The 1,153,433-nt window shown below is 36.9% G+C and overlaps 1 protein-coding gene across 1 annotated transcript; it reads left to right on the top strand.

The window, feature by feature from the left end:
* The first annotated feature begins 397,018 nt into the window (after positions 1-397,018).
* Positions 397,019-1,148,631, top strand: GPC5 (glypican 5). The gene is made up of 8 exons (XM_074859431.1): positions 397,019-397,184; positions 415,533-415,694; positions 522,687-523,381; positions 547,739-547,872; positions 552,013-552,138; positions 661,868-661,988; positions 821,368-821,530; positions 1,141,459-1,148,631. The coding sequence occupies exons 1-8, from the start codon at positions 397,019-397,021 to the stop codon at positions 1,141,632-1,141,634; spliced, it is 1,743 nt and encodes a 580-aa protein (XP_074715532.1). The 3' UTR covers positions 1,141,635-1,148,631.
* Positions 1,148,632-1,153,433: the final 4,802 nt, after the last annotated feature.

Genomic DNA, 1,153,433 nt, shown 5'->3' with positions numbered 1-1,153,433 from the left:
TCTCCACAATTTCATTCAAATGTGACTGTAGGCAGGAGACAAATGGGTATGACTGACTAGACCTCTGAATACCATAGTAAAACCTAAATTACAACTAGGCAGTGTGGAATAGGAACCTATGACAAGAATAACTCATGGAATGGATTAAACATCTTCCAAACCTCTGTAATTACAAGAAATAGCATGTATTAGCAATGGAAGGGCCATCCCTGTTTCGTGGTTATGGTATGAATGGAATGAATTGCCACATCATCCAATGATACCTTTTTTACTCTAACTTTCTGAAAATAGCGTACATTTAGCCACCAGCGTGTATAGATTTTAAACATTTAAATGCTGCTGTGATATTTTAAATGTGGATCTAAAATACAGAACTTGCTAATACTTTCCTTGTTCTGTTTTTTGACATTCTATTGAAGAAAGAAGTCACATTCAGAATTAAACTTGGGGGAGAGGAAGGCATTTAGCCTGCATTACTATCTAGTCAGTTCAGTTAGAAGGAAAACAAACATGATGATAATGTGGGTTGTTAGTATTTTTCTCCTCTATGTAGTTAATACAAATGTGTCTTTTTAAAATCTGCAATGCCTAAAGCATTCAGATCAGCATTAGTGTTAGGCAAAATTACTTAATGCAACTTGAAAATCAAAGACAGAAAACGCAGTCAGAAAGAAATAAAAGAGCTTGTTCATGAAGAGTGTTAGAAAGAGATTATGGAAGTCAGGGCATGTTCATCAGAAGGAAAATTATGACATGATAAATGTGTTGTCCAAATGTTCTGAAAGTAGCTTTTAGTTCTTGTACTTACTCCACTACAACACTGTAGACCACATTTTTTCTAGTGCTTGCTCTTTACAAAGTGACCAAAATCCTCAACTGGCTGTAACTCAGAACAGCAGGGCAAGGTCCCCTAATGCCAACAAAGCCAACCATGGAAAGAGCATTCAAGAGAGGTCTTCTACTAAGTAGCACAGAGATGACATAAAGAGCATTGAAGGGAAAAGGTATGATATCTGGTGCATTTTCCCACACTAACCTATGAATTCCAAGTGCTACATTTATCCCACTGCCTAAGTGGACAGAAATTATTACGTTAGAGCATTTAGTTAAGCAAAATGATACAAAAAATAAGTCTTCAGTTAACTTGAAAGCCACGGAAGTATTTGTGTGAGCAAACTATAACCTGAGTTGATGTAATTATAAGGTAATCAGTAGTTAATCTATGCATTCCCTGTCCCCAGGATACTGCTCCTTACGAGAGGTATTAGCTTCACACTTGTGTGAATGACTATGAAGTTTCCCTCAGAAGGCATATTATCATCTGGGCATGTCAGGCGAAAAGTGGAAAATCCAGGAACACTTCAAACTAGAAAAGGGACTTAATTTATGGTTATGCAGAGAAGTATATGTCTTTGAATATCTATATCCTGCATAGTTTGACAATGAATATTTGAAGTCAACAAAATCCCACCCAGGAGTACTGTCCTGATGTAGATATCCCCAACAGAAAATAGCAAACTAAGAACCACCAGAAAGGCAGAGGCATATCAGTGACCTACAGTCTGTTTAAGTAGAAGCAGAATAAAAACGGGAATAAAATAAGAAGAACTTATTTACTTGGGAAAGGAAAGCTAAAGGAAACTTTTCACTAGAGGGCAACATTCTGACGGGAATGGAGGGAATGGATTCTCATGTTGGTATAAAATAGTGCAATAGATAATAATTGTAATGGATGCAGAAAAGGAAAAAATTTTACAACCAAAACCTATAGATTTTTGAGGACCTTGTAAGAAAGAGTGATAGTAATTTAAATGGAGCTACAAATATACCATCAGCCATTTCTTCAGGACTGATTTATGATAAGACAAAAACTGAATCTGAGATCTCAAAGACAAAAGTTACAGGATAAGAAAATGCTACATAAGGAGTTAGGAAATATGTAAAAGCCAGAGGACATTCATGAGATTAGGCATGTAGAACTGTGGGAAAAATATTAATTAAATCTCTCAGAAAAGGTGTGATTTTTCCCTACATAAGGAGTTTTAGTCAAACTTGATCCCAAATTTCAGAGCTACATTTAGTGAGATTGTGTTGAAGCAGAGAATGCTCATTTTCAATTGAATAGGCAACAGAAACATAGGTATTTAATTTTATTTGAGGCGAGGTAATATGAGAATGAAGTATAATTTAAAATAAAAGCAAATCTCAAACAGTATTTTCATCCATACTAAGAAAAAACAGGTATCACTTTTGTTATAAAAATTATGACTTAAACTCCTCAGATGTGCCTAAAAGAAGTAGGCAAAGGAAAATCAGTGCTCATATTTTGAGTTATTTCTGAACTAGATTATTATTATTGGTTTAACCAAGGTATTTGACAGCAGCATTCTGTTGTCTAGTGCTAGTTGATGTGCCCTACCACATTCTACATAGTATCCAGCTGCTAGTGCAGAAAACACAGCTTTTCCTTAAGTCCTGTGTCTCATCTCCCAGAGCTGTTCAAATATCTTTGATATGCTACTGTGTACCAATGGCTCTAGACATTGTTCAAGCAGGTGAATAAATCCCTGAGTGTTTTCTGTACAGATTAATGACAGAAAAGCATGGAAAACCAAGAATACTATGGCTGACATGCACAATCATTATCAAAATAAAAACACTTTTTGTGCTTCAGAAAGTAGAAAACTGACCTTTTTACAAAGGTTAAGTGTCATGGCAGAAGAGCCTCTATCATAGTGTAGAGTGTTACCATAAGTCAGCATTTTAATTACCTGACTGATTTACACTTCCAGTTTATTTACCTCTTTTCAACAACCATCTCATCTTTCATCTTCTGTGTGCAATCACAAGCAGTGTGAAATGTTATTAAAATGCTTTGGCATAATTGATAAAGAGGCAATTTCTCAGCATGCTTAAATGACTTTCAGCAGGACTTGTTTTCTTAAGTTATTTTTAACATCCTGCCCTCAAGGTTTTCTAAAGCCTGGCTTCCAAACTGAAGATAGCTGTTGTTTCCTACTGAAGATGTCGCCTAAGTCTGTGGATTAATGTAAGGGACTACTGCAGAAAAAAATCTCAGTACAGAGGCAGGGAATGCAATGCAAAAGAAACACCTGGGAGGGAGGAAAAAACCTGGCACTCTTGCAAAAAAAGGAAATACAGAATTATACTATTTTGCATCATCCTTATTCATTTGCAATGAAAGAAACTGGGATAACTGCCTCCTTAATAGTGATTCCAGAAGTGTAGCCCTGCTTTGTCCTTTGCATAGCTGCCCATTTCCAGTCAAATGTGGTCCATAGTCTTTACTGATTACCTAAAGATGAAGAAAACAAATTTTCTTATCTTACTTCAGCTATTTTAAAACCATTTTCCCACAATATTCATTAAAGTTGATTTGTCTTCCAAAGTGATTCTCATTTTATGGTGCCATCAAGTGGACATAGAACTAAAGGCTTTAATCTGCATGTCTTGTTCTGAGAAGTATTTTTCATTTAGGCAAAACTAAGGTCCTATTCCAAACAGTAATTTCTAATTACTACATCCTGAGTAAGAGGCTGGTTTTATTCTTATCAACAGAATTTTGTTAAATGGGAATCTACAGTCTTCAGCAGACAAGAAACATTATCTGAGCTCTGCCTTCATCACCTAATCAAAGCAGATTTCTAGAAAATTGTGTATGTCCAGGGGACTGAGTATTTTGTTGAAATGCCGGTATTGCAAAGGAATGACATTTACATCATCAAGGAGAGAACATTACTAGATTTATAAGCTACCAGGCATCATAAAAGAAATTGCTGGTTGTCCTGGTTTAGCCAGGATAGGGTTAAGTTTCCCCAGCAGTGGGGTTGGAGCTCTAGCCGGGTTATTCGGATACCATGCGGACGGAGATCACATCCTGGCACCTAAGCGAGACGGGTCGGTTAACACATGTGTTATGCCATTGCGCTTCTCACTACTGTATTGGTAGATATTTTGCTCTGTTCATTGTTATTACTGTTATTGTTGTTGTTTGTTGTGTCGCTGTTGCACTGTTGTATTAAACCTGTCCTTATCTCAGATCGGGGCTTTGTATTTCACTCCCTTTGTGGGGGAGGGGCAGCGGCCGCGTGGTCTCAGACCCCGGCAGGGACTAAACCACCACACTGGTTGAAGCCATATATTGTTTGCCATGTGATGTCACACTGGATATAATGTAACAGTATCTGGCACATCAGTGATATGATTAAAGGACAATATTAGTCTTGTGCCTTTTTAACTAAGGAATAGTTCAGTTCCTAGGTGGATAAATGAGGAGACTGAAGAGCTAGTAGCTTATGCCCTGAGATTACTACAAGGAAAAATAATTCATGACTCTCTCTTCAACTTTTATTTTATGATTGTGCATGAAAAGTTGGGTTGATAATTGATATTAGCAACTACTCCTGAGTTTTAATTACGTCTTTAGAATTTTCTTTTTAATTACTTTTACTTAAAATAGTAATTTTGTTAAACCTTGAACCATTCATTTTAGAAGAATGTCACTTGAAGTGATGGCGCTTCAGTCTCTATTCACCAAGGAAGTCCATTTATAAAGGCATCACAATATACATCTGTGCTACAGCTCTCCAAGCCAATACTCTTCTCACATTTTTCCTACCTTCCTATCTTCCTACCTTCAGTTGTCTCTGAGAGCCCACTTTTATGCCACTTTTACCGTAAGTCAGTCAATACATAACTTAGAAGGGGACAGCTAGAGAACATTAAAGTTTATTATGCAACCACTAAATAAAAAAATAAATAAGCAAACAAGATGTGTTCATTTCTTCTGTTAAGTCCTTCGTTGTTTTTTCAACTTTAAAAAAAAAAAAAATGTGACGTACCATACCTCTTTAAGTTTATAAGCCTAGAAACGTAAAGGCTCCAATCAGAGTGGTACAGAAAAACAGTCATAAATTACAACACAATTACTTAGTGCATTTAACTTATTAACATATTACCACACCAGTACGATCCAGTTCTAGACATAATATATATTCTGATTGTGTTCTTGTTTGTGAGATCAGGTGTATCTACAAACCAAAAACTGCAAATACTGTGGGTTTAGGTTTATTTCAGATTTTTTTAACTAGAATTTGAACATGTTTATAGCAAACTCATAATCACCAATTCCTTTTACCAGTTGAGAAGAGTAACAGGTGTAATTTTGTCCTAATTTTTAAACCACTTGCCACTGTTTTGTTTTAAAGTTGCATGAAATGCTATTACAATTTATACCTGCAGTCTGCTTCTTTGTACTTCTCAGTCTTTAATGTCCTCATTATGCTTCTCTAATAGGTCTCCTTCCATACAGCTGGTATTTTCCTTCTCAAATGTAATACATCTCCAAGTCCAAGACCTGTATTTCTGTTTCTTCTAACATTTTCTTCTCCAACCCTCCGTTTTCTCATCTACATCATTGTTCTTCTGTGAAGCTTTTCTGACATTAAGGAAGAAACAGAAGGTTTTATTTCTGGAGTTAAATATTTTCTTACAACTTTCTTGGTAATCTAATAGTTCCTCTATTACATGGATTTTTCATAGTTTAACCACAACTAGCCAAGTCCACCAGTCACTCTGAGCAAAAGTCCTGTAATTACTTATGAGCTTCATACGTTATGGAATATATAGAATCCTAAAACATTATTTCTGGCCTCAAAGCATTGTTATTAAAAGTAGATCCCAAGTGTAACTGTGAAATAAACCTGCAGTCATTACACTAGTATATGTAACCTGCCATATCAGTTCACTTTTCTTAAAATTATCAGTGTAAAATAGCATGATTCTGAAGTAGAGCTGAAAGCAAGGAGGAATACCCAAGGATCTCTCAAATGCTACAGGCTGTTTATCTCAGGATAATTGAATCCAACTCCTTTTGCCCTTCACTTTGGACAGGTGAGAATTCTGTCTGAGATTAAGACACCTAATCTAATTAGCTACCTGTGAGCCAGGGATATTTTCCTTTGGGAAAAAAAAAAAAACAAACCCAAAGAAAAAAACCAGCTGTTTCTACTCTCATGGGAGAAATACGAGGTCTACTGAAAGAATACTTCTGTCCACAGCATCTAAAGTTATAAGAAAAAATGGAGTTACAAGAATATTTAATATGTAGTACTACTGCCAAGCATTAAGCAACCTCCTACACCTCCTACTTTGTGACCATGTATAATAATTTTCCTAGTTTAGCTGTATGAATCAAGACAAAATTTCTTTAAAAACAGTTTATTTTGTTCTTTTGAGAATATAGATTATATATCTTGTTTTATAATAAGAATTATGTATTCAGAAACAGACATAGGTCTAATATTTTAAAGTAAAAGACTAGAAGATATTTGCTTAACTGCTTAACTGCCCCTTTACAGGTCCCTGTTTTAGGTCAAATAAATTGCAGCCAATACATAAATATATTTAAAGCTCAGTTACCCATATATATTTAAAATAGCATAACATCAATAATTCTTACATGTATATTTAGCATTGTTGTGCATAATCGGATGCTCTAGCCCTCTTAGTCAAAGCAGGTAATAGTAAGAAGGAAGTAATGTGCTCTTATTTTATCCAGTGGCTGACTGCTTAAAGATCTCACACAGGATACAGATGAAATAGTTCTTTTTACCCCTCGTGAAGGGACTTAAGCCTGCTATCATCACTGAAAACACATTAAAAAAGAGGATACTATGAGATGACAGAGGTGAGAAGATTCTTAATCTCCTGCAACCAAACAGAAGTGTTGTCTTTGTATTCTGCTTTGCTGGAATAACTCACTATCCCCTATACAACTGCACCTAGGAGAAAGGAGAGTGCTGTGTTACAGGTTCTATTTCAATTACTTTAAAAATAATATTTATAAAAAATTGGTATTGCAGGAAATGGAAGCTTGAAAGTTCTCTAATCACAAGCCCATAGAGGGACACTAGATGCCTTAGCTGCTAAGCAGAGGTAAAGTGAAAGCTACTGTACCCTTCTAGCACAGTAGTACTGTATTGCCATCGCTAGGAACAGGCCACTGAGTTTTCAGGAGCTTGTCAGATTTGTCTGAATCTGTCTTGAATGCTTGCAACTTTATTTTCACTTGCTTTAGCTGTGACAACAATTTTTCTAATTTCTTTTTTCTTAAAAAAAAAAGAATTTTTTTGTAATGACTGTGTCTGAGTTGGTTTACCTTTTCTTATTTCTATATGTTAGGCTTACAGGTTTTGTACAAATAGTATTAGTAAGCAGTTGCTCTTTTTATTATGAGGTATTTATGACTGATGTAGTGATGTGTAGAGAAATACAGTCCTGGTCTGATAGTAGAAGCCCTGAGGACACAGGATGTGGAGGAAGGAGCCCAGGCACGGGACGATAGGAGACAGAGCCCAAGCTGACACTGGAGACCCAATGGCTCTAAGAAACACACTCATGGTTGGTTAAAGAAATGCAGTTCACGATCTGGACAACTAGTTTTCAGCATGACAGAAGGCTCTGACATATGTAAAATGCACCACATCATACAGCAAGTTTGGACATAACCCACAGACAAAGAGCAAATTTAAAAACATGTTATCAAATATATAAGAACAAACCCAAGGGTAGAAAAGATCTGGACAGGCTGCAGTGATGGGCTAAGGCCAACTGCATGAGTTTCAATAAGGCCAAATGCCGGGTGCTGCACTTGGGCCACAACAACCCCCAGCAGCCCTACAGGCTTGGGGAGGAGTGGCTGGAGAGCTGCCAGTCAGAGAGGGACCTGGGGGTGTTGATTGACAGCCGGCTGAACTGGAGCCAGCAGTGTGCCCAGGTGGCCAAGAAGGCCAATGGCACCCTGGCTTGCATCAGAAATAGCGTGGCCAGCAGGGAAAGGAAAGTGATCTTGCCCCTGTACTCTGCACTGGTGAGGCCGCACCTTGATTACTGTGTTCAGTTTTGGGCCCCTCACTACAAAAAGGACATTGAATTACTCGAGCATGTCCAGAGAAGGGCAACGAAGCTGGTGAAGGGTCTGGAGCACATGTCGTACGAGGAGCGGCTGAGGGAACTGGGGTTGTTTAGTCTGGAGAAGAGGAGGCTGAGGGGAGACCTCATCGCCCTCTACAACTACCTGAAAGGAGGCTGCAGAGAGCTGGGGATGAGTCTCTTTAACCAAGTAATAAGTGATAGGACAAGAGGGAATGGCCTCAAGTTGCACCAGGGAAGGTTTAGACTGGATATTAGGAAGCATTTCTTTACAGAACGTGTTGTTAGGCATTGGAATGGGCTGCCCAGGGAGGAGGTGGAGTCCCCATCCCTGGAGGTGTTTAAGAGTAGAGTTGACATAGCGCTGAGGGATATGGTGTAGTTGGGAACTGTCAGTGTTGGGTTGATGGTTGGACCGGATGATCTTCAAGGTCTTTTCCAACCTAGATGATTCTGTGAAATGGTGAACATTAACATTATGCTGCTTCCCAGCACAGGAGTAGAGCTGCTACTGGTTTCCTGTACCCCCCATACACTCAGCAAACTGAGGTCATTAACCTTAGGACCCAGAGGGGCAGTGAAAGAGCGAACATGGCATGAAGAGAAGGAGTGGAGAGTAGGAGCTGTGTGTATAACTGTCCTGACTTTTTTCACTGTGTTTAGTAAGACATTGTCCATGTTTGCTGTTCTTTGAATGAGTACAGACAATTGTAACAGTAATCTGAAAAAATTACTTTGAAAAAGGGGGATTCTCATTCCAAATTCAGTGTTAAGTACATTGCTGATTTTTCAATTTTAACTTTTACTGTTAAGTGAGAAAAGATTGGAAAAATATACTCAAATACGCATCATACCTAACAAAGGAAAGATAGGGCATTTAAAAACAAACATTTCATTCATATGCTGCTTTTTACAGGATTGTGTTTCTCTTGAAACTATATTGATTGCATAGACTCCAAATATTAGAGCTTCCATTTAAAGCAAATAAACAATTTATCTTTGCCATGTGCAGAAATCAGTTCGGAAAATTTTTTAGAAATTTTATGTTCATAGTGATAAAGCAATCACTAGCAAAAGCAAGGATTTTTATCCCATGGACCAATTTATACTATTAAAAAGAGTATTTATCATTCTTGTCTAAAAACCATAGCTCATTTAGACAAAGGACCTTTTCCACCACCAGGGTTTCATATAGTTACAGTCCAGAAGTTCCTTAAAGAACTCTCATACAGCTCTCTCTTTTTCGGTGGAGAATAGGTACTGCATGATTTTTATTTAAATGAACACATTCTGAAGGATTTTTATTTCCTGATAAAGTAATACAGAGTCTGAGACATTAAGGAAGTGACTGTAAAAGTTGTTCAAATAAATAATTTCAGTCATCCACCCTTCTTTGTAGATAACATTTCGGTTAATACTAGAAAAATATGCAATGCTGTAAAGTGTTAAACCTCACAGAAAATAAGAAAACAAGCTGGTAGTTAGTTCCAGTAGTTTGATACCTTAATCATATTGACTAGCATTTTGTTTTAAGGATAACATTGGAAGAAACAAAAGTAATTATTTGTGCTAATTGCTGCTTAGCATTTGTAAAGTTTCCACAATTTCATCCCACTTATTTATACAGAACTCAAAGAATATATCAGTTCTAGAAAGACTTAATTAAATTTACCACATTAGGAACAAATTTTGAGAACTGAAAAGTTAACTTGGGGAACTGAACTTCTGAAATTAAAGTATTACTCTGTGATTGCTGTTCTATGTAATGCTCATATCTTCATCTTACAGGAAAATTGGAATAGATTCTTTTGATCATCCTGACAAAGAATACCATTTGCACACATCTCCTGGATTAATTCTGCAAGTACGTATCTTTGGGAAGGAGTTAGTTCGTAATGGTGACAATATTTTTTTGGACAGAATTGTTTGAGGCAGAGTGGATTTGATGAGGCCTTTGAAAGCTTTTCTGTATGTTTTGGCAGTTTCTGAGGAGCATGAATGACAGTCTTTTCTACATAGCCCAAGACTAGTTTTGTATATATCTTTTGAGTTTCAATCTGTCTTATCTAGTGTTCTGTCATTGAGTGCTCCAGTTTCTATCCTCCCCAGCTCCATCCATTGTTAGAAGCAAGAAACCTCTGACCATTCTAAGAACGTAGAACAAGTAACAATTTAAGATATAGTATATAAATATGAATCATCAATGTGTGGCAATAAAGACTCACCACCTTTTCTACCATAGGTCTTTTCAAATAACATTTAAATGAAAGGCATGGAATAAAATTATCTGTCACATATATTTAATTTCTTTGGCTATATCTATACTATAAAATACAAAACAAAAAAAAAGGCTAGGAGTTGTTCCTGGAAGAGGATGGCTTGCATCCATGCCTCTTAAAACATCTCCCCAAAACAGAGGCTCATGTCACTACTTATTAACATGCTTTTGGCACGTTACAGTGGGTCAATATTGGATCCTACATTATGGCTCCATTTAATAATAACAACATAGTATAACCTTTGTATATATCTGAGATATATATATCTCAGATATATATATATATATACACATACACTCTGAGATAATAAAGGAAAAAGGAATTAATAGATCCAAATGTTTCCATGTTGCTTAACAACTGGCTTGTTCTCAGCTCAGCCTTGGGCTGCTCCAGTGTGGTCTTTCCAGCACTCAGGCTCCGCTCTGCTAGACCTCACTCTGAGGCTGCAAGCTCTCCATCACCGTAGATGAGACTAAACTGTACCTGGGTCCCCACCCTCCAGTGGAGGATGTAGTTGTCTTCACCAGGACCTCTGTCAGACCTGCCAGTCCCATACATGTGTCTTGAACGTGGCACTGCATGTCAGTTAGCACTGAATGCTAGTGTTTCTGAAGGTTAATTCAGCCAGTACAGCTGGTCACCTGTCTGCACAGCTCTCTCTGCTTCACAGTTAGGATGCCATAAATATTTGATACATCATAGGAAATTCTACCAGACCTTCAGCCACTGCTCCTAAAGGACACAGACTTCTTCGGTTCTGTGTCATATCTGCCAACCCCACATGGATATCTTGGTGGCTCCTTTCTATGATTTCAATAGCTGAATTTAATCCTTGGTTTCCACAGGGACCACATAATTTTAATAATAGTTTACATGAAGTTCCATATGCAGTAGACTCCTATTCGAAATCTGGAATAGAAACCCATCTGTGACTGAAGACAAAATATGACAGTATTAATAAAAAAATGACTTCTCTTCTATCACGTGTAGTCCAAGAACAGCAGACATGTCTGAGGTCTGATAAAATCAGTGTTGGATGAAAAAGAAGTCATGTATGCAAGATACATTCTTGTAAGTGCCTCTGCATATGAAAAAATCCTAGCTCTTCATGTGTCCTAGCATAGCATGTAAAGACAGGAGAAATTCAGTAGCAGTGACAAGTTTCTCCTACTATGCAAAGATTATTATAAAAGCTCACTGGGTGTAAACACAATTTCAGAGCCCACAAGCCCATGGAATCCACTGTGAAACAAAGACTCATTTACTAGATTACCTTCATAGCTCCATGATTACACTAGTGTTGTACTGTTTTATACAAGAGGATGGTCTACTCCAACATATCTGGTGAGAGTAATTTTTAGGGAATTACCCTGATCTTTAGCTTCACTGCAGTACTTTTGTTTAACTATTTTTTTTTTTTTACTGGAAAAGACCATAGACAGATGATATCCAGATATAAAGCTTTTCAGCTAAGTAACTCTGTGCTTTGGTGTTGAAAAGAGCAGGACCACAAGTTTTCTTCACCACTATGCAAGTTATGCTCCTTTACACTTCTTATGATACAGTCACAATATCTTTTCTAGAGTTGAAGAACAAGATTTTAGCTCAGCACCTCAGAGTACACTGGTTAATAAATTTTGTGCAAAGGTTTTGAGTTTCTTCTAGTAAACAACAGGATAAAACCAACAAAGTCCTTTTCATTGTATTTAATATGCAGATCTCTGAACTGTTATTAATTTTAGGGTAGGATGAAGGGAAATAAAGAATGAAGTTTCAAAATACTCGGGTACTAAAACACCTACAGTAAAACCAATTTAAAACCTTTATATCAAACATTTCTGCATGTCATGGGCATATTTTCTTATACTTATCTGCACGTACCACATTACAATCTAATGAGTCAGAGATAAACAATTTTTGACAGAAGACATAAGTTTCATAAGGGATACACACATTCTAATATGTTTGGCATAAGCATAATCTGTAGTTTGTCTTCTCTTTAAGATACAAATAACCTCTAATGAGAAAAAATTTTCAGCATGTTCCAGTTCTTAAACATTTCTAACATTAGGAGTTCTCTTTGATAATGGCATATAAGGGCAATAAAGGTATCTGTACTTTCCATAAATGCAAGATGACTTGGAACACTGGGCAAAAATTGACATTTTTCTGTCTTATTCAGAATCTTGGGATTCTGAATTGAACCTTCTGATATTTAACTGACTTGCAGGTCACATGTCTTTTGGAAAACATTCTATGGACTCTGAAAAAAAAGGTTTGGGTTTTATATCCAGTACTACTTCAGTTAACATTTGCAAAGGTTTAACCTATAGAAATTATTTAGCACACTATTTAGTATAGAATATTTTTATTTTCACTGTTCAAAATCATATAATGTATTTTTGAACAGTCAGGCCCTAATTCACCTTTTGTCTAATGACAAAGACGGTAATTCTTTCAGACATCTCTCATGCTTGAATATAAGCATCCTACTAAATATTTAAACTTCAACATTCAGCAACATCCAGCAATTATAAGAGTAAATCCCATTTCTGGTTTTTTGTCCCTATTTTGAAATACAGGATTTCTGCCTCTTTTTCATTAAAAAAGAGGTTTTGTTGAGCACACGTAGTTTTTTACATATATTTTCTGACATGTTTATTACTAAATATTTTAAGTGCTTAATTGCCAATTTAATATGGGATTTTTTTTTCTCCTTTTATTGTAGAAGAGAACTATACAATACATAGCTCAATATATAGCTCTTTTAACAGAGCAATTATAATTTTTTTTTCTCTATGGCAATTATCATCTATTCCTTTGCTGTCATTTTGTCCTACCTGTATAAGCCATCTTAAACATCTCTTTTGTATTTCTGAGTTGGGAATGCTTTAATGAGTGTTCACAATCAGGTTTTTATGTGAAATCATTCCCTCCTTTGGCTATTTCTAGAAGGAATTTGGCTAATTCTAGAAGGAATTAATTTCATAATAATGACATTAAACATAGAATAAATTAGATGTGTTTTATTATTGATCTATCCAGTGTTTTCAAGTTGTGTAGACTGTATTGTTACAACTAAGTAAAAATAATTTAAATAACACAGTATTTGTTAATATTCTATAACAAAATATAAAAGGTTTCATATAATTCCTAAACCAATAAATTTATTTAATGAGTTACCTTACAGTTAGATTTGCCACAATAGGTGACATAGCATTTAAGAAAATTACAAAATGGGGATATAATCCATACTCTTCGGTATTTCAGGTATGGCAGGAAAGCATTCAGATACTTTGATAATGACAGTGAACTTTAAATATATATGGAAAGCCAGATGATTTGTAAAAGCAAAGCTTTGAAAAGTATGGAATAATGAATTAAGGTAATTTGTGTGAATATTCTGAAACTGTGATAATTCATACAATGACTACACTGTAGTGATGTTATGTCCAAAAAACATCACACATCTGTTAAAATCAGGTTATCCCATTTTGAACTTTGTCTAACGAAAACATTGTTAGTGTGAACACTGTGTACAGTCTATGATGAGATTATATGCCATATTTGAATACACAGTCCTTACATTCATATTAGACTAAGTAAAAAAACCCCATCCTTGAACTTCGGATCTTCATTGTGTCATTGCAATGGCACATAAAGGCTCAAAAGTCAAGGAAAGGGCACTTGACATCATGCATATAACTAAGAGACAGAACTTAGTAAAAATATTTAACAAAAAAATTATTTGAAATAAACTGCTTTTATTTGGAATGCTTTGAATTGCACTTTAAAAAACTACCATTCTTGTGGTTGTGGGAACATCTATAGACTTTACTGAATTATACAATGCAATGTGATATGATGCAATAACAGAGCTCTAGGATTAAAGCAGTAGGTAAATGGAAGAAAACAGAGAAATGTGGGCACAGGAGAAGAGAGGATAGAAAATTATAATGGAGGTAGATGAGATTGCACAGGTGACTGCTCTAAGAGTCTCAGAATTACTGAGAACAATCAATAGCAAAACAGAGAGGATACTCAATAAAATTAATTAGGGAAAAAAAAGCACGTGTGCAGCATCTGGCATTTTTGCACAGCTGCTACAGGATCCTCTTGCTGATTAGAAGAAAAATGCAAACAGCAGGTAGGTTGTTTCATCTTCAACTACACTGCCACTGAAGAAAGGGAACATGCTTTTCTCTCCTACCTTGCATCATTTATAGTTTGCCTTCACAGCTGGTGTCTGAGAAATATTACTGTACTATTTCTCCAAGCTTCCCTCTGACCTTTGATGATTTGTATTCTATTAACTATCTTACTCTCTTGGATGCGTCAAGAAATTAACTGAACTGCCTGTCTGAAACAAGGGACAAAAGTAATACTAGCAAGGTGAGTACTATCACTTGTTCACTGAGACTTGCAAACATTCCCCTTGCACCCATTCTTCCTTGGCTTTATTGTGTGGTTTTGACAAAAACGATTTATTTTTTTCCACAGGACAGAATGTCTCATTACATACCAGGCACACTCTGCCTTTGAGCTCTACATGGATGAGTGCCTTTGTAAGTCTGTATGATAGTTGCTGGTAAACTAAAAATCCAAATGATCAATGTTGTGCTTTAAAATTGGTTCCTTTCCTCACATACCTCCTGGTTTCTCACAAATAACATTACGGTCTTCTAGAGTTGGAACTTGTGTCTGGCTCATGAACAATTCTGGTGTATGTTAGATAATCAGAACAAATTAACTATATGCACAATTTAGTGTTAACTCCTGTTAAATGTGAGAAGCTGTAGAAGTTAAATACATAAAATTGTTTAAATCTCATTGTCTTGTATTGGGTAACCTATATAGTCACCTTATAGCTGAGCAAGGTGATACATGTAAGAGTACCTAATAGGTAACTTGTTAGGTTTTTTCACTAGGTTTTTTCACTCATTTTTGTACAAGGTATAAGCAGCAACACAGACTGAAAAGACAAGTGATTGCAACAGACTGGCTTGGCTTGAGCATTACAATGGTCATTACACACAGAAATACATGTATTTAAATATGCATTTCAGTAGCTTACTAAGTTCAAAATTTGCACATGATAAAATGGAGAGGGAGACAGTCTCTTCTCTCTGAAAATATGTGATGGTAATGGAGTTACTTTGAGGATACTGCCTCATCAAGGATTAAATGGCAGCTATAATTCTGCATTTTCCAGTATTTATAATGTTCAATAGAATCTCTAAGTGTTTGCTGATTTGCTTTTGTGATGAAAGCTGCATAGAAGGATTATTTATTGCCTCTTGAGTTCTGTGCTGTTATCCTTTTTGCTCTTCAAACCTTGCCAGGCCAATTAATATTCCTTATCTCTAAGAAGGGTAGTTCTTATCCCTAAATAAATGTGGTTTTACAGGAGCTCCCAACACACCAATTATTCTAGAATACCAGTATGATTCCATTATATTATGGATAAGTGCAGACTTTGCTCTACTTATCAAACTAAAAAAAATCAGAATGTATTACATAAAGCATCAATAATACTTTAATATTTTGCTTTTTACATTCTGCTTCAATTTTCCTATCTTATCCATTTTATAAAATGGTTACTCAACACAGCTGAAAGCAAAAATCTAAAATCTAAATATCGAGTGAAACTATAATGATTTTTTTTTTTTCAAAAGGAATATTGTAATTTTCTGTTTGTTCACATTTGAAGCCCAACTGATGAGAATTTATTCAAGTAACTGACTGATGGGGAAAGGGGGACCTAAAGAGCTCAAATTGTGCACAGGAACTGATACTCAGCTTCACACATGCTGCTCAACCCAGTAACCTGGATTTTCAGCAGATGTCACATGGGTCTTCTAGACCTATTCTAAAATGGATCTGTATTAATAATTCATTACTGCTTTTCCTCTCTAACCACTACAGCTGTTTATGTAATATTAAGAAACTCCACCATCTTACATAAAGAAAAACACAAAGAAATGTACATTTACCCTACTTCTCCTTTCTCCAGGTATTACAACTGTGAGTACTTTCTTGAATGCTAAATGATCTTATCCCATCAGTACTGATAAGAAATGAGATTGCTTAGCACCATCATGCAATGTCAGTACTGAATATGAATAAAACAAAAAATACATTATATTTTGATACCTTATAAAGAGTTTGACAAAACAATGTTTGTAAATTGACAGAAGATGTAGATAAAATGTCGTTCCCACATGGGCACAGCCCTACGTTTTGCAGAATCCATTTTGCGTCTTTTTTTAGGCACCCTTTTACAAGTTTCCTGTTTGTACTCTGCTCAGAAGGCTACATTACAGTATTACTTACAAATTACAGTGGATTCACCCTAAAACACGAAAATCTCAACTGAAAACCATATTTAACTTACATATAAAACCAGTCCAGACCACAACTTTGTCAATGTGAGAGTTCATAGAATTAATTCTATGTAATTAATTATTAAAATTCACTTTGGTTCAGAAATCTTCAAAATCATTACATATTCATCGAGGTATAACTATATTTAAGAGCTGTTTCTTATAGTACAAATCATTGCAAAAGGTCAGAATATAACATTCATTGCCCATTTTTCTATTTCCAAAATGTTTCAAAGTAATTTACAGTTGTGACCTTTTTCATACCTTTAAGTTTTAGGTATAAGTAACTAACTGGAAAGAAAAAAGAATCCTTGTGAGTGATTTCCTAAGTTTTGCCACTCATAATGACCAAGGAAGGGGATGATAGCCCTGGCTCTGCAATAAAAGGCATTTAGCTTTGAGAAGCAATAATATTGACATTTTATCCTATTTTTTATGCAAAAGCTATTTAAGGCTACAAGTATAAATATTTAAAACAGTGGTTCAAAAAAACAGAAAACATTGTCTTTCTTTATATTTATTTATATTTTTTTCCCATCACCACAATTTCATGTCATGGTTTGAGCTCAGAGGGCAACTGAGTACCACACAGATGCTCACTTCCCCCCTCCCTCCCAGTGCTGGGAAGGAGGAAAGAAAAAGGCCCAGAAAATTAAGATGAGGATAGGGAGGGATGATCTCATCCTTTAAGGCACAGGCAAAAGACAGACTCATTAGAAGGAAAAAGAGAACATAAAATATAATACAGACACTAACAACAACACTTAACAGACAGAGTGGTACCATAAGAAGCATTACCGCTTCTTGAAAACAAATTCCCCCATCCCTCACCTTCTTCCTGGGATCGACTTTGATCCTGATATCTCAACCTGCTCCCCTCCAGTGGTGCAGGGGGCAGGGAATGGGGGGTGCGGTCAGTCCTGCTGCTTCTTGCACCTTGTTGGGGGGAACTTCTGGCATTCCTTCCCTGTTCTAGCACAGTCCCCGTCTCACAGGAGACAGTCGTCCACAAACCAACTCTGACATAATTCCCTCCCACAGCTGTGTGGGTCACCCCTGTGTGTTGAAATCCTCCCAGCACCAAACTACAACACCAGGACCTTCTTCCCACAGTGTCCTGGCCTCACCTGCTCCACCGTGAGGCCCCCCACAGGCCACAGATCAGTATCTGCTCCACTGTGGACCTCCATGGGCTGCAGGGAGGTGGCCCTGCCACCTCACCACGGGCTGCAGGGGAGTGTCTGCACTGGTGCACCTCCCCCCCCTCCTCCTTTCTGTCACTGAACCGGGTGTTTGCACAGTTGTTCTCCTCACAACTTCTCATAACTCCCACACCCCCTCCCAGGCTCCCCTTCTTAAGTATGTTATCACAGAGGTGCAGCTAATTGGCTGAGCCTTGGTGTGAAGTTGGGTCCAACTTGGAGCTGGCGGAGCTTCTAGAAGCTTCTCATAAGGGGATACTGCTGTAGCCCCCTCCCCTGCTACAAAAAAAACCACCTCCGTTCACTCAAACCAGGACATCTCACCAATGTAGTTTTTTTCTGTTTTAATGGAAACTGCAGAAAGAAAATTTCCTCAGGAGAATCACAGAAGGTATGATCTATCCCACTCAATTTTGGCATATAAATTCAGACCACTAAGTTTAGTGATTCATCAAGCTCCATGCATATTCAGTGGAGGGAGCTAGGTGCCTTCATCTACAGAATAAAAGAGATTAGTTTTCTCCTGAATGTTTTTCTCACTCTACTTACTGAAGTGAAGCTGGTTAATATTCCACCATAAGAAGAATAATTTGTCATTTTTAAAATAAAACATTTCCGTTTCCCTCTACAAACATTTCTCTAGGGCCTTTTTCTAAGAATTTCCTTCTGAAATAAACAATTTGACAACCTATCTTTGTCTATGTACATTTATATTTTGTGATCCGTTCTGAAAGTATTTAAAAAGCATGGGGACTACTCACTGTCTTGAAGCACCAACTGATAAAGAAAATTAAAATGTTTTCACACATTTTCTGTATCTATATCTGATTTGATATATGATTACAGGCAAAAATACATCTCTGTGTGCAAATTATGAACACTCTCAAAGATATATATTGTGGTTTTCTTCTTTTTTCTGAAATTACTTGTATTCCATTCATCTGAAACTGTTCTAGAGATGAGTACAGGACTTCTGATATTACATCCAAACCAGAGACACTCCTTATAACTCCGATCTGTGAAATAGAGCCACTTATTTTACAGCAGAACATTCCTCTGTCTTCTATAATATCTCTGTAATGTTATAATCTATAATGTATTTTTTTATTTTAAACTTTCAGTTCTTGTTCAGGAAAGTAGATGTCATGTCTTAGGTTCATGCTGCAGAATGCCAGCAGTACTATCTATTTATATAGAAGAAAGTCCAGATGTCACTTAAAAACATGTGGATGGTAAATTGGAAGAACTTCTCTGTGTATCCATAGACAGGGTGTTAGTTCACTTGCTCTACATGGTAGCTGCATTGTTCCATACCACGGTTAGGAAGAGAGGTTCATGGTGATGGCAGTGTAGGCTGACATGAAAAGGTAACCAAAAGAGAAGAAAACTGAATTTTAAACATTCTCTAAAGACCAGTTCTTCAAACTTCAGGTTGGGGCATAGAAGACCGACATAAGTAAGGAAAGTACATACTAAATCATCTATGGGGTTAGTGTTTTGCTTTTTGAATTCTGAAGAGTATACCCTTTTTGGAGACCTTGTAAATTCTGAGGTTATCTGGGAAGGAGTGGAAGAGTATTGACGATGACCAAGTGGGAATACAAAGCTTATCCAGTATTTTCAATTAAAGAAAGAGAGCACGGCCATACTTCTATTTCGGTGTCATCAGCTGCTTTAAGTTGCCCAGTTGTAATTTACATTTTTTTGTATTTTCTGAACTCTCAACACTGCACTGCTAGAAGGTTGGAATCAATGTACTTTCATTAGCTGCCAAGACATCAGGAGTATGCTCATCTGATGTCAAATATAGCATCACACCCACCACAAAGGAAGTTTAAACAGTAAAAATAACATAGAAACCTGTGGGTTAATATATGACACGTTATTGTAGAAATATTTGTAGAAAGTTTGTGTCAACAGACATTACACTACCACATCCAACTGTATCAAAGAGGCTTTAGAAGTGGCAGGAAGATGATTTTTTGAAATAAATCTACAGTTTGACTCACCTAAATCATATTAAGAATTGGAAGAAGAAGGAAGAAAGATACGATTTTAATTAGGTCTATGTATAAGTCATTCATGTATAGGAAATGAGAGGTTTAGGAGAATTTTAAATATTTAATTACTTGTTTAGCAATCAAAATAAGAAAAGAAGTTATCACTTATATGAGTAGGTGATGTGTTCCAAGGGAGAAAAAGGCAGCATGATCCAGTGAGCAAATTACAGGCTGAATCATGTTCTAATTTATATTTTAATGGCAACTTTTATTTCCATGGATGTTAAAGCCTAGGTTTTGGGGTTTTTCACCTTTAGAGATTAACTGTCTTTTCAGAAGGAAAATTATTTATTTGGAAGAGTTATGGTAGATTCTTTCAATTTCTTGTTCTCTGAAGATAAAGGTCATAATGGAGAGAAGGAATTTTAAGTAGATTTGATTGTCCATGTAAAAAAGATAATACCTTCACTTTGGTTGGAACCTTATTTCTATGGAAAACAACATGGGATAAATGAAAATTTTGAGAAGGCAGAGTACATGAGAAGGCCACTTTATGCAATCCACCTTATTCGTCTTATTCGTCTACCTTCACTAGTTTTACTGTTTTTTAAAATGTTGCAGGCTAGTTAGGTTTTTATTCTGGGCCACATGTTCATTATTTTGACTTCTACCTCCACATGCAGAACCCTATTCATGGTGTTCCGTTGTCATGCTTGTAATCACATACAAATGGTCAGATCAAAATCATTTATAAGAACAACTTGTTCCATTGCATTTTCTTTGTATGGTGAAAGGGTTAACCTTAACTGACCTGAAGTGCGATAGTTCAGCATCAGGTGTCAATAGATAGTATCGTGTACAAAATGCTTGATTTCACATATGTACAGATTATTTCTCAATGTTACTTTCTTTTTTTCTTTGTTTAGTCACTGACTGTGACAGAAAGCAATAGTTCCTGAGTGCTAAGCTGTTACTAAAGGAAATAGCATCATGTGTATAGTTATATATATATGGTTTATATGTACAAAAGTATATACACCTTCAAAATAATTATAAAAATGCTCTAATTGCCTTTTAAATGTGTTTTCCAACAGCCATTGGTGATTTACACCCACTTTTTGCTTTTGATAGCAGCAGATTGGCAGTCATGTTATTTCATTAGAAAATGATGTAATAATTAAGATCGTTTTCAGTATCAGGACATTTAATAAATTCTAGCATATGAAGTCATATTTCAGAATATGAACTTATTTACAGGACTCTAATTTATTTTTTAACAATAGCAACAACATTACTCTTCCTGTCTTTCATGCAGGTGTTCATAGACTAGACTAAATTCAAATTTCTTACCAGTGTTGAAAGAAGGATATTTCAGAAATATATTGACAAGAGAGGGAAAAAAAACCAAAAATTAACACACAGGAGAAATGTTTATGTAAAAAATATTGTTATATGATCTGGACAAAATAATGAATTTTTATTCATTCACAGTAATTAGGCACAACCTGTAATAATAGGGAGAATTATTTATCAGAAACTGAAGTTGTTTGTTAATTATGAACCATTGGACTTTTTTATTTCAGCAAAAGATTTTACATTATCTTCAGTTTGCAGGACTAATGCTAATTACTGTACAGATTAATAGCTGTCAAGTATGTCCTACATTCAGTATAATGGAATAGACATTAGTCTTATATTTAGGAAATAAGTAAACCACACTGTTCATAGACTGCTTTTAACTCCTACATACATACATAGTCATGACACTCAGAGAAGACATTCTAATGTCTTTTGCATTTATAAAGGTAAGAAAATACATATCTTATAATGTCATAAGGCAAAGTAAAGTGACCTTGGCTCAAGGCATATAAAAGATAAGCCCTGTAATAGGCAGTAAACAGGCTCTTGCTAGTTTTACTGGCAGCTGCTTATATAGTCTTTATACTCTCAGCAATTTAATTGTCAAGTGCTACTGTCATCCTCAGAATGGCAAAGAGACTAACTGCAGTAGTAAACAAACTTTCTTATATGTAAGAAACTTGGTTAACATCCTTGTTATTCCTTTGGATTTTCTCTGTTTCATTATGAATCAGGATGTTATTTTTAAAGTATGCAGGTTCCCAGCTGTCACGCACAGGTATCCTTGGGCATGTCCTATCACATTCCAAAACCACCTCAAGTTCCTATAGGAGCAAGTAATATAAACCAGCTTTCTCTCTTTGGATAATTGACTGCAGCAGTGAAAACCATCCTTGACTATCAGTTTTCTAATCCATAAAGTAATGGTCATGGTATGAGCTGGGAGTGAGAGGATGAGAGAAAAGGAGGAGTGTGAAGCGACAAGTCTGGGAACTGATTTAAAAAAAAAAAAAAAACAAAAAAACAAACAACTGTATTTCTGTGAGAGAGAAATCATTTTTATATTTTTGCATCTGCAGTGAAATATATATGACAAGTATCAGCTGATAGTAATTTCTCTGCTCTACACCGCAGTCCCAATTTTATCATTTTAGCCTATATTTTAGTCACTGTTGCCCATGCAGATTGGGAGGGGGTAAGAAGTAGTGTTTTCAAAAGTAAAGTGGGTCCTCAGGTTCACTCAAGACCACAAATGAAAATACTCATATGATTATTGCATAACATAATCTTGGGGAAAAGTTAAATTATATAGAGAATTTCACTGTGTTTTTCTATGCCTTAATATTTTTGGAATCTTTAAGTACTCTTTTTTATAGTTTAATTTATGGATAATAACAATATATTCCAATAATCATTTTGGAGAAAAGAGTTAGTTGTTTTGGGGTTTTTATATAAATTATTTACATTGTTTCATACAGTCTCTTACACTTAAATCTTCTACAATAGAGATTTTCTTTCTCTGGATTTTTTTCTTCCTGTCTGCTCTTTCTATGAGACCACAAAGGTGGGTATTATTTTTCCCTCCAGAGCTTTTTTTTATTTCTCTTTTCCCATTATTGCCTGACTTGAACATGTTTTTGCTCCTCTGGGCTTCTGTAACAACAAACCTAGAGGCTTGTTGTAGAATGCTTAGCCTCTGAATCTGACCTTTCACACACGGGATGAATTTTGTATAAGAACTCTCTTCTAACAGGGATAGTCAGTCAGGTACAGAGCTTTAACTTGTGTTGAAAAAAATATTTTCCGTCTACATTTTTTGTTGACTAAAGCAGGCTGTTGTGTTTCAGTGGGATTTAATACCAGTGGGGAGATTGCAACTCTTAACATTTGTGTACCACATACAAATAGACCACTTCGGGAATAAAATTTAAAAAAAATATATAAAAAGTTGTATCTGGAATATATTCAAAAGATGGTTCTATTTAGGAAAGAATTGTAAGGGTTTTTTTCTTATTGGGCATGTATGATACAAAAACATGAAAGCTACATGCAATCAGACAAATTGTTATAAGCTTGCTGTCAAAATAATGTTTTAAATGTCTCTGTATTGATTGTATAGTCTGTTCACTAACTAAAATGTGGGGTGTTTTTTGCTGAGTCTGGGAAGGGAACATGTCTTTCCTCTCAGTTGTAGAGAATAGAATCCATGTAAATAAAAAAGAACAAGCTTTATTCTGTGAGAGGAAGTGTCAGGGTTCAGATTTTGTGCCTAAGGCTTTTTCTCCCAGCACAACGTGACCTCACCCAGACTGCATATTGGAAACAATCTCCAGCTTCTTCTGAACCCTGAAATATATCTATGTGCTGGCAGATTTCTAGCTGGCACAAACATAAACTGTGCTTCCTGACAGTTAAAGAATACGTACAACCACAGGCTCATGCTTGAGCCGAATGCTCTGACTTCTGTAGGTTTCCCAGCATGGGCATCATCAGACTGTAAATGGACCCCAACCTTTAAACAAAGGCAGAGCAGCCAGTGCAGGAGCACTGTCTCCTGTTAAATTTTTTTCAGTGTTGGAGAAAAAGAACTATAACCTGCAAGAAGATTCACACCAGCAAGGAGGCAGCCTTGAGTAATGTTGCTGTGATTCCCTCTGCAGTGGAAAGGCTTCTCTTCTCCTTCAGGGAAACATGGTAGTACAGCACAGGGGATCAGGACACTGCTTTTACTGAAGTCCACTTGAAAACTTTGTCTGTTTAGTACAATGTAATGTGTTAGAAAAACACTGTAAAAATAGTCCTTAACACTGTAATTTTCTTTGGTAATAGAGAATATGGCAGGGCATGGCAGCTGTTACCCAAAAATCAAGAAAATTGTTAAATATGGCATCTCTTGAAGGAATATTTAGTGCCTTGACATTGCCATTATCATCCATGGTTGAGAAAAGAGTATCATGTTTTCCCAATACAGTGACCAGATCCTTCAGAGAAGGATCATTGTATTCTCTAATAACAGGAGAAAGAATCACAGAAACACTGCAGGTTTTAAAAGAAGGGCTGTAGCCCTACAGGGGGAATAATGAAAAGGAGACTGACTCTGTGGTAATGCATAGGACCACTAGTTAGGAAGATGCGTATTCCAGTTTTTTCTTCTCTGAAATGTCATTGGACAGATACTGAAGGACATACAGAAATATGTAAAAGGAAGGAAATGCCTGCTGTTTCCAACCAATGTGTAAATATGTATCAATTTAGATGAAATCAGTGGATTTACACAAATTACAACTAAAGATAGTAAGACTAGAAGCAAATTTCATGGCTTTGCCAAGAGTATCTTGTTGTTCCCTTCCTCAGAATATCTTAAATCTCTATTTGAAAAAGTAATACACTTGGCTGAGTCTGATGAGAGTTGAAACACATACACTCTTCTTGATCTAGAAACTTTGTGTTTATTGGCTTGGGAAGCATTTGTAACAATGTTGAGGTTGTTTACAAAAGAAAAAATAACATCATAAAACATCAGTATCACTGTAACTTAAATAATGTAGGATGTGTTATCACATGATAAGCTATGGTTGAGACACAGAAGTAAAAAGTTCACTAATAGATTTTTTTTGCCCTTACATGTGTCATTGGCAATATGATCAAAGAGGAGCTGTTTTCTCTGCAAAGTTATTCCATCTTTAAGGATAAAATATATTAGTTTCACTTTTAAGTAAAATGTTTCAAGTGTTTTAGAAGATAATTTCCCAAATAGAATTCTCACTATTCTGAAGAGGGCACAGATTTCTAAATAGACAATAGGGCAGAACTTCAAATTTGCTTATGCTTTTTGTAGTATATTTGAATGCTTGTACAATTTAAGAGTTTAAAAGAGCCAAAAACCCCACCAAAAACCTTGAAAGGAATGTGTCCCCGAATTGTAACTAATGAGAACAATGAAATAGAGATTGTTCTGAACAGCCACGCCGAGATCTTTAAACACAGTTTAAACATTCGCTATCAGGTGTTTCTGATTTGACTCTATGACTCTTTTCATAATGCAGTCCCTGAGGCTGTGTAATTAGATCCTCAGGTGGCAACAGCAGTGTGCTCCAGTGACATGAAAATACTTGCTGTTAATGTACATTAGTTTAAGATCTGACAGTCAACCAAAATACAAAATCTCCTCAAGGAGAATGTGAAAAATGAGATTTTGTGTGCAAGATATGTCAGAGTTCTGAATCTTTCCTTAAAGCAAATATATTTTTTTTTTATTGGAAATGTGGATAGTGCCATTTGCTTTTTATGTGCATGTATGGATTAGGATTTCCAGAAACAGTTGATAAGAAAAATAAATACTGAGGTTGCTTCTACATAATGATAGAAAGCAAAACACACAAAAGGACATTGGTATTTTGCCAATTAAAAAAATACTACATTTAAAGACAGATAAACTTCAAGAAAGTGATATTCTTAAAGGTAGCAGGAAAGACTCTCCATTTAGGATAAAATCTCCACAATTAAAATTAAGACTTTATTATAATTTTTACTTACTTAATAGGCCAAACAATCTACATTATCCATATCCCAGGTGAATGTTTATACCAAGCCTACAGGGTATAAAATCAACACCTCCTTCAGTTTTATATATTATGTTTTGTATATTATGTTATGTATTAAAATCATGTTTGATCTAAAGTCACCTTTTTTTTCTTGTAAGAAGTATAAAGCATTTGGGGTTGGTTGTTGATGAAATGCAGAAAATAAATATATTTTAAGCATTTGTTTTTTAGGGTTTTGGAGTCAGGGCAGTAAACATCTATGAAATCAGTTACATGCTTGGTATCACTACTGTATATCATTCATTGCCAGGTTACTTCTTCTGTTTCATTAGATTACAGGATTTTTCACCTAATAGTAGAGATATTAAGCATTTTATTAGCAGTATTAAAGCAAAAAAAAAAAAAAAAGATGTGATGTCTGTATTATGTTGAACTCATTCTTTTAATTAATTCAATTTCATCACAGTCAAAATCTAAATACTGTAAAATTCTCCCAGAACATGCAAGGGAAAAAATGTATTTATTACTACTAGGGGGGGAAGAAAAAAAAAGTAAAATGAGAGCATCCAAAGAAGACTTCCTGAACAATTTCTGAGTCAGAATATGTCACCTAAATCCATATTTGTCAATCAACTACATCCATATTCTAGATCAAGCAGTAGTATAACACTCTGCTTCAACTAAGTATTGGTACTAAATAAAAAAATTGACCTAGGATTCTTATTAGCAGGACCTGTCATTATTATTCTTTTCCCTCCAGGATGCATCTGAAAGTGGAATCTTCTGCTTGAAATAAGGAAATGAAAAAATCACATATTCTTCAAGGGTGACTGAGACTCCATAACATAAATAATCCAAATTCATATGCCAATATAAATTCTAGCTCTCTATCAAAATACAGGATATAAAATGTATATTGGGTAAAAAATATCATTTAATCAGATTTAAATTTTATGTATAATAACATACTCATATCACTATATATTTTAATATCTTAAAAAAATAAAGAATGTACAACAAGTATATGTTTAGGATTTGAATCAGCAATATATCCTAGTCAGCTGTCTTGACATCTGTTGCCACTAAAATGTATTATCTATAAAAAATAAGTTGTTAGACAAACTTTTAATTGGCATTTATATTTTAAAAGAAAACTAAAATAACTCTCACTTTCAATAGACATAAAAACTTTGATGTGACATTTCTTTCGGGGTTAAGTTTTATAGTGCATTCTAAAATATCATTATTTTCCAGATGGCTGGAATAATATCAAAGATATAGGGTGCAAAGCTGTTTAGAGAATTCTTTATTGCACCTGAGAAGATGAGAGAGCAGGCAGCTGACATTTCCAATGCCTTGATAACATCTGTTTTTTTCCACAGTATCACTTCACTAGGCTTTCATTTTCTTACCCCACTGCTACCAACTTCTCAATACTTTAAAAAGAATAATCTGCAACATGCGTTTTCTGCCCAGATTGTCTGATGTTATCCTCAATTTCTGCAGTAATTTATGACCAGTCCCTGACATTTATTAACTTCCTGTTACTGATGCATTTGTTTCATTTCTAGAAAATTGTTTTCACTACTTTTAATCTTCTACAGGCATGACAGTATTGCTCTTGTTCTTTAAATTACCTTGTTTCAAGCTTCTGTTTTTTAAGCTATTTTCTTACTTGTAAATCATCAGTTTATGGAATAAAGGGCAATACGGTATGAACCCTTTGATCTGGCAGAGAGCAAGGTAGTGAAAGTATTACATTTCAAAGTCATGTTCATTTTAACATCTTTCTATGCAGTCTCTCACCATCTTCATATTTATGTAATAATTGGTTGATCAAACTTCCCCAGGTTTTCTAGTGCAACTCAAACACTTTGAAAATCACAGACACTTATGATTCTTCTCACTTGACTTTAGTCATGTAGATAGCTTAGAGAAATATGTTGATCTATGCAAGTCACTCTAGGCTCTCTACTTAATCAGCTGAGAAGAAAAAGGCTTCTGTGCAGAGGTGCCATCCTGGACACTTATTCTGGGATGAAAAAAAATAATCCCTTTCTAGAGGTGTGCCTTTTCTTTACTTGCTAAGAAGGGAATCTGGTATTTCTAGCTCAAAAGCAAATGTCTGACAGGATATCTAAAACAGCTGAATTCTTTCTCAAGTAATTTAACTTTATGCTTCTCCTTTTCAATTCTTTGGCTTAATATTTAAAGTTTTATTTAAATCTCTGATAAGGTGTTTGTAGCTGCAGATGAGATTTCCATACCCAACTTTTAAGAGTAAAACTGATTAAAAAAATGTGAGAACACCTTCATTGCCAGTTGGATTTTAAAAAGCTTTTTCAGAATGAAAACATTTTAAATTATGATTATACTTCTATTTATTCTTTAGTGAATTATTTTATCTGTAATTAGCAAAAGCATTTCATAATTGATATCCAGTTTTCTTTGGTTCTGATTCTTTATTTAATAAGTTTTATTTACTATGGTTTTTTAGAGACATGTAGTATATAAAGTAATAACATATGTAATTTGATAACAGCATAATCTGAGTGAGTGACGATTAGCAAAATTCTAATAGGTAATCTGATACATGTCTGAAAAGAAATTTTTGTATGCCTGTATATCTGGTACCCTTAAAACCCTAGCACCAAGCAATAAGAACGTTAAGCACAAGAATTCAAGTGGAATTTATACCGGGTCAACTATACATCTTCATGAATTTATCCTAGCCAACTTTATATTGTTTACTCTCAAATCTGCTCTGGGACCTTGTCACCTCTCCACTACCTGTTTGCAATAGGAACTCATGGTACAATTCTGTAAACTGCTTATTTTCTTTGCTGCCTTTTTCCTTTTTCCTAAAATGTCTTAAGCAGAAAGGTAGTCTCAGTAAGAATAGCCTTTTCATTAAAAAAAAATAAATGTTTCTAAAGCATCTGCTTTCTTTCTGTCTTTGTGTTTCACAACTGTGTCAAGAAAAACAAGGTCAAGTGGACTGGTAATTAACAGAAGTCAAAAATTGCTGAGTTATGGGAGAGAGGTGATGAAAAAATAAGGGACCAAGAAAATAATCCAAAATTTAAGATTATTCTTGATTTTACCACCTAAACAGTTGTCTACAGATCAGAAAATGAATAAAATTACCAGACAATGAATAAAGATTTTGTGTGTGTGTGTATACCTTGATCTAGATGTGTTATTACTAGATACAATTAATTGACCTCAGCTTGTGTGTGATTCTTTTTCTATGCCTTAAGGGAAATAATTCAGACATATATGTTGGTTATCATGCAGCTTGAAGATGATGAGTCTTCTCTGGTTTTGAAGAACTCTTCAAAAAAAAAAAAAAAAGAAGAAGAAACAGACAATTAGGCTTTAGAGAAATACTGAATATGTGGACAACTAATCAGAAATGAAGGACCCAGAATTAGCTGATTAATCAATAAATTAGGGCTAATATTTTGAGTTAAAGTGATGTCTCTTAAATCACTGACTGGTAGGTAATATTAAAACTCATATTTCAACCAAGAAAGAATAAATAATATGAATACCTAAGGTGTTTTCATTTATATATCTTAAATAATTTGAACAAGTCTGAGTTGGTTATTCAATTTTTTTCAGAGCCAAGATGGAGAAAATTTTCATCTATATACCTTTAAACCATTAGAAAACAACAAGAACTCGCTGTGCCTGCTTGAGTAGTTCTACTGACTTGATGACTTCTGATATAAGGAAACCAAAAGACCTAGCAAATTTAAGAGCTAAAGTCTATTTAACCAATTTCCCAGAGACAACCAATCTGTATCATGTCAAGAGGAAATGGGGTGGAAATGCAAGCTAAGGAGTAGCATGTGCAAAGATTTTAGATGTTACGATGTGGCATAACAGGTGAACACCTAGCTGTGAATCAAAAGAGAATTCAAATGCAGATTCAGTTTTCCTCTTTTGTTATGAAAAATTACTCTGTCTCTTTACATCTGAGTATAAAATAGAGCAAATGAGAACAGTTTTATATTATTTTGCACCTGAAAATATGTGTATATATACACACAGAAAGAAAGAAAAAAACTGCTGTGATGAGAATGCTTAGAAGACAGATAAATCAGATCATTTAAAACTTTAAAATAAATCTCTGCTAAATTCATTCATTAATAGTGCATTTTGTGCTAATGTTTAGTTCTTGCACATTAAAAATCATCAATAATGACACAAAATATATCAAAGTGTCAACACAAAGTGTACAAAGTGTCTTTAACACTTATATTCTGAATTACATGTGTGTATACAACGCCACATCACTGATGCCATGTACTGATGCCACTGATGACTATGGTTCATGGCGGTCCTTGGTGATACCAAAGTTATCAGGCTTGAGAGCTCTTTGACAGGCTAAGTCAGAAGTGCAGTGTCTTGTCTTGTTCCTTCCACAATTTTCCTTATTTTGCACCTGATGTTTTCTATTGCTATTTTCCACTTCCCTCCATGCCCCCACCCTCATGGGGGGATATCATCTGCACCAGATACTACTTATCTGGGGTGGGGGGGTGTCTTTCCAGTTATCCTGGTCTATTTGGTAGGAAGTCCTGTGAATTTGCAGTCCCTTGTGTTTGCATTCTTCTCTACAACTTTTTCTTACTTGGATGCCTCCTATATGCAACTTGTCTTTTCCCCTTGGGTGGTCACATTATTCCCATACTTATGTAAAAAGTTTAAGGATTGTTTCTGTCTATGCCCTCACAGTGTTACAAAATGCTTACATACTGTTGTTGGTTACATTATTCCACTATGCTTATATTTAGGTTAGTATTAATTATACCCTAGTCAATGCATATATAATTTCTTGATGTCACAGTCCTCTGTTTTGGCTACAATTAGGTGTAATACACTATCCCTGTGCCTGCTGTGGAACTTATAAGCTTCTCAAAGCAAAACAAAATCCTCTCCATTTTAGCTATTCAAACCACATAGAGCTTTTCTGGCAAAGGAATTTCAGCCATCTCTTTAAACAGGGTCAGTAGAAATCTCCATATTCTGGCTTTCTGTCTTGTCATAATTCATATAGTTTAGCAAATGTTATGTATATTTATTTCCTCTTTTCAAAGATTATTTCTAGAATTTTGTCTAGACCATGGTGTAAATCATGAGGAACAAAGAAGCATGTGGATCAGAGTTGTACAGTTCAGATACTGTGAGTTCTTTGTGTCTTGAGGCTTTTTACTTACCAGAAAACCTTCAGGCTTGCTATCTTGCTAAAATAAATCATCTCCATCTATGCTATTGTAACTTGTCTCCCATTCCTCCTAAATAAAAAGCGTATTATAACATCAGGGACAATTCAGCATCAAAAGCCAAGGAGATTAATGTCTGCGCTGAAGAGTCTTGGCTGAGCAAAGGTGAGTGGTGAATGGAAGGTATGTGCCTGTTTGCAAACAGAGGGAGACTGAAATGGAATGTGGAAGCAAAAGTGGAAGGACAAATTAAATATGGTATTTGGAATTCTATTGACACTAATTTTCCTTTCAGTTCTTCACACTGAACCTGCACATAAAATCCATAAATCCATTTCAGTACCTGTAGGTAAGCCACATTCTGTGGGTTGTCCATCCACAGTAATTAGGTCCAAACTGGTGATATCAGCTGCGCTCTTTTCTTGTAATTTAATGGAAAAAGAACATGAAACTCCATCCCATAGGTCACCAGTAGACCTTTTGATATAAACAACTAAGATTTGCTCAAATTATCCTTTACAACTAAATTAGGTATTCATGTTTTTTTCTCATTTAATAAAGAGTTGCAAAATTATTCTGGTTTCTCCGCATGTGTTGGAGATTTAGTTTTCAAAATTATTCACAAAATAGTATGAGTAAAGCAAATTAGTCTCTGGAATTCTTCACAAATTTTACACATTAAGTATTTGCAGTCAGTGTTACATGTTTTTAGTATCTGATGACCAATTAATTGTTTCTGTTTCTGGCTGCTTTGTCTTAATTAGGTGAGAAATAAATAATAAACAGTGCATGAAAAATGTTTGTCCACATTGGAAAGCAATTTTGTACCGTAAGAGAGGCTCCCTAGACCATAATACCAAAAGTAAAGTGACTACATTGACAATATATGCAATATTTTCTGTCAGTATGGTTTTTTCTTCCTCCAGATTAGATTTAATCTGATCCCCTGGATAAATGTCCCCACCATCCTTATGGTTTGAAGATGTCCAAAAAGACAAATCATTGCTTCAAACATTTAGATCTGCCCCAGGAGTTGAGTGCACCTGATGCATATCTGAGAGCAAAGTTATTGTTACCTCCAAAAATGATGAAGTTCTTGTGAATTAATACCACTTTCTAACTGAATCAGTGTTCATGGATGGCCAGAGGATTCACTTTGAAACCTCACTGCTGCTCTTACCAAAGATGCTAATGTGGACACAAACAAATGACAGATGTTCTTGTTTTTATGTTAATAACTTTTGTCTATAAATGTAAGCTATTACATTTAGAAATGTAATAACAATCCATACTAGCAAATGTTAACAAACCACAACCATTCCTCCGAACACGTTATTTGTAGGAATTTCAGTCTTAGGGACTAAAAGGGGTGTGATCTGGGTTGGAGAGAAAAACCATGTGCAATTCAAACAAATATTCACAAATTATCAATTTTGCAATTTCCACTAGTTTCTTTTTTTTTTACTGTTATTTTTTTGGTTTGCTTTCAGGGGTATTTTAATAAATATAATGTTATTACTTGTGGCATATCAATGCCTAATTTAACTTCTGCTAATTTAATGCAACTTTACATCTTGACAGACTTTTTATATTTTTAAATTCATAATTTCACTTAGTTTCTTTTAACTTGAAAATAATTTGGGCTGTCTTAAGAGTCTTTCTTAACTTTGTCTAAATAACACTTTAACCTATGATGATTAGTACACACAGCAGTCATTTAGTCAAAAATTGTAACTATGCCCTGAAAAATTAAATTAATTACCATCTTAGAATACATTTCTTTTCAACTTGAGCCATGATTTATTGAGCTAAAGACGTAGATGCATGCTTCTTTATGGAGCTTCTCAACACAACTAATGAAATTACATTAGGATAGCATGAATTCCTTAACCATAGCACAGAACATTCAGAGTACATCTACAGCAGAATTTATTTTGCACCTCCTAAATTGCTTTTTATATCTAAATTAGCTTCTTATATAAGTAGCACTCTAGTACTGTTTTCCCAGTGATAATCTATAAATTAATATATCATAATCCAACACCAAAGAAAGCCATAAATGCAAAATTTTCATCAATAAAAGTAAGATAAAAGTTTGTTTGCATGGGTTTATAAAAATTGATATAAAATATAATGTGTATTATATTGACAGGGATAATGTAACTATTAAAAATATTCATGCGCTTGAAAAATTCATCAATATGGAAGCTTCCTGAAAGTATGTCTAAAATGCTTTACTGTATGAAGTTATGTTCTTTTCTTTTTTTCACTTGTGTTTATGAGTTTGATCCTTTTATGACTTTTTTTTCTATTTTCTAGCCACAAGATTTATACTAATGGAATGATCTTCTGATAAATGATGTTACCTTTATGAAGTGTTTCAACTCAAGGCTAGAAACAATTGAGTTGTTAGTGATTTTAATGTCTGTGAAAATAATGTTGATTTAATACAAAACATTTATTTAGAAGGAAGAAATACCTCAGTCTTTAGAAATACTTCTATTTATGCTTCCTTCTATGTTGAACTGTGTTATGGCTCAAGTCTTCCCACTGTCCTTTCCAAGTGCTGCCACCACTAACTTGTTGCCTCCAGGAGCAAGGGGAAAAGTGTTATTACCTGTATTTACCAAATTATTTCACTCAAGATTTGGGTGTAAAATACATGATCTCAAAGGGAAGAAGCTGTTTCATGGGAAAACATGGTATTTCCTCTGGAAAAAAATGAGATTAAATAAATGCACTCTTACGTCTTCCTCTGGGCAGTACAAAGCTGTTTACAGATTACCAACATTAACATCTAGTTGGAATTCTGTAATAAATCCACTGAAGACTCTTTTTTTTTTTTTTAATCAGCACTCCTGCAAGTGATGTGGAGGAATCATTCATCCATTGTTTTTTGCTACCTTCATGCTAGGTTTAATCTTGTTTAGCCTTAGTTCTGTTTCATATTTTGTTGCATCAGCCCAGGCGCTCTTGCCTGCCATGCTGTACTGCTGTAGGTGTAAAGCCATCTTGATACTGTTAGGGAAATGTATCCCTCCTTACTGAAGCCAGGCAAAAGTTTGACAGTCAGTTTAAAATCTCATCATAGTCATTGAAGAAAGAGAGAGAGAGAACAATGCGTTCATCCTGTTTAACGATAAGTGTCTCTGAGAGAAGACATGAATCAGCCTTTGGAAGAGCCCACTACACAGACTATCGAGGAAACCTAGGTGATTAAATTCCTAGCTTTTACAAGGTTAAAGTGAATTAGTTTGAACTCACTCTTATGCCAAAGCTATCATAGTTTTCTCTATCCCTTATCTTAACTCCTTCCATGCCTCTTATTTATTGGTTTCATTTTTAAAACTCTGTCTGTCCTTTAGCTATCTCAGTCTCTCTCCTGCATTAACTTTTTCCATTCTCCCCTCTCACCATCCAAACAGGTCATTAACAAATGCTGAGTTTTGTTTCTAAGAATATGTCTTCCTCCTCTGTCCCTTGAAAAGTTTTCCAAATGCTGTAACAGCTAGTCTAGTTTGTTCCTTGCAATTTTGCAATCTGAAATCACTTTGATAATCTATTTATTGCAATTCTATAATTCTTCCTTCTGTAATTCATTTAATTTTTCATTACACTGCTACTGGAACTGGAAAACATTTTGTCTTTCTGGTCTCAGGAGCTCTTCAATTTGACTCAGTGACCTGAATACCATTTCAACATATTGAAGATAAGCATGCAAAAAATATATGTTTATTGAATAGCATTTTGCCTACAACATTTTTAGAATAAATGGTGTCATAAATGCATTAACAGCAGCTAATCTCAGAGGATGAAGTATGCATCCCTAATAAGCTATTTACTCATGCTAAAGGAAAGTGAATGACAGGGAGTGCAAGATCTTATCTAAAAGGCAAAATACATTACGGTGCATAATAATGCACATAACAGATCTGCTCAGATATGAGCTATGGAAAAATGCAAGAAATCACTACAATAATATGCCTGAAGACAGAGCACTTATTCTGGTTATGGGTGAGTGTGCTGTTGAGATCAATTAGATCATGTAACTCCTGCAGACAGTGAGAATAGCAGTAATAAAACCTAAAGCAAAGAACATATTGCACAGTGTGCTGACAAGGTCAAATTGATAGTAATGATGTGTGATTGCAGCACTGCAATAAGGTTGTCTAATACTGTATGCATCTGATATTGGTTTTCATTACCTATACCCTGAAGTACAGTCAGAAGCTCACTAAAATGATAGTGATTACCCAAGGGGCAAAGGCAAATAAGACAGGCAGTTCAGTACTTGTGCATCCTGCAAACTACATGAAGGCAGACAAAATTGTACCTGATACTAGATCTATAAGGCTTACTACCACTGGGATCAAGTTGAGTTTATACCCGCTTTTTATTCATTTTTAAACTGATGCACTACTTTAAAGTGTATGCTTAGTGAGTTTATTAAGACAGTCCATCAGAGACTGTAATAGCTCTCTTTGGAGCAAGTCTACAATCTACATTATAAGTATGTACTCTATATCAGTCTGTAAAGTGTATCAGATACAAGATGTACTGTTGTTCTGGAAGCTCATGCTTCATCTTAATACTGGGCAGACACTTAAAAGCTTGGGGTTGTGCCTAGTTTGAATAAACCCCAAATGTCTGGGTGAGTGTCTAGTACTTTTGCAATACAGCTTCTTTTTCATTCTTTGAAACCTAATAAAACCAAATCAAAACCAAACCAAATCAATCCTATAACTTACATCCAACAAAATGCCTTCTATCACTCTCTGAAATCCTATAGTATCTTTTCTTTACTTCTTTCTCACAAAAGAAGTGATTTAAATGTAAGTAGCTTTAGTTTCTACTGAATAAGACATACTCATAAAGAGAAAGCTTAATGAAAAGTAAAGAGTCTCCTTTGGAAGGGTATATCAAATGTTGCAAAGAAATGCATCTGGGAAGTTACTTCTGGTTTTATCTGATATCCTCACAGCTTGTGTAAAATGTGAATAGTTGAATAAAATTAAGCAAAGACATTTTCCATGGGATACTTCTCTGGCTCATTTAGACATTTAGACAAATAGTGGGTTTCATAATGTGATCATGTACAATGCTCTGTCCTTGACCCCCACACACACCCCCCCCCAAAAAAAAAAAAAAAAAAAAAATCACAACCTTGAAAATTTTGGGGTGACATTCAAAGCGGAAGTAAATTTTCAGAAAATGGGAACTTGTGAACTTGACTGCTCTTGACTTTTGTGCTCATACCAACAGCGACATGAACACCTGCTCTTTCCCTAACTGCATGGCATTTCCTGGGTGTTGTGACTCTTCTCTTTTCAGTGAGAGTCAATGATGGCATAACAGAATTTCAATGAACTTTCATAATCATCTGTGTGCACATACCCTGCATCATCCTGCCTGTGCACATGATACTGCTTTGAATTTTTGTCTGACTTCTCTGTCACAGTTTAGAGGATTTTTGTGGCTGTGACTTCTTGTACAGCTCTGAAGAGGTAGGGGGAAAGGAGTTGTCAGGTTGGGGGAAAGCCTCCTGTGAGGAAGGAGGTGGATGATGACCCCTATTCAAACATGGTGGATATGGGTAGGTGTGTTGGGTTTGTGTATGGCAGGGTTTTTGGTAGCGGAGGAGGGGACTACAGCAGTGGCCCCTGTGAGAAGCTTCTTGAAGCTCCTCCAGCTCCAAGTTGGACCCACCTCTGGCCAAGGCTGAGCCAAATAGTGACAGTGGTGGCACCTCTGTGATAACATATTTAAGAAGGGGAACTGGGAGGAGGAGTTGTGAGGGAGACACCTATGCAAACACCGAGGTCAGATGAAGATAAAAGAAGGAGGAAGGGGAGGTATGCTGGAGCAGAGAGTCCCCTGTATCCTGTGGTGAGAGGTCAGGCTGTGCCCCTGCAGCCCATGGAGGTCCACAGTGGAGCAGATGCCCACCTACATCCCGTGAAGGACCCCACACCAGAGCAGGTGGCCATGCCTGAAGAAGGCTGGGACTCTGAGGGAAGCCTGCACTGTTGTAGTTCATCACTGGGAGGATTGTGACATATGGAAGGGATCCACACTGGACCAGTTTGTGAAGAGCTGCAGCCTGTGGGAAGGACTCATGTTGGAGAAAGTTTGTGGAGGACTGTCTCCTGTGAGAGGGACACCATGCTGGAGCAGAGGAGGAGTGCAAGGAGGAAGGAGTAGTCGAACTGACTGAAACCCCAATCCCCTGACCCGCTGCACCGCTGGAGAGGAAGTGATAGAGAAATAGGAAACAAAGCTGGGCCCAGGAAGAAGGGAGTGATGGGGGAAGTTGTTTTTAAGATGTGGCTATATATTTCACTGTTGTACTCTGTTTGTTAAGTGGTGGTGGTGGTAGTGTTTGAATTGAATTATGTTCTTTTATTCACCTAACAAGTCTGTCTTTTCTCTGTCACCATAATGGGTAATTCATCCCTCTCTGGCCTTATCTAGATCCTGGAGCCTTTTTCTTCTTCCCATTCCTGGGGAGGAAGGAGTGAGTGAGTGGCTGCATAGTGCTCATTTTCCCTCTGGGATCAAACCAGGACAGTAGGGACAACAGGGAAATGGTGCCCATGGCATTTGGATTACCCAGACGAGCCACCTCAGCTATTCAGTTGTTACAGAAGGAAAATGAAGCAGTCTGGCTCCTACATATTTCAAATCGTAATTTAATGTTTTAAATAAAGACTTTTCTGTATCAGATGCATGATGCATGCCGACTAGAGGCTTCTGGAGAGTGGGTCTTTAAACCAAGGAAAGTATATGCCACTTCTCTCTTACTCAGTGATGGCCCCCTTTCTACCCCTCAACAGTCTCTTACTATGCAGCATTGCTATGGCTGTATCTGTAATGCCATCTCCTACCATCATATTCATAACTCTGTGTTCCTGTCAATCTCCTGTCCCTTGCCTCCTTCAAAAACTTATTTTAAAAAGTGTGTGGGCTCTCTTTCTTCAGTCATTACTTAATTGGGGAATTATATTCTGTTTGGAGAATCATTACTGGGTATACACATTCAAGAAAGCCAATCTCATTGACATTTTGTTACATGTTCTGGCTTAAACATGCTTGATATGCTCTCTGAATATTGATTAAGCTCATATTTTGCCTGGATATACCCTTTTTCCTCCAAAAGACCTGGGCTTCTCACAGAACTTGTTGGGGAACAACAGCAAAGTCTTAGAAAATCCCACACTAACTTGTCCCTGTAAGTAAGTGCCTAAGAATTCATTTTCATATCTACAAACATTCAGAAAAGTTGATGTAAGTTAATGACACTTCTTAAAAAGTGTCCCAATTCATAAGTGCATAAAAAGTCTTTTAAAACTGTTAACACCAATTTGTCAATATTACTTTTTAACCTACACATTATTCCAGTAGTAAGTTATACATACTGCACTTTTATTACTAAGTATAACTTTTTTCCCCTAAATTTTCTTTCTAAAAGGAGAAAACCCACTTTCTTAATATGTGTGTTTCATTATTTTATTCCTTTTCAACTTAACTGTAAATAGCCCAAGTCATGACCTATGCAGATAAAAGTTTGAAAATTTCCTAATATCAGTTTATTATTGACAGAGTACTATCCTAACATCTTCTCTTACATACATTATGCACCTTCAATCAAACAAAAAGCCTAAAGAAGATTTGTCAGTGCTTCAGTTATTCTATAAACTCTGCTTGTAACAGCAGGTATGATTATGACTAATGTAGCCTGCATCAAGATCAGTTCCCTAGAATGCTGAGATTAAAAAGGAGAAACAAAACCACATTAATTGTGTTGCAACTCTGAGTTTTTGTGCTGAATAAGAAAACATATACATGTAAGCAGTATTACGATGGTTGTAATTAGTTCTGCAGTAAGAAATGTATTAAAATTTACTGTTCTTTATTAAAATTTACTGTTCTTCATCAGCTGGGAAACTCTTCTGAAGCATTGTATGTACTTCTTTGAAGGACAGAACAAGAGAGACTCCTGCTGGCTCCAACTCTACAAAAATTAACCTTTTTTTGCTAACTTTATTTTTTCCATTCTTTATGTACTTACCATTACTCATTTGTTCTATAATAATTCCCAAGGGCTATGAAAATGAGTAAGTGCACTAGACATTCTCCTGCAGCTGAAAACAGCTGACTATTAGAAATTTTTTCAAATTTCTGAGACGAAGTAGAAGGAAGAAGGGCAGAAGGTGAGTTAACATACATAAAATAACACAAACTAACATCTAGTAGCTCTGTGGTCCTAAAACTTCTGTAGCATAGGCTACTTATTCGGTGCATGCTGCTGTTAGTGTAGAAAGTGATTTTTTTGTGTAAATATTTATATATGTGTATATATATATCCTATGCCAAAGTAAGCTAAATCAAATCATCAAGAAGTGCACAGTTCACAAAATTATTTTGTTCAGCTTAATTCTAGTCTTGGGCTAAATTCTAACTTATTCTGACAATGTATTAGGAGTAACAATGACATTATCACATACTGTTGTTTTTCTTATAGGATGTTTGCTTTATGCTGTGCACAGGATAATAGCCACTGCTCAGAGAATGAAGCAACAGCGGCTTGATATTGCCTTATCCTTCTCCTGCAATATGTTCCTACATACACTATGTAAACCTGCACTGAATAAGGAATTATTCATTTCCTCCTGGGCTTTTCTATAGTGCTTACCTCTGTATCTGATGGCTAGATCCTTAGGATTTAAGGGCTGTGTTGACAAAGGGATTTAATATCCAAATCCCAGTTAATGTAGTGGGAACTACACACTACAGAAACACTTCTGCATCTCTGAGGACTACAGTTTGGGAGTGTGAACATCCACTAGCATAGCCTATACTGCACCACAGAAGCAGCACAAAGACACCTATGCAAGCCCCAAATCTGGGATAATATTTCTAAATAAAGGAGCAAATGGCCATGCAAATACAGTAGCTGCACTCTACAAAAGATTGAAAATGACAGTCCACCTGAGCTGCTAATTCCCGGTTCTCAGAAGGACAAGTGATCTCAGTAACTCTTGCTTTTAGAGGTAATAAGTGTTTCTGCCCCTTGCTGGGTTTTGTACACTGCAAGGAGATACCCCAATTCCAAAATTAAGGTTCTCAAATCATTTTCTCTGTTCGTTCAACCCTACAGATGCCTAACCTTCACTGGTAACATTTTTTTGGGGTGTCTAAGTATCTGCATCAAATTACTGTGTTTTGTCAACAATGAACAGACCTTGCCCACTTCTCAGCCACGACTGAAATATAGTATTAAGGACTTTACTGATTATGTGACCTAGGGTGAAAAATAGGTTTTCTCAGAGATGGTTAACTTCACAGAAAACATAGCTGGGAATAACATTTTATTTTATTGAATAAATTAGTAGTTAGGAATTCTTCTGAAAAATGGCACATTGTCAGTAAAAAGCCTTCTCTTTAAGGGGACTTGAATGCACATTTTCAGAGCCTTCCTGGCTCTCACTGATTTAAGATTGCAGTTGTCAAGATGAAACATTTCTGAAAATAAATTTTATGTACTTGGTCTTGAAAAATGCAACTCTACTACATTAAAGCAAAGGGAGAAGTGTCAGTGATTTGCTCAGTATCACATCAGATATTTATAAAAGATTTTACCACAGAATCCATTCTGCAGAATATTTCAAAAACTTTCTTAAGTTCTGAGTCATCTCTCCCTCTCTTCCTCCCTCTCTCTCACCTTCATCTTTGATGTCTCCCATCTTCTTCTAGGAATAGGGTAGTGACTTCACTATCACATACAAATTACAGGCAAGAAGACAGCAGTCAAAAAGGAAAGATGATATAACATCCTGCAATTAAATTCGGCATTAAAGTGCAAAAGAGCATATGACTGCAAACGGTATGGTGCAGTAGGGACACCACAAGACACACTGTGAGGTGAGGAAAGGCTCAAGCAGTTTCTGTGGTCATAAGTGTTAGCTGAGCATGTTACATCCCAGCTGGGAGATCTGAGAGCACCTCCAGGCTCCTCTGTTGGGGGCTGGCTGCACATGGCTTCCTGCGAGGATGTACCCGACTCTGTCAGGCCCTTCCTGGGGCAGAAGCTGCAAGCTACAAGCCAATGGGGAGCCTCAAGGCATGTGGTCCAGCTCCCCAAAGTGACAGCTGTCCCCAGCACTGCCACCACATGCAACCCAGCTGCAACTAACATGATCTGCTCTGCCATCATGGGGGCTTACCAAATGGGGGGAGGATAAATAAAGAAGAGAGCCCAGAGCAACGTGAGCATGGTGAGATATTCTGCATGAGGGGAAAAGGTTTTTGTCTCTCTTGTAGCTCACTGATCTGAACTGATGGTGAAGACAGGAGGCCAATTTTGTTTCAGGCTGCTACTGATTAGGTTTTTTCTAACTGTGTGAACCAGGTTAGTAGTTTTGCTTTGTGGGTACAACTTCATGTAAATTTAGTACAATATATGATTTCTGAATAATTATTGGCTGTTCTATTACTTAATATCACCAGCTTTTATAACAATCAGTTAAAGTGTTTACTCACACTGCATCCATGGGCTAAACTAATTTTCAGCTACTCTATAACAGTAAATTATCTAAAGCACTACAGGGGACCTGTGTTCTCTTACTGCTCGACAGCTTGAGAAACAGGAGACAAAGACTTAGTAAGGTTGGGAACTTCCATAGCTAAAGTGGGAGATCACAAATATTTTCCTCCGAAGTCTGAAACAGCCAAGAATAAGGGTGGTTGTGATAGACAGCTGTCACCTGCTCAAATACATTTATATTGCCTTGCCCTGGTGACATTGGAAGTGCTAATAGGCTCAAAGAACTTAAGTCTGTATTCAGGTTTTTAATGGTGTGATATTTAGAGCTTCAGATTAGCCTTCAAAGCAGAGCTGAAGCTAAATGTATGTTGCCACCTAAAAAGTTAGGTGGAACCTTGATGTATTAAGTTGAAAATACAGATTCAGGCAGGAAGAGAAATTCACCCTGCTCTAGGGAGTCAGGGACAGGGGCAGGGACAAGACAGTGGCAGGGAAGAAACTCTGTCTTGTTCCTTTCCCATCATCAAAAGAGGAGATGAAGAGAAGTTCCATGTCTTGCCTCAGCTGTTTTGCTCTTCATATCCCAGAGGAAGGACAGATGAATCTACTCAACACTATGAAGGAATGGTTTTAGTGATATCAACATTGCCATAAATACTTCAGAATTTGCAGCAGGAAACTGGTACTCCATGAGCAGGCTTGACTTTGCTAAACTAGGTGTTAATAAAAAGCTAAGCAAAATTTACTTGTAAACGAAAAATCATTAATGTTAAAGTTTAAAAAGCATTGCTTAGATTTTCTCAGTCTATGAAATTTTCTGCAGTTGGGCAATTTGGACAGGTTCATTAAATAAAGAAACAATTGATTTTGTATTTCATAAAAGTAAGTCGATATATAAAGCTCATTAATGTTGCATTATTTACAAATATATCACCACAGTAACAAACATAGTCTTGTAATGCTTTTCTACTTTTGCATGAGTGCAGGTAACAGCAAAAACTATTGCCAGTTGCTAAAGCTTTCTAAATGTAAAAATAAACCAGAGCTAGGTCTTATATAAATGGGAACTATTATCTGCCATCTGAAAAATTCTTTAAAAATACAAAAAATGTAAACATTTTCCTATTACAGCTGCTGGGCCCGATCCTGAGGCTCTTAATCAGATCAAAAAGATCTTGAGATACTTTTTCTTGATTCAGGGTGTAGCCAATAGTAACTTTACTGTAATATGCTACATGTGTTTATTAATCTTTGCCTTGCTTTGCATTAGAACTTTGGACTCATTAAAAGTAACAGTCTGGCTTTTAAATGGAGCTGTGAAAGTTAGGTAATAAATGTTATTGCTAAAGAAAGTGCAATGATGTATTTATTTCTGTGTTTGACCCAGAGGGATTGGCACAAGTTTTCAAATTAATGTTTTTAAAATAAATTATAGCATCCCTTAGGTCACCATAAATTTAGCACTCCCTTGTTTCTACTGAGAATATGCTAATTTCAGATTTCTTGCTGATGTGCATCATATTGTATAGTAAACATGTGAAATTTTCAGTGAAGCATCCTTTTTTTTTCAGCATACTTGCATGCAGAGGACATGCCCTAAATATACAGATTCAAATTAAGAAAGAAAAAATACATGTTGGTTATAACTAAAAAGATATAGTTATTTTTATTTACCATTTCTGAACAAAAAGGCATTACAAACATTATTTTTAATGCAGTTGAGAAATACATAATTAGTAAAAGAATTAGATTCACCTCAGCTAATAGCATGTTTGTCCACAAGTAGTATGATTGACATTGTTAGGACAACTTGCAGGGAACAGTACTGCTGAAGATGACTAAGTGACATGATCTAGTCCAAATGTACTGTACTTCAATGATCGCCCTCAAGTATTTTTATGCTGAAGCAAACATTCCAAGTATATTAAGATAAAAGCTCATTTTTAATCATTTTTTTCTCATCCTAATTGCCAAGATGCTTCAAGTTCCATTCATGCATGGAAATCTTGGTAATATTCACGTCTGTTATATTTAGAAGAGATTGTACTTCCATCTGCATATTCTCAGCTCATCTTCTCAAATAAATAGGAAAACAAAAGATCTATAGTGATCTTTTCCATTACATTTGAAACACAGCATTAGGGATTCTGTTCTGGAAGCGGTAAGAGAAGATGAAGTATGTGATAGAAAGATGTTGATAAAACTCAGACCTCACAGAAGCAGAAATATGTTTGGTGTCACTTTTCAAGAAGTTAGCACAGACTATATACAAGTTTTCAGCATGTGAGCATAGGAGCACACAAATTAAGAATAATAGTTCTGGTTTCATACCAATTGTTTCCCATTATGAACCTGTAAATTTTGGTTGTAATATGGGGGGGGAAAAAACCACCAAAACCAAAAGCACAAAATTAAAAAAAAAAGATGGTCTCATCATTTGCATTATTTCTACAGTGTAACTTTTACAACCAGGATATTAAAATAAAGAAAAAAAGTAAACAATAGTAAGAGGAAAGAAGTATACTTTGTTGCTACTTATTACACTGTTTTGGTGTGTACAGTTTTTTAAAAGGCTGCTTGCATTCTGTTTCAGGTAAAGTGCTGTTTGATAAATGAGTTTAATACATAGATGTCTGCCTCAGAGAAAATTCTCCCTAAATTTTAAAGAGGCATTTCTGCATAAACTCTGTTTATCAAATTGTCTAAGCCAGGATGTGATGAGCTCTTGTACCATGGAAAAAAACAAACAGACTTCCCATTAGTCTTTACAACAACCTGTTTGTATATTACAGAAACTAAAATAAATATAACTAAAGACTTCATGCATTGAGAAACATCATAATACTTTTATTTATAACTTGTTTCAGGAAACAGACATACATACATATGTATGCAGAAGATAGTGCCTTCTTGGCAACCAACATACTAATCCAGCCCTCATTTAACGGGAGACCGGAGTAAGTGGAGTTTTGTTTGTTTTGGAAGTATTTAGTTTGGTTTGTTGTGGGCTTTTTTTAATAGTACAAGGCCCACTTCCTTCAAAGTAAAAACTTCTTACTAGATATATCACCTCCAATAATAGTACCATCTATTACTCTCTGCTTTGTTTCATCTTCATATCACAAATCACAATATAAACAAGTTCCACAGAACTTGCATTTTGTGATTTCCCCTTGTTAAAGACATCGTTTCCTATAGTTCCTACTCATATATTCTTAGTGTAACTACCTACATCCAAAAATCAGTGAAGACTTACTCCATGGTTTTCAGTTTTCTGCAGTACTTCAGACATGGCTATGAAAAAAAAGGAAGCTATTTTAGCAGTAGTTCTTATACAAGTAAGATAAAGCATATTGCTACAAAATCACATGCCTCTATTATTGCAACCTAATAGTGATGCATTGTTTTTGAAACAAGCAGTAAGGGGAGTATAGAATCAGAGATTATAAAAAGAACTGGACATTACATCTCTTGATATACTTAAAACTCTACAAAACATTAAAAAATACATTTGTAGAACATACATGAACTAGTGGACTTATTTTTAGGAACTCTGTAATTTAATATTTTAATAGCTATTGACTTCCATGTATGTCAAAGAAGCCCACATTCAACATTTTCTCAATAATGACAATTTGTCTTTAATTGCAATATTTTTAAAATTTGGTTGATGTAAGGCTGACTGTGGTCTAAACAGTAATGGAGTCTGACAACTTTATAAAGTAAATCTTTACTGAGGCAGTAAGAAAGATGAGCAACAATGTACTCATATGGTGACTCAATCACCAATACCAAACAGAGGATCACAAGTGATGCCATGCTCAGTGGACTGCCAGGGATGGTCGTTGTCTGGGTCATCTGGCAGCAACAACCGATCACATGATCGGTGTGTGAAGGTAAGAGTCACACCACCCCTTGGCCCCACCGATGGCAGTGTGGTTTGATAGAAGCTTCCCTTACACAGATAACGTGGGTGGCATCTGGCCTACGCTGCCAATGTCGGTCAAAGAGCAGGGTACTAGGGGGCAGAGTGTCAGCAGTCTGCCTATGCTGATGATGTCAGCCAGTGGGCAAGGTGTTAGGAGGCAAGGTGTCACTTCCACCTCTTGATTCTCTCAAATCATCACTTGACACCAAGTTATAGGCTAGGGTTAGCTATATAATAACCTAGGTAAGGTTAGTGTTCTGAAACCTGCAGGGTACAAGTTACAGAGAAGTTGAAAGTTGGTGTGTCACAAGATGAGTACCAGGAGTGTCACATACCAAGTAACTCAAAAGTCTGGCATAACTGTAAATCCCAATGAAATATCTCTGAAAAAGCATTTTCTGTGACTTCTTATGATTCTTAATGCCATTCTCTGGAAACTGAAACTTTTGAAAAACTTTGTAGCATGGCTTACGCATCTCAATATACAGCTATGTGATGTGATCTGACTGAAAGGCAACTCAAGTTAATTGACAAAATCCTGCTCACTTCAGTGGATCTTGTATTGGTTCATATGATCGTACATCCCTCTGGTGAATGGGAAGAAAATGCATCCAGTGTAATTTATAGACATTTATGATCTTTAACTGTGACCTTCACGCAAAAGAGGTCACTCATAATTTTAACTCTAAAATTTCAAATTTGGTAAACTCTTCAAATTCTGTTTTTCATGTTAAGGATAATAATAAAAATTTCTGTGCTCAAAAAGAAATGAAGGATGAGAATCTCTTTAACTGACTTAATGTGGGTTTTTTTATGAAAATTTGTAATCACAGTTTCAAAATATTTTTCTCTAGGATCTTACATCAAATTCTCAGAAGATATAAGCAACTTTTTAGCTCCTACTTTAACCTGACACTTCCTAAGTTTTTAGTGATGTAGCAAAATCAACTTTGAATATGAATAGTTTGTACATTACTGGTGAAAATACCAATTAGAAATGAAACTCTGTCTACTGTTGTCATCTTAGTTACACACGTTACTTATATCTACTTTTCTTCAGAACTCTTAGGGATTCAGGGGAAAAAAAAAAAAAAAGTCTGTTTCTGACTTTTTTTCTACATTCTTTAAAGAATTCTTCAATGGACTTCATCTTGCCTTGCAGTCTTATCAACTGCTAGATGTCCTAATTACTTCAGCTCCCCTGATGTGATTTCCCTTCGTATATCTCCTTCTTCCTCCTCTGGGAAATTTATGTCTCTTTCTTTGAGCTATCCTCTGTCACCCTTTTTAAACACTGAAGAGAATCCATTTTCTTTTAAGTGATATCTGCCTCTTTTGACAATAAATTACCTTTGCCATCTTTCATAGGGAGTGCTCTTTTTCCTGCTGAAACTTTGTTCCTCATATACTTGAAAATTTTCTTCTTAATCATAGCCTGTTCTGTGACCTTCCTTCTACTTCCCCACCTTCGGTTTTCTCGTCTTCTTTTACACTCATTCTGCGGTCCTTTCTCTTAATTTTTGTATTTTGTGTTTTATACCACTTAGAAAAGTCTGTTTTACCCTTAATTATATTTGTCTATATTAATCCTCCTTCATTATTAATGTGATTTCAGGTTTGTTATTTGTTAGTTTGCTTGGATTTGTTTTTTAATTCTAGATAAATTGCACCTACATTGTCTATGTGCACATTTCAAAACTTTCTTTTTCCTCATGATTTTAAACTATTCTCTTTCTATGCTTATTTTGAAGACTGGACACCCAACCTAGGTTTTAGAGATGGTATTCTTCACTTTCATTTCTAATCAGAATCATTATTTTAACAGATGAGTATCTTCATAGTTTAAGGTGCAATTGAGTTTCCTTCTTTTAAATTATCAGATCATATCTGAGTAGAAAAAAAAAAAAAAAGTTTAAGGAATTTGATTAGTTTTCTCTAAGATAGACAGGAACAATGTAGCCACTGATACACAATTAGTCTTCATTCTGCTAAAGTTTCCACTAAAGAAAAAACCAGCAGAGGCACCATTTCAAAAAGTCCTTAAAACAAAAACAAGCATAGAAACATTAATACAACTGCTTTTACAAAATAAGCCTCTCTAACTTCAGGTATGTTATTAAGTTGAAATTCTTCACTGAGGTAAGAACAGAGCTTTGTATGGAAATTTCTGCCACTTTGTCAAAATGTGTGTATTTTTGGGACCCTTAACTTTCCAGTGTTCTTTGTTTTTGTCTCTTATGACTACATAGCAGGATGCTTTCTATGTCAGTATTGAAGACTAAAGGTGCCAATAAAAAAGGCATGCAGCCTTCAGTGGAATTAAAATGCCACCACTTGACATATGGTTATATAAGGATCAATTTCTCTTTTAAAATTAACCAAGAGAGCTAAAAGGAGCTACAGTTTCTGGGTACTTATCAGACCTTAAATAATGACTGAGGCTGGAGAAAGCATATCACTAAAAAAATTAAACATTAACTCTATCATTTCTGGACAGATTAAGTTTTCATTCTGCTTAAAGAAAAAACATATAACAAAAAGTTATTGTAATGCCAGAAATAGAGAACAGACATCTCTTCTTATCACCATTATCTAGGGTATTTTTCCCCCCTTTTACACAGGAATGTGAATGAGAATTTAGAGAATATATAATATTCTGATATATTACATATAATATTTTTAATCTAAACAATAATAAATCGGTTAACTAGAATCAAAATATTCAGTTTATTTCATTTACTTTTGAAATTAAATAAACTAAAGAGCATGGTTCTGAGTAAGATTATAATTTAATGCAATCTAATAGCCTGTTTTATTAATTATATCTATTTTATAATTTTTATAAATTATTATAGTAAAGTTTCCCACTCTATAAAAATTCTTAATAGTGATTTGAGAATATGAAAAAGGGGATTAGGTAAGAGATTTACAATTTGAGAGAAAGTTATTGTGACTTTAGAGAATATTCTTTTTTAGTATACCTTACATTACTTGTGACTGTAGAGGAAAAAATAGATACAAGAGGAAAATATTTAGATTTTCTAATCCACAGTGATAACCAGAAAACTTTTATGTTTACATTTGGACAACGGACTGTTGATCAGGCTTTGTGCAATAGTATTATTGCTGTTAGTCTCTCAAGATTTGAAAACCTGTTAGAAGGAAACACATGCAAAAGCAAGTATGTTTCTGTTGGCTGGCTGAAGTTACCCACTCACATATCCGAGTGGGCTGTCTGAGTCCCATTCCCTAAAGGTTGTTACTTATTCCTATTCATTACACAGAGGGTTTCAGTGCTGAGCTCAGCACAGATCCTTACAGAGCCTTATAGCTCAGATGTGATGGTGTTGAATGCCTACGTCCTTGCTTTTGATAGGAAACAGACTCTCTTATGTGTGTTCAGAGGGGAAAAAAAAAAAAGAAAACAAAAAAAGAAAGAAAATAAAAAGTTGTTATTATTTAAATAAATATTTTTTATTATTTTTAATAATGAACTGGCTAAGGGGACAGAAAGCAGCTATTGACATAAAGCTAAGGTAATAAAGACTAAAGTAATAAAATAATGTTTTTCACCTTAGCTTTAAACACAATAAAAACCAGACAGAAGAATAATAAAGCAAGCAGTATTATCTTTGGATTACTCTCTTACCCAGAAGTCCAGAACTGTCAGTAGTACTTTTGAATATAAAAACAAAGAACATGTTACCACAAAGGTGACTTTAGTTTCTTTGCCACTGAGTCCCTAATTGCATAATCACAGCAAATGCAGCATGACTAAAATTGAAATTTATTATTTCTGATCTTTTCTCCAAAATAGAGTGACAAGTTATTAATAAAATACTTTCATCATACATACAAATATTTTCATCATTTGAGTGTTGCTCACAGTATCTTGGCCAAAGATACTTTATGTCCACCATGACCTGGATGCATGGTTGCATGCTAACATTTCAAGAGAATCATGTCCTTTAAACAATGGGATTGAACAAGTTACTTGATGGAAAGTTTTATTTCATGTGTTCTCCTTCTTAGCTGTCGACTCTAATACACTCCACAGTTAAATCTCATCCCCACATAAGAAAATGAAAATAGTTTTACTGATGACATTGGGAGTGGATCTGTATCCAGATATGTTTCTTATTACAAATACATGGTCAGAGCAAATCAGATGAAACAGAATATTGATATTCTTCAAATATTTACTTCATTTTACTTCTAGGGTCATTCTAATTATTTTGGGAAGACTTATTCTAGTGTTTTGTTTTCTGTATACATAATTGCAATAGCCTTTGTTTTCTAACCCACTCCAACACCTTGGGTTTGATCCAAAGTCCGTGGAAACCATGGGGAGGCTTTCCAAGAAAATCTCAAATTAAAGTTCTCTTAACCTAATTCTTCAGCATATGACAACAATTCCCCAGAGGTGAAGATGTGAGGTATAGCAGTTATTCTATTTAGATCTTATGAACATTTGGAACAGCTACAATTTCTACTCCCACAAAACATCATAGTGTCTTCCTTTATGTACAGCTTAAAATGAACAAATCAATCCAATAACCTTGTTGCACATGTGAATATCCTTGATTTTAATTTTGTAGAAAGGTATAACAGCAAATACTTGCTACTTGACTATATAAGAAAAACTTCAAGGAGGGAAAAATAGTCAATTCTGAACACTGGTAACTTAATCTAATTTTCTGATAACTGAAAAATAATGCTGTGCTCAATTCAGAAACTATGAATCCACAACACAGTATCAAATTACTGATATAACTGTATTTAAAAATTCTTCTGTTTAGAATTAGGATTGCAAGCTGTTTGTTTTCCTGTTACATTTAATAGCTTGATCCTGAAAATGCAGAATTCAGTAGTTCCACTGAATGCAAATGTAAGTGAAGTTACTTGCCTGAATATGTGTTTGCTGAATTGGGTCCTAGCATCTCAATTTTCAGGGTAGAGTGTGTTCATTTAGATATGTGATATATTCTAATGGGAGTCATGCTATTAAATCTTTGTGAATCCACTTGAAAATTAAGACATGGAAGAAAAGGTATTTGAAAATTTTTCTTCATAATAGTACTATAGTTATTATGACAGATAAATTGCTTAAGTTATTTGACCTTCTTTATGAATAGACCTAAATCAACTTTGTCCCTTTGCTACACAAGAAAAATGACTTTTTTTTTTTTTTTTCGAAGAATGGATTGTTAAGTTTACCAGGAATATGTTTTTGTATAGTGCAAATAGTATTCACATTATGTAATTCTATACTACTTCTTTTTTGCTGTATTTGGGATTTATACGGTTACTTAATAAAGTCTGTAATTTATACAAGGCTCAGAGTCTTGCATCTTGTTTAAATCAGTTCAATGTTTTTCATTATAAATCTAATAACTTTGAAGACAAAGTTTAAGGTAATGGCAAACCAATAGTCTTGTTAAGACACAGGAAAACATTACTTTGTCTAGATTTCTCTCTAAACTTCTCCTCTTTAAATAATATTAGTCTGTGACTCTTGATAAATAAATAACTAGTACTGAGTAAAGGTGGGGGGTCTTACGTCTTTTTTATGTTTGGAGAGAATTCTTGCAACTCTTTGGCCTTCCGGTTTTGCCTGACAAGTGGCTCGTCTCAGTTTAGCAGAGAATCTGTTGGACGTTATTTTATCATGTTGTATCGAATCCTTTGCCTGGTAGCAAATTGATTTACTCTGAATAGGCTCAATAATATTGAATCAATAGCACCTGATGTATTTCTCTGTCATCAATACTGCATATTATTGAGCACTCTTGGTGACTTGGATATTTTGGATACTGAGACATAGGCCTCAATAACAATGAGGTTAATGCCTTTTCTTTGTGTAGGCCTGGTAAACTGCAGATTATTTCAGAAATATTGTCCATCTGTGCCATTTCCTTAACTACAACTCAGCCAATATTATCAGTATCTTTATACCTACAACAACTCTGGAATTTATCTACACCACCATCCATACAAAAACAACCTACAACTATCCTCAAAGGCTTAGAAAATATAAGTACAGCAGTCACATTTTCAGACATATTGACCATATTTCAACTTTTACTTCTTTTTTTATTTTTATTATTTCCCTTTGGCTAATGCGGTCCTATTGCTGCTGCTGCAGAAATCTCCTCTGTAGTTTTCACTGTCTCAAGAATACTTCTATTTCCCATTCATTTATGTGTCTTTATTCCCTTCTCATTTGAAATCTCCTATATCTTTTTATCTTTTACTAGAATAACATAGGTGAAATTAAACTTACTCTAGAAATATTTATTTTCCTCCAATAGCAATAAATTGGGCCTTGGGTGAGTTACTGATGTAGAGGTTCCAAGTCTGTAGTTCTATTAAATATGTAAAATTAACATTACTCTAAATGCCTTTCCAAATTCTAACCACAAATTCCATGGCAGTAAGTCTTGATCAACATACACAGTAAAATAATGCTTCTTCATTGCCTTCTCCTTGCATCTTAAAAGTTCAGCTCTGTAAGGAAATTGCTTTAGCTGAGTTCATCTCTTGACACTAGTGTTTTAGTAAATTATTAGAGTACAAAAATGGTTCTGGGAATATTAGAAAATACTGCTAAAACATGGATTTTGAACTCAGTAACATGAATATTTAGTGCAGAAATACAGTCCCAAGAGTTTACTTCTTTAGTAAAGGAATTCAAAGAGTTGAATAACCGAAAACTTACATTTAACTCCAATGTATTTATTCTCCCTGGATAAAACCCAGAGTAGATCAGTCAACAAAGGAAGAAAGTGCAATCCATGTGTTCCTGATTGTGTGATACTCATTGACCGAGACAGAATCTGCCCCCATCATAACATAGGTGTGTATATAAATATATATATATATACAGACTTATATGTGAGAACGTAGAGGGAACACTTGATTTATGATTCTGGTATATTTTTCTCCTGAACTCAACTGCAAATAAATTGAAAATGGGAGAAAGAGAGTCTAAATCTCTAGCCGCTAAAAAAAATACTGATCACAGGCATCTGGTCCATTAAGTTACAGAGAGGTTTTTATAAGTGCAAAGGCAAAGAATCCCAGAGATTTTTTAAAGAAAGGAAGCCATAAAGGAGAAGGATTTCTTTTGGACAAGGCCCTGTATATCAGGGCTACAATGCACTGCACATTCTTGTATTTCCAGAAGACTGTAGGAAATTAGATCTTTAAAATCACTTATTTGGCATGTCATCATTTCTTGAGGGCATCATAAATTGGTTCTGTTGGATTTATTTGAATGTGTTTATGCAGTTTCCTTTTCAGAGTCGTCACTGATTGAAAATGTCACTTATCTTTAAGATAGATATTTCTATTGTTGCTGTTTAGAATTAATAAATTAATTACCTTATCACATATGTCTACATTACATTCAGATATTAAAATTAAATAGTCATGAAGACATGAATCACTTGTCAAAAAAATGCTCCTAGCAAAGCTAAAACACTAAAAAGAAGCTTTGAGAATACAATTGTGAAGAGATATAAATAAGAAATATATCTGTTTCCTCTGCAACCTATTCTGTTAAGTTTTGAAACACTGTAGAAAGTCTCTACATAGTTGGCAAGTTATTCACATTCCAAAAGTGACTGTGTTTTTTAAAAGAAGAATATCTTCAAATATTTACTGTGCTAAACAAATCCATCAGTAAGACTCTTTTTTCTTAATTAATTAACCTTTATTATGTTAAAAAGAAAAAGAGAATATAATATTCCAACAACATTTTGCGCAAAATCTTTTGTGACAGAAAATTGACTATAGCACAAAACATTTATTGCAGGACCTAAAGAGCCATTTTCATATGAGGTGAAGAATTAGAAGCTATGTATATGCTGTTTCACCACTGCATGTTCCACCAACATATGGTGGGTTGAGGTGATGTCTACTATTTTTAAGAACAAAGAAGGATTTGCATGTGAAAAAGAAATATTAACAGCGAAGAGAGGAAATTAACACATGAAATGTATGACTTGCCAGCAAACTTAAATGCCTTGATTATAATGATTAATACTAGTGTGAGAAATATTCCAACCATCACAATTCAAAAGCAGCAATATTGTATAAGAATTTTTACAGCATGGATTAAATTTAACTGCCTGTTTGGCAGTACAAAGTGCTTTCAGTATACACCTGGACCCTTTCCATAACCTCATTTCTGTTGGATTTGCTCTCCAGTGTTACCTTGTACACTATCCCACTTTGACCTCACTATTGAAAACAAGACCATGTCCATTCCCCCTTGTACTCTGACTATCCTCACCCATCATAGGTGTTCACGTGCCATTTTCATGTGTATCTTTTATCCATCTTCCATCCCAAGGCTGCGGACCCTCCTCAAAAAAAAAAAAAAAATCCTTTGGAAGATGAAGAACTGAAACAACATCCTATAATTTATGTTACTACAATCAAACTTGTACTATCTGCACCATATCCATTCCATTGAGAAGGAGGTGGAGCAACACTGATAGTCCAACTGAGATAAAAATACTTTCTCTGAAAAGAGTTAATATGAATTCTTATACTAAAATACAAATCTTTAAATATTTTAAAATAACCAAATCATTGCTTAATACATGGTACTCTTTCATATAACTTGCATATTACTTCACCCAAAAGAATTACCTAAAATATAGCCTCTATTACTGTAACTTTTCAAAAAACTTATTTAATATTCATTACCTTTATTGGGTTTGCTTCTAAAATCCTGAGCCACTTGATTCAGCATACAATAAATCCTTGAAGCACAGTGAGGAAACAAAGTAGGAAGGCATTTTATTTAACAGTGGATAGTTTTTTAAAAAAAAAAAAGTTTTATCTTGCTTGTTAAAGTAAGATGAGAAGTTTTCTATTAACTGGGCTGGGAAGCCTTAGGGGCCAGTGAAAGCTTTTTAATTGCATATTTAATTAGAAATGTGCTAGAGAGCTGGTGTTCAGCTTTTCTGAAGCTCATGGCTCCTGACAAAATGTCTGCTTTTAAGCCGTTTTGTCTTTTGAAATGTTTTCTAAAAAGTGGGTTAAACAACAGAAGCTTTAATTTTGTCTATTTTCACTTCAAAGGGATTTTACTGTCTTATCAATCCTACTGTAAAACCAAGGTGAAATGACATCTTCAATAGTAAGCATTTTCAGGTAAAATAAGACCTCTAAAAGAACAAACTTTAAAGATTCTAACAACTTGTTTTTCTGTCTAGCTCACCAGCAATGGTGGAAGATAAAAGAAGGAAAGAAGAGGGGGATCATGTCTGGCTACTACAGGTACAGAGTTTGCAAAAGCAAACCATCAACCAGTTTATCCAGAACCCAGTGGCTGGAGCTGAAGAGAAATAAATTCATAAATATTTTCTTCATATTTATATATCTGTCAACAATGTTGACAGCACTGCCTGAAATTGTCAGGGTTCCCAGCATTTGCTCTAAACATGGACAAAGCATGACAAGCCCAGTATGTCTTCTGCCCAGTGCTTAGTCACAGCGCTTTTACAAAAAAGTTGTCTGACAGAAGTTTGCTTGAAATTTAGGTTCCCTCAGAAGTGCTACCTTCCCCTGAGGTAATTTAATGGATAAAGGAGGGCAGCCCCAACAAAAGCTGACAGCTCTTCAACTCCCAGCATTGCAGGTATGAATACACATTAGTTATGGCTGGATAAAAGTGCTTCTGAAACATAGTCTAAACCACTAAAGTAAGCTGCTGATTTTTTAATGAAATGCAGTATTTTTAAATGAAACAAAAACTTTTAGAGGAAGAATGGAAAGCTGTTTAGTTGTTTTACATGACAAACCCTGGTTTCAAGGTAGTTTGCATTAAATAAACCGTTAGAAATACATGGAAATTAGTTAATTAAAAGTGTGATTTTGTACACCGAAAAATAAATATATGCTGAAAGACAACTAAATAATTAAATTACATGTTATATTAGACAGTACAGCTAAGTGAATAGAATGTGCAAATGTCTTTTGATACACACAAAATAGAAATCCACCAAACTTGACATGATATATCAGTGATCACAAAGCTTTACAAAAACATGAAAGTCCTAATGCATTACTGTCCTTATTTCACCTTCACTCAATAACACAACCAGCGACTTGAGATTCCCTGGAGTATGTCTCCTCAGATAACTTAATCTATGCCTTTCAGGACTAGTTAAATCCAGCAAGTAGTGTCCAGACCTTGTATTAACACCAGAACTGGAATTTTTCTATTTTCTGAGTGAACCACATTCATATTTTAAGACAGTCCATGTGTTTGATGATAGAACGTGGCAAATATATTTGAAGGGTAGGAAATAAATTTTATTTGAGGAAATAGGCTTCAGTATCACCCAATCCTAGGTCTTATAAGGCACTATCATTTCATTTCTGTAATCCATTATTAGTTATCCAAAATGCAATTAAGAAATAAATATATTTCAGCTTTTCATTTGAATGCTCAAAGACTGGTCTTTGAGAGTAATAATATTTCTAATTTTTTTCCACTCTGCAAATTTACTATTTATTTATTTATTCATTTACTCATTTATTTGTTAATTTATAAATGGGGAACATCTTTAATGTGTGTTTATACACTAAATTCTAACAGTAGAGACTAAGCAAATGCTTCAGACTTGGCTATGGAAAAAAGATTATTAACTCTGATTGGTAGATGTGTTCACACAATAGCCAGAAGTGACATTTTGACTAATATTAAGTGGAAGAACAGTATTCATGCTTTTAATCATGATTTATACAAAGTGAAATTACAGATCTGACACTTTTATGAAGTTAGAGTAGAGTGACTTCATTCATACCTTTTCTTATGGAATCAGAGATGTTGGAATCAGAATGTTCATTCATTGTTCCTCCATTCTTAAGATTAATACAAGCAGCACTGTGTACAGTTCAGTCTTCTCACTTGCCACACAAACCTGTAAAACACAGGTGTCAGGTGAGATGATCTCCACTGTCATCAGTAAACCAGTGACGTTCACTTCTGTTTTCCACATCAAAAACAAACAGAGCTGATTCTTAAATAACTCTGTGTCTGGCGTAGACAGAGTCCAGAGGGAAAGCTGGCTAGTTTAGCCTAAATCCTATTAAGAAGATATGATGAGGCCTGGCAAGAAAAAATCTTTGAAGTAGTGACTGATGTCAATGACTACACCTTCTGCTGAAAGCATCTGCCAATGGAGTCCCAAGGTTATGGACAGTCCTGAACTCTTACTAGTTTATTGTTGATCTTGGACACAAAAATACTCACAATGGCTGAAAAACCTGAACTCCAAGTGGCCAAGAGTGACTCAATTTTTGTCATATCTTTCCTTCCTCTCTCATGTTCCCAGGCAAAGTTAAGTTTCTCTAATACTGTCTGGGTAGGATGACCCTTTTAATTACATTTTTGCATATATGGGGTTCATTATATATTAGATATTACACAAAGAGAAATTGAAAGACGTCTCAGGTGATTATGTTGGGCTTAGAGCTTACTGAGAGAGAGAACAAAGAAAATTTTCATAGTGGCCCTCCAATCTAGTGACATCCAGCGCATCTACTAAAAACCCATTTGCAAAGATTCCCAAAAACTAGTGTAGTATCCACTGAAAAGGCACATGCAATGAATTTGAAGTTATCATCTGTCTGTATCCTTTTCATTAAAAGCTATCGTGAATAAGTTATCCTGCAAAAGAAAGATTCACTAGGTATTTTGTTGTACCACAACAGCAGATTTGAGAATCTGACTCCACTGTCTTCATCTGAAATATTTTTGATCTAGATTGACATTTTAGAGATGAACAATGGAGAATGAGATACAGTTGAAAGCACTATGAATAAATCTTAATGTTTTACTGATTTCATATTAGTTCTACATTCCTAAGCCTTTTAATAACCAAATTAGCACATCTCTGTAGATATGCTTAGTTCATAAAACTTAAAATAAGAAATGTCTTAAATGGAGCAGAATTGAAAAGCAGGCTAGTTGCTTGCCATACTGGCTTGGGCTACTGACATATTTTACATAGTTGTACAACATTGAGTTTTACCAGTTACAGATGGACAAAACACTGTCCTTACTAAAAACCTGCTTTCAAGTAAGGCCTTGTTTATTTCCAAGATAAAAACTCACAACTGGGAAAAAAAATCAGCTTAAAGTATTGAATACATCCCAGATTAAGTCCTTTAATTTAGAAAGAAATACTGGATGAGAGCCTCAGGCATTGTTCATCAAATTCAAGAGTACCCTATTGACATGTGTTGCTTTATTAGTAGGAAAGGCATAACCCTTTCAACATATTAAACAGAACACCGATGCTTCCTATTTTCAGTTCTTCTAAACTGTTCTGGATAAAAGAAGGTGATGCTATTTACAATTGTTTTTTCTTGCTGTCTCTGAAGAGAGATGAAGTCTTGCCCTTTTTTTTTTTTTTTTTTTGGAGGGGGGGCGGGGGGGGGGGGGGGGGGCGTAGGGTTGCTCCAGAGCTTGTGGAACATGTTTCTAGTTTTTAAGAAGCTTCAGGAGAGAGGTGGGTGCCTACTCATTGCTCAAGGAATGATGTCCTAACATCAGCAAATAAAAGACACTAAAATCATAGCTCGTTCATAGTCAGGTGGAATCTACAAAAGATTAGAGGACATCAAAAATATGTTAAGAGAAAAGTGAAGAAGCATACTTCTATATGATATTTAGACATATGGAAAGAGACCTGAAATTAGGTATGGAAGCTGAGGAAAATCTGAAAGGATTCAGCATAGGAGGTGAAGCTGGGTGGTATATCACTCCACTGCATTTTTACACAAAGATTTGGATTCTCTATGACAATTTCTGTATTTTTCCTTTTTTTTTTTTTTTTTTTTTTTTTCTGACAGCACACGGCTTTTGCCTCACAAAGAGAAAGGCAGTCTGCTTCACAGAATCTGCAAGAATTCAGCAAGAGTGGGAAGCCTTTCCTCTTCCAAGAACAGATGATTGTCTACATCTAACAAGGCACCTGCTCCTATATAATAGTTTCTATAAAGTTCCCATTTTGCACAAACTGACAGCCTGTGGTATGAAAGGCAACAGTATTACCACAGTCAAGAGCTCAGCAGGAGTTCTACAGAGTAAGATACTGTCAATTAGTTGATCACAAGTCAGTAAGTGCGAGGGATGCTGATTTGCACAAAGAGCCCAGCATTATCTTTTTGCAAAACATCAGATATTGAGTCAACAGGAGCTCAGTGGCATACTTCCACTTCCCCCATTACCTAATTCATTAGAATTGCTAGACAAATTATAGCAAGCTGAACACCTATGTTTATATATATAAGTGTGTGCATGTTTTTGTATGTATGTGTGTGTAGGTATCTCTGTACATAGACCTGTGCTTCAGGATACGTTGTAACTGCTTTTTTTTCAAATTCACTTCCTTAATATCAAAGAGGTTGCTTGTAATCTAAGTGATCTTGTTGTCTAACCATGTCTTCTATGTCCCAAAATCACCTCTGAATTCATCAGGTATTTGCAAGGAGGAAGTCAGAGGAGCCAGTGATTTGCTTTTCTTCATCAGTGTGGAGTTTTATCAGTGCTGGATTCCTAACACCTTTGAGACAGTGAGGTGTAATATTTGGGTTTTAACTCATTTTACATTTTCCTTATTTAATTAAAAAAGAAGCTACCTGATGCACCACAATAATTTGCAAAGTGTAAATACTTTATTAAAGTTGATTGCAACATATGCAGTTGGAATGAAGGATTTCTGTTTTGCAATGTAGCGTTCACTTCTTCCATCTCTATGGAGGTCTTGGATTTTGTCATGACATTTCTACATTTCAAATTTAGCAACCTTTTTCAGCTATACAATCCCATTTTGTTGATTCAATCTCATGGAAAAGTAGTTATATTTTCCTTTACAGTCAGCAATTATACTCTTTGCTTAGTGGATATTATGTACCAATAGATTGCTTTAAATTATTATATGTTTGTTGGTAGGAGATATGACTTCATAATAGATTTTTTTTTCTGGTGTGCTATTATTTAAAAACAAGAAACTTAATTTTAAGCCTTAGGAAAGTATTGGGTTAATAGATAGAAACTGATACTTGTGGTAGCATTCTAATGACCGTAATTTGTCCACTATGAGCTTAAAATGCATGAGAGTTGCACTTAAATATAATATGAAAGATAACTGTCGTATGCATTTATTACTTTAATCCAACTCTCAATCATTTAAGAAGTGAATCATTTAAAATTTTTTATTCATCTTTCACTTGTTAATTCTCTCTTTTTGTTTCTCATATCACACCATTCCAAATAATTAAAATAATGTACATATATAAATTTCCCCCAAAAGTATATACTAATTATTTATTTGAGGGCAAAGTGTTTCTGAAGGGATTCTTGGCAATGCACCAGATGCTCACTATGAAAAGTAAATACTGTCTATTTTTGTAGGAAATTCCAAACCAACGTCTAAAGCCTTGTGACACCTGATTTTTCCTGAAGAGCCAAGAACTGCCACAGATATTTCATGACCCCTTGATTTGCCTCAGTGAGCAAGAAGAGACCACACAAAGGAACTGTCACCCTCAAACGTATTAACTGTGTAAGTATTTGACCTCTGAAATGTAGCCGAAGAGGAAACACCTTCCCACTTTCCTGCTGTGACTGAAATTTCCAGAGCAAATGATGGCCAAGCTGCTTAGCAGGACTAATTAAAGACAGTAAAAAAGAACAATTAATTAGTAATTAATTAATAATCTGAATTCTACTAGCACTACACATGATACTGAACACTATGAAACCTTACACTTCAGGACTTTGATCCTGCCTGAGACTTCATATAGAGAGTAAAAAAATATAACTGTACTTTGAAAAGGAATAAGAGTGATTACTCATGCAAAACAAGCATATAAAATTTGCTACTGTGACAAGTCTAGAAGCTGTGGTATATTTAGTAGCAAATTAATAGTGATATGGCCTTCAGACTCCTCTGAATGCACAGTGGGGAGCAACATCAATCATTTTTCATGATTCTTTCCACTCTCTCAGTTGACTCCAAAACATGCATCTAATCCATTTATATCATAATTAATCCTGGCTTTCCCTTAACTGTTACTCTTTTCTACTCAATATCCTCTGACTCCCACAAACTTATTAAGATGCATCAGAGAACAATATTTTGATTGCAAAAGAGACCATACAAATCTTCATATGGTCTACATATGAACAAGTCTATGGGAAACTGTATTTGTGATATGTTTTTTATCTTTGATAAATCATAGAATCATAGAATGATTTGGGTTGGAAGGGACCTTTAGAGATCATCTAGTCCAACTCACCTGCCATGAGCAGGGACACTCCCGATGATGGGGTATCCACAACTTCCCTCACCAACCTGTTCCAGGGTCTCACTATCCTCATTGTAAAAAATTTCTTCCTTATATCCAATCTAAATTTACCCTATTTCAGTTTAAAACCACTGCCACTTGTCCCATTACTGCATGCCTTGGTAAAAAGTCTCTCTCTGTTTTTCTTATAAGCCTCCTATAGATATTGAAATGCTTACAGTAAGGTCTGCCTGGAGCCATCTCTTCTCCAGGCTGAACAACCCCAACTCTCTCAGCCTGTCCTCGTAGAAGAGGTGCTCCTTCCCTCTGATAATTTTTGTGGCACTCCTCTGGACCTGCTCCAACAGGTCCATGTCTTTCTTGTACTGGCGGCCGCAGAGCTGAACAGAGTACTCCAGGTGAGCTCTCATGAGAGTAGAGTAGAACAGGACAATCACCTCTCTCAAACTGCTGGCCACACTTCTTTTTATGCAGCCCAGGATGAACTGGCTTTCTGGGCTGTCAGTGCACATTGCTGTCTCATATCCAGATTTTCATCCACCAGTACTCCCATGTCCTTCTCCACAGGACTGCTTTCAATCTGTTCATCCCCCAGTGTATTGATACCCAGGATTGCCCTGACCCATGTGCAGGACCTTGCACTTGGCCTTGTTGAACCTTGTAAGGTTCACATGGGGCCACTCCTCAAGCCTCTCAAGGTCCCTCTGGATGTCATCCCATCCCTCAAGTGTATCAACTGCATCATTCAGCTTGATGTCATCTTCAAATTCACTGAGGGTGCACTCAATCCCACTATGTATGTCATTTATGAAGATATTAAATAATACTGGTCCCAGTACAGACCCTTGAAGAATACCACTTGTTACTGGTTTCCACTTGGACATTGAGCTATTGACTGTAACTCTTTGGACACAGCCATCCAGCCGATTCCTTACCGTTCTAATGGTTCATCCATCAAAGCCATATGTCTCCAATTTAGAGGTAAGAATGTTGTGGAGGACCATGTCAAGGACCTTTGAGAAGTCCAGGTAGGTGACATTTGTAGTTCTTCTCCTGTCTGATTCAGTGGACAAGGTAAAATGAAAGGGTACATCATTTTATTCCCCAAACTATTTCTATGTCAGGTGGCAAAGTTACAAATTAGAATTGGGTCATATCTGACAGCCAAGCAAAACACTTTCACGCAGTTAAAAGAGATGGTGAAATAATTGTACAGGGATACTATAGGTTTTAATTTTTTTTTTTTTTTTTTTTTTTTTAGCACATCAGCAAATAGATCAGAGAAGAAGCACAGAATGGGAATCTAAACTCTTTGGATATCTTCTACACTGTCATGCTTTTGTTCAATTATTATTTTGGACAAACAGCTTTTACATTCCTGGAATCATAGAAGTCCTCTTCTGACAAAAAGACTGGAGTCTCATCAGATATTCCCTGTTAATGAAAAGACTACTGAGGGAATGAAAATGTGTAGATTTTAATCCTATCAAGACTATTAGAAAAGACATAGTTACTATCAACTGCTGTATTTCTGAATGGTATTTCTGAGCACAACCATACTCCAAAGACCTAGAAGGAGGACCTCTACTTTGTGGATCCCAAACACCCTCAGACAGAAGGTATTTGTCCAGATATCCACCTATCTCTCTCAGAGTTTTCAACAGAAGTCTTCTGAGATGTCAAAAAAGGCTGCAGAGGTGGGGGCTTTTGTGACTGATCTAAAATCTTTCATAATTTAAATCTAAGTGTTCAAAAACAATTTGGATATTATCATAAGTGCAAAGATGTTCTTTAATCACTAAAAGTTACTTACAACATTAAGAGAAATTAGGTAATTGTGGATGTGTAGACTGGCAACCAGATCCACTGATAAATCTGAGAAATTAGTCCTAACTGGGAAGCCATTACAGACTTGTGTGATGTCGTCTTTAATAAGTGTGTGAATTAAAATCACCTGGGTTAAAATCTTATTTTAAGAACATTTAAATTCTATATTTATTTATTTATCTATCCATATATCTGTAATCTGTATATGAAATCTTATTTTTATTTTTTTTATTTGTTTTTAAGATATAGAAAATGAAAGGATTTCTATTTGCTCTATCATCCACAGGTTACAGACTCCTATGATACACATCCTGTGAGTAAAAAGTTATTGGTTTTGGTGTTTCATTTTCTTTTGATTTAACATTTAACATATACACTGATAATAATTTCACAATGTCATGAGCAATGTCAAAGCATTTTCTAAGCTGAAATGTGACTTATACAAAGCCCATATTAACCCCTATTAAAATTCAGCTATGTTAACAGCAGTATTTGGCTACTCTCTAGGAATTTTGTTTCTAATTGAGCCTTAATTTATCTAGAAAGACTAGTCTGTAATGACATTACACTGTGAATTCAATCATCTTTTGTATGTCCAAAAGGGAAGAAACAAAATGTAATGTAACAGGATACTACTTCACTAACCTAGAACTGTTGCCATATAAAAACAGAAGGTTGATGAAAATACTTATTTAAATTCCACTAGTGCCACAAATATTTTAAATTTAAATAAAGGATTTTTTTTTCCCTAAAAATATAATGTTATTGAAGAGCACTCAGTTTTGAAAGATGCTGGCTGTTTGCATCCAGTTGAGAAACCTCCCTCCCTCCCCTGAAATTCAGCATAAACTGAAAGACGCTCAGAACCTCGAAGGAGTAAGCCAAAAGCAATTACTTAATATGAAATTTGTCCAGGTGCCTACCAGAGATGCTGGTGAGTGGGAAGATTTATTTTTATACCGTGAAAAGTGTGCTTTATGCTTTGCAGGCAGAATCAAGAAAAACTGTTTGCTCTGAAGATCTCACAGGTTACTTACAAAAAGCTTTCAGTTTTGCACCTTCTGTGTGAGCCCTGAGGAGCAAAGATATTTGAAAATTAAGGAAGAGTCAGAAAATATATAAACTATGTCATCAAAAAGGGCAAGAACAAGGGTTTATATTGTAAATGCTAGAAACCCTTCCTGTTCCAGGCTGGTAAAAGAAATTGAACATAGGAGGTAAGAAATATAGAACCTGATATAAATCACAGAAAGATAAATAAAAATCTCTCATTACTTTCCCTGAGCTTTGCACAGAGGCTGCAGTTACCTGTTTAATCAGCATGTTATCCCTTCTGTTAGTCCCTCTGGAGAACTGGGAGCAGCTCCACATCTTCAGCAGACAACTTCAAGTTCTCTTGATTAATCACTGTTTTTCTCAGTGCTCTGGAAATAAAAATGAATACTTCTGTCATCTTTCTTTACAAAATGTTTGGTACCTTTCTGATCCTTACGGAAGGAAAAAGGAAGGACTTAGAGAGTTAAGAATATTTAAGCTTTTGCACAAATTATATTAACCTACATTACTAATGACTGGAAAGACAATTTCAACATTCCTGAACTCAGAGGAAAATAGATACACATTTTGGCTATATTAAGGAAGGTTAGTGCTTGTGAAGTTCATTGAGGATTATACTTTGCTCTAGAGACCTCTGTTAAAAAAATCAGACCTCCTCCTGAATTTTAAAGTCTTAAGTGTTCTTTTCTTTTCCACAGTTATACCATAATAAAAAAAAAAAAAAAAAACAAAAAAACCCCAAAAAAACCCCATCCATATGTTACTATATTTTTAAAATACTGTTGTATCTAAAATCATCTTAAAATCTTGGAATTAGTAGTCAACATTTTACAAGGTATATCTCTTTGCAGTTTACTATTGTCACATTTGACACATTATATTAATTGGGAAAAAATTTTCATCAAAATAATCTCAATAGTTAGAGAGAGAATGACTCATTTTTTTCCCTTCTGAATCTGAAATGAGGAAATTTTTATAAGTTTTCTAGTTTTCCTCTAAATAAAACCTTGCCAGCTGAGTTTTTACAAAGATAATATCTTTGTAACTACCTCATATGATCAGTACATTTTTGTCCAGTGAGGGAATTGAAAAATAATGTGAAACATAAAACTAAAATTAAGGAAAAATATTTTACATCTACATTTATATTATCTTTCCACTAAATAGTGTTCTGAACAAAGAAGACGACTACTGTTTAATTTCGATCTTAAGGCATTATATATATCAGTCCACTAAGATTACGGCATTGACTTGTATCTCTTTTTTTTGTTTAAACCTTTCAAAGTTGAAAAACTGACATCAGTTTTATGTTTTAGATCAGAAGTAACAGAGAACTGTTGATTCCAAAAGCCTTGAATATTTTATCCTGCTACTAGGCAATGCTCGTGTGTTCATATGATGTTAAGGAATTACAAGTTAAGTAGAAGGAAAGAGATTCTCAGACCATAAGACCTTTCCTACAGGAGAGATTTAACATTATTATTTTTGAAATATGACCTTCCCAGCAGCATTTGTAATTATACTTCCAAATTAGGACTAATATACTCTCAAAACCAGTCTCTCAGTTACTGAGTGTATCAATTCCATTCCACAGAAAAAGTAAGCTTTCAGAATAATGTTGGACAATTTATACTACAGAGGAATGCAAATATTATTGAATCCTAAATAACAATATGTATCATCTACTTTTTGAGGCATTAGCAATGAATATTAAATGCAGAGTCATCTTGCTGTCAGACTTGAAAATAAGATGGAAAATGAAATAAAATTTACTAATATTAGGAACATTCTTTACTCTTCTGCCTTCTTCTATATATTAGTATAACAAATAGTGAAATAAAAATATCTGTACTGTTCATAAGCTAGTATATACAGTTACTTGTTGCCAGATTTATTTTTGCAGATAATTGAACATATACTGTATTATATTTATGGTGTATAGCTGAATCCTGAATCATAAGTTAATTGAGATCTTATAATAACAAAAGGATGAACAACACAGTGGGAAGAGAGTGGGATATTCTAGAGGTTGTTATTGAACCTCCTGTCTCCCATGGTAGTGGATCTTCAGAGTAGAAAAAAAATTATTCAGGCTAATGAAAAAAAATTTGCTTTGTGACACTGAAGTGATGGATTACTTGAGTGAGAGGGTAAATATTTCTGAGAGGTGTGCAAACCACTTTCCGTCTTTTTTATTTTTATTTCATACTATAAGATTTGGTTTGATTCTAAACTACTAGGAAGAGAATATCTCTGTAAGTTTTCTCAGATATTAACACAATTCAGATAGAGATTAGAGGTAAGAGATTTCATCTTCTATCTCTGAGGATGACCTGATGTTCAGCTTGCAAAAAAGTACTCATCTGAGTACCAGGTACAGATATTACACACCTAATGGCACTCATCTAGCTTCCAAAACAATTATTGCACATACAAAGTCACATGCACTGTACACAATTATATTTTGAACAAATGCATGTACACCTTTCACATGTAGCCCTCAGAGACATAGTCTTTGACTGTAAAAGAGAGATACATCTGGAAGGAAGACACAAAACATTTCTTTCTAGCTGTGCCTTAGCTGCCAGGACTATAGATCAGTATATCTGATCTCCTGCTCTCATTTTGATCCTAAAATTCTTATATGTGCACCTCTACAATTATTCACCACAGAAAGAAGGCAGGAGACTTTTGTAGTGCACAGACTACTCTTTTAACTGCCAAGGGACTTTCTTGGAGGAAGGCAACAAATGATGTGGGGGTAGAATCAAGCTGTTACTCTTCCCAGGAAAACATTTTTACCAAGAGTCACACCACAGTATTTCATCTGTCTTTGGTTTACATTGACAGCCAATGCAGATGCTGTGCACCAATTTCACTGCTACCTGTTGGGCATACATCTACATTTGAGTTTTAGTTTATTTTGAAGCAAATCTCCCAGTTTCCCCCACTTATTATGCTTTGTTTCATATCACAGAATTGAGGGTTTTTTTTGGAAATGAAACAAGAAAACACACTCCAGAATGATACCTAATGTGGTCTAGTTGCTAATAGACATTCAGTTCCTGCGACCAGACAAGAACTACTCCAAAATTAAATACCTGAACTGTGCAGTGGGGACATCAGTTCTTCAGCACCAACTGTTTTACTCTGTGAGTCTCCACCTGTTCCACCACCCTGCTTGCTAATGCAGACATAGCTTATGTGCGTTGACCAGTCAGAGAAAGACTAATTAATATTGCCGTTTCAGAGACACAGAAAAAATTGAGGTACTTTTTTAAAGACTAATTCATGACAGAGTTCAAGCAGGAGCCTAGGAACTTGGCTAAGCAAATCGGTTAACTTTTGCAGTGATTAGCATTTAGTGCTTAGCCTGTACTAGCAAATAAAACAGCATAAGGACATGGGTGTAGGCACAGGTACAGGGTCATCTGTACTATTTCATCATTAACATACTTACAACATTTTAGTCTGTGCGGGTTAAAGCATCTCTTAGACATGGGCACACACAGAACAAGGGAAAGTAAGCCCAAAGACTCTTCCCAAAATTGCTGATGACATGTTCTGAGGGAATAGTTCACCTATCCATAAAAGGTGTTGAAGATACATGGTATCTTTCTCATGTAATACTGTTGTGATACACACCAATTCCTGTTCACACCAGCTGGGCTACTCCAGAAGAACAGGTTGTGAGACAAGTGGGAGAACTCTGCAAGAAGGGACCTATAAGAAAAGAATTCATACAGACTGTGAATTCTTTACTAAATTCCAGTGGTTCATTTCTTATATCTGGAAGTAAATTACCTGATATCTACTGAGAAACTTTTATGATATTAAATACTTAGCAATAAGAAGAGTGAAAACTAAATCATCCTCCCAATACTGGTCAACTTAATATTGACACAGAGTTAATATCTATCCCTAAATTACTAAAAAGTGTTCTGGTGTCAATGGTTTGACAAACAAAATTGTGCTTGTATAAATGAGAATAAAAAAGAAAACAGAAAAGGGAAGTTTCCAGTTAGACAAAGAAAAAAAAAGACAATAGAAAACCTGAAAAACCATTAATGAATGTGAAAAGGGGCATTCTAGAAAAACATATGAAGCAGTATAATAAATCCAGTTTCCAGATCAGGGCATTTGTTTGGGATTCATGAGACATTAATAAGATTATTATTACCTAGTACATTCAATTTTCAAGTGCTTATTTTATTTAGGACAAAGAATTCAAGTGTGTTTTGGAAATGGGTTCTGTCCTCCGTAATATTTTTTGGAAAAAAATGGGCTAGCAATGTCTGCAGTCAATAAATGTATAATTAGTGCATATAGTAATATGTACCAGAAGTATAGCCTTGAATGGACACTTCTAAGCATTGTTTACTGTTGCTTATAACTTTCAAAACAGACCACAAACCCTTTGAGCTAAATTTTTTCATGCTCATTTTCAACTTAAATGTGATTTTTTTGAAAATGTAGAAAAATATGAGTTAACTACTTTAGAGTTACCTGAGCACAAAAATGTGTTTTTCACACCTAAATATGACTTTTTTTGCACTCTGATGATTCAAAAATAGTTTCTGTTTCAAACTTGACACATGGTATGTACTGTCACTTATAGGAAGCATATGTTTTAAAAAACAGAGTAGAAAATAAATATAAATAGATATATATAGGAAAAAATACTTTTTATATGAACCATAGTCAGTTCCTGAATTTGTTACTGTTGTTCTTCTGCATGGTGGGAACAATCCTGCTAAAAAGTTTGTAACTGTAAAATCTGGTGCAATTTTACTGTTGACCATGCACATATTTGGAAGTAAAGGAAGCAAAACAACTGCATCTGTTGTTTCATCTGTGCCAAAATGCAGTAACGTTAGCATATAAACCAAGACAAAACAGTCATATCTGCCAATAAACTAAGCTGTAACTTTCAGTACCTTGCCTTATGTACACCATATTACATTGAAGTATTTTATTTTGTTGTGGGTGTGCTAGACTTTATAAATTATTTTAATTATTAAACATCTCACAACAAGCAAACCCTTATTTTGAAAAATGAATTAATTATATAAATTATACAATTGATTTAATGCTTGGACTTGATTGCAATCAATAGGTCAAATTTTCATAACTGGAACAGTCAGTAGCAAACTGCAGCATCTAAAGTCACTGTGAAAATACTTTGAGCAACCTAAGGATAAATCCATACTATACAATAAGGTATTCTGAGGCATGCTGAAACAGTCTGGGGTGTGTCTCTAGCATCAGGTGGTACAACCAGATCTTGGCAGAAATTTTGGAAGCTGAATTAGCTGCATCACCTATGCTGGAGTCTCACCAAAGAACAGGACTGCACTTGGCAGCAACATTATTCTCCCACATGTTACAATGCTTGCAGTCATAGAGCTAGTGCCATTGTTACCAGCTGAGAATGAAGGCTGTGTTTGAATGCGGCATGTACCACCACTCCCTTATATAGATAAAACTGTTAGTTGAAAGACAAGAAGACAGAATATGAGTAAAAGGTTAGTTGTCACAGTGTACAGAAATCACCTAAAGAGCTTCAAGATTATTTTAATATATACATATAAATGCACATATATATTAAAATATCTGTGTATATATATAAATTAAAATAGCTGTATTTTATATATATGTATAAAAACATCTAGAAAGGTGAGTAAAGAGTGGAAAGTCAGCTGATTTTATCAAGTTATTTGACGGATTAAGGACACGGCAGATTATGAAGGATGTTATGAGATGTTATAAGGCAATAAATTGGAAAATGATGTTGACTGTAGACTAATGTAAAATGTAGCACACATGGAGAAACTATTCCAGCTTCATATATTAGAAGCTGGGCTTGTCAATGACCATTAGTATTCAGAAGGAAGACAGGGAGTTTCATAAAAACATCAGCTCAGTGCTTGGCAGAAGTCAAAAGAAAACAAGTGAAGTGTAAAGAATTATTAGAAAAGAACTAAAGAATATAACCAGAACATTATGCCACTGTGTAAACTCAGCATCTGCCCACAGTTATGCAGTTCTTGTCCCTTCAAATCTGAAAATGATACAGGAGAACTTGAAGAGTTTCAAAGGGCTACAAGAGCTAACTTAACCTCAGTGTATATTATAAAAAAATTGCAAAATGAGTGGTTTTAAGAGCATGGACAACAACCAACTGTTGTCTGTGTTTTCCCATGGAAATTTTAGGACCATGAAATGAAGGGTGTGCACACTATATAAAACATAATATTGGCTAGATGGATCCTTGATGTTACTCTTTATTATATTTTGATGTTCTTAGTGAACAGACATTTTAATCCTTCCTAAATGGACCCTTATCAACCTAAACAAAGCAGGTAGTTTACACATGAAAATATAAGTTGAGATTCTTTTTATCAAGTGAATGCCTTAAAATAAAAATGAAAAAAATAAAAGAGCTGTTTATATTGCATGTTTCTTTGGCAACCATCAAAGTTTAGTATGGTGATGGCTAGGGTTCCTGAGTATTGAAGGCAACATACTATTGAAGTCCACAAACTGCAAGGCTCTGAAAGGAGCTGCATTGCCATCATGTCCCTCAAATGAACAAAGTTATCAGTGCATATAGTTGTGAAATGGTGCAGAAGGTTTGGTGGTCATCACTAGATACTATTTCCACTTGCCAATTTGTTTCCCATTTAATATTAATAATTTTGTGTGTACATTATACTGTAGAAGAATACTGTTCCTTTAATGGCATTCACAATAATTTTCACATTCATGTAGCAAGGGTAAAAAAAGTGTGGGTTTTTTTTTTTTTTAAACAAGTGAGAGTATCATATTCCTAGATGAGAAGACCTCAGATCCAGCCACACAGATATCCAAAATTATTTAGTCATACCTGGGTTTAACATTTCAATACTCAAGAAATTTGAAGAACAATGTCCAGAGCCAAATTTAGGTGGAATACAGATAACTAAAACTGTATTGTGACCCTTAAGCCTTCTTAAGAATATGAATCCTTGGGATGCTCAAATTGCTCAGGTACCCAAAATTCAGTTTATCTTTTTGTGTAAAGGCACTTTGAACTTGACAGTAATGATTTACTACCTTCTAGATCAAGCCTATCTTCCACTAGAATACACAAAAGATTTTTCTTTTACTTTTTTCACTTTCAAGGTCAGAGGATTGAGAAGAGCACAGTCAAGACGGTGTTCATAGAATACATTTATTGAATGAGCTCCATAAAAAAAGCAGACTTAACTACCTTTTCCCTGAAAAAGGAGACCAGAAGAGTTGTCAATGTCCTTTAGATAAGGATTTAGTGCTTAGGACATTCATCCAGGACATGAGGTATTCTTGGTTTAATTCCTTCTCTGCGTGAGGAGACTTAAAACCAGAGTTTCTATTTCTGCACTTTACACTTCAAATACTTAATCTACGCTCAAAGCTGAATCCAAACTCCAAATGTCCCAGAGGAAAGTCGTAGCCATTAAATTACAGCCCTTATTCACTCAATTTTCCTTTATCCCATCTCCTCTTCTCCAACACGGTTAGTCCAGAATTTCTTTAGACCAAGTGGAAAGACTTCAGACAATACAGATGGGACTCCTCACATATTCACTCCGCATTCCTCAGTCCAGCCCACTGCTCTAGATGCAAAAAAACCCCTGCAACCCACAAGTTGTGCACTCACTGGGCAGTGCACTGTTTCAGGACTTGCCTGACTTGTCTTGGGCTGAGAGAGTTTTAGTCTATGCCTATTGCCTAGCCTGTTTTAGTTTAAACTGTGTTTTAGATATGTAAAAGCCCAGCAGTCACTGCATAACAATCAAGAGCCCTGTTGTGCCAAGGGAGAGTGGGGGAGGCTGTTCTGCAGCTTTCACAGTTCAACCAACAGTTAATGAGAAGAAAGCAGGCTGTTTTATGAAAATATTTCAAAAGTCATCCAGGCAGACCCAAGATTGCTGTGGAATGGGCCCTCATGGTCAGTACTGGACTCCTTTAGGCCAATACCTTTGGACACTGATGACTTGCTGTGTTGGCCCACATCTCTTTCTGAGGAAGACAGTCACCACTGACCTTAAGATCCAGAGGGTCTTTGGAAGGGTGTGTCTAATGCCAGAGAGAAATGAAGATACAGTAGGTTCTGTGTAACTATTTTAAATATATGAAGCTCTTATGTATTAATTCAAACTATGACTGTTAGTGTTACTGTGCCTGGACTAGTAAAACTGTTGAATTTTTTATTAGACTACTAAAACATTAATGAGATTTACAATAAATTCTTGTCTTCCTATACATGGGGTGTTCTTTTGTCCATACTAAGATTTTGTCTATAGCAAAAAGAATTATTATTGTCCAATATTTAAAGAAAAAGTTTATGCTTTTGTTTTGGAAGAAGGATACAAGCTATGAGGACAAATGGAAGGAGATGTTAAGTATCCATAATGGATATCCATTTGTTCCATTCCATAATGGAAGGAGATATTAAATAAATACCTAATCCAAAAAGGACAGGGTTTAAGACACACACTGTCCTTATTACTTTGCCTTTGGATTCCCATACAAAGTTCTTGATCAATTTCTTGCCAGTCTACCATTTCTTGTTCTTACTATGTTCTTGTGAGAAACCTCTTCCAGCAGTCAGGCAACTAATACTTAACATTGTCGTGCTCAGTATGACACTATTTACGTTGCTCTTGAGTTTGGACCTTTCTTTCACTTTCAGAAGTCATCTAAAGCTTACAAACCCATTCAACTTAAATAGAGTTTTAAGTCAGATTTTTTGAAAGAATTTTAATACATGAACATTCACATAGATTAAGCGTACCTACAACAAAAATACTACATATTGATGTTGCATTTAAGGTCATGAATTAATGTGGTAAGAGATAAATCCCCTTGCATTCTAGCTGGTCCTCAGAGATTAGAGGGGCTAGGGGCAACTGGATTTATCTCTTAATAGGTATGCCAATTATTGCCATAACTATAGGCCTGACACCAGATGCCCGAACAGCCCGTGTGCTGTAGGTTTGATTGCATTCAAGAGAAGTTGCATTCAAGGCATAACTGAGGGCACAAATCTTATCAAAAGGTGTCCCTTCTTGGGAGGGGCGAGGAGAACAAACTCGTCAATCTGTCCCTCTAATTTGGCATCAGATTATCATCCCTCTGAGTTAGATACAAACTCAGTGTAGTATTTATCTAAGTATGTACTTGTGAGTGGGTGGAACTGTGGTCAAGCCATTGTTTCTTGAGTAACGACACAGCACTTTCCTTGGTGCAAGGTGCACACAGTTTTTGTGGGATAAAAAGGAAGAATGAGAGATAAGGTCCACAGAGTTGTGCAAAATAGTCCTTGGGAGAAGAGGAAGAGCAGGAGATAAATCTCTAAAGTTGTGTCAAATATTTCTTGAGAAAAGTGGAAGAAGGGGACTGCGTGGCCTCCACCTCACTTTGCATTTTTCCTTGGTGCCATGGCAACACGGATCACCAGATCTTCATCCTGTCCTGTGTTTGTTCTGGGCACCATGTGTTAAGGAAAAGTGTGTTTTGCAGTTTTTTTCACTGTTTTGCTTTTCCCACATTTCCAACAATTGAAGTTGTTCTGAAACTGGTAAGAATTAGACACTTAAATATCCAAATTGCACAAGATGGTCTTTATTTTGCCTAAGCAGTGGAAGTATCTAACTACAATGAAAATACTAAAGTATCTAAATCATGTAAACAAATTTGAGTATTCCATTTCATATATATTGTCATATATTATGCACTTAAATTTGCAACAATCCTTGAAAAACATCGTTGCACAGATTGGTATAATATGTTAACTATAATTTAATTTGTGAACATATAGCTCTTATTCAGCTTGGAAAAATCAGGAAAGTGTTTTGTGAATGCTCCAAGTTTCAGAGTCTAGACACAAAAGAATTGTGTTTATTGACAAGTCATTGTTATTAATTGCTTTTTTATTTCAAATATTCTAGCTGCTTAATCAGGTTGCACAAAAAATATGTAAGCGATTAAACTTCATACAAAATCTAAGTGGTGACAAATCTAAATGATTAGTTTGTAGACCATCTGTTAGAAATTATTTATCTAACCTACATAGAGAATATTGAACAATGCATTCAAAAAAAAAAAAATCCAAGATTTTGCAAGAGATTTGTTAAGAAAATGGACTAAATTTATTCTAAATATTAAAAATTGTTGAAACAACCTTTATTATGATCTCCTTTTTTATGGAATGAAAGAATTACTGAAAAGTAGTTCTGGTTTGGGTTTTTTTTTTAATTGACCTTTCAATACCCCAGAATCACACTGAAGAGCATGTGTGGTCTGAAAAATAAAAATGGTTCAAGAATTCTCATCAGGTCCTCTGTTACACAAACAAATGCAATTTAATTACTACATTTTGTAGTCTAATATTAAAAGTGATGATAATAAATATCAATATAAAAAGAACATTCAGATACTTAATAAATTTGTAAGTTAATTAACTATTACTTCCCTTCTTAAGAAATTGCTTCTCAAAATCTGTTGCTATCAGTTAACAGCTGGTATAGTAGCTAATGGGCAGAAACAGTTCCAAGGGCAAAGATAATAATACAAAAAAGCAACAAACTTTAGTAAAGATGGATTTTTCCAAAGACTGATAATATTGTACAAGGCAGCAAATATTCTGTAAAATGAGAGCATTTTGCAGCAAGCAATACTGCAATATATCTATGTAGCATCATTAAAAATTTCTCCGTTACAAAAATACAAATAGTTTTATTGAAGTTAAGAAGGTCTCTAGATTTAAACACTTCTATTTAAATTTATTGCAGAATCTTGGACATTAGTTTGATTCCAGTAAGAATATTCAGCTCTTTTACACACAAAAGATTGTTTTCTTAAATAGCAAATGGTAACAATATTAATACAGACATTGTCAAAAAGGTGAACTTACTACCAGTGTAGTAATTTCAGCAATGAACTCACAGCATGTTTTGTTAAATGAAAAATGCGCTAAAGTGAATTAAAACTTGGTATACTGAATTCATGGTTAGGTGCATCTTTGAAAATATAAGAAAATGAATACTATACATGGGAATGAAAAGCAGGATAAATGGAAGTAAAGTTTAACAGTGTTCTTAAAATCTGTTTGGGATTTTGCTTTTTTATTTTGACATTTTTCTATTTAAGAAAACCTGCAAACTGAGCTATTTTAAAAGTTCTAAACATTCAAACAATACAATGTAGGGGGTTTTTTGTTTAAGAAAGTATATGTTCATATGGGGAAAAAACCCTTTCATTATCATTTATCATTCATTTTATTTATTCATTCATTATCGTTTATCTTCATCTTTAAAAAAAGCAACAATGGAGGAGAATTTTGCAAATGTGAAAAGCATAAGAAGTAATTTCAAACTAATCCTCTTTTCCCAAAGTGAACAACTACAGTTTTCAGCCAGAATGTACCATTTTGTTTTGCCTTTTTTTTTCTCTAGAAGGTTGAAACAATTAGCTGGCGACCACTAGAAGCTTTATGTCAGATTTATAATATGGTTGCATAATTTTGTTACCTCCAATAAACTTAATAGAGTTACAACAACCAAGGGATTGGCAGCTTTTTTCATGAATATTCAGATTTTCCTGGTGAAAAATAAAAAGACAGCAAAGTCTGTTACATTGTCTAATAAACCACTTGATCTGTAGATTTTTGGCTCATATACCATATATATTAAGTAAGAACCCCCAAATAGTTATTTATGTGAACATAAGGTTTGCATTATATATCACCTCGTTTTATTTATTCACTGGCGGTCTGACTATGGAATGACAAAATGACGTTTAACTTCCAGCAGAACTCTAAGTGGTTTACAGCTATCATTCTTCAAAACATTTTTAAAAGGCAAGCACTGTAATCATTAATAGTATTTATAATTAATAGTGTAAAACAAGACTATAAAAAGTTAAATTCATAAATTCAAATAAAAGTAATAGGTAGAATGTTGAATCAAAGACAGCTTGATACTAGATTACCCAAGAATTCCTCAGTAAAGCAAAGCATGGAAAACTTTCCATCACTAATTTTTTGTTTCCAATATAATTTTCAAAACCAGTTTTACCTTTCTCTTGCAGCATGTCCTGAAATACAAGACAGATTTTCACTATGGGTCATAGCATATTTTGATGGTGTACCTCCATAATCACATATGCTGCTGTTTCCACAGTGTGTAACATAAAGCATGAAAACATTGAGTTATTGTGATATTGAGAGAAGGTCTAAGCAAGTCATCTCACTACAGATTTCACAATTGATTTCTTTCCAGGTCCTCACTGGTTCATTCCCTGACATGAGCAAATCACTAAGTAATTCTTTAAAAATAAATGTCCAGATACATTGATTACTTCTATAAATAAATATACATTGAAAGATGCTTAAAATTAGATCTCACATGAATTAATTAATTATTTCACCCTGCTATTCATATCTGAACACATCTGAAAGTAGCAAAAATTGTGACAAATGCTGTCATTGACTCTCCTATCTTTATTTCCTCACCAGTGTAATGAAAAATATATGACCTACACAACACAAAACAAAATAGAAGAAATAATCATTATATTTCTATATTTTACTTGAATCTTCCTTTGCACCTTTAAGAAGAAGTACTGCTAGCAGTTATGGAGATTATCTGTCATTCTGATGTAGAGTGTGTCCCACCTGTAGAACAGAAAAATGACACTAGGATAAACAGTGCAATATTCTGGTTTGCCAGAACCTTGCAGGGAAAGTTTTGTTCTCCATTTCAGTCTTCATTATTTAGTTCCTTATAACACCAGTTATATACATGAGCACTGAAGTAAACCTATTATTGAACTGACAGGATATTGCCATCTGAGGATGTTCATTTATGTAATCATACATCGAGTAATTTTTCTTTATTACTTCATTAAGTCATAACTTTTGCCCAACATATTACTAAAGAATAATATATACTTCCCTAATCCTTTTATCAATGATTATGTGAGAAACTGTAAGACTTGTTACTACCCTTTGCTTCTCTTGTTAGTTACGGTTAATAGTCTGGGAAGGACCTTATGCATATTATTTAGTTGTAGACACCTGTGTTTAAGTGGCTGAAATAAGCCCTAGTACACTAAGTACAAAAAGAATTTGCAGACCATAAATACATGTAGACACTTCATTTTGATGTCTAGCTTTGAACCAAATCTCATCATCTCTCTTTTCAGATGTTTAGATACATCACTCTTGTAATCTTTTAAGGATTTTTTTAACATCAAAATGCTGTGGAATTTCATGTCACACTGACACTGACATTTACTGTAAAGTTATCTGCAGCATCAAGATATATCACCTGCCTGTACATCTGTAGCTACATAACTTCTAAAAAATGGACAGAAATACGAAACAAAGCGCACATGTAGTAGATTTTATTCAAGATGCTGAAATAACACCATAAATTTTGCTCCTTTTCACATTATCATAGCCTATCTTAACATTATAATATCAGGTAGGATGAGGCTTTGAACAACCTGATTTAGTGAAAGTTGTCTCTGCTCACAGCGGGGGTGTGAACTAGATGATCTTTAAAGGTCCCTTCCAATCCAAACCATTCACGATCTATGGTTTCACAATCTTTGTATAATTTGCAACACATGTAAATTACTTTTCAAAAGGCTAGAGGGAATTGCATTATACCTTCTCAGACAGGATTTACTGTTAATATCATGTAGCAATATCCTTTAATTCCAATGTTAATTCCTATTATGCAAACATCTACCAAAGTGAGATGGAAGAAATCATGTTTTGTCCACATTTTATCCAGGTGAATTATGTCTCTCTGACACCAGGGGTCACTATGATATTCATTCTACCTTGAGAGTAGCTAAAGTAGGTTGTCTACCTTTAGACAAACTGTCACACAGGAGACATAAAGACTATAGAGACTATAACAGACATACATTTGATATGTGATTACCTTTTGTTCTTCCCTTTCTTATCATTGACCTTTCTCTGTTTCACAGGTACTAAATACCCATGTTTTCACGTCATCTAATATTAGACTAAGAAGAATTTTAGCATCTTAGATTTAACAGAAAATACTTTCTTTTTCAGACTTAGTGAAAAGACTGGAGCTGAAATACATAACTGGTTTTTCCAGCTAAATCAATCATTCCTCCAAAATTTTATTCTCTTTTAGCCTATCATGGCTACAAAGTTCTGCTAGTAACACCATGAAGACCAGTAACTTGCCTCTAGTAGATACTAATATGAGGAAGATAACAGTGGGTTACTTTACTTATGACTTAATTCTGGTAAGTTCATGATTAAGGTAAAATCTTGATAATTCTTCTGATGGACTTATTCACAAATATTGAATAACCCACTGCAATATGAAGGTCAAGGGCAGCCTTGCCTGCAGTGTCTGTGAGATTATGGAGCTAAAATCCTGAGAGATGTGAGCAAGACAGTTGGTAGAATCACAGTCATGGACTTCAGGGGACGAGATTTCAGCTTGTTCAGGAATCTGCTCAACAGGATACCCTGGCAGACCACCTTGAAAATCAAAGAGGCCCAGGAAAGTTATTTCACCTCCTCAAAGCATAAGAACAGTCCATTCCTGCTGTAAGACCAGCATTGATGGACAGGGAATGCCTGCCTGAGCCCAGATGCAAAAACAAGAGTTGGAAGCAGAGGTGGACTACCCAGGAGGGATAGAGAGGCATTGTCTAGCTGTGGAGGGAGGGCAACTCCCCAGAGGGAACTTTTGCAGTGAAGGACCTGGGGTCCAGCAATGTGCCCTTACTGGCAAAGCAAGCCAACTGCCTGCTGGACTGCATTAGGGAGAGTGTAACCTGCAGGCTGAGGAAAGTGTTTTTCCCATGTGCTGGTTTTGGCTGGGGTGGAGTTAATGTTCTTCATAGTAGCTAGTATGGGGCTATGTTTTGGATTTGTGCTGAAAAAAGTGTTGATAATTCAGGGATGTTTCAGTTACTGCTGAGCAGAGCTTACACAGAGTCAGAGCCTTTACTGCTTCTCACCCCACCCCACCAGTGAGTGGGCTGGGGGTACACAAGAAGTTGGGAGGGAACACAGCTGAGACAGCTGACCCCAACTGACCAAAGGGATATTCCATAACATATGATGTCATGCTCAGCAATAAAAGCTGGGGGGAAGAAGAAGGAAGGGGATACAGAGTTATGGTGGTTTTCTTCCCCAGTAACCGTTACTTGTAATGGAGCTATGTTTTTCTGGGAATGGCTGAACTGATGGCTGGGATTTCTGGGAATGGCTGCTGATGGGAAGTAGTGAATGAATGCCTTGTTTTGCTCTGCTTGCCTGCTCATTTTCTGCTTTACCTGTTAAACTGTCTTTATCTCAAACCACAAGTTTTCTCATTTTTACCCTTCCGATTCTTTCCCCCATCCCACTGGGAGGGAGTGAGTGAGCACCTGTGTGGTGCTTAGTTGCTGACTGGGGTTAAACCATGGCATTCTCTCTCTTTGGTTCTTGTGAGACCACACCTTGAGTGCTGTGTTCAGTTTTGAGTTGGCCAGAACAAAAGAGGCACAGACAAACTGGAGCAGATCCAACCAGAGGACCACCAAGATGTCCCTTGGGCTGGGACACAGGATGTTAGAGAAGAGTCTGTGAGGTTGAGTTTTTCATCCTGGAGACGAAAATGGGAAATATTACTGCTATCTACAATTACCTTACAAGAGTAATAGAAAAGATTGAGCTAGACTCTTAGAGGCTCAAAGTGGTAGGATAAAAGGCAACAGATGCAAGTTGTAATGAGGAAAATTCCAGCTAGATAAAAGGAAAAGCTTTTTCTCCATGAACATGATCAAATAGTGATACAAGCTGCCCAGAGAGGCTGCAGAATCTCCATTGCTGGAGATATACAAAACTCCCCTTAAGACTATCCTGAGCAAACTCATAGTTGGATGTCCTTTGATCAGATATCTCCAGCATTCCTTTCCAACATAAATTATTCTATGCCTCTGCAATAATTCTTCTCCTCTATATTAAGTTTCCTCAGGATATATGTAAACCACTCAGATTTAACTGTGTTAAAACCAGCAAAAGTTGCCTTTTCATTATTTTATTAGACAAAGCTATACACTGAATGAATTACAAGAAAGAAAATTGAAACTAGGTTTCCAATATGTGGCATTATTAGCCATTTTAAGTGAATGAGGAGGTAGATAAACTTGTCATTATTCTTGTGGAAATTGTTCTCATTGTGTCTGTAGACAAGTGGTGTACTTAACACGTCATTGTCTGTGAGGAGAATAAAAGTGTCAGGACTCAACATTTCTCAGAACCCATTATGATGCTAAACAGAAATCAGAGGAGAAAATTCTTGCAAAGAAACTTTTGCTGTCACAAACATGATGGACATGGTTTCTTAAGAATGCTAGAGGCAGCAGAGGTATATTTTAACACTATAATTTCCCGAGGCCATTTCAGCTATTCCTGAAGTCTTGCTGGTATTTATATGGGAGTGACTATTAACTATGACAGATTTGTCTACCCCATACTTGCAGAACTAAGTACTTCTATATAATTAGCTCATATTGGACATTGGCCTACTTCAGTCCCCCAAACTGTGATGCACAACTTTTTGACTTCTTTCAAGGACTGATTTCCTTTTTTTTAATTTGCATTTTACCCCGATTGCATTTGTTCAGAATTACACTCACACCAATTACATCTGGGGCCAGGAACACAAGCAAAACTGAAAATGAAGGTAAATATACTAACCAAAAGGGGAATTGGAACTTCTGAATGTTAATTTAAAGCATCTGTGTTAAGAGTAATAGAACAGGTAAGACAAGAATCAATACAACTTTTTTTATTATTATTTGTTTTTATTCACAGCTTGCTAACATCTCTTATGTTTGGAAGTGGACTATGGATTTAATTTTTCAGTATCATCTAAATGAGGGTTTCATTTCTTAGTACAGCTGAAATCAAGGTCTTATTTTATTTCATTATATCCTTCAATATATCCTCAGTATCCTAATATCCCTAAGTATTAAAAACTATGCTGAAGATATATATGAATAGGAAATATTCTCAGAAAATTCTGAAGCACATAGTACAATACATATTTCTTACATTGTCCAGTAGTCCTTTAAACTTTCTTATTTTGTTTAGCAGTATTAACACTTAACTCCAGAACTTCCCAAAAATCTAAGTACTCAGCACACAGAATTTGAGGAAAGATCTATTTTTGCAAAATGCACCTTGTTAAGTCAAAGGTTTTTCATTATTTGGAATGTGATATGTTATTGTACGTTAAAATAATATACAAAACCAGAATAAACCCTCAGCGTCTTTGGGACAATGAAGGAATGTGATGTACTTGTGAGGATTATTTTCTTTAGAATTATTTTAGAAAAAACAGCCAAAGGATAAATGCAATATTAACAGATATGCATGATTCAAATGCAAATTATTCTTAGGAAGAAGGGATTTGCTACTGTAGAAAGTCTACCAAGTTACCAATTGTTCTACTATTCAGTGATGAAAAATTTGGAGAAACAATCCCAAGGTTATTATTCCATAAACAACATCACTAACAATTCAAGAGTGCTGTGCCTCCTCCTAGCTCCATTGTCTGTTAGAAAAAAAATCTGATTTCCCATCATAGATAATTGAGAAGATACATAGATTCCATTGAAATTAAATTTGAAACCATATGAAAAAGCCTGAACTGAAAGTTTTAATCTGCTCTCACTTGATAATAAAATAATGAGCTTGCATGAATTGTTACCATCTTGGAACTTTGTACTATAAAAAAAAAAAAAAAAAAGGATCTGTGTATATGAGTTCATCTATTTTTGCAGAGAAAAATAAAAGAAAAAGATAAATGTTATTCTTCCAAGAATGGCAAATTAGGAGTTTGAACTCTAGATGGTAATCTTCAGTGGGCTAAATGTTAATTTCTGTACAAGATGGTCTTATGGGTAATAATAGTATAATGTTATCCTATTTTCTGTGAATTTTCTTATTTTCTTCTTGGATATCTTCACCAGTTTTGACAACAAAAATTACAGTGATTAGTTGGGACCAAATAAATATGAAATCAGATTTTTTTGATTTGTATTCAAATTACTGGAAGTGTGGAGCTTTGTCCAAGGAGTATTTTGAGTATATAATTTGAATTTCATATTTTGAACAGATAATTTCAGGGATAGAGCTGAACAACTTGATATAAATTAATGGCTTTTGCAACGTTTTCTTTTCTTTAACTGGAATACTCTACTCCAATACGGAATAAAATGCCCTGTTTTATTTGTGGGTTTTTTTGTTTTAACTTCTACATTTTCCTTCACTATCTTCCCAATAAATACAATGTGCTGGTGGGTTAAATTTTCAGCCTTTCAAACATTCCAGTTAGCAAAGCATACCTCCACCTCAACACAGATTATATCAATGGCATCTTTCACCCTTATTTGAGTTTCTATTTATATTCAAGTCTCTCATCCTAATTTCCATAGATCTGTCTATGGTAAGAGTAACACCTAGCTAGGCAGGAGACATGACTTTCCCTTGTGATGGCACAAGTTTGTAGGGCCAGCTCCATCAGGAGCCCAGGACTTTCTCAAGCACCACAATTTTTTTATTCCATCTCAAGAACCACCATTTTTTTATTCCATGACAAGCATATCTTGCTTTATGTAACAAAAAGATATAGCAAATATAGCTGTAAACAATTCTTGTCATTTTCCCACTGAAAAGAAAAGAAACCGAGAAGATCACATCTGACAAACATGAATCACAAAATGAACAAGACTTTCTGGGAGGGAGTAATAATAACTATATGAATGCAGTAGGATTCTATTTTACATTTTACCAGTTTTCCAAAACCAGTGTAGTCTGTGCAACTGTTACTGCTTGCAGTAACAATTCTATTTTTTCTGATGATCATAGAATTGCAGAATCATAGCATCATTTAGGGTTGAAAAGACCTTTAAGATCATCAAGTCCAACCATAAACCTAACACTGCTAAGTCCACTACTAAACCATGTCCCGAAGTGCCACATCTACACATCTTTTAAGTACCTCCAGGGATGGTGACTCAACCACTACCCTGGGCAGCCTGTTCCAGTGCTTGGCAACCCTTTCCATACAGATATTTTTCCTAATATCCAATTTAAACTTTCCCCGGTGCAGCTTGAGGTCATTTCCTCTTGTCCTATCACCTGTTGCTTGGGAAAAGAGACCAACACTCACCTCACTGCAACCTCCTTTCAGATAGCTGTAGAGAGTGATAAGGTCTTCCCTGAGTCTCCTCTTCTCCAGACTAAACAACCCCCATTCCCTCAGCCACTTCTCATAGGACTTGTGCTCTAGACCCTTCGCCAGCTTCGCTGCTTTTCTATGAACATGCTCCACCACCTCAATGTCTTTGCTGTAGTGAGGGGCCCAAAACTGAACACAGTATTCAAGGTGCCTCTCTTAATGTGAACTATTTCCACATTATGTATCTATGCATAGCTTTACTCTTTTCTTTGGTAGAAGTGTGAAACAGAACGTGATCACCATTTCTCATTAAAGACCTCACATTTTCACTTTCTGTAGCAGAAAGCAAATTAATTTTCCTTTGTGACCACAAATTCCAACTGGATCACTCTTATTTACAACCCATTCCCCAATTTCAGAGATGTTATTACAATTATAATATGTAATACCAACATTATCCTTGAATGAGTGATATTTATTTTTACCTATGTTAATGCATATCATTGACACAGGTGTTTAGTTCTTCACCATGCAGAGTAAAATGACCCCACTGTATCATTCACTTATCTCACAGGATGGGTATAATTAATTCCTATTTAGAAAGGATTTTGTGATTTTCAAAAAAATTGCAAATATATAACTACTGTTTTAAGAAGTCAAAATTATCGAAATAACTATAGAAGCTGAATTCACAAGGCTGAAAAATATATAATTTTAAAAGATAAAAAACTCTTTACATGGTGACATGAATAAATCATAGGATTGACTGGGAAAAAATAAAAGATCAGTAAGGCTCTACAAATTTATTTTTAAGTTTCCTCATATTTGATATTGATGAATGAATTACCTGGGATTCCAGTTTCCAGATGAATTTTTAACCAGGCGCTTAGGTACCAGCAAATACATTGGTGCTTGTGCATATCAACATCTATTTTACTTTTCTTTCAAATTAAAATTATATTAAAGATATCATATTTATATATGATATTAGAGTAAGTATATTTATTCTAAAGAATGTAAATGTCTTGCCTGAAGCAAAGTGATTTGTCAGGTTATGCAGCTATTTAAAAAATCTACTTGTGTAAATAAGTATATTTCCAATTTAATTCATATTTGTTTTCAGCTTTGTAAACAAATGAGTTTGTGTATCTCTTTTCTCAGAGATTCTGTAATTTTCAGACATGTTAGCCATGACTCATATAAAAAAAGGGTGCTTTTAGTCCTGTCTTGTCACTAACAAGTAGAAACAATTGCTTTAATGTAAGCAAATGATAAGGCATTCAAACAGCTCACTAGGTCTCCTGTTGTAGGACTGAGCCAAAGTTAACATTCTTTTCTAAGGCTGCTGTGTCAGTTTTAAACATACTTTAAATATATGCTCTTCTCCTGAGCACAAAAGAGTTACGGTTGCTTCTATAAGATGACATTATCACCTTCTTCTGGCAGAATTTTGGCCCAATGCCAAGTGTTATGTATGTTCATATCTATGTTTGGAGACTCAGAGAAGAAACAGTCAGAAGTTGTCATATCTTGGTCATTTCCCTGAGTTTCTTTGAGATCCACTAGGTATCTCTCTCCAGAGATTACTGGCAAAGTATGATGAACGATCAGATGTGAACTTGAAGATATTTTTTTCTCTGAACAGATGAAATCATATAAACAGAGAGTTTTCAGGAAAATGATATAATTTTTTTCAGTTCTAATAACATTCTACATACATGAAAATAATTATTGAATTATTCAAAAGCTGAAGTTACCTTTTGGTTTAGTATTGGTCTTGGATATCATTTGTTTTTCCTTCAGAAACACAGGCAAAAATATGGCAGCCCTGAAAACTGAAGAAAAAAAAAAAGCATAAGTACATACGAAGTGAAAACCTTGAAAAGTGCAAACAATTCCAAAGCTAACATGCCCAAATAAACCTAACCTCCAGATACTCCCAATTCTTTTTTTCTCCTTATATAAGGGATTCAGTTAATATCCTAATAATATCAACACATTAAATTCTAACCATACCATACTCGGACTGAAATACTTAAGACTAGCACTTTTTAGTCTTTGTTTTGAATATCTTTTTTGCATATTTCTTCTCTATCATTGTTCACTGTAAGATTTATTTGGGTAGCATATGTCTCCAGATGAAAAGATAGTTTCAAATTTTTAGTGGTAATTAGCCTTACATGCTACATGGTCTGACATCTTAAAACTGAAGCCAGACCTTAGGAACACACTTTGTCATCATGATAACCTGGTATGCAAGGCCTAAAAATTAGACTATTAGGTACAAGATTATATGACAAGACCTAATAATCAATTATGCAAGACCTAGAAGTTGGACAATTAGGTACAAGATACTTATATTTCACAAGTTTGAGTTGGACTATAACTTCTCTAAACATGAAAGAGGAGGTAGTCTACCAATCTGGGATTTGCAACATCCGCTGGGTGAGAACTGTAAAAAAATCACAGAATCACAGAATGGTTGAGGTTGGAAGGTACTTCTGGAAGTCATCTTGTCCAACCACCACTGCTCAAGCAGAGTCACCTACAGCAAGTTTACCAGGACCAAGTCTAGATGGCTTTTGAATATCTCCAAGGATGGAGGCTCCACAACATCTTTGGGTAGCCTGTGACAATGCTTGGTCACCCTCATGGTAGAAAAATGTTTCCTGATGTTCAGACAGAACCTCCTGTGTTTCAGATTGTGCCCACTGTCTCTGGTCCTGTCATTGGACACCACTGCAAAGAATGTAGCTGTGTCTTCTTTACACACTTCCTTCAGATATTTGTACACATTTGTGAGATTGCGCTTGAGCTTTCCCTTTTTCAGGCTAAAAATTCCCAGCTCTCTCAGCCTTTCGTAATAAGAGAGATTTGCTAGTCCCTTAATCATTCTTGTGGCCCTTTACTAGAGTCTCTCCAGTATCTCCATGTCTCTCTTGAACTGAGGAGCCCAAACTGGACCCAGCACTCCAGGTGTGGTCTCACCAGTGCTGAGTGGGGAAAGGATCACCTCCCTTGACCTTCTGGCAATATTTTGTCTAATGCAGTCAAAGATACCATTCACCATCTCTATAGCAAGGGCAGCAAGGGCACAGGTGATGACTCATATTCAACTTGGTGTCCACCAGGACCCCCAGGTCCTTTTCTTCAAAGCTGTTTTCCAGCTGGGCGGCCTCCAGAACACATTGGTTCATGGAGATGTTCCTCCCCAGGTGCAGGACTTTGCACTTTTCCTTGTTGAACTTCAAGAGGTTCCTGTCAGTCTATTACTGTCAAGGTCCCCCTGAATGGCAGAACAACCATTTGGTGGATCAGCCACTCCTCCCCATCTTCTATCATTAACAAATTTGCTGAGAATAGATTCTGCCCCATCATCCAAATCCTTAATGATGTTGAACAGGATTGGACACAGTATTGACCCCTGGAGTACACCACTAGTTACTGGCTTCCAATTAGACTTTGTGCCACTGATCACAACCCGTTGGGCCCAGTCATTCTGTCAGTTTTCAGTTCACCTCACTGTCTGCTCATCCAGCCCATATATCATCAGCTTCTCTATGAAGATGTCAGGGAGACAGTATTGAAAACATGAATGAAGTAAAGGTTCCTAAACCAGGTAAAAGTAGACACTAACAGATGTCTCAAAGATGTCTTTCATGGGCTTAGGTGTTTGTCTCAGATATACATATAAGTATCTCTGCAAATGGGGATGTAACACCTAAAACTCAAATATAACACCCAACTGTTTTGCACAGATGTTCAGCATTGCAATAAATTCAACATTTTCCATACTAAACATAGTATCATCCTGAGAGAGTTTGAAGGTACTCTTTAAGCAATGGAACACCCTGAGTAAAAAATCTGTCCCCTCTTTTGTTCTACTCTGAAGCTGAAAAAGAACAAAACACCAAAACATGGAGGTCCAATTAAAAAATATGCATTTGTCAGGATGGGAGAAGATGTTCATTCCTAAATTAGATACTCTGGACTTCTGCTTTCTTTTTTTCTTTTTTTTTTTTTTTCTTTTTTTTTTAATGGAGAGGTCATTGTTCTACCACATCCTGTCTGGGGCATTCTTCAGACTGATCAGAGATGTAATTTCATCCTCTGTGGGCAGAAAAGAGACTTGAACACCGACTGCTATTTCATGGTTTATCAGAAAAAAAGTATTATTATCAGCATTTCCTCAGGCTTGGCTTTTAGGAAGGTTATATATAATTTGGCCATGTTTGTGAGCCTGTATCTCAATGACAAATTCAAGAATACCTTCTGTCTTAAGTATGAACAGGCACAAAGTCAATCACATCACTGCTGTCAGGACTTTGCAGTCTTGCCCTTTACCAGTACTGTGTTTTGCTATACAGAAACTATTAAGTGTTTCAGTCCACAGAAAAATACGTAACTTTTCATTTAACTTGCTGAATATATAACTTATATTTACATTTTAACTTCTCCAATTCGTAATAGAAGACAAATTGTTATAGAATAAGAAGCAATAGAAAGGATTGACTCATAAATATCAGTACCTTTGTATTCTTCTCACTGCTATAAGAAGAAAGTTACAAAGTTATTTCATGACATAAAAATACAGAAATTATAAAAAAATTCAGTCCAATGGTTCTGAAATTAACAGTCATTTTAAACTGTAACAAAATAATGTTTTGTTTATTCACCAGCAGCAAAGTATTGAACATCAACTGCAGTATACCAATGTGAGACTAAAAAAATTAATTTATGAACAACACTATTTTAATAGAATATTATTAAGACTGTGTTTTATGAATGCACTAAAGACTGTTTGAAAAATAGAAGTTCATAAAGATGCCTAAATAAATATACACTGATACACACAACACAGAATCATATAGCACAATAGTATGCTATTTCTTTCAGAAAAAATTATAAGATTGACAAAATAAGTGTCCTGGTTTAACCAGGATAGGGTTAAGTTTCCCCAGCAGTGGGGGGGAGCTCTAGCCGGGTTATTCAGATACCATGTCACATCCTGGCAGGTCACATTTTCCTGGCGCGGAGCGCGGTGCACTCGTGGTTTTGTACATCGTGCTTCCCACTGCTGTATTTGGTAGCTATTTTGCTCTGTTAATTGCCATCACTATTACTGTTATTGTTATTGTTGTTATTTGTTGTGTTGCTATTGCACTGTTGTATTAAACCTTTCCTTATTTCAGTCTTGGGGCTTTGTATTACACTCCCTTTGTGGGGGAGGGGCAGCGGCCGCGTGGTCTCAGACCCCGGCAGGGGCTAAACCATCACAATAAGATAATAGACATTTTAATACAGAATTACAAAATAAAATTATTGAGGAAAATTGTAAGGATTTCACATTTGAGATATGGGGATAGAGAAGCTATCATATTTTATAAAGCTGTCTTTATCAGTTCAATTCTGTTCTCTCAGAAGTATTCAAAGCACTGATTGTTCTAGCATTTTCTATCCTTCCTGTCCTTTTCTGCAACTAAAATACAACTTTTATTTCCTAACTCTGGTTTTGGTCTCTATTTTTTTGTTACACTGATTTACCTTCCTTTTAGTTCTGAGAGCAATCACCACTAGAAGGAATGTATGAGTAAGAATCCTGAACTAGACTCTTTAAAAGCATTAAATTCCATTATTAGTTAATTTTAAAGTTAGTACTGGTGTGGAATTTTGTTTACATTGTAATAAATATATATTGGCTAAGGGTGATCCTTTTCCTACTAAAATGAGTGGATGTTTCAGTAGATACAATATAAATGTCTGAAGGAATCCAACAGGCTAGATAGCCAAACATAGCAAGATATAAGCCATGTATGAGATAGTATGGTTTAATGTTTTTTTAAAATTCCTAATTGGTATTAATCCACATAACATGAATCACATAGTTAACACTGTTCCAGCTTACTCCACATATGGAGTATCAAAATTTTAAATCCTGCCAAATGTAAGTCTAATATCACTGAAGTGCTATGCCACTAGATTTGGAGTCAAAAATCATGCCTTCTCAGTAACGAAAGAATACACATGCATCTTCAGTAAAAGCTTTCTCATCATGCTTTCCCTGCTAAATAGACTTGGTCTTATACACACATATAATTAATTTCTTACTACACTCCAAGTAGTTCTACTGATGTCAATGGTACTACTAAGAATCTGCATGCTTAAGGACATGAACAAGTCTTTGTCTACTCCTGTACAAGGTTTCAAATAGCACCCTCTACAACAATATCTGACCCTTTTCCCTTAAATATAAATATTTATTATCAGTGTCAATGGTGGCATATATACCTGCTTTCTAAACACCAGGCTGTGATCACAAGTCTGTTTCATCTCTCCCCATGGGGAGCAGCTGGCCCACAAGGCACCCTGACAGTCAAATACAACCAGTGTGACCTGTGCCTCTCTCAGGACTGGTGTGTATTAGAGGATGGCTCACGTTCTTTTTAATTCAAGTAATGAGGGCTTGGCTGGTTGGTTCATTTTCTTTTGCCAAAAATCTGTATAACTAAAAATAACTCAAAATTCACAGTGTTGCCTTGACTTTGAATTTCCATTACTTTTCCTCTGGACAATTACAAACCCAGATTTGGCTGTATCTTGTCTTGTATTCTTTAACTTCTAAAACTGTGTGGGGCAGGCCAATCTTTCTCATCTTGTAAGCCAAAAACGAAAACCTGCATAGGACTGACAAGTAGTGTCTTGTTTGATCCTATGACAACTCCTTAGGTTACATCTTTGGTTATACCACAGTAATTTGGAAAAAGTTTCATTCTTTTACTGAAAACCTTATACTTTCAGTTTTATATATTCCCTTCAGATACCTTGTTATAATTGTAAAAATGAAAAAATTGTGTTGTGGCCTGTTTCTCTTAATCTTCCTAACACAATGCAAAACACAACCCTTACATCAGTGAATAACTTGAAGTGTTGCCAAAAGTCTTTGTTATTGTTTCTTTTAGCAGATACAAATTAAATATATTAGTCCGGGGCAAAAAGTCAAATGCTGGAGGATGAAAGCTGTTGCAGGTGTACATTTTACCATGGTATTAACTGAGAAACACATGGAGAAAAGCACACATCACAAGAGGCATGCAGAAGGCTGTTATGGATAAAAGCACAGTGTAAATCTGGTGTTTGGGCCCACCAAAAATTAAGGTGAGTTAAATTATTATTCTCTGTTCTAAAAAATTTTTATGCAGGAAGGCAGCTGCTATTCTTGAAGTCATGTAGGTTTTTTTTTTTTTGTTTATATATCAATTTAAAACTTTTGCTTAATTTGACACAAAGTAATTTAGGGGGATCCTTTTTTCTCTGTCCACTTTCTGCATTGTAGATTAGTACTTATTGACAAATGGTGGGAAAACTACATTTTATATATTGTATGGACTTAATACAAACATGCTGTTTCTAAGAGTTATTTAGTAACTGATATTCTATAAGAGACAAGAAACAATTCCTCTGATGATAGAAAGGTAATAGAAAAAGAATTAATGCAAACCAGAGATATCTACGGGTGTAGAAGTAGTGATTAAAAGCAGTGGAAGCATTCTTTCAGCATCTTATGATGCTATGTGCAATATGATGGTGTCAAAGTATCATGTTTCTTCCCTTGGTTTCCCAGTCAAGATGAGGATCTGCAAATCCCTGTTTTAGGCAACATTTTGCCACTGTCCTGAGATATAATCTTTGCCAGCTTGCTGCATTTTTGATTCCCTTCTTATTCTTCCAAGCATTTTAATTTTTTTAAATGAGTATAAAGTCTTCAAGGAACTATACCTTACATAGTTCTTGTCACTAATGCAATTGTTGCATAATATTAAGTGAAACGTAGTGGAGGCTCAGATAAGAAGAAGAAAATGAAGAATTCAGGTGTCTATCTGCTTTTTACATTAGTTTATTAGAGATTTTAAAATAACATAGTAAAACCAAAACAGCAGTTAAGGGATCTTAATCTCAGTTCCCCAGATTAGCTGGATCCAAGATCATTTATGTCTTCTTTCTCCCTAAATCCTTTTTTGACTCCACAAGCTTCAACAGGAACAATGGATGACGTTCCCATGGAAATCATGTAAAACCTAGTCATTACAGCACTTAAGCAGGTAAAGATTTCCCTTTTCCTCTGTGAGTTATGTAACTGCTAGTCTCTAATTTTATGTTTTCAGTGGAGCTTAGCTGACTTGCAGGGGGTCTGTCTACTTAAATTTGTTTCATAACAGAGGGAGAGGCAGGAAGACAAAAGCACTTTTCCACCTATCTCTTCAGAATAAATACTTCTAAATACATCTGGAAGACAACAGTACATCATGTAGTCAGGAGCCAAAAGAAATATTTATAACATTCCTGTACGACATTCAGTAACACCACTTGGGATAAAAAAACTACAAAAACTTGTAATTCTCACAGATATCTTGTTTTTATTCTATTATTTGGTCATAAATCTGAGTTGGTAGAGTTGGCAAGAATCCAGTTTATAAGAAAAGGAAGAAGAAATTAGTCATGTGAAACACTGCAGTTAAGCTCTGTAAAGACTATGAAAGTCACACATCCTCTTTTTTGAAGATTCACACAAGTAGCCTTATTGTTGCATCATAAATTTGCACATGTTGAAATGTTAAACACAGCCTAATCTGAGAAGTCCTAGTTTTATAGAACATTTTTCTTTATCATTTTGTTGCCTTTCTGAATTTGTAAGCCTTCTCCCAAACTTCATTCTTGACACTGGGAACCTTGAAATCTGGATGTATATTATCTTTGGGAATTCTTACATAGAACCAACTGATATGACATAACAGTTTTAGAATGAGATCCTTAGTGTCTGCCAAATTATGTTATTCTGGAAATAACATGCAAGGTAAAAACACTTGACATACATACTTAATCAGGAATTAGAGCCTTGACAAAGTTTAACTATGTTCCTATAAGATTATTCTAGTTCATAATGTAGAAGGATCATCTTACAGTGGCTTAAAACATTTGCATTCAGTTAAGAGTGACTTCCAGCAATACCCTTGTTATTGTTCCCTCCATCCCTTAGCAGAATCTATTCATTTTACATATTGCATATTACAAAATATTTCACAAGATACATGTCAGAACACTGTTGTAAATGCTCAAAGTGTTAGATTCTAGCCTTTTCCTTGCATATTTTATAAGTTTCCCAAAAGGTTAGCTAACTCCACTGTGCTTCAAATCTAGCCCGCTCTTCACAGGGGCCTGGCTGGACACATAGGTCTCAGGATTTCCCTTCTCATTAAACTAGGTTTGAGACAGAAAAACATACATATTTCCTAATATACATATATACATAACTAATTTAACTCTTTAACTATGTCTTACCCATGTGCCTATTTTTCTAATATACTTTTCCGTACCACATATACCATTGTTGCAATGGAAGTTCCATGTAAATACAGGTAAGTCTCCAAGTCAATATTATTAATAAAATGTAGTTCATGCTACAAAAAATAGCACTGTAATAGGCAGTATTGCCTAAAAACATCATCCTTAGAATTACATTAAAAAGAGTGCACAGCTATGATTTTAATACATTTTAATACATTTACTTGATCTTCTTTTTGGTTTTCATTAAGCTTTAAAACGTTTAAGATCTTTCTGCAGCCCTGTTGCCTAATGAACTATAAGGCAGAGACTGTGGATTCAAATCTTCTTTGGAATATACAGGGTTGGGGGGGGGGGGGGGGTTAAGAATATGGAGTATTTTCCTTATTCAATCATGCAAGATGCAGCATGCTTAAGTGAGTAAATCTAGTGTTTATTGTGGCCCCAGTGACCACTCTTCTGTTAAACTGATGTCTGATGTTAAACTTGTTATCTGTATCTGTGTCTTTCTGTTCAGACATCCTACAAGTTCCTAAACTGGGACTGGTTGTTATTTTCACTAATGTTTTCACTCATAGTACAAGTTTGAGTAGAAGATGGTCTCAAGTACTCATTTTGAATTTTGTCAGAATGCTAGTTACAATGTTCAGGTTAGGAACCTTCATCTTAATTTTCAAGACTGGCTAAAACCAGAACGTATCCTATACTTTACCATTTCTTTCTGTTTATATTTCCAATGTTTTTATTTTGGGGAAAGGATTGTCTTTCATTATGTGTATATAAAAATGAGGCATAACAGGACACCAGTATAAATATTTTTAAATATAACAAGAAAATTTCAAATTAGGTGTCATTAGGACATCACTTCAGACGAATAATTGTAGGTATCTAGAGCCACTGAATTGCTCTAAGATATACAGTTTGGCATTCAGGAGCCTGTTTGGAAAGATGCATGGTTTCCCTGGGTCCTTTGTTATAACTGTCAGACTTGCAGTTGCTATCACCGTTGGCAGAACTGGCAAATACAAGACAAGACTAGCCATCTATAGCACTAGACAACTATTCTTAAGTAACTGAATAAAAGCCCTTAGATTCACCCCTAAGTCAGATAGACATAGGCACCTCCATCCCAAGATAGGTATATATAGATCAACTTATTGACCTTTTAAAGGTGGTAGTCTCTCTCTACATATTATTTGTAAAAGAATAAAAAACTTCTTTATTTTATTTATTTTATATTGTGTTTCTTTCTTCTGAACAGTTAAAGACAGTGAGATCAACTAACCATAACAGATTTTCTACTAATAAAAAAATCAAACCTAGAAGGAAGGTTAAGAAAATTAATTGAGAACAAATAAGCCGACCCCCCAACTCCCAAACTAAACATGCAGACTAAAGAAACATGTGACTAAGATGTCAACTTTAAATTGCAGTTCTCTCTAGAAGTGACATTTTCTCCTGATCTAAATAAATATTCAGATTCCACCTTTCAATGCATGCTGTCATATAAGGCCTATTTAGTCACTGAAGTACTAAAGTAGTTGAAGGTTTCCAGAGATGTGAAAATCACAACAGTCACTCACATTCACAACAAGCACTTGACTAATGTGCTGAATTTGATCTGTTTTGAGGCTGAAGGTAATGTAAAGGAGGAAGGTCTGTACTATAGTAGCCACATGAATCCTGACATGTACATGTATGCCTTTTAAAAACCATATACCGTGCAAAATCTACTATATAAGAAGAGCTATTAGATGGCCTTTCAATGCTGGAGTCTACCTTTCTCATCTCTTTTTTTTTTTTTTTCCGAAGGAATTTATTCCATAGAAGATATACTTTTATAAGGTTCTAAATTAATTTATCAATATTTTAATGGGAGCAAAGTGTAGTAAATTTCACATAATGCCAAATTACTTTTTAAAACAAAGTTTATGTGACTGCTTTATAACAGTGTATAACTTTTTAATTGCTAATAAGAGTGTCTTAAGGAGTTGTAAAATACAAGAATGTAAATTGGTTGGCTCAATAAAATCAGCTGCAGACATTTTTCTACATTTGCTCATTAAAAAATCAGGAAATATATTTAAATCAAGGTTCCAATAAAACTAGGAAATCCTCCTCCTCAATTGGGGAAACATTATTGTCATCAGAGAAACACATCATCCAATCTGATACTGTTTTAGAAAGCAGATTTTATTGATATTATTTATTGATATATGTAGACAAACAACACACATCAGATTAGGTCCTTATACTAATACACTTGTGTTACTCTGCAAATGGCAAAGACTGACTAAAGAAAAAGGCATTCAGAAGGCACAGAAATCAATACTAAGCAGTAATTGAAAATTATGTGTTTTCTTGGAAACTAAGAATACTGCTTTGTTTCAGCTGAAGAGAAAAATAAAGTAGACATTGAAATAGTAAAGCCTTTTCCTTCCTACGTTCAATTGATCTTAATTTTAAGAAACAACAACAGAGAACACTGAGTACAGTTCTTCAGCCTCAAAAATCTCTCAAGACAACCCAGAAATGTTAGAAGACTTATCCTAAGATTAGCTAGATAGCATCAGACAATTCAGATGGAATTATTAGGTTATGGATGCATAGACTTAGACTCAGATTAACAGTAATGAAATATACCTACTAAGAATAATGGCCCTTTCAGAAAAAAAGTACATCTAATCAAGTGTGTAATGCACCACTGAGTTTTTGTTCAAGGGGTTTGCTCTTTAATAGCTGTCTGGTGGCATTTGGAACTGGATGCAGTTATTAAACAATGTAAAAAGCTAATTTGTTTCTTGGCAGGAGGAGTTAGCCCTTTTACTTTCACTCAGATTCAAATAAAATGACCCTCAAGTTAAATAACTACAGAGAAGGTAAAGCGTACGCATGTGATAATGAAAAAACTGACAGCCTATTATTCCCAATCTTGCGATCTTCTGCTGGAAGATTTCACTAAAAAAAAAGTAGATATATTTCAAAGTACTCTGAACCTGAAAGTACTCTGAAAAAAATAAAGAGAATGGGGACAGAATCAAAAGTATTGTCTGTAAGGAAAGTTTTGGGTTGGTTCATTTTCATTTGTCTAATGTGAATATTCTACACTGTAGCTCATAATAGCACATCATAAGTTATCATAACGGCATCAAAACTATAAGATGGCAAGATGTCCCTGGCCTGGCACCTTTATTTAAGCAAAATCCCTCTGAAATCAGTTTATGGTTATGATATAGGAACAGTATTCATAAGAAGTATACAACCCTTTCATTAGTGAATCCTTTCAGCAACTGTAAGATTTAATTTGATTTTTACTTAGCTTCCCAATACTAAACTGGACTCCAAAATCTAGGTGAAACGAAGTCACTAAAACCATTAGCTTCTTCCAGAAATTCAGAAATAATGGAATCATTCCTGGTAGCTCCTTTATAAAATAATATTTAAAAAAAAAAAATTACCACGGAAGTCTATGAAAATCTGATCATTTTCACTCAAAGATAGTCTACAGAGAAAGTTTAGAAAGTTATGGTGGGCATTCCCTAGCTGCCACACAGCAGTCATTTATCATATCAATTTTTGTGAAACTTGGCGTTCATCTCACCAAACAGGTGCAGCTAAACAAGTCATTACAAACACATTTCAATCTAATATGGATTTGAATCCAATGGCTAATTTAACATTCTAATCAAAATAGATCAGATTAATTTTGTACAAGAAGGTCACATTCACTTACTTAACCTCAGGTATCTAACGCTAATTGAGATATACTAAGGTGTTCCATTTCATCATTGTCTGCTAATTCTAAAGGTTGTACCTTGTAAAGGACTTCTTTTGAGATATGCCAGCCCTATGCAGATAGACATCCTAAAGCTCTAAAATGGTCCAAGATGTCTATGTTTAGACAGTTGAAGTGAACCCACAGTGCCTATTCATCTCTACTGTTTATGAAAAGTTTAAAATGACTAGCTCAGATTTCGCTGTCCACATTTCGTTAAATGACTTCCAGCCACAGTGACTAATACATCTGATCCTGATAAGGTCCAGGTCAAAAATGGACAGTTTAAATTGCCCCTAAAAACTCACATATTTGATTTTGCCCTGAAATAGACCAAGAAAAATCACAGAAGCCTAGATTCATTCTATCTAACTGTCTATACTTAACTAAAGAAAGTCCACCTGATCTCCCTGTGTACTCCAGCCTGTCTAAAGCCCAAACTGACAGGGATCAGTCTGGCCTCACTGTAGATGACTGTGGTGACTGAAACTGTGTGGAAGGGTTTAGCACTCATTCTTGTGTAAATGTGGATGCTCATATAATCTCCAACTTAACTCAGAAAAGTTAATCATCCAACTTTACCCCTCATTTCTATGGATATATTTGGAAACTAAACAGGGACAGACCACTGCTTTCAGCAGTAGTATGTAACTTCCATACTGTTAATTTCTTAACATTGCCCTTCATTCAGTTTTAGCCTGTCCTAATTTGCAGTCTTGAACCAGTGCCCAGGCAAGACAAAATCCACTTATAACAGAGATTATTCTCAACAGACAGTTCAGTTATGTCCACACTGTTTGATCAACATAGACACCAGCTGTGCCCTGCAACTTATTTTTAAGGTCAGAGGACTGCTTCTGGTCTGTTTTATTTACTAATATAGGTGTATTCTGTATGAATAACACAGTTCCTGGCTCATTTTGGACCTTTAAAACTAATTCTCTCAGAAGGCAGTATGGACTAGACTGTATCAATTTATGCTCCTTCCATCCTCTGCAGTCCTCTAACAGTATTCTGGCAGGCATTGGTCTAAGGCACAGCTTCCCTTTACTGCAGACACTCCCAACATGAACACACAAATGCGCTTATGCCTTAAGGTCATCACATATGTCCTGGAGGAAAGCCATAGCCAAGTACCATGAAGACATGCAGACTTAGACTCAGGTTTAAAGAAGAGTGACAGGCTCTGTTTTACATAGCTGTTGATCCAAGTTTAGTTATCATTCATCTACACTGAATTATGTTGTTTCAAAGGCATGGACGGACACTTTAGCAGGCATGTAAATCATTGTAATGAGCACCATAAAGAACTTGAGACAGTGATTTTTTTTCCCCATATTTCAAGATTAATATTTTGGCATTACTTTTTCTGCAGAATTCAAATAAGAAGTCAAAATATCAATATTACAAAAAATTAAAGGTTTCAGAAAAAATCTGTTGAACAATGTTAAGAAATAGATGAAAATCTTTTTTTTAATGATTACTCATAAATAAATGAGATCATAGAAATAAGAAATCAGTGGTCATTGTGATTCTGAATAAGAGACTAGAAATTAGTGAACTATTGTAAGGATGCAGGTGTTCAAATAGTCTGAAGTCATACAACCATGCTGTACTGTTCATTCGTCCCATGTACAGCCCTCACCATGGTTGGCCAAAAACCCAGCCTAGTTAATCAGTGGATAAAGATTGAAACCTTTAGTTTAGATGTGTTTTAGCTGATTATAATATTTTAACTGATATAGACATAAGAAATGGGTGATAAAGCATCTAATTTTAATGTTCTTAAAGGTTATAAGATTAACTTCTCAGAAATTAGAAATGTTAAATGGAAGATCAAGAAAAGGTTGTGGAAGACAGATGAAGAAAGAGGGTTGTTTGAAGGTGGATGACTTGAAGACCCTGAAACAGACCAATAGACAATGTGACCAGGAACAGAACCAAAGTCAAGAACGAAAAGGACTTGCTGACTGATGGAAATTTATGGACAGTTTTGATCACTGAAAGAATAGAGAATTGGAACATCAAGGGAAACTAAGGTAGACTTTGTATGATGTAATGATTTAGAATACCTATATAAGAAGGAGCAGGGACTGATGAAAGTTGCCATTCACTGAGGTGGTTGCCCAACTGTGAGTTGTGTATGTGATAATAAAGGCAAACCTAGAGTGAAACCCATTCTGTTACCACTATACTTTATTTGTCTTTATCAAATGTCATTCATTTCCATCTTATTTTTTGAATTTAAAATAAAAAAATAGTTTGGGAATGCTTCAGTCTTGAAGGAGATGCACTGAGATATTTCATACATCCATTCTCTTTCATGTGTCAAACACTTTAGTCACACTATGTCTAAGATTACTGTAGCATTATGCATCTATTCTCATTTGCATAAATCCTTATACACCCATATGGAAAAAAATACAGTATGATAATCTACTATTACTATTAGCCTGGTTGATAGCATTTACTGTGTGGTATTTTCTTTTGAAGTGTTTTAATGGATGTCTCTGAAAAAAATTCTGTCTGAGAGGTGTGGCACAAAGGAGGTGAAGATGGCATCTAGCAATTACCACTTATGTCCTGATAACAAAAAATGCCAGGACTGCAGACTCAGAAGTCTCTGAATTAATTGCCATCAAAGCCTCAGATATTTTTGATGAAAAACTGACATTGAAGAAACTTGTTGAAGAATAATTGCTTATGGCATTTACAAGCATACTTTTAGAGCCAGAAAGGACAGGTTAGCTTGAAAGAACACTTAGAACCATCCATTGTGTTAGAAGAAAACAATCCCTGCTATGGCACAAAAACATTTCACATATAGGCTATTCTTAATTTTCTTAGTCCTTTCAGGATTCGTATAATGCTTTTGGAAAATATTTGGAAAACTGTAATAGTAAAGGAGTAGAATCCTAAATGATTTAGATGCTTTATTTGTACTAATCTTACAGGAAATATGATTTCTGTCCTTGTAAAGTATTTACATCGTGAGTATTTACATCCAAGATTTCCCATACAAGAAAGCAAGACATTTCTAAATTTATCACCTCTATTTCAATACATAAAGGAATAAAATTTAGTTAACCTGGAAAATACATTTGTCACATTTTCAGCAAACGTTTAATGAAATATATTTTATGATTTACTCAAAAATTCACGTGGGACTTTCTCCTCTTTTTGAAATGCCAGCAGTGAATAAGAAATTTTAACCACTTCAAATTCTACAGAATATTGAATTAGGTATCACTTTACATAGAAAATTTGTTCTTTTTTAAAACATGAACCTATTTGGAAAATAGTTTCCAGTCCTTAAGGGAAGCAATATCAATACAGAGTCATCTGAAAGGTCCAGAATACTTACAATGTTGAATTCTTTTTATAATTATTTCAAAATAATGAGACACTTTGACAGTGAAATATGTTGTTTATCAGACTGCTATTTATGACAACAAAGGAATACCTATTTGGAGAAAATCATACATACTCCTATTAGTCTCATCAAGCTGTCATTTTCTGTGGTACCTACCTCAATTGTATATAAGCATTGTTCTGTGAATCCACACAATATGTAAATTAAAATGTTAAGTGGGTTAGCTGGTTTTGAGATTCTGATATATTTAGTAGGAATTCAACATCATCAAAATGTGAAAGAATTTATAATGTTTTTAATTGTCAATTCTAATATTTGTATGCTTCCATTTAGTAATGTTATTGCCAAACTACAGTTTGAAATGCAAAAGAATATATTATCTGATAAAAGTTACATTTGTTTAACGGATTACGAAGCAATTTGGCACCAAATATTAATGCTGAATATTGGGTGAGCTCAGCAATCACACTCTTAGGGATTTGATCAAATGTTCATCCCCATAAATGAAATAAATAAATGAGCTTTTGAATAATTTAATTAGAATACACCTGGGAAGAGAGATATTTTTTCCTATAAAACACAATATTCCAGGCTCTCATATCAAGAGACAGCTAATAACACCCCCAGTTAGAAATACTGGTCTTGACTCTGCTTCAGTCTGAATTATATTTTTGTACCAAGCACAGTCCAGTAGCAATCCTATTATAATTCTATATTTCTTTTCTAGGTCATGCCCAAAATTAACCACAGACATGGTTTAGGATTGCCTACGCTGAATCCCTTACACACAGTGTTTAACTGTCAGCTCACTGTCAGGATCAGTTTAGACTATCCTTAAGAGTGCTCTTCAAAACAACATGCCACAGAAAAGCCCACTCCTTAACAGTGTGGGTGAAAACCAGCTTGTTGTCCTTTGGGTTTGGACCAAGGACCAAACCCCAGTCCTCCTTTATTTAGCAACATCATCATAACTGTAGGATTCTGCTGTCTCTGAGACATACACAGTGTCACAGTGTTTCAGCACATATCCTGCACACCCTAAAGGGAAACTCAAGAATATTTCTTTCTCTTGGCTTTGTATCATCAGTCATTTTTGTTTTATAGAGAGAGTTAAAACCGGGATTTTTCTGGTGACAAGTTATAGCCAGAATCCAGACTGCAGAATACAAAGATGGTGGAACACAGTGCAAAGTCTAGGTGAACTATGTAAGAGGCTTAGCTATTTTTTTCATCAGGTTTTCAATCATTTCCTGCCTCTTTGTGAATATACTGCCTTTTTTCAAAATTGATAACAATTGATGTTTTCTGTTTGCTTTTCAGGACAAACCTGGTTATCTTGTTAATGGCTGTATTCCACAAGTATTCTCTTCTTCAATTTCTGCTGAAATAAGGTGAAACTGTTAGCAAAGACTGTCAGTTTTTTAAAACTGATTGAATTTTCAGGATCTGCCAAACTGCTTGATTTAGAATAATGTAGAATAGGTAATAATAGAAGTCAGGCATACATAGAATGATGTTTGAGTGAGCAGACTTCAAAGGCACCTAAAACATTTACAACAAGATCTTTTTTTTCATACTGAAAACTACTTAGTATCTATCCACCACTCTTGTGATGACATGTCATATTTTGTTACTGTTCTTTTCCAGGTGAATTTTGCCCTCATGTCTGTTGCTCTTTTATTCCAGTAAAGCCATGTTGGATATTGATTAATACAAACCACCAAGAAATTTGAAGTCTAGAAGTCTAAACAAAGGGAGATTTTGCCAAGGTAAAATGTTAAACCATTTTGAATTTTTCAAACCCAAGAGATAAGACCAAACATTGTGCTCCATTTTAAGTGACTCTAGTCATGTGATAAATGCCCTTTCACTGTAATGAGACATTTTTAAACTGTAGGTAGAAGCAATCCACTTGGGGATTTCACTTTTAGTCTATGTTCGTAGTGGTGCAAATGATTAAAATGCAATAGACTAAGAAACATGCAGGAATAAGGATAAATCTTTGCTCAAGGGTGTTGTAGAAGAGACAAAATTGCATGAGCAATTAACTAGAACAGGCATATAGGATTAATGGTTTTCATTTCTATTGCAAAAACATAGTTTCTATTGCATCTATTCTACATTTTAAAAGATGGTTGTGAAACACTACTCCTGGAAGAGCCACTTAACAGGAAAATTAATGACTAGTACAATCAGCATTCACTTTTGTGCTTTTCTTTCCGTCAGCCTCTTTGCAATGGTGAAAATAAGTAAACTGGAGACTTTGCAAAGTTTTTTTGCTCTTTAAGGCATTTTGCAACTTCTAGAAAGCTGTTTCAGGGATCTGTCAATCTGACAGTGTTCTACTTTTTCTCATATTAAGCAGAAAAGCTTTATCCACAGAAGAAAAAGATTCTAGTTACATATGTAAAAGAATCTGAGGGACCATGTGCAAAATTCTCACAGTTTATCAGGATAATAGTGACTTTGTTACTAAAAATTATGTTAAATATTTCCAGTTGTTTGTTTTTATTTGTTGTTCAGTACTTCACATGTAACCCTGAGTAAGTGCATTGATACAGACACATGTAACAGAGTATGTTATTTTAGTTAAAATATATTTTTCTTTAGTAAAACTCCTATGTCTGAGGAGTATAGTATCATACCACTTTCATTTCATTGGAAGAGACATTTTTAATGGAAGTTTGTTTGAGATTTCTATAACATATTAGCTCATTCTGTCATTTTATTGAAGAGAGAATATTTCCTGCTTTTGTATTTAAAACCGAAATATTATTAGGAAGAACTGGCAATACAGAACTTTCTTATGACTACTGAAAGAACTGAAAAAGAAAAAATATAATGTTTTAATCTATCGTGATATTCCTTTCTAGACCTCTTCTTCCTACATGTAATTGTACATGCTAAGCAAAACCACCTCCATGAAGCATAGATGTCCTATAGGAACACAGATGGGAATGAGAGGATTTTTGCCCTTATTCTTACACTGCAGTTCAAATTAATTAATTAAGAATTAATTTAGGGTTGTTCTACGACCTGATCACAGTGCTCCCTTCTGATTTGTTGTTTCAGGAGTACACAAATATAGAGAAGCATAACAGATGTCCCAGCTTTGTCTAAAAGAACCTACCTACCATATATTTCTACAGTGTCAAGAAAATCTGTAGGGAAATGTCTAGACCATATGCTTGATGTTGCATATCAGGCAAGAACTGACCTTCTAGATAGAAATATTCAAGCCAAAAGCCTTAGCAGTGTCCTTTTCATTTTCTTTACTTACTTCATATTCAGTATACAATAAGCACACTAGAGGATTGAGAGCTGATGGCTGTCACATCTGAGAGGCGGTAATAGCTCTCATTACATCTGCCACTGCAACTAAAAATGCAGATTCAGCTGACAAACCATCTAAATTTGGCTGAAGGATGGAAAGCAACTTGGCAGATCAGAAATTAAAAATACTATGATCCTTCACTTTGTTACTCCAACTTTACACAAGTACTGGACTGAATTCAGCAAATGTACACTTGCAGAAAATCATAAACCAGCAAGTCAGGCCTATATGTTTTATTATGGGAAAAGAACTGTATCTCTTAAAATACACCCATGATCAAAAAGACAAGAGGTTCTTTTGTAGAAATGTCAACTTTTTTTAAAACACTGCCTTCTCCGTTGTAATGTCACATAATTGGTAAAAGCAGTCTGTAGAAGTGTGGTTAAAAAGGTCTATACATTGCAAGTTGTCATAATCTTAAGGATCCTACTGTGAAGAGTCAGGATGACGGACAGTGATTGTAAAGACCCTTATTGCAGCTTGATAAAGAGGTAATTGCATGTTTTCCAAATTCTTCAAAAGAAACAAAATGGACTAAGGTGAGCTAAAACCACCTTCTGCTTTCATAGCAATTCTACATCTATTTAAATGGATACTCTACTGATTTATCTCACCGAGAAATGTGCAGTCTACAGACTTTCAACTATGTAACTACAATCTGGCCATCTCGTATTCCATAATTTGTTGTCATGAATGCATGCTGCTTGAGGGGTTAAGGGATGACAAAGGTACTTCTCTGTGCCTCGGTGAAATATTTCTTAACACCTAGCAAAGGGAACGCATTAACTGCAGAGCATTCCAATTTACAGATTTTATTATCTCAAACCACTGGAAGCACTACCTTCATATAAACCTGATGGCTGAGGTTTAAACTGTATGCAAAACCCTCCCACCCTCCAACTGGATTTCAAAGAACTCCAGAGAAGAAAACAACCCTAAAAACGGAGTAGCTTGAGTGACAGATGGGGTTGTGGGAAACGAAATGGAAATGCCAATGGGTAGGCCTTAGACATGACTGCTTTGATTGTAATGCATCACCATGTTTGAAAGGCATTCCTGTTAAAAAGCCAGCTATAGCATAAGAGTGTTTGCAAGGTTAGCAGTGCACCTAAATCTAAGTCACTTTACCTAAGTGTAGTAAGGTGAGTTTCCATTCAGCCTAAAGAAATAGCTTATGGTACCAGCATGCAAAAATCCAAGAGGCAAAGAAATCAGCAGCTTTCTGTAAGTTTCCTTTAAACTAGGAGGAAATGGAAGAAGTTTTGCATGCACCTCCTGTGTGACGGGAGATGTCATTTATTTTCCAATTCTGTGAATAAGCTTTTAAATATAATATAACAACACTTTTATTTTTAACTACATAAAAAAATGTTAGTGTATATTTTTGAGCTCTCTAGAGGTGCTGGAAGACTGTAGACTTGATAGAGCCATGGATAGAAGACGTAGGAGCAGCATAAGGGATGGGCAACAGTAGCTGCTAGTAGAACAAAGAACGTCTGGTAAAAGAGGTTATGTATGTGAGTACAGCTAACAAAGGCAATTCCCACTAAAAAGTTTTCAAAACTTCAAAATGTAAATGAAGGTTACTACAGGAAGGGCAAGTCAACTAGATGGTCTAACGGGTTGCCTTCACAAAGGAAAGACTATAAAACCATTATGATGATATACTAAGAGTTATTATTACCCTGTTTGTTTATTTATTTATACTTTTGTTAGTGTTTCATATATCCCTTGAATAAAAATATTATTTATTAAACGTTAATTCATGTCTGCACATGGGAGACTTTGAGTACCAAAAGCTTAATACAATTATCCCAGGTTTGCTGATAGATGCTTGAGCTGGTGTTTTAGAAGCAAGTTCTTAAATTTTATTCTAGCCCTTGTTGTTGTCTGTCAAGTCTTGGCAGGTGAGTTACACAATCACGTTTTTAGAAAAAGGATTATATCAAATTACAAAATGAATCCAATTATCAGATTGATAATATCCTTTCTAAATTAATCCATTAAGCTCCATAAGACAAATTTGGATTGCAGTAGTTCTGCTTAGCTATGAGTCCTCAGAATAACAAAGTATTATTAATTCAGTGACATTTGATACAGGAAAGTTCCAGCCATGTAGTTGATGCAGGATGAATAAAGCCATTATCAGGTTAAAGTGACTGTTGAGACTGTGGCTTAAAGGTTGCCTGCCTGACTTATATTTTGATTAGGGTCAGAGGATAACCTGATTCCCAACACTGAACCTGCCTACATAGGACTTATTATAGGTAATATTTAAATGATGAATATAAATTAAAGAAATAATTAAATGGTACAGATTAATAAATATCTGCTGCTGAACATACAGAAACATTATTGTATGAAAATGTTCAACATTGATCAACACTTCCTGTTGAACTTAGAGTTTTGAAAAAGCTCTGCTCTACAAAAAAGTCCATGCCAAACACAGTTAGAACTCCTGTAGTCCATCAAAAAATAATAAAATATAGGCAATAAATAATAATGAAGGAGACAATGTGTGCTTAAAATGACTGGGGGGCAGGGTGGGGTGTGCAGAGGAAAACCACACACAACCAGAGAGCTTGGTTCTTTTGCAGAATAGTGGTCACGGAAGGGGGAGGTCAATAACTTTCTGGAAGTTGATAACTTGGAACTTTAGCTAATGACTCCAGGATTAAATGTTGAAGAATATCCTGATGGGTTAGAGGTTACTTGCTTGTCAATGTCTAACCACAGATGCTGCTGAAACCAAACAGAAAGGAAAACTGGGTTTGAATAGACAATTTTATTTCTCCTTTCATTTTTAAAACAATGGTTTGGTTTATTTTTCTCCTTGATAATTCTTTAAGCTTTGTTTAAAGAACTAGGGGGCATTCTTCTCACCTTAATAATTTCCCAGAAGAATACCTCAATATCAGAAAAGGTCTTCCCATTTCAGTCATTTGGGGTGAGAAACTATATATATATACACACATATATATGTGTATATTAATATATATATATATACACAAAAATAGACTCAATGGGTAAATTGGCTGTCAGAGAGATATTGGAATTTGGAAAGGTTATGGTATTATTTTTGTTTCCTTGAAAGCCCTAATTCAAAACTAAAGACTCAAAATTTAAAACCATTTTTAAAATACAAGTTAGCAAAAAAAAAAAGGCAACCAGAGGAATACACCAGTTATGCATTAATTCTGCTAAAAATAAAGACAGATAGTCTTTATATATATATATATATATAATGTGCTTTTAATTCTCCTTTAATTTTGGAACTCAGCTTTTCAACTTTTAACAGTATGATTGACATACAAAACCCAACAGAAATGTTATATACTAAGTAAATCAGTGTGAAAAGATTTTTCCCCTAAAATTATATTTTGAGAGCTTAAGATTTATACACTTGCATGCTTCAAAGGGACAAGATTCATGTCTGCTACATGTCTTGTAAAAATTTATCTGCAGTCCTCACATGATGGCTCTGGTGAAATTCTTTTTTATGTCTCAAAACTTTATTTAAAAATAAATCTTCAGATTTCTCTTTCAGTATTTTTTACCAAACATCATTATGACTGTGATCCATGAAGCATAATAAAATTTTAATATTCCCAAAAGGGGACATGCAAAATATGGATCTAAATTGCTAGCATGATTAATATCTATGAATATATAAACATTTAAAACCACATTTCTGTTACACAGAAAAAAGATATTTCCCTAGTGTATATGTTCAAATAAGGAAGACCAGACAAAAGTTACCTCACAGAGAAAATGGGAATTGTGAACTGCTTTTGAATTAAATTCAGTTTCCCTGATCTTCAGCAACCTAATAAAGTCTCTTGATGAAGCCTATTGCCAAGACAATCTCTTCTTGGCAAAGTCTGTAGGAAGTAAGTTTAGGCTGGAAATAAGTGAAAGGATCTTCCTTACTTTAGGAAGAAGCTTTACCCTTTCATTCTGCTATCCTTCAGCTCACATTTTAGTGGGCAGCTTTTATCTTATCATTCTCTCCAGACCTCCATGACTTTAAAGATCAAGCTGAAACACTTGCTAAATTAATTAGTACCACATAAAGAAGTTACAGTCAGACTGAGAAGTAGTATAACACTCAGTATTTAACCTAGTATCTAGAAAGAAAAGGAAGGAGCAGCCTTCCTTCTCTACCCCATCTCCGCTTCTAGCACTTATTCTCATCCTTCTATGCACCAGAAATGTAGCTCTAGCTATAAGAATTTTGTGCATGTTTACCCCTCTTTATAGATTCCTTTCACCCCACTTTTACCACCACATCTCTGTCTGAAGGTACCTGACACACTTGTTTGTAATACATCTAAGTACAGAACAGTCTGGGTTTCGACCACTACAGTAAGTCCAGGATGATTTCTTATGAAACTGGGATATGTGCTTTCAGAATTTTTCTCATGTTCCTCAAACATATGCTTGGTCCCTGTGGTGGTTTGACCTTGGCTAAATGCCAGGTACCTACCAAGTCACTCTATCACTTCCCCCCCTTTCCCCTTTTTTTCTCAATAGGGCAAAGAAGGGAAAGAAAATAAGATAGGAAAACAAAACAACCCTTGTGGGTAAAACAACAGCAGTTTTAATATAAGCAAAGCGAAGCAAAGGTCTGCGCGCGGAAGCAAAAAAAAAAAAAGAAAACAGATTTATTCTCTACTTCCCATGAACAGGTGACGTCGGGCCTTCTCAGGAAGCAGGGCTCCAATACGCGTAGTGGTTGCCTCGGAGGACCAAGGGTGACCCCACCCCCTTCCTCCTTTCTCCCGGCTTTATACTGAGCAGACGTCATATGGTCTGGAATATCCCTTTGGTCAGTTCGGGTCAGCTGTCCTGGTTGTGTCCCCTCCCAAGATCTTGCCCACCCCGTCCCACTGTGGGGAGAAAATGTTGGAAAGAGCCTTGGTGCTGTGTAAGCACCACTCAGCAGTAGCCACAACACCAGTGTGCTATCAACACCCTGCCAGCTCCCAACATAAAACACAGCACCATGAGGGCTGCTACAGGGGAAAACCAATTCTGGCTCAGCCAGACCCGGTACAGTCCCACTTTATTGAAATGAAAAAAAAATTAAAACCTTTATTTTAAACTGTTACAATTTGGACACTAGATAGATTTAAGATACATAATGTCAGAAATTATTTGCTTCACTGAATTTTATAAATCATTACTATGGCACCTGTACCTTAAAATACTTTTACCAACTTGACAAATTTTGCTGGTTCAACAAATATTTCCTATTGCTAGTTAATCTAGTCTTTGAGAAGTTTTTAATTGTCTCCCCTTTTTCTACCACCTGCCACTGTATTAGGCAGGTAGGTATCTTGTGGTGATTAAATCATACATAGTTTCAAAGTAAAGTACAGTCAGAAACAGTCAAATGTAAGAATAAAAAAGGTGGCTGACATGTCAAAACTGCTACAAGCTCTACCCATTAAAAGTGCAAGTCAGCAAACATTTAGAGGAAATCTAATAATTTTATATTATTAAATTGTTTTTCATGATTATACATAACTTGTATATAAGCTAAATGTGGAGGAATATATATATAGCAGAAGCATAATTACTGGCACAGAGTGGGAATTAGTGAGGAGTGCTGTAGAGTTCCCTTTCTACAGTTAGTTCTTCCCTGAAGGATGCCACACACTTCATTCCACATGATGGGAAAAGCTGTGACACTGCATGATCTCCACAAATGCCAGGCCTGTCTACCTCTGGCCATGGCCAATTTACCCCTGAAATTCTTCATGAGGATACCAAGAAATACTCTTCTATATTTAATAACTAAGAAAATTTTTTTAATTTCCTTCTTGTTAAAGATTAAAAACTTAACAGAAACTTTCCTAATTCCTTTACTCGAATTACGACTACTTTCAATGGATTTATAAAGAGAAAAATGAAACGTAATTTGAAAAAAACATAAATTTACAAATAAAGATCCTTAAAACATATATATTTGAAACATAAATAATAATAGATAATAAGTACTGGCAAATGTCATTGAAATTATATAAAACTGATTTTTGCCCATCATTTTGTTACTCAGATATCTGTAAATGTAACTGTAAAATTCTCAGTCTAATTGTTTGGTCAATTCAAGCTGGAGATTTTCTTTTATGTGAATGAAAGTCCATACAATTTGCAGTGCAAGAAACCAGAACTTTTTGGGGGGTTTTTTTTGCCTCTTAGACCAAATATTTTTAATACATTATTCAATCAAGTAATGTATTTGAAAAAATTCTAAAACGTAATAATTTTAAAAGCTTTAAAACAGTTATGAAAACTGTCTAAAATTATTGAACTGATTGTGTGAAGTTAATGAGCCTTGAGATGCTTTTAAATATGAAAAGCTTATATTGCATAGTTGTCCAAGATTATCATGTATCAGCCATCACAGAAGAGAACTGCGTATATAAGTCGCGCATATAATGTCAAACCTATCTGTGAATGATTACAGTAGGAGCTTCTAGCACTAAAGAAGTCCTGACATATTTTTTATTTCTGTAGATTAGTCATGATATTTTTCTCAATGATTTGTACGTAGGTTAGAAGACTAGCAATTATAAGTTGTTAAATATAGTGAGTCTCATTCAGGCCTCAGTTTCATTACATCTCTAACCATTCATGCAGGGCAGAGGGTAATCGTGTATGTCTGGAGTTAAGTCTACAGTGATATTTCACAATTTGGATAACAATGTTAATAAAAACATACAAAAAGGTAGACTAATAGGGGGGTTTATGAGTTTTCATATTGTGTAGTGGAGCAAGACTGATTTTACTAGGCTTAATAATTGCTCTATTTAGGATTCTTTTAACCATAAAGCCCTTTTTCTTCAATAAGCTGTGAGGTTCACAGTAAGTTTTAACTAAAAGGGTGTGTCTCCTATAATTTTTATCAATCCTGTCATTACCTTATCAGTCAAGCATAAACAGCTAAATTATTAGAAGTTTTCTTTAGAGCAGTTCTATACACAATTCCATGTAATTTAAGGGCAACTAATTCTATTAAACTACAAATTCTTCACAGAAAGATGAGGATTTTCCTTAATATTCTTTCCAAGAAGTTCCTAAAGAACTTCTGTAGGATTTTGCTGTATTTTTTTCAAAAGAACAGGACTTTCTTATGGTGGAAGATATCAAACAAGCACTTGCTTATTACATTAGGTATCACTTCTACCTGGCAACTACAATTACATTTGCTCAGGAGAGATGGAGAGAATTGCTGGACTATTGACTATTATGAAACAGTCATGTAACAGTTATTGTAGTCAGGACAAAATAACCTGTTATTGTCCTTAATTCAATTTTGGTTTTTAATACCAGCTGTTCAATAGGACCAACAGACTGGGCCTTAAGGATATTATTTTCACCTGTGATATTTTTATTTCAGGTGATTTGTAGCAATCATTTAAACTCACATCTGAAGGCATGTAAAAACCAAACACTTTGTTGTTTTCAGGTTTGAACAGTTGCACTTTCTATTGATGATATTTAGGCACTTTTCTCAGAAAACATACATACATGCTCACAAGTTTTCACAAGCAGAGCAGTATTCTGAATATTGGCTTGCCTTGGTCCAGCTGAATAATTAGAAACATTATCTATAATAATTTTCAGTTGCCACTAACATATGGGCCATAACTAGCTTTGACTTCCTTAAGGCATTCATATAGTAGATACTCCTCTGATAACATGAAAAATAAACTCCTTATCTTGAGAATCCTACTCTGGGCTCTGGGATTGATGCTAAAGTGAAATCTCAGACAGTAATCTCAAAAGTCAGGTGATTTGCACATGCTAACTGGCATGTACCTAGGGAACTGGGATTTGGCTAAATGGGGTGGGATTTGTCTCACCTAAATTTAAATAAATTCAATACACGCATGTACATGTTAGCTAGGCACCTATATCTCCACTGTAATTAGTGGAGATCACCAATACAGTCTGTGTAGTCTAGTCTGATGAAAAAGTAGACACTTCTCTAGACTCCATTAAGTTAGATTCCCAGCCTCATAAGTAGATATATTTTAGATATTGTAGGCAGGACTACAAAATCTCTAAAAATTGATTTCTAATACATTTTCTGTACCTTATTACATCTTGTCCAGTCTCAGCTGCCAACAAGAAAGCCACAGGTCTTCCTTAAGTTCTGTGGGTTTTTTTTCAAACATCTGCAGGTGCCTCAGAAACTATTAGAGCATCAGTAATGATACTGGACAGAGATGCTTAGGCAGGTGAATCCCTCATGAGGCTATCTGGGTATGAACTCTATTATTCTGGCTGAAAATCTCATTCCCATGCTCATACTTGTTTAAATCAGATATTAGAGCATGGGGAGTTCAGCCGTACTTTTTCAGAGCAGAGGCTGACAACACCTATGTTCTGATGACAGATAGCAGTGAGGGTTTATAGAAAACCACAAGAAAATGCTATATGATTGAAAGGGTGCTGAAATACCAGTAGAGCTGATCTCAGTCTTCTTTACAAGAGATTTTTAAGGGACAGATTAGTCAAATGGTCTGACAATGACTTCAGGGATGTGAAATTAATGCCTGGGCTTGAATTAGATCATTTCTTGAAGTGCATTTCTCTTTCAGCTGTATGTTGCTCGAATGGCAGTTGAGTGGACAGCAGAAATTAAGATTATGGGTTCGGATTTGTTTAGGTCTTTTTCTTTTTCTTTAGGCTGAAATGGAAAAGGCTTCCTCAGATAGAATATTTGACATTTCTGAATAATATAACAAATATTCCAATGCTCTGAACATTTACAAAAATGTGAAAAAAGTCAAATTTTAAAATATAAATATACATATAAAAATTCACCATGTTTCATTTATAAAATTATGATAAATTCTACTAAAAATCCTTACAATTTTTGAGAATAAATGGAGGCTGATCTTAAAAAAAGAAAAACTCAGCAACAACAGATCTGATGATAATGGTTATTTATACTCATCACTTCTGGAAAAGGACAAGATATTCACCAAATACTGATAGGTGAATTCTTGTTTCTTTGATTCAAACAAATAAGGCATATTTAGGGCATTATTTATTTGCTCATACAAAAGAATTAAAGACTGCAGATAAACCCTTCTTAAATGTATTTTTAATTCAGGCTGGTATCAAGACTTCACGAATGATGTAAAACTTACTTGGCCTCTTAGAGACTATTATCAGCTAAATAAATTACTTTCTTGTCCTTGCCTCAGGGTGCTCAGCCCAGTTTTGAACACAATTAGAGTAAATAAACACCAGCTACAAAACACAACGTTCTGGTTTTAAATATGCGTAAAATCAGCTTCCTTTTTTTTGTTTCTGGCCTGGCCAGTAGAACAAAACTACTCTTTTCACCTAGAAAACCATTTATGTTTAAACATGGACAGTGCTTATAAAGGACTACTGACTTTATAATTTCAAAATGGTTTCACCATACAAAAATAAAACTATGAATTTTCATTGTAAGTACTCACATAAATAGGGAATCAATTAAGTAATGTTGATCATCATTTTAGTCACAGACCAATCTGGACTCCTGATCCAATAATTGTGTCTGGGTTTCAAAATCCCTGTTGTAAGCTCTTCAATGACCATAGTATAACCATCAAGCCTTCCTCATCACAGTTGCTTAAAGAATTAGAAAGTAAACTATCAGGAGTGTGGGAGTCGAGATTCCTGTAAGGTTCTTGCTACCACTCCTGATTTTCTATAGATGGAAAGGAGCCAGCAGTTTTCTTCACTCATGGAGTTCCTCTTCTTTTTATGAAGACAAATAGCTATGTGCTTCAGTCTATCCTTGAAAAAAATGTTTCTACATAGTCCCCTAATTTTCACTCAGAAACTGAATGAACACAATACTGCCTTCACAATTGTAAGCTGGGGAGAGGGGTGTCATGTTCTTTAATCACTTCTAGCTCAAGATGCTTGATAGAGATCCACTTTATCTTTACAGTCAGGCAGTATTAACTACTTTAACAGAACATATGCTTCTGCAGTATCCTTTCTTCAGTGCCTTCTCTCTGATATGAAGCTCTATCAGTTAAGAGTGTAGTTCCCAGTACCATAGATAGCACCAAATACCAGATAACTGTATATATTGTTAAATGAATCCAAGTTCCAACAGTTCCTTTGCCTTCTTTCTGTCATTGGTTTGGTAAGTGGTATCTATCTAGCTGGAAAGTGTGTAAAGCAAACTTTTAAATAATTACAGAAATATCATTGGGTTTGTCTCCTCTTATGAATCTATATGCTAGTTCATACCTGTCAATAAACAGAAATAAACAATTTTACAGAATTAGAAAACAAAGTGCGTTATCTTCAGGAATTACGTTTTTCATAATATCTAGGTGTGACAGTAGCCCTGTCTGATATATATACGCAAATTTGCATGTTCTATTTCTTAAAAAACAAAATCCATTTCTCAGCAGTGAATCAGGGAATATTTTATAATGTTTGTCCAAGATGAGACTAGAGAAAGGGTAGGAGACAATGAGTCCATGTCATCTTTTGCACATTCCTGATATTTGTTTGTTCCAGGACCTGAATGCCAATGTGCACACAAAGCAGCATTTAAACATTTTCTTTGGCAGTTACAAGAAAGATCATCTTAATAGGAGAACCACAGCATGAGAGAACATGCTTCTTAGCAGAGAGATTTGCTGCTTTCTTATTCTGTAAAATGTATATAGTTAGTTGACAGATCTGCCAGTTCTTTGTCTTCTCTCTCTATAACCATTTTCTTGACATTTAGAATAGGGAAAATATCACATACCCTGTTTACTGTGTATATATTTGAAACATCCATAACTACTTGACATACGGTGTTTTGCAAAGAGACATTCATTCTTCTTCGTGATCTGGAACTTCTACTATTTATTTTTATTTCTGTATTAATCTTCCCCACTAGCATACTGTTTAATTTTTTAGGAGTCTGAACCTTGATATTACTTTTTATGTTCCTACTGATGTAAACTGACCTCTGTTTTTCTTTTCGCTCTTCATGCTTCTCTGGTATACATTTCAGTTAAGGCCTTTCCAGCTATTTCTAGAATCAAAGCTGAAGCCTCCTGGAAAATTTTGTAGTGCATTCTATTTAAAATCAATGACAATTAAAATATTAATGTTTGGAGACTCCTACTTTGTTACAAGCATTTGGATAAAAATTATTTCTTTTCTTACTAGTGTTTTACTTGTTCTTCTGTCCCATATGCATTTGTCTGCTCTTTCTCTACCTTGTAGAAATAAACATCTGTACCAGCAGAGATAAGGGTGCTTTTTAGTCCTTCAGTGTTTGTCCTATACAAATACTGATGCCACAACAGGGAAAGACACAGGTCTCTGCAGGCTCCTTCTGGACCCCAGCTTCCACAGAGGGAAACTTGAACACATTTTCTAGACGGAAGCCATAACACATCCCAAAAGACCCTTCATCTTCTTTTCAAGCTGGTCTGTAAGTTGCCTGATACACACCATTACTTGACACTGTGCCCAAGTCTTCTCCTTGGACAATATTTTACCCTTTCTTCTCAAGCTGATCATAAAAGATATCAACCTAGCTTTCAGCCATAGGTTTTTTTTCAGACCCAGCCTATCTTTACTGTCAGTTATTATTCTGTCTCACTCCCCCCTTTCCAATGTTTTTTCTTCCACTAATAATTGTTAGTGTATATTTTTGGAGGGCTTCCCTTGACATTGCCTTCTTCAGAAGCATCGAAAGCAGCTCATCTAAACACAGATACAATTAGGCTTTTTAAGGTATTGATAAAAATTATTATAAGACATTTATACTAATTTTAAAACTCTCTCAAAATATAAATGCAGTATTTATTATGTCAAACAGTTTTAAGAACTGACTGCTATCTCCCAAATAGTCACAAATGAGAAATCATCATCAAAGGGTGGTTTCCCTGAGTTCCAGAGCAGTAAATACATTTTCAGTGTTGTCCAGGAAGAAAATACAGTAACAAAGAACTTCCTGATGCCAAAAGGCTGATAGAAAGGTAAAGAGCAAAGAGAACAGAAAAGTCAGACTGAATGAATTTGAACAAATTTAGCTATTCAAACAAAATTAATTCTACAAGATCAGGTAAAAAGCAATATATTTAGGAATAACTAATGCAAGCTAATGGAGCATGTATTCTGGAAATCCCTAATTAACCATGCAATTGAACATGAATTACTAGGGCAATGCCATAGCCATGTGACTAAATGTCCTACTTATTTTAAAGCAGTGCAAAAGAGTACTGATTTTTTCATTATATACAACATTGATGATACAGTATGGAAAAATTGTTCTGGAGTTGCCATTTTCAAAAAGATATTAAGAAACAGGAGAAGGTGGAGGAAGAATGGGAGGAAACATTTTTGTTGATAAATATAAGTCATTCTGTCTAGCATATTAAAAGAAAATTGATAAGAAGTGTCCTTGCATTGTCCAAATGTATCCATAACCAGAAAATTCTAATACTAAAGAGTTTTTGCTCAAAATGCAAAAGGTAATAGTGAATACAGCAAACCAATAGGGAAGCACACATTATCACTTTTATAATAATAATGAACATGAGAAGCCCTTGGTTTTTTGTATCTGCAAAATCATCATCAAGCTTTGTGTATACATATATATATTGTAAAGGAGAGTTTACTGGTTCCATGCTTCTGTTGGGGAGCAGTGGGCTGTCTCTCTGGATGTTCACAGTCAGCTGCTCTCATAGTGAATGTGATGAGAAAGCATAGAGGTTTAGTCTGAAGAGTTATCAAAAAGGGCAAAACAGACAACATACAAAGTAATCTGATAGCTTTTCACATCTGAGAGTATGGAATTAGACCATGTAGTTCTGAGTCACATCTTCATAGTAGTGCTTTCTGCGAGTGAGGATTTGATTGTGCTTTGCCTATGTTGACCTTGGCCTGCCAGATGGAGGGAATGATAAATACACAGGTATTTCAGTTCTGTTTTATTCTACTCATTCCATGACAAGTTTTCCATCTTTCTTCTATATTCCCTTCCCGTTATCTCTGACTGAAACACTCTATGCTCTACACGCTTCTATATTTGAAGGCTCATATTCCTTCAATATTATTTTGATTTTTATCTTTCTCATTTACAGATTTCACTACAATTTTTACTCACTGTTTTCCATATCTTTTTGAAAATCTAGTCTGTCTATCAGCCTGGATGACTTACATACTGGCTCCCATTCTTGTCACCTCCCATCTCTCTTGGTGTATCTTTCTCCATCTGTCTTACATGATAACTCTTGTTCCATAGAAAACAAAATAAAACTGATATTGTGTTATGTGCCCAGAAAGCACATTGATATTTTTTTCTCTAAGTAATTTTGCACAAATTAAGTTTTTTCTTCCAAACAGAAGAAACTACCATATTTCTAAAACAGGTAGCATATGATCATGTGAAAAGATTTTTTTTTAAAGGATACTAGCCCTGAAGATAGTTTTATCTGTCTGCAGCCATGGAGAATGGAACATAGAGAATGCGCTTATTTCTGTTCCTCATTGCCATAACATAACAAGGAGTTGGAGGACCTGCAAGTCAGACATTACTGGACCTAGATGTCTGGCTTACATGAAAAAAATGGAAATTAGCAGCCAGAGGCAGTAACTAGCAGCTTAGTGCAAAAATGGCATTGTAAGGAGAATAAAAGTGATGAACAAAACCCACATTCATCACACTCCCCTGCCAGTTACCTACATACAAAGCTGAACTATCATCCTTGTTAATATCCCAATTCAAAAGTTGAGACATTTGTTTTTCCTTTGGTGTTGGGCATATGCTCAATCCCTTGTGAAATCAGCAGCACTTAGAATTTGGTTATAGTGTTTTGCTTAATAAAGATGAATTTAATAATATACTTAAAAGATATGATTGAACTGAGGACTAAGACTTGATTCACAAGATTATCCTAGTGTCTGAAAAGTCTCACTGACTGTTAAAAATGGTAGGCATGACTCTGATAATGGTAGACTGTGTGCATGTTTCAATTGTCTCTATGTGTAAGTCAAACAAAATATAATCTGAATGCTCTGAAGTGAAGAATTGTCAAAGCAGAAGAGAATGGGTAAAGGGAAGATAAGAAATTTTTATTGAAAAAGGGAGACTGTAAAAGCAAGACTGCCATTAGATAAATCAGTGAAGACTGACTTTGAGATCTAAGTCATAACCATATCTAAGAAAAATATGGAATGGAACACTATCTTTCCATAAGACTAATTTTTCTTTTTTTTTTTTTTTTTACTACACTATTTCATATTAATCTTTTTAGAGTGGAAAGTTTGGCTTACTCTCTGCCAGTACTATGAAAAGAAAGGAAAGTTTTTATAACTTTCCATCTGAAATCATGTGAGGCCTTCAGTAAGTTTAAACAACATGTGAAAGATGGATTCCCAGGTTTGGAAAGACATTGAAATATTGTTCATGAATCCTAATGTGACGTGTGACGCAGTATCTCTGAATTTAAATTTGATACCCCGATTAAGTAGATTTCCCAGTTTTGTGTGTCTCAATGAGTATGCTATGCTATATTATTACTATTGCTTCCAAAAAGCACTAATAGTTCTCTTAGATTCTTCAAGTTATCTTCTTGCTGTAAATTAGAACTGCTCAAATAAAGGGAGAAGGAAAATTTTCTTTTAAAAAACCCAACAAAACAACAAAAACATCGATTCTTATCTTCCCCTCCTATAGGTTTGCTTTCTGAAAATACTCTAATGATAAAGTTTGACTGGGAAAAATGTTTAGAGACAATGAATTCTTATAGGAACCTTTTTGCAAGAATTCCATTTTAATTTAACATGAAGAGTATATGTGTCAGAAATGGTTTATGCTTAATCAGCCACTGCACAAAAGGATTTATCTGCTCAATCATAGCTATAAAATAGAAATTCAGTTTTGAAATATCACAATCAATGCAAAAAAGTTAAAACACAAAGAGGAGAGTAAGCCCCCAAAGTTATGCTCTGGCCTTAGATATGTTACATAAGGAGAAAGAACCTGAAAGCTAATTGCATCTATTATTTCTTGTGAATTCTTAGTGCAACTCTATCAGCTCTAAGCCTTTCTCCGGATGCAGCTTTATCTTTTTATCTCCTTTTTGGTTTTGTTTTTTTTTTTTTTCTAGTTAGTTAACAAAGATATCAGCTACTAAATTCTATGTTGAATGTGTCAGCTAATTAGAAATACTTGAGAATACAACCTAAATTAAGATAATGTGCACCGTGGGGCAAAGATTCCTGTTTTTACTGTCCTTCCAACTGTATGTTTTATATATTTGCAAAACTAGCTTACAACTGCAGTAGTATAGAACTCATGGTAATAAAAACTTTAAGGCTTACAAAATGTCATAAAAAGCTCATGGACTATTTCTAGAAAAATCATGAATTATTTATGAAGCAACTTTCAGAATTAGGTTTTCTATCCTGCTTCCATTTATTTTGTATGTTTCAGGGTCATCAATTGCAGTTTATTTTAAGTTATGACTTATAATCTTTCACTTTTGCACTAGAAAGGAATAAACTTTGTGCACAGTGTCAAATAAAAGGAAGACAACCATTTATGGCATATATGTAAGATATGCATATTAGTTAAACATAGACATTTTAAAAGAGGAAAAATTTAAGTGTTCACAGCTTCAAGGCAGCTTAAAATTAATGAGAGCTTTCCTAAATTATTTATTCCAGTTTCATCTGATAATTGAAGTTGAATAAACAATTTGCAGCTCATATTTTTTTTTTCCTTGCAAAATCATCCGCTTCTTCTGTTTGAAAACTGAGTCACAATATGTGGGTTCCTGTGGTGGGTTGACCTTGGCTGGATGCCAGGTACCTAATGCTCTATTACACCTTTTCCTCAGCAGGACAGAGGGAATAAAATAAGAGGGAAAAAAAACCCTTGTGGTTCAAGATAGAGGTAGTTTAATAAAGAAAAACAAAAGCTGTGTGCAGAAACAAAGGAACACAAAAATATTTATTCTCTACTTCCCATCAGCAGGCAATGTTCAACCACTTCCTGGGAAGTAGGGCTTCAGTATATGTAGCAATTGCTCCAGAAGACAAATGCCTTAATAACAAATGCCCCCTCCTCTCCTTCTTTCTCTTAGCTTTTCTTGCTGAGCACAATGTCATATGGTATGGATTATCAATTTTGTCAGCCTGGGTCAGCTCTTCTGGCTACATCCCCTGCCCACCTCTTGCTCACCCCCAGCCTACTGGCCATTGGTGGACAGGTTTGGAGAGACAGCCTTGATGCTGTGCCAGCACTGCTCAGCAGTAGCCAAAACACTGGTGTGTTATCAACATCATTCTAGCTACCAATACAAAGCCCAGCACTATGAGGGCTGCTATAGGGAAAGTTAACTACATCCCTGCCAGACACAGTATAGTTCCCTAATAAGAAAGATAAAAGGTTGTGTGCAAGCAACTTCCATTACATCAGCATATGAATAGATACAGCAGAGTTTCTGTGGACTAAAATGCTAATATCTCACATACTGTTGGACAGATCAACCACGGTCCATCCTTACAACCTAGACATACACTTCAAAAACTGTTGTTCTTCTCTAGCAGAGCTGTAGCACCAACAGGTGCAGGAATATCCCCATCAGACACAGGCCAAAGACTAAAAACAGATTTAGAAGGCATGTTCATCGCTGAAATGTTAACATCTCCATGTATGAGGGAGTTTTCAAGTTATGTTCTTGAACCATTTGAGGGAAGTTAGTGAAGGACTGGGGGATGAGGGAAGCCTGAACTCAAGGAGAAACAGTGCTACTCAGTGTTTGTGAGCTGAAAAAACAAACTCATCAGCTTTGCAGTGGGAGGGGAAGGAGGGTTTCTGTTTTCATTTTAGTGTAGACGTGTATCTCAGATCATCTGTCTAGACTCCCCTTATAGAAAATGGAGAGCAATTACAGCTTCTACAGTACATTCTAAGGGGGACAGCTACATTTGGTCAGATGAGCTATGTAACAGATGTACATATTTCTCTCAGTTGAACAGAAACGGAGCTTAGGGCAGCCATCCCAACTGTATATGTTTAAAGCCAAGTGAGATCAATCCTGCCTGGGGTCTTCGCCTTCAGAGTACATATTAACTAAAAGTTCTCTTTTAGGATCACATCAAAATTATTTTCTGATAATCTCCAGCAATTGTGCAAACTGTAGCATATGGTAATGAATCATCAATTGCTGACTTCTGTTGAGTCATTGCACATGCAAACAACATTGTTTTGCACTTCTGAAAAGATCAGTGCTTAAGAACTATTCAAATAATAAAATATTTTGGTAACAAAACAATGAAAATGAATTATTGAATAATGTAACTTTTACAGGATATATATAAAACATTCCTGGTATGAGTTGGCTAAGGACAAATCCAGCTCTTCAGAATTCCACATAGTTTATCTAATATCACCAGCCAAATTTTTTTTTTTTTGACTCAAAACATTCTGACCTATCTGTCTCAATAAGAAAATATCAAATTATACAGCACTAAATATAATGCGGAAGGAAGCTGAATTGTCTAGCTCAAACACTGAATTCACTGACTTCTAGTTAATGTTGTAGTAATTTACCTAAATCAAGCTAGGCATTGTAAAGTCATTATCAGAAATGGAAGCGGGGAGGAGGGCAAGCAGCCAGGAGTTAAAAACCTGTTACTAAGCTTAACGTAGTCACCTTTCCTGCTGAACACAGGATTGAATTTCTCAAAGTAATAATGTATTCTTTAACAAGAAAAGCAAGCTAGACCTGGAAGAATCATGACGTCATAGAATATCTCAAGTTGGACAGGATCCATAAGGATCATCAAGTCCAACTCCCTCCTCCTCACAGGACTACCTAAAATTAAATGATATGGCTAAGAGCATCATCCAGATGCGCCCTGAACTCTGACAGGCTTGGTGTCATGACCACTTACGTGGGGAGCCTGTTCCAGTGACTGACCACACTCTCCGTGAAGAACCTTTTCTTAATGTCCAATCTGAACTTCCCCTGACGCAGCTTCATTCGATTTCCTCGTGTCCTATCACTGGTCACCAGAGAGAGGAGATCAACACCTCTTCCTCCACTGCCCCCCTTGAGGAAGTTGTAAACTGTGATGAGGTCACCTCTCAGCCTTCTCTGCTCCAAGCTGAACAAACCAAGTGCCCTCAGACACTCCTCCTAAGTCTTGCTCTCAAGACCTTTCACCCTCTTGGTTGCCTTCCTCTGGACATACTTAATTTGCTGTCCTTCTTGTATTGAGATGCCCAAAACTACACACAGTACTCAGGTGAGGCCCCACCAGTGCAGTGTAGAGTGGGAAAATCACCTGCCTTGACCAGTTAACTATGCCATATTTGATGTACCCTAGGTCACTGTTGGTCCTTTTGGCTGCCAGGGCACACTATTGACTTATATTCAACTTGCCATCAACCCAAACCCCCAGATCTCTTTCTGTGAGGCTATTCTCCAGCCTCTCATCCCCCAGTTAGAATGTATCACCAGGATTACCCTGTCCCAGGTGGAGAATCTGGCACTTGCTCTTGTTAAATTTGGTATGGTTGGTGATTGACCAGCTCCCTAGTCTGTCCAGATCTCTCTGTAAGGCCTCTCTACCCTTGAGGGAGTTCACAGCTCCTCCTAATTGAGTATCATCAGCAAACTAACTTAATGTACATTCAATTCCTGCATCCAGATCATTTATAAAGGAAAGGCAAATAAAAGTGGAATAAAAGGAATGGAAATAAAAATTCTTTCTTCATTGATATTATTTGTAAATGTCATGAAAACTGAAATTTTTGGTCCTTTGATTACAGAAAATAAAAGAATGTAGTTAATTTATAAATTTAATTACTGGTGATGTTAATTCCATTTAAAATAACATTGTAATTAATTTCTTCAGTTGTTTCAGTATACATTTGCATGTACATACTATTTCAAATCAAAAGTAGGTCTTTGCTATGACATTTATTTGCTACTATGAAGGATGGGACAATCAGTGCCAAAAGTTCTGTTTCAAATTAAAGTTACCTTCATATATTTTCATTCCTGAAATGAGAAAACCAAATACCATATAGAGTAGGGAAAACCAGTCCTCCAGCAAACTCAGACCAATGTGAATATTCAGTTCCTAAGAAAAAAAATCTCAAAAATTGACTTGAATCAGATAATAAAACTTATTTTTTCTACTCTCTTAAATTAGTTTTTCATTTGGAAGCTTTTAGGTAACCAAAAACTTTCCAGGAATAATATAATTCCAGGCTTAATAAGTTACTCATACATCCACTAAAATAGTTAACTATAATAGTGCTAAATGATGATGCCTGTTAGGACCATGTATTCTGACTACAGCTTGTCAAAGAACTTTTCAGAACCTTTAAGTGATGTATAAAGAGGGTTGTCTAGTTATAAAAATGGTGTAGTATATGTACATACTACATTATTCCATGGCTCTGCATTAAACTATCGATCCATCTCCATTATAAAAATATTTCCTAAATTTCATATGGAGATACAAACACTATAATCATGAACAAAGTTATATTTTCTTTTTATATCTCCCCTCAGAATTATAAACTATATTTTTATCCTTCCACACTGATGAATTGCTAGAACATATTACATTAAGTACAACCAGAAAATTCTTACAATTTGATCTATTTGATTTTTTTAAAAAGTTTGAGTTCCCCTTCACCTCTGAATATTTTAGAGTATGGAGCCCAGAAAATCAGATAAGAAGTCTACACCATTTTGAAGTTCATATAATGTAGGGCCTGTCAACTTTACCTTGTTCTAACACTCTATTTGATATCCACTGCAACTATGGAATCTGAAATACACAAACTGCACAAATTTACTCTGCAATTTTGTAACACCCTGTAATTACTTTAGACTATGTCATCAATGACTGCAGATCAGCTCTCCAAAATATTTCTTTTTTTAAATTCTAGAAGGCACATAGAAGTTTGTTTGCAGTATAGCAGCTTAGGCTTCAGACAGGGTTTTCCAAAATCTGCATATTCAATCACTATTCTTCACTCTCTGATATACTGCCAAAATGCCTCTAAGACATCACTAAAGAATTCTAATGACACTGTCAACCTGTTGCACATAACTGACAGTTTTAACCTTTATGTTTTGAGAAACATTCAATAATTCTTCCCATACCTCTTCCCAATAATATCTATTTTCTTGTTTCTGGATGATGTGTTTCAGTCAGTCTCCTGCATGCCAGGTTATTCAAAGCTGCAATATAACCCACAGTTAAACAGAGAATTATATGACATAGATTTCACCATCTGGCATAGGAGTTTGGTCATTTTTAGATGTTCTAAAATTATTTGTCAACCAAGAATATTTCATTAGATAGCTGTTATGCAGTCATGATACTCTTCACTATATGAAAGTATATAAAAATAGCACTAAAATTCAGGCTATACACATTTTAGGCACATCTGTAGAACTGGGTACAAAGACATTTGCAATTATTCCAAAATACCTAATGTATGTGGCAACTTAATCCTGCAAACATTATAGTTACATTTGAACAGCAACATGTTAAAGTCTGTAAATCCAGTCCAGAGGGAAAGTTACAAGAGTACAGCACAATTTTATATTCACAATAAGTATATTGATTTCAGGTAGGAGTTGATCCAGACATTATTGTACAACACCATTAATGCATACCAGCTCTTCACTAACTCAGAAATTTTTCTACCATACTTGGCTGTGTAGACATGTTCTCTGACATCATTCTGAGTTGACAAGTAGTTAAAAAGATAATGTGGTCTAAAATGCTTGTTAAGGTGAGGTCCTTGGGTCACATAAATAAAATAACCGCTTGGATTTCAACAGAGCTGTATTAATTGAGTTCTGTCATTCACTGACTGAAAGAGCATACGTATTTGAGCATTTATTTTAATTTGCATTACCATAAAGAAGGGATGTTTTGCTTAGGAATCCAAAATTAGAAACAGGTCATCAGTGCTTTTTACTAGCATTACATGCTTAGCTACAGTACATTTTGGGGAATCACAGACTCCAAAAGTGGAATATGATAAATTGCTGAAATTTTTTTTGGTGTGTTTTTAGTGATTTAAAATGGATTGATATACAAGAAGAACAATGGCCTCTGGTAACAAAGAATTTAGGGACAGTTTTCAAAATATACAAATGCCTAAAGTCACAGAGAAATACCAGTTAAGATTGTTCAAGATAAAACTTGTAACTCCCAAGGACTCTACCAAAAATCTCAGTGAGTTCTCATCTACTCTTATAAGTACCTTATTTTTTTTAAATCTGGCTGAGAGTTCTTAAAAATTGCACTCATCATGCCTATGCACATCATTCACAGACAAACTCTGACAAATTTTTTTAAAAGTAGATTTCTTAAAAAGTATACCTAGATCTATTCTCTTAATTCATGAGAAGTTATTTAAACTCCACAATAAAGAAAGTCAAGTACCCTGCTGCTCCAGTGTCCTGACACTGCCAGACTGGTAGTTCTTCTCAGTAACTATAGAACAGTGGGTCCTAGTCCTGAGTAATCAGAGAGGAGGCTGAAAAAAATAAAAAAATGAACTGTATAATGGGGGAAGGAGGGTAAGCTTCAGGCAGAAAGGGGGAAGTTGCTTTTGCTCCAGGAATCTAGCATTCTGATGAGCCATTGGTGCTTGAACAACTCATGACTGATTGTGCACAGAAACAGCCAAGTCATTTGAACTATGAGTTGGCCACCTAGGAAGAAAATCTGAACACACGTATGCTCGTTTTCTTGACTGCAGTGCAAGGGCTCCTTCGGCTCGCCAAGTACATACACTGTAAACAAATGGTACTGAATGCAAACAAACACGTGACAGATTCTTATTACCACCTCTAACCTAGGCAACTTCTTCACCTGGCAGGTGGATTAATACAATCGGTATATTTTACCTGAGCCTGATATTGTGAAGACAAAAGCACACTAACTGACTACATAAAATCAATCCTCGCTGCAATCGTTAAATTATCAAGACAATTACCTACACTATCATCTCTGTGTTAAAATATATGATAAGTAAGTAGCAAGGAAAACGAAGGCAGGAATCCTTCAATTTAAGCCTTCTTCTACCAGCATGCATATCTTATTTCTACTAAAGCATTTATAGATTACTTTCCGGTTGTCTACAGAAAGCTCAAGATTTTTTAATGTATCATTAAAGAACCTGATGACCTATATCCACATGTGATGGTGAAGTCCCATGCGCTCAGTTAAAACTCATATCATTACCTACTTTAACTCTACAAGGTACTTAAACTGCATCTGTTATGCTATTGCTTTTTTACCATCAGGCATTTGACCTGTTCGAGTGTATGAATGCAATCAGCTAAATGTCACTTATTCTTTGACAATTGTTCTCTGACATGACATGAATAGTATTTGCTAAACCAAAGAAACTACATTTATGTAGTGCCTGTGCTTTAAAAACAGTAAATATAGTTTCAGCTACACTATTTTAGAGTAATTGTCCTTCTATAATCTGGAACTTTTGAAAAGAAACTTCTCAATGTCCATGCTGAGGTAATTAACATGAGTAAGAGTTTCAGCATTTGGTCCTCAATCCAGATTATATTTCAAACTGTAAATTTTTGCTAATGGACTTTTCAAAATCCATTTGATGCAGAAAAAAAGAAAACATTGTGCAAGATCCTGAACTACTTCTGGCAAAATGCCTTGTGAACCTAATGAAAATATCTGAGCAATAAATGCAGTGATGGACCTTTTTAGCTACATACAGCAGAAAACAAAACTAATTCCTTTGAAGAATCTTATTGATATGAAAAAAATAAATCACAAAGCTAGTATTCATAGCATGTCTACTTTCTATTGATAGAATTAATCTCATTTGTGCAGGAGGGTGGGGCAGGGATGAGTAATGCAATAACCTACCTTTATTTTTGTACACAAACCACACTTTATTCAGAGCTTGTTTTCCTTGGCTGAAGCATGGCTTTGCCCAGTAACTAGTGTTATTAAACTATATTTCTTTTCTCACTTTCAAATATTTTATCCAGCTCACCACAAGTTTTAAGACCCCAGAGGGACCTAAAACTTCTAAGAGCTTTTGCAAAAATAGATGCCTTAAACCAAAGAGCATCTCAACAGGTAAGTTATTTGAAGCTGGTTTCTCTCAAAAAGGAGTTCATCTTTCAAGGTGAGCCAACATTTTAGAAACACGAGTTCATTGTCAAACTCAAATTCATAAAGTCTCCAACATCTCTGTAAAACTGGGAAAAATTTGCTCTTGTTTTTGATCTGAGAGACTTACAAATATTTTTCTTAACATTTATTTCATCTTTTTTTCATTTTGCAAAAATATCTTCTTTTTTCTGCTTACCTAAGAGACCTAAAATGGATACAATTGTTTTCATTGCATAAGTTTCAGAAGCACTTCACTATAACTGTACATCCTTGCTTTCCCCCAGCGTCACTGAAAATGTCAGAATTTATCTGGGATAATATTAGTCAACTAACATTTCAAAAGCATAAAAGGGAAAACAAGTTACTTTTTGTTGATGAATTTTCTTCCTCCTGAGGAAGAAATTTAAGCTGAAACATTTAGGAAGGAAATTTATTCTGTCTTTTTCATGGTGATATAAGGGTACAAAGTAATATGATTAAAAGTAAGTGATCTATTCTGCCCTAAATACAAGCACAGGAGAATCTGAACTAGAAGGCATTGAAGAACAATTCTTTTCTGCACAGGAGATCAGAGTGACAAAGGGACTGCATGGTTAAAACAGTTCCATGCAAGAAAAACCCTCAGCTGATCTTCCTGTGAAGAAGTCATCATCTTCAGTGTATATACAGACAATCAGATGAAATACAGGAAGTGTCTCACTTTTTTTCCTCTGGCAGAGCAGCTGTGTCATACAAGAGAAATGGTTTTATTCCTCTGAAATAAAAGAGGAGTCAGTCTTACTCAAGTAATCATGAAATACTTTATTTAACCCACTCTATTTTGGTGAAAGCTGTTAGCATTTTCCAAATGTGGAATTATTCACAATAGTTCAAAGAAGGTCCATACATACAGGCCTGTCAGCTTGACTTCGATACCCGGGAAGCTGATGGAGCAGCTCATCCAGAGTACCATCTTACAACACATGCGGGACAACCAGGGGATCAGGCCCAGTCAGCATGGGTTTATGAAAGGCAGGTCCTGCTTGACAAACCTGATCTCCTTCTACGACAAAGTAACCTCCTTATTGGATGAGGGAAAGCCTGTGGATGTAGTTTACCTTGACTTTAGCAAGGCCTTTGACACCGTTTCCCACAACATTCTTCTGGTGAAACTGGCTGCTCGAGGCTTAGATGATCGCACAATTTGCTGGGTAAGAAACTGGCTGGATGGCCGGGCCCAGAGAGTTGTGGTGAATGGAGTTAAATCCGGTTGGAGGCCGGTCACGAGTGGTGTCCCCCAGGGCTCGGTTTTGGGGCCACTCCTGTTCAACATCTTTATTGATGACCTAGACGAGGGGATCGAATGCACCCTCAGTAAGTTTGCAGACGACACCAAGCTGGGTGGGAGTGTTGATCTGCTTGAGGGTAGGGAGGCTCTGCAGAGAGATCTGGACAGGCTGGAGCGATGGGCCCAGGCCAACTGTATGAAGTTCAATAAGGCCAAATGCCGGGTGCTGCACTTGGGTCACAACAACCCCCAGCAGCGCTACAGGCTTGGGGAGGAGTGGCTGGAGAGCTGCCAGTCAGAGAGGGACCTGGGGGTGTTGATTGACAGCCGGCTGAACATGAGCCAGCAGTGTGCCCAGGTGGCCAAGAAGGCCAATGGCATCCTGGCTTGCATCAGAAATAGCGTGGCCAGCAGAGACAGGGAAGTGATCTTACCCCTGTACTCGGCACTGGTGAGGCCGCACCTCGATTCCTGTGTTCAGTTTTGGGCCCCTCACTACAAAAAGGACATTGAATTACTCGAGCGTGTCCAGAGAAGGGCAACGAGGCTGGTGAAGGGTCTGGAGCACAGGTCATACGAAGAGCGGCTGAGGGAACTGGGGTTGTTTAGTCTGGAGAAGAGGAGGCTGAGGGGAGACCTCATCGCCCTCTACAACTACCTGAAAGGAGGTTGCAGAGAGCTGGGGATGAGTCTCTTTAACCAAGTAACAAGTGATAGGACAAGAGGGCATGGCCTCAAATTGCGCCAGGGAAGGTTTAGACTAGATGTCAGGAAGTATTTCTTTACAGAACGGGTTATTAGGCAGTGGAATGGATTGCCCAGGGAGGTGGTGGAGTCCCCATCCCTGGAGGTGTTTAAGAGTAGGGTCGATATAGCGCTGGGTGATATGGTGTAGATGGGAACTGGCAGTGCTAGGTTAATGGTTGGAATAGATGATCTTCAAGGTCCTTTCCAACCTAGTTGATTCTGTGATTCTGTGATCTAAGATAACCTGTTTGCAGAGATCTGAGTAATCTCATCCATTTGATTAAAAAATATTTGTGAAATTAATGTCTTCATACACATCACATTTAATGTGTATTAGTTAACAGGATTTCATTCTTGTAATCATTTTGTGGCAGGCTGAATTTAAGAAAAAATATTTATTTTGAACAAAGTAAATAAATAAGATGACATTTCTAACCTTCAGAGTAGAATAACCTACCCTTCAATCAGTATTATAGGTTTTTTAAAATGTCCTGAATAATTCCAATGAAAACCATGTTTTCTGACAGCAATAATGTACAAGAAAATGCAGACAAGTAAAGCAAGGGAGACCCCTTGTGGCGATATTCTCGTCTAATAAAAAAGTCATTCAGTGATTCTAATATCGATTGTAATATACCATGGAAATAATTATATATTCTATAAGCAACTATGTTAAATAGTACTCAAGCAATCCTAAATGCTTCATAAAATCAAGATATAGATTTTTCACATAAATCAGCATATCTTGTTTTTACTCATGGATTATATAGAAATATGTACTTCAGTGTTTAAAAATGAGAGTGCTGTCAGATAATCCATCATCTAAAAATTCTCATTGATATTGTTAACTGAAATAAAACATATCATTACAGTTCCACATTTTTAGGTGGATTTTTAAATCAAACTGTCTTTTTGAGGCTGTAAGTTAAAACATTGCTCATTAAAATATCCAAATAAAACTTTCTACCTTTTCTGGAAAAAATTGTGTGTGAAAATTTGCTCAGATACCATAATAAGCATGGTCATTGACAAAAATTCTCTTCAAAAAATACTTATTAACTGGGTAAAAAAGAAAAAGAAAATCTTTTGCCTGACAATTTTTCTGGTAAAGCAGACTGTCTACCAAAATTGCCTTTTTTTTTTTTATTAATGTAACTGAAGAGAGTTGCTGTAGAGAAGGAGATAACCCATAAGCATTTAGACAACCTCAGGCAGAAAGCAAGACCTCTGGAACAGAATGAAGGGAAAGAGAAAGCAAAAAGATTAGAAAAAGACTGTCAGGCCCTCAAGATGAATTCATAAGCAATGGGAAAGGGAATTCATGACTTTAGAAGATGAGGAAGAATCTTATAGATAAAAGAGTAACTATCATCCTATCTCAGTTAGGAGAAAAATTATAAAAGCCTGGTGGCAGTCAGAGATAAATGCCTTAGCAGTGCTAGTTAAAGCTACAGCTGCCTTAGATTTCTGAGCAATGTGATATTCTCAAGGGGGAATGGGGGCATCAGAGAAATAAGTCACTCTGTTCTTAGCTAAAATGGTCAGTCTCCAAGTCTTTCCTCTGTGGTTCTGTTGTAGTTAATTCGGACACAGGAGCAGCAAATCATAGTTGAGGGAGACCTTTTGCAAAGCACAGATCTTTTCTGACCACAGTGCCAATCACTTCATTATCATTCTGCTTAACCCAACTTGAAGAATTTGAGGTATTTTCAGAAGCAAAACACTTTAATAATTCATGGGGCACTAGTAAAACAAATAAACAAACCAACACACACAGCATGACTTGGTTCCTAAGGCAATTCTGCTAACTCTTTGACTCTTGCCTTGCTTCATGTAAGTATTCTGGTAAGAAACTTGGCTGTTGTTGCCACATAGGCCTGAAAAAGAAACACGTATAACTTAGGCAGATCACCTGCTGTACTATGTCTTCACCAAAGTACTTACAGTGTATCCTTAATCATGTTGTGACTCAGTGGCAAGGGGAATAGACTGTCTTAGAAGTGTAACGTTGTATGGAAATGCAAAGATCAGCTGCTGGATTAATATATAAAGTTAAGTTATTACACTATGAGAACAGGGTCTTTTCTTCAAGACCATCTCTATGAGACTTTTCTTCCTTCATTATTAATGCCAGGGAGCTACTCCGGTGCAATTCTCCAGTCCCTGTAAGCACCTGTGGCACCAGGCCTGGGGCAGATCCACAGCTCTTGCAACACTCAGAGCCTCATTACAAGCAACTGGGAACACACCACACATATGAGCCAGGAATTATTGCTAGCCCAATTAATATTTTAACAGTCCACATTACCTAATTATTATAGAAAGGCCCATTAAGCATCCTCTTAAATCTGTTAAAGAGAAAATCCTTCTTAGATTCTTCCCTTTTTTTTTTTCTAGTCTTACACTCCTGTGAGGATCTGAAGGAGTTAATGCTTCAAACATTAATTGACATGAAAAGCCTCAAGGACAAATTGTGGCTTTTGTGGTTAGTCTAAGGAAAGAATTATCTGACTAGGGAAGAGCAGAGTGTATCGAAGGGTGCATGGCTCTGCTTCCTTGCAGTTGCATAGACAAATTCCCTAGATAAGCCTCAAAGGGGGAGATATAGACTGACTAAAACCATATGTTCAGGTTAATGACTACTTTAATTTATGACTATAGGCTTGAAGAAGAGCTAAAAGATTAGTAAGAGAGAAAACATCTGACACCAGATGGAGCTAATGGCTGGATAATTGCCCAAGAAACAAAAACTAAGGAAAAGATAAAGATGGTAGGGGAAGATGATGACCACCAACTCAATTGGTCAAAAGGGTTAACGTACCCCATTCCCTCTCAACACACAACTTACGTGCAGAACCCATGCTCCACCTTTTCCCTGTCTATCATGCAAATGAGTTTGTGGAATACCTGCCTTCTTTGTCTAGTATGCTAAGTAGCTGATAAGATCAACTTAAAAATTCGACAGAAAAGTTTGGTGGATGTGCACCCACTAGCCGAAATTACTGGACCTGAGACAACGCTGGAACCTGGGGTTGGTGATCTGGATTCTTTAATTCTCTTTCTCTTCCTTCCCTTCCTTTTCTTTCTTTCCTTTCTTTTCTTTCTTATAGATTTATCAATAAGAGACCGCATTGTTTATTATCCTTTTCCAAGTTTAAGTTGTTTCTACCTCAAGTAAAATATTTTAAGTGATCATTTGGTGTCTTTTCACCTTAACCTAACCCAAGGGGATCACAAAACTTTTACAAATCCCTGGACTCCCAGTCCAGGTCGTAACAGTTTCCCTGTCCAGTGTTTCTGGAGCATTTTCTGTTGACCATTTCAGCCTCAGGAAGGCCAGGGCCTGGGGACATGGTCATGTTGCTGGTGCCCTGTGGTCCTTGCTGAGATGAGTGGGGCACATGCAGCAGGTGTGGCCCCCTTGACCAGGGCCCTGCTTGGGTCTCTGGAGGTATGTTTCTTCTCCCTCTCTGCAATTTCCTTCTGGGGGCCTCTTGACAGAGGGTGACAGGTGCCCTCCACCTTGTGACACAAAGGGCAGTCGCTCCCCTGTCTGCTGATAAGAGATAATTTGTCTGTCCTCCTTAAACTTCAGACTTTTATGGATGAGTTTGCATATCTTTCTTCTTAAGAGTCATGCCTTGCTTGCTTTCACATAACTCATTTGGTTAGGACTATAATTGCATTCGTATATGCATGTCCATGCTGGAGCAGCCCAATAACGAAATTCCAGAAGTGACTTCTCATGGACTCCTATGAAGAGTAACAACTAGATAAGCAGGTTCCCAGTACTAGATAAACAGGTTCCCAGTACTCTGCCAGTCTCAGATTGTTTTCAGCTCTCAAACACCATTGATGGATTAAGGGTTGTCTTAAGCCTGTTGAAGCTTCTTTACAGTATCCCACATTTGATCAGTCCTTGAATACTTGTCCAGGCTTCTTGAATCTTGCATACTTGAATATACAATACCCCTCGGCAGAGTTCCACAGGCTATGGGCAGATGTTGTCCTTCAGCACTGTGGTGGTTTAGCCCCTGCCGGGGTCTGAGACCACGCGGCCGCTGCCCCTCCCCCACAAAGGGAGTGAAATACAAAGCCCCAAGACTGAAATAAGGAAAGGTTTAATACAACAATGCAATAGCAACACAACAAACAACAGCAATAACAATAACAGTAATAGTGATAGCAATGAACAGAGCAAAATAGCTACCAAATACAGCAGTGAGAAGCACCATGTACAAAACCACGAGTGCACCGCGCTCCCGCGCCAGGAAAAATGTGACCTGCCAGGATGTGACGTCTGCATGGTATCTGAATAACCCGGGTAGAGCTCCCCCCTACTGCTGGGGAAACTTAACCCTATCCTGGTTAAACCAGGACAAGCACTTTTCTAGTTCTTGCCCTAGAAAAGACAAACAATCTTTATTCCACTACTCATTTTGCAGTCCTTTGCTACATGTTTCCAAAATTGGGCCAGATTTTAAAACATTTAAGAAGATAGAAACTTTCTAAGTATTTAGAAACTGTTGTGCATGTAAGTCATGCCACAGAAATCCCACTGGATTACTTTCTTTATCTTGATACATCTAAACTCTTATAAAAATCTGCTCAAGATGTGTAGAAAGATGAAAAGCAAAAACATGTCTCACTGCTATTAGCAGTTCAGATTACTTTAAGCTATGATACTGAAAGGGGTTTATATCAGTCTGACTGAATTTACAATGTGACCAAATGGTTGCTAGGATCAGAAAGACAATCCTTCTCAGGAGAATCCCAACAGACACTATTTCTGAGCTTCCTTTCACTGTGGTGGCATGTTAGCTTCATATATCATTTATAAATTACATTGATTTGAAAATGAAACAGATTCGTGACCACTAGGTTCTGCCATGCCTTGGTTCTCATTGTCCTCTCCTCTTCCAATTTACTCTGTTGTCTTCCAGACTTTATGAAATGGATGAAAAGCACTAACAATTTGAGCATAATCGTATGGGACAGAACTAATGCAAACCACACCTGAGACATAGACATGTCCAAGTAATCTTTACAAGGAAAAAAAAAATGCATATGTATTCCTGTATTTTCTTCATCCTAGTTATGTTTACCTTTAATATGGGGTCAACTCAATATGTTATGGAAAAACAACCTTTTATTTCCTGTGTTTTCAGATCATCTATGAAAGGAGGTATCACCTTGAAATTTTAAGAAATGGGAAGGCAGAAATTCTGTTTGTGCACAAAACATAATTCCAAAAAGTGCAAGACACAATTTTATTGGATAATGTAGCATACTGAGAAAGCTGAAAAACTGTTCTGTAGATCAATGTTACAGAACAACAAGACTAGTTATTGTAAGCTGCCTAGGAATTCTGATAACTGTGGTACCATTATGAAGTATAACTAATACTATTGTTTTGGAAAGTAAGTGTCGTTTCCTTTTTTGAATTTAGTCTGGACAGATATTTATGTCTACACATTGCCAATGTTGAACCAAGGCACTAAATTTAATATACCTTTCTTTTCAAGAGTTTTAATGGCTTTGTAGCCAGCATGTAACTCTCTCTGGGGCATCACATATCTAGAATCTGTCTTTTGTGCTTGTATGGCCCTTTGTACAGACTTTTTATGGCCCTAAATTAAGAATGATCTCATATGACCATTCCTTGTTTTACTGAGAGTACAATGTCCCAAGTACTACATTTTAAAGCTCCGTACCACATTTTAAAGCTCCATGCACATTACCTGTATAAGCCTCCTTAACCATTTTTTCCCCAATAAGTTTTTTGTTGTTGTTGTTCACTGCTTTTAAGCCAAAATACTAACACTGTAGCCGCACACAGTGTGTAATACATGTAGAATTCACAGTTGCAGGATGTTGTGAACTCCACAAGCATATATGAGTTCAAGTAAAGAATAAGTAGACAAATTCATGAAAGGAAAATGCAAGTGGATATTAGAAACACTGGGCAAAATGCAACATCTTGCTAAGGAAAACAAGAAACCTCTGACTTCTACAAGCTGGAATGATATATGATGTGAAGGATCAGTCTGTATATCTTCTGTTGGTTACAATATTTTCCTAATCATCTGTTACCATCTCCAGTAACATCACTAATAGTTTGAATTTTAATCTTACCAGCGTCCTGATTTTATGTTCTTATGCTTAACAGAAGAAAAAAACAGCTTTGAGCAATAGGAACATGAATAATCCTGATGATTTCAGTAGGACTATTCAAATATTACAAGTTAAGAATGTGCACACACCCTATATTGGATGAGCTTTTTCTCATGTTTGAAGTACAAGTATTTATTTGTTCAAAAGCCAGTATAAGACAAAATTTTTATAACATCAGAACTATCATAGAAAGACAGTGCTTCCTCATGGTTTTTTCATAGGGAAGAACTTCATTTGACTTTAAATTAATATGGTTGTAACTGAAGCTCAAATCACAAATTGATTATATCACATCTCTTGACAGTAAAAGAGTTTTTCAAGGACTAGTAGTACCACAGATGGCTGAACTCTGAGTGGCTTGTAGTGCTGTGTTGTAGGCATTCTAGAAACAATTATTACTTCCTGTTAATATTCTGTGACAACATTTTAGTCTGCCTTCAAGGTAAAGACTTCAGTTCTCAGGAGGTGACTGGACTTCATTTACGAATTCATCTCCACATAATATTCCAATAGAAGTCTGTTCTGAAAAAAGTCTACATTTTATCACTGTAATGTGCAAGATTATATGCTAGTTAAGGTCATATATTCTGTTGTTTAAAGAGAAAATAAGAACGGTCAATGTCTTCTGTCACCTGAAGCCATTATAGACACCTGAAGTCACTATAGAGCTGTAGCGATTGGTAAAAGAAGTGAAATCATTAAGTTGCAAGCAATGCAAGATTGCTTATAATCAGATTGAAAAATCAATGAAACTAATGTAATATCAATGAAAACTAAAACTTTAGTGTGAAAACATAAGGAAAAAATACTATAATTCTTTTTTACCAGTGAAAGTGTTAGTAAATGTAATGAATATGTATGTTATTTACTTGTTAAAATACTGGTGTTTCTGATATTTCTTACTGATGGTAGTACTTAAGCAGAAGGAATAATAGGTGTCTTCAAGTTTCAAGTCACAGAATAGGTGGTACGAATTTTTAGTGACAAATAATTAGGCAGGTAGAGCTCTTTTTGTCTCAATAAATTCCTTATGTTTTGATGTAAGTTACTTTCATCATCATTAATATAATTGCAAATTTTCATTATTCATAAATGATAATAGAGGGCTTCATTACATAGGCAATTCCAAATTATTCACTTCAGTTACTAATACATGAATGAATCATTCTTGGAGATTTTTAATTTCATGATGGATTTTTATAAACAAGCTCAAAATCAAAGGACCATCCATAGTATCTTCTTTCGATTATATTTTGTTCAAAAAATAGCAAACTGCAGGAATACTTTTGTAAAAAAAATGGATTTGGATTTGTATGTATTTCAGTCTGTTTTGCCATGTTCAGTTTCAGAAGAAAACGTAGTTCAGCATATAGAATAAGTAAAGACAGCTTTTCTGCCAATCAGTGTGGTCACCAAGAAGCTGATGGTTCATTATTAAGGAAAAGAAAAAAAAAATTTTACAACTATTAAGCTTGCTAACCCAATACGAGGACCCCCTTATTGAAACATGCATATTAATGGTCACAAATTAGACTTATCTTGCATATGAAACATAACTGGTCCAAGTTAGTGTCTGGACCATACTAGGCCATTTTCTTCCTGAAATCAGGTGCAGTTTGGGTTTTTTTGTGATACAGCTCTAATCTGTCATTTTCTACAGTTCTGCAATAGCTGGAACAGTACGTAAAGGAATGTTTTAAGATCTGGCAGAAATAGAATAATTTACAAAACCTAAAAAAAAAAATATAGTTTGGCAACTGTTTATAGAGTAAGAAACATTCCTCATTGTTTTTACTTTTTGTAATAATAAGGGGAAAAATCAAATCATAGATGAGAAAATCTACCCTTCACAGGTATCTCATAAGTATATTTAATTTTTAACTCTTAAAAATAGGTTTGTTCTTATTTTTCTCTATCTACAATGCTGAGATGTATTTCAGTTGTATTATTTTTTTGAAATTATGATAATATCTTCTAATCAGTTTGAGTTACATGACCCTTCTGTAAGATTTGGCACACAGCTTACTAGCCTGGGCAGGACTGACTGCTGTTTCTCAGTATAACCTTACAAAATAAAATCCTGGGAGAGATATGCAAGTGTTTATTTGCATCTTTGAATGGCTTTGCACTTTAATTGCCTTCTGCATACCTGCTTGTGCCTCTAACACATAGCTGTAAATATTTGCCTATTAGTTTTGAACGGGTTTAATTATTAACAGAAAATCACACTACTACTTTGCACTCTTCGTGACAGGCACTGCTGGTACACAATCCACTTACTTGGTCCTACACTGTTTACAATTCTTCCTCTTTCTAAACTCTGCAGTTCTAAATTAAGTTTTTGCTTGAAAGTGAATGTATTTGGGCTCCTCTCTCCTAGATTTACTTTTTATTGTATCACCTCAAAAAATAAACACCAAAACAAAGCCTGTCAGAACTTTTAAGTCACTTCTCTAGCCAATAATTTTATGCTGGGATGTTGTTTCCTGTCATGTAAGTGTAACTTTTATGGTCTTCCTTGACCTAGTAGATCACCTTTATTTTTCCAGAAGAGTCAAAACATGAGAAAAAATGTTTAAAGGCATTATGAAATGGAATGTTACATGGGATTTTCATTTTAAGGATTTTTGGTTTGATCTCAATGAGAAACAGAAACTGTATTTCTTGTTGTACAGATACTAAATTAAAAATAAAAAAGAAAACTCATTGGAGCAAATATAAGAACACCTGTTTCTCATGTGAATTCTTTACCTACTAGGTTATGCACAGGATTTTTCTTGTGTTCTTCATTGTCCCATCAATTTTGTATGCTGATCTACAAAAGAAGTGTAAATAGTCCTCAGTCTGTTCTTGATGATCTTCTCAGCCTAAACAGGGATGCTATAGGCATAACCTTGAATTTTCCTTTTTCCAGTATACAGGAGAAAGGAGTAATTTAACCAGAGCTTGCACTTCATGCTCACACTGATACTAGGGAATGAAAAGAATAGAGGTATGTACTGCCTTTTTTGAAAGTGGAGAGAAAACTATTCCTTTTTCTGCAAGAACAGTTATAAGTGTTCATCATAATAAAAGGATTCAAGGTAGATTGTCCCAAAAAATTTAAATGCCTAACCGCTTAGGACAGGTAGGATTTCAAATCAACCTGCATGCTTAGCATTTCTTCTAGGCTACCTCTAATTCATCTAATGTCTGGTATGCAATTTGGACAAGTCTGAGACATAAAACCCTACTCATGCACTGAATAAGGCACGCCGACAGCAGCATTTAGATTCTGGATTGTATTTTTGAGGTGTAAAAAGTGAGGCACTGACTTTGAATTGAACTGTTATAACTTTTTAGCCAAATTTATTTGAGTAAGTTAAAGAAAACAAAGGCTACAATAGCAGTTTGCATTTTGATCAAATCATTGAATAAGATTGGGAAGAAAAAAGCAAAATAACATTTTAAGTTAATTTTCATGATTTTTCACTTCCAGCTACATAACCATTTAGCGGCAGTGAATTATGTAAATAATTTCCTTTGAAACAGAAATGCTGGTTTTCAATTTAAATGCCATAGACAAACCAGGATTAGATTATTCCAAATCCTACTTTTACTTTTTTTCTTATCTATTTGTAAGTCATGTTAGCTAAAAAAATTACAGTCTCTGTCTCACCACTTTTTATTTTGCTTATAAGCATTTCTAGTTCCTTGCTGTTAATTAAACAAAGCCAGAATTATTTATGGTTTTGAGTCTCATGTAGTTAGTCTATAATACTTAGTAAGCTGTTTCACAAACACAGAAATGTCTGCCCTATTAATAGTAAGGGTCAGGGAGCAAGTCTGATCACTAGACCCCTTGTCATGCCCATAGTTGTTAGTCCTTGGCTGGTTTAGGTCCACTCTTTGCCTCACGCAATAGCTGACCATGCTTTGTGGAATTGTTCATCACAGGAACTGCTCCTGACAAGCTCCCGACATGCGATAGGGATAAGGGCTGCTCCTAAACTGTCCTCTCACGCTAACTCAGCAGGCTTTCCACTCCCAAACACTCTTATATGCTTTTATGTGCTACCCTACCCCCAGGATACTTAGCACATATTCTTTGTTTTGCACTGCAGTAGGTTACAGTAAAGTCCTCACATTTTTTTCAATACTTGTAACTGAAAAAAAAACTGATAAATAATAATTATGTCATTGGGTCATTTGGCACCTAGAAAAGATCTAAGGCTAACTGCTATGAAGTGTGAATGAAACTCATCTGCTGCATAGGGACCTAATATTCAGTTCGGACATTGTTGACTTTGAGGCCAGTAATTGATCCCTCTTTTATTTACCAGCATAGATGTAGTCTTCTGTGTACTATAGTACATTGAGGTTAGAACAAAATTTTCGAGCTGAATACCAACATATTTTTTGTGTTTGGGAACAAACATGAAAACACAGTCTTCCTGACAGTTCTATTGAGTAATTATCTGGATTACCTGCTCATTTTAATCAAATACAATAACATAGAAGAAAGCTTAATGGAATTGATGGTTACACACAGAAGCAGCAGAACATCCAATAGCTTAGGACCAAGAGCAAGTAGAGTTTCAGATCTTCTTCTGAATTTGGCATTAGCCACTTCAAAATCAATAACATTTTCAGTTAAAATGAAACCAATATGATCCAGTGAAATTCAGTATGAAAGCTGAAGCCTAAATGTTACAAGTTATATAGGCAGTTTCAAACAGAATTTTAAGATGTCCTGTTCATCCTCTGGAACTTCCCCAGGTCTAACCAACTATGTGTTATTGATTTGTTGTTATATTTTCCTTTTCCCTCTTTGACAATTTATGACAGCCAGTAGCCAAGGCATTCTCACCAGGCTCCCATGATTTTTTTTTTCCTATCATATCCATCTAGGTAACTTTATTATGATTCTTGAAAAGTACTTGTGTCTACAACAAGGGCTTCATTATTTTTCCAGTGTACTGTTAGAGTAGTTGCACAATTCAAATTATATATTTGTATTTCTAAAATTAAAAATATACAAACCTTCACTTCAAACTGACCTAGTTCTTGAGAGAAAGAAAGTTAGGGGAAATAAAACTAAACCAAATGAAAACAAACAAAAACCTTTCTGCTGGGTTATTTCCATAGAGTAATTCAAAGGGATTTACATTTTTCTTTGGTTGGTTTTATTGTGTTTGTTCTGTATCTCTCCTTTTCAAAAAAGAAAATATTTTGTTTCCCATCTTCTTAGTCTGTTGGGTGAATAGCCAAAGATTTTTTTTCAAGTTTAACGCTGTAACTTAGTCTTGGAATAAGGCTTTGATTCTTTCTTTCATTCTTTGTCAGTTGTTTTCTGCACTGGTTAATGCCACTAGGAAAAGAGAAGAAACTTTAATCACCAATTGAGATAGGTTTCTATTCAGCTGGATCTCAGACTGACCAGGGACACTACTTATCAAAGACAAGACAAGAAAATTTGTCCTGGAACTGTCAAAAATCTTCACATTTTCCATCAGTCCTTAAGGGAGAAACCTTTTTTCTCTCTCTTTTTAAAATGTTTTCCTCTGGCCTTTCTTGTTAATATATGTTCTCTGATCATAGCTGACTTTGGAAACTGGTTTATAAAAAAAGAAAAACATTCCTTCTTGAGTAGGCTAGGAACAGTTCACTGTAACCCAGTTAACACTTCTAGCATTGAAGAATCGACTAAGAGAAAAATATAAGTTTGCAACCTGGATATTTTGCTCTTATGGTAAGATTACACAGAAAGGAAGTTCATGGGGAGAGGTAATACTAATACCAGTTGCTACAGAACAAATAGAAAATTCTTGTTGGGCAGATATGATGTGGTGGAGACACAAAAATAAACCAGACTACAGCACCGTCTTGACTCAGCACTGGTGAGGCCACACATGAAACGCTGTGTCCTGTTCTGGGCTCCCCCAGTACAAGAGAAGTATGGAGCTACTGGAGACAGTCCAGTGAAGGGCCACAAAGATTACTAAGGGACTGGAGAATTGCTTCTATGAGTAAAGGGTAAGAAAGCTGGGACTGTTCAGCCTGGAGATGAGAAGGATCTGGGGGAATCTCATCAATGTGTACAAATATCTGAAGACAGAGCCAGCCTCTTTCCAGTGGTGCCCAGTGATAAGATCAGAGGTAATGGGCACATACTGAACACAGGAGGTTCCGTCTGAACATCAGGAAACTGTGAGGGTGACTGAGCACTGACACAGGCTTCCCAGAGAGGTTCTGAAGTCTCCATTCTTGCATATATTCAAAAGCTGTCTGGACATGGTGCTGAACAACCAGGTCTAGGTGATCCTGCTTTAGGAGGGGGTTTGGACAAGATGAGCTCCAAAAGGCTCTTCCAACTTCAATCATCCTGTGATTCTGTGTTTGTTTACTTTTAATTTTTGCTATATATTTAACATCTTTTTTTTACCTTTTCAGCAGTTCAGACATATGAACTGAGCTGAAATGCTCTTTCAACCAGAGCTGACCAACTGTAATAGTTCAGAGGTTACATATAGCCATGAAAGAAAATTTATGTGGCTTCAAGGAATGCATTTCTCAGTTAGTACATGTATTGCAGCTCCCAAAAATATGAATATAGAATTTTAGTGTATTATTAACTATACCTTTTATTTAAAATGATTATGCCAAGAGTCACCAAAGAACTTACAATCTCCAAAGCTAGGAGATATATAAAATAATATCTATTTTCATTAGCAATAAATCTATATAAAATTATGTATTTATGATATAGCTATAAAACAATTCTTCCATTATTGAACGTAAGTTGGAAAAAGGTGTTGCAGCTGAATATATGTCTGTATACACATACACCACTTAAACAATTGAAGATCATTCTCTTAGAAGACAATGAATCAGGCAAGTTTTAAACTTTAAAGCAAAATCTTACTAAATTCAATTTTTGACAACACACTTCATGATATTGGTATGTCCTTACACATTATTTCCTTGTACAAAGGTTTTGTTACTGTCCTGCATGACATCCTTGACTCTAAATTTGAGAGTCATGGATTTGATGGATGGATGACTCAGTGGATAAGGAATTGGCCACGCTCAAAGTGTTGCAGTCAACAGCTCGATGTCCAAGTAGAGAGCAGTGATGAGTGGCGTTCCTCAGGAGTTGGTGTTGGGACCAGTGCTGTTTAATGTCTTTGTTGGAGATGTGGACAATGGGATTGAGTGCACCCTCAGCAAGTTCACTGATGACACCAAGATGTGTGATGTGGTTGATATGCTGGAGGGAAGGGATGTGCCATCCAGAAGTACCTTGATGGGCTTGAGAGGTGGGCCCGTGAAAAACCTCATGAAGTTCAACAAGGCCAAATGCAAGTTCCTGCAAATGGGTCAAGGCAAACCCAAGCACAAATACAGGCTGGGTGAAGAATAGATTGAGAACAGCCCTGCAGAGAAGGATTTGGGGCTAGTAGTGGATGAAAAACTGAATATGAGCCAGCAATGTGCGCTCACAGGCCAGAAAGCCAACTGTGTCATGGGCTGCATCAAGAGAAGTGTGGCCAGTAGCTTGAGGGAGGTGATTCTCTCCCTCTACTCTGAGACCAGCTTGAGGGAGGTGATTCTCTCCCTCTACTCTGAGACCCCACCTGGAGTACTGTTTCCAGCTCTGGGGCCCCCAACATAGGAAGGACATATAGACATGCTCAAGTGGGTCCAGAGGAGGGCCACAAAGATGATCAGGAGGCTGGAGTACTACCTTTATGAGGACAGGCTGAGAGAGTTGGAGTTGTTCAGCCTAGAGAAGAGGGGAGACCTTAAAGTGGCCTTCCAGAACTTAAAGAGGGCCTACAGGAAAGATGAGGAGGGACTCTTTATCAGGGAGTGTAGTGATAGGACAAGGGGTAACAGTTTTAAACTGAGAGAGGGTAGATTTAGATTAGATATAAGGAAGAAATTCCATACTGTGAGGGTGGTGAGACACTGGAACAGGTTGCCCAGAGAGGTTGTGGATGTCCCCTCCCTGGAAGTGTTCAAAGCAGGTTGGACGGGGCTTTGAGCAACCTGATCTAGTGGAAGGTGTCCCTGCCCATGGCAGGAGGGTTGGAACTAGATGATCCTCAATGTCCCTTCCAACCCAAACCATTCTGTGATTCTATGATTCTGTGATCTCTACATATACAAAACTGCTAGTCTTTAACAATCGTATCCCAAATTACCTGTGAGTATGCAATACCATGGAGCTGATGTCATATAATTAGCATTGATGGCTATGGTCTATGGTAGGTCTTAGTAACAGGAGTCAAGGTGATCAGACCTGAGAACTCTTTAATGAGATAATTTCAAACTGAAACAGGCTCATGTTGTTTAATTTACATCTTCCCTGGGTCACCCTTAGTGTTTTATGCTTCTTACCCTCCCTCCCTAAAAGAACCACCTCAACTGCTTGTTGTACTGCTGTCATGCTTTCAGTTTTGCTGCGTATCCTTCTTGTGTTTTCAGAATGATGTCCTGAGTATTTGCAGTCACCAGTCTTTATGCCATCTTCTGTATTGCAACTTTAGTTACTTGGATATTTACCACGTGCAACTGAACATTTCATTGTTTAACTCTTTTGTGGTCATATTACTCACATACTTACATAAAATGCTTATTGATTTTGGCTGGGTAAGACAATATAGTGTTACAAAATGTGTAGCATTGGTGGCTGCACTATTTCAGTTTGCATATATTTGTATTTAACACAAGCTAAATTATATGCTGATTAGTGCATTTTTAATTTATACTTGTCATATGTATCTGTCTTGGCTATAAAAGAACTCATTAAAATTGAGGTAACTCATCTTCTAGATGAGACAAAACAATAGGTTGGACAACAAAGTAATTCCTTCTGCCCACTACGTCTTCATGGGATGGGTTCTTCTCATCAATACTCTCCTCAGTCCAGCAGTTTTCATGGTTTCCGAAGGCTGCCTAAACTCCATATATTCTTTTCCAGGTCACTGGATCTTTCTTATTGTTATATTCAAGACACGTTTCTCAGCTCTGGGTTTACTTCCTTGTCGTGGTTTAAGCCCAGAGGGCAACTGAGTGCTGCACAGCCACTCAGTCACTCCTTCCCCCTCAGGGATGGGGAGTAGAAACATGAAACAAAAGGCTCCAGGATCGAGATAAGGACAGGGAGGGATGTCTCACCAATTATGTTCATGGGCAAGACAGACTCCATTGGGGAAGAAAAAACATCAATTTAATTTGAACACCAAGACCACCACCAATGATTTTCTAATCAAACAAAGCAGGACAGTGAAAAATACAATCACATCTTAAACACACCTTTCCCCCTGTGAGAGACTGAAATGTCCTATGACTGCCTCAAATCTTGCTTGTGTCTGTGCAAACCTCCAAGAGAAGCTGCTGCAGCCTGTGAATTGGTCTGGGGGATGTCGCCCAGAGAAGCGGGAGTGTATTGAAGGATGCACCCCCCACACTTCTTTGCGGTTGCATTGTCCAGACTCTTTAGACAAGCCTCAAAGGGGCAGAGGTGTGCTGAGTTGCCCCATCCTGTAGCCATTTGTGGTTGTATTGTGTAGGCCAGACCCCATGCATGCATTGATAATGAACTGACAAGAGGCAAACGTTCCTGCCCTGAAGCCGGATGCAACAAAACCTGTTGGACCAGAGAAAAAAAAAACTAAAGGCGAGCAGATATGTTAATCAGCAGATACAATGAACTTAAAAAGGCAGCAGAAAATTTTCTCATTGTGCATCTACCATTGAAGCTTGATTCGTGTGCACCCACCACCGAAGAACTGAAGACTGAGGACCAACGGGATGCCGCTGGATCCATGGTGGTGACTATTCTTGCAGCCCTATCCCACATCCTTGCTTTATTTCTGTCTTTTCTTTCCATTCTGTCCTGTCGTTACCCCTCTTCACTTCTTCAATAATAAAAAATCTGTTTGGGGTATATGGCATTTGATCTCATCTGTGTCTTAATCTCACTCTTGGGATCGTATTGAAACCTCCCCTGACATTGGATCGGGACACCCCCACCCTCCCTTCTTCCCAGGCTCAGCTTTGCTCCCACCTCCTCTCCCTCAGTGGCACAGGGGTGCAGGGGATGGGAGTTGCAGTCAGTTCATCACCCATTATCTCTGCTGTTTCTTCCTCCTCAGGGGGAGCACTACTCACACTCTTCCCCTGCTCCAGTGTGAGGTCCTTCCCATGGGAGACAGTCCTCCATGAAATTTGTCTGATGTGAGTCCTTCCCACAGGGCTGCAACTCTTCTCAATCTGCTCCAGCATGTGTCCCTTCTGCAGGCTGCAGTCCTCCCATCAAATCTGCTCCATTGTGGGCTTCCCTCAGAGTCCCAGCCTTCTTCAGGCACAGCCACTTGCTTCGGTGTAGGGTCCTCCATGGGCTGCAGGTGGGCATCTGCTCCACCATGGACCTCCATGGGCTGCAGGGGCACAGCCTGACCTCTCATCACTGGCTGCGGGGGAGTATCTGCTCTGGCACAGCTCCCCCTCATCCTTTCTTCAACTGACCTCGGTGTTTGAAGAGGTATTTCTCTCACAACTCCTCCTCCCAGTTCCCCTTCTTAAATATGTTATCACAGAAGCACAGCCACTGTCGCTAATTGTCTCAGCCTTGGCCAGGGGCAGGTCTGATGTGAAACCAAGGGAGCTTCTAGCAGCTTCTCACAGCAGCCACCACTGTAGCCCCCTTCCCCCACTTCCAAAACCCCACCACACACGAACCCAACATGTTCCTAATACTAGCAGGCAAGTAGAAATTTTCAAGAGATGGATAATCACTGCTTCTGTTGCAGTCTTCTTTCCTGCTATATTACCTTTCAGCCTGTCCTGAATGCCCAGAGGTTCCCCAAAGTCTAACATACACAATTTCTTTCAGTTGAACCAGAGAGGTTTCAGCTAGCCAAAAATGCAGTTTCATAATCAAGCCAAGCAAACTCTGTGCTTCTGTACTTGGCTATCTACCTCACTTACACTGTCACCAGAATTTACACATAGTCATGAACTGACCCAGCTGAAACACACCTCTCTAGAAAGTAAAAAATAAAATAAAATAAATATTTCTTTTCAGCCATATGTGACTCAGCTACCTTGCAGCCACAGAAACATTGGTGCCCAAAGAAAGAGATCAGGGGCTAAAGAAGAAAGAACCACTTCTTAGCAACATGGGTGCTGACCAACCATGAAACAACACAGCTAGTTTTATTGTAGCCAGAGTGGGACAAAACATGCAGCCCTATTCTCTACCACACAGCTATTCCTGTTCTGAGAAAATGTGCTGCACAATGAACATGTAATAAGCCACAAGCAGAGAGTAAAACCATCCATATGAAAGACAATTTTATTACATTCCCAGACAAAAAAGAACTGTAGAGTCAGGTGTAGAGACATCCCAATACATACAGTCAGCTTCATTTTAGCAAGGCTTATTAGTTCTGCCTCAGTCCCAGCTTTGCAGTGCTCAGACAGCTTCTTGCAGAGCAACTCAACAGTTTCTCCTAAGTTCCACAGAGACAGGAGGGCTCATTACCTGGGACACCAGAAAAATACACAGAGCCAGCTCTTGCCTAGTATTGTGACTGACCTAATAAGCTTGTTCAGAACTTAGTGCTCTGGAGACCATGGACAAGCACAGCTAACATTGAACCAGAGCTAATAAGCTGTGCAACTTTGAAACTGATGGTGTGTTTGGATCTGTTTCTGCCATTCTCCCTCATGCTCTTCATTTTAGGAACACACTAGAGTGGTATCAGTGACTTCTAGACCTGAGCTACCTCTAGAAGTAATAAACTAATAAAGCACAATAAATGTATAACATATTGCAGCTCCTTTATTAATGCATACACATACAGTCCAAAATGCTACAAGCTTGTTTGGTTTGTACTCTCGTTTCTGTGCCCCTCCATCATACTCAGCAACACTCACAGCTGCAATAGCACAGCGTAGGGATACTTGAGCTGGCTGTGAAGTTCATGTAAAGGGAGGAATTATGGGCTTCAGTGTCATGGTATACATGACTCTCAGTAACTACCATTCCTACTGTTTTCCCTTCTCTTTTCCTTACCTACCAGGTTCTTGCCACATTTCCTCCAACATTACCTTTAGCTTTCTCACAGAGAAGGACAGAGAGGCAGATGGATTAACTATGGAAAGAAGAAACAAGAAGATTCAAGAGACAGAAAGGGGAAAAAAATGTAGCAAAAGGAAACTGAGCTGCTAAACAATTCTATGCTGAGTGAGAAACCCTGAAACTGGCATCTGACACAAGAACAAATATGCTAAAAAGATAGTATTGGATGAATGTAAGAGAGAAGTTAATCCCATATAATACAAATATTTCAACTAATACAAAAAGTCCTGTTAAGGCAATAATGCGATTAACAGCTATTATTAATTACATGGACAATTTTTATTTTTTCTAAATAAAATTTTTTAGAAGTTGCATTTACTTGTTGCACATAATCCTCTTTCCTTGGTTCTCAGAGATTTTTTTTACTTTGGTTTTCCCTAATATTTCTTATTTCTTTTTAATCACCCTTGGTTTTATTTCAGAATGCTCATCTGTGGCCATTTTAACTTTGTCTCTTTTTATTCTTTACTCCATGTTTTCCTATACCAATTTCTTTTTTCCCTTCTTTCTCTCCAGTCACTTCTGTTCATCTGTGACATCCTTTGTCCTAGTCTTCCTTCAATATGTTCCTTAGACCTTCTTTTCCCCTACTCCTTTTCATACTGAAACAGGTTCAGGAATGACCTAGAATGCCTGGCGACAAGGATTTAGCATTACGGATTAAAGAAATAGGTTTTGAAACTGACACAGACATCTGAAGTTAGAGACAGTTCGCCCTAAAACCAGGCGCCAAAAGTATGATATCTCAGCATGCGGTATGCTACATGAAAAAAAAGTCGTATGTGTGGCTCCTTAGGAACTGAGAGCAGCAACTTCCCTAACCAGTTAACTAAGTTTCAAAGGTGAATTTCAGAGCACTGTGACTTAATATAAATACACATACTCCAAATTAGCTGGAAAGTCTGTGCATATGAACTAAGTTTGATGGGAGTTAACTTTATATTTAAACATGTCAGTGGCATTTTTTGGGACCTAGCAGCCCTGTCAAAAACCTTACCATTGTGGGGTTTTTTTTAAAAAAAACAAAACCTATGGATTTTAAGTCAGCCCCTATAAGACTCAGTCTATCAAGTGTACTGAAAAAGCCTAGAAGAAAAGTCTTTATTCTCTATAAATGCATGTGTAGGAAAAAGAAATCTGGTATTTGGGAGTTCTTTGATCTAGAAGAGAAAAGCAGAGCCAAATCATGTGGCCAGCTGTCACTACTGAACTTGTTTATCCTTGACATGAGTTATTTCCATCTTAATCAAACTTTGGAGTTGGTTCCACAAGCACGGTGGAAGTTGTTGGCAGGGTATGTGCTTGCAGAACCACTTACTGAGAAAGGATATGAAGAGCTAAAGTAACAGGAAGATCAAGTGACCATGCACTAGATTACACTATGTGAGCTCTGACTTCTGGGGTGACAGAAAATATCACTGAATGGGAATACATCTGGGTCCAGAACTCAGCAGACCCCTGAAGAACAATGAAATTCCAGGAATATGCTTCTCATTTGGAAATAACTCATAGATAACATCAAATAATGCCCTGCAGTGTTCCCATCAGGATATATTATCTCCCTTTATGTTATTGTATATTTCTGATTACAGATACCAAATAAAGAAGCAAGCCTAACTGAAAATTGCTAAATAGAAAATTCCATCCCATTTATAAACACCTGATTATGCTGTTTGTTATATAATTTTTCATTTTCAAAGACAGTACAGTAAAACAATTAAGTTTGAGAAGAATCAACACGAATTTCAGAAAATAAGTGTTTCTCATTTAGCGTAGTATTAACCATAACAAAAATATGAGGAAGTAGGAATATATAGGGAACAAAAATTATAGTACCCAGTCTAGAATCCTGAAGCAATCAAAAACAAGTGTGGGGATGGAAAGATACTTAGAGTAATTATTTTACACTGTTATGGTCAAGTTAGATAAAGATATCAGCCAGGCTGAAACAATGCCAGTGAGACTTACGAGGTGCTTAAGATGATGTAAAATGATGCCAGGGTCAATGGTATCTGGAGAAGATGTTAAATTGAGTAAAATGAGCCATGAAAGGACATTGTTAACAGCTTGAAGATGAAGAACGTTGCAAAGGTTTTCAAGGGCAATGTTGGCAGAGCACTCCCATTTTAAATTAACACTATTATCAGGAGACTATAGGTATGGAAAAGAATCCCTAACTGTGTTGTAAAAACTTTTTTTCAGCACCTCTCTAGGAAAATTAATCAGTTCTGTTTACTGATAAGTGTTGTAATTATTAAATAGATTATAACACTTAAATTACAAAGGTTAATGTAACTGTAACTATAAATCTATAATGTATTACCCTCACTAACAGGAAAACAAAAATTAATGTATTAAAAAGTAAAGACAAGACAAAATAGAGAGTAAATAATAACATCACATGGTAGAAATACAGGACAACTTCCTCAATCCATAAAATGGCTTAAAATAAATATAGAGTGCAGGTGCAAGGAAAAAATAGATTTACATTAGAAATGTAAAATATATCATAGTAAATGAATGTTTCAGCATTGTTAACAGCTTTTTGTGGATGATAAAAAATATATATGGCATACAATCTATTTCCTAATAGTCAATGAAATATAAAATCTGGTGTGTATTTTTTAGTTGTCACTATGTACAGCAACACGAATGATGCTTCCACAAAACCCACAATAACTACTGCACGGTAGTTTGAAAGAAGATCAAGTAGCTCCATGCTAAGGACATAATCTTAGACGTATCTTGATTTAAATGGGTTAAATTCTACTTGTGTTGTCTCTGAGAGTGTTTACAGTTAGGAGCTTTCACTGGCTTACAGCCCTCCCAGTGGAAAGATGAGGAACCAGGGACTTTATTGTAATTGAAGCCATTTGAGCTGACTACACAGGGAACATAGTACTTGTACACAATCTAGGCACTTCAGTCAGGTGCTAGCTAGCATCTGGTGTCATGGGCCTTATCTCAACTGTTCAGGACAGCTCTACAATCTGAAAACCGCATTTTTTACAGTGAGAGTAATCACTCACTGGAACAACCTCCTCAGGGACATGGTAGAGTCCCCGTTGCTGGAGTTTTTTAAGATGCTTTTGGAGAGGGTGCTAGATAGCCTCATCTAGGCTCTCTTTTCCATGAAAGGTTGGACCAGATGATCATTTGAGGTCCCTTCCAACCAGGTACTCAATCTGAATTTTTTAAAAAACTTCAATGAAATGTTGATAGCTGGCTTTCAGATATCAGTTCCCCCAATGTTCATCGATTCAGCCACTAAAAATCACTAGTGATTTTGAAAATCTTAATTATTACACTTATTTGGAAAACTATTGGACATAAATGTCTGGAAAAAAAGTCATCCAGAACTCAATCTACACATATAAATCTGAAAACCTGTCTTTTCTTAGTTACATATTCTCACTTACAGTGTTCTGAAAAAAGATATTTTTCCTGACACATACCAAATTACAGTTCCTAGAAAGAATTATTTAATATCGGTGTCATAGTGGCCACATCATAGTCAAAACTCTAGAAAAGTTAGAAAATTATTTATGAGACAATCAATACTAACAGAGCAAAAGTTAATATTTTAAACATTCATAAACAGTAATCTGAAAATAATATTAACTATAATGTGTTGCTGTGGGTTGACCTTGGCTGACTGACAGATCCCCACCCAGCTGCTCTCTCACTGCCCCTCCTCAACAGGACAGGGGGAGAAAATAAGATGGAAGAGTTTGAGCGTCAAGACTAAGACAGGGGGATCACTTGCTGATTACCATCATGGGCAGAACAGGGGAAGAATAATTTGATTTATTGCTAATTAAAATAGATTTGGATCATGACAAACAAAGACAAATTGAAACACCATCTTCCTCCCATCCACCCCCTTCTTCCCAGGCCAACTTGACTCTCATTCCTGACTGCTCTACCTCCCCTCTACAAATGGCGCAGGGGGTTGGGGAGTGGGGGAGTTATGGTCAGTTTGCAACAGTTTTTCTCTACCCCTCCTTCCTCCTCATGCTTTTCCCCTGCTCTAACTTGGGCTCTCCACAGGCCACGGTTCCTTCAGGGTATATCCAGCCTGGTGTCCTGCAGGGCTGCAGTGTGGATATCTGCTCCACTGTGTTCCTCTCCATGGTCTGCAGAGGCAAACCCGCTCCACAGAAGTCCCACCACAAGCTACAGTGAAATACCTCTTTCTCCATGGTTTTCTCCATTGGCTGCAGGGGGATTTCTGCTTTGGCACTTGGAGCACCTCCTCTCCCTCCTTCTTCTCTGACCTTGGTGTTCACGGGGTTGTTTCTCTCACATTTTTTCTTCAATCCTCACTGCTTGCACAGAATTTTGCCCTTACTTAACATGTATTTTCCTAGAGGTGCCACCATCTTGGCTGATGGGCTCAGCTGTGTCCTGCAGTGGGTCTGTTTTGGAGCTGGTTGGAACTGTCTGTATCCAGTACAGGGCAGCCCTTGGCCTCTTCTCTCAGAGGTCACCCCTTCAGCCCTCTGTGACCAGCCCCTTGGCACCTACACTCAATACAAGTGTCCAAATTGTAGTGATTATGCAATACTTTGCTTCCTTTCTTCTGTGGTACATTTGCGTATGGGTATGGATACGATCACAGTATTTATATTCTTTTTTAAAACTCTTATTTCTCACCCATATGCCACTACTGAGGCTTTTTTCATAGTCCACTTGTTGGGTATAAAGATCTGTGCATATAAGCCCAAAGAAAGAAGCACTGACATTCAAATTAAAATAATAAAACCTTCTCTTTATAACTGTGTTAATAGATATGAGGCGAAGACACTGAGGAAATCATGACCTTCAGTTCTTGCTCCTGTGGTCTCTACAGAAAATGGGAATAAAAACACTAATCTTGGAAATTTTGTGTAAATAAATATTTATCATTATAATACATTTATATTATACACTTTCACAAATAAGTGCTTTATATAACTCCTACCCTGGGACATGATAAATCTGCTTTTACCAGATAAATTCTTAATGATGACTGGGTTTAGAGGACACATACTTTGTTTAGACAGTAACAGCATTAAACATAACTATCACTGAATTCTCGGTCTTGCAAACTTTTATTCAGGTACCCAATTTTACTAGTGGAAAGAATGTGGTTAGATAATAAAGATAAGTGCACATTAAAATGACTGCAAGACCAGGCCTGTCATACAGATTTTAACTTACAGTAAGTAGAAGTCAATACAGAATACATATGGTAAGTGTCTAGATTTTCTCTGAATCCACAATGGTTTAGTTATGATAGTTATAATAACAAGTATCTGTGAGATTAGCACAGTGTATGTTTTGTCTCCACCGGCATTGTCCTTTGTGAGGAAACTTAATAGTATTTTTGATGAGTGAAGATGTAGTAATAATCATTTTATAATTCTGTTATCTCTGACTCTTTCATGTCAGAATCAATTTACCAATTGTCATGCTTTTTGTTCTGTTTTAATAAACTATATCTCAGCTGATATTCTCAGTTCCTTGTATCAAGCCAACAGAATCAGAAAAACATCAAAAACATGTTTTATAATAGAAATGCTGACAAACCATTAAATATAGCAATGCTGTTAGGCATCTCTCTTTTTCTTTTAGAGTTTCTCAGTAATAATTTGTCCTGTGCCAAATGGTATTACAATAGAAAATTTATCTATTCAATCTGAAATGTGTCCATTTCGATTCCATTTCGAGTTTGATATCAAGACTGCAAAGGAAGCAAATTAAACCAAAAGATAAAATCACATAAAGGCAACTGGTTTGCTATCTTTTCTACTATTATTCTATTTGATGTTATAGATAAGCCCAAAGCAATATTATAAATTGGAACAAACTAAGAGCTTTGCAGGTGTTTAGACTCTGGAGTAAGTATGTCTCAACTGTCTCCAGTTATTTTATTTCACATTTTGAGATCTGAAAGACCTTTGGAGGCAGAAATTCATTATCCAAACCTTCCTCGAAGCAGGAAGAACTAGTAAAGATCTGGTACTAGAACAGAATGAATAGAAGTCAGAAAGATCTGAACAATTTTGTAATTTCCTACTAGTTGGAGTCTCATCATCTGTTACTTCTTAACTGATAGATTTTGTGTATAATTTTGAACTCCTGTTCATAAAGTAATGATGCAATGCACTTTGTGCTGTCGTTCCACTTATGCTATGCCAGCCCCATTAGTCTGTCATCACTCCAGGTCTTCCTTGTCCTTTCCTATTCACTATTATTATTTCCAGATATACAGCTCAAGCTGGAGTTCCTCCAGTCTGTGCATGCTAAGTGCACAAAGCACAAAATTTTCCTGGGCACCTGTACAGAAACACCAGGAAACCAAAAGACAAAGAAACAAAACAATTTTTTTTTTTCCCCTGTGGGGAGCCATATAAAGAGATAGCATCAGGTTTTCTAGTCTCTTAAACATGAAACACGAGTGACAGAAGCACCTAAAATAGTATGCAAGCATTGTACAAAGAGTTCAGTTAATTCTACTGCATATATAAAGGAAAACCTTGAAAACTGTCTTAGTGTGCTATTTGAAGGCATTATTCCTATTACTGGAAAGCAGTTTATTGTGAATTTTTTGACTGAGCCAGTAGAATTTCACTGACCCAAGGGACCTTCATTTCACTCATCTGCAGAATGGTTTGAAAGAACAATTTATTTACAAAATTAATTTTTCTTCCTTCATGATGATGACAGATAATAATTTTACACACACTGAAGCAGTATTGCAGCTTATACCTTTATTGTGAACATGCATGTTCTTGTCATGAATCATCCTACATTTAATATTTTTTTAAAGTCCAAAGTCCTGGAATTTTAAGAAAATTAAAGCTCTTCTGCATTTATTTATTTATTTTTAGTGGAACTGGTGCAAAGGAAATGCTGGATGGAAAAAAGACCTCTCATGCATCTAAAATATTAACAATTTTAAAAATATTTGAAGCCTCAGAAACTGGATAGCTTTTAATATTCTTACTATTTGATACTTTCAGTATTTTGGTTAAATGCATCTCAATGCAAAATCAAAATGTGGGAATATGTCTGGAAAGCAAAAATTATGGTCATAGGTTAACAACATATTTTAAAATTATTTTTTGCATTTAATGTAGTTTGACATGTACAGTATAAAGTTTCATGTCAGTAAATTTCATATGTATTTCTGGACACTGTTAGGATTATTCTTGAAATAATCTTACTTGCTTCCTTAAAATACATTAGAAATTAAAGATTTCCTGTGAGTCTTTAATGAAGGTTTGATTTTAATTATATTCACTTACTATGTAAATTAGTTCTAAATTACTCAGTTTATTAATAACATATCTGGAGTTGCAAAATAAATGCCATTTAAATTTCATTAAGCATGCTTACATTTTTGAGCTTTTACAGAATATGCATATTTAATTATGTCACAAATTAACAGATTGTTTTACTGGTTAAAACTGTTTCTTGTTAGCTGATTTGCAAATATGGTACAGATGTAGGCATTTTTCTCTCAAAGCTAATAGGAAAAATATCTATAAAGTTCCTTTTCATTTCAAAATGCAAATTAAGCTACACTAATTTCCCCCTTGACTTTCAATCTGTAATCATATGAAATTAATATTATGTTCCTTCATGCTTTTCTGAACCACATTTTCTGATGCAAACTTTTTTCTAGTGTGTGGATCAACAAGTTCTAACAATGTTGCATACTATTTTGACTTTTAAGAATGAAATATTTAGGATTTAATTCTTTCAGACCATTTTTTCAGAATAAGTTGCATTTCAATATTTGAAAATGGGGACAGATTGTATGTCAATGATATAATACATATAATTCAAAATGAAAAGTTAATTAATGCAATTTTCTATTTACTTATTGTAATAATGGAAAGAGATGATAACAGTAATTCTTCCTATTTCTATTGTAGTTTCTTTTTTAAAATCTGAAAGTAATTGACAAATATTAAATATCCTTTTGATTATATTCCTATTTTCAAAAGCCAGAAACGATGCTGAAAACGTTAAGAAATTTGTTTAATGCTTCAGCCAGCTAGTAGCAGAACTAGCAATAAAATGTCCAAGCTCTTTAATAATAGTTAAGTCATACAAATGTTCCCCCCAAAACACAGCAACTTCCCCCTGGTATATGCAGACAAGGCCGCAGTTTACATATTTGAATCTGTTCAAGTAATAAATCTAAATAATTTTTATATTTTCCCTTAATCCTGATTCTGTCTGTAATGTGGAATATATTAATCCTGCAAAGTTTTCACAAGGTTCTACACAGCATGTACTGCAGGGAAGTTACTGGAGAAGCTCACAAAGAATAAAGCTCAACATATGCAAATGTTATAAACACAGGCATAGCTTCAGTACCCCTATCGTCTTCTATGTGCTGCAAATGACTCTTTGCTGCTTTTTATAAACAGGTTTTCAGAAAGTCACTATATTATATTGAAATGGTAATTAATATTTAATTAATTTAATTTAATTAGGAATTAATGTGAAAAGTCTATTATACATATCTGCATTAAATCAAATGAGTTCTTCATGATAAGTACTGTTACAACACATGACTAATGAAGGCAGAATTAGAAGGCAGAATAAAATTCTGCTGATATTTTACTTCTACTTTCAAAGCAAATGAAAGGCCTTATGAAGCTTTTGTATCTCCATTACAAATATTAGTGCAGAATTGATAAGAAGTATTCAGCCTTTATTCTGTATCAGGAAGGTGACAGAGTAAAGCAGCTTTTCTCCTATCGCACAAAATATGTTCCAGTCCCCAAATCCTCCCATTTCTAAAAACTCTCCCGTACCCTGATGTGATTCTGTACAGATAAAGGAAAGTTCAGTCATGGCATGTCTGACTAAAACTCACTTAGTATCAAACAGCTATTCAGTCTGCCTGCTTTTCCAGGTTAGCTAACTCTGTTAATTCTTCCTTTTTAGTTAAAAGCTAATTGTGTCACCCAAGCATGATCAGACCTGCTTGTTCGGAGGAGATAGATGCCTGCCTCTTAAAGACAACAAAACTGAAATTCAGGTTTAGGAAAACAGACACCTATTTTGTGGAACGTGTTTTGGAAAAATAATCTCATGGTAAAAATGCTGATCCACAATGAGGGAAAACCTGAGTTTTCCCCCTAAATTTGAGAGTGTTTGAAGATGCATAGCAGAATAGTGACCTGGAGCTCCTAACAGCACTCCCCTGAATTCAATTTACATTAGATGAATGTTAAATAAAGAGCAAAAACATTCTCAGGAGTGAAACAGAGACTTAGATGTCTTTGACCACCCAAATGACTGAGCTATGTATTATATAATAAAAGTGCTATATAATAACAGTGCTCTTCCTTACTGGTTTTGGGGTGGGGTTTTTTTGTTTTTTACTTCATGATACCTGGTTGCAGCAAAAGTTTTGATTCAGTTTCAGGTTTAAAACAACACAGAATTGAATTTTTCAACTTTCAGAAGGAATGTTTCAATGAACTAGATTATTATGGGAAAGGTGGAGAGTGCTACCACTATGCTGCTTTAGTATATTGCTCTATTTGACTTCCCTCTTCAGAAGGGTACTTACCCTGTACATGCCTACAGGACCATTCTGACATATCTATGATCCCGTAGTCAATGCAAAATTACTGCTGCAAGATTTCAATGAGAATATAGAGAAAGTATTTACACAAGCTAAAGAGTAATTGGGAGATCTATATACAGACAGAAGAATCAGGAGAACTATTAGCTAATTTTTGAAAATCTTTAGTTTTCGTATTATTTAATGAAGTAAAACTAAACTTCAAAGTGTTGCCCAAATACTTCATGTTTAAAATTAGTGTCATTTTAGAAATTTTTTGTTTTAATATTTAATTTGTCTCTTCCTCAGTAGTTTTGGTTATTCATTTAGTTGTTGATCACACCACACTAAAAATTCTTGGAGTGAAACTCCTATGTGAAACTAAGCTAAATGTCAATACCCTGTATTTCTATCTGTGTACCTGTTTTGTGTGGTTGATATTGTTAGGCATATTTTAGCTGCCAGGTGACTACATGCTCAGAAATGGCTGCTGTCCTCAAAGTGGAGGTTTATGTTAATACGTCTTTGCTAAATGTCTTTCTCTTTCAACTTTGTTCTTCTCAGTTCTATTTTCATTATCACAGAATCACAGAACCACCAAGGTTGGAAAAGACCTTGAAGATGATCTACTCCAAACATTAACCTAACACTGACAGTTCCCAACTACACCATATCCCTAAGCGCTATGTCAACACGACTCTTAAACACCTCCAGGGATGGGGACTCCACCACCTCCCTGGGCAGCCCATTCCAACACCTAACAACCCATTCTGTAAAGAAATGCTTCCTAATATCCAGTCCAAATCTTCCCTGGTGCAACTTGAGGCCATTACCTCTTGTCCTATCTCTTGTTACTTCGTTAAAGAGACTCATCCCCAGTTCTCTGCAACCTCCTTTCAGATAGTTGTAGAGGGCAATGAGGTCTCCCCTCAGCCTCCTCTTCTCCAGACTAAACAACCCCAGTTTCCTCAGCCGCTCCTCGTACGACATGTGCTCCAGACCCTTCACCAGCTTTGTTGCTCTTCTTTCAACATGCTCGAGTAATTCAATGTCCTTTTTGTAGTGAGGGGCCCAAAACTGAACACAGGAATCGACGTGCGGCCTCACCAGTGCCGAGTACAGGGGTAAGATTACTTCCCTGTCCCTGCTGGCCACGCTATTTCTGATGCAAACCAGGATACCATTGGCCTTCTTGGCCACCTGGGCACACTGCTGGCTCATGTTCAGCCGGCTGTCCATCAACACCCTCAGGTCCCTCTCTGACTGGCAGCTCTCCAGCCACTCCTCCCCAAGCCTGTAGCGCTGCTGAGGGTTGTTGTGGCCCAAGTGCAGCACCCGGCATTTGGCCTTATTGAAACTCCTACAGTTGGCCTTAGCCCATCGCTCCAGCCTGTCCAGATCTCTCTGCAGAACCTCCCTACCCTCGAGCAGATCAACACTCCTACCCAACTTGGTGTCATCTGCAAACTTACTGAGGGTGCACTCGATCCCCTCGTCTAGATCATCAATAAAGATGTTAAACAAGAGTGGCCCCAAAACTGAGCCCTGGGGGACACGACTCGTGACCGGCCGCCAACTGGATTTAACTCCATTCACCACAATTCTTTGGGCCCGGCCATCCAGCCAGTTTTTTACCCAGCAAAGCATGTGCCCATCCAAGCCACGAGCAGCCAGTTTCACCAGGAGAATGCTGGGGAAAGCGGTGTCAAAGGTCTTACTAAAGTTAAGGTAGACAACGTCTACAGCCTTTCCCTCATCCAATAAGCAGGTTGCCCTGTCATAGAAAGAGATCAGATTTGTCAAGCAGGACATGCCTTTCATAAACCCATGCTGACTGGGCCTGATCATCAGGTTGTCCTGCATGTGTTGTGTGATGGTACTCAGGATGAGCTGCATCCATCAGATTCCCAGGCACTGATGTCAAGCTGACTGGCCTGTAGTTTCCCGGATCATCCTTCCGACCCTTCTTATAGATGGGCGTCACATTGGCCAATTTCCAATCTGTTGGGACCTCCTCGGTCAGCCAGGACTGCTGGTAAATGATGGAAAGCAGCTTGGTGAGCACCCCAGCCAGCTCCTTCAGCACCCTCGGGTGTATCCCATCCGGTCCCATAGACTTGTGTATGTCTATGTGATGCAGTAGGTCACTGACTATCTCCTCCTGGATTGGGGGGGGTGTGTCATTCTCCCAGTCTCTGTCTTCTGGCTGAGGAGGCTGGATTCCCTCAGTACAACTAGTCCTGTTATTAAAGACTGAGGCTAAGAAGGCATTAAGCACGTCAACCCTTTCCTCATCACTCATTACCATGCTTCCTCCTGCGTCTAGCAGGGGATGGAGGCTCTCCCCGGTCTTTCTTTTGCTGTTGACATACTTCTAGAAACATTTCTTGTTATCCTTGACTGCTGGAGCCAGATTAATGTCTAGCTGGGCTTTAGATGTCCTGATTTCCACCCTGCATAGCCTCACAGCATCTTTGTAATCATTGTGAGTGGCTAGCCCCTTCTTCCAAAGGCTGTAAACTCTCCTTTTCTCCCTGAGTTGCAGCCAAAGCTCCCTGTTCAGCCAGGGTGGTCTTCTCTGGTGTCGGCTTCTCTTACAGCACCCGGGGACAGCCTGCTCCTGTGCCATTAAGACTTCCTTCTTAAAGAGTGTTCAGCCTTCCTGGACCCCTATACCCTTCCGGACCATCTCCCAAGGGATTCTGTCAAACAGGTGCCTAAACAAGTCAAAGTCAGCCCTTTGGAAGTCCAGGATGTCAGTTCTGCTTAGCCCTCTCCTGGCCGCTCCAAGAATAGAGAACTCTATTATAATATTCATGATTGCTGTTCCCTAGTCGGCCTCCAACCGCCACATCATCCACCAGTCCTTCTCTGTTCACAAAGGGAAGGTCCAGCAGGGCACCTTGTCTGGTTGGTTCACTCACCAACTGTGTCAGGAAGTTATCTTCCACACATTCCAGGAATCTCCGGGACTAGTCCCCCTCTGCTGTGTTGTATTTCCAGCAGATGTCTGGGAAGTTGAAGTCTCCCACAAGAACAAGGGCAAGCGATCATGAGATTTCTCCTAAGTGCCTAGAGAATATTTCATCCACCTCTCTGTCCTGAGTGGGTGGCCTATAGTAGACTCCTACTACAACATCTGCCCTGTTGGCCTTCCCCCTGATTCTAATGCAAAGACACTCCACTCTCTTCACTATACTTGTACTCAAAGCAATCATAACAGTCCCTAACATACAGCGCCACTCCACCACCTCTCCTTCCTTGTCTATCCCTCCTAAAGAGCTTGTAGCCATCAGTTGGCACACTGCAGTCATGGGAGACATCCCACCGTGTTTTTGTAATAGCCACCTCATCATAATTTTCCTGTTTCATCATGGCTTCAAGCTCCTCTTGTTTGTTACCCATGCTGTGTGCATTGGTATACATGCACTTCAGTTGGGCTCATGTCCCCAGCACCTTTTCTCATTTAGACGTCCTAAGGCTGGCCTGACCTTTCACAGGTGTTACCACAGTTACTGATCCATCAATATCCCTTACATTTTTGTTGCGCTGCATGTCTCCATCCCTTGCCTCCACTGAGATGGCAGGGTGAGGATCGTTGCTGGCACAACAGCCCACAAACTCTGGTAATCTACCCTGGTTCTTCTGTCTGGGAGTTCCAGTTTTGTCCCCTTCCCCCTTCAAATCTAGTTTAAAGCTCTGTCAATGAGCCCAGCTAATTCCTGCCCCAAGATCCTTTTCCCCTCTGGGACAGTGCATTCCATCTGATGCCAAATGGTCTCGTGTCCTGTACACTAACCACGATTGAAAAATCCAAAGCCCTGCCGGTAACACCAGTCTCGGAGCCACAAGTTCATCCATTGAGTTCTCCTGTAATCTTCCTCATCCATCCCCACAACTGAAGGGATGGAGGGGAACACAATTTGTGCCCCCAACCCCTTAATCAGTTTCGCCAAGGCCCTGAAATCTCTCTTCATTGATTTAAGACTTCTGGTAATATCGTCGCTACCTACCTGAAAAACCAAGAGAGGGTAGTAGTCCTTAGGTCGCACTAGAGTGGGGAGTTTAGCCGTGAGGTCCTTGACCTGGGCCCCAGGGAGGCAGCAGACTTCCCTATGAAGCGGGTCCAGTCTGCATATGGGGCCTTTGACACCCCTCAGAATGGAGTCACCCACTACAATGACTTTTCTGGGGTTCTTTTTAGAATTGGTTTTAATACCTGGTCTAGAGCGACCTGGCCTTGGTGGACCTTGATCTTCCTTGTTGCTTGACTCATATTCTTTACCCTTTTCTACTTCATTCACAAGTTCCAGGGCCCTGTATCTATTGCGCAGTGGCACCATGGAAGGTGAGGGAGGTTGGGAGGGGATTTTCCTGCCTCCCTGAGCAGGGACCTGTTTCCAGTCTCCCTCATCTCTTAGGTCCCCTCCTTCTGCCTGGCAGCAAGAGGGTGAGGGATCACCTGCCTCTTTTGGAGCCTCCATTTGCTCCTCGTGGGTGCCAAGGTGCTACTCCACCAATCAATTTCCCTTTTGCACTCCCTAATACTTCTTAATCTTTCAACCTCTTCTTTGAGTTCCACCACCAGGCTGAGCAGGTCATCCAGCTGATCACAACGCACACAGTTGTTGTCACTGCTGCCCTCCGACAGGACTGACAGGCTCAGACACTCCCTGCAGCCTGGGACCTGGACCGCTGCATGTTTGTGTGGCAGTTCCGTCTGGGTCACCACGTTCTTCCTGGTGGTGTGTCTGACGCAAGTGGAGACCATAGCTCAATCTACTCGGGAAGGACGATAAGATGACAACTAGTTCAGATGAGCTCTAGACCCAGGAGAAGGGCTGTGCCCTGCCCGCGTAAACTGACACGCCACGCCCTTCTGACACGCTCGTGGGTGCTTGTGCTCCCTGGGGGCTGCTCTTGTCCGTGAGGGGCGCTGGGCGTCATCACTCCCATCTCTGCCCGCCCTGAGTCCTCACTGCCCTCGTTCCCAGCTCACTCTTCCCGCTCAGGGGGAGGCGGCTTGAAGCTCTCCCTCTTCCCTGGTCTTCTGCCTTCTCGGCTTGCGGTTTTGCCGTGGGGTTTTCTTGGGGTAAGGTCAATTAAAAAAACCCCAAAGTATCCATCTTAATAGTTGTGAAATTCTTTCATAAAAAATCTCTGGAAAAGATTTTGAAAGGAAATCAGGGTTTTCTGTTTAGATTTAACAGATTTAATTAATTCATATTCAACAATCAAATTGGTCAAACCATTTAAGAAATTGAAGGAGCCATGATTGTTAATATTAGTACAACTTTAGGTCCTATGCCTAAAAGTGCTTTTCAAGCCACCAATAGAGAAAACATGCTGTGGCACAGCACATTATTAAGCAGCCTTTAAGTTCATAATACTGCTAGTTTGCTACAGATGCTACTTTTGACAGAAGTAATGTTAGAGATGATTTTTTTTATTATTACCATTTTTAAAAATGTACTGCCATTGTTCCTGTGAATTTTATGGTATCAGTAACTTTTGGTTTGTATTTTGTGTAGGGTATGCTGTTTTACTTATTCCTTAAATGTAAAAAGAAACCAGAAATATTTTACATCATTATGGATTAATTAATCTAATTATGTACATGCCAACAAAAACTATTTGCAACCAATCATTTATTTGTCAAACTACTATTCATCAGCCATTATAAATGGACTTTTCAGACTTATATAATTACATGTATATCACTAGAATACTATATTCAACAAGTGCTAGGCCACAGAATTTTATGTGCCTTAGACTACATTTCTTGGGCAGGCTATCAAAATAATTATATTCCATTGGGAACTGATAATCAGAATCAACAAAAAGTAGAATACCCTCTCTAGAGTTAAAGACAGTTACTATTTTCCCCTCTGAAATTAATCTTGCTCAGCATTAAACTGCTTATGGATGTGCCCTTAATCACTGACACAGAACCTCTTCACAGACTTACCACTTGGAAGTGTTAGATGAGAAGCAGGATCAGAATAGATTTCTTTGAAAGATGGCATAGCAGCGTCTTCTGAATATAAGCATATCAATTCTGAAAGGACAAAGCTGTGATCTAAAAATGGCACTAGAAGGAATTAGGGAAAACTTATATTTCTCAAAATGGACAACCCCAAAGGGAAAGCTACAGAATGTAGATCTTCTTTGGCTTCTCTCACTTCACTCATTCGAAATAATCATAACAGTTACACAATAAGGCAATCCCTGTGTCTGTGAATTTCTAGATACTATAGTTGCTCTTATATTAGCCCCAAAAATTATGGCATAAGGGACAAAGCCAGAGTCTCGGCCAAGAGTTGAATGCAGTTGACTGCAATCGGTCTACAATGAGTGGGATATAAAATGTTCCTAACTGATCCCTCAAAAGCATAAACATAGTATAAAACGTATATTTCATTTTTGGGGGTTTTTTTGTTTGTTTGTTTGTATGTTTGTTTTTATATCCATTTGTGTCCTAGTTACTGTATAGGCTCTAGCACTTTGAGTACATTTGTTGTAACTAGTTTGATGCAAAGATTAAGATGTTATTCTTCATTTCCACACAGCTTCACAGCTTATTGGAAGTAGTCACTCATCACTTCTCTGGCACAGATGCAGGCTTTACAATCACATGTGGGATACCATTCTCCAATATTATAGGATATCCAAGCCTTGTCCTTCACATCCTTTTAAACATTTCTTTCCACTCTTTGTTTTTTTCTCTTCATTCTAACACGAAACCTCAGTTAGCTCAAGGGACTGGTCCTGGAATATAGAATCATTTGTTTTCAAATGGCCTTCTTGCTGTTCAGTGATCTGTGTGAAACCAACCAGTGGCTGAAATTCAATTCCTGCAACACAATTGCTCCACAAAAATTAAAACTATCACCAGTTCCATTGGAGAGATTAGGCATACCCTTACAGCCAGTGTTAGCACTGGGATATCTTTCTATTAAGCAACTTGCAATACTATTTCCTCTCTGTATTACTCTGTAAATACGTGGAACACTGCAGCCATAAATATTGCCAATCTGTCAACCTACAAAACCACTACTGTCTCTGCTTTTATGTTAATCTTGAAATGAGTTTTTTGCTGTGGGCTTCAGCTTGGTTTGGTTTCTGAACAGCTAACATAACCTCTTGAAACTTAAGATAAAAAGGAATGTATACTGTGCTGGCATTATAATGTCAGAATTCCAGACATAATCGTTGTCTTTAAATTTTTCTTTCTTCTTAGTTTTACGTTAGTTGGTCTGCACACTTCCTGAAGGCTTGTATTATTACTTAATCGAGAAATGTATTAACAGTTCAAAGTTTATTTGATTTCAGTGATGAAGTATGTCTCTTGAAGGCAATTTATCACATATGGGCTTAAAGATTTCTAGATTTTTTTGTTGATAGGTTACAGAGCGTAAAACATGCAATGAAAAATTACTTCAATGTGACTTTTGAACTATTCTGTCAAAACACTTTATCATTCAGCTATTGGGACTAGCTTTGCTGCTGTGAATTAGCCCCTCCTTTCTTCTCCCTCTTAAGATCTCATGATGTGAAACGGTGAATGTTGCCACATTAGTCATCATCAAAGAAAGGATCAAAAGATTAGTATAATGTCCAATGTGAGATATAACAGGGTGCCAAGTGCTATTTTAGCAACATTAAAAGGAAATAAATTTCAATTTCTTAAGTATGGGTTAGAAGCAATATAGTAACTAGATAGCACGAGATAGCCTGAAAGCACATGTGCGTGACTTGTGTTCTTGCCAATTTCTGAACTTAGTGGCTGTGTTTGAAAGACATCAGATCACTTATATATCACTCATTAATTATGTTTCTATGTAACATGAGTTAGTTTTAGGGTATTTTTTCTTTTTTCTAATGATTCACAATGCAATAAATGTAAGTAACACAGGCACTTTATTATTTTTCATACTTCTGTGAATATAATTGAAAGACAGCTATTGGAAACTATGTTGAACATGGCCCAATTGTTTTAAATTTCTTTTTCAGTTATGTTACTGCAGACTACATACCAATACCCTATTGAATATTAAATATTTTGGTTTTTTCTAGCAGAATTACTAAAAAGTACATGAGTTAATAAGTTTGGAGAAATACAACAGGAGTGTAACAAGGCCTTCTGAGAAAACTATCTACATTATGTCATTCAAATTTTTATGATCTTTTAAGAACCTGGGAAGAATGTAACAACTTTGCTGTGTGTAGAAGCCTTGTAGATCCAAATCTATAACTATTTTCCTTGTAGAATTCTCATTTAAGTCAATGTAGTTTTGAATCCTTATCAAAAGCATGATTAAGCCTCATTTCCTCTCTGTTTTCTACTCTATAATTATTTCCTTTTTACTTATTTAACACAAGTACAAGCACTGCATTTAGACATTTTAAGGGAAAGACAAGTTGAAAGGTTCAGTTCCTGCAATGGTTTGGTAAATGAAGATATCATTATATCTGAGTATTAGGATGCTTATTTAGAAGCCTGGAAACAATCAGAGAAGTTATTCAGAACACTTCTTACAAATTAAAGCATTATGACTGCTGTGGGATGACAGCTTAAAGGAGCATATTACTTGCTAAGAAGGACTGCCTGTCCCTAGGACTTAAGCCAGTCAGTGAAGAGAAGCATTCCCAATGTCATCAAAGCAGATTTTTCTAACACAGTTACTTTTATTTAAAGCAAAATATTTCAAACCTTTAACATGATCAAAATGATGGGGATGTTATGCAACTCCAGTGTAATTGTTTTCTCAAATAAAAGGCAGTGTCTTAGAAACCTGTTGCCTCCAGTGCTGTTCCATACTATTACATGATATCAACAGGATGTGTTCATAATAACTTTCCAGTAACCTGGAAAAGCCAAGATATTGAGCCTTCTTGTGGAAGGTCTATAACTGAAATGCTCCATGAATTGAATAATATTATTTTCTATCATCCTATAAACTAATTTGGCTATAGTATGGGCTCCTTGCGTACTGTGAGATACTGTGCAACCTTCTCATATTTAGGATTTGTCATCTTTTTCTCTCTCTCTTCTGAGAGGAGGATTTTTTCTTTACTGTTTTTTAAAGCTTCTCAGGAAGGTTAAGTGTACACCAGTAAAATAAAAAAGACTCAGACATGGACCCTAGCAATGACACAGAATTGTCCACACTTTTGACTATTAGCACAGGCCATGGCATATTTTTAGCACATGCAGACTAGCATTTTCCAGATTAACACACGGGCAGATGTGAGGTTATCTGTTAGAACTACTGCTAGCAGGCAATTTAGGAAGGAAGGAAAATGTAAGCATAATATATGTATGTCAGCTGAATGGGTATGGGTGCACCATGTCAGTTGGCCCCAGAATCAAAAAAAACTTTTCAGGCCATATTAATAACTAGAATAAATTTAAATTTTCAGTACCACATTACACATTATAAAGTATTCTTTGTATTGATTTGAAAAGTAAAAGCAGTTATTGCATAATCCATGATAAATTTCCATGTCAGCATTTTATGAATATTTGCATGCTAATTCTTTAAACTATTTAAAATCAGTTGTAATGAAAGATAATGAATAAAAAGAACTACAAATGTACCAATGGTATTATTCCTGCAAATAAGCTATTCAATCATTTTGTCTCTTTGTTCTCTTAGGAGTTTGTTTGCAAACAGATGCTGATTTCTATGAATGTATTCACAATACATTTACTGAAGAGCTGAAATACACAATACATAGCATAGCAAACAAAATTATTCCTGTATTACTTTCTCAACATTTCAAATCATTTTCTAAGAGGATTTTAATTAGTTGGAAAGTTTACAGCAAGGAGTTCCTCCAGTCAGTATACCTAGTAAGAGAACCACCATTTTCAGTGCCTTTATTTCCACAAATCATTTGCACTTAAACTGATGAGCAACTTCAGTAGGGACTTAGGACCTAGGAGATTAACTGTGACTGGAAACACAAATCTTCTTGCTTAACCTTTTGTTTACTTTTCTACATGGCTTGTTAAGTAGCCTGAGTATGCATTAATCCTTCAGTATCTACTTTTGACAGTTCCTGTCAGGGAAAGAATAAGGATGAACATAATAAGTGGTGCCACTGGCATCCCCCGGGAATAACAATTTGTTGCTCTTCTGCTGCTCTGTAGGGGAAATTGCTGAAAAATTTAACTGAGTCCATACTAAAGAAGTTAAATGCTTTATAACCTGCATCAATTTTCTCATTTTAGGCATGAAGTAGTTCCTGTTATTTTTCTAGTTTTATGAAATTCATAAATTCATGTACTTTTAATGAGACTGCGAACAAAATTGAAAAGTGATGGAGATTTTGACTAAAAACAATATTATTTAGCCAGTCTTTGCTAAACAGTAGTTATTATACAATCTTGCATCTAGGAAGAATTTTTACCTTCCTTACATCTCATGTTTTCAAAGCAAATTTACCTTTTCTTTTCCTACATAGCATTTTCTTCACACATAAAAATGTATGTGGAGAAGGAAAACACATCTTTTCTTGAATCTAAAAATATATATCTTTTCAATAGTTGTGACACTTTTTTACAAAAATAAAATCTATAAGTAAATATTACACAATAAAAGTGAGGCAGCAGATAAAGCAGGGATTCTTCAAAAGAGATGATGGGGCATCACACAGTAAAAAATGTTCATGTTCCACAGAAAATAAGAGTAGTAACAGTTTTGAGATCTATTCTATTTTACACTGAACTATGAAACAGAGAAACTATCACTCTGCTGAAGGGAAACCCACAGAGATCCAAAGAAGTGCCAAGGCTGAATAAAGTGTGAAGCTAGAATGAGACTCAGTGCTGTAGTTCCATAAAACATACATATTTCTCCCCAGGATAGGCAATCTGTCAAACAGACACTATCATTGAAACTGCATAAATATTAATAAGTTATATGTAAAGGAAAATAAACTATGGGTCCAGAAAATTAGCGTAGGAGTCTGCATGGGGAGAACATGAGAATCTCTATAAAGATCTGAATTCTCGATGAGGTATTTCTTCACAAGTCTTTTATAATACTACATCAAACAACAGAGTGTAGAATTAAAAGGAATTTACAGAATTCTCAATTCAGGGTTATTTACCTGCAGACAATATGTCATATGGCCAATTCCATAACATAACCTACTTCATATTTAAAGCTGTTAACTTTCCCATTTTTTGTGCTTCCACCATTGTGTTTGGAAGGCTGTTTTAAAAACTTACTCTTCTGGCTAATATAAATCTTTTTTTTTCTCTCACTCTTTAACATTTGTCATGATGTTTAACTGACTGGGTTAATTCAAATCCAAATCCTTTGGAAACAAAGCAGCAATAGACAAAAGTTGTATAATTGTTACCAATTTCACAGTTGATGTAACACATTTGAGGTAGGAGACCAAGAGGATGACAAGAAGTATGGCAACAACTGCTAATTGGCCTTAGATGTAGAGAAAGCCCAAGAACTTGGCCTGAGGTTACATGATTAATTATGCCATTGGTGGGTTAAGCTGAAAATCTAATTTCGAAAACAATAAATAGTTAAAACAAAAGGTACAGGGAGGAAGTGTCTCCATACATGAACACCTGACACTGTGCCAATGGATCAGGCTGAGGCAGATCCCTTACATCTAGGGGACAAGCCACCAAGCAAGACTTGGACAGGCTCTTTGTTTCTCTGGTCTTCCTATTCCCTGTTCTACTTTTAATTACTTTGTTGTGATTATGTGTGATCAGGCCTGCAATGAACCCATCTGAAGGACTGATGGTTGTTGTTAGACAAAGTGGTGCAGAATGACTTATGTTCACGTTTCTCAGGTCTAACCCCTTTTAGAGATGTTTTAAAAGTCTACAATGCACAGCACTTGGTTGCATACATCAAGTGTGTTTTCAAATTAGTGTTCAAATAATGTAAGGGCTATGGCACAGTCCATAAGAGTGATGGTTTTACATCGCATCACCACACACAGGTTCTGTTTTAGGGGGAACTTGCATTTTTTTTCCAAGAACAAGGCCAGAAGTGAGCTAACATTTATGCAATGTGGATAATAAGTGGAGCAGAGTCCAGAGAGAACTGGAAAGCTGTGATTTGACTGTGAAGAGGTATACTCAAATGGTTGAGGAGTTTGGACCTCTTAGAGGCTCCTCTGCAACTTTCAGGAAAAGTGACAAAGAAAGGAGAGATGCTAGTGAGATGGTGTCAGGTACATAACAATTTCACAATCACAGAAAGGAGGATAAAAGTATTATGGCTAAATTTCCTGGAAGGTAAGACGTTACGTGGTGCATTCGCTATCTTTTCATTACTTCATGACTACTCTCCAGTAAAAATGTTTTTGTCCATACACAATTTCAATTTGCTTGTACCTGAAAGGTGTTTAGTCTGATAAGGATGCTTTGCCAGTTATGTATAATTTTCTTCAGCTTCTAAACAAGGATCAAGGTAGTATAGCTATTTGTCAGGAGGACTATAGAGCATATTGAGCCAGAGGAGGTTGCTAGTTGCCAACACATGTATCTTTGTTTTTCAGTCTGGTATAATCTTAGACATGGTTAAAACTGGTATTAGCTTTTGTGGACACACACAACCTGGCAACACACTGAGAAACCACGTGGAATATTCTGAGGCAGAATGCTGTGGATCTACTTGACCTGGCATGATGAAACATGCGAGGACAGAAAAGGTGAGCTTTTCATATGACTAATTCACTTTGTATGGGACTCACAGATAGCATCTGGCCAGTAGGAAAGACTGTTAAATGGTAAGAAAGGGACAAGCTACTGCAATTCTAGTTTGAGAAAAGCAGTAACTAAGTGTGTGGACAGTTCTGGTTGAGCACTTAAAAAAAAAAAAAAAAAAAAAAAAAGAAATTTAAAAGAACTGGAAATCTCAACTGAGTGAAAAACCCAAATGGTGACAGTTTCATAGGGAGGAAGATCTCAATCGGGTCAAGCAGCATGCAGGAACAGATAAATAAATCTGAAGGGCCAGCAGAAAAATGGCTTCCTCTTGTCACAAGATGTTCCAAGGAATAGATACCGCATGGACCTAACTTGAAGACTGTTGGACTGCACAATATGGGCAATATAGAAGAAATAGATGATTTTATATAATTTTTATAATTTTATATGCTTTATATCAAGGGTTCATTTCCTTTTTTTCTGTGGATTTTCATATTTTATTCTTTAATTTCTGGCATATGTACCTCCAACTAAATTTTATTGCTTTGGATAATTAACAGTGCAGTACATCTTTGGAAAGATAGTCAAGAGCTAATTAATCCTTGCATCACTTTTACTTGATTGCCTTGCATAAACATTTCACCTTGTAGTGGAAGTCTACCTCCCCCAGCAAATAAAAGTACAACATACTTTCCCTAAATTCTTTACTACCATTCCCATATTCTGTAATAAGCATGGAAAATGCATCATCAGTATCTCTGCTGTGTTCTCAGTAACCCAACAAACCTTTTTGCACAAGCCTCCCCATTATCTGTGCATTACAATTATGAAAAATGAACAGATAACCAGGTGTCTGCACTTCTAGGGAAAAAAAAAAAAAAAAAACAAAAAAACAAACCAAAACCAAACAAGCCAAACACCAGAAACAGGATTCTCTAATGAGGAATTAAGTTCTTATTTTTCATAGAACAAATGATGCATACTAACCCAAAATGTGTGATAACTAGACAGCAACTAACCTTGTCAATCTGAGAGAAATATATGGCTCATTTTAAAGCACAGCAAAAACTCTTATACATCACCCATCAAAAGTTACTTTTAATTTATTCAGTAGGATGACATGGTTAATAAAAACCAAATTATTTTTTAATATCCTACAGCTTTGAGATGTGCCTAAAGCTTCAGTAGAGATATTCGCCTCGTAATATAAAGTTCATGGTTTATTCAACCACAGCAGCTGTTGTAAACCCTAGGTTGTCATTTATTTTCCAGCTCTTGAAAAAGATTTATAATCTGATTTATAAATGCAACACATATTTAGCCCTCAGATCTGTAGCAAAAACAGTCACGTTGACACTTTGCTAGACCAGAAGAAGAAGGGGGAAAATATCTTCATGGTAATAAAAAAACAAAGTAAAAATAACTGGATTTAACTTTTTGTTATCTTTTTAAACTCCTCTTCTAAATCTTCAGTAAAAAGAGGAAAAAAATTCCTCATGTCTTCCTTTTTTCCTAGTTAGAATTACTTTCTTTTGGCCATCTGGGGCAGGCAAATAAAATCAAAAAGGTCTAGACCATGCAATGGTGCAATTACGCTTCTCATCATTCTCATCATTCAATCAGATTGGATAAGATTGATATTTTCTCCAAATAGCATGGTCCTAAATTTTTAAATTTTAGAAATTGACATCAGATTGTACCTTTTGTCTTAAAGAGCCATACCCCTATTACTTATACATGCCAAAATGTCTCATATTTCCTGAGAATTATATGCTATTTCCAGATGTTTTCTGAGCTGCAACCATTCCACAATTATTAGAGGCAAACCCATGTCCATTCTGTGTGGGCCTCTAACTCCATACCTCCATACCTAAGCCACTTTTTGAACTATTTCTAGAGGTTTTCTGCCACTGTAACAGTTTCTTTGCTGTTAACAAGCCAGGTTTATGTTAATATTGTTACACATCTGACTCTCGACTAAATCCATCCTGTTCCTGCACACATATGAGAGTTCTACTTCTGCTATAGAATCAGTTTCATAGTGGCTTCTCTAGGATTTAAAGCATACTGAGCTATTACCAGAATGATTTGTTTTACTTGTTACCGTAAAGTACTGTAAAATATGTTTAACAAGGATTTTCTCTGTACCTCTAAGTGATGGAGAGACGTGTTAAAAATCACAGTGATTCGAAATGCAAGTTGGCATTCATTAGAAAAATAGAGAAGGATTTACATATTTTAAATAGATGTTTTCTGTTTTAAAGTAAGAATTAAACCTCCATCATCTTCTCTGATGCTTTTGGAAAATTTTAAATGTATTTTAAGGAGTAAAGAAACATTCTCTAAGATCACTTTAAGAGGACAGCCTTTCTTAAACCCAGAAGGAAAGATTTAGTTGGAGAGAAAAAGATGCCTTGTCTGAAATAATAAATGTTTGTGCATGACTAATGTTATAGGTCAAAATTTGGAACCAGCAAAACAAGTTGCATAGTATATGAGCAGTCATTACAGTACATACGCATATCCATCACTGTGTACTACCTGATGCATAATTTATTATTCTGTGAAGTCTTGGCACCATGGTTCTAAAAGACCAGACACACTAATTTAAAAATAATAAACTTTTATATTTTTATCGACCAATTTATTACATTAAGACATTCTGTTGAGTCTAAGTGCATGAAAATGTTAACAGGCATAAATAAGCTCTTTTTTACAGGAGGCAGCAGCTCCTGAAACGTGTGGAAACAGCAGTGTTCTTACAGATTGTTCTTCATGTGGAAGCCCCTGTCCCAGTGACACCACAGCAAGGCCAGTCTCCACCTCCCCAAAGCTCAGCCCTGCCCAGACACTCATGGCCCATGTCGCAGCCTAGCCTTAGCACATTCCTGTCCCCAGGGAGGTGCCAATGTCTGAGGCTGGGGTTGCCCTTCCTGGCTGGGGTGCTCGGACAGGCCCGGGATGCCAGGCTCTGCCCTAACATTCCATGGGGACCCCCCAGTGTTCCCAGCATCCCAGCAAGCTGCCAGCACACAAGGTAAATGACAGAATAATAATGACACTGACAGAGGGTAATCTGTATTTTAGACTACATATTTTAATTACAAGATTCATAAACCTGTAAAACAGAACTAAATACATGCAGAATTTTTATGTTTGTGTTTAAAAAGGATAAATGCCTAGAAAGTAATCATACAGAAACTTCCCACAACATGATCTTTTGTTAATATAACTAGATATGCTACTATAGAAAAGCTACATGAATACTGACAGTAACTGTCAAATTTAGGTTGGGTTCAGTACTAAAAAACATGCATAAAATGAAAGTATTTTCATGTGAAGAATAAGAACATGCTGAAATATCCTTTCCATGTCTAACACATGCTAGAAATGTATAATTTTCATCTGTATCCCTAATGACTCACTCTAAACCAAAACTCAGATCCATCCATGCAAGTGACTCACCTCCTTCCACAGGCCAACACAAAGTTGATACACAGCAAAGCTTACTCTTCGGATACGCACAGTCACACTTCTGCATCTTCCCATGCATTCTTAGAAGTTCTGTGGTTTAATTAATACTCATTATTTGAGCATGTTTGGATTCTGTGGAGCAGTAGCTCAATAAACAAATAAATTACTGGGTTTTGTATTCATTTTCAAGAGGTAGAGGTTCAACAGGTTGAAACAGTAATACACAGCATACATAATTTCTCGCTATGATTCTAAATTGGATGTTTGCATTTAAGCTTTTAAAAAATTATTGAAGGCCTCTAGGTAAACTGTCCATTTTCCAAAGTCACTAGAGATTCTAGTTATGTTGCAGTACTATGAAAATCAGATCACTAAATAAGGAGCTCCGATAAAAGTATAAAAGCCAAAATCATAGAACGCAAAAGAATGAATAGAATGCATAGAATGAAAAACTAGACTGTCATCTTCCTTTACCAGTTTAAAATAAGAAATATTTTGAGAAAGTTATTGAACTATTTTATCAACCATGAATGAATTAGGCAATCTGGTCATTTAATGAAGGAAGTTATGACCCTTTCAGTTAGAGTATTTCCTTCAGCCTGTTAAAAACTGTATATCAAAGCTGCTGATTAAAATAAATATGTAACACCATGAATTGTCTTTCGCTCAGTGGCTTCAGCTACCTCACGCATATTTGTCATCAATTTACTTTTTTATCCTCATTTGCATAAATTAAACATTGTTTTACTGTCTGTCTATATGAAGCAGGTTTTCTTGTGTATAGAATTTATAGTTCTCTTCTGAATCCACATGTATTTCCAGTATTTTTCACATATGCAGCCAGAATATGTTCACCAGATTAGAGAGAGTGATAATGACAACTTCCTAGTGTTTTTTCTCCAATATTATCTGTTTGCACATTTATATGTTACTTAGAAGACCTGAATAAGAACTCTTTTTGAAGTGTTTACTGACAATCTAACAGACAGGGATTTTTTTATAAATGTGATCATCATCATTCTTAGTTTGTATCTTAGAAATTGTAGGTCAGTTTCTGTGTTAAATCTCATCTTTAGAAAGTTAGATTAGGTAAACATAATGCTTCCATTTTACAGCTAAACGTCTGAATGAAGTCAACAGAGGAATCACAGGGAATTAGGATATGCAATGATGAAAGCACAATTATCCATCTAAATATATAGCTGTATGAAATAATTCAAATATGATATAAGGCTTCTACAGGAGATATTAATAAATGTTCCAAAGATCACTTTGGCAAAATGTCAGTACCGGGTTTATAACATTGGGATTATAATCTTTGTGTAATACAGGATTAAAATTCTGATAACCTCAGTCCTTCAGCTGACCATGTGTAGAAGCCTACTACCTTCAGTACATTTCAGTATATGCCCAGTATCAAGACCTAAAATGTTAAAGTTCGCAGGAGCCATAATCAGTTGATGCTCTAGATATGCAGCTACACCCCAGGTCCCTAAAGTGTCAAAGAAGTCTGTGTTTCATAGGTTTCCTGTTCTCTTTCCTTCTGTACAGAATAATGAGGGAAGCAACAATCAAATAAACCACACTCTTCAGTAAAAAAGTAAAATGTACTTTCTGATTGATTCTACTCTTATCCTCCCAAAACAATTGTGACCTGCTCTCCAAGTCTGAAATCAATATCAAAGCTTAGTGCACATAAGTATTAGTTCTTATCTCTTGCTTCTCCAGTTCTGATTATACGGCAGTATTGCACAATATATCTTTTCTAGTGTCTTAATCAGTACATACTTATAGATTATTTTAGTGCTATCTTTTGCCCTTTTTTTCTCAGGAGGGCTGTTCTACTCTTTTCACAATTTTTTCTAAGGCATTCTGGATTATCCTCCTATTGCATACATTATATCTCTCATTTTCTGATTAGTATATTTTATATACATTTTATGTCATTTTTCTTCCTGCAAACTTTTTTCTTCTTTTTTTATTTCCAAGTAACATGTTTACTTTCAAGTTCTTTTTTTCCTTCTTCTGGAGCTATAGATTCACTTGGCGGGAGGGAAGAATTTTTTTCAGAAATATAATTTCCTGGCCAGAAATGATTAGTAAATGCAAAAGAAAAAAATCAAATCTGAAGTTAGCCTTTATGTATCCACTATATTTCTCCCCTGATACACAGACCAATTTTTGATGTATTGCTTTAAAATGACTGAGTCTCCATGTCATAATCTATGTTAAACATTATATAATTTCATTCTTTGTCTTCACTAAATTCTCACTGCCTTTTTTTTCAGGATTGCTCTGTTTCATGAATACCACGAGGTCATTTTTCCTATTTTTAAATTCTTTATTGTTATTGGTAGGCTTTCTTACTATTCAGCTTTTGATCTGCATGATTCCCACAAAACTTACAAAATTTTGGGGTCCTAGGGGGGTCTCTAGATTAAGGACATAAAGTTCCTGAGTGTAGGCCCACCTTCATAGCCAGTAGAGGGGAAGACAGGGAGGGAGAGCTAAGATGAGTCCTGTTCATTTAACTCTGAATAGCCTATATGTGTCCTTGCCTCTTTCTGCTGACAATGTGTGGTGGGTTGACCCTGACTGGATGTCAGGTGCCCACTAAGCTGCCCTACCACTCCCCCTCCTCAGCTGGACAGGGGAGAGAAAATATAACAAAAGGCTCATGGTTTGAGATAAGGACAGGGAGATCACTTTGCAATTATCATCATAGGCAAAACTCGGGGAAATTAATTTAATTTATTGCCAACCAAATCAGAACAGTATAATTAGAAATAAATAAAAAAATCTTAAAAACACATTTTCCCCACCCCTTCTTCCCAGGCTCAAATTCACTCCTGATTTTTTCTACCTCCTCCCCCCAAGCAGTGCAGGGGGAAAAGAAACGGGATGTGCAGTCAGTTCATCACACATTGTTTCTACTGCTCCTTCCTACTCACACTCTCCCCTTCTCCAGCATGGGGTCCCTCTCGTGGGGTCTCCCATGGGAGATAGTTCTCCACGAATTTCTCCAATCTGAGTCCTTCCTATGGGATGCAGTTGTTCATGAACTGCTCCAGCATGGGTCCTTCCTGCAGGCTGCAGTCCTCCCAGCAATGAACTGCTCCATCAGGGGCTTCTCACAGAGCCCTGGCCTTCTTCAGGTGCAGCCACCTGCTCCAGCGTGAGGTCCTCCACGGGCTGCAGGTGGGCATCTACTCCACTGAAAACTTCCACTGAATTGCAGGGGCACAGCCTGACCTCTCACCACAGGCTGCAGGGGAGTTTCTGCTCTGGTGCACCTCCTCCTTCTCCTCCTTTTTTCTTCACCTGACCTCAGTGTTTAGATAGGTGTCTCCCTCACAACTCCTCCTCACAACTCCTCCTAAGTTCTTCTTCTTAAATATGTTATCACAGAGGTGCAGCCACCATCACTAATTGGCTTGGCCTTGGCCAAAGGCAGGTCCATCTAGGAGCTGGGGGAGCTTTGAGAAGCTTCTCACAGGGGCCACTGCTGTGGCCCTCTCCCCTGCTATCAAAACCCCACCACACACAAACCCAGCACAGTCCCTCATGCCACACTTATGAAAATGCAATGTACGCAAACACTACTCTGATAGGCCAAAAGATAATTTTACATTATTTTAAACACTTTTAACAGAGAAAAATCATGAGCACACACATTAATAATTATGACCTAAGGCCAGAAAGGCACAACACAGGACCCAAACGAGACCCAGGACCAAATGTTGTGTTACACAGATGTGATGAATCTCTTCTAGACTGTGTTAGCCCTGTAGAACAAGTGGGTGAGACACACTGAACCAGTGAGTTTCTGGTAGTTAAAGTCAGAGTTGCCTCAAGTCATATCTAAGTTCCTTCCTCCCTCAGAAAATCCAATTAATTTAATACTAAATGGTTAACAATCTGACCAAGTATTCCTTTCTGTTACTATTATATTGAATTTGGCAACAATGACTTTCACAAATGTTAAAAATACTTACAATGAGTAATGAGTGGGAGAGAGGATATGCACTCTTCTGGATGAGATGAAAAAGCAAAATTCTTGATAATAGTAAATTTAATTCATTCAGACTTTGTGGATACAATTCATCTCCAGTTACAGACATCTAAAATTGGGTACCCATATGTAGTCAGCTAAATACATCTTTAGATTTCATTCACTAGGGTGACTAAGGACTTGATTTACTTCCATTCACGTGGGCATATAGTGCCTGTTCATATATGCTGGGGAACAAAAGACAAATACATATGGCTGGCAGATGCCACACAGAACCAACAAAAGACCTGTGCTGTTCTGAAGGTATGGTTAGAGAACAGTTAGAAGGATATCATGGGGCACATCAAAGGGTACTGGATGCCTGTGTTTGGGCAACTGAATTAAGCCATTGACTTCCAATGACTGTAAGACCTTTGACACATAACTCAGATATAAATGCTTGTGTACAGTCCTCTTAATATGGTATCCTAATTTGGAGGTGAATCCCACTCTGGGCATCTACAGTCTGAAGTTTATTTGAAAGCCTTAGTGCTTGTTCCATTTGCATAAACATAGGCATCTAGAAGACATCCACACAAGACTGTCATGGAAGGGAGTGCAAAGCCTTTCTGGGCAAGCTGATAAGCAAGAATGAGTGAAATGGCATCAGACACATTATTACATCCATTGACAGAATGAGATCTTATAAAAAGTGCCATAAGAACATTGTTAATAACATCTGGCAGGATTCACCTAAGTTTTGGGCAGCTTAATTTTAGTCAGTAAGTGTTATATCAGATGACTCATAGATTCTGTAACATTTTTTAAGGCAATGGCATTGTGCTAATTGAATTGTGATTCACTAAATTGCAACCTATATGCCTAAAAATCCTCTGGGCATTCTATACAATACAACTGCTTTTTCAGTTCCTTCCCCGAATTATTAAATAATTATCTCACATACCTTCTGTAGTCAGCTGCAGATATCACATCACTGTGGGCTGCATTTCAATAATCAACTACATTATTTCTACATAGTCTTTATGTATCTCTAAGGGATACTGTGAAACATAAATAATGTGTTTGAAATATTAAAATGTTGGAAAAATTAAAATGGAAACCAATGGAGAAAACTAGAAAAAAAGGCAGTTGAGAAAAATAAGTGGATATCAACTGTAAGACTACCATACATAGAGTGGAATAAGTAGACCTATTGTAGATAAATAATCTTATCATAAATAACTGTTAACAACTGTCCAAGTTGTGAAATAGAAAGTTTTATTTTCATTCCATTTGGATTAAATGCAGAAAAGACATTCTTAATTAAAATTAAGGATGGCCACACTATGGTTTCCATCTACTGATTTTAAAACCATCTAAAAGAATCCAGCGTAAATTCCATTTGCAACAAAAGTCCATGGTATACAACTTCTGAGTTAAATAACTTCCAAGAATAACAGCAAAGATTTTCAATAATAGCAAAGAATCATTTTTAAATTTCAAATTTAATTTAAGTTATAAAATTTGAAGTTCAGCAATACTTAATACAAATGGAAAAGTGGTGATGACATTACCTAGGCCAAAATGTCACAATCAGTAGAAAATAATGAGTGGTGAGGGACATATGTACATAATTAGAAATTTTCACTTCCTTGTGAGGTTTCAGAATATGTAAGGCTGTAAGAATAAGGACAAAGGGAGATAGAAGCATTACTGTAAGATATTAAAGTGTTCCCTGACTATTCAAATGACAGTAAGAAAACCTTTCTCTTGTAATCCCTTGGATTTCAGAAGCCTACAGAATACTGGGGAGAAGTTACTACAGAGTAGCAAAAATCACATAAATAAACATACCATAGTACAGCAAGAATCAACAAGGGGCAACAAGAGTTGAACTCTTAACTTGATGGCAGTCTACATCCATCCCTTTTCCACCTTTGCCTTCCTTCTCTATAAAACTGACTCTCCCTTGTTAGTCTGTTTTCTTCAATTTCTTTCCTCTCTAACAACTATATAGTTGATTCTCTTCACTTAGATTTTTTTCTGCATTCATTCTGCCCAGGCTTTCTGTCCAGTCTATACCACATAGTTTCTTAAAGGTTTCACTTCAATACCTAGATTTATCTCCATGGATGTCTTCTCCTTGTATTGATCTGTAGAGATATCATTGTCATCCAGAACAAGTGGAAATAATAGGAGGAAACAATAGGAAATTTCACAGAAAAAAATGAAACTGTCTCATGTAACTTGATCTAGTCCTCATCTCTGCTGCAAAATGCCTGAAGGAAACCTAAGAACAAGTAATACTTGATTATGTACTTAAAAAAGGGGGCCTACAGGAAAGATGGGGAGGTACTCTTTATCAGGGATTTTAGTGACAGGACGAGGGGTAAGAGCTTTAAACTGAGATGGTAGATTTAGGTTAGATATAAGGAAGAAAGTCTTTAATATGAGGGTAGTGAGACACTGGAACAGGTTTCCCAGAGAAGCTGTGGATGTCCCCTCCCTGGAAGGCCAGGTTGGACGGGGCTTTGAACAACCTGGTCCAGTGGAAGGTGTCCCTGCCCATGGTAGGGGGGTTGGAACTAGATGATCTTTAAGGTCTCTTCCAACCCAATCCATTTTATGTAACTCCTTTCATTAAAAATTTCACATACATTATGTATTCTAATTTAAGTGTATATATTTGCAAATAAATGAATCAATATGGAAGAAAATTTTAAAGAGTAGAAAATAAAATGGAACTACCATGGAGCCATGAATAACACCAAGTATTTCCAAAATACTTCATATCTCTATGTTTAATCATATGGACAATTTTTAGGCTCATTTATTATTTAAAAAAAAAAAAAAAAAAAAAAAAAAAAGCAATGCATTGATTTCAACTCGCTGACACTCTCAAAAGAAAATTTACTTTCCAATAATCATCTTTGAAGTATTTCATCTTAACTGACAAAGTTATTCCTAGAATTTTATAGGTTGCTCTAAGACAACTTCTTTAACAGTCATCTTAAAAGCAGGTTTCCATGGCTTCCATTTCTTCAAAATAAATGCAGCTAGTCATACAGCATTCAAAGAGCACTCTCACTCAAAAAGAATTGCTAACATGGCAAATTGTTTTGAATAATTCTAAGCTTTATATTATCAATAAATTCACAAGTTTTCTCACATTTAAGTTTATATTTATTGTTTTTTTCTGTAAGCTTACACCAAATGTCAAGAAAAATCAATGGGACAAAATCAGCTTAAAGATACAGATGGACAATTTCCTTTACAATAAAAAGAAGTCATGTATGCATACCTGAGAGCAGAATTTGGTTTACTGAAAAAAAACTGCCAAAATTATGAATTTACGTGGACAATAGAAATTAAAGCAGAAGCTCTCACTCCTTTTCCATATTCCACTCATTAAAGTAATATTCTAAATAATTATAAAAAAATAATACTGTGATGCAAGTATCATTTCATGGTAAATTCCATATTGTTATATGCTTTTCTCAGCATCTGTTGCTGATCTGTGCTAGAGATCTAGACAACCTAAACATCTGGTCTGAAACAGTAAAGTAATTCTATTATTCTTATGGCTAAGAACTCAGAAATCAAGAAGTGCAGTCTGTTTATTGTGCTACCAACTTCATATGAGAATGGTTGAAATGGAAGAGTGCATTGGCAGATGTTATTATACAGGATTGATGAGGGAATTAAGGAGGAAAGTAAGGACTATTCAATTGTATTTAGAAGTCGAAGAGCATAGAACATTGCCTATGAACCTGACCAGAATGGCTCAGATGAAAATGTTGTCTGCTATGTTGTCTGCTATGCTGAAAATAGATTGTGTTATGACATGGAATTTTGTTACTCGCAGACACAGACTATACAAAACAAATAAGATTATTTTAAAATGTACTTTAATTTCTGTATGATTCTCTGACATTTCATCTACCTGTTTCTTATAATTTGCAATATTTAATATGGATCTGTTTACAGAGCTTTGATGTATTTTTCCACAACATTATTCTCTTGCTCTATAATTAACCTTTTGTTTAGCAGTAGCAATTATAATTAAATTAGCATGCTGAACTATATATTTCATGCTAAGCCTGCAGTTGTTGACTTCATTTCAGTTTCAATATAGCCAAGGTACTGAAATAGATTTTCCCCGTTTTATCTTATTAAAATAATTATAGACGTCTTTTTTAAAGTACAATCTTAATGAACTTAAATTAACTTTTAATTTGAACAACTGATTTTGTCATTAATATATTACAGATGTTGTGGCTCACCATGAAACATCAAACGTTTAAGGAATTAAATGGAACACAATTTTAATTAATTTCTACATACCAACATGATATTCAATTGATTCTGCTTTAAAACATGTGTTACATCCACTGTTTGGTTTTTTTTGTCTAATCCCTTATAATTTCTTGTTGTTCTTTCTTTTTCCCTTGTAGCCTTCTTGACAGTCACCTTTTTCACGGAATTGTTCAAACATCTGTTATTAAGACTGCGTCCCATAACTGTCCAGTAAGTTTTATCTGCTGAATATTCTGTTCTGCTGCATTAGATGACAGTTCTTGATTCTATCAAGAGTCTTTAGTTCAAATCTGTTTTATTGTATATCACCTCAGCTGTCATTCACAGCCTCTGTCCTTCAGAGTCATCTGCTTCTACGCACAAGTTTTTTCCCATTCTAGTTTTGTGAATGCAATATCTGGTTTGAATGAGTTCATTAATTCATTCTCAACTTTTAAAATATAATTTTATATCCCACCCACAGGGGGATACTATAATCCCTTCAAGCATCAGCCTGGCTGTCACATAGCAGGAAACTAAGAAATATGTGGGCTTACTGCTAATTACCAAATATGTATTCCCAAAATGGAACCTTCTTCTGCTGTGTAATAATGTTGTCAGCTTTCCAGTTCTCCAAGTCATCCCACAGTTACCTACTTCATTCTTCTTGCCATGATAAATTTCTTATATTTAAGCTTCTTGCTTAGCTGAACCAGTCCACACTTACTGACACAAAGCATGAAATACATCTGACTAAATAGTAAGAAACACGTTTTGAGAAACACATTAGTATAGAAATCTAGACTAGGTAAGATGGCTCATATTCTATTTCTCCTATTCAATACAAAGGGACAATACATGTTACCTGAATTACTTGAAAGTATTCTGCTTTGGCTAATTCCACAGTAGGATTTAGCTGCTGGAATCTTTTTCACTGTGTGATAGGTTGACCACAGACAGCAGCCAAGCAAACACACAGTTGCTCACTCATTCCCCCCACACCTCCAATGGGATGGGAGAGGGATAGGAACCTACCTGTTCAGCAACAGCCAAAACACTGATGTGTTATAGCACTGTTTTAGTCAGAAATCCAAAACACAACACCACATTGGCTGCTCCAGTGAAAGTTAACTCCATCCCAGACAGACGCAATACACACAGCCATCTCCAAATCCAAAACACTTTGGTCCTTATTTCCAGTCACAGTAGTCTGAATGGTAGGGAGTGTGAAGGGAAATATTATCCTACAAACCAGATTTTTGTGCCTATGGACACAGCTTTTGCCTTATCTCTTTCATGTTGTGTGGCCCCTCCCACACAGAAGATCTTTGTACCCTTCCTTCTACTAGCACAAAAATGGTTTTAAGCAAAGTAACTACTATCCTCATCTCCTCTATCCTTCCCTGCATCAAACATATCAAAGGCAGTAATGGTGAGCCAGTTTTCATACAGAAAACCAAAGCAAGCCTTTAGTATTTCAAATATAAAGTCATTACAGAGTTCTTTTTAACTGGGCATGTTTTGCAAATAAACTCAGCTATAAACCAGGTACAATTTTATAATTGAGTTATAAATCTTAGAAATTAAAAGCAGACATAACACCTGCCTATAGATAAAAGTTTTCAGACTTGTGCTTCCTCTCTCTCTTTAAGGTTGACTGGAATGACCAGATAACTTTTAGACAGTGAATCAGAACAGAGGACTCTTGGGCTTAAGAATACATCTTACAGCATGCTCTGTCTATACTCAGAATTCACAGCTTTAAGAGCAGAACAGCAACTGATATTTCAATCCCTCTTCTAAAAGGTAACTTGTTTCTTCCAAAATATTTCAGAAGCAGCTAGAAGTAAGATTTTCATTCCAGTCTTTATTCTTGGGTTTTTTTTTCATTTATGTACACACATAAGCATAGATCTTTGATTAAATATATAATCTACCATGAAACAAGGACTTGAACCTGGAAATCACACTCTTTTTGCTTCGTGAAAGTGCTTCACGAAAAGTAAAATAACCTTGCCAAGATGAATCACAATAGATTTATAATAGAATATATTATGATCTAACAGGGTATCTATTGGATAAAGTAGGTTCAATCAAACATAGCCCTAACAGAAAACGGGACTCCAGGCTCTGTAATTTTAAATATAAGTTTTCCTTTAGCTGTGGCACATTTTGTACCAAACAGACCAGTGGCCCAGAACAAAGCACAAATCTAAATGCAAAAAAGACTGTGTTGGATGCTTCTGCAGTGGTTCCTATTACTGGAGTCTCTATTTGGATCTTTTCACTGTCTCTCTTTCATTAAAAGCTTGTTTTATTAGCATCTGAGAACACAGGACAGATCTGACTTGGCAGACAAGATATGCAAAGGAGAAGGCTGTATATATTACAGTAGAGGCAGACATTCTGCAGTACTAGAAGTAAAATGTTTTTGGCACATTCTGATGTTAAAGATCATTCTGTTCTGTAACAACAAACATTTTCAGAGTCAGTCAGCAGCTAATGGGGGTTGCGATGCAGGAGTTAGCAGTTTTGTATCAGGAAAACATGTAGAGATAGTTATATACTTAAATCCCATGCAAGTCACTATATGGATCTAGCCAGTAGGTATTTTTTAATATTTAACACACAGAGGCAATTGACTTTGGTCTGTATTGACTAGCAGTTTATCCATTTCCATCTAAAATACTCCACAGAAGGACTAATTCCTTTTGAAGATAAGCACAGTAACCATTATGCCAAATGTTGACTGACAGCCAACCTGGCCAGGGTCAGTTTCTGAGCACTCTTTTTAAAAACATTTAAACAACTCAAGCCTCCACTTAGACACCCAGGAAATTACAATCATTACAAAGTCATGTTAGCATAGAAAAATTGGTTGGGAATTACAGTTCACATATCAAACACTTAAAGAAACCAGTTCAGTTCCTGTTTCAGTGCCATATTCTGCTTCAGATCAAAAATTGTTGTTGGAGTAATATCACATCATCCCTGCCTTGATCCTTTCCTTCCTCACTTAAGGGAATCATTGCACCTGGAGTATAAGGAGGGTCTGTTCATCTTTGTGTTCAGAGACACCATTGGCAAGCCTCCCCTCCCCCAGCCAGGCCCATACTTTCTAGACATCACATCACAGGATTTACACATACCTCACTGAAAAGTATGAGCATACACTTTGAAATACTTCATGCTACCACTTTTGGTTAATCTATTCATTAATACATATTAAAAGTCATGCTTAAGTCAAACAGATCGCTCCAGATATACTATTAAATATTATTTAGAATTGTACAGTCTTCCAGTGAATTGATGTAATTATTGTAATGATGTAAATATGTTTTAAAGGCCAGGAGGAAAAAACTCTATTATTGGCAAGTTCTTCAGAAATTAAATGAGCAACACTCTTTAGGGGAAATTCCCTTACTAGCTACTTTTAAGAATAATTATATAACATAGAATATTAGGACTGCTGTTTGTATAAATACTTGAGTTTAAAAAAACATTTCATACTAGTTATCTGCAGTTCAAACTAAGAACTATTACGAAAAAGAAACAGCCTTTTAGCTGGTATAAGTCATCATGGTCCATTAACATCAGCACAGATAACTCTGTATAGATTGCCAGATTTATACCAGCTAATAATTTAAATTTGTTTTTTCTCCCTTCCCTGGAGTGGATTGGTAGTTTGGATAGATTCGGGGTCACTACCTAGCACTGCCTTGTTTTCACTCTGAAGATGAGTTGCACTGTAAAATGAAATTATGCTGATAAAAAGTGACATCAGATAGCTCTTGGGGAAATTGCTTTGTCATGTCACCCAGATTTAATTAGGCAATACTAGAAGTGGGAAAAAAGAAAAAAAGCTTAGTTGACATTGAATGCCATTCATGTATTTCTAAAATTAGAATTCACTGTGACTTGGTACTGAAAAAATAGGAAGTCATGTTATACTTCACTATGATTCAATCTTAAGAAAATACTTTTTTTTTTCAGTGTACTTAACTGAATAATGAAAAATATATGAATCAGTTCCATGGTGAACGTCTTTTTGCAGCTTTTTATTTTGGTTTTATTATTTTTATTTTCTTTTTATTCTTTTTATTTTACAATATATGTTACCATTTCTAGGTTTTGGCAGGGTTGGGCTTTCTTCCCCATCTCTTTTTATTTTTTTCTTTTTTTATGGTCTAGATTGTACATACAGCACCTACAGAAATAAGTCGTTAGTATCCTTTTTTGCCCTTATGGAAAAGGATGCCACTGAGAACTTCATTCCAGCTCAGAACATTTGCATATTTGCTTGACTTTGGTTTCACATAACAGCCTGATTGAATTCATATATTAGCACTGAAATTCAGTGTAGATATTTTTTTAGTGATGATAGCTATACACTAGAAAAAATCCATATACAATGATGGGCTCTGAGCTGACTACTGCTATTCAAGAACAAGATCCCAAAAGTACAATGTGAGGTTCTCTGAAAAGATCAGTCTAATGTTCAGTAGTAATCAAAAATTCAACTGAATTTTAGGAGTTTCTAGGAAAGATGACAGATAAAAGAGAAAAAAAAATGCCACTGCAAATTCATGCTGCATGTGGATCTTTAATACTTTGTAATGCTCTTGTCCTTCCATTTCAAAAAGGATGTAATAAAAAAGAAATGTTCACAGAGGAGCAAAGGAATCATCAAAGAAGATTTTAGATGAACTTGAAACTAAGAGTCTTAAGACTGGAAAAGTGAAAAGCAAAGAGAGAGAGATGACAATGATGATGATGAAATTTGTGAAGTCATGAATAGCACAAAGAAGGTGAACTGTGAGTATCTGTTCATTGCCTTTACTTTTCAAGAACTAGAAATACCTTTGACTTGGCTTCTTGTGCAGAATCTTGAGCCTTTCCACATAAGAAAAATAAAGAAAGACACAGAAAAAAAATTTCAAATAAAGTGATCTTAATTTCTAACTTCTATACTCTAGGCAGAAGTAATCTTCACAGTAGAGCCACTGGCCTAGTAAATAATGAAATTTGATATACCTGAGAGCTATACTTCTTGAATTTGTTCAACAACCTGTGAAAGTCTGACCTTTTCATAGGAGCCTATGGAATCCACATCAGAGATTTCAGACATTATAGGCAATATGAAGACTTCATACATTAGAATTAAATTTTGGTAGAAATTATTTGCAAGATCTTTTTCTCTACAATCTGTTCCTCTATTTCTGAAGGAAATCAGGTTGTTCTCTTTCAGTCAAACATTGTGAACGTAACAAATTTTCATATTACATGATTTGTCATAAAGTGTCAGAAATTAGGATATACTAGAGGGATAGTAAGGGAAGGACACTCTGAAAGAGTAAATTCAGTAAAATAGATAATAGGATTGTAAGTGTTTTGCCTACAAAAGTAATTTTCTTTTGCTATTCCTTTACAAGCAGTACTCAGTGTCATGATTATGGTTCCCAGCTCAGTCTTCCATGCTATTAGGCCAGATGCTGAGAGAATTTGGGTTTACTTAAATCACAACAATGTAACAGTTTCATTTTCCAATACTAAAATAGCTTTTCAAGAATATGATGTTTCATGTTATATGACTGCTATATGAGCTGTGAGGCCTTTTAAGAAATACTTTTTTTTTTTTTCATTTAAGTATTTTCAATGTGGAAAAATTAATGAAATAAGACTTACTAATCTAAGTCATTAAACTGAATGGTTTCTGCCATAAGCTACAGTAGCTGCTGAATGGATAATGTAGTAACAGCCATTCCCTTGGTTTCAAAACTGCAAGCTAAACATTTTGCAGAAGGACGCTATTACAGGAACGCTCTCAGCATATTCAAACACTTCTGTTTTTTTGTTTGTCAGAGTAAGTTATCTGTGCTGGGTACCTCATGGACTTCACATAAAGTTCCTAAAAAGCCAAATGGACCTTTAATATAATATTATTTAAAAACATATTCTTCTCATTTTCAACACTTTTTTTTAAAATCTTGTGGAAATCAATTCTTTTAGCTAACCTAAATATGACCATTTTACTTAAGTATTTCCTTCATTATATGACAACTTTTTTCTAGAGAAAAAACAATGAATTGTTATGAGTAGTATGTAAATAATGTATAGGTAGCCATTTATAAAATGTGATGCATCAACTTTTTTTAAAAATGGCTTACAGGAGTCCGTATGCTTACAGGAGTTGGCCCCTTTTTTGTCACTACCACCATTATCTAGTAAATCATTTCTGTTACTTTTAAAACCTATGTGAATTTAGTAGCTTTGCAATTTGGTAATACTAGCTTGAGATTAGCTAAAGTGGGTGACTGTTTTGTAAGCTTTCCTTGCAAATTTTGCTAGTACTGGTCCATTCACAGTGGCGGCCCCAGAGGCCTGTTTATGTGCTCAGATCCAGGCCATCCTCTCTATTTAAAAACAAAAGCAAATCAGAGATTTAAACATGTGCATAGCAAAGAATCCAGTTGACTTGATGTACTTTTCAAAGCTAAATGCATAATGGGGATGAATGAGCTATGTGTCAGTTTAACTAAATTTTATTAATCAGTCTTATAGGCTAAATTGTGTTATGCAGTTTTGAAGAAGTTGTGCAAGTGCGTAAAGTTTCTTTGTGACTGAATGGAGGCATGCTGTTTTTCTGCTCTTCCCACATTCTTCATAGGTTTAAATAGCTTAGACTGATAACTTCAGTTTTGGGTAATCCAGGGGTCTGTTTTATCTGCTAAATAAAATATGCTCAAACCTGGAATGCTTATCCACACAGCATTTAGAAACTGGATCAGTCCCTTGCTCTGTTCTGGGGTGTTGAAATGACTCTCCTGTCTCCAGATAGGGCACATTCTGGAGAAAGTTCATGCCACACACTGCTTCAAAAAGGGCCACTTGGAGAAGACTGATCCAGGTTTAATTCCCTTACCCTCAGTAGTTCTCCAATGCTACTCCAAAAAATTTTGTGCCTGCAAACAGCCTGTGTGCCTTAATGTCATACCAGATAACAATTTTTAGTAATTGAATTCAGCCCTTCTTAAATTCAAGTATGGATTTCAACTCACTTATATGTAGATGACTATGTTTCTGTTATACTCAGTGAAAATTTAGTAAGTAGAGTAGGTGGAATTGAGGTATATTTATCATACATTAAGATAGACTTCTGTTATCTGAATTTTTTGTTATATGAATATCCTTCTGGACTCATGACTGTATTGATCAGGGGTTTATTTCTGTATAAAATACTTGAAGATATCCAAAACATCTGCATGGGTCTGACAGACATAAGATGACACCTATAGGAAACCTATGCTTGCAAGTGAACCCAGCTCAGTGGGGCTCGTGGTTGGGCAGAGCAGGGTTATGGGGAGCTGGAGTCTGGCCCTCCTATGGCATCACTGGGGCAGGGGCTGATGGCTCCATGGGGGTAGCATGGGGTCCTAGGCCATGGGCAGGGTCAGGGAGCCCCAGTGGAAGGTGAGCTGGGACAGTGAGGCCTGGTGGTGCCCTCAAAGTCATGACAAACTGAATCTTAGTCACCAAGTGATCATGAATTGAATACAAAGCTAGATGTTTCCAGTTAAGTCATAGTCATTGATGAGAACTTCCTAAGTGTAAATTTTGGATGTGGTATTTAAACACATTTGAATTTAGTTATTTACATTTTGCCCAAATGTACATAAGAAATCAGTTTAAGAGCAGATCTAATGGAAAAAACTACAGAGTGAAAGGAGATAATAACTCAAGGTTGTAATAGTATGAGATTCCCATCAAAAACAAGATAAAGGAATGAGAACATCTCATTCAAGAAAGACTGAGATGGCTAAAGAAGACACAAACACATAAACCAGGGGAGCAAGATTTCAGACAGCTAATTTCTGTGTCAAAACGTGTCAAAACACAGAAGTCCTGATATTAGACCACACATAAATAACTGAAGTCTATATCTCAGTCTAAATTAGCTGTAAGGTGTCTGCATTCCAGTCAGTAGAATTAAGGATATTAAAAAAAAATCTAGAAAACAGTTACATGATCCCCATATTAATATAATAGATTCTCACATAGACTGTTCAAAGGAAAGTCAAAGAGATTTGCTAATGTAAGATTGCACAAGCCTAGACTCAGATGATAAAATTTTAAGACACATGTGGCCAAGATTTCCTATACATTTATTTTTCAAAAGCATTAAAATAACTAAAAGTTTCAGAGGGATCAAAAAAGTAAATTTCAGAAAAATCTACTTTGAAGCTCCTTTATATGAATAAGTATCTTACTCAGTGACAGACCCACAGTGCCTTAATATATTAATCAAATTTTAAACACATTCTTGAGGTGCTGAACAAGTTATTTTGTGACAGGCAAAAAAATAAGTCTTGTTTATGCACCCACAGACATGACAGAGTTAAGTAAGAAACAATGAATTGCAAATTTTACAGAAATACCCACTGTGCATATCTGGAGATGATTTATGATTTAGAGAATACATCAGATGAATTTGAAAGGATCTGGAAATAATTTATAAAACACACATGAAGGGATTCACTTAATTCTAGATCCAAAACTTAACGGCTAACATATGGCTTAAAAACTTGTGTAACATATACAAGTGTTGACTGTCTGAAATAAAGCAATTTTTTTTTATTCTTCATTCATTTATGACTTACAATTTCTTTTACCTTTAAATGTGTACATGGAGAAGTGTTTAACACAATCCCAAAAAGATACCAGTAAAAATTATGGCTCTTACCATGCCAAGACTTATTTGTGGCAGTAGTGGTTTTGTTGCTAGCTAGACAAAATTAATACTGAGAAACCTTGCTTTATAAATTGGAAGTTTAAAAATATTGACTTCAATATTAGCTATTATGGCAGCTGTGATTATTCTAGATACAGCACCATGACTTTTACAAGGACCCTTTATTTCTGAAAATATTAGTGTAACTTTAAATTTGAACATTTTCTATGCTTCTCTCTGGTTGGGTTCATACAGTGTTTATTTAATTTATAATGCTTGTTTTCCACTAATTCTGGTACACTTGAAATGGATATAATATTGTATGTGCTATAACTTTTTTTTTTAATACTCTTTCATGTTACCTGAAATCATCCTGACCTCTCAAAAACTCAGACAACAGACCTTAAAGAACTTATTTTCTTATTATAAGTAATGTTGTTGACTTGAAAAAAAAACAAACAACATGACATTTTGGCAGAATCATGTTCAGATATGCTGCGTGCACAAAAGCACTGTGTATTTCTGTTATCATGTCACAGCAAGAGCATAATCTTTTCTCAGGACTAACACGGGAAGGGAACTGTAGTTTGCTTCAAGCATTGCTTGCTCTTCTGTTGATCTTTTCTGTTAAAACTGCACAGGTTCTTAAATATGTAACATTACTTGTGTTTGCAGGAATGAACCTTTGTAAAAAACAGCTATAATGCTTTCTTCAAGCCTTATTCAGTGAGTTGGCAGTTGTTTCAATTAATTATTCTAACTAAACTCCAGCTTTTGTCCAGGTGAGGGCAAATAAAGTGTAGGAGGTCTCAATTACTTGGGTTTTAGTCTCTATCAGAACCTGGCCTTTCATATATTAACTCTTTTAACTTCAGTGATATCCATCAAATAACCTATATTTTCCCTATAATTAATGTTAAACTATTAAATCTCATGTTTGTTTTAAAAAGGCAAAATAAAGGAAGTAACAACTTAGTTTTCCAGACATTGGTTGTTCCATGGAGATTTCATATTGTCAATATTTTTATTTACCTTTCTTCTGGCTCTTTCATCAACCTGAGTATAGTCTCTTCTGATATTATCAGACTACCAAGTGATAGATTTTTATGCCCCAGAAAATTTATTCTCAGAAACAGCATGAAGTTTAGCTGGGAGTAGAAGTTCAGGGTCTGTTATTTCTTTGATAAACCTTCTTTGATCTGCTTAAAGTCACTCCTCCAAGCTTCTGTCCTGAGGTTAAGATCTGCAAACTAAAAAACCCATTTCACTGAAATTATTTCTCTCTCACTTCTGACTGCCTATAAATCCTCTTGTGGCACTAGTATTGATTAACATGTCAATAAGTATTTTACCTGACTATTGTTCATGGTCTAATTGCCAATAATGGCATGTGAAATGATGTTACAGAACAGAATGGAATTTGGTTTATATTTAGACTTATTTATGAGTACAAGATTTTTCATCAGCCTGAACCCAAACGATTTGATGGGTGAAACCTTGCACTGAAATCATTCAGTCAACCAGTATAGTGTGTCATTTTTAGTAGCATCTTCAGTCAGAACAGATGAATAATTGGGAGTGGTGGGTGGGGTGGGTGTAGATACAGGATGTTAGCACAGAAAAAAATAAATACGAAATTCTTCTAGATGTAATCACGTTTAATTTATTTTATAGGAATATGGATAGATATTACAGTGGTATATTGTGTCTGACCTCTGAAATTGATTTTTGAAATCTGAGTGAAATTTAACATAGATCTTGCTATGACTTGTCTTCTTTTTAGTAAGCTAATAGGAATAATTAATACATTAGTTTTTTTCCCAGGTTTTATGGGATTCAAAATTTCTTTCAGCACCTCTTCAAATTCAACATTTACTGTGTATCATATTTCCAGATGACATTTTTCTTCAGTGATGACATTTTAGGGATTTGAGGGTCTCTCAAAAGCTAGACTAGAGTTGTAGACCTAAAACTCACTGTCAAAGAAATTGTTTGGCAGTTGTCTCTAGTACTGACCAACAGATAATAAAGACATTGAAATTAATGTCTTCTGTATCTTGCAACTGTGTGGTACAATTCATATATAGATTTCAGTATATGAAGTATACAAAAAAGATAAACTGACAGAAGAGTCTTCTCTTCCTCACCTAGATAGTATTCACAATTGTGCTGGGTTTGTCTGGTGGGTTTTTTGGTAGCAGGGGAGGGGGGTACAGCAGAATGGCCCCTGTGAGAAGCTTCTCAAAGCTCCCCTGGCTCCAAGTTGGATCTGCCTCTGACCAAGGCCAAGACAATTAGTGACAGTGACTGCACCTCTGTGATGACATATTTAAGAAGGGGAACCTGAGAGGGAGTTGGAGCGACTTGTGAGGAGGTGTTACAAGAAGGACACTTATGTGAACACTGAGGTCAATGAAAGGAAGGAGAAGGAAGGGGGGAGGTGTGTCAGAGAAGAGAGCCTCCCTGTATCCCATGGCAAGACAGCAGGGCCACCCCCCTACCACCCACGGAGGTAACCAGAGGAGCAGAGATTTGCCTGTGGCCTGTGGAGGACTCTCAGGATTCTGTGGAAAGAAGCAGCCCCCACTGTTGTAGTTTGGCACTGGGAAGATTGAAACATGTGGAGGTGACCCACGCTGGAGCATCTCGAGAGGAATGCATCCTGTGGGGAGGACTCACGATGGAGAGAGTTCATGGAGGACTGTCTCCTGTGAGAGGGATGCCACATGGAGCAGGGAGAAGAATGCAGAAGAGTGCTTCTCCCAACCTTGGAGGAAGAAGCACTAAACTGACTGCACTCCCCATACCCTGCCCCCATGGTGCTGGGGGAGAAGGTAGAGATATCGGGAACAAAGCTGGGCCAGGTAAGAACGGAGGGGTCGGAGGAGGTGTTTTTAAGATGTGGTAACAGTTCTCACTGTCCCATTCTGTCTGTTAAATGGTGTTGTTTTTAGTGCCCTGAATTAAAGTGATGTCCTTTTTCTTCCCCTAACGAGCCTGTCTTTTGCCTGTGAACATAATGCTGAGCTACCCTTCTCTGTCCTTATCTCCATTCCAGAGTCTTTTGATTAATTTTTTCTCCTTCACAGCACTGGGGGGGAAGAGTTAAGTGAATGGCTGTGTGGTGCTCAGTTGCCCTCTTGGCTCAAAACACAACAATGTATTAGATATTTGTTGTAGCCTAGTCAATTACCAGGACTATTATCAACAATTTTCATCTGTAATCAGGATGGGAGATAGATCCACTTACTTATGTCTAACTGACATTTACAGTAGAGTGATAATATCACTTTTGAAAGATAAGAAGTGGTAGTGAATAATATTTCAGGAAACCTGATGGAGTTAATATTCATATTTAGCTATGAGAATCTGTAGGAAGGAGTTTTTAATTGGTGCTTGCCATAATACATGAATTTTCAAATCTTATTCAGTGAAATAGTATATGAGACAAATACTTTTTTTAAAAAAAAATAGGGATGAGGTATCAGCCTCAAGCAGCCTTTGTCATCATTCTGACTACTTGCTAGTTGAATGAAACAAAAAAGGAAACTTGGAGCTGATGTAGGGTACAGGTGGCTATGAGCTTGATTTCAAACTTAGTGCATAAAGTGTAGAATAAAGTCTTGCTTTATTTCTACTCAAGTTTGTCTGGTGTAAAGAGTAATTTCAGGCTAAAATAGAAAAAAGTGGTACCTTCCATTTTTTAATGTAGAAAAAAAATCATAAAACACAGGTTGCAAACCATCTTTTCAGCGTACAGTACTCCATAACAATCATTGAGCGTCACTGTTTTCTTCTTAATAATTTCTTAATAATTACCATGAAGCATTTTGTGCAGAAGCAATGTAGCATGCTGTTCTTAAAGAGATTTTTCCCAGTGCCTGATCTTAAACATAAGTTTTTAAACATGTAGCTAGACACTGAAGAATATGTCTAAACATCAAGATTTCCCAAGGAATTTGTAACCCATATGAAAAGCAACCAGCTATTTTACTGTTTTCTTTAAGAAAAAGAAAAAATCTGGGGATTTCTTTTTTCCTTTTAAACTGTCAGCTCTGGCAATTTATTCTAGTATATGAGGTTAAGATGGGTTAATTGTCGTATACATAACATCGCCATTCTTTTTTACTTAATTTTTCCTCTTCTTTTAGCAGTAAACCCTTTTACCAAACTGCATTCTAACGTAACTGTGTTGGGTTTACCATCACAGAATTGTGAGTGTATATACTGTTGACAAAATTGCTGAACACAAAAAATGTTTCAAATTTTGCCAAGCACCTTCAGCATTTCCCTTTAGACTCTTTCTTGACTCAGAACCCAACTTCCTAGTCAGCAGAAAAAGCCTACCTTAATACCAAATTGCTTAGTTCAGTTGTGAATTAAATTGTGCTAAGTCTCTTTTTATGCAACACAATTAATATGGCTGACAACATTTTCAGGTTCAGCAAGTTCTCTTTGAAGCCATCCCATGATCTTCTGCCTCCACTAGAATTTAGTGTTTTCAGAAACATCAGCACCACTGCAGAGATATATATGTCTGCTGTTTGTCTGCATCCATAAAAATAATTTTCCCATCCATTTATATTTACATGCCGTAATATTAATTATATTTTGCATAGTCTTGTAAGTAAGATTTCTTGAATAGCGCATGTAATTAGAACTTGAAATGATGCCTCTGTCACTGAATTAATGCCATTAAGAGTACCATGGCTGTAAGTTTTTCAGCTTAATAATATATATGATGATAGATATAGTGGTTTATAAGTCCCCTGTTGGAACATCTGTGGATAGATGTGCCACAATATAAACATATTACTTAAAACATGGAAAAGTGTAAGTTCAAGGAAACACAATAATTTTACAAAAATATATTTGTTAGAAGCTATGTAATTTTAAATTTTTTTTATATTATCATTACTTAATGTGCTATTGCACATATAAGTACATTCATAACAGTCTGTAGGTTCTTTATTTAATTAAATTATATTGGTGTACCTAACGGATCAGATAGGCGATGCTTTATGATTTTATAGATTTTAAGTATGAAATGCTATCCTTGTGCAAAGGGAGCAAAACTTACCCAACTGACCAAAGAGATGCTGAAAAATCATCATGGTCAATTGAAATGGATTATTCAGCCATCTGTGGGAGGTAATCTTAAGTACTGCTCTGTGTTCCAGCATATAAAGGGTGGCTACAAAGAAGATGGAGACTCCCTTTTTACAAGGAGTCACATGGAAAAGATGAAGGGTAATGAGTACAAGTCACTTCTGGGGAGATTTCAATTGGACACGAGGAAAAATTTTCACAGTGAGATCAGCCATTGGAATAATCTCCCCAGGGAAGTGGTGGATTCCCCAACATTGGACACTCTTAAATCTTAGCTGAACAGGGTGCTGGGCCATCTTGTCTAGACCGTGCTTTTGCCAAGAAGGGTTGGACCAGATGATCCATGAGATCCCTTCCAACCTGGTAATCTATGATTCTATGATTCTGTGTTAAAGCAAACAGTTTTCAAATACAGAGTTTTGCAAAGCTTTTAACAACAGCAATGCCCCATTAAAGTGCTCTGTGTTAGGTAATTTTTTTTCTTTAATGAAGACCATCCAATCAATTGGCACATTTTTAAAGTGTTTGAAGAACATGAAATTAAGATGTTAAGGAAGATTTAGTACTTGCACTAAGTAAGCAACTTTTAATGTCTGTATTACAGTGTTGCTAGCTTCACATTAGTCTTAACAAAAAATCTTTTAGATCTACCAGAAATATATCTCTGAATTTCTTTTTCATGAAACCTGAAGAAAACATGCTTTACATGGCAAGCTCCAACTCCTTATTTCATATATGGTAAAGCACAGATGATTTACAAAAAAAAAATCATACAGAATAGATTAACTAAATTATTGTGTACAGGACAGAAAAAATAAAGAGCTTAAAAAAAATCTCACAAATGTTCCATAACAATGAGAAAAATGGGAAAAAAAGAAAAACATATTGATGATTTTTAATTTTACTAAAAGCAGATGATTAGTGGATACTTTTTAAATAAAAAATAATTGAAAATTATTGTTACAGACAGCTATAACACTGACAAATGGCAAAATATAAAGGAAAAAAATCTCATCATAGATATCAAAGTCAGAATAGGAACATGAACATAGATGCAAATTTTAGATTTTTAAACTCTTTGTCATAAACTACAGTCTGGGATGCATTTCAGCTCCAGACCAAGACAGCCACAGTCAGGTTTTTAAAGATATATAGCTGAGGCCCATGCTTGGAGTCTTCACTCAAGCACCACTGTTTGGGGAGTTTCTTTAGATTATACGTGTAGAATTTTGATTTGTACCCTTCTATATAGCTTTTCATAGGGTATAGGTACAGATCTGATTTTAGTAACATGGTTTAGCTTGTATCGCAGGAACCCATACTACTGTCTCTAGAAGTCTCCAGCTCAAATTCCCAGGGTCTGCCAAGATAAGGGCTGATACATATAAATCTGTGCAATGAGCACATATATACACTTACTTTGCCTTGGCTTTGCAAATTCATGTAAATTTTTGCAAATCTACTCTCTCAGCAAAGCTAAAGGTGAGACTGAAGAGCAACAACTTAATCTGGTTCTTTTAACCTCTGCAAAAGCATTTTTAAAGTTTTTCACCAACAGTATTAAACTTAATTTGATCCCTTGTAGCTGTGCTACCTGGGTAACAAAAGAACCTGGGTATCAGCATCAATCTACAGTCTCTTCACTCCGTATTGCACTTCTAACACACAGCCTGAATATGTCCCAGTATAATCATTCCAGGATGAGGTTTAGTGTTTGCAGTTGCAATGTTGACAAAGCTTGATCATAACGAGACTTCACAGTATTAACAATTAATAGTAAAGAGAAACACAGAGTTCACACAAGAGTTTGGCTTTTTTTCTCTACATTGTACAGTATTTAGATTAGATAATGTATGTTTCATTTCAACAATATTCTCTTAGCCTAGGATAGAATACAGAATCACAGAATCATCTAGGTTTGAAAAGACCTTGAAGATCATCCAGTCCAACCATTAACCTAACATTGACAGTTCCCAACTACACCATATCCCTCAGCACTGTGTCAACCTGACTCTTAAACACCTCCAGGGTTGGGGACTCCACCACTGCCCTGGGCAGCCCATTCCAATGCCTAACAACCCGTTCTGTAAAGAAATACTTCCTAATATCCAGTCTAAATCTTCCCTGGTGCAACTTGAGGCCATTACCTCTTGTCCTATCACTTGTTACTTCATTAAAGACACCCATCCCCAGCTCTCTGCAACCTCCTTTCAGGTAGCTGTAGAGGGCGATGAGGTCTCCCCTCAGCCTCCTCTTCTCCAGACTAAACAACCCCAGTTCCCTCAGCTGCTCCTCCTACGACATGTGCTCCAGACCCTTCACCAGCTTCGTTGCCCTTCTTTGGACACCCTCGAGTAATTCAATGTCCTTTTTGTAGTGAGGGGCCCAAAACTGAACACAGTAATCGAGGTGCGGCCTCACCAGTGTCGAGTACAGGGGTAAGATTACTTCCTTGTCCCTTCTGGCCACGTTTTTTCTGATACAGGCCAGGATACCATTGGCCTTCTTGGCCACCTGGGCACACTGCTGGCTCATGTTCAGCTGACTGTCAATCAACACCCTCAGGTCCCTCTCTGACTTCTCCTTAATATGCCAATTTAGGTTATTGCTTCTTCATGTGTATGTAGAACTCAGGTGAAATTTGCTTGAGATTAAGAAACCTGAAATGTAGATAAGAATATCTACATATAGGCAGTCACAGTAATGAGTGGAGATCCATGGTTCAATTCAGTTGTTTGGACATGGACTCTTAGTCCAATCTGGGATGCGCTGAGGTGTCCAAGATGTCTGCATGATACTGTCAGATAAAGTAGAGAGTTTACAGGGGTTCCCAGTCTTCTGGGTGGCAGCTGGAGGCCAGGTGAGGTACTTTATGCATCTCAAATGGCACTAAGTGCCATGCATAAGCAACTGAATCCCACCCTGAAAGCAGTAAAATGCAGACTGATAGGGGTGACCATCTTGAGAAAGGGTCCAAGGGAGCTGCACAAGCACAGTCCATTAGCATTGTCTGGAGTACTATCAGTTACCCTTCCTGACTCCTGGTGACTGCTGCACAAGTTGTCCATAGAAACTTTGTTACATGAAGTCCCCATGCATATGTCTTAGACATTGAGATACCACACACATCCACCTTGTTTTCACAGGGAGGAAAACTGTGCAGGCAGGGCAGAGAGGACCCCAGTACAGTCCTAATGCCAGGGCCAGTGATGGGTCTGGGAGCCTATAACTCACTTCAGCTGACATGTGCAGCCTGGGTGCTGGTAAGGGAATGCACAGAACCTCCATTGTCATCATATGCATCCTCTGCAGCACTTACTATGGTACATACTGGTAAACATAATGTATTATACAGATTATAGACACAAGTTTTAGGGACTATTGCTACAAGAACATTCACAATATAATTCTAAAATTATGTTCAAACATTTATTTGGAAGAAAAAATGTATATTTATTGGCAATCAAAATGAGACCTAAAGGATGATGCTTGAACACTTATATAACATGTATCATCTTTTTTTGTAAATTCACAGGGATCAAGGAATGACTGCAGTCCTCAACTATGCAATAGCAGACTAAGCAATAATGTTACATTCCAGCTATGAAATGAAGCGTACGTGTAAGGAATCAGGTAGAATATAAGTTGCATGATGCTCAAACTTGTTAAGATTTTTATATACATGCAGGAACATGCTGACAATATGTTCAGAAACAACAAATTTTCTGTCTGACAAAGATACTGTAAAAGGTATATGGAATGGGAATACTGTTTAAAATTCACTTAGGAGTCTAAACATACAGACTGTGTAACAACAGAAGAGTGAAGATGTGAAATAACAGATCACAGAAAGGATTCAATAGATTTTAGGAAACATATTTTTGTATTTAAATCTTGTTTTGAGCCCTTTATGAATAATACAAGATAACCAAGAGTAACATAAACAACTGGAACTGAAAAAAATGCAATTTTTCTTAACTACTTCTCAGCAAACCAGAATTTTTCTTCAGTATTTTTTTTTTCCTAGAATAGCATACATAAATCATAGCATTCTGTATTGCCATTAAGAATGAATGGAATAAATCCAAGGTTCAGGAAAAAAACACAAACATGGTGTTTAAGTCTTTCTGTTTATTCTCTGCAAGATAGTGTCTTATTTTATGATAAAGACATAATTTGATAATTTCCAAATTTCCAACATATACTTTAAAAACAACAGAAAAACCTACCCTGTTCTTTACATATAATCTAGAGAGAAACTTTTCAGAGACACAATTCAAAATCTGATTTACTGTGTTCAAATCTTCTCTCTTTCTTTTTGGTAAATTTCAATTTGCTCTTGTGAATAAGAAAATTTTCATGGTTTATTTCCTTAGTAGCTTTGAAAAATTGGTTAAAGGATGTTTGCTCTGCCTTGTAGCACTGGACTAAAGATTTTTTTTCCCTAGTATTTTTCCAAATAGAGGTTATCCTATGAAACTGCATGAAACTTTGTGATACCATTTAAATTTCCAGTGATATTTAAAGACTGTCTAATACTCAAAACTTTAGCGGTCTATATTAAACTGTTTGCTGGGGAATTGACCTCAAAGGAACAATATAGAATTATGCAGTTTTCTTTCAATTTTGTAAAGCGCAACATTGGTTCACACACAATGTTACTCTTCACAAAACTCAGTCAAATAGATCTGCAAGCAAGGAAGCTGTAGTAAATGGAAATCACTGTGAATCTAACATTACACACTGACACAAGAGAAAGAGGAAAAAAATATATGCACATTTTTGCCTCCTTATTATGGGACTTAATCCAGCTTTCATTGAAACCTGTTGGAATTTTTTCAGTCTTCTGAGACTTTGGAAGAAAGTTTATTATGTCTGCCTTTGATATTTATAGTTTTCATATCATGCTGGTACACAAGACTCACATTTTCATAATCACAGGAAATCTAATTTCCCTTGCTCACTTTTGAAACCAGGGGAAATACCCACAAAATTAGATGCAGTTTCTTATGAATAAGGATGTCAGAATCTTGTCCTGGTATTTTACAAGTTAAAAGCTCTAGTAGTTTGGGTCTATTTTTTTCTCTATTATTATTCTGCAAATAGACTAGAAGAGCATGTGATGTTCTTGTAAGTAGACAAATGAGGACAAATATCTTATTCAAAATCTAAGAATGAGAAAATAAAGTGTAAAATTATAATCTATCTAAACTAGCTATTACCTACAGCCAATGTGAGCTTGACAGGAACAAATCTGTTAGATGAGCAGACTCTTAAACACTATTTAATTCAGACTTATGAATTAAAAGATAACAGTTATTAACTTTTTTGACCTCTGGTGCATCTCCTATTACAGTATAGAAATATCATTCTGCTAGAAATGCTATTTACCATTGGAGATTTGGGTAACTCAACTAGTGAATTCTCAGAAGAAAATTATATAGTGCTTTTATAAGTATTAACTTTTTAACGTATGTTTAATCTCTCCTATTAGCACTACTTCTACCAAAGACACAAAACGGTGATTAGGAGTGGAGCATTTACCAATAACACGGACATGAGAAAGGAGCTAAACCCAAGGAAGCCTCTTTGGCATTTAAATTTCTCATTGTGATTGAATGCATGGCTCAGAAAAGCTAGGCCACTAATTTGTTCATCCCATACACTTTTATTTCCTGTTAACTAATTGCCCTGAACAGCTTTATTACAAGTAAATGTTAATTACATAGTGATGGCTCCATTACTTATTTCTAGCAGTACACACAAATTTAAAATCTCTGTTCTGTCATGAATAGCTCCTGAAGTCTTTTTTTTTTTCATGAAAATGCATTGCTAGTCCAATTCATTCTTCTTAAACCATACATAAGACTGCAGTCCTGGGAGTTCAGTGTGCATTATTGAATTTTAGCCTAAACCAGATGCTCCACAAATATTATCTGGTTAATTTTCATAGTCTTTGCATTCTTCAGTGTGAAACAATAGAGGCTATCTTTGCCTTTCTCTTTCAATACCTTTTCAGCTTGTCATGTTATTGTCCATGCTCATAAAGAAACTTAGGTACCTAAATGTTTTGTTAGGTTTAACCCCTTAACCAGAGTTTAAACAAGTTTATAATGTGATCATAGTGTGATTTAAATCCTCAGACCCCTAGCTAAACCTTCAGGCATCTAACTCTATATTAGAGATGTCAAAACCCCAGTCTTTTTTCTCTGCAAGCCTGCAGTCTTCACATATATTTCTTTTTTAAGATCTGTTGTTCTGCACAAATTGAGTCTACTTCTAAGTTTCCCCAAGAAGCTCAATCTGGAGGGTATTATATTGAATCCAGCATGCTGTAGACAGTAGTTAAATTGCTTTACCACTTCAAAGGATTGATGTTTCTGTCTCCCATTTACTAGGAGCTTGCCCCAGCTGTCAGGCATTCAGGCTGGGATAGCTGATTGACTGTACCAGTTTTGGCTGGGATAGAGTTAATTTTCTTCATAATAGCTTGTATGGTGCTGCATTTTGGATTTGTGATGAAAACAGTGTTAATACTACACCAATGTTTTAGCTATTGCGGAACAGTTCTTACACAGAGTCAAGGCCTCTTCTGCTTCTCACACGATGAGCAGCACCAACGAGCACCACCGGCGAGCAGGCTGGGAGTGCACAAGAATTTGGGAAGGGACACAGCTGGGACAGCTGACCCCAACTGACCAAAGGGATATTCCATGCCATATGACATCATGCTCAACAATAAAAGCTGGGTGGGAAGAGGGAGGAAGGGACGATCTGTCTTCCCAGACAATCATTACATGTGATGAAGCCCTTCTTTCCTGGAGATGGCTGAACACATGTCTGCCAATGGAAAATAGAGAATAAATTCCTTATTTTGCTTTGCTTAGGTGCATGGCTTTTTCTTTCCCTGTTAAAATATGTCTTTATCTCAACCCACGTGCATTTGCACTTTCAACCTTCCCACTGGGGGAGAGTGGGGCAGATGTGTGGTGCTTAGTTGCTGGCTGGGGTTAAACCACGACATTCACTTTGTGTACAAGAGATGATTTATTGAGCTAAAAGGCGACTGAAATGAAATACAAGACTGTTACTTTCACCAAACATATGGGCTATGCAACTGTGTGGAAATCTGCTTCAGATTTCTGTCCCCTCTCCCAAGACTGTTGATGAAGTCTATGAAGTGTTTAGGAGTGGAGAGTTCAATTTGGTGCTTCTTGTTAAATGGGTAGCAGAGTGGTAACAGAAGGCCTTAGAGCCTCCAGAAAAGATGAAGCCCTCTGTGAGGACAGTTGATTGAATGCGTCAGACTGTGTATCTTCTCTGTTACAGTTTAAGATAAATGTTTTTAAACTGAAAACACCAATTATTTATGTTTGATAGTAAATTACACCAGGAGGGAAGGTATTGGCAGGAAAGATTATCCTACACAGTGCCAGAAACTGCAGTGATGACTTATGGGTGCCAGAAAGGAAAACCAGAAAGGGACAACACAAAATGCCTCTGTTCTGCAGTAAAGAGTCAGCTGGGATCTTGCTGAACACTTTTTTACACTTCAGAGAGCTGGCACACAGCAAATGTTGCTTTGGCTGCCCAGCAGCATTGGCACACAGATATTAGTAAACTAAGGAGAACAAGGAACCATTCTCTGGCCCGGAGGTCAACTGACATGGCATGGCCACCTCTGCACAGCATAACACTTGGTTACAGATCTTTTCTAGGCCTTATGTAGTACATTGCTGGCAAAGAGACCTGCTTGTTACTTTTTTTCTATTTTTATCAGCCTGAAATCTCTGGAAAAAAATTCTACAGCTGACTGAGATTACATGATACATACACTGAAGATCTGCAGCTTATAAAAACATGTGGGGGAGTTTGAGGGTTCAAAGCCTGCTGAGATAGTGCTGGAGCAGAGGGACTCAAACACGGAGCAGGGCTGTCCATAATGCCTTTTGGGAGTGTTCCTTGGAATCTACTCTCTCCAATCTGTGCTCAGACAAAATTGGAGAGAAAGTTGTTTGGCACAGCCAAAACTGTACCAGTGGTGACACTAAGAAATAAGTAGTGAAAACAATCACAGGTCAGTGCTGAAGACCATCCTCTTGCCCTGTTTTATTTTTTTAACATAGACATAGGCAGCAAGGGTTTGATTGAAGTCACAAAAAGAAGCTGGTAAGAGCTGCCCTGTTTCAAGTAGGAAAGACAATAAAGTTCTTATGCCAAAACTGACATAATTCTTGCTGATCTAGTAAAGTTTTCAGACTAAACAAAGGTTTGGTGCTATTCATGGGACATAACCAGAAGGATAGATTGGATATATAGGGGTAGCTAATATAAACATTAGCATGCTGGCCTTTCCTCACAGTGTGTAAGTGCATAGTTGTTTCAATGCAAAGAGGTCCCGCGGGTCCAAGATACTCTCTTCCCCTCATTCTCATGATAGTATCCTCAACCTTGCACTCTTTTTTGTACACTCTGTGTGTGAAAAGAGTTTGGTCTGGATCACAAACTCAGACCCACCCTCTATACATGTGTTAAACTTAGTCCATATAAATCCATGCAGGAGTGAAATAAAAGTAAGGTGAAAAAGTACTGTAAACTGTGTCTGGATTTAAAGTAACTGTGGGGATTAACTGGATGTTCCCCTCACTACAAACTGCATGCACAGAATTGAATATATCTTCTATACAGGTTCTAGCATGCAGTGTTTAAAAAGACAATAGAACTTTTGAGCTTCCAAAGCTTTTTAGGACTAACACAACAAATTCACCAAGATATACAGCTCTAATGTATGTGAATTTATCACATGCTAAACTGACAGCTACATTAGAAGTGGCCTCTGATTTTAGTTACTCTGTTACATTTTTGGGGAGATGGGAGATCTGATGACACACAGTATCATTACTAATTCTTTACCCCTCTTTTCATCCTTATTTTTAAAATCTTATTGTACAGATTCTGCAGATTCTAAAAGCGTTCTTTATCACTATTCAGGTCTTTATCACTAAATGCTTTTCCTTCTGCAGTAACTGTCCTTGTGATTTGAAAAATTAAGTCTTTGCATTAGCCCAGCTTAAAGTAGTATGCAATATTTTTTCCTCTTTATTTAGTGTTCCCAGAAGACTTCTCATTATTAACTTCTTACCTCAGACTTCTTAGAATATCTTCCTCTAACATCTCTCTGCTTTATCTCAGCTACATTAGCAAGTAGCACATATTTCAATAACAGTTTGGTTATTAACTAGAATGGCTTCCTTTTCAGCTGAGCAACAACATACCTCTTTTGATTTATTCCTTATATTTCTCTTATCCTCTTTCATAAGCTATAACATTTGCTTTCTTTTGTCTATATTCATACACAGTTCCTCTAGACTGAGTGTCTTGTATTTTTTCTTCCTCTGACAAGGAACTACCCATGTCATTTTCATTTTCATCTACTGCATTAAGCAACTAGTATTGGCATTTAAAGCACTAGCATAGAGCAACAATTAATTATAAACAGTCAAACTGCTTTGCCAAAGGACAGGAGTTTCCCAGTTAAACCAGAGGAATGGACTATGAGGGCAACTAGTACTGTGTAAACAGGTCATCTGTATTATTGCTTGAGATTGCTTGTATTAAATCAAACTGCTAGCATTTTGGAACAAACTATTTGGCCTTCCACCTTTTCTGCTATAACCCCCAAGAAGATGAAAACCATCCACTACCCAGCACTCCTACTGTGCCTACCAATAACTGAGTGCTTAGAAGTACATCACATGTCCCAAAAGTCAAAAAAATCACTTCCATTTTATAAATACTGGTATGAGTTGTAGCTTTTCACAGAAGCCATACATACTGCCTTTCAAAACATCCCTTCACCTCACCTTTTTCACTCTTTATCATTCCAGATTCTTAATGATGTTGAACCTTTATCTGGTCCCATTTCTTCTAACCATCTTTCCTGTCCGTTGACAGCAGTGCGTTCTTAAGACTGCATGAGTAAACTATATTCCTCCCAAGAAAACCAGTTTGTCTGAATTTCCCAACTGTTTTACCATTTGGCATTAAGAGTGTGAAAACCTCCCCTTTATCTGGGAATACTCTTTTGTTGTTTCTTGTTTCTCGTGAACAGCCACTCTTTTGTTCCATTGTTCAAGGTTTAGAATTTAGGAGCAATTCAGAACCTCTACTGATCCAAATTACACCTAAATGTAAAGTAATGAAGCACAATATAGAGAGCTAAAGCCGGATCTGGAATGCAGTGACTATATTGGACCCAGGTCCAACAATTTTCCTTATTTCCACACATTTCATCCAAAAGTTGAAATACAAGTATATGTATTGATCGCCTTGCTTGAGCAGGAGGGTTGAACCAAACTATCTCCCTTTCAACTTCAACCATTCTGTGATTCTGTGATATACCTGCTTGTTGACTCTGGGTTTATGTGGCCTGACTATAAAAAAAGCTGTCTTAAAGAAAAGTAAGTGAAAGACAATGTTGGATGACACTGGATGACAAGAACTTGTGAGGTCTGGACTTTCAAAACAAACATACTTCAGAATAAATTTCTGGAATAGAGATGTATTTTCCCCTAGTTTTCTTTCTGTTGACAATAAGTAACTGGTGAGACAGAAGTTTACTGGAGCTTTTGAGTGGGCCTTCTGGCCAGTACATGAGCTGCTTATTACAAGTATCTTCCGTATTGGAAAGCTTTCTGAAAGTGACTTGAGTCTTTCAGAATTTTTATGCTTTACGGGAATTTTAACTTGTATCCATTCAGTCCGATCAGTACCAGTGGGATGTCCCACAAATCTTCCAAAATGTGTCGTTCCAGTGTAGTACACTCTGAGAAGAAGACTGCAGCAGAAGGCATTTAAATCAGTGTTAGTGTGGAAAAGGATCAAGAGTTCAAAATTATACTCTATATAATATGGCTAATGTGGATTTGTTAAAGCATTTGTATGAGAGGTGGTTTCTCCAGCTGGTTCCTCCTCCTTCTCTCCAATGAAGTTTTACCTAAACAGGAAATAAGCTGTAATTAGATTCATTGCTAGCAAAGAATAATCTGGGATATGTGTAAATGCTGATAATTTCTGTGCCGTTCCTACAAATTCTGTAAAATAAAACAGTAAAAACTGCAGAACCTTAAATGCCTTGGTAATGGGACTCTCATTTTGATTCCAACAAAATGTAAGTGTTTCAGGTTAAAATGTCAGAACTTTGATTTTAGGTTTTCAGACTATTTTAACCATGCTGTTTCTCTTATACATAGAGATAGACTGGTTTTCTTTCTTTCCTTTTAAACCAGATTATTTCTTTTCAAGGTTTCTTCGGAGTATAAGGAAGATATGACTGTTAGAGCATGTATTGTGTTCAAACAAAATACATTCAGACTTCTCAGATAAGTGGCTTATATGTAGGGAAAAAAAAGCAATATTAAAAGAACCCAAGGACAAGGAAAGGGAATGCATACTAAGTGGCCTTGCATCACACAAGAGAAAGAAGAAATCTCCAAAGCCTGCCGAGTGATACTTCAGAGGAGTAATAAAGCAAACAAGAGTAGAGTGCACTATAGTAGAGTGCAAAAATGGCATGAGTAGATACAAATAAAGAGAAATTAATGAAATGTTCTTCTAAAAGAGACTAAATTATAAGTGCTATTCATATTTCTAGTTATCTCCAAAGAGAGCTTACTGGAAAGGAAAAGTAACAGCAGGGAACACAGAGGGTAATATAAGAACTCAGGCTGTTATAATAACTGTTCAGACAGTTAAGGGAAAACTCTGTATAGGAGAAAAATGTGGGGTTGGCCTATTCTAGTGGTGGCACAATTCTGAAAACAGTTTAAATTACTCTGAAGCTTAGTCAGGGCTATTATGTACTAACACCAGAAAGTTACAGTGAAGACTTCTTAAATATTATGAAATGTTTTCAAAGTAATTACACACATTTTTGAACAAACATGTATGTACTATTACAAATGAATAAACCAAGATTACAGTGTATAGATACATACAACATACATGTTCCTGCCTTCAGATACACCACAATTCTAGAAGTCCACTTTTAAAAGATACAGCTGCCATTCTGTGGGTAACAGGGATGTAAAATCTTAAAGAGAGGATACAGAGAACAGATCTATACAATACTACATTCATTTGCAGACTCATTTGATCTCAGGCCTCAAGCATGCAATAAGGAAGAAGGTGAGTGACTGAATACTTGCCCTCACCCCACACACTCCTTACCATTTGAAGAAGACAGACTCAGGTATGTCCATGCTCCCTAGTGGAGTCCTCTGTTTACTAATGTCTATTGGTCTGTCCTTGTATCATCCTGTGAGTGCTGGGGAAGCAAGTCACACAAGTTTTCATCTGGAAGAGCCTTCAGTATCATCAGATTTGTAAGAAGGGGCATTTCATGCATGTGAGGACATAATGACTATCTACAGTGATAAGTAGTAAAAGAGCAAGGGATAATCCTAAGCAAAGTGGCATCAACTGATTTGTATCCACATTGCTTAGCTTTAAATCCCTGTAGATGAGTTTTGCCTTGGGAGAGAGCCAGCCAGCCCAGAGCCAGCGAGCAAGCTAACATTTAAGCAATGAGGGCAGTCACGGATCCAATCCCTGACTGCTTTTTATCTAGTTAGACATACATGCTCTGTGGAGGGCAGATCAGAGAGATAACCATTTGCTTTCTGAACAGTTCATGTAACTGAATAACACTTGTAAACAAACTCTTTAATGTTTCAACTGTGCTGCATCACAGTGCTTTTCTCTCCCCTTAAAACCATAGTCCCACAACAGCTGTTCTTTCTAGGATTAAACCATGTGTTTTTCCTTCCTTTCAATGCACACCAGGTTACAAGTCCATTTTTTTCAGATCTATATGACTTCAATGAATTTGTAACTAGTAGAAAAGGAGACCAGAGGATCTATATTTAAAGATACTGAAAAATAAGTTGATTCAAACTAGAGGAAGCTGAAGAACTGGATCCCTACACTATCCCCATCAGAACTGGGTAATAACTCACGCTACTGTATAGAATTACAGTGGCTTTGTAAATTTAAAGTGTCAATGTGTAGCTGAAATATAAAACTCCTCCTTATTTCATAGAAGGAAAGGAAGTGTAGAAACAGGCTTTGTTTTTATGAGCTTCATCCAGAAGTTGGAATGGACACAAAGGTTCTAACATAGGACAGCACTAATCTACAAGCAGAGCATCACTACCTGAAGGAATAAAGTTGACTATACTGTAAAAAGAGTGTCAGGCTTAAGAAGAAATATGATCAATATGTAAAGAAACCATTTCCTTTAGTTATTTAGTTATTCCTAGAAAAAGGCTTTTAAAATTTTAGCTGCAATTCATCAACATCCTAAAGGAAACTATAATTTAAACTCAAGTATTTTACCCAACAAATTATTCTCTCTGAACTAATATATATTTGTGCATGCAGTGCAGAGGGCAATTATCTCCACTCTTTAGTTCCAGTTCTCTATAACACATGATTAATGGTCTAAAGTACTGACCAAGATTCAGAATCTTGCTTTATAAATTCAGCTTGAATGTTTTAACATAATACTGTTTATATTCCAAGCACTCAATAAAAAAGATGAATTATTAGCCATTATTATAAAGATAAGAGCTTATAAAATTATTTCTTTTTCATGAGATATAACTGAAACTGTAGCCACAGTTAATCATTTCACTGTAGACTGTAAGCAAGCCTTCAATTTTATTTACAAAAATGATCCCATGAACTTTAAAGAGATTATTCTTTTATATAAAAGTATGCACATGCGTAATTACTGTTAGGATTCAGTACTGAGTCTGTGGTTTTTTGGTGATGATTGTCCTTTTATTTTTGTTTTACTCTTTGCTTAGCTAGAGCTACTAATCTGATGTTTCAACAGGTACCTTTGCAAACCTTTTTTATATTTGCTAGCAGCAAATATATATATATATATATATAAAAGCAAGGTTCTAACTTGACAAGAGAGCGGGATTTCACAGTTCTTAAAAATATCATGGATTTTACTACCAGTCAATGGAAAATATGAAAGAAAAACAATTCAATGACATCTTTATCCCAGATGAAAGTTGGGGGAGGGGAAAAGAATGTCATACACATTATTAAACAGATTTCATCACTGCAGATTTAATGAAAGATGCACCACACTAAACCCTAGCTTTTCATTACTTACAAAAAACCCTATATGCTTACATGAGGAAAATCAATGAAACTGAGACAGCCAATAATGCTGCAGCTTTAAAAAGTCCAGAGGAATAAAATCATTTTTATTCGCTTCAGTCATATGTACATAATAATAGCTTTTGCCAATATTTTATTAAACTATGCTTAAAAAAATTCATTTCCCAAAGTGATAAGGACAGTGATTGTTTTCTATCAAGAGTGAAAACATAATAAAATGAGAGATACATAGACCAAAAAAGCAACAGAATCCTCAGTTAGTACCCAGAGAACATATTGCTGAAAAAAAGAGATCATTTTGTTACTTGCAAAGCACCTTTCTTAAACAGAAAACTCAGTTAAGGTTATCTGTGAGGTAGGGGCTGGATTTGCTATATCTGTTGTGACACATATCTTTGTCCTCTTTTTCCAAGGCAGTATGCAGAACACACAGGTGGGAACTGTGTTGTTCTATACTCTTAAACAGAACATCTGCTAAAATTATTCCTATTTTAAATAAAACAAATCACTTTCCAGCTGAGGACTTGAAATTAGTCTTGTACTCTATCTACTTCTTCTGCGGTAGATAAATTCATAATACATCCATAGAAGACAAATTTTTAGGATGTCAGAAAAATCTGTTGAAAAATGTACCAGATAAAAGTCATGCCATGGAAGCAATGTACAACTAAAATGTTGATGCTTAACGAAAACAAAATGCATTTATCTAGAGCAAGTAAATAACAGAAGAGAGATAACAGAAAGGCTATCATTAATGTATAACAGTAATGGAGAAACATTTAATCTCTTTGTTGCTGTGCATAAAATATCTAATCTGAATATTCTCAGATACAACTACTATATGAAACTTACTAAAGGTGCAACACTAATAAAAAGATAAAACCAACTAAGAGATGGTGACAAGGGAAAAACAAGAGACGTAAAATATTTCCATTTAGTGACTTTCCAAATAGCAACATATGGAACCATGGTGTAATATTAGATTACTCTGGATTGCATTTGGTTGTGATTAAAATGCATCATAATTTTATGTAGTTATGGTAGAATATTAATATTTTAAATTTTTTTAATTTGTAATTTTTATGAAAACACATGAAAAGTTGAGATGTGGAAATCAAATATGCCGGGTAGTTCCTGTAATGGCCGTTATGTAATATAATGTAATGTATGTAATGGCATTTCATATCTAGAGAAATATATCTCACAAAACATTTGTTCAATAACTTGAGAACAATACAGTATAGGAAAATGAAATCCAGACAATTGGAAGCTAGATTTCCTTTTGAATAAATTGAAGAGATTGGCAAAGAGTTTTAGCACTTCTAAATCTTATCTTGTCGTCAATTAAACAATACTATCAGGATTTTTCTCACTAAAGCTTTTTAAGCACCCTAGATCACTGAAAGTCTCAACCTCCAGCACTGGCTCAGGCACAACCTGTGTCAGAATAAGTGTGTAAGATTGCACTCTTCTTCAGCAACTTTTTGTCACTCTTCTGATTCAAATTCAAGAGTCATTTAAAAAACTAGTGAAAAAATTTTTAGGCATAGAGAAAAATTTTTTTCCAGTGTTTTATTACCATTATTTATCAAAATTTTTTTGATAAAGCATGCTTACGTCTTGATTGTTCAATCACTCCATAGTTATGGTGTTTCCTGGATTTCTCTTGCTATTCATTCTCACACTTTCTTTTGATTCTATAATAACTTTCCAATATGTTTATGTAAGACTGCAATGATTTGATAGGCTATCATGACTGTCCACCCATTATGAAAAATAAATAATGGGAATAATCAATTGTTAATTGTATAGAAAATGTGGGTCCTTCATCACTGATACCTCACCTGGAAGAGGTAGTCAATACACAAACCTTCCACCTACCAGTAAACACTTTCAGTTTACCTGCTAATTCATACATTAGACTGGCAATTTTTCTTCTTTTCTGTACTTAGGAATTAATAGTCACTTGTTCCTTAACTAAAGCTTTATCCCAGTAAAGTTTATCTCTATTTTCAGACCCTCTGGATTCTTTGTTAGACTTGATAACATCTCTGACTTCATAATCTGAAGAAAACTGCAGAAAGTTGTCAGAACATTCCTTCCTGCTTGGGGAACAAGGGAGAACAACCATGCTTCATTGAACTGATTCTATGAAAATTATACAGAGTGGTTTTGAGAGAGTAAACTAATTGTAAGATCCTCAACAATCCTAATGCTTCCTCCTAAACTACCAAGAGAAACCAGCATAGCAATTTGCCCCCATTTGATCTGCAGTTTCTGTAGCCAGACAATCCACTATATTCCTGCTTCTGTGTTTTATTCAACAAACTTATGACTTTTTCCTTATTCTCTCTTGCTTTCTCCTCTCATTTTCTGCCTTTTGGACCTTACCAGTCTTGAATTCTGTTTTGCATAATATTTCAGCTCAGCTGAAGAGCTGAAAGGTGGCTCCTTCCATATTAATTTATAATCTCATACCAAATACCCTGTCAGGGAAGATGCGTCTTCAAATACTATCATGCTGAGGAGAACACCGAATTCAACTCTCCAGTTCCCACCTTCTCTGAATTTCTGACTAAATTGAGTAATCTGGACTATTATTAAAAAGCTAAGTAAGAGTACTATCAGAAACTTGTCTTAAAAGAGGAGACTGAAGTTATTACTCAGATTAGAAGAAATACGTTCTTGAGTGCAACAAACAGTTCCAGACCTGAATCCAGTCTCACACGACTCTTAACTCAGAGGTAGTTACGTATCTAAGAGAGGAAGGTGATTTCAAACATGCCTTTATCTTCACATTTTTACTGGCTGACACAGTAATCTGCTTTTTATAACACTTCTATCAAAAATTTGGGAAGGGTGCAAGATGAATATCATGTTCTTTACTGGCTCTGGGTCTTAAACTTTCTCTTTAAATGAAGTTATCTATTCTTCCACCTTTTATTTTTTCTCATTTATATCAAAAAACTTCTTTGAGGCATAAGCAGTTTCTTTAAAAAACACAAAGCCCAGTGAGAACCACAACATCCATCAAGGCTTATACATGCTGTTATACACCATTTACTTAACATTAATTGTAACCAGTGCATGAGGTACAGTCGTTGATTGAGGAAATTAATGGTCAGTTGCTGGCTGATGCTAAGTGAAGCAGTATGATTCATAGATATCTACCCAACTACAAAACTAATGATTCACAAGTCACAGCTGCATTGTTTCTACATGCTTAACAAAAATGTATTGTTAACAGGGCAACCAGGGAATTTAAGGGATGGCTGCTTTTACTACCCACTTCTACATGAGGAACAGCCAGGGTACCTGAAGCGCAGTAAATTGGTCTCTTTCCTCCTTCCAACAAATCTTTTTTAGCAATGGTACTGGAAGATAGCCTGCTGAACTAATTTTCTGACTCTGCATCTTCTCTCATCTCCTCCACTGGTCTCCGTTTGCACAGAGGACTGGCCATAAATTTTCTGGGTGCAGCTCTCCACTTCTGCAGAGATGGGCTATGGCAGTGCAGTTAATTAAAACACTTTTCCTTCAGTATTTTTAACGCTCAACTCTGTTTCTTATGAAACAAATAACATCAAGACATGCCTATAGAGACTCTGCGTGCTCAAAGGCTTCACTTGCTTATTTTCAAGGGTAAGTGGCAGTCCTTTTTGCTTCTCTCTCCCCTTAGATTCCTTATTCCTTATGAGATATTTCATGCTTGCCATCTTTAATAGGAAAATATTATTGCCGTGTTTCATATTGCTCATTTCTTTTTACCAATCTTAACTTCATTTGAAAGTAGGCACTTTTCTTTCATTTTTACCCTTTGAGCCAGACTTGAGCGATGTGACTTCCTGTGCCCCTGGTATTGAAATCACATAATCCAGTTGTTAATTTACCAAGATCCTCTTAAAAGTAGTCAAGCTGCTAGCTCCTAGTACTTTTAGCAGAAGGCTGTTCTAGGACTTCATTCTTCTCTTCTTATAATTAGAATCTTCCTGTTCTCCACTCTAAAGATATTAAATGGCAATTTTCAACCCTGTTTCTGAGCCTTTTTTTAAGTAGGTTTTCCCTCTCCCCAGTATGCCTCAGATTTATATAGATAGCAGTCAGTCTTCTTTCCAATCTCCACTAAACAAGACATGTTCTTTGAATGACTACTTCTTAGTTTCACTCTCCATTCTCCTATAACATTCTAGCAGTCCTTCCCTATATCTTTTGTAGTAATTCTTCTTTCCTAAGGACTTGTGATCAGCTTCATACAGAGTTGCATCCTGTGTTCTACAAAAATATCAGTAATACTGATATCAATTCCATCGGCAATATTTTGCCTGATGACGACAACTGTCTCTCCTACAAATGTTATCTCATTCACATCTGGTCTGACTACTTCTAGATTTTAGTAGAGGTGAGCTCTGCATGCCCTGCAGTCTTACATTCCCAACTACAGGGATTGAAGAATAGTTTGGAAAAATCTATGTCCCTAATCTAAACTTTACAAATAGACCAGTTCATGGTTGTGGAGTCAGTCTGATAATAAATCAGAATACATTTCAGCACATAGCTGTTTGAAGATAATCATGGGAGCAATAACAAATATCAAATGGTAAACCTATTTTTTCCTTTTTTTCTGTTGAAAACTCTGATCAAAAAATAAACCTGAAGCAAAAGTGTAAGTACACATCTTTCTTTTATAACACAACACCCACTTCCTGAAAAGATCTTGTGGATCACAGCATTATCTAGTCAAGTTCAATCAGTCTTATCAATTAATACAGATACCAGCATTATCTGTTTAATATTTATCAGATATTTCTGGAATTTCTATGTGGAAGTTAAAGCTTTCCAGGAAAAAGTGTCATCAAATATAAACAAGTTTCAAATACATTTTAAGGTTTTGTTTTCAAACTCCAGTGAACACAGTTAAGGAAGTAATTATTTCTGCCTAACTATCTGTCTCCTGAGGATGAACAGTTGGTGGCATCGATTATTCAGTGAATTTCACATTTTTTTACCTGCAAAAAGATTCCCAGTCTTGCCACAAGCAGTCTTGATGGATTGAGCAAGAAGCATGCACACTATAATTTTTCACTACATTATAATAAAGTGAATGTTTTCTAAATGTCACAGTTTAAATTTCATGGGGCATGAAATCTACTTTTGAAATTAAATTTAAAGCCATTTTCCAAATAAGAAGTCTAATCTTACAGTCAAAAACACTTAATATTTCCTGACATTATTAACCTTGGAGGGCTGCCTGTAAGATGATAACACTATCTGACATATTAAAACTGAATTTGCTTTTATATAATTATGTTACAGAATATTTAAAATAGATAAGGTTCCAAGAAAAAACATTAATGTGCATTTAGCAGTATTTTCATTTACTAATAATAAATCTAACTGCTCTTCACTTTAACATGTTAATGTTAACACAAATACTAAAAAATTACTTCTAAAGAAAACTATTTTTGGACTAATCATGGTGCTTAATGTCAAAAAAGATAACACTGCAGTAATCTCAAGGAAGCTCAGCATTAAATATACTCATTCGCTATTGAACCTATAATACATGTTGCATTTTCTGTTTGCAAAAATAAAGGAGAACAAAGATTTTTATCACATTCTAAATAGTTGTAATAGCTCTCATATTTATATAGCAATCCATAGTTAATTTGTTCATTACTGTGACACCTAAAACCAGGCTTTTTTTATATCTCTTTTAAAAGAAACATAAACAGAACTGTAGATTTTCACAGGCTTCAGCTCTGAGTTTCTAGAACCCAGACTAGGAAAAAAATGATGAGAAATGCATAAAACAGAAACAACAGTATCTCTTTGGAGACTATCAGGTCTTGATAAGAGTAGAAAAATATTTTGCCTTTATTTTTGGTTTTGAACATTAGACTTAGTGCTATTTCCATTTCAACAGTCTGTTGTATAAGCAGAGCAGTAAGATAGACAGATGTATAAAAATAAAGATTACTTTTTATGTCAACGTAACATTCTTCTTTGATGCAGAACACATACTGAAGTCTTTGATCCCATGTTATTTAATATCTTACTTTACCATAAAGCAGCCATATATTCAAGGATAACACAACTTGAGAAAATAAGCATGAAATATCAGTTGTGTTAACAGCTTTTTTTTTTTAGTGGAAAAGTATTGGAAAGTTATCAGCTTGTCTCATAGGTATCAATAAAATGTACTTCCAGTTGCAGAAACCAGATATTTAATTGGAAAAGAAGTAGAAGTCTGATGGTTTAGACACTAGGCTGAAATTTAGAAAACCTGGATTTAATTTCTGAATTCAGCACTGCTCTCTCTCTCTCTACTCATATGGTTGTTAATTTTATCATGATCTTTCTCCAGCAAAGTCTAGTAGATTTTCCCGAGAATTAGCCCTGGATCAGGTCCCTCATAGTCCAGCTGAGAGAACTGTGCTTCACTTGTCCCTTTAGACTTGCAGAATTTTTTACCATTTTTTGCAGGCAATGTATCTTCCACAGTTTTGTCCAGGATAAAACTGCACTCAAATCAGTCTGTTGGAAACAGGTACAACACTCAGAAAAGCTACTACCACTGAATGTTTGTATCTCAGGTATATCTTTTACCTTGGGTGTAGTGGGATCCATCCCCATCAGAAGTTGATAGCTCTCAGTAAGGTCTTGTTGAGTTTCATTTCCCTCTCAGGCTAAGGGCAAATGGCACATGCTATCACCAATGCCAGCACCACAACACATCACAAGAGGAAGTACACAGCAGCACAGGGAGCCTAGACCTCAGCTGGGATTCCCCTGGCTGCCCCCAAAGTCAGAGATGGGTACGCCTCGACACGGACTGAGCATGAAAAACAGTGAGTTGCTTAGTCCTGCTACCCCATGTATCCTGTGATTTCACGCATGAGGTGATTTGTGAGACTTTATTCTGTAACTGTGTGCTTCGACCTTCCTTTTTATGATAAAATTTAATAACAGATTTTTGGTGCTGAAAAAACAGGTTCAGTGACAGCAGTATGGAGTTCCCACACTTTCATGCACCTGTGCTGTAAGCCTCAGTGCTGCTGAGTCCTGGCTGTCCCCGAGTCCATAGAAATGGGCGTGTGGTATCATGGGCTGACCATGAAAAGAGGCAAACAGGAGAAAGCAGCAATGTCCTTTAACCTCGATGAAGGTCATGTGGGGGGGCCCCAACATATAACCATTAAATATCCTCCTTGAGTTAGTATCATCATGACAACTTATGTGATTTATACTGTTTATATTTCGTATGACACTGTTCTCTTAAATTTCCAGTGTCTTATACATAAGTGTGCGCAGGCACACACACACCTACCACAAAATATTTTTTTGAGATCCCCACTAGATGACAAGCACTTGAGCCACTGCAACTTGCAGACACCCATTTGCAGTTACCAGCCCTACAACAGCCATCTGTGACAGTTCCTTATCCCACTTCACAAAAAAAATTAACCAAAGCATAAAATCATCTTTATCAGCTGCTTAAACTCCACTGTATTTGACATGAAGTAGACAAGGAGTGTTCACAAGATCCCTTGTACCATCTTAAGTTTCTGGTGTCTTCAGACATCTAAGTCTAGAAGCACTCAAGGACAGGTTCAGCATAACTAACTTCAGACTTGAAAAAGTTACATTCATGCCTGATGCTAGAGGCTCCTTGCTGGGAGAAAGACATGCTTCTAGGCAATTCAGGGGATTTACTTTAAACACCCCTTAGGAATGAATCACCCTTAGGAAGTACATATCTTTCTTACTTGTCTGACAGGGTAGTCTAAGCTGACTAGCTCATATTTAAGCATCTGACTTTCATATGCTTAAAGGACAGATGAAGCCAATCCCATTTGTTTATGGCTTTAATTGACACTATGAATTTCTGCAATAGAAACATCTAAGTGTATTTCTAAGGAATGTTACTTTCATGCCATTAAGCATTTTAGAGACAATGGTGATAACATCCATTAAAGAAAAAGATTTTATCAATATCCTCCAAGATTTCTTATGTGATCTGAGATTCAAAGCCTGTTATATGTGCAGACAGAGGACATCCTTTTCAACTGACAGATAAGGTAATAAAAGACAGCAAGGTATAGGTTGAGACATAATATCTGCCTGAATGCTGTAAAACCTGCAGGAAATGTAAAGTTGTTGCAACTTTGATACACGCCAAAAATGCATGTGGCATGCCACAGGATATCTGTAAAGTATGGTAGCCAAAAAATATTTTGAAGATGTCAGATCAAGGAGAGTACATTTCCATTTTATTGGAAACATTTTCAAATTATAGTGCTGTCTCACTGTCATGAATATAAAGCTGTGACTTCCTTTGGTTTTCTACATCACTTCATGCAGACTTTCTACAAACTGCTTGTGAGACATAAATGTTTTCTGAGACTAGCCCTATCACAGAAGCTCCAACTGAGCTTTCATGCAGATTAAAAAAAGTATTCATTTGAACAGCACTGACTTTTATCACATTTACTATCTGTTGTCTTTTCTGCTGCAATCAGTAACGTGAATGTCTATGCAAATGAAACTTTTCCAGTGCTGAGCTGAGACATATATCCTGCAGGAGGTCACTGTACAAGCTTTACCCATCTGATACAAACTGCAACATTTTTTTTGTTGAAATGTAAGGTGTCTCTCAAACTCTTACTTTCCCAGACTATGCTGTTGAAAAAAGAAGTAAAATTAAAGCAACCCATATTTGCGATAGTACAGAAAATGGTTCGAATTTAATCTCCGGAATAATAGGTTATTTCTAACCTGGTGTAAAAGTAATCATTAAAAACTGCAATTGCACATTTTCAAGGGCCTGGTGGAAGTGAAAAGGGAAACAAAAGGCGACAAGCATTGCAAAGGACGCAAATAAACAGAAGACCAAATTTGAGGTTTCTTTAAATCTTCAGAGAGGACTTTCCAAGGAACAGAGAAAGGAAACATTTCTTCTATGATCAGTCTGTGATGAGGGAACTTGCTTTCATTAGACATGTTTTATACCTAAAATCCTAAATTAGTACTGTTTCATACTGTGCTTCTGAATATGTCACCCTATAGGTATTAGTATTACAGTTTAAATCACTTTTCCATGTTCTTTGTGAACACAAAAGATCCAACAAAAGTCACTAACGTGTCAAATAACCACACTGAGCTAGATCCTCCACAGGCTCACTCAGTTGCAATGAATTCATACTATATCACTTGAGGATATGATCAGAACATTTCAAGGTGGTTTTTTTTTCAATATTTCTTGGTTTTCTCTATCATCTGATTGATAGTTTAATTGTTGAAAACTGTTCGATCTTATACCAGTGGACCTTTATAGCTAGCCAAACTAAAGTCATATTACTGAATTAATGTGTTTTAAAGTGAGTAAAATAGAAAACAAGTTACTATTTATCCCCCATATTCTGGAACAATGCAGAAAAGACAGAACTAAAGCTCTACTAAAGCCAGAGTGACCTACATTTTTTAAATCATACCCTTAATCAAGCAAAATAAAGAATTAATTTTGTACTACCTAAAAGTCTCCCTCTCTTAATCAGATCAGGCCTGCAGCTTTATATGTTTCACATCTGTTTATACTGAAACAGAGGTATAGTCTGTTGCTGTCTGTTTTTGTAGAGCCTGGCAAAATGAGACTGTGAGCTCAGCTGGGGACTCAAAATGTTATTGCATTGTTTTTCAACATATTATTGATCAAAATCATTGATGACAATAATAACAAACAATAGTTGATGCCAGTGGGATCTCTATACATAAGAATTTATGAAAGCATTACAACTCATCCTTGTTATTTAAAGTTAGAATTATAACAATGATAATGATAAAAATAATATTAACAACAACTAACAGTAATACTAACCAAAATGGTATCTCTAGATTCCACACTTAAAGACATTCTATAAATATATCTGCTGAAACTAAAAATAAAACTATTTTTAAACTCCAAATAGTTGGACTTGATGCTTACATAGATTTGTGTGCCCTAAAGTCTGCAGCAGCTGCTTAAAATTTAATGGATGTAAATATCAAGAATTAAGGGTCCCCTTACCACCATTATCATGATTTACATGGTAATTGAGGGAAATAAACTGTCACCTGAAAACCCTTTTAGACCACCATTACAGCTTCCAAACTGAAGAATACTCTGCAGACAGGTATATGTAGCTCTATGGACTTGTATTTTGCAACCAATTACATCTTGTGTCAAAAGAAAGTGAAGGCAGCTTGTCTCCAATATTGGGATTTCACTTAAGTGTGTTCCTCCCTTCTCGAATAAATCCCAGAATTTAGAATAAATATGTTGAATATCTAGTTTTATATACCTGCCAAAAGCCCAGAAAGACTTTCAGTTCCTAAGAGAGGTTACTGTTTCTCATAGTAATGATGAGCTTGGTGTGAATGCATCAGCTAAGAGCGCTATGTAAGAGAACTGGCTTTCCTTTTTCCCCTTCTCAGATTTTCTTATGTATTCCTTAGTGGACTGAACACCTGAAACCAAGGCTGAGTAGTGATTAATAATAGCCATGATTTAAAAAAAAAAAAAAAAAAGTATTCATATATTTGGCTCAGATTCTTTCCACCTAACTTCAGGTTCCTGAATGTAAGTGGGTAATCATTTCATGTTTCTTCTGTTGTCAGTGGGGAGGAATTTCCATAGGCCAATTCAGCTTTTACTTGGGCTGAGTTGTCCTCTGGAAGTGTCTCCCTATGGACTGTAGAGAGGTCATGCACCTCTGACACCCAAAAGTTAGTTGTCTAAATTCAGGTAGGCCAAATCTGGGTCTTAATGAATATAGTTTCTTAAATTAAAGCTTTAGTATGCCTACTTTTAAACAAATAGGTATTTAGAATAACAAAGTAAACAAAGACAAGTAAAGCCAAGACATCTTTTTTAAAATATCCGCCTAAATCTGTTGTGAATCTTAAGTGCCATTTTGATAATTAAGGCCTGATTTCTGAAGGAGTGAAAACAATAAGAAACCCAGGTCAGTCAATGGAAACTGGTGACAAAAGGGACATATCCTCTTTCTAGCCCAGATTCTGCACTCCTGTTTCTGTTCCTGCACTGTATCTGCTAACTCTTCAATTCAAAACATAAGGAATGTTCCTAGATCAATGCCAGGGCTGCAGCCTTGTCTAACCTTCCCCAGTGGAAAGGTCTGACTATAAGACAACAGCCCTTCTTGGATTGTCTCCTAGTGGTCCATGGCCCAGATTTTATCTCTGTCAGTGGAACAGCTTCCATCAGGACAGGGAAAAAATATCCCCACCTCATCCTTGCATTACCTTATATTTTCTACGACAGTGTGAAGAATGTAAGAAGCTTACCAGCCTCTGCATCTGCTACTCAATTTTTAGAACAGCATTTTTATCTTGGTGATTCTGAAAGTCTTCCCTGTCCTATTCCCACCTCTTCCCACCTCCTACACACACACATGGGTGAAACAGTTTTATTGTTCACACAGCATTGGAAAGAGTTATCTTCAAAGTCAATCTTCATTTTTCCTTTTTGTTAGTGTAACTGTCTTGCATTGTTTCAAACAACTTTTGGACAAGCATATTTTGATTTCCTTTATGATTTAAAAAAATAATGTGTCTTTCTGAAAATACACAAGCAACAAGTATTATTCAGGCTCATGGTGAGGTCCTGGAACTTGGATTATATATGACTTTTATGTTGTGTCTACTATTGAATTCATTTCACATCCACAACATGTAAGAGGAAGCTCACACTCCACACCAAACTACAGAGGAAGCAGGATGTTGGGCGATTTGGGCTCACCCTGCTCTTAAATGTAAGTCAAAGACTATTTCTAGCTGCAATTTAGACATGTACACACAGTCTGCTGAATTGACTATACTAAATAGACATCCACTCAGTGTAATTGTCCTGCCCAGCAGAACAGCAATGCATAATATGCTTTTAAAAAACCAAAACAAAGTAAAACAAAATCAAACAAAAAATCCTATGTAAACATCTGAAGCACCTTCCCAGACCTGATTCAGAATAACAGCCCAAGATGTTTTCAGCTTCCCCAGATAATTATCTTCTTGCTTAAAGGATGACCATGAACAAAATACATTCAAGAATTTAAATACAGTGAGCAGAATTAAATTAGCATGACTGTGCAGAGTCAAAGCAGATGGACTAGATCTACAGGAATCTCAGTGTTTAATTTGAAATAAATTACATACTTCCAATTTATTTTCACAATCTCAAATTAATGCTGGCAGCAACATTTTAATATATGCATACAAATGGAGACATAGTTAAACATAGGGCCTGAATGGAGTCAGACAAGTAAAAATGAGAAACCATTGCACAGTAATCCAAAGCAAATGAATCAGAATGCAGATTTAAATAATGCACCACAATATGAATATATATTTAAATAAAAAAATGCAGTCCAAGGATTAGATCAAATCCTTTCTCTTTGGGGGCAAGCATTAATGCATTTGCATTTGATTTGGTTCACTATTGGAAATTTTCCCTGTCTGGAAGCCAACTAAAATCATCAGTCATTTTTTAAAATATCATTAACTTTTTGGCCCATATTTTGATTCATCATTACTGAAAAAGTGCTAATGTCTGAAGACTACAATCTGTTATCTTAGTAAGAGACTGGATTACATTTGAGTTTTACTGAAACTTAGAATTTATAATTCAAAAAGAAATAAGGTGTTACTTCCACCCTTCCTTAAGACAAATCTAAGGCCAGATTCTTAAAAGGCTCATAAAAAGTGCTGAGATGGAAATCTAGACTACAATTATTATTTTATTTTCTTCTCAAGGCCATTTTATGGTTTACAAGAAAGGATCCAGCTGTTCCACTATTGTTCATGGAAAGGTTTATCCCGTGAAGGCCCCAGCACCTCAGTAAATAGTCAGCAGAGGTGTCAAGAAACAGACATGAGAGGCAACCTCTCACCCTAAGTGGCTCATGAAGGAAGGTTTAGCATTATTATAGACATCATTGTATATGTGTGGGGTTTGGTGTTGTTTTTTTTTTTCATTCTGTGGATGAACGAAAATCCATGATTGCAGTGCCTTTTTGTAATTATGTTTGAAATGTGTTTTAGAAGCTATAAAGCCCTAATTCAGACTGTACAGTCTGAATTTGACATTCAAAATGTAACCCTTATATTTCTTCATACAAATTCACTTCTTGTTCCTTATTTTATATAGTGATTGTAGACTCTGAGAATGTTTTTTGGTTTGTCTTTACAGTACCATGCATAATGGGATTACTGGGACTGTTAGATTCTATAATAATACAAATAAAATAATTATCTGTAAGAAAAATAGAAAACAAAAATCTGATTCAGTTATTCCATTTTTCTTTTGAGGGATGAACAAGAGATTTTATTCTTTGTTTGTTAGCTGAAGGAACAAAATTACATTGAGATTTCAGACTCCGAATGGCCCTCTAACAGGAATAAGGCATACAAATGATCACAGAATTTTCTACTCCTCTCTACTTGATATTGCAAAACAATACAAATGCATTTAAATTATATTATTTTTTATCATAATCTGATCAAATGGAATCATCTTTAATTTGGATAAGAAGAAGATATGGTGAAGAGTGAAATCTATAAAGAGAGGGATAATGTGGTTTTTTTAATTTATTTTTTTACATAATTACAGTAAAATACAAAACAGGTTTGGATAGGATCCAGCATCACTACTTTAACAGATTTTGTTCTTGGTTGCAAGACTTCTCATCCATTCCATTCACAGGGATAATTTTTATATAAAGTGGTCAGTCTGCTACCTAAACAAGAAGAATTTATCATGCTTACATATTCCAGTACATATCCTTGGTTCCCAGCAATAGCAATCATACAAATGTGTATCACCCTTGGCTAATACAACCATCTGATGAGCAAGGACTGAAGGAATGAAGAAAGAAAAAAAAAGAAAATGGAATGCATTTTCAAGATAACATACTTGCTTCCTGCAGTAGAATTTTAAATAATCCTTTCAAGAATATTGGCACAACAAGACTGCAACAATTAATGAAATAGGAATTGTATAGAGTACGGTATAGAAGTTCCTTCCCATTCCCACTGTAATTCTACTGATTCCATTGCATACCTATTAAATAAGCATCTATCATTTCTGTATTCACATACATGAGTTAAAATTTCTATAAATATGCTCTCATAGGAAAATGGTGTTTCACCCTTTTGCAAAAGACCCAAATGTACAGAAAATATAGCTAACAAAAAAATAGAGGTACTACCACAGGAATTAGAGAATCATCAGATCGCTCTAATTACAAGGCATATTTCTTGGAGTGTGCCCTCTCTAGCACATATCACTGTGAACCTGTGCATTGCTTTAATTGCCAGTAGAAACTCTCTCTCACACACACTTGTCTCCTTGGGAGAAGCCGACAGTACAAATGTGCAGTGGATGTTAATTATTCAATGCACTACCATAAGGCACTCAGGTATTATGAAGATAAGCACAGTGTAAAGGCACATATAAAAAATAATAGAACAACCCACACTGCAAGAGTCTGACAAAGTTTGAATAAATTAGAAGCTGAAGCAGCAAGCAAACATTAATATCTCTACTAGAAAAATGTTATTGAACAGATTTCGAAAACCTAATGTCCATGCTTCTTTCCTGTCATTCATATTAGCACTAATCTTTATTGTTTTTCAGGCTGATTCACTTTGTCTTTCAGAGTACATAAGAATTATGTGCCTCTATGAGGTCACCTATGTCTCAACAAGACATGTACAATGCCTGCCATGTCTACATTAGCTGCCACTGAAAATACATGTGTAATACTTTAATTTGTTCTTTAAAATTCTGCAAGTCTATTCTAATCAATAGGGGTTCTGTACTGTTGCATAAAGCTACCAGAAGAAATTAAACCAGGTTCAGACAACATATTGCATGATAGATCTAGCGTAGTGCTTGTTGTATATGAAAGTAAATGTTCTTTTACAGAAACATTTCTGCTCTTACTTAACTCCAGGAAAATGAAAACAAAAGGAATGAACAAGTCTGACTTCAAGGTTAATGCAGCAGAAATCATTTCATTCCAATCCATTCTCTTCCTAATCTGTGATTTTTTTTTTTTCCAGCATTGTAACGTTTAGTGGTACTTAAAACAGAATTATTTAGGAAGAAATCAGATTTTTAAGGTGCAGGTGCTCCTAAACACTAATACATATTTTTAGAAAATAGGATAACCCTCTGTTTAGATATTGACAAAATTAAATTACAAAGAAATATGTAGTCTGCATCTGCCATCTACTGTAAAAAGAAAATACTGCAGGTCTTCTACTTGAACTAAATTTAAAAAAAAAAAAAAAATAGATTGTCTTTATCATTTAGAACTACTTCTGAAATCAAATTAAAATTCATTTAAATACACATCAATAAAAAAGGGATGACAGCACAGATGTACCATAAAATGTACAGAAGTCTGTTGTTTAAAAAAAAGACCACATTTTCAATTTGTTGTAAATTTAAAAATGGAGATTCAAACAGAACCAAGAAAAAGCTTATCATTTTAGAGGTTTTGGCACTGCTGAGAGTGTGTGAGTAACCTCTATAAGCATCACAGTGAAAGTATGAACTACTGGACTTTTTCTTCAATGCTTGAATACTTCTCTTAATATATAAATATAATTCCAGTTTTAAACCTCATTAATATATCCAGATTCCAGAAATAGTGGGCAAAGATAATTTAATTTGTGGTGCATTTTGGTTATTGGGCAACCCCTATAGATATGTCCACACTCCGAGCAGAAATTCAAGGAGAGGTTTCAAGCACTGATTTCCCTGTCATCTATACCATTTTTTAGCTTTCTCCCTGGACTTACACTGGATCAGTCCAACTACATATCTGCAGGTCTATAGGCTTTGAGGTCATGAATCTTCCTCTGACCATCCTTTTTAGCAGCAGACACTCAATTTGTGTGAACTGACTGCAGTGACACCCAGTTGTCAGCTTCTTTTACCTGGTTAGGCCAGTAATAACATAGCCTGGGAAAGGAGATGGTGTCAAAGTGTCAGAGTGCTGTAGAGCTTTCTTTAGAGTACAGGTAAAATTTTAGTGCCTACCTAGGCAGATTTGGGTATGTTCCCTGTTGCATACGCATCAAGGGACTCAGATCCTGAGCAGTGAAGAAGCTTCTTTGGTGGTCAGCTCCTCTTAATGAATTCTCACTGCCAACTTTGGAGAAAACCAAGATGATTTTCTCAGGCTTCAAAGATCGTTTTTTAGAATACCACCTGAAGAAGAACATTAAAATAAAATCAAGTCAGCCTAGAATAAGACTGTGACGAGCCTTCACAGAGGTATTTCTTCAGTGCCTCTTCTCTGCAGCATTCGAAGGTAGACATCTTCGTCTTACCACACAACAGAAATTTGAAAGCTACCCTTCGACAGACTAATGCCTGAAAAAGGCCATCTGCTAGCTAATTTAAACTTATGCCACATTACACATATCAGAATTCTTTTTTTTAATCACAAAAAATTCTTCTAATCTCTTTCTACCTGGGAAGATAGTATTTTGCATTTTCAATGTATCTATCTATCTATAAATTTATAAGACATTTTTTATGCACATAATAATTATAAGACGTTTATATCATTCTTTGTGTGTGTGAATGTCTCATAAATGAGCCCCCTACCTTGAAAAATACAATGTTTTTGAGAAAGAGCAACTTTCACAGAATGTGTTTCATTTGAAAAATGTCAACTGTTTCAGAAATATATATAGAATATATATATTTTTCTAACAGCATCTAAGTTTTATGCTTCTTTTTTTCTTTTTTTTAAAATACTGCTCAGAAATGCTTTTAAATTGTGATCATACAATGTGCCAGCTGGGGGGATTACATCAAGCAAAATTTAGTCTGTTCTTTTCCTCTTCTGCTCTTGGTTAAATTTCAGTTTCCACCCTCATTGTCCAACTATCATCATGCTGGTCTCTTTTCAAGAAGTAGTAAGACTTTCACTAAAATACCAGAACGAACAAAGTTACTTTCATTATTTACTTCAGTTCTCCTGAGAAGAGACACTGAGGATTTTGCTTTTGCTAACACTATTGGCAACAAGACAGATCAACGTGACAGGCTGTTTGCAGAGTTATCTGATGGGTGTTTCATCCTCTGAGGCACTCATTTTCCACTCTTTTGGATCAGGGAGATGCTGAGACTCATTCCCAGCTCAGATACTCATCTTTTTCTCTTCCATGGAGACTGGGGAACCGGAGAGCAGAGGGCGATATACGCTGCACATCACACTTTTATACAAAATCAGGACTTGATAGAAGCAGTCACCTGGACTCAAAAAGTAGTCTCAGGTCTGACACCTCATTTCTGTCCCACTTGCTGCTTCTTCTCAGGTACTCAGTGAAAAGCCCAACCCCTCTTACATAGCACTGCACTCATTTTTGCTAAAAAAAAAAAAAAAAAAGAAAAAAATGTGAAGAAAAAAGAAAGATCATACTAATGAAAAAAGGCCCATCTTTTGCTCAAAGACCCAATATGAGCAGAGTGTCTGAATTAATTCTGCATGACAAGAATCCCTCCCAAACATGGCAGGAAGCTACATTACCTGAATAATAAGGCTTTCAGCTGAGGTAAGTCAGGGAAACGCATGGACTAGTAGATGCAAATACAGTGCCTCATTTAACATCTAGAACATATAGACAAGTCCAAGAAGGCTCAGTGTTAATCAAAGCACATTAGAAGATTTTGAGAATATTCAAAATTCAATCACATTTTGCAATAGACATACCTGTCCTAGAAATTCAGGTTAGCCTTTAGGGGATTTACTGTATATTTCTGAGCACCAGAGCAAGTACAGCATGGTTTATAAAGATTTGCTACCATAAAAATGCATAAGGCAGTGACCTGTATAACTGCATGTAAGGATGCTATCCAAGCTTTGCATTAAGAGGAATTTTCTTTTCTCTCCCTCTGGGGAAGGGGATTTGAATTTCAGATAACATCACTTATTATAGTGCAACACTGCTAACCACCTGTGTATTTCAGGTACTAGACACTAATTTCAACATAAAACTACTCTACCAGAAGATGTAACATCTAAGAAATACCCCCTCAGTTTTCCTTATTAGGAGTTTGTTTCTACCTGATCTTTCAATTTCGGAAGAGCCCTTCCTTAACTACTTTGCTATACCAAGAGGCATTGCGAACTTCAATACTTATGGAGGGGGTTGCTTTGAGAATCACAGCTGAACACAGTCAAAATGCCCAGTCTCATGGCAGGGAAGTGCCTTGCTCCATTCACAATTCAAGTGAAGAGTGCATGTGGGAGAAATTATATATGCCCAAACTTTTGCCTTCCTTCATGTTCACAGAAACTGAAAAGACATTTACCAATTCAACGTAAGATTTTTGCTGCCAGCGTACTGAGATGACTACACATCTGGCTTTTTTCCCAAAACAATCATTCCCTCCAAAATAGTTCAAACTGTAAGACTACATAAGGTAACTGTTTTGATTTATTTACCACTATGAAGGACTTTAGCACAAATTGGTCTAAATACCACCTACCATTAGGTTTTCTTATTTTTTAGTCTGCAGGGTGAGTATGCAAACACCCTTTCTCACATACAGTTGCAGCATCCCCCTAAGGCAGCCAACTAGCTGCAGTAACTTGCTCACCCAACTGCTAAGTTTCTTAATAATTAAAGGATTTAAACACAAAAAGCAAGAACAAGTTGATGTATTTCTCATTAAAAGAAGTATAGTTTGCAGTTATTTCAACAACTCACAGAGTTCAAAAGTATGTAGTTATTTTTAAAAATATTTGAAATGTTATCTGATATATATTTAAGAAATTTTCATGATGTCATAGAAACATAACCTGCATTGTAATTGTCGTAGGAGGTAGAGATGAGAGTTGCTTCTCTTTTTTATCTTCTAAATTTTGATCCAAGGCCTGACTTATCTATTTCTGACATAGAACTCAAGTTTCTCTCTTACATGCATGTATAAACCTTGCTACTTGTTTTGTCCCAGAGATCTGTTCTTTATCACAACAGGGCTAAATTTGGCCCAGTACTTTGCTGTAAATCATGGCAAATGACTTTTAGAATAGCTGGTGAGTTCCTAGGCATCTCTGTCTTTGGGCCTCTTTCTTCAAAACTGAATATACAACAAGTTAGCAATGCAAGACAAAAATATGTTATAAATAAATGATACTTTAAAAAAATTAGTCAGGCTTCTGAAACCTCCATCCCAGACTGTCTTGTGGTTTTAATATGTCACTTAACCTGCAGCTGAGGAAACCATGAGAAATAGATCAACCCTCTGAGTGTCGTGGCCTCACAAAGATCGGACTATGTTATAAAAGGACTCTCTGCTAATAAATTACCAGGTCTCAGGGTTACCACTAGAGAATACAGCAAAGACACAAACCCTTTGAAAATAAAAATGTCCATTGCTACAATCACAAAGAATGGACTAATTCCCTCCACTCTCTTTTCTCTAGTCCTTGGTCAGTGAAGCATTCTTGCTCCTAGTTACAAGGGCAATATAGTAGAATCATTCACCTTATCTTGTGCTATGAGGCTATAAAAAAATAAAATAAAAATCTGGATGCTTTACTCTATTTTCCACATCTGTTGATAAAGCAAGCCACACAGCTACTTTCTCACCTAGAATCCCTATGTGTATTTTATCATTCAGATTAAATGTATTATCCCAAACAAAATCCAGACACACATATGAATCACGGTTTCCCTCCTGCAAAAAAAAATAAAGCTGCTTTGTGCTGCTCCTGTGGAACAAAATACCGACTGAGTCAGTGAATCCATCTCCTTTAGGATCCCTTCTTCCCCAGGGACAGCATGGATGGTGCTCATTTACTGCAATTACTCCTATACTGCAAAACCCTTCTCTTTTCCAGTGAGGATGGAACTGCAGGGAGTACCCAGCTGATTATACACCCTTGTTTTAGAACATGAAGACTCTCAAGGAGAAAACAAGTCTTCAAAAGACTGCTAGATTCATCATCTGTGGTTTACCAGCTGTTTTACAAAAAGTCTCATTGCTTTGCTGTTAAATGAGAAATTTACCCAGAAAATTTATGGCATAGGAAAAATAAAACGCATTTTAAATACCATATGACAGTTTCTTCTGAATTTCCCTACATTTCATATCTTTCTCATCCATAAAATTCAGCCTTCAGGTGCTACCCACTGGGAACCAAGGCCATATAAAATGTGGCTTTGCACTTATCAACCAGCAGAGGGGGCAGGATGAGCAGGGGACATTCACATAGAGTAAACGCAAATTGTCTGCACTTTTATTTTTAGGGACAGCACTGAAAAAGTTATTAAAATAAGTTTTGAAAAGTAATTAGTTCCTAAAACTAGTGGTGTCTTCTCTGTGTACAGTTCTGATAAGTGTATAACTTCACGTCAGTAGTTCTGCACTAGCATATGCACTTCTCTCAGTGTAAATGGAGACTAGAGGTGATGGATTCCACAGTAGATCCATATATCTGACACATAAATGAACCAACTTCATCATGGTGTATTAAAAAGAGATAGGTAGTTATACACAGCTCTTTACATGCATTAAAACCTTTGAAGAATTCTATTTTACTTGAAGTTATTTTTTTTAGGTGTTTCTACTTTAGAGATAAGATTTATGGTATGAAATGTTACTATTAGTATTAAAACTAACAGAAAGATAATGCCACCTGACAAGAAATACTATGTAAATTCTTCTGTCTCAGAATTAGTATTTCTAAAAGCTTACTCTTTGTCATTACTGATTAAAAGTCAATGATGGAATACCTATGTGTTTTACTCCCCCACAAAGACTGTGGCCCGTGAGCACAGATATAAAACCATACACAAAAAGGGTATTATTATAATTATATTCTACTGTGCAAATGCTTACACACAGAGCAAATCAGAAAGGGGAAAAAAACCCACATGCAGCCTACAGCAATGGCTAGATATCACAAAATCAATCATATTTATTATTATTACATACAGCACTACAACAGTGTAGCCTCCCCACACACATATTGAGAACTGGTCCTTGTGTGTATTATGCTCTGCCGTACCAACACAAAGGGCAGGGTTTGTCTCACCTAACCCGAGATGCCAACAACATGAGCTGCTCACTGAAGGCTCCGTGTATAATCCAGGGAGACGAATAGACAGTTTGAGAGCACAATCCATCTGACTTCACAGAATCACAGAATCATCTAGGTTGGAAAAGACCTTGAAGATCATCTAGTCCAACCATCTGTATTATCTATATTATTGAAGATTATCTAGTCCAACCATTTGTATTGGCGGGTCTTTTAGGATGTTGAATGTAGCTGTTAGGCTATATAAGTAAAACTTCATTTTCAAGACGTTGTTCAGGCTATATTTTTAAAAACTGTAAAAAAAGGATGGCAATATGAAACATTTTGCATCCAACTGTATTTATTAACTGTACTTATATTATACTTGAGAACAGTCAGTGTTACGTTAATGGTTGGACTAGATGATCTTCAGGGTCTTTTCCAACCTAGATGATTCTGTGATTTTAGATGTACAAGTTAGGATAAAATGACCTGCACCCTAGAAAGGGGCCTAGGATGATTAGATCAGAGGTAGAGGGCTGCATTTGGAAATGAACCCTACCCACACTGCCCTGGAGGGCCGGTCCTCTCAACAGACTAGGCACGCAAAGGGCAAAAGCTGAAGCACTGGCAAACCATAGCAGCGCTTTTATGGCTCACTGTTCTATACACTGAACACACTGGCTTTGGGGGATTTTGTGTCCATAGTGTCTTTCTTATTTTTAATTAAAGGATTCCAACTTCAATGAGTGAATTTGTCCCAAATCCAAATGTAAAGAAATAAAAACCTAATAAACCACTATTATCTCCAAAACTGACCTATGCTCTAAAGCTGTCTTCATGCTTCGTTGAAGAGCCTCTGACTAGAATTTTGCTCCAAGCTGGCTCATTTCCCGATACAGCTGTAGAGAAAGATTACAAATATGGTCACAATTTGTACTGTCATTACGCCTCTACAACCAGCACATTAAGGTTGTAATTTACCTACTATTGTGAGACTCTGAACATTCCAGCCACTATTTTAGTAAACTGCCTTAATCATCAAAGTGATGGAGTGATAAAAAATGAAAAAAGTCTGGGATTTGGGGATTCTGATGGTCATTTTGAACTCAGACTGAATTGCAGCATGATAGGCAGGGTTAGAGTGGGTGGAAAAATAATATCTATTCCTGTGATTGCAAAATATAAGAGTTGTATCCTATATTAAAGGGTTTTTGAGGATCAGAAGTTACATTTGATGCTAATGTTGAGCTAATAGTTTTGTCAGTTAAATCTCCCTGAGACATCCAGATGTTCCCGATTTTTAATACGGATTCTCTGAAGGGAATAGAATAACAGGGAGCATCTTGTGTAGTTTGCTGACTGCTTCATTTTTTTTTTCCTACTGGTTTTAGAAGTTTATTTCCTTTCAGACAGTTTATTCCTTTCTAATAAGTCTATTTCAAAAGCTAATGTACTTATTAGGAGAAGTAGCTGCTACTGCTGTAGGACTGCTTTTTTATTATAATATTAAGTAAAACAACATTCATCTGAAAGCAAAGCATAACACTGTTGCTTTCTATACAATATCCAGCAATAAATTCATCACTAGCATTTTCAACCTCACAGAAAATATGTCTCTTTGCCTATGGTATCTCACATTTAGTGAAATCACTTTGAATATGCAGAGGATAGAGGAGTTTTCGTCCAGTATTGAGAAAAGAGATCACATTAGAGTTCTTGCTGACATGGCATATACCATATGGCAATCAAATTATTTTCTCAGGTTGCATTATTCTAATACTGCATTTTGATACTACTCTAAAGCTGTACAGTGGCATAAAAGAGGTTAATTAATATCAAGTCTCTGCAAAAGCAGCTCATATGTTAAGATTTTGATTCACCAGGGAATGTTAACAGGTAGCTAACTTCAGGCACACACTCTTTAATTTCAGTGGGACTATTTGAAAATATTTGAAGTAATGTACTTCCTTCGTTACGCTAGTGAACTGGGACCTAAGTGAATAAAAGGCTATTATGCAACCGAATATACCAAGGTTATTATGTGTTCTTCTAGTATTGGCTTGGGTTTCAAAGAAGACAAATATTGTGCTCTCCCTAAAATCAGTTTAGTGGATGTTACATCCACAGAGTGTAAGTGGACTATTATAGCTCTTCTAAAAAATCTGGAATTGGAGTTTTACTCTAAGGATAGCAAAATCCTTCCATTGAATTTTCATGAGGAAAATTAAATTTTCAGCAAGCTATATTCTTAAGGTGGCATGTAAGGAGATTTGAGCTTTAATGTACAGCACAGTCATATCTGTATGCATATCAAACAGATTTAACTTTACCAGAAACAGTTACTCATTTGAATTAGGACAGTTACAATTTAGACATATATCTACAGACACATGCCACTAGGGCTTTCCTCAGACAAAAACTCAATATTAAGCAAGTTCCTCAGACAATGCACCATGCACACTGATATAGTATACTTGTACAGTCCAGTAGTTCACATATAAGCTCTGTTTTTTGTGATACTAATCATCCCACTGTTAACATGAATTATTTTGGTACTGTTTTAGTATCAGAAAATCCTCACTGTAAGCATCAAAGAGTTAAGTTAGGTATTCATGGCTTCAAAAACCTGTAATCTTACTGTTTGAACTCCTTACCTAGGTCCTACAAAAGCATGTCAAGCTGACCCATAATAGTCAATTCTTATTGCCCTTATCTAAAAGGATTCCCTGCTGCAGAACAGCCCTGTGCTGCAATGGGAATGGCAGGAAACTGAAAACAGACCCTTTTATAACAACAGGAGCTTCATTTATAGTGCACGCATACTGTAAGAGCAGTCCTGGGTTTCCTACCAGCATGCCTGAGCCTAATTACACCTGCTGTAGTCCTGAATCACCAGCCAAAAGCCTGGAGTAGTACTTCAGTGCCTTGCTGAATTCAAAGAATAGCTGAGATGGAGCCTGCAGACAACTAATGTGCTCTAAGAACAGTGAGACAGTCGTTTCGTGGGGTGAACTGAGGGATTTTGAGGGAGCTGCCGCAGAGACTGCACATTGTTGCAGAGCAAGAGGTACTGTTTTGTGTACTGCACTTCACTCTAACACTTACACTTGAAAATGAAGCTATTCAAACCCAAATAAAACACCAAGTCTCCTGGACTAATTTTTAACATCAGGGGGTTGGTTTGTTTGTTTTTATACTTGCTGCATTTTTTTTTTCTGTATATACATCCATCATTTTTCTACCTTGTAAATAGGAGTCTCTTTCCAGTTTTCCTTTTTTCTCCAGTTTCCTATGTTTTCTTCAACTTCTGTGTGTTTGTTATGATTCCTAACACACTCGCTGCTCTCAATCCCACTTTCTGCTGCATGGCACAAGGTTTTGCCCTCCAGAGTTATTTCTGTAGTCTGAAGTATCTGCTTCTTTTGCATTACACCTTTCTCATAATGCAAGGGTGGAAAGTCTCTGGCTGCTGGGTAACTTCTGACTCTTGAGACATTCAAGTCATTCAAGACATTCAGGCTGCTACTGGCACAAGCAACAGATCTTGCTTGTGAAGGCCAGTACCCTCCATGAAGTGAGGATGCCCATCTGGCCTGGCTTTAGAGGGGAGAGGGTCCCTTTCTTCAGGTAGTCATTATCATCTCTGGTGTACCCGCAGCTGCATTCAGCATCTGGAATGTTTTTTAAGGCTCTCAACCAAATAAAAATATCTAATTTTCAGGAAAGCTGCAAAATCCTACTCTACTGTGTCCTTTTTATAACTGCCTCTTGACCATATTCTAACATAGGTATTCTTTGTGCTAGATCAGATAAATGATTCATTTTGTCCACAGTTTCGCTTACATGCTCTGTTAAACTTCTCAGTTCTTCATTCTGGTAGAACCTTCGTTCTGCATAAAACACAATTGTAACTGCTGACTGAAATATCTCTTCCACTGAAAAAAATAACTGTTGAAAATGCAACTGAATAGAAACACAGACCATAGTGAAAGACACTGACAAGCTACGCACAATTCTTGTTTTCATATGAGATTATAGACAAACTGTAAGATACTCCAGACAATACAGGATATTTTACATCTTCAAGGCACAGAAAATGGAACAGATATCACATTAAATAAATTTCCAAGGGTTTTTCTGGAACAGCAGACTAATAAATTTAAACATATATTCTAGAGAAGAAACGATGAAGGAGTAAGGTGGGATCCTCATATAAGGACTGAAAAAATATAGGGAAAAGGAACTCTCTGGTTAGTGTACCCTAACCTGAAACAACTTCAAAATATAAACATGCCTTTATGAAAAATAGAATACTCAGCCATGCTTGACCATGCTTTAAAAATTTATGCTGGGATTTCTCTTTGGATAAAAAGTAAATGCATCACATTTTTAAGTTATCTTCCCCAGAAGCTGAAACAGAAGCCATGTTATAACCTCAGTGAGAAACCAAGTTTTCATTTTGTCTGTGCATGTGAAATACTGCTAAATAAAAACACTCAAGGGAGGAAGCTTGAGCAGTGGTGGTCTCGTCACCTGAACTGCTTAACTCTTAGCTACAGAGGTCAGGTTTAGACTGTGCTAAGTAACAGTTGCTGGGGCAGTGCCTGGGCATAGTTCAGGAGACCGCACATGCCGTCTGCCATTCCCAATATGTAGTCTGAACTAGACTGCACCAGGTTTGGCTCCCTTCACACTCCATATCTCAGCAGGATTTGCAGAACCTCAAGCGTTCCTGCTGGCCCTCATACCACATCCTAGAGCTTGCAAAAGATATTCTCAGATTTATGGTGTGAAAGTACCAACCCAGTGGGCTGCCCTCATATTGTTTCAAACACTGGGGGAGGGGAAAAAAAAAATAAACAAAAAAACCCACAAACAAACAAACAAAAAAACCCACAAAAAACAAAAACAAAAACAAAAAAACAAACAAAAAAAAAAACAAACAAACAAAAAAACACAAAAAAAAACCACCACAAAATGATAACTATGTCATAGGGACAAAAAAAGCATGGCATGAAGCCTAGAAGAGACCCAGAGCCAAGAGAAGTTTGATTGCAGCCAAGATGTAACACTTGGCCTCAAGGCCAGAGAAAGGTCCCTTACCATGTTTTATTTAGCAGTAGAGATTCAGTCATTGCATCCATCTAGCCTATCATCTTCTCCTCAACAGTAGCTAGCAGCAGATGCTAAGGGGAAATGTGTATGAAAAACTTCCACAGGCACATCTTTCCAAATTCTAGCAATCCTCTGTTTTAGGATTTCCAGGTTCAAATGTTGAATTCAGACCACTGTGCTCAATAGCTGAATTTGTTCAATGCTCTTTTTTGGACTAACATACAGTTTTGGCTTCCAGAATGTCTTGCCACAGATGAGCCCTACAATTTAATTTTTCTCTCTGTAGAAAAAAAAGTCCTTCTGCTTTTTAAAAATCTGCTGTGCAATTATTTCATTGGGTGACACCTTGGATTTTCTTTTGACTAAAGAAATTTTATCTACAAAGCTTCTTTTCTCTGAAACTCTTCCATACCTTGGTCCATTCTTCCTAATATTTCTTATCTTCCCTGATTCTATTGTGCGTCTTTTGTGTCTTTTTTAAATCCTGCGGACTTTGACTGCATGCATTAATCAAGATCTGGATGCATCATGCATGGATGCACCATAACACAACAATGTTCTTTCCCAATAAGTCCAATAACTCCTAACGTTGCACTGCACTTTGCTATTGAGCATTGAGTTGATATTGTCAGAGAACTATCACAAGGTCTCCAAGACTTCTGCTGGGAGGTAATAGATAAATTACATCTATATTCTACATATAGAAGGTATATCAACAGACTATCATCTGCTTTTACTGTCCATTTTTAATAACCTGTAAAGCACATACCGGGGAACTAATTAGGTTAAATTTAGTGTCAAGGTACAAGATTATGCATTTATCTGAAAAATATTGATTTTCCTCATGCTACTAAATTCATTGAACAAATAATGTTTATCTACAAGAATAAAATGTGTACTTTGGTTCATTAAACAGTTATACTTCCAAGTCTTTTAAGTCTATGATCCTATGTTGTACTGATGCCTTAAAGTTGATTCTGCACTACTTGCAAGTAATATAAATCAAGAGCAGAATAACTTAGGTAATATAATTGGTCAACACAATATACAAGCTTCTACTTACAAAATACAAGAGTGGCTATGGAGAAGCACAATTCCCTATCATTAATAGTGCAGCTGCAGCTGCACCTATTTATTTCTCTATATTACTCATAATATAACAGTAGCATTTTTTGTCCCCTTTGCACTCATGCAAATGACTTCATAAGCAACAAAACAATGAAGAAGTGCTCCTTTTTTGACTCTTGCTGTATGCCCCCTGGGACCATACAAGACAAGCAATTTTGTTAATATAACTTACTTTTAGATGGAAAAAACAGCAATATGTTAAAAAAATAAAGATTGAAGGAGATTGTGTGAAGCAAAGATTTTCATTTTAAACAGGTAGGAACAAAGAAAGAACTTTCCTGGCATGTTATCAGCATCCCCTGGCTACTACTTGTTTTTCTTTGACTTAGACATTAATGTAAAAACACTACTTCAACAGCAAACAAATAACAAAGGAATTTCATGTGGCAACAGTTTCCCAAATAGAGGACCAAAGAAGTCCCTATGGGCCTATACAGTGCATTCCTGACAGACAACAGTAATATAAGATGTATTTAAAGCAACTGAACAGAGAGAGTATCCAACTTTTATTCAAAGCAAATTCATAATATATTTAATCATTCATTACATTTTTCCTTATCAAATTATATAATTTCCTATTCTGAAACTATAATTCAAATGAAAAATAAAAGGAAACATTTTTTAAAATCATAATTCAACTATCATTTTATTTCTCTTCTACAGAATTACATTCCATCGAGCTGTAACTGTCTTTATCTGTACTTAACTCATTTTTCATATTATACAAGTGGTTTGGGGGCTTTTGTATTGTGTTTCTGGGGTTTGATTTTATTCATTTTTGATATAACCATTTTACAGAAACTCCAAAGAGTAATTCAGACAAGGAGTTGACACAATAAGGTGCCTCCCACTGAAAAGAGCTGATTTTTGGAGAGAGGGCCACTCTGAGCTGTGAAAGTTATCATTATCCTTATAGGGTCAATTCAATTTATAAATTCTACTAAAGTCAGTTATGCACTTTAAAAGGTATTTCAAAGAACAGAGGAAAGATTATTTGGAGCTTTTGGAAAATGTTGGTGACATTAATATGGAAAAATACCCACACCTTTTCATATATTTGTTTCAGCACATTACCCTTGTGTAAATAGAACTATTAATTTCTATTTAAGAGTAGGTAAATACTGAATAAGCTCAGAAATCAGAGAAACAGCTTTCTATGATTTTCTAGGTGACTTTATTGGATCTCAAGATATTTAAAGGATCTAGGCAAAAAGAGTTAGTTTTAGTTCAGTCTTTCCCCACGGTTGCTTGTATTATATAAATGGACATTGTCAATTGGGACCACTACTTGCTCTTGCAATACAGTGCGTAGACTCATCATGTATTTCTTAATGTTTAAAAGAATATTAAAAAAAGGGATCAAAGCATAGTGAAATTCAAGTGTTGAAGTCAACCCAGGTGTGTCCAATAAACACTAGGCTTTATTATAGTTCACAACCTAAGGAGAAACCCACTGCTTATCCTCTTCTGTAGAGGAAGTCGCTGCATACTGGAGTACACCATTCACAGTCCTGCAGGTGGAGCAGAGCCTGGGCTGCCCCCAGGCTATAGACTGCAGGTGGAGACTTGCAGGATCCTCACTTTCTGGATCAGAAGCCTTATGTCGTTTTTAATATGCCATTTTTAGGTACACACCATTCAGATTAGGAGAATAGTTGCAATGTATTAAAATCCCATTTTTTTTACTAACCTCAAGACGTACTTTTTCTTGATGTTTTAAACACTATAAATCTAATTAAAGCAGAATCATAACAATAATTTTAAACCACGCAAAGCTTATAAGGTATGTAAGAGGATATGTTCAGACCAATGATGCTTAAAACTATGGCAGTGTAACACACTCGCTGGATTTCATTGTCCACAACAAATTACAGGGTTTGGTTGGAAAACTAAACATAAAATACTTCACAATAGTGGTCTCTATGTATTTGGTGGATGGAGACCTAATCCATGTGAAGTTCCCCTATTACATTCAGCATGCCTGGAGCTTTTCAATCAGTGAAAAGCTAACATTGAGTTTGTCACAACCTTGTACCATGTAGTTAAGAATTAATACCAATCCTTTAGCTTTGCTCTCGGGCTAAATTAAAGACCCTGCACCAATGCACATTTAAACATTTCATAGAAGAAGCATTTATACAATTTCTTCATGAGAGAAGAGAGCTTGTTCAGTGCACCAGCATTCACCTTCCTCTTTCTTCTAAACGTAGGTAAACACAACCCTTTGGGATGGTAAATTGTGTGCAACCTGAAAGATGAGGACTCAAATCTAAGACCAGGAAGAAATCAACTTTATTTAGCTACTACTTGATTATGTAAAAACAGACACCATATTCTTCCTATCTGCTGAATGTAGTAACCAACTTTCATAGTTTTTCCCCAGGTGAAATGGTAAAATTACCTGACCCCCAGTTTGAAAATTTAATGTTTACATACTGGCATGAGGCTTTTCAAGACATAGATTAATAACAGAAAAAACCTGCCCAGACATAATTACTGTATCAAAAGACAGCAGGTAGCAAGTTTTTTAAAACATTTTTACTTAGAACACAGCAGAGGGTAAAATTAATTTCTCAGTTATCTTAAGCCAACCTGTTACTATAACACACTTCCGAGTCATGGGTACACTTACAACAGCATCAATTTTTCGCTAGACTTCTCCGTTTTTTCAGTCCCAAAAATGTTAGCTAGACCTACTGTTGAGCATTAATCACAGTTAACATTGTGCACTTTTTCAAAGTATTCTTTTTCAAAGCCAAACCGTATTACTCAGTAGGAGTGAGAAAATATATCAAGAAGGGTTTTTTGTTATTCACTTTTCTCACCTCCTCCTTGTCTCTCCTCCCACTTCCCTCTTTCACCCTTCCCCTCATCTTCCTCCAGGAGAGAATCACATGCAAAATTCCACAAATTCTTAATTAAACTGTGGTTGATCAGAAATTATTTAAAAAAATAATATTACTGAAAACTTTCAGATAACTAAATACACCTACTTATGTATTTAGATGTTTCTAAAGCTGATCAATTATTTTTTTCACAACAAAACCCTGCATACCACAAGGCAAAATGACTGACATAGTACTCAGTATGTAGGTGACTTGTTCAGCACCTTGTTCATGGTAGCAACCAATTTAGTATTCTTTACATGTTCATGAGTATACTCAAGTGAGCACTTGGCAAACTGTTGAACCATCCAGTAATCAACTTACAATATCTATAAAATATCTGAACATCTGAATTTTTTACTTTCTGATTTAGACAGCAGAGTGATGAAGATAATAGTTAAAGTAATCTGGCTCTGGCAATCTTTATCTATGGAGAAGTCTCATTCAGTTGATTAGTAGCTATGTGACCAGTTGTTGGAAGCGTGGGAAAAGCAAAACAGCAAAAAATCTCCAAAACACACATTTCCTTAACACATGGTGCCCGGAACAAACACAGGATGGGATGGAGATCCAGTGATTTGTGTTACCATGGCACCAAAGAGGAATGTGAAGCGAAGGTGGAGGTGCACGGTCCCCTTCTTCTACTTTTCTCAAGGAACATTTGACATGACTATGCAGATTTATCTCCTGCTCTTCCCCTTCTCTCAAGGACTGTTTTGCAGTACTCTGCAGACCTTATCTCTCATTCTTCCTCTTTTCCCACAAAAACAGCGCACACCTTGCACCAAGGAAAGTGCTGTGTCATTACTCAAGAAACAATGCCTTGACCACAGTCCCATCCACTCACACATACATACTTAGATAAATACCACCCCGAGTTTGTATCTAACTCAGAAGAACGATAATCCAATACCAAATCGGAGGGACAGATCAAAGGGTTTGTGCTCCTCGCCACCCCCCCCCACCCCCACCCCCCACCCCCCAGGGATGTTTTTGGTAAGATTTGGGCCCTTGGTTATGCCAAGTGATTACCCAGGAATTAAGTGTGTGTGATTGCAATCATTTTTGTGTGTGTAGTGCTATATAGCCAACCTGCAGTTTGTGCATTTATTGTGGGCAATCTCAAAGAACCTGTAGATGTTGCATAAGAATAAACTGTACCATTCGTGAACCTGACTGCTTCTCTTGAATGCAACTGGACCTACAGCACACGGGCTGTTCGTGCATCTGGTGTCAGGCCTATAGTCATGGCCATAATTGGCATACCTATTAAGAGATAAATCCAGCCGCCCCTAGCCCCTCTAATCTCTGAGGACCGTCTAGAACGCAAGGGATTAATCTCTTACCAGATTAATTCATTACCTTAAATGCAACACCAGTAAAAGACACAAAAAGACAGGGAAATGAACAAATCAAAGTATTTTCAGAGTCACCCATGGGCTACCGCATTGTGACTTTGCCTAGGATTAAGATTTGCCAATTATGTTAGCTATGATAAAAACTCAACTTGCTTTTCGAAACTAACATTTAAGACCACAATTTCCTGGTTATTAATGATAAAACTACTATTAACATCTTAAACAGAAAGACAGTAGGACATGAACAAATGCAACTCTGGAAGAAATTAACCTCTTCAGAAGATGGTTAAAGAAGCTTTTTATTAAAAACACTGAGACTGAATTATTGAAGTACTGCTCATGGGTTTTGGCTTGATTAACGAAGTCTGTAACTGAACAAAAATGGTAGCTGTAGCAAAGACAAAGTAGAGCTCAAAAACAGATTGCCAGTGGTAGAAAAGGGACAAACACTCTGCACATTCTTTTGGAAATGTAGGGAAGTAGTACATCAATAGAACCCCTGAAAACAATTAGTACTTCCCATATTTTTCTTTTCCCTGATAGTGTGTGGAAGCCATCATTTTAGTGGCATATACTGATGAGAGACAAAATAATTAAGATATGACACCAGTCGTGTTACTGAACTTAAGTGGGTGAACTGCTGACTTCACCGTAATTCTGTGGCTACGCCTGAACAGCTTTGTGTGCTGCAGGCCCAGGAGCAGGTTCCTGTATGATCTATGGCTTGCATGGCTTATAACTGTGGATGCAGTGTCCATGGTGGGATGACACAGATTTGTGTCCAGGTAGCCTGGCACAGGCTTGCCCAGGCCATTCCCATTGCTGCTCTCAGCTAGGGCTTTCTATGTCTATGCCTAGAGCTGGCACTGGAAGATTCATAATTGCAATGAGGACTGCAAATGATTCAGCTTAGAGAAGAAACTCTTCCTCCAGTTTTTCCACTTGTCTTAGAGCAAGAATGTTAACATTTCTTTAGTTTACCTTTAGCATGTATAATACAAAAGTTATGCCATCCTTTTTTAAAACACTTTGAGATCTACTAATGCAAACAACTACAGAAATGCATAATGATATTATGCAGGTTGTTTACCTGCATGAATTTCGGAGGCATCAATGAGAAGATAAAAGGCACACAGCACTGAAAACAGCATGCCACAATTATAGCCAATGAGCCTTTGTTATTGCATGCTTTAAATTTCAACAGTCATGAAAACGATAATGGAAGATCCAACAGTCAGCTGAATAGAGATGTTAAAATTTACCTTTTTTTAACTTGTGAAATTCTAGGTCTGAATACAGTATTTTTCTTGAGATTTTTAATGTGTGAATCTTCACAGTTAATCATTGTATAGTTACTTACACCAAAAAAAAAAAAAAAAGCCACAAAAAAAACCCCCAACCTGCTACTTTTGTTTCTGTAGAGTTCTTCCATACATAAATATGTGGATGCACACACACACACCACAGAGATAATCTTGTTATGGTACCAAACTTCATGAAAAATAAAAAAGAAACAAACAGGAGTTATAAAACAGATATTCATTTTCATTTTTCAGGGCATATAATAATAATGAGGTTAGAGGAAAAACTTTTTCCCTTAGGCACACTGTATCTGATGACTTTTTGTATCTGATTTCCTGCGATGAGCCAGATTTAATGGCAGAATAATGGCTGTGCCACAGGTGCAATTAAATCTGACATTTCTTATGATCCCAATCCCACATATGAGTAAGGAGGAAATAAATTTTGTTTGTTATGGGGAAGTAACTTATCAGCTTTTTTTTACACATACCAAAGGGCAAATATGTACAGTAGAGAAGTAGTCTTGTCAAATAACCTCATTTGGAATACCAAAATTATGTCCCGTGTCATGGGTTTTGATACAAAACCCAAAAATCACTTCATAGTCAGCACGTGACAGAAAGAGGGAATAAGATGTTATGAGCAAGTGAGAATAAGATGTCATGGATTCTATTTCACTGTTGCTCTTTATTGAAAGAAATAGTCACCTTAGCTCAATTTGATTTCTTACTTGTATTTGTAGTACTCAGACATTGAACAAGCTCAACAGTGACATGCTATAGTGACAAGACTATAGAGCAAGACTATATCTTAATACTAATCTATGATTATCACTTAATTCTCAGAACACCTTTTCCTTTTCTTTTTTTTGTTCCAGAAAGACTAGAGAGCAAGTATCTGGCTTAGACTACAAGGGAGAAACATTATTTCCCTGCACAATTAATCCCATAATAATTTTTAGGGTTCTCAAGATTAAATAAAGGAATTAAGGTAATAAACCATGTAAATGGGCATTAGAGAAATAAAACATTTTAAAATCAGAAGAGACTGGAAATTAAATGAAACTAAGAATTTCTATCAAATATAATAAAAGACAGGTGTTTAGCAATTAAAAGGGATGATTGTTGTAACTGAGGCAGCTGAAAATGGTAAGAGAACAGCTGTTCCTTAACATTACTTCTATATTAGTTCTATATTAACAAAGAATGCTTGTTTTTCATTTGCTTTCCTGAAAATATTATATTGCTTCTAACTCATAAAAGAAATTGGAAGCTAGAGATAATACTTTAATTAGTAGCTTCATAATACTATAAAATTGCACAATAAAAATAATTTCTGAACATTTGTGCATTGGTTTTAAGCATCATTTGAGTGGCTATTGCATAGTTATTCATTATACTGACTGAACATTAAACAATGTTTCTCAACTACAATTTCTAAAGAAATCATTATATTGTGGAGGAAACAAAAATAAAGTCTCTTAGAGAATCATCTGTTGACTTAATGAATGTGCTTTCTTTCTTCATCCTTTCTCGTTCAAGCAAGCCCTAATGATATAATATCTCCCTTAGTATTACTCTCTTTTTCCAGAAGACATTTTAATGACCAGGTATTTTACATTATTTATTTTCCAACTGGTGAAACATTTAGAAGAATTATATTGCCACTCCAGCATTTCATAGTGCTAAACTCGTAAGAATGATTCACATTTTATCAGGGTAGTTTGAGAGAGGTTGTCTAATGACCATTGCTGACATCATATACATCCAAACATACAACAGATATAAGGTTAGATTTTTCAGCCTTAGCTTCTTATTTTTGCAAATACCATTTTGCACACACAGCTTGATTGAAAAGGCATTTTTATACTCTTGATTGACTAACCTACCACCAAAGAAACTGACTGAAAGCTGAAAGACTTCCCACTTCTGCAGAAAGGAAGACTGATTTATGTCTACATCCAGAAATCATATTGTAGATAATGTAGGTATAGATCACACAGATTATGTCAAAACACTCTTTAAAAAATAGGTGAAATGTAATGATGAAAAATACACATGAAATAAAATATTTACCTCAAACTTATCTGTACCTTATGAGAATAATTTTTTTTTTTCTTTTTTTTTTCCTTTTCTTAATTTAATTCTCCTCCAACTTTGGTGTCTCTGCCCAGTCTGCTTTTAAAAAGTGTGTGAACTATACTGGCAGGATTGAACAGACTGAGAAAAGACCTGTACTGTTTTGTGATAACATGATCTAACATGAAAACATTAAGTGAAAAGGTACAGACATCAGCTGTTGATTGTATTGGTTGCTCCAAAGAAGAGACTTCAGGTGGGACCATGGCAACCATTTATTGACTCTTTTATGAGCTGGTGTTGCCAAAAGTACAACCCTAACTTTGACAGAGCTCCTTACCAAATCCCTGGCAATCATTTACCGCTGCACACCGGCACACAGTCACTATGTGTTCATGTCTTCACCCCTCTTAAGCAGCATTATCATTATAAATTTTATTCCTCATACCAATTCTAATCTTTATACTCAGCCTATGAAGAACTGGGCATGCTTCTCCTCTGAACTCACCTGATATGCTCTAACACTTATCATAGAAACTGGATCAATTTTACGTTGTTTTTTTCAGTCTTGAGTCAGGATGCATTTCAACTTTATCTTAGCTATTCACATAGTTATTTACAGTTATTGCATGCCTTTTTTGAGTATGGTTGTTCACAAATTTAAGAGAATTATCAGAAAACTATAACTGAATGTGTTTATTTTTATACAATTACAGTTTATCATACATGAACTAATTTGAGGAAAAAACACTAACTTTTTATAAAATATACTAAACATAAATGTTCAGAAGTAAAATATCCATATCTACACTTAGCTTGTTGAAGTGTATTTAAGCTAAACTGAGATTTCTGTCTTCAGTGTCATTAGTTAGATCTAATACAGCACATTATACAACACAATACATGCTTAAAAATCAGAGATTACAATACACAGAATTCAGATGCCTTGTGGGTGATTTAAGCTTATATACCACACGAAGAAAATGTTGGGACAAAGAAAATAATTCTTGTGTCAAAGTTGAACTGTTTTATTTTTTAATTTCCTGAAATTAAATTGAAAGTTGCATTCTGAAAATAATTAAACTGATGTTCAGTCAACAAATGGTACCATCAGGTTCTAATGTCACTTTTTGGATGGGAGATAAAAGACAATGATAAGATAATGGAAGACATGGGAAATGCTAAAGACAGGTGGGAATAATCTAAGGCAGAAGATGAATTTGCCTAATGATTGAGGCAAAACTTTAAAGTGACATGGCTTTCTCAGTCTGCTTAGATGAATATGGTCAAACAAAATACGTAATAAAATTAAGAGGTCTTTTTGCTTTCAATAATTGATTTCACTAATAAGTATTTAGAAATAAGTGTTTAAAGCAAAGCAGCAGTATACTGTTCACATCATAATTAGCAATGTAAATTGGGACATAATTTAAACATTTAGTGGTGCACAAATTGTTCCAGTAGTATAAAGAGACTCTTGGTATGAAAAGTAACCTGGCACTGAGATTAAATAATTGTATTGTCTAAGACTTCTATCTTAATAGTGCAATTTAAAAAGAGAGATTAATATATTTCAGTGGTTCTAAATAAGTTATAAATGACAAAAACAGTATATTTACATGACCACACCAAAGTGTTTGGCATTTTGTTCATATAGTTAATAGCACATTGAACATAAAAGGTCTTTCATGCAGTGATTCCAGTGTACTTTGCAGTTATTAATAAATTCAGATTTCATAACACTGTATGAACCAACAAATATCCTGAGATTAAGCCATTCTTTCTGCAGAATATGGATTTTGCTGGTTTTGTACCACTGACCTAAATGGGGCAAACATTTTACACTTTTGATTACCCATACCTGAGGAAATACTATTTATTCTTATTCAAATGGAGTGTCTATCACAGAATCAGGAATTAGTGTGAGTCCTCCCCAAACTATTTTTAAGACACTTTACAATCTGAATGCAATGAGAACAAGGCCTTTTAGCAACTGCATTTCAGCATGGTGAGTTAAATGTTTTAATGATTTCATACTGTTACTTTCTCCTGGTGTACACAATAAAAGTGAGTCTATGCCAGAACAATATTTATTTTGATTCACCAAAAGCCATTCACTTAACAGCAGGAGAGATGCCTATATGAGGTATTTGGAACAAAACTTACCTTTAGGGTTATGCTTTGTATGGGGAATATCTTAATTAAGTTCCATTGCAATATTGAAATTTGAGAATGAGGTCGTAGCCTGCTGTAGCATGAAAGCCTGTAATTTGCACACTTCTGTTCTATTGAATAATCAAGGAAAGTTTAATTGAGAACTCTAGAGCCCTGGGTGTTCAGAGTTTCTATGTACTTATATTGTGTTCCCTGTGCTGTGGTTTAACTCCACATAGTTATTTAGGAGCTCATTTAAGGCAATTAAAAACTACAGCTGGGGTTTTGTTGGACTGGCTGTGCTCAACCTGGTTGGGTAATTAGGCTCAAATGTATACCTTGCACCCACTTCAGTCTCAGATTAGCAATATTTTGTGTGTGAAACGGAAAATCTTTTTTTTCCAGTTAGAGTTTTTATTCTTACAAAGAGCGAGCAAATATAATGTGTGCTTTACACTTGAATCATAAAAATTATTTCTTCACTGCTGATAGCAATTCACACTACAGTGACATTTTAAACAGAACCCAAGGTATCATATATTCAAAATATTTTGGCACCTCTTGGGATTTCTTAGTATTGGCCTAAATCACATTTTAGATTCTTTGAAAAGCTTACTAGCCTCAGACCTCAATAACTTGAAATGTTAGCTGGGGCTCATAAAACCACAGAAGTGGCATTTATCTGTCAGTAGTTGCCTAGGTCTAAAAAGCAGGTCCTCAGGAGCCTGTATCAGCTGTGGGGCATCCTCAAGGCTCTTGCATTACTTATGCAAACAACTTCTGCAAAGCAAGTAGGCTGGCAGCTGAGCCTTTGCTTCCAGACATGCTCACAAATCCCCTGGCAACATCCTATTCATGGCCATCAAGATTATTTCACAACTATGTCCTACAGGGATTTACAAACTATATACTGTCCTACCTGCTCTTCCTCAAGCATCTGGGGGGCACAAAGAGAGAGGCACTCCAGGGACATCTGTGCTATGAGGTAGACAAGCACTGGGCCCTTGTGCATCAAAACTGCCCCTTCATTTACTCCCTGGCCATGTTTTGTACCAGCCCAACTAACTCCCTTAAGGATAAATCTGCAATATAGGGGGCTAGCCCTCATTAGACTGGAGGCAATTAGCACCACCCATCTTGTAAGGAGAGGGGTTAATTTTTGACTCAACAGTGACTGACCATAGCCAGCGAGACCTTACCCATTGCACTGAGCTTCTTCCTAAATGCAGCCAAGGAAGGCAGCCAGGTCCATGTCATCCTGTGATAACATTCAGAGGTTTAATTCACAACTCTACCCGAGGAGATGTAGAACATCAGCCCACAGGTTATTTTAAGGCAGAAATCCCTTCCTGAAATTCCTTCCCAAAATTCCTTAGTAGGTGGAAAAAAAATCATCCAGTAAGAAAAATGAAAAGGAAACACAAAACTGATTTTACAATCTTGGAGTCTGTCCTTGAGTTGACAAGATTCAGCTGGAACATAGGAGACATAAGATTATTAAAATAGTCCTGTTCCCCATATACTACATATTTTGTATGAAGTGGAATGAATTCATCCAAGGTGATGCATTAAGAATAAGCTGCCTCAAAACACCCCATAGCTTGGCAAATAGTGAGCAGTTTTGGAAGGCTGGAGTTGGGATTCAAGCACCTACCCCAAATCAGTCAAAACAAAGGCTGAAAAACAATTTTCTGATCTTCAAAACTGGCTATCTTAAATCCCGTTGTGTCTCTTCATTGAGGAAAAGCTTGAGGGACCTATGCTCCTCTTTAATATTTTCTGTTGATTAACTGATACTTCGTCCTTATCAACATAATGACCTCTGCTAAACTCATCCTCAGAACCTGACTTTCCCCAGGCATATTCACAGACACATGTATCTCGGAGACTTCAAATGGCAGAAAACCTGCTTGCAGCAATTCAACACACTGCCATGCCTATCTACACTGATTACTAGAAGTAGTATAGGTATTTTTTTCCCCATTTGAATTCACACGATATGCTTCACAGGGTTGGTTAACCTGCACTAACTGCTGCAGTAATGTCACTATACTGCTTCTTGATCTGAGCTCCTTTGCATCTTTCCGTAGTATTGTTATAATATATAGAATATATATAGAAATTTCTAAAACTAAAGCATCAAAATGTCTATATCAAATCTGGGCTTCTATCTTTAGTTTTCAGAAGAGCATATTTTTAGATCTAATAAAAGTTGTAGATGCCTATAGTTAAGTAAAGAGCCAAATATTCAAAGGGTTGTCAAGGAGAAATATAGTAAGAGGAATAGAAAAAGAAATCTAATCCTAAAGGCATATTTAAGTGTTCTGAAGAGAAATAAATATTGGGGAACTAGAAGTAAAAACAAGATATTTGCAATACTAGGACAGAAAGAGAACCTACTCGAAGAATACAGGAGAGGATGCATGAGAGTTTCCATGAAATATTTTTTTTCCTGGGAAGTACTATAGTTATGAATTGCATCAGAAAGAGATTGGATATTAAAGCTTATTTGCTTTATTGAAAAGGTTTAGGCTTTCTGCTCCATTTAGTTATTCTTTATGATACCAAACTCTGAAGAAGAGAGCTCAAACTGATAATCTTATGATGCAAGATAATATATGAGTAGTAAATGTATCCAGTGAGGAAACTATAAAGGAAAATAGTTTTTAAAAAAGATTCTTTGATGATTTCAAAGAAATCTAAAGAATTTGTTTTCTTTCAAAGTCGTAGAATTACTCCAAATTTATAGTAGTATAACTACAAATGTAATTTTGCTTAATCTTTCTGCTTGATTCTTTTTCTACATTTACTTTAAGAGATGTATGTAAATTGCACCAGTTTTGCATTGTTGTTTTCCTCACAGGAAATCTAAGAAAATTCTGATTATAGCTTTCACTTTCACGTTAACAAGTCAAAATTAAAAGAATTCTGAAGGGAGATTAAAAAGGATGTGTATGTATCTGCATGCACATTCATCGTGACCTACTTAGTTATGTTAATAGGGCAGAAGGTTGCAATAAAACTGAGGCAGCCCTAAAATCCTCCCAAACTGTTATCAGTAACAAAGTCATAAATCACTCAGTTTCTTTATTAATTTCATACTCAGTAGCATCAGATATTTAAGTATTTACTGGACACAGTTGTGGAAGCGTAACTAGAAGCACACAACATCTAGGATTTAGAGATAACCAAAGAGAAGCCAATAAGAAACAAAAGATTTGTATGGAAAGTTTTCACAAAAGGAAATCTGACCTTCAGGCCAGCAGATTTGTCATTCAGCATTATAATAGGAACAATGTGTATTTTTTAATTGGCTTGTGATTCCTTTCCAATTTCCTGAATTATGTTGATTGAGACAGTTAAGAATATAATCAAGTTTGCAATAGTGGCTGATAGATGACCTGTATTATTAATGTATAACATTAGGATTAAAATCTTAATTAAATAGACACAATTAAAAGACAGTTCGTGTATGTCCCAGTGTTCCACCAATGAAAAAGGATTTTACCAAATGTGTTCAATGAAGGAGAACTTGTTTTTAGAAAAGAAGATTAGTTCAAAACTTGATTGATACTCTGCACAGTTTTAATTTTAAGGTCTTGAAAGTGGATAGTGCAAAACCTTAACAGATTCAAAGTCCCTTTAACTACCAGTTAGTGTACTCCTCATTCATGACTTTCCCCTACATGCTTTAACATCTTCATGTTTAATTTCTGCTCACTTTTGGCCTGTACTTAGAAATGAACTGTCCATTAAATAAACATGGACTGTTTTTATACTTAAGAAAAACAAGCACCCTATGTATTCACACTCTTATACTGGTTCAGAATTCATTGTTATGTATTATTTAGTATGTGATGGGGCAACTGGATTGATATGTTAAAAACTAAAGGGAAAGAAAGTGTAAGCCTTTTAATTCTATAAAAAAACATTTGAGAATACTAGTTCACATCAAAGCAACTGACCTGTTCAGGACAGCAGTCAAAAATTCTTAAAAAACATATAATGATTGCTAGGTAGAAACCAAAGAAACAGTGCAAAATGCAATTGTACTGGGTCTGGCTGAGCCGGAATTGGTTTTCCCCTGTAGCAGCCCTCATGGTGCTGTGTTTTATGTTGGGAGCTGGCAGGGTGTTGATAGCACACTGGTGTTGTGGCTACTGCTGAGTGGTGCTTACACAGCACCAAGGCTCTTTCTGACATTTCCCGCCCCCAGTGGGAAGGGGTGGGCAAGATCTTGGGAGGGGACACAACCAGGACAGCTGACCTGAACTGACCAAAGGGATATTCCATACCATATGACATCTGGTCAAGTATAAAGCTGGGAAAAAGGAGGAAGGGGGTGGGGTCACCCTTGGTCCTCCGAGGCAACCACTACACGTATTGGAGCCCTGCTTCCTGAGAAGGCCCGACATCGCCTGTTCATGGGAAGTAGAGAATAAATCTGTTCTCTTTTTGCTTCCACGCGCGGACCTTTGCTTTGCTTTGCTTATATTAAAACTGCTTTTGTTTTACCCACTTGGGTTTTTTCCTACATTATTTTCTTTCCCCTCTTTGCCCTGTTGAGAAAAAAAGGGGGAAGGGGGGGAAAGCGATAGAGTGACTTGGTGGGTACCTGGCATTTAGCCAAGGTCAAACCACCACAGCAATGACAGCCTTCTGGTTTGCTGCTCTTCATGTTGTGTTACAGTGAAGTTAAACCCCACTCCTACCTCAGCCCTATCACATCCATTGGTCTGAGTTCATATCCTATCCTCTGTCAGTAGTGTTAACTTCAGCTGGAAAACGTATAAGTGTGACAGTGAATTCAAAACATTTAAACTTTCACATAGGAGTTCAGCACCAACATAATTTTATGTTTTTTGAAGGAGTTGCAGAATGAAATCTTATGACCTGCTCTGTGCAAGGGGTCAGGTTAGCTGGCCTTAAAATCTATTATTACTAGGATTCTTCTTATCAGGATACATTTGAGGCATCATGCACAGTGCAGAGGTCAGGACTTTTTTGAACACAGCTTTTATTTCCTTGGGTAAGAAGAATACTTTCAGCTGTCATGAGTCAAGTCCTGTACAAGTACAAGATATTTCCAGACGTGTTCACCAGAAAGCCAAACCAGTTAAAAGTCTGTAGCATATCTTGAAGAGCTGTTGCTTTACAAACTCAAGGGAGCAGAGGGCTTGGGGAACAGCACATCACAATGTCATTCACATATCCAGATATATCCACTGTGGTGGGAGATAACCTGTCACACACAGCACTGCACACAGTGTGTGTAAGGCAGTGCTGCCTGAACTCTGAGCAGATCTGCAGTTTTTCTTCTCAGTTTCCAAACACACAGGAGGTGGGTCAGCTCTGGCCCAAAAGACTATATTAACAATAACTTTATATGCTCTACCTCTTTGGGTGTGATGTCAGCGTTGTTGATGTCAGGTTTTTGGTCATCTCAGAACAACCCTGCACTCTCACTAAACTCAGATCTGCCTTATACCTGTACCCTGTATACTACATCACTCTACAGAAAAACAAGGATGTCCTAAAAGGCTATATTCTCATTGCTTATTTATAACTACTTTTTTAGCTACCTAGGGAATATTTTAATGAACATTAGGTAATAAGAAGAATAATTCTGATGTATCTTCCTTCATCAACTGCAAATGTAAGAAATGTCACAATTAAAATCTACTGAATTAAATCAGTACTTACAGGAAGTTAGAATGATTTAACTGGAAGAAAGGTATATAACAGGAGCCACATGTAAGAAAAAAATAAAGCTCTTTGTTGAATATATAGAACTCCTAGTTGTGAAACTTGGATAACTGTGGAAAAGTGAATGAGGTAAAATTCATTAATATTGTGAGCAATCTGTATTTCTGCAGAGGTAGTAAAATCTCACAGTAAAAAACTTACTTTTGTAAGATAGAAGAATTCTGCCAGACATGAGGGAAAAATAATGGGCCCAAATATGTCAAAAATATGAAGAAAATAGATGTAAATATCTTCGAGGTGTCTGAAACTCACTAGGTGAATAATAGTTAAAAGTAATAAAATTAGAAAAGAATCTTCTACTTAAATGTGCTATAGCTAAGGGCTGTGTAGGAGCAGGAGGCTATACTGCAATCTTCACATTTTGAAATATACATGATGACAAATTTACATTTTAAAAATATTCCCCAATCATGACAGTAATTCCTGTTCTGTGCTTTGGTATAACATTAATGATTACTAAGACAGTCATAACGTGAGAGAGAGAGTATTTAATAAGCACATTTTTCAGTTAGTGTTGTCTGCTGGAAAAGAACAAGAAAAAGACCAGTCTATGGAATGGCAAAATACAGAACTCCCTGTGTTTTCTTGTGATGAGAAGTCATCAAAATTTAGATCTGTAATTGCACACATGTTACTCTGGGTGGATATACTATATTTGACAAAACTAGAAAATGTAGTAAGGTTGCAACATCAGAAACAGTTGCTAAGTCACAAAAAGAAGTTAGTGGCTACAAGCCTAAATTTTTAAGTACAAACATGGAAGTCTTAAAAGAAATCTAGGAAGTATGATTAGAATGATACCAAAGTATTTAAATCCCTTTGTTCTAATAATGTCCTAGGTTGTTTCTTTCTGCTTCACCTGGACAACTCAACATTTTATCTGACAAAGTTTCCTGACATTTCCACATGCCTTTAGAGGACTTCGAGAAGGGATAGCTCATCTAGATATATCAGCACCTGGTCTTCTCAGTCAGTTTATACCAGATGGACCACAGAAGTGACTACCCAGGAAAACCAAACCATCAAGGTTTAAGTGGTTTTGCTTTTTTTCCCAAAACACAAACAACTTCCTGGTGCTCCAGGGCAATGACTGATTTCCCCATCACAACCTCTAGATTCCTACACTGTTCAAATTATTTTGTCATGTCTGGGATTATTAGCCACATCAAATGCCTGTCTGATCAAATGTTGCCACAGGGTGAAGACGATAATTTAGATACCAGGATGTTGGAGTATATTGGGTTTGCATGGCAAGGTTTTGGTAGCAAAGGGGCTACAAGGGTGGCTTCTGTGAGAAGCTGCTAGAAGCTTCCCCCATATCTGATAGAACCAATGCCAGCCAGCTCCAAGATGGACCTGCTGCTGGCCAAGGCTGAGCACATCAGCGACTGTGGTAGCATCTGTATGATAATGTATTTAAGAAGGGGAAAAAAAACTGTGCAAGGGCAATTGCAGACAGAGAGGTTAGAGTATGTGAGAGAAACAGCCCTGCAGACACCAAGGTCAGTGAAGAAGGAGGAGGAGGAGGTTCTTAGGCACTGGAGCAGAGCTTCCCCTGCAGCCCATGGTGAAGACCCTGGTGAGGCAGGCTGTGTCCCTGCAGCCCATGGAGGTTAACGGTAGAGCAGATATACACCTACAGCCCGGGGAGGACCCCACACCAGAGCAGGTGGATGTACCCGAAGGAGGCTGTGACCCCATGGGAAGCCCACACTGGAGCAGGCTCCTGGCAGGACCTGTAGACCTGTGAAGAGAGGAGCCCATGCTGGAGCAGGTTTGCTGGCAGGACTTGTGACCCCATGGGGGACCCACACTGGAGAAGTCTGTTCCTGAAGGACCCATGGAAAGGTCCCACATTGACGCAGTTCATGGAGGACTCTTTCCCATGGGAGACACCACACACTGGAGCATGGGAAGAGTGTGAGTAGGAAGGAGTACCAGAGACATCGTGTGATGAACTGACTGCAGCCCTCCATTCCCCGTCCCCTTGCGCCGCTTAGGGAGAGGGGGAAGTAGAGAAATTAGGAGTGAAGTTAAACCCGGAAAGAAGGGAAGGTGTTTTAAGATTTGGTTTTATTTCTCACTGCCCTACTATGATTTGATTGATAGTAAATTAAATTAATTTCCCCAAGTTAAGTCTGTTTTGCCCATGACAACAATCGATGAGTGATTTCTCCCCATCCTCATCTTGACTAAGGAGCCTTTCATTATATTTTCTCTCCCCCTGTACAGCTGAGGAGGGAGAGTTATAGAGTGGCTTTGGTGGGCACCTGGTGTCCAGCTTCTGTATGGAAGAACAGAAGACAAACAGTTGAGGGCCAGTCTGTGCAGCCTTCAGTCATACAGTGTGGTACCTCTGTGATGGGTGCAAGCTGACTGGTTTCCAACGAGTATAGTGTGAAAGACTCACTTGACCTGTTCTATTGATACACGTTACTTTTTGCCTATTAAAGAAATTCTCAAAATTAGTAAAACTTTAGCTATCTCTTTTTTTGCTTAGCAGGTTGCTCTCTACAGTCTGGCCCTAAATTAAGATGGTCCTCTGAATCTTTCAGTCCTTCCTGTCTTTGTACATTTCCAGCTGTGTTCTGCTCAGCAGGGGACCCATATTGAACTGGGCTTACGGATGCACTTGACTAGAAATACCTCAGAGAAGAAATCTAATGACAATCCTACATCATCTCTGTAACAAAACTCAGAACACTTTTTTATTTAAAAATATTATAGCGAGGATCATCTGATTTCTTCCTCTTCTGCATAATTTTGAGGTATTTGCAAGATTTTTACTAAAAGTAAAAAGATAAGTAGTACATATATAGTTGGTTTATGTATAGGTGTCCAGGTTTTGGCAATGTGGAGCTGCAGGTGTGGCCTCCGTGAGAAGAGGGCAGGGACTGACCCATGCCAGACACAGCTGGCTCCATAACTGACCCACTGACAGACACAGTTAACCCCATCAGCCAGGCTTGTGGTGCCTCTGTGATAACATATTTAAGAAAGGGCAAAAACACTGCAAAGGCAGAGGGAAAAACAGAAAGAGTGAAAACAGCAGAGGGAGCACCAAGCTAGAGACGAAGGAGTAGAGAAGAAGGAGGGGGAGCAGGTACTCCAGGCATGGGAGCAGAGATTTGCCTGTAGCCCATGGAGGACCCACACTGGAGCAGGTATTTCTCTGCAGGAGGTTGAGGACCCCATGCTGGAGCAGTTGGATATTGCCTGAAGAAAGCTGCAGTCCATGGGGAGAGCCCATGCAGGAACAGCAGAAAAGAGTGATAAGGAATGAGTAGAACCACAACTCCCATTTGTCACCCACCCTGCTCTGCTGTGGGGGAGGTAGAGAAGTTGGGAATGGAGTTGAGCTTGGGAAGAAGGGTGAAGGAAAATTGTTGGTTTAATATTTGTCTTTGCTTCTCACTACCACTTATTTAAAAATGTTTAAGAAAGCAAAGATGATAAAGACTATCTTGCATAATATTGTATAGAAGAGTTTATTTTTGCCACCACAAATACACCTAAACATCCTGAAAACACTACAACATGATTTCTTTGATTTAGAGTATCAATAACCTGATTCATTAAGCCCATGTAATGTGTGTCTCCTCCCAATTATTACTGTAATTATTTAAAGATTAAGGCTCCCTAAAGGTACACAATATGATAAACTACAGTACTTCCTCTAAAATGTATGGTCTGAAGATATCCCACTGAACTACAGATAATTTATAGTCTGTTGGTAAGAGATGCAATTCAATTGCACTTTGGAACATTCCTAAAGCAGCAATCATCATGTCACAGAGTACCTGCAAAATGTCAAACTCTAATTATTTCCATGACAATGTTTCTCAGATTTGACTCCAGTAATCCTTCACTCTGAAGGCTTATCCACAGAAAATGAAACATCAAATAAATTATGCTCAGCTGTCATCTTTACCATGTGCCATTTTGTCTAAATTTTGTCAGAGTGTGAAAACAGGAAGGTGATCTGATCTGTTATGGAGCTAATCCTAATTCCCTTCACACTTAATGTAGCTTCAGTTAGTTTAGAAAACTATGCTGGGGAATTGATAGGTGGATGCATAGACAGAAACTATATTTATTTCAGGAAAACAATAAACTCCTAATTTTTAGCCCTGTTCTCAGATTCCAGCCTGCTTTCCTGTATTTTGACACCTATGGAACTGTACTGCTTTTAATAGAATTAAAGTATACACCAGTGTACATCCGGTCAGAGTGAAGTCTGCCTTTCTCAATTTCATCAGGAAAAAAAAAATAAAACAACCAAATTAGCCACTCTATGAAATTCCTGTCCCCTTATCTCAAAGTCTAAGTTTGCAAATAAATTAATTCAGTCTATCCTCTTCAAGTAGATTCACTGGCTCTCCCCCAGTGCTTCTCTATGGTGAAGTCTCTGATGCTTTTTCTTCCCATTTGGAAGTGCCCCAGAGGTTTCCCCTGTATCTCGTAGTTACACTTTGATCTTTCCCTCATAAGATTAGCTCTTCAGCCAGTGCTGCAGGTCCATGCTGTGATTATCTCTGGATACACTCCTCCCTGGTATCCACATGGAGATTGTTACTGGCTGTCCTAGAGGCATGTTAGTCACACCAGTGCAATTCAATCAGGAGCCTGAAAGCAGATTTTAGTTTGAAATTCAGTAATTGTGAGCCTGCATGAATTTATTACTCATTGCTATATTTATGTCACATGCCTCCAAAAAATCTCTACTCATGGGCACACACCATAAATTTAGAACACAAAAATAACAACCCTGAAAGACCTACAATCAGAAGAAATGGGGGAAGACAGGAAATATTATCTGAAGGTCAGCAATAAAAACTGTGGAAGAAAAGTGCTAGGACTTCAGTTAAAGCAATGTTATTTCGTGTCTGAGCAGTGCAAAGCAGTGCAGATGGTTCTCACATGAGGCACAGCCACTGTGTGTACATTTTACCCAGGAGTGACTTAATCACAGATCTCAAAGGAAACAGAGAATTAGTCCCCTTCTTTAAAAACAATGACAGCTATGTGTAATTTGATTTTTAAACCATCTGAATATTACATGAAGAACTGGTGGAAATGCAGAGGTCTTTACTATAGACACATATTCTCACAACAGTTTATGCAATCAGACCTCAAAGAAATTCGAGATAATTTATATTGTGTTTCTCATTGAATGTAATACAGCTTGGTTGCAAAGGCTTTAAAGTTATTTTTGTGTAAAGTTTTTGTAATCAAAGATAAGCAAAATAGTGTCTTTCCAGGGCTTAATGCTTAGGTGCCACCTAAGGATTTTGAATTAATCTTTTGCATGATTTGTTAGTGCTCTACTACTGAGAAACTGTGAAGGCACAAGGGAGAACGAAGCATTTATTTGAGAGGAGGGCTGACTCACCTGGGCCTTGCAGGTGAGAAGAGTGGATAAAGTGTCCTGTTTCTGTATTCCACAGTATTTTAGGCACTGGTCCATAATGAACTGCACAGCAATATAAATAAAGGAGCACAGAGAATTTTACTGCTGGGTGCATATTGGGTATTAAAGGTGGTACAGATGTTAAACAAGAATTGTGAGAACCTACATTTTGCACATAAATTTCCTAATTTTCTTTGTGATTCTTCCACTTATTTCTTATTTATGGCACTGTATAAAGACCTGATCTTCATGTATGTTTATGTATAGGGAGAAAGAAAGCAAGTCAATATTCTCAGCTGTATGAAACAAATGGCTTTCTTGTTACACTTTTATTGATGAGCTACCATTGTAACCCTTAAAAGAAACAATTAAAAACCATTTGAGGCAACAGAGGTATGTTGCAAGATAAGAGGATTTGTCACTGCAAAGTGTCCCGTAATGTAATATTAAGCTCTAGAATTTATGGCTGTTTTCTTCCTTGTGGTGTTTTTCAATACACTTTTATTACAGGCTCTAAATTATACTTTCTCAGAAAAGGTCTCTCTTTAAACCTTTAGGTCAGAATTGTTCAGATCTTTTCACACTGAATCAGTCAGTTTTAAAGCTGGCAAAATCCTTGGCAGGCTTGTAAATCTTTCAAAAGATCTTATCCAATTACCCTTCATGGTCCACAGGCTTCTACAGCGTGACTGTTTCCTTCTATGCGAGGAATTAAGTGCTCATGAAAGGTTAGGAACCAATGGAGTTGAAAAGTAAGCCAGCACATTTTTCTACAGTTCAGATACTATAGCTATATCTGCAGAGACATTGTAGAGACCTATAAAGAAATTCAGTCATGGTCAAGAACGCTGATGGTCCTTTGAGACAAGAATGCTAAGGCCAGAAATTTTTAGTGTATTTGTTTATCAATGACAATCAGTTATGTTAAAACTGAAGAATTCTGCATATGCATCTAAGGTCTTAAATTTTGCCCAGGACCACAAAATACATTTCATTTTATCTGTACCTATCATAAGCCGTGGTCTTTGTTATATGTAATATATATACTTCTTCAAGAAAGGTGGCAAGAGGTCACAGACATCCTAGGATTTTTAATATGGAAAGGAATATTGTGAGGTACGATCTCTGAAGAAAGTACTTGTTGTTATTTATATACCTATTTAACACCTTTATTAACTAAGGCAATATAAAAGATAAATATTTACTAAGTTGTTTGTTAATATCAGAAAGAATTTTAGCTCTCAGCAGTTTTTAAACTGCAGTATTTAGTCCAGTGACATATAAACTGCAATTACCGGGCTATAGCAGAAAGGGAAGAAAATCACTAAATCAATTTCATGTGTAGCATAAAAATATTATTTGATGTCTCTGTGTTGGTCAGGATTAGTAGAAAATGCCCCTTCAAAAACATTGCATGGGTAATAAAATCACAGTTGAGAACAAATGAGAAAATGAATGTTGTCTCTTTGAAGGACAGCTTAAAAAAATTATTTTCTTTGTAATGTAAAACAAGGAGGTTGCAGTGAGTGAAATGCAGCTGCATCTTGAATCTGTGTTAGTGACCTGTAACTAAACTTTGACATGCTGTAATTTCCCAAATTTATATATATATATATATACACACACATATTAAGATATACATATTCATTTTGTTGGCACTCATGTATATAATGTTCATTTTTTTCCACTTCACAGTGAGAAGGACTTTCTCAATTGATGATCTGAAGAATTACATAGCAAACAACTGCTACTCCAACCTCTTTCTATGTCTGATTTTCAATTGTATCTTTTGTAATTATTCATTTATGTTGGTCCAAGACAGAAGGATCTTGAAATGTGAAATTTCACACAGTGGAACTAACTGAAAAGCAATCAAGTCAAGCAGAATTAGGTCCTTGTTAGTTCTGCTGTTTCTAATACATTTCAATTCTGAATAGGGAAATTAAGTTTAAAGAATTTTCGTATGCAGCTTTTTAAAAGCTTTCAATTTTACAGCTTGTGTGTTTCATTGTATTCTTACCTCAACAGAACTTGTACTCATTTCAAACAAGAACATGAAATGGAGGAAATAAAATAAAAGCTTAATATGAGCCCAAAGTCTATAATTAGAGGGTTTATATAGGTAAGGAAAATGTGGTTAGTGATTAAAAAAAAAAAAAAAAAAAAAGATATGGTATGGGTTTCTGTGGAGTTCAACCTTTCTGTGACTTCCATGTTTATAGATAAAAAATGTGGTTTATTTAATGAAATTTTGTCCAGTTCAGATTCCAGAGATCTTGTCAATGTCATGTCTCCCAAGACGAAACTGCATTTATAAACTCATCTGCAAATAAATAAAAGGTCACTGCTTGGTTTCCAGCAAGAAATTGCTTATTATTTAAAAGGAAGTTTCCAGATCTAGTGGGCGAAAAGTGCTGCATTCTGAAGAGAGGCAAGCGCATTACTAATTTTGTTGCTCGTGGTTATTTCACAAAAATACAAATTATGACACAGAGCTAGAATGAAGCACGCGCATTCTTTTCTACATGTTTTATTTACCAGTGCTGTACTTCTTCACATTTTGAGTAGCCACCATAATTTGCTGACAATTGCCCAGAAGTTTTATTTTATATGGTGTTTAATCATAACCTCGGAAATTTTCATCCTGACCAAACCAGGACAAGAACAAAATGGAATAAAGAAATCTGGATGGGAACACTAGACACAGATTATAAATTTGGTGCTCAACAGCTAGATGAAGTATCTGAAACTTCTGAATACAATTGTACTTCATTGAAATCACTTGCATAAAGATTTCACCTCAACTAGTGATGTGTGTTACAGCAGGATCAAGAATTATGTGTATAATAGATGTAATCAAAGTCTGGTAGAATTTGGTGTTTGTTAAAGAAAAAAATGAAGAAGACTATTTCACTTTATGAATTCAGAAAGGAACATAATTTTAAAGAAGGAACAAAAATAGAAATACTTCTCTAAAAAATACTATATTCATGCTTTTATTCCTCCTTTATTTCCATCATTTTTTTACTAAAAAATACGAAACATAATGTTCCATAAACATTTCCCCAACATTTTTCATGGGTTTGATTTTTGACAAGTTATTTGACTGATAAATATTTCAGAGAAATGAATGAAGACTAAATAATCAGTTTGATCTTGATACTATTGCAATGTATAAAATTCATTCCATGTCCTGTATTTTGAAGGCCAGATATAACCACTCTTGCCTCTTCTCTGACCAGAGATCCTCAGTAATAAGTCAAATGACCTTGACCAATACTCTATAACAGAAAGAAGCTTCCATGAATCTGAGGTTGGGTCTCGTGATCTAGTAACTCATGAGACTGTCTTCCATCTTACTGACTCTCTTACTGCTTCTCCGGGTATAAAATTTTAGTAGACTTTTACTCCCTGAGGAGCAGTTTGTTGAAATCAGATGTATCCAGTGGACATTTTTATCAGTGTTCTTTTCCCTACTAAGGTATCATGTACGATGAAAGATTACAGAAAAAGATGGGTAGATGAAGAAAACCTTGCCGACTTCCTTAAAAATCTTTTCTTTCTCTTTTTCAAGTTTGTACTTAGTTCTCATGACAATTGGACATCTCAGTTTATTTGAAAAAATCTTTAATTTATTCAGAAAATGAGGCAATCTTTTGAAATATTTTCAGAAATATTCTTAAATTTATTTCTGCTATCTAAAGCTATGAATATTATAGTTGAAATCTAAAACAGAATCACAGAGAAAATGATCAGAATGAAGTGAGCAACTGAATATTCTAGCCTACCTTTTTTGTTTTCCGTACGCTCAGACTCTGACTCAACTGATTTAAGTAAATATGGAAGCCCCAAGCATAAAGAAAACTTTTGTTTACCTCTTGTATCTACAGTCGTGCTAGTCTCCTTACCAACTGCCTATATTAAGACACCCACAGTGATCAGTTATCTGATTTTGGCTATGCAGACAGCAAGATTAAGTTATCATTTACTATATATGGTTTGGGGTAATAGCTTTTATTGTTATTCCATCCCTTTCCCTTGCTTTGATTGGTCATTGAATGAACCCTTAGTATATTACTTTTCTGGAATGGAAAAGGTCATACATCCTCAAATCACTACTGCTTGATGTAAAATCATGATGCCATTCCAAAGATTATATAGCTATGCCAGTCATAAAGATGGAAAGTGTCTGTTCTTACTGTTAGCTTTTGCTAACACCTCTAATCATTTGGAGTGTTTTTTCACTTTGCTGTGGGCTGACAATCATTGTTGATGAAAATGTATAAACTGCCAGCTCAGGCTATATTCAGCTATCTGTATGTCATGGGAAATGCTTTACACATTGAAGGATTAGTCATTATGAAGAGGGCAAGCACAAAACAAGCAGAGGCATACCTAGACACACAAATGAGAGTTATTGCAGCTCGCAGTATAATCCAGAATGGGTTTTGAGCTAGTCCAACTTGTGAATGGCTACTTACAGCTCTAGAGGCATTCAACAATGGCCAGGTTTTTGGATTCGTATTTGCATGATCCTTGGCCCAGTGAAACAGCAGAGTGTCATTTCTGTATTATTCCTTCAGTGTGAACATTCACTGTGAAACTGAACTGAGATAATCAGGTTATTCCCCAGAGACTGTTTAAGAGGTACAAAACTTTTTAGTCACACTTTCTACAATTTCAAACTGACCTTCTGTCTTTTTTTATTGTCAAGTTTGGATTAAATTTAAGACAAAAAAAGCATTCCATATTTTGCCAAAGTTATGACTGACTTCAGTAATTAGTCAGTTGGTTTTATTTGTTTCGTTTCGTCTGTCTTCTTGATTTATTAAATTGTGACTAGTACTAAATAGAGTAAAATTTATAAAATGTCAAACAGCTTTTTAATAAGATCATTCAGGGAAGTTCAAGATCATTAACTTATTCTTAGTATTTCAGAAAAGCTGAGGTAATTTATTTTTAATTTAAAAGTGTTCATTTCTTGTGAAATCCTGATTCTCTTCCTGATGCATGTCTATGTATATCATTTATATTTCCCAGGGTTCATGTAAGAAAGGACTAATCTTCACTCCTATCTCACAGAATCACTCAATGGTTGGGGTTGGAAGTGACCTCTGAAGATCATCCTATCTAATTCTCCTGCTCAAAGTAGGGTCAGCTAGGTCAGGTTGCCTAGGAGTATGTCCAGTTGAGTTTTGAATATCTTCAAGGATGGAGGCTCCACAGACTCTCTGAACAACTTTCTCCAGGGTTCCATGGGCCTCACAGTGAAAGATTTTTCTTATGCTTAAATAGCATATCATGTATTTCAATAATGCTTATTGTGGTGGATTAACCTTCACTGTCTCGCAAGTTTCCATCAAGCCACTCTCTCACTCCTCCTCCTCAGCAGGAAAGGAGGACAAAATAAGATTTATAAGCTATGGAGTCAGATAAAGACAGGAAGATCATAGAATCGTAGAACAGTTTGGGTTGGAAGGGACCTTAAAGATCATCTAGTTCCAACCCCCCTGCCATGGACAGGAACACCTTCCACTACATCTGGTTCCTCAAAGCCCCGTCCAACCTGGCCTTGAACACTTCCAGGGAGGGGGCATCCACAGTTTCTCTGGGCAACCTGTTCCAGTGTCTCACCACCCTCACAGTAAAGAATTTCTTCCTTATAACTAATCTAAATCTTCCCTCTTTCAGTTTAAAGCTGTTACCCCTCATCCTATCACTATATTCCCTGATAAAGAGTCCTTCCCCACCTTTCCTGTAGTCCCCCTTTAAGTACTGGAAGGCCACTATAAGATCTCCCTGGATGTTCTCTAGAAGGCTGAACAACCCCAACTCTCTCAGGCTGTCTTCATAAGGGACATGCTCCAGCCCCCTGATTGTATTTGTGTCTCTCCTCTGGACTGCTCAAGCAGGTCTATGTCCTTCTTATGTTGGGGGCCCCAGAGCTGGATGCAGTACTCCAGGTGAGGTCTCATGAGAGAGGAGTAGAGGGGGACAGTTCCTTCCCTTGACCTGCTGGCCACACTTTTCTTGATGCAGCCCAGGATACAGTTGGATTTCTGGGCTGTGAGTGCACATTGCTGTGTCACGTTCAGTTTTCCATCCACTAATACCTGCAAGAGAAGGATCTCTGCAGGGCTGCTCTCAATGATGACTCACCAATTACCATTATGGGAAAAACAGACTTAATTTGGGGAAAATTATTTGAATTTATTGCCGATTAAAAGTAGGATAGTGAGGAACAGAAACAAAACTCCCCCCCACTTCTTCCCAGGCTCAATTTCAGTCATACATTTTCAACTCTTCTGCCTCCTCCTCTCCCACCCCAAACAATGCAGGGGGATGGGGAAGGAGGGTTGCAGTCAGTTCTTAACACTCCATCTCTGCCGCTCCTTCATTCTCATGATATTCCCTTGCTCCAACATGGGGTCATTCCTACAGGATACAGTCCTTCATGAACTGCTCCAGCATGGGTCCATCACATGGGTTGCAGTCCTTCTTGAACAGACTGCTCCAGTGAGTCCCCCCATGTTCCTCAGTTCCTGCCCAAAAACCTGATCCTACATGGGCTCCTCTCCACAGACCACAGCTTCTGTCAGGAGCCTGCTCCTGTGTGAGCTCTCCGCAGGCTGCAGCTTCCTTCAAGGCAGAACCACCTGCTCTGGCATGGGGTCTTCCATGGGCTGAAGTGTGGATATTTGCTCCACCGTGGTCCCCCATGTGTTGCAGGGGTACAACCTATGTCACCCTGGACTTCATCGGGGGCTGTAGGGAAACCTCTGCTCCAGCACCTGAAGAACCACCTCTCCCTCATTCTCTGGCCTTGGTGTCTGCAGGGCTGTTTCTCTTACATTTTTCTCACTCCTCTCTCCCAGCTGCTGCCCAACATTTTTTACCCTTTCTCAAATATGTTATCACAGAGGCACCATCAGCTTTGCTGATGCCCAGCTTTGACAAGTGATGGGTCCATTTTGGTGCTGGCTGGAATTGGCTTTGTCTGACATGGGGGCAGCCATGGTCTCTTCTCATAGAAGCCAGCCTTGCAGCCACCCCCACTACCAAAACCTTTCCATGTACACCCAATACATTCTTCTTAATACAGCCCATGAGACAAATCTCCTTTGTGACAAAAGCATGTTGCAAGCCTGTCCATTTCTCCAGCCTGTTGAATTTCCCTCTTAATGGCACCACAACCATCTAGTGTACCAACCACTTTCCCCAGCTTTGTATCATCTGTGAGAACTTGCTAAGAGTATACTTGGTCCCATCATCCAGGTCATGAATGAAGATGTTAAACAGTATTGTCCCCACTGTCAACCCCTGGGTTACGCCAATAGGAATTGGCCTCCATCTGGACTTCATGCCACTAATCATAACCCTCTGAGCCCAACAGTTCAGACAGTTTTCAATCCACTTCACTGCCCACTTATCTATCCCATGCTTAATCAGTTTGTCAGTGAAGATGTTATGGGACACAGTGTTGAAATACTTGTTAAAAATAATTTTTAAAAAATTCTACTGCTCTCCCCTTATCCACCAAGACAATCATCACACCACAGAAGGCTACCAGGTTGTTCAGGCATGGTTTTCTCTTCATAAATCCATGTTGACTACTCTCAGTCACCTTCTTGTCCTTCACAAGTTTTGAAATGGCTTCCAAGGTTGGTTGCTCTGTCACCTTCCCAGGGATGAAAATGAGGCTGGTTGTCCTGCAGTTTTGCACATCCTTCCTCTCGCCCTTCTTGAAGAAAGAAGAAAGAATTTGCTTTCTTCTAATCCTCCGAAAGCTCCCCAGATTGCCATGACCTTTCAAAGATAATTTAGAATGGCCTTGCAGTGACATCAGCCAGCTCCCTGATGGCTGTATCCCATCAGACCCTACAGACTTGAGTATCTACAGGTTGTGTAAATGTTCCTTAGCTTGATTCTGCTCTGACAAGAGTAGGTATTTCTTTTTCCAGACTCTCCCACAGGTCACAGAGGACTGGGATTGCTGAAGGCAAATCTTACCAGTAAAGACTGAGGCAAAGAAGGCAATTAATACATTAGCCTTTTCCATGTTCTTTGTCACCAGATCCCTTGCTCCATGCAGCAGGAGGCCCACATTTTCCCTTAGTCTTCTTTTTGCTGTTTATGTATCAATATTAGCCTTTCTTACTGCCATACACATACCTCATGTCTAACTCTAGACCATTTTTGACCTTTCTTACGCCTTCCCTGCATGCCTGGACAGTGTCTCTATATTCCTCACCTGTCTTTATTTCCAACCCTTGTGTGCTTCCTTCCCACATTTGAGTTTTGTTCATCTGTGCAGACCTCCTGCTGTTTTTGCATGATTTCCTGCTTGGGGACATGGACTATTCCTGAGTTTGGAGGATTTTATCCTTTGAAAAACAACCAGCTCTCCTGGACCCCCATTCTGTCCAAGGCCATTGCCCTGTGATTCTTCCAAGCAGATCCCTGAACAGGTTAAAACTCTGCTCTGCTCTCCTGAAGTCCAGGATTATAATACTGCTATTTGCCATTTTTCATTCTTTCATGAGGAACTCCTGAGAACTCTTCTATTTCATGGTCACTGCCAGCTCTTCCTTGTTTGTTAGCATCAGGTCCAGCAAAGTACCTCCTTTCATCAGCTCCTCGATCATATGTGTCAAGGAAGTTGTCATCAATCCACTCCAGAAATCTGCATTGCTTCTGCCCTGCTGTGTTTTCCCACCAGCAGATTTCAATGAAATTCATGACCTCCAAAAGGACCAGGGCCTACAAACAGGAGACTTCCTCCAGTTGCCTGAGGAAAATTTCAGCCACTTTTTGCTGATCAGGTGGTCTGTAGTAGACGCCCACCACATCACCCACAATGGTCTCCCCACTAATCCTGTTACCACTTTGTCAGGTTGATCCTGTTTCTTACAAGCAGTCCTCAATCCTCAAAGATGTTTCCATGGCCACAAAAAAACGCCAAATCCCTGTTGTTGACACCAGCTGTACAACCAGTTGAAGGTGAAGTATCCATCCACTTCTCCACAACCCTTCCCTCCTCACCAGAAAGACTGAGAATACCAAACTTTCAATTAACAAATAAAGCACTACTAAAATGAAGGAGGCAGAGATTCTAATCTGAGTTGTGAAGCTGTAAATCTCATTTTAATAGAAATGCTTTTGAATTATGCTGTTGTAAATCAGAATATGCCCTCTGAACTATTAAATAACGCAAACCAAATAGAATTTCTATTTTCCTCTATTCTCAGTCCTCTGTTGTGATTTTTCTTCTTGGACTGTGAACTTGTTATTGATTTTTTCTATCTGCACCACTCTTTCAATAAGCTTATCACCAAACTTGGCCCTAAAAGATGTTCAAAGCAAATGAGAAAGTGCAGTATCTATTCTCCTTCAGTAATGACTGAATTCTCCTTTGTTTCAGAGGAGTCCTTATGGAAAAAATAAGACTCTAGCAAAAATTTGGGAGATAGACTCAAGCATCATATTCACCAGCATGAGCACATGAAATCTGGTCAAAGAACAAAGGAAACAATTTGCATGGATATACCCTTGAAAACAATAGTTTGATAGTTAAGGTTTACTGGTTCTCCCAAAGGTTTAAAAGCTGGAAATGGAGGAGTGTGTTTCAACATAAGTGAGTAGATTCTTTATGTCATGAGATACACTTGAATCATCCCCTTATAACCTAAACCAGAAAAATCAAGGAAAGACCAATATCTCCTTACAGGGATCCTCTAGGATCACATGGCAGGGGACATGATGTACTGTCTCCTATGGAAAAAAAAAAAAAAAATCCCCAAACCAACACATGGATAGCCCTTTAATTTTAGGAACTCCACAAAACCTGCATGTATCCATGGGTAGTTTGCCTCCACATAGACACTCATAAACCCCCTGAGGTATTCTATGATTTAGATTTTTTTTGTTTCTATGTAGAGTATTCCTAGTATCTAGGTTTTCAATGTTTCACTGTGTATTTCAAACAATGTTAAAAAGTTACCCTTCCAAAATCCGTAATATCTTTAAAGATTTCTATAAATGTAAAATATCATCAAAAGTATCAAGATGCTAAAATCTGTCTCTATGATCACTTTCAAATATTTGACAACATCACAGAGAGTGAGGGATCTGTGTTACTTAAAAAGAAAATTATCTATGATACAATTTATCTATTTGAAAAAACATGATTTGACTGAAAGGAGTTATGAAAAAGAAACAAGCCAGAAATAAACTATGTCAGAGAGAAAAACCCAGAAGCCCAAGAAACCCTAAGAGATGGAAAGGGTGAAAAATCTTTATTTGAATTTTACAGTGATCAGCTGATGTCTCCAAAGTGAGAGATTAATGTTAGAAAGCAAGCAAGAAAGCAAACAAAAATCCTACTAAGCTGTTAAAATTTCCAGCCTGTACGTAGAGAGAGAAAAAAATTTTGAGAGACAGGTACTGATAAATGCGGAGCAAGGAGCAGAGGGGTGGGAGCTACAAGCCACCTGAGACGATGGGATTCACTTTGGCTTGGAGAGAACTGAAGAGGTACAGATGAGTTGCAAACATCTCCAAGATGTGTACACAGTGGGTATAACCCCATCACTTTGGCTGTATTCCTTTGAGTGAATAAACAGTGCATCCATTTAGAATGAAGTAATCGGGATCACTTTCAATCAGCTCACAGGCTTCAGGAAAGGGGTGTCTTAAAGGTAATAAATACTGTTAGCAGACAGATATGACCATTATGTGAGAAGATGAGGGAGGGCCATGGTATTTGGTGTTCTTTATATGTAATCCTGACAAGAGAGCAAATGAGTGTGTTTGCAGAGGTGTGCTCCAGATTCAACTCACCTAGAAAAAGGTACAGGATGAGACCTGAAACTTGGAGGAAGTGTTCAGTGGGACTACACTTTAGTGTTCATACACTAAATTTTCCTGTAGGTTGTTACATGAAATAAAAAAAATGTCTTATTTGTTTCTGTTTCTAAAAAGTTTCAGAACTCTAAGAACCAGTTATTTAGTATGCTTGGAAAAAGGTCTTTCGTCTACAGAAAAACTTTCTATACAGCTCTTTTTAGATATCTCTTGCTGTTGAATATCTTCTGAATTCAATAAAGCACTTATTCAGCAGCAAACTCTCTACAGGCAAACCCTTTGGGAATTTTCTATGTGGGATTTCTTGCAAGGTTAATTCTGGCTTCTTTTTGTGAACATTCCTTGGTTTCTTGAACATACCTTTATCTACAGACACTACTTGATAAAAAAATTAATACTCTGAAAATATGTTTCTTCTTTATTCCCAGGAGCTGAAGGGAAACTAACAGATATAATGTTTATTTTGATGACAGTTAGACTTGAAATTCTTTATGAGTTATTTATTCTGAGATCTCTTCTATCTAGGCTTTACTGTTGGATACAAAGAAATCTTTTAGACTTATGTATGTGTGCAAATTTATATTTTTAAAAACCAGAAAATATATGCATTCTTAAAGCTGGGCAGAAGATTATCATTATGAGGAATTCAGGCAGGCTTTTCTACATAGTAATTGTATTTATTTGATACTATTCTACTCATATGCTTCAGTATCAGTGACAACAATTACTCCAAAATATCAGTGCAGCAAGTTCTTCTGCCTTGATGCTGTAGAGGCAACCCCATGTTAAGAAAGTTAAAAACCAGTGCAGAGCTGAGAAGTCCAGTAACAACCTATGTTTAGGTAATCACTACTACACCTCCTACTGGCTTTCATAACTTCAAAGGAAAAATTTCTATAAGAACTTATCTAGAATTCTTTTGTGCTGGTCTATGACTTCCTTATGTGAGGACATGGAAATCTAAAGAGTTACAGATATGTGACCCCTTCATTTCAGTACTGAACCTAATTTGACATGTCTATTGCCAAAATAAAGAGTGACTTGGGTAAACAGCTCTAGAACCTATTGGTAGCACAAAAGGTTTAGGGACTGATATTAAGATGTTTTGAGGCCCAGAAACTCCAGCTGAATAACACAGAAGATTAATGTTCAACATCTTTGGGGAAAAAAAAAAAAAAAAAAAAAAAGGCTTTTATTGTGGCTAGCAAGGGAAATGCTGGTCTACTTATTAGGAATTTGTGGCTCTCTGTGTCCAGGGATGCTCACACATGAATACAGATTTTTGCAGGATAAATTAAACCCTCCAGAAAAAAACAGGGAAATGAAGAGGAGTCAATATTTTTGTGATTTTACAAGCTTACTGATGGTTATGCTTCTGAGTATATAATTAATTATTTGTAGTACAGTAGTGTCTAAAATCTCTCTAAGGGATTATGAAAGGAGTCCATTGTGTCAGGAGCAGTCAAATTCAAAATAGAATACAGCCACCACTCCAGAGAATTTTCTACTGTGAAGATTAGATCAATAACCTTTAATCTACTTCTCTTGCCTTCATAATTCTGTTCAAAACACAGGAAGAGGAATTATGTACTTACAGTACCAGAATTAAACCAGCTGAGCTAAAGTATCCTGTGACATGCCAATCATTTTCTCCCAACAAAGAACTAACCCACTGCTTGAGTGTCACCTGTGATCCAGGAAACTCCTATCATAAAATGAGGCACTGAATATAATACATCACAGAGAACACAAGGAGTCATCCAGAAAAGGATAGCAGAGAAAATACAGATGAACCTCACCAGAGGTCATGACCTTCACCTGTTCTGATGAACATCCCTCCTAAACCCATTTTAGCCTTGGATAACTTGTTTTATTTCCCACTGGACTCAAAAGAGATCCAGCTGGTGTTAAAAGAGAAATGTGAATTGTTCAGGTACTTGAAAGTGCTGAAGTGGCAATGGTCACATTGGGTGTAAGGAGAATGAAAACTTTTTTTTAACTGACTACTTCAGTGACAAATTTTATCATTAAGTCTTTTAAAAATCATCAGCCAACAAAATGCTAAAACTATGTTACTTCTTTATATGATCTTTTTCAGATCACCTGAGATCTTCCCTGAACAGTACAAGAAAATAGTCACTAAATAGTAAATTCTCTTTCTCAGGACAAAACACAGCCACATCTCAGATTATTTCATATTAACTATTTCTCCTAGTTATCTGTACATAATGAAGATAGTGACATAGAACATGGTAATAACATGTTTTACTTCCCCTGGATTTTTTAGTCAGCTCTAGGCTTTTTCTTAAGTAAGCTGGAAACCTTTCAGATTCATAGGAATAGATAAATCCCATGATTTTCAATAAGGCTATAGAAGTCATATGAAGATTTCATTAGATTGACAGTCTTTTCGTTGACCTTAATGGATGACAGATTATGCAGAGGAGCAGGTTTTGCAAATTTGCAAGATGGACCATACCCTTTCCACACACATAAAATATCACTGTGTTGGAGAAATTCTTCAAAACTAGAGGACATATGGTCTTGGAATGCATTTGACTTTCCAGAGACAAGTAGTGGCAAAGACAGTTCATACATGGCCAGTTACAATCATGATTTAAATCTATGGTTATCCTTTGCAGCATGATTTTGCTTGCCCATGATTCCTGTGATAATCTACCCTTAATTCCTTTATCTGAATTTCAATGGTCCTTAAACATTTTGAATGATCAGAATTGGACATTGGGCAATTCATGGATTTTAAGTCCACAAGTGATGACTGGACACAGCTTTGACCTTTCCTTAAATGTGGACCACTAACTTTCACCTACTTATTACTGATCTTAATAACCTGCCTTCATTATATCACTTCCATGGAAGTTCATGCTACAATTCATCCACTCTTGCTATGAAAATCTTCTGTTTATCCTTTCCTTTGGGTTTTCCTGATCGTCTCCAACACGAAATTGCAGAGTACGGGCTATCTTCCTTCATGTGCCTGGATAAACAATGCCAAGCACAGTATCCATGGTCACCACTGCTGTAAATCTACTATCACCAATAATAAAAAGTAAAGCTCTGTCTGAGTGTGTGGGTTACTTCCAATACCAACACTGCAGTCTTTTGGACAGTTAGCAGTCTTTTGGAGGGTTAACTGAAGCCAAAGGAACCTAACTTAACTCAGTGAAATTGTGGGTGGGCTCATTTCCTAATGCTGAGCATCCTCACTTAAGCTATTTCACTGAACACAAGGCTACATTCAGGGTTTCTTGTGATCAGACAAGTTCTGGAGAGGTCAAATACTCTGCTGCAGTGTCCGCCTTTGAAATTGAAAGCGCAAGGGAAGCCTCAGGGAGTCAGGCCTTTCCTGGACTGAAGGTGGCAAAATGGCCTTTGCTCTGTATGCGCTGCCACTTGATTATTTTTTTTGTTGTTCTCGACCCTGGTCCTACCCATCTTCCCAGAGACAACTAGCTTGAAGTCAAAGAATTTTTTGCTTTTCAGGACCAACAGGTTTGGGCTTACGCTTTCTCAGTGGAGTGAAAATAATGATCTTGTTTTGCCACACAGTGAGCTGTTTTCTGTATCAAAATGTAGTTTTATTTTCTTTTCCTTGAGGATATATTAAGACAATACTTAAGCAAGAGTTAGAATGATCAAAAATTAACCAAAATTATTTGTATAATGTGTAGATTCATTACTTTCAGGAAATGTATATAATCTATAAAATAGAATACATCTGAAAGTCATACTGCCATATTAGGAAAGATTTTTATTAAGCTTAATGACCCATGAATATATCTGTGTGACAGTATTTGAACTCAGATTAATTTTTCATTAACTGGACTTAAATTTTCTGTTACCTTCGTAACAACCAACAGCACTTACGAAGTGACAAGCCACTATACCACCTCTAACCTGATATTTTAGAAAGGGTAGCCCAACAGCAAACTAGTAAAGTTAAAAATGGTAAACCATACTAGTATGGATTATTAAATGACAGTGACTCAAAAAGCTTGTTGCAAAATTCCTGTTGATTTTCTAGAAATCCCGAAGAGTTTTACTACTTATGCTGAATTTCTAAAAAAGTTTATATTCCTCAAGAAACAAAATGCACAGAGGAAAGAGGAGGTTATCTTAAAGTAGATTTGAAACTGTTTTATCTACAAAATGAAAGGTTTGCTTTGTGCCTGGAAACAGTGTGGTAGTTTTTGTGTTCCTAAATGTAATTCAAAGAGATTGATACTAGCATTAATGTAATTCAGAAGAGGCTGCATGAATAAAAATGAGAATTAAAAAATGGAAATATATTCTACCTAAACTCACTAATAATATGTTTTTGCTTTAGAATTCTGCTTTAGAAAAGATTAAGAGCATAATTCACATCTGTAACTGAGCAGAACTCTGTACAGAAAATTAAGTGGAATTACAAACAGAAATTTATATCTCATCCACAGAGGGAGTTCCAGAGGTAAATAGTATATTTTGGGACTCTCTTGGCCCTGGGACCTCTCTGGCATTCAGGAATAAGCAGGTGATGGGACTTCCTAGGAAGTCAGCAAGGTAGAATCCCAGCCTTTTTGCCTTTGCTTCCCTAAATGGGAAAGTTTCAAAGGCGGACACTGTCGCAAACCCTGTTTCCAAAATCAATGTGAGATGATCACACTACAGGGACACCAAAAGTAAGAGATTTTAATCTGAGTCATATGTGAGCCAACAGCACATGTTTGGAAATGCATAACTGTATCTGAAAAACATATTTGTTACATTTTTTCAGCTGTCAAACCCTAAAAAAAGGAGACATTACTTCTGACCTGAAGTAAAGCATCTTGAAAGTGAACTTGACCTTAGAATAACACAGAAGACCCAATTAGCAAGGTATAAGCAACCTGTTCTTACATGAAAATTTTAAAGTAAAACTTCTCTTCATCACCACTTGTGCCCCTTTTACCAAATGAGAGAAGTAAGCATTTTCAGGAGGTGATACATCTAATTTTAAGACAGATGTGTGAGATAGATGTACTGCCTTTAGGAGGTGACATTTTTTCTCTTCATTGATCACTAAGGTGACCTAGGATGAACTAGATCATGTTTTGATGTCTTCTTTGTAGATATGTTGAGAAGAAATGTTTCTCAAGTTAGTTTTTTGCCATTTCTTTCTGAAATAAAATGTTTCAGTCCCTCCAATCACAGAGGAGTCATAAGAAATATTTTTCTTTAGGACTTATATTTCTCTTTCCTGGCAATATTTTTAAATGTCCTTTACCCTTCAGGAATCAAATCACATACATTACCAAAAATATAATTAAAATGCGTAAAAATAACTGAAAATAAAGAAACATCTATCACCCAAAGACCACAATCTTCTCAACAATATTAAAAAGCCTCTCCCAGTCTTTTTTTTTCCACAAGCATATTAACAGTTTCAGATCAACTGTGACAGAGTCCTAAGATATTGCATTTCTTTCCCTTATTCCTTTGAGAACACATTATCACGATGCCGTGTCTTCATTTTCAAAAAAAACTATATGAAAAATAGGAAGTCCCATTGAATAGATCATTCATTTACAACTATTATGGATTCACTAAAAAAATTCATTTTAAAGAAAAGTATGCTTTCCAAAACAAGGAAATGTACAACATATACTATATGTATACATTTTTCAGTGGTGAAAGAGAGTCAAGGGATCTTTTCTTTTTTTTTTTTCCCCCATGTATTGCTGAAGGAGCGACTCAGCTGATTTTTGCTTGTTAGTATAATGAGATTGTGTGGCCCTGTGTGGAATACAGTGGTTTTGACCATGTTTTCATTTTTCCCCCTCTTGATTCCAATATCTAGTTCCACACTGAGATGAAGTGAAAATTAGGTCCAAAACACAATCCTTGATTTTTCTGCTGTTCTTGTTGAAAATGTCACTTTCAAATTCATCCTACTTCTTGTCTGAGACTGTTTCTTTTGAAATCCTAGGATCTGGTGCTAGAGCCAGTTACAGCAAAGGAAAATGTCTGTTAGGAAGCCGGAGAAGTTTTAGACTTTCTTTTTCAAAACCAGTCTCTAGCGGCTGAATCTCACCGGCACTTCAAAGTCAGGTGAACTAAAAATTGCTTTCGGTAAACATGCTATAAACTTACCACAAAACAGGATCATGAAGTCCTTTTCTGATATAGCTTTACACTTGAGATAGATATGTACTAAAACAAAACAAAACAAAACAAAAAACAAAACAAGACAAAACAAAACAAAAGCTATTTCCTGCCATTCATTATATGAAGAACGTGAGGGCTTCATACCAGAGGCAGAAACCAGACCTTACTCATTTCCTTCGTGGTGGTTCTCTTTTGTCCACGCTTGATGACTCCATGTCAAAATGCTATTGATGATAGTGGGAAATCTTCATAAACAACATTTGAAATTTGTGGTGTAAATGGTCCACTGATGTAAACAGTCACAGCTATAGAGTAAGTAAGAAAAAGAGGAGCGTTTATAACAGCAGAAGAGCTGCTTTAAGTAAATGTGTTATCTTCCTTGAAAATGACTTGATAGCATGGATGAACCCTGTATTTCCTTAGATTTCTGAATGGATGGGTTTTCCTCTCATATGAACAATTTATATAGGTTTTAAGGAAGAGAAATGAATCCTATCCAGACTCAAGTCCATACGATAAGTCTTCAACATGGTTTGGGAGGCTCTAACTACTGAATATTTTTTTCTGATTAAATTATTTAGTTAATTTAGAAAACAAAAGAATGTAGCTAGTCATTTTTTATTTCTTGATTTAGAAGGCTCATTTCACTGTATTTAGTGCAGAAAAGAGTAATTGCTATTCCAACAGGTGAAATATCCTGTGGAGATAAAAATGTTAAATGTTTATTTTTCCCTAAGAGAATGCCTATGGCATTCCACTCAACAAGTTATTGCTTTTCTTAAATGAAAAAAAAAAAAAAAAAAACTAAAAAAAGAGAAAAAAGAAAGGAGAAAAAGAGACATCTATGAGTTTGAAGAATTCTGTGTAGTTCTTGGTAACTAATGGTTACATTCAAATATATTCAAATGCCTGGAAATTTTCTTGGTGTGACAAGTTATGCAAATATCGCCAAAATGTGAAAAGAAAGACTATATGTAATGGGTGTTTGCCTTAGTTCTGCATACACTATTGCAATTGTCCTTTGCAATGATACATTATTTATTGATATACTTTTCCTCTGAGAAACTTTGGCTTGATGTTTTCAATATAGTAGTCCAAAACTTTAAAACATTTTTAGATTGAAGATTTGTGTTCTCCAAAGAATAGGTACTTTTCAATGGAATATATATGCAGGAGAGTTCTTAGCCTGACTAAAAGAAGAGAAGAAAAAAATTATAAAAAAGGGGAATCAGTAGCAGGAAGGAAGGACCTTAATTCTTACTGTTTTCTTTCACCATGCATTCTACCTTTTTCTTAGCCAGAGAATAAAAAGAGGCACATGGTGCAAAAAATCAGATAGTTTGGCTTCCTCTTCCTAGGCTAATAAAAATTGAATTAAAATGTTAATACTGAATTTTAAATTTTATAATTTAGACATAAAAAGTGTGATTTGTAAAAGGAAAATTACCTTGCAGATTCAACTTACCCTAAAGTATCCATTTAAAATGGGTCAGCTAAACAGAACCCCAAAAGTGTCAGTCACAGAATCACAGAATGGCTGAGGTTGGAAAGGACCTCTGGAGGTCAGACGGTCCAAACCCGCTGCTCAGATCAGGCCACCTAAAGTCAATTGTCCAGGACCATGTCCAGATGTTTTTTTAATATCTCAAAGGAAGAACACTCCACAACCTCCCTGGGAAACCTGTGACAACTCTCAGTCACCCTCACAGTAAAAAAGTACTTCTTGCTGTTCAAAGGGGACCTCCTGTGTTTCAGTTTGTGCTCATTGCCTCTGGTCCTGTCACAGGGTAGCACTGAAAACAGCCTGGCTCTGTCCTCTCCCTTCACGTATTGCTATACACACATTGATGAGATCCCTCCTGAGCCTTCTTTTCTCCAGGGTAAACAGTCCCAGCTATCTCAGCCTTTTTTCATATGTGAGGTGATCCTGTCCCATAATCATAAGTCTATTTTCTCTATTTTCTCTCCACTTATTTTTTAAGGATTCTAAGATTATTAACTCAGACATATACAATGGGGACATCTACATTTAGTCAGACTCAAGAGCTGAAATGACCATACTTCTTAAGACAATATTGACTTGATTATATAGTGCAACTGTTCATTTCTGCTATATACTTCAGACTTACTATCATGTTTAACAGAGAAAGCTTTACTGGAATATTTGGCATATATAACGTACAGCTGTTCTAGCAGTTTATGTTTTCAAATGTAATAACTTATTTCCTGGCTCTAGAGGATTTGCTGTCTCAATGTTTCAAAAATGCTGTCTTTTTATGTGATTCCCTTCTGATCACCACAACGAATACTCAGATACTTTCTTCAAAAATACTAGTTTGTTCTGCATCAGTGGATGATCTGGTCTCTTCTTTGAAACTTGCAGGTTGAGCCATAGACAAAACCCAACTAAGTAGCTTAACATGACCACTGACCTTTCCAGAAGTTCCATTGTAGTAACCTGGTAGTGAAGACACTGTGAATCCTGATATATGTGTGATATATATGTGTGATATATGTCCTGATATATATGTGTTATAACATCTTTATACTTTACAGTCTGTATAAAGCAGAAAGAAGCAACATATCAATCTAAACCAGAACCTTTTAGTTTTAACATTTAAAAAACCCTGATGGTTTAATAATACGAACATATTAGAAAAACATAAATTGCAATCAAAGAACTTCAGAAATACAGAGAAATTAGACTAGAAATTTGATATTAAATTTTAAAAATATAAAAAAATCTAAGAATATCGAAGCTCAATCACACTGAGATCTAAACAATAAAATTCCACCTTTTTTTTTTTAATAGTTATTGTGTTTGCATTATGAAAAATCTGATGAGGTGGTGATGTACTTTTGCCTCATGCCTCACTACACAGCTAAGATGTGCATAAATCTGCACTACTTGATGCTCTGCCTGGCCTTGCCCTGATTGCTTAAATGAAGGTTTATTGGAGAAACTATAGTAATAAAGACTAAGCTGCATCTCTGAACCACTTCTGCAATGTATGACACTACAGGAGGAGGATCTCAGGGGGTTTTTATGTGTGGTTTCTTTTAGCCCTGTAAAAAAAAAAAAAAAAAAAAAAAAAGTAGAGAAGTGATAAAATAGTAATGTTTAAAATAAGAAATAAATGAATGTATAGAAATACACAATGCCTTAACGTTTCCAGCAGTGCTGCAAAGGTACTGACATGTGCGCAGTGCCATCTAATGGGTTTTTTTAGATTAGCTGGCACAAATATTCACAAAAGTGCCGTGAGCAGCATTCTCATGTTGTGGCAGAGCACCTATCTGAACGTTATTAAGAACATTAACAAAACATTTATTGGTAGAATCCTGCATTGTCATAATTTAGAGGAATAACATTTTCAATATAATCTTATTTCAGACACTGTTCTTATTTTAATATGTAACATTTAAACTTGATTTCAACATGAAAAAATCACAGAGCTATTTGTTTTCAAAATAAACTATAAACATTTCAATATTGAAACCACAAAAAAAATTTTTTTTCAAACACTAAATAAACATATTTTTTGATTTAGAAGTCAAGAAATAAAAGGTCAGAGTGGAAAAGAGAGCAGGTATTGACAAAGCAGGAAAACAGGGAGAAACCTCTGAATTATATACACATATATACAAGTTTTTAGCTAAATGTAAAAAACGAACCACAATAACTGAAGAACTCCTACTTCTTCCCTACTCCTCTCTATCTCTAGCATCTTACTCTATCTTCCTCTAACCCTAAAATATATACACAGGTGGTTTTATTTCATTATTTTATTTCAAGTTGATTTTTGCTATGAAACAATATTTTCAGTGTAGTGATCTTCATGAAATTTAATATTGAAAAATAACCTTTATATACATCAAGAATTCCACAGCAGGAATATGTCTCTATTGCACTAAAATGGCTTAGAATAAATAGAACAAGAAGCTTCCAATGGAGCTTTAAGCCACCCTATAGAATCAAGTATTGCTGCCACAGAATTTCATAAAAATCTATAGGGATGATAACATACTCGTAAGGCATACAGCATTTTTTCCACAAGGGAAAAAAAACCAGAACAGTAGTCACAAAGTAAACCAAGGATGATCGCTGTAATAAAACTACAGGCCATGTTTTATGAAGCTATAAACACAAGCTTCAGCCACAAAATAAGCTAGCTGCCTTTAGCCTACTCAACAAACAAATACATTTCCAGACTCTACAAAATATCTCTTAAGCTTCTAATTAATAAAATTTCAAGCTATAACCTGTACAGTTCAGGTAATTCGGTGAATGTCTAATAATGATGTGTACTCGATGCTGCTGATACCTATGTTGCAATATCTAGAGGAACTTTCACAGCATTTAATGAATTGTAATTATAGATGACCTTGCTCTTGAGGTCTTGAGCTGTGCATGCATTGTGCATGCGTTTTAAGAGAAAATTCCATCACAGCATTTCTATTAAAGGAGCTCCAGTGCTCTTCAATCCTTACAATGCAGAACTGCCACTCATGTTAGAGGAATATAAAAAAACAGATGTGGTTCATATCTGCCATACCATAGAAATGAAGGTCTGGAAGATATTTCAAGAGACCAGAGAGTATAGAGGCAGACTCTTCTCTAAACTTATAGTATGAAAATTCAGTAAAGTACATTGCACAGTCTTACAGTGTTGCACCATTCTCAAACTTAGAATATTTCTCATACTAAATATAAAGCTTATTTTTCCTTCGAATTCAACTAATGTCATACTCTTCTTCACTATACTTACATGTTAGATACAGGGAACAACTGATCACTTCCTAATAATTCCAGTCTTAAACATCTGAAAGATCAAATTGTGCACACTGAGCTTTACCCACCTCCACGCCCCCCACCCCCCACCCCCCCCCCCCCAGTTCATGCTTTCCAAATGTTTTAGTATTTTTTATTTCTCTCTTCTGAATTCTGTCTAAACTGTCTATGTCTTCTTTAATATAAGGTGTGCAAAGTGGAAAGTGTACTCTGTCTGAGGCTGCTCCCATTCTGGATAAGTGTAATAATGAATTTCTCCCCATGGTTCATGTGCAGTGTTGCTGCTAATGCATCTCAGTGAGAATCGACTGTTTTGCAGTACTCGGTATGGATGACTCATTTTTAAACTATATTCAAGTATGATTTCAAAACTATTTTCTTCAGTACTGCTGCCAATCCAGGTTTTCTTCATGCTGGGGCTCCCCACGGGGCAGCAGGGCAGGGGCTCACCAGCCAGGGGCCATCCCATCACCTGAGCTAGGAGCAGGGCAGGCTGGGGGGCAGCTGGGACATCCCCAGCCCTGGGCATTGGGCACCTCCGTGGGGACAGTGACTGACCAAGGCCAGGACGGGACATCAAGTCAGCAAGATTGGGTCAGGCTCAGGATCAGCAGGAAAAGGCCAGGCAGAGTCATGGTAGCTCAGGACAGGACCGAGGGCCTTGGCTCCTGTGCAGCTCCCAAGAGCAGGAGGGGGGAGCACCCCCACTTCTCCCCAACTTCTGCCAGCTGTTTCTCTTCCCACTCCTCCCAGCAGTCTGGTTAAAGGCCACAGACCCATGTCATATCAGAACTGACCCTGTGTGCAGGCTGCCAAATGCCTTTCTGGGAACAGGGACTGCAGACAGCCCAGTGGTGGTGTTGATCAAAGCTGGGGCCCAGGACATGATCGCTTGCAATCCCACCTAAAACTAACCCTCCCTTTGACCAGAAATGGCCAAAATCTCCTCTTTGTCTATGGTTTTGTGACCATATTAGGCATTAACTTCATGGTAATTTCATCACCATCATGAAATTTTGATTCATCACCACAACTCGTTTTTTGTTGAGAAGGAATAAGATGAAGAGCCTTCTTAGGTCGAGATAGCACATTTCTTGTTTGCCCTCTGTTGAACAAGCAGGTTGTGGTCACAAAGAAAGAGGTTACCTTGGTTTGCAGTTAGAAATTCACAGTTTTGACCAGTTTATTAGGCTTCAGCTGCTTAGAGATTGATGGCTTAGTGGGTTGCTCTCACATCTTGTTGGGAATTAAAATTTGGCCAGCAGTTCTGTGACAAGTATGCAGTCAGATGAATCTCAAGGTAAAAGTTTCTCCTGAAACAAGTGTTCCTAAGATTTGGGAGTGACTCAGCTGTGTGAGTCGTTTTGCCATCAAGCACCAGTATCTCATGAGTCAAGCAAATAAATTGTAATGATGCATTTTGAAAACCCAGGCACTGGGCAACGACTGCATAGCTTATGATTTCATCATTGTCAATTATAGAAACAATATGAAACTTGAATTCAAAAAGACTAATAAATGTTTATTTAAATAGTAGTAAGTCACTGAAGGTGAGCCAGTTAAATGACCAATACATCACTAATACAGATACCTAAGAAGTGAAATCTGCTGTTTTGATGCCCAGGTTCTTTACTCAGAACGCTATGATCTCCCATGCTTTTTCACTAATCTCCACTGGTTTTTCTGGCATTCCCTGTGACCTCTCCAACTTTTGCTCTTCATTTTAAAATTTGTATACCCTTTATTCCTTCCACCTACATCAGTCCTATATAAAGACGTTGTTCCTTTTCCTTCTCTTCATTCTCATGTCTTTTTATTCATGTGTTGTGGAAGCATTATTTGCCCTTGCCTGTATGCTTACACAGAGATTATGTTATGAAGTCATGCCCTGAAACCTACATACATACATACTTACAATAAATATTTATTCTGAATTCTCCTTCAAAATAGGACAATAAAACCTATAAATAATTGTTTCACACAATTTTTGAAGGTCTTTTTCCCTTAGTAAAATACTGTAATGCAATGCTGTCTTGAATATGTTGATTAATGCTGCCATCTAGCGTCCGTTAGAGAAATAAAAACTCCTTCACTCAAATATATGCAGTCTTCCAGCTCCCTGACCTGTTTAAGATCTATTTAGCTTTTTCCTAGACTCAATTACCTCAGAGCAGACATTCAGTGAAGTGTGTAAGGAGTTAGCTCCAACACTGTCATTTAACATTATGTTCTGGTTTCATGTGATTAATTTAGGTTTTGTGCCAAATAGTGCAGTTGCTATAAATATTTTAGGTTTTTTCTCCCATAAAGGAATATAGACAAAATGAAAAGAAATCAACAACCTGATATTTAACAGGTACATGTATATGTTTATCCTAACACTTTGTACATACTTGGTTTTCTTGAATATCTATCTTTCCCACCATCAGTTTATACGAGAAAGGATTTTTTTCTTATGATCTGTGAAAAGAAAGAAAATTACAGACAGATAAATACCATTGATTCCAGGTGATCAAGACGAGACCTATCTCAAAAGCTGTAAAATTTTCACATACATGTATTTTTATTTTAGATTAAATTTAAGACATGTGTTCCAACTTTTTCATGGTAACAAATCCATTTTAACAATTTATCAATCATATTTTTTTTCTCCCAGGATAATTTCATTTGTGTCTACATTTGAAGTTAGACTATTGAACAAATATCTCTCAGGAGTCTTTCAAGGACATCTGCTTTTCTCCATTGATTTTACAGGTAGTTAAATGTTAACTTAAGAGGACTGGGTCCTAAAACATGAAATGCCATATTCCAACAGAATCCCTGTTATACTGCTTTTACCACTAAGAGGCTCTGGCATAGACTAAGGGCATTTGCCTACCAACCAGTGCTGCACTGCTTGCAGATATTTTATGTCAATGTAAGCAGTGCAGCAGGGTTGGCAAGCAGATAGTTTGGTGGACTGAAGAGAGACTGAAGTGCTGAACCTCTTCTTGGGCACAAGCTGGCTGAGAGATCATAAAAAAATTACATCTCTGAATGCATGTGAAAAGCCAGAGCAGAATCTACTCATTATCCTCCTAAAGAGGTTATAATTTGTTCATTCCAAAACTTTCTCATCACTAGAACATTATTGGTCTTCCTCCTATATTTCTGTGATGACTTCCCTAGAAAACAAATCTTTACTCCAATTGCTATATTAGTAAACAACATAGATATTGCCAGTGCAGCTGCTTGTCATCAAAAAGTCATCTTCCCTAATTCATACAATTCTGGAATGGAAAAGGGATCTATTTTCTAAAAGCCTTGTTTCCATGCACTTCTGTAATGTAAATTGAACAGTTCTATAGAATTATACTGTGGGTTAACTTAGCTACAAGCCTAACTATTTTAGATACTTTTAAACCTAGTCATAATACTGTGAATCATTATTGCTGTGCTAAACAGCTCCTAGAAAATAACAAGGGTAAAATAGTTCAGTGCATTTAATAACTAGGCTTTCATTCAGATGTGTTGTTTTATTCCTTCCTTCCTGACAACCATCAAAATAAAACTGTCATTAGGAGCAGTTCATAGAAAAGGGGATGGGAAAATGGCTGTTTCTATACTTAATTCCACCATTTTATCCACAGTGATGATAATCATCTGCCAAATGAGAAATTTGTGACAGGCTCAGACAGAGGACTGGATGAAAGAGGTGGAAAAGATCTCAACTATATAAAATCTAGTAAAACCTTTAATGTGATGCCACATTGAAAAGTTGTTCACTTAACCGAGGACACTGAGATTAGTAGATGAGTTAGTAAATTAGTTGAGCTCAGAAAATAAATTCATAAATTAACTAAGGGACTGGACAAAGTGGAGGGGGCAAGAGGTTATGCAGAAAGGGAAGTTTCACCAACCAGGTTGAAAATAGGTGAAAAATGGGTTCTTCTAGATCATTCTTGAACTAGATTTTATTTAACATTTTGATTGCAGGAGTCTCACATTAAAAGTTGGTATCTTTAGATGGAATCTGAACATGATGTAAAGGCTGGGAGGTATTCAATATTGGTATCAATATCAAAGGCTGGACTACTGAAATGAGAAGTATAGAAGTAAGAAATGTTCGATCATGCATATAGAGACCCATACAAGAAAACTGATATTGTAAACTGAAAATTTATTAGCTTAAAATGACAGAGGAAGAAAAAAAAATTTGTTTCCCTGGATCCTATGAGTTGCCAGTGTAGCATAGCCAAAGCAAATATAACCTTTTACATCTAAGAAATTATTAGTTCTGCCATCCTGCTGAGAACTTGAGGTACTATGCATAATTCTGATTAACATGTTGAAGAAAGATTAACAAAATTGCAAATAGATATAGAAGAGATCACATGGGCTTAAGAAGACAAGGAACGAAGCCCAAAAGACCAGGCTTGCCTAATCGTAGCTTTTTTATAAAGCTATTTTTTGCACTGTACTACCAGGATCTTGCGGCTTTCACTCTTCAGCTGTGCCTACCATGAGCTGAATCACAATGTAAATGTCTAATTATATCAACTAATGTCATGCATTCAGATTGCAGATCTCTCAGTTAGTCACCTAAGGCTTCCTTTACAGTCAACAGACAGAAGTAGGACTTATAGGCACAATTTATCTGCTTTATCTTAAATTCTTGCTGCAACATTAGATAAATGGCATCCCAGAAGTGCATACTGAGTGATTATCTGAGAAATGGACTTCTAAAGTACATTAGGTGAGATGAATCTTGGTGTATGTTTCTAACAGACACCTGTTAAAATAAAGGCTGTGTAGGATACTGCGCTCCCCAGGTACCCCAGACTGAGAAGAAAATGAAAGCCATTCTGTGATAGAGATGCAGAAAGAACTCCGAACAGCTGTGGTTTGAGCCATTTATTTAGTGCATATGCACATATCTGCAATTCTCACAGGATAAAAAAATAGCTCCAGAATTAATGCAAGGACTGAAATTATTTAGGGAGTCCTTTTATCATCATAAGCTATCATCATGAGAATACAACTGAAATCAGTTTATATGAATCAGCAAATTCAAAGCAATGAATGTAGCTATGCATGCACTTTGGGACCATATTATGCCTTTTATAATTTTTATTTACAGTTTGGCATTCTGAAGCATCATATAAAATCAACAGCCTTCACCATTCACTGTACAGGGCTCTGAAATGCCATGAAACACTATGATGAGCAAGAATGAATACTGCCCAATTAACTTCATTTATAGACACATTCTGTCCTTGCAAGCCCGTCACATACAGACTATGCTTTTGATACTTTCCTTCTTTTATATGCAGACTGCAAAGGGATGAACATTCTTCTGTGTTTGTAGCTATGATCACAAATTATTTTAACCTCTTTTTGTCAGCTGTATGTAAACAACAATGGTAATGACTGTGGGTTGACAGACGAGCAAATAAGTGAAAACTTTCCTGTGCTATTAAGAGTTGTTTAATCAGCTCTAAGATGAATAAAAAAAAAATCATTGAAAAATATAGTCAGTTAATATTCTATAACTCGTAATTATTCCTTTGTATATGCATGTAGAATGTTGGTCACTGGAACTCTCATTTCACATTTTTTTTCTGAATTCAATACAAAACAAAATAATCACAATTGTCACTGTGAAATCAGTGCATCCCAACTACATACACCTGTAGATAAATGTGATTAAGTGGATACCTCCCCATTATCTCTTTCAAGAATTTTTGGGGGTTGTAAAGCTGGATTTTCTGACACTTTATTTTCTATTTTGAGTAGCACATGAATTTGCCATAGACAATTTCTTGTTAATTTCTTGTAATGTTCAATGAACCTCAGAAAGAAAAGTCATGTTTGTGAAGAGTAACTACCCAAGCCACCTGTGATACATTTAATTGAATAAAATCCCATAATCTAATAAATAAGGCAACTATTCTTAAAATTATACTCCTTGAATTTCAAATATCTTATTGTCTTTTATTGAATGAAGTCCATTAAGATATACTTCTTTACGCAGTTACAAAATTACATGCATCAGAGTAGTATATGACATGTGAAACTGAAGATATCTGCAACATTGAATTTTTTATAATTTTTTCTGATATACTGACAATGTACCTAAGAGTTCATCCATCAAAATAAAATACGTCAATGTGAGATAATACTGTACTGTTGTAGAGCAGTATATGTCTATATGCAAAATGACCCAGGCATTTAATTCCTCTGAGATCAGTAACAAGGGGCTTGTTTATGTCAGCTGAGGAGTTGATCTAATATAAGTCAGAAATTAAAATGTTATCTCTCTTAAGTTGTCTAGTTAACAATGACCTCATATATTTAAAAAATAACAATTTTATTCCTTGCATTTCATGAGATGAATGCTGTGGGGGTTTTAAAAGAACACTTGTGGGAGAGCAGAATGGATCATACAGGGCTAGTAATGCCCTTTTCAAATTTCCTAAAATCACTAACTCCTTAGCTTCAAAGAACTTAAAGACCAACTTTGCTTCTGATACCAGCCCAAATGGATTTACATGCACATTTCCTCAGATTTCATGTTGACCTAAGTAAGATGCTGGATGACTGGTTTTGGTAGGTTTTTTGAGATTTTTCAGAGAAATAACATTCTGAGTGTGGGGATTTTCTTCACCATAAAGTATTTGCTGATTAGTGGGAATAAATTTAGGGGAAAAAAAATCCTTTATCTTATAATTAAATTATTAAAGAGCAAATGATTCAAGGGTCTTCTCATCACAGAAAATAAAAAAATTAGAAACCTGCATTCTGATGTCCTGAACCAATTGTGTTAAAGCAATCGATGTATCTTAAATCCAGGAAGTTTTCCCACATGTACTTTAAGTTTTGGTGTTATGCTAATTAATAAAACTGTAACTGATGTAAAATGTAATGTATTATCTAAATTCCATCATTACTCTGTTGCCTTTGCATGATTGTCCCAAGGTTTAATGGCAGGTCAATGATAAAAATAAAGAGAGGGAAGAAAACAAAATAAACTGTGGATCAAATCAGTTGTGCTCATATTTCATATGAGATCAGACCTGAATATTTGATCTCCTCTCTTGCCTGGGTTATCCTGTCTAGAAACTACATAGCCAAGAACAAATAAAAGTGAGTCATGCAGCTGATCAAAGAGCATGGGCTATGAGTTTACATGATTATAAGCAACTAGGGTGGACTTTTTTGGTACTTGATTTGGAAAAGAGAAAAGACTTCCTTTTCTCAGCTTCTTTTCAGTTCTTATTTACAACTTGGAACATTTGGAAATTATGTTTAACGCAATCAACTATACCTATCCAATTCAAGTGTTAAATTATTATACCAGCTTTTCACACCTGGAAATGTGATTTTAAACTCCTCTGAGATAAAACATGAAAACGAATTAGTAGATGGATCCAATAACTAATTTTATCCACAGTGCAAAAATATCTTTTAGGTGTAACTGGAAGTTTTTTTAAGTCAAGACTCAGGAATAAAATGGAATTCAATTATCTCAGGACTGTTAGCACAAAGTTCCAGTTTACAGCAGACATGGCCATATTCATAAGAACTCCACAGTTTGTCTCAAGTTTTAGTTATTTCCTCCTATAAGACAGGAATACATTTTCAAAAGATTATAAAATAGTAAGAAGAACAGTAAATTGTTCTCCAAAACATGTTTTCAAATTTCTATTACACCTAGTATCTGTATAGAATTATGGTAACACAAAATATTTACTCCATAGAAGCCAGGACCAGCTTTCAGCAGCTCTTAATAGTGTAACTTCCCTGGTCTGCAGTTAAAAGAGGACAATTTAAAAAGAAACTCTGTTTCTTCTAATGCTCCGAGGACTTTAAACCAACTGCAGGGACTTTGCTCTTGGTACAGAGATCAAGCATGAAACACTTCAGCTCCAAAGGGAAATGTTTCAGAAAGTTGTGAGAACACTGGAATATCATGGAAATTGTTCTATGACCTTCTCAACAGTGGAGACAAGTAACAGATGCTGCACTTAAGGAGTCCAGTGGAAGCAAAGTGACAAAAATCAAACTGTGTATCATTTTTGATCTCTGTGCAGTCCTGATGCAGAGATAATACACATGTGGACCAAATTCTATCACTGTGATGTTGAGTTTCAGAAGAACTCCCATTATACATACCTGTAAGATAATTAGCACTTTGGGTCACACTGCCACCATCAGCTCTGACTTTAAGATAACTGTTTGATCCATTATGTTGTGTGTGATGCATTATTTTCACTTCTATGAAAATAGATTTGTACATTGACAAATCTCTGCACATCAAAATCACACTTCTGTTTGTTTTAGTTGTACTCTAAACAACATTGAGAGTGTAATTTTGCTATTTAAAAGAACATATAAATTAAGTTTTGTTAAAAAGTTGTGAGGTAGAAAAACTCTGTCAAGTCAAAAAAACGTGAAAAAGAGTATGGAATAGATGCAAATTCTAAGCAGATATTTCAATATCTGCCTAAGAAATTATTAACACCTTTTATCTTCAAGTTCTTATTTTTATGATTTTCACTAATTTTGATAAGTTTTTTAATTTATAAAAAATTTAAAATTTAACTCTATTTTTTTTTCAATTCCATTTAAACTGAATCCTTGAATCACCTTAGCTCGTATTATTTTCTTTAACCAAATTTTTGATATATCCTCTATTCCACTTCTTAGATTTTTTATCACATGCAAAACAATCAAATCTATCCAGAATATTAGGCATATTTATTCTCCACATGATAACTGGAAAGTTAGTATCTCTCTTAACCACTTAATTGTGAGTATTGTTTGGCTATCTATCAAAACTAATACCTCTATTACAATCTAAACCTGACCCTGAGATCCCACAGCTGAGACTCTGTGCAGGTAGTGCCTGAATTGTAGTTATTACTGCCAAGAATGATTTCAGGTGTGCTGAATACATGTGCCTTCATGCACAACTTAACAATTCCAGAAAATGTGCTCTCTTAGTGGTATTTGTAAATACTAAAAAAAAAAAAATCGTAATTGCAAATACCTTTAAAAATATCTAGAGTCCTGATTTGACACATAGATTTTTCACCAGTGCTAATCCAGAATCTATTCCTAAATTTAATGGCCGGAGGAGGAATCCACCTAAACTGTCTTGAAATATGAAAACCCATGAAGTTACACGGCTGATGTAATGGATTGCCCTGTTGTGTGATTCAGTGTTTTTCTCTCTGTCTCACTAGGTGGCAGACTCAAGTGGCTGATTTTGAAAGGATCACCCTTGCGAGGGTCAGAAGGGAGTTTCATTGTTACATAAAATATTGTTCAAATAACCAAATGTAAATGATTTTTTAAGACATCCACTTAAGCTGAACCAATTCATGAATACTCAGCCTCAGGTTACTGTGAATTATTTAACAGAGTAACTTCCCAAGACAGTTTATTACATCTGGTGGATTTTTGGCATGTGTCCACTTCACAAATCCTGTGCAAAGACACACTGTACTACATCTTACACAAAATAGTCAGTCTTACCCTGAAAATAACTAAAGGTACTTTCAGCATTTTGTGAAGGGCTTTCAATCTCATGTGTAGAAAGACTGGCCTTAAATGACACTGAAAGAATAAAAATAACTGTGGCTACTATCTTAGCTGAGAAAAAAAAAAAAAAAAAAACAAACAAAAAAAAAACCACCCAACAGCAAAACATATTTTTTTCCTATTACTATATCAATTTTTTAAATCTTATTCATGATTTAAAAAATCTTGGAAAGAAAACATATTCTGGACTTAAAACAAAGGAGTACTAATAAATTAGTTCCTTGAAAAAACTGTAGGTCTGAAAAGATGTCTTAATTTAGTGTTCCCATGCTCCCACTCCAGGCTTGCAACCATTATCTGATAAACAGGTTTTAAACTGAGGATTTTGTAAGTTGTGCATGTGCCCAACTCCCATTATTGCTAATGGAAGCTACCTACACACTCCCTGGCTTTTTTTTTTTATTTATTTCCTTGAAAAGTACATTATCTAAAGCACTTAGCACTGTGGTAGCTAATAGAAAACACGATTAAACAGAGAAGCACTAATAATGTGTAAAAGGAATCTCAGTTTGTCTGCTCTACGTGATTCTGTGCTTCCACCATCTTCTCTCATTTTTTTCTGTGATGTGAAACATTTTAATTTACACTGAATGTGTAAATGATACAAAAAAGCAAAACTACCATTAGCAATAACATATTGCTCGGTTGGGAAAAGTACTAAGATTTATGGCCATGGATTGGATGTTTCTATTGTCTATTTTAAAATTTATAGCAGAAATTTATAACATTATCAGTGAGATAGGAGCCTCACCCTCTTTAAGCAGAGAAGAGTTGTCCTACCAGCCTCAACCAGTGTGACCCAAGGAGCTCTATCCACATGGGGAATCTCCTCCTTTGTAATAAAGGGCGTTACCCAAAAATCTTCATACACCTCGTGCAAACACTTTCTTCAGCCAAACTGCAGGACTAGAAGTGTATGAAAGCCCTGTATCACTGACAGGAGAATATGGCAATGTTTTACTTAATCTTTTTATTTTATTCCAGGGAGAACAGGTTTGTGTAATATATACATACCTCTAGACATACCAGCACAGGAGACAACCTTCTACATCACCTACAAGTAACCATGCCTTCAAGAATCTGCATTTTTTCCAAAACTTTTAGGTGAATATACTTAATTTACATATTTGTATGTATCCTTCCTTCTAGTACACAATTTTATCTCTGATCTTCCCATTTTTTGAGGGCAGGTAGGAGTCAGCAATCCCTCCTCCCAAGGCCATGACTAATATCCCTTGCATGGCTCAGGAAAGATGATAGTCTTTCATTGTGTGGCATCTTCTCATGTAAAGCTTTATAAGATCATCACACAAGCTGGGCTGGCAGGCTTATTTCCCCCCAAAGAACAATGCATATGTCTTTAAAAAAGTATGATGTGGGATCTGTATAAGAGTGGAAAAGAAAGATGTACAGAGGCAAAAGGTTTATTATTCAAAGGAACTGTATATTCTTTTATAACATGCAGGAACATGCTTTGATTCAAATTGCAATGATTAAGCATATATTATTTAGTATAAATTATTTTCAAGTCATATTCCTGAAAAGTGCTCCTTTAGATCTTAACCCAAATGTAAGTGGATAATCTCAAGATATGCAAAGCTATTTACAAAGATAATTTCTGAAACAAGCTGTTATTGCTGCTGGAAGTGAACCAATATTAATTGTCTTGACAGGCTGTTCCAAACAAAACAAAACAAAACAAAACCAAAAAAAAAAAAAAGGAGAAAGAAAAAATCTTATTTCAGGTATCTCTTTAGTACAATTCTGCTTATTTTCAAAGGAAGATTACAGAGTCTCCTTTCTTCAAATAGAATAAACAATAGGAGGCCATCTCTTTTTTCAGAAACCCAAGTCTGGTTTTGCATCAGTTCTGTGCCTAAAAGAAGCTCTCTCTCTTGCTCTCTTGGCTTCCTCCTGGAGCAACACTGTCACTGCTTCCCTCACTGTTGAGTTGTTTTCAGACCCACGTAAATATGCCCTGGCTTCATACTTGCTTACACATGGATATGAATGTGTGAGTACATGCAGTCTTTTGTTCATTTTAATTTAAATATTGCAGTTATAGTCTCCATTTATGCAAAAGAAAATACCTTCAGCTACTTGGGCCAGTTACTGTTCACAACTTGCGATGCTGACCTATGTCTGGGCACAAGTGTCCTAACATTTCAAACACCAATTTAAAAAATGCACTTAACTTCACCCTCAAATAACTTGAATAAAACAGGGATTAGCATGTTATTCTGTGCATGAGACTGTCAGCAATATCTTTTAACACCATGATTTCCATCTTTCTGTCTCTCCACAATATTTTTCTGAAGCCATGTATTTAAAAACTGTTATTTATTTTGCAACAGATATGAAATATATCTGTATGAAATCCAGCCAGCATACAACAAATATCTGATGTAATTTTTGTTTAATTATTGTTAAAAGGAAAGGTGATTTACTGGAAATGACAAAGAAGCATTTTCTTAGGCAAAAAATCTGGTTTGCTTTCCTTTGTATTCTTTGTTACTTTTGAGGAATAATGGTGGAAAGAAGAAAGGTCACAGGGAGTTTGTTTGTTATATATATCTTTGTCTTTTATTTAGAATTGGTCATTTGCTATGATGGTGTGTATGTGTGCCTAGAATGGACACTAACTGGGAGACACCTCACCTGTACTGTCCCTGTTTTCCCCAAATATTTTTTCATATGCTGCTGTGATGGTTTTATCTCAATCGTACCTCTTAAGTCCCTGTAACTGCGCAGAAGGCACTGCCCTCTGACTCTGGGCATATCTGCTGACTTTGGTATGTTTCTCTTAGCCCATCTATGCTGGAGCTGCCTCTATGATGCCATGCAAACTTTTATACCTTCTAAGGAAGGATGTCTCTGCATGGGATAGTCTTCTGAGCTGTAGATTAGAGTGGATTGAGACATGGACCCACAAGGGGGAAAAGGTAATTTACTGCTATCAGTTTAAAAACAAAAAAAAAGCAAAAAAAAAATACTGGTAACTGGAGACTTAAAGCTATTACTAGCATAATTGACTTTAACATAGGCTCATTTGCTTTTTAGGGTTTATTTGATTTTTTTTACTGTCATATCAGTTCTCAATCTTGGTTAGAGAATTAAACTATTTCCTTACCAGCGTTGTAGCTCTAGCCCTCTATTTTGATATCGGTTTTGCTTCAGCATCAAAGGATCTGAAAACATTTGAGTTTTCAGATGATCTGCTAGATCCTTTAGCTCAAATATAAATCAACTTCCAAAAAAACATGCCTTCTACATACTAAAACTCCTGTAGTGAAAAAAAAAAAAAACAAAACAAACAAGAAAAAAAAACAAGAAGAAAAAAGAAAAAATATTTATGACTAATTTTTTAAAAGTCAGTTTTTAAAAAATTAAGTTAGAATTAGTCTGAACCATTCTATTAAGAATACTTAGGAATGAGAGAGCAGGAGATATATTTACTTTTTGTAATATTCACCTTCACATGCTCAGCTCTCCTCTTCGGCATGAAAAGCTAGACACTTTCATGACCTCATTTCAGATCTTAGTACCTCTTGTTCTATTGCTATACAGCTGAGAACTGTGGAAAATGAATTCAAAGACATGGATGAGAATTGCTCTGTGTCTAGAAGCAGCAATATGGCAGTGAAAGAAAAAAGAAGCAGATGATATTTAGCAAGTAATGAAGAAAGAGATGGTAATCAGCAAGTTGTTTTTATCCCTCTGAGTCTTGCTGTGATGCATGTATCTTGCATGTGATGCTGTACTGATTTTCCTTTCTCAGCAAGCAAACTGCTCTACAACACACTTTATAATCTACCTACAGGTAGCACTATGCTTCCTGTGACACCCTGGGATTCAGCAATTCTGGAAAGTAAGTTGTCCATCTTGTCAGTGATGGAACCAGCCAAAATGCCTTTGCTATATCAAGTGACAAAAGCATTTCCTTACTGGAAGACAAATTCGTAGCAAACATCCCTTAAAATAAGTTGTCTGGCAAGGACCTAAACAAACACCTTTATTTCTATGATCACCACTGACGTTTAGACATTATCTATCGTACCATTCTGTTATGAAAATCTGACAGAAGATGAGCACTTTTATCCTTCAAACAAGTGTTGTCATTCAGTTCTGAGAACTTAAAATAATTAGTTGTCCTGCCTGTTCTTTGAAAATGCCATTACTTGGCTTTAATTGCCTTTGTATTTCTTACTTCTCTTTTCTTATTAAAGATCAGTTAAACCAAAAACATCAGTCTTACAATTCATTCAGTTTCCAAGGTCCAGTAATCACCAGATATCTGGGCATGGGCCCCAGATTTGTGCCTGTACTATGTAGAATTACTTAGTGGTGTTAGGGAGAGGTCCATCTGGGCCTCAATCTAGACACCAGTGCACCAAAGACCATGCCTATATAGACATATACATATGTTTTAACACGCTGCAGTCCCCTGTTAAACCAGAGCAGCCTTGGGACTGGAGCAAATGTGCCAACTCACACTGAGATCATGCAGATCAGACATGCTCTTAGAAGTTCAGCCTGCTATGGACATAGCTGTTACTGTAAGAGTTTCCTAATGAAATATTAACAGAGTTAATAGATTATTACAAGAGTCAATGAAACCCTTTACATTAAGATATCAGTCTGCTTCTCAAATACACTTTTCCTGATGGAGTTCCTCTGAAGTGTACATGACTTTGTTCCTATCTAAAAGTTCTCATTACACTATTTAATTTTTCAGTGCTACATTCAGTTTATTTTTATTTCTTATTGTAACTTAAAATATATTTTTTCTCTGTTTCACAACCTGGTATTGTTGTTGGAAGACAAGGAAGTTCACAGAAATGGGACAAAGCCAGATAGATTAAAAAATATAGTTATTTAACAGAATGTCTAGCAGTCAGTACTGAATCTATAATAAGTATAGTATTCAAGTCACTACAGATTGTTGCATCAGCACAGGTAATTTTACCTTGTGAACAGATGATCATTTAATCCAACTCTCAATGATGAAAATTTAATTTCTTCCCTTAATTTATCTGGGAATTGGCCTATAGATAAAATTGTGATTAAGACTATCCTAACATTTCTCTTGCCCTGTCGGTTATCTCCTCTATCCTTGCATACATTATTACGTGTATACACAAAGACTTTCTTTTTTCAGTCTGTAAAATTGGAGAATTAATACCTTCTCATCTCATGTGGTACTGGGAATTTAGGGCTAATTCTGTATTTTAAATTGAACTTGAGACTCATGGATTCTAGTAAAGTAAATTAAATTACTGTGAGTAGCCCACGTCAATGAGGTCCTTAAACTGATGTCATCAGGCCTCTGCTGAATGACATATGTAGTTATACATACACAAAATGTGTGTCTCTATAAATAACAGGATGTACACAAAGTAGTTAAAAAATCCAGCATCATATGCTGACTGCTCAGTGTTTTTACAATGTAATATTGTACTTGTTTTTTGTAAATTCAGTTTCTTTTTGTGAACACCAGTAAGTTATAGTATTTTTTATATGCTGTTGAAAAACAACCATTAATTTAGTTACTGTAAGTAACTGTTGGATGTTATATTCATCAAGAATGCTCCTTATCCAAGCTGCATTAGTTAATTTTACAGATAGACTAAATATGCTGCTGCTTCCTTTCCTATTAGCTAAATATATAGGACGCATGAGTTACTGATTATTTAATGTAATGAGAAATGCTGAACAAGCTTCTGCAGTCTTGCTTCATTTTATGCATAGTTATTAAAACACACAGTTCTTAAAAGTTGCTAGCTAGTGTGGAGAGTCACTCTTATTGAGAAGTACAAATAACTGTTCTTTTGATTTGCTGTGAATGCACGCATCTATGTTCCATTCAGGAATTTGTCAACAGTAAGGAAAAAAATTAAAAGTCTAAATTTTACTTGTTAGAATTTTTTTATTTTTCTTTGGCAAAATTATACTGAAATACTTCATTTTTAAGGTGTTTTTAAAACAGAATATTTTTCCTTGAATTTTGGAGATGTACATAATATTATTTCAACAGAGGAAAACAAAGTGCTTATTTAAAGAATGTGAATACATAGCTTTTTTGTCTTTTTTTAATAAGAGCTCATGTTTTCCTTTTACTTAATGTAATTGTAGAAAGCCTGTATTTATTCATAATTATCTAATTCTGGACATACAAAATGGGATGCAACAGGAGTGTGGTACTGGATACCACCCCATTTCATTGTTGTTAACTAGTTTATTTAGCAAAAAATCCTCCTAAACTTCTTTCTCTCCAGTTTTCTTTTTTTTTTTTTTTTGTAAATTACAGACTTATAATATTGTCCCATCTCTCAAGACTTTGAAATATAAATTACTTTTGCTTTCTCTATAGAACATATACTTGTAGATGGCTAGCCTGTAGATAACATAACGTATTCATTTACTTTAGAGCAGTCAAAGGTCAACATACATACACCAACAGTGGCTTGGAGCATTACAGTAGTAAATTAAAATCTTCATAAAACAGGAAAAGATAAGCATGATTCTTTAATATCCATGCAACTTCTTTGAGAATGTCTCTGGAAAATCCCTTCTGTGTGTCTAGGTCATTGTCCATGACTCAGTTGCTTCAGCATTAAAAATCAAACTGTTGCTGCTGTGCTACACTCAGCTGCAAGTTAAAAAGCTCAGTTTCTCATTTTCATCTCTATTACTGTATTAAAATTTTATTCAGTTCCTAAATATCTACCCAGAAGTTGTAGAAGGTGTCCTTCTGAGTCAATGAGATGTGACTTGTATGCAATACAGCTGAACTGAAACCTCCCGTCCTCCTGGAGACAACGGCCAGCAGTAATTGGATTCAGTGGTAACAGTGTTCTTCTCGTTGTGATTGACATGCCTCTCACCACATCCTTTAAAGTTTCCAGGTTTTAAAATTACTTGGGTTTGAGGGTTCAGTTATGAAATTAAAGCAACAGTCTTCATTTGTGTTTACTTAATTTAGTTGGATATGCTAACTAAGCTAGTTAGCTAACCAGCTAACTAAGGCTAAGACTGTTGTTAACATCCGCAAGAGTAAGAGGGTCGAAGAGTTTATGTATACATAAATATATATATAAGTATAGATATATAAAGTTCAAAAGCAATCTGAAGATGGTTGTCGTAGCAATGGAGAGGACATACTTAACAAGACCAATTAAGTGTACTTAGCTCTGATTTATTAAGAACAATGGAGAATAACCAGTTATTGTTTTTTCAACTAGTCCTAATTACAAGAACTAGAGATGGGGACAAGGAGGAAAGAGATAAAGGTCTCCAAGGACAGAAGGAGGAGTATACCCCCTTTGGCATCTTATTGGCAAGTAAACATGTCAGAAACTAAGAATAACTATAGTAAAAAATCTGAAGCTCTAATTTTTTAATGAATAGGAACTTTTCAGCTGTGAAAAACCAATGGAAAACAATACCAAATTGAAAATGAGCTGATTTGTTCCATTACAGTCAGTAAACATAAGAGCTAAAGATTTCCATAGAGCCATTAACTCATCAAATGCACAAACTATTCATCGAAGTACACAGTAGTCCAGTCAACAGTTGCAAACACTTCAGATCCACAATACTGGTAAATTACTATTGCTATGGAAACCTTAATTTGCAATCTCCATTTATTTTTATTTTAGGTTTACTATGTACATAGCCCACAATATAATTTTCTATTTCACTTCCTCTTCGCCACCGCCCAATTACTTAAAAGGAAAACGAAAAATTTACTAAAAGGTGGTTTACCACAACAAGCTATGCAAGTATTAAGTTTCCATACACTTTTCTTCAGTCTCAGCCCAAAAAATGTTAGTTTTCCTCTTCTTATGGGTTCAAGTCTTCCTCTTAAAATGCCTGTATTTCTTCCACTTGATATCAAAAAGGTAAGATTTAGAAAAAGGAGAGAAATGCTAGGTATTTCTTTAAATATAGAAGAATCACAGGCTCATGCACACAGAAGAAATTGCTATCTGGATTACTGACAGAGGCCAGAAAACCACTGAAAAAGCTATTCCACCTAAAAGGTGGAAAGAGGGTCATAATGGGAGTCCAGAATCAGTGAAGAGTTCTGAGTTTAGATTACCACAGATTTTCCCCATAATTTTGTTCAGGAATATTTTCAAGGATTTTTCATATTTCAACAGGATTTCAGATAAATTACAGGTAATGCACGGTAGCTCCACCAATATATGGCAGATCCAAATGTTCATATTAGATAGGTGTTTCCACTGTAAGGTCCTCAAAGGAATAACCTTGTGTAGGTGGATAGGTTGCAGAGTTAGACTAATGCTCCCAGGACATGTGTTTTTTTTGTGTAGTGCATGGGTTTCCTGCATGTACACTGGAAGTTCAGTGCTTCCAGGTCTGGATTTACCAATCATGAAGAGAAGCACCTGTGCACTGCATACACAGTACCATACATTGAACTAATGCCATCTGTAACTTCCAGATTTATTGCACGCAATTCTATAAAGCATTCAGCACTATTTCCATCTGGGAATTCTCACAGGAAACATTCTAGCTTTAGCCTGTGCCAAGCATTCTGTTGCACACATGCAAACCAAAATCTATCAAATTATGCCAATGTAGAGACAAACCTCAGCATCTCTTTGTGCTTCCTTTTTCATTAATTAGGGCACATCCCTAATGACCTCTAAAATCCAAGCATAACTTCAGATGCTAAATTCTAATCACACAATTCCCTACAGTATCTTGCCACTTATGGGCAGCCTGAGCCCAAAGCAAAACAAGAAAAAAATATCAGATGTCTCTGGTCCATGTTCCCAGCACTTTTGGTTTTGGCCTGAGGATAGACAAAGCTTGTTTTGGTGTCTCTGGCTTGGTCAGTGATATCTTTTGTTTCACGGTGAACTGGTTCGTGTTAACTAATCATTAAGAAATGAAGAACAAGTAAATCTACCACAGTGCTTAAATAAAATCATGGAATCAAATCTGAGTGTCTTACATAAATCTTGCATTCTTCTTACACTTGTAAGAAGAGGCTTATTTGTTCAGTTAAATCAGAGATACTACAGCTGTGAAACTCTCATTTTATTGTGACATGTCGTTTTCCAGCCAAAACCAAGAAATCTACAACTTGTGAAAGAGAAATTAAAATATTTTCAAGATCTTTGGTATTTTTGCTTTCTTTATTCTCATTGAAATTCACAGCCCAGTAAGAATTCAGTTCCACCTAATGGCCTGCTACTTCTTCAAATCATTTCACAAGTTTCCTTAACCTGGAATATCATAAACAGGAAATGCCTTGCCACTTTCAACTAAATGTGTTATCGTATCTGGAGGAATGATGTTAGCAGATAATACATCAGAGCAGATGGCAGTTGGTGTTCAATGCAAACCACAGGTCAATGTGGTATACTGTTAGTAGCCATAATATATCATTAAGAGGAACTACCTATGACACTTCCAGGATGTGTGTTAGCCCCACATGGAATTTTTATATCACAAACCATAAATATCTTCTTAATTACATACAAAGTGACAAAATCATGTGCAATAATCTATAGCTGTTTCAGTTTTAACTAGAAATTACCGAAGGAACAGAAAATAAAAGGCTTTTTGTTTTTTGCCATTTTAACCTTTCAGGCTGAAATGTTTGACTTAGGCAATTCATTTTAACTATTGAAATGAGTTCTTAACCTATGTGTGAAATGTACAGTCCATCTCTTAATATCTGCATGAAAACTAATTAAATGCAAATTGATAAGAAAATTGCCAGTAATTCATATAAAAATCTTGTGTATAAGTTCTTCCAAAGCTGACATCCCATTTCTGTTGGAATTAAAAGGGTCTTTTAACATGAGGAAAAGGGATTCCTAGGTCTAATATTGTAAGACGTGATGTTGTTATAAAATAAAGCTTTGTTTGCACAATAGCAAACACTCAGTAGATTCCTAGACTCTAACAGCTCAACATCATCATTAGTGCAGTGCAAAACAGCTACTCTTCACCTAAATTAAAGGACTCTCCAGATACATGTCCTTGTGCTCTCTGTTTAACATTTGGTCTGTATGATCCCACGTGTATACTGTAATCCAGTTTGGGTGGACTACATTCGTTCTGTGAGGGACATCTGAATCTGCTGGACTCAAGGGGACCAACAACCCTGTAACCACTTCAATAGATTTCCACATGAGTTAATTACTGACTAAATATTTTTTTATATCCATTTTTAATGGATAGAGAAGTTTCATCACTTTGGATTATTTAAAAACTTTTGGCATACTACTTAAATAGTACTTAATTATTACAGATATTTGTGCTTCAGTTATATTCTGAGATGCAGCCTCTGCTCACAGGGCAAGTAATCCACTCCCAACCATCCTGGTGGCCATCCTCTAGGTTTGCCCCAGTCTGACGATACCTTTCTTGCTCTGAGTGAGGAACTGTATGCAGTACTGTGTATATGGCCTGAAAAATGGAATACAAAGGGGAATAGTCAGTACTCTGTCTACAGTCACTCCGATATGCTGTTAGCCTTCATTGCTGCCAGGGCACACTGCTCACATTTGTTTAGACACCTATCACTTCCAGAGCTCCATGATTTTTCCAGAGACCAAAGGAAGGAATGTCCTGTCAAAGGACCACCCTCCAGTTCACCAGATGTCATCCTTTTTCCTCTTTTAGAAGATGGGTGCAACAGTTACCTTTTTCCATTCATCCATTCCCAATCTCCACAACCTTTCAATTACCATTGAGTAAAAATATCACAGAGGTTGCAAAGCAACAAAATTCCCATGAAAGCACGTCTGTCCGGCAGATGGGTGGCTCCATCTCCTGCAGGAGGGAATCTCTGACCTTTACTACCCACCACTTCCTTCTGGAGCTTGTGCTCGCAGAATACTTTGAAAATCCTAGTCAGCATGTTAAAATTTCCAAGTAGAAATTTTATTTTAAAAAAAAAGGCCTTGAGCTATGGTTTATATCTGTTGCTTTTGAAACTGAATTACAAAACCTACATTGACCATGAGAAAATGAGTTGGATCAAAACTAAGAACCCTTTGCAAATTCAATTCTGTGTGTGAAAGCCTCTTCCACCACTTGACTAAAATAATTAGCAACTACTTCATAGAAATTACTCTTATAATTTTGGTTGAAAAATTTTAGCTAATTCTCACTTCAATGATTTCACAGTAAAAAAGGAAAAAATCTCATTTCCCTGCTGTTTGACAATGCCTATGTGCTGTGAGTAACTATCATTTCTCCGTGTGTTTCATTTTCAGATCATACTGAGTTCACAATGACTAGCTATTCAGACTTCTTTCCTATCAGGTTATTTTTACCTATATCTTTTACTAAAAAACCTGTTAGGCTCATAACTTCCATGTACCACAAATTTTTACTTTACATTCTCCACAGCTGGTGTTGAATGGCTTGACTTCAATGGTCTGTAGAATCAGCTTGAATTCTCTTTTGGAGAACATCGTATCAATCAAATACAAACACTTTATCTGCACAGGTTGTCCTAGTAAGATCTATGAGACTATTCATATTATAAAAGGAACTTATCTACAGATCCTAATACAAAATGAAAAGCATCTATTTGATTGTATGCATTGTACTCAGTCACATTCTACAAATGCATAATATAAATGGTGCCTATTAATTACTTAGTTTTATTTATTTTTTCCCCTCTTTTTCCCTCAATTTTTTTACAGCTATCCATGACTATAAAATCTCTTAAGAAATGCAGTTCTGGTTTCCCTGCTCAATGAATTCAGTAACACCATCTAAACCTTTCTAAACTTCGAAGGTTATTCTTTATTTAAATTGTAAGGGTTTCACAATATAAATTTCCTTCACTGTGTGCATACAGGGCCTCACAAATTACTGCCTTAAAAATAGTGATTTTTTTTCTCTGCTCAAACAAATCTTTCTGAAAGTGAGTTCACCCCACAGATAATGACAGGAAATACTTTGTCTTCAGTTTTTACATTTATTGCTCTCTCTCAAAAATAGCACAATACAAATATATTTAAATTGGAAGCAAGGAGAATGTTCCTAAGAGAAACTAATCTTCTTGGCTCCATAAAGAAGCAATTGCACTGGGAAACAAAATAAGAAAAAGAAGGAAAAAAAAAAAAAAAAAAACAACCCAAAACCAAAAAAAACATAAATTTCAGAACATTGAAGATACTACATATATTACATTTCTTCTTGGTGGCTCAAAAATATTAAAACCATATATAACCAAAGAAATAGAGAAGAATTCCGATAAAAGAAACTCTGATAGTTACAATGTTCCCACTTCTTAGCCTTCTCAAGACATCTAGAGACCTATCATCTTGAATACTTTGTAATCAATATATAACAAGTTCAATTATTCTTCCAAATTAAGATTTTTCCCATGACTCCTGGGATTTCCAGAGGTAGTCATAGTTCTAAGGTCACACTATAATACATAACTAGAGTTTATATGGTCTAGTTTCTTATTATTTTTCTTCATTTTATATTCTATTTAATGTTGACCTTTGGCTTGATAATATAGTTCTAAGACTTATTCCATTTCTACGGATATCATCTCCTGCAAAATAAGAGAAAGGTTCAGAAAGGAAATGTGTATTGGGTTAAATATTACCTAAAAGATTGTATGTCCCATTAAACAGTTTATCAGATAAATAGATAAATTTCACCAACTAAGAAATGGACTTCCAATTTTAAGACTTTCCCATTCATCTTCATAACTGTCGCAGCTACTGCTAAATATTTGTTAGATGCACAATTTTATCCAGATATTTGTGTGGACTCTAAATTGATTGTGCATATACCATAAACAGTATGCTTCTTAGGCACTTTCTGGGAAATTATTATTAGTTTTTTTGCATCTCATTATTTTATTATTCTGAACTCATACAGTTGGCCAAGTATTTGCCTTTAGCTTAATTTTCTTCAGATCTGAAGTACAGATTTGAAAAGGATAATGATGTAAAAACTACAGCTCTTCCAGAACCGTATGGAATAAGGCTGAGCCTTGCCTTCAGTGATTTTAGTCTTTTGTGACTCACAGAGACAAAAGACTCACACAATGACTACAGCTAGTGACTGATCGAAGTCCCAAACACATTGTGTTCTTGCAAAGACATAAATATGTTCTGTGTTCCTACTTGCTCTAAGGATAATAAGTACAATAGGACGACTCATGTAGGTTAATGCAAGCATTTGCAGTTTCTTAGTGCTCTCTCATTGCGTTAACCCTAACAGCATATTCCCTTCTTTTACAGGACTACTTTTCCTGCTCATTATTGTAACATTCAAATTGAAAATATGGAGCTTTTCGATTTGTTTTTATACAATTTAGCAAACCTCTGAATTCTGTTGAACTGTATCAATGGGCTTTGGATCACATCTTTTGCCCCTAGTCCCAACTAAATTTGGTGTCATACACAGCGCATTGTTTTCCTAAAACATCCCTGTCCAATCAGTAAAAGCAAGATACAATGTCGGAAAAGAAGTGAATTTTTAACTGAAGGGGTTTTGTTCCTTAGTCCATAAGATGGGCTTAAACAAATAAATAGAAAGAAGAACTTGTGCTGAAGAGCCTTTTCAATTTGCTTCAGTTTAGCTAAAGTGGCAGATGGCAGCTATCTCTGTTCTTCTCCCAGTCCTGCTCTCTGTATGGCTTCTCTCTGCTGTTCAAAGGAACTCCACACTCTATACAAATTATTTCAGAAAAAGGAATATTAAGGTGCTAGCTGAAAGAAGTGCTTTCATGAAAAGCAGGAAGCTGCTTTGGGGAGAAAAAACAAGCTCTTTGTTGATGGAACAGGACGGGGCAGGGGGCAGAGCAGTGCAGATTTGAGTGGCAACAGAATGCACCAGAATTTTAGTATCACCCTAAAGCACTTACTAGTATTCTGACTAAGCCTAAACTACAATAATATTGAAATAAAAATTGATGCAAACATTTCTGAGTCTTTTACTACACTGAGAACAAATGCTCACCTCACAAGATGTTGTGATGAAAATAAAATACAGCTTGTTCATTTCTCAGGATGCATTGTATATTAATTTTTTGTGAATGTTCATTTGATTAAAAAAAAAATCAGTTCCATGTGGTTCTTTAGTGCTCTTTAATTAGCATCATAAATCCAAATTCATGGCATTTCTTTCAAAGCAAGTGTAAAATTCTAATATGAGTATGTAGTGGCTTGAAATACTAACTCCTCAGAATTTAAGTAAAAACAGATATTTCTGTAAGTATACTTTATTTCAAGTATTACAGAACTTTTTACATAGATAGTTACATATATTTTCAGTAGGTAGCTTCTACATTATTATTTCTACCTATTTTTGTCCACTACAAAATCATTAAAGATTGTATTTCCTACTGTTGCTTGACTTATGAATAGTTTTCTTCTGGCGTATCTAAGGTTTTGAGCAGCATCCAGATTACACTGTGCTGGGTGCTGTACATATGCAATAATAAGACATCCTGAACTACCATGCTTACACTAAACACAGGAAAAAAACTAAGAGGAGAATGGAAAAAGATTAATTTTAAGTTACAAAATAATATGGCTAAATATGAATTATGCAAAATGAATTTGTGAAAGATTATAATTTTGAATTATTTTTAATTTTTCTAATTTTGAAACAATTATGTTTTAATGGGGATTTTTTTCCTTCCACATTCACTTTCACTTTTCCTTAATAAAAGTTAAATTAGAGAACAAAACCAAAACACTTACTTACTCTTTCCCTTTTCCTCACTAAAAAATAAAAAGTGTAATGCTCAGAAAACTGAAAGACAGGGTAAGAATGAGAAGTAGAAGGTAAAAGTGAGATTTGAAAGGAATGTTTTTAATTAGTTTTCCAGAAGATAGAAAAGGGCAGTAAAAGCATGGAAAGAACATTTAAAATCTTCAGTTTTTCTCTGGTTACTTTTTGCCACAAATATAGCTTCTTCTCTAAGATAAAGAAAAATAACCATGAGACACAAGGAATCAATAGAAAGAAAAAGAAGCCCTGAAATTCTAAAAGGAAGTTATGATTTTTAAAATAAATACATTTTTCTGTTTCAAAAATATTTTTTATTTTACCTTCTAAAGCAAAAAACAATTCAAGATCAAAGTGCTGACTAGAATATTTTTATGTGATTTACCTTTCTCATTAAGTTTATACAGCTACATTCATCCAACACCATTTATCTTTGCAGCTGATCAGGATGTACGTAATTGATGGAACAAACAAAACTGCTTTATCACTCAATTAGAAGAGTCAGAGAAAAAAACAAAATAAAATAAAACAAAACAAAACACATTTATATCTCCCTTTCTGTGCTTTTCTCCATATGAAATTTCCTAAGATGTAATTTTCAGGAATCACCTAATGAGAGAGATAAGATAAACAAATTCTGAAATATCAAAGCATCTTTTCTTTTTAAAGAAGTTGTTTAAAGAAAACAAGCATGTGTTACCATTATTTGAGTCCACAGCTTTTTCCATAATGAAAATTCATCCTTTTTTTAACCAGTTAGCCAAACCTAAGGTTTTATAGAGTTGTTTATCTATTAGGTAAACATAAATAAACATAATATTTTTGTGATATAATATTCATTATCTCTAAATTAAATAATACCTTTTTTCTCTAAATTTCAACACATTAAAACAACCACCACTGCTTAGAATCCCAAATCTCATTTTTGCTAGCACTCTAGTCTCTCGTAGCTAAGCAGTGGGCCACAAAGTAAGGGCTTATGTGTCTGTTCCTGGGTCTTCCTTGATGTCTTCCATAGGTAGGTATTTTTTCTAGTTTGTTACACATATAGCTCCAGAAAATATTGGCACAGTGCCCCATTTGAATTTCTGTCTTACGGAAAACCCTTCCAACAACAGAATTTACTTCCACCTCTGGCAGCTGGTCTGTGTTTTGAATGCCAGCTCCTGTTTTTTCAGTTACCTATTCCATGAACCAATGTATTTGCATCTCACATTTATCCTGAATATATGGCAAAAAGTTATGTTCATAAGATTCAGAAATATTTCTATTGACCCTGGGGGCAAATATTCTATTGCCCATATTTCAGGTTATGGTTTCACAGAACGGCCTGAACTGAACAGCTTTCTCTTTCTCAAAGGAGAAACTTTGGCTTTGTGCTTCCATCTGCACTACCCCACACTCTTACAGCTTACTTAGAACAAGTGCTGATGTTAATCTGATCACAAGATAAACTGATTCACCTCATTAAAATGGCAAAAAACCCCTAACTTTGCAGAAAAGAAAAAATAATGGGGGTTGCAGGGCGGGGGTTGGCAAGGTTAAAGAACTCAATCTGCTGCAATCACATAAAATGCTAAAGCCAGCACAAGGCAGGAGTAAATAATGCAGCTGATAGCACGGACAAGTGGAAGAAGGAACCAAACAAAAGCTGAACCAAACGAACTGTTAAAAAGGGAAAGATTTTTTTTTTTCATTTCTGTTTTCTTTTTCTGCTACTGCTAGCCAGTAATTTGGCACAAATTTAAAGAGAAATCAATACAAATTAAAGTGAGCAGGTGTTGTCAATTCATATTTAGCTTTCAAGTCTGTTGCTTCTACACCAGATTTAAGGGCTTGTATGTTCTTTTTCCAACTATACAGGCTATTCTAAGAAATTACCTCTACCTACAAGCCATGTCTTTTCTCAGTACAACTGACTGCTTGTTTTGGTGACTATGACAGGACTCATAAGGCTGCCTGTAATATGCCAATGTATGGACAAGACATTAAAATTGTTAATTTTTGATGATGCTGTCAGAGTTTCAGCTGAAGGCATTAAGACAGTAACAGCTATGTCCTCCTTATCAGACACAAAGCCTAGGAGTTACATTTTTTAGGATTAGGGACTGTGACAGTTTGCAGAGGTTAACCAGGTACTGCTTAAGACTTCTATGAAATGATGCATGTTGCATTACCAGTGTGTTAGAGAACTCCAGGTTGATTGCAGGTTGTTAATACTTCTGTAAGCAAGCTCCAATCCTTTTCTGAAGTGTAGGAGAGGACATATGAGGGTTTCTCAGAAATAACAGGTGTAAAAAGGCTGAAGATGCAACTAAGGTATGGAATACGTTACAAGTGGGGAGCTAGTTGGGAAACTACAATAAAAAAAAAGTGTGCCAAAAAATTGCAGAAGTCTTAGTTAGTTGACAAGACCTGCTAGTTGAGGTCACCAGAGGAAAACTGTTGATAATTTTCTATGGAAATGTGTGAGAAAAACTGGGTCTTGGTGTCAGGCAAAAGAAACTGGTGGCTCTGCTCTCATTGACAGGGATATAAGCCTCACTGTAGAGAAACAGTGACAGTCTTAAGTCACCCCTAAAATTAACTATTTTAACCAACTATTCAACTTACCTATGTTGCCAAATTCATTTGATATACATTCTGTTCAGAAAAGGTCATGGAGAAGAGTGTGCCAGTGATGAATGCCAGCGTTCTCCCCCTATAGCTTAAGGCCAAAACAATTCCAAGGTCCTCACTATGGGAATGCCAAAGGTCATTCTCAGAAATGCCTGTTTGAGAAATGTTTCATAAATGGATTCTCAAAAGCATCACAGAGACAAACTCAGGAGAACAGAAGGAAACCTCAAGGTTGTTGACTGGGAGAACAAACAAAACAAGTCTTCTATGACCCAGAGGGAGTGAAAGAAACAAAATGTTGCCAGAACGTTGGCATTGGTTTTTTCATATATGTAACAAACTTCTTTGTTCCATTTGATTCGGTCAGTTCTGTCACTGCTATTTCAAAACTGCAAAACTCATCACTATAGTCTCAGAATCACATTATTTGCTCTTAGTAGAGCAAAAGATATATGCTGGGGTCAGTGTTAAAAGACACTGAACTCCTCAAGCTTAAAAGATAGATTTTGGGTGAGTTATATAGTCTTTCTGCTTGCCAAAGCAGTATTGTTTGCTATTATACCTCTACTACATATTTGCCAAATCTACATACCAAGTATTTGAGTTTTCACTGCTTCCTTTGAGAGACTGTTCCACAGTCTAATACATTTAGCTGTCAAGAAGTAAAAGACTAATTCTGAGTATTTTCAGTTTCAGGCTGAATCTTTTGTTCTGCCTACATTCATACTCAAGCCTACATTAGCTACTTTTTATCCTGAAAATTTGTTTCAGAGTTTTGCTATACTAGCATTGCAAGTCTTAAATAATACATGAGTAACCCACATCAGGGACCAACTGGAAGTACTAAAACTGGAACTGCTGATTGTTTCTAAATATTGTATAATCTTGAGAGAACGAGAGGAAACACATTTTCTTTCAAAGGCCTCTGCAGAGGGAGGCCTCTTAATATGTGTCAGATTACATCTCTGACATCCCTCTGGGTGAGCCTCAACACTGTTTAACTTCCTTCCAGAGTAGTACGTAGCTTGAGGTAGATGTTTACTTTTTTTATTAAACTGTCTGCAATCTTTTTCAGTGTATTATATTTAATACATGTTGAGAGTTCTTTGGAAATGAAGTCCAGTCAACTTGAATGAATTGCTACTTTATATTTTATTTCTCTCAATCTAAAAATATAATCAACATTTTTTATATATATTCAACATGATCTTCCATAAGTCATCCTTTCAGTCATCCTTTAGACAGATGAAATACACAGAAAAAAATTTCTTTTTTGTTTTTGATCTATTTTAAATAACTTTGTTCATTAACTGTGTGCTTAGCTGTTTTGCCTTTTACAACTTGGCATCTCCATTACTGCCTACTTATACTCTGGTATTATGTCTTAAAACTTCACTGTTTTAATGGAATTTTTTTTTTTTTAGTACACATATTTAAAAAGTAAACAAATTATTCTGCCATATGATTCTTTCAATAAGTCAGAAAAAAATCATCAGAAAGTAAAGGGATTGATTTGTACTACCTAATTTCTGTTTTGCCTTAACAGTTCATGGTTATTACAATCTGAAAAAATAATAAAAATAGAAGACTACTTGACACATAGTACTGATAAAGCACTGTGTCACTGCCATCTCTTTGGAGCCTTAATGACATGAGAAGGTTCAAATTTCTGATCTGACAGCAGCTAATGTCTATAAACTAATACATTCTAGTTGATCAGACCCCAGGTTTTGGTTCATCCAATTTTAGAAATAAGGATCTGCCGTGAAGTTCAGGGTTATCCAGAAGGAGCCAATCCAGCCTCAGAGGATGCAAGGTCTATCAGCTGATTAGCGGCTGACTCTGGTCATTGTCAGTTCAATGAAGGCAGTAATTGAAGTTTTTGGTCTCTTTTCAAAAAGTTCCCCACTAAACTGTTCCTTGCTTAAAAACAATTATATATTTTCTGTGGATAGTGAGATGTCTGTTCTCATACTTTAATTCAGCAACTTAAAGTCATTAAATGTGTTTTGAAGTACTTGAAATACAAATATTAAATTAATCCTTTCAAAGATTTCTGTCTTGTTCTAAATGCACAGAAGATTGTCTTATTACACTTTTGTGACTAAGATGAATTTGTACCTTCCCAAATCCGTGGGTTTGCACCTATATCTTGGTATTAAGTTTAATTGGAAGAAACTTAAATTATTTCTATAAAATAATCTTTCCAAGTGCCTTGTGAACAATGGCAATCTAAACTCTTGCCAGTAACTGATATTAAGGTTAACCACCTCCTCAGGAATTGCATTAAGCCTGAGGTTGATAGATATAACCAAAACCAATTTGAGTAAAGTAATTTAACAGGCAGCAGATGATATGCGCAGATGGGATTTCCCAATTGTATCACTTTAGGGATACAGCTAGTGTTATGAAGAAAATAAATCATACCATTTCATAGATGCTTTCCATAGGAACTCCCCTAAAGAACACTGGAACTGACAAGATTTTTGTTTCAATACATTTAATCAATGCTTTTTGACCTGGAGGGGGGACAAAGGTAGAGAACCTTTCCAAACAAATCAGCATTTAATCCAACTTAATTTATACCTTTACTTTTGGACAGTAATATGTCCAAACTACAGAGAAAACATATTGATTTAGTTGCCTTCATTGATTACTTTTTTCAATCAACTTGTTCACCCTTGCCTTACACACTAATGAACAACTGTTCCACTTAAACTCTTAGCAGATCATCTGTAAGTAAAATTAACATCAAAATTACATAGTTCAGATACAACAATAGAAAAATTATGTTCAAAATACAAACCCATATTTTATTCTAGATATATAAGTACATATACAGACACATATACAATTCTCTGACTTCCAGTGTTCTTGTTATGTAAGGGTGTGAATCTAAATATGAACTGGGAATTTGTATCATCAAAACCAAAATATAAAGGACATAAATATTTATGGTCCTTATTTAAATAAATGCAATTGCTTATATGAGGTAGCAACAGAAGATCAGGGTCCCAATGTACAAAATATCCCACAAATACAGAAGAAAACACACAGCATATCCCCATTTCCCAGAAGCAAGGATAAAAGCCCTCCTCATAACTTCCCAATGTTGAGTATTTACAGTTACGTCAGCAAGTGTTTGTTTGTTTGTTTGTTTTTAAATCCACACATATAAGACAAGGATATTGGATATAACATTACTAGATATCTTAACAGAAAGACACACACACATCCCTCCTTGCCCTGCTAGCTGAAACCTACATGTTCCCAAAAACTAACAATCCAGGGCTTGTTCATACTGTAGATCGTGCTTGATCCCAGGCTTCACATAACATGTTCCAGAGAACATGGTTGAAACACATTCCAAGCCATAGTTGAGGTTTACCTTTAAAATAGACTAATGCTTGGTCAGCAACATTTTTTTTAAATCATTAACACACTGCAATTTATAATTATAATATTGAAAGTACATGACAAACCATGGGAAAACTAGCTTACTGTTAGCATCAGCTATCTATGGGCAGAAGTAGATTATTCATAACTTCTTGAGCAACTGCTGGTTTTGTTGGTATTTCAGGTAAAGTTACATTACTGTACCTGACTCAACCTTAAAATTCTGCTGCAGAGTTTTATTTTGCTTTTATCTGAAGTAGACTCAAATATTGAGACTGCTTTACATTATATGTTATGCAATTGCTCTTTAAGCATCTTAAAAACTATATTATACCACCCAATGATCTGCAGAGTTTGCTTTTCCACATTTTTCCCCACTCTGTACAGCAGGACAAGCCTTTGAATTTTTCAGTGACAGAATATATTGAGCCTGATTTGCAACTGAATATCCCAGTTTTATGACAAATGGGGCTTCACTGAAATCAATGAGATCCAATTGCAACTTGAAATTGTTCTTTGCGGGCACAGTGCCATTTGGAACAGGGAGGCATAGGGAGTAAATTACTTTTTTCTAGCTATGCTCACCTATGAGGGGAAACAATATGGGTAAATAGAGACCCCCCAGTGTTTGTAATTGTGAACTTGAACTGAAAATGGTGTGTGTTATGTTTTACACACATGACTGTAAGCTGCACCTGCTCAGGAACAAATGCAATTCTGTTTAGTATAATGCCATGAGAATGGCAGGCTTTGGGAAAAACAAGTGGGTTAGTCCCAACCAAGCTAAATCCACCCACATATTTGAGTCACTGTCCTAGCAGTTAACAGCTAACTCTTTAGAAATCAAATTAAATCTCCCCCATCCTGATTCTCTTCAATGGAGCCAGAGGCTTCTTTTTTCAAAAGCCATAATACACAGATTACCATTCAGTCTAATGACTAAAACAGAAATCTATCAAGTTAAATGTTGGTGTCTGGAGTGTATAATTGGAAGGTAATGCTTATAAACACTTCATTTTATTCCATTGAACCTTATTATGTTTCAGGTATAAAATTGAGGGGAAATAGAAAAAGAGTTAAGTACAAAAGAAAAAAGGGATGAAAGTGATAATTGAACACAACAGAATGACAGTGAATTAGCAAATGTTCTCACTGTACTGTCTTCATAACAAGATGAGAAGACATGTTCATTTGAGTGAGGGGTTCATTTTGTAGACCAAATGATGTTAGGGATTTTCAGTAACCTTTTTGCGCCATGGCGTTGAAACTGGCACTAGTAATAGACAGTACTGCACTGTGCCATTGCAGCTGGGTATGAACCCGAGTGCTAGCTTTTTGAAAACCTAACAAAGCTTCTTTTGGACTCTTTACATTTCAATTTAACTGAATTGAAGTACTGACACATTCCAGTTTATCTGCCATCCTTTCTGCCAATGTGGGAGCTTTAACAGTAATGGTTATTGCATCTTCCCTGGATAGTCGCTTAGAAAACATTAACGTTTTCACTAATTTTGGTCTTTAATAACTACTGTATCAACCAAATATGTTAGAATCAAGAACTGCTTTAAAAAAACAACCAATAAAACCCACAGTGAAATTCTTTGTGTACTAAACATATAAAGAAACGATGTTAGAAAATTTCCCCTGTTCTTTAGCTATATCATAGAGAATTTAATATATACAATTGAAAAATTCTCCTTTGATCATTTTTCCCAAGGTAACAAGATCTTTTCTAAATAAACTGTGAAAAGATGCACATTAAGGACAAGATTGCAACACCCTTACTCACTCTGAATAGTGATGTTCATCATAACTGGTTCTACTGTAGTCAAAGGGATTGCTTACCCAAAAAAAAGCAGATTTTATCTGAGGAAGAACAATCTAGATCTAGGAAAGTAATAAGATTATGTGACTGAAAAAAAATACACAGATAAATACCAGGGTGACATTTACTATTTTCTACAAATTGAATCATGAAACATCTTTCTACAGGCAATCAAAAAATATTGTGACCAAAACAGGTATTTAGAGAAAAACATGTATGTCATATGTTCATCAAAGACAACACAAACACTTTGTTTTGTTTTGTTTTATCACAAAAGGAGCAACAAAGTATAACTACGGGCAGGGGGGAGCAATCCAAACCCCAATCTTTTAGTCAGGGGATAAGGGAGCAACCCAAAACCCAATCTTTTAGTCACAGCAGCTACATAACAACTCTTACAAGCCAACTGGTCTTCATTTTTAAAATTATGATGCCTAAGGCATTGCTCAAACACAACTCCCTCTTGGACTACTCTGTGCTTGGTGCATTCCTGTCAGTAACATGCAATAACCAGAAAGCTGATGCTGAGTACTGACAACCATTGCTTGCATGGTAGAGAGCTGTAATTCCTGACTGCACAGTTCCCTGAAGTGGCTACGTTTCTGGTAGTGACTAGAGGTATTTTAACTATATTCAGCCCAGTAGATGCTTCTTACTTCCTCGCTCTGAAGGAACTGAGCTAATCCTAGAAAGATATCAGAAAACATTTATTTTCTTTTTATAATTTTTATAATTGTTTTCACTTTTTAAAATGATCTAAAGTTTTCTAACACTTTGTGGCTTGCTAGCACCTTCCTGTAACACTCTGGCACTGGGAAATGCAGCTCTTGCTGAACTATGCTACAAACAGAAAAATAAGAACCAGCCTAATAAATTCCAGCTACTCACACAAGTGTATTGTCTTTTTGCACCATTTGTTCCTAACAATCTCATAACATGGAAATTTTCATCGAGTTCCCTCCGGATCCCTAATAACAGACTGAGAAGCTCCCTCTTGCAGCAAGTCCAAATGATATGCATATCAATGCCCAAACATCTATTGACAGGGACAGATTATTTTTTAGAAAGTGATCTCTGTTTTATTAGCTAATCTCAGTTCCTGTAGGTTTATTCTCAGCCACACTGATTATCAGTCATTCAGAGGGTTCTTATAGACCCACAGGGATAGGCTCAGGATCCAACCAGCTCCTGTAATGTCATATGATATACTCAGATCAGTAGTGTTTATAGTCCTTTCTGATGTTTGTGCAACAAATAGAAGGGCTACCTCTGCTCTTAAATGTTCCCATTATGTCTCTATAATAGATCAATGGCAATCCTTGCAAAAAAACATTACCTTTTCCAGCTGTACAGTGGAGATTGTTTCAAAGTCCAAATTTCTTTGACCCCTTCAGTACCTCCCACAAAGGAGTTGATGGGTTTCTTTGCTCAAACTCATGGATTGGGAGTAGAGTGGCATACAGGGTGTTCTTGTTGACTGTATACTGGAAACCCCCTGGAAAGAAATGTAGCATACCAGCCCTACAAACTTATGCCCTCTTCAAGAGAAGGGGCCATCTCAACCATTCAAACCCTGCTGAGCCTGTTTAAGCATCATCACAGTGTAATGTCAATGGGATTAAAAAAACCAACAAATCCTAGTGATTTCTAGATGACTATTTGCCAAATCATCTCCCAAACTACAATTTTGTTAGCACGATCCTGTCTTTGGTAAGTTTTCATTTCTCTGAACGCCATTCCTGCAGTCAGCAAGATGAAGCAGGAAAATTTTCAATTCTGAAATTGTAAGACAAGAATGAATCTTTTCTGTACCCAAGTAAACATCTCTTTCAGTAGTTTCTCCCTTTCTTGCTCACAGCATTATAATTAGTGTCCGAACAAAGCTAATCTTATATTAGGTTTTTATACATTTTTAAAATCATTAAACATAGGTTTTTTCTAGTCTCTTCGTGAGTTGCCCTTCATATTATTTCTGTATTTAAAGATCCGTATTAAGATGTATGTTTGTCCCTGAACAAGAACTTTATCTCATGCAAACAGTGAAAAAAATGTTCCCCAGCTTTCAGAAGTGCTGAGAACTCTTTCACAGCATAATAATTTATATTAGGACAATTTAGAATTGTGTTATAAAAAAAAAATCATTCTTGCAACTGTTCTCAAACTATCAGCAATAATATTTGTTTCCAATACAAAAGGCTTCCTGAAGCAGTCACAAGAGTACTAGTAACAGTCGAATCAAAAACTGTTTCCTTAATCTTTTAAAGGCATTGTCTTGCACCCACCTATGCAGTAGTTTTGCAACATGGGCAAATGCAACCGTCCATTTCTCTAATCAGTTCTGCAAACCTCTTCATATCTAGTGTGTTTGTGAGTCTTCTTGTGCTGCCCAACCTCAGTCTTCTTTGTTTTATTTTTTTAATGTGCATTAATGAAAAAGACCTTCTCATAGACTGTTTCTTTTCCAGAAGCAGTTTACACTTTGAGGATTAACTATGGGTTAGAAAACTGTCTGTGATCAACAGTATGGTTACTACAGTGGGCCACTATTAGCAGTCCTTTTCCAAAACTGTGAAAAAAACATGCCTGCAACATTTGCTCTTTCTCTTATTTTTTTTTTTTCTTTTTAAATAACCAGCTGTAAAAATAGCCAGAGAAACAAATAGTTTAACTTGTTCCCCATTTTAGACCTGTTAAGGTTTTGGCAATTTGGATTCTCAGAGATTCCTGACCTTGAACCAGAATTGCATCATTCCATATATGGAATATATAATAGTTTCTGTTTTCCTGGACTCATTAGAGAAAGGTAAGGAATTATATACCTCACCTTTCCAACAAAAAGGTGGCTTACTAAACTGTTAAGTTTAGGAGATAAGGAAAGAGAAAGAAAGGAAGAAAGTCAGAATAGAAAAAAAGTAAAGGAAGAAGGTAAGAAGGAAAAAAAAGAAGAAGAAAATAAGCAAGAAGCAAGCAAGAAAGCATGAAAGCATGAAAGAGAAGGAAAGAGAGAAAGAAAGAGAGGAAAACAAAGAAGGGAGGGAGGGAGGGAGGGAGGAAGGAAGGAAGGAAGGAAGGAAGGAAGGAAGGAAGGAAGGAAGGAAGGAAGGAAGGAAGGAAGGAAGGAAGGAAGGAAGGAAGGAAGGAAGGAAGGAAGGAAGGAAGGAAGGAAAAGAAAGAAAGAAAGAAAGGAAGGAAGGAAGAAAGAAAGAAAGAAAGAAAGAAAGAAAGAAAGAAAGAAAGAAAGAAAGAAAGAAAGAAAGAAAGAAAGAAAGAAAGAAAGAAAAAGAGAGTGAAGAAAGAAAGAGAGAGAAGAAAGAAAGAAAGAAAGAAAGAAAGAAAGAAAGAAAGAAAGAAAGAAAGAAAGAAAGAAAGAAAGAGAAAGAGAGAGAAGAAAGAAAGAGAGAGAAGAAAGAAAGAAAGAAAGAAAGAAAGAAAGAAAGAAAGAAAGAAAGAAAGAAAGAAAGAAAGAAAGAAAGAAAGAAAGAAAGAAAGAAAGAAAGAAAGAAAGAAAGAAAGAAAGAAAGAAAGAAAGAAAGAAAGAAAGAAAGAAAGAAAAAGAAAGGAAGGAAGGAAGAAAGAAAGAGAAAGAAAGATATTTTCATATCTCTGAAAGGAAAACAAACCCTAGGTAAGAGGAGGGTCAGGCTGTCTTTAATTGCACCCATGGAAATACTTTGAAAAGAAGATTGCTTGTAAGAGCTGGAATACTTGACACCCACACAAAGGTAGTCATGCAAGAAGCCTGCAGGTAAGAAAGGTCAGGTTGCTGAAGCAGAGACTTTACATAACTTTAGTGTAACTAGATTAAATTCATATTTTGTTTAATTTGTTCCTTTATGTCTTTTATAAAGAAATCTTTTTCTTTTTTTTCCCTTATCCTGGTTTGGTTTAAGCTATCTGGGTAAGAATAAAACATTCTTCACTGAAAGGTACAACAGAGGTACGAGTAAAAGTTCAGAGTACACCCGCTCCCCAGCACATCTCGCACCGTAGCCAAAGGATAAGAGTGACATCTAAATTGAATAATATGGGCTAGGAGAACAGCAGGTACCATGGGCATCACAGATGGCACAAGTGTCTTCCAGTGGCTGTAGCAGGGACTAGAGAATCTCCAGCATGCAGTAAGATACTCGGACATCCCACTGAACCTTGAAGATCCTAGAGGAGATAGTAATATAGTTTATCTTATCTGCTCAAATTTCCTTTCAAATACGAATTTTCAGGCAGACCATGCTCTATCTCTGCTCTTTCCACTTATGACTAGTTGAATGGTTTTCTTTCATAACTATTATTGACTAGCTCATTAACAAAGCAGAACTTAAAACCTTCAGTTTCTGCATTTGTCCAATATTTTTTAAGCTTTCCAAGATGTCGCTACATATTCCTATCATTATTATTCAACTATGAGAACTTAAATAAATAAATAATGGCAGAAGGAAATTTCTTGGCCAGCCTCTGCTCCTCCAGTTTTTGCTGTTGTAAGATTTTTTAAAAACTAATGATGTTCAGGTCTGGCTGACTCCTTATTTTTAACAGCCCTTTTTGTGTATATGTTTTCATCACTTACCAACTCTCAACTATTATATTTCTGTTATTGCTACACTCCCTTGTTCCACAAATTTAATTTAATATGATTTGTCTGCTTACTCAAAAAGCCAAAACCATTTTCTGTCACAGGGCTGTACTTCTAAGGTTTGTAGCTTAGCAAATTTCACAACTCAGAATGACCTAATCTTATTTTCAATCAATTTCAAGTGCAATTCCAGTTCTACCTAAATATTTAAAACTTATTCACTGCAAACTGAATCTGCTTCAGGAAGGAAGTCTCAGTTTACAAAAAAAAAGATACCAGTTGCAAAAAACCCAATCCTCAGCAAATTCTTTGGGTGGTCCAAATGTAAAACCAAGTAGTTCTTTTTCCATGAAGATCTACAACTGACTGATTTTTCAGCTCTGTCAGTCTTTCCTGCAACTCATCCTTGTTAGCAATTAGACCAAAGTTTTCTTTGGAGAAAACCTTTTCTAAAAAGCATTTAGGTTGTTGGCCACCTATTCTATCTGCCTGTTTTACTCTGAAAGTTTTTCAGTTGTGCTCCCCTGGCCAGCTAGTGAAAATACTTACAGTAGGCCAGAATTTTCAAGAGATTTTTTTCTTAAAGAAAATACATCTCCAATCTCACTAGAACACCAAGTCAAACAAGGTACCTCATGGAAGTACAGAACCCATCCAATAGGACAGATGAGACAAAGTATAGAAAAGAGTTTTGCCTACAACATCTTTCCAGTCTTGCTCTCAATCTAGCAACTTTCAATAGTTTACATTGGTTGCAAAAAAATGTACACACTTCATCTGATGTCTTCATCCCTAGCAAAACCCTCTTGACCACTGTCTTGAGTTTGGAAACTGCTCTGTTCCCTCCTTAGGGATCACCCCACATGTTTTCTTTAATTCCCCTCCTCCATAACACTGTACAGTAAAAGCTTCTCACCCAAGCCTACCCTGCCCTGTTGAGTGGTTCTTTGGGATGGTACTCCCCAGCACGCTATCCTGGGATTTGCCTTGACCCATTCTGCTCCAGCCTGGACAAGGCAAACAGGCAAGTTAGCCTTTCTGGCCATCCAGAGAAATTTATTTGACAAAGCATGAAATACACATCCAGTAAACAAATAAAACAGATGCCATTCATCATACTGTTCCAGGAAAGACTTTATTACATCTCTCTTTTTGCACTTTTTTTTTTTTTTTTTTTTTTTTGAGGGGGAGGTGGCGGGACGGGACTTTCAGATTGCCTTTAATTCCATTTGTTCTCCATTTGGATATTTTTTACCTTCCTTTGACCATTTTAGATTTCCCCAGGCATTTTCCCTGAATTGCTTATCCATTTTAGTTCAGCAGAACTTGCTTCCAGGTCTGTTTTTTTAAAGAAGTCCAATCAGTGAGACTTCTGTTATCCTTTCTGTGAGCTAAATCAGTAGAAAAAAAATCACAAAACAAAAACTGTTTCCATTCAGAAAAGAAACTAATGGTAGAATCAGTCACTTCTTTGGTGTAATCCTACTTTTTTTTTATAAAGAATGTACAAAGTCTTCCTCCTTAGAGTTGGAAAGTTGGAACTATTAGCATTCAACATAAACTCTTTCTTTAGCTTTTCCTCAGTTGCAAATACATTATCAAGGTTTTGTGTCATGCTTTCCGACTTCCTTCTTTTATGCTCTTGGGGATTTTCTCTCTCTAAGGGCACAATTCAGTGACAGATATGAGCCAGTTGCTGCTACAGGAGGTGGCTGTGGACACCCAGCCTTCTCCTTGGCTTCTGCCTGCATCCTCAACTGTGCAGTTCACACGCCTCTTTTGCCATATTTCTGGCTCTTCCTGGAAGTGCCTTCCTGGCTGATTTCAGCTTCTAAAAGAGCTGAAATCTACTCCCTTCTTTATCATGTTAATTTTCTGTTAATTTATCAAACAAGTTGTTCAGCATGTCTGTTAAGTGCTGGAGTGGATGCAGAGGGGGACCACAGGGATGGAGTAGGACGAGTAGACCATCGCACTTTGGTGGCAGTTGGATATTACATTAACTATTTTGTTGATTTCTGTATCTGTACATGTGCAGCTTTCCACTAGAACAATATCCACAATCTCTATACCTATTTTATGTATACCTATATACCTACTTTATACCTATTTACATTTCTGTGAAATAACCTCACATTTTTGTCGGTTCTGGGTGCTGACATACAGGTATGTTTGAGCTGTGGGCTCTTTCTGTTTTATTAAGGGGAAGTAATTATGAAGGATCTTAAAAGGCCCTTAAAATGAAAACTTTTAAATTAAGAGCAAAGGCTTCACTCATACACCTCATTCCATGCACATTAACATATCCAAAATTTGCTGTGCTCCAATTGATGAGGCCAGTAGTAGGCATATGTTACAAATCTTTGTTGATAACAACTCACCACTAACAACAACAACAAAGGCATTAAAAATATTAAAATAATACCCCCCAAAAAGCATGGAAATAAATATACAATGCCAAAAAATAGGTAACAGTGAAGACACAAAGTGGTATTTTGTGGCAGTATAGAGGATATGCAGAATTCTCTACTTGGCCACACAGTGCCTCTCCCATTTACTTCCACTGGGAATATTTTATCTCTGACCATGTTTTATAACCTATTCTGGTTTTGGATGTGGTCCCTTCTCTTTTATTCATTTTTGGACCATGTTGCTCCCTCCTTGTTGTTATTTTCTTTGAATGCTATTGTTTTTCTTCTTTCGCCAGCTTTAGCTCCTGCTTGATGCTAAAATTTCACTGTTTGGTTCTTTCTATTTAGCAATAAAATACAGCATTTAGCTAATGTGCTTGTGCCAGACATAGGTGGAGGAAGCTAGCTGCAGGCTGGTTTTTGTTCCCTGAACTCCTGACAAAAACCGAGGGCTCATCTGTGTACTTTTGAGCTGTGTGGTGTTATGCCATATTGTATAAAATGATACACAAATAAAATTTTGGCACATCATTTCATCCATTGCTTGTGCTGTGTCTGGTTCTTTTAATATTTTTACTGATTTACCTTGTCATGAATAGGATAACACTATAAAAATAAAGTAGATCTCAATAACTAGAAAGACATTTGTCTTGGGTTTTTGTTGTTGCTGTTGTTTTACATTCTATATTTTGTTTTCCTCATTTTTTGCCTCCTAAAATCAGGTAAAACAGCTGGACTTGTTGCTAGCACTGCTTTCTTCTCCTTTAATAGGTGATATCTTTCATGACATAGATTTAGGAACTGGGGCACCGTGTTAGGAATACAGTCAAACATAGAAGGAATATAAATTCCCTATACACAAAGTAGGGAAAAACAAGCAGATTAAAAGGGTGATTCAACCCATTTACAATTACTCTTGTTCTGAGAAGTATTTACTTGGGTACTTAATTGGATATTCAGGGAAATTTGAACAATTAGACTCTCGATTAGGCACCTCTTTAGAAGTTAGCTGGGTCAATCTGTATTTAAGCACTGTTAGACACAAAATGCATCTTTGCCAGTTCCTTTGCTAATCAAAGTAAAGCTCTTGTTTTACAATTATGTGTTCAAACCTTGTCCAATGATGGTCTGTTCTGTAAAGGAAGTAACTTCTTCACTGTCTCCTAAAAGAAAAAATCCATTCTCAACATATGGAAGATGAAGTTTCCTTCATAATAATCACATGTCAGGTAGTTTCTGTTCCATATCAGGAGCATGCTTTTCCATTTCTGTTAATTTAATTAGTTTCCATGATGTACAGAGTTTTAGCAATTCTGAATTTGTTTTCACTTTTACAGATTGATTGATACTTACATATTTGGCAGAAAATTTTGGCAGAATATTATCCGAGTAACATACTCAGCTCTTTGGAACACTATTCATGTAGCACTGACTTGAAAAAATTTTCCATCTGTGGATTTCAAAGTATTTCCTAAATATTAGCTAATTATGTCTCTTTATACCTCTGTGAAAAATTATTCCCATTTTACAGCTGAGGAAACTCATGCCCAGATCATTACAAAAAACTTACAGAAACATATTCAAGTATTCTGACTTTTAAAATATGTGACTTAGAAATAACAGAAACTTTTTTCCCCTCCATTAAGCAAGAAAGCAGCTACTGATAACAACTCAATGAAAATAAATTGAACTATTCTGATACATTTTATTTACTATGTCTGTCTGATGTTAGAATAATTTGTATCTTATTATCTGGCTCTTACTAGGGGAAACAGTGTCTTGGCAAATGGTGTCTTAAAAAATATCTGAAGTTATAACATTTTCCATCACTCCTTCTAGGCAGTCCTAATGATCTGTCGTATATAATTACCCTAGAAAAGTAAGAGTTGAGTATTCAGCAGACAGACGGAAGCCCAAATGGGAAAACAGAGGAAGAGTTTGCTGTCTGACCCACTGGGTTTGTTTTTTTCTTTAAATTAGAAGTATATTGTCAGAATGTTTGACTGATTTATCTTCCTTTTAACTGTGTAAAAGGACATTATTCTGAAAGTTTTAACACTTCTTTTCCACAGGGAGTTTTAGTCCTATGATGAGAAGAACACACTGGCTGTGTGAAACTTTGAACTATGTTGATGTAGACTAAAGACAGAGTTACTTTAATCTAAACTAAATTGACTTTGCTGATGAGAAGGTCACCCTTCCCTCACTCCCAACTGTCTTCCTTGTGCATACAGAAGGATTCAGGCATTGAGACAGCTCTGGGAACTGACAGCACTGTGGCCAACAACAAGCTCTTCCTGTGTGGTGCTAGGTCTTTGCCAGAGCAGCTTCCTGATTTGGCAATGGTCTTGCAAACACTAGTACCAGCAAAAGAAAAGTAGTGGAAATTGTGGTGTGGGCAGGGGAGGACAGACACCACTTTTGGAGGAGAAAGGCTAAGCATCATTTTCTCATTAAATAAGTTAAAGAAGATATCATCACAATTCAGTTTAATACTTGCACAAAGCAAACTTCAGATTTAAGCATCCAGAGTAATATACTTAGCATAAATTGAGCCATACTGTACCTTATCTACTTCTCTGTGTGGGGATAACTGTATGTAATCCTCTGGCACAGCAGCTGGTATCATCTAAAACAGCTCAGCTGTGAACATTGCTGCCCTAGACTTGGGATTTTGTAATGACTCTGGTCAAATGCCAGACAAGTTAGTTCCCTTTTAAGTTCAATGACTAGGTCAAATGAGCCTATACATAAAGTACAGAAGGAAAGACCCTTTCTGAGCTGGTATTGCAGAAAGCTGTCTAGAATTTTAAGCAGTGGTTTGAAACCATGGATGAATATTGGTACAGCTCACAATCGTAACAGCAGTCACCTTCTATAGCACCTACTCCTCAAAATCTATGTGGAATTTTGCTAATTCCTGTGATTTCAACCATATGCTAGTATTGTACATAATGCTTTGGCATCCATCTTTTACTTTCTTTTTAAATGAGTCAAAGATGTTCCATACTTTCTAGAAACTGCAACAGGTTCCTAAATATGTATAGATAGTACATGAGATCATTAAGAATATAGATAAGACATTGTGAATTTCAAGAACTATACATTCCCTGTTATTTCAGAGGTGACACAAGAAGAAACAGTTCTTCAAAGGGAATCTACAGGATGAAATTATCAGAAAGGATTATTTCAAGAGGAAAAAAGATAAGTTTCTCATTGAATAAGTGCATAATAACTATTCTAGCACTAACATAAAAAAAAAGATTTCTTAAGGAATAGTTCATAGAAGCAGTTTCTCCTCTGAATACGGAGTAAAGAACCAATTCTTTAATGAATTAATTCAATTTTGTACAACCTTTTGCAGCAAGGTAATATCACTGTTGTTATCTTCTTTGCCCTTTATCTCATTTACTACCCCTCTTCAAAACAAGTGCTAAGTGAGTAGATACTGCTGTTTTACAGCATTTTACATTCAAACTTAGCACAGATGGAAATGACTTTAAAAGCTTCAAGGCAGTAGAGTATTATTTTCACAGCATCTAAGGGTCTGTCTTCATTAGAGAAATTTGCATGTGAAAATATCTAACAAATTCAGTTGCCTTAGTGCAAACCCCAATTCAGGTTAGCAAGTGTATATTATGAACTAGTACTATTCCAAGTAAAATAGGGTGACTTTATTTAATGTGGTAGATGTTATAACAATATTGCAAGCCAGCTCTTCCTCAATTTAAACTTCTGTAACTCTGATGTAGCTTCATTAGAATCATAATAAAAATTCTCATATATATAGATCTTAGAGCACTTACTGGGATTTTTGACAACACATACCAAATCTGACTAGGCTTGTTCAGAGCAGACATTGAGTGAGATTCACTTCACCTAAATTTAGTGTCTAAAACTAGTCAATAGAAAGAAATGGTCACTTTCTGGTCAAATCTGTCCTAAATGCTTAATTTAGGATGAAATTAATGACCTTCTGGATCTTCCTGGTTTTTCACCGTAACAATCAAAGAAGTCTGAAGTAGAGAGTTTCAACAATGGATGACTACCTCTTAGAAATCTAGTTTAGCCACCTCTGATTTATAGTTAAATTTAGATCATATGTATTTTTAAAATTACCGTTTAACACTTTAACATAATAATTCCCTGATCTAATCTAAGCAATATAACTGCCAACAATGGTGGTGGCAAAGACAGTTTGATATTTTTGTTACATGGCTCACTAATTTCAGAGACAGGGAAAGGTTGCAAGGTCTCAGTACTGATAGGAGAAGCCTGAGACTTACAAGTTATCCTACAGGGCTGATCTAGCAGCCAGATCGCCAAAGCGCAGCAAGTTGCCAAATACATTTCCCTTAGGCTGTATCGTAACAGCTGTACCACACCTGGGCATTTGTACCACCCTAAATCCTGAAGAAAGCAGCCTCTTGAGTCGTGGGAGGAAGAAACGAGACAGTGGGAAGAACAGGCATCTGGTAATCATATGTCTGTATTCTAGATCAGGGGTTGGATATTTCCTTTATCCTAGTCCTTTTCATTTGCTCTCCAATAACTTTACACCATGACAAATATCCTCCAGATGTGCACTATGGCACAGAGGCCATGTGTATGACATACCTGTACTACTACAGCCTTGTACAAAGTCTCATACAAAGCCTCATGCAAAGGGCTTCACTGCTCTGTCTTAAATGTGCATCTTTCTTCACCGTCAAGGGCAAGATTTTATTAAGCGGTACTGTTGTGGTTTAACCCCAGCTGGCAACTAAGCACCACGCAGCTGCTCGCTCACTCTCCTCCTTCCCTTGTGGGATGGGGAGGAGAATTGGAAAACAAAAAAGAAATAAAACTTGGGGTTGAGATAAGAACAGTTTAATAATTGAAATTTTAAAAAATATAATAATAATAGTTGTAATTAAAAGAAAGGTAACAAAAAGAGAGAGAAATAAAACCCAAGAAAGACCAGTGATGCAAAATGCAATTGCTCTCCACCCACTGACTGATGCCCAGCCAGTCCCCAAACAGTCATCAGCATATCCCAGCCAACTTCCCCCAGTTTATATACAGACCATGACGTACTATGTTATGGAATATCCCTTTGGTTGTTCTGGCCATGCTCCCTCCCAGCTTCTTGTGCACCTCCTCATTGGCAGAGCATGGAAAACAGAAAAACCCTTGATTTAGGATAAGCACTATGTAGCAACAACTAAAACATCAGTGGGTTATCAAATTTATTCTCATACTACATCCAAAACACAGCACTGTACTAACTAACTGGGAAGAAAATTAACTGTCCCAGCCAAAACCTGGACACGTACTTTGATGTTTACTTCCTACTATCAGAAGCAAGAGCACAGCATTAATTCCTAATGGCAAGTATGGTATTGTTAATTCATTACACTAGACTTTTAAGGACTTTAAGAAAGGAGAAGTATTGCATGAAATATTCAGACAAAACCTTCCACAAAAGATGCACCACAGCAGCAATGTCACACCCTGTCTCTTTCCATAACTCATCAAGGATTTCACCACAGAGCTCAGCTCCAGTGTTGCCTGCATTTGCAGTACTTTGTTGCTGGACACCACAAACAGGCTCCAGAAACCTGAGTACAACACAGTAACTCACTATATTCACCAGTTTCCAAAACTGCCACCATTCAAAGGGGGGGATTTTACATTCTAACTAACTAAGAGAGACCCTAGAGTTCTACCTTTTTTTCTTTTTTCCTTCTTCTTGCACTAACTTCCCTGCTTCACCAGTGTTTTTTCCACAGAAAGATGCATAGATCTCCCTTTACCCTGAACAGCTCAGCCCCTCCACTAATCTTTTAACTTCCAGGTTTTTATCTCAAAGAAACCAGCTAGCAAACTCCTCTACTGCACTCTTAACTCTCACAGATCTGTAGCTTTTATCTGTTTGCTACAATGAAATCAGCTAGCACTTTTTCTACTCTTTTTCTTGCTTGAGTCATCTTAAAATCAGTAGACTCAACAGTCATGTCCTCTTCATCCTTTTGCCATCTCAAAGAAAATGCCTACAGCTTTTCCACTATTAGTATCCACCAATGCCCAGCTGTTTTGAACTGTGCCTTCCCCTTCCATATATATTAGCCTCAGGTACCACCCATTCCTCCTAATCAGAATCAAAAGATAAACAATACCAGCTCAATACAAGGCTTCTAGACACATCCTTTTCAAGATGATAAATATACAGTGATGAGAAATCTAGCCCTAAACCCACACAATTTTTCTGAGGCAAAGTATATGACTAACTTCTTACATAAATTTGCAGACATGTTGCCATAAAACTGCCATTTCAGCCACCTTTCCCTGCCTCCTCCCATTCTTTCTTATAGCCATACTTCACAGCTGTTTGATCTCCCCAGCTGCAGAGCTTATCCTCAGTGTTCTCCTGATCATGCCATCAGATCATCTCTTCACTTAACAAAAGTGAAAGAAAAACATTTCTTTTGAGTAATTCCTTGGGAAGCTGTACCAGAAATTTCAGGGGAAGATAAACAACAAATAAACCTCCTAGGCTGATTTACTGCTCTGTCGGATTCTACTGAAAAGAATGAAGCTGAAAATCTTCCAATAAAGTATCAGTATTTATTTTTGTTTCTATAGAGAAAAAAAAATCAAACAAACTCATGTATAGAAAAAAGGATATCTCAAGTGGGTTAGTATAGTTGAATTCAAATAGTGTCTCAGTTCATTTATTTTTCAGTAGGTGTATACAGTATTTTCTAAAAGCATACATGTAGATATATAAGCTCCAGATTTCTACATGCTGGTGAATTGCTATCATGAAACCCCTGAGTTTCTATTTAATGTTTTCAAGACAATACAGTCTATCTTTTTATTATAGTATGCTAGAAAAAAATAGCCAGGATTAAAATGTACAGACAAGGGGAAAATACAATATTACTATTTTTGACTGAGACGCCTAGAAACATGTCTATTTTAATGTCCTGCTTATATCAACTGGTGTAAGACACTACCTCTCCTGACAGATTAGTTCTTGCTATATTCTTTAATCATCACATCTACCACATTGTTACCTCTAATATGTTGTACATCATTTTTTATATCGGTATTGAACAGGTTTGGAATATTATTTTTACTATATGGTATTGTAATTAGAGATCAAACCAGAAAATGTAATGAGTCTGTATGAAATTTTGAAGTCTTGATATGAAAATGTACAAGCCCTATTTCTTACAGTAATGTATGTGAAAAATACTAATATACTTGGGAAACACTTATGCAGGTTAGCTTGATATAAAAGTCCATATGACCATTGGTTATAGGTAAGTATTTAAGTATTGCATGTACTATAACCAATGGCTTTATTTAAGTCATTTACTTCTTCCAATTTTATACCTATTTTCTTCATTATTTATGGTGTTACATTTATCAACCCTCAAAAAAATTCAAGCAAAAGAAAGAGTAATTTCACTTTAAATACCTTCTGGAGACTGTCAAATTCAATGTTTAAAAGTACTGCAAACAGATTGACAATATTTCTTGCAATACATTGCCATCTAGAGGAAAAAATGTATGTTGCTACAAAATATGAGTGTTTAGGTGTTTATAATTCCTATGTTTTACTGTGAAAAACATACATTGTGTTTTCTAGGCAAAGTGATTTCCCAAAATCAGCTGAACATAAATGTATAAGCACAAAACATGCAATAACACATATGCATGCATATGTTGAATACTGTATGTGACCCAATCATGAATATATGTGTCAGCCAAACAAATGTTATTGGAATTTTCAGTCTGTTGCAACAAATAAAAGAAAAAGCTTTCTAAATAAATCACTTTGTGCATCTAAAATCTGTAACTGGATTTCTAATTAAGGCTAAGTAGCACTCTTTTCAGATAGTGGCACCAAAAATATTAAACTTACTGATTAGATGAATGGAAATAAGTGAGATGCACTGCAGGATAGCTGTGTAGCCACATAGTTGATTATACCTAGAAATAAATGGGATATACAAGTCTAATACAAATAACTGAAGGTATTAGGTAGGAGTTCTGACTCTCATGTAACATAGAATTATACAGTACATATACTGAATCAGTTTAGACAATTAATTCATTTGGACTCAAAACTAAATTATGTATTTAAAGTACTTTGCTGAATCAGGATCTCTATTTTCAACTGTGTTCTTGATCACAAATGTGACTACCCTAAGTATATTTAGATATGAACCAATGGTTAAAATAATTATTCTGTTTTATTTACTATTCCTTTGTATTAAGCATTTCTAGTTATTTTTTTTAAATGGTTGAAAAATATGTTCACGTATAACAGAACATGTTAGAAAAAGGCAAATTGAGTATAAAAACCTCTAAACCAGTATGAGGTCAATTAGCACAACCTATCTCACATATAGCAAACTCCATTGCAAGTACTCTTTATCTCAGATTCCTAAAGTGCAGTTAAATACAGGCTGATCTGTATGTGTGAAGCAGTGATCTTACTTTTGCAAAAATGTGGCAAAATGTACATGTATTAACTATCTCAAAGAAGAAGGAATGTGAATTACTTCTATATGAATAAAAAAAAAAAAATGCAGACACTAACATTTAACCTCATGAGGTTCCACAAGAGGAAGTACGAAGTCTTGCACCTGGGGAAGAACAATCCCAGGCACCAGTACAGGCTGGGGGCCAACCAGCCAGAAAGCAGTTTGGCAGGAAAGGACCTGGGGGTCCTGCAGGACACCAGGTTGAACATGGGCCAGTGATGTGTCCTTGTGGCAAAGAAGCTAATGGTATCTTGAGCTGCATTAGGAGGAGTGTTGCTAGCAGGTTGGGGGAGGTGATCCTTCCCCTCAGCACTGTGAGGCCACATGTGGAGTCCTGTGTCCAGTTCTGGGCTCCCCAGTACAAGAGAGACATGGACATACTGAAGAGAGTCCAGTGAAAGGCCATGAAAATGACGAAGGGAGTGGAGCATCTGTCCTATGAGGAAAGGTTGAGAGAGCTGGGACTGGTCCCAGAAAGGGGATCTCATCAGTGTGTACAAATATGTGAAGGGAGGGTGCAAAGAGGACAGAGCAAGGCTCTTCTCAGTGGTGCCTAGTGACAGACCCAGCAGCAATGGGCACCAACTGTAACACAGGAGGGTCCCTGTGAACATCAGGAAACACTTTTTCACTGTGAGAGTGGCCAAGCACTGGCACAGGTTGCCCAAACAGGTTGTGGATTCTCTCTCCTTGAAGATATTAAGAAAATATCTGGTCATGGTCCTGATAAATCTGTTGTAGGTGGCCCTGCTTGAACAAGGCAGTTGAACCAGCTGACCTCCAGAGGTCCCTTCCAACCTCAGCCATTCTATGATTCTGTGATACGAGTACACATAGCTGGTATTCTGCCATTTCAAGAAGGAAAAAATATATATATTGACAACCAGTGCAGACAGTGAGAGAAACCTCAACCTCCACTGCTTTTTGTTATTGTCTTAGTATCTCTCTCAGAGGAGATGGAGAACTTGCTAATTTTCACTTCTGGTTTCCTTCTGAGACATACCTTATAAATTTATTAAATTCTTTTTCACTGAGGCAAAGCAATACAAGCATATATATTTTGTCAGGAAATAAAGAAAACCATGCATTCACAGCAAGGATTTTTATCAGATGTCATTTTGCTCCTAAAAACACCAATTGATAAGAAGTGATGTCTTTTACAGATTGCTTCCTTGCATTTGAGGCTCTTTGACTTCCAAAACGAAAAAACAGGCCACAGAGAAATGTGGATCTGGGTAGTTTAGCAGGAGACTAATAGAATGATTTTTGGATTAAAACACCCAGACTTTTTCAAAATAAGGGAAAATAAAAACTTTCCTTTGTTGACATGAGTGCTGCTTTTGGAATTTGGATGGCCTCTGGAAACTAAATTATTCAGTTATGTTTTGTTCACTTTTCTTAAAGCTGTTGTTTTTATAAGATAATCAGTAGTAATTTAGGTAATACCTGTAACAGAGACTTCATGAAATCTGTCAGTATCTGTTTGTATTAAATATTCGTTAGTAATATAAAAGAATTTAATCATAAGCATCTAATTATATTCTTTTTTCACTTTTGTCATGTAAAATCAAATTTTATGTTTAGTTGTCTAAAAATTTCTCAAAAAATGACATTTAATTGGAGTTTTCAGTGAAGAAAAATTGTAGCTAGTAGTATAACTAGCTGAAAGAGCAGAGGGGGAAAGAAAAAAATTAAAGCAAAAAGAAAGTCTAAATTTTTATTTATTTCTTGCATTATTACTAAATTAAATAATAAAGTAATTAAGTTTAAGACAGAATACAGTAAATAATATACTTCAAGAAAATATCATAAAGAAGAAGACAAAATGAAAACTATTTTTAGACAATATGCAGAGACTTACTGGGTGGTGATTAATATGTAGTTTAAAAAAAACTGGCAGTCTGAGACTAACAAAAGACACAATATATGTTACAGTTCTATGGACATAAACGAATACAGTACCCACCTAGACAAGAGGACAAGAAATTGCACTTTTATAAATGGTTGATATTGGTTTGTTATTTTGCCTACATGTGCTTTGTCATTGCTAGGAGCTAGCTTAAACATGCCCTGATAGCAGTTTTGAAAATACTGGAATTGCTACATTTCATGATTCTTTGTAATTTTCCATAATATTGTCACCTTGTTTAGAAAATATATATTGTATGCACATTTTATTTATTCCTGTGTTGTCATCACCATATAGAACTTACAGCTGTATCTAAACTGAAGGGAAAGGTAATCATGATGTGCTCTGAAGTTCTGATCCTCCACCTTCCGGACCAGGACACCTGCTGGAGAGCACTTCGAACCATGTAATTTTTTCAGGGGCATCCAGAAGGATGTTAAGAAGTTAGGTGTGATGTACAATCAGTTCTTACTGTACATGCCATTGATCCACTGTGACTTGTTAAAAACAACACAGGATTTGTTTCGAGTGCTGTAATTTGTACACATGAAGAGAAACATGAAGAAAAAAAATGTCTTACATTCCAAAGCTGAGTGAATCTAAGATCAAAGATTGGCTAGTCTTGATAATACCCATTAATTTAATACCACTGGTGTTTCATAAAAAACAAACCACTGCCATTAAATGCATCACTTTGCCAAGTTTAAGTAATCATTGCTTACAGAGCATATTCTGATAGTCAAAACCAAGTTTTTCGGAAGTTACTTTTGGCTGTAGTGATGTGGCTGTTCAGTCCTGAAACTGAGATGGTGTAACAGGATCTAACTAGAACAGATAGAGAATTAATTCTGAAAATCAGGGTCCTGCCTACCAGCAAGCAACCAAACATATGGAAAAAGATAAGTACAGGGTACTTATGGTACTTGACAAACTGGTATGTTCTTGAAAGCAAAGATGTATATAGGTATATAGCATGTGACTGAAGCACTCTCACAATAAGTGCAGTGTAAGTTCCTTCACCTTGTTCAAACCTTATCTCTAAACCTGTATCATTTCACAAGGTCTCCAAAGGCACTTCTTACTTCCTTATCAGTTATTTTAGTGATTTCAAAGAATAAGAGAGCTAGCATGCTTTATATATGTAAAAATAAGCAAACTCATTATGTTCCATGTATTTCTTCTTTTGTCATACCATATCTAGATTAGCATGGAGGTAATGTTTTATTTTTTTTAAAAGTCAGTGCAAAATATAATAATAATTAGCCATTTGATAATTAATAACTGGCTATCATATAGTGTGCCAGTGAAAGAAGTGACAGTCAAGAACTTTGAATATTTTTCTAACAAGAGTCAGAAAACTCTAACAAGAGTTTGAATATTTTTCTTTCCAAGAGTCCCAAGTAACTCATGAGTCCTTATTCCCTTACAGTCCTATATGTCACTACAAGCAATGTTCCCCTTCTTGCTGCCTCTGCATAATTTTCTTCAAAGTGCTTCATGGCAACCTATATTTTGTTCCTTGGCTTCTTTTCTGCATCTTTCTCATGTTTCGTGTGCCACCTTCTCTTTGCACTGTCACTCTTCTTCTGGGACTATATTTGCTGTAAAATTCCACCTGCACTGCTGCCCTCAGTGTGCATCTGTAATTAGGGACAGCCTGCTTCAAATTTACTGGAAACAACTGACTGTAGTAGCCATTTTTCCTAGTAGAAAACCAATTTCCTTCTCCTTTGAATTGGGAAAAAAATGTGTCAGTTTTATCTGAAACCTTGTTTCAGTTCAATTGAAGACACTGCAAAAGCATCTGCTCTAGAAAAGGCACACAGGAAAGATCCTGCCACTTCTGATACTACAAAGAAGTTTAAAACAAAACAAAACAAAACCCCAAAACCTACATAAAACCATGTCATTCATGGTAACACTGAAGCATTGCCCGCTTTCTAGCTATATTTTATTGGTTTGCCACCTGGTATCATTATAAGCATGAGTATTGATCGCTTCAGCAAAAATCCTCCAAATTTAATAGTCAACAGGGAAAGAGCAAAATGGAAATTCCTTCTAGATAGACAAATATACTTAAAATTACTGCTTATATCTTATTGGTGTTTAATTTAATACTCTGTTATTTTAATTGAAGTTTTTAAATGAACACTGAAAAGCTGGTTTTGATACTAGAACTGAGTTCATCTTTATTGTTGCTTCCAAGTTAACTGACATTTGCGTGCACCATGAGAAAAATTGCAGGTGACAGAGGTCATCTTGAGTGAAAGAGAACATGGGACTAAATTACCTGTTTTTAATAGTCACATATAAAAAAACATGTCAATGATAGGGATGAAAGAAAAAAACAAACAAACAAACAAACAAACGGATTGAAGGAGATCATACCAGAAACATCAGTTATCACCTTACTTTCCATGAAGTTTTAACACTTTATGGAAGCTCTTGATTCCTTAAGGAAAATCTAATTTGCCACTTGTAACAGTTTAATCTAATCAGGCCTTCTTTGTCCATAGATATCTAGCTAGATGTCCGAGCATCTAGCCATATTTTCAAGTAAAACTAAGGAAATAGTATGGTAAACAGATAATATTCCTTTTAGGGATAAGGTAGCCAAAAGCACTGCACAATACTAGCCTGTAAATTCTCTAGAAATTTAACCTTAGTATAAAAGCTATCCCAGATTGTTATCCTGCACCGATTCCCTTTGCTGGGGAAGTGTTGGTGTCCAGACTTCAGTAGCTTTGGTCCTTATTCCTTTATGGTCAAGGCTGAAGTCAGGACATGCCAGAATGAACTCCTCGTGTTGCACACTGCAGGTACAGAGAGACAGAGCCTCATAATTACGGTCTGGGTGCCTGTGCAATTCATACAAATACATGGGAGGAAATGAAGAAATGCTCTGACATCTGGGTTTTTTTAGTTTGCTTGTTTGTTTCAGGTAGATCTCAGAATATATGCTTCTTTATGCCAAAATTCTCAAATGTCAAGAGTATTAATGTTTTACACATTTCTACATGCTGCATAGCATGTACAGCTCAGAGAAAGCATGCAATCTAAAAGAGTTTGAATGCACCTATAATAGAGTGGAGGATATAGATCTTTCTTTTTCTGTACACTTCCTGTATATTCTTCAAAAAAACATTTTTTACCTGAGAGAAATGAGCAAAATCAAAATCAACCTTTAAACTTAAGGAGTGCTATAGTTTGGACATAGCTGTCACCCTATAAGACAGCAGCAGTAGCAGTTACACTTCTTAATAGAACTGGAAAGCTAAAGGGAAATGTTAAAGGTCCCAATCTCAAACAGAACATATTTCCTGGTTTGGAAAATAATCTACTTTTCTAATATTTTATTTCATCCCTAAAATGAGTGCCACCAATCTTTTCCAAATTTTAAGTTTACTGAAAATCTGGGAGAGAAGCAGCAGAAGGAGAGCTGTTTCTGAAGTGAAACACTAATGCCCATGGTTCCTGAGAGTGAGCACGGTTCTGCTGTCCTGGGGCCATAGGAGAACTGGGATTGCACCAAAAAAGTCATTTTGTAGGGCCCCTCAACTGCTGTTTCTTCAATTCTGAGTCAAACTTCAAAGTCCTGTTACTCAGGATCCCAAATCAGTCCAGGTCTAAATAGTTGAGATGCTACTGCTAAAATTGACAAAGAGGTAAAGAAGCCAAGTTTTAACTGTTAGATACCCTGTGGGGGAAAAAAAAAGTTCCAAATGGCAGGATATCTATTATGCAACTACTTATCAAAGCAAGTCAAATTTACTTTTATCATGAGTATATTCAGATCAAGAGGTAGAACCCACCCCCTTTTTTCTTCTGGTTTCCTGTTATTGTTGCTGCAGCTGTATGTTTCTTCTTCCATTCCTCTTTGTGTTTTCAATAAAGAGCTGAGTTGTGACTCTTGGCTTAAAATTGTGTTAAAATTGTGAATATTGATTTTACATTTCTTTACTAACCGAAGATCGTTATCAAAGTGACTGTTTCTTCTTAAGAAAAGAGGTAAGAATATATCTGTTCTACCTACAACATGTTCAGATGCTTGAAGTTCCAGGAATCTCTTTTGGATTTGACAAATTGAATTTGGAGTGATTGACGAAAAAATAAGGTGATGATAAATACTTGTCTGTCATCAAAATATTTAAAACATCTTTCCTCAAAGTTTTCAGTTTATTACTAGAGCAAGTTAAAGCTTCCTTCTCATAAGGATTTTTTCTGATCTTACAGTAGAACCATAAAAATGTGGGTAGGTTGGTAATATCCATAGGAAATTGCTCTCATTTCCACTGCATTTTACTGACAATTTTTCTGGAAGATAAAAAAAGTTAGTTTTAAAGCAAACAAAACATCTATATGTAATCTTTCTTGCTACACTGTTTTTCAAGGAAAATGGTTACATTTCTTTCTAGACTGTTCTTTTCTGCCATAATCTAGATATTTTCACATTCTTCAGTTTATAATACAGACCACTAAAACAGCTGACAACTGAAAAACATTAATTTCTTCTTTCACAGCATAATTGAAAATACATCTTTCACCTGTCACAGTTATAGCGTAACATATGCAAGCATATACCCATGTACGTTATACAAATAAGAACATTTTCACATTAAAAGTTTAATCATTGTAGGAAAATAGTTCTTTGTTATACTTTTTCTTGGGTTTTTTGTTTTGTTTTGTTTAGTTTTGGTTGGGAATTTTTTTGCCTTAATATCTTATTTGAATATCATCATACCTAGAGCTTTTTCTTTACTGTTCTCAAATCAAGTCAGTCATTTGCTGTGGAATGCTGTGAAATAAAATACTACAGGTTCATTACTGGTTGAAAATATTTTCAAAAGGAAATTAGTAGAACTTTTTAGGGGAAAAGTATTACTATGTATTTCCTCAGTGATCAGGAACGTGGGATTTGGAAAAGCAGTAACATTTGGAATCTAGAGTAAAAAGCATACCACCTCCTGTTTGGTTACAGCTGAGCAGTCAAAATCTTTTTTTTTTTTTACCATTCCTTCAACATGTATGACTTTGTTTCCCTTCCAGATTATTCATCCAAGGGGAAAAAGACAACTCTTTAAACGTGTAATTACAGCTTGGTCTCATACCTCAAATGCTATCGGGCATAATATGACTTCCCCTAAAGAAGACAAATCCACTGACATCACAATCCCTCTCGTCATTTAACATTAGTCTAGGTCCACATTAGCAAGCATACTGTGAGAAGAAATAATTTTCTATCTTAGTATTTATTAAAATATTCTGAAATTACAGTTCCATGAATGTGAACCTTGAGTGCAATTCATAGGATGAGGTTGTTTTTTACACCACCTGTGCAGCTGATACTTTGTTAGGTGCATAATGAGTGGTACCTATAGCTGATATGGGTAAAGCTGACAGCGTTAAGAATATTGAGACATCAGAGGGTCTAAACAGGTTGTTCTCTGACAGGCAGCTGCCTTTGGATCATATTCAGACTGCCTAGACTCAGCTCTTAATTTTCACTTTGCAGGACATGCAGGGCAGACATCTAAACCCAGCAACCTGATTCTTAGCACATGAATTAGAAGCCTGTATTCTGAACATAATCAGCAGCAAAAAAACAACATAACTGGTTCTTGAAGGAGCTTTGGTTGAAATTTACCACCCACTATAACAAACTACATGTTGTTTGTTAACGTCAGAAGCTGGGATGACTGAGACATCTTTCTCCTTCCCTCACAAGCCATTTTTCCTGAATGTTTTTCTCCTACCTGTTGTTACATGAAACACTCATCAGAGTTAAAAACATTAACTCAAACTCTTTGCTAGTCTACCAGTGAAGAAAACTCTACAGCCTCCTCCTAAGGCATCTCTGAGATCCTACAAAGAGCAATTTGGTGTCTAAATTACTCAGCTTACTGTAAGCCTCGGTGTCTGCAGAGGGATGGAGTGTGACCGTGCTGCACAGCGAGTTTCCCAAAGCAGGCCAGCAGGAGATGTTAGGAGCAGAAGTGCAACCGAAAAAGGTCCTGACCTCAGGCTTCACAGCACTTCTCTTTATTTAGGAGGCAAAATCCTTTTTCCAGGGTGCGGTGTAAGAAAAGCAGGAGCATTGGTGGGGGAGATGCTCATGGTTATATCACCCACCTGGGAAGTGGGGGACCTGTGGTGCTGACCCGCCTTCGTCAGAGGGAATTTCAGTCAGTAACCGTTTTCCTGGGAGGTGCCTTAAGAGCAAGTATGGAAAGGCTACTGGGTCACCCCATGGGAAACTGTACCATGAGCTTGAGAGAGAAAGCCAGCGAGAAGCAGCCTCGTTCTGCAGGATCGGTGGGAAAGCGGAAGCCCTGGGGTCTGCTCACAATAACTGAAAAGAGCAAGTAGCTTGTGACTGGTAATAAAAACAGGATAGCTGGCAGCGATGGTAGCAGTGTGAGAAATGTGAGCCGGGGGCATCAAGGAGCACAGGGCAGATTGTGGTTGTGATTACAGAGCTCCAGGAGCAGGAGTGGAGGGTGACTTTTGGCTTTCTTGGGTTCCTAGGAGATGAAGGAGTACTGCTTTGCACAGCAAAAGGGCGTTAAAAGAAGCTGTGCCCCCATGGACAGCGAAAGCTGTGTTTCCTCCCCCATGCTGAAGTTTGAGAAAGGTCTGTAAACTCTTTCACACCACATCAGCAGCTTGCATGGGAATAAAACAAATCATGATGAGCCTTTACTCCAGTCATTCTCGAGGGTTTATGAAAAAAAGGGGGAAACATAACCCTAAATCTGTAAGTATACACAAACTAGATCCCAACCAAAATTACACATTTTGTTTACTTTCTTGAAAACTAGCTTTTCCCTAAATTGTATACATAGATTTCTGGATTAAAAAGAGATTTAAATAAGTGTAGGTAGTAGGGCAAATCTGTGGCTTCCCTATTACAGAGGAATAAGGTATCATAAAACACCTCCTACTCGCCTGCTGTGAGAACAAGAATACGTGAGGCAATTTTCCCCTTTCCCATGCATGTGGGCAGAGGGTGGGTTGGCAAGGGGAAAAAATAGGCGAAAGACTGATTGATACACTACTGAAAAGGCAAGATAGACTAAATAGGACTAAAAAACCAATTAGACCAAAGGTAAAGATAGACCAGTCTGCCCAGTGTATAATAGGAAGAACAGAAATAATCCATTGGATCTTATCAGATGGTTACCAGAAGCTTTATTTAAACCCTGAGTTTGTTAAATAAAACAAAAAAGTTCCATCTATTTAAGGATGATAAATGAGTTAAAAAATATTTGTTTAATCCAACCACTCCAAAAATAAAAATTTGTAATAAGCAATACACCACACGGACAAAATTACTTCAATGAACTTCCTTAAAAATCATTTTGGTGTCCAAAATTAATGTTAATTTGAGTAAAGTACTATATGGTAACACCAACGTTGGGCAGGATTTGTGTTGACTGATTTATGCCATCTGTTCACGACTCAGATGTCACTTTCTCTAGCTTTCAAATAGGGAAAACAAAAACAAAACTTGCTCTTCCCAATTTCGATTAGGTATTTGGTGAACTTAGTTGCATTTTCAACATTTACTGAATTGTTGATTTGAAAAATAGCACTGATACCATAATGTTCAGTTACACTTAAACGAAAAGCACACTCTGCAAGATATCAATGTTTTAAAGAGCACGGAGGAATAAGTATTGTAATTAGCAAATGTTTTGCTAACAGCTAGAAATGTACATCCACTCTGTAGACTTGTTGGAACATAAACTGCTTTTTTCCCTACATCTGGTATCCTTAAAAAAAAAGGGACCTAGCAACCAAACTTTACGTATAGCATTTTAAAGAGGCAGTACACAATAAATTACTCCCCTCTTTAAATAATACAGGAGCCTTTTCCTGAAACAACTAAATAGAAGTAACACACCAGTGCTTACGCGAAGTGTCAACCAATTTAGATATAAAACCGCTACAGATTTTCATTTTGCTGACAGCAGTTTGAGTCTGGGATTACTGACAATCACAATTCGCTGACAAAATTCCCTTCTGACTTGATTCCTTTGATTTCATCTAATTCCCCTGATTCCCTTTGAGCCGTTTCTTCCGAGGGAAGCCTGGCTGCCCTCGCATCCCTTCGCTCACCGGCGGCGGCGGGAGGAAGCGATCCGTTACCGCAGGCCCGTAACGGGCACGTCCCCGCCGCCCGGGGGAGGGGCCGAGCGGGACGGACAGGGCGCCCCGGCCTCTGCCCCGGCGCTCCCGCGGCCGCTGCCCTGGGGGGAGCGGCGGGGCCCTGGGGCAGCGGCGGGGGCCCTCGCCCGCCTCCCGCCGCGGCCGCTGGGGGGCAGCAGGCGGTGGCGGCGGCGGGGCCGGGCCGGGCCGGGCCAGAGCGGAGCTGGGGGGTGCCGGGGCCGCCGTTGGGTTGGCGTTGAGGCGCGTCCGCCCGCTCTCGGTGTCGGCCCGTCAGGGCCAGGGAAGGGGAGTCGCGGGAGGGCGTGGGTGCTGTGGCGAGCGGAGAAGGGCCGCGAGGTCGCCAGCGGGCGGCGTTTCCCCGGACACTTTTTCTCGGCAGGTGAGGGCCCTGGGAAGGCAAAAGCTAGTCAAACCCTGGCCTCGCCAGGGAGAGCCCGCGCGCTCCGTAACAGCGCCGCTCGCCGATGTCCTCACATCACGCTACTTTCAGTTTCGAGAACAAAGAACTCTTACTTTCAAACAGTAATCGCTTACATATTTCCCATCTGGTAATGCTGCCCGAGTAATTAGTTGTTCCGTGTTAGGTCACGGGCCAGAAAGCTCCCAAGAGTGGTGGGGCCGACAGAAACCTCCTGGGTTTCTTTCCCTGTCTGTGGAACCACCAAGGTCTCCACCCGAGATGGCATCACCCTGCGCGTGGCCCCACCGCTCCCTGAGCAACTGGCCCGGGCCTGGCCTCCAGGGAAGCACCGGCTGTTACGGCAGATGCCGTGGCTAACGTGAGCCCAGAGTGTGTTTTCACAGGCCAACCACGTACTAGGCTCCATGACGAGGAGGTTGGCCGACAGACTGAGGGAAGTTTCTGTTCCCCTCTACTTGACACTGGTAGGCAGGAGCTGGCATACGACAGTCAGTGTCGGGCCCCCAGTTGCAGGTGAAACTGGTCCAGTGATGGGTGACCGAGATGGTCACGGCCTAAAACATACCCTACAAAAAAGGGATTGAGGGACTGGGCTTCTGTGGTCGTGGGAAGAGGAGGCTAAGGAGGCACCTAGTGATTGCTTGTAGCTATGTGAAAGGCCATTACAAAGATGACAGTAGTGCCAGATGATGTAAAGAATGGGCAAATACTACACATTTATTCTTGGGAGGTTCAGTGTGGACATGAGGGGAAAAAAAGCCACGAGGGTTTTTCAAGACTAGAAGTTTCCAGTGACATCGAGGAATCTGTCCTTGGAGGGTTTCAGACATCAAATCTGACCTGGGAGTGGTGTTAAGAGTCCTGTTTCAAGCAGGAGATCGGACTCGATGATCTCCAGAAACCTCTTCCAACCAGTGTTTAGTGACTCCATGATTTGTATGCTTGTCAAGTTTGACAGTTCTGGCTTTCTACACAAAATAAGAATATACAGAAAAGCACAAACATATACTGTAATTTACCAACAAGCTTTTGAATTTTTGTTGTACAAAGTATACAGTGTAACACATGGTTTATTACTGTTGCACATTACTGCTGTATTTCCCAGAATTTGTAAATGCATTTATATCTGGGTGAATGAGATTAAGCATTCCTTTTTTTCTATGATGGAGGAAAATTATTTTGGGATAAACCTTAACACAGGAGTTATTGGCTTATAAGCATCCCTGTCCTGCAACTAATGAAATAAATTAGTTGACCTGTTTTTAATCTTTTGGCTCAATAGGTATGGGTAGGATTTTTAAAGCACTTTAAATCTTAGTATTAAAAAGACCATAACTTTGCCTTAGACATCACATGCTGTTAAAAGACAATAATTCCGTGAAGTAGGTGTTATGTTATGCCTCCTGTTTGCAAGATGTAGATCTCTGAATATATACTGGGAGTAATCAAATAATAAATCTGAATCTAGACAACACAGAAATTTTACCTCAGTATCACCAAGGACCAGCACTACTGATGAGAAAGGTGACTATTAACTCCTGACTACAGAGCCGAATTTGTCAAGATGCCATATAAACCACAAAATTAATTCAATTTGTGATTATATACTTGTCTATATTTAAGCGGTCTGCTCCAGAAGCAGACATGAATCTTGAACAACAAAAAGTTAATCAAAAAAAATCCAGTTTAGTCCTGAAAGGTGTGTTTTTTCATGCTTTTCATCTTATGAAGCAAAATTAAGTTTCAGTTTCCTCTGAAACTGTAGCTTGAGTTGAAAGTAGAAATTTGAAGCATTACTTTCGGCATCTGCAATGAAAAATATCCAACTGCAATATTTAGCATGGAAGGAAAAGGTAGGCAGCTAAAATCTTACATTTTTGCAGATGGTGTTTAACAGTGACAGTTAAGAAAGTAGGGTGTTTTTATCAAATCATTACTGATTGAAAAATAATGGTCAATACATGAAATGAGGATCCCAGGTTTACTGCCTTTTAGCCAAGAAAAAGGGTCCTTTTTCGTAAGGTCCAAAAGTGTGAGAGTTCATGATTGAAGTAACAAAGATTTGATCAGAGAAGTTATCTCTTTATGATTCAGTAGTCATGGACTAAACATACACTTAAAGGTGTTAATAAAAAATTACCTTACAAATTAAGTCTATAACTTAGAATATCTTTTTTCTCATCCTTCAAGAAGCTCATCTACATAAGTGATTTAACACAGCTTACAATATTTGTTTCTTCAACATCAAGATAACTGAAAATTTTTTTAGGATTTGTGTCTCTGTGTTAATTGGAATGATTGGAAGTAAAAACGAACTCATCCTACATCAGATCTCGTGCTAAATAATGTTTACTATTAAACAATTGTTTACTAAACAATGCTTACCACATCATCTCTCTGCCCTGAGCTCTCGGATGGCTTCTGTCAGGAGTGCCATGGCTTAGTCTGTTAACTTCATCCATGGACGATCATGAATATCAGGTTTTCCTGAGGAAGTAGATACTACCTACAGAAGTTCCTTTCCAATATGTAAGATAACTAAGCAAGAAACATGCACTAACACACTTCTAAGAGGTGAGGAATGGCCTGAGGGAATTCCTTACCCATGGATGTGATGGCAATTCCCAATCCTCTCTGAAAGCAAAGTGGTAATAGAAAAAAGTAATATGTCTGAATAACATTTTTCTTCACCTTAATGACCTTAATACTGTTCTACAGGCTGTACCAAAGCACAAAAAAATGCATGCAGATTTTATTGAAGCACTATTAGTCATGTTAAGTATTTTTGAGGAAGGACAAAACCTTTCATGTCACCAACATAAATGGAGATACATGGGAATATCTGAGAGCACAGAGTAGTATCAGAGAATGATAGAGGGTGGAAGGGTTGTGGTCCCATCCATACAGCCGCTGCAGTCAGCCAGGGGGTGGTTCTTCCTTTGCAGGTGGTGGGGTCCATCCCCCTCAAACCTTTAGAAGCCCTGGTAAAAACTTTTATCAGTCTGACTTCCCTTTTGAGCTAACTGTAGACAGTGCACACGCTAGCAACAAGCCTGGCACAGCAACACGCGGGAACGAGATGTGAACACCAGAGCGGGTGTGTACCGTCCTCCATGGGGATTTCACCAGCTGTTTCCAACTTCACCGAGACAGGCATACGGCAGCTCAAGCTAAACATGAAAAAGGGAGCATAGGAAATAGTTATAAAGCCCTTTACAGGATAAAGGCCATTTTTTATGTTTTCCAACATAAAACAATGGAATGTTCTGGTTTTGCTAGTGTTGTGGTAATGAATAACCAGTACTGCTTGTGCTTTTTACAGATTTGGTTTATCAAACCTCTGGTGTGGATATGCATTTGCATGCATGCACAAGTAGGCTACTAAGAGCCATATAGTGTTACACCTGAAAAACATTAGAACTGCCAGTGTGTGTGAACTATCCCCAAAACTGTATCTGGCTTTGTTTCAGAAGAAACTGGATTATGTTTTTTCCGGAAGAAAGCCCATAAATGAGCTAATGTTTACATTGTGTGAATGATGAGGAGATGAGGGCTCAGGAGGTATGCCATTTGATAATGTAGATGTACCTTTTGAGATTTAAAGATTTCCACAAGCATCTGAAAACAAATTTAAATAAAGTTTAATGGTTCATATGGAGAAATTTTTTTCAGCTTTTCAAAATGATAAGGAAATACCAACACATGAATGATCAAGTCAACACATAACTTTTATAATGGAGAATAGAGTTGAGCACTTCTGTAATTAAACACAGCTGACCTGTAAGTAGCCTTAGACAGGTGTTTTTAATGACATTTGGACAAAGATCACTTTCCCAGTTACACCAAATGGAAATTTTTGCTATTAATAATGGATTCTACTTTTTTTTATATGAGAGTATGTTTTTGAGGCAAGTCTATAAACAGAGTGGTTTTATTTTAGAAATGTTTCAGTAGTTACTTAATAATTGCAACATCCAGTCATATATTAAATTTTGAACAGCTTTCTAGTAATCAAAGGGTTGTTCTTCAAATTTCAGAATGTGCCAAAGGCCTTATGTTTAAAGTTTATGAAATTAATGAAACAAATACCACCTTATGGGTTTACTAAAAGACAATATATACATATAAATATGGAAGAAATTAGGTTTAATGAGAAGTATAATGTTGGATCTCTTCAGAATATAAATAGAATATAAATAAGTTTTAAATGGTAGAAGTAATTTTACAGACTGTATTATGTATTAAGACAGGAAGGTGGTGCTTATGAATATTAACCAAACAGTCTTTATTCATTATGTGGACAAAGTGGTAATTAAGAAAGGAATTTTAGAAAAAGACATATTCGGAGAAATGCATTGCATTGTTAATTGTATAAATAAAACAAAGTTAATGTCCCCAGTTTATCCCAGCCACATAGAGAGCATGATTACACTCCATATTATATGCATTACTTTCAAAACAGCTGGAAATAGTACCAGCTCACATCATTGCTTTTTAAAATTAAAACTAGAAGACAAACTATTCTTTCCATGAATAGGTTACTTTTCATGTTAAATTAATTTCTAAATTAATAAGTTCAGGTTTCATTTGAAACCTTCATAAAGTTTTCAAATTTTTTACACTTAAAATTTTCAGGTATATACAAGTGATGAAGCTTCATTCCATAGTGATTTTTAGGGTAAAATTTCTCTCAGCAGATTTTAGACATCACTCTTGTAAACAGCTGCATCTGAGCTAGTCATCCTAGGCTCTCCCTGTAATCAGAGGAGAGAAGAACTTTTGGGGTACAATTTATCCGGCCAGCTTTAGGTTCCTTTATTAATGTGTGATAAATTACACCAAAGAATCACCTGTTTCTTTCCACTTACTGCAAAAGAAATGACTGACACGCATCCTACCCTTTGTCACCCAGCTGTCCTTTAGTGCTTTGCCTTGTATTTAATCAGTAGAGTAGATTTTGCCTGCCTTCCTAGAAAGCTAGATTTATTGGATTGTGTTTTGACATGTAATAGTTTTGGATTGTGTTTTGACATGTAATAGTTTCACCATCATTTGAATTAAGTCTATTGAAGCTAAATTACTGTGAAAATACACCAGCATTACTTTTATCTAAAGTACCTTGGATTACTGAATATTAGCCTTTCTTTTTTTATTTGGCTTGGTTTTTCTTTTCCTCTGTGATTTTCAACAGTTGTTCTGAAATATTTACAGATACTGTAAAGTCATTTCTACGGGTGTCTGTGTGTTTCAAATGAAATTCTTCATCACATCAAGAGAATGAATGCATGCATGAAAACCAAAATTCATACAGAAATACCTGAACAGGAAGATCTGTGTATGTAACTGGAACTGTGCTATATGATCTAGTATTTGAGTGTATGTTGTACTAAATATTGAGCTTGGGAAGGACATAGTGTAACAAGAGCATGTTCCAAAGCTGCTTTTACCTGGGGCTTCTCTGTGCTTGAAAGATTTCGTCACTACCTCAAAAACATACGTATAAAAACAGTACAGCAGTCACAGTCTATAATTTTAAGGTATATCTGATCAGTAAAACTGAAAGACATAGCAGTTTACAGAATTTTACCTTATAGCTTTATCTTGTAGGCAAAGCTAGAAAATATGAGTAAAGCTATTGCAGACTGTTAAGGTAAAGAAGGATTACATATATATAAGCTTTTGTGAAGAGTGAGCATCCACTTGTACATCAATGAAATACAATTCCTTGTAGAAAAAGAAGCCTGAAAATAAAAAATTTAACAGAAGATTTCATTTTATGTAAATGTGAAGATATATTAAGGCATCTACTTCACCAAAACCTAAAAAAACCACCCTAGTAAAATGCTTATTGGCTTAAAAAAAAAAAAAAAAAAAAAAAAAGCAGTGATTAATGTCACATGACATTCTAACACAACTAATTTTAAACAGATCATATAGACCTATTTCCATGTTTCTATAGCAGTATGGAGGGAAGAGAGAAATCTTCAGTAAAGTAGATCTAACTTTACAAATTAAACATCCATCAGCCTGATGACCAGGGAAACTCTGAGAGGCATTGGACTACCTGATCGTTGTAGGTCCCTTCCAACTAAAATATTCTATTCTGTTTTCATGTTATTCCCTTTTCTACTGTCTCCTCACAGCTATTTCCATGTCTGAGGTTCTGACTGCATTGTCTTGCTCTGCTCTTCTGTTTTATCCATTTGACATCAGAATTACTTCAACAAAATCTCAAGCCCAGACTTCCAGACACAAAAGGTTCAGATAAGCATTCATCTTTTGAATGATTTTTTCTGGCCCTTCAAATTTTTAGGAGACTCACTAATCATGTTCAGCTATCCACTGATCAGCATGAGAAGCTGTTTCAATCTTTGTTTTACAATACATCCATTCTGTTAATATTTCCCCTGGTGGAAAAACCTGCAATATTGGGTGATTATAGACTGAAATCTGCTATAGAGATAGTCATAGCAGGCATGGAGTGATCCATCAGATATCAATTTAAAACAATGATTAATACATTATTAGTATTTTCATAGATAAATAAATATATCTTCTCAAGGATGAGCCTTTAATTTCCCACCCTTGCAGCTCTAAAATTTTCAGTAGCACTGTCATCTTCCAGTGACATCTTTATCAAAATATTGCCAATAGAAACTTTCAAAAAACTATTATTTAACTTACTAGCTTTCCTATTTTTAGAAAGCATAATTATAGAACTGACAAAGTATGTGCAGTGACTGTTGCTATGTCTGTTTGGAAAAGTAATTTCATTTTGGCTGGCTTTGCACCTACTTACTTTGCTTACCCTAAAATTTCTGTCTTTCTTAAACAAATGGTTGTCCAGAAACCAAAAACTACATGGATCAGTTTTACTCAGTTTCACTTCAGACTGCTTGAAATTTACACAGTGGCACTAGTAAATAGTTTTGGCTGAGGAACTGACAGCCTAGTATCATACATATCTGTTAAGGATGCTTGACTCATTAGAAGAAGTATTGTGTATATGACATTACAGACAAAACTTTGCCAACCAAAACTGAATTCCAGTTGAATTATTTGTTAGCTATTCCTTTCCAATGAGTAAAAGAGAGATCCTGGACATTATAGGTTGAAAAAGCAAGCTACTGAATCCTTATATAAACGTTGAGTAAGATGAAATCCTGCTTTGTGAGTTAGAATCTCAGCCTTCAGACAGCATTGACAGTGGCAGCTCATCTGAACCAGATTCTTTAAAAACCCATGATGAGCTAAAACTCTTGATTCTTGGTTTCCAGCCAAAAATTGCACTGCTGAAAATATAGTGTTGAAAACATAGATCCACTTCCAAACATGTCTGTTCTTCTGTGTATTTCATTATTTTTTTCCTAAAGTGTAGAATTTGATGCCGTCACTTGTGAATACTTCAAAATATTTTAGGTATTTTGTGACATACAATAGCTAAGACAAGTAATATGTTGTATATTATTAACCAAAGTAATTGGTTATTCTGAATATCTTAAGAATAGAGCTATCTATAATGTAATGTAATTTAAGATGTGGGTTTTTTTCTCAATACCACTAATTAATAAAGCTGGTCTTTTTTACATGTTTTAAGTGGGACTTTCTACGTAACTCCACTGCTGTTCTTTTTTGGAGCTTGGTTTTGGTTTGATATTGGAAATAGTGACTCTATGTTAAAGGTTGCCATTTCCCTCTATTTTTTCTAGCATGCATTCGGAGGAAGGAGATGGGGTTAAAACCAGGCTTGGAAGGAACCCTAAAATATTCAGGGGGGAAGTGGACGGTATTGACATTTTTTATTTTAGCTCTACTTCTCAGCTCCTGGTATGGAAAAGTTCTATTACACAACAGAGACAAATGCTGTAATAAGGAAATTAAGGAACCAGAATTGTTAAAAATGCTATCCCCTGAATCACACCTGGACTCTGCTGCTTTGTCTATAGTACTAATAAACAGGGTGAGAGCATATAGCAGATGCTTAAGTGCTATTAGCATGCGATCTCCTGTGCAATGTGATTTGCCAGCACATAAGCTCCTACACTTTTGGTCCTTGGTAACTAAGGCTCTGTCAGACAATATTTAGGTGCTGTCAAGGAGATACCACTGGACAAAGACTGTTCTCTGCTAAGCAGTAAGCAAGAGGCCATCCTGTGTGAGAATGAGAAATGATTTTAGCTTTACGGGTGTGTTTGCCCCTGCCATCAGGGCCAATAGGCCAGCCCTTTTCCTTTCTGCTTATTCATATAAATGTAGCCTCAAGGTTTGCCCTAGATGATTAGTAGCCAGAGGATGACCAAATAACGGAGCATGGCTTTAATGGGAGTGCTTGTGACCTGTTTGTCATCTGAGATTCTGCTTAAGTTTGCAGACAAGGCTCAGTGAACGAATTGGAAACAAAGTTCCAAAAGCCATAAATAAATAAATAAATAAATAAAAGGCAAATTTAGAATATGCCTTAAAATGACTCTTCAAAGTCTGCTCATGCTTGTCCATAGGGATTTCCTAATGTGTATGTTAGCCATAAAAACTGAGGAAACCATTCAGCTACAACCCATCCCAGAGTATTGCCTTTTGGAATTAGTTCCAAGCTTCTCCAGGGATGGGAAAACACTACCATTTCTCCTAAGCCTCCACAGTGCTGCAGACTTGAGCAATTTTATTTCCCTTTGGTACAAATGTATCCTCTCTTTCTTTTTTTTTAAATCTGCTATTATTTTCAGCCTGACTTACCCTGCTGTTCAGAGCAAATTCATCAAGTAGACCTCATCCTACTTTCAGGAAGGTTGTTTGATTCCTACTGTATTATTTATTCACACATTGTTTCTAGCTTAAATGACCTTCTAGTTGACAAGATGTTTTCAAAACTCCTATAATGTTTTATGAATGTACCTAAAGAAGTATTTTTATGTATAGATATGTGTGTGTGTGTTTGTGTGTGTGTGTGTGTGTGACATCCTTAAACTTTTGTTTAAATCTTCACAGCCTAAACTATGAAGAAGGTGTGTCAAGCAAGGGGCCTTCTTGAATATACCACATCTTCTCTACTCATCCAAAGGGCATAATTGTTGTCATCCAATAAGGAAGCAGCTGGATTATACACATAGATCCGCTAGCTGGGAAGTGTTCCTACATTCCTTAATTTAGACAAGTCCTTAGTGTTAACAAGACAAATTATGTTTATAATATGAGGGAAAAATTGGACATTTTGGAATGTTTTGTCTCCTCTTGCATGCCTTTTGTCATTTTTTGATTTTCTAGTAACAGGTGGTAAAAAATTACAGTGTAAACATCAATTTTAATATTAAATATTAAACTTTAATAGAGCTAATGATGCTAACGTTCTTCAGTGAGCACCAGAACTAATGAAGTCTGAAAGAGAAATCTGTTCACCTTTATTAGACACCTTACACCTAAATGCCCTGAGTTTGCTGAAGCAATCTTTCTAAAGTGCTTAAGTTTCCTGGATAGTTAATAGTAAGAGTTTGTTTCATGTAAAGGCCTCAAGAGGGTGATTCTGCCTGCTTCAGTTTAACAGGCAAAGTTAAGCTAATTGGATTTCCTTATGGTATCTTCCGAAAAACCAAGCCTTCCTCGTTGACTGTACAAGGAACTCAGGTACCCTGAGAGCAGTTCACTAGCTTACAGGATGGGATTAATCATACCTAATTTAAACTGTTTAAAAGCTGATTGTCTAGTCTAAGCTTATTGCTTACATTTCAACTATGATCAACAGCAGAGGTAAGTCTTTCTGAGGATAATTCATCTCACCCTCTGGAGATACCCATTAGCTCCACTGACTAGAGATACCCTACTGTGAAATGTAAGATTGTCAGAGTGAGCTCAAACACTGGATACCTACCTACTCACACTACTTAACTCTGTACTCTCTTCCTGGAAGTGCCTTAGATTGTTACAACTTGTTTTCTCCCAGCCAAATCCACTGTATAAGATGCAGATGCAATTAATTGAATTAAAGTTGTTCACTGAGCACCAAAATAATTTAAAATCTGAAGCAGAACTCCATCCATCTTTATTAGATACCTTACACCTAAGTTTCATGTGTTTGTAGAAACAGTCCTTCTCAAACAAATACCTAATTTTCCTGGAGAGCCAATAGTGCTATTAGTCATGGCTATACAATGCTATTCATTCTCAGGGCCGAGGGCTTGTCCCTAGCCCTGTTTCATTCAGAACTACATAGCATGTATGACTAGTTTGGGATAAATAACTAATTTTCAGATGGCCAGTGCTGGCGAGGTAACACTTACCTAAACTGTAGATGGAAATAAGATGTCTAAGTCAGGTAAACTGAATTATCTTACTGACAGTTTGTAACTGGCAGTGAATTGAGAGCCCTTACCAAGATTGTTTGGTTTGGTTCGTTTTTTTCCCAGTGGTACATACAGCTCTTTCCCCTCTGCATTCCCTGGCCTTTATGACGGTCTGAGTTCATGCTGAAGCCTTTCTTTTCTTTCGATTAACATGGTCTTCTCTTCCCAAGTACCTATTTTTATGAAAACCATAAAAACTTACATATTTTTGATACTTCCAGCTCTCTGTCAGAAGTGACTGACATTAAGCAGTAAGTGACTGAAATTAAGTTAGTAGCATATACACTACCATACCCACACAGTGACTGTTGCCACAGAAATCTTGTTTCCTATAGGGAGCATCTGAAAACTTTTTACTAATAATCAGTAAAGGCAATGGCAATGTAATGTCCTGATAAGTATTGCAACTGGTTTATTGTGATGGTATAAATACCCTTATTACTTTTGGAATCTTTAAAATGTTGGGAATTACTTTCTTTCTGGCATTATCTCTTTATTGATAGCTGATTTCAGATATTTGTGAAGAAATAAGTGTTCTTTCAGGATGCCTCTGGCTTTTATGAGAATTCACACACAGTTAGGCTGATAATAATCCACTGTCATGTATCATGCTTGCTTACTTATACCAGTATTTTTATAAACTGGGTTTATTAGGAAAGAACTGGAGAAGAAAAATAATTGGAATAATAAAGCATGTTAAACATACAGAAAGGTATCAGACATTATATAATAAAATTTTTGGAAAGTTATCATCATCTACCTCCACCCTTCGAGTCACAGGACTGGTCACTCTGAAGGTTTTCTACATATATTCACTTACGTTGAGTGTTTGCAAACTATTACAAGTGAGAGCCCCCAACAGGGTGATAATAGACTCAAATATCAGTACATTTTTTCCAAGAGTTACATCAAAATGAAAGCTTCATAACTATAGTTGTTTCACATATTACAAAACACACAAAAGCCCTGAAATGTGCTTTTCTCCCAGCTTATCATGCTGTAAGGTTACTGACTCCTTTTTAAAAGACCTTTCAACTTCGGCTAGTGTCATTTATATCATTTCATAAGACCAAAGGCCAAAAATGTTGTAACTAGCTGGAAGCAGCAATACCCTAATATAACAAGAATGGAAAAGAATTTTTTTCTTTCATTCCTTCCCATAAAACTTCTGTCTAAATCAATTCATTTTAAATTCTCTTACCTTCAGTTTCATGGTTCCTTCTATGCTGTCCTTTCTGTCTGGAAGAAATTAATATATATCACTGAAATATTTCTTTAAAACAAACTTTTATGCCTTTCAGCAGAAATCCATGTATAATCAAATTTAAAATAAGATGCACATGAATTTTAAACTTGGTCTTTAAACTGGACAGCTGGGAAATTTTCTGTTTGGACTGTGTTATCTGTCTAATTGAACTGCTTTCTGAGCAATGCAGACTGTGGTGAAAGGTGCCCTCTAGCAAGATGGCATTTCTAATTGACTCATCTGAACTGTAACATTATTGCTGTCTTACATTTGATTGGGTCATGTTGAGTACATCATGATGCTTATGATCTTTAGGGAGGGCGGATCACCTTCCTAAATTTAGGATGTTATGAATTATGGGCTAAAAAATTGTCGTTTACATACAAACAACCAACTGAATTTCTTCCTGACATGGTCTGTTACTACAAAGACATTAGAGATGCTATTTTAAGTCACATGTGCAAGCTGCCTGGCGACTATAATCAGGTTGAATAATCAGGTGGCATGGCAAATTGGGACTGTTGTATGGTACATTGAGCCCACTGTCTTTGTATTCAACTCTAATATTTTTTACTTACTAGGGAAATAAAATCTCCTTTCTCTTCACTTCCATTTAAATTCACTTCATCTAGAAAAGTGGGTATACAGTTACACTAAACTCTTGTCAGTTTTGTGTAAGCCTCAGATACAGGATAAAACCTTGTAACTAGGGGCTCTTATAAGCATTATTATACTGCATCTGCTCTTCTTTCAGAGCCTTGAATAAAGATAGAATGAAGTCTGTGTTGTTAATGGTTTGTTGGTTTGTGGCTCATTTGCTAGTTCTCCCTTTCCAAAATATTGCTTGCATATTTTGTAGTCCATGATTATGCAGAAACAAAACCACAGATGTTTATATTACTGAGGTTTCCCTCTTCTAACTGCATTCTCTCTTAAGCACGTCCTGTGAAAAATCCGTGCCTTACCCAATCATTTCATAATCATGTTAGAGATCTTCTGGAAGCAGAATTTTATGGTGTTTTTGTGATTTTCCTCAATCTCTTTGCCTTCCATTCTTAATTTCTTTCTTTCCTTCATGTGTCCTTCTATCTCATTGGCATGTCTGACTGCTGGCAGCACTGTCAAGTCATCCATCCTCTTCTGTTGCTGTGCTTCAGATTCATTATACAATCACTGGGGTGATTATCCAGTGGCCAAACCTTGGCTTGATGTTCCTCACAATGTCAAACTAGTCCCCAGTGGCACAGTCATACCAATGGTAGATACTTTGGAACAAAAAAGTTTTATTGTCCTCCAAAAATACAATATGAAGACATATGAAATTTGTTTTTGCCTTCCATCTAATCAAAACATTTCTGGAGGGAAAGGGGTTTGGGAAGAATAACTAACGGCAGTCTAATTCATGAGAATGGAATTAACATGGTCCAACCGTAGCAGTCTAAATCTGTAGCTGGCCCATACTAGACATCCAGGCTTGTCAGTGTAGAGAAACAGGAACATCTAAGGGTGCTGCATGCCAGTTATCCTAAACAGCTATCTTAGAAGACAGGAGTCATCCATTTGAAAGACCATGCATCACTGCCTACAGAGGGAACTAGCTTAAAATTCTAGTTACATCTGCAACCTTAAAATTATGTTCTGCTGCAAGAACCAGTGGAGGAAAGGCTAATTATTCCAGACAACATCTATGACTCTTGGGAAAAAAAGTAACGGTAAGGGATTTCAAGTTACAATGACAGCAAAAGGAAGCTTGCTTTATCAAATAATTTCAGAACTCGTGGATCTCTTACTGAGTTAAGAAAGCATATTCCATCACTGTCCAGAAACTGCCTAGAATGAGAATAATGATAGAGCAACTGCTATGCTGACAAGAGGCTGTTGCATTATTCAAGGGGCTTGAGATAATACTGAGTGTATTTAATCACACTTTTCTTGTAATTTATTGTTTGATAAGGACATAGCTGTATACTCTTAAATGTTTATATAAATATTGGTTTTGTATATAAATTGTTCTTTCCATTAAAGCGCTATTGTTCTCTTCAGTTTCAAAATAATCTTGAAATACATTTTTCTTTCTCTAGCCTGAACAGCATAGCTGAAAGAAAGAAATGAAAGGAAGTAGAAGTTGGGATGAAAGGACAAGCTTGTTGGTACCACAGCTACCCTCATCTGATATTGAGATTGAAGATCAGTAACATCAAATTTTTTGTAATACTGTCCATGGTAATTACAAAGAAAATACCTTCTTCTTATGAGAATGATGTTCCAAGCCCCTGCCATTTTTTTCAGTCTGAACAATTTCTATCAAGTTATATCATATCACATCTTCACAATCATTCAAGTTACAAAGCTGCATATTTCCTTGCTTTAAATGGAGCTCTCTGCTCACATCAACATTCTCCACAACTGATCATAAAACTAACAATGGTAGGGCACCAGAAGATCATTATTTCTGCCTCCGCTCCTTTCTGGTAACATACCTTGAGCCTCTTTATCTTCTTTCTACAGGAACATCCTGTCTGTGTAGTCCTAGGCTGAAACTGTGGAGCTATACTTTGACACAATTCAGTATTCCTCCTTGAACTTTTAAAGCTGTACAGTTTTCTCACTTTAGTTTGAAGCTCTTCAAAATTCTTTTATATGCGTACAGTAAGTACACTGATGTAGCACTAATAATCCTGTTGTTTCAAACTCTAGAGACATAGAACCTGAAGAAAGATTGAGTGAATTGGGAATGTAGACACTAAGGAACTTGGAAGTTGTACCATATTTAGTCAGAGTTCAAATCAAATATAGTATATTATATGCCAAAGCATAAAAAAGTGTTGTTCAACAGGTGTCTCGGAGGAGTTTGAAGATCCATGATATATCAATTATTGTGAATGCCTACATACAGTATTAACCTTTTGGAAACAAAGTGTGATCAACGGTACTTGTGGTTTGCAGGGCTGAAAGATACCTTTTTTTTAGATTAGAACTTGGTGGCTGATATGCAGATATATGAACACATGCTATTTTGAGTGGAAAACAGAACAAAACATCTTGCCAGTATGTAGGAAATACATCTCATGTAGTTTTAGGTATCCACAATTCCTAAACTTGAACTAGTCAGAGTAAACTTTCTTTATACTTAAAGGAAAAGAAAAGACACTTTTAGGATTTTTTTATGGACTTTAGTATGTAAAAAGTCATTTACATATATGAATTTAATAAGGTTAATCCCAGCAACAGTGTAGGAGATGACTTCACCTGTGGCCAACAGAGGTCTTGACTTATCTTATATTGGCTGATCAGTTTAGTTACTGATAGTAACTAAACACTGGAATTGTTTCTCAGTTAGTGACTGATGAGGAAATGGGTTGGATTTCACACTAACTCTGTACTTATTTTTTGGTGCAGGAAACATTTAACAGTTTGTTTGATTGATTGTTTTTTAATCTAGTTTGCAGTATGAACATGGGTACATAGTCCTTATTAAAAAACAACAAATCCAGCATGTATATAGCAAATTAACTTCACAAGAATATTAGAAGGTAGAGATAAACCCTGTAGATTTTAGAGAAAACATAAGATGAATTCTGCACGGAGTGGAAAAAATACCAAGACAAAAAATACTGGATTTTACCAAAAATTCAGTATGTATTAATGGCAACAAAAGGAACCATTCTGTAAAAACCACAGACTGTAGTACTTCCCACGTTGTGCAGTAGGATGAAAAATGGGCAATATAGAATTCATTGAGTATTCAAGATCCACATCCAAAAAGTAACTTTACATGGCAAAACTTAATGCCTTTATATCTAACTATTAAATGTGTGAAATGGTATTGAATGTTCTAAGCTAGACTCCCTTGGTGTTGATCAGAAGGACCTACGGTCCTATGAATGAGCTAAACTTTCTTGTACGCTGAGGGGACATTTTGACAGCAGAAGTGGAGGTATCTCATACCAGCACTGTTCAGTTCTTTTCTTTTTTTTTTTTTTTTCCTTTCTCTCCAGAAAGCTAAGCATTCTTACCAGACTTAAGAACACAAATCTCTCACTTGTGACCAGCAACCATTTTGAATGATGGAAATCATGCTTGCAATGACTCCTGTTAAATGTCATGTCATCCATGTAAGCATTCTTCTAGCATGTAGCTGTGGAGACACTTTGTTTATAAGTCTTAAATGCTGTAGACAAGATAGGTGACTAAATTGTTTCCTCTGAACTTCAGCATTTTCAGGCTTCAGAACTTCAGCTATAGGAGAACACCTGGCAGAAAAATGAAGATGCATTTTTGAACTTCACTTTTATCTCTGCTGGTGCTTGCAAGAACTCTATTTTATTTGTTCCAAGCCAATAAAGATAAGATCTTCACGTTGGACATCCAGGTTCCTTTCTGTGAAGTTTGGCCCTGAGAGGCCCCACATTATCTTTTGTACCAAACTAAAATGTAACATGCTAAAAGCTAACATTAGAATAATACATGATACAGATACTTATAACCAACTCGACACTAACCATGCTAACTCTGTGGGATAGTAGTCATTATTAAAGGCCCTCCAGAATTCCAGCTTTCCTGTAGCCTGGAGATGTTAAGCCCTGGTGTACTGAGGCTGTGCAGTTCCACATGCTCTGAAGCTTTAAGGGTTAATTTATTTCATATCTCCACTTATTTATCCACAAGTAGAGATGACTCTGGCACTCTTGTTTTCAGTTTCTGTTGAATAAATATCAAGAGAAGACAATACATGCTTTGTAAGTGCCATTTCACAACTTAAATGCTAAATATGGACTAGAATCTGGTTTGCCATCCATTTTTACCAAGTACTTTAATAATGATCATATCATATTAGATAAGGTAAATGTGGACTCATGTTTACATATCTAAACTTATATTTCAAATCAAAGAAAGAAAATGTATGATCATTAAATTACAATTAAACAGTGTCAAGCATCTATAAAACCAGATCAGACGTGTGCACTCACCTGTTTAGTTTCTAGTTGAGCTGCTTCTTGAAAATGAGAAAAAAGACTAGAACAAGTAAAACAGTCAGGTTTCTATTCTGTTTTTTAAAAATGTAGAAATATATATGCTTTGAGAGCATTTTTCCTCTGTCAACCACATGGATTCTTTCACCTCATTTCACTTGTATGTGGCCTTTACATTCTGTATTTATAACTATGAATAAATAAACTCCATATCTCAGGGTACAGCAAAGCATTTGCTAAATCTTCTTTGGCAATAGTGGTATTTGTTTTCTGATTAATGTCAATTAATAGCACATGCCCCTCCATAAATAAATAGAAAGATTACATGCATGAAATAAAAACAAAATTTCCTCTCTATTTGAGCTTGCTGATGCTCAGGTATTGTTAATATTGATGCACAGGCCATGTGTTCTATTTCATCCATGCAAAAAGAGACAGTTTCTAAACATTCCTGGAGTCATCCAGCAGCAACTTAGAGAACTGCACACATCTTCATATTATATCAGCATTTGGGCATCTAAGTTATGCCTTCAGTTTCTTAGCTTTTCCTAGCTGAAGATGTCAATCTTGCTATTTGCCTTTCATTTTCACTGGATATCTTTGCACAGAAACAAGATCTGGTTGCCAGTCAGGATACCAATATTAATATAACTAATTTTGATGCACAGGTTAACACTGTAAGGATTTATATGTAGCATCCAGTATCTGATGGCATACAATGCTTGAAGTGCTTGAGAGTTATTTTTTTATTCTCTATCCATTTCCAGCTGTGTATCTATAAGGACAGAGTATTCAAGCAGGCTGCCCACCCTGTCTGGGAAGCTTAGTTTTTAATGGCAGTCTCCAGTATCATAAGCAGCAGCTGTCTCCTATTTTTCCATTTTCAGGGTTTATAAGTTTTGATTTATTATCAAATTAGATATGCATATCAATCTATCAATTAAATCATCATTTATAAGAGATGATACATCAATACCAAATAAAAGACACAAAGTCACAGACAAAGATGAAACATCAGTCAAAACCTGAAACCATACTGAAAGCCCAAATTGTTAAAAAATCACAATACAGAATCAAAATACAGCCCCACCAAACCAAACCAAAACACTGATGCAAAGTAATAAGAATTAAAATTATTTTCTTATTTACATTCAGTTTTAAAGCATATAGGGCTTCAAGTTTTATTCTGCATCCAGGAAGATGAAAACTTTTTAAAATGAAAGTTGAACTATCATATGATTGAGGAGGCACCTAAAAAAACTACCACAGAAAGTGTCTGTATTTGGTAAGACATGGAATCAAATAATGAGATAGCACACTATACAAATTTCAAATGCAGCTCTACTTAACAGCAATTCATAACTGGAGGACAGTTAATTCGCAAAGCCACAACTGAAAACATGGTGAATTCAGAGAAAAGCCATAAGTAAGCTCATACAGCCACTTCCATACATTTCAAGGAAGTAAGTAAACCAGAGATTATTATGTAAAAGAAGATGCAGGAAGAAGGAGAGCGAATCTTACATGTGGGAAATTAAAATATATGTTTGAAAATTTAGTGTTGAAAACCTTGAATAGTACAGATTTGTTCATACTAAAAAATTCAAGGATTTCAAAATAAACAAGATGAAGAAACCAGGAAAGGTAGTGGCATCAATGAAAAGGGGTAAAAGTGTTGGGACAGTAGATTCTTTTTGTTGATGTAAGGAAAGATGACAAAAATAAAAGGACTGTAATAGATTATTCTGTTTACCAACTTTTAAGGTCAGGAACTTGTTTTTAACCTCCATGAATGTAGCACTTTTTTGCTCTGCAGAAGATTTCTTATAAAACAATGGGGAAGCAGATGCTGGTTTTGAACTCACACAGAATATCAAGCCAGAATGTCAGAAAAATAGGCAGTTTGTGAAGGTCAAAACATTTGAATTATCAAGACAAAAATATGTTTAACTATTTGAACTTTGTTTACAGAAATGTATACCTATTTATGTATGTGAAAGGAAAAAAACCATTAGTGCTTTCTAGACTATAATGACATTAAAGCCAACACTATCATAATGTAATGTCTGGTGTCTTTAAATATATACGTGCATATGCACATACATATTTTCCTGAATAGACTATACTTTGGGATTTACTTTCCATAAAGCTATAGCATGGCTATTCGAAAAAATTCCATCCACGCATCATCTTTTTTTCGGAGAAAACCAGTAGCGATTAATGTCCTAGTGTATGTAAAAGTCTATGTTTGTCGTTAATTTTAATTGCATATATTTGTCTTAGAGACCCATAAATGCTGTCATTCTGGATCATTTGGTGTATCTAGCCCAGTCTATTTGCCTTCAATAGCTGACAACAGATGTTGTTATGTCTTGTAACAGATGTTGTATTTCCTGTACATTAAAGTACAAATGGTGCTGAAGAAATCATCAAAACAGAAAGAGAAGGTAGAATCTGCCATTCCCAAAGATCATTTCTTAAGATCCACAGGTCTGAATAACAGCACACAATAAGAATACTATTTAGCTTTCTGTTGTGGATCTCTTGACAACAGACCCTGGAGACCAGTTCTGGCCTGACATTCTCACCTTGGTTTCCTATCTGGTCAATTCTGGTGTTTTAGTTATGTTGTTCCATAGTGTGGGATTTTTGATAGGATCATCCTATCTCGTTGTTTTACCACATCCTAACCAGAATCAAGGATTTAAAAATGTGTTGAAACTCATTGGAAAATCCAGTTTAATTAATTTGTTGACCTTCTCATGAGGTCGGAAGTTTTAGGCTGGGTTTTTTGGTGTTTGTTTTTTTTTTTTTTTTTTCTTTTGTATGTATAAAGACAAATAATTAAATGCTGTTTTTTTAAAAAAAATAAATCTGCAATTAAGTGGGAAATTTCTAGAAGACAGATTTCAACAGAGTTTTCCAAAGAGCTGTCTCCTCATTCCTCTTCTCCCCCCAAATCAGCATATTGGAAGTATGCATTTGTTCTGTAGTAATGAGAAGATAATTTACAGTTTCTTCACTCCTTATTTGGAGAAATCCATATGAAGAGAGGAAACTATTTTTGGTCTAGGAACATATGGAAAGAAATGGGAGAATTCACATCTCACATTAACCATGATCATCTAAATCAGAGTAAAGACAAAGATATTAAAGATGAATTAACTGAACATCCTGGTATCTTTTGAAAGTATAGTTAAATATCATCATGTTTCTCCCATTGTTCTCTCCAGTTCTCCTTATTATTGTGATTACATCTACAACATTCTTATTCTCTTCTGTTGTCTACAAAAGTTGATTCTTCAGTTTGATAGAGCATAAGGACTTGGGTTGTAATTCACTTTATATTGTCAATATCAGTTTGACTACACCCTTTTCTACATTCTGCAAGGAATTTGTTTTTATCTTCAGTCTTGCATTTGTTGGATCAAGTTGCTAGCTACCATAAGGTGTCAAAAGTCTACTAAATTTATGCTATTGATAAATCTGTCCCACGGTTACTGGCCAGGAAAAGCTATTGAGAAGAGTCAATGTCATATTAAATATTTTGCTTAGCTACTGGGCTGTGGAAAAAGATAGAGTAGTGCAACTTTTTTTGGTAAAGCGGTATCTTAAAATGGTTTAGATTACAAATTGGAAAAAAAACCCATAATTTGTACATATTCTACAAACTCATTATTTCATATTGCTTATGTTTCTTGTTCACAAGAGTTTGAGCCTGAGGTTCTCAGTTCAGAGGTCCTAAAAATCTTCTTCCTGATTGTGATAAAAAGTAAACCTTTTTGCAGCTGCCACAATGGCATAGGTATATTTCAAACCCCAAATATATCCAGTTCATCCTAAACAAAATGCAAGAGTTTAAGTTCAGATTACTTTTAAACTGTTAATATTGCTTGTCTGTTCACCAAATAAACTTATTGGAGGAAGTTGACTGGTGTAAGGGACCAAAGCTGAAATTGTTCTGTTAAAATAAAACGTATGGATAATTTTCTGTGCTGTGTTCACCAGAGAAAAATGAGACAATCTCTAAAGAAACATTCAGCTTTCTAACCACAACTATCACTGCAGATTTCTTGTCATCAATATCATTTTATCAATAGCATATGCATATGTGCATTGTGAAAATAAAATTGTGTATTTTTTATTTTGACATTACATCAAAACACCATTTTGTCTTTGAGACTGAAAGACACAGTAAGACATGGTGATCCTATCAGTGTGCAAATACAGCTATATGATAAATATTCTAAGTACATTTCTGAACTCTGTAATAATGAAGTAAGATGCTGTGGTCAGAATGTTGTGCTTGGATTTCTGAGTTATTATTTGGGCACACAGGGAGGCAATGAGTGTATTTACACCTCAGCGTGAGCAATCAGGAGCAGGATGCTTAGCATCTTGCAAGTTACTGGTGCTCAGCACTTTTGAAAAAAAGAATGGCTTTGCAAGTGTGTCCACAGGGTTCTACGATGCAGAGTGATGCTGCAATACCTAAAGAAGCTGTTAGTGAGCTTAGTTTGTGTACCAGAAACAGTACTACCATGCTCATTATGCTTGGGCTAATTATAGGGCTGAAAAGTCTTTTTGAGGGAAAAGCCTAGAGAGTGTGATGCAGATGGAAGGAGAGAAGATGATGGAATAAAATAAAATGAGAAAATATTTTGGGGATAAGTAGAGAAAGTATGTATTTGAGACTTTTCTTGAAAATGTTTTCATTGAAACACTTTTTATAAGGTGGAACAAGATTTTCTTATTTTGATTCATGGGTTTAAAAAAGTCAGGATACTTTTGGACAATTAGCATCTGATCAGAGCTGAAAATATAGAATATAATCTTGTCTGATCACATAGGGAAATAGTGGAGCTGAGGTCAAAAATAGCTTTACTGTTGCTCCAAAAGGAACATAACTAAGCTTAATTAATGTGTAATTCTACAAAACATTTTTTAAGGGTGTATCTAACGGTCATAACCGTTATGTGTTCTAATAATTTCTATTGTAGTTAGAGAAGGATGAGATATTTTTGTTTCTTTCTCTTCATAAAAATTCTGTTTTTACCTCTGCATTTGTCTTGTATTTGTTCCATTTAAATCATAATGGTAGGTTAAGGTATTTCAAATTATTTGGTCCATCAGTTAAATTATTTAGCACATTTTTAATTTTTAGTGTATTAGTCCATGACAAAAAGAAAGATGCCAGATTTCTTCACTGATATCTATAGTTTTTTCCATTTTAATAATTCTGAGTGATTCATAGTCTACTTATTGAACTTACACTATTGTCAGATTTTTTTTCATTGTGAAAATGACTGAACAACCAATTACACTGCAACAGCTCATTCATTTTCAAAGCTGCTCGATCTTTCTTTTTACATGCACACACGTATAATGCTGACGATTCATCATTACTGGCTTCAATTTTTAACTTGCCAGTTAAGATTAACAGTTACAACGCATTGTCGTGCAAGTCTCTAACTTTATTCATGTACTTTCTTTCATTTAAGGAAATTCACTACTTGAAACATATGTAGTTAAATTTTCCTAAATAAAAAGATGAAGACAGGAAATGTAATTGGTTGCATAAAAGTTTTGGGTTTTTTTAATCTTTAAGTAGTGGCTTCTGAATGTCGAAATATATGCAACCATGCTGTTGGTTTATGTATCTGAATAAGTAAGCAGCTTTTGCAAATTAAATTCATTTAACAGCTGTTGATGAAAACAAAATTGAGAAAAATATATCACAATCTCTTATAGACTTTTTTTTTCTTCAAGTTTAATGAATAAGGATTATATCAAACAAATCTTGTTATATCTTGTAGATATAACACGAATTATATGCAAGGAGCAAATCCACTGAAAAAGCAGAGCCTGTTTCTACAATCATACTTCACACTATAAAATAGCTTGGTCAAATTCAATCCTGTTGTAACAAAACAACTCCCTAAGTGTCAGCAGAGTTTTGCTTTCTTCCACTAAAACTAACTATAGGCTCCCTCATTGTCTTTGAAGACATGCATAACGTATTAAAAAGCAAAATTTTAAGCCTATGTTAAAGTTTGAAGTTTAGAATTTGAAGGAGTCTTTTAAAGCAAAACAGTTAACAGCATGTTTGAATAAACAAAGTTATGTTTTAAGTTAATTCTGTTCTATTATAGCATTTAATAAAAAGATATCTGTCCTCTGAATATGGAAGTTGTGATTTCTGAATTTTTAATTTTCCAATAATATTTGTTGGATCATTCAATACAGCATGTTTGTGACATCATTGTATCTGTATTTTCACCAGTACATTCATTTTTATAATTGTTCCTATACTTTCCTATGTTCAGATAAATTTATGAGATTAAAAAATGTGGATTTATTTTGTTCTGAAAAATCAGTAAGATCCAGATTCAATTTTTTTCAAATTTACTCTGCTAATAAACACCATATGTAAAGGGTGTGAAAGGGACTTATAGTATCTGAAAGCTTGCGGAACGTGACATTTGTTTTGCTGTAGTTCAATATTTTAAGTTCCATGCTACAATTTGGCACAGCTCTTGAACACACATACTATATTCAGTCAAGATGAATCTCTATTCACGAAAGAATCTGGGCTAGCTTCAGAGTAGCTGACTGCAGACTGTACTGCAAAAATGTAACAACTGAGATGCAACAGGGATGTGCACAACTGGAGAAGGGTTTGCTGACAAAAAGGTGATAAAATTTGCCTAAATGTAGTTAAAGATGCATCTTTATTTTCTTCTGATAAATATGTATCTATCTGCACAGATAGATTACATATCTAAAATGTGTCACAAATGATCAAATTCATTAATCAAATGAATCAAATGAATCAAATCACAGAACCATTTTTTCTCCTTTTTCCCCACTCTGCTATTGCAACATTAGCTGACCAGATAGCTCTTGTCCAAGCCTCCCTCTCTGGCAGACACTGAATTCTTTTCTACTAAAGCAATATGGATCATAGAAAAGGAGACATGAGGAATGGCAAGTTTTCTGTTGTCAGCACGGTGACAGCATCTAGTCCAGTATCTTACTTCTAAACCTCTCAGTGGTTTCTCTGCCACTCTGAGTAGGAGGAAATAAGAAGTGGCAAGAATCAGTCACAGAATTAGGCAAAAAGTCTACTCTACACTTACTGAGTACTATGGGCTAATCAAGAATACCTTCCAAGCAACAGAGCGCTCCTCAAGTCAGGTGAACTGACTGATACAGACAGCTTGTTGTTACTAACATCTAGTGAAAAGCACCATTAGAATAATGAAAATCTTTTTAGTTCAATGCCTGAAGCCATCTGAAATGGGAGTAAGGCAATTCAGAAGAATTTCCTCTTATGAAAGGTCCTATCATCCTTCTCTTCTAGAATCAGTGTATTCAACCCAGCTTGCAAGAGTCGTAAATTCTCACAAGTTGCTGACCTGACAAAGGTTATTCATCTACGTGCACACTGATGTCACCAAGAACCATTAGTCTCACTGACATAAAGCTACTGAGAATCTAAAATCTTGGCCAAATATTCTACAGTAGACTAGGGGCAAGATGAATGCTTATGGCATCACTACCATTTTTCATTGGTGAATACATGCCTCCATACTTAAGTTTATTTCAGTATAGTATTTTAAGAACAGTCCCACAATGAAGGGTAGACTCACTGTGATCTTCCATATATACATATGAACAGCGATCCACTTGAATTTACTGAGTGACTTTCCTCACTAACAAGAGAGAGTGCTTTTTAAAAGTCTGCAGACAGCTAATCCAGATGCCCAGGTGATATTGAAAAGAATGAAATTACTATATTTTGCTGTGATAGATGAAGATGGTTGAGCTAAAGCTACATTAAAAGAGGGGGAAATAAAGGAGTTTTTTTCTACCTTGACTAATTTCTTAAAATTATTTACAATGAGAAGAAAATATGGGTGTATGTATATCCTTTTCATCTATAGCCTTCTCACAGTTCCTCACATCAGAAGAAGGGACGGTTGCATCACAGGGCTTTGTAGGAACTGTGGATGGCACTGGAGAGGACAGGAAGGACTGAGTGTTTTCAGAAGTGCAAAATAAGGGCGGGGGGGTGACATGATGAAGAGCATACAGCTCGCAGAGGCTGGACAGCTTCATTCTCCCTTGGGATGAGGACACCCTGGATCTACCCAGCTCCAGATGCACCCTTGAGGAGGGGTTGTCGAAGGATGTCTTAGGTGTGTAACAGTCAGACTGTGTAACAGTCATGGCCTGTAGAGATGCAGGCAATAAGTGGAAGTATAACACTACTGCACGTTCTCTGTGATCAGATGTTTCTCAAGTCATCTCAGTCCACTGTGCAGCCCAAATATTCGGGCCTCTGGTTGGACTGCAGGTTTATGCTTGATCAACAAAGTTGCCAAGTGCTTCAAAAAAAACATTAGCATCAGCTTCTCTGAAGCATTACTTTGGTTTTGGTGCCATGGTGGTGCTCTTTGACCCATTTCAGGGTGAAAGGCCACCAACAGAGCAGGGATCTCAGAAGAAGACCTGAAGTAAAATTTAACATTAGTCCTGTAGATTCAGGAGACAGCCAGAGGTGTAATATTCTTAAATACAAATATCAAGAGTTAATAAATATTATTCTGAAGAATATCTGGAGATGTTGTTGTAACATTCAAAAGGCCCCACTGTGCCTTGGTATTCAGCTATCATATGAACATATAAAGTCTCCCAAATCCCCATTTTTTTCACCACTTGTAATTTTCTCTTCATTACACAATAATTCCCTCTTCTATACTAATTCTCTCTCTCCCTTGGTCTATTAATCATCATATTCCCAAATCCCTACAGTTCATGCGTTCTCCCAGTCCTTCCATCTATCGTTTTCATCCTCCACTCCTTCGTTGTTCATCTTCATTCTCTAATTAATCCAGGAGATGGGTAGCTGTATGAAGCATTTGGGTTAGCTAACCCAGGTATCCCTAAAAGATAACCATGTCTATGTATTTCAGTAATTGTTCTTACACATCTGTGAAGGTACATTACGTAATTATATGTGTTAATGCACCAATATTTGTTCCTATACAACAGTGGAAAAACTATCCCATGGAGTGTGGAGAGGGGATTCTGGGGAAGGGTACAACAGACATTTTGCTTTATCTCTCCTGGCACGTTCTTTTATTTAGCCTCAATAAAGCATTGTGAGGCTTGAAACCACGTTCTTAGTCATTCTGAATGTTCTCAAAGCAGAAAAAAAAATGTACATGCTTTTTGCATGGATGAAATGGGAACAAAAGGCAAGAATTAAAACTACCAGTACCTAGAAAGGCTAAAGTATGGATGGGCTTACTGGACATTTGCAAAAACAGTGTCAGAGCACAACTTCATCCTGGAGAGATCCTGTCCCTATCACTCTTAAGTTTTTCTTCCCCCTTTTTCAGAGCCTCTTCTTTAGCACCTTCTTCTTACTTTCCAAATCCCTTCTTTTTAAAGACCACCCTTACACCTGTGTTCCCCCCCCACCATGTTTTTATATCTGATTTGCTCAGAAGTAAATCCTGTGGCTTCTCCTATTTTCCAGCTGTTCAGCGCTTTTCATGCTACTTCCCTCTAGACTGCATATTTAAGAGAGCACAGGGGAGATGATACCTAGGAACTGAGAGAAGGAAAGGCAGTGAATGGCTTGAAACAGTAAGCAGTGAGAGTTTCAACAGCCAAGCAAGTAAAATTGTGAGACGGAGGACAGAATAGTTGAAGATGAAGCAGTTTATCTTCAGTCTTTCTTTTCCCAGCAACACGTTTGCTTCCTATAGCTGTGTCTGGATTGTACTAACAGTAACATCTCTCCAAATTATTTCGGAATAGTCCTACATCTTAATGAGAAGGAGTATTTCTAGTTTCTTATTAGCATTCCCAAGAAACCTAAGGCTCACCTTGCAGCAAAACCTGGCTCCATAAAAAAATCACAGAAGCAGACACTTTCGGCCAGCCAGGGGGCGGGGGGGGGCACGGTAAGGGTCCTTCTGCCTGTACCCAGCCACTCCAGCCTCAGAGCATGAAAATCTTGAGCCACAGAGGAGGACAGAGGTAAGGGAAACACTGCTGCAGATGTAACACTCTCCAGTTATAAATGTTCCTGCTTTCCATACTGCTTCAGCTGTTAAACTTTCATCTCTCCGCAGATGCTGAAATATACCCACAAATTGGAGACTTCTATACCTCAACTGAAACTAACATTTAAAGGGGAACATTTTTACAAGTGAAATGAATAGGTAGAGTCTGTGCAAATGCTGATCTCTAGATAGGATAACATCATAAACACTGGGAAATAAAATTAATGGCTGAATGATAACAGTACTAAACTCCCAAGAATAATGATCAGATGTAGATGTTTAACTGCCTGTGACCGAGGACACCTATCTCTTGTTATAACTCCCCTCCCTACAGAGTACATGCCTCCTTCTAAATATAAATATTTGAAATTATGATGCATGTGTACTTGAGTATGATAAAAAGTGCAGGAAGTAAAGGCTTGATTCTAAAAAAATGGAATGACTGGAAAGTACATATTAATCCTAAAAACAGAGAAGCCTCTTTACACCATTTTTGTTTGCTGTTTTGTCAATTTCATTTAGTGTTCTTGAAACTATTAATGGAATAGTAAGAGTTAGCTCTGAAAAATCAGTAATTCCAAAATTTCTTACTTTAGAGAAGTTAATTTTTTTTTTAACTGGTGTAGGAGTGATAGGCAAATATAAAAAGGTATTTGGGGGATTTTTCATCCTGTTTTCTTCTTTCTGAGTGAAATCTACTGAATCTGTGACCTCTGCTACAGATACACAGTTTGTAAAATTTGGAAATAATAAAACAATTTTAAAAAAGGAGAATTTTTAAAGTTGGGAGTAAAATACCAAACTAAAACACCCTCTGTTGTCCTGTCACTACTCAGTTCAGTTATTTTTTTAGAAATTTTTTTTAGAAATAAATGACCCTAAACACAAAAACAATGTTGCAAATTCTTTAATAACCCTCACTCTCTTTCGTTTAGGAACTACAAATGAACAAGAAGCTGGCATCACTTCTCTACATCTCGTTAAAATAATGATGTTTGTTTAACAAACAAAAAATTTAGTTTTACTTCAGATAGTCTTTTTTTTTTAGGGACAGTTTGCTAAATCAGCTATTTGCTAAGATTTCTTAGTAGTGTGTATTGCATAACATACACATTACCTGTGATCTTGAGTGATGTATAAAGGATACTGATTTATTCCATATTCTTTACATCAGTTAAACCAGAGAAAACTGGCCTTAGTTAAGGTGCCAACCTTGGCTTTGAAAGAGCTAACTTCTGTTCCTTACTATGTCAGATTCTTCAGTAATTGCCATGTCATACTGTATTGTGAAGGTAAATATTATGATCATTGTGATGTGCTCAGCTACTGTAGTGAAGAAAAATAAGATGGCCAGCACTCCATAAAGGACAGATGACTTAGTACGTGTTAAAGCAGAGTGACCATAGGGCCTTCATTTCTGAGCATTTTCTGCAAGATACGGAACAGTATTTACTGTTTTAAGAAATTTCCGCTTTGCGGGAATTCATAGTGTTGTCAGTTTTTCTCTTAGGAAATCTGTTCTCATTTAGTAGATTCTACTCCAAAGCTACATTCAAAGAAAGTAGGAGAATCCACTAGAGCTGTGAAACACAAGTACAGCAACACGTGTGCTCGTGGACGACCTACGTGCCCAGGAGCTTTATGAAGACCATTCCAGTGGGAGCCAGATTGGATCCTATGGGCATAAGCATTTGGATCAGTGAAATAATACATTTTCTTCATCAATGGCAAGTTTCTTCTAGGTGTGGTGAGACACCTAGGTTCTGAATTCAGTATATCCCCTCTGTTGCAAATTAATAAAGTCACTGAAAAAAAAAAATCAGTCTTGTACTCTTTCTCACTTACACTTTTGTTGGCTTTCAGCCAGTGGACAGTTTGGTATAATGTGACATTACTTTCCCTATCACTTTATTTACTCTTGATTCTGATACTTGCCCAGCTTTGAGAAAGCCATTTGGAATCTTTGGATATAAGAGAAGGATTGAAATCTTACCTGTACAATCGGCAGGACTGTTGCCACCAACTTTGGCAAGGCCTGCAGTTCATCTGAAGTAGTAAGAACAAAAATATGCTTATATTTGCACCTTACCGATTACCTTTTGTTGGCCTTTTTGCTAGAAGTTACAGAACAGCAAGAAAAAAAACAAAAAACGAAAGAAAAAAAGGAAAAATAAAGAAATGGAGGAGGGGGGGTGAATAGGTTGAGTGAGAAAGGAGCTTCAGCTGCAAGGGAGAACTTCCAATATTACTAAAATATAGTACAAAAACAAGGACATTTTGTATTACTGTGGTTTTAAAAAGCAGCTATGCTTTTTCAGTTGAAATGATCCCTTACCAAATATAGTATTGTAAAATAAATTTCTGTGTATATCAGTAAATATGTTTATGGTTAAAAAAAAAACCTAAAGGATGTGGATGAAAAAAACTCACAGTCCACTTCTGTGATGTTTGACATCACATATAAGTGCTAAAAAATATTTATTTATTACTCTCTGAAGGCTTAAACACAGCAAAGCTACCTAAAAGATAATGTTGTATCTTTAATGAAATGTACTTACGAGCTTAGGAAGGACTAGTGTCCTGTTCCGAACAACTACAAAACAAGGCAAACTGAGAACAGGCACACTTTTTCTGCTGTATACTGAAGGTAATTAGAATCATTGATAAAAACAAATATTCTGTTGCCTGCAGAAATCACCGGAATGATACGACGACAACAACCACCACCTCGAAGTTCTTTGAAAATGGCAAATTCAGACAATTTTTATGGTCTTTTTATTCAGATGACACGATTTCGCCATTTATAATAACATAAGGAACTGTAGAAATGTCGATCTATAAAATATCACTGTTGTGTAAAATACACATAACTAAAGGCAGTTTCACCTTTTAAAATACAGAATTAAGTAAGTCTTTGTAAAATAAGCATCTATGTCATGGAAAAATCTGTTTATCTCCAACTATCATTTTCTGAGTCCAGAAAACTGCAGCGAAAGCAAACATGACACAGGGCCACAGGAAAACCTAGTAATTTTTTCGCCCACGTCACTTAAAACACTTTTCCCCGCTATCTACCCAGCTTTGCTACCAAGAGCATCGCACATGTCCTGGCACTTCTCGCTCCTGCAGCACCACGTTGCCCAGTTCCCGCTGCCCCCGGCGCCGGGGGAAGCTGCACTTAATGGTGGCTCCAGGAAGGGCACATCTGCTCGGGGAGAGCGCGCTGCTCCCGGCAGCCCGCCCGGAGGGAGGAGGGAGGGAGGGAGGGGAGCTGCGGACCGCGGCCGGTGCCGCCGGCCAGAGCCCAGTGCACCCCCCGCCCCCCCGGGGTGCCCACCTGGGACCGCAAGTGGCGGGTGGGACTCCCAGCCAACAGCGGCGACCCGGCGGCGGCGCGGGATGCTGCCGCTCGCCCTCCCGCCGGCTCCCCGCTCGCATCCTTGCGATGCGGGTTCCCTCTCACCCCGCCTTTCCGCCAGGCGCAAGTGCAGGAGTTTCCCTCGGACAAGTGCAGCCACACGCGGGACCACCCCCTCCCCTCCGCGGCTCCGCGTGGGGCCGGGGACGCGGGCTGAGGCGGGTGGGGGTCGGACGGACGGACGGGCGCGGCGCCCCCCGCGTTCCCACCGCGCGCAACTTGGCGGGGCGGCAGCGGGCGGGCCCGGCCCGGCCCGGCCCTGCCCGCCCCCCGCGGCCAGGCCTTCCCCCCCCACCCCCCCGGGCCGCCCGCGAGCGCGGGGCCACCATGTGCATCCCCCACCCCGCTCCTGCCCTCCCCTCCCCTCCCCTTCCCCACCGCCTGCGCAGGCAGGATGCGCGCAGCACCGCCAGCCCCCAGCGGGAGCCCTGCGCGGCGCGGCGGGCACCGCGCTCCCGCGCCGCGGCCCGGCACCCGGCGGAACGGCGGAGACAAAGTTTGCGGCGGCGGAGGTGCCCGGGCGGGCGGGCAGGCGGGCGGCGCAGGCCGGGCGGGCGGCTGGCTCGGTGCATGCCTGGTGTGTGGATGAATCGCAGCAGGCGGCGGCGGCGGGCGGGGGCGGGGGGCCGCGGCCGGCGATTGGGCGGCGCGGCGCTCGGAAGCACTTTGTTTTCTATTCTAATGAGGGCGGAGCGGGGCTTGTGGATATTTACGTTGAGGCGGGAGCCGCCGCCCTTCATTCACCCACATGGTCCCCGAGCCCGGCCGCCGCTGCCGCCGGGACCTGCCTTCGCGCCACTTCCCTCCCCCCCGCCCCACCCCCCCTCTCCCCCCCCATCCGCCCCGCCGGAGCAGTGAGCGGCGCGGCTCCCCTCGCTGGGCTCGCCCCGCCGCGCAGGGCGCCGGGGGCGGCGGGCGGAGGGAAGATGGTGGCGGCGGCCGCCGCTGGCTGGTGAGTGTCGCTGCCGCGCGCGCGTGTCGCTGACAGGAAACCTGTTGTGAGGCGCCGGCGGCCGCCCGGCGCGGGGGGCGAGCCCGGGGAGGCAGCGCGGCGGGGGGCGGGCGGCGGCGGAGCGCGGCGCGGAGGCAGCAGTGGCGGCACGGAGGGTGCTGGCGGGCCGCTGTGAGTGGCCGGGGCGGCGGGAGGGGGTGTGGGTGGGCGGCGGGGGGGGTGGAGGAGGGGGGGGGGGGGGGAGAGCGGGAGCAGGGCGCATGGCAGCGGCCGCCGCGGCGGCGGCGCCTCCCGAGCTCGCACACGGGGCGGGAGGGGCCGGAATGAGGGAGATTTGAAAAAGCGTGCGCGCCGCTCGCTGCTGCAGTGAGTCCCGCCGCCCCCTTCCCGCCCCCCCCCCGCCGCGCTCCGGGCCCGGGGCCGCCTGCCGGAGCGGCGCGGGGAGCGGCCGGCGGCGGCCGAGCCCCCGGGGCGGGCAGGGCGGCGCGCGCGGCACAATGGCAGCTGCTGCCGGGGGCCGGGGGTGGGAGCGGGCGGGGGTTTCTGCCCCCGCGGCCGGCGGGGGAAGGCCCGTCCGGGAAAGTTTGCGCCGTGCCCGCCGCGGCTGCGGGGGGGAGTTGGCGGCACCAGAACAAAGCCGCACGTGGGGCAGAGGCCGCGGCGGCGCGGGGGCTCCGCTCGCCGCCCACGCCCAGCTCGGGGAACGGCAGCGGCGGTAAAAGAGGCGGCGGCGGCGGGCGGGGAGGGAGGGCGGGGGGGGCGGCTCTCGGGGAGTTCCCGGCGGAGGCGCTTTGTGCTCCGCCGCCCCCCGGGGGAGGGGGCAGCGCCGCGGGCTGCGAGCGCGTCCCGGGCCCCTCCGCATGGGCTTTTGTTCGCAGGAGGGGCGGGGGCGGCGGGCCCTCCTCTTCCCCCCCCCCCCCCCCCCCCCTTTCTCCGCCGGGGCGCGGGCGGCCGGGCGCAGCCTCCCCGCCTCTCGCGGGCAGCGGGCGGGGGGCAGCGGGCGGGCCCCCCGCCGCCGCTGCTCGGGAGCCGCGGGTTTCATTACGAAATCGGCGCGGCGGCAGCTGCGGGGCCTCGGCGGCGCCATGTTGCTGGGGAGGGGGAGGAGGCGGGGGACATGGCGGCGGCTGCGTGCTGGGGCCGATTGTTCCCTGTTAGGCCCGGAGCCGCGTGTGGGCAGCGGCGGCCCGGGGAGCCGCTCCCCCTCCCCCCGCCGCGGCCCGGGCGGCCCCCGGGAGCGGGCGGGCCCGGTCCTTTCCCTTCCGCCCGGGCTGCGGAGCTCGGTGGGCCCGGCCGGGCGGCGGGTGGGGGGGGCGTCACGCCGTAGCCGGGCTGTGACCTCCGCGCTGCTGGACGCGGCGCCCCCTGGCGGGCTCGAGGCGCGCGGCCGCCCCTCTGTTCTCGCAGGAGCACGTGCTGCGCGGTGAGGGGAGCGGGCCCGGGCCGGGCCGGGGCCTGCGGCCCCCGCGGCCGCGACCCCCCCGCCCCGCCCCGCCCGGCCTCCCTGCGCCGCGCCGAGCCGCCGGAGCGGCAGCGGCCGGTCGTGGGGGGGGTCCCCGCCGGGGGGCTGGGGGGGGTGGGGGGGGGGGGGGGTCGGTTCTCGGGGAACGGGGGGAGCCCGCGTGTGGGGTGTCGCACGGGGCGGTTTCTGGCCGCCTGAGGGGGTGCCGGAGCGTTTCGCGCCCTCCGCGGGGGTGGAGTGGGGATGGGGAGCCCGGGCGTTCGGGAACTCGCTCGGTGACTTTGTTCTCTCCTCAGCAACAAAAAGCAAATAACTTGGTGTTTTTTTTGCAGTATCGACACGTGCAGCAGGAAATAACGAAGCGCTCAGTGGATGTTGCAGTAGCGTATTTGTGGAGGAAGTTACTTTTGACAGAAAACGGTAAGTTTTTGGGTTTTTAATAATCATTTTTAAAAATCTTAGAGGCAGAACTGGTGCTTTTGGGGCTGAGCCTGAGACTTTGGTTAGGAGCAGTACATTCCAAAGAGTTCCTTGGGATTGGAGGCACGTGTAACAGTTCACAATTTCACTTGTTTAGAGGAGGATAATCCAAGTTTTTCAAGCGCTTATTTGTCCCAACTAAAGAAGCTGGACAGTGAGAGGGTCTTAAAAATGTTTAAATTTGATACCTGTTTTTTTTTTTTTCTTTGAGCAAAACTCCTTTTTCAGGCTAACAAAAGTTACCATTTTCTTGTAGTTTTGAAGTATTATATTAAGCTTGCTATAAGCATCAGGTAAGAGACACTTCACGTTTACATGATCCTTTTAAGTCCATATTCCTGTTAAGAAATAAAGGGTGCTTTCAAATTTAGAATACAGTGCTGTCTTGCTTTACTGAATCCCGGTCTGTAATAAGTAGCTGTAATTTAGTTGTTGTGTATTTTACAGCTATCATTAGAACCTGCTTTTTGTTGCTATGTAGGGCAATCTAAATACAATGGTAGGAATTGTATTTTGAGGCAGAGTGTCTGCGACAGTAGCAGCAAATGTTCTAACCTCCCAGCAAAGCGAGTAATTGGAAAACTTGAGGGAGCACCTGGCATGTCATAAGGTGCTTTCTGGACTTCAGAAAGCTGATGGTGTAGTCTGTTCTAGGTAACCAGGAATTTAAAAATTACACTGAATTGTGCATAAACTTTGTTTAAATGCTTAATGGCCTGAGCCTTTTTTTATTGAGGAGAGGGTGGTGGGAGTTCTTACCCTATTTCGCTCAGATTGGTCTTTGAAAAGTAATAGTTATTTTTGTCTTCACAAGTTGTGATGGCCTTCTGAGAATGGTATGGGAGAAGCAGTTGACTCATTTTTACAATTGGGCTCGCCTACCGTCCGCATTGATTTTAATACTCCTGGTATTCTGTATTGGAGTCCTGGATTGGGCCAGTGCGCTGCTTCAGCTTGCTCTGAAAGAGGTCTTCAGCCCGGAAACAAAAGTGTGATTATTTGTTCCAAAGCTTGGTTGTCAAAGGTGCGCAATTCAAAACCTGATCAAATACTCACTTTGTTCTTTTCTTTCAGCAGGTACGAGGTAGACAACATACCTTGACTTACTAAAAACGCTGGTTGTGTCAGAGTAATGTCAAAGTGCTTACAGTGCAGGTAGTGACATACAGAACCTACTGCAGTGAAGGCACTTGTAGCATTATGTTGACAACTGCCTCAGGAGATCTTGCAGGACTTCAGAGATTGGAAAGGTACAGTGTGGTGGTGTCAAGTGCTTTTTGTACTAAGGTGCATCTAGTGCAGATAGTGAAGTAGATTAGCATCTACTGCCCTAAGTGCTCCTTCTGGCATAAGAAGTTATGTCTTCATCCAGTCACTCAGGTTAAGACTGTAGATGTTCCAGTAGTTCTCTGCTTTGCAGTCTTCTGTTAGTTTTGCATAGTTGCACTACAAGAAGAGTGTAGTTGTGCAAATCTATGCAAAACTGATGGTGGCCTGTTATAATCTACATCAAGGAGTTTGAATGCTTTCTGCTGGTTATGGGATATTTTGTGGCCTTCCTTATTCTAACAGCAGTCTAGCGAATGACAGCTCTTGTAGCACTAAAGTGCTTATAGTGCAGGTAGTGTTCACTAATCTACTGCATTATAAGCACTTAAAGTACTGCTAGCTGTAGAGCTACATACTCAGCATGTCTTAAAATTTATTTGTTGTTTAATTGAACACTGTTCTCTGGTTAGTTTTGCAGGTTTGCATCCAGCTGTATGATACTCTGCTGTGCAAATCCATGCAAAACTGACTGTGGCAGTGACAAGTCAGTCAGTGAGTGTGGAAAAATTGTACCCCTTTCTACACAGGTTGGGATCAGTTGCAATGCTGTGTGTGTCTGTGGTATTGCACTTGTCCCGGCCTGTTGAGGTTGGTGGGGATAGAGGCTGAAACACCTTCATAGCTTTAAGGAATTTCTCCTTCACTGGTCCAGGAAACTTAAGATTTTTAAGTTTCTTCTTGGAAAAAAAAGTCATGTAATTTTCTGTGTAACCAGACTTTCATTTTCTGTATCTGGCTTCTTGTTTGTATGTACTGGATTTGTTGCTGACAATATGTATTTACTGCAATCCTTGAGTGTGGATTTTTTTTTTTAAGGCTATTACTAGCTTTCTATTAAACTGAGGTGGATACTTGTGTACAGTTTCTTCATGAATTTGTTGGGAAGAAATGGATCTTGGGTATCATAAAATCTGGATGGAAGTTCTAACTTTTTCAGTGTAAGCTTGCATCTCACATGAAAGATTCAGCAGCTTTTTTTTTAATGCTTTTTATTATATTGAAACTTTGTGTATGTTCTGATTGGTAATAGAGTGCATTTTTAGCCTTAGGTCTTCCATCCACATTTTGTCAAATTCAAGAGTAACAAGTGAGTTCACGGGCAGGGCCTTAATCGTTCCTTAGCTATGGAATCTTTAATACTAGTCAGGTGTCCACTTCTTGTGGAGTATCTGCGTTGGTGGTGAGTGTAACAGTGGTCAACTAGTAACCTTTGGAGTGAATCACTTAGCATGTGACACGTAGCAATGAAATAAAAGATCTCTTGAGCTACTTGAAGAACTTACCTGGGGGAAAACTCATCCATATAACTGCTTCAATGAAGCTGAGTTTGGCGGGGGAAGATGTGGCTCCGTAAAGAAGTCTCAATGTAAAATCTGCAAGTGGAGCGTTCAGCACATCCTGTTTTTTGAATGAGCTGTGTGTTAGTAAACTATACTTGTAGCTCAGACATTAACGGTTTTATTTCCTAAAATGGGCTTTTAAAGTACTAATGCTGTAAATTCAAAGCACGCAATTTGTTGCTTATAGCTGCCAGACTCTATATAGTACTCTAAATTTCCTTTGTGGTAGGAAAATCGAGAGTATTTGGGTCAATGCTGCCCTTGCTATTCTTACTTCAATTTAAAATGGAATGCTAAGCTAAATGGGTCGTTGTTCCTAAGAGTGTTCAACACCGTTTTCCAGAGTCAGTGCATATCGCAGTGCTGCCTCTGTCCTCTAGCAAGACTTGCAAAATCCTTAGGTGGGTTTGGCATCTAGGTCTCTCTGCGAAGTAGCCAAGCCAACTTAGGTTTTTACTATGTGCTACTCAATTTCTGCCCCTTTTTCTACCCTTATTTCTAAAGAATGTATTGCTCAAATTGGTTTTTTATTCAAAATATTCTCTCAAGCTTAAAATTTTCTTTTTAGTTTTGCTCATTAGAGGAAGCTTGTGTCGGTGAAGTCAGCAGATGAAGATGTGTGTCTTGTCCCAATTTCTGTACGATAAGTTTCTGCAGTAATCTGCTGGAGATGGCAGGTTTAACTCCTTTTTGAGTGTAAAAGCGATATTCTTACAGGTTGAAATGCAGGAAGCAATTTAATATGTAATCATGTTTATCCTGCCATACTGTAAGCATCACATTTTGAAATGCCTGAATATTACAGTTAGACAATGAAGCTTGTTAAATCTGAGTGCTTGCAGAAGCAGTTTTTATGCCCATGAAGCCTTAAAATGTCCATCAGGTATCTTGGAGTGTACCTAGTTTTAATACCTTTGTGTGAAAACAAACTATGTGACATTTGTTAGCATGTATATACGTATATATGTAAAATAATTTTACATGGTGTAAGTCTGTGAGGAATTAATTCTGTAACTGTCATACGGCATTTTAAAGATGTGGTGAGCTATGCTTTAGTCAAGAGGCGATTACAACAATGCCTGTATAAACTGTGGTATCAATCTTACTGCATGCTTTCAATATAGCTTTGGCTTATTAATTATGTAACTCACATTACCAGAGGTTTCAAGTTAATCACACATGCTCTATTCTGAAAATATCTGCAATATTTCTGTACTGTTTCAACTCATTCTGATGTATCAGTAACTTTCTCATGCGTATGTAGTAAGTGATAACAGTCTTGCTTGTACATCAAGTTCCATGTAAATTTCTTTTTTTTTAGTTGCTTCAGTGTCTCTTAAGAAATGATTGTTAATCCTGGGTGTGTGTTAGTTTCAATGTAGCTGAGACATTGAACTCTAGCTGAGAGAAGATGGTAGGGAGAGAAGTAATGCTGCTAAGTTTAGCTGGTTTTACTGAAATAAGCTGAGCCTTGTCACTCATATTTCTGTAGAAGGTTGACTGGAGTGGAGTGGTTAGGTAGCCAAAACAAGTGCCAGTTTAAAAATCCTGCAGAAATACCAAGAAGCATTTTCTGTAGATGTGTTCAGCTGAGTCTGTTAAATCACTGCCATGTGGATGAGCAGCTTATTTCTTTTTACTGGCTTTGATACAGGTAATAATTTTTCAAGTGAACTGCTGTGAATTAGTCTGAGCCATATCAACTTCTTTGAGCTTAGCACTAATGAAGATAAGCCTTCATGGATTTTTAGGAATTTTCTAAAATGTTTTTTTTAATGTGTATTTTGCAGGAAAAGCATAACTTAGTCTGTCTTTCTAAACAAAAAGTAAGAAATTCCAAGCAGTTTTAATAACTTGCCTGAAGTTCTAGTATAGTACAGTTAGCCTTATAAGGAAAACCTTGTCTGTTAACCATAGAAAACTTTTCTCTGTATACTTTTGGTATCTGAAAGCATACTGGGAAATTAAGCAGTTGTTTTTCACTAATTTGTCACTGGATGATACTGAAAAACCATCTCAGTTCTTTAGAACTGACTTTCTGGTGTTGACTTTAGAATATCAAAGCAACTAGTGAGATGACTGTCAGGAGCAGACATTTTGAGTAATAGCTAGTTCATAGGCATTAAATGAACATAGGACTAGAAGGGGACATCCCCTGCTGTGGCGGCACAGCGTTGTATCTCCTGCATAGCTGACATACTATCATGAGAAAATAAAACACACCATGTTCTGCATTTCACTAATTCTCATCTTTAAAATACACCACTTATATTTGTGTAGTTTGTAAGCAGTCTTGTCTATGACGTCTTACTTAAAGACCCACAGCTTTCTTCAAATCTGGGACTTGGTTTACAGGGTTTGTTTCCACACCACCTTTCTCTTCCCTAACACCCCCCACCCCCCACCTCTAGATGAGAATTCATTCCCTGAAGCATTCTTTCTAAATGTTTTGGTAGCTTCAGATGAGTAGGCAAATAGCATTCAGTATATAAAACACAGAGATGTCATGAGTATAGGAGATAAATCAACTGATCATAAAGCAGTGGACTACATCACATTGTGACTTCATCATAGCCTTGCTATGAAATCTACAGTTTTGTTCTTGGAGTCTAAATTCCTGATCATTCACTTTCCTGTTTGCCTTTTTGGATGATGTCAAAACGAGAAGGTACTGGGGGAAAATAAAAATGTGCTGTTAGGATTCTCTAGTCCACTTAATCCACCATGAAGAGTAGTATGTAGTATCTGCTGCAGTGTCTTTTACATCTGTGTAGCAGTGTAAACAAGCATCTGTCTTTCCTCAGTTGATACGGTCTGCAGAAGAAGAGTTGAGACTGCTACCTGTTAACATGGTGCTTGAGGGAATCAGCGAGGCTAGACACGCGTTCCCACCCTGGCATTGATGCATGCAGCTGGTTCTGAAGCCTTCTGTTTTGGAAGGTAGTTTGAAACAGCAAACAAAAAATGTTGCATACGTTGAGTGAAGCTAGGTTTTTAACAGAGGATTTGATACAAGGCTGTTAATTGCTACAACCAGTAGGATTCCTAGCTGGAGGGGAACTGACTAGTGGCCCCGTGAATAGAGACACAGAGTTGTAAAATGGATCTTCCCTCAGTTATTTTAGGTTTTCCATCTAAGAGAAAAACCCAAAACACTATAACATAGCGTTTCATTCTTATTGTTAAATAGAACTTGTTTGCCTAAGTGATTTAATGGATGAACAATTTTGTGAATTCAGTTTTAATTTCGGGCTTACCTGTTGGTTTTTTTGTTCAGGATTTTTTTTGTTTGTTTCTTGGGGTGGGGTGTTGTGGGTTTTTTTCATTACACTTAACTCACTAGGGTGACATGACACATGAGTAATTCAAGTCGTAAGTGTCCAAATACAGAATGCTTGGTTACAAGCTGACTTCAGGCTCCTTAGGACTAGATTGGGTTCTTTAAATGGGTAGCAAACTATACAGACAAAGCTGTAAATGCAAATAGCTGTAATCTGGGTAGCCTTAGATGTCTTTCTGTGACTTGAAGAGATTAGAACTTCTGTTCATCATTAAAAGGACTGATTCCTTCAAGCATCACATTGTGCCAGGTTTAGGCACCTGCTGTGGCTGAGGGAAGGAATCTCCCTAGTTAATTTAAAAAAAAAAATCCTTAGTGGCTTTTATGTGTGGCCAACATGCTTTGCATGGAACAGGATTTTCATACAAGTTTGGTGAAGAGAGCTAGGGGAGACTTCTAACTGGAGACATGCTTATTTTGGTGATGAGTGTTTTGCCTGTATCTGGGATTTGGACTGTGATTTTGATTACTGTGAATGCTAGCTGTTAATGTATAGTCTGAACCCGTAATGAAGCAATGTTTAAGAAGTAGTCTGTGACAAATGCTTGAGCGTTAATCTTTGTATGTTGTAGTCACTGGAAAATATATTGCTCTCGTGAGTTTGGTTGGAGATGTGTTTTGGGGAGTCTGACCTGCAGGTAAGGTAATGTCCCACCTGCAGTAGGAATACATGGCCCTGTTTCCTGCTGGAAAAAGTGTGATGTTCCCTGACAGATGGGACGCAATCAAGGATACAATTAAAGGTAGGGAAGATGAAGCCAAGAATGGATGGGAAAAGAAAAAGAGCGGAAAGCTCAGTTAAGGCAGGAGACTAGTATAACTTGGGTTACTTAATCTGTATTTTCTATGCCTTGTACACTGCTGTGACTGACAAGAATGTTAGAGAAACTATCCTGCTGTGGGACATGTCAGCAGTTTGGATAGAAATGGTCTGGATTTTAACAATGGATAAGGCATTGTACAACAATAAGAAATCCTTTGGGTGACATGTTACAGAATCTTTAAAAGATTCCAGATACCCACATCTTTTAAGTGCGTTTATGTCAGTGCTTTTTGCTACTATAGAAAAAGTTAACTAGTTCCTGCTTAGTGTACTTGATGCAGAAAGAAAGCTGCTTCTACTTTGTACAGGACTGGCAATTCTCTAGTCACTTCTCTCTGCGGAGATGTAAAATATGAGCACTTAGGAAGTACTGGGTCACTACTTAGCTGTTTTGATATGTGTGTATCTTTTTTCTTTTTTTTTTTTTTTCCCCTACCCAACACTACTTTGGCAAAGGCCCATGTTTTATGTGGGAAATCAATCTTAACTGTGTAGTTTCTGAATGTTACTGTAGTACTTGGAAAGCTTTATAAATACTTTGAAATAGAAAATCTTTGTGTGTTAAACCTTGTAAACCTCTGGGCTTAAGTTTGTGCTTGTTGTCTTTTTGTTTTTACTTTCCTAGTTTTCTGAAGACCAAAAAATGCTGTGTCTTACGCTTCTTTTAAGCATCTCATTTTCTACAGTCAAATTCTAGAAATTGGCCCTACTAGGTAGCTGATGAGATTTTTCTTATTATTCAGTAAAAACACTGAAATGAAAGGTTTCGTAACGAAGCAAGAATGGCTATGGGACAGCTTTCTTAACTGCATAAGAGAATGCTGGTGTGTGTGATAAGTTCTGGTAATGGGTTTTTAATTTAGGTAAAAATCTTAATTCTTATCTAGCAAAAGCTGTTTAAAAACATGCTGATTGGTAATTAATAACTAGAGTTTATGATTGGAAGTTACTATATGTGGGGTGGAGCTCTGTGGTGGTGTTATGTTAAATAGTTCTTGATAGGATGTAGTATAATGAGAGACTACAGTTCTAGGATGTAGTTTCTTTCATTTGCATCAGTATTATCAGATGAAGCATAAAAGCAAGTCATGAGTATGTACATATCTGTGTGTCTTATCAAAGCAACTGTCCCACTGCAAGTCATGAATCTCTTCAAAATTATATTATGCTGCTTGTATTCTCAAGGTCTGTGGCAGGAAATAGTCTTTCTTAGCGTTTTGTGTGCAGGAGTGCCCCCTTTTAGCCATCACAGAAGTTCTGCAAGCCCCTGTTGCAGTATGATACTGCACAGTGTGGTTAGCTTTCATGAGCAAATTGTGCCTTCTGAACTACTGAGTTCATAATTTGGTTCCAATCTGAAGGCTATACAGCTGATTTTTAACGTTCTTCTGTACATCAACAAATACGTGCTCCTTGCATTTGTCAGCATCTTCCAGTAGTAGATTTAGCCCTGATCTTACAGTAACAGATAGCTAGTGTTTCTCAAAGTGGATTTCTGTGCAGGTGACTATGCTGTAAGAACTGGTTAGGTGTTACAAAGCTCACATATGCTCACTGACATAATTGAAAGAATTAATGTAGAGAGTATTTTGGAGTTGTCATGATTAACAAACATACCAGAGGTCCTTGGAGTATTTTCAACAGTCATTCTGTAAGCTTGGAACACCTTCAACTTTGTGGCAAACTGGGACTAGAGATGCTAAAAAAAATTTGGCTCTTAATTCTGCCTCAGTCTCTTTGCTTTAGTATCTGGGTGCTTGGGGAAGTAGTCAGGGAAGTAGCTCTTTCCTGTTCTCCCCATTCACATGTCTCCATTTGCAGAAACTCGGTGATCCCAGGTGAAATCAAATGGTTGAATTATGAATAGATCCTAGTAGGCGGCATTTGAGAGACTGCTTTAGCAGAGTAGTGAAAGGAGGTTTTGGTCAGGGAGACTGCATGAGCAATCTGTAATATGGGTTATCCACGGAGATCAGTGCAAACAAAAGTGAGCATGTTCTTTGTCTGGCCAGGTCTGAGTCAGCTCCTGTTTGAAGCTGTACTCTGAATTAGAGTGCTTGCTTTTTACCTTGATTTCCTAGCAGCTCATGTCTAAGGATTGTACCAGTCACTTTGACAACGGATGTTCACTTGTTGGTATGTACTATTCAAGTTATTTTTGTCCCTTTTAAAGGTTTGTTTATTAAATTCAGCCAATAATTAAACACTCAGTCGTAAGACGCAGTTATACATGGATTCAAGTATGTACTGCACTTGAAATTTGGAGGAAAAAATTACATTTATTCATATTTATGCGACTAAAGCATTTCTAAGCATGAAGAGGAGGTTGAGATGGATGGGGTTAAAACTTAGGGCTAGAGTAGGGGAGGAAAGGGGAGAAAAATACTGGAAGAAAACCCTGTATGTTGGGGACGCTAGAATGATGCTTTCTCCAAGAAAGTGTCAAGGTAGACTGCTTGGAGTGATAAGCAGTGTTTTGCCACTCTGGGTTTATAAAACTGCAACAGTTGTACATATGGCAAAACTAGTTTCATTAAAAGAGAGTGAAATCCACTTTTGTGCTCATTAGTTTGTTAGGGGTTTTTTTGTGTTTTGTTTTTTGTATTTTTTTTTTACAGGAAAGTGGGGGATGAAAAAAGCCTGCAGAGCTTTGTCTGCTGGACCACTGGACTATTCTTAATTCTTAGTCATTGTCATATCCTAACATGGCTGTTGAGCGTGCTCAGGAGTATTTTGACTCTTCTAAGGTCCCATTCTGCTCTGGTGATGTATTATATGTGCTTAGTGGTTTTGGTGGCAGTTTTGGTTTTTGGGAGAGGTGTGGGGTTTTTTGACACACAGAGGAGGAAATGGGGGAGTGTTACAGTTTTGAACTATTCCGTGAAGAGGGTAAGTGAAGAGTTCCCCTTGTGACATGAGTTGGTTTTAGTTTCTTGGATGCTGAGAATCCTTATAGGTTGCTACTTCAAATTGGTGGTTTTTGAAATTTTTTTCACTGAAGTCAAAAACTTTTCATAACTTTTTACTGTGAGAAATGGAGAGTAGTGGTTAAAAAGAAATCAAAGCCTTAGAGAATCCATTCTGCAGTATTTTGTAATGGCGTGTTCTAAGGCTGTCCTGGATTCCAACTGAAGATGACTGTACTCTTGCATTAACACTACTTTTCTCTTTCTCCCCAAATCGCAAAGTTGTTTCCTGGCAGCATAGCCCAGTATATCAAAAAGTAAGCCTTCTTACACTGATTGGGTGCTTCTCTGGGTTACTTTCATGTAGCAGTTGTCAAAATAGCATGTCTGGACACAACCTGGAATCCGAGCTTTACCCTTCATCTACTGGTATAATTCCCACCCAAACTCAAGCAGCATCACTGGCCTTGACAGACATACTTTATGCTCCGACATGTGAGTGTTTACCTGGGGAAATAGTTTGTGGAAGCTGTGAACTGTGCTGTATATACATTCAGTATTGACAGATGGGTAAGTGGTGTCTGTTTCGAAGCCACATTCAGGTATCTGCAAGGACGTGTGAGTTAAACTTGAAAATGATTTACCTATGGATATTTGTAGTTCCACTTTGTAAGTAGTACTGAATTAGAGTTCAGTCTAAAATGTGTATCGATTTGTAGGCCTGTTACCCTTTGTGGATAGGGAAGCTATAGTACATTGGGGATCACCTACTTCTAGAAATCTACAGATTTTTAGGATGTTTAAATTAGGTTACATTCCACCTTTTATTCTCTTATAAGAAACATGGGGAGCCAACAGGAATGTAAGCATATGCTTGCAGGCATTGCAGAAAGAAAACCGTCTAGCATTCAAGAAAAATTTAAGTGATGTGCTTTATTCATAAAACATGGACTACGTGTTTCAGAGTTCTGCTAGTGATAAACTGAGTCTTCCCTCTATAGCCTGAAGGATCTTGGAAAGTCTGCCCCTTCCTGCTCCTTTACAAAAGTTAACTGCAAGGGAGTCTTTCTAAACAACAAACGGGTAAAAAGGCTGTTAGCAATCTTCTAGAGAGTTCTGATAAAGCATAGTGGAAAAAAATCTAGATCGAAGTTGTATAAAAATGTGCATCTGTGTTTCTTCCCTGTCTGCTGAGAGACAGGGAAAGAGGGAAATAATAGAGCTAGATGCTGTAGTGGGGCTGCCAAAGTAATGTTAAGGTGTCTCAGCCAGAGACTCCATGCAGAGCTACATTGCGGGGGGGGGGGGGGGGGGGGGGGGCGGGGAGCGGAAGCAGAGGATAGTAAACGTCCCTCCTTGGTAAAGATTAGAATTTGGTTCCAGCAAGTCACCTTAACATGCTGAAAGGAGAAAAGCTATGAAAGTTAAATGAAATTAAGCTGGGAATTGAAATACCTGTCTCTTTGACCCTTCTCAGGTTTGTGGTTTGTTAGTTGTTTTTACATTGGCCTCAGGCAATGAGCAACAGTGAGAAACATACTTTCTTTGTGCCCCAAAACAGAAAACTCCAGATAATTCACCCTTGCAACCACTGTTCTAACAGCTTTTTGTTACGGCTTCCACCAGATGGTACTCCCAGACCGTGATTCTGTATTGGGACAAGGTGCTGCTGTGGCAGAAGCATTCCTTGGGATTAAGTGGCCCTTGCTGTTGAGACCAGCCCTGTGCTTGGAAGCATGACTTTTCAAAGTCTCCTGCTCACACAGGTTGCCTTGAATTTCTTGTTTGTGGGTGTCTAGTTTTGGCCTGATGTCCAAGTGCACTGGTATTCAGAGAAATAAAGACAGCACTTCAGTATGCTGGCACCTGAGCTGGTGTGCAGCATGCTCCGGATACCAGAGTGCCACTTCCATAGGGCAGCAACACCACCTTGTATTTGACTGGCCAGGCAGGGCATGTGGTAGCTGTAGCCTGTAGAACTGGTGCATTAATCAGTAGTTGAATCTCCCATATGATTTGAACACCCTGTCAGAGCTGTAGCTAGCTGCTACACTCTTCTGTTCACTAATGAGAGATGTATCTCTACTCACTGGGAACATTGTCATCTATTGACTCTTCATGGCCCCAACAAAATCAGAACTTCCCTGGTGTCTGGGTCTCTGGTGTGCTCCCAATTTATTGTTGAGAAGTTGCGTACCTTATTCTGAGAGTCTTATGAATGGTAAGGACATAGACTGATAATCCTGATTGACCTGGTTGGACTATTCTGTTGTGCCTTTTGCTAAGAGTTCTCAGACTCCTTAGTTCTGCCAGCAAGTCTGAAAGTGCAGCATTTGTGCCAGTCTCCCTTGGCTTTATATTTAAAAGTTTTCTAGTCCACTGTGATGCTAGTGTAAAAGGAGACTTTCTGTTAAAAATACCAGAATACTAAACCTGCTTCTTGGGTAAATGTGGACGGAGCCTAAGGACCAGTACTTTTGTTGTGTGCAAGTGCAATGGAATGTTTTGTAGCACTGTCTTAATAAAAGTGAGTTACAGGGGAAGGAAAAAAAGGAAACTTGGAACATGTTAAGCAAGGGAGTGCTGATAAAGAGGAGTACCTGTCACATTGCTGAACAACCTCTAGCAAAATGTACATTAGGTCTTCAGACCTAGAAGTGATGCTGAGGTGCCTTCATTTACGCAGCCTAATAAGCAGGTAAAATCACAACTGACTGGTGTCTTATCCCAACATGTTGCTTCCAACCTGAGTACCTTTGGAGCTTTCAATCTTCCCAACTAGTATGTCCAGGGATACCAGAAATGAACTATGAGGTACCTGGCTATGATCTCATAGATTAAACACTCAGACTTTGACAAAACAGGTGTTTTCTTGATACATAATTCCAAAAATACACTCTGATTCATGGTGAACCCGAAGAAGATGCAACTAGTATTCACTGTAATAGACCTACTTTTACTTAATGAAACTCAGTTACTTCTAAGCTGATCAGTTCTTTTGATGAAACGTTTGATATATAGCTTTTACTTTACAGCTACCAAATTGTCAGATGCCAATCACAGGTTGTCTAGTACTTTGAGAAGGTGATACTTGAAGCCGGTGGTTTTGTGTTCATATATAGAACTTGCACAGCAATGAGTAACAGGTGTCAAGGTTGTAGTTTGGGAGGTCCTTTATCCACTGTATGGGGGTGTGGTCTGTTTAAATTTTTTGGTAAAGGTATATATCTCTTACCCACAGGTTGTGACTTCGTGATTCTAGGATTGAAGTTGAAGGGTGTATGTAGACACTCTTCTTTCCCTGCTGTGTGTGGTCTTTTTAAGATGTTAGGAATCTTATTTCTAAATTTAAATACAACTTTGGAAGTTCACTTCCAATTAACTTCAAGTGAAGTAAATTATTGGACATAAGCACTGCTAACATTTCGTGATATATTTTTGTTCTTATGCCACAACTGTGCTTCTCCAGAGTCAGTTTGTCATTGCAAGAAATGCTAATGTTGTTTCCCTTACCTATAGTTATCCCTACCCTGTTCATGTATGGATAATTAAGAACCTTTTGTAGCATTATTTAGTAATATTAAAATGTTAGTTTAAACTTGCTGCACGTTACTCAGAATTTTAATAACTGTTGTAAATTCCAGAGAACATTTTTGGGAGGCATTTAATAAAACTACAGATATTTACAGTTTCTCTGACTTCCAAATTTCTCTGATTTCCCCTGCCTTTTTTTCACAGCTAGCCTTTCCCTGAGCATACAAGGTCAAAAACTAACTTATGTTCACAAATAACATTAACATCTTTGTCCTTGAGGGGGCTGAGAAATGTGTTATAAACAAACTAGGAGCTTTCCTACTTCCTTCAAACATCGGGAAATGTTCTTTCTTCACAGCTGCTGCTTGTTTCCCTAGTCTAACATTTTTCTCTCTTACCATATGTATATGTGTCTCCGTATATCCGGTGATATTTATTGTGTGCGTAAATATATGTGTATTGGAATGCTAGTAATGTACAAAAGGTAGTATATATTTATGTCCACACAATGTAAGGCAAAGAAGAGGTTGGTTAGTAAAATGACTTCCTGCATAATATCTGCTACAAATGATCAGGAAATGGAGTCCCAGTAGCATGACATAACATCAGCACTTCATGTGTGTTCCCTCATTCTCATTGGTGGTATCTATCTAAATTCTTCCAGGAAAACCTGTTTGGGAAGGGAAGAAACTTTCTTCCTTGAATGCATTTTCTTATGACTGAAGTCAGCTGTGGACAGTGCAGGTGCTGAACCTGGAGGCACATAAGGTTTTCTCCTCTTTTTGAAATCCTGAAATATTGGCGGTGTGAGCTTTTTTGCCTTAGCTGGATTGCAAACATGGAAAGATGCCCAAGTGTGTTGGGAGTGGTGGTGGATGCAGTCGGGGGGGCTGTGTGTGTGTCAGAATCCATTAAGGGATGTTTAAAGAAAGTGTAACCAGTAATTCAAGTAGTTCTGAAGTCACAGGTGGTTGGAAGGACATGGAGGGGAAATAGGATTCTTCCCTAAGCATCTGCTATTATAGTTGGGATACTGAGTGAACAGAACTGTAGTACAACCTTGCCACAGCCCTTACACACTTACAGGGGAGCAGTCTTGTTTCTCCATCAACGAATTAGATGGTCATACAATACTAACATACTAGCTAGGATGGCTTAAATATCTGAAGAAAGGTTTATGTACTGAAACTTCTCATAGTTAATAAGATATTTCTTCTTGCTGTGGACTCTGCCTCGGTTGTATTTATAATCCTTAGGTGCAACAGAGTGTTAAGATGAAGTAAAACTGATCTGGTTTGTAAGAAGTTCTGTGTTTCTCATGGTTGAGCTGTATGGTTGACTTAACCTAGTAGCTTGCTTCTACAGTTTATTTGTTGTTATGTCTGCTACCTTAAGACTGCAGTGCTGTAATATAAACTCGGCTTGTTCCAAGATGCTTTGCAAACTGAAATTAGCACTAGACACTGTTGTACACTGGTTGAAATTCTCAATAAACTTAAAAGCTTTCACTGTCCAGGTGTTCCTTCACTGGTGCCGATTGAATTCAGGTGAAAATAGAATAGTTCAGTTGGAAGGGACCTACAATGATCATCTAGTCCAACTGCCTGACCACTTCAGAAAAATTAAAGCATATTATTAAGAGCATATTCACTGCAGATATTCCAGGGCCTGCATACCTTTTTGGCTCTTAAATACTGGCAGGCTTGGGGCACTGACCACCTCTCTAGGAAGCCTGTTCTGAAGGAGTTCTTCCTAATGTCTAGTCTTAACCTCCCCTGGTGCAGCTCTGAACCATTCCCACATGTCCTGTCACTGGATAGCAGGGAGAAGAGATCAGCACCTCCCTCTCCACACCGCCTCCATCAGGAAGCTGCAACCAATCACACCTCAGCCTCCTTTTCTCCAAACTAGACAAGCCCAGAGTCCTCAGCTGCTCCTCATAGGACGTTTCCTTCCAGCTGTTTCACCAGCTTTGTTGCCCTCCTCTGGATGCATTCAGATACCTCAACATCTTTCTTAAATTGTGGGGCCCAGAACTGCACACAGTACTCAAGGTGAGGCCACACCAACACTGAATACAGTGGGGTAATGACCTCTTTTGACCAGCTGGTTATGCTGTGTTTGATGCACCCCAGGATGTGGTTTGCCCTCTTGGCTGCCAGGACACACTGCTGACTCACACTGATCCTGCTGTCGACCAGCACCCCCAGATCCCTTTCTGCAGGGCTGCTCTCCAGCCACTCCTCTCCCAATTTATAACGGATGCTGAATCTGGCATTTGGACTTGTTAAATTTCATCCTGCTGATGACTGCCCAGTGCTCCAATCTCTTCAGATCCCTCTGCAAGGCCTCTCATCCCTCAGGAAGGTCAACAGACCTCCCAGTTTGGTACTGTCAGCAAACTTGCCAATGGTGCATTCAACTCCATAGAATGGCAGAGCTTGGAACAGCTGAGACATTGGGCTGCTTCAACAGAATTGGTACAGCTCAATGACAGAAATTTATGGTAAAAGTAGGTACTGTGAGGAAATTAAATAGGGGGAATGAATACATACCTGATTTGAAGATAAAAGTTCAAAATAAACTTTAAAAATGGAGAAAAATTACTGGCAGTTGTGTGGAGGTATACTTTGAGCAGAACATGCAGGTTTTTTTACCAGTATACTCTGACGTGACTGTTTCCATTTTGCTAATTCATTTATTAATTAACTTCTGTTAAGTATTTGAAAATTATGGATATAATTGCGGTGATAAATGTGTAACATTCTTTATAGAAGGCTTGTATAAACTTTTTTTTTTAATGAACTCGTGCACAAGGAACTGCTTCTGCTGTATACCTCTATCAGTAACTGTCATTTGAGTGCCTAATCGAAGGGAGAACTGAAAGAGCTTCTAGGGTACTAAGTTCATGTCATATCTTTACAGGTAGCAATATAATCATTTGAGATAAATATATTTTTTTATCAAATACAAAGTTTTCAGAATCATAATAGGAGGAATACTTTGTCGTAAGTAATGAAGAAAACTCAGTGGTGACAGAACTTACTTTGCACATTGTGTTTTGTATAAACTACTCTGCAGTAGAAGGTAGGTAGCTGTTGCCATGTTTGAACAGTTGGTGGCTCCAATGCTTTGCAGCTGTCACTATACATAATGCCAAAACAAGTTAATTCAGTTCTAGCTGTATTGAACTAGTCGGAAATTTTAAAAGAATATCAGAATCAGGAGCTTAGTAAATAGCCAAACACTTCCAACTTGCATTTTAAGCCATTATGTAAATACCCTTCTTAGTTCTTAAATAAGCGTGAACTCCACTCTTCCTGTCTAGCTTAAGATAAAATATAAGGGGCTCCTTTGCGAAGTGCCAGTTCAGAATCGGTAGCAATATTCTTAAAATCAGCATAGTTGACAGACCATTCCTGCTCCATATTGAAGGATGACAGCTCCCCTGACCAAAAAAAGTGGGGGTAGGGAATAGTCACAGAATCCATTTCTGGAAAAGAGGCAGAGATGAGCAAATACCATGTAGACATGTAAACTGAGACTCATACAACTGCTTATGTACTTAAAAAGGGAAGTGCTTTTCTTTAGACTTGAAATAAAGTGGGCAGTGGAGTTTGATAGAGCAAGATGATAACTTCTTAGCAGAGTGACAGGTGCTGCTTAGCTGTCTTTTCAGTTACTGCGGGAACATTTAATAAACACAAGACTTGAATACGATGGACAACTTTGTAGGAAGTGTTAGTCCTAGAAGTCTGGAGAAAGGCTTGGATAAATATATAGAAATGAGACTAGAAACTTCCAGTGATTACTTTTTCCAACTTTTTGGCCCCAGAAAATGTGATTGGAGAGATGAAACGTTCCTCCCTGAGTTTTCCATGCTCTATGGAAAAGGAAAATGTAGATTTTTAGTTTTTTTTTTTTTACTATTGGAAAACTACAGTTTGTCTATTTTAAATTAAATATTTATGTTATGCCATCCTAAACTACCACAGGTACCCTATGTTCCCGTTTTCCTTAGTGCCTTGTTTCTCATCTGAACTGTATTACCATGCTTCGTTTTTGAAATTTCTGTAGCTCATGGTGGGAAGGACAAAATCATGGGATACGCAGCCTTGCAGGTACAGCTTAGCCTTCCAAATTAGCGTGAGGTAGAGAGCAGCCTGAAAAGACACAAGCCAATGAAATTGTGTGGTTACCCAAAGTTACCTGCAAGTGCAGTCGGTGTGTAGCATTTTATTTCCGTAGAGTTGAATGTTACATGCTGATGAAATTCTGTTTGGGAGTGAAAAAAGTGAGGAGAGGGTGTGAGGAGCCTTTGTAATGTGCAAACAAAATTCCTTACCAAGACCCTTGACTTTCGTCTCCTCCTGTCTCCTGGAGGAGACAAAAGAACAAAAATAGCCCTGCTGATCAGAATTCATATGTCAGTTTTGATTACTGTATAGCATCATACTATCTTAGCAATGTTTCATCAAACAATATATTCTAGTAAAGGGAAGCCAAAAAATGTATCATGCCAATACCTACCCTTCCATACTTTTTTCTTTCCTTTTAAAATAAAGATTTTTGAACTAATGTTTTATATTAAAGTCATTTAAGAGTTGCACTTGAAGGCAAGCCTGGAATGTAGTTAGAGGTACACGGTATTTGCTGGAGAACTGCCTTTGCTTTTCTGCTAAGCCTGTAAAATACTTTCCAGATACGTTCTTTGATAATTTTTTGCCTAGTTATTCCTAATATTTCTACTATTTTAATGTATTAACTGTTCATAAATTGACTAAGTACTAAGATTAAACTTACATGCTTGCATTGTCCTTACAGTGTTCTGGAACAGTCAGTGGCCAACCTCTCAAAGCATTTACATGCTTCAATGTCTAATTCTTGTTCCCACAGTGAACTTCTAAGTCTCTCACACATATAGTTTCCATGAAATGTATGTTTATGCTATTGGCAAGACAGGAAAAACACACAATTCGGAGATCCCCATCCAGGGTATGTCTTGAGCTAAGACTAGTCAGCTCATTAACGGCGAGCAGTTTGGTTCCAGTTTGTAAAAGATTTTGTTCCTGTTTAAGAGCAAATAACAGTTTCTTTGGGTGGCAGTAAGATGTGGTCTGAAAACTGGTGGTGTCTAAGTATCTCCTTAAGCACTCTTTATTTTTTTTTTTTTTTTTTTTTTTTTGAGGACCTGGGCCTGTTTTCATACACTAGTTTCATTTATCTGTTTAATACAAAGTGGGAAGTAGACTTGAAGAACCACTTCACAAATAGTTCAGGGGCAGCAGAATTCATGAAACCTTGTGTGGTGATTTGCTTTGATATCCAAAGTAATCGAATTTCCACCTGAAGCTTTTCCTGTAACAGGCATTTCTGCTATCTCATACCTATAACACCAGAGAAACACCCATTAGCAAGTTGTTATGAGCAGATAGGCATTAACATCATTACACAGTTTGATTTTTAGTTTTTAAAAATGAAATGTAGGGTTGGAAATCGACTTTTTGGATTGTGGATTTCATTACGAAGTTCATAAAGGTTTTGTGTGCTGATGGAAATTGCATCTTGCTAAATACAGAGTGATCTATAAAAAGAGCATGTGGTGTAGCTAGGGAAGAGGTTCAACAGCCTTTCAATAGAAAGTTATGGCTGTATTTTGTGTATTTATAAGGCAGAAAGAAAACAATGCTAGCACTTTAAGATTAAATACTTGGTCATCTGTTGAAAGAGATTGGAGACCAGTACTCCTTCCTTCCTTCCTTCCAGTACTGCAACTTGGTAGACTGAGGTTCTGCTCTCCCCCAGACCAGTTGCTACAGCTACTACAGGGCATGCTGGGAAAACCTCAGAGATTTTATTGCATAGCCCTGTCACTTTAAAAATACATTAATATCTCAAATGTTCACTTGGGAGAGGTGTGGAAAGTTTGAATCTCTGTCAAGCAGACAGAGACATCCAGTCACTTGCATCTGGAATGTGTGAATGGTATTAAAGAAAATGAGGGTGTCTGCATTCATTTTCTTTGATACTCATTTACATAAGATGTGACCAAATTACTGCCTTCTGGTCTGAATTTGAGATTTAGTAGGCATTCTTTCATGTAGTTTGTAGACTTGGGTGGGACCTAATGGTGAGGTATGTCACCTGTTCAACACTGGCAGCATGTAGCTACTAATCATCTAAAAATAAGTGCCTGGGAGTCAGTACTGACGGAATTTTAAGCCCTTACAGACTTTCAGGAGTGCCTAGGATTGCCCTGATTTTTAAATGACTAAATTATGGATTTACTGCCAGTGAAGCATGCACCTATAACTGCCTGGATTACATTGCATGAATTGGGAACTAGGACTCAGTGGAGAAAAGTCAGGAAGAAATAAAGTGTTGATCCCTAAGGGCAAAACTCAGTGCAGAATTAAATTTGAGAGCTGTGGCGGGATCATTTTCAGTTCTGTTCTGTGGGCAATAACACTTTGAAAAGCATGAGACCTGAAGGAAAAAACCACCAAGGGTTGTACTTCTCTGGGTAGAGTTTTTATGTGAGGACCAAAACAACACTATGGGCAAACACAGTGTCTTCAAACTTTGCTGTTCGGGGTAGCTGTACGTGAAGGGGCCGCAGGGACACGATGAAAGAACATAGACACCTTTTATCTTTGAATATCCGTTTGTAAGACTGTATATGACTAGTAGGAGTGGCACGCTGCTGTAGGATTGGGTCTGGAGTTCTGAAGGTTACTATAACCTTTATTGTCTTACAGGGAAACTTCCAAGGGGCATGTTTTTTTCCCTTCTTTACTGTTGTTCTAAGTAGAATGAATGTGACTCCAGCTTGTTACTTTCCTTGAAGCTTGTATAGGTAAGATTCACACATATAACTGCAAGACAAAACGGAGACATTTCTGAGATTTATGGTTATTTGGGACTTAGTGAATCAATAAAGACTTCTTCTGGGGGGGTGGGAGCTGCATCTTTTTGGATGTTTTGGTGTCCCCCCCACCTGCTTGGGGAAAAAAAGACAGAAAGCTAAAATCTCATATGCTATAAACACTTTGTTGGTCCAGCTGCAGGAAGCTGAAACATCAAGGATGTTCTGTTTAGGTGCAAGTCAAGTGGTTTATACCTTTTAGGAATAGGTTTTAATATGTTTCACCCACCAACAAAAACTGAGAATCTGGGCATCAACTCTGGAGTTAGAGTAAATGCTTCCCAAGTTGCAAGGGTATGAGGAATAGTAACAGAAGCTATGAATGATACCAGTTACAGTAGGAGTGTCTATACAGGTGCATGTTGACTTACTTGCTGACTTACTAAGGTGGTGCCTGGTCTTCTTGTTCAACAAATAGGCTTTGATTTTTGTGGTCTCCTGGGGCATCATTGTTCTAATGAAGTAAAAATGTTGTGAACATCACATATGGGCTAGGGAAAATTAATTTACATCTCTAGGTGTGATGAAACTTGAATTTGAGTTTATAAAATGCGAACAACTGTTCCTTTGTGGTATGTAAGGAAAAGAAGACATAGCCCCCTGCGTAATCTGCGTTTAGAGATGACCAAAGTTGCGTTGACCTTTTGTTGATGCTCCAAAGAAGAATATTTAAATATTCACAGAAGTCTGGCTTTTTTAAAATACTGATGATGCTAAATTGAAACTGATATTTCCTATTAGGATCAGGTTGCAGAACCGTACTTCTTCAGTTACACAGCAGATTCTTTCTCTGTGTTACGTGCTACTATTTTGTAGAAGTTACTGCTTTTCTTTGCTGCACCCTCCTCTACTGGGCATTCCCCCTTAGGTGTTCTTTCTGATAATGTTGGAATTGCACAGGCCTGAGTTAACTATCCTGCAAGGAAGACAAGTGGTATTAATGAAAACAAGAGATTAGAAGCGTTCACCCTAGAATATCTGAGTAAGTCACCATGGAAACAGTGTACCTAGCAGTAAGGGGAAGTACTTTTCAAAGTAAATGGCTGACTGCTGAGCTATGCTTGAAGTTATTAAATAAATAAAACCTCATGGATATATGTGCAAATACGTTCTGCACGGAGTACTCCGAAGTGAGTGCTTGAACTTAGAGTTACCGTAAAGAAGGGAGGCTCTTTCTGCGCAGGCAGGATGCAACGTCTGCATTTTAAAAACCTTTTCCCTCTCACTTTAAGGGAATGGGCAGTAACGCAGAGCCTCAGAGCAGCCGACCGGGGGGGCGGAGAGGCGCCCCTTCCCCTGCCTGGGGGGGTGGCTCTCCCGCGGCCTGTCCCGAACCCGAGAGACACTGGCGGGGCCGCGGGGCTGCCGCTGCCGTCAGTTGCCGCCCGGGGCGGGGCGGGGCGTGGCGGGGGCTGCGGGCAGGGCCGGCGGGCGGCGGTGGTGACGCTCCCGCGGCGCTCTGCCGAGAGCGGTTTGCTGGTTTCTCCGGGAAGCTGACGACCCGTGAGGAGGGAGGCTGAGGCAGGGCGTGGGGGCGCGAGGGGGGCTGGGGCCGTGGTGCGCGGCGGGAAGCGGCCACTGAAGTTTAGATTGAACACGCAGGACGGGGGAGCAGCGTTATGCGCTCGGGGGCGGGAGGGGGCAGTGCTGGTGGGCTCTGGTGCTCCTCCGTGGCCTGAGCCGCTCTCACCTGGCCCTACCTGACGTATCAATTGACAGTTCCTTGTAATTGCAAGCATGAAACAAAATACTGTTCTCACATTAAGATTTCATAAAGATTTTCAGTTAAAACTCATATTTTTTTAAAAAGAAGAAAAAAAAAAAAAAAACGCTCCTCAAGAATTCATCTCCAAATCAGGTAAAACTTTTGTAATACTAGTATCAACTCTTCTTCAGCGCTACAGTTAATGGACCCTTCGTGAGTTAGTTGTGTGTGAAGTTTTACTGGCCTCGCTGTAAGTTTACAGGGTCACTGATAACAGTGTGGTAGTGTTATGAACCCAAATGCTGCATAACTCTTAGTCCTAGTTTATTAGCTTAATTAACCTAAAATAAGAGGGCATTTTCTTTTTTACTTACCAGAGTAACTATGGAAGAGTTCTGTGTAACTGAAGAAGTTGGTGGTTTGTTGGTTTTTTGTGTGTTTTGTTTTTCCCTGTGCTGTTGCTGTAACTTCAAGGAGCTCTATTTGAGTGCTAGGAACCCTGCTCTGTTCAAAGCTGTATAAAAAGCAAAAGGATAGCATCAGATCCAAGAGCTTACACAGAGCATGAATTAGACCAGAAATAGGTAGAATTTGAGTTTGCCACTGGGAGGTGATGTGATCGTACTAGTCGACACAACAGTCCTTAATTGCTGTGATAGGTATAAAAATAATAGTTGAAAGACTCATAGTAAAGAAAGCTTTGAAGAAAGACTTAGAAGAATGAGGCACCTTAATGGATATTTGAACTACTTTCAGGTATATGAGACAAAATAGGAGATAGAATCAAAGTATTGATCATTTCAGAAGTTAGAGATAGACACGGGTGTGGTAGTCCTCTGGAAGTGGAAACTGCCTTTGCATCCTGAGATGGGAACAGCAAAAGGATAGGCAATCAACGCCAAGTGACTTGTGTTTGACACAGCAAAGAATGTGAGGAAAGTGGATGTGGTCAAAGAGAAAGATCAGAAAGGGTTATTTTTGTATTAGCTTTCTGGGAGGATACAAACAGGGAAGATGGCACAGCCCTATAAAGTCTTTTCAGTAGTTACAAGATGACAGTCCAAAGGAGAGTATCATCTCTGTAGATGAACAAGAAACTTAGTGCTGTGTGCCAAAAATAGTAGAAAGTTTCATTTTAGCTTGATGTGATTCAGAGGCATAAGTTGGAGGTGTAACCTCCTCTAGCATTGTGCCAGCGTTTCAGGTAATATAGTGGTAATTCTGTGATTCTGTGATTGCTCATGATAATTAAGAGGGAAAGGGAGAATTTGTGGAAGTGGTATTCTTTACTCATCTTGAGCTGACCGCTAGATATCCATGAGGAGCCACCAAGGGCACACATTAAGGCTTTGGTCAAGAAAAGAGAAAAGTCTGTAGTCAATGTTAATGTTCTTTCATCAAGTTCATACAGAATCACAGAATCATCTAGGTTGGAAAAGACCTTGAAGATCATCAAGTCCAACCATTAACCTAACACTGACAGTTCCCAACTACACCATATCCCTCAGCGCTATGTTGACTCTACCCTTAAACACCTCCAGGGATGGGGACTCCACCACCTCCCTGGGCAGCCCATTCCAACGCCTAACAACCCGTTCTGTAAAGAAATGCTTCCTAATATCCAGTCTAAACCTTCCCTGGTGCAACTTGAGGCCATTCCCTCTTGTTCTATCGCTTATTACTTGGTTAAAGAGACTCATCCCCAGTTCTCTGCAACCTCCTTTCAGGTAGTTGTAGAGGGCGATGAGGTCTCCCCTCAGCCTCCTCTTCTCTAGACTAAACAACCCCAGTTCCCTCAGCCGCTCCTCGTACGACACGTGCTCCACACCCTTCACCAGCTTCGTTGCCCTTCTCTGGACACGCTCGAGTAATTCAATGTCCTTTTTGTAGTGAGGGGCCCAAAACTGAACACAGGAATCGAGGTGCGGCCTCACCAGTGCCGAGTACAGGGGCAAGATCACTTCCCTGTCCCTGCTGGCCACGCTATTTCTGATGCAAGCCAGGATACCATTGGCCTTCTTGGCCACCTGAGCACACTGCTGGCTCATGTTCAGCCAGCTGTCAATCAACACCCCCAGGTCCCTCTCTGACTGGCAGCTCTCCAGCCACTCCTCCCCAAGCCTGTAGCGCTGCTGGGGGTTGTTGTGGCCGAAGTGCAGCACCCGGCATTTGGCCTTATTGAAACTCATACAGTTGGCCTTAGCCCATCGCTCCAGCCTGTCCAGATCCCTCTGCAGAGCCTCCCTACCCTCGAGCAGATCAACACTCCCACCCAACTTGGTGTCATCTGCAAACTTACTGAGGTGCACTCGATCCCCTTGTCTAGATCATCAATAAAGATGTTAAACAGGAGTGGCCCCAAAACCGAGCCCTGGGGGACACCACTCGTGACCGGCCGCCAACTGGATTTAACTCCATTCACCACAACTCTTTGGGCCCGGCCATCCAGCCAGTTTTTTACCCAGCAAAGCGTGTGCCCATCCAAGCCACGAGCAGCCAGTTTTGCCAGGAGAATGCTGTGGGAAATGGTGTCAAAGGCCTTACTGAAGTCAAGGTAGACAACATCTACAGCCTTTCCCTCATCCAATAAACAGGTCACCCTGTCGTAGAAGGAGATCAGGTTTGTCAAGCAGGACCTGCCTTTCATAAACCCACGCTGACTGGGCCTGATCATCTGGTTGTCCCGCATGTGTTGTGTGATGGTACTCAGGATGAGCTGCTCCATCAGCTTCCCAGGCACCAAGTCAAGCTGACAGGCCTGTAATTTCCCGGATCATCCTTCTGATCCTTCTTATAGATGGGCATCACATTGACCAATTTCCAATCTGTCGGGACCTCCCCGGTCAGCCAGCATTGCTGGTAAATGATGGAAAGCGGCTTGGTGAGCACCCCAGCCAGCTCCTTCAGCACCCTCGGGTGTATCCCATCTGGTCCCATAGACTTGTGTATGTCTATGTGATGCAGTAGGTCACTGACTATCTCCTCCTGGAATGCAGGGGCGTTGTTCTCCCAGTCTCTGTCCTCTGGCTGAGGAGGCTGGATTCCCTCAGTACAACTAGTCTTGCTATTAACGACTGAGGCAAAGAAGGCATTAAGGACCTCAGTCTTTTCCTCATCACTTGTTACCATGTTTTCTCCCACGTCTAGCAGGGGATGGAGGCTCTCTCTGGTCTTTCTTTTGCTGCTGACATACTTATAGAAACATTTCTTGTTGTCCTTGATTGCTGAAGCCAGATTAATTTCCAGCTGGGCTTTAGACCTCCTGATTTCCACCCTGCATAGCCTCACAGCACCTTTGTAATCATTGTGAGTGGCTAGCCCCTTCTTCCAGAGGCTGTAAACTCTCCTTTTCCCCCTGAATTGCAGCCAAAGCTCCCTGTTTAGCCTTATATATTCTTGTGTTAAAATGAGAGAAGTCCCTTTCTTCTGCATGTGGTTGCAAATATGCAGAAACCTTTCCCAGATACATGATTCCTGAAACTTGTTAGCTAAAATACACATTTTTAACAGAAATTAGGGAAGCTTCGAACCATAAAACCTGCAAGAAAATTAAATTCCATCTCATACTTTAAGCCAAAGTTGATTATTTCCTTCATAGTGCCTATGCTAAAGTTATGAAAAACAAAAACAATCCCAAACTGATCCCCCAACAAACAAACAAATACCCACCCCACCTTTTGGACCAAATTAGAATCTTCTTCATCTTGAAAGAACTAATTAAAACATGTATACTCTATTTCTTACCAAAACACTCCCTTTTCCCTTAGCCTGTAGAATTGGAGGGTAGAGGTTTCTCTCAATTGCTGCTAGTGGAAGATGGAAGTACCGATTCAAATTAAGGCCATGGGGTTCTAGAGTTTTTCTGATATCATCTGTTGCTGTTGGCAAACTTCTGTACAGTTGTGAGGTAAACGAGAAACTTTTTTTTTCTACGTAGGAATACTTGTCTATATTTCTTAACCTGCAAGAATTTTTCACTGTCTCCTAATACTTTATTTCATATGTTTGTTGTTAGTGCTGCAACGTCTTGTACTAGGTGTTGAGGTTGGCATTTTATGATTCCCAGAACTTCGTCTACCATCTTCTAGTTGCTGAATAAGATCGTATGTTTTCTGACTCCCATATTTGGGTTGTTTTCCCTAGCGATATTTTTAAATATGTAAAAGTAACTGTTTAAGAAAGCATGTTTTACTGACTGACAAGGGGTTTACTGCCTAATACCAGTTTCCACATAAGGTATTGCCTTATTATTTATATTTTTTATCTAAAACACATTTTTATTCGCAGTGGGATTCCCTGTTCTGTTTTCCCCTGTTTTTCCTTATGAAGGGCCTAAAATGTCTTGCTGTAGTTTGCTTTATCAAAATTGTAACCTGTCATCTGTGTTCACTCTTTATACATCAACAGTGTAAGAACAGCAGAACAAATTCCGTTAAAGGACATTTCATATAATAGACGGTGGAACTTGCTGACAGAAGGGAGTTGCCAAGTCCAGGATGTATCAAAAAAGGGGAATACTAGTCCTCTGCGCTTCTTACAAATGAATGCTCAGTAGACTGCATAATGAATGTTAATGTAATGCCATTCTTTTACTGCTTTGCTCAGCAGTGAAATGGTTGATCCCTAGTGCAAGTTTCAATAACTTATGTTTCAAGTTGCTACCCATATTCAGATGCATGCATAGAATAATTCACACTTAGAACTGTTTTTGCAGTCTTGAGTAGAAATTGCTGCCACAGATAAAAGATTTAAGTGAAAGCTGGGATAGACTAGTGCTGTGCAGCACTGAATGACCACCAGCAGCTTCAAAACGGACTAAGAACAATTTCCAGCTCTAAGGGGTAAGGTGTGACATTTAAATTTGTGCATGGGGGGGATTCTTAAGTCTGGCATCGAGGAAGCTGTTTAAAAGATAACCTGAGGAGTCCCAGCCGCTGCCTTGGCTGCTCTGACAGACACCATTGGACTTTGGCTTGTAGACACGAGAGGGTTTTGTAAACGGGTCCTTTGTCACTCTTGCCTAAGAAAACTTAAACTTTTGAAGGCATCTCGAAGATAGCTGAATTCTCGGAGGCTTTTGTCAGAAAAGCAAAAAGTTTGGCATTTGAAGCCAAACTGAATTGTGTATGTTCCTGCCAGTTTGTAAGCCCATTGCGAGGAGTTCCTAAAAGCACTACAAATTATTTTAAGTCTGTCTCTTTTTCGAGCTTTCTGGTGGTTACTGCTTACACACCAGCGCAGTGCTGCGTTTCCCTCCAGGTTTCCCCTCCCCACCGGAGGGTACGCGGGGTCTCCTCCCCTGCCCAAACGGGCACCGCGACAGGGGCGGGCGGGCAGCGCCCTCCCGCTGCCGCCCCCGGCGTGGGGGGGAACCCTCGTGTGTCTGCGGAGGGGCGGGGGGGGGCAGCGGGCGGGGAGCCGGCGGGGGCCGGGCCGGGCCGGGCCGGGGGAGGGTCCCGGCGGGGGGCGGCGGGCGGCGCTGGCAGCCTACCCCCGCGGCGGCGGACGCGGGCCCGGCGGCGGCTGCGGCTGCGGCTCGGGGGCGCCTCGGCCGCGGTCCCTGCGGCGGCTGGCGGCGGCCGGCGGGCCATGGAGGGGAAGAGCCTCAGCCTCGGCGTCCTCAGCCTCGGCGTCCTGCTCCTGGCCGCCGCCGCGGGGGGTGCGGAGCCGCCGCCGAGCTGTGAGGGCGTCCGGAAAGTTTTCCAGCTGCGGCAGCTCGGCCCCCTCAGAGGCATCCCGGAGTCCCCGCGGGCAGGTAAGGGACAGCGTGCGGGGGGCAGAGGCGCAAGGAGCGGCGGGCGCCGGCGCTGCCCTGCCCGGCTGCGGGCACGGCGGGTCGGAGTGTGGTGCCGCGGGCGGCGCCGAGTGGGTGGTGCCGGCGGCGGGGCCGCGGCCCGGCCGGACACCGCGCGTCACCCCCGGACCCGCCGCGACTGTCTCCCTGGCGCCGACCGGGGTTGACGGGGACGTTCTCGGGGCGGGGGGCATGCCCGGCTCCTTCCTCCGGAGAGAAAATGCTCTCCTTGGGGTGTGGGCTCGGCACAAACTGGAGCCCCCCCCCCCCCCCCCCCCCCCGCCCTCCCTAAAATCCCCCTGTACCCCCTTCCACGCCGCGCAGAGAGAGCCGGCTTGAGCTGCGGGGTCACCCTGCTTGGAGCCGCCCGTGGGCAGGCACGGACACATCGGGCCGGAGCAGCGCCCGGGGGAAGGGGAGAGCCGCCGAACTGCGCCTTGGGCTGGTGGAGTTACTCCTGTGTGAAACGAGAACGATTTACACCGCTGCAGGCGGTGGATCTGCATGTTTTTTCTACTGGATGCCAGCCTGTCGCTGTAGTTGCCTAAAATTCCCGGGAAAGTAATGTCTTAATGGCAATTCGAGTACATCCTAGCATTTATATCAACAGTGAAACTTTTTTTTATGCAGGTACCGAATGACATTGCAAAGCATGTATGTAATAAAACGTACCTTCCCAGATTTGGGGTTTGATTCCAGCCTCGTGAGAACCTCACTTGATTTCTGTGGTGCTAATCACAAAATTAAAACGCAGATGTTTTCGTGGTCAGCATATAGGGTTGGAAAATACTTTTTTTTTTTTTTTACACACATTTCTGTAAAGAGTGTTCATGTTTAGATGACAAGTTAACTAATAAATGGGACTCAGTGCTTTCCTGACAGAAAATTACTTTACAATGCAACAAAAACTGAATTAACATCCCTCTCACTTTAAAGTATCAATAGCCTGTTCCTTTTTTTTTAAATAATCTGTGTAGTTTTTATTGACTCTGCAAATTGAGATAAAGCATACCATGTTCATTCCTGAAGAAATCACTTCAAAATACAGCTTTTTAATGACTAATTTTAAACATAACAGATAATCCTAAACTTAACACACTTAATAGTGCAATGTGCAGTTTACAAATCAAAGTACTCTATTTAGGTTACCAGTACGTTTGAACAACATGCATTGTCTTCTTACATTGTCCTTAGCTAAGTATTTTATTACTGTCTTCACTAAAAAGAAAATAAGCACTTTAATTGGAAAGCCTGATTAAATAGGTACTGTGCAAATGAAGGTGTCTGGAAAGTGAAATCTGAGTCAAAGCCCTCTCAGTGATTTAATTTTTTTGTGCTGATTATTTGTGTGAATAACATCAGTATGAATAATATGGTATCAGTTTATGTTCTCATTCTGTAGTCTAGCGTAACTATTATACTTTCTCTGCCACTGTCATTTATTTTCATGCCATACATTCACTTGCATACTGGGGATAGGGAGAAAACACATTGCCTCAAGAGGAAAGAACTACGGTACCTTATGTATGTTTCTGCTGCCCTGCTCTCTGATTTCCTCCCTTCCCCTATAATATTTTTATAACACCACTCTAATTTTTTTTTTTTCTTTTGATTTTTCTGTATTTCCTGTCCCTGAAGCAAAAGCCGGTTTTGAATTATAAGAGTAATAAAAGAATTCCTTTCTTTGCTGCTGCCCCAGCAAGCGGCGGTCAGCAGGAGGTGCGGCACAGCTGCGTGGTCAGCAGCCTTTCACTCTTTGAAGGAATTGCATTGCTGAGGGCAGTCCAGAAAACACCAGCCCTCAAGGAGCCGAGTACAAGTGTCAGAGTTCTCGCTCGGAGTAGCTTTGATGTCAGAGGTACATGAAACAAACAATTGTGAACCGTGAAATCTATCCAGAATTTGAGATGACAAGAAAATGAGCGTTAGTGAGTGTTTTAGAAGGTTTAGGTGTGATTAAAGGTATTTGTAGGCTGGAAACATAATGTGAAGAGGAAAGAAATGTCACTTTTGCTACTGATCTTCTATATTAAGCCTTCTTTTGAGGCAAGAGATGAAAAATACTTTAAAATTTTTCTGATGGCACTTAGAAGTGTGTGTGTAATACACACATAAACACTTTCAGTAGGTGTCCGCTTGTGGAAGTAGGTGTCAAAGCTGCCTTTATAAGGTTTAATTCAGTTTCTTGAATGTAGGCATCGGTCACCATCTGAGTTTCCCTAGAGTGTCTGGGATATCCCCACGGTGCTGGCAGATGCAATACCTCTGGGAGACTCACATCGTTCTGGGGTGGCGGTGGGTGGGATACCTCTGGCATCTCAGATGCTCCCTTGTGGGCATCTGCACTGCACGGTCAGTGCAGCCAGTGGCGTCTAGGAGCTACTGGGCTATCAAATGTTAAGGAGTCGACTTCAGAGCGAGCTGCCTAGGTCCTCTGTCTCTACTGTGTTGCCTACATTTCTTTATTTTGGTGGTACCTTAGACCTAGCTTGTATAAGGACACCTTCATTTAAATGTCATAAACTGAACCACACCTTTTACGTGGGGAAGGATCACTAGCTGACAAAGTGTGCGGATGTTAGTTGGTGTATGGATTTATATACAGTAGAAGGCTACCTCTACAGTTAATAAAATTACAGGGATGAAGTTGGTTTATATTGGCCTTGTTTTCATTGCATATTGTGATGGTTTAGCCCCTGCCGGGGTCTGAGACCACGCGGCCGCTGCCCCTCCCCCACAAAGGGAGTGAAATACAAAGCCCCAAGACTGAAATAAGGAAAGGTTTAATACAACAGTGCAATAGCAACACAACCAACAACAACAATAACAATAACAGTAATAGTGATAGCAGTGAACAGAGCAAAATAGCTACCAAATACAGCAGTGGGAAGTACGATGTACAAAACCACGAGTGCAGGAAAAAATGTGACCTGCCAGGATGTGACGTCGGAATAACCCGGCTAGAGCTCCCCCCCACTGCTGGGGAAACTTAACCCTATCCTGGTTAAACCAGGACACATATATAAAAATAAATGACTCTAGCATTCACAATTGTATTTTTTCCTCTTAGTGGTAATAAAAGCTAAACACTCTTGTATGAGTAAATCATGCAAATTGTAATTTTCTTTCATTCAGGGTCTGCCATGTGTCCATATTTTGGATATAGGTTAGCTAAAAAAACTATGCATTATTTTATGTAATTAGTTTTGCAGCTATTGAATGTAGTTCATGTATCTTTAAAGGAGCAAAAATACCTCTATCATCATATGCAAAAATGCCAGATATACGCACAAAGGTGATTTTGGGGGATATAGGAACCATAAATTTGAGTTTGTTGTTATCACCCACATAACACAGGATATCATGGTGTTGAAATTGGCAACTAATAATCAAGGTAAATGAATATCTTTAACAAAACCAAGATTTTTATTGCTACCCCCATCGATGAAGAAACTTGACTAACTGTGCTCAATCTTTATAGTACTGATCTGTGAACTATAGTACAGATTTATGCTCAGCCCCATCACATGGTATACTGAAACATTTATCACTTTCATACTGATTTTAAATGTTAGTTGCAAAGATACTTTGTTTTTCCTATCTGGTTCTATTCTATGAGTGCAGTGTTGTTGGGACCCTACAGAAAAACCTCAATAATTAAAAATCCTAAAAGATCCTTTTAATTGAACGGAGACTCAAACAATATGCAAAGCATGAATTACATATAAAAAGGCCTCAAAAGGCCTGGTTTTTTTTTTTTAATTTTACTTTTTTTGATCTGTATGACTTGGATTATTAAAAAAAAATTGTTTTCTGGAAAATACTTCTTTTTACATATCTTTATTTCCTATGCTCAATTTCTGGTATTGTAACCTAAACAACCTTCTGGAAGATTTCCACTCTTTTTTCCCATGTATGCTAGTAAAGCTAGAGCTTTTAGCTGATTTCAGTAGCTTAATTTTCAGAAAGCTAAAGTGGGAGCTCTCAACTCTCCTTGTTCTCTTGGTTGCAAGTAAGACTTTTTCTCTGGTCTCCTTCTCTCAGAATCCGTAGAACAGCAGAATAGGATGGACAGTAAGCCAGTCACCCTTGCCTTCTTGACAAAGGGCTTCCAGTAGGTACATCAGTGAACAAACTGTCAGGCTTCTGTTTGCACCAAAAAGCTGAATTCCGTGGCTTATAGAAAAATGTTACATTTGCTGGAACTGTAGAATTGAACAGTTACCAATGAAGTAGAAAAAAGTGCTGGAGATATTTTTCGACATTCTCAGCAGGTTTTCTTTGGTTGTGGGTTGTTTGGTTTTTTTTTCAGGAATCAATCTAGTTTTCTTTTCAGCAGCATTTGTGAGGTCATGTATGCAGTTGTGAGAACAAGAAGCATAAAAAAGAGTGAAGACTGTGTGATTAGTATAAATTTTGTTGCAAAGGCTTTTTGATGGAGAATAAATGAGACAAACTATGCTTGAAGGATGATATAGTCTCAGAAAAAGTTGGTGTGTAATACTCTCTTGTTAATTCAAGTTAAAATATTCTTGCAATGCAGTTTAAAGTAACAACAGAGGTAAGTTTAAAATCCGGAGCCGATTACTTTGATGCAACTCCAAGATCATATTTGAATTTTAATTTGGATTTCTAGTATGATTTACATTCAGGTAATTTGGATTTTGGTTCTATCTGAAATCAAATCAAGAATTTTTTTTCTTTTCGGTGTGTGCAGGCAGGGGCACTTCTAATTACTCTATTGGTCTATCTGACATTTAGATTTCTGGAAAAGGACTTAGACAAAAAGCAAGTTGCTCTGTCATATCTGTTACTGATGTTCATTGTAGGCAACGTCTGTTTTTGTAAGGACCATTGCCTACAGCGTAATTTTTTGTGTGTCTGAACCAACATACACTGTTGGTTCCTGCATGCAAGTAGTATTTCACCTCTGAATCCACAAAATGATCACTGAAACAATTAACATTTGAGATTAAAACCAACAGAATAATGGGTTCAACTACGTAGCAGCTTCCCTATCTCTATCTCCCATGTTTCACCTTCTCTAGGAAGTCAGCAGTGCTCAGTAGCCATAGGACTTGCTCTGTCCGGGATGACCTGAAAGGTGGCGTCCATACTGCTAAACAGAGGATAGGGAACCACTCGTGCTGAGTGGGATAGGTTGGCTCATGTCTACATTGCTTAAGGCTGGTATCCGGTAGAAGGGACTGTCTGTCCTCACTTGATGGGGGTTTGCCCTTGAGTCTTCTCTAGATCCAGTGTGATGCTCTTGTAATGCCAGGGCACTGTGGATTTTTAGGGTTCCTTTCCCCCGCAATTCAAGCAGTCTTGAAAATAGGAAGGCTGTTTGCAGGCAGTGAGTGTAGTGTAACGTTCTGTGCCATGAGCTGTAGCGTGGGTGTGCTGAGGGATGCCCTTACCTTGCTAGAGTGCCTGCTAATAGGAGAATGGTCTTTGAAGATATTAGGAAGGACCCAAACCTGTACTACAGTGTTGCCTATGGTGTCCTCTGACAGCAGTGTGGAGAATGCACCATCTCTAGAAGTGGAGCTGAGAAATACTGGTGCCTTCTGAACAGAGCCACAGAAAGAGGTGAGGTGATAGTTCAGCTGCGTGGACAGTCAGGGCCAGATGCTTCAGGCTGATCCCTGCCTCTCTTATTTGGCAGTGCTGAAACACTTTACAGCAATCATAATGATGATGATTAATGCTAGGTTTGGAGTGGCACTTGTAACAAAAATGAGTTAACAGATATTAAAGGGTGAGCATGAGAAGGACTTATGTCTGATACAGGTTGCACATCTATTTTGCAGTTTGAACAACTGCTTGCAGGCCTTATGGCATTTCCGTGCTGGCTTTTAAAAGACTATTGATTGTGACAATCCTAGGTCTGTTGGAATTTTTCAGGCTCTGGATTTGATGTCATGGAAGTATTTATCTAAGTAGACAGGCAGAAATTTACCACACATATGGTATTTTCTCTTCCTGGCGATTAATGTCCTCATCCTGTCAGCACTTGTTTATCTCAAGGTACTGAAAATATGGATTTGTATGGCTGAGACCATGAGTGAAAGTTTGAAATTGGTTCCAGATCCTCTGGAAATAGGTAAACCTATACCTCAGAATAATTACATTTTATTCTTACTGAACTGTCTTTTCTACACCCATCTAGATTGTTTTCAGTTGTAAAACCTTTTCTATTCTATAGCTATTTATGTTAATATATATATTCATTACAAGCTAAGTTATTTCGTTTCTTGTGGTCTTGTGATCTTGTCTAAAAATAGACTGCAGTGTAGAGCCTTCAGAATTTGATACTGAAAAGAGCCGATATTCCTTATGAGAGAAGAAGATGTTTTCTCACTCTGTTTCAAAATAACTGGTTCTTGACACAACAATTCTTGTGGAAGACAGGAAGATTTTTAGATGTGAAAACAGAGAAAATAAGTGTGTGGGTTTTTAACATTGGTTCTACTGAAATGGAACGACCTGTTTCGCTTGCTGGTTTACATACCCTCTTCTGAAACATTATCTGTAAGCTGTTGCTTGTTCTGTAGCCCTGTAAAGAAACAACTACAAAGCCACTCTGTGGATTTTGAGCAACCACTCCGTTTTCAGTCAGTTGGGTTCTTTTGCATCTTGTATTTGGTTACTTTTTCCTGATCATTGAAAGCAGCTCTGTTTAATGAGCTGGAACAGAAGTAGGTCAATAAAATATACTTTATATGTACGTGATTAGTAGTCTTAAAGTATAAAACAAAGTTCCCTTAGGTTTGGGAATGATATCCATGTTAAGAAGATACTGCTTACAAAAATATTTACCATAAAATCAAGGGAATAAAAGAATATTGAAGTCCGCTGAAACCATAAACAAATAATTCATTATTATTTTAGAGTTTTGCTAAAAGTCTAAATGTCTTCTTGAAGCTATTCTAATGCCTGTAATAAGCCTAGGTAAAATTTCATATTAGCCCCTGCTTTACAAGAGGCAAAGTGCAGAAGGTCTGAAAGCTAAATAGTGCCTAACATTTGTTTAAAATATTAACCACAGTTTGGGTAATAGAGCTGATTTTTAGGTTATTTAATTTCAATACTAAACAAGTATTATCCATGTCTGTGCCTATATACATATGGAACTGTATGTGAGCAGATGTTGTGTGTATTACTTGTTAGTAACTAAAATGTAGTAGTTGAAAGGTTGTACATAGTGGAAAAATGACACAAAGGTTTTGTGCAAGATCTTTTCTGAACCTCATAGGAGAAAGGAGAGTTGTAAGAAATAAAGCTACTGTTTACTTTTGAAAGAGATCAAGTCAGTAGGAGAATGAGGAATAGTACTCACAAGTTCTAACTTTTGCTTGGTTTGACAACTCAGCTGCACACTTCCCATCATGAAATTATAGTTTATCATACATCATTGACTAAAATGATGCAGTATGCAACACAACGTTATTTGTGTTTGAGGCAACTTGTTAATAGCACTTTGCCAAGTTTTCTCTCTTAAATCTTCAGTTCCAAACAGAGAGAGGATATTTGCATGTAGTTACTATCTGCTAAGATAGGGAGGGTAAGGTAGGTCATCTTATGTACATACTAGTGAGGTGTTTTTTACTGTTTTTAAATACTTCATAAAACAAAACAAAACCAAACCCTCCCCAAACTCATCACAACTATATTCTTCATTTGGAATAGTTACAAGTCTCCTGCTGGCATTTGGGCCTGTATACAAGCTGTGTTGATGTTTGAATATTGAGCAGTTGTATTGGGGAGACTTCTGTAATGCACAAAATTGTATAATGCCTTTCTAATAAGTCACGTATCAGAAAACTGTAAGACTATAGTGATGTAAGAGAAGCAAAATATATCTAGTTGGGCGTTTTCCTTTTTTAACCTTTTTTTATTTCTTAAGTTACTTGGTATCTAGACTGTGTAGTAAGTTTACTGAAGATCTTAGTACTCACCCACTGTAGTATTGTCTGGAGTACTATGAATTGTAAAGATTATGTCATGTTGTAGAAGGCAAACTTTCCAAACCTCTTTTCCAAACCTAGAAATAATTCTGGACATGTAGAAGTCTAACACTGAATTATCAGACCTGCTATACAGGTAACAAAGTAAGAGCAACTGGCCTTCAATTCACTCAGTTGCATTTTTGCTTTTTCTCAGGTGCGACATTTGCTTTTTCTCAATCATTGGGGACTTGCACTTAGTCAGCAGACTTTCAAAAATAATAGGGAGTGGTTTGCAATGACTTCAAACATCTCTATCAGCACCTCTGGATACATCTCACCTGGTCCCATGAGCTTGTATGGGCCAAGATTTCACAAGAGATCCCGCACTCGATCCTCTTCCACTACTGCTGGTTCCTCTCCCCCTTGTCTCTTAAGTTTAGAGGCCTGGCCTTGGTGAATACTAAGGCAAGGAAGGGAGTGAGTACCTCAGCCTTGTCTGCATCCATAGGCATTAAATCACCCACCCCATTCAGTAGCAGGCCCACTGTTCCTGGTTTATTCTTCTGTTGTTCAGATAGTGGTACAAGCTCATGCCCTTGATATTTCTTGCCATATTCAACTTCAGTTGAGCTCTGGCTTTCCTAACACCATTCTTCCACACCTGGGCAATGTTTCTATATTGGGCATTATAACTTGCCTGTGTCTCCACCCTCCATTGACGTATTTTTTTTCAGTGAAGCTTATTATTACTAAGCTCCCTGTTTACACAAGCCTGTCCCTTGATAAGTCTACCCAGTGGAGTGTCAGGATGGACTGTGTGCTTGGACAAAGAATGGTCGTTAAAGACCTGCTAACTCTCCTGAGCAACCTCACCCTTCAGTGCTGGATCCCAGAGGATCCCATTTGTCAGTTCCCTGAATAAGCAGATCTGTTCACCTGAAGTCTAGGGTCTGTACTCCGCTACTCTCCTTCCTTGCACCCCTTGGGATCTTGATCTGTACTATTTCATGGGCACTACAGCCAAGGCTGCTATTGATTACCTTCCCTATGACTAGGTCCTCACTCTTTGTTAATATCAATCCAGAAGAGTGCTGTACCTGGTTGACCCATCTAGCTTCTGTGATAAGAACTTATCCCCAATCCGCTCCAGAAATCTCCAGGTTTGCTTTCATCCCTCTGCGTTCTACTTCCAGCAATTGTTGTGAGGTTTAAAGTTGTCCATAAGAACCAGAATTTGGCTTTAAAGAATACTCAGTCCACTCTTATTCCGACCTTGGACTGTATCAAATTCATACCACAATGTCATCCTCACTGTGCTCTTCTTAGGTCCTGGGTCACTACATACCATCAACCAGCCTGTCTGCTCCATACCTTCAACCTGCTCCTCTACTTAAAGAGCAACCTTCCTTCTTCTCTGCTCATCTTCCCTGACAAGCCTGTATCTGTCCATTGCTGCACAGTGGTCACTCAAGCAGTTTCATTGTGTCTCAGTTATTCCAACTGTGCCTCGTTCTTCTGGGCATGTGCAGACCTCCAGCTCTGCCTGTTTGTTTCCCAGTGTTAAGATGTTATAGGAACTGCCAAATCCAGCCGATGCTGCTTCTGGAGATTCCTCCTGGTGCCTGAAGCCCAGCTGGGAGCACTCTGAGAGTTCACTAGTGAAAACACACCCTCCCTCTCCAAATCACAAACACACCCACATTCATGGTTCCCTTGAAGCACCGTGGCTTCCCAGACACAATTAACTGCTGTGCCAATCTCCCCCCTCTCTCCTCCTCCCTCTCTCCCCTCTCCCCTCTCCTCTCCCTTCTCTCCCCTCTCTCCTCTCCATCAAGTTAGTCCAGCTTGATGTTTGCTAGTGAACAGATGTGTGCACTCACACATTTATCTCACAAGCTCTTCTACAGCTTCAGATCCCTTGAATAGCACCATGGGCTTTCCATCTCCCCAATACCCATGCCCAGACTCTGGGCCTCCTTACCCACCACTGGCTGAGTCTTTGTAGAGGCAGGCCTCCTCCTACTCAATGGCTATTCCATTTTGAAATTTGCTAGTGAATTACGTGTAAACACACACAGAGGATTAAAATCATCAGGGAAATATAAACACATCAGGTCTTTGCTGTTTCTGACATTTAGACCTCTCACACCTAAGTATGCACTTAGTCCCTGGTCCAGTTGCTGGTATATAGATCTTGCAGCACTCACGGATAGGACAGAGAGTGAAATTATACATAAAAGTTAGTTAAGATAAAAGGATTTATTAAGAAGATAGGATAGACTGTGGTGCTCAGGTGCAGTGCTCAGTGAAGCAAGTGTACTAACTGGCTTTGCTTACATGTGACCAATGCCTCTTATCCCCCCTCCCTCTTTATTTTTGCATGCTTGTTTCTCCTCTCATCCCACCTTTTCTCTCCTCTAGCATTAGACCATCCTCATGGTAGATTATTTTTTCTGAGGTGGCTCCTTTGCTAAGGGTGGTATAAATAAGTAGGTTACAGGAAAGGCAATACATTAAATTAGTTTTAAATAATCATAAACTGCATTAAATTATAACACATCACATATTGCCTAAATTGTGCTTTGCTTGTTCTCTTCTAGGTAAAATTTGAGAAAAATTGTAGTTTCAAGGAATCTGTACCTTTTAATGAAAAGAAAAAAACCTCTAAAAGTTTATTAACTAATCTGATTCAGCCCTGTAAAATGTGAATGCTTTTATGATGTTAGTAAAACAAAATGGTGTATGCTACAACTGTGGGTAGCATCAGAAAAAGATGACATTCTTTTTTTTTCTCTTTTTATTCTGTACTAGGAATAGAACTGAGTTAAACGTAATGACCTTACTGTGATAAATGTATTCTCAAATGAAGGTCAAAAAGAAGAAAAATTAGTTTTGATCATGAAATGTAGAGCCTAAAGCCAATCAGGAGGATATATGGTTTAACATTTTACATTTTCAGGGAAGGGATTTGGGGCAAAAGCGTGATATCTCTGTGTGTATTTAATGTCACTGACTTTAATCAATGCCAGAAGCTAAACAGCTATAGCACTTTGCCCTTCTTAACATCAGTGAATTAATCTTCACTACAGTAACAACTAAACCAAAGTGTATAGTAGTTCTGAAATTACAGAAGGAGAGAGGGGAGATGGAGAGGCTGTGTGAAAATTGCATGGCAGGACCCTGTAGTTCTGTTCATCCACTGGCTGGCGTCTGCTCCAGCTCCCTCCTACCCTGTGTGGGTAAATCTTCTTACCCCTGTGCTGGAGGGGAACATCAAGTGCCTGGAGCTCAGTGTGGAGTTGGAACATGGTCAGGACTCCACATCTGGGAAGTGCTGTTGCATCCCACTGCTAAGATGTGCCCAGGCCTGGACAGAGCTCAGACCAATAATTATCTAACAGAATTCATACTTCCTGAAGAAATCACCTATGAAATTATCATGAGATCCCACCACTGTGGTGCTGACAAGGTTAAAATTCAGGAGCCCCTTCTCTCTACTGATGTGCTCTGATTACTGTGCACACAACTCAGAAGCAGGAAAAAAAAGCAGTGGGAACATCACAAGTTATGAATTATCAGGTTCACATGAGCACTCTGCATACTTTGAAGGGTTGCTTCATTAGTTGGGTTTTTGTTGTGTTGTCTTTCTTGCCTTGTGGCTGCTGCCATCCTTTTCCCTAAGGGTCAGCAAGCCAAAACTTTGACTCTTCAGTAATAGTTGAAGCAATTTAGCTAACGGCCATTCTCATATAACTGATTCCCCCCACATCCACACACCAAAAAGTAAGAGAGAAAAGAAAAAAAAGCAGAGGATATTTACAAATGTCATGAACAAAGGGGCAAAAAAACCCCAACAAAACTAAGTTGGATCAAACTTATTCCAGCCACTTATGAACCTCGCTTCTTCATTTAACAAACCGATAGCATATGTCATAGAGAAAGTCAGAACAGTTGTTTGTAATACTCTGAATACCATGGAAACACGTCTGTGATACTCTAAAAAAGATATCCTTGATATTTCAGACTAGTATTTAAGATCATAGACCAAGTTCAAAACTATAGTCAATGAAGACTGTGATCGATCTCTGCATCTGTGCCCCTGAAGAACATCTAGAAAATCTAAATTCTTGTTGATGGTGTTAATACAAAAGTGTCTAATTTTTTTAATTATCCTTCTGGTTCTTAATGCTTCTCACTTCAGCTATAGCAAAATAGCTAACCTAGCCCTGAAAAACACTTAAGTGTATTCATTATTTTCCACTTGCAAATTAACAGTCAAACTTTCAAAGTTTTTTTGCTTTTAAGACTTTCTATGCTTTATTAATTCATTAATTCTGTTTGTGACCTTGAAAATGTTGATAAGCTATCTTCTTTGTCTAAGTTATTTTCTGGAAAATGTGTATATTGGACACTCCATCACTGCAGAGAAACAAGTTGTGAGAAGTGTAGCACAGTGTGTGAGTCTTCAGTGTGACACTGCGTAGTTCTGTTTTCTTTGTAATCATATTTTCAGCTTGTGAAGAAGAACATAGGAAAGTCCTGATGTAGACAGTGCTTAGTAAAATTAATCTAGATCAATCTAGATTTATCTTCCTCTTTGTCATTTAATTCTAGCCCAAACTATTACTGTGTTTCTTACTCTGACAGATTTGTTGGGCTCTTGTAATCATACTTAAAATTTTCTGAGGTTAAAAAGGAAATAAGGATAGTTAGGCATATTAAACTTAAAAAGTATGAAATCAAGAAATTTGAAAATTACTGAGAATATAAATATATAGATACATAAATATATTAAATATTTATGAGAGAGGTACCTGAGATGAGTGGATAGGGGTTCTCAGGCTGCTTTGTGAAATTGGCAATGAGATGAGCGTGTTGAGAATGATTGCTTCCAGCAGCTGGTAAAATAAAAGAGTTTGGAAGCCAAAGCCATCATGAGGAATCTCAGCGCTAATGGTAAACGGAAGGAGCACATTGCAGGAAGAGTGGAAAGACACCTCTTTGAGAATAATACAGGAGCAGTGGCTTATCTTCTGGATATCTAGAAATGAAATAATTTTAGTGTTTTTCTCCCCATAAAACTGATGCAACTTTGAGGGAAAGCCAAACTCAGGGTTGTTCTGAGTTAGCTTCTGTGTCAGTCTCTTAAGTAGGTGCTGAGCATGTTTCTTGATAAAGATGGGCTTTGGTCAAGGTCAGACATGAATTTAACATATATCATATAGTAAAATTTCTAATAGCCGTAGAGGTTTCAGCAACATAGGGATTCATAATTTAATCCAGATGTTAGTTTGATTAGGTGAATTGATGAAACGATGAATTTGTGCCTAGCTGTTCTGCTTCTATTTCTTGAGGCCATCATATAGGACAAAAATACTCTCTAATAGGATATTTCCGCTGTAGAGTCCCAATTCAGTTGTACTTACATTAATGGATATATTAGTTACCAAATGTAAATTTGAGCAGCAGTATTAACAGTGATGTACCAGACACCTCAGAATTCATGCATGTGAGTTAAAAAGTCTCTCTGTCTTAGATTTGTAGTATCACAAGTGACCTCTGTCCCCCCTGCACTCTTTCTTCATAAGTCACACTGGCTAGAAAATTCTTTATGAAGATAAAAGACTTTCCCGGAACAGCAGAATTGGAGTTTTAAGAAAAAACAAGTACTGCAAAGAACTGTAAAATTACTTGGTTTGTCAATGTGAGACCAATAGACAAACAATAATAGGTCAGGTTATATGATTAATTAATTCTTTTTGAGCTCTCTGCTGATTTGTTTGAAGGTCAGTAAAGAGAAATCATATGCACAAATAGTTGAAAAAGATTAAATAGATAATCGATTTTTCAGTAAGCAAATGTAAACAAAACCTTTCCTCTTCAGAAAAGAAACTGAAGAACTTATACAGGGGAAGAAAGAATACAGTAAGTCTGAAAATGGTATGGCACTGAAATGTGTTGAAACAACTTAGTAACATGGTTCCTTTCTTACAGTGTCTATTACAGGACTATACAGCTGCCTGCCTTTTTTTGACAGTAGCAAGTTGTTTTTTGTTATGAACAAAAGATAATATTCAGTAACCAAATAGGAAAAAAGGGCTGTTGTAATGCAATACTGTGAATATTGCTATCAATATAAGCATTTTTTCTCATGATGTTTGTCAGGTTTGTTGCTGCTGGCATACTACAGACTATGCTTTGGCTTGTCTCATACTGTGATATTCTTTGTGTGATAAACAATTTGAGAATAAAAAAAATAAAATGGAGAGAACTGTGTGTCATACCTGTGGACAGACCTTTCTGGTATGATGAGTAAATATTGCTGCAGGCTTATTTATCATTTCTTTAATTTGTTTGTAGGTGGGTGGTATATTAGTCCAGTTTGCTGCTTGCTGTTTTAACAGTATGTTACTTTAAGATTCTCATTTACTGTAGCTAATATTTAAAATAATTAGTATTCAGTATGACAGCAAATGTATCTAATCACAAGCAAGAGGATTTCAAAGGATTAATAGAAACTTGCAGTGCTTTATTTTCTTAAACAGTGTCAACTTAGACATATTCTGCATTAGAGTTATTGCACCTGAATTTATGTCGTTTATGTACACGCACCATAACTCACCCCTAGAACAGGTAGTATTAACATAGCTGTAATCTTTACATTTCTTGATTTGAGTCATGCACCACTAATCTGTTCTCTTGACCCATTCCCTTGAGCAACCTGTTATCTTTTTCCAGAACCAAAATTTGCTGAAGCCATCGCCACTGCCCTGATAAAAAGATTTAACTTTTAAACAAGTATTGTAAGAGCTACAGCTACACGTTGCAGAAAAACAAATTTTCATGTAGTTCAAGTTCCAGCTTTGTCTGTTTTAAATTCTAGATATGGCCAGCCTTAAGCACAAGCATCTGAAGTGGTTGCTTGGGGTCCCATGACTTGGTCCATTCCCGCTGCTGCTCCTTCCCCACTTTTTACTGGGTTTTAGTTGCACTGCAGCAATTTCCCTCTGCAGAAAGGCCTGTACCCAGAGCAGCTAATCTGCATTATATTGTGATGTAGCAGTTTCCACGTCTGCTTTGTTTTATTCTGGGCTGCAATTTGGACTGTTGCAGGGCATGCCATTATTTTGTGAGGAAAAGTGGGATGAGAGGAGAGGAGGCTTCAGTATTTTGGGGGTGGGGTCATGGTGTCCAGGACTAGGAATGTGGGAATGCTGTAGGAATGTAGGGATGGTCAGCAGTGCAGGGGCCTCAGTTTGGAGAGCCGTTGTGGATTGGGACATTGGAGTCAGTGGAGTCCAAGGATTGAAATCTGGCTTGGGAAAGCGTGGGGCAGGCAGTGGAGTTGGAGGAGAAGGAAGCTGTTTATAGATAGTTACATGGATTCTGAGGTTGTAAAGCACTGGTGAACTGTATTTTTAATACCCATAATAAAAATTATTTTAAGATGGTCATTAATGTTGCTTGGAGGCAAGCAACTTTGTTAAAGGCTGGCTCTGACACTAAGCACTTTTCTTTGGCATGCTAACATAAATACTAGAGTAGCTAATAAATAGAGTATTTAATCGACCACCTTAATTTTGCAGCTTTATTTTCATTCTTTGGCTGAATTGAAATGTCAGAGGATGGAATATTAAAGTTTTCACATGGCAAGAGTAAAGACAGGTGGCCAGGAGAAATCACTTAGTTTGTAAATTGTAAAAATGTACTTACTGAAGAACATGAAATTCTGTTTTAAGATAAATGATGAGGATAAGTAGCCTTCAAAAATGTATGAGAAAAAAGATACCTTGTAGCAATAGTATAACACTTAAGAAGTAAAATTTCTTAATACTCAGAAGTTCAGTGATTCATACCTGCGTTAGAACAGAGTTTTAACTTTCTGTTGTGATAGTGAAGATGTTCAGACTCCTGAACTGTGGCTTGTAGGTGTACTAATCGCTGTGTGTTAAACTGCTACTGGAAACCACTTCAAAGAGATTCCCAGGGATATCGCTTGGCTGAGTTCATTTTCACATCCAGAGGTTAAGTTCTTACTTTTGCATGCTCCATGAAGGCAATCTCGGATATGTGAATTCTCTATGGTAGTAGGATTTCTTAAAGTATCTGCTGCTTTTCCTTTAACATAGTGATACTTACTGCTGCTTATGTCTGTGAAATGGATTTATTTCAAGGCATACATTTTTATCACGGGCAGTAAACTATTCTTGTGTATATGGAATCAAGTTTTGTCTTTGTAAATATGGAACTGTATCAATTCCTGAGCAGCGATCCTCACTAAAATGAATCAGTTTTGCCTGAAAACTTATATCATATGACCTAAAGCATGAAGCAGAAAAAATCCTTTAAAAATTAAGAGAAATTCTGTAGTATTTAATACTGAAGGTTCAAACGTATCCCACTTCCACACCTGCTTTTGGATGGAGGGACCAGGAATTGTGAAGATGGAAACCACTGATGCCAGAAGGAAATGTTTAGCAAATCTGAGACCATATCATCTGCATTAGCAAGGGAAATTTGTTTATTTGTCATGGGAATCAAATTACTTTTGTGTAGTATTGTCGAGACAAGGACTCTGATAACTCCTGGGGGTTTTTTTAATGGTCCGTATCATTTACCGATTTCATTCTGATCTCATGCTTTTCTAAACATGATTTCTAAGGAATCTTCTGATGTTTTCTACCCGTCTAAATATGACATAGTGGGTTCCTGCTTCAGGATTGAGATTTCTCTAGGTAAATAATAACATTTTTTCCCCACTATGTAGCTGAAATGAAGTTCCAGAACCAGGAATCCATTCATTAAGGTTGCTTCAACCAACACATGGATGAAGGGACATGAGTTTGATATAATGAATTCAAACATTTTGCCATTCTTTCAGAATGCTGTGATCCGGCCCTCAATAGCGTAACTTTTCTTTCTTAGCTTTCTGGAACATATTACTTAAAACACCTAATTTACATAAGATAACTAATTGAATAATTAGGGTGCAAAATGTGTAAGGCCTCACTATCCCCATAACTATATTCATACTACCTTAGAAAGCTTTATCAGAGAGAATTGGGGAAAAAAAAGATTTAAAAGGAATATTAAATCTTGTAGGTATAGTGGTAGGGAAATAAAAAGTTAAGTACAAAGAGGTGGTATAAGAACTGAAAGCAAGTAGGGGCAAATGTGGATTTAAGTTTTGACTTTGGAATTTCTTATTTTTTTCTTCCAAACATCATCTTCCCTTTTTACCTATTATGAAGAAAGAGTGATGCATATACACACAATCACAGAATTAGAATTTAGTCCACAAAGCAGATAAAAAAAGTTTCTCACTATGTTTGCTAGAAATCTTGTGATATTTGTCAGTGAAACAGCCTATCTGAGAACAGAATTTGGATTGGACTGTTAAATTTTGTATTGATATAATTTAAATTCTCACATCTTTCTTCTTTCATGAAATGTTTGTTTCCTCATTTTAGAAAGCATTGTTTAGATACCGTGTGAAAAAGATTTTAAATACCACATGAAAACAAGGTGTTTTCATGCTTGCTTATGCTCCAATTATAAAAAAAGTATGAAACAGACAGCTATTACAGCAGTACTGAATTGCCCCTCTTGATTTTCAGTGTGCCCAAAATTTGGAAAAGTATTCCTTTCTAGAAATGTTTCCTGACCTGTTAGTGAAGTAGTGAATTGACATGTCAGATACGTGGGAATGTTAGACGTTAGGGAGAGACCCAGTAAGAGAGATTAGACTTGAATTTAAGACTGCTTCATATAAAAGTTAATGTGAGTGTATTCGTTATATACCTATTGGGGATGGGCTTTGCACTGGTGTGTTTATAACATTTAGCAGTAGTTAGCTCTTTGCAGTCCGAGATTTACAGAAGAGCAAGAATTCCAGTCATGAGCTGGCCCAGCAGTTAAGAATTCTAGATGATCATAGAATCATAGAAGAGTTGGGTAGGAGGGGACCTTTAAGGGTCGTCTAGTCCAACTTGCCTGCAATAAGCAGGGATATCTGACCTTGAATGTTTCCAGGGATGGGGCATCTACCACCTGTACAATGATGTACAATGAATATTCAGTGTATTTCACTAATACTAGTTAGCAATGTTCACAGCTGGAATAAGATTACAGTGTCAGAGAAATTATAGTAATTAACAGGAATAAGTGTACTCTTCCCACAGAATTTTAGTTAGTATCCCCTTCCATTTTTTGTTTAACAAGACCAAATGGCTTTAAAGGTTTGGGTATTTCTTTTATGTGTCTATACCTGTGTAAAAAAAAATAACTGTCTTCTGTGTTATTTGTGTATTGTATACTTCTGTTCTGTAGTAATCAGTGTAATTATCTCTTTCTCTAGGGGTTGATCTCCAGGTTTGTAGTTCTAAAAATCCAACATGTTGTACCAAAAAGATGGAAGAAAGATATCAGACTGCAGCAAAGCAAGATATACAGCAAGTGCTTCAAACATCAAGTGCTACATTAAAATTTTTAATATCTCACAATGCAGCTGCTTTTCAAGGTAAGGCTTTCTGCTTTTTGTTTCCAAACTTGTTTGTACTTTTCTTGATTTTCATCTTTGATTAGTTTATGCATGTAGTAAAAGTTATCTGTAAATTTTTAGTTTCTCCCTATGCTTTTATGCTTTCAAAGAAGGAGTATTCAATCACGCAGGTGATTAGAAACTTCATTGCTGTTGGAATTTGTGTTTTAAAAGATATTTGAGAAAAAATTAGAAACTGTTTTAGTAAGATGATTTGATTTGAATTGTACACCAGTAACTTGGCATTCCTCTTGAACTTCTTTAACTGGGATGATACTAAAGTGCAAAATTATTGCGTGGACTGCTACAGAAGAGAGATTTTGTTATTCCAGTATTTATGCCCATCATGTTCTTTGTTTTGTTCTAGTAGAAATACTCGGGTAGTTTGTTTTTGAGGTTCATTCTTGGGATCTAGTTTCATAAGCTTCTGAGTTTCTAAAAAAAATTTCTGCGTTTATAAAGAAAAATAGTTAGAGGTTGAGTGACAGTTGTTCCAATGCACAATAGGAAGTTACCTGATAAATTGATGGTTATTTGGGCTGGTGGTGGGATTGCCTTTTAGCAATTACCCTGCATACTATTCAGTTTTCTCTGAATTAATAAGGCATAAGTTAAAGCAGAAATTGGCTAGGAGCTGGGAAGATACGAGAAACAGTGGCAATATGAGGTTGTATGTAATAGAAAGGAATACGGAATTCACATGTGTTGAGGACAAAGCCTTACAGTCTTGTCATTTGTTTATTGATGTATACTTATGTCCTTAATGACCACTTATTGGTCAGGATAAGATAGTAATTTACAGGCTTAGAAAGTTGTCTTGCTGGTGACTCTCTTGTTTTTAACCTGTGAAGCTAAAGTGATTAGCAGAAGGAAAGCAACTCCCGAGGGTAATGAAATAGGCAGCAAAGTTGACTCTGGGGTCCTAAAGCCTTCTCTTTTTGAAATTTAGGCTGTCTAATGCTAAAATCAAATTGCAGTTTCTCTCTACCTTATGGGAATATTGCCATTTAGCCTGCCTAACACAGGGTGTCATGATCAGGAGATCATTGGTAAAATGTGCAAAGAAACCTCTCCCTCCCTCTCTTTTGCTTTCATTCTTCTTTCCACCTTCTGTATGTTAGCTCTCTTTTTTGCACCATAATAGTACAATATGTTGTATTGCTTTGCTGACCTAGGGCTGTAGACTCTGTAGAGCCCAGTAACCAACTGTACTTTCCTTAAGTGAGGGCTATACTCTCTGCCTTGGTGTTTTAACACCTACTCCTTTCCGCTACCCCTAGAAAAAAACCAAAACAGCAGTGCACAAAAACACCCTTAGGTGACTAGGTAACATACTTGTGCAACCCTGAGGTTTCTCAGTCTTCACAAGAATAGGATTTAAGTGACATTTAAGTGAAGTTAAGTGAAAATCAGGACCCAGAAACTACATTTCTGTTGCTTTTATGTCCTGAGGGGCTCAGTCAGTGGGGTATTTTCAGAGTGTGTGCAGTGTAGTTCTCTCCCGTAGGTGAGTTCTCCGTGAAAGACAGTGATACATGCACGCCTTTGAAGAGAAATGGTTGTGCTTCCCTTGGGTACAATCTGAGCAGTTACTCAGGGTGTGGGTTCTAGGCCCTTTTCAGCTTGTAAAGGTTCAAATTGTATCGCCTGCCAGCCCAGGAGGATGCCCTAAACCACCAGTTCAGAGGCTAATGTGGGACATAATGCACTTTTCACTCTCCCAGTAATGCTGTTTTACATTGTCTAAAGGAATTCAAGAAACATTGACCCAGAGAAATGAGCCTGCCTCTAGCCTTGTGATGATGCATCCTCCCTATAGAGGGATGGTTTCAGGACTGCTTGAGAATTACAGGTTTTCATTTTTTTTGGTAGAGCATGTGTGAACAGTTCTTGTTGCAGAAACGCAAGCCATCCTTCCCAAATATGTAGCCTAACACTAATTACTTATCACACTGACTTTCTTTAATAATTTGCTTTTAAACAAGTACTTTTCAAAGCATATTTTATATACCTTATACACTTCATATATTTTTGAATTACATGCTTTAGTACTTTTGTCTTTAATGTCCTTTTATGTAAAGAAATGTAATTGAGGGAGAATAGTCCATGGATTATGGTATTATTTAGATTTAAAACCTTGTTTAACCTTGAAGTAGTTATTTGTGGAAAAACATGCTATTGAACATACCACTCATTTTTGAAGAATTGCTACCGTTGCTAACTAAAATTCAAGCTAAATGGTTTCCGATTCAGAAACCATAATAAGATGCTGCTGATGTATTTTGGCTTTTGAACTCTAGGAACATAGTAAGACATTATACCTAGTCTGAATTCAGTTTTGACCCTGCTTTGAGCAGGAGTTTGGATTGGAGACCTCCTGAAGGTCCTTTCCAATTGGAATTACTCTATGACAGGGTGTCTATCTCCGCGTTCACCACCAAATCTGTAGGCTTTCCCTTTGTGTTTAGCTGAGGCTGGGCTGTGCAGCTAGGAGCGCGATTACCTCTGCTGCTGCTTTGGCAACTGGACAGACATCTCATGAGTTAGGCGGAAAGCGTGAAGGGGACTGTTGGTGTGTGTACAGAGGGGAACAGGTGTCACAGACTTTGCCACTGTTGTCACCTGCCTCTTTTCAAAATCTGTTGAGGTTGGATGCCTTGGCCTAAAAGAGGTGGACTGGGTCCAAACAGAACAAGTAGCTAATGTTCTCGCTCAGTTTCTTACATATTCAGTAGAGAGAGGTAGGCAGTTAAAGTAAGTAATCTGTATCTGCCTCTGGAGGTCTTCAGAGGTGTGTTTTTTCTCTCTTATTAAATACAGTCTAGAGATCCTGAGTACTTTAGGATGACTAAGTACTAAGTACTTTAGGATGACTGTGTTCATGAAATGAGGCATCTGTCTGCCTTTCTATCTATTAACTGTATGTGTGTGCATGTATAGATACGTATTGACATATCTTTGTCACCTTCTAATGTTTGTTTAAATCCTATGATTCTATACCGTGGTAAGTGCTGCCTGCTGACAGTAGCTCTTTACTGACAATTTTAAAATGTTGCAAAAATTCCATGTCTCTTAGGACATGTCAAGCTGCGTGGTGTGAATTGCACCACTTGTGTACTGCTTCCTGGCAGGTAGTTACAGTTTTTTCCTTACATGTCAGGGTGTTTCAGAGTGTGTATTTTCTTTTTCACTGTGAGTCTTGTTTCTTTTTAATACTTTTCAGGAGTGGTAGGGGAACAGAAGGATAGGTGAGAATGATGTTCAATAAGATATCAATCTGGAGAGCAAGAAATCATTCTTCCCTTTGGAAAGGTGACTACAGAACTAAAGCTGTATGGTAATCATCTTTCAAGACAGTTACTCTGATAGGATAACATTCTGGCACATCTCTACATTTTTAGTATTTTTTATCTTAATAATAACTGAGAAAAATATTGTGAATGCTGTACAGGAATTGCCATAGCATCTCCATTCTAGTGGTAACCATAAAAACAAATGCTTTTTTAACCATTTTATATGCTGTAAACCTATATATATATATATATATATATACACACACACACAAACACACTCCTTTTGCACAGTTTTTAGATGTTACTCAAAGTTCACACTGTCATTTGTCTCTACCACCAAACAAAAGAGGAACAAGCACCACCATGGTCAACCCTTGTGTAATCACAATGCAGAGCCAGTTTTTGTGTAGGGAAGAAAAAAATCCCTATGCTTTGTAACAACCTGGAGAGGAATTAAACAGTCATCTAAGAATCTGGTGATTTGGAGTGGGATGGAGCTCTGTGCAACAGAATAGCAGATCTTGTGTCAATTCACTGTTTTTCTACACAGAGAGCTCATAACCCCTTTAAAAGTGGCAATGTATGACATACAACAAGATAGCATCTTGTCTGGTTGAATGGGAAATTTAGAGATAATAATTAGGTTGTAGAGTCTGAAAGCAAATGGACTTCTCTTTGTGCTGCATTTGGCAACTCTAGTACTGTACAATTGATTTAAAAATATGGACCTGTGAATCATTTATGGATGTGGCAACCTGTAACCGAAACAGTGAACTTGGCAAGTGTGCCTCTGTGAGAAAGAGGTAATGAACTGCATTCGTCTATACAGCTTTTCCTGACACTTTTCTTATTGTCCAGAAAAACTCTAATCCCTTTGTGATGTAAGTTCTGGAGTGTATTGAATCAGATTTTCCTGATAGTTTCATGTTCTTCTGTGAAATTATTACTGCACAATAGATCAATGTCCACTTTATCCTAGACCAGAATTAAGTGAAGTCAAACAGTTATACCATATTGTTTGAGGTCACAGTACGATTACTACATTTAAATATGATAAACTTGTAGTCAGTAGCTAAAATAAATTGTGTGAACTAGAAAATGTGTTGAAATCATCTGAGCTGATTTCTCTGGTAGCATGGTGAGCCATAAGAAGTAATGGAATATCTGTTCATCCTTGTAAAACTAAATCTGCCCTGGCACTGATTCAATTGTTTTCCATTTGTGAAGTTTTCTGAAGAGTGATTTGAAGATCAGAAAACTTTCAGCAAGAGCTGCTGTATCTCAGTTATGGTTTCAAATGATACATTGCCCTCTAGATCATTTGCAACGTGAAGAACTACTTTGAAGTTACAACATTTTCTTTTTTCTTGGCTCCATAATCCTTTATATTTTAAGTGTGATATAAATAAGCTATAATCCAAATACCTATGAATCCCAGCTTCTATTAATTAAATGAAACTGAATTATTAAAAGTCAAAAATGCGACAGGCTACGAGACCTGATTGTCACTCTGTTGTTATATTGTGAGAGGAGGGTCTCAAAAATGTCTCTGGTTCACCAGAGTTATGCTTCTCGTTCTCTGTTGCTCTGCAGACCTTCCCTACAGCTATGATCGTGTTCCCCTATGGACTGAGGAAGTAGGGGTTTTTAATAATACAGGAAAATTATTATACCCACTGGTTGGTCTAAGGAGCCAAAGCTGTTACACAAACCTCATTAACTTCAGAAATCATCCGTTCAGATGGTATTTTGTTTCCTTTATAATACACAAGTAGGATAAACAGTATGCTACTATAACTTAGAATTGGACCCAGTATGTCCTTATATACATAAAACACATCATTAAGGGGCTGTTGTAAGTGCAGAAATCTGGAGATTTAGATTAATACTTAAAATTTCATTATTAATCCTGAGTTTTATTTCTGTATTGAAAGCAAGTCTTTTATCATTCTAGAGGGATTTACTTCTGTTGTATCTCATTCTTATCTTTTCGATACTTATTTGCATACATGTATGCTGTGCTGAAGGCATTCCTGGGGTATATATACACAGGGATTTAATAGACTTCTGTGATAACAGTTTTCACCACGTCAGTCTTTTCTTAAGTTGTACTTTTGCTCACTTATGCTCATGGATTCTTGTTTGAGCCAATGTTTATTTACTATCACTTAATTATTTCTCCTAGTTGCACTAATAGCTGAGTTACAATTAAGCTGACATAGGTATACTGTTCAGACTCACATGCTCTGTCAATACTAAGATTTTTTCATAATCAATATTTTTCTTAGTACCCAGCTAACTACTATTTTGGTTTATGTCTGTAACACAGTGATCAGTGTAGACATATGCAAATTTAGATTTTTTATACTTTATGTAGTGCTTATACATTAGAAAAAACCCGTGAAGTACAAATTTAAAGCATCATTCCCTTGGGAGCATGGCTATAGAAAGTTTGCGTTTTCACAGAATTGTGGATGCCTGCTTCCTGCTTATTCTGAGAATCCTGGGAAGCTGATTGCTGGCAGAATGTAGGAGTTTGAAAGAAGACTGAACTCCAACAGAAGAAGGTGGCATAAAGTTGGTGGCTTCGAATGAGTGTTTAGTGTTGTTTCAAAGACAGCATTTTCTGTAGCTTTTTAGATTTCCAAGTACATGTGGAAAAGTTTTCGTTTAGTAATTTTATTCTCTCAAGAAAATGAAAAAACAAAAGTCAGCAAGTCAAGTCTTGTTGAAAGACAGAACTCAAAATCTTGACGAGTTGGAGACAAAGTCTGAAAAACATCTTATTCAGTAGGAACAAGTGTAAGATTCTGCATTTAGTTGGGGGGACCATAACAGGATAGGGGATAACTTGCAATGGATTTGTTCTGTAGGAAAAGTTCTGGGAGTAATGATGGATCAAAAGCTGACAAAAGTCAGCAGTTACATACTGCTGTGAGACAAGCAACTATTGTTGTAGGGTTCTTAAACAGAGAGACAGCAGAGATTTGTGAACTGAAATTTTTCTGGTTTGCACTGGTAAACTGGAGAACCGTGTTCAGTTTTGGGTAGTTAACTTGAAAGACATGCACCAATTGAAGAAAAGAGAGCAAAAATGTGTTCTGAAATCTAAACATGTAACTTAAAAAAATGGACAACTCTAGTTCCATTAAAATAAGAAATCTAGGGAAGAATTACGCTATTTCTTGAAAAAACAGGTGACGACTAGCTAGAAGAAAGTAGTTATCTGTACGCTGTCATGTAGTAGAAAAAACCCAATGGTTTCATACTGTAGCAAAGAAAATGTAGGCTCAATATGAGGAAATATTTTCCAATGACAACATTAAATGCTTTTGATTAAACTTTTGGTGGATTTCCATGTCTGCAGGTTTTAGAAACAAGCTGGACAAGAGAACAGCTGCCAAGAATTATGCTGTAGATATGACTGATTCTGCTTTGGGGGCCAGGATTTAGACTAGGCTGTTCAACAGACTTTTCTCAGCCTTATGACAGGTTTAAAATGTGATTTACAACAAAAGCTTAAAGGAATTGAATGTTTTAACTAGTTTTCAGCTTAATCTATGGGTGCTATGCTCTAACAAAACAAGGTTTATTCATTAATTTATTTCCAAGAAAATAATACAGTTCTCTACTGTAACATAATGGGATGGACTGCTTCAGTCATAAAGATGCTTGCAGAATGGGTTTAAATTTAGAATACTGTGTTTCAGTATTGAAAGAACATGAATTTGTTCAAAACTGTACACAGTTTTTTTCATTATTTATTATTCCTACAATGGAGCTGTTGTGTATAGAGCTACTAAATCTGTACACTGTCACTTGAATAGATACTTAGTAATTATGCTGTTATGATCTACATGTTCCACATGGGAAATTCAAGGAATTTTGCAGATTTTACAACATAGACAGTCTTATTTTTGCCTCAGTTTTTTTTCAAATTGCATCTCAGTGAACCTGGCATACTGCATAGGAAAAATGGAATTATGTACTTCGTTTTCAAAGGCTGTGTGAGAGGTAAAACCAATTTTCTTTCCCAGCAAAAGTAAACTAAAATAGTCTGGTTTTAGGTGGAATTTTTAAAGATAGATATGTTTACATCTAAAGCAGGTAAATCTGACTGCATTTTCAGTGACTTTTTAAATTAGAAAACCATCTTGTCAGAACAGCAAGAAGGAAAAGTGAGGAAGAGTAGAATTGCATCAATTTGGCATTAATCAGATAAATATTAAAATATATTATTAGGAAATTTAACAAACCAAATACTGACTTTTCCTGTAAATAACTACACCTGTACTTGAAAAAGTAGATGATGTGTAATAAAGACAGAATTTAACAAGGAAATCTGCAAAAAAACCTGTGGAGTTTTGGAGGAGAATTTTGCTCCCTCCTGTGGGGAAAAAAGTCCAAAGTTATTGCTAGACACCTTTGGGCTTGTCAAATGTCACTAGAAACCTATGGTTAGACAACTGAACCCAGCGTCACCCTTGACTGTAATGAAAGCTTGGACACTTAGTTAAATTTCAAATATTTAGATACCTACTCTGAGCTGTCTGAAGCTGTGCCCCAATGTGTGTATTATACACACCAAAGTAACAGCCCTCAGAAGTTTCCTAGTCTCTGAGACCTTACAGCCACCCTGTCTAATGTAGCTCAAGGGGCATGAGTAAGGTCTGGAAACACAAGCAGGTTGTTGAGCAATAAGCTAATATTTGAGTTTCCAGCCTATCAACTACTTGGAGGTGATTGCTTTTATCCGGAAGTAAATGAAAGCTGGCTTACTGCTCGGAGCAAACTGCTTCCCTCCTGCCAGAGAGGTAGAAATGTTCAGGTAGATTCTGTGCAAGCAGTGTGAAATCTCTTGTTCACCCCTTTGCATATCATGTGGCAATTTGCTTACATGCAAAATAGGAAGTGATTATCTACTTTCCTTTCTGTTCTTCTGGAATGAAACAGAAAGGTATATCTGCATAATGTAATGAAGTGGCATAGTGATTTTAACAGTGGTAATGAAACAATCTTTTACTGATATTAAAGATTCACGCCAAAAGCAGGCATGGGTAACTGTACTTTGAGTCCTAAAAGTTATTGGTACAGATAGTGTCAATTTTTAATAAATCTACAAATCTCAGCTTGCATTAAGGGCTTCGACTTAGGTCTGTGCAGACTGGAGGAGTGCCATGATAGAGATCTGCTGATGCTGGACTTCCATGTGCATAGCAGGTCACAATACAGAATACTGCAGATTTACTGTAGAACAGCTGCATAGCTGTTCAGCACATGTACAGTAGCCATTTATGTAGGATTTTTGGATAGCGTCTAAAAATACAGCAGATTACTGAGGAGAGTTGGCTGTTTTCTGGGTTTATTTTTATAATTTTTTATATTGTTTATTTTGCATTGTATAACTCTTAAAGACTTCCCTGTTGCGGGTGTTCTGGTCCATATAACTACTTAATATTAATTGGGACAGAAGCAAAGTGAAAAATTAGCTCCGTAGTTCAGTGGTTAGGGTACTCATCTGCCACAAAGGAAGGTTGCATGCTGCTGCTCCAGTGAGTATTTTTAATTATTTGTATAATCTATAACTGTAGTCTGCACTGGCATAGTTTCACCTGCCAGGCCTGAATCACTTTGGAACAAGTGTTTTTCAAGGCATGTATGATCTCTGGGCTGGATATACTTCCAGTTGTCCATATCTCATCGATTTTCTTGCCCTTTTCAATGGATCCTCTATGGTCACCAGGACTTTAAAAACAAGGAATTACGTGCTGAAGGGAAGCCAATTAACGAAACTCTCTTAAAGAATGAAGAGATGAATCAAAACTCCAATGGATGTTCCCCTCTACTACCACCACTGTGATAGCCAGGGCCTGGCTGCTGGTTTTGAATGAGATAAATCTGTGCAAAATATAGCATAGATATTCTGCAGGATCAGGCTTATTATGTGGCTGAGAAAATGTCTTTCAAATCAAATTAATGTGTTATTATACTGGAGTATAGCATGTCTTTGTTCCGTGCTTGTGTAAAATGTTTTATGTATGTATAAATGCATTTATTATTAGATATCTAAAAATAATTAAATATTTGAAGTATTCCTTGTTCTTTATGTTGTATCTACAGGGTCTTTGTGATTTGTAAGATCGGATAATGTAGTTATCTTCAAGGTTTGTAGATGTACAGAATGGGACTAGAAATTTTAAGTTATAGCATGGCTTTGCATTGTGCTCTCACTATGTCATGACAATTTTAAACTTAAGTAGTTTGTAAATTAATTTTCTTGCTTTTGCCTAACACGGTTTTAACGTCATGTTATTTTAAACAAATTGCTGGTAACATAAAATAATCTGATTATCACCAATGAGTATTTAGTTTTGTCATTCTTGATATGTTACTTAAAAGCTGCAGGCAAGAATCCTGTCAGCCAAGTAAGGCCTAGTTCAACCATATTAATATTCTATGTGCATTTTAATTTGCTTTCTGCTGTGTGACTGTGTTATACTGAAGCTATTACCTGGCTCAGTGGTCCCAACAGACAATTTCCCTTTCTCATTCTGATTTTATTGTAAATGATTGTCAGTATAGTACAGGAAACTGCAAATTCAATTTTGATCAGTCCCATGAGGGACTTGATTCTTCATGACTTATTCTTGTTGTTTTAAAAATAAATTGAAAAAGCCATCTAATTTAAGAGTTTCCTTCAGAGTAGAGGATTAAAATCTGTAATTTCTTTTATGCAAGGGCTTTTCCTTTATTGTGCTATTAGGTAGAAGCTAATATTTAAGGAAATTTTGTAGTGATTGCCCCCTTGGGAAAGATTTAGTTCTTCATTTAATATTTCCATTTTATATTTAATGGTTCATTAAGCTGGCTTTTTTTCTTTCTTTTACACCTGGTGATCATAAACGTGCTGTTTTCTTTTAAAGATAATGTTTTCTTGAGTATTTATTATAATTTAAGATTTAAATATAGCCCTTCCTGCACTCACTGTACTTAGTCCTTACTGTGAAACAGATTAATGACCCCTTTGGTTTAAAGAACTTTAATTTTGCTTCCTCTGTCCGTGCTGTGTTACTGTGAGACAAAATAGCCAAGAATGTGGAAGATGAAATAGTGCAAAGTTAGAAGGGGACCATGAGGAGAAGACAAGGTAACTGCATAAGAACAAAAAAGGTTAGTGATATAGTGCAGTGTGACCCTCCCAGAGGCAAAGGTGTTAATGATAAATCATTGGGATGAGATTCAGGGCTTGATTCAGCTGCACAACAGGCATCTATCTAGTGGTGGTTATAGCTGTCATAGGGTGTCCTGTTTGTCCTCCAGGCCTACCTCTCCAGAGAGGGGCTCATCCTGTTCACCCTCTGTCATATCTCCTGAACCTGTGCAAAATGTCCTGCATAACCTTGAGAAAAGCAAATGACACTATATTTTGGGCAGAAGATTCAAGTTCACTCTTTCAGACTGTAGATGTTTGCATCTAGCATCTACATGTGAAGTAGGGATATTTGATCCCACAATGGTCAAGGGAAATAAGATCAAATATGTCCATTTTAAATGGAATTAAGTAACTCCAATGACTACACCTATGTTAACAGTTTTTACTTACATAAACTGTATATAGTGTGTATTTATATTTTAAAAGTAAGGGACTACGTTATATTAAAGCCTTAGACAACGTCACCATTGCAGAGCAGTGATTGGAGCCTGAGGGGGAAAGGTGAAAGAAATCAGAATTCAAATTGCTGCTCTTCAGGAACATCACACTTTTTGAGTTAGATACAGAACAGACAAAGTAGTAGGGTGAAAAAAATATCATGATCGTAGGTTTGTTCTTGCTTCTAACTACAGATTTGCTTCTCTAGCTGAAACAGTTCTTTGATACTCAGCTTCCCTCCCTGCAGTTGCTATGGTACCTAATGCAACTGGAACAGGAGCATACTGTCAAGCAGATTTGGGAAGATGCACTGAGGCTCAAGCTTTTTGCATATCTTCTTAAAACTCAGCTCTTCTTATAAAACCAATCAAGAATACTTATACTAGTGACATAAATAATTTAAAATATCTATGCCAATTAAAGATCTTCAAAAAATATCCAAGCATCAGAATATGTGTATGTACTGATCAAGGCAGTCAGCTGGGGAATGGATTAAAAAACCAAATAAACAAACCAGAAATGAGTAAATCCTAAAAAGCCAAACATTGGAGAAGTAATAAGAGAACTATAGAATTAGGGCATTAGGAAGAAAGAAGAGACAAAGGGGGAGATACGTGTGGTATTTTTAATTTCTTCTTTTCTATCGATCTTTACACACTCAGTTCCTTTACCTGTGCCGTGTACAACCATAACCAATAGTCCTTCCTTGAGGAGATTACAACCTAAAATGACTCTAAGTATCAGAAAGGAAGGGGGAAGTCAGACAGTATTAAGAATTCAGTGTATCTAGTTAATCAACTGCTTGTTGTAGGGAATCTGGAAAGTTTTTTTTCTGCTCTTCAAATGAGGACATTACTACTTATGTAACCTGAAATAAAGAAAATCAGATTGTGTTTTAGAGACTAGGATTCCTCTCTTCTCTGCATCATGTAGCTTTAGATTTCAGTGAAACACATTATGGATAGAATCTGTAAGGAGTAGTTCCCTGACTTGGTCCATTTACATGCAGTAACTTCTGTAACACTGAAAGAAGGCCAGTCATGGCATCTTCTCACTGTGTATGTTGAGAATTCAGAACAAGTGATAGTTTTTTGACATCGTTTGAAAATGTAAGATCTCATACAGTGTGAGAACAGCATTACAACATTTTCCTGAAAAGTTCAAATGAAAATTCTTAAGACCAAGAAAAGTCTGTTTGATGTTCTAGCAAAATGAAGCAAGAAAAACATTCTAAATAGAACATGTCAACAACTAGTAGACTACTGACATAGGCTTTGGAATCCCTTGTCATTGAAGCTCTCTAATTTCTACTCAACATCATCTGTTAGGAAAGTTACAGTTGCTGTTTATCCTTTCTTGGGGAAGAGTGAGAGATTTGATGACTTCTTAGAGTTGCTTCGATCTATATTCTGGGATTTTATTTTTATAGTTTATCAGTAGCTACAATATTCTGGGTACTAAAGAGATCTCTAATAACTGAAGCTGTAACAACAGCCAATGTCTGGGAGCTCAGCCAGATGGACTCGGATGAGAAATAAGCCATAAATTTTAATAGTCAAGGTGATTAGCCACTGGAACAGGCTATCTATGGGATGATAGAATATCAACCCCATCTCAAGTTCTTCAGTTCAGGTATAAGCATCAGCTTTTGACGATGTGCTGTAATCAAATGCCAGCCACTGCCCTATTTTGTAAGAAATATTTTGCAGGGCCGAGGTCCGAGGTGTGTTACAGCAGTCAGATTCTACGATCCTACTCTGGTCTTAAAAATGGTGAGTGTGAATGTATGAGGCATTCATCGTAGTACAGTCTGACACTAGAATGGTTCCTTGAAAGATGAATAATGTCAGTTTAATCAGAAAACTGAATACAGTCGACTCCCCACACATCCCTCCCCCCATTTTTTTTTCCTCATGCAGAGAGTTAATGGAAGACTACTGAGTTTTTCAAGTTCTCCAGGCAGTTTTACAACCAAGTGGGATTTAGTTTGCTATGTGTATCATGAAATTCTTCTCAAGTGTAAATATCACATCAAATGTTTATGATTGCTTTGGATTCTCTTTGCATGCTTTATACATTTTTTAAGGACCTTAGGACCCATGCATTTTTGTGTCCTTAGTGAATCCTTTCTGGATTGCTAGGTGTAGAGGTATCAAGTGATGTTACACATTTAAGTCTTGAAGCCACTTTCACTTATTTCAACATCACAGACCTGTATACCACTGACATTATTGCTGTCAGTTTTTGAATAATTATTCATTAAGGCTTTTTTTAAAAACAGATAATGGCTAAATTTTCTTCCCTTTCTCTTTACACTCTTCGCCATGATTCATACTGTCTAATTGAATTTAGCTCCAGCTTCTAAGAAAGTCATATTTAGAGCCTGAGATGCATCAATGGAACTTCAAACCATCAAGTTTTACAGCAAAACAGGACTTTAAAGATTTTGGCAAACATGTTATATTTTGGTCACAAATGGAGAAGGGTTGTGCATGAAAACTACTTTATTTCTTACTAAGCTAAGATACTTTAAACATCTTGAAATCTTGCAACACTGGTATTTCACCATGAAGCAGCAATCCCTGTACCCCCCCCCCCCCCCCCCCCCCCCCAAGTCCTCTTCAGGTTATTAGATGAAATCCATAGTATAATACAGGAAAGAATAACTTTGGAAGCAAGCTGCCATGATTTATTAGTACTTGTTAAATGACTCTTTACCCTACATGAAATAATATTTTGCCTCCTTTCTTTAGCAGGCTGAAACTTAACATGCCTTATAAGTTACCTACATGTGAAGTGAAACCAGGTTATTTTTTATACCTGATTCTCTAGTGAATGTTATTTTGAGCTGTTGTTTGTTTTTGCTTTCCACTTTTGTGATTCATGACTCTTGTTACTATGGTGAGTGTATAGGATTGAGAACATGCCTAGCTGAAGGAGGTAAACAAATGCTAGGATGACAAAATATGACTTTTATATCATATAACGTGTCATAAAATTCTAATTTTTGCTGAATTTTATTATATAAAATAAATAAGGCAAAAGTTGGTAGAGATAATTTCTCTTATGATCTATATTGAGTGGATAAACTTTCAACTATGTTTTTTGAGCTCTTAAAAGGATATTGCTTCTATCTACAAATCTTGGTCTTATCTGTATCATTAGGTCACCAGAGTTGTAAGGACAGTATGATATTAGATGGTGTACTTTGGATATATGAAAATTAATCCAAAGAGAAAATTCCTGTACTCAATACTGTCTCAATTAAGTTCTACTTAGGAGCTTTTGAAAGAGTGTTTTACTTTGTCCATTCCCAGATCTGTTTCCAACACTGGTATCTAGTTGCCCTGTGAAGACCAAGGCCTGTTCTTATCTAGTTGTTGTATTAACCTAGTAAAGTTATGCTTCTGAGGACCTTTGAGAAATGCATTAGGTGAAAGGACTAGCACTTTTACTTGTGATTTACTTTTTTGTCTTGTTGCTTTGATAAGCTTTCAAAAATCAGATGTAGCAGCTGCTTCTAAGTATTTACCTGGTGAGAGCACAATGGTAAAAATATTCCCTGATGCTTTAATTATGCTACTTTTATGCAAAAACATATTTTGTCCCTTTCCATTCAGGGCCTTCCTAGAAATGGGCAGTAGAAGGACTTGGACTCCATTCTCTGTATTATTTATGTATTTTATTTTAAACAACCAGTGGATACAAAACAACAGTAAAACTGGAATGCTTCTAACACTGACATGGCATCCTTGTTCTGTGTCTTTCAAGCAGGGACTAAATCAGTAGGTCTTTCTGCCCTTACTTGAGTTTTTGGTGATGGAGGTAGAGCTAGGTTTCTTCAGCCTGCTCTCCTTCCTGCCTTGAGAATCTTACATCCCAGGCCAGAGGGTGGCTGGCTGAGCTTTCACAAGAGTAGTGGAATGTGTTCTCTCCCACACTGCTTGGTAGTCCCAAGGAGTACTCCCATCTGGTTCTTTGCAGTTTTAAAGAAGAGAATTTGTGTGTTTCCAGACTGAATCCAACTCAATGTTTGGATTTGTATGTATCAGTGTATGTATGTGAGTGGTTTCATCTATTTGTCTATTTATTTATGATGACCTTAATACAGGGGTTTTTTTAGTAAGTTTTAAGTAGTTTGATTGGAAACCTGATAATTATTCTTTTAAATTTATACCATATCAAAATGATAATTATCTTTCCATAAAGTGCTAGACTGGACCAGAGTGTTCAATCATTAGTAATATCACAGATTTCCTACATGAAGTAAGAAGTCATTTAGTTACTCTGGGGGAATACAATCTGTGTAAGGCCTACCTACCTTTGAATTAAGCAGCTAAAAGTGTAGCTGGATTCTGGACATTGATACAGACCAACTATTTTTCAACACTACATCAGTATGTGGGTGCCTAAACTGAATAGGTATGTCTGTTCTTGGATGTATTTCTGCTCAGAAGAGAAGGAAGTAAAACTATGTTGTTAGAATAGAGGGCAGGAGAACTGAGAAAGTTTGCTCTGTAGTCTTATGTGGGTGCAATTACATTAGCAATTTAGGTTGAATTAAGATAACTCTTTTGAAGGGATTCTTCCAGCTGTTCTCATGGACTCTGCTTTGGTTTGCACCACTCGGGAGTTGCACAGTTCACAAGCTTGACTCTTGACAGATTAATCTAAACTGAAAGATGCCTTTCAGGATTACATCTAATTTTCTCCAGCTACTTGTGGGCGTGGGATCTGTGGAATTAGAATTTATCTGAAATAAAGTCCTCCAGAATTCAAGTATTGTGAACACTGGATCATCTGCACCAACTGTTTCACTCTGTAGATCCATTCCTATTATGCCACAGAGCTTGCTGATGTACATAGCCTATGTGATCTTGAGTAGAGTACCCCCATCCAGCAAGGAATTTCCATCCTTATTATCATTTTTGGAAGTTACATTATTTAGCATTTTTGGGGATCAAATTCTTAAAGGCTTCTCATTTTAATTAATCAAAATATCTTTAAGACTGATATCTGCTAGTAGTCAGCGAGAGCTTTAAAACAGGGTAAGCAGTACATGTGTTTTTTCAGTGAGTCTTTCACAATAATAAATTTTGTGCATTGTGGAAACGTAATAATCTCTTTGGGTAAAATGATTGCTACTCAAATAGTGGAGAAAAAATGCGTTATATTTAAATGGAAAATGAGAAGGATGTGTATTCCAGCAGGAATGTGGTAAGTAGTTTTCACAAAACTACTTTTGCGCAGAATCTTGGGAAATTTAATGATTGCTAATGGCCAGGATGTTGATTTCAAATCTTGTCCTTTTCATCAATTAGGATAGTATGTTTAGCTAGGATAGGGTTAAGTTTCCCCAGCAGTGGGGGGGAAGCTCTAGCCGGGTTATTCAATACCGTGCTGAAGTCACCTCCATGCGCGGAAGGCTGGAGCGGGGGAGAATCGGTGAACGGTGAACGCATGTGTTATGCAATCTCTCTGCTCTCACTGTTGTATCAGTATATATCTTGCTCTGTTCATTGTTATTACTGTTATTGTTGTTGTTTGTTGTGTTGCTGTCGCACTGTTGTATTAAACCTCTCCTTATCTCAGCCCTGGGGCTTTGTATTTCACTCCCTTTGTGGGGGAGGGGCAGCGGCCGCGTGGTCTCAGACCCCGGCAGGGGCTAAACCACCACATATGTTTTAGTAAAAGTAAAGAGTTACATGAAGGGATAAGGCCCTGGAAGGAAGAAAGCAAGCCAGCCCAAGGAAGCTGGTTGATACTCAAGGATCACCTCCTCCCAGCTCAGGAGCAGTTTATCCCAAGAAGCAGGAAATCAGGCAAAAATGCCAGGAGGCCAATGCGGAAGAACAGGGAGTTTCTGGTAAAATTCAAACACACCAAGGAAATATACAGAGGTTGGAAGTAAGGATGAGTAACCTGGGAAGAATACAGAGAAGCTGATGAAGTATGGGCTGGATGAGCAGCCAGTGAGAGGTGGATTGAAAACTGGTTGAACATCCGGGCCCAGAGGGTGGTGATGAGAGGCATGAAGTCTAGTCGGAGGCCAGTAAGTAGCAATGTACTCTAGGGATCAATACTGGATCCAATCCTCCTAACAACATCTTCATTAATGATCTGGACGATGGTGCAGAGTTTACCCTTACCAATTTTGCTGATGACTCAAAACTGGGAGGAGTGGCTGATATATGAGAGGGTTTTGCTGCCATCCAGAGGGAGCTGGACAGGCTGAAGAAATGGGCTGATGGGAACCTCATGAAGTTCAACAAAGGCAAATGCCAAGTCCTGCACCTGGGGAAGAGTTATTCCAGGCACCAGGACATGCTGGGGGCCAACTGGCTGGAAATCAGCCTTTCAGAAAAGGACGTAGGGCTCTTGGTAGAAACCAAGTTGAACATGAGCCCTTGTGGCAAAGACCACCAACAGCCTCCTGGGCTGCCTTAGGAGGAGTGTTGTTGGAAGGTCAAGGGAGGAGATCCTTCCCCTCTACTCAGCACAGGTGAGGCCACACCTGGAGTTGATCTAGTTCTGGGCTCCCCAGTACATGAAAGATACAGAGCTACTAGATAAAGTCCAGCAAAGGGTCACAAAGATGACTAGTGGGCTGGAGCATCTCTCCTGTGAGGAAAGACTGAGAGGGTCAGAAATGTGTAGCCTAGATTTAACCATAGCCAATATTGCTGTGTTGATTTATGCTTTTAAGTGTTTAGAACTGGAGAAGGTGAATCTTTCCATAACATTATTGGTGATTGCACAAAATCTGACTGTGCTAGCATACCTAAACATAGGGGTGGGGTTCAGATGACTCAGTAAAGGTCTCTTGTGTAACTCTCCCTCTGAAACCCCCTTGGTTACCTCCTTTGCTGCCCATGGTTTGGCAGACTGTGTGCCAAGGCCTGTCTGCTATGTTGCAGCTGTGCATAGTCTTGGCTCTGACTTCTGAGGAGGTTCCGTGTACTGGCAGCCACCTCCTTTAGTGTGCCACTGCCATTGCTGCCCTGGATCCAGCAGTCCCCGGCAAAGTTCCTTTTCATCCTGTCTGCCAAGTCAGCGTTAACTGCTAAATCCACACCAGCATGCCATGGTGCCAGGGCTCCTGATTTCTAGTGCTCCCTAGGCATTCATGAAATAGGAAATCAGACACAAGCCAGCTCTGCCCTGCTAAGACCGCAAGCCCAGCAGACAGCTTCTGGTCTGGTGCCTCCTAACCCAGCTGAGATAGACCCACTGTGCAAACTCCTCTGTAGGTCTTAAGTTGCTTCATCTTGCATTACATAGCTTGGGTCCAAAAGGGACAGGAACCCCTTAGCTGGGGTTCCCTTCAGAATAGACATGCCTTTTAAACATAATGAAGAGACTATGGAGGGTATCTCTCTCTCTCTCTCTCTCTCTTTATGCTTGAGAAGTGTGTATCTTTCAAGCACTGTAATAGTTTGACTGATGAAACACAGCCAGACATACACAAGCTGGTCCATCTTTAAAGTTGAGCCATCTTCTGGTAGGCTTTAGTAATGGAGGATTTGCAAAAGCTAGCTGTTCAGCTTGGAATGGATTTTAATGTTAACTGAAATTACTGTCTATATTAAGAAAGAAACAGTCAGAAATTGACTGTAGTAGCGCTGGAAGAGACAAGTTATCCTATTAGATTGCCTTTTGCATGCAGATTTTTTCTTAGCATGACACTATATGTGCAAGACTCCTTAAGAGCAGACCATCATATCCCTGGTCCAGGCACTAGCTCTTCAGAACAGACCAGTGACTAAGTATGGATTGTGTTTAGCTCAACATAAAAGAAAATAATTTTGTAAAAGGAAATTTGTGGGAAAATCTAAGTATCATAAGCTTCAGAAACCACAGGACAGAGACCCATAGCAGCCATCATTTTGGGACAACACATCTGTGACAGTGGTTCATTATATAAAAGGTGTTAAGGAAAGGCCTGTTGAGGCCGACAGGGAGGTAGAAACATGACAAGGAAGGTTAAGGTATGAGAAGGAGGTGGCAATGGTCATAGGAACTGTAAGATGTCTTAGAGCGGAGCAGAGCCCTTATCCCTTAATTCGGGATTTGGAAAAATTTTTTTAAAAATCAATACTTATTTATACTGTTGTTTTATTGCTTTACCCCTGAGTGGATGTCTTGGAAGAGTTAATCCAGTTTGGTTGGCTTTAATACATTTTCAAGAAGACAGTCAGTGTTTTAGGTGTTAGATATTTTAAGAACATGGACATCCCAGTCTGTTCTATTGATGTTGTTTTTCTGTCTGTGTACAGCACAGATATCATATTCTTCCTTGCCTGAGGAGGCCACAGACAACTGGCTTGGCTAAGGACAAAGCCAGGGCTGTGCAAATAGGAGAACTTGAACAACTGTCTAAAAAGTGATTGAAAGCCTTGTTGCTAAGCTGGAGGGAGAAATGTATTCTTCAGGGAAGATTAAACTTCATTCCCAAATACTGTCCTCGGAAGCTCCGGCATATCTAACTTTAGGAGAATGCTGCAGTGTGTGTATAGACCTTTTCTTTAAATAATTTTCTTTTGTTCCTGTGGATGTGGTATTTTTTAAAAAAAAAATAGATTGTGGTCTGCCTGCCTCATCTTTACACCAATTTCAGAAAATAAATCTATTGCAAAGATAAACCCTGTTGTATTGCCAAGGAAACACAGGTGGTAGTCACTCTCAGGTTAGAGAGAATCCTTGATAACACCTTTGATAGATGTGCTGAGTTCCTCAGCAGAAAAAATGGGGAGGAACAAAGACATATCCAGTCACGAAAAGATAACAGTTCATAGCCAGCTCACAGAGCATGAGGAGTCCTGGTTCTTTTTTTACTTACTTTCATTTTTTTATATCTATTGTACTTCTTTAAGTTGAATACTTTGTTCTTTTGCTCATGCATGTACATTTCCTGTCTGATTCATGTGGTGTTCCTTCTTATGCTCATAACTTTCTTTTCTATCTATTTTTATTTTGGTTATTTTTAGTTAATACTTTCATTTGACTCAGATTAAAATCAGTATTATTAAAAGCGAAGCTGTTCTGTTCCTGTGTATTAGACAAATCAAGCAGTTTTTGTGATTGGATTTCCTAAGCGCACATTGAATACTATATTTGGTGACCTGGAACCTCTTACCTGGCCGCAGGGGCTCTTCTGGAGAAGTGCAGGTCTCCCATGGATTGTGTGCCACGTCTTCCTGACTATCTCAGGTACTCTGGAGCTCTTCCAGTGGCACTATATATTTATGATTAGGTAGCTGAATGCTATTCAAATTGCTTTTAAGCAGATTTTATGGACAGTAGTGTTGATGGCAGTGGTACTGATGGACAATAGCATTTTTAACGTTGCTGTTTAGGAATTAGCTGAACACAATGAGACTGGGAGAATAAGCTATTTGTTACTCGGCAGGCGAGAACATCTTAGTGTATGTCTGTAGTGTAGTGGAATGCATATGGGAATCTGGCTTTCCAAGGAAGAACAAGTAAGATACATGATATAAAGGCATCCTGATAGGTTCTTTGCTGAAGTTACAGGCTTTTTGCCATGTTAAGATGCCAGCAAAGGCCCATAATTACTAGAAAGTATCCTGATCCCTGCAAAGAGAGATTTGATGTCAGAGGTAGAGTTACACAGGTGGGCTAATACCTAGTCAGATATTTTTTGGAAATTTTCCTTTTCGAGGTATTGTTGCTCATTAAAATGCCTAGGAGTCAGATTTCAATCCTGTCAAGGGGAGTGTTGGACAATGCCTTGATGTGGATCAAGACTTGAAACATGAATGCTGTTTGACATGCCACATGTAGTGATAGAATCACATGCTCTTAATATTTAGTGTTAAGGTATCAGAAACTCAAAATAGCATAATAAATGTACATTGTTTCACTTTTTTTTTTAACTAGACACCATTTTGTTTCAGCATTTAGATTGTTCTGATGGCAGTACTTATTGTTGCCTTTTCCTGCGTCTTCTCCCAAAAAGGTTTAGAAGTCAAAAGAAACAGCATTTTCTTAGCTGTCTCTGAACCTCTTTAAAGAAAATAAAGAGCTCTCTTTTTAAACAGTGAGAGCATTTCAGTCAAAACTAACTTGATCAAACATAACAGATGACCGAGTTTTTAACTGTGCTTTCAAAAGACAGCTTTGTTGATAATGTGAAAGTTAAGCAATTAGTTTGCTTTCCAGACTTCTCAGCTGTTATTCACAAGGAAAGTATTGTGAGAAATTCTACTCTTGCCTTTGACCCTTTCCTTCACACTTATAAATACATGAAAGTGAAAACCAATGTTCTCTGTTCTTTATAGATATTTTGCTTAAAGCTCTCTTAAGAATAACCGTGAAAGATTGCATGTAATGGTTTATAAATATAGTTTCTCTAGTACTTCTCTTTCAAGAAGAATAAAGAAAACCATTGTGGTTACATTTAATTCAGAACTTAAAACTACTTGCGTTGAATGCCTGCAGTATCAGTATAAAGGAAAAGTAGTTTGAGGAACATTTTGTAGCTAAACAGCTTTTCCTACTGTAGCTATGAACCTGCAGGCACAGTAATTCAGCAAATTTCAATTTATGTTGTCTCTTCTGCTACAGAAAAAGCAGGAGTTTTTGCAACATACATGATTGTGCTCAGGTTATATATTTTTTTCTTTTTTATAAACTCTCGTAGAAAGGATAGGTATTTATCCCATCCTCCTGTTCATACACTGAATGTGTGAATACTTTGAAGTCCAGGATTCATATTTTTTCAACTTAGAGGTGGTAAGTGGAGGATACACCTCACTGAAATTAGTTTGATAGCATGGTGGTTTGGTATTGAGTCACCCAAGACAGCTGAGTGGTGGAACCACCGAGATAATTAATTCATCTGTTGAGGATGTGCTGAAAGGCTTTTCTGAGACAAGTCATCTGAATTTGCCATTGAAAGGTACCTATTTCTTACTGTTGTCTGCTCAAACTTAGTGATTACAAGTTTTAGAAAATTTGCTGAAAGTATTTCTGTCCTAAATTAGGCACTTTAACTCCCAGTGTAATGTGTGGAGAGAAAGGACAATGCAGTGCACCAAAGTCAGACTCCTGGAGATACCTTTCTCCATTAACAACAGGAAGAGCCTAGGGCCACGAGACTACTTACTGCTGTACTTCAGTGGAGTGCATTTGAATGGCTGGACTAAATCCACAAAGGTATCAAAACCCAGCTTCCTTCCACTTAACCTGGATACATACCTAAGTTAGGAGCCTAGCTTTCCTGCGCTTCATTGTAGTCAACTGTGAGAGAAAGGTACTTGCAGAGGAAGATGAGCCTGCTTCTTCATCTCCTACCTCAGCGCCTCAATTGGTACCTGAAGTTAGACAACATGTATTGAAGTATCAAGTCTGATTGATTTCAGCAGGAATGGGGTTACCACTGTGAATTTGGGTATTAAGAGGCATATCCACTATCTTGAAATATTTTGCTAACATCTGTGTTCAGTCTCCTTGTGCAAATAGAGGTTCAGCTGATTCAGTTAGGAATCTGCTTCTCTCTGTTGGCTTTGTGGGGTGCCCTGCAATCCTGACTTCCTTATTTAACAAAAGTTCCTACATTGAGTCAGTATGAGTTTCATCCTTTTGTGAGCATGGCTTTTATTTTCAGTTTCCATGCTTGCATATAATACCTCCTTACCTTCTAAGTAGCTGTGGTACTGGAAGGATAAAATACATTCAAAGGTTTGTGAGCCAGCTGAGAATTGGAGATGTCTTTTAAAAAAAGTAGCTAGTTTTGTCTCATTTGACTTGCCCCACTTCATTTTCATTGATTCGTATCAGAAACACTTATGCTGAGGAATAGTATTCTGTTGAAACAGGATGGGATAGCTTTGTCTGGCAATTTTTCAGTTAAGTACCAGTTTTGATCATGGGTATTCATAAAGATCTTTTAAATTTATTTTTAGCACCGATATGAACAGGTATTCCTGTTCCTTGCTTCATACTCCCGCCTCTTTGACAGCGTGTGCCATGTCCTCTAACTTTTGTAGTAGCCCAAACCACTTTTGTGGCTGCTTTGTGAACTAGAGTGGGAAACTAATGCTGGATAATTTTTCCTTCTGTATTATATTTAAATTGGATACTTTCCCTGATCTGCTTCATGGAGCAGCTGTGCAAACAGTTATGTGTCTGGTAGCGCAGACAAAGACTTTTGAAACTGTAGCCTAAGTCACAGTGCTTTTGAGCTACTTCCAGTGCTTGTAATTAAAAGGCAGATATGATTACAGGTCTGCCATAACTTCTGTTTTCACAATCTTTCTTATTAGAATAGATACTCACATTCATCTCAAGGTGTAATTATTAACCACATCTGTTTTACTGTAAATCAAATGGGCTACTTTAATTTCAGGGAAGGGAAGCAGTAGGGTCCTCTTGCCACTTCAGGTGCTTTGTATAACTAATGCTAAAATGTATTTAATTAAAAGTTTGACATAGTTTGTCCGTAGTATAGTATACTTCATATTGGATATTTATAATCAAGTAAATGCATGAGAACCATATTCTACTTCATAAGGATTTGTTTGCAAATTTGTTGCATGACTTCTGTACAGTGCAGTCTGAAAATACAGTATTTAATTAATATCCAGACTTCTCTCAAGACAATAGCAACAATTCTAGTATAAAATGTAAGTGATCCGCAAATTAGATCCATAAGTTAGTATAGAATTTCTGAACTGAACTCTGAAATTCAGCAGAACTTAAACTGGAATAAATGCATTGAAGTTACAGTGATGGAAGATATGACTAATATTTCATTTAAAGTGTGTCTTCCATTCCTCAAAGTCGCATCCATCTGAAGAATATAAGATTTCGAAGTTTAGCATCTATCTCAGCTTAAAGGTAGTAGAGATCTGATTTATCCAATATAAATATTCCGATTTAAGGTGATAAGTAATAATTCAGAAGACAGTTATGAATCAAAGGAAGAAGGAAAATGTTTCCTCGCTCTTCTTGTAGAAAAATCTCAGAAGTGGGAATTAATCTATAAGTTAATATAAGTTTAGAAATTAGCCCAAGTACCAGTAATTCTTTGCTTTGACTTTATTTCTGTTTTTTACATTTCTGTTAAGTCTTTCCTGTCCAACTCTTGGTTCACATATACTCCAGACATTCAGTGCTGGGAACTTTTGGACAGCAGGAGCTTTTGAACAGATATATGTTAAGTATTTTCACTTTTTGGGTCAGGTTATAAAAGAGTTCTTGTCTTTACATTTTATCAGTAAATAAGCATACGTATGTTGTCCTTAGTCAAAGTATGTTGCATAATGTGACTCTCTCAGCAGATTTGTGATAATCCTTAGTAATATACTCCGAGTCTGTTTGGCCTTAGAGTCATTGTTTTCATAAGACTGTATTTCTTATAAATGAGGAGTGTGAAAGATGTCTTTTTTTTTTCTATTTTTTTTTTTTTTTTTTTGCCAAGGGAGCAAGTATCCCACAAAATGTGGTGTAGGCAAGCCTTTTTCTAGAGACATTTTAAAAGTGAGGGAAACAGATTGGCAAATGTTATTATTAGCTGCTGTCGTAAACATCCTTTTTGATCCAGATCTGGCAGGTCCTTCTAGATGTTCGTTGTCCCAACCAAGAAAAGTCTCTGCTGCTTGCAAATGCACTAGCTCTCAGCTCTTTGCAAACAAAACTGTAGCAATTTAATAAAATGGGAAATCTGCAGGCTTTTGAACAAAAAGAAGCATAACTCATTTAGAGAGCACAAGAGTTAAGATTTATGTTGACAGTTCTCAGTAAGGAAGAGGTGCAGCTTGGACACATGCTCACATGTGGTCACAGACACAGCATGACCATGCCCTCATCACCCAGGTACTCTCACCCAGTGCTCTTAGGCTCATATTCATCCTCCCTAGCTTTAGTTTCAGCTGCATCTGTACTGATAAATATCACGTAGCCTGGGAGGAAGATTGAAACTATTATTTACCTGTGTTGCCTGACTATTAGTATTTTCTCTGGTAATGTTTTGACTTGTGCCATGTTGTGCTCTCTGAAAATGTTCATCACAGAGACTAATCCCTAAAGGCCATTTGGATGAGACTGTGGTACATTTGGCTGTCCTCACCTCAGACATTACTGTCATAATGGATGATGCTCTGTTATATGCTATGAAAAGGCAGTGCAACTGGCTGTGACACACCTTCAGACACCTTTGAACAGAAAATGAAAATTAAGCACTGATGCCAGCACAGGTTCACCAGCTAGTTGGTGGGCAGAGCCTGTGCTTCCAAGGTGGTGCAGGCCACCCAAAGCTGACCTGGTCTCCAGTATGCCTCTCTTCCTTCACTGGTTTAGAGGCAGTCTGAAGTGGCTATGGTCATCATTTAGGCACCCCAATCCCAATTTAATGTGAGATCAACTCACTCTGAATTTGCTGAGCTTCATGAAGAGCTTCCTGAGTATATAAAAAGTGGAAGATCGAGTGATAATGGCACATTTTTCATGTCTGTACTTTCATTCCATCATGTATAAGAGCTTTCTGGCTTTCTATAGCGGTCTGTACTTGAGGTATCAACTAAAGAGGAAAAAGTCTTACAGTGAATATTGGTTTTTTTCAGAATGACACCTGGAACTTGTCAAACACATTAGGTTGACTTTAGCACCAATTTCCAACATTCCACCAACCCCCTCTACTCTCTTCTCCCCAAAAAAAGGCTCAGTTCCAGTCACCTATGCTAGAGGCGAGCTGAGATGCCTGTTTCTCTCCCTTGATATTTCATGGTCTAAAATGACTAGCTCAGATGTAGTTGTTTACCCTGGAGGCATCTAAAATCAAATGAGAGGGATCACGTATGATACATCTGGGCATAACTTTTTGTCATCACATTGGAAGTATTGTTGCTAGTGAGAGAGAAGAAATATCTGTGGTGGATAATACGGATTTGCACTTGTGATTGCAGTTACTATGATGTTAAATAACTTAACAGTACACCTGGTAACAGTTGCACGGGATTTACCTTTATCTTTGTAGATCAAATCAAAGGGACTTTACCCTGAAGCAGTGATAGGTGGAGTCTCAGAAATTAATAAATAGCCAATTCATGGCGATATCTGTGCTCTTAAAATTATAAACAGGTTGCAAGCTTTGCTGAACATAAAGGAGTAGTGCTAGATAGAACAAAAAAAAATCAGCAGACATGAGAAATCATGAGGACCTAGAAACTGCTTGTACGCTGTGGTGATGAGTATGGATAGAGAACCTGACCCAGTTTATCCTTACTGCATTTTGTGGCAGGCATATCTTAAAGTATTCCTTTAAATGTTTTTTTTTTTAGGTCAGCATAATCTGGTTTCTTGTAGTTACTACATGCTTTCCTTTTCCACTTACTCACAATCACACCTAAACAGATGCATTACATTTTTTATTTCTGTTAGAGTTGTTTTTTCCCCTAATCAGTTAGCTGTATGTAACTTTTAGTAACGCATATTTAAAATGTGGAATCTAGAATACTAACCTTCTTAGTCTTACTGTGTGGTACGCAGATTCACTCACACTGCAGAAACTGATTTTAGAGCTGCCCTGCAAATCACAAATTATTCCTAGAATAGTTAAAAGTATTCTGAATCTCTTCTTATTGTGTTAAAATCCTGCAGATTAAAATACATGAGTCAATGTTCGATGGAATGAAATACCAACATAAGAGAAAAGCAATATTAAATATTATGAGATAGGTTAAATGTAATAAGAACGAGGAAGCAAATTTCCATCTTCTGTTGTAATAACTGCAAGTGCTCATTCACTTATAGTGTTAATGTACAGCTTCTGGACTGTGAATTTGAAAGGACATTCATGCTAAATGACGTCAAGGCTGAATCGTTACTCTTGTGCCCATTACTGTTTCTACAGAAATCCAGGTGTTTTAAGACACATCTTGTCACTACTCCCTGTGTCAGTTTGGGTGTCTTGCTCCACCATAGCACTAATGTATAACTGTGGCGTATAGCTAGTTTGTACTTTTTGATGACCAGCTGTAAGTTTTGGAGAGTCACCATCACTTTCACCAACTGCATGTGAGAAAAATATATTATTATCCGACAGAGCTGTCCATATAATTCCTTACTTGTAGTTTTTGATGGCTGGAGCCCTGCCTGAACTGTGATAAAATCTTTGGCTAAGATTTATCAGTAGATCATCTAGTCAAACATTATGTTTTTCTATCTATATTGAGTTTAATAAGTAAAATTTAGCTAAAACTGTTTCCCAGAGAGGTATCCAGTTTTGGTTTGAAGTTGTCAGGAGGAGAAGATGAACTTATTGTTTTCTTTGATAATTCGACCCAGCAGGTAATCACACTCCATATGAACATTTTTTCTGTTAAAGACTCCTTTAATATCAAGCATTTTCTCCATATGAATACAATTATATCATTTTCAATAATAGTTTCAGTAAGCTAAGCAATTCTCTTTACTGGTGAAAATTAATTATGATTGTATGATACAAATCACCATAGTGCAATCAACATACAGAAGTTAAATTTTCTTCATATTTCTACTGCATTCTTATTAATACATAATTGTATATAACTGGGCTTTTTCCTGAACCTGCCTGTGATATTTATTATAATTTCTTGTATTGCAACTTCTTCTTCCGTGATTAGCTGAATGTGATGAGGAGTGACTGCACTTCTTCCTCCACAGTGTTATCTATGGTGTTTTTGTCCCAAAGACGTAAAGCTTTCACCTACTGCTCAGTGGAGCTTTTGGAGAACGTACAAGAAACAATATCTGCAATGTATAGATAATGTTACTCTACTCTGATCCTGAAAATACGCAAAGTAGAACTGACACTAATAAGAAGGCTGAAAGCTGAAAACCCAACCCAGCTAAGTTACATACAAATAAAATTATCATCCTAAAGCCAATAAACTTAATTTTTTCCTATAACCAGGAAGTACTAAGCCCCCTGAAAACATGGAGACTGTATGGGTTTATGGAAGACTGGTTGTGAGCTTTGTGTATTCAGGGTGAATGCAAGATAGGGTAACGGTGTGTTTTCACTGACATTAGGGGTGATAATTCCCATCATCTCTTCCTGACCTGAGAAATGAAGTGCCCTTGCAATCCATCTGTCTACTTCCAATGGCAAGAGAATGAGGTGACTTCCCTGTTTATTCCCAGTATTTCCAACTTCTTTGAAGAGAAACTAGCAGAAGAACGGGCCCACATTCTTTTTTCTAGGTGTGTGAGGAAAGAGGAGGACCTCCATGTCCCACATCAGATGAAGAGAGGAAGAAATAGAATCTCCAGGACTTTTTACATTGAAAATATGTAACAACAAATTCTGTCATCTCTGAGCTATAAAGGAAATGTTTCTATCTGTTTTCCTGGAATTTCCAGCAAAGGTGATAGGTGAGAGGTGAAGAAACACTGCTTGTTTTTTACATTTCGTGGAGGCAATGGAGAAGAACATAGACTAGGGATCTTGTGAGGAATCTTGACTCGTCCCTGTTCTGAGGTTGAGATAATCAAATGGATGTTAGAAACTACTGGATATGACGTGAAAAATAGGCATTTGTGACAAATAACAGTGTGTGAAGCTGACAGAAACTGCAAATGAGGGATGGCTGGATTTCTTAGGTAGTTAAGGGGAAGTTATGTGAGAAATGACTGAATGTCACAGATAATTGGAGGGGATCACTGAAGACCATTAGGGGAGCGGAGTCTTGCTAGGCTGTCAGTACATAGGCAACTGTACCAGTTGTAGCTACCTAGGTAATGGTATCAGATGGTCCAAATTTGGGTACGAATGTAGCAAAATAGGGACCAAAGGGGAAAAACTAAGGATATGTTGTCTGTGAGAAGAGACTGGGCTGGAGAAAGGGAGACTCAAGAGTGGTGTAAAGGAGGACAAATAAATGGCAGAAGGGATAAGAAGCCATGTGATTAATGTCATGGATGGTGGCCAAGGGCACCTGTCAGACAGCACTGTGCCAGGTCACCGCAGATGGAGCAGGACAGTAAACCAAAACCCTTGTTCTGACCATACCACAAGTCAAGCTTTTGTGAAAAGGAGGGTGGATCAGGGGAGCGTCCTGTGTTTAATTTTTATTTCTCACAAATCTTTCTTAATGTTTGCAGACTTTTTATTGATAATTCCCTTCTACAAATTTGGCACACTGGATTCTGATTTATTCGATGACTGAAAGTTGTCTGCTTCTGTGAACAATTATGCATCTGTTGGTCTTGAATGGTAATATGTTACCAAAACCTCTCCTTTTTAGATTCCTATTACAAGTTTTTCTCCAAAGAATATATTCTATCTGCATCTAATACATTCATCTAATTCCCATTCATTTACATTTTGTTTTATTGAAATGAAAGTGTAACCTTTGCCCTTAACTATTGCTCATCTTCCTTTTCACAGTCTGAATGAAAGGCATTTATGCATACATCATAGTAAATTAAGAAGCCTTTCTTTTGTAGGGGAGTATTAATGTCTTCTATTTATTAATTTACAAAGCTATTCTAATTCCTTTGGGAAAATATGATCTTTTATTTTCATTATAGTCTTGCTAGATCCCTTTATCTTCTGACAGCTTAAATCTCCAAGGAGAATATTGTATAACAAAGTAATATTTGTCTGTAAAACATTCTCATAGTTATTTCCTTCTGAAGTTTCTGATATTCTGTATTTATTTGTGAGATGCAGGATGATTTAGAAATAATTTGGATCATAAGGTAATTGATACCTCTGATAACATACTTTTTTTGTGTGTGTGTGTATGTGGGTTTTTTTAATTTGTTTTAAATTTTTAGGTTATTTATAGTAACTTAATTGCTTGTACCTCAGGAGTCCTATTCAAACAAAGAATAATGGTTTTGTAAGGATCATAACTCAAATGGTGTATGTATGTTTCTGCTTTGCATGTCTGGAGAGAATTCTTTAGGTATTCAAAGCCAACAGACCATTTATTTTTACAAAGGTTAATGAATACTTGCTAATAACTAAAAAAATGTTTCTCTAGCATCTTTCTATTTCTTCTGAAATACAATATATGCTAAAAGTGACTGTGGTTTGGCTAATCATGGCGATTAATGTAATTTTTCAGCTAACAGAAACCTCAGAGAATAGCTAATAGTTATTAAAGCAAAACAGGAGTGAAGAATCTAATGTTACATAGGATATATATGTACAGGATGTATGTGAAGGGCTTGCTTGGATTTGGGTGTGCATATATCTTGTGTGTATGTATTTTCTTGACTTTGATTGCACAAGTGTTGGCAGTTGATCTAAAAGGTTGCTTACTGTCATACTCTCAAATCCTAACTCTTTACCTTAGATCTTCCCTATAAGATAGACCTTTCAGTGTTTCAGCGGATTTCTATTTTTTGTTCTGTCCCTTTCAACCCATAATGATTAAACAAAGTATGTTTTGGCTCAAAGTTTTGTTGTTTAGTGATCACCTCAGTTGTTTCCATAGAGAACTAACGAGGACATTTCCCAGATCTTTAGAAAACATTTTTCTTGGGATGATAGTCAGATTTGCACAGTGAAAGAAAGCGATGCTTAAAGTTGGACTGATAATGGCAAATGGGAGTTAGCTTATTAGCTCAATATTCATCTAAGTTTGCCTTTTTTTATAGGTTAAAAGGCATTCATTCATATGAAAATATCATCCTATGAGTGTTTCTATTTATAACAGAAGATATAAACATAAGTGATGCTGCATGTTAATGGAAATCTGCTTAGTGAAGTCTGACAAGTTACATTTATTACAATATTTTCCAGTTACTGTGGGAATGAATTTGGACCGAGAGACAGGATTTCTGAAACCAGTGATTGTATGACCAAGCTGTTGTTAACATGAGACAGGAAGTAGTGTAGCTTTCCAGAAAATATTGCAGAGGAATGAGGATGGTGGGGAGGCAGCAGATTGTACTTGAAAATAATATGAAATTCGATAAAAAATATGAGGACTTTTAGGTGTTGAATCACTAGAACGGGGAACTTTGTTTTCCTGTAAGGTTTAATCAAGAGGAGCTTCAGGAGCTATAAGGAAATCAATGTCAGACCTGAAAACTCTTGTTGATTTCTGTTTTCAATCTTCAACACACTTGTCTTCTGTTGGAAATCCACTGCAATATTTTGCAGTGATTTATAGGATACTCCTGTTCTGAAAAGCTGGCTGCTATTACCAGTTAATGAAAGTATGATCAAGTGCTGATATATATTTCAGAACTACATAAAATAACATGTGAGAAACAATTCTCCATGTCTGTACTGAAGCAAGCACTGTGATTTTCTGACAAAACTACAGCTGAGAGTCTGTTAATAGAAAAGATGGAGAAAACATTGAAATTTAAAATGACCTGAGGTTTCTCAGTGTAAAATACCATTTTATTTATAGATTGATTTGCGATTCCAACCTTTCAGTTTGAGAAGAAGTTAGTCTGTTCTTTTAATATGGGAGCACAGGTTATAGCTGCCCCGAGGGAATTCATTAAGGGCAACTTATGTTGCTACTTATATCAAACAGTGTATGGAGTTATCAGTGCAATGCAGAACACTTTCAAGAAACAAGCACTTCACATCAAAGTGTAAAGAGAATCCTGGATATTTTCATAGAAATGCTTAACGCTGTACTACTACAATGAGTAGCACATACTAGCACTGTGCTGCTACATTTTAATATTTTATTGCTTCCCTAGACTGTTGTTTTTTGTTTGGATGTGGTTTTTTTTTGTAGTTTTTTGTTTAGTTGGGATTTTTTAACAGATAAACACAAGAATAATATGTGTCCTTGAATTATGCATTGTAAAGTTTTATGTAATTGTATGAAGGGTACATATAAGAACATGTTGTCTCCATAATAGGCTTTTACTCACAATTTTGGTTTTCAACTTGTTCTGTATTCCGACAGGGCTAATATAATCTCTGTTACATTGGGAGTCAGGTATCATAGTACTGAGCTTGGAAAGTTTTCTGTGTGTTTAGGGGCTTCCACAATCTTTTCCATTCAGCTTAGGGTTTACAGATATTTTTCATCTGAGAAAAGATTTACTGGGCAAATTAGTAGATGCTGTAATAAAGAATAGACTTAGTGAATACATAGATGAGTAATGTGGTGGGAGTGTCAACATGGATTTGTAAAGAGAGGTCATTCTTCACATTTATTGCAATTTTCAGAAGCAAGCAGCAGCTAACGGGATAAAGGAGACACAGTGGGTATAATCTGCATGGATCTCCAAAAGAACTTTGATGAATAACTCAGACATAAGTAAGATGCAGGTTCTTGTATGGATAAATAACTGGTTAACAGATAAGGAATATGGGATAAAAATAAATACTCCATTTTCAGAGTGGAAAGAGGTCACCAGTGAAGTTCTGGGTGGATATGTTTTCGGATAGAGTTCATCGTATTTCTAAGTAATCTGGAAAGGGGATAGCAAAATGACAAAGTTTGCTTATGATACTAAATGTTTCAGGGTAGCAAAAATAAGGACCAACTGTGTGGGGCTGCAGAGGTATCTTTTGAGAGGTAGAGCAACTACAAATTAGAAGTTCAGATAAGACTCTGTAAGTTTAACGGCATTATAGAAAAAGACAAAATGTATTTTATGTAAAAAGTAGTGGCTCTGAGCTGTTTCCACTCCATACTGAGTTACTGGGTTTCTGACAGAATCTCTGTGAGTAGGTCATTTCAATGCCCCATAGCAGTCAAAAAACCCGAGTGCCCAGAAAGGGCAGAAAAAACCCCAAAACAAAACAAAGAAGAAAACAGAGCATTAGAATGCTAAAGCAGAAAGCCATATCAGGCTTGCATTTTGAAAACCTTACAGCTCTTTTCTAGCCATCTCCAAATGGATACTGTAGAGCGTAGAACTGGAAAGGTTCAGAGAGAGAATCAAGGTAGTCACAGATGCGGAAAAGCATTTGTGTGAGGAATGCCAAAGTAGTTCTGGAATAGTCATAATAACAACTTCTTGGTCTAGAAAATGGTTTAACAAGGAAGAATATGATAGAGATGTCTAAAATCCTGAGCGGCATGGAGAGAATTAACAGAGATCCATTTTTCACACTCTCCTCCAATACAGAACTAGGGAGTGTCAAATGAACTTGCTTAGAAGATGGTTCTTCTCACAACACATAAACTGTATCACTAATGGCATCAGGATAGAGTGGTTGCAAAAATTTTACATCAGTTCAGTTCCACAGAGTAGTTCACTAGTAAATTCAAAGTTGCCACCTCTGGCTAAAACTTCAAGTCTCAAATGGTTGGAAACTGGGAAAGTACTCTGGAGAATGACTGCCCTATTTTATGAGTTTCAGTAGGGATCTATTCCACCACTTCAGATGGGATATTGGTATAGCTGGATCTTTGCTCTGATGCTGTCCATATAGTATTATAAGCTGATGCAATTATTTCCTTTATTTGATACGGATTATAAAATTACATAAACTTTAAGTAGATTAAGGGTAAAAATAAGGTAATGGCATTGTACTTGTAAACTCAACTATTTAAGGACAGGAAAATAAAAATCCCAAATATGATAATTTGACAGAGTTCTTTCTCACAGATAATCATTAATAGAGACTTTTTTTATTTAGTCATTTTGAATAAAAAATTGTCATAATGTAGAAAATTTTGAATATTTATTATATAATTCTTTACACACTGTAAAAAAAATCTTTTCTATCAAGAGTTTGTAATTATTATATCCAACAGAATAACTTTTCTTTTACTTACCAGCACCATTACTTTTTCTCTAAAATCCAGGTATTTTTGCTTTCTATGTTGAAAGACAAGCATGCAAAATCTTGTGAACTCTAGCCAAGTCTAGTCTATTTTAGTAACAAGGTATGTAACATCTTGCACTGGCATGTTGCCAGTATTTGTCAAAAAGAATCTTTTAGACATTTTAGTAAATTATAATCACAATCTGGAGGATTTGTTGATATTTAGTTTAAGTGGGTATTGATAAATAGTTTTGGATTTTCATATTGAAGTATTGATTAATGTATGACATGTCAGAAAACTCACTTAAATTTGTTTGTGGAGTCAGATCAAATACTATGCGCAGCCCCCACTTGCAAATAAAGTGCCTAATGATTTTACTCTGGTCCTTAGAGAAGAATCTTAAATGCAGATTGCCTTAGGGAGTTGAGAAGGTTAATTTTTAAAGTGTATGTAGTGATTTGGGATTGCCTCATATGTTTTCCTGTGTGGGTGTAAGATACCAAAAAATATGAAAGACGTGTATCTGATCTCTTGCCCCTGCGAAGTATTGTTGGTAAAGTGAAAGTAGCAAGGAAATATCTCAGTCTAATAAGATGCAGACTTCCGTATTGACAGCAGAAACCTTAATCTTTTTTTAATACAAAATATCACTATTCTTTTTAAAGAAAAACAAACAGAAATAATGAGGGGAGGAAAACCTGATATTCTGCTTTGTGGTTGAGAGTCCTCACCTTAGTGGATCTCCCTGGTATTTGTACTTTCTGTGCCGTGAAGCTCTTGTTCTTTTTCTGAAGCTCCATCCAAAAAGGTGAAGGGACATTTCACTTTCCCCGTCACTTTTTCTTTGCTTCTCTGAATGTTAGGGGTAAGAAATTAATGTGGGTTTTGTCATTAGCTTCACTGGAAGAAAGATTTAACCTGTTATATCAAATATAATGTGGTTTTCTAATAGACCTGTAGAAAAACAAAAAGCACTGGCTTCATAAGCTGGAGGTATGTTTTCCTTATAATTATTAGCTTATGCATTGAAACACAGTGATTTTAAATATCAGTACTATGAACTAATTTTCTGCTGATGGTTTTAACAAGGATAACTTGTTTTCATAATCATGTAGAATTTGGATCCTTATCCTTGCCTTAAATAGTTGTAAAATGGGTAGTCTGATACAGATCTCATATTTTGCTTGCAAAACAGAACATAATAAACAAAGAACCCCATTAGTTTGTTACTGGGAAAGGATAATTTATTCTAAGGTGAAGGATCATTTTTGTCAGCACAGCTTTATGGGAATGATTACATGCCAGATGTTGAACTTACACATCTTGGTGATCTGGGCAATATCCTTTAAAGCTCATAAAACTCTTTCCTTGGAAAAGCAAGAGTCTAATTATTCTATTCAGCCTCTGCATCAGCAACAAGGGGAGCATTTCAACAAAGGTTGTTGTTTTTTTTTTTCTCTGTGAAAGTGCACTTTCCAGAGCATAAAGCAGAGTCAAGGGGCTCCCCACCAACATCTTTATATGAGTATCTTAAGATGGAAAAATATTTTAGCAACAAATGTGCAAAAAAGAAAAGGAAGACAGAAGTGTTGCATTTTTATTAGTAAATTAGATAGTGTGCAACCCTTTCAGTTGAAAAAGAGTGGAGCCAACCAGGCTATTACAAGATTAAATGGAATCAAGATGCCATTTATGTTCCTCTGAGTGGAAAAGTCATTATTTTCCTTGCACACTTGCGAGACTTCCTATTGACTTTCCTGTTCACACTTGCGAGAACTACACTGAAAAATGAACTTAGTTTTCTTTCAGTTTAGGTGTCATTATGTTTGCTTCATGCTAATTGGGGAATTTCAGTGTAAGTTAAAATTGCACTATGATTCTTTAAAACAGGAGGTAATCAGGGAAAATACGATTTAAAAATATATATAGTTTTTAAAGGATACATTTTAGAAATTTAGATTTAAATTTACATTCTTTAATGTTGCAGTATTCAGTTGAGGAATAATTTAATGAATTCACATGGAAGCCAATCACATGTATACTTACCATAATTTACACTTCATATATTTCGCTAAAGATTTTAAAACCAGAATATGGTAGTGATAGGTCATGTTACATGATAGAAGATACAAGCTTCTTGTTTTCTTGAGCACAGGGAGTTAATGCCGTGCTGCTTCTTCCCTGAACAAGGTGGAGGTTTTGTACACTGTTACAGCCACCACTAGTGACATTTTAAGGCTTAACCAGTTTGATTCGGAATTTCAGAAAGTGGTTTTGCCAAATATTTATGGCAAGTAAGTGGGGATACTTAATACAAAGTTCTGACTAAGGCATCGAAACTCCAGAGAAGGTGGGAACACCGAAATATTTTTGTGTTCAGGATTTTCCAGCATTTACTCAAGGCAAGTTACGTTTTGCAGGTTGCGCAGCAGAACAACTCATCTAATCAGTGTCAATAAAATATTAGATCATTAAATATTAAATCATTGAATAGTTCAGAGGCTTACACCTAACCCTACCATTTGTGTGGGATCTTAGTCACTTACTGCTGTTCCTGTGAATCACCTTTTCAAAGTCAGGGACCTAACTTTTAAATACTGTGTGGTTTAAGTTAAAGATGCTAAAGCAGTTTCTCTGGATTCATCATCATTGTATGTTTACTGATGGTTTTCCACTTGTCAGTCTTGACCTGTGCTCCATCCAAGTCCCAGCTAAGAACTTTATGAAAATTAAAGCTGTGCTTTTAATTAATCAATAAGAGAGTATCAGGGCACATGCCTGTGTTCTGGAATTGTCTGTCTATGTTGTTTAATTGTCAGAACAGTCCCTTGATTGCTTGTTAGCCATGCCATCTAGCACAATACCAAAAACTTCCTGTGTAGAGTTCTGCAGTTAATATGGGTCAAGAACATCTGCTGCTGGCAGTCAGCATGGCGGTGCAGGCTGGATGTGGGTCATTCCATGTAAATTGTCTTCAGACACAAAGGACAGTTGCAACAGTGTTTAATTTATTAGTAGAGGTGAAGCTTAAGTGTCACAGATATCTGTGGAGTTGTTCTGGAAATTACTCTTACACCACTTTGATCAGTTTGTTCATAGTCTTTTAATAAAACTCTATTATGCCAGCACATAGTAATTAAAATTCTTATAAAGTTTAAATACTAGCATTTGCATTTGGGGTTTGTTGGGGTTTTTTTGAACCATAAGAGGTTTGAAGCCATATTCTAATATTGTGCTGAATTGTTCTTTCTTCTTGCCTGTGATGTCTAAAGCAAAAAGCTTTTATGTGGGATTTTTATCAGAAGCTACATCTGATTAGCAATTGTGCTAATGCGAATTTCAGATTAGGTCTTTTCTTCTTTGCCTGTGCTCTCTTGACTTGCTGTGGTAGAAATTGACTACAACGATGAAATGCTCTAGTTTTAATCTTCCTGGTAAGAATCAAATGGTCAAACTGCTTCCAAGCAACAACTTGGTCAATTGAATAAGTCTCCTAGACTTTGCAGAAGAATGTGCAGAGCAAATGTGAAGGGTTCACAAAGCCATTTAATAACAAACTGCTTGCAGAGCTGTTCATTATTGTTTGAAGGAATCACTGCTGAAGTATAGTGGTCATATGCTTTGTATTTCATAAAGGCTTTTAAAACAATCCTCAATCCAAACGTGAGCCTGACATTGTTCAGAAAAGATTTGCAAAATAGCATGCCATAAACTGTAGCTCAGGTTTCAGTAACTTCAGTGGAATCCTCCTATAATTCATTTCTAACATAAAAGTGATTAAGTCTTAAACTTAATCCTAATGAAAAAGTAGTTCATTAGCAATGGCACTACATTATATCTGCTTCAGAAGTGAAGAACCAGTCATGGCTGAGAAAAGCAAGGGAGCAATTGGCTTGTTTTTTTTTTCTGGTAAGTTCTTGGAAGTCCTGTAATTTCTACTTATGTAATTAATACATATTTAAATACTAAATTATTTATAATGATTTAATTACTTCTCAGTAATTAAATGATAGCTTAGGTGATTCTTGAGCCTCGTGGGAGGCTAGAATCTGTCTAATGGTAAGTTACTCTGCCATCTTTGCCAACAAGCTAGAAAAATAGAAAACTTGCATTGTACTGAGAGTGTGAAAAAACAAACATGAGAAGTAGTTTGGCTTTCTATCATCTTTACAGTGTGTCTAAAAAGAAAGCATGTAGCAGCATGTAGTAAGTCTTCTAAACTTCAGCACATATAGGATCCATAATGGTTGCTTTTGCTCATATTCTGTTCTCCGTTGAAGTTAGCTGAAGCATTGGACATGACTCAAGTAGGATGATGTTACACATATTATTTATAATCAAAGGGTATGATCTCTGAAACGAGAATAAAGAAAAACATGGAATTGAAAGTGTGTGCACTCAACATGAGGGAATATTATTAGATTCTCCAGGTGTATAATAGCAAGAACATACACTTTAGGCATTCTTGAAAATAATTATATACTTTTATAGCCTGTAAGGCTTAGATGATGTGGCTTTTCTGTTTATTAGCTTCTTTATAGCATACTTGTGGCATATATATATTGCATAATTGTAGCATCTCAACATTTTGTCAGAACTCACTTGTTTTAAAATTTCTATATAATTTACAATTAATATTGAAACATAATACTCAGAAAATACAGTCTAACCAACTAAAAGAAAATGTAACCAAATAGGGTGAAGTTCATAAAACAATATTTACGCTCATGAATTTATCCTAATGATCTCAGTTGATAAAAACTGAGCAGACGAGGAGATTTTCATAAAGATTATTTTCGTGAGATATGTTCACGCTGTTAAAAAAATTCAACACTGCTGATAAAGCAAATAACAATTTGTCAGTGATAAAAAAGCATGAAGAAAATAAATTTGCTTCTTTAACTTGGGATGAAATTAGAAAGAAAAAAGTATGAATAAAATTACTTTAATCAGGTATTGTGACCTCAGTCCTTGACTGCCTGTCAATACTGCATGCAGAAAGAGTGATGACTTAAAATGTCTTGCTTCTTTTCTTTGTGCTTGAGATATTGAGACAATGTATTACTGTCATCTGCACAGAGTAATCTCTACCCGATTGATCTCTTGTCTTATTTCTGTATGTCTTTGTCAATGGTTGAAGGGGAGATTTCTGTCACTGTTAAACACTGCAGAGAAAACATGGAACTTTGCAGGAGAGAATGTCAGGTACCTGAATTATATCTATATCACCTCTCAACCTTGAACCCCCAATGTATTTGTAAGCTTTTTGATGAGCAGCAAAACTTGGACATAGCTGGTACAGGATAAATGTGATTCCTTGTGTTGTGAATTAAATTTCTGAAGTTCATGATTTAGTTTATCTAGTTGTATATACTTAGTCATGACATGGTTATTCTTGTAGATGTATATAAAATCTCTCACAGACTACCAATATTAAGTGCAACTTCTAAGAGATGACATTTCATGAGTTATTTTGTCAGGTGTTGCTGTAGTTGTCATTGTCCTTACACAGGCAGAGTCATGTTATTTTTTTTCCCCTTCCTATCATCTTCTTACAAAGAATCATTTCTCTCTTTACCTGAAAGAAAGGTAGTTTTCGTTCATGTTATAGCCTCATTCTTATCACTTCTAAGAAGTTTCGGATTCTTACTGCAATCTTATGTCAAATTATACCACAAAAAAAGAAGCAGAAAAAAATATGAAACAAAGACAGGTCTCTGTTTTGTGAAAAGCAATGAGATACAATTCCATTGAAGAGTATGTAAGCATTCAGATATATGTAAAACATTTTGGAAGCATTCTGATATTACTAAAGGATCTGTTAATCTAAAGGATTTATACAGGGAGCTTTTAAAAGTCAGTGGTAATATAGTGTTAATAGCTGCAATGTACTTGACATGAAATTTCATTTAGTAATTTTTTCATGGACACTTGTAGCTTTATTTTTGATCTATAGCATATCTTACAAAATGATTCCCTTTCTTGAATGAAAAACGTCAAATGATGAAGAATTTGTGGTATTGTTTAGGTAAGTTACTTCAGTGATTAATGTCCTTAGTACTGAAAAATGTGTACCTTATTTCTGTTCTAATGTAGCCTAGTATTTGTTTTCATTCTCTCAGTCTTGTTTTTTGCCACTTACTGTCAGGCATCTCTTACCCCCATAGGTCAGGGTAAGAGATTTCCTAAGCATGTTTTTGCCGAAAATCTGTGCAGGCAGTTTTGAAGATTCTGTACTTTCACCGCCATTTTCAGGTGTTTGGAATTCTGTTGTATGTGTGTTATACCAGAAGAAATAAACTGTCGTTAGTGCAACTGGTGATGCTGGTACTTAGTCTGTAATGAGTTACTGTGACAACTTAGTGCAAATGTCTTGCAACCATGACACTTGTATACTCCTTAAATCTGAAGAATTCAGGAGACAAAGGAGTCACTTTTCGTGTTCCTCAGGGCTTGGTGTTGGGACCATTTCTGTTCAACATCTTTATTGATGATCTTGATAAGGACATAGAGTGTATTATCAGTAAGTTCACAGATGACACCAAGTTAATCGGGAGAGTTGATCTCCATAAGGATAGGGAGGCTCTACAGAGAGACTTGGATAGATTCGATCGGTGGGCCAATGTTAACGGGATGAGCTTCAACAAGGACAAGTGCCAGGTCCTGCACTTGGGCCACAACAACCCCATGCATTGCTACAGGCTTGGGGAGGTGTGGCTGGAGAGCTGTCTGGAAGGGGAGGATCTGGGGGTTCTAATTGACAAACAGCTGAACATGAGCCAGCATCGTGCCCAGGTGGCCAAGAAAGCCAACAGCATCCTGGTTTGTATTAGAAACAGTGTGACCAGCAGAAGTAGGGAGGTGATAGTCCCCCTGTACTCTGCACTGGTGAGGCCACACCTTGAGTATTGTGTCCAGTTTTGGGCACCTCAATACGAGAGAGATATCGAGGTGCTGGAGCGAGTGCAGAGGAGGGCAACGAAGCTGGTGAAGGACCTGGAGAACAAATCCTATGAGGAGCGATTGAAGGAGCTGGAACTGTTTAGTTTGAGGAAGAGAAGGCTGAGGGGAGACCTCATCACTCTCTACACCTACCTGAAAGGACATTGTAGAGAGGTTGGTGCTGGTCTCTTCTCACAGGTGATTAGTGACAGAACAAGGGGGAACGGCTTTAAACTCCAACAGGGGAGGTTTAGACTGGACATTAAGAAAAATTTTTTCACAGAGTGGTCGGACAGTGGAATAGGCTGCCCAGGGAGGTGATGGAGTCACCATCCCTGGATGTGTTTAAGGGTCGTTTAGATGAGATATTGGGGGATATGGTGTAGGGGAGAACTTTGTAGAGTAGGGCTGATGGTTGGACTTGATGATCCCAAGGGTCTTTTCCAACCTGAATGTTTCTGTGATTCTATGATTCTATGTGCAGTTAAAGCTGTAAAAATATGGAAAACCCTATGGAAATGTACTACTCATGGTGATGTTATCTATTGACTTCTCTTCCTGAATTTGGGCTGAACTTCTTAAATCTCTCAGTATAAAGTATGGGTTATAGATTTGATTTGATCTTGTTTCTGTTTTCTGAATCCTTTCTAACTGTCTTCCACTCTTGAAAAGATGGCACAGGATTTTAATACTGGTTTCACTGGTTTCGTGTATGCGTGCACCAATTCTGACTTGATATGCTCCCAAGGACTGGGTCATGCTTTATAACTGTACTGTCAGAAAAGCAGTCATAGCTCAACTCCCTGTATGCCAATATTGCTAGGTCCCTCAGTATCGGTTTAGTTCAAGACATTGCTTTGCTTATCTTCTATTTCTCTGGCCCTGCATTTGACAGCTATATTTTGTCTTAGGCTGTGCAAATAACTGCCTATTACCAAAAGATACGGATTTAGCTCCATAATTGGCCTTACCACGTCATTATTTGTATCTCTACCAATTTTATGTCATCTGCAAATTATATCAGCAATGATTTTATCTTTTGTTCTAATAAACGCAGTTAGTCACAACTCGGGATCTTAGAGAACCTAGTTAATCTTAGTGATCCAGCAGGGATGTTTATTTCATTTTTACTTCAAACAGTGTTTGTTCTTGTTGTAATTATTAATGCAAATACTTTAGGTTCTCATCTCATTTACCTTTATCAACTAAAAGATCTTGTGATCTCATTAAAAAATAGCAACCTTGCCAAGAAGACCTATTTTTCACAAAGTCATGCTTCTTGGAATTAATTGTGCTTTTATTCTGCACCTTTTAAGAACATTCTGATTTCATTTTTTCAGAACTACTACATCATTTTGCCTGTAATCGGTATCAGGGTAGCATAAGTTTTATGAATGAGCTCTTTAGCTTTTTTTTTTTTTAATAATTACAATATGCATTTTTTTTTAATCTTTCAAAAATTCTGCAGAATCACATTTTTTTTTAAAGATCCAAATTACTTGTTCTAGAGGCAATTTGTAATAACCTTGGATGAACACTGTGTAGTTCTGTTCACTTAGAAAAATGTAGTACTTGCTAGTCAGCATAGTTACTGTGTAGAATAAGATGTCTATCAGAATACGGTTTCATTTTCTATTTCTGCAACAGAATTTTTCTTCTTCTGTCAGTACTTTTCCTTAACTGATGAATATAAACCAGTTTGATGTTGCTCTTACAGGGAGGTAAGACCCTCACAACAGGTCTGAGTTATTTTTTACTTTGTGTGGAATTTTGTCCAAATTTAGGTATCAATGATTTGGAGGTCCATATCTTCATTTAAAGTCACTGGAGAGAAGGAGGCAGTTACATAGCAACCTGTTTTGCCATATCCTTTAGGAGGAGATGAATTGTGCTTTAAAATGACAAGTTCTCCATATTGATTCTAGAAGTATACACTTTTATGATCAATTCAGATGTAGATATTTGCGTCTTTGAATCTTATTATCCCTCACAGTTTCCATATTTCTGGAAAAGGCTCTTTTTGGACCTACAGAATCATCAGAACTTCCAATGATCAAATCATTTAACCTGTTTAAGAATGGAGTGAATTGTCTTCTGGAGGTATCTCTTTCCCTTTATTTACTATAAAGTCGATGTGTATGACTGATTTAGATTAAAACAACTTTATTAAACAACTGTATTAAACTAGGTGAGGTGAAACTCATCCTGTCCAGCTGATTTCCATCAAGGATGGACATAGTTTGTGCATTGTTTGCTTAAGATAGAGTTAATTCAGATGCCTGGAATGGAGGTGGTTCTTCCCTGAAAACCTAAAAATCCAACTCTATTCAACTAAAATTAGTCTAGTGGTAAAACGTAGCACACCACACTAAGGCATCAAGATCCAGAGGTGTCAGAATGAAGAAAAATAAGTCAACAGCACTCTGCAAGTTGCTACCATAGTTCATGTTGTGGAGCTGCAAGGGATATCACTGTCCTCGCTGATGTTTCAATTAGGACTTAAACTTTCATTATGGAAAACTGCTATTTTCTGTAATAAAATACTTTTTATTAAACTCTTCTTACTTTAAAATGCTCAAAGGAAAAGGAAAAAGTTGGAGTAAATCATCAGAGGGCAGAAGCTGGCAGAACATCATTACAAGTAACTATAACAAGTAACTTTGATCTACTGTGGTTGAAAGATATTACATGGTTGCCACAAAGAAGAGAACCACACAGTTTCACTTATCCAGCATATGTGAAAAGATACTCATATACAGGAGATATGGGAGATACAACAGATATTGCATAGGATTCAGTAGCGAAAATAGAGACAGTGCCATTTTAGAGTCCCCTATAATAAGTACCCTGTCTGACCACTAGCTGTGGCTTCAGAAAGAGTCTTAGAGGCACTGTGCCATACCTGCCAGTCTCATATGGAATTCACTCCTAAACCAGCCTCTGTTGTCACTCAGTGCTTTAGAGAATTGGACATACCCTCTTGAGACATTTTATTAGGAATCCATTTTCTGTTCCTCAGGACAGAATCAAATCCAGCTGAAATAAAATAAAGTCTGAGGTTGGCGTGTAAATACATGGCATGCCAGATTTCATTTGCAGGTGTTATATTTATGTCACAGTAAGGAAAACTACTTAAGTGGTGGACTCCTATTAAGGATCTTATTGATATATTTTATAGATTGCTTATAGAAAGGGAATGAAAGTGTTCATTGATTGTACTGCTTTGAAAGGTGATATTGACAAAATTTAGAATAAAAATTATTCTTACTGTCTCCCATTGTCCATGATAGATTCATCTGGTAGGTCATTCTATAGCCTATCCTCTTGTGAGGTTTCTGGGACCGAGCTTTCGCGAAAACCACATTTTATTGACAAAACTATTCTTTCTGGCAGGATGTTAATTTGTTTGGTACCATGGACAGAAATTCCTTTGCCAATCAAGGCTGTCATGCAGAAAAATGTCAACGACCCTAAGAACTCACATTTCACTCTGAAAGTCTCCAAATAGTCAAGCAGGATCTGGACTGGATGCTGTCACTGCTGTCAGAGATCCGTAAATACTTTCTGCACATGAAACAGGCCAGGCTCATGGTTAAGTACTGATAAATTTCTTCCTGTATGCTATTTACCCCTGTGGTTTGAAGAATGTGTTGCTTTATTTATTAGAGGATTTAAGTGTGTGTCTTTGAGGTATAATGATCTTAATAGCTTGTGAAAAGTAAAAAATTCTCATTAAATCACTCAGCATCATTTTCTCTGTAAAAACATTAAGTATTCTCTGTTCAAAATCTGGTATTACATATGATGCAAATCATCACCTCTATCATGATCTGTGGAAAGATTCTGTGTTATAGTGTGAAGAGGGAAAAGATGAACAGCACGTTGGCAGTATGCAACGGCCATGAAATTTAACCATTGAGTGTTAAATGATATTCACCTCACTATATTTCTTTAATTGGAGTTGAGATATGTTGACTGCAATGGCAGTGTGGTATGTCTAGATTTAAAAAAAACAAAGTGTATGCTAGCAAGTACTGATTTTTGCATCTTAAAGGTAGCTTTACTGGCTTGGTAATACAATATTTGAAGTAGGAGTCTAGTTAGAATTTAGTTTGACAGGAAACGGACTTTTCCCATGACATTTTCATTTTTAATCAGCCTACAAATGATCTTCTGAGTCATCCTTATTAATAAATCTACTACAAATATATGAAATGCAAATTTTCAACATGTAAAAAAAAAAAAACTGGGAGCAGGTAATTTCAGGAGAGAAATTCGCAAGCTCTTTGTTTTCCCTTCCACATTGGTAAATGCTTTATCTGACACCAGTGATGTTTTATCTTTTCTAATGGTATTGAAGTTTTTAAAAGGATTCTTACAAACTGTGTACATATCAGATTGCACCTTCACCTGAAATCTTGATATGAATTCTCATGAGATTCATAGCTTTTAATATTTCTTGTAATATTCCTTGTATTGTGTCACAGTTTTCTTAGCTGGCAGCAACCATAGATTACAGGCATTTAAGGCTGATATACCCTACACAAAAGTTCACATAGAATGAGATACAGATGAGAAAATGCTATCAACTAACCTAATTGCAAAAATGGTTCCTGAATTTCATCTGATTTCTGTATGTTATTTCTGAAGGTACCCTCTTGATGTCAACAGAGTTGTTTGTCCTGGTAATTTCTAGATTTTTGTGATACAAGGTCAAAGGATCCACACCATTCAATAGTTCATGCTCTGCTTTTTAACTAAAGGTTGACACTTTGAAGGTGAGGTCATCTTACTGCAGATTTTCGAAGCACCAATTACAGTGTAACTTAGTTTGCTTGCTCTTGAGCATCTTCCCTCAAGCAGATTTGCTTTCCCAGAACTCAAGCAGTACACTTTGGACTCAACTGAGATTTGAGTTGAAAGTCTAAGAAATCGTTAAAGCAATCCAAAATTCACAGTTCAGGCAGCTGCAGCCTCATTTTATCAACTTAATGGGTACTGTGCAGCAATAGCCTACAGTTAACTTACCTTTTCTGAATATATCTTGAAGAAAGAAAAATGATCACCTCTTGTATCACAGTGTGTCTCCTCTGTTCATGTTTTTCAATCATGTTTTTCATCACCACTAGGGCTTTGAATAATGAAATAAATAAGGGACACTCGTAAGTGGTCTGTTCTTTATACTTTCACACAAGCTCATGAGGTTGTTATGAAGAGACAGTGCTATTCAGAAAACTGTGATCACGTTATTTAGAATCCACATGAGAAGGTAAATAGTAATTTATCAGAACAGTGACTCCCTATGGGCATAATTAGTGTTGAGATCACAATAAATCAATTGCTGTCAGTTACTGACAAAGATAATTGCTCTCAACTGGAAGCTCAGGGAAAAGGTTTACTGTATTTACATGCACTTCTTGATGTTAAAGACCTCTGTTGCATGCTCATTAACTTAAGAAACATTAAGGACTCTAGCTTCCCCTGGTAGCTACTTAAACAGAAGTAATGACAGTAAAGCTTTGGCTTAGAACCTGGCTCATGTAGTTCTTAAAAAAATAGCTTGCATTAGGAAGCTTATATATGGGGAAGATAAATAAGACTACTTCTCACTTGGCAAGAATTATTCAACAAAGTTATTTTTAATTCATGTTGGTGGTCTTCTTATTCTCTCATTTGTGTCATAAATTGAGGTTTTTCAATGCTATATGAAAGAAAACAAATACAAGGTTTTAGCCTGTAGAAGATAAAAGTTTTCAAATGAATTAAAAATCAAGTAATTAAGGAAATCTATGCTGTTTCATGTCACTCTTATCTGACTACAATTCATTCTTGAATAGCAAAAACCAAACTTTAAAACAAGTGAGATTTTTCAGTGGTGACTATAGGAGAATAGTGACAACTTACAGGACTTCGATGTTAGAGGAATTTGTTGTACAAAATACCTGGGAAGTTCTTTGATCCACTTAAAAAAAAAATTCAAAAAGTGTTAGGAGATCTGAATGTCACACAAATTTTAGTGCTCTCATTTCCTTCCCTTGTGCTTTTTCTTCTTTGTTCCCAGTAGTTTCTGAATTTTGTGAGGTGGGAGTTTTAGAAAATTCAAATAAAACAAAAGCTCTGCGTACAACAGATGACTAAAATGAGGAAAAAAAGCCCCTTAGGAATTTCATTTTATTGTACTCCCCATTCCTTTATTCATTGTCATTGAGAAAAAAAGAGAAACAAGAAAGGTTTCAACCAGAAGTAGAAAATATTACAACTTTGAAAGGTGGAGACATAATCCTTACTTGATGAAACATACAGTTAAAATTACTTCAAATCTGCTTCATTTTTGTGATCCTCAAAACTTTCAGTGGCTGTACAAATACTTAATCTTCAGTTGGGTTGTAGGGCCACTGTACATCTGTGATTTTTAACTTAGACTTTTTCTTCAGTATTTCCTTGATGTTAGAGGTAGCACATAGTATTGGTCTAGATTTGGCTTTCTTATTTGGTTTTGGAGAAACGATTTATGAATATGACCATCTGAAGCATGGATTAAAATCTTGTTTAATTATAAATCACAATTTGTTAACATGTGATTACCTGGAGACAGTATTAGTTTGTTACGGAGTTTCTTACTTTCATTATAAACATGTTGTGTTTGAGAAAAAGAAAATTGTCTAATATATTTCCCTGACTTTTTTGATATTATTACTCATTAGCAGGGGTTGATTCAGATTTGTGAAAGGCATTCTGTTTGCTTTTTAAGAAACTAAAGAGGAAAAAAAGTTGTGACTATTTTCACCTTTTTTTTTTTTTTTACCATCAGTCTGTATAAGCCTAGGTTTGTTACACATTTTTCCTTCTTAAGTTATATTACAAAATGAAAAATGATAGTAAAAAACATGATTGCCTTTGGGGTGTTTGCTTTGTGAAAAAGTACTGGCAAATTGGTCTCAAAACTCTTGCTTACTATGGGTCATCTCACTTCCCTACAAATCAGGTGTAATCCATCTGCTGGCATAGTGGGCTCTGTTTTATCCCACATAAATTCATCTGTTGCCCTATAAAAGTAAAATTCCTTATCATGTAAAGAGATTTACACCAATGTGTTGCAAAATTGGCTGCAAATATTGTGTTGTCCCTACTAAATTTTCATCATTGTCAATTATTCAGAAAGTTATACATTCAATACTAAATTTGACAGTACAATAATGCCAGTATCTTATTTTGTCCAGATGAAGGTTTCCTGGCTTCCTTATTTTCAGTTTCAATTCTCGCTGTTTGCCTTTTGATATTTTTGATGTCACTCTTAGGGAAGCTGAGTTAGTCACATTCTCTTACACATATCTATGGTTTTGAGAAGCTATTGCATGCACTCTGACCTGCTTAGTAAGGACTTTTACAGGTATGATATGTTTTTATAAAATGAGATAAACCCAAATGTTCAAATCTTCATGTTGCATTCTTTATACACTTTGAATACATATCTTTAAGATATGCTGGAAAAGGACCTGGTATTTGTCTGTTGTTCTTTTTCTGCTAACTCTGAATTATTGAACTGCTGATTCTCATTCCTTGGATAGTAAAGTGAACCTGAACCCCTTCAAGTCTTATAAGGCCACTCAGCACACAGCTTGAAGTTTTAATTAATAAAGTAACCTTGTGGAAGAGAAAAAAAGGTCACAAAAAATACACTTTTAGAATACAGTTTGTCTCATGTAAGATACTAAGCTAAGCATTGTCTCACTTCAAGTTTAGGTCACTCAGCCCTGGGGGTAGGGGTAATTCACTCTGCTGTGTAAGACTGTATATTTGTTATATAATGTTATGTTATGGAGTTAATGTAGTTAATGGAGATAGTGGCCTCAGGCAAACAGTCCAATCTGCCTAATTTAGGTTATTCAGCTGAAAATACCAAGTCTGTCTCAGCGTTCAGGGTCCGGAAAGTTTCATTCTCCTTTGGTTTGCATAGGAGTTGAAACCTATTTCTGACATCAAAAATATGATGTAAAATTTAGTTAATAGCTGTTACAGATCCTGCTGCAGATGATGCAAGTTTTTGGGGTTTTCCTAGGGATCTTAGGTGGCGTTTGGATGCCTGTCTACCCAAACATGTGCTGAAGTGCCATTCTAGGCAGGAGAAAAGTGCAAAACTCTCAGAAATAAACAAATGTAGGAGATTGTAATTAAATGGCAAAAGAGCTTCCGGATCAAAGAGACTGCTGCATGAATAGGCACTCACAAAGTTAGGCAGACCCAGAAAGTAGAGGGATGCATCATGTCCTGAAATATTTTTAGTATCTCTGTAGAAACTTAAAGAGGATTTACATAAACTAGTTCCCATATCCATTTCCTATTCCTTAAGTCAAAGAAAAATTGTCATTTAAAATGTGGATGAATTAATATATGGCAGGCTTTTTGCCCTCATTTCAGGACTGGTCACTTGGCTAATGTGAGCAATAGTTAGTATTCATGGCCATCCTTTTAGTAACTGACAAGTTTTTAGTTTTCGAAGACAACAGTACCATGGAAAACAACTTCCCTCACACTCTTTTTGCCTTCCATCCTTCTTTCAAATATTCCAAATACTGAAAGTGCATCTAGAAGCAAACAATAAATTTTATTACCAAGAGAATTAATGAAAAATGTCTTATAATGAGGACAAGCTACAATTTTCCCTTTTTTCACTCAGACTGATCTGCAGTTATCTGTGGCAACCATCACTCTTCATAGTCAGTTGGCTCACAAAGCTGTAACGATAACATGTTTACAGTGCCAGTACTTATATTTCTTGTACCTTGCCTAAAGCTAAATGTAAGAGTGAAAAGCCATGCTTATATTATGAGGATCTATGTAAAGAATTTCACTTCCTTGCAGACTTTCAGATGTATACTGTCGAAAGATTTCGATGATAATTCTTGCTATATTTAGTAATACTACTAACTTTTTATTTTTTCAGTATGCAACGCAATTACACAGTGTGTATTTTTTTAGGTTACAAAAAGGTAGACTTCAAAAGTCCATGATGACAAAAGGCTTTCAGTTTGCTGCATTGTAAAAAATAATGGGTTAGACAGCAATACAAATACTGTTCTGTCAGAGTTTGGTACAAGCACATAGGTTTACTTGTTGGTGATTAATAACCATAATATTTTTAGATCACTTTCTTGCTGACCTCAGGACCCAGTGAAGCTGGAGGACACCAGGTTTTGTGAATAACACCACTGGAAGATATTAATACAAAGTTTCGTTAATCCTAGAAACGGAAAACATCTGCTGGAATTCTGTAGTATGTTGTGTATGTCTTCAACATCAAGGCAGCTTTCAAAGAGTCAGCTGATTTTGCTCCCAGCAGTGGTTTTGCTTCAGCCAGTGGGAAACAATTTCAGAAGAATTTAGATAGTGCAGGAATAGTTGGTTTAATAAGAAAAAAATAAGTGAAAAGTTAAAAACCAAGTATTTTTCCAGTACATTAATTCATTGCTTCTTACATTGGCTGTTTGTTAGTAGACAAGGGTTATACCATATTTTGTTCTATTTTCTGCTAACTTAATGGCAGCAATAAAGAATAAAATGAATTCCACCGTAGTTGGCTTCTCAGTTATTACAATATCATAATTTTAATAATAATTTTACTGGTGCACATTCCGTAGTATTTTCATGATAATTAATTTCACAGTAAGGAAGACGTTCGCATTTCAGTTTCCCCTATCATTCTACAAATGAAAAGTACATAATTATTTATCTTTTACAGAAAATTAGTCTTAAAATTTGTTTCAAAACTGAAAAAAAACCCCAGATTATAATAAAAATTTAATGTTCTAGAACAAAATCTTGAAAATACAGTGTACTGGTGAGGCAAAGAGGTATTACAGGCAGAGAGATACTAGAGAGAGAGATTACCACAGATAATAAGGAGTATAGGAGCAGCTTTTTAAACTGGGGAGAAACTTCTGCTTCTCTTGTAGAAATATGTTTTTCTTGTAACAACTTTTTCAAACAAAAATCGTCAAAGAGAGATTCCTCCTGCCTGAGTTTAGAGGTAAATTCTTTGATGAGATAAACAACATAGTATATTAATCAATTTCTAAGTATATGAGGATACAAAAGATGTAATTTCTGCTTTTATTCCAATTGGTGATTTCAGGCCTCTGCATCATCCAAAATGAAGTGCTATTGCTGTTTATGTAAAAATGTTCATCTCTCTGCTTTTGTTTGTCAGAAATTCTTAGAGAAAAGTGAAGAGATAATTCTAAATTTTTTCAGAATAGTATGGAAGCTTTTATAGAGCTGGAAGCCTTAGTCAGTACCTGAACAGATGTGCCTGTCCATGCCTCTTTTTTGCCTGCATGTTAGTGCTTTCTTCCAATGGCAGCTGGGTAGTGACAGTTAGGACAACCATGATCTCATCACAACGTGCACCTAGGACACAGCCACGATACATGTCCCTGGAGAGCTGGAGATGCTCTTGAGCTTACCCACAGTTTGCCCATAACTGTAGAGACTGATACCACTGCCTCCAAAACACCATTTTCTCTGTTTGCAGAGCAGCCCGTGCTCTGCGAACATATATATATATATATTTGAAGAACACTTTTACTGAGTTCAGTAATTCAATATATTCTATATTAGCATACACAGGTGTGTGTTTACTTGCATGTACATATATTTTATGCTCCTCAGGTACTCTTCTACTGATACAATATTTTGAAATAGAAAATCCTTTTTGCATCCAAGTTGAGATGTGTTTTCACTGTAGTGTCAGTTATAGTGAATAATGAGTTCATTTCTGCATCAATATTTCTGGAAATTTGCTAAGTTCTTCAGAAAATTATTCTCTCCGCTGTGAATGCCAAGCTTTGTGGCCTATTTGTAGAATATATAAGAAGTATCTTGCTTTGTGGGAGGTAAATAGCTTTTTCCAATCATAAATGAGTAAGATACTTACATGCAGATATTTCTGCAGATACTTATATCTGGCCTTTAGTATTAATTTAACCTTCCATTCAAAAGTTAGTGTATTTTGTGAGTGAAAACAATGAAAAAATTTTGTTTCAAAGTAACTTCCTAGAACTGTTATTGTCAATGGACCACTGCCTGCTGCTTTTTACACAAGTGACATGCAATGTTGTTTGTTGTCTGGGGTCACTGTAAGAGTAGTTTCTGGTGAGGCAGGCACTAGTTTTTAGACGGGGTGATAGCAGTGGTTCCTTGTGTCACTTGCTTTATCTTTCCTTTTGTGAAAAATAAGTACTTCATTAATATCTAAAATGCACAAAACTATGGAAATTCAGCTTTTGAAAAAATAAATATGAATCAAGACTGTAAGTATATGCATGTGTATCCATAGTACATGTACCTGTCACTCCCTCATACATATTACTGTATTTTGGCAACCTTCTGCTGACCTGTTACCTGTTTCCATTGATCTGGAATGTCACAAAAGGAGCTCAAAGCTTAACCAGCCCTGCTAATCTTGTTTGCTGTGTGCTAGGTTCATGCTAGTTTGTATAAGGAAATCAGGTGGCCACAAACCACACAAACAAAGAGTGAAACTTGCTTCCCTTTCATAGCTGTTGTCAGACATGTTTTCTACTCGGTGCTCTACTGTTGTCTGTAAGTAACTGCTGTAAAGAATGGGTTGAAATGGAGTATACTCTGAAGGCAAATTCACTTTTGAAGCTGACTTCCTGGGCAGGTAGTTGACCCTTGTGTAACAGACTCTTCTCCTTAGTTGACTCACAAATGGTTTAAGTCTGTTACCTTACAGAAAAAGCACAAAGTGACAGGAACTATTGTTTAAGGAGAATGGATTCTAACATGAAATTAAATAAAATGTCAGCACAATGTAAAATACGGGTAATTTTATTGATAAAACATTGCACACACATTTGAACATATAGATATTTATGCTTTTCCTGTTGAAACTAAGGCAGTTCAGTCTGTCTCCCTTCCAACATTCTGTACCTTAACAAATTCATTAGGTGCTTTCAGATTTTGGCTGAAAATCACTTGTTGGCTCAAATTTAGTCTGTAACTGGCACATCTAGGAAAGGAAAACACCTGCCTTGTTCCACATTGGTTAAGTTCTACAGACAGCGAGAAGCAACCTCACACATGCAGGCCCTGATCCTCCTGGGGGACTTCAACCACCCCAGTATCTGCTGGAGGCACAACACAGCAGGGCATAGGAAATCTAGGAGGTTCTTGAAGAGAATTGATAACAACTTCCTGACATAAGTGATAGAGAAGCCGATGAGGAGAGGTGCTCTGCTGCACCTCATACTCACAAACAAGGGCTCACTGAGGATGTGAAGGCTGAAGGCAACTTGGCTGCAGTGACCATGAGATGGTGGAGTTCGGGATCCCGAGAGGAGGGAGCAGGATCATAAGCCTGGACTTCTGGAGAGGAGCCTTTATCCTCTCAGGGATGTTCTTGAAAGAGTCCCATAGGATAAGGCCCCAGAGGGCAAAGGGGCCAAGAAAGCTAGTTGATATTCAAGGATCACCTCCTCCAAGTCTAAGAGCAGTCCATCCCACTGGGCAGGAAGTCAGGCAAAAATGCTAGGAGGCCTGCATAGGTGAGCCAGTTGTTCCAGGCAAAACTCAAATGTAAGAAGGATGTATACAAAAGGTGGAAGCAGGGATACGTGACCCAGGAGGAGTACAGAGTTGGTGTCCAGTCTTACAGGGATGAAGTTAGGAAAGCCAAAGCCTGCCTGAAGTTGAATCTGTGGAAGGATGTCAAAGGTAACAATAAAGGAATCTATGAGTACATAAACAGCAAAATGATGACTTGGGAAAGCCTGTACTTGCTGCTAAATGGGCAGTGGTCCTGGTGACACAGGACATGGAATACACTGAGGTATTCAATTCCTTCTTCTCTCTTCTTAGTCTTTACTAGTAAGACCAGCCTTCAGAAATCTGAGGATGCAGAGACCAGGGGGAAAGTCTGGAGCTAGGAAGACTTACGCTTGGTGGAAGAGAGGATCAGATTAGAGAATAATTAAACAAACTGGACAGACATAAGTCCATGGGTACTGATGGGATGCATGCATCAGTGCTGAAGGAGATGACTGATGTAATTTTGAGGCCACTCTTGATTATCTGAATGATCATGAAGACTGGGAGAGGTGCTTGAGGAAAAGTGAAAAGCAAATAACACTTCTGTCCTCAAAAAGGGCGAGAAGGACGATGCAAAGATCTGCAGGCTGATCAGCCTCACTTCCATCTCTGAGAAGGTGATGAAACAAGCAGCCCTGGAAACCATTTCCAGGCACACTAAGTACAAGGGAGTAGTCACCATGGATTCATCAAGGGGAAGTTATGCTCAACCAACCAGATAATCCTCTATGATGAAATGGCTGGCCTGTTAGATGAGAAGAGAGCAGTGGGTATTGTTTACCTGGATTTCAGTTAGGCCTTTGACACTGTCTCCCATAAGATCCTCATAGAGAAGCTGATGAAGTATGAGCTGGATGAGCAATGAGAGGTGGATTGAAAACTTGTTGAACATCTGGACCCAGAGGGTGGTGATGAGAGGCATGAAGTCTAGTCGGAGGCCAGAAACTAGCAGTGTACCCAGGCATCAATACTGGATCCAATCCTCCTAACAACATCTTCATTAATGATCTGGACGATGGTGCAGAGTTTACCCTTACCAATTTTGCTGATGACTCAAAACTGGGAGGAGTGGCTGATATATGAGAGGGTTTTGCTGCCATCCAGAGGGAGCTGGACAGGCTGAAGAAATGGGCTGATGGGAACCTCATGAAGTTCAACAAAGGCAAATGCCAAGTCCTGCACCTGGGGAAGAGTTATTCCAGGCACCAGGACATGCTGGGGGCCAACTGGCTGGAAATCAGCCTTTCAGAAAAGGACGTAGGGCTCTTGGTAGAAACCAAGTTGAACATGAGCCCTTGTGGCAAAGACCACCAACAGCCTCCTGGGCTGCCTTAGGAGGAGTGTTGTTGGAAGGTCAAGGGAGGAGATCCTTCCCCTCTACTCAGCACAGGTGAGGCCACACCTGGAATGCTGGGTCCAGTTTGAGGCTCCTCAGTTCAAGAGAGAGATGGAGATACTGGAGAGACTCCAGCAAAGGGTCAGAAGGATGATTAAGGGACTGGAGCATCTTTCATGTGAGGAAAGGCTGAGAGAGCTGGGATTATTCAGCTTGGAGAAGAGAAGGCTCAGAGGGAATCTTATCAATGTCTATGAATACCCAGAGGGTGGAAAGAGGATGGAGCCAGGCTCTTTTCAGTGGTGCCCAGTGACAGGACAGGAGACAACGGGCACAATGTGAAACACAGGAGGTTCCCTGTGAACATCAGGAAACACTTTTTCAGTGTAAGGGTGACCGAGCACTGGAGTAAGTTGCCCAGAGAGGTGGTGGAGTCTCCATCCTTGGAGAGGTATGAAAACCATCCAGACATGGTCCTGGGCAACTGACTAGGTGGCCTTGCTTGAGCAGTGGGATTGGACCAGCTGACCTCTAGAGATCCCTTCCAACCTCAACCGTTCTGTGATACTCTGATAGAAGAGGCAGTTTTAAAGCAAGTGTCCCACCATTACTGTCTGTTTCTCCAGCCTGAGGCACAGATGTATGAGTTTTTCAAATTCCAGCCTGAGAAACCCAGAAGTTAGATGTGATCAACAGTATAAACTATTTCTTTACATCATAGGAGGGGTCTGTCATCCCTGGTCTGGCTTATACTGAAGATAGTACTTTTAATCTTTTTTGTTTTCATCTGGCTGTTCTATGTGGGACCTAATCAAGTATAGGTAGGTGAGAAGCCTTTTCAGTGTAGATGCAAGGGAAGTCTAAGGTTCTGTTCCTAGGAATACTTTTGTTTGCAGAGTATGTGCATTCAAAGAGCAAAGATGCAAACCCAATTCTATCCTGTCTATACCAAATGCTCCAACGGTAAAGTTATAGAGCAGAAGAGGTGTTTTACATTGCAAAAAGTTTATTATGAGGGAAATGTTATTGTTGCTGTGCAAAAGATACCTATACCCTTCTTTCCCTAAACCTAGTGCAATGGGGGAAAACAAATTTTACTCCATGAGAATGATGTTGTCTGACATTTCCTTTTCTGATGTTGTCTGCGGGTTCTGAGGGAACTGGTGGATGAAGTGGCTGAGCCACTATCCATCATATCTGAGAAGCTCTGGCAGTCCGGTGAAGTTCCCACTGACTGGAAAAGGGGAAACATAGTTCCCTTTTTTAAAAAGGGAAAAAAGGAAGACCTGGGGAACTGCAGGCCAGTCAGTCTCACATCTGTGTGTGGCAAGATCATGGAGCAGATCCTCCTGGAAACTATGCTAGGGCACGTGGAAAATAAGGAGGTGATTGGTGACAGCGAACATGGCTTCACTAAGGGCAAGTCATGCCTGATGAATTTGGTGGCCTTCTACAACAGGGTTACAGCATTGGTGTAAAAGCATAGAGCAGCCAATGTCATCTGCCTGGACTTGTGCAAAGCATTTCACACTGTACCACACGACATCCTTGTCTCCAGAATGGAGAGACATGGATTTGATAGATGGACCACTCGGTGGATAAGGAATTGGCTGCATGGTCGCACTCAAAGAGTTGCCATCAACGGCTCAATGTCCAAGTGGAGAGCAGTGACCAGTGGCGTTCCTCAGGGGTTGGTGTTGGGACCGGTGCTGTTTAACATCTTTGTCAGTGACATGGACAGTGGGATTGAGTGCACCCTCAGCAAGTTTGTCTGTGACACCAAGCTGTGTGGTGCGGTTGACATGCTGGAGGGAAGGGATGTGCCATCCAGAGGGACCTTGATAGGCTTGAGAGGTGGGGCCATGCAAACCTTGTGAAGTTCAACAAGGCCAAGTGCAAGGTCTTGCACATGGGTGGAGGCAATGTAGTGATAGGACAAACATTTTAAACGGAAAGATGGTTTTAAATGGAATGAGGATAGATTTAGATTAGATACAAGGAAGAAATTCTTTACTGTGAGGGCGGTGAGACACTGGAACAGGTTGCCCAGAGAAGCTGTGAATGCCCCCTCCCTGGATGTGTTCAAGGCCAGGTTGGACGGGGCTTTGAGCAACCTGGTCTAGTGGAAGGTGTCTCTGCCCATGGCAGGGGGGTTGGAACTAGGTGATCCTTAAGATTCCTTCCAACCCAAACCATTCTGTGGTTCTATGATTCCTATTCATTCCTTATAGCCTTAGCAGGTCAAGTATCCCCTCATGATATCTTGGCAGTAAATGGAGGAATTCAGAAGGAAGAGAGGGGGTCAGTGGTGGCACCTCTGCGCTGCAGGTAGGGATCTTCAGTTTCCCAGAGACACCATAGGCAAGTTACGGACCTACACAGTATTGGGTTCATCTGGGAAACTATATTTCCACAAAATAAAATACCACTGGGGTAGCGGTTCTCAATTTTGGTCAGAAGTTGTGTAGAATGAATCCTGAGGAATTGCATATCCCAGGGTGTAATATGTCTGTTTTGGAAATTTCTGCTTAATGTATTGGAGAAGAAGGTGAACATTTGAAATGCTGTAAAAACCAGTAAGTTGTATCCCAGTTAAAAAGTACAAGAACTTTGGAATTTCCATGTATTGTTCACTTAGCTTTTTTAGTAACATCTGGATTATTTTTTGCATGAAGAATTTCTATTTAATGTGACAGCTAATCATCTTGGCAAGAGGCAAAAGTCCACTTAATTTCTGATTTTATGAGGTAAATGGAGATAAGCTACATTTGTGTCTAGTTTGGGAGCATTCGTGTGACTTTTTTTAGGTGTCTCTTTATACTGAATAATAGTAACTGAAAAAAACAAAAACTCAGAAGAGGCCACCAATGGTACTGTGGATTTATGACTATATTTCGAGATCTTTTTAGTCTCAGTCCTGCAGATGTCTGAACTCTGAAAGGAGAGAGTCTCTTAGTGTGAGTTGAGAGCTGCACACTAGGAACCTCTCCTGGTAGAGCTCTGCAGGGTCTTGACACTTAGTTAAAACTCTTCAAAGCATTATATCTCCTCAATTACGACAGCTAAACAACCAAAGATAATAATGGAGTACATGACTTTGGAAATGTTTAGAAGAGCTTGTAATATAAAACCGACATAGCACTTTGGGTTTGCAAAGATTATGTCATGGCGCACCAAGCATTTAACTGTGTGCTTAAATCCATTCTGAGGCGGCAGTATACATCAGCCTGTATTTAAATGCTCAACTGAGCTGGAACCTTAATCTTGCCAACTCAATGACCTTAGCAGACTAATGTAAGAGTTAATGCAAGCAAGACAGGTAGTGAAGCTAATGCGCCTGAACAGTGTTACAGGCAGTTTCCAGGTGCAGCTTAGAGTGTTGGCTGTCTTCAGGGTGTGATTGTGCTCACCATAAGGACTCCAGATGCAGTTAATGAGTACCCTTTGTCTGGGGTGTCTCAATCATTTTTAAGTGAAATTGTTCAAGAAAAACAAAGAGGACTAAATTTTTAACTATTGTCAAATGGGTGGGCTTTTAACACCAGCTGAAGTCCAGCTTGGCAGTACTTAAAGGGGGGCTACAAAGAGGAGGGAGGGTCTCTCTTCACAAGGAGCCACATGGAGGAGACAAGGGGCAATGGCTCCTAGTTGCACTGGGAGAGGTCTCATCTTGATTTAAGAAAGAATTTTTTTACAGCGAGAACAATCAACCACTGAACCTCTCCAGAGACGTGATGGAGTCCCCATCACTGGAGGTTTTTGAGATGCTATTGGGCAGGGTGCTAGATAGTCTTATCTAGGCTCTCTTTCCCACAGAAGGTTGAACCAGATGATCTTTTGAGATCCCTTCCAAACAACCTGGGCTGTTTTATGATGATGTGTCTTACACAATTCTTCTCTTTGTTTTCTGTTGTTTTGTTTGACCTCATCCAAGTCACCTTCTTAAGCTCAGTGAACCAAATCAAAAATGAGTGTATTATCAAGCAAAATACGATATTTTCACCGTATCTCAAATACATATAATTCTTTCAGGATTTCTAGGATGATAAATGGTAGAGCTTCAGAGATTTATTTCCTGAGGCTGAAATGAAGAAAGGAAACCCCCTTTTATCTTTTCTAAAGCATTGGCTATTTGAGGGAACCGAAAATAGAATCATTAAAGATTGTAAAGGAAAACATTGATTTTATATTTGCAGATTTTAATTTTTAATTCTAAGGTTAAGTTGACCTTCCTGGTTTAGCTTATGGCAATTTACCGTGGAAAACATGAACTTTCACAGCCTTTACACAAGGTGAAACAGATGGTGATGTATTAAAAATATATTGTTAGACACTATTTTGCATGGTTTTGCTTTTGATGTTTTTGAAATATCTGGAGGTTCAGATGCTGATCATCATGTATATTTACCTGAATTAGAAACATTATTTTGCGTGTATGTATGGTTTGATTTATTCCATTTACACTAAAAAGGTAAATCTGTATTTTCCTACCCTCTCCCATCAAACCATTAACAGGTAAAAATATACTTTGTGTATGTTGTAACTTTTAACTTAAATGGCTTTTGTTTACTAAATTCTTCTTTATCTTTTTCATGACCAGTTATTAACATAATATACAATAAACTTAAACTGGAAATGAGAATTGCAAAATTCAATATTTTACACTGTTGCCAAAAAAAAAAGAGAGAGAAATTTCTAGATATGGATTGCTGCTAACTAGATTTCATTCCAGTCTGAATGGAAAAAGTTACTGTGTTGATAATCTGAAAAACACTTTTATGTCAAGCACTCAGAAAAGAAATCAGGAAGCCAGAGGCAGATGTCAGTTTCTATCTGTGGAGTGCTTGGGCATTTTACATGAATCTTTGGATAGAAAGTAAACCAGAGTTTTAGTTTTCTCCTTTTCAGCTTAGTGCCCTTGCGACAAAGTCAAAGTCAAATTCCCTTTTTCTTGCTCTTCTTTGGTGCGATGATCATTGCATTTAAGCCTTTGTCTCCAGTGTCAAAACGAAGGTTGATGAATCATCTGAATCAGTATAATGTGTTTTAGGGCTGCTAGGGGTTATTAGGTTTGCAGATTCAACCAGTAGTGAAGCTGAGCATGTATCACAGGGACACACGCATGTGGGGACACACGCACGCACAGAGGACACCGACACGGCTGGTCACACAGGCGGTCACTAGTGCAGCACACACTCCACACTCTCCAAGTTCACAAGCACACATGCATTCATGGATCCCCCAAGTACCAGCACGGCCCCTCTGCCTGCCTGGCACCCCTGCCCAGATCCCAGCCCCTTACCTGCCCAATGGGTCCCTGACTCACTGACTGGTCCATCTCAGTGCTCACTGCAAACACACAGCACTCACACACTCGTCCCACAGACACCCCACACTCACAGGTATCCCCAGATACCAGCACAGACCCTCTGCCTGGCTGGTACCCCTGCCAGGACCTGAGGCCCCTCCACACTCGCTGGTGAGTCCAGCTTGAAGTTTGCCAGCGAATACACGGGCAGACCCAACGCACACTGGGTTGGGGAGAGACAAGACACTCACAGTCCCCCAGCAGCCAGCACCCAGCACATGGGCTGTGGCTCACGGTCCCGCTCCAGCCACCATCTCTGAGCCCCTCACTTGCCTCACCCCAGTACCCCCAGCAGCTGATTTTTGGCACACAAAATGTTTGCAGTGGCTGGAGGATAAAACCCCCATTGACTCCAGTAGCTGACACCGGCGGCCAGGGTTGCCCACACCCCTGGTCTGACTCCAGTAGCTGCCCCTAAATTTCACTCACACACAATCAGGTCTCATGAGCAGCTGGCACTGAGTCCTTGCAGCGGACACACACACATGGGATAGAGAGTGAGATTACAGAGAGAGAGCTAAGAAAAGATTTAATAAGAAGACAGAACTGTGGTGATCAGGTGCAAGCCTCAGCCAGACAAGCCCACTGACCAGCTCTGATTAACATGCAGTCGTCTCCCCTTTCTGCCTACCCCTCTCTCTGTTCCCTGCTGCTCCCCCTTCCCCTGCACATTGCCTCATCAGTTGGCAGAGTCCCACCAGCCCCCTGCAACATGCAGGACTCCCAGGTTTGCATCCTCATGTGTTGCAAAGTCCCATTTGCCTGCAGTTTCTTGATAGCCCATCATTTAGTGTGGCTGACCAAGATTGTTTCTGGTTATTGTTTGTTAACAGTAATTGGCCAGGTTTTATGTCTCTGTGTGTTTGTCTCCCTCCCTTTCCTTATCCTCCCAACTGAAAAAAATAAGCGTCTTCGCAGCACATATCCTTATCAGTTTATGCCACTGGCCAGGTTTGTTCTTGTCATGACCTCTCTTATCATGTGTTGGTCAGGTCTTTATGGCTTCTTTGACCAGACACTCTCAAAGGAGTAGACACTCTCCTTCTATGTACCCTGACAAGAGCATCCATCTGAGATGGAGAATTCGTGTTCAAACTTTATCAAGTTGAAGATCTACATTACAGTTGTCTTACTTTCTATGAAAATGGTCTAAAAACTGGGCGGTTAAGCAAAATTATGTCTAACTCGCATCACTTTGCAGATGTAGGTAGTTGTGGTGAAGACTGTGAATAATGGGGGTTCTTTCAGGTATTTAGGCAGGAAGAGGATGTAATTTGATTTGACATTAGATTACTTTGGTATAAGAGGGAAACAGCTGACTGTGTTCTTGGTTCAGGAACACTTCTGACCTAGGCTATGTGAATATCAAATGATGGCTATCCAGAAAACTGTCAGGACAGCTGAGGAAGCATGTAAGGAGTGTCTGAACCAGTAAGATTAGGCAGTGCTGGAAAATAAATAGAAGGGCTCATTATGACTAAAATAGATATTGGATGACATAAGAGTTCTTATTTCTTTGAGAATCCTGTGCTTCTGGTGCTGTGCAGACATGTAATAAGAAAAGTCTCGATCATACACTTTCTTACACTTTCACAGTGTAAGAAAATGAGAAGGAGAAGCAGAGCACAACCAGTAAAATTTAAATCCTACAGATTATCAATGGTCGATTAAAGAACAAAGCCAGTCTTTCTGAATTTCGACCTGGTGTCCATTACTTATATTTCACTACATATATGGTATTATTGTTATTCCATTCTTCACCTCATATTCTTAATGAATGATGCAATGTGGTATGAAATGTAGTAGAGGTTCCCCCTAGCGATAGTGAGTCATTTACTTCTTTTGAAATGTTGTTGCATGCATATTAAAAAGTGATGTTTTAATAGCAGCATAGTTTGGTGTTTTGCATGTCTTTGTGGTAGGATTTTTACTAATCTTCCCTGTCGAAGCTTGGATTATACCTGTCATGCTTCATGTAGATCAGCAAAGACATTCTTGTAATATTGCAGAATCCCTAAGCATTTCTTTGCATCTTTTGAACTGCATTGGGCTGGTTTTTTTAGTTCTTTTGTTCTTCAGATTTTCTAGTGAGCATGGAATTCCTTGAGTAAGCAGACTTTTGTCTAATACCCAGGGGTAGTAGGAAAATTCACATCATTGTGATTAACCGTGAGAATTTCCAGTAACAGTTTGTGACTGTGTCATTATAAAAAAGTCTTACTTTGAAAGTGTTGAGTTAGTAACTTGTAAAGAGCAAGCTTATCAAGTTGTCCTGTAAGAATGAGATATAATTATAGACTGTATGAAAAACACTTCCTTCTATTTGTTTAATTGTGCTCTGTGAGGCACCTCAGGAGGAAGTATAACCTCATGTCTGTGTTAGAATTTATGAAGACTCATTCTATGTTTGTCTTCCTCATAATTTTGTAAATCTGTGTTGATTTGCACCCTCCTGTTGTTTCTCTTTTCCAGATTGAAGAGTTCTGATCTGTTTAATCACTGTGGAGGAGCTAGTCCATACTTGCTCATTATTGCCCTCATCTCTACCTTCTCCAGTCCTACCATTTTCTTCTGTCTATGTGATGATTAGGGCTGTGTACAGTATTCATTATTTGTAGTACTTCATGCCTAATCATTTATGCTGTGAAAGATGGTATTATTTATTTTCTTTTTTTTTCTTTTTCACAGTAATTCTTGATATCCCATGTTTGACAATTGCCAAGAAATTAGTCAACACTTCTGGCAAATGACAAATGAAAAAGATTTCTTTCCTGATGGGTTGAAGCCCATCAGTGTGTTTATTTCCCTGTATGCATGCATTTGCCATTTGGATAAATACCATTAAGATTCTGAGATCATTCTGAAATTCTTTTGTATCAGTCATGGTTTTGGTTTTTTGAGTGAGGCCCAGGGACCTGGACTATGCCATGGCATGTACCTGTGGAGGCTGCAGCTACACGCATTTCTAAGTTTATTGACCTCAGATGAGGTGCTTAGTCTCACCAGTCTGGCACAGACAGACCCTGCAGTCAGGGCAAATCCTCTTGCCATAATGGGGCTGAAAGGAGGGGTGGAGAGAGCATTCGTTTGGAGTCACAGGTGTAAACCAGCCTGAATCAAACTCTGAGTAATTCAGACCATTAGAATCATTTTATTTTGCGGTATTTTTGTCTTGCTTTTCTAGAGAGAAGGAATGATTCTTTGCATCTCTGGAAAGGCTGTATCAACATTTTGTTTTATGAGGGAAGAGTTTAAGAGCATGGCTAATTTATGCTGTACAGACGTACTAGTAATATAAGAATCCTACCTATATATGTATTATCATCTCTCGTTTACATTCATAATTTCATATTTTCTTGTGTACATCTACATAAATCAACCATAATTCATTCTTTGTGCTATTATTTATTTATGTGTCTTTTTTAGCTTTTTGTCTCATCTTCACATGTTTGAATCCTGTCCAAATGCGTCCTTTATGCATCCTTTCAGTATCGATCCTATCCTTCTGCCACACAGCTATATTACACTGTTTTTGTAGCTCCTTATGACAGCAGCCTGCTTATTGGTTAGAAAATGTTACTTTTTGTCTTCTTTTTCTCATGAAGGACATTAAGATGTTTCTGTTAGTGATTCTTCTTGTATCTTTGCACTATAATTACCTCATGCCTTCTTTGAAGAAAATTTTAAACAAAGTGTATGAAGTAAAAGATAAATCTCATAACAGAAATGAGACAATAGTGCCATCAAGAATATGTCCTTAATGCTTGCACAGGAAAAGACAAAATATGGCTTTGAAGACCCACTAAGAGGACACAATACAGCGAGTCCTCCCATTTTCTCATGCCTGTGCAGACACTGCAGCTTCAGGGCATCACTGACTGGAGCTGAATCTGTCCCAGCAGAATAGACCTAGCACAATAATTCTGTATGCCAAAAAGTATTGGTTAATATCAGTATGTATTTAGGTAGTTCTTATCTCTCACAGGGATTTTATAGGTTAAACTCCCCACAGAATCAAAGTATATTACCATTTCAGAATCTGTATAAGAACGATGCTAAGAATATTAAATAATCTGCGTGAGAATGATGATGAGAATATTAAATAGAGCACAAAGCTAGATTTTAAAAAGAACAAAGGATTGGGTAATTCAGGCCTATAGACAAAAACATCAAAGAAGCATACAGTTCATTCTTGTCCTATATAAAAGTAGGCAGAGAAATCAACTCTCTAAAATGTTTATTATCAATATTTCGTTGTAGTGATAAAGTCAGCCCTAGAGTTAATTAGTTAAATGCAGCAGAAAAAACATCCAAAATCAGCTAACCTATTATTTATTGACAGTACTTGTTTCCTTTTAAAGATTACTGCGTTGGCAAAGGTGATGAATCTAAGCAGGAAGTATTCCTACTTACCTCAAAACACAGGCTAGAGTTAGCACTGATGATACTCATTTAAACTCAGTATATTTTTGCTGATTCTTACTTGACACATAAGCTCTATGAGCAAAGACAAAACTTTCTTACCTCTTCATTGTTAATTTTGTAATTTTAACTACAGGTAGGATGAAAATGCTGCAAAAAAAAATATTTTTTTACTTTTAAAAGAAAACTGGATCTCATAGTACACCGGTGGATGCTATGGGAACATTGGGACTATGTGATGGCATCATCTGGTCCTGACATTAATGTGGATTTAGGATACATGTTGCTCTTTGCTATTTTTTTTTTGTTAGTTCTTAGAAGAGATTAACAGTGAAATGCTGGTGTCACTGAAGTCAACTTTCTAGTCCACTTTCAAGGCCAAGATTTCATGCAACACCGGAAAGTCTTTCCCTTCCCCTTTAAATTACCTGTTAATTAGAAGGCAGCTTATGTTTTCTACGATGATGTTATGATAGTCATATTTATAGAAATCAGAATTGTTATTTCTGGTAGGATTATGTTTTAGTAGAACTTCTATTTTTGAAGCTGTATATGAAACTTTTATATGTCTATTTTGACACATAAAATCGCATGTTCTTTTTTGCCATTTTCTGTTCAAGGTTTATACAGCAGTATACATAAATGCTTTATATCAGGTGGGTGCAATTATCAGGGGACAGTGAAGGCCAGCTTCTCCTTATTGCACTTACAGTTCAATGCTGCAAGTTTTTTGCCAAAGAGAAAAGAGTGATTTTATTATCTTGCAAGCTTCTGTAAGTATCCCTTAAAAATGGAAGGAAGAAAAAAATCTCATCTTGCATGAAAAGGTGGACTTTGTGCCCAGAATATTCCAGATGTAAGAATACACTTCAAAGAATTACTATTGCGTAAACTACATTTTAATTCCTGGAATCAGCATACATTTAAACCTGCAGAGTTGAAATCTGCATTAATTTCATGTTGCTTTTTCATCACTGAGATACTGTGTTGTACCTGTAGTTTTTTTAAAATCACTGTGATTTCACATTTTATTTGTTAAAAGATGCTGCTCATTTATTTATAGCTTACTTGAAGAACGGATCCATAATTGGATTAGAAAAGAAACTGCAGTAAACTAACAGTTGTTCAAAACTGAAAAACAAAACTGCAAGTTTCTTGATTCAGCCCATTTGATTTCTCAGCACATCTTACTGTTTTTATAATTCCATGGTCACAAAATTATCTTGTTGCACATAATAAATGTTTCAGTTATCTGTATCTTCTGCTTCCAGCCACCCAGGCTGGAGCTCTTTCAGCAGGTACCTTGCTGGGTGACCAGCAAGTAGATAATGGGGGGAGATGCTGAATGTGTAGAGCAGTAAAGCAATTACTGCATATGCAGTCTTTCACCCTTTTATATAATGTGTAAACATGAGACTGTGCAAAAAGAGAGCAAGTAACATTTGCTTACTCCAGTCATTTCTTGGTGTACCTTTGAATAGATAGAGGGTCCTTTAAAAATCAGGGAAAAGGTAAGGGTAGCAAAACATGATAGAAGATTAGTGTCATCCAGAGCAGTTAAGAGTCAATAAAATTTTTACAAGAGTATCAACGGAAAATGAAGGACTTGAGAGAAAGTAAGCTTATTAATAAATGAGAAGGTAGATTAAATTAATGATTAATGACTCTTAAGTAGCCAAGTGCCTAAGTGATTTTTAAAAAAATCAATCTTGGGGGGGGAAAAAAAAAAGTCATGAGCAAGCAGAAGTGGGTTGGCCCACTGGGCTGTACCCCAGGTCTCAGGCAATACACAGTTGTACAATCCCAGGTGAAAAGCAGGTACTGAATCGGGAGGCCGAGATCCGCAATCTGGTCATGGCTTACTTTGTGTTCTCAAATCATGCTCACACAGTTTATCTGCCAGTGCACACTGTTTCAGCTACACTGATTTGCACGCTGTGCAGCAAGGAGTGACAGCTGATGAGGAATTGCTGCCTCTGCGGCGGCCGACTGTTCAATACCAGGGTTTGGTTGGTTAGGTGAACTCCTTACATGGCTTTTCTCTCTTACAGCCTGCATTATGGTCTGGCCCACAGCAAGTAAGAGGGGTAAATGCAGCTGGACTTAAAGCAACTCAGACAAAAATAAGTTTGCAAATTGTATAAATATGAATGGACCCTGTGGATTTAAACACACTTTATTACAACTGTAATTTTTTCTAAAAAAAAAATAAATGTGAAGGCACTGGAGGATTACGACAGAAAGCTAAGGTTGTATTCATCTTCAAAAGGAGAAGGGGGTGGAAGGTAAATGATCCTCATAAATCCTGTTCTGTCAGTCTAAATTAAATCCTTAACGGTAAGAAGAATACCCTTAGAAACAAATAGTAAATTAAAGAGTAGTAGGCAGCTAGTTTAGAAAAAAAAACGTACACTAAGTAGAGTGATATTTTAAGTAGAGAATCACATTCCCAGAATGTTTTTACTGTCAGTGATTAAAAAAGCAAAGAATGAAGGGAGGATAGATGTAGTGTGCATAGAGTTCTTTTCCTTCTTTGATGGCAATTTGTGCTATTGGTAGTTGTCTTCAGAGCCCTAAGCAGTCTATAACGAAATAACCAGAAGGCATCTCTCAGCCTGCATTCACTCAAAGCAGTTCTTTTTAATACAAGTTAGTTTTGCATTCGTGTATGTATATATACTTAAAATATATCTACATAGGTTAGCACTGTATATTTGCAGTATTTGTCTTTTTCCCTCTGCACATGTATGTACATGTATTTATGTTTTTTTGTTTCCTCAAAATTTCTCAGGCTGTGCAGTTCGAATGGACAGTCAGACTAATAATGTTAATAAGAGGTAATAAATAACCTATTCATTTATTAAGGAGGAACACAGGATAAGACAAATGGATTTTTTTTAAATCAACTTTTATTTTACATATTTAATAGTATTTAGGTTTAGAGTATGCTAGGATGTAAACAATGCAATGGGAATGAGAGAGGTTATTTTGGAAAGCAAACGAGGGAAAAAAAACCGAAAGAAAATCTTAAACACAGCTGAGTGAGAACAGTTTTATTGGAATTGGTGTAGAAACTATGCCTCTCCTTCAACATTAACTTTTCTACAGTTACATCATATGGTTTGGTGCTCTAAAAAGCTTGAACCTACATTTATGTCTATAATATTTTCATTAATCTTGAAAAATATTTATTGAAATGGACATCACTTTTCTGTCAGATAATGCTGAAGGACATCTCTTTGCAGATTTCATTAGTATTGAGGAATATTTATAGGAATGGTATATATCCAGGAAATTCAAGTAGCTGTCTGAATTTTTTTACAAGAATACACTACTAGTTTTCTAGTAAAGGCAGACAAGCATATGACACACTGGGGAAACCACTAGCTACATTAACTAAGGGTCAGTCCTGCAATATGATTAATAGAATTTTTCTTTTTGTTTCATCTTCAAATAGCAAAGACAAACGTAGAAATTATACCTATCATCAAGCCTGTAGTTGCTTCCGCTTTAACAGATACTGGTAATTCCCTTCGCTTTCTGTGAAAAGTGCTCTGATAACCAACAGCAGTGCACATGCTGATGAAGCTGACAGCGTTACAGGCTTAACCTCACTTCAAAGTACGACATGATATACTCACTACATACACTTATACAGATGTATCAAATGACTGAAAAGCTGTCAGGGTCTTGGTTCTCCTTACCTTTCTTGATTACTGTCAGTTTGCTGCATCTGTAGTTCTGAGTTTTACTTGTGGGTTTAGGGTCGTTACATTAAGATAACATGCATTCACAGTAATTTAAAAATCAAAATAGAAAGCATCAGAAATTAAACAGCCTTTGTGTTTAATATAATTACATGGGTTTTTTTTCTTTAAGCTGCTGCAATTAGATAATTAGCTATTAAAAAAGCACAATGAAGTAACTTGAGAAAGAATATATGAATTGGTATCCATGCTGAAAACTGCTTTTAAAAATTTTTCTGGAGAAACTGGCTACCCATGGCGTGGACAGGTATACTCTTTGCTGGCTAAAAAACTGGCTGGATGGTCAGGCCCTAAGAGTGGTGGTGAATGGAGTTAAATCCAGTTGGTGGCCAGTCACAAGTGGTGTTCCCCAGGGCTCAGTATTGTGGCCAGTTCTGTTTAATATCTTTGTCAATGATCTGGACGAGGGGATCGAGTGCACCCTCAGTAAGTTTGCAGATGACACCAAGTTGGGTGGGAGTGTTGATCTCCTTGAGGTTAGAAAAGCTTCACAGAGGGATCTGGACAGGCTGGATCGATGGGCCAAGGCCAATTGTATAAGATTCAATAAGGCTCAGTGCCAGGTCCTGCACCTGGGTCACAACAACCCCATGCAATGCTACAGGCTTGGGGAAGAGTAGCTGGAAAGCTGCCTGGCGGAAAAGGACCTGGGGGTGTTGGATGACAGCCGGCTGAATATGAGCCGTCAGTGTGCCCAGGTGGCCAAGAAGGCCAATAGCACCCTGGCTTGTATCAGAAATACTGTGGCCAGCAGGATGAGGGATGTGACTGTCGCCCTGTGCTCAGCACTGGTGAGGCCACACCTTGAATGCTGCGTTCATTTTTGGGCCCCTCACTACAAGAAACACATTGAGATGCTGGAGCGTGTCCAAAGAAGAGCAACAAAACTGGTGAAGGGTCTAGAGCACAATTTCTATGAGGAGCAGCTGAGGGAACTGGGGTTAAGCCTGAAAAAAAAGGAGGCTGAGGGGAGACCTTTTGGCTCTCTTTAACTGCCTGAAAGGAGATTGTAGCGAGGTGGGTGTCAGTCTCTTCTCCCAAGTAACAAGGGATAGAACAAGAGGAAATGGCCTCAAGTTGTGCCAGGGGAGGTTTAGACTGGATACTAGGAAAAATTTCTTCACTGGAAGGGTTATCAAGCACAGGAACAGGCTGCCTATGGAAGTGGTTGAGTCACCATCCCTGGATGTATTTAAAAGACCTGTAGATGTGGCACTTATGGACGTGGTTTAGTGGTGGAGTTGGCAGTGCTAAGTTAATGGTTGGATTCAATGATCTGAAGGGTCTTTTCCAACCTAAATGATTCTATGATTAATTATTTGTCTCTAGATAAAAAATACATAAAACCCAGTGGTCCCTGAAAACAGGCATGCTGGGATACCAGGATGGGCAATAGTTTATGCAGATATTCTGCAAACAGCAGTCTGGCCACTGAAGGGGTAGTGTTATGGACATAAACATTAATGGATTAAAACTTTTCCCAGGACTATGGTATTAAGTTGTTGTACCAAGTGTCTTCTAGGAAAAAAGTATGTCACTTTTGCCTTTGAAATTTACATTACATTTAACCATGATATTACAGTCCTCAAAAAACCCAAGTAAAACTCCCTAATCCTATGAGACTGACTCAAAACACCTATGACAAAACTGAGAGCAGCAGTTTTTTTGAGCTTTTGCGATGTTGTTGGGTCACAACCATCAAGCGTAACCATCAGGCTTTATATGCAAGCTGAGATAAGTATTCCTGTAACTGCTGTCATATAACTCATGTAGCTTCTCAGATTGAAACTGCAGAAAAAGTAGAAAATACATGTAATTTTATTGCAAACCCTGAGAAAACTACAAGACTTAGCAAGGATTAATTTACTTGCTAGGATCTTAATTCTCTCGCAGTTGCATTCCCTAAAGGAAGCAGAAGAATTCAGAAAAGAATTCAGTCTGTGTTGTTAAGGCCCCTAGTTAGCCCCTAAATTTTATTCAGTTGTCTTGCACTGGTTCAATCAGGAATCGTTTGTTTGCCTTTAAAGACGTTATTTTACATTAATATAACTGGGATCAGGCTCTGGTCCTTTATCTTTTATTAGTATTTCTTTTATTTCTGCTACCAATGTTCTCCTCTAGGTGTTTTTGTACAAATGGCCTCTACATTTTGGGGGACATGATACCAAATGGCCTCCTTTTTGCCTTTTCAAATGCCATAGCATCTAACTAAATGTATGTTGTCATCAAGTGTTCCATCAATTTGCAAAGGGGAACAATCTGATCCCACAAAATCAACCTGGATTTAGAAAAGGATGCTGTATTTCCTTCAAAATAATTCTGAATGAAGTTATCTTATGAAAAAATTTAAAATAAATACAGCGTATAGTATATGTAAATAGCGTATAGATATATTTATTATTTGTAAAGATAATATTTATTTAGAATAAGTACTGCATTTAAAATGAGTAGTGTCTATAGATAGTATTTTGAAATTTAATTAATATTCCTCTGAAATTAAAACTTCATTCTATGTATCAACCATGCAAATCTGGGTTTCTGCATATCATAGCATGTATAGCATGCGTCTGCTGTATGTGTAGACCAAAAAGATATATAGCATATGCATGCTACAATGGGAATATTATTAGTAACACCTAGTAGGGCAAATAAACAAAGAAAATTAATTGTAATAGGATGTGGTAAGTACATCATAATATCACCATCTTCATAAAGCCAGTGTTTTAACTGTAACTGAGAACATTTTCCAAGTAATTAATTTTTTACATCAAAGTTTTTTCTTAAATATCTTAAGTGCATTTTTCCTTTACCAATTGAGTTTAAATAGCTAAAAATCCATTAATTCCATTCAGGAGAACACATAAAGTTTATGAGGACTTCAGTGAGGAGTCAAAAAGAAACCTAGAACAAAGTGTTTTATATAGTTAGATTATATACTGCACTATATTTAGGCAATGAACTGTATCTAACATACATTTAATATTACTTAGCATAATGAGACTTTTATTCTGATTGGGATGAATGAGAGTTGTTGTAATAAAATAAAACAAAATTTACTTAGGTAGTACAAAACTACCACTGAGATAAATTTTGAATGAGAAGGATGAACTATGTTTCATCTTGAATGATAATATCGAAGAGTAAAATAAATTGATAAAACAGAGGTAACAATCCATTCTTTTTTTAAAATTGTGCTTCAGCGATATTATTATGAAATCATAGTTGTCAGTGCTTGAAGTTTATATTTTAACAACCTTTTAGCATGTTCCTGTTAAAAAATTTTAAAATTTAATGTATGTCAGATAGATCCCAGTTCATTTATGTAGTAAGCAAGCTGATTCTTATGGAGCTACATAAGTAATGCTTTTTTCTAAAATAACCCAGAGAAACCAATAAAAGTTTTGGATTAATGGCTTTGCTTAATTTCTGTGTGAAAGCAAAAATCCCATAATAAAGTCACTGAGTTTATTATATGGCTGTTAAACTGCATTAATTTATTACAGGTGGTTCCTTAGAGCTACTGTATACAAAAACATCATTAAGTCAGTAGCTCTGTTTTATTTGCTGCATGTCACTGGAATTTAAAATGAAAAATTGAAGAATTTCTTCTTTATCACTTTAATTTCTGTTTATATGTTGGTTTGCTAAAATATGTTCTCTACAAGTTTTTTTTATGATTCAGTAATGGGGCAAGAGGACACTATTAATTTTGCCATAACATTGCAATCAACATCAGAAGACAAATCTTTAGAAATCAAGTTGTGAAAACTGACATGATGAGTTATACTACTCACTGAAAGATAATGTGTTTTCAATATGTAATTTTAATGTATTTTCAATATATAATTTTATAACTAAGCTTTACCTGTAGAGATTACTCTGTAGACAACAAACCAATTTTATTTGCCCTGGTAATTCAAAAAGTGAACAATTCTGAGTTTATACAAGATACGTATGCTGTATAAATTTTGTGGGATCCCGGTTTCTGATAGACACTTTATACAGAAATTCAATGAACCCATTTGTGCAGTGAAAGATAAACCAGGCTCTCTATCACTTGCTTAAACATCTGAGTCTTTCTAGACCTACCACTGACTTAATTTTTTCATGAGAAAATCTATGTTGGCCAAAGTGACTAGAAGGTGTAAAAACCCCTGGAGCTAAAATAATTTCATTTTCTTAAGTAAAATTGCTTATTTTAGATTTTAGCTTTTCAGCATGTAATTTAGATTTCTGTAGCCTTTTTGGTAGCAGCAAAGAGTGCAAGTAAATGCAGAGAGGTGGGCATAAGGGAGCACTTGTATCTGTATATTTGAATTTTGTCCCAGCTCTGTATCAGAGAGAGTTCAGGCTCTAAATCTGAAGCGCTAGCTGAATAATATGTAACACCTAAGAGAGAAATACACCTTGAATACATGTTGAAGAAAAAGGGTTGCAACAACAGTATACCCTGGAAAGACAAACAGCTAAAGATTACACAACCTAAACAATAGAGGTACTTAAACTTTTTCATAAAAAGATGGCTACTGAGTGGACTCGAGAAGTATGTTCACATGAAGAAGCAAAGAATCTGATCCTATGCTTGGAAATATACATTAATTTTGCACCTTTAAGCTCCTAATCATGCAATCAGCTCATACAAAGAACTCCACTAAGTTAATGATATTGCTTAAGAGTTTTTGGGATCGGGACCCTAATCAGCGTTTTCCTTCTTTCTCAGTCTTGCAGCGTGTGTGCAGTGTGTGCAGCTAATTGGTGTTTTGACTGAGTCAACAAAAGAATGGTAACACCAATGAATCAAAGGAAATGTTCGCATTAGAATGTGAAGCTAGTGAAGTACTGCTTTCCAGAACAAATATTATCCTCGAAAAATATTCTCATTAAAACAAATTGCCCTTTGTGGCATAATAAAATTTGTGTAAAGAGAAACATCTGGCAGAATCATATAACCTATTGTAGCGTAACATTTGGAATGAATTAATTTATTTTATTGTCATAACCTGCTTTTTGGGCTTATCCCCATTTTATCCAGATTTAAATGTATCAATGTGTTGCTTTATGTCATTTTATCATACTCAACTTGTATTCCTTTAAAGTAATTTTATTCTGCACATAACAAACCCTGGAAGATAGGATTTGTTGGAATTAAAGAAAGTTCAGACAAGGTTTGTAGACCTTACTTTGTGTACAGTAGCACATTTCATCACTAAGTGTTTTACAAGGCTTCCAACATGTGGAGGCACTAAAGTACAGGTGTCCCAGTGTTGAGAATAAAGTTTGCCTTACAGTAAGCAATAGGAAAAAATACGTTCAGGTACTTAATCTAGAACTTCTCCATTTTACCCTTCATGTTTATAATATAAGTACTCCCCATTCCTTTTACAATCAATGAAAAAATGAGGCATATTCCAGACTTACTCCACTGGAACTGTGTTGGATGCCACTGTGAAAAAGAATCTAGAATTGGTGCCTGAAATACACATCTACACCGCAGATGTCTATCTTTACTTGGATTAATTGCACCATGAGTGGTATACTTTGAATTCAGTGAAGAGATAAAGAGGTGACTGATTTTTAACATTGTTGTGAAGTGTGCTCAGAAAGGTCACAGGTTTTTTGTCATGTGCCTACAGTTGCTGACCACTTAAAAATATTTAGTTCTTACAGATTTTAAAGTTAGCAGAACACGTGCTGAGTAGATATCTGAAGTGTTTGTGCACAATAATAATATGGAATATAAACAATGTAGAATAATACAGATGCCAAAGAGATGCCAGATTAACCAACTGAATTTTATACCTAATCTTCTCAGTATTTCATACCTGAGCTGCAATCATCAGGCTACTCACTTCAGAAGCAGGGGAGTAGGACACACACTGCTTATCCATCTCTGCTGTATGAGACAGTGGTTTTGTGAATTAAGCACTTGTTCATGATACTAAGTACTAAGAGAAAAAAGTGCTGTTAAAAGAAAGAATGATGGGTTGAGACAGAGGAGAGAAATCCAGAAAGATTTAAATTCAAAATAATCTAGTAAGCCAAACAGAGTAATACAGAGTAATCAAAGTTCATGTTCTTATCATACTGGTGGTGTTTTAGTTCAGTTAATAAAGTGTTACAAGCTGTGTTTTCACTGAGTGTGTGTAGAGTAATATGTTCAGATGTTTTAGATTTTTTGAGAGGAAGGAAAGGGAGTAAAATAACAATATTACATTATATGAAGTAGAGCTCTTCATCTATTGTATTTTTTAACAATCAAAGTCAGATCAGACACCCCACCATTTACCTTCTCAATTAAATTGGTCATCTGTTTTCCTTTCAGGTATGTTAAAAAAAAAATCCCTTCCTTGTGAACAAATCTTCAAGAACCAGAGAAGTTTCTCATCATTCAAAAGATTCATATAATGAAACATTTCTTCAAAATAATTATATATGCCCGTATTCCAAATTACTTTTCATCTGCTAAATGCCTTTCATTTGCTGCAGCTAGCAAAGAAGGAAGTGAATGTATATTTTCACATAGTTCCTGTCTATCAGGCTGCTCTGGGCTCCTCAGCCAGCCATGCAAGAAAATGAATAAGCATGACGTTGATAAATCAGTTGTGATATGAGAATTTAAGGGTAAAAGAACTTCCACTAAATAACTCATATAGTGAAGACATACTTCCAATTATAATATCGTAATGTTGTTCAAGGACATGCCAATAGATTAAATTCTAATACATTTTTTTTAATTTAAAAAAAAATTTTGTGTGAATATAAAAATGAGTTTAATGCATAAAATTCTGTGCACTTTGCGCTTTAAAAATTATTTTAAAGTATATTTTTGGAAGAAAATCTAGTCTTCTGATAGTATTGCTCAACGTGATATGTACATACTCCATATTCAGTGTGTGCAAAAGTTAAAAGCAGTTTTAACGTCTGGTCCAAAGTCCATTTAAGTCAGCAGAAAGAATTCCATTAATTTGAATGGGCTTCAGGGACAGAGCACTCTCCACGTATGTTTGTAATCTGACTAGCTAACGTATACAAACCCTATTCAAATCATTCTTTCTAGGAACATGAGTAATTTCTCTAGGAATTGTGCAGCGTTTTTTCAATTCATGATAATTTGACCTTAATCATCCCAGTAATCATCCCACTCCCCATTTTAGAAGACCTAAGGAGTATTTTGAAGTATCTAAAGTAGTGTGACTCCTTTGTTATTGCCGTCTTTGGTAACTGCAAATGCTTCTCGCAGTATCTAGCTTTATGTTCAAGCATAATTATGCATGAGTCTGAAAAAGTTTGAGATGAAAACAGATACTGTTTTTCGGTAATTGAAATTGAGTCATGTTAAAGCTAATTTTATTATGCTTTGTTTTGGATATTACTTCTGAAGCAAATTGAAGTATTTGAGACATTTAAAAAGTAAGGTAATAATGTTCTTAATCATTTGTTGAATTATGTTTACTGTTACTAAATTTGTTTTGTCTTGGCATCAAGACCATGACTGCATGACACAGAGAAACGAGGACAGGAGAATATGTATTTAAGGATCTTTTAATATGAGTATGATATTGAAAATGTTATCTGGAAACAGCACCTATGCTTTATGATTTGCCTGTTGTAGAGAAGTTCTAGAAATACAATTTTGTGAATTTAAGATGTTTCCTTTAGAGGAAGTAGAGCAGTAATTTCAGATGAGAGATGTTATATTATCTTGGGTGTTTAAAGTACAGAGTAAGTAATAAATAGAATATGTCTAGTAAAGTGATTTAACTAAATACTGCAGTGGGCTTTCATAAATGATTCTGATAATTGCTTTGGTGTTTTCTGATGAGAGCAAGAAGCAGGTGTAGAAATGAAGAAATCTAGCTTTACAAAGTGGTTGTCACCCATTGATTAACTGTTTGCATACACGACTGATTCTGCAAAGCACAGCAGAGCAGTACTTCCAAATGACAATAGTAGAATAAACGACGTAATGTTATTAGTTAATGAGAGAAATTTCAATCCAGTATTGTAATAACAAATGCATGAGGGAGCACTGGCAGCTGCTGTTGGAACGCAAAACAACAGCATCTGAAGCACCATCTACTTACTGTCATGGGCTTTACTGGGTGATATGTGGAAGTTGTGTTGTACTCTTAAGGTCTCGCAGGGATTAATTTTTTGGCCATGTGAGTGAAAATGAACTGTATTAATATAACAAAGAGTAGTAGTAAGGTTTTAAAAATTGGCTTCTGTAATATGAATTGTAGGTATCCAAGTCTGAATACACTCACTTGTTTGTGCAAGATTGGCCTTCATATTTAATCAAGACCTAGGTGCCACTTGTGGCCATGCAATTATCAATAATAACCAGACTAAATTCACATAAAAATAGGAACATAATAATACATTTAACTTAAGAAAAAAATGTGATCTTTGACCATGTACTCAGACCACAAGAATCTTAGTGATATTTCATTTGTATGACAACCACAAAAATATACCTATTTAATTCTAGCATGAATTCATCCATTTTTTATGCACGTAGCTTAACTACTAATGTACATGAATGGTTCCGAATAACATTTTTAAAAGTGGTTTTGTGGTGCAAAGAGGTGGGATTCAGCTCATCTAATTATAAATGTTTTCAGTCTAGATTTCTACAACTGACGTAATAATTTTTGTAGTTGGGGAGAGAAATGGACATCTGCAGGTCATGACTGATCTATTCCATATTAGTTGTACGTTTAAGAGTGGGAGGTTTCATACAGGAGTATATATCAGTATATTTCTCTCTATAAAGAGAGGCTGTACATCTAACCCATAGCTTGATGTTTACCCAGAAGATATTAGGGGAGAGAAATAGTCCGCATAAGTTCAGCACAGAAGCTTCTGAATTTGATGCATTCCTCTGAGAGTGAAATTCAGAGCCCTGGATGAGATAAATCTACCATGCCCTATTAAGAAGAAAAAAAAAAAAAAGGAGGAATGTGGAAGGGAGGTAAAAGCATGCACAATAATTTTATGCCAGCTCGAGAAGGAACTGTGTGTGTTTGTGATCCATCTTCATACCAAGGTTCTGGTTATAGATGGTTAGAGGTAGGAGGAAGTTTTTAAAACTCATTATTCTCCTGACCCAAAGCCTTTCACATGCCGAATCATAATTCTTCTGCCTTGATGACTTTCTCAGTGCAGAGGTTCACCAAGTCTCATGTAAGTCTTCCTCTTTTTATACACCAATAGTGTATCTTTTCCTTTCCCGCATGGCATAGAAGACTCATGTTCAACCTGGTATCCACTAAAGCCCTCAGATGTTTTCTTTCCTGCAGGCAGTTACTCTAGAGCCTGGATTTGTGCTGTTTACTTCTGCACCAGTGTAGTATTTTTCACTTCTCTTTGGGGAAGTTCATCCTGTTTTTACAGAAGATGTATTCAATATACAATGATCATTTTGAATTTTAGTTCTGTCTGCAAGAATTCTTACAGCTATCTCTAGCTTGGCAGCACCTTCAGATTTCACAATTTCACATTTCTTAAAACTTTCATTTTATCATACTGCTCATTAAGGAAAACATTGATTAGGCCAACGGTAGATCCCCAGGAATCTCAAATCATTATATTCTTGTTAACAGGGAACCATTGACATCTCTCTGAATATAGTTTGCCAACTGGTTTTGCATATAAGAATGTTACAGTAAAACGTTTTGGCTTACAAGAGTAACTTAATTGAGACCATTTTTAGTCATCTTAGGAGAGCATTATGTTCTCATAATTCATCAGAATTCATCGGAGTTCATCCGAAGCCTCACTAAAGCTTGTTCTGCCTACTAAACAAGTAAAATCTTGTTTTACTCTCTCTCTCTTACACACCCACACACACCTACATGCCCCCACCCCACTTACAGAAATTGGTTTTGAAAAATTGTTTTGGCTCTTAGATCATCCCTTTTGCTAAGGCTTGCAGTCTTTTTGTTTGCTAATATATTCCAGTATTTTTCTAGAGATGGAAAGCAGTCTGACTGATAGATAGTTTTCCAGCTCTTTTTGCTTTCCCTTTTTTAAGGATAGATAGGTAACTTGTTTGATTTTTTTCCAGTCTTCCAGAATCCCATTTATCATCCATGAGTTTTTTAAGTGCTTCTGAAATTGCTTCAGCAAATTCTCTATAATCCCTGAATTTCATGATGTCTGAATGTTTTAAAGCCAACTAACATGTTTGTATTCTCTAACCCGTTTCCTTTTTTCTATCTTAAATGCTTTGTTGTTTGTGTTAATTACATTATCTGCCTGATTGCATCTAACCTTTTTAGTGAAGACTGAAGCAGTAAATGCATTAAACATTTAGGTTTTTGTTAGTGCCATGTCTTGATAGCTTTTTTCCCTGTTGAGTAGCAGACCAGCTTTTTCCTTTGTCTTCCTCTTGCAACTAATGTACTTATTGATCTTTTTCTTTGTTTATCTTGCATGTTCCTTGCTAATTGTTTCACATCTTGTGCCTTCTTTTTCTCAACGTGTCTTTCCTTGTTCCTGGTAGCTCTGTTATTATTTTGTTCTTCATTTCTCACCTTAGTGATTTGAATAGTACTAATTTTCTGTACATATTCTTCTTGTGTCTGAAGTAATGACTTTGTGATTTTACAAAGTTGGTCTTGCACAGTTTCCATCTTTCTTCTGTGCTAGACAATTTACAGTCATATTTTAAATAGAATTTAAGGAAGTTCTCCATTGAATTTTTTCCCATGGGATCTTAGTTACTGTCATTTCTGAGTTTCCTGAAGTTTTTTTTTTCTTTTTAATGTCTTCTGTATTTATTTTATTGTTCTTCCTCTTTCCCATCCTAAGAATTGAAAATGCTGTGTTTCCCTGAACACTCACCTAAATCTCTCGGCTGAATCTGTCTTCTTTCATAAGGTCTAGATCTTCTTGCTTTCTGTTTTGTGTAACAAGTTATTAGTCAATCCTAAGAGATTGTTGGATAGTCTGAATTTCACTATATTCCTTTGCCAAAAAATAAGTAGTTAGTTAGAGATCAGCATTATCTCTGGTTTTATATTTCAGGCAATATAGATGCTTGTAAGAATTATCGTTATCTGTTCAGTCTTTCTGGTTTATCACTAGTGCAATAGCCCTCCACCTTCCTTGTTATAGAAGGTAACAGATAACAGAATAAGCAGTCAATAATAGAATAATAGAAAACATGATAGTGACATACAAAAAGTCACATACTTTTATCTATTTTTTTAATATGAAAACAAAGATGTGGTATTAATGATGTTTCAGACAAATTCCATGGCTGTATAGTTGTAAGAGTACCTAGAATATTTATGGCATTTAACATATGAAACATGCTGATCAAATAATAAATAATCCTCACAGCCTCCTTCTCGTGCAAGTAAGGATATTATCCTAACAATGCAAAGGAATAGAAACAGAGTGAATTACAGGACCTCCCTAAGTCTTCACAGCTAGCCAACCTCTGGTTAGTTTGGGGTTCCTGGAACTTGAGGCTTCCCGATTCCCAATACTATTGAGTGATCCAAACTACCCTGCATTATTGTGGGAAATACTATTTTACTTCTATTTCCATATCCTCAATTCTCAGTCCTAAGTAACGTATAATACATTTCAATCTATTATCTCAGAAGACAGCTTCCCACTGTAACTTAACTATATTGCAGAACTATGAAACAGATTCTGTACCATACCCTATCGTAACAGGTTATATGATACGAGTACCTACTAGTTTTGATGGAGTCTGCTGGTATTTCTCTTACTGAAACACAAATGGAACATGTAGTAAAACTTCCCTTGAAAATGAAGCCAGTTTTGCATAATCCATAAGACTCCTTGTTTTGTTGGAGATTTTTTTTACAAAGTATTATTAATTGCTGTTAACACAAATAAGGATCTAATAGATCCAGTCTTAGGTTGGGTAGCTTTTAATAGCGTAAGCAGTCTAACCTGTTCACTCAATAAAAGACACAGTTCAAAGTGCCGTTTAATCGCTCACTATGCTGTAACTATGACTGACAGGTGATTTGTGTACTCTATTACGACACAGTAAGAAAACCAGAATTTCTGCTCAGATTTTAGTACTTTACATTCAGTGAAAGTAAAGCTTCTATGTCTGTAAATAATTTTAAAAACATTGGATCAAGAAGTTCAGTCCAGAGAAGCAATTAAACACCAAATACGGTAGTTAAACACCAGCCTCCATGGGTTCAGGCTTCTCTCCCATATTAAGATCGGACACACAAATTTCAGTGTGATGTGTGACAGCCTGCTGAAGCATATATTCTATATCAACCCATAAACTGGCAGACATTCTTGGTACAAGTGCATGAGTAGGCTTGATGTGTACAGCTGATAACTGACTTTCATGTGATGCCAGGAAGAAGTCAAATTGTATTGAACAGTAATGTTTTTTGATGACTCATTTCCAAACTTACCTTTAATAGTGAATACCAGAAGCTGGAGAAAATCTGATTGTCTACATTCAGAAATGTAATCTGAAGACCTGCCATTTAGCTGGTACCTAACTGTATAGGTTCTGCAGTTTCTAAATTCCCGAAGGTGCTCAAAAAGTGTACTTCCATAAATATGTGGAAACACTTTGGTTTCTAATGTTTTAAAAGCTTTTAACCTAACTGTAGTGGCATACAAAAATTAGAGGTCCCCATGCCAAAACCCCTTAGATCCTGGTTCTCACAGAGTGTGTAGGATTAGGCTCACTACAAAATACTGTAGCAGCCCTGGCTTTTCTTGGAGGCTCCTGTGGAACTGATAGTCTTATTTTGTGTATTGATCTATAACACTGAACAGAATATAGGAGATCCAGATACACTTGCTTTCTACCTGAAGGAATTAGGTAAGTTTCTTTCACTACTTTTGACTCATTCAGCATGAAAATGCAGGCTGAATCTCAAGCAGCTTTGAAAACTTTTCAGACTCCATTCTCCAAAAGATTTCTTTCCTGCCTGCTAAATAAAATACAACACTGTTCTCACTATTAATCCAAATAATTGATTTCCTTCAGATAATCATAGTTAACACATTATTTGGAAATGCAGTAGTTTTTCTTGTCAGCATTTGATCCAGGACCTCTCTGGCTATCATCCCGTGCTCAGTTTTTCATTCCTGGGAAGAAGTAATCACTGAGTTCCACTAACACACAACATGAATGAATTTCCTGTGTGTTTCACAGTCAAGGATCAGACCGCAGTACAGCACAACAAAAAAGATCAAGGGCCGGTAACATCAATAAACAATGACTTCCTTATCACTATGAACAGTATGAGACTTCCAAGCTCATTCTCCCCTCTGGCCTTTGAGACCAAAGATCAACAAATGATTATGTGATAAAGCAGAAGTAGATGATCTAACCCAGCAGTGGCTTGCATCGTTTTTCTCAGAGGAACTTAGAAACTGTTACTGGGTAATTTCTCTTCTGGTCTGAAAACCATTATCTGTGGAGTGTTAGTGGAACCAGGCTATTTATTCTGTCCCATGCCACACAGGAGGCCACTGTGCAAGATAGATGGATGCCACAACCTTGGCTACACTTGCACATTAACAATGCATTACATTGTGTCTTATTTTCAACTGATGCACATAACTCAGAATATCTTAGCGATACTAGCTTTTAAATAATGAATAATCTCCCTCAAGCAAAATACAAGTGATGGTCAGAAAAGGAAATACTCTTGAAGAATTAGGTGAGATATTTTCTCCATCTTCTACTGAAGGTAGATACTCTGCTGGCCAAAGTGTTTGTAAAACTCAGTCTTCAGATTCTTAGTAAGTTGGAAGGACCAGATAGCATCGGTTAGCATTGAAAGAAAAAACATTTTCTTTCACCTTCAGAATGCTAGGACACTGCTTAGAAATTTGCCTGTATAGCTGACTCAACTTAGTATACAAGCGATCTTGAAAAGTTGAAGTGTTATTATTTAATAATCAGTGGCTTCCTACCTTCAGCTCTTGCTCTCCTGGATGTATTGGTCATGGGCCTTGTTAGGGAAATGAATTGAAGTTTATTTGCTGGGACAGGGAATTGCTGCATACCTGGATTTTATCCCAACATAAATTCAGGAAATAAGGTGGTCATGCAGCCAGACCCAGGAGAAAATAATTCTGGAGTCTTAATGCACATGGAGATAAAGATACTCAGAGTGCTTAATTGTAGGTGTATTTTTTAGAAGTAAAGTTGTAGTTCAGAAAATAATTTCAAGTTGGACTGCAATGGAAATAACTGTTTGCTAGAGAAGGTACCTTAAATAAAGTCAGCACAGTATAGACTGTTTTTTCACTGCAGTATTTCTTTTCCAGTTATCTATTTCTATGGGATGAATCAGAAAAAATCATATCAATATGGTAGAGTATTCTTTAGGAAAAATATATTGAAATAACAGTGTGCTGCATCCTTTGAGAATGGAAAATGGATATTATTAAATTTTTAATTGGGTGATAACTCATCTGTATATCAACACACATTCATTAAAGTTAAATATATTACTGGTAGATATATAGTAAATAACTACAAAACACTAAACCTACTAGGATATGTTTAATAGCATATCAGTGAGTTGGATACATTTAATAGAATATCAGGAAGAGGTGCTTCTGCCCTTTCTCCGATGCTAACCAAAGTTTCAGGATTTGACTGAATAAATAGTCAGTGGTAGCATATCATGTTAGTGCCAGACAAAATCAGTAGAGCCAGCAGGAGCAATTTTTACCAGGGTTATTTTTTTTCCCCTTATAATTCCTGAATTTTGGGGAATATTTGCTGTAAGTAATTTATGTAATGGGTTAGACCTTTTAGGCTTCATCAGGAGTTAGCATATAATCAGGTGAGAGTCATGTTTACATTTCATAATTGTGTTAGTCATTTGCACTTGAAGGCCCTTGCAAAATTAATTTAACACCCAAAGGTTCCCAAACAGCAGAGAATCTTATAGTAAAATATTTTTCCATTTTTGTTTTTTTCTATACATTAATTCAAAGAAAATATCTTTGTGTCAGTTGAAGACCCATGAGGTAGGTAAACTTAATACTAAATTCACCTAGCACTAAACCTGATTGAATTTGCAGACCCTAGGAGTGGGATTAATTTTTTCTAATTTTAGCCACCTATAAAATATCTAAAAGAGTATCTAATCTATTGCTTTATTTAAGCTCATCATAGTTCATAAAGAAAAGGAACTCCAGAGTGCAGTTCATCCCATCCTAAAGTGGATGGCTGCCATAAACAGGATGAATTGCCCTTCAAAGTTGTCTGTCTGAGCGGGAACGATGGCTTGCACAGTTAAAGCATCATTTTAATTAATCAGTAATCTTAGATTTGCCTCAGGGATAAAATATGAGGGGGTGCCTATCTGAACCCATCGATTATCCAAATAGCTAGGTTAGGTGAAGTATCTGACTTTTAGATGGCTAAAGTAAGATGAAATGAATCCTGCTTTATCCTTTGAAAAGATGACACTTTGGCAGGAATTGTCTCGTTATTATGATACTACAAATTATCATCCTATGCATATTGAAAGGAGAAAATATCCAGTTTATTTCCCCCCCATCTCAGAACATCATCAAGGAAAAATACAATTGCATCATTACCATATGTACTTACATAAACTAAGCCATCCGGGAGAAATTTAAAAACAATGCTTACTTATTTATTATTAAAGACTATAGATTTGGTGGGTTTGTAGCAGCAAGTTATTAATGATGATAAAGTACTGCATCAACAGTTAAAAGGCAGAATAAAGCCAGAACTTTGCAATTTTTAAATTCTGTTATTATTTAGTGTAGATTTAGAAAAGCTAAAACCAGTAAAGCCCAAGAAGCAGGGAACATTCTACTTGAAAGAGAACATCAAAGAAAAAACCACAATTTTTCATTTCTATAGATTTTTTTGTTTTACTTTTTTCATTATTCCTCTGAGTCCTTTTTTGTATGTGCCATCTATAAAGACATATGGCTGTAATATGAGTGTTCACACACCTGTGTCTGCTCAGTGGAATGGTTTATGTTACGGTGCCTTTTCCCACAAAAAATAGTTATGGGTGTCATCTTTTCTCAAGTAGATGAAAGTTTCCTAAACCCCATATTTCCACTTGATTCATAATGGTTCTTATAATGCTACTTTCTTCCATGGTTCCTAAATGACCAATGATCATTGCTCATGCCATACAGAAAGTCAGTTAATTTATGCAGCTGAACCAAACCATGCAGAAAGATGTCAAGTGAAAAAAAAAGAATGAAAAAAATCCTCATGAAAGGAATAAGTCAGAGGCTCTAAGAAATAGTTGTTTAAAGAATGTTCTGATACTCAACTTCAGATAAGTAATGCTTATGGCAGCTTCAGAAGCACACTTCAGTGCTATTCATTGCACATGAACTCTGTTCTTGAGCCTCCTAGCATGTGACTAGTCACGTATTTATTATAGAGCATCATTAAGGTATATTAAGGTAAATTAATTTGCATTATATGCCAGCTAGAGAAAGGGATCCCTTCCATGCTATTTGCTTTGAGTCAACTGACAGGTTTCTGAGGGCAATTTCCCATCCTCAAGAAGAGCCCTTCATCAGCAGTCATGCTGGTTTGAGGAGTCTTCTTGCACCACTGATAACAATACACAGGAGTCTTAAGAAAGAGCAAGATGATCCTGTATCTCTGCCATAAACGTCATCCCACTAAGGCCCACAACTAGAGAGAGGAAATTAATTCTCACAACTGAACGTTCCTGTAATAGTTAATATGCACAAACTTTCACTGTGAACTTCTGGTCACAGAAGAGAATAACAGGGGACTTCTAAGAGTCTCAGGAGACTGAGAAGTTCCTTGGTTGTTCACCTTCCTCTTGTTGTCACAGTATATTATTTGCAAATGTAGAAACATACTGTTCCTACATGCATGGGATACGAGAAGGGAGTATTCTGTTGTTTTCTAGACAGATGAATTTCATGGTCATGGGCAAAGCTTTTACATCTTTTGAATATCCTGTGTTCAGAGTAACAGTCTGTGTTGAAGAGCTGCAATTATCACTCATCCCTTAGGATTAAAGGAGAACTAATATACATGGCTTTCTTATACCACTGGAACTGAAATGGAAGTTTTCTTTCCTTGGATGCTCACAGCAGATCAGTGTTGTTGGTTTTCCTTCCCCCACCCCATTCTCTGTGGACTGCAGTCTGGAGAAGAGTTGTGGTCATGTCCGTTTTGTCACTGCTAGGCAAGGGGCCAGTTCAGGAAATAGTTTAATATGTGATCTTCTTGTTAAACTGGATTTGGCAGGGGATTGAGTGGAGAATAAGGATGTTACTTTCAATCTTTAGTAAATGGCACACAACTTTTACTGTTTTTCTCTCCTGTACTTCTTTTATCTCTTTGATCTCTATTAGTAGAGGGTGAGGGAGCCCCATCAGCAGTTCTGGAGCTAAGTAAAAAATTCAGAAGTGGGATGAAAGGTGCACAAGAGAGAGAGAACGATTACAGCACTGTTTTTCAGATTACAGAAGGAAGGTTACCCAGGACTGGACATGTTATCTATATCAGCATCACTAACTGTGCAGGTCTAGGGAGGCATTATCAGATCACAGGCCGAATAATACAGTGTGGTTCATGTCCACACCACTTAGGGCTAACTCTAGAGCAGAATGACAACATCCTTTTTATGTACCACTTGGCTGTGTGTGCATTCTTGATTTTACATGACTTTTTTTTTTTTTTAATGAATTTTTTTAGTCTGCAATAATATGAAGGATGCACCACACCCACCAAAATGAACCTAAGGTGCTGTGCTATATGCCCAGGGGCGTCAGAAGGATAAAGGGAATGGGAAGCTTTCTGGAGCAATATTGAAAGTGGGTGGAGAGTGCTGAAGCTTACACAGTTTTAGCTATACTGGTTTTTTGGAGTGGTCCCTGTAGTAGACCTGTCTATAGAACCACACAGGTTATCTTGGAAAGAACTAGTAGGAGCAATCTGAAACAAAGCTACTAGTTTTGGGTCCAGTGGTCAATATGCATATATAAAAGGAAATGCACATTTACCTCGTGTGACTATTAAGTCAGCATTAAACTAACTGCAGACATCAAAAAGAAATGGGTCATCACTTCCAGCTTGCAGAGGTACATTGTTCATCTTCTGTACAGATGTATATTTTCTTTAAGAGTTCATTACTGTTGTGCTTTAGGCCCAGACGGCTAGTTGCACCGTGCAGTGGCCCGCTCGCTCCCGACCCTGCACTGTGGTGGGATGGGGAGGAGAATTGAAAGACAAAGGTAAAAACTCTTGGATTGAAACAAGGATAGTTTAATAGGCCAACACAAGGAGAGAAGAAATAATAATAACAATAATACTAACAAAAAAGTATACGAAGTGAGTTATGCACAATGCTCACTGCCCAGAACCTGATGCCCAGCCCCTTCCCGAACCACAATCCCTCCTCCTTCTTGGCCAGCTCCCACAGTTTTATATTGAACATGAAGTCATATACTATCGAATATTCCCTTGCTAGTTTGTGTCAGCTGCCCTGGCTGTGCCCCCTCCCAGCTTGTTGTGAAAATTAACTCTATCCCAGCTGAACGGAGGACAATTACTTTCACCAGAAATTTGTTCTACGTTATAGATTGCATTAATGCAGTTAAAATTAGATGAATATATCATTTTAAAAACATATCTAGTTGCAAGAAAATAATCTCTAGAGGAGACAGAGTTTGATCTAATTTTCTACAGTGGAAATTCAGACATAGCTGTTACAGATCAGTAATATGGAAGTTATAAGTAAATTTGTAACAAAGATATCCAAGATATCAGGGAGTGCCTGACCCTGTCAGTCCTGTCAGAGGGCAGCAGTGACAACACCTGTGTGCGCTGTGATCAGCTGGATGACCTGCTCAGCCTGGTGGTGGAACTCAAAGAAGAGGTTGAAAGATTAAGAAGTATGAGGGAGTGCAAAAGGGAAATTGGTTGGTGGAGTAACAGCCTAGCACCCCTGAAGCAACAGGAGCAAATGAAGGCTCCAAAAGAGGCAGGTGATCCCTCACCCTCTTGCTGCCAGGCAGAAGGAGGGGACCTAAGAGATGGGGGAGGCTGGAAACAGGTCCCTGCTCAGGGAGGCAGGAAAATCCCCTCCCGACCTCCCTCACCCTCCATGGTGTCCCTTCACAATAGATTCGGGGCCCTGGAACTTTTGAATGAGGTAGAGAAGGATGAAAAAAATGAGTCAAAACAAGGAGGAAGATAAAGGTCCACTAAGGCCAGGTCGCTCTAGACCAAGTATTAAAACCAATACTAAGGAGGTATTACCAGAAGGGTCATTGTAGTGGGTGACTCCATTCTAGAGGGGTGTCAAAGGCTCAATATGCAGACCAGACCCACTTCATAGGGAAGTCTGCTGCCTCCCTGGGGGCTGGGTGAAGGACCTCACGGATAAACTCCCCACTCTAGTGCGACCTAAAGACTACTACCCTCTCTTGGTTTTTCAGGTAGGTAGCGACGATATTACCAGGAGAATTCCTAAATCAATGAAGAGAGATTTCAGGTCCTTGGGGAAACTGGTTAAGGGGTTGAGGGCACAAATTGTGTTCTCCTCCATCCCTTCAGTTGTGGGGATGGATGAGGAAGAATACAGGAGAACCCAACAGATGAACTTGTGGCTCCGAGACTGGTGTTACCAGCAGGGCTTTGGATTTTTCAGTCACGGGTTAGTATACAGGACACCAGACCTTTTGGCATTAGATGGGATGCACCTGTCCCAGAGGGGGAAAAGGATCTTGGGGCAGGAGTTAGCTGGGCTCATTGACAGAGCTTTAAACTAGATTTGAAGGGGGAAGGGGGCAAAACTGAAACTCCCAGACATAAACCTCAGGGTAGTTTAGCACAGTTTGTGGGCTGTTGTGCCAGCAACGATCCTCACCCTGCTATCCCAGTGGAGGCAAGGGATGGAGACATGCAGCACAACAAAGATGCAAGGGATATTGATGGATCAGTAATTGTGGTAACACCTGTGAAAGGTCAGGCTGGAATTAGGACTTCTAAATGCGAAAAGGTGCTGGGGACATCAGCCCATCTGAAGTGCATGTACACCAGTGCACACAGCATGGGTAACAAACAGGAGGAGCTTGAAGCCATGATACAGCAGGAAAATTATGACGTAGTGGCTATTACAGAAACATGGTGGGATGTCGCCCATGACTGGAGTGTGCCAATTGATGGATACAAGCTCTTTAGGAGGGATAGACAAGGAAGGAGAGGTGGTGGGGTGGTGCTGTATGTTAGGGACTGTTACGACTGCTTTGAGCACAAGTATAGTGAAGAGAGTGGAGTGTCTTTGCATTAGAATCAGGGGGAAGGCCAACAGGGCAGATGTTGTAGTAGGAGTCTACTATAGGCTGCCCACCCAGGACAGAGAGGTGGATGAAATATTCTGTAGGCACTTAGGAGATATCTCACGATTGCTTGCCCTTGTTCTTGTGGGGGACTTTAACTTCCCAGACATCTGCTGGAAATACAACACAGCAGAGCAGGACCAGTCCCGGAGATTCCTGGAATGTGTGGCAGATAACTTCCTGATGCAGCTGGTGAGTGAACTGACCAGAGAAGGTGCCCTGTTGGACCTCCTCTTAGTGAACAGAGAAGGACTGGTGGATGATGTGGTAGTTGAAGGCCAACTAGGGCACAGCGATCATGAAATAATAGAGTTCTCTATTCTTAGAGAGACCAGGAGAGGGGGCAGCAGAACTGACATCCTGGACTTCCAAAGGGCTGGCTTAGATTTGTGTAGTCACCTGCTTGACAGAATCCCTTGGGAGACAGTCCTGAAGGGATAAGGAAGTCTTAATGGCTCAGGAGCAGGTGGTCCCCAGGTGCTGTAAGAGAAGTCGGTGGCAGAGAAGACCACCCTGGCTGAACAGGGAGCTTTGGCTGCAACTCAGAAAAGGAGAGTTTATGGCCTTTGGAAGAAGGGGCTAGACACTCACAATGATTACAAAGATGCTGTGAGGCTATGCAGGTCAGAAATCAGGAGGTCTAAAGCCTAGCTAGAAATTAATCTGGCTTCAGCAATCAAGGATAACAAGAAATGTTTCTATAAGTATGTCAACAGCAAAAGAAAGACCAGAGAGAGCCTCCATCCCCTGCTAGACGCAGGAGGAAACATGGTAACGAGTGATGAGGAAAAGGCTGAGGTGCTTAATGCCTTCTTAGCCTCAGTCTTTAACAACAAGACTAGTTGTATTGAGGGAATCCAGCCTCCTCAGCCAGAAGACAGAGACTGGGAGAACGACCCCCCTGCAATACAGGAGGAGATAGTGAGTGACCTACTGCATCACATAGACATACACAAGTCTATGGAACCGGATGGGATACACCCGAGGGTGCTGAAGGAGCTGGCTGGGGTGCTCACCAAGCTGCTTTCCATCATTTACCAGCAGTCCTGGCTGACCGGGGAGGTCCCGACAGATTGGAAATTGGTCAATGTGATGCCCATCTATAAGAAGGGTCGGAAGGATGATCCGGGAAATTACAGGCCTGTCAGCTTGACGTCGGTGCCCGGGAAGCTGGTGGAGCAGCTCATCCTGAGTACCATCACACAACACATGCGGGACAACCAGATGATCAGGCCCAGTCAGCGTGGGTTTATGAAAGGCAGGTCCTGCTTGACAAATCTGATCTCTGTCTACGACAGGGCGACCTGCTTATTGGATGAGGGAAAGGCTGTAGACATTGTCTACCTTGACTTTAGTAAGGCCTTTGACACCGTTTCCTCCAGCATTCTCCTGGCAAAACTGGCTGCTCGTGGCTTGGATGGGCACACGCTTTGCTGGGTAAAAAACTGGCTGGATGGCCGGGCCCAAAGAGTTGTGGTGAACGGAGTTAAATCCAGTTGGCGGCCGGTCACGAGTGGTGTCCCCCAGGGCTTGGTTTTGGGACCACTCCTGTTTAACATCTTTATTGATGATCTAGACGAGGGGATTGAGTGCACCCTCAGTAAGTTTGCAGATGACACCAAGTTGTGCAGGAGTGTTGATCTGCTCGAGGGTAGGGAGGCTCTGCAGAGAGATCTGGACAGGCTGGAGCCATGGGCTAAGGCCAACTGTGTGAGTTTCAATAAGGCCAAATGCCGGGTGCTGCACTTGGGCCACAACAACCCCCAGCAGCGCTACAGGCTTGGGGAGGAGTGGCTGGAGAGCTGCCAGTCAGAGAGGGACCTGGGGGTGTTGATTGACAGCTGGCTGAACATGAGCCAGCAGTGTGCCCAGGTGGCCAAGAAGGCCAATGGCATCCTGGCTTGCATCAGAAATAGTGTGGTCAGCAGGGACAGGGAAGTGATCTTGCCCCTGTACTCGGTACTGGTGAGGCCACACCTCGATTCCTGTGTTCAGTTTTGGGCCCCTCACTACAAAAAGGACATTGAATTACTCGAGCGTGTCCAGAGAAGGGCAACGAAGCTGGTGAAGGGTGTGGAGCACATGTCGTACGAGGAGCGGCTGAGGGAACTGGGGGTGTTTAGTGTGGAGAAGGGGAGGCTGACGGGAGACCTCATCGCCCTCTACAGCTACCTGAAAGGAGGTTGCAGAGAGCTGGGGATGAGTCTCTTTAACCAAGTAATGAGCTATAGGACAAGAGGTAGTGGCCTCAGGTTGCGCCAGGGAAGGTTTAGACTGGATATTAGGAAGCATTTCTTTACAGAACAGGTTGTTAGGCGTTGGAATGGGCTGCCCAGGGAGGTGGTGGAGTCCCCATCCCTGGAGGTGTTTAAGAGTCGGGTCGACATAGCGCTGAGGGATATGGTGTGGTTGGGATCTGTCAGTGTTAGGTTAATGGTTGGAGTAGATGATCTTCAAGGTCTTTTCCAACCTAGATGAGTCTTTGATTCTTTGAAGCTATACAGGTGAAGAGAGTGGTTTTTTGAGCTTGTCACTCTCAGCTCCCTCAATAGAAATTTAAGTGAGAAAGGCACTTTTTTGGCATGATTCATCCTCCCAGAAACATATAAATTCGGTCAGATGAATCATGCCTTAACCATCCCCATAACTTTCTACTGTTAAAAAGAAAGAGAATATGGTATTTAGCTGAGGTGGTAGCTGAGATGGGTCACTGCTATATATTCTTGTGTGATAGGTGCGATAGGCTGATGTGATCTTTCGCTGCCTTCTTACTTGTGGGGTTTGGATTTGGCATTGTCATTGTTTAGTAAACATCACTGCTTTCATCAGTATTGGCATGCATACTTTCAAGGTTATATATGAACTGAACAGTATAAATTGAAAGGCTTCATAATGATCCTTATACTTTGTTTACAGAGATAAAATGTGTGTTAGCTGACATCACAGTTTATGTTACTCTAGGAGTATAATCATATAAATCAGATTCTCATGCAGAGTCATTAAAAAATGCAGAAAAGGGCAAAATGTTCTCATGTGTCCTACCAGGTTCCACTGGAAATAGTTAATTCTGCTTAAGACCAGCTATCACCAATGCTGATCAGACTGTTAACAGATAAAAGACCTCTTTTCACAGCTGTGGAATAGCTGGTAAGATGTAAAGGATGTTCGCTTCAGAATTGTTTTCACTGATTGGTTTATTTTGTCAATATGCACATTCTGAAGTGCAGTAGTCTTTGGATATGTAGAGGTAGCAAAAGACTAGAAGTGGAGAATATATATATATATTTGTTACACAGAAAAAGGGGAAGCTAGAGCATTTTAGACTGCTTAGCATGATTTTCAGTTATTGGGAATAAAAAGCTGAAATATTTAGAAGCCAGATACAAGAACATACTAAGTTGATAAGTAACAATGAAACTGTATTTACTGGGGACAAGTTGGATCAAACTAATCTAATTTCCCTGTATGGAAATGGAACAAAAATGTGGGTATGTGAGAAGCACAGATATTGAGTCACTTGTCTTTCCTAAGTCTTTTTATGCTATTCAGCATGCTACTCTCACATAAGTAAGTAGGGAATTGTCTTGATTAAATTACTGCTAAACATATGCAAAATTTTTTGGGAACCTGAACTTGATTGGGTAGCAAGTGTTCATGGTCAGAATAGAAAGACACTTCAGTTGTGATTCTTGGGCACGTACAGCCACCACTTTCACTACTGTTGAATGGTGAAATAATCAGTGTGCTCTCAAGAAGTAAGGGAGGGCAATAGGAGCTCATATGCAGGCTGGAAAATAGAGCTAGAATTCAAAATAGTGGTATGCCAGTTGATGGGGACATACGCAGATTCTGCATTTAAGTAGGCTGGAGACTGGAGAAGGACTGGCTCAGCAGGTGTTCTGCTGAAATGATGCAGAGACCTTAGTGGTTCCCAAGGTAAACATGAGTTAGAGAAGCAATACTGTTCCAAAATAGGTTTAACAAAATATTTTTGCAATACCTAGTCAGGCAGAGCTATATATGAATTTGGAACTCCTAAACATATAGCTTGTCCACTTATGTACCTAATTTGGGCAATTTAAACTTTCCTTTGGAAGTCTTTGGGGTTAAGTTCAACTACATAGAGGCAGAATGGACACCCTTTATGACTGAAAGAAGTGGGACTGTTCATTTTAATAAAGAAGAGAAAATAAATTTGTAACAGTTTTCAGGAGTAAGAGTCATCACTAGCTTCTCTGAACTAATCACCCTCTTTGTATAAACAGAGGAGAAAAGCAGCATGATTCATCTTATTTCCATGTGGACACTTAAACTAGGTCAGATGAATCATGCCATCATCCTCTCTACCGATTAGCTGAGATGTAGACTCATCTACGTTGGAGATGCATTTGGTCTTTGGAGATGACTACAATCAGGTGGGGGGCGGAACTAATCTGAAATACCTAAAAGGAGGAAGAAGCAAATAATTTGTTCTCATTGATGAGAGCAGATGGAGTATGGGGAAGCACTGGAATGATTTTTCTTGTGGCCTCTCTGTTACTATGCATTTTTTAAGAATAGGTTAGATAAATGTGTTCAGATGTGAGATCATAAATCTTGTTGAACCTGCCCTGGGTTCCAAGGATGGATTAGAGGACATCTCAAGTTCCTCCTTGTTTCTGTGTTTTCATTATTTAGTGAGAGATTCTTCACTCCTACATAAGCTAGGATGCATAGCTGTAAAGGGAATGGGAAGATAACTGTCCAGTTTCAAGTGATGTAGGAGGTGTGTACCCCTTGTCACATTGCATGATGGGGCAGATCACATGATGGGGTGGAAATCACAGTGGGGTTATAGTTTGGAAGAGACACATATTTCCAGCAGCTGTTATCTCCAGCTTCTTCCTGGAAAGCATTACATGCCTCAAGAATATGTGAGTTGGCAGTGCTGCAGCAGGAGTTGCAAACCAGGGCTTAGTAGAACATCTACAAGTAGTGGTAGGGTGAAAGGCTATTAGCACACCCAGTAAAGCTGTATAGTAAAAGTAGATAATGTACTGGTTCAACTCATGATCTCTCTGAAAGTAAAGAAATATAGCATTTAAAAAGACAAATTATCATTTGTATATTTGGAAAGAATTTGGTGAAGGTTAAAAAACATTAACATTAAGGGAATAATTTAATGAATCCATATTTATGTAATTATTCATACTACAGTAAACAAAATTGATTTACATTTAAATCTAACATCTATTGTTCTTTCGTCCCTTTAGTGAGCTCTAACTAAACACTAATCATTAAAAAGTATCTTACCAAACAAAATCAGAAAATAAGTGAGATTATCTCATGAAAAAAATTGGATTGCTGTTAAAGAAGAGGACTTCAAAAATTTTTATAGAGTAGACTGCGTCTTGACAACATACATAGACTATAGAAAGAAATCCAGACTGTATAAAGAAATCCAGGTTTTGACTTCTTGTTCATTGGTGCCACGAGGCCAGAGAGCTGGACTGAAAAATCAGATGGGATTTCCCCTTGTCCAAGACTTGATACAAGCTACAAGTGCAGTAGCTCTTCCAGAAAGTGTAGGGAGAAAAATTGTTCTGCTGGGTGTTTTGGTTTGGTTCTTTTCTGGCATTTTTTCCCCTACAGATATGCTCAGTGGGGGTATGCTCAGCAGTCTTAACTGACTACATGGGAACCTTACAATAAACAGTATGTAATGTTTTTTTACCTTTTTCATGATAAAAGCCATTCTGTAAAAACAGCTTGAACATCATGGAGTGTATCCAGAACTTTCACCTTAAAATCTTTTGTTGCAGGCTTGAATAGCTGCACAAAAACCTATAAGAATGTTAGTGGGGAACAAGCAGTATGAAAGTGAAGGGGATTCATCTGGTTTTGTCCTTCAGCTGTGTTTGCATTCAAAAGTGTGTATGAATTGAAAGGGGAGCTAAAGGCAAGTCTGTCATAGGAGACTCCCTTCTGAAGGGAACAGAAGGCCTAATATGCAGACTGGACCCACTTCTTAGGGAATTCTGCCCTGGGGCCTGGGTTAAAGGTGTGAAGAGAAAGTTTCCTGCTTCAGCCTGGTACAGCCCTCAGATTATTATCCGTTACTGATTTTTCAGGTAGGCAGCGAAGAAGTTGCAACAGGAAGTCCAAGGGCAATCAAGAAGGACTTCAGGGCCTTGGGATGACTGGTTAAGGGATTAGGAGCACAAGTAGTGTTCTGCTCTATCCTTCCAGTTGCAGGGAATGATGAGGGGAGAAACAGGAAGAGCCAGCAGATCAATACGTGGCTCCAAGCCTGCTGTCACCGGCAGAATTTTGGGGTTTTGATCATGGATCAGTTTACACAACACCAGGCCTGCTGGCGACACATGGGGTACACCTGTCTCAAAGGGGAAAATGATCTTTGGGCAGCAGTTAGCAGGGCTCATTGAAAGAGCTTTAAACTAGATTTGAAGCAGGAAAGGGATAAAACCAGGCTCAGCAGAGATAAGCCTGGGGGCAGCACACCAGTGTTGGAGGGACGGTGTGCTAGCGAGATCCTTCAGTCTGCCATCTCAGTGGAGATAGAGGATAGAGATCCATGCAGTAGCAGAAATGCAAGGGTTACTGATGTGTTAGAATTTGGGCTTTTCCCCCAAAAAGGTGGTGGGATCAATAGCCCAACTGAAGTGCCTCTGTACCAATGCATGCAGTATGGGCAAACAAATAGGAGGATTTGGAGTCCATTGTGCAGCTGGAAAACTGTGATATAGTTGCAATCACGGAAACATGGTGGGATGACTCACACAACTGGAGTGCTGCAATGGATGGCTATAAACTCTTAAGAAGGGATAGGCAAGGAAGGAGTGGCAATGGAGTAGCCCTGTATGTTAGGGAGTGTTTTGATTGTCTAAAGGTTAATGATGGTGATGAAAGGGTTGAGAGCTTATGAGCAGGAATCAGGGGAAAGGCCAACAAGGCAGATACCAGGGTGGGAGTCTGTTATAGACAACCCAACCAGGTTAAAGAGGCAGATGAAATATTCCATAAGCAGCTGGGAGAAGTCTCACAATTGCTAGCCCTTGTTTTCGTGGGGGACTTCAGTTTACCAGTTGTCTGCTGGAAATACGATACAGCAGAGAGGAAACAGTCCAGGAGGTTCCTGGACTGTGTGGAAGAAAACTCCTGACACAGCTGGTGAGTGAGCCAACTAGGTATCCTGCTGGACCTGTTGTTTGTGGACAGAGAAGGAATTGTGGGTGATGTGATGGTTGGAGGCCATCTTGGACATAGCGATCACAAAGATAGAGTTTTTGATTCTCAGAGAAGTAAGGAGGGGTTTAGCAGAACTGCCACCTTGGACTTCTGGAGGGCAGACTTTGGCCTGTTTAGGAGCCTGGTTGACAGAGTCTCTTGGGAAGAGTCCTGAAGGGCAAAGGAGTGCAGGAAGGCTGGACAGTCTTCAAGAAGGAAATCTTAAAGGCACAAGAGTAGGCCATCTCCCTGTACCAAAAGATGAGCTGGCAGGGAAGAAGACCATTGTGGCTGAACAGAGAGCTTTGGCTGGAACTCAGGAAAAAAAGGAGAGTTTATGAACTTTGGAAGAAGGGCAGGCAACTCAGGAGGACTACAAGGATGTCATGAGGTTATGCAGGGAGAAAATTAGAAGGGCCAAAGGCCAGCTAGAACTTAATCTGGCTACTGCCAGATTAAGACAGTAAAAAAAGTTTCTATAAAATATATTAGCAACAAAAGGAGGGCTAAGGAGAATCTTCATCCTTTATTGGGTGTGGGGGGAAACATAGTGACAAAGGCTGAGGAAAAGGCTGACATGCTTAATGCCTCCTTTGCCTCAGTCTTTAAGAGTAAGACCAGTTATTCTCAGGGTACCCAGCCCCCTGAGCTGGAAGATGGACAGGGAGCAGAATGAAGCCCCCATAATCCAAGGGGAAATGGTTAGTGACCTGCTACACAACAGACCTATGGAGCTGGATGGGATCCACGCAAGGGTTCTGAGGGAGCTGGTGGAAGTGCTTACCAAAACACTTTCAATCATTTATCAGCAGGGCTGGCTAATCAGTGAGGTCCCAGTTGAGTGGAGGTTAGCAAATTTGACACCCATATACAAGAAGAGCTGGAAGGAGGATCCAGGGAACTATAGTAGGCCTGTTAGTCTGACCTTAGTGCTGGGGAAGGCTATGGAGCAGATCATCTTGAGTGCCATGTACACACACGGCATGTACAGGAAAACCACATGATGAGTGATGAGGCCCAGTCATCATGGGTTTATGAAAGGCAGATCCTGCTTGACTAACCTGATCTTCTATGACAAGGTGACCCACTTAGTGGATGAGGGAAAGGCTACTGACGTTGTCTGTCTAGACTTTAGTAAAGCCTTTGACACTGTTTGCCAAGGCATTCTCCTGGAGAAACTGGCTGCTTGTGGCTTGGATGGGTGTACTCTTCACTGGCTAAAAAACTGACTGGATGGCCAGGCCCAAAGAGTGGTGGTGAATGGAGTTAAATCCAGTTGGTGGCCAGTCACAAGTGGTGTTCCCCAGGGCTCAGTATTGTGGCCGGTTCTGTTTAATATCTTTATCAATGATCTGGGGATTGACAAGGGGATCGAGTGCACCCTCAGTAAGTTTGCAGATGACACCAAGTTGGGTGGGAGTGTTGATCTCCTTGAGGTTAGAAAGGCTTCACAGAGGGATCTGGACAGGCTGGATCGATGGGCTGAGACCAGTTGTATGAGGTTGAACAAGGCTCAGTACCAGGTCCTGCATCTGGGTCACAACAACCCCATGCAATGCTACAGGCTTGGGGAAGAGTGGCTGGAAAGCTGCCTGGCGGAAAAGGACCTGGGGATGTTGGATGACAGCCGGCTGAATATGAGCCGTCAGTGTGCCCAGGTGGCCAAGAAGGCCAATAGCACCCTGGCTTGTATCAGAAATACTGTGGCCAGCAGGATGAGGGATGTGACTGTCGCCCTGTGCTCAGCACTGGTGAGGCCACACCTTGAATGCTGCGTTCATTTTTGGGCCCCTCACTACAAGAAACACATTGAGATGCTGGAGCGTGTCCAAAGAGCAACAAAACTGGTGAAGGGTCTAGAGCACAATTTCTATGAGGAGCAGCTGAGGGAACTGGGGTTAAGCCTGAAAAAAAAGGAGGCTGAGGGGAGACCTTTTGGCTCTCTTTAACTGCCTGAAAGGAGATTGTAGCGAGGTGGGTGTCAGTCTCTTCTCCCAAGTAACAAGGGATAGAACAAGAGGAAATGGCCTCAAGTTGTGCCAGGGGAGGTTTAGACTGGATACTAGGAAAAATTTCTTCACTGGAAGGGTTATCAAGCACAGGAGCAGGCTGCCTATGGAAGTGGTTGAGTCACCATCCCTGGATGTATTTAAAAGACCTGTAGATGTGGCACTCAGAGATGTGGTTTAGTGGTGAGTTGGCAGTGTTACGTTGATAGTTGGACTTGATCTTAAAGGTCTTTTCCAACCTGAACAATACTGATTCTGTGATTCTAAGTACCAAAACTACTGGCAACAATAGATCATTTAGGTTTTTGTTTCTAGAGAATGGTTTATGCGTTGGTGTAGAAATGAATTGTATTAAAATCAGGAATCATACTGGGTAAGAAAGGGTGAGTTAGAGTGCAGTATTCCAATTCATATCAATATTTGATCCTAACATGTTATCATCAAAAGCAGTTACACAGAATATTCTGTCCAACTGTCATAAAAAAGTCCTTGTAGAAATAATTTCTCTTTCCTGGGACTTCCTTAGTGTTGAAATACCTTCTGAATTTCACTTAAATTTGATAAGTTTATATACTAAAACTGTGTGTCTTTCCCTAACCAGTTTAGAGAAGTGGACTTTTATGTTGTTGTTGTTGACAGGTGCTATTTTCCTCTTGTAATTGGAAAAGAGCGTTATTTGTTTGCATGATTATCCACTTCCTGAGAGTTTCTATCTTGTCAAGGTAGAAATGGTACATTTATTAACCTATCTGAAACTTGGAAACGCATACTTCAAATTCATTTCTTTTTACAGCATTCTGCAAACTAGGTACTGAAATATATGGCATAAACCAAAATGCATTTGCATTGCCTACATTAAGCACAATTTTGCACATATCACTAATCACTAATAGTGATTAGATTGCTATTCACTAGTATAACAAAGCTATGCAGAGGGACATACAGTTTTTCTTCTTGATATCCAGTAGTTAAAGAAGAGCACAGAACTAACTTCAACATAATAGAGATCCAGTTATAAACCTTCATTGTTCCTTAAACTTCCATGGAAAACATGGACATTTGTTTAAGAAATGCAGCCTTGAAGGACATTTTTCTTCCCTCTCCTTTTTCTCAATAAAAATGAAGTGAAGCGAAAGATAAAAAATGCATCTAATCCCTTACCAAGCTCTTTGGGTGCTCTTTGAAACCCATGACATGTAGTCATATGTTAAGTAAACGAACTCCTCAAATTTCTTTGACTGACTAGTGTGATGATTTTTAGTGTGAAATTCCTCAGACTATCAGATGCAGGAATTCACCAAACTTCAACCGACACTTATAAAAAGGCTGTCAGATTAAATATTCAGTGATACAAAATGAATATTTTTACTTGTTTGATGTGCAAGAAATGTTGATCTGTATTGTTGCATCTGCTAGAACCTGATTATCATTTCACTTTAACCTGTATAAATCAAAAACCAGCTCACTGAAGTTGAGTATTGCCAGCATAAAACCGGGATAATTGGGGAAAAAAAAAAGGTTCTAAACTTTCAAAATATAAAGACAAAAGTTTCATCTGATGTCAGTCATCATCATAGCTTTATGGAAATCTTCCTGAGGTTGTTCTTTCTCTTCATGTGTAATTCCTCTGTGATTCCCTGATTACTTTTTATAAAGCTAGCATGTAAAGTCATGATGCTTAGGCAACCCTCTGGAAACCAAGTATATACTTTATTTCATTCTAAGAAAAACACATAACCAGCTGTGCAGAAGGAAATAGGATTTGCATAAATATATTAGAAGTTTGTCATTTATCTACTATTAAGACCACTTGGTAGAAGCATGATTATCTCAGCTCTTTATTTGTATAAACTGCAGCATCATATTGTTTGATGACACTTTCTTTTAATACCAGTTCCTTACAAAAATCTTAGGGATTCACCCTGACTTGTATACCTGAGCGATTTGTCCTAACATCCCTTTATAGTCAAGGGAGAGGAACAAACACTTACAGAGAGCAGTTCATCTCAACCGAAAGTAGTCATCTAAAGTTGAAGAGATGAATCATGCCTTAGAAGTTCTTGTGCCTCTCACCTGGCTTTAGGGAGCTTCAGGTGACTAGCCCACATATATACGTTTGAAGTTATGTGAAATGAATTTTACCCTTCTAATCAATTAATTTTCTGACCTTCCTATCTCAACACCATCCTGCTATAAATTCCAAATTTCCCTTTTCAAAAAATAGCCTTTTTGTACATCTGAGATGATTTGCCTTCCTTATTTATTATGGCAAATGTGTAAAAATGCATATTATAAATCATTATCAATTTAATGTCCTTTTGCAAACCATGCACAACCTTTTATGTCAAAAGATTTTCAAACAATTTCGTTATATGATACCAGTTTTAAAGCTGTGATCCCCTGGAGTGTTCTGCTTGCAACTCTGAGCATATTTCATTCCAAAGTAGTAAGCAATATATTCAGAATTTAGAAATACTTTCCTCCAACGAGAAAGCATTGCCTATGAAATACCCAGAACAATGCAAAATCAGAGGGAAGATAAGCAGAATCCAAGAGGAAAACAGGTTTTGGTAGAGCTTTATTGCTAGTTATTTCTTCTCCCAGCACCATACAAAACAATTTGCTCTTGTTGCTTCCAAAATGTCAAGGTGAATGGTCCCATAGTCATCACTATTAAGTCTGAGGTGTATCACTAACACTTGGCAATACAGAGTTGGTTCAGCTACGGGTCTAATCTGTTCTACCTGTTTTCTTACTGACTTCAATGATGAGTATAATCTATGAAATGGATTAATTTGAAATACGTGTTAATGAGGAGCAGCTTTAGTGAGTCTCAAATATCTTCTGCTGACACTTATGCTTTTGATCTCTCTTCCATATAACCTTCACAGGCAATGCCCTAATGAGTTCATTCTTTATAATTCATTTCTATGTCTTGAAGACTTTATTCTTCCAGCTCATTTTTCTGATATGATAAATTATTATGGAGTTCTGCAGTGTATCTGGCATTGTGTACTACTTTGTAGTTAGAAATAATTACACTGAATTTCCCACATATATGTATTTCTCTGTTTGATATATTTTAAACAAAGTTATTATGTATGTAATACTGGGTGGATTAATTTATTTTTCATATTCTTTTACATAATTTTTGAATGCCTTTTGTTTGCTAGGCAGTAAACTGTACCCGAGGCATTCTCCTTGACTCCAGTAGGACAATGTATGCAAGATACACTTGATTGGACTATAAATCTTTAGTAGAGAGAGTTTGATGCTTCTGGATTATTTGCGCTGCCCATAAACAGAAGGAAAACATACAAGATCACCGAACATTAATGGCAACTGGGAACAAGCTAATACTTCCCATACGCCTTTTCAAGGCATAATAACTTCATAATATTAGTAGGTTTTTCAGCTTTTGCTTAGATTTAGATATCTGGATTCCTATATATTATGGGCTGTTACTTAAAGTAATCCAGTCTCATCAGTTTTGGATCCCCTCTGAACTGTGAAAGGCATTCTTGCTAAATACTATGTCCATAGTTCAAGGATGATTTTAACCTGTCTGGTTATTGACTTCTATATGTTACCCTGACTAAGTGTGAATTAGTTTGTAATATGTAATGTAGGCTGGTGAATTACAACTGAATTATAAGACTTCACAACTTGTTGGCCCAGTACTAATACTGGAGTTTTAATTTGTTAGACTATCTTTGTGTTAAGTACTATGGATGTTTCAGAAGGTAATACTCAGAATTTAGACCATGCATTTTCTCATTTAGCAGCTTGCATAAAACATACATCTGTGTGAAGAAAGGGTAAACTTCAGAAAATGAGGTTGCTTTTATAACAATGAGATTCCATAGAAATTTGTTTTAAATTAATTTTCTAAGATACCTATAGTAGAAAGACACTTTGCCAAAACTATTAAGAATGAGAATTGCAGGGTTGGTTTAAAATCCAATCCAAATTCTATTTTATTCTGTGCAACATTTCCATTAAATCTGATTAATGTCCAGGAATAAAAACCAAGATTTCTTTTTCAACCTGTTTGTGAGTTCTAGTAAACAAGGCACGTGTATACTTTTGTGTTGTCTTTTAAAGCCAGTAATCCACTGGACTGATTACTGCATTGTGTTATCTTTATAATTTAGAACTACCCTACTCAGGAGCAGAAAGGTTAAAGAAAGTGAATGAAAATTTGCAAATCTTTTAAAGTAATGACCTAATAGATATTTTACATCATTTTGTGATCCCTTTGTTAAATAGACTGTTATCAAGAAAGAATGTAGATGTGTATTGATATGAAGAATCAGCTGAATTAATGCAATACATGAAATAAACAAGTGCTTTTCTACATTTTTTTTCCTAGCCTCTGTTTTGTTCTTTTGTTCTTTCTTAGCAAAACCAGGAAGAGACATATTACTGTTTTTTTTTAAAAAATTAATGGGTAAATACATTGACAGCGCTGATTTTTGACTTAGGAGTATACAAATCATAATTTTAAGTGTAGCCAAAGAAAAAATAAAGTTGACATGTCACCCATGGTAAACGCTAGACATTATTCACAGTAATGCTGCAGAAGGTATCTGTAGGACATTGTGTAGCAGTTACTATGAAGATCTCATAAAGGATGGAGGTAAGAGGCAGTGAGCCTGCATATTAAAAAATCATTTAATGACAAAAAGAGCTTCTCTGGCTTCATCTTGGTTATATTTAAAATGTCTTTTATATGTATTGGATTTATACTGATTGAAAACTCACCACTTCTTTTATGTGGCTGAATAATTAAGACTGATGATGTTAGTCTGGGCCCATAGACTTAGAAGACAGAGAAACACATTGTTAAATCTATGATATGCTTGCAGTAGGAACCAGCATAACTTGATTTGTCACTGAAGTCTCTGAAAGTGTTGTAAATGACATAGATTGCCATCATAAGGTGTTCACAGGAGCTGTTCAATATTGAAAGTAAACATAGGTCTGCTTTGCTCTCTGCCATTCTGTGAGCCGTCTGAGAGCAAAACAAAATCTCTGGAACAGCTTTGGCGGTTATAAAGTAGGAAACGTGCCAGTAGAAAAACCTCGTTAACTAATTTTGTAAGAAATCTTAAAATTACAATTAAACAGCATGATGCAGGATCATAAACACAAGTGGCCAGTATTATCGTATGCTGTTTAGAAAAGCACAAATAGTCAATAAATCATGCAGTTGATTATTGTACTCATTCATCTGTGGATTGCTGGGGCACTAACAATGTAGTTCAATCTTGAAGGTTTGTTATTGTTTAGACCGCATTGTAAAATCTATTGATTAGCCATATGCAGCATGATTTATTCCTTCATCCAGCATTTGTGCTCTTGGTAATAGGATACTGCAGCCATGGATTGTAACAGACATTTTAGATCACATACTTTATAGTTTTCATCTAGGAAAAAATATTAATAAAAAATTGAGAAGGGTCATAAAAACCTTATTCATGTCATTCTAAAGAAATTATTATAACATCATTATTTTACTAACGTTACCTACTTTAACAAATTTCATCTGAAGCATTGGCAAAATTTGTGCAAAAGACTGAATATACAGTTACAAAAAGAGCCATTTTCTTAGGAGGCTTTAATATTCTTCACACTTCATTATTTTAAGAAAAATCAATTTGACTTAATTTTTTGTCTTTGTTATTCTGACTGTTCCAAGCTTTTATATGAAGGGTTCTTGAGTCAGTGATAACTGGGTATCTAGGTCAGTTGTCTAGGCCCAGCCATCTAGTACCATTTTAAATGCAGAACATCCACACAAAGCCTGCAGATGTGACACAGGACCTGCAGGATACCCATGCCCTTCCAGACAGGCAGATAAACAGCATCTGCCATTGAAAACACGCTTAAACAGCTAAATAAAGCCTCCATAGTAGGACTGTACTTTCTTTGCATTCCTTGTTCCCTCCAATAAAAATGAGACGTACTGTAGGATATTTAAGGCTGTAATTTAGCTGTCCATGGATATGTGCCTCCATGTGAGCTAGGTGTCCAAACTGCCTTTATAGCTGGTGGAGATTCATTTGCCTTAAAGTGGGCATCTTGATCAGTCTAATATGCCCTATCTGATACTTTGTGTCTCATTTGCTACTCCAGAAAGACACGGGGTGCAGTGCAGGTGTCTTGGTATGATCTGGCATGAGGTGCTGAGGTTCAGAAAAGTCACAGAGCTGGTGGTGATGCAGGCAGCTATGGTCTACAGAGTCACTCAGCTGGCACTTCTGCGTGTCAGCTCATGGGACAAACTGAAGAGGCTTGGCTGTATTGAACAGGTCTCCATTGGTGGGAGCCTGGCTCCATGCAGGGTCCTGGCTTTAGGAGTCTGACTTTTGAAACAAAACAAACCCTTTGCTGAATCACTGTGATATTTGGCACATATGAATAATTATAGTGAAATTCACTTTAGGAGAGATGCACATATGTATGTGCCATAGTAGTGAAACAAAAAGGACAAATGGGATGCACTTTACTACTCTTTACTGTGGGCAGTCAACACTTTTTTCTTACTTATGAGAATGTTAGAGGAGTGGCAAAGAGAGAGATAGCAAAATCAGTCTTAAGGAAATATGAAACTAAGTTAATAGTAGATAGCAGAGGAATAGAGGTAATGGCTGATTTATAAGCATGTATCTCATTTTTATTGTAGAAAACAAGGAATGCATAGAAAGTATAAGCAGATTAGTTTAATATGTCTTCTCAGTGATCTTTTCACAAAGAGTGCAATTTCAAAACCACTGAAGTCGGTGAGAATCGTTTCCCTGATGTGAACAAGCTTTTTATCAGAATATAAGACATTTATTCTTATGCATATATATATATTAAAGATGTGATAGCCAGTCTTGGTTATTATATTGAAATTATTCTGAGTTTTCTACTATTTCTTTCAGTCTGTGACTTAACTTCAGATTGCTTCAGTAATTGCCTGACATAGTATAACACTATTTGATTCTGCCTATTTTTAACATCACTGTTTGGACAATATTAACCATACTTCATACTTTTTCTCACTTTATTTCTATAGAGTGGCATTAAAAAAATAAATGTGAAAAAATAAATGCTTGTAAACTTGTAAAGCTTGAATGAATAAAAGAAAGGTACTGAGTCATAGCCATCCAGTGGATAAAAGGGGTTAATACTTGTAATATGTGTTTCTATGTATTTTTGTTCTCAACTCTAAGGTAAGTTTCCTTTTGATCTATATATAGCTTCTTTGCCTTCCCTGAAGTGCAAGCTTCTCAGGCAGATCTAGGAAATTTCTCAGTGCAAACACTTTTTCTGGTTTGAAAAACAGCATTTTTCCTTACCTGCAAATCACAGAACCATCTAGGTTGGAAAAGACCTTAAAGATCATCCAGTCCAACCATCAACCCAGCATTAACATTTCCCAACTACACCATATCCCTCAGCGCTATGTCAACCCAACTCTTAAACTCCTCCAGGGATGGGGACTCCACCACCTCCCTGGGCAGCCCATTCCAACGCCTAACAACCCGTTCTGTAAATCAAGGCAGGAGAGAATACTTCTCCAGTATACTTTAACTGTTTTATTAAAAACTACTCACTGTACTTAAGGATTGCCACCTAACACATGAAATTAAGTTTATCCATTCAGGCTTTGCCAGTTATGCAGATCTTGAGGCTTAGAGAGGGTGTATCCATCAGAGTGCCCAAGGAGAGCAATTCTGCATGTTCCAGCACTTTGCTTGACCATATCAATTGCCAGACCAAACAGCATTGTTTAAAAGCACGTTCTCATGTGTGTTTGGTACATCTCCTTCCTTTGGAGACAAGAAGACAAAACTGATCTTTTAAAAGTTAAGTTTTAATAGAATGGAAAAGTTGTTTAAATTGTTTAATGTTACTTTTGCCCATCCACTTAGGATGGTAAGAGGAATGACTTGAAGTGGAGTGACTGAGAGTGTTTAACTTTCTATTGCAACTTTCAGAATGAGTTGTGAGATGATAGAGTTTATGTGTATATATACATAGACACATACAGTAGGGTTTTCTTATATTTTGTAACTTAATAACTCAGCTTATAATTTATTTCCTTTCATATTTTTTTTAGACTGTGTTTAATGTATCTAGACGAGGGGATCGAGTGCACCCTCAGTAAGTTTGCAGATGACACCAAGTTGGGTGGGAGTGTTGATCTGCTCGAGGGTAGGGAGGCTCTGCAGAGAGACCTGGACAGGCTGGAGCGATGGGCTAAGGCCAACTGTGGGAGTTTCAATAAGGCCAAATGCCGGGTGCTGCACTTGGGCCACAACAACCCCCAGTAGCGCTACAGGCTTGGGGAGGAGTGGCTGGAGAGCTGCCAGTCAGAGAGGGACCTGGGGGTGTTGATTGACAGCTGGCTGAACATGAGCCAGCAGTGTGCCCAGGTGGCCAAGAAGGCCAATGGTATCCTGGCTTGTATCAGCAATAGCATGGCCAGCAGGGACAGGGAAGTGATCTTGCCCCTGTACTCAGCACTGGTGAGGCCGCACCTCGATTCCTGTGTTCAGTTTTGGGCCCCTCACTACAAAAAGGACATTGAATTACTCGAGCGTGTCCAGAGAAGGGCAACGAAGCTGGTGAAGGGTGTGGAGCACATGTCGTACGAGGAGCGGCTGAGGGAACTGGGGTTGTTTAGTGTGGAGAAGGGGAGGCTGAGGGGAGACCTCATCGCCCTCTACAGCTACCTGAAAGGAGGTTGCAGGGAGCTGGGGATGAGTCTCTTTAACCAAGTAATAAGCGATAGGACAAGAGGTAATGGCCTCAAGTTGCACCAGGGAAGGTTTAGACTGGATATTAGGAAGCATTTCTTTACAGAACGGGTTGTTAGGCGTTGGAATGGGCTGCCCAGGGAGGTGGTGGAGTCCCCATCCCTGGAGGTGTTTAAGGGTAGAGTCAACATAGCGCTGAGGGATATGGTGTGGTTGGGAACTGTCAATGTTAGGTTAACGGTTGGACTGGATGATCTTCAAGGTCTTTTCCAACCTAGACGATTCTGTGATTCTGTATCCTGCCAAGAAAATATAAGGATTATTAATTGTAACATTACTTGTAAGGTGTTTACCTATATACAAAAGACAGTTGTCAGTTTATGAGGAGTTTGTCTCTTAATAAATTCTAACGCAAAAATGCCTTTGGGATAAATGTAAGGTATACTGATGTAATTGTTTTAAGTCCTTACTCTAATTTCTTATTTTTTAAACTTTAAAAATAATGAACTTTTTATTTATTACAGAAACCTTTGAAATGCTTATCAGACTGGCTGAGAATTACACAAGCACCCTTTTCTGCAATGCATATAGAAACATGGCTGCTGAGGCTACTACATGTGTTCAGGAGTTTTTCACAGATGTTGGACTCTTCATATTTGGCACAGACATTAGCACAGAGGAATCTGTCAACAGATTTTTTGACACCCTGTTCCCAGTAGTCTACAATCACGTGATTAATCCTGGTCTGACTGACATTTCACTGGAATATGCGGAGTGCCTCCAAATGGTGAGAAGAGACATCAGGCCCTTTGGTAACATTCCCAAAAAGGCCATAGGACAAATGGGAAGAACACTGTTACCCAGCCGGACTTTCTTGCAGGCTCTGAATTTGGGGATTGAAGTGATCAATACAACAGATCATCTGCATTTCTCTAAAGACTGCAGCAGAGCGTTACTGAGAATGCAGTACTGCCCTCATTGCCAGGGGCTGACTTTAAGTAAGCCCTGTATGGGCTACTGCCTCAACGTCATCCGAGGCTGCTTAGCTAATGTGGCAGAAGTTGATCTTCACTGGCGCGGATATATACAGTCCCTGGAGGAGCTCTCAAGTGCCATGAGCGGAACATACGACATTGAGCACGTGCTTCTAAACTTTCATTCACTTGTTAATGATGCTCTCATACAGGCTCGTATCAATGGGCCAGAGTTATCTGAGCAGGTAAGAAGCTGTTTTTGTCCATGCTAGGTGCAAATGTGACACTAAGAAAAATAACACTGGTAACTATTACTTGTTTGGCCACTTTTATGGTGATGAACACATTTGTAACTGAGTTCAGCTTTATTTGACAATGCATTTTTCCAGCACTGCCAGTTTTTATTTTAATCATGCACATGACCTGCTAATTTCCCATATTCTATTCACATGTTCAACATCATGTGGAGATTCAACATTTTGGCAGCATTTACAGTAAAGGCTTTTCAAAAGGAAAATAATTCTTGTGTGGAATTTATCTTTTCTCATTTCCCATGAACCCATAGCTCTTTTCAAGATTTTGCTGAGAGAAAATTTGTGTGACACAATCCAGTGGAAACTTCTGTTCCTTTCACCCCTTTTCTTTAGAAGTTAACGTTTTCAGTACATGCACTGGTTTAGGTTTAGGTTAGATGCCTTAGGTTTAACTTTACAACTGCATATTTTAAGTTCTGCTAAACAAGGGTGAACAGTGGAATGTGTCATTAAGCTTGGAAGCTTAAAATATTAATGAGAGAAGAGTAAATTATCTGGGGAAAAAGTAATTTCACAAATATTCTATAAAAATATATTAATACAGTGACATTTGTGTAAATGAGAGTGCTAAATCTCAGCAATAATATTTGCTTGCAGATTGGAAACTTTTTGTACAACATACTGAGAACAATTTGTAGGAGCACAGAAAAATGTTTTTCATGAACATAAGAAAATTGTTTAATTGCTTCATTGTTCTCTTATGTGCACATAATGATAAATTTAAATACTCCTTTTAGGTACTGGTGGCCTGTCTTAAAGTACCTATGACTTTGCATATATTATTTGCATAATTTTGTAGGTTTCAGAGAAAGTGGCACCGTTCCTTTGTAGCATGAGCTAAGTCCTTTCTTATATATACCTAAGAGAAAAAGCAAGTTATGTGAGAGTTATGTTTGCTGTGAATGTATGAAGTGGGGAATTTTAAGATACTGTTAGGGAAAATGCATTGTTATTTAGCTACACATTAGAAAGAAAGCTAGTATATCTGCAATTTTATGAAGGTTATGTAAGTATCAAAATTTGAATTATTCCTATGTTATATTTAATCCACAAAACATTTTGTAATTGTATTTTTCTCTGTATTTATTCATGCAGACTTCACTGACTGATATATTCTGCACTTAATGCTGGATTGGCTATCTTGGTCTGGGGAGATGCCTTCTTTTAACAGTATACACAGGTCTAAATGGTGTTTGGGTGTCACTGTGATGTGGCATCAGCTGAGGTGCAGTAATACTTCTAGGACTGCCACAGCCTGCCTCTTTACTTGACTAGCTGAAGTTGCAGCAGAGTCTTCTAAGCAGCTGATATGACCTCTCACAATAAACAACTTGACCTAATACAATAAATAGAGGATTTTTCATTTCTTACTAAGACCCACAGTCTACTGAAATAGGTTCTTCATCCTCTTTGTAGTCAGTGAGTAACAGGGAAATTGCCCATTTCTATGAATTTCCCATTTTATCTGCTTTATACCAGCCAGCTACATTAGCCAGAATCTCCTGCTGCTGAACTTCTTCAAAAAAAAAAGATCTTTTTTGGAAAAGGTTTTTCGCTAACAACAGTTTGGCTCAAAAGTGGCTCACTGATGTCTAATTCCTATTATGTTTCAGAGCTACAATTGCCTTTTAGGGATATTCCCTGTTCCTCCTCAGATTTTTGGGGGATCTTTTTTGGCTACAATTTTCAGGAACAAGCTAGGATAAGAAAGTAAAGGCTCAAGGAAAGGAGTTTTATTTCCTGTTTCATCCAGGGTCATTTAGTTTGAGAAGTTTTAGGCTTGGATTTTCAACAGTGAACCTCCATTGGCCCAGACTTAAAAGTCTCTCAACACAGTCATGTTTTTAAAAGGAAAGTTTTTATTCTCCAGAATAATATATTTCACTCAATTTGAATAAAAAATTAAATGGGTGAAGAGCCCTCCACCCAGTGTTTTGGCTTAATGAATATTTCATATTGATCCAAAATAAAATGCTTTGATATTCCTGAAAAATCAGTGCCTTCCTTCTCCCCTTCCCTCATATGATGTAAGGAATACTAAAATGTCTTATGCAATGATATTTTGTGCCAAAGTGTTTGTTTGAAGATCAAGTGTTTGCTTTTGTTAAGATCTGCTCATATAGAATGACTTCCAAACTTTAAAAACTAAATATTTCATTTTTCACTTAATCCGCATCAGATCTGTGCATTTAGATGTATCTTTCACTTAACCTCTATAATTGACCAATTCTTTCTCTCCTTTATCTATAGTTTGACTATAAGACTATGAGTCCCTTGAAACATGGTGATCTAGTCAGTCAGTTCTGATTTGCTGAGTACGGCTTGAGTATATTTCATATCTGCCCATACATTAGGTATCACCTAATACTGGCATGTAATAAATACAGTCTTTCAGCTTTAAGAGGCAGAGGACATGAATTCTGTTGAAATTGGCTCATTAATATTTATTTATTTTATCTTCATAGTGACTCATGAACTGTTTCAAACTTTGATAAGCAATTAATGCATCAGTAATTCTAACAGACACAGAAAAGATGATTATGAGCCAGCAAATAATGGCTCGCTTAGGCACACAGTAGTCTCTGCAATTTTAAAAGTGATTTTCATCACAGTAAGTACTTTTATGAGTTTTAAAGAAGAAGACAGAGAAAAAAGTCTTTAAATGTTTGGAGGCATAATATATACATATACAAATATCAATATGAGAATCAACCGAGTATCCTTCTTAGTGATACATGTATTTGTACAACTCTTTGTCTAATCATGTGTATATTTGTGTAAATAACTGTATGTTAAAAGATTTTTTTCTAACATGTTGTGTGGATATATTTAAATATAATGTATATTCATACTTCAAGCTCTGTGTGGTGTGGAAAGACAACTAATGCCTATATAACATGGCATCCTTTTACAGAACTTCCTTCTGGTATTTACAACTTGTTCCCTTTTCTGTTTGGGTCAGCAAAGCAGTGCCACTCTGTCTCCAGCTGGAATTTCTCTTTCCCTTTGTTCTTCCTGTTTCAAATTCACACCTTTTACTCCTGCCTCCCACAGCTCTGCTGACTGACAAATAAGTGCAGCACCTGTTCATCATCTACCGGAACATTATTCCGAGCTATTCTGCAGAATCTAGTGGAAGTGTGTGGATTGTGGAACTATTCACATATTTATATATTTCACATACTTATATAGAGAGATATATTTATGACAGTTCTGTTCTGTGTTCCTGAAGTCTATATATGTCCATTTATGTACTGTTTATGCTCAGTGCTGTCCCGATCCAATGTCGGGGGGAGGTTTCGATACGATCCCAAGAGCGAGATTAAGACACAAACGAGGTCAACTGCCGTATACCCAGAACAGGTTTTTATTATTAAAGAAGTGAAGAGGGGTAGCGATAGGACAGAATGGAAGGAAAAGACAGAAATAAAGCAAGGATGTGGGATAGGACTGCAAGAATAGTCACCACCGTGGATCCAGCGGCATCCCGTTGGTCCTCAGTCTTCAGTTCTTCGGTGGTGGGTGCACACGGATCTGGCTTCGATGGTGGATGCACACTGAGCAAAATTTTCTGCTGTCTTTTGAAGTTCATCGTATCCGCTGATTAGCATATCTGCTCGCCTTTAGTTTTTTTTTCCTCTGGTCCCACAGGTTTTGCTGCATCTGGCTTCAGGGCAGGAACGTTTGCCTCTTGTCAGTTCATTATCAATGCATGCATGGGGTCTGGCCTACACAATAGAGCCACAAATGGCTACAGGATGGGGCCAACTCAGCACACCTCTGCCCCTTTGAGGCTTGTCTAAAGAGTCCGGACAATGCAGCCACAAAGAAGTGGGGGGGTGCATCCTTCAATACACTCCTACTTCTCTGGGCGACATCCCCCAGACCAATTACAGGCCGCAACAGCTTCTCTTGGAGGTTTGCACAGACACGAGCAAGCTTTGAGGCAGTCATAGGACATTTCAGTCTATAGTGGACCCTATGTTTTTTAGCTGGTAGGAGTTGGATAGAATTTTTTTAGCAGACTTCTGTGTGTATGCTTATGCAGATATAATGTAATAGAGGTTTAAGAGAGCTGCATGATACAAAATAAGAACAGTATTCATTATGAAGATAATCTGAGAAAGATTCTTAAGCATTGGATCACAGGTAAAAATGCTTATTGCTACAAAGGACCTTGTAGATTCATCCTGTTTGTCTTTGTGGTCAGCCTGAGTTGCCATGTGCCGGTCTCTGAGCTTGAGTATTGCTAAGGAAATCCCTACTGAGGGCAACTGTGCAGGCTAATGAATGCACAAGCACTTTGTAACACATTTAAGCCTTATTCAAGGAAAAACAAACAAACAAAAAACCCATGGAAACTTATTTACAAGTTTTAATAAATTGTTTCATGTTACCTCCATTCTGTTATGCTACCCACTGTCATCATTACAACAGAAGGACAAAGAGAGATATTAGCAAGATTTTACAGTTTTGTGTGGATGGAGTGTACTATCCCCAGCATAGGAGTGTGTTTCCATTCCCTTTACGTACAGGTTAATGGCACAGCCCCATGCCATGGAAGGGCTCACTGTGGCAGCTTAAGCCACTGTCACCCTGGGTTGCCCAAGTCCTTCTGTGGCACCATCCTCAGCTGTGTGTTTCCACGCCTTTCCCTGTGTGCACGCTGCTTCGGCAGCTGAAAGTGTAGCTGGTTGAGGGAGCTGTCTGTAAGAGAGCGTCTCTCGTAGCCATGGTCTTGTTTCGGTGTGTGAAGACTTGTGCTGTCACGTGTTGGGTAACGCAGCAGCTGAGAGGTCCATCGGAGTGGAACAAACAGAGGACCTGAGAGGAGGTGGAATGGGTCCGAGGCAAGAGCTGAAGGAAGAGGGGAAAGGAACAGGAGAGAAGAGAAAGAGAAAAGTCACAAGACTTTATAATTAAATCTTTCCTCTAAACTTTACATTGAACTATTGTTCTTGATTCCCAGAAGATCAGTGGTGTTTGGGATTAATACTGAATAAAAGAGATGAAAAGGTATATTGAGAAGATGTTCTTTGTGTATTCTGGGCACTGATGATTTGGGGATCTGGAGGAAAATGAAGTATGTGACCACGATATTAAAAGCTATATATTCATCTAAAAATGTGGGAATCAGAAACACAACAGAAAATACTAAAATCACACAGACAAATTCTGACGTTTCCTAATTTTGAAAGTGAGGAATTTGTGCTATAGGTTTGGTAAAATTCTTGTATGTATTTTTATACATAATGTAAGCCTACAAAGATTTGGAATGGGATTTTCAAAAGCACCATGTCTTCACTGTGTTCTAACCAATGTGGACTTTCATCGGATCAGTTTTCTAAACAGTTGGAGATAATGAAAATGTCAAACTTCTGGAAATTCTCAAGTTCTTTCACTGATCTTAGCCTAATCCTGAAAGAATATCTGAGTTACGTGTCTTGAAAAAAATATGCATAATTATATTGTATTAAAATAGACTTTTGTCTTGCTCTTTTTAAAATCTGTCATTAATACTAGGAAAAATCTTTCTTGTGCCATAGAATGCTACCAGGAAGAAGAATTTAATAAACTGTATTTAGAGCTTTATTTCCTTATTGTTTATTTTTGCTTGAAATAGCTATAAACACTTAAACAGTCAGAACTGCTGTAATATACTGATGTTTTAAATTTAATATTCCCTTGAAAAGACATATTCACAAACATTATAAATAGAATCTTTGTGGGGTTTTTTTAATTCCTTCTACGATCTGTTTTATATTGCTACTTTTTATTGGAGTCTCTCTAGCGAAAAGTCACACAGCCTTATTCCATGCCATTCCAGAAAATGAAGTGCTGTAGAAGGGCACTAAACCAATTAATTTTTTGTATTCAAAAAAGGAGTGGAGAGGTGATGAAAAGCATCTTTTGATAATCCCAAATACATAAAAAACATACACCTGCAAGCTATAGTATGATTTCAGGGGTTTTTTTTGGAAAGGAGTAAGCTTGATTGTCAACAAAAGACCAGATTAACAGCATTTCTAATTGTGGGAAGTGCTGTGCCTGGATATTTGGTAACTTTCACAGCTTTACAGGTTAAGGCACTTAAAAGAGATGCAAGAGATGAGCATCCTTTGAAGTAGCTATCCTGTGAACCCACTTCCTTAGTATCTAAAATCTAATTTATTTACTTACATGATTATATGCCTATAAATAAAACCGTTTTATGCCTACTGCTTCATAGCTACTGCATTTTGGTTTGCTCAGAGTGCATTAGTCAATCATGTGAAGTAAGTTCACAAACTATTTGAAATTATATTCAAAGATAATTAATTTTGTTACTCTATTTTAAAGAAATTTTAATATTAGAAAATGCTTTTTATAAACCTTTTATATAAATCAGGTCATGAAGGAGATTTGAAATTCATAATTTTTAAAAATAAAGTTGTAGCTATCACAAAGAGTTGTACTCATCACACCTGAAATGGACTTCTATCTCTATTCTATATGCATATAAAAATACACAGTGCAATGTTAACCAAAAATGGTTATTGATTTGATAACAGAGATATAATTACAGTATTTTTCTGTAATTGAAATATTAGGCTGTACTTCCAGGCATTATTTATAATGTTCACCCCTGATTTTGCTTGAAAAACTTAGGAGTTACCCATCTAATAAAAATTCAGGAAGACAGAAGAATGGAAGAAAAAACTAACCATTTTCATTAAAACTGAAAATTCAGGAAGATAACGTAATGGAGGAAAATAAGAAACACTTCCCCTAAAACAATTCAGTCTGTCTAAACAACATCATATGGGTGTGCTAATGTTATTTCCATGTGTTTCAGTGCACCCAGCAGTATGTACATGGAAGAGACATACATTCATTATCAAATTTAGTGACTATTTTACCACTAGCTTATCTTATTTTGTCTCATTAGTGGAGGAACCTTTCATCATTCTTTGATTCTGAGGACTATGAATTCTGCATACCCTTTAGCAAAATGGGTAAGGGCTTTAACCTTAATTTTGCTCCTTTGGATTTTGTTTTCTTGCCTCATAGTCTTAGTCATTATTCAAATGACTCCTACTTTTGGATTTTGAAACTTTTAAGAAGAAATAATGTACATTTACTCTTGCCACCTTAATTTTCTCACAGCTTTAACCTAAAATGAAATTAAAAATACACCATTTCGAAGTGATACATTCAAGGTTTTATTATTTTTAAAATAAATATTAAACCAATATTTTACAAATGGGGAGGCTCAGACTTGATATTAGGAAACCCTTCTTTACTGAGAGGGTGGTCAAATGTTAGAACAGGCTTCCTAGAGAGGCAGTTGATGCCCCAAGCCTGTGTTTAAGAGGCATTTGGACAGCGCCCTTAATAACATGCTTTAATTTTTGTTCAGCCCTGAATTGGTCAGGCAGTATGACTAGATGATTGTTGTAAGTCCCTTCCAACTGAAATAGTCTGCTCTATTCTATTCTATTCTATTCTATTCTATTCTATTCTATTCTATTCTATTCTATTCTATTCTATTCTATTCGCTTTTATGAAACAGCATAGACAGAAAATCAAAACCCTGGTTAAAAAGAAACAGAAGTTCTACACATTAGAAGAATTAATTATGTGAAAACATAATTTCAGAGCCTAATTTACTGTATATACTAGAGTAAAACTGGCAATTGTTATAGAACAACCTAATCACTATTTTACAAATTAAGCAGATTACACAGCATTGTATAATTTATGACTGCTTTGGTTTATTATCCATATTGTTTATTTTTAAGCTGCACAGTAAATTTCTCTACTGCAAACATTATAGGTATACTTTATCTGATTGGAAATAGGTAAGTTTAGACAAATATCTAGCTGGCTTTTCCAAATAGCTGACTGCATTTGTCTGTGATTCATCTGCTGTTGCATATACAACTTTTTCTATCATTTGCACAATGCAGAGACATGCAGATGGCATCATTCTGAGGGAGTTCTCCAGTGCTGCAGCAAAAGAAAAGCCACTTGAGGGCAGGGTCAACTTACTGTATTCAGATCCCAGACTTACCTCTCTTTCGTGCTTCTACACATGCTCCAGCTCCTTTGTCATGATTGCTATGATTACCTTGGAGAATCATTCACTCTCCCTTCATAAGAGAGCCCTGTTTAACAATAAGGCTCAAGGTGCACTCGGCATGGGCAGACAAGAGAAGCACTGTCAGTGCTGCAGGCAGAGTTTTGTGCCTTTAGGATGGCCCCAGTACGGACAGCTGTCCTAGCTCCACTCGCTACTCTCAAACTTTGGTCCTATTGGCACTAGCAGTCAGGAAAGCAGCAGAGAGACGGGATGATTAACAGTGCTCTTACTTTTGGCATCAAACAGCCAAACAACTCTGTGTATATGTAAGTATGTGTGTATGTCCTTGTAGAGTGTATGGTGGATTACTGACTTGCAGTTTCTCACTGGGAAGGAAAAGGAGGATTATCTCTGAAATAAGAGGCAGAGGGATTGGGAGAAAGGGAGTGTGAGTAAGGGTGAGGGAAGTGGACTGGGGTCCTGGGTAAGATATGCAGGTCCCCCACACTCCATCAACCCTCTTTACAGGCTTAGATTACAATAGCGGCACAGGAGCCAGGGCACTGCCAGGCTTCACTGTCAACATTCCTTATTCATTTCTTATGAAGAATGCAGTGTGCGTTGCAGATGGGGTAATTTGTAGCTGTTTTTAAGCACCTCATTGACATCAACCATGGAGAATCCCTCATTAGCAAGAAGTGTCTGTCACCATAGGGGAAGGCAGGAAGGCTGGGCAGTTGGTAACAGAGGTCAGCAGAGTACCCAGCACCAGCATCCCACTGCCAGGCCAGAGCACGCTGCTTCCATGGGGCATGATGTAGACACTGATGATTTTCAAAGAGACCCCACTGAGGACAGACCGCAGTCTCTATGGGCAGAGACAACATGTGATCTGAAAGATACAGTAGCTGAGATGTGTTTCTTCTTCTTCTTTAGCTATTCCTCTCATTCTTGAGATTATATATGATACAAACTACTTCTTCACTTGGCTTTTGTCCTGTCTTTCTATCTGTGCTGTTTCCTTTAAAAACAGACACCTTCTGGTTGTTTTCGTGCCTTGTTCCTATGGCAAAGTGTGTGACACTGTTCTCTTGTCATCCAGCATATCAGCTCCTGAGTAGCATTGTGCTGCTGCTGCTAGGGCTCTGCCACAGGATCTATTAGGACTGCAAGGGACAAATATCCTTGTTGAGCCTGTCCCTGCTCACCCTTTCTTACTCATTCTGCCTGGGCTGTTTTCACCTTCTTCCTCTAGGTATAATACTTGTTCTCCTTGCTGGAAACTAGTGCGCAGAATGCTGTAACCACTGAAGATGTCATTGACACTTTCCAGAGTATTTTTCAGGGCACTGCCAGACTGATGCAGCCAGTATCACTGTGTTTTCAGGATGTCAAAAGCCTTCATTTTTATGGTGATGAGGGGGCAAGGTCATCTTTTCATTTTTCATTGGGTAAAGAGGGTGAAAATCTCAGCTGGAGGGAATAGATGAAGTCTCCGATAGGAAGGCTTTCTTCAAAAACAGGGGAAAACAGGAGAGGACTTGTGGATAGTGGACAGTTCTGATCCTTCTGACAGTAGTCAAGGTAAGGGTACTGCCTGTCAATCTTTTCTTGCTTCAGATGTTGATTTGGAAGGGACACACATCATGGGGGAATTATAACCACCCTGGTATCTGCTGGAAGGACAACACAGCAGTGAACAAGCAACCTAGGGAGATTTCTGGGGTGCATTGGCAACAACTTCCTGGCATAGGTGCTAACAAGGAAGGGTGCTCTGTTGGACTTGATACTTGCAAACAAGGAAGAATGTGTCAGGAATGTGAAAGTCAGGAGCAGCCTTGAGGAGAAAGCAGTGCAAAAACGAGGACTACAGCCATGGATTTCATGAGACTAGATTTCAACCTCCTCAGAGATGACCTTGGAAGAATCCCATGGGGTATGGCCATGGAGAGTAGGGGGATCCAGAAGAGCTGGTTGATATTCAAGTATCACCTCCTCCAAGCCCAAGAAAGCTCTATCCTGACAGGAAAACAAGAAAGGGCATCAGGAGTCCTGCATGGTATAAGCAAAGAGTTCTTGACTGAACTTACAGAAAGGGAGTGTTTAAGAGGTGGAAGCAGGGGCAGATGACCCAAGAGGAGTATAGAGCTGGTGTCCAGTATTGCAGGGATAGGGTCACAAAAGTCAAGGCTGACCTGGAGTTGGATCTGGCAAGTGATGGGAAAGGCAGCAAAAAACAACTCTACAAGTACATAAACAGCACAAGTAAGACAAGGGAAAATGTGTTCCTGCTGCTGAATGGGGCAGGGGAACTGGTAACACAGGACACACAAAAGGCTGAGTTATTCAATGCCTTCTTCACCTCAGTCTTTATTAGTAAGACTGGCCTTCAGAAATTCAAGGACATGGACACGAGGGGAAAGGTCTGGATCAATGAAGGCTTACCCTTAGTGGAGGAGAACAAGGTTAGGGCACTAACCTTAGAGCACTTAAACAAACTGGACATTTTGGTTCATGGGGCCTGACAAGTAGCACCCACAAGTGCTAAGGCAGCTGGCTGATGTCATTATGAGGCCACTCTCAATTATCTTTGAATGATCTTGGAAACTGGGAGAGGTTCCTGAAGTCTGGAAGAAAGCAAATGTCATCCCTATCGTCAAAAAGGGTAAGAAGAAGGATCCAGGAAGCTACAGGTCAGTCAACCTCACCTTGATCCCTGGAAAGGTGATGGAGCAACTAATTCTGGAAACTGTTCCAAACATATGGACAGGAAGGTGCTTGGGAGTAATCAGCATGTATTTACAAAGGAGAAACCATGTTAACCAACTTGGTATGCTTGATAGGACAGCCAACTTGATAGGATAGAGCAATGGATGATGTTTACCTTGACTTTATTAAAGCCTTTGAGACTGTCTCCTACAATATCCTTAAATATAAGCTGACAAAGTGCATAGTGAGGAAGACTGAAAACCAGATAAGTGGCTGGGCCCAGAGGATTGCGATCACACAACCACACAATCGCACAAAGTTGGGGGCAAGTCACTAGTGCTCAGGAGTTGATAATGGGGCAACACTGTTCAATGTCTTCATCAATGGGTGATGGGACAGAGTGCACCCTCAGCAAGTTTGCAGACAATATAAACCTGGGAGTAGTAGCTGATACACCAAATGGTTGTGCCATTCAGAGGGACCTTGGCAGGCAGAAGAACTGGCCTGAGGGGAAGCTTATGAAGTTTAACACAGGGAAATGAAAAATCCTGCACCTGGGGAGGAATAACTCCATGCACCAGTACATGCTGGGGGCTGACTGACTGCAAAGCAGCTTTGAAAGAAAGGACTTGGGAGTCCTGGTGGACACCAAGCTGAACATGAGAAATGCACCTGCACAGCAAAGAAGGCCAACAGTCTCCTGGGCTACATTAGGCAGAGTGCCACCAGAGTGTTAGAGGGAGGTGATCCTTTCCTTCTGCTCAGCACTGGCGAAGCCACATCTGGAATTCTGTGTCCAGTTCTTGTCTCCCCAGTATGGGAAAGAGATGGACTAACTGAAGTGAGTCTAGCCACAAAGATGATTATGGGACTGGAGTATCTTTCATATAAGAAGAGGCTGAGAAAGCTGGGACTGTTCAGCCTGGAGAAGAGGCTTAGGGGGAATCTCATCGATGTGTGTAAAGACCTGATATGAGCCAATGAAGAGCAAGGAGCCAAGTTCTTTTCAGTGGTGCCCACTGACAGGACAAGAGAGATTGTGGAGTTTCCATCCTTGGAAATATTCAAAACCCAACTAGACATGAACCTGGACAACCAACTGTAGCTGACCCTGCTTGAATAGGGATGTTGGACTATATGACCTGAAGAAGTCCTCCCAACCTAAACAATTCTGTGATTCTGTGAAATGCCTTAGAAGGTGGGTACATCAGGGGAATATTCTTACCGAGGAGCCAGCCATCTTTGAGTCAGTAGCTGTGGTGGGATATGACCCACATATGGGCATCATGGACAAGGTAGGAACCTATCATGTTCATGGTGTTCTTCTCTTGCAGAATGTGGGCACTGGCTTCATCTCATGGCTGATGAACATTGCCATGCAAGGTACGCACTACCACGATATGCTGTTAAAACTGAGTCTGCACAAGACAGTACGCATTGTCTAGTTCACAGGTCTTTGGTCAAAGGAGAAGTGAGTGAATTACTCCTTATACAATTTCAAAGTCTGGACAGAATGGTGAAAATAGAGGCCAACAGAGTGATAGCCCAGAGGTTCTCAAAGGAGTTGGTTGCAAAGCTATATACCTCAAGAGAAGTGGAGGTATTGATGATAAACTGTGGAGGGAAAATTAGCCTTGGTTTAGAGATTGCATAGATACAACCTAAATTTGATGTTGTGGGAAAACTAATTATATTGTTCCTATCACCAAACTGTCTGACTGGACTCAGCCTTGTACTCCTTTAACTTTCACCAATTGTGTATTCCCATTACCAGTTTGTAAAAGACAAAGCCCAAGTGAGCAACATGCCATACAGTTTAAAAAAGTAAAAAATTAAATACGTAATTTTCAGCAAAGCAGACTTTGGAATAAAATTGTGGAGTTCTGCCTGAAGCTTTTGGCATATGTCTCTGCTGTAATTACTTTGCTGAATTTAAATTACTTGATAAATTGATGAATTTAAATTACTTCACAAGATCAATATAAACTGATTTGTGGAAACTGCTGAACAGTAATTGGATTTAAAGTCCTCATCTTATACATGTCTATATTCTAATATCATTGTGTTCTAAAGGAAGTTTTGATACCAAACCTAACACACAGTTGAATGCTATCACCTTCCATTTCTCTTCATTCACAGATATGCATCCAGCTGTAGCTGTGAAAAACTGTGGCCCTTGTATAATAAAGTATGGCATATTTTTATACATCAGTCATTTTTTAATGTAGCATGAAGTGTACTGCAGTCATGACCTCCATCTAATTCAGATTCCTCTAGTGTTGTATTTCACTTCCACATTGTTTCAAAGTGGAAAAGCTTCTTGCTGCTGTCAAAAGGTTTTCTTCTGAGGCTAAAATGGGCTTTGTTCATCAGAAAAGAGACTGTAGAACTTTGAAAACAAAGTGAAAATCAACAAAGCAAGTTTTTATGGCTTGTAACTAATGAAAAGTTGTTTTCATTAAATAGTAGGCTTTCTTCCTACCTAAATATACCTCGTGATTTGACAGCTCTTCCCATCTTTTCTGGTTTGATCCATCCTGGTTATATATTTCAGTAGCTTGCACTTACTGAGATCTGAAGTATTACCCTTATTTCTGTACTCCTGTCCTCTGTACCACACACTATAAACTACCACTATAAATGCCCATGCTGTTTTACAGATTTGTAATGAAAAATGGTGTTTTTCAAAGAAGAACAAAATCTCTGCTAAAATATTCAACATAAAAATACTGGTAATCACATCCCAGAGAATCTCTTGTATGTTGGAATCCCTGTTGCAAGCTCCGTGTTGCAGAATTCTGCTCAAAATTGGTGTCCTTTTCCGGTGAAGTTGGTCTACTTGCTTCTAATGTGTAGAAAAAGGGCTTCAAGTCATGCACAGAATATTAGCAGAGGCAATAATACATCCATAGTTATGCAAGCATTTTGGAAAAATGTATGTTAGTGTATGATCTGCTCCTTTCATCAGGGCATACTCCTCAAGTGCAAATTGGAAAGAAAAAATGATACACATTGCTGTATATACACTTGCTGATATTCTGTTAGTATTTTTATTTTAAGGCTTATGATATACTGGCAGATGTGTAGCAAACACTGGAAGCACTCAATTTGTCAAGAACTTCTTAAATATAATAGCAGAACATGAAGCCATGAAACCATGTCTGTCTAAATAAAGTCAATTGCTACATTCCTCAGCTTCTCAGCATTTAAGTATATGGTGGCACAGCTTTTGGTACCTGTTTCAACATACATCATTTCCAATTCCTTTTCTTTCAGCCAGTTTTCCTTTCATTTATGGAAATGAGAGAGGACATATTTCTCACCTTTGGTGCGAAGAAGTTCAAATCCAGTGTCAAGTTCATGTCTCACACTTGTCTGAGAAGTGCTTTTTTCAGTTAATTTGCCACATTGCCCAGGTTCCTTCCCTGCAGCTCCTGCAGTGGAGTTACTCGTTCTGGGTGCAGGTGCCCAGGCGCTGGCCCAGGAGCTGCAGGGCGGCCTCAGTGAGGAGAGGCCGGGGCTGCCCCGGGCCGGACACAGGCGGTCCCAGCCGGCTCCCGCTCACCCACCGCGGGGCACGGCTGGGCCCCTCAGCCCAGGTGGTGACGCCTCGGGGAGTGTATTTAAGAAAGGGCAAAACTGATGCATGGCAGTGAGAAGTGAGGAAAAAAAGTGAGAGAAAGAGACCATCAGACACTAAGGCCAGAGAAGAAGGAGGAGGAGGAGGAGGAGGTGCTGCAGGCGCCAGAGCAGATAACCCCACTGCAGCCCGTGGAGAGGGCCTGGTGACACATGCTGTGCCCCTGCAGCCCATGCAGGTGGAGCAGATCCCACTGCAGCCCGTGGGGAACCCCATGCTGGAGCAGAGGAAAAGCGTAAGGAGGAAGGAGCAGCGAAGTGTTACGGACTGACCACAGCCCTCATTCTCCATCCCCCCCACAGCACCTGGGGGGCAGAGGGGAGGCAGAGGACTTGGGAACAAAGGAGTGAAGATGAGCCTGGGATGAAGCGGGAGGGTAGGGGGAAGGTAGTTTTAGTTTTATCTTTGTTTTTCACCATCCTACTTTAATTGGCAATAAATTAAATTAATTTTCCCCAAGATGAGGCTGTTTTGCCTATGACAGCAATTGGTGAGTGATCTCCTTGTCTTTATCTCGACCCATGAGTTTTTTCATCTTATTTTCTCCCCCTATCCTGTTGAGGAGGGGGGGCTGAGAGAGTGGCTGGGTGGGGGTCTGTCAGCCAGCCAAGGTCAATCCACTGCACTTATCAACACGCACACATGGCTTTGGCAACCAATGCTGAATAGTGCAGGTTTGCATAAGGTATGTTCAATATAGACTGCCAAGTAAATAATATAGGAACATACCATGGCATGCATTATGCATTCCTGTTTAATGTGTTAAGAGCAAATCCACTTCACAATTTGAAATTACTTGAATCTTTTGTTAAATCTTTCAGTTTGCTGCACTTCCTTCTTAAGATTGAGATCTGTTTTGTCAGAAAAGCATAGGTTCTTTAATATACCTCCCATTTTTCTTTTTTAACAGAAGGTTAGGCGAAATTTGGGCAAAATGCACGGATCCAGAATGGCCTTCCTCTTTCCATTGACTGCACAGGGACTCGGAGGTCTGAAAAATGTGGAGTAAGCAGTGTGGGCTGCCATCATGTTCTGGTTTTTGGTGACATGCTAGATGTCTAATTCTCCTTTGGCATCATGGCAGGCTTGTCTGAATGTGTCCACTGGGGAGCTGAACTGAAAGTAAGGAAGGCGCTCCAAGAGGCTGAAAATGCTGCAGTCCGGTTCTTCATATTTGCAGAAAGAGAAGAAAGGAGGCTTTTCACTCCTTCTCCAAAGCCAAGTAAGAGGCAGGAACAAGTGTAAAGGAAGAAGTGAACTGAGAATCCTTTCTGTAGGCTGTGTATGTTTTTTTTTTTCTCCGCTCTTCCTTTTTCATTGTGAAGCAGAATAACTATTCACAGAGAGCTACTGAGCTGAGCAGACTTCTGGTCTCTCAGTTGACCCTTAAATCACTACCAACCCTTTGTACTGGAAGAGGAAAACTTTGTGACAGCGAATTCAGAGATTTTGAAGCAAATGAGTTTTTCAGACTATTTTGGTCCCTGAAATGATATGAACATGTATAAGTAAGTGACTGTCCTGTACATCACAAAAGATCTTCAAAGGAAACTGGTTTGTCCAGATTCAAATAAGAGGGTGAGGAGACACTGAAACACAGATACAGGAAGAAAAACCACTAATCTCATAAGAAAGGGGGAGAAACACAGGTTCTCTGAAATGCTGACTAGATAGTGGTTTTTATCCCTAATTTCTTTTTCAGATGTTTTTTGATTCTTTATTATCATGAAGAGGTGACTCTCCAATTATCTAAAGTCATTGACAGTGTCTTATGCTAAATGAAATAATGCATTATGACTGTTACTGTAAGTGTGCATGATTTTATTGACTTACATACTTTTGTTGCAGATCTTACAAAACTGCTCTCCTCTTCACAATTTTGGAACATAAATTGCAGCCTGCAACAAAGTGTAAATACATCGTGCAGATACACCGATGTAGCCAGCTTGTTTTGCTTCCACAAATTCTTTATGTATTGTAAGTTGTAATGTTTTTTTGTTTTAAGTGAGTAACATGACTGATAAAGGCTGTAGAGCCCCATTTCTGCTTTCATTGACAGTCACATTCCTACTGAATTTCTTTTGGTTTACACAGGTGACCCTGTATACATTTCTACTTAGATTTAATGAACAATTCTGCCTGTATCAGACAAGAAGGCATAATATTAGCCCTCTACGTCAGAGCTGTACTTGCAGGGCACGCAGGAGTAAGGAGCAATAAAGTATATTTTAGCCACTAGAGAGCACAGATAAATCAGTCTAACTACATACAGGCAGATGATCTTTGGAAAGGGCTACTGCCGGTTTTATATAATTGCTTTTCAGGGGAGAACCACAGAGTGTTTTCACTGAACATAAATGAAACACCTTGGCATCCACCGAAGCAGACTTGGATCAGGAGAGCTGGCAACCTCTCACAAGAAGCAGTTTTGTTGAACTGCCTTTGAAGAGTTTGAACTGGCAGTGCTGTATTCTGGCTGCAGGGTAACTTGGCTAAGAACATTAGGATTTCCCCTGACATTAAGCCATTAAAAAAAAAAATCATTTCCTTCCCTCCCACCCCCATTCAGAAGGAGAAACTATTTTTACTGCCAGACTTGCTGAGTGTTAGTCCCTCATGAAAGGAGCAGCAGAATTAAAACCATTTAAGGTTTTAGTAATTAAAGAGCAGAAGACACAAATTAAAAGTATATTAAGTAACTCAAATTTAGTGGGCTATTAGATTTTATTTTACAATCAGAACATGCAAAATTATGAAGGAAATCAGAGATAATTAAAACTGACAAGATATGAGAACAGTCTCAAGAACTTGGTCTGGAGCACTGCTTTTGGTAGGTGGAGTAGTAGGAGGAGGATACAAGTCTTAGTCACATGAAAGTTGTGGACTGTGGCTCCCGAAATCCAACAGCTTGGACAGCACTCTTTTGCAAAACCGTATTAAAAAGTAGGTGTTAAAAAAAAAAAATGGTTTGCAAACTCTTAGCATTTTTGTCTCTTCCTTGGTCCTCCATCTTGACTGTAGATTTCCCATGAAAGGCATACGGCACTGAAGCTGTGCTGGTTCCAAACAGAGTGGAATACTTAGTTCCATATCTCCAAGTTGTAGTTTTATTTATATGTCACAGAAAATTATTTTCCTTTTTTTTTGCAACTTGTAATCCTCTCAGTTTTTTCTCATGAGGGTACCATTGCCTCGCTGGTGGGTCTGCATTTTGTATATCTGCAGTTTGCATTTATCTTTGCTCAGTACCATCTGGTTGGTGTGGGGCAAACTATTACATTTAACAAGGTTGCTTTGAATTGGGTTGGTTATTTCCTGAGCTTGAAACCACTTCCAACTCTGTCTCACCTGAAAAATTATAAATGCACTTTTTCATGTATCACCTGAGCTTTTAATTACAATTTTGAATAAAATTGCTTTGAAATTATTGTTATTTGGCAAGTTGCCATGATTTAAACCCAGCCAGCAGCCAAACACCATGCAGCCACTTGCTCACCCTTCCCCTCCAGGCGGATGGGAAAAAGAACTGGAGGGGTAAAGAGAGACTTCTAGGTTGAGATAAAAACAGTTTAATAATTGAAGTAAAACAATAACAGTAATAGAAAGTACAAATGGGTAATGCACCACATGATTGCTTACCACCCACTGACTGATACCCCTCCTGTTCATGGCTAGCGATCCCAAAATACCAAGATCCTGCAGTCGCAGTCCTGGAAGCGAGAGAGACCCCCCTCCTTCCCGGCCAACCCTCCTTTATAAGCAGAGCATGACGTTACATGATATGGAATAGTTCATTGGCTAATTTGGGTCTCGTGCTCTGGCCCTGCTTCCTCCCAGCTTCTTGTACACCTGTGCATGGTCAGGACATGGGGAGTTGGAAAGTCCTTAATTTCTTAGCAATAACTGTAAAGATCTGTGTGTTATCAGCATTCTTCACATACGAAATCCTATGCTGAATCCAAAACACGGCAGTATTCTGGCTACTAAGAAGAAAAATTAATTCTATCCCAGCAGAAACCAGGACACAAGTCCATTTAAGATTTGCCTTGCAGGTGATTGTAAACTGTAGAATAATTTGTGCAAGCATTATTCTAAGCATCAGCTTTACTCTGTAATTCTCTAGGCTGTTGTTCAGAATGTTTGCCCCTTTTAGGTTGTCTTGGACTTCTCTTGCAAGTTCTGTAAAATGATTAAACCTATGTATGAAACTTACAAAATTGTAAGTTGCTGCTGCAACTCCAGAGCTTGCTTAGAGTTCCGGATGCCTAAGACGTCCTGAGTCTGCAGAAGAGAAAGAGAGACAACTAGACACAGAGATAGAACACAAAATTTACAGAGAAAACAAAGGAAATAATACAAAATTCCTGCATGATTTTCCTGTGTTGTAAACGTTAGTGGTACACCACCGCTATTTCCTAAGACAATCTCATTAATGTCTTTTTCCTGTTCTGAAGGAAAAACGGCCTGTTGTACCAAATGCTTGCTCTCCTTGTTTTCAAGAACTTGAATTTTGTCTCAGTAGGGAGTACTTTAATCTTCCATGCACATGTGCAAGCTCTCACATATCAAAATACATTTTTTCTTGCAACAGAAGTTAGATATTAAATAAGCAACTGTTCTAAGCAGCAAACGATAAAAGCCTGCTTAAGGGCTTGGAAATACTGAAATGCTGGTGCTCCCTCTTGTGGTTTAACTAGAAGAAGACAGACCGTGAAACGGGCTAAGTGTCGGTATATTGGCTCCTACAGCAGGAGCTCAGCTGGAGATTATGACACGTTAAGAGGAGAAGCTATTCTTACTTTGAGAAATCTTCATTTTCACCTGCTTAGATGATCAGAAAGTGCCAGACCCCTGTGTTGCCTGGTGACGGAGAAGCCACCCTCTCCTGTGCTGCTCGCAGAGCCTGGCTGGCAGGATGAGGTTCAAAAAAGAGTTCTCCTCTGGCTGACACACAGCCATCTACCTGAAAGTATTGCACATCCACTTGCAAGGATTAAATCTGTATCAAGGCAACTTCATAAATATTTAAGGCATTGTTTTCCTGGATGGATATTAGTTTTAATAGCATTAGTTGGATTAGTTTTAATAGCATTAGTTTGATTAGTAATCCGTTGCTGGAAGTGCTTGTGACTCACCAAGAATCTGTTTCTCAAAGAAAGTATTCACTTGTGTATTCCTAGAAAATAAATAAAATTAACCACAATTTTTTTGTAACAAATGTATTTTCAGCCAGTCCATCCCAGCCATCTCAATGTAGCTTTGTTTTAGAGTTACTAGACTTCAGCTGTCCTTTTGCTCATGAGTGTTTGAGGGGATTTTACTGTAAGGGATAGTGGGAAATTTGTGATCTGATAGCTAGAACTGAAAGTCACCAGACTGATCACTAAAACATGCATTGAATACAGCAGTTTTAAATGCCTGCATGGACTGCAGCCATACTGATGGTTTACAGGTCTGAGAGACTGTGTCAATCTAGTGACTACTTGACACATACCTCATTTACAATCCTGGATATATATGTATCAAAAACTTACAGTGATTGGTAAACTTACCAAAACAAGCATAAAAAAGGACAATTTTCAGACTACTGGTTCTGGTTCCCAGCTAGTGCTGAGTCTAAGCCCAAGAGGGGGTGTACCCAGAGAAGTGTTTTCTCTCCTGTTACTCTATGCACAGCAGTAAGAACTAGTGAAACAAACTACAGCCACACTGCAAGACTAGAAGATGCTTGACTTCTCAGTGTATTTCACAACAGCCTATGACCCAAAGTAGAGCAGAAAGTCTCAGGATTCCTGAGACTTATTTCTGGTACAGTGGCAGCATTTAAAGATATGGCGTAGCTAATCACTGCATATCTAGTTTGAAGGGTGCCACAGGACTGTGCATTCTGTTTGCTTCAGTCATTTGCTGTAAGATCATTTCTGTAGAAATGCTGAGGTCAGCATTTCCACCATTTCTATAGTGGAAAGAAACCCCAAAGAATGTGATTGATTTCTCCTGTTGAGCATGTGAACTTAGATGACAGTATCCCACCATTATTGATATGATGGTCACATCATTGTCCAGTCCTGTGTAAATGTAAAGGTTTATGATGCTTCAGTTTTCCAAACTGTAAGTAACTATAAGTAGACATTCTATGGAACTGCACCAAGCAAAATCAAACTGCCATAAAGTTCATGTGTGGCACTAATTGCGATTTAACTGCATGGTTATTACAAGCGCTTTTAATTAACCCAGTCATCATACTGTGGCATACAAATTGTGCATAATAACAGCGTGCTGAGTATAATGACAATAGTTTTGTCTGAACTGTGAAAATCAGGAGTTTTATCATTTTCTGAGGTTTCTTTTTATGCCCTTAAATATTGTGCAGTATTTAAGAACATTTGACCAAAAGAAAAAAGAAACAAACAAAAAACCAGAAAAAACCCTAGTAAGTTGCTAAGGTTTGACTGTTTGAAAATTTTATAGCAGTCTTTAATTCTTCCTGAAATGCAGTGAGATGTGTAATTATCTCCTGAATAATATTTTTTGTGATTTTTCAGTCTCACTTTTCTTACACTATTTTTGGTCCTTTTCAATAGTCATTTTATACACTCTTCTAGGATTTTGTGTTTGAAGCCAAGAAAAATTTTCAGTGTGTGGAAACATTCAGTGGGAATACCCTTTCAGTGAAACTGGAAGACAGTAAGAATAAATGCTGATCATATACTGCTGCAGAATGGTCATTTGTTAGATCACTAGTGTAGTGAGAGCATTCCCCTTCTCTCAAAATTATGATTCCAGTCTATGTCTGTCAAGACTGGTGCTAGTAGCACTGAATTAATTTTTACTTGGAAGGTTAATTTTGCAGCCCAAAGTCTAAAAATAAAGAAACAATGTAACTAACGGATATAGTTGTAGTCCTTCAGAAAACACTGGAAATACAACTAAGTGGCATTATACTTATACCATGTACTCATTCCTGGAGATCAAAAGAATGCATAAAAAAAAAGAGCAGGCATTATGGAAAGTGTATTTTTCTATTTTTTTGGACTATCATCAGCCCTGTACTGGGAAATGAGATACTGACATTTTGGTTTTAAATTATTTGGCTCACAGACAGAACAGGCACCTGAAAGCAAGATAAGAGTATATGACCTTTTCATGTGCACAAGTTTACTGAAGAAACCAGGTGACAATGAAGACTGGGCCAGTGAGGGAGGCAAAAGTACATTTGGCATGTGCATACAGTTAATGGTTTAAACATGACATAAAAGTGACAGCCAGAGTGAACAGTAAAAAAAAAAAAGACAGATTGTGTTCAGCTGGGTGAGTGATACAAGTGTGGTGTACCAAACACAAAAGAACTGACACCACACAAAGCCAGTTGGTCAGTCAGTGGTCCCAGGGGTTTAAATATCAGAGATGTGAGAAGGGTAACAGAGACGATAACGTCATCATTGTACATGCTGAAGTAGCTCATTCTGCAGAAACTATGTCCGAAGAAGTAAGTGACTTTGCGAGAGATTGGTGAGGTAACTTTCAGCTGTGAGAGCTGTTGCTGTCATTGACAGAACAGAGTTCTCAGCAGTGTGACTGTTGTCATGCACTTTCTGTGGGAATGGCAGAGGTGTATGTGCTGCTGTACAAACACTTTTTAACATTTTTTTTCAGTTTTGGGCCCCTCACTTCAGTTTTGGGCCCCTCACTACAAAAAGGACATTGAATTACTTGAGCGTGTCCAGAGAAGGGCAACGAAGCTGGTGAAGGGTCTGGAGCACAGGTGGTACGAGGAGCGGCTGAGGGAACTGGGGTTGTTTAGTCTGGAGAAGAGGAGGCTGAGGGGAGACCTCATCGCCCTCTACAACTACCTGAAAGGAGGTTGCAGAGAACTGAGGATGAGCCTCTTTAACCAAGTAACAAGCGATAGGACAAGAGGTAATGGCCTCAAGTTGCACCAGGGAAGGTTTAGACTGGATATTAGGAAGCATTTCTTTACAGAACGGATTGTTAGGCGTTGGAATGGGCTGCCCAGGGAGGTGGTGGAGTCCCCATCCCTGGAGGTGTTTAAGAGTTGGGTCGACATAGCGCTGAGGGATATGGTGTAGTTGGGAACTGTCAATGTTAGGTTAATGGTTGGACTGGATGATCTTCAAGGTCTTTTCCAACCTAGACGATTCTGTGATTTAACTAACACTTTTCAGAATTTTCCAAAAAATGGCTTTTGGAAAATAACCCACAGTTCTTTAAAAGATGTTTCAGATAATGACTGGATTTTAAGGGTATTTATATATTATATATATAAATTTTACCCAAGGTTAACTTTTTAAGAAAGATTTTACATTTGAAACTAAGGTTTATTTTAAAATGTATCATTATTGCACTATGCATTTCTTGAGACATTCACTCAAAGAGAATAAACAGAGAGAAATGTCATTAGACAGTATTTTGAAGCAACTGTATAATACATATAAAACAAGTATTATCCATATTTCAAGCCACTATGATTGTAAAAATTACTGATTTTCTTTATTTGTTTATTTTAGTCACTTTTAATTCACAAGATGAATGCTTATTCATATGTAGTAATAATGCTGGTTCTTCTTTTGACTGGCCTAAGCAAGTGCATTCAATGAGTCTTTCATTATCACCACTCACACCATGCATAACAACAAAGAAACTCATCAAAATTAGATATGTTCATTTTGTTTAAAATTTTAAATATCTTTCTTAGCTAACACTACAACAGTTCTTGATTGTAAAGGTCCCCAAGACTCGCACTTTTCTCTTTAATGTATGTGATGGTAACTTGAAAAATGAGATTTATTTGCTTTCTCTGTTCTTACATTTGGGGATATAAAATGCCACAGGAAACAGTAATCCTTGTTGTATAACATATGTACCCTTTCCTCTTTCTCATGGTAGCATTTTGAATATGTTTCTGCTTCAAAAATTGGATCCCTGTCTTAAAGCCAACAGTGATCTCCTCTCTTCCTTTTTCTTTTAAAAAGCTGATTACCTATTGAAACCAAGTTTTCATAAATCACATACAATATTAGTTTTTCAGCGATGCATGCGTGCTAGCTTACACAAAATATATGCTGTTCAGTCTGCTTAATATCTTGTCTGATGTGATCCCCAGCATGAAGTATCTCTTGTTTAATAAATATGTATGGCCCTAATTATTTTTATTCAGTGACTAGGAAGAATAATGAGCTATGAACATGAATTGATATCCTCTATCATACAGGAAGAAAATGGGAGTTCACGTGAATTTTTATCTATTGACATCTAGATTAGGAAGCCAGACATATAAAATCCCATGATATTTTCAACATCTATGGTCCGAATCATTAAACTTACATCTTGGATCATTAAATTTACATCTTGCAAAGTTGTAATGCAAGTTTCCACCATGCTAACTGTTCACTATATGCTCTGGGTAACTGTGCTGAACATGCCATAATAATTCATCAACCCTGAAAGAAATCACAAAGTTCAATGCATATTAAAAATGTGATTGGGGTATGTTACAGAAAAAATGGAAATATGCCTCTGTTCACCATGCATCGTGTTTTCTGAGGTTACTGTTACTGTCTGCATAACAATACACTTTCCTTACAGGAAGAAAAAAGCCACAGTCAATAAAATACATATGGTGACTTGTTTATACACCTGGTATTCCTTCAAAAGGAGTGATTTTTTGGGGTTTTTTTATACTATAAAATGACTAATTATGGAGACAGTGTTGAGACCTATGATAGTTAATGATACTTTTCTTAGCTTAATGTCCATGGAACTTTCTTGTTAAAATGGACTAAAACTGAATTGAGAGATACATAATAATTTTTGTTTACATGTGTTCTTTCCTTCTTGTGGCTTTTTTTCCTTTTAGGTGAACAAGGTATGTGGTCCTCCTGTAAGGAAGCCTACGCAGTCTCCAGGTTGCACCTTTGATCAGAACAAAGATAATCAAGGGTTGAAGATGTTCTTAAGAGACAGCGAAGAAACCCTCACCAACAGAAGAAAGTAAGACATTAGTTTTACAGCCAGAAAGAAAGAATAAAGTAAGCCATTAATTTTACAACAGAATAGATTATATTCAATGCAATGGCATGCATTACTAGAGAATAAATAAAGACTGCAAAGAATGAAGCATTTGAGCAACACAATCTGCTCTGTTGCATTTTGGAAAGAGTAATTTCATGACTAGATTTTGTTTTCTGAAATATTGGACATATGACCAGATTAATTTGGTGTGGTTTAAAGTATTTAAAAGAGTAGATAACATTGGTAGAATATGAACGTTAGCTCTATCTTTATGTGTAAGTTTTCAAATTACATTTAACTTGCACATCAGCAGGCATTATTAAATCTGTCAAAAAGTGATTGTGACTTTTATCAGAAGACTTTGTACAAATTGATCAGACAGAAAAAAATGAGTGACTGTTCTTACACACCTTTCTACTATAAAAAATGAGACAACTAAGCATTTGAGGCTAAATCTTTAAATCCTCGTTCAAGCAAGTCCAGCTGATTTTTTTTCTCTGGCTCTTTTGCCGGTGTGTAGGGAATTTAGATGACTGCAAAGACTCGGAGAATTGATTTATACCTGGCTCAGCATTACAGGGTAAAATTTACCTAACTGCGTAGGAGCTAGGTGTTTAAGCTGCCATTATAGTCTGTGGAGCAGAGGACTCAATTCAGCTGACCACACAACTACAAGCATCCAGTGCCACTTGAGGATACCCTCAGATACCCCAACTGATCTGCTGCTGCCAAGGATGCAGGTGTCCTGCAAGTTGTATCATATATTTCAGCCTTCTGCAGATATCCTGAATAGCTGAGGGCATCTCAAAGGCCAATATATCTTTAGCCAAATTAATCAAGTCTTTAATGACCATAAGGAGTAATAGCACTGTAAGGAGTAAGGATAGTATTACAGTTGAGAATAAAGGCCCTATTATGCAAATAAAGTACAAAGTTAAAATCAGAAATTTCATTTCTATCACAGTGTTTGCTAAAATAGAGAGAGGTTTCCTTTGTCCTCTTTTTCCTTTCATTTCACTTTGCAGTGCAGAAGGAAACTGAAGTGAGAGAATTGCAGGGAATAAGTGCTCACTCCTGATGTCTGCAGAAGAAGAAGTGCCTCTGAGCTTCAAAGTCAGACTATTCTTCTTAGTATAAGGTCCTTCATGTTCCAAATAGTGGAGGAAAAAAAAAAAAACCAACCAAAAATCCAAACACAGGTTTTAGAGAACATTGTGGGAATGGAAAGAGATACAAAACAGAAATTTGCTTTAGCCAGCACAGAAGTTCATCAGGCAATACCCATTATACAGGCATGTTTTCTCTGTCTTAATGTAGCTAAGCAAATTCTTGATGTTTTCTGATTGCTAGCACTCAGCAAACATGAAACCGTATTCTAAAATCTCAATCCAGGACTGTTCCATGTTTCAGAATAAGTGGTGTCTGGTTTAACCTCAGGGAGATTGCCCAAAAGACTTTAAGGGGCAGGAGAGGCAGTGAGCAGCACAAAGCAATGCTGTTTTCTCATGATTTCCGCCTGCCTGAGATGCTGGAAACACTTTATGGCATGCAACAGGCGCTACACCAGAAAGGGGAGAGGGGCGAAAGTTTGAGATCCATTGACACAGATTTCAGTTTAACAACTTCATAGTTGATATCATCTTCATTTGCTGCCTCCTGGATCACCTTCCTTATTAGTCACAATTGCTTTATATTTCACTTTATATTCCCATGGCAACTGTAGCAATTTCTCACATGGAAGAGGGACTTCAGCAAATGCTTGCAGCCTACTTTTAAGGAAGTGCTGTTCTCTGAGTCTCACTCCACTTTATTTACCTCCCAATGTACTTCTGGCAGCAGGTTGCTCTCAGCAACGTTCACAAGCTTTAGCAGAAAAGAATAGGCTTCTTCCAAACTGTGTAGACTTGATCGATGACAGTTATCTGAGGGAGAACAAATGAACAAAAGATTCCATTACATGTGTGACTCCTAAGAGTTCCCTGATTTCCTAATATTTTTCAAATGCATCTCCAGATGAAAGTTTCCATTTTAAAGTACATGGTGGACTGCCTCTGTCTGAACTTTTCCTAAATTAATTTTACCATCAGACCTAAGCTGGTATTTTCTAGTACTGTGTGGTACAAGAAGAAAAGGAAATTTCTCTGTGCTTTTGGCTCCAAACATTGTCAGATGAATTTAAAAAAATTCTAAGCAGAACCTTCCGTAGTGATATACAAACTTGAAAGTATATAATGCTTTTTCCTCCGTAACTGAACATTGCATACAGTTTTTAGCATGGAGAATAAAATTGTAAGAAAAAAAATGAACATTTCCAAACAAACAAATAAGAAGTATCTGCAGCTTCCACTGACTGTAACTGCACATTTGTGCTCAGCTGCCTATAATTACATGCTATCTGGTCTAGAGGATGATGATATGAAAATTTACATTCATACCATCTGCCCTTCTAACTACTTTGGTCAGATATCAACAGGGGCTGAAATCAGTTATTACTTCTGTATTAACTTTAGCTTTGCCTCAGGATGTATTTACTAATAAACTGAATGACCCTTCTGCTAGAATGCAGTTTGTCACAAGATACTATGACAGTTATATTTATTTCAATTTCTACGTTTTACATGGACTGATTGTGCAGAAGAAGAAATCCAACTATTTAGTATGAGAGGACTCTCTAACCACTAGTTTTCATCCAAAATATAAACCCAAAGCATAGACAAAATCAAAATCAATCCCACTCAATGGGAAATGGAGGAAAATTGCAAACGTACTGTGCATTCTGGATGCAATTTGGGGATAGAGAAATACAAGATATGACTATTCATAGCTGGGAGACTGTGGATGAGTCATATATACATATTAAAATATATTGTGCATAGGCAATTATATGATGCATAGTCAAAATCGACCATACCTGAGATTTTTAGAAATGCAGTTTTAGACTTAGTAGGGCACTCATATCACATTTAATAGGCATAGCAAATCGAAATCATTGTGGTTTGTGGAAAATATTTGCCCTACAATTACAAGAAAGAACATGTGGCTTTTTAAATGACAGACTGTATACAGTCACTCATGTTTTATCTATTTTAATTTGGAGTAAACAATACTTAAAAATTTAATTCCTTATGCCATTTTAGGCTTACATTGACTAAATATAAGGAAATGTATAGAATATATCTGGCATTTTTTCACAACTCCAGACACTGTCAAGAAGTTAACATGAAGTAAAGTTTACTGGCTTACAGAGCAATGAGTACAGCATTTGCTGGTGTCTTTGTGCCTGCAGGTCATAGATAACTCAGTATAGTGTGATGTTCTAAACCAGAATGAATAAATATTTTAATTTTTCACAGCAGGAATGCATCTCCCAGGAAGAGATTTTCAATACATAAGCAAATAATTTATAAACATAAATATCACAATCCAGTTAAAAACATATTAACTAAAAAATCGTTAATTTGTTTTAAGTACAAAAACTTACCATTAGCTCTGGGATTCTTGACATTTATTTAAAATAGCAATACATAATTTAATACCTACCAGCACAGCACATGATAAAACTGATGTAATTTTTCAGACATTTATTTAAATATCCACTAAATATTTAACACCTACATCTTAAAACAATCTTACCTAAATCTTGAGTTGCTCCATAACTCTGACAAATACTCTTTGTAGTATTTTTAACACTGTGTAGGGGACTAATTGATAGCACTTATGAAAAACAGATGACTTACTCATATACACCTATTTTTTTATTTGCTCTGCTTTTTTGGGGGAACATTTTTTGGTATATTTGTAGAAGTGTAGCATTGCAAAATGTATCGCAACTATGCAAGAAAATGTCAGGTTGGAGGAAAATAATTCCTGCTCCAGAGCATGAGTATTTTTTTTTACTATGACCAATAAGACTGTCAGCCATGCAAACTGCTGAAGAGTATTTGAGAGAATCAAACATATCTAACAGGAAATTGACAAATTGATTTAAAAAATCATTGGAACCAATGGAGAGTAATAAAATAAGCACATTCTTTATCTTCTTGTAGAAATGCACAACAGCAGTACTGCTTAATGATATTGGTTGACACTGTCAATTATTTCTCATCTTCCCCTGTGCAGAGAATTTATCAGCCACCTCCGGCTCTACAGAGCCTTTTACGGCGGCCTGGCTGATCAACTGTGTGCCAATGAGTTGGCAGCTGCCGATGGACTCCCCTGTTGGAATGGAGAAGATGTTGCAAGAAGGTACCTTTCTGGCTCACTTTTGTCTTTTCTTTTGTATTTTGTGTTTCTCTGAGGTAGCTTCCAGCTTGAGTCAAGTACATTGTTTCCCTAGGTATGTGTCAAATTTAATTCAAAAAACAAATCGGTGTGGGTTTCCTTCTCTCAGGCTTCACCTGTAAACAGTAAAAAAAATCTGGCAGCATCTCTGTTTTGAGGGAAAAAAAAGAATTCTATTGTTCTTCAGACATTTTTCCTTCAAATTTATGGCACCTAAACATACATTGGAAAGAGGCTGGATTGGCATTTACAAAATACAGTTGGAGAAAAAGAATATGGATTTTTGTTTGAGCTAGATCTTTATAAAATGATCCTTTTAATACAGAGTGTGTGATAGCAGACTCAAGCTGTTATTGGCTTAAAACTTTCTCTGGCTCTGAAGAATGAAGTAATCTCTTAATATATATGGTTTCTCAGGAGAGAGCTAAAACTTAAAACATGGAGATAAAACATTTTAAAGGTGAAACACATGTATTGTTTTATGTATGCAGCGGCTTGGGAGACATCATTCAGCAGCAATGGCAAAGAAGAGATAATAATAAACTGCTGTGCTCCTGGATGTGTATGTCTGGAATCAATATATTTCACAGCTTACAAAACACGAGTATTTGTGGATGTCAGAAGGATTTTCAGAGAGCTGAACTCTCTGGTTTTGCTTTATTGCTCTCATGACCAAAACAAGTATTTCTCTGAGCAGGAAGTCCTTCTGATGATAGAGACCAAAATATGAAAAGGTCCACTGCAATTTTTTTTTATAAAGATCATGCTGTTAATACATCATTTATTAGTATCTAGTATCAAAAGTGTGAGGTGAGTTAATAAAGTGGGAGAAAGCTGGTAACAAGTAGAAGGAACAGTGATAGCCTGCACCTTCAGGTACGTCTAAAAAGGTTAGGTAGGAGCTGTAATTTATTGATTAACAATACCTAAGGAAACTTAACGGATACCCTTTCAGCAAACAGCTACAGGCCTACTTTTCTTTATCTTCTTGGGTAGTCCAGTGCTTTGGCAGCACCAAGGCCCAATAAGTGGTTGACTCCCTTGATAGTCTCATTGCGAACCTTTGTCCTAAGTTTTCAACAAACTTCTCAGGATGACATGTTCCTTCTTTAGATATCTATGTTTGAGATTTAATCTCAGCTTTACCTCCTGGGTTTTGTTTTGTTGCCCTTCCCCAAATGAGTTACACTATTCCACCAAATATTTCAGTAAAAATTTGAAGTAAGCATCCTGTAATTCCAGGTTTCCTAAGAACAAGGTTCTTGTTTCATTACTTTTGGCTGCTTATACTCTTACTATTAATATATTATATATTTTCAAACCTATATTATTATATGCTACTATTATATTTTAGTTCTTATATTATTATACTATTACTGTTTATACTATAATACTATACTGTTTGATTTTGATTGATTAGATGCTAAAGTCCTTATACAGAAATGAAACATTCTACTGAATTCTAGACCATAGTGTTTTTAAAAGTAGTTTAATTAGACTAAAAATATTTTATTAATGCAATTTATTTATTTGTGGATCAACCTAAAGATATAATTGGTGACAAAAGCACTACATCTTAAAAGTAAGACCAGTTTGATATTAGTTTAACTTGCAGATTTCCTTACTAAAATATTTGTTTTCATATGTATGTTAATATATATATTTTTAGTCAGTAAATTTTAGTGTTAACTTCCTGAAAGAGCTGACATGTTGATAATATTTAGAAGTACAGAGTACGGATTAAAACCAGAAGAGCAGGATACTCTGAGTTGCTCTAGGCTATCAACTGGAGCTGAGACCTGCAGATTAATTCCTACATCTCAATACCTGTACTTGTATACTAAATATATTGTGGTACATAATTTTCTGATTCAGTAGATATATGAAGGTGCTCACATCTGTCCTCTTCCTCCCCTTCATTTTGCCTTGTTACGCAGTCAAAATGTCCTTTGTTCAATTTTATTTGTTTCTATTTGTTCTTTTGTAACAGAAGGTGAGAAAATATTTCCTGCTCTTTGACTGAGATCAGGGTTTTTTTACTAATGTTATTATAACAGAACTGTTAATCTAAGAAAAAATGGGCACTCTTTTGGTTTTGTGCTTAGGCACATCTGTGTGCCTGCTATGAAAGTAAGGCACGTGTGACACAAGCACGCGAGAGAGGAACACATACTTTTGGCGTGCAGTGCCTGGAGATTTCTCTTGGTTATGGAAAGTCAAACTCAGCCTCAGAAACACAGTCAAAAAAATGCTGCAAATTCAGAAACAAGGAGGTTGTATTTGAACAAGAAAGACTCCTGATCTACTCCACAGATTGAGCTGGGAAATGCCATTTGAAATGGATCAATGAATCAATCAACTAGCAAAGAGATCTAATGGGAGATGAGTGGCATCAGAAGTGATTGTGTTGGGGATATCCTGAAGGGAAATGAAGATGTCAGGCTTTGGGAATGTGGACTGGAGGCAGTGAGACTAACTGCTGTGCAGACAAACCAGATTAGAAGGGACTAGTAACATGTGAAAACCAGGGTAAAGCAATTAAAAATGCTTAAATTAAAAAACCTAATGCCTAAATTAAAAAACTCAGCCTGAGCCCAATTTTAGCATTTTCAGGAAAACTGTGGCATAATTGTAGCATATTCTCAGAAGTATGATGAGATCAGTCAAGAATCTAGGAAACTCAACTTACAAAAAAAGAGTAAAAGAATTACATTTGTTTAACCTGAAAAAGAAAAAACTGTTAGGAGAAAATGCAAAGTACAAACAGGCTGTTGCTAGGGGGAAGAAAAGTACCTGTTACCTGCTTCCATAATGGCTAGGACACATAGCAAACATTTAAAATATATTCTGATGAAATATTAGGGAGAATTTTCTAGTGGCAAGGACAATAAGGGACAAAAATAGGTAGTTTTGGGATCCAGTGTCTGCCTGAAGGAGCATATTTAAGAACAGGCAAGGCAAGGCACTGGGAAATGATGCAGCAAAAGCCAATTTTTCCTTAGACATATGGAGATAAATGGGATAACCTCTTAAAATCTCTTTCAGCCCTCTGATTCTGAATCTAGGTTTATCTAAATCCTGTGTTGCTCAACTTCTGTTGCCATGATCCCAGGATACTGTGACATTTTAGAAGCAATAATCACCTGAGCAGGCATCATTGCTTTTCTCTGTAAATACTGGAGAACATCTGAACCTGTACACTCACTCTCTTTTCTTCTTTTTCCTTCCCCACCCCGCCACTAGTATAGTAATAAATAAAGATATTGGTGAATTCATCAGCATTCCTGGCACAGATGGGGGAAGGTCTGTGTTGTTCGAATTAGTTAAAGATAAATAGATTTTATCTGTTTTGGGATTCTTTATAATTTCTGTCTGATTTTGCCTTCTATTTAAAAAACATATGCCATAGCTGGTGGTGACTGCAATTTTGGGCCTGACATGGGAAAGCAATATCATAAACTACATAATGCTGCTGTGAGTGTATCAAGACCTGAAGAGATTGCTATGACTGTTTGCTGTATCTGTGTTTCAAGCTGCAAGTAGCAATAATCCCTGGAGACAGAAGATAGATATGTTCTAAAAAAATCTTTGCAGTTCTTCTTTCTCCTTTTCTGTGCATTTTTCTGAAGGAAGTAGTTCAAGGCTTTAACAGCTCTAATATCATATCTCAGATAAATCTTACAGCCTTTGCCATCTCTAATACCACCTAAGAGATTATCAAGCCTGGATGGGAAAAGGTCAGAAAAAAAAAAGAGGGTATTATTGAAATGAAAGCTTACTTAACAGTTTATATTTCGTATGCTTCAGCTGTTTCCTTTTTGGTTTAAGCCTTTTTTTTTTTTTTCTTCCCCAAATCGTAATATCATGGCAATGTGGCCCTTGATTCTGAAACTAGAAAGTGTTCTGAATCTTATCCTGTCACACAGTGCAGGCTCATGCTTTTATCAAAAGCTGAGACCAGAATCCCCAAATTCCTGTATTCATATCAGACAAGACTGGTAGCAGGCAGGACTTGCAGGAGCAAGACTACACTCGCAAAGTCCACATCACTGCAGAATGAGGGAGAGGATGTCTCAGAGGAGTCTTCAGCCAGCCCTTCCACTGTTTTACCCATTTGTGTGACTACAGTGGTCAGGCATGAAATTCCAGCTGCACTTTTAAAGGCATAACTGAGTACCATGATGAAGTACCTGGAATTTAGTGTTATGGGATTCATTAGGTTCAATGGAAAAAGAGGAATTGCAATCAAGAAGTTATGCACTACCAAAGCATACAAGAATAATTTGCATGCATCAGGTTGGAATTTCAGTGTCGTCTTCGCATTAAAGCTAAAATAACAGGAGTTGTGCAAGTGGACTGAGATTGTTCTCATTCATGAACATAAAGTAGTTTAACTGACATTTATACAGTTTTGGTAGTCCAGAGTGCCTGGCTAGAATGTGAAGAGAAATGGATTAAAAATCCACAGAGGAGAGCAGAATAGGTACTGTACATTTTGAGACCAGTGATTCCACTGAAATAAAAATAGATGTGAGAGAAGAAAATAGTAAAATGATGTGTGTTGAAGGATTCAAGAGTAATGGAGATTATTAAAAACAGCTAATCAAGTTTGGAAGGAAGAGTTTCATATGAAACACATTTATAAAGTATCCAAATTAAGAGGAATTAAACTGCATGATTGATTTTAATTGCTGAGCAAGTTGTTAGAAAGTGATTATAATAAGCATCTATCATCAAATAAATGCTTAGCTTTAGCACAGCTCTTAGACTGGGGAAGGGAATTTTCTCTTTTGATTCTTAAACATACAGAAACAAGAGTACAATCCGGAATCTGTTCTTAGCTAACAGAAGAAGATAAATGGTGATATAAGGAGATCTAATTAATTCCTTTTAGTTTTCTCCTATTTGAGCTAGTCATCACTTTATAATGCTATCAAAAGCACCACTTGACACCTATACAAAAGATTTACCTGAGCAACTTGAAATGTAGGAACAACCCATTATGGCTCTTACTCCTTTGCCTAATATGCTATTGCCAACAGGGACCAGTGGCAGATGCGTAGGAAAAAAACAATTGTAAATATGTGCTTCCTCACAGTCTGCAAATCTGGAGATGCCTGACCCAGAACTGTGAATGTTCAGTCTTCCCATGAACTCATAAAATCTTAGCACCAATAGCATTCCACAGCAAGCTAACCAGAAGTTTTCAGATACCAAAACAGAGTCAACTTAAGAGGTCAATGGTAGATAAAAGATATTAGTAGGCTCAATGCTTTGTAAAGAAAATTAAAATTAAATAAGTTGTTAAATCTGAATGCCTGAAATCTGAAGTATATTTAGTTTAAATTCCTGATGCCCCTTTAGGGGTGCTTGGAATTGAAGTCGCCAGCATATGGGACCTGGGCTGTAATGAAAAATAAGGTCATCTGGCCCATAAGAACATGGAGCTCCAAAGGTCCTCCCTGAATTCAGGAGGACTTTTTCGTTACAATTTATACATATTCATTTGGAAAATTGTTGACATCAGGATATGTTTGAGGAATAATCAGCAACACCATTAATTTTACCACTGCCCCTCGCAATCACAAATAATTTCTCACTGATCCTACTTGTCAGAAGAATGAGGGGGGCTTATGATAAATTTTTCAGTGTCAATGTAGAAAACAAAAGGCATTTCTATTTCTGGTAACAACATGTAATTGAGTAATAAAAAATAATTATATTATCCCAGTTGCTGGTTTTCTGGAGGTAACTTTCTGTTGTCTTTTGAGAAATCTTAAATATTATTTTTAGGTTAGTTAGTGAATTCGGGAATTATAGTGGAGAATATGATCTGAACTATTTATTCCAGAGAAAGACAAAAATTAGAAGAAAGAAGGATATCGGGTTGATGACAGATTATATAAAAACTAGGTAGTTTATATAAAAGTTGAAATTCAGATCCCTGTCTCAATTGGTTTTAGGAGATCCAAGTCTGACATTAGAGGAAAAAAATGAAATGACATATGATCCTTTTGTTTATACTCATTGTGGAGTTTGTCCTCTATTTTGTCATGAGACAGAAATAAAATAATTTTTGCTTTAATAATGGTAATATCAGTTCTCAATATATACTTAGATAAATCTCATGACACTTCAGGATGGAATTTATTTAATTAAGTAAAAGCATCAAAATATATATTGTATTACATAAAAAAAAAAATCTATTTTTCCTTTTGTTTGCTTTAGAAAATATATATTTTTCCGTAGTGTTTATTCTAGAAACATTTGAGTTGTTTGTTATGCACAGCAGGAATTATAGTAGAAGGGTTCTAACACTGGGAGAATTAATTTTTATTAACTTGGTACTAATTTACAAAATACATTGACTTTTAAATTGAAAAGTACGATTAGAGCCACGTTAAGTAAAGAAAAGCATTTATAAAGTCAGAAAAGACTGTTGAAAGATAGAACAGTGACCAAGGATATTCTAAGAGTTTGAATTATGGCATCATCATACCTTCATTTTGAGTGTTTTGTTCTTTCATTTTACACAGCCATAGAGCAATAGACTTAGTCCAGAATTTAGTATTAGTGATCTGATGGCTCTTAGAGGTTTTCCTAGGGAATTCAGGGCTACTTTACCATAGTTTATGACATGAAACAATGAAGGCAAAAAAAAAAAAAAAATCTATCATGTCCTTTTCATATAATAAGGTTTCATATTAATACCAAGGAAAACTCATGCAAGAGGCTTTGCTGCATAGTTCAAAAATAAATCTAACATAGAATAAATAACCATGAATCATAGCGGATTATACTAGACAGAAGATTTGTGTATTTGTGCCTCGCTGAATTCTTATAAAAGAAAAATGATCTAACTGAATTCAACTTTGATATACAGGATATCTTTCAAATAATAAGTTTAGTGATATTTTACAATGAGGTCCCTTTCATACAGTGATGTTTTGAGACATATTTCTAAAACCAAATTATTTATCGCCTCTAGCCACAGCAATTTAATACAACAGCTCTCTGTGAATTATTTAAACAATATTTTGGGTTGTGAAATATCTTCTATGGGGTCCTCTTTCACTGTAATCCTCTATACAGGCTTACCTGTCCAGACAGGAAACTTCAGTGTGCTGATGCTCAGCACTGCAGCATTTACATATGTTCCTTTCAGCCTTCATACTGATATGTCACATCTGCTGAAGACTTCTCTCTTGACAGCTATAGGTCAGATTTTCATTGAACATTTTGCACCGACTGTGAAAAAACGCTACTGAAACTTAGGTTATGCTGGGGTTTTCGGTTTTTAGATTTTCACAGCTGACTTAGATACTCAAGCAGGGTGATTTTAAGGATCTGGAAATTGTTGGGAGTCTTACATGAAAACCACTGATTTTTCTTATGTGTCTAATTTTGAAAGTTTGCACTAAGTTTTTCTCTATAGAAGAAAAAATTTGCTTTATATAGTTCTATTTTGGTGAATATTCTCTAGATTTTTATGTGTGCAACTTGGTTTTGTTAATGTCATTTATGTAATACAGATGATAAAAAATTGATTCACTCATGATTTTTTCTAGAAATAAATATTATTCTTTCCAATTTTATCACATTGTTCCTGCTGCTTTTGTAGTTAAAAGAAACATTAGGTCCTCTCTAATGAAGTAAAACTAATCTGCCATTCACAACTGTGAGTCTACAAGCATGTACTTCAAAATAACGTCGTCTGTTTACTTTAATAAAAGTTATAGTTTCTGATCTTCCTTAGCAGCCCAGCTTCTTGTATTCCTTTAGAATTTTATGATGGGAGGCACAAGTTGGCTTATATTTCTTAAAATTACTATTTTGTTTTAACTGTTTCTGTTCTAACACTGCGTTCTTAGGGCCAAAGTTTTTTAGCACTCATCCACATGTGGGCACTCGGGAAAATTAAGCTGAATTAATGAAGACTGTGAATTTAGAAATCAGTGATGTTAGCTCATTTTTTACTCAGTTCATTTAAGGAATAAACCAAACAGAAGTTACTTTAATTCAGAAAGAATTGTAATTATTAAAGTATAGTATCCCACACAAAAATGTAATTATGTTTTGCTAGCTCAGTTAATGCATTTGCATCTTTAATATGTTCCAGGTGATGTTTTGAGTTTGGCCATGTAGACAAGTACATATCTGGTGTGAGTGCTTCATGACAACTATCTCTGAAAAAAAGACTGAAGTGAAAACTAATGAAAAGGAAACATGAACATGCTTATATATGTGTCATGCTGTGAGCTTAGTAAATGACTCAGTCAAGCACTAGTGTGAATAGTCATGTCCAAATCTCAAAGGTTTCCGTTTTTAGGTAGTGCCTAAAATTTCATATGAGTAGTTGTTATGAAGAACAGATTAAATGAGCAGAATTAAATTGCTACATTCATGCAACAGGACACTGTGCAGATTCTTCCCAAATATATACTTGATACCTATGAGGCAGAGAAAAAAAATATGAAGCATATGCCACTGTCCAAACTCACAATGAACTTTTCCTTCCACAACAAAAGACACCTCTCTGCTGATTGTAATAGGCAGGAGTACCAGCAAAACCTTCCTCCAAACTGTTAGGAGTCAATATGTACATTTGAGAAAATCCCATGCCTATGATATGGAGAGATTGCACTATAGCATACTGCTGTGTAATAAGATGTAGGTTCTCCTCTTAAGGAACGTGAGGCATGAATCTGTCATGTTAATTTTTAAACACATTTATGTCTTATGTTAATAAGAGCTTGCCATGTTAAAATTTGTGATATTCTTCATCTCTTCTACTCCAGGTATTTGTGTGAAGAAATGCATATCTGAATGGGCCTCTTGGCCTCTTTTTCAGTAAAGAGATAAATGGACCCTTGTAAGATGCAATTCATTTAGTATTTAAACAGTTGTATAGAACTTCCTAGAAGGACTTGTTTTTTCCCTGTGGCTGTAAAAGGGATCAGTCTAAAGGTAGCAGTAGAATTTCTGTTATCTAAGTTCAAAATATCTAGAAACTCAAACTAATACAAAGCACCTATGCTGAGATTAAAAACCAAAATACCCTAAACACTAAGTGTAAAACTGGGGAGATTGGTCCAGAACCATTATGCCTACGAGATGTTTCACTGGAAAACCAGGTACGTATGTTGATCCATTCTGGAAAAACAGGTACATATGTTGATCCATATACTGAAAGTAATGTCACATAGCATTGCTGATCAATTTTTGCTAGTGCGGATCTTCAGGTCAAAGTGATGTATGAAGGTAACTGGGGTAAGCAGTACAAAGGATTGTGCAGGACCAAGCACCACTCTAGCTTTGTGTACCTTTGATCAAAGATGTAACATATTCTTGAATAAGGTATAAAACTTTCTGGTTTGCATAGTTTCTTAAAGTTGTTTCATTTTAAAAGAAAAAATTGGGAATGGATTTAAGGAGAGTTAGGGTGTTTATGGAAAGAATATGAAATTTTCCTTTCATTTTCCCTGTGTTTTCTAAGCCTGTTTTCACTGTAGGAGAGGTTATGGCATCTAGAACTCCAGGCTGGAAGTCTTAAGTTCGTATAAAGTGCTATAAAAATTTGTATGTTAGGGTCCTTTTTTCTAAATATGATGACAACAATATTTGAGAGAAACTTATGTTCCTGTACACAAGTATGTTCCTACTAATCATTCTTTTAATGTCTCACTTTCATATCCTGATGTCTTTAAAACCTCTGAATCACACATAAGCATAACAGTAATAAAGGAAGTAATAAGCCTATCCTATGTTACAGTCTAATAAAAATGCATCTTTTTATTTAATGAAATACTTCTGGAATCTACAAAGATAACGTGACAGATAGCTAATATTACTGCCTTCAGTTCAAACATCAAAGCAGCATTTTCTATTCTACTCAGGGAAGAAAAATATATTATCAGTGCCTCCTGAGATCCTAGTACAAAAGCTGTTTAAAATAAATAAAAACTAATTAAAAATCCTAACAAACAATGTTTTTGATATAAGGATCTTTCATTTCCCATTGAAAAGTATTAAACATGGTCAGTTAACACACTGCACTACTGAAGAGTAGAAGAGCAGTACTGAATGGTACAGGGGTTCTAGGCAGCAGCTAATGGAGAGAGACTACATAAACGTTTTTAGTTATTTTTTGAGCAAAAGCCTCCTGTATTTTCAGATTATCACTATATTTTCTTTAATTCCTTGAACAGGAATCCCAAGATAAGGGCAACTGGCTCTTGACTGCATATATTTCTAGCACAGGAAAGATTTGACTATGTTCCAAACCAATGAAAGCTCATTCTGGAGTACTGCCCTTCAGCCTTTTGACAGCACAGACTGTATTCACAGAGATCTTGGCAGTAATCATTTAATTTCAAATACATATTTTTATATCTAGAGAATTAGTTTTTCAAAGGAGAATTTTTTACCAGCCAGTTCAAGAGCTGATAGCTAGACTCTACCACCTCTTCTGTACTTTAGCTTGCTTAGTAAAGGAATATATTTGCAGAAAAAAAAATGTTCGGTCAACAGCCAGAAGTTGTTTATTTGCTTAGACACTTGTGAAAAAATTTAAAATGAAAAATAATTTAGCTCATGTTTCAGTCAATACCGTTGATTCTTTTGGATTCATATGCTGATAATGCCATATTTGAGTATACAAGAAAGACTTCATTTTGGGGGTGAGGTTCAACTGACATCTTTAGCTGTGGAAAACATAGGCATCTAATCTGGACTTCTTGAGTCTGCATAGTCAATGGAGAGAGACACATCCTACTTAGTGCTGGTGGACTGACTGTTTCTAACCACTGTAATCATTTGGAGTGAGCAGAACAGAGTATCTGTGTAGCTGAATCTTGCCCTCAAGGACTTGTAAGTCTGATGGAAAAAGGTTTGCACCCTAAGAGAACAAATAGAGGCAACTCAAATGATATTTCATGGCTATCAGAAAGAAAGTACAGAAATGGGTCATTTCTACCCAGTGCCTCAGGGTAGATACAGGTGCACCAATGTGCACCATCTTAGGTAAATGTCACCAGAAGATGACCACTGAAGGTAAAAGAAAAACAAGTTTTCTGAACTTCAGCTGAAGCTGAATTCTTTCAGATTCCTCTAGGCTTTGAACTCCTCTGTAGAGAGAGCCTACGTGGCAGATGCTTCAGTACTGCCATTGGAACAGTTCACAGTGATAGATACAGCACATACGATGAGTCAAACAGATGCTCATGACAAGAAGAACTCTTGTCTCAGCTGTGTACACAAATTGTAGCAGAATACATGAAGAGAAGACATATGTAAAAAGATCCTACAGGTGTTGGTCAGGTGATCAGTTTTCTCTAATACTTCTATCACCTCCAGAAAGATTTAAACTATTTGGGATTTGCATTGTGCTTTTTTTTTTTTTTTCCCCTATAAACATGAAATAGACCTTGAATAGATAAGATATAATTTTGTAGGAAGAGAAAAACTTCTTTCTCTAGGGACAGAACAATTCATGCCCTAGAAATTCTCATCTTCTGATAAATAGGCAGTGTAATAAGTTCATTTTTCTCACTTACATGTGTGTATAAAATAATTCTGAGCTTATGCATTTAAACTTGTGTGCATCTGAGAGTAATGCTACTTCACCTTCACAGGTCTGACTGCAATGAAGAGGCACAGATACATACTGTAGGCAGATTTATTTTTTCTGTCAGTTAGGTGTTGAACACAACTAAAAATGCTCCACTGGGAGGAGCTTTTCGGGAGATGAGAAAGGTGGATGAATTCCCTAACTGTATTCATTTGGGGGAGATAAACCTGGGGGACAAATGAAACCCATCAACTGAAGTCTGATGAGATGATAGGACAAAAGTGGAGATTTCACTCTGAAGTTAGCTTCCTTTTGAAGAAGCTAAGCCTGAGGACAGACTGTCAAATGAATAGATCCCAGCTATGGGAAATTGTATTAAATGTCTTGAGGTCAGCTAGTAGCTGAAGGGAACACCTGGATAGCAAGCCATATTTCCAGTAAGGCATGATATTTTTATTATCTACATCTGTCTCAAAATATCATTGCTGTTCTATAAAAATTTGCATTTAATAAAATTAAAATATATTTTTGCTTTTACCTTAGTATTTGTAGTAAGTTCAAACTAATAATACCTTGATAACATCAGAAAATTTGGGAAATAGAGAAACTTTCTGCTGGAAAATTTTGTTTACAAACAAACAAAAAATCAGCACCAATATAATCAAAATTTAAATAACCCATGATAAATCCAAATTAAAAAGTATTATGTTATAGCATGTTAAGACTAGTAACCCTAGGGCATGTTGTTCATGACCAAAAAAAAAAAGGGACACCAGGATAATAGTGACAAGTGACAATAATATATCCTTCTGAAACTGTCGTTTTCTGTTTTTTGAAGATCTGACTCCAAAACAGATTTGCGGCACATAAACCTGAAAAAGCGAATAGGCAGTAGTCCTTTACAGTTACCAACATGGTGTCTGGCCAGTCAACTAAAAAAGGAAGGTATTTATTCATATAGTGTTTAATTAAATCACAGAATCTCTGTCCCAGGATGTCATGGAAGTCAACAGTGTATCTTTGTTCAAAGAACGACTAGACAAATTCATTGAATAATTCATTGAGGACTCTTGATAAAGTTACAGTATAATTCTGCTTTCTATAAATTGCCAGAAACTGTACCCAAGGAAGAGAAGGGAGAAAGTGTAGCAGTATGTTTATTCCAAGTCCCTGCTGGCTAACCTTAGAGAGTGGAGACATTTCTCCATTTGAACTTCTTCTCCATGATATTATACTGGGTATTTCTGAACCATTTTCTTCTTACAAAAACAAGAAAAGATATTGTTAAGCACTCAAATGAATATAAACCAGCTGTAATCTAATGACTGCTCACATTCGTGCATTCACTTCAAGGCATGTGTACTGTGGCTCCACAATGTCCCTCAGAACTAGGAAGTGAGAGCCGAAGTTATAGCAGAAATGTTTTGAAGTTTTATGGGCTTCCCCACTGTGACAAAAAGATAGAAATGTTTTTCTCCTTAATTTCATACAGTATGAAGGGCTCAGACATATTATTTCCTTTTATTTCTCTGGAGGAAAATACCAGTGTGATTTTTTATTTCCCTCTAATCTGTCATCCTCCTCTCATTTTTCATAACATTTTTTAGTTTACCTCTTTTTTGTACACCTTTCTCATCCTGTCCTTGTCTTCCACTTTCTTCTTTGCACTCCATTTCTTCTTCTCACTCCATTTCTTTACTTTTACTTTATTGGAGTTACATTAATCATAGTACAACAATGACAAAGTGGACTTCGCAACATTATTATTCCTGTTTTTTCTTCTGATAGCCACAGAATAACTTTAGAAAACAAAGTGAGTCTGTTTACAAGTATTTTGGAAAGAATTCCTTCTTATTCTAGGGAATTTTGATAGGGGAAATGCATTCTGTGTTCTAAACAAATCAGAGACCTAGCGTTTGAGTTTTTTTCCCTAGTTGTGTCTTGTGTTTTCTTATTATAAATTCATTGACTACTAAAATCATTCCTTCTAAAAAAAATTGCAGAACTGTAACCATGATGCATGTAGGAAACCACTTATCAGGAGTCAACATTAGTTTCAAACACTTCTAATGGCAACAACAGTTCACATTTCATAACCCTATTATGATCGAATACAAACAACAAATGGGATTTTTTGGGGGCTATGTTAATACTTGTGTGAACTGCATCCAATCTGATTAGGCCGTAATCAGTCACCTTTGTTTAAAGTTTCTTTTTTTCCACATGTTCATAGCATTGCTAAGTGCAACATCAAAAGAAACAAAAAACTTTTTTTTTTGGTGGTCCTCCGGAGAGAGCAGTTCTTTCTGTTGCTGTATCCTAGGTTGCCACCCAGTGGAGAAGACTGTAAATTCTCGTTGCCACGGGCCCAAAAAGAGAAGCCTTGTTACTTACCGTCTGACAGCCCTTTATTCTGCAAGGAAATACCTGTGGGTGGTCTTTTGTGAAAACACTGCTTGCTTTTGTTGGTTCTGGTTGCTTTAATTTAGATTTAAAAGGTGAACTAGCAATAGCACAGAATCTTAAGGTAAAGGCCTCTGGGGTTTGCCTCTTTTCTCTACATATTTGCTGGTTTTGACCAGTGTGTTATATGCCATATAACAGCCTAATATGACAATGAAGCTCCATTGATATTAATGGAAAAACTGATTAATATGGCAGCAGATCAGAGCTGTGATTTTCAACAGTGTATTGAATTCTACAAAAAGATTACATTATTTTTAACTTCCTATAAGTTATGCCATGTGCTGTTAAAATCTCATCTAACAAATTTCATTTGGCCTTAGCTATGTTTAAACAAGCAACTCACAGCTTTGAGGGGAAAAAAAAAGCAAATCACCTAAAATTAGTTTCCAGTTTGTATCACTGAATTATCTGACTCATTCTGTACTTATTTCTTCTAAGTGTTTGAAATTGCTGTAAAAAGCTAAGTAGGCAAGTGTTGGCAGCTACCAGTATATAAGTAGTGTATCATGAGGAAATACTTTGAGTATTTAAGGGAAGGAAGACACCAGAGAAGGGTAAAGAAGAGTATAGAAAAAAGCAAGGACGCTTACTGTAAGGAACAGAGAAATAGAAGGCAGTGACCAGCAACTTCCATATTGGAAGCAATTCTGAGTAGCCATCATTGTGCCCTGGTCCACAAGCCCAAGGGTTTCCAGAGCAGGCCAAATACAAATGAAGGAAGATACTGGCTAAATCCTCTTTCCTTTGGAAGTTTGTATTAGGCCATTGCCATGATGAAAGCCAAGTTACAAAGCACAATCTCAAAGAGTGCTTTCTTTCTTTAGGAAGATTAAAAGCAACAGAAACTCCAAGTCTTTTCAGATTGGTCCTCACATTTTCAGCTGAAAAAAAGCCTCCTTATCTAGTTTATTACCTGGTATTTCCATTTTTCAAATTCTTCTCCCAAAGCCTTTGTTGGGAGACAAGAAGAGAGGAAGGCAAGGCTGATTCTGCCTGTAGTGGCTCATGTAGGGTTTCCAAACTTGTTGTGAGAGGTTCTACTTCTTTAAAATCCTCCTTAGATTAACATACCTCTGTCTTTTACTGATGGAACTATGTTGTAGCAGGTGTAGAAACTTTGGAGGATATAAGCCCTTTGCCTCAGTACTTTTCTCATTGTTTGCAGTGCGAACCTATCAAATGCATACTGCTGTTTATCCTCTTCAAAGTAAAAATGCACATGAACTGCTGCAGTTCAGGATTACAAAGGGAAAAATAATAATATTTTTGATAACATTTTTTCACCTTGTGTATAGAACTTCTGTTGTTACTCAGGACTCAGAAACAGAGAAGGGCTCTGGAATTACTGGTCCAAACTTCAGTAGAAGTCAGAGCTATAGATTATGTCACTCAAGACTCTGGCAAGCTGTCTTCAAGATTTTCAGTGATGGAAATTTCACTAATGTCTTGGCAACCTATTCCAGCCTTCAACTGATCACAGGGTGCATATTTTTTTCATATAGCCAGACAACATTTCCCCTAAGCAACTTGTGCCTGTTGCCTCTTGTTCTATCACTGTGCATCCTTGTGAAGGGTATCCCTTCCTTCTCCGTACCTGTGTTTTAGGTACTTTATAAAGTGCGTGGTGAGATATCCTCTTATCCTGGTCTTTCCCAGGCTGAAAGAACACAATTCATTTGGGCTTTCTTAATATATCAAGTTCTGCAGTTCTCTAATCATCTTGGTGGCATCTTAATGGATTCACATTGCTTTTCAGGCCTGTCAAGGTCCATTATGTTGCCATGACATTTGCGATTATGGTGTTTGGTTTGGTTTTGTTTTCTTTCAATGCAGTCTCTCAAGTGTAATTTGGGAAAGGTAAAAAAAGCATACTCTGAAATCCACTGCTCACCTTTAACATGACCTCCGTCACACTTTGGACACAGATCTGGGTATTTTTCGAAGACCAATCATTTTATTAATCTATTTTATTAATTGCCAGAACCAGTTATATCATTGTTCATCTTTCAGGGGATTTTTATTCATATATGTTCTTTAAAATTGCAATAAGGCTGTGAGATTTGGGCTTAATTTTTTGGGGGTTGGTTTTTCCCCTGTATGCTTATAATCTCAGCTGTGTAAAGTATAGCCAGATATTTTTAGATATAAAAATATATATAGTAAATGATTAGCAAGATGCAACTGAGAAACTAAACAGTCAACAGCTAAGATGTAGGAGAATTCTCAGAGGAGAAAAGAAATCCCACCCATTTTAAATCTTGAGTCTATGTGCAGAAACTGAAGAGGAATTTCCTCCTAAATTATGAACATGTTACCGACCTGCTTCCTAGTTGAAGAAACAGATACAGATGCATCTACATTAGCATTTTAATTTGGATCAGGAGTGTGCTTTTGAAGCAAATCTCTCAATCATCTCCAGTTACTGCACTTCAGTTCATGCTGTGGAGCAGTCCTGAGGGAAATAATTGGGATTCCTTTCAGATAAAATTCAACAGTAAAGTGTGCCTGAAGATTGCACCTAACTACTAATGGGCATTCAGACTGTTGGGATTAGAGTATATCGAATCAAGTATTCTCTCTCCTCCAAATAGATATATTGTAGATATTGGGCCCTAAGAACCAAGTTTTTAAAGAAACAAATTTCTCTAAGTTTATTGTTACCGAATTTAACCACTTGCTGATGTTGAACATGACTTGTTAGGGCTCCCCACAGGGAGCTGTGCATGTGTGTGGGAGGAAAAGAGGCTGGTAGGAAAACCACTGTACAAAACCTGGCAAATCCAGGCACATGAAGGGAATTGTCTGGATTTCATTAAAAAAAAACAACCAAAGAGGGGGGGCATGTGTCCTAAATATACTTGTATTCAGAGTATTGCCTCTTCATTATTCTTCAACTCATTATTTAAATGGATTATATATAAATATCAACATCTTTTTAAAAAAAGAATCTTGATATTTGTATTCAGAAGGGGATTGTTAAATTACATGCTTAATATATGCTTGTGATTGTTTGAAATAATCATGTTTATAACAACAAAAACCTTTTAATGAGGCATGATGAACTGGGACATCTACATCAATGGAGGAAAATAAAGTGAAACACTTTTCCTCCAAATACAATACATGATCTGTTGTTTCAGTGGGACAATCATTCTGTACAAGCCACTGTATTGGGATGTTTTTCAGCCTTAATTGCCCTGTCAGTTACAATTAGAGGTGTTAATGTAACTGTGAAATGCTACAAATTAGTTGTGGCTTTTGCTCCTTGTGTATTCTCAGCCTGTCTTGCACAAAAAGATATCAGAATGACTGAGATCTCTTGCTGAGTCTGTTATTAAGGTTTGCTTGTTATATTCCCTGGGTACAGTTGTTCACTCAGTGTGGATTCAGTATTATGGGTGTAAGGATGCCTGCAGCAGAATGGTTTAATTCTTTAAAGTAAGGGGAAAAAAATCTTCATGTATTAGGCATTTTTCCTGAAATAGCTGCAGCTATAATAGAGATTCGTATAGCCGTACTGGTTAAAAAATTACTGGTTTTGCCAAAGTTGTTATTAGTATGAAAACCTATGATTTTCACAATCATATGTGTGCTCTATAGGTATTTGCCATTGTTTTTTCTGTTATAATAAAGGAGTTGACATTTTCTGAAATCCTACTGCAGTCATCATCTAGAACAAAGGGTTTGTCTTAGCAATACAACAGAGAAATTTTTGACTGTTGGAGGAAACATGAACTTGAAAGTGGGGCACTGTGGATAGTGATCTGCTAGTCCTTTCATTTCAGTAAGCAGTATCAAAAGATTACCTGCTCCAGCACTAATAAATAAAGCAAAGGAGACAAATCAAATGAATGAGTGAACGCTATGATACTATACTCTGTGATAGATTGAGAAAAAGATGAAATGTGAGAGATTCATAGAAGGGTGGCCAAATGCTCCTGGCTGTGCAGTAAGTTAGATTTGATTTTCTTCCGCTACTGAAAAGCTACTAAGTACAGTCATTCAGTGGACTAATACACTTATTTCATCTTGTTTTGAAACAGCTGTTCTGCATTTCTGCAGTCTTAGAGATTTCATTGCTTTTGAAAGGGCAAATGTCTCTGACAGTGGATTAAACTCCCTTGTGTTTCCTTCAGAGCTAGAAAAAAAACTTAGACTGTGGGATGGTTTTATCCTGTTGCCTGAAATCTTGGAACTCTGTAAAAATTGTATGCAGTGAGGGGCCCTCAGTATAATTACCAAGTGGTGGATGACTAGGCAAAGTGACAGATCACCTGTTCGTTCAGTTTTGAAGTATGTGCACTGCTTAGTGAAGCAATTTAAAATAACGGTTGTCATTATTAGTTGTTTCTTTGGATTAACAACTGATTACTGAAACCCATCATTTATACGGCAGCATTTTAAATGGGATTAATCCAGATTAAATAGTTTCTCCTTAATATCTTTTTGTTGTTTTACCTGTGCAGTACAAATATCCTGTTAAAATGTCCTGACTTGACCCCAGAGGGCAACTGGGCACCATGAAGCAGCTCGTTCACTTCTTCCCCCTCAGGGATGGGGAAGAGAAAATACAACAAAAGGCTTGGGGATCGAGTCAAGGATAGGGACTCACCCATTATGATCACGGGCAAAGGACAGATTTGACTGGGAAAGGAAAAAAATGTCAAAACACCACTACCAACACCACTTAATTTTCCAATCAAAGTACATCTTAAAAACACCTTCCCCCCACCCCTCCTTTCCTCATGGGCTCAATTTCATTCCCTGTTTCTCTACCTCCTCCCCTCCAGTGGCGCAGGGGAGCAGGGGATGGGGGTTGTGGTCAGTTCATCACCCATTGTTTCTGCTGCTCCTCAGGTGGAGGACTCCTTGCATGCTTCTGCTGCTCCAGCGTGGGGTCCCTCTCATGGGACACAGTCCTCCATGGACTTCTCTGACACGAGTGCTTCCCACAAGCTGCAGCTCTTCATGAACTGCTCCAGCGTGGGTCCCTCCCGCAGGCTGCAGTCCTCCCAGCAACAGACTGCTCCAGCAGGGGCTTCCCATGGAGTCACGGCGTTCTTCAGGCGCAGCCACCTGCTCTGGCGTGGGGTCCTCCATGGGCTGCAGGTGGGCATCTGCTCCACTGTTAAACTCCATGAGCTGCAGGGGAGTCTCTGCCTCAGCATATCTCCCCCTCTTCCTCATTTCTTCAACTGACCTCAGTGTTTGTAGAGGTGTCTCCCTCACAAATCCTTCTCCTCTCCAGGTTCCCCTTCTTAAAATCTATCACAGAGGCGCAACCACTGTCACTAATTGACTTGGCCTTAGCCAGAGGTGGGTCCATCTTGGAGCTGAGGGAGCTTTAAGGAGCTTTGCACAGGAGCCACCACTGTAACTCCCTCCCCTGCTACCAAAACTCCACCACACACAAACCCAACACATAACATAAATGTAAATTTAATGACTGTAAAGCCTGAGCCTTAAGATCTTTTCTTTCAGCCTATGTTTACAAAGAGAGATGTCAGGATTTAAAAATATTTTGAAAATAGGAAAAAAGAGATGAATCATTAGTGTTCAAAGAGACTTTTTTTTTTTTTTTTTTTTTTTTTTGTAAATTTTAAAGGCAAGCACCTGTTTGTATGTTAGGGAAGTTTTTATCTTACATAATTTTTCTTATCTCAGCCAAACAAATGAGCAATTGCTAAAATTATGGAATTGTTAAGAATAGTAAAGACGAAATGGTTTACAATTATTTAAGTCATGAGAAGTAATGATACTTTTATAAAATTAGTAATTACTAAAACTTTTTTTTTCATAATGACAAGTATACTTTTTTTTAGAGATGGAGTGGCACTGAGTTATGTATCCATGTTCTTTGTGTGCCTGCTGACATATCTGAGATAGGAAAAAAGAAAATTCTGTAAACTGAAAGCATTAATATATTCACCAAGTAGACTAAAAGGGTTGTATCACTGGTATGTGACATAGTATATAAATGAAATCTAACAGGATACTTACCAACAAAAACCTTATTAGGCTGTGTCATTCTCATATATGTGTGTTTAAGTGTGTGTGTGTGTCAACTTATTAAAGACCAAGTAGAAAATTTGTCTGACCTATAATATGTAGAAATTAAAATTGCTGAGCACTGTAACTTTTTATATCTTAATAGTTTGATTTTCAGTATTTCTTAGCTATAGAAAGTGTTTTGAGGGCTAGACTGCAACACTAACAGTATCACCATAAATATACTTTATGAAATATTTTTCTTGCTGAAGGGAAATGTTTCACAAACTGGCATGTCTGCATGCCTGGCCTATGAGAGAAAAAGAAAGTAGAACCTTTTTGTGTTCTAAAATGTCTTGGGGATGAAGCTTTCATGTTTGCTACTCTAGGATATTACATCTCTAGCCTAGTCAGAGAAGTGAACTTAGGGTCTAAAAAAAACCTACATCTTAATACTGCCACAACATGGTTGTTTATGTACTTCAGCTGCTGCTCTGCAAACACTGGGAGTAATAGAGCATGGTTTTTATGTGTGCTTTAGGCATCTGACTTTGGGCTTTTTCCTAGGGTAATCTTCTTAGTCTTCCTAAATAGCAAATAGAGCTAGGCAGGAAGATGACTGGGAAGCCCTGAGTTAAGCTTCTTCTCTAAGCAGCTCTTTTGAAGAAGCACCTACCTTTCTCCCATGATAACATAGGAACCCTTGCCCAAGTCCCTCCAATTCATCTTTCTTTCAGGCTTCCTTTCCCTCGACTTTGTCACCTGCTTAAATTCAGACCATGAAAAGGCATTTTGGAAGGTAAGTACAGTCAGAGGAATACTGCTGAAATCAAAGGAACTGCTTATGTGTGTAACCACACACACAAAAAGTACTTACAAATCTGGGGTGTTAGATAATGAAGTCTTTGAGGAAGAAGTTCTTTGTTTGGCAGAGTTATTTGTTAAATAAATAGTAAACAGCAGGCTCTACTTTTGCAATCAATAACTGTAGTATTTCTTTTCATGTTTGTGTTTAGATAAAAATGTATTTATGCTGAAGCTCTTGCAAAGATTGACTGAAACTTTAAAAGCCACACAGTCACTCAAATATTTCACATGTTCATTTCACCAGAGGATTGACAGTTTTACTTTTGTGTAAAGGGTCTTATGATAAACAGAGAAAGAACTACGCTAGTGTATTTCATAGATATGGCTGTATTTGTAAAGAATTTTCAACTATATTGTCACATCAATGTGCATATACATAAAGACACCATTTCTGTTTATTTAACACTGCTGTTTCAAATACTGGACAGTTACACTTGTCCTGTTTCTGATCTCTAGAGCAGAAAGTGATTAACTGCAGCTTTTGCTCCCCTTCTTGCTTGTAGATATCTAGAAGAAAGCTAAAAAAAGGCCTATTCAAGGGAAAGAAAGAAGGTCAGGCACTCAATCAGACTGTAAGAGCTGGGATTACTGTCAAACTGCAAAATCTTTTCTATAACATAATAATTTTATCTGTTATAGTCTTTTCTATTATTCCTATAAAATTAGCATAGGTTCTGTGACATATTTTTTTCTTTTGAATCTGTAATTTAACTATTAACCTGCTGACAGAAAGAGCAGGTTAAGCTGTGGAAGACCAATGGCACCCTGAAACAGGATGGAAGATGCAGCATTAGTGTGTTTCTGGACAGAAGCCTTGTATTGAAAATGTAACTACTACGGATGTTTTGCTACTGCAAGGACTGGATGAGTCAATCTATCAGAAAAAAAAAAAAATACTGTTTTACTTTGTATCTTTCTTATACCAGACATTTACTTTCTTGTCAGTTTATTAGGAGTGCTGCGGTGGTTTGACCTTGGCTAAATGCCAGGTACCCACCAAGTCACTCTATCACTTCCCCCCTTCCCCCTTTTTTTCTCAACAGGGCAAAGAGGGGAAAGAAAATAACGTAGGAAAAAACCAACCCTTGTGGGTAAAACAAAAGCAGTTTTAATGTAAGCAAAGCAAAGCAAAGGTCTGCGCATGGAAGCAAAAAGAAAACAGATTTATTCTCTACTTCCCATGAACAGGCGATGTCGGGCCTTCTCAGGAAGCAGGGCTCCAATACGTGTAGTGGTTGCCTCGGAGGACCAAGGGTGACCCCACCCCCTTCCTCCTTTCTCCCGGCTTTATACTGAGCAGACATCATATGGTATGGAATATCCCTTTGGTCAGTTCGGGTCAGCTGTCCTGGTTGTGTCCCCTCCCAAGATCTTGCCCACCCCGTCCCACTGTGGGGGGGGGAAATGTCAGAAAGAGCCTTGGTGCTGTGTAAGCACCACTCAGCAGTAGCCACAACACCAGTGTGCTATCAACACCCTGCCAGCTCCCAACATAAAACACAGCACCATGAGGGCTGCTACAGGGGAAAACCAATTCTGGCTCAGCCAGTCCCAGTGCAAGTGCTCATGGGAGTCAGTGGGTGCTGCAAGCAGAGTGTAAAAAAACCTAAGTCCTGACATGAAACAATATTAAAGTAATACACCCCCCCACCCCCCCACCTCCCCCCCCGCCAAGAAAATTAGAGAGAACAAAAGAAGATGTTTTATTGTTAATGCATCTTTTTCCACTCAATAGGTGTATTTACATCTCTGGATTAAAATGAGTAATCATGAGTCACATTCATGAGCCTCTAGCCTGAAATTCTCATATTTACTCACAAAATGCATGCAGAAACACATTCCTTACACTGTGCCCTTGGCATATGCTTCATCCAGGAAAGTAAAACTAGGAATGAGATTTTCTAGGCTTACCCAGTAGTTAAGTTGCACGTTGAAGAGGAGATAGGAAAGAAAATTTAAGTCTTAGTAAAATAGGAAATTTACCGGGACTTGTGCTGAACATGCATTCACTTCTGAAAGGTATCACATTTATGTGAATCAGTTAATGACTGTTGGTCACAGTGCTAATCAAATAGATAATATGGAATGGGAAGATCTGTAGTCCTAGTTACTATGCTCTGAGCCATCCTCTCTTTAACCCTGCCTCACCTCTCTCTTCAGATGGGAATTTCATAGCTGATATTGCAGATGGTTTTCAAATGCTACATTCTTCACATATAAGGTGACATCTCCCAATCATCAGGCTTTATCTGATGTAGCTACTTTTTTTTTTTCCCTACTATTTTTTACATCTTCACATTGTCCACACTTCACGTATTTGTGTAGGATCCCCAATGGCTGATGGAGTGGAGAACAACACTAGGATTTTTAAATGATCTTGGCATACCAGAGAAAATATCTGAAAAAAAAGAATGAAATTTAATAGGGGAAAGTCCGATGAACTATGGGTAGACAGAAATAAGTACCGTGCACTTACTGGATGAACTGATTAGGTAGTAGCTCTCCAATAAAAGGTAAAGAAGTTGTGCTGGATCACAGTCAGAATATATTCCAAGAGAGACATGCTGTTGGGAAAGTGGCAAGCGTGTATATCAGTATGTCTAACAGTCATTTATTTTCAACTCTATTCAGCATTAAGAAAGGTTCAGTCAGAAGAGTGTGGCCAGCCAGGGTAAGCAGGTCATGAAAAGAGCAAGTTCCTGCTGAGATCTGTAAGACGTGGTATTCACACAACAATGTTGGGTTGTGGTACGCACAACAGAGTTTTGGGTCTGTTTTGGGTCTGTTTAGCAGTTAGCTCTTTTGTGCTATTTCATTATGATATTGACACCATAGATACTGACAAGTGAAGTTGCTATAAGGAAAACAGAAGGATTACTGTGGGAAAGATATAGAAAGGAGTAACACTGCTTATGCTGGAGATATATAATGATGGTTATGTCTGAGAAAAAAGTGGTGATTTATGGAAGCTTCACATATCTTAGTTCCATGTAATTTTTTTCTGCCAGCGCTCCATTTACTCCACAGTAAATTAGGTATCTCTGTAACAGAATTAATAGGTATAATGGCATTCTCTCTATATAAAGGCAGAAGTCTTTTCTAAGTTCGCTGATATGCAAATCATTCAAGGTGCAAATTGCTGTACTCTGGTAGTCAGTTATTATTACACAAGCATTTGCACGGGTCAGAAAAGTCTTTATCTGATTTAGGACAAAGATCATTATATTTCTTTACATTTTCTTTGCAAAAGAAAAAGCCAGCAGGAATCCTGCACTGTCAGTGATTCCTGGGGAATAGAACAAGAAGTCCTTTGGAGTCAGCCATGGCTCAGGGATTTTACAGCTGTGTAGCAGGTGAGTACCCTGCAGTCATCACACAGTCATAGGATGGTTGAAGGGGCTTCTGGAGGACATCTAGTCTAGTCTTCTGCTCAGAGCAGGGTCACCTAGAGCTGGTTGCTCAGGACTGCATTTTGTCCAGTTTTGAGTATCTGCAAGGATGGGGACTCTACAAACTCTTGGGGCAACCACCTCCAGTGGTTCACCACTGCCATGGTGAAAAAGGTTTTTCATATGTTTAAATAGAATTTCCTGTGGTTTAGTGTGTGCCCACTGCCTGTGGTCCTGTCACTGGGCACCACTGAAAAGAGCCTGGCTCCATCTTTTCACTCCTCCCAGTTCTATCAGCAGACTTCTTAGGGGTACATTCTGCCTTATTGTTACAAACATTATTAAAGTTGATAAACTGTATGGGTCCTAGGTTTGACCCCTGGGTGTGCACCACTAGTGACTGCTCTCCACCTGGACTTCATGCCACTGATAACAACCCTTTGATCCAGTTCAGACAGTTTTCAGTTCACCTGACTATTCACTTACCTAGCCAATATCTCTTCAGTTTGTCAGTGAGGATGTTATGGGAGACAGTCAAAAACCTTGTTAATGTCAGCATGAACAGAATCTACTGCTTTCCTCACATCCACTAAGCCAGTCAGCTCATCATAGAAAACTTCTGAGTATGTCCATTTTGTTTAAATGTTCCCTAATCTAGTCCTTCTCCACAGAGGGCAAGTCTTCCTTGCTCTAGATTTTTCCATGGGCCTCGAGGACCTGGGATTGCTGAAGGCCATTGTTACCAAGGTGAAGATGGCATTTTTCCATGTCATTTGTTACTAGGTCCCCCATCTCATTCATCAGCAGTCCCACATTTTCCCTAGGCTTTCTTTTACTTCTGATACACCTGTAGAAACTTTCCTTGTTGCCCTTTGTGACTCTCTCAGATTCAACTCCAGGTGGGTTTTGACTCTCTTACCTCCATCTCCGCACCACATAGCTATATTCATCCTTGGTGACCTGACCTTGCTTCCACCTTTTATAGACTTTTTGTGTTTGAGTGTAGTCAGGTGCTCCCTGTTCATCCATGTAGGCCTCCTGCCACCTTTGCTTGATTTCCTGCACTCCATTCCAGGAGATGGACTGTTCTTGAGCTTGGAGGAGGTGATCCTTGAAAATCAACTACCTTTTCTGGACCTGCCCTTTCCCCAGAACCATCTCCCATGGCAATTGTCCAAGCAGGTCTGTGAACAGACCAAAGTCTGCTCTCTCTTCCTTCCTCCCTAGTTAAGGAGGAGTCTTGAGATTAACAAAAAGTATGTCTTTAGCTACTTTGTGATCTTTCAGATGCCATACATGGGAACTGAGCTTCAGACATTGCTACACAGCTTGCAGGATGTTGAGTTTATTTCCTATTTCTTCTTGTGCCACAATCAACCCCAAATTGCGGTTATATACCTCAGGTCCATTCCTGGTTTTGAACACTGTGTCCATTCAAAAGCAACCATGTTTCCTTAGCCAGTGTGTTGCTCTGCTAAACTAATGAAGCTCTTTAAAGACATATCTTCACTGCTCAAAGGAGTGCAATGCAGAAGGTTCCCAAGCTAGTGCCTAGTCAAGGTGGCACGAGTGCCCTGCACTGTATGGAGACACCTATCCATTGCAGCAGTATACCTTAATATAGCCTTTCTTAAATTAAGTCATGCCTACCAATGCTTTTTCTACTGTTGGATCTGAAGAACATATTTTCATGGCTGCAGCACTTGGTAGCTTAGTGTGATTGTGTGATCAAGTACACTTGATAGGGACCTAAAAGAATTTCTGTTAAGTACATGAACCTTAATCGGACAAATACAAATAGCATGAAGTGTAATGATACAGAGCTCCATTACTCAATTTCTGACTCCTACTCTACTCGTATTAATCACCTTTGACAATCTCTGGTAGAAATATCTGACACACAATGCAGGCAAACTGGGTAGAATAAAATGAATGTTTACATTTCCGTTATGAAATTGTATTTATGTGGCATGAGCTGACTGAGATTATCTAAACTATACCTATTTAGCTTTCTGTCAAAGGAATTTTAGAGCACATTAAAGATTTTTCTTTGTGTTGTAGATTAAATATCCATTCCAGGACTCCAATGCCATTAATTTCTCACAAGCAGTTTAATTACAACACACATAAGTTTCACAAAAGAGTAATTACTTTTTATTGTATTGATACACTTGTCATATGTAAAAATCAAGATTTTAATTTTGTTCTAAAAGCATAACCTCTATATTTTGTAAGCTGTGAAGGAGACTTGAAAGTGACTAAAGTGATAAAGGATCCCCAAGTTAGGAGTTTTTTCCTTAAGAAGATCAATCTCTCTCTTTCTGTTAAGATCCTGTCCTATTTGCTCTTGCTGTCAGAGAAAACAACATGAGTTTTTCTCATCACCTTTACTAGTAGTTAGATGACATCCATATTAATTTGACTTTTGGAACTACTGTTGTTGTAAAAATATTAAGAGATGAAGCATCTTTGAAGGCAGATGAAATAAACACAGAAATTATGGAATTTGAATGTCAGTCTCCTTGAGAAAGAAATGCTAAAAATACTAACTCATATGAAGATGCAATTAAACTTTTGAAGTGTTTCTAAGTATTTTCTATGTGGTTGCAGGAGTGAAGTTCACAGAGTAGTAAAGTATTACCTGAAAAATTGCTAGCAGTGGGAAATTATGCCCAAATCACATGCTTGAGAATATTAATATTGAAGTTGGTGATTTATCAACCTGTGGTCAACAGCTTTTATTTAAAACATTCTGTCTGAGATATTAAAATGTGCTCAAAAGATTACTATTAAAATATTTGTTTGTCTGAAATCTTCAGGTTTTGAAAATTTCAAGCTCCTTTGTTTAGACCCTATTTTTTATAAAAGATCTTTTTCTGTGGATTTGCAGTACATTGATTTTTATATTTTGCTATTATTTTTTTAAGTTTTCAGCTATCGGTTTGCCTTCACTCTGGAAGGAAATATCAATCACTAGTTACAAAAGTCAGCCAAGCAAACATTGTCGTAAAACCCAGTTCTTAAACTCATTTTCCATATCTCTTCCTATTCCTCTTGCCTACTGAATCTATCCCTTTACCTAGAGAAAAAGAACATTCAAAGCTTGCTAACATTTCCTGACCATTTTCCCCAAAATGCTAATTGTGATATCAAATAATAAAGTGCAGACAAGAAAAAAGATCAAACTAAAATCAAATACCTGCATATTATCAATCCCTACAATGTATTTGTATTCAGGTGTATATGAACATTTGGAATGTGTATAAAACTGTTGTGAAATAGTTGCCTGTTTATAGATGAAAAAACCAAGGATGTAAATTTAATTATTTATGCATAAAAGTAATTATTTATGCATTTATTACTGTATGTAAATTATTTACATATTATTTATGATTAAGCTTGTAACTGTCAAACATGCAGAATGGGGAGCTCTACTGGGTTCCATAAATTATTGTATTAACTGTGGTTTGAATCCATCAATTGAACACATAGGTTAATAAAAATGCCTCCCAGATTCACTTGTAAATATCAGCTGTTTCCAACCTCCCTGACAATACCATAAAGCCCCAGTGCAAGTACTGGTGTTGTGCAGCAGTCACACAACTGCCAAGCTATGTTTATAGCAACGTACAATAATTTAGGCTCAAGCCACTGAAGCTTTTTGGATGGAGTACAGCTGGACATGGCATCACATAATTTATTACGTTTACATGTGCAACCTTTAATTACTCTTACAGAAGCCTCCATAACTCCGCCTAATATCTTACCAGACACTTTGTTTTCAAAAAGTTTGGTACAAAGCAAGCTGTTACAAATGGACTGAGCAGAACCAGAAAGCATGTATAAGGTCCAACACCCCTGGTTGACTGCCAAATCCTTGGAGTAGGGTGATGTGTACAACATGATGCCATGGCCTGATGAAATCCCAGACCAGTTAAAGCAGTCCAGCACCTGAGGATCTGATCAGGGGATCAACTGTGCTCAAGCTTAGCTCCAGTCATTGGATGCAAATGCACTGTGGAAAAAGGCACCTTTCAAGTTGGAACAGAACACAAGTTGTACGGAAAAATTACAGAGCGGGAGTTAGAGCAAAGACAGAACTGGAGACTATTGTCATGTTGTAGCAGGCAGGAAAAAGAGCACATATGTAGATTTTCACTACTGCTCAGGTAGGGGTACAAAAGATGAAAAATACCATAAAACAGATTATTAAAATGACAGATGAACCAGCTGTATGAAATGGGGAAAGAATAGGCAAGGAAATTAATTTGAAAAAGGTCCAGAAATCAGCCTCTGTATTGAAAAGCATCGTGTAGTGGCAACAATTCTTTAAATCAGCTTAATTCTCTAAATATGACATCATTTCATGGATTTAACTAGCCTGCTGCATGTGAAACAAGGGGTCACATCCATATTTTTAAAACTAAAGAGACTCTGAGAATTTAAGTCAACTTGTCAACATCTCATGGAGTTATACACACATAAACTATATATCATTGTTTCCCAGGGAGTATCAGAGAAAAAAGAAATGCAGAAAATGCAGACACCATTGAGCAAATTTCATGACTGAACAGTCAGTGATGCCTACAATGTACAGCCAACCAAATACTTACACTTCTCCTTAAATATTTGTGTAAGATAATATTTCATAATGACTATTTTATTTCTTCCTGTACTCAGACAAACATTCCTGAAAAGTAGGAGCAAATGTCCCGGTATATATTTAAATATTCATTTGGTACATTAACTCTTTTATATTAGCAGGTCAGTGAAAGCAGAACTGTGCATTACCTTGAAATATGAGGGAGTTTGTGTCCTTACTGACTTCAGTCCTATTAATTTCTGTATCAGTTTGTATCTTTCAGAAGTAGCCTTTTGACAGTCATCTCAGCATTTTAAGTGCTTATCATCTGCTTTGCTTGGTAGCATCAACTTTTGCCCAAGACCTTCATGAATCATTAAAGATGACCATTCAATCATCTTTTAAAAACATATTGTCAGGAGTTTTTACAAACATAAATAGTAGTTCTGACTATTTTACCTAAATATAGAAGGACACATTCCATACAGTAATTTAAAATGCAATGGGTTAGTATACTTCTTTTGCGATTTTGCAGAGATGTGTTATTTTAAAAGGTGTAGATCATCTAATTCTTTCCACAGCACGTTCAATTTTTGCATGTCTGTCTTTTCTGGGTGTTTTTTCCTGTGCATAAATTTTTAGTTTTATAAAAATCATCATTTATTTTCCCCTTGTATTATTTTTCACTTGTAACCTGAAAAGTACCACCACGTGGGTATTAATTCTTGTAATACACTACATGTGTGGTGGATGTGGGAAATGGGAGTGCTGAACACATGATGTGCAACTGTCCCAGTGAAATTGGGGCTGACCCCAGCCCTCAGTACTATATTCCATCTTAGCTGGGTGTGTTTGGATTTGAAGCAGTCTTTGATGATATCAGGGAAAGGATGATAGGAGGGAAAAGGAAAGGAAACATTCCAGAAAATGAAAAATTAATGTAATGATTTGTGGCTTATTTATGTTCATTTTCCTACAGTATCCTCAAATGTTTCTTTTATACCTGGAATAACATGCTAATGACTGTGCCATAAACTACAGTATGGAATTCTCAAGTGTGTAATCTCAGAAGAGTCCACCTTTTTCCCCTCTCTCTATAATATAACAAATTCCCAAGAGAATTCGGAGAGGGTACTCAGAACCAGTCTCTGCTTTCAGTAACATTATCTCCAAGGTGCCTTTATTAGTAATATAGTGCAGTCATGCATTTTAAAGACTGGTTTACCATCGATCAGTATTTTTATTGTATGTTTTCAAGCAATTCTGTATATTTATATTGCACTTGTCATTCTGATATCCAAATACAAAACAATATTGAATACTGGTAGGTCAAAGTATAAGTCGCATTTTCATCTTTTCTTCTGTCATGAGAAACAGGGAATGGTTGTGTCTGCAGTTTGCTTAGTTGCACTTTTTAAAATAGCAGCATTGCTCTTAGGGATGAAAGCTGGCTTGAAGTTATTTAAGGATGGAGAGTTAGGCCACTCTCAAAGAATATTTTGTGGACAAAGATGTGATGCAATAGGCCTTTCAGTGACCACTGAGATCTAGGCCCTCCCTTTACCCAGGAATAGATCTCAGGTTACTGAGGAAAGTTGCATTTTGCTGTGATACCCTCTAAAATCTGGATCTTTTATAGAAGCATGGCAAATAAATCTGTTCAGTGAGAGTTTGGTGTTAGCATCCCAACCAAGGAAGAAGCAGTAAGTACTGTCAGTGAGATTCACAGAAATTTTTATATAGGTATGCCTGAAAACTGAGTAACTTCCTGTTTCTTTCAGTGAATTCACTATTTATAAGGTAATCATAGAATCATAGAATGGTTTGGGTTGGAAGGGACCTTAAAGATCATCTAGTTCCAACCCCCCTGCCATAGACAGGGACACCTTCCACTAGACCAGGTTGCTCAAACCCTGTCCAACCTGGCCTTGAACACTTCCAGGGAGGGGACAGCCACAGCTTTTCTGGACAACCTGTTCCAGTGTCTCACCACCCTCACAGTAAAGAATTTCTTTCTTGCATCTAATCTAAATCTACCCTTTTTCAGTTTAAAATCATTACCCCTTGTCCTATCTCTACACTTCCTGATAAAGATCCTCCCCATCTTTCTTGGAGGCCCCTTTTAAATACAGAAAGGCCACTACAAGGTCTCCCCAGAGCCTTCTCTTCTCCAGGCTCCAACTCTCTCAGCCTGTCCTCATAAGGGAGGTGCTTTAGCCCTCTGATCATCGTTGTGGCCTCCTCTGGACCCACTTGAGCAGGTTCATATCCTTATGCTGGGGGCCCCAGAGCTGAACACAGCACTCCAGGTGGGGGTCTCACAAGAGTAGAGGGGGAGAATCACCTCCCTCGACCTGCTGGCCACACTTCTCTGGATGCAGCCCAGGACACAGTTGGCTTTCTGGGATGCGAACACACATTGCTGGCTCATAGTCAGTTTTCTATCCACGAATAGCCCCAGGTCCTTCTCCGCAGGGCTGCTCTCAGTCCACTCATCACCCAGCCTGTATTTGTGCATGGGATTACCTCCACCCATGTGCAGGACCTTGCGCTTGACCTTATTGAACTTCATGAGGTTTGCATGGGCCCAACTTTCCAGCCTGTCCAGGTCCCTCTGGATGGCACATCCCTTCTCTCCAGCGTGTTGACCACACCACACAGCTTGGTGTCATCAGCAAACTTGCTGAGGGTGCACTCAATCCCACTGTCCATGTCTCTGACAAAGACATTAAACAGGGCTGGTCCCAACACCGACCCCTGAGGAACACCACTTGTCACCCCCCTCCACTTGGACATTGAGCCATTGACTGCAACTCCTTGAGTGTGACCATCCAGCCAATTCCTTATCCACCGAGTGGTCCATCTGTCAAATCCATGTCTCTCCATTCTAGAGACAAGGATGTCGCGTGGTACAGTGTGAAATGCTTTGCACAAGTCAAGGCAGATGACATCGGCTGCTCTGTGCTTTTACACCAATGCTGTAACCCTGTTGTAGAAAGCCACCAAATTCATCAGGCATGCCCTTAGTGAAGTCGTGTTGATTGTCACCAATTACCTCCTTATTTTCCATGTACTCTAGCATAGTTTCCAGGAGGATTCACTCCATGATCTTGCCATACACAGAGGTGAGACTGACTGGCCTGTAGTTCCCTGGGTCTTCCTTTTTTCCCTTTTTAAAAATGGAGGTTATGTTTCCTTTTTCCCACTCATAACAATGAAAAAAAAAACCTTTTCAAAATGAAAAAAGTTTTTTAAAAAGCAATCAGAGAATCCTTTGATAGTGTATATGTTAGTACTGACATCTTTTTTCCTTGTCCCAGCTGATGAAATCAGGTGAATAAAACTACAGGAATCTGCCATGCCTCTAGGTACATACTTTTTATTACTGTCTGATGGAAGTTATAAATTGTCATTCCAAGTAGCAGGTTTTTCAGAGTCAATTTTTTTTGCATTTAACTAAAGGCTTAAAACTGTATTATCTGAGTTTTGTCAAACAGAATTGTCGGACAATATTACTGCTTTGTGGTTTTTATACCTCTTGAAACAAAATAGGAGAAAGGTAAAAGCTTGGTGTAACTTGTCCTCATGTATTGTTTTCCCCCCTGCTTCTTGGCAAAGCTTGTTTTCTTTTGTTTCTCTCACTGTTATGTACCGTTCTGAGTCAATATAGAAACTCTTCATTGTCCTATAGTCTCCTGAGTTACAATATTTTTGAAGGCATGATATGTGACAGTATGATAATATGAAAGGAAGTATATCTTGCATGGTGCTTATAATTAGTTTTATTTACGTGAGTATCCCCACAGACTTCAGTGGGAAAATACCTCTAATCCACGTTATGTTAACTCATGACACTCTCAGGATCATTCCTAAAATTGTTATCAGTTAGCTGTGACTGTGGTTTACTTCTGAGTTGAAGGGCACTATCCATATGCAATATAAGATTCTTAATGAAATGAAAATGTTTAATGTAAACGCATAGTTAATGCATCATGAGATTTGTCAGAATCTTATATATTTCATAAAATGGTATTTGGGACCTGCCTTAGATGTAATTGAATGTGATTTCCTGCTAACATCTTCATTGATATGTTTTGTATTGAAAGTACGCATTCATTAATAATAAACATGCTCACACACATGTCTGTATGGAAATGTAATAGTAATGGTGAATATTTCAGGAATTGTTAAAAATAAATGTATTGACAGTTAGAATAAGATTGTAGGGTTCAATTTGAAAGGAGTGTGTGGAGAAAAGGTTAATCATGACCAGTTAGACAAATACACTGAGAAAGAATATACTGTTTGGTAGGGCTCCGCTGCAGACTGTAGACTGATTAAATATTACTGTTGTCTTTTGAGTGAGCTGAACCAAACTCCATTGACTATATTGACTAGAGACCTGGTTCAGCTGAGTAAAAAATATAGGTACAACATACCAGTTGAGATGCCAAGGGTATCTGAAATATTGCACAGGGCTGGCACGCACAGTATCATACAAATATTGGTTGGAAATGACATCTAGGGATTGCCTAGTGCAAGTCCTCTGCTCTTGGTGACACAAACCTATGAGAGACCCAGGCCTTTTTGGACTCGTAGCTGGAGGCCATACATGATACCATCAAATGGCACTAGATGCCTCTGTTCAACCTTCTGAATCGAACCCTTTATTTTCATTTGCTGTAGTGGGAGTGTAGATACCTACCTCCTGGGCAGACACCAGCACTTAGTGTGTCTGCAGTCTGGAATTGAATCCCTTCCCCACTGTTTGAAGTTGGCAGTATGGGAAGTAGAAGAGGGAATTAGCATTATAGACAGACTACAGCTGTGGTAGGAGAATGGGAAAAACAAAGTACGTAAGTGAATGTTGAGAAACCTTAATATGCCTTGTGTTAAGAACAATGTTCTAAGCAAAATGATGAAATGTTATTTGTGACTTTTTGTGGTTTCACAGGTACATAAAAAGATAAATTGATGACAGGGAATATTTCTGCAGTAGCAGAACACTAATCAAGATAACCGACTAGTCTTTATTATTTTCTATTATATTGCTTTTTTATTTTTCTTTTCAGCTATGCATCCTCTCTCTTAGAATAAAATATATTGTTTGAATATTAAGTGATACCTGTGTTCATGTCTTCAAAGTTGCTTGCAAAATAAATGTACTAAATAATTTTTGCCTCAAAGGCTGTCAAATTAAAAACTACATTAAAAAAATTCATTGGACATAGAAGAGAGTTGGAGATGTACTGCTATTATTACTTATATACTTATATTGGAGATCTCTGTGAAAATTGCTTTGTAGTTAGTTTATTTACCTTTCTGGTTTTCAAGTTCCAGTCAGTTTTATGCTAACATTTTTAGAATTTCTTTCCTGATCATATTAGCATTTGGAATAATTTTCCTACTTTTTCATCCGTCCATGCCAAAATGTGTATTAGTTTTTTGTTGATTATATAGTTCATTACAAAAACACTCTAGAATTACAGTATTTTGTGCTTGTGAAAAACTAAGTTAGATATCATTTGATGGTTACCAACAGCTCTGTTGTGGTGGTGTACTTGGTGTATTTAGATTTGTAGCATAGCAGAAAATTTAACGTTTTGCTTATTACCGAAACAACAGCTAAGAATTTAATCAGAAATTTTATAACATTTACCAAAATCCTAAATATATAGTGGCTGGAATATTTTCTCTACTTAAAATGTTGTGTGTACTAAAATTGATCAGGACCCAAGATGTAATTAGACACATTCAGGAAGATAAATCCCTTGAGTAATAGTAATTATTTAGAAGCAGGTTTGGGCTTCTATGTCCCCTGAACTGAAAGCAGACAGAAATGTTAGGGGTAAACTTATCACATTCATGCTCCCTCTTCTTACTCTTCCTTGGTCATCTGTTTAAGGTCACTGTTGGACATAGAATACAGACAATACCTTTAACCAAATGGCTGTTCTTATACTCTTATGTTGTTTTAGGAAACGGTTTTTTTGAAATCGATTTTCCATTTTCCTTACATATTAGGTATTTCTTGGTAGTCTTAGCCCTGGTTCTTAAAAGTTTCATATTTATTTCTGAGTTTGTGTATGTACGTTACTGTGTTATACAGTTCAGTGGGGTACTACTCTTTCCTTGGAGAAGGTGTCATAAAACGCTGATATATGTTTTTCTAGTATTTGAAAAGGCATCCTCTTACTTGATTGCTGTAGTAAGGAGAATTCTATACCAAATGATTTTTAATAATACGCTAAAATTTCTGAAGATTGGTCATATGTGGTGTTCAGAAATTGCTGCCTCTGTATCTCTGAAAGATCTCAATGTCTTCTCTTTCAGAAACCAGCTGATACTGTGGAGATGTATAACCAAGCTTTGTCTGAGTCTGTGCAGGCAATAAGCATGTTGTTGGTGTTCATAATTTTTATTTTTAATACAGAAAAGCAGTAACACCCCTCAGTCCCAAGGTGACCCAGGTTCCCCCTGGCCTGTGAGGCTCCGGCTCTCTGGGGACAGCCCTGGAAGGGCTGGGGCAAGGGCTCATCTCTCTGACTGGGTTATTGGGGCTCCCTACGCGGCCTTGCGCCTCTGTGCTCCTTCGTGTTGGTAGAAATGACCCTTTAATTATATAACCTAACATAAACTGTGGAACTTTTATTGATTTTTTGTAAGTTTATACTGCTGTGCTCTACAAATATAATTTGTAGGTTGTAGGATTTTTGCTTTGTCTCCTTTTAATCTCTGAAAATAGCAGGGGTGGGAGCTTTATATACAGTTGTATAATGCTTGCAGATTCAGTGCCCTTTTTAGCTTCAGAAATTTCAGCCCTATTTCTTCTGCCTCACAAGAATAGTGCCCTAAATCAGCAGGCTGAAAATTTGCTAGATTACAGACGAGGTCCATCCCTGTGCAAAAAAACAACCAACCAAACAACAGGTTTCTGAGGCCAGAAGGAGAGAAGGAGAAAATAACCACAACTGTGTTATGACTATGTTCATCTAGGAGTGGGGAGACCAAGACTGTGCTATTTTGGTTTATTTTTTGTTTATTTATTTGCTTTAACAGATGGATTGGTAGTGATGGAAACAGGCATTCTGCTGTTTATCTCTCTTGCTCGACTATTTTTCTCTCTTGCTTATTCTTCTTCTGACCTCAGACACATTAATATCACTCTGCATGGGGCATGTTCTATATAACAGGGTAGTTTAGGGCTTGGATGTTCCTTGCTCTTGGTGGAAACAAAGCCCTGCTGAGGCAGTTCTGGTCAAATAGAGAAGCATGCCACTAGTTATCTTTGAGGTCAAATGCCATATTACAGACAGTAGAGTGTGAGAGAGGACCTCCCTCATACCCACATACCACCTCCTGCCCCCTGCCAAAAAAACACCCCAGACAAACCAAACCCTGAAAAGGAGCTAATATTGTTAAGAAGCAGAATAAAAGAATCTCTTGGAAGTAAAAAGACATCCTTCAAAAAAGAACTTTGGGAGAGGGGAGAGGTTGGGGTTTGAGCGGTTTGTTGTTTTTTGTTCTTTTTATCACAAATAAAGAAAGTGGTAAAGGGCATAAACTCAGGTAAGCCAAGGGAGGCTAAAGCCAGATGTTGAGGAGCAATTTGTGAAAAAACAAACCAAACACAACCAGGACAGTTATTTATTAGAGTAGAATTCTGTGCTAGATCTGACAATCCAAGAGAAGAGAGGCTGTTGCAGCTCCATGCCTCAAGTCCAACCAGTAGCAAGGTTGAGTGTGTATTCCCTGTAGGCACACACGTGCAGAGCACACATATACACTACATATATACATATATACACCACACACCACACAGACCGCAGGCAGACACACAAAGCACTCGTGTGGACACAGATAACACCAATGGCGTCATCCTGCTCCCCTCTCTGGCTAAGCAAGGTGGAGGCCTACTAGGGAAAAGGCATATTATATATATATATTCTGTATATTCATATACATATATATATATCTGTATGTACAAGGTGGACCCCTCCAGCTGGTGAGCTCAGACACAATCTGCACAGAAGTTGCCCCCAGATCCCAGTCTCCCCTGTTGCTGGTACCCGGACCTATGAGCCCCCGAGTCTGCAGCCCCACTCCAGCAACTGGTACAGATGCACACACAAACAGACACACACAGAGGGCTCATCAGGGCTTCCCTGATGCTCAATAGCCAGACAAAACAGGAGAGGTATTAATAAACCTTGTTTCAGTATCATCAGGAAATATAAAGCCTTTGGAAAGAAGCTGGGGGGAGGGCTGGAGAGCACAAAAATGATCCATACATGAAGTTGATTCCAAGGAAATTAGAGACAGAACAGAAAATCTGAATTCCAAGTAAATTAAGAGACAGAACAGAAAATCTGAATTCCTCATGTGTCTTAGTGTTCACAATAGAAGAAAGAGCCAGAAGCAGACTACCCACCCTAGCACTCCAGCGAAACACTGATGTGGACATGCTGTGTTGCAGGTGGTGCAGCTGTACCTGTTGCTCTAGGATGTCATGGTGCCAGATAAATGGAATGTGGCAAATGCAGTTTTACAAGTGCCTCCAAGCTGGAACCAGGGCCAGTTCCTCCAGGAGTGAAACCAAGTCTGTGCAAATACCTCTGTGCAAATAAAGGAAAGCAAATGCCACAACAGATTTGCATTTTACAGAAACTGCTAACCTTTGTCTACAAACTGGTTACATGTCTACAGTTAGCCATATAAACTTATTTATCCTTCTATATATTTGTAGATCTATGAATTTATTTATTTTTATACCTGCTTATGTCTTGAAGCTAATGGAGAAATATTTTCCTCACTTTGGCAAACCCCTTTCTGTTCATAGGCAAGATCAGTGTTTCTGTGCTGTAAGTTTCATTATTTTGTAAACTATGCATTTCAAAATAAAGAACATCTACTAGAGCTAACACCAAGAGTGTGATTAATCTAATGTCATTTTAGACCCATAGAGTGTACATCATTAGCCAGTAGTGATTAGAGTCCCTTTAGAGTCAGTGGAGAAAACTGATATTACAGAACTCAATTCACCATATCTACTTTGGAGATGAGATTCACTTTCCTAAATATAGGCATCCAGTGTGCCATTTTAAATGACAAAGGTATCTTGGTTGGCCTCTAGGTGCTGCTCAGTTGTTTGATCACTTCTGTGTCATGTTTGTCAGCCCCATGGAAATGTCTCAGACACCCTGTGGTATCTGGAATGGCTTCATAGATACTTATGTTTAGGCAACTGAATTCCACTCTAGATATCAATTCCAGGATAAAAAGCACCCTCTAAATCCCCTCACTATTAAGAAAGCCTAGACAACCAATTTACAGTAGATATTCAAATTGTAGATATCTAGATTGGGTCAGATGAATCCTACCAATGTTTTTAAAACAACCATTCTGCAACCATTCTAATAATTCCTGACTTTCTAACTATTGTGAATAGAATTAAGGGCTGAATTAAATTCTTCTGTAAATGGTTACAGCTCTGCTGAATTTTGGGTTGTTTTTTTTTTTTTTTTTTTGTAGATACTGGCTTATTTCTGACTTTCATTTTCTGCTTAGTCAACTGGAGCATTCAATAAAACCTACTTTCAGTGATATTGTACATATGGAAGTCCAATAAGCAAGTATCTGTTTTGTTACGTGTGAATCACACCACTTTTATTTACTTTATTTACTTTTTTTGTTTTGTGTATAAAGATATGTTGAATAATAGAAAGCTATGGGGCTAATATTCAGAAGCTGTTTAATGATATTATAATGTGTATTCTGAAATCAGCTTTGAAATTTATTTGTCTTTTACTGATACTACCAGCTTTACATTTCCAAAAGTTAATACGGAAAAGCTCAAGACTCCTAGATGGAAAGAAAGAAAGAAGGAAAACTATTAATACTGGTATTTTATCTTCTGCTTTATATGTTAAATAATCTAAAAATGGAAAGGTGGTGTTGTGTTTTAAATAGCCTCTTGTTACTGAAATCTCATCTTAAAATTAAAAACCTATACCATAACAACATTAGGACACTTCAGGGGGTGTTTTTAGTGAAATGTTAAAGTGCTTTGGATGGTTGAAGCCAGCTGTTTTGTTACTTTATGTCTCTGAACCTACCCAAGGCATATATAAATGGACTAGCAAAACATGCCTTGGGGCATCCTAAAAATTTATAGACGGCATATTAAACTATTGTTGGGGGAGCATAATGATTATTGATACTCAATCCAGACATTGCTGAAAAATTTGTGCTGTTTCTTCACAGTCCAGCCTGCGTTGATCAGTGCGGATGGGGCGGTATTTACTGTATAGAATACAGATGGGACAGGGCACATATGTGATAAGAAACATTAATCTGGGTGTACTTTCTTCTCTAGGTAATGTAATCTGCAGCATGAGAAATAACTGATATGGTTTGCCCTTAATATGAGCTCTCTCTTTTGTCCAATTTCCAAAAGCTTTATGTGCCTTCTGTAATATATAATATAGCTCAGGTGACTACAGGTATAGAAAATAAAATATTTATTTTAGAGTTGATTATATTTTTACTTTGAGGGAATTGGGGGAAATAGAAGCTACATGTATCCTGTGTTCTACATTTTGAACTCTATAAGATTATTTTTATTGGTGAAAATAGTTATTTAATACAGTGCAATTGAAATCAGGAAGTAGGATGCAGAATTCCAGTTAATTTCATTTTGTCACTTTAAATTCACATTCTGTCTATGAAAATAGAGAGTATTCAGTAAAGGAGTTTGTGAACATTTTGATGGAAAAAAGTCAGGATTGAAAAAAAATATCCAAAAGACACTTTCAAAATTAAATATAAAAAAAGAGAAATGCACAAAATGAGTAGCAGAAAAAAGTCAAGTTTTCAGTTGCCTATACTCAGAGGCAGAGACTGATTTTCAACAATTTTTGATACCTTCGGCTCCAGGTAAAGTCAATGTAAGTCTCATATGGTTGCATTGCAGCACGGCAAACCAGATCTTGGAAGTCTAGTGGTGAAGTTCTCAAAGTATGAGTTTCATCCATGAGCAGATAATTTTAAAGTCAACTGAAGTTAAACCTCTAAGGGGTTTTGAAATCAGATGATTGCACAGCAGGGAAAAAATGGCAGAGCCTGAGAAGAATCAGAAGTAACTAATAAGTCCAAAGAAACCACTGTCTGTCATGCAGTGAAACAGGTATGAGACAAAAATTTTAAGAGTTAAACAGACAGGAGAGTAACACTGAAATAAACATAGAGGAGAAAAGGTAATCTGTCAAACAGATCAAACATTAAATTACCTATGAGTGTCATACTTTTTTCTTTTTGGAAAAAATACTTCTCTACATTTAGTAGAAGACAGAGAATAAATACGCCTATTTGGTCAAATACATCCCTCCTCTGTCCTTACTCATATCCCCCAGCATATACACACAACTCAGCCTTGCTAATTCTGCTGAAAATATTTTTCACTGTTCAAGCAAGGTTGTCATTTCTATCCCCCTGCCAGCTGGCCCTCTGCTGATATATTGAAATAACCTGTCATCTGAATGACAGCTGGCAGTAAGAGGACTTCTGGTGATGGAGTTGATTACTAAGCTTCATTGACAGAAATAAGTGTTTCTGCTCAGTCTTTCTCCAGCCTCCCTTCCGGGCAGTAGAATAAAGATAAATATTCATTGACAGATTTTGAGTTTGATGAGAATACTCAGACATGTGGATTTTTTTTTTTCCCTTCTCCTCTCTCTTTTTTTTTTATTGGGATGATTTTTGGGCACAGCCTCTAAATGCTTTAGAGATTTCTTTCTCTGATGCCATTTTTATGCTATTATTATATATATATATATATATGGTGTGTTACATGTTAGTATAATATAATCAAGGTTATATCTTCTTTTTTAATACAATAGATTTTTTCCCTGTCTCCAAAACACAGAGACAAAGCCTGAATTGATATTTTTTCATGCTTTCAGACAAAAATGAATGCTTAATTATACAAACTAAAATACAGGGTATGTTCACAGCCTTTGAAAGCATGAAGTGACAATGGAAGATAAAAGGAAATGATCCACTCTTTACCACTGAAAGACACTCACAAAAACATGCAAGCAGAGAGCTTATAAAGAATGCTGTGGCTGTAATTATCAGTGGAGCTTTAGAAATGTTAGACACTCTGTTTTTAATGACTTCAGCAACTGATCTTGGATGAGTAAATCCACAGATACACAGATGATAATAATAATTTAAAACTCAGCAGAGGTACATGTTTCCTTGGCTACGTATCACACTGGCAACTATTACATAAAAAAAAAAAGAAAATACTAGTGCATAATTTTGAGGATTTTCTTCTAAAGCAATGTCCAATACATTTCTTTTTAGAACCATTTCTATTTCTTTCACATTATTCTCTTTCTTCAAGACAGTAACTTATTCTTTCTTTTAGCAATACCAGATTTTCCTGAAAACCTTTCTAAAACTAAAGCATTCAAGCAAAATCTTCAAAATGAGGCAGGTGGGAGATAGCCCTATGCCCCTTAAATCAGGATGGCGTGCAGAGGGAGTCAGGCCATAGCAAGGAATATGCTGCAGCACAGAGGATAAACAGTTCTTGATAAAACTTAACTGCAAGGCAGTCTTTGTGACATCATATAAACTGAAGGGAAATGTAGTCTATAACTTTGTTCTTATAGTCTGTTTTTGTACAGCACATACTTGTGATGACTGAAATTTTCTAACTTTTTTAAAAAATGAAATTAAAAATTTTGGACACATTTAATGAATGAATGTTTTAGGATCTTGGATGTCGTTCTGTGTATTCCATAAAACGTAAACATAAAACTAGCAGAAAAAGAGATGGCATTTTGTTACAGTGCTTCTGCTAATGGCATTTTCAGTGACTGAGAGATGTCAACAGATTCAGTAACAGCAACTAAATCCAAAGTATCCAAAGTGCTCTCAGAATGAACAGACTGACTTAGAAACCCAATGTTATTTCTTACAGTCTCTTATATACAGTTATTTCACATGCTTGATGACAGGAAATAGTGTGGATTTTATGTTGCTGGTGTCCCTTTAAAACAGACATTTGAAACTGTCATTCAGGCCCAAGTTTTAATTGACTGATATCAATCACTAAATATCATCAAAAAGGTATAATCTCAACAGTAATGCACTTACTTTTGTAAGTTGTAAAAATAGTATCCCTAGTATCAAAGACTTTAATATGGAAGAATTCTCTTATGTTGTAAGAGAGACAGAAGGCAAAATTTACTGTTGTTTTGTGCAATTCATTATTGTGCAAAAATTTAGTACTATAAATGACAAAAGATAAATTTGTTAATAAATGATTTTTAAAAGTTATGAATTAAAAATATGTTTGACTAATAAATGTAGAAGGAACTATATTCCAGAAGAATGGGTATAAGGTTATGTCAGAAAAGCCCTGGTCTTAATCTTGATGTAGCATTAATTCATTGTACATCGTTTTGCAAGTCATTTTGCCTTTCTCTGTTTCCCTAGCTAAGCATAATAACACCTATCTGCCTTATGGGGGTATAATGAATATAAATTGAATCATGCTTGTAAAGTATTCTGATAAATTATCATTACTGTTTTAGCTATCCTGAGAATAATCAAAACTGGGTGACCAAAATTTTACAGAACATTGTCAACTGATATAAGAAGAGACAGGATAAAATTTGTCATTGGATCCTTAACTTCATACCCTTGTCAGACTTTGCAAGCAGACTCAGGATAATGTGTGATATTTCTTATCTAGACATAGCAAGCTGAATAAAGAACAGATTGTCAGCCTAATATATATCACAGTAGCCCCAGGGCAGAGAAAATCTTTATGGTCAATTTATGAATGCCTGAAAGGTTTAACTAGGAATAAAATAATGCAAACTGGCAACCTTAACTGTATTGTAATTTCCCAGTTTAAAATTTTTCTTGCTTGAATGAATCAGTTCAGCAAGGGTGGCACAGAATTAACTGTATTCCTAAACTCTCAGAACATTCATCACTTTTGCAGTTAACAGTGAAGGAACTTTTAATGCATTTATTCTAATAGTTCATTTCAGTAAGTACTTGTATTGAATGAACAATGGATCTGTATTGTCTCCAATCACCCTCAGGGAATATTAGAATCTAAATCTTTGGTCCAACTTTAGATTAAACAAGCTTGTGCACACATATAGATATTACAACAAATAACCTGAATGGATCTACTTTTAAGCTTTTCAGAGAAATAACTCACCATAAGAAAATAATTGTTTGTAAGAGAATTTAATGATCAATGACATGTAATTCAAAGTAATATATTTATCTTGCTTAGCAGATTGTTCCAGCAGAAAAAGGAATCATATTTACAGTGCTTAAAATATCCACAGTTTCTCTCCTTATCAGCCCACGAATTTGCCTGAAAAATGAAAAGCTGTCCTACTAGCAGACATATCTTTTGTCTTTGTCAATACTATATTAATTGTATTTACTTATTTATTGCGGTATGGTGTTTTATAAACAAGCCATCATCTTACAGGATATAAAAGGACATTAAGCTTCCTGAAGTTAATATTGTTAAGTTCCTGAAGTTAATATTGGAAAAAAGCCCATTAGTAGATTGCATTAGCCTGTAATCTTTCCTGGTGGGAGACGAGGCTATGGACAAGGCTGTTGATGCCTAACTGGGGAATGTATGCACATAGCAACTGGAAAATCGTTGGAAATGTCTCTCTCTCCTTCAATGTATTCTTACATTGGCCACATTGTGGAGCTACAACTAAATGAGTCAGAAACTTTGAAGCACCCTGCCAGGTTCACTGAAACAGCAGTATGTGAGGCAAAGCATTAGATAATGTGTAGTGTGTGCAAATGCATTTTAATTTTACTATGAAATATCTTTTTTCTTTACAATAATATGATACTATAAACACCTTCTACTATTTTTAAGACGAAGATGAAACATTCTCTGGAAAAATAGGATGCACCTCAACTTTTCTCCTGACTCATGTGGCTGTAGTTTGAGAATAAGACATGTTACCGTAAACAAGCAGTATTACAGTACCAGAAGAAATCTTCCTTATTATCATCAGTTTACACTCCGAAAAGAGAATTAACAGTCTCTGCCTTAATTACTATAGTTACTGAAATTGTAGTTACCATTCTTACACAAACATTTGGTCATATTTTTAGAGAGGAATTAGGAAATTTTCGTAGATAATGTCTTAGGTGGTTTTCCAGAATTGTTTCCTTTTTCTTGTTTTTACTGCATTTCAATATATGTGCATTACTTATTTTTGTAGGGTATACTTGAGGTCTTTAAACATCTGCTTCAGCTTTCAGTAAAAACCACTTCAACCTAAGAGGCCCTGGCTCAGTGGCCAGATTGCTGGCTGAAGTAGTAGCAGCTTGGAGAAACTCAGGTCTTTTAAGAAATGCCAGGTGTTTGTTTTCAGAAGGTTCTGGGTTTTGATCTGGGGGTGAAAAAACGATTTTGATTTATCAGACTGTTTTTCTGAAGTATTTGCCATGAAAAGTCATTTGTCCCCAGGCTGACCACTTCAAAACAAACTGTTCCCTAAGCAAGCCTAGCTTGGGTTGAAGTGGATGCTTTTGTAAGGACCCCGAACTATACAGGTTATATATTTTCTGTTGAAATAAATAACAAGGGGTTTGTTGTCTGGTTGGTTGTTTTTTTGTTTTTTTGGTTTGCTTGTTTGGGTTTTTTTTTCTCTCTGATAGGGCATAGTAGCTTCTTTTTGCGTTTTCTGTTTTCTTTCTTTCAAGAGTCCGAAGTGAGCAAAGTGGTTAAAGTTTGTGAAAACAAAGGGGGGAGCTCTTGCTGCACTGGCTGTGACAGGGAGGCAGCTGTAGGAAAGCTTGTGCTGCTTATTTAAGCCATATAGCAGAAGAGGAGATTTAGGACGGGTTTTGGAGTGATCTCTCTGGCACTTCTAACCCTTGCCTTGCTCATGTGACTATTGGTGAAGTTACTGAAAGACTGATGCTTGAAAGGACACTTTGGACCAGATTGAAGCATGCCTTGCAGAACTGAGTTTTCCCTCTCTGTTGGATTCCTTCCTCAATCTGGCTACTTTGTAAATATTGTATAAAATGTACATACATATGTAGAACTGAAAACACTGGTTTTGATTTTGTTTGTGATTTGTCTTTTCCTGTTCAAAATATATACAATATTAGTATCAGAAAGCTTGACTCATTAGTTTTGAATATAGCTTTTTCTATACAAAATATAGGATATATAGTACAAGCCCCATCTCTTAAGCATATTCAAGTCCTGGTCTTTAGGTCAATAAACTAAAAATTTAAAAATCATCATGACAAATCAGTCCATAGATACATGGAAAGTCATATAATTTTACTGTCATTTTTCTGAGCAGCACGTGGGGAATTTTAAATATACAACACAGTACATATGCAACTATGGCATCTAATTCCCTTTGTGTCTGCAGGCTGAAAATATAGCTCCCTTTTTAAAGACCAGACTGTGGAACAGCTAAATATTTGCAGTTTGGGAAGCATTTACACTGCAGGACACAGAAAGACATCCATGTTTGTATGTTTACTCTTCAGTCCTGACAGGCTCTTAAATGTTTAATGTGAGAGGTATTTCTTCTGCCCTTAGAAAAAAAAAAAAAATCACTTTCCCTCCTCTGCCAGTTCCTTTAATAGCAGCAACCTCCGGAGTATTGAGAAGGACTTTTTATCTTAAAATACATATACAGTATTTGTAAACTTGACTTTTAGTTGTCTGCAGAAAAAAAAGCTTTTTTTTTTTGTTGGTGTTGTTTTCCTTTTTATTTAGATGCTTCTGTTATGGCTCAACTGACAGCCCTGTCACTTTCTGCAGCTCAGAGAAGAGCCTTGTATCTTTGAAATTTTCATTACCTTTTATCTGACTGCCAAGATTTCTGCCACTGTAGTGTGGTGATGCAATAGCAGTATCTTGTACTGCCAGCCCAGAGACTCCAGATCAGAGGGAGAGAAACTCCAGAACGGAGCAAAGGTATCAGCATTCTGCATTTTTAAGTATATTTTCACTGGCTGATTGGTTGCAGGGGACAGAGACAGAGCAAGGACTCACAGCTTACTGTTGGCATAGAGTTAGCCACCAAAAAAAGCCAAATGCAAACCCCCAAAGCCCACTGGATTTAACAGTGACTGAAACCAATTTTACTCTGTCAGAGGTGAAAGGAAGGAAAAAGTGGAAGGCATGATGCCTGACAATGGGGATGGACACAATATGTAGCATTGAATTAGGTATATATTTAGCTACCTTCTTGAAATGGATGAATGAAAAGCACCAATGGTGTTACTGATGACTATATCTCTATTATATTCAAGGCCATGACGCCAATTCACTGTCCAGTATATACATTTGTGTATATACTGAACTGGTTTAAAACTAGCAAGTGTGGATCCAGGACATGTTGGAGTTATGTAGGAACCTGGGTGAATAATCAAGTTCAAAAAATGAAAAAATGAAAAAAATGTCACTACAATCACATTCCTGTCAGGAGTCTATACAAGCTGTAGACATGTCTGTGATTACACTAAGTGATAGTATTAGATAGATAGTTATTTGCCAAAAAGCATCACATACAGATTGCCCTCCACATAATGCCATTAAAGATGAGTTGCTTCAGAGTACTTTGTCATTCAGAGAAAATACAGCCACTGAAAAGGAGAGCACGACGTGTAGCTGAGGAAATTATGTGTGCAGTCATAGTGCTTTCAGCTGTATGTTATAAGGAGTAATGATATTGGTAATAATTGCCTTGCATATGTCATATACAGTGCAAACTCGGAGAAATTATTCTTATGAAGTACACTATCATTTTTAAAAACTTTTTATTTTTTAGTTTTAGAAGGTCCTCTCCAAAGATTACCAGTCCAGGGTTTGTCTACATCCCTTTTCAAAACAAAGAAAAAGCAGGTACAAAACAAACTTCATCAAGCCAGCAGCTTTTTGCTTTCCTTCCAGCCAGATGGTACTCATTAGCAGTGAACTGACTTTAAAAATTTCCCACTGCATCCCTTCTTTTTCCCAATAGAAATTCCACCCCAGTGCTGGCTTAAAAACATGGACTGTGTAGCTTTTTGAAAGATTATGGGGTGTGTTAGATCCAGGAATAAAGGGATCATTTCAAAGGGAAGAGGATCGCACATATGAAGCTGCCTTGGCAGCTACCTCATTTACATATACAAGGACTCTTTCACTCCTGTTGCTTATCATATGCTGCTTAAAGTGAGGACAAGAGCAGTCTGCCAAGTGAATTGCAAGACATTAGCGAATTTATAGATAAAAATGAAATTATATGCTCTAACCAAAACCCAGATAATTTATGTCTAAATATTCTTGTAGAAGCTGACATGTACCTCCCCTGCTGATAGTTTTGGTTTTTTTTTTATTCACAGTGTTTACTCATTTAGTATTTAAACTCCAGAAACAAATGAGCTCAGATTATTGTTATATTCTCTACCAGTCACTCAGTTCCATATCCAGATGAACTATGCTTCTATAAATAGAAGTTCCCAGGCTGAGCTGGTATCCATTCTCAAGTGTCCTGCTTCCCTGTTGGTAATTCCCAGTGCAGTCTGATAGGACAAGGTGGGTAAAGCAAACTAATCTTTTGATACTTTTCAGTGGAGTTTCTGTGAAATTAGAAGCTCCTGGCCAAGCAGAACTTCTGGTCACATGAGCAATATATATTTTTATGTGTATATGTATGTATTTTTTATATGTGTATGTAAAATAGTGTTCAAGAATGTACCTGGGCATTGGAAAATTATTATCTACCCTGTTCAGTTGTTAGAACAGTCCCTGAAAGAGATTTGTGTCAACTGGCACTTTCCCAAACAATTCCCAGGCATAATTTGGGAGTTAAAAGGGTCTAGGCACTGTTCCCAATAAGCAATATGCTGCAGTCACCCTGTTTTGAAGGCTAAGAGATCTCACTAGCATAGGCAAGGATTGTTCCTCACCTGTTTATCTTGGTGTCAGAGAAGGTTCATAGCACACAAATGTCAATTTAATACAATAGAGATAGATCAGGTATACCAGAGAGTGAATTGAAGTATTCAGGCTCTTTGTGTGTTGGATACTCAGCATGTCAGAGTAATTATCTTTCCTTCAATTGTCCATCTCCCAAGCTCACATTGTCTTCGCTGGAGAGTTTAGCATTTGTTTTCTCATTTTTTCATTAAAACAAATGGTTGAAGTGTCTCCTAAATTGAGTACATCTAAATAGATGCATTCTGAATTATATTCTAAATTGACACATGACAACACCATGTGGCAACAGCATCCGTGGTGTCAGTATTAGAAAACACAGTATCTTTTTTTCTCCTTTTATTAGTGATACAGGGAATACAATTGCATGATAACAAACTGATATAGTATGTTTAGAATAATGAGCTCCTTTTTACTTCAGAAGTTTTTATATTGCACCCATCTTTTCAACTTTTGAGCTACATTTGTGGCAGCAAAGTAACTGTCCACATCTGGAATTTGCTGGACAATGCCATGATTGCTATCCTGAGGCATGTTCCTGGACTAACTTTGGGAATGATCAGTCAGAGGAGTAAGAGGGTGGACAATATGCCCTTCTGTCTTACCTTGTAAACATTTGCAATTCAGACAAATACTGAACTGCACTTGAGAACTCACCAGAGTTTGTGCCTTGCATGGTCAGTTAAAGTATAGTTAAGCGGTCATTTATCCATTAGCTGATTTGTCTTCCCAGCATTTCAGTAAGAGAAAGACAATATTACTTCCACTCTACAGATGTAAAATAGAAACATCAAGAAATTAAGAAGTTTTCCCAGAATCATACATCTGTGCTATACCTGCTAACATGCTTCTGGAATTTACCAAGAATTTAATGAAATGTGTCTGGTATATCAGTTCTTTTCTTCAATTACAAAATCCTCCACCCTCCATCCAATGCTAAGTTATGGTCTAACTCTCCTGCTTGACCCTCGACTGCACCTTTGTTTGCACACCTTGCAATGCAACTTCAGTGAGTTTAGTGCATTGTGGGTGCTCAGTGCAGAGTCTGTACAATGAAGGCACACAGCTGAGCCTTAGATCTCTTGTTCTATTCCTTAATCAAATACTGAGCTTCAGCTCCAGTTTCCTGTTTGTTTTCTCTCTAAATTCTTTCTTTATTGTTTTGAATGGACTAAACAAACTATTTGCAACTTCCAATAAACTCAATGCTTTAGTGACTTCTATATTCAGCTGACATGGCTTCAGTTTAGTGATACCCAGGTAGATTTTTGTTTCTTTTGATGCATAATATTCATAACAGTTTTCTGCTTCCAATGTTCCCTCTGCATGACCCATTCTCCTAACCTATCTTATGGGGACAAAACTGTCAGCCGTTCTTCTGGCTGGCTAGTGGTCACTCCCATATGTAGGTTATGGTCCTCAACACAGAAGAAACACGTGTGTTACAATAACAGTCTGAAACAACCAATATATATACCAAAATACTTTAAATTCATGCTAACCTGCTTCCAGTCTCTTGCTCACAGTACAAATGATGTAGACTGCCCATATTTTACATCAGTTCCATAATCCTCAAATCTTTGGGTGACTTTTATTTGGACATTGGTCACAGTGGAACATCTGCTTCAGAGTTATGTTTTCATAACACAGAGGCAGCATGAATTTTCCAGGTGGTATTGAGGTATATCATCATCGTCCAAAGGATTCCACGCAGGTATACATTTTCATTTTCATTGCTGTAACTTAAACATGTTTAAAGTGAAATTTTGCTTAAAGTTCAGATCTTCAAGATCTCTAAAATGAAGCAAAGTGATTTCCCTGGCTTGGGAATGCCCAAGACAGACTCGACATCCTGGTGACACTGTGTTGGTGCCTGTTCCTGGCCTGATGGCACTGGGATCTTGCCAGTCACTTCCTATCAGTATGATATCCATAAGAGTCAAACATCTTATGTGCTAATACTTACTGAATTCAAATCAGGGGATTAAAAATCTGTAGAAAAAACCTAACGAGTGTTTATCTCTGATTTTAGAAGTCAGATTCATCTGACATTAGGTGTCTACCATATAGAAATTACACAAGGAGACTAGTTCGTATGCAGATGTCTCTGGAAAGATATAGGATTTCCTTTACTGCTATACTCCTATACTTAAAAATATAGTATGCCAGTTTACTATAGGGATGAAATTTTTAACATTATTACTTTTACATTATTGGAACAAGACTTGGGACACTTTTGGCCTGTGCCATGTCCCAGGTCATGTCTGGACATGCTTCTGATAATTTGGGGTTAGCAGAGGTGGAAAGGACTATTGACTATTCACAATAACGAATCTGCATATGGCCGCTTGTGTCTTGGAGCTCAAGATAGCTTCATCATACAGATCTGACTGGTCCCATGCTGGAGGAGCTTATTAATAGGAAGAATTGTCCTGTTAATGCTACCCAGGCACACTCATTGTTCTTGTTGGGATACAATTCTGCAGTACCGTTCAAGGTACCTATTTTAGATATCTACCTTGAGCTAAGTTAAATTGAACCTTAAAATATGCTGCAGATATTTAAACACTTCGCTGATTCAAGGTCATATGTATCATCTTTAAAAAGAAATATAAATGCAAACTAACTGGTATACAATGTCCTTTCATTTATTAAGAATGAAGTGTTTAATAGTTAAATTTAGACTGAAATATATTATATAAATGTAGATTACGAACTTTTATTTAATGAATTCAATTGTGTTGCGTGTGTTTTGGAGGGCAGTTAGTATAGTGGCTCTTTACAGTCATGCTCAGAGTATTTTAGACACTCCCATTAACACTGATTCAGACAGTTTTCAGAGGTAATATTCCTCTGAATGATTTTAAATTGCTGTCAGGCATGGCTATTTACATATTTTTTACAAACATTATTCAATTTATATGACATCTAGCTTCAAGACCGTGTTAAATCATATTTGTTAAAGACTAGAAAATAGCTGGTGCAAAAGCTATATTTATGTCAGTAATCTCTTTAAGAATTTAAGATATAATTGAATGTTTACAGTAAAATGATCCCATATAATAATACAGCTGTGAGAAGTCCAACTGTAGAAATATCTGTCTTCCAGTCAAATATATAAATATTTTGATTTGGATAGAGCATGCTGGTTATGGCCAGTTTGTAGCAACCATATGAATCTGGTTATTTAGAGATTTGGAATTATGAAATTGACTTTTTCAATTAATCACATCTTTTTTTTGTCTTTCCTCTTTGTTGCTTTGCTGAATCTTTTTCATTTCATTAATAAATTATATGTCAAACAACTCTGAATAAAAAATTTTCTAATGGACCTTCCATAATTATTTAATGACTGAGGAATTTTCTGTCTAAAAAAAATGTTTCTTGTGATTTAAAACATTGGATGTAAATATTACATCGCAACTTTTATCATTTGAATTTCAGAAAACATAACTGCCTCTGTCTTTCTGATCACAAGGACATTTTGACCAATAGAAATGTCAGTTTGCAATTTTAGTCTGCCCATTGAAGTAACTTCAACTTCACTTTTTCATTGTGCAGTTCACAAGATTATGTTGCACTTCTGTCTCTAAACAAGGGCTAACTCCTTTTTACATTCAGTCTAAGTTTCTTGGATTCTTTTGTTCTTTGACAGGCTTCATTGTGCAAATTGTCACATCAGTGCTTTGTTCTCAATATTACTCATTACCAAGATTTTGTCTGAATTGTCCAGCTACATAATAATTTTTGTATGTTTTTTAATGAACTGGCTAGCCAGTTCATTTTGGGGCCAGTTTTTCTTTCCTGAATGCACAGTTAATGAAACCAGTCACTTCACATTTGTGCTATAGTAAATTTTTATACATGCACACATCAGCTGAGTCTCTCTGTCTCTCTCAGCAAATTTATCCCAGTTGCTTTAAATAATATGAGCTGTATGTCTGACAGCTATGTTTACATCTTCTTTCACAATATAATGTGAAAAAAAAAGGAAGAGATTATATATGCTAGTATCCTTTTCTTTTATAACATATGTTCCAAGTACATACATACGTCTACTAAAAAAGCTTCACCAAAACCTATCCAAACTGGGAAAGTTTTAAGTTTTCTTCTTTGCTCTGCCATAGGAAACAAAAGAGCCAGTTTCATAGCTCAGTGATTTAGCAATTATAAAAAAGGAATGTATTAAGAAAGCACACACTTTTTCATAATAGTATGATATAAAGAAATAGGATTATTTGGTTAATAACTATCTGAATATTGACTTTTCTATGTAGATGCACTTAAAGGGTGCAGGAATTTTTTCCTTTCCACCAATTTGACAAAATATTAGTTGTCATGATCACCACACAATGAGGAAGTCCAGGGCAAGGGTGGAACAGCTAGTGCCTCTAGCAGTGCTAAGGCCTAGATAGCTCCTACTTTACTTTGAAGCTGTAGCCACTAATGCTTTGTGTTACATAAAGTGTATTTAAAGAAAAATGTTACCTTCACCTGCTTATTAAGTTTTGAACATTTCAGTCTGTATTTCCCTGTACTGTCTCTTCAAATCTTTTTTATTTAAGAACATTCTTGGTCTGTCTCACAGATTCTGTCCTTACAGCTCCCTCCATCATGAATGAAATTTGTAAGAGCCTCTAATGATTCCTAAATGTGCACATCCTTGCAAAACCAATATGTGAATGGGATCCCAACTCCTCACCCAGGTCTAGGTAGTGCTTCTGCCTTTTTGGAAAAATAGTATAAAATAAGGTTTCAGCTTTAGATCCGCTTTGGCAAAACATAAGAAGCATGGGTTTAGAATAGGCGACTTTGATCACTGTACGCTTTTTTTTGTCAACAGCAACTGTGCTATATTAGTCCTTTCATAATCTTAATAAATTCTAGTTTAAAATTAATTCGTCCTTTTTCCTACATTTCATTTTTTGAATACTACTATTAACTGTGTTTTACTAATGGTTAATAACAACTTCTGTTCCATTAATTTTTTTATTATCCAGTTTATAATAATATTTTCTTTTGACAACATTTTCCTTCTGTTTAAATAGTTCTCGCTTTCTAGAGAGACAACTGTGACATCCTGTAGGATGTTTACTCCTTCCATCTTAGATTGTTCCTGAGATTTTAAAATAAAATCCTTCTTGGTGTATATTTTGATTTGGTGGCATTAATCCGTACTTCATCATCCTGTTAGCCATCCTCTAGTATTCTGGAATTCATCTCTCCAGCATGGTGATGATGTTAGGCGCTGTACATATTTTTCCAGAGAAGGACTTTTCATGAAGACATTTTTTTTTCTCCTGTTAAATATATCAGAGTTTTGTTTGCCTTGCTTCGTGATCCCTTTGTCTAATTTTCTTGTGCTCAAGTAATATAATCAGGTTTTTCTTTTATTTCCAGACAATGAGTTCTCAGTTTATATGAGTTGCTTATTTTCTCATACCTCCTAAATCCAGCAACATTTTCAGTTTCAGTGTTCACTGTTACTCTTTTCTTCTTTCTCTCCTTTATTCCTTTTGCTTTCCTCCCCCCTCCCCCTTTTTCTTCTTTTTTTTTTTTTAATTCTTTCCTTTTTCTTTTTTTTTTTTTTTTTTTTTTTTTACTTCTTTCACAGTCGATGTTTTGCTTCTCTTATATTTCATGTTAACTCCCTTTTGGCTAATCGCATTCTTCCTAACAGCATGTTTAACTATGTATAACTGTATAGTATCTGCGTCTAGCTAAATAATCACCAAACTTTCATATTTACCAGGATTGCACTAAGTAGTGGTGTCGGACATAGGAACTGACTTATCTGTTTGAGATATCTAACATAATGGGAAGTTCATTCAGTCTTTAGGTATTCCTGAAATATCAGTAGAAATCTTCTAGTCAAACTATTGGCTCGCATCTTGGTTATTTTTATTATTCTATGTATTTAAAGGAAAAATTTAAATAAACAGTTCTTAAATTTCCATATATCTCCAATGCAAAATGTCTAAAAATAGAGCAGTTAGCTAGAGTTTTCCTTTCTTAGTAAGCTACAAACATGTACTTTGAAAGAGTATAAGCACTTACTATCAAAGTATGTAAGTGTGGATATCTGCTTTGAGTAGGAGTCGACTATATCGTTTACTGTTAAACACAACCTAGAGTGTCCCAGAATGGGACAAACGGTTCCATGAATTTAGGTTAGTTCAGGTGATTAGGATTTTTATTTTTTTCTTTTCCTAGTTTTTAACCTGCTGATATTAACATTGGGTTTAATAACCAGGTGTCCTGGTTTAACCAGGATAGGGTTAAGTTTCCCCAGCAGAGGGGGGGAGCTCTAGCCGGGTTATTCAGATACCATGTGGAGGTCACATCCTGGCAGGTCACATTTTCCTGGCGCGGAGCGCGGTGCACTCGTGGTTTTGTACATGGTGCTTCCCACTGCTGTATTTGGTAGCTATTTTGCTCTGTTAATTGCTATCACTATTACTGTTATTGTTATTGTTGTTGTTTGTTGTGTTGCTATTGCACTGTTGTATTAAACCTTTCCTTATTTCAGTCTTGGGGCTTTGTATTTCACTCCCTTTGTGGGGGAGGGGCAGCGGCCTCGTGGTCTCAGACCTCGGCAGGGGCTAAACCACCACACCAGGAATCCTACACTAAGATATGTGCTGTTGTACTACAGCTTCTCACACTAATATCTTTATGTTCAGAATACATACTATAGAATTGCCTCGCTAGAAGTCTTAGTAGAAATTAAAGCATCTCTGTAACAGATAAAATGTGAATGAGGCAATAACAGTGAAAAATTATGGAATGGTTTCCCTAATATAAAAGAGGGTCTTTTGGTTCTGTTTTATATATAAGATCCATGGATTTAGTGATATATTAAGACTAGTTTGAGGTGTTTGTAAGCCACAGTCATTACATGACCTAGGAAACAGTAGTGAAATTAGGTTGTATTTTCTAGATATTTTCACTTTTATTTTAATTAACACTTGGATTCTGATGATTTTGTCTTGCCACTGCACTGTTAAGCAGTAAAATAAGGCATATTAAGAAAATTGTGAAATAATTATGCATGGATAAAGTATATAAATGCATGTACAGCTTACACAGATTTGGGGTACAAACAGTTTCATTACACAGAAAAAATAAAGTTTCATCAGAAATCCCGCTTAAGAGCCATGGAGTAATTTAGGTTGGAAGGGACATCCAGAGGTCCAACACCCAGGTCTGACCAGGGACAGCTTGTGTAAGTTTTTCAAGGTCATGAGCACTTGAATTCTGAGCAACTCTGAGGGCAGAGAGTCCACAGTATCTCTAAGCAACCTGTTCCTGTGGTTGATGAAATTACCTCTGAACATCTTTTTGGTGGAATTTCCTTCATTTCACCTTGTGTCTGTTGCCTCTTGTCCTATCACTATGCACTTCTCAGAAGAAGCTGGCTCTGTCTTCTCTACACCTTCCCATTAGGTAGCTGTAGACAGCAATAAGATCCCCTCAAGCTGCCTCTTCATCAGACTGAACACGTGCACCTCCCTCAGACTACTTGTATGTCTTATGTCCCAGCTCCTGACCATTTTGGACATCCTTCACTGGTCTTGCTCCAGCATGTACATCTCTTTCTTGTGATGGACACAGCACTCCACATGTGGTCTCACAAGTGCTGAATAGAAACAGTCAATCACTTCCCTTGCTGTGCAGACTTCAGCCTTGCTGATACAGCCCAGGATGCTGTTGGTCTTCCTTGCTGCAAGGGCACACTGCTGACTTATTGATAATCTCGTCCACCAGAAATCCCAGGTCCTTTTCTGCAGAGTGGTTTTCCATCCCATCAACCCGCTGCCTGTACTGAGGTATGGGGTTATTCCTCCCAGGAGCAGGACTTTGCATTTGCCTTTCTTGAACTTCAAGGGATTCCTGCTGGCCCATTTCTCCAGTCTGTAGGGATGCCTCTGAATTGCAGACCTGCTTTCCAGCAGATTGACTACTCTTCCACCATTTGACATCACTCACAAACTTGCTGAAAGTGCATTTCCTTTATCTGTTAAGGTCATTAATAAAGCTATTAAACAGCATCAGCCCCACCACTAACTCCACTGAAGTGGTTTCCAATTAAACTTTGTTCTACCGATCACAATTCCTTAAGCCTAGTGATCCAGCCAATTTTCCACCTACCTTACTATCCATTTACCCAAACCATATCTTGGCAGCTAGGTTATAAGGACACTATGAGAGGCCATTTCAAAGTCTTTGCTAAAGTCAAGTTCTACAACATTCATTGTTTTCCCTCATCCACAGAGCCATCATCATAGATGACTACCAGGAGGGTCAGGCACAATTTGCCTTGTGTATACCTGTGCTGCCTGTTCTCAGTGCTGCCATATCTTTCTCATGTTTCTACCCATATAGAAAAAAGAGGTTGTGAATATAATGACTTCAAAAGGTTTGACTTTGTGAGCAGTTCATAACATGAATGGTAATAAAGAATGTTAAATTTATTTACATAATTTTATTTAAGAAAGTACGGCCTCAGAGCAAGGGGAACACTGCAGTTACGTTTATGCAGTCAGGTTTCCGATATCTCACCTAGAACCTCCCTCTCTCATCAGATGTTGTACAGGAGACAGTACATTTCCAGTGCCAATTTCACTAAAAATGCAAATAAACAGTATATGTGGAGAATGAACTAGTGACTATGTTTAGATTCAGGATGATATTTCCAGAAATAAACAGTCACAGGTTTTGCAATGCAAAGTATACCTTGAACAAAATGTTAGTGACAGGTGAGATAACGGAATTGCCTAGGGGACATAATGAAGGCTAAGAGAAAGACAAAAAAAAAGCCATAAACCAGAATCCAAATCAGATCAGACTGCATTTGTTTAATCTTAAAATAGAGATAAGTGAGTGGAAGAGGAACCTTTCAAAGGTTTGGATGATCTGTGAATGTAAAAGCAATGCGGGGCTGTGCCCCAGGGTATGCATTACAGTGCTAGTCTTTTTTTGACATTTGTCAGGTAAAACTGTTTTCTTGGGATAATCTCAAGTAAGAGACAGTGTGATGAAATGATATATATAACGTAGCAGAACAGTTTACCCCTCAGAAGGATTTGGTCAATCTGTCTGAATCAGACAAAATCAATCATCTGCACACAAGGGAACAGGTTGTCTTGTGCAGCAAAATTAGAGGAAATAATTTGGTTTGCATAAGAAGGGGGGGTGATATTATAAGACCAAAAAACTGTTTCAGGGCCTGATTCAGTTTCTGCTGAACTGGTTGAGAGCCTTTTATTTGATTTGAGTCAAGGGGGATCTGATCTCCAGTGGTTAAACTATTAGTATTCCAGTCATAGTCACTGAAATAAACATATTAATTAACATCCAGGAGAGAAGCTTCATAGATTGAATTAGATGCATTTAGGAAAGCTTTTACACATGTCTGTAGATGGCATCAGTGTACTGTATGCCAGGCAAAAATAATTAATTATGCTGATAAATCTTTCTTTCCTGACTTTTGCTACCAAGTAATCAACCTGGAGAGTTGAGCAAGTGCTGTAGCATCTAGGATACCAATTTTCTGAAGCAGAATGCAGGGTAACAGGAAAAGTAATGCATTCTTTTTTTTTTGTTACAGATAAGCATGGGCTCCCTCCATATTGTTGGTGTCAGCATTTTTCATAAACATTGTCCAGCACGTACTCAGAGACAAGCTTAACGTTTATTGATTTTTCTCCTGTTGGGTTATAATAGCAAATTCTTCCTGGACTCTGATTTACAAAAGCAGAAGATGGACTTGTTCTAATCTAGAATCTACACAAATATGTTTATAGAATCAAAGGAAAGAAAAAATGCTGTTTGTGCTCTTCCTACCCTTCCAAAAGTGAATATATTTTACAACAAGTAAAATATCAGTGAAGAATATTTCAAATTAAGCTTTTGACAGTAGTGGTTATGTCGAGGTAGAGCTTATATTACGCCCCTAAGCAGGCTCCAGGCATTAGTCTTTTTCAGTGGCAGCTGTGAAATCTCCTGTAGAGCACATAGTACAGTTTACCACCAAGTGGGAACTAGTGACCTGTCAGGTTCTGCACTTTTGACCTGCAGTGCAACAACAAAAAGATACTCAAGCTTTAAAATAGGCTGAAACATGCCACTTAACATCTTAAAGGCGTTGACCATATGACCCTTAAAATTGTAGCTTTAAAATGTATACACAAATGTTCATCTCATCTTAAATAAGTGTCACAGTATGGAAGCTGTACTGTGAGATGTACAGACCAGTTTTTATTAAGGAGAGAACAGATACTGCAAAATATTGGAAGAAATAATCACTTTTTATATTCCTTGGATTATTTGGAGAGTCCTCTTAAAGAATCCTGTAAGCCTTTCAGAGTAGCATGCACATTATCATCATTATTCTGTATTAGACTGAACACAGTTAAACCAGACAATTAATAGCCAATAGTTAGGATCAAGGCTCTTTGCAGACTAGTATAACAAGGATTCCCACCCGGTATGGTAACAGGAAGGGTGCAAGAGGCACTGGAGAACTGCTCTGAGCTCCATGCCTGCACTGAGGACTGACGCCTCACCTTGGGAAGGAGAAGCGGATAGTTGTACAGACCTGCATCATGCTACTTTTTCCCTGGATCAGGGATAGGTCTTCGTCCAGTTTATTTACCAGTAGAGGGATAGTCAAGATGACTGGGATTCCCATATGCTCTCCACTGCATCAAGGAGCATGTACTTTTCTTCTAAGTCTTTTAAAGATATTTAGTAAATCTAGTTGCCATAATTAGGGTGAAGTTTAAGAGGTAGAAAAGTAGGTATCTCTAATCATGCTAAACTTTTATGTTTAAGCAACTTAATTAAACCACAGCTAGCCAGACATAAGAACATAGACCTAGAAGAGGTCTGTTGAACCTCAGCTGTGCTCTGCCACAAAAAGCAAAATCACATAATCACCACTGCATCTTTATCAAGCTCTGTGCTGTGAGTGGTTAGGTCGTGCAATTTCTCCACTCTCTTGAAAAAGTATTTTTTTCATTTTCTCATTCAAGTTATTTCCAGGAATTTGTCCTCAGCAAATCAAAGTATACTAAAACAGTATTACTGATGCTCATTTCAGTGATTGGAAACACTGATATTTATAGGTTTTCCTGTCTCCTGTGCCTTTAGATTTTCTAGTTACCCACCATTTTGATTAATTTTCTTTGAAGACATGGACTTCACTATTTATTTTCAATAATAAATACTTAGTGTTGTAACATGACAAATCATAAACATGACCTTAGTTTATGTGGCATCATTCATTCTGAGTAGGTTAATGTGACAGCTTTTGCTGTTTCAGATGATTTTTAAAATAAATCCCTCAAGTAGTAAACCCGTAACCTTTACTAGGTTTGCCTGTTCTAAGTGAACTGGTTTGTGTCTGTTCCTTTTTCTGTACTAGGGCTGAATGATATTGTCTAGTGCCAGAATTTTCCATTTATACTTTCATATAATTTTTACCATCCTGAAATGTCTGAATTGCTGGGGTAACTTTAATCTGCTCTTGCTTTTCCCTTACCTGGCAGTTAAGATAAATGACTATAATCTATCAAGGGTATAGTAGAAGGTAAATGAATTCCTAATAGTCAGCATTTGCTGATTGAAGTGAGGTGGTGTAGACTCTATTTATTTTTTTCATTGTACCTTGCAGATGTTTTAGGAGTTTTTGAAAACAAATACCATACCACTTTCTCTTGAGTACTGTAAATATACCTGCTCAGTGTAGTGTCAACAAATGCCCAGTGGCTTATACAGAACACCAGCTGTGCTATATAAATTTGTAATAAGTAATCTGAGGACAGAGATTGCTGCAATCTCTACAGAAAAAAACAAAGAACTTCCATATGATCCCTCCACACACTCCAGCGTAATGGAAGCATGAGTATTCCAGTCACAAGTTTCAGAATATTAGAAGCAAAAAAAAATATTAAATAAGTGTGTCGATTTCTTTTACATTTGCTTTTACATTTTGTCACAGCCTTAACCTGCTTGCAGCTATCAAAATACTGTTGTCCTAGAAGCTGTCTGCTTTATTCAATACACTCAGGATTTTAAGAATGTCACCGTTAGAGAGCAAGAGGGCCTTCAGTCATGCCTGCCAGCCTGTGAAGCTCACAGGGGATTTCCCAATACATTACTTCCACATTTTCCATAGAGCACTCTCTTGCTCGGGTTTCTATTTAGCAGCTTTATTCACATCGCACACTTCTCTATCCTGAGATAAAGGACTGTTTTCACAGGAAAGTAGCCAAGGTCATAGATCTTATTTTCTTTGCTAATAAAGGGAATTGAATACACCCAACAAAACAAACTAGGTTAGATAAGTAGAAAGAATTTGCTGTAATGAGTGGACTAGATTCTTATTTGGTGTAAACTGGCAATGTGAATTTACAGCAAGCACAGAAACTTGCCCAAGTATTGCAAACTCTCTCAAAACGTACTTCCAGATTGAAAATGGCACAGTAAGATTACTAAAATAGCTACACTAACTAGGAACACTAGACTGACATGTCTAATTTTGCCCCAGTCATTCATTCTGCAAAGATCATTTTCTTAGATCATTCTTTGGCTTGGTCACTCTTTCTCAGTCTGCTTTCATGTCACGTCCACTTGCTCCATCACATCTCAAATGAAATATGCATTCATTAGTGCTGATGTGGAACTTTATAGCAAAACTGAATATGCTGATTCCAGCAGAATACCAAAATATTTAAATAAAGCATATCTGCCAAGCCACTTGAAAAACCAAAAGTCCAACCTCTTCATCTGTTCATGGTTGGTCTTTTTCCATGACCATACCAATACATTGCTGATGGCACATCTGTGCTGTATGCTGATTAAGTCTTGTGAGAGAAACCAATGCAGCAGTTCCCTCACAAATAAAATCTGGGGATGTTACCCAGATAGACACAACAGTGCGCTCAATTGCTTGAGTGATCTGAGTAGCCAGGACCCTGGATACACTAGAGTAGGTAGGTTTATGCATATCCTCCTGTAATACCTGTGGTGACTCTAAGAAAATTTGACTATTAGATTGATACGGAGTCTCAGAGCAAAATGAAAGAAAATGTGAAGATCGAGGGGACATGCATCTCATTCACCGTTTAAAACCATAGCGGTTCTGCTGCCATCCACTCTCTTTCTGGTTGTAAGGAAGGCAAAGGGAAACAGCATTTAATATTGTTAGTGTCTTCATTTCTCATGCTTTAAAATCCATATTTATGTTGACTTGTATGCATTTTGGGTGGTTTCTTTAGCTCTGCCTCCAGCATTTTGCAATATTGCTGGCATGAGTATGTATGGCTTATGAAAAAAGTATCAGTGGATCTGAAAAGTGAATAGCATGACTATTTGAGTGTTTGTCATTAGCAGTGAATGGACTGTCTTGGTAGTAGAAAATAGATTCTGTGTTTAGGTATGTTGTTTCAATAAGGCTTTTTGATGAGTTAAAGTTTTATCACAGCAATGACAGGAGAAAACCTATTTTTTCATCTGTTACTAGAAAGTGAATATCTTTTCTATTTTTTGACCAGTTTTGCTTTGATATATAGAAATAGGTCAAAAGGCATGAAAATAATGCCAAGCAGATGGTGTCACAATGATTTAGTGAGAAGAAAAAATTTGCATGTTCATACTTTACACAGCAATATGTGTACTATGTAATGGATTTGCCATTAAAAGAATCTTTGGGACAGATGTGATAAAAAAGATTTGGATCAATCTCACTGCATGTGTTTCAGCTCTTTCATGTTTTTCCACAGTTTTGAAAATTGAACCAATGGGAACCTGTAGTAAAATGTAAAAGTATCTAAGTGGATTAAATTAGCAAGTTTTCTATGGAAAAGTGGCTGAGTCTACTACAGTACAAATTTTCAAAGGTCTTCAGGGAGCTTCATTTAAGCATTCCTGGTCATTTTCCAAACTAGGATTTAGGGTTGTGTGTCACTTAGACATGTCTGAAAATTACTCTTGGATTTGCATGTCTTCCAATTTTACAAAACTTTCTGTTCTAGCTTCTGCTCTCTTCATTCAATGATCAGGTCTCTAGGGAATGAGAAATAAGTACAAATGCATGGGCATGCATGAAAATTGATTGGCGCTGTGATTTAGAAAGGAGACCAAAGTTGAGGTCTATCAGCAACAAAAAAGTGACTTCATAATTCATGTTTATTTATTTCTGTTTATATTTTTATGTATAACCTATGTAGCTCATCTGATTACTCTTAACTCTCAGCATCATCTATCAGAAATAAGTTAAATTTTTCTCTGTCTTCAGATGCTGAGCTCAACTGATTTAATAAAATATGATGAGGTAGCAATAATCCAGAGAAATTTCTCAAGTACAGCAGACAGGTTTGGAGAATACTGTGGTTAGTATGAACTATTATCAAGCTTTTTTTTTTTTTTTTCTTCTGTGATATTTGCTAAAGGACAGGATCAAGTAAAATAAAATCTGTGTTAATGCTAGGTACTGGTGAAATGTTATCTTGTTACATTTTGAAAAGAAAAGAAGCTTTACAGGTGTTCCTATCAGGAATGCGCTCATCCTTTGAACATCTTCTCTGGCATGAACAGCTTTCTAATTTAATTGGCAAATCAAACTGCACATTTACCAGTGGAAAAGGTCACTGTACATCACATAAATTAAAGGCCATCTAGCAACTTCTTTAAGTTTGGTACCGAGTTTATATAGGATTTTGAAAATTAATTATTTCAGCTGACATTAATGTTTCAGCTATATGTAAATTATGCATTAGAATGTAACTGCAGAACAGGGAGAGATCGACTCTTCAATTTTGGCTCAACATAAATTACATTTACACTCACTGAAAGTCCCTTTAACCCTGCCAGTAATGTGTAAATGGCCTTCAGTATAAATGAGAAGCAGGCTCACTATAGAACTTTGTCATAAGGAAGTAAAAGCTTTGTGCTTTTTTGTTTAATTTTAGAACCTTAAAGATAAGTATTTCAAATGAAGAACTAAGTGTACAAACACTGTTACTTGATCAGGGGGTGTTTTGCTTACACATACTAAAGATATTTAAAATAGAACCTTTAAATGTTGTCCAGTACTACATTATAATATGTAATGATGGAGTTACAACTTTGTGTGTAGTCTGTCAAGTGGTTATTGAAATCCATCAGGATTAGAGCAATTTAAAGTACGGCTTTTACCAAGTTTGTGCTCTAAGGACCACACTGTTTTGATTCTTTTTTCTATGATAAGAACTTACAGACTCCTAAATGAAAGGATACATTGTGAGGCACTTTCAGTGTAGGACAAAGTTTGCTAAAAAGCATATGTATTTGTTATGTAAATCCAAGAGAAGGAGTGTGTCTGTTGACTTATCAGGTAGAAAGACTCGGAGAATTCATCTTAATAATTGCAGTCCACATATCATAATAGAGTAAATATATTAATTTAGGATAACCCCAAATGTTTCAGAAAATTCTTATCAGAGTTATATGTAAACGAGAATATGCTGTACTGATAACAATTTTAAGTGGCTTTCCCAGGAGACTCTAGTTTGGCCAACTCTTCTATTTAATGTGTCTCAGAAGACTTAAAATTAGATATTCACCATGCTGTGTGTACTGCATTTTACAAATAACTAACATCTCAGGTGAACAAGTGAAAACATCATTCAAAATATTGGTAAGACAGAGTTTGTAGACAGAAGTAGTATGTCTTATTAATTCAAATTATATACCTGAAAAAATAGATGTTTTTTGAGGGTACAGATATGAAACAGTCGGTCCAATAGAAGTTGTGATCCCTTCCAGGGAACAAACATGGCTGATGCTCATCTGGCTGTCTTGGCCTTAACCACACTACCACTGTAATATGGGAGATAATAATAAAATTTTTTTCAAGAGGGTTCACTGCCCAACTGATAGAAATGTTCTCCTGATTAATATTATTTTATATATTTTATATATTTTATATATTATTAATATAAATAAACTACTCAGTGTTAAATCTTCAGTGACCTCCCATTATTAAAAATACATATTTTAATAGCCTGTTGTTTTTAAGAATTGCCTGTCTTGTAAAATAGTCAGAAATACTCAGGAGTACATTTTTTTTTCCCAAAAAATGTCAAGAAAATTCATGATATTGTGAAAATTTGCTAGATAACTGTCCATCTATCTATTTATCAGTCTATCTATGCATCTATAATAAAAGCTGAAGAATCATTCCACAAACATGTTTTTATGGGATTCCATTTAAGATTATTGTATTTTTAATTAAAAATTTCTTCCGTATTGTGGTCCTCTTTCTGGTTCTCAGGATAAAACCTTTCCTCTGCCAATTATTATGAGCACTTTTTTGTACCAGTTTTTGGTCTGGTGGGAATATTTTTAAACATTTGGAGACAAATGCAACAACTGAGAGTTAAATAAATGCAGATATATTTTAAGCATCAGGCTTCTTTTAAGTAGAATGCACACGCATTTTTTGCATCGTGGCTACTTTTCTAAGAAAAATGAGAAACAAGGAATTCATCATCTGCCAGCAAAAGAACTGCAAAATATTTAAATTTTTCAATGTATGATGAACACTGTTTGTGAAATGCGGTTTTGCATAGAGAATTATCCATTAAGCTGGTCTGAAACAATGTATGGATGGGGCTTCTCAAAGAAACAGATGAATTAAGATACTCTCTGACAGGATTGTTACTACACTTCTGATAATAAAAATGTATTTTAGTGCAGGGTTGGAAAATACATGGTTTTTGAAATCACAGATTAGGGTGTAGAATTCAGTGAATCTTCTCATAAATTGAACGTAACATCTAACTATGCCTTGCAATAGGTGGAGTTCTGCAACAGTAAGCATAGCAGGTAAAGAAAAATGTGTTATATTTAACAGAGAGGACTCTGGAATTAAGGTGGAAATGCAATGTTATACCCTGCTTTACATGTCATGGAATTTAATTCATTAATGCTTCCCAAATGCCTTTCAATCCTGCATCTAAAAAGCAGATTTGATGCTTAAGCAATATGGTTAATGCTGCCTAAATTAGAAGCCTATGCTCACCTTTTTTTTTTTTTTTTTTTTTTTTTGGCCAGAAAATGAAGTACTTCTGAGAGCCTTTAAAAGTAATTCAGAGAACCTGAGGTGGGAGCTTTCTTCTCCTAATTGTGTGTAAGGGAGCCTGGGATCTGTGGGACTATTCAAGGCTTCTTTTCTCTCAGTGAGAAGCCAAGTGGCACTAGACCTTCAGAACAGCAGTAATGATGAGCTTAGGACAGCTAAGCATTTAACCCTGAGCTAATGAACAGGATGCATATATTTCATCAAAAACTTAACAGAGGTAGCCACCAGATACCTATGGTACTTTATGGGAAAGGATATACAAATGGGAGATGAAATGGAAGATGTTTAACTATGGCACATCATGATAAACAGCATGAAGTGCACATATGGTGTTACTACGCAAGGCTGTGGAATGCTTATGCTTATGGACAATTTAATTAGTCAATTGGAAAATGAGAGATTTTCACATGAGCTTAATAGTCTATAGAATTCTTTGTTGAACTGATTAAATGTATATATATACATACATATATGTATATAAAAAGAATAACTATATTAGATTCCTTGGCTTGAGGTTTCCTGTCACCTACTCTTAGTTTTTTAGTACACAGTGATATGCTTGCTGTCTTCCACATGGCCCTAAATAAGGAAACTTGTGAGTGGGATGCTGTTTGATACTACATTTAATTTAGGTATCTATATACATATCTACAGGTAAGTTCAGTACCTGAACTTCTGTTATAGCCAATGAATGATCCACTTGGTCAGTGGTACCTGGAGAATGATCCATCTGGTCAGACACCTGAGGCTCTATTGAGTTGTCCAAAGAGAGGCATTTAGCACTGGTTTAGTTCCTGTAGTGGTTCCTGCCAAGCCTCTAGCTGCATTTTGTAAGGGTGTGCCCTTATGGGTGCAGGTTAGGTTCTGGGTCACATTTGCAGCCCCATGTAGGTGCATCGGATACACTAGATCTCAGATAACGCTCAATGCTTGCATTTACACAAGTGAATAAAGTTCCCATTGTCTATAACATAGCCTACATGCAGACAATTAAGTTTAGGTATCCTGATCTCAGGCTGAATCCCAGCCTTGTGACAAATGCGTTTTGAGCTGTCTGATCCGTAAAAGTGGTGAGATTACATGTATACAGTTGAGCAGTCCACACTGACAATGGATAAACAGGCATATCATGGAGTGCAAATATGGGACTGATTGCCTAGTCTGTAATGCTAGTAGTTTCTTGCAGCCCATACAGAGTTGGAAAAATCTGCACCTTCGATTTTAGGTTTCATTAGCAAGTCAACAAATGATATTGTTAAAAATAATCAATAGATCACTCAAAGAAATACTTTTCATACAGTAATTAACTTTCATTTATTCAGCAGACACAAGCTATAAAAATACCCTTAAGAAGTTTTTCATTTTTTTAAAAAAAGAAAACTGAAATATTCGTGGTCAAGTAAGACTTCAGGTTCTAACGATGAGGAATTTTGTGAGAATCTAGTGAGAATAGAAGTGTTTTAGAAAAGCTTCATTTTCCTAAATAGTAAACACCATTTATTTATATTGATTTCAAACAAGGTTGTTTAATGCCTCATTTCTCTGTCTACTGAGGGCATGATTCTGCTTTCTTTAAGGGGACATGTTGCTTTTGAGTAAGATTGTCTTGCCTTTACTTTGAACTGAATGCAATATAAATTTAAGGATTAAGACCTATATCTATAGTTAAAAAGTGTTAATATATTTATTTTAATAAATTTATTTTTATCCATGTAGCAAACATACAGCTGGAATTTAAATTGATGGATTTTTTTTCCATAATGCAGAACAACTGTGTTGGGTTTTGATGACCACAGCTTTTACATGAAAGTGGAGAGATAAACACCATATTACATTTGATTACAAGAACTATATTTGTGATGGAGAAAAATGTGGTTTTGAATGTGGAAAATACGCCAAGCCCAATGCGACTATGTAGCCTGTATAAACAGAATGATTTACTATGCCACTGTGTGTACTCGTAGAAAAGTTTTTATTTCTAAATATAAAATGATGAACACATCATTTATAATGAGTTTGCATTGTAAGGAGTTATAATTAATTCATGTATATTTTATCTCTATAAATATGCATATCATGGCTTATGGAAAGTACTATGCAATACATGATTACTAAGTCAAATATTTACAAGATTTTTTCATTTCAAAATACCAGCCTTTTATTGAAAATTACAATCTTGTTCAGGAACCCACCAATTTTTCCAAAATTTAATTAAAAGTGCTAAAGATGCTTTTATTAATAACAAAAAAAATTATGGTTTGTTATCTGTGGAAAGAAATAGTTTTAATTTTATTTGACTTTGTATTTAGAATTAGAAAACTGAATTTCACATTAATTCTTACAAATTAAATGGACAAAATTAAATGGAAGAAGGCATATAATGGCCTTACTTTCATTTCATTATCTATAGCATCCTGATTTTCCATTGGCTGTTCAAACATTGTGATAGTGTTATTTGCAGCCTGGGGTATGATAAATACTACTGTACTTAATAGTATGTCTGTAGAATATAAAGCTTCCATTTATTTTTTATGTACGGTATTGTGCAGGATTTGCAGTTGTGTTCAAGTATGTGCAGAAAAATAAAAACATAATGATTGTTCCACAAACTTATGTTTTAAAAGTCATATGCTATATATTGAACACCCTTTTTAAACTCTATGTAGAATCTGAGGTGAGAAAAGATAATAATCGGAAAGATACAATTCTGTGTTTATTTAGTTTTGACTGTTTTTTGCAAGGGTGATAAGGATGATATTTTAGGCAGAAGGTATTTTTATGCATATAAAAATTGTGCTGATAGAACTATGACTGAATATTCTTGGAAAAAAATGTAGTTTTTTAATAAGCAGAATAATGCAAAAGGTTTGCAAAGCAAAAGTCAGTAGCAGAATGTGGGGCCCTAAGGTATAGGGATATAATCAAGAGAAAACAAGTTCAGGGAGAACATTCAACTACAATAGAAATGTAAAGAAAACCTGAGGGGAGTGGGTTGAAAATGGATCATCTAGGCAGGAAGCAACTGTTGTGCTCTATGACCATATTTCTCTCCCATGTGGTCAGAAATTCAGAAGGAGTTCCAAAGGCTGCTCATGTGATATCTCATGTAATGAATAGGTCAGAGAAGGACAGAGGAAGCCTTTACAATTCTGCACCTCATTGTAGTCACAGCACCATCAAAGACTTCTGATGAAAGATGTAAAGTTTCAATTTTTCTCTAAAGACTGAAAAAAGTCTCTGCAGGCATTTGAAATGAATAGAACTGGGGGGAAATTATAAGTCTGCTAAAGAGAAGATTGCAAACTCAAAGTCCTTGCTAAGGAACAGTTCAAAATATGATTTGACCCTGCAGGATATAAATATTCTCTTTTCTGTTACAATTCCTACCTAGCTAATTATGTATCACCTTGCAGTTTGACATGGCAGAAGGAAAAATCTTTTGTGATTTTCTAAAATGCATATGAAGAGAATATGAACATGAAGCAGGGAGGCTGTATCCTTTATATAATCTGGTGATATTGTGTTCCTTTTTCAATACCCAGACATCAAAAAGATACGACCAGTGTACAGAGAATTCAATTTAGTTTTGACTAATTGGATGTGATAACAAACTTTTATATTGAAAGATAAAAGAGATTTTTTCCAATGTATTGCACGGAATATAAAGGCGATGAAAGTAAGAAATGAAATATATTCTTATTGAGAGAGATATTCTGTTATACTTTATAACAAAATGGAGGAATTTAATCAAGTAAGATACTGTTAACTAGGGTCGAAATGGTAGAAGAAACTATAGAAAAAGTGTGTTCTTGGATTAAGTGGGAAATGTACGAAAAGTTATGATTGGCCTATCCTGGTTTTATTTCATTATGTTTTTCTTCTTAAACATAATATTGCATTTTGTCATCATAAGATAATTTATTTCAATTTAGGTAAATCCATAAAAAATCTTTCAAATGACATTTATCAAGACAGACTTGTTATGATTCATTATGCTCTTGGTTGTAAAACAGGTGGTCATTCAGATTTCTGCTGGAGCACTGAATGCAGAATAAAAGATGAGATAAAAGCCAAATACCTGCATAACCAATAGAGCATGGTCTCTTTTAAGCACACATGATTTCTTCTGAGTATCTAAAGGGAAAGCATATGATAAATGTCATTAGAGTAAAGTGAAGAGTTGCTTTGCAAATGAGGCATTTTAAGATATAGATACTACCTTTAGTTTTGGCAATATTCCAAATAGTTGTTTCAGCTCTTAAAGATTTTATTGCCAGTTGGATTCATTTTGTTAATCTTTCAAGTACTGGAAATGAAAAGCAGATGAATCCATGATGTGCCCAATTATCTACTGCCTTAAATAGCTCTATTAGTTGAAATAATAACAAGGATACTTGATGGCTGTTCTGTTGAAACTGTTGCTGTATGAGGAAAAGATGGGACAACTTGTCGTTCCCAAATGAGTCTCCCAAACTTTAATGTGGAGCTAGAGGAGTATTCAGTTGCTATGGCTTTTGCATAGTAAAGAGGATAACACGGGCTTTTTGAATTATACTGAATGACACTATGGTAATTGGACAAAAAAAAAAATCAAGATTTTTAGATAAAACATTTAAACTTCTGTACCATTCATAAAAGTCCATTCTGCCATGTTTCCTGTGTGAAATTCAACTATAGATAATGTTACCACACTCTTGTTGGCAACTTGTGTGACTTACAGTGGCAAAACCAATTCCAAATAAGCCCCCATATAGTGTTCAGTCCTAAACTGGCTACCAGATTGGAAATTATTATGGAAATTACCAAACAAGTGTTATGGAAACTGGAATTCTTAAAGGCTGGCACTCTTTTTCAGAAATATTTGTCAACTGATGAGCCTGCAAAATTCAGATTATCACCCTTATTCTGTAAAATAGAAAAATAACAGAAGGAGAAGCAGCTGGAAGAGGAGGAACAACAGCAGGAGGGATCATAAAAGCACCAGTTTGGGGGTGATTTACACCCTGCTCACTGGCTCCAACGTACTAGTAATTGCAGAGGGGTCTTGAAAGGACAACATGAGTATGAGAAGAGCAACGGGAAGCATTAAACCATGACCATATGTAGAAGTGTTTTGAACTGACAGGTGATTCAGAAACATATTTTTATAATGATCCTCTTGGGTGCCTATTCTTAGACATATCTTTTTGCAACATAACTGTTCTTAGCTTGCATGGTAAGGTTGGGATACATGCAAATGAAACCTTGCTGTAATTAGAAGTCATATTTATTTGGGGCAAAGAAATCTCAACAATTCATGATTAATTTTGGAACACGGGGAATCTGTATTTATGATGTAACCTCTGCAGTCTGGAAATTGAGTTTTTCTTACAGTAGGAAGTGATGTTCTTTTGCTCAAAACCAAAAATAAGTGATTTGCAGGGTGGTGGGATTGCTTTTGCATGTGAAGGTACTTTTTCTACCCTAATCTCTGTTTTACTTTAGTTGTATTTAAACATATAATGCATTACAAGATGGAGGTTGTAGTAAGACCTTTCTACCTTGATGGAGTATACTGAAACATAATGAAGACAAGCTTTCTTAGCCAGTGTTTGCTTTTAGGGACATGTTCTCTTCTGCTTGGGTTTGTCATCACAGAAGAACCTGCATTAAAAAGTATTGGCTTAGCTTCAAGGTCATCCAGTATATACAGGCTTTATATGAGCTTGGTCTCAGTATCTGTAACAACTCTAAGGACCTTGTCTCTGAAGTTTATGTCAAAATTTTACTGCTCAAACCACAGAGTCAACCTAACTGCAATGTCCAGGATCCTGCAAAAATCTGTTGTGCTAGTCTGTATCTACTTGGGGATTTTAACAATTATTATGATGGTAAGAACAGATAATAGATAATTGATAATAGATAATAATATATAATAGGTAATTCATAATAAATAATTGGTAATGGATAATTAATAAATAATAATATGAGGCTGAACTGGCCAAAGATTCAATTTTGTTGAAGAGGCAAAATTCACAGGCTATGAGGAAGAGTTGATGAGACATATGAAAACGCTAAAAAGTTTCCCCATAATGTTACCACCTCATCAGCCCACAGGAGACCTATACTGTAAATAACCAAATGTGCTGATTTCAGCCTAAAATATCTCTAACGTCTGGGTCTGAAGTAAGCACCTTCTGACTACCCTCTTTTTTCTAATCCTCATTCCTTCCTTGAAGAAGAAATCTGGTGTATCATTGTATATCCTATCTTCTGGACTCTTAACAGAATTTCCTCTTGGTTTTGCCTTTATTTCTTTACGAAAGACACTGTCTGTCCCTTCTGCCTTACCTTCCACCTGATTAAAGTTCTCCCAGATGTCTGCCCAAAACCACACCCCTCAGAGCAGCCTTGGGGTCACTCCGTAATAATGCAGATGCTTGAGTTTCTCAAACTCTGCCAGTCCTTGAATGCTCTGCAGTATGACTAAGAAGAAGTCAGCTATACTTAGGAATTAGGCTGTATCACACAGCCTTCCGTTTCTGGAGTATATAAGGTTCTAAGTGGGGTGCTGCTAGGAGGAGGATGAGAAAAATTATGAGAAGATGAAAAATGGGAAGTCTCTTTGGACTCTGTGTATGGTGCAAAGACAGGACCCCACATATGGTGGAGAAAGCATGTCAGGTGTTTGAGAGAAAAATCCTATAGCAAGAAGTCGACTTAGCTAATCAGAAAAGGCTGTCAGAATATTTGCTCACATAGCCTGAAGTCAAATCATTTTCTGTCACACCACGAAAGGATAGGATTCAATGGACCTTTAGATAACATGCAAATATAATTTAATTATTACAAACATAAAGAAAAGAAAGAAGAGTGAAAAGCAAAAATACACAAACAGACAAAATGTGGCTTTTTCTAGCCTGAAATATTTATCTGAAAGTAATGAAAAAGACAGTAATCAAATTAGGCTAGAATGGTATAGGAGTATTTGCCTTTTTTGGCAGCTAGTGCTTCTAACAAGGGATGCAGAGGCAGCAGGTGAGAAATGAACCAGATTCACTCAACAGTAGATCCATGCTTGAACACTAGCAGATGTCTTCCACCTGATATATGTCTTTAGAGACAGAGGTGGAGTATGAACTATCTGGAGCAGTCTGGTAGACATACTTAAAAAAAAAAAAATTAGAAGAGACAAGAAACAGTCACTGTCAAGTCTTTTTTACAGACACTGAAGAAGGAGCTTCCAAAGTCTTTTTATCTAGACTGGGCTGAGCGAGGAATCATTCTTCACAAGCTGCAGAACAGTTCCCGCAGATATAAATTGTGGACATGGCACAAGTGATAGAGGAAAGTGAAGAAATATGCAGTTTTTGACTGTGAAAATTAGACATGATTAAGGCCAAACTGAGTAACAACTCCTGATGGATCATGGATGTATTCCATCCATGCAAAACCTGCTTGTGTGTTTGAAACCAAAACACATATAAAAGAAGAAAAATAACACTTGTGGCATTGTTGCTCTTCAGTTGTTCAGCTTTTTTGACTTGAAATGAGGAGTCCTGAATGTCTGACCACCATACAACACTTCATCAAATAATCCATCTCAGATCTAGGCTTGCTTCTTTACCTGTTTAACTGCTCTATACACATATCCTGTGCATGTCTTCCTTATCCTGAGTGTCATGTGCAACCTCCATGGATATAAAAGGGCCTGTCTGGCATAAACGTGAAAAGAGAAAGGCAGATGGATAATTTGCAAACTACTGACTGACTAACTTAGGGGTGACTTTTCTGGGCTCAGGTGAAACATTCAGCTTCATTGCATCCTTTCTAATGATGTTTGTAGTTTATAATCAGTTTTATTCTATTCTTTATTATATGTGTTGCTTTTCATGTAACATTATTAAAACAAGTTTTAACCAATGAAAAGAGCCTCCTTGCTTCAATAGGTTTTGTTTTATCTTCAGTAGTGAAAGAGTACGTGAAAGAGAAAATGAGATAAAACACACACTTGGATTTACCATACCAGTCTTGCTGTTTCACCTTGCTGTAGTGCTGGGGACTTGCATTGAATCCATTAGTTATAGCTGAGATCCAAGACCAAGCATGTGCTTGAAAATTAATGATCTCATTTAGTCTGAATTTGAAATAAGGTTGGATGATACTTAAGATACTGTATCCTATATTTTTTTTAGAAACACTTTAATGTTTCTACCTTTCATCTTTAACTTTTCTTTACCAAACAGTAAGTTTTATCATGACTCAAAAATAGTTAAACTTGTAGCAAATTTAAATGGAGAAAATGATATATTATTTGTTTATACTTCAATGAAATATTATGTTTTGGCTCAGCAAGAGTGAATGTACCATGTAGAATTTGTTCCATGTCTTGGAACTGTGGATGTTGCATTCACAGTGTGTCCCATGAGTCAAAATAAGCTACAATACAACTCAGACATAGTCTGCTTTTTTCACAGCAGTAACTGATAGAGAAGGCTATTTTTGCTTGAGAGTTTAACTGAGATATGTCTCTGAGCAGTAGTGGGTTTTTTTCCCCCTTGCTGACTTGAAGTTAATTACTGGCATAGCAACATGCATGAATTGACTGTGACAGCCAACAACGTCTTCAACAGCTAATGAACGAAGAGTTTAGTTGTGTACGTTTTTAAAGGGTCTTACATGGCTTTTAAGTGCCTTTTTACAAAATATAATTTTCCTTGACATATTATTTTTTTCTTTTGTCTTTATAATGTCTGTGTGCTTCAGCCTACAATATTTTATGGATTTTTTATATTAAACATTTTATGTTATACGAGTTTTATAATTTTCTGTAATACATTTCAGATGGTCAGTATTTAGCTCATCCATGTTGGAGTCAAACACATTAAGACATTCAAAGGCTTATACTGTAGAGAGCTGTTTCTAGGTCATAACGTTTTATTGTGTACAATCACAAAATGTGGTGTGGTTGGCAAACCCTGCATTGGTTTTTGAAATTACTGTGCTACCAGTATGTTCCAATCAATGAGAACCTCTGAGCCATGAACTGTTATTGATTTGTATTCTCCTGGGTAACATGAATGGCCTTCCTTAAGTCTTCCAATTTCACTATCATGATTTTTTTTTTCTGAAAACACAGCTGAAAAGAATGACAGGTTTATTTATGCAGTTGCTTTGTTATCTGACTCTTCCAGAGCCTGAAACAAAAGTGCGTGCTACAATAGGAATAGAAATGCATTGGTAACCATGTTTTTCATCTCAAGACCATTGGTTAAGACACCTATGCAGTAATGTCTGACTTCTGGAAATATGTATTATCACATCAAACCTTTTCAGCCTTTTTTGAAATGTTTAATTTTTCATTGTTTGAATTTCAATATAATGTTTTTATTACTTTAAACTGAAGAAGTGACAAAACAAAATTCCAGTCATCCTACTGCATTGTTTTTAGTAAAGATAAACATATTTCAGCTTCACAGCTTAATCCTAGTCAATAATGACAAAGACCAAGGGAACCATGACTATCTACTATAGGAATGAACAACTTGCTGTTCGGATGCACAGGACTCAGTGAAGCTACCTTCCAAGATCCTATTTGCTAGACATACTTGCAATACTGAAGTAGCAAAATTTAACCAGAAATACCATCTGGATTATGCCTGAATCAGAATGATGGAAGTGACTTCAAATAAATATTGGGTTCATGTTGAGCAGAAAATAAGCTAATTAAATTGCTTATTTTTTCACTGAGAAAGATCTCATAGCTACTAAAAATTATTTTAGATATTTTCAGTCCTGGAATCTGGCTGATAAGAAAATACTGGAAGAGAAATGGAATGAATTAGCTTCCAGAGAGCTCTGTGATTCACAGGTCTGTCTGTGTGTATGCAAATGCACTGTTTCAGAGATTCACACCACTACATTTAAAAGCTGGACATAGCTACACATATAAATAGATGTATTCAACAGGACTTGGTGAAGGTCACAGAAAGTTTGTGACAGAGCAGGGAATTAAACTAGCCATTCCCTTAATTCCAGATCAGGTCTATAATCATGAGCTGCCTTTGCTTCTAGGTATCCAGTCAGTCCTGCCTCTGCCAGAGATTTTCTGCATCACAAGTTGGTTAATAAATTTGGCTCTGATCCACGGAAGGTTTTATGTGCATGTGTAAGAAACTGTGATCATCAAAATACCTACCTTGGCACCATCAGTCATCAGAAAATTTAAGTGGGAACCAGAAGTTCTGCTTCTGTGCATAGGCAAAGTTATTTTAAGCAATTTCAAGCTGACCAGCTATGTGATTATCTCATGTCAAATTGGAACAATGATCATTAAATTAGGCTTTCTTCTCACTAAATCCTCTAGGGGCCCTATCTGAAGGCATGTTCTCAACACACCTATCAAACACTTTCTGAATGAGATCCACACTTAACATACTAGTGATAGCCAGTTTTATTTTTAAAAAAGGTAGTAACTGCCACTTGCTTTGTTAATTCTCTTGAGCAATTGTTCCATAGTTCAGCATTGTAATGAAATCCCATTTCTAGTTTGGGAATAAAACTTACAGTATTTTCCCCATTTACTGTTATAGCTTATAACATCTTTAAGCAAAGTTCAGTCTTGCTTTATTTTTGCTTTATGCTGTATATAAGAGAATAAAGACCCAGATTGCATTGGATTATTTAAGGTGCTTTAAATGGTTTGCAGAAACACATTATGACCGTAATTCTCAGTCTAAAAATTACTTGCTATAACATGTATAAGGCAGCATATATACATAAGCCTATATAGATATATGTATCAACAAGTAGACAGATAGGTTTTTTGGCTGAACATTAACAAACCGGAAGGGAATGTAATAAAAATATAGCAAATTTTTAATTATCTATAACTGTAGGCTTGAAAATAATGCCACAAAAAAATATATCTTTCCATAGCTTTTGGAGAAGAGAAATTTAAAATTTTCTTAATTGATGCCATGTTTTTTCAAGTCTTTTAATACCATTTTTGGGTACAAATTACAGCTATTCTCATTTTCATGTCTGTCTTTGGCTTTTGAGGTTTTATACAGACCACTTTTACTTCCATTACTATTAAAGCTTATATTTTAGATTTTATTTTAAAATAAAAATTTAAAATATAAAGTTGTCTTTTATTTTTACTTGTTTGGTAACCATATTACTATATAAATTTTAGAGTTCATCATACCATAGAAGAAAAATGTATTATTGCATCTTTATTCTCATTAGTATTTTAGCTAAATTATTTGCTTCTCATTTCAAATGCCTTTTAAGAATATTTTTAATTGAAAACACAAATCTTCCTGGAAAAGATTTTACATCTATTTCTTCCTCTTTCAACCTTTTTTCAAGAGTTTATTTAAACAAGAATTTTTTGTTTAAATATCTGCTTTCCTACCTAATAATCACAGCCTGCTCATACACCCAGTGCGATCTTTCGAAACACATGAATGCATGGAGCCAAGTTCCTTTAAACCTTATAACTGATTCAGCCAAGCGAGTAAAGAGTTCTGCTAGATCTTCATTATATGAAAGTGCATAGAAATGGAGTGGCATATATGTGAGGTAACATATGGTGTTGGCATGAATGACAGTGGTTGTACTGACAGTAGATAAAATTAAAAATTCAGAAACGTGGGGCAATCAATTCATTGGTCTGTAAATTACATGATACTGTGCTGATTTTTTTCCCTGCATAATATATAGTTGCACTTTCTCTCCTCCCTTGAATCTTCCTATTAGAATAAGTTATTTTGACAGTCAGAAGTGACTGCTGAAGTGCAACTCCTGCACTGATAGTAATGTCTGTCTTTTTTATCATAACACATGGAACACTTACATTTTCCTTAATGTGATTAATATAGGTACATATTCTACAATGTGTATATTGGCCACTATTTGCTCACAGAACTATCAGCAAAATGTCTATTACTTGGTAGGGGTAAGTCCCAGATGAGAAAAAGAGACTTTTTCATCACTTTTTTTTTTTTTTTTTACTGTTTACTAAAAGATAATTACCCACATAACATCATAAGCTCTCCAAAAATGCTACAGGGAGACACCCATTTGGAAAAATGCTGCTCAAAATGTGATCATGCCATATTCTTTCCTAAATGACTGTACTGTATTAATCAAACCCAGCTACGTGTAGTCCCTGAAATCCTGTTAGGCACCAAGCTACTTAAAATCCAGTGACCTGAATCCTGAACATCTCATTTGGCCCTCATTCATCAAATCTTAATTAAAAGACTTGCCTGTCCCCTAAACAAGGAGTCTATGTGTCCTCCTGCCTCCTATGTTCAGTGGTGTCAGAGTCTAATACTGTCTGACCAGGTTCTTTTAGATATTCCACATGAGGAGAATTTACCGTTTAGTATCACATTTACTTATTTGAAGATATTTGGCATTACATGGGATTTTGATTTGATACAGCAATATACTGAAATCACAACAAAAGCATAATAGAGTGACTGAAATATACAGCTGAATCACAATACAAACATGTTTCCCATTACTGATCCCTATATGCTCATCGTCATGACACCGGGTGTCCCCAGTCACCAGGAAGAAGTATGTGGGTAAAGGGCCAACTCAAGCAGGTTTCTTTCTTCAATAATTGTCCAGTTTTTATACTTTATTTTGGGTTGATCTACGTATACATTTCCCCCTCACGCCATGCTGGTCTGACTAGCTCAGGAAGACATTACTCTCTACTAATTATCTCAAGAAGGCTGTTTATACAACCTGCAGATCCACTGGAACCATTCTGTATCTGCAACAAAGGTTACCCTCTAGTCCCTTGTGTGTTGAGATAAATTCTGCTTTCTCTGCAATGACTGGTGTCATTCCTTACCTTCTTCCCTGAGCTCATCTTTCTTCCCCATCTCCTCTGAGTCTTATTCCACTGCGGGGATGTGTTGGTTGTCACAAGTGGAGAGAGAGAGGCACTTATAAAAGCTGAATCAGACTTACATGGGATAATTTTCCCTTCAAAGTTGCCTCTGTCTCCTCACTGACTACAGAGGGACTCTTGGGCAACTGGGCATATAGCATTAGCACTTTTAACCAATTACTTAGTAAGGCAGAATTAACCCAGGGTTATGTACCTCCAGATAATGACCTCCCACTGGAGAGCTGTCTAATAGCTGTGATAATGCCAGTTTTTTAAGCAGATCAAAAGTCTTTTTTTACTCTATATTCCAACCACTGTTTGACTGCTTTATTCTACACTTTGTTCTGTTAACAGTACATTATAGCAGACTAACCCAAGAAATGGTGTGTAAAATCCCACTTTGGGGATTTAGTCAATTGCTATATTTTTAATTTGTTAGACATATATGTCTGTTCTTGAATATATATTTATTCCCTGGGTATGTACATGTTCACTGTACGTATGGGTACTGGACCACTTGTGTATATGCTAGATGGTGAAAATATCATAGGATTACATCACAAGATATCACATCACAAGCTTCACTGTAAGAAGTTTGTGAGAAACGAAATGAATTTTAATATCTCTCTGCATTTAAATAGAGGCATATTTTATTTGGTACATTTCCTGGGACTATTCACTTAAATAGTAGTCAAAATCTGCTGGCATTTTTTTACCTACTAAGTATGAAGAAGTTGATTGACATAAACTTACATAATCTTGCTCTAAACATAAGGAGCTCTACTTAACTGGATGTTGATAATATAAAATCTGCAAGTGTTATAATCCGTGGAAAAAGAACACAGTTAATCCTTTATTATGCTCTTTCATACCACATTTTTAAAAACCTTTGTATTTTGACTTTTTGACTTCATGCTTACATAAGGAAAAAAATAAAAACAAAGTGCCATTTATTCCCACTACCCAAACATATATCATGGCAAACCAACAGAGAAGAGGAAAACTGCCTCTTTGTATGTAACGGAAGTGGCAGCATCAATAGACTTAATATTCTTTATTATAATTAATATTTTATTATAATTAATATCAGTTCTTAACTGATTCTGATGAGGTTAGATAGAACTAAAAACTTTGCTGCGTTCATCTTCTATCAGCCACTAGAATTACTGTAAAATATCACAGGTTTCTTACTGCAGAAATCAAAAGTCATGAGTTAACATTATTTTGAATGTCAAGCTGTTATCTTCCATCAAAAAACAATGCACAACGACAGACAAAACCTTCTCAAGTCCTGTTATTTATGCTTATATACAAAATCTTATTTTCTCCTGTAATGTGGCTTGACAAAATGGGTTGTCATGATGGTATAAATATAATTTCTAATAACTGCCTATGTCATATTTTATCCCCTGCAAATTTTTTGTTTTCCAAACATTTGTAAACCATGTAAGTATGAAGTTAAGGAATTACATTCTCCTTAGTTATACAAGTAATTCAATTATACTTTTTGTCAAAACTGTATAAAAAATTGTCTATATCTAAGTACATCATTACTTTAACTGAAGTGGCTTCTAAAATGACTGCTTGTGAAATAGTCCAGATATCCTGTCCATACATTCTAATGAATAAGCATTTTTATCATTGTACCTCATCCCCAGTTAACATAGTCTCTCTGGGTAAAAAAAGCTATATGTATAGTTCTTATATAAAGTAGATGCTCCAGTTTCCTAGATCTCACTGGGACTTAATTTTTATTTCTTACATTTCTGTAAAGTTAAAGTCATTATGTCATCAAAGGTCTCTTGATATATGCCACATTTATTCAAACATTAGCCACAGATGTTTTCAGAAATTTTGCCCTTCAACACCTGGCTGTGCCAAATGTGATCATTTTATGAAGTTCAGGGAATCTAGTTTGTTGCAAGTCACAGCATATCTTCCTGGCCTTTTGCATACAAACCTACACTCATTTTACTTGTGCTCAGAGATGGCTAAGGGCCAGCAAGCTTCAATCTGAAAGCTGTGTATCTTTGTTAGCATGGTGCTGTACTCTCAATAGGATTACTATATTAACTTGAGCTCACAACCCTCAGATCAGCACTGGCTGACATCCATCCAACTTGGAGCACAGGCAAAGAGGTATGCAAGACTCAGAGAGTAATATGGAAAATTAGAGACGTTCTCATGTGAAGGTTACACAGATATTTAAAAACAAACAAGAACACCCACAAAACCAAAACAACACATCCAAGGGTTAAATAATTTATGTCAAATTGTTATTTGAGTGTGACCTTTATTTAAAAAGTAAGTAAAAATCAACTGTCAAGTTCAGTATAGATGTTGGAATCTACTGAATACATTAATGTTAGTATTAGTTTACAACTATGGTTAAACATGTCAGGTTTTTCCACCATAGTTCAGGGATTCATAATACTGAGTTTTTCTTTAGTAAGGTATGATGCTCGTAGTGTGCTATTTGTAATACTCAAAATAACTAGAATGACCTACATGGAGCAGGTAGATACACCATGGGAGATCTGCACAGTTCTGGAGCAGCAGCTGTTGACCAGATGTGATACCTGACAGAATCTGAAATAGCACTAGACACCTGTGTTTAGACAATTCAAACAAGTCCCTAATCAATACAATTAGTGATGCTTACAAAGCGGTTCGGCTGATGAAATGTACTTTTGAGGTGTGTTGCTTTTTTGACTCCACTGAGGGTGTCACTAGATCTCCAGGGCACAATTTTGTTCCTTAGCTATATGATACTGGAGTCAGGCACAGGCTACCAGGTATGGCTCAGGGCCTATGAGGTACTTCTGTGTGTCTGGAGCAGCAGCCAGGAGATAGTCTGCATATCTAAATTTGAGTGTCTTGATCAGGGACTGACTTCCATCAAAATATTTCAAAACTGCATTTTAACCATTATATTAGTATACAATGTTAGTTTCATAGAGATAATATATATATTGTGGCTTGTGTTTTCAGTGCATATTTGTTGGTTCTAGTTCAAAAGGTTAATTAAATGGGTTACACTGAGGAGCATTTTGCGTTAACTTGAACACCCTTTAAAGAACTAGTTTCTCTGACTCTCTGTCATGTCAGCTCAGCTTCAGTCACTTGAAATGCCTGTGGGGTAGGAGTTCAATTCAGACATGTAAGCATATATGGCACAGGACCTGTTAAACTAAGGTGTCTCATGGCTTTTTGACATCCATCCCTTAGTCTGTTACCTATGTTGATGAGAGAGTTCTACATGACTCTCGTGCAGGTTTTGCTTGAGGTATCTAAACTTCAGTGCCTCACACTGTTGGAGACATTCTGGGTACCCTGCATTGATGTGCCATGCCAGAAGGGTGAAGGTCTCCTCTAGCACCTCTGTCAGACCTGAAATCTGGTCTGTCTATCAAAAGCATCCTAGACTTTCAAAATGACACTAAGCACTTGTGCGTGAGGATTTGAACTTCATCCTGGATGACTGCAGCTGAGCTAAGGCACCTTAGATTGTCCATATATAGCTGAGGGAGAAAAATGATACTTCTGGACATGGTCGATATTCTAATTAAAGGAAAATAAATAGTTAAGTGAAGTGACCTAAAAGCTTTTCAGAAAGAATTCAGTTTTTTAGATCATCAAATCCTAGCCCAGGGTGCGGCCGGGATTATGATTGCATATCCATGCTATTTACAAGATAAACCTGTAAGTGTTAACTTTAGAGACTGTGAAGCTCTCAAAACTCTTCCATTCCTTCTTGATTTTATTTTCCATAGATCTGTGGTGGGTTGAGCCTGGCTGGATGCTAGGTGCCCACCAAAGCCGCTCTATCACTCCCCTTCCTCAACTGGAGAGGGGGGAGGAAATATAATGAAAACCTTGTGGGTCGAGATAAGGACAGGGAGAGATCACTCACCAATTACCATCACGAGAAAAACAGACTTGACTTGGGAAATCGATTTACTACCAATCAAATCAGAGTTGAGAAATAAGAAATAAAATCAAATCTTAAAACACCTTGCCCCCCACTCCTCCCTTCCTCCCAGGCTCAACTTCACTTCTGATTTCTCTACCTCCTCCCCCCAAGCAGCACAAGGGGACAGGGAATGGGTGTTGTGGTCAGTTCATCACATGTTGTTTCTCCTTCCTCCTCAGGGGGAGGACTCCTCACACTCTTCCTCTGATCCAGAGTGGTGTCCTTTCCACGGGAGACAGTTCTCCATAACTTCTCCAACGTGGGTACTTCCCACAGGCTGCAGCTCTTCATGAACTGTTCCAGCATGGGTCCTTTCCATAGGGTGCAGTCCTTCAGGAACAGACTGCTCCAGTGTGGGTTCCCCGTAGGACCCTGCCAGCAAACCTGTTCCAGCGTGGGCTCCTCTCTCCACAGGGCCACAGGTCATGCCAGGAGTCTGCCCCAGCGCAGGCTTCCCATGGGCTCACAGCCTCCTTCAGGTGCATCCATCTGCTCTGGTGTGGGGTCCTCCCCGGGCTGTAGGTGTATATCTGCTCCACCGTTAACCTCCATGGGCTGCAGGGGCACAGCCTGCCTCACCAGGGTCTTCACCATGGGCTGCAGGGGAATCTCTGCTCTGGCCCAGGAGCACCTCCTCCCCCTCCTTCTTCACTGACCTTGGTGTCTGCAGGGTTGTTTCTCTCACATGTTCTCAGTCCTCTCTTCTGGCTGCTGTTGTGCAGCAGTTTTTTTCTCCTTTTAAAAAATGTTATCACAGAGGCGCTACCACCATTGCTGATGGGCTTGGCCTTGGATCCGGCTGGCGCCAGCTCTGTCAGATGTGGGGGAGGTTTCTAGCAGCCTCTCACAGAAGACACCCCTGTAGCCCCCCACTACCGAAACCTTGCCATGCAAATCCAATACAAGATCACAATATGGGATGCAATATAATATAGCTACACAAGTGGCTGATACCATTCCAGAAGCAACTAAAAATTAATGAATAACCACACAATAGAGGCGGGCAAGCAGAAATGCTCAATCCATGGTTGGGAAGAAGATTTCATATTAGTAAGCACTCTTCATCATAAGTTTCTCAAGTCAGTCACTCAATAATCAAAGTTTTCAATGTATGCTTGTCAAAGAGAAATACAGCCAGTCTGGCCTTGCCTTTCCATCAGTTTCCATGTTTGCTTGCTCCTGTGGCAGATCTCCTTCACATACAAAACTTGCTATTGGTTTGGCCCTTGACAATTTTTCAAAATACATCTCCTGGTACTATTTATTGATCACAGTCTATGATTAATAGTTAAACAAAATGAAGCACAAACTAAAGAGAAAAAAATGTTACATTCATTATGTCGATGTCGTCCTTAGGAACAATCTGACAAAGAAAACTAATATATAGTTAACATCATCTGTATGATATATCCCTGCAATTCAGTATAGAATGGGACTTTGTTCAAGCATACTTAGAAATTATATAAACATATTTATATAAATTGTGTTAAAGATTGCAGTCAAGAAACACTGTTAAAATCTTGCTCCATTATTATTTTTTTAATTAAAAAAAAAAAAAAAGAAAAAAAGACAAAGTTCCCCAAAGAAGGTAGAAGAAAGCAAGCTAGGACTCCTCACTTACTTGATAATAGATTCTGTTTCCATTTACAAAAATAAAATAAAGAACAAGTGAAAAAGTAAATTTAGTATAACCATGTCTGAGAAGAAAATCTTGACCATACACCTAACCTTTATCAAAGGTCCAATTTTATCTGAGTATTTGGTAAATAATTGTTGTAATTAATTTCCCTTTTTCTCCGGGGACAAAAAAGTTTCTGTTGATGTTCAGATTTCTGTCTTCTCATATGAATTTTATAATTACAAAACCACTTTCCTCTGGAGAAAAAAATTAAATTTAATTCCCTTAGTGCACTAGCCAGTAGTTTTAATCTTTCTTTTTTTTTTTTTCAATAATCTAGTGAAATCACAGATAAATAGAGGAATAATTGACCAATGCTTAGGTCACAGCTTGAGAACTGAGAAATTTGAGTTCAATTCTTTGCTTTATTCTGACCTCCTTTCAATCTCTTCCTTCAAAATAATAATTTTTTTTTAGATGTGTGTTTCTTTCTTAAACACTGCCGAAGTGAGAGTGTTCAAAAGCATTGATAGTACCCTCCCTGCCTGCCTCTGCTGAGGGTTGGTAAAGATCTTGGAAACATAGTTGAAATGAAAGATCTAAAGCAGGATGTCTAAAGGAGTCTGAAACTACTTGTCACCATCTGAACAATGTTTTTGATTTAATAAACTTGGGTGACATCTGACAAAATTAATGTAAGGCAAAAGAAATTTAGGGTCCCAGGGCAGGACGTGCATATGCCTGTCTTGGTGGGCAACACGCTCATTTAATAATGTCAGAGGTTGTTTAGAAAGTCCTTGTTATATCTTCTGTTTTATGATATTGCTGCTATTTTAAAAAACACTCTAACAACTAAATAAAGAATCAGGATATATTGGCACCTCTTTATTTCAACATTTGTCTAAGATATCCAAAACAATAGCATTACAAAAATAATCCTATTTGCAATTGAGGTCTGCATTTTCCACTATCTGTCTGGAGAGAGGCCCCTTTGAACAGACTCACTGGAAGATCAGGACCTTAAATTGAAAATTCCTGTGAATGAAGACCATAAGATTGGGTCTTGATTATGTCAGAAAATATAGATTGCATTAATACTGCTCTCTGTGAATGCTACAAGCTGAAAAAATTATTCAGTGCCATTTGGTGACTCACTCCTATTCTGAAAACAAAGTAGCAAGATCAATGACCTGAATAATGAGTATTTCTGAGATGTGTCCTGAATACTTTGACCCAAGTGTTCTTTCTGTGACTTATTCACTGTGTTCTTTCTATGTTGGTTGAAAAGATATATCCTAATGAAATTCTCACTCAAAATTAAGTAGGAAGTGGCCAAAAATATTGAAATAATAGACCACGTTACTACAATACTTACAATAATGGGCACATTATTGTGAGCATTATGCCTTATTGTCTTGTGTGTAGCGCTCAGCAGTTCAGTTGAAATGGCTGCTTCTAAGCCTTGTTAGAGCATTTACAGCAGACTCATGGCAGTTCAGGATTGCCAGCACCAAATCACAAATGGTAACTCTACAACTTCTCCAGAACTTGTTCCAGTGGTTCACAGTACTTGTGATAAAGGTACCCTAACAGCTCATGTTGGTGTTTTAGGCTTTCATCTACTTCATAGTAAAATGTCTTTTGTATAATTAGTCGAATCAAGCCATATGCTATAAGGAGGATGCTGAAGGGAAGAAAAAAAAAGTATTTATTCATTTATATACAAATATTTTTAAATGGTCTAAATACTATTGTTTCAACAGGTATTTTATTGGCAGACTACAGTCTCCTAAGGAAAATATAAATTTAGTGGAGGGAACCCCAAGTCTGAAGAATGGCTTTAAGATGGTGGGACTAAGGCCTACCTATACAATAGTTCTATCCCCCAGAAAGAGGAGAAAATTATTGATAGCGCTGCATTTAAAGAGGAAAGCACAGCAGTAGATAAATGTGATCAGACAGCATCTCCAAAGCAGGAGAATAAGCATGGAAATAGCAACTGAAGTAGTCTAAAAGGCAGTATTTTTTTTCACGCACCATAACCGCAGTATGTGTTACCCTTGTCTAAAAGGTCTATATTGGTCAAGTTATACAAGTGGGTAGTGGGACAAAGACAGGAAAATAAAGTTGGATGGAGCTATCAGTCTGCAGAGGCCATCAAATAGTAAGAAGTTACCAGAAAAATAACTGGAGTACCATTACACCATTATGTAAAAGATGTCTAGGCAGCAAGCCTGAATACTATCATAGTTCATCCTCATGGCTTATTTATTAGCCCACTCTCTGACTTTATTTTTAACCACTCAATGCTATGCACAGTATATGACAAAGTTCACTCCAGGAACCATTTCTAAAAGATAGTAAGGCAACAAGTCTGGCTGTGTCCACCCTACACCCCCCTGAGGAACAACCTTATGAAGTGTTGTATCCTTAAATGCCTCCAGGTACCCTCATGGTACATTCATTGCATACCCTCGGTTTCATGCAAAAAAAATACCTCTCTGGCAGGTTGCCACCTAGTATTCACAGTGTTTCAGTCAGTCTTTAAAAATCACACAAAATGATAACAGACCACAGGACCTCAACAGACCAAAAGGAGGCTCCAGGATCAATCTGTGTAATGTGGACAGCCAACCTGCTCTAGAGAGAGTCCATCCTTAGAGTTGTGGCCACAAAAACCATAAGTGCCATTGGGCTTATGGCCAGCAACTGGTCACAAACCTCTATTATGTAACATGATATGACAATGAAGTAAACTCAAGGAATGAGAAGAAATGCCCCTCAGGTATAAGAAAAGGTGAAAACTCTTAAGTTCTTAAAAAATTGTCCAACCCAAGCAAGAGTGTACCAGCAGTCTGGTAAAGAGCAATGACAGTATGATTTTTAGTGAGGAGCAAAATCTGATATGCAAAGTGAAAGCTTTCCATGAGCTTTCAGGTCTACAAATAGGAATTTTGGGGACAAGATGGGATTTGTCCTCAGCTACTACTAAGAACTAAAATAAGAGAATACTGCTATCCTGAATTTTTGCTGTCTTCAGAGTGACAAGCATTACCATGGTATTCAGACAAATTGAGAATATATCTCAGAAAAATTTCAAGGCTATGCCAGTGAGTCTGTGCAGTAAACACATATACTGGAAGAAGACCAGGTGGCCAGAAATAAACAAAAAATATTTATTTCCAGTTATGAAATACAGAACAAACTCATGAGCAAGAATGAGGAGAGCATGTTTTTAGAAAAATAGAATTAGCCATATCAGTCGAATAAACAAAAGACTGAACAGAACTAGAAGTTACAATTCAGATCTCCATAAAGCATATTCAAAAGCATCAAAATTGAGTAATAACCAAAAGTTCTGGGGAACTTTTGGAAGAAGAAATGTAGAATTCAAAACGATGTTTTTCTGAGGGACAAAATTTTTCCTTATGAGGCAGTTTTGGAATCACTCTTTAAGAGAATAAATCAGAAATGAGACTTCCTTATCTCATATTTGCATTCTGAAAATTACTGCATCAATATTATGAAGTTTTCTAAAGATCTGCTGGTTACTCTGAAACTTACTTGGTAGATTTATTCACAGTGAGAACCTTAAATGCAAGCAGAAAATGAGCACTGTTAACTTCTTTTCTCAAAAATAATATTTAGGGTCTTGAGACAGGGACCATATTACTAGCACACAAGTCCAGGTATTTTCCCAAAAATATACAGCCTGCAGTTCTGAGAACAAGCCTGGGATTAAGGGATTCCAGGGATTCTGAAAAGAAATATGATTTGAATATGATTATTTTTTTTTAGTGAATATATTCTAATTACTTCTGTGTAGTTGCTCTCTGGTTAGATCCTTAGTACATTCACAAAGCAATCGGAGAATTATATATCAGTGATGCTTTGGGGTTCAGAGGTTTTTTTCATATTTTATATATAGAAATTGCTGTCTCTTTACTACCACCTGAAAAACTACTTTCAGATTGGATGGATTGAATCAAACCTCATGTCTACTTTGCTGGAGGGCTTAAGGAAGTGTTTGACAGCATATAGGAGAATTTTAAGATAATTTAAGGAGAATGTAAGAGTTATGCTTAACACTGAGCTTCAAGTATTTGAATTTCTGGTTGAACTGCAGCCAAAGAGTTTACTCTTAATTCATCCACAGAGTCTGGTCCACTTAATGCCAACATTGAAAGCATATTGGAAAGCTGGCCCTATAATTTTCTGCTCTGTGCAACCTGTTCAGCAAGATCTTCATGCGTCTCAGTTACTATCCATAATTAAAGAATTACAAACTAGCTGATATGCTAATATATGTTTGTTATTAGCAATAGGTAAGTATGAGCAAAAACTGCCTGATGAAATAGTTTTCTACAGGAGAAAGATGGTTTGTTAGAAATTAAACGTTCATAGACTCCTATTTTTTTCCTTCATGATCTAGTCCATTGGAAACTCTCTTGCCCTGACCAGCTTTCTGCTGTCTCTTCCGATTTGTAGGTCTCTGGGTTGTTCTTAGTAACTGTGTGGTTTGACAGGTCATTTGTCTATGCTGTTGACCTCCCAGATGCGAAGAGGTAGTCATTCTGCTCTGGCAATGATGCCACTCTATGAAACAAAACATTCAGTTGTAGGTAAGTCCTCATCTCCTGGAACTTGACTGGCAGTTCACAAGAAAGCAAAGTTCCTAGGCCATTTAGCATCCCATTCTATTATTTACGAATAATATTTTCTGCTCAAATCTACCGAGCAGAATAAACTGTAAAATAATCTACTTTGTGAATGGGCTGTTCAATTTTCTGACTGCCTTAATTAATAACAAAGTAGCCAAATAGTTGATAGCAGGCCCTGAATTTTCAGGAAAAAAATCTTTTGTTAATAACAGAAACCACATGGTTGCAATGACTGATCTGAAGATTACTAATCAATAATGAAGAACTGTATATATGAGTAAACTGTGAAGAATGTAATACACAGTTCAGCATCAATAAATGAAAAATCAGTAGCTATACACTCACATAATCATAGAATGGTTGATGCTGGAAGGGACCTCTGGAGATCAGCTGGTCCAACCCCCCCGCTCAGGCAGGGCCAGCTGGAGCCAATTGCCCAGGACTATGTGCAGACGGCTTTTGAATATCTCTAAGGAGGGAGATTCCACAACCTCCCTGGGCAACCTGTGCCAGTGCTTGGTCACCCGCACAATAAAAAAGTGTTTCCTGATGTTCAGAGGGAACCTCCTGTGTTTCAGGTTGTGCCCATCACCTGTCACTGGGTACCACTTGAAAGAGCCTGGCTCCCTTCTTTTGGCACCCTCCCTTCAGGTATTTTCATACATTGATAAGATTCCCCCTGAGCTTTCTCTTCCCAAGGCTAAACAGTCTCAACTTGCTCAGCCTTTACTCATAGGAGAGATGCTTCAGTCCTTTCATCATCTTTGTGCCCTTCTATGGGCTTTCTCTGGTATGTCCATGTCCCTCTTGTACTGAGGAGCCCAGAACTGGACCCCGTACTTCAGGTATGGCCTCACCAGTGCTGAGTGGAGAGGAAGGATCACCTCCCTCAACCTGCTGGCAACACTCCTGATGCAGTCCACTTTGCATCAAGGGTGCATTGCTGTTTCATGTTCAACTTGGTGTCAGCCCCTAGGTCCTTTTCAGGAAAGTTGCAGATACATTATCTTCTGTTAAGAAATACTTGCTAACAAAAAGGAATTTATTCCTAAATAACTGTATATTCTAGACAAATTCTGAAGTGTTACTGAAAACATGGATAGTCAGTTTGGTTTATTACAAGGTACTGAATATCTGCCTTACAGTTTATTGTTCTGTGGATTTATTGTTATAGATTCTATAGACAGCTGATTTAGTCACATCAGACTTTCAATAAAATGAAGATAGAGTGCTTCTTGAGATTATTATCACTTAAATTCATAGACAAATGATATTATGGTCATTTTAAGTACTATAAAAATAATAAAAAGTTACATTCTAAATTGGGGCTGCATGTGTATTATTTGAAATGGGTCTAAAGAGGCACTTATAAAAATTCTGGAGTAATAAGTTCATCTCCTTTAGCAATCTAATTTTTTTAATATCAAAACAATTGCTTCTGAGACATATATTGCTGCTAACCCATATGTTGGCATCTGAGCCACAAATATATGGAGCTACTTATCTCATTGTATAAGCTAGAGATTTGGAGGGGTGCAAAGGATATTTGCCAGGAACACAAACTAAATATAGTTATATTTGTAACCTGAATACCTTATACTAAGGACTCAAAATTCTACTTTTCCATTCATTTTTACTCTTCAGATCCAGATCCGTAATGATGAAGTGTACCATTCTGTTTTTCAAAAATCTCCATGAACTTTGTCTTGCTGCTTTGATGCAGCCTGATCATTCAGAGCTACTCTGTTTTATTCCTCAGTTTCTAGTCCAACCCTCCATATATCAGAAGTTTGCATGGCTCTCCCTGCTGCTCCATTTATTTATTGCTTGCCTTTATATGGCACTTTTTCTTTAAACCTTTTGCCAAATTCTGGTTCATCCTTGGCTATTAAAAATCTATTTCAGGGATAAGAGTGTGGAACAGCTGAATTCCAGCTCAAGCACCAACCTCTTTGGGCTTCACAATTTAAAAGATTTGGCTGTTTTGTATGCAATATGCAATCCGTTAAGTGTTATCAGAGCACATGTAACTGATTAGGATGCATTTAAAAAACCCATAAAAAAACTGAGGAGGATTTGGTGCTGTTAAAAGGTTGTTTCCTGCTTCCTTTAATTCAGCAGTTAGAAACATGCTGCCGGGTTAGGGAGTACAGGTCATGTCTAGTGCCTGCAGGTTCAGGACCACTGCTTGTCTCAAAATCTACAGGGATATATGCCATTGCAGGCATCAGACAAGGCAGTTCTCAGTCTGTCCCGCTAATATTTCTTCAGTTTGTATGGAGTAATATGAGATTCACAAGTTGAAAAAATTGCAGGAAAGACCATGGGTCTCTAGCCTAATGATTAGGATGGCTTGCTAGGAACTAGATGTCAAAGTAACAGTTTCTGCTGTCATGAATATTTCAACATTTTACCCAGTAACTGTAAAACAAAAATGTACCTTTGTATAAAGACATGGGAATTTTTATCTTTCTCCATTTCCTCCCCAACTATTAACAACAAGCCACAGTCCTTTTTCTTTCTGGCTAAATTAGTCTATAAATGAATGACCTACTGATGTGACAGACTGACTAACATTCTGTCAACAGAGAGGAGAGATTCCTGTATCCAGTGCTTTCTTGTGTTACAGTGTGGAGTAAGTCTGAGGCACATCAGTCACCTGAATTGTTATGTTTAATCATCTCAGTTGACAAAGAAGTAAATTCCACAGAGTCAATAGAATTTATATAAAATAGCCCTGTGAAGAGAAATATTTTTTAGGCATCTTGAAATTTATGTGTATTAAATAAAGACAAAATCATGTTTATCTCAAGAAACTTATTAATTCCTGTTTACTAAACTGACTGTGCTGGGTATTGTGAATCCCTTTCTTAAACTGTTCTCTCTTCCGAGATTTTGCATAAGAAGTTAGGCTGTGGTTTTCCTGATCAGCCAATGACTTAGAACTCATGACTAAATGTCACTGCAACACACCTGTAGTGTTGAAGACCTAGTTTTCAGTTAAATCAATGTTAAATCAGGAATATGTAGAGAGACAAGTAAAACCCTACATTCCCAAGTCCCATGATACTGAAGCATGTTTTTTTCTCTCTGTGAAGGTCCTCATTATTAGAATGTTTTTGAAATCCAGCCATTGTTTATAAACACTCTGATCATTTCATTTGGGTCTATGATACAGGACAGAGATACCTAAGTTTGGCTCAGTATATAGATCATAACAGAAGTGTACACACCCGTACATATATATGTATATACATATGCATACAAATATATATATACACAGAAATTATATATATTTTTGCAACACAAGATTCATTTAATATTTTCAGACACGTAAGACTTGCTGCAGGGTGCTGTTTTCCTGAAGAACATTTTTGACAACACTTTGACCCCATTTTCTTGTCTTCTTTTGACAGCTTTTCCCATAGCGAAGATAGCCTGTTTGACTTACATTATCCTTGAACCCCTTGTTACTTACTTGACATTAATTTCTGTAACCGAGGCAATATCACAAGTGAAGTTAAAAATCAAATCTCTGAGAATAACATTGTCTAGGTTGATTCTTCCTTCAGACTGCATGCTAAGCAGTCACACAGAGCTTTCAAACTTACAGTAGACAATAGACTTCCTCTCCTTCAGATCTCAAAGGAAGAAAGTAGAACCCTTCTTTTCTTAGGAAGAGCTTTAGCTTCCAGCAGCCCATTATAATCTGTATAAATCTCATAAATTTTGTCCTTCAATTAGTCAGGGTCTACTGAATATTTCAGTAAATGAAATACTTTGAGATTCTTCAGGAACAAAAAGGAAGGTAAAAGCTTGTCATTAGCTGCACTGTTTTCTAAAATGCACTGAACTGCAAAGTTCTTCGACATCCTATTGATGCTTAGGTATACAGTTCCCATTACTGCAATAGCTAGACATATCCTAATATTTAACTTGTCTTTTCATAGTATCTTCCATGATGCAGACAAGTAAGAATTATGATGACTTTACAAATGAAAAACTGAAAACTGGAGGGATTAGGCTTACCACAGGAAGTGTATGACTTCAGCAATGAGTACCCCAAGGCTAATGCCATCTCATTTCAGTTTAGTTATTTAAAAGTTTGGTACAGTGTCTAGACCAGTTGTCTAGAAGGCATGACCAACGGAGATGCAAGTCATCATTTCATCCTACAGTAGGTGCTGTATCTCCCTCAAGAAGCCTTTCTCTCTCTTTTTTTTCTTTTCCCCTACTCTGTAAGGGAAACTTAGGCAATAGATGCTTAGGTAATAGATGCCTTATTTTTAAATAGCTAAAGATAGGTAAGTGGAATGCAATTGATAATAATTTTATCTTCCTTCTTATGAAGGCACGCTCATGGGAAAACTATGTCATATTTGTCTAAAGTCTAATTTTTATTAAGATTTGGTGAATGGGAAGAAGAAGGTGAAACTGAGTCACTGCCACATTTTTATTGTTTTTTTTTTTTTTTTTCACAACAGTGCAAAACAAAGAACAATTACAGAGATTTATGTGACAATAAAACTAAACCAATTATTTTTATTAGGACTCAGAAATATGATCTTGTCCATCCTTCTGTAAAAAATATTTTTACTATTGTTGTCCCGTGAACCCTTATCCACTGAAGAGAAAGTACATGCATTTACATCTACTCATTTATATCTTAAAAAAAACAATAATTGAATGTGAAAAGTGAAATTTGCAAAAAGAAGACACAAAAAAGGGTAGTTGGGAAGAAAGGGAAAACCAAAAGGTTATTAAATCTCTTAAATCTATAATACAATCCCTATCTTTAAAGAATTTAGCATTAGCTATGAAGGCTTTCTTAGCTCATATATTTATTGGTTGTACCCACAAAGGGTAAAGAATTAGTTCATCTTTTTAAAGAAACATTAAAAGATCATGCTACATCATATATGAATGCAAGAAACATTGGGCTGAAATGTTGCAGAAAACACTGAAACATCCTTAAATCTGTTTTTATTCCTTCTTCTGTCCCCTGTAACATCATGTGGTTTGTGTATAGTGTTTACACTATTCCTATTTTGTCTGATATTAAGAATGTGCATCTAAAATATGCTTTTGTGGTACTGATATGATTTTGTCTAACAAATTTGAAATGAAGGTTACATGTCAATTGACATCATCTATCTGGACTTGTGCAAAGCATTTGACACTGTCCCACACGACATCCTTGTCTCTATATTGGAAAGACATGGATTTGACAGATGGACCACTCAGTGGATAAGGAATTGGCTGGATGGTCGCACTCAAAGAGTTGCCATCAACGGCTCAATGTCCAAGTGGAGAGCAGTGACGAGTGGCGTTCCTCAGGGGTTGGTATTGCGACTGGTGCTGTTTAACATCTTTGTTGGCAGGATGGACAGCGGAATTGAGTGCACCCTCAGCAAGCTTGTTGATGACACCAAGCTGTGTGGTGCAGTCAACATGCTGGAGAGAAGGGATGCCATCCAGAGGGACCTGGACAGGCTTGAGAGGTGGGACCATGCAAACCTCATGAACATAAAGTTCAGCAAGTCCAAGTGCACATGGGTCGAGGCAATCCCAGGCATAAATACAGGCTGGAGGAAGAGTGGCCTGAGAGCAGTCCTGCGGAAAAGAACTTGGTGGTATTAGTGGATGGAAAACTGACTACTGACTATGAGCCAACAATGTGTGCTTGCAGCCCAGAAAGCCAGCCGTAACCTGGGCAGCATCAAGAGAAGCGTGGCCAGCAGGTCAAGGAAGATGAGTCTCCCCCTCTACTCCACTCTCATGAGACCCCAGCTGGAGTACTGTGTCCAGTTCTGGGGCCCCCAGCATAAGAAAGACATGGACTGGCTCAAGCGGATCTGGAGAAGGGCCACAAAGATGATCAGGGGGCTGGCGCACCTCCCTTATGAGGACAGGCTGAGAGAGTTAGGGTTGTTCAGCCTAGAGAAGAGAAGGGTCCAGGGAGAACTTATTGTGGCTTTCCAGTACTTAAAGGGGGCCTACAGGAAAGGTGGGGAGGGACTCTTTATCAGGAGTGTAGTGATAGGATGAGGGGTAATGGTTTTAAACTGAAAGAGGGTAGATTTAGATAAGATATAAGGAAGAAATTCTTCACTGTGAGGGTAGTGAGACTCTGGAACATGTTGCCCAGAGAGGTTGTGGATGCCTCCTCCCTGGAAGTGTTCAAGGCCAGGTTGGACGGGGCTTTGAGCAACCTGATCTAGTGGAAGGTGTCCCTGCCCATGGCAGGGGGTTTGGAGCTAGATGGTCTTTAAGGTCCCTTCCAACTCAAACCATTCTATGATTCTATGATGTCTTAATAGGCCCATTCAAATACCTTCCTAGTGGTTTCACAGACAACCCTTCAGCCTTCTCCAGTTGATTACTCTGCTATAAGTGGCTTCAAAAATTTCAGCTCTTTGAATATGACTTTACTGAAAGCCCATATTCTTTGTGACTTGTCCTGAAATACCTCAAAAATTGCCCATCATGCCTCTTATGGAGCATGAAAAGCATCAAATGTTAAGGCAACCATATTTATCTTTGGTATAATGCTAGTTAAGGACCAGTACAGAATAAACCTTTACTCAAGTGTAATTGATAAAATATGACATTCTAGAAAGTGCTTAACTTCCCATAAAGATTAAGTAACACTAGCACATAACTCACATGATATTGTAATGCTTTTTTCTATTATTTAATAAAATACAGCATGTTATAGAGATTCTAATCCACAACTCTGTATGAGTTCTTCACATGAGCTATTCACTGCACTCCGAGAAGAGGCAATGCAGGTATTTTGCAAATCAGGTAATACACATGCATCCAGCGAAGGTACTGTGAATAATAAAGCTGTGAAATAAGAAAACGGTTACGAATTAGTAGCTGAACAAACTTCTAGTTGCTGAGGAAACTCTTCAGTAAAATGCCTGATATCTTTTGTATAAAAATGAAACCAATCCAAATTGTATAGTAATACAGCTGAGGACTGATTTTCCTCCCCCACAGATGTAATTGAAGTAAGCATGCTTGCATAAGTGTAAAACTGGTTTGAATGAAAAGAGTATTATACCCTATATCTCCTCAAATTAATGTTATATTCCCTAGGATTTAACAGTATTGAAAATGGGAACAGATTAGATGAAAGTGTATTATTTGTAAAAAAAAACCAAAAAACAACAAGCAACCAAAACCGCCGCCACCCCCCACAGTTAATATTAAGCATATAGGTGTCATAAAACATTTAAGATGAAAAGTATCATGTGTTGGATCATGTCATCAATTCCTAGTTTGCAGCATCGTCATTCATGCACATTTAGATAAATTAGGAATATACAATGAATCCAAAGCCACAGAGATGGATTGGCCACTTACGTTGATTTATTATTTATCCACTAATCTTTTGCTAACTCTGAGTGTACTGTGATAACAGAGAGGGCCAGTAAAAAGCAGCTTCACTGTCACACAGAATTTCAGTGTTTAGAATAAACAGGAAAAGATCTATTGAGTGGCTCATGTCAGTGAATTTGCTGAAATAGCATTTCACTCTTGGCATTACACAGCAACTTAGGTTGATTCCTTCATTTGACCTTTATTTGCTGAATGACCTTTTTTAATTTGTCAATAATCATATTCAGGTTTATTATCTGCTTGATAGTCCTTCACAATAACTTAACTGTCATTTTGTGCTAATTTACCATAAATTACCTCAGAAAAAACAAACCACCCAATAACAAAGAATGGACTGTGAGAGTGGAGCTTTGACATGATTTGTGGTGGTGTAGTCCCCATGTGGCTGTAAGATAAATATTGACTGTGTCAGCACTGTGTCAAGTATCCATCCCAAAATTATCAGGTGTATTCCAAGTCCCTAGAGGATACTTTGGTTTGTGCACTGAAGCATTATATTGGACAAAATACAAAATGTCAGACTTCTGTCTCCAAGGTTTGGTGTCCTACATAATGCCATAGTTACATTGCTATTTCCTTTGCCTTTGCCATTTCCAAGCAGAAAGATTTTAGTGTCCTATAGGGGAAGCAGGTTTCTCAATTTTAGACTAATTAGGCTTGACAGCTTTGTGTTTCCAAGTTGTTTGAATTGTTTTTCCGAGATAATTCCTTTTGTTTTGCTTGCTATTTGCTATAAACATTTGTGTGCTTGTTTATGGTAATTAATATCTCTAATTTTATTGCTCTATTAAATGAAGGTACAGTAGAATTATTAAGGTTGTAAGAAGATTTCGAGAATACTACAAGAAGGAGATATTGTTGTCCTTATTTATCTAGATATAGTCTACTTGAATATGTCTGCTGTTTAGTTATTTTCTAATGTAACAAGAATTTATTTTCTCAATTTTAAACATGTGACTTACCCAAGGCACCTAGTTTAAATGAAATATCTGTCTCAAAGCTCCTCTTCAGTTCTTTTCTCTTCAACAGAGTTTGCAATTACTAGAACACATTTATTTGTTAAGGTGCATTACAGATTGATATTAGCTCCCTCTCAGATGTTTTTTCTTTTGCCTCTGTGGAGAATTTGGATATTGTTGGGGTGAGGAATTCCCCCCCCGACAGTGTGTGATGCTCAGCAGAGCTTAATTTTCTGTTTGGTGGAACAGAGCTGTTGTCTGGGGTGTTTTGTCCTGTTCTTTGTGGTGAACATTTTGCATCACATATAAGAATAGCACCTCTGGAATTTAGAAACATACTGCTGAGATACATACACATAGATAAGTATTAGAGTGGTTACCATTAATTGACCAGAAGACTAATTTTCATGGTATCTTTCAAGTGAGAATTCTTCAAAAGTTCTTCAACTTTTGAAACAGTGTAAAGATTAAATTTTGAAGTGAAACAAAACAAAATTATCTGACATTGATAACATGATATAAAAATTTTCTTTACAGTAGGAAATAATAGTTACAGGGAAATGTATTTACGCTTTCATAATATTTGGGCAGAATTGTTCTAGAATTCTTTGAGTTAATGTGGACTACTTCATTCAGGTGATGTTCAAGAAAAGGAATAAGGAAAATCAGCAGGAAAAGATAGTATTTTAAAAACATTTTATATAACTTAGCTTGAAATAGATTACCTTAATGAGTTAATGCAGATCCAGGCAAATTTGGTGTATTTAAAAACTGTCAAAACTGTGCTACTGCTCAGTTTTTAAGTGTGATCAGAATTTATTTGCTGTGCTAAAAGAAAGCTTCAAAACATGAATTTTCAGTGTGTAGATTATAGCATTTCTTCTGAAGAAGAAAATTTAGCTTTAGTAGTTTTCACTTCAGTAGAAGTTGTATTCTTTGCAAAAAAGGATAGTCTTACTTAACAGTCACACATCCTATACTGAATTTTGGATGCTTAGTAAAACAGTCCTTCTAAATATATGTTCCATACATAGAAACTGGAGAGAAGTTGGTGCTTTTGGAAGTCTCCAGAGGGAGTCCTGTCTACTTAAAGAAGCCTTCAGGACATCTAGTTATTCCATTAGCACTTCTTATTGCTTACTAAGAACTTATTTTTGGAAGACACGGCTATCAAAACTATGATGGACTGGTTTCCAACCACTATGTACAAAATCCTCTCAAAAAAGGTTGGTGTTCAAATTAAGGTCATGAAGGATTGTTGGGGTTTTTTTGATCTTTAGAAGAGTGATTATAGAATTAGAACATAATAGAAATTATTGACATGATAGATTCTGTACTGTACAAAATAACAAAGGTCTGGGTCACACTTGGAAATTCATTAAAAGAGATATTCTGAAAGGCTCTGTAATACTTAGTTACTTTATTACATACTTCAGTGTGATTTGTCTTATTCCTGTGAACTTAGTTCCAAATAAGCAAGTTTTTGAGTATAAAAATGAGTATTCCAAAGACATGTCACTAATTTTTTAAGTGTAGAAAAGCCCAAAGGCTGACCTGCTATTTTTCACTTTAACAAGGCAAGTCTGGTTAATGATCAAAAATTTAATACATATCTTTCATTAGACATGTTTTAGCCTAAGTGATTACAGGAACATATTTTTGTCTGAAGCACAAATAACACAATTTTTACTCAGTTTTTTTCCAAAAAATATTTTCTGTAAATCAACAAGTATATATGCAATCATTTTTTTTCAAGTATGTACCAAATTACAGATTTAAAAATAAATTCTTATTGAAAATGTCAAAGACGTTTTATTTTCATTGTAAAAAACTGTTGATCCATTAAAAAGTATTGAAAATGTCTAGGACAAATGAAATCTGTCCTAGAATTATTACAAATAATGTCTGTGATAACTAGGTGTAAAGTATTTTTGATGAGTTTTCTGAGGCTAACTTTGCAATATCTACTCTTAAAAAGCTATGTAAGACTAGACAAAACCAGCCAACACACTTGCCCAATCTCCAAGCATTTTTATGATTACAGTGATTCTTTGCTTTGTTATTTAAAATTTGCACCACTAAACACTCTTACTCATTTGTTGCTGCACATGTTTACTTTTTACTAGTATTCAGGTAATTGTTAATTCTCAACTAACAGTTACCCAGGATTTTGAAATGTCCAGCAGTGATGAAGATGCTAGCAATAGCAGGTGTAAAACAGCAATTATCAGCAATCATAAAGCAAGCAGGCTGAGGAGTTATTAAAAATCATATCCCAAGTTTGAAATAAACCAAAATTTAGTGAGCACACTCTGCTTTTTACCATTCTTAAACACAGTGAGACTATATAAATACAGGTGCTTGCTTGTAACTTGTGTGGGCCAGCAGCCTAAGCTGTGACGTAATTTAGAATTCAATTAACGTGAGAAGCTGAACAAAACAAATCCCTTAGCAATGCCAGTACATGAATGCCTACTTTTCTAAACTAGAACATTCAAACAAGAAAATCCAGTTTGTGAAGGAGTAGCATATTGAAAAAGTTGCATGTTGGTTACTGTATCAATGCCAGTTAAAGGAGATGAATACAGGAGAACAAATACAGTCAATAAAAAGATTATTTTAAAAATTAAGTTATTTGGTCTCTTGTATATTATATTCTCTATGCCTGGAGCTTCCCAAAGAACCCACAGGAAGTAAACACCTAGTTTCAAACTATTTCCCTAGGATTTCAGTGCTTACTTCAATCAGTCAGCTGATGAAAATCAGCATTGCTTCATTTACACCAAAGTAGTTTTAAATGCAGAAAATTAAGTCAATGGAGAGTCTTCTCCATTGTTACCAGAGGAGGAGTTAGTAGTTGTTGTCTGCTTGCTCTCATGGAGACTACTGTAATGCTATCAGTTAAGATTTCATTTAAGATGAAATAATGCAAACGGAAGTGAAAATCATGTTGCCACAAAATGACAAAAAGAATAAACTTTCAGGCAGTGTCTCTCTACTGCCACAGCAGCTATGAGCCACCCGAACGTCCTACAGCAGTGTGACTACTTGATACACACAAGTATTTCAGAGGTAAGGCAATGCACCCCAGTGATTAAGCCCTTCACAACCAGAGCAGTTGTCTCAATATCATGACCCTGTAACTTGACAACTTAATGTAGAGATTCCTGAGTGTCTCTTGATAAAGTCAGTTGAGCCAAGTGATGAAAAGTCCAAGAAGGTGGTGGTAGAAGGTGATGATAGCAGCTGACAGAGACACATTAGGATGGGGCAAATAGCTAAACTTGCTAAAGCGCAGGACATCATCATGTGTCTTGGGGGAAGCTTGACTGCCAAGATGCTAAGGGCTGTTCTGGAGGATAGCATTCACTGTGATAATAAACCTTTCATTACTTTAATCTCCCACTTGGAACATGGTCCAAGTGCTTAAAAGAAGCTCGACATCACTTCTTCCAAGCAGTGTAAGAAGCAGCAAGTTTGAATCCCACTCAGTATCCTCAGTTCTTCTTTTTCTGGATTTGCTTGCTTGATGTCCTAGTGAACCTGAAAACGTTAAAGGCAAAGCTGGTCCCTCTGTCTTTCACTTCTTATCTTCAGCATCATCAGGAAGAGTGCAGTTCTAACCTGCTTGTCTGTACAATGTTTCAAGCATACATATATATATATATAAAAATTATTATTACAAACTGTTATTGGTGTTAATTTTTTTTTGCCAGTAACTGAAGGAAGTGACTATCTTGACGTATGACTGCATTTTTTTCTGCAGAAATTCCCAGGACTATGAGGGCATTCAGTACATAGAGACTTCCCAAGTTCTCTGACAGTCTGATCTGTGATGAAAGGAAATTTCAAGTCTGTAGTGGCTCTGAGTTAATTTGTTTTCATTTAAAGGGATCATTTTCACTAAAAAGACAATAATAAACCATGGTGTTTGGTGGTGCGCAGTTCCCCTGCAAATCTGTCATTGATGGCATGTCAGACAATAATGATTGCTTAGGAGAAAAGTTTTCCAAAAACCATAGGGCATTCTCTTTCTCCTTGTTGAAGCTGGGCTCCTCTGTAACCAGGAATATGAAAGGTATGGAACTAAAGCAGTTAGAGAAAGAAGATCAGGCATGCTAAACTTTTTTTCAAACTCTATACAGCTGTGAAATGATATCGAGAGACTTACAGCTTTCAGAGACAGCAGTTCCCAGCTTTTTGGAACTGCCTGAAGAATATTTCTCTTTTTTGGGGGGTATATGTTCTGTAGGTTTGTCCTGTGGATTTGAATCCTGCCAAACCTACAGGCAATCAGCATAATGAGACAGTCCTGGGAATAGAAAAATCTTGATATTTAGAAATTTTGCATATACATTTTATGTATATATCTGTACATATTCTATTTTCCAGGTAAAACTGCACCTTGTCTTTAATCCTAAGTCAAAATCAGTTTCTTTAAATATTTGACTGTTGTGTATATTCTTCATGGTTATTTAAGGATCTTGGCCCTCATTGCCATGACTAGATAATACTTATTATTCTGTTCTAACAATATGTTTTTTTGTCAACATTTGGAAGGTATTTATCAGTTTAAAATCTTCCTGTACTTGAAAGATGCAGCTTTTCCACAGTTGATAGGGTCCTACTGGTGCAATTTTTAGGAAGTGTCAGACTATGCCTGAGACCGCATCTGGACTTATTCATGACTATGCCATCTTTTTCTTGGCACTAAAAACATTTCTGTCGCTGTGTCACAAGTTCTCATTACATTGGAAAGGGAAGCTCACAAGATCTCTATTTAACTATTGGTTATGTTTTCATTGGGTTTTTTATATCTATTAAGATGCTATTCTTCATAAATCATGACACTGAGGTACTTTATGTCAGATTATTAGAAATAAATCTCTTAACTGTATCTCCCTCCTGATTTCCCTTTACTGATGTATTGGCTTTCCATCCCTAGTGAATTATCGCACTGTCTGTATGTCCCTCAGATTCACTGCAAGTCAACAGGGTGTGTGCCCTCACTTTACTTGTGTTCTTAAGTGGCAGGGCTGTGCCATGCTTCTGTGCCTCTATCACCATTAGAAAGCTCTTCTCCTTGCTTCAGCGTTTAACTTCAGGTTGTAACTGAGCAAAACAGAACAATCAAACCAACCAAAAAAAGAGTCACAGATTTGAAAAAAGAATCCAGAATTCCAGAATGAGTATCTGGGAATGGGTGTTGAGGATATCTCTGTGCCTGTATTACATGAGGGACTCCCTGTACCACGTGTTTGGATCATGGCCATCCTTACCACTTGTTAAAAGTATTGACTCTTCAAGCTTAGGCTAGGGACTTGAAACATTTAGCGAGCTCAGTAGTGCCTGTTCTTAGTAGATCCAGTTGTTCAGATCTACGTGGTTCCACAGGCAACATGTAGGCATTTTAACTATTAGTTCCAATGAGATTAATCTGAAATTATTTTACTGTTTACAAATATTAGTCTGGGTGAAGCTTGAACTTTAATGTATTTCTCTTTCGGCTTGAGTTCTGGTTCTAATGCACATCTGTATACAACAGTTCCACTTTCACAATTTTCAGGAATTTCTATTTGAAAGCACTGAAATAGATTTTTTTTTTTTTAACTCAAAAATTTCCCTGTTTATTTCCATAATTCATGTTTCTTATTTTTGTTATTAGATAATTGATTTCTTAAAATCTCTTTATCTGCTGTATGAAATGATGCCCTAAAGAAGGTTGGCTTTACTTGAAACTGATCTGTTACTGACCAAGAATTTGTATTCTCTTCATACTGAAGTAATAGCAGAGATAAGTTGCAGCAAAGCAAAATGCTACTAGCATGTGGAGTTGAACTCTGGAGAAGTTTGAATCTGGATCAAAACTTTAGGCTCAGATCCATTGATTTCTTTATTTTATCTGTTCTATGCTGATGTTACTCTGAAAAGCTAGTGTAAAGGAATGGAAAATCATGATCAGTTGTTGACAATAAATAGGATGTATCCATATTTGTTTTTATCACAATATAATATAGAATATTTTTGTTGGAGGGATATAGAGGTACAGATTTGCCTTAGGCATCATGTCCAAAATGGCTGATTCTTCCAAGAATTAATATATTCATTATTTCTAATAGCTTTTCCAATTGCATGTACCAAGAAATCGGTGATAGCCAATAGAGCATGATCTTCTCTTTTAACAGAGATATTGATACAATCAAGTGTAAACCCCACCAACTGTATTCATAGATACAATAGAGAGTAATAGGAAATTTATATGAATATTCATATATTGAGCTCAGAAAATGGATACCTTGTTATTCATCACTTTAAAACATGTTTATAGAATACAAATATATTGGTGCTTGTTTTTTTTCCTAGTGTTGATGAAAATGAATATTATTTGGGGACCAAGTCTGCCTATTAAAGTGATGTGATACATTACCATGCTTGTACAGAAATGAGCACAGATGGCGGGTCTATTACTTCTCTAGCAAGAGATTCGTCATTTTTTTCCCCAGGATTCAAATCTGAACACCACTTGCTCAAGTCAGGCTACCTCTGTGGGGATCCTTAAAATGTTTTTTCCATTACTTGTACATTAGGAGTAAAAGAAACAGTGATTAATGCTGTATTAAAACTTTGTAATGAATGAAGTCTCTCAAACCAAGAGTCTGAGTTTTTATGTTCCCCCCCCCAACTAAAGGAAAACATATTTTGCATGTAAATGTAAGTCTACAGGGATGAAGTTTTGTGTACCATGCTCAGATTCCCAATAGCCCATTTAGCTCTGACAGATCATTTAGTTCACATTAGTATGTTTGAAGATGTTTATAGACAGTTGTTAATGAAACACAATGATATGTGGAAAATAAACCAACCAGTTTGTAATTTTTGTATGCAAAAGATATAATTTCAAGCAGCAAAAGAGCAGATTGAACAAAAAGAGGTTGACTTCCATAATCTTACTTTTATGATAAGAATCAATAAAGCAATACTTCATAAGGCTTTGTCAATGCCTTATTATACACCTGAAGAAAGAAAAGGATTTTCAACCTGCCTTGTGACTTGTCAGAGCCTCTAATTACAAAAGACTCAAAAGTTAAAGGATAGCTTTTAATGTCAATTGATCAAAGCCAGATCACCTTGCAGTGAAAGCAAATTTAATATGGGTTAGAATTTCCAATAACAGGAAAAAATGCAAACATATGCATTTATTTACTTCAGTATGTTGAGTATATTCACATTTGGGGGTTCTATACTGAGACCACCATCATTTAGCAATGCAACATCACATCAAAAATGTTCAAGATTTATGCTGTGAACTGGTACACAAAGACAGTATTGTCAAATTTGGTGTTGGTGGATTAACCCCGGCTGGATGCTAGGTGCCCGCCAGAGTCGCTCTATCACTCCCCCTCCTCAACTGGACAGGGAGGAAAAAAAATGACAAAAAACTCATGGGTCAAGATAAGGACATGGAGAGATCACTCACCAATTACCATCACAGGCATAACAGACTTGACTTAGGGAATTAATTTGATTTACTACCAATCAAATCAGAGTTGGATAGTGAGAAATAAAACCAAATCTTAAAAACACCTTCCCCCCACCCTTTCCTTCTTTCCAGGCTCAACTTCAGTCCTGATTTCTCTACCTCCTCCCCCTGAGCAGTGCAGGGGGATGTGGAATGGGAGTTGCAGTCAGTTCATCACATGTTGTCTCTGCTGTTCCTTCCTCCTCACACTCTTCCCATGCTCCAACATGGTCTCCCTCCCACAGGAGACAGTCCTCCACAAACTTCTCCAATGAGTCCTTCCCACAGGGCTGCAGTTCTTCATGAACTGCTCCAGTGTGGGTCCCTTCCATGCAGTGCAGTCCTTCAGGAACAGACTGCTCCAGCGTGGGTCCCCCATGGGGTCACAATTCCTGCCAGAAAACCTACTCCAGCGTGGGCTCCTCTCTCTATGGGGCCACAGGTATTGCCAGGAGCCTGCTCCAGCATGGTCTTCCCATGGGGTCACAGCCTCCTTCAGGTGCATTCACCTGCTCTGTCATGGGGTCCTCCATGGGCTGCAGGTGGAGATCTGCTCCACCGTTAACCTCCATGGGCTGTAGGGACACAACCTGCCTCAGCAGGGTCTTCACCATGGGCTGCAGGGGAATCTCTGCTCTGGCACCTGCAGCACCTCCTCCTCCTCCTTCTTCACTGACCTTGGATTCTGCAGAACTGTTTCTCTCCTATTGTCAACTCCTCTCCTCTGGCTTCTCTTGAGCAGAATTTTTTTCCCCTTTTAAAATATGTTATCCCTGAGGTGCTACCACCATTGCTGACTGGCTTGACCTTGGCCAGCAGCAGGTCCATCTTGGGGCCAGCTGGCACTGGCTGTATCAGACATGGGGGAAGTTTCTAGCAGCCTCTCGCAGAAGCCACCCCTGTATCTCCCCTGCTACCAAAATGTTGCCACACAAACCCAGTACATTTGGGGGAAAACCATTCTTCCAAATGGGATTGCATTCTTTTTGTTCCATCCAAAGTAATATAAATTTTTGTCATTTACACCTTTATTTTCCATATATGATGCTTTATAAGGCATGTTCCTGGGTGAAAATTGATATCCAGAACCTGGAGGATTAATTTCAAGACTGGATTCTCCCTGAACATAAAATTTAAAACTCTTGGAGAAATAAAAACTTTACAAAGCTTGAATAACCCAACACTTTGAAAGCATATGGTTTTCTGGAGAAAGAGAAAAGTAGCAACTCCTTTAAGAGTCAAGATGGGGAATCTGGTAAACATCTAGTAGACCTGAGGATAAACCACAAGCCTTTGAAATGAGTAGTGATTATACCAGTCCTGGACCCTAATTTTTCTCTATGGATATAATCTTGTGTGTTATTTGGGGTCTACTGGGCCCTGTAACAGACAAAAATGTCAGGTGGATGGTCTGAAATGTGTTAATTGTCACAGAACAGGCTTTGAACTGTTTGGGGGCAGCCAATGCATTTGTGAAGGTGGAAAGGTGCTCTGTTCTGCTTGGTAACATTGTTGTGGAGGGTGAGGAGGCCCGCAGGCAGTGGAATGCAGTAGAAATCACAGATTCACTTCTCTCAGCTCTGGAAACAATCATGCTGGCTGCAAATGAAAGGTCAGGAGTGAGAAAGAAGGTAGAAAGAAAGGTGCTAAACACTCAGAGCAAGTAAGAACAGTAATATGGAGGTTGTTACTACCAGTACGTATTGATCTAACAGTAGTTCAGTGCTAATAGACTTAAAGTTGTGGTATTATCAAGCACTGGTGTGCTGCTTGTCCTTGCTTTGATACAAAAGTCACCTCTACTTCAGCTTCTTACTCTTCTCCAGTCTCAACTGGACAAAGCAAACCCCCCCTCTGAGCAGTCAGCAAGGATGCAATTAAGGTAACTAATGCGAGTAGGATCTTTCACAGGTAAATGACTGAGTGGATTTCCTTCCTGAAAGGAAGAAAAAGTAGCCTTGTAGTTACTGTAAAAGAAGAAAATGCTTGCCAAACTTTCAGTTTCTCTACAAAGCTGCAAGGGCAGGCAGAAGAACAGACAGGAATATTCCCAGACTAGAGCATGCCCACTCACACTATACATCTGCTTTCTGTGCAGAGATGCTTTTTCTCAGCAAAGTGGGCAAAAGAGGTGAAAGTTAAGTAAGATTTGCTACAGGCAACGTTACTGGGTAAGAATATCTGGACTTTGTATAGGAAATGCCTCAGTCATGAGAACTGAGAGAACATTCATATAGATTTTGGACATGTTTCTGTGATAACTTGAAGCTTCCAAGCCAAAATAGCAAAGAGCCTTTGGGCCACACAGGGTCAACAATGTTGAAAAAGTGTAAATCAGAAAAAGGGTATATTTTTCATCTGAGAAAGACGACTCAATCATTGTTAAGAAAAGAATTTTAGTATTAGATAATAGAGCTCCTTTACCTGGGGAGCAGATATGTATTTTGCCTTTGAGAGAATATGAAAAGAATGTGGAAACTCCATTCCTGGAAGTGTTCAAGGCCAGGTTGGACGGGGCTTTGAGCAACCTGATCTAATGGAAGGTGTCCCTGCCCATGGCAGGGGGGTTGGAACTAAGTGATCGTTAAGGTCCCTTCCAACCCAAACCATTCTATGATTCTATGACTAAAACAGAAAGACTAGGAGTGGGAGAGAGAGAAACAAGTTAATTGCTAACACTTTTGACTGGTAAGTAAATCCAATTATTCCTTATGAACCACACCTGAATATGAATTTAGAGGACGACAGCTCTAAAGAGGTTGGGGAATGTGTCTGAAACTCCTAATATCTGGTCCACCCAGATATTGGGATACTATTACGTTCCCAGCTCCTTCCCCTCACGTGAAAGGAGTTCATCCTATGGTAAATACAAGCTGTGCAAGTGCATGGATTTCGTTGTGGAAATAGCTGAAGAAGAAATGATGGTCAGCCTTGAGTGAGTCACTGCCAGATAATTCCCAGATGAGTTAAATTAATAAAATTGTAGCCCAGGCAAGTCTCAACTTCTCTGTGGTTTATTTCTTCCTGCATGGTTAAAGAAATGAGTATTGTTGACTGAATTAAAAAAAGATAAATGGTATTATTTTTCACATAGTTATGCAGTTCACAGGCAAATGTGTAATAGTTGGGTATGCAGCATTTGAAAAAAGGTGTTAACTGAAGATTCTGAGTGACAGAAAGTGAGAACATAGGTTTTCCATGCTGTGAAACAGAAAATGAGAGCACTGTACAGAAAGGATAACCATAACTTTTAAGTTATTTTTGTAGTGTTACAGCATGAAGAAAAATTGCTGTGTTACATTAAACCACTGTGTTGAATTAATCCAATTGTCCATTTGGTGAGTGCAGTATTGTTCACCTGGAAAGGGGAAGGAAGGAATGAGTTCCATATTGAATTATCTGTTTTGATTTGGATAAATGATTGTGAAAGACTATTTGAGGAAAAATGTGGAGAAGGTTTTTAGGTTGGGGTGTTTTTTATCCTTGGAAGCTACCAGATTTGTTGACCCACTCAAATTGCTGTGTTAAACATTCCCCCAAGTCTAGCAGGCAGGCTGCAGATTTTGTACACACCCCTATAAAAAGCTTTACCTCATCACTACAAGCTGGCAAATTATCCCATCACTACAAGACAATACAAAAAGCTGTCTGCTATAAACCAAAATACCATCTTGTGAAGAATGTGAACCATTCATATATTCAATGTATTCAACAGTGCTATGAAGATTTTTTTTAAAACTCATTTCAACTACTATGTTCCAGTGAGCTACATTAAGCCTTGCTGTCCTGATTGTGCAGCATTAACATCCATTTCAAGTAATAGCATGGCTAGTGAATCAGTAAAGGGCTCCATAATGGCTTTTAGTAATGAGCTTATTATTTTTAGTATTTACCTTTAGCTGATACAGTGTGTCCTGAATGTTGGATACAGGTGACTATTTTCTCAAATGAAGAATGAATAGAGCTGGAATCATTAACTTGTGACTAATCCTAGGTGATCATTGCTGTGATATCTTGATACATAATTGAATTTAAATTTGCTATTATATCAGCTTCCAGTGAACTTGATTGCTTGCAGAAGAAATAAAGAGTGCACTTGCCCTAAATAGCACATGCAGAACTGCATGTGGAAGGTCTAGAATTTTAGTCTTTACTGCATGAAACCAAATGCTTTAAAGGACTTAAGTAATGAAAGACTGATGGATCTTGATACCTTCTGGGAAAATTTTGCTGAGCCTTAGAATTAGTTCACTTTTGGAGCATTTTGGAGAACACGTAGTCCAAAAAGTGTGTTCTTGTAATGGCTAAAGGAACTACTAATTTTTGTTACACATGTAGAAGGCAAATTGTGCTCTCTGTGACCTGTGGAAAACTTAGAGTCTTTCTGTATGTCGGAGTTAATTTTTATCTATGAACATGGCCAATGTCATTTTAGCAATGGTATCTGGGTCCATGTAAACTTCCTTAGGAATATCCTCAATCTCAATTAAGGCGATATTTAAGCAAAGATCAAAGACAAAATATCATTGTTAGGTGGCAACCTTGTTTTAATGAACAACGTTCATTGCTTAGCATACATAGAAGGTTTTCTGCAGAGCTAAGAGGATCTGCAATGTTTCTCATAAAACAGATTCTGCAAAATTTGAATATGCTGTGTTGTCTATGCTCATATGCAGATCTAATAGGTGGGAAATAGGCATTTCTTTACTCCATTCCTGACAGGGTTCTTTGCTTTCTTTTCCTTACAGCATAACAGCTGGCAAAATATTTTTGAGACAGAGATATATAGAGCTATCCTCTTGTAGAGTATGCAGACAAAATCTAACATATGGAGGGTATTTGCATAATGTACAGTATCTGTGATGAGAAGGTAGATACTCAGTTTTTCTTGCATAAATTGAGTATTACATATAACATGGGAAGTTGAATGAAGAATTGCACCTTAATAAGCCACAGAATTCTGCTAAGTGGTCTATATATTTTGAGTTTTGATGTATTAGAAACAATGTTCTACTTACTACAGCAATTCTTCTTGAATCAGCATATATCTGGTTTCTGTTACTTCTTTTTTACACATCTATCTATTACGTAAATTTTGGCCTACTCTGTACTTACATCAGTTATGTAATGCTAAATAATTTATCCACAATTTGGCCGTTGTCCTGCAATAATTATTCTATCTGCATGTGAATTCATAAAAATACTAGGAAACTTCAGGTGTAGTTCTGAATATACAGTGTAGAATCTGGAGTTTGTTTTAAAAACCTGAAATGTCATGCATTTAAACAGTCACCATGTAGTTTATATTTAGCAAAACCAAAATGGAGGACAGTCTTTGCCCACACAAAAAACATGCATAGGGCTGAATGTTTGTTGCTTCAAGATGTAAATAACTCTTTTCTTGTTAAATTTTGTAGTAAAATTAAAGCTATAATAAATAATACAACTTTGTGGAATGTAGTAATTATATTATGCTGCGTTTCTTTTATGTGAAAAATGTGCACAAAATTAATGCATCTCATTAAAGTGGAATGTTGGTGCTATGAGAGTTAATACAGACTAGAAGATCACTGAATCACAGAATCAAGATGACTCTCTGAAAGTAGAATAACTTACCAAACCATTTTTGTGTGTGTGTTTGTGTATTAAACTAGCTATACTCATCGTGTGGTTGGCAGTGGAATCAAAGCTCAGTCTGCAAATCCAGAAGTAAAAGTGAAGGGAACAGATCCTGTAATAAGTCAAATTATTGACAAGCTGAAACATGTTATTCAGGTAAGCTGCTTTTACCTATAGATATAGTATAGTACTAAAGACCACTCTAGTAGTGAAAGTATTAATTTACTGTACATTAATGGTTAATTTTTAATTCAAGTTACTGCTCAGTGCACCTCAACAGCAAAACACTGCTTGCTCACTGTCTCACTTCAATTGTTAAAATGATTTAGTTAAAAGGTTTGCATATGTTAGATAAGTGTAGGAAGTCAGATTCTGGCAGCTGGACCATCTGTACCTGTGAGCACCACATCTTGTCATTGCAGTCAGTGTACAGAAGCACAAACAGTATAATTTAGGGATATTAACTGGTTGCATATGTTTAAAAAGCAATAGAACGTAATTTCTCTCCTCCCTCTTTACTAAATCTAGGTTCTTTCTTAGCTAGTCTTGCTGCGAGGTTTTTTGTTTAGATGCCAGATAGAAAAACTAAGAAGTTTGAACAAGAATGGCATGCTTGCTAAAGGAGTTGGTGTTCATTACCAGATGTACATATCTGTGAGTTACTAAATTTAAGGCTTACAAGACAGTCAATTCTGACATGGTTCTGCACATAACATTGTGATAAGTTTAAAGGATTACAGGTATCTTTTGTAACATGTTGTATCTATATGCGCAGACAGGCTGAACTACAGGACAAAAACCTGATTCTATTGAAACCAACGGTTATTTTGCTGACAACTCTATTTCAGTTTAAAAATGTTAAGTTTCTACTCTGATCTGAAGATGCAGTGATAAGAAATGTTTTACTGGCATTTCTTGTCAGTGACCCATCTATCCCAGTATCCTGTCATCTGCTCTGGTAAAAGGAGAGGCTACTTAGGGAGGGCATAAAAGCTTAGCATCTTTATGGTCTCCACTCCCCTTCTCTACCTCATTCCCCAAACATGAGAATTAGAGACATTAGACAGCTCTTCCTTGCCTAGTGCATTTAGTTCCATCTAAGGACTCGCTTTAATTTTGTTTTTCCATCTTCTTCACAGTTTTTAAATACAGTTTCCCAAATGCTTTCTGGAGTTGAAATATTACTGATAGCTTAATGATAAGATCTCTTGGTTCTTATTTCTCTATCTCTGAAAAATAACTCTTTGACAACAAAGGAAAGAGTGGTGAAATAGGAAAAAAACATAAAAATTTATTTTCTGTCAGTAAGGTTGTTTTCTGGGAGAAGTGGCATCCAGATTGAAGCTCAAAGGCAATCATTATTCCTTCCTTCTTAAAAGAAATATCATCTGTAGCCCTCCAGCTTCAACATGCTTTTGTCTTTCTTTTATTAAAATGGTGACTACAATGGTGAAAAAATGAATACAATTTTCCCTCCAAAGAGATACTATGACTTAATTAAGAACTACAAATTACTGTGCAAAGAAAAACATTGCAAATATTACTGGATAAGTCTCAAGGTCCTTCATCTATCAGGAATGCCCTCTTTCTTTGATATTAAATCTGCACTGTACAGTTCATTGTGTTGTTTTCCTCTAGAGACTAGGAATTGTGTTGTTTCCTCAAGTGAGGATCTAAAAGAGTGGAATAGAACAACTCCGTTATAAGGTATTTCATTTTGAGAGCTTATTTGCCCTTGTCCCAAAAGACTACAGTGGATCTTGGGGAGAAGGACATATAATTTACATACTGCAAGTCTTACTAACCTCCAAATATGTTATCTTTCTATGGGATAGTTTCCTTTCTTGCAGCTCTGAGTATGGAAATGGGGTCAGAGGATAAAGAGAGAATCAAATTCCTCAGAGACCTGACATATAACTGCTTTTCCTCAGATAAAAGGGCTGAGCAAACTGCAAAAAAAAGCTTTTTTCTCTAACATTTACTGCTTGGGAATGGAGGATGGGGAGTGTAAATTAGAGATACACGTACAAAAGATCACCTTTTTGTCCTCTGTGATATGAAAAGGATGAATCACGTATTAAGCTTATGATGGACAGATTAAATAAGGGGAGTTTAATGGATTGTGGTGTTGCCTCAGAGATAGATGGTGTCATACTTAAGTCTAGCACTCTATGCAAGTAGTATTACTGCACTGCAAAAGTTTAAATAGCTGATTTAGTAGAAAAAAATATTTGTCCTGTTTTTCAGAACTGATAATTCCTGCAATCTGTAAAAGTTTATATACTTTAATATAGCTTTAAGGTGACAGAGATTGGCAGGGTAATATATAACTTGCTATTTATAGAGGCAACTATATATATTTTATAAAAATTCTATGTTACTGCAACCTTGCTTGCTAAACAAGTACACTTTTGTTATTTGGTTGTGTTTTGTATGTAGCCATTTGCTCTCTGTATTAGGACAAAAGAAATAAGTGGTAATTCAGGTTTATATGAATTTTCACATCAGCTCTTAAACATTTCAAGATGCAAGATACCGAAGTAGCATTTCACTCTGTCTCATGTTGTCATGATAGGATATGGTCCTTCCTTCTCAACCACAGTCAGAGCTCTGTGTATCAGTGGTAAGTATAGCCTGATTTTCATTTGCTTGATCAGCCTGTCATGGTACCAAGACATTCAGGACTGAACAATCTCTGCCACTTTGTAAATATCAGTATGTGTCAAAGAATCAGAAGCTTTGCTTCTGGTACTTTTCACAGTAAAATGGTGAAATGCACTGAAATGTAATTCAATCAGTGATAAACTGTGGCATTTATTTGCAGCAGGGGTGAAATTCAGTTGTTTCATTAGACACCTGCATTTAGGTGTTTAAGCTTCCCTTATATATAGATCTAGTCCCTGGCCCTTAGAGAGCTGTTAATTTGGCCATATGTAAATGTATGCTTCAGGATAAGTAGAACAGTAGCTCTTTAGTCTTGCACAATATAAAAGGAGTTTGGATACATTGCCCGCATGTTGGCATCTACACTGTAAATGCCTGTAGTTAGGTGTCTGGTCTGGAGGATTTCACCTTTGTGTCATGTTTCTGAGCCCTTTCCAAGAGGTTGTCAGTTTGAACACACAAGCTAGAAATGTATCACTTTCTAAAGAGAAATATTTAGCATATACATTTATATATACATATACATACATATGTATTTGGGGAGCTCTTAAAAAATTCTCATTTTATGATTACATATTATTTTCTAATTATTAAAAAAAGATGATTAAACCATAGAAGCACTAATTTGAAAAGGATGACCAGTTTTGCATTTAGAGTGCATAATTTAAGTCAGATTGACAAATATATCCTGATTACATTTTGTCCTTTCAGACCAGAAAAAGTAAGTTTCTCTAGTAAATCCAGGGTAGAAAAACTCTGTTAGAAAGCTTCATTGTTTTCTGAAACCTTCTTTTCTCTTTCTCATCAAAGCAGATGACACCCCTTTCTCACCAGTTACACTAAATTTCCCTTCTTACTTTCAGGAATCCCAGCATAAGTGTATGAAGGTGAATATTCTGAGATGTAAAGGAAAAGCCCATATAAGAGACAGTCCAGTGAACTCAGAAAATTAGACTGTACATATTTATTGTACAAATGACTAAATATTATCAAATACCCAAAGAAGAACAGATAACCTTGTTGCATAAGTGTCAGTATCTCTTCCCAGCAGGCTGTCATTTCTGGTCACTTCTCCTCTGTGAGAGGCTCACAGTAATCCTCCTTCTTTTTCTGTAAATTGTGGATTTACCAAAAATCAATAGAACTTTTTGATTCCACTGGACCCTGACTGCTATAATCTATGCTCTGGACTCCACAGGTTTGTATTCACAGCGACAAGGTGCAATTAGAGGAACTAACACGAACTCTGCTGAACCAGTCTGTGCTGAAAATGGCTTGACAAAGTCACCTTTTTTTGTAAAAATCCTTACTTGTACAGACTGCTGTTTTGGAGTGTTTTAAATGATGGGCTCTTCATCATTCATTTATCTTCACGGTAGGCAAATAATGGGTTCAGTGCATAGTCTCTTATGTATTACTATTTGCAACTATCACTCTAATAGGCAACCATGATAAACAGTCAGTTGCATATGGCAGCAATAATAATGGTAATTATTTTTCTTTCTTCCCCTATAATTTAAAAACACAATTCATTTGTCTTTCCTGCAAGTCCAAATACTGACGTTATGAGTAAGTATGATATTTTGGTGCTGTGATTACAGGTGATTGGACCTTGGTCATTTCAATGTTTTTCTTCCTTCAGAAGACAATCTCAAAAAGATACTGCTTTTGAAAATAATAAATGTTACTTGGAGCTCATATTTACTGGTGAGATAAAGACTTCATAATTCTAGAAAATGCTGCCACAGTAGAAAACACTCCTATGTCTGTCTGTCTAAATTAGACGGACCAAATCTCCCTCTGGAGATTTCTAGAGGCACCTGCCACTCTATTGACTATACTGGAAATTTAAATAAGGATAAATGATTTCCTACTTCTAGGTGCAGCAAAAGATGTGCCTCAACTTATTTGGGAGGGATCCTGTCTTCTACTGCTATACCACTGGACTGCTAGCTGATATACATGGAACAATATTTACTTTGTCCACAAAGGTCTGAAAAGTGTCACTAATGGAAGTGATGCCTACATCCTTTAAGTGAATAGAGGCCCCTACTACTTCATAAGACATTACATGTAGTTGACAATCTAATTTTTCCTTTAATACTGCTCATTATTATGGCGTGATAAGCATGGTGTTTCACCATGCCATCATTTACCCATTTACCTTGCTCAAAAAGGTTACAAAAACAGTGAGGTGAGATTTTGTTTTGACACTGATTTGTCATACTAACAACTAAACCTTCCAGCTGTGTTTTTTAAAGCTTTTATTGATGTACCGCATCACAGGCAAAATAATACATGTTTTCACAAGAGCTGTTCAAGTACGTATTGGAAATGCTGATGAATACATTACCTGAGTCCTCATCTGCACATACAAAGAACCATGTTTTTAAATTATTCATATGCAAGATGTGACACTTGCAGTTGTGCTTCCCTTTGATCATCGATATCAAGTTTGTGCCTTCTTTAGTATTATGACAATCATCTAATAGTTAAAATCCCTCTGCCTCTTAGAATATTTCAAACTGCTGTATAAATTTAAGAAATTATACATTCTGATTACTCTGTTGATGACTGAAATGAAATTCTTTCTTATGGAATAAATGAATTCTCAGGAGTACAGCATTTAACAGTCTCAGATACTTAGGGCCTTAGTTTGATACACTCTTCAGTGCTCTTGGAGACCCACTTTCAAAACATTTTTTTTCCTTTCTCTTCTTAAATGTTTTTCTGTTGATATGTTGTATCCTGCACTTTGCACCATTCAATACAGGTACCCCACAGAGGTAATTGGGAAGTAAAATTTCAGTGCACTTTGTGCAACAGCCATTCAACATTCACTGGTGTTAGAATTGCTTTCAGCTGTGTTTACTCCTAAACTGCCTATTTATTATTTTTGTTGCAACAGGAAAAACTGCCTCCCAAGTTTTGGTTTGTTTTTCATATTAGAAATGCTTATCTAAATGTTAATTTTGCTTTAGATTTCATTTTTACCGCCTTTTTCACTTTTTAGTTCCTTCCAAAGTTAGAACAATCCTGCAGGTACAGAGTAGCTCAGTATCTTGTTTATGTTAATTTTTTCCCCAGTGATTTGTTGGCTATCCCTTTCATATTTGCTGTGTTGGCTCCTTCTGTTTTATTTCTGGAATTAATAAAATGTTACTGTCTTTTAAATCAATCCCTTGGACAAATTCCATCTTTGGCAAGGCATGATAGCAGAGTATTAGAGTGACCTGTCATATTAGGATATTCCTACTTGACAGAAAAGACTATTTCATACTTGTTGTGTGAGCTGTTCCTGTCTTTTGGCACATGTGTGGAGAGCTGGCTTATCACACTGTGTTTTCTTGAGCTCCCTCTGAATGCTAGCTGGTGCTGAAGATATCAAACCTGATCTCCTTCTACAACAGGGTGACCTGCTTATTGGATGAGGGAAAGGCTGTGGATGTAGTTTACCTCGACTTCAGTAAGGCCTTTGACACCATTTCCCACAGCATTCTCCTGGCAAAACTGGCTGCTCGAGGCTTGGATGATCGCACACTTTGCTGGGTAAAAAACTGGCTGGATGGCCGGGCCCAGAGTTGTGGTGAACCGAGTTAAATCCAGTTGGCGGCCGGTCACGAGTGGTGTCCCCCAGGGCTCGGTTTTGGGGCCACTCCTGTTTAACATCTTTATTGATGATCCAGATGAGGGGATTGAGTGCACCCTCAGTAAGTTTGCAGGCGACACCAAGTTGGGTGGGAGTGTTGATCTGCTCGAGGGTAGGGAGGCTCTGCAGAGAGACCTGGACAGGCTGGAGCGATGGGCTAAGGCCAACTGTATGAGTTTCAATAAGGCCAAATGCCGGGTGCTGCACTTCGGCCACAACAACCCCCAGCAGCGCTACAGGCTTGGGGAGGAGTGGCTGGAGAGCTGCCAGTCAGAGAGGAACCTGGGGGTGTTGATTGACAGCCGGCTGAACATGAGCCAGCAGTGTGCCCAGGTGGCCAAGAAGGCCAATGGCATCCTGGCTTGCATCAGAAATAGCGTGGCCAGCAGGGACAGGGAAGTGATCTTGCCCCTGTACTCAGCACTGGTGAGGCCGCACCTCGATTACTGTGTTCAGTTTTGGGCCCCTCACTACAAAAAGGACATTGAATTACTCGAGCGTGTCCAGAGAAGGGCAACAAAGCTGGTGAAGGGTCTGGAGCACATGTTGTACGAGGAGCGGCTGAGGGAACTGGGGTTGTTTAGTCTGGAGAAGAGGAGGCTGAGGGGAGACCTCATCGCCCTCTACAACTACCTAAAAGGAGGTTGCAGAGAGCTGGGGATGAGTCTCTTTAACCAAGTAATAAGCGATAGGACAAGAGGTAATGGCCTCAAGTTGCACCAGGAAGGTTTAGACTGGATATTAGGAAGCATTTCTTTACAGAACGGGTTGTTAGGCGTTGGAATGGGCTGCCCAGGGAGGTGGTGGAGTCCCCATCCCTGGAGGTGTTTAAGAGTCACATTGACATAGCGCTGAGGGATATGGTGTATTTGGAAACTGTCAGTGCTAGGTTAACGGTTGAACTAGATGATCTTCAAGGTCCTTTCCAACCTAGATGATTCTGTGATTCTGTGATATGTTAAATACTTCAGTATTACCATTGCATGTAATGTATTGGCATAATTTCTGTAGAGATATTAAACAGCTAGAAATGAGATAGGAAATTATTTTCTGAATTTCACCTTCTCCTTTTAAAATGCACTTAAACTTCTGACCTCAAAAATACACATTAGAGAGCAAGATCTCTGAAGCTTTTGTATCTCTTGAGAGTGAAAAGGTTTTCTTCACAGTTCTGTGATAATAATGAAGTTATATGCCCTTTCTGTTGCTCACAAAGATGGCCTTTCTGGATTTGTAAATCAAAACACCAGAAGTTATATGGACATCCTGAGGTGACCATATGTCCTGGAAAATTATGAGTAAACTCAAACCTACATATGGTTTACAGGTGGAAAGCAGAGAAGGAAAAAATGATTAGGAAGGCATGAAATCAAGCCTGTGCATCTCCCAGTGCTGCATTGCCAAGGGGGTAAATTGAGAAGAACAGATCACCAGCCACGTAGTCCTTTTTTGTCAGTAATTTAAATAAAAATCCAATAATATTTTTCCTGGTTTGTTTTTTTTTTTTTCCCCACTAACTAGCTTACCAAAGTTAGTAAAGGCTAATCAGAGTCCCATTCATTTAGTACAAATGATCCTATTTTTTCTGTAGTATCTTTTTAAATATGATTTATGCTTAAATGACAAGCTTTTGATTTCTCTTAATGTGAATAACAAAAGGATAAGAGTGTACATTGTACAGAGCTTTCTGAAACTAAGCTTAAGGTTCAAATTTGTGTAAAACTCTAAATGATGAACTAACTGAAAAAACACTAACATTTTGGGTTTTGCTATTATTTCTTGTTCAGTTGTTTATACAGCACTGCACAGTACACAGTGAGAAAACATACACATTGATGCAACAGAGATACTATCAATTCTCATCCATTTAGTGCAGACAACAGTGGCACAGAAAACAAGACAGCCTTTTCTAGCTACATAGGTGGATAGTGACACTAACCAAAGTATTCATTATGGTGCAGATGCTCTCTACAAAAGCCTGCTTTGCACCTAAATTGCTTGCTGCTATAGCTAGTAAAAACTGCTTGTGTTAATGTTTCTTAGCAAAACAGGAACATTGTTCTATCTTCTCATTTTTAAGTACAATAATAAGTAAGTGAAGGAGAGTTTTGAGATTTTTGAAGAGTTACAGCTATGACAAACAATACCATCTGGGCACAGATTTTGTGATGCTTACTTTAGAAAATCTGATCTACATTACTATTAGGAAAACTATGGAAAGGAAATTATTTTTTGCTATTTAGAATTTATCATATATGCTCTTTGACTCTCTTAAAAAGGGGGTTTTATTTTATTTTTTAATACTTTCTTTCAAACTTCCCATAACTTTGTCTATGGATCTCAAAGAAAACAAGCGGTTTTCTCCCTTTACTCCATGGAAGTAGTGGCAATTCTGAAAGTGTCAAGAGCTTCTGTTGTCCTTAATCCCCAGTCCCAATTTAGAAAAGGAAGGGAATGTCTATTTTGCCATGTAATAGGACAGACTAGAAAGTTCAAGAGGGCTTCAGAGATTCAGATGCAGTAGTCACAATGGTATTCACTCAACCTCTCATTAACTTTGGTGGGCTTCACAGAAGCATAGGGGTCAGTCTGTGAAGGCTGGACATTTTTGCTTTCTTCTATAATTTCATCAAAAACTAGAAAACCCATTCTTTTTGCAGTGAGGTAGTACCCCATTAGTTGTATAGGTAGATGTGACATATTTCATAATGTATGACAGTGGATGCATAGCTAGACTTTTAACTAGTGTCCTGGTTTAAGCCCAGCAGGCAACTGAGCACCACGTGGCCACTCATTCACTCATCCCCTGCTGTGGGATGAGGAAGAAAAAGTACAACAAAAGGCTTGTGGATAGAGACAAGGACAGGGAGGGATGACCCTACAGTTATGCTCATGGGCAGATCAGACTTGATTTGGGAAAAAAAGAACATCACTTTAAACACCACCACCACCACCTCCACTAATTTACCAGTCAAACAGAGTAGGACAGTGAGAAATACAGCCACATCTTAAAACACCTTTCCCCCTTTATTCCCAAGCTCAGTTTTGTTCATGATTTCTTTCCCTCCTCCCCTCCAGCAGCACAGGGGGGCAGGGGATGGGGGTTGTGGTCAGTTATCACCCATTGTCTCTGCCACTCCTTCCTCCTTGGGGGAAGGACTCCTCACAGTCTTCCCCTGTCCCAGCGTGGGGTCTCTCTCATGGGAGACAGTCTTCCATGAACTTTCTCTGACATGAGTCCTTCCCATGGGCTGCAGCTTTTCATGAACTGCTCCAGTGTGGGTCCCTCCCATGTGTCACAATTCTCCCAGTGAGGAACTGGTCCAGAGCAGGCTTCCCTCAGAGTCCCAGCCTTCTTCAGGCACAGCCACCTGCTCTGGCGTGGGGTCCTCTACGGGCTGCAGGGGGGCATCTGCTCCACCAGTGACTTCCATGGGCTGCAGGGGCACAGCCTGACCTCTCATCACAGGCTGCAGGGGAGTCTCTGCTCTGGTGCACCTCCCCTTCTCATCCTTCCTCTTTTCTTCCACTGACCTTGGTGTTTGCAATAAGTATCTCCCTCACTCCCCCTCCTGTCCTCAGGTTCCCCTTCTTAAATATGTAGCAGCTGTATTAAATGTAAATTAATGTAGCTCTATTAAATAGCAGCCACCGTTGCTAAATGACTTGGCCAGAGGTGGGTCTGACTTGGAGCCAGGGGAGCTTTCAGCAGCTTCTCCCAGAGGCCACCTCTGTAGCCCCTTCCCTGCTACCAAAACCCTGCCACACACAAACCCAACACAACTAGCTACTTGGTTTGGGAGAATCTCTCATCCAAAATGGCTTCGGATTTTTGGGGGGCATGTGTGCTTTTCCATTGTTATAAAAAAAGGCAAAAACCTCCTTAAATTTATTGTCTATTTAAATTATATTAAAGGGAGAGGAGCTGTCAATGCCTAATTTCATATTTTAATTGGATAACTTATTTAACCTTTGTGATGTCTTGAGTGGAGGGAGAAAAAAACTGGTGTAGGAAATGCACTTAATTTTGAGTGAACGGCAGCTTAACAACTGGCTTGTCTCTGAATACTTTCAACAGAGGATTGTTTTAGTGAGCAGTAATGCAGATTACTTTTGCTGTTGGCCTTTCCATTTAGAGAATCAATTGTTGTGCATGAGCAGCCATGCCACTTAGCATATAATCAACTAGAAATGAGTTCAGGAATTCAGCTTGCAAGTGCCCTGCCTAATGGGATCTGGATTTGTGTAAAGAGACTTTCTTATGACTGAAGAACCTCATCCTTTTTTTCTCATGTGGAACAATAATTGGACTTTGTAGAGATGTATACAAGTCTCAGCTTGTTTCAGTATAAACAACATTATTCTTTCTGTCTTTTACATTCACAGGTCATGTTGACAGTGAACCAAAATGCAAGCGATATGTCTATAATAGACAATAAACCAGGAAGGACATATTCTATTAATAGATTTTTTTTAATGATATTAGTATTCACTGGTATTTATAACATTAGATATGATAAGAGTATCACTAACCTGGTTAGACTTTAATACAGTACAGAGAATTTTACTTAAACTAATACGTTTTGGGACTGCCCTAGCTCATTTAGCTACAGTCTGCTAACTACACTGGAATACATACATGTCCAGTATTGTGAAACATGAATATCTGTTTGAGTATCAAATTTTAGTCATACTGGCTTGTGCTCTTCTTGTACAGCAGTAGAACTACTATTTAGTTAGTTTCTTTACAAAATGTATTTTGCAGCGGTTTGCAGTTTGCTATAAAATATTTTTATCCTAAATGTCTTCTGAAATATTAAGAGTTTGTTTTGCAAATACTTTATATGCAGCTTTCAATAAGCTTGATTACTATTAAAAAGGTTGGCTTAATCACATGAAGAGAGTTTAAGTATAAGAATTCAATCAGCCTTTACGTCTGAACCGTTTTTCCAGATCTGCGCTCTAAATAACTTTAACAGAAGTGATTCTGAAGAAAGCTGCATTAATTGAAACTGTTATCTGCATCTAAGCAAATACCATTTGTGGTGGATTGACCTTGGCTGGCTGCTGGATGCCCACCAAGCTGCTCACTCACTCCTCCACCTCAAAAAAACAGGGGGAGAAAATAAGATGAAAAAGCTCATTGGCTGAGATAAAGACAGTGAGATTTCTTACCAATTACTGTCATGGGCAAAAATTATTCAATTTGGGGAAAATTAATTTATTTTCTTGCCAACTAAAGGTAGAGTAGAATGGTGGGAAACAGAGGAAAAACTAGAAACCTTCCCCTCACATCCCCACCCCCACATCTTCTTCTAGGCTCAACTTCACTCCTTCGTTCCTGACTATTTACCTCCTCACTCTGAGCAGTGCAGGGGAATGAGGAATGGAGGTTATGGTCAGTCCATAAGACTTCATCTCTTCTGCTCCTTCCTCCTCAGACTTTTCACATGCTCCAGCATGGGTCTTTCCCATGGGCTGCAGTCTTCCAGAAACAGACTGTTGTTGTGTGGTTTCCTCTCCACTGTCTGCAGTCCCTTTCAGAAGCCTGCTCTGGTGTGGGCTTTCCATAGGCTGCAGCTTTCTTCAGGGCACACCCATCTGCTCTGGCGTGGGGTCCTCCACGGGCTGCAGGTGGAGATCTGCTCCACCGTTAACCTCCATGGGCTGCAGCAGGACAACCAGCCTCACCAGGGTCTGCACCACGGGCTGCAGGGGAATCTCTGCTCCAGTGCAGGAAGCCCCATCTCCCCCTCCTTCTTCTCCAGCCCTGGTGTCTGTGGGGCTGTTTCTCTCACATTTTTCTCCCCTTTCTCAGAGCTGCTGCCCAGTGTTTTCTACCGTTTCTCAAATACATTTTCCCTGAGGTGCCACCACCTCGGCTGAGGGGCCCAGCCGTGCCCTGCGGTGGATGGGTTGGAGCCAGCTGGAACTGCCTGTGTCCGGCCCGGGGCAGCCCCAGTCCCTCCTCACAGAGGCCGCCCTGGAGCTCCTGCTGCCAGTGCCTGGGCACCTGCACCCAATACACCATTATAATACCTACCTCTGAAATCAATATGCTTATTAGGAAAAAGTTCTTCACTGAGACAGTAGTCAGTCACTGGAATAGGCTCCCCAGGGAAGTGGACACAGCACTAAGCCTGTCAGTTCAGGGAGTGTCTGGATGACACTCTTAGTCATATGGTTTAGTTTTAGGTAGTCCTGCCAGGAGCAGGGAGTTGGACTCGATGATCCTTAGGGGTCCCTTCCAACTTGAGATATTCTATGTTTCTATGATTTTATTACATTAATAAAAGATAGAGGAATATTCTCAAATTGACAACATTCCCACACTTTGAAGAACATATTTGGTAAAAAGGGAAGAGGAATATAGATTTTAATATCAAATGAGACTTTAAAAGATTTAAGTAAAGCAGGAAATCAACTCTAGTCAGAAGTGAAAATCAAATTAGTGGTTCTGATTTATGAAATCTGATACATATCACAAAACCATCCCATAGTTAGCTTCATTGACAGCCTCTTCTGAGTAGAAGATCAGCAATTAAATATCATATCAGGATGGAAGGTATCAATAAAAGTTTGAGAAGCAACTTACTGTTCCTGTTAGTACTAATTAATGACAGTCTGTCAATATCATAAAAACATTAACAAAATACTTTGCATGTAAGCAAACTCATTAAAAAAGTAAAAAGGGAGTGGAGCAGTAACTGGAATTACAGTAGGTACCATTAAGACCTAAGTGTCACTTAGATGGTCTCATAGTATTGGTCTCACCAGTACTGTGAAAATTATGAGTGAGCAGTTCCTCTAAGCTAATATATTAAGGGAATAAGCAAGATGACTGTACTGTGCATACATTTCTACGTTAGTGATGGCTGATCAGTGCATGCCCTGTGTTAGTTTACTGCATGTGGATTCTGTGCAGCAACAGAGATCAGTTCAAAGATAATTACATTTCTGAAGGTGCTGATAAAATGGAAATGCATTGCTTCTTGCCAGTCCAAGTGTCACAGCTGAGGAAAACACTACTGTGTGAGCTCATACTTTATTAACACCGGGTAATACATGTGGAACAGTCATCATAAATGCTATGGCCAGAAAACAGGTTGTCATCAACTACAAAACAAAAAACATTAGGAAACAGGCTTTATCATCATTGATCATAAGACTGTTTCTTAAAATACATTCAGCACTCACTGTGTAAAACTATGACGTCTAAAACAAAACAGGTACTACAGTAGCACAAAACACTGCAAAAAGGAAATGCAGCAGTATTTCAGTGGTATGCAGTGAACTGCTGGGAGAAAAAAGTTTATGTCCACAGACTTTCTGGCCTGAAAAGTGATACATCCTTTTCGAGCATATTGAATGTTTCCTATTTGAGACAGGCTATTTCCTTTTAGTCTCAGTCTTGTGAAATCCTCTGAGTCAGTGGCCTGTGGACAGCAATACCAAGCAAGTAATTTGCTGCAGGCATCATCATAATTTTTTCTCCTTGTCAGTCTGTACAATAAGCAATGCATTCTGCAGGCACAAGAAATATCAGTCTGGAAAACCATCTGTTGCTCTGAAATCTTATAAACAGGAATCCCATGTTATCTATGAGGTCTATTTATTGCCTAAATAACTCATCTGCCTAGTCTTTTGCTCTCTGTAAGTGTAGGAAATTGTAGAAAACAGCAGCAAGGTATGGCACATTAAACTACTTTTTACTCCTGTAGTGTGCATTTGAAATCCATGTGGATAACACAACCCATATTTGAAACTGCACCTTATATTTTAAGGGCACAAATTTTGGTCAGCAAAGCCGTGGTGTTGTCTTGAGAGAGTCAGACAGCAAGTGGTTGAAGAATAAGAACCAAAGCGGAAGTATATGATTATGCATGAAGCCTCAGCATAACTCTTCAGCACTATGGCTTAAAGAGAAGTGTCAGAAACAAGCTGTGCTATGCAATTTTTAATTTTGCCTCAAGAGATAATACAAGTGAATATAAATATGTCCTGGCAGAGTATGACTATTTGTTGGGTTTGCGGTTAGTTTTGTTAGGTTCCCTCCAGAAAGAGAAATATTACACTTCTCTGTATTTACTGGCCTGATACATTTAAAAAAAAACCAAACAAAACAACAAAAAAAGCCCAATAAATATGCTGATTCTAAATTCCTTCTAAAATAAGCACATAAAAAAGATGTGTTCATGGAGGAAAACTTGTCAAGATTCATTACATTTATAGCAAATACTAATTTTGATAGTAATATGATTGAACAGATATTTATATATCTCTTTACAAGGTAGGTTAGTTACTACTTCTGAAAAATCTTTTTCAAATTTTGTCTTTAAAATGTAAAACCAAACCTATCTTGATATACTTTATTAAACAGATGGTGCAGTCTCATTTAAATTTACTGTAATGCATTCATTTCTTTAGATGACTTACTAAGACCTGACATTCTAAAATTAGTATTATCTTATTTGTTGGCTTAAAACTAACATACTTGTGACTTCTTTAATGTTCATAATTTTCCTGTCTTTTGCCCTTCTTAACCCTTGCCTGTTTCTGATGGGCCTTATCTTTAAATTCAGACAGATTTAAGTTTTGGGGTAGATCAAGACATTCTGCTGTCAAGGTCCCACCCTAAGTTGTTGCAAAGTTCGTTATCTCCATCCCCGTAGGTCATACTTTGTAGAGAAAATGGAGCTACCTCTTTCTCCTTCCTACCATGGAGCTGGTGATAATTGTAGGAAATGCTGTTCTGGTACTGGGACATTGATGAGGCACCTTTGCTTCCTCTTCTCCCTGGGCTTTTTTTGTCTTGGGGAACTAGTTCAGCTTGATCTATAGACTGCCTCACTGCACTGACATAAACAGCAGTAGGAGAAAAAAAACAAACAACAAATAATGAACTGGATCTGTAAAGAGCACCCTAAAACAATCCCATTATCTATAAATTCTTAAACACATTATATAGACCCCAGTTTTTCATGTATGAGAATGTTTTTATTAGAAGCTTCTCTTGTAACTTGCTTGTTGCTTCAATTGAGCAAAATTGTTAAAAGTAATCACCATCCATATCTAGTCTTACTTGACATCTGATTACCGTATAGATCTGCTCACAGGTACACTGACCCATAATCCAGGATGTGCAAATTGGAAAAGAAACTTTTTGGGGGCTAAAGGCTTTTACTGATAGAAGTGCTGTAAGTTAATTTTAGATAAAAGTCTTTCTTACTCTGCTTTTCTGCCTGTTGAGGCATATATATTTTCAGTAATGAAAGAATTGTCCTACCCTTCTTCCATGTCCCTTAAAGTACTGTTTTCCCAGGTCCAGTCCCCCCTTATCAGCTGATTGGTTTTGTCTCCTGACCCTCATCAGTTCCTCTTCCCACTTTCTTAAAGAATCCCATGGTTTTCACCTATTTCCTTAAAATATTCACTGTCATACTCAGCATTTCTTTCAATGGATTTCTGCCCTTCTTTGTTTCCCATTGGTAGGCAGGTCTGGGACAGTGACAGCCTAGCTCAAACACAGAAATGTTGCTTCTCAGTCAGTCATGACTATAACAGAAATATCTAGTTTTAAATATCTGAATTAAGGTCTAACTGTTAGCTAATAACTATTCATACAGAAAAGTAGGAGAGAAAATGTATCATAGCTTCCATGAAAACTTTTGCCTTGATTGTAGTGAGAGAGAGGCAGGCATTTTAAAGTGCAAATAATGAATGACTATGATAAGAGCACAGTGATAAGGTTGAAAGAGGTTACAAAGTTCAAATTCTGTTACATTAAACTGTAATTTCCTTCTTAACTTAGCTGCTTTGCCATGACTCTTCCTTGCAACGGAACTATTTACTCAGGTCTGTGTTAAATTTGTTCTCTTTGAGCTTTAATGTCAAAGCACACAGATCTGTAGAAACACAAAATTGAAGCACAGTATGTCAATAAACATAACAACATTACTTTTTAGTGAGCGTATGCAAACTTCTATATCAGACCCGTATCACAGTAAGGCTACTTTTCATGACACTAGCCATCATTACTTTCTTTATTTCTTAATACCCTGATTTAACACCCTTGTAATATGCAGAGATGTAACAATCTGCTTTCCAAGTAAGTCTCATACTGTTTTTGAGCAGTTACATATCATCATAACTGTGGAGCATGACATTCAATAGTGTCATGGAAGCACCTCAGGAAATTTTTTTACTTATTATAATAATTTGATCCATTCCATCCGTTTGTCTCCATTTTCCATTTGACTCTTGCTATCCTTCGTTGAGGTCCTTCTCTAAACCTCTGCACCTCTGTGCCACAGTTCAACACTTTTTATCTGGTACATATTTTATCATAGCTGTCAGCTTTTTCCCATTCTTCTGTTTAAGAACTCCTTTACAACCTTTTTGAAGCCTTGTTTGAAGTGCCAGCCATCTGGTTCCCTTACAGTTCAGCTGCAGTTAGTCCCTCCTGTAACAGCTCCCTAAATTTCTGAAGTGTCTCCTGTTCTTGATTAATCTGAATGTTTTTGACTTGTGCTCTTTATTCAATTGTAGATTAAAGCTTTGCGTCTGTACTTCTATTTTTGGCTCTGTGTGTGATACTGAAAGTATGTGAAGAAATGTGATTTGAGTTTTTTTCCTAACAGCTTAAATGTTGTCTCCAGAGCCTTTTTTTTTTTTTTTTTTTTAAATCTACATGAACCATTAATACTCATTCCTCTCCAGCATTTTTTTTAAATATCTAGACAACTCACAGGGTTCACCACAGCCAGGTAATTTAGTGTGATTTCTTCAGTGGCATCACACACTGAACTATTTGCCCACCATTTCACCCTAAATCTAGTCTCTGTAGGGATCCCTTCTTCCAGGGAGAGGATGACTGCAAGAGGATGAGGAGGATTTATCATAGGGATTACTTTTCCCCTCAATAGCTCACTGCTGTTCTGGTTGATTTCTAGTGTTGCTAGCTCAGAGATGAGATTGCTGTATCCAGGTGTTCATTATGGGCTTCCTATAAGAACATGCTCCTCAGCAACTCAGGAGATGAATGTTTGAATGTTCAGAGTACTGTTCATAAACCTCTCTGTCTCCCCGAAATTTTTCAGTTCTACAACTTGGTCTCAAGAATCAAGACTTTGTCTCTTAAGGCTATGGGCTGCTCATGCACTGCATACCCATCTGGTGCCTGCCTCAAAGCAGGTAGTGACATAGATGTATGATGGATAGTAAATGCAGTTAATTGGGAACTCTACTCCATCTTGCTGTGGGTCTGCCTGTGGGCATGAATGGCTTAATGCACCTCTGTGGCTGATTGATTCAATTGACTTCTCTTTATGTGACTAGAGTCTGAGTTTAAAGAGAGAGAATATTTTTGCTGAAATCGATTTGTCCAGTTCCCGGTCTCTGGAAGTGCTGGAGCACTTCTTATTCAAGGAAGTAAGAAGGTAGGTTCTTTTCCTGCCTTTACATTTCTGACAGCTTATCAGAGAAGGATCAGTCTGAACAGCTAGCTCTCATATAAGTATCCTCTTTATTTAAAATGTTCTGCTTTCATTAAATGTCCTTTTAATCTTGTTAACTCTGTTATGGTCAAGGAGACATAAAGTCTGTGATCGGGAAGACATATGGCTCATACTCTGAAAAACTGGTGAAGGACTATCCAGATACTGGAGTCACCTGGGAATTTCAGGAATGTTTCTTATTTTCTCAACAATTTTTATGAAATGGGCCACTATGGCTAGGAGTCAAATGTGAAGTCAACCTCTCCTGGAATCCTTGATATGTTTGCAGTGAAGAATATGAACTTACTGAACCTTATAAGAAGACTACCAGATAAGCCAGAATATGAACCATAAAATACTTAAGATCCTTTTGGAGACCACGTTTTTGTTCACACACAGAATTCCATGCATTTAGTCAAAAGGGCTAAGATCAGAAAGAACTTAGGGTGTTCAAATATATTAAACATCTCCTATCAGAAGTTCAGTAACTACAGGGTATTGCTGGAAAAATGCTAGGAATGTCCAGTCATGATGTTCTAATTCCATTATCACAATGTAAAAATGTAGCATTGTTTATCTAGATATCACTGGAATACTGGGGGAAAAAAAAAAAAAAAAAACCAGAACTGGTGAAATTGCCAAGTATCAATTAGTTACTACATATAATGTGAAGGTTGCATTTGTTATTGCTTATATTACTTACACTGGCATTATGTTCAGGTCCTTCAAGAAACCACTTATGTTTGCTTGATTTTCTTTCATCCCTTTCAAGGAAGTCTTGTTTGAGGAAGTTGCTAAGATCAGAGTGTAAAGTTAGGATTTAGCTGGTGAAGTGCAGACATCTCCATTTAGATAGTTTCCAGAACATACTATAATAAACAAGGAACAGACTTGCCTCCTTTGGCAGTTCCAGGGCACTGGGTTGATCAGATTAAAGTGTCTTTTTCTCTTGGATAACTGTAGTTAAACTCTGCAGATGTTGCAAACAGACATTTGTATTTTTGGTGTCTAGAAATATGTAAAATTACACCTAATATAATAGTCAGTTTGATATATCTTGAGGGCATATATGTGAAGAGGTCACTTCAAAAAACTTTAGTTGTAAGGAAATTATTTTCATACACATCAGTAAAAAGATTTGTGTATATATAGGAGGACATCTCTTCAGTTAAGTGCGTTTGTGGGGCAGAAGTTTTATCAAGAAATGATGGTGTATGAAAACCTAGCAAATCATAAAAATGAGTTTTGGGGAATTTTGAGGAAGCTTTTATTTGGAAGTTTTAATAAGAGAAAAAGTATTGGTTTTAAATTATACTTTTAATTGAAAATATTGTTTTAACTTCATCTACTTTCCACTGCCCTCTTCTGTTTCCTATTTAATTCAATTTCTAATTTTCCCAATACTGCTTTTCAACATGAGGGAAAAACAACAGCTTAGATATAAATGATTGAACACAAACAAAAATCTATTTAATATTTTTCTTGAAAAAAAGTAAGTGGAAATGCTAATAATTGAAAAACATGAACAAATAAGAAGCTGTGAATATTTAAATTATATTTTATATTTATTTGATGTTTGTATAATAGAATCACAATTTCTCTAAAAAAATTTTTCCCTCAGCCATTCTTTTGATTTTTGATTCTATATTCCATTTTAAAAAAGAAATAATTGAAGATTTTTAATTTTGACAAATTTACATATCTTAGTGCCATCTTATAATGAATTGCATGTCAGTATAATTCCCTTTTTTGTGCTTTTTGGTTATTATTTTGAAAATATCAGTAGCCTGCATTTTCTTGAACATTCCCGAATTTCCAGTTGAAGGTCATGTGAAGAAAAATGTTTTCTATGACTTTTCTGGGAAAGATTTCAAATAGTTGTATTCTTCCTTTTTTTTTTTTTTTTTTTTTCTTAGCTAATAATGATGAGAAAGATGTTATTGTTCCCTATTAGGTTATTTTATTTGATGCTGAGACTTCATTAGTATTGCATATGAAATTCACAGAATGTGCTGTCAGGATATCTTATAGTGCTTTTTGAAATTCTGGGTTCTAGTTTCCTTTCATGTGCTGTGAATTATGAATCTTTTCAGTTTGTTCATGGCTCAATGATCTGTCCTTTGTGTTCTGCCAATTTGTCTGTCTACTCAGTTCATATTCAAATTTTTCTGAACTGCCTAGCCTGCATATCAGGCCCTTAACCATACTCTCTGGGTCCCTTGAATCTAACAATCTGTGTTTACCCATCTTATTATGACCCAGGTACAAAATTGTCCATGTTAAAATTACCTTAGCACAATGTGAGGACTGATAGCATTACCCCCAGTGGTAGTTCTTTATTGTCTCCTGGAAATGCTATTCAGAATCATCCCCCATTCCCTGCACTCCAGTCACCACCAGGTTCTCATCTTCAATAAATCCCATTGCTCTTCATTCCCTCCTACTACAAACAGGCTTTTGTTGGAAGAGCATCATCAGTGGGATGCAATGCAGCTTTCCCCATGGCACTAGTGGGCAACTGCTACAGAGCACCCTTCTGACTCAGATAACTTTGAAATTGTGGGCAACAGAGAAGTAAGGGGAAAGAAGAGTTTCTTAAGAACCTAGAGGAAATATATCTGGGTATAAGGGTCCTTAACATAAATAAATAAAAAGTGGAGCAAGTGGAATATATTCTTTTTCAACTTTAGTGGTCTTAAAATGTTATTTGTAACAAAAACCCTCAAACAATTTTGAGAAAACGTTTTAGCATTTTTAACTGCTGATGATTCATGTCATACAAAAAAAAGTCTTCAGTTTTGATGTTGTTGCTACTAAATATGTTAATTTTGCTGTCCTTTTTCTAAATGAGACTGAAAATATTCTGAGAAAATGGAAGAGACCTGTTTTAGGAGCAGAATTCATGGGAGTGTGTATATTTTTTGGACTCTGCTTGAAGAAGTGAAATTTAGAAGATATGTCTTGTAATACTTAAAAAATGTTTTAGACAATTTTTCTGACATAAAAATAATAAGCCTGTTTACAGGGACCAGCACCACAAATTATAGGAAATTATTTTCATTACTCTATAATATTTCTAGAATTTGTAACTTAAAGCTCATTTGATTACTTCTAAGGCTACTGTCCATAAGACATTCTGGTATTGTAGATCAACGTGGAATGTCATTTGTAGACCCTGAGGTTGTGCTCTTTACCTCTGTACAACTTCTATGTTGTACAGGAATGGGTGGCTCAGGTGAAAGGCTTAATTTTATAAAATTCTTTTTAATGCTGCTCAAGTTCTTTCTCTTTTCCCCTTCCTCTCCATTTTCCTCTCTCTTATGTTTGCCAATGCACTTAAAATAATAAGAAGTTTCAAGCTCCAGAATAATTATTTTTGAGTCTTACCTTTATTGCTTTCTAACTTGTATGACAGTTCCATTATTCAGGGGGTGAAATATGTAAGTTCCTTCAGGACAGGAAAATAGTATATTGGTATTGTGTGTATTTCTAGAAGAAAAAAAATGACATGAATAACTATCATTACTTTGATATTGAAAGCAAAGTTGTAGCCTGGGCTCAAACCATCGTGAGTCATTTAAATCAACTGCTGAGATTTTCCCCGTAACAAAGGAAAAAAAGGCACCTCTAGAGGCAATTCAGACTTGAGATGGTCTGAATCATACTCTAGAATGTCTCATTTTTCTATTATTTTGGCATCCTAGAATGACCACAGTCCACACTGAGATATCTTTCTTAGATATATTTGGCCAAAGAAACAGAATTTCATTCATTGTGGGCAACAACAAATTCTGTTTGTGTCTGTTCATGTGGACAGACTATCGTAGGCAGCTATCTTTCAAGAACAGATTGACCAGTTTTCAGCACCACAAAAATCCTGTAGGTTCTTAAAACCTATTTGCAGCTCCTCAGACATTAACTTCACTAAAAACCCCTGATGAGCTATTTCTTGGGAGTAATTTGAATGTACTTAATTAAGTCAGGATATATTTTCATGACACAAAGTTTTAGCAGAAATACCAGTCTTAAGGATTCCCATCTGTCAGACATCTCATTGCTATTTTCCTCCTTGTTTTCTGAGTCTTTTGTATAGCTGGTTTGGGATTATTTGGAGGGATGAATAGGCAGGAGAGGACTGCTTTTACCCAGCTCTGATCTTCTATGCAGTATGGGACCCCAGTTATGTCAGGACTGCTGAGATAAGAAAACAATTTTTTTAAACCAATAATGTTGCATACTACATCCTGTGATTCCAGTGGATTAATTACAAAGAAGAGGAAGAATAAGATTGAGATTACATTAGATAACTTTTGCTAATAAATTGGTCATTACAGTGCTTGCCCAGGAAATTTAAAACCTCAACTCTAGATGATTGTAAAGCTGGAAGGAATGAACCACAAAGTCATTCTATAAAGAGCCTGGGATTCTATAGGTCCCAAATGGAACTGGTGGAAACACTGAGTTATTAAAAAAAAAAAAAAAAAAAAAGTAATAATATTTGTAACAACAGAAGTTTACAATAGCAATTCAACAATGTATTTATTTAATTAGAGTGGAATGCGTCATCTGTTTTTCAATAAAGAATACTTTAATTATGGACAAAGAGTAAGCAAAGAGAGTGTTGTCACTCCACTAAGGTTTTTGTACAGTCTAAACCCTATTCACCTAAAGAGATGACACACAATTGGGCTCTTCTTTACTAGGAATCTAAATGTAGTCCTGTGTGTTTTGCTGGCAGTGATATCAGGTGATCATTTCCCATGTTACTGAAGTGCTTTAGTCACCTTAAAAAGCTTTTTGACATTTTAAATTAACATGCTGCCAAAAGAGATATAACCCATTCATACACAAAAGCTCTGTAACAAACATTTTTCTTTTTCAAAGGGCAAACTGAAAAAATTAGGGATATGAAAGCAACTCTGCTGAGAAGCTAATGATTTTGAATACAAAATGTGTCTGAATTGTAGAAACTGTCTCTTATTTAAATGTCAAGAACCAGGAGGAAAAAGTAAAATTACAAATTGGTGATCCAAATAAAAATGGATAAATAAAAATGAAAAAGCCTGGAAATAAGGGGCCTGATGGAAGGCTCTTAGAAATCACAGGGTTTACATGGAATTACCAAAATTCAAGCTGTCTTAAACTTGTGTAGAACAGTAAAACAATTAGTAACAAAAATCTTCAGCAAGATTAGCAAAAAGCCAGTTTGAGAGAACTGAGCTTTGGTACATCCATTTCCACTAACAAAAGTGATGTTGAATAAGGAACCTAAAGGGGAGTAAGTTGTGGGAATGAGGTCATGGAAATAAAATGTAGATGATCAAGATCAAATAAAAAATTTTAAGCCTCAATTCAGGCTTCTATATACCTAAAAGATGGACCACACCACCATGACTCAATTTAGAGAAAAATGGGGAAGAAGGGTGAAAACAGAAAATGTGCTAAGAGATGGCATGAGTTTACAGAGAGCCTATCATGACAGAACAATATCATAACTTGTCAATATACCACACAAACAACGTGTTGTAGAATCTTTGTTTGGAGTATCATAGAATAATTTCTGTACATCGGCAAGAAGGTCACTAAAATGTTAGATGAATTAAATTTGGCCTAATTGGAAAGATCAGGATTATAGAGTTTGTAGTTAAGAAATTAAAAAGAAAAACAAAAAAGAAAAACAAGTCTGCCATCTGTGTTTAAAGAGCAGTTATTAGGCTGGAGGAAGATTACTAGGCGAGTTCCTCAGAGGTTGGGACTGCAGCTGATATTAAATGATCTTGGCTTAAAAAGGGTGGTGCTTTACAAATCTGGAAATGACATGATTTGGCAATCAGAAAAAAATCAGATTATATAGAAATAATTAAGGGCTGCAATAATAGAAATAGGATGAAACATAAAAATGTGAAATGAGACCTTGTGCATAAAGGGACAGTCTTCCAGTTAGATTTAAGAAATTCTATGAGGCTGGAGGCAACTGAGGGAGGTAAGACCTGGGTCTGGTAACTAATCAAAAGATGAATTTGAACCACCTTCCCCAGTAATTTGAATTCACAGAAGGCTTATTGGTTTTGGCACAACTGTAGATCCAGAGGCAGATTCTTATCATTAATTCATCTTCTTCCCAGTTATTTTCTATATAATATTTAAAAATGATGACATATGCAGTCAGGCAAGGATGGGACTTCACTGGTTTTTTTTTTCAAAGCTACTTCAAATATAAATATTCTTTTAGAATTATAAACCATATAAAAGTAAAATTTACTAAATTTTCTCTGAAAATTCCATATGCTATTATTCCTTATAGCATTTTAGTTTTATACCTTATTTTATAAAAGCTTGAATATTATTAATATAACAGTATATTTCAGTGTGATTGGTGAACCTTTGGGTAAACACATTAACTGATTATTTCATGAACCCAGTTGCACTACAGAAATACTTTCAACATTTCCTAATTGTTTTTCAGATTCTATGTTTAATTTTAGTATTTCATATTATTACAAGGAAGAAATGGTAGTGCAAATATATATTTTCAGTTATTTCTGCTTCAATTAAATATTTAAATATTTCCAATCCATATATAAATATTAAACTCTTTTGTTCTATTCTAAAGTTGGTTATGATAACCTGCTTCCTGAAAATAAGAGATTAGAAATCTTTTATCTGCTTTTCCAGTATTAACAATGAAAAAAATGATCATGTTAATTTTTTTTTTTTTTTTTTTAAACTCGGGAAATGATGATTGTGTTATTTTGAGGAGCTTTTCATGAAACCAAGAAGATAATAATGGCTGGGACTTAGAGAAAAATCAATACTACTTTAAAAATGACTGTAATACTATCTTCCACATTTTATTGAATGCTTTTGAGGTGCTGTTGATGAACTGATTTTATTTCAGAGTTTATTGCCTTGACAGAATCAATAATTCTAGTATTAGTAAATTCAGTAAAACTAAAAGGCTCAGATTATTCCCCAAACTCCACCCCCCCCCGAAATATATAGCAAGTTTTTATTAAAATTGAGTATCTGCTGACTCTTGAATAGACATGCAGATTTATTTTAACCATTTTCTGCTCTATTGATATTTCTACATGTAGTTTCACAATTACATAGGTAAAAAAAGGTAGAATTGAGCCATAAAGAACTTCTTCTCCCTCCATTGAACTTTTCATAGGAAAGAATTGCAATCAGAAATATCTCATGAAAGCTTTTTGTGAACATTTAATTTCTTTTGCTATCCTGATGGCCTTGAACATTTTAAACTATAGGAGTGGTGAAATTTGAGCCGTGTTTCTTGAAAAGTCTTGTAGGTGATGTAAGACTTTGCAAAATGAAAAAGGAAAAAATTCATCTTGCTTTTGTGCCATGTCTTGGTAAGCCAATATATATTTTTTCCTAGCTGAATACTGTCTAGAGGCTTCAAAATAAAAATCATCTTTCTTCTTTGTAGAAATAAAATGATCATCCAAGGAAAAAAAAAGATCTGTTAAACTCCCAAGGTACTTTCCAACACTTAATTGTTTGGTTAAGCAGTTTTGACATGGAAAAAAAATGCAAGCAAGCTTTGAATAAGACTTTACAAGTATTTATCTCTTGTGTCATTTTCATTCACATCAGACTCAATCGATGGTTTGTCTTTCTCTCCCCTTATTAAGCATAAAGCTTAATAACAATTAAAAGGATTAATTACAGTATCCACTTCCATTAGCTATGGCATTCAGTGATTGTTTTATTTTTCAATGGATTATGCTTAATGCAAATCTGGATTTCAATTATTTTTTTCAAAAGCTTGTATAACTCTACTAATCATGAATTTACTTTTACAGAAAAAAAGTATTGAAACTGCAATTCTGAAGTAATTGTTTTCAATGATGAATTTCTCAACTGTTGGAAGTTCATTCAAATATTATTATGAATATTATAATGAAAAATATTTAGTAGTAAACTTTGTTTTGATTTAGTAGCAATTATTGTTTAGGCATAGAGTTACACAACATCAGGTATCAGCATTTATGAATGTTAACTATTCTTACAAAAAATGTTTTTCACTGTTTCTCTTTTTATGTTTCTGTAAACTGCTGATGATTATTTTGTTTACAGAAAATGCATGAACCTTATTCAGAAATCCCTTTGCCAGCAAGGGTTGCCAGACTACTGGTTTGTAAAATTAGCATGGCTTAAAATGACTGTTTTTTCAGGCTATTTTCAAGAAGAACCCTAAATCTGAAATCAAATAAATAAAAACCTTTTCCTTCTCTAATATATTTTTTTTTTCAATAAGTGCTAACCATCTTGCACATATTGTTACCTGTTTTGGAACAAAAATTACTCAGATGAATCTATATAATCACATTCCCTTTATCTTGTTTGTTTGTTTGTTTTTTTTAGAAATAATATGTGAGTTGATATTTCACTTTATCAGAAGTCAGTTATTATTAGAAAATTTAATTAATATATTTTTTTCAAAAAAAGTGAATATGAACCCATTATTTATGAAAAGGCATGCAGTTTCTTGCTTCTTTATCACAACTAGATGTCTACTGTCAAGTACAAACAAAGTTTAATTTCTGATTTTAATGGAAGTTTGAATTAAAGTGTATTCAGTAAGACAACATAATGTGTGTGTGATAAAAAGAGACAATAAAGAACAGTGTTAACATGATCTGGAAGATGGGAAATTATGGGTTCCTAATTGTTTGTGGAATTTGGTTTATTGTCTGTCTGTAAAGTTTTGATCTCTTTTGCCATATATTTTCATTTAAGCTTAGTTCTGTAAGTACCGTCATTTAGCTTAAATGTATTTGGTGTTTACTCAATAATGATTTATATTAACACTTCTTTCTCCTTTTTTTGGTTTGTTTATTGTTCTGAGATACTGTTTTTCTTATTAAATCTCTTTGGATTGTGAATTACGTCTTTCTGCAGTTTGAATTTCTGTTATGGCTTTTTTTTGGAATGGATGGTATTATAATTTGGAAAACAGTTACTCCATTAACATAAAAGTAAAGGAAGTCATGACAATTTTGACTAGAAAACAGTTAAACCTTGATTTTCCTCCCCTGGTATATATTTAAGGTGGACATGTCCACAGTAATGAGATAGTATTAGACTGAACTCAGAAGAGTTATGAGAAAGGAAAACTACAAATCAACAGCTAAAAATCTGCTTTTACATACCACAACCATTCTTCAAACTGTATTGCAACAGCACAACAATATGCACAATCCAAGTGGAACTCAGACTAAAAACATTGGAGCCTTAAGACAAATTGTCACAGAATCATAGAGTGGCTGATGTTGGAAGGGACCTCTGGAGATCATATGGCCCAACCCCCCTACTCAAGCAGGTATACCCAGAGCAAGTTGCCCAGGACCATGTCCAAACAACTTTGGAATACCTCCAAGATAGAGACTCCACAACCTCTTCAGGCAACTTGTGCCAGTGCTCAGACACCTTCACAGTGAAAAAGGGTTTCCTGACGGTCAGAGGGAACCTCCTGTGCTTCAGTTTGTGCCCATGACTTCTGGTCCTGTCACTGGGCACTGTCAAAAAGAGCCTGGCTCCCTATTCTTTACACCCTCCTTTCAGATATTTGTACACATTTGTAAGATCCCCTGAGTCTTCTCTAGGCTAAACAGTCTCAGCTCTCTTAGTCTCTCCTTATATGAAAAATGGTCCAGTCACTTAATTACCTCAGTGACCCTTTGCTGGATTCTCTCCAGTAGCTTCCTCTCTCTTTTGTTCTGTGGTGACCAGAACTGGACCCAGTACTCCTGATGGCGCCTCACCTGTGTTGAATAGAGGGGAAGGATCACCTCTCTTGAACTGCTGGCAACAGTTGTCCTAAAGCAGTCCAGGAGACTGTTGGTGGTCTTTGCGACAGGGGCACATTGCTGGCTCATGTTCAACTTGTCCACCAGGACTCCGAGGTCCTTCTCTGCCAAACTACTTTCCAGCTGTCAGCCGCCAGCACATACTGGTGCCAGAGGTTGTTCCTCCCCAGGTGCAGGACTTTGCACTTCCCTTTGCAAAGGTTCCTGCCAGCCAATTTCTCCAGCCTATCGAGGTCTTTCTGGATGGCAGCACGACCCTCAGGTGTATCAGCCACTCCTCCCAATTTTGTGTCAGCAGCAAACATGCTGAGGGTACACACTGTCCTATCATCTAAATCATTAATGAAGATGTTAAGCAGGATTGGATCCAGTATTGATCCTTGGGGTACACCAGTAGTTATTGGCCTCCGACTAGACTTTGTGCCACTGATCCTTACCCTTTGTGTCTGGCTGTTCAGTCAGTTTTCAACCTCCTCAATTGTCATTGTTTTTACAGTCTTCTGATAGTGTGGTTCCCCTGTTGTTATAACAAAGTCTTTCTGTTTAAGTGTAAAATCTTCTCACCAAAAATAATAATATTTTATTATTAATTTTCTTAGTTGTTTTTTTTTTTTTTTTTTTGACTGTAATTTTTGCACATGTTTTGGAGCAGGTTATTGGTTGCTGTGGGTTCATGGGTTCATACAGTCATGTCTTGGCAGCATGTTTAATTGCACTGTATAATTGAAAATGCATACACATAGACAGTAAATAACACGTACTTGAACACTAAATGTAACTCATTTGAAAGGTATATAAAAATATTTTGGAAATGGTGAATATAGATATTGCACCTTCAAAGAGGAAAATATCTAGGTAAATCTTCAAACTCCAAAACTATTAACTGTTCATAACAATTGCAGCTCTACCTCTCCATTGCACTCTTACCCATTGCAATCCTGTCTCTCCAAGAAGAAAGAAAAAAAGAAAAAAAGGTGTCCAATTTCCAGTGCATTAGTAATAGAAAATACTGAGAAGTGTCCTCAAGAAGTGTTTAGTAAAACAATTGTTTCTGCAATATGCTATCCGACATGAACAGGGGAAAAAAATGCATGCCCAAGTGTTTATAGCACAGTTCTCTCCTAGAAATATCCAGATAAAATTAAATTGTTATCTTAAAAAGACCTTTATTACAGTGGTCACAGAGAACAGTCTATTGCTGTATTCTATTGCTTGTATCTAGCAAGAAAAAATTAGAATAAAATGAACAGTAGAAAATAAGTAAGATAGTGAAGCTACTATTAAAAGATCTTTAAAAGTATTCAATCTGAAAAATCATTGATTTAATGCTTCATGCTCCCAGATTTACATAAAATGTACATCTGCTTCAGCAAAAGAAGGGAATTTGATTCTTCTCATGCCATTTTCCTATTATTTATAGCACTGGTTTTTATGCTTTTTTGGTAATACATCTGAAAGCACGCAAAATGTAGGTTTTGTTTTGCGTTTGTTGCATATGAGGCAGTATCTAAGTTAACCAAAATATCGTCATCAGTGGCAGTTTGCAGAGCAGCCTGCAAGGATAACACCAGGATGTTCCCAGTACAGCCTACCTTCTATGGAGTGCTGCACAGCATAAAGTCACAGGGAACACAGGTGACAGAATATTGAGAGGTGGGAAGAAGGACACCTGTCCAAACAGCATACTTGACAGTTTACCAGCAATAGTCTTTGATCTAGAGTTTGGCAGATCTCCTAGACTTTGGTTTCTCAGCTGTCTTAATGACATAGTTTAACAGAATAGCAGAGATCTGCAGCTACTTGGCAGGAAACCTGTTGAACCCTTAACTGACTCCTCTGCATCACTCATGAGCTCTCTATAATTTTTATATTGCCATGCAGTCTATACATATTTTTTTCTAACTAGCTTAGCTGACTGAAACAAGATTTGTAAAATATGCTGACAGAGTGAAATAAAGCAAACCATGGTCTTCATATTTTTCTCGTCTTTTGGGGGAAAGCAGTTACAATGATTTTATTGTTGGGTATACACCTGTATTCCAGTGCGTTTAGAAACAAAGAACATTGTACCATTTATCTTAGTGTTTTGTAATCATTAATACCATCTTTAATGCTACCTTGTAAAAATCAAAATCTCTCTAAAGATCTCTTCCTTTTCTTTCATAAGCATCTGCATATGATTCTCTTGTTTTAACCCAGAACCTCTTCTAAATAGGTCAGCTGCAGTGCCAAAGACAAATGATGATAAATTTGGCAACTATCTGACTTGTTCAAGGGGAAAAGGAAACGTTTTCATCTTTGCATGTGTGATTGCCTACAGAAATATGTTCTTTCAGGGTGCACATGGTTCATTCCATCTCTTCCTGTAGTTTTCTCATGGTACATTGGTGAGAGTGCTATTTATGACTTTTCCCTCTTTGAAACATGGGAAACAGCAATCAGTCTTCCAGAAAAGTCTCATGCAAATGTTTCATTGTACTTGTTTATGAATCTGACTGTATATCTATCTTGTTTCATTAGATTGTTCTATTAAACATCCAGCTGACCTGGAAGGCAGCAGCCAACATAAACAAGTTGACTTCCTCCCAGCTGCATAACCATGACCTTTTTAATAGAATGAAGTAAACAAAACTCGTAGAAACTATAGAGCAATCTGGAAAAGCAAAACAAACACTACTCCCACCCTGCCACCCCAAGGACATGCTGAATTCATCACAACAACTGAATAATTATTCTCATCTGTCTTTCTTATTTTACCCTGTGTCTGATCTCCATTAAAATATAGACACTTTGGTTGTTTTCTCTGTGTGATGTAGGCTGTTTGCCAGGATCAAGTTTTCTGTTCAGATGCTCTGATGTCACAGTATCACAGCTCAAGATCTTGAAGCTCTGATACTGTTTACTGTTTTTCTTAAACTATGTTGTCTTAAACAAGACTAATTTCTAAAAGGGACTAGCTGTTCATCAGCAGTTGAGTCAACTCCAGGAAACAGACAAAATAGCAATTTGAAAGTGGAATTTTTCCAATATCTGCTATTATTAACAAAGGCTTATGACACAAATCTATTCCATGGTTTCATTTACACTGTTTGTCTCACAGATACTTATGGGAATAAATATATGGTTGCATATACAAGCATAGAAAAATTCTAGTTAATGTTTGTTTCTGTAAAGGTTGACTTCTTATCAAGTTACTTCTTTTTGCCAAGTTATGTATATATATATGTATATACACTTACATACATACATAAAAATATTATTTCTAGATACCCACTCATATATACTATACAATCTGCTTCGGTGGCTAGAGATATATAGCTGTGGTGGAATTGTCCTCTGCTTGAAGGCAGCAGATAGCAGGGGCCTCTTATGTCTTTTCCCCAAGGGAAAAGAAATCAGCATTATTAGGAGTTTTATATATGCTGCTGTCCTGTAATAGTGCCAGTCCAATAGCATAAAAGCAAATTTGTTTTCAGGAACTTTGGTACAAAACTGGTATTCACTTTCCATAGTTCAACTTCTTCTGAATAATTGTTTTTAATCAGAGAAGGCTGAGAAAAAACTCTTTGGCTCCTTGTTCAGTTCAGTATCCAATAACCTCTTTTTCAACCACAGCTTTACTTAGCAAGCCTAACAATATTTGCCAAGACAGCATTTATGTCATTGGGGAAAGAAAAGAAACTCCAAGGCCTGTAGGGCTGGCTGACAACTCTATATGGTGATTCTTGTCAAACCAGTACTATGTACACTGGGAGTATGTCACTTGCTAGAATGCCTGTTACAAATACCGCAATACGTGTCTTTATATATTGCCCCCTAAACCATTCTTTCTCTCTCTAAAGGTTGATTTCTGAAATAGTTCTGTCTGTTTTCTGAGCTGTTTTGCCTGGAATGGAAAATGTTTCCACTTCTGCTTGTTTACAATATAGGTTCCTGCAGACTTTCTTAGATTAAGTTTGATTGTTGCATTTAATTTCAGGAAGGCTTTAATTCTTGTGAGATGGCCTCACTTTTCAGTCACTCCCAGTTAGTCATTTAATCATTCACCTCAGTGCAAACAGTCCATCAGGTCTTTAACAACAGAACAATGACACAAAAAAATGGAAATCCATATTATGAAAGAGGTCCTAAATCAACCCTTACTGATTAATTCCCTCTTTATTCACAAAGCCTAACTCATCCTGACTGAATCAATCAAAAAGCTATTACCTTCATACTTGCAAGTGTTACTTTCAAAATCAATAAAAACTGAGTTCATTTTTAAGATGCAATATATTACCAAAATAAAAGTTCCCATTTACTTGGGCTAGAGATTTATCAAAAACTGTTGTAGTTGGTAAAATCCTGTTTGTTGGCCTGTATATTTTTTAGTGTTTTGTAATTTTCAACTTTGTCCATTTTTTTCAGTTTCATTTACTTCAATAGCTAGATTACTATTAGTTTTGTGAATGTATTTTTTCTTCTTCTGTACATAAGAGAGAGTTTGATTTATGATTTCTCAGGAATTCTTTCTGCCTCATATACCATGTTTTCATTCTGTTTTTTAACAAGGCCACAGTAAAAGTGGTCTAAATTCAAGGACTGCTGGGTAAAGATGTGACTCACCTGGAAAAGCAGAGCAAAAGCATCTTTGCCAACAGGCTGAGAAACCTGGTGAGGAGAGCTTTAAACTATGCCCAGTGGTGGAGGGAAATTACAACCCAGTTAAGTGTGGAAGCAGTGGACAGGGGTGGAGACCAAAGGGTGCAACGTGACAAGAACAACAGATGCTCCAGGAACAAAAAAACAGGGGAAAAGAAAGCCCTCCTGAAATATACACAAATACATTCAGCCTTGGAAGCAAGCAGAAAAAACTAAAGCTTCCACGTGCAGATGCCAAACTGTGACATTATTGATGCTGCAGTAACTGAGATAACTTGAGTGCTGAGATGCATTGATACAGGCTCTTCAAGAAGGACAAGCAGGGAATACGTGGAGAGGTTGCTTTTTATGTTAAGGAGCAGCTTGAAGATATGTAGCTCTAATATATAGCAAACAACAGACTGATTGAGCACTTGTGGTAACCTGGAATTAGAGGTTAGTGAACATGACATCGTGGTGGGAAGTTGTTCCAGATCACCCGATCAGAGTCAGGAAGCCAGGAAATTCTTCTTTAAATAACTAGAGCAAGTCTCAGTATCACAGACTCAGGCTCTTACAGGACAGTTTAAACTCCCTTACAGCTGCTGGATGGGCAATGCAGGAAAATGTAAACAAGACTTCCAGAGGGTGTCAGGGATAGCTTCTTGGTACAGGTACCAAATGGACCAGCTAGGGGATGACTCACAGCTGAAATGATATTCAGTAACAAGAACTTCCTAGGAATATGGCAGTCAGCAGTAGCTTTGGCTGCAGTCACCATGAAATCGTGGAGTTCAGGATCCTGAAGGGAGTAAAGAAGGAGAGTAGCAGAGTACAAACCTTGAATTTTGATTGAACAGACTTCCATTTATTCAGGAACCTGTTAGGTGAGATCCCATGGAAGGCAGTTCTCAAGGTCAAAGGAGGTCAGGAAACAGAAAAGGTTTTTAATGACACAATCTTTCTAGCACAAAACCAGTTCATCATGATACTCAGGAAAACAAGTAGACACATCAGGAGACTCGCCTGGCCAAACTGGGAACTCATGAGAGCTCCAGTGCAGAAAGGCAGCATATCAGGTGTGGAAACAGGGACAGCTGCAAAGGAGAAATTTACCCATACACATCCTTGGGACCCTATAGGCTGCAACCAAGAGTGTTGAGAAAGTTGACTGATGTCCTTGCAATGCTGCTCTCTATCGTCTTTGAAATGTCATGGAGATTTGGGCAGGTACCCAGTGACTGGAAAAAAGAAAAGCCAAAAGGTCAATCCAAGGAGCTACAGACTTATCAACTTCCCTGGGAAAATCACAAAAGTCGTCTTACCAAGAGTAAATCATACCTTACCAACTTGATCTCCTTCTGTGTAAAAATGACTGTGTTTTCACACAAGGAGAGAGAAGTGGATGTCATTTACCTCAACTTTAAGAAGGTATTCAACACTGACTCCTGTAATACTTTTGTATCCTACTTGGGACAATGTTGTCTGGAATGGTTAGGCACCAGAGGAGACTTCATAGCCATTGGTCTAGCTTAAATGCAACAAATATGTCAAAAAATATTTAAAGTGAATTAAAAAAAAAAAAAAAAGGAAACATTTAGAAGTTGCCCTTACACAAGTTGAACATTGTAAGTTTTCATTTTTTGTTTGCAAAGTCCTCTTTATTTTTTCTCCACTGTTGATAACAAAAGAGATAGCAAAATACAGGAACTTCCTGAGGAGAAGCTTTATATTTTGACCAGGTTTAATCTAAATTCAGGATCCCGTTTTATCCTTAACTCACCAGTTGCATTCTAAAAAATTCCACAGATCTATGCGTTAATCATAGAAGCAGATTTGTCTTTTGTTTTCCTATCTTGTCATGGTTGGAACATCTCTCCTATGAGGACAGGCTGAGAGAGTTGGGGTTGTTCAGCCTGAAGAAGAAAAGGCTCCAGGGAGACCTTGTTGCAGCCTTTCAATTCTTAAAGGGGGCTTATAAGAAAGACAGAGAAAGACTTTTTACTAAGGCCTGTAGTGACACGACAGGGAGCAATGGTTTTAAAGAGGATAGATTTAGATTGGATATAAGGAAGATATTTTTTACAAGGAGGTGGTCAGAGACTGAAACAGGTTGCCCAGAGAAGTCATGGATTCCCAGTCCCTGGAAGTGTTCCAGGTTGGGTTGGATGGGGCTTTTAACAACCTGATCTAGTGGAAGGTGTCCCTGCCCGTGGCTGGGGGGGTTGGACTAAATGATCTTTAAAGGTCCCTTCCAATAGAAACCATTCTAAGTTTCTTTGATTCTATTCTAGCCATTGCTGTTTTCTTCACTGAAAATATCAGAAGAAACAAACAAAAAATTTAATAGCTCAAAAGCAGTAGAATTCATTATAAGACAAGGGTTTGACTGGTCTGAGTTGAAAAAGGTGTTGGTTTTAGAGATTTCTGTCTGTCTCTCCAGGAGTTCAACCTATAATACCACTGTGTGTTAAAGCATTTCTCAGGTGAGACACTGTACTGCAGATGTTTGTGTCCTAAATTCATGCATACATGTGGCATAGCATATTACATGATCTGACATGCATGACCTATTATGACTTTGTGAATAAATGTTATATTCAGTAAAAAAATTGTATGAACCATTTAAACTTCATACTCTACAACCTTATTATTGTTTTAGAATAATATATTTTACTTATTTATTATGCTTCTTTAAGAGGAAAAAAGCTAAAAATTAAAAACAAAATCCAGAATATTTTGTATTATCTCACTGCTGGATTTACTTGCAGTGTTTAGAGAGAATTTCTTTTCATAATAATAGGATAAGCAGATTATTTAGTCCCATATAAGAGTACATGTGGACAAGCATCCCAGAGGAGAATGTGAGGAGAAGCTTCTCATTGCTGACTCATGTCTTCTTTCTGTAGGATTTAGACAAGGTGTTATAGACTAGTTTCTCCTATTCCACCAAATACATAGAGGTAATTACTGTCCTCATAGGTCTATATTAAACTTAAAGTCAAAATACTGTAGACTACTCTGGCTTCATTATATGTTACTATTTAAGAAAGTTATTTTCTGCATTATATCGTGTTAATAATTTATTTTTAGGATATAGAAAATCTTTTAGCTGTTTCAGGGAATGCATATACATTTTCTCTTTGCCTACTGAGAGCACTTAAGATCTTTAGTCATACAGCTTACAAATGGCCACAAAATGTCAGTTTCAAATCAAATTAAATTCCCCTCCCTGGGATTTAAATGGATCATTTCTGCTGTGCTCTTAGGCCTTTCTTGTTCGAGGAACGAAAAATACAGTCAAGCATCCAAAATTAGTTTTCCTGCAGTGCGCTATGAAAAGAAAGCACAATTAGTGTATCATACACATCTTGAAAAAAATCTTGGTGACTGATGAGTAATTTCAGTGTATGTTTTAAAATTAAAAACCTAAAATAATGGAAACTATAGGATTTTTAGTTTGATTTGATTAAAGGCTGTAACTTTCAAGGGAGAAACTGCAGTTTTTGAGAAAGAGGGCACAAGTTTTACCTGTTTTGTTACCTCTCAGACAAAATTTAAAAATTTATAGGATGCTTTAAGAGTATGCTCTTGGATCTCAAGCAGGGAGGAACAGAACAGAATTCACTAATGGTTTCTCCTTCTTGTACATTAATTCAGCTAATGAGATTTTCACAAATGCTCACATCAAAAAGCTTGGAAAACTGAAATTCAATATCCTTTGACCAGTTAAGAAAGAAAACGTTGAGAAGCCATTTCATTTAATGATACTACTAATTCTTTTGTAGCTGAATGTTAATAGCTTCTTTTAACTGGAATTCTGAAATGCATGGCCTTACCAAAGCTTCAGGAATCACCTTGTGCAATTGTATGGACTTTGTGGCTTCTTGTCTTTCTTTCTCTGCACAGAAATGAGCAAAAAGCATACAGTGAAAGTGTAGTTATTACTGTTGCCTTTTCTCCTTTGTCAGAAACTGGATTGTGTTTCTCTTATCTTTATCCTAGTGGAATCTTAGGGCTCTTAAAAGAAAATAGCTGCTGTCTAGTACTCAGGACCCACTATCCTTGAACTGTCTGTTGGGTTTATCTGGAATGACTGAAAAGATAATGACAAATAGGTTCTTAACAGGTAAGGTTTACAACCTTACACACAGAAGTATTTTGGGGAAGAGAGGAAAGAAACAGAGTATAGCTTCCTTCAGGATGCGCACATTCTCAAATCAAATTAGTTCAAAGCATATCCACAAACTAGGACTGGCTTTAAGGCTAGAAAACAATCCTGTAATTTCAGATTTAAGCTCATCACACTTCATTCCTTCTATCTGCTTTAACAATAAAATGGGTTTTTTTATACATACGTATGTACATATACATATATGTGTATAAGTATATAGACACATATATATACTAGCATCCCTAACTGCCTCTTCAAAGCTCTTTTTCCTTGTTTTAAATAGCAATGATTTATGTCTCTATCATGTTAAAGCACTAAACCACAGAAATTACGGCATTATCAGCATCATTAATATCCTTTAGACCTACTTCTACACCCAGCCTTTATCCAGAAGTGTAGTCATGTAAAGCTGAAGTCTTGTCATGTGAAGGCCTTTCTTAATTCTCAGTCAATAAAACTTCCATTAAAATCAGTAGGGGTCTGCCCAGTGCAAACTGATAAGAACCTAAGAATTTTTTGACCTGTGCTGGGAGTATTTCATGATGAGATCTTTGTGCAAATAGATGCAAAGATAATTCCTTATTTATTGGCTAGTGAAATGAAGGTATGTATGAAAGAATACTTGTTTGCTTTTTCCTCTTAAGATTTTCAATTTCACATTCATTTTGTATTCTCAGTTGTAATTGTAATTAAAAAAAATGCTTTATTTGTCATAGTCAATATGTTATGTTCAAATATAGATGAATCCCAGTAGCAATAACAGCATTATACATGAGTTGCTGTCTTAGGCATCCAAATAACTTTATATAGCTTATGGGATATAGAAACCATGTAGGGGAGAAACAAAGTTGTAACATAGGAACAAGCATGTGTGATATTGATGACACAGCTCATTGTGGTGTTAAAAGAGGAAGTGACAGAAATATACACCAGATGTTCCTTTGCTCTACAAGGGCACAAATGAATCCCATGTTGCAGCAATTATTCTGTCACCTAGCTGCGCTCCTGAACACAACTGATGAGCAAGACCATACCTTTTAGGTTTTTGAAACACTTTAGGAAACTGCTGTTCAGGTAAACAAAACTATCTATTCCTTCTACTGAGTGAAAAGCATGTCTGATTTCCAAACTCCTGGCAGCTCAGAAGACAGATTTTTTGCTTAGCTTTCCTCAGGCAGCTGTATATTTTTTACTGAATAGCTCCTTTTCTGCACTGGTATGGTAAATTTGTAAAGTTACCAGTGTTATTATTGCTTTTGCAATTTTTCACATTAGAATTAAGAAAGATGAAAGTGAAGAAGAAAAGGACAGAATTTATTTTTTTTCACCTTGTGGAAAAATGAATAGTATTTTGTGTCATGATGGTGCTAAACATGGCATAATGCTTTATTAGAGGGGATTCAGGGAGTAATCTTCTGCAAGGGGCTTTAAGAGAGGATGTCATAGCAGAATATTTATAGGATACTGGAAAGGAGCGGTTGTGGGTAATGCATGATCCAGAAAAAGATATGTGAATTAATAGAAGTATTTTAAGTATTTAAAAGTCCTATTAATTCCCTCAGAAAGGAGGGGGAGGAAAGAAAGAATGAGAAAAAGTATTACTACCTTAAACTATCAGAAAGTCAAGCAGGAAATACTATACTACTTGCTTTCCAAAAATGCAAATATTTAAAGGGTTTTTCCTTTATTTTTAAATCATTTAGCTCAGTAAGATTTGTGAAGCACAATAACCTCTGTATGCTCCATTTTACTGAATTTCCTTCAACAGCCACTGTCAGATGGTAGAATTTATAACCTTTTATTGGAACATCAGCATTTGAATGAAAAATTGTTATTTTGAAAATGCATTGCTAGAACTGATGCACGATGCAGTACCCTTTCATGTTATTTTAGGTATGTGTAAAAAATACAAGCCCTCACACAACTGGTTAGTACCGATGTTCCAAACATTTACTATGTTTTAAAAAGAAAATATCTCCAAAAGATTCACTGCAAAATTCCTCAATAAGAAATTTTTCTTCCATGAGAATGTTTTTCCCTGAGAAATATTTTTTTCAGTAACCCCTCAATTTTCTGTAACTCATTTCTACAGCAGACGTTGTACATTACAGATCTCCAAAAGGACAATGATTTAAATCCCCAAGTTGAATTTCTTAATCAAAGTGATCATTTAAAAAAAAAAAAAAATCAGCAGAAACTACCTGAAAAATTGTGTTTTCCACATGGCCCCAAGATAATATGTGGTACCAATAGAAAAAAAAAAAAAAAAAGATTTGTTTTTTTCCATACAACCAAAAGCATTTTGGGGCACATAGCTTTCATGAAATAATTAAAATGAGACCCTTACTCAGAGTAAAGTTTGGCCAGAATTTTAGGGGAATATATGTTTATGGAACAAATATATCTTACCCTTGAGGAAGCAGTTGGCTTACTTTAAGGTACTCCTTTTTAAAAAATGTTAGTCTCATGTGTATGTGTATCTGAACCAGCTTATGAATCAGCTATCAACTAACAAACTGAGTTCCTTTTATCTTAAGCAGTGGAGTTCCTTCTAGCATGCTAAACCCAAGTTTTCTAGTTTTAAAAAAAACCATCCAATATCCTTGCCTATTATATATTCAATATAATCCTACTATATTGAATTGTTACAGATATAATATAGATATAATAGGATTATACTGAATATACAAAATCACAACGATCTGCTTTTATTGCAGGAGGGTGAGGAAGGGCAATTACGGGTAAGTAGTATCTCTCTTACTCTGAAAGAATCACTTGTAGGGTAAGTGAAATAAATTCTTGTGACCAGAGCTTTGAAATAGAGCAAACCCTTGCAGAACCTGAATTTCAAGCTCATCAGGAATGAATTTATTAGTACTTGTCATACTTGTCACCCTCTGCCTCGTGATTGGCACACATTAGTGTGGTTCTTCTGCTACACAGGACTTGGTCATGGCTACTGGTGCTTCAGGTGTTCAGAAATTAATATAAAGTTCTAGATTTGCAACTGCCTATCTCTACTGGTATTGCTTCAGTGAGGATGGCAGTTTTTCTTCCCTGTGCACAAGATATTGTACAGAAGTTTACTCCACTGGAAGGAAATTGGAGCTCTCACATCTACTCCATTTATTCTAAAGTTCATTGAGTAGCACTGAGCAGAGTGTTCCTTGCAAGGTTGCTTGTGCACTAGAGGCATCTATGTTCACATCTCCATTCATACTCAAGGTAGCAGAAACATAGGCAACACTTGACTCACATTTTGAAGATTTTTTTAAATTTTAGGAAATAAAAAGTTTAGAAAAGCTACCTTTTATACTCAAACAATAAGATCCTTACGAGCTCCTAGAAGACTTCTCATCAGATATTCAATTTGATGCAATTTCATAGAATCATAGAATCATGGAATGGTTTGGGTTGGAAGGGACAGTCGACAGTCGTTGGATAGTTGAATTGCAACCCCCCTGCCATGGGCAGGGACACCTTCCACTAGATCAGGTTCCTCAAAGCCCCATCCAACCTGGCCTTGAACACTTCCAGGGAGGGGGCATCCACAGCTTCTCTGGGCAACTTGTTCCAGTGTCTCACCACCCTACAGTAAAGACTTTTTTCCTTATACCTAATCTAAATCTACCCTCTTTCAGTTTAAAACCCTTACCCCTCATCCTATCACTACACTTCCTGATAAAGAGTCCCTTCCCATCTTTCCTGGAGGCCCCGTTTAAGTACTGGAAGGCTATTATAAATGTCTCCTCAGACCCTTCACTTCTCCAGGCTGAACAACTCCAACTCTCTCAGCCTGTCTTGATAGGGGAGGTGCTCCAGCCCCCTGATCATCTTCATGGCCTCCTCTGAACCCACTCAAGCAGGTCTATGTCCTTCTTATGTGGGGGACCCCAGAGCTGAACACAGTACTCCAGGTGGGGTCTCATGAGAGCAGAGTGGAGGGAGAGAGTCATCTTTCTTGACCTCCTAGCCACAGTTCTCTTAATGCAGCCCAGGATACAGTTGGCTTTCTGGGCTGCGAGCACACATTGCTGGATCATGGGGGAGAAGGAAGGATACAGGGGTATGGATTTTGGTAAGAGATTTGTGGTTGAGGACTTAATTTTCTTGGCTAAGCCATGTCCTATATCTATAACTACTGTCAAGAATGCTTCTGGATGTTTTAGAAGCTAACAGTGCTCTTCAGTAAATTATAATATGAACAATTTAAACACAAGTTTTTTCTCTGTGCATCTGTTTCATTGTTCGGGAGTCTACTGTCTTAACACAAATATTTATGTAAGTTTGAAAACTTTGTAATAATTACCACTCTAGAAAGAACACTTTTTCTTATTTATTTTGCACAAGGTCTACCTCATAGATTTTTGTATACCTGTAGTTCTTTTGTCTTTCCCAGTTTCTTGTTTATTATGACTGTTTTATACCTCCCACTAAATTTTTTCAGTCAGCATTTTGCACTGTGTAGAGGAAATATAGAAAGTGATATGATGACATTATACAGTTATAAGCATGTATGTCACCTAGGTAAGAAAAGCTGGGCAAAAATGAGAGCTGCTTTAGAGAACAATCTTGTTTTCCTATTTGTCTGTCTGCCTATTGCTATGGAAATGTTTTAATATAAGAAAAAGATCAGGGATAGACTGTATTCATTTGTTTTCATTCTGTGCTTCTTTTGAAAGACAGCACTGTAGCAGACATCTCCCTAAGAGGAATTAAACAGTCACTGAGGTTTATTTTATTAAGTAGAGGAGATGCCATAATGCATGTTTTCCTTCCCCTCTCAATGCTGTGCTGGTTAACTTTAGTTTTTAAAATACTAGATCCCGGTATGGTTTAACGATGCTGCCTGAACAGAGACTGCTTATTCATTTGCAAAGAAACATTATTCTAATTATATTAATATACTAGTTTCTATTATCAATGTTATATCACATTTATTATGTATAAACCAGATTTGAATTTATGTTAAGAGCCCATAAATTATTGGTCACTCTTTATTTAATTTAAAAAATGAGTTTTGGCTATAAAATGCCTTTGGTCACTCCTGTGAAGAATAGTGTCTGAGTCTCTTGGCTCTTGTTGTAAGCCTGTGCATAAAAATTATGGAATATGGAACAACTAGATATATTCTTAGATAGTCATATGTTTCTACCAATGAATTAGCAGAAGCAAAAACACACATTTGGTTTGAGCATAGGGGATTTTAGCCAAAGTAAATGAATCAGGGTTTGAATTCACTTGGATTCAAATTCATTTAGGCTCGTCATATTGAACAAAGGAAAACCATCAGCCATAAAGGAGCAGTCAGGCATGATATTAAACAGCTGATCTTGTCAAAATAATCAGCATGTAGTTATGAAGTTGCATTCAGTACATCACTGCTTTACAGTTATTGCTATTCTGTTTGATTTGTACATGTTTTAGACAAATTGATGTAGGGTGTTTTTTTCTTTTTCTTTTTTTTCTTTCTTTACTTGTATGATCATCATGGAAAGCAATCTTTATTTAACTTTTGTCCAATGAGGTGGGGTATTGTTAAGTGTTTTAAATTTGTCCTGTTTGAATAGTTCCCCTATTTCCTCAAAGGCACACTAATGGAAAGATGCCCTTTTGTTATTTATTCATAGCTACAGCCAGTAGATAAGGTATTTACAACCAGTTGTTCTGAGCTTTGCAATTGCTTGTCATAAAGCCATATTACTCTGCTGAATTTTCCAGCCAACTAAAAGTACGTCTTACATGTGCATGTGCAACTCAAAATGAACACTTTATTCTATGCAGCTGTATGAAAAAGAATTCAGTTCTAGGTCACTTATTGCTATTCTTTTTTGATCTCAGTGCCCTATTAAAACCTTAGCATAAGAATTTTCTTTATTACCATACTGAGATTTTCATAAGCAGACAACTATTATTAGTAAGTTACTTCATGAATGGTAAATGGCTTCACTACAGTTCCAGACTCTGTATTTTCCTGTCAATACTGTTTACAGCATGTTGTTCTCTGCCTCATCAGAAGAAAGGAGGACAGCTTATGTAATATTAATAAGCAACTCATTTATAGATAGGAAGTTGCTAATCTTTGAATATTAATTGGAATCATTCTAAAGGAACGCTTATAAAACAGATGCAGAAAGAAGACTCCTTCCTCCAAGTGTTGAATAGCACATTATTTTTGGACTATGAATTATTTACATGGAATTATTGCTTAGAGCCAGGAATCTTTTATCTTTCAGTCCTTGTTTTAAACCCGATCAACAAAATGACATCTAACTTCACATTTCCCCTAGAGCTTGACAGACGTGAAAGCACAGCCATTTTTAGGCAGATGTTTGCAGTTGATAAGGTGCATTAAAGCGTGGACCATTAGCCGAACTGTTCTGTAAGTAAGTAAGACGGGACCATTAGCCAAACTGTTGTCTAAGTAAGTCGTCAAAGATTCAGGGTGTTTAACAAATTGGTATCTATGCGGAAAACAAAAGGCAGAGAAGGTCTATGGAATGCGCAGTATCTCTTATTGACAGTCTTTGAGATCAACAAGAAGTGCTACATTGGGCAGAGTACGAACAGAATGACAATGGGACATGTTTCAAAACAAGCTTGAAACTGAATGAAATAGATCATTTATTAAAGTAATATATCCCCTCACTACAACTTCCAAATATGCTGAAGCAGATTTTTTTCTGCCTAGTCTCATCTATCGCTGTCATATTTAAATGAATTAAAGTGTAACTAAAGCTTTGCAGAGAAACCCATCCTAAAAATATCATGTGATGCTTATATGTGTGTGCTGCATGCAGTTTACAACTATGTAGGAAGAATTGCATGACCCCCCAAAAAAGTCTGACCTAAAGATAAATATTATAAATGGAAAGCTGAATAGTAATAACTAAATAACTGAATGAAGGAGGGGAAAAAAAAAGGGAACAGAGTCTGGAAGAGCATAAAAGATGAATAGAGGAGAAAAAGACTCACTGAAAGGTAGATAAAAAGCAAGGCAGGACTCAACAGAAGATCTGAGGGGAAGAAGGGAAATATGAGGTAAATGCTATTAAATATTTAATGGGGCAAGACAAACAAGAAGAAAAAACACTAGGAAAAAATGGAAGACAATATATGCGAAAGAAAAGAAAGAAAAAGAAAGAAAGAAAAAGAAACAAAGAAACAAAGAAACAAAGAAACAAAGAGAAAGAAAGAAAAGAAAGAAAGAAAGAAAGAAAGAAAGAAAGAAAGAAAGAAAGAAAGAAAGAAAGAAAGAAAGAAAGAAAGAAAGAAAGAAAGAAAGAAAGAAAGAAAGAAAGAAAGAAAGAAAGAAAGAAAGAAAGAAAGAAAGAAAGAAAGAAAGAAAGAAAGAAAGAAAGAAAGAAAGAAAGAAAGAAAGAAAGAAAGAAAGAAAGAAAGAAAGAAAGAAAAAGAAAGAAAGAGAAAGAAAGAAAGAGAGAGATGGGTCTGAAAAGAGAAACTGTACAAGAGAGGCAGGGAAAGAAATAAAAGAATAGTTAATGTTAGGGTGTATGCACATGCCTATAGAGACCAGAAATTTCCTAGTAAAATGAAGACTGTGCATATATAGATGTACATGACACTTAATGACATCAACTGTGTCTGTATATTGTTCAAGTTTTTCATGTCCTCATGTAATTGTCTGATAGAGCTCAAAGATAAATTTGTTTTTGACAAATGTTTTGACAGATCAAGTTATTTTCCCATCCTGGCATTTTTATCTTAACAATCCTCTAGTTCCAAGTTGATATGTATATGTAAATAAATATTTTCAAGAAGAACCTACCTTTAGAAAGAATGGTATTGGTTAGGAGCTTAAAAAAAATAAGAAAACCAAACAAATTTTGGGCAGGGGATCAAATGGAAATTATTTCTTTGCAATTGTAGATTAGTGAGGTCATTAAGGTATCCATGCTAAGCTCAGCAGTATCAACTCAAAGTTTCCTGTTTATTCCTCTAGGCTTTGGATTGGAGCCTGTGTCTGGTAAATAATATATGTTAGCTCTGGACTTATTCTTGTCTTATCTTTTAATACTGTATAGTTTTTCTTCCTTGTCTTTTGCTACTAGAATCCATTATTGTAGATAAGGGGATAGATGTATTACATTGGTTAAACATTCATTAATGCTGACATTCATTAAAAACACTTTGAATTTTACTGCCTACTTCCAGCAGGAGTAGAATGGAACCCCTTATACTATTGCTGTGAAGACTAGACTTTGTTTACCATAATAGAAAAATGTTTTTAAAAGGACATATACTTAGCAGGTTGCTTCATTTTAACTTAAGAGGCAAAAGAAACTAATTCTACAGTGCAAACGTTAGGAGAAAAGCTCAAGCAGGTATGGGGATGGGAACAAAGTTCAATTCAGTTCAGGGTTGCAGAACAATGTTATGTCCTTTTTTTCTCCCTGTCTTTTCAAATCTGGACTATTCCTACTGATGCAAATGTGTAAGTTTCACCCAAGCCTATGTTCCCCTTCTCTCCACATTAGGTTTTTTCCTGATGTGCTATGCTAAAGCTCCTTTAGGCTGCCTTTTGCTGCCTGCTTGCCTCAATATCTTTTGTGAGGGAATTCTTCCTCAGTTAAAAATGATGCTCAGGTTTTATACCCTTCACGTTGTTCCAGTCCATAAAAGTTTATCGGTCACACAATCTATTTAAAGACATCTGCTGTGTTAGCTGATTTTCTCCTAGCTCCCAGATTTATCTGAAAAAGGTTTTCACTGATGTCAAAGGCAAAACTCCTATTAACCTCAGTCATAGAATATGCCACTCTAAATAATTGTGTTAATGAGTAATTAAATGGTTGGGGAAAGTTTCCTATACATTTTTAAAGATTTTTAATGTAATTTTCTGATTGAAAGTAATTTGCTAACTCAAATAGCTCTCAAACAAATGCTCATGCTAGACAGCTAATTTCTATAGTAAGCATCTTAAGGAAGTGCACAGAGGAACTTTCTGTCTAAAACATCATTCCTCTGAAAAATTTCAGAAGAAAATGAAATAACAGCAAAATCAGATGCAGAGTAATGTAGTTGTGAATGCAATTCATAAAAACTGCCTCGGATCAGATAATATGCAAGCTGAAGCGTCAACATTAATTTTATTTGTATTAAAAAAAAAAAAAAGCCAAACAAAAAACTCTCAAACCTTACACAAGTTTTAGTATATTTTCCTACAGACTTCAAGATCTGTGACTAAGCGTTTCATTGTGTAACTGACAAAGGCTATACACTAGAGGCTATATATCAGGAATTAATTGTCACTTTGCAAGCAGACGAGAGAACAGTCAGGCTTGCACAAAAATTACACTGTCTTAAAAAAATAAATGATTCCTTGGAAAGCATAAATGAACTGATAATCAGGCAGCTAGACATTAGTGTGAAGAAATAAGCTCCTTGAAACATCTCTGTACACCCAAAGAGAATTTTAATAAGATATTACAAGCTTCAGTAAGAGAAAATCAACCACCAGAAGAATGGAATCTGCCAGAGTGATCATCTTAGTCCTAACCATGTCTAGAGAAAACCTGGGGGAATTCCTCACAACTTTTCTTGTCCCTTCCTTTAAATACATAATTGAAAAGAGAGTAAGTTTCTTAACTATACCAGAGCAAGACTATTTTCAAATTTCTGTTCACTGGAGTTTTTATTACTTTGGCATAAAGTCATAAGCATTGCTAATAGTAGGTATGTCAGAAGAAATGTAGAAAATTGACAGTAGATAAAAGAAAACTTGCTTTATTTAATATTTGTAATGTCATCATGTAAACCAGTTTAGAAATCAGTATGATTCCATGACTACTGGAACTATTATGGGCCAGATTCAGCCTCACTAAAGCTGAATATAAACCTTTTCTCTGATTTGATAGAAGCTGTAAGACCTTCTATACAGTTAGTTGACTGAAACAACAGCAGTCTTTCCCTCAAACCCAGGATGGTGTCATCTCCCAGAATAAAAGCATATACTGGCACTCATGGAAGAAAATTTTCTTTGACCATTTTTTTGTGGAGCTCAATATTTCCCAGAAAAGGACTGAAGAAAAGGAAGGAAAAGGCAATAAGACTACAATACAGACAAAGCTAAGGAACAAAGATTTGGATCAAGTGTTGCCTGAAAGAGATCTGACACTAAACTTAGAAAGTGTCTCCTTTGAGCTCTGTTGTATCCAGGGAAAGAGAGATATGTATATTATTTGTGAATAAGCAGGTTTGCATAGGGACTGTTTGACCCCACACAGTCCCAAAGTTTGGGTAACCAAGGAGGTCAAAAAGGTCAGTACTGATAACAACCATAGGATTCAGTTTCCATGGAGACAATGCATGAGTTTGCACATCACTGAACCAAAATGAAAGAGAATATGGAGGATGGAGAATTCAAATATGTCCCAGAAAATTCAAAATAAGACTTAAATTTATCTGAAGGCCTCACAAAAGGAATTAAAACAAGTTCTGGATATTTTTCAATAAGGTGGCAGTAACCACAGACAAACTTGTTCTTCACACAATTTAAAAGGTCATTTCCCCCATCTCTTCTGCTGTATCTTTCTCCAGAAGTTGTCCAAATGAAACCAAAGTTGCCAGAAGCAAGTATGTGCCAGCTACTCCCAGTTCATGGCCTGATATATTTAAGTAAAATCAGTGGCATAGGAAATGAATGTGCCAGGCTGTGAATTTGAATGCCTCAGCAACTGGCACATGCTCTTGGATTGTCAGTAAATTAGGAATGGTAATCTCTTGCACAAGAACAGACAAAGCCTGGGAAGAAGTTATTCCAATCAGTCAAATCAAAGCTTGCCAGGGAGCATTCTAGTAGGTAATTTACAGTCAGAGATTAAATCTTTGTTGACGTAGCAGTTATAAAATTCTAGTCACTTAAGGACACTCTACCTGCAACAATGTCAACAAGGAAACCAGGATATCTGTAGCAGGGATTTACAGAGCTGAGAAATCACTGGGAGAAGAAATTTTAGAGGCAAAGGTCAACACAGAAGACAGTTTCAGAATGAGAAATTGAGTTGGATCAAATACATGGGTAAGTGTACTGTTTACAGCAATTTGTTATCCTCATAGGCTCAAAAAGAAGACCTTGGCCAAAGCCCCTAACTTTTGAGAAAAAAAACCATAAAATGTTTGAAGTAAATTATATTGACAAAGTCCAAAACCGATAAAATGGGGGGTTTGTGTTCCATGAAACATGGTTTTAGTTTTGGAACTTACCCTGAGAAAACAGACTGTGCTATCTTGTCCATATACAGATTCTTGATCTGGAGGAAATCATCAGTCTAAGTTGCTGAACCCACTGATGACTGGTAGAAAAAAAAAAGTCAGGAAAAAAGAGTCCTGAAATAGGAGACCTTAATTTCTCATATAACGTGTTATTAATGGGGACTTATTAGCTATAGACAGCTAACTCAGCTTGGATACACAGCTTAAGATAAGCAAAAAAACCCCAAGAGTGCTGTAAAATTTTTGCTGCACACTGAACCAGCAAGGAAGCAGCGATGAGTGAAGATGGAAACTAGTGCCCAAGAATGTTATAGATACAGCTCTAAGTCCAGTAGGGAAGACGGGGATTCTGAAGCCACTTACATTGTGATAAGGAAAAGCAATGCATTTAATTTGTGAAAAAAAATGAAGTAGACATTAATCCAAATATTAAGATAAGCAGTTCCGTGAACTGAAAATTCAGCAATTCAGTTAATATTTTAAAGAGAATTCCACAAGAAACAGGATCATTGCAAGTACAATTTCTGCTCAGTCAGCAGAGCTTAATGACAGTTTCTTTCATACTGTAAAAAACAAAACATAAAGAAACAAACAAAAATGGAATGGGGAAGCCAAAGGGGCAACCTTGGTGCTTGTAGAATAAGTGTCAGAGCTCTTCTTTTTATCCAAAATATTAAGGAGCAATAAAGTAAATTTTGCTTTTGAATATATAAAATATTACTGGCACTGGTTCAAATCTATGTCATTTGAACAGTTATACTGCAAAAAGAAGGGATTAAGGCATCACGGACTATGTCACTGTTTTGCTGATTAAGGATACCAATTAAACTTGGACACCAGAGTGAAAAGAGTAGGCGTACTTTACTAGTGATAACCAAGTAATGTAACAGCGTAATACAGAAAACATGCAGTAAGAAAAGGCAGAATAATGCACCTACAGCAACAAATAGGAAAGTACAGGGTGATGCATCAAATCATTACTACCCGAGAGAGAGAATAGTGATTAAGAAAGATACATCACCACTTACATATGTTACCATCATCCAGATCTGCAGACGCTGAGGAGCCCCGGTTACAGCGAGGATTTGGAGAGCCTGTCCCGGCAAGTGGGAAATCCTACGCGGTGCGTCCACCCATAGGTGAGGCATCCAAAGTCGCTGTGAGCAGGTCCAGCCTTATATACTAGAGATCAGCAATCCAGAATAGCTGGCACCTTTGTTTTGAGTGGAAAATTTCTGGTTTAATTCTGTTGGATTTCACCAAAGCCTGGCCAGGGCTCGGGAGGGGGAGACCAAGGGAGTTTCTAACACGGCCAAATACGTGGGTTCTCAGTCTTGAACAAGGCTAAACAAGGGAAGTTGGATACATTCTCTCAGCATTTCATACTCACTACTGATTATAGTCTAAGCTGCATCTTTCACTAGTGATCTTACATACTTTGTTAATGATTACATACTAAGTTAGCAGCTTTGGCTTGGGGCCTGCTGTTCAGGCTTCAGTATTTCAATGCTTTAGCACTTTTTACATCAGCATAAGTGGGTTGTTATAACTTAGTACAATACCTACTAGCACAATGGTTATCAGTTATAAAATACACAGGATTCATCTATAGGTCAACTCTGGCTTGGGCCTGTTGTCCAAGCCTTAGCACTTCAGTCACCCATTTGTATTCAACATAAAGAATGACCAAAGAAGTTTTGCTTCTCCAAAAATTAAAAACCACTTTTCATGTTGGACCTTTAACGTTTCCATAAGAAATATGGGTAGTTGAAACAGCTGTTAACAAAGTAAAAAATGCCTCTGAGTTTTCACTAATGATTTGAAGCAAAGATGTGCTTAGAAAAAACAAGTACATTCTAATCAAAGGAGAAGGTGGTCTTATCACAAGTCATTTAGATTGCCTGTAACCAACAATGGGATTCACCTCCAGATTCAAATACTGTAAATGTGGGCATCTACACTGCAGGTTTCTACATGTACCCACATATACTCAGTGAAATAGCTTTGTCAGCTACAATGGGCAGGATTCGGTTATCTGAAAATACATATCTAGTGGTGTTTCAAATGCCTTCTTCAAGTGATATCTGCATGGAGCTCGGTAACCTTACAAATGCAGAACTTGAGGATCCAAGAGGAGATTCCTGTACAGGCAGATGGAGCCTGGATAACCTGTAGCACTACTAAGGGTAGTAGACACTTAAGTTCAGGCTTTGAGTTCAATTCATTTTACTGCATATAAGTGTCTTGTGCCATCTGAAATGCCTGGCCCCTAGCTTCCACAACAGAAGTTCATGGGTGGTTGACACATCCCACATGTCTGCCAAACCTGGGTAGATGTTTTCGATATCCTAGGGCACCCTTGGATATCCTAAAGTGCCTAAAAACTCAGATGCTTTTTCAGTAACTTCCATTGTAACCGTCCACAAATTAACAGTAAATAAATAATTAATCACATAAATTATTATAGCTTGTCTTCTTTCCTCAGCAGCTAAGGTAAACATGGCCTTTATGTTAAACTTCTATTTCCTCCAACATATTCTTAAACATATACTTAATTCTATTATCTTGGTAATACTGAGCTTTGCTACCTAATGTAAATACACATCCAGCAACCTCTTAGAATGAATAAAACAATATATAGATCATTTTCTTGGTATCAGTAGAAAGACATCTCTTTAAATTAAAAAAATAAAAGGAGTTTTCAAGTACTTTTTAGACTCTGCTTCTGCTTTTATATGATCAAGTACTGAATTAGAAAAAAACATATTAAACTCTAATTGTTAATGCAATTTATAGCTATATCTAGCCCTTGCATAAGAAAGAACAGTTTTGGATCCAAAATCAAAATACTTCAATTATTCATTCTAATTCAATTTTGCAGATGAAAGTGAGGCACTGAGCTAGCAATTAAAAGACTCAAATATACATAAGCAAAAATAAAATTAGCTAGTTAGTTTGTTTTCATTGTCATAAATGAATCAGAAATTGCATTAATACTGAAAAAATTAATAAGGCTTCTGAAATTAAGTTTTAATAATCTAAAGTGCTTACTATACTTCTTTTTTATGTTAGATTTTGTAAAATCTAATAATAAGGGGCTTGTTAATTGATGTTTGGGGAAATAGATTAAAAAATCCTGGTTTGGTATTTTAAAATAAATACTCAAAGCATACCTAAAGCTTAGGTGTTTAAAGTTATAAAATTTACAATTGAAGGCTGCCTTTTTTAATTCTCCAAATAAAAATTTGCGGTCATTTTAATTTATACATGTCACATAGAAGAATTTTGTTCTTACCCAAGCTTCCCAGCTGTAAAATATTAATGGCTGCCTCATGTAGTGTGTACAATAGAATTCCCAAATATAAACAGCTAAACCCCCACTTCTGTATGTTCCAAATCATACTACAAATAATTAGAGTAAAAGTAGTAGAAATAACTGATTTACTTAACGGAATAAAAATACGTAATTTCTGTGGTGACTTTAAGTCAGTTTTGTTTATGGTTATGACTAAATTACATATAGTGAACATTTCTGCATGCCAAATACATTATTAATGTGCTAAAAGAATGCTCACACCAAGTGCAGATAGTATCACTGATCTTGCTTTCTAAGGCTATGTGTAAATACTGGTAGTTAGACAGTGTCTCAGTTTCATGCTATAGAGTGTGATCTGGGACTATAACCTGAATATAAGTTTTTCTCCTTGCCTCCCAAATCCTGATTCAATACCAGTGCTTGATAATGAAAGAGCTTTATTGTGTCCCCAGATCTTTTGGTCTAGATGATGGGGAGGGGAGAGGAGAAGTGTGAGGGGAAATGAGGCTATGCCGTGAAATTCACCTCCATTGCAATTCAAATACTTGGACAGAGATGCTCAATTCTTCTGCTCACACACAGACCTGAAATGACTTAACATATCTCAGACACCTGCATGTGGCTGGCAGATATGACATGGGACCTACAGGTGTCATACAGGAGCAACAGCTGGAGGCTGTGCAGGATAGACGTTGCTGTTTCAGATGACACTAAATCAATACCTGCGGTCAAGCAAATTGAGTCCCTTGTCAGCACACCAGTAGTATCTAGGGAACCAGTTGATCAAGTGTCAATGTCTGGTTTTAGAGTGACACAAATAGCTCTGTAGACTCTATTGATTGTATTTACTGGATCTTCATTGACTGTAATGGTAGTTTAGATTCCTAGCTTAGAGATAAACACATGCCTGCGACACATGCATTTTTAGCTAGATCTGAATTCTTGCATAAGTGAATTTCCTCACGTGGATGATATCATGTGAAGAATATTGCTCTAGCCAGGGAAGGTATTGGCTTCTCATGCCAGCCTCCATCTTCTTCTCCATGCTGTAGCACAAGCAGGGCTTCTTTTTAAAATAGAGATTTAGAAATTCTCAGCGGCACCCAAATTCTTTTAGATTAAGTTGAACATCTTGAAAAATTCTCATCTCTGAACTGGGAATGTGAAGGGTTCTGTGTCAAGGAACTGGGAGTTGCAGGTAAATAGTTCCTTTCATTTCCTCCTTCCTCTTGATTTGCCCAGTAAACAAACAGAAAATTGTGTATTAGTTTGCAGCTAAGGTTTTTTGGTTTAGGGGTTCTGGTTTTGTTTGTTTGTTTTTTCAAATGATGTAGTGACCTAAGCAATAACATATCCAAGCACCACCCCCAAACAGAACTGAAGCATTAAATTCATCTTAAGAAGCTACAAAAAGGTGAGTTATTAGACCATTAGCCTTAAAAAACATGTCTTTATGTGTTACTGCTACAAGTAATCTGTGAGTGAAAATGAATTGCAGTGTTTTCACTAGTTAATGTTGTTTTATCCATTGCTAATAGGAAGAAAACCCCCAAATCATGCCCTAATGCATCTTGGTTTCAGTAATATTAAAGAAACAATTCATTTAAGACAGTGTCTCACTTTTATGTTGCATAATTACTGAAAAAAAATAATATATGCATATATTCTCAGGAAGTAGGCCATACCAACGAAACAGGTGACTATGCCTTTTCAAGATGTACCCCTGGAAAATGTTTAACAGGTTTAATGTGATCCTTGAATGAATAAACCAAATTGTGTACAGTAGAGACAGGAAACAGTATTCTTAATTTAAATGTGTCGCTAAGGAGACCAATACTACAATGCAGAGCTGAAGTCAACATTTGAAAGGGGTATGAAAAAGTACAGAATAATATAGATAAAGTTATTATGTTTAGAAAAGATAATCCTCAGTTAGAACATGTTATTTAAACATATTGAGTATATTATTTAAAGCAAGCAAATATGAAGATGATTTGGGAATTCTTTTCCTGGTTTATAATAATTTTCAGAAGGAAAATCTGGAAATTCAGCTTTAGTCTGGAATTTATGAAAAATAATGACAAGAGAAAGAAGCCAGACACGTTTGAGGGGAAAATAATGTTTGCTAGTAAAGGTGGTTGACCAATGCAATAAAGTGAGGATTAATTCTTCATCCTATGAGATCAGGAAGTCATGAGTAAATGGCTTTCTGAATTGTATACTTCAGTCACACCAAAGTTAGTGGGTTTATTCCAAGCTCAAGTGGTTGAATCTTAAAAGCCTGGTTAAATAATTTTTTTAAATCTACAAATCTATGCATTATGCAGAAATACCAGTATAGAATAACTTCTCCAAAGAGATATGCTCTATCTTGGTTTTACTGCAGTTTCTTTTCCTTGCACTTTACTTCTCTCTGCAGTGTTGTCTCATTATCCAAGGACCTTCATTGTCCTGTTGATAAATGATTCAGATTTCTTAACTTTTAAGTGATATAGTTAATTTTGAGGTCAGTGATCCCTGAGTTGGAGCTCACCCATATAGCTTTCTACATTTAGTGCAGGAGCCAAAAATGTAGGGTGTGAAAGCCTAGGCAGAGAGGATAAGTAAGGGAGTTATCTGAGCTCTAAATCAGTGATACTTTTTTCCAGAATGTTTTTGCAACCCTTTTTTGTTTTGAAAATGGTTTATCATACTTAATTTAAAATATAAACCATCTTCCCCACACACAGACACAAGAAAGCAGATCACAGCACTTTACAAAATAGAGTTAGCATCAACAGTACCTCTGAAATTTTTCTAGCAATTCTCTTTCTGACAATTTTAAAGTTCAGTATTGTTTTGCCTATAATTAACATTATATGCAAATGTTTCAAGGTCTGTCTTTTCCATTTTCCCTTTCAAGTGATCTTTTTTAATTCAATTAAGATCATCCCCCCTTACCTCAAGGCTACTTTATTTCATAATGGTTCACCTATATTCTTTGCAGATTACCATGAAAAAAACCTACTTCTCTCAAACACCACTATTGACAAATCCCACCCTTCTAACATTCATTTCTCTCTGGCATTATAATTTATTCACATATTCACAGTTTCCCTCCTATGTAATAATGAGCTTGCACTTAATACTCAGATAGGTGGGCTAGAATGAGTGTCTTTCAAAACACTCAACTTGTCCTTGCAAGTCTTCAAAATGCACAAGAAATCTGACTTGAAAATTGTTGAAAAACTAGAAGCTGAAAAAAGTAACAAGAGTACACTGATAAAAATACTTAAACGTGCAAAAATAATTTAAAGTAGGTGGAGCTGTGTTTGCCCCAGGGGGTACTAAAAGCATATGAAACCATAAATCTTGGAAAAAGCTATGGAAAATCCAAGGAGTAGGCAACTTTACAAGACACCACCTGTGTATTCAGCAAGCATGAAAGATTCAATTTGATCAGTTCAAAAAGCACAATAAGAATGACACATGGGGGATGCCCTTGGGAATTTACTCTATTTGGCTACAAGGGAACAAGGTTTTCATTATAGTTAACATTTCCACAGTTCACTGCACACTACAACAAAACCAGTAACTGATCTGTGACACATAGCTAGAAGTTTCATTTTGCTAAACTTGTCACATTGAACCATTTCATTTTTCTAAATGTTCTGCTTTTTGAAAAAAGTAAGGAATGAGGTAAATAAGAAGAGAGAGAAACTCCAGGTTTATGGTGTCTGTCACCTTTTGAAAGAGTTTTTAAAGTTTTTTTTGTAATTTCTCATTCATCCAGTATATCAGCTGATTGGTTTTAATATAACAGAAGTGTAAAGACCTTTGCAATTATAAATTATTTTGCTTTTTTCCTTGAACATGCGCTTTTTTTTTTTTTCTACTTTGTTTTTTCAAAAGGAAACAATTTTCTGGGAAAAGAAAGAAAATAGTTCTTAAGGAAATCTTCCTTTTTCTGTCACAAGTGTCAATTACTTTCCACCTGCAAAATGAAGAATAGTTTCATGTCCCTTTTTCTGTCATGCATAAAAGGCAAAATTTTCCAAATTTTCATTGCTTAATAAAATTTAGCTTACAGTTAACAAGCTACAACAGAACCCCAGAAGAATAGAATCTGTACTACGGATAGGTTCAATTCTCTAGCCAATTGATATTCTTAGAACTAGGACATTTATCAGCAACTAAAATTGTATCCTTTTTTCTCTCTTCTTTATCAGTTTAGTCATGATTGACTTCACCTAATTTTTTTATGCTGTTTTATTGATCCACAGTTTTGTGTTTCCTCTGGGCATCATAGAGTGAATGCATGCACAAAGAGTCAAACTGAAAGGAACACAGCATTTTGCTTTGCTATTACTACATATATTTTAGGTATTCTTGCTGTCCTAACTATGTATATAGTAAGCTTAATCAAGTGGTTTCAGTCTGCAGTGCATAAACACAAATAGAGGGATCATAAATTATTAAAATCAATGCATCTTAATACTCTATACAAGCAATAAATTTTTGTTCATTTTTTATTAAAAGTATGAAATTACTGCAAAACAGTTAAATTTCTTATGCTGTACAGATTTAATGGAAATAGTCTTGTTGATTTCACTAAGATCTAGACCAGGACCACTGGGAATATATGAACATGAGTACTGTGTTTGTGCAATATGTATTCTGAACCTAATAGAAAGTTTTATTATGTATTATACCATCTGTCAGGTCTTATTTATCCATGCAAGTATTACAGGGAAATTATTCCCTTCCATGTTATAACCATGGGGAATTTCTAGTTGTAAAATAAGTGTGAATTTTTTTTAAGTAAATCGAAACAGAATATCATAGTGCTTTAGTTTAAATTACAGTGATTTAATAAACATCCCTTGGTGATCCAGCACAAAATACATATCTGAAAGTTTCCCTTCTTATTCACTGTGATGCAATATAAAACTAAAAGTAAACACAGTAATTGCTTTTGACTGATGTACTTTCATTTTTTGTACCTTATCTGATACAGTGACTTGTGGCATACAGATAAAGCACCCCTTTGAGGAGGTTTCAGCTTTATTATGGCACACAGATGAACCATATCATAAAACTCAATATGGCTATCCTGGGTCAGACCAAAAGGTCTGTGAAGTCCCATATCCCATCTCCAATATTAGCTAAAACAAATGCTTAAAGAAGAGAAAGGAAAAGGAGGATACATTTGCTTAACACACATTCAACTACAGTGCATTTTTACATATTCAATAACCATTAGATTCCATTAACGGGTCACATTTTCCCTCTAAATCCAGGTAATTTTAGCATTCACAGCACCATATATCAAGCTCTACAGTTCTATGCTTCATTTCACAAAGTGCCCCTTTTGCTTGTTATGAAACTAGCTCCAGCTAACTTCATTTCATATTCCTGATTCTTGCTTTGGAAGAGATTCTGAATAGTCAGTTTCAAGCCACCATGTCTATGACAGTCATTTTTAAAATCTCCATTGTATCACCTCAAATGTCAGTATCTCTTTTCCTTACTGAAAATGCCTGCTTAAGTAATTGCTCATAGTACAAAAGTCTTTTTATACTTTTGATCATGCCACTACCCCCTCCAAATCTCTTCTGTTTTGGTTTTGGTTTTGGGTTTTTTTTTGAGTAGGAGTGACCAGAACTGCACACTGGACTAAATATGTGTGTGATTCATGACTTTTGAAGTGGAGAACAGTGTTCTCTAAGGCTCTCTGTGTAATTTTTTGATTATTTCCTAATAATTTCTAGCATTTGGTATGTATTTTTGATTTATACTACTTATTGATCTGATATTTTGATGGAACTATCTGTCTAAGCCTAATATCCTGAACTGGTAACAACTGTATCAAAAGCTATTGTCCTAGATATTAAGTTAGAATTCTTTTTTTCCACAATATGAACCAATTTACATTTATCTACATTAAATTTCACCAGTTATTTTATTGACAAACCACTCATAAGATAAGAACATGAGTCATCATGGTTGAGTCTTGACTTTATTATTCTGAATAACTTTGTAACATGAACAATCCTTCATCCTTCACTGCCCATACCCTTTTCAAGGTATGTATTCATGAAGACATTGAAAAACATAACTGTAATTTAGGTTGGCAGGGTCCTCCAGAGGTCAATTTGTTCAACTGCCTGCTCAAAGCAGGTTTAATTAGACCATGTTGCTCAGGATAACATCCAATGGAGTCTTGAATACCTACAAAGATAGAGATACCACAACCTCTCCAGGCAATCTGTGCAGGTATTTAACCACCCTCACATATTTTTTTTTCGTTGTAGCTAATCAAAACTTCTTATGTTTCAACTTCTGTCCATACCTCTTGACCTATCACTGTTCACCCCTGTGATGAGTCCAGTTCCATTACCTCTGTATCCTCTGATCAGTTAGTTGTAATCATCAGTAAGCTCTTCCCCGAGTCTTCTTTTCTCTGAGCTGAAGTCTCCCCTGGAAAGTCATGTGATCCATCTCCCTGATCATGTTGGTGGCACTCTGCTGAACTGATACATCCATGTCCTTCTTGTTCTGAGGAGTCCAAAACTGGGCACAGCACTCCAGATGTAGTCTTACAAGTTCCAAATAAATGTGAAGTACTAGTTTCCTGGACCTACCGACATTATCACTAATACAGCCCAGGATGCCTTTGACCTTCTGTGTTGCACTGTTGACTCATGTTCAGCTTGTCCACCAGGACCTCCAGACTCTAACTCAAAGCTACCTCCTAGACTCTACCACAAGCCTGTACATTACATGAGGTTATTCTATTCCATTTGCAAGTACTTGCTCTTGCTCTTGTTGAACTCCATGAGGTGCCCATCAACCCATTTCTCCAGCCTACTGAGACCTCTCTGAATAGTAGTTCTGTCCTCCAACATATTGATTGCTGTCTGCAGGCTGGGGTCAACAATCTTGCTGAGAGTGCCCTCTATTCTGTCATCGAGGTGTGAGGTCATTAATAAAAACACTAAGCAGTAATGGTCCCAGTACTAAGCCCTGAAGGTCCCCACTGGTTACTGGTCACAAGCTGGACTTCATACCACAAGTCACAATTCTTTGAGCCTGGAAGTCCAGCCAATTTTCTGCCCAATTATTTTCCACTTATCCAGCCCATATCTCACCCATCTGATGATAAGGAGGCTATGGGAGACTGTGTTGAAGATCTTGCTAACCTCAAAGTATAAAATATCTACTGTATGCCCCTTGTCTATAGTGGCAGTCACCTTGTCCTAGAAAGCACTGAGGTAGGTCAGGCATGATTTTCTCTTGGTAAACCTGTGCTTGCTGCTCTCAGTCACCATGTCTTTAATGTGTTTCAAAAGGATTTCTCTGAAGATTTGGTCTGTAAGCTTCTTAGGGACTGTGGTGAAGCTTATGCAGTTCCCTAGATTCTCATTCTTGTCTTTCCTGAAGATGGGTGTGACATCTTTTCTTCAGTCTTTAGGGACTTTCATCAATTGCCAAGACCCCTCAAACGTGACAGAGAGCAGCCTTGCAATGGCATCAGCCCCTTCAGCACCCTCAGGTGCACCCTATCTGATCCCATGAACTCCTATACATCCAAGCAGGTTAGGTCATCCATTACCATATTGTGGGTATTGCTTCATTCCCACAGGCTCAGGGACCTGGGATACCCAGGAAGAAAGTCTTACCGGTGAGGTCTTGTTTGTCCTTGCCAGTGGTCAGGGCACTCAACCTATTCTGTACTTCATTTGCAGGTGGAGCAGGATCCTCTCTCCTGTTGCCAGAAGTCACAAGCTTCCATGCCTCCCCATCTTGACAGCTACCTTTTACTACCAGTGTGGCCAAGGTTTCCAGCTGTCTGACTTCCCTTCTCTCCTTCCTTTGCTTGCTTGCTTAATTTGTGTGGCTCAGGGTCTTGCCTCTGCAGACTTTCTTCAAGGACCTTGTAAATCTTCTCTTCAGTTTTGTTCATGGTACATGGCCTGCTCATCTCCTCTTCACCATCTTCATTGGACAGCTTAGCATCTCAACTGGAGTACGGCCTTCACCAGGCAGGTCACTGCTGCTCTACAGCCCCAGGAAGAAGCCCCAGGCCCTCTGTACTACCCCAAACCAGGGCAATGTCCACCTCCCCCTGGAGGTCAAACTGGGCTGAGGCCCATGCCATGCCCTGGGCAATATCCCCAGTAGATGTTGGAGCTGCCTGGAGAATCCATGCACAATGAGGGTGAGTGGCAATGACTCAAACTCTGACAACAGCCAAATCCACCAGGTACATCCACCATTATTATTCCATTACTGCTGTTTTCCTTTAAAGCCTTTGGTGATGGACATGGTCAAAAGTTTCTGGGAAACCGTCTTTGTCTATATGTTCTTTGAAGAGACCTCTGTTGAGTTGGTAAGATGAGACGTCCATTTTCAAAAGCTAGATTGACTCATCTCATGTAGGTGGATTTTAATCCAGATATCCACTTTTCTATTCTGTTTTATAGTTTCCATAGACTGGAGAGAAATCAGGATTACAGGCTTCATGTTCTCAGATCGCTGCAAAGGGGTTTTTTAAAGACTGGCATTACATTTGCCATTTCCAGTCCTCAGGTACCAAGGCAGTTGTAGGTAACAGATTACCTGTGATGTTATTTCAGTGATATTATCTTTTAATTATTTTAGATCTCTTAGGTAAATACTATCTGGTGCTGTCAGTTTATAACTATGTCCTGAAAGTACCTCTTTTTCTCCAAAGCCAACTTTGATTTCTAGCTGATATATGAACAGATAATCCATCCTGCTATTTTTAACACATTTTCCTATCTAATGTAAATATAAAATATTGCTACATGCAAATTATAGTTTCAGCTGTGTAGTTACATTTGCATTTTCAAAGTTATCTAGAAAGGGTCCTAGTTGTTAACATAGTTACACAATTTAATGGATACAACTTAAAGAGAAATTAGATACTTCAACACTAAAATGCACACAATCTCTAGGACTTTGTAGAGATCACCCTTTACCATTTACTATAGTAAAAATGTTGGAGTTCAGAAACAGACCTTAAAATGCACATGGGAAGTATGTGTGTTTGAGTAAAAGTGGTGAAATAAAGAGGGTCTTTTTTGCTTTGTTGTTTTTTTTTTTGTTTGTTTCTGTTATTTTTTTTTAAGGTTTCTGACTTGTAGCTAAAGCTTGTGATTACTTATTTATTGATTTTTACAGCAATATTCTTCAGGAGTAGAAATGGTTTATAATATATCAGCACTAAGAATCTGTATTAAATGAACACAGCATAAACACATCAAATAAGGAAAAAAGCAGCTGATAACCTATCATAAAGAATTGGGTTTCAGATGAATTCTGGAGAAACATGTTCTAGCTCTATTTTTGCTGTCCAGGTAATACTTTCTAGTATAGAGCAGTTGATTCTGGCATAGACAGTAAAGTGTCTGTTGTTGACATTTTAAGGACTGTAAGAATGGAGGAAAAAAAAGTATCAGAAAAGTGGCAGAAACCCCCGTGATGAACAGTACAGGTAGAACATTGTACTCAGTGATTTGATTCTCTTCCTAATACTTGGGTGTTTGCTGTCATGGAAACATTTATAATAACCCCATTTAAAATAACTAAATAAGAACTACTAAAGAAGCACATCAAAACAGTATTTGGATGCTCCTTGGAGAACTATGATCATATGACTCTGTTAAGCTTGAATCAGATCAGTTTGGGATAATGTGTAGTTGTCCAATGCCCTAATAATAGTCGTGTTTTATTAACTAAGTTTTATTACTAGTTATATGAAAGGGAGGAGAACTCAAAATGAGTTTTAATTTCCTCTCCTTTGTACTTGTGTGGGAATCAAGATGCACAATATAAACCTTCTATTTACGATGAGCATTATGTGTGCTATCTAATGCCTTTACCTATGAATAAGATCAAAAGGGAAGAGAAATGGAAAAGAGAATGACTAAGAGGAAATTATTCAGTATTTTATGTGCATATAACAAGCAATAATACAGTCTTTACCATTAAATAAATTAGCATTTGAAACAAGAAAATCATGGTTAGTTTTAACTTATTTAAACAGCAGATTCAGGAATGACTGCTGTACAACTCCTCCCTTGAGTATATTAATCAGTAAGAAACAAGAGTCATGCTTGTTCTAGCATAATAAATATTTGTGAGTGTATGTTAATGTGTGGAGGATGGGCTTCAGCTGCAGAAGTACAAAGTACCTTCCCTCCCACTCCAAATACTTATACCTGGCCATTACAGCATTGTTAGGAGAAACATATATTTAAAGCCATAAGATGAAAGAAAACCTGACTCAATATTTTCCAAAGGTTGGAGGGGTGCTTCAGTCATTTAACCTCTGGATTTAGGATAAAAAAAGGCAATGGAGTTTCATATAAGCAGTCATCCTGTGCTACTGATTTGATCTGAATGAAAGTCATGTTTCCTTTTGTTTTGTGAAATAAAAGGCTTAACCAAAATCCAGCTAAGGGCTTTGGGTTGAAACAAGTAGGAAAAGAATGCCTTCTGGGAGCCTTGGGGAATATGCCTTTGTTTAAAGACAGGACTAAAGTTGAGCAAGAAGGTTTCAAGATAAGAAATTATGTTCTTTGGTGTTAAAAGTATAGAACAGGAATCCTATATTATGGAGGTGTCTACTTGGCCATGTCATGGACTCTCATTTTAATTTTTGTAAGATGATTATAATACATGTGCAGTAAGAAACTGAATTAAATCAATGTGGCAGCCTTGATTCTCTTACTTTGCAACTGTAACATTTAAATAAGGTTTCTAATGTATAATGTTATATACAATATCAAGCTATAAGAGCAGGTGAAATACCTGACTGCTAACTCCAGAGGAGAGCTAGGTAGTAAAAATGCTAATTTGTAAATGTGAAATATTTATTAAACTCTGCAATGAAGCCCATCTTGAAAGAACTGATGAATTGGCAAGAGTGATGCATTGAATTCTTTTAGCGTTTTCCCAAGGAGTCTGGAAATTTGCCAGGAAAAAATCAAGTATTAATCCCTATATAAAAATTAACCTAAAAATATCTTTGCTTATGTATATTGCAGCACCAGATTCACCATACTCTGCAAATGTATTAGAAAACACAACCTTCACTTGAAAGTGTTGACATAAATTATATAGAGGCCCAGAACTGGCTGTCATTTTTCACTGGAACTTTTTGAAATTAAAAATCACTATTTCCAAAATGAATTTTTCAGGTTTGAGATTTGTCTTCTTTTTTTTTTTTTTTTTTTATGTTAAAATACCACTTGATGTAGAACAGTTCTTATTCTATAGAAAGCTAAAGCCAGTGGTTGGAGGCCATAGTAATAAAATAAAAAGACTCTCCAATTCAGTATATTTTGTACTGAAATGGTGCACACTGATGGAGATGGCCTTGGCAAGTGTATATTGTGTCTGAGATATTAGACTACTGGAATTCAATCCTTGTTCCACCCACAGATTAATTTTATTTTAAATTGGCCTCATCTCACTCATAAAAAGTTATTGTTTTAATGGCCTAGCCTATCCGTTACAACTATAACATTTATTACAGAGTATTAAGTGTATTTAAAGTATAATTAACTTTAAGTGAATTTTGTAATTAAGATAACTTTAAATTCAAATTACATTTTACAAATAGCATGATTTGCCACCATTTATTTCAGTAGTAGAAAACATCCCATTTTCAAGGATTTTTACTTAGTTTTGGGCTGCTGTCACAGTAGACTGCAGAACACTGTTTTGTCTCCTTGGTTAGTGAAACCATTGGAGTTGCATCAGAATTGAATACGATCCAAAAAACTTAATGGAAAAATGTTTACGTGCAAATAAAGTCACAGTATTGTAATAGTCATGTCAGACAGAGACATCATCATGTCTATCAAGCAAAGTTCAGCATTGCATGTTCATAAACTAAAGTACAGTAAGCTGTAATAAAGCATGCTTGGTTAAAATACTCTCAGCAGAGACTTCAATCAATCAGGTCTTATCTCTCCTGAGAGTAAGTTCTTTTCCAAACAACATGACTGTCTGTGTATACAGAATGTTTTCTGAAGTGGTGATTGTGAAATGCAGGATGGTTGCTATAACTGCCTCATTGTTCAACCTATGTCACAGAATTATGCTAATCATGCACCACAGGTGCTTCTGTACATATCATGTGTGCACAACACATTGATGTTTCATTCTTTCCTTTGACATATGACATTGAACATATTTTTGTGCTGCCACTATTAGAACTTCAGGCAGGGGACTAGCAATATATTGCGTAAAGGCAGACTGATGAGAAACTTTTTTTATTTATGCAAAAGTCATTTGGAATAACACAATAACACAATGACTAGAAGACACTGCTGAAATGACAATATGTTTGTTTGGGCTTAGGGCCAGGATAGTGATGTGGTGATGTTGTTTCATATCAGTCTGTCCCTCTGTTTTTCTCAGAAAAGGAAAGTATATAGGTAATAGCTGCTTGTGCTTCAGGAGCTCCTAGTTGCCAAAACAGTGTCTAGGCAATTATTATTGGGTGCTGTAAATCTGAAGACTTTTAGCTGCTCGAGTTGATGCTGGGCTGAGCTGACTTCAGGTAGCCTCAGAATTTATGGGAACATAAACGTACCTTATACCCATTTATTTCCTCAGCCATGCCAAGTGGAATAAGTCACTCTTGCTTTTCTGGTCCCCCCCATATCATTCTCTACATCTTGGCACAGTATAATCCAGGCTATATGGGCTACAACAGAAAAAAAATGTAGTAAAGAAGTGAAGTACTAATGTCTGTTGTCTCTCAGTTATTGAGAATAGTCCAGGCTATTTGGCAGTGGCCTGGATTATTCATAGTATCTTCCTGTGCACATAGTTCGGAAGTTCTGGTCTTTTGTACTTAAGGTTTAGCTATATGTCCTTTGTGAAGCACAGGGAAAGACTAGATACTCTTACAGCACCTTCTGGATTTAATCTCTTCTGCATTCTCACAGTTTCAGAGAACTAATGACATGTGCTCAGGATAGACTCAGCTTGGATATAAGTGGGCACAGCTGTATAGCTGTGTGGCTGTGCCTAGGACAGGTGATGTTTGAACACCAGAACAGCAAGTGCTTATGAACTATAGGGCCTTCACCCCCAACTTTTGCCATTAAGGTTGTATTTGAGCCCTTCCTGCAAAAGCAGAGCAGGATTCTCCTCCACTAAATTTAGCAGCTCATTTTGTAACACAGAATCATATTTTTTAATTTGAGGACTTCAGGTTGACTGTGTACACTCTACTCTGGAACAATATGTCTCTTGAACCTTTTATTTCTACTGGTTCGTACAGATCCAGCTAGGGGTAGAGAAGCTGACTATGTTACTTAACATTTAGACTACTGCAACTACTGAAATCCAATAATACAAAATGCAGAACAAATGTATGTTAGGCAATGCTGATGAAGGAAATATATCTTCTCATGAGTTATTTCACTAACTTACTGACAGTCATCTCTCAACTACACCTGAGAGTTTTACTAACATTTCACCTCACTTCAATCTCCAATCTAATAGCCACCACATTTTTACTACTACCTAAAAATTCCTTACCAGAAAAAAAGGGGATTTTTCTGTTCCCTTTCACCCCCATGAAAAACTTGCTTTTGGGATTTCAAATCCTGTTTCTGAGTATCCGCTCTGGGTCTAAATTATTAATTTCTAGTCTGCTATGATATTTAACTTCTGAAATAAAAGTAAATAAACATGCACATGCATCATTTACTAGGCTTTTCATAAATTTTGGATTAGGTAACTATTTGTATCATACAAACTATAACTAAAGTATAACTTTGTGTGGATTAAGTTACAACAATTTCATTTTATGAATAGGAGTTGAATAGTACTGTTTAATCAAGTTTTAACAATTCACTTATTAACTTTCTTCTCAAGGATATAAATGCATTAAGGTATATTTATACTTAAAAAGCTGGAGTACTTTAAGCAAATGTACATATACAGAATTCCTGTTTAAGTCTTTCTATCACTCAGTAAATATAATTTCTGCAAGACTGTTTCGTTTCTGTAACTGTCTCACTTTTGTATGCACTCTGTTTTTCTGTGCAACACAAGGAGAAAACCAAGAGCCCTTCTATAATCAAGTTGTTAATGGGTTTGCAGTTATAGTCAACAGTAATCAGTAAAACAAATGTGTTTAAGTCTTTTTTTTGCCCTCTTATGCTTCAACTCGCTGCTATCCCTCAAGTCTACCTGAAGTCAATGATATATTTTCCACTGATTTACTATAACAGGGAAAAGATCTATCTGCCTGTTAACAAAGTGTGGCATACTGAAATCAGGTGGGGTGAATGAATTGGTTAAAGAGACACTACACAAAAAACTTCTTTATTTTTTCTGAAGATTTTTAAAAGAAAAATAATTTTATTGTCATAGTTCTATGCCTGTATTATTTTTTAATTAAAAATTTAATTATTTGTTCCATATTGCTGAATTAAGAAATAACTTTTGGGGAAAAAAATTATTTTGCTCTTCTTACCAGAATCTGATTTGAGCTTACTGAAGTTAGTTAAGTTTTTCCTATTGGCTTGAATGGTTTCAGATCCATCAGATTTATGGAGTTTCTGGAGGTTGTTAAGAATCTTGTAAATACCAGAAGGTCTATAAGAAGGAAAAGGGTGATACTTTCAAAATAACAGTCCCAGCTTAACACTCACTGCAAGCCACAGTGTATCTAATTATCCTCAATCAGCTGAGCCTAAAATTGGAAGGCAATGACATGATTAAGTAGCATCTTCATTAAAAGGTGTAATTGTTTGGTTCACAGAGAAACAATTGAGGTTAGGTTTGCATGCATATTTCTTCACACTTTTAAGGTGAATTAAGAAATACTAAAGTCATTGAAAATTAAAAGGTAGTAATTAGTGGATAAAGCCGTTGCAATGTGCAGTGGATAAAATATTACATTACTTAACATAAATATTGCAATGCTTAATTGGGCTGATTTTTCACTTTTATCAATAAAAATAACTGGCAAATTTATAGTCTACAATACCACAATTAATTTTCAATAATTTGCTTACATTCTTAAAAAAAGGTTAAAAACAGCCCAGAAAAAAGGTAGTGTTTTTACAAATTCTTTTACATACTGTCTATTGAAAGTGCACATTCTCTTTTCCAGTAAACATATTTTATCACTTACTGTGCTGGCAATGAAAATTTGTTTGTCCTTGTAGCATAATGATCTTGACCATTTACTTAATGGTAAGGAGACTTCCCTTGAGAAAATATATTTATTATTTCATGACTACTTCTTTGTCTTTGTCCACAGTCAATACAATACAGAAATTTTGCCTGAGTATGGATGATTTATTACATTTACAATTTTTATAGATCTGTGATGTTTCTTCTCCCTCTCATTGTTCTACCAAACTGTCCCCCACGCCTCTGCAAAAGAATAAAAAAAAGGGGGAGAAAAGAAAATTTTTGGGTTTTTTATATGTGAAAAATACAAAAGTGTACATTCATTTTGAATGCCTTTCATTTTGTATGCAAAGTCAAAAGTTTGAGTTCTTTCAATCAAGTCTTAACAATATTTTGAACAAAACTTAAAGGTTTGAGTTCTTGTCTGATATTTTAATGATGACAGAGTATTGTAATATGACTACTTTGTTTATATGTATTATTTTCACTGCCTTTTTTTGTGGGTGATATAGTTTTTGAGAAAATGCTATGTGGGCTTCTTCTAATAATGACAATAATTTTGAAGCAGAAATTCTGCATCAAGCTGTATCATTTTAAGAACTGACATTGCCAAAATTGGTTGTAAATCACCTTTTTACAATGATGCCTACCAATTGCTCAATGATGCCTACCAGAGCTCAAGAGCTCTGCATATAAAACTATGTGCAGAAAAATCAGAATACACCAATACAGTCACTAGTATTTTAATTATCCCCTTTATAAATCTCATATAAAATAACATTGTAATGAGCCATCTAACTGTTTCTTAAAAATGTGATATACCTAAGAATGTACTTTGGTTATCTACCTTCTGACCTGGATTCCTGATTAACACATGCTGAAAAGATTAGTGTTTCAAATGTTATTTCAATTTTCACTTTAGTAAGGATGCTAATTAACAAAAAAACACGCTGTCGATGCCACCAATTAAAGTAACCAGAGGTATAGGCTTCACATACATGTTGTCTCTTTTCCTTTTTCCCATTAATTGTTGATAAATAGTTGGGGTTTTTTTACTTGTAAAATAAATATCTTGTCAGTGGGAGTGTTTCTTTAAATTGCAAACATGAACAAAATGATTGAACTCTGTTTATTATAATACTGTAACACTTACTAGATCACAAAATTAACTATTTTATTAAATCTCTTTACCCATAACATCTCACAGTATATGTTATGAATTACACAGAATACAAACTAATTAAAAATATACTTTAGGGGGGATTTATATCCTTTAAAATGTCTAAAAATCAAATACTTGAGCTAGCACCCCTCAGCTTCTTCTATAAAAAATGGAAGAAATGGAAAACTTCTAGAAGAGTATATTTCTGATAGTGGTAGAACATTGGTCTTAAAGAGGTGAATTACCACCTGTAGATTCAGATTTCTTTCCAATGTCTACAAACAATGGGAATGAAAGTAAAAAGAGAGTTAGGTAAGTTAGGATGAATGACAATATTGTTACCCAGTTGTGATGATTTATTTTTTTAGCAAAGTTTGGTAATTTCAAGAGCAAATAAGACGACATAGGCATGTAACATCAAAGTGATTAACTGGTTGGAGTTGAAAGGATTTGTTGCCATGAGATAGTCTTTACTTACATCTTCTGTCAAGTCTTTATTTATTCATTTATTTATTTTTGTTTTTAAAGCCACTTGCTTACTAAGTGAAAGCAAGTTGTTTTAGCAAGAGCTTCTGACTACTGCTGAAAGGTGAATAGATAGGGTTTGAGATGACTGAATCTAGCTTCTGTCTGCCAGAAGTAGGAATTTCTATTTCTCTGGTAAAAGCTTGGGTGTAAAAAGAGAGAAAGAGAAGGGGAAGAAAATTTAAAAAAAAAAAAATAAAAAGCAGCAGCTTGGGAGAGGAAATTAACAATTCCATCTTCCTTAATTTGTCTTCATGCTAAAGAAATATAGACATAGCAGAGAGACAGAAAAGAGATGAGGGGCTTGACAAAATAATCTGCAGATCACACAAACAGCATCAGTAAACTCATGCAATACTTTATGTGGTATTGAAGTGAACTTTATGTGGTATGAAGTAACTAATACCTTTTTTCTTATTTCCTGAGGGCCTGATCTAGTAGGAATGCGAAAAATACACCTAAAAGACAAAAGAAAAAAAAACCCACAGATTTTTCCATCACTTACTATAGTCACCCAGATAAAGGGAATTGCCCATATTATAATAACTATAAAAGGGCTTCACAGACCAATGAAGATGGAGGTCACCAATTCAGTTTTTTCTCTGCCTGAAAAGGTTCAAAACCACCTGTCTCATCAACTAATAGATTTAAAGAAAGTCTTGTGGTTAGGACTGAACAAGATCTCTGACTATATTGTTTGAAGTGCCTTACTCTCCCACAAACAATAATAATATAAAATAACTGTGTGAATGAAAGAGGCCATCTTTCTCTATCCTGATGTTTGTACCTAGAAATGTGATAGGGCTTGCCTCCTGTCCCAATTTCATTTTCCTTTCTTTTAGATGAAAGATCCTTTTAATAATATAATGACTCCTCCATTAACATAATCTGGTATTTTGAAATCTGTTCAAAACATCTAACTCTTAGATAGTGGCATCTATATCTAGCTCCAAATTATATATGCAGTGTAATGATTCTGAAGGGGAAATAATTAATTTTGAGAAGGAAAGTAGAGCATTCTTCAAAGTTTACAGTTAGCTCAGTATTTTTAGTGGGTTTAATAGCATATTCAGTCTAAGATAAAATTTAGGAAATTAAGCAAAAAACACCCTGAGCAAGATCCTCTGTCCACAACTAAACCCAAGCATTATCCCAGTGCTTAGTGTTATAATATCCCAATCTTGCAAGTCATTCTTCTTGATGGGTTGTTCAATAATAAGTTATTAAAATGGCTTAAAAAATCTTAAAAGTTTCAGGCCTAGAAAGGGTATCACAGGTTTTCATACCAAATCAACAACTCACAACTGTGAGAATTTCCTTTTACATCTGCAGAAGCTAGTGCTGACTTGTGTGAGCCCCAGGCTATGCTCATGGAAATAAAAAAACGGGAATATAAGAAGTGGCATATTTTTATGCATTTGTGGAACAGAGAAGTATTGTGCATGACATGTGGAAGGCACTGAAGAGCTTGCAGATGAATAGGTCTATAGGGTAGGTAAGGTATCAAGCCAAGGATAATTCCTGGTCCTGGAGTGAGTTGTAGCCAGTCTGCTCTAGAAGTCTAGCAACAGTCAGTATAGAAACAATCTGTACCAAATGAACTGCAAAGAAGAGATACTTCTATAGAGGGTACAAGGAAAATACAGATGGAGCTAAAAAAACCTAAAAATCAGTCCAAACAAAATCAAAATTAGTATTTATTTAAGAAAAGTGGATATAATAAAGAAGTTCTGAAGTTCTGCTAAACCTAATACTTCAGGGATTTCAGATTGCCTTTAATGATACTGAAGGATCATTAAAGGAGAGGTATTTGTTTCTCACAGATTAGGTAGTAGACAAACCTAAAGAACGTTTGCGAGACTACACAGGTCTATCCTGTAAATGTAAATATTGTTCTTCATTATTGAATGAGTTGAAGAACTAGACTTGCCTTTTATTTAATAGCAATATGAAGTTGTGAAGGATGTGGCATGTGAGTTCAACATGTTTGACTGGAAAACATGCATGGACCTCTGACACTCCATGATGCCTGTTTTTCTGATTAGGGATACTAATTAAACTCAGACATCAGAGTGAAAAGAGTAGGCGTATTTTACTAGAAATAACCAAATAATGTAACAGAGTAATACAGAAAACATGCAGTAAGAAAAGGCAAAATAATGCACCTAGAGCAACAAACAGGAAAATACAGGGTAATGCATCAAATCATTACTACATGAGAGAGAGAGAATAGTGATTAAGAAAGATACATCACCACTTACATATGTTACCATCATCCAGATCCGCAGTTGCTGGGGAGCCCCGGTTACAGCGAGGATTTGGAGAGCCTGTCCCGGCAAGTGGGAAATCCTACACGGTGCGTCCACCCATAGGTGAGGCATCCAAAGTCGCTGTGAGCGGGTCCAGCCTTATATACCAGAGATCGGCAAGCCAGAATAGCTGGCACCTTTTTTTTAAGCAGAAATATCTGGTTTTCATCTCACGTTAGGTTCCCCCAGAGCCTGGCCAGGGCTCAAGGTAGAAGCTAAGGGAGTTTCCCTGCTTATCTAATTGGATTATGAGCAAGGTCACACATCAGGTCACAGGGCCAGACAACAGTCTCCATGACCCTGTTATTTTATCCACACACAAAGATAAAGATAGATTCAAGATAGCTACATCTTCCATACATATTTCACTAATGATTACATACTGAGTTAGCAGCTTCGGCTCAGGGCCTGTTGCTCAGGCTTCAATACACATCAGAATAGGTGGTTTGTTATAACTTAGTATAATACCTATTAGGACAGTGGTTATCAGTTATAAAATATACAGGATTCATCTATAGGTCAACTCTGGCTTGGGCCTATTGTCCAAGCCTTAGCACTTCAGATGCCATATTTTTTTCTTCCAAAAATTTCTTAAGCAGAATACTGAGGTGTGGACTGTAGGGGAGGCAACTACACTATGCCACAACTTTGTATAGTGTTGAGTAGGTATGTTTTGCCAGTCATTTCATGAAAGATTGTAAAAGTAATATCTACCTTTTATCAGAAAAAGAAATTAAAAAGAAAAAAGAACTGCATGCACACTATAAGAACAAGCCTTTCTGCTTTTTATAAATATCTGTTGGTGGTAAAGGGAAAATTGGAAAAGATTATATGTCCTCCTGCTATTATGAGTGAGTGTATTCTCATTAAGAACCTTCATAGATCAGTTTCTCAATTCTATTAAAAAAAGTTTAAATTACCTTTTGAGGCAGACTGATCCGTTATAAAAGACACTTCACCACTTGTTCATAGGAAACAAACTACAACATTCTACATAGGATTTTCAGGCATAAAAAGAACCTTGCAATTTACATGACTGCAGGTTTTTGAGGTTTTTTTGTCATATTAGTACATTTTTCCTCATGTAGTTCACAGATTTTAGATATGAATGAATGTTTTATAATTTCTAAATATTCACTTTTTAAAAAAATTGAACAGAAACCAAAATTTATTAAGAGAGAAAACATATAATAGCAAAGATCACTTAGTTGATCTCTACATAAGTTTTTTACTCAGGCTGCATTTCTTCCCCCAATGCTTCATAAGTCAAATGTTGTTCTAAATAAAATAGAAATTTGGTACATACTTTAATGAGACTACAGTCTGGATCTATGTGAGGCACTGAGTGAGAAATAAGCAATATCAGCATTCCTCTAATTGAGGATTTAGATCTAATTTAGGATTTAGAGGAATCCTAAAGAGAAGAAAATTAGAACCATTCTGTGGTTCTGTAACCTTCCTTCTTCCTGCGCTGACTTCACTGCAGAGAACAACTGCTTGATGTGAGTCATCATATATTTACTTCTCTTGAGTTGATAACCTTTCTCCTTATCTTGTGATAACTTCTGCACACCTTGCCTACACTTCCTTTGTTCTAGCCAAACTCTAAATTAGCTAGATGCTTCATTTTAATCAGGAAGGTTTTCACCTGCATCCACAACCTTCATTCCATGCACAACCTTTATTCCCTGTTCCTGCTTCACCTGGTCCTGGGCAGGAAATTCCCCAAACCACTGCAGTATTAACTCTTTAGCAAGAAAATCATGTCTGGCCTCTACAGAGCTGTCTTAAAGTTTTGTTTTTCTAGCAGCAAATGGCTAGAGTATAAATGTATCATGTTTATACTTTATTGCTTTATAAAAGTGAATAGGAAAAAGAAGGAAAGAGAAGACCAAAACACCTTTCCCTCCTAAGAAAGAAAAAAAAATCTCCATATAACTATCACACAGGATTTTTTTTTTCCCCGAGTCTCAATAAACAGCTAAAACTCTTTCCACCCTGAGATATAAGCATAAGAACTTTTAATGTGATATTGTTTTGTTTGAATAGATAATTCATAGATTTTAAGATGGCAAAAGAATGATTTAGTATAAGCTGCTTATTATTATGCCATGCAAGGCTGAAATGAATGGTAGGTAGGTTAATAAATGCCTTTACAACCTGAGTGGTTTATTCTGTGGAAATCTTATTTTATCAGTAGTTTTCTGTCTTGAATGGTGATCATGCATATGAATATATGCACCCATATAAATGATCATATGTGCACATAAACATGAGTGAATATCAGAATACACATATGTATGTCTTGTCTGAGAAGACATATATATATAAGCTGTGTTAAACTGGCAGTGATTTCACTGCCATCTGTTATGTATTTATAGACTATATCACGTATCTTTTTTTTTTTTTCTTTGTTATGAGATTGATGTGAAGCTAGGAGACCCATAGTTGCCTTGGTCAACAAATTTACCTTCTAAAATGTTGGTGAGAACATTAGCTTGTCCAAATTCCCCAGACCCTACACTCTAGTTTGAAATTTATTAAAGAATCAACATCAGTCATCCAGACTGCTCCTTGATCCATAATTTTAATGTTCTTCCCTACTCTGACTTATCTACTACAGTCTTTCAGTTTCCACTGTGGTGAAATTTGATGCCCATATTTTGTCATTTAAAAATAAGATGTAAACTGTATTTAAAATATTTAACAGCTGTCATTTAACATGATTTTATTTAGTGATTGAATAGAAAGTATTTTCTTATCACTTATGGTGGACTGTTTCACCTGACTTTGTTCCAAACACAGAAATATTCTTATACTATTTTGACATACTGTATTATGGCTGATTGATGAGTTGGCCATCTGTGTCACCTTTATGTCATATATCAGTGCTAGAATATTTTTTGTTTCCAATGTAGTGTAGTAGTTATTAGCCTTAATATTTGCCTTAGAAGTTTCATGAATACATTTAGTTTCCTTTAGCAATTTCTTGCATTTCCCAGTTGTCAATGTATACACATGGCTGTCAGCTTCTCCATTTTTCCATTGGTGATATATGTTGCCAGTGGTTCCTTGTCATTAAGTTAAAACTGAATGCAGCTTCTGGACAAGTTTTTGTTGCATATTTCTCTGGTTATGTTTTCCCTACGGAAATCCTGGAGAGCAAACATTTGTTCCTATCAATATTTTGATAACTCTTACCAGGCTTCCACAAAAGCAGAGTATTGGAATATATGGGTAACTTGCATGTCAAAGGAGCCTGCAGAATAGTAGGACATAGGATCAGTGTTAAAAATTGTGTCTTTAAATAGCACTGTAGTAATTCATCTTTCCTGGTCTACTAAGCTATCATTATTCCACTTTTCTGCAGTTTCTTTTGAATAGTGATGCCGTGATTATTTTTGTAGAAACAGGTAAGATAAAATCAAACACTGTTATTATTATTTATTACATTTAAAACTGTTGTGGTTGTGGAAAGTGTATGCAATCAATAGTAAACTGTAAACAAAAATTAATCATGATCTCATAACCAATGATAAATTCTATTTCCAAATTCTATTTACAATATAGAAAAATGTGTATATTCTCAAGTAACAGTCTGCACACAGTTTTGATGAGAGATGATAAGATTAGATGCTTATTCCAGATAGCACTTTTCTCCGGAAGAAGTTCCACTGAAACAGAGGGACAAAAATATACAGAAGGTTGCTATTCAGTTGTGATCACACATATTGCAATCTTGCTTTCTGTTTTGATTTGCTTATTTGTATGAAAGAAGTAACTTTAAAATACTATTTTGTGAAACTTGTAAAAATATTGAAAGAAGTTTTTTGGATTTAAATGTCATGTAATGTCATGAGGTTATTCTGTATACATACACATGCATATATTTAAAGTGAATGTGATAAGCAGACATGAATCATAGATATTAAAGTTATGATTTAATTGCATGTCTAATATTTCTGATTAGGAAAAAGAAGCAGCAAAAAATTTCTAGATCCACTCATGTTAACTCTTTGTGCATTGAACCTGTATTGAAATACAGAGAACCCTAGCATGAGAGTTTGAAAAATCACTAGAAGAACTAGCTGCTAAGAATAGCATGCACAGTTCTTTATTTGAATATTCATCCCATTGATTAGTGATGGATTCCTGCCACTGGTTAACTGGATTATTTTTAACAGGTGAAAAACTAGGCATATTTGTTATATTACTAGTTTGATAGCCAGAGAGCATTATATTGTGCAAGACTTAGGTTGTTATTGTTCTTTCTGTTTGAAATCATAGTTCTCCCATAAGTGATGGAGAACAAAGCGATTTAAAGTAGGATAGCAAACAGAATGGGAAATGAACAGGACAAGTAAAGAATTTAAAATATTTCTGGAATATTACCAAATGGATTTTAGACAACGTGAAGCACATTAGCAGAGGAAAAAAAAAGAAAGCACAGAAATAACAGTGGATATAAAATAAAGAGGCAATAGAGTTTAATGTATTTTCTTGCAAATGAAGTCTTATGTTCTGCACAGTGATGTCTTCTATTGGGACTGATCTGGTTGCCTTAGCATAAAACATCCAATGTCAATTGGGATTTTCTGCTGGCTTCCAGCTCTTTCTACGATAGATTGAAAGTCTCATTTTCCTTCTGTGTCATAGCTTCCAGCTCAAGGTGTATGTCTTATATACCCTGCGACTTCTCAAATAGTACTGGACACTTGGTTTGGATAGCTGAGCCCAAAATACAGGACTCAGCAATAATACTGGTTTATACCTTTTTAGATATGCTTTATGAAATATTTTATTCAAACAAGATTAAAAAAACTAATCAAGGACATGAGCTATCACATTATACAGAAACAGTACTGATGGGGGCAATTCAAAAAGCAGTAGTGACCTGAAAAGATGAATTGTATAAATCATGAAACAATATTCAGTTGCAAAGATCAGTCTAGGCCACAGTAAATATAGCAGTGAAAGCCTAGCCAAAGAGGGCAAGTATGCTATATTGTCCTTACAAGCATCTGGAAAACAATTAATTCCATTCAAAATGAATGAGATTTTTAAGGTGAATTGTAAGAATTTGGTTTTATTTGTTAGCTTATTTTCATAAGATTACAGAAGAGAATATACAGAAAGTCAACATTTAAGAGAAAATGTTTACTGTAGTTAATGAAAATTAAGATAGTCCTGAGTTCTGTATATACCCCTGAGATTGAAACTTTCTGCAATGAGTGATATCAGAGCTACCCAAGACACATATCAATACAGAAAATTTTCCATTGCCTGGTCTTTTCTCTCTCACTGTCTCTTTATACCATAGTTTGTTATTATTCTTGGGGTCAGAATATTCTGAGAGCTGAATGCTGACAAATTAAGTCTTCAACACTGTGTTTTAACAAAAGTTATATTATCATTCTCCCCCTCTATTTTATGTAGGTATATGAAATAATTTAAAAGGTTTTACTTTAGAAGATTTAATTCCATGCTTACTAGTATCTGACACAGTCCACTTACTGTTGCCATTTGTTCTTTTGAGGTAAAGCTGATGAAGTATATGGGCTGGAAGAGGAAAAACAGCCAGTCCCAGAAGGTGGGGAACAGTAGCATGAAATCTAAATGTCTAGTGGTGTGCACTATGGGTCAATACTGGATCCAGTCTTGCTCAACAACTTCATTAATGATCTGGATGATGGAGCAGAACGTACCCTCACAAAGTTTGCTGTTGACACAAAGCTGGGAATCATGGGTGATATATTTGAGGGGTTTGCTGCCATCCAGAGGAACCTCAATAGGCTGGAGCAATGGGCTGGGCGGAACCTCATTAAGTTTAATAAGGGGAAGTGCAAAGTCTGCATCTGTGGAGGAATAACCCCAGGCATCAGTACATGATGGAAAGCACCTTGGCAGAAAAGGACCTGGGGGTCCTGGTGAACACCAATGTGAACATGAGCCAGCGATGTGCCCTTGTAGCAAAGGCGGCTAACGGTATCCTGGGCTGTGTTAGGATGAGTGTTGTCAGACTCCAGAGAGGTTGTGGAGTCTCCATGTTTGGTGATACTAACAATATGTCTGGATATTGTCCTGGGCAACCAGCTCTAGGTGGCCCTTCTTGAGCAGGGAAATTAGACCAGTTGACTTTCAGAGGTCCCTTCCAACCTCAAACATTCTGTGACTCTATGAAAATTATGACTTCCAGCATTACAACTTGAATTCTGAAACTCTGACATTATAACTTGATTTCACTTTTTGCTCCATAGCAATACTTGCTTGTCACTGAAACTTGAGACCTTTCCTTCTTAAAAGTAGAGCGTTCTATGCTGTTATAGTGTGCTCTCTTTTTTCTAACATTGCTTGTATCTTAATAATGGTCTGTGAATTTTTTTCATTACACTTTCTAGTATGGTATTCAACAACATCTTTCACAGCTTGAAAGTTTTTCTCCAGTCCCATAATCTGAGAAAGAATGACATATTTGGTAGAGTATGATTGCCAGATGCTTAAAAGTCTAGAGGTGTTATGCTTCTAAACCAGTTAGGTGATTCAGAAAACAACACGTTATTCCTTATAATAGTGAAAGACTAGTTTGGCCGAGATACTAAAAAATACTTTTTCCTTGGCGTCTATATTTTAATCTTTACAATCTTTCCAGTGCAATTGTCAACAGTTTAGATAAATGGAAAACAATATTTTAAATAAAAGCAATTAAAATGTTTTTTATATACAAACCTAGTATGGGTTTTTTTGCCATGTCAGTATATTTTGCTGAATCCACAGTTACTGCAACCATACCCATAAAGTCTCATTGTTAACCCCAGTCATTACAGCACAACTACTATACAGGGCCACTCCAGAGGTAAAGCCTCTTCTGTGATACTTATACCAAGTCAGTACCACAGGTAGATCCTGCTCAGTGTTTTTTCCCCTTAGCCCTGGAGCTCCCAGCCCCAGCCCCATCACTTCTTCAGCCGCAGCTCATCTCCTTGTGTCAGGGCCAATTCTGCTTGCAGTTCTAGCTACTGGGAACAACCTTTTTTGTGAAGCAAACAGTAACATCTCTGCAGTGTTGTTCCAAGATCTCTGAGCTGGGGAGACCTCATCGCCCTCTACAACTACCTGAAGGGAGGTTGCAGAAAGCTGGGGATGAGCCTCTTTAATCAAGTAATAAGTGATAGGACAAGAGGTAATGGCCTCAAGTAGTGCCAGGGAAGGTTTAGACTGGATATTAGGAAGTATTTCTTTACAGAACGGGTTGTTAGGTGTTGGAATGGGCTGCCCAGGGAGGTGGTGGAGTCCCCATCCCTGGAGGTGTTTAAGAGGCGGGTTGACATGTCACTTAGGGATATGATGTAGTTGGGATCTGTCAGTGCTAGGTTAACGGTTGGACTGGATGATCTTCAAGGTCCCTTCCAACCTAGATGATTCTGTGATTCTGTGATTCTGAGCTAGCTGGTAAATCTGTATAACACCGGGCTGTGCAGTCTCCCATTGAAGTAGTAGTTTAAGTCCCAAAATCAGAGTAGGTAATACCTTTCTTCCTAATACTAATATTGACAGCTAATAACACGCAAAGTAACTTAAGTCAGCAAAGCTTATATATATAAAAAAAAATAAAAATAGATGAACCCAGAGTGGCATTTTTATTTAGATTCATTTTTAGTGGGGCTTATTCCAGTAGGAATTTTGAAAGTAAGGAATGGCTTGAAATTATGTGAGTACATGTATGTGTCCCTATCCAAAATACATGCATTGAGTCAGAGAGGGAGACAAAGTTTCTGCCACCCAGAAGTTAGATCATTTACCTAGCCAACATGGAAATCAACTATGATGAGTCTCTTTAACCAAGTAGTAAGCAATAGGACAAGAGGTAATGGCCTCAAATTGCACCAGGGAAGGTTTAGACTAGATATTAGGAAGCATTTCTTTACAGAACGGGTTGTTAGGCGTTGGAATGGGCTGCCCAGGGAGGTGGTGGAGTCCCCATCCCTGGAGGTGTTTAAGAGTCACATTGACATAGCACTGAGGGATATGGTGTATTTGGAAACTGTCAGTGCTAGGTTAATGGTTGGACTGGATGATCTTCAAGGTCTTTTCCAACCTAGATGATTCTGTGATTCTGTGATCTCCCTTTTCCTGATGGGGTAGGGAACACCAAACAGAAAGGAAAGAGAGCTCGATGAATTTGGGACTGGGATAGTTTTCTGGAGATGGAAAATACTGGTTCTTGATTCAGATAAATCAGGCCATATCAAAACAAGGATTTTTAAAGAAAATGTCAATTTTCTTGTGGTTTGGGAGGGGAATCCTGAGCTGATGCTGCAACTCCTAAATTTTACATCATTGCACCTTAAGCAAAATATATATCCTGTGGATATTTAGTGCCTCAGAAAAAGCTCTGTTACATGCAGCAGAGAGAGAAGTGTCTTAAACTACCTAGAGTAGAATATGTGGACTGATAGTACTGTGGTTTCACTCTAGTCTTTCTCACAGCCTGGGGAATCATATTTATGGGTTGAAAGTCTGCCCTGGAGATGATACTTATTCTGTCTTTCAAGTCAAGAAAGAGAAATGGTTCTTTCTTGTTCTAAAAGACATCTCAGCCTCTGTGGAGGTCTCCTGTGAGGTTCTGTAGGCAAAGTTATTATTTAATCCTCTGGATCACACAGTGCATTGCAACCTGTGAAGATGAAAAGGTACATTTAGCCTATCTGCATTTTAATCATATGCATTTCAATAGAATTACTCCTCTTTACATACTCTGGCATGCAATCTCTAGTTTGTGACTATACTTCTACAGTCATGAATATTAATTCTTTTGTCCAGAGAAATGTGTATTCTCTTCAGAGCTAGTGGTTAATAAACAATTCTCAAAGCTTCTTTATATCTTGAGTCCTACACTTTTTCCAGAATTTCATGAAAGACAAACTCCTGAAATTTAAAGGTCTTCTTGAGAAGTATTCTTTGTATGCTGCTATGTTTGCAACAAGTTGGTATTGTAAGTTCCTGAAAAGTAATTAAACTGTACATGAACTACCAAAAATTCTTAATACTTTCTCAGCTGTTTTTGTATACTTTTCTATAGTAACTACCAAGTACTATGGGAAATAAGATCCCTAAAGTCAATGCATATATGCCTGACCTGAAAATGAATGATGATGGATGTCAGTACATGGCTGTAACTATATCTGAAGTATGCTATGACTTGCAATATGAATTTCACTTTTCTGATACAAACCAGTTAACTCACTGACTTTTTACAAGAATGAACATTGTACTATAAGCAATAGTTTTTCATAAATCTTGGCTGGGTTATGCTAAGTAGCCATTGGACGCCTTCCAGCCCTCTGGCTAGCATCTCAGCTTCAATCAAGGCACAATTCAGCATGATTGTGGGAGAATAACCACTCAAGAATTAAAGTATGAAATATTTTGAATACTGGGGAGGTGGGGAGTTTGGAAACTTTTAGTAAAACAAATATGTTTCTTTGAACAAGAAGATATTTTAGTACCAAAGATACATATCAAGCCTTTCTGTTTTCCTGTTTGTAATGCCACTGGTGTTCTTCATGTGAACCCTTTTCTTCAAGTTCCTAATTATGGAAGAGCTAATTACATATAGTGTATTAAATATGCTCTACAATATTCTCATTACCTACTAATTAAATTCTAAAGTTAAATTCTAAAGCAATAGGAGTCCTCCAATTTTATTAGCTGGTCTAGTATTTTAAAACATACCTCATGGGAGCAGTCTAGAGCTTAGTCTGTTGTGTTGGGAGACTTAATTTGCAGAGAAAATCAAGAGTATTCTTAAAAAAACATTAAAATACATTCAGTCTTGCTGCTAACTTTGTTAGATGAAACCATTCTCAGAATTATTAACCTGAAAGACAGTGAATGAGCAGTGCCACTCAGTATCCTGGTTGCTGAGGAAAAAGATCCTTGATGTTGATACAAGGTAAAGGAAAAAGTGCACTCTGCAGTTTGCTTTCTTGGTGTGCTTTGATTTTGCATACTTTTTTCTGTGCAACGTATGTAAAAAAAAAAAAAAGTTGCTAGGCTTTAGTGGCATATATATTTCTAGAACTAAGAAATGCTTTCCTAGTGCATTTCAACCTTGAACTCTGAATTTACCCTAAAAAAAACCACTTCCAGCAACTGAATGCTTTATTACTAAACAAGAGTAAAAGGAGCAATAACTGCCTTGAGGGTTCTGTTTCCAGACATTGCAAGAAATTGAGCCTCGCAGCAGCAGGAGTGAGAGGCCAGAATAAAAGATGTGCTACCAGTAAGGCAAAGATAATTTTTGGCTAGTCAATCAAACTCTCTTCAGAGTTGTATTTATCTCTCTGTCTTCATGCCACTGTCAGTTCAGCTGTCATTTTGGCCTATTTCACAACAGCTTTCACAAACTACAAGGACTGAAGGTCTAGTTTGTAGCTCTCAGAATGGATTTCTGCCAACGCATATAGAGCCTTCAATTTGAACACCAAATTAAGTGCAGAAATGGAAAATTGGGACCTTACTTGGTTCTGCTCTGATTCAATGAAAAGTGCTCCACTGGGACAGTTGTTACTCTGATCATCTGTGTTAATAAACTCTTTTCAGCCGGAAGGTGTTTCTTGATTGTAATCTGGTGGTTTGTTTATTTATTTGTTTCTTTTAAATATCTGGATTAACACTTCAGCTGCTTTATTGCTTTTTTATTCAAAGAATGACAGGTAGATGAGGTTGGAAGGAGTGACTGGAATCATCTAGTCTAACATCCCTGCCCAAAGCAGAGCCAACTAGACCAGGTTGCTCAGAACTTTGTCCAGCTGGGTTTAGAATATCTACAAGTATGGGGACTCCAAACTTGTCTGGGCAACGTGTCCCAGCCTTTGATCACCATCACTGTTAAATGTGTTTTCTTATACCTAGATGGAATTTACTGAATTCCAGTTTGTGCTTATTGCCTCTCATTTGTCACTGGATGGTACCAAGAAATATCTGGCACCATCAGGTACAGACATCATTACCCACCCCCATCAGGTATTTGAATTGATGTTACCCCTGAGGTTGAGAACAATACTCTTTGAACATGCTAGGCATTTCTGTGTTTTCTAGGTTATGTGGATTGATGACATAAAAACAACTTTATAAGTTCATCTGGGCAACATGTTTGATCATTTTTTTAAAAATCTATGACCAAATAATTTAAAAATTACAGGTGACACAAGTTAAAGTTAAAATTTCTATAATATTTTCAAAATTAAACACATTAATTTAAGATTTTTTAAGCAAAATTTCTCCAGTTTTTTAAAGTTTTAAAAATGAAATTTTTGTTTGTCCTGAAATGAAATGGTTTTCTTCTTTACAGTTTTCAGAATTCTGAACATGGATAGATTCAATTACTACATTCTCTCCATTTCATACCAGGCAAAAAAAAAAAAAAGAAAAGTATTAAAATCTGAATCCTTAGTTGTTTTATTAAAAGCAAATCATAGTGTTCCTCACAGTCCTGGAAATCAGAAGAAAAAGAGAAAGTTAACCAAAGTTTGCTCTTATAGCAGTAGGGAAACACATTGCAAATGTAGAGATTTATTATTATTATTGTTATTATTATTTTACAGAAAATGCTCTTTTACAGTTCCAATAAAAGTGTCACAACCATGCTCAATGGATGTAAAAAGAGTGACAGACTGAAGCATATTACAGACATTTGAGGCTAGAGGAGAGAGACTCCATGCAAGGAATGAGAAGATTCATATCACACAGTGATTCAGGGAGAAGACCAAGCTGAGACAGAAATCCAGCCAAGCTGTGCAGAATCACTTATGTGTACCTATCTTGGATGTTTCTGTATCTAGATATATTGACTGTACTTTGCATTATTTGTTAATTTTCCCTGTGGCATTTTCAGTAGTCTTTTTTTTCCCCCAATTATTACTTATCAGACTGTTAACATTCTGGTGAGGCCTCTACCATAAGTTTCTATTTTAATTTTCTGTGCTTACAAAAGATTAGATTCAAAAAAGAACTTTAACATTGAAACACCTAACCTTTATCTATCATGCTGTTAGAAATTTCAGGCCAGTGATTGCAAGCCTACAAAATACAGAAATATAAGTAAAACATATAAGTGGGAAAGATATCCAACTAAGAATGGGAGCTGCTGAATCAGGTCTGTAGGTGAAACCATGTTAGCTAGATATACCAATTTAAAGCTAGCTGTCTGAGAATCTGTTCAAGATTAGATAATTTAAAGTACCAAACAAATGCCATCTCTTTCCATCTTTTCTACAAGGCTCGAACTTATAGCCTGTCTGTATTGCATATTGCAGCCATGTGGAAGAGACATGTTTTTAAGAAATTAGCTGTGGTTTTGTTGTGGTTTCAGACCAAATGATAATGTGGAGACTGAATGGATTCAGATACCTAAATACTTTCATCACAGTTATATACAGTTTTACAAATTACAGGACTTTCCTGTTCTCTGTGAGAGAACATGAAGTTCAGGAGAGACTTGTGGGTCAGCACAGAGGTTCCAGATGTGCCATGCATCCTCCTTTAACTTCAAGTGCTCTTCTCCTTTCAGGCACCCCTGGAAGTCAAAGAGATGGTCCAAAGCCTGTTGCAGGGCTGTAGGCTCCCTGAGGTTTTCTCCCCAAGCAACTCTGGACACTGTCCATGCTGGATGGGGTAGAGAATATCCAAATCTCGACTGGGCCATTCAAATTCACTGGATGCCCAACAATGACTGATGCTGGTGTTCAGTCTTCATGTCTCAAAGGATCTCAACAGTCCCAACTTTCACAAAGTTTAAATTATTTCTCTGCTTAGCGACTCCCTTATCTTCTAGGGTCAATTAAAGGTTATCCACATATGCTAAGACTGCTTTCAGCTAGGCCAATTTTATGGTGATTGCTACAAGTTTCTATACCACGCAATTCAATAATGTCAATCATTGGTGTGGGTAAGAACTTGGGACATAATTCATCTCAGTTAGTATTAAAAGACTAAAGATTAGTCATCTAAGTTGTCTTTTCAATAGCTATTTCTCTTGACTGACTATAAAATGAACCTTGTTCAGGTATAGATAAAATTTAGGTCACACAAATCCCACTTTCAGACATCCCTTAAACTTAAGGGAGAACTCAGAGAGATTTTCAGATAGTATCCAATATTAAATTTCTAGGGAAACAGCTGGATTTTTTTGTTCTTTACAGAAAATCTAAACCACAACTTTTTCCTTTTTAAATCCCATTGTTTTCCTTCCTATTTTAAGGCATATATTTCATATGATTCATCACCTCCTTATGTATGCAGCTGTTGACTGGTTTCTAAAAGTCTGTTCATGTGGTCACCCAATGCTTTCCTAGATCATTTTGCCATACAATTAGTTCCTAAGTCGAGTGTTTACACACTGCTCTCTCCTAAAGATACTAGCCTTCTGACAGTTTAGGACAGTAACAAAACATAGATACTAATACCATTTTTCGTCATTTATAGCCATGCACGCATTTGTCATAACCTACAAAATAGAAGAGTACAATAAAACACATGAGCTTTCTAACCACTGTGACCAGCACTTACTCTGTGCCGTTACTGGTAGATATTCTTTCTCCTGAGTTGCTGAAGTCTTTTTCAAAGCTCTTAAGTGGGAAATATTTAAAACATTTTTCTTCTCTGGATGGAGGTATTGAAAGCTTATGCATAAGAGCTTTCATGCCATCCCAGAACCTCATTTGCTGTATTCTCCTGGGCATAATTCACATTGTAGTATTCAACAAGGACCTTCTCTAATTCTGCAGTAGTGCCATATTTTTGCACATATAAAAAGTGTTAGTCATTTATTTAAACAGTTTAAGGCTGAAAATGTCCAGGCTCATGTTATATTGCAAGTGCATGATTTGATATTGAATTCTTACCTTACTTCATAAGATTTAACCTTATACCTTGTGCATATATTATGAATTTGCTGCAACAGAAGAGAAGTTAATGTCTTTATATATTTGATGTCTGTGGGTGTAAAAAGTACAACTGCACACATTAGCATTTAATTTCCTCCAAATGTCTGCCAGTTAAAGATCCCTGAGGATTTTGTTTAATTTGTAAGTGAAAGCTGGAAGCCATTCTGCTTTCTCTGTGTCTGTCCTCCACACCAGAGTTCAATTAAACATCTCCCCTATGGTTTTCTTCACCTGCAAAAACAAAGCAAATGTATTAACAGAAAAAGGACCTGCATTTGAATTAGACAGGTGCATGCCGGTTAGGTGGATATATATGCAAGTGGGTAGCCAAGCTGTCATTCCTCACCCTTGCCTTCAGTGAAAATAAATCTTCTCTATTTACTTTCACTCATTGAATCATCCAAACCAGCATTTTTCTGTTGACTAAAACAGCTAAATCTTTCTTCTTTGAGTGTTGGAAGGTCATGGTCAATTTCTTTTTTTCTTTTGTATTTGTCATATGCTTTCTTAATCAACAGAAAAACATAAAAACATTTTCAGCATGGGAGTACAGCACTTTCACAGATTAGCCTTTTGTATCTCAGATGTTGAGACACAAATGAAAGTTGTTGTGACAAGAAATTAAAAATTAAGAGAAAAAATATATACCACAAAACCAGATGTTTTAAGTGTCAAAAATTATGATGAAAATTATATATAAAAAAAATCATAATATGAAAACTGAAATGTGAAAATCATAATAAAAAGAGCTTTATTATATAACGGCAAATTACAATTTTGGTAAGAAAGGTAAGAAAGCTTCTTCAGCTAAAAAATAATCTTTATTCAGTCAATAAGAAATAAAAATAAAACTTGTAAGATAATAAAAAATATATCTATATGAACTGGTATACCATGTAGCACTGGCAAACACCCAAGCCACAAATGATAGAGAATTGCTTACTATTCTCTTTTGTCCTCTGATGGTATTACTATCCTACCCAGCATTTTGAAGTTTGAGTTCGAAAGCTCCGTACAAAAGGAAAGTGTGTGTGTAAACATACAAAAAGAACAAAACAGAGAAATTAATGTAAATCATGAGTTGAAAAATGTCATTAGTAAGGTTAAAGATAACCTTCAGAAATATGTAGTCAATATGATTAGGGGTAGGGGCACTGAAACAGTGGAAACAGTGGAAAAAGGAGAATTATATGAAGAGCGTATTTTTGTATTGAAAGAAGAGGGTAAATTTATAACATTGCACCAGTATTTTTCAAAAACATAAATAAGGTTCTGTAGGCAACTGTCCTGATACTGAGCCTTGACAAAGATTTGAAAGACTGAAAACAGATATAGAATATAAAAAAAATATAAATAATTCTGGTTTGAACTATTTATAAGAATGAGTAGGGTTTGAGTAAAAAGAGATCTTCAAAAGGATCTTGGCATACTTTAGGAGATTAGTATCACTGTTGGAGAAGGTTATTATGTTACTGTGATGGTTTAGCCCCTGCCGGGGTCTGAGACCACGTGGCCGCTGCCCCTCCCCCACAAAGGGAGTGAAATACAAAGCCCCAAGACTGAGATAAGGAAAGGTTTAATACAACAATGCAATAGCAACACAACCAACAACAACAATAACAATAACAGTAATAGTGATGGCAATTAATAGAGCAAAATAGCTACCAAATACAGCAGTTTGAAGCACGATGTACAAAACCACGAGTGCACCAGGAAAATGTGACCTGCCAGGATGTGACATCCGCATGGTATCTGAATAACCCGGCTAGAGCTCCCCCCCTCTGCTGGGGAAACTTAACCCTATCCTGGTTAAACCAGGACAGTTACATACACCAAACACTGGATTAAGTTGCTAGGTTAGAGTGGTGACATTTTCTTTCAAAAAAGTTGTCAGAGATGTGGCTTGAACAAAGACTGTTTCCCAGATTTTCAGAGATGATATGGTATTCAAAGTATATTGAAGCAAAATACCATGAATCCAAGGCTAGGAGAAAATTTTTTTCTGCTGATTGACATTTCTTGGATGTTCAATGGATACTTAACAGTGTCTAGTCTTATTGTCCCCAACCCTTCCTTAGACACTGCTTGCTTTTCTTTTGGGTATCATAATCCCAATCAAATTCTTCTTTGGTTTAAAAGAAGAGGGAAAGATGCCATCTCTCTTAGCTTTTTTATTTACCAACAAATGTGTTCCAAAAAATCTCAGGATCACTCTGTTTGCTATCCCTGAAGAGCCAGATAAGCCAGTGCCAAGTAATTTGGTCTCCCTACCAGTTTTGCTTGACATTAGTATGTCTGATGGAGATTTATCATCATGTTTGCTAACCACCCTTGACTAAGGGGCACTCGATCTCTTTCTTCACCTCAGGTCTAAAGGATCTCATGCAGAGCCCTTTGCAGCTTCTTCTTGTTCTACAGGAACACATTAGGACAATTCAGAGTGTGGTGTAATCAACTCTAACATTAACTCTATCTCTGACCTCAGTGTAAGCACCTTTCTGTATTGTTTTCTTTCCTCATTAACAATGTCCCTGGCAACTTATTGGTTTTTATACATTATAATCATCCTTGCTAACTGAGAGGCATGTTAGCAGTCAGCATTGGATACATGTCTGAAGTTTGATTTGTTTGTATCTGAGGAATGGAGCGAGACTTTCGTACAAATTATGTATATCTTCAATACACATATAAACTAAGTGGCACAAATTCACCTGCTTATATCCCTTACTTTTTTAACAAAAAGACAAAAACCCACAAACAACAAACAATCAATTTTGAATGTTAGTATGGAAAATATGAAATACTGCCTAAGAGAAAAAAAGTTATTATCAGAAATTACACCCTATACCCTATAAAATATAATAGATATGCACTGGGAAATAGGGCAAGATTCATCCAGAATATAGATGGAGGTCTGCATAGTTACAGAATCAGGATCATGGGATGTTATCTAGAACATGCACAACTCGCTATTAACAGAGAAGATAGGAGAAGGACATGATTTCAACTAGCTTGCATGCCACATATGTTCCTGAGGAGAAATTATGTGTGACTTTTACCTCTAAGCCTGGCACTTGAAGCCTTACCTTTATTTTTTTTTTTATCCACATCTGCATCCAAACAAATTGGCATGTTAAATCCCATATTTGCAGACACCAGTTGTTACTATGACACTTAGGCAGGCTGTGTTATTTGCAATTAAGGTGTCAAACTTAAGTCTGACTTTTCTTGCCTTTTTAGTTCTTGACCAAATTGCTTTGTAGCATAGTTATTTTTGGAAAAACAAACAAACAAATAAACCAACCAGAAACAGCTTTCTTTGCCACCCCTTTAGAAATCATCTCGGATTAACAACATTGGATTCTCTAAGTCTACATATAGCCTCTCATGAAGTAAACTAAATAAGTGACAGCAATAGACAATAGGCTATCCTCTTTGCATACTTTTAAGACTTAAGCTTTGCTAAATGATTCCACAGTTAATGAGTGAGCTGGCAAGTGGAGGAAGAGTTATGGCCAGGAATCCTGATATGAGTTGAGATTTCTGGAGGGAAAGCAGGATCTCTAAAATGGTAGTGTAGGAAGAGGCTATGCAGTTGAATGGCTGCCAGCACCTTGCAGGACTGAGAGCAAATGCATTGTATCAGGTGATGTCTGCAATAAAGGCTACAGATGCTCCAGCTCCATTTTTACTCAGGGCAGTCTGTACCTAGAAGTGATCAGGGCTTCAACTGATTCTAGTAGTCAAATCACAGCAGATCTTAGAAATTTGAACAAGGTCTTTAGACTGTCGAGAGGTAAATACTCTTTGAACTGCCTTTTTTTTTTTTTTTTTACCCCATCTCACAAAGAAGAACAGACATACTGTAGAGTGAAACTCATATTTTAGGAACCATGCAGTTTTTTGACAAAGAAATATGCAGGCAAGCCTTCTGGGCTGAATTAGGAAGAGTGTTGCCATCAGGTCAAGGGAGCTGATCCTTCCTATCTAAGCAGCACAGGTGAGGCCACATCTGGAATGCTGTGTCCAGTTCTGAACTCTTCAGTACAAGAGAAATGTGCACATACCAGAGCAAGCCTAGAGCAAAGAGGCATGAAGGTTATGAAGGGATTGGAATGTCTGTCATATGAATAGAAGATGAGAGATGGGGCTGTTCAGCCTGGAGAAGACAAGGCCCCGGGGGATCTTCTCAGTATGTATGGATACCTGATGTGGGGTACAAAGAGGCAGACACCTAGTGATACTGAGTGACTGAACAATGGACAATGTGCACAGTTAAATATGGGAAGTTTTATTTAAACATAAGAAAAAAGTTTTTGCTATGAAAATTGTTGAACACTGTAACAGACTGTCCAGAGAGGTTATGGATTGGTATCCTTGGTATTTTTCCTGAGGTGGACTGGTATGCTTGGAGGTATTCAAAACCTAACTGGATAAGTTACTGAGTAACCTGCGCTAGCTGATCCTACTTTTAGCAGTGGGAACAATTCCCGGAAGTCCCTTCCTGAAAGATTCTGTGACTCTGTGAAAACTCTGCAAGCAGCCAAAATTAAATACTTCTTATGTGATGAGATAAATTTCTCCCTTGAAGATCAAGCTGTTAAATTTATTTAACAAAAGTTTTTTAGTAAGTTAAACAAATTATAATGTTTGTACATTGTTTATGTAAATCATACATAATTTTCATAAAGATACATAAAATATGCATAAAAGCTTTTCTGTGTTTACAGAATTATATAAATTTTATTTATTAAATAGATTAAATACTCTTCCCAATTTTTCCCATTTCTTTGGAGAACCATGTAATGTTTCATTACAGCTTGTTTTTAAGAGAAAGCTTGCATCTGGGCCAAGAGTGTTGCAGCAATTGTAATATGACAAAAATTGTCAGGATTTCTTGCTGCTTCTCCAGAGTTGTTATGAGTGAAGAATTCCCTGAACTTCCTTGGCTCTTATTTGAATACAAGTGAGATTCGTGTGAGAGTTTATATGCCCACAGTAAATAACCCTTTTCAGCTTTCTGAAAGCTGTGTAAGTTAGGCTTTTGTGGCATTGGTAAGTGTACAACTTGTCAAGACATATTTCATCTTGTCTTTACCTCTGACATAACAGAATACATGATCTCAACAGCATGAATCATTGCATAAAGAAAGGTTTTCTACCTTCCTCTGTTTGGGCAAAATATAAAAATGGAAAATCTGTACACTTTTAGGAAAATTATTCTGTAAGATATTTAGAATTTTTTTTTCTTGGATAACTTTTACATAGTTGTACCGGGTCTGGCTGAGCCAGAATTGGTTTTCCCCTGTAGCAGCCCTCATGGTGCTGTGTTTTATGTTGGGAGCTGGCAGGGTGTTGATAGCACACTGGTGTTGTGGCTACTGCTGAGTAGTGCTTACACAGCACCAAGGCTCTTTCTGACATTTCCCCCCCACAGTGGGACGTGTCCCCCCTTGGGAGGGGACACAACCAGGACAGCTGACCCGAACTGACCAAAGGGATATTCCATACCATATGACGTCTGCTCAGTATAAAGCTGGGAGAAAGGAGGAAGGGGGTGGGGTCACCCTTGGTCCTCCGAGGCAACCACTACGCGTATTGGAGCCGTGCTTCCTGAGAAGGCCCGACATCGCCTGTTAATGGGAAGTAGAGAATAAATCTGTTTTCTTTTTTTTTGCTTCCGCGCGAGGACCTTTGCTTCGCTTTGCTTATATTAAAACTGCTGTTGTTTTACCCACAGGGGTTGTTTTGTTTTCCTATCTTATTTTCTTTCCCCTCTTTGCCCTGTTGAGAAAAAAAGGGGAAGGGGGGGGAAGTGATAGAGTGACTTGGTGGGTACCTGGCATTTAGCCAAGGTCAAACCACCACAATAGTATATAGTATTCTTTATTAACCAAGATTCAAATCAGTAATTATAGGTGTCAACAGATGTTTATATGTATTTGGAAACATTTTACTGCCATCAACAAGAAACAACAGACTTTGTCTTTAAAGTTCCCATTCAGTATTTTTCATATGACTATATACAGATTACTACAGTGATAAATTCATACCTATTTATCTCCATGGAAAAAAATGGTCTTTTTATGACTCACTGGTTCATTAAAATAACAGTTAATCATAAACCAGCAATAGAGATGTAGTTTTATTTAGAAAGGACAGGGGCCAGCTTGTTAGACAGTATGTAGTGTATAGAGTTCTGTTATTCAACTTACTGTTATCTACTCAGGGAATTGGTTTATACTGACAGTGTAGAATTTCTGTTTGTCTAAAACTTCCATACAAACTTACCAAACACTAAAAATCAGTCTACGACATCCTTCAGAGATAACTTTAATTTTACTATGGTAGTTCCAAGTGAATAGTCTCATAAACATTAATATATTAATTGTCTTTGGCTTGTAGTATACTTGTAGTATATAGGAAGTTCCATCTTGATGCATAATGCCTTTACAAAGACATTTTAACTATACAATATATAGGGAATATCTTGCAGAAATAGCAAGGGGAAAATCAAAAGTTCCTATTTACATAGATCCTGTAGCCCACCAGCATTCTGAATTTATGCAAAGGATTTTCTAGCTCAAACTCTCACATAAATACTGATAAGTCCTCCACTGGAGCATTGAGACAATATTATGACTATAACGTATGTCTTAAGAACAGTTCTCAGAATTCGTTAACATACAATCTAAGAATGAAGTGAGCTGTTTGGTCTACAAATGAAAAGAAAGTAAAGGAGAAATATAAGAAATATAAGGATTTTCTGGTTTATAAAAGGATTATTATAAAGAGGAAGGAAAATATTTGTTCTTGATTGCCATGAAGGATAAAACAATGAATAATAAGATGTGATTTCTATGAGGAAGGCTCATATTACACATTAGGAAAAACTTCATGATGAAGATAATGAAGTTCTCAAAAAAGACCAACTGCAAAAGAGTTGCATCTCTTTATAACTAAAGAACGAACGGTGCTAAATTTCATGTATATCATATTGTAGTGTCATTATTCCCAACACATAGATCTTCACAGGAGACTGTGGGCTGTTATAAATAGGAACAATATTAAAAAACCTCCTCTCATATGTACTGACTTTTTATATGAAAAATTTCATGCATTTTAGAAGAGAATTATGTTTTTCAGAAGAAAATGCCTAAAAATAAAACTATCTGGAACATAAGTGGAATTTATACTAGAATATTATTTACTATGAAAAATAGAACTTGCATTCTTGAAATATACAGTCTGCAAAGGATAGTTAGCTGTAAGCCATGTAAAAAAATAATAAATTGTAATATTCAACAAATATATTTATTTTGCTTTTTGTCATCATGGTGATCACCTTGCACTGGTCTCTACATTTTCAAGTTCTTTGCATTCCTTTCTTTTTCTGGATAAATACATTCTCTTTTCCTTTTCAGTAATTCCTTTCAGGGTGAGGAAGGAAGGGCAGAAATAACCTGCTGACTGGGTACCACTGATATCTCATTGAGAATAATTACTTATTTAATTTAGAGGACATAATGTCTGACATAAATACATAACTACAGCTCCTATAATGCAGAAAAATGTTATATCTCCCATAGTTTACTACTGATTCTCACCTTTGTGCATGACACAACAGGAAATGAGAATTGGATACGGACCTAAAAGGTATGTTGTAACTGTAAACAATTAAATGAAGCTTAATATTTTATATGACCATAAGGTGAATTTGTATGCTGTTCATTTTAAGAAGTTAGCTGGAGTTGAGGAAACTTCATCTATTTGTGACATTATATTTTCGTTGCCATTCTGCCTAATGAATTTTCATATTTGGAATTCTTTATCATCTTGAAGATAGTGACATTTCATTTCACAAGCAATGTGTTCATATTTCCAACTTACTCATTGCAAATTTAAGTAGGTAGAAAAGAACTGATCAAAAACTAAGTTTTGCTTACTATCTTATTTATCAGTTACAGTTCTCCAGTAAAATTTTTTCCACCCAGAAAGTATTTTTTCTTTCTTGAAGCTCTCTTTTGAACCAGAGAAATTAAATATAGTGTGATCTAGTGCCTACTGAATTCACTAGTCACTAAAGTGATCAGACATTTAATAATCATTTGATATAGTTGAAAAATTTTCTACGTACTATAGGTGAAAAAAAAGTTACTATCAACGCAGATCCTGGGTGGGGCTAATATGAAATCTTTGTCATAGAACTAAATTACTAAATACATGAATCTTTAACTAGATAACTAAAGTATTAAAATATCAGGGTTATGGAATAGCTACAGGATCTGAAACTTAGAGAGTCTAATCTCATCTAACTACAGTTTTATATGATGGTATTGTTTCCTGTTTCAGCAGTTTAAACCAATTTTACCTTAATTTTTTAGGAAGTATAAGGATCAGATAAGATTATTTGCTGCTAGTCATTGTGTGGCTTCTGGTAAAGTCTTAAAAGATCAGTGGAGGTGAAACTGCCTTTGAAAGATTCAAGATTAGGCATCACAAGAGTAAGAAACCTCTCTCCACTGCTTAAAAACAAGACATTCTTTGAAGCTATTAGAAAGGATTAAGATTGTACATCCTTTTCTGTATGTTACCTATTTAAGGTCCCAGAGTAACTAACTGCAAGGTCAACCTAAGAGACAAATTTAATAATAATTACAAAATTCAATTGTTTTTTCTTGAGTTTGTGTAGGAGAAGAAAGACTGAGATATTTCTTGAGCTTGATTTGCCCTACGAATTGACTGGTGCTCCTTACAGTCCTGGTCTTTTGAACACCACCCTAGTCTTCCTCTGAAAGGAAACCCAGATGTGTAGGAGAAAGATGTGTAGTCCAGTGTATTCCAAAGGACTGTCTTTGGGAACAAAACTCCCAGGAACACCATGGAGCAGAGAATCTACTTGCCCTGTAACATAGACTCTCTTGCTTAGGTTCTGTGAATACCTTAAAAAAAAGCAAAATAGATTTCTGCTTTGACTGATTTGAACAAGTTGAACAAGAGGCAGCAATGGGCCTTTGTGCAAAGTAGGCTAATGATATTCTGGGGTGCATTAAGAGAAATGTTGCCAGCAGGTCCCGTGAAGTCATCCTTCCTCTCTACTCAGCACTGGTGAGGCCACACCTGAAGTACCAGGTCCAGTTCTGGGCTCCCCAGTACAAGTGAGACATGTACATACAGGAAGTAGTCCAACAAAGGGCCATGAAGATGATGATGAAGGGACTGGACCGTCTCTCATATGAGGAAAGGCTGAGAGAGCTGGGAATCTTTTTCCTGGAGAAGAGAAGGGCCAGGGTGAATCTCATCAATGTGTACAAATATTTGAAATGAGAGTGCAAAGAACAGGGAGCCAGGCTCTTTTCAGTGGTGCTCAGTGTCAGGACCAGAGGCAATGGGCACAAACTGAAACACAGGAGGGTCCCTGTGATCATCAGGAAACACTTTGGTACTGTGTTGGAATAGGTTGTCCAGAGAGGTTATGGAGTTTCCATCCCTGGAGATATTCAGAATCAGTCTGGACATGGTCCTGGGCAACCATCTCTAGGTCGTCCCGCTTGAGCAGAGGGTGGACCAGCTGACCTCCAGAGGTCCCTTCCAACCTCAAACATTCTGTGATTCTGTGATTCTTTAACAATATATTTTTCTATTTATTTTCTAATAATCATATCACCCTTTTTATCTTCTTGATTTCAAGAATCAATCTATCCATAATTACTCTACAATCACTTTTCTATGTGATAATAGCTAACATAGATCTCAGTGTGACTTAGCAGCAGGGTTTTTTTAATGCATATTACTTTGCATTTTTCAACATTTTCATTAGCTCTTCAGTTCCCCTTTTCATTCACTGTCTTCAACAGCCTCTAAGCTCTTCATAGTCTGTGATTTTGGCTTGACTAGTTGATAAAAAGTTGAAGAAATATGTGTTTACTAAGTATTTTAATATTAAATATTTTGCCATTTCATAGTTTAATAGTTTTACACTCAAACACATAATACTGTAAAAATCTTATATCCTTCCTATATTAATCAAATTAGCTGATTCAATTTTTCAATAAATTTTTCAAATGACGGTAGTATTCCTTGTGTTTTTCAATCAAAATCTGAAGTATTTCCATACTCTAAAGGAGACACATGCAGCTAGTTCTATAGTAAATTTTAGAAAAAAGAGTTGCTCTTCTGACTATTTGGTAAAAATATTTTTTATAACATATGAACATGTTATGCATAGTTAAAAAAATAAACCTTGACTACAGGAAGACAACTTTTAACCATTAATAATAATACTGAATAATACTAAATGCATTTCTGTCTCTACACATATTTAGCCAAAGAACAGTTGCATATTTTAACAATAAGTCAAATAATTTACTTGAAGAAAGATTATTATTTTCCTTTTCTTTATGAATAAACATTGAATTTTAAAAAGCCCAGACATCTCTGTATCTCAAAGAAGGAAAACTCAGTTTTCTTCCAGGTACAAAAACATAATCAGCTGAATCTTGAATGCCTAGGCAACACACACTTGCTCTACCTTTGAATATTAAGGAATAATCACTGCTGGGTGTTTTTGTTTGTTTGTTTATTTGGTTTGGTTTTTTTCCCCATCCAGAGTTGAATACTAGTTTTAAATTGCTAATGAGATCTGCCAATATCTAATTAAATGCAATAGAGTTAAATTATTTCTTCACTTTCATTTTAATTTTTCTTCTGAGTACACAGGAAATTTATTCCCAACAATTACATTTAACTGAGTGATTCTATGGATTAGTGCTTTTTTTTAAAAAAAAATTTTGTAGATAGAGTTATTATATGAACATAGTATGAGAAGAAGATATAAACTTCTGAGGTAATCAGCACACAGTTGAAGTAATTTGGGTAATCCCTAAGCATCAACAAAATATACAGCCGTTAGAGAAAAAAATTGCTGATGAGGAAATGTATTCAGCCCAATGCAGTTGTTAAAACAGTGATTTTCTGGTAAATTTTTACAAAATACAAACCATCACCTGAAACTGTCACGTTCATTGTGTGCTTCATTTTGGGATATTTTAGGTTTTTTGGTGTGCTCTGTGGTTAATTGCAAGTTTTCCACAGTTGGCTCATTTATTATGCTGAATTTATTTAGTGATCCCACAAACATATATCAGGGTTTTGACTGATTGGTTATGAATAGATCTAAGGGGAGGAACACCTTCTTGTAAAAGAAGTGTTAATGACCGTGCTACAAATACTAATGTAACCATTTATGGTGAATCTTTTCCTGTTCTCTGCCTTCCCTCACCCAAGTCAATTAATAAACTGATGAGACGTCTCAGCAAGATACAAGGGTGGCCATTTTTCCTTAGAACAAGTCATGATGATTCTATCTGAAAAAAAACAATACTTATCTGCCAGAGAGGGGATTGCTAGATAATATATGCTTATATACATAGAGAGTGAAATGATATAGCTTTTAAGGAGTCACGAACATCAGACTTAAACATCAAGTGCATTTGTTATCTACAGAGTTAAGGCCTTATATGAAAAGGTGAGTGTTAAATGATCGGATTACTTGTTTGGAATTCAGGAAACATGGGTAACCAAAGTTAAAATTCACACTGACAAAGGCCCAAAGACATTAAATGTAAATTAGCTTTAGTTTAGACACCTAAATCCAGGCATTTTCTTCTCAAATACATGTCTAAATGTAGGTCTTTTTCTGAGTATTCTAAAACTATATAGATTTTGAATGGGCTGGATCCTCACAGTAGATGTTACTACATGCTATTCTGATAGCACTCCTTAAAACACATATGTCTAAGTACCTAGGCCCTACAAAAGGGTTTCTTCAACATTTCTCTGTGGCTGATTTCTGTGACACAGAACGTCTTTGGTGATTACAACCTCTAAAGTAAACTGAGTCTAATGCATGACTAGGTAGAAGTCATGGAATTTAGTAAACCAATGCTTATGACTCTTTATGGATCTGGCATCTAGGCCAGGATGATAGATTTTTCATTTGTACTTACTGACATGAGAACTCCACCTTATTATCCTATTCTAGTAAATATTTAGCTGGTTACAGAATCTCACTGGGTCTAAATTTAGGATTTATGAAATGTGGATAGTAGTTCTTTTTTCTATTCTTTTCCTTTGTTGCATACACATACTTTTTGCTCTTTGAGGCAGGAACTTGCAGAATATTTATTTTATTTTCATGTCTGTAACATAATAGAGTTCTACTTTTGGTATTTGAGGTCTACCTTTGGAAAAAAACCCCCCAAAAAAACAACAAAAAACCCCCCTTTAAATCTGATTTACCTTTGTACCTTTGGTACTTATTGCAATGACTATGGGTAATAAGTGGTTGGTTGAAGTTTCTGTATTATACTTGTAGCTGAGTTTGTGATTAAAGGAAGCTGGAGATATCATCAAACTTATCACACAGACTGTAAGTTAATATTCTTAAGAATACCTGTTATATGTGGGATGCTGTAAACTTTTTAATACCAGCACTTGAAAGGGGCACAGATGCAATTAAAGCATCACTAAGCACTGAACACCATGGACTCCACAGGTGAAAATAAAACTTTGTTTCACAGTGCTTCCGACCAGGCTGGTGTCTACCACTTTCTGTAATGCTTCTCAGATGGCTAGGCCACCTTCTGCACTGGGGTGTGTTTTCCTTCTCAGTGAACTTATATAAATTTTAATAACACTAATAGGGGTTCAGAGTATGCTTTAGAAACAGCCTACTTATTGTGTGTCTTTTTAGTAAGAACAGTTTTATTTATTTTTCTGAGTGTAAAACCAAACAGAAGCGGGGTATTACATAATTGAAAGGAGGTGCTTCAGAGTGTGTTTTATGTTGATGTTAATGAAAGACTGAAGGCTGGAGGTCACTGACCCTGTGTGTAATCTGACAATCAAAAATTGTAACAATGACCTTTTAAACTATGCACTGTTATGCTTCTTGTATGAGTTTTAAGTCCCAATTCTAAATTTTTTTTTGTTTGTAATCTAATAGAAATTTATTTCCTTTTAAAGTGGGTTGGGTTTTGGTTTTTTTTTTTTAATTTTTTTATTAAACTTGACTTTAAAGACAAGGAAACACAGCACTCAGTTATGCAGAAGTCTGAAATGTGTTTTACTTATTATATTTTTTCTTTCACAGTATCACAGTCTTTAAGAGAAAAAAAATAGGATTCTGCTATAAATTCTACTTATATGCTGAGGCCTCTAAAAGAAGCATGCTGTGTAGAAGAGGTCTCTGCAGAAAACTGAAATATCCTGAGGTCAAAACCTGCATTGTTAGAAGATATGGTATGATCCATTGACATTTCGATGAGATAGATTTATAGGAGTATCATTCTGTCTTTGAGTTTACAGGGATTGCTACAATTCATAGGGAAAAAAAAAACAAAACACACCAAAAAGCATGAAGTTGCAAATTTTGAAAGCAAAAGAGGGACCTTGCACGGTGTATAAATGTTCTTTTTGAAAATATAGGCTCTTTGTTCTCTCTGGTCATGAAGAAAGGAGTTATTACTTCCTTCCCCAGCCTTGTTTACTTTCAGGAACTGATAATGGTGATTTCAGGTCTGTTTGTAACAACATGCCTTGAGATCACTTGCAGAAACTACCACTCAAATCCTTAAAATATATATTTTATATTTATGAAGCTTGTGGATTTCTCCCTGCACAGTTCACTTTCAGGTTAGTTCAGTAAATTTAAAATATGAAAATCTAAAATAAAACTAGAATTCTACCTTTTACTGATAAACTCAAGGTTTAATTTTACTTTAGGAATATGCAGACAATTTTGCTGTTGATCTACAACTGCAGCATGTTGAATAGTGGGAGTCATGGCAAAAACTCCTTTAAATGTTTAGTTTCACAAGCACTGGTAACAGCAAGTGATATATATATTGCACAGGAATAAGTACCCAAATATTTTTTGTTACACAGCAAGTCAGTGAAAAAAAATAAAGCTATTGTTAAAGACCACCTATAGATGTAGCTGAAACTAGGGAAGGAACACACATCTTGTAAAAATGTATTATACATTTATGAAATTGCATACCTTCATCACTGAGTACAAAATCAAAAGATGTGTTGAATAAACTTTTTCTAACTCTCTGAAGACATAAACTGCATTTCTGTTGTTTGGTAACATAAAAACATGTTCTTTGATGGAAAGTGCTGGAGAAGGGCTGGAAATATTTTTCATCACTGAATTTCCAAGTCAATAATTTAAAAACATCTAATTTGATAAATAAAGATACTTTCCCTAATTTTGCTGTTTCTTGCACATGTAAGTTAAAATTCTAGAGGACTGCCATTTTTTTATTTACAGAACTTTTCAAAGAGTTCAACTAGATTGAGTTGGCTGACTTTGGAGTGATAATGTTGAATATAATTTGAACATAATCTTTTTCAGATTAGAGAGATTCAGAGATTAGGTAATAGATGAAGTCTCATTTTGAACAACTGTGGAGTTTGGGATTTGGTGTATACTCAGTATGAATGGGCATGGTTAGAAGTACTGCTTATGACTGATTTTTGCTGCTGTTGAGTGCATACACTGTTTTAATAGGGAGATATAAATAAAAACCCCCAAATCTGTAACCTGTATTATTTTTAATTATTTAAGTGATTTATATTTTTTTCTATAGATTCTTTTCCATTTGTCTGCTTGATCAACCAGTTTTCTGTAATTGCATAAAAGCATAGATATGGCAGGAGACACACTTGTACTAAGGGAAGATTTTTCACTAAAATTTAAGCAGCTGAAAATCAGACCCCATTGACTTTCAGTGGGACTTAAACTCCCACAGTCTGATTTTGAAAACTCCATGTAATATCTAATTTTTGTAAGTTTGTCAAAATTATTAATTTTAGAGTAAAATGGCAAAACCAGTTAGTGGCTCTCAACACCTTGATGCAGAACACCAGAGGTAAATGTTCTTTATTTGCAAAGCTATGATATGACCTTTTGTTCAGTACATCAGTACCTTTTTTTCCCCTCTAGTCAAAAGGGACACTTATGAAGACTAGTTATTTCTTCAGTATACAGAGAACTAAATATCTTTAAGTACTATTTCTTCTGGAGAGACTTATACTGAAAATTTGCTAGGAATTCTTGGGGATCTCTTCTCATAATGATTTTAAGAGCTCCTATATGCTACATTTTTTTCTTCCCCATATTCAGACCTCATTTGTGCAAAAAACTCCTGCAAGTGAATGGAACACATTATTTTTCATGTTGTCTAACACTGTTAGTTTTTGATAAACTCATTAGTGTACTAACTTGTAAAAATCTCTCACTTCCCTCTGAATAAATGCAACTACTTTTAATTGTGAAATATCTTTTTAATATATTTTACATGACATTTGCTAATTTATTAATTAAAACTATGGAGTCTGAGTCCCAGCTGTTTTTAGCTAAGGGGTTGTTGTAGCTAACTGCTTCACTGCACAAATTGTTTTTAAGGGAAATGTTTTGTTATGATTTATTACTTGTTAACTATCATTTAAACAGAGACAAAAGTCTTTTGTGACCTAATGAGCAAACTGAGGTTTCTATGGTGGATTTTCTGTTGTTTTTATTTTCCAAATAGAGACTTTAATCAAGACACCAGACAGGAGAATTCTGCAGTAGAAATAAGTGTCAGTTTATCCTCCAACATACAGCTGAAATGCAAGGCCTGTTTGGCCTATGAAGTGTCCTTCTGGCTAGCTTTTTCCTCCATTGCCTTCTACATTATGGCCTCTGACTATTTTCCCTCTTAACACAGATGTGAAGCCCATGGTGATTACGAGTACCAGCACGTGATAATCTAAACTGAACTTTAAGCCACTAGGAAACCTGCAAGAGTAAAGCACAGAACTGTAGTGAAGTTAGAAAATAATTAGCAAGGAGACAAGAGTAAGAATTCAGAATCTTAACTGTGACATTTCTCTCTGGCCCCCAGCAAACCAATTGCTGCTCTATAATGTCATCCTGCTTTTAGCTTCTTTGTCATTAAGGAATTTTACATTTTTCATATGTATAGGCTGATATTGTAGAACAGATTTGAAGCCCATGGGTTATAGGAGGTTGGTTCAAATTATGCTATAAGTAACTAACTTTCATCCTGAAAAGTCACATCCTCAATTGCTAGGTAATTCCCTACATTTTTCCTTTTTTTCTATTTTTTGAAAAGAGAGTTTGTCTGATGTTTGGCACTACAAAAATAAAACTTACTTAAAATTTAAAAAAAATCATTATTAATGGCTAATAATCAAATAAGTGCTACATACCATTTAGCAATTTAGCTTAATTTTCCTATTTTTAAGATAGACATGTGACCACACCTGTAAATGCCAATTGCACCATTCCCCTTGTGTAGACTCAATGAAGTCAGGAAAATCTGCCTATTAAATTGGCAGGGTTTAACTAAGAGTGTTGTAAGTAAATAAGTAAAAGTAACTTCTGTAATCTTTCATATACCACAGTCAAATTGCAGTGTTTTCCAAATAAAGCTTAGCTGATATAAATACCTCCAACTACTTCATCAGGATGGTGATTTCCCAGTGACACTTGTATAACATTTTAATTGCTGTGTCCATTTGCACTGAATTATGTGTACCATTTTATTCATTGCAAATATGTCTGGTAGAAATAATTTTTGTACACTAAAGTAGATTAAAACTGAGTTTCAACTTAAATAATTCAGGATCACACTCTTCTTATCTAATTTTCAGGGTTCCAGAAGCCATAATGCAAAATAGGCAGTTCAGTGTTTTTATAAAATTTTACACTAAGACTTTATGGCAGTAAAAGGTCAATTAAAAGTGAGAAGTTGAAGGGAAATAACGTGTTGTGAGATGTTTGATTTAATTTCTTTTGACAAACTTCTAAAACTTCTGTGTCTCATATATACTGCATGAAGACTGAAAGCCAGAACAGATGTATAACTTCTTTATTGTCAAGTAAATCTCTCCTGTATGTACTCATTTAAATCATTACAGGTCTTTCATATGTGAACTCTATTCCATTCCCTGTTGATAGCCAAATTTCTTTGGTAGTAACAAAATCTTCAGTACTATTACTTACAGGATATTTGCTCAATCTTTGACTATTCAACTGTAATTACTGTTTCTGTATGAAAATATAGGCTAGGAAGGTGACATATGGATCACTGAGTCCTGATGCTCACAGACCACAACCATACAACAGATGCCTGGGTTAGAATGATCTGACAGAGCATCCGTTCCACTCTACAGGACCCCAATACCAAGTTAGAAACAATGTTTTCTTCCCTAAAACTCTGAGGAGGGTGGCACTATTAAATCATTAAACCAAAAATCTATTCCCCAACAGCTGAAGGTGGACTGCGTTTCTCATGATTGAGTGAAAGTGTCTGTCATTTCAGGAAACATACTTACTTCATAGGTCTTCTGATGCTTGTCTTCATTATCATTGACTAAATAACACAAATCATACAGCTTTATGTTATAATGGAAGTGTTAGTGCAAACTTATACTCCAACAGTATGAACAGGTGGCCTTAACAGCAAGGAGCCCACCTTGCAGCTCTGCACAGTCTAGGGAAAATCTTTAGCTGAGGCATCCTATTTTGAGAAAGCTTTGATCATTTTGTTTTAGCTTTCATCCATGTGTTCAAACATAAAAAAAGCAATGTGTGCACAAATATACGGACAAACACAGGGTCTGACTTATTTCCTTTTAAAGTGTTGGTAAGGAATTTAATAAAAGCTTAGTAGAAATTTCTAGTTTCCAGTGCTTCTAAGTATGTGAATGCATGAATTTATTGCAAAGATTTTTATGATATAAAATACTCAGTACATATAGTACTGTGCTTTGAAGTTCAGGCGACAGCTGGGAACTTGTCTTTTATTCTGCTTTTCTTCACTTGACATCATTATCAGAAGTTAGGAGGCAGAATTTGTTGCTAAATACAATACTAACATATTGAATGCTCTGAAATGAGACTTCATAAAAGAGAAATCATGTCTTGTTTATATTATGTAATATTTTATGATTATTTTCTTCAAATAGAACTGAAGAACTTCACAAAGATTGCCCATGTTTTTAGCCAAACCTATCCGAAAATGCCTAGAATTGAAACACAATCTGTATAAGGTCATTCTCTGTTTTATTTTCTGTCTCTAAGTGTTCAGTCAGTTACCTCATTCGGTATAATAGTGTGCTTTATGGAGAAAAACTGATTCACTTTTGGTTGTACAAAATAGTTCACCATTTGATGCACACTTTACATTTCAATTTTACTGTCATTATTTCGTTCACGGATTGTTGGAGTGTACAAGATTGTAGTTTGTACCTAATAGCATTGAGTATTAAATACTCTAATACAGCAGAGTATTAAAAATGAGTGCAATGTTTGTTCTAAACTTGTTCTGACAAAATATGAAAACTCAGCAGTAGTTAATTTTGTGAATATTTATGAATTTGAACAAATTTATGATTTTGAAAAAAGGGAATAAAAATAGTTTGATAGTTTCAAAATTAAAGGTTATAATTTCTCAGTTTGAAGTGACTTTTATTTCACAGTTTTAGTTAATACTATTAATTTTAACTAACCCCACAGGCAACTCAAAATTTTTTGGACCATTTCAATTTTTCCACAAAATAGATTTCAAAAAACTCTGCATACTTTTTTTCTCTTTATCAGTTTTTAAGGCATTTTCACTGTATTTCCAAATCACCCAACATTAAAATTGCTACTCAGCTCTCTCATACTTATTTCTGTATAAAATTTGTTTCATAAGTAAACTTCTTATTTGAAGAAATTACTATCTGAGGATCTGGTTCATTGGGCTTGTCTGCACAGCAGAACATGCACTGTCTGCAGGCAAGAGCTATGTGTGAACTGTTTGAAGTCAAGGCCTGATGACAGACATTTCACCATAGAAGAAGGTATACTTGGAAGGATGCAAAATCATATTTGGTGTTGGTATGTTGGATGAAAAAATCTTTGAGAGATTGTCTGGAAGAAATCAGTTTAAGAAGGGTCTGAGAGCTTTTTGTTTATGTTTTACAACAAAATCTTGCCTAAGTCATCAGCGGAAAATCTAATTTTATCATAAAAGTGCAGGAAGGAGGGTAGTATTCTAAACGTCTTGTTATTGCTGTTATTATCAAAGTCCAATATTCAGAAAATCTGAACAAGAGCAGTCAGATGAGGATTAAAGGTTGTCTGCCTTCCACTATCATGACAAGTATTAACTTCTCAGTAGAGCTTAGAGGTTTTCCACTGCCCATAACAATCTCTGTTACATGCTTCGTCCATAAAATAAGAAACACACACTTGAACTTATTCATATCACTTTGATTGATATCAGTGTGATTAAATATCATCATTTTGAGTAGACTGTGCAGATTTTCACACTTGAAATTTATATATGACTCTTCCTTAGGCTTGTAATGAGATGCTGATGTCTAACCACATTTTCCTAAGCCTCTTGGATACGTATCCTTCCTCATTACTCTTTAAGAATACATGACTAGTACTCTGCTTACCTCACTTTTCATTGGACTGTCACGTTTTAGATTGTTATAAACTGAGATGGCTTCTGAAAGAGGTGGTTTTTCCTCTCCCCTGGCCGGCACAGATACACATTTTGCACCTGCAAGCACATTCATCTGACCATGCAGTGAACTGGATCAGGCAACTGATGCAAGATAAAACTGACATAATTGGTGGGTTTCTTTTAGCAGTAGTTAATTTTCAGATTCAGATTCCTGCCTGGCTGCACAAGCTCTGTGAGGGGAAAAAAAAAAAAGTGGGAGACAAGGCAGAGACAAGGTGGCATCTTTTCATAGCAGTGCAAGATGATGATGGTGATCATTACAGTGTTTGTGATGCTGGTAACAATGTGAAGATCTACAAGTTCTATATTAATTTCACCTCCTTTCCTCTTGTGTTTTACTGAATAGACAATTACATCAATTTGTGTAGGGACACAGTGAGCTGCAAGATCAACAGAACATAGGGGGAGCATGTGGCCAAAGACAGAGAGGAAGGGATGGGGTGGGAGTAGGGCTTTCTAAATCTTAATTCTTTCATAAGAGCAAACCATTAGCTCAGACGTATCTTGTACCTTTCTTATTTTGCGTCTTGGAGGAAGAGAAGCTGAAAGGCTGTCAGAGCAGCACCATGACCCTGCCTGTGTGCCCTCCTGTTTCCCTGGCTCTGGAGGTAATGATCACAGGTCTGTGGGGAGAGTAAATTCAGCTGATTAATCCCTCATTCCCAGGCCCCCACCAAAAAAAGGTTTCTGTCTGCGTGGGCCAGCTGCTCCCTGGGGCTGGGCTGCCTGGAGTGGCAGGGTCCCCCATGAGGTGCTAGGGCAGGACCTGGCAACTGCAGCCTGTTTCACCTCCCCAACCAGGAGCAGGGCAGCCGCGGGCATCAGATAGCCCCAGCCCTGGGCACCAGGCACATCCCTGATGCCACTTCCACTTACAGACTGAGAAAAGCCGCCGTAAGGTCTCAAAAACCAGGAAAGGAAAAAATGAGGCAAATAATCATCAATGCCTGTTTTTTGATAATAAAATTATAATAATTGTAATAATGATACAGAAGAAAAGGGGTTTGGTTTGTTGGTTCTAAAGTCCTTTGTATGAATCTATTTTGTCACCTCATATCTCAAAGTCATTTCAGTATATACTTGCACTTGTGATTAACTTTTCCCATTGACAAGAAAAAACCCATGCTGTTTTCTTCCATATAAATGAGTTTTATCATGCTTTGTGTTTGGTCTCAGTATGACCTGAAAGGAGTTTCAGGATTGGCATGTGACATTGTACCAGTGCAATCAGGGAAATTTGTGTTTCTGTCAGTTGTAGAGAAAAAAATTATTTATCATTTCCCCCCATGTATTTGAAAAGTAGATGAAAAAGGGGACAGTAAATCAAAATCAACCCATTCTGATATTATGAAATAGCTAAGCTTGGTGTCATTTATTGAATTGAACTTGTAGATTTTATTCTGTGCTGAATAAAAACAGCTACCCATTATGAAACAAAACTGTCCCATCTAAGTTTTAAAAATCTCCGTAATCATAACACAGAGATATAGTTGGTACAATTATTTATACAGAACAGATAACAATCTTTTAAAGAGCTATTTCAAACCTAAATTGTTTTCATTTCGTAGAATGGCCAGTATCTTTGTTTCATAAAACATGTGATGTTAGGCATATCTGTAAGCACTATAGTGACATAGTGCCTTTCTATATGACTTAATTACATATATTTACAGGCACAAGATACAAACAAACAAACAAAACAATCTGTTAATGGTGATTAAATTCCAGGGCAGAAGTTTTGTCAACTTTGTAAATGAAAAGTAAATTATTTGTCAGTCCCTTGCCATCTACAGCTTCAGAGATTTTGACAATTAATTTTTATATACTGTGCCTGTTTAAGATTTTTATTGAATTCATACATACAGGTTACATACAGGATCCTGGTGAAGAGAACCTTCTGCTTTGGGGATGTCATTTCTCTGAGAAATGGGTAATAAATAATACTTATAGAAAGCAGAGTAGGCTGCAATATATAGGCTCTGGGATCACAATCACTGGCGCAACCATGGGCCTTTGCATATTTGAGATTAGAATGTGGTCCAGTTTTAGTGTAAAAAATGCAATAAATCAGTTTTGAAAATGTCAGGCCAAATCATCTCTGCTGATGATTAAACACCATTTACGTTGCAAATAACCCGAAAGAGAATTACAATATTTATTCTAGAAAGCATCATTTGAAACTCCATGAAAAGGAAAAAGAACTACCAATATGTTCAGAAGAGCTAACTATATTGGGAAAGAGAAAGAGTGTGACAGAGAAGGAAAGATAAAGCTGCATAGGATGATATATTTTTTTTTTCTGATAAGCCGTCACATCTCAGGGACTTTGTGGGGTCAGACTTAGCTGAAGTTCTGTATACGGGGTTTACCCATCAATCTTTCCTGTACATTTTCAGGTTAAGTGGCTAAGGGTTTGAGAATATTTATTACAAGTTGGATCACTTTCTGTTTCACTTTTTGATGTTGGGCTCAAGTCATTCACCCTACATTAATTTAGTTTTCTTCCCTGGCTACAGTCGGGAGTGGCTGTTTAATTTCTACATTGTAGTCACAGAGAACTTCACTCAACAGTGTCATGTCAGGGACCGACTGCTGAGGTCCAGACGGGACCAAGGCACTGGTTTCAAAAGGTGAAATCTCATGCTTCCCCAGGCTTCACGACATTCACGATTTCCTGGCATTTGGAAGCTCAGCCCTGATGGCCACTGTCCAAGGGACAAGGTATTCCAATTCTAATCCATAAAATCTTGAGGCCTGCAGAAAAGAAACTCTAAAAAATTGCTATTTGGTATAGCTAGGTATATATGCTATATCCACCTTTATCAGACCTTTGACTATAAAATCATTGCCAAAGCCCTACCAAGGCCTAGAAACATCTGGGATGTAAGTGAAGTATCACAGGAGACCCAGGGGCAAGACAGATGTACAGATACTATCACTCACCTCAGTTCAGCAGTCAGGCTGATGTATCATGTTCCTGATGCAGATAGACAGATTGTGCCTTCTTTCCCCCTCCCTCCTCTTCTTTATTTTTTTCCCAGCCAGACTGGCTGATCCTATAAGTCAATGACAGATTAACTAGTGCTTGAATTTTAAGCTACACTAGCCTTTTAGGATGGTTTATTGTAAATCAATTTGCATTTTGATACTATGTGCTGTGCTGTAATTGTCTTCTCTGGAAACTTGTGAGACTCATTTCTTTCTCTCCCTCCCTGCAGTTATACTCCTCTGCGTGAATGGGCAGCTTTCTTGGAAGGCACGAGCCCTCAGGAGCTCACAGCTACATAAGTGCATAGATAAAAGAAGTAAGCAGCAACAGAGAAGTGCTGGTCACCTACCTGTCTTGAGGGTTTTCTGATTTGGCATGTTGCTATTTGACCAACATTTGTCACATCAGACTGGTCTGAAATCTACCTCCACTGTGACTGGGTCAACCTCCAGGTGCAGTGGGGAGGCCAAAATACCATTGACCTTTTCCCCTTGAGAGGTTTTGAGGGTTTGGAAGGAGGGCCCAGCTTACATTGCACATGTGTGTATTGATCCCACATGGGAGGGGAGTCGTGACCTCACATCATCTACCTGTGTGCATTGATTAAAAAATAAAAAGCCTTTTGTGTGGCAGATGTAGGGGCCTGTTCTATTAATCTGGTTTTGTTGCCTGGTATTTTTGGTGTGGATGGGAAAAGCAGAGTGTACTTCCTGTTCTGGGAAAGCATATCAGCAGATAAAGTTTCAGGGCCATAGGTGTCAGCTGCAGTGGTGCTGTGTCCAGACTACCTAGGCACATTCATATGTTTCATGGTGACATTCATTTGTCTTCCTTCCTGAGTACCAGGGAGCTGGCAGCAGTTGCCCCAGGCTTTATGAAGTTGAACTAGATATTTTGATTTCATGCACATGGTATGGTTCTCCAGACTCCTCTCAGAAATGAAGCAAGGTATAATAAGCCATGGTAATCCTCATGGTTTTAGGGATGCAGGCATGATAAAATGTCCCTAAGAGTCCTTCAGCATTTAGTTGCCTGAAAGTATGCATCCATCTTTATTTTCACAGGAGTTCAGACTTGGCTGAAAACTGCAAGTATCCAGACATGGGTGTATAGCCCAGAACAGCAGGAGGGTACTGTTCGCAGTGCACACTGGCACTCTGATAACATGGAGGCTAATGTTTTTTGAGGAACATGTAAGCTAACATGTCTCTGTTGGAAGACCTAAGAGCTGAAGGAAATCAGATATCTTGAATCTGGTAGTAGATTGTGTTCATGAGTGCCCTACTGCTTATTTAGAGTTGAGTTCAGCTTGGATGAAGGCCTGCCTGATGCTGTGAATGTGATTGATGCAAACCATGTAAGTGACATTATGAAGAACAATGTTTTTAGATTTTGACTACCACCAGGCCCAGGTTGAATTTGATCACCTCAGAACACTGTCCTTGTCCATGAAGAATCTAAGTCTGATAGATTGCATCAGTGGGGAGCATGGAGCAGGGGTTCTTGGAAAGTGAATATTAATGCTGAAGAGTGTATATTGAATCCTAGAAAAGGACCTTGAATGTTGCCATCCCTAATTTAAAGCCTTACAATTGCTACTATTCTCAAAATAGTAGCACAGGATAAGATCCTACATATAGGTACAGATGTCCCTTGTGCCAAATCTCCTGTCAAGAATAGAAGGAATTCCTGACAGGGAGGGTAGTACTTAGCTGTGCAAAAGGGAAACTCTGCTTTCTCCTGGGGAAGGACTGGGATGTACCCATCATGGGTTGAGTAGATGGATGTGTGGTAAGACAGTGGAGGTGGGAGGCTAGACATCAAGCTCTAGCATGTTTTGGGAAGATAATGATGTGTGAAAATGGGATGGATGATGTGGAGTTCTGGATGAAGCTCAGATGTGGTTTTGAAAGAAAAAGAGGAGGGTAAGTATTTCAGAAGGAAAAAAGAAGAACTATATGCCAGTGTTCATTGTAGCCTCACATTGTCTAATATTAGCCCTGATTGCCATGGTCATTTTTCCATTTATGTGGTCCAGAGCAATTTTTCTGCAGGAGGCTATGATTATATATCAATGGGAGAGAGTGTAACTTTTCCTTTTCTCAAGACCACCGAGGGAAAAAAAAATAAATCCAGATTTGCCTCCGAAGACTCATTTCATTTTATCCAAATGGGACCTATTTATGTCAAGAAAATGCTATTTATTTTTGGGAGCAGAGTTTTAAAAACCCGGTTGTGATAGAGAGAACAAACTGTATCAGTAACAAAAAGTTACTTGCTTGAAGCATAAATCATTTTAAGATCATTGTTTGTTTTTTCTTTACAAACAACTGTAGCTCTGTTGTATTTCTTTGAAATCATTACATGGTGGGTTGTTTTTTTTTTTAAATCAGATCTGCAGTTTCATTTTACTTCATATAGAGAGGATGCAATCAAACATATAATACACAGTCTCAGATTCATGTTAATGATGATCCAATAAATTGAGGTATTTTACTCTGTTGTTCAGTTGTGTTTTGTGGTTAAACTGTAAAGCCTTATTTGAAATGATAATAATTTCAAAGCTTTCTTCAGGATTTATATCTTTGCCAGTAATCTTGACTTGATGAATTGATAATCAATGGTTAAAACAAATATCCTGAGCTCTAAGATTAAAGCTATTTATATATCTCTATCTAGTCATTTAATTTTATGCACAGTGAACTGATACGAAAGGTGTGCACAGAACATCAGATACTTTTTATGAGAGTAAGTAAAAGGAACTGAGAGGGGCAAGCATGACTTTAATTTACTGAATAATAATCTTGGGAGAAAATCTGTTCTTCTGCAGTTCTGGTAATGTGAATGGGAGTTATTTACATGTATTAGGAGGCCTGTTTTCCTCAAAGAGATCATACACTTTGTATCAATTTCTGCTTAAATAGGCATCTTAGAATAGTTCTTGCTCCTTATTTAGATACGGGAAGGCAGAGAGGAAAATTAATTTCAGATGACTTTAAGCAAATGTTAGAAAGGTTAACATTCACAGACTTCCAAATATCTTTTGGGCAGCTGACATTTTCAAATACTAAGCTTTTTCTTTTAGCTGAATTACAGTGCTGGGGAGAAAGCAATGGATGTGTGAAATGAAATATGCCATTCAAATACAGAAAAGAAGGGAAAAACTGCTTGTAACTATTGCAGAGAATAAAAGGTAAAATTGAAAGCCTCTGCTACAAGCTGACTATTCTGTTTGAGGCATTTCACATGGACTTGATATATTTTATGTATGAGAAATCCTTGGAAACTTTTTTCTCTCACCAAAATATCTCAAAGAATAATTTATTTTCAGATGAGGAAAGTCCCTATTCAAATGAGAGAAAGATGTGGTTTAAAATTCCATGAAACCACATTGCAAGCTGAACCTAAACAGCAGGCAGTGTTACTAACTGGACTAACATGTCTGAGTACCACTTCAGATTCAAGACAGAATCAATCTGTTGGGTTTTTTTTGCTTTAAAACTGATATACCTGTAGCATGCATCCCTATAGTATGGAAACTGAGTGTGCATCACCAACATGCATATGAGTATATGTAAGATACATATGATTATTGCTGGAATACAAAAAAAAAAAGAAACATATTTCTTACTACAGTACAGATACATGACAACCATTGACCTAATTAACAACGTGATAAAGAGTTTCCCAGCAACACTGCATCAAAATATTTTGAATTAATCCATTTTTACCTTTTGTACCATGAGTCCAAGGTACCTTTGCAACAGAAAATGTTTTGCCTAGAGAAACATGAATATACAAACATTGATGTCTCCAGTAATATGTTTTTGCTAATCAGTCATGAACATTTTTTCAGCCTCCTAGGAAACTGGAACCTGTGCAGTGGCACTATGTCTACCAATGCTCCTAATAACTTCTGGACCTTGTAGACTTCTTCAGCCTCATTTAGTAAAGGAATAGATGTAACTCAGCGATGGGGCATTGCAATGATTTTGACTAACTTTATTCATATACAAAAAAGTAATGCAGGGAGCTAGTAGTACTGAAGCCAGAGGAACTATTGCTAGAGGAAACAGGGTATTGTAGGGAGGATTTGATGATGAAAGTCAGCTAAATTATAACAAGCAGGGGATGTGGATGTAAGGAGAACCTGACATTATTGTTACTGGATGGGGAACTGCCAGAGGAGAACAGAAGAATTGTGGTGGGGTTGTTGTAAGGATAGGATGAAGGTGAGCTCTTGTTTTATCTCAATGAAAATAGGCAGAGGGAACATATGGGATGGTGGACATAAGTACACAGCAAGCCAGGTATAACCATGGTTTTATGGTTAGTGAGACAATTTGGAAGTCTTTAATTCATAAAACAGTGATAATCACAGCAGCGATATCAATAGTAGTAAAATTTCCAACATTAAGATATTGCCTTCTGTAAACAAAATAAAGATGAGTTTCTCTCCTACATTCATGAATTGGGCTGTAATATACATGTCAAATCTATGAACCATGAACAATTCATAAAGACCATAAGATAAACAACTCAACTCAACGTTTTATTTCAGGAATGATTAGTCCTTGTTTTAAACGTCACTGCATAAAACCATACACACAGTTGTTGCAGCAAGAACTTATATCAAGTATTTTGTCAGCCATAACTACTGGGTTACCAAAATGACAGTTTCATATGTTTACTTACCCTGTTCCTTAAATTCTTTGCTGAGCAGTAAAAGCAGTTCTAAGAGGAGAATGAGGAGCACTGTACACATAGGATGTGGCATCACGGTCACAACCTAAGAGTGGGTGGCTGCTTTTGTTACTTATCTGAAAGAATTGTTGTGATTCCTGATGAAGGAATCGACTGAGGTTACTTAAACTCTGGAAAAAATGGTGGGATTTCACACTCCTCCATTTTTGTCTGCATATCCTCTATGAGCTGTGCCATCTGTCAATGGACATCTCCATGTTTAGGGTCTAAGAAACCTAACTATTATTGTGAGCTCTATACTGAGCCCAATTACCCAACTCAGTAATGATTCTGCCAGAGGCATAAAGACATTTGATTTGGCCCTGTATGTCTTTTCCAGAACTCCATTTCTAGTAAAATCAGAAGAACCCTATGAGAAGAATATTGTTTTCTATAAATTCACAAATGCTTCCAATTACTTTTTATAGGAACCTGTTTAGACTGATCAGCTTATGAGACCAGAGACAACTTCTTTCCTCCCTTGTTATATGTATCAAAATGAAAGATAAATCATGGTGAGTATAGGTGTAAGTGCAATGCAATTAATAGCTCTTCAGACTTAATCTTCATTAGTTTATACATCCCCTCTTTTTATAGTTGTGTGTGGTTATGTGTTGATTTTGAGATTAAAAAATCCAGCTTTTGGCTGTGATTTGCAGTATGTCAGCAAGTATTTACTCTTCATGCTTTCTTCTCAGCAGTGTTAACTGAAAGGACCAGATTTGATAAATGCATTTGTTTAAAAACCCATGAATTTCATATAAAAGCTGAAGAATACTGTCTGTATAAAACCTGAGAAATACTTTAAAACCCATATCTTCTAAGTTATTTAAGTACATAACTCACAGCAATAGATTTCAACATACACTTAAATATTTTGTTGAACTATGCTCTAAATATAACTGAACATATGTCTGGTTTTTGGGAGCAGGAGCATTAAAGAGTAACAGCAGGCTAGACTTAGATATTGAGTGCTAACTGTCTGAACAGCATAGCTCAGTGAAAACAATGTACATCTAGAATCAAAGCAGGGTTGTGTGACAAAAGCCTCTGTGGCTGTTGTTGGGGATTGGAAACGAGAAGTCATTCTTTACAATATTTTGATCCTATGGTAAATGTAGACTTTTTAATAACCTACTGAAGCTGAAATACTTAATCATAAAATCTCCCAGATGATAGTGAAAGTTTCTATCTGTTAATCTACTCTTCAGTAAAAAATAATTAAGGTAAATTTTCAACATTAAAGCATTTTCTCATTCTGTACTGGAATAAAAAAAATCATTTCATGGGTTTGTTTTTAGTAACATGACATTGAATGTTTCATTTGCACCATTTATCCTAATTATTAGAGCACTCAACTGAATGTGGGCTGTTCACCTGCCTGTCTGTGCTCTGTTCATCTCAGAGAAGTCTGGAACCTCGGTTCACATTCTACCTAAACACCATAGTTATCAGCTCCTTGACTATTGTAATTTTAATTTTTAAGTTCTACAGTGAAACCTGAATAACTTAATTGTTGCAAATTTTACATTTGTTTTCATTTTTAAAAAGTTTTTTTGATACAAAATGAACAAGAGGTGTTGCCAGTCAGGTATCTACAATTGTCATTTTCTTTGTTGGCTCAGTTGCCTGTTGTGGCTACAATTTCAGTTCTGGTCTCAGCTTGAGTTGAAATAGGGTATGGTGTGGAGGTCTGTTTTTCCATTTTGTGAAATCAGATTTATGTTGAATGGTGGAGACATGAGGCATTCAAACTCTATTTCTGATAAAATGGTGCTGCTGTATAATGAAACTGAAATATTTAAATTCTTCATTTTGCTTAATGTTCTTGATCTTCCAAATATGTTTGGGTTTCTTTTAATCTTTTAATAAAAACTACCATTTTCTGTTTAAAATGTATATTGAAGGAAAACTCTGAGGTTAGGAAGCAGGAGTAGAATCAAACATGAAGTAAGAAAGAAATGAGGGAAGGATTATCTAAAATAAAACTTTTCCAATGAAGATAGTGCACACTTGACCCAGAATCTTATATTTTTGTGGTATCTTTAGACATCCTTGAATGTATATGTGTATGTGTGAGATATGTATATTAATTTCAAGTTATTAGACTATTTGTTGTAAAATTATTCTTTTTATAGCTGAAAGTGATTTGCCTAAAATTTATATGGGTGTAAGAATGCACTGACGAGATCCTAAAGGAGAATGCCATGGGAAATATCTTCAAAACAAAAGTATTGCCATTGGATGCATTCTTACCTACTCTCAAAACAGCTGAAGTAAAGAACTTCTATCCTGACTTTGCAACAGCTTTGAGTCCCAAATATCATCTGTTCAAAAGCATCAATACTATTCTTTAAGAAATAGATGTGCTGTTAATTTTGTGTATTGCTATATCTAGCCATTGACAGGAAGCCAGAAATTCCTCTTTCTGAAAGAAAGTTTAGAGCAAGGTGGCCATAGCTGTCTTTGAAAGGTTCTCCAGCCCTGCTACCCAGGATTACTTATGCAGATGAGTACAAGCAGTGAGGGCCTGAAGCAGACATAGGAACCCAGAAAGCAAACTACCAAATTGTGTTTGTTTTCATATGATTTTTTTACTGAAAGTTTGTATTGTTTTTATAAAGACAGCTAATATCCTGTGCAACATATCAATGTTATAAACACGTATTTCTTTCCAGTGAATGATGATGTGACTATAAGCTTTCCCTCTAAAGCACGTCAGAAAAACTGTCTTTGAAATTTTTAGTGATAACAGCTACAGGTATGCAAATGTTGATATGAAAAACAAAAGTATGTAAAGTATAGTAAAAGGGAAGTAAAGGATGAATAAGAAATAAAAGAAAGCTGAAGGATAAAATGGAAGGAAGGAAGGAAGGAAGGAAGGAAGGAAGGAAGGAAGGAAGGAAGGAAGGAAGGAAGGAAGGAAGGAAGGAAGGAAGGAAGGAAGGAAGGAAGGAAGGAAGGAAGGAAGGAAGGAAGGAAGGAAGGAAGGAAGGAAGGAAGGAAGGAAGGAAGGAGGGGAGCCACGTGAGGGATAAAAATAAAACTAGAAATATACGCGATAGGAAAAGGCAAGAAGAACAGAAGATAATAAAGACTTAGAAATATGTACCATTAGTCTGTTTGAGACAACTGGATCTTTCTGACTGGTGCTTTGAGAGAGGAGTACAAAAGAATAGACACAAAAGAAAATTAATTAATTTTGATGTCTGAATGGAGCGTGTATATATCATTTTGCAGGTTGAGAGCAAGAGGAAGCAGTAAGGATAAAATAATTTATGGACTCAGGTTTTTTCTTGTGTAAGTAAATGCAGACTCAGTAACTACTGAGGACTTACAGTGGGGTCACAAGCTATCCTTGTAATGTTAATGAAGATGAAGAAGAAGGCAAAGAGCAGTACAGTTCTGTGAAGTTCTCTAGTAAATCAGGTTGCATTATTTTATAGTTTTGTAATAAAATTTTGCATATCGTTTATAAAATTCAAGGATATGAAAGTGCTTGGTGATGGAGAAAGTCTTAAGTTTTGAGTGTATTGTTTGAGGCTTGAGTACAGGGAGTTGTCAATTTTTCTTCCAGTCTAACAGTTGCATTTTTTATTTTCTTGAGTTTTTCCTCTCCCACTTTCCTTTTGCAGCTCTATTTGTTTGCTTGGATTTGCTGAACTACAGTGACCTTACTTAATGCCTCAGAGCATCCTCCATGTTCAGTGGTACTTTGTCAGACCTGTTCTACTCATCCGTAGTATTTGAAAATATTATATAAGGAGACATGAGGCTTGACTTGTCTGTACTTGTTTCTAAAACTCTTTCTGAGATCAGTGAGAACTGATGCACAGAGAATACAGCCTTGAAGTGTAAAGGACTTTCACTCTGCCCTTGCTTTTAAAGCTGTTTCGCTGTTACCATAACTATGCTAAGATTATGGAACCTGGATACATGTTCACTTATGCTGGCAAGAAGGCACTGTCACTGCATATATGAGATCAGTTAGTAACTGTAAAGTATATTCTGCATAGTTTTAGGACCAGACTTACTGTTTTTTACACTTTCTGTTCAGCATATATCTGTCTTTCACAGCCTTTCACAAGGCTTTTTCCTGTGCAATAACCACTAGAATGTGCTTACAGCTTATCAGGATACTATCACTTTTCAGATCTTTCCCCGTATTTTACTGCTATCTTTGCCAATGGCACTGCAAAAATGATGAAGTTTTATGAGACTAAGGGAACAAGAGTTCTCTTTGGAATAGGTTTTTATTTCTTGAAATATATATAGTATCAAATTAATAAAGTCTTGTGTTACAGGAATCCTCTAGACGAGGCTGGTAAGGAATAGACATATAGTAAATGTACTCTTTAATTCTGAGTTCTGGTGCATTATTAAAATGAATTTAACTCTTAATTGACTAAAAATCTGATACAGGATTTCTTCTTGTCATGTTTTACTTCATTTGCTTTTCATAATTTTATGTTTCAGTTGAGTAATTATAACAAGTCTACACTAAGTGCTTTCTTGCTTCTTAACATTTCTGTTTCAGTCTAGAGTATTGCATTTGTATATTATCTGTAACAGTTTGGGGACACTAGAACAGTTGAAACACTAAGAACCGAGCATGACCTTTAAGTTTTATTTTTGTTAAAAAGACTGCAATACACAATACCACAAAACATTATTTTAGAAGCAGCAACGACTTCAAATTGATTTCCTTTAAGAATATCCAAGATCCATTATATATTATATCCATTATAACTTGTACTTTCACACTTTTGCTTGTCATTAAAAATTGTTCTGATGTTTTTCAAGCAGGATGTGAATGACGTTAATCACTCATGCCTGGAGTGTCTTGACTTCCCAAAAACTTTGAACTGCCATGAATTGGGGCCACTCCTGTTTAACATCTTTATTGATGATCTCGACGAGGGGATCGAGTGCACCCTCAGTAAGTTTGCAGACGACACCAAGTTGGGTGGGAGTTTTGATCTGCTCGAGGGTAGGGAGGCTCTGCAGAGAGACCTGGACAGGCTGGAGCCATGGGCTAAGGCCAACTGGATGAGTTTCAATAAGGCCAAATGCCGGGTGCTGCACTTTGGCCACAACAACCCCCAGCAGCGCTACAGGCTTGGGGAGGAGTGGCTGGAGAGCTGCCAGTCAGAGAGGGATCTGGGGGTGTTGATTGACAGCCAGCTGAAGATGAGCCAGCAGTGTGCCCAGGTGGCCAAGAAGGCCAATGGCATCTTGGCCTGTATCAGAAATAGCATGGCCAGCAGGGACAGGGAAGTGATCTTGCCCCTGTACTCGGCACTGGTGAGGCCGCACCTTGATTACTGTGTTCAGTTTTGGGCCCCTCACTACAAAAAGGACATTGAATTACTCGAGCGTGTCCAGAGAAGGGCAACGAAGCTGGTGAAGGGTCTGGAGCACATGTCTTACGAGGAGCGGCTGAGGGAACTGGGGTTGTTTAGTCTGGAGAAGAGGAGGCTGAGGGGAGACCTCATCGCCCTCTACAACTACCTGAAAGGAGGTTGCAGAGAGCTGGGGATGAGTCTCTTTAACCAAATAACAAGCGATAGGACAAGAGGTAATGGCCTCAAGTTATGCCAGGAAAGGTTTAGACTGGACATTAGGAAGTATTTCTTTACAGAACGGGTTGTTAGGCGTTGGAATGGGCTGCCCAGGGAGGTGGTGGAGTCCCCATCCCTGGAGGTGTTTAAGAGTCACATTGACATAGCGCTGAGGGATATGGTGTAGTTGGAAACTGTCAGTGCTAGGTTAACGGTTGGACTGGATGATCTTCAAGGTCCTTTCCAACCTAGATGATTCTGTGATTTTGTGATTCTGTGAAGCATATATGCCTGGAATGTTGTGTATGTTGTGTGTGTGAATGAAATTTACCTGTGAGAGAAAAAACTAACTAAAGACATTAATTGTCTGAGTGGGAGTGTTACTCTTTTTCTTTAGGACACAGATTGTTGATTAGAGGGCTACACTAGCTGCCATTCAAGTCAACAAATAATAGTCAAGGAAATTTGAATTTTGGTCTACTTGCTGCTTAGGAATAGGCTAGTGACCCTACTAATTCTAGTCTTGATGTAATATTATGACTTTGTTTTACACAGTCTGCAGCCCCATGCTTTTTTAAGTTATTACCGAAAGACATTGTTATGTGTTCTAATGTACTGTTGACCAAATGTGATTGGAAGGTCTATTTCATCTCCTGGCCTAAGGCTATAAGGGAATGTCTCCTATGGTCACATTTTTTGTATGATTGTTCCTTGTAGAAAAAACGTTTAACACTTCAGAATCCTGTAAGCACAGATGATTTGTCATTTATTTTAGAATTCAAAGTTGGGAATTGACAGGCTTCTTTGCTTTGGTATATGCAATTGCTAGCACTCTCTTAGGTTACTGACCTAGATAGTATCACATTTTTAATTTTGTCAGTGAGCTTGCCCACATGTTGACCTCAGGCTTATGCATTTAGAGATTATATGTGACAGTAATTCACTTATTTTCTTTTGGGTATTTGAGCACTGCTAATATTTGATTTTTCTGCCTTGACGGATTTCTAGTAGGTGTTATCCATGCCTAATAAAGCTCTGTGAGACTTTTCTAGTCAGAGTTGTTTTATATTTCATTCAAGAGAAAATGGTATTTCAGTACCAACCCAGATTACTAATAAAAAAAAATTAAAATATTATACTTGAATTACAACTTCTCAACATATTTGTTATTTCTCTTCTGCTAGACTTCAACAGTTTTTTGAACAAAGACTTTTTTTAAGAAAACCTTGTAATCCTTCGGGATCTGTAAAACCACATCTGCCCATTCTCAAAGAATACTCTTGCTTTCACTTCACAATTTCTAGATGTTATGCAGATATTAGACACTAAATTTAATGGAGAAAGGAAAACAATCACAGAGGTAAACATTTGTAATTTCTAATTTGAAATTGGAGTTATGGAAAGAATAAAATGCATTAGTTCATTAGACTGGCTAAACTTTCTGATTATTTCTACACATTTAACTTGGTCCATAAGAACTTCTTATCAATAATATAGGCACAGTTCTAACCCATGACCCTCATAGGCATGTTACTAGTATATAGTGCAGACATGTCCTCTGAATACTCCCACTTCCTTCACCTAACAACTGTACTTCTAGTTTACTGTCTCCCCAGCTGATTAGTTGACCATGACCAAACACAACTAAACTTTCCCTTTTGCTTTTTGAAATGGCTGTTAGTCATTGATTTTCAAAGATATGTACAGAAATGTTGGTCTCCAGTCCCTCTATCAAATTTTTCCGGAATTCACTAAGACTTTTAAAAATTATTACGATTGTACTGGCAGACAGGCAATGAAACAACACAGTCTTCTTTTTATCTTCCAGGACAACAAATTTTGAGCTCTCTTGTCTTTGGGGAAAAGTTGAAATATGCAAATACAGTTTCCCAAAAAAGCACTTACAAACTGTTATTTTCAGTATTCTGGATTAGACTAGTCTGATCCAGGCATGATTCTCAGGAACAGTATCCTGATTAGATTTTGAAATTCTGGGAAATAAGAGGATCATATGGCACCACTGATTTATGAATCTTTTATAAAAGCTAATGGTTTGGCCACCCTACAATCTTCCCAGCTTATTTTAGCCCTGAAATGGCATTACAGGAAACATCCATATGATCCCACTGCCTATGTAGAGAAACCTTAATTGCAGGGTAGATCCCTTAGATGATGGAAATATCAATGATTAATGATTACCTTTATGGAGGTCCTAAATCTAAATTGCTGAGATTCAGCAATCTCAGAGTAATAACTGACAGTCTGGAGGTGCTGACTCTTGGCTGTGTGATTACATACCTTTCCATAGATGATTACAGGCAGGATGTAGGCAGAAAGTCAAATGGATGGAGAGGGTACCAGTTTGAAGGAGTGGTAGGAAAAACTGGTGGCATGGGGTTAAGCTCCTACTGGGGGACTGTAAAGTGAAGGCATGGTTAGGGTCCTAGTGCAGGAATCGGAGAGTTTAGGATATGAAGGTTATGGCTTCCTCCCATATGGGAGAAGGAATTGACCTGGGACCCATATGCTCTGCACCTCCCAGTACAAAGAGCTGTGAGCACCAGTGTTACCTAGGAAGACTGTAATATTTACTGTGGGTTTATAATTTAGAGGAAAACTTGGAAACATGCAATAAAATAATTTAATCTAACAAGTTTTGGTTTTATAATTTTTCTGATTACTTCATGGTTTGGCATAAGAAGTTTTTGACATGCTGAAATTTAATTCTTGTGACTTTCAGTTTTACTAACAAAGCAGAACAAGCCAAATGATTGTAAAATCTGCTGGTTACTTTATAAAAGCTATTCTAAAATCAACTATTTCAACTGTTACTCATGGAATAAGAGGAATTTCTCAAAAGCCGTGGTAATAGTACACCTATCTATCTCTTGTCCTGAATAAAGACTAATGCAGCAAAAATGTCCCAGAGAGTAAGATTTGGAATACAAAATGAAGAAAAGACTTCAAAGAGTGTTGTTATACTCCCATATGCATATTCCCATACACAGTGTGGTGTGCAGGTACTTTGTAAATTATGAGCACTTAGGTGATAAATTACGGTTAAATAATGAAAATCTATCATGAAGTGCATGCAAAGTGCTGAGTGTAATAAGGAGTAGTGGTGGCATTGGTTAGAGACAAGCTAAAATAAGGATATAAAAAAGAAAAAGAAATTTAAAATGACCAGCTGATATTGTATTGTAAATGTAGTGCTGTAGCTAGCAGAAAAGTCATAGTAGTTCCGTCTAGTGCCCTTATGTGACAGTGATTCCATGTGAAAATCAGTCAAATGGGAAAATGTAAAATGAATGTGATAATGCAGAGATTGATTATGTTGTTCAGAGCAAAAAGATGTAAGCAGGAGAACCTCACTAAATAATCTGCTGACATTTTCTCCTCCCTTTTCTCCAGCTGGAATGGGTTTTGGTTTCCATTTTGTATTTTACATTTTATCTTTTTTGTTTAGTTCAAGAGAAACAGTCAGAACCCCTCTTTCATTTAGAAGTGCAGAAGCTGTGATCCTGCTGGGGAAAGGTTCCAGAGCTCAGCTCCTGCTCACTTGGAGCACTGACTGATTGATTGCTCTTCAAAGTATCTGTATAATGGTGTTAGTCTTCTGGTAGTACAGCAGACTAAATCAATTAAAATTCACAGGAGTGCTATCTGTTGCACAAGGCAGTTTTCTCCATAAGCTGAATTAACAGACGAGATCTGTTCTTCCATGTCTTTGAAGATACCAGTAGTAAAATAATAATTTTAAGAAAACCTTATCTACTTAGTTTGATACAGAAAAAGTTATGGAACTGGTTAAGGGATCATTTTAGATTTCTTAAGATGTTGGACTTACTTGTCTTCTAAACGGCGAGCAACATATGATTATATTAATTTTTTTATTGAGCTATACTTTACAGCCTTGAAGAACCCCAAGGAACAAATGTACAATCAGAGACATATTGTCAGAAGTTCAGTCTTTTAATCATAGGGATTATTTTAAGTTTAAAATGAGCTGTAATATATGAAAATAAAAACCTGATGTATGGTTGCTTGGCAGATCCCTGAACAAAATCCACATATCATGAAGATTAAATTTGTAATCTGCCAATGAAATATGGCAACTATTCTCTCCTGAAATTGAATATGTATGCAGTTTCAAGCAGGATATCTGGAAGAACTAGTTAACTTGTTAAAGTAAATATATGTTCAATGTAATTACTGAATATACCTTGCTAGAGTATTGTAGAGATGTAGAAGGCTATAAGCACAAACGTACTCCACTGAAACCAAGTCTGAGTGTATTGTTATTGTGCACAAATAGCAGTAGTATCACCTGTGTTAAATCAGAGTCTTGTGTCAAAAAGAAGAATAAAATTAAGGCTATGGCTGTGTTTATATGCTGGAGCTGGCAGAGGCAGGACAGATCTTTGTCACCAGATGATTCCAAATAAATTTCTTTTCCATGAAGAGGTTTTTCTTCATCTGTAACATGATCTCAACATCAGATATCACCCCTTTTCATCCCCAAGGATGGAGGCAGATTGACTGGTGTTAATGCCTAGTGTCCAGAAAATCAGAAATGCTCCCATGTTACATAGTCTTGATATAGCCTAAATGTCTGTGGACTGTGTTGAGGAGATTACATAAATAAAACAGTTTTGTGCTCTTCAGCTTGCTTATCTGATAAACTATAAGTCAAAATTCTCTAAGCAAATTAAAAAAAGAGTTACAGGGTTCAACTGCTGAGATAGCACATTGTGCCATTTCTTAAAGATGAGTATATATGACATGTAGATGTGCTTTAATCTCTGCATATAAACAAACATCTGAAACACCTAGTTGGAATACCCATGCAACCCGCTTAAGTAGCTGTCTTTCAATATTCATAACTTTGTCAGTGTTTTCTATCACTGTTTATTCTCATTAGTTGTTGCTCCCATAGTTTCAGTAGGAGGACATGCCTCAGAGCATACTCCAATACTAACACTTCCAGAGATTACTTCTCCATTCTCTGATATCACAAGTGTGTTCTTTTCATCAATACTGTAAGGATGAGTGAAAGTTCCTCAGCTTTCCTTGATTCCCCTGAGAAGCTCCTCAGCAATCTGTTCAAAGTGATACTGCCAGATGTTCTGGTCCCTGAGCCATCCAGGGCTCCTCCTCAACAAATGACCAAGCAGGGAATCTGACAAGATGGCTCAGGGTCTGCAGTTCAGCCTCCCATGTGTCACTTCTACCTAGTCTGGTCGCTGGTACCACAACATGGTGTGTGTGTCTCTCCATTCCCTACATTGAACTCCAGCTGCTTCATAACTGGGGATATCCCCTTAGTGGAAATTCTTCTGCACAATTTGAGACATCCCTATTGATATTTCCAAATATCACAGGTATAGTAAGAAACCTTTGTGCCTGATATGGATTTCTTAAGGTGGATCTTCTCCGATTAAGTTCCATCTGTTGCTTTCTTCATCTCCAGTGCCTGCCTGCAACTTGGTTCCCTTTTTGGGAAAAAAATAACATGATCTAGTGATACATTGCTATATTTGTATCTTTTGCAGTCAACCCTGGCCTCAGTTTGTTACCTATTTGTCATGTCTTAAGCCCAGAGGGCAACTGAGAACCACATGGCCACTTGCTCACTCCTACCCCCTCAGGGATGTGAAGGAGAAAATATAACAAAAGGCTCAGAGTTCAAGACAAGGACAGGAAGGGATGACTCACCAATTATGGTCACAGGCAAAAGACAAACTCGACTTGGGAAGAAAGAACATCAATTTAATTTGAACACCACCACCACTAATTTACAAATCATATCAGAGTAGGATAGTGAGAAATACAACCACATCTTAAAAAAGCCTTTCCCCCACACCCCCTTCTTCCCAGGCTCAGCTTTGTTCCCCGTTTCTCTACCTCCTTCCCCCAAGTGGCGCAGGGGATGGGGGTTGTGGTCAATTTATCACACGTTGTTTCTGCTGCTCCTTCCTCCTCAGGGGAAGGACTCCTCACACTCTTCCCCAGCTCCAGTGTGGGGTCCCTCTCATGGGACACAGTCCTCCATGAACTTTTTCGACGTGAGTCCTTCCTACAGGACTGCAGCTCTTCATGAACTGCTCCAGTGTGGGTCCCTTCCATGTGTCTCAGTCCTCCCAGCAATGAACTGCTCCTGCACAGGCTTCCCTCAGAGTCTTGGTCTTCTTCAGGTGCAGTCACCTGCTCTGGTGTGGGGTCCTCCACAGGCTGCAGGTGGGCATCTGCTCCACCAGTGACCTCCATGGTCTGCAGGGGCACAGCCTGACCTCTCACCACCAGCTGCAGGGGGGTCTCTGCTCTGGTGCACCTCGCCTTCTTGTCCTCCTCTTTTCTTCCACAGACCTCTGTTTGTTTGCGTATTTCCCTCACAACTACTCCCCCTTTCAGGTTCTCCTTCTTAAATATGTTATCACAGAGGCTCACCCACCATTGTCAGTTGGCCCAGCCTTGGCCAGAGGTAGGTCCAACTTGGAGCCAGGGGAGCTTCAAGAAGCTTCTCACAGGAGCCACTGCTGTATCCCCCTCCCCTCACTACCAGAAACCCTGCCACATGCAAACCCAACACACTACTCCACTGCTGTTGGCTTGTAGGTAGAGGAGTCAACAGAAAACCATTTTTCTTCCCAGTTGCTGTTCTCCCTTTTTTTTTAGATTGAAAAGAAAAAAAATACAAACCAACAGCCAGCTCAGCATGCAAATCACACCTGATCAAGATAATATTTTTGGTGATTATGGAACTCAGTTATGGCAGATGCCAACAAGGGCTTTTAATAAAACAACTTTGCAAACAAGTTTGTTCTTGAACTTTCCAGGAGGGGACTTCTGTGGGTGCAGCATGCTTTTCCTGGTTAGATCACTGGTTGCTTCATTATAGATGCTCAGTTATGTGTGGCTTTAGAAAAAACAGTGTCTTTAATGCTTTGAATGAATAAAGTGTCCAAAACAGTCCAACTAGCTGTTCTTTCTCCCAGTCTTGTGGACTGAAACAGCTAAATCAATGACAGTGAGGTTTTAGGCTATTGACAGTCCTCAACATATTCTATCTATCTCTTCTCTTTGTCAATCTAGGTTTTTCATTGAATAGATCTAATTGTCATTATTACTTTCACATAAAGAAGTACCCTATTTAGGAAAAGAACAAAGTAAACCCTCAAATTCCCCAAAGCTGAGAGAGAATATAAATGAAGATTCTGATTACAATGACCAAAATTACTTATACAGTAGTAGTTCCTAGATTTTTATTTGGTCATTTCTAATTGTACAACAAAGACAATACTTTCAAATCTACAGGTATGACTAAGACACATAATGCATTAGATTGAAAGGAGGAGCACAAATTTATAATTAGAATAACAAAAGTATATACACTCTGACTGCATCACCTGCTCACTGACCCAATATTTTGTAGGTTGCATATCAGAAGTGAACATTACAGGTAAATTTGAAGATATTTAAAGAATGCTTGCATACATAGTGATGGAGAGAAAATCCTGAAGAGTTGTGTTTACTCTGAGTTACAGTTCTTGATTCTTTTTTTCCTGTATTCATCTTATAAATTGTTATGAAGCAGTATGGGATGAAAACAGGAAAAGAAAAAAAAAAAATCTATGTCTAAATATATGAAGTTTTAATGTTCTCTTTTTTTGGATGAATTTACTGGTTTAGAGTATCAGTCTGTTTAGTAAGAGTTAATTTTGATAAGAAAAGCTTCATGTGGCACTTTTGATGGTCCAAAAACTGATGCCATCTTAGGTTTTCTTTCAAATTGAATATTGAAATGCAGAATTTGAGCCAAATTAAATTTTTTTGTTATATCATAATCTTTTGGATTTTTCAAAGTTTACACATCCCATATGAGAAACCATTAACTGGGGTTTTGCTTGCATTCCTGTACTTGATCACGCTAAATGAGACTCTGTTCAAAGTGTATGTTCATGATGCCTAGGAGGGAACATGTTATAGCATAACTGCTAATACAAATCCAGGAACACTTTTCTCTTCCTGTAGTCTAAAAATCAGTAATTATTGCAAGCTAAGTGTTAATTTTATTTATTAAGCTAATTTTCAGAGTTCACATTACTGAAAATCACTACAGGTGTCATGCATAAAATAACCCAGTCTTTTACCCAGACCCAGTAGCACAGCTGGTGACACAAACCGTTTCTGTCTCTTTGTACCCATCTGGCAGTGAAGTAAATCAGATAAACTGCTCATGAATCAGTTCTTTCAAACTGGAATGATTTAAAGCAAGGCATGACTCTAAAAGTAGCATATTAACATGTCAGTAGAGGCTAGTTCATATAGTTAATCAGAAAATAAGAAAGAAATACATTCAGAGTTATATTCAGATTATATTCTATAGTGTGATTCTACACACAATTGATTTCAGTGCTTGAATAATGTCACCTTCAAATCCTTTTTATTTGATTTCCATATCTTGTTAGGTCCTTTAACGTTTTCAAATTTCTGAGAAAAACTGTAAGATGACTATTTATTTTTTAATAGCGTATCTATTTTTCTTGTTCTTACTATATTATGAAATTTACAGAATCTATTAGCTCACTTTCAATAGGATATTTACCTTATATGCTATAAATGAATGGACTATTACCACAAAGCAGTGTGTAACCATGGCCTTGTTAATAGCTTTCTAAATTATCCTTTCACCTTCTTAGAGAGAAAATAATGATTAAATGGTCACACTTTTTCTGTATCTTGCATTTAAACAATTTTTAGTCCTCTATTTCTTCAGTGGCTGCAAATCTGTGTAGTTAAACTCATACGATAATAGCAATTTACACTTACTGAGAATCAGGTTCAAAATATTTAGGCTATTCATTGCTCTAACTATTGTTCAGTGGTATAAAAAGGTCAACACGCTTATTTCATCCTGAAAGCATTTGAATTATCTTATTGACTTTGATGGAAATATTAAAAAAGTTAAACAAGATAGGTGTTTTGCTGCAGTAAGGGGGTGTATTCAGCCTGCTTAAAATTAAGCCCTTTTAAAGAACTACCAACTGTCTTGTTTTCTTCTGGACTTGCTCCACTTTCTGCCTCAAAGGAGAGTAGTCTTTTGCCTTTCAGTTGTGTTGTAACTACAGTAAAATACCACAGTAGACAAATTCTTTAAGTTAAGGACCCTAGCTATAAGTATGACTTCTGTGATAAGCTCTGCATGAACTACCAGCTCCTGCATTTGTACCTCAATGCTGTATGGTCCAAGTTATAGTAAGAACTAAAGCTCACAACACAAATGAATTTTAATAGAAACATTGTACCTCAGATGGCCATTTCACTGTGTGGTTTCTGTCAAAATGAAATATGGTCATATATCTTTTTCATAAAAAGATATTATGCACAAAACCTTTTCATTTTAAGTGGCTATTTCTTTTCTCAGGTTAAATAGATTCTTGGTACTACACAGAAATGTGGCTGCCTTTCCGTAACTGAGGGCCCCATTATGCATCATTAAAGACAATGGAAGCTTTGTTGTGCAATCCAGAATATCATTCATTTGGATTGTTTTGGAAAAAGGCAGGTGTTTGGTTTTACCTTTTTTTTTTTTCTTTCTCATTAGTGATATTACTAGTCCCACTGATAACTACTACTCTAATGTTAGGACAAGAGATTTGTTAGGGGAAATATTTTCGTTTATAAATGCCATACATGTTTTAGCAAAAGCTTAACCATACTTCCTGTCTTGCATGTCAGGTACTGCCACCAATTAATAGGCCTGTTTGAAAGGTCTGCTTGAACTTAAAGCAGTACGTTATCATGAATGGTAGCAACATGTTCTGTCTGCATTTTTAATATTATTATCAGTGTCAAAGGCTATCCTCTACCATTAAAAGATCTTTGGTCAGTCCTTACAGATACTACCACAGTGGATATAAGGCTTAGACTGCAAAGGTTTTGTTTTTATACTGAAATGGGTTTTGTTCTGTTAGTTTGTATGTGATATGTGTATGTGAAGATAGTGACCAACAACAAACCGAAGGATACCAAAATCAGGATTTGAATATTTCCATCCATACTGCTAGATTTTAATCTGGTTGGAGCACAATTGTATTGCACTTAGGAAGACTAAACCTTAGGATATCTGCCAATGGTTCGACTGCAGTGTGCTTGGCTTTGAAGCCAAATGCTTGAATCATCCAGAAGGAGCCTACAGAAAGGAGTGCATGAACCTTCATTATTCTAAATGGAGGGAAAGGCAGGAACTGTTAATTCCTGATTATTGTACCATGACAATTATTTCTATATGGGAGAGTGAATTCTTCTAGGGATTCTTTTTTTTTTTTTTTTTTTTCCTCTGTTGTATTATGTTAAATCATGACATGTATGTGGGAAAATAAAAATATTATTTTTTAGTATGACTAGTTAGAATTTTATTAGAATAATACCACTGAATCTGACCCTGTTTAAAAATTGCAAGTAACTTAACCTTTATCCTGTTACTTCTGGCTTTTGATTCAGTCTTTTTGTGTAATGTGTATGTCCAAAGACATAAATGAATAATGCCATCTTAAAACCATTTATATTATTAACGCAGTTGTGACCTGTACAGTAATGAGATTTATTGGGTTTTTTAAACTTCAGTTTAAAAACTGGAAATGAACAAAGTAATATGAGGAAAAATATGAAGGATTCAAATAATGGAATTCCTAAGATCTGTCTTTTCTTTCAGTTTTCTCAAGAGATAATATCTCTAGTGTAAATTGTTCCTAGAATTCACAAATGTTATTGTCATGCGTCTCAAGGCATATTGCTGAAAGACAACTGCCTCTGGTCTAATCTGTCTTCATCCCTCCCACTCAGCTTTGGTTCTTAATGCTGAAGAGTTCTTAATGCTCAAAAGCTATTTCAAATACAAATGTTCTTACTCAGTCACTTCTATGCAAATGTTTGCTTTGTATTTGTGTCCCAATGTACTTATAATTCCAATGTCTGAAGTTCAGTAAGGTGCTTATATACAATGACATCTATGTCATCAGATGCTGCATGCATTTGGAGAAACACAGGATAGTAAGCCTGTTTATATCGCCAGGCTGGGAACCAGAATGTGACGTTACTCAGAAATAGGCTAGTTACACTGACAACTTTAAAATATTAAAATATTTGGAAATATAGCATCATCTTTATTCTAGTCCTAACAGAACAGTTATTTTGCTTTTCAAATTTTCTCTCTTCTACTTTTTTTTTTCCTTCACCACAAACCAGTATAATATTAATTAATCTTATGTATAGGATTTTCTGTTCTGTTATTTCCCCCAAATGTCTGTTTCTTCATTGCCTTCAAGAAGTGTTCTTTGTATTCAGATCAGTGATCATTTGAGTCCAGTACTCTATCTCTTACAGTAGCAATAGGAGATGCTATTTAGGGAGAGCATGATCCTGGACATCATCTGTGCTCCATTTCTGTTTTACTCTGACAGCATTCACAATAGGTGTATTAGAGCTATTACAAGATACATTCCTGCCTGTCCCTTTGATGTGGGCATGTTGTTCATTTCAGGCCACCCATAAAATTGTTGAATTCTTCTATGAAACTTCTTACATTGTTCACCATCACAATCTCCTATTTTAAAAAGTTCCACAAATTAACTTCCTGCTCTATGCAAAGTACTTTCTCTTATCTGTCTCAAATTCTCTGTTACTAGTTCCTTCAACTACATTCTTGTGCAACTTTAATGTTACAGAATTTGGTGAGTAACGTCTTTGCATTCAGCATACCCACCATTCTTATGCTTCTGTCAGCCACATCTCTATCTGTCACCTTAACATATCTCAATCACACCTCTACTTGCAAATTGTACAGTGTCAGCTTATTCAGGCTGTCTCTTGATGGGGCAGTCACTCCATCTTTTTTATCCCTTATTTGCCTTTATCTGCACCTTCCTCTGTCTCTATTTTTTTTCTAGAGATCTGGAGACTAGAACTGCACACATGTAAGATGCCAGAATGCCAAAATTTGATACAGCAACAAAATGGCACATTCATCTCAAGACCCTTTCTGATGGTACTTGAAATATCATCAGAATTTTGCTGAGTCTTTTGAGACAGCAAATTTTCAGAAATTGTCAAAATTAACTTCAAAATCTTCTCATTGAATTGTAACTGAAAGTTCTGAGCATCATGTAGGCATGATTTAGATGTTTTTTCTCTAGTAACATTACTTTCTTTTACCTACATTGAATTATATCTACCGTTCACTCAGTCTTGTAAAGTCTTTCTGGAATGCCTTGTCATTGACGCTGCATTTGAATGCCACAAAGAGCTTATTATTACCTACAGAACTGAAAATTAAGTAGCTGTTTCATATTTTCTTTTTTCAAGGAATTGACTGACTGAATAAAAAGAAAACAAAAGATTGCCATTTTTTGGCAGTAAGATGGTACCTGCAAAGTCTTATGCTTTGATGAAGCAATATGATTCTGAAATACAGAAATGCTGAATGCTGTTGAGTTTTACATGCTGGAATATCTGAGATAAATGTTTCTAGTTTTATATTTTCAGGTATGAATTTTCATTGCACTTAGAGTTTTAATTATGAGAGGATCATATTTAGCAGTTTTCACAAGAATTGTTGTAGCTAAGATTCTGATTACATTTTCCTTCAGAAATCCTTCCTAAAGATTTTTTTCCTTAGGCGCTTTATATTATGCCTGCTGGCTACAATAAAAGATAAGGTAATTCTGATGTGTAAGTAAATCCTTACAGCGTGTACAGTCATCTCAGGTCAGGTTTCTTAAAGAATGGATATCAGCTGTGTTCTTCTCACAAACCATTCATGATTTGTAGAAACTGAGAAGTCCAAAGATATTTTTTCTTATTAAAAAAAAGTATACAACAGTATGTCATGTACGTAACATCTAAGAGTGTGCTGCCTAAGGAAGAGCAAACCCTGTTCATTTCACGTGGACAACCTCTCGATGACTTGTCTTGTACTCAGGCATCTACTGCACTGTACTGATTTATTATGAAGGCTGTCTGTGAGGACTGTTAAACATAACAAATATACGTGTAAATGCCATTTGCATGAATGTATTTTTTAACATATGTAAAAAACAGTCTTTCTCCAATACATAGTCCAAGATTACTTTACTCCAGGGAGTGCTTTGTTTAGGCAGTTCTGCTATTCACCTAAGTCTGCCTCCTTGGGTCTCCGTGGACCTTCAGCTGTGCCTCAGCAGGTTCTGCACCATCAGGCACCACCACACGGTCACATGCCAAAACCAGGAATTTTCCACACATATTTGTTTTCTAATGCATAAAACCCAGAAATCTAACGGGCTGGCACAGCACTCTCATGGGATTCTGAACACTGAATTTAAAAAACTCCCATGAAAGAATTGTTATTTCTTAGGGTCAGAGCTTGCTTAAAGCAATATGAGTCTCAGAGGAAGGATTGGTTCTTTGCCTTCATTTAATTAGCAGTGCCAAAGTCATAGACATATCTCTTTTTCAGGTAATTTTTCAATCAATTCCCTTTCCATAGAAGATTCCTCCTCTATTTACCTTTTCATGTGTCCTGTGGAAACACCTGTCTCAGAGTAAACTCAAGTGAAGAAGTGCTCTGTCTTTTTACTCACAGTAAAATAGGGTAGGAAGGGAAAGAGTTGCAGCTGAGATGCTGGCAAGGAAAGTTATCTCACGCAAGTTGCCCACATTATACAGCACTGTCTGTGCCACAGGGTTCCCAGAACCAAGTCAGTTCAGAATGGGGCAAGAAAGTAATTCTGTCTGCCTTGACAAACAGCCTGTGCCCTCTACTCATGCCTCTGGCCTTATACAGTCACTTTAACTGGGGATTCCTAAAATGTGAATAAACCAAGAAAAAGTAGCAGTAGCAGTGGTGGAGGTTAAGTTAAAAATTTGTATTTGCACTTAACCATAAAGTTGACTGCCAGGTCAGTTTGCCAGGGTGTTTATTTAGAATGTGTCTCAGTGAGTAATTAGATAGTTGCTTCAGCTGGTATGAATACTGGTGTGTTCACTTTGAAATGTGCATACATGTACATCATGAGAGTTTTTGGTTGCTTACAGTGGTTTTTTTTCCACCCCCCCTGTCCCCTTGAGTACTAGCAGATATGTAGAAAAAACCCTTAATATCTTGAAAGGCAATTCAGAATATACAGAACTCTGGGACAGTTACCATGGATCCTGCTCTTATATTTTAAGTGTTTGCTTCTTTCCCTCTGCACTCAGGAGCCAAATTGCCTTTGGAACATATGTTTCTCCTCTAAAAGTTTTTTTCACTAGTAATTTCATCAGTGGTCCATACTTTTTCGTAAACTGATGTAGATGGTTTAAAGTTTCTGACATTAGCTGCACTGATTAAAATTAATAAATAAATACATTATGCTCTGCTGATTTCTTTGGCTTCATGTCTATAGGCAATAATGGCTAATTAGAAAGTATTTCACTTAGAACAATATGAATCATGAATTCCAAACTGAGTTGTGCTGTGGCTTACTTGGAGCTCAAACAATGAATTTGAAGGTGAAAAAGATAACCTGAAAGTGAAAAAGACAATTTGAAAGTGAAAAGGAACAACACCAGCTTTCACTGGTATTTCCTTGTGCTTTGTCTACACAAGTTTCACATAACTCAATTTTCAACTCTTCTCCAAGGAGGCTGTTGCACTTTTCTAATATAATGTATATCTCCCCATGACTTCTCTCCTATTTATTGATTTTTATTTCTGACAATTACTTCTAGTCTGAGTTCTGCATGCTAAATCATTCATTTGCTTTTACAAAGGATAGATTTAAAACAATTATCCTCTTCTACTTAAAACTTTCATTGTGTCAGATTACTCCTATTTCACACTTTTGGAGTTTGATTCACAAGCCTCTGTAATCAGATAAAGTCTTTTGACTGATTTCAACAAGCTTTGTATCAAGTCTTTTATTTTTATTTTCTTAGGAATAGATCCTCAATGAGACTAAGTATTGCAATAGAGTGTCAAAATTTACAGTACAATTGCTGCTCATTTTTACCAAATCCCCTTTTCTATGAATTTGAGGTTCAAAACTTTGGGCAATCTAATCCTGGGTATCAACAGCTATGTGGTAATTACTGGCTATCTTAGTCATCTGTTTGTCAATATTTTTGTAATATGGGATTCATATTGATACATGAAATATCACCTTGCTAGATTGGATGGCTATATTCACACTAGGAAATTGCACAGGGACAACCTAAGCACTCACGTGAGATCAACTACAGTGTTTAAATTTTAATATGCTCTTTGGAAGTTATGGCCCTTGCCAACTGTTACAGTATGGAGGATAATGTCCAAAAAAGCAGCATTCTGGGGGAAGAGGGGATGATTATGGCTGAGAACTGAGCAATGGCCACAGCTTTTTTATTAAATGGTACGGACATCCTTGCGTGGAGTCTTCAGAATAGAAGTAAATTACACAAGTAAATCCTCACAAGACTCTGTCTTGGGAGAAAATTCCTAAACTTGGAAGTAAAATAAGTATCAAGACAACACCTATTTCCCAGTCTTCCAAATATTTTTTTTGTTACAGCACAGAAGTTATTCACATTTTATTGCTTTCAGCAAAATCCATTTCATAGATTGCATGGCAGTCTTTGAAAGTGTTGTGCTTACTATCTGTGCCAGCATTAAAATGAGTCCTCAGTGTGTAGACTATTTAATACACCATTGATACCTCTAAAATTCACATTTGTCAATATGTGGTGAGCTTTCTTTTACATTTGGAATAACAAATAGTATAATTGCCTAGTATCAGTGATTGAATCCTAACTTTTCATAGAATTCTATACATGCTGTCACTGTCTATACTTTCTACTTTTGTCTCATACAAAAATGTGATAATTCACTTTCATGCCCTGCATTCAAAGCAGAGAAAATAAAGTGGCTCTGAATTTGGCTGCATTCTTTAATGGTTTCCCATGATTTTCTGAAAGAGTAAAATTAGTCCTGTACTTACTGTTCTTGTTGAATCTCTCAGCATGATGACTGTTTTGCAGAAAGACATTAAAGTAAGCATGGGTCAGCTTCAGGAAAAATGAAATTATGCTATAATGTTCAAATGTGAAGTTAAAGATTTTTGGTAAAATCTAAGAATTGTTTAATGTTAATGTATTTCATTTGTTTTGGGGGAGTTTATGAACTGTGAAACTGCCTGGCAGGAATGCAGTCAGCTGTTTTGTCTACTGTTTTGTTTGCCAAGAGTTTATTCTGTTGTTAAATCAGACTCCTGGAATAAACACAGTATCCCAAAGGGGTATTTGCAAGGGTTAAGCCAAGGTTCTCTGTATGTTTTTTTCTAGTAGCATGTCACACTGATATGTTTGGCTTCGTTTTTATAATCCTCATGTTGCAGGAAGAAAAATCTGAATAGCATGATAGTAATTTGCCACAGAGATATCACTAAAGCAAGTTGATGGTATTTTAAAGCTAATTACCTATAAATAACTGAAGAAAAATAAAATACATGTTCTTGCAGGTTTTGGGCTGCATTTGCCCTTGAAGTAGTAATATCGCCATTGAAAGAATTATTCCACTGGTGTATTTGGCTGCTAGTTAGATTTTTTTTTCTGTTTGTTAAATGTTTTCTTCAGTTTTGTTTTGAATTATGAAGATCAACAATTCAGAGCTAATATGCTAGACCCATTTCTGTTAATCCGTTCACATTAGGGAACATTTTGTTGTCTTTACTGATGAAAGGTGGCTCTGATGTCACTCTGCAACTTTGGCGACATAAGTAACAGTCCTTTCTGTATCTCTTGTGCTTGAAAGTAAATGTACATAATTTCTGTGTCCTTCCCTTGGTTGTCCACATCTACCGCAGGACATTAGTGTGCATTTATTACTGCTTCTAGAGCACTCCCTAGCAATCATTTAATGAAGCAGCCAAACAAACTGCTGTGTAATCTGTTAATATCAGCATTTACAATGTAATTAAGATAAAGTGTTTGAAAATGAATGTCTTATAGTTTTATGTCTAATTAGTTTCTGCTGATTACCACAAAACACTTAAAACTGTAATAGCTAAACAGAATAATTAAAATCATAAAATGAGGCCCCAGTGTCTAAACTACATAGGTGAAATTATGTTCTTCTAGATCATCTATTGCTCTGAGGTCTCTTGATAGAAAATACTTCTGCTGCAATATTTGATATTTATTTTGATATTCCCAACTTACGTTATTTGTAAGTTGTGAATAAGAGAAAATGATCTGGTAAAAGAAAGTAAGATAGTGACTCAATTAAATAATACAAGTAATAATAGTGTGAAAGCAGATGGCTTTTATTATGCCAGAATAAATTATATCTCAAAATCTGGTGGGCTACTGCAAGCTGCATTCTTTGCCACACTTCTGATCACTTTGTTGGAGCTGAGTATTTGAAACTACCTCAAATGAACAATTTTTCTGCGTATTTTACCATATGTATCCTCATTATCTTCTGTGACTACAAACTGGAGAGTAAAGGCTTTTTGTTTAAACACAGTAAAAGATGGCAAAGCAAATATTAATCCCTTCCAAACTGTACCTGTTTTTGGAAGACAGGAAAGATTTGTATAACTGCATTATCATATCATTCTCTTCCTCTCTTTCTTTCCTCCTCCTCCAGTCAGTATTACAAAACCACCCACTACCAACATGGACTTCTATAAAAGTATACAAATATCTATTTCATGGCTACTCATGTTGTTATTACAAATGGGTGTACACTCGGTGCTATTTTAAGGCTTTTAAAAGTGTATCTGCGTTAGTGTTTAAATTTGTATCAGGAGTCTACTTGGCTGATTCCACTGAATGTGCAGAGGAGTCTGGGAACATACAACCTGATCCCTCTTAGATAAAATTTAACTGGAAGACATAGTCCTGGAGAAAATCTAATGCAATGCTGCCACAAAGGGGAATCCAGTCCAAGGGACTACACCAGAGTTTCTCAAAAGTAGAAAATTAAGTGTATGAAGAGTAAGAAGTCGGTTGTCAGCACAAACTGCTTTACTATTTAGATCTGTTTCTGTTGATCCACAGAACTTGCAAATGTAGATGCAGCCTTACAGCAGCAACTATAATCAAAGTTGGGGACCTAAGGCTCAAATACAGGATTGAATTGCTATATACCAGCTGAACCACTTACTGTACACAGTGGTTATCGTCATACACATTCTTAATCCTTGACAAGAGTGAGATAATGTGTTAGTATAGTCTTTAGTGTTAGAAAGCTAACCTAATTCAAGTAATATTGTATCAGCTAAAATAATTCACATAGACACCATGAATTTGCTCATATTTAGGGTGGGATTCACCTCAATTCAGCATATTGCAATTGTTGCAATATGAGAAGAGAAACAGATGCAATCCCTTCATTTGCTGCAGCTCATGGTCTTGCTACTGCTATAATATTTGTAATGGGGATACAAATTTGAAACATTCAGGTATTATCACTTTGCTGATGTGAATATGATAATTGCTCACAGTTTGTTGTTTGTTTTGGGTTTTTGTTTGTTTGTTTGTTTGTTTGTTTTCCTATATTACTGTGTCTGTGATAATAAGAATAAACTTCAAGAAGCTGTTTTTTATTTATGTTCTTATTTATCAGGAAATGAGCTGACAGTAACTGTACCTAAGGAAAATAGGACTTTGTATCTTCAGAACTCTTCCTAAACATTTTTTAGATTTGAAAACTACAACCTACCTCCCCAGCTTTCAATATTAACACAAGACCTCTTTAATATGCCCATGAGCTTCTTTCAGTTCAAGTGCATCAATACAGTAAAAATAGGCAATACTAAGTTGACAGGAAATACACTGACTGTATGTACTCTAACAAAATTAACATGCTTGAGTTTGTTCTCTAGTGCTGAGGTTAGCTGCCATGGAACAGCTTGGTTTCATACAGATACTCTTGCTCTCCTCAAAATAGGGAGGCTACACCCGAATTGACAACTGGGATTTGGTTTCTGAGTGTCCTAACTTCTAAATGAACCCCAGGGTTGATTCAGCCTCTTACCAAAGAGGATACTTGGTGATTGTCATGAGGCAAAACCCTACTAGCATTTATAATATACAGACAATTGCATTCTAATGCCCAAGATTGTCTCCTGGGCCGCTAAAGATGCATGCTATGGATGGATACTAGCATAGATGTAACCTTAGTGTTCTGTTGCTTGTTGCTACTAGAAACGGGACAGTCAGGACATCAGGACTGTGGGGTGCACTGTGCAGTACATCTTCCCTGCACCGTAGAAGCAGCTACTGGGATTGGTGTCCTGGTTTACAAGCAGTATCTCTCAGAGCTTGTGACAATTTATAAAGAACTGTCAACATTTATTAGAATTAATTGTGTGGTGATAATGTGCTTTAATTTTTTTTTTTAAGTTATTGTGACCATTTTTACATATTTGCTTTATATTTATTATTTATTATGTAATATATTTCCAGTAAATGAGGCATTCATAAATAGCAAATATGAAAGGTGTTATGTCATTTAAAATGGAATAAATGTCCAGAGCAAAAAAATATCATAGTATTTTGTCATGCTTGCTCTGTGATATATATTTTCTTCATATGTCCCTAAGTTTGAAAACATGTTATGTCATTTGTACATTTATAGGCATCTAGAGAGTCTTTTTTTCTCAATACCTTACTATGAGTAAGGGAAAGTGCTATTTTTTAGGCCTTCTATTGTTTTATAAAAAACAATTCCTAAATCACATGTTAATGTAACCATTATTATGATGTTGATATTATTTATTTCTCATTTATTTGTTCAAGAAACATAGTCTGGTTACTTATGTAAGTGGTAGATGAAGTAGAGGTACGATTAAGAAGCATGCTAGTTGGATGGCTGATAAAAAGTTTAGGCTTCTTCTCATTGCAGACTTTATCTTTCTATGGAGAAATCATTCTTTTTACATTGGGATCCAGAGTGATTCATTCTTCATGTTTGCATAATCAAAGGACTCTCCAAAGAAGAAACAATGCCAAATTACTGTATATTAAATTAATTTAGATGTGGAGTAATATAGATCAGTGCCTGAACTGAACTGTGGACAGTGACAAAACTATAGGACTAGAAAGCTTGTGCTGAACAACACGACTTCACATCTCAATATATTATTTTATAATTAACTAGACAGCAAATGCAAATGAAAAGCTTCTGGAGCCCTTGGTAGTTATTTTGTTCTTCATTTTCTTGAATTAGAAACTGAATATGTATTTCAGTCATGGATAGTGAAGTGAATTTGTACACTTGACTCTGTGATCTCAAAATCTAAATTTTATCCAACCAGGGCTTTGTTTGATCACACCAATAACTATTACTTAATGACATATATATTGTACATATGCCATTAAGTATCAAATACTAGCTACTTAATACTTTGATAACTGCATTTTATTTTTCTCTATTGTTAACTTATGATTTAACCATCAAACATATGAAATATACCTAGAGTACTACTTACAGGTAGTCAAAGCTTTTATGAACTGATGTGAGCACACCAGAAGTTTAGGAAACATTTACTTTAAGCTACATCTGTTAAATCCCTGCGTAGGAGGGAAGGGAAGAAATCTATAGTAAATGTTAGGTACCCAACTGTGAGACAAATTGTCCAATTTGTAGATAGAAGAATAAATGTGTAGCCACTGTGCACAGAAGTAGAATGAGGAGCAGACTTTCTTGTATATTATTACATTTTCAAAATAGTCTTAAAGCATTTTAATGCTTAAAGAAATTGCTTGGACTGTTTAGGAATCATGTAGCAGAACCTGTGAGTGCATCCTCTCACACATGTTTTCTAGAGACTGGTGTAATACACCTGGGGAGAAGATCACATTCCTAGAGCAACAAAGGGAAAGTGGTCTGTCTTGAAAACAAATACTTAAGTCTGCCTTACTTTGCAACATCTTCCATAAATGTTCCACCTAAAGAATGACCTCCAGCTGTAATTAATACAAAGAACAATAAAAAGTAAAGGTTACTGAATGCTTCTTTCAAAAGCTGGTAGGGCTGGAATCATGAAGCTCCAAACATAGAAGTAGAGGATCTATTGTAAGAGTCAGGAAGGGCAAAAACTAGACTTTTAGAGGCAAGTAAAACCTGAGATCTTTAGCTTTTGATCCAAAGATGTGCTAATTCTGGAACTCTGCCTGTATTTCCCCAAGGAATGTGAGGAGCTAGGTATGGATTAGATTGTCTCCTTCATTTGAACCCTATCATCCTCTACTTGCAATAGTAAGAGCTCAATTTCTTTTATGGGGGCAGAAGAGGGGAAGTTGATAACAAAATCCTACTACACAAAAAAATTTATAATTTTTTTGTTTTAGACCAACTGCAAAGAGTTGGCCTTTTAATGAAGTCACACCCTCACAGAAAATTTGTACAAACAAAGCTAAGTTTAGAGAATTAATTTTTCTGAGCTAAGGGAGAAATCTGCCAGGCTGCATATGCTGAGAATAATTTGCAACCAACTAGAGAACAGAGGGTTGAAACAAGTAACCCATTAAATATGTAACTTGGACATCTATAACTTGGCCTACAGACCCAGAAACACAATTATGGTATTATTTCAAGAATAAACAACTTTTTTTCTTTATTTCTAGCAAGTATAGCTAGACTAATATTTCAAGATGTTTTGTGATTCTTTGAAATGTTTGAATGAGTTTGTGCTGAATATTTGTTTTAGTAAAACTAGCAAACTTAGTGGAAAGAATTTTAGGAACAATAGAAAATGATCTTTTACATGCTGTATCTTCCTTTCTTTTCTCTTTTATTATAACGAGTCACACAGTTGATCTGGTACATGCATCAAAGAGTCTCTCAACCTATCCAACTAAGGCAAATGAGCTTGGATGTTTACTTATTTTGTAGCCTTGAATATTAGCAATACTGTAAACTTCCTTACTTGGCAATAAAGGAAAGATCTTCTGAATTTAATATGCATATTCCAACTATCTGATCTCATGACTAGCTGAGTTATAAGCAGAGATTTAACTTTAAAGCTTATGGTGAAATGACTTGTTAAGTTGGTCCAAATCTATGCGTAGATGATAACTGACAACAATGCTATATCTTTGGTCAATCATACAATATTTTTGCTACAAATAAGTGCTAGAACTCTTGTTTGGAATAGTCCTGTTGAAAAGTCACAGGTCAAAGTTTAATTTCAATTTGATTATACAGAGTTTATTTTTTTCCCATTATTAACAACTAATTTTTAGTGAAGAATAGATTATCTGGTTGTTATATAGTACAGAATACAGACAAAATTCTGGAAATTCTCATTAACAAGCTACACAATATATGATTGTTTCAGGTTAAAAAGAGTTATGAAAAGTTCAATTTTACATAAGTAGGCTGAAATATAGACTGAAACACAAACATGTCCTTGAGACCTGTGTAGTGAATGTAATCTACTCTGTCAATAATTACATTTTTATTAGTAAGGTAATGACTCTGCTCAAAATGATATACCAAATAAATTATTAATTCTAAGTCTCAATCGGCCAGATACTAACACTAATTTATGTTTACTTAGTGATCTGTACTAAATAGTGCACATCTACATTTTGCTTGGGAAGTAGGAGGAAAATGGTGGTTTTCCACTAGAGGAAAAGATAAGGTTTTAGAACTCTAACATTAATTTATGCTATATATTTCACTATTCTTTACATGAAGAGGGGATAATGATTCCTTTTACCTTGTTGTTATAAGACTACAAGAGTGATGGTTTATATCAAAACTGGTTTAAAACAATAGATGTAGATTGAAGCATATGGGGGTCTAGCCAACATATAACCATTGACATATGACAGACTTGCTAAGAGTCTGTATGAACTCTTCAGAAATACAGTTTTGTGTATGCGTTTAATCTTGAGATACAGGCCTTGAGCCCTTGCTTATTTGTTTATATTAGTTGGGGTAAAAAAAGGGAAAAACTACTTTTGAATTTGAATCTCAACATCAAGTATGGAAAGTAATTGCTCTGTGGAATGAAGTCTGACAAAATCTCTAGTTGTCAAGCTAGGGGGAAGGTAACGTGCCTCACAAAGAATGGCCATTTTTTGGATGTTGTCTTTGTACCGTCATTTTATATTCACTGATGTACACAGAGCTCTAACAGAATCATAGAACTTGCACAGCCTACTGAACAGATATGTGTATCTGCTGTGATCTTAGCCACTCTTCACTGTTCTGTTCATCTACCCTAAGGTAGATCTCCCTTTACCCTGAGGAAAAATTAAACAGAAGGTGAGAATCTGAATAAAACTTTCTTTCCCTCATTCACTTTCTGTTTGCCTCGGAAGCACCTAGACCACATTGACACTTCAAACTTTCTCAGGTTTTCAAAATGAAGTTTTGTGCATTTGTGAATTTGCCCTACCCTGAAGAACTTTGTGGCTACCACAAAGCTTTGCTAATGGAGAAACAGAAATAAGTCATGTCTCTGCATAACTGCCCTGGAAAGCTCATTTTAGCAAGCATTCTCAAAGACTGTTGAACACACACAGACTGAGAGTGAGGTGTCCTAAACAATGTGAATGCAACTGTGTTATGTTAAGGGTTGTCAAATCTGCTGCAACATCATGTCCCCAGGTCCAGTCAGTACCGAGGCCAAGCGTGTTTTCCCAATATCTAAACATGTGCATATACACACAACAGGGATATATGCAACATATCATCACAGGTAGAAAACACAGTACTCATGTAAACACAAACAGCACCAATTGCCTGATCCTGTTCACTTCTCTGACTGGTTAGGAGGAAAGCCTATTTATGGAAAATATATACATATATGTGTGTGTGTGTATGTGTATATAGACACACAATGTCCCTTCAATAACTGGCCTTTGGACACCTAGCCTGTCCACTAACTGACCCTGAACCTTTGGTCTCCCTCGTTGCTGGCACTTGAGCATGCTACCCCACTCCCAGACTCACAGCTCCACTCCTGCTGCTGGGACAGATGCTGTTTGTCCACACACATCCCCAGACACACAGACTAGGGATCCCTTCAGTAACTACCCTTAGACACTCATCATCTATCCAGCAGTTTTTGATCCTCTGGTCTCTAGTGGTCTCACACAGCAATATAAACATGCAAATGGCCTCCTGGCCCCTCCACTAGCCAACTCACAGACCCTCTGATCTCTCCAGTATCCAGCCCAGACTTATGTCTGCTTCAATACCTGGCTCCCAGGCTTCTTATCTGACTCTTGAAGTAGTCTGATACAGTGATCACACACTGACATATTGACCCATACAATATCAATGCACTCCAGTCTCTCCAGTTGCTAGCACCACAGACACATAGACCTATGTGACCAATAGTCCCCACATCAGCAACAGGCACTCAGACCATCATACACGTACATACACACAACCTATAGAGTCTCTCACCCTAAATAGTAAGAGATGGAATTGAACAAGATGACAGGGCAGGCTGTGCAGATCACATGTAGGGCATGGCCAGACAAGTGTACAGATGAGATCCTCTTTACAAATGACTGGCCCTTTTCATCCCTTTATCCCTTTATTTTCCCATGCTTATTCCTTCCTAGACCCCCTCGATCTCTTCCTTTCCCCATCTTTTGTTCTTCCATTAAGCATCTCATATTAAATCTTGTACAATCCCAAAATGTTCTTCCCCTGCACCCCATAATGTGTCCCACATATTCCCTAGGAAGTAACCCCTTCAGCCTGTGAAGTGATCCACGGATATCCTCCCCTACTGAGTCAGGGAGACAGGTGCCCCTCCAGCCCATGGAGCTGAAGCTTTTATGGGAGGGCTGGGACAGGGGCTCATCTCTAACTGGCTTATTTGGGTTCCCCCCCAGCCATTGTGTCTGTGTGTTCCTTTGTATCAGTGGGGATGAGCGCTTAATCACATATTCTAAACAGTATAGTCTTTTAACATCAATTTGAGAGAAGCTACTACTCTTTCCCTTCTTTCCCCTCAAATAACAGTTTGATGATTAAAGTACTATCCTGCAAGGTGAGAGATCCTGGTTCAGTTTCTCTCAGTGAGCATACCTCTACATCAAAGCTACAGGATCTTTGAGGAGGAAGAACTTTATTTATTCTTCAGTGAGTATAACTTTTAGATCTTTAACTATGAGGTTACAAATCTGTGATATCTCTTCAGCACTTTGAGCCTATAAAATATTAAGAATTCATTCTTCACTGATGCATTGTTATAAGAAGAGCTTGAGAACACACCTTCTTTTTTTTTTTTCTTAATGAAACTAGACTATGGCATAATAGTTGGGACAATAGAAGAAAATGTGGGTATGAATCACTGTGGAGAGAGAAAGGGTTTCAGTCTGAATCTCTCATTTTTTGCATGAAAACCCTAATAATTAAGGTATTATATGAAAGAAAATGAGCAAAATCAATTCTTCTATTGACAGAATTTTAAGAAAGGGTAAGATGTATAAATTATTGATTTCTGAGACATATCTTCTTCCCTAATGCTGTGCTTGTATTGATAGTCTTTGCCTCTTCAGAACATTATGGGGGTTCATTTTCTCCCAGGCTGGACCACAACTATTCGTAGTGTCCAATGCTGCATTATACTGTACCAGTTCACATTAGAAATGCTTTGTTTTCTTTGCAATTTATAGAATAGTATAGCCCAGGCCTGGATGTAAAAGAGCACTACAATAAAACAAAAAATCAAATTTTGATGTATCTGATAGACTGGAGGTCTGTTAGTGAGTTTATAAATGTAACTGTATTTTACTAACATCTTTACTATGTGTATCCAAGTAGTGTATTATTGAAATGATTGTATGCAAAACTCCTGACTTGAACATCTTCTAGGATTATAATTTATTAAACATTCAATTTTTAAAAGATATAAAGAGAAATGGGAACACTGAGCTCTAGAAACTAAGTCTCCAACTTAACAGTTTTATATATTTTGACTTATATTTTATCAAAGGCATTCCGTATTTTTCTGCATTAATACTTGATCTCTTAATGATTCTCATTTCTACATAAATTTCCATTACAGAACCATACAGAAATGAATACATTGCAATGATTAAATCCTTGTCAGGCTAAGTGCAATATATAAATTCTACCAGCATTTAAAACAAAATTCAAACTCCATCTGTCATATATTATCTCCAGAGCAGCTAGGACATGCACATACGTAATTGATTATGATAAATTGAAAAACACCTGAAGTGCCTTACAAAAAGTCCTATGATACTTCTTCTAGGCTTTAACAATGATTTCTTAATTTTATATTGAATTCTTTTATGATAGAAATTCATACTTCTAATAAAATGAAATACATATAACTGCATTGAATAGGAGTTTCTAGTATTTTCCCAATAAGATGCTCTATGTGAGAGAAAATATAATACAATAAACATGGCTCATCTCAAAGGAATTCAAGATTTTTGATGTTTCATAAAAGCTTTAGATTGCTGACACATCTATTTCTGATGTTTAATTGTTGGCATGCTTTTTGTGAAATATTTCTGATACAAGGAAAAGAATTCAAAACTTACTGTTGCTGTGCTAAAGAAAGGCATAAAACTTGCCATAAAAATCTATATTAATTGTAAGGAAAACTAATAAAACAAATTATTCTATAATTTACACTCATTTAGAACTTTAAAAATATTTTTTCTACCTCTGAGACAGTAGGAAGACTGCCATGGAATGGCTGAAATTTACTTTCTTTCCTTCCTTTCTGATAGATCCCTTCACCAGACTTTCAAGAAAGGAATTATCACAGCCCCTTGGAAAGACTATAGTATACTGTGACTTCATAGTTATGGTTTATCCAGTTAGATGCTATGGTTTCTCATTTTCACTATGTTCTTTCTGAATGAGAGTAATTTTCACCAGAATGAGCATTTTTTCAGGGGAAAAAGTCAACCCTCTTTGGAATATATAGTACCTGGGAATACCGTTCCAAAATCAGTAATGCATATACCCATGCATTCTTACATAGTTTAGTTTAGGGTGAGGTCAGTCTTCTGAAGATGTGTGTTTCTTTCCATTGACTCTGAAAGGTCTAGTGACTCTAAAAGATGACTAGTATCACTTAACTAGCCTTCAGATGTCTACATTGAGTAGACAAATCACACAGTTAAAAAAAAAATTAAATCTGACTTTCGACTTCAGTAAACATCTTTCAGTTAACTTTAGGCTGAGATGAACTACTCACTGGACTTGCCTGTCTTTCTGCAGAGACACATGTACTAACGTTTAGATTGCTAAAGCTACATGAAGTGACTCCCACTTTAACAGCTGAAAATACATAAGCAATTTTTGTGACTTTTGTGACCCTGCAGTCTTCATCTTATTTGTCAGTTTAAGCCTACCCTAGGACATCCTTGAAAAGCTCAGGCAATTGAATCAATTTTCTATATGGTACTTTTTTGTAAATGTTGCCTGTTTTCTGGTTGTTTGGGCAGTTTTTTAATAACTGAGTTTTTCATTAGATGTGATTTAAATGAGGATTTCTAAGTTCTAAAATGAGGAACGTGCACTAGATTCACATGACAATGAATGGTATTGCTGGATTGATCCTGTTTTTCTACACTGTTCTTGGGGATTTGAAGGTTTCTTTTGATATCTTCTATGTAGGTGATCACTGAAGATGGATGATTATGAATAAACAGCACAATGGCAACATTTAATAATTGTGAACACATGGGCTAATGCAATACAGTGTATCGCTGAAAGAGTACTCTGATTTCCAAAGTAATGAAAACTGTCTGTAATCTATGCACTATTCATTTCACTTTAAAAAGAAAATAGTCCTTTTAAGTATTCAGATAACCTAAACAACAAAATAGTTATTATAATGGAAATCCTGAGTTTGCCTGTGCATACAAAATGATTGAGAAAAGATAGACTAATATGTGCTGAAAGTTGTGTGTGTGTTAGATATGGCAGTACATGTGACCTTATAAATATTTATGCAGGGTTCAAAGCCATCTGTCAACAATTAAAGGATATGTCACGTTTAATAACGTAGTCTGCATAGATTAGGATTACTATAATTAGACCATTGCGCACATATTACAGCTGCAAAATGGATGAGCCAGGCTTTCTCAGGAATTTCAGAAAAGGCTTCTTCTATTTGATAGTATTCTGCATGGCATTTGATTGCATCTGAATAAGTAATGTCTCAGAGAAAAAGCATAAGCATCTACTTGAACTTGAAGCTAGCTTTTCTGGGAAGAGTTATAATCTTATCACACATACAAAGACCCAAAGGAATCTAAAGAATAGTTCTATCAAACCTTTCTGAGAAGGCTCTGATTGTAAATGGTCCACTTCTTTATGCACCAAGAAAGCTGTTCTCAGCTAATAAAAGTGTCCCATCCTCCACCACTTCTATACTTCAAGGATACCTTAATTCTTCTGAAGATTTTGAAAAACAGGCATGATACATTTTGACAAGACTAAGCAATAGCAACTATTTTAAGACTAGTTTGGGAGCAAAGAGGATTTAAAAATACAGCCCTTCACACATGACAAGTCTCAATTTATGCAAAGCAGCCTTACTACACGAGTATCACCGAAGTATATTTATATAGAAATCACAAAAATAAATGACCACTCAAGAATGGGGTAAATTGTGTGGCAGGAAGGTCTTGCTTTAACCTCATTGAGAATTCTCTTGCCTTCTGAAGAGTGTCAGCACACAATCGCCGTGATTGGAAAACTTTTAGTGTAAGGCTTAAGTGGGTCATAAATGATGTACTAGAGTTTGTACTAGCTTTCTGTCTGAAGGATATATGCTGGAAATGAAAAGATATATTGGATCTTAAACAAAACTTGGTAAATAATGCAGAAGACTCGATGTATATTTTTGCTGCAATGTGTTGTGTGGCAAACTCTTATTATAAGATTGGGCCAGACAAAGTCACAGATAAGGACTGGTGGTATGCTTTTGTAATTGGTACTCGAGCTCACTAATGTAAGGAGACTACTGCTTATTAATTATTTTTACATCCTGCTTAATTTCTTTTGTACTGAGGGGAACTATTTTTGTGTAGAGAATTCCCCCCCACCAAAACTGCTATTGACATCTGTCATGGTTTGAACTCAGCCAGTAGCCAATCACTACATGGCCAGTCGTTTACTTCCCCCTCCCCGCCCCCCCTGCTGGTGAAATAGGGAAGGGACAAAAAAAAAGAAATTCGTAGGTTGAATAAAAAAAATTAGCAATAGTAACAAAACAACAGTAACAATAGTAAGTCCAAATGGGTAATATACAGTAGTTGCTCATCAGCTGGCAAATGGTACAAAGCCCCTGCCCCCCAGCAGCGATCCCGACTGCACCAGAAATCCCGCCGCTGACCAATCGGGAAACCAAAACCAAAACGGAAACTGAGAGAGCACGAGTCCCCTTGTATACTGAGCATGATGTCACACGATATGGAATACTCCAGTGATGGCTCTGGGCCCGGCCCTCTAGCTGGGCTCCCTCCCAGCCCAAGGAAAGTTAACTCTATCCTGGCCAAAACCAGGACAACAACGTTGTTATGCTCCGTTGTGAGATAAATGACTACTGAGGGGTTTTGTTTCATAGTAATTTCATGAGTAATTTATACATTATAGGTAATTTTATGCATATATAAATTTTATAGGTGTCTACTCCCACATATTCTTCTAGATCAATTTAGAATGCTCTGACCTAAGGAAAAAGTTCATGTGCAGCTGCTGAAGAGGGAAACATATTTTTACTCTTTACATTTTGTTAAGTACGAGGGTCTGTTTTTAAGTTGTGTCATCTATAGAACAACGGCTAATGCAAACATAAAGGCTTCCTTCTACTTTCTTCTTGTATTTATCTTGGTTTCAAATGTTTCTGGGAGTGTACTAGTTTTATAAAGATGCACTAAGTTTGAAATACAATTTTTTTTCTCGCTGAAAGACTTTTACCATTTGTTTAGAAACTATAAAATTCTGTCATAATGGGATGCAATGTCATCGTTTGCCATTAATAATTTAGTGATAACTGTACATAAGAGTCTCTCAGTTCTCTGAATGCATAAAATCACTTGTGGTAACACCTTTTGTTATCTGTATACACCTCAGTTTTATTGGAGATAGCTGGTCTGCATAAAGTATTATTCTGTAAACCCTCTTTAGATCTAGAGACTATAAGGATCAATGATTCACATGCAGATAGATTAGAAAAAAAATCCATATTCCTGATTCTGTGCAGGCCACAACTCTTTTGTGGACCTACCATCCTACAGCAGTTATAAGCTGGCAGACATAAGTGTCTTGGAGGCATAGTCTGTCGTTTGTGCAAGATTTCTGAAATGCTGAGAACCCCACAAACATGGCTCCTGGCCCAGGTGACTGTTGGTCTGAGCTGCTCACTTCCACTCTTGCTGTGGAGGTCAGTGGTGTGTATGCATATCAAGCCTACATTTCATATGCCACTTGCTTTTGTAACTTATTTCCAGTATACATTACCCGGGGCTAAAAGCAAGATGTGTTTGTCTCCATGAGGAATGAAAAAGTTTACTATGTCCTATTTGTCAATAATTTGTTGATTATTCCCTGTTATGTGCTAGGCACCAATTCCTATCATCTCTCACTGATTGTACTGATAAACCATGGGTGAATTATTTCACACTGTCATCATCAGTTCTCAGAGAACAGGCTTTATAACCATTCATTAACTTCATACTGAACTATGTCATGCAGAATACCTGTCAGAACAACTCAGCTGCAAAGAGCCTGTAAATTAGTAAAATATTAGATTGCCATGATATGTGGGCAGAAACAGACTTATTTATTTCTTTCTGACTCTCTTATTTCCTGCTGCAATATTATTTTAGTCCTTTTCAGAAAAAGTAATTGGAGACATACAAAGTGGACATGACTGCCTTGTGAGATCCGCTTACATCTGAGACAGGACTATGGGACAGGACTATGGAGTCCTTCCCTATAGTGCATCTTAGTAGGAGCTAGCACTCCTCACATCTGCATCCTTCATACTATATTTTGTTAACAGTCATGGTCATGATGAGTTTGCCCAAAGTCTAACATCAAACTTTCAGATGAGTGATTTTTTTTTTTTTTAATTATTGGACAATCAGCTTCCATTTTAGGTAAACAAACATACTGTTTCTCTTGCTTCTTGATTTCCTATTTATTCACAAAAATCTGGATAAGTGGTATCTCTGAAAGTTACATAAAACTCTAGAAAGAACTTTTAATTTAGAAAGTGGCAAAAATTAATTCTGTAGCTGCTTCCTTAATATATCTGTACTCTCTTCCCAGCTATATTATTATTTTTCAAGCTCTAAGCAGCTTCATCACTACTGTATGTTAAATGCACAGAGAGCCTCAGCTGAATGGAATATACTTTTAATCTGTCACAAGAGCTTATTCAATTTATAAAATGGTATATGTGAGGCTCAATTATCATGTTGAAATAGATACAAAATAATTTCTTTCTCAAGTTGTCTACAATAATTAAAAAGGGTTTTAAAAAGGGTTTTAAAAAGTTAGTCAATAATCTAAATTAAGGTCCAAAGACCTCAAGCTGACCAAAATTCAGTCAGTTCTTTGTCTGAGGGGAACTGCATAATTCTTGTGCCCTAAATTTATTTTTTCACTTTTCATACAACCAAATAACAGTACAGATCAAACAGAAGCTTGAGGGTTTTTTTGTTTTGTTTTAAGACAATATTCTATGCTGTGTGTTACAATGAGGAAAGCCCCATTGAAAGCTGAGTCAGCTTACAGGACTTTCATGAAGTTTTTAAAGACAGGAGAAAAAGCATTACATTTTAGCAGGTTTGGATGTCTTTAACTCCCCAGGTCAAATGACCAGAACTGATTTCCAGCCAAATCAGCTGTGGGTAGCATTTGACATAATTGTACAGCAAAACTGCATTCCTTATGAGATGCCTTAATTGCTGTTCACCTCTTCTCAACAGTATTAAATTTTAGGATTCATGTAGCCATATGTCTACTGATATCTAAACTGCTCTTTCTTAGCAATAGAGAGAAACAGGTGGTTCTAGCATGCAATCTGCCTTGTCCTATGGATAAGCCTAAAGCAAGTCAGAGGAGGGCCCTTAAGGATTCCTATTTCTTTCTGTTGACCAGAAGATATCAGGATGAGTAGCTCAGATGTAAATATCTATAATTCATTGATGTGAATCCTATCCAACTGTCAGAAAGCTCTTCCTCTTGATTCCTAAATTTGTGTTTGAAAGATACAGCAGAAACTTTTAAAGGCACAATTATTAACATTCAAACATCTCCTTAAATGTAGTATTAGCTGCTGTCAACTTAGTCTTCATGGATTTTTCACAGCAGCTATTGCTTTTCCTCACTCACTCCAGAGTCCACTCACATGACAGCTGGAAATGTTATCCAGTGAAAGAATAAAGTAACTTTATCATGCTGCTGGTAGATAATAGAAAGCAATGCATGTCAGCACTGCTGGTGAGTCACTTCCACTGACCATCCACTGAACTCCATTCACTGAAATCAGTTCTCTGGATAATTCACCAATTTATCCACTCACAATAGGGTAGCAATAGGAAATTTAATGTGCCTCTAACAATCCAGTAATAATTTTGCTCATGATGGCATCACTGATTATTGTAAGGGAGCTTTCTCTGTAATGTCTTCTGAATGGCCCTCCAGATGAAATGTCAAGTAACATGTTACTCTTATAAAGACAAAAGCATTCCAGAAGGTGTTGATATTTTTTAAATTCTTCCTTTTACTGGCTTAATATTATGCCCTTTCACCTGCAGATCTTGGAAGTATAAGGAGAAATCAGACCCTGAAATAGTTTCTCTGCAATTTTCATTATGTCATGATGTTTAATTCACTTCAGCTGTAACTTTAGTCTTATGTTTTCACTGATACAGAGGGGAAACTAGGGTTTACAGATCATTAATTCTTCTTAAGTAACAATCCATGTCATAAAAGTGAGGGAACTTCTACTTTTGAGATATAAGCTCAGAATTGACACATACTGGAAATATGCAGATGAGCAAGTGATATAGTATAGATAATTTGCTATAGAACCCAATCCTAACTTAATTTTCAGTAGCAATTTTATATTAACATGCCTATTGAAGCATGTTTTATTCTATGCATATTTTATTCTTAAAAGAATAAAAATAATAAAAGAATAAAAATGGACATTTTATTCTTAAAAGAATAAAGTAGACATTTATTGTTTTGCTACTGCCATGATTTTTATTTCTAAGAAACAGCCAGACTAATAACTGTTTGATACTGTTAACAATAGTGCATGATAATGGTTCATGTTAATGTATTTGTGTCCGTATACATGAATTCTTGCAGGTTGATGAGTTCTCTGCCATTCCACAGCTTCCTTGGTATGCTTTGGTTTCTCCTCTTATTTGAAAAACTGTCCTGTGTAATGACAGTCATCAGGTTAATTGAAACTGGCTGAGTTCAATGTATGTAATTGTGGTTAATTCTCCATGTGGTTTCGTAAGTTCTAGTTACTAGCTCTGAAAATATTTGGTTTAAAACCCAACTGTATCCCAGGCTGCATCAAGAGAAGTGTGGCTAGGAGGTCGAGTGAGATGATTCTCCCCCTCTACTCTGCTCTTGTGTGACCCCACCTGGAGTACTGCTCCGGGCGCCCCAGTGTAAGAAGGACATAGACCTGCTTGAGCAGGTTCAGAGGAGGGCCACAAAGATGATCAGAGGGTTGGAGCATCTCCCCTATGAGGACAGACTGAGAGAGTTGGGGTTGTTCAGCCTGGAGAAAAGAAGGCTCTTCCAGTACTTAATGGGAGCCTACAGGAAAGATGGGGAGGGACTCCATCTCAGGGAGTGTAGCAACAGGATAAGGCGTAATGGTTTTAAACTGAAAGAGGGCAGATTTAGATTAGATGTAAGGAAGAAATTCTTCACTGTGAGGATAGTGAGACTCTGGAACAGGTTGCCCATAGAGGTTGTGGATGCCTCCTCCCTGGAAGTGTTCAAGGCCGGGTTGGATGGGGCTTTAAGCAACCTGGTCTAGTGGAAGGTGTCCCTGCCCATGGCAGGGGGGTTGGAACTAGATGATCTTTAAGGTCCCTTCCAAACCAAACCATTCTGTGGTTCTATGATTATGGTTCAATTGCATGTACACAGATGGGCCTCCTTTAAGGGCCCTCCTCTGACTTGCTTTAGGTTTATCCATAGGACAAGGCAGATCGCATGCTAGAACCACCTATTTCTCTCTATTGCTAAGAAAGAGCAGTTCAGATATGAGTAGATATATGGCTACATGAATCCTAAAGCCATTCCAGCTGCTCAGTGTCCCTTGACCTCCAGCTGCTGCTCCAGGTCATCTGCAGGTCATCTGTAAATTCTCTATCACATTTTGCTGCCCGTGTAGTTCCCCAGGCACTCTAGGCCATCTCAGATGTGCAGAAAATTGAATCAAACCTCTAACACACAAATTACTAGTGAGGACCTTAGACACATTCTTACAGAAAAGAACCTACATTTTTCAACATCTACACTGAGGTGTATGAATCTGGAGCCAAAAGCCACACAAAATCCTGGGTAATTTTGTTCAAATGAGCTTTATCTGATCACAGTATGCCATGTTATTTAAATTAATCCTGTTATTTATTCTTGTTAGACGTCAATTGTTCATTAAACTGCTTGATATTAAGCTATCCAGTGTTTCACATAGTCTGTTACGGAGTGACAGAATTTCAGCTTCTGAAGAATTATTTCAGTCTACTATTATGACAGAAAAAATGGTCTGATATATGTCGTATCTATTAGTATCCACCCTTGACAAAGGAGAAAGGTCTAAAAATGTACATGAGGACAAGGTAAAGGATAAAATTATTTGCAAAGTATCTGAAAAATTATTTGTAATTTCTAATGGAGGGGGTCATACCAATAACCTTCAAAAGAATACAATGAAACAGATGAACACAAAAAACAGTGAAATAAAAAATCCAGGCAGATCCATGACCCTAAAGAAAAGATATTGAAGGTACTCATGCTATAGCTTTAGAAATATTTTAAATGAAATTTTGCTGGTGATGGGTTTTTTTCTGAAATTTATGTTTTTCTTTCATTATTCTTATCATCTATTTCTGCTTGTAGCAATGCTGTCTTCATGGATGAGTGAAACAGGCAAAGAACATTCGTCTCTAAATATTAATCATATATAATATGACTTTGTTCTGTTACGTCAACTACCTAGACAGAAGGAAGAGTACAAGCTATTTGAGGGTTTAATTTTGCTCTCATTTTTTATCTTAGAAATGCTTGACTCATTTACTTAATTTTCTGAGGATGATTTAAATCTACAGTGAGATGTTGGCAAGATATGCATTTTTTTAAGGCCAAAAATATTAAATGTTTTTTAAACAAATCAAGTTGATAATGTACATAAATGTGCTAGTGGGAATTGCACCAAGGGACAAGAGCTAAGCTCTTGATCCTGTATTCACTTGGAACCAATAATAACTGGAAAGAAAAGTAATCACTCATGACAGAACTCATGTAAGAACCTGTGAGTTGAGGGGTCTTAACTGTAAAATGCACTCCCAGAAAAAAAGCAAGATTTTTACAGCAGAGAAGATTTTGTCTTCAATAATGTAACAAATTATGAAAAGGATATTTGTTGAGGGACAATTACATTTAGGACCTGTATCTATATTGCTAAGTAAGGAGAGGATCAAGGATGAGAGCACACACTATTTCATGTCCCCAGTGCATACAATTAGCCTCTTTAATAAGATACTTACCTTAGGGAGAACTGGCTGGAACAATCCAAAACAGATGTTTGAGAAATGTTGACATTTAGTATCTATTGCTCTAGATCGTTACCCAGTTATCTGTAGTTCAGTACTGTAGACATCCCCAAAAGTTGTATCTGTTGCATTAAATGAAATTGGTCAGGGGCTGCAAGTGTCCTACTTCCCAGAGCAGAATAACCATATCTAGACTGCCTGTTTGGAACAGTCCCTAGACTATGCTAAGGCTTAAATTGGGGTCAAGCATTTTTGTGGAGAGTGCTACTTGGGTCAGTTCAAATCTGTGATGGCCAGGAAGCATGCTAATGATGGAACAAAATAGACAGTGTATGCTCGTGCTTGGGCCCACAATCTGGTTTCGTTGAACTGTACCTTCAGTGGAAATTATTAGTAATTTCTACCTAGTTCAGCAGTTAGCTTTGTGTGGAAATTTTGTTTCCTTACTAGGTGGGTTTGAAAGCTACATAAATAACTACTGAGAAGAAATGTCTGGATTTTGAAGTAGCAGTATAATAATAAGCTGGGGTAATTCCTACTTCTACTATTCAAGCAGCAACTGTTTTGATCCTGAGGTAGTAAAGGTGTATCAAGAAAGCACCGAGTAGCTTAGAGCTGTGTGGTGCAGTGCAGGCTCACAGCCACCTTACTGATTCTTGCTTGTGCTCAGTAAGCAGAATGAATGTCTATTTCTTTCTGTGTTCAGATGAGTTGGCTTAGACTGCAGAGAAATGTTGTGTTACTTCCATTAGAATTTCAGGCTGCTGTTTGGTTGGTGATTTTATGGAGTGGAATGAATCTGCAGGCTTGAAATGCAGAATTTTAGCTCTGGATCTTGGGCAGAAAACAGTGGGTTTGACATAGCAGTGTATGCATTGCTTGTACTTTCTGCACCATCTCAGGGATATGAAAGCTACAGCTGATTAGTAATCTCATTCTCTCTTTGAAAATTTCATTGAAAAATCAAAAAATAAGAAAGGAGTTGATGTACTTCACACAAAGCTACAGCTTTTTATTTATAAAAACCACAGGGCACTATCATGAGGGACTATAAGAATTGTAATACTAGTTATCTAAATACCAGTCTCCAATATAAGCTGGACTTCTAATTTAAAACACATGTTTTTGTTAAGGATCTTTCGTATTATTGGAAATGAAACCCTCAAGGAGATTCTTGCCTACAGAGGTATGAGTAGGTTTTTAATGAGATCACTAAAGAGAAATGCTGTATTTTTAAATATTCAGGTGTGTAATGCTAAGCAGAGGAATAAACTTTAGCATAGTTTATTCCTCTCATTTGAAAAAGTTCAAAATACTCATGCTTCTAGAAATAACTCTTCCAGATTTGATTTGATTAAGTAAATTGGATTCACTGCTGGGCTCCTTTGGGATTCCCTACACAAGTATTTATGATACCTAGATAAATGAAAGAGAAGAAATATTATGACTGAGCTTAGTTCACATTTACTGCAATAGAGTATCAAGATATTTTTATTGAAAAAGAATAAAATAAAATTCATAGGAAATCAATGTTTCCCCTGAAGGTATATGATGTGTAAGATAAGTAAATACGATACTAGATTTTTGTTGAAAGAGAACCAATATCACATCAGTTTCAGTAGTGTAAACATAAGTTCATTTGCCTTTCAGTGTTCATCACTCATGAGAGATGAAATCACTTGTAACTTCTTGCAAGCACAGGAAAGTAAAAAAGAATCCAGTCCTCTCATTTAAATCAGATTTACTTACATGAATTCATAGATTTTTAAGAGCCAGAAGGGACCATTTTGGTATGTCTAACCTCCTGCATACCCTCTCCTTGAACCTCTGAATTAATTCATGTTTTAAGACCAAAAATCATTTGATCCAGAACATATACATTTATGTAGATTCTTAAGAACCTGACCAGAACTGTTAATAAATGATTTTGATATAGAACAACCCTTGTGGGTATTTTTAAATGTATGATATTGATAATATGGATTTGTTTGATCCACTTTGAATGTGTAAATAAAAGTCTTCGATTCATTTGCTATTTCCGTATGCTTTGGCCTGTTACACAAATCTGTCAAATCTGTGTTTGCCATGTAGGTGTTTAAAAGGGTGGTTAAATAAATTCTTGAGGTGTTTGTTGGGGTCTTTTTTGGTGCACCAAAGGATGAGCTTCATTAAAAACAGAAGTATTTTTTTGTTCCATTTTAACCATTGTAATAGAACCCAATTCTGTGCCACCCTTTCTGAACAGAGGAAACAAGAACTGGATTTAGGAGTAATATAACAACCCTAAGGTGACTTAGTATTCCTGTTTCTGTCCCCAAAGATATCACATTAAAATCTTTGGCTAGAACACTACTCTTGATAATTCATCATGTGCTGGCTATCCAGGACACCCACAATTATTTTACAGAACAGAATATTTTGTCTTCTAATATGCATGTAATACAATATTTAGACTTGCTAATTTACATTTGTCTGTATTTTATTGTAGTATGTGTTTAAAATTACATTCAATTGCCTGGCTTACCAGATGAGGTATTTTCTTAGACAGTTTTTCACTTCTCTTTGTTATTTAATAGTTCTCCAGTCCTTGTAGCAGTGAAAGGTTTATCGTTACCATTTTATGGTTTATACTGCTTTCCAGGTCATTGATAAAAATCTTAAATAATCTCGAAAAATTACCAAACCCTATGGGACTCTACAACAACCAAACATTCTTAGTGCTAATTTTCCTAATTATGCTTATGCTCTAAGATTTGTCAGGAAGCTTCAGATACCCTTATAGATGCCTCTGTAGCTGCTGTAGGCAGTTCATTTCTTACTGAAATGTTATATAGTAACAAGTCATATATTTACAGAACCCCTTAAGTACTTTATCACAACAATGTAACTTCTGTCATGTAAACCTGCATTTTCATTCTAAACGATGAAATTTCACAAAAATTATTAACGGTACATTTTGGCCTTATAACCCTTTTCAGAATTGCTGTCAAAGAAAGTGCTCCATTAAGACATCAGTGAAAATCCCAAGGGACTTTTAGGCAATTGGGCAGTGAAAGGTCTAAACTGGAGGCCCAGCTTCCCAAAGCTACATAGGCAAGGTGTGAAGTTGAAGACTCCAAAGGACCTTTCAGTTGGTTTACACCCAAATCATTCACCTGTGCACGTGTCCCACAGCAGTGGTAAGAAAACACAAATTTTCTGTGAAAATAAAATGCCATCAGCAGAGGACATGTTTTTGATATAAAATCTTAGTTCAATAAACTTTCACAAAAATTATGAAAAAGATCCAGCAAATCTAGCCTGGAATATTGGCATGCCTAGTGCAAGCTCACAATTCTGGTGACCTAACCCTTGCCATAACTCAGGCAAATTAATATGGTTGCCAATTGTATCTGCTGTTATTTTCATTGAAATTGAAAGACAATGATGCATGATTAGCTCACAGCATTATTTTTTTTAAAGACAGAAATTTGATAGAATGGAAAACCTTTTTGGACACCTAAAACAAAAAGAGATTATTTTAGCCTGTGATACAAAGGGAAAAACATTTATTGTGCTAGTTTGTTTGAGCACACAGTATACAGCTAGTAATCCTCATTCGGCTGGAAGACCCAGTAAATATATACAAAAAATTCTTCAGTTATAACCTGTGTTTCTTTTCCTCTTAAATAATAGCTTTCTAAAAATTGCAGCACAACAGAATAATAATTTTAAATGCCTTTTAGCTTTATTTCTAATTTGAATCAAACTAGCTTTGAAGAATTACATGGATTGTATAAATTTAACAAAAATTTTATATTAGATCTAAGCCACACTTAGTAGAGAACCAGCATGGAAATTTGTGAATTTATATGGAGACAATATTTCTTGTACAATTAAGGAGACTGAAGAGAATAACAAAACCCAAATTACAAATGAGCTTGTACATTCCTTAATCTCTACAATTTCAAGTACAGTGAAAAGTTTGGAAAAAGTTAAAGAACACTTTTTCAGTGTTGAGCCTACATTTAAAGCAATTTAGTGGGATTGTCTAGGTTTTCAGATTTCTGGTTATAACACACAATAAGTAGAAAGGGAAAAAAAGAGGAAAGAGAACATTACTTTAGGCTGAAATTTAGAGAAGCAGCAAAATATAAAGACCTTATTAATTCAATATATTTTTAAGACTGAGACAGAGATATGAAATGTAGAGAGGGATACATGTTCTCAGGCTGAAAAAATGTGTGTGCATATACATATGTACTATACCATGGAAACTTTGGCAGCAACTCTTGTTTGAAAAAATGTCTTGCTGGAGGTTCATTCCCATATTTATGCCACAGAGCTCAGGGATAAAGAGTACTCTATCATACAACTGGCTTTAGAGCTGTGTCATGATTTGAATTGGGCCAAAAAGGTAAGAAAATTGTCCTGTTTAACAGATTGTAGTTCATTAAACTGGCTGTGTTTTGTTTCCATAAATACTATGTTGGCAGAAGTATGGCATGGATGACAAAATGAGCAGGGAGCAGGGCAGCTATACAAAAGAACTTTTTTTCTCTTAGCTAAGTAGTTTGTCTTTCAGGTAGCATATGATTGTCTAATAAAACTGTTGAATCAAAAGTGCTGCATAAATTGGTTCTGCTGATTAAGGGGTGAATAGCATTCTCTTGTTATTATACAGTGTTGCAAGTGGCTTTTCTAATGCTACTGAAATTTATCCGAGTGATGTCTTTGTAGTAGTGATTAAAATATTTTTGCTGGGCACCATATAGCACTTAACAGATCAAATAGTCTGGGAAGTGACTCCATACTCTGTAAATAAACTGAGTATATTGTCCAAAAATATGAACCCAGCATCTTGCTTGAACAACAAAGCAACCACATTTTTGAAGGTATAAAACAATTGAGTCTGTTTCAAACTAATTAATAGCCACTTCCAGGAGAAAAAACATCTGATTATTAAATTAAAGAGTTTGAGCAGTGAATTCTTGTCCAGCGTAAAGAAGTCTTGGTAGATTGAAGCAAGTGCAATGCATGAGCCTGCACCAGCTGATATTTTGGACTAGATAAAGTTATAAGAATTTTTAACATTGGTAGGAACCTGTTTCTTTACAGATATGTTTATATGTATCTGATATGTAAAATGAACTGAATTGGGATGGGGCATAGGGCACATTGTGTGTGTATGTATGTATGACAGTCCTACCACTTAAAAAGCTGGATGACAGCATTTGTACATTTGATAAATGAGATGAACATTGCTCAGGTGATTGCTCAGTTCTGCTCAACAGAACAGACAAATTATTTAAACTTCGAGATCTCTATCTCATGGTCTTGTTGGTCATGCTGGCATCATTGGTCATGTCTCTAGCAATAAATAAAAAGGAACCAGAGAACAAGCTTGTGTACTGGATCCAAATCACCTACACTGCTTAGGCCAGTATCAGATATCCTTTTGCTTTGTTTTAGGTCACCCTTATTAGTTCACCTAAAACAATGCCTGGATGTGATTTGGAAAATAACTCTCTGTAGGCTAGCACTGGCTCAAACTGTACTAGCTTGGTCTGCTCTTCCCTGGTCAGTCATTTGATATTGTCCCAACACATTCTTTTCCTTCTGCTTCTACCAGATGCCCATATGACACACCCAGAGCACACAAGAAGTATGGTTTGAATTCACCAATGTAGAGCTGCAGCACAGTTCTCGTACTAATCCAAATATTTCAAACTGAAAAATTCATAGAAAATCATAATTGTATCTTAAGGGCATGTGGACACCACATGGGTCCTGAAAAGATCCAGGGCCAGTTCCTATGTAGTATGATTGCTGTCTGTCTGCTCTAAAGGGGATTAGCCTGAAGGAGTGAGGACATGAGCTGGCAATGTGTTCTCTCAGCCCAGAAAGCCAACTGTATCCTGGGCTGCATCAAAAGAAGCATGGCCAGCAGACTGAGGGAGGTGATTCTGCCCCTCTACTCCGCTTTCATGAGACCCTACCTGGAGTAGTGTCTAGCTCTGGAGTCCTCAGTACAAGACAGACATGGACCTGTTGGAGCAGGTCCAGAGGAGGGTCACAAAAATGATCAGAGGGCTGGAGCACCTCTCCTATGAAGAAAGGCTGAGAGAGTTGGGGTTGTTCAGCTTGGAGAAGAGAAGGCTCCAGGAGACCTTACTGTGGTCTTTCAGTACTTAAAAGGGGGTTTATAAGAAAGATGGAGACAAACTTTCTAGTGGGACCTGTTGTGATAGGACAGGCGGTAATGGTTTTAAACTGAAAGATTGTTGATTTAGACTAGGTATAAGGAAAAATTTTTTTATGATGAGGGTGGTGAAACACTGGAAGAGGTTGCCCAGAGAAGTGGTAGATGTCCTATCCCTGACAGCAATCAAGGACAGGTTGGACAGGGCTCTGAGCAACCTGATCTAGTTGAAGATGTCTCTGCTCATTGCAGGTCCCTTCCAACTCAAACTATTTTATGTTTCTGCGTCTCTATCCATTCCTGGCCTCTGGGCCAGGAATTGGTGCCTGATCTTTTTTTATCTAGCAATAAAGACACAAATATATTTTTTTAAAAATTAAAAATTAAATATACATCTCCAGATACCACTCTTTTAAATCTGGCTGTAAGCCAGGAAAAAAAAAAAAATTCAGAATTCTCATTCTGTGTATCCTGGAGTTTTCTTTTTAAATCAGATGATTACTAGAGAGACATATGACATTTTGGGTACTCAGTGAAGTTCTCCACCTGTACTGTTAACTTGCATATTCTATCTTGTCTTCAGCTGTTGCAGGGCAAATCATTTCCTAAATATGATAAATGGGATCTCCGACAAACAGGCAGTGGTGAAGGTGTAGATGAACAAATCAGTGGAGACTGTGATGATGAAGATGGTTGCAGAGGATCAGGAAGTGGAGAAATCAAGAGAGTCCTGAAAATTACAGACTGTAAGTCCATGATTCTGTTTCCTTCGTTCGTTTAAATAGTGAATTGACATTTTTTCCACTAATACAGAATTGGAAAAGATGTGGAAAACTTGTGGGTATAATGTTTCCAAGATTTACAGAAATAGAACTGCAATTACAGGATTTCTATGAGCATGTTATGAATATGAGTATCAGTTTCATTGTTGCACATGTTAAGACATATTTAACATAATGTAGACTGGCCTCAACACAGTATTCTAGCCAAATAAAAAGTGTTACAATGACATGTCCTTGTGAGTTACTGCTTTAACATAAAAGATTTGGCAGTTAAACACAGAAATTGTTCTTATTTTTCATGGAACTATGGCAAGATATAAGATTTAATTGTGGTAGCTGAATTTTTATAGAGAACTATTAGAACCAATGTACTGTAGCACTCAGCATCAATGCCATTACTACTTCTTACACATCTTTCTGCTTTTCTTACTATTTTGGTTTCTGTGTTTTGGTGGGGTTTTTTTGTGGTTTGTTTTTGGTTTTGGGGTGGGTTTTTTTGTTGGTTTTGGTTTTGGTTTTGGTTTGTTTGTTTGTTTTTTTCCCTTCTCTGAAACACATTTGTAACAATTTTCTTCAAAAAATCATTTGTGAACTTCAGTGGCATGGAACAGCAAGCATGAACAATTGGATTGAAGCACAAGTCACTTAACTACTTCTGTGAATCAGGAAGTTATTCAGCATCTCTTCTTTCTCTTCCCAGTGTAGAAATATAGGCAGAGATGATGGGAATAGATACCTGGTATAATTAAACTTTCATTTTTGCATTTTGCCTTTTTTTTTTTTTTCTTTTCTGTATTTTACACTGCTAAATTCAATACTAACAGGTAAGAAGTGAAGGTTAGTGTCAATCCCTGAATTTACTATATTTACTGAATTTGAGTGTGCTTCATGTTTTCAAGCTTAGGTGAGAACCCCAGATCCTTCTTCACTTGACAGCAATTTAGAAATGTGGCCATAAAAGAGCTGTAGTGTATGCTTGCCCAATTCTGATTTGAACAATTGGAGAAATGAGACTGAGCATTCTGGGGCATGCCTTACCAGGTCAGTTTGGAATCAGCCTAAAATGCTGTTGCACTGATAGCTAGTCTATACATTTTAAAGTCCTGCTATAGCTTCTCTAGATGGGATTTTAAGAGATCTGCAAAAGGGTTTGGACACTTACTTCCTGAGAGTGCCATTGAAGATTTAACTCTGAAAAAAGAAGTTATACATCAAATATTTAAAAACAGATGTACTTTGGAATACTGGATATATTATAACTATTTGATAATGACACTCTACTGTATCAAAAGACTGTAAAATAATCTTAGAATATGACTAGGCCTATTAAAAAAGTATTAAATAACAAAAGAATTACAAGAATGGTACATTTTCCTTCACCCTCTTCTACTGCATTTGAATTTTCTTCATATTGATATATTTAGTGTAATCTTCAAAATGTCAAAAATATAATTAGCCTTCATATTCTCTTTATACAACATGTATTACAAATCTGTAGAATTATAAACTATATATTATGCATACTGAAGTTTACATGTAATGTGGTTTCATTCGAACCTTTTCTAAGATATTACAGAACAAAAGTATGAGTCCATACTGTTCGATATTTGTGAATATTTGAACATATATCTTAAGATACTAGTACATTTGATGACCTGTTGTGATTTTAAGGATTTATGCTAGCATGCATTTATCATTTGGAATGCACCTTAAAAGGTGTCTTGAATGTATACCAGAGAGTCCTAGACAGCACTACTTTGTTCTGGGGTATCACACATGCTTACTGACGTGGATTTTCTGTTCAATAGAACTGTTAAAACATTCCATTTAGAAGAATTTTGTTACTGTATAGGTCAAGAAAGTATTTTTCTTCATAAGTTGTAGATAAATGAAACAGGAGCTTGAACAATTCTTCTTTCACATTGTTGTGATGTATGAGTAGGATTTGGGGAATTCAAAGTGAAATTTGAAGTGAAAAAAGTAAAATAGATCTATTTTAGTAAGAAAAAATTATCTTCTCAAGATTTATGATTTTATGTGAGGAACTAGAATTAAAAAATTAAAAGATAAGTATCATCACGGTTTAAGCTGGTGGAATTTTCTTAACTTCAGGTGTCCGGTGTCAATTTCAAGCTAAGTCAGATTCTGAACTCCTTGTTTTTAAACTGAAAAGCTAGATTTACCCTGTTGATATTGCTTACAGCTCTTTGAAAAGCATGACTGAACTTCAGCTAAGCTTAGAGGTTGACTACATTATGTTCAATCCTCAATGTTATTTTGTTAGTTCTAGTGCTTTTTTGTGCATCCCAATTTTTTAGTTGCATACAAATAGCCGGAAATGTCTTAGTAGTCTTCTGTACTTAGATATGATTTGTATTTTATCATATATGTCATGTAAGACCAATTAAACTTGACTTGTTTATGGAAGTTATGGAAAACTTATTTTCATAGTCCTAAATAATCTTCCATAAAAAAGAAAAAAATCCACACTTGCAGTGTGAGCAAGATCAAAAATTTAGATTTGTTCAAATCTAACCCTTCGTAAGCTTCTGATCTGCAAGTGCTTGTAATCTTACTCAGAAGTCAAGCTCAAGAATTACTGTCTGTACAATATTACTTTGTTTCTTCTGGTATATAACAGATCATCCTTCAGGTTTTCCACTGTTACATTCTACTTCTATGCATTATAGAACACTAACTTGTCAGTGTAACATGACCACATTTTTAAACTGAAAAGCAGACCTCAGCTGCAGTAGAACTGGACAGGTAGAGACACAGTGGACTGAGTTGGCCAATGTCCATATAGCAACTTCAGAGTCATGGCAGAAGAACACTTACACATATTAGAAATATCAGTGGCCTAGTATTTCATTGCTGTTAACTTCCAGTGTTAACATTGCTGTTAACTTCCAATATGTTCCAACCATAAAGACATAAGGCAGAAATAAGGCAGGGCAAAGAAAACATAAATGTGGGCCACATTCCTCTATAGTACAGAGACTTAGTCTTCCATCTATGTTGATAAATGGGTGACAGTAGACACATAAAACAGATGAATGACACCAGGATTGAACTGAAACACCAAATAGTTTCAATATGAATATAAACTCAACCTTTACTGTTGCAGTTCTAAACACATACTGTTGTTACAGTCATTTTGTCTAAGAAGAACTTTTAAGTAAAAAGAACTTTCAAGAAGTTTTAATAAACTCCAGAAACCAGATACTTACTTTCTTGCCATAGATACGCATTGTTATAGGACATTATAATGCATTTATGATTTTTGAAGGTCAAATAAGATTTATGACTTATACAATGGATAAGTTATTTCATCATTATTTCCTTTTAAAGAGTCACATTCAAATGCATGAAAAAAGATTATTTATGGGATTTAGTAACATACACATTTAATTATATCCATTACGCACACGATTAATTCACTTTACCTTATACTCTTTTGATACATGGAGACGTACAGATAGTATTATATTTTTCTCACCAAAGAAACTTTTTACAGTCTTTTTCTTTGGGGCAAATTTGTGTCCTCTCATAATCAGACAGGAAACAAAGGGGGATTGCTACCTATTTTGTACTATAATAGAGCCTGGAGGTCCTAGCCAAAGCCTGGACTCCTTTTTGTTAGCTGTTCCAGACATTTTCAACAAGGAAATGATCCTGTCTGCCACAAATCCATAATCTTAATAAGATGATACAGAAGTAGCCCTTTTAAGTAAATAGTTTTGCATGAAGTGTAAAGACACATCTGCCTTTTTTTTGATGCCATGTCATTGCCTTCTGAACATGTGTATGATCCTCAGACCTGAAAGGACAGAGGGGAAGGAAGAAGGTATACTTCTGCCAAGACAAACCTCTAGCAATTTTATGAGAACACATAGCCTCTGAAATCGAAGATGACTTATTTCTACGTTCAGTGCTACAGATGTAAGAATTGTTTTCACTTAGTGTTGGAGACTGACAAATGGGTGGTGACAGGCTTTAGGCTTTGGAAGACCAGTGAAGAGTTTTGGTATTTATGACTCGGAAGTGATAGCCCTAGCATTACACTAGTGCTTAAAATATGTTCTATTTTGAAAAAATCTGGGTTTAATATCAAACAGTCAATCCTTACATTACATTCAATGTGTCAAAGCCCCACAATTGTGCTGACTGCTTTGCTCTTCATAAGTACTTTTAAAATATAGCAAATTGGTGCAGTTATTTGAAGGAATGGTACTAGAAAGGATAGTGTACTTTAAATGTATAAAATAAATAGTAGTATAAAGTCTTGACACTTCATTTGCTAGTTTTATTCTATTCTAACCCAGGAGCTCCTGCAGGACTATTTCATGTGTCACAATGAATTACCTCCTCAAAAAACCCTGCAGAATGCAAGAGGTAATAACAACAAATACTTATCACCTATATATTGATTTGAATCTGTTTTCAAAAAGCTCTGTGAGGAAGGGCTAATCCTGATATCACTCCTCTGAGGTACTCAATACCATCTATCAAAACTCTCATAAGACTTTTAGCAAGACCACTAATTTACTGAAAAGTGCTCTACCACTGCTTTGTCTTTCTTATTTTAACATGCAACACAGGTGTTTCTTTACTACAGCCAGAGATCTCCTAGTTCAGGGCTCATATATGTAGAAATATCAAGGGTGTCTTTGTGCTTAAGGTATATACAAGCAAACCTTGTGTCTCATTTGTTATATTTTTCTCTCACCTGATATTCATCCTGTCTGAGGAAAAGTCTCCAAAATGTTTTATTTCCAGGACAACTTAATCTGTACATTTTCTTGTTCAGACTATGCAAGAGGTAAAACATCTTGGAAAAGGCTTTATGTTGTGATCTTCATATAAAAAGAGCATACTGTGATTCAAATAAACCAGTCTGTGTCTCTTATCTGACATTATACTGCATTCTCAAATCTCAAGCATCCTTTCTCCTCTTTCTACTCCTTCACCCCCTTCAGTATAGTTGCCTTTTTCTTTTTTTTTTTTTTTTAAATCTGATTCTGATGGCATCTTCTGTGACCAAAACTACTTAAAGCTGGCAATAAAATCTCCATTGTGATGTTTGCCTTCTGTTATATTGTTTTAAACTCTCATCTGCATTACGTGTTACCTCAGTAAAGGAAGAGATCCCTTATGTCTGAGTAGGATTTCAGGTTCTATTTTGTTTACACACGACAGTATTCTTCCTAATCCTCCATTGTTAATGTGAATTGTTCTTCTTCAAGTGTCTTTCAAAGGGCTACATGACTTCACTGTTTATATGTTCACTCAGTTCAGAACATCTCAATTCTATTAAAAATGAATAAAAAAAAGAAAAGCTCTTGCTGTGAATGCTGAACTTGGCCTAAATATTGTACTAACTTTTAACACTTGATTTCATACTCAGATATTTTATTGTGTTTTGTGGAATGGGTATTATTAACTGATTCCTTTTTAGCTGGAAGAACTGATGTTTAATGATGGTGCTTGATGTACTTTAATGGAATCGAATGCAGACTTTTTTTAACCTTACAAAATTCTTCAGGAAGAGACCATGTGTATTCCCTGTCTCATAATTCTGTCTATAGTTAGTGTTTGCCTTTGAGAGAACATGTCTGAAAGACATGCAGGAAATGAGGGATCTTACAGAACAATCCACCCCATTTTGAAATTCAAGAAGAGAGTGCTTTGCCCTGCTGTAGCACCCGCTGTGACTTCTGAACTAATTCCAGGCAAACACATGCTTTCACTCAGAAGGTGTTTTTACCCCCCACAGTTCATAGGAGTACCATTCAGAATTAATTTTATAGTGCACAGTGGGAGACTTGACATATTATTCACTGTCAGGTCTATTTGAGCAAAGATGCTGCCTCTAATTGGCTTTCTGGTCCTCTGTAATTGCTTCTGTGCTTTTTGGCCTAAAATTAGGTAAAACAAGCAAATGGTGTATTACTTCTTCATTCGGTATGTAACTTGTTGGCTCAGACAGCTCAAAAGGGTCTACATATCTTGAAGACTAATCAGAAGAATTTGGGTTTTTTTCCCCTATCCAAGGAAACAGCTTGAAGGATGCCCCTGCTGGTGAAAAGGAAAAGTTAGAAGGAAGTGAATGAATCCATGGAGAGGAGGGAGATTTCCTTTCTGCCCTGTTAATTACAGCCCCACTATTCTCCAGGCTGATAAATTCCACTTTTATTACTCCATTTCCATATAAAGTGACTATCTTCTCCAGGATGTCAACTTTATTCCTATGTATAACCAATTAGTTTAAAGGTAATTCAGATGATACACAACCTGCATTGTACCTCGACCACACAATACCATATTCTGTATTTCTCTGATTATTCCAAAAAGTTGCTCCTGAAGAGCTCTAACCTTCACAGAAGAATCCAGATCGGAAAATGACATACAGAGTATATCCTCTGTGCTCAAGCTTGGGAGGCATAAAGCAGTAGCCAGGAGGTTTTTTCTGAAAGTTGCTAAAAAATGAGAATGGGTTGGAATTTGTTCAACAGTCAGGTGGTGTACTCTAACACTTTTGTAAGAGTAGCACTGGCTACTTTCTTTCTACTGCTGTGGAAATAAAGAGCATTTAGACCGTTCTCTATCCAGTTAAATAGATATAGCATCTATTACCTTATTCCTTTTCCTCAGGAAATATAAAAAAATGAATTAGAAAGCAATATACATTGGTACTTTGCCAGAAAGTTTGTTTCTTTACTGGTAACTGTAAGTGTTGGTTCAATGAAAGAATACATGCAGTAAAGGCTCCAATTTTCTGGTAACTTCAGAATTAGTGGTATTATTATAAGGCAATTCCCATCAAATATAACCTCATGTTATTAATGCAGGTAATTTGTAATAATTACACTGCTCCAATGTGTATTATTTTAGACCAGTGAGTATGCTTGTTAAATGTTTTCTGATAACTTAAAACCTTTGAAGAGTAATTGTGCTTCTTTGTGTTTCTGGTAGGCTTTGTCATAACAACCTTCATGTTAATATCAGGCAATGCGCTGTTGAAAAGTACAAAATTTTATCTTAGCTGACTTTATTTCTGTCTCTGTTTGAATTCCCTCAGCAAATTTTATGTAACCCTTCCCCTTATTTGTTTTTGAATTAACGATCCAATCTGACAGTACAGCTTTAATCCATTACTCAGGTTAAATTCACCACTCAGGACGTACAAATGTAGACTCCTGACAAAAGATTATGTTCCAGAGAGTCGATACTCTTTAAATAGGAAAAAACTAAAAAATTGAAATGTCATAATTTGTTTTTTCCAGTGCGTAATATGAATATACAGGGCACACCTTTTTGCAAGATAAGATACAAAGAAGTTGTCTTGTAACATTTCTCTTTTTTTACTTGTCATTTCAAATGGAATTGTTTTGTTTTATCTCTCACTGCTTCATGTCATTATATATCCAGCAACTTGACCTGTGCAAACTTCATAGGCTGGTGAAGATCTATGCACAGGAGTCCACAAGTGATTTTATTTTTTTTTGGACATCATTGGAACTTGTGTATCACTGTGGCTTTGTTTATGCTTCAATAATTTATATCATTATGTATTTCTATGCCAACACTTGATCAAGCATACAGAAAAATCTTTGAACTTCATATGTGTTGACAATATGTATCTTCTTGCTGAAAGGAAATACTGATTTACTGAAATGTAAATTTTCCACAGGAATGTACTGATTACAATAAACCTTTCTCTTCAAAAGATTTTCAGTTCCCCAAAAGACAATAGAAAGAGAGAGAAGAGCTCAGATTATGACGGTCTTCCTGTGAGAAAGAAGGGTGAGATACCCCTAGCCTCCCAATTAATGTTAGCCTATGAGAACGTTATTGATGTTTTATGTGGTATCATGAAAGTTGTGTGATTTACTAATCCAATCCCCTCAAATAAGACAGTGGAAAATTAGTTAAGGTTAGTCCTTCAAAAAGCGGCAGATTATGCCCCAGTATGTTATCTCCTATCTCTACCTGTTATAAATCCATTTCTCTCTGGTCCAAAGACTCTAGTTATTTGGATAGAGTAGGAAAAACTAGAGGGAGATAATAATCAGGTTAAGTCTCTAGAGCTGTCATAAAAGGTTAAAGCTACTCAGTTAGAATATGGGGGAAAACCAGAATAACCACTTCACTAATGTCTGACCTGAATTTAGGTCTTTATTTTCCTAAAACAACTTTTAAAAGATTTATATTTCATCCCATTAACAGATAAGAACTTTGAATATTTCATCAAAGGAAAAGAAGATATTGTGTCCAACTCTTAAAAAAAGAAGTACACCTCTATGCATATTTTTAATACAAAACATTAAAATTCCTTATCTACTCTAGATTATGTACTATTTATTTTTGCATGTGCATCTGACGTACAAAAACAAGTCAAAATACACTGCTTGTTTATGCAAAGTCTTGTTAATTGGAAAATAATAAGGCTAATATAGGTTTAATTTTAAATGAGTTCTGATCAAGTTCTTTCTGAATTCAATAGGCATCATTTCACTAAATTCATAGGAGCTTGTATTTTTCAGACACCACATAACAATTTTAATAGGAGTTAGAAAGTTCTAATTATATTTTAAAAGGAATTACCTTATAATAATACTACTAATCCTGAAGTCACCAGAAAATTGGAGCTTTTTACTGCATGTATTATTTCATTGACCCATTGTCTAATATTATATTTCTAATAATTTCTTATTAATCATTGATTATAATTCAATCAATGTTTTTAATTATTTTAATGTGTTATTTGAAATGTGCTTTATGAGGATCTGAAGAAATTTTTTTTTACAACTCTTGTGATCACTGTGATCAAATCACCTTTACTGTTCTATAAATCCTTCCATGAATTCAGTGGATGAGAATTTATGTTATTTTCCTTTATGCAAATTAAAAATGATCATGAGTTTTCCCACAAAAATATGTTCCTTTCAAGCAACTGTGTTTATGTCAATCCCTTTCTCTAAGTGGTGATGTGTAATCCTCAAAAAGCTATGAGTTTTTGCTTCAAATAAGCATCCAAAAGTCAAGGTATTTTTGAAAACAGACCTTCTGAAGAGTCACTTTCATCTCCACTTGGCCTCATGTGTGCTTTTATTATCTCTAAGAGACCTTTCTTTAGCTCACAATTTTGAATGTTACTTTTTAAATCTGTCACAAGGGAATTGATCTTTAAACTCTTGTTCATATTTTGGAGAGGCTGGGTTTGGAGACAAAATTAACAAAGATATGAATATTTACTTTAGAATTTTGGCCTGCCCTGTATTTTTATTCCATATTTTAATATAATTTTATTTGACAGGGAAGGGGGAAAAGTAGTGTCCCACAGTTGGTGTCACATTTCTCATACTGTCTGTCTGTGACAGCTTTCATTATCCACTTCTGAGTATTCTTTTAGTCTTCCATTGTATTTCTACTGACATAAAGCCTCAAAGAATATGTAAGAGGGCTTTTTTGGTAGAAATTGACTCCTCTTATTATTTTGGGGGAAGAAAATAAAATGCTAACCTCTGTGCAGTTTGAAAGGATTATCAGGTTCCCTAAAATGATCTGATTAGTTACTTCAATGTTACAATAAAAAGTAACTTTTCACCACACAAAATATAAACATGAATGTTGAATGACAGCTGCACACTACTGTTCATTACTTTACTTTCCTGACAATGTAACCTTACTTTAATATCAATAGATACAGGGACAGGATTTTTCTTCATATTAGCTATTTATAATTTAAACTTCTGTGCTTGAACTATGAAATTTAGACTTTTTTTTTTCTAGTCACTGTAAACAAATAAACATGTATCACTGGAAATGAATAAACACATGAGGGCACAATTCATTAGGCCTATATTAAGCACCTGTGTTAAGATGCCAATAATTGCGCCCTATAATCCTTATTTCTCTCTCAACTGACCGTAAAAAAAACCTCAAGCTTCAGTATCTCAAGTACAGATATCTAAAGTTAGTTAGACTAGCCTAAGTTAGACTCTTTTTGCTCTGGTTTTGACTTCATTTTGCTTATCTTTAGGTAAAGGTTAAATATTTTTCAGCGTACTTTACAGTCTTATTGCCAAGATCACTAATGATTTGTTACAACATAAAACAGAGAGGCTACTTGCAAATACAGCCAGTAAGGCTTGTAGAATGGAGTTCATGTTGTCTGAAGAGCCTCGTTTGCTAGAAGAAATCATTCTTTTTTTCCATCATCTATGATGGAGAAAATAGTTACTGGTGCAAAAGGGATGTGGGAATGACTGTGAATCCCATGATGTGTTTGGTTATCAAACTGTCTTGGTATGTGTTTTATCTGTTTATCTTTTTAGATTTGGAACACAGAAATATAAATGTCAAAACCACAACAAACCAAAACTTTCATGACTATTATATTAAAAATGAATTATTTCACTGAATTGAAAAGGAACTGTAAAAAAATTTTGTAACCTGCTTATGAAAGAATCTGATTCTTTTTCAAAGTTGTGAATCACATCAGACCTTTATCTTTCCATTTATTTTTTAAACAGATTGTAACCATAATAAATGTCACACTTCTGTATACTCAAAGGTAGTTTATAATCAAAGGTAGTTCTTCTGCCTGTCATGTGTCTTCAGTCTTTATTATATTCTTTAAAAAATCAAAGTGTGTGATCTCCTGAGACTTCCCTCTGCAACCTGTGCTGAAACTTAAATTAGATTAATTTCATATTTGCGTCTTCCACTATTAACGATTGTAATTCCAATGCCTGGAATAATCTGCTTCTTGGTAATTCATGTTCAGACCATTTTTAAACTTTTAAATAAAAGAGAATCAATTAATTTCTGTTTGCTATAGAAACTTAGCACTATTTTTTTCCTTGGAATAATCTATAGGGGAGATGTGACTATGCAAGACCTAGCTCTTAAAATCTGCAAAACGTATGTGAATATTAAAAAAAAAAATCAGCAAAATTTTCCCAAAGAAGGGTGAAACTATTCTAAAATACTCAGTTATGACCTGTATTCTCTGAAGCAATATATCTGCAAGGCAGCAACTGTTTCCTTTATCTCTGTTCTTCTAAAGGGAAGTGGTTAGACATCTGTATAATTCCAATCTGGCCTACAAATATGATGTCTCTTTTCTAGAATTAGTCTGCTAATAGGCACAAATACTTTTTTTTTAATTTACAGGAAGAAATGTCTGGAAAAGATAGTGCGAGGTAAAATGTATTCTTTGTGTCCTGATCCTCTTGGAAGGATTTCCCTCTAGATCAGACACCTAATTGTAGGGGTGGGGCTCACTTGCCTTGACATGCTGTCATTTTAACAGATCATGTCAGGAGTCTGTTTCAGTATGTTCTCACTAGTTTCTTTTAAATATCTGAACTGTGTTTCCAGTGACTATAGCAGGAACTAGCTCACATTGAACCTTGTATTGTAGATACCTACATTTAGATAAGCGAATCTGTAGATATATTCCACTCTGTGTTTTCAAAGGTTGGTTAACTAGAACAACTCTCTGCTAGATGTTGTTGGCCAGTAGTACTGAGCTTAGACATGTTAAATATGAGTAATTTTTCTTACTGGAAGCCTCACTAAACAGATTCTGCTTAAGGCCAGTAGACATACTTAAGGAAGTGAAAATCTGCTGCTTCATTGTGATTTACCCAGTTGCAGAAACAGAGGGTTATGCCACAGCTCAATAGACAAGAGACCTCATCAAAGGCATCCTTTGTGGCGCCATATAGTTACTAGCATTTTTTATGTCAAATCCATTAGGTCTCTGGAACATGGATCCCTATTTGGCTTCCTTTCTCAAGTGTATGTTGCATGCAGTCATCCCCAGGTAACTGCTTTTGTAGTGCAAGGTTAAATTAAGGGCTTCCTGAGTAGCTGCTGAATAGCTGGTACAATTCTTATTCAGACATATGATTTGGGCTAGTTATGAACATTGTGATGATGGACAGATCATATGGAAAGGTGTACCAGGTTTCTGGGAAGGGCATGGACGGCTTGTTTTTATTTTATTATCAATAATGCCCTAAGAATTATAGATATAAGTCAATTAATGCCGCTAATTCAGGGCCGAACCTGAAGAAGTAAAAATATAGCCTTGGCACCAGTGGTAGACTGAAATAAAATGCCAAAGAATAAGAAATTAAGCCCGAAAAAAGGATTTTTTTGAGGAAAATGTCTGATTGAGATGTCTGAATAAAGTAGGATGTATGAGAAATAGGCAGAAATGTCCTTGTTCAGTACTTTTATTGTGCCTGTTACACCATTTTTCTATTTTTTTTCAATGTTTATAGCCTTAAATAGAAATGCTGATGTGTGTAAGCCTCCATCTCCAAGGCCAAAGTGTGGATTCTGTGACCAGCTTTAGGGTGTGAGAAACAAGGTTTGGGACACTTACAGAGGTGATAGTGATATAGAAAGTATAACACCCTTAAGAGAGTCTTACAGATTGCAGCAGTGACATTTGGAAAATATGTCAGTTGTTAGACAGAGTGGAGACAGCTGGCTGTTAAAAAATAATATTTCTGAAATACCAGGAAGCAAAATCAGAATATGACAGTTGTTCTTAAAAGAAGAAGCTACATATGAGCTAAGTAGTTGCAAAATAATCACTTAGTACATATTGTGTCAATACCTTACATAGATGAAATAATTCATTAGCATAAAAAAGAAGGAACTATTAATTAAGGTGAAACTTTCCTAGTCAAATTGTTCAGCAAAAGCTAGTTATAGGCAAAAATATTGATCATACATTGAGATTTGCAGAAGTAGTTGAGACTTACTAAAACATTTATTGTTTGTTAAATAGTTAAAAGCGCACATCAGAGATTTCATATTCAATAAGTGAACATGTGTGCTAATATATTTAAATGAAGATAATAAGGAACTTGAATAGGTTTCCAGTTTACAGTGTGCTAGTTTCTGGTAGTTCCAAGACTTAGACGCATAAGACACTTAGACAGACCTTAAATATCGGCAAACTAAGCACACCAAATATTGTTTGCAAATTGATTTAGCTGAGAAGGTGGCCTACGCTGTCCACCTTGCCCATCCTCTGGTGCTGTTTCTCCTCTAGCCAGTATAGTTGAATCACACATGATGGTAGCCCTTCACCATAACTGTTTAAGAGACCAATACTTTAAGGCAAACTGAATGTGCTTCTGTTATATGTTAACATAGACATGGTGAGTTGATTGAGCTGGTTGCCAGATACCTAGCCAGCCACTCTCTCACTTCTACTCCTCAACAAATGATTGAAAAAGTATGAGAAGATGAAAAATTTAGCGTGTTGAGATAAAAACAGGGAGATCACTTACCAATTACCATCACAAGTGAAAAGAGACTCAACTTGGGGAAAATTAATTTAATTTCTTGCCAACTAAAATAGAGTAGGATGGTAAGAAACAGACACATGCTCCCTGTCACCCACCTTTTTTCACTCAATTTCACTGCTTCATTCCCAGTTCATTTACCTCCTCTTGCCACCAAGTGGTGCAGGGGTGACAGGGAATGGGGGTTGCAGTCAGTTCAAAACAGCTCCTCTCTGCTGCTCCTTCCTCATCACATTTTCTTCCCTGCTCCAGGGTGGGTCCTCCCCATGGGCTTCCATCCTTCAGGATAAGATTGCACCAGCATGGGCTCCTCTCCACAGGCTGCACCTTCCTCCAGGGCACATCCACCTGCTCCAGCATGGAGTCCTCCACAGGCTGCAGTGCAGTTATCAGATCCAGTGTGGTGCTCTGCGTGGTCTGCAGCAGGAATAATTGCTCCATTGTGGTCCTCTCCATGGGCTTCAGGGGAGTTTCTGCTCCGACGCCTGGAGCACCTCCTCCCTCTCCTTCTCTCACCTTGGTGTTTATGTGGTTGTTCCTCTCACATTCCCCACTCACCCACCCACCCACCCACCCAGCCTTTCCTCACACTGCCAGTCAGCATTTAGCCCTTTCTTAAATACATTTTCCCTGAGGCGCAACCATCTTGACTGGTGGGGCTCAGCCATGTCCTGTGGTGGGTCCACTGGATCTGACTGGATCTAACTGTGCCCGGCACGAGGCAGCCCTGGTCTCTCCTCCCAGAGGCCACCAGGCCGGCATCCCCCCACTGCCAGCACCTGACCACATAAACCCAGTGTAATAGCACACTGGGCACTGGTGTGTCAGGTACCACAGGGGACTCCTCTGTCCTTATCAAGGGGGAATCACTTTTGGAAGTGGGGCCAAGTGGACATGTTGAGGAAGTGCTCAGCTCATCTTAATCACTTGCTGCTTAATCCAGCCCCGGTTGTGAGCCAGCACTCTGGGCAGCCCTGTGGGCTCAACTGTGAGTCTACTGCTGTACTCACACTTCAGAAAGGGCAAATTTTGGAAGGTTTGGCCTGCCAGATAGCAAAAACTGTTGGTTTTTTTACAGCTCTGTCTGCAGTAAGTTAACAAGTATATTGTTCCATGACTTCTTATTTTAATTTACTTTTAACTTCATCAGATCTTTAAAAGTAAAAACCAGAGAGCTTCTCACAGGAGCCACCCCTGTCGCCCCCTGCCCCTGCTACCAAAACCCTGCCAGGCACACAAACCCAACACAATATTTTGCTTGTAGATCTGCTTATGACCAATCAGGATTTCAGTTGCTCCCATTCCTATGCCAAGTATTTTTGATAGATTCAGGACTAGTTCTTTTGAGACAGTCACCAACTACCAAAATCCCAGTAGCTTCACATCATGAAAAATGGTCCTATGACTGATACCTTTGTTAACAACTTCCACAGAACAGGGAAAAAATCAATAGATGCTATATATAAGTGCTAACTTCTCATGACCTGTGCTGAGTGACAAAGGCCCAGGACTGAGCTGCCAGTGATCACACATTAAGGTTTTTGTCAGTGGACTGAGGAAGTTCCTGCATCTGCTTCTCAAGATTCACCACTTCTTTGAATACACTGAGCAAGATGTGTGATGTATGATGTCATAGCATATATCATAAAAAAGAAAAATATGATATTTATTTAAAGAGATTGTGATAAAATCTGTGAACTCAGTAACATTTTTATGAAGTTCTAAAGTAGTTTTCTAGTAAAATATCAAATATAATATTCAGTTCATTAACAACTCTCATTATCCACAAATCCATAAACATTAATTTATTTTACTGGGCAGCAATTTCCTTGAAATGTAAGTCATAAAATGTAAAGAAAAATGTTTAGAGAGATGGATTCAAAAAGAGAATATTCAGATTTTTTTTCCTCTTCTAGTCAGTCCTATCGATTGCCTTCTTTCCTCCCTTTTCATTGCTTGTCCTTTTTCTAATTAAATACCATTTGTCATCTTTTGTCAACTGATACAATTATAAGTCATTATTTAGGATACTAATAGCCCTAGAAGCAGTTTCCTCACCCATAAACTCTCATGCCCAAATGGCCACTTACCAAAGAACTAGATTTTATTTTCTCATCATTCATTACCGTTTCAATTGGTCTGAATGAACAGAATAATTGAAGAACAGCAGGTGCTTTTTATTTCAGTTCTTTAAACTTGTTTCTTAACTTACCCTTTTAATAACGGTGTTCTTTCACAGCAAGGCAATTAATTCTTCTGTATGCCAGAAGATGCCACTATAGCACTCGCTGACAAACAGCAAAGACTGATAGCAGCAGAGAAGGGTATGAATATTATCAGGTACAGCATCTGATTGATTGCTCCTGAACAGGTATTACTGTAAATATCCTAAAAGTATGTGGTCTTAATTTGGTAAAGCTAATGAGATTCTACAGTATTTTTGATTTTTACAAAAAAGAAATAAAAGCATCTAGATATTGAGAATTAAAGGAAATAACAGTTACTTTATGGCATAATTTAATTAACTGAAAAGTACAGTATTTACTAGCTTGGATATTTATGTACCACAGCACTGTAACAAACATGAGTACATGTTCTTTCTCTAAAGGGTTTTTCTGGAAAGGATTTCCCCACTGTTTAATATACTGTATAAATCACTTTAAAAAAATAGTCTCCTTAGGTTACTATTTCATTTTCTTCTACATCCAGTTAATCGCAGAGAGGTTTGATATCATCTATCTACTGCAGTGTCATGGTTCTTTTTTTTCTTTCTTTCTTTTTCTTTAAAAAAATGCTTGTAGTGAGCAGTCCATCACTAGCTTTAGAAACTAGTCTTTTTCCCAGGCAATAAAGAAACAGGGGAGTCAAAAAATACTTCCCAAAAAGGTCTATATAAAAAGATGCTTTATTTTGTTTTATTTTAGGAACAATTTGAACATTTTACCTCTTGACAGCTATGCTACTTGCTGGTGATAGTGGAGAAGTGGCAGTAAGTTTACTGTGGAGCCCCAGTGATGGTTAAAAAAGCACAAATTGATAATCTATAAAGAAATACAATAGGAGGAAGCACTTTAAAAACACTTCCTTTGAACAAGTTCTCTATTAATTAATTGTTTGTCCTCAGAGATAGAGTGATGCCTACATAAGAAAGCAAGTAAATATATTCAAAGTGTGCATGTATGCTTTCCAGTGGGATGCTGCAATCCACTATCAAATGTGAATGTCACCAAATGAATGACCAGAATGTGTTCTTGAAATTTAAGTTTTGCAGGGTTTTCTGCTACAAAATGTGGAAAAAAATTATTAATCACAAACAACGTACAATGCAAATTCTATGCCAGGTATTATCAGTTAAAAAAAATCCTTTTTTTCATTTATTACATACAGACTTCATGTCTTGAGGTTAAGTGGGTTTATCAGCTAACATTTAGAGTTATTGATGCTTCTGCCTGATTAGAAGGGCCCAGCTTTACTCTGTGTGGGTTGGGGGAAAGAGGAAGGGTTTTTCAGTCAATTATAGAATCACAGAATATCCTGAGTTGGAAGAAACCAGTGAGGATTATTGAGTCCAATGCCTAACTCTACACAGGGCAACCTAAAAGTTAAAACATATATATCTAAGAGCATTGTCCAAATGCTTCTTGGACCCTTACAGCCTTGAGACCATGACCACTTCACTGGGGAGCTTGTTCCAATACTTGAACACAGTGAAGACCTTTTTTCTAGTATCCAATCTGAACTTCCCCTGATGCAGTTTTAAGCTATTCCTTTGTGTCTTGTTGCTGGACACCAAAGAGGAGAAATCACCTCCTTCTCTGCTCCCCTTCATGAGGAAGTTGTAGACAGCAATGAGGTCACTCCTCAGTCTCCTCTAAGCTGAACAAACCTAGTACCCTCATATCCTCAGCTGCTTCTCATAAGTCACACTCTCTAGTCCTTTCTCTATTTTTGTTGCCTTCCTTTGGACACATTCTAATATTTTTACATCCTTCTTATATTCTGGAGCCCAAAACTGCACACTGTGCTTGAGATGAGGTTGCACCAATGCTGAGTACAACCACTTCTTTAGACTGGTTAGCTACACTGTGCTAATCTACCCCAGGATACAGTTGGCCATTTTGGCTGCCAGGGCATATTGTGGACTCATATTAAGCTTACCATCAACCAAAACTCCCAGATCCCTTTCTTCAGGGCTGCACTCCAGTCTCTTACCCCTGAATCTATACATCCATCCAGGAATACACTATCCTGTAGTTGTCCTTGTTAAATTTCATACAGTTGGTGATTGTCCAGCACTTTGTTCTATCAAGACCTCTCTGTAAGGCCTCTCTACTATCAAGGGAATCAATGGCTTCTCCTAGTTTAGTACTGTCAACAAACTTATTCTGTGTGCAGTCAACTCCTGTGCCCAGGTCATTGACAAAACCATTGAAGAGAACTGGCCCTAAAATGAGCCCTGGGGAACACCACTGGTAACTGGTCACCAGCCAGGTGTTACCCCATTTACTACAACTCTTTGAGCCTGACCCTTCAGCCAGTTGTTCACCCATCATGTTATGTATATGTCTAGCTGTATGCTGAATATTTTATCCATAAGGACACTGTGAGAGACAGTACCAAATGCTTTACCAAAATCCAAAAAACCCCATGCCCACTGCATTCCCTTTGTCCACTAGTCAAAAGTGACAGTGTTTCTACATCCAGCACATCTATTCAGCCTGTTCAGTGTGCTTAGTAGCTCCACTGTTAGAAATACCTTTCATTTCTTTAGCTGCAATAACAGAATTTGTCATCAGAATTCAGAAGTTACCATGTAGAATAAAGCCTAGTCTCTGTTCCATGGTTTTGAAAGACACATTGAGCACTGCCAGGTGGTGAGGAAACTGGGGATGCCTTTTACAACACTGAAATTTATGCCTTCTTAGCTATCTTCATGAAACACTAGCTGATCACTCTGTCCTTTCTTTCAAATTAGTGGAGGAGTATGTAGGGAGGAATCAGAAAGGATATTTAATCATGTGACAGACTATTGAACAGTTGGTTACTATGAGACACAACTACAATTCATATATCATCTGCCTATTATAATTTTGATTAAATATTCTTATATCAAATGTTTTTGCTGAAACAGTCAGATGTCTTGAATACACTTATGAAATTGTTCTAATAATAGCAAATTGTCTTACATGATTGCAGTCCTATGGACTGAACCTTAGCCTTCTTACTAGACTCACCATGAAAATGTTATATAGTAGTTACACACTGAGACTTTTTGTTTTGCTTACTATCATGGTAACTCTTTTTCATTACTTCTCCATAGCATGTCATCTTTGCATCTTTTGGTTTTGTGAATACTAAGCATGCACCCTAAAGCTAAGGCTATAAAATGCACTTACATTTTTAAGTTATATTTATATAATTAAAAGGCAAAATTATGGCTTAAATGAACCAACAGAAATTTTTTGATGAACAAACTTCTTTGCATTTTGGCAAAGAATGTAAAGTAAATAAATCGAGTAGCCCATCTGTTTCAAACACAAGGTCTTCTTAACAGTAACTACAACAATTTTATCTGGAAAATAGGATTTATTCTACCTTACATACAGCTAAAAATGCCTCTGAATGAAGGTATATTTGGAAATAAAATAGAACCCCAAAAAAATAATTTTGATACTAGCAAACACCTAACACAATTTTTACCATAGCACATGGGTTCCATGTTTACTGATGCTCAGTGACCCATGTATTCTTCAGAAGTGCCAAATATTAGGTACCTATGAGTCAGAGTACTGTGTGGCTGAGGCATTTAGTATGCAACAGAGAATTTTTTGATGACTCACAGGTAGGGCAAGTGATATGGCCAGTCAATATTATGTCACTATAGACATCAATTTTGCAATGATAAACTGTTTATTTTTGCTTTTACTGCATTGGTTTCATCTTAATGCTCATCTATAAAAAAGTATAATGGATCCAAAATAATTTGTGATGAAGCGTTTAGTCACAGCTGTGCCCATTTCTCAGTCTTTTCTCATTTTGGAAAATGGCACTAGTAAATATAGTGAGAAAATACTGACAGTAATTAAAATTAAATGCTTTGATGGACCACTTCTGAATACTCCTTTTTATGAAATTATCTATATTTCACTATGTAGTGGGTTGACCTTGGCTTGACGCCAGGTGCCTGTGAAGCTGCTCTATCACTCCCCCTCCTCAACTGGACAGGAGGAGAAAAATATAACAAAAAGCTTGTGGGTCAAGATAAGGACAGGGAGATCACTCAGCAAGTACCAGCATGGGCAAAACTCATTCAGCTTGGGCAAATTAATTTAATTTATTATCAATGAAATCAGAGTACAATAATGAAGATTAAATCAAATCTTAAAACACGTTTCCCCAACCCCTCCCTTCTTCCCAGGCTCAACTTCACTCCCAATTTCTCTACCTCCTCCCTCCGAGCAGCACAGGGGGACAGGAATGGAGGTTGCAGTCAGTTCATCACACGTTGTCTCTGCTTCTCTTTGCTCCTCACACTCTTCCCCTGCTCCAGCGTGGGGTGCCTCCCATGGGACACAATCCTCCACAAACTTCTCCAACATGAGTCCTTCCTATAGGCTGCAATTCTTCATGAACTGCTCCAGCGTGGTTCCTTTCCTCGTGGTACAGTCCTTCAGGAACAGACTTCTCCAGCATGGGCTTCTCACAGCGTCTCAAGTCCTGCCACAAACCTGCTCCAGCATGGGCTCCTCTCTCCATGGGCCCACAGGTCCCATGGGGTCACAGTCTCCTTTGGGTGTATCCATCTGCTCCGGTGTGGGGTCCTCCCCGGGCTGTAGGTGTATATCTGCTCCACTGTTAACCTCCATGGGCTGCAGGGACACAACCGGCCTCACCAGGGTCTTCACCATGGGCTGCAGGAGAATCTCTGCTCTGGTGCCTGCAGCACCTCCTCCTCCTCCTTCTTCACTGACCTTGGTGTCTGCAGGGCTGTTTTTCTCACGTGTTCTCACTCCTCTCTCTTCTCACTGCTGCAGGTGTTTCATAGGTTTTTTCCCTCGGCCTTGGGCAGTGGTGGGTCTGTCTTGCAGCCAGCTGGCACTGGCTCTCACAGCTTCTCACAGAAGCCACCCCTGTAGCCCCTCTGCTAAAGAACTTTGCCACGTAAATGCAATACACACTAACATTGTATTAAATTATAACAGAGATACAAAGCAGAAAGCAAGAGAACATGCATTTACTTTTAGTTCATTTTTCGGTTTGAGTGGGAGAGTTTCCTATCACATATTTTGATAATTTTTAAAGTTCACTGGGATAAAAAGAAGTCAAAGTTGAGACTGAAAGTAGAACATTTGAAGACCCAAATGATGAGGTTAAGGTGACTAAAATTTTTTTAAAAATAACCTTATTTTATCAAGCTTTTTTTTTTTTTTTTTTTTTTTTTTATTCCAATATATACCTATTACCTCATGAAAGGTAGTATACATGTGGGAAATAGGAAACAGATTGTCATTGCAACCTCTTTAACTTCCTAGTAGTCTGGTTTTAAACAAACAATTACATCAATCTAATCACAGTTCCCAAAGGCAAAGGGTAATAGAAATTAATAGATTTTCTGCACATTCGTTCTTTTGAAACTTTTAATTCACAATAGCCACAATAGTGAGACATTTTACAATTAAATCAGTACTTTATGTACAGGACACCTACTGATGTATTAGCATATTATACTTTCTTAAGAGATATATAAGAATCCTACAAAGAGAAAGGGGCATATAGCATATTTTATTAAGGTTGTGTGTGGCAATATTTCATGGCATTATGTAGGGAAGCATACTGTTTTTTCAGACTGTGGTCCTTCTCATTCTTTTTTGACTACTGGTTTACAAAGGGTTCAATTTTCACTAAGAATGTCTTTCTCCTTGAACTTTTTCTTTTCATTGACAGATACCCTATTAATATATACTTAGATTGTATCCAGCCTTTGTAATCCAGGAATTAACTAAAGTAAGATTAAAATAGTAAATATCAATTAAGTGATTGAATAGTACATTTAGTATAGTAGAAGATTTAGAAATTAGTTGGTCATATTGAGGATGGCTATTCTCATATTAAAATATGGGGGGAAAAATTTTTCTCCACTTATCTATTTTTGCTTATAGTGTGAATTTTTTTTTTTTTCTTATCATGGAAAACTGGAAAATTTGTCCTGTAATCTTTGACATGTCAATTTTCATTATATTATCTGTGCTTCGTTTCTCACTGTCACCTAAGTATTTAGTGAGTTTTCAGGTTTGTGTTAGTTCATTTTCACAAGGAAGATAAAGTGATACAGAAATCAACTGATTTTTTTTTTTTTTTTAATGCAAGTATGTTTCTCATTGTTTTCCTGACTATAGTAAGAAGTAAATAGCAGATTTGTTTGCTTGTTTGTTTTGTTCACAATTCAGAACTTCTGCCTTAAAAGTACTCAATCCTTTAGTTCTTTTTCTGGAGTGTATTAGCAGTATGTTTTCTCACCATATCCTTTGCTTTCCTACTGCCTTCTTTGACTGTTCTTAGCACAGAACATTTCAGTTTCACTCACCTATCTGAAGCCAGTTACTAGCTCTCCCTTGCTTTGGACATAATCTCACTGATGTTGTGTTCTGAACAAGGAGTCCCTCATGCTGCTTTAACAAGGTTTCACTGAATATACATTGCAAATATTAACAGCTCAAAAATCAAATTTCTAATAGGTTTGAATTTCCTCTTGAGTATTTTAATGCATTTTGTTTCTTTTTATTCCACTTTTATTGTTTTAAGCTGTTAAATTTTCCAATTTTTCTCCACAAATATAAACAATGCTAAAAATGTATTAAAGGACATTTTCATGTAATCCCATGTCTCATGGAGCTCTGCCTTTACAAGGGCAGCAAATATCCAAAAACTGATAAATTGAGACAGCTGATGCAAATTTAGTACCCTAATCCTTTCAACAGATTTCAGACTTTGGGATCATAGAGAAATATAGTCCTTGTCATAACCTTTACTGTATTTATTCCCATTACTAAGCTTTCTTTTATAATGAGTGAAAGTAAGGTAAAGAAAGGAGAAAGGGAATATTACATACTGTGGTATTACCATGCATTCATATGTGAGCAAAAAGCCCCATTCCTAAGCCAAAGAGACCACCTCCAGGTTCAATAAATATTGGTTAACAAAGTTGTTATATTGATCATATTGATGAATTCAGTGACTATAGAACACACATATCTGCTCTCTTCCTTCTCTTAATCTGTATAAGCAAAATAACAGGTTTCTGCCAACAGTTCAAGAACTGAAGAAATAGCAAATGGATTGCTGCTCCTTTTTTTCATATTTTTCTGAGGCAACGAAGAGAGAAAAATCAGTCAGAGTCCTGACTCTGTTTTTGTAAAAACTACCAGTTCTTGTGTTTTTCTTTTATTACTAGAGTATTTGGATGTGAGGTATACAGTATGGAGAATGAACATAGTTAGCTTGTTTGGTCTGAGTACACTTGTTGGTATAAAAAACAATCAAAGTAAATTTTTTAGCACATTTAATATAAAATATTGATTTCTCCACTAAATTAATTCCAAATACCAGGTTTTGATTCTTTAAGGCTCAATAAAAATATAAATAAATAAACCCTAAAGATTTAGTTGAATAAACTGTATTTATTGGAATTATTTTATTCTTTACATTGAAATTTATGTCCTATTTATAGTAGTGATTTTGCAGCATATATACAATAGCATACACTGACTAACTATATAGATCCTTCTTCTTGTTTTATATAGGTTAATTAAACACACAGAGATAATTGGTATGATGCCTTATAATAAAAATAAGACAATGCCTTGTTTTTTTAAGAAAAATAGACCCACACTGAACAAGAGTGTATTTTGTAAGAGAAGACAGTCAAAAACTGAAAATGAAAGTTGACTTTTCTGTACTATAAAAATTATGTGGGTTAGTTTTATTCCTTTAGGAATGCATGGTGTCTGAAGAAGCTATATAAGACAAAACTGATGCTAAAAATCGATAATTCTGTTTTACTAACTGATTATTGAAAGGAGAACTTACTATGATTTTATTTTCTAAAAAGGTTTCTGTATCATCGTTATCACCACAGGGTCGCTAGTTACCTTAAACAGCGTGACTAATAGTCTGTCGCATCATTGTTTTCCCCTTCTCATGGAAGGAGTATGTGTGCACCAAATTTTTTTTGCTACAAAACAAAGTCAAAGAATTACATCTTACACCTGAAGTGTTAGAAGCTGTGTTTTTGATGACCTTTATCCAGCTTGGCTAAGGACATCAGTAAGAGCAGTGCTACTGAGGGACCAAACTAGAACTGCATATTTCCCTCTAACGTCTCTATTCCCTTACCAGAATAAAAAAAGTTTCCTGTTGTACTGATTTTGGTTGGAATAGAGTTAATTTCTTTCACAGTAGCTTATATGATGCCATGTTTTGGATCTGTGACCAAATGATAGCACACCCATGTTTTAGCTGTGTCCGAGCAGCACTTGCACAGTGTCAAGGCCTTTTGTGCTTCGCACCCTGCCGCACCAGCAAGCAGGCTGGGGGTGCACAAGAGGTTGTGAGCCAACGCAGCTGAGATAGCTGATTCCAACTGACCAAAGGGATATCCCATACCGTATGATGTCATGCACAGTGATAAAAGCTGGGGGGAGAGGAAGAAGCAGGAAGAGGGGATGTTTGGAGTGATGGTATTTGTCTTCCCAAGTACCCATTACATGTGGTGGAGCTCTGCTTTCCTGGAAATGGCTGAACACTTGCCTGCTGACTGGAAGTGGTGAATGAATTCCTTGGTTTGCTTTGCTTGAGCATGCAGCTTTTGCTTTCCCTGATAAACTGTCTTTATCTCAAGCCATGACTTTTCGCACTTTGAACCTCTCCCCCATTGCACTGGGGAAGAGTGAGCGAGTGGCTGTGTGGGGCTGTGTCTGCTGGCCAGGGTTAGACCACAACACCTGTGTAAGATTTTAGCTATTTACTCCCTTAGTGAATATAATGATCTTCTCTCATCTTCCACAGTTAGCTACAATATTTATATAGATAATTTGAAAGCTCAAAGATTGGTATGAATGATGCATGATTTGTAATTTTACTCTGGGTTGTCATTAAACAGAACTTTTCAATGGAAGTATGTGCTTAGTGCAGTTCCCTCAGTTGAAGATGAAATTACACTTTTCCTCAGTGTATGTATGCAGCACTTAAAATAAAAATACTTGAAGTATACTAAGGCAGGCTATCCATCACCTCTTCACAGGACCCTAAAAAGCCCAGCATATAGTTTAGCTTCTAAACAGAAGATACCCATAGGTTTTTAAACTCTCTCATAGCAGAAAGATGATTAGAGAAAAAATGACATTCAGATGAGATCGTTAGAAATGAGAATGGGTAAAAATGGGTGTGAGGAAATACTAAGGCCACACAATTTTTTATTTCAGTGAAATGGCTGTTACTGCCAGTCAGTTTCCTACTCAAAACCAAACCTAACCAAATCCCTCAAATGCAGTGTGGTATGTACTTGTCCAACCTACATAATTAAAGAAATACAGTCTTGAATAATAGATTTATTTTTATATTTTCTGAGCAGATCTGGAGAGATTTTCAAATCTTCACTTGAACAAGTGTTACCATTCATTGCCTATAAAATTTAGAGCTGATCTTTCCTTCGTGAATAATTGAAATAAAATGCCTACAAAGGAAAATGCAGAAAGGTTAAATTAAGCGAGTGGTGGATTTTTTAACCAAATCAGTGTACATCTTTTCCTTTAGTGAAATTTACAAGCCACAATTGAGTTTTAGGAGCTTGACACGTTATTGCTTCCCAGCTGTGTCTCAGCAGGTATTTGTCAGTGTAGACTCTAAGCCCTTCCCCATTACAAGATACTACAACTTGTTTTGAACCTAGACTAGTTTCAGAAACATCCTTCCTCTGGCACATCATCCTTTACAAGTCAAGAAGAAATCTTCCAGGTGGATCTGCTACCAGTAAGGAATGGTTATAAAGACCAGAACTTCTGTTTTTCCAGGAAGAATCTTTGCTTTTTCTAGTAAACGCCGTAATTTTTCTCTGCCCTACCTGATAGGAAAGCATTTTCAGAAGTTAATCAACCAACATTATCAGGTCCCTTAGCCTTTCCCCTTTTATTTATTGTTTATCTGTTTGGGCTTTTTCAGTCCTTTTATTTAACACAGGATGTGCAACACAGCACTGATGCAAGTGAGGCCGTGTATTTCAATGTTGTGAACAACATTCTAGTCAGAACATAGGCTATTGCTGCTTTATGGATCTCATGTACTCATCTGTAATTCCAATATCCGTGAATATAGTCATGTTGGTCCTTCAGAGACTGTTGTGCATGCACAGATGAACACTTTCAAACTAAAAATGAAATAAATGTACTTCCTATGCTGTTACCCCTTCATTTCTTTTCAAGTACAGTAAAACAGTGCCAATCTTGTACTCCCATGGTATTAAATCATATTTTCTACTTTAAACTTCTGTGAATCGTCTAATGCTTCAAAATCCTGCACAGTTTATATTATCCTACTCAGCCTTATCCTTAATTCAATTGAAACAATTCTCCTGAATCTAAATTTCCATTTGTTTTATCTTGATTTGTGGTGACCGATGTGCTTTTGGCATTCTGGCATTTTTGTTTTGCTAAATCATGGCTAGTTAGAGAATCCTAGAAAGGAAGTAGGCCTTTACAAATTAATCAGAAGTAACATCTAAAGGAATGGAACCACTGCTAAAAAACACCTTAATTTTGAGATTTGCTCAATTAGAGAAACTAAATTATAATACTCTAAAAGAAATGTACAGTGAACTTCAGTAACAGGATTTTATTTCTGTAATTTTTGGAAAGTGAAGATATAGCAGGAAAGTGAAGATATAGCATTGTTGTACCTGTTCATAATGTTAAATAGTTAAAAAATATGAAGATGATGATTTCCAAGAGTCTCCAGAAAATGTATTTGGTAACAGAGATTAAGTGACTTTAAAGGAGGGTTTTTTTCCCTATTCCAGAACTTTGGATTAATATCTTGAATATTTAGTAGATGTGGGATTGAATGTTTGTACATACATGTTTGTATGATGGTAAAATCCTTTTGCCCATCACCAAGCCCAAAGAGTATTAGACAGATAGATCACTTTGAAAGGCAACATGGATCTCCTAAATATAAGTAATTGCAGAGGTAAAAATGAATTAAGTTTTTGTTTTTGTATTTGTATATATATCTTTATCCCTACAGAAATATTATTATCTATCTATATCACAAAGGTCTTCAAATAATTGAAATTATTCAAGTCCTGAATTATATCCCAGAATATACAGTGCCACTAATATATTTTTCTAAAGTAATTAAATTCCAGAGAAAAAAACAGATATGTTGACAACCATATCTAGAAAAATTATGAAAACTTATTTTTAGAATGAAACAATTACTTGAGCCTGGATAGTCTGAAAGGATTTATGAACATCATATGGATATGAAACAACTCACAGTATTTGAAAAAGAACATCATTACTTTTCAAAATTGTAATCAGACATAATACTCCTATTATACCTTATAACTTCAAGAGCATTACATACTCAATCTTTTTTTTTTCATTCTTTTCTTTTTTTTTTTTTTTTAATTGAGCATAAGAATTACATCAGAAGACAACTGGAAATTAAATGATGAAATAATTTTTTAAAATTATAAAATATATAAACAAGTACATAGAAGTATATAAATAGAAAAATTTAAATACATAAGTATTTTATATTTGGCTATCAGAAACACAAGGTCATAATGGGAAAATTTTCATATTTTCATTTATAGACTTTTTTGTGGATTACATTATAGAAATATGATGTGACAAACAGGACTCTTCTTTTTGTACAAGACTTTAAAAATTCTGTTTCATTCTTAAATCTAAAGACACAGCTAAAGAGATTTTTTTGTAGGCTTTTTGAAAAAAAGGGTCATATTTTGGTTCTATTTGTTTCCATTTTGCCTGGAGTATAGTATAGTATGTATAAACTACAGGTGCTAATGCAAAAGGAAAGATTATGTAATAGCAGACTTAGAAATATATAACAAACTGAAGTCAGTGACAGAATTATGTATTTTCACTTACAAAGTTTGGTATAAATAAATTGCTTGTCATTTGGAATCGTGCTGATTTGTAGACTTAGTAGACCTAATTTTGCAAACATTAAAAAACCCCTTAATTCTGATTTTTCTGAGGTTGCTATGAACCCATATAATTTAAATATGAATGAGATGGAGCATTTGCCATAGAGCATTTTGGAGTCTGAAAGAAGAGATCTTGACATAATATGCTGTTTAATATCTAAGAGTGTTCAGCTTGCAAAATTATTTTCTTTCTTTTTCTTCTTTAAAAGGGCAAATGAGTAGGTTATTCAATCACTGGTAGAATAATTGTCTCAGATTCTATTTTAGAGAGTTTTCTATTTGCTGCTTAATATCTCTCAGATTTCTTTTCTAAATCCTTATCTTTGAACAAACTGGTTACATTTTTTTAAATTTATACCAAACTCTTAAAGCACCATTAACTTGCAAAAAAACCAAAATAGTGTAAATATATTTGATAATCTACTTTTCATGTAAAAGAAATATTTCCAAATAAAATTAAAATAAATCCTTCCTAGAACAGAATTTTCTGGCTGTCAAATAGTTTCGTATTTGCCACTGTATTATATTATTCTTACTGATAGCTTTTCCAGTTTTTAGTTGCTATCATTTCTGTCAATAATGAGTGGGTTGCCTAAAACTTGAAATAATGAAAAAAATAGGTTTACTGACTAGATACTCATGTAGACTTCTCCAGACACTTTGTTCAAAGAAATCAGTGCTATATATTGTCATTGTCTTAAACCCCGGGCCTGCTTGTCTTCCTTTTATTTTCTCTCTATTCTGTGGGAGAGGGGAGTGAGTGAGAGGCTTGGAGGGTGTTTAACTGTTGGCTGAGGTCAGCCCATCACATAGACATTGACAGATATTTATATCTATACACACTAGTTATAAATGCTACACATTTAATCTCTAAAATCCAATCCAATGACATTTCTAACCATTTTTTTTTTTTGTCCACTACTTAACTTGTAAGGCCAGTTGTCCCACAAGAAAAATTCTGACCTGCTTTGCATGAGCTCAGCACAGTCTTATTGCATGATTTTTTGTATTAATAATGAAACATGAGTTATTAAAGAGTGACTTAAGATCCTACATAATGTTATGTCTTTGGCTACAGGGAAAAGATAACTTTCTTGCAGTTTTTATTTGCCTTACTAAATAAATAAGGCCATATGTTATATTACTCTTGAGTTTAACCCTGTGTGGCCACAGGAGATGACACTTTAACATACTATGCCCTTATGAATGCCTACAATATAGAGAAAGATCTTTTTCCTGTATTGTAGAAATAACATCCAAAGTTGCAATGCATCACACTATAAGCAGTCCAAAGTATTTATGCTCAGAGATAAATTTGATTTTTTGCATTTATCAAACTTTTTATTAATTCTCTTTCCAAATATATGCTCCAAATTTTATTATTAGCCAGCTTATGTATAACTAACCTTCAGTTCAAGTATGAAAAATGTATACTTTTTTTGATTCTTTTCATATTCAAACAATGCATATAAGTGATCTAAAGTTGAATTTGTCTCACTTTAAAAGTTATTTCCTAAATCTAGAGTAATCACTTTATATTCTATTAAGAAAACTGGGTAACTCCAAATAAAGTTTTCTTGATCAAAAGTTATGTAATTAAGAAAACTGGGATGAATTTTTCTCCATATGTAATATCTCTATTATAACAAGAGAGATTCTAGATCAGTCAGAAAGCTAAAAGATATCTATCTATATTCTTATGAAAATCCAGCCTCAGAGATAAACCTGATTTTCAAAAATAACTTAGGCACTTTAACCAAACTTCTCTTGACTCCTAAAAGCCCGCATTTTTGGTTTTCTTCATGGAAGTTAGGTTTCTTACAGATTACATCCTCAGAGATAATTATGTGCCTAAACATTATTTATTTTTCCAGAAAGGAATCTCATTTATTTCTGAAAACTTTTGTGAATTAATAAGTACTGTATACCAAAATAATAGAAAGCACCGGAAAGAATATATTTTTATTTCTGATGAACCAAAGGAATCTAATAAAAGCATAACCTGTAAAAAGGTTGAGTTTGACTGATAAACTCAGATTATAGATATGCAACACAAAAAAGCATTTTTAGAAAAGACTTGGGAGGTTTGGACTTCCAAATGTATGATAAGGTTAGCAATAGACATGACTGTTGTGGGGATTTTTGTCAAAAGATTTGATATTGGTGAAAACTACCTGATTTTAATACATTGTCTAATGGGTCAGTGAAGACAATAACGCTAATAATAATCTATGCTTTTTGGCCAAAGACAATTCTTGGGTTTTTTGCATGCAGTGCATTATGTAACTATGCACATGACATTTCAACCTTTCTTTTTTAAAAAACAACTATGTTTGTATTTATTTTACTAAACTATGATAGTGGACATGCTTGCCAAGTTTTCATTGCTAACATCTGAGAAGTCCTTTGACAACTGCCTGTTTATGTACATTTTCTTAGCAACACTGGAGAGCTGAATTACTAGTACATTCACGAGGAAAATTCTAAGAACATAAGCAACAGAAGGAAAGTTGGTAATAGAGACTGTTTCATGTAGTATAACAATTACTGCATGTCATTTTCTTCATACTTTTGTATAATATTCATGACCAGTTTTACAGTCTAAAGATGCATATGTTCTGTCTGATCTAGTAAGTATAACTATTACAAGAACCTAATAAAACAAATCCAGGCTGCTACATTTCTTATCCTGGACAATATCAGTCCATGACTAGAACTGAAAGTGCTCACATAATTGATTGAAAAAGAGATTTCTAACTTAAACAGCAAATATAGCCTTTGCTTCTTTGCAAGGATAAACTAGTCGTTAATATTACAAATGTAGAAGAACGTTTTCAACCTCTGAGGGGCTCCTACAGACTTGACCTGTCAATTACCTGCAGACTATTTACTGTCTAAAACAGTTCCTCAAAGAAAACATCTGTCTCATACTTAAGAGTTTGGATGCCCAATGGAGACAGTGAAAAGAAACACACCTTCTGCGAGTAACATGAATTATCTGAACTATGAAATAAATAATATTTTTAAATGTGTTTATTTTTCCATAGGATTTAGTTTACTTTCATGTTTTTTAACTTAATTTTTGTTGAATGCAAAACTTAGCCTGTAGTGAAATTGTTTCTCTAGTTACATAGATATGATGAACTTCTAGCATCTCAAAAAATTTTTGTATTAAGTTTTGCAAACCAGTAATATATTATTTTTCTATTTAGAAACTTCTTTCCTAGTGAAATCTCTACCTAAAAGCAAAATTTCAGAAAATAATTTCATACTATGAGATTAGGAGATGAACACTTATAGGTATCAGTTACACTGTAATCAGATTTCTTTAGCTGTTGCTCTGTAGCAAGCAATTGGACTCTGTTTAGAATCAGAGTGGTTTTTTTGGCTGGAACTTTTATTTTTATTGTATTTGCAAGGGTTAGCTATGCTGTCTTTTTCTGGATGGATGCAACTTGCTCTTTCATAAAAACCATTTCTCTAAGGATATTGTTCTATTTCTAAGTCTTGGCACCTTCCTTGTGTGTTCAGTTTTAAAGTGAGGTACTGATTTAGGTGCTCTTTAACACCCAGGCACTTAACAGAAGTCCTCCAGCCCCACCTGCTTGGTCACAGAATTTCTCAATGATCCTATCAAATTAATAAAGGCATGAAGCCCCTCATCCCTTCTGAGCAAGTCTGTAGTGTTGTGATGGTTCAGAACAACTTCAGTGACCTGTAAGCTCCAGGAAGCTGACTATTTTTTGTGTGATGAATGTGTGGAACATGGAGATTATGGCTTTGTTCAGTCTATTGTGGAGTCAAGCACTGTGTTTTTTAACTCTAGCCAACAATTAGCCTGGGGATCTTGTTTCTTTGTCTTGAATGTTTTCTAGTCACCTGTAAGAAAAAAGCTCATCCACATTAATATATATTTTTTTCCTTTGGAACTTCAGTGTTTCTTCATGAAACTCTGGATTTGTTGATGTGATTCCACCTGTAATGATATTCTCAAAACTTTTCATAGCTCACCAATTTTCTGTATATTATTGTAAGGAGAAGTCTGATAGCTTTTAATAAAGTTCTAAAAATCTGATCACATTTTAAATATATTCATCTAAGGGTCTGTTCAACTGAACTGAAGTGCCCGTGCTCTCCAATAGTGTCCTACAGTAGATATATTTATTACTAGAAGCATTAGTGCTCAGCAGAAAAGTCAAGAAACTATATGGAGCACAAGACTTTCAGCTTGTCACCTACTTAATGAAGCTTTATCTTCTGTATTCTTATATTATGATTTGCTCTGTTCTGGTGCCTCTGGTTTTGGCTGGATCCAGCTATGCTTTGCAATGAATTTATAAACAACTTCAATGTGTCTGTGCCTTGCTTACATACTCCCACTGCACGTCAGCAGCATCGGTCTTTCTATATTCATTCTTTCCATTTTGTAGCCCAGTGCACCTGCTGCCAAGAGCTCTCACCACTGTCTTGTCGTGCTGTCATCTTTCCTGCTACTTATAGTGACTGCCTTAACTCTTCAGTGGAGAAAGGAATATTTTATGTTAAGAGTAGCTTGATACTTCTGGACAATGATCGGAGGCATATTACACATTTCCTGGTTGCTATAATAGATCTTACTTGCTCTCTTCAGAGTTACCACTTAAGAACTGAACAACAAAGTGAAATATTTTTGTTTGTATTAAGTTAATCTACATACTATAATGCTAATAATGATATGTAGCCAGACAGCAAGATTTCTTTCAGCCCCAAATGCATTTATTGTAACCAGAGGAGATAGTCTAGGGTGAATCAGTAATCATTAATCCAGGATTTCTAAACTGTCTAGAGACCTGCAGCTGCTGTGGGAGAAAGAAAGAGTTCTTTTGCTGTAGCAGGTCTTTTACTGTAGTAGCTCTGCTGAGATGGAAAATTTGGCAATTTGTCTTATTTTGTTGTTACTAAATACATAACTCTGCTGGATTCTTGTGGGTACCCTGTACTCAGTAAGCTTGCTTAGAATCACTCCAAAGCTCAATGTTTCACAGAACTGCACCTCTCCTATCACCTAGAAATTATGTCATTAGATTTTTTTTTAATGCTATTTTTCTTAGTTTCTTTTGGTGGAGTTGGTTGTGAGCCAATTCATATACTATCAGGTACTGCAGGTAGAGACTGCCCTGTGACGAGATTGACCTTTGGCAATGGAAAACACAAATGGTGAAGATTAAATTACCTTTTCCTTTCTTAGTCTTATAAATCTAATGTTATTAGTAGCAAAGCAAATTACATCCACTTTAAAAATATGACATTTATCCTGCCAGTGTCCTTTTAACTTTGTAGTTCACACTTTTTTTTTTTTTTTTTTGTCTATATTGCTAGCAGAAAGAAAGTCTTGTGGCCTTTCTCTTGGGTAATTTTTGTACAGTTAGTTTAATGCAATACTTCAAATGGAAACTTATGAAGTGGCCTGAAATTAAGAATTACTCTAAGCAATGTCCCTTCTTCAACATTTGTGAGGTGCTTAAAATATTCTTTGCTCTTATACAATGAATAAATAAACTAAAAGGAGCTAGTTTATAATTGTGAAGCCCCTTATTTCTTTGGGGATAGTGGAATGTAAAACTACTTGAGGATGCAATGACTAGTGTATTGTGATGTGACATCAACAGCAATGACACTGTCCTCCATATAGGATATGGGACTTCAAACTGTGGGCAAAAAAAGCTTGGAACTCATCTGAAGTCCTGCAGACTCAGGTCTGTTGTAGCACATGCTTAAATAAAAGCCACAGACTCACCAAGCTTTCACGTTAACTGAAGGACAGAGGTGTATCACTCTGAAAGAAGCTCCCCAGTGCTACTGACCACAACAGAGAAGTTGCTATGCATTTTGCTTTGGCAAATTGTGTTCTTTGCACAGAAGATGTCCCTTAATAGTTGTCGGAGAATATGGAATAGGACCAGACCCTTTACCTTCACGTCCTGTCCAGTGGAAGCCTTCTAGTGCAGTCAAGGCATCCTCTCCTTGGACTCAGTGAGTGTTCAAGGGCACATCTAACTCATTTTAAGGTAATTATTGACTTTATATTGAGTTCTCATCTGTGATTTGGTATATGGTACAGTTATGTGAGGATCAATATAGCAAAATAATAGTATTAATTTTGAAAAGCCATTATTCCTTCTATAAAGGATTACATTTTTATCTCTGCCTTTATTTAGTGTTATTCATCTTATTTTATGGATAACTGAACAAAAGATACAATAGAGACTTAAAGCTGTTATGGTCAACCTTGACAAAAATACCCTTTGTACACATGGGTATTTATTAACAGGCTAAAAATCACTGCAGAATATTTGCTGACACAAAGTTGTGAATATGTGTAGACGACTATGGACAGCTTAAAATACTTCTGAAAATTTTGACATACTGCCAGTCTGTCATGATGAACCTATTTTCATTAAAAACCAGGACAACCATAAAAAGGCACACAAATTCTTAACATATTTCTTAGTTTTCAATGAGTAAAATAATTTTTAGACTACCGTATTTATTTGAACTGCTTTCCTTTCAAACATTGAACCTCAATGAACACATTTTCTTTATATTTGAATTACTGTTTTCATGATTACTCTTTGGTATGCCACATTTCAGTCTGAAGTACATGTTTACCATAGAGTTAAGAACCCGTGAAACCAAGAGTTACAGTAAAACTGCTGATGCAATGTTAACTAGAGCAGTGTGAACAATTTCATTATAACTTTAGTCGTGATGAAAACCTTTTTAAGGAATTCCTAAGACATTTGTAAAGGTAGCAGACCAAGGTCTGCAGGCCAAGGCAATGAATTTAATGCTCTTGCAAACTGTAGCAACACCTTTGCTTAAACAATGACCTTTCTTATACTGTTTCCCAATAATTATTTTTCCTAATCATTAACCTTCTTGTATGTTTTGATCATAAGTAAATAGTTATCCTATATAATAAGATTTCTTGGAAATCTTTACATCTCCTTGGTTGGTCAGAATAGCACAACATGTATGTCTGTAGTTCTTGCCTTTATGGAACATAAGAAAAAAAAAATTCTAGATGGTAACTTGGCTAATTTAAGGCATTTTGTCATGGTAGAAAAGACTATTTTAACATGAGACATGCATTTATATCATCCTGGCTGACATTATCAAAACTTGACTGATCTTTCAATTTGGACAAGGGTGAAGCTACATAGTGGAGAGGTGATGATTTGTATTCTCAATGCCTAAATATGAGGCTATTCTATCCCATCACTACCCATGCTTAGTACTTCAGAATTATATTAATTACTTTATTAAGTTACAGAGTTAATAACCTGTTTGGATTCTAGAATGTGGTACATGTTAATTATACACTGACAGTTGTTTCCAACCCTAGTTTTGTCCTAACTACTCTGACTGCTTTTCTCTCACACATATTTTGCTGTTTTTCTTCTGGTTTCTGGAAGGCAAGTTATTATATTAATCAATCTGCAGTAATTCAAAATAGGTACTCTAAAGGAAAATAAAAGTAAAATTAGAAAGAAAAGACAAATGAGAACAGTGCCAGAATAGTCCTGGAGGGAACTGTATGGTCAGTAAGTTGTTTGAGAGGGAGAAGGAAAGGAAGATGAGGGAAAATGAGCCATAAAGATGCAAATTTGTTTGATGTCGGGTGGGAGATTTTGGATATCCTATTAATCAGTCTTGGAAGTAAAAACAGAACTAATTTTCTTTATTTTTTCCATGTCTCTATTACTGAAAGCACTGCGTCTGGGAATCCTTATTGCTGGCAGATGATTTGAGCTTGTTGTGATATATATGATCAGTCACAGGACTGGTTCAAAGCATTCCTCTCAGTAATACTTCATTACTGTTTCTGTCTACATACTTCAAAGTACAGTCCAAGGGACACTGATGATCAGAGTGACACAAAGACATAGGTATATAGAAAAAAGCACATATAAGATATAGGCAATTCACATCTCCTTAGTGACTCTACTCACAGGTTTTAAAATTGATTTTTCTCCCTAATTTCTGCATAATTTTTCCAAAGATAATTTTTGTGTTTACTCATCCTTCTCTTTGTCAGAATTTTAATTTTATTACTGAAATAGTATTATGTTAAAGTAAAACTTAGACCACTTTGCACTTGTCTGTAGTTCATCAACCTATCCAAAAGTATTTTAAGTATACTTTGTTTAACTTAATTTCAAAATAAAAACCACAATAATAGACTGCAGAAAGAATAGCAGCTTTTTTCTGGATAAACACATATGTCAGTGAAATAACTATCAGCTTTTCTTTATATTGCTGCCTCAGAAACAGATCAATCAACCTTAAAAAACCCCCTCTTTTACTGCTGTGGCAAATCTTTACTGGTGCAGTCAGGGCCACCATATGTATAGGCATAACATGCTCATGCTTACAGGGACAAGATGGATCTAGATTAAGGTAGCAACAATCCTGTGCCTATTTTGACGACTTTGTCCGAATGAAGGAAGGCAAAGCATTTGTGGTCAAAAAAAAAAACCAAAACCAAAACCAACCATACACCTTCTGCATAAACAGCTAAACACATGGGAGAATTGATGACTGGTTGATGCTACTATGATAACAATTTCTCAGCCTAACGTGGCTTTCATAAATCCTTCCACCAGGTCTTTGATCCAGCCTATCCTTCCTTCTCATTTCCTTGAGTAGAAAAGCTTGAACCAAGATGTTGCTTCTGTGTCTACCTCATTTGAGCAGCTCTGTACTGGGAGACTGAACTGAAAAATGACTATATAATCTATTGGGCAGGTTTTGGAGAAGGGTGTGTTTTGGAGAAGAACAGGCTTTTGAGAGGAAGTGAATCTCGGGAGAGGATGAGAGAATCACATGTCTTGGAGATGCAGAAGGAGGCAGAATAAATCCTGGGAACAGGGCAGCCTGGAGAAAGAACTTAGCCTGGGATTTGCCTAATGCCTCTGAAACATCTTACAGCCACATGATATTCCACTTGCTTCAAGCAATGATTAGCGGAAAGCAGGAAGCACAATCAGTAGAAGATACATGGCATGGCAGAGCTCTTAAAAAGGAGATGCAAACATAAACAAATGAGAAACACGCAGAGAAAAATGAAAATCAGAAACAGAGACCTAGACAAAGATTGTAAATAATGAGCAGCAAGAATAAAATGAATAAATGAAAAGGCTATGAAAAGACAGGAATAGGTCTCTAAAGAAGGTCAGAGATTCAAGCAGGTGTGAGAAATCAATTTGCATTTTGAAAAAAATTTCTTTGTACGTTTGAGACCCCAGTTTGTCCATGCAGATGAGGAAATTGCATACTCAAGAGTGCGTTTGTATGATAACGACTGATTTGCATGCAGTAACAGTGATTCTGAACACACACCAGGTGGCATACACTTGTGATTATAGGCAATATTTTACCTATATTACTTGCTGGATGATACACTAACACTTGGGTTTTTCTGAACACTTTCTTCTTGTGTAAGAGAAAATGATTTCATACATCATGTCTTACATTTGTATTATACAAATCTGCTTTGGTTGGATATAATTATCGTGATTTTTTGGAAAACAGAGCTGGACCAAGGTGAATAAAGGAAATTGAAGTAAAAGCAAAAGTGATTTGAGGTTAGCCTTTCCTAGTTAGGCATGTTTGTGCCTCTTCACTGTAATTTTATTTATTGAAGAAGCATCTGCTCTTAAACATGCCAGTCTTCTCGCTCATCATAGGCACAGATTCCGCTTCTTGAGTTACACCACTGAACTCAGCAAGTATGCCCTCCAGTCTACAGTGGTTCCAGAAATGCTGCCCTTCAACACCATCTCACATATAAATGTGATTTAGTATGTTGTTATAGATTTTGCATGTTTTTATAGATTATATCAGATGTAATGAGGGACAGAAGTCATAATGGAGTCCCAAACACTAATAGGCTAATTTAAACAGTGACAACAAAACCCCCAAAACCAAGCAAAACAAAAGTAGTAACATAAAGGAAAAGTAAGTAAGAGAAGATAAGAATACAGGAATTTTAGGTCACCTAGGTTCATAGACTTGTTGTTTGCAGATATCTCAGGTTACAAGGTTTATTTCATTCTGCCTTTTAACTATAATCATGAAGAAATATGAATGAAATCAGGACCACAGACAATTTGGTAGTGTATTTATAGTTTCAAAGGTCCCTACAATGCTCTTGATGCAGATTTACAATGCTTTACTTGTTCTCCTAAAAAATCTTACAGAAAATATTTTGAGTACTTTTTGAATACTGTAATATTTCAGTAAGAAACAGTGTACTGCAGAAGCAGATAAGATAAAAGGAAATGAAAGTTACTGAACACTGAAAATATTTACAGTGGATGGGGTATCAAGTTATTTCCTTTGATATTTCTCTGTTGATGTGATGTATTAAGCAAATTCACTTTGTTCAGTGTCTCAAATGTCTCATTTTCAGTGTATGATGAGGAGTTATATTTTCTTTTAATGAAATAAATCACAGTATAATTTTCCAGTTCATAATTTTTCCCATCATATGGTCCATGGCTTTATACTCTTCTGTCTTCCCTCCCCAATCCAACAACTCTCCCCTCAAAAAACCCAGATGAAAACAAGCAATCAAAAAAATCCCAACCTGTCTGCAAATGGGTTTATTGTATGAGTTACTAATCTTAATATATTCCAATAATGGAAATAATTATACTTTCTTGGATTTCAAATTAAATTAAACAGCAATACCTTCGACAAAGATCAAGTTGAAGGTATCAAATGAATTAGACATGAGAAAAATATATAGTTCTAAGTCATTTTGTCTGTCCCCACGCCAACGTGGGAATGTTTCTTAAAGTATATATTAAATGATAAATCCTGTTTAGCTTTAGTAATTTTAGTAATGTAATTCCTACTCCTTCTCTTCAGGGGTAACAGCATAACACAGGAAATCTCTTAGGACCTAATTCTGCAGTTTTACCCTGAACAGTCACTTAATCCACCATAATCCCATGGAAATAATTTTAAGGATTTGCAGAGGAAGGTGTTACTCAATGAAAAATCTGTCCTATACAAACAAGTTATGATTACTGTTTTTAACTTTTTAAACAATTTGTTGCTTCTAATGTATACTCTTAATTCAGAACATGTTGGGGGAAGAGGAAGACAATTTAGTAACCTCAATTATTTACAAATCTCCATAGTTTTCATTTCAGCAAACTGTAGGTAATCAAGGTTATGTAGTTACAAATGATTATTTTTACCTGCTTATAGCTTTGCCAAACATTTTACTTGTCTGATTATTTTTTCTGTGTGTGGAAATATGAAGGAAAAAGAAACATCTCAGTCATTTCCAAGACAGTGAAAAAATAAGAGAATTTTTGTTTCTCTCATTTTATTCCTTAAAGATGTCTTTAAAGAATCTTCACAATTTGGAGCAGCTCATGTGTTGATTATCACCAGATTCTGTTTATCAACCCATCCAGATCAGATGTATTTGAAACTGTAAACCCTTAAAACCTGTTGAGCCCCTAACCATTAAATTTCAACACAGTAGTAGGAGTTTCCTGGTGGTGTACTGTTAATATGTATGTAGGTGCAAAGCTAATTCTCCACACAGAGCAAGGTTCAACTTGAGTGGAAATACTTATAAATTTTTATCTAGGGGAATACTTGTTGGATTAGAAGCAGGAGACTGGAAGAGGATACAAGATAAGAAAATTATACTTCCATTTCTCCTTTTTACTACTCAACAAGAGCTCATCTTCTTTCATTTGAGGAGGTAGGCAAGTAGCAATCTCCCATTTTGTAAATTTTTGGTGCTAGCAGAAAGCCAATTTTGGCAGTACAGAAATAAAGCCCTATTTTTAATGTAGTAGAGGCAGTTCTCATTTTCTAGCCACAGTACCTTTGAAATGAAGATATTTGTTCAGGATCTTCTAGAGTATGCATTTATTATATTCCTTTTTAGAGGCAAATAAACCTAATTGAAAAAATTCTGCTTTCTAGCAAATTTTCTAGTTTTAAAGCATGTAAATAAATTTACATATGATGTACAGAAAGTAAGATATCCTCAGCTAGTGACCCTATTTCACCATGTAAATTACAGAACACTTTTTCTTTTCTATTTCATAAATGCTGGACACAATTAAGAGGAGAAATAAAAAGAACAAAAGAGACAAAATGCAAACGTTGCTACTTTTTTGAAGCTTTTTCTTTCTTTTTCTGATGTTGTGAAGTTCTGTGGGCTTCCTGGAGGTAACAAATGTGTTAAATATTCATTTAATTCAGTGGACATTTTGGTTCCAAAAGCCACACAAACCTACTTTCTTCTTTCAGGCTTGAGTCCTTGTTTCTAGTTTTTCTCAGTACAGTGCCTAATTACTTTTAAATTACTACAATGATTTCCCTCAAGAATGCCTTGTGGACTGTACCTGATATTTATTTGTCTCTATGGAAATGTGTGCAGAATTACACTTTACCTATATATGCATTTCTGTATTGCACTACTCCAATGTGAGAAGTTTCCCCAGGTGCCCCCATAGAAGTTAACATCTCTGTCAATTTTAAACACTTAGTAGAGATTGTGAGCTTTTCTTAAATATGAACCTTGATCAGAAACAATGGCTATTCTCATTTTCACAGTCTAAATTTGTAGACCATCATAATTTAATTTTTCATTTTGGAGGCTTTCTTGTCAAAGCCATGAATCCCATGAATCAAATCCTACATTATTTGCTCACACAAATAACTGAAGTCATTAGTGGAAGAGAGAGCAGCAGAGTGAAAAGAAAGACCAGAAGGCCAGCAAGTTAGAAGGTTAAAAATAACCATGAAAAATAAAACGTAGCTGCCTATTACAAATTATTAGAATGAAGCTCAGAATCTGGCCTTCTCTTTCTCCAAAAGAGAAATTGGTAAGGATTTTTGGCCGCAGAACTGAAAGAGGTATGTTTAAGGCAGTCTTGTGCCCACATTTCCAAACAGTGCCAAAGCACTGCAATGCTGGCTTTACCTGTCTGGTTTTTTACATCCTATAAACTATATTTTCCCCATTTTGTCATTGAAGGGCCTTCAAAATAGGTTTTCATTAAAATTATATCAATTTAAATTAAATCACTTGTGCTCTTTTGATGATCTTTGATTTAATGATACATGTTCTTTATATAGATTATTTGTACCCCATCTTTTAAAGGAATTGACCATACATTGATCATTGCATATTCTTACTTTCTCTCCCAGGACATCCAGACTTCAGGCAAATCCTGCAGCCTTCCTCCAAACATAGGGATGAATAAAAGTATGCCAATTGTTACTTGATCAGAGTGGGTAGATGGAGGAGTGAGGGGGAAGAAAAAGAAAGAAACGTTTCTGAGTAACTCTTGTAGGTTATATTTTTCCCAAAAATATCTTGGACCCAGATGATAACCTGCTTAAATCATGTCATCCAGATTAATTCAATGAAAATTTACCTCTGAACGTGTAGTATTGTTACAACTGTAATGATCTAAGTGCATAAGTGTCATGGCTTAGGCCCAGAGGGCAACTGAGCACCAAGCAGCCCTTCACTCACCCCTTTCCCCCAGCGCTGGGAAGAAGGAAAATGAAACAAAAAGGCTCAGGAATCAAGATAAGGACAGGGAGGGGTCCCTCAACCATTTAAACCATCATAGGCAAAAGACAAGCTCATTAGGGGAAAAAACCCCCAAGAATTTCACTTTAATTCAAATACTATCAGAAACCAACACTTAACAGACAGAATGGGACAGTGAGAAACACCTCCCCCCCACCCCTCCCTTCTTCCAGGGCTCAACTTTGTTCCCAATATTTCTACTTCCTTCCCCAGCAGTGCAGGGGCAGGGGACTAGGGGTGCAGTCAGTTCACCACTTCTTTCTCCAAAGTTGGGGGAAGCAATCTTCTGCATTCTTCCTCCTGCTCCATGTGGCATCCCTCTCATGGGGAACTGTCCTCCACAAAGTCTCTCCACTGTGAGTCCTCCCCACAGGATGCATTCCTCTTGAGATGCTCCAGCATGGATCACCTCCACATGTTTCATTCCTCCCAGTGCTGAACTACAACTGCGGGGGCTTCTTCTTTCCATAGACTCCCAGCCTAGCACAGCCACCCACTCAGGTGTGGGGTCCTCCACAGGCCACAAGTGAATCTCTGCTCCTCCAGTGAGCCTCATGGGTGGCAGAGGAGCAGCCCTGGCATCTAGCCATGGGATACAAGGAGGCTCCATGCTCCAGCGCATCTCCACCCCTTCCTCCTCCTTCCTTCCACTGACCTCAGTGTTCACATAGGTGTTCTTCTTGTTCCTCCTCAAATTTCCCCCAACCCCCTCTCAGGTTCTTAAATATGCTATTGCAGAGGTGCAGACACTGTCGCCAATTGGCTCGGCCTTGGCCAGAGGTGAGTCTGACTTGGAGCCAGGGGAGTTTTCCAGAAGCTTCTCACAGTGTCCACCACTGTAGCCCCCTCCCCTGCTACCATAACCCCACCACACACAAACCCAGCACAAAAAAAAGGACAGATTTATGGGTAGATATAATTGCAGTAAACTGAGGAAAATGTTACTGTGTTCTTTTTTGCTACATTCTAGAAAGAAACAGTAAAATGAGCTCCATCATCAGGCTGAAAAAGAGAGAGGAAAAAAAGCACAGCCTCTGTTATGGTATTAAATAAGAAGAAAAGAAATATCATTTATTCTTATTCCTGCTCATAGATGTACCTGAAAACATTCCTTTGATACCTCTGGAATGCCTCTTAGAAGTAAAATTCTTGATTCATATAAACAGTGAAACTTTAAGATTTTTTTTTCTTGACTTCTACTCTATTTACCTACATTAAATGTATACTTTGTGAATGAAAGGGTAGGAAAGCTGACAATACATGTCTGTATGTATCTAATTTAGATACCTTAATTAACAACCTTCACTTCTTGTAATGTTGATGGGGCTTTCAGGTGATTCCAGCTGTGGATCATCATTAACTTTTTGGCGTCTCTTTCATGCTGTGAATCTCTGTTCCACCCCAGCTACCTCTTCCTGCCCCTGCATCGGTTCTGTGCTAGCATGGGCATTTGTACAGCTGTGCAGAGATCAAGACTGGGAAGCTGAATCATCTGAAATGAAAACTGTGCAAAAAAATGTTTTTATTATCCAGCCACACAAACAGCTTTTCCAGGTGAACACAGGGCACTTCACCCAAGTAGATGAGAGTAAAGGACAACTATTTAAACTAGCACTGAATATAAACCTACATTTTTGGAACACCTAGGATATATCTAGAGAATTCTGAATTCCTAGATCTGTAAAGTCAAAACATGCCAATATCATGATAAGTGTTTTTTATTAGCACTCACTTATTGTACACTTCATTGTTCTTGATATCACTTCTAGAGACTTAGTAAAAATGGTATTTTTTTACACACAGAAGTTTTGAATTTGTATTTTCACTAACTCCCAGTATGGTCTAATGCCTAAAACTTCATTTCAGAAATCAAAAATTGGTGATTTGTCTTCTTAAACTAAGATCAACATTTTGTTTAGTGTTACATATACATTTTTAAACTCCCTAAACGCTTTTGTTAAATGTTCTAAAAATGCTAATTTATAAAATCTCTGGTTAGAAAAAGCTATTTTCCACTACATTTCAAGTTTATTACATTAGTTTTCATCACTGATTTTTAAATTAATTCATCTTAATTGTAGAAGATTTGGTACACTAATTCTTATCTTTTCATTAACACTAAAATTTTCAGCGTCTGGTGTATAGCTTATTCTCTCTGATAATGGTATGATGTGAATGTTCCTTTTCTGTAAGGATATTTTACTGAATAGTCTGTTAAACTGTCTTGCTTCTGTTTAATTCATATGTATTGAGAATGTTTAAAACTGTATTACTTGTGATTTTTCATAGTACTTCTATACCAACGCAGCCAGTTAACAAAAATAATTATGCCTGAACTTAAAACATTTTCATTTCTGTACTCTAATTTTATGATTACTTTAAAAAATAAAAAAGCATAACTCTTCAATGATGGTTTTAAACAACTTAGAAATTTATGTAAATAATAAGGTATAAGGAATGATAATAAGGCATATCATATCTTCCTCATTCAAGTTTGAATTACCTTTGTGTTATTAACCAAAGCTATGTTGTGCAAAGAAGCAAAAATAATAAAAAAGATATTACTGTATGTACTCAAAAAGAAATTGAAATTAGCAATTCAGAATGCTAAATGGTATTAACAGTTTATATTTATCACCATTTACCTGCAAGAGAAGATTACAATATTTATCAATCCCAACACCACTGAAACTGTGTTTCATTTATGAACTGTTGCATTCTGAATAGTTATATGCAGGCAAGATCCCTGAAAATCTAATCTAGTTGTTAGAAATATCCATTTCAAATGCATATACATTTATCTATCTTGATACTGTATTGAGCAACTTTCTGTAACTTCCAGAATATACAGAACTTAAGCTCAATGTTAATATATTGCAAATAAAAATGTACAGCAACAGAGAAGAAAAGAGATAAAGGGAAGATATTTCGGTATGCTTCTTACTATAATTTTCAGTATGCTTATTACTATAAAACATACATCTTTTTCTGGTTACACTATTTTTTGAAAAAATATTAAAAAGGTTAATAAAAGACCCCCAGCATGTTCTAGATTGTAGTCTCAACATTGTAGTTGGCCCTGTATAATCAAACTTCATTCAAAGAATAGCTTGTCATGAAAAGAATTTAAGTTTTGAAATTATATATTCTTCTCTGGAACTTCTTTGGCAGTACAAAACTGTATCTTTCAAAAAGAATCTGCTCTGTATTGATGCAGCAAACTAATAAAAGCAAATAAAAGTGTGACTAGTTCTGTTTATGAAGGTATATGGCAATCCTTATTTTTTAAGTTAACGAAACTTGCTGTGAGGTTCATATATAAATAAAAACTTAATTCCAGGAAAATAGGAACAGTTGAACAGAAATAAAACATAGAACAGCTTAGATTTATAAAATCTGATAAAGTATTATCTATATTGCAAATGTGGAAGTGGAAACTATATCACTTCTTCCCTCCTTGATTCATATACATTTATATGTTCCTGAATAAATGATGAGTATATATCTTCTAATAGCTGCTCACTTATTAATAAAACAGATATGCTGTGCAAGTTGAAATTAGAATTTATTTTCCATCACACTAAATCTTTTTGCACATTTCAGTTAAATTAGTGAGGTATATTAGCACTTGAATACTGGAAAATAGAAGCTGGATAAGCAAAAGCCAGCAGCGAAAAAGAGGTTGCTGAGATTAAATGCGACAAAAATCTTGGTACATATTTCTGTCCACCTGTGATATGGTGATGATTTCATTTAAAGAACAAGCAAAACCTGCATGCCAGATTGTGCATATGCAAGCATTAAATGATGTCTTCACTACTATGCTTTCATAGCATTTTCAGCTCCAACTCTGCAGGCTGACTTGCTTACCGGATGACAATGGCTTTTTAGGCCGAGAGAACATGCTAGAGGAATAAGGTAGGCCAGTGAAATTTCAGGATTACAACCTGTATTTAAAGGTTTATATATGTGCTTTATAGACCTTAATAAAACTGTACCACCATTAGGGTCTGTTCTTGAAAAAAACGTGAAAATCAGTAACCATGATGCTTCCAAGAGATTTACAGATGTACTTAACATTGACCTGGTTTATCTCAGCTTACTTGAAAAAAAAGTACAGCTGTGAGATTTGTTGTGATTAAGCCACATAGAGACCGCCATAAACAATTGTGTATTAAAATTTTTTATTTAGTAGTAGAGGTGACTTGACTTCAGGTATGGAAGTGACAGCTCAATATTTTTGGTATGTTAGCAATGCCAGATAAACCTTGGGATATTCTAATAATTTGGAGTTTAGAGGTTCAACAATTTATGCAATCTAAATATGAAATTGGGGTAGACCTCTGCTTTGTGATGTGATATTTCATAGATCATGACTATTGATATATTGCAATAATTTTTCTTAATTTGTATCTGAAAGTACTTTAATGATTTTTTGAGTGGGGAGACCTAAAGAGAATGTGTTGTCTTGCGATTTATAAAGCTGACCAAATTGTAATTTGCCTGAATGGAAAAATGGGCTAAGCTCTTATTTATAGGCAGAGTTTGAGGTCATTTTAGAGCCATCTACTTTCAGAGAAGGTGCAAAGCAGTGGGAAAGCTGACAGTACCCAACAGTCTTCATATATGTTTTCAGGAGCTGTCCTTTCCTCTTCTCTTGCAAGACAGACATTTTATCTTGCAACTGACATATCTGTTAGGAAGAATCCTGGAACATCTTAAAAGAGAAAGCCTCAGGTTATTCTTCCTGAACCCAAATATAAGCTCTGAAATTATATGGATTCAGGGAGCATATCTATCTTTCTAAAAGAGACCTGGGAAGCAAGCTGTTGCTGTACTCTCCAGCAGCCCATTCAGGCAGAGTTTTGCCAGAGACTGTGCTGGGCCTCCCTCGAGCAGCGTGAGCAGTGGAGAGTAGAGGCAAGTTTAGCTCCTGGCTTCGGCACAGCCTACCCAGTCACTCAGTGCTATGCCTGCAGGTTTTACACCCGAAAATGTCCCTACAAGCGTTCACCCACATCCTCATTTTCATGCTATGAGAAAACTGTGCCCATAGGCTTCAGCATAGCCCACAAATTATTTCTGTTCATTTTAACAACAACAAAAAAGCATACAGAAAGTTCTAATTATATGATAAATCTGAGGGAGGGACACGCAGGACAAGCAGGATCAAGTACAATGTGGACATGGCCCAGTGACATTTATTTGTCCTCTGAGTTAGAAAATGGACCATGTATGTCTGTGATTCATCTAGCAATATAAGCATAGCCAATAAAGTGGGTAAGGTTTTTGCAGTACCTCACAGTCAAGGTAGGCCAGCTGGGCAGGTGAGCAGTATTCACCTAAGACAACCTGAAGTGAGAGTGAGCAGATAAACTGAATCAAGAAGTATGTTAGAGAATTTAGAACTGGAAGACTATTGTTTCTCGGGATGAAAACATTTAGTATTAAAATACTGAACATTACAGAAGTATTAGGAGGGAAAAGTGGCAGTGAAAAAAAGGGTGCAAATAAATGGGTAATGGGTAGAATTTAGAAAACAGTTCATCCTGCAAAATTTGGCTTTGCTTTTAATACCATATCTATTACAAAGATTACTCTCGTTAATTTCTTTAAAACAGTCATAGGTCTGGTTTACAATATTTTGAAAACAAATTCAAGTTTTCATATTTATCTAGTAGAATAGTACACCAGAACAAGGGATTTACTCATATATTCTTAGGTTATTGATATTGCAAAATGTAATAGAACACATAATGGGAGGAAGGATATCAAGCATATAATTTATCTAGCATCTTTCACTGTGCATTTTATCTCGGTCAGTTTGTTCATTACTTCATACTTCTTTTAATAGGGATTTTAATATAACAACTTGAATGCTTATTGGGAGTATTTGCTCTAACACAAAAAGGGCAAATATTAATAATGCAGGTAGAAATCATGGGCTCAAGAAATTAAAAAGAGATTTGTTCTTTGCTTTACAATAGAAGCAATCTCATCTGTAATGGAAGAAGTTGAAGTGGTTCATGTTCTTTGGAGTTAGAAGTTCATCGCGTATACCATTCAACATGTGTTCCTTAAATAATATCTCATGTTAGAGTTCATTATCAATTAAGCTTCACAATATCTGGCTACTAAAGCCAGGCATCCAGCACATGTCTGGTGACAGAGGAACACAGATGATTTCCTTTTCCTTTTCAGTGTTAAGAGTCCATCAGCCCCCATCACTCATAGACTTTCCCGAATTACCATATACATAGAGTAAATTATCAGGTTTGATCTCTCCAGGATCTTCATCTTCATTACCCCAGGATTTTTATAACATGAAATGAGGCCAACAGCTTAACTAAAATTTTGTATGAAACTTCACTTCATATTGTATTTAGCTACAACAATATTGAAAAAGTGAGAATACAGAAGAGAATTGGGTTCTGGTTGAGCTCTGCCATGTGCCTATTGCACATCTCTTGATAAAGTGATAAGTAATCTTGTCATGTTAGCATATGTAACATATCCCAGATATTCTGAGGCTGTTTTTCATACTTATACATGCATACTTAAAACTTTGCTTCAAAGTAAGCTACAAATCTGCAAGTGACTGCTACAGAAGCTCTAAAGTAACACAACTGAACAAACCACATCCCTGCTCTACCATTTGGTGTGTACGGCTATTCCTCACCTTTATCTTATTCACTCTGATACACTCCTTAACTCTTGTGACCCAGTTTAGACATCTATTGGACTCTAGCAATACCTGTTTCTGCCCATGGACAGAAATATCTACAATGTAATATGTCTATAGTTGCTCAGATGAAGCAATTTCAAAGTGACGACATAAAAAAAATGAGAATGCTTTTCCACCTATTTTTAATCAGAATAGAGTGAGTCAGTTCTCTCCCCAAAAGGAGCAATTTAGCTCCTAAAAAGAATGAACTGCATAAATAATGAAATGTCTATAGTAGAGACTTTATCAAATATTTAATGAATGATAATATAACTGAATGCATCTCTAAAAGTCAGTAATACTGTGTGATTCCTAATGAATCAACGTGTTGCTGCTGACCATTGTGTGCAATACATCACTGCTTCTTTATTAAATATAGAAGTCAATCAAAGTTTCTTAGATACAGTATATTTTGAGTAGGGAAATCTGGTTTTGAAATACACCTGGAAAAAGACTCAACAACATAGTTTTCAATATCTTTGCAGAACTACAAACCAGACGACCAACTTCAAGCAGGGCTTTGGAAAGTGCTGAATTTATGACAAGGAGGATACATGTTTGATTTCAAGATCTTCTTAGGGAATATCTGACTGCACAGCTAACTCCAAACAAAATTAGATGGGAAGCTTTGACTAAATTGACTCACTACCTGAGAAAATTGATTGTAGTTTAATCGTCTAAGCTACTGCCTGCAATATGGAATACCTATATTTTAAATAAACTAGATTATTTTGAATTCTATCAACATAAATAAACAATTTAGAGAATTATTCATCTGTCCTATTGAACTTCTTAAGAGAAAGACAAAGATTTAGCACATTACTTGGAAACAAAGATCTAAAAATCCTACATATTGTGTGATATGGGGCAAATTACTTGTACCCTTAGTTTTTTTCCTGCAAAATATACCATACATCATTACTTGCCATTCAGTATTTTTGTAAAATGTGCTATATATTACTACTGTACCACTAAATACTCCAGCAAAGTATGGGCTTGTTATTAGGATAAATTGTTACAATACAACTGTTCACTATTATCTTGGATTTAGATTTCTTTTCTGTTCACCCTACTTTGTCAATGCCTTGTGTATGGTCTTTTGTAGAAAATAGTTAGCTTACAAAACTATTCAGCTATGCCTCCATTCAGCTATAATGCCAGTGTCCATGACCTGAATAAGAGAGATCAATTTATGATTAAAATAGCCAGACCACCCCCTATTTCCCACACCATTGATCTGTTCATTACAAAGTATGTTTTTCACATGCACAGCTCCACAGACTATCCCAATTTAATTAAAAGCTACTAGGTGCCTTATCTTTCAGATTTTGTAATTTAATATTATTATTAATTGGTACTTTTGGATAAAAAATATGTTTTCTCAAATTAGTTACTGCTCGCAAAGTTATTTGTGATTACTCTTATACATATAGTACATAAATATTTATTATGTATTCTGAAATTTTAAATATAGCTGTCTGAGAAAAGTTACGACAGAGTAAATGGCTTATCATATTCAAGATTAGCTAATTAATTAAAAAGGAAATGTTATGGTTGATCTTCTTTGATAGTAGCTGTACTGTATCCAGTGTTGCAGAAAAGCTCCTGAAGATGTTGGCTATAAAATTTAAGGTGTTACTGAACATCCACATTCTTCCACTCAGTGAACTGTTAAAACTCAAAGAACTGGTAAAGATAGGATGGCAATCACCTACTGAGCTTTATGGCATTGCCTGCCCTTTTGCAATTTCAGATAAAAACAGTATCAGCTTTAGCTTCAGAGAAAATCATGCCTAGCTCCTTGATGATCTGTGCTTCTGTTATCATAGTTGCAACTATGATTAAAGGCTGCTATTGTGGAATTGTATGGCAGCTGAATGGTTCTGTTTTGTAAATTCTGTCTGTAACTGAACTATTTGAAAGAATTCATTGCAGATGGCCCTATTTTTGTGTCAACACCAAAATAAAATTAAATTTAAATTAATTTCTGAATAAGTCTTAATAAAATTGGTAGATGGAACACTTCTGAAAAACACCTTTTAAGAAAACAGTACCCTTGAGGTTATAAATTTATAAATTCCTCATTTAACTGTGGTTTATTCAAAGTATAATTATTTAAATATTAAATATTTATTCAAACTAAGTACTAATTCAGTATTGAAGATATAATTTTGTCTTTCTTTTCTACAAAGCTAAATTATTACTACATTTCTGGTTTTCCTTGGAAGACTGTTTAATGTTTAAGATTGTATATAAAGTAAAACATTGAAACTATTCTAAGGAAGTTTTTATGCATGACTTTTGACTTTGAAGAATAAACTTAATATTTTACAGAAAATAGATGTAACTGATGTTTTTTCAAAGGCTGCTAACTGGAAATATGTTTTCACTGTATTTAAATGCTTGAAGGTGAATCTCATTTTCTGAAGGAGGAAATATCAAAAATGACCAAAACATTTTGTGTTTTCTTCAATAAAGCCAGAAGTATTTGCATCATATGCAACCATACAGGCCTTCATAGCCATTTTACTGAACATGAGACAGTTAGCTGGATATTTTTTTTAATTGTATTTGGTGGGATGTTGTGTATTCCAATAGTATGTTTATACAAATTATGCCAGAATGACACGTTTAAATATTAATCAGCTGTTCAAACATGTTGTATATCAAAGCACATCTGGTCTGTGGCAAAATGTGAAAAGAAAAGGCACATCACCTTTTAAGATAGGTTGATAGGGTCACATAGATCAGTTTGTTTCTATCTCCACTCAGGGAGTTTCATCAGAATTTCATTTCTTATGACATAATTTGCATTTTAGGAGGCATTATAACATATGCTGACATGTCAAAATTTTCTTAACAGTTATTTTCTGAGTGGTGGAATAGATCTTCAGGACTGGAATATCTGGAACTTTTTTCTTCCTGTTCCCAGGGGGTTTAAGCTTACATCCTCATGAGTCTGACAGTTCTCAAGCTGCAGATGACACAGGCACATTGTGTCTTTCTGTTAAAGTCATACCATTGCACAGCTGGCAATGTTAGGAAGAAGGGGCAAAACTGAAATCAGAAAACAGAAGTCCTGATAGGTCAGCTGGATAAAGTAAGTGTTCCCATGGGAGAAGGAAAAACTAGGGGTTTGTTTCTGTTCCCATGATGACTTCTTTGTCTTGTTGATCCAAAAGCTCCCCAATGCAACACATAAAAGCAGATGTAGACACCTTTGTTGTAGATCAGTTGAACCATATACTCATTGTCTGAGAGGTTAGGTGAAGGTGATCTCTTGGACTCTAGTCTACTGAATTTTACATAAACCCATTTCCAGTTTAAGATCATGATATTTTGGTCCCTTAGAGCCAAAACAATTCCCATAATCCTTTCACTTCCTTAGGTTTTGAGTCAGTTTCAGGACAAGTAAAACTTGTAAGTGAAGTCAGATTTTCATGTAAAGTGGAATTGCTATTTTGCAGTGATTTTTCAGCCCCAGAAATCCTCATAAGATATGGGACTAGAAATTGCATGGAACATAGATAAAGGCATATCTGACATAGTACTGCTACTACATAAATACTTTTGAGAAAAGTGGTAAATGATCATGTATTTTTTGAGGTAATATCCTCCAAGATGATATGATACTAGCAGATATATTTCAGATAATGCCTTTATTATCTAAGAATCAAAATTCGGTGTGTAGATACTAGAAATAAAATACTGTCTTTAAATAAATGCTTCTTTTAAAATGAGATTATTTAATATGCAATGCTAAGGAATTAAATCAAATGTATTCAAATTATTCTGAACATTCATGGCGATCATACCAATTTCCTTGTGTTAATAGCAAGATTGTTAGTGACAGAGGCAAAAATGAAAGAACAATAGTTTCTTTTACAAGATTCAGCAATAATAGCACATACTAGAAAATCTTCAGAATCTGATAGCTAATTTGCTACTGCATTTAAACCTTGTCCAACATTAGAAATAGAGTTTTTGAATTGTTTTATATTTAGTCTGATTATAATATATTTTATGCATAATGTTAAGGTTTGTGCCAAAACTTTATTAAATAAGATTTGTGTTATCACTTAGATGTATTTTTCTGCTTCTTGAGTGCACTAATGTTCTGCTAGAGTAAGCAATGATGGGCAACTTTTCTAAATTCTTCTGTCTAAAAGATGAACAATGAAGAACAACCTGAAGTTTGCACTAGTTCCTATGCAATGTCCTTCCACAAATCTGTTAAAACATTTCATATATGCTTTACAACAAATGGCTACCTAGCTGAAGAAATAATTCCTAAAATTTTTGAAAATAATGTTTTTAATATATTTCCTTCCATATACTTCCCTTCCTCTTTTCTATAGTATTCCGATTTTCTTTTCAATGAATTCTAAGAAAGATTAACCAGAATTCATATTTTCTGAAAATAAGATCAGTTATCAGTCAAGTAATTGATTAGCTTGTAACACAAGTAAAACTCCAGATTCTAGACATCTACAGTGAAGTAACTAAATGTAGGGCCTTGATTCAGTTGTCCAAAGATAATCAGGTAGTGCCACACACAGTTTTGGGGATCCACTGACCATACCAGTTATCATACCTAACTCTCCTATAGGCAGTTATGACACGGTTCAGTTGCTGTCATTATGGTGTTGAATACATTTTGAAATTCAGTTGAGTTTCTTGGAGTACCTCCTTCGGCTGGTCCAGAAGTACACAAATATCTTGCAAGACTTCTGCAATATATGCCAACCCCAATGGAGATTTTGGATACTCCTGGCTTCTCAAATGAAACTTGGTGCTTTTGTCTACATATACAGTAGGTTTATAAACTTTTACCAAAGTCAGTGGAGATCAATGGCTTTGTCCACTCTCCAGCTTGGAGTGGGCTTTGCCACTAAAGCCAGTGTTTTATCCTAAATGTTGAAGCCTACTCCTGCTTGTCATCTTTTCTAAAAAAATTAAGTCTGTGTATTGAAAAAGCAGTAAATCTAATGAATTATACTTGGGGCATCAACTTCCTTACAAGCATGCATTTTTATTTCCTGAGAGGTTTCTCCTGACTTCCACCATCATATGCCTGAACCTTTTGCTGACGTTAAAGGCAAAGAGGAGCACTTAGCAGCTGGGAGCAAGCTGTTGACCATGGAATAATTCATATGGTCTGTATGTCATTCATATGAAGGACTATAAAGGAAACCCCCCACTGCCATGTGTATGAGAAGGGCCTCACACAAGATGCACACTACTAACTTGCATTTTGCTTCTTTGGGCCTGCCTTTCTGCAACTTCTAAATTTTTTCCTTTAGGTATCTAACCTCATCATTCTTTCTGTTTCAGAAAAGTACTGCCCTGAATAATGAAAAATAATAGTTCCATGTATCTAAAAGGTTTTGACAAAGGCAACAAATTTTGGGTGGGAATATAATATAATCATACAAATGCTTCTTCTGATAAGCATTAAAAAGATGTTTGGAACAATAGCAATTTCTCAGTTCAGATGAAATCTTTGAGAACTGGTAATGACAAACAAATTAGTTACTCAATATCCCAGTAGTTTCATTAACTATATATACCTTGTGCCACATATGCTTACAAAGAGAAAGTAATATTCAGACTAAGAAATCACAATTATGGTAGTATAAGAAGTCTTATATGAGGAAGGTTATTTCTGATTATTAGAAAATTGAACACACTGCAATACAGCTAAATATAAAAGCTGCTTATAATTTTGGTCCTATATGGAGCTGTTTTAATTCAATAGTGACTGTTCTCAATGACAGTAAATCACTCCTTGTACATTTTTGAAAACAGATGTAGATACACAGTTAGTTTACTTTTTTTTTTTTTTTTTTTTAGTGAATAAGCTCCCTTTTTTAAAGAGTAAGTTATTCTTAGGCACTTTCTAAATGGCTGCAAATGACATTTACAGTATGACACTCAGATGATTCATATGATATTTTCTGCTTATATTAACTGAATGTTTTGAAATGGGCGTTCCTGGTGAGAAAAGTGAAAGAAAAACCCATTTACACTACCAGGCAGAACTTCAGAGCTGCTTTCACTGCTAAGAAACTGAAGACCACTGTGAGGTTTTTTAAGGTATTAGTATTTTTTCCTTTTACCACAAGGAATAATATTTTGAGGACAGGTAGCAATATTAACCAGGGAGAGCCTCCATTCCCTGCTAGATGCAGAACGAAACATGGTAACAAGTGATGAGGAGAAGGCTGAAGTCCTTAATGCCTTCTTTGCCTCAGTCTTTAATAACAAGACTAGTTGTATTGAGGGAATCCAGCCTCCTCAGCCAGAGGACAGAGACTGGGAGAACGACCCCACTGCATTCCAGAAGGAGACAGTCAGGGACCTTCTGCATCACACAGACACACACAAGTCTATAGGACCAGACGGGATACACCCAAGGGTGCTGAAGGAGCTGGCTGGGGTGCTCGCTAAGACGCTTTCCATCATTTACCAGCAGTCCTGGCTGACTGGGGAGGTCCTGACAGATTGGAAATTGGCCAATGTGACACCCATATATAAGAAGGGTCAGAAGGATGATCCAGGAAATTACAGGCCTGTCAGCTTGACTTGGGTACCCGGGAAGCTGATGGAGCAGCTCATCCTGAGTACCATCACACAACACATGCGGGACAACCAGATGATCAGGCCCGGTCAGCATGGGTTTATGAAAGGCAGGTCCTGCTTGACAAACCTGATCTCCTTCTACAACAGGGTGACCTGCTTATTGGATGAGGGAAAGGCTGTAGACATTGTCTACCTTGATTTCAGTAAGGTCTTTGACACCGTTTCCCACAGCATTCTCTTGGCAAAACTGGCTGCTCGAGGCTTGGATGATTGCACGCTTTGCTGGGTAAAAAACTGGCTGGATGCCTTGGCCCAAAGAGTTGTGGTGAACGGAGTTAAATCCGGTTGACGGCCGGTCACAAGTGGTGTCCCCCAGGGCTCGGTTTTGGGGCCACTCCTGTTTAACATCTTTATTGATGATCTAGACGAGGGGATCGAGTGCACCCTCAGTAAGTTTGCAGATGACACCAAATTGGGTGGGAGTGTTGATCTGCTCGAGGGTAGGGAGGCTCTGCAGAGAGACCTGGACAGGCTGGAGCAATGGGCTAAGGCCAACTGTATGAGTTTCAATAAGGCCAAATGCCGGGTGCTGCACTTCGGCCACAATAACCCCCAGCAGCGCTACAGGCTTGGGAAGGAGTGGCTGGAGAGCTGCCAGTCAGAGAGGGACCTGGGGGTGTTGATTGACAGCCGGCTGAACATGAGCCAGCAGTGTGCCCAGGTGGCCAAGAAGGCCAATGGCATCCTGGCTTGCATCAGAAATAGCGTGGCCAGCAGGGACAGGGAAGTGATCTTGCCCCTGTACTTGGCACTGGTGAGACCGCACCTCGATTCCTGTGTTCAGTTTTGGGCCCCTCACTACAAAAAGGACATTGAGTTACTCGGGCGTGTCCAGAGAAGGGCAACGAAGCTGGTGAAGGGTCTGGAGCACGTGTCGTACAAGGAGCAGCTGAGGGAACTGGAGTTGTTTAGTCTGGAGAAGAGGAGGCTGAGGGGAGAACTCATCGCCCTCTACAACTACCTGAAAAGAGGTTGCAGAGAGCTGGGGATGAGCCTCTTTAACCAAGCAATAAGTGATAGGACAAGAGGTAATGGCCTCAAGTTGCACCAGGAAGGTTTAGACTGGATATTAGGAAGTATTTCTTTACAGAACGGGTTGTTAGGCATTGGAATGGGCTGCCCAGGGAGGTGGTGGAGTCCCCATCCCTGGAGGTGTTCAAGAGGCAGGTTGACATAGCGCTTGGGGCTACTAACAGTTGGGATCTGTTAGTGCTAGGTTAATGGTTGGACTAGATGATCTTCAAGGTCCTTTCCAACCTAGATGATTCTGTGAGATTCTGGGAAATTAAAAGAATATTTTGACTCCTAATATGGTGAATGTTCCAAAAACAGTCCAGGTACTTCTTGAACAAGAATATTTAATATTCTGGATTATTTGCCACTTATCTTGGGGTTAATGATTTGTTGTTTATTTTTTTCCCCTCAGGTGCTTGCTTTGAAGAATTATGGTTGAAATGTATATTTTTTTCTTACCACTTTTTTTTCTACTCAAGCAACCAACTTGCAATATATCACAGCTGTCATTATAATGAGAAAAAACATCATGATGCAGCAGAACTTAGTCAATTCAATTATATAGAAGATGCAGTGGAATTATTTTTGATAGAAATGCACCTGCTGAGGCTGCCTGCTAGGGTAGTCCACAATTAGATACTGTGTAAAAACTTATTTAAAAGTTCGTTTAGACAATTTATCTCTCAAGTGTGGCAATGGACTTTTTTCCTAAAGGAATGGTGAAAACTCTGGAGAAATATTTATTTCAAAAGCAAAGGTAGATTACACAAACTTGTCAAGCCACCAGTAAACTGTATAGCCTTGGTCCATTCAACACAAAAATAATGATGATTTCTTAAAGAAAAAAAAAAAAAGTTCAAATATCAATCTCTCTAATTAGCAGACCACTGACATTGGATTTCATTGGTAGAAATAACACAATAACAAAAGGGAAAAGAACCTTATTATAGAAAACGCCCCAGAAAAATGAGTGAAGGCATAATCTGCCTTCTATGAAGAGCCATACTGCTTGCATTTTGGAGACAACTTCTCCACCCCAGTACTACCAGGAAGAAAAAATTTCACTGTATGAATGATCTTCTGATGCAGATCTCACTGTTCCTGACTGGTAGTTCACATCCAGCAACTGACCAAACAGCTTATTGTGCTACCATGAAGCAAAAGGTTTCCATAATAATACTCAGAATTAGTTTATTACATGGTGCCCATTCAATTTCCCAAGAAGGTAATAAATCACTTCCAGAGCTTAGATCTTCCTGACTCCTAGAGTCATTACTTTGCGATTTTTCTAACAGCTTATTTTGCTTAAAAGTTATGATAGCTTTGTGCCATTTTTCTCATAAATGAGAGTGCTATAGTAATATGAAAATTTTGTGCAGTTCATAGTTTGATTTTAAGAACTGCTGATTGTTTTAACCATTAGTTTGTAAAACTACCCTTTTATATTGCTCCATCTGTGAAGATTTTGTTTCAGTAGTGGTTCTCAGCAATGTGAAAAAGATAGACAAACTGTTTTCTCTAGCATGGTATTATCAACGGCATGTTTGAAGTGAGTTCGGATACTGTCAATGTAAGAAGTGACTTGTAACTTTGGGAGTTGTTTTAAGTTCTCAAGGGCATTTGTCCATGAAGGATATATCAGGAAAAGAGTGGTAGCTTCTTAGTGTTGAGGAATGACAGTTCACTTCTTAAAGCTGGACAACAGGTTGCCAGCATGTCATTGGCATTATTTCTCTATAAAAACATCTATAAAAAATCTAGTAAAAAATATATACACAGGGTTCTTCAATAACTTCCCCCAAATTATGCTAGCAACCAAAGAAGGTTTTCATAGATGACTTCCTAAATGACCTCTTTTCATCAAGTATATTGAACAAATGAATTAAAATATATACATATACATTAAGATATTTTTAAGTATATACTTAGAAAACGTATTCTCTGTATATTGTTTACAGAAGAATAATTTCAATGTGATACCTAAAAGAAGGCACCTAATAACTCATATTAATATGCTGTCTGCAGAATCCAGACTTCTGTGGTATGTAGAGAAGTCAAGAAATTTAAAAAAAAAAAAACCAACTGTTATTGGATTGATTTATTCAGAAAATCTGACTTTGAGTGTGTGAGTGGAAGATGGAGTCTGGGTTCATAAACTCTGTTCTGAATGGTTTCCCAGAAGAATTTGGTTCTTTTTCAAATCAAACATAGCAAGTATTTGAAACTCATCTTTCCCCCCCCCCCCCCCCCCACCTGTTGAAACAAAGTGATTCTAGTCTTGCAAAAACTAATGAACTTTAGAGATATTTGTCTTTGGGGACTAGTTATATAAGAAAGTATCACAATTTTTGACATCTTAGAATGCCTTTCTGACATGTGATAGGTTTCAGGCACTAGCTGAGATTTGCAGTTAATTCATATCTACAAAATATCATGGCGGCCCATTTTCACTTATACATTTTATCAGATATTTTAATTTGTAACTGAAAATGAGAAATATCCATTTTCTGCTTAGCTTAACATTCTTATTAATGCTATTGGTAGGCAGGAAAGTCTTATTTCCGTATAGAAAAAAACAATGCCATTTCTATTTGTGCATCATAGAATCATAGAATCATTTAGGTTGGAAAAGACCATTAAGATCATTGAGTCCGACTGTTAACCTAACACTGCCAACTCCACCACTAAACCATGTCCCTAAGTGTCACATCTACTCATCTTTTAAATACCTCCAGGGATGGCGACTGAACCACTTCCCTGGGAAGCCTGTTCCAATGCTTGACAAACCTTTTGGTGAAAAAATGTTTCCTAATATCCAATCCAATCCTCCCCTGGGGCAACTTGAGGCCACTCCCTATCTCATCCTCTCTCATCCTGTAGTATATATACAGAAGAGATCTGAGTAATTATTTGTGCATATACAGAATTCAAAATTATTCCTTCAAAATAATAAAGGAGTCTCAAACTAGCCACTGAAAATAATTATGTAAATACTGTTAATGATTAAATCATAGTTTATTCAATAACATGAATAAATCAATTAAATTTCATGGCTTTTTATAGCACAATATATGCCCTTGTATTCCAGAATAAATAATGTAAGAAACAACAATGACAAAAACAACAAAGACAAATAAACCCATAATATATGTTGGTTAACTCCTGAAAAGGTTAAGAACATCAAATTTTCAAATATCATGACGTGACTTTAATGACCCAGTAATAGGCTGACATTTGCAGTACTATTTTTATGTAATAACACATCACATGCAAAAATCAGCAAGTGCAATGTAACTGCTTATCTCAAAGGAGAAAAATAAATAATAATGGTACAAGAGAGGTTAATAACAGGTACAGGTCCAGCCTGGCTTTTATCAGTCTCTTTAGAAAATGAATTGGGAATTGCTGTCAACTTGATTGGAAAACAGAGAGGAGAAATAGATACATATGGGAGACATCAGTCAGAGTGGAGAAGACTGGTCTGTGTGAAGGTTGTTTGCAAGGTTACCTGCTCTGACGCAATGGAAAGCTAGAATTTGCATCTCAAAGCTTTGTTCCTTTCTCAACATAGTGTCACATAAATTGTCCGCCCTGGGGTTTTAATTTCACAGATGTCTAAGCTCATTTAGAAATTAAAGTGCAATAATCTGTGATCCACACTGTATCTCATCATTCTGATTTTTCTCAGCAAATGCTAGATGGTGACTGTTTTGTTTACACATCAGAATTATACTCAGAGTTAGGGGTTCTTTTTTGGTTTAGTGTATCTGTGCATTTACGTGAAGGTTAGAACATTGTCTACTTTTTATCTAAAGTTTGTTTTACTTTTGTATGGGAAAGTCTGATTATTTTTTTTTTAATATTCTTATAATCTGTAGTCTTTTATAATCCCTAATTAGTATAGTTGGATGACAGGTGTTTTGTAAAGATTTTAATTATCTCCCTTTTTTTTTTGTTAACAGAGATATTATCCTCTAAGGTACTGGCTCTCGAAAAAAAAAAATCCATTTTACTGTTCAGGAGGCTTTTCAGCACTTTAATTGTAGTGTGAATCCTAGTAAAACAGTGTATTACTGATTTACTAAAGGAAATTATTAGATTAATTTTAGTTGTACATTTTGGGTTTAGATTTACATAAAAGTAATCGTGATTGGCCAGACTAAAGATAGAAACAAGCAAGCAATTCATCAGCAAAACTTGACCAAAGGTTAGCATGTAAGAATGTGGTTGCAACCTCCTGATAATTTAGAAAAATAAAATAATAAAATAAATTTTTAAAAGGAGATATTTATAGTCTTTTTTTATGGGTTCCCCAGCTCCAAAAATTCCAAGGAAATAAGTATCCTTTGGAAATTTCCTTTGAAAGTCTCTTCATTTTGTCTTTGTGGATTACACGCAACAGTTCTGTAGCTCCAGAAACTGTTCTGCCAAACAGCAGCCTTATTACTTTAAAGCTACTATTCAGTTTGAACAACCCTCTCTCTTGTAGCTGTAGCAACATTTCATGGAGCAGACATGACCTCTCCATTAATCTGTTTTGCCATTCAAACTTCATAACCTGAAATTATGTCACCAAAACATAATACAGGTTGTGGAATTCAATTGGAACGCTTCAGTTTCTGAAGGGTGTGTGTTATGGATTCCTGTATTATAGAGTTGCACAAACAGACCTGATAAACATACCACTCCAGATCACCCTGTAAAGTTTTCTTAGACACTCAAAGGCCCTTTGAATGTTTTTATATAGTCTTAAAATTGTATAAACCCCAAAATTTCACCATTATCTCTAAGCATCATAATTAACTCCATTAAACTGTGTCTGTTTGAATTAATTTCATTTTTTTTTCTCCTGTCTATATTGTTTTTTGATGGATGGCCAGATAATCTTACTAGATCAACAGAATTGCATTAAAATGCTGATTCAAAGCAACAGTGAGGAGCATTTTGTTTACTGCTGATTTACACTTAAATTAAAAAAGGTAAGGAAGGAGTGAAAAAGTAAAAAGGATGTTCTGACTGAAATTTTTATAGCTTTGTTATTGCTAATAAATTGTCTAGTCCTTTCTCACATACCTGTAAATGTAATTTGCTTAATAAAATCTTTCCTTAAGAAAGAACAATGCATAGTAATTACACACCTTATGGTATGATTATCATGAATTATACCATATCAGAGGCAAATTACTCCCAAGCCAGTTTATTCAGACACCCCATGATTTCCCCAGTATAAAGACCTGGAAGTTCTGCAGTTTCAGTCTCTACAACATAGCTGCAGTCAGGGTAAGAGAGCAATAATAGAAGAGCTCCTATACTTTTTGTGGCCTGTATTTTTAAAAGCAGTATATAACTACCACTGAGAGTGGTATTCATCTCACTTAACTGCAGTCATCTGTATCTGATCTAATTACCCTTGAATATCTTTGCTAAGAAAAGAAATAGACATTCTGAGGGCACATCTCGTTCTGATCTAGACTTCTAGGGCTGAACTCAGTTGCCTAAATTCAAGGATTTAAAGCCATTTGAGATGCTCTAAGACATCCAAAACTGGGAGATTGGAAGATATTTGAAACTGCTTTCCTGACATTTGAAAAAACCCCAGATATTATACGTTCTACAACAGATTTTTGCCCTTATGGCACATCAGCGGAAGGCCAGGTGGGATATCCTAGCCCAGAGGTCTCTAGACATGCTTAGGCAATTTAAATGAGTCTCTGGAATTATGGTGAATCACTTCCTAGATGAGCCCATTTCTCAACATTGTCTGTGGAAGGACCCTTCGGAGTTAACTTTGGTATATATTAAATCTGTTGAATCCTCCTTGGAAGCTGCAAAATGGCCTTTCTTAACACTGTTGGACTCAGTGTTAATCTGGAGTATGCATCTCCCCAATTATAAGCCTTGTATTCCTCAGCTACCTTTGTATTTGTCCATCACAGTTGAGCTGGGCTATAAGAGTACCAGTGACTGGACTGCAGTGGGAACCTAGCAAGAACTAAGTACTAGAAAATCTCTGTAGTTATAAAGTGGTGATGTGGCTGTTCAGCAGCATAGTGACAGGACAGGGTTAGAAAACAGTAATCTTAGTCAATGTAAAAAATAATGCATGAGGTCCCAAACTGATAATAAGTGCATTAAAGACTTTCTTTTGAGAGCCTCAGTTTCACCTTGACTGTACCGAGAGCTGTAAGACTCCTCAGATCGCAGTATTGTGTTGAAAAGGCTTTTAATAAACATTGCAGAAATGGTTCCTGCAAGACGTAATGCTCTGAACTGCTACTGGCATTAGTGAAAGAAGAGGGACTCTTGCTGCTGTGAGAAATGAGATTAATTTACCACAGGATTCTCCTACAAAGTAAAGGACCATTCTTCTGTTTTCTTCCAAAAGATTTATTGCTTTTGAAGACAGGAGGTTCTCTGGACATTAATGAAATATTGAGTAGGATTTTTGTATACTTTGGTGGGGTTTTTTTATTATTATACTGAATATAATAGTGAAATCTACAGTAAACTACGTAATTCATTCACTACTTCCCATTGGCAGGCAAGTGTCCATCCATCTCCAGTAAAACAGGGCTCCGTCATGCCTAACGGTGACTTGAGAAGACAAACGCCATCACTCTGAACATCCCCCCTTCCTTCTTTTTCCACCAGCTTCATATGCTGAGCATGACATCATATGGTATGGAATATCGCTTTGGTCAGTTGCGTTCAGCTGTCCCGGCTGTGTCCTCTCAGCACTTGTGCACCCCCAGCCTGCTTGCTGGTGGGGTGATGTGAGAAGCAGAAAAGGCCTTGACTCTGTGTAAGCTCTACTCAGCAGTAACTAAAACATGGCTGTATTAGCAACACTGTTTCCAGAACAAATCCAAAACACAGCCCCATACTAGCTACTCTGAAGAAAATTAACTCTACCACAGCCAAAACCAACACATGTAAAAACAGAAATATGGAATTACATCTATAGCATAACAGAGTACTGAGAATGTGTTTCCATTCTCATTGATTTCAGCAAGAACCCGATAAAGATACAACACAGTATGTTGTAATATATGTATTTATATGTTCTATTTAGTAAATGAATAAGCAGAAATTGCTGTGACAGAAATATACATGCTATGGCACAGAGGTTAAAACAGAAGCATTCACTTTATATAACTGATGGTTGAATGAACAATTCACTAGGCTGCTTACGGAGCAGAATAATGGTTGTTTTTCATATTCCTGAAGAGTTACTGAAATAAATGTAAAAAAAATATTTTGAAAACAGAAATATATACACACACAAATATATGTTTATATATATGTTCTTCAAGACTAGATTATTAGGATAGCATTTGTCTATGACTGCAATATATAAAACTTACATAAATTAATTTTTTCTCTTTAAAGGGAAGCATTGCCCTGTGTCAGTGTATCTAGATGTACAGTGTATGTACATTCCTCTGTATATACAGTGTATGTATATGTATCAGCTCTTGTCCCCACACACAAGATCCCCCATAGATCTCAACAGAATAATTTTTTCCTAGTTTGTTAACAGTTCTTCATTAGTAAGGACAACAAGCATCAAAAGCATTAATTATCTCTATTGCTTATGCTTTACTCCTTCCCAGTCTCCAGATTTAAATTAACAAAAAGCACAAAAACTTTCTCCAAGTACGTTATGCAAGTTGGCAATATTCCCGTCTTTTCTTTCATACACTGTAATAGAGGTCTCTGCAAAGATATGTTTTAAACAATGCCTATCATCTCTTCAAAGCCATCTATTGCATGGTAGACTTAAGTTTAGCTTAATCAATGTTTGATGTAATGAAAATCACTTGACAGAAGTTGATATGCTTAGAAATAAGTCTCTGATGCTTCATTATGTATTCACAGAAAGGTGAAATTTATGGTGATTATCCACACCTCTGAAATGTGTTTCGTTGGATTAAAAGCTATAATTAGCATTCACATTTATGAAAGTCAGGTTAATAATACTACTTTTCCTACCACAGGTAATATTCTTATTGTTAATATTTTATTCCATGAGCAAAAATAAAGAAAATACTACTATTGTCCAGAATAGAATTTACTGTACTTAATTTATCACTGATTTAAAATGTCAAGCTTTTCTATCAGTCTGAAAGCCTTTGCTGATCTAAAGTAACTGTATATAAGCATACATATTTTCCCCAACACCACCCCTAAAATGTTAGGGAAACTATTTTAAAGAGCTACTTCCACTAGAAGTAGGGACAGTCACAGTAAATTTCCGTAACCAAATCTGGAAGTGTGTACTTCGCATTATTTTATCTAACAAAAGAAACTCCACACATGATAAACTTCAAGTAATGACTACTGAAGAGCATAGGTCAAATGTCTACGTAATGCATTCAAGAAACGTGCAGTGACATAACATTATATCACCATGGTGTGGATTCAGCATTACTGAATCATGTGTCTAGTTAAGATACTTTGAAGGTATGGATCTGTAATTTTGGTGGTTTATATATGCAAATGTTAATTTAGTTTTAGCTTGGTTTGCTTCTAGTTTTAGAGTCTGGAAGTTTCTTGCTTAACTGAAAAGGTTTAATAAGTTTCCCAACAGATATACAGTGTTGTCCTACAACTGCTCCACTGAGAAGGTCACAGATGGAGTAGCAGCTCCTTTTTGTGTTGCAGTGTTAGGTATAAAGCTTCACAGTCTCTACTCATAATTTATAATTTAATAATTCTATGCTATTACACTAAATGAAGTCAAAGCTCAGACTGTAGCATTGTCACTTGACTATCCATGATATTGAAGTGCTAGCATGGGGATGGCACAATTTTGGCCTGAATGATTAACACTCTGGGCACTCTTTACATGTTAGCCCAAATGCAGGGTAAGTGTGCTGGATTTGTGTGTGTGGCAGGGATTTTTGGTAGAGGGAGAGGGCGCTACAGCAGTGGCCCCCTGTGAGAAGTTTCTCAAAGCTCCCTCAGCATAAAGTTGGACCCACCTCTGGCCAAGACCGAGGCAATTAGCAAAGGTGGCTGCACCTCTGTGATAACATAATTAAGAAAGGGAACCTGGGAAGAGGCGTGGGAGTTGTGGGGATGAGTTGTGCGTAGGAGACCTTATGTGAACACCGAGGTCACTGGAAGAAAGGAGGAAGGGGTGGAGGTGTGCTGGACCAGAGACTCCCCTGCAGCCCATGGTGAGAGGGCAGGGCTGCCCTCCTGCTGTCCATGGAGGTCCACAGTGGAGCAGATGACGACCTGCAGCCCGTGGAGGACCCCACGCCGGAGCAGGTGACTGCTCCCAAAAGAGGCTGGGACTCTGTGGGAAGAAGTCCCTGCTGTTGCAGTCTGGCACTGGGAGGCTTGTAACATGCTGGGGGGACCCACACTGGAGCAGGTTGGGAACGGCTGCAGCCCTGGGAAGGACTCACATTGGAGAAAGTTTGTGGAACACTGTGACCCATGAGAAGGACCCCATGCTGGAGCAGGGGAAGAAGCACCCCAAGGAAGAAGAAGTAGCAGGACTGACTGCACCCCCCATTCCCTGGCCCCTGCCCTGCTCAGAGGGAGAAGGTAGAGAAATCATGAGCAGAGCTGAGCCCAGGAAGAAGGGAGGGATGGGGTGAAGGTGTCTTTAAGATGTGGCAATGTTTCTTACACTCCTACTCTGTTCACTGTTGTTGTTGTTAGTCTCTGAATTAAACTGATATTCTTTTTCTTCCCCTAATAAGTCTGTCTTTTGCCCATGACCATAACGGGTGAATCATCCCTTACTCTCCTTATCTCGATTCCCAAGCCTTTTTCTTTATTTTACTTCTTCCCATTCCTGAGGGTGAAGGAGTGAGTGGGCAGCTCCGTGGTGCTTAGTTACCCTTTGGGGTCAAATCACAACAGTAAGTCTGAATAGGGCATCTGCATGTAAGTGTTTTTGGGAGAAGGGAGGAGAATTTCTCTGTGTGTAAGTGAGCTGTGCCATGCCTGCTCTAATCAGAACCAGTCTCTGTTTATTTATTCCCAAATGTATAAGTTGGGAATCAGTTAGGGACACTGTGGGCAGTCAAAGGCTACCTTATATTCCACTAATAATTCACGGGTTTTGTAATGCAAGTTTGCATCCACCACATATAGTGGAAGATTTTACCAGAATTTTTTTGCTTCCACATTATGGTCAGTTACTAATCAGTTGTTCTTGTAAGAAAACTGATTTTTAGCTTAACTAGATTCTGCCTTTAGTTGTTTTTTATCCACTAGTTGTGTTTATAGAAAACGATATTTTATGTAAGCCTGTCTTTTACCTGGCTAAAGAAGTAAAACTCTTTTTATCTCTTTACATAAAATAAGTTCTTTAATTCCCTCCTCAGTGAAGTATCTTTTCTATACTAAGTCTAATCTGAAGTAATAACTTCTATATTTCAAAATGTGATTTTACAGAAGCCCTGTAGAGCTATACTAAAAATACTTCATGTGATGCATCCAGAATAATACTTGCTATTCTCCACCAATGCCTTATCTTGATGGTTCATAGTCATCTTGCACTTAGATAATACATGCAATTTTTCCTTATTGTTTCTTTTCAGTCCCTAAGTATTTCAGTCAGTCTATACTATTGATGATTTTCATCCAATTACTGTTATTCAGTCGCCAGAAACATCCAGTTATTCCTGTGAGATACTCCAATCCTTCTCTGTACTGATGAGAATGTCATCAGCAGATCTCATGAGTACAGTCCTGGTCTTTGTGCCAAGGTCATTTAATCAAAAATGTTTAATGTCTTCAACCCTCAGAATGATTGTTAAGAAACTTAACCAAACACTTCCCTATGGGCAAAGCTTTGCATACATATGGTACCCAGTTGTCTTCTTGAAGTGTTATCTACTTGTTTAGACCGATCAGATGAAAAGAAGAAAACTGGTATATACTCGTATTTCCAATAAGCCACTGATAATGGATTTTTTATTAACTCCAGCTATAGAATGAAAATTTAAGGCTATAGTAAAGATGTACTTTAAAGAATATTTTTCAGCATCACAACATCCTTGTGTCACAGAGAGAAGGTGAAAACACAGAGAACTGCTGGGGTACTGCATGTACACATCTCTGCCTCTGCTGTTCAAGTGTAACAGAGAACCAGATAAGATACACAGCATTTAATTGCTATCACTTTTATTGTGTTTACAAAGGGTTAGTATTAGCTATACTCATTTCAATGTGAAAAGAATTTATTGTTTTTTTCCAGGGGTCTCATCAAACAAGTTTGTATTCAAATCTACACACTGGCAATGCTTCATAAATGTTCGAAATTTTTGATTCATATTTGACACCGTGCCAAAGTGTTTCCTAAAATAAGTTGAATTACATCCATTATTTGTAGAGTAGGGCTGATGGTTGGACTTGATGATCCCAAGGGTCTTTTCCAACCTGAATGATTCTGTGATTCTGTGATTATGGTACTTCTAGATTAATCTCTCTTTTGAGGCACTTCCATGGAAACTCTATTAGAACAGTATTTTCTAGTCCTGATATAGGCTTTCCTCTTCTAGCAGATCTCATTCCTAATGCAACTTTATAATATCAACAATTAACAGCTGTTTGCTTAATTGTTTAAAGTATTTTGGTTTGGCCCTTTTTTTGTCATCAAGATAAAGGCCAGAGGATTTGTCACTTTCCACAGGACTCTTTGCAGATTTTTAACGTAAGTGCCATTTGGCTGGTGGACTTCCTGCTATTTATCTTTTTTAATACTTGCAAGTCAGATATCACTCCATCGCACTTTGGTTTTGCCTACAAAGTTTTGTATCTCTGTTTAATGTAATAGTCACTATATAAGGATACATAAGCAGTTTAAAAGTCAGCACCAAACAAGCAGTCTTGAAAGAGTAGAGATTTAAGTAGCAGTTATGAAATAACATATTTAGGTCAGTGTTTATCACTTTAGCTCAAACTCTAAAAATGCCTGTGCTCTGTAACAGAAACGCTTTACATAGTGCTTAATCATATTGAATTGGGAAATACTTCTCTCTCCCCTCTCTGTAAGGCATGCCTGGGCCCCTGAAACACCAATACTCACCACGGTGCATTTAGATTGCTCATTAAAGCTACCATATGGAAAAGCTCAGTTCTCATGATCTCTGTGAACGGCTTGTGTTACTCATCTCATTAGAAGAAAACAACTCAAAGATGGGTGAATTGTGAAAACACTGGTATTTCAAAACCAGGCACAGAGGATTAGTTTCAGATTATAGTTTTAGGAAGAATTAAAGTGGGATCTGAATTTCAGTGCCTGACTCTTGTTATCACTTGTTTAATTTTCATGCCTTCATAAAATGTGATTGTAGCCTAAGGAGTAGCTTTTGGGTTTGAATTTTCTATCATTTGGAACCCATTAATAGAATACATTAGATAATTAGATGACCATGTCATATAAGTTTCTTTTTGTACTGCATATGTGCATTCAGTTAATATAACTGAGCTGCTGGAAACATATTCCATATATACTAACATTGATCTCAGTACAGTAAAAATAGGATAAAACAATGCTTGTGTAAATCTGTATGGTATTTTTCATTTCCAGAGTCCAAAATGTCCTGTTTTCTACATTTCTGGGGTATCTTTCTTAACACATTAATTTGTGTATTTTTGCTGTCTTTAAGAATACTTTGTGATGGTTTTGTTTTCTGTCAAATGTTATTTATTTCATATAGCCTTGCAAGTATCCAGTAACTTACTGGCATGACAAATGATATTAGCTGCCCATTATTATCAGTTATTTCTAAATGCCTGTTTAGTAGTGATGACTATATGACTTCACATTCTCCCAGAACTGCTTTAGGAGTTGCAGAAATCATACTCCTGTCAGGCATTGTTGGCTATTGAAGACACTTGACCTACTTGACTTCAAATGATCATTGAACGTGGAAATCAGTCCATGATAAGAATATATATAGTTTTTTTCTTTTTTTGTACAGTTTATTCATTAAAGTTTATGAAGACTTTTTCCTGTTAAAATGTACAATGACATTTACAGAAAGCATGAATTGAAAGTCCTTTTTTTTTTTTTTTTTCCCTTTACTGTTGCTTTCTGGTACAGAACAAGTTATGGTGAAATTGACTTTCTGTCAGCGTAATAAATATTAATATATTGGATGCAGCCAAGCATCACTCTACATGATCCATCTTTAAAGGTAAAGTTATTTTGCAGGAAGGTCACAATTTATTTATTGTTCATGCATTCTTTCATTTTTGGAGAGGAATCGTTATGTAAACATTGAGCACACTCATGAATTGATAAAAAATTGTTGTGGGTTCTCTGCTTACAAGGTTAAGCTGGTAAAATCCATAAAGCTGCCAGCAATATTGTGAGGCAATTTTTTTTTCGTTTTCCCTGGTGACTGATACTTTTTAATATTTTTTCAACAGGGAATGATTCAATTCCATTAAATGTGTCTATGGAGACATCTAATGATGTGCTTATATAAGTATATTCTTTAACAACTATATTTAAAATTTGTAGATTTACCCCAATATAAAAGTGGTCTGAAATCTAGCGTGGATCCACGTTATTCAGTTGTCAATATAATAATACTTTCAAGACTGATGCAGTTGTAAATTGTTAACATTTTGGAACAGTTTCAGAAACAAAATCTTTATTAGGCCTTCAAACTGAATGCAAGCCAAATGTATTCCAGGTTCAAAAAGGCAAGGTTCATTCCCCTTTGCACTCTATCTAGATCTGATAAAGTCTAAGTGATAGAAGAAGGACTATGACAGAAGGTGTTTGTGATATGTTTTGTAATTTAATTTTTCAAGTGCCTTCATTAATCCATATCAAAATTAATCAAAATCAGATTAATTCAGAGAGACAGAAACAAACTTCAAATTGGAATATAACAGCAGTGTTGCCTTTGGCTGGCAGCCTTTAAATAAAATTTCCTGCAAGCTTCTATTAAAAATTACCATTATGGTTTAAATTTCTTGTTTTGATTAAAAATAGAGTATCAGCATTCCAGGATAAATGTAAACATATGTAAGATGGTTTGAGAAGGATGAAAAATCTGATTTGTCCTTGCTGAGATGAGCTAAGCTATTTGCATTCATTTACTAGTTTTGGGCAAAGAGCTGTAAGTTGTTTTAACATCTTTCCACAGAAAACACGACGATATTCGATATTCGACGATATTCTGCTCACTGAATGCAGTATTCTCACTTCTATGGTTTCAGATACATCTTGGTTTTCAAGTGCAGCTCAGTTTATCATAAAATGCTGTTAATGGGTAATTGATATTGTCTAGTGGACAAGAAGCTTATTGAATAATGTGTTGCAAGAGAAAACAGAGTTTTCAAATAAAACTCATTTTCTTGCTATAGAATTGTGTAAGATAAATTAAAACATTTTTTCATAACTTTCAGAATATTTTAAAATATTTTGGTTTAGAAGTTTAAGATTATTTTTTTTTAATTTCTACTATAGAGTAATTTGTATTTAAGACTTTTCCTTAAAAAGTACTGTTCATTAAAGTCCCATTTTATAACCAAAGAGGACCTTCCCACAGTTTAGAGATGCATTGTGACCACTGCAGGAACTCCCTGGCAATAGCCATCAGCAATTGCCTTAGAAAGAATAATTTACACTGTATCTGGTCCTCACACCTCTGTCTTTGAATGGTATTTGCCTACTCTGGACCAAAGCTGAACGGAGGAAAGATTGCTTTCTCCCACATGTGCACACTAGAAGGGTGCAGCAGCTGCAGAGTAGCCTGTGCCTTTGGAAGTTGTTAGAATAATATTAACAATATCTAGCACAGAAGAGTGAGCTGCCAAAACTTGTTTATTAGAAATTGTGAGGAGGGTGACAGAAGTGTTTGCAGCTTCTCTCCAGGGACCTGAGTCAGCAAATCATATATAACCTTTATTCCTTGCCTTAGTATAAGCATTTGAGCCCTTTCAAAGGAGGAAAGCAATATTTTATTTTAAAACAGTCTCTCAAAAGAGTAGGTGAGGCAAATGGTGCTGGAAGCACCCCTTGTTTGCACAGCAGGCAATGAAGACTTGAGAGGCCAAAGATCCAAGAGTTGCCTCTTCCAGCTCTCAAGAGAACATGCTAGTCTCACTCTTTTGTCCTTCCTATTATGCCTTCATTACTTTTAATTAGACTTTCCTCCCAGGCCTAGGAAACTCAGCATTTTCCAACTAGAAGTAAGTTTGCCAGATATTCCCAGCCAGTTCATTATTATAATGCTTCTTATACTGACCACTGTCTGGGTTTCCTTCTGTAAGAAATAGGAATGCACTAGTTACAAGAGGGCTTAAATTGCAAATGTTTCATAAAACCTTGATTTTCCTGTCATCCTTAGAGCATATTAAACGCCAAGAGACATGATTTAGTAACTTCTTAATATTTTTAGGGTTTTTTTCTTAGTTACTGCAGTAAAAATAAATGGTCCACAGCAATTTAGTTAGGCAGACATTTTCCTGTAATCATTGCTCACTGAACTTCATAGTTTATAAGCATGTGAAAAAAATTATTGAAAAAGATTTGGCTATAATGTCTTATTTTTGGTTTAAACCTAGTTTCTGACTTTCTCTACGTGTGTTTAGACTGCAGAAGTAAAAGAGGGAAAAGACATAATGATTAATCCTTCATTTACCATTGGTATTGATTCAATTTCCCCCCAGTATTTCATCAATCTACTTTTAATACTTCACACAATGTAACCATTTGTTGTGGTACTGCATTGCAAATTCATGTGTTATTTTTCATTCATATACACTGTATCTTAGAATATATGGTCTTACTATAGCTTCAGATGCGTATAACTAATAAAGATTCTCCTTGGTTTTTCTACTTTTTGAAACCCCAGGAATGCATCTACAGTGATTGTTTGGTCTTAATATAATCACCCTCTCATGTTCAGATCATATCTAGTTACAAAATGAGATATCAGGGATTGCCCTTTCCATGTGCTAAAAAGTGATCCTATACGTCCCCTTGAAGTTTTGCTGCCCAGCCCAGAGAACAACTGCTTCATTTTACTTACTCTGCTAGTTTCTCTCACATCAATTTGAGTTACAGTTCTTCTCTAGTAGATATGCACAGCTTTCATTCCAATTTACTTAGCTGTATTCCGCTCTTCAGCAGAAAAGCATTCCTCCAAGGCAAGACTGCACAGAGTGAATGAATTTGATTACACCTGGATTAGAGTCAGAATCACGTAGACTTGCTGAGACTCAAAGCAATTCCTTCCAGGTATGAGGCAAGGCTGATATGTCACAGTAGTATTTTCCTTCTCCAAACAGCAAACAGGAAAAGAGCTTTTAAAGACCTTATTTTCTAATACAGTGAACAACTTAGCATGTTCTTTTTCTATAGAAGAGGAAATATTATTGATATACAAACCCCACAAATACATAAATTGGCTTAAATATGAGCATTCACTAAGTATGTTATCAATAATATGGCACATATTCATTGCCCTAAATCTCTGTAGATATGTTTTCTGGAATACAGGAAAATTTGTATATGTAGTTTTCCTAGCTAATTTTCCTTCTATAGTGTTTCCTCCATATTACCTTTAAATTGTATTGCATGTGTTAATTTAGTTATTGAAAAGACTGTGGAAATGTACTTTTTACTTGAATACATTTTTTTTTCCCTCATAAGTATTTTATTAGAGTTGTAACGAGTTCCAGCCTGAGTGCTGTAAGAAGCTTTTTCTTATATATTGACCCTTGACACACACAAAACCACATTGTCTTGAATCTCTCTTTAATCAGAGGAGAGGCCTCCTCATCCAGTCATTTGCCAAATAATTGTGTGTGATCAGGAGCCAGATTAGCCTGAAGCCAGTGCATTAGAAAGATGCTCTTAAATGTTTGGCCCCCATCAAAGAACTAGTTGCCCTAGAGACTACCACTCACACATGCACACACACATGCACAAGCCTCAACCCAGCCAAACCTGATTTTGAGTGTTGAAACCAAAGTGAGAAATCTGTGTTGCTTGTTCACTTGTTTACAGGAAGGACAGACTAAATCTGGTTCCCTTAAATCCTGCCTACCCTGTACACTGAGTAGCTAAATTTCCATTTGGGTCCCAGCCACCACTTCATTCTGTTTACTTTACAGCAGCACACAACCCTTTAAGCACAGAGACCAGAAGGCCCTTTATCTCTACCTCATTGGCCAAAATGTGTCCCAGAAACCAGCTTTCAAACACTACCTAGGAGCACAGATGTAACCTGATCCTTTTCAGTCCAGGTTTATGCAATGGTCCCCACTGGGCCACCAAAATGTCGGCTACAGTAATTACAACAGAGTTCAAGTCTTGAGTTGCTGGAGTATGAATAAGCACAAAGACTGATTGAAATCAATAATTTCCTTCTCCTAGGATAGTGTCCACATCCACATTCCAAGGAGCAAAGACTGTAATCCCATTTCTGTGCATTCCCTTGTAAAAAATCACTGATCCTTTTTGATTGCTCTCCTTCTGGTTCCTTGGCTGGCCATATCAACAAAAGAAGTAGTGAACGCCCCATACTAGGAATCTCTTTAGAGGTCGGATTTAGATTTGTGAGGCTAAGGAGGACCTGGTGGCCCACTTCTAACGTGAATATGTCAATAGTTGTGTAAATATTGTGGAGAGGGAACATTGTTGCTCTCTCCTCTTTCTAAAGGAACTGGCCCTGATTTATTGGTTACTGACCCTCAGTTAAAGATTTTCTTGAGGAAAGGTAGGACATTTTTACGGTTACTTATATGGTTAATAGGTAGAAGGAGATTCCTAACTTGACTGTGTTGTCATCTACAGATCTTTGATAAAGGCTATTTCTCTTTATTGATTGCACAGAAAATTTAGGTAACAAGATTTCTTATACTCTGAAGGGAACAACATCTGTAATTTAGGCACATTATTAGTTAAGTTACGTTCTAGACTTGTTGAGAATAAATGTGGGCATGTGCAAGCCATGCTCTTTGCTCTTTTTTCAATGATCCCTATATAATATGTTTGTGTTTGCTAAAACCATTTGCACTGTTATATTCAGATACTGCACTTCAGCTAGGAGATGGTTGCTGAGAGGCAGTGATAAACTTTTTCTGAAAATGTCACTCCTCTGTAACTGTATGAGCTCTCCTAGTTCATGTGAAGGCAAGGCTGACTTACTGGTTTAAATGAATGCACTTGTTTTCATCCTGATACAGACTAGAAATACCTATGTAGTCATTCACCTCCTCTAGGTTGAGAGACTCTCACAGCAGAGAGGCACCAGGTTCTCAGCCTCTCAGCTGTCATGACTGTAGGAGTGCTATCTATTTCCTAGGTAAGTGAAGCAGAGTTAACCTAAATGCTCTTTTCCTGTAGTTGGTTTTGTCCTGAGACAGGCTGCAACATTCAAATATACAGGTTTCGAATTTCTCCTGGAGCAGGTGCAAATTGGACTTTAACTAATCAGTCATAGGACTAGAGCTTTGGTTTTGTCCTGCTTTACTTTCACTGAAGTTTTAGCCTTCTATAATAAAGCAATGTACTTTTAGGTGCAAGGTGTTATAAGCATTCACCTACTATAGCATTTTAGTTTGCATCAGGAATGCACATTTCAAACATATTTCCTGATTTCTCCAGCCACTGCTCTTTTTTTCTCATGGTTGAGCTGCCTTACAATACAAAAACTGGATTCCTTTCAGAAGAAATCAAATTGGAATATACTCTCCAAGAACAGCTAGAAGGAAGACAGGGCAAATGATACCTAATCTAAAATAAAACATTCTGAAATGTGTATAATGTGAACTTTGGATACACATTATCAGTTCCACAAGTCTACACTCTAGAAATTCCACTTCTAATGGGCTACAATCTTTGCTAATGTAGATACTGCCTTAAAATATTTCCCTGGGTTTGATAGTCTGTTAAACTGACAAAGTAAATATGACCCAGGACAATTGTCTATATCAGTACAGACTGGGGGATGAATGGACTGAGAGCAGCCCTGTGGAGAAGGATCTTGGTAAATGAAAAACTGACTATGACACAGCAATGTGCACTCACAGCCCAGAAAGCCAACCATATCCTGGGCTGCATCAAGAGAAGTGTGGCCAGCAGGTCGAGGGAGGTGATTCTCCCTCTCTACTCTGTTCTTGTGAGACCCCACCTGGAGTACTGTGTCCAGCTTTGGGACCCCCAGCATAAGAAGGACATGGACCTGCTTGAGCGGGTCTGGAGGAAGCCAAGAAGAGGATGAGGGGTAACAGTTTTAAACTGAAATAAGGTAGATTTAGATTAGTTATATGGAAGAAATTCTTTACTGTGAGGGTGGTGAGGTGCTGGAACAGGTTGCCCAGAGAAGCTGTGGATGTCCCCTCCCTGGCAGTGTTCAAGGCCAGGTTGGACGGGGCTTTGAGCAACCTGGTCTAGTGGAAGGTGTCCCTGCCCATGGCAGGGGGGTTGAACTAGATGATCTCTGAAGGTCCTTTCTGACTCAAACCATTCTATGATTCTATGATTGTATGATTGTATTACCTTATATACAGGAGCACCTTAAGTCAGGATAGTCTTAAAAGCCATCCAACAATCACAATATTTGAGCTCACAAAGGGCTCCACACCCTCCTTGTTATCCTGCTATCAGTACCCAAGTTAACTGTTTTATTATTAGGTGAGTTAACAGTAAGACACAGGTATTGCAATGTAGCTCCTACACTCAGAGAAAATCTGTGGTAATATATGGTGATTTTAGGTGATCATTTTCTGTTTTGCTTTTATTAGTATAGCACCATATGAGCAACTGTGCAGTAAATGACACTTAAATCCCTTGTAACAGATTACTAGTGACTGGAGATGGAGAGCAAATATGGTTTGTGGGTGTTTGTTTTACCACCATATGTCTTACAATCCACACCCAGCTAAATAATTAAACATAAGTAATATTAATTAAGATAGTTAAGCACAAAGGCTGAAATCAGCGAATCAGGTCTACTTAAAGTATTTGTAGTTACCTTTAGGAGCTTCTGAGATAAGTAAGCAGATTTCTATTTTCACAGTTTTTAAAAACAAAGATAGAAGCATTATGTAAAGAAAAAAAATTGTGAAAAACAACTATTAAAGTACTCAAGTGCCTATTTCTGTTTTACAGTAATGAATTGCTCAATACTCACTATAATTCCCTAGCTAATTCTCTAGTGCAACAGGCATTTCATGAAACCACATTTTATGTTAGTTCCACTGTACACTTTCAAATCAGCATTCTTCCCATAATACTATTTCCTGTGCCTTATGTATTTTCATGAAAATTTTGTTGAGTTCAATATTGGTTTAGGACACTACTTGTTATTATTACACTTGTCTATAAAACATTTTAAAAATAAGTATTATTCTTTACATTTCACTTCTGTATTTATTAATAAGTGAAACAATGAAGCATAATTTACTGACCAGCTATTCTGCACAGATTAATTCACAGAATTGGAAAACAGGTCTGCAATCCAGTGGAAAGACAACGTCTCTTATTTCAAAAGAACAGCATTTATTGAGTTACATTTATTTACTGGGAAACCCAGGTGACATTTTAAAATTCCATGATTATTTGAACTACATAAGAGCATGATATATTTGATAAGTGTTATTAATTGCAATAAAGGTATACCACTTGTACTTTCTGCCCAGTGTGCAAAATTGTAACAATCTATTATTATTCAGATTCTCTTCATACAACTTTTATGATGATATGCAAGTCAAGGTTAACGTGCAGCAGGGAGATACCGCTGTCTTTCCACATTAGCTTCCTCCCACATAATCATGCACATTTTAAACAGGAAAATGAAACTGTGATTTCAGAGAAACTGCAACTAATAAATTTGAACTAGCTACACAATGTCATGGTTTAATTCCAGCCAGCAATTAAGCACCACACAGGTACTTCCTCACTCTCCCCCCTCTCAGTGGGATGGAGGGAGAGAACTGGAGAAAACAAAAGTAAAACTTTTGACTTGAGATAAAGACAGTTGAATAGGACATGAAAAGAAGGGATAATAATAATAATAGAATTTACAAAGCAAGTGATGGACAGTACAATTGCTCACCATCTGCTGACCAATATCCAGCCAATCCCCGAGCCCCAGTGCTCCCCAGCTAACTCTGCCAGTTTATATACTGGGAATGAGATCATATGGAATGGAATACCCCTTTGGACAGTTTGGATCAGCTGTCCCTGATGTGTCCTCTCCCAGTTTGTGCACTCCCAGCCTCTGCTGGCAGGGCAGCATGAGAAACTGAAAAGTCCTTGACTTAGTATAAAAACTGCTCAGCAACAACTAAACCATTGGTGTGTTACCAACATTATTCCCATCCTAAATCCAAAACCTAGAACTATACCAGCTACTAGGAAAAAAATTAACTGTATTCCAGCCGAAACCAGGACACACAATTATGTATATAAACATACTCAATATTGGGGAGTTTTTAGTGGTTGGCAGTGCTCTTGTTTCTATTTTGGAAAAGTAAATATAATTTATGTACCACTTTTTAGTAAAATTTAACGGTTTGCATAGCTTTAAAAATTATTTATTAGACATAAAAATTGATACTGGAGGTAGAAGTCATAGACTGATTGTCAAAGTTACTGTAAATCAACAGATCAAGATATTATGCATGTGCTATGTGGAGCAACTGTGTTACTTGAAAAAAATGGTAGTAAGAGCTAGTAATCTGTAATGGCTTAAAATATTAGTTACTGCTTGAAAAAATGGACTTGCTTCTTGATATTTTTCTTTGGAAAACTTCCTGTTTTATTAAAAGAAACTGAAATGTTGCATTTTCAACCAGCTTTAATAAAGATTTCTAATTGTGGCAGAGCATATCTCTGCATTTGCAACTTCAGTGAAAAGAAACTAGACAGTGCTACTGCACATTTGTTAAAAACAAACAGCGCTTTCCACAGGGTCAACATATTTAAAGATAGGTTGTATTTGGGAATTTCACCCCATACTGTAAAAAAAACTGTATCTGGAGCTTATAGTATTCTATTTGCATCTTTTGGGGTGCCTTTTTGTTATTTCCCTTCTTTATTTCACAACAGGATATTTTAATTTCAGACTCTGATAGAAGGGTTAAGTTTCATGAGACGCATCGTTGCTTTAAAAAGGCATTTTCTTTTCCTACATCATCTTTTTTTTCTCTTAATCTTTTAAGATTAACATTTTAGACTCATCTGGACCAACAAAAAAACACCAAAACTCAGGAGGCAGTATTAAAAGATGAACCCCTGATCATCTTCATTGCTTAATTCTTAGGTTTATGATGTTATTTTGTACATCTTCAGTTGGCTCTCTGTAGGTGAGGCTAGTTGCAGGGGCTAGCTCTAAGCAGTTTGGACACAAGTCAGGCCATGCCCCTATGTTTAAGGGCCATAGACATTTATAGACATAGCTGTAATAGACCATGCCTTTTATTTCCTGGTTATTTACTATTCTTCTTTATATGGCTGATTCTTACAACCTTTAGGATTTGTTTTCAGTAGTCTGCAGTATGCAATCTTTTGTACATTTTCACTTTGTTTTTCATCTGTTCAGTCCATATATTTTTTTTTAGAACATTACTTTGTGGGAGAATAGATTTAATGAAGTACTGTTAAGTGGTGCTCTCTGTCTGCTCCTACACATGCCCTGCTGTAGAAGTATTCCTGTTGTGAGTTATGTTTTTGATATCTCATAAATAATTCTTTCATGGGAGAAAACACAATATTTGCCTTTTTCAGCTTTATAGTAACAGAGGACTCCCAAGAGTCAATTGGACTTCTGTGTTCAGCTAGGTGCTCTTACATGAGAGCATGTTTGGATAGATATGTGCAGGTGAGTATTTTTATATATATTTAATAACAGGGAGATGTCCCAGGTCTTTGACTCTAGCTTCTTCCATTTAGAAGCCACAGAAACCTTATAATCGTACAAAAGTCTAAATGGAAGAATAGTATCTGATTTCTACTGCTGCTAGAATTCTACACAAAACTGATGCACACTAAAAATAAATATTCAATTAAAAAAAGAGATATAAGTGAAGTAATAGTTGTCTTTATTAATGAGATGAAAAAGTTTATTTGTGACCTGTTACATAGGTTTGTTAGCCAAATAGTCATTGACAAAGCAGTCAAAATTTTTTTCTTTTTGAAATTGTAAAATGTTTAGATACTGAAAAATTAATTGGAACTCACTTTGGGGACCCTTCTGAGGTTTTTTTTTTCATGTTGTATGGGTTTTGGATGTGTGGACAGTGTTGCTTATTTCACTAACTCTCTTGACTTGGTTTTATTTAAATTGGATTTCTCTTTGAACACTGCCCTGTGGTATGTGATTTGAGTAACAATTTGAGTCTCAACAGGTGAACAGGGAGATCTGCAGCCTCAGCGTAAGGTTATGTGCAATGTAAGGATATCTGGTTTGTGAGTCTAGCTTGTGAATGGCTACTCAGTATAAACAAACAGGGCATGAGGCATGAGAAGTAAGAAATTAAGCAGTTAGATACAGAAACTCTAAGAACTAGGAGATAACAGAGAGGCTAGAAAAGATCAGAGCTACGAGATCCCTGCCTGACAGGCCTCTGAAGGAGTTGCCTGAAGCCTTGAGGAGGTTCAACCACAGCTTTCTAACTATTAAAAAGGGGAAAGCATTAATACAATGGGAAAAGGCAAATGTATCCTGGGATAATTGAAGGGGCTTGTTGGATTGAACAAAACTTGTTATGGGATGCTTACTGGAAAGGCCAAAAGCAAGGTGAAGGAGAGGTCAGTATAGATTAAAGACAGGAAATATGGGAGGAGAGGGGATAAAGGTCACCAGGTGCATGTAAACAAACTGCTGATTGATACTCTTCTGGCCAAGCCCTGTGTCTGATCACCCCAGTCTGTCTTCTTATTAAACTATTTCTGACTTTTTTCCTGTGCATGATACTAGCAAACTTCACGCCAGAGTAGCTGTTAAATAGGCTAAGAGGTCTGGGCTGTTACCATGTTTTTAGCAAATGAACAGTGAAGCACACAGTATGTTTCTTGAGTCAGATATCATTATCTCTTCAAAATAATTATGCTAATTATGTGTTGGAAGAAAGAGTCTCAAAATTGTTTCTAAAGTTGGGCAGTGATCAAAATGATTTTTGCATGTGTGCCTTAATTTTCTACTACATTGAAGTCCCATTTACCCCATTTTAATATCATGAGAGAATCACACCTCTCATGTCTAGAACTGTTTCACAAGAACATCAATTCCTTTTTTGTTCCTTCTGATTTTCTTCCTTTTATGTTATCGAAGTCCATGTAAGAAGCTGGTGTCTGGCTCTGGTTCTGAAAAATCTAAAATGAGTTACAACCTTATATTAAGTTTGACATATTGAACATAACTGGGAAAATGGAGTACCAAGGAGTGCCATTGCAGCCCTCATGGTACAAAGATGGCTCCCAATACCTACATGGTACAGGGGACAGAAGAGAGGGGTATTTTTGAAATGGTGGCTCACTCGGATTTTGCCTCTGAACTTGCAACTGCAAGTATGTGAAACTCACTCCTATATTCAGACAGCTATGTTCTCTGTTGCCATTTCTGACTCCACTCTTTCTCATTGAAAAGGCAACCTTATGGTCCTGACACTGCCAAAATGTTGTTTAGTAACCTTGTGTTTTTCAAGAGTGGAGACCTGAGTTTTGGCTCTCCTTAGGACTGAGTTGGCAAATCCTGCTATAAGTTAGGGTGGAGCCGGTGGGAGCTGCCTCTCTATTTCCTGTTGAAACCAAACCTCTTTGCATTGAGGAAGTTCAGATTCACAAAGTCCTGGAGAAAGCTTCATGAAGCAACATTTCTGCAGCTGGTAATTAGGACTCTTAGCTGTGCCCAACGAGACCTAATGTTTTCACCATTATTCCTTTGTTTGTGTATTTTATATAATTTTAATGTTAAATAAAAGATCAGCCTCTAAAACCTTAAAATAATTCAGTCATGACTTTAGGACTATGATCTCTGTTTGACACTTTTGGTTAATGTTAATGAAAAAATAAAAAGATAAAAGCATAATGCAATGATAGTGCAATTTAGACATTGCAATAATCATCTCTGTCTGGATGAACGACGATAACATATCTCATTAACATCCAGTACACTTCAGCATAATACAGTACAGTAAAGAATGCAGTACATCTTAAGCTGAACTCCAGAAGGGATAAATATATGTGATACATTATCAAGCACAGCAAGAGAAAGTTAGCAAGGTAAAAATAGTAATTGCTTCTATGCAAAGAGATAGGCAATGAGTCATTCTCTAAGCATTACAATTAGAGACAATTTGCAAAATCACACTTCGTACTTCACTTGTACAGCTTGTCCTACTAGCCAAAATAAAATGCCTAAGGAAACATGTAAACTATTTCATGAAGAAAGCATTGCTCTGAAGAATTCTCTTTGCTATTTCATTTGTTTTTTATTGTGGTAACCTCAGGGTCTCTTGACTTATGCATCAATGAATATTTCAAATCTTTAAGGTTAAAAAGAGCCCATCACCTGCACATTTTGTTTTTTAAAATGGTAATTTTGAATTGAATTGAAAATACTTTTTTTTTGATACTGTGAAACTGTAGAGGTAAAAGGAACATTTCTTTTTTTGAAACTAATTTATCCTGTTTTACTGTTGAAGTACCTTAGAACATCACAGACTGGATGTAGCTACAAAGATAATGGAAAGATTTGAAGCAATCCCCTGTTTATAATCCTAAACATGGTAAGAAAAAGAAGAGTGGAAGACTGATGCTCTATTTGCCACCTTCTTTCTTCATCTTTGTTCCAGCAGCAGATCCCCTGATTCTTTAGTCTCTCTCTGTTATAGGCACCACCAATCGAAGCAATCTTGAAAACTCTCCTCAAGTCTAGGGAGTCATCATGCACATTGCATTTGTCAGCTAATATAACATTTTCTTGGCTGACTGTGTTTAATGCACTTAGTACTTCACTTATAAGTGTCCTGCTAACCTCTTTTACACAGGCCATGAAATTGCTCAACTCCTACATTCTTAAGACTATGAGACTAAGTGTGACTCAGTCTTTGGGAGAGCACAGCTCACTACTCCCGTTTTCTTCTTTCTGGAACTGGAAACAAGACATCTGCCAGTTCCTGAGGAATCCCTGATGAACTCCTCCCAGATGGGCTTCCTTCCTGCCAGCATGAAGTACATTGCCACTGCCAGACCCAGTTCAAAGACTTTTCTCAATTCTTTTGGAGTTTTGAGTTTGGTTTTTTTTCGTAACAGAAATTTACCAAACCATACCATTCTCTACAGTTGGCCACTCTGAGCACTACTTTTCAGTAAAACAAAAAATGTTGGCATACATGTATTACTGTTCAGTGCCTGTGGAAGGAGAAGAAAGATACTTTGCAACCTGTTCTATTCAGCCTCTTCAAAAACTACATTTTTCTCAGGTCTGCAGGGCCACCCAAAGGACTGGGAAAAGGATCATTGAGATGATGAACCATGCACAGGTGAATGTGGGTGAATCTTTTTCGCTAGTTTCATACTAAGATGTGATGCCCCTAGTCATTGCAGGGAGTGGAAAAATGACAAGAAAAAAGCAGATTCAGAAAGTGATTTTTTATGTACTATTCTTTTGCAGATTTGTTCTGGGAGTTTCTGCTGAGATTTAGCAAAAGCATTTGCTGTGTGACACGTTCCCCCTTATTGCACACAGAGAAAAAATGACAGTCATGTATTGTCTTTCAGTAGAACAAACAAGCTTGTGACAATGATGAGGATTTAATAGAGTTGAGATCATGCATCTTTTACCAAATAATAGGATGCATCTCTCCTCTGATTTTTGTCAATAAAGAGGAAAATGGGAATGAGGTAACAACAGGAGTGCCTAGGAAATTGAACACATACCAAGTATTTGTTACAGTTACTTATTCCTAGGAAGTCACATTCTTATGAATGAAAAGTATATTATGTACAATTTAGTCACCCACTAGAAAGAACAATGAGTTGATCTTTGGGTTTTTGTTTTTCTTAATAAAAGAAACTATATAGTCTTTGTTTTGGAATCTGCAAACCTAATTTCAGAAATAGGGCAATACTGTAGTACAAGAACTTCAGTATGATATTTTATTTATTTATTTATTGTATGTGTGTGCTCTGACACAATACTTAGATCAAAGGGATTAAATAAGAGGAGGTAAAATACTTGAAAAAATGGTTAATGTATTTTTAGTTCTAAACTGGAAGTAAAGTAGAATTCATAGTATCACTAGACCGAAAGTACAAAGGGAATTCATTTTTCTAGAACATAACTGAAAATTAACAGTATATTTCTACATTAATTGTTATAGAGTAGATTGACAGATGACATTAAGGTCAAATAGTAAATTTGAACATATACCTAAATACCAGACATCCAGAAAGTATATAAAAATAATCATAAAACATACAATTAAAGAGTTTATTTACAAACTATGGAGTTATTTTTATATATATTTTTAATATCTATATACCTGTATGTACATATATGTATATACTTGTAGGATAAGACTTTAAAAATGCTGGACATACAATAATGTACTGCTCTTGGATTTATTATAAACTATAAGTTTTGAAATCAAAAGTCAAATTAATTTGCAATACCCTGTAGTTATGGAAACAGTCTGAAGGATTAAGAAGCAGAAGCAAAGAAATTTTTAAGCCTTTTTTTGAAATATGTTTTTAAAAATCTTTTAAAATTAAGAATAAAGGCTTTACATGATTTCAGCTTTTTATTAAATTATCCGTGTCTTCATATCAGACCTTACCAAAGTGAAAACCACAAAAATCAGAGAGAAATGTGGAAGGCCCTGTTTGTTTGTTATTTGTCCTCTAGACACTTACATCTCAGTACAAGTTTCACAGGTGTATTGCATGCTTTATAGAACAAGAAGGCATGATCTTACCAGAAGATTTGACATTATATTTTAGAAATTACAGTATCAAAAGGAGCAATAGACAGTAAGAAAGGGATACTTTGTAATTAATTTGAAAAATAAGGTCTTCCCCCTTTTTTTTTTTTTTTTTTTCCTAAATGAGCATTTGGAAAGAATGTGAACTCTGAAAAAGTAATGTGTTAACAAATATGACAGAGAATTAGCAGGAGAAGGTTAGAAGGTCTAAATCTAGGAGGTGAAAACATAGTATAGAGTGAAGCCAGCTAGATTGTTCAGCACAGTAAATCAGAAGAAATAGAGTGGTAAATTATTGAGAACTTACGGTTATAGTCTGTATTTGAGCAGTCATTGACTCTTGAGATGTAAAATAATATAAAAATTTCAATCAAAAGGATTTCAATAGTAGAGATGAGACCAAAATGCACTGAAAAAAACCCCTATATTATTTAATTTTCCAAAGTTCTAACTATTTTTACTGTTAAATGTGACTAATGGTAGAGGTTTATAACAACATGAATTTGTGACATTTTGGTAGATAAGGTCTTTGGATTCTTAAATTCATAGAATATTTTTTAACAATGCTACCACCATGGGAATATGTAGAGTATGTACAATTACATGTAGAATTCTTGTATAACAAAGCTATGCATTTTAAATTTGGCTCAGACTGTAATTCATTATTATTTCAGGTTTGGTCCATCTTCTGTATAATACCTTATGATGTAGAAACAGCATATGTCATAATTGAGATAAGATTTTCCTGGTGGGAAATTCTCCCTGGTGTTTTCCCACCAGGGATCTTCCTGTAATGTTCATTATAAAGAGACTGAAATAAATGGTTCTCTTGGGTAAATTAGATCACTATACTTTCACAAATGAGTTCAAGTGCACAGTAAAGTAGTAGGTACAGTTAAGAATATGACATATGAAAATAGGCAGATACATGATAATCTGGTCATCTATTTCCAAGAGAAAAATATTAGTTATTTACAGAATACCTAAATTGGATTAGAAGATCTTTTGGATTATTGTGGTTTAGCAGAAGTAGAATCCCTGGGTGATCCAAGACACCAATAAGAGGAGAACATGATGCCACTATCTGTAGGGCTCTCCATGAAATCTAGTCCAGGTCAGCAGTGGCTAGGAATGTAGATTTACGTAAAAAGAAAATGAACTTTAACCTTCATTTCTTGAACTGTAATATAAAACATGTTTCTTTAGGAGCTCTTATAAAAAAAGTGAATAGTCTGCCCTTTTATTCACAGATGACTAAGAGTCATGACCCACCTAACCTTTCCTCTGAGCCCAGCAGCAACCACTCTTTTGACCTTTGTGGAATACTACTTTGCTATGGAGCAATTAATGTGGCCTGGTAAAAGGAAATTTGTAGAGAAAAACATTTATTTTGCAGGACCAGCACTATACATTTTTGAGAGGTTTTAGTGCATTCTAACTCAAGTCTGATTCTGTAGACTGAATGACGATTAGCTGTTGGAGTGCATTAGGTGCACTCTTGGAGTGAGTCCTCCAGTTCAATTTCATTCAACTGAACTAAAGCCACATAAAGGGGATGGCTGGAAAATTCCCTTCAAAAGTGTATTCTGAGTTTAAAAAAACCCAAAAGATAATGGTAATCTATCCTTCAGGTATATACAATATCATCTCACCTTTCATCTCACAGTGAAATCATGAGAAGGAAAAACTGCAGTCTAGTGGAGATATACTAGAAATCAGAACTTTTCTTCTAACCCTTAAATGGAAGGGGTAGGAAGACTATCCAATTTCGGACAAATTCTCATTGCAAAAAAGTGAACAGACCTGAATAAAAGGAAGACTTCCAAATTAATTTTGTGACATCTGCACCATGTTTCTAGACACACTCACCTTTATAAAAATCTTGATGGACTGAAAGAGGGCTGGGTGTAACAAGGAGATCAGCTGATGTGGAGGTTTGAACTCTGCCAGCAGCCAGACAGCACGTGGCCAGCCTTTCACCTCCCCCTTTAGTGGTCATCTTGTCCAACCCCCCTGCTCAAGCAGGACCATGTAGAACCAGTTGCCCAGGACCACCTGCAGACAGCTTTTGAGTATCTCCAAGGATGGAGACTCCACAACTTCCATGGTCAACGTGTACCAGTGCTTGATCATCTTCACAGTGAAAAAGTATTTCCTGATGTTCAGAGCGATCCTCCTGTGTTTCAGTTTGTGCCCATCGCCTCTGGTCCTGTCACTGGGCACCACTGAAAAGAGCCTGGCTTCCTCTTCCTTGAACACTCCCTTCAGATATATGTACACATTGATGAGATCCCTCTGACCCTCCTCTTCTCTGGGGTGAACAGTCCCATGTCTCTCAGCCTTTTCTTGTAGGAGAGACGCTCCAGTCCCTCAGGGCCATCTTTAGGGCTGTTTGCTGCAATGTCTCCAATATGTCCATGTTCCTCTTGTTGCACTGGTGAGCCCAGAGCTCTACCCAGCATTCCAGGTGTGGCCTCACTATTGTTGAGTAGAGGGGAAGGATCACCTCCCTCAACCTGCTGGCAGCACTCTCCCTAATGCAGCCTTAGATACTGTTACCCTTCTTTGTGGCAAGGGCACATTGCTGGCTCATGTTCAACTTGGTATCCATCAGAACCCCTGGGTCCTTTTTTGCAAAGCTACTTTCCAACTGGTCAGCCTCAAGAATATACTGGTGCATGCGCTTATTCCTCCCCAGGTGCAAGATTTTAGACTTTCCCTTGAATGTCACGATATTCTGTCAACCCAGGGTGTCAAGGTCCTTCTGGATGGCAACACAGTGCTCTGGTGTATCAGCCACTCCTCCCAGTTTTTCATCATCAGCAAACTTGCTGACAATACACTCTGCCCCATCATCTAGATCATTAACGAAGATGTTGAACAAGACTGGACCCGGTATTGACTCCTTGGGTACACAGCTAGTTATTGGACTACCATGATCACCACCTGCTGGACTTGTCTGTCAGCCAGTTTTCAGTCCACCTTACCATCTGGTCATCCAGCCCATGCTACATCAGCTTGTCTATGAGGATCTTATGGGAAATAGTATCGAAAGCCTTTCTGAAGTCAAGGCAGACAATATTCACTGCTCTCCCTTCATCTATGAAGCCAGTAACTTCATCACAGAAGGTTATCAGGTTGGTCAAACATGATTTTTCCTTGGTGAATCCATGCTGACTACTCCTGATAATTTTCTTGGCCTAGAAATTTTATGCCTAGAAATTTTTTCCAGGATTAGTTGTTCCATCACTTTCCCAGGGATCAAGGTGGGACTTACTAGCCTATAATTCTTACTGACTTCATTACTCTGTTTGAAACAGGAAAGTAGTAAGTTTATTGAGCTTTTTTTTTTTTTTTTTTTTTTTTAACCATTGTACGGTGAACAAGAACCTAGTAATCACTTTGGAGACTTGATATAATCAGAAACTGAAGTGCAAACATCCAGATTTCCAGGCCCTTATATAACTGACAGATTTTTGTTGAGGTGCACTTCTTGGTAATAGTAGCAAGTATTTCATACGTAATACTGAATAAGTTAATTGCCTTAATACATATGCCTAATGAAAAAAATTCCATTTTAAAAATGTGCCAAGGAGAAGAATCCATCATTTTGTGAACTGACTTGGCATATTGAGTTAACATTAAATATTACTTTCTAAGCAGGATTTTAAGGGGGGTTAAATTTGGAATTAAATGTTATTCTGTGTTTAGGTTTGGGACCCACTGTAGAGTGATATATGAAAAAGAAAAAAACTAATATTATTAGTATGTCAGCCCTTTCCCATTTTACTTACTACTCTTGTAGATAGCTGTTAATCTTTAAAAGTAGGTCTCCAAATTTTCCAGCATTATACTTTTCAAATATATTGTTTAGCTTAAATAAAGTAAAAGTCACCAGGATGGTAAAATTGGACTTTTCTTGTCTCTAAACTGGCTGATATAAAACTAGCTAGGAGAAAACGCTTCATATCATACAGTTCACCGATGCCCAATAACATGGAGGATATATTCTGAGTTTATTGAGTTAGGCAATAAAACTTGTAAGTCATTGCAACAGAGGGAATATTTTTATTCATCTTGTTTGAATCTGATCAGCAGAATATCTACCAGATATTGAAGGAATTGTTTTTAAAATAGCAGAAATAAAACACTGTCTAATCCTTAAGGTGCTGTAAAAAGAGTTCTGAATGCATCTGTAAATGTTCTGGACACATAATACAAAGGGGATTACTTTTTTCTACAGCATAATAAAAAAGAGAAAAGAAATAGAATGAGATGAGGAAGAAACAGGTGAGGTAATAAAATGAAGACACAAAATTATTTTCTTATCTCTGGGGAAAGTGCTGGAACCCCAAAGAACAGCAGTATTATTGTAGTAACAGTGCATTTTTATTCCACGTGTATCTTATATATGCATTTTTAAAACCAGAATTTGCTTCAAAATCCTCTTCTTTGGTAATCTGTGATTTTTAATACTTTTTAAAATATGTCAGTAAATGAGGAAAGGTTTACAGAGGATGTGTTTTAATACTTGAAAGTTATACATTTGCTGCAAATTATCACTGTTAAAAGTAGTTTTTCTAGACCAAGTAAATAATCAACTTACAAAAAAGAAAACATTAGTGAGGGAAAAAGAGAATGAAACTTAATAGAATACAGTGTGACTAATCTCTTAATTTTTTAGTATTTTTAGTATTTTCTTAGTAATGTAGCAACTATGTTTAAATCAGTCATTCTTTTTTTTGTTCTGGTTAAAAGTTCTGATATGAATCTCTCAGAATATGAAATTAAATACAAGAATGTATTGAATTTTTTAAACTGTTGTCTATCCAGCTTTATAAAATTAAATCTTTGCTTATGCATATCTAGAAAAAATAAATATTTTAAAAAAGAAAAAAGCAGTACAATTTGAGCTTACTGGGTGAAAGTAATGAGAGGAAAGTTATTTTATAGTATTTTCTTGGTTTTGAAGTATCTTCAGATAGACTACTCAATAATAAAAATAAAAATATAATGCTCAATAATAAAAATAAGAAATAGTGCATGCACAGTTTTTTCTTCTGTGGACTACATCTTCCCCATTTCTTTTGCTAGTGTGTTTCTCATATTTATAATTACTTTCTGTTAATAAGCTTCCACTTTATGCTGTCTGATTTTTCCTGTTAAAAACTCATATTATGCTTTTGTTGAACAAATAAAATATTATTCATATTACAGCTGCATGAAGTTTTGCAGAAAGAATAAAAAAGCTCCATTTGCAGAAAGAATAAAAAAGCTCCATATGCAGAAAGATATTTTGTATTTAGAAATTATAAATCAGAATTGGAAAATTCCTAAATTTGATAGTTGATGACTTTATGAAGATTTGTCAGATGATAGCAAATTTTCTTAATGTGAAGTAATCTCTCTTCTATATCTTAAATTTACAGACAGAACTTTCTGCCAAATTTCTTTCTGTATAATTTCACTCTAGTAATACTATGAATTTGACTTCATATTTCCTCGCAGACAATTGACAGATGAATAGTTTCTGGGTAGCGCTGCTACTTTTGTGTTTTCACTCTTTCATGTAAAGAAATTTTAGCTTTCTTAATGCTTCCAGATCGATCACACTGTTATTAAGGACAGAGATAAGACTGCCCTGAAAGATTATATCAGAACCTTTTGAACATAGGGAAGATCAAGGTTCTGATTTAAACTTTGTAACTCGAGCATATTTTTACTGACATGATTTTATTGATATAATATATACAAAAACTAGCTTCTTGTCACATTGATTCCTATAAATTCAGATGCTTACAGCACAGCATCAGATCTGCAAAACCTTTTTGTTTCAGAGCATTAGAAGAAGTTCTGTGAAAAAAAAAATCTAAACAAGAAGCATTTCTGCAAACTCTGTCTGAGTCTAGCAAAATACTAATAAAAAGTACTAAAAAATCTCTGGGCTAGAGGCTATATTCTGCCCTCTGTCTTCAGAGAAGACATAGCTGATACTGATACCCTGATATAAGTTATAAAATTAACAGTTGGCCAGCTTTGGAAAAGCTATTTGTTTGCTTGTTTGTTTGTTTTTTAAATGCTCAAATAAAATGCACACAGTGGTACTCAAAAGCATCCTGAAACAAACACTTGTTCATGAATGAAGGGGGAAGCTGAATGTTGAATGCTCTTTGTTATGGATATAATACTTTACTAATAATTACAAGAACAGGCAGCCAGTCTTAATTACTTGTGTAGCCTCCCTGTATAAACAATGAGAAGAATGGACAAATCTTGGGACAGGATGAATTGGTCTCTGAATTTCCCTCTCTTGTTATTGGGGAACTTATCACCAAAAGTTTATACAGAGTTGAGTTCAGTAGTTCTGTTAAAGTACCTAACAAATAGCAGGTACTTAACACATTGAAAACTAAAGCACTTACAGGGAATGCTTTCTCTGATGTCTATATTACCAGACTTTTCTCTATTTAAGTGCTTGTTGCATTTATGTTGGCTTAACAAACAACTGGGAGTAAATACTGCTTTGTTCTCAGTGGACACTTAAAGTACCCCCAGCCTGTATGTTTAGAAGTTCCCTAACAGAAGCATCTCAATAATACCCATTGAAAAGTGACCAGGAAAGTTACCTTATTATCTGTCCTCAACACAAGATGCTAATGCAAGAAGTGAGAAAGGTGTCATAGTAGGTAGGAATCTGTAACTCAGGTGGGCCTAGCTGTTACTGGGCATTGTTGACTCTTGAAGTTCATGGTGTTATAACTACACAGAATAAATATTATTTTTTGCAATTGGTTAGCCATGGAAATGTATCAAAATTATTGTAACAAAAAACATTGCACCACATGATTGTACAAAGCTAAGCTAAAGCTAAAACAAGTTGAGCAACAGTCATCTCTAGTTGCTCTCCAAGCAGACCCAAGAATATCCTACACAAAGCCCAGGAAATCTTGAGGGCTTCTAGCAATTGAAGACTACATTTTGAGCCTATAGGGCTGCAGAGTCTGACATTATTGGGAGGCTGGGTTACATTCTGTACTTGGCTTCTGTCTCTGAAGTCAGAGCAATAGAAAAAGTCACATTTTTCCCACTGTTTAATCACTTGTAATTTTTATATTTAAAAATATGTTACAAACTTTTTGAAGTGCAAAATCATACAAAATATGGTTTAAAATTTCTTCTCTGTTATGTATCTCGTATAATATTTTACATGACAGAAGTAATGAATAGATTATTTTTGTAAACTCTACTTTTTGGCTTATCTATAAAGGAGTGAAGGAGAATATGTTTGTTTATTTCATTAAAATGATGGTCTGTCAGGAATCCTCTTTCTCTTCCCACCTCCCCCTCCATCTGATGAAAAGGGGAGAGTGTTGAAATACTACTCAGACATCTCTTGCCAATTGATGCTTTACTAACATTTTGATCAATATGTCTGCCTCTTCATCCCAGGAGCCATAGAAGGTAGGAAATTGCTAATTGGTGATGCAGTTCAAAAGATCACATGAAATTATCTGCAATAGGAAAATGAGCACTTCGTGCTTCATTACTGCTTGAAATTTGCCTTCTCAAACTGAACAACAAAAGGCTTTTTTTTGGTTTATTTCTGTTTGCAATTAGAGGTTTTTTTCATGTGATTCTCCTTGTTTTCTGTTGTTTGATACCAGGAAATTCTTGTTTCTCTGGTAGCTCTGCAGTGTGATAAGCTGGGCACTTTTCTGACACTGAAGCTCCATGGGTACACATTAATCCATAGATCTTAATTTACAGGCATTTACTTAAAAGTGATGTTGACGTTTATTTATTATTGACACAACATAGCTGCTTTAGTTATAAACAATTAATGTTGTAAGTGCTCAAGTGCTGCACATATTCATTGCAGATATTTCCTTCACTTAGATCTCAAATTTTCCTTTAACGACGTTTTTCATATATAAGCCCTAAGTAGACTAATACTGCACTGTATTCAACACAAACTTCACTCTTTAAAATTAAACTTGGGGATATCGAATGACCTGAAATATTGCCATGAAAATTAGATTATGTGATTGCATAAAACAATGAATTAATTATAATAAATTATTAACATATATAAAAATCCAGCAAAAGCCTTATTGTTCCTTAATTTCAGAGCATATTTCATCAGACTTTAAATGATGTTTCTGAGATTTCCTTAAAACAGCTCTGAAAATTAAAATTGAAAAACAACCTCCCCAATTTTATCTGTTTTTGTATGGAGCTAATCAGACTATTGGATGATCTGAATACTTCATTGTTGTTGAGTTACAGAAAAGGTTTTACTGTGATGAAGAAATTGATTCACTTATTTGTCCAGTGCTTACTGATAACTCTGTCTCAGTCAATAACAATTACAATTCTGTTCTGAACCAGAAACACTGGACCAAATCTGGTCTCTACTGTGCAAGTAATTCAGGGACTTCAGCAGGCTAGGTAAAATCAATAGAAATTGACATGAAAATGTTTTTCCAAGATTCCCATTTGCGGAGTGAATCAGACCAGGGAATGTAGTATGAAAATTTAACTTTCATTAATGTTATGAATGTTGTCCCTCTTTACATTGCCATGTGGTCTAGCTTCTAGATGGATGTCACACTGCATAAGCTGCAACTGAATTTTTTTGCCTAGCTATGTTTCTCTTGGACACAGTGGTTTTCCATAGCCCCCACACAAATATTGACTTCATACTCTCTTATCTTGTCCAGATATTTTCTTAAGTATGATGATTAAACATATAGCATTTAATCTAATTTTTTACTCTTGATGTTTTGTTGTACTGCCTGGAATTAAAAATAGATAGATAGTAAATCTTTCATTAACTAGAACAATTTTCCATGAATAAAGGACCCTGATTATATAAAAGTATAAAATTTTCTTTTGCATTACACTCAGATGATGATTTGAAGAAATTAGATTAGCTAATGTGAGTTAAAAAAGGAATCAGTCTTGGTTATGTTAACTTATTGGGCAGATTTTTTGGGGGTTTTGGGTATTTTTTGAAACTGTGCCCTGAAGAATTAAAATAAAGTTGGTTCAAATTTCTTAGAGATTGAGTGGTGATGGGAGGTGTTTAATGACAGTCTTTGTCTTCAAAAAGTTATTCACATGGACAAACATTTAATATTCACGTCCTAGTTCAAGATATACTGAACTGGTACTTGAATACTGAGCATGTGTCTGTGTAAAATTATAAAATAAAATACTTAAATATGAGTCATACAGTGAAGGCCATACAGGCCTTACATGCCTACACCTATGTCTATGCCTATGTCTACACCTAGACCTAGACCTATTTTACCCTAGAAAATTATACGACTTTTTAATTTTTCACTGTTCTATATAAAAATTATAATAAAGGGTAACTGATTTAATATTCCTTAAGTAACTGAAAGGTGAGATCAGTGTAGGTATTAATTGATTCAAATTCCTTGGAATACTGCACCACTGATACTGCTTACTCTTCCTTGAAGCCAAAGGAGAAAAACACAGATTGTTACTTACTTGGGGAAGAAAATTGATCCATGCAAAGAACATCTTACTATTGGTACTTGTTAGATGTCAGCTGTGCATTCTGGAAGATAAAGCAATCCCCTAGGTGTTAAATCCATACCAGTATGTTTTTGTATACCCACATTTCAAAATTACTTGGACACCATCACTGGGTTTAATATTTTCACATCATAAAACACCACCTCAAAAGTGAGTTTCTGAAAGTGTTAGTGGCTTTGTCTACAGACCAAACCTGGATGGCTAGTTTAGAATAGATGGTTAAATTTGGACATAAATCCCATCCTGTGCTGCTCAGGTATTTCAGCACATTCTTCTTTGAGTTATGTTGTAGTCTCACACTTGGATCTCAATGGGTAGAACTCCTTTCACTGTTTCTTTAATTCCTTTCACAGGCTTGCTCCATAGTCATAGGGAAGAAATAGAACCTTGCAGAGGATGATTCCTCCCAACTGTTTTAGATGTTTATCTTCCGATGAGGTGAGACATCCTCTGGAGGTGTTTCTCTGTCTTCCTATAAAAGAAAAAAAGCCAAAAGCCAAATGATAGGTTTAAATTAGGTTACTAATTTTCAGCAGCTAAATATATTTGTGATTAATTCTAATCAAGGTGAGGTAGGCCTGGATAAGGGTCAGTACCTAAAATCTGTATGCAACCTTGTTGTTACCTGTAGATGGAAAGATACTTGGGCTACCACATGACAGGTAGAAGTCAAAAGGGACTGAACTCAAATTTCATACCTATCAATAAATGTTTTCTTTAGAGTTCTGGTGATCATTAAAACATATAACTTTTGCCAACTTCTTCAGGTGAAAAGATGAAGATAGTATCTTTCTGTTAAGATCTGACTATAAATCCTTGTTAAGAAGCAGAAACTTTTCAAAAATATTATATTTACTTGCAAATTATATTGTATCACAGATACTTATAACAATACTTTCTGATTCGTTTTGATTTACAATTTCCATGTAGCAGTGAGAATGTTGAAATATGTAGATACACCTTTAAAATGCACAATTAAACCTAGTTATGTTGTGTTATATTGAATATATATTTATCATATTTAAAAGCAACATTTTGTAAAAAATTCAAGTTCACTAATCCAGATAGTTTTGCCATTAATCACATTTTCTTTGTCACGAACTTTATCACAAAACTAAGCTGTGAGACAGACGGTGAGCTGGAATCACACTGTCACCTTCCCTGGGAAATTAAGACTTAAACCCATGACATTTATAAATAAAGAATAAAGAATTATTTAATTTAAAATAATTCCTGGATATTGAGGGAGTGCTTACCAAGGAAACAAATGTGAAAGGCACACGGAAGAGACAGAAATGTAAGCTACACTCTGAAAACACTAATTGTTTGAATTATATAGACATATACTACAGACAGACTGAATTTTATTGAGATCCTACTGGGTTAGGAATAGTCTCCTTCAGCTGAAAACACATTATTTTCTCATTGAATCTACAAGGAACCTAAGGCAAATGCTAACACAATTACTTACTTTTTAGACAGCTAAAGTTATCTAAGATAAGTCCCATCAAAGATAAGAAATATACAAGGTTTTCTGGAGATGAAAGAAACCAATAAATATGTTCATATTTCACTCAGTTATATAAATGATGACTTTCCCTTCCACTTTCAGCCTCCTCTTCACTATTCTTGCTCAGTTTTTAAATCTCCTAGAATGTCTCAAACTAAATGTTGATTAACGGTTCTGCAAAGTGTGTGTTGGATTTTTTTCTTCACACCCACCCTTGAAATGGAGCAACATGGATCAGTAAAGATGTGCTCAACAAGCTCAAGCTCAGACAAAAAAGCAAGAAAACTCGGAGTAGTGTCATGAAAATCTCATGTCCAGAGTTAAAGAAAAACACCATGAGACAAGGATATAAAGGTTGCTAGATATATGGGTTGTTTCCTTAACATTTTTCATTGTCATTATGGTCTTTATAACAGGTCTTTTTAAAAAGGCTTCTTTTTGAATATAGTACTCAAGCTATTATATTCACCACGACAAATAAAGGTTCTGTTTTTCTCTTTTCTTACTGCAATCATTTTTTTGTCAGGAGAACAGATTACTTTGGTACCATTTGTCAATCTAACCATAATCTTAGTTCCGGGATAAAATTCAGAGTTCTTAAAGTACAGAAAAAGGCACAGAAGGGTCTGAAGTTTTCTGGTAACTGTACATTTTTCTCCAGACAATCTAACTCTTTTTCTTCCAAGTTACCTCACTCCTGTTTGAAATGGGAGCAATCATGCAATTCTGTTCACCATAGCCACACTCTGACAATGACCTGGAATTAAAATAACTGATTTCTGTTTTAAAATGTAATATTGATTATTATTCTTTTGACATAATCATCAGAAACTGATGATATGTATGGCAGGTGCAGCTTGTTTCTCTTTCTCTCTTCCCCAGCTCACTTGGCTAATTTACTCCTCTTTAATCTTATGATTTTACCTCTGCTTATATGGATGTCTTAAATTAGTCAGGAGAGATCACTGCTAAAACATCTTAGAATTCATTTCTCTCTCTCCTTTTTCCCTTAAAAAAAAAAAAAAAAAATTCTCTGGTGAAAGCACCAGCAAAACACATATTTTATGTAGACTGCATTTGATATGGACTGGAAAAGCATTAGAGGTATGTCTTGCCTTCTGACAGAGTATACACTACCAATTTTTTTTCTGAAAAGGTCCACAGTTCACTTGCCTGTATCAAAAATCAGTAAAATTTCCTGCTTCATGAGAGCTGGGGAAAAAAAAAAAAGAAAAAGGGTATGAGTGAGATTTAACTCCAGATTTTAGAAATCAAGATTTGTCTGAGCTTCTGTGTACTAGAGCTGGCTGGAATTGAGTTAATTTTCTTCATAGCAGCCTGTATGGTGCTGTGTTTTACGTTTGTGACTAAAACAGTGTTGATAACACAATAATGTTTTAGCTATTGTTGAACAGTGCCTGCACAGCTCCAAGGCCTTCTCCGTTTCTCACCCCACCCCACCAGTGAGTAGGCTGGGGTGGGCAGAAAGCTAGGAGGGGACACAGATGGGACAGCTGACCCCAACTGACTGAAGGGATATCACATATGACATGATGTTCAGCAATAAAAGAAGGGCGTAGTCTTTCCAAGATAGCAGTTGCTCAGAGATCAGCTGAGTAGGAGGTAGTGAGTAATCACCTTTGTATCACATGTTGAGTTTTTTCTTTTTTTCTTTCTTTCGCTTACTAACCTGTCTTTATCTCAACCCATTTTCTTGCTTTTGCTCTTCTAATTCTCTTCCCCATTCTGCTGGGGACAGGGAGACTGAGCAAGCTGCTGGCCGGGGTCAACCCACCCCATCCTGCTACAGTCAATGAAGATCAACAGTGTAGAGTGAGATTTAGTTACCTAAATGTGCCATTTGAGATGCCTTAAGGTATTCTGCCCAGACCCTGCTGGATCTCCAGAAGGATACAGGCATGCCATACTTCCGCTGTCATACCTATCACACCCTGCTGTCCTTACCCATTCCCCCTCTTCCTAGGGTATTTTTTTTTGGTGGAGCCTAAGAAAATATTACCAGATGGGCACAGCAGAGTTTGGAGAGTTACTCCTCCATCTCTAAAATTGATCACCTGAATCTGGAGTCTTTGTAATCCATTGAGCCAATGAGCCTGGATATTGTTGTTCAGTGCCACATATCAGACATGAAGAAGAAGTTATGGTGACAGCCAAGCATGTCAAATCACACTATGTGCCTATATTTAAGAAACAGAATAGAGCTCTGGATATCCATTGACTGTGATAGATGCATAGATAGTTTGTGTATAGTCAACCTATAGGCACTTAGATGTTGATGCACGGAATGGAATCTAATCACATACATGATCACCGTTCATGCGGGCCAAAGAATACACTTTGTATTGCTTTTTATTAAATATTAGTTTTAAGAGGTAATATCTAGAATTACCTATAAGGTTTAAAATCTACTTTGCTAAGGCCTCTACAAGGAGAGACTTATAGCAGTCTTTCTTCATTGCATGCTGATATATGACAATATATACATCATAATGAATTGGAGAAAAAACTGCAGAGGATGACATGGTAACTACACATATTTTATCTACATAATCTATGTCTGTTCCCTGGGCCACAGAGTGGTATTAAATTAATATATCAGATTTTACTACTAAGATTCAATATGGAAGAATTTCAAAGCATCTGCCCTTTGTTTAACAGTGCATTGAAATCTTTGACTTTAATGCAGCTGAACAAAATAAAACGTCTTTTAAAAGGCAGAGGAGAAGCATTTATACTGGTAATAAGTGAAGGGGTTGTAATAGGAAAGTGAAATTTGCTGGACTGCTTCATGACCTTTTCCTAGAGAAAGTCCACACTAAATGTATAGTCAAGAGAATATATTAATAGGAAATTTTATCAGAGAAGGTGAGGAAGTGGTCAGAGAAAATAAACTCAGTTATTAAATTATCACAATAACACAGCTGAATAAATAAGTGGTTAGAAGAGTGGCCATAGCAGAGTTAATTTGTATCTTCAAGACAAATAAACCAAGCAGGGATGAGACAGTAGGAGCCTAAAACTTTTTGTCACATAGTAGTCAAATCTGTACATGGGTAGTGTGATATCAACATCCCAGAGGTCTAAAAGTATTCAGACCTAGTTAAGACATGGGTATAGAATTTATTAAATAATATACCGTAAAAGATAAGATGAGAAATGAAATTAATTTATTAAAAAGGGCAAATGATTTTGACCCAGATTAACCAGGAAGGAAGAGGAACAGGTTTTTACTGGTGACGTGAAGCAGAAGAAATTTTAAAACTCAGATGAAATGTGAAAATATATGATAGATTAGATAACAGAAACTGAAATAAACCATAAAGCACATGAGTGTGTGGTGAGAGTGCAGGGAAGAAAAGAAATTACACAATGATTTTTTTAAATGAAAAGCAGAAACTAAGGAGTTAATAATTCTATATACACAAGAGTGGACTAGGCAAGCAAATTACCATGTAGATCAGATGTGGAAACAGAAGCAAGAGCATGGAAGATAGCAATTATGTCTCTGTTATTACCCAAATGACTAAATAGATGGGATCCCAGACACTCTTCCCTGTGGATTCATATGGAGTCTGTTCACAGACTGGACTTTGATGTGCTGGACTGTTGGTAAGACCCTACTTTCTTAGTCTGTTTAAGCAAGAGGAATCAACAGGAATTAACAGTTGAGATGGATGTCATAGAGAAAAATGTGGTTCATCTTCAAGATGAAGAGACAAGCAGAAAGCAAGATGTCAGTAACATGATGACTGCTTGTTTGGAATGCCTTCTTTTTGCTAGACTTACAAAAATTTAGCAACTCTTTTTTTCCTGAAGAAAAATTAAGCAGAATTCATTATCTTTTTCCTCCCAAATGTAATTAGATCATTTACAAGATGAATATAGACTTCATCTGTGGAGGAACAAAGTATATATTATTAAAAATGTTTTAATTTGGCTAACATGTAGTACTTTACAGTCTGTAATTCCATATGCATAACTTTTTGACCTTTGAAAATGTAGCTAATAATATATCACAACACCCCTTGCAATAATTCAAACATTTTTGTGCCATTTGTTTCTATGCGATGTCCATGTGTGCACTGATAAATGTTAAAGTGTCTTGTTATAAGAAAAACACTCAGATTTCATTCTCTGAAGTGTGTGAATACATAGAGGCTGCATTATAGTGTTACTACTGACATTTCAATTCAGAGCCAAGGCCACCAACACTTACAGGTACTGCCATTCTATTAAATATTTGTCAGTGAAAGAGACTGACGGTTGCTTCTTTCATATTTCTTGTACATGTTGAGCTACACCAAAGACGAAATGTCAGGTAAAAATCAGTGCATACACTTTTCCTGATAGCAAAACTCTTAGCTTGCATACAGAGACTGTGGGCTTTCACGAATATGTTATCATAATGCACACTCTGATCCTTTAATTGAAAAGCAGTGTAGGTAGATAATTGTGCAGATTAGAGACATATCCACGAAGTGTGCCAATTATGCCTGAAAAAAAATTGAGACTTTGTATGACAAGGGGGATAAAATCAGTCTGATATAATCATAGTAGAGACAAACTTTCCCCATAACTCCCACATGAAATTAGAACTTGTAACTTTTAAGTGACACAGTGGGGGCTGGTTTATTGCTAATGCTTTTGAATAGGCCCTGCAGGGCTTGTTCACTTTTTGTTTCTTGGTAAGTACTTTGAGCATAAGTGGAGCTTAAATGAACTGGCATGATAGACTCTCATTTCTGTAACACCTGTAAAATTTGCACTATAGACATCCCCTGCTCTGTCTCATCCTCTTGATAACCCTGTGTGTGACGGTACAAAATTCAGAGACAGGATTTATTTGTTTATTTATTTTAAAATCTGGGAGAAGGGGAGAACAGGAGTTTCAGAAAACAAATTATTTAAAAGTAGTAACCATAATCTGCTCAACGTACTGATTACCTTCTAGTGAATAGCTCTGCTTTCACCAGCATACAGCATTTCAGCTAATCCCAAGTGTTATTTTCAATGCAGTCAGCCATAAAAATCAGGTGCCAATACAGTTAAGTGTGTCTGTGGCATTGATGATTAGTGCCACTACTGATATTGAAGAGGTTAGACTTAAGTTATTTTTTAAAATTTATTTTATTTTTTAGATATTTCATATTTTACATTTATTTTTTAAAGTAACTTTTTTTCTCTCCATCACCCATCCAAAGAAAGAAGTATGTTTTTTTCTTCTCAGTCTTAGGGGAAGAAGACTGAGTTTTAGTGTCTGCTCTGTCAGGGAAGGATTGAGTGAAAAGGAATCTGAGAGTCTCACTGGGGCGATTGGGGAAGAAGCCATGTGTGAGATAGTTTTTGGGGGAAATGGAACTCGGCAAAAACCAAGAGATTTGTTATGTTTCTCCTTGGCACAGTTTTAAGTGTGTAGTTCTCTGGGTAGATGTGGAAAGTTTTTCTTCTAGCCTTCTCCTAACCTTATGCTGTAATTTTTGGAGAATTTTCAGATGCTAAGAACTATAAATTTTAGAATTCTCTGAATTTTCCTTTATCATTAACCATAGTGAACCTCAGATACAGGCTTCATGCAGCTTTGGGAAAGTTCCTATCCTGTGCTTCAAACATCTTTAGAGTGCCTATTAGATAGTACAATATAATATATTTTCTTCAGATGATTCTGTTTTGCTAAATCAAAAAGGGGGCTATAGACAGACGAGGCACCCTTTGAGGTTAATGTTTATTCAGCACTATAGAAAATTTAAAAATTGTTAAAGTTATTAACATAGTAACTTCACAGTTTGTAATAATATAATATAGAGTGCATGATGTAAGTTGCTGACATAAACAACCTCTGTAGCTGGGAAATAAGGCAATGGCTGAATGATTACAAATAATGAGGAAGTTTTTTAAAAAATCCTATCACTTAAATTAATGTTATTTTCCACATTAAAAGACTTTTAGAAATAAATTAAAATATTTTTGTGTGGCTCTAAACCAGTTAAAAACTGGTATTATATTAGAATATTTGAATATGAATAGTATTTGTACTATGCTGTAATTCAAGTGATATGTCTATCAGTGTTCTTTACCCTTTCTTCATAGAAAAATGGGAAAATTAGGCTTTCAGAAGTAAAATTGCGTTAGTTATGTAGGCTCAGTTTCATCTCACCTAACTTCAGTACTTAGTTGAAGTACAACGATGGGAATTTATTTGGCCCTCAATTAGTGAAGAAGTTATATACCTCTAGCCTGTAAGGGGCCTGACACATCTGAAACTGCTATTTCTTCCCACTGAAAATAGGAGTGTTCAGGAATGTACAGTTTTGAACTCACAATCCATTTAAAGTTGCATAAGCCCATAGTTATACCAAAAGAAAATAGACGGGCTTCCCCTAGTCTTACTGATTGCTCACTCCTGTCCCACACACCAGCACATGTTGCACCCACACAGGGACACCAAAGAACATCCAGCGGCACTGGATCCCTGCCAGAGCTTGCCACTACAATGCAAAGGGTGCTGCGACGCTGTATTTTCATTTAATGCTCTGACTGTACCGGATTTCAGCACTCAGCATTAGAAATATCGAACCTTGTAATATAGACTAAACCCCAGCAGAACTGCTGGAAAATAAATTGAAATAATTTAGATATGCTGTGTGTGTATGCACTGGATATTATTGGTAACTCACCTATGAAAATCCTCAGTCAATCACATCACCAAATGAATTTTACACAACTGAAATTTCTCAAGTAACAGCAGGCTTTTATCTGGACATTCTGCTTTGTCTTTATAACAATACACAAGACGTTACCACCTATCTGTAGGATGGGCATTTACTCACACATTTATTTATGCTGGGTACCCAGTTTTTCACATATAATGGAAAACAATAGAAAAAAATATCTGGAAAGAGCAAATGACAATACACAAAATTCACTAAACTTAGTAAATTTTAATGAAGAGAAACACTTACTTTCTGTCCTGCGCTTTGCAAGATCCCTTATGAAGCATAGTGGGAAAAACTGAAAAATAATGTCAAAATAAAAAGATTGTCTTTTGTTTTCAATATTCAGTCTGTAAAAATTCAGTAGTAAGTTAAGATGTTCTTACTATTATTTAAATATTTATATGTATTTCTTACAGTTTATTCAAATTAATTGTTCTGACAATTTATATAATATTTGTTGATTCATACACACACACAGCTGCTTGTGGTATTTTACAGTTATAAGTGGATGAGCTATTAAATGAATAGATGGAAAAAAAGCACTAAACAGACATACAATTTTTAGGTTAACAGCAACCTTAAAACCCAATGCAGGCTGAAAACATACTCCTGATACATAAAGAAATATATGTTCCTTCTATGCATGCATAATTCCCCAGAATTTTGTGCATGAAAAGACCATGGCCTATATGCACAACTGCGATTCAAGATTTCAACGGGTATGCTACTGTTGTTATTTCAGGTGCTGCCACACACATCTGAAACTGCTACACACACACACCCCTATCCAAGACCGAAACTGGCAGGACCAATCACATTTACTTTTTTACTTAAAAATGTAAATTGCAATGCATATCCTCTTATATAACAGCATTTTATTCTGTTTTACCATATTTTACTTTCATTTTATGAACTTATAAGCTATAACCATTAAACAAACTTGTGATTAAAGCATATTTTCCAGAGGACCATGATAACTATCAGGTTCACTTCACATAAGTTGTTTATCACTCATTTCCTTCAGAGATTGTTGTTTAAAATGGATAGACAGAATGAATTATTGTCTAGAAGGGAAAAAATTTGTCATATAGTGCACCACACTGTTTTGTACACAGGCATTCATTTAAACGACATTATAAGATTTTAATGTGTCTTCTGAGAACCAAGTGATACATGTTAATAGGTAGCAGTAGAATAGCTGTACATTTGTTAAAAACTGGTTATCATATTACTAAGCAGTGAACTAAATATTTTAGATATTTTTAATTGCTTAATAAATAATCTCTAGGATATTTACCTTGTTTTCAATATTTAAGGATCAAAACTTTTCAAATTTAAGGGCAGTTTCAACTGTGCAATATGTAGATGAGAAAAACACTCAAAACCTCTGCTTGTAATAATTTCCAATATGTTCTAAGTATGTGATGATTTAAAAGCTGTTTCAACCCAAACCCCTCCCATTCTGTTCTCAGTGTTTGTTTCCGTTACAGTCATTGCTGTGACAACGTATGCTGTACTAACACTACTTTTAAATGAGCCAACTTTCATACTGATGGTCATGTGACTGTGGTGCAACAGGACCATCTTCAGGGTAAAAAATCTAAAGAGAAGCATAATAAATACCAAAGTGGAAAAAGGAACCTCACATAATGTGGTTCGGGCTATCATTCTTCTCTTCTATCAGAATCATGGAAAGGCTTAATTTAGAGGGAACTCAGGAGATCTCCAGTCCAACCTTCTGCTTAAAGCAGGGCCAGCCACGAGGTCAGACAAGGATGCTCAGGGCTTTGTCGCTGACATTCAGATGAATGCAACAGGTCTAAGTCTTTCCATAGTCACTAAAGAAAGGTAGGCCGATTAATTAATTGTCCAAGATTTGGTGGGATGAACCTAAAATATTGACTCACTACAAATTATCAGTTTAAAGTACTAGCAGAGTAGTTTTCATGCTGTAAATTAATGTACTTTCTTACAAAACATGCCAAGGTAAAACCTGCTTCTACAGTTCTAGGGAATCTGAGAGAAAATATTTAGTCTTCAGATTTTTTTGTCTACATGTAAAAAAAGTTGAATGTTTTAAAAAATATATCAATGCTTTTAAAAAATCCTGAAGAACTAGATGAGAGCTTTCTGAACACATTTTCTTATTCATTTTTCAAATAGTTTGAAATTTAGATAAACATTTTGCTTTTTTATTAAGCCACATCACATCTTAATGTGTTCTGTTTTATTCTGTATCATTCTGTTTGATCTCATCAAACTGCAGCAGTCTTCAAAGTTATAGTGATGTATAGCAGAATTACTATAGTCTCTGAGGAAAAATCATGGAGATGAAAAATTGACTTCCCACATGCATACCATAACGAATCAAATTTTAATTAAAATTGTTTTAAATTAATTGACTTCCAGTAACCTCTTTAAAACCTCATTTAAATTAAAAAAATCTCATGTAGCTGTGACATAGATCTGTGGATTAAAGATGAACTTGTAGTCACAAATAGTACTTTCAAAATATAGTGCAAGCTCTATTTTTACTATATTCTTTTCTACTGTCACAGGTGGAAAAAAGTATTTCTGTGAAAATGCTCATTAGTTTGAATGCAGTGAAAAAGATCCTGTGGCAAATTGTTTTTGAACTGTAACACATCCATTCTCAGGAATTACACATTCACAATTTATCTTTGATAAAAAAATATTTACTTCATTCAGATAAGTAGGCCTGTCAAACTGCAATTCTTAAGGCTAGTGCTTCTGAAAATTGGCTTATGCATGTACAAGTTCACTAGAGACTGCTTGTTCTTTTTTCCATTACATTATTAAAAACAGCAATGTTTGACAGATTTGTGCATGGAGATTTTTATGTTACCCAGGCAAGATAAAAGAGCTGACACATATCTGTTGCTGGAATCTAGTCTCAGCTTTGCTCACAATGTGAAAGGGGCAAAATGACTAGAAAAGACATTTTTACAATAATAAAGAGAAGGGAGGAGGTGGTTCTTATTACCTTGAAGAGTTTGACTGTTAAAATAACACCAGAACATTTTTTAGCTTAAATAAAAATATCCATATTATGTTTAGAAAAAAAAAATGTTTAGAAGGTATAGTACATGAGGGAAAAATAACAAAAATATTCAAAGCAAGCATCCTATTTACCCAACTGAAGCTTACACAGAATAGAATTTTCAATGTTTTTACCCACATCAAGTTTTATTTACACTAGACAGGACTGAATGTGGGTCAAAAAGTCAGAGGGCTTTCTCTGATGTTTTATTTTCTTTGAATACTCTGGTGAATTTTCATCTCCTGGAATGTGCTTTTAATGCATTTTTGACAACTGATTTGGGGTTGGTAGGTTCTTTAGGGATGGGTGTGAAATGTTGAGATATACATTATCTTCTTCTCCACCAAAAGTGTTTGAACCACAGAGCACTAGTTTGCGTGTACTGGACTGCAATGTTAACTGCCAATGTGAGGTATTGCATATAGTTCAATAGAAAAACTTTGATGGTGAAACAAGTACTTATAGAAACAATTATGTTATCACAGTATGCCAGTATCCTACATTTCTTTTGTAAAATAATAACTCTGACCCTCATATTTTTATCTTTTCTAAACCAAAGCATTACAAAATTCACTTGCAAATAACTTCTGGACATTCTATTTACATTTGAATTTTTTTAAGATCAATATACAAGTAAAGTATGAGGGAGCACTCAAACAATCCATAGCCACAGCATAGAAACATATAATTTCTTTTTAATCCTTGGTCCACATGAGAAGCTTGGAGGGAGTCCCAAATGAGATGTGAAAAGCATTAGAAATTTTGTTTCAAATGGGAAAACATTTCTGTAAGACATCGCAGAACAGATTGGCAAAAAGAACTATAGCAAATTACCAGGACCACATGGTAGTCACCTAGGAGTTTTAAAACATTTAAGGGATAAAATAGGCATGGACACTTTTGCTTGAAACTATCTGGGTAGTGGCCAAGTTACTACCACAAAGGTGGCAAATGTCGATTTTTAAAGACAGCTTCAAAGGAAAACCTGAGATCTACAAAAAAATGTAGAGACTTTAAGAGAATGGCTCAACTAGCACACAGACTAATGTGATACATTGAGAAAGAGCTGAAATGGCTTTTGTAACGGGAACCCATGACTCACAATGTCTATTAGAGTGTTCTTGGATTTTCAAAAATAGTTGACCAAGTCACCGTTAAAAACTTTTAAAAAGTCTAGAAGTGATGTTATAAGACCAACAAAAAACATAGGGAACAAATGACTAGTTCTTCAAGGAGATAATTATGAATCTGGATGTAGATATCCCATGCTGTTCAGCATATTAATAAAAGCTTTGGAGAAAAGCATGAGTACTGAAGTGAACACATTTATTAATAATGCACAGTTGAGAGGTGTAAAAGGATCACAGCAATAAGAGACTGGCAACGTTACTCAGGAATTAGATCTTAAGATTTTGATACATAGTTCTGTAAAGCTAACAGTGCTTGGTAGGAATGAACATGAAAGTAAACCAAACACTAAGAATAATTAGGAAGTTAATGGAGAACAAAGCAGAAAATATCCTTAAAGGTATTCTGTAAACCCATTTAATGACTGAGTGTAGTTAGGGAATTTCTTCCCACCTTCCCATTGCAAAAGGTCTAGATAAGGTTCATAAAGGCAGCTAGGCAATCAAAGCTATGGTGTGCCTTCTGCACAGCCGATCAGCCTAGAAAGTAGGGAGGAGGGAAAGGGAGAGATGAAAGAAGGCTAAAATAGGTCTCACTAAAATCATGAATGGCATTGAAAATAGGAGAAGGGCATAACTGTACATTCCTCTCATACATATAATGTAAATTAGCCACAGGCTACTAACTGTAATTAAAACTCCTAACTGTGTGTGACTAAAATCTACATTCCAAGAAGGCTTTAAATTGTAATCTGAAGACTGTAAGGAGTAGAGAGTCTACCAGTTCCCTTAGTAATAACTAAACACCTTCACAGTAAAAATTACGTTTCTGTCTCCTACATGAAAAGATCTTTTACCACCTGTTAGTTTTCCTGTATGAAAGTGAAAATGAAATAATCATGATACCAAATAAAGAAAGAGAGATCATAATGTTGGGGGTGTTATATAGTTAAGAATTCAATCATCAATGGGTGTAAGAGTCCTCATTAAAAATGTCTTTTTATTTAAATGTTACCCAAACTTATATATATGCTATAAATATATTATATTCATACTTAAGAGATTCATATGTACTACATTCTTTCCCTTTTTTGTTTTTACTGCAAAACAACTATAGATCATAAAATTAAGAACATTTCAGTCCTGAATATTTCATTTAATAAAGTCCTCTTTGAGTTCTGGACTCAGACAGAAACCAGAAGAAGAGACAACCTGAAGATGGAAATTGCTTTGAATTTCTAAAATTCTGATTCTATTTCTTTATAGTACAACAAAGGAATATAAAGCAAGACCACTGCCAATTTGAACATATACTATACATGACGTATTCTGCCACACTGGAGACAGGCATGTGAGAGCTAATTTGAAACTAATATTTTTCTTCTTCAAGCAAAAACATATCTGAGATGAAATGTGTGGCTGACCTATAGTCAAAGGAAGCATTTCCTGGAGGAAAAACATGCTATGTTTGCCTTAAAGTTAATTCTTTTGCTCTTCTTCTTCAAGTATCTTATGACAGTTATTTTGTAGTTCATGTTTTCATCTGTGATGCAAACATGCTATAAACAGCTTTAAAGACTCAAGTGATAAATATAAATCTTGCTAACATAGCTACTTAAGTAATAAAATGATTTTAGCTAATAAAGCAGTTTGTAAAACATCACTTTCTTTAACTTCTTAGCAAGCTCCAAAGAGGTCTCAGCCTAGATCTTAACATTTGCATAAATAATGTAGTCCTAGGCTGTCAAAGCCTTGATAGGCCAAACTTCTATCAATAGCAGAACATCTGATGGGCCAGATCTAATTGCTGAAAGAAAAAAAAAATAGTGCCTAATGTTTTTATTTAGATTTTTTTTTCTTCTTTCACGTTTTTCTGTCAGTTTCGTGCTAGAACAGAAAAGTTCTGGAGTAGCTCTGCCACAATGATTTCAGGGCTTTGTCAGATGATTTTTCTTCTAGAGAAGGCTGAACCATTATCAGAGAGAAAACAGTATGCTGTGTGTGTTAAACACCCAAAGAAAGCAACTAACATTACTAACTAGAGTAATGCTATTTGCCGTGGATATCTATGAACCATGTTAGTTCTTGAATTATTGCCTATAAGTGCCTGTTAGTTCTTTTAGTTCATTGTTTCTCATGTGCTACATTTCTCTAATAGCAAGAGTGCATATTTCTAGCCTTTCAGTGTTTCAGCCTTTGTCACCTTGAATGTGAAGTACAGATGGTATAGGCACCAAACCCAAACTTTTCCTCATTCATATATCCTCATTCCACATATTCAGGGTATCAACACTTTTGTCAAAGGATTATCCCTTCACAAAGAAAATGTGAAACAAAATCATAACAGTTAGAAAATTGATAAAGTTGATAACAATGAGAGAAACAAGACAAATAGAAATTCAGGAATCTCCAGGTAACTTCATGAGTTGATGGACAGGAAACTGACCTTTGAAAAAGTCATGTTTCAGCTCAGGCACAAAGATATTAAAACCTGGGAGAATTTTAACACAAGTCTGCTTCCTGTACTCATGGTTGGTTTAATACAGGAAATGTTTTTCAAGAATTCAATACACAGCTTTTTCATTCAGTCTAAATCAATGAAAAGAGAGCAACTTAAGATGCTTATCTTAAGACCTTAATAACAAAGAGCATGGACATTTCTAAATAAGGCTGCCTAATGATTTACAACTCATAGAGCTAAAAAAAGCATCAACACAAGTCAAGAATAATCTCAACAAAGAGATTCTGCTTACTATATAGCCCCTAACTGCTAAGTGTGACTGATAAGTAGATGAAGGGATATGTAAGAAGAATATAAATACTTGCATTCATTAAACTTTCCAGAGATATGCTAAAAAACCATACAGAAATATTATCCTTTGGTGTAGACAAGATTGGAATTTTGCTGTAGTTCAGCTAATAATTAAAGTCACTAGAAAGATCTGACTTTCAGTCAGAGATTACAAGACTTAGTACTTCACTACAACTGAAAATGTCTGACCTCTGAAGGCTTGGGATATTGAGATAAATTACATAGGACTTACTAATGGTTCTATGCTTAAGTTGGTACTATAATTTACTCTTTGGAAACATGATGGATAAACCAGGAACTCAATTACCTAATGCTCAGAAGAGATCTTTTACTTTTCTGATATGACTTTATGCCTCCTGCTACCACCTGTGTATGCCATGTGACCCACACCCCAGCTTTGTGTTTCTTTGTTGTTTGAGACTGCTTTTATACCTTATACTGGGGCTTGAAGTGATATGTTTGTAAACAGAGAAGTTCCTATTTCAGGAAACCATATTGCAGTGTAACACTGATCTTTCTTACATGGAAAAAAAGGCAAAATACGAGTTCAAAGTCTGAGAATCATTCCTGTCCAAACATATATGGTAGGCATGGAGGATAATCTTCAACTGGTCAGAGGTACGTGTCTACAAAGTAGTCTTTTACCTGTGAGCTAATCATCTGGACACTCTTTACAGGCAATAAAAAGAAACAGGTTCTATAGGGCATGATTCATCTTCTTCTAAAGCAGACTTAAGACTCTGACGGTAGATGTATGAGAGGTATCTTAATCAAGCTTATTACAGGAAATTGCCTAGTACACTTTAATACTGTAAGATAACTACAATTAAATTACTGTAATTGCTGGAGAATATGTCAAGCTTCTTGCCAAGAGCTATTAGACTTCAAATGATCTTAAATTTAGCAGCAGTCCAGTTGTTTTAAGAGTTGAAAGAGACATTCTGCCTGCTCGGTGTCTTTCCTAAGTTTTTTCTGAGGCAGTTTTAGAGCTTGCTCTATGTCAGCCTGTATTCAGAGGGTTGATTCTGCATCCTTAGGAATAATCAATTAGTTTTGTGGTGTGCAATAGCACCTGTTCAGCTAGCTGGAATAAGAAACACATTTTGTTCCCCAGAAAAATTCGAATCTAAAATTATTCAAAGTCAAGTCATAGAATCATAGACTATCTCCATTTGGAAGGGACCCATGAGGATCATTGAGTCAAGCTCCCTGCTCCTCACAGGACTACCTAACACTAAACCATATGATTAAGAGCATCGTCCAGATGCTCTTTGAACTCTGTCAGGCTTGGTACTGTGACCACTACCCTGGGGAGCCTGTTCCAGTGACTGACCACACTCTCAGTAAAGAACTTTTCTGATGTCCAATCTGAACTCCCCCTGACACAGTTTCATTCCATTTTATCATGTCCCATCACTGGTCACCAGAGAGAGGAGACCAGCATCTACCCCACCATTGCCCCCCTTGAGGAAGTTGTAGACTGTGATGAGGTCATCCCTCAGCCTTCTCTTCTCCAAGCTGAACAAACTAAATAACCTCAGGTGCTCCTCCTAAGTCTTGCCCTCAAGAACTTTCACCCTCTTGGTCATCCTCCTCTGGACACACTCTAATAGTTTGACGTCCTTCTTTCATTGTGGTGCTCAAAACTGCACACAGTACTCAAGGTGGGGTTGCACCAATGCAGTGCAGAAGTGGGACAATCACCTCCCTCAGCCGGCTAGCTATGCTGTGTTTGATGCACCCCAGGACACAGTTGGCCCTTTTGGCTGCCAGGGCACACTGTTGACTTCAACTTGCCGTCAACCCAGACCTCCAGGTCTCTTTCTGCAGGGCTGATCTCCAGCCTCGCATCCCACAATTTGTATGTATCACCAGGATTACCCCATCCCAGGTGCAGAATCCATCACTTGCTCCTGTTAAATTTCATACAGTTGGTGATTGCCCAGCTCTCTAGTCTGTCCAGATCTCTCTGTAAGGCCTCTCTACCCTCAAGAGAGTCCACAGCTCCTCCTAGTTTAGTATCGTCAGCAAACTTACTTAATGTACATTCTATTCCTGCATCTAGATCATGTATAAAAACATTGAAGAGCACTGGCCCTATAAATTGAGCCCTGGGGAACCCCACTGGTGACTGGATGCCAGCTAATGTAACCCCATTTGCTATAACTCTTTGAGCCTGACCCGTCAGTCAATTGCTCACTCAACATATTATGGACTTGTCTAACTATATGCTGGACATTTTGTCCAGAAGGATACTGTGAGACAGTATCAAAAGCTTTGCTAAAATCCAAACCCATCACATCTACTGGCTTCCCTTGGACAATTAGATGGGTGACCTTGACATAAAAGGAAATTAAGTGGGTTAAGTAGCACTTTCCCCTTAGGAACCCATGCTGGTTATAACCAATGACTGCATTGTCTCTCAAGTGTTTTTCAGTAACTCCCAGAATAACTTCCTCTATAATTTTCCAGCCACTGAAGTGAGACTGACAGGCCTGTAATTACGAGGGTTTTCCTTCTCACCCTTCTTGAAAATTGGAGCAACCTTTTCCAGCTTCCAGTTGACTGGGACTTCTACAGACTCCAAAGACCATTGAAAAATAATGGAGAGAGGTCCCACAATGACATTGGTCAGATTTTTCAGCACCCTGGGATGAATCTGATCAGGCCCTATGGATTTATACACATCCAGCTGGAGCAACATGTCTTGAAGAAGTTCAGGGGCGGTCCCCATCATGGTCTTTCAACACAGGGCTCTGGGGGTCCCAGGGCCCATCATTGGTGTTAAAGACAGAGGCAAAGAAGACATTGAATGTGAAAGAAGGGAGGCCATCAAGGGAACATAGTCTTTTATGTTCAATTTACATATGAGCCAAGAATTCAAAATTTACTGGTGGGAAATTTACTGGTGGGAAAAGGGAAAGGTTTTAGCATTCCTTCTGATCATTAACACTGGTCAGTGATGATCTCCTATATCATATGCCATATCAAAAAAATGCAGAGTTTGAGAGGCCTTTCTTCAGTCTTTTCTCATATAAGGCCTCAATTGTCCTTTAGAAAATATGTTTTTGCTACAATGAAGTCAAGATACAAAAGGTATTTTAAGAATGGGATTGTGAGCAGCTTTTGAATATGCACTTTTTAAAGGTGTTTACTTAGACATCTGAGAAATCACGGCTCCCAAATATCTTAAAATATTTTGGAAATTTAAGCCATAATGATCTGAAATATTAGTAATAATGATTCTCTAAGCAATCTTCAAATTTTTTTTTAAATATATAGTGCTTGAGTGCTCTTGCTTCATTAATTGCTTAAGAATACAGACCAGTGATGAAATTACTGGGATTTTTTGAGGTGCTGAATGCAGTTCCGATTCAAACCAACTGACCTTCTCGTGAGGCTTGCAGATCTTCACCTTTACTACACACATCAGTTGTTTAGCTGTTTCCTCTCTCTAAAAGCATTACCTATCAGATATCTCAGTCTGTAAATATCATGCTGCAAACTATAAAACATTACAGAAAGTTTCTAAATGAAGGAGAGCATAATTCTCTTCTTTTGTTCTCAGATTTCTTTTTGCTCATACCAATATGTCAGTCTGATGTAACACAACTGTAAGTGTTTTCTCTTTCTTGACCCTCCCTGGTTACTTCTATTTGTCTAAATCCTGCATGTGTCTGTGTGTTGCTTGTTCTTGCTGGTATTGTGGGACTACACTGCTATCATAAGCGGTTATAACAAAATTAAAACACTGACGAAGTAGCTGAGCAGTCATCACAATGTTTCTGTAACAAGAGAGATACGTGCAAATAAATATATAATCCTGATTTAATTAACTTCTATAGAGGAGAAAAGGATTAAATAGTGTCAGCCAATCAGTCACTGTAGCAATAAACTGAAATTTAAAAATTATGTTTCTTACTAACTGTCCTGGTTTAGCCAGGATAGGGTTAAGTTTCCCCAGCAGTGGCGGGGGAAGCTCTAGCCAGGTTATTCCATACCATGCTGACGTCACCTCCGGACACCTAAGCGTGGCAGCGCGGGAGAGTCGGTGAACGCGTGTGTTATGCAGATCTCTCTGCTATCACTGCAGTATCGGTACATATCTTGCTCTGTTCATTGTTATTACTGTTACTGTTATTGTTATTGTTGTTGTTTGTTGTGTTGCTGTTGCACTGTTGTATTAAACCTTTCCTTATCTCAGCCCCGGGGTTTGTATTTCACTCCCTTTGTGGGGGAGGGGCAGCGGCCGCGTGGTCTCGAACCCCAGCAGGGACTAAACCACCACATTAACATAGATTAATATTTTCTGTCAGAGTCATGTGGTGCTGTTGTATTTTCTATAGTTATGTCTATTTTCTTAGCTGACTCATTAGTAAAGTCAGCTCTTTTTTCTTTGCAAAATTCTAGCTTTCTCCATCTCATAACATTTTTGACTCAGAAAAGTTGATCTTACCTTGTTGTAAAACCCTTTTTGATTATCTGTATAAAAGTGAGCTTCAGGATGAAATCTGTATCTTGGCAGGTATCTATGTTTAAGTTTTCTGTGGACTGTTTTTAGAACACTTAAAAAAAGAAAATTTTAAGACCATTGCTTTTCTATTCTCTTTGGGGAAAAAAATGGGTTTTTTTCTCCTATCTTTCTAAGATAATTTGTAGCTCCTGTTTATTCAAGTAGTGCCCAATCCTGTACTCGTTATATAGCAAAATATCTACTGACTATACAAGACTTTAGTCTGAGTGAGGACTGCAGTTCTGCTACTCACAGAATTTACACGCTGTTTGACACTGTCTTATAATAATTAAATTACACTGTTGGCTTTTTTATAAACACAATCAATCTCTTTCAAAATGTAATGGGTTTGGTGTGGGGGAGGGGTTACAAGGTGAATGTGCTTTCACTTCTTGATTAATTGGTGTCATTACTGGTTAACTGCACTGATTAAATATCTATTTAGATACTTCATTTTAGAGTTGGAATATCTTTTTATATACTAGTCTAATACCTGTTTGACTTGCTCACTTCACAATATCATAGCTTAGGTTTGGACAGTACTTTAAATTGACAGTCTTTAATACAAAATTCATTTTTGGAATCTACATTAAAAATTAGTCTGTATTTTAAACCAAGACTGTGCATCATGATACCTAGAGTACCAATTCATCTCATCTCATTTGAGGCACTATATAGAAGTAACCTATGCATATTTGTACATTCCTTCTACTTCTGAACCCTTTAGAAGGGTCTTCATTTTAATAAGGAGTGCCTGTCTCTCAGTAACAATAATTCAGATAACTTATCTCCTTAAGCAGTCACCTAAATCATAGATCTAGAACTAGGAAGAATTAATCTGAATCTAGTGCGTAATGAAATATAATCCTTATTCTGTGGGATTCAGCGCCAGACTAAGATACTTAAATGTTTTGACAGTATTCAAAGTATTCGTGATACTTCCAAAGGTGCCTGTTGTATCAAAGGGTATCTAATCATGACCATTGTATAGAGTTTGATCTTAGCTCAATGCTGAATTTTTAAAAATTTACTCTTGACTGTGGCCAAATGCTGTGAGATTTTGTGATCCCTTTCACTCCAAAAAGAGCAAAGTTTTAACATGATATTAGGGACCAATATTGAATCTCTTTTTGAAAGTATTCCCTGGTGCAAAGCAGCCTCTTCTATGAGGATTTAAATACCTGAACAGCACTTCTAAATCAAAAGGCACAGATTAAGGACCTCAAAAATAATAGATGCTGGAAATCTCTAAGGGAAAAAAAGTCCTCCTCTATTAAATTACAGTTTCAAAAATAGACAAGCACTAAAAAGAAGGCCTCAAGTTTTGGAAAGACTAGGAATACAGATGGGGTTTTGATGAACGTAGACTTACAAGCATATGAGATGATCAGGGTCACTAGGGAGAGAAGGTTATAAAACCAAGTGAAGGGTGTTAGAACATATGAGTTTGTACACAATGAACCAACAAAAGGAGAGAATGAGAAAGACTGAAAGTCTGAGGAGGCTCCTGTGCCTTTCACAAAATACATGAATGTTAATGAACTTTCTGCATCTATTGCAAGCTCAAATTACCCAGTTACCTTAAAGTATATTGTAATTTACTTTGACTTCCAACTGATCATTACAGAAAATGCTTATGATCGCTCCAGCCAGAGAAAACCATAAAAAAGAAACAACTGAAAACCTCAATTATTTGAATATTAAAGCAGCTATTTATGTCAGCTAAAATAAAATAATTTGCTTATTCAGCTTTGAACATGGGGTGACAGGAAGAATGTGAAAGGTTGTATTTTTCTCCAAAACACACCCAGGCTATGTTAAGTTTTTCCTTCATAATCTTTTAGTCATACCTCTTCATAATGGAAAAAAAGCTAGAAGACACTAGAAACATTTTACTGTGGCAAGAAACAAACATTATCAATCTCTATTATCTGGTTATATTTTCACATTGAAACTTGCATATAAATGCAGTAAAATTGAAAGAGATTAACTTGGTATATATTTCTCTAGATGAAACAATACATATTTCAAGCAGGATATTCGTTTTCTAATCAACATCCTGACAGTAAGCTACCAAATAAACCAACTGCTGAACAGCAAGACTATCTAAGCAACATGAAATATTTTTGGAGTCAATTCCTTGCTACATACTTTCTTAGGTGAAGCTTAACATGAAGGACAGGGGACACCACAAACACATCGAACAAAAATGGCAATGTTGTTCTGAAATGCACTGAAGGATATTTATGCATATAAATTGTTGTGATTAATTCAGTTTCTGAAATCGATACAATTGCTCCCTCCTGAAACACTGGAGGTCAAGGAAATTCTATTTGCTAAAATAAATTGAAGACAATTTTCTTTTTATATCAGGGCAAAACTTCAATTAGCTAAAGTAGAGGGGAGCAATAGTTTTCTTTGGTGAGGAAACATCGTGATAATCCAAGTTAGTCTTGCAGAACTTTAGCTGTTATAATCTTCCTCATCTGTTTGTTTTCCTGGTTTATTTACATATTTATACAGTCTGTTAAAGTGTTATTTTTTTCCATATACAGTGTTCTGTAAATGTCTGAAAGATTGGAGAGTTATCTGCCTGTCATTTAGGTACTGTGCATACTTAGCTATTCTTCAGTAATGTTCTTTTGACAACTTACTATTTCTGAAAGAAACTTTTCTGTTCTGGCAATATGTTGTGGCCCAACAGTGCACCGAACAGGAGCATACAGGAGTTCTCTTTATTTTGGGGATGTATTGGGGCAGTTTTCGTTGGCACTTCTTAGAATTATCCAAAGTGTTTTTACCTGTCTTTTAGAATGTGTCTCTTCTGATACCAGAAAATATCAAAAAGTATATTTCATTGTTTCATTCTTTTTCCTCAGTTCCCAAGGAACTGATAAAATGATGTGTCATCATCCTTGATGAACTGGTTCTAGGATCTCTGTAGTTATTTTATTTTTCTATAACCATAAAATTATTTATTTTCAGTGTGAACATGCTGTGTTTAATACTTCTTTCAAAAAGACTATCTCATCTCTCAAGAAAGAATGAATGTACTTAGACCTAAATAAAAAAAAAAAAGAAATAATTTGAATTTTTTGAAGCATACAATATACTTTACCTCTGAAATACATATAATTTTTATTAATCTTATCTTCCAAGACCCTGTTTTTTCTCAGTATCTCTCATATGTCATATACTGTAACATTTAATTATTTTTGTATTAATTCACACCTCAAGATTCCTCTCTCCAATAGGGCCAAATGCAATCCTTATTTAATTCCTCTATAGGTTAAAATTCCATGGCTTTTGATAACAATTTCTGTTTGACTATTATTAAATGACTTTTTCCTAGTGGAATGTTTCCTGTACTGGAAAACAAAACAAAACAAAGCAACCCCCCCTCCCCTAAACAAATAATAATCTTGGAGGCAGGGGTCTTCATTTATACTCTTCTAATGTTGCTTTGGCTATTGTTTCTAGATTTCCATATTATTTGTTTATACTTCTGATCTTAAACTTATATTTGTCTTTAAAAACCATGTGATTAAGTTAAGATAGCCTGGTCCTCTTTCTAAAAACCAGTGCTTGAAAATACCTTATTCAGGAGCCCAGACAAAATCAGAGATTGAGAATTACTGCATTACATGAGGCTAAAGTGTACTAAAATAAGGATTTATATGGGGAATCCATGCTGTGGAGAGTAGAAGAATCCTAGGTGGGAAAGAGAGCTCTTGAATAAATCAAACCCAAATAAATAAATCCTGAATAAATAAATTCCTCTGATAATCAGGCATAAAATAACCAACACTATTGTTGAATTATTTTTTATTATTGATAACTTGGGAGTCAAATGCATGATATTATGCTCTAAAAATAATATTTAAAGAACTTAACATATTTGGTTTTTATTTGAAGGAACATAAAACAATAGAAAGCAATTCCAGAATATGAGCCTGGATTTTTGTGTGTTATTTTTTGCTTCAGTGCCCAGAGCCTAGTCATAGCAGTGGATAAAGGAAAGTACTAAAATAAAAATTAAGATTGCCTGCTCTATATGTCTGAGGAATTATAGATCAGCTGTGTTACCTAGAATCCCACTACCCTCCCAGGTCTCTGATGCCAGTGCACATTTGCCTACCACCACAAAAATTAATAGCTGATTTTTAGCTCTTGCTAACATGGTATTCTGCCTCAGTGTTGAAGGAAAAGTTGGGCTAACAGAGTGATAAATACTACTGCAAAAGATAAGCAAAAGGCCCAATTTTTCAGGCTTTTTAAAAAGTTTATTTAACTTAATAGAATTTATTTCTCTTCCATTATTTGTCCATGAAATGCACTGGTGATAACTGCCTCTTCCTGTCCTAGTAGCTCGCATAGGTGTAACAGAGAATGAGACAGAAGGAAAAGGAAATTGCTTATTAAAGGGTGTATAAGATGAAGTAGTCCTCCAGTACCAAGACAGAGAGCAGTTCCAATACCTACAGTGAGCTGGTGAAAGGGGTTTTGAGGACAGATAAGCTAAAGGAGATGAGCATTCCCAATGCTCTGGAGTCCCCTAGAAGCACATATATGGCACGATCTGTGCTTTCTCATTTTAATGCCATACTTCTACTCTCACACACCCTGAAATCTGCTGATGCCTTGCAGCTTCTTTCTCCTACTAAGACTCCCCATACACTTTACCAGCTCTCCAAATCTTACACTGGTCTCACCACACCCCCATCTTAACCCCTCACAGGAGTCATGCGATCCCTTCCAGTTCTCCTACTCAGTGCCAACTTACTTACCTTACTCATGATGTTCTTGACTTCCTTTACTGACTTCGTCTAACTAGTATTCCATTGATTGTTCCTACTGCCATCCCTATTATCATCATCTGATCTCCTTGTTTAAAAGACCTAATTTCACTAAGGTGACCGAGGAGTTTGTTGAACATGTGCCAGCAATGTGCCTTTGCTACAAAGAAGACTAATGAGATCCCAGGCTGCCAGGACCTCAAGGCAGGGACTGGGGGAGAAAAGTCCCTCCCACTGTAAGAGAAGATGAGATTCAAGACCACCTGAGGAACATAAATAAGTCTATAGGACCTGACAAGATTTTATGTTTGGACTCGATGATCTTAAGGGTCTTTTCCAACATAAATGATTCTATGGTACTATGATTCTATAAGATGCATCCAGAGTTCTGAGGTAATCGGCTGATGTAGCTGCCAAGCCACTCTCCATGATATTTGAAAAGTCATGACAGTCAGGTGAAGTCCCTGGTGACTGGGAAAAGGGAAACATTGCACCCATTTTTAAAAAGCGTAGAAAGGAGGACCCTGGGAACTACCAACCTATTAGCCTTATCTCTGTGCCTGGGAAGACGTCATAGTCTAAACCCAGTTGGCAGTCAGACACCATGCAGCCACTCACTCTCCCTCACCCTGAGGATGGGGGAGAGAATTGGAGGGGTAAAGGTAAAGAGACTCATAGGTTGAGATAAAAAGCATTTAATAATTGAAATAAAATAAAATATGATGATGATTATGTTGATGATGAAGAAGATGATGATGATGATGATAATAGTAATAAAAAAAAATGTAAACAAAAGATGCAAGGTGCAATTGTTCACCACCCACCGACAAATGCCCAGCCTGCTCCTGGCTAGTGATCCCAGAGAAGAAAAGATCCCAAAAGTGCAATTCCAGAAGCAAGAGACAGACCTTCCCAGCCAACCCTCATTTATATATTGAACATGACATTATATGATATGGAATATTCTGTTGGCCAATTTGTATCTGTTGCTCTGGCTGTTCTCCCTCCCAGCTTCTTGTGCACCTGCACACTAGCAGGACATGGGAAGATGAAAAGTCCTTCATATCTTAGCAACAACTGAAAATATGAGTGTATTATCAACATTCTTATACCAAATTCCATACTGAATCCAAAACACAGCACTATTCGAGATACTAAGAAGAAAAAATAGCTCTATCCCAGTTGAAAGCAGGACAGCATCCACCCCTTATTCCATACCATTTATGTCATGCTCAGGTTCCATGTTTTCCAAAACATTTTAATTAATCACCATCCCTTTTCCTGTTTTTTTGATGTATACACACAGAAATCATTCCCTTAGTCTATGGGCCATCCCTCCAAAACATGTAGTGAGTTCATTTAGTCCATAACCTTGGGTTCCATTTGTCATGACGGTCTTTCAAGGCAGGAGGTATGATGCGGAGTTGGCTCAGTCAATGGAGTGGGTGACATGGGACACAGCAGGAGGATGGCATGTAGTCTGTCCTACATTTTGAGCTTATAGCTGACGTATCTGGTGCAGTCCATGGTCACGGTCTGTGGGATGAATATATCAATCTCAAGGAAGTTGGTGGGCACCAGTTGACTAACCAGGGGGCTTTTGCTAAATGTGTATCCCAGCGTTTGAAAGTTCCACCCCCACAGTGCTCTCAGTGTAGTTTTTAGCAACATATCGTACCACTCAATTTTCCCGGAGGCTGGTGCATGATAGAGGATGTGATATACCCACTCAATGCCATGTTGTTTGGCCCAGGTATCTATGAGATTATTTTGGAAATGAGTCCCATTATCTGATTCAATTTCTTCTGGTGTGCCATGCTGCCACAAGATTTGCTTTTCAAGGCTCAGGATAGTGTTCCAGGCAGTGGCATAGGGCACGGGATATGTTTCCAACTATCCAGTGCCTGCTTCCTCCATTGTGAACACATAGGGTTTGCTGTGCTAGGTTTATGGGAGCATGATATAATCAATCTTCCAGGCCTCACCATATCTACATTTCAATCATCGTTCTCCACACCAAAAAGGTTTTAACCATTTGGCTTGCTTGGTCACAGCACATGTTTCACATTCAAGGGTAAACTGTGCAGTAGAGTCCACTCCTTGATCAAGAGACTGTATATATGTAGCATCCCTTCCTTGATGGCATGAGGAGTCATGGGCCCAGTAAGACATAAATTTTTTACCCTTATATTGCCAGTCCAGATCCACTCAAGCCACCTTCATCTTAGCAGCTTGATCCACTTGTTGGTTGTTTTGATGTTCTTCAGTGGTCCAACTCTTCTCTATCTGAGCAGCAATATCTTGCCATAATTCAGCAGCCCAGATAGGTCTGCCTCTGTGCTGCCAGTTACTCTGTTTTCATTGCTGTATCCACCCACACAGGGCATTTGCCACCATCCATGAGTCAGCTCACCTTTCTCACTTAGTGATATCTGAAGTCAGGTGGATGGTTTCACTTCTGCAAAGTGATCATGAACAGATGCTCCTAGAAGCTATGTTAAGGTACATGGCAGACAGGGAGGTCGTTCAAGACAACCAGTACAGCTTCAAAGAATCAGGATATCTTGCACTGGTAGGGACCTTTAAAGGTCATCTAGTCCAATCTCTTGCAATGAGCAGGGACATCTTCAACTAGATCAGCTTGCTCAGAGCTGTGTCCAACCTGACCTTGAATGTTTCCAGGGATGGGATATCTACAAACTCTCTGGGAAGCCTGTTCCAGTGTACCAAGTGCTCACCAAGGACCAACATAGTGGCCTTCTAGGTGGGCTGACTGCATTAGTGGTCAAGGGAAAAGCTACTGATGTCATATATCTGGAATTCTGTAAGACATCTGACATGGTCCCCCACAACATCCTTCTCTCTAAATTGGAGAGAGATGGATCTGATGGATGGATTATTTGGTGGATAAGGAATTGGCTGGGTGGTCACATCCAGGGAATAATAGTCAATATCTCAACGTCCGGATGGAAATCAGTGATGAACGGTATCCCTCAGGGGTCCATATTGGAACCAGTGTTGTTTAATATCTTCATCAATGATGTAGTCAGTTGGATCAAGTGTACCCTCAGCAAGTTTGCAAACTACACCAAGCTGAATGGTGCGGTTCACACACCTGAGGGATAGGAAGCCATTCAGAGGGACCTGAACAAGCTCAAGAAGTGGGCCCATGTGAACCTCATGAGGTTCAGCAAGGTCAAGTGCAGGTTCCTGCACCTAGGTCAGGGCAACCCCTGATATCAATACAGGCTGGGGGATGAGTGGATTGAGAGCAGCCCTGTAGTGAAGGACTTAGGGGTACTGGTGGATGTAGAACTGGACATGAGTTGTCAATGTGCACTCGCAGCCCAGAAATCCAACTATATCTTGGGCTGCATCAAAAGAAGTGTGGTCAAAAGAAGGTGGAGGGAGCTGATTCTTCCCCTCTACTCCACTCTGGTGAGTCCCCACCTGAAGTACTACATCCAGCTCTGGAGTTCTCAGCACAGGAAAGACAAGGACCTGTTGGAGCCGGTCCAGAGTAGAGTCACAAAAATGATCAGGGGGATAGAACACCTCTCCTATGAAGAAAAGCTGAGTGAGTTGGGGCTGTTTAGCCTGGAGAAGGGAAGGCTCCGGGGAGACCTTATTGTGGCCTTTCAATACTCAGGGAATAAAAATAAATATCAGACCTTGCAATTCAGACTTGACATGGACACTAAGGGTTTGTCATGGGCACTCCATACACTTTAACCTGCTGATAATATTCCATTTTCTGCTCCTATCTTGTTCATTCTGCAACAAATTTACATGAACATGACTGGACAAGATTATTATATTAAACACAACAATGATGCGACTCTACATGAAGGAACCTCAATGGATATGCATGACCAATGTAGTCATTTAGGGCTAGCTTTTTCTCCAGATTATAAATACCTATGCAACTCAGCCTAAAGTATGAGCAGAAGCAGAAATCATTTGGTTCATCCTAAAGTAGATAGCTAGATTTTGTCAGCTCACCACCATTGAGGTTGCATTCAACTTCCTGTGTAAATCTCCATTCACTGTAATGGAAAATTACACATCTAGTTCACATGAAACCCCTTTACATATATACTTAAGCAACGATGTTGAAAATGTGGGACTGAATTACCCCTGTAGGCTGTGTAGGCAATAAGAAGATATAAAAAATTCTGTCTTATCCTAAACAGGGTATCCGGGATACGTCAGGAAAATGCAGCTCAAAAACGCATCCTGCATTCTCTGTAGGGAAGTAGCCCAGGTAAAAACAACCTCTCTGAAAATCTACAAAGTTGAATGACTGTTGTTTGACACTTAGACAAAAAGTCATGTAACCGGTAATCTACAAAGAAGCACATACTGTACAAAATTTACCTGCTAAGGCTTGAAGCACAATATTATTACCAGACAAAAAACAATTAAGCAAACAAAAGACCTGCAGTGTATGATAACCATTCAATTTCTGAAATAAAACCCCCTTGGGACAAATATTTAAAACACAAATAATTTTTCAAGCTGTTGTTCAGAAGATACAATGTGTCAGACATTGTTAAGAATTAAAGAAAGTAAACTCTGAAAGTAATTTGTATGTTATTGTTGCTAGATGCTAACAATGGGGACATTATCTTTTCTTTCAGAGTAATTTGTTTGATGTTATTTCTGCTATTTGCTTTTACAGTGTCTCATCTAAAGTACATACTCATCACTATAAGGCTATTTGCTGTATCCAAGGTCAAATCTAGAAATAGGTCTTTTCAAGACTTTTCTTCATGTCTGAAAATCTCTCCTCCCTGTACCAGCCAAACAAATTTCTATGTTCACCTTTATACAGCTAAACCATTTTCATCTTTCCTATATGCATGTTTCTTCATGCATTCCTTCCTGCTGTTTTCTTCCTTGCCTCATAGTCTCCTGCAGGTCAGAGCCCTAAGTCCTTCAGGATTCTCCACTATTCACTTATGTGATTTCCATACTCTTATGATTTTGGTGACTTGTATTTGATACATGCTGTGTAACCTGGAAATCAGTGCCCGTTTATTCCTACCTCAAATATGTCCCAGTTCTCACCAAGGAATTGATGTTAGATGTGGAGACAAAGGCAGGAAAGTTAAGAGGAATAAATGTATAGAAATGAAAATTACCACTGGTAACAGAGAAATAAAACTAAAAAAGTGCAATACACTAAAATTCAGTTTCTCTAAAAAACTGAATTATATCTTACTGATTATTCTGAAACAACAGACACCTGAAAACAAAAGCAATTTTAATATAATGATTTTAAAATCTGGAGTATTATCATATATTTCAAGAACAACAAATGCTTAAGAAGTTCAACAAAGCAATCCAGGCAATCTCACTAGGATGCCCTCTATAAGATTTAGATAGGGAAGAAAAGAATAATAAAATAACTAGAAAATAAAAATAAAATAAGATAAAATACTACATTTGTTTGCAAATATAAATACTGTCGGAATAATCTAATATTTTTCTTTTTTATATCACTGTCCCTGAGGACTGGAGCAGTGACAATGTCATGAAACTTAATGGTGTTGAACACAGAACTAAGACATATTTACAAGGAAGACATTCTGCTATAAACTGAAACTTTGTCAGCTGGAAATAAAAAAATCAGAAAAGTTTTTGTTATGATGATTAACTTGAGACATATGACCAATGTGAAGCATCTGATGAAAAGTGTAATCTTAATTAGACTAAGCATTTGTATTAAAAATTTCAATACTGTGGTACAAGGCATTGTACTCATAAGACATCATCGAGAGTCCTGTGTATACTTCTGGTCATTCACATTCAAAAAACATTAATTTAAGAAGGAACAGTTGCAAAAATGGCTCTTAACACAATCAGGAGAATAAAGAGCATTTTATTTTATAAGAGGAACATAAAAGAATTTAATTTACTTCTACCAAAATTAAGGTTAGGAGAAAAGATACAGTTACATTACAAAGACGTCGGTGGAGTAAACACTGGGGAGAGAGGAAGATGTTAAGCTAAAGAATGGTGTTGAATGAAAACAAGCATTTGTCACTGGTCATGAATAAATTTAGTCTGGAATTTTAGGTGATGATTTGTCAGTGATGTGTAAGCAAATTCCAGTATATCCTTGCAACAGAATCAGTATCAACTGGAAATCTAATTCCTTGTCATGTAAGGTCTGACAAATTTTTGATGGGGCTACCTGTGACATAAAGGGAGCGGATTCATCAATCCATGAGATAATTTAAAACCCTATCATCATGACAAGCATTTAGAAAAATTACCCCTTTCTATTAAATTTTATATAATATTTCCTTAGAAGTGTAGCTTAATAAACATTGATGTTAATAGTACCACAATAGTTTCATCATAATACAGGTACTGGAAGATAAAACCTTTGCTGAGTGTAATGCTGTGTTTTGAACCAAGTAATGACCATTTTAATCTTTTATAAAAGCTTATTTGATTTCTTATTCTAAGAAAGTAAGCCTTAATATTTATTTTATAGTATTCCAGTATGTCTGCAATCCTTGCTTTGTCAGCATTTAAATTAACATGGATTATGCTAAAATGTTCTTAATATATACTGTTTACAGGAATTAAACTTCTCAGAGTGAAGGATTAATTTTTAAGTAGCTAAGATTATTGTCATGAGCTATGCAACCTTATTTTCCTAGATAAATCAGCCAAGGTTGTTCTTTGAGGGTTACCTCAAAAAACTGTATTGTTAGTAAACTGTGAATGAAAAATAATTACATGTATGCTGTGCTGTGGAAGAATAATCTGATACTCATTACTCTGTAGGCTGAGGAAATTGGAGAGGATAAATGAATGTGTTAAGGTATTCGTTAGCAGTAAAGGATATATTCACTTATACAAACCAAATCTGTACTAATATTAAACCCATTTCAAGTCAAATTATTCTGGAAAGAAATTGCTCTAACTAAATTTTGTCATTATAGAAACTGAATATTTCTAAGTGATTTTTGCTGCTTCTTTGCTTCCTCACTTAAAAGGATAGCTTTGTTATGTAGGAAAAAAAAAAAAAGGGACAGAGTTTGGTTTTGTCAAAACAAAATTATCTATTTCTGGTGATGAAGGGGTTACTTAAATTTCTGGTGATGAAGGGGTTACTTAAAATCATACCAAATTCAGTAGATCCCTATTGCTTGACATTCTTGAGAGCCAGTTCATCCTATCTAAATTTTGACACTTAAGTGACCACCTATTATAGGAGCTCAGTCTCCTTCTGTGTTATCGTTATTTGACAAAAAGGTAATTAAACTTGCTTAAAGTTGTAATTACCTTACTCATTCTTTCCTTTGACAACTAAGTGGCAAAAAAAATGAATGGGAAAAACTCAGACTTTAGGCGTTGATTTTGCAGAATGCTTAAGTGCATCCCTAAATGCTTTACCATATAAGGCCCAGATGTCTGAAGTTATTTAGAACCCTAAATGCCCTTGAAATCCCTGGGAATTGCAGACTCACCTTCATTTATGGAGCTCTGCCTTATGACAGATCTTTCAAAGAGATAAAATATTTTAACATAGGGATGAAATGCCTTAGAGTTATGCAGCTCCCAAATGTAAGATCTATAAAGGTCCTTAACATAGATGGGTTAAAAGAACTGGTGAATGAACATCTTTTATATAAAAAGTGAAGGCTGCAGGTACACCGGGGCAGATCCTATGTCTTGGCAGAACCAAGTCTTCGAAGATGCAATCCTTAGAGTTAAAAGCACAGATTTTAAAATGTTTTGATGTCCTGCTTTTGCAGTCAATTAAGCTTTTTTTTTTTTTTTTTGTAGTCAATATGCATTAGAGAATGCATCTTAAGATACTTTTTAGAATATAATTTAAAATTAAAAGTACAATGTTTGGTAAACCTACTCAGACATCTTTATCCAAGTGACTAGGAATCTGTTACGCAATCACAATTTAATGAACTGATTTCATAATTTACTTGATAATGATACCCAGAAAGCGTAACACAAGTAAGGTTACCATTTATAAAATCAATTTAGAGGTGTGTGCTCATGGCACATATAGGAAAGGTGATAGCTGGAAGCAGCTGGCTTTTATCAGATGCAATATTATTTTTAATTACATCTGAGATGTAGCTAGCTTATTTACTGGTTTCTAAGAACTGGTGAGTCATAGGAAAAAAAAAAAAGTGGTAATTAAATAAGATACTAAACTAACCCGGCTTCTAAGTGTTCAAAACAGGCATAATTCTATATTGAATATATGGAAAGCCTGAAAATGCAATTCAGACTTTCTGTAAAACACCTTGAAAGCTGATCAAACAGTAAATGAAATATATCTAAGTACTGATGTAAGGTAACACTAGATGTGTTACTGGTAAGGTATGTGGTACCCCAGCAGCACCTTAGTAAAGAAAATATCCATCAACCCGTTGACCAACATTTTGGTCAGGCTTTTGTCCCAAAATAAATATTTTTCCCTTAGTAGCTGAAAGGCAACATTATATCCATATGTAGTAGACTAAAAACAAATCAGTTTTACAGTACAATGTGGCAAGTTGAAATACATGCCACAGCTTCATGTAATGCCTGTGAACAGTGGACATATTTTTCATGGGAACAATTATACTCATATTTGACTTAAAGAGAGAAAACTGTCCTCTTTATATTTTTCCCTCTTGTTCTCCCCACTGGAGTATTTAAGTATCTGCACAGGCCCAGAATGAGGTAAAAAATGTGAGACTGACAACTGATGGATGATTTCTGTTTATATTATTCAATCTTGGGAGTCCAACATACTGACTGCTCTACACCACTGAAATTGTACTACTCAAGGAATTGTCACAGATATTTGATTATTCCTGCGGCAATGCCCAGAAAAAGCCAGATAGGACTGACTGCATTTCCAGTTTACATCCTAATGTACATGTATCCCCCGTTTAGACTGTGGTCAGATTATTGCTGACTGTTTTGTTAATACGATTTAATAACATCTTCTGATTATTACTGTTCCTAAAAATACAGTTACTACGTGTGGGTTTCTTACTGGTCTATCATTATGCCAATAGAATGCATTTATTTAAATTACGTTGGTAGTGCTCTGAGCATCCCTTAGACTTATTTTACACCATAATACAACACCAGCCCCATTTATAGTATTCTAAAAATGACTTTCTACCAAAAATTGCTGACAAATTCATGGGGGTTCCAGACCAAATTTGAAGTATAAGCCATTTCTCCTTGGATGACTTGCATCTGTACATCTTGCATCTTAACACAGTGAAGTGTCCCCACGGTCTTAGCTGCTCACCACAGAAAGCATTTTTTCAATATTGTCTGCCAGATGGACCAAAGTCATGAAATACAAAGTGTTTCTTATTCTCACGGAAAGGTAATGAAATCTAGATACCTGGTGTTACTCTGAAAGTGCATTCTTTAAAGGGTTTCTCTTTTTTATTTTTGTTGAAATAGATGTGAACTCTGAAGTTATCTACATTATATTATAGAGGCAGCTTGGAGGACTATCCTTCATAAAGCTATTTTGTGAAACAGTATAATCTTTTGGACAGAATAAAAAAGAATGTTTGTTCTCAATTTATAAAGAGAAGAAATACATTGCACATAATATATAAAAAATCTGAAATAGCTAAAAACTATCTTTAATTTTTTCTCTAAAATAAAGTGCTCTTGTGCTACCAATTAGTACAGTTCAAAAATTGTATTTCTATTCAGTACCAAGATACATCTTTCTCTGCAAAATATTAGTGAAGTGCAAAAACATGAGGATGTTGCTGTCGGATCAGACATCTATTTTTACAGGTATGGATAGAATTAATCTGTCCTAATTTATGTATCCAAAAGTATCAAAATCTGAGTCCTCAAAAATATCTTTATTTGCTCAGTAGAAAGATACAGCCATGTCCAGAATAAATTTCATTCTAAGGTGGGTCAGATCAACAATCCACTGCATATTCTTCTCCACTGACTGTAAAAGGGCACATTATTAACTTGTTCAGACTTAAACATCTAATTACTAGATAACTAATAGCTGGCAAATTCCTAACAGATAAAAATGTAATTATTCCATTAAAAAACACATAAAGTTTAAATACAGAAGAAAATAACAAAAGACTGTATTCCAAGTGTGATTTCTTACATTTCTTTCCCTTAATAAAGACCTTGTCTTAACAGTCTGGCAACATAGATCCTTGGATCAAATGCAACCACAAGATAGGTATGAAAGATTTTGAGAAATAAGAGCACTGGTGGCTATACAAATGGGCCCACCCATTAAAATTATCTCATTTCTTTCTATTAGAAGTCATACTGTGTTACACACACTCCAGATAATCAGCTATGTTGCATTAATATCACACAGCAGTACTGAAAGTATTTTTGCTTGGACTTAACCTCTAAGGAAAGACAAAAATAACTGACATTGACTTTCTTTATATTAAAGAACATGTTGTTGTGTTTCAAGTTGTGGAAACTCTTGATGATCTGTAAATCAGGTTACATAATTATCACTTCATGCTGTAGAGTGTTGCATGAAATGGCAATTAAAAAGGGAGTCTGCAAGGAAATTTATAAGGACAGTCTTACCCGGAAGGCATTGGGTTGGGGACTTAGAGCCTTTGGTTCAGTTCCAGGGTCCAATGCGGCCTTAACTGTGTAGTCTTTGGCCACATCTGTAGAAATGGAGATGATACTTTCCTGTCTGCATGGGATTTTGTAATAATAAATTGACTAATGTTTGTGAAACATGAAAATACTGCACTGATGGTGGTCATGCAAAGTACAGAACAGAATGTAATTTTGTTAGAAAATTATTCAACTCTATTCAAAATAAATATCTACATGAAGCCCAGGAAGTAAAAAATTCAAAATGTTTTGTGTATGGTCTAAAGAATATAGACAACATAGATGGAGTTAATTTGGTTTTATATTGTTATCTCAGAGTCTATAGCTATTACAAACTTTTGTTATACCTACTACAGAGAAAAATATCTGCCTTTGTTTCATATAAAAATGATGTTAACAATCAAGCTCCCTAAGTCAGCTAACTATTTTAGCACAGGAATAGAAACCTGGTATTTCTTTAAAGAGGTAAAAACAAAGGATTCTGATGAGAATTAAAATGTTTCTTCACATTATACATATCTTATACATAAAACTTTGGGAGGGACACTTGCTTAAGCTTATTAGTACAAAAGGCAGTGGACAGAGACTCTTTTAAGGACTGAAACTTTGAGGGGCATATATATTTTATGCAAAAGGTGTACCACTGAGCCACATTTTAGCAAAGATATACTCCTAAAATAATGATGCTTGCTATACGTGTCAAGTAAAGTTGTTCCTTTCCCATGAAAAGGACCTGAACAGCACGGAAGGAATTTACTCCATGTTTCTGTAAAAGCAAAAATACCAAACTCTCACAAAGAAAATACAGGGAAATTTATTTTCCATGAATGTCAGAAATAATGAAGCCTATTTCCTACAATTCTGTGTCTTCTGATTGCAGTTTCTAGTTGAAGTTTCCATTGTTGGATGAAGTATTTATAAGGTGTCTCTGGCTGTGTCTAGATGACATCTGGTCCAGCAGCCAAGGAGGGCTTCCAAGATTGCAGACCTGGGTTCCTCATCTGCCTTTATCAGGGCTATGTCCTTTTTTCATTCTGTTATCCACACACATGAAATCTTGTTACACATCCCAAAGAGTTTCCATCATGAATGCCCAGGGAATCAGAATTCCAGGGATATGTGCCAGCATGCATCAAAGGTCAACTAAGAAATATCCTAAAGTGTGAACTCATGAATAAGGTATTTGTGCATGCCTCAGCTTCTGTATTAGACAGGAAAACTGTAGGCTCCTCCTCTTCCTCTTTCCATTTGCTGCTTTCACAAAACACGCAACCAATATCTTTTTAAAAAAAATTTTCAGAATTTTTATGTTGAAGTTAGGATTAGATTAAAAATTTACTGGGACAACACAATTAAAAACATTCTACACACACACACACAAACACGTGTACAACATAACTGCATGAACCTAGTTTCTATATCACACCAGTCCTCAAAGATGGATGGTGAATGAAAAAAACAGAATACATATCACTGTGATCAAATACTTACCTTCCTTTTTCTACTAACCCTGACATATGTGGGGTGGAAAACTCCGCATATAGGTCTAAAAAATCTGTAACAAAAAAACACTGTGTAACTCCATCCAGAAAACATCATACAACTGAGCAATACAAAGAAATGGAGTTCAGTGGAACACGCAAATTCAAGTACCTTCCTGTATGAGAAAATTATAGGTATATAGTTATGTGGGGCAGAGCAAGTTCCTACAGGAAGTGTTGAGTCTAGAGACAGATTTTAATTGTACTTATTTAAAAAAATAAATTAAAAAAATCACTTTCTGTGAAATCATTCAGATGAAATTCCTCACTGTCTCATTGATGGATAAAATTGATTTTAGGCTTTGTAAAATGAAGACTACAAAAGAAACACTTGATTAAGTTTAAATTACAGATGCTTATGATATTGACTGTAGTGGTAGAGTGGATATTGTGAATATTTACTAGATCTCACCATTTATTACTGAGATGCAGACCTTTCTATTTAAAAGGAGAGCTATGATTTCTAAATTAAATACTCAGATACATAAGAGTAAATACTTCTGGGAAAGACAGTTGCTAGAGTAATGCAATTCCGTGCAAGATGGACAGAGTGTTTATAAGCAGATATCAACGTCGTTGAAACTATAGCAGTCTCATATATTTGTCGTAGAGGCCTAGCAATGAGACAAGAATTACCTGCTGGTTAATAATTTCCTAGAAGTAGTATTCCTTGTCAGTGTAGGACATTTATTTATTTATTTATTTATTTGACAAGAATTCTCAAGAAGATAGACAAATTAAACGATACCAAATAAAATGTGAGCCTTCCTTGCCATTGTACCCCAACTCTGGAAATTATTCATGATAAAATCTTGTAAATGTTTGTGGGCAAAAGAAGATTAGGAGTAAGGTCTGTGAGAAGTTGCACATCTGCAGTTCCACATACAAATTCTACTGGTTTGGCTCTAGTCCTGATATTTAACTATCACTCTGGTAAATGCAGCTAGATTTTATTACTATCAAAGGGAAATTTTTAGAGATTTGAGCCTACAACCAGGATTTCATCCATATAATTCAAAACAGAATATAAAGTGGAAGAATAACATAAGAGTTCAAAAGTGAAAAGTGAAAAGTTCTTCATTTTCTTAATCTAACAAACATTGCCAAATTCTAATTAATTTTAGCAGAAAGAGAGGTAGTGAAATGCCTAAGACATTAAACATTGAGCTAAAGAACTTTAATACTCTTTTCAATGTTAATGTTGCCCTTTCTTCTTAAGGGAACAAGAGTTAAAGTCTATGGCAGGAAAGCTATTGTATTTCTCCACAGAAAACCATTGAAGTCCTTTCCCCACAAGAGAAGAAAGTGAAAACAAAAAAGAAATTTGTCAATTCCCATGAAAATAAGGAAAATATTTCTTTGTCTGGACTGGGCAATACATTGTCACAGCCCAGTTCTCACCAAATTTTTGTGGCATTAACCTTGAGAAAAAGACAGGAAATATGTTTGTATAGAACATGATGTATTCATTTCTCTTGAAGTGCAGCACAAAAGCTGAGTTAGGGAAAGTATGGTAAACTGAAACCCTAACCGATTTGATAGAAAGCCCCTATGATGATACTCTTTGTTGCCAAGAGTAGGAAGAATGTGCCAAGACCATATATTTTAGAGGAAGCTTTTCCTCCTAGAATTATAATTGGTGACTGTCCAGCCTCTTTTGCATTGTTTTCTTAATGAATTCTCACAATCTGGGCAGTACTAAGACCAAGTATAGTTAAGCCTCAATAAATTCTAATGCAGTTCATGGGATATGATTTTTTTGGCCTTATTAATGACTCCCCCAACAAAAGCTATAAATGTTTCTAGATTTTTTAACAGTTTTGTCCATGATACTCATGTCTGCAAATGAATTCCTCTTACCCTTTCTATAATATTCCCCTCAATATTTTTGTTTAGACTCACCTATTGATAGAGAGTGGAAAGCATGTGAAAGTTTTCTAAAGACTGATCTTAAAAGAGATGATATTTTGCATCAAATTTGCAATCACAAATATGTACATTGAAGTTCTATATGTGCCCCATGCATAAACACTGCCACACTGAGTCACCTTAACAAGCAATTCAAATATTATAGACAGCTAAAAATCCATAGTTATTATTATAAAGGACCATAAAGTGTACCTCAATACAGAATCTGAACCATACATAAAGCTTTCATCTAGGTTACAAGAATCTAGAATTACACTCAGTGCAGGGCTGTACAGATGTTATCTAAATTTGAAAACAAACTCATTACTTCTTTGCTTTGCTTCAGAATCTAATGAGAGATTAATTTGTCAGATTAAGATGTTCAGATTTAGGTGTCTACATGTAACCAGGTGCCTAAATCAATGGAGATCTACAAAATGATTCAGTTGTCTCAATTTAGGTATCTAGTTCCATTTGAGATATCCTATAGTAAACTCTTAGACCTTAGGTTCACCTACAGTAACCTCCAGTCCTCACCTCAGAAAGGATCTGATTCTCTCATGGATCCTCATCAAACTTGGCATCCTTATTTGGATGTTTTGAAAACCCACAGACATGTCAGATATCACTATATTTAGGCAACAGCCATTGACATAGAAAAGGAATATGACATCTGGGCAACCTGTCGACAATTAAGTTTAGGGTCTAAATCAGCAGTTTTTCCACTCAAATGCCTTGCGTGTTGCGTATGCTGAGAATGTCTGATGAAGATTAACAGGATCAGGGGCCACAAAATGTTGCAGCTCCCACTTTTTTTCACTAAACGTGGTCAGGTGATGTGATGTTTCTTCTCTTTTACATACTACCCTAGTGGTCAGAGTAATAGGAAAGAGAAAAGGAGAGCTTCCTGCTTCAGCACAGTCTTCAGTATGTAGAAACTTGTGTCTCCTACTTCCTACCAGTATGCCTTGACCTCCAGTTTATCATGGGGCATTCCTCATTCATCCTCTTTAAGATATAAAGAATGAAATATTGACTTCGCCAAAGAGTTTTAATATTGCAGTTAGGGAGCTCATCTGGCACATATTCCAGATATAGCAATTTATATTGCTAATACTGAATGGTTAAAACACCCTTTCTACTTTTCCTTTTGAAGGAAAATGTCTACAGTTACTGGAAGCATTCTTAAGAGAGAGGGGCAGAATGACATCTAAGGTGATTTGCCACATTTATAATGTAGATATCCACATCAAAGTCAGACACCTGCTATTCTCTTTGCAGTAAATAGGAAGAAATAAGTTGGTCTAAGGCATAATTAATCTCCTGATAAAATAGATGTTTATAAATACGTGATGATATATAGTCATCCCCACAATGAGATCCAGTACACCTAATTTTAGAAATCTAAGGTAGGAAAATAAACCTCCCTCTGGAAGTATAAAGGGAAGCCATTAGGCTGATTGTACAAAGAATATAAAAACTTGCTGTGATAATTGTTTTCATTAGGTCCCTAAAATCAAGGCACAATCTAGGCAGTATTCTTCTCCCCATTCCTGCATCTTAATGGAACCCATTTAGATGGAGAATAAATATTGAGATTTTTAAATTAGGACAGTGCAGGTCATGCTCAGAAGCATAACTCCAAGTTTCTTAGGAAATTCAGTGAAACAGAAAGGTAATGAATAGAGTTTTTCATGTGAGAAATGTTTGAATACAGTTTTGGACTTTAGTTTTGAATTCGGTTCTCTCTAAGTCTTTTATTAGTTATCGCCTTACTCTTTCAATACACTACAGAGGGAGTTTACTGTATAATGCAGGATTCTAGATTCTATCCCAGTGACTGACTGCCTAAAATATGAGATGTTGATTTCAGGTATTGAAGTCCTTGACTGGCTGTATTTCCAATATCAGGAGACTGATATGAAAATTTTCAGCCCCTGAGGAAAAAAATATGAGACTATTATAACCAAATGAAAACAGAAGGGTCATACAAATTACATATTTAACTATAATTTTTATTATCACACTAAATAGGGTGTTTTGTACTCTGAAAATATGAATAAAAGTGTCAGTTTCTTCCTCTGGCAGTCACTCATGGGTTTGATGATAGAACACTGACTGTTTATATACGAGGTCCTTTTGGATGTTTACCTGAAAGGCTTAGTTGCTTATAAGGCTACCAAGACTTGAAATAAATTACAGTTGCTGTGCCAGTTTGTTTCTCTGATAGTATGCCTTATATGGATGTATACACTTGTACAATAAGCTGAACCCTACATAATTTCTCTGCCTGTTGTATTTTAATAACCATTATGAACTGGAGCTACAGTGTAGATCTGAGGCTATTATTTCCACAGGTTGGTTATTTCTGTAATAATATGTGCCATATGGAGCAGCTGATGATCAATTAATATTTACTGTATGTATTTTGCTACCTCCCACTCACTTGCAGATTGCTAAAACAAGTCTTGACTTGCATCATTTTATTCTGCAAGCAGTGCATGTTTTTTTCCAAAATGCCCACCACAGTCTTACAAAAGTTGGAAAAGAGTCCATTTCCCCAACTCACAAGTATATTAAAATAGATGGGACTCCCTTAGGTTTTGGATCATGTTTGTAATTTTTTTTCTCCAAGTAATTTTGCAGTGAGAGAGCTCTTTGTAGTAGCTGATCTTTTCTGTAAAGGGTCCTAGACATTAGATTCACCCATTTTTCTCTTAATTCTCAGTATGGAGCACTGACCTGATAAATTAATTTTGCCTAGTTGTTGGCCGGTAATTCCTTGTGTACCCTTGAGGATATATCCTTTGTGGTGGCAAGAATGAAAATTGCAAGCTTCCAGAACAGCCAGACCTAAACATCTGTCCGAGTAACACAGGAAATTATCCATCTCCTCTTGTTTCTAGTAGTTCTGGGTAAATTCCTGAGACGAATTTTCCCTCTAACACCTGGAGTGCATTTGTAACATTAGATATGGCTCTGTTCCAACAGTACAACTACATCATCTTAGAGTTCATGCAGCTAAATGTAACTGCTTCTGATAATAAAAAATGCCTCCACAATTTTATTGGAAGCATTTGTGTACAAAACATTCAATTCTGTTGATGTTCAAATTAACTATACCATTATTTAGAGCCTTGGAAATGTTTTCTTTCACACTGTGTATAACCTTTTGGTTGATTTGGCCCCAATGGAAGATTTAGCCCAAAGTGTATACTTGGAAAAGATAACATCTGTGCCTGTAAAAACCTTGCAGAATAACTTTGAGAAAAGGCAACTAAATAATGTAGAACATTTGTGACTATGTAAACTCCATGAGGGATTCCTGGTAGAATCAGGACCTTTGTGACATAAAACTAATAACAATATATAGTCTTTAACCAGCAATTTCACAAAAGACTCAGAGTATGAGTCTCAATAAAGAGAAAAACGTTTCAAAGGAGTGTTCATCCAAACAAAATGTTAAAAGACTGTTTAGTTAGAGAGATAAGGAAGAATTTAAATATCATAGTAGGAAGACAGATTATTATTCATCTTCACAAAAATGATAATTTACAAAGAACATCAGATCCTCCTGACAAACCAATTCATACTGGGTGTCTAACTTATAAAGAATCTGATTCATACCTTTTAAAATATGGAGAAAATTTGAAAATGTATTAGCTTTTAAGCTTATTTCACATAATTACAGAATGTACAAAATTAAAATTCATATTAAGAAATGGAATAGGTGACTGGTTTTGTCTCAGGTGGAATTTACATTGGTACTCGATACTAAGAGGAGTTAAATTTTAGTATATCACAAAGAACTTTGACTCTATCATTTAACATGACATTTATATAAAATGTGACATTTTAGAGCTATAGTTCAATCTAGTAGTTCCCTTATCATAATTTAGATTTCAACAGATTCTGAGATGGTAGTGCCTATTACCCAAGATTTCAATCTTGCAACATTTTACAATCAGGATTAGCTTCAAGCATATAACTACTCATGTTGCATATACATACACAAATATGTGCATGTTGGATCAAGACCTGAATCAATACAGTGGGCTAGATTCTGAGTTATGATTTGGAACACAGTATATTTGCATATAATATATATTGTAGATATATTTATGCTTATATACACATGTCCCTAGTCAGAATTTTCCCAGCTAGTTCAAAAAAAAAGCATATTCTAGTATCAGGGTTATCTGGCATCTCTTTCCTTCCTTTGATGTTTAATTCAGTCCTGTTTATAAGGAATAGAAGACTTAGATGGGCCTATAAAATAGCAGTTTCTAAAATGAGGATCCAGGATTAGATTTATACTCTTTAAGCAAGTGTTCAAATCAGAGGGTAGCAGATGAGATTCAGCTGTTTAGCTGTAAGTCTCTAGTACCTTAATGTATGGGCATGAGTTCTATAGGTCCTATGTCATATGTGCTGCCTGTGAATATCTCAGACACCATATTATTACTTCATAGTGATCACAAGCAAGAGCCACCCATGTTACACATTTTTATCCTGCTTAGATGTTTGTATGATGTATATTGTTAATGTATAGATGGTACAGAAAGTAAGATTCAGTGCAAACTTACCCCTGATATAGGCAAAATAAAGCTTTGCTTCAACAGGTCAATCTCATGGCTTGCTGCTGCCAACAGCAGGGGTTCTTCTTCCTCCTTTCTCTTTCCTTGTCCCTCTGTCCTTCCACTTCCCCATCTGGCTGTGCAGTTTCACCTCTTCCTCCATGCCAAGTACATCCAGAACTACCAGGGTTTGACCAAAATTAGGGCCTGGAGAACTAATCCTATGAGGAGAGATTGAGGGAGCTGGGACTGTTTAGTTTGAGGAAGAGAAGGCTGAGGGGAGACCTCATCACTCTCTACAACTACCTGAAAGGACATTGTAGAGAGGTTGGTGCTGGTCTCTTCTCACAGGTGATTAGTGACAGAACAAGAGGGAATGGTTTTAAACTGCAACAGGGGAGGTTTAGACTGGACATTAGGAAAAAACTTTTCACAGAAAGAGTGGTCAGACAGTGGAATAGGCTGCCCAGAGAGGTGGTGGAGTCACCATCCCTGGATGTGTTTAAGGGTCATTTGGATGAGATATTGGGGGATATGGTGTAGGGGAGAACTTTGTAGAGTAGGGCTGATGGTTGGACTCGATGATCCCAAGGGTCTTTTCCAACCTGAATGATTCTGTGATTCTATGAAAATTACTAATTCAGCTGAAAACAATTCAGTTTTGACTTTACAATTTAGTTTTGCACTGATTTAGTGTGCTGAACAAATTCACAGGGGAGTCCAAAAACAGTCAGACACAGCAAATGAAGTGGACGGAAGGGGAAGGGGAAGGGGAAGGGGAAGGGGAAGGGGAAGGGGAAGGGGAAGGGGAAGGGGAAGGGGAAGGGGAAGGGGAAGGGGAAGGGGGAGGGGGAGGGGGAGGGGAGGGGAGGGAGAAGAGAGGGAGAGGAGAGGAGAGGAGAGGAGAGGAGAGGAGAGGAGAGGAGAGGAGAGGAGAGGAGAGGAGAGGAGAGGAGAGGAGAGGAGAGGAGAGGAGAGGAGAGGAGAGGAGAGGAGAGGAGAGGAGAGGAGAGGAGAGGAGAGGAGAGGAGAGGAGAGGAGGAGAGGAGAGGAGAGGAGAGGAGAGGAGAGGAGAGGAGAGGAGAGGAGAGGAGAGGAGAGGAGAGGAGAGGAGAGGAGAGGAGAGGAGAGGAGAGGAGAGGAGAGGAGAGGAGAGGAGAGGAGAGGAGAGGAGAGGAGAGGAGAGGAGAGGAGAGGAGAGGAGAGGAGAGGAGAGGAGAGGAGAGGAGAGGAGAGGAGAGGAGAGGAGAGGAGGGGAGAGGAGGGGAGAGGAGGGGAGGGGAGGGGAGGGGAGGGGAGGGGAGGGGAGGGGAGGGGAGGGGAGGGGAGGGGAGGGGAGGGGAGGGGAGGGGAGGGGAGGGGAGGGGAGAGGAGGGGAGGTTTTGGTCTTCCCTTCTCCTCTCCTTATTTTCTCTTTCTCATTTGATCACATTATGACCTGATCTTGTTTTCTAAAACTGTTCCAGAAGTTTCCTACAGTTTTAATGAGTTAAATCAGCTCAGTGAAGGGTCTGGCAAAGGCCTATGAAAGCTAAAAGAAGGAAAAATATTTCTTGTCAGGAAGCAATGGGGAGAGACCAGAATGGTAGAGGGAAGAATGCAGACCAAGGAAAAGGAAGAAGCTGGGTTCAAGAAGGAGGAACAGGGCTTTCTCAGATGCACATGAAATCATAGACTTCACTTGTCACTACTTATTTTGTGGAACTTAGTCCTCAGTGACAAAGTAGAAAGAGAGAAATGAGATTTTTTACAACTCATTGAGGAAATGTTAATTAGTCACTACATTACTGGAGATGTTACCTAATCTAACAAAGAGATATCCCTAAGCAAGTGAAATAATGCTTAATTTAATTAAGAAGAATAAGCAAGCTGTCACCTGGATAAGGAGGAAATAAAAGTTTCAGGAAGAAAGATTAAAATTGTCTGGACCCTCGGAGGATTTTAAAAGGGAGATTGGTTACCACAATTCAGCAAGAAAATCTAATCTATAGTTAATGCACAGCGTGCAGAAACCAGGAATACCTCAAAGCCATGAAAACTGGCAGAAAGTCAGATGGATAAGGAGGAGACAGAGTGTATGCAGGTCAATTTTATTGCTCTTCTATTTTTTAATTTATGGCTTACATATATATTTGTAATCCTCTGATGTATTTTAGATGTTGTGGAAAATAAGTTTTCGTTACATCTGATACTAATTTAGTTTGAATTAGGAATAATTTTACTGTCATTACAAGCCAGCATTTCTAATGCAAGAATCTGATAAATATATAAATTATGCTTCTTGGACATTTTACCAAGTAACTGAAGTATAGGTTACTTAATCAAGTAACTTTAACAAGAAACAAATAACTTTACCTAGTAGAGTTTCCACACAAAGAGTTCTTGAAGAGTATTTCCCCATTTCCCTTGCACTGGCCAGTTGGATACCTGTCATTATACAAATCTGGAGGGTCAGAAGATCAGCAATAACTAAAAGAGTTGCATGTAGGAAGATTTTGAGCAGCACATTTGAAATCTAATGGTCCTCTAGCAGTTTGCTACAGACTTTTTCTCAACGTTAGAGGAGAAATAGAACATAGAATATGGAAATACTAGGATGAAGATTAATATGCAGGAACAGATTGTCATTCAGATTAGTGCTCAATATTTATTATAACACGCCTTAGATATTATCTTGACCTCTGAAGAGAGGCCTTCCAATTCTCAGGCATTTGACACGCTGATTTTGCTATGAAAGCCTATAAATTTTAGCAAATTCCCAAGAATACCACTCTACACATTGTGAGAGAAGGCAACAACCTTCAGATCATTATTTTTTTTCATTAACTGCAGCGAGATATATCTGCACAGGACTTTATTACATGGAAACATGCATTGTACATGGATTATAGGATATCTAATGTATGTCTCTTACTTCCTGAAACCACTTTCCATTACAAATATTGAATGATATTAAAGATCTGTTGAACGGACCAAGCCAATGTTATCTAAGAGTTCCAGACTGAAAACCAGGGCTGATATTTCCACAGTTCTAGCACTCAGAAACCTTTCAAAAAGGGAAATAATTTCTGCTGGATATAAAACTTCCAGACATTCTGGAATTAACACCTAGTGGAGCTAGGAGTCATCAGAAACCCTGACATACCTCCTAAAAATGAAAGTCACCTGCCTCCCAGCATGACATTTCCAGTTTAGAAGTGTTTTTGACAGCTGATTGTAGAGCAAAACAAAACTAGAGATGTTCAAAATGAAGCCACATGTGTGTTCTTCTTAAAGAGAGGATGAGAGAACACATCTCTGAACAAGTAATTTGTGACAGATATCAGTACCATTGCTTAAAATACTATTGGACACACTCTGATACAATGAAAAAGAATATAAAATAGGAATTTCTACAGTACAGAAAAAATGCTGTTATTACTTCTCAGTAAATATTTTTTACAATCAGTGGCCACATGTTTGAACTTGAGATAATGCCGGTTAACGGATTTACATGAAAAATAGTTTATTATTCACAAAATTTCACTCAAAGTCTAAATCCAGTCTAAATAAATACTTGCAGTACTTTCTGACAATTCTGTATCTAGCAGTTGCTTGTAAAATTTCTTTTACACATGTAAAAAAATTAACAATACTTGCAGAGGTTTTTTAGGAGAAACTAACATGATCTAATCTCACACAGGCAAACAGGTTAAAACTGAAAACATTTCCACCTGTTAAGGAAGTAGTTGAATGTTTATTTTTATTCCTTTTTATTCTTTAATATTTTTATTTTATTAATTTCCTGATGACATTCTTTACCAGTTATGACTTGTACACTGCACCAAGAGTCAATGTTTTTACAAATTATAGTTGAGCCCAATATAGTAAAGACATTTAAGATGTTTGGTTACATCATAGAAAAAATTGTTTATCTCATGGTAGTCAAACTTTGAATCAGTGGATACCTGAATTCTCCAGAACTCTATTCAGAAGCTAAAAAGGTGAGCTCATCCTCATTTCTAATTTCACAATCCAGCTATTTTTTTTATCATTTTATAATATAATTTGTTGGTTTGTGGGTTGGTTGGTTTGTTTTTTCATGTTGTGTCTCACTTCAGATAAATTTCTTAACAATTTCAACTTTTATTTTGATCTATAAATGTTATGTAGCATTCCTCATATTTTTTAATTTTTCTTTAAAATTTTTCACATAAATTGTAGGTTTTCTTCGGGTTATAAAAAATAATTTTCTTATGTTTATAAATGCTTTGACCTCAGTAATCAAGGCCTATCCTGCTTCTTAAAGTGACTGAAACTAAAATGTAAGACCACTGTGTCTTCTTAATTTGATCCTTGGACTGTTTATCATTTTTATTCTAAGTAGTCACTTGACAAAAAGCAGAAATAACTGAAAGTACACAGAATTTAACGCAGTGCTGCATTTTTCTAGATGAGTTACTTAAATATTACGTTACTAAGCATGTGTTTCCACATCAGACTAGACCAATGTAAATACTGGCAGCTGCAGTCCCATCCTCTGCTGCATCTCTCATTCATGTGTTCCACCTCCTTTCTTGAGCTGGCATTGGGGTTTGCTGGGCCCTCATTCACCTTTTCTGTGTTCAATGCCACAAAAATCACTATTTGACTCTCAGGAGGAACTCACAGTAACTGAATTGAGTGCCAAGAAAGATGCATCAGCCCATAGTTGAGATTTGGGTTAGTGTAAAATTACAACAGCTGGCAGCTATGGACTCATAGCCTGCATCAGGCTCTTACTTACTGATTTTTCTTCCCTCCGCTTGAAATTTTTTACTCTCTGGATATCTAAATCCAGCCAAAAAGGCAATCTTCTATGTGATTAGAGAGAATTATCTGAATCTCCCCAAACTGAGGTAAGAATATAGTCTATGTTTTCCTCTTGCCAGTGACTACTTTTAGTCTATTTTATCATCTAAAAGACTGATGACTTTTCTTCTTTCCTGATGTGGTTTGAACCCAGATGGCAACTGAACACCACACAGCTGCTCACTCACCCCTTCCTGCTCAGAAATGGGAAAGAGAAATAAAAAAGAAGACTTGGAAATTGAGATAAGGACAGAGAAAGATGATTCACCCATTATGGTCACAGTCAAAAAACAGACTCATTAGGGGAAGAAAAAGAAAACAATTTAATTCAAACACTAACTACAACAACAATTAACAGAGTAGGACAGTGAGAAGCATTACCACATGTTGAAAACACCTTCCTCCCATACCTCTCTTCTTCCTGGGCTCAACCCTGCTCCTGATTTCTCTACCTACTCCCCTCCGCACAGGGGGCAGGGAATGAGGAGGTGCATCAGTCCTGCAGCTTCTTCCTTTTCAGGGGGAAGACTCCTCACATTTTTCCCCTGCTCCAACATGAGGTCCCTCTCATGGGAGGTGGTCCTCCACAAAATTTCTCCAAAGTGAGTCCCTCCCACAGGCAGCAGCACTTCCTGGACTGCTCTGGTAGGAGTCCCTGTCATGTGTTGCAATCCTCCCAGCGTTGAACTACAACAGCAGGGGCTTCTTCCCACAGAGACCTGCCCTCCTTTGGGTGCAGCCACCTGCTCCGTCATGGGGTCCTCCATGGGCCGCAAGCTGGCATCTGCTCCACCACAGATCTCCACAGGCTGCAGGGGGTGTCTCTGCACCAGTGCATCTTTCCCCTTTCCTCCTCCTTTCTTCCACTGACCTCGGTGTTTGCATAGGTGCCCTCCTTACAATTCCCACAACTCCTCCAAGGTTCCTCTTCTTACATATGTTATCACAGAGGCACAGCCACCATCGCTAATTGACTCGGCCTTGGCCAGAGGCAGGTCCGACTTGGAGCCGGGGGAGCTTTGAAAAGCTTCTCACAGGGCCACCACTGTAACCCCCTCCCCTGTTACCAAAAAATCCCCATCCCACACACAAACCCAGCACATTTCCCAACCAAGTTTTTAAATGAGAAGGGCTATGCTTTGTGCTGAACTCTGTGCTGTCAGATTTGCTAAGCCTGTTCAGTGCATGCTAAGTGGATTATGTCTCTTCAGAGACTTTGATCTCCACCCATACTTCAGGTCTGAACATCATCGCTGCTTGTGTGAGAGCACCTCTCTTCTCAGACATTACGGAGCTTATTTATTTAAATGTCTGACGCTCAGTTTTGCTGCCAAATGAAATTGGCGCTGGTTGGACATAATCTCCTCCAGGACTATGTGAAACCAGACAGTAAATTTTCTGGATATCTATCTGACTTAGGTACCTAATTCAGCTTAAGTATCCAAATCTTCCCTATGTTTTCTCAAAGCAAACAATGGTCCTGGATTTGGGACAGGCTGCAGTTGCTGCTCAAATGACCCTTTGGAGTGAGAGCCATCAACTGCGTGAATACTTTACATAGTGCTACTCTGCACTCTGGCTGAGAGTATTGGCCTGAAACAGTTGATCCTTTGCTTTCATGAGTCATCCAGGCACAGTTTGGGGGGGGAAATTGTAGCAGAGTTTATACTAAATTACTTAATTAAAAACTTTATAAAAGGCTTACAGTGAACACACTGGAATTACTGCATATATAAATCTTTGACTGACAAGTAGTTTCCTGTTCCATTGGTGTAGGTACAGAGTAATTGTATAGGATACCAGTATTAGATGACCCCTTATTAGCATAATGTTGACAGTGTAATTGATATTTTTGTACAGTTTGTTTTCAACCTCCTCGCTAATATCTCTTTCTATAATTTTTATAGTTTGGGCCACAAGTTTGTCTGGTTTGGTTTTGGTTTTGATCTACTATCCATATAAATAAAAGAGAGCCATTAGAGATAATTTCACTGAATTATCCCAATAATTGTGTTTAGTGATTTAAGGAAATTAAATGGTGGTTTATCCAGCAGAATATAAAACATAGTGTTGATGATCAGACAAGTTAATTTCATTCTAAAGAGATAGGTTGCTCTATCACTGATATTTATTTTACCATTTTATCGTGACATACCATAACAACCATAAAAGCTCACTGAGCTGTTCCTGTTAGTGAAAAGGCAGAAAAAGCCAGCACATATATAGATATTTAAAACCACACACACAAACACACACACATACCCACATGTATTTTAGATATATATATAGCTGTAAACACATATATATATATACACATTATATACACATATATACACATATATATACACATTAACATGGAAGACTGTTGTCGTTGTAGTGCTCATTGCATCTGAACTCTGCCTGAACTGTGTCTGTGTGGTTCCTAGTGTTTGAGGACAAAGAAAGTAACTCCTCACAGTGTATTGGGTTTGCCTTTGAAATAATACCACAAAACTATTGACAAAAGGCTCACCTAACAGCACAGCTGAGATTAGGTGCTGAAGGTTATTGTCTTTCTCTAGTCTCAAAGCTATGTGAAATGTCAGTTAATTGAAACTGGTAATTGTTCCACATAACAACATCAACTGTTTCATTCCAGGAAATGTGCTGCTCTTAAATTAATAGCCATTGATCCAGAGGTATTTCATGATTCTTCTCCATCCTTTTCTCAAATTATCCAGCTATCAGTCCTTGGGAGAAAACCTATTTCACCATTTTTATTGACCATTCTTTACTGAATGACCTGGCTTCCTGTTCAGATAGACTAAAATAGGTCTATCCATCTGAATGTATGTCAAGCAGACTGAGCCACCTGACTTTCAAAACACCTGCTGCTTCTTACTATAAATACTCAAACCAAAAACAGTTAAGTAATAGCACAGAGCAGTTATGTTGTTATTACTGATTAATGTGATGAACTACTCTCTCATTCTGGTAAAATGCTTTTGTGATAGTAAAATTGTTCAAGTTTCTTTCAGCAGTGCACTTCAGTCAAACTTAAGTCTCAGACTGTTTTCTTATGAAGGAATGTAGGATATCTGGGGCTTTTGTTTGCCAAAACAATATATCATTATTGCAACCTATTTGAGTAACAAATTGCAATGTCTTCATTATTACATAGAGTACAATTGCAAAAGGTTTTGCATCACTTAAGTTCTCCATTAAGAACAAAAGAACAGTTAAGTGGTGCAAAGTTATTCTTTTGTTCCATCACAGAGACAGCTTTTCTTCCTTGTGTAGTGATAAGAGGTCGTTATAAAAAAACAGATATATCATTTGCATAAGCTGTTGAAAATATTTATAGAGATGCAACTCACAATATTTTTTGTGTTTATAGTTTTTTTAAATTATTAGTCTAATCAATTTAAAATTTAATCTCAAAAGCAATTGTAAGTTCTATATAATCAATTTTTGGAATCAAATTATTTTTGATAGTACTGAATAGCAAGACTCATATTTTTTCAAAGCTTTCATTTCCATTCTAACTCGCAACAGTTTCACCTTCAATGATATATCAAAAACTGTTGTCTAATTATTCATAATATTTAAATTCCAGACTGAAATTTATATGAAAAAAGAATTATGAAAAAAGCAGACAGAAATACAGAGTTTTTAAATAAATGTATATTAATATCTGGTTGTGCAGTGGCCTAGAAAATGTCTCCTTTAATCTCAGAACAAAACACTCTACATTTCCGTGTTCAAGGGCTTTTACTTACAGGGGGTTGCAATTTAATGTAAACTCCAACAATTGCCAGTAGGAAAGAAAAAGAAATCTTGTATAATATAAGATACCATTCTATTATTTCAAAAATAATGTCTTGGTTGCAAAGAGCTTCATATGTGGTCTTAAGCCGCTGTATTTTTGTCTTCCCTTATTTATTAATAGACAGTTTTATATTAGAAATGGAAGAGAGAAATTTGATTAAAGTTTCTAGGACAGCTACAGTATAAAATCAATTGGAATTACATTGCAACATAACATACATAATGAATTCGGTTGTTATATACCAGTTTTAATGCTCAATCTTGTTTATAGTTAATCTAATGAAAAGGTAAGAGAGACAGATTATTTTAAGAAAAAATTTACAGCAGCTCAGAAGGGATGGAAAAGATCCCCAGGCATATGGTGCTAAGTAAATGAAAGTGAAAACGACTGTTGTGAAGAATCATGAAGGAGTCAAAAGAACTAGTCTCAAAACGTGGTCACCTTTTTGCATAATTTACGCCTGTGGCAGTGAGCACATGCACAGTTCATCCCATTTCTTGCCTTTTTATACATACTTTCTTCTTGACCGAATTTCAGCTGCGTAGTTACAAAGTAAGTGTGAATCAGGTATAATTGAATGAATGGTTTTGTGGCTATGTGTAGCAGAGCAGTTTTGATTTGGTTATAGAGGCAAAAGTTCCTTTTCAAAATCAAAATTTATCTTTTCTTTTTTTTTTTTTTTTTTTTTTTTACAGATCCTGTGTAAGCTATTTGTTTCAATGCTCTATTTCATTCTGTTTCAAAATCTAAGCTTGCCCATGTTTCATTCATTTTATTGGTTAAAAAATAAACAAGTGTTGCTTCAGATTATTAAAACTTCAACATCATTCCTCTCGTGCCACTTTAAATGCAATTTATTCCATCAGGTTGCCAGTTTATTGAGAGCTTTTGGAAATTTGAACCATTTATGCAAATTTGTACATCCTTGAGACCCAGTTTGGATTATCTGAAAATATTTGAATATGTAAGCACAGCTCTAAGTGTGTAGCTCTTGTTAAGAAGCTTTGAAGATCACAGCCATTTCCAGCCTATGGAGCTTTATCTCTTTAAAGCTTATATTAGCAGCTAAAAGATGTCTTTCTCCAACTGATTTCACATTAAAATATCATAAAAATAACTTTAATTATAGAGATGAAGATTACAGATGTAGATAACTAAACATTGAAAGTGCAAAACAAATCTACAAGATAGTAGTAATGACTTCATTAAAACAAAATGCATCTGTATTGGAGTACAGCAATAAAGAAAAAGTGGCAATCCACAGCAAATAGTAACAAAAACATGACCATTCAGCCGAAGTATGTAAGAGTAACATGTAATAGATTGGCTCAGGTAAGTATAATTTATGCCAACCTTAAACATTAGCATTCTAACGGCTGCCAGAAATTTAGAATATGTTGCCTTTTGAGTGCCAGGTAGTTTAGAGGGTAACTACCAATTACCTAAAAACTGAGTCATATCAGAAATGACTTAATGTTTTATTTCCTCCCATGGTCAAGCCAAGCTGGCTCTGATACCTTTGCAATAGACTTCATTAACTCTGCTGCCTGATTTGAAGGGAAGCTGCCCTTTCCCAGTTATCAAATAGATTGCAATGACCTCAGCAGGGATCATTGCAAAATCAGTGCCAAGAAGCAGAGTTACATCGAGGCCAGTTCACATCGGGTGATATTCTACCTGGTGCATATGGCCCACACTTGGCCCATGCAAAACTTATCTCCTGTTCAAGTTTGTTTTGAAGAAACCCTTTTATGTCTTGTTCTGTATACTCCGAAAATTCAACTGTTGGTAATTTATATGCAACAATATCAGTGTTTAAAAAAATACATTGAATTCCTGTAACAAAGGTTAAAGGGAGCAGTATTTTCTCTCCCTAGTGTGGAGGGGATAAAAAACAGACTCCCCTTGTGTTAACTTTTTCTACATAGTATTTAGATGGAAAAAGGACTCAGAAAAATTCTCACTGGAGATACAAACAGCCATGCTTGGCAGTTGTTGTAATGATCATAACTACTACTTTTGCTGCTATGCTTCTGTCACAAGCCATGGCAACTGTTTCAAGGAAGTACATAATCCTAAAAAACATATATATGTTTGAAACATCACATAGTACTTGCTTTGTTTTAGACACGCACTTAGATTCCTGTTAGTGTCAAAGAGAAGGAGCAATAACCTGACTCTCTGAATAGTAGCAGAAGGCTTATGCTGAATCAGTCCAAACTGTATGTCGTCTATGAGCAAACTGAGTATCTGTTTACATTTCATTTGATGTTGGTCAAGCAGAATGAATATAGTGCAGGAGCATCCAAAATGTCTGACTCTGCATGGATATATATTAATATAAGCACTTGAATTCATAGAAATTAAATTAAGATTAAGGCTTTATTGTTGGTAGAACTTGCATCACTTTGATGGTACTCTGTAGTTGTTTAATAATAAGAGAGAAGAAAGAGGGACTTTAATTTACATGTAGTGTACACATTACTTTTATTTGCATTAATTAGGATACCCACATTGAATATTACTATTAATAAAGAAATCTATTGACCAAGATTTTTTTTAAGTGAAAAAACTACACTATATCTAACTCACAAATTATCATTATAATGGTAATTAATAGCTTTCCTTCCCTGAAATATTTAGATATCTTCATCTGAGAAAAAAAAAAAAAAAAAGTCTTAGCTTACGTGTTTGCCTATTCGGATTCTTATATTATGATCTGATAGTATTAAAAATTATCTTTATATGGGAAATATCCAATTACCTTTACAAAAGATAATGTAATTTGCTTTCCTTTCCATAAAAAATATCACATTTCTATTTGCAAAATTCTGCTCTGGAAAATGTCAGCTTAAAATTAAAGAAAATTTGTTTCATGTAAAGCAGGAGTTACTTTATCTTAAAAAAAAGAAGGAACTTTTGGTCATGAAATTTTCGTAAAGGTTGATGTTGCAGTCATATCTAGAGTCATACACAGTTATCTGTACATTCAGAGAAAAACTCCATATGACTGGGTGAATGAAAAGGAAGTTAAGATCACTAGCTAGTGGAAATAGTGCAGATGCAGCCTGGACATCTAGGTCTGAGTTTAGAGAAATAAAAGAGTTAATTCTAAAGAAATTTGAAAACTGAGAATAATATTTTGAATCCTGTCTGTAGATGGTTGAGAAGGCAATAAATTAACTCTGTTGAACATGTGCCAAAAAATAATGAGAATTAATGGTAGCACCCATCAATTCTGAGAGAGACTGAAGATGCAAAACATGTAGCATCACCACTGCCACCGAGAGTACCCTCTCTGGAAGCCACCTACTTTCAAGTAAACTTTAGTTTCCATCAGTCTTTATTGTCCAGTATAATTACTTTGCCAGGATATCTGAATTGCATGTTCTTTTTCATACTAAGTAAAATGGTCCAATTTTCCTACCTTTTTATATTCAGTGTCATCTTACTGAGAGAATTAGGTTTATGCTGCAGTATACTCTGAAGGAATATTAAATAGATTCCATTCAATGTCTACTTCAGAGCTACTTCATTTTCAAAATATCACCAAGGCATATGTTAATTAAATTACATAAATTTCAGTCAGTGATGGAAGAAGTAATATTTTATATAAATAACTAAGTTTTACTGAAATCCCTATTAGAAACAAAAAAAACCATGGTGATATATCATCAATGTAATTAACAGTCTCTTTATAAGTCTAGGGGGGAAGACATATCAAAAGTAGGTTAGCTGTTCCTGGGTTGGTAAACACGATCATTGTTGTTTCTTCTTTTCACGCCTGTAGGGTAGAACTCATTCATAGGTCAGACAGGAAAATTTAATGATGTACAATCTGATATTAATTGTACATATACTCATGGGTCACAGTACAGTTTGTCAGAGGTGGCAGTTTGCCGCAGGTGTTTAATGTCACATGATTCATAGTAATGACTTGAAGCTCCCAAGTATCTGCAACTAAAAATAATTCTGCTCTTTGCAAGTGCCCTCCAGAGCAGAGTGGCTATCTGTCAGCACAAGACAGTGAGTAGCAATTGACTCTAGTTAGCACCATCTATGAGCAATTTCTCAAGGATAAAAAAGTGATAATGGCCAACTTCATCATTAGAAACCATGTTCTTTACAGTGGGATAATTTTTTATATTTTTACTTACTAGCAACATAAAAAACTAGCAACTAGCTTAATCATAAACCTGTAAATGGCCCTATAGGCCAGACTTCAAGAATTGTAGCAATTTTTTTTAAGCTTCTTCAGCCATATTTTCAAAGACAGAAGCTCTCTTCTTTTTCTCATTTGTTCCCTTAATTGAAACTGGATGTTTTTCCTTGGGCTTCAATACACATCATGCCCAACGAAAACAATGGGATGAGGGACACTGGAGATTTTGGCTAGTTGACAGTGCTAAGCACATTTGAAAACCCATTCTTCTGAGATTTTACAGTTGACCTAAAACCCTCATGACAACTGTCTTGCTTGTAAAATTTCTAGTGCAACTTTTTGCTTCCAGTCCTGATTAGAATTAAGAAGAGCTGTAACACAAAGCTTAAAAAAAATGGTAGAAAGACGTTAAATGTCTATTAATTTGAAGAATATTGATCCTTTGTTACTTTGTTTTTTTAATAAGAACCATAGAAAACATATTTCACATCAGCTAGCTCGCTCAGCCCAACACAGAGCACAAAATAATTTACAGAATATATTCTAAGATCCCATTTTCTAATTTATCATTTTAAATTTAAAATTCTGAGCATACAATAAAATTGAAATCATAACTTTTTATTCAGAAGCAACACAAACAAGTTTAAAAACATGTCAAATGACAAAAGAGTTTTCAGTGTGAGAGTTTCTAAAGCACAATAATAGTTAACCAGATTTCAGTGGTGTGTCTATCTAAGGCATACAAGGACCCCTTGGTGTTCAAAACATATAAAGACGATACCTACTAGCACCTATCTCTGTCCTGCCACCAAGCAGAAACATGTTAGAACTGCTGCATCTTTGGTAATCAGACTTGGTGTCTGCAAAAGTATATTAAACCCAGAAGACCCTATAGCAAGACTGCATATCACATTTACAGTGAGGCTGCATGTCAGTGTCCCTGAAGCACATGAGGCACCTTCTCCAGCTGTACATCATGTACATTCACTTGAGGTTATTGGAAACCTGTTTGTCTTGTTTCCAATGGAAAATTAAACATCTGAACCTCCTCTGGAAACCTGGAAGATCTCTGCCCAAAGATCAGTGCATAAAGCTGACATTCCATTAAGACAGAGAAGGTACTCAGGGATAGATTCAGACAATCAAAGTTAATTGTCAGATATTGAATGTTACTGCAGGTGTGTCAGTCACAAGATTTGCATATGTAGGCTCCAGTCTATGGGAAAGGAAAGAAGCGCCGCCAGAAGGTGATTTGGAAGTCTAGCTTAAATACCCTGAATTACTCTGTTCTGACTCTCTTGAGCAATGTTTTAGCAGTTGCTATTGTAAGAATAAAGAGAAAGATTTACAATAGGAAGCTGCCTTTCTCTGGCTGGGAAGGAAAAATATAAGTTGAATGTTGTATCACAAAGCTCTTTCAAGCAGAGCAGACAAACAGATTCATGTTTTCCTTTTAATATGAAAGTATGAAGTCATGCTACTCCTTGTACAGTGCATGTAATTTAGAGAAGTTTCCTCTTTCAGCTACCTCAAAAGTTAATTGGAACTGATAAATGACTCCAGAGATTTTAGGTGGGCTAAATTATTCCCTGTAGATGTGATTGGCTGTAGAAGAAAACCTTGATGATTAAGATTCTGAATTAACCACTTCAATTAAGAAGATTGCACAGAATGTAAGGAGATTAAAAAAAAAAAAAGTATAAAACATTACATCTAAGAGAAGGTATTTATTCTGATATATAACTGATATACAAACCTGATATATAATAACTGATATTACACATCAGTTGGAATTTCTTTCATTCTAATGGATTTTTTTTTTTTACATATAAACATAATGTATATATTTTAGAGATCTCTCAGGCTGCCAAAAGTTTTGAAATTATATCTTTATGTTTACCCAGTTTTTCATCTGATTTGTAAAATACTTGTTATTGGTTATTCTAGGCATTCTTTCCTACCACTGTGAGTTGAGTGACACAGACCATGAAACCAATCTTAAAAGGGTTATGGTCTGAGAGAGTGGAAAGGTAAATAAGTACTGCTTGGTCTTTGCTACAGAAGTTGATGACATGAAACATGTTACTTACAGATTTTGACAAATTTTATATATGTAAATATATATATATATTTAAGAAAGGGTCTTTTTTGGTGTGAAACCAAATGTGACCTTTAAAAAAAAAGAGGGGAGGTAGGAGAAATGATTAATGATCTTAATGAATATGTAGAACAGGAGAGCTGGAAAGGTTACAAGTTAAATCGTTTTTCTGCCTGTAAGTGCAAATAGTTCCTCATACAGTTGGTTATGCAACACTGATGAAGGAATATTTTCAAATATTTTCACAAATCCTGTCCAAAAGCCACAAAATGCCAACACATACTGTTGGTCAGTAAACAGATTAGAAGACACAGAGGGCAGTGTGCAATTACAAGCCAAGGAAAGAACCAGAAGGCAGCTGAACTCTCTTAGCTGCTGTTAGAATAGAGAGGAGGCAGAACAGAGCCAAGGAACTGAAGAAAAATGATAGCCCAATGTATTAGAGATCTGTGGATAAAAGTCTTGACAAAGTCTGCTTTCACAGCTTCTATGTGCTAAAATGTGCCTCAGCCGCAGGACTGGTAGCCTGTTGCTGTTGGAGAACTTGCTTCTTCTTATGAAATCTTGGAAATTGGAAAGGTGAAAGCCTTCTTTGTTCAATGAAACACTCTAAGTAGTTTTTGATAAGAATAATCTAGTGAAACAAATTAACTCATTTTGCCTGGATCTACTTTTGTTCTAACAGTCCTTGGAATGTTTATAGACAGGCTTTGCAGATGTGTTAGTAATCTAATATCAAAACAGAAGCAAAAAGTTGTATAGAAATGTATATAAAGCATTAGTGGCTACATTAGTATCTGGAGAAGTGTATGACCATTTCAGAAATATTCTGAAGAAAGGAGGCAGGAAATAGTCTTTTAAGGCACATTGTAAACTCTGTGATCTTGTAGTAGCAGGCATAAAATATGGAAAAAGTTTAAAGATCATTTTGTAGATTGTCTTTAAGGGTGAATACATTTGAATAATTTGATTTGGAGATATTTGGTATACAATTTTCTTCACTAGAAATGAGCTTTATCATTAATATACTGATTCTTTTAATAATTAATCTACTCTGTTTGTGTAGTTCTAGCTACGTGTAGTTCAGTGCACCTGATTTAATAGTTGGGTGAGAAGCAGATCATTCTAGAAGATCATTCATATTACCTAAGTGCAGTGTTTAACATGACCATGACTGCTCTCAGAAGTCTTGCAGGCAGTTTTTCCTTGGAAGAGGAGGTTCTACAGTCACCTAGCCTATCATTTACAAAGAGTTGGAAGGAAATGTGCAAGGCTACTCTGGGTACAGAAAAATCAGCTGTCAAGGATATATTATCTGGGAGCAGGTGTCTGCTCTTCAAACTCCACATTTCTAGACATGTGAAAGTTGCTTCATGGAATAGCATGCATGTGGATAGAACAGCTTACTCTCTGGATATCCTGATAAGGAAGTTACATTACTATGATCATAGACTCATAGAATAGTTTGAGTTGTAAGGGACCTTTAGAGTCATGTAGTCCAATCCCCCTGCAATAAGCAGGGACATCTTCAAGTAGATCAGGTTGCTCAGAGCCCTATTCAACCTGACCTTGAATGGTTCCAGGGATGGGTCATCTACCACCTCTCTGGGTAACGTGTTCCAGTGTTTCACCACCCTCATCGTGAAAGATTTCTTCCTTATATATAGTCTAAATCTATATTCTTTCAGTTTAAAACCATTATCCCTTGTCCTATCACAACAGACCCTGCTAAAGTCTGTCCCTATCTTTCTTATAAGTCTAAGTAGTAAAAGGTCACAATAAGGTTTCCCTGGAGCCTTCTCTTCTCTAGGCTGAACAACTCCAACTCTCTCAGCCTTTCCTTATAGGAGAGGTTTTCCATCCTCTGATCATTTTTATGGTCCTCTGGACCTGCTCTAACAGGTTCATGTCTTTCCTGTGCTGAGGACTCCAGAGCTGAAAACAGTACTCCAGGTGGGGTCGAAAGAGAGCAGAGTAGAGAGGGAGAATCAGCTCCCTCCACTTGCTGGTCATGCTTCTTTTGATGCAGCCCAGGATATGGTTGGCTTTCTGAGCTGCAAGCACACATTGCCAGCTCATGTCCAGTTCTTCATCCACCAGTACCCCCAAGACCTTTTCTGCAGGGCTGCTCTCAATCCACTCACCCCCAGCCTGTATTGATACCAGGGGTTGCCCCGACCCCTGTGCAGGATCACAGAATCACAGAATCACAGATGCATATAGGTTGGAAAGGACCTTGAAGATCATCTAGTCCAACCGTTAACCTAACATTGGCAGTTTCCAACCACACCATAACCCTAAGCGCTATGTCAAACCGACTCTTAAACACCTCCAGGGATGGGGACTCCACCACCTCCCTGGGCAGCCCATTCCAATGCCTAACAACCCGTTCTGTAAAGAAATACTTCCTAATATCCAGTCTGAACCTTCCCTGGCGCAACTTGAGGCCATACCCTCTTGTCTTATCACTCATTACTTGGTTAAAGAGGCTCTTCCCTAGCACTCTGCACCCTCCTTTCAGGTAGTTGTAGAAGGCAATGTGTTCCCTCCTCAGCCTCCTCTTCCCCACACTAAACACCCCCAGTTCCCTCAGCCGCTCCTCATACGACACATGCTCCAGACCCTTCACCAGCTTAGTTGCCCTTCTCTGGACACGCTCGAGTAATTCAATGTCCTTTTTGTAGTGAGGGGCCCAAAACTGAACACAGGAATCGAGGTGCGGCCTCACCAGTGCCGAGGACAGGGGTAAGATCACTTCCCTGTCCCTGCTGGCCACGCTATTTCTGATGCAAGCCAGGATGCCATTGGCCTTCTTGGCCACCTGGGCACACTGCTGGCTCATGTTCAGCTGGCTGTCAATCAACACCCCCAGGTCCCTCTCTGACTGGCAGCTCTCCAGCCACTCCTCCCCAAGCCTGTAGTGCTGCTGGGGGTTGTTGTGGCCCAAGTGCAGCACCCGGCATTTGGCCTTATTGAAGCTCATACAGTTGGCCTTAGCCCATCGCTCCAGCCTGTCCAGATCTCTCTGAAGAGTCTCCCTACCCTCGAGCCGATCAACACTCCCACCCAACTTGGTGTCATTTGTAAACTTACTGAGGGTGCACTCGATCCCCTTGTCGAGATCATCAATAAAGATGTTAAACAGGAGTGGCCCCAAAACCGAGCCCTGGGGGACGCCACTCGTGACTGGCCACCAACTGGATTTAACTCCATTCACCACAGCTCTCTGGGCCTGGCCATCCAACCAGTTTTTTACCCAGCAGAGCGTGCGATCATCCCAGCCTCGAGCAGCCAGTTTTGCCAGGAGAATGCTGTGGGAAACGGTGTCAAAGGCCTTACTGAAGTCGAGGTAAACTACATCCACAGCCTTTCCCTCATCCAATAAGCAGGTCACCCTGTCGTAGAAGGAGATCAGGTTTGTCAAGCAGGACCTGCCTTTCATAAACCCATGCTGACTGGGCCTGATCATCTGGTTGTCCCGCATGTGTTGTGTGATGGTACTCAGGATGAGCTGCTCCATCAGCTTCCCAGGCATCGACGTCAAGCTGACAGCCCTGTAATTTCCTGGATCATCCTTCTGACCCTTCTTATATATGGGTGTCACATTGGCCAGTTTCCAATCTGTCGGGACCTCCCTGGTCAGCCAGGACTGCTGGTAAATGATGGAAAGTGGCTTGGCGAGCACCCCAGCCAGCTCCTTCAGCACCCTCGGGTGTATCCCATCAGGTCCCATAGACTTGTGTGTGTCTATGTGATGCAGTATGTCACTGACTGTCTCCTCCTGGAGTGCGGGGGGGTCGTTCTCCCAGTCTCTGTCCTCTGGCTGAGGAGGCTGGATTCCCTCAATACAGCTAGTCTTGTTATTAAAGACTGAGGCAAAGAAGGCATTAAGGACCTCAGCCTTCTCCTCATCACTTGTTACCATGTTTCCTCCTGCATCCAGCAGGGGATGGATACTCTCCTGGTCTTTCTTTTGCTGTTGACATACTTATAGAAACATTTCTTGTTATCCTTGATTGCTGAAGCCAGGGTAACTTCCAGCTGGGCTTTAGACCTCCTGATTTCCACCCTGCATAGCCTCACAGCCTCTTTGTAGTCACTGTGAGTGGCTAGTCCCTTCTTCCAAAGGCTGTAAACTTTCCTTTTCTCCCTGAGTTGCAACCAAAGCTCCCTGTTCAGCTAGGGGGGTCTTCTCTGTCACCAGCTTCTCTTACAGCACCTGGGGACTGCCTGTTCCTGAGCCATTAAGACTTCCTTCTTAAAGAGTGCCCAGCACTCCTGGACCCCTATACCCTTCAGGATCGTCTCCCAATGTATCCTTTCAAGCAGGTGCCTAAACAAGACAAAGTCAGCCCTTTTGAAGTTCAGGATGTCGGTTCTGCTTAGCCCTCTCCTGGCCTCTCTAAGAATAGAGAACTCTATTATTTCATGATCGCTGTGCCCTAGTCGTCCTCCAACTGCCACATCTTCCACCAGTCCTTCTCTGTTCACAAAGAGGAGATCCAGCAGGGCAAGTTCTCTGGCTGGTTCTCTCACCAGCTGCATCAGGAAGTTGTCTCCCACACATTCCAGGAATCTCCGGGACTGGTCTCGTTCTGCTGTGTTGTATTTCCAGCAGATGTCTGGGAAGTTAAAGTCTCCCACAAGAACAAGGGCAAGCGATCGTGAAATTTCTCCTAAATACCTATAGAATATTTCATCCACCCTCTGTCCTGGGTGGGTGGCCTATAGTAGACTCCTACTACAACATCTGCCCTGTTGGCCTTCCCCCTGATTCTAACACAAAGACACTCTACCCTGTCTTCGCTACACTTGTGCTCAAGGCAATCATAACAGTCCCTAACATACAGCACCACCCCACCACCTCTCCTTCCTTGTCTGTCCCTTCTAAAGAGCTTGTAGCCCTCAACAGGCACACTCCAGTCATGGGAGACATCCCACCATGTTTCTGTAATAGCCACGACATCATAATTTTCCTGTTTCATCATGGCTTCAAGCTCCTCCTCTTTGTTTCCCATGCTGTGTGAGTCGGTATACATGCACTTCAGATGGGCTGATGTTTTGCCCCCTTCCCCCTTCAAATCTAGTTTAAAGCTCTGTCTATGATTACAGCTAATTCCTGCCCCAAGATCCTTTTTCCCTTCTGGGACAGGTGCTTTCCATCTAATGCCAAAAGGTCTGGTGCCCTGTATACCAACCCATGATTGAAAAATCCAAAGCCCTGACGGTAACACCAGTCTTGGAGCCACAAGTTCATCTGTTGAGTTCTCCTGTATTCTTCTTCATCCATCCCCCCAGCTGAAGGGATGGAGGAGAACACAATTTGTGCCCCCGACCCCTTAATCACTTTCCCCAAGGACCTGAAAACTCTCTTCATTGCTTTAGGACTACTCCTAGTAATGTTGTCACTACCTACTTGAAAAACCAAGAGAGGGTAGTAGTCCTTGGGTCTCACTGGAGCAGGGAGTTTTGCCTTGAGGTCCTTGACGTGGGCCCCAGGGAGGCAGCAGACTTCCCTATGAAGCGGGTCTGGTCTGCATATGGGGCCTTCGATACCCCTCAGAATGGAGTCACCCACTACAATGACTCTTCTGGAGTTCTTTTTAGAACTGGTTTTAATACCTGGTCTAGAATGACCCGGCCTTGGTGGACCTTGGTCTTCCTCCTTGTTTGTCTCATTTTCTTCCTCCTTCTCTTCTTCACTCAAAAGTTCCAGGGCCCCAAATCTATTGTGAAGGGACACCATGGAGGGTGAGGGAGGTTGGGAGAGGATTTTCCTGCCTCCCCGAGCAGGGACCTATTTCCAGCCTCCCCCATCTCTTAGGTCCCCTCCTTCTGCCTGGTAGCAAGAGGTTCAGGGATTACCTACCTCATTAGGATCTTGCACTCAGTCTTGTTGAACCTTGTGAGGTTCACATGGGTCCAATTCTCAAGCTTGTTTAGGTCCTTCTGGATGGCATCCTATCCCTCAGGTGTGTAAAACACACCATTCAGCTTGGTGTCATCTGAAAACTTTTTGAGGCTGTACTTGATCCCACTGTCTATGTCATTGATGAAGATATTAAACAGTCCCAAAACAGTGTATTGGCTTTTGGAACCACTTCACCTCATGATCATTTTGCAAAAGAAATAGATGGTTAAAACACTATACTTGTAGTACTTACTTACACTCCATTAATTATTATATTACATGTTCTTAACTTACCTTGCACATGAAGCTCTTAAGTTTGCATTTCATCATGACTATGTGGAGGAGTTTCAGAAATCACAATTATATGACATAAGAACTAAATGAGGAATAATATTTTCTATTATTATTTGTCCTTACATAAACACACAGTAAAATCTCAAATGTAATTTATGGAGAGCACCCTAAAGGGAAACACTGATTTCTATAGCTGAGGGAAAGTTACAGTAAGAAAAAAAAAAAAAAGGTTTTTGTTATATACTCTCTGTATTATGGCTTAAGGTAACAGTTTACGAATGGTTGCATAAAATCTTGGAAATGTCAGTTTAGTAAAAAGTTTTGCTGACTGTGGACAACGCTGGAAAACTTAATTCTGAGAGCTTACAAAACTGTCCATTATAATTCTTTAAAATAATTTTCAAATTAGTTAACAGAACAGGAACAGATTTTAATGGATGTTAGATATTTAGTTTAATAGAATCAAATCGTACTGCTTTAAAAATTCTCTACCCATTGCAGACGTTGTAACTCACTAAAAGCTGTTCATCCTGTCATTAAGTATCCAGAGGTTTGGCTACAATGCATTTGCAAAGTCTTTGGGAAGAAAATGAATCTACAATGATCCTCTATTATGATGACAAGTAGCAATACTATTCTTCTCACTAAAGTAGGCTTATACATGATTTTACAGTTTGTGAAGGATTTATTATGCTTGGCTGAACTTACATGGATAAAGTAGAAATCAGTCTGAATTTTAGTTAATACCTGAACTGGATCTTCTGCTTTTTTTTCTTAGATTAACTCAGGATTTTCTACTCTGTACATATTGTTACTGGTCTATATTTATTGTAGAATCTTCACTTTTGTACTTGCTACCATTGCATGTTTCAAATGGCTACTCAGCAGATTTTCCAGTTGAGAACTGATGTTTCAAATTTGCTGACACTGTGGTTTAAAAAATATTGGATAAACCATCATGTGTGTAGCAGGACACTAATAGGAAGTCTTAGAATATATAAGTCTTTCCACTCTGGATCTGTATGTCAGTGTGTGTCCTGGAGAACAAGTAACAGGAAATCCCTTGAATGCTGGCAGATTTCCCACGTATTCTACGTTGTGCCAAACAGATGGAGAGCAAACTCACTGTACTTCCTTCCTGAAAGAGGCAGAGAGGAAGGGTCTAATAGTGATCATATAAATGAATGGCAATTGTGTTTGAAACATTTTCTGGAGAGCACTATGGACAAGCAACAAGCTGGTATAACTGGCTGCAGTCTGTAATTTAAAGAAATGAATACAGCATAAGGTAGACCTGTTTTCCTTTCTAAAACTGAATAAGGAGGTCCCTGATTTAATTTTATCTAATGAAGTCTGTGGCAGGTATTTCTGACAGAGAGCTAGTAATATAATCAGACCCAAATATTAACATTTAAGAGATTAGCCTAAATCACTGTCTTTTTTTCTTTTCTTAAAGCAGGGATCTGTTTCTTGTACATTCTTTTTAAGAAACTGGGAGGAAAAGTAGTTGTTGAAGCTATAGGATCCACTACCATTTATTCGCCTTTTCAGAACGATAACTTTAAAGTAAGCATTTCACCATTCATTTCATCAGGCATTTATTCCACTTGTTTTTTCTCAGCAGTTTACAGAGTCCTTGTTTTCTCCACCATTCCTAGATACCCTTTCAGCCTCATTTGAACTAGCACAAATGTGAGGGGCTTCTCTGTAACATGATGAGTGAATCTAACCATTTTTTTCCCTCAAATACCCTTTTAAACTAAATCACTTTAGTTACCTGATACTGATTCACTGTAGAGCATGTTGTCACAAACAGTAATGTCTACTAAACTGAGGGGGTCTCTCAAGTGCAGTAATAGAAGAAACCATATGTGGAACTATGGCTGCAGTTTCCCTGTCCAGAGATAATGCAGTTGCTTTTCTGTAGTGTTTTTAGATCTAAGGATGAAAAGCTCTTTGAACTGGGAGGTATTTTCAGAAGATTATCAGAAATTAATTGCCAGATTTTGTGTTACATTCTAGTTCTGTCTGTAATGAAAACCTGAAACAGCATCCATGTATAATTATAATCATGATTATTCCATAAATGAAAGCAGATAACAGTATTCTATATTTATTTAAATTCAGGAGTTGGAGCTTTTAAGAAAATGCAAATATTTCCATTGTCATATTCTCAGTCTGCGTTATAGACACTTGATAAGTATTAAATGTCAAGCATATTCCTTGCCCGTAGCTTTGAAGTTATAATTTTTTGATTACTGAGATTGTAACTAGCTAGCCACAAGGTAGTCAAGTTCAGGTAGAGAACTCAAGGAAATATGTCTCCACTGCTATCCTGCTTGATTAGGCATTAAACAAAATCATGATTAAGATCCTGGGATCATGATACTGCCATGTCAGATGAGGCAAGGACACCGCTCACTGTGCCCTTCCAGAGTCTCTCAGCAGTTCTCTGGTCCATGTTGCACCTTCCACACACAGTGTTTTTGAACACTGTGTTTGTGGTTTTCATCACACCTTTAATGTAAATAGAATGTGCTCTGAATTGTCTTTGCCAATTGCAGCCTGCACAGTGTGCCAGTTTTGCTGTTCAGTTTGTGTCAGTCTGTGTAAGACCTAGCTAATGGGTCAGTGACTGCAGCCAGTTATTCATAGATCTGACCATCATAATTCCAGAGTAATATTTGGCTAGGATGTTCCATATGCAATTAATATTTTTTAATTTATTTTCAGTTTATTTTCTGTGCTATAATGTACTTCATTTGTACACGTCTGCTTACTCCAGAGACCCCTCCTGTGCCTTACAATCTCCTATTGAGAATATGCAGCCCCTTTTAGAATCACGAACCATGTAGGACAGTGCTTATTTCAGGACTAAACTCATGGATGAATGGATTAATGCTGGACAAGTAGGGCTGAACATCTCAACGCCTCTTGTCAGCTGGGACCTCATTACCTTTTCTGAAGACACAAACCTGTTTCAGAGTTCTGATTTATTTGTTATTTTTATTTCTGATTGAACACAGAATTTACCTATATTCAGCTTTCCATATGTGTGTGTTCCTACTGAATTTGAGAATTCCATGTTTGGGACAAGTTCTGTCACATTAACGGGCACAGGAAATTGTCATAAAAGGGTAAATGTACTTGATACATATATCATACATCTGCATACATATACATAGACTTATCTGCTATGTATTCCATGACTGGGAGGCATACAGCTTCATGATGATTTCCATAGTATACAGAACTAAATGGATATTTTCTGAGATGGCTTTCAGCAGAAAATCTATTTGCTGAGCCCAAAATGTTTTATTTTTATTTCTATATTTTCTTACCATATTTACTTCTATGGATTTTATAATAATCCTCTGAAGTCTTTCTTGGTTACATTCTTGTCTATCTACCCTAGAGACAGAAACTCACCACCTTTTTTAGACTTGGATGGTGCCTGATTACCACAAGTACCCGATTTGTGAAACCCAAACATCTTGGACCTGTGACTTTAGGGCAGACCACCTAGCAAGATAATTTTGGATAAATATGCCAGATGAACTGCTTATGAGATGCCAGAAGCAAATATGTCTAAAACAGCCAGAAATACCAGAGTATTTTTTGTCATGGAGAAGGGAAGTTAAAGTGCCTAAGAGACTTAATCTTGGTTCTGGGTTCTGTCACAGGGAGCTTGGACATCAAGAGTTTTCTTTGATTTTCAGCACGTTATGGAAGGTGTTTTGTATGCTCTCCATATGGGTATATATATACACCAATAAGGAAACTAGCCATGAATTATATGGAAAATACAGTAGTCGAATAATATGTTGTGGTTTGAACTTGGCCAGCAGCCCAACACCACGCACCCTCCCCCTGCCCAGGGCAATGGGATAAGGAATTGGAGGGAAAAAGGGAGACTCATAGATTGAGATAAAAACCAGTTCAGTAATTGTAATAAAATAAAATAATAACAGAAAGTACAAATGGGTAATGCACAATTCAATTGCTCACTATCCTTCAACTGATACCCAATCCATTCCTGACTAGCAATTCCGAAAAAATAAGATCCTACAGTTGCAATCCCGGAAATGAGAGAGAACCCGCCCCCTTCCCGGCTGCCCATCCTTTATATACTGAGCATGATGTCACATGATGTGGAAAACTCCAATGGTCAATCTAGGTCTGGCGCTCTGGCTGTGCCCCCTCCCAGCTCAAGAAAAATTAACTCTATCCCAGCTGAAGCCAGGACATAGTGTTAATGCTCCAATCAATCAGTGTGTACAACAATGTAGGTATGATTATGAGCAGAAATCACTGAAAAGGTAGAATGAAAGTACCAAGAACTTTGTTTTGACCTACAAGGTCTGTATATAATGCAATTCTTGCTGTGAAGAAGCAAAATGCCTTCACTAAATTGAGCAAGATTAGAGGATGTACAGCTCTTTGTAAAAACAAATTAACAGGGCAGTAGCAAACATCTTCACATTATCAGGATTGCCTTGACAATGGAAAAGAACAAACAGCACTCTGTGAATTTGAAATTGCTTCCCTAATGTTACTTTCCAAATATACCTGTTTATCTCTTGACTGTAGGAATTAACACCACACTACTTAATAGCAAAGGCTGACCTGTTGATTTATTTGAGGGATTAAGGCCAGTTTTACCATGTCTTTTGCCATAAAAGGAAGAGGTGGGGGAGCAGAGGAAAGACTGGCCATCCTCAAAGTCATAACAAAATAATTTTAAACATACTACAGTCATTGCCATAATAGTTGTTATGGCCCAAGTTTAAAGGAAAATATTGTCTTTCCAGGATTGGCAGTCAGTTAAGAATTCAGGATTTGTTCCCCTCTCTAATATTGATACCAAGCTATCTAGTTTGTTTGCTCTAGGGTAGTTTATTTGGAAGAATTTTCAATGTATGAAGAAATGAAAACTTGGTCTTATATATGTGGCCTCAGCAATAATCTCAATTCCCACTGTGATGAAGAAAAATGCCTTTTTTGAAGTCATAAGAAAATGAGGCCTTGAGGGTTTATGTATAGCATAAACCTGTGCACCCACATGTAGTATTTAGGACCCTGGAGTGGAATCCATGAAACCAGATAACTTTCCCAAAATCATTGCCCAGGAAAACTCATAACTAGTAAAGTAACTTGTTAAGTCTGGCACCTAGTGGCATGTTAGTGCAGAGGCTCACAGGCATGACACATGGTCTTCACCTACACTTCGAGGAGGCAGGATATAAGACAGATCCAGTTCAAAAATAGGTATATACATTACTCCAAGTCTGTGCCTGTGTATAGATCAATCATACTGATATTAATAGGTCACTATTGTGTCTATCACCTGCAAGAGTGCAGCTACAGGATTTTCAGACTGAAGGTAGCTTGTCTTCTACCAGTTTGGGCAACTATCATCTTAAGTCAGCTTGACCCATACTGAGGTACTCCAGATAATCCCTTCAGCTATTGACAGCTGGTTCTCTACATTCACTGTACAGCCACAGAGGAGGCAGAGGACCTTGTGCACATGGCAAACTGCCTCTACTTCTCACCTTCTATATTACCACTCTTTCTAAAGGATTGAAAGTCCAATACCTTCTTTGACCCAAACACATGCAATTTTTACCTCCCTGGCTAGAATACAGGCTGGGACAGAGGCACAGCTCAGGTTGAAGCTGGGCCATATTGCACAGCCAAGAATGACAGGAAGGTCTGGATGAAGGAGAAAAGTAGGAAAGCATAAATATAACATTGTAGACAGGTCTTGTGGGCATACCAGAAGCCATAAAAGGTCCTGTGTTCTGACTGGCTCTTTTAATCCATTTATGAATTTTATCTTGCGGCTCTTTTGTGCAAACTATGTATGTAATTTGACACAGTAGGAACTGAGGCACCTGCAAAAACTCAAACAAAATGTAAGGTGAAGGAGTCTGGATCACATTTTTAAGTGTTAAATTTCACCTAAGTTGCACTTCATGATATACCACACTTTTGAATCTAGCCCTAAAATTCATCTGAAGAAAACTGTGCTCAGAAATTATTTTTAAGTTATTTATGACTTTCTGAGTACTATTCCCCTCTTTTTTTCCTCCTTCCACCACATATGCTTCTTAATTAGGACTCTTCCTTCTAGAAATTACAAGCTCTATTTGGTTTGGTCTAGGGCTTGGATTTTTAAGGGAAAAAGTAAATGTCCAAAGTTATTATTCAGTAATATATACAGAAGCGTTTTGTAATTTGGTGCCGCTGCATCATTTAAATAAAAATTCTTGTCATTCCTTGAAAGTTACTGTAACACTTTGGGTACATATAATTTAAAGGCCTCGTGTCTCCAAAGATTTATTGTCATGATTAATTTTAAACATCTGCTTAGTTCATTGATTTTTATGAGGTTACTTGTGCTCAAAGTTAAGCATGTGAATATTTTATGTAAGAACAAGACCATGACTTTCTATAGCCTAACAGGGTTAAATAATCAAAAAAGTTTAAAATGCAACAACAGTTGTACAATCTACATTACAAGAGCTGCAGTACATTAGGTTACCCTACTATTTGAAGTAATTGGAAATAATATTACTGTTTTGGAAGTGGAAAAGCTGTATTTTCGCTATTTACAAAATTAAATAAGAAATTAAAATGTAAGTATAACTATATAAACTATGAGTGTTAAAATGTTGAAGATAATGCATACAAACAAATGGGGTTATCAGAGAGGATCCTAAGAACCCACGAATTTCTCCAACATTCTTTAGGTCAAAATGAGATTTGTTGTAACATACATATGTATATGCACATACATAGACATGTCATAAAAGTGAATATTTTGTTTAATTTTATTGTGTGTTTTTTTCATTACACTTGTTGTGGGTTAAACCCCATAGTCAGCTTAGTCCCACAGAGCCACTTGCTCACTCCTCTGCAGCAGGATGGGGGAGACAACTGGAAGAATAAAAGTGAGAAAATTCATAAGTTGAGATAAAGACAGTTTAGTAGGTAAAGCAAAAGCTGTGCCTGCAAGCAAAGCAAAATAAGGAATTCATTCACCACTCCTCATTGGCAGGCAGGTGTTCAGCCATCTCCAGAAAGCAGACCTCTATCCCATTTAATGGTTGCTTGGGAAGACAAACACCAGAACTCTGAATGTCCCCCGTTCCTTCTTCTTCTCCCTGTTTTTATTTCTGAGCATGACGTCATATGGTATGGGATATCCCTTTGGTCAGTTGGGGTCAGCTATGTCCCCTCCCAGATTCTTGCCCATCCCCAGTCTACTCACTGGTACGGCAGTGTAAGAAGCAAAGAAGGCCCTGATGCTGTGCAAGCACTGTTCATCAGTAACTAAAACATGGGTGTGTTATCAACACTGTTTTCAGCACAAATCCAAAACAGCACCATAGCAGGTACTATGAAAAAAATTAACTTTATCTCAGTCAAAACTAGTACAATACTAAATCTAGGAGTCTGTCAGTGCATGCTACTTTAAGAGAGTGAACATTCTTGTACTCATAGTATGTACTCATTTTTATATTCATAGTAGTAAGAGGAGCAATTCCATTAACACAAATTTGACTGTCAGAGATCTACCCCGTGCTGGTTCCTTTCTTCCATAGCATTTCAATTTGAAGCTCATTTGCTCTTTTTGCAACTTTGGATATTGAACATCCAAAGAGACATAAGAGGGGCACCATGAGAGCTGGTGCCTGTCCCGCACATCCCAGAGGCACAGCCCTAGCTGGGGCTGGACACGGCTCTCCACAACTGGTGGATAGGCAATCCTGTTGTCCCCAAGCGCCATGACAGCACGGCATATACCCAGGCATGTGTCCATCTCCCATAGACTGCCCTCGGCAGCCTGCAGCCTGTCCATGCGGCTGCTGACTGTTGGAAACAGTACCAGGGAGAGGGACCCCTTCCCTTTCCAGCTGCTTGTGGCATTTTTTTGTGAAGAGGGCACAAAGTCAGGCTGATCTAGGAAATGTTCCCAACCTGAGCTTTGCAGCCAGGAGGACCAGCTATGTCCACACTCAGTGCATGTCGCCCCCACTGTGAGGGACCCCAGGGATGACCAGACCCTCCCCAGTGAACACCATCTTGCAGGGCCTAAACTTGGTGGGCAAAATTGGGGCCAGTAATGGGGTCACTGACTGCCACCAACACTGGCCTGCCATGAGGGAAGACAGTGCCAGAGATGAGGCTGGAGATGAGCTACAGTGCATGCCCAAGAGGGAGATGAGCTCCCCACCGCATCAGGCCCAGGCCTGGCTGGAGGCAACACAGAGGGGAGGCTGTGCACAGGCACTCCCATGGGCCAGTATGGGACCCACCAGAACCAAAATGGGGTCTGTGGATCCTGGTCAAGGGATCCCAGATAAGACCTGCCAGGGACAGCAAGTCTGGGTGGTGCCCCCAGGCCCCTGAGATTACATGTGGTTTTGGCATGATTTCATGGAGCTCCTCAGGCCCCAGAACCAGAGAGGAACAAGGGATAGAGACACCTGCCCCTGGAGGGAATGCTTGTGTCCTCCCACCTGCCATCACACAGCTCAGCTGCATGCTGAAAAGGAATGCAAACATGGAGTAAAAGTGTGACACTGCCAAGGGCTTGCAGTTCACAGAAGTGACACAGAGAGCAAGAGAAAGGAACAACAGTGTATGGCTAGCAGCAGGTAACTAATGGTGTGTTGTTTCCATCCTCTCTCTCATGTTATTTCTTCATTTGTTGCTTGGATGAGTGTACCTAGGAGTGGGTTTTCATTTCCATAGGTAGTCTGTCGAATTTTTAGTGGGATGAAGTAGTCTAGTATATTGCTGGGGATTATTAAAGGGTGTTTTCATAGTTGCTGTCTGTTAGATTCACATCCATTGCTGTATTATTTGGTATGCATAAATTTCTCTTTGATCCTAGAAGTATGAGGTCAGTAGAGCTGATTATTTTGTACTGTATCAGGGTATGGATTTGTTTCTAGGTTTGCTTTGCAGACTAAACAAGTTTTGTTTCTTCTTTTGGTAGCAAAACTATGACCTTCCAGACTTTTTGTCAAACTCAGAATTTCTTTTGGCATGGTTGTGTGACAGTATTTGGTGTCAGTCAAGTACTGCCTTTCTCCCTTTTGTAACTGAAGTATCAAAAGGTGTTGTTGCTAAACTACCTTTGCCTTTACCTGAGTGGGGGAAGACTTTCAAGAACGAGTCATTGAAAGCACAAGAAAATAAATAATTTAGACAAAAAGTTGAAGCTTTAAGATGAAAACTTGTATACAAATAGCAATTTCTTTTCAAAGAAACTGATTTTTTAATGCAAATGAGATAAAAATGTTATTCCCATGTAAATATATTTATTCTCTTTTGTGAAAGCTGAGTGTCTGGCAGTATTTAAGTATTAATGTCTTTCAAGCCATGCTTAACACCATTTTTTCTTGTTGCTTAATAGACATGTGCAATATAGTCCCAGGTGAAATAATGAGCTACAGTTACAGCAGTTGGAGGGGTATCCTTTCACTTCATTGAGTTAATCCTTACCAACTCAAGGAAGGTCATTCCTGACAGATTTTGCTAAATGTGTTCTTAAGGGCTGCCAATCTTGAGTTTCTACAATTTAGCTCAGTAACCTATTTAGTTCTTAGAAGACCTTGTGACAGGAAATGTTTCTTAAAGTCTAGTCTAAATTTTTCTTGCTTTAATAATGATACTTTTTGTCTTCTCCACTATGAATATTGAGAACAAAAGTTTTTTACATACATTAGGACCACTACCATGTCTTCAGTTTTCTCTTCAGTCTATAACAACTCTGCTTACTAAAACTCTCTTATTAAGCCACAGGAGCTAGAACTCTCTCACGTTTATGGCTTTTTTTTCTGGATTTTCCCAAATTGTACCACATCTTGGATCTGAAAATATCATGAACATGATATCTTTACAATAAAGGACATGTATTTTGAGAACAGAAAGCATATTTCTATGAGGTTAAATTGCTAATATGAAACTCAAGTGAAAAAAATTATGGAGTTTCACATGCAGAATTATCATAAAATATATGGATAGAAAGTGTTAATTGTGGGGGTTCTGCCAAATCCAGCTTTAAGATTGAGTTTCATTCTGTATGACAGAAATTCAGGGAACATCATCCTGTAGTCACAGATTCATCAAAGTTATGTAATCATGTACATCAAGAGTACTGTGGGAAAGAAGCTTATTTTTCATTAAGCAATTGGACTGATGAACTGGTTCACAAAAAAAGAGATCAATGTCTCCTGGGTTCCATATTCTCATGGATCCCAAGATAGCTGATTTCTTCTCATAGATTCACCATCCTTGCCGGCACAAAGCTTGCACATCACCTTTGATCATTCTCCCACAGCCAGTTGCTAGTTGCACTTTCTGATTTAGAATTAAGTTCCTACATGGCAGGTGTAGAAGGAATGAAAGTTAGAGGAAAAGATTTGCATTGTCCCCTTTTCCTGTTCACTTTCTCCCCACTATTTGGGATCACAAAAGCAGCAGCATCTTGCACAGCAATGATGTCGCATGTTTGTTGTATTAAACTCTTACCCATTTTTCCGCCTAGCAAGTTCTTAAACTACCCTTTGTTAAATTTTGAGAGGAAGTCTAGGGAAGGCTCAGGTTATTCTTGCCCTATGTCTTAAATTCTTTACCTACATATCTGCAACTGACCAAAGAAAGATTTTTGTTCTGATACAATATCATGGTTCTTGTATTCTTATTATACATTTCTTTTAATGATCACTTTATTTTGTCTCATTATTCTCCATTTCAAAAATCAGAACCTTTATATATTGCATTTCCTTACATCTTCTTGTCTTCCCTACTATCACTAAATCCCTTTCCTCATTCTTTGTTATTTTTTATCTTTCTTCTACCAACTGATCATATTCTGCATTTTCCTTTTTTCCCCATTACCTCTCCTCTGTTTTGTTTCACAGAAAGGAAAATAAAGGCAAGGATACAGAAAACCATTTCCACTTTTTGCTTAGGCTGTGTTTATGTAATACTCTTACTGTCTTTATTCTTCATCTGTTTATATTTCTCCTGTGTTTTAGGACAGTGACTGTGCTTGGTTTGCTACTGCTGTTAAGGTTTGTAACAACATGCCTGAAGTTTTACTTCCCCTATTGCTGTTTCTATATTAGCAAAACCACAGTAATAAAAAAACACACTTGTACTGCCCTTTCCATCAATTCAGCAGGAACCAGTAATAATGAGGTTAATATTGTTTATTTTGCTGATTACAGCGAATTAATACCTTTATTATTGTGCTGTCAGTGTTCAGCTTCTCTGCTAAGATGATTTTGAGTAACTGAGAGGAATTTTTGTGAATGTATAAAATGAGATGGGAACCTGTACTCTTTATGGCCTTTTATAATTAACCACTGACAGTATAATGCCCCTCATTTTATCTAAAAGTTTGTCCTTGAACAAATTCCAGGCATCTTCTGTTCTCATTGTGCTTTGTGATGATCTTTGCCTTTTCATTGATTCAGCACTTACCTTTGAGCCTTACTTTTCAAATATGTTGAATTTGCCTTTTATCAGCTTAAAAATGTGGATCTCATGCATATTTACATTTCAGGCTGTGACAGCTCTGGAAGAGGTCAGTTGGGTCAACTGCTCTATACATCCACAAGAAACTCTATTATCTGTTGAACAGACACAGCTTTACAATGTGTAAAACTAAGCATATTTTTCTAATAATATTACCTCCTTATTTTGAAACTAATAGTTTGGGAGTTTAGTTATACAGTTTTAAATAAGATTGGTCTCAATACTGAAAAGAAATAAAAGTAAAGTTTGAATGACAAACATTTTTTTCGGTGTTGTTTTGTGCCTGTCACCAAGAAACTGTGTTAGTTTTAAAATGAGAGCTGTGACTTTCTTGTCATTCTAATACCAGTTTTTCTGATTATGGGATGAGAAGGGCAAAGAATTTTGACCAAAAAAATCAGGCATTATCACTGTTGGTTGAGAAGGCTGTTGAATCAGATATTTCATAGGTTAGAATCTGAATCAAAATTGTTCTTTGCAGTTCAAGGAGGACATAAAATATTTGCTTGTCTTTACCTTGAATTTTATTTCTCTTTTTACATACCTGGACTAATTCTGTGATCTCATTTTAAAAACATGCATCTGTTGATGATGATCAACACTGATGTCTATTGGTGAGAATGGGTTTTGGCCTGAGCTGCATTTAAAGCTCATGGCGGGAGTCAGGGCAAAGGAAAAATTACACTAGTACAAAAGGTGAACCAGCCCTGACCTTTGACACTAGAAAGTAAGAGTTGCATGAAAGAGAAAGAGGTGAGGCTAGGACAGCTGAAAAGCTACAAAGAGGAGAAATAAGCCAAGGTTTACAAAAGTACATAGTACAACTAACTCCTGGTTCTTTGTTTTAGATGAGCCCTAACCTATCCATAGAGATGTTCTTAAAACAATTGCAGAATACTGCCTGCACTGCTTCCTTTGACTTGGCTTAGTTATTGTAATTTATATCTGCATTGGCACTACTGTTGCTGCTACTTTGCTGGTTCATGTGAGCACTCTGACTGATATCAGTCTCTTACTCTAATATGTACATTTCTATCTCTTTTACAGTAGCAAGATCTTTATGATATTACTAAGAAAGTTATACAACAATATTTTTGGAGCCTTATGGTGCTCTGATGATGACAGGCTGAAATTACACAGAAGGAAACTCTAACATCCAATGAAACAGAAGCTCCAGCTCTTTCTAATGCTGAAAAAAAAATATTTAAAAAGTAGAAATAACTGTAATTTATCACTTATGCCAGCATCTGGCAAACACTTCAAAACCTGTTGTGTAGCTTTAAACTCTATAAATAAGTTGGTAATAAAAAGTAGACATTTCTATCTTAATAAAGAGGATAAATGGAGATATTTTAATGCAAAAATATAGAAAAGGATTTCAAAGGGAAAGAAGGCAGTGTTTGACGTTTTTTTCTTTGAGTTAGAATAGACTTGTGACAATTTCATGCAACATTCTGATAGGAGGAACACTTTCATCAGAATATTTTAATTTTTGAGTCCTTATTACTACATACCTCGGTCTATAGTTAGGCTATGGAATGCATTGTTCCATAGTCTAATACAGTAAAATCAGAAAGGATTTCTGTGGACTGTTACAATCAATGACACTTATTTTCTAAGGGAGTATACAAATTTCATGTTTTGGGGAATTTACCTTCATTTAAAGATTAAAAACTATAATGTTCTCTAGAATAGAAAGGAAATTATCATTCTTCTTCAAAAGGAGATGTTTGAAAAGACAGCATAGAAATCATCAGATATTATTTCTTGTGTCACAAAACCTAGATTTTTAGCAAATTCTATGTTGTGTCTTCCATTTCTCCAGCCAAATAAGAAAAAAAAAAAAAAAAAGAGGAAAAAGGGATTTTAACTATTCTTTAGACTAAAAAGATTATTGTGTTTTGAAATGCATTTTCTCTCTCAGATTCCCTTGTGGAACTTTATCATTCCAGGAGATGCTAGGAAACCGGGAAACTAGATCTGAATGTAAGCTCTTCACCCAGGGCTCGTCACAGCACTGGGTCACTTCTGCAGTCATTCATATTCTCACAGTTTTATCAGAGGTTCTTATAGTGATAGGGAAAGCATTCAACTGATACAAAAACCAGCAAGAAATACATTAGTTTATTGTTCCTTTTACATATGATCCAAGGTTTCTTCCTGTCACATTCTGACCTTTTTGGCTTGCTTTAATTAATAAAAGATAACTAGCCTTGGGTTTTGTTTCCTATTATTACATTCATTCTTACTAAACCATAGGGTGTAGGGTTTAATATGTGTAGGAAAAAACAGATATACTGTTTAAAAAAAAACCAATCAAACAAAAAATTATTCCTAATATCCCTGATAATTCTGTATATTTTAGAAAAAAAGATATTTGCACACATTTACAGACCCATTTGAGGCACTTTTAACATTTTTTCATTTTGAGTAGCATCACCCTTGGTAAACAGTGTCAGTGAAACAGATGTTGAATTAAAGATGGTTTTCACTATCAGTAAGAGTATAAAAATCTGGTCCTTGCACATCTGGCATTTGTTTTTAAGCTACTCGGACCCTTAATTAGCATAAAAAAAGATTAAACTTTAACCTTTTCATTTTTCATCATGTAGCCTTTTCATTTTTAAGGAAGTGATTCTAAATGGTCAGAAAGCTTATGCTGTCATTGCCAATCACATGCGCACTGCACCATAAAAATGACATAAATAATGAGCCAAGTGCAGCTTAAGAAGGACAGCTACTTGAAAGTCACTTCTTTAGCTCTTTGATGTTTATAAACACTTCCACTAAAGTACATGCTGGGGGGGGGGCGGGGTGCAGAAGTTATCCTTTTGTTTCTGTTAGGAAGAAAGTGGAAATGGTATTGAAAACTTTGTAAATCTCTAGTAAGGGCTCCATTTGGCCACTGCATCTTTTAACTCTGTTTCTTTCTATATTTGTCATTTGAATTTTTTAATTTTTCTGGGCATTGTGAAATTAATACTTCAACGTGAATTATTCCTCTGTCAGATTTTCCACATTATGACTGCGCTGAATATTGTCTGTAGCAAAGGCTCTGTCACAAGGCAAAGGAGTTTTATTTCTTTGTGTGTGTGTCAATTTAAACAATTTATTTGAAGATTTTCAGAGTGAAAGAAAAAGCTAAAAGCAAAAAGAGGCAATAAAAGTCTGTATCTCCCCTTTGAACAGTGTCAATCAATTTGAGTGAAATAGATTCCCTGTTGTTCAATAAGAAAAGTTCTTTGTGTCATAAATGACCTGGAGAATTCTTGGCTGTCCTCATTATCAAGAAATACCTGGTGTTTTGGTCTTGTATTACCTACTTAATTGGTAATGGTATACTCGTATTGAGCTATATTTTTCTGTTAGACAATTCAGAAGAAAATATAATTTTATTAAATTATGTAATACTGCAAGATAGTATAAGTTCCCATGACAAAAAGTGCTATGGTAAGCCTGGAATTCATTTGGCATCAAAACAGTATGGTAAATTGGAAGTATATAGTGGATGTTTAATCAACTCAGCAAAGACATAGGATTGAAATTTTTATAATTCTTTGTTCCATCCAGAGATAGATGCTATTATATTCTTCCTCTTATCTGGATGATATTTTAGTGGTAATTGTAGTAATAAAAAATAAATAGGAAAATGTAAATTTCCTTTAAAGATCTTCATTTAGATGGTATCAAGCATTCAGTTTATATACTGAATCCAGCTTTCTTGAAAATATTCATCATCAGCCACATTAAACCTTTAAAGAAAAAGTAGAAATATCAGTTTTTAATAAATTATTCTAATGAATAATTTATGTTTAGTTAACTAATCTGCATCTAGGTACCTAACAAAGCTATTTTTTAACATAACATACAGTTACTATATAGTTAACACATCATGTTACAAGGGACTTAAATTGGGGAATGCTAAGGACTACTTTGTCTGAACTTTTGCAACAGGCTTGTTCTATCTGGCTTTTGACTTAATATTTTTTCATCGGTTTATGTTTTCAGTTTCCAGTATTTAAATTTAGGCTTAGTTTTTCCCTCTTTACTTTGCTGACCAATAGAAACATACAACCTCTATGCAAAACAGTTTTAGAAAAAGTTCCTCTGAGGCATCTAATGAGATTTTTTGTTTGTTTTTAATGACATTTAGAATGATTTTTAGCCCTTACTCATACCAATCTTCTTGGGGAAGTCAGATGTTAAAAACCCACAACTTCATTTTCACCCCTACCATATCATACAATACACACACTACAAAACACAGCTTGACTATAATTTGGTCTCTTGTTGATAACAGGCTCCAAACAACTTGTTTCTGTCTACAACTGTCTGGAAAATTACCCTCTTCCTACATAACCAACTGATCTGTTAAATTCTGTATTACTAATACTAGGGTGAGTGTAGAGAGGAAATAAACATCTGCTAAAATTTCTTTATAGAAAGTTGAAATAAGATAACATGCCTGCTTTCAAGAATGACTAACTTTTATCTATGGGCAATTGCAGACGAGATTTGAATTACCAAAAATATCTGTGCCTGTTGGTGAAGCACTAAAAAACGTATTCTTAAGATGACTTGACATTTTATCTTCTCTTCTTGTGCTGCTGCATGAAGGATGTTGTATTCTAGACTACTTAATTACTATTGGCCTTCTGCTTTATTATTCCTACACATTAAAGACAGGGAAAGACAACCGACCTACACAAAATTTTCTCTGCAGACCAAAATTAGATTAAATATCTTCAACTTCAAAGCCTTACTGGAAAATTTGATATTCTTAATCCACAAGGCTCCAGCTGCTCTTCTTATAGCCACACCTATAAACAATAGAAGTAGATTAATGAGAAATTCTATTTTCTCAAGCACTCCCCATTTAAGGAAAATGCCAAGGTGACATTTCTAACTCATCTTTCTCTTTATCATTGACAATGCCTTAAAAAAAACTCCATTCTGTCATTAGCTTCTTTACAGAGAAATATGTATGTAGTTTGTCACATATGTGCTACAAATTTTAATTTGTATGCTTCTCCATAAGTGATAACTGAAAAATGTATTTGATCCCTCCATAAGTTAAATGAACATTCTATATGTTACCTTTTTTTGATTCAGCTGAAATATCCAACAGTGGATTCAACATCAGTAGAAAATGAGTGTCCAACCACTATTAATTCATTTAGTACATCTTGTGATAACATTACTTGTGATGAATTCATTTAGTTTTACTGTAATTGTTGTAAGTACTTTTGTAGGATTTCCAGAGTAACTCAGCATTAATTAAATGTATCTATGTTGTTGAGAATCCCCTGATAGAATGAGTATTTCAGCATATGGAAAACATCAAAATCTTTCTCAGAGGAAACAAATCCCTTACTGTTCAGAAAAATAACTGTGCAAAAAGGGAAATAAAGAAGCCAGTACAAAGTGATCCTTCCTCTCTACACTCTGCTTCAGACTCTCAGGTAGTTCTTTGGAGTAGGCATTATGATCTTTACTTGTGATGACAATAAGGTGGTCTTCATGGCTGAATTATAGAAAGTGCATCTAGTTCGATGTTGTCACGGGGTGTGTAAAAATGCTACTAGGTCTTACAGACAGATAAAGGACCTTTTAATGGAAATGGGAATAGCAGGATCAGGTCTTTTATTCAGTAAATTGTACAAGTAACTTATTTTCTTATGTTTGGATGTAAAACACAGGAAAAATATTTTTCTTTTCAAGTTGTTAAATTATAAGATACTGCACCTCATGCTTTTCACAAACAGGACAGAAGTTTACTGGCAGTCTAGAAAAAGTCAGAATTAAACTTGAAATAATTCAACCGTTGTTTGAAAAACAGTGACCTGCAACTGACCGCAAAAGACAGAGGGATAGGGGAGGGATACTCTTGCACTGTTATTGTGAGTTATATGAGTATTTCAAGGAGCTATTAATATGCAAAACCAGAGCTCTGTCTCTATTCTAGCTTTCTTAAGGGAAAAACCCAAACAAAAGCAAACAAACAAAAAACTGCCACTCTGTGCAGAACTGTAGAGCAGAGAGAAAGTGCCTTTTCAGTACTCTGCACCAACATCTCCCAGGGAACCGAGACATGTTTTGGAAGAAACTCTCTTTAAGTAAGCTTCTTGTGGCTATTGCACTAGCATGTCCCAAACATTCTTCCAATGTAAACCTCAACATATGGTGCACCATCAGACTTAAATTTCTATTTTAATATTTAGTATTGGCTTTTTCAACTGCATGTTTTCCTTCAGTACTTTAAATTAAGTTTTGTAACAAGGGAATAACAACTTGTTGTTCTGTTACATTGACTCCATTTCACAACATAAAATGATGAGCGATTGAGTATATAAAATGAAGTGATTCAGTTAGTACTAGAAATTGAAGGGTGACCCTGAAACCTGCCATAAAAAATAAAATACCTTTGTTCTGTTCCTTTTAAGACACCTTTGACATGGTTTCTAAAGGAATGAGTTGCAGAATATTTACAATCTCCCTGGCTGGAGTTTGAGAACAAAGTAGGCATTATAATTTCAAAATATCTGAGGGTATCATTACACTTTGCTTAAAGAAAATAAGCAAACTACTTGACAAAGGAGAGATGGTATAGTGCAAAAGGATGTGGACAGAAGTAATGGATTTTCCAGGAACTAGAAATTAAGAAATTGATGAGAAATCAAGAAGAGGCTCCAGGAGGCAAATCACACACCTCTGAATGCACCTGAGATGCATGGAAGTAATGATGAGAATTTTGAGGGTAACTGCAGTGAAGACAAATGCAGGTGGATTACAATATACCCTTATCAAGCTGATAACAGAGATGGAAGAGAAAATATTGGAGCATGAGGGAAAGATTGTAGAACAAATAAATCAGAAAAATAAAGTGTGCTTTCTGATCAAAGAGTGCATTACCTAACACTGAAGAGAATAGGGGATAACGGCAAATGGACTCAGGAGCTGAGAGATCATTGAGTGATAGTAAGCAGAAAGAATAGGAATTTAAATATTTGACAAGCACTTGAAGAGATTACATGCTAGGCAGCTGGTTTTTCTTCTTAAAGGGACATTTCTATAATCACACAAATACAATTTAGTGAAGAATGCTGGCAAGGAGTAGTTACTACTTATCCTTTGTTGAGCTGGCTTCGACCCAGGGAATCTAAAAAAGACACATGGTGAAGCCTCTCCATTTGATTGAGTTTAAAGCCTCCCTTTTGCAACTATTACACTATATTTCTCTTCTATCTCTCCTTTAGAAAACATTGTATGACCCTGGGTGGTATATAAGAGTGCTATAAATCACGGAGGTGAATAGGGAATATTATCACTATATCATACAGTATGAGAACCTGAAGGATCTAAAGAAATTACCAGGTTTAAAATAAGAAACTAATACTTTTTCACTCAGCTCAAGATATTACACCTTCTAAAAAAGTCAAGGAGGGATTCAACAAGTTTATGGAGGAATGGTCTATCTGTGACCATCAGACATCACAATTCAGATACAACTTCCAGCTATAAAAGTCCCACACTTTTGATTTCTGGAAATGGAAGAACAAGGCCAGCCCTATACATGTCCTATTTTATATTCTTCCATACATATAAGTTATGGCCTACTATTAGAGGTGCTGTACTTTACTGTGCCTGCTCTCATGGCTTTATACTCTTAACTTGGTAAAGCTGAAGTAGTACAGAATCTGAGAAATAATTTATTTTGAAAATAATCAATCTTTGTTTTCCAGATTACATTTTTTATGGTACGACTCTTTTTTCTACTACAGGAAGTCTTTCGCATTAATATATGATTTAATTCTGTTCCTGTTTTGACTGAAAATCATAGAATCATAGAATGGTTTGGGTTGGAAGGGACCTTAAAGAGCTCTGTTTCAGCAGTGACTGATCTCATGTTTAAATCCTTTTTATTAATAGTTGTGTTTATATGTCTGGAATGATTCTCAGCACATGGTTTTAGGAAGGAAAAGTCTGATGTCTTTCACAGGTAATAACTGAAATCTCTAAAAGAAGAGCCAAATCAGGGCAAGCTATAAAACGCCGGCAGAAACAGGCTTCATGAAGTAATATTTATAGTCCTAGTATTAGAGGAATTTATAACATAGAGTTTCTATCATTCCTAGGAAGATTTAAATGTACATTTGCAAATATTCCAAGGACTGTGAAATACTTAGCTATTCAGTAGAGGTTATTCCTATCTTATAAGTTACCATGTAGTGATTTAAATTTATAAAAAAGTGTTTCTGAAAGATTTGTGTTGACAGTAATAATGATTTTTTTATCCAGATCTTTTCCAGAAACATAGATGAATGGCTTTTTTAAAACAACCGCAACAACAAAACAAAACAAAACCCCACCAACGTGGGTTCAGATTGCCTTTACATAACTGCTAAGTAAACTGAGTTTCCCTTGGTGTCAAAGAACAAATTTATGTATTCTGAAATTGCCTGGACTTTATATCCTATAATGTAAATGAAAAATTAGACAGGCTCAGCAAAAAGTTTCTCATAGTAAACCCATGGTCACGCAAAGCTAAAGTCAAGAGAATGAAAAAGCAGTCTAACTGAGCATTTCATTTTGCATCTGTATTGCTAAACTGGTACACAGATAATGTTTTCCTTCTAAAAGAATATCTCATTGTTTTAGCTCATCCTTTCATTATCTTGTAGAAAGATCAGTTTCAACATAAATCTTAGCAGGGAAATAAGGCACTTGACTGTACATTTTCAAATGACTTTAAAAGAACTACATGTTCCCAAGCAACATTTATTTCCCTAAACTTTTTACATTAAACAACTCTTCATAATACCTTTCATTATGCCAAAAAGATGAATGGCTATCTTAATAACAATAATTCAAGGAGACAAGAAAACCCCCAAACTACAGCAGTATTCTGTGAAAGGTGAAGCAAAATGATACAGAATATGATTGGGAATGGTATCATAATTTATGCACATACAAACTCTTGAATTTTTGGATGATGACTTTTACTTCTCTTACTGCATTGTCCTTGAGAACTAAAAGCCAGCATTTTTTTTATGATGTTATGTTTGTAAATGTTTAGTAAGATAACAACATATTTTGAGTTATTCTCTGAATTCAAAAGAGCCTTAGATATCTGAACACAAAAAAAAAAAAGTATTTAGGCAGGGAACAGACATAAAATTTACATTAACTTTCTCTTCACCATCTCACGATGAGGAATATTACAAGCTTCTGGCTGAGTTATATTTGTTCTGCATTTCCTTCATAGCAATAACCAGCAAAATACAAACCCCTTACTAACAGTATTGGATAGAGAGATTGTCTGGTATCTCAAGTTGTGGACTTGAATTGTACATTGAGTTCAGGAATATTTCTGGGTCCTGGTGCATTATGCAACTGAGAAATAAAGGGTAAAACTCTATCTGTATATTTCTTTCTGTAGTCTAGTCCTTTCTAGGAAAAGTCATGTACATGTGCATGACCAGTGTTTAAACAAATAGTGCTGGGAACACTACAAATGTCAGTGTTTTCCTTCCTTGGAACTCTATCTACCTATTTGTAAGACAGGAACAAGATCATGTATTATGAGAAACATAGCTCTGAGAAGCCAATAGACCTTGAAAGACTGTGGTATCCTTTCCAAGGGATGGACTTCACAAGATTACTTCCTCTGACCTGTACAGGATGATCTGAAAGGAAATAAAACTGTTTTAAATACATCTTTAAAACTGATACTTGGCCAGAAGGCCCCACTTCCTCTAGCTTTGTACTGGGTGTGGGTGGCAACGTTTTGATAGTGAGTGGGCTGCAGAGTGGTCTCTGTGAGACCGGGGGCTGCCCTGTGCCAGCCACAGTTGGTTTCATCTGGCTCCCAAACAGACCCACTGCAGGATACAGCTGAGCCCATCAGCCAAGTGTGTGGTGCCTTTGTGAAAACATATTTAAGAAATGGGAAAAACACCAGACAGAGAGCAGAGTGAGGAGGGTAAAAAGGGAGAAACAGCAGTACAAACACCAAGGTCAGAAAAGGAACCAGGGTAGAAGGTGCTCCAGGTGCCAGAGCAGAGATTCCCTTGCAGCCATTGGAGGAGAACATGGTGAAGCAGGCTGCTCCCCTGCAACGCATGGAGAACCATGCTGGAGCAAATATCCACACTGCAGCCAGTGGATGACCCTATGCCAGAATAAATGGCTATTTCATGATGGACTTCAGCCCCTGGAGAGCCCAGTCAGGAGCAGGGAAAAATTACGAGGAGGAAGAGAAGCAGAGAGGAGCTGCTCTGGACTGATTGCGAACTCCATTCCCCATCTCCCTGTGCCGCCTGAGGCAGGGGGAGGTAGAGGAGTTGGAAATAAAGGAATGAAGTTGAATATGGGAAAAAGGTGTTGGGGGAGGTGTGGTTTTAAATTTTGCCTTTATTTCTCACTATCCAAATATATTTTAATTGCCAGTAAATTCCATTAATTTTCATAAAATCATAGAGTGGTTTAGGTTAAAAGGGACCTTTAAAAATCATCTAGTATGACCCCCCTGCCATAGGCAGGGATATCTTTCACTAGATCAGGTTACTCAAAGCCCATTCCAACCTGGCCTTGAACACTTCCAGTGATATGGCACCCACCTGTTATAATGTCCCACCACCATCATCGTAAAAAATTTCATCCTTATGTCAAATTTAAATCTACTATCTTTCAGTTTAAAACTGTTGCTTCTTGTCCTGTCACTACAGGCCTTGGGAAAAAGTCTCTCTCTGTCTTTCTTACAAAATCCTTTTTGAGTACTGAAAGGCTGCAATAATGTCTCCCTGGAGCCTTCTCTTCTCCAGGCTGAACAACCCCAACTGTCTCAGTCTTTCTTCAAAAGAGAGGTATTCCAGCCCTCCCATCATTTTCATGGACCTTTCCTCAAGTGAAGCCTGTTTTGCTCATGACAGTAATTGATAAGTGATCTCCCTTTATCTCAACCCACAAGCTTTTTCATCCTATTTTCTCTTCCTGTCCATTGAGGAGGAGGAGAGAGAGAGCATCTGAGTGAGTGTCTGGCATGCTTCTATGTATCAGAACATTAAATCTAACAAAATTCCAGTGCTGAGTTGCCCCACTTTTCCATTTCCTATGTGTAACATAAACTTATTAACAAGCACAGATGAATCACTATAGTAACTTCACCCCCAGTCTCAAATACAGCTGGAAAGAGCAAAGAAAAAGAAAAGGAAAACAAAACCCCCTAACAATAAAAAGGTTAAAGTTCCCATTGTAAGGTAAATTGTAAACATTTTCCCTCTGGGTGAGATCTATGTGTTTTCTGACAGTGCTCTTTCCAGATTCTTCCACTCCCCTCCCTGCAGTTGATACAGACTAGCATTATAATTTTGCCAGCAAAGGATTAGGTTGGTAAATCAACATGTTTTATTTCAAAACAGAAGCCATTCAGGGACACAAAGACTGACAACAGAACCTATTTTTTATTAGGGCACTTTTAGGTTTAGTCTTCAGTAAGAACCTTATTTAAATAGAAAGATTTTTCTTGCTCCCTATGGGAGGCATAAGCTGCCTGTAAATTGATAAGAGTTTTACAAATAAGAATACATGGGAACTTCAGAACAACTGAAGTAGTTTTCTACAAAAGGTGCAGAATACTCCTTTTATACCTTTCTTTGATGTTAAAAACTGTAAAATAACCAAAAACTAATAAAACACACTGTAAGAAAAATTTCAGTAAGTGAAACATAAAATTTCATTCTAGTTTAAATAATTTGATTGCTAGTTTAACAAAATGTTCTTACTCCCTCACCGACTATGTTTCAACCAGCATGAATTAGACAGCTTGGTAAACTACACTGTAACCTGTATTTCTTTCTGCTTGTAGGCATTTTTTATTGCTTTGTTATGCATATGCCAGTGGCAGAAGGATGCAAAGGAGAAGGAGGTATGGGCAAAGACTAAAGGCAAAGAGTGCTAAAGGTAGCCTGCGAAATGATTAGAAGCAAAGCTAACACATGGGACCATGGGCATGTCAATATATGCCTGAAGGCCTCAAAGTCCTAATTCAAGTCCATTCAAAATTTTCTCCCTTCTCTGTCCTGTAAGAACAGCACAGTCTTTCTGCAGTGTTGAGCTCATTCCAGACGTCAAGAAGATGGCAACCTGCAGGAAGAATTAACCTCTCTCTTTCCTTGCTCCCTCCCTCTTCACCTGCTCCATGCTGTATTACTGAATTACTTTTCATGTTGTCACAGCAGCTAGCATGTGGCCACATCTTTTCTAGTCCTATCTTCGATATCCTGCCAGCAGCGTTCTACATTAAACATTAAAGCGTTCCTGTGTGATTTAGGGAAGGGTTTACACACTATGGATCTTCTCTAATGTTAGAAAGGCTATAGGTGGCTGTTACTATGGTTTCACACTCTCACTGCCAGAGTCCGTATAATGGTACTGCATTGCACTGATTTTTACCCATCTGTCTCTTCTTATGACACACTCAAGAATTACTACTCACCTGAAGCTATAATAATTCTCACTACATATCACCAAAAAGGCAAGACTGATTTTCTTGGTTGCTGCTTTTCATATATAAGGTTACATCTTTTATGTGCAGAAGGATCAAAAGGAAGACCTAGTGCCTAAATAGACTCAAAAGCAGATCCCAACTGCCCATCCCTCTTAAGTACAAATAAAGAAACAAAACAGTCTTCCAAACACTGAGGAAATTATTTTCTGGATCTCAAAATGAAGAGACTTAAATCCATTTCAGCCTGTTTTAAGTGTTAGGGATGTGGAGACAGGTTTCTTGTTTATTGGAGGGGGTATCTGGAAAATTCCTTCAGTTGTGTCAGGAGTACTCAAATCTCTCTGAATTGGCTGATTTGTGAAAAGAAATCTAAAGAAAAAATTTATACCTTATGACCCTTTTTATATTGCTTAATGACAGCCTATAGCCATGTAAGTATTGCAGCTACACAAGCTTTCAAAAATACACTTTTGTATTTTTGGTAGATATTAATCAGTCAACAATTTTCTATTTCTCCTTGTTTCTGTCTCTGTTGTCCATTTCCAGTCTATTAGAACATCAGTAGATGTATCCCATTGACATACTATTTGAATTGCTATTCCTAGGCAGCATCTATGATTATGAGGAAAGGCCAGATTAGCAATGTGATTTTCTAGTTGCTATGTGAAAAACAACCACTTAGAATCAGGTGGATATTTTTGGCTGCAGCTCAGTCCTTATTAATATATGCTTTCTTTTAAGTATTACTAACCCTGGATTCCATAATAATGAGCAAAATGTTGTGAAATACGGAATTTTTACATAATTAATGTCTCTTCTAGCATCTCTGTAACACATTAATCTCTGAATAACCTTCAATTCATACCATAACATGGATGTTAATGGTAGAAATTAGGCTGAAAACACCTATTTGGTCTTCTATTTCATGTAGTCACTTGATTGTTCCCTAAAGATATTTTCCAGTGCTTTGTCTCATCTAGATTTAAATGTACTTAGCAATAAAGCTTCTACTACTTCCCTTTGGAGACTATGTCACCATGTAATAGATTTCACTATTGGGAATCTTTACCCTATTCAATTGTGGTAAGATATTTCACCTTCTCAGAAACAGGAAAGAGGAAAAACATAACAAAAGCAAAAATATTTATTGGCTAGAAGCTAGCAAGAGAGTTTGCTACAAACCAGGGATGGTACTTCACTTAAAAGCTCATTCATTCTATGATGCTATTTTAATTTCCTGTAGTGTGAAATCTGCTGTTGCATTTTTCATCACGTTTTCCCGATGTAAAGGCAAATCCTACTTGTTCACTTTGCCTGTGTCATTTAGCATTTCTTCTTTGCACTTACAAGGTTGTCTTGCCCTTGAAAATGAACTGCTGAAATATCCACATAACCATCAAATTTCTTTGTCAGATTTATTAAAAACAAAAAAAATTGATTTAAGACAAATAAAGAGACTCGTTAAGTGTATCAAGATGTCATAACCTTCATGAGACATTATCTTCTTAGCCCCCAAGGAGGGAACAAACTTCCATAAGCAGTAGAACAAGTCCTGGCTCTGACTGACCTGTGACTTGCAAAGGAGAGTGTATGAAGACAGGCTATTTTTCAAATTAATAGGCCAGGGGCAAACATGAGGTTAGTGGTTACACACATTACTAGATCACTGGCCAGAAGATACCAAACTGACTGACAAATATACATATAGTCACCCACTCCTAACACATTCCTGGCACACAGTGTGTAGAATATTTTGACTGATACTAGAGTTCAAGAAAATACATATTATGTGATGTAAAATAGTCTAGACACTGTGAAACTATATAATATAAGGCTACATGAAGATAACAGAGTCAGGTAAAGGGCAATGGAGGAAACAATAAAACTGCATTTGGATTTATGTATAATAAGGCTTTACTAGCAAGTTAGAGTGTTACAGAGTAGAAATACAGTGTTTGCAGGGAAAGGCAGATAAACACATGCATGCACATACAGACACACATCCCCCTCAGATTCCATGCATGATCCTGAATAATTGCCTTAGCAGGTCAAAAGGTTCTTGAGGAATGAAGGGCTCCTGGACCAGTCAGAGAGAGGGAGAGCTGCTGCTCTTGGAGCAGGCAGGGAAAGCAGGCAGCTCCCTCACTACTCCAATCATCTCACACCAATTCTGCAGAAACAGTTTCTATGATAACTACTTTTTATTCCTCCCCACCCCCATTCCAAATCCTGACATTTTATACAATGTTTGCGCTTCTAGGCAGTTTTAGCTTTTGGCCTCTGCACCCTATGCTACACACTGCACAATGAGGGTGTTACTTTCCCAGGCAGGTGTCTTATCCTGTTGCTCAGCTGTTTTTTCTTGCTTACCTGCTTCTTTTCTTTAGTATGCTGAAAGCAGTCTTTTCCCTACTGTCAAGGTTGTACTTCTTCAATGACCAGTAATTAATTGACCATCTGTGGGTTGTTTATAGGTCTAGCTCCTGTTTGCACCTATATTTTCAAGGCACTTGCTATTATCCCATGCTTAAACTTTACATCATAACAAGAGACACCTGGTACCAAGCTCCAATTCACACAGCAAGTTCTCATAAGTTGATAACACATTTAAAAGGTCAGGACAGAGTCTTTGCACAGCATAAGCTTTCATTTGCATTTTTACTGGGCTACTGTGTAGTGTCCCTGTTCTCTAAACTAGCACTTTTTTTTGTTGGATATGAAGATGGTAAGGGATGGGTGGAAAAAGGAGAAGAAAAAACCTAAGTCACCTTCACTACCAGTATACATATTTGCAAGGAAGTGCTGCATCAACTTGTCTAATCAGGTCAAAATATTTCTGGTCAAAAGAACTTTACCTCTGCTCTTGGAGAAGGCAGTTTCTTCAGGCTGAAGTTTTTCTATTCCACACAAGTCAGGTACCTTGATTAAGAAAATAAGAAAAAGAAACTGGCCTTTCAGAAACATGTATGGTTTGCATTTTCAGTTTTCAAGGAATTAACAGATAGCCCTTTGTTCTCCCATTATAGAGAGATTTTGCATTTAATGCAGATCAGACTATGGAAACAAAGCCTTCTGGGGCTTATGCTTTTTCATAAAGCTAATTTATTTATTTTTGTTACTTGGAGCTTAAACAGAAAATAATCTTACAGCATCACAAATAAGAGTGTTCCAGCCTTGGTAGTTTTGTAGCTATCAATCTAAACTCCTTGACATAATGCTATGCGTGTGAGTGAAGTTACAGCTAAGGTAAATGTGCATGTTTTCTTTTCCTACTTAACAATTATGTGGTCATGAGTAGATACAAAATATATTAATATATCTATGGAATATAATTCCAAAACCATTAATTTTTTTACAATCAAGTTGAGAAAAGTTTTCTGTAAAAATCTGATCATAGCTAGTTCTAGTAACTTCAGCTGCTTCAGTGTGCTGCTAAATGCAGCAGAAAAAATTCCAATATATTCAAATTACTTTTCCAGTGGATATTTAAATAATTAAATTAATCTTATAAAATGTCACATCTGTTGAAGAATTTTGTTGTTAGCTTCACAGTTAGATTTCCAATGTACTTGGATGTTTGTGACACTTTATAAATTCACTGAATAATGTTTTTCTAATATAGCCAAACTGCTAATATAGATTTTGAAAGTATTATAAACATGGTTTGGCTTTTCAGATTTTTTATTAGGCTTTAATAAGTGTATTACTATTTCTAAAGAGCTATCTATGTACTTCTGTAAATTAATTCCATCTATATGCTTACTTTTAAAATACAGAGAAGCCAGTTAGAAGCAACCAGACCTGAATTGTAACAGCTGGTGACTTTTTTTTTCCCAGTACACAGAATTAAATAAGGATGCTGCAGAATTAAATAAATATGGAAGAATCGGGTGTTTCTTATTATGGACATATTTGCTATAACTTTTTGGGGAATTTTATTTAAAAAAATAGGTTTCTGTAAAAGCAAACAAGAATTTGTCACATGGTAGGATATGATTATCCTTCTGTTATCTGAGGAAGACAGTTACAATCTATACAGTACAAAAAAGTATAGATAGTGATAGTTTAGTTGTGGCCTTGAAAGCCTAGCACTGTTCTCAAATCAAAAGAGAATTATTTAATCCATAACCTAGTAGCTGTGCAGGACTTCTGGAAGTCTGAGGGCACCAGGCATACCAGATTTTAGTAGAATGTTAGTTGTGGATAGGACATGATTCCATGAGAGTGAGATTGGCTGTGCTTTTTTAGCAGAGTGAAATTACGTGCTATGCCTGTAGAGGCACAATGTCTAGGATTTATGATCATGCACAACTACCATTATAACTGCACAATTCTGGACCATTCTGGCAAATTTGAATGTGTCAGATAACTAGGTCCCCAGAACAATCTTTGGAGTAGAGCTGCTAATTCTCTTTCTGATTCAAAGCACCAAAACAGCTTGAGGATATCTTGTTCTTGAGTAGCTTTTACAGTCAATATGAATGAGACAACACTATCTGAGGTCCTCTTGTTTCCATGAAATACCTCTAGGCCTTCAAAATACATAGTATGTCTTCATACCATATCTCCAGGGTATCATTCATGTTGTCTGTTTCATGCTGTAAAACCCAGCTTGGCAGGCTTCAGCACACTGCTCCCAGAGTAACAGAACATTTGGAGAAGTACACAAAGCTCACAAGAGACCCAGAAGAGCTGAGCAACAGAGAAATACTTAGTCCTGAGCAGGGTGATAAGATGCTTTCTGCAAGGTTAAGCTTGAGTACTGACAGCTACTTGTAGCACAGATGAGGTTCAAAAACTGCAACCATCCAGAGGAGCGCTCTAGTGAGCATTTCATACTGTGGCCCTGCTCAGTCTTTCTTCCTCATCCTCCAAAGCAGGTCACAAGAGCAGAGGCTTTGCAAAATTTAATGGATATATTTCATAATGCAGCAGGGGATGAAAACATCTTGAGCTATTACTTATAAAAACTCCCTTCTGATTTTCTTGCTAGTGTAAAAAAAAAAAAAAAAAAAAAAAAAGAAAACAGAAACCTGATTCTTGTGGTTTAAGACCAAATCACAGTGTAGATGTTAACTGGACTTGGATACCAAAATGCTTTAATCATAGACATATGTAATTTTATGACTTGCACCATGTCCCTGTTCCATGGGAGAGACGAGGCAGTCAGGAGAGAAGTCAGGCATGTTAGTGCACTAGTCCCAGCCATGTGATGTGCATTTCTGTGTCTGGGCCACAAGGTCTGCCAGGGTGTTGAGAGATGGTCCCAAATCCTGGTGCAGGGAACCCCATCGCAGTCTCACAGGTTCTCTTGTTTTCTGGGTCCCCTCTGGAGTCCCTTCCTCTGACATCTCTGAGTATTCTTAGGTGTCCTCATTTATCGGGCTGAGTAAAAAACATCTCATTGATCTGATCAAATTGCGCTGTGTTTCCCAATTTGCTGTGACTGTTGGCACTCGCAGTCTGCTTGTTCTGGACACTCCAGGACGTGTTTGCACGTGATGATCAGCAGGTTGTTTTTATAGTTTGGATATCTATCTCCTTGAGCTCACAAAAACAACATTCTGTTGTTTGGGACAGATGGTTGCTCATATTTTGTTTACCTCTACTACACCAAAAAGTTAGTACACAACTTCATGCTAACAGTTATGTTTGCTAGGCTAAATTCATGCCAACTGCTACCATTTCACTCCACCATGATATCTGAGATAAAGCACTGGGTAGAAGGGGAAAGACGAGATTGTTTCTGTATGAAAAAATTTGAAGACCTTTTCTTTTTACTCTTTTCTTTTTCTGTAGCAAATATATGTATGTCTTTCCATGAGTTGTGCTCCCACTCTGTCTTCTGTCCACAAACCATTGACAGTACTCTCAATAAATAGAAAGATTTACTGTAAATAAATCTGTCCATGAAATACTTACTGAATGTGAAGCTTTCTGACATTCAGGACTCTTTTTGTTGTGGAATGTATTATTGAAGGTATCATTGCATATCACAATGAGACATGTTCCCAGTTTATTAATACTCTGTCAATGCACTTTATGATCACATCTCAATAAAATGTGAAATTGAACAGCTTTTCTCTTAATGTTTAAAGAATTAACCTTTATAACCCATGCTTCTTCACTAGTTCCACAACATTTAAAATGTAAGTCTTATCATCAACTTTAATTAGACAAAACATTGCTTTGGACCCTCTTTCATTTACCTGTGTAGCACATCTAGCACGGAAGACTCATGCCCTGGTCTCAAAAAAATTTGTATGCGCTAACATTAAAAAAACAGAAAAGTTTATGAAAATGTGTAATAAAGCATAGCTTTCCCAATGACTTAAATGAATTGTCAAAATTAAAACAGTAAGCTGATATTAACTCACATATATTTGATTTGAAAACAGAAATTTTCTTACAGAACTAGTGTTTAGCAATTGTAAGAAGGATATTTACTAGTTTTGAATGACAATTATCTAATACATTTGATTTTACTAAAGGGAAACTGAGCTTGGATATGCAGGACGTCTTTACTATGCACCTAAATACCCTTAATACAAATGGCTTTTCCACAACTGTTCAATCTGATAAAAAACCCTATATAAGATTAGTTGAATTGATCAGGTAAATGTCTCACATTTTTTTCTCATTTGCACTCTCTGATACCACTTTATGATTTAAACTGTGATACTTCAGTGGGAAATGTTCTCATTGTGCCATCATACTAAATCCAATATGTTTTTATATCAAAGTATAAACAGACCTTTTGACTGCTAGTCTAGAACTTTGATGGTATCTTTTTGTTTGTTTGTTTTCATTTAAACACATGGTACATGATGTCTTCTTTTTAGAGTTCAAGATATGTAAAACTGTATGGAAAAGTAATTGAAACATGGAAAAAAATTTCAGTGTGGCCTGTGTATGGCTTGTGAAAAATGTAGTACCTACTAATCTCAAGCAGAAAACATTTCTGCAAATAGACTCCATGTTCAATTTCATCCGAGTGATATGAGGTATCTTATCTGGACTATTGGGAGTTAATAAAATGTAGCCATTAGCGTGAAATAGCTGGAACTAAAGAACAGTCCAAGCAGAGTTATGATTTAATCTTCCTGAAAGCTAGTAGATTTTCTATTCATTTCTATACTTATGTGAAATTTGACAGTGTTACTTGCTAAATCAATGGGAATTACAGTACCAGGGCAAAAGTGGCATAGCTGGACTGAGCAGTAAATATTTTGTTCCCTTCAGTTCTGTGAGATGAAAGTCCAGTTATTGATTCTAAAAACAAAACAACAGAAAAACATTTAAAAATCCACACTTCCCCAAGCACTAGTTCTAATAAATTCCAATATGATTTTTATTCAAATACTGATTTTCAGAGACCAAGTTTTCAGTCAGTCAAGTTTAAAGATAAATATGAAATGAAGTTTTATATCCAGCATTCTTAAACCTAGATTTCTCCCATTTAGAATAAACTTCAATTTTCTTTTTGTAAAAGAGGAAATCTTCATAACAGATTTTGAATACCTGAAGAACAGAAAGGAAAGAGTAAAGATTGATTCTTTTCACTGAAAAAAGATGTGGAAAGGTAAAAGTTTTATCACAATAATAGACCTCATATTTAATATAAATCCCAGAAGTTATGACTTATGTTTTTTTTTCATTTCAGAAGAAAGTGTCTTGATGCAAGCACACAAATTCTAGCATGTATATAGTATCTTATGATGGAAGCCAGCGACGAGTGGTGTCTCTCAGGGGTCTGTATTGGGACTGTTATTGTTTAACATCTTTGTTGGGGACATGGCCAGTGGAATTGAGCGCACCCTCTGCAAATCTGTGGATGACACCAAGCTGTGTGGTGCTGTCAACACACTGGAGGGAAGGGATGTGCCATCTAGAGGGACCTTGACAGGCTGGAGAGGTGGGCCTGTGCAAACCTCATGAAGTTCAACAAGGCCAAGTGCAAGGTCCTGCACATGGGTCAGGGCAATTCCAAGCACAAATACAGGCTGGGTGATGAGTATTTCACAGAATCTCACAGAATCATCTAGGTTGGAAAGGACCTTGAAGATCATCTAGTCCAACCGTTAACCTAGCACTAACAGATCCCAACTACACCATATCCTTAAGTGCTATGTGAATCCGACTCTTGAACACCTCCAGGGATGGGGACTCCACCACTGCCCTGGGCAGCCCATTACAATACCTAACAACCCGTTCTGTAAAGAAATGCTTCCTAATATCTAGTCTAAACCTTCCCTGGTGCAACTTGAGGCCATTCCCTCTTGTCCTATCGCTTATTACTTGGTTAAAGAGACTCATCCCCAGTTCTCTGCAACCTCCTTTCAGGTAGTTGTAGAAGGCAATGAGGTCTCCCCTCAGCCTCCTCTTCTCCAAACTAAACACCCCCAGTTCCCTCAGCCGCTCCTCGTACGACATGTGCTCCAGACCCTTCACCAGCTTCGTTGCCCCTCTTTGGACACGCTCAAGTAATTCAATGTCCTTTTTGTAGTGAGGGGCCCAAAACTGAACACAGTAATCAAGGTGTGGCCTCACCAGTGCCGAGTACAGGGGTAAGATCACTTCCCTGTCCCTTCTGGCCACGCTATTTCTGATGCAAGCCAGGATGCCATTGGCCTTCTTGGCCACCTGGGCACACTGCTGGCTCATGTTCAGCTGGCTGTCAATCAACACCCCCAGGTCCCTCTCTGACTGGCAGCTCTCTAGCCACTCCTACCCCAGCCTGTAGCACTGCTGGGTGTTGTTGTGGCCAAAGTGCAGCACCTGGCATTTGGCCTTATTGAAGCTCATACAGTTGGCCTTAGCCCATCGCTCCAGCCTGTCCAGATCTCTCTGAAGAGCCTCCCTACCCTCGAGCAGATCAACACTCCCACCCAACTTGGTGTCATCTGCAAACTTACTGAGGGTGCACTCGATCCCCTCATCTAGATCATCAATAAAGATGTTAAACAGGAGTGGCCCCAAAACCGAGCCCTGGGGGACACCACTCATGACTGGCCTCCAACTGGATTTAACTCCCTTCACCACAACTCTTTGGGCCCGGCCATCCAACCAGTTTTTTACCCAGCAGAGCGTGCGATCATCCAAGTCTCGAGCAGCCAGTTTTGCCAGGAGAATGCTGTGGGAAACGGTGTCAAAGGCCTTACTGAAGTCGAGGTAAACAACATCCACAGTCTTTCCCTCATCCAATAAGCAGGTAGATTGAGAACAATAAGAGTGGACTGAGAACAGCCCCGTGGAGAAGCACTTGGGAGTAGTAGTGGATGGAAAACTGACTATGATCCAGCAATGTGTGCTTGCAGCCCAGAAAGCCAAGTGTATCCTGGGCTGCATCAAGAGAAGTGTGGCCAGCAGGTGGAGGGAGGGGATTCTCCCCCTCTACTCTGCTCTTTTGAGATCCCACCTGTACACTGTGTTCAACTCTGGCATCCCCAACAAAAGAAGGACATGGACCTGCTCGAGAGGGTCCAGAGGAGGGCCATGAAGATGATCAGAAGGCTGGAACACCTCTCCTATGAGGACAGGCTGGGAGAGTTGGGGTTGTTCAGCCTAAAGAAGGCTTCAGGGATACCTTACAGGGGCCTTCCAGTGCTTAAAGGGTTCCTAAAGAAAAGATGGGGAGGGACTCTTTATCAGGGAGTCTGGTGATAGTGCTCACACTATCTTTTAACTTTTTTAAACTGGAAGAGGGTAGATTTAGGTTAAATACAAGGATGAAATTCTTTACTATGAGGGTGGTGAGATGCTGGAACAGGTGGAGGCCCTATCGTTGGAAGTGTTCAAGGTCAAGTTGCAAGGGGCTTTGAATAACTTGATCTAGTGGAAGGTGTCCCGTCTATGGCAGGAGCATTAGAATTAGGCGATCTTTAAGGTTCCTTCCAACCCAAACCATTCTATGATCTATGATCTAGTCACACTTCCACTGTAAGATGGTTCACTCTCTCGAAGCAGATGGATCATGGCAATTTAGGATGTCATCTTACAGTCTCAAACAGAGGTGTAGCAGCACTGGCTATGTTACCAGAGGTGAATTCTCAGATTTTATTTTTCAGAAGCTCTGGTGTTGATATCTCTAACTGCTCAGACTTGAAACTATCTCTGAGCTTTAAATGAAGCTGAACCATTTCTGACGTAGATACTACCAGTGATGCCATTACCTGCAAAGACTACCATTTGTCAGGGGAAAACAGAGGAATAATATTAGATATTGAGTTCTTGAAGAACCTCTATAATTTCAACATTGATCAATACAGATACCATGTGTCTTCACAAAGGTAATGCTGTCATGGCTGAAACTGGCTATTGTGTCTAAAGATAGGATGATCTGGCTGGGGAAGAATAAAGAATATACTGTAGTACGAATGAAGATATATTTTTGCTACTTAGTGTATTAATTTTAAGCAGCAGTTACTCATCCTTCAAAATTCTGAATGCTTTGTCATTTAGGTTCTCATGTAAGAATACATAAGGAAATGGGAGCAGCTGGTTATTTTAGCACCATCATAAGAAAATAAGTACTTTTTTCAGTTGTTTTGGGGTTTGGTTTTTTTTAATAAAATATTCAACATTTAATCTCATCTCATAAAGTCACATTCCATTGTTTTAATTCAGGTGTTTATTTTTATCTTCAATTAATATTTTTTAATTCCATTTTATCTTTATATAGTCTGAAAATTTTGAAACTTTCTTCCATGAAAGGTTATACTGTGAAGAATTCAATAGCATTTGTGTCCAAAACATTAACTGAAACTTGACACATATTGGAGTAAGTGTTTTTTCAGTATGTAATTGAATTAAATGTATTATTACAGTTGTTATTCCAAAGTGATCATACCCTCCACCATTGCCAACTAAAACTGCCTTTAAACCCAGTAGGCAGGAATGTCCTTTGAGCTAGTAGTCTTCATCATTTATCTTGACTAAACGTTTAGATAAAGATTTTAAGCAATTACAGTTCACTTTCTTCTGTAGTTTAAGACCCCTGGTGATTTCTTGGCAATTTTTGTGTGTGCTCTCTGAAGTTTTTTTCCTAGATCCTTCATTAGCTTCAGAAATTATAATGTGTGTGTTTAGATTAAATTATATGGCATATAATTTATTGCAGATATATAGCGAGTATTGTACATAAATGGGTAGCTTTTACAACCTTGACATAAAAGTACATTTCATGCTGGGTTTTTCACTTGTTTTCTCTAACAGTTTCTATCATTTGCATGCAGTTTGGGGATTTTAATATAAACATTCAAACAGCATCCTGATAACCTTTTTGTTGATAATGCCTATCTGATCAGGTCTAAATTTTATTCATGTAATCTTTCTGCTGAGTTTAAGATTGACTTTAAATTTCATATCATATTTATTTTGCATTCCTGTTGATTCTATAAATAGCACTAGAATCCCTATAACACGAAAGATATGAGTTTTAGTTTTGTTAAAAATGTGACAAAGTTTACTTCTCTCACAGTGTAGGGAAATAATACTAAGGACCAAATGCATTTTCATAATAGTAGATGTGTATTTTTGTGTACAAAAGTACACAATGAGAAGAAACTCATTACACTTTTAAATTTTGCAGAAAATTAAGAGTATAAAACAATGCAGGACAAAAACTATTCAGCTTTCATGTTCTGCACTAGTAACTATTTAAGAGAACTTCAATCACATTGTGTTGCTGCTCATGCACTATTCAGGAGGCATGTATTTTTAAAATACTTTCGTGTCTTCTTAGCGATGAAAATAGTTTGTCTGATTCTTGCAAAAAAGGAATTACCTACTGGTTTGTATTAATTTATCTGCAGACATGTCAGAAGCTGAATATTTATGATGGATTTCAACATAGTTCCCTGAGGAAAAACTGCCTTGAAAAGCATCAGACATTAGGCTGAATATGCATGTAAGGTAGATTTTCTATTCCTTAAAAAGTCGGTTCTGATACATAACATTCCCTGGCTGTGAAGAATGTGTCACAGGTTTATCAATAAGTAAGCTTGTTCCCTCATCTTCAGTCTTAGAATGCTCATTAAGTAATTCTAAGGTTTAAATACTGTTTTAACTCACCAAGCAGCTAAGTAAGGTCATCAGCAAATTAGTTGAAATACCTTGGCTTTAGTCATGTGTATGAATCTTTTGAGGAAAGCTTTGTCCGCGATACCATGTTTTCCTCCAAATTCTTTATCTGCCAGTGTACTTAAGGGCACTTTGAGCTACAACACTGGGGTGTGGGTTGTTGTTTTTTTTTTCCAGGAAGTTGTGAAAAGTCCTTGTCCAACTGTTTGAATGAACCACTGGAAGTGCATAAGAGGACAGCGATCAGATATATACTTGCCCGTGTTTATACTGAACAGGGGAACTGCAACACAACTGAGATGTAATCTGAAAGAATTCCCTAACAATTCTGAAACCAATCCAGCAAATTCTTGTGTGGATTACGGGGAAATGAAAAAAGCTGGAGGGAATGCAGGAGGTTCTTGCCATGGTAGGGTCCCTGATTTAGGAAGAACTTTAGGATGACTAAGAAGTACACAATAGGGCAGAAGTCACTGAGGCCTGTAAGAGCAATTCTTTGTTTCCAGGCTTGCTCCTCACCTGTACTGTAAACTAAACCCTCTCTAAAAGGACATTTGTTTCTCTGGGAAAAGACTGAGTGGTCTTTAAACTCAGTCTCTTGTTTTCTGGAGGCTACAGAAACAATGTGATTTACAGGCCAATGGGATTTAGGCAGACTTTTGGCCTTAAAAATCTTTAATCACAGTGCTTCAGTATTTTGTGGCCAGGACATATTTCCACGTCTTGCTTCTGTTTTCCTGGCACTAGGGAAGGAGGATGGTAAAGGGGGTTGTGTCATCTGTGCCTTGTTTGTGAGTGGGAATGCTCTTCCTGAACCTGCCTGTTACAACTTGATAGCCCAAAAGCACACTGGCCACATGGTTCAAAGTAATCATGCTGAGACTTGGTCCTAGGAGCCTCTGGTAGAACAAGTACACCACTTTGATAATTAGCAAAATATTTGGCAATTGAATTTGTAGGTGTCTTTAACAATGAAAAAGAAATACAGTTTATAGACTCATTACATTCTTAAATGTGTTAGGATTTCTTTTTTTAATTTGAACTTATTTTTGCTCCAGTGAATCTCAAGACTACATGCATAGAATGAACTAAATTCACATTGAGACTAAGAGCAACAATACATCTCCCACATGGATCACTAAATTATTGAACACAAAGAAGAATGTTTTGCAACTTTGATTAGGGAATTGTTAATCAGGCCCATAATAGTATGTAGGTCAAAAACCAATTAAAAGAGTCTGACTGGAATTTATGATTAGGCAACCATTAAAAACACAGCTTATTAAAGAAAATAAAAAGATAGAATAGATCCATAAATATGAATTCTTTTTTTCTGTGCCCTGGATACAGTATGACAGTTTGAGCAGCAATAAAGCAGTTAAGTTAGCGATCAATTACTAACTTCAGGAACAGAGAAATAGTTTGGCTGATGAAAAGCTTATTCAGCCCTTGACAAATATCTGACTGTCACAATAGTTTATTTGAAATACCATTGTGGGAACACCAGCTCTGGTTTTTATTTTTGTATCTTCCAAACAAATAAACTATGTATGGTTCTTTTAGTCAGGCTTTGAAGTTCAATCTTTTCTGGCAAGGCAGTGGTACTTCACAAATAGTAAAAATACAATTCCTGCTGTTACTTATCCTGCAGAACCATTTTCTTATCAGAAAGACTTGCAAAACAAATGAGCAGTTGGATCTCTGCTAACTGTAGTTTTGTAAAACTGGATCATTGTGACAATAAAGAAACACAGCAACAACTCCAACACTTCAAAATGCACAAAAATTCCGAAGAAGAAATTGTATATCTCATCTGATTTTTGATCAACTGAGAAAAGTGACTAGTATATCTCTTCATCTCATCTTCACTTTTATCTCCAATAAAGATAATCATAATTTCACTCTATTAGGAACTTTTACAAATAAGGGTTTGCCAGTCAAACATGCCTGTGTATGCATAAAGCACTTACAATTCTATCCTTGAGATTTAGTAAACACAATGCATTTCTCTTAAAAAAAAGAACACAATTTGGTTTGTTCAGTCAAAATTTGTTTGAAAAAAAATCAGGGAGAAAAGTAATGTTTGATGTTAAGTGAAGGATGTTAAAGATGAAACATTCTCTTAAACTACAAACTGAAACTGAGTTTCAGGTAAATCCAAATTAAGAAATCCCAGATGGAAGTGGGACACTGAAGCCATTGTCATGCATGAAGTATACTTAGTTTAACAGATTTACCAATAATGATATGCTCAAGCTGTGAATAGAAGATTTCAGAGGAAACTAAGGGTATCAAGTGGATGTTGAAAGAATTACATGGTGCAACATGTATCTCATCTTTTCCCTGTGTAGTATGTTTATTCTTTCATAAAAATCCAATAAGGGAAGGTGAAAATGTTGTCTCCTGGTAGCTCCATTGTGACAGTAAATATATGAAATGTCAAGAAAAGTTCTGTGTTTTACAGAAATAAATATGCTAAAAGGAAAAGATATTACAAAAGGTGAGGGGGAAAGAAATGCATGTCTGTTGAGCTTTTAAAAATTGTCTTCTGTAACTGATTTTAATGGATAACTATAGATTTATTCTCAAAAACAAAACCTGAGATATTATGAATATACATGTTCATACCTGAAATAGTTTGGGGACCAAATCAAACCTGCAGAAGAAGGTAGCTTCAACTGAATTGTTCAGGAAGAACTGACAGCAGATTTTTGGACATGGCCCTACAAACACCTTCACAAGATCTGAAATTAGTTTAGCACAAGTGTTTTAATTTACATTATAAACAGGGAGGACACATACATGATGTAACTGGTGCTGCTTTGTCAAGAATACAGTAGACTGGAAGCTAAAGGAGAGGATCAGGAACATTTGAGCATACTGCTAATAGATAAGGCCCATGAGGCCCCTTTTTTTCTGGACTTGAAGTCAGAGGGAAAACAGACTTGCTGTGCTCCCCCTTCATTGTATCTAACCCTGGACCTCCTCTGACCATGAAAAACAACAGTCATCTTTTGTGTGTATTGTTGTTTCTTGGGTAGTATGAAGACTTTCTTTTAGTTCATCACAATGAGATTTTTCACAGCATGAAGGTGAGGGTAGGCATGTGCAGGATGTCAGGGATATGGCATGAGATGTGCTGGAACAGCTGAAACTGCAAAGTCTGCTATAAATCCAGTTGGAGGACTGGCCAGGGTGACAGGATGCCCATTTTGACCAAAACTGTCCATAGATAGCAGCTTCTTCCAAGTACTTTTCCTTGAACTGTGCCTGAGCATTGCCCAGAAACGTGTTGACCAGAAGGGCCAGACTAAGCCAGGAACTTTGGCAAAAAGTCAGTATGGGTAATCCCTCCTTCCTCTTTTATGTATAAGTACAGACATGATTAAAGGGGCTAGGACTAATTTCAAGCAGCTAATTACCAAGGCTCCTCCTTTGATTAAAGAAGAAAGAGTTCAGAAATTTTACAATAGGTTTCTATTCTGAATATCCAGAAGCGTCTGTCTTTCTCCTCTGACTGTAAGGAACAGCATTTGCATATATTTTTCCACCTCTCTGAAGTGGCCTCAAGAAACATGTAAATAATAAATCTAAAAAACAACACTATGATATTTACAAACTTAAATTAATTTAGCTTTGTGGTAACAATCAGATGAGATAGGTAACTTTGCAGTAACAATCAAATGAGGTATGTAGGGTTTATAATAGCTTCTGTTTTGCTACAAGGGAAGCAGGGCCATATTTGCACTCTTGGCTACTTCAACTGTCACAAATAGCAGGCTAAAGTTAAAGGAAACAGTTAATTTTTTATACCATGTATGAAAAATGTTGTCTTTATTGTCACTACAACTATAATGCCTAGGACAATTCTGAATAGGAGATGGCCCAAGTTACTAAGAGAGTCTTGAATTTGGGCATGATGATTCTAGCATTTTATGTAAATCCAAGTAAGACGTGTAGAAATATAATATGCTCTACACAATGTAAACATGATATATGTCTGTGTGTATTTGAAAAGCCCCTAGTACTTGATTTCTTTTTTAAACACTGAATATGCTATATAAGCTTGAAAATAGGCAATTTTCATTTTAATGTTGCCCTGTGGTGACTATGAACTTTCCTTTTATGTCCTTCCAGAGACACAGCTGGAGGCCATGTGGACACCCCAGGGCATCTAAAGTGGCACTCAAAACCTATTCGTAGGCATTTGAACCCACTGTTGGATTCATTTTATTCACAATTAGAAATTTACAGGAGGTGCTAAACAGACTACAGCAAGCAGCAGCTCAGAAAGTGAACGATACATCTCTATTGATCCTTTTCCATGTACATGCATTTTCCAAGGGAAACGTTTTGGTTGCAATCTCTTGGCCATGTATGTAACTTTCTGAACCAGATTTTAGCTGCCTTTGACTTCATAATAAAATGAGAGCTGTCAAGTCACACAGAACTCTATTGTTTTTCATTTTATAATATTAACATAAGAAATATTTCTGCTCCCTGAATTCTTTACCATACCATTCATTTCTGCCTTAAGTTACTTAGTTTATTCTTTTTGCTATTTCCTCCTCCAGCTTTCTCAACAATTACATCTTTTTTTGGACATTAGCTATGGCTCTTTACCTGTAAGAATCCACAAATTACCTTTGTGCTTTTAATAACCAGTTTTAAAAGTCAACTTGAAGTTTTGCTGCAACGGTCCTGGAAAATATGTGTAACTATTTCAGAAATAATTATACTCCCTTTTGTAGGTATTATACTCCCTCTTTAGACAGCATAGATAAATAGGTAGTGTGACCTCTAACTGTCACAGTATGCATCAGCTAAAGAGAAGGACATGGAGAATAGATAACATGGAGAACAGATCAGTGAGACTGAATTTTTTAATTCTTAGTAAAGATATATACATGCCTGTTGATTCAGCAACAGGCATTATTAGTCAGAAGTAATATCAAGCTAAGCAAAAGCTATTCGATGCCATGTGTCTTCAGTGAAGCAAGTGATGAGAAAATTTCTGATTCCTTACCATACATTTATTCTTAAAAAAGAAACTTACTATTAAAAATTAATTCTGACAAATCAATAGGTATAATTTGGTTTGTATTAAAAATATAGGATATAATATCTACAACATTTCTATTGTAATAAATTAGATGCAGAAAAATGTGATTTAAAGATTTGATTATCTATAACTATTTATGCTTTAATTTTCAGAGGTAGATGTTACTATAGAGACAAAACCACTCTTTTAAAGCAATTTAATTTACAGATGATATTCATATCTCTTCTGAGGTTTGCCTGCAACAGGACTGCATGCTCAGTCAGCTCCATCAAATGGTGCACATTGAACCTACCTTGTGCTGCTAGGTTCTTCATCTAGAAACAGGAGAGAGGTGGGCCCTTCCACTTCTTAGGACAGTATGTATGGTGGTATCTAATTTTGTTCATGTAGAAAGGACGGAACTGAACATGAAAATTTCTCTGATGCCCATGAGTGAGCCCAGAGAAACACTGCCTATTACTCTTGCTTCTGGTACATGCTTAGAAAATTCATATTTTTAAATGTAGCATATGCACATGTACAAACCCAAAAGGTCAAGTATGCATCTGGTAAATGGCAATGATGTAAATTTAGCAGCTTGGATCCATCTAAATAATGTGTATCTTGGGGATATTCTGTAAAAAAAAAATCCTTTCTACCCAGTGTTACGCAAACTCCTAAGTCACAGTATGGTACTATTATATGGACTCTCAAGCCTTTCATCTTCTGAGTTAGAAAAGCAGGTAGGCACCTGTAAGGCTTGAAATAACTGCAGAGGTGTTATGAAATCAAATTTTGTTTTAATAACAATGAAAGAATCACAGGTAAGAACAAATCACAGTGCTATCTGCTTTAATGCAGCTATCCAAAAGTTGCTATTTGTCATACTATATTTAAAACTAACATGCTGTTAAAATAATGTTTCTGATTCTGGTGGACACATGGTATGCTTTACGTGTGCTTTAATAATACACCCATGGTATGCTTTATGTGTGCTTTAATAATACACACACTGGAGCAAACTACAGTGCTACAAATATATTATGAACAGTTATGATCCTTGTCTGAAGTTGGTAGGATCTGGCACCAATCCCAGCTGCAGGTAGGCAATGTGGAACCAGAATTTTAATCATTTCAACAGGAGTAAGAACTACTTCTTATTTGTAACATTGCAGAGATAATAGTGATATGCATTTGACTATTACATCTCATCTTTATGCATATTGAGTCACTCTCCTTTGTTTTTGGATTTGAAGTATGCATCCTTGCAGCATTGTTATGCCACCCACACCTATACATACATTTTTTTATGTACATACATGTATTTATAGATTTTCTTCCCCATGCAATTTTAAATATATATACACACCTTCATGCACACTAACAAACACAAGAGCGTCTATGAGCCATGGCACATACATTTACAAGGTGTGAATGGAAAAACTATGGAAAAGCCACATATCCTTGGAAAAATTGCAGTTTGTAAGACTGGAGAAACAAAGTGGAAATCATTTTGTAGATGTAATTTTGCACACCATCCCACAGACTTCTTAACTAACTAATCATTTTTACTTTTCAATATATATTAAAAATATGGTAATTATTGTCTGAATAAAATAAAACAGTAACACTTAGGATAATTTGCTAGAAACTCTCAGTTTTTGAAATGTTGAAGATGTAGTAGTTATTGTTGTATTCTGTTTCTTGCCTTTTTTTTTTTTTCAGAAGAGAGCTGCCACCACTTGCATATAATAACCACAGGATTTTATTTCTGTAACATGTACCTCTAACAGACCAAAAAGCAGAACACCCTGCTCACTGTAGCCTGAAGTATACTAGCATTTGATCTCTCTCCAGTCATAGCTATCAATGGCAGATGATATCTATCTGGTTTAGATGCAGTTGCTTAAATTCATTCATGTTTTTTTAGTCTGTAGGCTAGGTGTCTAGCTGCAGTGTCAGCAGAGTATGGCCCTGCCATAAGACCTGTGTGATATCTGCCAGCTTTGGGCAGATGTTTTGGGTACTATGGGGTTAGCTGCCTGTATTTAGATGCATAAATTCCACTTCTGTCATCAAAACTGTTGCTCTGTTTAGCCAGAAACCAAAAGAGCCTGTGTCCAAAGAATTTCACAGAAGTCAGCTACAGTGTCCCCAGCTTGTTAATTTACATGTAAACATAGTTTTTCTTCAAAAGGAATCAAGCTTATGACCCTGAGCTTGTGGCATATTTTATTTACTTTTAAGTGTTCTTCAGTGAAATATCTTACTGTCTTCAAACATTTGATCTGGCAATTTAGTCTTTGTTTCTGAAAGATTCTCCTAGAAATCTTTCTTGCTTTCATGGGAAACAAAAAGGAAGAATATTTTCATCTCAAGCCATCTCTATGCATATCAGACTGACAGTAACTCTGCTTTAATAAAGTGCTAGATGAAGGCTGTTCAATGTCCAACCCTCATGTAGTCACATGTGAACTGCACGGTGTTTCCAAGGGATCCACTGATAGCAATATGAGAATCCTGCACTGATGTGCTTGAGAAGCAGAGGGGCAGCATATTGTTGAGAAAAAGGGAATATTGTTGAGTGCAGTCAAATTCACAAAGTCTGCTGGTGCACAGCCCCTGCAGAGGCAGCAGTCCCAGGACTCCAGGCTTCATGACAGATAAATGCCTTCCTGAGAGAGTGCTCCTGGACATCCAGCTGTCAGGCACTCCCTCCTCTTGCTGAAAATTTAGCTCTGAACAACCATATTTTAAGAGATTGTGATCATATTTTTTTAAACTTGAAACATATCAGAGTTTCAAAGCGGGAGGGAAATCAGATGATCTTTTCTTTTGGCAGTGTATCTGTTATCACAGCAGACTGTTACACCTGCTTGCTCAAAAAAATCACAGAAACAGAAACAGAATCACAGAATGATTGAGTTTGTAAAGGGCCTCTGGAGGCCATCTTGACCAACCCTCCTGCTGAAGCAGGGCCTCCTAGAGGTGGCTGCTCAGGACCCTGTCCATACAGCTTTTGAGTATCTCTAAGAAATTCCACAACCTCTCCAGGCAACCTATTCCAGTGCTTGGTCACTCTCACAATCAAAAAGTATTTCCTAATGTTCACAGGGAACATCCTGTGTTTCAGTTTGTGCCCATTGCCTCTGGTCCTGTCTCTGGACACCACTGAAAACACTAATAAGCTCCCCCTGGGCCTTATATTCTCCAGACTAAACAGTCCCAGCTCTCTCAGTGTTTCTTCATAGGAGAGATATTCCAGTCCCTTTGTCACCATCTTCAGAGCCCTTTGCTGGACAGCCTCCAGTATGTCCATGTCTCTCTTGTACTGGGGAGCTCAGAACTGGACACAGGACTCCAGGTGTGGTCTCACCAGTGCTGAGCAGAGGAAAAGGATCACCTCATAAGACCTACTAGCAACACTCCTCTTAATGCAGCCCAGGATACCATTAGCTGCTTTGCCACAAGAACACATTGCTGGCTCACGTTCAACTTGGTGTCCAGCAGGACCCCCAGGTCCTTTTCTGCCAAGCTGCTTTCCAGCTAGTTGGCTCTCAGCCTGTAGTGGTGCCTAGGGTTGTTTCTCCCCAAAGGTAGGACTTTGTACTTCACCTTGTTGAACTGCATGAGGTTCCCGTCAGCCCATATCTCCAATCTGTCAAAGTCCCCTCTGACTGGCAACATGACCCTCTGACATATTAGTCACTCCTCCCATTTTGGTGTCACCAGCAAACTTGCTGAGGGTATACTCTACCCCATTGTCCAGGTCATTAATGAAGATGTTAAAGAGGATGGGACCCAGTACTGACCCCTGGTGTACACCACTAATAACTGCTGTCCAACTGGACTTTGCACCACCAGTCACCACACTCTGGGCCCAGCCATTAAACCAGTTTTCAATCCATCTCACAGCCTGCTTGTCCAGCCCGTATATGAACAGCTTCTTTACAAGGATCTTATGGGAGACAGTGTTAAAGGACTAACTGAAGTCCTGGTAGACAGTATCCACTGCTCTCCCCTCATCTACCAGGCCAATCACTTCATCATACAAGTTTATGAAGTTGGTCAAGCATGACTTCTAATTGGTGAATCCATGCTGACTACTTCTGATGATTTTCCTGTTCTTAATGAGCCTGGAAATGGTCTCCAGGATTAGCTGTTCCATCACCTTCCCTGGGACCAAGATGAGGCTGACCAGCCTGTAGTTCCCTGAGTTCTCCTTCTTGCCCTTCTTGAAGACAGAGGATTCAATTTTATTTCCTCCAATCTTTGGGTAAAATACACTGTTGGATCTGGGCCTAAAGAAATATATGTTCTGTATGGCCTTAAATGAATAAAATATTATTCTGAGTGCAATACACTCAGACACTAAAATATTACAAAGCTTAATGTTTTGTAGGCATCACTTTACCATAAATGAAATTTTTGGTGTGCTAATTTGCATTTCAATGCTTATCTTCTCCCTATATTTCCAATTTATTATCAGATTTCTTTTGCAAGTGGTTCTGTGTCTCACTGGATGCATTATCAGAATTCCTGAAAATAAATACATTTAGAGAGTGCTGTAGTGTCTCAGTATCTTTGAAAAGTATACTGTATTTAAATATTATTTTATTTAGAATCATAGGAAGAAAAGAGAAAATATATAGTCCTTGCACACTACAAGCCAGTACGTTTTCTTGTAAACATCTACATATGTGTTTAGTAATACTTACATGAGAACAAATACTTATCAGCTACTCCGAAAAAATTTAAAGGGTAAATTAGAAGATTCCTATCTGAACAAGCAGGTTCTGAAACAGCCTTCTCATCAAATTAGCAGAGACAACAAAGGTAGTTGGTTTTAAAAAGAGTCTAGATGCTTTTCAGGTTGACTAATGTAAATGCACAGGTGTGTAAAATACAAAACTCAGTGACTCAGGACATGTCCTCTGCTCTTATTTACCTAGACTTATGCACATAAATGACAAATAGATTTATCTTTGGATGTCAGTGTTTGCAGGATCAGAGACTAGTTATTGGATAGTTCATTTTATAGGAGGTCTGCTGTCTTAGCTTCAAGAACAAATTGAGAAATTTGTCCTTCTTGTGTATGTAGATTCTCTCTCATTGCATTTTGTAAAATCGTTTTCAAGCTACTTCCAGAAAGTATATAAAAGGTTAATATAATACTTAATACATCACCAATGACACCAAGCTGTGTGGTGCTATTGACACACTGGAAGGAAGGGATGTGCCATCCAGAGAGACCTTGACAGGCTGGAGAGGTGAGACCATGCAAACCTCGTGAAGTTCAACAAGGCCAAGTGCAAGGTCCTGAACATGTGTCAAGGCAATTCCAAGCACAAATACAGGCTGGGTGAAGAGTGGATTGAGAACAGTCCTGTGAAGAAGGACTTGGGGGTATTAATGGATGGAAAACTGACTATGATCCAGCACTGTGCACTTGCAGCCCAGAAAGCCAACTCTATCCTGGGCTGCATCAAGAGAAGTGTGGAGATGATTCTCCCCCTCTACTCTGCTCTCATGAGACCCCATCTGGAGTACTGTATCCAGCTCTGGGGTCCCCAGTGTAAGAAAGACATGGACCTGCTCAAGCGAGTCCAGAGAAGGGCCATGGGGATGATCAGGGGGCTGGAGCACATCCCTTATGAGGACATGATGAGACAGTCGGGGTTGTTTAGCCTAGAGAAAAGAAGGGTCCAGGGACACCTTATAGCATCCTTCCAGTACTTAAAGGGGGCCTATGGGAAAGATGCAGAGGGACTCTTTATCATGGAGTGTAGTGATAGGATGAAGGGTAACGGTTTTAAACTCAAAGAGTGTAGATGCAAGGAACAAATTCTTTACTGTGAGGGTGGTGAGACACTGGAACAGGTTTCCCAGAGAAGTTATAGATGTCCCCTCCCTGAAAGTGTTCAAGGCCAGGTTGGACAGGGTTTTGATCAACCTGATCTAGCAGAAGGTGTCCCTGCCCATGGCAGGGGGGGTGGAACTAAATGGTCTTTAAGGTCCCTTCCAACCCCCAACCATTCTATGATTCTATGATTCTATGATTATTTTTAACTTCACATTCCTATGAAAAAATGGCAATTTGACTGTATTCATTTTAATTTGAAACCAGATAAATAATGAATAGTTCAAGTGATAATTACCTTATTTCAATATTTACAGAAAACTAGCACTTCATCATCATCAAAGCACATTGAGAATTGTCTTATTATCTACACAAGTGCCTGGTTTCTATAAATATTGAAATCTGGTAATTATCTCTAGCACTATTTCTTCCTTATCTACTTTTCGGAATCGAGCAAATAGAAATATCGTTTAGTCATTAAAGGTTTTCAAATACATATCTGGTTTCTTCATAATGAGAGTGCATAAGTAAGTTGCAAAATAAGGTCAATGAAATGGAATGAAATATCTTTGTATCAGAGGCATCCAAAAAAATGAGTTAAGACCATGTTATTCAAATATCTGGATTTAGCCTGAGTCCATTCTTAAAAGGAAAGGCCACATCACTAACAATAAGAGAGTCTAACTGCAAAAGATGAGCTATTGACGTATATGCATCCTGAAATGAAAACTTCAATTTTTTTCTCTCTAGCACATGTTTGAGCCAGGTTGTACAGTGCCATACAGTCTTTTTCACTGAGTCAGGAAACAATATAACATTTCCCAGGTTGTTACCCCTTGTAAGTCTGTTTGGGAGATGGTAGACAGGACCAGACTGAATCTGTCTGTATGTGCTTTTCCCTGATGTTAGTCTATGATCACACTGATCTGTACCTCAGATCATCAGTAAGAATTAATCCATAATAGAAAATGTGTGGAGATCTTTTAAACTCTCATCCTCCATAACATACTGTGAAAATCCAAGTAATGGGACACTGTGAAAAGAATTTTGTACAGACTTTAGGGAACCATCCATACCCTGGAGATACGGCACAGATTACTGCACATTGGTATGAGCTGCAGTTTGTTGCATTCAAGGAAATGAAGTATCAGTAGATCCATTTAGTGTCCTAACTTCAAAATCCCTTGTTTTATTAATGTATTTAGGTATGTTATGAAGTCTAGCTCTAGTCTGGAGGAATCTTTAACTATGTCTGTACTGTGAACAGGCTCAAGCACCATCCAGTGTTTGTCCATATAATTTAATTGTTTTTCTGCTCCCCAGCAGATCTGGCCCATGTCAGCTTGCATGCTTCCACACATGCTGAGGCAAAACATGTAGAAAATGCTCCTAGAGTAATTTAGATGGTTTTCTTATCTTACTTACTGTTTTACTTACTTATTCTCCACATTCACTTGTCTTCCTCTTAAACTAGATGCATTGACCACTAAAATTTTTAATGAGACTGGTTGGATGACATTCACATCTTCTAGCTTGAGATGTCAAGAGACTTTATTAACTTAACATGGTATGAAGTGTGATCAGAAGTGTTTTTTTCACTGAATATGGATGGAATCAAAACATTTAATTCATATGTAGATGTCAATGACATACAGTGAGGGTGAATGAGATGAATCCTACCCTTCACTGCTTTCTTAGCTTCTCCTTTATACTCTAAGTCTCATTATGGTATATACAGTCCTTAGGGATGAACACCCTGCATATGCTTCAAATAGTTCCTGATCATCTGCATTAAAGAGGCTCAGTCAATCTGAACATTTCAAATGCTTCATTACCTAAAAAAGAATCACTTGAAATAAAAGAAGTATCTGGGTATTTTTACCACCTTCCACCACACAGATATCATAAAAGGGCTGTGATGTAGTCACAGCAGTGCCTGATGCTATAGGAGTTCAGCGTGAAATTTTGCCATGATTAAGACCCTACAAAATAACATTAACTCCCCTCCTTCTCTAGTATTCAAGTAGTTACAGACCTAGCTAAGACAAATGTGCATTTTTGGTATTTATTATAACTTCCCATTGGAAAGAGCAATGTAAATAAAGACCTCATTATTCATAACTCAGAGATACATACCAGTCCAAGCTGTCTAAAAAGATACAAAAGTATGGAATTATTTTCCCAAATTGCTGTCATAGTGAGAATAAATGAGAAGTCCTTATGTAAATATTGTACTGGTGAAACTGGTGATAAAATACTGGAGTATCCCTTTGCTGTCATTCAATTTTCAGTCTTCTACTGAGGGAAGGATGAAAGGAAAGTAATTTCTCTGATTATTCAGTATATTACAGAAGATAAATACTACTGTCGGTCCCTGTGCACTTTTCAACAGGAAAGCTATGAAACTCTTACATTTTCTTCAGTGGTCTTTGAGGTAAGAAGAAGGAAATCAGGAAGACATAATTTTGACCAAACATATGGAGAACAAGATCAGAGGTGTAATTTATTAAAGGAAACTAGAGGTTCAGAACACAGAGCGTGCTCATCCTACAAGTAAATCCTGTTATTAAAAATTACTCAAATATATAAAACCAGAAACATACTAGGCCTAAGTTATGACAGTTTATGTCATATGACAAGAATAGGGCTGAAGGTAACAACACTGTGAAAAAAATACTTTTACATTTGTGTGATAACCTTTTTTTTTTGCCATGTTGACTGAAATGTTCCTTGAAAAAATAAATTTGTGACTATTATTCTATAAAAGAGTAATGACAACTTTCTTAAAATGTATAAACTTCCTTTCCATTCTTTCAGTCTTCTTGGCCTTATTGTGGCCTTTATCTCACAGTTCTAGAGACAAGCATAAAAAGGACTCTAGACAGGAAGTAGAAGATGGAAAGTAACAGGAAAAAGCAACTCACTAGGTAATGATACATCTTATATGCAACATACATAAGGTACGCTACCTTTCAGTAGCATAAGGTGTAATAGGTGTCTGTCCCTATACTCCTGCAAGTTCCTCAGTCTTAATTCTGAGATGCTTGTGTTGGTTAGAAGCAAGCAGCGGCTCTAGCAAGCAAGCCTCTTTGTCTGCAGAGCCTCATAAGTGGGGCCTCACAAGCAGCATTTCAACACTTCAAGGGCTTGGTCAGAACAAAGATCTATCTTGCACAGCAGGCAACCACATCATAGAAATTTAATCTTGAAGCATTTGCACAGCATCCAGTTCCTGAAATTCTGCATCCACCGTAATCCACGAAACACTCCTCCAGTTCTACTAATTTACAATATCTATAGTAAAGAAGTGTAAAAGCCATAAATTATAATATGCCATAAAAAGAGACAAAAATCTGGGGATATATTCAACAAAGTCACCTAATAAAATCTAACATATTCCAGATTTCTATCTCATTTTCCAAGGTTCTCAAGGCAGCTTTGCAAATATTGTGGTTTTATTACTTTGGCATGAAAAGACAGTATGTTCAAATAAAGAACATTGCAAACATTCTGTATTTTTATAAGGAATCAGAAGGAGATATTCCAGAGTATCTTGAGATCAGAATCTTAAAATTTATCATCATTCTATGTATCCTTCAGATGTGGAAAACTGGATTCATACCTTGAAAATTATGACAGAAAAATTATTTGTTTTCAAATTAAAACTGCATTATGTTTTTTGTTATAAATAATTCAAAAAAATGTTCTAAGTTTCATATTTTATAGATTTTTAAAATAAGGAGTGTTAGTTCCAAGTGATCATACAATTTTAGTGTTATACAAGAAAAAAATCTTGCTTTAACTGCAGAAGATAATAGACTTAGAAATGTATTTCTCAAAGTATCTTAAGGATTGTCTGTCAATGAGTTACGAAAAGTTAATATATTTATAAACATGCATAAGATAACAGATATACAGAATGGAATAATTTTAACGTATTAACTACTGCTAATGCATTCTCTGTATTTAAAATATGCATATTTCATTATAAATGGTTTGCTGAATTATGAGATGGTTTTTATATCTATATTTATTTCATTTTGAATGTGTTATGGTTTGTTCTAACCTGCCAGCAATCACTACAACTCTCCTTATTTCATTTTCAGAAAATGTCATTTTCATTATACATAGCTTCTAAATATATTAAAGTATTTAGAATTCATTTCGATATATGAAAATACATTTTATGTTATCACAGTGGAAATTTGTGTCAACTGTAAGTGCACTGGAGATGTTTAGGATTATAGTTTTTAGGTTTTTCTGTATTTTTATATTTATTTGTAAATGTTTACATGTTACTAATACTGTAACTGCTGTGTGATAAACTGGCTGAAGGTCAGGGCTCAAAGGGTTGTAGTAAATGGGGCTACATCTGGCTGGTGTCTGATCGACAGCGGTGTTCCTCACATCTCAATCCTAGGGCCAGGTCTATTCAATATATTTATCAGTTATCTTGATGCAGAAGTTGAACATCCTATTAGCAAGTTTGTTGATGATACCAAACTGGGAGGTGCTGTTGACTCTCTTAAGGGACAAGACATCTTGAAGAGGGATCTAGATATACTGGAACATTGGGCAATTATCAGTGGGATGAAATTTAACAAGTCCAAATGCCAGATTCTGTGTCCAGTATAAATTGGGAGAGGAGTGGCTGGAGAGCAGCCTGCAGAAGGGATCTGTGGGTGCTGGTCGACAGCAGGATCAGTGTGAGTCAGCAGTGTGCCCTGGCAGCCAAGAGGGCAAACCACATCCTGGGGTGCATCAAACACAGCACAACCAGCCGGTCAAAAGAGGTGATCATCCCACTCTATTCAGCATAGGTGCAGCTTCATCTGGAGTACTGTGCAGTTCTGGGCCCCACAGTTTAAGAAGGATGTTGAGGTACCCAAATGCACCTAGAGGAGGACAACAAAGCTGGTGAAAGGGCTGGAAGGAATGTCCTGTGAGGAGTGGCTAAGGACTTTGGGCTTGTCTAGTTTGGAGAAAAGGAGGCTGAGGGGTGACCTCATTGCTCTCTACAGCTTCCTGAGGAAGGGAAGTGGAGAACGAGATGCTGATCTCTTCTCCCTTGTATCCAGTACTAGGATGCATGGGAATGGTTCAAAGCTGTGCCAGGGGACGTTTAGACTAGACATTAGGAAACATTTGTTTATTGAGATGGTGGTCAAACATTGGAACAGGCTTCCTAGAGAGGTGGTCGATGCTCCAAGCCTGTCAGTGTTTAGGAGGCTCTTAATAACATGTTTTATCTTGGTCAGCTCTGAGTTAGGCAGTTGGACTAGATTGTTGTAGGTCCCTTCCAACTGAAACTGTTCTATTCTATTCTATTCTATTCTATTCTATTCTATTCTATTCTATTCTATTCTATTCTATTCTATTCTATTCTATGCTATGCTATGCTATGCTATGCTATGCTATGCTATGCTATGCTATGCTATGCTATGCTATGGTATTCTTAATGAATAAAAATATAGTTGATATTGTTGACGTAGTGTAGCCACTGATCACCCCATCCTCAGGGAAACACAGGATGTGAGATTAAGTTGCTTAAACATTTGAAATGATTTCATGCATGCTGCCAGGCCTCCAGCTGTGAGTCCAGAAAAATACAGTTCTGTTGTAGGTCTAGTATAATATCTGTCATCTCTGAGCAAATGCTTCTGGACACTTCAAATTGCACAAGATGCCTTTACTTATGTATCTGAAGAAAACTCCCATTGGTTGAATCATTCCCTTACTCTTCATGAAGGTATTCATTGAGACTCTGTTGACTATAATGGTAATCTAGACAAGTATATCTCACACGTAATCATCTGCACTTTTACTATTAGGGCAGGTTGAACCACGTGCTCGCTACTTGCCACTGAGTTATTTTTCTAGGATTGTACTCTCCCATGTCACCTACAGCTGAAGTTAGGAGATGTTTGATTTCTTTGTCCCATGGATAGTATGTTATCATTAATCTCCCATATTCCTACAATACAATGTAGTTGATTGAAAAATTTGGCTGGGTAATAATAATTACCTACATTAGACCACAAACTTTCAACCTTAAAGCAATCTTATAGGAATAAATTCATTTAAAGAAAACCTTAGGTGAAACACTTCACCGAAGATATGTTCAGAAGGGAGAGAAAAGATGAGTTTTATTGTTTTGGTTTTTTTTTTCAATAAATGCCTTCATTGTCTTCATTCTTTGTCGGTTAGATTTTGTAGATTTTGGCATCACTGGGGCAATTGATACTAGGACATCGAACAAGGTTAACCAAAGGTTAAGTTAGCACAAGAGCTTGTTTCCAACAGCAACTAAAAGTAAATGTCCAGAGAAAAAACATAACAGCATATGGTAGTACTTCTAGCCTACAAGACTACCTGAGGCAAAAATGGTTTGTATGGATTTTTCTGACATGAATTTTTCCAGCCTTCCTATAAGCCCATTTACATTTTTATCATCCACAACACTCTGTGTCAAGGTGATGCACAGTCTATCTGTAACTGTGTTTTGAACCTGACAGCTGACAGCTTCATTTGATGCCTACTAGTTCCTTTGCTGTCAAGGGGCAGAGAACAATAGATCAGTTCTCTACATGCTCTATCATTTCCCCCTCAGTCATTTCTTTTTCAAGCAGAAGAGTCCCAGATTACTTATTTATTCCTTCTACAGACACTGTTTCATACTTTTCATATTCTTTGTCGCCCTTCTCTTAACCCTATCCAGTTCCTCTATATCCTTTTGTTTTCTGGGGAACCTATACCACACACAGAAAACAAAATGATTTATACAGCTTTATAATTACATTCTCCATTTTATTCTGTTTCATTTCTAATAACTCAGTAATTATTGTTACTGAGATTCACCTAATATCTTAATGATTTTCTCTGTTATAACTGCAAGATCTTTCCTCTGATTGAAAATGGTTTCTTTGCCATGAACATCACTTTATATTTATCTATACTGCATGTTGTTAACTATTTTCTTCCCCAATCCCATAAGATTCTTTGGTGGACCCTTCATAGCTGGCCCTGGTCTTTGCTACTTCAGATGGCTTAGTATCATCAGGAATATTTTAACTTTCCTTTTCACCTCTTTTCTCGGTCATACTCACCCTTTTTTCTAGGTAATTCATGAATATGTCAAATGATACGGGGCCCAGAACAAACTCATGAAACTTCATTGATGGCCTCCATCCACAGTGAAAACGATTTATTGCCACTTTCTGATTCTCTTTTTATATAACCATCTTTAAATACTTGCAAAGACCTGTTACTCTGTAGTTTACCTAATAACCTGTGTTGATAGACATAGTCAGCCAGATCTTCTTCAGCACTTGCTTGTTATAACCAATGAAAGTTAGTCAATCATGACAATATAGGAGTTGCATTGTATGGATATCCACCTCTAAGAAGTGAGGCTAGGTGATATAAAGGCCTCTTTGGCCCAGAGCTCTGTGAAACTCTGAAGACAGCTGCCATCTGAGAATAAATAAGAACATGAAAGGCATGAACATAAGGGATTCAGTCACTGAAACTTGAGAAAGGGAGGATTGTATTTATAAACTAACAAGCTCGTAAAACTATTACATCTAGTACATTTTATTATTAAAATGCAATAAAATCATACTGAATCTTCACATTTTTCCCCACATGTCCCAGTAGACCTTCTACAGAATGACTACAAGAACAACTATGAATCAAGTATAATTCTGGCTGCAATAAATAAGATCAACAAGCAGCCCTAAGGGTAGCTCCAGCACAGCAGTTTACCATCTTTTTTATTAGTTATATAAACAGCCTCAAGATATTTTGTCATATGATATCCCCATGGCATCTTTTAAAAAAACCCAAAACCTTTTAATCTGCCTGTAAAAGCTTGTAATGTGTAGCTCAGCCTTGCAGCCCTTTGCCTTATCTCCATGTACAGCAAAGGCTAATTTGTCCCCTTTAAGCCTTTCACTGCAACCTGATGCTCTCTTAATCACCCCCTGAAACTCTGCTCTGTTTATCCTCTTTTACAGAGACAGGTGCAAGGGATTTTATTAATGCAATACCTTCTTAAGTGGTTTAGTTTTATCCTTTACTATTGATCCAATGGTTTAAATCCATTAAGAGGGTGCAAACAGACACTTTATTTTTTGCTTAATAGAATCCACTCTAGAAAAGATAGGTCATTGCATTCTGTCCTTTTCTACACCTTTATTTTTTTCTGTAATACCTGAGCAGATTACAGAACATCCAGCTGTTATGTAATTTTGGTTGACATTTGTTTATTTGTCTGCAAATTTTAAGTGATTTATTCAGATTTTTAAAATTCATATATTACATTTTGGTAATAATTTTAATATTCTAACTACAGCTACATACTCAAAACCTACTGAACTTTTCATATGATCTATATGTTACACTGGATCCTTATGTTTCCAGACAATAATGCAACAGTGGTAACATTTACAGCAATCCTATGATAGTGCTTTTCAAATACATAGCATGTTCTATATGAGGATATTAAGAATAATCTGGATGATGGAGTAGAGTGTACCTTCAGAAAGTTTGCTGATGACACCAAAATGGGAGGAGTGACTGATATGCAAGTCAGAGGGACTTTAACAGGCTGGAGAAATGGGCTGACAGGAACCTCATGCAGTTCAACAAGGTGAAGTACAAAGTCCTACCTTTGGGGAGAAACAACCCTAGGCACCACTACAGGCTGAGAGCCAACTAGCTGGAAAGCAGCTTGGCAGAAAAGGACCTGGGGGTCCTGCTGGACACCAAGTTGAACGTGAGCCAGCAATGTGTTCTTGTGGCAAAGCAGCTAATGGTATCCTGGGCTGCATTAAGAGGAGTGTTGCTAGTAGGTCTTATGAGGTGATCCTTTTCCTCTGCTCAGCACTGGTGAGACCACACCTGGAGTCCTGTGTCTAGTTTTGGGCCCTCCAGTAGTGAAAAGAGACATGACCGTACTGAAGAGACTGCAGTGAAGGGTCACAAAGGTGATTAAGGGTCAGGAGCATCTCACATGTGAGGAAAGGGTAAGAGATCTGGGACTGTTCAGCCTGGAGAAGAGAAGGTTCAGAGGAAATGTCATCAATGGATACAAAAACTTGAAGGGAGGTTGTAAAAAGGGTGGAGCCAGGCTTTTTTCAGTGGTGTCCAGAGACAGGACCAGAGGCAATGGGCACAAACAGAAACAGAGAAGGTTCCCTGTGAACATCAGAAAACACTTTTTGACTCTGAGGGTGACCGAGCACCGGCTCTCCTTGGAGATATTCAAAAGCCATCTGGGCATGGCCCTGGGCAGATATCTCTAGGTCGCCCTGCTTGAGCAGCACAGACTGAACGAGATGACCTCCAAAGGTCCCCTCCAACCTTTTTTTTTTTTTTTTTTATTCTGTGATTCCATGGTGGAGTTAATGAAAATTTGGTCTTAGGCAGTCTGAACATGTATTACTAAGCATTTTTTGGAGAAAGCTCAGAGGTCCCATTTGGTTAAGATAATACTGATTTTTGTCAGTCTACTTGCCACATGAGTTATGATACTTAGCAGGGTCAATCCAAACTTATAGTGTGTACTGCCCTAGAAAGAAATGCATTGATATCTTCCTGCCATGAGCATTTTAGCAGCTAAAGTAAACAAGCATAGTAAGAGATGGCTGTAAACAAGACAGGAGTAATTTTTCTTTGACTTTTTAATACCAATAAATAAAAGTAATGAGGTTTTGAGTAGTATCTAAGCACTTGCATGTTTAGCCATGGAAAACGCCAACTCTTTATGACAATGGCATTAGAACCAGGAAAGCACACTGTCTCCATTAACATGACCTCAGGGATGCAGGCTGGTTCACCTCCTTCCTTGGTGATTTTTTAAACACTTGTTCCAGCATGACTGTCAAAGAATGATGCATGTATATGTGTAAAGGAAGAGTTTTTAGAACAGTTCAGGCTGTTCTAATGAAAAGCAATATTCAATAGCAGCAAAAAAATATACTGGTGTGCTATTTATAAATTCAGTGGAGATATATGGGGATATATGGTTATTCGCATAACAGATACATCTATTAAAACAGTCTGCATACATAGCAGTAGGGCAATAGTTCTACCATGAAACATCTATGGTTTGAAAGCTATCTATTTTTTTAAAGATATAAACTCACTCTGTAGAGGGGAAAATCTTGTTCTTTACCCAAGTTGCATATTTATCTAAGTTTTCCAGGAGTTTTAAAATTCTGTTTGTTCTAGAAGGAATTTAATGTCCTCCAGGTTACATTACTCAGAAAAAATGTAGTTTTTCTACTGAAAGAGTCGTACTCCCTTCCTGTAGGACAAGAGGAAGTTTGCAGTCTCCTGCACTTTAGCACATACTCTCAATGAGGTTATTATGCTGCTATTGGCTTTGCGACAGACTGAAACCTGGATAAGCATGAAATAGTCCACTTTAACTTGGGTTGTGGAGCTAGTTTTCTGAAAGATAATTTGGTGGTATTTTACATCCCTGCTCTCTGCAGGAGCTCTGTTTTTTTTTAAAAATCATCTCAACACCTTGCAGTCTTACAGATGAAATAGCCATATATTTATACAGGTGTTCTGAATACCAGTGTCTAGAATGGCCTACAAGTACAGACAGAAGAAGCTGAATATGACAGACAGTGGGATTATAGATATGTTCTTCTTCCCCCTCTCCCCTTCCATCTTCTCACCTTGCAATCTGGTTAATGTCAGTGTGAGCTGACAACACGCAAGTGACACATACAAACTGCCATGAAGTCTGTCACGTGCCAGCTGACTGCAGCTTGTGCCAGCTCTCACTGAAGGCAGCAGAAAGACTCCTCTCAGACTATTTCTTTGTACTTTAAGCAAAGTCCAAAAAGTTCCAAAATACTGTCTTACGAGAACACTGCAAATCTGAGTCATTAATAGCCACAGAATAAAACATGTGGAGGTTTATGCATAGAGTGGCTAGTGAAAAGGGTTAAGGAGAAACTGCAGCTTTTGTTTTCCTTCTCTCAATGTACTTCTTAGGTTTCTACTTTTTATTCCTGCAGGATTTTTGTAGGGTGCTGACAATGCAATGCCAGTGCAACTACATGAAATCCTTTTTCGCTAATGCAGGAATCAAGCATTGTATCAGCTTTTTTTTATCAGATGTCAAGGGTATTTGGTTATGCTCCCAACTACTGGAATTGTAGGGGTTACTGCCTAGTGTAATTGCAGCCTTCCTCCATTCTGTTATTGCTGCCAGTTTCTACTGAGACAAATCAATCCTGACAGCTGGCCAGATGCTTCTTGTGCCAGTCAGCAGGACTCTGGTCTCAAAAGAGCATCTGGTTATAAGGAAATTTTGCAGCAAACTATACAGCCAGTCTTGTTTTCTAAAAATACCATCATAAACACTGAAAAAATGGTATTTAGTGACTTCATTAACACACCTTTTTTTTAAAGGTAAGGGTCAACACTTTTTCACTACAAATACCATTTATATAGGGTTAATAGAGACTTGTACAAAGCTTTTTTTAGTAGATAAACTGTATATATTATATCTTTATTGCAGCCTGTGCAGCCCATGCAGCCCACAGACTTAAGACCAGATGTTTAGAGTGTAAGTCAACATCACAGAATATATTTTTCCTGGTATTTGTTTAGTGATGTCACAACATTCATTTTAATTTGGGAGGTCTTTGGGGCATGGACTCTTTAGCTACCTTAAACATTTTTCTTGCTACAATATAATTAGCAAATAATAGGATTTATTTTTTTTTACTGATCAAAGCAGTTAGAACAGTACAACACTTTCCATAGAAGACATCACTGTTCCCATGCTGTTTCTTTAGATAAATCTGGACTTGTTTTCTTACAGCTTATTTTCACTTTTCTCAGTAAGCCTTTTAAGGGAACAATAAAGAATGATTCAGAGAAAAGGAATCCTCCTTTTTCAATACTACCTTCACTGTTTCTGCTTGATGAAGTAGAGCGCTTATATATTTCTGAACACAGTAAAAATGCTAAGTATGGATAGGCTGCCTGTTTTTCATTTAATCTTTTTCTTTCCTCAATGGGAATGATTGGGATAATGATCTGAAAATATCTATTCATCCAAAGAGTGAAGAAGAGGGAATAAAAGTTCCGTAATTGACAAAGGCTACTGATGTAGTCACAATCAAGGCTATTTTTTTTTTCCTATTGCATTGGTCCATATGTAAGTATATATACTTTGGATGCTTCTGCATATGCTGAAACATATTCTCATATGTTTCTTGCAAAACTGGAAAGCAGGTACAACTGGTGAAACCCTAATAAGCCCTCAAACAGGCCCCCCACTGCCTGCTTGTATTCAATTGTTCTAACAATACCACATAAAATGGCTTGTTCTGCTGTCATTTTTTGTCATGAAAACAAGACAATTTATATATTGTCTATATATAAATTCCAGCATCTGAAGTCCACATGCTGGATGTAGTTGTTTTTCTTTCCTGAGAACATTTTTATTGGGGAAAAAATTATTCCACAAAGTCAGAGTATTTCTGGTGGAATTTGTTTATTGAATTAACATAATACTTTTGTCAACAAAGGTGTTTACAAATTGCAGCTTCTTCCTATGGGAACTTCAGGATTTCAGCTTTTCCCTCTGTTGGACTTTCTCATTTTGGCATTATGAAAATGTCCTATAGAGTCACTATACTAAAGAAACTCCCATACAGTTCATGTACATGGTGCACTTCAGGTCAAAGTAGGGGGAAGAGAAAAGGGGTAAAACAGGGAATTAAAACTCCTGGGTTCTCACTGTTCTTAGAAGTGCAAATGCCACTGTATAAAAACAAGACTTTTGTCATCACCTTAGTCCTAGGTTTTCTCAACTTATTTCTACCATATTCAAAAGGCAGTTGACATATGTTCTCATTTTTTTTCCTTTTTGTCACTGGGCTTGTACTGAGAGCATACGTTAAGTGAAAATTTCTGAAGTTTGTATTGGTGGTGTAAGTGCTGTCTGGTATTTTATGTCACTATACAGTAGATTCTCCACAGTCATTGTTTTTTCCAATTAATGGAGTGTCCTGATTTGCAAAGTTTAAATATATCTTGCATTTACATCACTTCAAAAATAAGGGCACAGGAGTAAAGATCCTATTCACTTAACTTCATCTTTATTTCTCCATTTTCATTTTCCGACTGAAAGGCTGGAAATTTTACATCTGTTTACCAACGGCCACACACCATTTAACATAATAACACCAGCCAAATGAATCTCTCTTAAGTATAATGCTGTTACGTATGTCAGAACTGAGCAGCAGTTGTTATTACCCTTAGTTTAAAGGTAGTAAAATTAGCTCCTGGGGATAAATTCCTGTTAAGCACCGATTAGTGTATAGGTCTTTTCGTTGCCATTGGCAGCACAGTCTAGTGTGACCAGTGGACAGCGATTCAGAAAACCTAAACATCACCCCAACCTTTCTACCTATTGTGCTGGGAAAGGAAATAGTAATTAACCTCTTTGCATTCCATCTCCTATTTGGCAAAGTGTTTCTGAGCTTTTATCAAAAAAAGGTCCATATGAGCTGTGTATCCTCATTATTAAGTTTCTGTTTAAACATTTTGCCCACAATGCATGTTCTTGTTTGTTTCTTCTATGCCCCAACTCTGCTTTACCCTTTCTGTTTCACAGACAGGTTCCCTGCCTATCCCAGGATTAATCTATTCACATTTTTTAGGTCAGGGCCAGCAGCACCAAGAGCAGCACCAGCTGATTGTAAAGGCTGGAATTCACTGCTATGGAGACCCAGCTGAGGAAAAAATACTAGTGGTTTGATTTCATTTGGAGCAGGAGGAAGATCTATGTGAATAGACCAATAGGCAAATCAGCACAGGGAAAAAGAGCACCTGTGGCTTGATCCTTCACTTGAGGCTAGGAAGTATGGACAGACCAATAGGAATGTTATGCCAGTACCTGAGAAAGCAAGTAGTGTTTGGGAGGACAGCCTGTAGCCTTGAAGAAACATAAGGGGTCCCGAGTAAGATGATGAGCAGAAGGTTTTAGTACTATTGCAACCAATTGAGTATGACTGTCATTTCTTTCCACCTTCTTAACCATTTTCTGTATCTCTTCTCATGATCTCCACTAATCATAGCCATTTTGAAGAGTGTTTTTAGCAAGATGGATGGGCTTTCTGCATGTATTTCTGTCTCTGTTTTTCCCAGGGCTCTCTGATTCCGGCAGAGCATCATGCTTTCTCCTTCCCTAGTTCAGCAGACTGGCCTGAATGTGGAGGCAGTTTTCTCTGCAGCTATCAAAAATGCTTTGTACAGCATCAGACCTACCTGCTAATTTTCTTTCTATTTGTGCCTTTGCCCGCTTTCTAGAAGTTCAATAGTGATCTCTGCTTCACATAACATTGTCAACAGCGAAGTAACACTCACAGAGTGTTGTTGAGAATCATAACATCTGTTACTACTGTGCACTTTTAGCATCTGCGTAACATTTCCTGCCTATGAATATTACTGATAGTTTGTATGAGAAAACAAAGTGAAGTGACTTACAGGAAGAGCGAGAACAATTCTCTGACAAATCACAGTAAAATAATCCACCACCAAAAAACAGATTTTCCTTTTTGTTGGGCAAAGGACTTCCCTGGATAGCATAAACTGAGGTATAAATTACTAGTATGTTCTGTCTTGAGATAAGTCACTATGCATAATGCAAAGTTTAATTTATTGATCTTGGTGTTCATTTCCCTATAAGTGAGGCTTACTTAGAAAATCAGCATATTTCAGCTACCAGTTGAATGACTGGTGAAAATATAGAAATGTTGAAATAGGCATGTTTGCAAACAGTAAGTTTTATTTTAGTTTTTTTCAAAGGCCAATCCAAATCCTACTAGATGATCATTGACATATCATAGTCTTTATTTGTGCATCCTTGTTTTGAGTTGCAACCCATAAGAGAGTTTAAAATGACAGAACAAAAAAGATATTTTATTATTGGTAAATATAACATTTAAAATATGCTGTCTGTTCAACTGACAAGTGAAATATTTATGAGATACATGATTTCATATAGAAAAGTTTTTTGTTCATACATCTTAAACAAGTTTTATATTCACTCATGTTATTTCATGAGCTCTATGCTATATATACAGTCATTAATTAAACCCCTATATTGATTTTAATTCTGCCTGAAGATGAAAAAAATTTTGTAGAAAATATTGTGGAAAATATAGCTAAAACATAGATGAATAAGCAGAAGCTAAATGAGTATAAATATTTTTTTTAAATAAATTGTTTCCAGTTGATTTCTATGCTTAATAAAATTATGAAATTTAAAAACATGGTTTATAAAACTAATTGGTTGGAGTTCAACTTAATTCTGTATGTATAATTTTGTATTAGCATAAAATCCTTGGTTGTTTTTAATCTCAGAATTTAATTTATCTTTAAAATTAATTATGTTGGCAAAAAAAAAAGTTATAAGAAAAAAAAACTATGTGACTCAAAGTCTCACCTCCAATGTACACAAAATATTCCATTGAAATTAATGTTGATTGACTGCTACAGATGAGAAAGTTTGGCTTTCTGTAACTGAGGGAAAGAAAATGCTGGGCATAGAGAGGATTGCTGATGGGCATCCAAATTCTTGTTATTGAATCTCTTTTCTCTGTATCTTGCTGGTTTATGTACAACTCTCATCTATTTTTTGTTGAAGATTTTCTTAGGATGTGACTTCTCAGCAAGGTATTCAATTGTGGGACTGAAAAAAAAAATTTGGCATGGAAACTGTCAACACAATCATATGGCTGTAATCAGATTGCTGAAGACTCATTAAGCATCACAGCCCCCATAAATAGCAGGATCTGGCAGAGTACAGGGATGAAAAGCTGTTACTGTGATATGATTAATGCGGAGAAAGAGGCACCTCTAAAAGTGGTTCACTTGTGTATGGCTACCATGAGTTTACCAACAGCAAACAGTAAGAACAGGAGTATGTCTGGCTGGGGGCTGGCCTGGAGTCTTCACGATGGTTGCAGCTACCCATCTGGGGCCCATGGAGTTGAAGACAAGGCTTCAGTTTATCTGACAGAGACAGAAGTGAAAACCTCTCCTCATGCCAAACTGCTGTGGTGAGAGCATTGATTCAAGAAGAGGAGACTGGATGGTTTTGTCCCCAGAGGGAGGAATGCTGCAATCACTGGCTGGGTGGCAGATGACTTGCACTTAGTGGAGAATTCAAAAGATACAGAGGCCAAAAGGGAGAAGAGCAGTGGTCAGACAGTATTTACGCTGCATCACCTACAAGTTAAGCTGTATTTCTTCCTATGATACTACATCTATTCTGGACCATAGCTTATTTTTCTTTTTGTTACTTTTTTTTGTGAGGTATGTGAGGAAAAATAGCTTCAGCCCAGCTCACTGAAGCAATTTCAAAACCAGGAATGCTTTGAATTTTATATCTCTATTTTAGCAAATGTTTTCAGACATGTTTCTGCCAATGACCTATTTCATATAAATCAAGCAAGGAGTTTCCAATTCATATTCAGATATGTTAACACATTAGATCTCAAGATTTTTATTCATCTCATCAGAGAACAGAAATATTCCATGAGACCTATCTAATCTATCCAAAATAACTTAGAAACTTGTTGAAATTCCCACAAATGACAGAGCAAGAATTATTCTAAATTCTTTGGGTAATGATTTCTGATCATTTATATCTTAAAAAATTACAGATGATTCATGTAGTAAAATGGTGACATTTGCTGAATATGTTTTGAAAATTACTCATCTGTCCTAACTTAATAGGCTGTCTGATTAAAGTCATATGTTCCTAGACTGCTAAAACAAGAACTTTATTGTTAGGAAAAGGAAAACTAATAAACCACACATTTTTAATACAATCTCTTGCTAAATTTTTTCTTTAACTACATTTTTCTTTGAAGAATAAAATTTTACAGATTTCCAGAGGTTTATGTTGCAATTCATTTCACCTATCTTTAGATGTCTAGATTGATCACCCTAAGCTCCTACAGCCAGTGGAAATGGCAATTCCAAAGCATCTAAGGCATCTAACCTATCATCTCATGCATGCTTCTCCAGATGAGATTAATTGTCTTGGGAGACACTTTCTCTACATTGACACAAAGGCCTCTATAAACTTAGACAAATTGACTTGGATATCTAACTTGCAGACACCTGAGTTAAATTTGATTAACCGCAGTTTAAGTGTATTCCTGTGAAATTAGTGAAAGACTTTTTTTATTTTCTGTTCTGCAGAAAGAATTAACGTGGTCTCAATTGTTTGAGACGGCAAGAGTAGGATGACTAATATCCATACTGTGTTTGATCCCCATAATAGATAAGACATAAACTTATTTTCCTTGCCCACTCTTCTAGGAGAGTTCATCTACATTCAAATGTAAGATCAGTTTTCATACTGCTGCAATAGAGATAGCTCCTGCTGCATGGCTTTCATAAAGCTTAAACAGAAGCTGGGCCATTCAGGAGTGCCAGGTAGGAGGACAAATGTATAGTCCAAAGGCTATATATATTCATCCCTAAATCACTGGAGAGAGATAACTTCAGGAAACTACATGAGAGAAAAAGCTGTCTTTCACTCCTTAATGTAGACCTGATCTAAAGCCTTATGATGCTATATTGAATCTTTCAATATGAGTTTAATGACCATCCAGACATAATGGAAGAAAACTCATTGAACTGGAACTCAGCTTCCATTTTCCTGCACAGCAAGAACTCACAGACAAGATAAAAAAGCCTGAAGTATAAATTTATCTTAACTGAAAACATTGTTTGACTTTATTAGTGTTTGTCCTCATTTTATTTGTTATAGACTTTTCTACTATAATTGAAAAAGTAATGAACATTAAGAAATAAATTGACTCTTTTTCTCATGGAAAAGGGATGGAGCTTTTCTTCAAGGATTGCCTGCTGCCGTTGAACACTGAGTACTATCACTACTGAGCTTGTTACAGTTATTGAAATAACCATGATCTCTGAATTGAAACAAAGCAGCCTCCAAGCAATTGGAACTCCTTGTTCATGTCAATACTATATCTATTTATTGCAAGTTCAATTAAGAGACAAAATTAGATAAGACAAGACCCAATTTCCTGATATCCAAAAGTTTAATATATTGCAAGACCATAAGGGTAAACAGCAGCCTTTAATTCCAGAGTATGTTTTCTGATGTCTCTGCAGATGTGCACCTACTGTAGATAGTTTTATATTCCAATTTGAAATAGTGACAGAGGCTGATTTTTTATAGACATAATTAAAGAAAGTGTTCACTAAGGTTTGTAAATCCACAGATTTCACATACTTCACAGTATATAACTTTATTTTTTCAACAGTAGCTAACCCAGAATATCCAACAATAGTTTATGGAACAGGGTGTGTTGACCCACACTGGACTTAGATTTTATGAAAAGTGCAGAAATGGCTGTCATGAGATTTTTACAAGGTAGTCATTATGCTTTGTAACATTAAATCGTCTTTCTGGTTATGATTCTTCCATTGTTCTGTTTTCTGTGGCTGAACCAGTGGATATACAGATAGCTATGTCCATTACTAGTAAAATGAACAACATAATACTGCATTACTGTAGGTTTATGCAGATGTATCCTTGCTGTTGTCAATGAAATTACATCAATATAAATCTGGTTTATCACCAGCATGAATTATGCTCACATTTGTAATTTAGGTCTTATGGAATAGTATGTAGAGTTGAAAATTAATTATCTCCTATTAATGGTAAGATTCTGTCTATATGTATTGAACTGATTTTAGTTCTGGATAGAAATACTTAAGACTCACTCAATATTCTCTAAAGTTTTGTTTGTCCGCTTGTTTTAAATTTTAATATTTAGCATCACCAGACTTATTTTTATAGACTCATTATAGTGGGATAGTAATTGTTTGTGCTAAGGAGTATATGAAAAGATTAATGGGTTGTGACTCAGTACCTGCTGAGGCTTCAAGCAAAATCATTTATGCATTCTTAACACACTTATCTTTGAATTTACTCCCCAGCAAAAACTATTATCTAAGGTGAAAGCATTCATTGACTTGTAATGGTAATAATGTGATCTGGATTTCCAGGTAATATTATGCATATTATTGGTGTTGAGGATAAGATAAAGGCAGCAAAAAATCAAAATGTGTTGAGGCTAACCATAGAGGTCAATGTGAAAGAGACAGTCTTAGAAAAATACATCAGTGGCAAATGAATTATTGCAGAGAAAGTAGACCTATTAAAAGGATAAAATAGTGCAGACAATTAAACAAACGGTAATTTAAGAATAGTTGATGTTATTTTCATTTGAATATTCTCTTCAGAAATGAAGTAATATGAATAATTAGCAAGGAAAGAAAAACCTGTAGAGGTAAGGTTGAACATGTGCAAATCGGTCAGCTGAGATGCTATGCTTCCCAAGATGTTAACGGATCTCTTCAATAGGTCAAAGAGATTTTCAAAGGTGTAAAATACAAAGGGTGTCCTACTCTGTGCAAGTCAGCGATAATCAAGAGTCCAATGACTGCATATATTGGTATACTTACTAAATGGAGACACCAGTTAGATCTTTTCATCCCAGAGAAGAGAAGGCTTGAGAGGATCTTATCACAGTTTCCCAATATTTAAAGGGTAGCTACAAAGAGGACAGAGGCTCTCTTTTCACAAGAAGCCACATGTTGACAACAAGGGGTAATGGATACAATTTGCACCAGAAGAGGTTTCATCTTGATATAATACAGAAATTTTCTACACTGACAACAATCAATAACAGGAACAACTTCCCCAGGGACGCGGTGAAGTCCCCATTATTGGAGGTTTTCAAGACACAGCTGGACAGGATGCTAAATAATCTCATGTAGGCGTCCTTTTCCATGAAAGGTTGGACCAGATGATCTTTCAAGGTCTCTTCTGACCTGGGCTGTTCTATGGTTCAGAGGAGTCATGGATAATGAGGAGCAGTAGCAGCAAACTAAATGCAAACCTAAGCAGTCTTCTTTTTTCTTTTTCTTTTTAAAAAGAGGAAGAAGTGGACATGGGGGGCAGAGTCCCACACATGTGACTTCCATTCAATCAATACTAGAACCAATACTCTAGGGCAAGAATCACAAACAGTTCCAACATATAAAGTTCTGGTAAGCAAGTAGCATGGAATTATAGTAATTTCATTTTGCAAACTACATTCACTTCTTATACAGGATTTGTAGATAAAGCCTTATTTTATAAAGTTATGGTGACTGGCAAAGGTCATAGCTGAAACAAAACAAAAAAATTATCACACAAGAAGGAAGAGGTGTGAGATGAGAAAAGTATTTTTTTATGTATGGCATACTAGTTTACAGAGCTTGTTTTCATGTATCTTTTAATAAATTAGCTTTCATCAGTTGAATATGTGTGGCCAGCATCTTATCACTGATTGCAGTGCATGTGGTGGGTATCCACATCTAGTTCTCAAGAGAGTATTTACCCATCCCTCCCATGCCTTGTGGTAGCAGTATGCATACTTTTATAGCACTGCTCTCGATGTGACTCTAGCAGGGGATCTTTCTGAGGGGAGAAGATAAATTGTCACACAAATCATCTCCTATCACACCCAAAGGCCTCATTCTGAATAGATCCAGAAACTAATGCAACCCTCAAGATACATTAATGATGTATTGTCTTCTTATTCTCAGGCTGCTCACAACCTCTCCACTGAAATAGTTGTCTTAGCAATCAGGGTCTGGGTTCAAGTGACACTGCTGAGAACATGACAAATGTTCTCAGGAGTGTGTTCTAAAAAACAAGGTCTCAGTCCATGGCAGTCCACCTTTCTGCAGCTCTCTGGAGTGCACACTTCCAGAAAGAATCTGTAGAAATGTTTAGAAAGCTGCAAAGAATTTCAAGGGAGAAAATATTTAAGTTATTTGGACTGTTTAACTTAGGAGAAGAAGAAAAACTTGATAAACATGTGAACTACACAGAAGGTACATTTTGGGTTATATGACAGTCTTTGATGTATGACCCTTTCTCATGGCAGAAAGACAGTATCTGGTAATGTGCAATCTAACTGAGGAGAAGGGGTTTTAACACGTGTGTAACTACATCAAATTATGAGAGATGCATCTCTTCCATTTCTCCAAATGTTGCTTTCAGGAAAGCTGGGAGTATGTGATGCAAAAGGCACATACAGTTAGCCTGACAAATTGGGATGCACTTGAGAAATTACCTATGAGCTGCACAGATGGTCAGAACATATACAGTATGCTTTACATGTTCAGGATGCATTGCACTCATTGCATATGTTCAGCGGTCTGTTATTCAGAGCGTTGAAATACTTGGCCACAGATCAAAGTTGCAGCTACTGCTCAGGCCAGGTCATTGGTGTTCCAAAATCCTGGAGAAGTGTTCTGCTCTCATTGGTTTGAAAGGGAGGGTTAAGCCAACCTACCTGCCTTTCCCTCGCAGGTAATGTGGCATGGTTTTGCACAATAGGAACCTGTGGAATCTATCGCTCCAAGTCATAAGGGTGTGGTGTCCAGGTGATTTTGAAGATTCCAAACAAATGTGCATGTTAACCATTGTCACATGGACTCATTTCACTTTATTTTACGTATTAGACACTGACATTATTATATCGATATATCTACAAGAAAATGCAAGAGAATACTCAAAATTGTGTCCTAGAGATATGCATCTCTCTCGGGTACCACAGGAGTACTCTAAGACAACTCTAGTCTCCAAAGGTCATTCCCTTAGTTCTGAAAGTGATGATGGCAAACCTGATAAGATATGAATAATAAAATCCTTTGTAGTTAAAGTACTAAAGATTGAATTTTTAAAGAATATATATTGAGTAAAGAAAAAATGCTTTGTTCTCTGTGTAACACAGGAATAAACAGAGAATATTCCATGTACAAACACGTGTGTTTCTCTTTTATGTTTCTCTAAAGCTCTTAGAAATGGCCTCAGTTGTACATGACTTATCTAGGTCAATCACTCCTGTCCCTGTAGAAGTTTGGGGGTTAATGTAGTCTAAAATAATGAAAACTGTTCATCAGTTGACTTGGTAAATTTGTTCCTGATTTATTTATAGCAAATGGAGAATGAGGATTAAAGTACCTAACACTTCAATTGAACTCAAGTCCTTTTCAAAATCCCAGTGAGAAAAGCACTGCTGTACCTTTTATCTATTGTGATATAATCTTTTATTATATCTGTCCTCCACTTCACAGTTCTTTATTAACTCCCTGTACAACTATTTACTGTTCAGAATTACTTCAGGTGCCTTTCTGAATACAAGTATCCTGGCTCTAATGAAAAGAGAAATAAAAAAGTCAAAGAAGGTTGTCGTTTGTGTAAGGCACTTTAAAGAAAGTTACTGAGGCAACAAACACATCAAACAGATATATAAATCACTCAAAACAAGCATTAAATATTCCTAAATTACTAATGAAGCTGACTCCTAAAATAAGAATATTAAGGAAAAAAGTATTTTGAAAACATTTTCATTATTTGTGATTGTCCCCAGTTTACGTTCATTAACATTTTAATAATAAATCTGCATTTCAATTATTTTTTTTTCTTCTTAAGTCTAAAGAACATTATTGATTTTGAAGACTAGTGCTTAAAGGAATTATGAGTTTTGTCATAAGGGCCAATGTTTCAACTGCTGCTGTAATTACAAGACTGAAGGCCTGGCCATGGTAATTTTCATAAAGGTCAGAGTAATTCGCAGCCCAAGAGCACCGGCATTACACTAATGCTTTACTGGATATCTTCACTTACACTTCTTGAAATCAGCATCATTCTAAAAGTCACTGGTCATCTTTCCCTCTCTGATGTATCATGGTTACACAGGACAAATCAAAGGACATATTTAAAAAGCTAAACATACTATAAAAATAGAGTTTTGTTCTGAGGCAGATTTTACCTTACCTAGTCTTAACTTAAAAACTGGTCATCTGTTCTAACATGGTATGTGATTCCTATCCTCTATCCTAGACATCTTATTTAACACTTTACAGTCATCCAGCAATATTTTAAGAAACAAAAGGATTTGGTGTTTTGAGCATTTTCTTTTGCTGAATCACTTATCCCAGACTAGCTTGATCAAATATATTTTTGATCAGTTCTCCCCTTCTACCCAGCTCCCTGGATAGGAAGTTCCAGGGCTGAATTTTCATGGCAGTAGCAACGCATCTGTCTTTTACCCACACGTAAAGGAACAGTAAAGTAATTTTCATCTTTAGTTTCTTTACATGATGTCAAGCAGAATTTGAAACCTGAGAAGGTTATTCATTGTATCTAGGACCCAATCCTGCATGGAGGATTGTGCCTGCCTTACTGATTACTCCTTTAACACCTATTGACAGTGGTGCTTAGGGTGTTTGACATCTGATAGGAAACACTTAGCTTTTTATAGATAGGGAAGGAAGGCTGCATATATTAATATCCCATAGGACAATTCTTAATTGCTATCTCTACTTTTATGTCTTTACTGAATATATATAAATCCCTGTGCATAGATAAATCTATTAAAAGGTGACCTGCTAAGTTTTTAATTTAAAAAATAAAATTCTGCTGTCCCCCACACTACTTTTTTTATGATCCTCAACTAAGAGAAAATAATGCACCTGGGATTAGGAATATCATAATTACCTTTTAAATACAAAATTAACACCTGAATACATTGAAAACCGAATACTCCTTATAAAAGCTCAAGTGAATAACTACATAAATGTCTCAGTCTAAGGCCAGCACTGGGAAAAAAAGAACACAAATTCATGTGTTTATATATTTAGAACACCAAAATTATTATTTATCTACCTATACTGCAGTATTTTGTGATCTGAGAATATCTGAGATGACAAATTCACATAATCTGAATCCTTCTTGGGGGGTCTTGCTCAAAATCTCAGAAAACACACAGTGGGAAAAAGATTTCTTGACATCATTAAGATTTTGATATGCCCTTGCAATATATTTCTTTTCTTTACATGCTGCTCTGTGCTGTAAGTATTGTTTATGTGTTTAGTATTTGTTACCAAATAAAACAGAGAATTTTTGGAACATAAACCAGAAAACAGATATATTTTTTTAACTGAGGTGTAGAAGCAAATCTGCACTTATTTATTATATCCCTGGATTTGTGCATATGGTGTTTATTTTTCTACACTCTTTCAGCTTTAGTGAATGTCTTAAGAATCATCTCATTTGAGTCTTTATCTTGGCCTAGACTTCATACCAAAGCATAGGGTACTTGAACCTGCTTAAGATGAGAAAGACCTGGAGCACAGGTTTTCCTGCTTGTAGATTAGAGCTAAAATTACTACTCTTTGTTTCTTCTCCTCCTTGGACACATTTATTATGCCTCTTTAATAATTGATAAAGCATTTTAGAGACCCCGTCAAACAAAAGTATTGTGTAGCTTGAATGGCTCCATTGAAGAAGATGCTGAAAGCTAGCTTGAAATATATTTGCTTACTGTCACACAGACAACTGAACAAACATTTCTCATAGCTCAGATAACTACCAGTAGAAAAGGGAAAACTTTGCTATTTAATCCCCTCGTCTTTATATTCCATATGGCTCACTGTATTTTGTCTCTTTGCCAGTGAAACATTAGAGTCTCTTTCTCTGCCTTATTGTGGTTTTTTTTTTACTGTATACTACATGAGACCAAACTTATCTCCAGCCAAATAAGAAGGGACAATGTTTCAAGATATTAGAATTTGGGTGGAATCTTCCAACTTAATTGGCAAATACATTATGTTGGTGGAAGTCTGGGTGACAGAGAGCTGCTGGGCTTATGTGTGCATGTTTTATGAGGGAGGAAAGGGAGGCGACCAAGTAGCAGGATCCTGGCTTGCTTCCATGGTAAAGCAGGAGGTAATTCTGGTACTGTCCAATTGATTTGCTCAGGGTGTTTGCTGGAAATGGCTGCTGTCTTACCCATATATTGCAGAGCGTGAACATTTACCGTGTGTATTTGTCAGAAAGATTATTCTGGGTTTTCACAGTGCAGCATGAGTTCTTTCCTAAAACAACTGTCCTAGGTCTCCAAAGCAGATGGTGCCATTTTATTCAAAGTTTTGTTTGTGGACTCTCACTAATTTTGTTTTGCATCAAGTAATAAATATTATTTCAAAACAGATGTTTGAAAAGGGGATGTAAAAAAATCTATGTCAAAATGTTATAAGTCAGTGTAACTAGAACCCTTTGTGCCAGGAAAGTGATCAGATAAAAAAATCAGCAGTATTGAAGGCATAATTTTATTCTCTTCCTGGATCCAAAAAAAAAAAAAATAGAGAGCAAATTCAATAAATGTTCTCATTCTCTCTTTTGCTTTCTTAATGTAATTCAAAGAATTCATCTTAAAACCACAAGTGATGAGGTGGCCTGTTTTGAATGTCATGCCAATTAGTCAGGGGTTGGATATGTATTAGTAAGTTTCTGTAGAGGAAAATCCCTAGTGGTTGTTAACGTTTCTCATGGAAGCAATGATTTCTTAAAAGAAGTAAAATGAAGTTTCAAGAAGAACTGTGACTTGGTTAAGCATTCGAAATAAATGAATGTAGAACAAAGAATTGACATGGTTTAATGTGTCTAGCTTCTGCAGATGTAAATTAAAAATGGATATAAAATATGTGTAATACAAGTATTTGAAACAACTGAAAGTACAGGTCTACAACAGTTTAAGGTGATTTAATGTGGTGCTGCTGCAATTGTTTCTTCCCTCTTGTACTTGTTTGTGTATTTCTGACTCTCTTTTCAGTAGTTGACTCTCTTCTGTCCTTGTAGTTATTTCAGAGAACTAAAACAGAAGAAAACTAATCTCTCTGGGTGGCAAAAGAACACACTCTGAAAGGCCAGAAGAATAAACAAAGTCTTGGGAAGGAGGAAGATCACCTTGGAATAATCTAACATAACAAATAATGGTTTACTTTTAATTTTAAAACACCTAGGATTAGATCATAAAAGAAATTATCTTCAGGAAGTCCAGGATACATTAAACTTTAACAAGAGAAAGTAAACATGATATGGAGAAAAATCCCACACTGACTGTGAAAAAAAAATCATGATTTGTCACCATTTTATTATTTGAAAAGAGGAAAAATAGTAAGCAAGATTTAGGTATTTCCCACCACTAGAAAGCTGGTAGAGGAATTGAAAGTGGGAAGAAGTGTTCTATCATTCAGTTCTAAAAATTGTCACTACCTTTAACTTTTAAGATAGCAATAAGAAAATGTTTAAATAAAAGCCTGAGGGAAAAAACTTAAAAGACATCCTGCAATATATCCACCCCAGATCCAATTGCATCGATTATTAAGTATTATAACTGTTGTTATTATTTGCCTTCTTATAGAGAATCATTTAATTAAGTTTCCCTAGTTCCATGCATTAATATATTTTTTTTTCTGTGAACAACTTGCACCTTTTTCTTAATAGTAGAAACAGAATACAGCATTGAGTATTTAAAGCATTAAGTGAAAACAAGTCATGGGTTTGAATGAAGTTATTCTGGATATATACTGATATAATGGATTGCCAATGAACACAAAGAGCTTGGAATTCAGCCACTAAAATCCATCTGCAGAGCATTAATTTAGTTCCTAAAGGGGAAACCTGGGAAATCCTACCAAGAGAGAGTCAGATGATTCCACGTGAATGAGGACAACTGAGAAATGACTGATTGTGCTGTCCTTGAAAGGAAGGACTTACAGCTCTATTATACAGCTTTGAGATAGCAAGAATTAAGCGTTTTCCTTGTGAATGAAATTTGAACACTTCTTTAGCTGCAGTTGCATGCAAGGAACCACTGGCAAGCTCTGATAATTTAGATGTTTTTAAATAAAAGACTTGTTGTTAGCTGTTCCTCTTCTGTCCCTATTCCTTTGGCTATCCAAGTACCTTCAGGGCTGTGCCACTGCTGACTTCTCCCTGCTGCTGTGCATTAGGTGCCTTGAAGGGTACCCTGGGCAGGGCTTCCATGCCAGCCTCCTGGTAGATTCCCAGTAGGAGTTACTCAGTGTGCATATTATAGACTGGAGTAATGCTTTGCAGAATCCTTTCCCTTGAGACCTGGGAAATTGAAAGGGAATAAGTCATTAATTTAAGAGAAGTAATTCATTTCACTTTCCCAGAATCTCCAGGTACCATTTGTTTTATTCGAGATACCTTCACTTGCCTATTGTTTGCATGACAGAGGGAAGTGTCTATTTTTTAGTTTTAGCTCTTTCTTTGGTCTCTAAGATTTAGTATTTTATTTAGGCTACATCAACAGCCTCAGAAAATGATCCAGTAAGAAATGAAGTATATCACATGTTGAGTAAACGTTTTCTTCAATAGACTTCAGGCAGATCTGTCAAGGATACAAGCTTAACTCATTCTGCACAGAGTTTTGGCTATCCAAAACTCGTCAGCAGTAATGAAGAGCAGCTAGATACCATGACTTCTGATCAAAATATCTTCTATACAATCAAATTCAGATTCATAGCTGCGGCTTTTGAATATTCCACCTTACTGCTACTGAGAGGTATGAATCATTGGTCATCAAGGCTGTTGAAGAGCATAAATGTGAATAAGTAAATAGTGAACAAATTTTATAATGCACATTATCCTATGCATTCTGAGAGAAGAACTAGATTTTATTAACAATATATTAGCTTGAACTGTTATTAAATAGTTCTCTTGGGCACAACGCTGATAATGCCATATGTTATTTCTTTGTATCCCTCTCTCTCTCTCAGCATTTTTAATTAAGGGTGCATGGGTGAAAGCAGTGAAGTCTCAATTTAATTAATGGATTGAAAGGCCACATGACCATGAATTAACATGAATTACTCCATGGAGACAACATTATTTTTTTGAAGAAAGAAACATTTCAATGACCTTTAGTCACCGAAGTAAAATGAACAGAGATAATCAACAAACAGGACTCACTAATTAACAGATTAGGAAATTTAAATACACTTCAGAATAATGATTAAACCTGAATTTCTTCTAAAGTAGATACATCAGGGTATAAAGATTTGAAGATACTTGTCATTTCATTTCAGTTATCATTTAGTATTCACTAATGTATTTGCAAAGGAGAAAGACAGATTGCTTTTTAGTTCAGCTAGGAGAATATAAATCAAAATATCTGTAGGAATTTTTGTTTTACTTTTCCTGCTAATAAGATGTGAGACTTGAGGAGAGATTTTTCTGTGCTTAGTGTTCTCATCTGAAAAATGAAGTTCTTCATTCATAAACAGGTTTACTAAGCTCATAGTAATGAAGAATGCTATACATATGGAAAAAATAAGCACTTTTTAGCATATAAACAAGGGCTAGAGCCAAAAAGTTGCAATTTTTTAAGAAAGCACTTGAAAGATTTTCAGAAACTCCAAGACATCTCTTTCTAGTGTACTAGTTGATGCCAGTGTTTGACCACCTAAAGAATAACTAGTTTTTGTGGGTTTTTTTTCTAAAATGTAGATGTGTGAAAATGTGACTGCAGAAAAACAGACGATTTTTTGTAACAGATGAATATGCACTAAACGGTAAAGTGGATTTTTTTAATACTTATTTAAAACAAATAAATTTTTGCAGCTAATCAGCAGTAAATTATAATAATATTTTTTAGGATGTACAAAATCCTGAAGATGAGTTATGTATTTGCCTTCTCTGTGTTTGATTTTTTAAATAAATAGTATTATGGAATTTAAACTGTTTTGTTGTATATGTGTGACATTTGTCATGGATACACTGTTATCTAAATATTTGCACATCAGAGTTTTCTGTGCATCTGGTCACTCATTACAACATGAGAATATGTCTGAAGTAATACAGCTGCAACAGACATGAGATTTATGTGGATATTATAAATATACCTGGGTCTTGTCCCACAAACAAAGAGCAGTCATATATCTAATTACACAACAATAAGAAAGCATCTTTTCAGGAGCATGTTAAAGTAATTCTTCTCAATTTGTCTTATTACTTGAAGTGCTTCAATGTTTGAATCAACTTTTATCAGAATGCATATAGTATAGATGTAATTATATGCTGGGGTTTTTTTGTTTGCAAAATGCTACCGGAGTCAGTTGTGGACCACTTGCAGATGTATACAATTGAAGTTAGAGCTGCATCTGAAAAACCACACAGAAAGTATATTTTCGAAAAAATACACTTGCTCTGCTACTAGCAATGTTTTACGTGCAAAAAACTGTTGCACCAGTCCTGCAACATTTTCTGTGTCTTCCCATTTTTTTCCAAGTACAGTTCAAGATACTGTATTTTCCCCATAAAACCTTTTGACGTTTGACTCCTAGGTAAAACCTGTTTGACTCCTAGAAACCTGTTCTATGTGCTTTATATCAGTAGTTGAGATCAGCTGGGACATTTAAACTGACAGCCTCTATATTTAATTTAAATGTCATGGGGCTGGTGACATATTCTCCTTAGAGGAAAGACATAGATTTCTACAATTGACTTCTCCTGTTGTTACATTAGAGTTAATTTTAGGCAGACTTTATTCACTAGCTATATTCAAATAGAGCAGGTTGTTTAAGAAGATTTCTAATGGACTGGGGAATTCTTTTGCGTCATTTTCCTTTCTCACTGTCAACCTATATTGTTGTGAGACATGTCTTCAAGAAGTTTTGCTGTATTTGTGCCTATGGTTTTTTGCCCATCATTGGGAAAAAAGCAGCTACACTGGGAACTTGCCAGGACAGCAAGAATGGCCTCCTGAGTAGGTACACAGAGCATTTTTTTTGAGACCTTTGTTGAATGGAAAACAGTAGTAAAAAGTATTTTATAATTCTAAATGTATAGAATAACTCAAAATATTCTCTTAGTAGGCACAGAGTATGCCTCACAAAAATGAACCTGTCACTTCTATTTTGATCAGACTTCCTTATGATTTACCCTTATCCTTATATATTTTATCCTCTCTTGTACCTTCCATTACACTTTGGAAGATACTAAGCTCACCAGCATGTGAAATGTTCTTCATAATGCCCAATGAGCTATTTCAGTTATACTATTCGACTTTCAGCTAAAATACAAGAAGCAGACATGTGACAAAGGGTTTTGGAAATTCTCTATGCAGTCCACCTCTTACCTTTGTCTGCAGGATGTCTGTTGAGCTGTCACTGCCCAAATCCCATTAAAGTAAGGGACGATGATGTGAACAAAATGTCACAGATTTAAAAGTTTACCCCGATGGTATTTCTGACCTGGATTTTAGGGCATGACTATATGCTTTATGAGTAAGTCATTAAAACAAACAACAGTTATCTTCTTTGATGACTTGTATGTCAACTTAGTTCCACTTGGTGTTATTTAATATAATGAATCCCTACAGGAGCTCTGGTTTTTATTGCTAAACGAGGTCAAAGTTATTAATATTAATTCTCCTAAAAGGAATTTCCTCTCTGCACTTAAAAGACTTTGACACTGTAACTCCTTAACAGTTAAATGGGAATAAAGTTGGGTTTGTCCAAAACTGAAGAATCTGTCTGAAGGTTTAGCAAGTCATTGGAAACGCATAATATCAACAAATACTCAAAAACTTCAACTTCTAACTTATTTGGCTGATTTATTTTCTTAATTCATTTTTTGATGCTTTTGACATAATTCATTCTGTTCGTTCATATTAACTGTTACATTGGTTACCTACATTATAAACGTCCACCTGCCTCTGGTCCCTCAGAGAAGATTACAAATTCCTGCTGATTCACAAAACCAGCAGGATTTCTTTAGAATTCCTTTCAAGTTAAACTGGATCTTCCCTCTTAAGTACATTCTGCTCTCCAATGATCAGTTTTCTCTCCTGTTTTCCTAGCTGTTCTGGTATAGTTTGGTAGGCAACGTAAGAGGTGGAACAACAGGGAAAGAAATGATGATTTTTGCTGTGATGGTGGCATGGTCTAAAATTAAAGAAACTAAAATCAGAGGGGTTATGTAAAAAGTAAGTCTACATATCTGTATGTGTGAATACATACATATGTGTATACATGATCCTCTCAAAAAAACCTGGAGACCATGTTTTCTAACATTTCAGAAAAAAATGTATATATATTATATAAACCCCACATATGTTTATTTCATATGATCATTTTAGAATTAATAATATATAATGCATAAAGTATAAAATGCAGTTAATAAAAGACACACATATATAGCTTCATGATGACATTTTAAATCACAAATCAATTTGCCAGAGGAAAAAATTGGTTTGTTTTGTTAAATATTCAGTGTAGCACAAAGATATATTTTTTTGGATTATAGGGCAGATAATACTGACATTGTACCATGGTAATGCATATGGGCTTTTCATTTATTGTCTAAACTACAAGGTTTCTAAGCTGTTTTCTTCTTAGACTCTGTTCTAATACAAATTATTATATTCTAACTAACTGCATTTTCCATACAATGTGAGAAGTAAGAAAAAGTGTAGCATTTCAGTATTTTGCTTGAGAGTAGAACTGCAGGATTTGTCACCAAATACATTCTGAGATTCTATAGTTTATTTATAATATTGTAAGTCAACTTGCAAATAAATTATTTCAGAAACCTCCAAAGCAGTCCCAGCCCTAAATCATTAGACTTACTGTCATGAATTACATTTCATGCATCATAGTTTGTAAAACAAGAAGATAGCAGACCTGAGCTAGCTCAGCAACATTCTGATGACAATCACTAATGGGTTGACTCTAGCTCAGAAACGGGTTGACTCCCAGAAGATAAATGAGTCTCCAGAAAGAAAAAATGAACATCAGTGACACTCCCTAAACCAATATGATTGTCTGACCTATACAACACAACAGGCATTGTTCTTAAAGAAAATTTGCTGTCCACTGCTACCTCTCAGAGTAAAAAGCTTTAGAGAATAATAATGAAGTGTGTTTTAGAACACAATTCTTAACTCTGCCAGTGGGATTCATTAGCAGAAACATGAAAATCAGATAACTGAAATGGATTTAAAACTCTGGAAATAAAGTAAAGGTGTCATTGAACCTCAAGGTTGTCTGAACTTGCTGATGATAAGTATTCTACAAGAACTTTAATCTGATGTTTTCAAGTGTCTACTGCTAAGTCTGTTCTCAGTATCCTGGGGGGGGGGGGGGGAAGAAACAGAGTACAATTTTGTATTCAGTAAAAGTGACAACACAGTCTAGTTAATATACATTCAGCATCATAAAAATATTAGGCCATCTGAAGCAGTTACCACCCAAGCTGCATCACACACACACACTAAATGACTGTTGCCCTTGTGGCAGGGACAACCAAACTGCCGATGAAAATGCAATCTCACAGCAGCCTACATAAGCTGCATCAGGTTTTGTCCTTGCTACAGGATTTTTCTTACTTCCTGGAGAGGAGGAACCATCATTGGAGTGAAAATTTCTGATGCTCCAGTTCAGCTTGATGTCAACGAATGTTAAACACCCAAAGTCTCATACCTTCTGGGGTAGAAGGAATTATAAGCATTTTACTCAAATAAATAGGCACAATAGGCACATACCTATATGTCCAGTACATAAAGATTGACTACAAGTGGTTTTCCTAAGGTTATGTACAAAACCTATGGCAGAATCTGGGACAGAACAAGTGATTGAAATCTTGACTTATTTTAAAACAGTGACAAAGATAAATCATCTTTAATAGGATTATTATTAATATTTCATAATAGGTCTTCTTCAGTTCAGTCCTGGGCCTTGGTTTTAGACTGTATATAACATAATATATAAGATCATTATGCAAAAAGGAAAAGGTGGTATACCCAGACTTAAAATGAAATTACCAGTCTGGAAGTCTTCCCAAAGACAATGTGGAAATGCTAAGGTTGTCAAAACCTGCTGATGGGATATTAAGAGATCTTTCATATTATATTTTCATGCTGTCATTACTGAGTGTCTTCTAAGAATCTAGGGAACCATAAACACATGGAGTAAAATTTCATATACCATAAGAGTGGCAAAGAGTACCTACTGCATTAAATTAACTGTGAAAACATGTTTTTGTACATTTTCTAGATGTTACCAAGTACCACACTGAATGGCCATATCTTAGAAAACATTGATTATACCCTGTGCTATTATCTAATGCCAAGAAAAAAATGTTAAATTAGACTGTGTGAATTATTCATCCTCTTCAATTCAATATGAACACTCTTCTAGTTGAGTGTTAAGCACTTCTGAATAATATCATAGCAGGTAAACACTTTTCTGACAATAGAATACCAGAAACTATGACCTGACATTTATAAAATACAGATCGCAAAGAACTGAGAAGATATACTTCAGGAGAAGAAACAAATGTACAACTAAAGATAGACTTTGTTAATAGGGTCATATAAATATTTGCATAACATATTTCAGATTAAATCCATTGATAAGGGATTAAGGCTCTCGAAAATAATGTTAGAAATCTCTTAATATATGTGTCGACTCTCTTCCAACAATTTTTTCAGTTGTGTCTTCAGAGTTAATGTACATGCCTGGTTTGCATGTGCCCTTTAGAAGACTAATATCTTTCTTCTGCAAATATTGCTAGAGTAATTGCTGCTACTGCTCTGGTTTGGTAGCATTTTGCCTGTACTTTGCTGAGAATGCATATTTTGGGGGAGAAAAATGGCGAAATAGGCAGCTGCTTTTTACATTTGTGCATTGTTAAAGTAGCTACATTTCCCAAAGTTAAATTATTAATGTCACTTAATGAAGGTGCTATTTGGATAAAACATTATTGTCACATGACTACTCTATAAATCTTCACATTTCATATTGCACATTTTGCAATCTCGTTTTCTGATTCAAATACATTCAGGTCTCACAGATCTCACTTTCCAGACTGATAATGTTAGCATGGGAGGAAAAGTAAAAAAAAACTACACAACTCAAAAAAAGAGAGAAGGTAAGTCACTGTTGTCAAAATCCAATTACCAAGTAACAAATGGAATTTAAAAATCCCACGGTGACCTAATGACCTGAAAAGCCTATGGTGACCTGATGACCTGAAGTCTTGAAATTTCCTATCCAAATTAAAGTTATGCGACTCACTTTCTTAAACATATTTTAATATGTTTAGGTTGTCTTTATTTTAGCTTATTTTTGAAATGAATATTAATTAATGTTTAGCAAATTAATGTATATTATTGTATAGGAAAAACATTAGATGTCCTTAATTCACCATAGCAAATACTGTTCCACAGAAGCTGCTTTACATACTGTTTAGAAAATTATTAACTTCCAGCTGACCTTCAAGTCTGCCAGCTGTGAGGAAAAGCTATAGAGAAATGGAAGGATACAACAACCACCGTATGAAGTATGGCAAGAATCTTTAGGCCAGGAGAAACTAACAATGTCCCCTCAATGTTTGTGTTCTTTCTGTGTCATACTATGCATTACTCAAGTTCAGAAGTTTTCAACATTTTTCCTACTAGTTAGTTAGTTTATTACAAAGTTGATGTTAAGTATTAGTGAGATAGAGTTCTTCCTTTGCATCTCCAGATACTATGTCCAGCACGTGATCGCTGCTTAATACTATGTAATGAAATTTTGTTCTGAACCTTAAATTTAAAATAATATTTTCACATAAATTAGGAGTAGGCAGGAAACCAAGAGGTCCCCTATATCATCAGTTTCCACAGAAAGATCATCAGCTATTCCCAACACTTAATCTTCTGGTAGAAAAATCTGGAGATATGGGAGAGGTATATGCAAAGAAAATATTTTTAATTTTTTTTTTTTACTTAAAGTGTAGGGAGTGGCGTTCAGAAGATCTCGCGATGTACGGAAGGAATAGCTGTAGCCCCCCTTGTTACGAGGTAAGGTGATGGATAGGCTTGTAACACTAAGGGCACACCCACGAAGGAGGTGCTTGGCAAACGTATATATGTAAGATACGCAGTTTAATAAACGGACATTTTGTATCCACCACATTGGTGTTTGTGCTGATGTCCCCAAGAAGGTTTTAACCTCCCGCGGTATTAGTCCCTGCGACCTGAGCACCACCGACATGTGGGTCGGCAGGTTTAAAGAAGCAGAGCTAATTACAACATTAAAGCATTGACAGAAATCTGTGGTGCCTTCATCTTCCTCATGGAAGCACACACCTATACAGCTAAGTAAAAGAGAGTTAGGGTGTGAACTTGAGCACTGGATGCTTGATCGTACTTGCAGGTTACCTCTTAGCTCCCTCTTTATCTCTATTTTGGACCACCCTGACCTAGCTCTTGGAAGAAAAGTTTGTTACAGAAAGAAACAGGTCTAGGCAGTGTAGGCAGAAGATAGTATGGATGGGTCAAGCCTGCTGCGCTTGACTCCAAGCCCCAGGAACAATGTCTGGCCCTGTATTATTTAGTAGGCCAGACATAATCACCCTCTTTACCTAGATTTCTAAGTGCACTACCAATATTAAACAGAGAGAAGCACCTGAAGAAGGCAATATATTCTCATACAGAAGAATCTTACGTGAAGATAGGACTGTGATTAAAATATGTCTATCTCTAATTTAGTGCCTAAAGCACGATGGGACAAATTTAATGCCTAAAACTAGATGTGACAGCCATACAATGTATACATTTATACTCAAAATTTAGCAGTAGTGCTAGTGCTTCAAAGAAGTTCAGTTTGTAAGACAGAGAAAAAAGCAGTCAAACTGGCCAACTCTTAAAAAAAAAAGTAAAAAATAAATTAAAAAAAATTAGTTCAAAATTATGATAATGAAGATTCACTTGCTTCTATTTTATCATAATTTTTCCATTGTCTGCTTAATGGAATTGTAGTTTGTAAAAAGCTTCCTAAAATATTTTTAATGAATCAAGAAACAGAGACATAAAATGAGGGACTGTCATTCAGACGATAACCAGGCACTGCACGATGTATACTGGCAAGTTACTGAATCTGTTTTAGGTGATTATCTGAGACCAAGGTTATGCAGCATGGACTAATAGTACATCTGCTATGGTTTATAGCTATATGGATAAATATTTATCTAAAATTCTGGTACACTCTGAAACTTGAAGTAAGAGTTCTGTGCTAAAAGGAAAGTGCCAGAAAATACATTAATGAGTAAATTTATAGTTATTTTTTGCTTTAAAAGGTCAAGGGTTTAAAACAGAAGGCATATACAGAACAAAAACCTTATGTTATTTCAAGTATATCCTGAAAATAAAAACATATATGCACTGATCTTTACACGATAATACAGCAGTTCTCATTGTCCTGGTAGAATTTTTGTACAAAAGGGTAATAAAAGAAGGAATTTGGAAGTTCCAGAATCGTGGGAATTGAGTGCAAAATCCTGCACCTACTATTATGCAAGAGTAGTTCAGAATGGTACACAGTATCTTCATATAAAATATTGTAAAAATTTACCTGTATCTTCACAATGTTTTCTTTCTTTACAGAGGACAGTTTATTGATAGGTGTACACAGAAGCCTGATGCAGCTGTCCATATGTAAGCATCTGGTATTATCTGAGATGCTCTAGAGAAGATGAGACAGCTGCATAAGTTTATCAGCTGTGACACAGTATCTGTAGGAGAACCTGCTACCGCCAGCGGACCACCTAGGGACAAGCAGGCTATCACTGGGAATCTCGCCTTTAACCATGACCTCTGTTTGGACACCTGAATTGAGCCCAACGTTATACCTTTAAATAACAATACAATAATGAAAAGCAAAACTTAGCAGGGAACAATTTAGTTTCCTGAATATATGTGTCTCATACATTTTTAGGTATTGAGAGTTCTCCCACATAGCTTCCATCTCTAGAAAGTCATAGGTCTCCTATAGCTCTCAACTCAGATCTGTAGTAGATCTCTAAACCGCCTCCTCAGATGTCCTAAGTCAGTAGGCACCTATGCTTGCACAACTGAATACAACCTCTAAAAACCTGTAGTCATAGTATGATTTAATGTCAAATCATCTCTGATGGGTCTTATTTCCACTCCCTCTTTTTTTAGGTGGTTAGTTACTTATCTGTGTCTATGATCTTTCTTTTCTGAACTGAGACATATCTCCAGGAAAAACTGGAGGTGATACATAAATATCCCAAACATTACAAAGGTTTTAAATGTTTCTGTGATTCAAGAGTATAAATAATTGTATCAAAGACAACAAAAATTAGAAAAGTGGGGGAAAAAAGCCAAATTTATTCTATTTCCTTATCCAAAAGTTTTTTATAGTATGCTGATAAGAAAAAGACACAGAGATGTATGTTTCCAATATCAAATAGTGCTTGTTATTCTGCTCTTGAGGCTGCCCCAGCAACCAGTGACCTGTGTGAGAACCTGTGCTGACAAGCTCCACAGGTATCCAAGCTTAATGTAGCTCTGGAGCGCTTTTAATAGATAAGCATACTCTATCTTCTCTGGCAAAGAAAAATAGGGCAGGCAATCAGACAACCATCTTCCCTAACCTGAGTGGAATACTTAACATAAGTCAAGGGTAAAAAAACCAATGTTCCTAGAACAATGCCTTGAAATGCCATTGAAAGAAGATTATCTGTGTTTATATACGTATGTGTATATGTATGTATGCATACACTTATAGCAGTAGGAATGAAAAATGAGAGACTGTTCCTTTGTTTGCTTAAATATATTGCTTGGAAAGCAGAAGCCCTTTCTACATAATAGTCTAGATATTGTATCTAATAAAATAGCTAGAAAATTTCATATATAACCAGGAAAACATCATGACAAAAAAGTGTTGACCCATGAGAAAATGAAGTTTTCCTTAGTCATTCTAGTTGTCTAAAAATGAAAATTCTAACGCTACTGCAAAGGATAACACACAAAAAAGTGGTAAGATTTTTTTTTATCGCATTTTCCCTTTTATTGAGTTTTATTCCCTGTTTATTGCCAATAACAATCTATAGTAAGATGATTCTGGTATAATATTGTGTATTGCAAATTCCCTGATACTGAATTGCTTTTTTCTTTCTGTTGATTTATACACAGATACATCTGAGAATAGGCTACAATAGATTTTTTCTTAATTTGTTAAACTTTTAATTATTTTTATAAGATTTAAGACCTGAGTTCTAAAGAGTTACTTGTTCATCTTTAAAATTTGCCATGTACATTTCAAACAAGTTTCTATAGGGAATAAATCATGAATTTAAAAGATCAGAAGAGAGCTTATTAGTTTATTGCTTACAGAAGCTTTAATCACTTTTGAAGTACAAGACAACCTGCAAATTAGAAAAAAATATCTCCCTGGACCAATGAAGTTGGAGCACCAATAAGCTGATAAAAAGACAGAGAGGGACGAGAAGTTGTTTGGGTGTTCCCATTCTCTCTGAACTGTCATCTCACATGACATGATCCATATCTTAGTAACATCAGTGTGAATGTAAGATGAATAATTCTGTGGAAGTGGATAACTGGCACCCAGTCAAGTTTTTGAAGTGTTACTGATGGAAAATTGTATAGGAAAAAAAAAAAAAAAAGAATTATTGGCACAGAAAGAAGGCATCCAGGAAAGATGAATTAAGTCAGAGTCCTACTGAAATAGACCTTATGATATAGGGGAAGACTGCCCAAGCATTCAGCATTCCTGATCCCAAATGCCTAAAAATCATGAGATTTGAGAGCTAGCAAAAGGCTCTAATTCTTCTTTGTGAGGTGGGGCCTGATTAGATCTTCAGAGATGTAAAGATTAGACACTAGACATGCTTTTTCTCTTTAATGCAATCTGAAATACACAATCATCTCTTTCAAGAGCTAGATATTTATGTAAAATATTAGCTATTAAGAGATTTATGGCAACAGCATGAAAGCTGACAACACTGTCTGTGCAAGTTTGTTAAAAACAATGAACAAAAGGCAAATTATATGTATGAGTTGCTAGGGTCCCTTTGCTGCTGTAATATAAAAATCAAGTGGTATAGAATAATATTCCTCAAACTCACTGTCACTCAACAAGTATTTACTACCACTTAGGAAGCTATCATGGTAAAACAATATATGCTTTCACAAGCAGAGATGTAAGAAAAAGAGGTGCGAATAGTACTTTGTTAAAAAAGATAATTTAAAAAAAAAATTAAATATTACTTTTCTCTCTGGTATTTGCTTTTATGATCCACCCAATATTTTAGACTCCTTTTTAGTGCTACATTCGGTGAAACTTATTCTGAAATGATAAAACAAGGATAGGTTAAATATTGATAAGTAAAAGTGAGTCTGAAGCCTGCATCTGTGAAGAGCAAAAAATGTGTTTAATGTAATGCTCTTTAGTTGTCTCATTAAAGCAGTGATGAAATTCACACTCTGCTGAAATCAGGCAGAGCTTTGCCATTCTTTTCTGTGATGCCAGCACTTCACTTCCAGATTCAACACCCACTGTATTTTAGACAGTGCGTGTTGGCTCAACTTTTCCCTTTACTCTCTGTCCCATCTCTTAGACACTGCTACCATCATAACAGGAGGTGAAGCTGATCCTGAACTACTAAAGTTTCCAGTTTTATATATAACATACAGTGGTCATAAACTCAGATTATCCCTGTATACATTTAGGTTTTTGAAAGATACAGGTTTAAGAACTTTATCTATCTCTAAAAACATTCTAGCACAGTACAAAATCCACACCATATGAGATGGAAAACCTGGGAGAGCTAGTATAACTTGCAGCAAAGATAAGATGCAATATAAACCAGGAATAAAAATTACCAAAAATAAAACAGTAAAATAATTAATTTTTTTAAACCAGCCAGAGAATACGTTTTCCATTTTTCTTTACCAGCATCACTTTCTGTTCCTTTTTCAGCAACAAGAAAAGAAAAAGAAGAAACAGAGGAAAAAAAAGTGGAAAACTAGGAGGAAAAAAGCCGAAAAAAAAAAAAAAAAAAGGAGGTGAAAATATTAAAAATAAATAGATATGTAAAACAATAACTCAAACTTTGAAGAAATTAAATTTTAAAAAAGAAAAAGAAAAGCCTGAACTGCAAGCCCACTCTCCTACTTGTATTAAGGTACAACTCTGAGGTACATCTAGGCACTCAGACACCACTGTACTGTTCACCAAAATGTGCTGGTACATGATTTGTTATACACTAAAATCCAACAGTAAAAATATTTTTGTCATGGTTTTCTCTCCATTACATATATATCAAGCATAGAGGTCCTGAAATGTAATCATTGTTCTTCTGTGAGACTTCCAAGGAGTTGTCATGTCTTCTTACTCACTTGTCACTAGAAGCAAGATCTGGTAGCAAATCCCATGCTGGTACTGTGCTGTTTTCCAGCAGAGTGGTTGCATTGTGTTTCAGATGGAGTGTATGTGTTCTGGGTAAATATCCTACAAAGGTTCTATCAGTAAAAACCCTGAAATATTTCAAGAGCTCATTTGTTTACAAGCACAGCATCTGAAGGAATTAGGAATGTTTGTGTAGTTTGTTGTAAGAGGAGGGAAAGGTGTCATCACTTTGCTCCATGAGAGGTTTATTCAGCCAGCTTATTTCCACTGCATGTGTTACCAGGCTCTCTATCTCCCTGACTGAAGTATGGTTAGTTTTAAGCTGTCCCTTGTTACCTATCTTTTCCTATACCACTTTAATCTTAGGTCATCCAGAGGTCAAACTAATGTATGTGTTCCTGAGATAAAACTGTAAGCCATATGAATGAAACAATATGCTAGTTCATGATTATGGAAAAGCACAGTATACTTCCTCTTATTTTTTCTTTCAGCTTTAATGAGGGTGAGCAAGCTACATTGGTAAGAATTACATTTTAAGCTTCTCCTTGGGGAAAGAAGTGGAAAAGTGAGAATTTATGCATGAACAAAGGGATTCATCTAAAATCAACTAAGCAAAATTTTTCCCAACTTACATGGCAGTCAAATATTAATGTCTGATGTCTTAGTGTTTTAATAGAATGTGATCTTAAGGAATTAAGAATCTCCATGTAAAAAATGCCTGTATTTATTAGCAAACCCCGTACTATATGAAAAAAATATAATTTGGTATGATTTTGTTAGATGATTCTGTAAACTATATGTAAACAGCAAATATAATTTTATTTCCATATGAGTTTAAAGTTATTGAGGTAATCTGTGGGGCAGAACCAATCCTGGGTTCAGATCCTCTTCTAGTGTGTCTTTTCTTAATAGTCATGCAACTTTATTCTGACACAATGTAAAAAAGAAGCAGTCTGTCACTATCGATTTATCTTTCAACTACATTGTATAGCACCTTCAAAATCTTTTGAAGTTCTTTCTCTGCTGGGCCATACTTGAACAGATAATGTCATTCATCTTGATGACGCTAGTGTCCTACTTGATAAAATACAATGCATCCTACTTTGGACAGTGAAACCAATATGAAGGACATTTTGTCACCATTGCATTCTGGCATTTGAAATTACACATTTCAAGTCACATTGTGTAAGCCCATAATGTTCAGAAACAGTAAATCTTATTTATTTATTTTCTCCAAATGAACTATCCAGACACTGGATAGATCACATACATGCACTGCTCAATTAGTTAATTCTTAATCATAATAGCAACATTTACTTTCTTGTCAATAAATTCCTTGCAAACAGTCAAGTCACTCACTTGGAATAAATGATTGGTTGACCTTTGATAGATGTGGAAGAATTCTAATATCAATATAATATCTGATATCAATACAAAGATATCACTTATGTCTAAGGAACTCCCTGAACTGTAGATTGTTTAAAGCTGGGAAAACAGCCTGAAAAGTATCACACTTTTCATATTTTTCCCTGAACGTCATCTACAAGCCATTATTATACAAAAGGTCCCATGCTACATGAACTTTGGTCTGACCTACTTCACTCATGTTGTTTGCTGAGTGATTTGTTCTATTTTCAAGCTTTTGTTCCTTTATTGTTTAATTATTAATGTTGTATCGAGGGTGGGGGGGGCAAAGGGAGAGGAGGGCATGTGGAAATTAGAGTCAGTCCAGGAAGAGTAAATTAAAGTTTTGTATGGTACGATGAAAGACTAAGAAATACAAACTTAAACTACACGTATTAAAATGTACACTGAACAAGGAAGGTGTTAACACAGTTGACCACATACAGGAATCTGGTGTTATATGACATTCCTTAAGGCATCCTTGTAGCCCAAACAGCACTAGGTATCTTTCATTAGGTAAGGCAGCTGAGCCTGTAGGATCTTCATGTTGGTAGGGCACCTCCTTTTGCTCATTTATCACAGTGAACTTGAAGCTTTGCTCTACAATCTGTCACTAAGTAGTTTCTATCTGAGCCAGGTCTTGCAAGTTTAAATGTTTTTCTGGGGTTTTTTTGTAGCTTCATTAATTTATTATTACTCTTTCCTACTCCTTCATCTCACTTGTAGCCTTCTATTATCATGTCCACAGGTTATTTCAACAAGAGTACTGCATGTTGCTATTTTATTCTCCATGACAAGTACAATATCCTGCAATCCTGAAAACAGATTCATTTTTGTCCATACACATTTCAAAGAAGGACCATCTTTGCTGGAGTTGTGTATTTGTGTTAGAGACCACTCTGATCATGAAATCAATAATAAATTTTTACTGATTATTTTTGTATCTGGTAAAGGATGATAACTCTGACATTTTTATGCTTCCAAAGCGAAGCACAGTTTTATAAAATTTTGATAGCCTCAGATATTTCTATACAGAATGACTCTTGCAATGCACGTATCTTTGCAGAGAGTAACTTCAGCATATTGTGTAAATGTTTTGTATAACTAACTTTATTCCCCTGAAGAGAAAGTGAACTTGATTGCAAATCTGATATGCAGGATTTTGCATTGCTTTTTGCTTTCATGTTAAATTTCCCCATGGTTTCCTTTACTACTTTATTGGTTTTAGTTGTCTTCTTGCTTAGCTCAAAGCACCATGAGCTTTACAACAGACAGCACCTTTCAGTGACAATGTTGTTTTCGGTTTTGCTTGAATAAAAGGTGGCATTTATCTTCTATTGAAAGAAAAAAGCCAGAGGATAAATGGAGGCTTTGTTTGCTTGTTTGCTTTGTTTACATTTGCCAGAGTCCGTTCTGGGATGCAAAATACAGAACGCAGTGGTAGAGACTGCAGTAGCACTATGTGCTGCATTATGAAAACCTTTTATCACATTGAGAAATAAAGGCAGGAGATTGTGTCACAGTTTAATGGACATAAAAGAGTCAGCCATCTCACTGTGATCGAGGGAATAGTTTATAAGAACAAGTTCTTCCAGGTCTGTGTGCTGTGCTCTCTGCTGAAATGCCTTGAGCACTGGGAAGGAGAATTTGTCCTGCAGAGAAGCCTGACACCCTTTTGTGACTCTTCTGTGGACTAAGGAAAAATATTACATAGTAAGCCAATTCCCTTTTCCTTTTGCCTCCTTTTATAGAATCTTCTTTTCTTTCAGCAAACAAGCAATAATATATTGCACTAAGACACTGTCATCTGAAATATCTGTTGCACAACCGGGCAGAGTGGGAGCATATAATAATGTTTACTCATCCTCTGCTGCTCATATGTGGGTAAGGTCAATGATGAGTCAGACTTGGGCATAGCTTTGTTTAAATCCTGTTTTCTAATGCCAGCTTACTTAATTCTTGGTTGAAAGAGAAGCCAAAATTCTGCCTTTTCAGGGCTTATCGGAAGCATTACATGACGTTAACCTCCAGGGTTATTCTCCACAAAAATCTGATAAGCATGTTTTAATAGTTCACACTCGGCTAGAGTAAGACAGTCACAGAGAAAAGCACCATACTGTTTCTCAATAAATTAATGTTCACTATAAATCAACAGTATTGAAAATACTAAATACTTGTTGCACTTTAAAAGGAGGTACAGTCCTCTTTGAGAAAGGATTAGACACAAAGTTTTCTGGTATTTTTATTCACACTCCACCTGCTTTTATTGGTTGAGTATAATGCACCACTGCATGCTGTCAAGTGTTTAAAGAGGAAACAGCTGTATACATTAACATCTTGCTCAAAAAATCTGCTGTTCTTTTGAAGCATTACTTTCTAAAAATTCTACATATCAACTATCAGTACTCTGAGAAGGGCTATCTCTTGTTTTCAAATCCTTTAAAAAGCTTTGTTAGAGAATTTGACAAGTCCTCAATATATGCCATCTACTCCATATTTTAATTCAAAGTAATGTTAAAACAGCAGCAAGTTCATTGTCCAAGTTTTAGTGCCTTTTTGACAGAGAATGTCCCATCTTTTTTCTTTTTTTTTTTTTTTTTTTTTTTACATGAAGAATATCCTACCATTTTTCTTGCTAGGTTTGAATTCATAATTATCTGACTATTCAGGAGCTTCACAAACCACTGGAATATCTGTCATTTTGTGGGAACAGTACTGTTCATTGACTAGAAGTTTTCCGTTTTATTAATTTAAATTATCTTAGTCACAAGATTATCCTTTCTTTTTAAGTTATTGCAAGTTTTGTTATGGAAATACCATTCTATTCCATATAGAAATTACTATTTGAGAGCTTTGCAAGCAGCTCAACTGTAAAATTTTTCTTGAGACAAAGTTTGGTTTTCAAAGACTGTATCAGCACAGGGGGTATTATTCACATTAAGACACAGCAGTAGCTTTCGTTTCTAATAGCTAATGACAAACTAAAAAGCTAGAGTACAAATGGTAACATACAGGAACTGTTAACCTGACAGCATACAATAACCATGGATTAGGTTCTCACAAACTTTGAGAATGAAAACAACCCTCCTTAAAGAATCCTCTGATGTGTCATATGAATGTTAGGTACTCATTTTAATGAAAAGCAAGATTGTCATGATTATGAACTCTGGAGCATTAAGGCGATAGCAAATATCAGTCTCTTGATGTTAGGACATAGTGTTACTATCCCTAGAAGAGGGATTGTATGTGATCATGTTCCTCATTCTATCTTTAGGTGTACCAACTTTCTCATTTCAGAGTGAAAGTACTTGTGAAATATGAGGCATAAAGGATAAGAGTTTATACAACTCCCTGGGCTTAATTTTTTTTTGGTCATGAATCTGTAATGTTGTCCAAACAGTTGTAACATTATAGAAGAGCAGAGATAATGGATTAACTATGTAAAGTATTGCTTTCCTTTAATAATTGGTTTTTAGTGTTGAAGCTATATTAATTCTCTTCTTAATATTTAATTAATAAGTCCCCTTTCTTTTTCTGTGATATGAACATTCCTCTGCAGCATCTGTTTGACACAGTTTTCTTATGTTATACTCTATGGAGCGTTTGTGGTTTGCTACCACCATATCAGGAGAGAGTAACCAGTGACAGAAATATAGTTGAACTAAGGATATCTTAAGCAGAGAATATCTGATTCAGTTTCATATTGTAATATTTAAAAAACTAAAAAAAAAAAAAAGTAAAACCTTTTGCTATTACATGAGCATCATAAATGCTGTATAAACAAGGAATTTGGTGCATAAGAAAGGTTCATAACATGTACAAGGTTTATGGTTGTACATAAAGTAGGACCATAAACATAAATGCAAGATGGTGCAAAAAAACAGGGACGTGAAAATTCATTACCTTTGATTTTAAAAACAAGTAATTCTTGTTTGTTGGGAAGAAACATCAACCATGCATAACAGAGTGCAGTACAACAGCTAACACAGACCTGATTGAAGTTGTTAGCCTCAGGTGTTACACCAGGCAGACCTAGCAGCATGCACCTTAAATATGCGCTGACTGTACCAGCCTATTGCTGCACCCTGGCAAACACACTGAATTCCTTATTACCTCAGCACTACACCAGGCTTCTACCATGTTAATAAGTGTGTTGCATGTACAACTTACATTTGGATGAAAGCTGGCTCACACAGCAACGGTTTGGGTTTTACATAGCCAGTTTTATACTTTCAGTCACGGGTGTCTTTCTCTACTTTTTGCCAGTAAGACTATAAACAGATTGGTCCAAACTGAAAGGTCATGTGAAAGCTTTGCACCAAGCCTCAGTGCAAAATTACTGTGAGGTCAGATCACCTTGTCTTTAAGGAACTGTTTGTCCCCAAAGGGCATAAATCCTGCAAATGCAGCAGATGTTTTGAGCCACCAAAGTAGATGTAGTCCAAAGAAAGGGATTTTTTAGGTACTTTCTTAGCAATTGCCATCTCTGAAATAGACAAGTAATAGAATTTAGTGTCCAAATTCAGTTCAGACAAGAAACATGTAAGGCCAACCCTCCACCACAGCTCTGTTGCAGAAGTACTCCACAGTAGAGCATTTATATAATACAGGAATGGATCCACTATCTGGACTTTCATTTGCTTATGTTTCACTTTATATATCCATGTATTTATTTCAACAATCAAACACATAGAGAAAAAAATCCTAAAATGGAAAAGTAGGAAAATGGAACATCATTGATGTTGAAGTAAAACAGTGTATAATAAACTAATAAAATTGAGTCAGTGAAATAGAGGAATTAATTGGTAGATGTAAAACAGAAGCAAAAGTAGCGCTTCCTGCTCTGGTTTCTGCCTGTAATAAGTACAGTTAAAGCAATTTTGAATTAAGATATTTTTCCAGTTCAATTCAGGCAGAAAGGAAGATCCATCAGTTGTTCTTACAAAGCAAGAAAGACAGCATTTGTCTCCCTGTTCCTAAGCTGTAGTGTTGCTGTATGTATCACCTCCTGGTTAATAATGTGAGAGGGCTCACTCTTTGAAAAGAAACTGGCTTTTCATTAAAAGAACCAGCACGGCAAGTACAAGCAGCTTCTCGCTATGTTTGCAGTCTGCTTTCTGTTGTGTTTGCTCCAAAATCATTGCTCCCATAATTTGGGAGGCTTCCAGTGGGCAAGGAGGCTTCCAGTGGGCAAGCTGTTATTGACTGCATTCTGCAAACCCTGTCATCTTCCAAAGGAGGAAGAAGAGGTCATTACATCTAATCTCTAACATGTGATCTGGTACCTTTCCTAAAAGGAAGAAACTGTTATAGCCAAAGAGCACTTTGGTATTTTTCTTTGTGTTCATAAAGAGGGCTAATGAAGCCCTCTAATGGGGACTCTGCTCCCATAGCACATAGCCAGCAGTGTGAGGCTGCAAAACACTCTGAGACTCAGCACTGGCATGGATGTTGGAGGATATCCTAATGCTCTACAGCTGCTCTCAGATGTGCTAGATATGCTTTCAGGCCAGGGTACTGGCATATGAAGGCAGCTTAAAATCAATTGTGCCCTGAAATTAAAAAGGAATGAGGATCAAGCAATGAAAAGCATAAAACACCAAGGTTGATGTTGACATCAAACAGAGCTGCCTTTTTACTCCCCTAAGGCCTCCAGGGTGCTGGATCTGCCCACAGATGTGACAAAACACATGAATCAAAAGTGGCCACTTCATCACCAGCATCCTTTCCTTCCTCTGAAACTTATTACTCAAAGACAGGATTTTGCAGTGGATGGATCTTTGGTCTAACCTTACTGTTGACATCATTGAATTATCTTCTGAATGTAGATATGAGAATATAAGAGCTCCTACATCAGTGCCACCCAGTTCATAGTCTTGCCCATCTAATCCAGTAACTCGTCTCTTAAGAGGGTCCCCTATGCAAAGTTTAGGTAAATGTAAAGGAGCAGAATGTTCAGTGATGTTTGACTGCATGCAACAGTCCACACTTCCGGTGATCTGAAGCAGAGTCCAATGTTGTTTCTTAATATTTAATAGCTGGTATTGTGGGGTTTTTTATGAGTTTAATAATTTCTTAACATCCTAGAATGACGAGTGCAATGATTCAATTATGTATACTTTTTAAAAAAATGTCTACTACCCAAAAAATATCATGTTGTCCCTTCTTCTTGCACTCTAAACAACTAAATAAGCTGTTTCCAGTTTCATCTCTCATATAGATGATCCTGATTCACATTCTATTTCATCTTTCTCTTTCAATGAATTTTAGTATATTTAATTTGTTGTTACATAGAAACCATTGTATAGAAATCTTCAACAGAACTTGTTTATGTTCTCTGTATCTCCTGTAGTTCTACTGTACTCTTTTCACAAAAGGGAATCAGAAGTCCATGTATTCAAGATTCAGCATATTATGATATAAGGATGCTTTCAGCTTTTTTAGGTCATTGTCTAACAATTCTTAAAATTTGCTTATTTTAAACAATGAACATTAAATCAAAATGTTCATAAGACTATCTTTAGTAAATCATAGCTCTCATCCCTCTGTGGCAATAGCTGTTTAGAGTCAGTCATTGTGTATAGTTTGGCTTGTTTTCCTATGTGTAGTAATTTGCACTAATCAACACTGAATTTCATTTGCCACTTTATTGCCTAGTCAATCAATATTTTGACATCTTTCTGCACATCTCCACAGTAATTTTTTACTTCTACTATCCTGAATAATTTAAGATTATCAGCAAATTATATTCTCACTACTTACCTTCTCTTTCAGATAATTAATGAGTATGCTGAACAACACATACTAGGAGAGAGACCTAATTTGAATGCCTTCTACTGGGAAAAAAGACTGCTTATTTTATGATTTATTTCCTAATTTTTTATCTGCGGTGACTGACATAATAAAGTTTTTTATGATTGTTTTGGGGTTTTTTTAAAAGATTCTTTTTAGGATACCCTGAAATTTCTCATTAAAAATTTAAAGTATATGATGCCAATATTTGTTTATATGATTTTTTTATGGAAGACCCCCTCCTTCTAGAAAAGCTTTGTTGACTTATCCCTGTTCAAACACAGCTTTTACTGAGATTTTTACTGGTAGGCTAGAAGAGTATTCAGCTGTACTGATTTGTAACTGTGAATCATCTTTGGTTAAAAAAAAAAAACAGAGTTATTTATTGTCTTCTATTCTTCTAATCCCAATGGTCATTCAAAGGTTTAGGTTACACACTACAATCAATAAGTAGTTTAACATTCTGAGGTCCTGGCTATTTGTTAGTGTTCATTTTGTCAATTTTTCCTAATATTTTTCTCCTGATTCTCCAGTTTGGTCAACTTCTACTCATAAAACTTTGGTCAACTCATAAAAAAGATGCAAGTGTCAGTGTTTGCCTTATTTCTGTCATGGTGATCATCCATGTAATGCATTCACTTAGCTTCTCAGCTACTGCCTTTATTTTTCTGAGCATTAATTTTATATCTTAATCATCTATTGGGTCTCCAGACCCCAATTCCTGGTTTTGATGTTCTTTAAAGGATTAATTACTGTGTGTGGAAAATTGAAATTCTAAGCCTCAGGCTTTTAACAAGGTATTCCTCAGCGTAATTTTTGGCTTACCTTACTTTATGGGGTTTTTTTAACATAGTTTTCTTTATATAATTCTTTCCATGAAGAATTTAGCAACTAGCTCGGAAGTATGTATCCACCGTCTAGAGATAAGATGCAGCTCCAAAATTGTGGGCACCTAAATGTAGATTCCTACCTGTGAGTGAGATGATAACTAAATGCCCTTGTAGTTAATGGTTGTCTAATTAATACAAGCACTAGTATGTGGTGAGTTAGTCAGCTTACCAAATTCCCCCAGATTTGGGGAAGCTGAACAACTTTTCAGAAGATCAGCTTGATTCAATAGTTCACATAACATGCAATGTAGATCTAAATCCCACCACAGATACTTGGCTCCAAATAATACCTTATGTTCTGGGATAATGCTGTTTTGTCCATGCAATGTCCTGCTGTCATAGCAACTTTTCAAGACCGTTGAACCCTCAATTTTGAAGACAACATATTGGACAATAACAGTTAATAATTGTGTGGCATTCAAGGCTTCATTACAAAGTTTTTCAACTGGTTTAAAAAATATATATACAGAATTATGCAGTTTCAAGACTACTGTTTTCTAAAATAATACAGAAATCCTATAAGTAGGTATTTCTTTCAAAATTTGCTCATTAAATTTGAAGAATGGTAACTGAAATTAAGGTGATTTAAAGTAGATATCCACTGGTACACCTACTGAATGTAAGACTGTTTGAAGCTATGATTTACTTACTGACAAAATAATTCCTGAACACCATTAATAGGTATAGGTAGTCATATACCCTAGGAGAGTATTACTACTAATTTCTCTGTACTTGTACTAGTTGTCTCATAGCCTTAAGTGCTGGAATGTGTTCAATGTTTGCAGTGAAGAGAAGACTGAATTTGTGTAGATACAGTCAGTGTACTTCTAAGCAAATGGTAACTTTTGCCTGAAAAACTCTTCTTTGCCTACTAAGCACTAAACTATTGGGAAAAAATCATCATCTCAGTGAGGGGAGAACAAAGAGGGAGGGAATATTCTGTTCCCATATAACTGACAAATCAAACAGAAAAGACAGATACATTAGGAAAACCAACAAAAAATATTTTTTTAATTGTAAGACCAGTGAAGTACTGGAACAGGTGGCTGGAAAGGTTGTATAACCTCCATCATTAGGAAGCAGGCTAGGCAAGCCTGTCAGGAATGATTTAAGGATATCTGAGCCTACTGTGGGGAGAGGGGATGGACTATATGATTACTTGCATTTCCTACCAACTAATTTTTTTCAGATTCTAATATAACCTTTAGTTACTGCCAGTAAACTCTTTTTTTATGTTAAAAATAAAATTATTGCCTTGAGATAAACAATTTAGGAGCATGTTAACAGAGACCATGTGCATGTCACTACTTCTGCTTTTATCTGTAAGATAGCTGCGATTATATCAGACTTTCTATTTGTTTTGAAGCTTAATTTTTTTAGAATTTGTTTCAAACTGCAAACACCAAGCTTTTAGGGACTCTTGTTCTATGCATGTATTAAGCAAACCAAACAAGGGTTTTATCACACAGCTGGAAATTCATAGACTCATTTTACTTTTGCAGTATTTGCAGTATTTGCTCACAATAATAGACTGTAGACTCCTGGACTGTTTCCACAGAAAAGACAATCCAAAATCTGGTTCAGGTCATTTTGCTGAGGGCTGAGTTGTCACTCAGATAAAATAATCACCAAAGTTAAACCCTTGCCAGGATCAGAAGTCCAGAAGTCTTTTACCTTACATTTGTCCCTACAGGTTTCATCTAGTATTTCTCCCTTGCAGAGGCATATGGGTGGAATTCAGCTCAGACACCTAAATTTGGTTACCTAAATGAATATACCATGTATCACTTTAGATGTCATAGTGTTTCTAAGATACCTACACAGGGCTGGCAAAAATGACACATGAGCCATGGGAGTTCTGCACCCATTAGAAGCAGCAGCTGAAAAGCCAGGGAGTATACCTTTAGGGCATCTAGACTGTTAGACATCTGTGGTTAGACATCAATTATCTGAAGATAGCTGAAACATGCCCTTCGGGTCTTCATTTTACCATAAATTTGGTAAACAGCAGTCAAATGGCAAATTCAACAGCTGATAGAAAATCACTCACTGATTTTTCCTTTTCTTGCTTCACACTATCATACTCTGTGCTCTAACAGTTTTTGCCTTGTTGGAAGTGCTTTTGCATTTTTTACAAACAAATCTTGTTCTCTTCCACTTATACTCTTCTTTCTTGACTTCTTTATTTGTGGCCAGATGTATTTTATTGCAGAAGCTCTCCTTAAATATCCAAATATTCATAGTCATTTACAAGGTGCAAATCCACTTTCACGATAGGTCTGTGGTGATTTGCTTATTAATTATATGCGGACATAAATAAATTTATATTATCTGTAACTAGCCCCCACACTAAGAGTTTACAGGACTTGTCAATATGTCAGGGCACAAGCAGAAATGTTCTTATGCTTCTAGCTGAAATAGTTTATGAAATTATCCCCACAGCTGCTTGTTACCAGCCTCACAGCTGAGATGCCATAACTGATCATGTTAATTTCCAGTCCATTTCTGTGCGAAGTGAAATAGATTAGTTTAATCTACCACTGAAGCTGTTTTAAACAGATTTACTTCTTTGCATTGAAATGGAGGAGGTTTTTGCAGTGAAACAGCTGTGACTCAAATCATTATTGTTACATGGAAAGGAGTAAAACCAAGAGGAGAGGAGACATTGGGTAAACGGTACACTTCAAACTGAGATTTAGTCAAACAAAAGTAATGAAAGTTTTCTTTAGAGAAAAAACGCTCTGATTTCTTATATTGTTTGCCACACACTCTGTATTGTCTAAACCACATTTTCTGTTTGATTAAATAAATTGTTCATTTTATTAAGCCCAAATTAACTACGATTAGTTCTCTGAAATGCTCCTAATGCCAGCAGTTCCTTAACACAACTGACATTTGCAAAGTCACAGAATAATTATATCAGAAACTTTTTCGGAGCTGTAAAAAATTGCCAGTAGGTGGCCGGAACAACTAACCATCAATTGCCTTGAAAACATGTAGAACAAATAAATCCTCAGGGAAGAAGCAGATCATTATTGTTCTTCATTTCTCTTATTTTTTCCTTTCCCTCAGGCTGTCTTGAATTATATTTCCTATGCTAAGGCTATATATTCCATTGCTAAACTTCTCCATCTAAGATCAAGGAGGTTAAGGGAACTGATTTCCCTGCTTTCTTTCTTCCTGGCCTATTTCATATGCTCAGTGACTTCCCTTTGGAAGTTGAAATTCAAATGTTTTCTGTGGAGGAGACAGCAGGGATTGCATATATCCTTCATCATCTTAAAGACTCTCTGTACCTGCGTACATTTATATTCACAAGCATGAACACAGATGACATGGTAGCAGAGATATCACCCTTGGGCACTGAGCAGGTTTGGATCTATTTAACATCTAACATAGTTTTTATTGTGAAGTACTATAGACTCCAGTATAAACATCTCCTCATGTACCACAGATACTCCTCTGTCTATTCTTCACCAAACATAACCAACACCACTAAAATAAACCAGTCTTTACCAGTTACCAGCTCCCAGATCAAAAAATCAAGGGGTTGATACTGAAGGCAAACAGTGCAGAGGTTACGTCAAGTGCAGAAAATACTTGGATGTGCTTGGATCCACCTACAGCTGAATGCTTCATGGCCACAATTAATTAGGTTGGGAGGGCTTCTGGATTGCTCTCTGAGAGACATCAGCAGTTACAAGAATGCACTGCATCCAGTTGCTCAAAGCCTAGCAGGATATGACCTGATCTCAGATATATGTGTTTTACCATCTGGGCTAAGACGATGCAACATACCTGGGCATGAAACCATCAGCCTGTAGGGAACTCCAGCTGCTTCACGATTTATGGTACATCCTCTCATCATATGACTCAGCAACTGCAAATATATCCAATTCTCTCATTTATCTTTGCTTTCTCAGAATATTGAAATACAATGGAGGGTGAGTTACATAAGCAGCAACTCCTAGAGCTCTGGGAGAGACACTACACCTCATGAATTATGTTTTTGGAAACCTGCTGTGACTGATCGTAGACAGAGCTTAAGTGACAAAGTTGTCTTTATGGATGCAAAGTTGTGGGTTTTAGTCTATATATCAGTGAACTGACTGTATTTCTAAGAAGCTGGGCATTTTACAATAGTACTGGGTCCAATAGGCTGCGATCTAGATAAATATATAGCATGTATATGCTTAGGATCTTGAACGTTTCTTTCTCTGAGGTTTTATTTCTCAATTTCATTTTTATATGAACGAAAGAAATTTTTTCATGTTCACTAGAACTGTCTAGCAAGGGCATAATAGCAGTGAAAGGAGTGGTTAAGGTTATCTAAACACTGATTTAATTGTGATATGGATCAGCTAGGTGAAAAGGGCTTATTGGAGCTCCCTTAACTTTCCCTTTCCTCTTCATTTTTTTACATTTTTAAAGATTTGGAATAGAAAATAAAGAAGTTAGACTGAGACTGAGCTTAAAAAAATGCTTGGTTTTAATTATTTTTTTAATGCAACTGCTTTGAGCATTGCTGCACCTTGCCTCCTAATGACCCTTTGTAGATAGATTCCAAAGACAACACTAACATATTAAAGTATAAGGGATATAAATACCTTCCTTTGAAGTTTATATCAGTGACCTCAGGAATGGGCAAGCAAAAGGTTTTTCTGAGCACAGCTATTTTTCTCCTCTAATCTAGTTTTTTTGACTTCTAGGTTGCATCCGCTCTGTGTTAGCCCAAGAATAAAGATAAACTGTCTCTAAAATCAAGCATTCGCTTTTGATACATCTTTGAATAAAAGCACCCTAACCATTGTATTCTGTTTCTCAGGCTTGTAAAAGATTCTGCGATGGAGCTTTGATCTTGAAATTTTACTTTCCCAATTTGTCTGTCTACTTTCATTCTAAAATCAAATGCAGTTATCAGGCAAGTCCAAGGCTGCTTTTCATCTTGGATATAGAAAAGAGCTCAATCTGCATCTAAAAGCATGCTCAAACCATACAGTTTGTTCCCATTATAGAGACAGATACTGAATTATGCAACAAGTTCCCAGTGAGCAATTACATTTTAATCACTGTAAAGATTTTTTTCTGCAGAGACACTCCTATAGATGATTTATTTCAAAAGATAGGAATTATGCCCATATAGCTTAACTGGGAAAGTGTTCAGCTTCCCCAGACAAATTTCCTGGCAGGCAGAATGTTTGAGACCAGTAACTAATATTTAAACCACTTTTTTTTTTTATTTCTTTTTTTGTTGTTGTTTTTTTTACAGTAAATCTTTAACACAACATGACCCATAGTAGGTAAGTCTCAGTATGCAGTTCCATTTGGTCACTCACAGCTTTCTTTCTTGGATTAGAAACTCCATGAATTATTTTTACTTTTCTTAAATGGTTGTGGTGTTTACAGTCATTGCCTTCTGTGCTGCTAAATTGAAAACCATATAGTACTTCAAACAATGGCTGAAAATAGAAGTATATTATAGAAGAATGTTCTACTGTAGTTAATGTTATAATAAAGGTTTTACTCTAGGTAAATAGATGTGATATTGTTCAGAATTAGTGATTTGCTTACCATCATGCACAAGATATAAATTGTGAAGGTAAGATTTAAATTAAAAAATACATTAAAGATGCTTATATACTATATCCCTTTATTTAGGTTCTGGATTCAGAAAAATTTCAAACTGTGCTGCTGCAGTACTACCAGGAACAGTGGGTACATTCGACATGGAAAAACACAAAAGAGATGAGTGCATTAAAAAAGAGATGAGACCACTGCTTTTGCTGCTCTTTTCACTGATTGGAGCATAGCTTATAATTGTTATTTGTAAACAGATATCCCCATATTCAGTTGCCTGCACAGTTACTGAAACTCAAAAACCTTTTTTGGTTTTAGTTGAAAAAAAATTACAGACCATGGTAAGAAACATGCCAAATGAAGTAGTCCTTCACATAGAACATGTTCTTATAGCAAGTAATAGAATCAAGCTTGGCTGTGATTGTTTAATCCATCTCTGGATTAAAGTTCTGAAATGGTAAGTGCCAATCCACTTAGGGATTTACAGAGCAAACCTAAAAATTTCAGCTCCTTTCAGGAAACCACTGTCCAGTGAGTGCTGTTCATGGAATGTAGATTTCTGTCAGGCTGCTGCAGCCTGCACCACCCTGAGACTGCAGAGAGACTTCTGTGAAATATTTCTTAGCTGCCATATGTTGTATAACTAGTTGCCTGAATCCATGTGTATAGCCATTTAAATAAATAAATAAATGCATAACATGGACCAATGTTATGTATTGCATCATTATGCAGTTTTCATCACAAGAGGATTCAGGAGTTAAATTTTACAACCTGCAACCAATTTTATTAAGCTCTATAAAATGCAAATGGGTGAAGAAATTTTATAACTTGGACTGCAGGATGTCTTCTGATCTTCTCTAAAAGCTCGATATTTCTAGTATTTTTGTACAGGGAAAAAAAAAAAAAAAAAGAAAGAAAAGAAAAGCTTTTGATTGTTGCAGTGCCTAGCTGTAAACAAAAGGCACACTAGGACATTGGGGAAATCCCTAAACCACTTAGCACAGCTTGTTCTAATTCTTTTGTATTTTGAAAGAAGTAGTTAGAAAGTGCAACTTAATAAATAGTATTTTAGCATTTCTTTCGAAAATAATGAATCTCAGTACATAATTTTCAAGAATACTATGTGAATATTCAGAAGTAAGTAGAATTTAATTATACACAGATGTACAATAACTTTCAGGACAAGATACCTTTAGCAGTGTATGCTGACCTTGGTCCTTTCAAACCAATACGCTTGGCCAGATGTTAGCCAAAGTCTTCACATTGTGTTGATCTTTAAAAAGATAATTCTTTCAGTAATCTACATTATCCACACTCACAACTTTAATGTGTCAATAAAATTAACTATTTTTCTTCAGACCCCAGCTCCTGACACAGTAATCTGAGAATCTCATCTTTTATCTGTTTATTTTTCAAATACACTTAAAACTCTCATAATTATGAAAAAAAGGCCTGATGTATAAAGCAAGTGTAATATAACAGCTCAGAAATGAGATGGCAGCATACATAGAGACCTCAAATTTATTTGTGTCATTTCTTGACTATTTAAAGACAATGTTATGATTTTTGTGCAGATTTCCTATTTTTTGAGTGCTTGAGCTTGTCAAAATTAAGTTGCAATAAAGCTGTGATTAAAGATTTTCCTGATGAGACGCATAACATTTGGTGCACCAGATAAAAATAAGCAAAACAAATAAACACACATTAGGAGCTAGAAGTACAAACAAAGCAGGGGAATTGAAGCTAATGCACTCAGATGTTTAGCAGGGTTTGTTATGAACAGAAGTGTTGAAATTCTGAATGGTACTTTTTTCTCCTGTTTACTCAAACTACTTCTCTCACACTTATTTATGAATTCAGTTTTTACTGTTTAAAGTCACAAACTCTATGCTAGTGGAAAAGTAATTATCTTGTCTGGATTTTTTTTCTTTGCCCTTCTATAGTCAACTTGTCCATCTTACTTTTTTAGAGCCTCCAGTTTTGACCCTTATATGTAGCTCACACTACCATAGCAATTTTCCTACCTAGTCCTTGCCAGAAATGTTATTCCTTCATTTAATGCAAATTTATCAGCATACCTAGTGTACTTAGTCAGTGTTAACTCAAGACTTTGAAGGCAGAAAGTGGTATGTAAAGGCTTAGTGCACAGTGTTATACAGATTCTGTTTAAATCATATATCCACTGTATTTATAGAATAATTAAAAGGTGCTTGTGTCCTTGAAATAACAGAAACATGCTTAATTTTCTACCTTACTAGTTGGGATATGTTATATTATTATTGGTGAAATACTCTATTTCACTGAAATATGAGGAAACCTCAACAGTGAAGTCAATGCAAAGCTTTGCATTATAAAGCTCTGATATAGCATTATATTGCTAATAGTACAGGTATACCAGCTTCTCATTATGCTTTCATAATATAAGACTTTTAAAAGGTCACTAATAAAGAGTAAAATACTAGCTGCTCTACGATTAACGAAAATTTTACTGTTGGATATATAGGGGCAGGATTTCATCCCAAATGTTTTGCTGTGGGAAATGAACTGATGAAGATAATGAACAGTTCATTTTATTTATAAAATATATTTTCATTACAAGTGTGCCTCAGATTAGTAAATGTGAGGATTGCAATCAGAAGGACAACCCTAACTGGTACAATAATAGTGTTACTTTATTGTATGAAGAGTACAAGTATGTTACCTCAGAAGCTACAAATTTTGGTCAGCCTCCTTAGTTTTAGATTTTTTTTTCCATAGATGATTGCCTGTATTAAGAAACAGTCAAAGGAAAGGATATTTAAATGGCTTTTCTTCTAAAATTAAAAGTTGACCAATTATTATTTTCACTTTAGATTATTTATTCTTTTTGTCCTCTCAGCTTGCGAAGCCATAGTCACCCACCAGAAAACTTGCCCTTGCAATGGATTGTCTTTTTCCCCACATTCTGCTGTATTTATTATACTCCTGACTAGCGAGCCCTTTAAAATTTTATTCACAGGCATGCTACAAAAACAACTAGGAAATCTCTTTGTCTCTTCCCTTATTTTCATTTTGATCTTGTAAATACATCTAAGACATATTTGGATAACATAAGTACTTTGATAGGAACTTCTTTTAATCTGTAATTTTTCTAAATTTTTAACATTACAATACATAGATAACATCCCTTCACTTGTAAAGATTGGTTAGAATGAAGTGATTATATCACTAGACACAGCAGGTTTTGATTAACACTTAAAACTCATGAGACTAACTGTATAGATTTCATTTAAAACACAACTCCTCCCCCCCTAAGCAGTCAAAACTCCAAGGTACATAGAAATATCTGTTGAATCCCATAGAGAGATATAAAACTGATGTGAGAAGATCTTGTAATAAGAGATAGAGTAACCATTAAAATTAATTTATTTACAAAATTCCATTGTGAATTTTCCTCTTTATGTTAAAGTTAAGTGGCTTTACTCTTTGGTCATCATCTTAGAATGAAGCAGAACATAGCATAATTTTCTCAACCACTGCCAAGACCTTGGATGAAGCTCTTTGCTCAAGAAAAAGTGTAGGGATCATACATTCAAAATTCAAAAACTGTATATGGAAAGGTCATGAAAATAAACACAGCCATGAAAAGTTGTTATTCTTTTTTGAAAATTGAAAACATTTTTCAAATTAATTATTCTAAGCCCTGAAAGTAATAGAAAGAAATCTGTTAATTAATTGATTCACTTACTTCTAAAGTTCTAAATTCTAAAGCATTGTTTTCTCATAAGTGGAAAGTTTTAAAATATACACACTTTTAAAAAACTGTCAGAGGACTTCTGGTGGGCCAGCGTTTTGGCATCCTGATGACACAGAATTATTTTGCAACACTGGATACTGTTTGAAGGATTCTGAGATGGCTTATTTCTTGTACGTTTTCCTTTTTTAATACTGCTGATTTTGTGAGCAGTTTGGGTTTCAGGGCCACGCTTTAACTTTCAAAATCTGCTTCTGTGCTTTCTTGCACATAATCTTGAAATTATCAAGAAATTAAAGATTGCTAATGATGCAACTATGCATTACAAATAATATTAAGGTAACGAATCATTGAGTTTACAGTAATGTTTGTTTTCTGATATTCTTGTGATTTTGTTTCTTTCACTTAATCGGGAAATAATCTGCTCAGGTCACCCAGAAACAATTATATTTTCTGGTAGAGTAAGGCAAATGAATATCACGCTTCCCATTCCTGTTCAAAATCTCTTTTACATACTAATAGCAATGGGATGTGCACAACAGTACCTGGAGCAAGCACCAGGACGTGGTGCTGTCCTCCTCCAAATAACATGTCTTAATCATCAGGTGACAGAATCAGGCTCTTTATTTATGGTCACTCACCTGTCCTGGGCTGAAATGATGCCTGTCTGGAACAAGAAAAGGAAAGCATTCCCGTTCTGCGCACACAGTTCAATGCGCTCTCAGTGACCACAAATACAAATTCTCTCAAGCTGAAAGAAAGTGGGGCAGAACACAGATTTTCTGTTTCTGGAGTGCTCACCTGAACAGGTTTGTCTGAGAGTATTGCAACAACTGATTTAGTTATTTGTAGTGGTGATGTCTGAAAAATAATGAGTCTGAATTGCCTTCTGCAGCTCTGAATTTACTTTGTCTGTTTTCCAAGCCGTCTAAGTTTAAACCAGGTCTGGTTCATGCTCCACACACATTAACAGCATGTTGTAACAGAGTGGATATTCTTTACTGAGAGGCAAGATGCATTAGCTCAGGGGCAGGACAAATGTAACTGTATGACTTCTGGGCTGGACCATGGTTGTTCAGCTCAAAATGCAGAGAGAGAAGCTTGTGTCCATCCTAACCCATCTGCAACTGAGGAAATATGTCCAAAGTCTGCCTGTACTAGTCTTGGGCAGAATATGATATTCTAAATGTCACCTCTAGGGTTTTAGTATGAAATTCTTCCCTCCATGTGAATTAATATATGATATCCATGGCTTCACTTAAACTTTTGAAAATATGGGATTTGGGAAAGGATAAATGGGATTCATGTCAAATGGTGTGAATAATTTCAGTCAGAAATCATGAGAGTTGAACTTTAAAATGGGGGAAACAGTACTGAAATAGTTCAGTTTTACCTACGGTGTGAAAAACTAGGTATGTGTAACTGACAGAAGGTAGAATCTCGCAAAGAATTATTGTTACATAAAAATTGTCAAGACAGAAAACACTGTGCTATAACCTCGCACAGGAGTCCACTTTGAGTCTTGTACCATTTTCATTAACAGCTTTTTGGGGTGAAACACTGAGAGTACTCTAATCCAAAGGGGAAAAAAGGTGAGAGAAAATGCAAATACTTTGGAAGCAAATGTTTTTCATGACAGAACTTTAGAAAAGTATTATCTCAGCAAACTGGAGGGATTGCTAATGTGGTTGAACTTAGACTCAATTACAATTTTATAACATTCACTTTTCTCTTAAAGAAAAAACAAAACCAGGAAAACTTTATTGCAAAGTAAGTCAAGAAGCAAGGAATGATTATAAATAATCTGATTTTTTTCTTCCCTCACTCATATTTAATAAACATTTCCTGTAATTGTGATCAAGATCTCATTTTCTGAATAGCACTTTATAGTGAAGTACTATGTGGACAACGGATACCACAGGAGCAAAATCAGGCTCTGAGAAAATGTATGTAATACCCACCATTTCTAAAGCAAGCAGTTGTTTTACACTGTTGCTTCGATTAAAATAAAACATGCATCTACATGTAACAATATCATAGATGTTGCCAAAAAGACAGATCATATTTTTTTGTTTTCACCTTTCAAACACTAAAAATCTGCAGCAAATTTTGAGGTACTATAACTATACTGACACCTCTGAAACTACTCTTGTTGAATTGTGGTAGAAGTAGAAAAATACTCATATTTTAATAGAACAATCTGTTTAACTTACAGAAATTTCATATGTTTCTTCAAAGTAGAAAAAAGTCAAGCTTGTACACTTAGTACTGTACTAGAGAAGGATATATTTATAGCTAATAACATAACCCTTTTTATAAATCTGTGGCAAAACCTTTGTATTATAATGTCAGTGATTACAAATTCTTAACTATGCCATTGAAAACACTCCTTTAATTTACTGTAGTAATAAACACCTAATCAATAAAAGCTCATTAAAAAAAACCCAAACAACAACAACAAAAACCCAACAAAAAAGATCACTTTAATAGGGGAAATCTGCATGTTTTAAATAGCCAGTTGAAGGTCTTGTCCGTCAATGTCTATTTCAATTCAGAGGGCATCACTGACAAGCAGCTCTGTGTTCCACTAAGAGACACTGGTGTGTGAACTGATTTGGAGGTCACCTGTCATTTTAAAAATGCAATCAATACAATCCTGAAATGATCCTCAGATTCATTTAATAAGTGAGAAAGGAATAGGTCAGTGATGCCCCAGTGAGTTGCCTGTTATTTTGTGAAAGGCTTTATTTTTTTATCAGTGTAAATCAGGTTCTCCTTGTGCTTTCAAAAATAATGGCATTTGCATATTTTCACACTGAGAAATTCCCTAAAGAAGGTATATTAACACATTCATTAATAAAATATGGGTGACACTTCCCATATTTTCACATTCATGACCTTTCTTTTGCTTCTAAAATAAAAACAAGCCCTTTTGCTGATTGCTAAATGGTTTGTCAATCTTACACCTGAGAAAATAACATGAAATTAATATTAGAAGGCAATGAGAACTTAAATGGTATTTCTGATTTTATGTTTGAAAACACCAACCTCTATAGGTAATAGCTGGTGTTTAAAATAAAGAAGACAATAGCTTCCTTGACCTATTGTCAAAAACATTGTTTTCTGTTAAATGTACCTGATAAAAACAATACCTCTTTTTCAGTTGAAAAAGTTAATTGAAGTCCTTGACAATAAAATATTTTTATTGCTTCTTTGTGACAGATGGAAATAGAAGTTGGCACAACAGTGATGAAAAGTGGCTTTCCACCTGTGATGCCTAACCATTAAGTTGATTGCTCCATGTATTTTTGTCTACAGGTGGAGATTTTAAAATTACACATTTTCTTGGAAACACGGAAACTATTTTTGGGAATACTGTTAGAAAATACAGCAGGTTGCCAGGCCTCACTGGGGGCCATGCCTCTGCAGGGACAGCAACCTTGAGTGGTGGCATCAGCAGCACAGGTGGTCCCAGGTGGGGACAAGAGATAGTCCTCCTTTTCCAATAGCTCTGGGTGATTCAGCAGGATCTAGGCATAAGGGATTAAGGAATAAGGGAAGAAACCAAAGGAAGAGTGAGCGCAGCATGTGCAGCTCCAAAATATAGAGTGCTCTGGACCAGTGGGAGATGCTCACAGTAGCTGGCCACAGTGTGGTCTCCTGCCTTCTTCGTCACCTCGCCTCTTTCAGATATAAATGAAGCAAAGCTCGTGTTCCCATAATCTTGACAGATGCCAAAACACCTCACTCACAGCTAGCCATTAAAAACAGCCTGCCTTGCACCTGGAATGCAGCTGACTCCTCTTAAATCTGACAAGATTTCTCTTCAGAAACTTCTTAGCAAAGTCCAATCTTGTGCGCATCCATCATCCCTCATATCCTGTGGCACTTACTCCCAGAAGTTTGACCAGCCCTGAACTCCTGCTTGTTAGATGCTTTGGTGAATTGCTTGCTGTGTATGAAAGGTGGGAATTTACTGTGGCATGTTGTTAGACCTCCCTCTTGTTTTGCAGAGACAGGAATTTAACACTGTGGGAGGAAAGATGGCGCACACAGTGTGGCTGCCAACAGTGCTGCCTTTCCTGGCCTCTTTCCCTCAGACCACAGGTCTTCAGTCCCAGTGACAAGCACTGGAACAGCTCAGGTGCCCTCAGCAGTGGCTTCATCCTGATGTTTTCTAAGGGCTTTTGCTCAGCCTGCCCTGTGATGCAACACCCATGAGGGGCTAGCAGAGCCACTCCCTTTCAGTGAGCCCAGTGCATGGCCACCTCGGTTGGTGAAGATATCCCCTGCATGCGCAGGAGATTACTGACCCAAATGCTAAGGGCCACTGACTTTTACTCAGGACTCCTTTTACACTTCTTTCTAAGCCACTTCATGTTGTCTGGGGGTGTATTGGAGGGATGTAAGATTTTAGGACAGGTACTTTCATTCTGATTTCCTTAGCTTTTCCATTTTGTTTCTCTTTTCTGTATTACAGCAGCATGTGTTAGCAGGCTCAGGGGTAGCTTCAGATGTGTATGTACTGGGAAGGATAGCTTGGCATCCTTGTAACTCACTGGATTCTCTTCATATCCCATAGACTTTGTTGTTCCTTTGCTGTTCATGTAAGCCAGAACTTCTCTGCTATGTAACATTAATGAGCATTTGCCCTAATTATGATCAGAGACTAAGTCTTTAATAGCTGGTAATGAAGCAGCACCTCTTCTTCAATTGTTCTACATAGTGATCTCGAATCCGTGCACATCTTTTGATCACCTGTGAAGTTTCATACCCTTTCTAGGCTTCCAGGTACACTTTGATAATTTTTAATAGATGAAGTAGTGTTTCTTCTTACATTTCCCACATAATCATCTACAAAGATGGTGACATGGGACACTTCTCCTGTCCTATGCCTAACTCCTCTCTCTTGTAGCCTATGCTCCATTTAATAATTTATGTTGATAGTTACAGCATTTAAGTTGAAATTAAAATAAAATAAAAACAAATTCCAAAGAGAAAATAAATCTTCATATTTACTGAAAATCCTTTTATTTTAAAAACTTTACTAAGTCAACTATCTATACATGCTTGCAAGTATTTCCAGTAGGAAAGCAGACTATTGTTGCCTTGTGAGAAGAAACTAGTGCTCTGACCCCAATAACCAGGCTTCAGTACTTGAGATAGGACACAAACCATTGTCCCATGGGGTACCTTTGCCTTCCACACCAACTCAGTTGCCACAGAACAAGAAAGGTGCTGTAAACTCATGGTCAGGGATTAAAACTGTACGGTGTTGAACAAAAAGAACAAATCAAATTGAAGTGTTGTATACTGGGTACAGTAATATTTCTTCTTTTATGTCCGTGTCAGTAAACACATGAGACTCCATATGGCAACTCACATAGTTGACTCACTATGTTCACTCTCATTTAATACTGAGCCATATTGAAGGCGGGTGCTGGTGTTCAAAACTTTTGTCCACGTGCAGCAATACATGGTTTGGTTAGACTATTTGATGGTAGCTGTACTTCAAAAACCTTCCATATTTAAAAATGTTTGTGTGTGTAAGTTTTGTTCCCTTTTGTTTTCATGTAAATTAACCTACTATTTTTGTAGGAAGAAATGAAAATCAGTCTAGGGGGTTCACTTCAAGACCTGTTAATATTGCTAAGGTAGGAATCTTTCTTCAGGTGACTAAAATGACAAAGTTCTGTTTGTTACTAAGGAAATGAATGTGATTTATATTGATATTTTTGTACTTGCTACATTTCTATGTACAAGTGTGGTGGTTTGACCTTGGCTAAATGCCAGGTACCCACCAAGTCGCTCTATCACTTCCCCCCCTTTCCCCTTTTTTTTCTCAATAGGGCAAAGAAGGGAAAGAAAATAAGATAGGAAAACAAAACAACCCTTGTGGGTAAAACAACAGCAGTTTTAATATAAGCAAAGCGAAGCAAAGGTCCGCGCGTGGAAGCAAAAAAAAGAAAACAGATTTATTCTCTACTTCCCATGAACAGGCGATGTCGGGCCTTCTCAGGAAGCAGGGCTCCAATACGCGTAGTGGTTGCCTCGGAGGACCAAGGGTGACCCCACCCCCTTCCTCCTTTCTCCCAGCTTTATACTGAGCAGACATCATATGGTATGGAATATCCCTTTGGTCAGTTCGGGTCAGCTGTCCTGGTTGTGTCCCCTCCCAAGATCTTGCCCACCCCATCCCACTGTGGGGGGGAAATGTCAGAAAGAGCCTTGGTGCTGTGTAAGCACCACTCAGCAGTAGCCACAACACCAGTGTGCTATCAACACCCTGCCAGCTCCCAGCATAAAACACAGCACCATGAGGGCTGCTACAGGGGAAAACCAATTCTGGCTCAGCCAGACCCGATACAACAAGTATTTTAACTAACAAAATAGCTGTAGCTATTTGCTCTTTCTATATAAAATAAAAATCTATAGACACATTTTCACCACAGACATCTTTTCTTCTCAACTAGTGGTTTTCCCACATAAAAAGGCAGGACAAAAAAAAGTAAGTGTTCCCTAAAGAGGGGTAATTGCACCAGGAGCACCACAGCAATACCTCAAACTCAGACCCATCTACTTAAATGTACCTGAGCCAGACAGAATTCTAAAGATATACTAAAGCTGTGCAACAGCCAAAACAGCTGTTCAGGCAGGCAGAAGTGAGAGGGAGGAAAGGGAATAAAAAAACCCTGAATGTCATTGGATTTCTCTGCAGTGGTAGTTCTTGTGACTCTTATCCACAATATTAACAGTCTAAAATATTTGGGGAGACCCACTTCTGTAATGTTCTCACATCCATCTCTACGTTTTATTTTTCTCCTTTTCCCAGCATCCAAAATATACTGACAAATTACACAGTTAATAGTGCTTTCTGGATAGCTGATGAGCCTTCCTCGGAACACTTGCAAATCTATTCATGAATTCCTTATCCATGATTCATGGAAGTAAACTCTTGCTCAAAATCTGAATACTATATTCATAAATAATATGATATGAGATGGAGAGAAAATAATTTGTTTTGGTTTATTAAAACTCCAGGTGGCACAGTGTAGCCGTCTACAAATACATTTCAGAAGTATGTCATACAGCATAATGTGTGCTATATGCATGAGAGACAGATTGTTATTCTAAAACCATCATGTATTATTTCAGCATGGATTTTCTGGTATGAAGCATGGGGGGTTTATTATTGTTGTGGAAACCTGAGCCTCTTCATCTAGCGATAGTCCTAGCTAGACTCAGCCTTGTTTTGGCTGCACCTAGACTACACCAGGATTGTATCTGAGTTAAGTGCCATGGTGTCTCATATCCCTTATAGCTCTTTATCAGGAAAGGATGGCTACACCCAAACTGCTATCATCAGGAACAGGTAACTTGAGTGACTAGCTATTCCTGAGGGACAGTTAGTTTCATGGGCCAAAACTATGCCAGGGTATCTACCAATAATTAACAAAAAAATCTATCAATAATTGATAATTTACTAGTAATTAATGATTTATGAGTAAATAATGATGATATAGACAGTCCCACCCCCATACTCAGGCCCATGCATTGGTTCTGCTTTCTGTATGGGTGCAAGGCAGGAGGAGAGGACTTGCACACACTTGCCCCCACTGAGAAGGTGGGGCTGCAGGTCCATAGGAGCAGGAGGCTGACTGCTCTGAAATGAGCAAGAGCTACGGCAAGCTGTGACAGGTCCAGCAGGTCATCTCATGTGCCCCCCAGCTGGTGTCCCCGTCACCTCCACCGCAGATCTGATGCAGCTGGCTGGGGTCTGGGGACTCAGGTGCTCCCTGGGGGAGCCTGAGAGCCCTGAACAGCTAAAAGCGGTGCTCAGTTGCTGAAATTACACCAGTTCCTGTTGCTGCTTAAATAGCATACAACAGGGAAGATCTGAAAATCTTCCTCGGCATAATAATATCTACTAATAGTGTTGTTTTAGCTGTGATAATATAAATGCAAGAAAATCTGTAGGGGCAATATCTATTATTATGCCAGCTGCTATAGTTGAAAAAAATAGCCAAAACCAGAAGCTGCTCTTGATCTGTGAGTTTTAGTTATTTCTCAGAATCCTAGTGAATCTGAACATGCAAACATCACCTGTCCATTCTATTAATTTCAAGTTATTATAACTAAAGCAAAAGGGAAAATATTCAAAATATTTTCTCACCAAAAAAAGAGGCTTTTAAATTATATTCTTTGGTTTGAAAATCCTACTGAAACACTGTCCTTCCTAAAATAAACAAAGCAGAAAACACCTGTCTTTAAATAAACCCAATATGAGTAATCCCAGATTAAAATGCTTCTTCTTTTGTTTGTTTTGAAAAAGGTTGAAGGGACTGGAAACCAAAACTAATACTGAAAATGGAAAAAGATCTTGCAGTCACCAAGTAAAATATATTTTTCAGGGCCTTTTAGGGTTTTTTTCCACACTCTTTTAATACTGTGTTCACTTTAACTCTGTTCTTGACCCATTGTGTCTTTTTAAACCATGTAGTGCTTTGCATCTTGTATGCAACATTCAGCACTATGTGAACATTTCCCAACTTCCCAAAGCAATTTCCACTTTAAGCATATTTCATGAACATTAATGTTATTTTACAAAACTACTTTAATGTTTTGTCTTTGATTTTCAAGGCAAGATGTTTTTTCTTTTGCAGTTTTTTCTCCACTGCTTTTAAGATATAATGAAGTCTCACCCTAGCATTTTTTTTTTTAATTGGAGAATTAATAGATTGGCAAAAGGATCAGAAGTACTCATTTTATACATTTTCTAAAAAGCTTACTCCTTTGTGGTGCTGACTTACTAATTAAACTGGGATTTTTCGCTACTTTTTTGGAAGCTCATTTGAGGGATACTGAGAAACAAACAATCTTAGCACAAGAAAAATGGGTCACCAGACCATTGAAATTCCTCCATTTGGGCTTTATCTGTTATGTGTTGAATATTTCCAGTGATCTGATGAGTAACTTGATTTTCCACCACATTCTAAAGGAACTGAAGATGCTCCACATTTTGCTGGACTGATCATTTCTTTGTGAGTTTCTGCCACTCTCACTGAACAGCATTAATGACATTCCGGCTGAGGATTTGAACTTACATTTGCTAAGTATTTTCTACTAACAAGATATTTCTAGGCTTCTTACAACTTGCCAAACATATCTATTTAGAAAAGAAAGAGCTAAGTTCCTAAGTCTAACAGCCTAAGATGATTCATATACTTCCTGAATATAAATCAGTGCTTTGGATAAGAGGGATTCAACACACACTGGCAGTCAGACTATGAAACAAAGCAGATGTCCGGTGACACTTTGCATTTAGCCTGGCAGTTTATGGTAGCTATCTTGCTTTTAGTAAAATAAAATATATATTCATAAACAGAATTTAAAAAAGGAAATGAACCAAAGAGTATTCCTGTGCATACATATGCATTTATTTCTAGGTTTGTGTAGGTTATATAAAACAAGTCTTTCTATGGTTATGAACCAGGGAACTCATTTTCCCCTTCTATTAGTCCAGCCTCATTGTTTTGAAAAACAATGACATTACACATTATTAAATACATTTCAGACACAAGTGTCTGAGTGTATTCACACATGATTAAAATATAGTAATATAGTAAGATTGCTTCAGGAAATATATATTCAGGTAAATCCTTCCAGCAGTGTTCAAGAAGGTATAGTTTCATCAAAATCTCTACTAGGAATATTGCACAAAATATTGTAACTTTCATATCTGGCATTAATGTACCTGAAAGTGTTATACTTTAGGTTGAATCAGCATCTGCTAAAAAACATTTGCAGTGCAAAAATATAACATAAATCCATGACAGATACTTATTTTTCTCCCATTATGTAACAATATAAAAATCCCAGGTTTTTATTTGCAGCTTTTTAATTTTTAATGTTAAGACAAATAGGGATACAAATGCTAATACTAATGTAAGTAAAGTAGGAACAAGTAATATGTATGTGAATATACCATTATGCATGCTATACTGTATTCTTATTACTCATGTACTGATGCATTTTCAGGACAGATTATAGAAATCTCCTTGAGATGGCCCAAACAAGACATGATAGACTTCTAGTATTTTTTGGTATGGGATGACATCTGCAGAGAAAATCCCTAACAACCAAATAAGCATAGTCGTCCCTCATGGATAGATAACTTAGGTCTGGGAACATAAAGGTCTTTCCTCATCACATGAAGATAATCAGAAGAAAACCCAAATCAGGCAGTAACTAGCGCATTTATACTGCTTACTGTAGGGATTTCACTTAGGGTTGCACTCATGTTAAGTTCTTAGATAGGAATGGAGAAACAAAATGCACTGTTGCCTAAAACATTCTTCTACAGCATCCTAATTTGCTCTGGTGAAGTCTTTACCACCTCCCATTAACTATAAATGGAGATGTGGGTGACTACATTCCTGCCTTAGGGACCTATATTAGGTGCTACAAATAGGTGGAATGAATCAGATCAAAATAGTCAAGTACATGAAACAGGTAGCACATGTTGAGATTTCTGAGTATACGTCAAATGTAAAGCACTTATACATCACTTTTTAGAGTCATCAAAAGCAAACAGGCAAACAAATCAGTCCATGGTGTCATACAAGGTTTTGGCAAGTGTTGCAGAATAAGGCAGAGATCAGAGCAGTAGGATGAAAGTGTCACAAGAGTGAATTTTTCGAGTGAATACTGCAGTGCCAGAGCAAGTACTAAAATGGCAGAATTGACATCAATATGTGAGGAAGCAAAGTAAATATCGAAATGCTGCGGAACGTGCCTGAACACCTGAGGAATTGTTTAGTATGACTACTTTAGTTAATTTTGAGGTGGGCAGAAATTATAAATTTGGAGAGGTCACACAGCCCACATTGACAGAATACCACGAGCAGCACAATCTGGAACAGAGGACTCCTTCACAACTGCAATCAGGAAGGGGCTGGTGGGAACCTTCAGAGAAGATGCCAGTAGTGACTGGCAAATGATTGCATGCTCTAACCTTTTGGCACTGTCCTTAATGGTCAGTAAATGTAAATAGCAAAGGCAGCTCTTCATGTCCTATGTTAAGCAAATAATACCTAGACTGATTTTCCTACACAAGTGATATATTTATAGAAATGTTGTTTTTATTGGTATAATTTGAACACTATATTCATAGAATCATAGAACAATTTGCGTTGGAAGGGACCTTAAAGATCATCTAGTTCCAACCTCCCTGCATTGACAGGGACACCTTCCACTAGGTCAGGTTGCTCAAAGCCCGGTCCAACATGAACTTGAACACTGCCAGGAAGGGGGCATCCACAGCTTCTCTGTGGAACATGTTCCAGTGTCTCACCATCCTCACAGTAAATAATTTCTTCCTTATATCTAATCTAAATCTACCCTCTTCCATTTTAAAACCATTACCCCTCATCCTATCACTACACTCCCTGATAAAAAGAGTCCCTCCCCATCTTTCCTGTCGGCCCCGTTAAGTACTGGAAGGCCGCTGTAAGGTGTCCCTGGAGCCTTCTCTTCTCCAGGCTGAACAACCCCAACTCTCTCAGCCTGTCTTCCTAGGAGAGATGCTCCAACCCCCTGATCATCTTTGTGTCTCTCCTCTGGACCCCCTCAAGCAGCTCCATGTCTTTCTTATGCTGGGGGCCCCAGAGCTGGACACAGTACTCCATGTGGGGTGTCACAAGAGCAGAGTAGAGGGGGAGAATCACCTCCCTTTGACCTGTTAGCCACACTTCTTCTGATTAATATTGTGTAAATCAATTAGGCAAAGAACATTACTTGCAATATAACATATACACTTCATTGTCACATTTTCTTTGTGAATTACGAGCTCCAGGATACAATGTGCAATTAAGAGTATTATGAGCAGATTCACTTTGAGACTGTGAAGAGTTAACTCCCTCTGTTGATATTGGGCATGATTTCTTGGTTCAACTTCCTAGTATTAATTGGGCTGGTATTTGGTTTTTTGCTTTCAGAAATTTTGCTGCTTACATTAAAGCAGGCAGTATTTTCCCCATCCCCTGCATGGCCCATCCTCCCCCACTCCCAAACCCAACAAGAGGCTGATTAAGAAAACACTGTTTACAGGGAACATAGGTACAAATGTACTTTAGGGAAGTATCCTCAGCAAAACAAGTAGCATACATCAAAGTGTTCTACCATCAAATAAATGAGTCACCACTAAAAATAAACTGTTAAACATTTTTTTTAGAAGTTCTGAGTCCACTTTTTCCTGCTGGAAACCTCTATTTCTGATATGAACATTAGAAACAGTCTTTTGGAAGTGTTGACATTCCCCTAGTTACATTCATTTAGCTGATACTGAGACATATGTGCTGTCAATAGCAGGAATCTTGCCCCAAAGCTGCCCTTTTCGCCTTTGCCAGAAGCTTTGGGTATCAGATGTTTTAGCACTGTGAACTGCCTAAAGCACTGATCTCTATTTCCCATCGGCAGTGTACTTTGCTTTTACGGCTGCTGCCAAGGGCAATACTCGGTGTCCTGATGGATGTCTTGGTGGACTGGAAGGATCAGTGGCCCAGGTTGAGCTTAAAGGAGCCCCTGGGCTATGGACAGAGGTCATAGGGGAGGCTTGCTGCCCTCAGGGACCCAATGCTCTCTTACCCTAGCATGAACATCCTCGGTCTTTACAGCAGCTTCACAGCCTGGCCAAATGCCTCTCGAAATCTGCCTGATTCCTTTCAGTTATCCTTCACCATTGCCCATTCCCTTCAACTCTATGCCTGGTCTGCCACCACAGATTTGTACTTTGTTTCCAAGTACAGGAGAATAAAGCTTATTTTTGCCTTCATGTTGGGGAAAGCAAAACTCAATTTTGTCTCACAGTGCTAAAAGAAGCTTTGTACTGGCTTTGAAATTAAAAGTAATTGATCTGAATCTTGAGTAATCACTTCAAGGTTTAGTTTAAAATAAACAGTTTTCAGCAGACTAGGCACAAGAGTAAAGGATGAAATGTTAAAAAAAAAAAAAAAAGATAATTTATCTTGATTGAACAAAACATCTATAATTTTTAAATAACTTGGGTAGACAGGTTAAAACTCTTTCTTGGCTCTTTCAGATGCCATTTGACTGTTAAATGATAAATACAAGTTTCAGGGATATCAACATTTCCAAAGGATCATTTGTTATTTAAAAATATGTAAGCAGGCTTTTCTAAAACATCAGGGTAAAGCTCTTCACATTCTGAACAAATTCTGGACCAAAAATACTATAACACTGAAGGAAAATCTCAGCTTCCAAAATACATCTGTGGTCTCACTTTTACAATATCCAGGTTTAATGATCCTAGATTAAATTAATCATTTTACATATTCTGACAGTTCTTTCAAAGGTTCTGCTAGTGTGGAAAGGATATCCTGGGACTGAAATCCAAAGAAATCAATAGAGAAATGACAAATAATTTCAAATGGCCAAACACTTCCTCTTAGGAGTCAGTCTTTTTGGAAGGTTTTATGGCTTATTTTGTGGGAGCAAATATCAATTCCTTAGACAGTGCTAACCCACAGAGTTCTCTGATATCTCAAAAATGTGCTATGATTTTGAGAAACCCATGAAAAAAAGGTGAAAATTCTAGCAGAGTAGAACTAGAAGTATAATAATGCTGGTTTAGATCTCAATAAAAATAGCCGGATTCAGCTAAATTGAGTTAACAGCAACAGTGAACTTTCTGGAATTATTCTGTGCTTATGCTTGTGTAATTGGGAGCCAGAGTCAAACCTCAGTTGCGCAGCATCCTGAGTGTTAACAACACTCAAGACTCAAGACAACTCAAGACAAGTTGCGCAGCATCCTGAGTGTTAACAACACTCAAGACTACCCACCTGTCATCTTTCTGTCGCATCTGCCTACAAGGAGGTTACATCTGTTTTTTAAATGGAGCTAGGGGTGAGACTTACACTATATCCACTGTTCTGCCCTTCCTGCCTTTCCATGAGTGAGGAAGATTTTCCATGGTATTAAACCAGTTTATCCTGACATCTCATTGCCAATAATCCAATGTCCTTGTACTTTAAAGATTTACTTTGTTAAGTTACCTTTTTTAGTGATGAAGTATATATATAAATCTAACAGGTTTTTTTCCTATAAATACTACTAGATAAGCTTTTTTTCCTATTCAGTTATAACATCTAGTAGCTTTTTCAGTCTTTCCTCATTAACCATCACTTGCAGACTCTTCACTTTATTGTTCTTCCTTAGGTCCTTATCAGATGTTGGTTCAAACCAGTTTCTTTCCTGTGAGCTTAAAACAATATGGGTGAATACAGTATAACTCCAGTGGTAGGAACTTCTGGAGAGATAACAGGATATTGCTGTATTTCTGTATTTGCATCTGTGTTTTGTGTGCATGCCATGTTAAGCATGTCTTTAAACAGAAATGAATAACAATTCAGATTTTGCAAGTGATTCTCTTAAAGGGGTAAAAAGTCTGTACTACCTAAATCAAGTTAATAGACAGTTAAAGCATTAAAGAGTTAGGGTGAGATCCACAAAGAAAGGTTAGCTTTGTGACATTGATAAGAGATTCACTTCACCCACCTTCAGTCTTCTAACATTAGTAACCTCAGTCTACACTGATAAACCATTGATTATAGAAAAAATCAAGTTAGAGCTACAGGGTGATTCATGTCGCTTACCTAATGTGCTATCTAAGGATGCTTTCTTCTTTTCTTGTCTGTCCTGAGTTATGCTCATGGCTTATATTTAAATGTGTAACTTTTATCCAGCTGAAAGTGAGCTGGGGGCTGTTCTAAATATGCTTTTTAGTATCTGACTCCTCTTAAGCCCATTTTAGGCACCAGGTTTACTAATAAAAGGAATAGGAGGAATTTTGCCTTTTCTAGTAGACTTGCAGCAGCTAGGTTGCTGCAAGATGAAGTGCAAATGATGGCAGCAAGAACAATGAGGAGATGATTGTGTTTCCTAACTCAGGCACCAGAACTTAAGTCCCATATGCATTTACTGCCAATAGCTTCACCCCTTTTGCTGTTTTGGGGCTTCTGTTTAAAAGGTGGGCAATGGCAATGTCTTAAAAACATTAGTAGCAGACCATCTGTATACTAACCTGGAGGGATGAGCACTGAACGGGAGCCCAGGAGACCTTTCCCTCTTCTACTTGTGGAGGTCAAAAAGACATGCCCTCAATGATTTTTAGTACTTATCCACTGAAGCTATATAAGAATACATAAAGGGAAAGGACTCAGAAAAGCAGAGGTGAGGAATTAGCAGTAAGAACAATAAGCTACTGCAGTAAGAGTTCCCTTCTCCCATTGCAATATTAGCTTTTTATCCAATGGCTACTGGAAATGGAGCCTGGGTTACATGCCCTTTTTCCCACAAGTAACTGACCTTGGAATCCAGGAAAATATTGTTGGCAGTTGGACTAAATGATCATTGTAGATCTCTTCCAACGGAAACTGTCTATTCTATTCTATTCAATAAATGCTTCTTTCTTATTACAGTCTTGGAGTATGTCTATGACATCATGTTTATAGAATCACAGAATGGTTTGGGTTGAAATGAACCTTTAAAGATCACCTAGTCCGACCCCCCTGCCATGGACAGGGACACTTTCCACTAGACCAGGTTGCTCAAAACCCTGTCCAACCTGGCCTCGAACACTTCTAGGGAGGGGGTACCCACAGCCTCTCTGGGCAACCTGTTCCAGCCTCTCACAACTCTCAACATAAAAAATTTTATCCTCATTTCCAATTTAAATCTACCTTCTTTCAGTTTAAAACCATTTCCTCTTGTCCTGTCACTATAAACCTTGGTAAAAAGTCTCTCTCCATCTTTCTTATAAGCCTCCTTTGAGTACTGAAAGGCCACAATAAGGTCTCCCCAGAGTCTTCTCTTCTCCAGACTGAACAGCCCCAAGTGTCTCAGCCTTTCTTCACAGGAGAGGTATTCCAGCCCTTTGATAATTTGTGTTGCCCTCCTCTGGACCCATTTTAAAAGGTCTATGTCTTTCTTGAGCTGGGGATCCCAGGACTGGATGCAGTAAGCATTTAAGCTCAAATCAAACCATACTTTTGGGTCAGTTGCACTGCCTATATCTGGTGTGACTCAGTTAGCTCTTTTGGTAAGGATACTGAAGTATGGAATGTATTGTCTAATGCTCTGTCTTTAAATGTTGTCAGGATACAACAGTATTACACCAGCTGGCTCTGAAAATTCAAGCCATAAATTAAAAACAGTTACCAAAAACACTCTGTGGTGCTATATCTGACACACCAATAACTGGAAACCTCTGAAATCTGATTTCAGATCTTGACACAGATTTCAGAGGTTTCCAGTTACTGGTGTGTCAGAAATAGAGCAGGGACTGGGATGGGAAGAGAATAAGGAGATAAGGATCTTCATTACAGTCCCCCAAACAACTAGGGAAAATTCAGTGGTATGCTTCTTTATTTCCTCACCTTCTCAGTAGGTTTGCAGAAAAATTTAAATGATTCTGACTGATTATTTCCAAGTTACACAATCAAACTCTTACAGCTGTTGCAGCTGATCAGTAAAGTTCTAACAAAGATGAAATGACAACATTCTCCATTTTCTTGTTAATAGGGAAACTGAACAGTACAAATCACATCTATATCTCTAGTTAATTTTTCTTTTTTTTTTTTTTACTTTACATTGAGAACAGGCTTTCAATAGTAATTCTGTCTTTGTTTATTGAGTATATCATTGTCTCTACCAGAGAGAAGATTTAAACCCCCCCACATCGTTAACTGAATTCCTATAGGTGTCAGCACCCTGTGATGTGTGAATGCTAAGCTGCAAAATACATCCCACAAGCAGCAGAAAAATACATTCCTTCAGGTACCTTTGACCTTGTTACCCACCTTGTTCAGATTCATTCTTCTCGCACTGTGAGACTGGGCTCCCTAGGGCAAGCATTGACCTCTTCCTAGCAAAGCATAAGCAAGCCATTCATTGAAAATTAAGTGGAAGAAGCATCTTTTTCCTTTCTTGGGGAATCACTTTTATTTAGGAGCAAGCAAACACAGAAGTATCTACGTTCTTTTAATCAACAAAATAACTGTAGTTCTGTGCTTGCCAAATCTTAAATAGAAACAGACTGAAAACAAGAAGAAAAATTAAACTGTTCTTCTCACACGTTTTTAACAATCTCCCAAAATAAGCCATTTATTTTGGCATTTTTACCAGCAGGACTCCCAGCATTCTTCTAAAAAGTGCTTATGTTTAGGATGTGGCTTCTCACATTTTTGCATTTCTGCAGAAACAAATCTAGTCCCCACGCAAAATTTGGGAAATCCTGTGTTATCAGAAAAGGTAGGTTATCACCAGTTGCAAAGTGTAATATTTTCACCTTGTTCTTTCTATGATGGCAGTTTTCCCCAGAAAGCTTTTTTGAAATCATTAAATTCTCATTTGGATATGCTTAGGCAGAAAGGTAAGGAATTTTACCTTACCTGCCAGTATCCTTTCCTAGTCTGTGCAGCATTGAAACTCTAGCAAAATAGGGTAGGACACAGCTCTGGTAAGCTGCAGATGGCTCCAGCAGATCTGGAGCTCTGAGAAAACATACTAGCAATGTTGTTGGTCAGTGAGACTCAGCTTATTGTAGCATCTTCATCCGGGAGTGCAACGCTGGGCTATAGGCGTGATGTCCTTAGATCCCCACCAAAGTGACATGGAGCAGACCAGGGAATCAGGGGAATAAAGACCAGGGAATAATCAGGCTCTGTCCCTTCTGCCCTTTGTTTTAATCCAACAGCAAATGCCTTCCTTGTGCTTTTCCTTGTGCCAGAGTTTGAGTGGAAAAAAGAAAAGCCTCAGTAAAGTCTCTCTGAAGTATAGCTGCATCAGTAATGATGCAGTTTACTCACTAGCTACAGCTCTGCTTACAGTCACCACCCAGCTTTACAGTGCCTTTTTTTTGGTGTTCTTTAAAGATTATGGATTTCTTTTTTTTTTTTTTTTTTCTAGCAAAATGTTGCTTTGAGTTGCAAACAGCTTCCCTTTCTCTGTTACTATGGATGTTACCCTCCTCATTGCATGAATAGTTAAGTAAAAGACTGAAGGCACACTCCTGCTCTTCCATCCAGCTGCTTCTGAGTGCTAACTAGCGCTGCAGCTAATGGTGTACATGGACATCAAGTCCTATGACATGTGATGTCTTTGAATCTTCAGGAATGTTAATGCAGCTGGGAAAAATGACACATAGGACCTCATCATTGACAGAATATGACATTTCACTGTATGATAAAATAATTCAGATTTTAGTGTAATAGAAGGAAGCTGTTTCAGGCCTTTAAGCCAAAGATTGTGCAGCTAAATGAGTTTATGGGAAGTCTGTCTTCTGTATTTTTACTTTTATTAGAGTATCTCTAATATAAATTGTAGTTTATCCTTGGGTGCTGATATCAACATAGTGTCAGTAGAAATTATTGGTATTCTTTACTTCCAGTACTCTGCACAACCAAACTTTTTCACTGCTAAGAGAAGCACACATTAAAAAATATCTCTTACTTTGAGTTACAACTCAGTACTGATTCACATAATATGTTAAATTGAAAGTATTCTATAGAGAAAAACCCAGTTAGCTTCAAGTGAAAACTGAATATGAAGTGAATTAAAGTGGTGTCAGCATTCTATATTGCTAAATTGCTTTTAATTCAGAGACAGGCAGTAATTTCAATTAATCTTTACCATATCAAATAATGATGAAATTTATAATTCCATTAAATACCTCCAGAAAACATGAATTTCCAGAAACACTGGACTCTGCCACTCTGTAACTGGCAACAATATAGATCCTCCAGAAACTAGAACTCTCCAGTTAAACATTCATTACATTTTAACGCATCCTGTGGATAGAGGGAAAGTAGTCGTGTACATATTTATTTTAGAAGAGCTTTGGAAGTTATCACATGACAGTCTTATAAACAATCAAGGGAAATACTGTCCAGATTAAACAACTGCAATATGAACATGAAACTGTGGAAAACTATTTTAGGAAAGAATTAACTGTGGCTCATTGTCAGAGTGAAAAGATGTTTATTGTGCGATATCACAAAAATCTATCCAAGGCTGGGCAATATTTTTCACTCATGACAGTGGAAGAAAGAGCATCTTTATTAGATTTTCAGATGTTATGAAACTCTCTGTCTGCAAGTACTTTGGAAAAGATACAATCTAAAACAAAATTGACCTGTTGTAGTAATATGCTTAAGTAAAAGGTAACTCAGTAGGAAGAAAGGATTGTACGTAGGCAGGAACAAACTATGATACAAAAGCAAAGTGGGAAATATCAGGTTCTGCAGAAAAGGACCTGAGCGTTATTATGGACTGCAAAATGAACATTTGTCAATGTTTATTTCAGTATTGTGAAGAAACAGCTTTTTTGTTGGGACATACAAACCACAATGGCATACAATCCATTTTTAAAAGAGTTTTCATGTTCTTTTCCTCCCTTCCAATTCTTTACTTTCAGCATGGATCCAAAGAAACAGAATAATTCAAATTGGAAGGGATCTGTAGTCAAAACTCCTGCTCACAATAGAGTCTCCGCAGTACTCCACTTGTTACTGACCTCCAGGTAGTGTGTGACCCATTAGCCCAATCATCCAGATGGTGTTTTATCCACTTGGCCTTTCACTGTTCTGAGTCCAATGTGGTTGCAATTTTAGGAAGGGACATGAGCTGGACAGGGCATGGGAATATTTATAATTGTCCAAAAGGAACCAACAAGATCTAGAAAACATGACCTATGGAAAAAAATAGAAACATTTGGGCTGCAGAGTCGGAGAAGGAAAGCCTGGAAGGTGCTGTAATAACAACCTTCAAATATGTTATGGTAGCTCACAGAGGGATTGTAGCAAAATTAGTGTAATCAAACTCAAAGCAAGGTCTTCTAGAAAGGAAGGTGCTTCTTTTTTTCCCTCAAAATATCTAAATAGATTGATATTTCACACTTGTACTCTCATAAATTTGATTCACTCAATATACTCACATGCTCAAAGTGGTCTGTTCAGGATCACAAGACTTAAAACAAAAGACAAGTCTTTGTCCTGTCTGTTTTTCTCTTATTGATGGCAACAAACATTTTTTGACAGATCTTTCATACGCTCTAGGAGTCAGCAGCTGGGTGGTTGTTTGTCCCAGAATCTTGCTTAACTCAGCTTCCCTAAATCTAAGGCCACTTTGCTGCTTGTTGTAGGTTTTTCCTTCATCAGTATACTGAGTTTTTCTGATGGGCTAAAAAGACTAATATATATGATATGCTGCAACCTTGTTGGCATTGTCTTGGTGTTTGTATGTAAGTTCTTCACTGACATGACATCTGTTATCAATACAGGCCACTCTTACAACCTTGTGATGTGCAGTTTCTTTTGGTGCTTTCAAACACATATTTCCGTTCATACTTCATTCATAGCAACCTCCAGATTTCTCTGCAAAAATTTCTACAGCAGGTAATAATAAAGTTGCATTTATGTTCACTGGGGATAGGGCAAGAGTTGATGGGCTTTAAGTTGCAGCAGGAAGAGTTAAAGTACACATCAGGAAGAAAACCCAAAACCTTTCTGAAAAGCCACCCCTAATCTAGATTGCTAGTGAGGTTGTACAACTAGTGCATTATCAAAAAAAGATGATGACTGTGCCTAAATTTATGGGAAATATTCCTGGCATAAGTTTTCTCAGGAGCTATGTCCAGGCATGATCTGGAACCGTAGTAGCTGGCAAAGACCAAAACCATTAACAGGAACCATGTTAAGAATTAAACAGTACGAATAGTCAGGAACTAGACTTTTTACTTATTTGTATGGACACATCTTCAAAGTTCCTCACAATCCGTGTTTCTATAAGTACAGTATATTTAAATAAAGATTTGCATATTGTGTCCTCTTTTGATAAAAATTAGGTGGGTTGGTTAGTTGTTCTTTTGTCAGAAGGAAAGTCTTTACCTTAATACTATGATAAATTGTCCAATGGTGACACACAGAGTATAATACTATTTTGGAACCAATTACTCATTCTGGAAAAAAAACAAAAACAAAAACAAAAGAGAAAAAAAAACCCAAATAGCTATTGCTTTTGACTGACATGGGAGACAAAATATAAATAGTTTTATACATCTCTGAAAAAGTTTGCACAGAATTAAACAGTACAGCCCAGAACTCCTTCTAATGACATGTCTGTACCTCTGTGCATTCTGCAGGCAGTATTGACATATATCTGGGAAAGGTGGGGAAGAAGTCCCCAATATGTGTCTGATATGAGATGATAATTACACAATGCTAGTTTAAGTACACCTTTTTTATTTTAGGATTTAGTCATTTTTTATAACTTTTGGGGAGGAATTAAATTTAAATCTATTCTAAATATTTTATCCATTGTGCATGTTTACTTTCAGACAGTTCTGTTTGATGAAAGAGGTTCAGACCGTTAATGTTTCTAGTATGTCCTAACTTCACATACTGAATAGGACAATCAGTACAGCATATAGAAAAAAAAATATGCAGTACAATCTAAAATTAGGTCTTTCCTCCTTTAATAAATTAAGTAAATATATTTTTAAACTGGGAACATTTAGAGTAAATAAATATTTCTGACACATACCAAAGAACAATAAGTTTACTACCCTCTGAATTAATTTGGCACATAGGTACATGCCATCAGTTTTCACTGATTACTTTCATCTCCAAAATCTGTTTTCTATGTTTAACATCCAGATCTTTATGCAAACTAACATACGACAGATTAATTAATGTAATTTCATCTGTAACTTGCTGTATTTTGCCTATTTATATTTTGTAGTGAAAAAAATGAAAGTAATTTTGCATATACTCTTCTAATCCTTGTTGTAAATTAAAGCTTTCTATTTCCTTTGGAATTCATCTTTAGCTCATTTTAGGTCCACTCATCTGTTGACTTAATAGGTGGTCTGTTATCAGGAACTAGTATACAAAGGGATTAAATCACCAGACATCATTGTTTAAATGCAATTTACTTATTTTAAAGGGCAAAAGACTGTGTACTGTAGCTTACCTGTCAGCTACATCAATAATACAACTGAATGTCAGGAGCAATGCTCTTTAACTCTAAATTTCCTGTTATTTTATTTTGGAATTGATATTGTATAGAGGAAATATCATTTAGTTACCTTTTTATAATGTTTTTCCTTTTTTTGAAATCTCTTTTTTCATAACATGACTTTCACAAAGAAAGAAATGTTAAGTCTCTCTGAAAATGTTTGATTCCTTGAAAGCAAAAGTAACCCAAGTTCCCTGTGGACCTTAAAAGTGCATTTAATTGGTCCAACCACATAATTTCTCAAAGAAAATCATTACTTCAGTAGTGTAAATAAAGGTCAACTTGCGATTCACTAAGATTTTCTATGACAGAATTTCACAGTTGTATCTGGTTGCAATTTTTTCTTTGCAGACCTTGAATTAAAAACGGCATGTAGTTTAAATAACTATTGGCAAAAATAGATTAAAAAAAGGTTTGTGATTTCCTTAGTGCACAATACTTTCTAAAATATCTGCTACATGCAATCATGTGAGATATAGTTCAAATCACTTATCATGCAGGGTCAATCACAGACCCTATTAATATTTCTCCTTTAGTGCACCAAAAGCCATAGAAACCACTGTATATAGTTGGGAACTTTTGAAAAACATTTTATGAAAAAATGAGATGATCATGTAATAGGTCTCTATATTAGTTGCCTTATATCTCCAAGACATAAATTCCCAAGTTTCTTGAGTGAACAACCTGTGGCTTATGAGAATCTTCACAGTAGCAATGTGAGAAATTACTTCCATTATGTCAGGTTTTTAAGATTTTAACTCATTCTTTGCACTTTAAAACTTGTTAGAAATTTTAAGTTTTCTTTGTTACTATCAAATATGCCCATGATGATTGCAAAAATGTAAGTATTCATAAACAATGGCAGTCTTTAACAGATTAATGTTCAGATTTATCACAGTAGCATACATATTAGTACACGGAACCCAGTGTACATATTGGTGTAGCTGCATTGATTTGTTTCATCTCCATTTCAGTGCACATCAGTGAGTTAGGCAATTTATGAGAAAAGAATAAAAATATGTTTTTTCCCCAAAGAGTTTGTTCTTTATACTTCTAAAGATAAAGCTATAACTTTTCTTGGTGCACACTTTTCTGAGAATCTATGCATTATTTACAGGAAATACCTTGTCTTTGTACTGCATCGTGATGCAGCTGTTATTAAAAATCAACTACCTTTGTGGGGAGAGAGGATTACAGCAGCAGAATTCATAGGATCTACATCTGAACTAGTTGCTTCACAGAAAACACAGTGGGGTTTTGTATGAACATTAAGATAGACCTAACCACCTGAAGTTCATGGTAGGATCAGCCATAGAGGATAGTTAGAACAAAAATGTGGAAATAAGCACAAGGAAAGCACAAGGTAAGAGAGAAAAGGATAATAAACCTGTGATATGTTCTGGTACCCTGGGGTAGTTTGAGGCTTTGCTTGAGTGGTTTAAAAAATTTCTGGAAAAGAAACCTCACTCATTTACATCTGTATTCGTAAATAAAACATGATAAGTCCTGATTAGAAGATAAATGTCAAGGCATTTTAAAGTCAGATGGGTAAACTCCTCCTCCTTTTCACCCCCAAAACTAAAAAGTATTATGCAGCCTGCCTGTTGAGAACAGCTTGTGGTGTATTTTTTTCTTCAAGTGACTCCTAGGGCCGTCTGGAAAAGTGGATCAAAACCATACCAGGGAATGTGCTAACCATTACCGAGGACAGATAGCTGCATGCCAGTAATCAAACCTGTGCTCTTTGTGTAAATTGTTACTATAAATGGAGCTTGAGGGAACATGTAAAGAAAGTGTTGGAAATAGCTGTGAGGTAAAGGTACAAATGTTTTCAGTACAGAGGTAACTTATGAGACAGAATAGGGAAAATAATCTACTTCAGATATGTAGACTTAGTAGTACCTTGATATTTTGCATATGTTCATCTCTTCATATAAAGTACATCAAACAATTCAAGGCACTACCTGGAGCAAGTAGTTCCTTTATTTTAATAAGCTTTTAACCCCTTCAGGAGGAACAATTTGTCTCATACAGCACATATTTAAAATCTTTTCTTCTTTACTGATCTCACCAATTTCATTCCAATTTCACTGAATTGCTTGATAATCCTTTGTTTGGGTTTGGGTTTTTTTTGCTATGCTGACTTGATCTTAGTGCCTAAGAATACACAACACACTATGTTCCCAGAGAACATAAGCACATCTATGTTGCTATATTAAGACAGTTCAGAGATAATCAATCTCATCTACTTTACCTATCATCTATATCCACTGGCTAATAGTAGCTGCTTAGGTAAGGATTTACAAAAACAACAAGAATGCAACAATCATTGATCATTTCCTGGAATATTTTCCTGGTTCTTGTCAGTCTGCAACTCAGGGATTTCTCAAGCCAGAAGTAGTTGCTTCTGTTATTTAGCAAAACATTCATATACCTTCATTTGGATGTCTCCATACAACTGCTAAGATGTGAGCTAGATGTCTAAGCTTTAATTATAGCTAATGTACTGACATATAGTTAATGAACTGTCTAGTCAAGACAGTCAATAGAAGAGATTCAGTAAAGTAAACTAAAGTAAACATTCAGAGTTCAGATGCATAAGCATGAATGCCTGGTGTCATTTGAAGTACCCAAGTTTATCTCACCAGCTCTGGTCAAGAAAGGAAAGCTCTCTTTCATGTTTAACATCCACCTGCAAGTTTCTAGGGTGTCTGAAATGACAGTAAATGTCAAAGTTAAAGCAAATAAGCTGAGTCTTTTGTATTTAATAGTTCCAGCTGGACTTCCCTGCAGCAGGTTTACCTAGCTGCTTCTTGAACTTCAGTAATACATCTAGTCAACAACATCTTGTGGCAAGGTGTCCCACACAGCTCATGTATGTTTTGTGTGAGGACATGCTTCCTTTTCTTTTTTTGTTTCTGTTTCATCTTACTATGTTTTGCATCTAACAATTGCTCATTTCGTTCTCTCTGATTCTTTTTTTAGCAGGAAGATTGAACAATCATTTTCTATTCAATTAATCATGATTTTGTAGACTGCCTTATTATCTAGTGACCTCTCTAGCTACTAGGACACCACACAGATGACCACATTTAGAATATCACAGACATATTTTTTTATAAACTTTGAAACACATCTTGCAGGTTCAATTACAACTTTCTAAACAACATAGTTGCCCCTAGACTCCACTCATTCAGTTTTGGCCAATTGCCATCTGCTTGATTTTTGAGGCTTTATTCTATTGCCAAATTCTAACTGTCTTGGGATCTTTTACTTTTTGAGACAGTCTTCCACATTGTCTCATGCACTGTCTGCTGTCTGTCTTGAATGAAGTTACTTTCCTTCTAAGCACACATTTAAGTGCTTTTCTGAAATGATGCCCAAACTGCTAGTGTTCTCAAAAAATGTGTTTTCTTTTTCTAATTTTATTCTATTAGTTTATTTATGTTAAATCATCATTACAATCACAAATATTAAATCTAGAAAGACATTTTAAATGAAACTGGAAATCATTTAAAACTCATTTTTGACTAAGATTTGAGCTAGCTATTGGGCATAATTTAAGCAAAAATTTTGGAGCCTATGAATATTTTGTGGAAAATCAAACTAAGCAAAACCTTCCTTTCTGCCTCTTTAAAGGAGCATATGTTTTTAAAACAAGACATTGACTTTTTAAAAAAAATAAAATCTAGCCAGTAAAACTTAATGAAATTAACCCAGGCAAATCATTAGTCACTCTTATGAAGCCTTGTATTCAGGTAGTTAGAAAACTTAAAGCAAAAGTTAAGCTTTAAAACCATAGGTCCTGTGATTGGGAGTGAAAAGAAAGGTGTAAAGCTCAGAAAATCACACCTGTTAAGTTTTGTACAGATCTCATAGTTCTTTGGATGCCTATAGCTTTAACTCAAAAATATTATTTATTTCAGTTGAAAGCAACCTTCAGTGATCACCTGGTCCAACTGCCTGACCAATTCAAGGCTGACCAAAAGTTAAAGCATGTTATCAAGGGCGTTGTCCAAATGCCTCTTAGACACTAACAGGTTTGGGCCATTGCCACCTCTCTAGGAAGCCTGTTCCAGTGTTTGACCATCCTCTTAGTAAACAAATGTTTCTTAATGTCCAGCCTAAACCTCCCTGGCACAGCTTTGAACCATTCCCATGCATCCTAGCACTAGATACAAGGGAGAGAGATCAGCACCTCCCTCTCCACTTCCCCTCTTCAGCAAGCTGTAGAGAGCAATGAGGTCGCCCCTCAGCCTCCTTTTCTCCAAACTAGACACGCCCAGAGTCCTTAGCTAGTCCCCATAGGACATGCCTTTGTGAGAGACTGAAATGTCCTATGACTGTCTCAAAGCTTGCTTGTGTCTGTGCAAACCTCCAAGAGAAGCTGCTGCGGCCTGTGGATTGGTCTGGGGGATGTCGCCCAGGGAAGCGGGAGTGTATTGAAGGATGCACCTCCCCATGCCTTTGCCGTTGCATTGTCAAACTCCTTAAAGGGGCAGAGGTGTGCTGAGTTGCCCCATCCTGTAGCCATTTGTGGCTCTATAGTGTAGGCCAGACCCCATGCATGCATTGCTAATGAACTGACAAGAGGCAAATGTTCCTGCCCTGAAGCCAGATGCAACAAAACCTGTGGGACCAGAGGAAAAAAAAAACTAAAGGTGAGCAGATATGCTAATCAGCAGATACGATGAACTTAAAAAGGCAATAGAAACTTTGCTCAGTGTGCATCTACCATCGAAGCCAGATCCATGTGCACCCACCACCGAAAAACTGAAGACTGAGGACTAACGGGATGCCTCTGGATCCATGGTGGTGACTATTCTTGCAGCCCTATCCCACATCCTTGCTTTATTTCTGTTGTTTACTTCCATTCTGTCCTATCGCTACCCCTCTTCACTTTTTAAATAATAAAAAACCTGTTCTGGGTATATGGCATTTACCTCGTTTTTGTCTTAACCTCGCTCTTGGGATCGTATCGAAACCTCTCCTGTCATTGGATTGGGACAGCCTTCGAGCCCTTTCACCAGCTTTTTTGCCCTCCTCTGGATGCATTCGAGTACCTTCACATCCTTCTTAATTGTGGGGCCCAGAACTGCACACAGTACTCCAGGAAAGGCAGCACTAACGCTGAATATAGCGGGATGATCACCTCTTTTGACCGGCTGGTTATGCTGTTTGATGCACCCCGGAATGCAGTTTGCCTTCTTGGGTGCCAGGACACATGTTTTCTATTTTGTGCCACCCTAATTAGATATCTGAAATATTGTAATGAGAACAGGGCCATTGCATTCATGTTCTTGCACATAGATTTTAAAATATATGTAAAGAAATACATAATAAGATTAAAATACCTTTCAAATTAAAAATGAAATTATCTAACAGTGTGTTGCCTAAAGCAAAGCCCAAATGAAACATGCAGAGTAAATGGCATATATATATACACACATATACACATATACACATATATATATGTACATATATACATTATAAACATATATATATATGCATATATATACACATATATGCATATAGATAAATAAGTAGGCAGGTAGGTAGGTAAATACATAAACATCTCATTGCCAAGAGAGACAGAGAGGCTTTGTTTATTAAATCTGGGTATTTTAGATTCACCTTTCTCTGTAGCATAAAAATTTGGAGAATTCTAAGGGCCCTTCACAAGTGGTGTTTAGCATGAAGAGGCAGAAAGCACAGCAATACCTAACTCCTCAGAGATGTATCTTGATTGACATCTTGTACCAAAATATTTCTGAAAAAAAGTACAACAAAATGTAATGAATAGGTTCTCTAGTCTGAAATGAGACATTCTCTTGACCCATGATGAATATATTTCTCACCTAACATTGTTTGTTGTATCACTAAAATCAATAGAAACACCTTTCTCTCACATAGATGTCTAAATTTACCTAGAGAAGTGTACTTGTCTTGAACTGTAAATATTTTACTTTAAATTTGCACATGTAAATTAGATTCTTCCTGATGAGTAAAATTAATTGAGAGTAAATGTAGTTTTCATATGTCTAACAAAAGATAAAAAAATAATAAATAATAGAAGCCTTTCACAGCTGCAAAATATCCATTGCTATACATAAAAAACTGTCATTTTGAATATTTTTTTCTTTGATGACATAGAATTGTGATTAGCCATATTTTTGAAGAGTACCCTTAGTAAATGAGCAGAGCAAGTTGACAGCAACAACTTGAAATATTTGATAAATAGTAGAGGTTCATCCATTCAGGAATATGACTGGGGCAGAATGAGAAGTATCAGAGACTCTCAGAACAGGAAAGAAAGATTGATTCAAAAAATAATGTACTTCTCCAAAACACTAACCAAGTATTCTAGGCACAGAGCACATAAAAAACTTAAATTAGGAGTTCATCCAGTCTCCTATTGTTCCTACAGCTTCCTATTTCATCTCCTGAATAATAAAAAGAAAACCTTCACAAACTTAAGGAAGCTTTCATTATGAGTAGACAAGGTTCCTTTCATGAAAGTACTGTGTACTTTTCATTCTCACCTGATACAAAGTTATATTATTGTGAGCAGTGCATCAAACTACACTAAATCTTTGAACATCTTGAAGTTATGCTATGAACACTGTTCTATGAAGGTGGACTAGAGTATAGAGAAAGAAGTTTTGTGCAGCATTATTTTTTTTCCAGTTCTCCATTTGGGACAATATTTGTCTTTTTTCATTCCTGCTGCCTTAGAGATGTGTCGAAGTATGACCTCATTGTTCTAAAAGTGTTGGAAAAGAAAGCTTTTCATTAACTCACCTCAGTGGCTGATAATGAAAGAAGATGCTTTTGTGATTCTGGTTCTTTGTTGAGGGTCTAGGCTTGTGAATGTTATCACATCTACTCCTGCTGTGTAGTTTGTCGTGTTTTTTTTTAAATCTCTGCATTAAAATATGATTTAGATTCCAGCACATCTACTTACATTTAATATCTGCTTGGTTTAAAAAGTCATCAGTTTTTACTGGATTTTTCCAGATTATGAACCTGCTCAGAAATAGTGAGACAATGAGAATTAGTCCCTGTCATTTCATTATGACTTTTAAGGCCATGGTAATCTGTTGCTCTATTGGGTTTAGCTGCAACAGTATTGCTCATATTGACTGTTTTACCATTCTGTTCCTGAGGGAAATGCAATCGTAATCTACTTTCTTCCAAACGTGCTGACATTTCTGCTTGTGACTTGTTTACAGGACAGGCTGACCAGTTAGGAAGATGAAAAACTATTACTTCTCTTCCTGGAACAACATCATTCAGTATGACAGGAGAAATGATAGTTCACACATGAGACGATACTTTTTTCTATATTAAGGCAGGAGTCACAAAATTTTTAAAGAGGAATGTAAAAATACTATGACAATTCAAATGGATATGAAAAATACTCCTTAATTTTCTAAAATACACATATCCAAATATTTCTATTTATTTATTTAAGAAATTCAATATTCCTCAAGCTGTAATAAATAGAAGAAACAAGGCGATTTATTTATAAAAACCTCTTATCAGTGATCATTCTATGGAAGATTTAGGCCTACCATCGCTATTACTTTCTGAGAAAAGTGAGTTAAGATTTTCTGTGTTGCCTTAGTTGTGATAAAGTTACTCTCCATGGTAAATGTTATTGTCATGAATGAAAATATGATAGAAAATTTATTACTGGAGTTTTCATAATGGTTTAGAAGAGAGACAGAAATAACAATATGAACAATAACTTTCAGACTAGGACTCTGTATGGACTGATGAATGCTAAGCTTCAAGCCCCTGTTGTATTTGGGGTGGATAACTGAACGTAAGTTTCCCTCTTTTCAAGTAATCTACCTACCTATATTTATCCTGACATTTATGCCTTTGCTACTTTTTGTGGAAAAAAAGAACAAAGCATAGAATCATAGAATGATTTATGTTGGAAAAAAACTTTAAGATCATTGAGTCCAACCATTAACCTAGCACTGTCAAGTCCACGACTAAACCACATGTACCTGTCTTTTTAAATACATCCAGAGATGGTGACTCAACCACTTCTCTAGGAAGCCTGTTCCACTGCTTGATAACGCTTCTGGTGAAGAAATTTTTCCTAATATCCAATCTAAGCCTTCCCTGGCACCACCTGAGGCCATTTCCTCTTTTCCTATCAATTGTTACTTGGAAGAACAGGCCCACACCCACCTTGTTACAACCTCCTTTCAGGTAGTTGTAGAGGGCAATGAGGTCTCCCTTCAGCCTCCTTTTCTCCAGGCTAAACAACCCCAGTTCCCTCAGCCACTCCTCATAAGACCTGTTCTCCAGACCCTTCACCAGCTTCATTGGCCCTCTCTGGATACGCTCCAGCACCTCAATGTCTTTCTTGTAGTGAGGGGCCCAAAACTGAACACGGTATTCAAGGTGTTGCCTCACCAGTTTGGAGGACAGGGGGATGATTGCTTCCTTTGTCCTGCTGGTCACACTATTTCTGATGCAAGCCAGGATGCTGTTGGCCTTCCTGGCCACCTGGCCACACTGATGGCTCATACTCAGCTGGCTATCGACCAACACCCTAAGGTTCTTTTTTTCCAGGCAGCTTCCCAGCCACTCTTCCCCAAGCCTGTAGTGTTGCATGGGGTTGTTGTGACCCAAGTACAGGACCCAGCACTTAGCCTTGTTAAATCTCATACAATTGGCCTCAGCCTGTTCAGATCCTCAAAACCCTTATATTTCTTTCATAGCATAGTAGGAAAACAATGTTAAACTTGGATTTTTTTTAAACAAAATTATATTCTCTCTGTAGAGACTGCCCTACATTTTTTTTGTCTACCTTGAGCGTGTTGCCAGATTTTTAAAGGCTAAACCTATTCTTAGATTTCTTTTCTGCTAAAGTAACAGACTCAGTTGGATAGCTATGAGTAATTATTCCTCGCTGAGTTTAGAAAAAGGCTCTCATCCAATTTCTCCAGTTTGCAGAGAGTGTCCAATTCATGCTTTCTGTCACTTTTGCAGGCATAGTCAAACTGCATGCAGTTTTTTCAGGCAGATTGGTGTCATTGACTGTCACCTTGTAATGGTATACAGGGGACTGTTACAAAAGGCACATAATAGAGCAGCAGATTTATTCTAAGTGCCATAAAGGAACTTCCAAATTCCAAATCCAATCTGACATCTAGGTCTTTAGGATTCTTCATACTTGTCATGCACATCTTTGATCAGTACTACTGAAAATATAATTTTCCTTGTCTTTCTGAGCATATTTCATTATTAAAAATAAACTTGAATTAGTTTAACAATGAAAACTCTAGAAGCACTTTTGTGATAAACTATATATAAAACTGATTACTTATTCAGGATAGGTAATATTTATCCTTGCAATAATGGACAATTGTAACTGAATATGGGCAGAGAGAAAAAGTAGTATGTGAATTTGAACTTAAATCACTCTGTCTAGATAATAAGGCTTTGTCTATATCCATAAGTAAATGTGTAGAGGACTCTTATATAGTACTAAAGCCAACTGGCATAAAAAATATAAACCCTCTTGCCCTCCAAGACAGAGTGGCCATGGCCAAAATGGCTATTTGGTTACATGTCTCTGCTTCATACTACCTTACAGCCTATGACTGGAAGTTTGGAGAGTTCTGGTCAGCTCAAGGCAAAAATTGCCAGGGGGCATTCTGACAATATAGAATTGCAAATTGTCTCTTTTCAGCAGCTCAGAACACTCCTTCACAGTGCCTAATTAGTAACAAAGGTGTAATAAAAGATCCAAATTAATTTTGTAGAAGGAACTTTGATTCTTACATGACATTTTCTTAACTGGTTGACTTTTCAGTCAGATAATAATGCTCTAACCCATTTTTGCTCTTATGCTTTTTGCAATTTCTTTGTCTAAAAAAATAACTGGAAGAAACCACCCCAGAATAAAAAGAAAACCCATAGTTTTTTCCCCTCATTTTTCATACAGCTACTTACATTGACTATCAGTGTGTCTTGAAGTTTCAGATCTACTGCTAAAACTCTGTTTGAACTAATAACAACATGAGAAGGTAATCAACAAATTCTCTACAGCAGCAGTTAGACAATCCACTGCCTCTCCAATTCCAGAAGATAATTCTTTCTAGTGATGGTTTTGGTACTCATTTCACCCAATGGTAACAGATTTTGTTTGATCTCTCTTTTCGATCATTTCCAGTCTGTTTCAAAAATTAACACTTTTAATGCACTTCTCTTTCAGTTTCCACCTTATTCCCACTCCTTCACCTTTCCCTTTCTATCTTCATGTCAAAGTTAGTTTGTCCCACAAGCTGATCTACTTCCTTTTATCAGATACCACTCTATCACTGTTTGCTCAGCTACCTTCTTCATTCACCAGGCTGATTTTCCTGTCAGTCCCACCACCTCCCTTGTCACTTTCTTCTTTGGAACTGAATGTCCTTTTCCAGGCAGTTTACAGTCTTCCTTGTATTTTCCTCAGGTTCCAAGTTCTTCCTTCACCTTCCCTAGTTTCATAGTCTTGGTATCAGTTAATGCCTTTAACTGGTGCATTCCCTTCTCAACAAGATACTTGTTTCCACTACATTTGAATCAGATTATTTCCCTGCCACAAATCTGTGCTGTCTGATGCCACCACTGTTACAGAGGGAAGACCACCCTTGTTTTCATTGATGGTGATCAGACTATGATATGAATTTCAGCTCAGCAAATGACAAGAATAGTATTTTTGGAAAAAAAAAAATTTGAAATTTGAAAAGTTTTGGAAGTTTTGAACATGTACCCATGTTAAGCAGGAAGCATGGTCAGTTAACTGACTGTAATGGTGGGGGCACAGTTTAGTCATAACAGGGAGATCCTGAAATGAATAGATTCTTCAGAAATGTTAAGTGACAAAATCAAATTTCTAATACATAAATGTACTCAAAATTTATGTAATTGGGCATAGTCATAGATTTGCAGTGGAAAAAGAAAAAGATATTGCAAGTCACTAAAGTGCAGTTTTTCAACCAGTGGAACCCCTTCATAACAAAACTTGACTGATGATCCCACAAGAGAAGATGTAAATACAAAAGATGTAAATGTTTGGGAATTAATGTATATTTGCTTTAGTCTGTCTTACAGATATAGTTGAATCGTTATGACTGAATATTTCCAAATAAATAATTGAATTTGAATTCATCTTACAGCCGATACTCAGACATTTATGAGTATAAATAACTCAATTTTGGCAAGAATTAAGCTTTTCATCATTAACGGAAGATCCAAAAATCCTTAATTACATGGATATTGCCAACAACAGTGAACATCTGATGGCAGAAAATATTAAGCTTCTTTCAAGACATATATTACTACTTAGGTATTATTCAGGATATGCAATCTTATTCAATATGTATTCAAGAAAGATACTTTTACTCAGTTTTAATAGTTATGTAAAATTTGATAGCTCAGTGAAGGAGTTCTGGTAAACTTGAGGTGCCATATATACTTAAAATCAACACATGATTCTAGAAAAATAGTGTGCAAGACACTGGAAAATAAAATAACTTTTACAGCTTGCAGAGATTAAATTTACAGGAAATCTTAAAGAAAATTCTATAAACACAGGTTTTATCTGTATATGGAAGCAATTGGAGCAGAAATAAAACGAGACCCTCAGATGCTTATTTTGCTCCTAATAGTCCTACTATCCACTGCTCTTGATGTACACAATATTTTTTCAGGCACTGTAGAGGGAGAAAGCAGGAAATAAATCAGTTACTGTAATATATGCATCACAATGTACTTCAAAAAAAAAGAAGAAACAGATGTTTCTTGTGCAGGTATAAAAATCAAAAGGATTATAAAACTATCAAAGAACGTGTAATGAAGTGTAGATTAAAGAGCGCAGTCTTGTCATTACAACATATGTTCTGAACTTTCATGAGATAGGATTGCATAACACTAGACATGTACTCATGAAAACAAGGAGGCTGAAAGCACCTGCAAAAGAAGTGTTCTCTTTATGTTCTGAAATGTACAACCTGCAAAAGAGGATGAATGTAGCATTAATGTGCCATATGAGTTGTAGAATTGGACTGATGCATAAGCATCCATTTTCCAGTTCTCTGCAACTGCAACTCACATTGACTGAACATCATTACGACCAAGATACAGGTCTTAAAAGTTCTTGAAATTTCTTTTGGTAGAAACAGTGCCAATTCCATCATATGTATCAGTTTATTTTGGTTGGCACTAAAAGGAAAGACTCATTTCAGCTATCTCATTCTTTTTCAGACCTTTTGGGTAACGTTAATTTCAATTACAGATAGAAGGATCTGCCAGTCATTGGTTATTGTGCCTAAACACATCCTCATGTACTTCTGTGTTAACTAGACACAATATAGCTGTCTAGAAAAAATTAGATTTACTTAGCAGGTTATGGGTATTGGGATAAAATCCAGGTGTCAGTGACATATGTACATCAGAATGTCATTTTTCATTTTATCATCATCACACACCACTTTGGAAGATGCAACAAAATCTGAGTTTCTAATATCAGTGCTTTGTCCAAACTTACAAGATCATAACTGTAACCGTGTGATGTGTGATTTATAGTAACTGATCATATACTATAGACATAGATAAATAATATATAAATACATTACAATCCAAGAATGAGAAAAATATGAGCTAAAAAGATATGAAAGAGAATAACTTCGTTATGTATGAAACATTAGAAATTGAGTCTTCTTGTACACACTTCCATATAGATACAAATTAATATCTTCAAATTATGACATAATCTGTGAAATGAGGAAAAATAGGAACCCACCTTAACTCTTTCAGAAACCAGTGTATTATTTTCTCTCATGACTTCATGGGTGCTTTACCAACATCTATCACCATCCCATTTATGAAAGCCAAGGACAGCAGGCAGTCAAATAATCAACAGAACTGCACATTCTCCCAGACAGATACTGAATCTGGTAGACTAGGAAGAAATTTAGAAACCTTTTGCCTCTGCTAAATGTTCATTTGGATATTCAGCAGAATGAGACATCTCTTTATTTAACTTTAATTGTCATCTGGTGAAATTGCTTCATCCACAGGCAAAGAGCAAGCCCAATTATAAACTAATCATGTCAAAGAGCAGGAATATCTATGATACTCATAAACATTGGTAACCAGAGAGGGACCATGCAGAAAATCCATATTAAATACAAGCAGTGTCATGATGCCAATTCAAATAAATTTTGGTTAACACCAGAGTGGAAGACAACTAGAGTGGGATTGCTCTATGCCTATATGGATTAGGTACATAACATCTTCCAAGGTATACAATGGTATCAAGATATGAGGCTGATGATAGTTAAAACACAGGTCTTACAGGAAGTCATCATTCTTCTAGACAATAAGTAGCTAAGCAGGATACCTGACAGTGCCTGAAATAACCTTTAGTATCTGTATGTAGGTAACTGAATCACTTTGTGTGTGCCTACATTCAGGAGATGAGTGCTGCTGCTATTTACCAGATGAAGTGATTTCACATCTAGAAATCACAGAACATTAGAAAGGCCTTAGGGACTTATCCATTTCCCAGGGGGATTCATCCCTTACCCTAGTTTCTCCCCTGTTGTGTAGTTCTACATGTCAGGTAGTTTCCATGGTATTATATGAAACGCCTCCCTCTGCAGCTTGCTGCTCTATGCATCGAGGCCTCTATTGCAAAAGCAGATGAGGAATGTAGGAATCCATATTCTGTTCTGTCCCATTCTGAGCTCATCCAAAATCCTTGTCCCATCAGCTCTATCATCATTCCTTCTAATCACAACAGGCTTCTTGGAAAATTTAAGGTGCTGCCTACGAAATTAGAATACTCACTTGGAAAATAGCAGACAGTGAGCGCACAAGCAGATGTACTAGAGAAAAAAAAAAAAAAAAAATCCAAAACACCTAGCAATGAATCACAGGGAAACTAAGTACAGCTGGAACAGATATAAAAGCATGTATAAGTCTAAAGTATATATCATGTCCAGGTTCAAATGGATGAATCACCAGTGAATCATCAAGAGGATTGCTTGAAAGCACTAAGTCTAGTATCTTTGTTCAGGAATTCCAAAAGCTGAAAGCTTACACTGCTAAAGAGGTCTGGCATAAAGGTACATGGTACTCTTTAGCATCAAGTTATGAAAACAGCCAGACTGGTAGGAAAACCTTGAAATAATTTCTGAAGATCCTATTCATCTAGAATATTCTCATCCCAAACCAACTCAATTTGGCAATTATTTCCCTTGCTCTAAACTATTATTTCCCTTGTTCAGCCCCAGATGTGTTCACAAGCATTTATTTGCTTGAATGAGGCTTTACTTCTTATCTAAGGTACTTTGCTTTACTTATGCATATGCTGACACTTCATTCCTTCTTTTTACATTGACTGACCAGCATGATCTTTACATACTGTGTCTACAAGTCTGAGAGATGATAAAAAATCTCTCATGCACTGAGAAGAAATGCTTCAAGGCTCTGTTTTCTTGTCTGTATTCTTTGGCTACTAGTAAATTCAGCAGTAACCAGGAATATTGCTGGGCAGTGGAATTTGGAGATCAGTATTGGTAAATTGAACAGTGCCCAAAACGTGCTTAGCCTGTACCAAACTTCCCCAGTAAATTCACAGGTACTGAGTTTGGTGTGCTGTGCTGAAGATGCAAGAATTACCTGTGTCATGGAAGAGACCTGTGGGCATGGAAGCCTGAATTCATTCTTGCTCCCTAGAAATTATGCAGGTAGGTCTGGGCTTCTTTGCAGCTGAACACATCTTCCAGCTGAATAACATAAAGTTTCAATTTATTATTTTTTTTTCTGTTAGAGGACCTTCTGTTGAAAGTTTGTCCACCTTAGCCTGCAACACCCGCAGTTTATTCACAAATTGCTTTAAAAAACAGTGGGCTGTAACGAAGGCTCCAAGGCAACTCTACCCTGCAGACATCCTTTTATTTTCGACTGTAAAGGTGCCTTCAATACTCAGGTTCACTAGGCAGAATTGATCCCATCATTCAGCATATCTTTGAAGGTCTGAAGTTCTGAACCTGTCAGGTGTTCAGCTGTCTCCCTAGTTTGTACAGTTTTTGTAGTGTGGATGGTCTCCTGTTCCCATTGTCATCCTGGTGCAGTCAGCAGGCAACACCGGGGATGTTCATGCTCTTCTTGGCTACCCAGGTCCCAGCAGTCCAGTCTGACTGTATCTGTGCAGAGGCACTCAACAGCAAGCTCACAGATTCAGTATCAGTTCAATATCAGAAAGTATCATTTTCTGTCTGTAAGTATCTGAAAGCCTATCTTCCTCAAGAAAAGCAAAACAAAGCAAAACAAAGAAACCAAACAAACAACCATGACCAAATCAAATAAAAACACAGCAGTTTTTTAATTTGAATAATTACAACATTTGTATTTCAGTTGGAGGGGGTTTTACATCGACTTTCACCTAGTATTGAAACAAATGTAAAAATCTTTCCCCCAAATATATTTATCTTTCAGTCAAGAATATAATTTGCCTAATGTACATGTATACTCCCAGAAGGCAAAGTATACATAGATTTACACAATTACTTGGACTGAATATTAGGAATCCCTCTTGCCCCCAGAATTTTTCTCCAGATGCTCTGACATAATTACATTCAGCTGAAAGTATCCCTAGATGTTCTGTTGGCTAAATTTGTTTATTGCGTACTTTGAAATCATTGAATATTATTCCTGTTTCTTCCTCTGTGAATCCTTGATTTTAAATTACTCTGTGCCAGAAACAAATTGAAATACATGTGCTGAACACATGGATATGAAGCAGTTTGCCCAGTAATAATTGCTTCATGACAGTTTTCTATTCTTCCAGTTCTTCTCCCTTTGGGATAGTTTAGTGGTTTGGATAGCATTAGTAACAGACAGACAAAGTACTGTCTCAAGCTAGATATTATTGCTGCAGACTTGATAAAATCTAAACATGTTTGAAACAATGGTTCTTTGAATAATTAAGTGGGTTCTGAAAACCTCCAAACTTTGCTGATTTTTACTACATTTCACATTTTTTAAAAGACCACAAAAGAATTCCAGTCTTGGAGAAAAATCAGCTTTGTACTGCAAATGAAAATATTTCAAGAACAGCAGATATTCAGGGCAAGAGTTCTTTTTAATACACTACTTTTTAATTGTGAATTAAAAAATAATTACATAAATGTTACATATAAGTAAAAGTTTTCTTAAAAGTAACCTTTCAGCTTTTACTGGCATCTAACAGAAATATTGTAGTCAGGAAATTCTCTTGTTTAGATTTCAGTACAAGACAAAAAGCAATCACTCAGTTTCTAAATAAATAAATAAATACCAGCTGTTAATAATTCTTGCACATCAGCTAGTCATTGCTGTGTAAACCAAAAATAAATTCTGGCAGGGAACTATGAAATCTATTTAATACACAAAAGTTTTATAAAAACTTACTTGAAAAAAAAAGTTTTCTGTTTCGCTAAGCTACATTTTGGCAGCTTTACACCAAGTTTGTTTGTCTGAAAAGCTGAAGAGAATTCTTCAAGTGTCATGCTTGCTCTAGGTTTAGGTCTTGATATTAATCTCATTCTGTAGCTGAAGGGGTCATTTTAAAAAAGTCTTTACAACTAACACTGAAATACTTCTGCTGTAAAGTTTCCATCAGCAGTATTTGTCTTACAATTTGGCATGGAAAGAACTTGGTTCAAGTTTCATCAGGTAATGTGAGAAATTCATTACCTCTAATAGATTTAAATTACTCGGACTTAATGCAATGGAGAGTTATATATTAATTACATTATGGTATTTCTTAATTACAGTGAATCCACAATGAAAAGTGTTAATTTTAACATCACTTTGGTTTACTAAAAATTATTTCCAAAACAAAAAGTACTTCAAGAAAAGTATCCTTCTCATTATATTTTATGGTATATTACATATCTTTTTAATATCTCTTAGTGTTCTTTTTGGTGTCTGTTAAGAAATCACACAGAATGCTGCTTCTGTAACACTGAAATACAGCAGCATATGTATGGAGATGTCTCGGGCTGAGACATATAACAGCACTGCTCACATTGTTATGTGTATTAGAAGAACATAAATCAGAAAAGATCTTATAATGTTTTTCAGTACAGTATTTTTAAAGTGGAGAGTATTTCTATGGATACTGAAAGAGTCAAAATAGTAAAATATTTCATAATGAAATAATTTATAACAATATTTAGATGTTGACTTTCTAGCTTGTTTTATGGTGAAAAGATTATTTTTTTTCTTTGTTTACAGAGCTTATAAGAAAGTTAATCCAATAAATACAGATACATAGAATCCTGTACTGTGCACAGAAAAGGCTCCATAATCAACAGTTTTAGATGTTAATGTTAATATTTCAATAGTTATAGAAGGATAGATATTGAAAGTATATATCCTGGCACAAAAATATATATGCTACTGATAAAACTTTGACTAAATCTGTGCATTAAAAAATTTGTAATTTTACTGTATTTCTGCCCCATGGCAAGTTTACAATTTTGATCAGGGAAGGAATGTCAGTGCACCTCACCAGAGAGTAATTATATATTTCTTTTAAGAGCAAGCATTGCTAAAATATCAGCATTTTAACACTTAATGCTTGGAGTCAGTCAGTATAACACTGACCTTGTAAATCCAGTCTTGCTGTCATTGGTATAGTTAAAAGTGGATATAATGAATCTTATGGTAGACTTACTGGCACACACTCTGCTTTCCTTGACCTTCTGTGGAGGCAGAGTGACCACTGGGATAGGTTTTCTGGGTTTTTAGTCTCTTGAATGTCATGCAAAAATGTTATAGGCAGTATGTCCATAAATGCCTGTATGTTTCTCTATGGAGACAGTTTTGTAGGGGGTAGTCATAATTAAACCAAATGATGCGTACATGAGCAAACTAGACAATCATGCAAATCTTTCACCTTTCCAACATATACCATCCTTAATATTAATCTTTACTTAAATATGCCTTACTTGACAATTGTAGGCTTTTTTCTTCTTCTTTTTTTTTTTTTTTTTTTTTAATAAGGAAGATGATTCCTTCTTTCACTTGCAAAATACCTGGATATATGTCTGGGAACTCTGACATTACGTATTTAGAATAATGAAACTCCTTAAGCCAAATGATCACCTTTAGTAGCATTTCAGTTTGAGCCAACTATTTCAGAAAACTTGGGCCAGATTCTAAATCACACTGTTATGCTGAGACCACAGTATAATGGAAAAGATATTTTAAAAATAAAAATCACATACCTTCTGTTACACAAGCTGAAAGTTTGGTCTAGGTGATGTGGATTTGGGTAGACTCGTTTTTCCCTTCATACTCACTCCACAGGGCAAAAATGCTGAGCACAACCTAGCTGTATTTTCAGTAGTGTTATTGAACATTTAGACCATGAACTATTTTAAAATACTCATTTAAAAATAGAGAGAAAGATATAGAACAGTTACACAATAGGCATGGAGGAAGGCTACTTATATTTAATCATGTTTCTCAAGTTCTTAGCACCAATAAAGAACCCACAGAAATCACCTACACTCCCAGATGTACAGTATCATTCTGGGGAAAGTATTTGCATGGAGGAACACTTTGAAAAATGTCATTTGAATACAAAGCATTGGGAGAAGACTAGGTACAGAATTTCTAGTGCCTAGGTGATGCTTGGGGACTTGGCTATGACAGTGCTGAGTGCAGTGCTTCAGGTAAGTGTCTGTCAGCATTCAGCTAGTAAGGCCCTATTTTCAGGAATTTATCTCCTTAGAACTTATGAATTAATTTTGAAATAGAAGTGCTCCTGACATAAATAGTGTCTCATTATAAGAACTATTTAAAATAATTTTTAATTTTGAATGACTTTGAAAGATGATTGTCATTGGCAAATTCTAAAAGTTCAACAAAATATGACAAATTGAGCAAATGTAAGAAATTTATGGTAAACATTGAGCATTTAAAATGTCTGCATTGTTTTCAATTTTGAAAAAGAAAATTATTTCAAAGTACTCCAAGAATTAAAAATCAGCTCCATGAGTGCTCAAGAGAAGCTCATCAGGTCAGCCTATCCTGTTTGTGATCACTTATATCTGATTTCATATAATTAGAGAGTTTTCAGTTGGAGAGTTAATGTGGAAGTCTGGCTAATAAGTATAAATCCCACTTCAGGAGGATTTCAGTCTGCACATAGATTAACAGGTCTACAGCCAAAAGGATTCCATTTCGGTGATTTAACCTGATGTTTTGCATAATGCAGGCCACTGAATTTCACCAGCTTCACACTGTATTAAGATATCCATACACATTCCAGATGTGTCATCTAAAAATATGCTTGGGAATGTGTAATTATTTAAGTCTGTGTGTCTTCATTTTCCTGTTTACAATTTCTTTTTGTGTCAGATAAAAATTTGAATGAGATTGACTAATTGTCCCTAACATGTTATTTTGGGTATTAGAGTTCGAATGTAAAACAATAGGTAGTTTTAAATACCACACAGTCAAATAGTATGCATCTATAATATTTTTTTCTTGAGTTTTCTATACGCCAGATTTTAAAATAACACTAAGGTTGCAATTCACTGAATGTAGAAGTGAAATAATTGTATTTTTTTTTTTACATTCAGAATTAAATCAGTCCTTAAAGTCCCAATTTTGTAACAATGCCTAATTATATTTCCTTAGGATTTTGATTTGATTTGATTTTTGATTGATATAAAGTGTAAAATAAAAGTCATCCACTGCCTATTTATAAATTAGACCACCTGTGTGCAGAAAACTCTTGTATCATCTCATTTATTTATTCTTTCAGAGTCCATATGCAGAGAAAACTACTAAAAATAGTTTGCATCTGGCAGATTGATCCCTGTGACAATAAGAGGATTAAACAGCAAGATAGCAAGATGCTTTCAGTAATGTCTAGCAATACAGAGAATCTATTTTGTTCATTATGTATACATCATTCAATGTTTTCAAGCATGACCACCATACCTTTCTTTTTTTGCCCTTGAAAAACAACTGTATTATTACTATAATTGTAACAAATAATGTTTTGAGAAGCAAAAAAAATCACTGAGAAAGCAGAAAACTTACACAATTTTCTTAAAATTGTCAAACTTTCAGACATTATTTTTCCCAAGAAAATTATTTTAAAAGCCATATAGTACATAATTTTTTCTATCATATTGTTATGATTTTTTTCATACACCAAAAATTGTAACAGGGATGTAATTCTTCATTATGATGAAAATAATTGTGAGATTTTTTGTTTTCTTTTGTTCACAACTTTCTGCTTGATAGTAGTATATATAAAACAATGTTTGTAGAAACCTACATAGTCTTGGCTGATTTCAATTCATTATATTTTTATTTGAAATTCAAGGTTTAGATTGAACAAAGGAATAGGTTCCCATGGAAAGTACTGGGATTAATCAAGTAAGAAGCCTTATATTATTTGCAATATTTTCATCTGCCTTTAATCTCAACCGAAGATATATTATACTATAAATCATATCTAGACTGAATAGTTTAAAGAGGGGCTTGGGGAATGGAAAGTCTACAACATGGGGTGATTGGATCAAATGGCAGGTGCACATTTCAGTGAAAATACCAGCACACATTTGACTAAACAGTCAGGCTACGGAAATCATCTTTTGCTATGAAAAAATATGAGAAATATCAGTAGTTTTGCTCAAATAGTTTAGGATATTGTGATAAGATTGTGTTCTCCTGCCCATTTGGTGGAATCAGCAAGTCAGAGGAAGACTCTGGAAGGCAGAGGTCACACCCAGGACCCTGTCAGAGGAGCTGGCTCCATTCACTTGCTATATTCCTACACTTAGGTCATCTCCAGATATGGTTCTCTCTAGCTGTTATCCTTTTTCCCACACACCGAGTCTATATAGCAGGGAACAGAGCCACACAGAAAGTTCCCATAGACGAAGAGCTATGAATCCTTGAAATTCCTAACATGTTTTATATATGCAATGGATAATTTGGAACTGAAAATGAAAATGAAAACCTGGTCATTGACTTAAAAGAAAGGCCTTGAGTAGTCCTTTTTCCTCTTTCAAAGCTGTGTAGTCCCAATACAGGCACCCTGATGTAAGGCTGACACCTAAAAAGGTGAGAGAGGATGCTTGGGCTTCACTTCTTCAGGAGAACATAGACAGGAGACATTTGGGGGCAAGACAGAGGGGAGAGACACCCACTGACAAGTTCTTAGGAAGAGTTCATAGAGAATAGCTTTCAGAAGGATAACTGGAAATAGTTCTTAGTCTCCCTCTTCCTCCCCCCAGACTTTCCTGGAAAGAGATTCTGACTCACTGCATATTGGCAGCAGACAAGTATCTCAAAAGCCTCCATTTCTTTGGGAGGACTGTGTTCCTCAGATGACTCTGTTGAATGTTGGCTAGGAACTTAGATGCAGTCCAGGAACAGCTGGATACAGGATCTCTCCTTCATATATTTTTGAAGAATTAAAACTAGCATGTAAATCCTTCATAATGACTGACTACTGTATTTCTGTCCCCTGATGCTTTCTCACTTTCCTCCCAGTATGTTTATCAGGAGGACAAAGTTCACAGCAATATATACAGATAAGTGGATCACAGTTATTCGCAGACAGATTGTATACCAGAAAAATGCATTGGAGATAATCCCCAGAGAGTGCCCTACCAACTACTGGCATGTACCCCCAATGCCAGCAGGAACTCCCTGGAACTGTCTCTACAACCTGTCTCTCCTCTAAAGCCCGTAGCTGGTACTACAGTGGGAGAGGGCTGAAATGGGTGCATGCAACAGGAGGAATGAAGGGAGACTTGTGCTGTGTGAGTGGCACTGTACCAATCACTCGTCCAAACTGTGTGCCTGTGCACTTCTTAGATGAACAAGTGGAACAAGAACCTTTCGCAGTGTTAGGTACCCCTCTGGAAAGTGAATGAGGTCTTAGGGTGTTCCTTGGGAACAGGGGGTGCTGAGAAACATACACAAATGAAGAACTACTTTCAGACAGTTGCTGCAGAGGTATAACCATGTTCCCTATTCTAAGCCTTAATGTCCCTGAGCAGCCTCACCTGTGGTTTCCACCCATGCTTTCTTGGCCATGGATCCAAGAGCCCTATCTCAGCTCAGTTCTGCATACCTAGGCCTTCCCTGAGCTATTCTGTGGATATAATTATCTCCAATTCTGTCTCTGGGATGTCCCTAGAGCAATGTTGAAGGAAACCTCTTCTCCAGTCTTGTCTCTGGCACCATTTCCTGCTGTTGTTCCTCGCTGTGGTTCTTCCTGGATGGACCTGGGTCTGATTCAATGCCTCAGCTTGCCTGGGGATCACTGGACAGTTGACAGAAGCTGTTACTATCAGCAACCCAGGCCTGCTCAAGTGCTGCAGGACTGCATCGCACCAGCAAAAGCATAACCTGTGCTAGGGGTCACCCCCAGCGCCCAGATAGACATAGCAGCAGCCCCTGGGAGAATTCATGTCACCTATCAACCTTTTATAACCCCGCTCCCAAACTCAGACCTGTGTTTCCTGACAGTTTTCTTGACAAAGTGAGGAGACACCATCTTGATCTGGTGTCCAGGAGCGTGTTGGAGTTTGATACTTTTCTCCTGCTACACACATTGAGCATCTCTGCTGGTCCCTAATTCTTGATGACTGTGGAAACTGCTGGAGCATGACCAGAGTGTACTGAACATGCAGTGGGACTTTGTGGAGGAGGAGCACGACATGATATGACTCATTCATGAGCCTGAAGGAAAGAGAGGGCACACAGGAGGAGGGCACACCACAAGGGAGGAAAGAAATGTCATGACTACCACTTAAGCTTACATGATATTCCCAGACTTATAGTTTTATTGACTTATTAAAAACCTAGAGTCTGCCTTTTCAGCAGTTTAGTTCATCTGCTTATTCTGCTGAACTATTTTTGGAGAATTTCCTTTGTCGTTTAATTTACATTAGCTTTTGAACAAATTCATTCATTCTGCTCCAATTCTGCCTTTTTAGTTGTGTAAGAATTTCCATTTTTCATGCCCTCTTTCTAGTTTGCATAATTTCAGTCTTGGTCTTCTTACACTGGTTGTAGATTTTGATGGTACTAGTTCAGTAGTCTACTTTTCTTACTGTCTCCTTTACTACCTTACCTTAAGGCGTGACCTCATCTGCCAATTTTGCCAAAAGCCTTTAAAAAATATATGTCAGTGGTAAAATAAAACTAAAACCAACTTGGATATAGTTCCCAAAATCAAATGTTTTAAAGTCTACAAGAAGTTATTTTAACACTGAGTGTGTCAGAGAAGATCCAAGTAAATAACTCACTTGTTCCTAAAATGTAGGCTTTTTTCATTGCATAGCTAATTTTTGTTTTTAACTTTAGGACCCAGGCACTCTAATCTTTTGCCCTATACACATGTTAAATTCCCTCAAAAGGAAAGGTCCAATTGTCCTGAGAAGATAACTTGCTTCAGGACTGAGTATATTGTTAGAAATAGATATAATTTTCACCAGGTTTTGCTTTCTCCATCTTGAACAATCACTCAAACCTATGCCAGTGACTTTACATCTTGTAATCTCTCCATAAAATCACAAATCCCTGATGTCAGGCTGAAAAAAAAAACCTCTGGTGGTCTGTGAAGCAGTCCTCTCATTATTCAGGCACCATTTTCTGGAAGAGGACTATTTAAAAACAAAGTCAGTTTCAGGGCACCAAGAGCTTATCACATGCTTTAAATTGTCTCATATCCAGGCTCTACTCCACTGGAAGGATTCCCCTCTACTAATTCCCAAGAAATGACAGAGGTGCTACAGTAGGCACCTCAACTTAAAAAAATCCTAGGAAACATACATGAAGGACAGGGAAGTGAATTATTGTTCTCATGTTATCTGACATACATTCATAAGGCTTCTTACAAAGCTTTCTCTGATGCACTGCCCGTGGGATCTGAGTCCAACCTTCCTTCTCTTCATCTAAAAGAAAAAGGAAAGTAATGTTGTCCGCCAAAGTCACTCTGTTATCATCTCCCCTTCTCCTGCCAAATGCTGATGCTTCAACAGAGAACAGAAGTGTGGTGGAGGAGGTGGTCTTGGTCTGTTGATGCTTAGGCTCAGGAAGAACATTTATGCTTAAAGGAGAGTGAATGGTCAGGATAAGAACTTGGTAGCTTGAAATGAAAAGAAAGTTCACAGAACGACTACACAGTGTGTCTCCTCAGTTCCCATGATTCATCCATGCATGAAAAACTAGTGTCTTTAACATTTTCATATGCCTCTTCACTGACAACAGTACAGCTCAACTTAGCGTGTCCCACTGGAAGTAACTCTAAAGCCAAAAGTAGTGCCTCCCAAACAAAAAATATGTGCAAACTTATGGTGTCTTTAACCTACATGTCCACACAGAATTTCTTTTAATAGAGGTCACCTTTCTCTCTTCTCTTTGCTTTTCAACTCATTCATTGTTTATTCAATTCTTCTCTCTTGGATCAGTATCTTTAGGCTAAAAACGTAAACTGTGAAAGTTCAGCTGGTTCTCATCCACTTTGGTTAGAAGTAAGGAGCAGACACAGTTTATGTATTTTTAAGAAACTCTTGGAAACATATAGGTTTTCTTTTCATTTTGGCTTCCCTCATATCCACACTGCCAATCTTTAAAACAAAGAAGTCATCTTTTTCTTCAATCTTTCTTCTCCTTTTTCCCACATGTTATCTTAAGACTTGTTATTACATTACTCACTTTTTTGTTACAAGCCTGGAGACCAATACCTTGGTTTAGTTAAAAATTTCTTTCCCCGTCAGTCAGCCAAAGCCAATCAAGTCAGTGGTCAGCCTTGTTAGGCTGTGGGAGCATGAAGGGGAGAGCAGGCTTTTTCTGTTCAGGGACAAATACTTGGGAGCCAAACAGAAGCAGCACTGCTTGTGTGTGGCTGAATGGGAACTGTATATTTGCATGAAACCTGCATATTGATATGAATTCTGCAAGGCCAGCTTTCCTAGGGAGAGGTAAAACTGCTACAGGTACCAGGTTTAATCTTTGAATTGTCTGATGGTTATCTCTGAGCTTAAAGAATGCACTTATTTTGATATTTAACTGTCCATTTTTTGTGACTTCAGATCAAAGATCTTGTACTTGTGGGATACACTGAGACACGAGACTTCCTATGGCATTTCATAACACTAAACACACTGAGAGATGCAGATCAATATTCGTCAGCAAGCCCCACAATATTTATCACAGACATTCATCTAGCCTGCAAGAAATTGAAATGTTCTGCCAGAAAGGACTGTCACTGAAATGAAAATGAGAGCACAAAAATTTCTATGAAAATTTGTATTTTTTAAACGTTATAATCTAATTAGAAAGTGCATTTCTAAGAAGACATCAGGAACTAGATTCTTTTGAGTCATATGCTTTCGATACATTTTCAACATAATAGCTGAGCTAAAACCTGGGGAACCAAAAGTTAGGCCAGAAAGGAAGAGAAATCAGTGACTGAAGATAATCTTTGTGTTACATTCTTATTTATAAGGAGAAAAGCTGTGACTTTGTTTACAGGAAAGGAATGAAGATAAGGACATCTACCTTCTTTACTGCTCCACACTTCCTTTTTTGTCAGTAATTCCATCTTTGATGTGGGTTCAGGTCAGATATCAACAGTGGATTGTATGTTTTTCTCAGTTTGTTTCTGGGTGCTTTACAATGTTATGGTTAGCTGTAAGCATAAGTCCTTTCTCAGATTAGAACAGCATGATCCTTCCTCTTGCCAGCACTTATCTGATCCCACTGTGGGGCAGTTCTAAAAGTAAACTCAAGCTGCAGTAAAACTAGCTCAGCAAGAAAAATCACCTCTGGGAACAGGTTCACTATGGGGATCTCGCACGTACCAGTTCATGGCAACAGGTGGGTTTATAGCCCCCACTTGGAAGACAAGATGAGGAAATGACTGCAAGCAGTCCTGTCTTAAATCAGCTTAAATTGTGAAAATATGTCATTAAATAGGTTTTACAGCAAAAATTGAGAAGGACAGTTTAATGTATCAGTGTTTTGGGGGATTAAATTAACCTACAGGCTATGTTTATTTTAACAGAAAATGGAATGACTGGAATTCTAGGTGGACTGACTTGAAAAAAATAGTCAAAGTTACTTCATCATCTTAACAATGGTAATTGGTTTACTTCAGATTTCTCTTCCAGAAAAGACTGATTCTATACTTTCATTTTAAAACCAGCATCCAGACAAACAGTAAAATAATGAAATAGCGAAACTGGCCATAAATCTTGGGAATCTGAATGATTTTTTTAAAAAGTTGAAAAGTATTTCATTTGTTAATGGGCCTAATTGGTAACATACCACCTCAACCCAAGTTCAGACATTATTTTCAGGAGTTTCAGTTCACATTAATATCTCTCTTGTAGATGGTAATTTTGTATAAGCCAGAATTGTTGAATATAAATCACCTACAGCAAATTGAAAAGATTAAAAAAGAATCACATGGGTAAATTGTGTCAAAGCACAGTAATTTATATGGGACATCTGACTCATAGGAATGAAATTAGTACTGATCAGATGAAAATTCCAAAAATGAAGAATTTGCTTACTTTTACCCAGTCTGATTTATAGGACTTTAGCCCTACTATAATTTTGTATTGATTACAAAGCCTTTGCATAGGTTAATTATAAAGGTTAAAAGTTCCTCAATAGTAGAAAGGATTTAAAAGATGGATTTCTTCATTTAAAACAGGCATTATTGACAATGCTGATTCCAGCACCCTAGAGCACTGAAGTTATAATGAACATATCTTATAATGAACATGGATTTAGAAGCTATTGCATGAGAAAGCAATAGGAATAGATCTAATGAAGGTTACTGTGGTTGTCTACCTCAGATGAAAAATACAGTTATGTATCAGTCCCGGTGTGCAAAATGAACCCAAGTCTTCTAGACATCTAATACTTTGCTATATATTAAAACTGACCTACAAGTAAAAAAGTATAAATGTATACATTAAGCATTTCAACAAATAACGTTATCTCTTTCTGATTCTTAAGAATGCAAAATAAATGGAAATGTTTTGGTTTGTGACACCATTTGTTTGTGTTACATTAACTCATAAAAGCTTTGTTTTCTAAATGGAAATACTGAATTCATTAATGTATAATGTGAAACAAATGCCACTGTTAACTTTGAAAGAAAACTTTCAAATACTAGACTAGAGACTTAATGTCTGCTGCTCTTGTAGTTAAAATTATTTGCCAGACTTGTGTTAAGATCATTGGTTACACTCTATTTCTCATATACACAGATTTCATAAAATATGTGCAGTTAAACATGATATGTTGGACTCATTTCCTAATATATGATTAACCATGCACAATTCTCTTAGCTAATGCCATTAGGTACACTTCTTAATTGCTTTCCTGCAATAACAGTAATACTATTCCTTTGTTTGTAGGTGAGATTACTTGCATCTTGATATTCCCTGTGCATTTATAATTGCTATTTGTGTTGATTTCTCTATTATTACAATGATCATTAGAATATATGAAGTCAGAAAGGAGGTTTTTAGATCAGATTATTTCCTCCAAATATGTACCAATTACCTATTCCAGAAACTTTTTTCATAACAGTATCTATGTTTAGTGCATAGACAGAGAGAAAAACTGACAACAGCTATGTTTCAGAGTTCTTACCTGCATCATGCTATGACTGTATATATTATACAGACAGTGACATAGTTTTCCCAGGGGAAACTGGTGAAAACTGACACTGAAGAATAGAGTGGATAAAGCACAAGAAAGTTATTCTGAGAGATAAAGAAATCTAATGGTGGCTTGATTATCACCACACTTCACATACGGACATAAAAATCTCAGTCACTGATGAACTCCCTTTGTGGAGGCAAGCTAAACGTAATTTTTCAATTTGCTTGGCTCCTAAATTAGCATCATCTCCCTGTTCCACATCACCTTGTGGCATATATGTCACATTCAGTCCTTTGGTACCCATACTCAAGGTCCTGCCTGGGATCTGATACAGGTTTCCTGAGCTATTTTTCTTAGGAACAGCCATGAAAACCCACATGATTGCATTTCACTGAAAGAAATAACTGGCCAATTGCAGAGGTGAGACTCATAAGGACATTAAGAATTTGCTGCTAGGATTTATATCACAGTAAAGAACCTTCCTATGATATTAAGCAATTCTCCAAATTTAAGTGTTTTCACTGGCTGTATCTACTCTGTCAGGTAACTTATGAGTTGTCTCCCGTTATCCGCATTACATAAATGTTAGTTCACTCCATGCCTCAGCGTTAAGGAAAACCATCTCCACCCCTCCAAAACAAACCTCAAGTTCTGTGGATAATTCATTCCAAGAACTGCTTCCAAAAGGCAACACAAACCAGACGGCTGAAGTCTTGGATTTCTCTGCCCTACAAAGTCCCTCAACAGCAGGCTTTTTATATTCAAAACACTTTCCCATGCCTGGATATCATATCTCAGAGCCTGTAATGCACTCCTTGAGTTTCATGTTATAAAAACACCACCTGGTGGGTTGCAGCACAGCCCTCATGGGTTTTTTTTTTCAGGCAGTTTAAACTAAAAACAAACAAACAAAATGATAACTGGGTCTTTGAGCCAAGGACACCACTGTGTGTGGCTTAAAAGAGATGTAGGACACTGTACTGTGTAGTGGAGATTTGGTTAGCAGTTTCTTCTAGGTATTGCTATCTCTGAGCACAGTAGACATAAGCTACTCAACAACATTTTGGCTGAAGTATCTTCTTCTGCAATGTGTATTTAGCTATGTAAATATAGCTGCAATGACTTTCTCTGTACTTTATCAGGAAACACTTTCATGAAGTACTGGCTTCTCAGAGATGTTTGCACACATCAGACATTCACTATTTTCATGGCAATATGGCACCCCTTCATCCTGCCCTTCAACAATCAAAAATGCTTAAAAGCAGGGGTTTAGGTATAAAGATGAAAATAAAAGACTATAGGTAAAAAAAAAAAAAAAAGAACTCAAGCAATACCCCACTTTTAAAAAAAAAAAAAAAATTCTACATAAAATTCCTAAAATGTAATCCCTTTGCCAGTACTGCGTGATTTGGTATTTAGTTTTATTTCTCCACCAAAGATATAAAGCATAATGGCAGGGAATATGTTGGAAAATATTCACTGGTCACTCAGTGGTGAACCTGTTATGTGACTAAGTGTAGGATTAATCTGTCAAAATTCAGATTAAATATCTACTTCTGAGTACTCCATCTCCTTCTGCATTTATTTATTTCTCTACATTCATTATAACGGAGTTGCAATAACTAACTTTGATGCAGGGCAGGTTTCAGTCGTCTAAACAGAAGTGCCAAAAGCCACTGGAGATGCTCTAGGATGTCCCAGACATCCTTAAAGGGTTTTATAAGAATCAGGCTTCTTTTGGATGAGCAACTGTCTGCCAAGTGTGATATCCCCATCCCCTGCATCTAAAATGCCTGTAGAAGACTATGTTTAACCAGTAGAATCCGAGCTGTAGATGCAGACTGAACAGATATGAAAAACTAAGTGGAATTAATCACACCTTACATACCGGCTGTTATTCTTAAACTCACCACTTCAGCATCAGCATAATGCTACTTTATGCTGCATTCGGGATGGTGCTCACACTTAAGCTTATCATTTCTGACACAAACTGACCCATGTAACCACCATAACAAAGCCAATGAAATTCTGCTCTGCCAAAATATGAGCTCATCTGTGATTTCAAAAAAGCTGTACTGAATTGTTTTTAATGGATGTATTTTAAGAGCTCTGGCTTTCATAGTTAAAAATGATCTCATACAACTGAGGTGTGAGCACATTTTCAGTTTGTTGGGTTTTTTTATTTTGGCTTTTCGTTGCTTTTGGTTTGGTTTCTTCTTGCGTAAGGCAAAGTGACTGAAGAAAAAGTAGCATGAATTATGACAATTATGAGAAACATTTACTTTATAAGGCTAATAAATATGTATCCCTGTGCTCCAAGGCACACATTAATTAGTGAATGCCAGAAGTTAGGGGGTCCCAGTGGATTGATAGTTTAACTTTTTCACCATATCTTATTGTTTCTCCCATCTCAAAAGCATCATGCAATGGTCACAGTCAGACTCAAATAGTGAAACAGAGACATTATTGTTTTGGCAAAATATATTCATTTTGTTTTTGAACCTTCTTTTGTCTTTCACCTTAGCTTTACTGACAAGCTATTGGAATTTACACAATCAGATACAATAATTTATTGCACCCAGATTAAGTTTTTAGACCTCACAGAAAGACAAGGGGATAGGAATCAAAACCGTTTTGTGACATACAATTTTAGTATCAGTGAAGCCTGTTTTCTGTACTAAACCATTAATTTCATTGATAGGGTAGCAGTTATATGTGTGTTTATGTAACAATAAGTTCTATAATGTAAAAACCTTCATTTATTCTAAATGAATAATGTTGACTTTTCTGTTCTTTTATCATGAAACTTGTAGCAAACAGAGCTTCAATGAAAAACAAGTTTGGAGTATTAAGAAACTCAGCTGAGTAAACTGATTTATAATTCAGATATGGCAAACAAATGTGCAATGCTAGATAATTTATTTTTCTTTAAAATTAAAGCCTAAAAATCCCCAAAGCTTCATTGGAAAAATGCTTGAAAATTTTGACATTTCTTTAGCCTCTGTGGATCAGCTGTTAGTTTCTCCTTCATTAGATGAAAACTAAACAAAATAAAGCAGAGATACATTTTTCACTAGGTTGATTCCTTACTTAATTATCAGCAGAAATATCTCTTATATCACTGTTCACATCTTCAAAAGTGATGTAGTCAAAAAATGGTAAAACAATGCAGGTTCCTTCCCTCTGTACTACTTGTTAGTGAAATCCAGTGGGGTTTTTTGTCTGCTTGTTTGTTCATGACTTGTGCTGAATTGTGAATCATTTAATACTTATAGAATCACAGAATTGTTGAGGTTGGAAGGGACCTCTGAGATCATCCATTCCAATTCCCTACTCTTCTCCGTTTCACTTACTGTGCAATGGAGAGGGCAAAAGTTTCACTACATCATAAAAGCACACACATTTCCTGAAGAGTGTGAATACATGCACTGCTGTATATGTACTATAAGAAGGGCATGTGTTCCAGCATAATACAGCATATGTTTTCTTTTCAGGGACATCCCTTAGCTTTTCTAAGTATAGATGTAGTCATAGAAACACGAAAATGGCCTCAAGAAATTAGTCCTTTGCCAGGTACCCTTCATAATACAGTTCTTCCCAGACATCCTTTTCTCCTCTCATTGAGAATTCATGGCCAACATCACATGAACTTCACATGGAAGAGTCTTTGAATAATGCTTGAAGTAGTCCCTTGTTTCTACTTTTCTTTCTAAGCACTGGATGTTCGTAAGTATTTTGCGATGTTTTTAAGATTAATGGCTTAAACACACTAGCTACTGTTCAGTAAAGGAATCTATATCTATTTTAATGTAGGAAATATGTTTTCACAACAACCACTACATATAAACTGAAGCATGCCTGAGCTATTTAAACACAGCTCTGTGATCTAGTTAGTATAACTATGCTTTGAAACATTTTCATGATATTATGTTATAAATAAAATATGGCAAGAAAACAGTAAAAGAAAGGGAGGAGGCATCCATTAGAAGCTTTAAAAGTTCCAGATGGCAAAAGATTGGCCAATCAAAAAAAGAAGGTTTGGTAACTAATATGTCATTTTAATTTATGGAATGACAATGCAAAGTAATTATTTTTTTCTCCTCTTATTGTCTGTTAAAATCAAGTTATGCTTTTTTTAAAAAAAATTTTAACTGCATAAAGTAATTATTGAGACCTTATTATTGTGAATTGCAGGAATCAAACTAATATTATATCTTCCTTCATACTAAAAAAATATGTCAATATTAGTCAGTGTTGGTATTTAGTGAACACAGTAAGGAGATTGTCTTAGCTCTTGTTAGCTGCAAATTCCTGAACTCATTGCTCTGATATCACTGTCCCTTCATTTCTCTTAATCATTATGCTATTCCTCTTTTTGCTTTTTCCTACAAATTCTTCAATTTGTAGGAATCTTCCCCAAAGTATTATAGCTTTACTGACATCTATAAATTCATGAACAACATGCCTACATGTCATCCTTTTCCAGGTATCTCATTATTGTAAATTATATTTTGAACTTCTAATTTAAACATTCATCTACAACACATCAAGTTTTTGATCTGTTCATCTGACCTTTATGTATTTCTCTAACCTCTCATAAAGCTTCTTCATGATCTTTCTTATGAATTTTTGGACAGAACGTCAACTACTTATCAGTGCTTTTCTTCACAGCTTGTGTGCTATAAGATCCTAAAATTTAGCTTACATATGATGATAGAAATAATTATCTGCCCTTCTAAGAAGAATTTTGCATAAAACTTCACAGAAGTGTTGTCTTGTAAAAGCTACCTTCCACATTTTTTCCTATCTATCTGAAACACTGTCCCATCCTTCCTTAAAATCTTGATACAGGAAAATGTGTTGGTAATTTTGAACATTTTTTTAAAACACTCTTTTCAGGAAGTCCCAAAGTCTGCAGTTTTCATTTGAGGCTGGAAAGAAAAAAAAAAAAACACAACACAGAAATAACATTTCCCATGAAATTAAATATTTTTTTTCCTATTTTCTATAATATTGTCAATGAAATTTTCACTAAAAATTAAACCTGACTCTGCAGTCAGTAATTAATGTCTAGTCAAATTTCCTTCAGATTCATACTACATGTGTCATATATTCTAACTGAAGCCAGTTATTTCTTTAACTACAAGATATAGGAATATTTTTCTTTTTATGATAATTATCTTTTATAATAAGTGATATCATAGATGTTTAAGATAAGGCCATATCTTTCACTACTGTGATAGCGTACTTCTAAATACACTGGGAAATACCTGCTTCATTATACTCATACCACTTGGTGAACTGTTTTGTTGTAGAGGTCAGAGTTTAATTTTTCACTGTCTGTTTAAATTAGTCTTTTTAAATACGGGAAAACTTCACTAATGCTCTGGAGAAATGACCCAAAACATTTTTTGGTTGTTCTACTTGCAAAACTTCTCTGAAATAACACCTTGATATAACATCTTTGATGATCCACCAAGCATCCATTCAGTGAAGTGTTGAGTGACTGATCTTTTTCTAGACACATTATGGTATGTGCATGATAAGGAAAAGTTGTATTTCCTCCTCCTCAACATCTGTTGTCACTCTTCCTCCTCCTATGTCCACTTGCATTGTACACAGAGACCTAATTTTCCCAAATTCCGGGCAAGAGCACAGGATCAATAAATCTACAAAAAATAGTAGTATAGTCTGCTGTATAAGTACAGCAGCAAAAAGACAAATTCATTCTAGTAGGTTTTTCAGACAACGTGATTGACTTTAGCTGACTCTTCCCTTAATGCATTTTTTCAAAGCTACAGGAAGGAGATTTGAAATACAGCAAGTTCACAAAGAGCAGCTTTGAAACTGCTTTTAGAGAAGAGTATTTTTAACAAAAGCACCCAAAAAGTTGTTCCTTTTAAAAATGAGGATTCTCTGTAGCTTCTGTTAAACCAGGTTAACAAAGAGGATAATACCATGACTAAAATATTTATACTTCATCACAGTGCTTTTGAATAATAATTTAAAAAAAGGATCACTAGTTTATTCATCTTTCCTAATGATTCAGAGGAAAGAAGTACCTAAACAATGAATAATAATGCAGAAACTCGACTGTAAAATCAATATGTCAGCTCAGTAGAGCTGAGCTTCTTTCTAATGCTGCTGTTCCAACAGTAGAGTTTACCTTCTGAATTATATATGTATTGACCTAATTACATAAATATTGACTTTGCTTTATATGAAGCCTTTTTCAGTCTCAGTGTAATTACAATGTCAATATTTGTTGCATGTAATAACACCGAATTTAGACTTGTTAATTTTGATTGATAGTGGCATGCCACAAGTTATTATATGGGATAAGACAGTTAGTCTAGAAGTATGCATAGCAAATACAAGCAGCTGACAATGCTACCAAATCTGAAGGTGTCTCCAAGACCTTCTGTTTCCAATTATTTAACTAGGCAGAGGAAATATAATGGGTGTTTACATCCTTGTTCCATATAAAGCACTGTTTTGAGATGGAGAAATATTTACCCTGGTCCAAAAAAGAACTATTCAGCCGGAAACTCAGTAAAAGAGTTCCTGTTTAAAGTTAGCTTTACAATTTTGTCGTGCTATGTTGTAAAGTCTGTTTAAATTGTGCCAAAATGAGGTTTTATATAGCAACAAGTATATTTTGCTGCATACCTTCCAAGAGGTATACGTTATTTTGGAATAATTTTGGGATCCAGACACAAGCAATTTCACATTAAAATATTTCCCTTTTCTTTCAAATCCAAGAAAGATGTGAGCAGTTGACCTTTAGGTACTGCTGGGACTTGCAAAACTGTTCACTTCAGTCTGCAAATGTTTGTTGAGATATATTTCTACAAGAACAACTTTGTTCAGAGCTGGCAGACTTCTGAATTACTTTTAACAATGAATAGCCATATAGTATAATATATGTTTCTAGATGCACTTATAAAGGATTTTGAATTTGGCAGTAACATGAGAATTAGAAACCAAACTGTGACAGTCTGTGTGCTGAGGATATTTAAATTTGTTCTAGCTATAACATGTTGCCAGTAGTGACAAGGCATGCATCATACTATATTTTCTTATTTGTCTCAGCAGGGATGCCAGACAAGACGAACCTCAGTGACGTAAAGCAAATCCATCAAACCAACGATGGCAGCACTTTAGACACAACTGGAGCAGGATGTACAACAATGGTTGATTATATGACATTTATGCTGATTAGTTTGGTAACACTGTTTCTCAGTCTTTGTAACTGTTTAACTCTGGCTTGATATATATGTCTCATTGTCATCTGTTTATCCCCACTCACAAGCCTGGAATAAAGCATCTGGTGGATATAACAATACTTATGATAGTTTGTATAATATCAGCCTCTCTGATCTTAGGCCTGAATATTAACAAAGTTGTTTGTGTAATATTTATCCTGTGGGGTTATTTTAATACCTGTATAGTCACGCAAAATCATGTTTCTTTTTAGAATATTTTATGTTAAAAATAAGTTGACTATGATAATCTTTCTCTTAAAAAACAATTTGTAAAAAAGAGATGACAGAATCACCAAGTCATGCAAGGGGCCCCTGGAGATCATCTAGACCAACCCTGTGCTCAGAGCAGAGTCAACTAGAGCAAGCTTCCCAAGGCCAAGTCCAGCTGGTATTTGAATGTCTCCAAGGATAGAGACTCCATAGCCTCTCTGGGCAACCTGTTTCGTGCTTGAACACTTGTAGCCAAAAAGCTTTTTCTTACATTTAAATGTTATCTATTGTATCTATGTATTTCCTGTCATTGAGCACTACTGAGAAGAATTTGGCTCCATCTTCTTTACTGTCCTTATCAGGTATTTATATATTTTGATAAGGTCCCCCTGCATCTTCTCTTCTCCAGGCCAAACAGTCCCAGCTGTCTCAGCCTCTCCATGTATAAGACTTGTTCCCATCCCTTAAAAATCTTCATGGCCTTTTGCAGGATTCTATCCAATATGTCCATGTCTCTCTTGTCCTTGGGAGCCCAGACCTAGACACAGCACTGTAGGTATGATCTCACCAGTGCTGAGCAGAGGGGAAGGATCACATCCTTTGACCTGATGGCAACGCTTTTCCTAATTCAGAACAGGAGGTTGTTGGTTGTCTTTGTTGCCAGGACACATTGGTGGCTCATGTTCAATTTGGTATTCAATAAGACCCCCAGGTCCTTCTCTCAGAACTGCTTTCCATCCAGCATGCATCAGCATGCACTGGTGCATGAGGTTATTCCTCACCAGGTGGAGGACTTGGCATTTCCCTTTCTTGAACTTCATGAGGTTATTACCAAGCCATTTCTTCAGTTGGTCAGGGTCCCTCTGAACAGCAGAACAACTCTCTGGTGAGAGTGCACTCTGTTGTATTTTCCAGGACATTAATGAAGAAATCAAAGAGTATCAACCCCTGGGGTAAGCCAGGAGTAACTGGTCTCCATGTGGACTTTGTACGACTATTCACAACTCTACATAAAACTGATAACCACTGATGAAACTGTTGCTCAACACTTTATGAGTTTTCTATTTAAAGTCCTGCTTTGTGGGACATGATCCCTGTAAAACATAAAATGTTGAATTTGCCCTTCTGTCATTCACCAAAAAGAAAAAAAATCCACAGTGTAAACTCAGCTAATTTTAGTAGGTATTTTCATAGTTCAGAAAAACTACATATTAGATACTGTATATGTATATGCAGATATACATGTAAGTGTATTTTATCTAGAGATAACAGCAAGGTTAGGATTCATTGTCACAATTGCAGTATCTTAATCAATATGTCTACATACAGACGTTTACACATGTGCCCTATATCTCTAAGCTGTCACTGCAGTTAGTGGAAATACAGGGTAACACTCAATTGCTATAATGCCAGCAACAAGTGCCAGTTAAGATACTGTAAAAAAAACCCAAACAACCTGGTGTCCAGCTACTGCTCTGAACGGTCTCAGGTCTTTCTGTGGGCAAGTGACTGCAGCCCTTTGTCAACATAGTGAATTAAGCCCAGTGCATTATTCCACTCATATGAAGACAGACATTTAAGAAAGCAACTCAATTGCCCAAAAGTAAGTGTCTGATGCCACTTAATATTTCTTGGAGCATCCAAGACATCGTCATGGAACTGTCATATGATGCAGGACTAATGTGAAATTCCAGAGGCTTCTTTAAATGGGAGCCATCCTGAGTGGAAGCTGATAGTTAAGTGGGATATCCTTGTGTATCTCAAATAGATCTAGACAAGCATATGTGGGCCCATGAATCATATGCCAAGTCTCCATTAGTAATATCGGGAGCTTAGATACCTAGTTGAAGTGGTGATACATGAATGCAAATCTGAAACACAGCATAAATCCCAGTTCAAGTTCTTATTCTTTATAAAATGAGGCAAGCTAAAATGTTCCACAGTAATAATGGTACATTATATATAACTGTTATAAGATTTGATTATCCTGCCATGACTAATTCCCATGTCATTTTAACCAGAAAGTATTTTAAAGTATTTTGTACTTATTTCTCCTTTACAGTCCTTTACAAGAGAAAAGAGTAAATGGTACAGCTTTGTATGCAGTCATACTGTACCTAAAACTCTTCCTAGACTGCAAAAAAGTTGATTTTATATGAGACTAATATAAAGAAGCATATGTAAATATTTTTATTCCCAAATGCATGCATTAGTCATTAGTGCACACAGTATAACATAGAGGTAAACAGATATATAATTTAAAAAAGCAAGTGAACATTCCTAAGAGCAATTCCATGCCCAGATAAACATCATTAATAGGTATGTAGGCCAGTGTGTACATTTTACTTCACCTCTTTTTTCTTTGCAGCTTTTCTAAACAGTCTTTCAAATTCACTTGTCTTCTTGTCTCAGCATAAACTGAAATTATGACATTGGTAGTTCAGGGAAAGAAAATCTGATTTCACTCTTTTCCTTTTTCATGCCAGCTCAAACCAGTAATCAATCTAGCCTTGCAATATTTTTTTGAACAATGACCAGTATTAGTTACTTCAAGCAAAACAGAATAAAACTTTGAATTGGAGATTCAGAAATGGAGAAAAAATTCTACAAATACTCATTACTTAGAATTTTATTTATATCCTGAAACACTTTCTTTTCATTCCTCACTCTGTGTGTTGTTCAAGACCTTATTGATGGCACCAGGTAGCCAAGGAGATAATAGTTTATTCTACAGCACCTTGGAAACACAAGCCCCATTTTCAAATAATGATAGTAATTAGGTCCTGAAGCCTCTTAAGGTATATGTTAGTTACTAGTTTGTGTTGCTCCTCAGTTTTTGCATGGTCTATTCCCCTTATCTTCTACATTGCATCTACACAAAATCATTTCTAAGATTCCTTCTGGAGTGGAAAACTAGGTGTCTCCTTCCCATACACATATGAACAAACTAGTGGCAATGCAAATACAATAGTGGTAGGTCTGGAGATCCCTCATTGGACCCTCAGCCATGAGACCTCATTCACTCTCCTCTCCCATCTATCTCTAGGCATCATCACAAACTCCATATCATTGCTTAGATTCATACGTCTGCCAGGCTGCATCATGGTTCTTTCATCATAGCTACCATACTATAAAGGAACATTCTTGTTTCCTAAAGAACTATAAAAAGTCATTAAAATGCCTCAGAGCAACAAGCAGGAAGCCAAGACTGGCAATCCATCTCAAGGTTACCATGTAAGGTAGGTAGCCTCGCAAGAAACTGTGGGAACATGACAGGGTGTTGAAGCATACCTCTAAGTTTGGCAACTGGAAAAAAAAACCCGAAATGTTGCCTGCATTAAAGCCAATAATGAAATGAGGAGTAGCACTGAGGAGAAAAATGCAGTGTGTTAGAGAAGACAGGAGGAGAAAAAACAAAAAAAGCTAAACTAGAGATCATGACAATACAATGTAAAAACATCTGTATCCACATGGATCATATGCAGTACATATGTGAGCCATGCTGCGTCAACTGCCCTGGGATGCAGAGGCTTTTCCCAACAGCAGGTCATACAGGAAGCACAGGGCTGCCACTGAGCTCCCCAGATGACCTGAGAAATGTCACCTAGATCTTGGTTGCTCTGAGTACTTTTATTTGATTTCACTCAGACATTTTTAACAGTCTAAAACTTCTCAGTATCTCCCAAAACCTTTGGTGAATGAGATTTTTGGTTTGTATTGTTTTGTTTTAAATAAGCTTTTCATGCATTATAGCTAGTGTGGTTTAAAGTGGGAATGCTTTACTTAACATGTACCATCTTTCAGACAGACAGACACTCATTTAAATGCTGTTTATACTAAAATTTCAATGGATACTACTATTAAATTTGTGTAACTGGTCTCAGTACAATTTAAAAAAAACAGAAACCATAAGGTGAGAGATCTTGTAAGAAATAATTTCTTAGAGGATGGTGTAGTTACTTGTAAAACAATATTTCAGAAAAAAGTAATTCTAAAAAATACAACATTTAAAAAATCCATATTTTTATCCAGTAAGATCAAGATATTCTTCTTGAATGTCCATTTTTTAATTGAACTTAGATGTACTTGTATGTTTAAATGTACCTGTACCTCCTGGAAAAAAAGTACTGAGGTACTTTTTCTCATAACTAATGTTCTAGCACTTTAAATAAATATTTCAATATGAAGCTTTCCTAAGTATAGCTGGTGAAAGAGAACAAAAAGCATTTATTTCCTTCAGAAGAAAATATCATTGTACCTTTCATGACTAATAAAAGATGAAGCAGAACTATAGCCATGTAACAGGTTACCTTTGTCTTTTTTCTGTAGATAGATAGATACACATATGTATCATTTATTTCTCTATACCTGTATTTTTATATGTTTAATAAGATAATATTTTTGTTCAATTTTAGATTAACCTATTGAAGATTTCAGATTAACCTTGATATTTTCATACCATCTTCTCAGGAGCATGAATTAAATTAAGTGGTTGAAGCTATCTCTGCTTAGCTTTTCTTTAAGTTCAGTTCTACTCTGAAATATTTGTGCAAACATGTATCTTATTCAGCAAATGATGCTTGTTTCTATGTGCTCTGAGTCACAACTGATTATAATAGGAATTTTTTAGAAAAAAAAGTTGTTTCTAACTACATTAGACTAAAAAGCTAATGTAGCTCTAGTAAAACCCAGATATTCCTCTTCCAAATCTCAGCAAGTTATCAATAAGTTCTAACTCCTAATTCTTTCTTCCTGGTGATACATGAACAAAAAATATGGTTTGACAGATTTTACAAGACAAAATTTGCATGTCTGGCAGTCGGAAACTTTATCTATTCCTTTATTTTGGAACTTGTAAATGTGAAATGCTAGAGAGAATATACCTGGTACCCCATGAAGCTCTTTTACCAACACACATTGAAGAGGAATAACGTGCTGAGCTTCTGTGGTTGGGAGGACTCGATCGATGCATTTTAACACCCCTTACAGCGCACAGGGTTGTGCTAAGATAACCTGCTGTGTATGCCTAATTTAGGTGTCACAACTAAGTCTCTCCAGGCCTGTCAGGCAGCCTAAATCAATTGTTAGTCTCTTGAATTTAAGTCACATGGAGGTTTTTCTCAGTGGAAGTTTCTGATTTTCCTGTTTCTCTCAATGTCACTCTCCCTCCAACTTGTGCTTGTACAAGAGTTTACAGACCAAACAATGAAACTGATTGGGGTATTTCTGGCCCAAAGGATCTCCTTGATCCAGTTCACCTTTCATCTCCACAAACAACGGCACTGGTACAACAGACGGGGTGACCATAGTGCTCATAGCAGTTTAGTCATACATTTAAAGCAAGTGGACACAATGTTAGGTACAACAAAACATTTTAATAGCATAAACATATATTGCAAAAAAATTGTTTCCACAGTTGCACCTTGTGCAAGGATTCATACTTCAGTATCTAAAGTAGGATATGGCCATTAAAAAAGTTATCATAGAATAATAGAACCATAGAATGGTTTGGTTTGGTTTAGAAGGGACCTTAAAGATCATCTAGTTCCAACCTCCCTGCATTGACAGGGACACCTTCCACTAGGTCAGGTTACTCAAAGCCCGGTCTAACATGAACTTGAACATTTCCAGGGAGGGGATATCCACAACTTCTCTGGGCAACCTGTTTCAGTGTCCTCACAGTAAAGAATTTCTTCCTTATATCTAATCTAAATCTAACCTCTTTCAGTTTCACTACACTCCCTGATAAAGAGTCCCTCCCCATCTTTCCTGTAGGCCCCCTTTAAGTACTGTAAGGCCGCTGTAAGGTGTCCCTGGAGCCTTCTCTTCTCCAGGCTGAACAACCCCAACTCTCTCAGCCTGTCTTCCTAGGAGAGATGCTCCAACCCCCTGATCATCTTTGTGTCTCTCCTCTGGACCCCCTCAAGCAGCTCCATGTCTTTCTTTTACTGGGGGCCCAGAGCTGGACACAGTACTCCATGTGGGGTCTCACAAGAGCAGAGTAGAGAGGGAGAATCACCTCCTTCGGCCTGCTGGCCACACTTCTCTTGATGCAGCCCAGGGGTGCAAAGTCTGATTTTATTCATACACATGCCACACATGAAAGACTGTAAGAGATCTCTCTTTTGCTGATGGGTAATACATCCATCAGTATACTTTACCCTGATTCATTTCCCTTTCTTTGTCCCCTATAGTCATGTCTGTAGGGGATTGGTATTGTATAGTAGGAGAATATGCTTTCCTGTTTACTTCAATTTATTTATATATATAGCTAACACCTTTGTGCTGGCTGTTAAAAATATTTTTCTCATGTCTGTTCACATTCCTGCGTTTTGGCAGACAGAGGTGTTTGTGAAATCTTTGTCTTTCACCTTTATATTTTTCAAAACATCAGAGGTTTATCAAATAAAGAAAATATAGGATGCCAGGCCTTCAAAAAGGTAATAAACAACATGATCCTGAAGAATACATGTTGCGTGTTATGGACATCTTTAGTAAGCTATAAAAAATACTGTATTTGTAATTTCAGAGCACTGGTAGGACTGGTAATTAGTGCATGGGTCAGGTTCTTCTTTTAGACATTTGTGATACTACTGAATTCCATGGATATAACTGCAAGAATAACTTGACTTTGTATTATCTACATGCAAAACTGAACTGATACATTTAATACAATAAGATTGTTTTCAGAAAGGCATCACAACATTACAGGTAATAGCAATTTGTATTTCTCTGTTCTATCCTGGTTATATGTATACCATGACAAATAAAAAATTAATTTAGCAAATAAAAATTTATATTGTGAAGTTTTACCTTATGATTCTAAGGAAAAAATAATGTATTTTCCTATAAAATATGTAATTTGGTGATAAAATTCTCAGCATTTTAGTAATCTAAACTGCAAGGGTAAGAGGAAACTATTAGTGCTCAATTATGTAAGCAGACTTACACACTAATACCTGGTTAAAATGAGTATTTTGAAATAGTCTTAATTTCTTTGATTTCTATCTTTTGTCGTGAAAATCTTGTTTCTCTATAGCACTTTAGAAAACCACTAAGAGTGAGGACAGCTCTTGACAATGTAATTTCTATGAGAAATGTTGAGGTATACTCTTGAGAAGCAAAAAGTTTTCTAAACTGTATCATGTTAGTTACAGTGTTCTATGAAAACACAGATCAGATTTATGGAAGACTATAAGTATCCATGCAATTTCAAATCCTAGGAAACACTGCAAACCCACTGATTAAAATAAACAACATAAAGCATAATTGCTTTAGGCAGAGGGGAAGAGTAGTCTAAACTCATGTGTCTGGAACTAGAACTTCAACTGACTGACCCTTTTCTGCACTCTGAACAAGTCCAGTTACTGAAGAATAGGGGCCTAGTTTTACACTTAAAGTTTTGTTTATGGACAAAGAGAAAATGCCCCATACATAAAAAATAAAAAAAATTACTGTTAGTATAATTAAAATCTTAACAATATAATTCAAGAATCATTATTATTCTAGATTTAATCATTACAGAAAAGGAAAGAAAGCATAGTTACCTGGTTAGAATATTTCTACACAGAAAAAGTCACAATAAAAGTAATAATACAAATAAATTGTAATGCATAAACTACCTAGTTTCTATCTCTTTTTCATAGTTTTATGCTTAGCCTTCCACTGTCTGGGTCTTAAAATTGGTAGTTTCAGACTACAGAAGAGGCATTATGTTGGGTCATTAGAATCTGGGGTCCTTCAAAGGAAGGAATATGATGTTGATTTATTCTTCCTCACCTCAGAATTCACTTTATGCCTTTTTTATGTTTGCTAACACTCTTTTATACCTTTTCTCTTCCTTCATTCTTCTGTAGCTCCAGATTACATCTTAATTTACTATATATGGGTGCCATTTGCATATGTTAGATACTATTCTGTGGTTCTCTTTGTTACCCTTAAAACCAGTTTTGTCCCTTTCCAGGTCTGCATTTCTTTAACTGACCATGGGTCAGTTTATAGCCATGGTGTCACCAGTATCAACCCTGTGCCCTGTCTTTTACCATTCTATGCTTATGCTCCTCTACACCACATCCCGTGTCTGCATTTCTCAAGGCCTCTGCTATTGCACTAAGCCTATATTTCTCTACATTAAATGCACATTATGTTAAAGTCATAAATGTCTACATTGTGTTAAAGTCATAAATATCTCATTCTACACAAAATAACTGCTTGTTAATGCTATTTGTATAAAACTATGGTTGTCTCACTTAAAGGTAAATGAAAGTAAAGCAAATTTGCCGTAGTTACTTGGTCAATTAGAAAAAACCAAACAAATGATGTCACAAATACACCAAGCAAAACAAAGCTGCAGGCAAGTAAAGAAAAATTCAGACAGCAAGGCTGATGATCATCAGTCCAGAGGACTTTAAAACTCAGTACAAAGTCAATGGCCAGTTACTAGCCATGGTAGTGCTATGTTACAAGGCTGCGCAGTTACACCAGGACAGTCCAAGACACCTGCCCCTTTCTGGTCCTGCAGAGAGGTAGTGGCCTTCTCATCCATGTCCTGCATTGTTTCTGTCAGCTCCCGGCAGATGCCTTAGGCCATCTCAAAAACTAAAAACAGCCTCTGTGTGGCCAGGTGAACTGAGCTTTCAGGATCAATGGAGTACCTTGAAAGAATGATTCCTCTCATCCTGAGAAGGGTACCTAGGGTCACATAGGTGTCTTCTGGTAATTAAGTTCAAGGATATGTAATATTTAATATGCGAAGTTACAAGAGACAAATTTTATTTTTAACATGGGACTCAATCCAGTTAATTCCTTCCAGCTTCTTCTTCTAGAAGAAAAACAACTTCTAATGTGTTACTTCTCTTTATTAGCTGCACAGAGAATTTGGATACTTACCCTATTAGGTCTGGTCTTCTACACCACCTGATAATCAGACACCAACTGGATCTACCTTCTAATATTCTACAGTAGCACACAACAATGATGTGAAGGGCCTCTTTACTAAAACTATGTAACCTGTACCCTTGAAGCTGAGTAAAAAGAGTTATGAGAGCATTTATTTCTTTTTAATTTTGAGGAGAAAGACAGGGAGAAACACCATTTTTGTGAATAAAGCCTGTACATCAGCTAACCTTCTCTAAAAGAACTGAGCATGCACATTACTGAGAAGGCTGAGTGGTACTGGAAGAGACAAGTAGAGAAGCTGCTGTGGGAGCAAGCAGAGGTGAAGGCAACACAGGCTTATCTAGCCAAACGTGGCCTTGGAGAGTTCTGGGCCAGAGGGGAACTGATTTAGGTGGAAAAACTGCTATAGAATTTACTTACTGACAGTAGTTCACATCTAATGGACAGTTAACACTGATCATGCTAGCAAAAGAGGGCATGAGCAGTTCAGAATTTTACCACCCATGTGAGCTCTCTGCTCAGTGGGTAGATGAGCACTGATGAAGCTGAGAACAGTAGGAGAGCCCTGTAGACCACCTCTTTCAGCAGCAACAATTGGACCTCTTTGTTTCATGGATGGACTTTGCTAAGAGGAATAGTTGGAGCACCAAGCTGGTTAATAAACTGTGAAGACAGATTGAGAGTACTGACTACCTTCCTTAGCCACCACACATGACTTCGCAAGTGTACTTTGAAGAACAGTAACTTTATCTTTCAAATATTTCTGAGATTTGCTGAACTGATAGGTTATTTGAGCTGCATTTCTACCTTGACCTCATTAAAATCCTGCTTAAGTAAACTCTTTTATGTAACTTATTGCTCTCTAGCAGGAAAAGGTTGTTCACTGGGCACACAGAAAGTGCAAATAAGTTTTCCATTCTCCTGGGTGGGTTTTTAGCCACACTTGCCTATGAGTATGTCCTGGGTTTGAGTGAGTGGCAGGGGTTCTTTGGTAGCAGGGCAGGGGGCTACAGTGGTGACCCCCTGTGAGAAGATTCTCAAAGCTCCCCTGTCTCCAAGTTGGACCTGCCTTTGCACCGAGGCTGAGCCAATTAGTGACTGTGGCTGTGCCTCTGCAATAACATATTTAAGAAGGGGAATCTGAGAGGAGAAGCTGGAGTTATGAGGAGGAGTTGCAAGGAGAACATCTGTGTGAACACCGAGGACAGTGAAAGAAAGGAGGAGAAGGGGGGAAAGTGCACCGATGCAGACCCCCACTTGCAGCTTGGTGAGATGGCAGGGCCGCCCCTCCTGCCACCCATGGAGGTCTACCTTGGAGCAGATGATGACCTGCAGCCTACAGAAGACCCCACACTGGAGCAAGTGACTGTGCCCAAAGGAGGTCGGGACTCTATGGAAGGAAGAAGCCCCCACTGTTGTAGTTTGGTGCTGGGAGGATCACAGCACACGGGGGTGACCCACGCCAAAGCAGCTAGGGAAACACTGCAGCCCTTGGGAGTGACTTATGTTGGAGAGAGTTTGTGGAAGACTGTGTCCTGTGAGAGAAGAAACCGTGATGGAGCAGGGGAAGAATGCAAGAACTCACCCCCCCACCCCAAGGTGGAAGAAGTGGCAGGACTGACTGCACCCCCAATTCCCTGCCCCCTACACCTCTGGGAGGAAAAAAGGTAGAGATATTGGAAATAAAGCTGATCCCAGGAAGAAGGGAGGGGTGGGGTGAAGGTGTTTTCAAGATGAGGTAGTGCTTCTCACTGTCCTGCTCTGTCTGTTGTTATCATTGTTAGTTTCTGTATTAAATTTATGTTCTTTTATTCTTCACCTAAGGAGTCTGTCTTTTGCCTGTGACCGTAATGGATGAATCATCCCTCTCTGTCCTTATCTCGATTCCTGAGACTTTTGTTTTCTTTTTCCCTTCCCAGCGTTGGTGGGTGGGAAGGGGGGAGTGGGTGGCTGCATGGTGCTCAGTTTCTCTCTGAGCTCAAACCATGAAAGAGTTTAATGAAGAGTACTATAAATTTAATCTGGACCTTTTTGCTTGGAATCTGTTTCTCCCAGGATTAATATTGCTATAAACAACATGAGCGCTAAAATAATTTCCTCCTATCTCACCACTAAATTTCCTCCTCACAGCAGTTTCCTAAGTATCCTCTGCTAGTTTTGCATCTGAGAGACCATCTTCATATCTTTTGCTCATGAAACCTCATATATGACAGCTTTTGTTGTACAAATCACAGTTCAGTTTACACACATAAATGCTTTCTGATATGTTTTTCTTAGACATCTTTTTCTCCTTCCAGCAATGATGGATGCCACACATACAGAGATAAAACACATCTAATCCCAGGGATTTACTTCATTAAGAATCAGGCTTTTCAGACAGCACATGCATGATAGCAGGACGTACAAAGGCTGACAACCCTATCAATAAAGAGCAAGAGAAAGAATTCCAGATTATTCTATTTTCACTCCAGATTTTAAATTTAAAATAAAGATAATAAAAGTTTGGAAAATAAACATAATGTATTGAGCAAATTTTGGTTTAACTCTAAAAAATCTTTTCCATTTTTGAGAAAATTTGAGTGTGAAAACAAGGCTCCTCCAGTAACAAAGTTGTATAAGGTTTTGGGCACCTCAATGCGAGAGAGATATCGAGCTGCTGGAGCGAGTGCAGAGGAGGGCAATGAAGCTGGTGAAGAG

Source organism: Strix uralensis, chromosome 2, assembly GCF_047716275.1.
Source record: "Strix uralensis isolate ZFMK-TIS-50842 chromosome 2, bStrUra1, whole genome shotgun sequence".
Taxonomy (NCBI): Eukaryota; Metazoa; Chordata; class Aves; order Strigiformes; family Strigidae; genus Strix; species Strix uralensis.
The sequence above is the reverse complement of the archived record's forward strand: the minus strand, read 5'-3'. Positions and strand labels throughout refer to the sequence as shown.

Coding starts and splice junctions, on each gene's coding strand:
- GPC5 (XM_074859431.1), top strand. CDS start 397,019: ATGGAGGGGAAGAGCCTCAGCCTCGGCGTCCTCAGCCTCGGCGTCCTG. Junction 547,873..552,012: donor ACCCTCACCAACAGAAGAAA/GTAAGACATTAG, acceptor TCCCCTGTGCAG/AGAATTTATCAGCCACCTCC. Junction 821,531..1,141,458: donor AGTCCTGAAAATTACAGACT/GTAAGTCCATGA, acceptor TTGTCTCAGCAG/GGATGCCAGACAAGACGAAC.